Source organism: Melospiza georgiana, chromosome 3 (genome assembly GCF_028018845.1).
Source record: "Melospiza georgiana isolate bMelGeo1 chromosome 3, bMelGeo1.pri, whole genome shotgun sequence".
Taxonomy (NCBI): Eukaryota; Metazoa; Chordata; class Aves; order Passeriformes; family Passerellidae; genus Melospiza; species Melospiza georgiana.
This window is the reverse complement of record NC_080432.1, coordinates 96,527,242-97,659,046: the sequence shown is the minus strand read 5'-3', so window position 1 is coordinate 97,659,046 and position 1,131,805 is coordinate 96,527,242. Positions and strand designations below refer to the sequence as shown.

General features: G+C 39.3%; 10 protein-coding genes across 41 annotated transcripts; 3 read left to right on the top strand and 7 right to left on the bottom strand.

Annotated features, from left to right (window-relative positions):
• Positions 1 to 3,653: 3,653 nt before the first annotated feature.
• On the bottom strand, positions 3,654 to 114,632 carry ARHGEF10 (Rho guanine nucleotide exchange factor 10). Of its 3 annotated transcripts, none has more exons than XM_058020562.1 (29): positions 114,572 to 114,632; positions 101,402 to 101,477; positions 86,010 to 86,174; positions 83,598 to 83,888; positions 82,616 to 82,679; positions 81,392 to 81,471; positions 80,196 to 80,252; positions 77,535 to 77,698; positions 74,269 to 74,385; positions 72,992 to 73,106; positions 70,442 to 70,554; positions 66,748 to 66,825; positions 66,341 to 66,520; positions 64,932 to 65,048; positions 63,063 to 63,155; positions 61,508 to 61,678; positions 59,027 to 59,172; positions 56,538 to 56,713; positions 40,554 to 40,669; positions 38,800 to 38,927; positions 38,124 to 38,224; positions 37,086 to 37,207; positions 33,431 to 33,517; positions 31,851 to 32,074; positions 30,616 to 30,773; positions 21,911 to 22,053; positions 16,045 to 16,219; positions 9,455 to 9,577; positions 3,654 to 7,513 (listed from the first exon to the last, which is right to left on the bottom strand). In XM_058020562.1, the coding sequence occupies exons 2-29, from the start codon at positions 101,436 to 101,438 to the stop codon at positions 6,999 to 7,001; spliced, it is 4,056 nt and encodes a 1,351-aa protein (XP_057876545.1). In that variant the 5' UTR covers positions 101,439 to 101,477; positions 114,572 to 114,632; the 3' UTR covers positions 3,654 to 6,998. The 3 variants fall into 3 exon arrangements, with proteins under 3 accessions (XP_057876545.1, XP_057876546.1, XP_057876547.1); XM_058020563.1 differs by having other exon boundaries at positions 63,063 to 63,152; XM_058020564.1 differs by lacking the exon at positions 74,269 to 74,385.
• A 7,002-nt stretch (positions 114,633 to 121,634) lies between these two features.
• On the bottom strand, positions 121,635 to 128,757 carry CLN8 (CLN8 transmembrane ER and ERGIC protein). Of its 4 annotated transcripts, none has more exons than XM_058021179.1 (4): positions 128,613 to 128,757; positions 127,821 to 127,893; positions 126,720 to 127,358; positions 121,635 to 126,268 (listed from the first exon to the last, which is right to left on the bottom strand). In XM_058021179.1, the coding sequence occupies exons 3-4, from the start codon at positions 127,305 to 127,307 to the stop codon at positions 125,954 to 125,956; spliced, it is 903 nt and encodes a 300-aa protein (XP_057877162.1). In that variant the 5' UTR covers positions 127,308 to 127,358; positions 127,821 to 127,893; positions 128,613 to 128,757; the 3' UTR covers positions 121,635 to 125,953. The 4 variants fall into 4 exon arrangements, with proteins under 4 accessions (XP_057877162.1, XP_057877164.1, XP_057877165.1 ...); XM_058021181.1 differs by having other exon boundaries at positions 128,651 to 128,757; XM_058021182.1 differs by lacking the exon at positions 127,821 to 127,893.
• A 34,629-nt stretch (positions 128,758 to 163,386) lies between these two features.
• Positions 163,387 to 618,181, bottom strand: DLGAP2 (DLG associated protein 2). 17 transcript variants are annotated; one of them, XM_058021030.1, is made up of 16 exons: positions 618,073 to 618,181; positions 534,990 to 535,044; positions 393,907 to 393,939; positions 314,118 to 314,150; positions 261,467 to 261,532; positions 245,972 to 247,041; positions 229,984 to 230,195; positions 214,776 to 214,923; positions 211,461 to 211,680; positions 193,637 to 193,986; positions 184,090 to 184,175; positions 182,442 to 182,857; positions 174,183 to 174,274; positions 169,744 to 169,896; positions 168,896 to 168,913; positions 163,387 to 167,364 (listed from the first exon to the last, which is right to left on the bottom strand). In XM_058021030.1, exons 1-16 carry the CDS (start codon positions 618,088 to 618,090, stop codon positions 167,146 to 167,148), a joined length of 3,189 nt encoding a protein of 1,062 aa, XP_057877013.1. In that variant the 5' UTR covers positions 618,091 to 618,181; the 3' UTR covers positions 163,387 to 167,145. The 17 variants fall into 17 exon arrangements, with proteins under 17 accessions (XP_057877013.1, XP_057877019.1, XP_057877018.1 ...); XM_058021036.1 differs by lacking the exons at positions 534,990 to 535,044; positions 618,073 to 618,181 and adding exons at positions 311,129 to 311,248; positions 526,570 to 526,662; XM_058021035.1 differs by lacking the exons at positions 534,990 to 535,044; positions 618,073 to 618,181 and adding exons at positions 311,129 to 311,248; positions 495,768 to 495,958.
• A 335-nt stretch (positions 618,182 to 618,516) lies between these two features.
• ERICH1 (glutamate rich 1) lies at positions 618,517 to 686,061 on the top strand. The gene is made up of 6 exons (XM_058021467.1): positions 618,517 to 618,552; positions 634,624 to 634,818; positions 648,570 to 648,704; positions 677,283 to 677,660; positions 680,737 to 680,931; positions 685,495 to 686,061. The coding sequence occupies exons 1-6, from the start codon at positions 618,531 to 618,533 to the stop codon at positions 685,566 to 685,568; spliced, it is 999 nt and encodes a 332-aa protein (XP_057877450.1). The 5' UTR covers positions 618,517 to 618,530; the 3' UTR covers positions 685,569 to 686,061.
• Positions 686,062 to 755,465: 69,404 nt separating this feature from the next.
• Positions 755,466 to 783,060, top strand: TDRP (testis development related protein). 2 transcript variants are annotated; one of them, XM_058020369.1, is made up of 4 exons: positions 755,466 to 755,602; positions 767,823 to 767,882; positions 777,396 to 777,499; positions 779,795 to 783,060. In XM_058020369.1, the coding sequence occupies exons 1-4, from the start codon at positions 755,495 to 755,497 to the stop codon at positions 780,138 to 780,140; spliced, it is 618 nt and encodes a 205-aa protein (XP_057876352.1). In that variant the 5' UTR covers positions 755,466 to 755,494; the 3' UTR covers positions 780,141 to 783,060. The 2 variants fall into 2 exon arrangements, with proteins under 2 accessions (XP_057876352.1, XP_057876353.1); XM_058020370.1 differs by lacking the exon at positions 767,823 to 767,882.
• A 7,244-nt stretch (positions 783,061 to 790,304) lies between these two features.
• On the bottom strand, positions 790,305 to 820,901 carry FBXO25 (F-box protein 25). 6 transcript variants are annotated; one of them, XM_058020963.1, is made up of 11 exons: positions 820,864 to 820,901; positions 817,904 to 818,047; positions 811,156 to 811,265; positions 809,789 to 809,838; positions 806,776 to 806,868; positions 803,268 to 803,361; positions 802,368 to 802,552; positions 800,299 to 800,481; positions 798,043 to 798,186; positions 794,035 to 794,061; positions 790,305 to 791,492 (listed from the first exon to the last, which is right to left on the bottom strand). In XM_058020963.1, exons 2-11 carry the CDS (start codon positions 818,038 to 818,040, stop codon positions 791,403 to 791,405), a joined length of 1,113 nt encoding a protein of 370 aa, XP_057876946.1. In that variant the 5' UTR covers positions 818,041 to 818,047; positions 820,864 to 820,901; the 3' UTR covers positions 790,305 to 791,402. The 6 variants fall into 6 exon arrangements, with proteins under 6 accessions (XP_057876946.1, XP_057876949.1, XP_057876945.1 ...); XM_058020966.1 differs by lacking the exon at positions 820,864 to 820,901 and adding an exon at positions 818,151 to 818,187 and having other exon boundaries at positions 811,216 to 811,265; XM_058020962.1 differs by lacking the exon at positions 820,864 to 820,901 and adding an exon at positions 818,151 to 818,179.
• Positions 820,902 to 916,083: 95,182 nt separating this feature from the next.
• On the bottom strand, positions 916,084 to 917,178 carry FAM110C (family with sequence similarity 110 member C). The gene has a single exon (XM_058021511.1). The coding sequence runs from the start codon at positions 917,176 to 917,178 to the stop codon at positions 916,084 to 916,086; it is 1,095 nt and encodes a 364-aa protein (XP_057877494.1).
• Positions 917,179 to 1,018,488: 101,310 nt separating this feature from the next.
• Positions 1,018,489 to 1,063,880, bottom strand: SH3YL1 (SH3 and SYLF domain containing 1). 4 transcript variants are annotated; one of them, XM_058020616.1, is made up of 10 exons: positions 1,063,848 to 1,063,880; positions 1,051,595 to 1,051,705; positions 1,050,471 to 1,050,584; positions 1,049,909 to 1,049,973; positions 1,047,235 to 1,047,347; positions 1,044,052 to 1,044,180; positions 1,043,159 to 1,043,321; positions 1,042,439 to 1,042,511; positions 1,041,673 to 1,041,729; positions 1,018,489 to 1,019,078 (listed from the first exon to the last, which is right to left on the bottom strand). In XM_058020616.1, coding segments are annotated over exons 1-10 (1,026 nt in total). In that variant the 5' UTR covers positions 1,063,849 to 1,063,880; the 3' UTR covers positions 1,018,489 to 1,018,878. The 4 variants fall into 4 exon arrangements, with proteins under 4 accessions (XP_057876599.1, XP_057876597.1, XP_057876600.1 ...); XM_058020614.1 differs by lacking the exon at positions 1,063,848 to 1,063,880 and adding an exon at positions 1,063,609 to 1,063,659; XM_058020617.1 differs by lacking the exon at positions 1,063,848 to 1,063,880 and adding an exon at positions 1,063,609 to 1,063,659 and having other exon boundaries at positions 1,043,177 to 1,043,321.
• A 50-nt stretch (positions 1,063,881 to 1,063,930) lies between these two features.
• Positions 1,063,931 to 1,083,778, top strand: ACP1 (acid phosphatase 1). Of its 2 annotated transcripts, none has more exons than XM_058020122.1 (6): positions 1,063,931 to 1,064,002; positions 1,074,551 to 1,074,624; positions 1,074,896 to 1,075,009; positions 1,079,362 to 1,079,423; positions 1,081,667 to 1,081,772; positions 1,082,674 to 1,083,778. In XM_058020122.1, the coding sequence occupies exons 1-6, from the start codon at positions 1,063,960 to 1,063,962 to the stop codon at positions 1,082,749 to 1,082,751; spliced, it is 477 nt and encodes a 158-aa protein (XP_057876105.1). In that variant the 5' UTR covers positions 1,063,931 to 1,063,959; the 3' UTR covers positions 1,082,752 to 1,083,778. The 2 variants fall into 2 exon arrangements, with proteins under 2 accessions (XP_057876105.1, XP_057876104.1); XM_058020121.1 differs by lacking the exon at positions 1,074,896 to 1,075,009 and adding an exon at positions 1,074,727 to 1,074,840.
• Positions 1,083,446 to 1,100,649, bottom strand: ALKAL2 (ALK and LTK ligand 2). The gene is made up of 6 exons (XM_058020120.1): positions 1,100,583 to 1,100,649; positions 1,099,432 to 1,099,763; positions 1,097,052 to 1,097,105; positions 1,096,862 to 1,096,942; positions 1,094,418 to 1,094,484; positions 1,083,446 to 1,087,928 (listed from the first exon to the last, which is right to left on the bottom strand). The coding sequence occupies exons 2-5, from the start codon at positions 1,099,712 to 1,099,714 to the stop codon at positions 1,094,420 to 1,094,422; spliced, it is 483 nt and encodes a 160-aa protein (XP_057876103.1). The 5' UTR covers positions 1,099,715 to 1,099,763; positions 1,100,583 to 1,100,649; the 3' UTR covers positions 1,083,446 to 1,087,928; positions 1,094,418 to 1,094,419.
• Positions 1,100,650 to 1,131,805: the final 31,156 nt, after the last annotated feature.

The window sequence follows — 1,131,805 nt, the reverse complement described above, 5'->3', positions numbered from 1 at the left end:
ACATCTGATGCAGGGCCAAGCTGATCTGCCTGTATTATTCTTCACACATCCCTGCAATACACCCAGATATTAGAATTGGGACAAAAGTCTTGTTTGCAACATGAGGGTTATCAGCTTGTAGCAGATAGAGCCTTAGAGGTGTAAGGAAAAATAAATCATAAAGATTTCTTCAGTGTTGGTTTGTATATTTCTGTGCTCCAGAGACAAATGAATATTGTTTTTAATTTAAGAAAAAGCAACCAGCATTAAAAAAAAGACCTTATTAACACAGACTTCTGCCACCCAAAAGAGTGTTCTGAATAGGTGGGGCAGCTTTTAATGAGGTTGAAAACATCTGATAAGGTTAAAAGATGGGGAATACACAACATTTACTTAGATGAATAATTGAGAAAATGCGCACATCATCCCCTAATTTGCTAAAAATAAAACCCAAAAGAATTTGGAAAAAAAATATTAAAGCCTACCCTTGCTCTTTACATGCTGAATTTACCCAGTCATTTCTTCTCGGCCATAATCAGCCACAGATCGTTCACATCACCTGTCTCATCTACATGTGTAGAGCAAAACACCTCTACCTGTGAGCAAAATACCTCATTATCTGTACATTTCTCCCCAAATGCCACATGGAATGTTGTCATGTATTGGCATAGGCTGTAACCAGCTGTGCTCCCCTGACAGGCAGGGCAGGACGGGCACAGGGATCCCACCCGATACAGCCTCACCCTCACGGTGTGTCTGTCTGTAACCTCTGCAGTGCCCTGCAGGTCAGCAATGCAGATGCAGCTTAAGTTAACTGATGCTGTCGGTGCTTGTGAGCAGGATTAAAAGCATCACAGGCTGCTCTGAGCAACATTGCAGAAGAGTGGTTGCTCTGACAAATCTTGGGGTTAATCCTCCTTATTAAAGCATGCAGGCAGTGCTATCCAAGTCTACAGAAAAAAAAAATCTCTTTAGAAAGGGAATGCTGAAAACCATTTAGTAAGTGTAGTCTGGGGCATGTTCTGCAACTTGAAATGCACACAGATAGAGCAAACCAGAAAAGCCCACAGGAAACAATTTAAACAATTTGATTTGGAAGGCCTGAGCGAATGCAGTTTTTGTACCCACATTAAAGGTGATCCTGATGCTCAAGTTGAAAGCCACAGAGTTTCTCTCCAATTTTGAATAGGAGAAAGGAAAAATGAAACTTCTGTAGCTCTGTAGTTAAGTTTTTTGAATTTAAAGCCATTCTTGTTCTCTGCATTTGGCCATTTAAGATACAGAGGTTTCAGTGGAAATCAGGTACTTCAGTGCTTTGAGAAAACTCTGCTGGAGGCTCAGCTGAACCTTTTGATGTCAAAATACTCCTGAAATTGTATTTCCAGTAAATTTTTACAATGATTTCATCTCCCCCAAGGTGTGTCATTTTAATCCTAGGTGTTCTGGCTCGTCTTGTAGGTTTGGACACACACTAATGATAACTGTGATTATCACTGGAGTATAACAATATGTACAACAGTAGAACTTGCAGTTCTGCTGTCAAGGCCTGTTTTGCTGGAGGAAAAAAATCCCTTTGAACACCTTTGAAGGTCATGCTGTGAAAGACTAACTGCTTTATAGTGTGGTTTATGGAGCTTGGCCAAAGCACTTGAAGCGCTGTTGGTCATATATCGGCATTGTTGCATTTCAAATGGAGTTACTCAGTAAATCTTCATTTGCTAGGAAATTTTCTGATCCTTTCATCTGAAGCTGTTTCAGTGTTGCTTTGTTGACTCTTGTTTTAGGAGGAAAAAAGCATTTCTGGCAATTTGGTAGCTGGGCACGTCTTTAAAGAAAATGCTGTTAATCAAATAAGCACAATTGCAAGGCAGCAGCAACTAATTCTGAAAAATCTCAAGCTAGAATTCTCAAATTGAATAGCAGCTAGATCTGGCAGTGTGCATGCTCTGCATTTGTGAGGAAACAGGATGCAGATTCTACATACATCTATAAAGCCCCTAAATCTTAAAAGGTATAGGAAGTAGACCAGAATTTTGAGCTGAGGCATGGTGCAAACAGCTGATGAACCATCCCAGATTAACAGTGACACTCCATACCAGCTTGGTACCTGTATGGTACATGTCAAGTCTATGCTAGTAGGTATTTCTATCTCCTGACAGCTCTCAAGTTCCAGACTTACAGGCAACCATCCCACAGAAAGAAGGTTTTATGGATGGGTGCATCAGTATCAAAACACGAGAGGCAGAAAACCTATTCCGCAAATGGCACCACACAATTTACATCAACATAGTTAATCAGTTCCTAAAGTGTAGCAGGTAAGGGGCTTTGCCAGTGCAGTCTGATGGGAGCAGCCCAGGCCAGGCTCAACCCCAGCCAGCCAACTACCCACTGTGATCACAGCTCAGCACTCCCGCTGCCGCCCTGGCCCTGGCCAGTTTACTCACACAGACATTTTCCACCACCACATATGCAGGACACCTGCAAGGAGGAGATTGTTTAAAGGACTAACCATGGGCTTAGAGAGCAGCAATGGCTTTAATCTGTGTGCTTTTACAGACTCATCATATGGCTTCAAGTCAGGCAAACGCTTTTCAAATTATTTTCTTCCTAGCTACAGATACTAATCTGCCTTCTTAAAAGGACTATTATTATATGAAGTATTATTACTATGAAGCTATGTAAAGCAATCTAAAAATACTGTTATCAGCTCCATGGCATACTCATTGCAATACAGACTAGCTCATGCAGAACCCTCAATTACAGCTGCACCTTTCAAATGACTGATATTCACCTGCAAATGCATTTTACAAAAACCAATTTGTCTATATGCAGCTAGAAAATTAAATAGGACAGAAGAGAGAGGAGCAGTGAAGTTTAAGCACTGAACCACAGTTCAGGAAACCCTTCCCAATATTCAGACCTCTCTCAAAGAAGCAGTAAGCAATTTTAGCCCTCAGATTGTCACCATAAATAATGAACTGTAAATTTCCATTGGGAAAGAATCTGTCTCCAGGTGTGCACAGGTATCCTGTGCTCATATGATTTGATGTTTTTCAGAACCATGTATTAAAGAGATGTGGTATACAGCCAGGAGCAAAAAGGCAGGCTTTCCTAGCAACCAAGGAATTCTCAGTAAATCCTCCTGTTTGTTTATTCTAGCACAGGTACACTCGAAAAGGCTATTGCTGAGCCTGATAAATATAAGTCTCCATATTTACACAAAATCATGGGATTATGTATGTATCCTTTAGGGCAGATTAATTAGAAAGAATTGCCTGTTAGCAACTGAAAATTTATTTCCTCTCTTAAAGCTTTGGCTGTGCAATACTCATTTTCAAAATTAATGCTTCTCATTTTTATGCAGCATGCATGCTGACCAAGTGCTGATTCTTACTTCACACAGCATAGTAGAAATTCTACTGCTTAGACACTATTTGGGTCCATTGATACAGTAATCAAACCTTATAATAAATGACTGCATAATTTTCAGAAACTGCATTTGCTGGTGTTTAAACTGTAGAAGTATAAAACTAAAAAAAAAATCATCTTTGTCATCCTAACCACATACCCTATTTTCTCTTGCATAAGTACATTAATATATATATTATTCATTAACACGTGACCCAAATTCTAACCTTCTAGTTAAAATGACAACCCAAGATGTTCTTCTGAAGTTAATTTTTACCATATTTTTTATTCAACATTTTTCTCAATTTATACTTTGAACATAAATACACAAGTTTTATGGCTCATGTTACAAAAGACACTACTATGTGTTAGAAAACATATATAGAATATATTGTAGTGGTTACATTTGCTCCCCTTTTTCCTATTATTTTCATAACTTCTGTTAATCTAGAAAAGCAGTATCAGAAAGCAAAATCCAACCTCTGAGCAGCACAGTCTACAACAGCTATAAGGACTCAGCTGTAAGAGAAACTTTGGTTCCTGCCTGTTTTTATAGTAAGGTAATACCAGAAAGTTGCATGTCAAAAAGGAACATTGCCCCTTGCGCTCTGTTAGTTACTAAAATCAAGTTTATGACAATATGTACTTTTATAGACAGACATACAGCTTCTCTTTTGCTTTACACCTTAGAAAGATAAATAGATAGGTATTTTCAAAATAGGGGAATTGAATGGGGGACCCATTATTTTCTTACAGAAGTCACTGGCAAAACTCCAACGTACTTTCAGAAGAGCAGATTTGTACTTTGTTCTATTAATAGAACTGAAGAAAATTATATTTCTACTGACAGGATAAATGTCTCTTTACAACTCTCAAGATACTCTAAAGGATCCTGTAATGCATGGATTTCCAGTTGAGTGTGTGGTGGACTCTACTTACTGCTCCTGGTGATCAAGATCCATCTAGATGTGGTTCTCCAGTCCTGAAGGCAGGGATGTGGAATACCATGCCCAAGGAGCATGTGAAGTAAAGCCTGTGGTCCTTTTGCTGCAGCGTAGCCAAGGGATACTAGATTATTTATGCTTTATAAACAGAAGAATCTCTTAACTTGCTTTTCAGCATACATACATTAAATTGTACAATGTAGTACTTCCACACAGTGGGCAAAGAGCAGCTCCCAGGGCCATAGCTATGGAAGAGTATAGAAAATGAAACTGGCCTTGATCTCTCAAGCCAGGGGAGCCTAAGCAGTAGGTCAGGGAGGAGAAGAAGAAAAGTTTGGGAAAATGTTGCCAGCTGCCTGGCTTAGAGGCACTCTGCTTTTTTCCTTTTTTTTTAACCCTACCAGGACTCAAGCCAACACTAAGCCTATGCCAACACTGACAATACCCAACTGAAGTTGCAAGACACATAGCAAAAGACATGGAAGAAAAGCACAAAACAGTAATGAAGATCCTAAGTCTACAATCCCATCTATAACAAGTATCCTTTGTGACTCCTTGAAATCCATGCTATTATGGCTGAATGGAGGATGTGGGCAAAGCCTCTGAAATCAGGATGCATACCTGATTGTGAAATGCTTATTTTGGTGCCACTTTGCAGGCAAAGACTGTCTTCACCAGCATTCCCTCTGTCCCCCTCACCGGTGTCAGGCATCAGGGAAGACCTGATGTTAGTCCAGTGCTCTGTCAAACTTGCTCAGCCAGTTTTGGGGTCACCTTGATAGAGGTTTGCCTTTTAAAGCAGAAAAGACTGAAAATTTTACACATACACAGATCTGTTGCAAAATTAAGAAAATAAATTTCAGCATTATTTTAAAAACCCCAACCCTACTACTATATCCAACAAAAATACCTCAGTCTCCAGTACTGTTTGCCTTGAAATGGCACATGCTGGGAAACACTGCCCTTATGGTTGAGAGTGATTTAAAACAGGCAGATTGAAACAAAACATAGTGGAATCAAGGATTTGAATTAGAAGTGGCAAAAACAATTTCAGGGCAAATCACCCTCTTACTGGGATAACAATGGTACCGAAGTAGCCAGAAGTTTTATTCGATTCTATCAACGATACATCTGACCAATGTTCTACTTCAGATGGCATTTTACTGAAATGATGGACAGTATTAGAGTTCTTCACAAAACTGAAACTTAATCATTCTTATTTCTCTGTATTTCAGTCTACTGATGAGGAAAAAGAATGTTCCCAGCAACTCTATTCAATAAGTTACCTGCATTAAACAGATTTTGACTGAAGGATGTGTCTCGTCACCATTTCTGGCAATGTCTTTATGAGCTGAAGCCTTTGTCTTGTATTTCACATGTGCAGAGATCAGTGCAACAGGCAATTTCAGTACAAATCCCAAATTCAAAGTTTCTTTTGGAAATACATCAATTAACAAATAAAACGTTGATCAGGTCCCTACTTAGAATTCATCCTTTTAACAGTACCAAAGTGACAACTTGCCCATCTGAGGGAATGAAGCTGTGCACCCCACTTTCCCAGTTCCCATTTACAGGCCTGTGCTTTGCTGAGACAGGGAGAAAAGACTCAGGTATGACCATATCTCTGCTGTTGCTGTTGCACTGTGACAGTATTTGATAGATGCTTGCCTGGGGACACAGCACAACTCAGCTAATTTAGGACTTGTAGTGATTACCTATAGATAGTACTTCCTACAGATATTCCTATATTAGTATATGTATCTTCCCAATAAATGACTTAATTAATAACTTCATTATTAATTTACTGGATGTGCATGCCTCCTTAAAAAGGTTACAATCCATTTTTAGCTTTGATATTGAGTTGCAGAGGGAAGATGTTAGCAGCACTACAATGCACAGCTGTCCTGGATCTGTATTTTCTATTTGCCCAAAGCCATTGTATCCTTGCAACTTTCTACATAACAAAACCAAGTTGCATACACATCACACCTACCAAGAAAATTAATGTGCTTTTTGTACTGCAACATTTCTAATAACACTGAGCATTAGAAATTAGTATTAAAAAAAATCTATGTTCTATGTTGAAATAAACAAATACTGATTAATTAATTTAGCCAGCTTTGTTCCAACCAAACTCTGGTATGTGGAATGAAGTTTTAGACTATTATAATTCTTGCCAAATTAGTACTAGCTCACATTAGACTACTTATTATTTTAAAATATTTGTTAATTTATTTAAATCTACTCTTCCATGCAATATGTCACTTTGGAAAAAGTAGGAACAACTGATTTATGCAGGCAGAAACCAGCGTGGGACATGGCATGTCTTCCTTGCCTTCCCTAAGTGCTATAGAACATAATTAAGATATTTATAAATGTGAGTATAAATAAGGTAAGAGATTCTAAAACCATTTTAAAGTCCCTAACATTCCTTTTTTTTCTGAGTATCAAAGACAGCACCAATAGCTAAACATTTTCCAATACTCTGCCACTGCAGAATGTTCTAAGCATGTGAAGACTGTCTTGCACCCTTGATCCTGTGATCCAAGCCTAGTGAAATTGCTCCCAGGTATATAAAGCCTATCTGCTTGGGTTCTAAGCTGGCATTAGCCACAGAAGGATATCACATTTTTTTTAATAGTAAAAACAATCCTGGATTTAGTTCAGTTAGATATTTAATAGTGGGATTTGCCAGACCATCACTGAAGACACTAGTTCATCTTGTCGTTGCTGCTTCGTCTTCTTGTTCACTCTTCTGTGTCCTTGGCCACCAGAAATTACTAATACTGAACTTGCTTTCATTTTCTTAGATTTCTGTCTTTTACTTTTAAAGGAGATATTTTGATCTTTCAGAAGCTCATAAATGTTACTGTCCTCTGGTCTGTGTTCTAGGGAACCTGATCCATGAGACAAAGTCAGGGATCCAGAGGATGATGACAAGTCACTTCTCTGTGCAATGGAGCCTGCAGAATCCCCCAGCCAAACTGCAGTGTCCTGGGTGTTACTGAGGGAAGAGCCCGGCCGTTCGCTGTGCACAGCGTTCTTTTGGTCATCGTCCCTAGGTTCTGAGCCAGGAGGGAGGCTGTTTCTCAGTTTGTTTCTGTTCTTTTTGTTTATAGATGTAGCTGTTACAAGAAACTTGACTGGGCTATTGTGTGCATGGTATGACACCATTCCTCTTCCTGGAGCCAAAAGAGAAGACACAATTAAAGAACATTATTTCTCAGACCACAGTGTTCTACCATAATTAGTTCATGAAATTTGCTCAGAATAGCGTTACTCTTAAAGCCCTATTATATGCATCCAGTATACTGCCTTGCGTGGACACTATTTACAGGAAAAAAAAGTACAAAAATAATGTTCTAACACAAGTGTCTTAGGACTAATAAATCAGCTGAAATATGGCATATGAACTTTAGATGATGTACTTTTGTGCTCTGTTCTCACTATGGCATGAGCGCAGAAATACTGCTGACTTTTCAGCTGGAATCAACACAAATGTAACACTATGTTTTCTCCAGTAATCCCCACACATTTTGTGGACCCCAAATTAATCCTGTTCTACCTCTGTACCTCTCCAGAACATTATGAGAACATCTGTTTCATTGCAACAGACCCATCCACACTGTAGAACAGGAACTAAAACTCATCCTTTTGGTTGTCTAGTTACCATTATAGATTCATAGGGAGCTGACTGAACAATCATTTTTTCTTTTTCTTTTTTTTTTCTTAAGTATTTAATCAGTGAGATATTGGTGGTACAAGGAAGATTTACACAGTGAATATATTTAGAATGTATGAAAAAAAATTGCACATGGCCAAATTGAGAAGATGTAACAGCATCAATAGATGTGCCTTTTATGGCAAAAAAAAGAGAGAAAAAAAAATCTATCAATAAGCAACACTATTAAAAAGAGCTAGGCTAGCAAGGGGGAAAGCCCACAAATCTTAAAATCACTACATCCATCCCTAACTCCCAAATGCATTTCACATTTTAAGGAAACATTTCACATTTTAAAGATTCTGCTTTTACAGGAAGTACATTTATATTAAGATGAATTATCGCTATTGGAAACATAATGGGGAAAAGCCACAGTTTTAAAATTCAAAACACAGTTACCAAAGACTATAAAAACAGATCCCTAAATGTAATGTTTCTAGGTCTGTAAAATCTGACAAATTTTGATCCCAGATAAATGCAAGAATATATGACATAAACAAAATAATAAAAACAGAAAATGGAAGAATGAGAGACTTTTTTGATTCTGCAACTATGCATATTCTTGTAATTGTATTTATTTTCACCTAAGATAGGTTCCAGATTTTTACAAAGCATTTATCCTGTGTCACACCAGATTATTGCTGCGTATTTTGCTGAACACAGAGGATTTAATTTTCATTTTGTGAAGTTACATAAGCTTTTTTTTCCCCCTGGAGGAAGCTGCAAACAGCTTGCCTCATAAAATCTGCCAGCTTCCCTCTTCAACACGGAAGCTTGAGCAGAATTCTGAATCCAAAACATTGGGGAAAAGCCCCTATTAAACACACTTTTAAAACCTTGCTTCTAATAGTAGCCTGAACATTTGTATAGTGATACAGCAGCATTTGTGTGTTTGTATTTCAAATGGGGTAATATGAAAGTAACTCAAAAACACATCTCTCCAGAATGCAAAAACCTTCATCACTGTTAAAAAAATGAAATATATACTCTCATATATTCCAAGTTTCCAGTTTGGGGGAAAAGGGAACACAACCAATTTATTCAAAAAGCAGTTAGACAACATGCTCATTTTTAAGTATCTGTGCCTCTAAACCTAATGCATCTATTTTCTCTAAATCTGGAAATAAGACTGTCTGCATTCTCTTCTCATCCCCATGTATTTGGCTGTACTCAGACAGGATTAGTGCCTATCTCTTAAAGAAAAACAGTTGTCCCCTCTCAAACAACTGAGACAAAACTAGACAAGTATCTGGATAATACTGTAAAGCTCAGAAAGAAAAACAAATATAATGTCATCACACAGCTCTAACTTTTATCTAAACCATACATATAATTTGGCAGGTTCACTTAAGAAGAGAAGTGACATCTTCAGTACTTGATCTGTTTGAGCAATTTCACTCACCAGTTACTTTGGGAATCCCCTGCAGGCGTGGCACTGGTAAGGCCACAATGATCCCCAGGTTTGTTCCCACCAGCAGCAAGCCATGGCACACCAGGAGGCTGGTCACAGAGACACGCTGCTGCCCTGCGGGGTGTAGCAAGAGCTCCGTCACTCAACAGTGATCACCTCTGCCTAGATCAAAGCAACTTCAGGCAAACACAACCAGCTGAACCATCTCAATTCAGCAAAGCACTCATTGCAAGGCAAAGACTTTGCTGGATTCTGGAATTACACTTTACATGCACAACAATTTAAATATTATTGAACATCTGAAACATTCTGCCCTAAATCTCTGAACCACAGCATCCAGAGGTAGACATAGATTGTGTCTACAAACATGCTTTTATGAACAGGCCATGTTTTTATATTCCCAATAATAAAACAGAAAAGCATTTCACTTCACAATACTCAGTAACACTCTATACTCATGACTCAAGGCTGCTCATGATTATTTTTTTTCTCCTAATTTTTAATTTGTGAAACTCTATCAGAAGTGCTGCATCTGCCTGTCTAAGTTTGGGTCCCCACATACAAGAATGGCATTTACATATTGGAAGAAGTCCAGACAAGATGAACAGGGGACTGGAGATATTAAAGGAAGTGCTGCCTGCACCTACCTGATGGAAGGATGCACAGAAGACAGACAGACTCTGTCCACATGTGCACAATGATATGATAAGACACAACATGCTCAAATTTAGAACATGGGAAAATTTTATTCTATTCAGGGAAAAGCTGCATCAGCATAAAGGTGGTGAAAAACTGCAATGGGTTGCTGAGAGAGGTAGTGGGATCTCCATCCTATTCAGAAGTATTAAAAATTTGGCTGGACAAGACATTGAACAACCAGGTCTAATCAGGCCTTCTTCATGAAGAATGAACAAGACTGCCTCCAGAGTAAATTCCAATCAAAATTACTCCATGATTCTATGGTTTTCTACAACACTATTTACAGGATTGCTATTTTTTCTAGTGAAAACAAAGTAATTTTTGCTTGCAATGCTGACTAAAAATATCTTTGATTCCATTTAAATGGATTTTCAAAATGTCCATGACAAGCTTCAGAAACGGAAACTATGGTCTGCCCAAACTTTTTCCCAAGATCATGGGGCAGAGCATTTAAATTCTGCTCAAAGCTCAAGGAGTTTCAGGTCCAAAACATCCACATTCTGGCATTTATTATTAACTCTACATGTAAGAGAGCAGTCATTCCATCTTCATCATAGCTCTCAAACTGTGAATCACTTCATCAGTAGCCCTAGAATTTGAATTCCACGTTTGACTTAACTTGAGTGAACCCTCATGTTCAACACTTTGGAGAAGGATCTTAATTATGGTGTTTCACAAATGAATGCATTTTCTGTCCTGTCCCTTGGAGCTGAGCTCATTTACATCCAGGAATATATGAATTACAGACTCACTGGGAAAGCAGGGAAGGAGCAGCTTGACAGTCACCCAAAGCACTTGACTGGAAAACTGGAGGCAGACCACAGTCCAAGTCTTTCCTCACAGAACTTTACAAAACCAAATATTAACCCAGCACAGGTGTGTTTTAAGAAACTCACGTAAGGTCAGATCTGGAATCCAAGGTCTGTCTACCTAAAAGCACATCCTAAACCACCCCAAAGGCACAATGATTAGGTCATCCCAGTCAGGTGTAACAAGGACAAGTCTAAAAGGCTTCACCTACTTGTGCAGAACTTCAGGGACTACTACGCTGAGTTCCATGAACTATACATATTTATGTTGGAGGATGCATCATCCCTCCTCAGCTAAACAGGCAAGGATAGTCTATGTTGTACACAAATTACAAATCTTTTGAATATTTTTTGCCTTTTCAATGGGTTTGTTTTTATTTAGGTTTGGTGTTAGGGTTTCTTTTTGTTTTGGCTTTTTTGAGATATTAATGGGATTAATTTAGTTTCCAAAACAAAGCACAATAAGGCACTCCTTCAGCACAAAAGAAGTTTCAGAATAATGCCCAAACACCTCTGTGTTCTGGAGTTTTCAAAATTCAGTATTTGAATTCTGTGATTTAGAGCTCAGGCTTGCTCAATTTTTTTATGACATGTGAGTCCTTTCCTACCACCTGTACCACAGCAAATGCAAGCTAAGGTACAAGCTTAGCTTAACTTAGAGTTTGTTCTACAAACTACACAAATACTTGAGTACAATTTTTTAACTTTTAATATTATCAAAAGCTCCAAGTGCACTGTTGCCTCTCAATCCCCTGCAGAAGGAAGATGCTCCTATTTTTAGAACTTCAATGCTTTTTAAGCATTTAAAAGATAACATTATATTCATGATTTCATACTCCAAGCCTGAAGCAACTTTTAGACAGTAATTTTCCCCTGGCAAATATATGTTGCTGTTTCCATAGGTAAAACCAACAAATCATCAGCCAGCAACTTAGCATCTTAAACATTGACCACAACCTAAAGCATGAAACAGCTACAGTAGGGTTAAAATAAAAATTGCTTGCTGTGAAATCTTGGAGAAGGAAACATCTGCATCTGAGAAGATACTTTAAATAACATTAAACAAATTTTATATATATATATATATATATATATATATATATACACATATATATGTGTATATATATATATATACATATATATATACATATATATGTATGTATACATTTAAAAAATGCTAACTTAAAATATTAATTTATCTGCTAGCCAAGGTTTGAAATCATATTTATCTTTGTTATTTTCTGACTTTTTGTTTTGATATATTTCAAATTCAGAGGAAAATAGTCAATCCAATTCCCCAGAAAATATTATGCAATAAGCAGACAAATTAACAAGTCAAGAAGGGAAAATGGTAAACATATTACAAAACCAATAAAATACTCATCTTTATATAGCAACTTTAGGTCACACTGTCCCAATGAGGAAAAAGCTGTTAAAACCTGTAAATCAATCTGACCAAGATCTTGACTTTCCAAGAACTGAAGCCAATAATTAAGTGTATGGTCTGCTCTGTGTTCACTTTTCTCAGGTCTCCATTACAACAACCAGAGCTGGATAAATCCTTACAGATCTGAATTCAACTCCAATTAGGTGTGAGGACATTGCTCCATATCCTCTTACATGGCCATGCTGCTCCTACAATGTAAAAAACCATCCCACTGTACAGATCTGCTGGGCTGACCTGAAGTTTTCTCATCTTTTTATCATTTCCCAACAGTAATCATAAAGCAACTGCATCTCATGCTCTGGCACCTGGTAGGGTGGGAAAAAAGCAAGCTGTAAAGCCTCATATTATAGTTGTTTTTTTGTAGAGAGGAAATGATACTCTTTTCCCTTTGCTTTTGCCATCTGTTTGCAGGAAACACTCATGCCATTAGAGGATATGTGGCTATAAACAGAATATGGCAAGTTAAGCAGAAATCATCTCTACGTTAAACAGGTAACCTGCGATCATCTATACGAGCAATGAAGTATCAAGTTCACAGTAATTACAGTACTCTCTTTAAAAGGGCAAATTCTTATAGGGCTGAGGGCAAAAACTTTTTAAGGATGTTCTTTAATAAAATACTGACTGTGACTATGGAAAAACAAGTGGTCTGTTCATGTACAATATGATTTTTTTGATGTGAGCTCTGACAAAGGCTGGTGAAAAACTGACTTTGTTGATTCTTCAGCTACAGATCACAAAATTTAAGCATAAACTTGCTCTACAAATGACATATCTTGCACTAGTGAAGTGTGAGTATTTGTCTTCAAAAGTTAATAGATTTCTCTGCTGCTCAGCATGCCCTCTGTTAAGATAACAGAGCTGTATTTGGGCTCCTTAAAAGCAATCCAGCTGTAGTGTGAATCCACAGTGAACCAGATAGTGAAATAAACAGCTAGCTGGATCTGTAACAATGACTATGCTCTTCCTCTCAACCATTCTCTTCCTTTCTCACATGGCGTTTGATCTTTTGTTACAGAATACAATCTTGTTATACATTATTAAGAAATATTTTTGATGATATTTGAAGTAGAGGTAGTGCAGACCCATCTAGACCAAATGTCTATCCCACAGTCACCTCTGTGATCCTGGTTTCATTTCCAGTCCTGCATTCCTACACACAAACTTTCCACAGCTCCAGAAAGTGAGAGCCCTCCAATCTCCAAAACTCAGAAGTGGACTGCCATACATTTAGAATTACCTCCAGCAGGCAAAGAATCTGCCAGACACAGTCTGTTTTTTGCATTACTAAACTTCTCCAAATCATAAGGAATTGCCTTCTGTGCCATTTCACTCCCCTGTGATTCTGTCCTTCACAAGACAGAGAGCTGTGATATTTAAAACTGTCTTCTCCTAAGAACAAAATTGGGGAAATTTATTGCTATGAGAACTCATTATTAAGGTTATGAGACCCTCCTACTCTGCTTAGTTACTGTGGTTATCTTTTAAGTACTGTAACTCACAGTAATCATTCCTAACAGTGACAGTAATATTTTCTTTTACTTGTACAGTATAACAACAAAAAAATGTCATTAATTTAATGAAGCAATGTTCCTCTTATTTACATTACTTTTAAGTGAAGACATCTCTAGGTAGCCTATTGGGCCAGAATACATCTTGTTACTTCTAAAATCCAGGGAAAAGAAGCCCAGCTTCTTTAAAGTTATACTGAGATCTTGCCCTTTTATATCTTTCTTCTTAAGACTCTTAGCAATATTTTTACACAAATTTCTTCTCTCATTTCAACAACACTTAAATTCTTACTTATCTATTATTTCTGCATATTAAGGAACTTCTATTGAATTTCAGAAAGCTGACAGAGCTGTTTACTTTAAAACTAGATCTCATAAAAATATCTCATGAAGGCAAATACATACATTGCAAATATACAGCTATTTCATCATATTGTAATTCAGTTTCACTTTGTTGGTTTTTCTATCCTTTTTTATCTTAATATATACTATACAGAACTTGATTCTTTACCTCCTTTTAATTCTGAAACTGCTGCTTTATTATGTAAACCTCCTACAACTCTGTCTTTTAGGTTTTGTTGTTGCAGCATTTTTGAGATCATATAAACAAGCCTGAGAGCTGCTGCTAAATAATTGAAATTCAGTTCATTTTTGGAAAGGAGTCTCCTTTGAACATTTGCTATAATAATGTCCTACTCCCAAAATAGCCTTCCATTTTCATTCACTGGTGTGCTTTCTGTGAAGACACTGAGAAAAAAAAGGAATTAAAATGGGTAGGAATGACACCAAGGAGCTATAATTAGCTAAAACTCTTGACAAAAGTAATGGTATGTTATATCAGCAATTTTATTGTCATGGCAATGAACACAAAGCTAAATTTTTGAATATATTTATATGCAGAAAATATGTATAAGGGAGGGGGGTCTTACTTCCCTTTTTCTCCTTGCTATGAACAGCAGAACATACTAAAAGTTAATCCTTTTATAACTGATCTTGATTTAATTGCACAATTCTGATGAATTCAATCAAATAATTTATTTAAAGGCAGATGATTTGCTGCTGTTCAGTGCTGGAGCTATGGTCAAACACCACATGTAAAAAGCACCCTATCTAGAACATGGCAAACAGACAAAATTTATAATGGAGTTTTATTGCAAAGCTAATGCCATCTGAAAGAAAACATGGTAAGAAGAAGACACTGAAAAAGTGAAACATTTTAGATGTAAGATTTATGCCTAACTCCTGTGAGAATATAAATATAATCTCTGTGTGGGAAGAACTGGCTTCAGCTAGAAAAACTAAGCAATAAAGCTGGCACACACATTGCCAATAAAAACTGCAGAAGCTTGATCTATTCCAGTCTACAAACAAGGAGAGACAGAAAGAATGGTTGTCCACTCATGGATACCTCATGCTCAGCCATGCCAGTACCGCTTTTCTGTCTCTCTCCTCCCAGCACAGCCCCAGCTCCCACCTGATGTGCTTGCTGATGCTGAAGCCTTTGTCATCCACTTGCTAAACTGATACAAGTCATTTCAACTGCTTATTGAACAGCTTCTGTCTTAAAACATGTAAAGAGTTTTAATTTTTAAAATTTTATCCGAACAACCACAGGTTAGATTTAAAACTAATCACTTAATTCACCAAGTTAGAGCTTGGGTCAGCAAAACACTGAACACACTCCAAAATGGCAGCATGTGAGTGGTTCAGCTGAGTTCCCTGGATCTACTGATATAAATAAAATTAAGCAAGTGGTTTTTTGGTCCAGATCCTAGGCAAAATGATTCCATCATGTATTAGATTCTAAGGTTCCAAAAGCAAATGCTAATCTCTGCAGAGTAAACACAATTTCATGACAGATTACATTGTCCAACTGTTTCACAGTCCCACAAATATATGACCAAACAGAAGAATCCACCTGCTTATCTCAACCAGCCCACTGCACACATTGTTCACCTGGGCAGCAGATGGACTATGACTTACTGAAGTAAATAGTCAGGACACACTTACCAGACTCCAAGTCTGAGATGAACCTTCTGATTCTGGCCTTATCTAGAGCACTGAAGAACAACAGTGATAAAACAAAAATGTTACCATATGATGCAATTCAGCTACCTGGCAACATATTGTGAACAGGTGTGGCAATGTTGACATCCTGGAGGTGTTTCAGTGTCTCCGTGTGGAACAGTCGGAGCGTGGATCCAGATGTGAAGGCAATCCAGACTCCCACTCCAGCCACAGCCATGTGAGAGATTACCATCCCTTCCTCTTGATGGGCTTCAAAGTGGTTCTGCAAGAAAAACAAGGGCTCTGTGGGGAGATGCAAGTCAAGGATATCACTCAGCTTTCTTACCAGTTTTTCAGTGTAAGCACTGTATCTTCATCCTCTTTGACAAGGACAGAGCTTCCTCTGCCTTGCTCAGGATATGTTCTGATAGCTGTGTAGGATGTGTTTTGGAAATATATCATCATTAGTATAGAAGGATTCTCAGCTCTTGAGCCAGGGTTCCATCTAACAACAGCTTAACTCAGATTTTCTTGTTTTTAAATATATTTGCATGATAGGGGCTGGAAAGCCCAAAACAGCTTAGACTTAAAAGGCTTTCATATTTCTATATTTCATACTTCTTTATTTATACTTTGGGAAAATTACCACAGCTGCACTTTTATCTACAGCAGAACTTCTATTTCAACAATAAAAAATACTTTTCTTTTGTTCTGCTGGGGGTCTAACAAGAATAACAGAATGTAATAAAAAGTCATATTTAGAGAGTGTTTAAGAATTTAAACACACAATTTGTTCAATTACACACATAACAATGTCAGCCTTAATATTGCAGTTTGGTTTTTGATGCTTCTGAATTTCACAAGTATTAGCTATATTGTTTTCCTGTTCTTCAAAGAATTGATGCTTCTCATTATAAAAGCCAAAATCCTCTATCTAAATGTAAGTAACATAACACTTTGAAGATACACTTTTTTCCTTGATCTAGAGCCAGTTACAACCTGGCCCCAGGAAGGCAGAAATCTCCCTCTCTGTATGTCCGTATTAACATGTGAGATAAAGCTGTGGTAAAGTTTCTTAATCACTAACAAGAAGGAGGGATTGTTTTCTCCCAGTTTTGTCTTGCAAGAAGACTGTCTCTGAAGTTGAACACAGCCTTTTATTGTTGTGCCAGCTATTATCAGAGCCAGTCTGATAAACATAAAACTAACTTAGCTAAATAAATGACAAACTGTTTCTTGGATAAAAATCTCTCACTGAGGGGCATGGAAGTAATAAGTGCTCTAATATTCACTTAATGTATTATATATTTTTTATTACATTTGCAGATAAAATGCAGAAGTACCTCCTCCTTCCTTGTGAAATATACTTAAGTTTCCAGGCGTTACAATTAAGTTACATTTTGGCCCTTTTTTTCATTAAAATCTAAATATAATAAGGTTATAGACATATTGTCCAAGTTTTCCATCAAAATTCAACTAACAGGGTAAGATACAAAGAATAAAAATTTAAAATTTCTACAAAGAAAAGCTTTTGGTATTATGTTTACTAAGCACTTAATTTTTTTTTATACTTTGTTACTGCATAAATTATTATTTTCACTGAGAAATTTGCTGTTTAAAGAGGATGAGAATTATCTTTTGTGCTTTTCATTTGTTAACATTATTCTCCAACTGTTCAGTTTTAGTAAATGAACAGAGTTTTCTCTCCAGCTGTCAGGCAGTGGTTCAGTTTTTGAGTGTTACTGTATTACCTTTTGATTCTTTGAATAATAACATTGCAGAATGTAAGGTAAGCAACTCTGGCAGACACATTTATATTCACTGTTTTCCTCAAGTATCCAGTATTCATTCATTACCAAATTATATACACAATTTGAAAATCGTAAGATTTATTCAACAGAAGAATTAATCCATAAAAAACATCTTTCAAAGTCAGCAACAGCCCTTATGACTAGATATGCTGACATTCTCATCATGCATGTCCCATTGAAAAAAAGACTCTAAACTATTTACTTTGTTTATAGACTCATACATCCCTACACTGGTGACTAGTTTGCTTTTGAGAACTTCTAGGGGACAGACCCACAGCTGCTGAAGCAAACCTGACCAGCAACTTGCACTCTCTGAAATTAGAAGAAAAATGAAGAAGATTGTAAAAAAATCATTTTCTCTGGAGTAATCCAACCACAGCTGACAACTATTTGGTGCCACTGAAAACAACTTGCACATGCATTTTTGTCACATTCCATTTTTACTGGCCAACTCATTATACTCCCACTAAGTCTGTCCTGCCATTTGTACAGCTGGCTGCTGGAACACACAGACCCACTTGAATCAAAATTGTATACTGCAAACATGACAAGACCTGTAGAAAGAAGTATTCTTCTCATTGAAAGAGTTCTCTAACATGGAGCAAGAACATATCCCAAAACTGCACCTTCTTATGCATAAATTTTTACATAAAATATAGCTTTGACATCTGTTTTCAATTACACATCTATCTGAAAACCTGTGAGCTGGTCTTTTATTTCTAATTTTCTTTTATTTTCTAACAAGAAATACAGATACAAAGGAAAAAAAGATGTCTCATTCATTTTGTTATCAAAAGAATTGAATTAATTTTCTTTTTCTCTTTTAGTTTTCATACCTACATTCTTCTTGCCTGGCTTTTCCCCCTCAGGCTCTCCCATTCTATCTGCAGCAGCACAGAGGCTGCAGAAGGCACTGTGGATGCCACAGCCCAGTGCAGCTCAGCAGTGTTCCAGCAGTGTGGGACACAGCAGAGCCCTTCTTTTGAGGGACTGCTCACTTACACCAAACAGCTGCACCAAGAGATGAACCACGACTTCTCCAGCCTCAGGTGAAGAGGATAATGGGCGCCATTACCTTCAACCTCAAACAAATGTCTTTCACTGCTTTAAAGAAGTTACAACACTTGGGCAACGCACATTCATGTATAGGGATTTCCATATTTTTGTTTACTCAGCTGAACATTTCAGTGTAACCCCTGTATAGATATCAAAGTTTTAAAAACAAGGCAAAACAGACTAGGATAGAATCACGCTCAACCAGTGACTTTTTTCTATTAAATCATCTGGCACTTTTTGAAGTTTTGAACCAAGCACAAACTGCCTTTGCAGAGTCCAAGGAGCTGCAGGCACAGAGACCATTATTGGATGTAGGTCTGTACCCAACAGCAATACAGCTGTAAAAACTAAGTGACAAATTTCTTCTTCACAGAAAGAGGATCAGAGCATGTAATTAATACATAACAGCAATTGATGCATTGCTCATGTGTGCCCTGCCAAGGATCTTGAGGCATTGGGGCATTGTGCCAATAAAAGACATTACCTAAAACATTCTATTACAATAACATATCATTAGAACAAGTTAATTGTGAGTCTTACCCATATTAGAGGGGGGAGAAAAGCACAAGTGAGTAATATCCAAATCCAACACACAATGCCAAACCTGCTCATTTACTAAAAAATATTTAAGTATTAAATCTTAGTAAAGCAGAGGCATGGAATGAGATTGTCTTCAAGGATAATGTACTTTGCACTTCGCAAATGCACAGACAGTTAAACATGAGATACCTGTGAAGCTAAGCCTCACAAGGACAAGTTTAAAAAACAGACTTGAATATGCTCAGGGATTTGCACAAACATGGCCTTAAAATCTTGCCAGATGCCTTTACAGATAATGTCCATGATGCAGAGCACGTAGTACGCATGCATGACAGTAGCAGTGAAGTAGCAAGTAGCTGTATTGCAGTATACATGGAGTACCTCCATATTATATATATGGAGATATAAAGGAGTTCAGTAAAGAGGGAAGAGTAAAAGGTGAGCCCTGTGCAACACTTGGATTCCTGCTGATAGAGCGAAGATCACATTTATGCAAAAGATCTTGAGTCAAATCATTACAACTAACTTTCAATGAGAGAGAGCACAGAGAGAGAGCAAACATTTCCTTGCTCCTGCTTCCCCTCACAGCAAATATTCTGCTTTTCACAGTAAGGAAGAGGCAGCTCAGATGTTAAAATATTAGATATAGACAGAGTTTAAATTGCCTCATATATTGTATAATATTGAAACAATATTGCCAGTGAACATGGGAAGGACAACACAGCAGATCACTTTTGGAAACATAAACCTAGAAAGTTATCAAACAGGTCAGGTCACTAAGTAGGCAGCAACACTGAAAACATTAGTGACCTGTTTGGTCTGGTGAGATGATGAGAAAAAGATCAGTATGTCTTAATACCCATAAAGAAGCAACAGAAAATCATTGCTCATTCACAATTCTGTGAGGAAGATGACACACTATGCCATGGATATTTGTGTGAAATTAGAAAGATGACTCTCAGCCAGACGTACAGACAATCACCATGTTTTTGAACAAAATTATTTATATTGAAGAAACATTACTCAACCCATATGCACCATTTCTTATATGTTACTTGCTGCAGCACTTTTTGTGTGTGCAATAGACCCATAATAACCTGAGCTCTGAATACAACAGATGGCTTAGCTGAGAAATGAGAAGAAACCTCCTGTGATGCTTTTGTAGGAGAATCTGTAGTAACAGCTGAAAAATGAAACTGCCATGTCTGAGAGATATTGGTAGAGTACTTGTTATTTTATGTCTCCAAACTTCTGCTTCCAACACTGCAATCCATGGCATTTTACTATATTATGACAGAGTAAGCTTTAAACATTCTTTAATCCTCAAAGTTTGTTTAACTCTGGGTTTGTTCTCCTCTGCCAAAACAGCCCAGCATAGCCCAAACTGCAGCCATACCACCAGACTTAGGGAGAGCTGTGTTACAGAATTAGGCCAGACTTGCCAAACCTATTTACAGAGATCTGGCTGTATGTATCCAGCCTCACACAGTCCCAGAGGCTGTGAAACTAACAAAAGTCCATTTCAAGCACCTATCTACATCACTCATCCAAAATCTTTCCCTAATCATACCACTCAAACTACCTACAAAACAAGCCTTAAAGAAAAGCAAAGTAGGAGAATATACAATCCAAGCATCTTATTAGATGAAACAAATCTCTCAGAAAACACAGAAAAAGACAGAGGAAATTAGGATGTTAGCTATTTCCCTGCAAACCCATGACAGTGACTCACAGAATCAATTGTACCAAACAGACAATTGTTGGGAGAAAACACGACCATCAAAGAAAAAAATGCAGCAACAAAGCACACAAAGAAGGAGGCTGTGAGCTCATCATGACTCCTGTTTGAAAAAACTTCATGGCTGTAAACATCATGCAATTCAGTGACACTCTGTTGTAGGTTGAAGCAGAGGTTGAACTCCTGATGATTCATCAACTCTTAACTTTGGAGTACTAGGATACTCTTTTGGTGAAAGCTGTAATTTTGATAGAAATAAAGGCTTAACATTTTCTGGAAAATGTGGTCACAAATGTGAGTTTGAACCCTTAAGACTCTTCTCTCATTCTGAAAAAGCTGGCTTTTGTGGGACTATTCATCAGAAACTGCTCTTATGCAAATAAAATTTTTGTAGGCCACTGAGAAGCAAAACTCTGAAAAAATATATTATGAAATTATTACAAGGTACAAGTAAGATCTGACTATAGAGAGGCAGTCTCTTAGCTAAAGCTTCTTCTGTAATTAACATGAAATGTGCCTATAGGCACCCAGTTCTCTGCTGCCTTACCTCAGATTTCATTTTTAAGAAAATCTCTTGCCCCAAATACTCTATCATTTCCAAGCACCTTATGGAAACCAGTGGGTAAATGGCAGCAAGGTCTGCTGAGACATCAGCAGGGAACACAACAGCAGAATTACAAACTAAGAGAGTGAGATTTAAAAGAACTGAGACCACATTCAATAAAAAGCTCCTGAATCATGATGCTTCTTAAACACATTTCCATTTTTAAAATTTCACCACTTATACCCTGAAGCACAATAGGTGAGCAATGCTTGCAAAAGTGTTTACCTCTATGGAATGTGTCACAGTGCTGATTATAAAAATTTGTCCACCACATGCAGCCCAAATGGTCTCCTCCATCACAAGCAGACTTCTAACAGGCAGAACACCCAATTTAACTATCTTCTGAGGTTCTGTGTTCCATGTCCCATCTTCAAGAAAAAAAGAAGAAAGGTTATACACAACCAAATGGTGACCTTTGCTTTAAAACAGTTCTGAAAAGTCCACTGCTTGAATTTCTGCAAGTTGCCACTTCAAGCTACACTGTGATTTCTGTATGATTACTTTTAGCTTCCAGGGTAAATCTGCAAGGCTAAAACAACATTAAGGAGAAAATCCAAATCTAAGTACTCATATAACTGCCAACAGAGTAAATTTTATCTAGATTAAATGATAATTCAGGAATACCACATTGCTGTTCTGATTCAAGTGCTTTCCTTTCCAGAGGAAATACAGTCAGAAACCCATGGCTGATAAAATTGTCTCCAACCGAGAAGGAGCTCACAGCCAACCTAATTCAAGATGAATCAATTTCTAACTAGGACAGAATCATCCTTCATGTGCAAAGTCATCAGAAAGATTTTTACTGTAGGCTGTAATGAGTGCAGTTCACTCTCTAAGAGCATTTTGATGGAATGGACCATCATACTACCAAACGCTTCAATTAAGACGGAAATTAAGACCAAAAAAAAGAAGAAATGAAAACTTGGTCTTGTGCCATACCTTCACTTTTCTTACTTTTTCCTCTAATTATAAAACTCACAGTGTTTTCTTTGGACTGCATTTAGCAGATCTAAATTAAATTATGCATGTGTATGTGGCACAATCAGTTATTCAGAGAGGTTCTGGTAAGAACTGCATGCTTCCACCTACTGGTATGGTTACTCCCAATTGCCATCTCTTTGAAACAAGGACTAGGAGATTATTTATCCCCAAATTTAAGAACCAGCAACATAGGCTTCTTGAAACAGTTGTTGCTTTCTCTTTTATACCTACAAATTTACATGCTAAGTACATCAATAATAATTTTAATGTTTTTGTATTAGTTTATATATTGTAAGTGCTCACTGCATATAGTCTCAAAGATGACATTTCTATACATTATGATTTATTAATAATATAAAAATCTGTTAAAAGTAACTGGTTTTTACATTGAGACACAATATTTCAAAAAGCACCGTTTCTTCATTGAAAAGCCTTCTTCCTGCACAAGCTGCAGAAAAGTTGTTTACTTTTCTGACACTGTTTTCAACTCAGTAACTACTGAAATTTTGATTGATGAGACCAAAGTAAACAGATCTTTAGGCAAGCACGTAAGTACAATTTTTTTCCTTTCCCTCCTGAAAACAAGTGCATCTTCTATTATTTGCTTAGAGAACGGAGGCACAAAATTTCCTGCTTCACCAATCACAGTAGCAACAACAATAATGAAAAGCCTCAGTTCTGGAGTAAGTCTCAAAATTTCTGTCATCTGTGAGATACAACCTTTGCTGAGTCATTCTCAGGATGAGGCTCTCTTCTGAAAACATCTTTGTAGAAGTGACATTTAGTTTCAGGCTGTCAAAATAATTTTCATTATTTTAGTTTGCATTGAGAAAAGTGCTTCCAGTTATTAGCCTGCAAACTCTCCCAGTAATGTCAGAGTCACTGTGTTCTCTATGACTCATATGTACTATTAGTAATAAACAAACTTTTGGAAAAGTTCCATTCTTTAGCAACCACCTTACCCACAAATTCAATTCTAAACTGGAGGCTGCCCTTACTCTGATTGCTGCAAGCACTGCAGGCCTTCAGAGCCTTCAGAGAGTGAAGATGCACACGTGTGTGCACAATTTTCATTGTGCAAGGGATGCTGACTGCAGAAGTTTAACAACAATCTGTACATAGCATCATTCCTAGGGATAAACCCAGCATAATTCTGCTACATTATTCCTAAGGATAAGGACTATGAGTTTGGGCAAGGAGCAGACATGTTGAGCAAAAAGCTATCTTTTCCAGTTATATTTTCACACTGAAAAAACCAATATTATGAAACAAAAGTTCACAGAACTTGACAATTTTTGCTCTTAAATACATTAATAGCATACTTTAATTTATATATAAAGCATAGCTGATACTGAAATAACAGGAAAAAAAGGATTTTCGGGATCTCAGCTGTGGACTCATTTACATTTTGCTCAAATTGAATTTCAAACATCTAATGTGCCTTTTTTTTTTTCTTTAATCTGGACCTTTATGCCCTGAAGTTCCATGTAACTCTTGAGATGACTAAGCATTCAGCCTTATTAATAATTTTCATCCATGTAAGAAAGTGCATTCGATACTATTAATGTTATAAATGCCATCTGAGTAATGGATATCTGATTCAACATACATACCTAAAAAACTCAGTTCTCACAAAACCATTTTCTGTTGGTGTGCGTGTTAACACAACATTTGACAATCCAGTTTAAGAGTTCCATAGGATTGGACATACAAAGAAGGTGAGATAGAGGCCTCATCTCTACCACAATTTCTTGGAAAAAAAGCCTGAAATCCCACTTGATGTATCAGCCCAGGAAAGATCCAAAGCTGTCACTCTACCCTATGACCCTAGTCATGTGATAAGGCTATTCTCTGGTGCTTTTTTATTTCCTACTGCAAACAGTGATGTCTTCTAGATCAGACAGCATCTGAGACAGATGAGGAGAAAAAAGGGGTGGGGGGGACACTCTCTGGTCTAGTAATTAGAACACTATTCAAAGGATGTGTCAGCTGTGTTCTGGACCCTGCCTCGGTGAATGACTCATTAATTATACAAAGTGGAATGGCACCAGGAGGACAAATTAAGCCCTGTGCATCTCCTTTCATTTTGTGGCAGCCAGGGAAATCTCTTGAGAGTGGAAAGCATGGGTAAAAATCCACTCAAGCAAGGCAAGGGATTAAGCCTGATAATGCAACATACTTCTGTAAATGCTTTAACCACAGGCTGCTGGCTAAAAGTAAGATCACAACTTCGTTTTGCTGACCAAGACTTTTATCATCCATCTCCAAAAGTACTTATCAAGTCTGTGTCCAGCTCACAAGTGGTTTAACACTAACAAAATCACACTTTGAAGAAAACATAATACTCTTCCTGCCTCTCTCCAGATCTCAGCAGACCCTGTTCAATACCTGCCTGCACAGACTTCATGTTTGACACTGGCTATTTCATGCTATCTGTCTGATCCAATGTCCCTTGCTTCTGAAATCTAAGGGAAAAGAAGCATTATCTCTGTCTGACTTGTGTAAACACCTGCAGATTAAAGATGTGCTTATGTGAGTAGCTTCAACAACTGGCACTATCCAAGCACTTAGTCACACCACATGCAAAAGAGATAAGGAATAGCTTTGTTTGATGCTATAAAATCCTTTGCTAGTTACTGATTAGAATAGGTTTATTTTTTTCCTGGCAAAAGAGAAAAGAAGCAAGAAATAGAAGCCAAGATAAAACTTTTGCCAACAGAATCTCAAGGCATGTCTCATGAGGATATGAATTGCAGGTACAGCTCTTTCAGGAAAGAGATGTGTCTACAAAATCTGAGAACAGGATCAAGATAGAAATTAATACAGGGGCTTCTGGAAATTAGATGTCATGTATTTATGTTGTATATAAGATGTCTGATATTTGCATATTAGATAAGCATTTTAAAAAAACAGAGACAGATTTTATACTAATATATATGTGTTATGTCACTGTGTTATGCCACTGTTTTTAATACCCTTTGTAACTTATGTTTCTCCAGAAGTTACATGCCATAGTTTATACACCAGTGTTGAACAGTATCTTGAAATGCATATATCAGGCTGTTTAGCTGCATCAAAGTAAGGTCTCTCATTCCCATAAAATATTTCTAAGACTTCAATGAAAAATGACATTATTTCCAGTAGTGCATTTTGTTATTAGTTTTTTATTTTTAAATTAATTTTAAAAATTAGTTATCTTCCTATCTGATTAAATTTGACTGAATAGAAGAAGTTTTAAAAAATATCTATTTTACAGGAAAAGTTTTAAAATAATGTTCATTTTATCTTTCTGTGGTTTGTTTCCACAAAACACAATGAAGGAAGCAAAATTATTTTACAATGATTTATAAGAACAGGCTTCCTATTATTAATTTATAAATATTTTAAATATTTAGTACTTTAAAAAATTGTAATTAGTTAGTGCACTCAGGTCTTCATATGAGATAACCTATTAACATACAGTTTATTTCCTCAGAAAGTCTTTTCAAAGTTTGTAGTAGTCTTGCCTCCCTTTATGCTTTCAGTCAAGCTGAACCGAGCAAGCGCTTTTGTTGACAGCTTCCTCTCTTGCTTAGCAGCACCATTGATGCTTTCAACAGAGCTGCCAGCACAGCCCTGGGAACAGCAGGTCTTGGTTCATTAGTGCAGTGGAGCACAAACATTTTTTCCATCACATGCTACACAACCCAGCACTGTGGAGGAGTAAAATAGTACCTGCAGAAGTCAAAAGTTTAGCACATTCCTTATCACTTGAAAATAAAACGAGACACTCAGGCCTGCTCCTCCAAACAATGTGTAACTAGGAATGTCCTACACTGTGCATGCATACTCATTTTTTCTCCCACATGCATCAAATTCTTCAAGCCAAATAGCTGACAGAGCTCTGCCTACAGTTATACAGGGGGTGGTGCTGAGGTCCTGGCATGAGATACACAAATAAGACTGAAAGCAATGTCAACACATTTTTGGTGATGAGTATTATGTGACACTGCAAAGACAACAATATTTTATCTCTGTTTCAGTATCACTGCTCCTCTCCCTAACAGCTCAATACAACTGTTTATTTTTCACAGCAATACCTCTCACAATGTCTACTTGAAGTGGCAATCACATGCCAGAAATCCACTCTTCAGACAAGCTAGAGCAGTACATGGATCCACTCAAGCTCTGACTTTGACATCAGCATTTTACATTTCACATATTCCTTTCCTCAATTTGTCAGAGGACACAAGGGTCTTACCAAATTCATCAGGGTACCTCACCAGTCAACTAACTTGCCAGTCCTTCACTGTTATAACTGTTTTCCTTACTCTTGCATTTCCTTTCAGTTTTTGTCATATTCCTTGATATTAATCCTCTGAAAATGCTCCACTGATTAGTGCCACAAAGCCTCTTTGGACAGGTAAGTAATCAAAATTTCTGACCAACTTCAGAGTTCCCTAAGTTCTTACCAGTGAAGTCTCTTCTGTTCTGTGCATGGCCAAAATTGCCTCAGCTATTATTTCACTGGACCAAACTCTTACTGAACTACTTTCTGCCACAGTAATTCTGAGTTTTTATTTTCTTTTTCCTGTTTCTCTCCTGTACTCTTTACAGAACTTTATGAAAAGGAAATGTATATCAATGTCTAGGAGAAAGGAAGCTGGAACTGACTCCAGTATATCAGGAACAATACACCTATATTATATAAAGATTGTGATTTCCCTTTCCTAAGATACTTTTGTGAATGGAAGTCAAACACATGCTGACCTTTTTTGCTATTACATCACTCAGAAAACACATCTGCTGAGCTGTCTGCAATCATCACAAAGGGGTTTTGTTATGTTTTTTAAACAAAGACAATACAACACACTTTTCCCTTAACCTCTTCTAAGCATGTTTTGCATGGAAATATTAACTCAGCCCGAGGCAAACACTAAAGGCAGAATTTTTCAGACTGATAACTGTGCAAAAGAGAAATTTTGCAATCTGCACCACTCCCCTTCCTATATAGAACAGCATTTAATTCACTAGCTGTCTCACAGTTTCCAAAACAAGTCTTCTCACACACATAAAGCATTAGTGAGGATAATTATCACAGGTACTGTTTTTACAATTAACATATTAGCTGACCTGCACCCTAGTGTTCTGATATTTTCACAAATCAGCATGTGAGCTCACATTTAAGAGCCAAGTAGGTTTTATGGTACCAGCACCTCAAGACTTTGCTTTCAGTTTGTGTTCAAATACATTAAATTATGTATTTTTAAATACTTAAAATACTTAAAAGTACTTAAATACTTTTTACCTCATATGTGAAAGTATATGGATATAGAGGTCTCTCACTAAAATATGACTACCCTGCAAAAAGGAAGTTGTGCACCTCCGACTTTCCTACTAACATGGCATTTGCTCCTGGGTTTACTGTACAGACTTCTCAGTTTCCATTTTTTACTACTTCAAGACAAGATTTCCTGCAGCCAGAGCACTCTAGATGCTGTTGATCTGACATAGATCTCTAGTGAACAAAGTCAGAAGAAAGCACTTGCTGTTTGTAAACAGACATCATGGATATTTACATGCACTGACCTCTCTGAGAACAACTGGAGAAATTAGAACTATTTGGGTAAATGACACAAATGACACAAATCACGGGTCTCTGACTACACAGAGTAAGGCATTGAGCTTCAGTGACTGAACTGATCCACACAGTTTCTGCCCAGGGAGGAAGTCAAAAGGACCCCAACTCTGTCACAGACTGTGAGACAGATTTTCATCCTAGAAGAAAGGTTATCCTTTGTCATTCACGGAATCCTGTAACAAACATTTTTCCTGGGCATCTAACAGTATTTGTCCTTCTCAGGCTTCAAATCAAGATGCAATGCAGATACTTCACAATTCAAATATTTCACATTCCCTTTAAAATCTTTACTTAATCTCCTTTATGATGACAGACCAAAACCCAAGCTGGAGTGGCTGAAAAGTAACCTCCTCTGCAGAAGAGAAGGCACCCCTGATGAATTGCACAAAGCTCCTCAGAGGCTGCATTCCCCCTCCCTCCCATTTCACTGCTTGGATTCCTTTGTTTGGTAAATAGGTCAGTGCTCATAAAAACACCCCTCCAGGGCTGAGTGCCTCACATAACCACAGCAGACAACATAAGGAAGATGGATGCTAACATGGCAGCAGCTGAATCACACAACTTCCATGGGGCATGAACTGAAATAAGCCACACTGACCAAGCAGTAAGGAGAGGGATTACAAGATTAAATGACAAGAGCCAGAAAAATATCATTATTTCTCATCTCAAAGTTCCAGTGACCATGACTCTGACAGACTATGAACATCTCACTGCCCAAAACCAGTGTCTTCAGAAGAAGACAAGCAGAGTACGCTACGATCCTGATCAGTGCAACTACCTCCATTCTCATAACCAGACTGTAATGCCATCTGCTTAACAGCTCTGCCCCACCTTTGACATTCTCTGTACATATGCACCCCATGAATCCTTTCTTAGCTATACTGCCAAGGATGTCAGTTGTGTTTTTGAAGTGGTCTTTTCTGGAAGATGTTGAGTGATAGCAATTGCAGTCTTAAAACAGCTTAAATACATCAACACCTTTCAGAGAAGGTGACAGATTCACTTTAATACCCCTCCTAAGTATGTAGAGAAACTGAAATACCAAAAATATTATGAATCTAGGATCAAGACCTCATTCCTGTACCTCAAAAGCAAAGAAAAAAATGCTATTCAGTGGTTAAAAAGAATCTTTTAAAGGGAACTGAAATCTAATGCCTGGCTTTGGATCAGAGACAACAGCTCAACAGGAAATCTACTGGGTTGAAGACAACAACTGGACAAAGGAAGTCTCTTTCCCAGCACTTTTTCCCAGATCCTTTGCTGCTTGGGGAAAAAAAAAAAGCATCCTGTACCTTTCCCAAACAAGCTCTTTATATGATCTAACAGTGGACACATAATTTACCTCAAGATACTCAGTTTGGTTCCTCAGTTAGGGACTGGTAGGACTTAGTAGCCAAGGTACAGTGCCACACAAATGCAGGTGAACTGTTCACTGGGCCCATCTCTTTAGAGAAGCATGACAACCATCATTACTGCAGCTCACACAAACAAGGCAGGTCTCTGCTGGCTCTGTACCTTGCAAGGTTAGGAGTCTCTGTGCTAACATTTCACTTAAATTAAGGTTTCAAACCTTGAGCAAAGCAATTTTGAACTGAATCACTATATATATATATATATATATATATATATATATATATATATATGTATATGTATATATATATCTATATAGATATATGCAATTCTGCAGGGAATTTAGTGAGATGTACTGGAAGCATCTGAACCAGCCCTGGAAAAGACAGCTGTGGTTCAGAAAATTTGCCTGGGATTCTCCTTTATTCAAAATATTTTAGCCAATTATTTAGCTAGATACAAAACAACCAAGTCTGATTCTAATAGAAAAAGGAGGCCTACATAAAATACATGAACTGCACACACAGGAAAGGCTTGTTCCATCTGTACAGTAAAAATGAGGTTGTCATTTAAAATTAGATATACAGAAATCTCTACCAATAGGAGAGTTCTGCGTTTCATAAACACCAATACTTGGTAGTGGAGAGAAGTACTGTGCTGTGTAACATACTGAGTACTGCTGTTGGCACATAAATTTCTGGACTCTTGCAACACTGAAGAATTCAAGATTTAAGCTAAGGGCGAAAACCAATTGTCATATGCATGTATGGTAAAAGTGGGAACAGTATCAAAGTTCCTACTATCCTTCAAAAAGAGCCAACAAGTCTCTTCAGACATACCGGAAAGAGCAGTAATCCTAGTTCAGCAGTTTTACAAAGAATTTTCAGAAAATACATTAGTGGAAAATTACTTCTGCCAAAATACACTGACATGTCAGTTCCTCAGGATGCCATCAAATCATATCACTATGCAGCATTACCTTCTGCTTTTGTGTAGATTGAGACATTTCCATTTACCAAGCCAGCAAACAAGTACTGAGACCTGTATGTTAAGCTCATAACAGTTGATTTCTCAGGAGTGAAGAAGTGTTGAAGTCGAATTTTCTTTGAGCCTTGGCAACTTTTGTAAATAGAAATGCTATAGAAAGAAGCAAGAAGAAACAGACCTGTGAAATTATGCTTTACATAGTTCTTGCTAGAATATGCAAAAGAGAAGTTTAAAATAAAATATTGGGGGAAAGAGGACTTTTTCCTTCAATTCTTGACACCCCAGAATGTCTGCATAGACAACTTGCAATTACTTAACATTGACATATGACAACACATTCATATTATCTTGTCTGCAGAAACAGTTATTCAAAAAAGAGACATAATAAAAATTCTGCTCAAAGTCCTTATTATGAGTCTTTCTAAAACTTTAATTAGTTAAAAAACTATATATATATATATATATTATGTGGAGAACTAGGGAGAAGAAACGAAAAACTCACTACCAGATATCACTTACACATAAAATTTCCATGATTCCTATTGATTGTTACAATGGGTATGGTAAGAATATTGTCAAATTTAGAATTAAATCACTGACTTCTAGAAATGGCACCTTCCTTGGAAAATTTTCTTCTTCTTCATTTATACTGGTTACAAACATCTTCAAAAATCACATGTAGTTACACACTTATGGCCTCAGTAACTATAACAAGATCTGTTTGCTAACTGACCTATAAATTAAGAACATGTAGCCTTGTTCTTCAACACAAATCATGGCTCTGTAGGCCATCAGTTCAAAGACAGAGCAGTAATTCATGTCAATAGTAAACAGCAATATTTTTTTTCATGTGACAAATCCTGCACAAATGACAGGGCAGAAGATTAATGGACTCCTCTCTGCCATTCTGAAAATTTTCCAATACCTGAAGATTACCTTGTAATGTTACAAAAGTAGTATTTATTTATTTCAGATATGATGAACTAATCTTCTTTCATCAATAAGATGCCCTGCTTTAATTTCAAACACCACACGGTATAATTTTAAATAATGTAGAGTGCATTTTATCCATGATTTAAGTGGAATGGATACCTTGAGGTCACTGGATAACTCTTGGATACTTTTTTAAAAAGTAAACATTTTCTTAGAAGTATCTCACACAATTTTGCTATAGAATAGCAAACTTAATCAATAAATCATACACATTACACCAAAACCAAGAATCACCTTCCTTCTTCCATGCCAAGGCAAATAGTAGGCACATTAGAAGTTTTTGCAAGACCATTTTCAGAGTCTGGAGCTTTGTTTTGCTCTTTCAGCTTCTCCTCCTCTGGTATGTAGACCATGCAGAGAATCCGTGATTCCACATTGAAGCACTCAATAACCTTGGGGCCTGAGCTTTGCAATGAGACTATTGCAACCTGGCCCATCTGATTAGTACAGCTGCCAATCTGAAATGAAAAAAAGAAAATCAGAAAAAGCACAACAGACCACGACTGATACCTGTCTCCAGGAAGATGAACAAGTACAAGAAGGAATGACTGGAATGTTAACTAAAGACTGCATGTCAAGTTATATGTGCATTAAGACATGAGAGAATAATTCAGCACAAATACAAAATATATCAAAACATTATACATACAAACTTGCCTTCTACACTCAAAAAAAAAACTATGTTTTTAAAGCAGGAATAATATTATGGCCTATTCTGATATCTGACTCAAATGTATATACATTACATAATGTAAGTATGTAATTTACACTACATAATGTAAGTTACTGTAAGTATCTGTGCAACATGCTACTTTAATAACTGGTGTTCTAATTGTCTCAGGTTCTTTTGAAACAGGTAAAATAGCTGAGGCCTGTCCTTTGCACAGTAACAGCCCTACAAAGAAATGCTCCATCCCAAAAGAAAGAGTCTTGTAAACTTGCTGATACAGAAGCCTAAATTTCTCCCTGATCCAGTATCATGAACATGCCCATAAACTTGCACATTTTAGGGATCCCGAATGGCCCCCAAGGGATCTCCCCAGGGAGAAGAAAAAAATCTACCCAAGCACAGTACATGCTTTTGTATAGTAACTCTTTCTGTTTATATGAAATAAAATAGGAAAGAGAAAAAAAAAATATTTTGTAGCAGCAGAAAGGTTTAATTTGCATGTTTTTGTAACTACTGTTTACAAATGCCAAGACAAAAGGAAATTATATGGGTTGCCTTGAAAAAGACCACTAAGAAAAGCCATTTCTAACTTTTAATTTGCTAGGGTTCCCTTAAAATTTCAGTATTGTGTTAAATAGAAAAGCTCCTGAAATCATTAGCTTGCCTTTTTTTTTCTTTTATGAACAGCTTCTATCCACCTCATTTTTTCTGCTGGAATATCTGCATGTCTGGGGTCATAGCAATATGCAGAGTAAGTTTTTTCCTATGCAGATTTAAACAGATTTTTTTGGCTAAAACATTCTTGAAATATGAAAACAGACAGTAGGACAGTGTAAGCTCCTACGGGTTTTAGCAGCAATTGTTACAAATTAGCACATAACTCCCTTCTGAATGTGCTCAGCACTTTGGAATTCGTTCTGTGCTGCACAAATCACACACACTTAACTGACACCCTACAGAGACCAGCAAGATCACATGGACAAATTAGTAGCTAACCCTTTAAACAAATAAACAAAGAGAAGAAAACAGCCCAACATTTCTTTCATACCTACACATTGTCAAAAGTCACAAAAAGCAATGGAAAGAAACAGGAGACAACCACTTTCAGATTTTACTTTGGGTAAAGTTTAAAGATTACACTTACCCAAAGAAAGCCATGTTCCACAGCACAGGAATCAGACTCTGTTTCTCCAGCAAGGTATGGCTCAGGATTATAAGCAGCACATTCAACCTTCAAGGAGAGGAAAAGAGAGCTGTTAGCACATTAGAAAAATACGCCTGTTTCTGTCTATTTTAGTTTGCAATTAACTGAAGCATTTAAGGGTATGAAAGAATCTCATAAAACAAGGAGTCAGTTTAGTTCACCTAGCTCCCCCTGGGCAGGGTCAGCTGCACGGATGTTGCTCCTGACACATTCCTTACCTACCCCTACAGACCTCCACAGCCAAAGACTACAAATTCTCTTTTGCTGATCTGCTCAAATGCTTCATAACTTCATGACTTTTATTAAGTTTTTCATGTCCCCAGCCTGACACCATCCCTGATGTAATCATTAGCCTGTTACCTCTCATCTCACACACCAGGTACTTACTTCTCTTTCTCTACAGTGTCCTTTCACATGTAAGGCTGGTATATGCCATGACCCTGCCTGAGACACCTCTTCATTAGGCTAAATTAACATTATCATTTAATTACATATAGTTTTTTTTAAACAATGTTTTTACAAATTTTTGTTTTTAAACTTATTATTGCCACTTTTTCAACTGACATCTCTCCAGCAGAACTATCAACCTCATGTGTGTATTTAAGAGCACAGAGTTTTCTCACCCAAACACACTATTCTGTGAGAGCTGGTAGCAGTACTACACCATGGTTACCTCTTCAGAAACCTGTTTCTACACATCTCATTCATTACTGCTCTTTGTAACAATATTACATTCCTAACTAATCCTTACCTTGCTGGTCTATTAAAAATTACTTTAACAGACCAACTAAACCACTTCTTCAATCTGGATTTATGAAACTCCTAATTTCTCAGTGAGCATACCATGTGTCTGTCCTGCTGACTGTCATGCTTTTTATTTTCCTTCCCCTCCCTCCCCCCCAATTATTTCTCCAGGTGCCTTGATCATTCTGAATGGTAATACTATCATTCTTGAGACTTCAACTCCCTTCCAATCTCCTGTCATCATGTTACTGTCAGTATATTAATAAGAATAGTCATGATTTTATCATGCAGGCCATTAAAAAAAACAACTGAAAGCAACACCAGACTCGAGGTCTATATTTAAAGTCCATCCCAACTGGAAGATAAATCAAGCATCAAGGATCTGAAAAAAACCCCATTTTTATGACCAGTCATGGATTTCTAATTTCCCTAATATCCACGGGCATTTCATAAAGCTTATGTAAACACTTCAAAATATATAAAAGCAATTCTTAACTGTGTGGAGAATAAAAAGGTTTCTAATGAGGTGTCATACTACATTTTTACACTAGATTCTCTAGAATTCAAACTAATGTGCTAATCTTGGACATCAATGTCCTTGTGATTATATGGTAGTACTAGCAAAAACTCAGTTAGTATTAACTTAGAGTACTCAGTTAGTATTAACTCCCCATAGCCTAGCAACATCACCTCCAAACAGTGAACAATTAAAAGAAAACACAAAAACCAAATCAAACAAAAATCAAAACAAAATAGAAATAAAACAAAAAAAACCCCACCAACCAACAACAAAAAAAAATACCCCAACAAAACCAAATAAACACCAAAAACAACTTGGCAAAAGTTAAGAGTTCTAAATTCCAAGTTTACTTAATTTTCCAAAGTGCAAAGAATTTTACAGTCTCCTTGAAGTCAGCAGGCATTACTAAGTGATTTGCCTTAGTAGAAAAAACATTATTTATTCAGCAAAGCAATTCACTATATACAGATAAAACTTTGAAATCAATAGATGAAAAAAAGAGAAAGAAAAATAGCTTCCATGCCTGTCTTAGCATGTCTCATTTAACACATGCTGAAGCTATCTACTTGTAGTGATTTACAGTAGCTGTGACAATGAAATAAATCACTAGTGAAAAATAAGACAGTCTGCATGTTGGATATTTCCCAGGCTCCTTGTTACACCTTGTGTCACTTTTCATGTTAATCAAAAGTGATGTTTTTTCCATAGTTAAACCCTGGTAGTTTAGCTCTCAGTCTTGGCAGAAGCCTGGGACATGGACCTGCTCCGATGTCTCCCTGCACCAGTGGGCAGCCTGAGCAGCACACAGAGAGCCAGCAAACAGGGTTAGCCCAGCAGAGCTCTCTTCTCTCAGCTGGGGCTGGAGAGCCAAACTGCACCTCAGGCTGCAGTAATACTTAAGTCATATTTTCTAGTATCATCAAGGGTTTGGGAGAACCAGGAATGATACCTGGACTCACAACCACATTACTTTAGGAGCTGCAAAACTGGCAAAGTCAGCTCAGGGCTGAGGCCAATATTGTCACACACTCTGCTCTCCTGAGGTGACCAAGGCCAAGATCTCAGCCAACTGTAAAGGTGACAAACTTCCCTTTCCTTTCAAAATAAGAAGACTCTGCTCTAACTTGATTACAAGAGTTGAGCCTGGCTCTTAAATGATCCTGGCACACATTTTCAGGACTTACAAATGGCTGGGCGCTAAGGAAATACATACATTATTTAAGTTTCTGAAAAAATTTCAAAATAGCTGGTTATTTCATCAGTGATGACTTTAGAAAGTAAACCCCAGAAAAAGCTGTTTAATAAGAGAAGCATGACTGGTTGTATGGGAAATCAGAGAGTTTCAGTAAAGTTTAGCTGCTCTGAAAGCCAATATCAGAGGAATAGATTGTCTTAGCACCATTACACATTCCTACTGCATTTTGAACCACCAATTATTTTCCCCCAACATCCAATTTGTACACTCACATTTGAAGTGAAGCTGTCAGCTGAGCTTCTCTCCTGTGTAGGCTGTTCTAGCAGTGAGGGCCTGCAGACTCACCTCTTAAAGCAGCACCAATGGAATGACATTAACTTAACTTTGGGATTCTATCCATACATGCACAATTTCATTTCCATTAGCCTTTTTGCACAAGACTTACTGACTGCTGGTCAATAAGAAATCCTATTGGTACACTGGAAAAACAGTATCCAGCACTCTTCCCTTTCACCTATTGGTTTGGTATTGTACTTATTTTCATCATCAGAGTCAGTGGTCAGTAAGGCTTCAAACGGATATATTGCTTTGGGAAATGAACCATTCAGACAATGTCCATATCATTGTTCAGAATATGACATTTTACACAAGATTCCACAAAACATAATTTTAAAAAAGTATTTTTAAAATATTGTTCTCTGTGCACCGATGAAAATCAGAAATTTGAGGAGGATTTAGCACAGTTACACCAGGAAAGGACAGCTTTCATGCAGATCAGATTCCTGCTCTTTGTAAGCTTTAGGTTACTTCTAAGCCCCAAACACACACTTGGAAATCTCAAGATCAACTAAAAATGCCCAACAGTTCTGTTTACACTGAGTGATTCACTTACATATGAAAGTGAATGTCATACTATGTAAAAATAAACATTATGATCCTTAGTGCCTCAAAGATTGCAGCATTTTGCATTCTTGTGACTCTTCTGGACCTTTAATTGCTAATGGCCTTAAACCAAGGTAGCTGCTCAAGAGAACTAATAGATGTGAACTAATAGATGTATTTACAATATGGTATTCTTGAGAAATTATATCACACAAGAAAACCTAATTGCAATCTCATATCAAAATTCCATTCACCTTAAACTCCTGTTGCTTGGCCATCATCACTGGCATGTGTCTAACAAGGAGAGGATGTTTCTCCTTTTTGATTTGATTCCCATCATCTTCTATGCAGAACCAACCTAACAGGTTATCCTCTGCTGTAATTGAAAGAAAAAACAATAAACACTCCACAATCCTTTCAGTGAATAATCACTTCCACCTTTCCACAGAAACAGAAAAGAATTCTGTCAGGATGAATCAATACAAATCAGGCTGTTCTTATGCCATAGATGCATAAATGACAACATAAAACTATGAGCAGAAATTCAATTGAATAGATTACATACATACTGATAATACAAAAAAAGAACATCTTACATTAGCAAAATGTTAAGGATAGTCTCTTAATGACCTTGTAAATTGAATATTGAAAGAGGAAAAGACACATCAAGCCTCTCCTCAAGATTCTTAAGAAATCTGATGTTGAACAGCATTTCTCTGCCTGTTTAAGAAACATCACTACCAGCTGCCAGTTATCATAATTATAAGGATCCTTGTCCTGGAGTGATGGAAACATCCATTCTCTCTTCTTTTTTGTTATTTTGCTTGTCTTCCATGAGACATCACAAAAGCACTTTATTTTGACCATGTGCTGGTGAAACTTGCTTTCAAGCAAGTTAATGTTTCTCAACTTAGGCACTGAAAAGTCCAAGTGTCTTTGGAAACCTATCCCTTTGTGCAAACACAGGAGATTAATAACATCAAAGGACAGCATATTTTTATTGCTCTTAGAGACTATTTGTGTTGATTTAGATGCAACAATTGATAATGAATGCCAGACTTCATTAAAATACTGTTAAAAATATATTCCTTCACAATGAGTGCCCTGTTTTATCTATTTTATTACTTTGTAGTGACACACAATCACTACTATTTACTGTATTGCAATTTTAAACATGTACAGTTTTCACCAAAAAAGGAAAATCATTCTCGAAAAAAAAAAAAACCATATTACACTGTACATTGAGAGCTATTTTAACTTGTTATGAAATTTGAGCAAGTAGGAGGAATTACCAAGGGCCAGTTTAGCCATTTGTAAATTGTTGATCCAAGATTGTTTGATGGCAGGGGTAAATGTATTGAACACAGCTGTAAAGAAAGTTGGCCGCCCAGACCTGCAGTGCAGAAAAAAAAAAAGCCACCTATAAATGCATTGGGTATGAATACAGCCATGGTTAAAAATACTGAGCAAGATGAAATTTCATTATTTTCTAATACTTAGACAAAGACTCAGCTCTGACTGAAGTGTGCAGGCTATGATATGCCATATGCCATATGCTTTACATGAAATGTTCTGAGAGGAACTGGAGAAGGAATACAACAGTGACTGTACCCTGTTAGCTGTCACTGCCACGGTTCCCCTCTTGCTTCTTGCATCCAGAACTCTGGGCTGAGGTACAGGAGAAAGGGTACAGTGCTGCTCTGGAACACTAAAACTGGGCTGAGGAATGAGAGAAAAGCCACAGTGCTGCTCTGGAGCATTAAAGCTGGGCTGAGGAATGGGAGAAAAGCCACAGTGCTGCTCTGGAGCATTAAAGCTGCCAGAATTATGGCATAAGAGCAAAACTCAGGGGCTTACTATGGAGACAGAGGGGAGGGAAGAGCTACAGATTCCTAAATTCTCACTCATACATCTATACCTAATACATAAACCAATTTAGAAAGTTTTGTAATCAAGATTTCTACTGACTTGTCCTGTTTTCCTGGGAGTTGCAGCTGAATTCTACAGCGATCTGCTGCTCTGATTTCATCTTCTTTTTTCAAAATCAGTTTTTGTAAACCTGAGGTCCAGTCATGGGCTACAGATTGGTTTAAGTTCTGAAAAATTAAAAAAACTAAAATTCAACACCAGCCTACCTGCCTGTTGCAATCAGGATAACAAGGTAATTCCTGCATACAACAAACAATGACTCATGCCTACAATTAGACCACATTTCCATCATGGATAATTTAGCCATAATTGTAAACACAGTTCAGAAATATCTGTAAAATATTTTCTAATGTAATTTATCTGAACATTTAATCTCACGTTGATCAGTTTAATGATGCATAAATGACATTCCCAAGTGTTTGTCAAATTCAAATATGTGAATTTGTATCAGGTGTATGCATAAGCCTTTTACTTTATTTCAGCATCACGAATTCTGCCACTAAAGAAAATATTTTGAAAACATCAACAAATCATGTAGAAAATATGCTTTTGTTCAAATCTTTGAGTCAAAATGTTTAGAGAGTCATCATGAAAGATGCGTGGTCTAAATCTGTTTAAGATGCTGAAGCAATAACTACAAGGTGAGTGTTCTGCTGCAGAGAGTAAAAGCTCACCTGAATGTACAAAGCATCGAGACTAACAAGTACACAGAAGTACCCACACTACCACACTTTCCATCAGAATTCTATGAAAACTTAGGTGTTTTTCAAATATCAAGAAGCCAACCTCATTCCTCAACTAAATTCCTGTAATGATCTTACACATATCTACCCTGAAACAATGACTGATTTTTAAGTTTTCAAAATGTAGTTGACTCTGACTGTCAGTGCAGGCAGAAAGGTTTTTTTATACAGTGACAGGTGAATGTGTTATGGTATATCTGTGCTATACATATTCCCAATTATGCAGATGAAATTCACTTTCTAATACTTGTGAAGCTTTTTCCAAGAACACTCTTTCCATAAATTTTGTTCAGAGTACATACTTTCACCAAATGCTGTTTTATTTAATGCCTTTACTCTGAAGCCAAGATATGTCAAGAGAAACTCAGGTTTCATATATTCATACATGTATACACATTTGTAACCTGTGGTGGCAGGTAGGAGTTAAAAACTACATGTAACCACATATAAAATGCATAAAAAACCGAGCAAAAAAGTAATTGTTTGAAGTCTCAAGGCTTCATTTGGTGTTAAATACTACACTTGTTTGCCAGAATATAAGCTAAATCAAAGGGATGTGAACAAAGTTAAAGCAAAATAGTTTCAAAATACTTCTGAAAATCCTTTTATATTTTTGTGATTTATACTCAGTTTTAAGTACAGTTTCCCCCCAAAAGCCAGGATTATGAGCTTGGATGGGGATCAAGAGCTTCCTCCACACAACCATCCTCCTACTACCATGTCTAACTGCCAGAATCCAATTTCTTAACATCAAAATGTAATTCTGTTTCCATGTAAGCTTATCAGCTACTGAACAAATGCAGACACTTGTAGTATCCACCTACATTTAAAAACAATAAAGAAAAGCAAGATTAGAAGGACAGCTGTAATCTATTTATAACACTTAACAGTCAACAGTAAATGCTGTTTACTAGAGGTAATACTAGAGGTAAAAATTATTCCACTTTTTGCAGAGAGAACTAAAGAATGCCTTGCACAAACCCCAGGGAGAGGCAATTATACAACTTTACAAGAACAGACTCGAAAAATAAATCCAGCTTTGTTTATTACCTGATAGTTTCCTTTAAGGCTGCTTATTAATTGGCTAATTTGACCAAGTACATTCAAGTCATGTAAAAGGTTCTGCAGATCATGGTACAGTTGCCCTGGTCCCATATAGAGCTTGTCTGAAATAAATAAAACCATAAGGTTATACATAACAAAAATATGCAATTTTCAGTTGAATGAGGAAAGTATCACAAAGACAATATAAACATATATTACATCTTAAAATCAGAGTGCTTTATTTCTTTGCACGTACAGGCATTCCCATTTGCATTTCCTCTTAGATCATCTTACTCCCTTTTAAGCTACAAATAAGATTCAAGTTGTTCATCTAGTTGTTCATGATGGAGAGCACTATCTGCAGTTTTAATATCTCACACTAGAATTGTAACAAATATCAAAGCTTTACTGGTCCCAAAATCTCCTGCTGCCATGAAAGTTTTGTTTAGCACCAAACATCAGACTTGCTGTAACACATTAATGCAAACATCTTTCCTGGAGGTTGTTTTTGGTTACATGACAAGCAAAAACATTTATGTGTAGCTTTTGCTATGATGGTTTAAAATTAAAAATTTGCTTTATTGGTCATGAGACAGTTCTGGGTCATATGTCTATAGCCTAACTCTAACACAAGCCTGCAATTTCACTGAACCACTTGAAATTTTACTGCGATCATGCTTAAATCAATAAAGGATCTGTTCTAAAATCAGCAGCAAATCTGAACAGCAGCAGAAATACTTTATGCTAATAATCAACAAGTACAAGGGAACAGTAACTCAGAAAAACACACTGTTTTACTAGGATAAGGTGTCCATTTAAATGCACAAAGCTTACAAACCCCTGCTAACATACTCTGACTACCATGATGCTAGGAGTGGAACAGTTATGTAATTCCTTTGGAAACAACATTCACTGTTCCATAAAAAAACCCACCCTGACTCATACAGAGTCAGCAAGTTTCCCTTGGGCTGAATGACAGGAACAGGACTGGATTATCTTGCCAGGAAACTCCTGCAGATTCTTTAGCTCACACAGTGTAGTATCCAAACTATGGATCCTTCATCCTTAGCAGAGCTTTGGAAGCCAGTCTGTGGGCAGCTGGATCAGAAGGATTCACTGTGTGCACACAGTGCTGCTGCTGGCTCTGCAGACAGCTGAGGAGCACGGGCACGAGCTGTGCCACCTGCCCTGGCTGCAGGGCAGAGGGTGCTGGGCACAGCCCAGGTGCCACACACACACTGCTGGCACCTCTGCTCCCCCAGCCTGCTGCAGGGCCAGGATACACAACACAAACCAAACAAAAAGCTGTCCAAATAGCCTAAATCAGAATAAATGTGAAAAATAACATGCATGAAACAAGTCTACTTAAATCATATGTATATTTTTAGTTAGGTATGAAAATAACTATTTTCTAAAGACATTTTCCTGTTTGGAGGAATCATACAGATAGAGGTCATCACAATGTTTTTCTTCAATGCAATCCATTATATTAAGCTGGAAGTCTGTGTTAAACCCAGAAAAGCATAAAATTTCAAGACTCAAAGAAAATATTAATGGCTACTTTATATAGTTCTCCATTTGACTGCACGAAAGTGCAACATAGACCTAAAATATTACACATTCCCATAAAATTCCAAATTATTATCTGGCCCTTAAATCTTCTGGTAAATTAGACCAATAAAATTATTTCTGTGCATTGCACTTGAGCACCAGACAGGGAACAACTGCCCTTTACTACTGTTTACCCATCCAGATAATAGATGTGATTATCATCCTCTTCTTTGCCTGCTTTGAATGCTAATTAAAAGAACAATTTAGTCTTTCTTACCCTGAAAACCAAATTAGTCCATAAGAAAAGATAATTACATTTACTGTGCACCATGAAAAGAAACAACTCCAAAGTAGAGCTAAGAAAAAGAATTTTGAAATTATGGTCAGTTAAGTATGTTTGCAGTTTTGTTTCAAAAAAAAAAAAAAATTCAACACTTTTCTTGAACTGCAGACTCCATACTTTCACTAAGCTGCATTGTCACTTTCTTCCACCCAAATACTTGAAAAATCTCTCTTCTGTCCTTGTATCTACCTTCTGATAGCTCACCTTTTTTCTTGCTACCATCCACAGTAATTGTAAGTTGTTAAGTACCAGAATTACTAGTTCCTAGATGCATCAAATTGTTGATTGTTATGGGGCTACTTGCAAAGAAAGGTGCAGATCAGTACTAACAGGAAATCTGTTGAAATCTAGCTAAAAGCCATCACAGTGTGTCTGGCACCGTAAACAAAACAAATTATATCATTCTTGCCCCAAATTTCTCTAATGAAAACATAATTTCTGTAAAAAAGAATTCACACTGAACAGAAATAATTGTTTGATTAGGTGAATTTTTGGCACAAGTCCAGTCACCTGTCATTTACAAACTACACTACCAACCAAACCAAACATGGTGTGAAAAAATTACTTCAAATCTTTTTGAAATTTAGTTTTGTGGGCTTGAACCAAGAGAAAAATTAGAACAATCAGGCTGTGAAAAGCTAAGTCTGTGAGGCTCTACTTGTACAGGACATGTATTTTCTCCCAAGCAAATTACATTATTCTTAAATTATAAAAGCCAGGGTCACTCTTTGTAGCTTGATAAAGACAGCAGACATTTTGTTTATTACTGTTTAGAGAACAGATATTAATGCAACATATAACAAGCAGCATCCAGGCAAGCCCCAGATGCTGTAGGACTTTAAGCCATAGTGTTAAATTGTGGCCATAAAGCTTTAAGTGCCTACACAGATGGGCTTGCTCTGGGCCATACATATATATCCACCATGCCTGATAATCCTTTTCTTGAAGCTTCAAATAATCTTACAAATATCTTTCTTCCAGCCTTGGAAATAAGGCATAAATCTTGAATTTCATTCAGTAATTGTCACCTGAGTCTCTTTTGTCTGCATCATGCATATTTTATAAGCTATTAATAAGTAAAGATAAAAAGGATGCAATATGAATGTCAAAGCAAATAAACTAACCTGGCATCAGAAAGGCTGTCACACAGAAAAAACAAACAAAAGTAATTTTAGGCTCATTCTTTAAAAGATCAAATTCTTAGTACAGGAAAGGAAGCACAAAATCAAAACAGTAAATAATTAATGAGAGTCTGCTTCCATCTTCTGATGTTCTAGAAAAGAGAAACAGCCAAGTTAGGAAGAAATTTTAATACCCAAGGACTACATCAATAGGCAGCACTAATGTCAGCCTTTCACCGAGGTCCCTAGTGGGCAAAACTGGCATAGAAAAATAAGGCTTCAGAAATCAACAATGATGCAGATTCATCAGAAGCAAGTTCTCCAAAAAGCGATCACTTGGATTGTGTCTGGGTAGCAGTTGGAAGTTGTAGCAACTTTATCTGAACTGGGTCCTCTAAGGGTTACTCACAATGCCCTTTAAAATACAACTGGCTTCTCAGTGGTTAACCAAACACTGACTACCAGCTGATCCTGAGAATTGTCTGATGGAGGGTTTTTCTTGAGTGGAGGAGGTGGGGGAAAACACTACTCTGTTCATCAGATGTTTCTCAGTTCACAGCCACAGACTGGCTGCTTCAGCCCACACATGTTCCCTGACCATTCAATTGCTGGCTATTTTGGGGTGGGTGTTCACTCCTCCTTTTATCCATAGAGAGTGCACTGAAAAGCTCTTGGCTTCACTCCAAAGCAGATACATGGTCGGTTTCTTTTGTACTGTGAAATGTTTCACAAATGATAAAGACATTTTCTTCTCTTTCCAAGCCACTCTTATTAATTATCAAACTCTAAAACAACTTATTTTTCCTATGGGAAAAAAGCCCTTCATGTTTTCAGAGAAGGATCTCCCCAGCTCTACACATCCTACGTGCTACAGAGTGTGCCTGGGCAGGAGAGAAGGCAGCATGCTGTAACCAATAACCACATATGTGGCTTCAAAGGCAACGTTTTTGCATTCCACCTACAGATCAAGGGTGAAATCTTGGCCACATGTAATCTAGCAAGAATCTTTTTCACCAACTCCTTTGTTGCTAAGATTTTACCAGAGGAATTTGTGCCTCCCTGCAACAGACAAGCTTACGGCCAACAACCAGTAATTCTTGCAAGATACCCAATTCCTTGCTCAGCATTACAATGAAATACACTCAAGGTTAAAAAAGAAAATGAAACCACAAATTGGTTTAGAGGGAAGAGAGGAGGTTAAAGTTTAAATTGATTGTGCTGCTGTGTAAAACTGGGGAGAAGATTTGCTTTTTATAACAATTTCTTCTTAGATCAAGACACATTTGAGTATAATACCAAACATTTATTTTACCTGCTTTTTTCCCAATATTACTCTCAGCACCACAGCTTCAAATTCATCAATTTTGCCTGGTATTAAGCAATTTTTATAACTGAAAAAGAAGCAATTATAAGTGATCTATATCCAGGCATTTTCAAAGCCTGCCCAAAACTCCCTGGGTGTGGTTAAAGTCAGTTTAACTTGGTTCAGGCAAAAATGGAATTGGGAAGGTTGTGAATAAATACACACATGCTAGAGAAGTGTCTGTGTGGCAGTGCCTGGGCAGAGGGGAGGATTCCCACCTCTGGCAGAGGGCTGCATTGCTGGGGAGCAGCCACAGCTCTCTCCCTGCACAACAGCAGCTGCCTGAATAGGTGCTGGCACAGCAGCTGCTCCCTTGGGATTGTTGTCCATCCTCTCCCCCTAAATTTCCAGTTTCCATGGCCACTTCAAGCATATTGGTTATCACAGTCCTGAAGTGCTCACACCCTATCCTTCCTTTCTAAGAATTACAAAGGGACACATTTATTTTCTATGGGGATTTGTTACCTGTAAACATTTTCTACAAGCTCTTGCTGTGTGTTCTGATTCCCATTTGTGAATTAGTATTTTATCACAGATTTATGCTACTAAAGACAGAGTAGATGCAATCACCCCTAATGTGAACATCTGTTGCTGGGCAAGCAAACACAATAGCTCAGCTGGTCCCATCCTATATTAAACTCCTGTTTACTCCCAATTAGAAGAATTTCCTTCAGGTAATTATATACATACACACATACATATATATATATATATATATATATATGTGTATATATATATATATATGTGTATATATATATATATATATATATGTATATATATATATATATAAATCCAAATGTCACACAAAGAAAATAAAAGCATCAGTCAAAATACTTTCAGTATTGCAACAAAATACTGTTAATAGACAGACTGATGGGTGTCTCTTTTACTGCAAAGTAACTAAACAGACAACATCTGCCTTGAGTATAATCATTGTAATGACCTTTTCTCCACATAGTTCAGAACCACAATACATCTATACAAATTGCTTTTGGAAAAGCTATATTGAAATGAAGTGAAAACCGCTGCATCATGAAAATTCAAGGTCCTTACAGAGATTCCTTTGCTTCTGAGACACACATAGCCCTGAAGTCAGGCTAGTGTTGCACAGAATGGAAGATCATAAATGCTCAAATGCAAAAACCACAACTGAATCTGAGAAAGGTTTTTTCCCTGACTACAGTTCCAGTGTTACTGAGGGGTAACACAAAATTAATGATACGCTTGAAGAACATGCCAGATTTGAAGACCACTCTGAAAGGTTGGTATATCCCAAATTTGACTTGCCATTTGCAATCTGGCCTTCGAGGCTGAGCACATTTGTATTGCTTCCTCCCACTGAGCCATCTGTGTGCAATCTAGGCAGCACACTGAAACGTCAAATGTTATGAAAGGAAGAGATTTGGGAAAGTTTCAATCCTCTTACAGAGCATAAAAATCACCTGGGATGGGGGAAGAAGTTACATATGTGGGAGGTAACGTTAAAAGCTGCTGTGTCTGAGGAATGCATATCAAACTAGTACTTGTATAGGTTTACATATTTGGAGCAAATAATAAAAAAACAGGCCCTTACACAACATTTCAACTATATTTAAACCTGAGAAGCGTGCACAGTCTTCAGGAAAGCAAAGTATCATGATACTAGATGAATTCTTGATCAGTTCATCATAAACCAGACAGATATCATGAGACTGTTAACCTATTTATGTTAAACTATGAAGATGCAGCAGTAATACATTTAAAACCATTGAAGTGTAGACAGAATTGTTAAATTCTTTAAATTTGGCTTTGATTGTCCTAGAAAAGTTATGTTGATTTTTTTTTCCTGAAGTAATAATAAGCAGACAGCGTCTTCTTTGGAGTTCTGCAGTTTATTGCAGCCCTGAGACACGTGAAGAGTCTCTGTTTCGGCCTGCACATTTGAAGAATGAGTTGAAGTTCTTCATTTCTTGGTCTCAGAGTTGTTTATTGTATCTTATCTATAAAAATTTTTCTCCTGTTACGCTCAGCAGGACACATAGTGGCACTCTGACCGCCCCCGGGGCAGTGTTATCTCTTACAAACTATGTATAACATGTTTACAATTACTTTCCAATACCTATCACCTATGTCAGACAGTGAACTTCTATTCTAAACCAATCCCAAAATGGCAACATCTCAGCAGAAGAAGGAGGTCGAGAAGAAGAAGAAAGGCTAGACACGCCCAAATCCCTCCATCTGGTCCCCAAAACCTCTATTCTAAAAATCCCAAAATCTACTTTTTCACCTAGTGATAATTTTATTATTACACTGCTTAAACTTCTGTGGCTTTCAAGTCTTCATACAAAGCTGGCAATTTGCTCCACAGGTCACAATCAAACCCACAGGTGTTCTGGGCTGTATGCCAGGATCTCTGAGCCCCCTGGCAGAGGTCCTGGCAACTCTGGACACCCAGAGGGATGTACTGAGTTCTGACAGCATCCCACTGCTTAATTTATAATGCCCACCATTAGAAAGGACAAGAATGGAGACTGTGAAAGACAACATTGTATCTAAAGTAAAATAGTTTCCTCTATACTGAAGACCTTGATAATTAATATAAAGAAGGAAAACAAGAAACTATTAATAAGGTCTAAGATTCAATCACCACAGTTGAAGAATTCTTCCACTATACTTGGTACTAAATCCTGTTCCTATAGATACACTGGTATGCAAAACACACCATTGCTTACAGCTGTTCAGTGGAAGAGAACTTATCAAAGCAAGAAACAACATTCTCCTTTCACAGGTCTAGTGGAGCTACTTTTGTAAGTACAAACAGAAAAGGAAATCTTTATGTGCCATTTTATATGCAAGCTACCTATTTCAGCAGTAAATAAACAGAGTTGGCAAAAAGATTGTGAATCTTGGAAACACCAGAAACACTAATTCATTTAACAGTTCATACTGATGTTACGTAAACGTGTTTCCTTTGCAGACTCCCTTGTCCCAGAACACCTAGCTTTTGCTAGAAGGCTGGTGACAAGGGCCCCCTTCTGTACTAAAACTTTATCTTGCACACAACTTGACACATCCAAGCAACTGTTATACACCAGAGGCACATCCATACCTCTGATATACATTGTTCCCAACAATTTTGTATGAGTGCTAAAGCCAGTAAAAAAGCAGATGAGGGTTTTAGATGCTGAACTACCAACTTCCTGCACACTGTGTTATGCAAGCCAAGTCCCTGACAGCACCCACATCACCACACCCCTCATATTTGTGCCTTCACTTGCTCACTCATGCTGTTCCTGTTTCCATAGATGTATTAGAGGAGCACATGGGCAGGTTCAGTTTTCTTGTTTTTCCTTTATGAGAGTTTTTGAACAGCCAGCTGGAATTTGACTAAGACAGTAATAAAAAAAAAATAGTTGTCTAAAATCCTGGCTTATGACCTAAACAAGTCCACGGGTCAATTTAAAGTTCATCACAGAAAAGCAGACATTCTGCCCTCCCTGGTTTGCTTTTTCATGCTAAACCCAACTCATGATCTTCACAGTTGCATTCACCCAAAAAATATGAGCCATCATAAGTCAACTAGGTCTCCTGATACTATAACACACTCTCAGGTCCAAACTAACCAAGTTTTTGAGTGGCATCAGTCTCCAGGTTTGGAAATTTAAGCAAATAGGAATTCAGGAATGACGTCAGAGAACAAGAGTTCAGTTGGCAGCCATCAATGAAAAGCTGCTACGTGCAGCTACTCGCACATATCCTTGCAGTACAACACTAACTTAGGCTTAGTAACCTAGTGTGGAAAGAAGCAGCACAAACATAAACAAAGTATTAGGTGGTAAGCAATAAACCCCTCAAGCTTTCTAGAATGCAAACTATTCAGTTCAGACATGGTGTAAGCAAGCAGCCAGGATATAGTCAGGACTCTCCATCACCAACCACCATGAAGAGCTTTATCATAAACATAAAATGACACTGTTCAGTCTAATCATACTTAAATCATATATCCATCTAAACATAATTTATGCTCTTAATTACTGAAAGTTATAATCTGAGTCTCTCAAACTAGTGTATTAAATTAACTATTCTCACAGCCATGCAAGATAGGGGAGTTCTTCAGGTCCTAATCACAGAAGCAAATAGCACACAACATCCAGTACACAGAGTAGAGATGGGAAAAAAACCTCACAAGTCTCAACTCTGACAAAGTATTTTTAACAAACTTTACCTCACTGTCAGTTGCTAATACCTTTCTCTCAACTGGTAATTACATGAATGCTGAGACCTGTCTTTCTCCTTGTACTAGATCCAACACTAAAGAAATAGGTTGCACAAAGATTACCATCTAACCACAAAACTGCTTATTCACATTTCTTGAGGAATAATAAGATAAAATCAACAACTTGCAACTGGAAGCAGTGAGTAAGGTATTGAATTCATAGTGCTATACCATTTGTGAATAAAATGATACAAAATAATGCAAAACTGCCAAGGAAATGTAAAGCCTCGGAGATAGTGAGAAGTAGTTCATACATTGAGAGCATGGCTTCAATATTATATTAAGCTCCAGCTAATCCTGACCACACTGGGAATTTCAGATATAAAAGGCTATACATATTTTTCCTTCTGACAGAAGCAGCTGTACTGTGTCAGAGATTAAAGCAGCAGGGAACATGAGGGAGAAACAATGAAGCCCTGATATGCTCACTGGAGTGGACCCCACAGCCTGGCTCCCCGGTGTCACACTAGCTGGGACAATGGTCAGGGGTCTTCCTGGACAATGTACTGACTGCAGTTCCTGGCTCTGTTCCCAGGAGAAAGAAAAATGCTGTAAACAAAGATTTGAGAGTGAAAGAAAAGAGGTGCCATGCTCTTCTTTTGCCCCACAAGGCCCAAAGAGGAAGGCTGAGGACAGCATGGGCCTGGAAGCCCCTGCCCTCCTAAGGAGGGAGAGAAGTCACACAGGGCCTCTGGGATGCACCTGCATGGCACAAAGGGTGAGGGAGAAACTGGGTGCAAAAAGACAAACACTGATATAGACAGGCAATGAAAGTACACAGGGAAGGCATTTAAACAATGGAAGTACTGCAGGGTCCCAAGACAGCTCTGCAGGCAGTTGTAAACTGGCCAAGCTGCCAGAGGTTTACACTGGAGCTCCCACCAGACTATAGCAAGTCCTGTGGAAATGGCACTGTGAGGAGCTCACCTCCCTCTTTCATACCAGCTGGGTTTCTAATAATTTTACTACTCTGTGCCATGATGTGGATGAGATCCCTGGCAACACAGAACAAGGTTTATAGGAAGTGGATGACAAATCCTCTAATTGCTATAAAAAATACAAAAAGCAAAGAGAAGAATCTCATCCTGCATGGGTGAGACAAGCATGTAACACCTAAATTGATCCTTGCCTAATCCACTAGATAGAAACTTATATCTGCTTAACAAAGTCGAGTATTTAATGTCACCCCATTTGCTTAGATGAACAGGCTTTTTAGCACTAGATTTATTTAAACTCTTAGGTCTTTTGTTTGTATATATCAGTAACAATTTACATTTATAAACATATTAAATATAATTTAGTGTGTAGTATTGACTTCGATAACATTAACTTTAAAATAAAGCCTTCCATTATTAATCTTTATATATTTCATTCAGATTAAAGCTAGATCAATGCTAGTCATACCACATCTTTCTTTCTAAAATCTTATCACCAATGCTGGAGTTGACATGTCACTTAATATTAGTTTTGCTTACTCTGGATATTGTATACTATTGCTGTGCCTTAGAAGGATCATAAAGCTGGCTTTTTCTTCTTCCCCAATTCTGTATCTCTCATTAGACAAACCTGCAAAAAATCCCAGTTTTAAAGGCAATGGCTATCACAGCAGCACTATCTTCATTTTTGAAAAGAGATGCCATTCCATTCCACTGAGAAAGATATTGACAGAAAGAAGTGCACACACTTCTCTCCCTCCCTGTTTATAGAAGTGCACACTTCTATCCCTCCCTGTTTCCCTAGCAACACTCAAAGGCCCACACAAAGTGACTGTATCAAGCAGAAGGAAACGTGGAAGAGAGAAATCATTTCTGCACTTCAGCATCATGTCACTACTATATTTGACAGTAAACAAACCCCACAGGGATCAAGAACACAATCAAGGGGAAACAGAGTACAAATGTATCCCTGGAACTCTGAATGAGAAAGGGTAAAAGCTGTGGTTTAGCAGTGCTGAGCTTTGCTCTCAGTTAAAAACTGTAAACCTGTGAAAGAAAAAAATGACACGAAAATACAGCCATAAGCATACTAACCTGATTTTTGATGTCACTGTTTTCTTCAGAGCTCATCACTGCATGGATATATGTACAGATGGGTCTGGCTCATTTCCCCTTTCAGCATTTAGATAAATGGCTCAAATTGATATTTCTTTGCTTAAGTAACTGTCTATGCTGTCTATGTCTCTCAATCAACCTGATCAGAGCAGAACACTGCTGCCAGACACTGGTATCCCACCCAGACATGGCAGGATGCCTAGCCCGCTCCCTTTGGTTCTACAGAGTCTCTCCAGTCCGGTCTTCTTAAATAAAAGCCCTGTGAGAAACTTGTCACTCACCCTTTTCATTCTTGGGGACCCAAGAACAGGCAACTGGGGGTGGTTGTTGTTGCTGCGGCACCAAACTGGCATTTGCCTCAGCACAAACCACAATTCACAACCCATCAACAGTTTGCATGAAGTGCTGCAAACTCATAACATGTGCCAGAAGTCTGAGAAAATGAAACTCTGGCCAGTATATCTGACTTCCATTCCTATATTCCCAATTAAAAGGCAGTGAAATACACATATTCACAGCGATTTATGTGCACATGGACGAATTGCAAGGAAAGGTTGTCTTCTGATTCTTCTAGAGGAGTAATACTGAATATTTTGGTAAGATGTTACAAATTTGCCCTCTGACTATACTATTTATATTTTTGGAAAATATTTATAATATTTCGTATCAATGACATATTAAAAACAAGTTGTATTTCACTGTGCTTTCATCCATCCTTTTTTTTATCGTAAAAGAACAGGTAGCATTGACCTTTCTTGATGCCCTCTTCCCAATTGGGAATCTAAAGAGGTCACAGTCAACTGGAACCTGGCAAACATTGTCCCAAGGCAGGAAGGATGATTGTGGCAAGTACATGCCTGTCAGTCCCACTTCAGTGTCTGGTAAAGTTACAAGGGTTATTCTGGAGGCAGTGAAAAACACCTGAAAGACAACACAGTCATTGGTCCGGCCAGAACAAGTTCATGAAACTGAAGTCCTGTTGAGGAAACTTGATTTACTTTTATGATAAAGTAACCCAGATAGTTGATAAGGGGAAGCCAGTTGATATGAACTGCGATTTCATTAAAGCTATTGATCTGAGGCTTCTCACAGGTCTCCAAATGTCCAGTACACAGCTGGATAAACACATAATGTGATGGGTGAGAAACTGGCTCATGGGTCAGGCACCAAGGGTTATTTATTGTGAATGGAATGGTAGCACCAGACTGTTGACCTGTCAGTACTGGTGTTTCCCAAGGCTTCATTTTAGGCTCAGTTCTCTTCAATGTCTTCATAAATGACTCCAAAGAATAATGAGAACTTTTCCAACGACACTAAATTGGGAGGAGCTGTCAACTCCCTTGAAGGCAGACAGACTCTGCACAGAAACCTTGACAAATGATAGGGCTGTGCAATCATCAAGCATAGTGAGCTCAACAAGGGCAAGTGCTGGATCCTGCACATGGGACAGGGCATCCCTGGATGCAGGAACAGACTGAGCACTGGAGAGCAGCCACACAGAAAGAAATCTGGGGATCCTTGTCAGTGGTAAGTTGAATCTGAGTCAGCAGTGCCCTGGCAGCCAGGAGGGCCAGGATGTCCTGAGAGGCATTGGGTACAGCATCACCAGCCAGGTGAGGGAGGTGAATTTCTTACCAATGCAAGTAAATCAAAACCAAGAATATACAAATTTCTGTTGCCACTGAAAATATTCCCCTGTTCCTATATTAATTCAACTTTTCCATACTATGACTGTGTCTCTGCTTCTGCACATGGACTAACTGGGGTGAAGAGAACAGCAACAGCCTACAGAAACAATACATGGATTTACCAGGGGAAAAACTCTTATCTCACATCTTTCTGCCAATGGTTCTATGAAGAAAATTAACACATCACACTTTCTGCCACCCATAAGTAAATAACTGCTTCCACAAAAACTGTCTGAGATGCCAGAGAGCCACACAGACTTTCAAGCAAGACTAACTCCAATACATGAAACGGGACTTCGACTAATTTGCTGAGAGAAAGGCATTTTTTCCTGAAGACTGAGATTGTGAAATGTTTATTGGTTATGATTGCAGGAAGCAAAAGCAAGTTGTAATTGTGCTCCACTAAGAAAAAAAAATAGAATTGTACAAATAAAGGACCCCATCAAACAGCTAAGACTTCAATCCCTCTTCATATTCATAACTATGAGAATTTGGTCTACTGTTGGTGCTAGGGGAGAACAGGAGCAAGGCAAGAGCACACCAAGGACAGGGCAGTACAGCAGGAGCAAGGCAAGAGCACACCAAGGACAGGGCATTACAGCAGAATACACTCAAGTAAAATTTTCCTGCTTTGCCCCATACAACCCCAGGCCACACAGGTTTTCCTACCAAAATACAAATGGCGTAAAACCAAAAAACAGCCCCTAAGTGTGTTCTTCTGTAGAATCCAGAGACAAAAGACTGCTAAACAAAACTCAGTGGGGTTTAAAACTGCCCATTGATGATTTTGCCAAGTGAAAACTAACTTCACACAGTCCTTGCTTTTTCATCTTAGAACAGTACTGAAGCATGTCTTTGATTTATTCATACTCATAAAATTGTTCAACCTTTCAGTTGCTTATTACAGGCTGTACGAGATTAATTCAAATTTAGCTATTAATTCAGCACCCAAAGTAAAGTTTGTGTCTTTAGACTAAACTGCTTTTTCTTGCAACATCACAGAAAACTGGAAGCACCAATTGCATTTACTCAAAAATAAGCAGCAAGATACAATTGTGACAGCTATCTACTCACACAAAATGTTTTAGTGGATAAAAAAGCACCATGATAAGTAAGGGAAAAGTAACTAATAACCAGTAATCCTCGCAAGAACACAACCTGAATCCATCAAGAATCCTTGCTAATCACAGCAGCAATGTCAGAATACCAACCTTATAGGAGCTAAGGACTCAACCTGGCATGTGGCAGATACTAACCAACTATTCTCAGTCCTCCAGAAATGCAAGAGGCAATCCCTCTACTACTTAATGTACTGCTTACACAGAATCATCATAATTCTGTATCTTTTCAGTACCCACAAACTGGATATGTAAGCTGAAAATCAGGTCTGAGAAACGGTTCTATGTCTCAGGATTTTGCCTGTAGCATTCCAAACTGTTCTTGATCACTATATTTTATTAAAACCACATACCATGAGGCCACTGGGATTTCATCATATACTTTGAAAACAGAGGGAGACATAATTTTATGATGACTGCAAAGATATTAAATTTCAGGCAGAGTAGATAGGATTTTTCTGTTACCACTTTGCAACGTGTAGTAAACACCCAGTAGTCTCATTAATGATGTGATACTTCCATATTAAAGATCATGTCATCATCAACTATAAAATGCAGCAACTTGGTGGGTGCACATAAGAAGCAAGACTGAACCAGTACACAGTCTTACCAGTCTGACCCTCTGCAGGAAGGCTGTGCTTTCTGAGCTTCGGTAATCTTTAGCAGCCAGCTTAAACTGGAACTAAGGAGACAACTCTACAGAATAACTAATTACGTAATTAACAATTAGGTGTGTATTCAGACTTGTCTATAAAAGCCAGTTCAAACAACTCTGCATTCAGAGTAACAGCTAGTGCAAACACAGTAGTATGTGCAAAAAAAAGGCTATGATGTTCCTCCTTCATGGTTGTTTATATTCAATTTAGTTGGATCATTTTCCAAGAAAGTTTAATCAAACTTTCTTGAGGAGGGAGGATTTTTTCAGTATACCCAGTATCCTTCCAATCCTTTTCATTTCTTATCTTTTGATCCTTTTTATTAGAAGACTGAATTAATATAACAGAGCTTACCAAGAGAAAAATTAGTTCAGCTCACGTTTTACCTACAGAGTACCATTTAACCTGAAGGTTGATTTACAAATGATGTACAAAGTCATTTCTTTTCTTGTGTGATTTTGTTACCAAACATGATGAAGCTGAAAAACCTCAAAAGCCAAGAGGTTCAAGTAAGTCATACATGAAGTTTGGTAAGGAGCTTTTGTTTCTCCCCTCAGGCTTTTCTTCTCCATATCACCATGCTGACATGCAAGGATTTGGTCTTATCAGCTGTGAAACTGTTGCACAAAATCATAGTAGGAATATTCAACAATCTGTTCCTGCCACACTCACCTACAAAAGGGACCCCCAATTCTAAGAAATAGACTTATTTATATAGTTCTCCCAGGGTTATGCATACAGCAGCTGGTAAATGATAAGATAAAGGCTTTAATCTCATTCTCCAAGTAGTCCCTTGTTGCTTAAAAGGAGTTACAAGAATTAAGTAATTCTTGAAATAAAGAAGTAAGTGCCCATAAAATTTTCTGTAGCTATTTACAAAAGGAGGAGCAGGAAGACCTGACAAAAACCATCCTGGAGAATACAGGGGGTAGTAAATGCTACACTGATGCTGTAGCATTTATGACTCCTTATAGCGCAACTGTGGGAAAATTCATTAAGCCAAGGGTGCAATATTAAATAAATGTACTGTGAAATAATGCCTAGAGCTACCAGCCCTGAAATCCATGTGAATTATAATCCATGAATAGGAATCAAATTACAATCTAGAGATATTCAATGCATTTAATATTACAATATTTAGGCAATAAACAGGACATAGAAACAACTCCTTATATATTAAAGTCTAGCTAACAAGCAAAGTCTTAAAATTCATATTTCTCTTGAAAGCAGTTGGCAGATGTGTAGGAGGGATTAAATAGCACAGAAGACTTTGTAAACTTCACAGCTTGAGGTCATTTTTGGAGAGAGGCTAGGAGGAAATTACCTATTAACATATAGTTTCAAAAACATTCATTAATGTTTTTTTCTGAAGCACAAGTTTGAAGGGCAAGATGCCATGGGCTTGAAAGAACTACCCTGCAGTAACCACTTGTGTCCAGACTCTTAATCACAGCAACAGGGTGGTTTGGTCATCTTTATTGAGAGAAACTTCTTTGCTCTAACTGTGGGATAAAGAACAAAGGCAGAACCAGTGACCATGAGACCACTGGTGCACCACATCAAACTCCCATTTTTGCATGTCAGCACTCTCTCATGCTTTAGAACTCTTTACTCATTCATGCATAAAATTCTAATCTACGACAAATACAAGTAATTCATGTTGCAAGGCAGGAGCCTGGCTGTCACTTTATGCATTCTCAGTTTCCAAAGCAAGAGGCTTTACTAGTCTTCATGTTACAGAAATCTTCACCAACAAAATGCTTTCCTTTGTTTTCAGTAGCTCACTGAATTTCAAATATAGATTTGAAAGTAGTCTGTAAAAGTCAGTAACTCCTGTCACTTACTTGGCTTAGAGTTAATGATGACACTTTCAGCAGGGAGCTGGGGTGGGAACCTGCAGTTGTCTCCTTGGCCCTCACTGCTGCCATACTCTATGACATCCACTTGTCCCAGCGGTACACTCCACTTCAGTAAATACCTCTGGCCAGTTGTCGTGGTGCCACTGCTTTCATAGGAAGAGCTGGAAGATGCACAAATTATGGCTGTGACAAGCAATTGTGTTTCAGAGCATACTATTAATTATTTCAGCTTCTAAAATCTGCTGTTAATCAGCTTGAGTACAGTGCACAACTTGAAGCAAATACATGTATCAGGCTGACTTTTGTGAATGACCTTTCCCAGCGTGCAAAGAGCAGCCATGCAGGTGCAGATAATCTTGTGTGCAAGCACCACAGGACTGCCAACAACAATCTTTACACCTTTATAGCAAAACATAAGTGACCATCTTTTAAGATCAATGAATTCTGAAATCCTAATACAAGTGCTTGGGATTATACTTTGGCTCCACATTTTCCTGATTTTTTTGAAAGACTTCTTTTGGGGCCCTAACTGCTATGTTTAGGGAAGTAGGGATGATGGAACCTTTGAATGACTGCTGGGAACAGGAAGGACAACTGAAGGGCTGACAAGCCAACATTTCTGCCAAGCCCCACAGCCCAGACTGTTCTGTATAGCAGACCTCTGCAACTGCTGCAGCTTCCAAGAGTAATCCTGCCTGAGCTGCTGCTTAAGAAGTGTGTATCACAACAGGCATTTCAGAGGAGAGCACACTGAGGAAGCTCATTAGGAACAGAAATGACATAAACATTAATTTTACTTTGTTTCCTTCATTCCCTTATTCCCATTCAAGAACATGTAACAAACATTTATTATAAAGGACAAAGGAGATGTTAAAGTAAACAAAAAAAGGTTTACTTCACAGAAAGAATGACTGAAATCCAGAAGTCAACTGCTTGAGAGAAATCAGTAAAATGCATTTATTGAGAACAGTAACTAAATGCTGAAATTCAGCTAGTCAGCTATCTATCTGCAACACAGACTTTTGTTTCAATGAGGAAGTTTCAATATATGAACAAAGAACACAACTGCCACAACTTAAGCAAATATTTATAAATTCTTGACCTAGCCCAGAAGTAACAAAAAAACCTAGGCAGGACACAGTTGTTCAGTCACTAGAGATGGCATCCACTCCATTCAATTACTGTTACTTCAGAGTCAGGCCACCAGCTCCTGCTGGTCATCTACGCTGTGTGCAAAGAAAGACCTGAGGGTTGTGTCACCTGTAAAAATATCTATCTTTTGCACAGCAGAAACACTCAAATGTCCCAGGTGCCTAGAGTCCACTAGTTACAGAGGAATTTTCTATGGCTTGCAAAAGATACATACTTTTACAGAGGGCATAACCCTCAGAGACTTGGCATGATCATGAACTTTAAACTTTAGCATTTTAATGGAAAACAAAACCAGACTGCACTTTGCTGCTTCAAGTACAAATACAGAAAATCCAAGACTTTATTGGTATGAAGGAAGATAACATATGAATAGTTAAAAACAATATTCAAGTGTTACTAAGAAAGCAAAGAATTTGTAAAGGCAAGGAACACAGGATAATTCACATGAGCTTCTTAATTTTCTGAAGTGTAGTTATTACATGGTACTTCTCACTCACATGGACATGAGACCAAGCAATCATACACTCAGAAATATATGTACAGGATTCATGCTTCAGTAATGAATTAAGATATCAACTCATATTATGCTTAAGAAAAGCTATTCTTGGAAGATTTTAACAATCCACATTTTCTTTGTCAGAATGTACCATTACATAAAACAATTTATGATACAAGCAACATATGAATGTGAACAAAACCTTGGCATACACAGACATTTAGTAACAGTAATAGTTACAGCCAACAAAAGCACAGAAGGAACTATGAAAAAAAGGCTTTTTTCAAAGCATTTCACCTTTAATCTTTCAATGTTTGATTCCAGAGATAATAACTCTTCCCCATCTGGAACTTTGTTAGCAAGTTCCAGGGTTTTTTTGGCAACCCGCATTACCATTATGGATTTTGTTTTGTTTGTTTGTTTGTTGGAGGTTGTTTGCTTTGCAGAGGATGGTATTTACAAATTGTGTCAAGTTACAAATCTGTGTGTGTAACAGTCTGAATTTAAGGAAGAAGAGAACAAAGTCTTACCTTGGGGCATGCTTGTATTCCACCATGCACTAATACATAGCAGTAACAAGACACTACAGATCATTTCTACCTGTAATCTCCAAGTGATATAATTTTCTTACAAATTAACTCTAGAACTTCCAAATATCAACCAGCAATTTGGAGGGCTATACCAAAGCTAGTGATCCTTTTATTATGACTATTCCTAGAAATCATTAGCCACACTAAATACAACAGCACAAAAGCAATTCAATAAGTGTCATTTTTTTCCATCAGAAGTTCAAACAATCATCTAAATAATGTAAGTGAAATCTTACCGAATATTCACTGTTGCACACATCAGCACATCATTCAACATGAAAAGGCGCCGTTCTTTGGTTTTAATAATTTCTCCTTTGTCATTATAAACTGTCTCAACCATATCATCAGTCCGTATGAGGTATCTGTTCCCGCTGCTGAGTAGCTGGATTTTGAAAACAATTAGCATTGTATATTACACACAGTACAACCTACATCTAGCACACAAAAAGCAAAAACAATGGGTTATCACTTGCCATCCTAGCACAAGTGATTGCAGGTGGATTTGCCAAGGGAATTAGGTCTCTTTATTAATCTGCTTTTGATTCAGAGAAACAGTAACTTCTGCTGTCATCCATGTGGACTTAAAGGGCTTTGCATCTTAATGTAGACCATGGTTGCTCTGGGAATCTTCCACACTGATGAATGTTTCTTGGCAAAATGAACAATTCCTTCCACAATTTCTGTGATTTCCTTGCTTAGTCTCTTCTTTCATAGTCCACTGAAGACCTACACGTGATTCCAGCTGCCCAGAGTGGAAGCCACAGTGTGAGGAGGAAGTGTGCTCAGCCTGCTCTGTCCCCCTGGGCTCACACAGCTGAGGAGTGCAGCTGGCAGGGTGTCACACTGTGGAGAAGATGACACATCCCAGAGATTCTTGGCATGTAAACTGTTCCTGACATTTGCCTTCAAGGGCTGAGGATCAGCCACTGTGTGCAAGCATGAACCAATCCCTCACATGTCAAACACATCTCCATAGGGTCCAACAGAATTAAATGGTCCATAACTCACTAATTTTCTAATCAACCACCTCCTTCACCACCTATTTCACCCTGGCTGGCATTGTTCCAAAACTATATATGCAAATATACAGCTTAGGAGAGCCAACCATGTCCTGGGGGCCATCAGGCCCAGCACTGCCATCCAGGCAAGGGAGGGATTGTCCCACTCTGCTCTGCACTGGCCTCACCTGAATATAGTGTGCATTTTTGGGTGCCACAATGTAAGAAAGATATTAAGCTATTAGAGAGTGTCCAAAGGATGAAGGCCTTGAGGGGAAGCTGTGTGAGGAGTAACTGAGGTCACTTGATCTGTTCAGTGTGGAGGAGAATGAGGGGAGACCTCACTGTAGTCTACAGCTTCCTCGTGAGGGGAGGACTCCTCACCCAGAGGGTGTTTGGGCACTGGAACAGCTCCCCAGGGTAGTGGTCAAAGCCCCAAGCCTGACATAGTTCAAGAAGCATTTGGACAATTCTCAGGCACTTGGTGTGACCCTCAGGGCTGGTCTTGTGCAGAGACTGGAGCTGAACTCCATGATCCATGTGGGTCCCTTCCAACTCTTCTGATTCTGTGATATTAATACACAAGGAATGTGGGACCCTGTGAGATTTGGAGTGACAATCCATGTATATATCAATGAATCACCCACTGCATAAAACACAAAATCTTGCAATCAATATCAACTGACAAAAGGCAACCTGGGCCACCTCTTCAAAAGCACATTCTGTGTCTTGGAACTATTTGCAGATGCTTAATAGCTGCTTCAAGAAGCAGGATTATGACAATGAGAAAAGAAAGTAAAATGTCTGAATCCATCTTCTAATACACTTAGAATGGAAATACTGTTCCAGTATGAAAATTAATTCAGTATTCCATAGCTTAAAATAAGTGTTTTCTGGTTGACTACAGCTTTACTAAAAGATGTGCTTTTTTGTATCTCCAAAAACAACCCCATTCCTTCAGCACATCCCCACCACTTTACCTCAGAAGGAGTCCACAAGATAATAAATTGAAACTTCACAAAAGCAGTAATTGAAGCATTTATGCCTCACTTCATGGGAAAGAAGGAATCCTTTGTGACACAAATAAAACTTGCATATATATATATCCATAGTATAGACAGCTACCAATGAACTCAAATAAAAAAGATTGTTCCTTCTTAGTGAATGTCTTCTAGAGTTCTTTTTAGACATTTCTATTCTATGATGCAAATATATGAATGAAATAGATGGAGATTTTCCCTAAAACAAGGAAGATGTTGTTGGACCCATTCAATACCAAATCCTGAAATGCTTCACAGTTGGAAGCACCGCTGTATAAGGACATGGACCCTTTCTTTACACAGGAGTATTTCTCCAGTTCTAGGATAAATTAAAAGTTGAATTTTTCCACACAGAACACGTATATGAGATTTTACTATATATTATTATTTCCTACACTGCCACAGAACATCAGTACTGCTGAGGCAAGTTCAGTGTGTTGCCTATTCCAGCACACAGTGGTGAGCCTATTCAGTCCCAGAGGCAGGTGACATCTCACAGTCCCAGAGGCAGGTCATATCTCATATCTACCACTAGAATGACCCCATGTCATTCTACACGACATCTTGATCTCTATAGAAAAAAACCAACATAGCTGTCTCTTTGGTGTCTGTTGTAGAGATTACTCAAGGCCCAGAAACTGACCCTTCCATTTCCATTATACTTTCCTACTTTCCTTACCTTGTTCAGGTAACGTTCATTCATTGCTTTTGCTATTTGTTTTATTTCACAGCGCTGATCTGCATCCCTTTTCCTTTCATTTAACTTCTCTGCCAGTGTCTCGAGCTCTGTAAGAGCCATCTGTAGAGGTAATCTGTCAGGATGTCCTTTATTAGTATTCTTCAACATATCCTGAGGGGTAATTATAAAACAAACAAAAAAACCATTGGATTTATTTTCAAAGTCAGGTTCCAAGATTACTGAATGTACAGTTACAACTCAACATTCTTGAGTACTACCAAAGAGTAAGACCAATAAACACCTAATGAATATTTGGACAGTACATTGCTTAACTTCCCAAATATCATAGTAATTCTTTAAAAATATACTGAATGGGATCACATACATTCTTATTTAAAGAACAAAATTACAGAGAAGGGAGATTGTTTAGTACTATCTGGCAATCAGTAATATACAGTAATATGTATGTGTCTATAAACAATGATTTTAAATGAAACTTGTCTGATATTTACTGTCATAATAATATTGTATTATCGTTATAACTGTTATTATTTCTCATTAAAACATGGACAGCATACTCGTCTTAAAGTAGAAGACATTACTTCATTAAGGTCACAACAGCTCCTCCAAGTCTTTCTCTTTTGCAGGCATACAGTAGGAACAGTTTGAATTATACCTTTCTCCATTCCCAGCCCACTTAAAAATCTTCCTGCCACAATAAACTTCATCATTCCTGCTATTTAAAAAACTCTCCCCCATGGCTTCCAATTCACATGCTTCCCCCATGACTACCTCAGCTCCTTTACCTCCAGTAATTCCCAGACCTGCAGCCCAAAGCCTGTCCTGCTCTTGGCACCTGTGAACACAGCTAACACACAGTGCTTACTGGGGTAGATCTGCTGTGGTCTGGAAGAAGGTAAAAACAGAGCAAATTTGTCTGGAGCAGGTCTATACTGGGGAATTGTGCTCTTCCTGCAGCTTGACTGCCTGCTGACATGAGACCAAGGACTCTGTCAAATCCACAGCTTCCATGGGAAAAGAAACAAGATGCTGCAGGTCAGAAGGAAGCTGAACATACTCTAGCAGGTCCTGTGAGCCAATAATCAGAGAGTTTCTAAACTATCCAAGGTATGAATTTTCTAAACTATCCAAGGTATGAATTTAATCCTCTTGCTTTTTCTTCAATGGAAAGAAATGCCAGTAAGTTCCTAGTAATGTTTTGAAGTGTTATTAGCTAACAAACAGATATAAACAAGCAGCATATTTGAACTACATCTTTACTAGAAAACTATTCATAAGCTTTATTTTACTTAGCAAGTAATCTATAGTAAATCTAGTTTACTGAGGCTTTCCTGCAGTGCCCTTACTGCCTGTCCCTGCAATCAGGCTATGAGATCAGCATGTTCAATGCACTGAAATTTCTCTTTGTTTCCCCATGATCTAGTGGTCACTTCCACTGAACATGATCCTCTAGCAGAAGACAGCTGCCATGCAATCCCAAGGGTAAACTATGCAAGAATGCAAAAGGAGCCTCCCTTTGGTAAACATTACTTACCTGCAATAGTAGAATGAACTGTGGAAAACGTTGGATAGGTTTCATCATTAAACCATACAGTGTAATGCGATCAGGGCTTGACTCCTGACACTGCTGCAATGCAAGAAGGACACATTTACTACCATGAGCACATTTCCACCAGTTACAGAATGAAAGGAAAATATTTCCTAAAAATTCTTCTATATTGCTTACATTGATTATAATAAGAAGACTAAAGATTCCATTTACTATCAAGATTTACTTAAAAAATATTAAATCTTTTAGAAAAACCCATCATTATCAAAATGATGGCCTGCCACTGAACTGAAATATCCTCTTTAATAAATACAGCTCGGCCAAAGCCACATCAGCAATGCAGCACCTATAAATCTAAAAACCTACCTATGGTTTTTAAGAGGAAATCTAATAAAAACGTCATAATGTCAGTGCTATGCAAACAGATTTTGATCTTCTTTATTTGAAGAATCAAAGAAAAAAATGTTGATTTATATTTGGAAATAAAAATGTTAGAATCCATTATTTTAGTTACTGCGAATGGCAGATAAAACCAGACAAATTTCTTTTGCATGTGAAAAAAAGCCAGAAATGGTCATAAAAAGGAAGGCTAGAGGAAATACTCAATATTAAAAACAAAGAAATTCTAAACAATGTTAAACTGGTGTTGTGCATAAATTGCAATTTATTGCTACAACCATCAGCTTCACAATTTATTTCCATAATTATCTGTACAAACATCTATTTTTTTTTCCAAACAGCAGTAATGAAGATTTTGATCTTCACTGCTGGTGGGCAAAAATAAAAAAGGAAAGGTAAAGAAGTGTCATCTGTCATCAGAGTTTGGCTGTGCTTCTGCAAGCAGAACCAGTGTGGCCCTGACAAGCAGTGATGAGAGGTGTGGATTATGTCTCTATTGGCAAAATATGCTTTTAACAGTAGAACATGCTTAACCTGTGACAACATGCTCACTAGAGTCTGATCTTCAAGATGCTTCAGGCTTCCAAAACAACATCCTACACAGAGTTGTCCACAGTTTAAAAAGATGTTAGTTAAGATCTGAAGGCAAACCCCTGCAACCCTTCTCTATAGAACCTAAGAGTTGCACTAGGCACCCAGTTTTTACTGTTTTTTGGACCACTGTAACAGACCTGACAGGGTGACCAGCTCTGAGAGGCACAACTCAATCCAGGATGCCTGGGGGATGAGACAAGCTGAGCTCTCAGACTCTCAGCAATGTCACAGACAACTCAAAAGCCTGGCAATGGATTCTGTGTACTGTCTGTAAGGTGTCAACCCTAGGGATTCACAGCATTCCTACTGTGTGTGCCAGGCTCTCCAGACATATCATGACAAGTATCATATGCAACAGGTCAGTATGCATTCTGCAAAAAAATCACCAATTTCAACCCCAAACCAGAAACACAATCTTCAAAATCCAGGGAAATTGTTGCAGAATGGAAATCCAGCTGCACTACCTCTCACAACACAATGAACAAATTAGAATTAAAATAAATTTTAAATTAAAAAGTGGCTTCATATGATGAACTACTATTTGAAGCTCACCTGATATGGAAGAATCCTAATGTTTAGATAAACAAAGTAAAGCAAATACCAATAAACTGATTTGAATAACAAAAAACCTACTGTGCACTTCAAAATACATCCCAGATCTAACAGCATGTTACTATGCCAAAAATCCAATACTTGAAGGGGACCCTCTGGGGTCTGTTTGTGCCAAATCCATCAAACAGACCTTAAGTCCATAAAACCAGTGAGACAATATACAGTATCAGCAGTCAAATTTCCTCCCAAATTATAACTCCTGCTTTCTTATTTATCGCATATGCACAATTACTTTAAGAACAAACTAACCTTTAAGAAGTCTAAAAAGGCAGGTTTGGTGGCACAAGATTTCTTGAGAATCCCAACTGCTGTACTGAAGTTGTTTACATATTCACTATATGCATCCAATACCATAGATTTAGAAAACTGAAAAGAAAAAAAGGCAAATCTTAACTAAAAGTACAAAAGACCTCTGCCAGCACAGCTATAGAGACCTCTGGCTGTTAGGGACTCACTCAGAACTAAAGGCTTTGCTTGGCCCAGTGCTGGATATACAGAAATACTGGTAATACCCAAGATAATCTTTCTGCAGAGGACAGGCTGGAAACAGAAAGATATAACAGCTGTGAATGGCAAGAAATGTATTCACAGAAATTGTTTCATCTTGGCTAGAACACTGGGACAGAAGGACTGTGGGCAATCAAAGGGCATCAAGATTTAAATCGACAACTGAGATCCCCTGATCATCTCACTACCTGCCTTCCGGCTTAAGTGAATCAGCAAAGTCCCAGGGCCTTCACATCCTGACTTCAACTATTAAGGGCTAACCAAAAAAGCAAACAGATTGTGTGGCCTGCAAACAGTCATGGGAATGGTAAGATCACCACCCATTGCCTTCCTGGTAGCTTCATCCCTCTCTTTTGCAGAGCTGGTCTCATTAAGACTACCTAACTTGCTTCAGTCACAACAAGGCAGGTTTGCTTTAAACAACAAATCTTCAGTGACTATTTCATTTTGGGTGAACTGTGATCAGATCCCAGCTCTCTTACAGCAGGCATGAAAAGGTGGTGATTTTCAGCACCTGCAATTTTCAGCAATAAAACAAAGCATTCAAGCCAGAAGGCAGGCAGCCTCTTCAAGCCACACTTTCACGGTGAACAACATCTTTCTATCAACCAAGGCCACTTCTTGTTTCTCTAATTTAAAGTAGTAGATAATTCTGTCCTTTACTGAATGGACTTCCATTAATTGATGGGACAGGGTTTTACAAATGCTCTTTATCAGTGCCCCATCTCAGTTCAAACTCAGGAATTCAGGACATTACCAACTGTGGTTTCTTTCTACTGGTCAAGCTGGTCATGCACAAATGCACAATACTTGCATACTATGACTACCCATTTTTTACGAGATGCTGAGCCTCAGTCACACCTTAATTTTGGTGGGTTTGTGAATCTCTAATTTCTCATAAACTGTTTACTTAGATGTCTGAAAGATTAATCAAAGCCTCAAAACTTTTCTCACAATCCTTTCACATCTGCCAACCGAGCTGAAGACATGTGCTGGTGTCAGTTTCCTTATCAGGATAGTACATGAATACTCTGACAGTTGCCACAGGCATTGGAGAACATGGGAATAAAGCAGCTAAGTTAGAAAGACATGGAGATGGAAAAACAAGACTAAAATATAAACAGATTATCTGTTCTGACACATTTGCTTACTGAAGCAACAAAGACATCACCGATCATTTCAACAGAGTCCCACTCAGAGACACGACTCGCCAGCGCAATCTGAAACATCGAATGGCACTGAAGAATTTCCTTAATTCGATAAAACACCATCTTAAGTTTTCTTTCACTCAGTAACTTCGGTTCCATATCTGAAAGGGGCTTCTCATATTGCTGTGGAAAAATTAAAAAGCAAACTGATTTAAAAAGAACAAAAAAATGGACTTCTATAAGCAGAAAAAGAAACTTATGCAACAGTACACACACACAAAACCACTGAACATTTGGCATGAAGCATCTGCAGCAAAATCTGTGTTAGTCATAGGAAAGATTCTTTAATGATATTTAATGATTCTTTTTCAAATATTCAAAATTTGAAAATGTAAAAGATATTAAGGTACCTCCAGGATTCTTTTGAGAGCATCCACGTAATTCTTCTCACTGTCAACTACAGAGCCCAAAATATACCTTCTCACAACCTGTTGAAACAACAAAGTTTTGTCCAAAGCTCTAATCAGGTAAACACATTCATTATAGTTGGAAATGATGATGATAAAATTCTCACATTAATAAATCAAAAGAAATACAAAGCAATTTCAATACTGGAACTGCAATAAAATAATGCTGTACCTCTTCAAAAGTAATTTAATTTACTATTATTCTAAAAGTACTTACTTTAAAGAACACAACAATTATTGTACCAATATCTGTATTTTTTTCTGACTGTTTTAAGTCTAAGCTTAACTTTTGAAACTTGTGTTTTGATTTTGGCATTTAACAATGCTCTCAGGCACCTGGTGCAATTTTTAGGGCTGTCCTGTGCAGGGCCAGGAGCTGAGCTTCAATGATCCTGGTGATCTTCCAAATCAGGATATTCCATAATCTTATGCACCTTAAATGTATATATGTAGGCATTAACGGAAACAATCATAGGTATAAGATAATGTTGACTAGTTCAGTGATTTACAACAACAAAATAGGAAACAATTTTTCAAAAATAAGTCCTAAAATTTATTTTTAATAGGTTTTATACATTTATTAGGAGCAACATAAAGGGCAAACAAGCAAATACTAACTGTCTTTTAAAGTTAAGGCCATATAAACTGAGAAAGTATCCAAGTCAGCATTTTCTTTTGGGCATTACCATGCATAAGTGAAGACCCCCATGTTATCTGTACTTATATGCACTGACACAGTTGTAAGACCTTCAGGAAAAGCTACAGGCTTTCATGCTAAACTACAGGCTATTTATTACACCTCCTTCTCCACCTTCTGCTTCAGCTGAAATGCACTTTGTATGGACATGTGGGTGGCAGGACAGGAAAGGCTGGAGAAACAGTCTGGTTTAGAACTTAAGCTTCTTGCCTTCAATTAGATTTCTTGTTGGTTACAAGGATTTGTTTTCACCCAAATCCATTTCCTAATCCAGCTCACCCTAGAGTTACAAATGAGGACTGTGAGGGAGAAGACAGCACAGGAGTAGGATCAAACCACTTTCCATAGCTAGAAGAGAAGGAAAACCTGTTCATTTTGCTATTTTAAGCTAGCCTAAACAACCATGAAACTCAAATCTCAGGCTTGCTTCTTTCTGCTCCAGAACCCACAGCCTCCTGCGTCCTCCACCATCACTGCCTTTAAATTTTCCACACTTGTATTTTGCATTATTAAATGCAGGTTATGTGAGAATTTTCTTTCAGGTACTGGCATTTCAAAGGAGGACTTCAAAATGATCTGAGGCTTTGCTTAAGATACATGCAGTAAAATTAGTTGTGTTTAATCTGTGTTTAGAATGGATTTAGCAGTGTCTTATTTGGTATAGCGGATCAGTGGCTCTGGTGAAGAATACTAATCCTACTTTTAGTCACAGATCATTCTTCTGAAAAGAATAAGCATCTGTAGAAATAAAAATTTCAGGCTCTATAATACACAAAAAGAATACTTAGTAGTGGCTTGGGGTTATTGCAGCAGATATGAGCCCTAGCCTCAGTACTTGCAGGCACCAGGATTTAAACAGAAGCCATCATGCCACCTGCTGTTTGAAGCCAGCATGTCCACAGAGCAGCTCTGCTGGGACAGGGCAGCTGGCCTGGAAGGGGTTCCTACAGCTGGCCATGCTGTTCTCCCTGAACTGCTCCAGTGTTTCTGTGCACCCAGCCCACCAGAGCCCTGCTGACCAGCAGCCAACCTCCCCCACACAGCTGCTGCACCCCTGCAGTTTGGCATCACCTCCAGATGTGCACTGCAGCTGGCATCCAGATGCCTCACACAGGCTTTACATGCCAGAGGCCCGTGCCTGCTCCCGAGCACTAACACTGACCACCCAGTGCACTCTGTACTATGGACTCACTGAGTGTGCCATCCTCACCTGCTTCCCACCCACCTTTAGTCCATCCATACAGAGGGTATCTCACCTAAAGGAGCACAGGAATACTTCAGGAAACAACTGAAAGCCATTATCACCTCTCCCCTCAGTCACCTCACAGAGGCTCAAGCTGGTCATGCACAAATGGACTCTGGCCCATCTATGCTGATTTTTTCCCCACTCAGCCTCCTGTCCTACTGAACACAGACATAGCTCCCAAGAGCATGTGCTGCATCACTTTTGTTGGGACTGAGGTGAGGCCAGACTCAATTCTCTTTCTTGTGGGTAAGAGTGTGACAATTTTTCACAGTCTTCTGATCACTGTGATCTTAGATGGCTGAGGAAGGCCTTACCTACAGCATCCTTACATCCATCCCATCTGGTCCCACAGACACCTGTATGTCCAGATGGCCTCAGCTCCCCAGCTGCAGATTAGGCTTCACCCCAGCACACCTGTCTCTGGGCTCATGGGCTGAGTCCCAAGAACAAGCCTCACCAGTGAAACCCCAAGGCAAAAGTGGCACAGTTTTGACCCTGATCACTAGGTCTGTGCCCTAGCAAGCAGTGTATTGTGCTCTTCTCAGCCTCCTTTTGTTGCCAATGTACATGTCAGAACCTCTTCACTGCTGCCTCTCACAGGTCACTAGCTCCAGCTGAGCTTTGGCTTTCCTAATCCCATTCCTGCCCACTTGGAGAGCTCCTCCTGGGCAGCTGAGCACTATTTGTCATGACTTACACAACTATTACCAGTTTGCTCCAAACTACAAGCATCCTGGGGTTTTTTTTGCAAAAGAGGGTAAACTTATTTGTACAAAACTATCCTAGTGAAACTCAAATTCCTATTTGGAAAGAAGAAAAGAGCATTCAGACTGATGCTGAAATCTCACATGATAATAAAATCTTACTGTAATGGAACACAGTTTGATAGTTGCTTTGTTACGAGACTAGCACTTCACTGTGTTAAACACAAGAGAAAAGTAAACCTCACCCAGGTAAAATGTAAAACAAAACAAAACAAAATACCAAAAATATATGGCCCTCCCCTCAATTGCCCCTTAGTTTGGTTTTTTTCTCATTTTCTTAAGGTACTGACCAACTAACTCACGACTTGGCACCACAAGAAGTTTAAAAACTCTCATACAGTTATTAGTTGTCATAACAATACAGTAACATGAACCCAAGGGATTTATTTTCAGCCAAAATTTCTTAACTGATGCTGATTTCAGTATTTTTTGAAGTGATTTCCACAGTGGAAATCCACCTCACAGTTTGAGCTGGAAAACAGCAAAATTAATTTTTCTGTAGATTTGACTTTACCGGGGATGATTTTTTTTTAACCAAGAAAAATCTTTGGATTCACAGAGGATATTGTCTACATTTAAAATCCCAGAGCACCTGGAACAATGTTTTCTGGTTCAATAAAAATGCTTTAACTCTCTCCTTTTTTCACTCAAAACCATCACATTTAGTTTAAGTGTTCAGGTAGTGAAACAATATCATTCTTATAGATAATTTTATAATGCAAACCATTTTGCACCTCTGGGTGAATTCAGGACTGATGCAACAATATGCACACACATAAATTTTCAAAAAAACTACTTATTCAGTTCTGAATTTGATGTCTATTTAAGTAAAATGCCAATATGTTTGAAGATCAAAGGCACCTAAGAGACACTGGTGCAGAGCAGAAAGGGAGGAAAAAAAAGAAGACCATACTTCCCAAAGCTTACTACCTGCTGCTGTGATAATCCTTCAGGCATAGGAGTCATAATTGCTTCCGCATGCATACAGTCCACATCAATAAATAAATTTTGCTCCTCTTCCTCCAGACAAGATGATCTGTGATCTACAAATAAATAACCAAATATCAGCTTCTACATGTGGATTAAGAGAGGAAAAAACAAAAGAAAAAAACAAAACAAAACCAGCAGACTCTTTCATCCGAGCACAGAAATAATAAATTTTCACTTACCAAACAAAAGAAATTTCCCAATAATTCTGTATCATCTGGGAAATCACATAAATGTTACTACCAATAGGTATTCTAATACAGAACACCTTTCAAAGGCATCCTAATATCTCCCAGCTGCAGACAGCCTAAGCATCTTCTGCTTGACCACTGCTCCCTCCTCTCAGCCAGGAGAATGGGGCTGTCCAGAGGGCAGGACATGACAACTTGGGCTAAAGCACTACAGCCCCAGGGACAGCAGTTTTAAAATAAATGATCCCTGGGAGGAAACTGAAAACACCCATATTATGATCCAGCTAAAAAAAATTCTATACAACCTTCAACAGCTGAACTAAAGTAGCCAAGTTAACCAAAATGTTTGTTTTCATCAGAAAAGAGTGAGGGATTCTGCATTGCTCTGTGGGTACAAATTTTACTGAAAAAGCACCACCGAAGTGCACTGATAGGTGGCAGTACATAGCCAGGCAAACAAGCAGACCCAAGGAAAGGAGACATAAAGAAAGAACAGTATGAGAAACTGTCTTAGAACAAAAAGAGAAATAAGGGAAGCAGATCTAACATCTGGGAGAAACTTGTGAGTTTAGTTAAGAAATTTTTCACTAGCTCCCTGCTGATTTGGAAAGTGGTTATGAGATGCAGCCATCCACAGGTACACTGGGTCTGCAATCTAATTTCTAGAAATGTAAGAAGGAATGCCAGGTCCATTGGAACACTGTCCTGCAGATCATTTTCATCTGTTCAACTGCAAGAAGTTTTGATCACCTCATTTTGTGTAGCTTTCTATATTCAAACTGTGAATTAAGTAAATTGAGATGCAGTCAGAGGTCATGACAGAGATGTAAGATGTGTCCTGGCCCATACAGCAACTTTATGTTACTCTTCTCAAAAAAAAAAAAAATTTGCTCCAGCCTTGTGGTTTTAGCTTCCTAAAATTGCAGTTTTATATACTCTGAAGTTACTACCATTTAATTAGTTGGGCACACTTCAGCAGAATGATACACTATCTCTCAGAGTTATCCAGAAAAAGAAACTAGTTTAATTTACCACCTTTCTCTTGAAAAAACTACCTGTGGACAGCTGCTGCCATGGCTCATGACAAAGGACTGTCACCTGCTCTCAGCTACAGAAAGAACACAAATACTTCTGTGGCTTTTTGATTATACACTACTTTCTGTTTCCCCAACCCAAAGTCAGTTTTCATCAAAAATCATCAAACTGATTAAGCAGTACAGTCTTTCCCCCTGCTTTCACTCACTCTTAAGCATGGAAAGCATTACTACTTACCAGTGACGAACTTTTTAAAATACTCAGCTACTTGTCCACTGAAAGCCATGTCTTAACAGCACATTCTCCTGACATTCAAGAGTTATTTGATGGAGAGACCTGGACAGACTTAGTAACTGGGCTGATTTTGACTGGGGTAGAATTAATTTTCTCCACAGTGGCTAGTATGGAGCTACATTTTGGATTTGGACACAGGGTTTGATAATATAAAGATGGTGGTTTTTTTACTGCTGAACAGGGTATACACACAGAGCCAAGGCCTTTTCTGCTTTTCATACTGCCAGGCTGGTGAGGGTGCATGTAGGGAGGAGACACAGCCAGGACAGGTCACCCAAATTGACTAAAAGGATATTCCATCCTGACCAAAGGATATGACATCCTGCTTCATATAAAAAGTGGGAGGAAAGAGGAGTAAGGGGAGGGGATGTTCAGAGTGATGGTGTTTGTGTTCCAAGTAACCACTGTGTGTGATGGGGCCCTTCTCTCCTGGACATGGATAAGCACCTGCCTCCCTTGGGAAGCAATGAACTAGTTCCTTGTCTTTCTTTGCTTGTGTATGGATTTTATGTTCACTATTACACTGTCCTTATCTCAACCCACAAGTTCTCACTCTTATCCTTCTAATTCTGTGCCCAGTCCTGGTGGTAGGGGATTGAGCAAGTGGCTGTGTGGGGCTTGGCTGCTGGCTGGGATTACACCATGACAGTAACTTAACATCACTTCCATACTCCCATCTACCAGCACCTAGATCACACTGCTTGGTGGGACTTGTTGTTATTGTTCTTAAATTGATCCTTCTCTGTGGTTCTCAGGTCACTCAGGTTCTTGCCCCAAACAGAAAACCTGCTCAAGATGCACTGACCATACTGTCATCTGAACTGAATATTATACCATACATTTTTGATATATATCTCTGATTTCTTGCATCTAGCTCTCAGCTCCCACTACAAAAAATTGCTAGGCCATTCATCTTCCTTCTCAGAAATTACTAGAGAATGTAACAAAGAGAAACACTGTAAATAGCATATACCTTGAGAAATGAAAGATTTTGTCCGAATAAAGGAACGACCCTTCTTCACAGCTGCTTTTGTCTTTTCAAGTCCATCTTTGGTACCTTCTCTAGCAGCTCTCATGAGCTTTTGCATCTGCAAGATAAAAAATATAGTCTACATGTTCAGTGAATAATAGGAAAGCATCTGAGCCTGCACACTTTTAGGCTATCAATATTGTCCAAAGTCAAACGACTGTACAATAAGTAGAGAGAACCATGAAAGCTCAGAGCCAAGCTCCTGTATTTCAAAATAAAATAAAAATTGGAGACAAGGACTTACTTCATGGCAATACTGTATGCAAGTCTAAAAGAGCAGAAATGTTTAAGAACCCTTCTGCATTCAAACAAACTTTAAATAGTCTCAAATGTTATCTTAGAGAACAAATACCTACTACTCACAGGTCATTACTGGCCAGAGGTCTTGTCCATCTTTCAGTGTCCAAATAACTCTTCCAAAGTATTTCTGACCTAAAGATAATCCCCTAGACTCAGTTATATATTAACTATATTCTTAAACAAACACTGCTATGAAGGAAAAAGTTACAACTAATAACTTCATTCACTGAAGAAATGCATTGATTTAATAAGAATTCCATAATCTTACAGTACACTACTACAGTCAAATGAAATTTCATGAAACTAAAAACAAAACACCAAAGAATTTTGCCTTGCTGGAAAATGCTTATTAAAATACCCTGCTTTGTACTTATTTTCCAAAATGTCACTACAACAAAAAATCCCCACTACTGTCAGAACACAAACAAAGCTGCCTTGCTGCAATCAGGCAATTTCTGGGTTTGAGACTGAAGCTTTTTGCAAAAACCCAGTCTTTTCATACCAGTTCCATTCAGAATGGAGAGCAGGGAGATTCCCAATTTGATCCAGTGTGGCTGCAGAGCTAGGGCTAGGCTAGCCCCATGGAGCCATGGTCTCAGAGAGACACTAGGGTTGTACACCTGGCTCACACTCTGAGGTAAGGGCACCGGTCATCAGGGAAAGACAATGCCCTATATCATTTTCTGAGACTGCTAACATTAAAAGTAAGCATGAGAAAAGGTCCTCGACCAAGTATTTTTAAGAATATAGCAATATTGCAATCTTTAACTTAACACTGCACAATAAAAATTCAGCACATTCAGAATTCATTTCATACAAATTATTGTCTACTTTTTCAAGCTATTAATAAAAGACAACATTGTCTGTGTTGGAAAAGCAATTATTTAAATGTAGGTAGTTACAAAAATCAACTACACTACCTTCAGCTCATGTTTTTGCTTTAGTTGCTGAATCTCTACTGCTCCCACAGTGTTTGACATCAAATCTTTCACCTTTTTTTCATAATGCTCCTTTAAACGCGTTAGGTCATGAGAAAGCTACAGTGTATAAAAAGACACAATCTTTTCAAAAAGCCATAGTGAAAACTTCATGCTAAAGCACTCACATAAATCATGCACATTGCCCCATCTATCTACTGACACAAAGACAGCTAAGGGAAAGCTATCACTGAGGGAAAGCTATCACTGAGGGAAAGCTATCACTGAGGGAAGCTCCAGTCCGAGGAAGGACCATCGCTCCTGGGCACTGCCGAGCTCCGCCAGGCGCTTTTCTGTAAAGACACGGGCAAAGCCACTTAGACTAAGGCAACTAAATTGTTATACATATTAATTGTATTGTGCCTATCTCTTAAAAACCACATGGAAACAATACATCAGCCTTAACCATAAGCACTATTCACTGGAGCACAAAACCTAGCCTATATTTCACACTAGCCTTCAAAACAGTGAATCAGAAGAAATCTCAGAGACTGAAGAACCTGTGGAGATTGCTGGCACCTGAGAATATGGAAACTGACAGGGCAGTGAGTCAGGTAAGGAGACACGAACAGGATTCATGTTCTTGTGGTTTCCACATGCATCATGGTCTCACTGTATGAACTTGGGTGTAACCATCTCGTACATGAATATATTCATTTGCAAGGTAAGGAAACTATCACACAGAAAGGAATGCTCTGGAACACTAATTACCATTTGTTAAACATTTTGACAAAGGTAGATAAAAGAGGTTAAAACACAACCAGGAAAGAAAAAAAAAAAAAGGAAAATATTTGGTGTGTCCTATAATAGAAGTCCAGTGGAAAACCCCTCAGCTTGATATCAACAGAGTTATTTGGCAAGAGATCAAAGCCTCAGGAAAGAGAAGGCCTACTGAGCTGAAAACAAAGCGACAGGCCCAGTTCCACTAGGCTGGGTCAGGATGCAATTACCTCTAACATCATCATTCTGGCATTACATCAGTATAATAAAGAATAGTATCTGGTTCACAGACAAGAAATATTTAACAGCACAAAAACTTTCCTTCTTGAAATAAAATAGTAAATAAATAGAATAATAAGAATTATAATGAAAAGGCGACTTTGAGGGAAATCATACCAGCACTTAAAATTAAATATCCCACGTCCAACCTTGCCATTCTTTTCAACTAACATTAAAATTATAAGTAGGGCAAGTCCCTCACAGGCTCTGAAAGGCTACAGAAGGTGATGTGCTGGGAATATACTGTAATATCCATCACAGGACCTGAGGAGAAGTGAAAGTTAGTACAAGGAATGGATACAGAGAAAATGTACATTAAGAAGAGCAGTGTCTGCCCGTGCTGATATGCCAATGCAGGGAGGGCTGGGGTTGGCTTTTTGGTTGTTTTTTTTTTGTTTGTTTTTTGGGGTTTTTTTTTTGTTTGTTTGTTTGATTTTGTTGTTGTTGTTTTCTTGGTTGTTTGTTGCAAGGGGGTTTTTTTGGCAATCCTAAAGTTTCCTTCCTCACTCTCTGCCAAAACCCTTCCCTAATTTCTTCATCTCCCAGCAACCCATCCAGGTGCAGGAGCCTATCTGACTTTTCCATCCACCAGCTTAAGTGTTCCTCACCTCCTCACACCCATCCTCACAAGGCAATCCCCAAAACCTTTTGTCAGGCCTGAAAAAGCCATCTGCATGGCAGTAACCAAGGGCACACCCCTCTTCTCTCATCACTCCTCAGTCTCTTGCTCAGACACTCTGTGCCTGATCCTGGCGCAATCACATTCAACCACTGCCAACAGTTTTCCATGACAGATCAAAGTATACTTTTAAGAGTTCCAAAAAAATGGCTTTAAACCTTGCTTTGTTCACATATGCAAATAGATTCCTATGACTACGGCCAAAGCTGAAGCTAGGGATAAAAAGAGAATATTAAAAAACAAAATAAAAATAATAAGTCAGCAGCCATGTTAATGCTTACACACTCACATGCAAAGTAATTCCCTAGTCTCTTCCAAAGTATTTAAAGCAAAAAAAAAAAAATCAAACTCCATTTTTTCAGTCTTGTTAGAAAAAACTCCCAAACAGCTGTAACAGCTTAAGATTTTTCTAGTCAGAATAAAACCAAGACAAAACCAGAGGATGAGCACTCAGCTTACAAAGTGCAGATTTGGGAGGGCTCAAGTCTTGCAGTTAATTGCTCATTCCCTGATTTCCAAAGGATGTGCAGCAAGGAAGGAGGTGAGAGGAGAGCAAATTGCATGTACTGGAGGGAAACACAGACAACAAGGTTTTTATTCTCATCAAGTTAAGAAACGTGTAAAATGAAAATGAGGGCCCCATGAAATAACACCCTGTCTGCAACCCCTGCACATTCCAGCCACGGGGTGCTGAGGCAGCTCACAACACACAGCTGCCACGTGGCTCTTGGGGGTCAGTCCCCAGCCAGCACACACTGGGAGCCTCTCACAAAGAGGGTACTCAAGGGCAGAAGAAGAGGAGCCAAGGCAAAGAGAAGGCAAGAGCCCAGGGCCTCTCTCCCTGTGCAATGGGAGAGGAGCAGGGACGACAGGCACCTGGTGTCACCTGTGCCTTCCTGCCTCCTGCAGAACACATGGAGCCAAAGGCATGAGATCTGAGAAGTGGCAGAGATGGATCATTTTAATCATGCCACCTCTCTTCTCTCCTAACAGGTAGAACTCTCTTTGATTATAAAAATCTTTTACTTTCCGAACTTCTTTAAGTTCAGTCATTTTCAAACAAGCAAACTGATGCAGATCTAAGACAGAAAGCTAGGGAACACTGGCAAAGAGTTTTGTGACTTTTGAGCATCTAAAGACCCCAAACCATCAATTCTTGTCAGGCTTGTCCCCATTTATTTTTCACATTATTTTCCACACTTTTTTACCACTTACACTAATCCAGCAAGGGCAAAAGAAGAGAAGGTAAGGAACTGCCCATAAGCAAAAACAATCTCATTTTTAATTTAGTTTTTATCCAATCTGAGTCATATCTTTTTTTGTACGAAACTTCTGTTTAATATTTTCATATCTCCTTTTCCCTTTTACATTTTGTTATGTACTGTCACTTCCACACTGACTCATATCTCCTTTAAAAAGATGCTGTTGGCATTGGAAGCTGAATTGAGGAAAAAAAGAAATACAGGTGAGAAAGGGAAGTGTTGGAAACCAGGACAACCTCAATGACTGAGCAGCACTGCAGGATACATACATGTCTCTTGTGGTTGCCTCGCAAAAAGGAGCTGGGAATTCCATTTTTACACTCAGAATCACTCTGTTCTTCATAGCTTTCAAACTCACTTGAACTCCACCCGTATTCCAATGAGCTGTTTCCACCATCATCACCATTTTCAACATCATCATAAATCATTTCCTCTGCAAGAATTAAACCAAAATAAAAAAAGCTACACTGAAATGTATGTTTGTTCAGACACTGGAAAGCTTACTCAGGATATGCGACAAAGAATTGTACAGATTTCTGTATGCACATTAAAAATTTTGAATTAAATCCAATATTCAAATAGCCAAAGTGGATTGTCTTTGTTGAAACAGAGTACTAAGAAAGGACATTGTTACTGGTACACACCATGATCCTTTTAGAAGCATGTGCTACTGAAAAATGGCACTGTTGTGTCCAAATCCCACAAAATTATTTAGAACTTCAAAGGAAGTTTAAACTCTAACTGTGAATGCACATCTGTACTGAGAAACATCATCCTTCCAATTTAAGCTTGCCATTTGTCCCTAGGGACGTGGTAAAAAATGTTAAAACATGGCAAGAATCAAATGAAAATGTCACTACTTCCAGCAGAACAGGTCAGACCAAAGCAGCAAGAAACTGTGTTACACAATGATGTTTTATGACTCATCACAACCAGTCACTGGAAGTCTCCCACACCTGGCAGCTACCTTGCTCATGATTTACTCTAAAAACTTGAAGTATTAACCTTTTCAAGACATAACCTTTTCAAATCTATATTACAAAGGCTGACCAAAGTACCTCCTGTTAAAGACACAGGTCTTTCTATTGGCACAGATGTCGAGAACATAAAACTTACTCAAAATAAAATGGAAAATTTAGAGTCAATTTCTTAACAGGAAACAGGAATGCACTCTACCTGCAGCATCATCTGTCAGTACAAGTGGAAAAGTGTGGACACTTGCTGTGGTACAACACTTCTATCAAGAATCACTATTGTCAGAGGTTATGATGCAGCATTTACAACTGTCTCCTATTAAATCCAGGAAACAGCAGCTGTACTTTTGTTTTAAGATTGACGTTTCATTTAAACAGAGAAAAAAATGTACTCAAAAGCCACTATGTTTTATACATGCATTTTATGGACTTTAATATTAACATTGGACTTTAATATTAACATTGGAATCCTCTGAGTTAATTATAAAGAACTTAATTAGTCTAATTTGGAAGATTCAGATTTTTAATTTTTTTTTTCAAATCCCCATGCATATCAAGAGTGTCCTTAAAATATAGTTACTGCGGAAAACATCTTAGTGGTAATCTAGAACAATGAGTATTTTAAAAGAACCATCATATTAAGTCAAAATAAATCAAGAACTCTAACTCCTGTGCTGTGAGCTTTGGGGCAGGATTTACCCCACGACTAAGTGAATTTATCTTGTCCATATGGTAACGTAGATTATCTGACAAACTTTTTTTGGAATAGTTGACAAAATATACAAATAATAAACATCAAGATCATGAATGTACGAAGATGAAACTTCCCTTACTACCCATTTTCTCAGAATCTTTCAATGTCTTAGGGGACAACATGAAAATCAAAATTTTAATTGATGTCTTACTGGTTAAGCTAAACAGCTAAGCAACAGCACAGAGATGTCCCTGCTCAGAGCAGCACTGAGGGAACTTCCAGTAATATAACCATTCAAGTCATGAATGTAACACAGTACTTTACAATAATAAATTTTAAAAATTCAGTAAAAAATTGTAAAACACCTTGCTTGAACACTACTAAAGAAAAGGATTAAACTGTTGCAGCTTTAAAGATTAATGTGGGTTTCACACAGGAAAGCTCAAGTGTTTCCTTGATTCATTAACAATTTCATTATCAAAGACCTACACCCTCTGAGAGCCCTGATCAGTAAGATGCTGAGCTCCCAATAATCCAATTTACTCAAACACAAAATCAGTCAGTAGCAACTGATCTTTAGGCAGACTTCACTATACCCAAAAACTGCAAAACAAACCTAAGTAAGAACTCAATGAAATATGCTTCTTGAGCCCTAACCTCATCATTTCCAATAAAGGTAAAATCTTGACTTCAGTAACTACTTTGAGATCTATTCTGCCCCCTCCAAACATGGTCACAAACATCAGGAGCGAACCACTTCAAAGCTGAAATAAAACATTTGTGTAGAGTCACAATCAGGATGGTGAGCAGCCACCCTGGACCATCTCTTCCATCAATCAAGCATTTATATATTGAAGGGGACTTCCAAGGAGAGAGCTTCTCTCTATAACCATGACAATGAGACATTATCATACATCATTTAACTATTTAAAACACCATTTTCCTAACCATCTTGCCTTGTTCAGGGCACTACAGCTACAACACCCAACACTGTAATTCTTTAATATGCAGAATACTCAAGCATTTGGAACAGTATCTATAAAACAAAGTAGAATTCAGCTTCTGAGAAGAGCAGTATAGGAGACCTACTGAGACAGTCTTTTAAGTATTAGTATAATTCTGAACTCTGTAAGACCTACCAATCACTGACACAATGGTAAATCCATTTACATATATTTTAGGCACTTAATGAACAAATCTGTTTAGTATATATACACATAATTCCATTTTGCATTGCTTTCAACATTACAAAGACCTCAAACCTGGTTCAGAGTCTGAATCTTCTCTTGGCACATCATCATAAATTACCTCATCCGGGTCTAAAATCAGGACAGAAAAAAAAAACCACAAATGAGAAACTTCCTAAAATTTGAATGGGACCAAGTGTTTAAGAGGCATTAGGACAAAGCCCTTAAACATTCCTTCAGCCTTTGATCAACTCTAAAATAGTCTGGCAGTTGAAATGCTGTAGGTGCTCTCCAACTGAAATATACTATTATATTATTTAATTGGTTATATTGGTATATATTAACACAATGGAGATGTGATTCACTCTTACTAGCATTTTGCCTGCACATCTAATCATTCAAATATTGCAATAATGTACAAAGCAGTATATGTGAAATTTCAGTTTTATCTGCATTGCTTATGATGACCTTTGCTAGCCTGAAAACAAAAATCCACTTCAAAGTCAGTGTTTCTCCCTCCTTCTTAAAGAAGTATGGTATGTCCTCTGCCTGTTCAAGGCTGCTCATTGCCCTACTGAATGAATAGGTGTAGAAAAGCTGAAAGTGGCTTTTTAAAAAGAATAAAAAGAAAATAATGTAATGTTTATCTTAGTAAATTAAGAGACAGAATGACAACACAAATTCTTCAGTCACTTCACAAAATATATAAGATTAACATATTCAGTGGGAACAGCTGAGAACAGGCAGGATAACCTCTCTTCAAACCACACAATCTCTACTCTGGTTTAAAATGCAGCTGCCAGCCAAGAATCAACAGCACACACCAAGACAGTGGCAATTCCTTCCCTTCTTCCACCTCCAAGTCCTTATTTGCTACTACTGCACAAGAAGAGCAATTTCAAATACAGTCTCAGATCAGACACTGAACTGGAGCTTATTTCCAGTGCACATGCATTAATGGAGCTAAATGACCTCCATACACATGATTCCACAGACTCCAAAAAGTGGAAAAATGAATGTTAACTTTATTCTAAAATACAATTTTATTCAGCTGTAGAATGTTCTACAGTTGAATGTTTTATTACAGAATGTTTTATTACTGTTGAATGTTCTACAGCTTTGTTCTGGAACCTATCTAAAAACACACAATAAAAGTGAACATGGACATTCCCATGAAATATGCTTGTGCACATAGACACACATATACTGCTGATCACAACTTAAAATTGACCACCTTCCACAGCTGTACTTCAGTGTTCATGGGTACTTACTTTCCATCCATGCTGTATTTGCAGGATCTGCAACCCATTTGGCCAGGGCATCATCCTCTTTCTTGGTCTGGTTATCTTCACTTGAAAAAGAGGCCACAAAATAAAAGAACTAGAAGTTATACCACAATGTTTTTAAACATCCATGAAGACAAGACAATAAATATATTTCTGCCCTCTAGTTTCCACTCCAAGTGTGCTAATTAGTCAAAAATGTTGCTTCAGTGTGTAGTTGGGTGATGAATAAGCTATTCAAGTTAATAGTCTTACAATTTTAGTCAGAAAATTGAAAATACTTTCTTTACAACCTTAAAAAACACTCTGCTTTTGAGTTCATCTACCAGAACACAGGAAATTCTCTCAGAAACAGCGAAGGGAGAGCTTCTTTTTCATGGTAAATAAGACAAAGATATTCTGGGTTATATCAGGAGCCATCAGGCAGAGCTGCTCCCCTCCTCCACCTGGCGCTGGTGAGGCTGCTGGAGCAGCACGTCCAGCCTTGGCTTCCCAACACTCCCCTGCTAGAGAGCTGTGGAGGAAGTGAAGCTGCCTCTAGGGAGATGAAGGACTAAAGCCCATGGTTTACAAGGAAGGAGATAAAAGACATGGAGATTATTTAGTCTGATGAAAAGGATGTTATGGAGTGATCCAAGAGTAGCTACAACTATCCAAAAGAGAACTACAGAGGTGAGGGATTCAGGGTTATTTTTTTGTTTGGGTTTGTTTTGGGGCCTTTTTTTTTTTTTTTAATGCCCGACAAAGGGGGAATAGTCAACAGACTGCCCATTGGGAGATTTGGTTTGGACATTTGGGGAGGCTGGGGGGGAAGAGGGGCAGGGAAGGTAGTACAGCAGAGAAGACTGCTTGGGGAAGGTGCAGCACCTCCATCCCTGGAGGGTTGAGGGCTCAGCCAGCAAGGCCATGGTTGATCTGATGGATCCTGCTGAAAGCACCAGGCTAGACCAAACCTCCAGCAATCTGTTGCACCTGACATTGCCATCACTCTAGAAAAATTCAACCCAGTGTCTTCAAAACTGTCATGCACAGTTACACACACCAGTGCTGATTTTTGTACTCAACCAAAATTACAGGAGTAAGAAAGTGAAAAAAAACCAAACCAACAAACATAGAAGCATCACACAAAGAAACAAAAGCACTTATCAAATGCAAGCTTTCATAGGAATTAAGGCTTTGCAAACCATTAAAACGTGATGTACTGGCAATCACCTATTCTGAGGGTCCTCCAGGTTTACAGAATTATAATGACATTCTTCAGTTGCTGACTGTGTACCTGCCAAGTAAGGAAAAAAAAAAACAAAAAGAAAACATTTGCAATAACATGTCAGTTTGGCTAAAACTGCACATTTTACCATAAGAAATTGATTTTACTAGATCATTACTAAAGAATAATCTCCTTCCTTGCAATATTTTTATTCTTACACATGTTTTAAAAAGTTGGAAGTTTCTTCACACCATGCATTTCTGAAAGCTAAGTAATTCAAAGACACAGCCATTTCTTAGAAGAGCTGTTAAGAGGAAATCACAATGGCTAATGCATTTAATTCTCTCTCTCAAACATATATTCCTCTACAAGAAATAAGGATCACACAAACATTTGCTTTTACTTGACAGTATTCCTAATAGTGGTAAAAAAAAAAGGCTGGAATAAAAGCTGAAATTATAGAAGAGCTGCTGCCCAGCTAAAGAAAAGTATACTCAAAATACAAAAAGAAAAAGGCAGGATATGGGCAGCTTTCTTTTCCTACTATCTTGACATTAAGCTGTCAACTTTCTCAACTCTGGTTACAAAATGGATCTCTTGTTTCTGTAATAATCCATAGTTATTTCCCTTTCTAGTTTCCTCTACTGTCTTAAAATTGTACTAGAAGACAGAGAATTCATCAAATCATCAAGGGAAAAATCCAAGAGTAACTCTAAATCCACAAGAACTTGAAAATAAAGAAACAGAAATGCATACAGAAAAGGCAAAAGGGAGAGGAATTTTGCCAGGATCTAGGAAAAACAATAAAAGGTATGAGAAGAAACCATTTGGCTTGAACACTGAACTCTGGATCCGGAAAGTATTTCATCACATGAAAAAGGAATTAGCATTAATCATACTCACCCAGGGTGAGTGCTATACAGGTAAGGTACCTGAGGTTAACCAAGGGTTCCCTCTCAAATCAAGTAAGGTGTGTAAATCCAGTACCTTCGTCATCCACAGAAACACTGCGGATGATGACAGGGCTGCAGTACGCTGGCACTATCAAAGGTAAGTTGGATGGCACAGCATATCCACAGGGGACAGGAACAGAATATCCACCAGACAGGCTGGGACTGGCACATTCCTCTGGAGGACTTGGTTCTGGTGATGAGGATGGGTCCTTCTCTTGGATTGGGGAAATATTAATGACTGAGTAGGGATTTACTTTGGCCGGAGTGCCTTCTGCAGCAGGTTCTGATGTTTGCAGCTTCTCAGTGTTTTCTAAATTACCATCTCCTTTAGTTGAAAGATTAAACAAAAATACAAAGTTTTAGTTTTCATACCTCCTCAAGCTGCTCTAATAGCTCTTTGCAAGTATGCTAAACACTGACTTGATCTTTTCTATACAAGTTGCTTACAATCTATGACTCAAAATTCCCACACAGTATTGCCAACATCCCCATGTTACAGATGAGGAATGCAACAAGAGCAAAACAGGATGAATTACAAAGATGCCTATGGAAAAACAGTATCTTGACTCACATAAGCACATGAGTCAAAACAGTCTTAAATCATAAAGGTTAAAATCTGGATGAATTTGAATCTTACAAACAGAAACACAAGAAATATTTTAGGGGTAGTCATAAGGACAAGAAAAGACATGGAGGGACATTCCTCAAAGAGTAGTCCTGAAAATGCTGTTAAGAAAAGGAGGAAGAAAATAACTTCACAAGTTTTCCTCTTTGTAAGTGTATTGTTTTCTGTTATAGAAAGTTCCCAGTATTTTTTTTTGAGACAAGCTGAGCTACAGCAGAACCACAGGGCCCTCTGAAGGGAACTGCAGAACTGTATCCCAAGTGATCAAATGATTTTAAGCTGTAAGCACAACTTCACAATAAGGGTGAGCAAGCAACAGATGCTCAGGGAAAGATGGTGTTTAAGTTCCAGGTTGTCAAACTGCACAGTACCTGAAGAGTTACCTACTTTTAATTGCCATAAGCACAGTGAATCTGTTTACAAAAGGATATTGGAATAAAGTAAGCAAAATCAGCTGTTAGAAATTTGAGCATAATACAGCAATTTCCAGACTACACCTCAGCACTGGGAACATCTGCATCTGTCATTAAAAATGTTCCAATATTTAGCAAAACTTCTGTTTATGAACAAAATTCATACATTCAAACTCTACTTAGTTTTATGCACAACATCTCAAACTCAGCAACCAGCAAGCTTAGCTATGAAACAGCTTATCTCAAGCCATCAATGTGCCTTAAGACCAGCAAGGATACACAGTTTTCCTGTAGCATGACACTCTGACTATGTCCAATCCTTTGGTTTGGATGTCACACTTTAGTGGGAAACCTCATGGGAACTACATGTGATGGTCACTCGCTCTGCCAGATTTACCATGACTGTAACTGGCAGGAATATTCAAAACACTTGCATGGTATTTCCAGGTGTGAGAGACTGGACTATGACTCAAAACAAACTGACCATTTTCAGGGGTGCCTGGGTGCTTTGCTGATGCCAGGTTTGCAAGCCCACAAAGAAAAGGCAGTGAGTTTTTTGGTGTGTAATGACAAACCTGCATAAGACAGAGGGGGTGAACTTCCCACCACTAGAGGCTGCAAACTGGGCTCTGAGGCTGGCAGGAAGCAGAGCTTGGGGAGAGGCTGCCCAAATCATGGCCAAACTGCCCTCCCTTACAAACACAGCCTCCTCCCTGGGAAGGTCACTTTCACACAAGGCACAGTGACATTAGAGGCATTGGCTCTGCCTTGGAAGAGCTCATAAACTCTCAAGCACCCCTGAAGTGCCCTCAGACTCATTTCTGACACGTGATCAAGAGATAGTGTAGAACTTTGCCCTCACTGAGGAGGTGCTTGGGCACTTCCACCTGAACCTGAGAGTGTATTGACCCACCAGACTTTGTATTTTATGGGTTTTTTCCCCCACCTCTGATAGATAAAGACCTTCAATTGTCACTTCAATCGAGTGTCATCATAAATCCATGGATTATCCGGTGATTATGTATCTTCCTACTCTTACCCTTTCTTTCTCTTTCTTCCTTCCTTTTCCCTTTTATATTTCCTTATGCAGGTGGTATTTTTATGCTTTGATACTGCCATTATTACTTTACATAACAATAACCAAAATGGCTACATATAAGCTTTCCATTGCAACCAAACTGTTCCAAAATAAACCCAATATGTGCACCTTTACAAACACCAATCTTTCAGTGTTTTTCCACTCTAATCTGCTCCAAGAGATTCATTGAGAAGAACCTGAGTTGCCCTTAAGGGTAACACCATGGAAAACTCTTGTTAAAGTACTTTTATTGCACTGGCACGAAAAGGCATCCTATGATCAGTCTTGACTATTAGCCCAGTGGAGGCACAGACCAACAAGCTGACTTACCTGCAGCACCAGCCTCTTGGTGCTCTACGTAATTTCCAGGACTAGGTGGCACAAGGGCTTGTCTGTCTGCTTCTGGTATCTCATCTCCACTATCAAAATCAAACTGTTCTCCCTCATCTTCCTCTTCATCATTTGGGCCCGCGGCTTTTGGTTCACGCTCTAGAACTGTGCAGAAAGAGACACCTTTGTTTGTTTGCTCTCAATAATGATTTCATGGGACCAGTAAATGCTCCACATTACAAATGAAGCTTACACAATGAACCCTTAGATTTTTAGGTTACTGGAACAGAACAAAAGTTGATTGGTATCTTGATAAGCTCATACAGTTTTCAGTAAATCCTTTAGTGCAAACAAGAAAATTATTTGGAAAAAAAATAAACAAGTAATAATGCAAATACTCTTGCTTTTGTCATAATGAGCCAAAATATTTTTAGAAAAATACCTAAACAGCCAAATTTTAAACAAGAAAACTTCACAGATTAATTTAATTGCACAGGGACTTTGCAACTTTAAAACTTCAAGTCATTTTTTCCTTTCTAACTGAAACTCCTAAGTCTATTCTTTCCTAACAGTGTCCAAATACCAGTGACAATCACTTAGTTCACACACTCCAACAGAGACCAGCAGATTAATTTTCCTACTCCAATCTGAGATAGCTTTAAACCATGCAACATGTTATTAGCCCTATTACCCCCCACACACGTGCATTCTGGTGTAGGGAGGATATGGAACCTTTGAGGAAGTAATGGCTGAAATAATGACACCCTAATTGGATAGGAAGGGTGGGTTTGGGTTTTTTCCTCTTTGTTTGCGAAGCTATCGTGGCACAGATTTGGCACTGCAGATGGGGCTGAGGAGAGGGAGCAGGAAGAAGCACACAGCAGTCCCCCATGGTACTGGGGAAAATCCATGAAAATGTAAATCCCTTCATGTACCTACAGCATAAAACAATATCCTAAAAAAGGCAAAGGTGTAAATACACAAGTATGTTATAAAAAGTTACCTGAAAGCGATAAACGTCCCCCCTTCATTCTCTCAGGTAACACAAAATGAAAAAACAAGTCCTGCAAAGATGATTGGATCTGCTGCATCATGATGATGTTATCAGCTATCATACCATCCAGAACAAATTTTTTATCTTTATGATAAAACCTGCAACACCCCAAAGCTCTAGACTGCTTAGATTGTCATGGTAATCAGCATTCCTGCCAAGGCTTCTGTTTCTTCAGGCAGGCTGAGCCAGCATATTTTACCCCAGCCACAAATAACAAGATCTTTCATGCAGCCTCTCTGCTGGAGAAAAGTGAACTAATTGCAAAAATAGTAAGGAACAAAAAACCCGGATTATCCTGCATTTATTGTCACATGTTATGGCCAAGGCAGCAGGATATTTAATTTCATTTTGATGAATTCCTTTCAAAAATTCTTCATGAGAAGCCATGAAGTCAGGCTTCTCATTTTTGCTTTGTCCATTAGCAAATTCCTCTTTTCCTGAAAGATGCAAGAAATTCTTCAGAGCTCTTCCAAGTGATTAAAGACAAACATGGCATTCTTCCTGATTCAGCATCCATCTGACTAAACTGTAATATTTGTTGCTTGACTGTGTAATGGGGAAAAGAAACAAAAGAGGGGAAAATGTCTTTTCAACATTAGTAAAAAAAATTTAAATTGGACGTGTCACCTAATTTTTTTTTCTCTTATGGCTGTTAACACTGCCCCTCTTCATTCATTTCAAAATATTTACTTTGCATCACAGATAAACAAGGCACAGAACCTGATAAATGGGACTACAGCCTGGAAAGATTCCATAATCACATCACTGATGGGACAGCGGGTTAAGATTACAAAAAGAGACAAAAAAAGAAAGAATACATTGTTCATCAGAAAGGGTGTACAGGAGACAAACAAATATCCTCAGTTCAGAAAGTTTTAAAACTGTATTCCAGCTCTGCATTACTTCTACATTTGCTTAATTCTGCCAGCATAAAATTTAGCCTTTTAAATTTAAAGATACCTACCATCTCATACTTAATAAAAATATTCTCCTTTAAGCTTTTAATAACAAGGGCATACTATTTCAATTGATGGACAAAGTATTTTAACAACAAAAATTAAATAAAAAAAGAATAGGGGCTTTTTGCTTCAACTTAAGAGGTGATCAGAACATGAGATAAATACAGATTATGTCACACAAAAAAGGACAAATTCCTGTTTTGAAAATACTATTTTCCACAGTTCTTTGTGTTATATCACAACAACACACAGACAAAAGCTCTTTTTAAGTGCTACAGTTACGAAGACAGCATCAGTTAGACCCAGGCTGAATCCAGCTGCTAAACACCATCAGAGGTCTTGCAAAACTTCATCCTCATGAAGAAAACCCCAGTTCCTCCTACCCTTTATCTGCAAATCAAAAGGATAAAGCCAAATAGTGGCAACTGTCTTGCAGAAAAAAAAGAGGGGGGGGGGAAGATGGGGAGTCTGGTGGGTGTGTGTGTGTGTGAGGGGGCGATTTTCAAAGGCACCCTCCCTTGCAAAAAAACCATAAAGGACAGCTTTTTTGTTTTTTACATAATTTTAAAATGCACTATTTTTTTTCTGAAGTAATAATCACACAATACTTAGAGTGACAGAGTCTGGAATTCTTCAAATAATTAAATTAGGTAGTAAAAATTCAATTTTGCCTTTCACCACTACTCACATCCTTAGCTTTATATGTGCCCATCAGTGCAATAAGAATACAAAAATTGATTGAACTTGTTCATCTTATGGCAATACCTCTCTGAGAGCTCTTTAAATGCTTCAGGGAAATTCTCACATTTCTAAAAATTTCCATTTGGAGTTTTCAAAACAGAAAAGACATCTGATATAATGGAAACATTGTCTTCAAGTTAAATTAAGTATGAAAGTGCAAATTTAGAATCAGAAAAAGGAATACATGTTCTCATAACTGTGCAGAGCACACAGATTTATGACTTTTTCTGTGCTTTGTTATCCAGTGAAATGACATTTCTTAAGTTTACTTCAGAAATAAGTTCACTTAGGTTGTGTTTACAGAGACCTGCTGGGGCATAAGCAAATTTAAAAAAATGCTTGGTTGCTTTGCCAATTGCAAAGCATTCTTGGCACCCTTTGCCTTCCCATCCACTAACTAAGGAGTTAAAGGAATGACATTATTTTAAAGCCCAGACTAAGTCAGCAAAGCTTCATTAATAGTTTTCTTAAACAGTTTATTTTAGTGACATAGAAGTAAGATAAAATAGCTCTGCATTAACTATCAATTGCATTTTGAATACAATATGAAAACACCTGAAATAAATAAAAGCACCCCAAATGTCTGTCCCCCCTTGCAATTTCATAAATCCATGACGATTCAGAAGTCAACTGAAGAAGACAACTTTCTTCCAAGAAAAAGCATGATACAGGAAGAATGAAATAGAACCCCAAGCACAAACAGTTCAGCAGTCTGGGGCATGAACAATCAGCCTGGAAGCCCTGGACATAAACAGGCATGCTACCACCAAGAAATATGAATACTTTATGTTTTAAGGTTTGAAAAATATTTTTATAAGTGGAACCCTCCTGTATGATTAAGAATGTCATCTTTGCAATCAGTTGTAATCTTTTTTTTTTTTAAGTTCACAGACTATTATGGAACAAAAAGCAGCAATGTTATATTTAAAGAACTCAAGAAATATTTTTAGTCGCTTCTACCATACAACCAATGAATGAAATAAGTGTACAATGCTTTAAATGGCATATATCTAATTAATATTTAGTAAAAAAATATTAATACAATGGAACCTAAAACACACTGGCAGGAGGTGCCTGCAAAGACCTAGCTTCCTTTGAAATGGATTCCCCAAATGTTTCAACTTCCTACAAATACTTGAGTGTCTTGAAATACACAAAACTTATTAGCAAAAAAAATATTTTTAAATGTTACTATCCCAGAATATTTTGAGGTAACATAAAATTCGCTAACTCACACGGGTTACAAGTCAAAACAAACTGCCAGACATAGCAATCTAAATGCTTATTATTTATCCTTGATACATTCCAGACATTTCTCTGATGAGACACCCTTCCCTTTACAGACCTCTATTTCTAGACAATTAAAATCTGCTGAGCTCCTTATGGAAGTGTACAATAAGAAATAGGTATTGAAAACATGCAGATACCAGGAAACAACTGAATTTCTCAAATTACCATTTTTATAAAACTAACCATTTGGGGCCAAACCCACCCTGCTGACTGTGCTCCAGGATAAATGGGCTCTCAAGCTGTTCCCTTTTTATTTCAGAAGAGATTTCACTGCAGAGGCTTGGTGTTTGTCTGGATGGTGAAACTTGTGCTGGGAAATACTCAGGCCTGCAGAAGCTTCCAGATATGGCCAACTTCATAAAAATCAAAAAGCTTGGTCGCCACTGGACAACATTTTATTTCTCCCACTTTGAAAGTACTGTTTAGGCTGCATTCCTAATGCTAGAAAGCAACGTGGTATTTTCAATCACTCATCTCCCTCCCACTTGTGACCACTAATTCTTCATTTCCAGGAGAGAAAACTGCAGTTAAGTATTCTTTCACTCTGTTACTCAGCTGACACATCACTGTTCTGCCCTTCTGAAAGGACGCCTGCAGCAGCACCTGTGCAGGGCAGGAGGGACCCTGCAGGGGAAAGGCTGACCTGTACCAGCACTGCCACTTCACTGCCACTTCCCAGGCACATGGGACAGCCACCAGCACACCACTGGCACCCATAAACCACCTCCTCACACAGGTGGAAAGTGTCTGTTTTTCTGAGGGAAAATAAACATCTAGGACAAACTGTGCACATAAAAACACACGAGTGAGTGCTCCTTCCCATGGGAAGTGGGTCAGAGCCAAGGGCTTTCCCTTTGCTCTCATTTGCACCCACTCCCTGCACTCACAGCTGTGCTAAGCTGGCTCTGCAGGGAGCCCAGGTCCCTGTGGCACAGGCACGCTGCTAATTACACACAGCATGCACACACATCCAAAGCATGACCACAATGTCAGCATTACCAGCCTCTGTGGAAAACGGTTACAAAAAAAAACCCCAACCAAACTAAAGAGTATACATTCATGCAAAAATTGTTTCCAGTGATGGAAACAAAGGCAAAGCCACGTGAATTAACAGGCTTTCCCTGCAAATAAATAACAAAGAAATAAGTACAAATGCCTCTTTAGTATTTTGCAAATACACACACTACATGCTAATTATGTTGTTGAGCATGCACAACAGATATTATTCTTCTGGATAAAAAAAACAAATTCAAAAGTCAGAAGAGTAATGAATCTGCCTGCTCATGTTTCAGAGAGCCTGCTAACAGCATGCCTAACACCAAAAAAATTGCATTCCTTGAAATAAAGCCCAGGTCTGTGGATGTTAGGAGAGATTTACAAATAGCAAAACCCTGAAGTTTAAAAACTACTCACAGTGCTAAAAATTTAAGTCTTAATTACCTAATTTAAAAAAACTGTGTTGCAAAAAATCAAAAGTCTAAAATAACAGCATTAAGACATGAATCATGCTGTCCAGAGAAAAGCAGGAGCAACACCAGCAGACTTGTACTCCTTTGCAAAGCCTCAATGTGCTTTCAGTGCTGGCTGCCCGATAACCAGAAAGGCAACTTCGTAAAATCAGTGTTTTATGGCCATTTACTTAAAATACTCAGCACATTGGTATTGTCTATCACCCCTAGAAACACAGATCAAGCCTGGTCCTGAGGATGTCTTTTCTACTTCAGCATCATATTAGTGTAGGGGGATAGAATGTAAGAAAACAAAGATAGTGTAGAAAGTAATCTTACCCCTACGGAGTTGCAGCTGGGCCAATTATCAAAGATTAGGAGCAGGCCTGACTTTACCAGGCCACAGCTGTAACCAAGGAGAAGAAGAGTGCTATAAAAGATTGGGGTGGCTGGGTGAGAAGGGAACTGAGGTGAGTTGGTGACTTTGTGAAGAAGAGTCAGTGACTGGAGGAGTTGGCCATGAGAAACACCAAGAAGGTATGAAACTTTTGTGATAAGGAGACAACAGTATAGAACCCCTGCATAAGATGACAACATATTAGCACATTCTGACATACAAATTTCCAAGAAATACCAAGAAATTTTGCTGGTGTTGTAAGGAAAGCCTGTACAGACATTATCTGGAATTCTGCATAAATACATGAGCGATCCCTCTCTCTACTAAAAATCACCTATCCATATTGAAGGCTATTAGCTTTCCATCAGTATTCAAGGAATACCAATACATTTAACCCTTAGTACCCCCAAAGTCACCCATCTGAGTTGGTATCAATGCCACCAGACAGCTGAGCTGGGGTACAGTGGGTCTGCTGATGGTGGCTGTGCAGCCAAGCTCAGCCTCAGCGACTGCGCGCATGACCTGCTGAACTCACCCACAGCGTGCTGCCAAATGGACAATCCACACAGGGAACAGGAAAACCAGAGAGCTCCAACAAAATCAAACAGCAGACTACTACAAAGTCATTGAGAAAATTAAATATCCAGCTCTGGCACTGCGAGCATGGTGGCTAACCATAAGGTACAAATTATATACGAAGGAAAAACAGAAAACTTTTCTAAAAAATGCAGTTTTGACCATGTAGTTGACAATTTTATGAAAAAATAACCTTTTTAAAGGAAACCTCCACTAGTGAGAGTAGTCTGGCTTGTTATCTACTTCTGTATTTCTTTTTCCTGTCAGTTATTAACTATTAATATCTAGTTTCCCAAATAATTACTCTTACTTTGAAACAATTGCCATTTAATGCTTTGAGGCATTTCTCTAATACAGTCTATTTAATTCTAATTAGCAATATAAAACTGCTGAATCATCTAGCAATACCTTGGACCAGAAGCTCTTTAATAGTAATTGGGAAGCCTATGAAGAAGAAGGCAGCCAGACACATCCTGGAGATCTGAAACAGGGAGCATGAGATCCCACCTCGACAGAAAGAAAGCATACTATCATACTAAAGAAAAGCTGAAAGCCAATCAGCGCAAAAGCTTGAGTTTTGAGGTCTTGGATCATTCTAGCAACATCTTTCTAGCCAGATGACACAGTCTGGTTAAGCAGTTAGCAAAGGACTTAACTTCATTTTTGGATCGTGTTTTTCCCTCCATCCTGCCAGCCATTGTACATATTTCCTAGACTGAACTTTTGGACGACTTTGGCAAAGGGATGCCTAAATCCTGGATTGTTGGTCCAGGCTGAACAACAACGTTGCTTTGTCTAGCAATGTCAACACTTAAGCACTCACTGGGTCCCCCCAGAAGCACCCCTTAGAACACCTAAAATCCTGTGACTCCCAACAGCTGCTGACACGCAGCCGTCCATGGCTCAGCCCACCTCCAGAGCAACAGCCCAGGTGGGGTCAGAAGATGCACACAGCTCCAGCAATCTGGGTGTCCTTTTGGACACACACTGCCAAGGGTTCCTTGTTCCCAACAATTACAGCTCCTCTAACACTCCAAGCACTGCATGAAACCTGTTAATGTGTTTAAAAATAATTAATATTTAACTATTTGTGTTTTCCCCTTGATGAATTCTGGACAAAGAAACAAACTGGGTATTAAATTTTACTGCAATTTACTGTATCTTTTACTAAAAAAAGTATAAACTAGAACAGAATGGTTATGTCCTGTAAATCCAGGACAATACTGGAAATACTTTGGAAAAAAAAAAAGCTGGCTTCTTACCTCTTCATTTCTATGGTTACCCCTTCATCCAGCCTAAAGAGCACTAATCAGATAGACCGATTTGTAAACTAAGCATAATATATGCAAAAAATGACAAATCCACTATCTCAGCAACTAATGAGGAGGGAGTTTTATAGCATCCTTTCTTAGTATTTATTTTAATTATTTGAACACATCTTAATCTTCTTTGCCCTAACATGATAATGTCCAGTTTTATCTCAAAAAAAAAAAAAAAGCCAGTGGAATTCAAGCAAACTCACAAAAACAGTAATTCTTACATCACTGAACTCTGAAAAATCCTATTTTACAGTACCCTTTTAACAGAAATTCTATCACCAGCGGATACTGGACAACAATGGTGTTTTCTTGGGACCTTTCAGTCCAACAGCTTCAGAGCCCTTCTCACTGCCCCTTTTCATTAGCCATGGAGAGGGAGGGAAGCTCTGTCTTGGCCCCAAGACTGGTCAAAGAAAACCCCATAAGCAAACATCACCATTCAGACCTTCAGCTAGTCCAGATGGAAGTCAGGAAGGAATTTCTTCCAATATAAAAAGTCTTGTTAAGAATTGGTTTTGTGTATTTTTTTTCCATGGCCAGGTTTTGGTGGTCCAGGGGCTACAGTGGTGGCTGCTGTGGTGAAAAGCTTCCCCTGTGTCCAGCAGAGCCAACGCCAGCCAGATCCGAGAGAGCTGCTGTGGGGAAAATGAAATCCATCCCAGGCAGCCCTAAGACAGTCAGCAAGTGTTCTCCTCATGCAAATAGGAATGGGTCACCATCTGATATGCATGGGAAAACAGCAATCCCAGCCAAAGTTAATTTTACTTCTACTTTCCTTCGCAACACAGGAGACTGATAAGATCCTCTGGACAAATTACACTGAACCAATTCACTGCTCCCAGGGCAGCTCCTGCATTTCCCTCTGTTCCTCCTGCCAACATACAGGACAGGGAAATACAGAGACTGGGAAGTCATCCTTCAGTTACCATCCCCATGGCATGGGAGCACAAGCATCTTCCCTTCTAGCCCCTAGAGAAACTTCTACCAGCATAAGGTGATCCAGAAGGTTACCCAGAAACTATCATGCCTTCTCCTAAACAAAGCTATTGAGCTCAACAACAGACTATTTAACAGTAACATTTTCTTGCAACCCTTCTTCTTCAACAACCCTACTAAATCATTTTCTGTATTCATTTTAATGAAAATATGGTAAGGCTAGAAAAATTATTTCAATGAGAAAGAAAAAAGAAAATCTATACAGGGGGTCGGGAGAGTCTTCTCCCCAAAATGTTTAACAAGTTGGTTTTTTTTTCCTCAGATTACTAGGTGTAGTTTCAGTTCCTGCATGCAGGAAAAGCAAGCAGCACCTAATAAATGTATCATTCAAAAATTCATACATTTTATTTAATTTATTATACAACAGACAAGCTCATGAACAAAGTAAGAGAATTATAGCAATTTATAAAAAAGTGAATCTTTCTGTAAACTCTAGAGTAGTATCATTACAGAGGCTTTAGGCATGGTTAGTGAATATTTATTGAGTTCAGTGAAACAGAAGAACTTCAAAAATGAAAAATTTCTCCGTTCTTTGCCAGCAATTTATCCCAGCCAGTTAATGATAGATACAAGTCCTAAAAATGCAAAAGAAGTATAGAAAAAAATAACTCACCCTCTTCTTACATGTTGGCTCACTGAAATTAAAATTTTGGAGCTTAGTTACAACTGCTCATTGAAAGAATACCCAAAAATCAGCATAAATTCCTTTACAATTTTGGGGGTTTTTTTTAAGCAATCAACACTAGTTACCAATCCATTACTAGTTACCAATCAACCAACAGTAGTTACCACCAACCAATGACCAAGTTTGCTGCAATCCCCTGAAAGGCCTTTAGCTCATCACCAACTACTCTTTCTGATTAACATGTCTGGGCCTTGTCCCTACACAGACCTAACAAGTAAAGTCAAGCCACCTTAAAGAGCAGCTGAGTAAACAGGAAAAATCCCAACAAAACAACAAAACAACTACATCTTATTATCTAGAAAGAAAACATCAAATATTATCAAAGGAATGAAGTCACCCATCAAAAAATCCAGAACAGTAACATCATTTAACATGTTCTAAACATCTAGCAAATTTTTAACCATTTTTCTTCATAATAAAATAAGACATAATTACATCTATGTATACTGTGTTTTCTTTGTGTCTACTAAAACCAAAAATAAGCTATTTATAAACCTATTTATTTTCTATGTTTTTGTTTTTTCCAACACTCAAATATACTTGGCTAGAAGAAAAAAATACGTAATTAGGAGTGACATGTGACACCATAAATGGTTTTTGCACAGGGAATTTTCTTGTTACTCTTCATTACACAGCTTGTCTGAATTGTCACATAAAATAATTAATCCTTACCTTAAACAATGCATTGTCCTTCATTTACTGAGAGAAATGTGACCTTTAGAAATAAATAAATTGTTCTGTTACAGATGGGATGTCAGAGACCAGCAAGCTATTGCCAGTTTCAAAAACAAGGAGCCATTCATAACTACAATTCATATTCTGTTCTCATTCTCCTGAAATCTTGGCTCCCTTTTTACAATCATTTGTAACTGTCTCTATGCTGAAAATAGATACCCAACAATATTGTTTAGCCCAAGACCAACTCCCTTCATATCTGCAGCTTAATTTAAGTAATGCCTTATTTCCCCAAGCACAGTAAATAAAAGCAATCTAGGGTCTTCAATGTATTGTACTTTCAGAAACTAAATCATAAAACATACAAGTGCTTCTCTTGTCAATATTAAAGAAGCCAAATTTAACCACCTCTTGTCCCAGTCACAAAATTAGCTGCTTATAACTGTTAAAACATAAATAAACAATGAATTTTTTCACTAAATACTAAAAAAAGTACCTAAATAATCTGAGATACATATAGGATACAGAATAAAAAGCAGCTCCTCTGGCAGAGAAATAAAGTCATCTCTACAGCAAAACACAGCAGCTCACCAGCAGCTCCTTATTAAGAAAATAATTTTTTTTTATGAGTTGGTGGGTTTTTTGTTGAGTTTCAGTTTTTTGGGGTTGGTGGGGGTTTTTTTGTTTGTTAGTGGGGTTCTTTGTTCTAGGGTTTTTTTTGTTTACAATATGTAAGGTCATCCCAGTGGAAACTTTAATGAGAGCACAGTTCACAGTTTAGTTATGAGAGCATACTTCACTCCTACCCAAGGACTCAGGCCAGACTTCCTTCTCAGGGACAGAGGAGCAAGGACTATTTTAGTGTTCTGGCCCTGACAGGGAAACAACAAAAAATGACTGTGGAAAGACACAATCACAGCACTCAGTCGCATACAGGATATCCAGATTTAAGTCCTTGGTTTCCTTGTTCTACATGTCTCCATATCAGGAGCAAAGAAATATCCCATTCATAGGTCTAGAGAGGTGATTTTTTATAGAAAAATGTGTACAAAAATATATGTCTATGAGATATTTTTAGTCTACCACCAGTTTTAGAAAAATCAACTTCATTTCAAAGAACATCTTAAATCCCAAACTTCAGCATGACAAGGCTTCTTATCTAGCTTTACCCAAGGAAGTGGGGACAGTGGTGTGGGTGAGTGAACATCCAGCTCTCCACTAAACTTGGTCCTTAAGGGCACCTCTCATACTTCTCAAATCAAGATGCTTCCCTCTCAAGGTTGAAAGAATTGTTGGCAATACTATGCATTCAAATTGATTCTCACAATGTCCTTGTACAAACACTGAAATTTCAGTATTTCACTTTAAAATTTTAATGCATCATTTATGTTAATTTTCTATAAGAAAGAAAAGTATACTCAGTATGAGGAAATACAACCAATGCTTCCTAATAGTTTTCACAGAGAAATCATCTGAGGCATAGTGCCATGTACTAGAAAGAGTGAGAAACAGACATATTTAGAGACAATGAAACTAAACCTCCTTGTCACAGAAAGTACCCCCAGTTTCCTTTGGGCAAGAAGCTGTTTCTCAGGCAACCATCATGCCAGGCAAACAAACACAGGTTTCCTTTGGAAACAGGCTCTGATAAATGCCTCTAAAGCCCTCACTTCAAAAAAAGGGCTTCCACTTTGCAAGATCGCCAGATATTCTCCAAGTAGAAGAATGACAAACTGCCAGACATGACTTCTCCTCATAAAGCAGTAATTGCACAAGTACAGGCCATCCATCACACGTAAACACCACCCTAACATTAGCAACCAGCCTCCAGTCCCAGCTGTTCAGTGTGAAGGTAAGTCCTGTACACAGCAGTCTCAATGGGATGCCACGTTCTTAGAACTATCAGTTTTGTAATTCCTCCCTCCACAGCCTGCAGTCCACAGCAAATCCTCTTCTTGTCTAAATGTTTTTGGTAAAGGACACTCCATCACAGCAATCAATTAAAAGCATAATTACAACTTACAGTCACAATAAAATCTGCCATTTTCACTTAGCTTTCAAGAAAGGAATTTTTTGATGACAGAACAAGAATCATCCTCTATTTTATTTCACAAGATAGCCATGGAATTCTTTTATGTAATAAATTCTAAATACCTGCACTTCACACCTAAATTCATACGTACAGACACACTAAAGAAGGGAACACATAGCTAGCACTATGAGTGCAACTATCCATTTTGGAAGTACTTTTTTGGATTTTGCTCATAGCTAAGGAAGCCTTTGCATCTACCCCACTCTAACTGCTTCCTGTTTGCTAAAACATACATTCCCTCAACATACACAGAGAAAAATACTAGGAAATTTTAAATCATGGCTTGAAGAAGAAGCTCTTTATAAAGAAATCTAGAGGACAGAACACACAGTAATAATTTTTCCAAATTACTCACTGCTTGAATTTGCTCTGAGGTAGAAAAGGCAACCAGCACAGACTTGTCACTACCTGATTAGCAATGCATGAATGGAATGTCCAAACACTTATGAACAGAAAAGTTGCATAAGCAGAATAAATTAAAACAAATAAAATATGTTACATTCCATTCTTTTATCACATGTCGTTTTCCTTATCAAGTCGTGGCAGAAGCAGCTTCACTATTGACATTTACTGCACCTTAACTTAAACAAGGTACAGATGGCTATGGCTAATGAAAACACATTATTTAACCTTTCAACTTTTTTCTTGTAACATCTCCATGACAAAGATGGTTTACTACTATTTTTCCCCTTTGCATGCATTAAAAAATTGATAAAAAATAAGTGTGGAGAATTTACCTAGCAGAACCATTGAAAAAATAAGCATCAAGAATAAAGTTGAGATTTATAGTGCAAGGTATACACTTGTAGAAAGGAGCCCACATGACTTTCAGCACTACAGCTATCTTTGTTAGGACAAAAAATAAGTAAAGAAAAAAAATCCCACAATATCATAAGAACTTTCTTTTTAAAAAAGCAATTTATTTCATTCATGGCCCCAATGTGGGATTTTAGAATCATTATGCCAAATGTAAGAATTTTTTTAATGGTGTAGCAAAGGGCTCTGCACCCAACAGGAATCTCATCCCCACTATGAGCTAGGAAAACCCACCCATGTGCCCACTGTCTGACAGGTACTGACAGATGCTGCTCACCCCTCCTGAACAGACACATGGATGACCACTGTATATGCAGGCAAAATAAGCCTTCATTTGTTAATAGTTACGTGTATACTTGGCCCTCAAATCCTCACCTCTTTTCCACCTGCAAAACAGGTAATGAGAACTAGCTAGGTAGTGAACTAAAATGTCTTTTAGTGTCATTATCACTGATAATCCCTTTAATAGGTTTTTAAGAGAGTTAGCAATGACAAACTAAAAAAATATACAAGCTCCACTAGTTTCAGAAAAGCTTTTTCAGATGAGAGAGAAATCACAGAATATTCTGAGCTGGAAGGGACCTGTAAGGCTCATCAAAGTCCCACTCCTGGCTCTGCACATGGCCACCCCAGAATAATACCATGTGCCTGAGAGCATTAACCAAGCACTTTTTAAACTCTGTCAGGATTGGTGCTGGTTTCTGGGGAGCCTGTTCAAAATCGCCCCCCTGCCCCTTTCCCCTCCCCTCCCCAAAAAAATTATCAATTGATATTGATGCAAGATTAGGTATAACAGAATCTCAATTTATGTTGAATAAATCTAATCCCAGCCTCTTAAGAACTGACACATCTGAAAATGAGGACATGATACACATAGTTCTACATGTCATAAAAACCTTTGCCAAGAAAGAACTTGAATTCTGGAAGTGCACTGAACTGCATCACCCTGAAATCCTGTCAGAGCATCTATCCCACAGCTGAAATGCTGCACACAGTTGGAGCTGTTGCTGCAGTTATTGGCTGTCTTTGAAAAACGGCAGCCTCTGCTCAAGTGGAAATATTGATTCCTTAGGGATGGCTCTTCCCCTCCAGCACTACACTGCTTTGGAGATGGATTATCCCATAGAGATGGTTTCACAGTAACTGTCACTAAACAAAACCGAGCTAAATTCAGGGTCCTGACCACATGGATTAGGCCACGGACAGCCGAGGAATTGCTGCCAACAATAACCTAAGTGATATCTCAGAGCATAAATGAAACTGCCAATAATGTTGGCCAGAAATCTAACCCATTAAAAGCTGTTTTCACAAGTTTCTGCTTCTTTCACACTCCCAACTCCCAAGGCAGTATCTAGTAACAGACCTCTATCTGAGGCAGTGCCTAGAGAGAAAGCAGTTCTGAGCTAGAATGACAAGTCCCAAATTCCTCAAGAGTTACAGCTGAATAAAACTAAGATTAAATTTGCTTTTCTACTCAAATGGCTTCATGTAAGTTCTGTGTGAACATTAAGTGGAATGTCTTATAGGTAATAATGTATATTATTTATATATATTAATACATATCTCTATCAACATATATAATAAAGTGCAAGTCCATAAGCAATATTGTCCTGTATAAGGAACAGGTAATATTTTACAGAAAAATCTCTATCTACACAAACTATAATAGCAACTTAACTGAAATAAAAGCAGGTTCAACCACAGATCTCCATAAATTTATCTTTTGGGATGACCAGAACAAGGACATAATACTTCTATGAAGTCTCTCAACATCCAGCTACCAAAAGCCAAATCCTATTAAGTATTAAAATATGTAGTAGCAAGCACTACACAATGATGTGCTTACAGGATAAAAAAAACACCACATGCAACATTCTCTTTGAGCATAAATGCAAAAGGCAGTGAGACAGTGTCTTTGCAGATCCTACCTTTGTGCCCTCACAAACCTGGGTTACACCAGAGGCCACCCAGCCACCAGGATACAACAGGCAAGGGGCACTGAGTGGTAACCTTACACAATGAGCCCCTTAGTCCAGGCAGCATCCATAATATTCTTCTGTGCCTGTGCTCTGACTACAAGGAGTTGCCATAGAAAACACATATTTTGGAGCAAGGACCAATTGCTCCAATGTTTTTTCCCATCATGTTCTAACTACACCAGTGAAGGAAGCCCAAGAACAAGAGAGGGTAGATGACAGGAGCTCATGTTTCAACAGAATACCACTGGGACCAGGCCTTAGGGTGATATGGGGAAAGGGAATGTTGCAGAGGTAAAATCACTGCTGGAAAGATAATCAAATTCTTACAGAAATATTTGCCTTAAACTCCAAACTATTTCAATTACCTTCTGGTGGTGGTGGAGGGAAATCCTCTGTGTCCATTCTAGTATATCCACCGCACCTTTAGCAGGCTGGAAAATTCTGCAAAAATGAAGAGAACATGTTTTGTAGATGAACACAATTTCCAAATATTGAGACACTCCTTTTCAATTTGGCCAAGCTCATACCTATTACCTAATGCCATTATGGAAGAGAGGAAATTTGCCTGGCTTCTTCCTTCAATATGAATGCAGTCCAAATTTTTATGTACTCAGCCCTCAGTATTGGAGCCAATTCTTTTAATGACCTCAGTAAACCAGCTGAAGAAAGATGAAGTTTTTAAACTATTTTGTACTCTGCAGTTCCCACTGTGACAATCACAAGGAGATTACTAAAATATGTTATTTCAATGTCTGTTTGGAGTATATAGTCCATCACAAAATATTCATGAAGGGGTGAAGATAAAAATTCTAGGAAGCTTATCAGTTTTCATGATGCTTTTCTCTATTCAGCAATCAAAAATAACAAATTTAACTATACAGTTTGTACACAGCTTCTTTCCATTGTTTTTTGTTCTGCTAATCTTAAAAATTCTGTTTGAGTCCCTTTACTTCCACTTTTCCTAAGGAGAGTGAAGTACTAATGTGCAACTTCCTGGGGATCTTTTCTTTCATCTTCTTTTCTCAAATGCCATTGATCTCATGTTTTAAGGAAAAGAATAGCTCTACAAAGCATTCCTCTGCCTCGGTAGTGAATACTCAACTGAAGAGAGCAAGCCAGAACCCATGAGAAACATCATCCCACCTTCCCCAAAATGCTGCTTAATAGTGACATTCCAGTATCATCTGGAAGGAAAATATATTGTACTAAGCAAAGCACACACTCTGCCCCCAGCCCAGTTTTACTCTAACTCAAGTGAAAGCATGTCAAAAAGACAGATTTCAAAATAGGGCTGAGGAGGAAATTAAGTTTCCAAGAGCTACAAAAGACAGTGGAAGAGCCAATGCTAAATTTTCTGTCCTACTCTTGAGTGGCCCACAGATGTCCATGTGAAGAAGTTATCTCTTCTGCTGGAAAAAAACAGCAGAAACAAAGCAGCCCAAGCCCTTGGAAAGTGTCCATAGCCCAAAGATGGAAAGATTAAATTGAAGGAGACAGTGAAATTCAAGGTACAGTGGCAAAATATTAAACTAAATGGATCAGGATTCAAGGGTCAAATCAATCACCACTTACAGAAAAACTGAATAGAAAAAAAAAGCTTCAAAAAAGGATCCAACCCTAGGAGGCACCAGGCAATGTACCTTCCTAAGATTAGGTTTGCAAGGGTGAATTATCAGGACAGATGTGCCAGGAAGGATAACAACTCTGGTAGCACAAGATACTATTTTGATGAGACAATTCATAACAACTACATTTACTAAGCATACAAAAGTCCCTTTTAAACTGTCTTAAGCTTTGGTAACTCTTAATCCAGTCTTAGACAAAATCAAGTGGCTTCAGAGCCAAGGATCAGAAAGGATTCACCCAACATCTGTCAATAACACAATAAATTCCATTATATACTTTCACTATGCAGTGTTCCTTCTAAAGCTTCTCTACAGTTTGTATCTGCAGAGCTCCAAGGCGTGTTCGTGCTTACAGATGTCTGGAATGCATCCTGCCCCACCAAAACTGTCAGCCAAAACAACTGATAGTTATGGTTTAAAGAAAGGGCTATTTTCCTGCATTTTTTTTTAAGCTGCTTGTGACTAGGGCATAGGTTTTCAAGTGTGATACATGTAATACCAAGCAAACCTCTGAAAGTGAGTCTCAGCACCTTTTCAAATGCATCTTTAAGAGAGCAGCTAAAAGGCTTTCAGAATGATTTTTTTTTTTCTTTAAATATATGATAGAAGCTTTTAAAAATCTATCAAAGTTAACTTCCAACAATGATTTTTTAAAATCAATTCCTTCCTCACCAGCAAATATTAACAAGACACAGAGCTGGGCCACGGAGCTTGATTTCCATTTTGATCTAGCTCACAGTGACATGCTTCGAATTACACAAGAATTGTGAGAAAGAAGGACACAGACCCAGTGTTAGAGTCCTACCCACTGACCTGCTTGCTCCCATCTGAACAGTGCAGTTATTCACAAGAAGAAAGCTACACTTTCTCACTTAAGAATGCCTCAGGGGTTCATTTACATTAACTTATTTTGAAGTTCCACATATTTTTCACTACTTTTTAGATGCTGAGAAAAACCCTGGAGCAGGGAAGAGGTTGTGTATTACAGATTGCATTAATATCCTCCAAAAAGAAAATAATAGCCATATTATGTAGCAGACAGTACATTTATGAATGATCTCTATCAGCACCATACTTCAAAGAGAAGTTTTTCACTCTTCTTCTGAGAGGCAGGGGAACTAACTCAAAGACGTTTAAATCAAGATTAAGGCAGATGATTTAATTTTACTAGCAGTATATGGTACATTTGCATTTGTAGCTCAAGTGCTTTTCCCATTGTTTCTCCTGCTAACAGAGTTACACAGCACAGCTTACAGGTGCATTTAGACAATAATTGTGAAAATCAAAGCTCAAATTAGGCTGAAAGCGACTTCTGAATGTTGTCTCATACACCCAAGACAGGTGTTTTCAGAATCAGATCAGGTTACTCAGGGCCTTTGTCCCCCCAGGTTATGAAACCCCCTGAAGGTGGAGGTTTCCTCACCTCCCAGAGCTCCCTGCTCCTGACTTTAACCAGAAAGTGCAGGAAGAGTTTTCCTGTGAGCCCAGCTGGAGCTGGGCTGCAACAGCTTGCAGCCATTGCCTCTCATCTCCTGCTGTGCACCCCTGAACAAAGCCTGGCTCCACCTTCTTCCCCACCCCGCCTTGAGACATAGAAGACTGCAATTCAATCCCCCTCATTCCTTTCTCCTCAAAATGACACAAACCCGGTTCCCTCAGCCCTCCTGACCTCTTCCCACCCCCAGCCATAGCAGTGGCCTTTACTGGACTTGCTCCAGTTTGCCAGTCCCTCACTTGTACTGGGGCCTCACAATGAACACCGAATTCCAAATGCAGCATTGGGACCACTGCATAGATGTTACTTGGTTTAACATAAAATTAAATTTAAAAAATTAACAGCTTTTAAGACACAGAATATGAAGACTTTGTTCCAAAGGTATTTAAAAAACTGCAAAAAGAAAAAATCCTTATTAAACAGGAAATACTTGTTATTATATTCATGCATATTTCATAATAAAATTATGAATAACTGAACAACCGCCCTTACTCAAAATTTCACAGAGGTTATAAAAATATGGAGCTCTTCTCCCCCATGTAACATTGTTTTCTCAAACACAGTATACCCTCTGTTTAATGACTCCAAGTTCACCCTTTCAGACTCCACAGCAATCACAGGAACAAGGGGACAGAAAGAAGCTCTCAGAGTTACTTTATTCCCATTGGTATCCAGAAGTGAAAGGAATTCACTTGACTTGGTGCTCATCACCTTCTTTGCTTTGGATGTGGGTAGAGATAGCAGTGACTGCTGTGGGCCACAAAGGTGGTCTGCAGGTGTCTCCTTTCCCCCTCGTCCCCCATATTTCCCCTGTGTGCCCCACATGGAGCAGACACAGGGGAGAGGCCAAGGAGCCCCTGGGCACTTTGACAAAAGGCAGCTGACCCCCTCTGGTCTAAACACCGGCCCTCACTTCCAATGACTACTTCCTGATGTTTTCATCCAGTCCTTTCCTGCCAAACTGTGAGGAGGAATGGGCAATTCTTGCTCCTATTTAAAGATAGTTTTCCAATTTTTTAAGTTCCCACTTTACCTACCCACTTACAGCTGAACCAAACTACCTAGGCAAACCCCAACCATTCCAAGCCTACAAGACTACTGTTAAAAAAAACCAACCCTACTCGTAGCACAATAGCTTTTATTCCAGATGTTTAGCTAGTAACTTCCTAAGTTTGGCACTAAAAATCAGGAATAAAAGCAGGCATTCTGAAAGGCAAAAACCACAACAGGACAGGTCCCTTATTATACTGCAATATGTTCAGTTCCTGAGCAAGTTTGCAATGCTTTCTAAATTTTAAGTTGGTATGTAAGGAAAAAAGAAAATAAAATACCACATTAAAGTCAGATGTTCATGGGCAATGTTTCTAATGCAGGGAAGTCCCCCACAGTTAAAGCAGTCAGATCTCCAATGGCTCACACCAGAAACCAAAATCATCCAAGTGTGAAATGGTCCCTAAGGACAGCTCTCTTCAAATTTTCCACCAGCTACACTCACCTTTGACCATGGAAACTGGTACTGAAGGAAGTGAGAGTCTGTGATGTTCACAGCAGACCTCACAAACTCAAAGTGCTAATACCGGCAAAACCTGAGAGACTCAAATTCTGATTCCACAGCAAAGAGCAGCTTCAGCAAATGAAACAAAGGCAAAGACACCTTTATACTTATCCAAAGACTATAGAAGAATGTCAACATTCCTCTTTGAGACTCAGTTTTCCTTTCTCCTAACCTCTGGTAAATCCTTTTGCCTCTAGGACTAGGCTTCTCAGCTGTGTCTGCATATCTGATTTTGTTCAATGATTTCCTCTAATTGTGAGACAAACAACAGACTACCAGTTCTCAGCTGAAGGATTACAAATACTGATCAACATCTGCATTTCCACTTCAACAAAACTATTTTCCAACAGTCACTACTTGTGCAGGAGTCAGAATGTAACAAAAATGGGACCAGCACAAGCTCTGCCAAAACTACAAGGCAGTGCAGCATTCAGACCTGGGGGCAGAGCATTTATGTGCTGAGCTCCCAAAGGGCACTTTTTGCTGCCAAGCTTTCTCAGCTCTATCACCCTAAGAAATGTAAGGGTGACTCACACACCTTCTCTTATGGGTGTGTGCACTGGAACTGCAGCAATATCAGGATTCTTCATTCGTAACACTGCAGAGAGAATGAACATTTTATAATAGGAAACAGAAGCTGAATCAAGGAGACTGATTTCCAGTAAACTGACTTGTGGAGAAAGGTTAGTCCAAGCAGAAATGCAATGTCTCTGAGAAAGCCTGAAAGTCTAAAAATTAAGGTTAAAAATAATATCAAAACAAGAAAACTTGAGAAAATAAAGCCTCTGAATGTCTAAAATCCCTTTGTGGCCACATGACTTAGTGAATATTGCCCTACAATGCCCAATTGAGTCTTCTTCCACCCAGAACTACAGAACTCCCATTGGGAAATAAATCTCACTCAAATTTGATATGAAGATTCTTCCAGCAGTACAGAGAAATTACAACATAGAAGAAGGCAGAAGGTAGAAGGTTAATTTCCTATTTTTTCCTCCTGTAGCTCAAGAAGGCTCTCTTACAGACAGAAAAAATAAAAACTGATTGTACAATTTGTTCTCCATACAAGTTATTCCTAAGAAACATGGACTGTAAAATTTTTAAGAGGTGTCTACAGTGAGTATGAATGAAGCAGCCATTTATATTATGGCAGCTTCCCATCCCATGCTGTAAGCCATTAAAGTCTGTATGAAGAGCAGATCATTATTTCTTTTTATATATATTTAGTTTTATTAATGGCTAAGAGTCCCGTTCTAAACAGATTTTATTCTTAAATTTAGCAAAGAAAATTACTGAAATAACAAGCAATGGAATAAAAAAGGAAGCACATAGGTTCAGGTAGAAAATTAATGGGAAGCCCATTAATTTTTTTTTAATTTCCTGGCTCAGTTGAAGTTGGGTGACATTCTGTTTCTTACAGAAGTCCAAACAAGGCCAGATCTGCACAGATGCACATTTTTCAGAATAAATAGAGAATCCACTTCAACAAAAGCTACTTTGCTTCTTTTTCTGCTCCCCTTTTTCACACCAAACAGTATCCTGCTCAAAGCCAGAGAAGATACAGCAACAGGATGCCCTGAAAAAGAAGTAATCTACAGAGACACCCCAAAAACATGGCTGAAGGTTTTCTAACCTTTCTTTTTAAAAGATATTACATTTCTTCACCTACATTCCTGCTCAGTACACCACTTAGAGGAAGGGAAAATAGGAGGGAAGCAAAGATTGCATTTGTAGATTCGTCCATAGGATCCTGATCACAGTGAAATCAGCACTGGTAAATTTATGTTCTTCCCCTCTACAGATTATTATTGCAAGGCAAATTACAGAATCACTGCTTGATAGATTCATTCCGGTTGGGAGGAGGTCATGTAGCCCTGTTGCTCCAAGCCATTGTCCACTACCAAGTGAGACCAGGCTGCTTTATCTACTGAGATAGTCTCAGTAGATAAAAATCTGTAAAGACAGACTGCACAACCCTGTCAGACATCCTGCCACCTTGTTTTGTTGTCCTCCTAGAAAAAATCATTGTCCTTCTATCTAGCTAGAACTACTCTTCCTTCAGTTATGACACAGCCTGTGGTCCTGCCCCCTTCCTCATAGTCTGCCAGCTGGTGGGAGCACGCTGCCAGGCCCCCATGAAGCCTCTGTCTCCTCCAGGGCACTGCTGCCACTCCCTGACATTGTAGCAGCCTTGTGCTGAACTTGCTCAGTTTTATCCACATCTCTCCTGTACTGGGGTGAGGTGTGGACACAAAACTGGATGCAAGTGTGCATACTGCAGGTGTGGTCTGACAAGTGCTGAGTGAGAGGAAGCCTTCCCCTGCGAGGAGACATTCCTTCCCAGGTGTGTAACCTTACCCTCCTCACTGCTGAATTCCACAGAGCTCTTGCGAGCCAGCTCCTCCCATCTGCCCAAGGCCCTGTGAATGACAGCCTGAATCTCAAGCACATCCACTGCCCACCCCTTTCCCCCACTCTGGAGCCACTTGCAAACTCCATGAGCAAGGGTTGGTGGACTTCCACCTCATGCATAACATCCTGTGGTGGACAGCTGGGGCTCTCCACTGGTTACCAGCCTCAAGTTACAGCCAGCCAGGCACCACCAAAACCAATCTCCAAATCCCACCAGGCTTCCAGCCCTGGAGCAGCACACTCACCTAGACCACAATCACATTCTGCAAAAGCAGAACCTTGCTGAATCCAACACAAGCATATGGTTTTATTAAGCTCAGTAGCAACACGTTTACTTTACAAATAGAAAAGGCATGACTTAAAAATGTTCAAGGAGCGAGAGGAATATGAATAAAAAGGGAAAGGAAGAAGTTTCCAAACATGCATTTAGGACACTTGACTTTTTAATAAATGAGCCTTGCTCCTGTCTTTTGTCCTGGCAGCAATGTGAATACCCAAAGTAAGAAGACGGGCATGGCATCACCCCAGAATTTGCAGACCACCCTGGAGGTCAAGAGTACTGTAACAAATTGCAAGCCTCTGAAGAATCAAAAGGGAACACTGGCATCATATGCTTTAAATCAAGAATGATCTGTTTTTCTTCTGTGCCACACAAACTGGAAAACTGCATCACTGGGCGAAGACCAAGATCCTTCATGTCCCACACACAAGCAAAATAAAAACATATTAATATTAAGAGCATTTTTCTTAATTAGTGCTATAATTTGACAGCAATCAAGCAATTTGATCTGGAAAAGCAATCATATTTCTGTAATTTCCTTTTCTAAATTTAATTCAGATTAGTCATATCAATGCTGGATATGAAGAACTACCTTAATTGGAAATATCCTCATCAAGGTTTCTAATTTTTAATTAGAGAAGATCCTCATATGCTGCAGTACACTTCAATTGTGATGTAAACCTATACAGGGTTTAGCTGCATACATATTATTATAATACCTCTGTAATTAGAATTATTATGAAGAGAGTTTAGAAATGCTTTTTATTAAAAATGCACCAAAATATCATTTAGTACAGTAATCCTGATCAGCCTGACATGTAAAAGACAATTTCATCACAGGGAGGGTTTCATTTCTGCAGCAAATCAAGGTCTTAACTTGAAAAAAAAAAGCCACGGAAATGTTATTTATGGATACAGTCAATAAAGCATTTTTTCCACTCCAACTGTACATTAGTCAGACATTCATTACAAAACCAGAATGTCTTGTTTCAACTTGCACTAAATCCATGCACCCTGGTTTTACATGGCATAGGTTGTCTTTCAAGATACTGATGAAAATTTCCACCAGAAACTGTTTCCAACGATGTAAGTGAAAGGATACACTGAAATGAATATTCAGTTCCTACTGCTGCCTGCAAACCGGGTCCTGACAGAGACACTTTACCTAAACATTTTCAGCTCTTTGGGTACTACTGTCCTTGGAAAAGTAACCATGTCGTTTCTCATTGAGGACAACTCATTCTATCTGATCATTAGAAAATCATCCAGTTGAACAAATGTGTTTCATCTGATGAATAAGTTATTAAGAATGTAAAGAGAATCTTATTACTAAGTTTCAAAAATATATGGACTAAAATATGGAAATACATTTCTAATAGCAAAGTTAAAACATGTGCTCTAGAAGAATAACACTATTTTCATAGATTTTCTAACACCAAAATTTTATTCAAATAAATCAGAAATCAGGTAATACAGCTGCTAAATCATTAATTACAGGAAGAAAGAAACATAGTAATAGCACTTGCAATGAACAAGAACAGCCCTTGTCTTCAAAAAAATGTATAATGGAAGCTAGATTCCCACACAAGTTCGGCATCTAGTCCAAACATCAGCACTCTTCACTCTTTCCTTGATTTGGAAATTATCTAGTAGACATCTTTCCTCTCAACCTTCTACAATTTGAAAGTGAAGTTTTTAAAACTCAAATTAGCCAATCCATGGTTTGCAACAATATTGAATACTAAGCATGAAATTCTAAAAGGACACTGAGGATGAGACTGAGAACGCTTTAGAAAAGTGAAAAATATAAAAACAAGAGACATAAGCTCAAGACTCACTGTGATCCTACCAGGAAATCTAAATATTGCCATCTACTTCTCAGTATGTTATTAGACCATTTTACAGATGAGGAAATAACGTTTACCCTCTCTCTTGGAAGTTTTTGAGATGCACAGTCTATATCTCAAAGGAAAAAAGTATTTATACAATTTCTGTAATTTTTTTAAGCATTTTGAGAAACAAGGGAGTACAGAAGAGAAACAAGAGTGACTGTTTGACCTTGAGCTTGGATCCTAACAGTTCACATTCATGGTTCAGTCCCAAGTAACAAGTATTGTACAGTACAGTAAGTCACTGAAACAGATTTTTCCCAAGATAATGCCCCTATTCAGCAGCATGTAAGTAGAACAATTTATTTTGCTCTGCTTAACTGCTTCACCCACACATTTGACATTAAGCTTCAGGCTTCCTGACTGAGCAGTGAACATGTAGGACATAATCAATGTTGTGCAGTTATGCATCACTTCCCACAGTCTTGCTGATTCAGGCATTTCAGAATAAACATGAATCAAGTTTTTGATCTAAAAACACAAGTTTGAAAACATATTTTTCAACTCTTGTTTAGCATTTCTTCTCATCACTCCCCTTAAAAACAAGTTCTACTTTTACATATTCCTGGTTTCTAAATAACCTACAATATTTTGGTGCAAGTAAACTCGAGATTCTTTACGATAAGAAAATGTCCAATGGATGAAAATCTCAAACGATGTTAATAATAATGCAGCAGTTTTCTTCCATGGATATGTGGCAGAACTTGAGTCACAACATTCTGTTCTGCAAACCACATGCACGCACGTGCAGTGACGTTACTGAGAAAGATTTGAAAACAAAAAGAACACCAAGATTTAGTTGTATAGGTCCACAATGAGAATTCTGGCTTACCTTGCTCATTTGCCTCCTACCTCCCTCTAGTAAGGAGCCTCTCTCCCTCATGATACTCCCAGAGTCTCCCCTAAGTAATTCTCAGGCTTCAGTTTATGAACCAATCTCTGAAAATTTCCAAGCATCCAGGCTTACAGCTTTTCTACTCACTAAACTACTACTAGATTCAGAAATGAATTTACCAATATTAATTTTCCACTAACAGATGTAACAATAGGAATGACATTGTATTAAGAGGAATGGGAGTGGGAGAAAAGTATCAGTAACAAATGCTGATTTTAACAAAATATGATCTTAGATATGAAAAATGCCTTCCTCATATGTTGTGAAATACACACAAAATGAAAGACTAATTCATATCACTACCAATGAAACCTCATTTATCGTTTCATTATAACATACAAAAGGTGCAAACAGTAAAAACAATTGCATTCACAGTGTTTAACACTGTAACTCCAAAGAAAGTTTCTCTAAGGTACAACTGCCACAATAGATATTCCACAAGAAGCATCCAAGGATAGTCCAGAAAAGCACTTACAACTCAAAAAACCATCAGGAAGCTGAACTTACAGAAAGGTAGTTTAAAAAATACCTTTTAGAGACCATACAACAACTCCATGGGATCCCTACTAACATTCTAAAGTAAAACTGTAGAATGGAAATACAATAAAGAAAAAAGTGAAATAAAAGTCACTGTACAAAAGCGGAAACAAAATTACTGTCCCACATATGTCAATTAAAGAAAATTTGCACCTCACATAGCTCATTTCTCCATCACATACAAAATTGAGAACAGCATACTAGAGATGCACAAATAAACTAACTGCAGTTCTGCACAACATACGAAGCTCAGTCTCAAAGTCTGAATCAAAACTGGTCCTCCTCCTTCTGGACTGCAACTTTTGCTTCCTGGCTGCTTCAGAAATAGACTGACGTTTATAAATTTTCTACATCAGATTCTAAAAATAATTTCTAATTTATACAGAAGCAGTTAATAGACTTCCTGTTTTACAAATAAGCAATGTGCTATTCCCAATTGCATTAAATTCCGTTAACGATTATGAAATTTAACAATAGCCTTTCAGGTTTGTTGTCTTCCTTCAAATGTTTATAAACTATGCAGTGATTCCTAAACAGCTCAGAATCAACCGAAGTTTCTTCACAGAATTATAGAATAGTTTGGGTTGAAAGGGACCTGAAAAATCACCCAGGTTCCAACCCCCTTGCCCTGCATGAGGCAGGGACATTTTCCATGAGACCAGGTTAGAGCCACATCCAGCCCAGCCTGGCAAGTTTGTTTTACAGTATTCCAGTGTGGGAAAGGATTTTTGTTTGTATTCTAGTGTGGGAAAGGATTTTTGCTGTCTACTGGTGAGTGAAATCACAGCCTAACGTGCTAAGCATTAGCACAGCTCAGGGTCACAGAGAGCTCCTCAGGATGGAGGCAAGGAGGCAACCCCCTTGTCAGTACTTCATAACTGGCCTGTCAGAGCCAACAGCACAAGACCGGTGCATTTGGCTCCCACATCTCAGAGCTGCAATGCCAGAGTGCACACACGCATCACTCAGCACTGGGGCTCCTCTCCATATCCTGGGGCTCCTCTCCATCCCAGCTCCTGAAGGGCAAACCCCCAGGATGCTGCCAGGGCCCGACATTCAGCAGCAGGTGATGCACAGCCCATTGCTCAGGGGTCAGTCTGCTTCTACCACATCCATCTGTGGGTATCAGCCACAGAAGCTGATAAACCCAGCAGCACCACAAGACACCTGCCATCACTCACACAGCAAGTCACATCTCATGTACAGTGCCACAGGTAACCTAAGGAATCCACAGAATATATTATAAATATCTTGAAATCTGACTGTAAAGCTTCGGGAAATATCAGATTTCAAGATAGTACCTAAAGAACTACTGTTCATAACCAGATAAACACATGTAACTAGTTCATGGAATACTAAGCCTGAGGGTGAGAAGGGGAAAAAAAAAAAAAAGACGAGATGGATTAAACAAAGCAAGTCAGACAGATTATCAAGATCAAACAGATCACCCAAGTGAAAAGAATGAAGGGTGCATTGAAGAAAACAGCAGAACAGCCAGAACCTCTGCCTGAATAATGGGCTTGAAGCTGTAGGCACCAAACATGCCCCCACATTCAGGCAATAAACCTGTGTCTCCTGAATGCCAACAGAAAATTTTAAAAATGTTATACTTCATTTCTACTGCAGAACAGATTGCTCACTGGGGTTCATCAAGCAGAGTGAAGGCTTTCAGAAAAAAATATTTTATTTACAATAAAAATAGCCACAAACTAACACATGTTGGCAGAATCTCACTGTATTTATTTAGCATGAAACAGTTTTTAAGCAGTATTTTTTATTCCCCGAATAAAAATGAAAAAAAGACCCCAACCCTACACCTTTTTATGCTAACAGTTAAACTGGAAGACTGAAACAGAAAGGTGCTTTTTTACATTTCGATTAAACAACTGAAAACCTGCTAGCTCAAGAGAAAAGCCATGATCTTAGGATCTTTGGGAAAGAAAGGGAAAAAAAAGAAAGAAAGAACATTGAAGGATTGAAGAAATATGTAAATGAAGGATGACAGAATTTAGTTGTTTTGGCCAAAAATACAAGCAACACCTAAAAATCTTTAAAATAAGCCTTTGCTGTAGTCAAATTATTAGCAGCTGCCTTTCCCAGCACTTGGTACTGCCTCCTGACACAGCTTGCTCACTCACTCGTCCAGTGCATGACTGGGCAATCTTTTAAAGCTCTTCTTAGTTCACCCTGTAAGCGCAGGACATCTCGCAAAAGCGACTACATGGTCTGGGATCCCCACAAACAACTACGTAACTTCTCCAATAGTTGCACCGTTAATTACAAAGAAACCAAATGAAAACATACATAAAATGACAGTGTTATTGCGAATAAGTATTTTTCCCCTGTGTCAAGACATCCAATTTAATTGCAGATGCCAACTAAAAACCTGGTCGACACCAGCGTTGAAGAACGGGAAAGGAAAGGAACTCCAGCTCCCACGGGAGTTCTGTTTTCCACAGCCGTGTCCGCAGCTGATGGAGAGGGGAGGGAAGCTGGAGCCGGCGGCTCCCCACACCGCGGAACACCAAGCGAGAAACCCCCCGCGAAAACCTCGCGGAAGAAACTTCACCACACTTCAGCAGCGAGAAGTTTGGCCAAGGATTTTACGGACCCCTCGCATCCTCTCTTCGGTGACCCACCTCGCTCGGGCAAATCCTATTTAATGACAATCTCTCACCATGCGTGTCCCGCTCCTGCCCCAGCGGCTGCTGCCCCGGGCCCCCGCAGCCCCGGCGAGGCAGCCCCCGCCCCTGAAGGGCGTCTCCGCACCAAACACCGAGCCCACCCTCCGAGGACCAAACTTTCCGTGACAACACCGGAGCAAGGGCCCGGCGCGAAGCGAGCACCCACCTCCTCCGCCGCGGCCGGAGCCGCCGCCAAACGCTCCGAGGCGGCCGCCGCCCGGCACGGCCCGCTCCGGCCCGCTGCGCCGGGGCCCCGGCGGCTGCCCCGCTGCGCGGACACGTCACTCAGCCCGCCGCGGAGCCCGCAGCGGCCGCCGGGCGGAGCTCCTGAGCGCCGGCGGGAGCCGCCCGGCCCGGCCCGGCCCAACCCAGCCCGGCCCGGGCCCGCCTCGCTGCGGCCGCCGCTGCCGTCAGCGCCCGCCCCCGCGAGGCCCGGTCGGATCCCGGTTGGCCCCGCCGGTCGGGCGGGTCGGGCCGGGGCGGGGCGGGCACCGCGTGTCCCCCGGAGCCCGCCGCATTCCTGCTGCCGTACGTGACACGCCCCGGGGCGGGAGCTCATCCCGCCGCTCGCCCCAGGCCCTGGGGCGGGGGCCGCCCCGCGAGGCCTCGGTGCACGGGCGGAGAGCGGAGCTGCCCGGCTGCGGACACCGCGGGGACAGCCGGGCCCGGGGCTGAACAATTCGGCACGCTCAGCCTCATGCTCACGAATAGCCAGGGTACGCGCCAGGGTACAAACTGGGCCACGGCGCTATTTTTATTTTAATCTCATTTATAACTAGAAATCCAGTAAGTTTTCAAATTAAATGCTATCTAGAGACGCTGGCACCTTATGCCGAATTTTTTTTTCTTTTTGCATCCTTCTTGCGTGACATTCCTCACAGTGAGCATCTCTGCAGGGCAGCACTGACCGGCCAAGCACACGGCCACCCAAAGCCCGTGCCACTCAAGCATGGAACGCTTGTCCTGAGAGTAACAGCAACCTCTTGTACACTCAGCACTGACCATGCCACTTAGTTAAAATATAGAAAACCTTTACAAGAAGCAATCATTTTGCAAATGTGTGCTTCACAATATACCCATGTACACATCTGTCACACTTCAATAAAAATAAACTCTCTTAAGTACATTAAAAATTCTTGAATAAATTATAAGTCATTACAACTCTTTAATGTTGTTAAGTATTATCTGAAATCTTTGGACCACTTTTAAGAATAAAATCTTCGAGCTAAATGCTGTTCAAAGATCCATGTGTCATCCAGCAGTGATCCCTGCCTATTTAAGTAAACTCATTCTACAGTGAGTAATAAAATACACTCAGTAAATAGGAAATTCATTATCATTACTTGAAATCATTACTAGAAAATGGTGGCATTTGACGTTTGATTAATCCATCTTTTCCCTACATTTTCCCTTTGTCTGTAGTTTAACAACACAGATTTACAATTATCCAAGTGTTTGTGTGGGTTCATACAGTCTGAATCACAAAGTTTTTTAAATTATTCCTTTCAAAAAATGTTTCCATTTTCACAAAGTTATTTCTTTTTAATGCAGTTCATCATGACATTGACTCAAGATAGCTTTCATATAGATCTAATTGTCTTGTTTGCCATGTAATAAAGCAAACATGACAATTAGGCCATACGTCAAAGTTAAGGCCAGGAATACCATTACGGTGTTCAATTCATATCTGAGACCTCTCAGTTCCATCAGAGACCATTTTATCCTGTTGTTTTTGTGATTTTTAAAATGTGTTACATTTCACTCACACCAAGCTATTATTTCAGGAGCTGAATGGTAGGGAATCAATCTTGGGCAAACTGTTTAATAAGTACTTATCATTAGAGGCCACTTTAAAAAACAGACACATACCTAGACCAAGTACAACTAGCTTGATTCTGTAATTAAAAATACCATTTACTAGCAACATCCTTCTCCTTTTGACACCTATCTCACAATCTATGTGCATTAAATTCTTCCTCTCATAACTACCTTTCACAGATTCTTATCTTTCACAATTATATTAGACAAAATTGAAATCCTTCTTTAAGACTTTTTGTGAACCCTTTTGATCTTTGACTACTCCTTCTTTTGATTCTGGTGACCATACATATATTCCAATAAATGTTGCTGTGGAAACCTTGTTGGATAAATCCAGCAATAACAGATCTACTTAGAAAAACTAACTTTCAAAATAACTTGCACTTTCCTGCTGTTTTATAAGGCAACAGCCTATTAGCAGTTATAATTAGCACCCTAATCATTGCAATCACAAATTCATTATTTATCCACCCATAATTAGTTGTTGATACTTAGAGTAGAGATAATGGCTGTCTCCACTGTTAACATGACGCTTTTTAGAACTGGATTCTAAGTAGATGTTTAAATTGGTTTTACTGGTGATACTCGCATGAGACCTCACCAAAATTTACTTGCTCTCATTTCTGATTCCTGAGGCTTCAGCAAAAATACTTTGCCTCCAAGCATAGGTCATCTACCCCACACATCCTCACCAGACATCTACACCATCCACCTACTCCAGCCCATGGACCGGGCATCTTCAGGACTCCATCATGCTGGCCAGCATCCTGACTCCCTGGGACACAATGCCATGAAGGTGGGATGCCTTTTCTCTTACTCCTTGGAAATTGGCATGGTTGAATGTACACCTAAATTTATGGCACCTAAAGACATCATTCCAATAGCTTGCTTTCCAAAATACTGCACAAAATCTGAACAAAACAACTAAAACTTCAGTTATCAAGTTCCCAGGAAAGCCCAATTTTCTCAGATTCTTCCATTTAACAGCTGATGTAGCTGGCACTTTTTCCTGGAGACTATTCATCCACTGGAAATTCTGTTGTTCCTAACTGTGTCCCCCATGAAGGCAGTGTGTCATTTGCTTACTGTAATCCCTCAGAAACCACTCCAAGCCAGGACATCCAATGAGTTTGCTTAACCTGAGCATCTGCAGAACAAATGCTGGAGCCTTGCAAAGTTACAGGTGCCCTCTACTTTTCTTACCAAACCAGACTGAGTGACAGTATATTTTTTAATTTATATATATAATACATACAATATAATATATATTTTAAAAAAATAAAAGCAAACCACAGTTTTCCTAAATTCAGACTATTATATCAAAAATAACATTTGGGTTCATAAAAACACTGCTTATTCATTTTCTGCTTTGATGCCTACTGCTGACTCATCTTCCACATCTTCCTGAAGCACCAGCACCACTACTGGGAGACAGTTCCTCAGTTCTGAACACACTAGCACAGGTTAACCTGACAATTCAATTTTATAATATTGTGATCTTTTACCAGCACTAGAATGTCTTTCATTAATGCATTTCATTTCACTTTCCTTCTTTTACAAGGAGTATTTGCAAGTCAAATTCTCAGACTGCCAATTCAGATAGACCAGGTATAAATTTTCCTATATTTGAATATTTATCAGGAGCAAAGCCCTTGTGTTACATCATCTCCTTGTTGTCATGGTGGTACATAAGTGATAGTACAGCTGATGCCATAACTTCTTGTGATGGGTTGACCTTGGCCAGCAACCAGACCCTCACCCAGTTGCTCTCTCATTTCCCTTTGTCAGCAGGACTGGGGGAGAAAATAATATGGCAATCTTGTAGGTCAAAATGAAGACAAGATCCCTTAGCAACTACTGGCATGGGCCAGACTCAGCTTAGGGAAATTTTATTTTTTGTCAATTAAAATTAAAAATGAGATGGTAACAGAGACAAAACTAAAAAGACCCTCCGCTCTCTGTTCTTCCCTCACACCAGGCTCAACATCACTGCATTCCCATCTCCTTGGCCTCCTCCAGCCCAAGGGGCACAGTGGGATGGGAACCAGGATTGTTATCAGTCAATAACAGCTCCTCCCAGTGCTTCTTCCTCCTCTCATTTCTCCTCTCCTTTAGTGTGGGTGCTTCCCACAGGCTGCAGTCCTTCAGGATAAACCTGCTCCTTCAGGGCCCCCTCCATGGGCTGCAGATGACTCTGCTCTGGTGCCCTGGAGCAGCTTCTCCCCCTCCTTCCTCACTGAACCTGATGCTTGCAGAGATGTTTCTTCACTTTGTTCTCCTCGCTCCTGTGCAGCATTTTCTGCCCTTCTTTACCTGTGTTTCCCCATGGAGCCCCCGCCATGGCTCAGCCATGCCCTGCAGTGGGCAGTTGGATCTGGCTGGAACTGGCTGTGTCTGGCTGTGTCCAGCCAGAACTGGCTGTGTCCTGCCAGAACTGGCTGTGTCCATCCAGAACTGGCTGTGTCCATCCAGAACTGGCTGTGTCCAGCTGGAACTGGCTGTGTCCAGCCAGAACTGGCTGTGTCCAGCCGGAACTGGCTGTGTCCATCCAGAACTGGCTGTGTCTGGCTGTGTCCAGCCAGAACTGGCTGTGTCCAGCTGGAACTGGCTGTGTCCATCCAGAACTGGCTGTGTCTGGCTGTGTCCATCCAGAACTGGCTGTGTCTGGCTGTGTCCAGCCGGAACTGGCTGTGTCCAGCTGGAACTGGCTGTGTCCATCCAGAACTGGCTGTGTCTGGCTGTGTCCAGCCGGAACTGGCTGTGTCCAGCTGGGGCAGCCCCGGCTCCCCTCACGGAGCCCCCGCTGCCGCCACTGTTGCCAGCCCTGGGCACCTGCACCCCCAACAGTCATATGCACAAGTTGTTTCTATAACACAACATTCCTACTTTCAGTTATTTCACTGCTCTCTGATGCCTCTTCATTCTGAAGCTGATAAAGGGAAAAACTTAAGTGAATTTCCTCTCAGGAGCACCACAAAGCACTGAGGCCGTGCAACCCTGAAAGAGAAATGCAGCTTTTGGCCAAAGCAGAACTGTTCCCAGGGAAGGAAAGGAGGAACTAGTGTAATACAAGATTCTGAGAAAATTTTATATCAAATACTATGTACGACTCTAAGCTGCCAACACGTAGTAAAAAGGAATTCAAGTGGGAAAAGTGACAAGCAAAGAGTATTAGGATGGATTAGGAAAACAAAAGAGTAGATCGATTTGTATGCATGAATATGCAAAAGAGTCTCCAGGGGTAAGAAATAATTATGTAAGATAAAAAGGCAATGATGACACAAGAATAAATTACTTTAAATTAGAATAGACTTTAGGCTCTTTCAGCCTAGGGCAATATAATGCTTAGCCTAAAAAGTTTTTAAACTTAGCCTCAACCAGTGTCACAGTAATACTCAACAAAATGCTGAGAGAAAAAAGGAAGAGTTATAGCATCAGAAAAACTACATCTTCAATATGTAACCACAACCTGGTCAGCAGTATACAATGTACCAACCAGTTCCATCTCCCTCACCAGAAAGTATCCTAGCTTTTTTCTGATTTAATTCTTGATGAGTCCTTAGGAAGGCTACTGCTGCTTTCCAGGATACACTTTCTTCCTGTAAATGTGACCCACAAAACAAGATGAACAAGCTCTTGTTGGATGCTATATGCCTACTCTATGCAGACCTCCATGCAAAAGTACTCTTTATACTTCTGTAGTTTGTCTGCATGACTTTGTTTCTCAAGGTATCATAGATTTGATACCTTAATTTACACTTAAAAGATTCTGACAGCAGAACTGCAAGGTTCAAAAACATAGCAAATTCAGCTCTCTACCTTCTACAAAATTAGTCCTTCATCAGGTATATTTTGTCCCCTTCTTGTTGCATGCCCCATGCTTAAACTTGAATGACAACTTTGGTAACAAAATGCAGTGTTCACTGGTAAACTGCTTTTAGCATTACGAGCAGCAAGGCAAGAGAAGGAAGCTGCAGATCTATATAGGAATATATAAATACAAGCAAATACCTGGAGCTGCCAGAATCAATTACCAATGCTAAAACCTCACAATTCTTTACAATGTCTGAGGACAGAGTGGTGAAAACACTGTCAGCTTATACAGCACACTAATGTGAGCAAAGGAGCAGAGGCAGCCACAATCATATGAAGAAATAAAAATTTCAAACCAGACGTAATGTATCTGACAAAGCAAGTATTAAATTTCCACTCTCTCTGCTCAGGTCATATTCCTAAGGACTCAGAAGTGACCCTAGGTGGCTCTCAGAATACAGACACACAATAGCAGCAAGCAATGCCCCAGCCAATTTCTTTGCTTTCTCTTTTGTGGACAGGCTAGCAGGCCCCACTCCTTCCAAGCTTGGCCTGCCTGACACCTTGAACTATGAACAAGGTCTGCTACGGCCTTTGCTGTATCATCATCTTTCCACCCCACTCACCAGTGTGCGACTTAGGGAAAAGCAGAAGGCACAACGTGCTGCAAAACACTTGTTCCTGCTCTGTGGCACCACTAGCAGGACATGCCAATTAGTCAATCAGATCCAGTGCATGAAATGTCTCCTCCAACACTGGAAACCCATCTGGGGGCTGATGACATCAACGGGCATAGTTTACTTCATTAGTGACCACTGCTTGTAGTTTTTGTTCCAATTTAAGTAACAGTGCAATGACACAAGACCAAAACACTGTAATTGCTGTGTAACATTGTTGGCCCAAGTCTGCTCCAATATTTTTCTGAGAATATGTTTAACACTACCAAGCAGAATGTATTTTCCTATTAACTGAAACACCTGAGTAGCAAAACAGTAACATTTAAATTAATCTTACAGATCATTTACCAAAAGAAACAAAAAAAGGAAATAAAAAAAGAAAAAAAATTGAGGACTTATACAAACACTATTATACATTCTTCTTCTCGTCCCAGTCTGTACCCACACACATCTCACAGTCAGTGGAGCTGTACACATGAATGTCTTGCTTCTGCTTCAATTAATCTCAGGTTCTTTACTGCAGAGGCAGCCAACCACTTGCTTGCACTGTGCATTCTTATAAGAATAATTAAAATACCAGTAATGATGCTGGGTTCCTTGGACTCACTAATCTAAAAAGCATCAGGAATCATTTCCTGAAAAACATTCTGAAAGAAATGCTCAGAACTGTATTTTACTATTTTGTAATGGGACAAGTTTCTGGTCTTTCTGTTCGTGTTTTTGTTGTTTATTTAAGGTAGCTTATACTAAACTATGAAGTATCATGTGGTACCAAATGAAATGTCTTCACGGTCAGAACCTAATGCAAAACTGGACCACACACTTCAAATACCCAACACCAGAAGGGTCATCCCCAAGAGATGTTTTTTCAACTGTTTTTAATGATCTAGTTAAATTGTTAGAACATAGGTTGGTCTTGATGATCTTACAGGTCTCTTCCAGCCTTGAATTTCTGTGATTCTGTGATTCTGTAATACACACACATAGCACAGCTTCTAGTGTTCCAAACATGCTTATGGGAATAACACATGAAACGCTGGTGAAGGGACATTGGTTTACAAGATTTTTATAGCTGTTTCCATGAATATGACATTACCTTTGTCACATTTAGCATTTCAAAATAAATCATTTTAGTGCATGCACTGCAAAAACTGTTTAAGCTACAAAGAGCAAGTAAAAAATAACAGGCATTATTTTAATCAGGAAATGAAAATCACAATAGACAGGTATTCAATAAAATACTTTTATTTATGTACAGTGAAAAGATGCTTTTCAACAAACATTATATTGTACAAGAGCAGACTTAAGTTTGCTTAATACTTTTAAATCCACTTTAAGGGGGAGTCTCCCTGAGGTTAAAGAAGGTTTCTTATAATTACATATCACATCAATATTTAATCCATGTTATCAGGAAAACACAGAAACACTCTGAAAGATTTACACATGGATATTTAGTGGAAGATGGGCCTGACAGCACGTATTGAAAACAACTAGACAAAAATGTCACAGTGGTAATGTGACTACAAGATCATGACCAGTTCTGCAAGTAAGAATAAAAATTTAAAAATGGTGGGTTCAAGGGGGAAAACAATGAGAAGTTTTGGAAAAAGAAATAGGCTAGAAATGGAGGAAAACACAAACTGTGATGTATGAATGTTGTATGAAGATGTAAGAACCAGATGACTGGACAAGCACGTCAGATCAGAAACCTTTCTTTAAAAAGAAAAAAAAACCAAACCAAATCAACTGAACACCGTTATCCCCACCACAGTTTGCTGATTTGGGTTTTTGTTGTTTGGGTTTAAAAAAAAAAAAAAAGCTTCAGAAAGGTGACATGAACACCACTCCTCAAATAAGCTTGTTCAACAAGAAAGCAGAGCCAAGTCCCTAGCAGTCACCTTGGCAAACAAATAATTCACCCAAATTCATGTTATGCAATTTTTCCAAATCCACAGCAGCAAACTCTGTGACCCAATCCAACCACTATGGAAGCTGACTGAATTTTTCTAAATTGTGGTTTGTGGATAAGGCTGTGAGAAGGCCCAACAGGACTGGGATTAATTTCACTTCAACAAAATTTACAACCACATATGGCTACTCTACCTTTAGGCTGAAAAGGATCACTTAGTTATAGGTACCAAAACCCTCAGTTCAAGAACTTTCTCTGACTTGTTTCAGTGCAATGTGACTTCCACAATAATAAACCAGAAAATCCTCCTGAAGGGAGCAGTCAATAAACACTGAAGAATCCCAGAAGTCTGGGATTGGAAGAGACTTTACAGATTATCTACTTCCAACCCTCCTGCTGTAGGCAAGGACACCTTCCACTACCCCAGGTTGTTCAAAGCCCCCATTCAACCTCGCCCTGAACACTTCCAGAGATGGGGCATCCACAATTTCTCTGGGCAACCTGTTCCAGTGCCTCACCACCCTCATGGGGAACAATTTCTTCCTAATATAATCTAACTCTCCCCTCTTTTAGTTTAAAGTCATTACCATTGTCCCATCACTCACTGTATGCCCTTATAAAAGGTCCTTTTATACTCAAGTATAAAAAAAGAGGCTCTGTAACAGAACTGGTAACTCCAACACATGAAAAGGCCATGAAAAGGATGAAGAAGAAAGGTTGTCTGTATTTTTGCTGTGCTGTATTCCTAGCTGGACTGTAAAGTACTCTTAAACCAACAGAAATAAAATAAGTGCTGTATTTGCTTTATTGCACAGCTTTGTGGTTCTAGCAGGTCTAGCAGTGTTTAGGTTCACAGGGGCTCTAAAGTATCATTCATTATATAGTTAAGACATGCAAACCCTTACAGTCTTTTTGTGAAAAAACTAGGATGCAAACTAAAAAACTGCATTATGATGTTAAAAACATAATTTTAATGAAAGATTTAAAATTCAATTAATAAAGTTATACACATTAATAATATAAAATATTAAACTTTAGACATCAGGTGTTATGACATAAATTTCCACCTGTCTTTTTTCAATCTCAATTCACTACTAACCCCCACCCTCCATATTCTTTAATTTTACCATGTAGGGACTTCACATTCTTTAGCCAGCCACTATAAGAATTACACACTCATCCCAAACTTCTGATGTTTCCATTTTCTATTATGATTCTTCAGAATTCTGTGGCTGGGATTTTAAAAATTATTACCTTGTTTTATTGAATCCAAACCTTCAAGTTTTAAGCTTCATAGAGTACATCATCATTCTGATACCTGATGACTTATTCTCTGCCTTTCTCCCTGGACCTCCTGCAAGTGAGGTTTGGATTCTGCAAGATATGCATTCAGATAATTTTTCCATAGCCAAGGAATTCATCCCTCTGGTTTCTTCCAAAGTGCTTTTAACATTACTCTCCCACATACAACTGCTTCAGACAGGTACACCATTTCAAACTTCTGAGAACCCTTTTTACCATAGGATGGTGCCCAGGCAGGCAACACTGCAACTTCATTCTGCCCAGCTTAAAAATAAGATTGCTCCAAATTTAGATTTTATCTATTAAATAGCAGCACAATATCAGACAGGGTTGCTGTGTAAAATTACTGTGATCCTCTCAGCCTGGTTTTGAATGGGCAACTTCAGATAGTCACCACTTCATCATTATCAACAAGATCTGCCTATGTATTTGTGACCTAAAGAAAGAAGATTGCTCCCCATCACAGAACAGCAGTTCAACTCTCAGCTCACACAGAGTGAATTAGGGAACACAGCAACCCAACTCCTTTCAATCAGAACAAATGAAAGACATTCCCACCAAAATGGGGCTGTTTACACCAAAGTCTGCTTCCCTCATACATTTAAAACAATATGCTCCACCACAGATCAGTTCACACAGTCTCTAATTGTAGAGATGATGTAAAATTGCTTGATGTAAAATTCTTCACAGCTTGGGCAGTCTTAATGCTTTGGGAAATAAATCTGTGTAGCAGTCATGTTACACAGAGTTCCAATTAACCACTTTTTAAAATCTCATTTGTTCCGGGCACCAAAACGAATACCCCGTCATTCTCCTACCACTAGGTGTCACTGTCTTCTATCGGGATCTTTATCCAGGAACCATCAAACCAGCATCTCAAGTGGGAGAACATCAGTCACCATTCGTCCCTATCTAAAGAGCAACCCAGTTTCTCAGGTAAAGGAAAGATTTTTGTGATGTGGCAGATAAAGTGCAAAGGATTGTTAGTGTTGCTTGGTATGTTCTTTAAAGTTAAATAAAAATATTAAACCAACCAAACTCCTGCAGGGGGTGATACAGGCTTTCCTCCATCAAGGAATCACCTCAGATTCTGAAACCATCTGAAACTAAGTGCATTCCCAAAAATGAGAGGAACCCTAACAGAAGCACTAGTGAACAAACTGCATGACCCCTCACACGGGACATACAAACAAAATAATTTTACTAATCAAGCAGCATTTTTTTCAAGGATGACACAGAGTCACCTTCTGGTGTTAGCACTTGTATTTCATTGATTTAAAGTCCAGAAGGGGCCACTATGATTATCTACCAAACCCCACATGTGGCAAATGCGTGCATCTCCACATGGATGGTTTTGGTGGATATAAACTCCTCCCATACTGAGGGCAACCTGGAAACAACAACTTTGACAGCAAACCCTCAATTATTTTCCTTGTTTCTTAAGTGTGCTTAAAAGAAAAAAAGAACAAAAAACAATACCCAAAAAATCCCAAACCCAGAAACCAACCAACAAAAAAACCCAAACCTGGGCCACGACTGCATTCTGCCACTGACCAGTTCTGCCACTTGGAATGATTCACTGGCACGGGAATTAGGTACCCATGCATACCTAACTTGGATCATAATTGATCTTAATACACAATTTAACATAATTTTCAGTATCTCTACCATATGTTAAATAGGATTCAAGCTAAACTTGATTCAAGCTGAGCTTAATAGATGACTTACTGTAAAGCCACTTTGAAGCATTAGGAAAAAAACCATGCACTAGGGAGCACATCACTGCTAAATTATGAAATACTGTCCAACCTGACAAATTGTTGATGTAATTCATAATGAGGGTTGAAGTTCTTATATGTATACACATAATAAACACAAACAATGCTTTTCAACACTTGTGATGCACTCAGAGTGCTACCAGCAACGAGTCACTGCATCAATAAGCTTCTTGCAAAATCTACTTCACGTGCAAAGAATGGCTTTGCATTGTATTCTTCTGTTACCCTGCTGGGAAACTACTGTTTAAGTGCTATATCCTCTTCTTTTCATGTGTTTCACCATTCAATTTTCCATTTTCCACTGCTTTATTTTCAAAGTTCCAGTCAGTTGGGCTGAGGAGTTGCTGAGTTTTTTTGTATGTCCAGTATGGGTTAAGTATTAGTGTAACAGCAAATAATCCCGAGAACAAAACAATAAAGTGAAGAAGTCCCAGGTTTTCTACAATGGAACTCCAGTTGAAAATGCACACCCACCACATGTGGTAGGTAAGAATCATGCGGCAGTGGAACAGATGGATCATCACCCACTGGTTTGCCTTCCAGAAAAAGGTGTTAGCACGGCCAGCCTGGAAAAACAAGAACACAAAGTATGCAGAAGTGAAACTGTTGCTTCAAGATAAGGAACTGAGGAATCTACAGAACTAATACAAATACCCAGCTTTCATATACAAACACTCTCGGGCATTTTTTCCTCGTAGTGCAATGTTACTCACATATATATAATGGAATCCTAAACTTGGTATGGATCTATACCAGCCCACTGTGCACACAGCAGCACACAAACCGACCTGGAGGCCTGCACAAGTGCCATGATGACAAGGCAGGTATGACAATAACACGGGTACCAGTTGGGTAAATGCAGTTTTGATGAAAAACTATCCCAACAAACCTCACAGATTATCTACGGACAAGTGAAACACGTGAAAACTGTTACAAACATAATCTGAAAATTATCTACGGACAAGTGAAACACGTGAAAACTGTAGCAAACATAATCTGAAATTATCACATTCTTACCTTCAGAAGCATCCAGGAAATGCATGTTGAGGGAGTACTCATCTCCAGCAACATTCCCATCAAAGGCAGATAGTGTCCAGATGTCACATTAATTACTAAACCAGCCAAGCCACCAAAAGCAAGTAAATGGTGAACTACTAAGAAGACATCAAATGTTCTAAAAATAATGTTGGACACGTGAACTGCTACATTTTCAAGCAAGAAAAATCCAGCTGCTATTAAACAGTTAAACCAACTCCACTTTTGCTGTGAATAGACTTTGTCAGCATAAAAAACAGGATCTATGAGCAAAGCCCATAACCCAGCAACACAACTCTGAAGTCCAAAGACACCTCGTGTGACTGCCATATTCCAGAACACCTTCTCCTTTGCAGACAAGGCACGGTAAGTGGTACTTCTCCAGGAAGACAACCAGTGAGACAGAAGAAATACTCCCAAGTAGATAAAAAAACCAGCAGCTAAAAATGTCAAACGAATTTCCCATAAGAGATAGTCCCAGTCAAAAACAGTCCCAAACACTGGATCATCATTTGTAGGATTCATTTCTTCTCTCTGGACACTTCTCATCCCCACTATAGTCTCCTTCATGCCTATTTAGCCTCTGCTATTATGCAAACCAGTAAGCATGAACTCTTCCATCTGGAACAAGGATAAAAACATTTAATGAATTTTGAAGTACGCTCATATATATAGACTCAAAACCATAGAGGGCTCACATCCACTGCAGTTATGACTTTGGTCCTGCTGCTATTAGGCACAGTCATCCCAAAGACAGGGAGACAGATAAAAAAACATAAGCAACAAGATTGCCAACTGGCCCGTGAAGTCCCTACTAGTTCAAAGTAATGCACTGAAGCAAAAGCAGAAGAGGGTCAAGTAGAAAGGCAAGAAAGAGGAAAAGAAAATACAAGAAGCAAACCCTGTTTTGTTGCTTATGAAACTTTTATTTCAACAGCATTGCACAGTTATTGTCCTACTCCCCTGCTTTTCCCACACTGATTTTACAGCATTTGCTATAGCTTTGGGTGCAATTCAGAATCTCAAATACAGATCCAAGATATAAAACCACAGAAAACTAATGCAGTAAGGGGGACCACTTACAGCGAAAAGGGGCTGTAATGATCATGGCTCAAAACAAGACTCTGCAATCAGTTTCTGAACATTAAGCCTCTTTCTGAAAAAAAAAAAAAAATGGAAAAAGAGTATGGAATGCAGACAAGCAACACTCTTACATATTATTAGCAACATCAGTGTAATTAGCTGAACAGCCCAGCATTAAGTGCCTCGAGTTGTCTGAAACTTCCTGAACACACCGTAGTTCAAAAACAAAGGCTTGTGGGGAGGGAAAAGCCAGATAATACTGAAATATTTGAACTCCAGCTCGTTTGATGAACCATGTAGGTGATATGAGCACGACCACCACCCCCGCCGCAGCCTGTGAGTGCTGAGCACCACTGTGCGTTTGGACTCAGGTGAACGCAAGCGAAAAGGCCACCAAGACCACCGAGGGCAGGGCGAGAGCTCCCGCCGTGCTTCAGCAGACAGCAAATGCCGCCACCACCGTACCCGCGCTGCCCTACTCGCCCTGCCCCTTGCCCGCAGGTGCCCGCTACAAGGAGGGCATGGCCGGGAGCCCCGAAGGCCCTTCCTCACCCCGCGGCATCACGGCTAGAGACCGACTCTAAGTCCCAGCAGCCCTCCCACTGTCCTCACGGAAAACCAGGGCAAAACACCCCAACCCCACAGCAGGACCAGGCCCTGAACAGCGACCCACTGCCGCAAGCCCTGGCTCTAGCCGGGCCGTGCCAGCTCCTCCGGCGCCGCACAGACACGGCACCGACGCCCCTCGTAACCTTCCCCAGCCCCCGGGGCCGCCGAGCCCCTCACGCACACCTGGGTACCGGCTCCGACGCACAAACCCCGCTCCTCACCCACAGCGCTGCCCGCAGTGACGGGACGGCCCTTCCCGGCTCCGGGACTGCCCTGCCCGTTCCCCCAGGAGCTCCCGGCCCGGTCCGACCCGCCTGGGGAGGCCCCGACCCGGCTCGACCCGCCGGTCCCTCAGCACCGCCCGCCGCCACCGGGCGCTCTCTGCGCACGCGCCACCGTCAGCAGCAACCACCGGGCGCGGCGGGACGGGGGAGGGAGGCGCGGCCGTACCACTCGGGCAGGGGGAGCCTGTTTGAGAGGCGCCTTTCTGCGCCTGAGGGCAGCGCTGAGCGCCGCCTCCGCGGAGAGGGCGACGCCTGCTCAGCGAGATCGATGTAAAACACAAATATCAGCGGTGGCATAGCCAGCACTTAGCTATAATTATCCAGTTTCATTAAAGACAGCAAGTTATGAAATGGATGTCAATGGTGTTCTGCTACATGATTCTCTTCATATTTGTGACAGCTCATGTTGTCATCCCAGTGAGTCAGGGTGAATCTCCCGCGGTCACTGAAACTGCCCCGGGAGGGTTCCTCGGCCGTGTGACAGCCCCGCACCCTGGTGTACTTTGTCTTCAACAGCAGAGACTGGCAGGGACCCTGGATTTTGCCAGGGAAACGCTCAGTCCCACAACGAATCAGGTGATTCCTCAAAAAGGCGACCAAAAGAGACAAAATCAAACCACAACTTCTGTCACATGGAAGATTGGCCTAGAACAGCTGAAATCCTAACCTGGGTCTACGTATGATGAGAGACCAGCGCTGGAAAATCTGCACCGGCAGTCTGACAGGTTCTTGGTTTCCAGACAGGGAGAGGGAAGTGCTGCCATTCTCTGTGGAAAACTGGGTTTTTCAAACCCTGCTTCAAATGCACGCATGCCCAATTCCCAGGAACTCTTTAGACAAGTACTAGTTAGTTCAGGTGAACCTTAGCATACCTTAGTGTCATAGCAATAATTAAATACTGCATGTGGTATCAAATCAGTAGCTCCTTTTTATTTACAAATACACAGGTACCTGATGATAGTTGAAAATGTCTTTAGTTTTAACATTTTTGTTTTCATTATTCCCCAAGTCAAAGTGTCATGGTCCCAGTCCTTCTCCTGCTCCCTGTGCTTCCAGAGGCAGACTAGACCCCTCTCGGAGGTGTGAGAGCCCCTAAAAGGTAGGCTTGGGAGATGGGTATGGGGACACAAGGCCAGCCAGTGACATCTTCAGTGAGAGGAGAGCCTACTGTCTGTGCAGAGACTGCAGGACATCTGCAGTAGGATTTTATGTGTAAGTGGTGGGAATACAGAATATGGCCAACCTGTGCTTCCATTGCCATTCACAGTGACTTATGTGGTTTAGGACCAAGTCGAGAAAGGAGTTTCAAACCTATAATCAAATTAATCCATCCATTGCAGAAAACTGTTTCTCCTGTAAACATTTGCCTTGGACATGTAATGGCAGAAAAGTCCACAATAAGCCACTCTGAATTCTGCCTTTTGAAGTAGCAGCAGAGGGGATGTTTCTGTCTGAGGAAACATGGTGTGATGGGGCCAGAAGTTATCTGTAGCAAAAGAAAAGGGATGGAGATTGGAAGAAAACCTGCCTGTTGAGGCTATTCCCTGATCATTTTATAGCTCTTTGTCATCCTTCAAGTAGCATATGAAGGAACTCAAGTTACTGCCTAAGGTTATTTTCATTTATATTTTAATTCCAGAGTACCAAACACTTGTAGTCAGTGTATGTTGAAGTCATATGATCATGAATAAAACCTGAGCTGGTAATCTTCCTAACAGAGGATAAAAAGTCTACTGCCGATTTAAAAGCCAAGACCTCACTGACTCCTTAAAATGCTTTAGCCCTCTGCTCCCAAAGTTTTAGAAAAGCTCACACGTTTACAGACATTGATTCATGCATATATGTACAACTTGTTTTGACCTGTCATGTAATCCTGTATTTCCGTGACATGCTTCTTGAATTCTCTTTCCAAACTGAAATTTACGCCTTCTTCACCTACTAATCTACAATCTGGGTTCAAATCTATGGGAGATTTACTACTAATTGTGAGAGCTTTGGTTTAAGTCTGTGGGAGGCTGACTGCATGCTTGCCTCAAGGAACGCTGTGGCAATACCAAATGTGTAATCTTGGTTTTTTCAATGCTTTACACACACTCTCAAAGTTCTTCTGATTCTTGTCCAACAAGTACTTATGCAGTATTCCTAGATGCAAATCACAATTGTTAAACTGAGCACTTTGAACATGCTTATTTAAGGCCTTTTTCCTCTTAGCTAGTAGGAAGTATACTTGACTTTTTTTAGAAAACCTGTATTACAAGGCTTTCGTGTGTGCCATGGATCCAGAATATCTTTACATTGCATAACATGTTCATCTACCTAGACTGCTATGCTTTCCTCAGTACTGGGAGATCTGCACAAACTCTTTTTGCATTTCACTTATAGTCAGTTTTAAATAAATTAATCAACTCCTTATGCTTCAGAACAGACAGTGAAAATAGTTGCCTTGAAACACGTGATTGTCTCGAAATTTTAAACAGTTCAGATTTGCTGACCATCTACACTTTGAGCTACCAGCTATGCCTGCCTGCTTGAATCTTTCCAGATAATGGAAGTGATATAGAAAAAAACAGAGATTCTTTACTCAGTCCCACTCAAGGTTATCCCCCATTTCTGTTTGTGAACATTCCATGAAAATGCTGGAGGTATACAACCACTGTTGAGTAGTGTTGGATAGCTCAGTTTCACTCCAAAAGCTCTGTTACATGTTGACAAAGTTCAGGATATTACTCATTCCCATGCCAAACCTGTGACATTTGGCTGTTCCTTGTCTACTGCTTGGTTGGATCACACCAAAGACAGCCTTTGGGCAATTATTCATTTGCTATTTCTTCTTTTCTCATTCTTTTAATTCAATTTAAGGCAAGATACCCTCTCCTTTTTTTTCTAATCCTAATTTATTTCTATTTTAATACAAGACACTCTCAAGGTCTCTCCTGCTTGGTCCAACCATTTGTGTCATGAATTTATCTGAATCTGAAATTCTCTCTCCTGCTGGCTCTATAGTTTATCTGTGAATAACCCATTGCAGTTTTACCTCTTCTTTGTCTCTTTAAGTCCATACCAGACTTCTTAGTCTCTTTCTGTTTTGCAAGCTTCCCTTTATATTCTGTGCACCGTAAGCATGTCTGTTGAGTCATTGCTTAAATATATTTAATCTTTGGGTTTTTCTCCCTCTCTTCACTACCTCTGTCTAGTCAATGCCTCTTTATGGTCCTGTCTGAGGATCTTCCCCTTCTGCTGCCCAGTATCACTGGTGTCACCTAGTTTTACACCATAAGAATAAAAAGTAAGAATAATACTAACTGTATTCAGTCCTGGACTTAAGTTCCTCAGTTGCTTCTGGCTGGCTTCAGGTAAGTACCATGAGGTGATGATAAGATCTTGGGTTTGCAGTTGAACTTTTTTCTTCCTCCCTCACCAAACGACATGTCTTAACAATGTTTGCTGGAACAAGTTATTCTGCCTTAGTATTTATGCTGTTGCTTCACAGCTGTAGTCATGAAGGTTAGTCTTAACTGGTGTTTCAGGTTGACCCAGAATGTCTAGTCCTTCTTTCTCCTTTCTCACACAGTTCCATCCAGTGTCTCTTCAGGTATCAAAGGAAAAGACTGTGTCTGTCTCCTGGAATACATGCTTATCATTCTGGAGCTTTATTAAGCTTCAAGTAGTCTCACCTGAATAGAAACTAGGGGATTTACCAGCAAGTAAAATGGTGTTTGTCAAATGAGAGCAGCCAGTGGTGGGCTTACCAGTGGGTCTCTAGCAAGGGTTAGATCCCAGGTATCTCCTCAGACATCTTTTATGTGTAGACAGCTACAGTTACTGTAAAAATTATCCAAGGTGAAATTAAGGACCGTACAATTACTGTGTGGCAACAGTAGGCAGAAATGAGGAACATTTCTGTGGCCTCAGTCAGTAACATGACAAGTTTAATTTTGAGGATTTCAGCAAAATGACAGCAAATCCATCATAGTAAGAAGATTCCGAACAGCTTAAATGGTTTCTCGCAATAAGCAGCCCATAAGAAGTAAAGAAGATGGAAGGTCATCATTTTTTTTTCTTGTTTTCAGCTTGATCCCAAGTGGAAACGTTCAGTTATTTCACAAATAGCAGTACTATGTGACAATTACAATTAGAATAAATCTTAGAAATTAAAAGGAAAATAATTTTTTATTACAGCATTTTGCTAGGAATAGTTGGAAAAAATGTATGTTTAAAGCAACAGGTGTGAACATGCTGCTTTTATTGCAGGTTACTCTAGACCTGCAAAAGATGGATTTTTTTTTAAATTTAGTCTATTTAAATTTGTTTAGAATAAGAAGATTCTTACCATTTACTTAATGAATTTCTAAAAATAAATTCTATACATATTAATGTTAGTAAACAGCAGTTACATTGTCTCTTTTAATCCTTAATACAGATTTTCATTTAACTAAGCCTGTGGAGCTACAAAATCTCCCTAATACCTCCTTTCTCCTTAAAGCTAGGTTTACATGCAGTGGTCAGGAGTCAAGTATTTCATGTCTGCCACAAATCTGTCAGTGTTAAATGAGCCTAGAGCTTTCATCAGTCTGCTATTTACTACATTGGTGTGATGTGCTGAAACAGAAGGCATCATCCATCACACGACCACTGAACTGATTTATACCAGTTTGTGGTCAGACCCTGTGTGGGCTTTTCCCATTTCTTTGTATTCCATTCTTCCCAAATTTCCACTTTGAGTAAACTGGCCTTTTCACTGTTTTGCTGGACTCTTGCATACTGCAGTAGGTTCATGACATAGTTTAATGTGAAAGGTAAGATTTAAGGCCTTTCATTCACAAATCATATTCACAGAGGGAAAATAATGTATTTCAGGGGTGAGAAGGAACATGTGTTAGAGTATTACAGCGTCCTGAGTGGGTCGCTGCTGGTGAGAGAGAGACGAGAATCTTGTTTCTTGATCAGAAGGCTGGATTTATTGATATATGATATATAATGCATTATAACTATACTAAATAGGATAAAGAGAGAGGTTTGCAGAGCTGCTAGGCTAAGAATAGAAAGAAAAGAATCTCTAACAAAGTTGTGTCCAAGGACTCTGTCCCTAGCTTGTTCCTTGTGATTGGCCCTTAATTATTAACATGGGAACATGAACCAATCACCAATCAAAATAGGTGCATCCTATCGCATTCCACAGCAGCTGATAACAATTGTTTACATTCTCTTCTGAGGCCTCTGCCCTCCAGAAGACACAGAAATCTGAAAGAAAGGATTTCTGTGAAAAAATGTCTGCGACATCAGAGAATTTTCTGCCAAGTTATCCTCTCCTCTTTCTTGCAAGCCTAATGAAAACCTCACTGAAATAAACCATAGCTGGTTATGGATAAAACCCATTGTAGTAGCCTTTAGAGTATTTTAAGGAAATTTAGAGGAAAACATATGATTAACAAATAATAACATTTTAAAGAAATGAGGTTTTATGTAATCTTACCCTTTGCACATCAGCTCACAAGAGATTTTTATATTATGTTTTGAACCAGTTGCCTGGTTTCATTCAAAGTAAATATGATCTGAAAAGTTTCATAGAAATCAGTAGAAAGGAACTCCCAGTTAGTACCCTGTGAAAAGAAAGGCTACATCACAAAACAAGAGTTTTTTGTCCTGTAACATCAATTACAGAGATAGCCCAAACTCAACATCACATCACCAGATTCACACACAGGGGCAGCTCATTCTGGAAATGGCTAAAGAAGGCAGAAGACCAGTGAGAATAACAAGTTATGAGAGAAATTTCTGATGGAAAAATCACAGGAAACAAATTTCCTTTACCTTGCTTCTCTCAAAACAATTTGATTTTTTGATTCATAATGGCCACTCAGAATCATGAACAAGTTTTTCAAGCTTTTTTCTCAGAAAAGTTGACACCCAACTTTATCAATATTTCAGTGGGATTCCTCACAGTGCACAAGTAAGTCTTTGTGGACTGAGGCTGTAATCTATTAAATCTATGTGTAAATATTTTGTCAGGTTCAAAGGGCAGTGCTGTGACATGGCCCTGCTGGTGAGCTGTGAGCTATGAAAGGAGACAGCTTTTAGTGGTCTGAAGGCTAAACTGGGCTCAGCTATATACCCACCCTTCTTCCTCTGGAAATGATGATGCTACAGCACAACACTCTATCTCTTCACTACATGTGTTCAGTGTGTTGGGGATGAGTGTTGTTTTCTGCTCCATCCATTTATTTCAGAAGGCTTAGGCGCTTGACAATACAGCACAAGGAAAATTAGAATATATTCAGCATAAGTTTACAGCTTCACACTGATCGACTCCTAAATAAAGCAGCCCTCAGTGAAATGATTAAGTTCTTACTAGGCACTATCTTCTCACTTCCACAGAACTTGACAACTTCCCTAAATGGGAAGTCAGCTGGTTTTCTTGTTCTTGAAAAAAGAATCCTCATTCTGTGAACATTTAACTGATGCTTAGCCTTCTTATGTCTTCCAACACATCATTTTGCAATCAATTATGTTAATAAAGGAAAAGCCCCTATGAAAGTTATAGTAAAGGTCTTCATTGTAATCAGAGTACATTTTTTTCCTATAAAGGTGACTGTCTGGACTGAACTGAAGTTGCTGTGTTTGTGAATTGACAGAAAAGTGATACCTGCTTATACAAGCTAGAGAAAACAATGGCCCTAGTTTTTTGCCAATTATCTGGAAGAGAAGACTAAAATTCCCATGCATCAGGCTCATCTTATGTATAAACATTCCAAATGAAATTAATGTCTAAAAAAAGGAGAACAAACCGAAGGCAAAAGAGGCCAGTTAATGAGTCAACACCTTCGTTAAAAGGAGACAGTTTTTACAGTGTCAGAGGTGCAGGATCTCTGCTGTTCCAGCACCTCCAGGGGATAGGCTATTAACAGAAACTAGATTTTAGCTGCCAAGTAATTCTATTTCTGATTTGGTCTTAAGGTAATTAAAGGTTTCATTATTAGCTCAGTTGGTTAGAACATGGTGCTAATAACACCAAGGTCATGGCTTTAATCCCTATATGAGCCTTTCACTTGAGAGCTGGACTCAATGATCCTTGTGAGTGCTGTCCAACTCAGAGAATTCTGTGACATAAAATGCCCCTCTGGAAATGTTTTTCATAGAAAGGGGTGAAATAGCTGCACAGAATGAAACCTTCCTTAAGGTCTTTTAGCAGGAGTATCTCATTTTTCCCTATAAAATGAAATCTAAATTTACCTACATGGCCAAAAATCAAACTGACAACCAGTCAGTTGGAGAGAGCAGGTGTACTCATGAAATCATTGTAGGAGAGTTCACTGAACATTCAGCCCTTCAGCACATAGAAAAGAACTCTACACTGACAGGGCAGATTTCCATTTGCTAAGGTTAAATTTCATTCTGCTGAAGGGACTGGATTTAAAACCATGTGCCAAAAGAATAAGATTAATCATTACCACTGCTGAAGAAGATAAACAAACAAACAAAAAAATACTGACTGCTTCAGAATGACAGGTTTCTGAGGAAATGTGATCATCAAAACCATATTGCAACAGCAGTAAGTAATAAAACTTCGCCTGAAGCCCAAACATAAGGATCCAGATTCTTATTTTACTCCATTTGATTAGTTATACATTCCCCAGTCTCCATTTTGTATTCAATACAGAGCTGGAACTGGTAGCTGGAAACAGCATGAAAGAAGTGAATACCTTGGCAATAGCAACAAATTGCATAAATTCAATCTATTAAATTAAGTTTTTGTGATTTGTTATTGTAACTTACACACCCATAATCTATTACAGAAGGTGAATTTTTCATCAAGTGACCTGAAGAATGAAAATGACAAAATACTTTTAACTTCTTCCAAAGTAACAGTCAGGAATAAGTTCAAGTACTAATTGGTACCTCTGCATAACAGAATTCACAATATGATCACAGCCACTGTCTTCAGAAGTGAGTGGGAAGTGAATAAGAACAAAGAAGGGAGCTTTTAGAGGGCTCAATGGGCAAATTAAAATCCAGAATTAAGGGGGAGGAATGCATATGAGATTGGGATAAGTAGAAGCTGCCAGAGGAAAATCCTACTTTCTATTGTGCTCCTTATTTTAGATGAGAAATCAAGCAAAACCAAGGCTGCTGCACATGTTCACTGCAAGATCTGGCTGTGGTGGCAGCAGCAGCTGCCTTCAGCTCACCACCCTTAATGTTGCAGTTTACTGCCCCTTCTAATCTGTTCCTGAGCCGCTTATACTCCTGTCCAGGCAAGCCAGGCTGCCTTGAGCAGTAACCCTTTTCTGACCTGTTGCAGTAAGCTCCAGGTAGGGAAGGAAGAATTCTGCAAATAGCTTTGGTAACAGCTGGGGTGGAACAAGGGTGCCTGGCAGCAGACCTGTCATGTCCTTTTGGCTGACACAGCCTGGAGCTGGAGAAGGAGTGCTCATTGTCTGGTTCTTGAGAACTAGTGGTGACTTCCATGACTGCCATTTGGCACAATTTGATATGCAAAAGATTCAGAAAGCACCGGCCCTTAATGGTAGAAAAAGTGGTGGAAGGGCTTTACAAAAGAGAAATCCTTGACCAAAGCTATATACCACAGACATTAAGTTAGGCCAAAGTGTTATATGACTATAACTGGCAAAAAAATCAACCAAAAGAAATTATACCAAATGCAAAATAGAGTATAATTTGACTAGAAGCAAGTTGTAACAGCCTTCTCCCAAATATAGAGTTGTTATTACTTATATGTGTCAGATGCAAGGCCAGTAGCTGTTAGCAAATATCTAAGGAAAGAAAAATTACAAACTGTAATAAAAGGATCAGATGAAATCATAGAATCAAAATATATCTGAAGCAACCTTAAAGATCATCTAGTTCCAACTCCCCCTGCCATGGGCAGGGGCACTCTTTGCTAAACCAAGCTGTTCAGATGTAGTGAGAGTCCCTGAGAGCCCCTGTCAAATCTATGTATTGGATAAGTGGGTCCCAGTTATTCTAAATGACATACAGCTGCAAAGTCCTTAGCTGGGCAGCAGCTGTGGCTCGTGAAGGTAACTGGGATAAAAGGGGGTGGGTTGAGAGCCCAGAAGGAGCCCCTGTGAAGCCATGAGGAATTGCACAGCAAAGAAGAGCTGCTTGGTAGAAAACCAGCTAGAAGGTATGGACTTTAAGAATATAGTAACAACAGTATGGGACTCTAGAAATATGATAATAACAATAAGAATGTATCAACATTCAGAGTTACATCCAACCTGGCCTTGGAACACTTTCAGTGACAGGACATCCACAACTTCTCAGAGCAACCTGCTCCAGTTCCTCACCACCCTCACAATAAATAATTTATTCCTATTACATAACTTAAACCTGCCCTCCTTCAGCTTAAGCCTATTCCCCCTTGTCCTATCACTACATGCCCCTGTAAAAAGTCCCTGTCCAGCTTTCTGGCAAGCTCTCTTTAGGTACTGGAAGGATGCAATTAAGTCACAACCCCTTCCCACATCTTCCTCAGCTTTTATGCTGCTTGTTCCATCATCATCAATACAGATGAAAGACTAGTCACTGTGCTGGTCTGGGTGACATGCTGAAATGCACCTTCAAGTTCCAGCACACTACATAGCAGTTCCTACTGCTTGGAAGCCCCCAGAGAGCAGATTATTGTCATTTGACGCATGGTCCCAGGGAGGTGAATGAATCATCGCCAGCCAAGTAAAAAGGCAGAGCAATGATTAGGCTTTGGAATTGCCTGACTGGGAACTTAATGAGAAGCACACTTAGATGTCTCTTTCCTTGAAAAATGACCACATTGTTTCCAGGCTGCACTGCAATGCGTTTTAAAAGATGCAACTGTCATCAAAGATCTCTCAGCAGGGTATAGTTACAACCCCAAATAATGTCACCTGCTCTGTAATCCCTTTGGACAACAGTGCTGGTGAAAATGTCCCTAACTGGTCCAGTGTGGCCTCTGTGAATTCTTGCTGACAAAGGTGGCAGCATGACCTAGAGGCCAGGATGTGTCCCAGTGGTCTGTTTTAGGGTTGTTGCTGGCTGTGGCAGGAAGGAAGTATCCCCTGCAAAGGGCATTCTAATACTGTGATTAGAATAAACAAATCAAGACATAAGGATTAACTCACCTGACCAAGCTAAGACATTGTTATTTTCCTTGGATAAATTAAAGAACTCAGTGATTAATATAGGCCTTAAAATTATTTACTTCAGTCCTCTGAGTAACACAGGTCAATGGACACCCATTATTTAATTTGTTTCAAGTCCAATAGATGTTGCTGAATTAAAGCATGTCTACCAAATTAAAAAAACCGATGTTGATTTAATTTTTAGTGATGGGCAGCCCTTGATAGATTATTTCAAGAGTTTATATGTACACAGATAACTAATGAGAGCATTATTACGGTCTGAATTGGTTTAGCTTCATCTTCCAGTCGCTGAATCTCATTATAACTTCAACAGCTAGATTTGGCATTTATAAATTGTGATCAAGGGGTCTTTAATCTTTGATCATTTAAACAGAACAAGCTTTTAGAATGATTAAGCAATCTACAAAAAGTTTTTTTGTCTTAATCTATAACTTTTTTGAATCTTTATTTGTTTGGAAGCAGTATTCTAGTAGCTGTTCTACCAGCAACCTATAGGAAAATACTATGAAAGTATTGCATCTCTTTTCTAGCCCTGTGTTTGAACAGAAAGACTACTAGAATGATCTCCAGATTTCTTTCTACATTTTTTTTTCCCTGAACACTACTGTGGAGGTATGTTCTTTGTGCCTGAAGTCATAGTCTTATTTATGACTTGGGTAGGTGAGCACCCTTTTCTGTGATCAAAATCTTGATCCCCCACTAGATCACTGTGTGACTACTCCTGTATGCCCCTGGCATATCCACTGGACTCATAGGTAGGTGTTAAGCCTCTTCACAGAAACACAGTTTTTAATTGAGATGCTGTAGCTGAGAAGTAGTGGATTTTTAAATATCTCTTTAACTGCAATTTTATTTGTTAGTTCTGCTCAGTCTGTTTCTGAAGGACAAGACAGTGAACTTAAAACATAATTGCAGGACCTTTGGTCTTATTTATCTACATGCAAATAGGCTGTAGAATGTAACCATTTTTAAAGAAAATAGTTTTTATATATGTACATATTTGTAAATAAAGTTATTCAACTACAATTGTTAATATTTTTGTATTGTCAAGATTTTTGGCCAAGAAAACATGGCATATCTATTCTCTTCAAAAGGAGAGTTGTTTTGAAAAACTTTTATCTTGTAATGTACTAACTGAAAATTTTCAGAGGTTTTTGTTTTCTTTTTTTTTTTTCTCCCATAAAAGCAGCTCATAGACAGATGCTAGGTTAATGAAGCTGAAGAAATGACAAAAATAAGTGTGATGTGATGTTGCCAGATGCATACCAAAATATCTGAGCAGGGATGCTATATGAGCAGCTAGGGAGGGATGAAAAAATGTGAGGCAGACAACTCGTCCCAGTTCAGTATGAATCTCATTCAGAAGGCTCTAGGCAGGAATAGAGGGGTAAGACTGAAATCACAACTAAATTGACAGTAAGACATTAGGTGGGTCATAAGGGTCTTCAGACCAACACCAGATTTCCATAGACTCACATGGCTGTCAGCCTTCTACAGTGCAGCAGCCACTCCACAGAAAACATTTGTCCTGGAACAAGCCAGTTTTAGCTGTGGCTGAAAAGTGATTTCTCAAGAGAAGGGACAGCTAATCTGTTACTGCAGACACATCCTAATGTGCCCCTTTGCAGTGTCAGCAGCTGTTTGCCCATGAAGAAGGCGTTGGGAGTGTGCTTGCATGTGCATGGGGAGGGCACTGACAACGATCAGTGTCATCAAGTTTGTCTAATAAATACTCCTGTCATGTCTACTCCACTCTTCCATTTTGCAATACCCTTAGGGTCAATTCTCAAATCCCGCTCACCTCGCTTCAGTGCCCGTCTCCCCTCTCTCCTACTATTGCAAAGACTTCCTCAACCTCTTTTCTCTTCCCTACCAAAATTAAACTCTAGTTTGTACCTCTTTCTCTTCCCATTCCCAAATCTCTCTTCTGCCAAACTAACAAAATTTTCTCTTACAAGACCCTTTATCAAAAATCCTGAGATCCATCTCTCAGCATTTTAATCCTTCTGGCTGATATTCCTTTCCTATGGTTTGGCTTGTTCACACTTGACAGGTCATGTTTCTGTAAGACTGCTTTAAAAGATGGAGAGAGAGTGGCTTAAAGGTTGACTTCTCAGAGACAATGACAGCTCAGTTAGTAGCATGTTTGTTTTCCTGCTGACAGGATAAGAGCTTGAGATAGTTTGAAGGGAGTCCTTTTCAGTTAAATCTTGTGTGTTCTAAAATTAATGCATAAAAGATCTCTTTTTTCACACAAAGAACAAAATTTAAGCTAGTCAACAAAGGAGGCCTTACTTATTTCTTTCTTAGTGTTTCTCAGCAGTTATGTTTCTCCAGGGACTGGCAACCCTGGAGAAACAAATGGCTTGATGCTTTAGCTGATTTTAGCCAGACCTCTTACCAGATGCACTGCAGAATGGCAAAAAGCTATTTCAGCAGAAATGCCTAAATTCAGGAAGATATATGGAATTGAGCCCATGCATGTCCATAATCATAAAAACATTTATGTGCCTAGTTTTATGAGCTACTTTGCAATGGTATCATTAAGCACCATCTGAGTACTGTGAAGGCTGTGCCACAGACGATGTAAATCACTGTTTAAATCACACTTTTCACAACTGCCTGACACAGAGGACAGAAAATACACCCTCTGAAATCCAAGGACATTTTGGATTGGAGAGTATATAAAATACAAGTATTTCTGTGTATGAAAACCAGTGTCAGTATTTGAGGAGAGTATACTGAGAGAACAGAGGTAGTGAGCAGAGCCCAGAGGATGTGGCAGGGTCAGGCAAGCATCTCTGTTCAATACATGGCAAGACACTGCGGAGGAGAAACATGGGGAAGAAAGGAGAATGTTGACAATAAAAGGGATTCTGGGAAAAAAACCCCTCATATGTATTTTGGGTGTAATAAATACCAATTTTAAATATGTGAGCAATATTTATTGGGGACAATGTCGTTGCAGAGATTTGTGGTATTCAATGTTTCTGTTTCTAATGGAGAAGAAATTGGCCATATTAAACCTGCCAGTTGGGAGAAAAAAAGTGCAAAATTATTTTAGAACAGAAATTTCACACCCTTATCAGTGTTGTACTTTGATGCCTTGTTACTTAATCTTGCTTTCATATTATAGTTAAAAATTGAGATTATGTTCATTGATATGTCTAAAAGGAGCCTCAATTATCAGTCTCTATGTTGTGATTCAGTAATTGTGCAAAATAAGATAATATTATGGAATATTTATTTATGAATGTTGGAGATCTGCTTAGGCTCTGTGAAAGCACTATTTGACACACACTTATTTTTCTACTATGGATTTCTCTAACAATTTTTAGCTTTTTTCTTTACTCTATGCATTAGTTCATTTTAATAAGTATATTTTAAGTTAGGCATCAGCTACATCTTAGAGAGTTGCTTTGATACAAAGGCATGGTTTGTCCCACCTAAATGAAAAATGCTTTCAATTCTTTTCAATGCTGCAGCATTTTTGTTGAATGTATGTATGCATTTATCAATGGACATTCTAGAGTTTTCCTTAAGCTGAGCCATGGGTGTACACCTAGTGCGTGGAAGAACAAGCAGACATGTGCTTGTGATTTCTCTGATTTGAATACATCCTTCAGGCAACTTATCTATAAAATAGAACAAAGTGCACTTTGAATTTTTACCTTATTGAGGAAAACTCTGTCGGAGAAAAATGTCACAAATATTCAGAGGTTGGCTCTGCCTTTAGGCAGCTGGTAAGCAGAGGAGAAAAGAAGTCCTAGAAGTCTTCAGAAAGGATGTTTGTGGTGCATAGCTCAGCCTTTTACTGTATGTCCCCAGTTTCCCTCTAGTCAATGGAAAATAAACATGTTTTCTAGGGAACATTTCTTGACAGCTGAGCTCTGTGTGATCTGGGGCCCAAAGGACGTAAATGACACCACCATCCTCTAGGACCATGCCTGTCCTGATGACCTGGCTGTTGGGAGCAGGGGCTCACAGTAAGAAGGCACTGCTGCAGTCAGGGTAGGGCAGCTTCACGCAAGGCAGGGAGCCATGCTGCCTGCAGGTCGTGCAGCCCTGCGAAGGACAAGCATGCTTTAGGAAAAAATTGGGCTCCTTGGCAATTGCACAGTTTCCTGCACAAGATCTGAGGCAAGGCAGCGCCAGTGAGGTTTGGTGACAGGGCCAGGAATCCACATGTGCCTGCCAAAGCCTGGGAGCCAGCCAGCTGGGGTTGTTTGCTCCTGGGTTATCAGCCCCATGCATCCCCATGTCTCTCAGAAGCAGCCCAAGAAGGGTTGCTAGCACAGAATAAATGTGATACTGGCAGGAAGGTTCAACACAGGTCACAGTATAGCAGGCACATCAGTTTGCATTGAAAACATGCTGGCTGCTCCTTCAGTGAGCTCTGTCAGCCTGCCCATTACAAAAGGAGAACAACTGTATTTGCAGAGAGGATAAACCTCTACACAGACTCCCATCTACCATGGCAGATGTGATCTCTGCTTTTCCCTCACGTGTTTTCATGATCTGTGAGAGCCACACCAGACAATGATTCACTACATCACTACATCTGCCACTACACCCTGTCTACCCATCTTCCTGAGTGACCACTCGAGGTCTGAGGGTGCATTTCTGACCCCAAGTGCAGAATATTCTGAATGTTCTGCCTTTTTTTTTTTTTTCCCCTTCTGCTCTCCACAAATAATCTGGCATCACATTAGGGGGAAAAAATGACTCTTCACATGGGTGTTGTAGGTGACGGAGCAACCTCTGTGTAAAGATGAAAATATCAGAGGGATATTGAAGGCAGCACAGGAGCACAACATCTGAACAAGTTTGAGGAATAGAAAAAGAGGTCCTGTTGTAGTGTGTTCATTAAGTTCATTTAATTCCTCCCCCATTTTATGTATCTGCTCCCCCCCATTTTGTGTAAAATGGTTCTGCCCTCCTCAGTTTTCCCGCCACAGCCCTGCCAGTTCTATTGTCAATCTTCTAAGTTATATAATTCCTCCTCCCCTTTTTCCCTTATATGTATGCTTTTTTCTCCTCCCGGGGCCAAGTCAATCACCCCCCCCACTCCACCTAGCATTCCAGAAGCTTCTTCTCTTTGGGGGTTGTGGTTGGCTGTGGTCCCGGGGCCCCTCCCATACCTGGTACCTATTGGGCTCTCCACTATGTCATTTGTGTTAAGTTCATCCCCTCTTCTCCCCCCATTGGTCTTCTGTAAACCCCGCCCGGGTCCACTCCTTCCCTTTAAAACCCTTAAGCACGCTTTGTTCTCGATTATTTGCTGGGAGATCGTGGGCTTTCCAATAAACCAAGTTTAGCTCCCCTGGCAAGTGTCCAGCTCCTTCCTTTTCGCCGTTTAGCAGCGATCCAGTCCGCAACCAGCACAGCCTGAGGCCGTACGACGCTGAGGGGTGCTGGCAGACCATGCAGTGAGGTGTCAGCCTTAACCTCAGCTAGCCGGACTCTGACCGTCTCTGCTCTAGAAGGCCAAATACACGTCGCGGCAAGGTCCCTCTTACCACCCTCTCTCAGGTCTTTGGGATTTCAGTCCATTTCTGAAACAGTTCATTGATCATCTGCTTTACTAAGGCAAATTGAGAGACAGAATGAAGACAAATGTCTCCTGCATCCAGCACTGCAGATAGCTGTTGACCCATGGTGGCAGCCCACAGCCACTGAGCACCACCAGCAGCCCACCATGCTGCTGGGAGCCTATGAAAGCACATCAGCTGCAGAGCTAATGGAGTTGGCACTTCATCAGCTGCCTAGAATTCTCCATGCTCTTGTCAAGGACAGCTTGAAGCAGCAGCTGGTTCTTAATCTACTTAGACCACTGGAGACAGAACAAGGAAGCAGCACAGCATTGTACCTCTTGATGTAGGAGGTAAAAAATTAGCTGATTCTCTCTCACTTTGCCTATACACACTCCTTTTTGCCTTCAGTAAAGAGGACTTCTGTGGAGAGGGGAGCAATGGAAATGGACACCCACCATGGCTCCATCCTGCCAGGCTCCAGCCTTGTGGCTGTCAGGGCCCCAGGAGACCTTAACCCTGCGTGGCTTTGTGGGAGCTGCAGATGGTCACAGCACATGCAGATGCCTTCATAGGGCTCAGCATTTGTGCCCCACTGTGGAACAGGCTCCAACATCAGCAGTGTGCCTGAGCCTGGCTTCTGCAACGTCAAGGGGCGTTTATTGTCCCATAGCCCCTGTCCACATGCACTGAGGCAATGCACAGAGGCAGACTCACTGCTGAATTCAGTTGTGACTGGGAAGGTAACAGGTCCCGTTAATATTTCTTTTTCTGTTTAATATTTCTATATCTGTTTACTTTCTTTAATTAACATAGGGGATTACTCTCAAAAGCTACTTCAGCAGCTCCAAATAAAGCAAATTAAACTCTTTCAGAAATTGAGACCTGCAGAAAGGCAACAGTCTAATTCATCACATGCTCACATCACTCCTGCATAGGTGCATATCATGCAACTACTCCAAGGGCTTTTCTTACAGAGTGAAGTGGGGGCTAACATGCAGCTCCTGGAGGCAGTGTTCCTGGGGGATTACTGGGGCTGTGCTCCCAGGGGAAGCTATGACTGGGCTGGGTGCCTGGGTGCAATTTTAGTACACACTTCTTTCTCCCCCCTGTGGCTGTTTTTGGTTTTACAGACTCTTCCTGAGCAGCCAGGGACCTGTGGCAGAGTATTCACCTGCCTTTTCCAGGGCTGTAGGGCCAGCTGAATTGCTTGGTTGTAGCTGCCCCTCCATCTGGGGGAGGAGGTGCTCACAGGTGTGGGTCAGGGAATACATTTGGAGATCTTATCCTCAGTTTTAATGTCCATTGAAGAAACTTGAGGCAGCTACAAGAGATGCAGTTTTACCTGGTAGGGAGACACAACACCAGTCAGTGGCACAGGGTCTGCTGAGCCCTGGGTGGCCTGGGAACAGCCAAACTTACGCTGCTTAAAGGTTGGTGTAATGTTACCTGCGAAAGGCTGGCCTGTAAAAAGGATTTTATGGTTTCTTGCTGTAGTTCCTAGTCTTCAAATTTACAACTTTTAATGGTCTAAGAGCAGCCTATAAGAAATACTACAACAAATCCCCAAAATTATAGTCCCCCTACTATTCTTATTCACTAACAGGTGAAATATCTGATTTGTAATTATTACAAATAAGGTCAAGCACAGGGTAGGACTGATGTTTATAATAAAAGCTCCATGATAAAAAATTCAGTAGCTTCATAGTAGAAGACCAGTGTTGACCCTGTAAAAGTCAGTAATTAAGATTGAAACTCTCCTGAGGACTGAATTACCAAGGAAACTCGCCTGAGTTTTTCAGTGCTCAGAAATTTGCTTTCAGTGCTGAGAAAGGGTTTGGGCGCTGGTTCCAAAAATAATTTCACTAAAACGACATGTCTTTCTGTGTCTGACTTGCGAATGACTTAAATATCAGAGTGGCATTTACAATACATCACAGCAAGAGAAATTAAATGGTAAATAAATCAATGAGATTTTGTCTTCTGGACGGGAACTTGGCCACAACATTCTGTGTATAAAAATCCGACATATTTGGAAAAACCTTTCACAGGGTTTTGCCACTCTTTGGCAAATTCTCCTTGCAGAAACAGCGTGTGGCCGTGACTCCGCAGCCGAGAGAGCCGGAGAAGAGCTTGTGGGGCACCCACCAGCGCTGGCACCGCGGAGCCAGGGCACTTTCTGGAGAGCTCAACTGCGCTCCCAGCTTTCCCTGTTTTCCTTTTTATTTATTAATGATTTGAAACCAGGCAAACAAACATAACCCTCCCCACACTTTCTGCCATAAAAAAACCCCAAAACCCTAGCCCTGCACCTTTCCCGTGCCGCTCTCGGGCGGGGGGCGGCGCTGGCTCCGAGCCCGCGCGTCCCGCGGCTCTGCTGCCACCTGGCGCGGGCACCGGGACCCGGACCGAGACCGGCACCGGCACCGGCACTGTCTGGCCGTGCGACGGGCGGGGGCGGGCACTCGGCGCTGGGACCGGGCGGGATCCGCCTCGCTCGGTCTCCTGCCCGTCTCGGCGCCGTTCCCAAGCCGGCGGAAGGTCGCGGCGGTGTCACCGGCCGGCGGACAGCGCTGGGTTTGAAGCTCAGGGCTCCTGATCCCGCTTTCCGCAGCGGTGCTGGTGCGAACGCAGGGGAGGCGGCTCGGCGGAGCGCGGAGATGTCGCTCCCCCTGCGGGCTGGAGCTTCAATCCTGGTTCCAGGGGCAGGGAATGGAGCGGGAACAAACAGCAGGCTGTTGGTTACCGCTTCCGAAATGACAGCAGCCCCAGACGGGGAGGCAGGGACATTATTCCTTTCTGGTACACAGGGCTCACCTCTGTACCTCTGGCGGCCCCGCTGTCTCCCAGTGGGATGGCCGGAGCTCCAGAGCGAGGTGTTCCCGGCTGCCGCACGTCCCGCCCGTGTCCCCGCCCGTGTCACCCACCTCGTCCCAGCCGCGGGACCCCGAGCCCGCTGGGGACAGCCCGGTGCCACCCGTGTCCTGCGCCATAAGCAGCGGCGGCTGCTCCCTTCCACCGGGTCAGCAGAGCCCGATGCTGGGAAGGATGCATGGATGTTAATTCCAGGGAAATAGCATGCTGCTGTGATGAAATCAGAACTGCCTCGGAAAGCACGGTGTCAGGGACGCGGATATTTAAAAAGATCTTGTCAAAAAGGGGCAAAAAGGAGTCTGCAGAACGACTCCTCTGAGCAAATGGTAGCAGTGGCAGTGCTTCTTTGCCTCTCTTCCACACTTTTCAAGTACATTACTATTAGCAAATCTTTTTTTTCCCCATTTAAATTTAACCCAGTGCTAGAAATCATTCAAGAATGGAAGATGCAGTGGGACCTACCCTTGCAGAGAAATAGAGGAGACGATACAAAAGCCAGAAGGCTGGTATAGGGCAGGCATGACACAAACTGCAGAATTGAAATTACTGTTTTAATTAAATAAATAAGCTTTTAAAGCAAACAGTTACTTAAACACCTTTAGTGTTTATTTGTTCATAGAACTGAAATGAGATCTGAAGGTCCCAGAAATCCCTAAAATCTTGCTGTTTATCCCACATGATTGAGGCTACAGCATGCCCAATGGGTGCTTGCCAATTCTGTGGGTTTAGCAGTGGTAAATATAATGGCATCAGCTTTCATTTATATTACAATACCATATTAGTGTGAAGGGGTCATCAAGTGAATTCTGCTACTTTTCAAGATTTAGGAGCATAAAAAATAGCAAAGCAGACAGACAGGAACATGACAATTGTCTCCTTGATTTCTGAAAAGAAACATAAAATTGAGGAGAAGAAAAAAGGTGGATTTGCTGAGTTCTGATCATTATGCTCAAAGCAAGTACAATGCTGTATTTACTCAGAGCATTTAAGGAGAGATGGTATCACTAGTGCATGTACTCCAGCCTCCTGCACATCACAAGGCATTAGCATTCACTCAGTCATTCCTTTATCAGGCTTCATCACTTGAGTTTGACTAATGCTTATTTTCAGAAATCCAGTTATTGTGCTTTTGAAGGCCAAAGAAATGAATTTGCTGCTTTTAATAGCAGCTTGTTCCAGTGACTAATCTCAGTCTTAAAATGCAGGCCTTCTCATGAGTTTGAAGCAGTCTAGCTTCCCCTTACGTGCTGCCTATTGTATCTTTCCTTGCTAGACTAAAAAGCCTGTTAATTCCCAGTACTTCCTCCCTGGAAAAGACTGATATATTGAAATCAGATGACATTTTAGATTTTTGAGGTAGGAGTAGGGTGGGCTGGATGGGGATTTTTTTATAAACTAAACAGATTATTTTTGTGCTCACCTCTTAGACATTTTCTGAAGTTTAATGTAACTTTCATGATTCTAAATTTGGGGGTGTCTTTGAAAGACTATTAATGGACTAGAAGTTCTACATCAAATATATCAAATAAGGAGATTTTAAGCATAATTAGAGCTGAACTTACTTTCTTAGCTGTTTTATGTGTAAATGTAACAACAGCTTCTTTGAAGTTGCTTTTTCTGTTCATAATTTTTCATTCCATCAATGTTCTGATTTCTAGGTACTGAGATGACTTGCATAACTGGCCTATTTTAGATAAAAAATTATTAAGGAATTGGACAATTCACTGTGGAACGTCTTTTAAAAAATTTTTTTTGGTTGCTCAATTTTTTTTCATTCTTTGTGCAGACAGCATTTATCCAGAGAAAGCAGTAGTAATATTAATAGCAGTAAAGCAACATTAATCCCACATGGTGCAAGAGAAGTCTACTGGAAGGAAACTGCTGTCAAAAGGTTGTGGAAGATAACATCCACAGATGGAGAGGAATATCCTTTGTGCTCTCTGCTCTCAGCTAGGATGTGACTAGTACCCTGGCTACTCCCTTCTGACTCTGACTAGCTATGTCCCATCAGTTAGCATCAGACTCTGGTAAATGATCTGGTACTAGTGCTTTGAAAATCCATTTGTAGTTAATAAAAATAAATTTGAACTGACCTGTGTCTTTTCTCTAGGTAGGTAAGTGCAGGAGATCCTTAATGTTTCAAGAATAGGAGCAGCAGATTTTCCCATCCACAAATATACTAAATGATGTTACTTTTCTCATTAAAGAAAAGTTGCTGAGCATAGACTGAGCCCAGCCAGGTGCAAAGGTGCCTTCAGTGATTCTTCTTATTGGCCATTGTCTGTGGTAGTGTACCAGAGAAGGGAAGAGGGGAAATTACAGTCTTGGAGAAGGTATTGTCTCATGGTCAGTTCTCATGTTGTGACAGTTCATCCTGATATTTATGGTGAATTTTCATTTTCAAATTGTACTTTTCTCTTTCCATCTGAAACTAATAGGGCTCCTCCTCACCTCCATTATACAGAAATGTGTTCCAAATGCTTATGCCACAACCCTCATGCAGTCCTTGTATATAAATGGCAATTTGTTCACTAGAGCAAAGCAAGTGATTTCTATCCCATGACCTCTCATTAACTCAACTTTTTCTACAAAAGATATCAGACAGTACTAGGGTCTAGATTGTTGCAGCTATTAAAAATTCCCTTATTGCTGAATTTCAGGATAATTTAAAATTAAACCCATATGGGCTGGATGGAAATGTCATTTAAACATTCCTTTTAAAATCACTACTTGAAAAAGTGTTCAGTCAGGCAAGAATTGTCTTTTACAGCATTTTTAATTTAGAAGAAACAGGGTAATTTATTACTTTCACACAATACTGTAATAATTTTATTTTTTTTATAATTAAAAAATTTGTGGATCTTAAAATTGCAATATCAACCTCATAGACCAAGTCTGACATTTTTATTTTGAAATGGAAGAAACTAGGTGGTATCTAACTTAGCCTACACTTAAGATATGCCTTAAATAATTTTACTTAGAGGTATAAAAGGAGGTGTTCTGTTTGCTTGATTCAGTGGTCTAAATAGAGGCAGTCAGAAAATTCCTGTTGTAGATTTAAAGTTCAGGGGCTATTCATGAAAGCACAGGGATAAGCCCAGGCCCCTAAAGTGAGGGCCAAGGTTACTCAAGCATGAGTACAGAGTCAGCAGCAGGTACTGCTAAGATCTGGTAGACCTGTCTTATGTTCAGTGACTGTACTGCTAATCCTCCCTGGCACACTATGGCTAATTATGCATTATTGAAGTGAATTTGCATCTGCAATATTTTTTAGTGAGTTTGACTTTTTGATTTATTTTTAAAGCATTAACAAGATCTGAATATTACCTACAACTCCAATTTATTTTGTTTTTGTAATTTGAATGAAAAAAACAGCAAATAAAATGAACAAAATGTATTCTGTGATTCAGCATTCTTGATGTTCTTATTTATTCATTTATGCCTCATTGCTTGTCTTGTGTCTTGTAATGTGTCTCCTGGCCATTAATTAGAATTATTGAAGTTCTTTTATGTTCAGATGGGAACCTTGTTTAATTTCATTATGTAGTTTTCTCCTTGCTGTGTTATAAATCCCTGTGTTTACTTGTAGATTCCCAAACTTGCATATTATGTGGCAGCCCTGTCAGTGGGAAAATGGATAGAGGGTGCTGAGAAACCCTCCATGAGCCAACTGGGAGCTTGCTCATCCTGCTTCCCAACAGCTCTTCTGGCCTAATGTAAGCTGTGCTCAATCTGTTCTTTATAGGAGGAGGCTCAGGTTGGGGTTGTTTTGCACTCTTGCATTCTGCAAGAGGCTTTTAAAATCCCCCAACCCTTCAACCCCAAACTAAAATCCAGTTTGGCATGTGAAAGGACTAGACCCTGCCATCATTTTCACTGACCTCTATGTGAACTGGTCTCCTAAGAGGGCTGAGGCATGGCTGAGTAATGATCCATTGTTTTTTCAGAGGCACTGATTGGGAGTAGCTCAGCATTTACTGTTGAGTAGCCCTGGATTCAGTCTAGGCCAGGGAGGATAAGTTCTTATTCCATCCCAGCAGCCAGTCTTGGCCTCCATCAGCACCTTTTCTGCATGTATTTCTTCCTGTTTCCTGAAGCATACCTTTCTTACCCCCTGGCTCTTTTCCTGTTCCTCCTCTCCAACTTGCTGCCCTCCTTCTCAGTATGAGCTAGATTTCTTCCTCAATAACTTCTTGCTTCCTGAGCACTGGACAGGAAAAAGCAAACATCCCTGGTGATACTTCCTAGCTTTCAGTTAGCAAAATCTTCTCAGGCCATCCTCTTCAAAGCTGGAAGAAAAGGGTAAAGGGAAAAACCTGGTCTCCTATCCTGTCCCTTACTGGGCTCTGCGTGACTGCTGTGACCTGAAGCTCCCAAAATCCCTCCAGCTTGAGCTGCCATACACAAATGCCTTCTGGGTTTTTTTGGGTTTTTTTACTCTTGCAGAGCTGAGCTTTACTATAGACATACCATGGGGTTCCTCAGTGCTATGATGATGGTGAAATGAATATTATATTTTTTTAAATACAAACAAAATTAATCTTCTTCCTAGTCCCACCTATTGAAATGCATTCTTACACCTAAAAATGTTCTGCCAAGTAATTTCATGAGATGTTTGCAATGGAATGGAAATGGAGACTGAAGTTCATTAATGACAAGTACTGGTGTAAAGGAATTTATCATCTATTCATGTGTCCGTGTGTTGGGAACACAGATGCAAACTGGTTGTGTATAGTTATAGCAGATGAAGCCAAGGGGAAGAAATGAGATTAAAATTAAAGTTTTCTGAATAGCACAGGAATGGTGCAAGGAAACATTTGTAGAGCTATATGATAACATCAAACCCCAAAACTCTCTGAAAAAGAGTGAACCATTACCACTGAAGAAAATTCTTGAATTTGGTGCTGATATATTGGTTTAATGCCTTTTTTTGTAAGCTCTGTCTGCAGAAAAACATAGATTCCATTATTTCAGCAGCATGCATTGATGGCCCAGATGTACCAGCACAGTCCCAAATGTAGTTTCCTTTTAATCTCATTTTACAGGAGCCGTAGTTCCCATTGCACCTGCCCTGCAGGTGCAGTTGTTTCCAATCATGTGGTGCAATGTATCTTGTCTGGCAATGGATGCTCAGCCTCAAAGTTTATGCAGACCTGAATTTTTTCCCCTGCATCACTGCAACATGCTGACAGCATCTGGAACAAAACCCCCATGGCAGAGGGACAAAGCTGGGCCAAAAGTATTCTTGGCTGAGAAGAAGCAGGTGCTGAAAATAGATCCAGTGACTCCACAGCCTGATCACACTTTGCCTTTGAGAGAGCATTTCCACTCTAACCTACGCAGACACACTTCAGAAAGCATTATTCCCACATAGATCCGTTTGCTGCGATGGAGAGCTGTGATTCCTGAAAGGGAAATGTGTTATTGCGAATGAAATCTGTTCAGGAGTTTGCTATCACTTTTGGGGAAGATGTGCTCAGATGCAGCAATGGGTGGCAGTATAAACTCCTGAAACACGGAGAGCTGTGCTCAGAAGTGCTGGCAGAGCCTGTTGGACTGGCAGCTGCCTGTGCCTGTGCCGGCAGCCCCCGGCCCAGCTGCGCGCAGGGCGCGAGCAGAGGGTGCGGCAGCCCTGCGGCACGCTGCCTGCCTTGGGGAGGACATCAGGGGGGAGCCTGGGAAGGAGATGTGATGTATGCCTCTCATTCCTCACACTTTCCAGGCTGGCAAAATGGGACTGTGCAAAGCTTCTTCTGCCCTGTTTGACACAGCCAAAAGGAACTGGATCATTGAGCGCCTCCCTAGACTGTCCCTCCAGACAGTATTCAAAGGCATTCTCTCGTCTATTTGTTTCTGTTTCCTTTTTGACAAAGAAAGGTGGGAGAACTACATTTATACCTATTTTTTATGCAGGTTATACTTGCTTATTTAATTAAATGTAAAAAATAGTGATGTTCCTTCCAGAACAAGGTAAAGTTAAGCAAGAAGGGTCAAAGGGGTTTTGCCTGTAACCAGCACTGTACAAGGAGGGAATTCCCAGGACCCTGGAAAGCGTCTGTTTGTTTAGAGCAAAAGCAAATAACATTATAACTTTGGAGATATCCAGAAAGAGGGGCGCATCAGCAGAGAGAGCACTGTGATGTGGTGGGGATTGAAAGGGCTGTCAGGTCCTTATATGGTTTCTGAAATCCAGATATCCCTTGGGTAATGTAAGTTAGTGCAATGACAATTACAGCAAGTTAGATACTATTTTGGTCATAATAATCTTTCATTTTTAGCTTTTGGAAGTGAACTTGTGACTGAAAAGCATCTATTGTTCATTCTTATCCATCTCTGACATCGCTCACCCACTTCCCCAGGAACAATTTCCCTCATATGTTTTACCTTGAGAACTACCCCCCTTCATGAATTGACTGAGAGTTATCACTCATTCCTGAACTCACTGAACATTTTTCTTCACAGGTTAAAAATACAATATTGGCTTCAGTGGAAGCCATTAATCTTTGTCCAGAAAAGTCAGTAGTCCCAGTATAGCATCTGATACTAGATAACACAACAGATCATCACAGAAGGTATTTACAGATATTTCATTTGTGACAATAAAGATGAATACTTAGCAGCTCATGGACCAGCTTTTCTGTTTTCCAGAAAAGAAAAGTTGTTTCCAGAAAGAAGCCAAGGAAGGGTCACAGTCTGTTCCGTCTCACAAGGTAAATGCCACCAAAGTGAAACACATCACAGATGGTAAATGTGCCCCAGAGGCTTCCTACAAGTCTCTCACATGGCCATGAAATGCTGCTGTCTGCTCCTCAGGTCCTCCTGTGCACACAACCCCTCCTCTCCTTGTAGCATCTCCTTCTCCTGTGGCACAGTGAATTCCAGGGAAAAGTTTGTAGCCCCTGACTTACAGCAGCATTTTTATGACACTTACCTTACTTTGATATTTGGAGAGTGCTATCCCAGCCGGTTTACATGTGGTCTTAAGTGACCCTTCTAGCTGAATGGATAGAAATTCACATTTATCTCCAGGTATTAAACTTTGTTCCTTCTTTAGTTATGAATTAAAGATGTAAAATCTGATACAGGGTTAGAGCTTCTTACTTATTATGCCAGATGAGAATGGTCTTGCAAAATTTGTTTACTCTGTGTCTTATTTAATAAGATGACAATAATATGTATTTTGGAAAGATTTGGGAAAATGAAGTGGGAATCTGAGTGGAGGATTAAAAGGTCTTGAATTTGAATTCTTTGTACACCTATTTGTCTCAAAATAGTAAGACCACTTCCTAATTGAGGCTGAAAAGTGTCTCAATGAATTAGCTCATCTCATGCAGAATTTATTTGCTTTCTGGCACAATATGCATGTATGTATCTGATTTGAGATCTGGCTGTAGAAACAGATATTTGTGTAAATTAGCCCAAAAAAGCTCTTTTATAGTGAAGGAGAATTATGGCAAAGTGCTATTCCAAATCAGCTAAAGCAATCATGTATTTCTAATAAGCAAAGAATAAAGAATATAGCATTGACATTGGTTTTGCTCCATAGGTTTTCTCTTTCCTCAGCCTTTCTTTCAGCTTCCTCCTGTGATTTAGACAAGCAAATGATTTTATCATGAGACACAGACATGCACAAACTACAAACAGAATGTGATTTCTGGCCATTTAAAAATATTAAATATATATAGAATTTCCAGTTGTTCCTCTTTTATTTCTGTATGGATAAATATATACATACATATTATATTTAAACATATACATATGTATATATATACATACATACACACATATAAAGCCATAAACTCACATAAACATATAAATATAAACATTCATAAAATTCTAAATACCAGATTTTTTAAAGATGTTGTCAATGCTTCATAAATTTATAAATATTTTACAAAATTCACTTTGACATATTCAAACCCTGAAGCATAACATTCATCTGCTTCCCTTACTGTTCAGTCATGATTTATTTCCTATCTGGCAAAACTGATTTATCACTTCTCTTACGATTGGGATTTTGTCACTTTTTAATACACTGAATCCTTGATTTTTACCAAAGCTAATTTCCTCTTAAGATTTGTCTGAAACAGTCTATTATAATATACTCCTGCAGGATCTGCATTTAAATTGATTTGTCATTATTTTCCATTCCATTGACCTAAGCCCTGTCCTCCTCAAACATTTTGGTGCCAATTTCTGCGGTGAGTGTGACGGTGCTCAGCTGCAAGGAGGAAGCCAAGAATGGCAATGACAGATGCAGAGCCTTTCTGACAAGAAAACTCCTCCATATTTTGGATAGCTCTCTCCTATGCGGGTGAGTTACTGGAGGTCACAAAGGATACAAGAGCCACACAACAACCACAAAGACTTTTGAAGAGATTCTGGCTAAGCAGGTTAATAATGTCTACTCCTGATCAGGATCTGGGACTCTGTTCAGGGCAAAGGCTGAGATGATGTTATTCCTCATGTAGAGCAGAAATTTTCTTTAGATTTCTTTATCTTACTCCTCATGTAGAGCAGAAATTTTCTTTAGATTTTTTCCTTAATTGTAGCACCTCAAGCAGCCTAGTGTCTGGTACTAATAAAAAGGGATATGAACCTCATATAGAGAAAAGAACATTGCTGACTCAGCTGCCATCACCAATTTTCTGCAATTCCCTTGTTTAGTATTAAGGTGTTTTATTCAAGAGCAGCACATCTTTGTTCCTTTGTGAACAGATAACCCCATAAAACACAGAGAAGATGTGGGCACCCTGAGCACTCACCTCCCCAAGTGCTGAGGCCAGCAGAGGCTCTAGCCTCTTATATCCATCTTCCTGGTCAGCTTCTCCTTCTGGGAAGAGCTGGGGGGCAGCACTGGCAGCTTTGGCAGGCAAATGCCTCTTTCACACTTGCAAATGGTCAGTTGCTCATGAAGAGGATCATCTGTCAAGTGAGGTGAGGGTACCAGTGCTCTAGCCACGTCCCTTTCAGAGCCCGTGTGCAGCCAGGATGCTGGATGGTGGCTCCTGTGGCTCTCCAGGGAGTTCTGACACGTGGATCACAGCTGAAAAGCCACATGTGCTGTCTTGTCCTTGAGTTAAATAGTTAAACAGGGAGTCACTGCCCTTATCCAAAGAAACAAAAGCTAGATGTTTCTGCTAATGATGCTAATAACCTCCTTCCAGGGAATGGGGAAGAAATTTCATTAACAGCTCATAACAACTCATTTGATTGAAACAAATCAGGTTTTTTTATTCACCTTCTGAACTCTAGTCACTTATTTCATGCTTTCTAAAAATTTTTTAATCTCTCTTACTTTCTTTCAACTTTTCTCCACTGTTTCTCAGTTCCTCCAAAACAAGATTTAATACTCTAACCAAAACTCAAAAGTATTGAACAAAGTGGAACAAGAACCTCTGTAGCACTCAGAAAATGTCCCTACATCCCCAGAATCTGACTTGCCATTTTCTCAGTGGCATCACTGAATACTCAGCCAGTCAGTGCCACTTTCAAGCATTATGAAATGTTTCTGCTTATCTCACTTGTTAACATTTTGTGTTTGACTGTTTGCTTGAGATCCAGGGGGTAATTTCTGCCATCTCAGACAGAATGTGGGTGGAAGTGGCTAAGTTGAAGACAGCAAGATTCAGAGAGTCTGTATCCTACCATTGCCCAAATATGGCAGTCTGGTTCCTAAACACAGGCAGACAAGCACACAAAAAGCATCCTGCCCTGTATCCCAGACCTGCTGAGGTTCATACCTAGGACAGAGACAAACATCACCTCCACCCAAATCTCTTAGAAGTCCTTGGACACTTGACATAGAGCAAAATGCAGTGCCCAAGGAGATTTCTACTGAGCAGCCTGGATGGGGGAGGATGAGCCATGTCTTCACACACCAGTTTGATTTTTATTGACCTGAAGACTTCTTCCTTCTGTGGGTAATTTGTTTTACCTTGGCTTGCAATGTCAAGCCCAATAATGTGTGCATGCTGCAATTTAAGATTGTGTATACATGGATGATTACACAGCACAATAATTTGTTAAGCCACACTAATTTAATGATATGCTAATACATTCACTATTAGATTTCCTCTTTTCTTAAGCGCATGTGATTTAGCGTGTGTTGATTTAGCATCAGGTTGGCTCTCCTTTAACTTGTGATTACATTTTCTTTGCTCTGCTTTTTCTCAAAAGAATATTCTGTCACATCAGAGTACAACATTTAGTACAGCATTCAATACAGAATTTTTTGTTTTTTCCTCACTGAATTACATCACACTGAATTTAGAAAGCATGCCTGATTTTTGGGATCACTGTGCATTTTTATCATATCCTCTGCAGAACCTGTAACTATTCCCATGTCAATGAATATAATACTCCACACCACTGATGATTTTTTAGAAATTGCTTAATAGTACTGAGAGTAGGTTAGATTTTTCTCCTTCTCACACTCCAAAAGACCTTCAGATTTCACAAATGGTCAAACATATATACATTTTTAAAACAATATTTTTAGACGCATCAGTTTTAATTTTAGAAAAAACTTCATTTAGAGAATATTTTCCTAATTTTATATGAAAACAGTACACTGGAACTGAATCAAAAGCCTCAATGAAATGAAGATCTATCATAGCCTACTCTTTTTTACCTAATTCCTTAGGCCATTCATCTTGTTAAAGCGGAAAATTAAATTGGCTGACGTGATGGGATGTTGGCAGACCAGCACTGCCTAGTTTTTATCACTGTGTTATCCTCTAGCTACTTATAAATTGCTTGTTTAAAAGTCACGTCAAAATTTGTGGAGGGATTGTGTTAGGGCTGCAATGGGTTATGTAAGGTACTTGTCTACATTTCAAAATTTTCACACTTCAGCTGTGCTGCTATAGTTAAAACAATAGCAGCCTTCCACAAACCCACTGTCAGTGTCAGTGCAGTTCATCTGGAATAAATATGTTAATTCCAGAGCATGTAATCTGCACCTGATTATTTGGTTCAGCAATTGAAATAAAATATGCCACATCTATGCCCCAGCTTTACTTGACCTTACTAGTTCATCAGCGATGCCTGTCCTCATTTACACGGCTATGCCTGCAATACTGGGCTGACATTCGGCCATCTGCGAAGCTCTTGTACAAGAAACAGCTTGCTTGTTAGTCCTGAGATCCTTTCCAGATTGCAGGAAGGATCAGACTATTTTAGGGAGCACATGAAGTCTAAGGGAAGCTATGAGGTTACTGGAATTTCGGCTAGGAGAGATCAAGGCCTTAGTTCTGATATGATGCTACAGAACTGCTGTAAGTGATGCTCCATGTCATAACATCCAGTGTTGGGATATAGACAAAAACAACCACTAGCTGCTCTAATGCCCTCTCCCTAAATTTCATTCTCATTAAAACTGCTGGCATGTAGGTGGAAAATTTTGAGCCTTCCACAAGAGATATTAAAAATGAGAATTCCTTCATAGAAGCAATGAGCCATCAGAATATCAAATGTTGAATTTTATTGGTCTTACTGTCAAGACCTTTCACAGCCTCTTTGAACACCACCTGTCCATGGTGTACCTAGCAACAGCCATTAAATCAGGAGATGTCATCTTCCACCTCCAGGTACCTCAGGATGCCAAAATTCATCATCTCTGTATTAAATTTTCAAGCAAACGTGTTTCTTGAACTCAATCTCTTCTTGGGAAGACATCCCTGAGGGCATCTTCCACTTCATTATCCCCTCCTTTTCTGATGGCTGCAAAACAAATGACAGCTCATGGAATGCTGGGGTGCTGCTCTTCATTTTAATTAATAGCATCTCACTTCTTCCCATCAATTTCTCTACTGTGTCTGCCTATCTGTTATTTCTTATCTATTGGTTGGCTGTAAATTCTTCATGGTGAGGGAATATTTTCAGTTTGTAAATGTACAGTGTTGAAATCTACAAGTGGTCTGTAACATTACAATAGTATATATAATACACGAGCAATAAAAATGTAATGATTCAAACAACTAGGCATTTTTCTATGCCAAATAAATTTCTATTTTTCATATTATTTCTGATACATCCTTTGTTTAGATTAATGTTTGTTTCATGCCTACCATGGCTTTTGTCTAATCAAGAAATGTGGCTAAGTGTTCATCAAATTTTCTGCTGAGTTGCTAAAGCCATTCCCAGAAGAGGATTTCTCTGCCCTGAAAGGAGCTAAAAACCATGAAGCAGGCTAGAAGCTGGTTTTGGTTATCCTGTTGCAAACAGTAAAAACACAGATGCTTGAGGATTCACTTGTAAAAACAAATCCATTCAGTTACTTCTGTCCACCAATGACTGCTTACAAGTAATTCAGTTTTGGGGTTTTTACAAACAGAAGGGATTAGTATTCTTTTTGTTATGATACACAATGTTGTCACTCAAAATCAGTGGATGACATTCTATACCTATAATATCAATGACTGCAAATCAAAACACATTGATGGAATGGCATAGCTTATTCCATTATTTGTTACTTTCCATCAGATTTTATATGCATCTTCCTTTGTTTTCAGCTAAAAATTCTATCAAAATTATTTTTATTAGTTATTTCCTAACACCTCAAAGGCTACAAGTCTAAAGTAATAGTTTAGTGTTGTCTAAAAATTGCCTAGTTGTAAATGTCAGATTTTAACTAATGCAAAATTTAAAACGTAATAAAGAGTGCACTCTACTTTTTCTCAAAAAATTTAATTGCAGAATTATTTACAGGAGATGAACATAAACAATACATAAACCAATTGAAAGAGGCAGCTTCATAAAAGAGCCATGGGGCAAAATAGTGAAGCACATTTTCTTACAATCAGCTGGAGGTGAGTAGAGAACCAAGAAAAAAAGAATAACTCAAAACAATTTTCAAATATGTCTTCAAAGTAACAAATAACATTCTGGTAAAGAAGATATTACTGAGAAGCAATAAATTATTGTAGCAATGAAACAACATACTGTACATTCAATTTAGGTATCCTGCATGCTACTAAATAGAATTTATCAAAATAACCATAAAAGCATGAGAAAGAATTACATAAAATAGTTTAATTCTAGTGAAGTGTAGTTTTATACAGATGGTGAATATTTGGCACTCAGTTCATCCTCATTGTTGATATGATTTCTTATGTATATATATATTTATATATATTTATATATACTTTTAATGATAACTAAACAGCTAGTTTCCTGTTCTAAAATTCCTTGAAGTTCTATAGGAGGCATTTAATTTAGTCCTTAGGCCACACTTGATTATTTTGGCAGGTCCATGGTAAATGAAAGTATGAGTTTTGTCTCTGTACAGAAAATCCTGCACAGTCATAGTGGCTTTTCTTCAGGAAAGAACAGTTGTAGAGCATATAAGCCAGGCTAGTTGAAAGGGAATTTTATTTCAGTCAGGAAATTAATGTATAAATTTAACTAAATAATACATACAGGTGAGCCCTTTTAAAATGAGATGGCCATTCTATTAAACCTCCAAAGGATAAATCAAAGCATGGATATGAGCATGTGGGTTCCATGGTAAAACAAACAAAGCTGGCATGTCTTTGTGAGGACTCTCTTCAGAGACTCAAATCTACTACCGAGCCCTCTGCAAGGCTCTGACCTTCCTCAAAGGAAAAATGAGCTCCTACAAAGTAATGGCACGCTTGCTACCTTGAGTCCTTCCTACCTCAGACTTGCTGAGTCAGATATTGATCTGAAATATATTGATTCAGATCCGATATTTCTTTCTGGTTTCAGTTTCTGAGCATTGATCCTAATACAACTGGGATCAGAACTTAGCCCAGTGCTCTGCAATAATCCATCTCACAAATAAGGAACTTGTATGACAGTGAAGCTTTAGGAATGGGAAATGATGTGTTGAATAAAAGAGTGGCAAGGTAAGAAGAAGAAAATTCCTCACTAATGGACTGTGTTTGTGAATAATGACTATATATTCAAATAAGCCTCCTCCTCATTTATGCTTAGGTGAAAATATCCATGTTTTTGTACCTAGAGAAGTAAAAAATCCTGTCCAACAAAACCAATTTAGAAAAATAACAATTTGGCCTTAATAAAATATAGAATTAAATTGCCAGCTGATGAAAACTGTTCTGTTTGCTCAGTTAAAGAGCAAGCTGTGTAGACAGACTAATTTACCTTAACTACGATCTGACTTCAAAAGCCCAGCTCTCTTCTGGCAATGAAGGGTAATGGGACAAAAGCTGGGTGTGGAAAGGTGGATCAGTGAACGTGCAGTCTTCTTCTGCCATCATCTTTTATGAAATGCAATATGCATTTAATGAGAAAAGATCTGGAATACCATTTTTAGATACAGAATCATAGAATTGTTTATATTGGAAAAGACATTCAGTAATGAATGCCATGGCCCCTTTCAGCTATTGGAATTTTATTTCATTAAGAGGAGCTAAATCAGCCCACATATGCTGGCCAAATTTTCTTTTGGGCAACATTCCATTTCAATTTTGGTTTTATACTTGCTGTCCTGAACAGCCTATTATGTAGTAAAACAGCTACAGCATTATGCCATAGAGGTAGCTGCATTTCAGAGATAAATTAAGCAATTTCTGTGGATACAGAGGGCTTAATTCCTGACAGGACTCTGCATATGCATGTGAGTATGCCATGTTCATGAAAGATGGTCCCTGGAGGTGAACATGGTGAATAGCTGCTGATGGGCCATGGGGCTGCAGCAGGCAGCGAACCTGCCACAGCCATCTGTGTGAGGATGAGCTGCAAGAAAGTGGCACAATCTACAGGAATGTGAGTGTTGACTGAGGCTCCTGGGTCCGGTTCTCTGGAACCTTGACAGTGAAAAATCATTATGTGTATATACTGATGCATGTAAATATCCTCTCTCTGTTCTGTGCAGTATGAAATGGTGGCCTCTCATCTGCTGATCCTGTCCATGCAGAGAGAGGTGCCCCCATTGCTCTGCCATAGAAGAACCCTTAGGGTTGGGGCTGAGTCTCACGAGAGAGCAGCTGCCCAAACCAAAGCACAATCATCATGCCTCAGTGCTGTGCCCCACGTCATCCCTCGTGTTAGCTGGGCTGGAGGCAGACCTGGGGAGAGAACAGGGCGCCTGGGGAAGGCTGCTTGTGCAGCAAGGACCCGGATGGATCTCTCCCACTAAGTAAGTGAGGGAAATGCACTTGAGAAGGGGAGACTTGCCAAGATTCCTGACCAAGAGGGCTCAGCTGCCGGTGCCATCAGCTCCTGTGCCTGGCACCAGCCAGGAGTCTCCTCCGGCACCCTCCCAGGGAGCTCCTCCACTGCCAGGACCTCACTGCCATTGTCAGGAACAGAAAAGACAGAGATTGTTCTGGAAGATTAATTTGATGCTCATTACTCCCTGCCTACTCCCTAGGGTATGGTATGAGCACTGATTGCCCTCATCTCTGCTTTGCTCAGGTCTTCCCCTTGGTTCAGTGAGTCTTTTCTTCTCCTTCAGCACAGGCTCAGACTGTGAGGTCCCAGATGCTGGAAGCGTGGAAGGAAACTCCCAGCAGCGTGGGGACAGGTGGGAGAACGCCCAGCATCCCGCCATGCTGGGGTTACCTGTCCCAGCTGCAGCCCAGCCTGGAGTTTGTGTGTTGGCTAATAAAGTGCTTGGAGATCCTTCTGGATGAAAGGCACTGTGTAAGTGTGGGTGCCAACCTGTCATACACCAGGAAGCACCTCTCTAGTCATTAAGGGGTTTGCTGATATTCCTTACCTCGAGCGCAGCTGGCCAGTGGTGTCCCTGCATCATAAGATGCTCAAGGAACAGTAATGGGAGTAACGGTGCTTCACAATTCATTTAAGCTCCCTTACACTGAGGCTCTGCTTTCACAGGTTTTCAGTGCACACAGTTTGACACCCGGTGCTGCCAGACCAGCTCCAGGCCTCAAGTCGGCATGCACAAACCAGCACTTGATGGGACAGCCTCCAGTGTGCCCTCGCCACTGGTGCCAGCTCTGAGGTGCTGAGGAGGACATCAAACCCACCAGCTGGGCAGGGCAGGCTCAAGGCTTCGAGTGTAAAAGGCTGAGCTGGGCTGATTGGAGGTCCGGGGGGCCTGCGTGGAGAGGGCCGGGGACAGAACGGTGACACTGCCTGAGGTGCCACGGGGCCAGGAACCTCTGCAGGGCACTGCCCCACAGGAGGCTGCAGGCCCCGTGTGACACACCGTGCCACGCGTGACACTCGTCACAGAGCAGTTACCTGCAAAACCACCCAATGACCAAACATTCCTTGACTATGTACTAGATGCAGTGCTGAGGAAGTAGAGTACTAATTTACTGATACAGCAGGACGTGGGCTTATTTTAAAACAAATAATTTCCATCGTATGAAATATATGTTATATCTATCTGTATATATGAAATTCACGCACTTTCCTATGCACACTTTAATTCCTTCCTGATTGATTTCAAATCTAATATGGTGTCAAGGTTTAAGCATGAATTAAAATATCATTTTTTGGTATTAAACTGTACAATGTTGTTCATGTTTGCATTCTGTCAAAGGCCATTCTAATCAGATGGACGTGAAATAATAAAACACTTCATAATGTGCTCCACCAAATTACAAAGAATTTCAAATCTAAAAAAATATACAAAGCAAAAATAAGTATGGCAAATATCAATTTTACCATTCAGGCCTTTTTCCTTATTTAAAGTTTCTGAATTCTGTTTAGTATACTTGTGTTTTACAGTCAATGACTAAATGAACAGAGACTTTCTATCGTTTTAATGTGTTAGAATACATATTAGCCCAATTAATATTTAATTAAACACCAGACTATTTTGCTATATTCAGCTGTTGTGAGTGGGTCTATACCATGAACTCTCAAAGGAGAAAGCATTCTAGTTCCTATCTTTCTGTTTATTTATATTCCTCCTACTTTGGTTTTGTAACTGACATTTATTTTTGTGATGTGGAGTCAGATTACAATAGATCTGGACATATGTGTATTAAGAGACTGTGTTTCTCATGTCAGAGAATGAAGCAATCTGACTTTGATTTATTTGCAACACAAATATTATAAGCATAATGTTATCTTTCTAAACCAATCAGGTGTACAATATGTAAATTGAAAGGGCTTATTTGCCTTAAAAAATAAAATGTTACCTGTACAACAATTTAATATATTGCACTTCTTTTGAAGTAATGTGCACAGACAACATTATCAAATTTGTTGGTAGGCATCTAGTTTACTTTTGATTTTTTTCCAATTGTTTTTGTGGGTTTTTTTAGTTGTTTGGTTTTTTTGTTTGTTTGAACAAGGTGGAACAAACAGAAATCATAGATTTATAAATATTATACTGAGAATTTTCTTATAGCAGCATAGGAAATGTAGAACACAGACTCCTCCAAGTCAGCATTATTAGGCCAGCTGGGGTCTCAGTTTATCTGTAATCTGTTTGGTTTACAATTTGTCTTCATAAAGTCTGATTACTGGCAGGATCAGGTACAGCTTGTCTTAATTGCTTAATTGACCTGTTGCTTCAGGTAGAAGGGTTCAAGTGAGTAAAGCAAGTGATTCCTCCTGGAAGTGTGCAGAAAATTAGATAAAATTTGTCAGCTGCCATATGTATATATGTGTACAGGTGTGTGTGTCTCTAGTTTAAATTTCTTCAATCTAGGAAAAATACTGGCTTTGGTTTTGTGTGGATATTCTAATTAGCAGCTCCACTTTAAGATACCAGTTTTCAAGACTAAAGATGCCAGTCTCTGCATGTACTTCTGTATTTAAAATAGTACAACAAATATAGGAAATAGCATCAATATTGTACACTGCCTCGGATTCAGCTCTTTCCTTAATAGAAAATGCCTCGAAAACGCAAGGGATGGGAAATATAATGTTTTCATCTATAGAAGAATATTTCAGGGATTTATTATTTTTTATTCCTTTTTTTCTTTTTTTTTGTCCTTTTTTTTTTTTTTTTTCATTCTTGAAGGATATACATTCGTCTTGGTTTTTGCTTCAAATATAGTTTAAGGCTATTTGGTAAAGTATATACCAGATACCAGGCTCAATTTACAGGGGTGTCTTCTCACAGGAACTTCTCAAAACTTCATCTCTAAAGATTCGTACTTTGAAGCCAAGCATGCTTTATCAGTTGTCCAAAGACAGAACTCATGCTTAATACCACACACTGGGAAAAAAGAGGGAAAAAACCAAGCAACCAAACAAAAGAAAACAGATTTGAAGCAATGTCAGATCTGCAAAACCTATGGTACTTCACATTTTCACTCATCCATCAGGCTGCAGGGTGTATGGGATTTGGATTTAAAGTGCTCAACAGGTGAAGAACCAAAGTGCTTGAGTATAATTAAAGAATTGTTCTGCCTATGGCTAAATACATTGCATTTTTTAAAGCAGGTAAACGGGGAATGTGGTAGCTGGGGCTGTCTGTCTCACTGGGTTCTCATTCTTTTCACCTAAACTTGTGTTCAATAAGATTCAAACCTTGGTATTGGGGGCTGCATGTTGCTCATTTTATTGCGTCTTCACCTGAAGACTTCTAGGTGCTGGACTGCTTGGTTGGCTCTGGAAGGTAGGTGAAGTGGAATAATTCTGTCCTAATTTGTTTTAAATGAAAGCCTCTTGACTGTGGTAGCTACCACTTCTCTCTGACAATATGAGGCTTGAAAATTTATTATTTTCCTTATATTCCATAGCTGGAAATCACTTATCTCTTGAGTCAGTTTTTTTTTTTTTCCTATGTCTGAAGCAAGCAAGAACCTTATTCTTGCCATAAATGATACTGCATAGAAAAATAGTTCTAAAAAAAATTACAATTGTAAACCACAGTTCACCTTTACCTTAACATAACCATTTAAACTTATATATACTTACCACTCACATTCATATTTCTTAAACTGTTTACAACATCACAACTGGCATTTTAAACAAGCAAGATTTTTTTGTTCTCAAGGATACCCTGGAAACTCAATTGTTATAACAATTTGAGAGTTTGAAATAGTACATATAGCACAGCTCTTGAAATGAAGGAGAGAAGGTTTATAAAATAAATATTAACATGTAAAAGAACAGTTAAAAATGCAATGAGTGGTCCAAAGGAGCAAGTATAACCTTTTCTTTACTCGTCTTACTACAGAAGATCTAACTTTTTAAGGCTTCCGTTTTCCTTTCACCATCACTCAAGTCCTCTTGCATTACAATTCTGCTTAGGTTTCAGTGTGTCGTTATACTGCTAACAGCAAACGTTTCTCAGTGGACATTCCCACCATCACCAGACTTGTATGCTTCTTGGTTTCTGATGAACTTTGGAGTTTTAGTGGCTGGATATCCCTGTTCATCTCCAGAAACTTGAATGAGATGAGAGGCCTAATGTTATTTTGCAGTAACAAAGATGAGAAGAGTGGCAGAGCGCATGGGTAAATATGTTAGCTGGATTCTAGGAAAAGAAACTGAAGGTCAAGGAGATAAATGGGTTCTTTCTTTCCTGCTCTTTACATTTGTAGCACCTTCTACTTGGATTAGCTAATGCCTCTAGTGAATGGTGAGATGCACCCATTTATAGTTTGTTATTCTTATCCCTAATTATCACACATTTTATAAAAATATAAATAACAAAAAGTAAGCTGGGTTCCATCTCAAGAGGTGTTTCTTGTTGTCCTCTGAGAATATATTGGATAAGTCAGGTCTTGACAAGCCCTATCCATTGTAGCTGATTGTAAGTCAGACAATAAATACAAAAAGAAGTTGTTCTTGCGGTGAGCTCAGCAAATTCTGAGGAAATCAAAAGCATTCCACTGTGCTTATGGCACAAAGAACACAACATCAAGGGCATATTTAGTGGAGAGAATGAGACAAAAATTACCAGGTAAGTGACAAACTGTACAAGCATTTTGTTTAAAAAAAGGAACTCTGCAGCATTCTGTCTTTAAAGCCGGGTTTGAGCCTCTGGGATATAGATCTCAATGCTGTCTGCACGCTCTGTGGCTGAATTCTGCCGGAAAGAGGCTGCCCGCTTGGCAGCCATCAGCCGTCTTCTGGCTTCCTGCCGCTGTCTGTCAGGTAGGTCCAGAGATTTTTCTCTTGTGATAGGGAATTTTCCTTTTGGGGGCTTCTTTGGTACAGGAGGAGGAATCTTTCTTTCTTCCTGCAACAGGGCATTAAAACTAAGGGTGAACGGCGTGTAAAAGGTACTTGTCAGCAGAGCATGCACATCAAAGACATGAAATGCAAAATACTGATTACATACATCAAGCATGCTCAATTTGTGCTTGCCCATCAGCTGACTAATGGATTACATGAACAGCTATCCACACTAGGGACACTGACAAAACCTCTTACTTGACAACCATTATGCATTCTATGTCCTGTGCCTGAAAAAAGACTGCACTTCCTTCCAGCGTCCTTGCAGGTATTGGCACATGCAATCTGCACACCTCACTTTCATATGGATTTGTTTGATTTAAGCTGACACATTATTACACTCATTATAAACAGAAACACACACTGTCTCTCCAATAAGAATTCAGCGCATCTGTGTGGTCTGATCAAGTGAAAAGACTCTCTAAGATTAGCAGGACAGGATTTTTGATTAAATTAATCATACTGAGTTTAGCCTCAGCTGGATATGAGATAGCAGCTGTGTATACATGTCTATTAGTTTAGTCTCCTCTAGGAATTGCTCTATGGAAACATTCAAGCGCCAACCAGAGAACATAGGGCTAATTGTTCTGCTTGCAAGCCTGGGCCATTTTAAAGAAAATTATTCTGAAGAATTATCAAATTATAAAGTGAAGTCAGTAGATTTTGTTACAAAAGGAGCTGTAAATTTCTCTGCAGGTGTTAAATCAAGAATTGTTTTGACCATTTAGAGACTGTAAAATATCATATGAGGGCTATAACCAAGGTATTGTACACTAATTTAGGTTAGAAGAAATGGACTCTGGAGGTGATTTCATACAATTTCCATTCAAAGTGCGCTTGAAATTAGATGCAAATTTGAAATTAAGTCAGTTTGGTTTGGATTTGGTTTGGTTTTTTTTTTGTTTTTGTTTTTTTTTTTTTTTTAATTTTTAAATTTTTTTATTTCATGTTTAATACTGGACTGTATAGCCCTGAAGATGAAGACTCCATAACTTCATTTATATAGGTACAGTTACTATGACAGATCTTTTGCTATATAATGTCTTAAAGTAATGGTAGTAGTCCAGAGTATGGGCTGTTCCTTATGGAGAACACAGTTAATTTGATACACAGCAGGATTCAAATAATACAAAAATTGAACTGATAACGCTTATGGTTTACAGACTCCTCACTGGGGTTTTTGTTTTGTTTAGTTGGGTTTCTTTGTTTTTTTGTTGTTTTTTTTTTTTTTAACTAATTGTGCCTCTACTATCCAAATGCAATAGCCAAGACTAAATAACTAAGTTTATTTAAAAGCACAGTTCTGCATTATGGAGGAATAGTGCAACAGCCTGGGATGCTATTCCCCATTATAGCCAGTTCTGCCTGTCTTTATTTTCTCTATCTCCTGTTTTCATAAAAGCTCCATTCCTTTCATCCCATCTTACTTTCTTTTCTACTTTTAGTTATTTCCCTCTTAGGAATATCACTGTTGCTGTCACTATAATAATTTCTTACTTCTAGTTGCCACTAGTAAGCAAGAGTTGCAAACTCACCATCCACCAACCCGTTGGCTGAAAATTAAAATCCAAGAGGAGCATGAAGAAATGAAAAAGTTGTCAAAATGCCTCCTAATTCCTCCCAAACCAAACAAATATTCACCTGAGGCCAACAGTACTGACTCAAACCAAATACTGTTATCATCTGACTGATACAATAATAAGCAAGGATAGTGGGATAATCAAGGTAAGGGATGAAGTTCTAGAGAGGGGAAAGGCAGTTTCAGAATTACACTGCTATTATGGGCAATTTGTCACCTTTGGTTTGAACGCGTCATGTGGGGCATCTCCCAAGTGGTGGAGTTGCAGAGCACAGGTGCAGTGACTTCACCAGCAGTGCTTTGTCCTCCAGAAGGATGTCAGCTGAGCTTTAGTATGACCTGTGCTCTGTTCTGTCACATGCTTTTCTCTCATTCCAGTTCTGTTATCATTTGTGTCATGCAGGCAGGGTTAAACACTGCAGTGTTCAAGTTTGATCCACCCCAAATGTAGCAGAGTGCTGAATTTACCTTGTGTGAATTCTTGGGGTATTGTCTTCCATCTGAATTAATAAGAATATATTTCTATTCTAGCCTTTAGAATGTGAATCAAATAATTTGAACAAAAGTGTCCTGGAGTAAACTAGCTTAGCAAAATTCATTTTATTTATTATATAATTCAGCTCAACATTGTTAAAAAAGAAAGGACTCCTGATATCTGATAAAAGTTTCCATGTAAAAATTGGGCCATGCCAATTAAATACTTCCCAGGGTTAGAAACCTATTGTGTTTCACTATTGTATTTAACACAAGGATAGTGCAGAACTACAAATGGGGAGTAAATGGTATTGTCCACGGTCTGCTTACCTTCCTTTCAGGTGATTCTATTATTTTCCATTCATTGAGTTTCAACTGGTGCAGTTCATCAAACTTCATGCTGACATCTTCAATTGAGAGCTGCAGTAAGTCCCAGAAACCTGCAAGGTCCTGGGAAGTTGGTCTTGGCATGGCACTCGGGTCCTGTAGCGCACAAAGGACAGAACATGAATACTCCAGGAGGCTTTCAGGGTGTGCACTGAGGCAGGAAGGGCATGGTGCCAGATTCCATTGCTGCAGCACTGCTCAGAGCTAAGGCTCTGTGTGCTCTGCAGCTGGGAGCTGTGACTGGAAAGCTGTGCCTCCTACACAACCCAAACATGAATGAGTTGGATGTCACACGCCAGCCTTCCCGAATGTGCGGCATGGGAAGCTCCTTAGCACCATATGCTGTGCTGACCTGCATTTCTAAAAAGGAACAAGCTGACAGCCTCTGTCTGCTGATTATTAAAGGCAAGGGGAGCGTGGTTTGTATTCCAGCCAGCCTGAAGTCTTCCTGGTTCAAAATTGCATTCACGATAGCTGATTGAGACAAAACAATGCCACAAAGACGTCACCCTATGCTGAACTTGATGTTTACATTGTCTTCAAACATATGCACAAAGTATGAAATCTTGATGGGATGCTTGGATTTTGTTCTTCAGGGAGTGGAATCATACTGAGGAACCGGGAAGACATGACCACCAGGTACTGCAATTAAGAGGCTATGTGTGCTTAAGACTTAATGGAGCAAACATTGGTGGTAACAATTAGCAAGATGATCCTGTATTTGATAATTAACCTGATGCCAGTGCTGGATAAAAATTGTATTATAAGGTAGTATGCAGACTCTTAACCCTATGCTCTCTGAGCACTGGTACTAGTTCAAGAAGAGAGCTTTGCCACTTTATTGAAATAGGGCTTAAATGGTAAACATGGCTGTGAACATGTTTCATGCCTTTTTCCTTCCAGGACAGGAGGAAGCCATTATGGTGGTCTAAAGAATGGAGCCGGGAGAGAGAACATCAAAACCATGCCAAACAGAATCTGGATCTCTCCATTTCTGGCCAAAAGCTGAAAAGACTGGTTTGCTATGTCAGCATCACTGCTGTTATGGCAGGCTCTGTTACCCACCTTTTCCAAATCTAGCGGTCAAAGGCATTTTATATTTAAACACAACCCCACAGCTGTCTAGAAACTGGGAGATAAGTCAGCATTGCTGTTGAATCACACATTTCTAAGGGTTTTAAGCTTGGAACTGTTGCTCAAACTTGGGTTTACAGATGCCACCGTGGGAGATTAGGGTCTGGAACTGAGCATGACAACATGCAGTGTCACCCATATCTAGGCCCTACTGGAATCTGGGCCAAGTGTTACACGTCTTCTTCACTAGAAGAAAGTTTCCTTTTAATAGGGAGCTTCAGGGACTTAAGGGAACTGACCATATAGATTATAACAGACATCTGGGAAACATTACAACTCCACATTAGTGTTTACTGAAAACTACTTCATTGGGTGGATCCCAATATGTTACAAAACAGTTTAAATTTTATGTCAGTGGGGTTACTTACTCTACAGAGGTCAATATTTCAGGTTTTAGGAACTGATTCCCTGTGTGAAATTCATGAGGGGAGTCCCACAGCAGTCTGTCTTATCTTGCAATCTGTTGTCTCCTGCCTGGTCTCCTCACTCACTCTCCCCAGTTTCCTCTAAACAGCCAGAAAATGATTCCACTCATTGCAAGGGCATTGCCTTCTGAATCAAGGCTAATTGCTGTTCTGTACCTTCGTGCACCCCACTCTGCTCACAGTGTTTGTGAAGACCATGGCCTTCAGCACAACCCTTGCAGAGGGCTGTGCCATGTATGCTCTGGACACAAGAGGGCTGCCTCCTGCTTCTTACACATGCACAGTTCATGATCAAGAAATGCTGGCACAAATGAGTACTATTACAGCCAACTAAGTTTAGAAAACATTGGCTTAAACCTGCTTCTTCTCAGAAACTGCTTATTTATTTGTATCTTACTTGGAATTCAGCTTTGCAGCCCTCTTTTTGAAGGAGGCCTAAAGCAAGCAACAAGCACCTCGATGGTGCTCAAGCTGCTCTGTTTTAGTCTGCAGCCATGACATACAAGCTGAGCGGGATTTGTGCTGGCTACAGAGCATGGAGAAGGACACTTCAAAGAAAAAAAAGGGTGTTACAAAAAGTAATGTAAAAAATGCAAAAGAGACTAGTTATTAATCAGTAATGACATTTTCTTAAGTAGTTAGTGGGAACAGCATACGTGTAGGATATAGCCAGCCAGAGTCATAAAATAGAGAACTTCATTGAAGCTTACATTTCTATGAATTTACCCTAAGAGCTCCCAACACGAAGCATAATCAAATGTGCCATTTGAAGTTCCCATGATCCTTTAGAAAAGTCCATATGTGGCATTCATGGTTAAATTTCAGTTTAGTAAGTATATTCCTCTGAAACCCTTGTTGCATTTTGAACTGGCACAATTAAATGCTGTTGTTCTGTGTCCTACATTTAAGTTTATAGATGCTGAACACTGTCAGAGAAACTGCCCCGTGGCAGCCCTGTACATGCTGGATGTTTTAGAGAAAGGGAATATACAAGCTGGCAGCATTCCCCAGGGGCACTGAGGCGCTGCCTTAGGAGCTATGGAAACCCTGCTGTATGTATGCACTAAGTGACAATTTAGCAACAAACTTTATCATTAGGTGTAGGAAGGAAAGCCTCCAGGCATGAATGACCTACAGTCAGTTTTGCAGTTGCTGCTTTCTTCAGAGCCCATTATTGATTTAATGAATGTGAAGGATTTTCAGAACCTAAATCCTGCGAGTGGGGTTAAGCTGCTGTCATGGACTTCAGAGGTTTATTATCCAAAAGAGAAAAAGAGAAGTAAAATCTTGCCATTTTTTTGGTTGTGTTGTCTACAAAGTTGTAGATTTCTCCTTGCAGTCTCTATTGCTTTTGCAGTAATGAATTGCTCTTTCTCTCAAACAGCTGATGGCTGTGCTGAGCAGGAGCTGCACTTGCTATTACAGTAATGCTCTTGAGCACAAGTGCTGGGCCCACTTGAAGATAAATGAAGTGGAGTGGAGGTTAGGCTCTCCAAATCTTAGTTTGCACAGCTTAATCAATCAGGTAATGGAGGGCATTTTTAAATTTGCAGAGAGAAAGTTTCAGACAATGTTGAAGATTCTCTTCTTTTGATATGAAACAAATTACTAGATAGGAGCACACATCATATAATTGATAATACATATGTGCTCAATTCCTGCTTGTCAGACTGTATATTTCCTCTGTTATTCTGTAACAGCTTTTAAAATTCTTGTTTTGACAGAGTTTTTGATAACTGGATCCTTTCCTACTATTCCTAATATTCCTAATATTTTCTATCAGAAGGTATGACATTTTTGGCATTATTTTCTCAGTATTATTTCATTGCAGGTATTAGGAATGTTTAACTTTATGGATGGAAAGTAGCAAGTAGGTCTTTGCAGAACAAATGTTCTGCCTTGGAAGTTATGTGACAAATCCCAAGAGGCAAAGAAAAGTATGTAAGCAGATATAGGTATTGTCTGCTGTCATGCACACAACAAAATTCAGTACTGTCAAGATATGAGGTTTAGGGACATTCAGAAGGAAAAGGTACACTTGCTATTTGAGAGAGGCAAAGAAAGGTTTTCTACCACCAGCTGTAGCTTGAAGAATTATGTTATTCTATTGGTTAGTATAATCTTCCCACCGCTTTTGTATCACTGATGGCTGCTGTCATATTAATGAAGATAACATTTAGAATTGAATTAGTCTGTAATGAACTTCCAGAACAATAGCAGTAAGTAATATAATGTATCTGTTCCTTTAGCCCAAGGACATCTCATACATAATTGGCAACACAAATTATCCAACTTAATTTGATGAACATTATAGATATCTCATTTCCATGATCAGTCCTATTTTCAGGTACGTAGAAAGCTGGATCATGTACTCTCCTCTATTCTATTTTATGATTTTCCACTGATTTTAATGTGAAAATTTCCCCCTTCCATATGTGAACTATAGTTACTATATTAGGGTATTGCAAAAATAAGCCATAATATTATGTCTCAGAAAACTTGTGTTTGTTCCCTTCTCATTTTCTTTTGTTTATTAAAGACAGCAAAAAGAGAAAAGCAAAACATAATCATCAGACTGAAATTGCATTTATATATATGCTTAAAAAAAAAAATCTACCAACATCATAATAAGGACTAAGTTTAAAAAAAAGGGGAAATTGATGTGGGACATGAAAATAACATTTCAGAATGCTACTGCTCAGATGCACTACAATTGTTTTTGAAGTAAAAATATTAAACTCTAAAATTTAAAGTGACGTTTTGGGGAATGTTATGGATGAATAAACTTAAACTCTTCAAGAACAACCAGGCAAAGTGACTTACCAGATTTTGCTGACAAAGCCAATAAAATTGCTGGAATTTCTGAGACATGAGGAGCTGAGCACTTCCAACAGCACTTCGGATCTTACCTAGGACTAAGCATACAGATGGATTACTACTAATAAAAGTTTTTTGGCAGTGAATACAATATCCATCTCAAAAAAAATGCAGGTGAAGTTCCTGGTTATTTTAAAATGGAAGTAAATATTTGGTTTTGTTGTTTGTGATTATACACACGAAGAGTGAAGTATAGGAAAACTCAGTAGCACCTTGCCTTTTGGCATGATGAATGAATAATAAATGATATATTAATAAGTCAAAACAGCTTAGACTTTACTTGCTTAAGGAAGTAGAAAAAACTAAGGGACTATATTCAGCTTTCTGAAGTGGGCATCCGTCAATCCATATGATTTTGAAAACAGTCTTCAATTTCAATGTAAATGACACTTCTCCCATTTACATTTGCTCATGTAAATTGAGAGCTGTTGAAATTGTCTTGCCTCAAGAACCAGTTGGATGTCTGTTCCTTCTGACATCAAAGGCACGTGTACCTTAAATGATACCTTCTGGTTCTGTGACTGCAAATTACTTCACTCACTGTGCTTGTGTGGGTGATCCCTGGGTGAGATCTCTTTATCTCTTCTCAGGGTAAAGTTACGACATTCAACTGTAATATAACATATTCCTACCATAAGGACTAAATCCTCACAGAATTACATCTCTGAGACATGTTTGGTACACCCTTTAGGAATTACAGGTTGTCTGCCCAGGAAAATATACAAAGTCCTCAGCACAGGAGCTTCAGACAAAGTGGGACACAAACAGGTGCTCCAGGACTTTGCTGAACCAGCATCAGCCCCCGTGGACGTGTTGGCATTTCCTCACTGTCCATGTACATGTCCATACATTATGCACTGGGGAAAATGAGCAAACTCATTGTATTTTGTTTCCAAACGACTAAACTCATTGCCTTTGTTTCCAAGAGTCATCTGCCTAAATTAAATTTTTTGAATGCATTATAATCAGTGATCTGAGTTCAGCAGCTCAGCCATGTTAGGCACTTACTTTTAGATGAGCTGAATTTCCTCCTGGAGATGTCTCTGTCCTTCTATTCACAGTGCTACCTAAGGGGATTGGCTTATCTCTGAGAAACTAACTCATCCTGACTCCCACATCTGCTGGGACAAATGCCACACTCTGGTGGGTGGCATCATGCTTTTCTATACCTTCCTACATACCCTTTCCTACAGTTCCTTTCCTCCACATCCATCTCTAGGATTAAAAAAAAATAATTTAAAAAGCATTATAAACTGTGGTCTCAGTAAAAAATTTATTTCAGCGGGAGAATTTCCAGATCTTTAAATAATGTTAAAGATATAGAGAGGTGGGGTAAATGTAGACAGGAATTACTCTGATATATTTTACTTCCATTTGGAGAAACCAAGTTTGATAATTCAAACAGGATATTAAGTGTAAGTGTGGAATAAAGCTGATACAGCACAACTGATCTGCAGCCCCTGGTATAGGAAACATTAGAATGCGGCAGGGCTTATAATTTTGTTGTTATTTAGAATAAGTACAGGAGGGCATGTGAAAACAGTATTTTGGTAGTAGATTTGACATTTTAATTCTACTTTCTTTAGGCCAGTGAAACATCTGCTCACCTACAAGTAGTAGCAAGAGAGAATTTGAAAATTTTGTTCTCTAGTTAAAGTCTCAGTAACTTTCAAGGCATGTGCTAATATGTAGAGCTGTGGTTCTCAAACTCTATTCCATTTTCTGTTAGGCAAACAGTACAGCTGTGCCACAACACTAAATTAAACAGAAATATACATAATTCATCAGTCCTGTGTGACATCCATTGTAGAAGGGTTAAGCGGTTCAGGGCTGCATGAGTAATACACTGAGGTTTGTTTTTGTTCTGTTGGCCAAATGAAATAAATCATTTTAATTGGTTTGGGGTTTTTGATCATCAAACCCCTCACTTTCCTCTACAGTGCTATTGGCATACAGGAAGGAATATTTGAGTGTTAAAACCTGAACAAACATACAAAAACTTAAATAAAAAATAAATGTTTCATTTGATCTGACACAAATTGCTTTAATTCGGTTTTCAACATTTTTAATAAAGGCAATGACTTTAGTGACAAACAGGCTTGTATCCTCCTTTTTATCTCTTGGTGATCTGTAGCTTAGGACATTAGACAAACTCCTAGTGTGGGGTCAGAGGTGCTCCTTTTCCAGGATGAGGAATTATGCTGTAGCAGGTCCCTGCCATCATCTATTCCATGCTATTTTCAATGATTCACTGGGCAAAAAGAGTGAGGTTGATTCCACGGGCTGATGGTTATTATGGTTGTCTCTAGTGAACAAAGTTCAGTTTTAGTTTCCCCTGCTGAATTTTACAGTTCATAGCTCAAATACATAGTCTGAGTAAGAGGCATTGGTTTGAGCTCTTCTGCAGAAATATAGATCCTGACAGAATCTATAGATGTCTGATATTTTCTAGTGAACCTCAGCTACCCAAACCCTCATCCTAAATAAACATTAATTTTATCTTCATTATCATAAAGCATCATGTCCACAAGCATTAGTGATTTAAAGCCCAGTCAGACTGGTCAAGATTTAGGCACTGGCAAATGTAGCATTTTGGTGGGATACACATTTGCCAGGGATATAAGGCTGTGATGGTTGCCATTGAGTCACAGTGCTGAATACACATGTATCATTACAGCCCTAGAATTTACTAAAGATCTAACTCTATTTCCATTTTAATAAGTAAACCAGATGTAATAAAACATAGAGGTTAGAATCTCTCATATTCATGCTACTCTGCCTTGCTGTAATTAAATTAAAGTATTAAAACACTTCAACTCATAATCTTTAGCACAATATTAATAGACATCCAAAGCCTTGTTATTAATTTCATGCATTGGGGAATTATTCTGATGAGTGCAGATTGATTATCTCCATGAAAAAATGATGAATGTTAGAGACTGAAGGGATTGAGATGTTTGGTGATGACTAGAAGATTTTTCTTGTAAATAAATGATGATAGAATCTACCAATACACATAAATAGACATAATATTCATATAATCCATAAACCTCCTTGCATCAGGATAATTTTTTATTTGCCCAAATGTCAGGAAAGAGTCACACAACCTTAATTTTGCTCCCTGATGCATATGAAGCACACAATTTTTTGTATGGTCCTGTATGACTTTAGCTCTGAAGACATACAAAACCCTGACCATGACTTCAGTAAGAGTAGGCTCAGGATTTACACCCTGATCAGAGATTGTGTCAATTGCACAATTAACACGATGGTGTCTTTTCCCTGTATGTGGGGAATTGCTTGAGAAATTCTACAAAACCTTGTAATCAAAAATGATTTCATATCACAAAAGTAGAGAGGGAAAAGTTAGATCTGTATTGATGAAATTGATAATAATTTGATGCTGTAACTCTGATCTTGACAGGTTAAAAGCTTTGTTCAATTGTGCCACTGCTGCACCAGCAGTGAAAAACTGCTAACAATCAATCTGCTTCTGGCATTCATTATTGTCTATTTAAGTGACATATTTTAATTTAAATTTTCATTCCATTTCATCTTTTCATTCCCTCCTGTATTTGTAAATAAATTACTCCACAATCTGAAATAATATGCCTGGAAAAATATTGAAATTGGCATTTAGTTCACCCTCCTAACTCGAAGTAGGGCATGATATTTGTCTAATCTCTAAACTTAAATTAGTAAACTTTAGAAATATAATTTTACTATCAACAGAGCATCTAGAGACAAAAATAAATATATAATGTTCAGAATGGCATTTTAGGACAGCACAGCCCCCATCTGGCAGTGCTCTGGAGGGTAATGGGACCCTTGTTCACCAGTGGGGACTTACTGCAAATTTGGTTTTTACCTTAACAAAGCTAAGTTCAAAAAGGAGAAAATTTCAGCAGAACAATAAAAATGCTGTGAGGAATTATTGGATGCCACATGTGGGACTTTACAGACTGTTTCAGTACAGTTGACATTCCTTAGTCATTCACAACACTCCAACTGGAAATTTCAATATCTCCTGAAGCATAGGTTTGTGAAAAGCATTAGAAAATTATGTCAGTAATTTCTCTTTGGTTAAAGGATAACCTATATTTGGTCAAACACCTAAGAAAGCTTTTATGGATAATTAATTCATGAATATACTAAAATCAATTGGCTGTGAGGTTTTCTTGTTGATTTTTATTCACCTAAAATTACGGGAGATTTTACTCTGTTTCCTATTACTATTCAGTCCTATTAGTACTGTGAAAATATCAGCTAGAGGATTAGCAAGGAATGGTCCAGTATCCATGGAATTAAGTGGAATGGGAGAGAGAGGTGATACTTTGAGCTCCCACTCTAATATCTTTATTTTCTTTCCCCACTAGAGATCAGTTTACTGCTGTGCCAGCAGAGCTGCTAACCACAATGCAGGAGATACCAACAAAACAACATTTCTTTTGGCATAGTTTACCCTGTAGTTAATTTTTGCACCTATCTAAGGATTTTTATGTGAGAATAAACTCTGTGGAGCTGTTCCCCATAATGAAGTTCTCCGTTGGCCAAGCAGGTGGCACTGAGAAACCCAGGGTTGTCTTCTTTCCCCTGCCAAGCCCTGCCTGCAGGCTGTGGGCAGGGACTGAGGTTCCCTGCTCTGCTCTGCTCTCCTGCTCCCATCACTGTGCTCATGGGCGGCAGAGTCCTGACCCTCTTGGTCTTCAATAGCTTTGTGACACTTGAAATTGTTTTCCTTGTCATCACCTACGCACTAATAGCCAAACACAATTTTCAGGGTGTAAAACTGAAACTCCAGTCAGCACCCATGAGAAACACACATCTTTGCCTGGGGGCACCCTGTGAGTGCAAGTGACCACATGTCTAACCCTGGGAACTGTTACAGACACATATCTATAGTTTTTCCATATAATGAACACACACACACACACACACACATATAAATAAACAGAACACAAATAACTGCTTCCACAAACTTCTTACATATATGTAATTAGTTCTTACAGATATGTAAGAACTTTGCAGAGACTTCAAAATAAAACTCATGGCTACTGACCAAATTAAAAAAAAAAAAAAAAAAGCTCTGAAAAAAGAAGAGAGTTATTTTTGTTGCAATGATTATCTCTTTTTCTAAGACCTGATGAATGAAGTTCTTAAAACAATATTATGAAAGAAAAGGTTCAGTGAAAGAAAAAATCAATATAGCAATTAGACAGCTTTTGGTGATCTCAGGGATGCTGTGTTAACACCAAAACTGAAATTGTTTTCTAAAATGCAGTTCTATTTTAACTGTTCCCATGTTTAAAACATAATAGAAATGGTATCATAAAGGCAGCCTTCTCCTATGAGATGCAAAGCTATATTCGGTCTTCATGTACAATTAATATATCCAGGCCAAAAAGAAATGATTCAGCATTAAGAATGACAGTTTGAATGTGCAAACATTGCTGTGAAGTGTTTTGGGAATAGTAGTCTTGCTGGAAGATGGAAAACCATATTTATTTGCTTTTGGCTCAGCCATTTCTGTTTATTTTCTTCAAGAACTGGCAAATGTTTAAATATGTCAAGCTACATTTCATGCTGTGATGTTATTAGATTTAAGTTCTTGAGGATACACACCTTACAACCTCTGCAGCTCAGACTGGGGATACAAAATGTCTTAAGGACCCAACAGGAAAAAAATTATTCACACGGAGTTTTTAGAATGCTGTGAAGCTCATTCCCCTGCTGAAATTAATTCTTTGAAAACTTCCTTTTACTTAATGTGCCATTAGATGAAGGGATACAATTTAAAAATAATGTAATTTGGAAATAATTTCAGGAAGAGCTCTTGAAATGAGTTACATGCAATAAAAAGCCAGAACTTTAGACAGTCAGCTGAACACAAATTCTGACTTTGCAAATACTTTGTAGATCTATTCTATAACTTCTTTAGCCTATTAGAGAGGTCAAAAAGTTCCCCCAAGAACAAGTAATTAACCCAATTTTGTTAGTTTTAAAAAAGAGACTTCAAGGATTTCAGTTGAATTTTATCAACTCTGTTATCAGGGAATTGCTCTTTCTTTTCCTCTTCCAAATTCAAGTCCTTCTTCAAGCAGGGAAACAAAAGCTTGATACTATGTTTTGTTTTTTGACTGAAATATTCCAAGTTAGTGTCACCAACTCCTAAGATTAGTAAAAAATTACTGAAGTCCATATTGTCTTCATGTCCTATGTACTATTTATAGAAAACTACCTTCTTGACTGCCATTTCACCATGCAGTAAGCTGTTCCAGAGTATATCTGGAGTGCAAAAGTGTAGGTTCACATGATGGGAAGGAGAATTGTTCTGCATCTGAGAACAGGCAGTCAGCTAAAGTCAGCTCATCCAAGTTTTCCTCATGTGGTACCCAGTTTCATATTCCAAAGAGTAACAGCTCTAGCTGCCTCTCCACGTCTCTGAGTGGGGAAGGGGTGTGGATGTGAGCGTGTTTCCATTGCTCGTTTCATGTGGTGGCTGCAGATCTGACTGGGGCTGTGCAAAAGGAAGAGCTTACAAAGAGAGGAGGCAGGAGAAGTCCAGCTCTTGCCTGCAGACTCCTCGCTAGGAAAGAGAGGGGCTAACGACCTGTGTGTTTCTCCCCTTTGCTCCCCAAATAATCTTACTCTTTCAAAGGAGATCAAAGTCTTGCTCTTTGAACTTCTGCTTCAGACTGAGAACACTCATGTTCCTACATCAGTAACAGGTGGTCTGAGAAGCAGGTGCTTTGGGATTCTTAATAATGACACTGAAACGTCAGTATTCAGCAAAGACTTGAAGAATTGAAAAATAGGACACATGAGGAAAAAAAAGAAGTAGTGAGGAATAACCATTATGAAAGGCTTGGAAAATCTTTCACAGGCTAATCAAAGGTAAATATGTTGTTATTTAACAGTCCCTAGAAGGGTATTAAAGTCTTCATAGTATCAATGGAAGGAGAAAATTCTGAGCTTTGCTTTGCCATGGTTAAAATAAGGACAAAACCCACAGACCATAAAGCACCAGAGGCTAAAGGAAGGAAAAGCCTTCCTCACAGCCCCACTCCAAATCCTCTGTTGCTACTCCACAGACCTGTGCACAACACAGCAGAGAAATATGATTGTAAAACAAACAAACAAAAAAGATGACGTAAAAACATAGACATTTTTTCCTTTGAAAAGGTCAGTGCAAGAAATAGAAATTGGCCTTTTAGTCACCATGCTGGCCTGGCTCAAGACCTGAGGGTACATCACAGCAAGAATTTGTTGAGAGGGAAACAAGACAATCAGGAAACAGTACTAAGAGGTGATGGTGAAATTTGTAAGAGTGCAGGGAAAGATGCTAGTAAGAAAAATTAATATGAATTCACTTTTGGTCTGAGAAAATCTCAGCTAAGACAATAATTCAGATTGTCAGGGATTGAAATATTTATAAAACTGAGCCTGAAGAACAAGGATAATTGACCTCAAAGGGAATCACAGGGAGCTGGCTACTGAGTCCTAGGACCACTTTGATATATTACTATCATTAGTGCTGTCTTGGATCTTGTTCCAAAATAGTCTACATTATTTTTCACTTTATCCCATCACTCCTTTCAAGGTGTCCACAGGACATGAGAGAATAATAATGATTCTTGACAAAATTGTAATAAGAAAATGCAGCTGAATTTTCTAATAATGCATATGCCTGTCTAACTGCAGAAGTACTTTAACTCTTTTTCTTGCCTGCTATGGTTTGTGTTCTTCCAACAGGCTGAAGTGCCTGTAAAGGAATGGAAACATTTTTAAAATGGCTTCTCACTAAGAGGCAAAATCACAGGTTTCAGGAAAAGGACAGAACAATATTCATGTAAGACTACTCTGTGTGCTCTGGCAAAGGGTCAAGCACTGGAGCCATAGAAGTGAATGGGAAGAATGTGTCAAATTTGGAGCTGTGGATGGAGCTATTGCACCATCTGAGCTCTATGTAATACCAGACTTTGATCCTGCACTGGACTCTGGAGTTGATTCTTTAACTACTTCCACAAAACCTTGCTCTGGGATGCACCATCTTGTGCAGCCAGCCACAGGACAGTGTTCTTATGTATTATGGTTCTTTGCTCCTACAGAATGAGTGAGGACAAACCACAACTCACAGCTTTATCCTAACAGATTTCATGTTTTAGTAATCATCTGTATACTGAAAATATACTGAAATGTTCTTACTTTCTTCAGAAAGATCATTTTCTTCTGCTTCTCTTTCCATTTCTTTGCACCATCCTTCCATTCTCTTAGTCTCAGTGTGCAGTAACTTCATAAACCAAGATCCGTCGCGCCGACAAGGAGACATTCGGCCGGTCTCGACTGTCTCGATGGCTGGCTCCAGCCAGGGCTCTGGTGGTGGAAGGTTTGAGGTGTCAACTGGGGTCCTGTAATCTTCTCTGTAGCTGAACAGTCCCTGCGTCCGTACAGTTCTCACTGCACTATACTGGGTGGGTGTGCTGGGCTCTGAGTGCTGCTGGAATGACGAGCCAAATTGAAGTCCCTTATCCTCCATGGTGATGTGTCCTGGAAAACCCTCCAGTTCCAGGTCAGCCTGGACAGCTGCTGTTACACTGTTCGAGCGCTTGAATCGTCCGTGTCTTGGTGAAGAGGGAAAAAAGAAAAGATATTAAGACATATAAATAATGTATGTGATGGTACAGAGAGACAGAATAATGTTTCAGTGAGAAGGAATGGATTCTGTTCTTCTCACTGGACTTTATGTTAAACATTTTTACTTTGTGTATATCTCTACTAAAATTAGATGGTGAGTAGCAACAGAGGGGAAAAACAAAATGCCTAGTGGAATCATTGATCTAGGCAGGGGTACAAAAGAAAATTATTTAAATTGTCTCTGGAAGCAAATATTGATTTGTTCTCATACTACGAAATAACATGTGTCATTACTAAATAAACTGGAAATAACTACCAGAACTAGAACTTCCTGATAGAAGTCTGTAAAGTATGTATATAAAAAAATTTCCAGTGCTCAGAATTTTAAGTAGAAAGATCTGAAAATCTGCTCAGTTAGGATTTTTGAGAATCCTGTAATAAAAGAAAGATAATATCAGTATGTTTAAGACTGTGGGTTGAGGTATTTTTGGTCTCATAGGGTGCCCATTAAAAGTTGATTATCCACTGTTATGTAACACTGAATAATGATATTTTAGAAAAGCTTTGTGTTAAAATATTAGACAGAGAAGCAAAGATTATTTGTGATATCTTTTCACATTGGAGTCCATTGTCTCAGATTATTTGTAGTTCGTGATGGCAAAAGGCAATCAGCAGCCAGATACTCTCAGACAGCTGCTGTGAAATGAGATAATGGTACTGGACCAGTACTTGACAAACAGTACCTACCAGGCTTAACCTCCGAGTCAGTACATGGGCCAGCAGCGTTACAAAACTAGAGAAGGACTGAACAAATCAGAAAGCTGATTCTATTTTAGAATAAAGGTATCATCCTAAGAACTTTGTCTCCTTTTGTGGACTGGGAAAGCCTGGATCAGCATGAGGAGTCTTGTTGAAGGAAGACTGTTCCAATACGTAGCTCTTAGTATTTGTTCTGACAATAATGAAATTATATTAAGCCACTATTTCAATTTAATACTTTAACTTCCTTCCCTTCAATTAAAAACTGGAAGGTTAGATAAATGTGAAGCAACTGCTAAGTAATCTCCACAAATGTTACCAATTGATAAACATGCATATAAGAAATTTGGCTTCAGGGATTATTTAGTGGCAGCACCTGTCAGGTGTTGTTTATTAAATCTGTTTACAAATGCATGTTGTGCTATGAAAGACTACAGATTTTTGAACATGCTTGAATTACCGTTTTTCATCTTCCACTTGAATTCCAACAGAATGATATTCCCGTAGGCCTCTGCTTTCAGTATCTGAATCAGTTGCTGTTTCCACCTAATTCAACACAAAAGATACATCTGCAGAGTGAGCATTGACAACTCAGCACAATTTTTCACACACTCATTCAAAATCAATTATACATTTCATCTCTTACTGCTAAGAAACACCTAGCATAGTCAAATAAATGCCATAGGTATTCAGCCTGGTATTATTGTTTTGGTACAGTATCTTCTTAAAGTTTTGCACAAATACTTTTGCTATGTAATTCCCTATTTCAAATCCAAGCAGAAGCAATTACTCAGTTTGGTAGGATCAGGGAGTAAGCTTGGTCTGGAAGGGCTGTTCTTAGAATGAGGAATCCACAGGGTAACCCCATTTTATATTATTATAAACCAGTCTCATTATAGTCCTTGATTTACAAAATAAAATAAAGTCTGAAGTAGCCCCATAAGCTTGCAAGTTGTAAAAAGAAATGGAGCAATGAAATTTTATTGACAACTATGTTGACAAATATAAAACCATTAAATGATGTGAGGGATACAGCAGAATGCCCTATCTCACCTTTTTTTAATAACACAGTCCTGAAAATGCTGCATCAAGCAGGCAATTTATGCACTTTTTATAGCATTCCCATCTGAAATACACTTACCAAAATATATTCACAGTAGTTTCCTTCAAGACTGGGACTTGCATTTGCAAGTTTCTGTGGGATTTTATATAGCACTCCCCACCACCACACCGCCCCCAAGTCTTCGACACAGACAGAGCAAGTGCTGCAGTATGCAAATTATACTGAATCAAGGGAGAGGCAGGAAAAAAAGAAAAAGAGTAAAACTGACTTTTCCTTTTGAATAATATTTTCACTGTTAAATAAAAAAAAAATTATTATCAACCAGTTTTCCATATGCACACTCCACGTGTGAATTCAAAGAATATATCTGATGATAAAGATAAGAAAAGTTTTACCCTTGCAGCAGTCACAGGCATCTCTGGAAAGAGCCTGATGGTCTTTGCAGCTGTGTCTCAGCTGCACAGTTCTTGCCCCACCTGGTTTCTGAAGGGATCCAGGGACAAGGTGGGAGGAGGGTGGGAAATAAGTGCATATGTGGACTGTACTTCTTGAGGAAGAGAGTTGCTGGTAATGTCTCCTTCCATCTTTAAGCTGTAGCTCAGCTTGCAGTTACATGTAGGTGAATGGAAGGGAACTCCAGCCAGCAACGAGTGCACCTTCATATTTACATGTGTGTAAGTCTTGGAGATGTCAATGAAACAGCTGGTGCAGGAATCCTCTAGTAAATGTTAATGGCATGCTTGAACTGCACGGTATAGCACCAGGCACAGGTGTGCTAAAATGTCTGGCTACCAGTGTGACAACAGTCCAGGAAAGACACATTTCCCATCAATTCCCTTTATTCTACATAAGGCCTAGGGGACAGTGCATGCTGCCTGGAAGTGCAAGTGCATGGAAGCTTGCTGTGCTCATTCTGATGGGCAGCACATTGAAAGAACTAATATATCAGACTTGGTAACAGAATGTGGTGTTGTCAGTACAAAAAGAAAGATTCCTCTTGACATTGGCAGTAAAAAAAAAAAAAATCTCAACCTCAGAGGTAGCAGCTTGGAGGAAAAAAAGCCAGAACAACCAACTGAAATGATAGGTAAATTGGTTTCCTAGTTAAGGTGGATCCTGGCTGCAACATGGCTGAGAAGCCTCAGCTGCTTGGGGTGTCATAGTCTCTGAAAGAACATTGCTCTGTGCCATGAGGTCCAGCTGTTAGCACAAAGAGATGACTATCAGGAAATGCAGACTTATCTATAGCAAAGAAGAGTCCAAAAGAGCCTTTAATAACAAATTCTAGTCTAACTGAGGGACTAGGCACTCAGCTAGCCCTTTCAGTGATTTGAGGAAAGCTGCATATAAAACACATTAATTTCCTGAATTAACTGGGCAGAGAATGAGATGCTCATGTAAGCTGTTGGGGGGAGCAGAGAGGCAAGTCACACTCTCTGCTTTGACTCCTGCAATGAGACCTCAGTCATGCATGGACAGGTTTTGAAGAGTGAACTCATTCTCAGGTGTAGAGGAGATGATTGAGAGGGGACATTATAAATGTCTACAGGTATCTGAAGGGAGGATATCAAAATAATATTTCCAAGCTTTTCTCAGTGGTGCCAAGCAATAAGAATGGGCAGAAACTGAAGGAAGAACAAGGAAGAACTCCTTTACAGTGTGAGTGAGCACTGGAACAGATTGCTCAGAGAAGCTGTGGCATCTCCTTCCCTGGGGATGTTCAAGAATCATCTGGATACACTCCTATGCAGTGTGCTCTGGGCTCACCCTGCTTTAGTAGGGAGGTTGGACCAGATGACCCAGTGTGGTCTCTTCCAACCTGACCTGCTCTGTGACTGTGGAGTGAATAAGAGCAGATAACACAAAATGCTTAGACTGTGGCTCCTGGTTGCACCTGTAGGAGTGCTAGCAGGGAGATGATGTTAGAGGTGGGGAAACATTTTCTGGAGGATGTTGTTTGATGTTAAAACCCGTAACAACAATTGGAGTGATGAGGAAGTCTAAACTGTTGCTAAGACTTGTGGTACTGGGGTTCATCCCAAAGAAACCAGTCAGTCTGAGTTAAATCACAAAATCTAGAAACAGATTGCTCAGAGAAGTTGTGGATGCCTTATCCCTGGAAGTGTGTTTGAGGCCAACTTGGATGGGATCCTGAGGTCCCTGGTCTAGTGAAAGATATTCTTGCCCATGAAAAGGGGCTGTAACTAGATCTTTAAAGTCTCTTCCAATCCAAATTATTCCATAATTCAATTCTATTTTATTATTCTGTTGGACTGGGTCCAAAGGAAAAGACCATAGTAATTTCTTATTACTTCCACTTGTTAATCAAGTTCCTTGAACTTGTTCAACTGAACTGCAACTCTGGATAATGGTGTCAGTGATGTAGACAGAGGCTGCACAGGGTTCCAAGCCTTAAGGTTTGACAACGGAAAAGAGTTTTGTGGGTGACCAGATTGAAGCAGTTGAGCAGGTGGGAGCAAAGAGTTTATCAGGGCCTTCTGCTCACTCACATGGCTCAGCACAGAAGGACAGGACATTGTAGCCAGTTCAGACCTGAGACAAAGCCAGAGAGATGAAGCCACGCTGACATCTCCTCACATGTCAGTCTTTGCCTTCAGCCCATTCCAAAGAACTGCACTTCCTTCAAAGAGTGATATCCTTAGGATAACCATTCCTGAACACAGAAATAGGGTAAGGAGGGTCAGGGGTATCATAGTTGTGGTGGCAACATACAGCTAGTAACACTGGGGGTGAGCAGCTGCCAATGGACAGAGAATAGATTTTAGCTTTCCATGGAGTTGGCTCAGCAGCTCAGACATAATGTTGTTGAAAACATGATTATCCAAAGACATAAACAAGGAAAGGGCCCTACAGAGAACATCAATTGGTCCATCAATTTTTTCTGGAACAAAACAGGTAGACTTGCAACACATACCTCTCTTCATTATTGCATATCAAAAACATACCTGTTTTTGTCAGCTACATTGTTTGGCTTAGTGAGAAATAGCAGGTCTTCTTTTGAACTCTGCTTCTGATATGTGGAATGGAATGGGTTAGTATCTTTCTATTGATGCAACAATTTATTTGGAATGGGTTAGTATCTTTCTATTGATGCAACACATTGAGAAAAAGCTTTTATTGGTCTGTTTTCAAGTATTTACTTAGTGGCATTTCACCTGGAGATATAATCCTGAGTAATTTACCCAATATGCAATTGATACCTAGAATTCACAGGCACAAATGAAGTAATACACTCTAAAATTTTATTAGAAAAAATTATCAGAAAATGATGATCCAGGTGTCAAAATTAAAATTATATTACCTATCTCTAGATATAAAGTCTTGCCAAATTGTCCTTCCCTCCAGCTTGCCAAGATTGACACTAAATAAACGACCTGATATTGCCTTGATATTTTAATGCTTTCATTTTCTCACTATGCTTTGTAACAGCAGGAGAATGCCAATTTTGTGTGTGTGTCTGTGTGCGTGTGCAGGCAAAATCTAGCATTGCAAATATTGTAAAAACTGGCAAAATGTAAAATGGAGGCAAATACCAAGACAAGCAAAAGCGGAAAATAGGACAGTAATTTGCAATCGTAAAGAAAAAATATGAACAAATAAATTGCATTGCTGTATGACAGATATTATAAAGACTCCTGCTGGAAAACAGCAGGAAACTCTTTCATCTGATTGGCCAGACTAAACTCAAATGAGCAGAGGATAAAAGTAATACATTTGGTTTGATTGTGTGACTCTTGAAACTCAAATAACTTTCACTAAATCTGTTATTATAGTCCTTGATTCATTATTGTTTTAATATTTACATGGGTTATAAAACCCTTAATATTTTCAAATTGGCCCACAGTCTCAGTAAAGCAAACAATGTGAAGAATTTTATCTTTATCTGCATTTGACGGAATCTCACACAAAAGAGGAAAGAAAAAATAGGCAGTCATATCAAAAGCAGAAGAAAGGAATAGATCTAAGAGAGTAAATCAGCTTCCTCTCTCATTGCCAAAAAAAGAACAAAAAGTCTCTTAAAATTGGCATTTTATCTTAAACATCAGCACTGCAACTGCAATAACATTGCAGCATCCTAAAAATTCCAGTCTAAACTTCTATGCATACTGTCTCAAAGGTAGACTTGAAGTTAATATATTCAATGCATAAGAAAACAGATTTTAACCTGTTGGCTTTTACTTCACTCTCATAAGCATTAGCAGTAAGAGTCCTTCAGGCCACATTATCTCTCCCCATGCGACTTCGCTGCCCTCAATGGGTTTTCACTGCTGTAACCAATTTATTCTATAATTAGAGTTTAATAAACAATCTCTCTGATGATGTACAGGAAGGGAAATAATTCACCCTTCCTCTCTTGCATAGACTTCTCAGTGATAACAAGACTAAAATAGAGTGGAAAACACTACTTTTGACACTAGATCAAGTACATGTAATGTGAATTTAGATAACCACTCTTAGGTATGGGGTGAACTTATTTGTATGCAGTGACTTCAAAGTAGGAAAACCACTTCAAATAAAACTACAGTACTAATAGCTATTGCTTTCCTTAACTGATGGAAGATTTTAACCAGCTAAAAACATATATTCTTTCAAAATAATTTTTAGAAACTCAGCAAAATAAACCTCTACTTTAATGCTTGTGAGATTTTTTTTTGTCTCACCATGGAGCTCCATTTTGCCACTCTGCTACTTCCCAGCTGAACATCTGGACTACTCAAATATGTGGCATGGCACAGTAACTGCTAATTATCAAAAGAAGCAGCTTGAAAACTTCCTCTGATCTTTTAAGAGAGGACTTTTTACTAAAAATACAAGCCAGAGTTTAGAAATGGGATTTATGTCAGGCTTATATGAGATTCTAGCAAGAGAATAATGTACACAGTAGAGGTCACTGATAACTTTTTTTTGGTGCATTTAATGCTAAGTGGCAAATTGCTCTGAACCAACAAATATTCACTGACTTCTCCAGGCAAAGCACTTCATACTGTCCTCTCACTAAAGCACAGTCTAACAGTCATTTTAGGAGGAGAATAAACAGTACCTCTGTAGCTTTGGATCATTTATGATCCAAACACTTGTAACCAATGCAAATATTTCTTTTGACTGCTGTGTATACACTGAAGCAGATCACTGACAAAGATGGTATAACACAAACTGTGCAAAGAAAATGTAGGTGCCTATCTAAGTACATTTAACCATGGGTACAAAATGCTTTGTGTTAAAGGGGAATTCTAGTTTGAGAGTGCAGAATGTCATGAACAATGTTTTTACTATGTGACATGAAAATTTATATATATATATATATATACACACACATACATATATATAAATAAATTATGCAGAAGATCTCCTTTTGTCACAAAAAACTTAGGCAAGGAAGCTATTGCATTCATCTTCCTGGATACAGCCTTTAATTTATAAGAAGGCTTTGTTCAATGTAGATTCTGGAGATAACAAAAAACCCACTAAGTATTTTGAAGTGTGATCTTCTGATGATAAATGAAGATGACTGAGTCCATTCTCTATGCTACAATTAGGGCTTGTCTCCAAAAATATGACCGTGAATCAGCCTTCACACTTAGAATATTTGTTTCCATCTCATTTGTTTCCAGGGTTTCTCTTCAATTTAAAAAGCCTTGATGTCTTTTAAATAGAGAAGAAACAAAGGACTGCATGTTTTGAAGATTTGAAATAAACTGGAGGAATTCCTTGACATGTTTTCTCATATATTTCACATTCCCAATGCTTTTAATATGAAATGGTTTATAAGTAGAGCAGATTTGGAATGTTAATCATGAGCATATATATCAGGGTGTGCAAAAGAGCAAGGAAAATCCTGGAAAATATCTTAGCAACAACCTTGTTCTGATTTACTGCTTATTTTACTCTTGACAATCTCTACTCTCCATTTTAATTCACATACTTTGATTAGTCTTTTGCTGTCATGACAGAAGACAGATAGGATGTTTAGAGCTACTAGTATTACAAGAGTCTTGTTCTTTTTATATCCATATATTCTTTCAATTGCTGAATAAATTTTTAATCTCAAAATCAGTATTTTGAAATGAATCTGAATTTACAAGTCAGCATTTTTTCCCAGTGCCTATTGACATGCCTGACAATATTTGTCTTGATTTAAATATGACAGTGGAAAAAATAAAACACAAAAAAACCTCCAAAACCCCAAAGCCCCCAGCTATTTTCTGAAAAAGCTTCATTTAAAAAGCTTTTATTTTTCTGTTCAAAATCCCATCTGGGATAGAGCTAACACACCGTGAGATGGATGTGTATCTGTGCTGTTCCCTGTCTCTGCAGACAGGTTTTACAGATGTATGGTACCTCCAGTGCTTCCCCAGGAGCTCAGGCTCTCTGTGCTTGTGAATACCAACCCTACTGGCACATTCCTAGCATGCCAGGCTTTTCAAAAGGACTCCTATTCACTACATGTACTCTGCACAAATCATATATCTCAAAGCAACCCTAGGCTGGGTCCATTGAGTTTCCACTTGCAGTGGCACCGCTGGTCACTCTGCACCTTTGTTCCTCTCTGCTCCTGTATGAAGCTCTCTTGGCAAACATTCTCCCAGCAATGTGTTAAAGGAGTGGAACAGTAAAAAATGAACAAATTAGCCATCCTGATAGCAAATTAACTAATGCAAATAAATGCAAATTCAATGCATTACCCTGGCATGGCATGCTAATGAGAAAACAAGTCATTTAGTCAATCAAGGAAATATGCAAATAAAAAAGATCCTTTTCCAAGGTACTTTGACACAGAAGTCTAAAAGAAATTAAATACTGCAACTGTACTTTGAGTATACAAATTACTAGTTGTGTAGTTTGCAATAAGAACATTCTACCTTGTGGGTTTTTTTTCTGTTCAAACTTGGCAATAGCAATATAACAAAATGTATTTCCTATTCAAAAATACTGCAGAAATGTATTTTTCTCACTAATCTGATGTTTGAAGCTTAATGCTGAAAAAAACCCCAAACAACTAAAATGTGCTCAGCATACTGCTGAAAATTCAACATCATCTAATGTCAAATGGTACAACAAAGCAATTTGTATTTCTTGAAAGATAATAAACAGCTCGCCCTTCTAAAACTTGCTGTTGCAAACAACATTTGCCTTTCTCCATATGTGCATCTGAGGACCAGTGTTACAGACCAAGTGTCAGATGGCAAGCTGCTATGGAAGACCTGCTGCACCCAAGGAAACAGGTGTTTTTGTGGATAATGAGCACATATGATTAAACACAGCACGCATAAAGAAGGGTCAAGGCCGAGTGAAAAGTACTGGTTGTCATCTGTAGTAATAAATAGGATCAAGTGATGTAATCAAAATTACAGATTTAATTGCTGGAATAGCAAGACTGACCAAATCAAGACACCAACATTGATAAATACCAGCATGCACAGTTGCTGTAAAGGAGAGATAAGAAACAACACTTGATACTATTCCTTTCTGAATAGTAAATTTCAGGTTAGGAGCTAAAAGGTACCAAAGATTTCTTTGCTGCTCCTTTGAACTTTTCAGTCTTATCTCCCAAGCTCCTTCTCTGAACAATTTAGGATACACTAATTACTTTGTAAAACATTTGATAAGTAGGCATCTGACTATTTTGCCATGGTTGTTAAATTGAATTCTACTTTTCTGCATCCAAAGAATCAGAATGAAATACTTTTTTGTCAAGGAAATGGACAAACAGCTTTCTGGCAAAGCCTATTCCTTCCCATTAGTCTAATGCATTATGGAACAGCAAAATTACAGCATGCTAAAATGTTAACCTGTAAAGTTCGATCAGCAGCTGTGATAGGCTTAACCCAAACACTTTTCTGTGATTATTTTATAAAATTAATGGAAATGAAATTACCACTTTTTAAAGAAAATCACATACTTTCTTTTATATTCTTGTATATTTCTAATATACAGCCACTCACTGGGCGTTTTTACACGGATGATTACCTTCTCAAGATCTATGTTGCTATCTCCACAATACCTATGTCAAAATAAATGTCAGTTTCTCTGTAGCTAATCTAGCAAAAGTAAGTGCAAAAGTGAACCCAGTGATGCAAAAGGGGATACTCAGCAGAACAGAAGCCTAAATTTTCTTCCATTGCTGTCTCAAAGGACTTTGCATTCTTTGCAAGTTCAACTTTCCAATTTTTATTACTTCTTGGTATTTCCTAAGGGTTTGAACAAATGACCATTTCTAGCTATCTAGCACTTACCATTTAGCAGAAGGAATAGCAATCAAAATTTGCATTTGGAATTGTCTTATTTAATATGCCTGAAACAACAGAACTTGACTAAGCTTTCCACTGTCTGACACACATTTTGTCAAGTGAAATAAATATTGTGGGTTTTGATGGACAAATGGGAGAATGCTCAAAGACTGTGTTTATTAATGTTCTTTTATTACTTGCCATCTCTAATTATGCTGTATCTACAGGAGAACACTTCTTTCTCTTTTTTGGTACCTTCTTCCCAGCACAACTAAAAGGGCAAGGGTGTCTTTTTAGGTAGATACTTGAAGATTGACTGGCTTTACTAATTTTCCAAGGTCAAAAGAGAAATACAATGGAAAAAGTACAGTAAAGCATTTTAAAGCTGGTGAAATTCTATTAAAAGGACTGTTAATTCGTGGAGGGAAGGAGATGAACATGCTGTTCACCTGTAGCTCTGCAGTATAATTTTCATATCAAGTGTTAATGACAGGTAACCTCCCTAGAGATTTATTCATTCATTTTCTCCCAGATATTAGCCGAAGACTTTTCTGCACAGCCATGATGAGAATTGCAATTACCGCTAAGCAGCCAGGGGTTGTTTGTGAGATCATCAGAGCTAGTGGAGCTGAATGACTCACTCTATGCTGTTTACAGAGAGAAGACAAACAATACAGACATATATGACAGACTACCTGGATCCCTATGGAGGAGCGGCGACTCTTGAGGAACTCCTCTGCTTTAGTCACGAGGATGGCCTTGTCACTGGTGCGTATGGAGGTGCTCTGGCTCTCGGCCGCGTGGCGCTGCGCGGCCGCCGTCTCCAGGGCCAGGTTCATGGCCTTGTTGCTGTCCAGGCTGTCGGTGGAGTTGTACATGGCTCGCCCGTCCTGCGGCCACGGCGATATCCGCTGGGCCCGGCCGTCGTGGTACGCGTCCTGCGTGGACTCCGTGCTGCTCTGTGCCGTCACGGAGATCAGCGGCTTGGAAGTGGTGCGGGGGGGTACTGGCGGTGGAGTTTTCTTGTAACTTGTGTAAGTTACAGCTACGGGAAGAATTAAAAGAAAAAAAAAAATAAGCAGAAAGAAAACAAGAAATAAAAGAGGAAAGAGAGAAATCAAGATTAATCTGATGGAAACTTGACAACAGAAATTACCTTAAGATTGTGTTAGTTAAAAATTATGATGGTGTAATGTAGTGCTCTTCATCAACCTCACTGTTATTTGAAAGTGTCGCTCAGAGTCAGATGGCTATCCACAGAAACATTTTATTTCAACAAGGAAGAAGGAATGGCTGGAAATGAGAGTCCCAAATTACAGTGAAGATGAGAGTTAGTGAGGATATGTGTGTTAAGAATTGTGCTGGGTAAGAACGCTGAGGCTTCTGAGATTAAGGGATAAAGCTCATAAAAGGAATAAAGGAAGATTTTATTTCCCCCCTGTTCCTATTGTCTGAACTGTGAGCTTTGTGGTATACCACACTACTTTATGGTTTGCCACACTATAACCTCTTAAAATCCTGCCAGGTACACTGGTTGGAATTAGGCAAGGTTGGCTAATTACTTGAGCAAGAAGCATATATTTTAAAATTTTTTTCAATACCGTTAATAAATGAAAATTCAAGGCATGTTAAAAATATTCTAATATATGCAAAGCTATTAAGACTTTGATGAGCAGAGCAGTTCTGAAGCTGGTTTAACATAGATTCCGTCTTCCAGCATAAGGCTCAACAAAACATCCAATAAAACTCTACAGATGCAGAACTGTGCCAATAGTGCCTCCTTACAAAATTTTAAAAATTTCATAGACATTAATATTTAACCATTAATATCACAGAGCTGAATTTTCTAATTGTTTAAGCCCACTAAACAATTTTTCACTTTTTTTTTGGTACTAATAAGAGTATTTCTGCTGTGGAAGAGTATTTTCCCCAAAGTACATACAATCATAATTCATAAAATTAGCAACTGATAAAAAAAATGCATTGTGGTATATCTTTATTCCTGCATGGAGAAACCAAGTCCAATTCACTTCTTGTATAGTTACAGGAGTAAGCTTGCCTTCGTCTGGTGTTACTAATGGATTGACATTGCAGCAGTTACTCATGTAACCTTGGAATTGGCGTTACTTGTGTCCAAAAAAGGTTCTGTAAGAGTTCCTCCTCCCGTTACAGCAGTATGGGCTGATGAGCAATGAAGTCAGTCTCTCCAAGGCTATGTTGCAGCTATCTGGAATGAAGAGATTGGCTTAGGAATTAACACCTTGGACTGCTGAGCCTGTATCACCAGGCCAGCCTGTGTGAACAGTGAGTCTAGAGAAAGTGACTCTTAAATGCTGACTCTTGAAAATCATAAATTAAAGCAATATCATAGATAAAAGAGAGAAAGGCTGAGCTAGGAAAGAAAACTTTCATTTAAATAACATTTTGAATTACTATTGATGCCGCTCAATTCTGGTAGAGATTTTAGAGCCTTGCTCTGAGCTAAATTGCTCAAACAGAGTGGAACATGTAAAACACATGAAACATGCTCTTCAGTATCTGAGACTGTGCTTTTTTTGAAGTGCCATTTTTTTGTCCTATCACCAATCTTATCTCCTGTCAGTTTTGTCAGCAGCAATTAAGAAAAAAGAAAAAAAACTCAATATTTTTCAGATGCTTTAGGGAGTACAGAAAGTTCACAGAAGAAGGGGGAGGCTGTAAATCTTTGAAATTAAGACAGTGTCTAATGAACTCAAGTAGTGGGTCTGAGGAATGTTTCCACTAAGAGAGCTGCCATAATGCTGCTCCACTACTCTGTAAATTTGGATGCAAATGATCAACATGCTGGGAAACATTATAAATAGAGAAAATGGGGTGAAATAGGGTGAACAATATCTAGCACAGGAAGCCAATTTTACCTGTAACATAAGACAGGTTATCACTGGGATAACTACTTTACTGTTTTTACATCTGTCTTCATGTAAAAGAATAGCAGTGAAAAATGAAACATATGGTTAATGTGATAATGAAACATCCCAAGCAGGTATATCCCTACTACTTGAGCAGCAGATCACTTCTCTGTCTAATGAATATAAATGTTAAACTGCTGTTGCAGCCCTTCTTAACTGACTTAATCTTCATTTACATTTCTGAAAAAGAAAAACCCTTCCTGTGGCAAAACCAAAACAATTTCTTGCCCTTTTTTCTTCCCCCCCTTTTTTCTCCCGCTAGGATTGAATATTTTATTCTAAAAGTCTGATTATTTCAGTGGAGTGACATGATTTAAAGCCACCAGGTATTAGAGTAACTGCAGTGTTCTGGCAAGCATTTGGTCGTGAACACTAAACAGAAATTAAAAATCCCACAGATGTTCTTGGAACAAGTAGAAGAAACTCCCAGTAGACTGGAAGTTTCTGGGAAACTGGCTACATTTTTACAGTGAAATATGGCAGGAAGAAATTCAATTAATTCCTATACAGTCACAGAGATCAAATATTGAACAGGGAATGAAAAAAAATCCATCTCTACACTGTTAATGAGTTTGTATCTGGAATAACAGTTTCAGAGACAGAAATCTGGGACTAATTGGAGACTAACAAAATCAAGTAAGAGGATAGAGACCTGCATTTGAGACTCAAATCTTGCTACCAAATTCTATTTCCTTTAATAATTCCAGTGGTTCAAGTGAATTAAATGGGATAACTTGGCCTGTGTGGGTGACTTAAGAGACAGCTACATAACAGATTAGGGTCCTGTTAAAGGAGAAAGTAACCCACAGTTTACTGTTCATGCTTGGGTTTAGATCTCTAATAAATCAGTATTGCCTTAAGGTCTGAAGCATGAAACTTTATTCACTTGCAAATTGTTTCCATCAGCAATGGCATCTGGGAATAGTCCTGGTATCAACAATAACCCTTTTCTCTCATGTCTGGTTCTTGGTCCTGGCAATTGTAAATGCAACACACCATATATGGGAAGAAACATTTCCTGCTCCTAATTGAAAATGAACTTTTTATTTATCATCTGCTTCTGCTGATGGACAGGGCCTCCTGCCACCTTAGCACCATTCTCTACCCTGTACATTTTATTTGCCTTAGTAGTTATTAGTCCAAAGCAAGCATGTAAAACCTCCTCAGCACTGCTTTGTATCTTCCCCATTTTTAGTCATCATTCTGCAAACTCCAGAGCTGTGGAGGACTTTGCTGGAGGGTGGTTCTGGGCAGCAGTCCTGGGGAGCACAGCACTGGCTGAGGACAGTGCCCCACAGCTCCACAGGGCACTGGTGGCGAAAATTGCACTGGGAATGAGACTGGGATGGAGAATTCCTGTCTTCAGTGCAGACAAGCTGAGCATCAGAGGCAGCACCACAGCAGGAGGTGAGAGCCAGCATGAGGCAGGCCTGTGGAAGAGCCCCAGAGGGCAGAGCTGGCGCAGGATGGCTCCAGACAGATTTAAACTGTGCACTTGGGCAGATGCCAGAGACCTGCTCCATGTTTGGACATGTAAAACGCCAGTCCAGGATAATCTCCTGTTGTTTCTAGTGCTGCCCAAAGATTTCTGAATTCTTTAGTTTTCTGATTTCTTTAATTTTTTAGCGGTTTTAGTGTGCATATCCTGATTATTCCGGATATTTCTCTTGCTAGTCCTGCTGCTGAGCAATGAGGTTCAAGCAAAGTAAAAGCAACAGGCCTCTGCAATGCTGTTAATAAGTTTGCAAAATTTATAACTGCTCTGAAATGCAAGGAAAAATAAAGCAGATGGCACAAGACATAAATATGTCTTTTTATGAATAAACGAGAAAAAGAAACTAAAATTTTGTTTCCAGTTGTATTTAAAGGCTATCTTGATATAAAAAGCAGAATTTATTTTTTGCCTAATTTAAGGAAGTGGGAAAAATATTTTTTTAAGTTCTGAACACACATTTTGTCTCCCTCTATTAGCTTATAATCATCAATCAAAAATTACAAAAATGGTGACAAGCTGTTCTAATTCTAAACCATATGGATATTTCAGACTCCGACTTCAATCAAAGTATTAACTGCTTGGGTACTTGCCCCACTTCAACATAAATATGTGCAATTGGCTCCATTAGATTTTCCCTCAAGGAAGGGCATTTAGACAAATGGAAAATAAACAAAATGGTTCTGTGCTGCTTCATAGTGGGCCAGATTAAACAATGATGCAAATCAGGTATAAATTGTTCAATGCAGCATAACATGCATCAATTTCTCACTCTGTCAGGAAAAAGTGTAAAATATCAAATTAGTTTTGTAAGGATTGATATCCTAAGTGCCAGACCCTCACATGCACAAGATTGCCTACCAGTGCTGAGTTTGGCACAGAGGTGGCTATGAATGTGGTTCTGTAAACCACATTAATTGTTTTATGTGCTCTGTGATGCCAGGCAGGCAGCATCAGTCACAACCAGAATATCAGGCACTATGGTAATACTGCTGAGTGGCCAGGAAGATTATTCCAGCTCTGGAGAACTGGCAATTTGGTGGTTTGGATACACACAGTAGAAATACAAGGAAGATTTCCTGATCATTTATGAGCAACAGTTTAACTGATACAGCTGGAAGAAGAATATCCCTCTTAATCTACACTGTATTTGTCTAAACTTGCTAAAAGTTACTGTTGATACAGCCATAGAAATCAGTTATTCCAGCCATATTCCAGTGCCAACAAAGTTTATACTAGAAATAAAATTACTAAAATAAGTCAATTTAGACATAACTTCAGGTTAGCCATAGACCTTCACAGACACAAGGCAGTAGGAGAAATGTGATCTATTTGATGAAATAGCAGTGGCTGTGGGTGACATTCAGAACACTTTTCAAAAGGCAGCCTTTTAATAAATCACCACTTTTGGTCCATTTGCAAGATAGAATCACCTGAGGGGTTTTTACAAATCAATGTAACCATTAAGCACTTAGTCAAAATAACATTATTTAGGCTGAGATCACAAAGTTAGCTGGGTGATGAATTTACGTGAAAGCACCATCAATTAAAGGAAATGGTGGTGGCAGGAGTAAACTGGGTTTTCTTTTTTGTAGGGAGGTTTCTGCAGCAGGAGGATAATTGCTCTGCAGGGAGCTGGGAGCTGCCCTGGAGGCAGAGGGCCCAGGGGAGAAACACAGGGCAGATGCCCAGGCTGGAGCTGGATCTTCTGCTGTGCACAGGGAAAGTCAACACCAACCCTGAAATTATTTCAGAAGAGGAAAAAAGAGGCCTTCTCATAATGAAAGGTGACAACCAAATCTAACCCTGTATCAAAAGAGTACTCAGTTTATTGAAGAGTCTTTGGTGTACACTGTTTTAGCCAAAGGTTTTGGAAGTCCCAGCTAACATGACTGTCCCTGAAATGCCCTGAAATCTCTTCACTGTTCTCCATCATGGTCATTAGAAATTCTGAGTTACTCCTAAAAAAACCCCGTACATATGGATGCCTAACAGTTACTTCTCAAAACACAGAATGATGATCATTAAAAGAACATTAAGAAATCAAAGGGGACTTTTGAGAAAAAAAATCACAAACACTAAAAGAATTTATTTCTCACAAAAAGAATTAATTATTTGATGATTTTTCTAATAAGGCATGGATGTCAAAAATAAAAATACAAGTCCCCATTTAAAAGAGAGGGTGTTGGGACACATCTTTTTATATATGCCTTTTTTATCTTCCATCTACATCAGTCTCTCCAAATATCATTAAAAGCAAACTGTAGTATCAAACAGGCCAGTTTAATTGTACAAAATAATCTGCTTTCCTTAGTCAAATTCTGAAATGTTAGTAAGGTGTTTCCTTCTTGAATCAGTTATATCTTTAAAGTTCAGTGATAACAAAAAGATTTCAAAATGCTTTGTTTTAACATGTGTAGCCTCTGGTATTTAATTAAGAAAAACAGATCTGTTACAATGATGAGGAAAAGGTTGAATAAGACTGTTTGGATCCAAGTAAATCAGTAAATCAGTCTGTTTGGATCCAAGCTTTCCATTTTCAATGTGTGCCCTCAGTGAAGACTTTAAAACCTACGCTGCTGATTGGAGTCTCTTCTTTCTGCTTTCAGTGCTGAAGCAGGATGTACCCAGGCAGGACAGAAAAGAGTGATTTGCTCCATTACCTGACCCTAGACAGGCGCCTGAATGTAAATCAAGTTCTTCAGAGGGCTCCTCTAACACACCCACTTGTGCTTAAATTGAAATACTGTCTGTGTGTGGGTGTAGGGCAGGCGAGGGAACCATGTCCCATACAGTCCAGGCTTCTCCAGCTCTTTCCTTTGCTGCTCCCTGGAAAGGTCCACGCCTTTGCTTGCTGCTCTGGTGGTGAAAGATCCTGTAATTTCTGAGGGCTTTCTATATTCAAGAATTTCTCCATTTTAGAGGTTATTGAGAGTGAGTTTTTTTATTGTAAGAACATTCAAACCTTGCAAAAGTAGTCATTAAAACTTACCACTGTCATACTGTGATTCAAATTCAAGAGATAATTTTGGTTTTAATTAAATTAACTCCTTTAATTAAATTCTGAATAAATTTCTCTCTAACGTAATCAGAGAGATGCTTTAGTTGTTAACCTATCTTTCTGCTTCTGCTTCTTCCCTTTTCTCATTCAGGCTTCCATGATTAATTCCCAGCCAGTAAAGAGACCAGAGAGCTTCTCATTAGAGAGACAGTCTTGAGTTTGTGTATCTGTAAAAGGACCCTGTTTTTTCCTTTTGAGATTAAACACTAAGAAAATGTGATATATATATCTCACTGATATATATATATATATATATAAGATATAAAAATATCACAGTGATAGTTTTATGAGATTTTTTCCTTAAAGACTGCTCACACCCAGACAATTTTTATCAGCATAGTTTATATGATGGGCTGCACTTTATTTAAACCTGAAATCATTGTCTGGGTAGTATGCATCTATAACTTTGCAACCTTTTTTCCTGTTGGATCATTTTACATATCTTGTGATTAAGTAAACCTGGATATTTGTTACACCCTAAAGTCAGATGTTAATTGGTAGTCTCATGTTGGCATAGTCTGTGGGGGCAAAATGTTGCATTTATCCTGGGCCAGTATTTTAAGTAGGGTCTTTTAATAACAGCGAATTACATCAGAACTTCAAGACAGTTTTTGGGAACTATACATGGGAATCCATCTCACCTCACATCAGTTGCTGATAAAAACCCAGTCATCCAGGTCCAAGTTAGCTGTCCAATCACTTTTAGAATTACTGTGAGAAAAATAAGCAATTCTGGGGGCAATTCTTGCCCATTTTAGATGCTTATTTTACCAGGAAATGAATCATCCTATGCTTTTCTCTGTCAACCATAAAGACAATCAAGGACAACCAGCTCAAATTAGGACAGCTAATTTTGACAGTTACCATCACTGGCAGTGTTCAAGAAACAAGTGGGCCTGGCACTTGATTTAGTTGACATGGTGGTGTTCAAAGGTTGCACTTGATGACCTGGAGGTTTTATCCAGCCTTAATGATTCTATGGTGCTGTGAAATACCTAAAGGGATGAGAAAAGCTCCAGCCAAAAGCTCAGTTCCTGGGACACACTGGTTTGCACTGGGATATAACCTCTCCTGTCTTTTGTAACCAGTGTTCATTGGAAAGGTGGGAGCTTCATCTCCTCTGCTCCACATCCCTGGGAGCTGGATGGTGAAGCAAATGTGAATGGAATTGCCCTGCAGCAATGACTGAAACCTTGACCCCTTCTGCTGAAGCTACTACATAGCAGCCAGTACCAGCTTTGCCCAAGGTATCTTTTTTAACTCCAGACAGGCATGAAAAGCAAACCGTCTGTATTTCTGTAATTTTTTAAAATAAATTACCACTTTGAAGCAGTAGATTAGACCATGCTGTTAATCCCATTGAAAATGTTGATATTGAAGTCAGTGGAAGCAGTCCAATTCATACCATCTCAGGATCTGGACCATTATATTAACATATTATTGACACAGACAAGAATTGTGCTGCCTATATACAATTTTTAAAAAAGTTTTTCAAAAGAGCTCATCACTGAGACATTGCTGCCAAATAAATTGCATATTAAAAAACCTATTTTTTAAAGCAGCATCTGTCTTTGACATCTCTCTGATAAACAGAATCTGTGCAGCACTTTAAAAAACTACTGAAATCATTAATATGACGCATAACCTCAATTAAAAATTACTGTGGTAAGGCAAAATTACTGGATTTTTTTTTTTTTTTAATCTGTGTGTGCAACCGGTCAGCCTCGATATTCAGAGTAGATCCTTTTAGTTCTGTACATCTATCTGATTTTGTACAGGAAACTAGCAATTAAGAGGAAATGTTACCACTAAATTTGGAAAAAGCTGGAGCCACTACAGTCTCCCTGGAGAAGAAATGTATAAAAGCAATTACTCTAATAAAATAATTCTGCACACAAGATGTTACCTCCATATTGAGAAAACTTAGGTCTGTAGGCAGCTCCATGTTACATAAATGATAAATATGTTTTGACAGTGTAATTAATGTTAGTCTCAAAACAGAAATGCAAATCAAACAAGACATCAAGATCAAAAAGTGTAGGCCTTTGCTAAAATTAACAGAGATGTGGGCAACACAAACCTCATAGATTTCTGATGGACTGCTTACAAAGGGTTCTTATTTTAGATCAGTTAATTAGTAAGAAATTATAGCCTAACCAGTATCCTGTAGATGACATGGCAAAGTGCTGACAGCTGTACTGCTCTTCTAAACAGTTCCTATGTGCCTCTAAATTACTGAAGTTGCATTAAAAAACAGCATCTCAGTTTTTCAATTACAGGAAGGAAAAAATGTCCCTTTAACTATATTTCATTTCCAAAATATATATGTGTGGCTTTTCAGGAATACAGATTGCATTTGTCACATTGTCAACACAGAAAGAGACAAAGAAAAGAAAGTTCCAAACACGAAGAATCACTATTCTTGTGCTACTCTTTTCACATTGAAATAAAAAAAAAAAAAAAAGAAAATGTTTTCCAGTAAAATTTCTTCTCAAACTCCCATGTACCCTTCTCACTCAGTTAAATTAATTTCCATCAGCTTCATAAACCCCCTCATGAATATATTATGTAGGCTTATAATTGGTTTTGTTTTTTCTATTTTCTATTCTCTTTCTTACAGTAACTATGTGTCGCTTGTCATTGTATTTAATTTACAGTAAGGAATTTTAAGAAAAGTAGGATGAGAAAAAAAATTAGCTTACTTACCCTTAAGGAAATGTTGCATAATTTTATCACTATATTATGATAATCTGACATTAAGGAACATAAGTGATTACTAAATATTTTAAACAAATGCAATTTAGTACCTTTAAACAATTAATTTAATCCACAGAGATTGCAAGTCTGGACACAAACTCAGAGTGCACTTTTTTGTCAAATCCAATAACCATTTTAACCAAGAAGCAGATGGAGTAAATATGAATGTCAAAACCAGTGTTAAAACCAGTTGAAACTAAAACAGCTAATTGCAGGCACCCATCCCTGTATTTAGGTGTAGAAAATGATGCTGTTGTGTTTTATCTCTCAGATTTTAGGTTCTCTCAGTTATCCTTGTTTTCAGTGGGACCCAAGTTTAATCTTAGTTTTCATCCTATAATGCAATTTGAATAGGTTTAACTTTTGCCTCAGATTAATGACAGTTAGCTAGCTATGCAATGCTATTATTGTAGACTATTTTAATAGACAACAGAGAGAAACAGGGATGTCCAGAGGACCACTTCTGTCATAGAGGATACAAGTTATAAAGAACATAGATATCCACTGGCTATAATAGGGAATTAAAATGATTGCCTTTGAAACATACATTTTAGATATATGTATCACATGAGATGAAATTTTATGACTGAAATTTGTATAATTTCTTAGACTAGGGGAAGGAGACAGAGTGTGGAAATACATGTTTTTTCTGGACACAGAAATGTCCAAAAAGGTAAAGAAATGCATATAAAATTCATGACTCATTGATGTGTCCTTGATAGGCTGTTCTCATTCTCAGAAAGCCAAGTGATAGGTTCCTCACTTCAAGCTATCTTCCAGAACCCTGGGTGTCCCCTAGTTGCCCTCGAGGAGTAGCAGTGTGCTGTTGGGATTGCTCTGGCATTTGTGGTGCATATTTCAATGGACTAAGTACTGAGACTGAACCTTGGCCTTACAGCAAGTAAGACTTTGTCAAGACTAATCAAAGTGCTATTCATTGACAATAAAACACCTCAGTGTAGCTTGAGGTTTGTTGATTCTGTGTTGGTGCACAATAGGATGCATACACTGTACTCAGTCTGAGTCAAACTCACCAAAACATGGGTACCAAAGCCTTCCTCCCAACAGTTTCTTGCCTAGGTCCTGTACAGATGTCTCAAATGGTACCAGTCAATTGTCTCTGAACTAATCAGTTTGTTGTCATGGGAACTTAGACAGCTACATTGCACAAAAGCATCTATGTTTAGTTGACTTGACCTGGAGTTTAACCCAACACAATTCAACTAACCTGTCTGGTCAAAGGCTAATTCTGTCAGGTTATGCCCTAGGAATGTCACCAATTTTGGTGTCTTTATTTACTCTGATGCTTTGGAAAATACCCTTTCCAGGATGTTTTGAGTATCAGGTTTATCAGTTGTCTGTCTAGGGTAGATCTGAGTCTGAGTAAGTTCCCTGATGCAGAAATGGATCCAATGATGTTTGTCTAGCTAGCACAGCAAGGAATGTAGTTCCAGTGCACATATCATCATTATGGCTCCTGACACATACACATACAACAAAACCCAGGACTGAGCACATGCAGAGCTTCTGAAAAGACTCCTTGGAGGTTATTTTCTTTCCCAGGAGGAGAAGTACAGGGAGGGTCCTTCCTTCTTTTTCCCTGCAAGGAAGCACAATGAACGGGTGCTTCCAGGGTCGCCAGCCCTGTGTGCTTCCCTCAGCTGCACACACAAAGCCCTCTGGCAACCTCAGGGTAAATAGCTGGGATGAGATTTACATCTGCCACTGTCAGCTTCTACCACATCAGGAAGGGTTAAAACTGAGCAGTGAATCACCTTCCTTGCATGTTACATTTTTCTGATAAATTCTACTTCTTTTTTAACCATATAATGCCATAAAGAAAACATAGCTGAGAAAACTCTTTGAACAGAACAGCTTTGAAGCCAAATTTTGGCAGGGGAGGCAGCATAGGTGTCATTTTTAATAAAAAAAGAACCAGATGTCTGGCAAATCCAGTGGGTATGGAGGAATTTTGTCAAGCACAGAACAGCAGGAGCAAGAGAGAAACAATTATTACACATTTTAAAACTAACTGTAGAGGGAAGGCAGTGACTTCATTTTTATCTTTGACTCTGAAGATAATCTGTACCAGGGAGAATGAAAATTATGAAAAGCTCCTGGCTACTGCTCCAACTGCTTTCATGCCTCATCAGCTTGAGGAGGCCAGGCAGCCCTGATTAGCACAGCCTTACTCCATCTCCAGGAATCCCAGAGTTGTGAACAGCTGTGACAGCTCCTTGGCCCTCTTGTCAAAGTCCTTGAACCAAAGTGTTTGTGTCACCTTCATCCTAATGACTTTCTACCATGTAGAGCTGCTCTCGAACAGCAGTGTCAGCATAGCAGCAAAACTTCAATATGTAAAAAAAATTAAAGACTAATTATGCTCTCCAGATACACCCAGAGCAATGAAAATTATGTGTGTGTATTCAAGTGTAGAACTGGGCTCATCATTTGTTAGGATAAGATTTATTTTCACAGTATAGGAACACAATTTGGCACAGCATCAAAGGATTAACTCAGGATGCCCAAATGCTCCAAGAGATAGATGGTGCTTCCTGCAGAGAGTTAGAGTGTCAGATAATTCCATAGATCCCCAGCAGTAATTAAGGAAAGTCAACATACTAAATTATGATTGATAACACAGCCTTCTATATCTTATTTGAACTCAATGCTTTGTGTTTTTAAACATATCTGTTGTGGATTCCACTGCTAGCAATGGGTACCAGTAAAATCCTCTCAGACTGAGCGTTTATTTCCATAGAAAGAACAGAAACTGTGGAGATGCTACTTCATGCATAAGTTTTCCCCCATTTGGCTGGGTTGTCCTAGCCATAGTGCATCAGATTAAGAAGATCCAAACAGCCACCTGGATGAAATGTCTCATACTTGAGGAATTGAAAGAAAATCTCACATCTATTACTCATAAATGATTTTTCTTTTAAGAACCGAAGAGCATTTCCCCCTCATTTTTTATATTTATATAAATTTATAAAATTCCTTCTGAGTTTTTTCTTTCCCAAGCTCAGAAGTGCTGATGCTTATGTTTTTCTCATGGGAGGGGTGTCATATGTACTAGCTCCATGTGTGTAGCTCCACTCTCCTTATATGTGGCAAAAAAAACTGAAAAACCAGTAAAACCTTAAAACAATAACTAATCTTATTAGTGTTCAGATAGCAACCAGTGAATCAGTCCTTTTAGGGTTTGGAGGGGTAGCCATGCTATGGAGCAATACAATTTCTTCGTGAAATATCATATTCTCATTCATTTATTTTTGTAAGTAATGATTATGCAATCAGTTCACTGACCATGAGAGTTTTGTGGCTAAATATCAAACATGGGCTGTAAAAATTCACATTACATAGCCCTTTATTTGAAAATGGAAAGCTGAAAATAGCTTGAAGTCCAGAGAAGGGAAACCTGCAATTCCTCAGGCATCCTGAGCAATTGTAGGAGTTCTAATTGAAAACTTCCTCATCCAATGTGACCTTGCTTGAATTAATTGGTTTTGAAATTAGTGCTGAATAGTTCTGTAAATGTGGAATTCTCTGAAGTTTACTCATTGCCAAACAGAGTCCAGCTGACTGCTAAAAGTAAACTGGCCCAAAGAGTTTTCAAAAATTAAAATGACCCAAAGTCACTTCATCTTCCTCAGTGAAGTCTTTAGCAAGCATGAGCTGAGTTGATCTACCTACTATGAATCAGAAAAAAGGAGGTGCATGCACAACTGAGAGAATAATTAGGATTGGAAGAATCTGACAGATTGCATTATGCTACATTTTCTAGAAGAATTAAAAAAATTTTTGCAGCATACTGACAACTTAGGGCTAGTAACTCTGTTCCCTAAATTCAGCAATGCTTTATGCTAAATTTCTCTCAAGATTACCACAAAATCCCTCAAGTGGGAGAAATTACTTTGGACTGACATTTAACATAGGAGAGAAATCCAGGATGCCTTTATGTACCCTGACCAAGTCCCCATTGTGCTGAAGTCCATAGCTAGGTGGATTTTTTATCATTAATCCATTCATTTATCATTAATGCAGTAAAAAAATACTGTTATAGCCAAAAAACCTGGGTTAGAGGAACATGTGGAGTAGTTTTAAGGAACTGAAAATTATCCTCTCTTTTATTCATCAGACTGAAAACCAAAGAATTTAACAGAGTCCACTCAGTCCATGCTTGTTGCTGGAGAAGGATTTCATGCATCTGATTGAGTCACATATTTAGCATTTGTGGCTAGCTGCTTCAATTTGAATATAAAAGCAGTATACACTGAGAAGTTATTCCACCTGATGAGTAAATATCCTGAGCACTGTCCAGAGGAATCCAGAGAGAATGGTTCTCTCAATAAAGATGTGTTTTATTCATTTTATACAATGTATATAATGTCATCATTGTATAAGAGAACATAAGAACATAAGTGTGCCTCCAAATCTGAAGAGATGATAAATTGGTGTTCAAGTTGGCCAGAAGTGCAGAAGTGCAAGTACCAAGTTACTCTCTCTCTGTCTCAGGAAAGGGATTTTAGCATGTTCTGCTTCACAAGAGACCATGCTAATTGCTGCCTCCATTACCACTGCAACTCAATGTTTCAGCATTCACAGTAAAACCAAACTAAAAAAAAAAACCTGTGAGGAAACATCCTGAAATAATCTATAACACAAGGAGTGATTAATACAAAGGACTCTCTCTACATAAAGAACTTGTAGCAAAAGTAAGTTGACCTTCTCAGACCAAGGGGGAATGAGGGAGTGATTAATACCTTCCAGATGTCCTTGTTGGTTATGTTCTCATAGTACAGTCTGGTGCTGTACCACAGACTCTGAAGCACTTTTCAGTGAGGGAAGCCAGGTGTTGCAGGTGGGATAAGGTGTGACTGCTCTCCATTTCCCAGCAGGACTCTCCAGCCGGGGCTGGCTCTGGCTCAGCTGGAGCTGGCACAGCCCCAGCGCCTCCAGCAGCCTGTGCCTCCCCCAGCCCTGTGCCACACTCCCTCCCTGCGCCTGCTGAGCTGACAGGGGCATGATGTGCTTCGACAACAGGGAACCAGCCTGGTGCTACCTGGAAAGTGACCCAGCTTTTATGAGCTCTTCCTGAAAAGTGAAACATTGCTTGCAGGAGTGGCAGAGCTGTAAGTCTGTAGCACTTAGGATGACTGCTGCACTCAGTGACTTCCCATTCAGGAAATTACATGTTGTCTGTGATGGAGGAGCGAGGTGGGAGGCAGCAGCGGCTGGAGCTGCATTTTCTCAGCTGTGCATCTGACAGCTGTGGCTGGATACGGTTCAGAGACACAAAGCATATGCTGCCATTCAGGGCTTTTAACATCAAGTATCTTTTACTGGGTTCATTATCTCCTCACAAAATGAAACGTGATGGCTGGAAATGCCCTAACCTCAATGAAAGAGGAGTCTCAGCAGGGCTCACACAGAGGCCAGGTCTAGCTTACCATAGGCCAGCAATGCTGGCTGTCTGCTTTGCACTGCCACTTGTCTCATTCATTTACACCTGGGGCAGCAGGGAGTGCCCTAGGCCATGTGACAATCTCCCTCAGAGGGGGAGAAGACTGGTTCCACAAATAATTAAACCACATGGATCCACGCACAAGTTGTGTGTTATTTAATACCAATGTTTCTCTGTAAAGTTGTATGCTGTTAAGAGCCCGATACTGGTAGCACTTTTTCCATCTATTAGAAAATCCTATTAGCATAGTCCATTAATAATGTCCCGCATAATATTCACTATCGTTGCAACCTCCTGAAAGCTGCAAATGCGTCTAGGAATATTTTAGGAAAATGCATGCTGTAAATATATATTCTACTTTTTACAATTACTTTTGTAATTGAATTCATAGAGAATTTTAGTTTAGGTTTACATTTTTAGTTACAAGAATTAATTTTTAGCTAAGCCTATGTGCTACGAATAAATTGCTTTATGACAATGATAAGGGGCAGTCATGACCTATATAACTAAAATTGAATGGAATAATTAAATTGAAATGACTGTTAATTTTCTAAAAAACTCCTTTAGTTTCTTTGCCAAAAAGAATTTGTCACATCAGAAGCAAAAAAGAACTTAATGTAATTTTCTTAAGAAATAAAAGACTGAATTAGAAATAAAAAGCTGATGTGAAAGTCTGATCTTTCTGACATTTATTTGAATGTCAAATGTCTGCCAACACCGCCAACACCATTTTCACATTTCAGGCAATGGCTTCTTTTAAAATTTTCAAAAAGGGATGAAGAAGTCAGATTTTTGTAAAAATTATAGTAAGGATAAGAAATGCAGTATTTCCCTCCAAAGTGACAAGGACTGAAGAGAGAAAAATGGAAGCATTACACCTAGGATTTTAAAAACAAGAACTTTTTTGGCAACTGAAATTTCCCTTCAAAGTGAATCTCATAATCCTTACTCTTCTTTTATACTAGATTATTCTTTCTGATTTGCATATTTACCTTATATAGAAATTGTTGACAAATTTGCTCAGTGGCACAGAGATGACATTTTAATTACAGAATCACACTCAGAACTGCATACAGTCCATAAGACTGGAAATAATTTTGGAACAGGAAAACATCTCAAGTCGTCTTTTTTTCCCCAGATTGTCAATATCACCTCACCACAAAAAATAAAAAGGATTACATTGTGAGCAAGAAAATCTATCTGATGAATAATTTCTGAGATGAGGGAGAAATTAGGACTGAAATGAAGGATAAAATTTTCAAAACCACAGTATTTAACCAGCAGAATACTAATCAATGCACAACCTGTCTCATAAGCATGAAAAAACACTGTGATGCAAACACACTTACTACCTAATCTTGTATTTTCTCAAATATATTTTATTATTCAGCTTTTTCACTCTGAGGAAAATAAAATAAGTTCTTTTCAGTGAGAATTTTGGGCTTATGTAGCACATAAACTCACGACAGTTTAGGTAAAAATCAGCCCACTTGGTAACCAAGGTGATTCTGAAAATATTCCAATTCAGTACTTGGAGCAGATTCCAAAATAAGCATCTGTTGTGTCTCTTGCCATGGAAGGTGTCTTCATAATGATCACACAATAATATATGATAAAGATGAAAATTAGTCTCTGGGGTAGCAATAAGATCTCATTTTATATCATGATAGCATCTCTATTAATCAAAGAACAGAAACATCCCTAGAGGGGGCACTGTAACCAACAATTTCTAGCTTTACACAAAGTTTTACATAACAATTAAAATACTATGCTTAAGATAAAATAACATTTTATGCTACTTCTGGAATGCAAATGTATATTATTCAACCATGGCTTCTTTTCTAAGCTCCCACTGTTCTGTTATACAACAGACTTATCAAGCAAATAAGTTAAAAAGCATTTTTACATGATACATTTTGAACTCATTTTTACCGTTTGTAGATAGATAGCCTACACTACAGCTTAATAGCATGTGACACTGACAATATCATTTTTAGGAACTGGCATTAACATATTTGGAAATGTAGAAGCGAATTTGGATCAGTTTACAAATAATACATACTTCCTATAGATTTCATTTTAATTATTGAATGGTTCTCTGTGCAATCTTTTCTCTACCAATATATGCTAAAATTCTAAAATGGATAAAACTACTGTCTTTGCTAAGCAACTAATAAAAAAAGAGAAGGTTGCCAGAAGAATGTTAAAAGATCTGAACAATGAGTGTTATAATAGTGAATGCTAATGGACAATGAGTAACAGCAGATGTGTGAAGCTTGCCAAAATGTTTACAATTCAGTGAACTGGTACAAGTGATTACACCTTCCCTAAAAGTAATTAATTACCTTTTACATTGACTGCCTTTAAGTATTTAGACCAAATATTTTTAATCTTACTTCTCTTTTTGTTTGGTACTTTATCAACCTAAATTAAAATTAGCACAACTAATCTAATTTAGAAGATCAATTACTTGACAGATAAACTACATAAATGTCTAACAATATTGAGATTATATAATTTGCACTTGCATTTTTATATTTTTACGTAGATAACTGCATGTATGTGAAATGAAGGTCAAAAACCCAGGTCCATTACATTATGCACACAGTATTCTTCCCAGAAAGAGCTTATTCCAAGATGTAACCACAATAGTACAGTATTAAAAACATAAGAATATTGGTATCAAACATTATTTCTACACAGCAAAAATGCTTCTAGTGTCAAAGCTCCCTTGAGAAAACAAGCTGATATGTTTTTACATGCACAGAAGTGAAAGGGTCAGGGGAGAGTGGCTTACCTGTGGTTGACCTGATGGTTGAGGTGATGTTGGAGGATGTCAGCGCAGGGATACATTCATCATCTTGGGAATAGCCTGCCTGAATGGCACGCAAGTAACTGTGGCTTCTTGTTCGGAAACATCCAGGGAGGTCAAGGGCATCCATTGCCTGAGCTTCAACTTCACTAAACACTGATTCACACACCGATTCAAATTGCCCATTAACCTCTGCTTCACTCATCTGAATAAACAACAACAATGCATTTGATTTTTGACTTGCTTTTTTGTGATCATCACGGCCTCAACATCTCAAATGGACACCTGTACATTGATGAAGAACTGTTTTAGCAAATAGTTAAAATGTAGTAATCCCTTCTGATCACATTCACATTGCTCAACTTAGATCAGCTGTTTACACATCTCTATTAAATGCATCACACATGCCAAACATTAATGCTCCATTCAATGTCTTTTGGCAAGTTGAGAAGGGACCCAAGCCAAACACTTCCTGGCTAACTGGGTTAGCCATTCACTCCCATGGAAGAGCCTTTTCTTCAGCAGCATTGTATAAAACCTGACACTTCTGCCAGCAGGGGTGCTGTGGAAGCCTGCCAGGCCGAGCAGCCCAGCTGTGCCTGCTGGTCCCTCCACCCCGTTGTCCCCCTGGGGTATTTCAGCAGCTCCATGCAGCGCTTAGGCAGGACCCAGCATCAACCTGCCAGCCCCGCCTTGCAGGCTGGGCATGAGCCAACACCGTGCCTGTTTCAGAGGCAATTTTCAGGATAAACAGGTCTTAGGCAGAGTGGCCAGGCTTGGGGAACCTCTCAGTAGGAAACCATATGTCACTGTTTTGAAAATTAGTGCCTTAATTCTACCTAAAATGTTTTTCAAATGTTCACTGAAGGCAGCCCTAACTACCTGTAAATGTACCTGAATAACCAAATATTATTTTTATCCAAAATCAGATAGGAAGTTTACATGAACAGATATTTGCATGACTTTCTGAAAATAATTATTTTCTAAAAAGTGAGTGCTAGAAGTCAGAATCAGTATGAATAATTTTGTAAGTTAATTTATGGCTTCACTAAATGGCACATCCGGTTGATATTAATTTTCCTATATAGCTGCTAAGTGCTCCTAGTGCTTTATTCATTATGGAAAGAGAGTCCCATAAAATGTTTCAAATGTTTTAGGGTTTTGGTTAAGTAAATGGAAATTTTATAGAGACGTTCCGATGATTATGAATAACTGATAATTTTGTGTAAGACATTTTAGCTACTGAAAATCTTCTGAAAAGAACTAAATTACTCTTCATAAAATTTGCTTTTAATAAAGCTAAGTAGACTAATGCAATCTCAAAGAGATAAAAAAAAAATTTTACTCTGAACTAGTTTGCAATATTGTTGATCAGGAAATATATGGTAATTTAATCCATAAACTCAGTAAATCTTAGGCACTTATTTTAAACTAAGGTTATTGACAATAGAAGATCAAAAGTTTTCAATCTGAAATTAAAAATATATACCATGGAATTCAGCATTCTTCTTGAGTCTACCCTTTGTGAGGTGTGAAAAAGGAAGGATCTCACAACAAAAAAGCATAAAAAAATCTCACAAATTATACAAACTGCTATTATGTAGATGGAACAAGAGGAGGATGGAAAAAACCAGGAAAGAGCAAAGGTTCAGAACTTGATATTATAATACATTTGCTTGGGGCAATAGCTATTAAATGGTCTGGAAACAGCTGGACTGTTAGGTAGGAATTTTGTGGCTAGCACAAAGTTGCATAGGTTAGTGAACACTGAAAAAGCAAGGAACTATATCCAGCAGGTTTAGTTAATCTGGCCAATTGAGCAATCTACCTGCAAATGAAATCTATTGTGGACACCTTCCAGGTAATGCACACTGAAATGAAGAATTTTAACCACTTCTGAAACCAATTAATTATCATGGACAGCTCAGTGAATATCTCTATTCACAGACATGGTCAAAGAAGCAGAAGATTTTAGACTAGTTCTATGTGGGAACATTGTCAGGTGGCAGCTGACAGCATTTGCTTTGAGTGCAGGATTTAATACACATGAAATTTTCTCAAAAGCAGAGTATAGAAAAAAGTCAAAGAAACCAATAAACAGCATAATACAAAACAAGGCAGCACAATGATGGGAACAGTTTTCACAAGGGAGTTTCCTTGTGAAAAAAATAGTGAAAGGTTTGGAAAATGACTAACTGTTTCTAATTCTAATGTGTGCTACATAACATTAAATTTGGAATTACCTCACACAAATTAAGGAATTTGACTGAAGGGCATTAGTCAGGTTAGCCCCTCCCAGCTCTCTGCAGTCAGTGGAGACTGACAAGCATTTCCAGGGGGCTCTCAGCCACTCGGATGTTCAGTGTCCTGGAAGAAACTCTTTTGCTCCATTAACCACAGAGGAAGCTTTAGTTGTTGTCTCAGTTAAAAGCCTCAGTTTAGATGAGTTGAATCCAGGCCTGAATAGCCATGCAATACAAATCAAATATGAATGAATATGAAATTGCTTTAAAAAGATTTCTCTTTTAACATAACCATTGTGTATGTATACCCTTAGGTAGCTCACTAAATGGTCAAAGAAATATTAAGTACCATGTCTGAGAAGGGGGCAGGGCCCATCTGTCATGAAACAACACAGGCAAGAAAAGTCAGGACCAATAAATATTAGAAACATTAGGAATTTTGTGTAAAGTCCTCTGCTACATAGAACATGTATATAATTCTGTTGGCTTATTGCACTTCAGGTGTGATTCAGACCTCACAGACATAAAGCCAGTAGGGAGGAAAATTGTACCTTTTCAGGAGTCCCCATACATAGAATAGTTGATGGGACTTATTCTTTCACCCAAGAAGAGTGAGGGATTTGATTTAGGATGAAACACTACTCCTTTGGAGCATAATTTTTTTCAATCTATATCTTAATCTGGCAACCCAAATTTACTGAAATAAGAGCAGGTATTTTCAGATTATAAGGATTGTAGGAGTGTACTCTTCACGCTCAGTGTGAATCTTCTTAACAATTAAATATTTAATATAGACTGAAAATAAAACCACCGGTATTTATATTTGTAATGAAAAATAAACTGAAAATATAATGTTTGATAGTGTTTTTTTGCCTCTAGCATTCAGTATTTTTCTTGAAATTTTGAGTTACATTCCTCAGAACTGAATTACTTCCACAATTCACAACCCCAGTTTGATATTGATTAAAAAAATGCAAAAAAACTAAAACCATCCACTAGTTACAACTTTCATATCTGCAGTTAACCTATAAGAAAAATTATAACAAGAATTTCCCACCTGACTAACACAGCTGGCCTGACTGAGCGTGCTCACTGCTCTCATATAGCTCTGATTCCTTGAGCGAAACTTTGGGGAATTGTAGTTTGCAGAGGGATCCAGGTTGTGACCCCCAGGCACGTCACTTGCAGTTTGAAGGTAGCTCTGACTACAAAGGAGAAAGGAAGAAAGAAAGGAAAGGGTGTAAAACTACAGATGGTATCAATTAGGACACTAAAGGCAGTAATTTGTATGAGACACACAAACCCACTCCCCTGGGTCCAAATCTTACTTTATAAAGCATCATAGACCTATTGTAGCCAAATGTCTTAGCACAAGCAGAAAATCTGTCTGTGGCTCTGCTACCTAGATGGTAAGAAATTTAAAGTCTTTGCTCTATTTAAACATCATCAATCCTCCTGGCTATTAATGTTGAACATTACTAAATACAAGGTCGAGGTCAACAGGAACAAAAAACACAGCTAAAGCACAAGCTAAAGTAACTAAAAATCTTTTTTCATAGATAAAAATCTGTTACTTGTAATCTGGTTTTCATCAGGGTTTCAAGCAACAAGAGCCCTCTTATCTTCAAAGAATTGATATAGTTTTACAAAAGATTAAAATTTTCCATGTTCAGCTAAAAAAATAAATTAATAAGGTGCTCAGAGCAACTGCATGAAGCTCTAGAAATTGTTTTATTACAACACTTTTCCCATTTTGCAGGACTGGGACCATAAAAGCACAGTGAGCCCTCTTCAGTATGCTTTCACACAAAGAGTATGCTAGTCTCCATGTTTTGTTTTAAATGTATTGATAACATTCCAGAAAAATGAATAAACCTGAGGAAAGCGCAGTACTTTGCCTCGAGTACAAAAAATTAAACGAGAGTTCTCAGAATCTTTGTAAATCAGATTTTAGAACTTTCCCCTGCACATTAGTGCAGAAATGAACTAATGTCCCATTATGACAAACAGATGATATTTGTTTTCATACAGTAAATAGGCAGCTTTTATATTTATTCCTTAAAGGTAGCTTGAACAAAAACTGTTTCTGGGAAGGTAGATTTGTGCCAGTTGAATGCCTAATATTGGCCATACAGTTGCTTCATGCTGAGCTGGCAGAGTTGGTCAGTCCAGCAGTGTCTGTGCCATGTGCCTGGGCTGTTGGAAATTTCCCTGTGAAGGGTGAAATTTCCTCTCTGGAAGAACCAGATCACTCAGCGAGTGAGAAAGCCACAGGTTCAACTCCTGCTGCAAGATGAAGCACAAACCAGAGTTTTGTTTCTGAAACCATATTCATCAAACATGGAGCATGACCACAGGCTGGTGCTTGAGGAAGACCTCAGCCTTCCTCATGGAGCAGACACAGCCTGAGTTTGGATGCAATCCCTGAGGAGCACTCTGGGAGGAATCTCAAACAATTTATCATGGCTTCGCCTAGAAAAGCAGAGTACTGAGATCCATCTCTCTGTGTGGCCATGTCCTTTGATGTGTGATGTGTGATGATCCAGTATTCCCTCACACCAGCAACTGCAGGAGCAGATGGGATTTAGAAACCCTTACACTTGGGAGGTCTGTTCTCAGGCATTTCCATGTGTTCCTCCATCTCAGGGTCAACATAGACATAGCCCAGCTTCCTCAGTGCATCTGCCTTAGATCCACAGAATCATTTACTTTGGAAAAGGCCCCTGTGATCATTGAATCCAGCTGTTAACTGAATGCTGCCAAGTCCACCGCTAAACCTTGTCCCTAAGTACCACATCTACATGTCCTTTAAATACCCCCAGGGATGTTGACTCAGCCATTTCCCTGATAATCATTTCAATGAAGAAATTTTTCCTAATAAATTCGCTGGAGCATATCCAAAGAAGAGCAACAGAGCTGGTGAAGCAAAAAAAAGGATGGATTTCGTTTTCATCTTTGTTCAAGGGAGACATTCTTTCAAAATCCCAAGAAATTTCCCTGGAGAAACAACCAATTCATTTCTTCCTGTCTATTCCTTTCCTTCTGTAACCTCATTCCAGAGATAAACTATATGGAAACTATGCCATAACTGTAAAACCAAAATGAAAATGTATGAGATTATTGCAGGTATGTGCTCAGAGGTTAATTAAGTCATTACAGTCAAAGTGATTCTATGATTAAGATAACAGGCTGATAGTGGGTCTAATTTGGTTCCAGATGATAAAAACAAGAGCATTTTTTTGTTCCCATAGGTATGAAGACAAATATAATAGATTAGGTGAAGTGGTGTAAAGCCTCACTATCCACATTTGGTTGCTGGATGTAACTAAACTGCCTTTCCTCTATAGATAGGCTGATGATTGACAGCTGCTCTGTGTCATTCTGATTTTTGTTTATGCTTTACTTACGGAATCACAGAATGGCTCATGTTGGAGGGGACCTTAAAGATCGTGTAGCTCCAAACCCCTGCCAAGGGCAAGGACATCTGCCACTAGACCACATTGCTCAGAGCCCATCCAGCCTGGCCCTGAACACATCCTGGATGGGGCATCCACAGCTTCTCTGGGCAGCCTGTGCCAGGGCCTCACCACCCTCACAGTCAAGAATTTCTTCCTAAGATTTAACCTAAATCTCTAAGTTGAAAAGTGATCCCCCCTTGCCCTGTCAGTACCTGGCCAGGTACAAAGGCCCATTTAGGTACTGGAAGGTTGCAAAGGAGCTTTCTCTTCTCCAGGCTGAACACCCCCAGATCTGTCAGCCTGCCTTCACAGGAGAGGTGCTCCAGCCCTCTGATCACCTTTTGGCCTCCTGTGAGGCTGATCTAAGGGCTCCACATTTTCTTGTGCTGAGGACTCCTGACCTGGACATATTATTATTCCAGGTGGGGTCTCATGAGGGTAGAGAGACTTTTAATCTGTCTGGTACTGCCAATAAACTCTTTGATGTTGTTATGTTAGCATTTTTCAAAACAAATAAGTCCCTCTTGGGTGTTCTGCTTGCCATCACCAGGTGGCAAAATCTAAATTCTGAGTTCATAAACAGTTTGTTAAAGAGATGTTTGCAATTTCATTAAAACATGGGCTACATTAAGAAAAGATAGAAGGAACACAATTAAATTAGAAATTACTGCATGAAACACTCAAAATTAATTAATTAAAACCTGATTCTAATTACTATCCCCTTCTAAATAATGATTTAAAATCTAGTATTTAATTAATCACATTCTGGTTCCTTGTTAGGTATTTCTATCACTAAATAACATCAACAATTTTTACAGCAATAATTTCTTATGGAAAGAAGCCCAGTATTCCATAGTACTTCTAAGCAGCTGAGTTTTGATGAATGAGTGTGGATATTACCTGATAGTTAAATGATTTTTCATTTATCAGAGGAGATTAATTGATTCATGGAACTGAAGCAAAGTAAAAGAAATGTTACATAAAATATAACAGCCCATAAAAGCAATTTTACACTCATTTAAGTAACACTGAAATTTTCCTGATAAATAGAAATGATTAGTTTTTATTTCTAAGATATAATCTCAAAGTTATCCTCTAGGATAACTGTGTCAATGATGGTGAAAATTATGACCTTGCTATAAACATGATCTAGGAAGTGAAATACCAGAGTTATAAGGGGAAGTTGCTCTCAAATATCATGATCTGTTGCCCAAGGAAATCTCATGCTTGTCAACAATGCTAGAAAACACAATCAACACATGGCCTTAGTAAATGCTGACTTTTTAATTACATCCACTCCATCTATAAGTTTAGGAACAAAATTCTTGGCCTTCATCTCCAGAACACCAAAGTTCTTTTGCTTTGAAAAAAGAAATCGATTTTCTTTTATGTTCTGTAGCAGCATAGATGATCTTATACCTCAGCTGATCACTGCAGAAGGGCAAGACAAGCATGTGCAAATGAGATGTTTTAACAGATCATCTTCAGGACCACTAAAAAAATATACATAGTAACATCAAAGGGGTGGCTCTAAAAATCAGCACTATGGAGAAGGAGAAATAGGGTGAGACTAACAGGAAAAATTAAATTAGTGTGTCTGCTCTCTTCTCACTTGCTTTTCTGAATAGACTAGATTTTAGGAAGAGATGTCCTTTAAAAGCTTTTCTGCCCCCAAGGGTTACTTTCCATTTTCCATTGGCTTCAGAAGAAGTTCATGGCAGCCAGGCAGAGGTCTTAAATTTAATGAGAAATATCTTATCTGAAAGAAAGGCTCAAAGCCTAAAGAAATTTTGGGGAAAAAAGCACTTCCAGGTAATGACCTTACAGCTGTTGAGAACCTCTGCTCTAAAAGTGAAGGACTCCCAGTGAAGGTAGCTAAATTTGCAGCAGCACATTCAGCACTCAGCACATTGCCTGAGTGTGTTCAGGGAGGAAAAATACTGTATTATAACCAGATAAAGTGAGCTATAGCTTGACATGTTTATCTGGGACAGTATAACTGATAGCATAGCTGGGATAGCCTGTCACCCTGGCACAGAGTGAATGGCAGTGAGGTTAGGCTGCATATTCCAACAAAATCAAGAATAAGGGAAGAGACAGTAGTCCAAAAGCAGTCCTAAGCAGTTTCTAAGAGTCTTGCATTACAGTCTCCATTTTCTTGCATTTCTCTAAACTGCAAAAACTCAGGCTTCTGTGTCCAAACCTCACATGTTCTGATGATCCTACTTGAAAGCTACCCCTTCCTCCATGATCAGAACTCACATTTGCCAGAACCCCCAAGGACAGGTCTTTTTCATTCTTGACCCACACAGATCCTAATCTTTACTGTGTCCTCTTTAAGTCCTAGCTAACAGTTTCCTGTTCAAGATGTTCTAAAACAACCCCCAGAATTCATCACTGGGCCACTTATCCTTCTGTTCTCTGCAGATTACAAAAGTGCCCCCAACACCTCTATTTGTCATCAAAGTCCTGCTCAACCTGCTGAGGCCACCTAATTCCATCCCCTCACTCAGGAGACTGCCACTAACCCAAAACCTTTTCGACTTCTTGTGCAAACTAACTGTTCTTTCCCACACTTCATCAAGAGTAAAGTTTAAGAGCAGAACGGGGGAAAATAATTGCAGGAAAACATCTGTTACTTTAACCTTATCACAAGTAACAAGATGTGCTAAAAGAAACTCAAGCCCAAAGAAACTAAAAAGGGTGACTTTTAAAAAAGTCACCCTTTGATTCCAACATCCCCAATTTAAATTTGTGCTTTTCCTTATCTTCTAGTCATCCTTAACAGGACATATATAAAAAATGTAGAAAGAAATTTAAGTTTTCTTTTACTGCAATCAAAAAGCACTACATAAGGTTCGTGAAGAGATTTCAGAAGATGGAAAAGGATGTCTACTTCTCCTTATCTTTTCCCATCTTAGGCCTTTCGAACAGAAGACTTGGAAAACCATGAGCTATTTAGAACATGTTTTAATGAAGGGAATATTAATGCAAGCTAATCCAATAGCTGCAATAACACATTAATGATAAGGGAAGGGCATTAACCAATGATAACAGAAAGATTTATTTCCTCATCTTCAGCAATCTAATACTTAGCCTTCCATTTCCTTTTATATTAATAGTGTATTTGTTAAAGGAGTAGGATGCTTTAAGAGACAGCTAACATTATTTAGTTTTTTTTCTCTGAACTCACTTGTTTTATATACTTTTGGAAAGTTTATGGAAAGTTTATAGTGTCTGAAGTAGCATGGTGACTTCACATATGGCACTGGGGGATTGGAGGCATTCCCACCGCGGTGTGTGCCACAGCACCTCACATCACTCAGTCAAAATCTTTCACTTTGGCCCATCCTTTGTTGTCACCGAGATCAGATGCTGATGAACACCCAGGATGGTTTGTGGAATGACTCCTGAAGTCTCTTGGCACTGCTGCATGATGAGTATTGCTGTGAGCTGGATTTACAGCACACAGTACTGCACCAGGACTTACACAAACACTGCATGTTTTGCAGAGGACGAATTGTTTTGTTGTTTGGTGAAAAGGTATGTATGGTAACAATACTCTTTTACTTTTAGGACAGCTTGAAATGCCAGAATTAGAAAATGGCACGGTTTAACGTCTTATAGCTAGTCCAGGGTCAAAAGAACACAAAAAAAATCACAAAATCACAGAATCAAGTAGGTTGGAAAAAGCCTTTGAGGTCATCAAGTTCACCCTATGACTTAACACCACCTTGCCATCTAGATCACAGAACTGAGTGCTATGTCCAGTCTTTCCTCAAACACCTCCAGGGACAGTGACCCTACCACCTCCCTCAGCAGCCCATTCCAATGCCCAAACACCCTTTCTGTGAAGAATTTCTTCCTAATGCCCAATGTAAACCTCCCCTTGTGCAGCTTAAGACTGTGTCCTCTTGTCCTGTCACTTGTTGCCTGCAAGAAGAGCCTGACCCCTGCCTGGCTCCAGCCTCCTTTCAGGCAGCTGTAGAGAGTGATAAGGTTTCCTCTGAGCCTCCTCTTCTCCAGGCTAAACATCCCCAGCTCCCTCAGCTGCTCCTCACAGGACTGGTGTTCCAGACCCTTCACCTGCCTTGTTGCCCTTGTCTGGAGATGATCCAGCACCTCAATGTCCTTCTTGAAAAGAGGGGCCCAAAACTGGATACAGGAATTAAAGTGTGGCATCACCAGTGGTTTAACCCACTACAGCCAAGTACAGAAGAAGCCCCCTTCTTCCTAAATATTCTAACTCATGAGCAGAAATACTGGACAGCCAAGACAGCCCCAGAGGAAAAATGGACTATATAACTCCTGAGAAAGGGATCCCAGTCACACTGGTTTCATTTTGTATTTTACTGTCTGCATTTTCTAATAAGTGATTGACATCACATATTTTATCCTAAACCTTATACCATTGTGTAGAACAGTACGATTGTGATGCCAGCAATACACTTGCCAAGGTCATTCCTCGATCCACTCACATCCAAAATAGTGATCACTCCCCAGAGTACCTCTTCTCTGTCAAATGTTCAGTCACCAGTGCACCCTGGGTCAAGGAGGCACTGAAAGTGAATTAATGTTTTCTGAGGCCTCTAAAAGTTGCAGCAAGAAGGTCACCTTCTGGCTCTGAATGGGTTTATCAGGTTTATTCAGGGAGCATCCAATATAAAGAAAGTCCATGTTCCATCAAATTAATTTTTGGAATTGCCATTTTCTAAAATCATACCTTTTTATTTTCATGATCATGCCTGCATTTGTGCAAAAATGTGAGAGTGAATGGGAGCATTAAAGAAAGTACAATCACTTCTGTTCAAATCAGTATATGCAATTCACAAGTATCATTCTGGGACAAAAAGATAAAATTTGTAAAAGAATTCATCTTGGGTGCCTAAAAGGGAGGTGCATTAGAATTATCAAAGTAGCGGCAGTTATCAAAACCTATTTTATTGAGAGATTTGCATTTCAATGGATATTCATTTCTCTATCTGGACCTATCTTAACTATGTCTTCCTAGATACATGAAATAACTCATTGACCAGAATCTAATGATTATAGCTTAGGCAGCAGGGCCATTGTGCAGCAGCTGCGAGTCACCCTGCATCTCCATGGAGCCCTGCTGGAGTCAATGGAGCTCTGCAGAGGCACCCAGATGTGCCTGCATGCAGCCCATTGGAGAACTCAGAGTGGTGACATTAACTCTGATTCTCCCTTTCAAGCAGCACATTTAGTCTGGCTCTTTGGAAAACCAAAAGTGCACATAAATCTCATAAATTCATCTGTGGCAAAGAATTCCTTTTTTAATATTTGCACTCTGAAGCTTCTCTTTGATCAGTGGTAGATATGAGAATTTGGGCCAAATGAAATAGTTTAGGTGCCTAGATAGTTCATCATTAACCCATACCTTTTAAAAAGTGTGCCTGAAAGATATTGAATATTATTACAGGAATATATTAGGAAAGAGGTGGAGACTGCTGTTTCTACCCTTATGAAATGCCTACTAATCACTCACTGGCAGGAGAGAACTCATACTGTCAGTAAGTGTTTAGGGATTTGGTACAACATGAACCAGAAGAGAATGAGAGGAAATCATCAGAATCATTAAACAGTCTGGTGGTTTGATCACTCCTTGCAAAGATAGAGAGGATGTAGGCTCAACCAAGCCTGTATTCCCAATTACTCAAAATGTTCCTGTAATAAAAAAAAGTAGGCTACAAGAAATCTAAACTCTAAACTTTCAAAAAGGTGACAGATTTACACATATAGCTAATCTATAGCTAATCCTAAAAGTCTTGTCCCCTTATAATAGCAGCAACAAGCTGGTCAGCATCAACAAAATTCAGGCAAATGCTATGGCAAAAATTCAAAGGGCATTTCCGGCATCATGTAGCAGTTCAGTAGATAGGTCTATGGATCTAAGCAGAACTCAAATATTGGATATGTGTTCCGAAATCCATTTGTGGAATTAAAATATTCATTAATTTCCTCAGAAAGCTATCTCACTTTTTGCTTTTGGTGCATATACATGTACACATGCAAAAAGTCTAATTTGGTAGAATAAATGTAGACTAGGGCCTATCAGGACTCATTAAAGCATCTGAACATGAGCTTAATTTAAGCATACATGTAAGTCCATTAAAACCAGTAGAACTAAAGAAAATAAATGACCTTCATGCTGAAGTTGAAGATAAGTTGAAGATATTAATGAGCTGTAATTTCTGGAGAAACAATTGAGTAGAATTGGGAAAAGAATTTTGCATGTGTGTGTGTTTATATATATATACATATACATCCACAAAATTTCTGGTTTTTTAAACAAAAAAATCTTAATTTTCACATCTTTGCTTGAAGAAGTGTTTCTGTACACATCCTTTATAGTCCTATTTAGTTTTTATTGAAAACTAAATAAATGGGAAAACCAGCTTTTGATCCTTTTCAAATGAAAAGTAAAACAAATACATTTGTTGGAAGCAGAAACAAATAGGCACCAAAAAACAGAAGCATATTTACCCTTGGATGTCACTACTTGTGCTTCTTATATTGACCTGAATCTTACTGCATTTTCACCACAATCCATCATGTAATTGCATTTTTCTGAGAAAATCCTGCTTTATTCCTGAAAAGTCTCTGGACTTTGTGTAGAGCCTTAGGATCCCCCTTCCATCCCTAATCCAGGGTAATACATTTCAGCCCTACAACATAAAGCTGGTATTTACTCAAATGAGGTAGGACATCTGGGCTCGGTGACTCCCTGTGTTTCACACTGTGCTACTTCTCAGAGAACAAGATGCCTAACACTGCTTAAGAGCATTTGCTATTATTCTGCAAAGGAGGAAAGATGGGGATCTCTTTTGACCCCACAAAAGATGTTTCCTAGGTAGCCAGATGACTGTCTGCCCTTCATCAGCATTCCCTCTTAACCCTGCAGCCTAATCTAACCCAGATCTTACTGACTGCAGCAGACTATCACCATGCCAGTGGCCCTCTGATTACATTATTAGTTGATAAGGCTTTGTAATTAGCCCTCAAACTCTCCTCAGTAAATCTCCAATTTCACCCCTCAGAGACTCTGAGTAGATGCTACTGCACTATAGGGCCTCAGAAAGCTACTAATGAAGTGTGTAATGAGGCTTTTTAGAGTCAGAAGATTGAGGGGAAAAAAACCCCAAAGATAAATAAAGAGCATATAAAAGATGAGAGTTCCTTTTCTAGTGATTTTCCTCATCTCTTCTATTACAAATATTTCTCAGGAGTGGCTTCAAAACCATTCCTTTTTTAAAATGTAGAAGCTCTAATGGCAAATTGAAGTTTACCTTAAAAATTAAAGAAGGCTTGGATCACTGGTGCACAGCAATGGATAATGTTGAAAGAGGACACTAATTTCTCTAGCAAGGAAGGTGTGCTTTAACTCTCAGTCTGAGAAATTCTGCAGCACACCTACTCCCCCACATGTGCACACTTACCCACAGCCTTTTCTGTGTACATTGCCAAGGGGTGTGTCTTAGGAGAAAAACCCACAAATTTGTTTGGCGCTAAAGAATAGTGGGGTCTGCACTGTCATGGGCAGAGATGGATGAAAACCCACAGGGTTGGTCTTATGCATTGCTTCCAAAATTCTCCTTTGGCTTTTTGGCTTCCACTTTCTAATGTTGTAAGCATGGTATGGTTACCACAAATGGTTGCAAATGGAAAGATTTTTTTTTAAATGGAGATTTCCCATGTATCTTAGAGGAGTCTGTGCTATTCCATGATTCCTGCTGAGCCAGGGGGTCTGGCAGCTAAGTGCTGTCAGATCTGGTTGAGGTTTAATCCCCTTGCTGTGTGTTTTGGCAACATTTTTGTTGCTATAATGAAGTCTGCAGAACAGAAGGTGGACATGCCTTCGATAACAGTCCAGATAAGCATTAAGTTAGTGTGGCTGTGGACAGATGCAATCTCTCACTCTGAAAAGAGGGAGAGCAGTGAAAGATCATTCTTTTGCTCTGGTTTACTATAAGCTCAGAAAACACGTCAGCCATTTCAGGTTTTAGACATATTAACTTACAATACTGAATGAAGTGTTTTGTGCTGAGTGCTGACTCACCAGGCTGTGAGTAAGAGTGGCTGAAATATGGACATGCATCATGCTCTTCAGGTGTGCTATGGCTGTAAACAACCCACAAAACAAAGATGTTAAACATCTGAGGGAGGCATACATGCTCTCTCTCTGTGAGTGTGATTCATAATTTAAGATACTCATTCCATACAGTGGCCAAAATCTGGCAAAGTATTAAGAGAAAAACTTCATCTTCGGTTGTCAAGACAACTTGAATTATCACTGCTATTGTACTGTTGTAGTTTGCCAAATAATTTGTACTATGGCAGATTCCCTTCCTCACTGAAACACTACACTTTTGTACTACCTCTGTGCTCACATGTCCTTCTGTCTGCCCACCCATCAGCTTAAAGTGTCTGCACTACCAGAAACAGAAAAGTCTGCCATTAGAAGTTTACAAAACAAAAGTACACATTGCTGTCACTGAATTTATTTTACTGCAGCTTAACCTATTTAATTTTCATAGTTTCCTGTGAGTCACTTCAGAGCATAATGGAAAACTTCAGCACAGCGTGACTCTTCATTTGTGTGAGTGATACCACTATGATCTTCAAATAGAGTGTATTTACTTTGGGCTAAATGCTATTGTTATCACTTTTGACTAAATGGTGAGATGGTTTTCAGAGTCTTTCATAACACTTCAAAAAGGAGATACTGAAAATGGAATTTGCTATTTTTACAGTGTTATTCTGTTCATTTACATAATCAGTATATTAAGTACTTATTTCCTGAAAATGAAAAGCATCAAATAACTGTATTACATTCAGTTTTTCAGAATTACTCTCCTATTCCAGAGAAAAAAATTCTTTTATTTTCATTTTTTTATTTTCAACTAGATTCAACTGCTTTCTGGATCCCAGTGTCTCTGATGCTTCCATCTCAGCTTTGCTTGGTTTTGTCATAACTACAGAAAAATGACATTTACTAGGTTAGAAGGATATCCCTACAAATCATGTGGGTCAATCTCTCTCTTCCAGGATTGCACAAAACTTATTTAGGATATGGAGGGACACTCCCTTTGTTTCAGCTATCCATTCCATAAACTGTTCATTTGATTAATGATATTTAATGTAAGTGAAAATGCCTTCTACAAACTACTGCCTTCCAACACAGTTTAACTTCATCTTCAGTAGCATCACAGCACAGCAGAAAACAATGGACTGAATAGAAGGGCTTGCATTTCACTTCTAGCCTACCAAAACTGACATCTGAACAATTTTGTATAATCACAGTGAACAATAATTAAAAAAAAAAAAACAACATTTTTTTCCCCAGGGCTACGGGGAGTCAACATAATTTCCACATTAAATAGGACTTCTGGTACCATTCCAAGAAAACAAAGAGTTGAAAGGAAGTAGATTCAGGTATGTGTCCTGTCTCCACCACAGCAAGTCTGATTGCATTATTATTTGCTCAAATGCAATTTCCTAATAATACTAATAAATTACATTGGCTTCAACTTGATGTTACTGGACTAAGTAGTGCAACATACTATTTAGTTTTTTAAAACATAAAGAAAGAATTTAAATTCATTTATCTTCAGTGAGTGATCTAGATTTTTCGCTGCATTTAATTTTTGAAACATCCATAAAAAATTGAGCCCCTTTATACTATAGCTATGCTCAGAAATAAGCCAGGTCCATTACCTGACCCTTTGGCCAAGCTTTCCTATCCTACAGAGAGAGTGGCTGCATCCAACAGAGCTGGTCCTTGAACCATGTCCTGGCACTATGCAGAGGTGAGACAGGTGGCCCAGGCTGGAGTGGGCTGGGGATGCTGCTGGCTGTGCTCTCCCTCTGCCAGAGGTGGAGATCAGATGGCTGTGTTTGGGTCTATGACCTGCTTCTGTCAGCGCTATAAACCAGCAGTGGCAGAATATGAACTTCCCTTTTTATTTTTTCCCCAACTTGGAGTAAAATATACTCCTTTCCAAAAGCAACTTAAAAGATATTATTTCGGAATTCTAAGGCTTCTATTATTTCATTTACATTTATCTACTTGTATTTATTTATTCAGGTGAAAAAATGCATTTTTATTGTTTAGAAACTTTGAATCTTCAATTTGCTGGATCTTTGAGCAACACAAACCAGTAAATTAGAGCTTACTTTTGTCAAAGCATAAACAGAATTTAAATGGGAAAAATATCGCTGCAAAGATGCCTAATAATGGAGGAGAAAAGCATACATGTCAAACGTCTGTTGAAGGTTAAGTGAAGGCTGTTCTAATTTTCATTTTATCATATTCAGGATAGTGAAGGAAAAGTAGGCTTTTTCTTATGAAATCCATCTACTTTTGTTTTGCAGCCAATCGATGTTTTTACACTGCCAAATCTATCAATATTCAGCTTTTATTAATGTGGTCTGGCAGACCCCAGTTCTGAGCTACCCTGCCACCCCAGCAGAGGATTAAGAGAATAAAACCCCCATTTCATTTGTGTGCACTAGCTCCCTCCATCTGGGTAAACAAGCTAAAAAACCAGCTAATGCAGCTGACATTTTGAATTATGTAATTTCTCATAACACATGCCAGAAATGCTGTTCAGCCCTGTTATACATGCAGGAATGCTGTTCAAAGCCCTGGCTTCTCGTTCAGCAGCATGATCAGTGGTACAAATGGTGCTCAGCATGCAGTGGGGATTACTGAGCTATGCTGGGGGAGGAAGGAAGGCTCCATAACCATTTTCCACTGCTGCATCCTTCCCAGACATCTGCCAGACAGAAAAGGCAACCGCAGGACAGGGAGACAGATATACTGGGAGGAGATGGCTTGTGGTGAGAACCCAAGTTTACGATCAGCACTTGGTCTTTCTGTGCAAGAAGAAATTTTCTGTCTGCCTTTAGGATTGCTGAAATCTATAGATTTTTGCAAAAAAGACTTACAAGAACCAGCATAGCTGTCGCACTTCTGTTGAAGTCCACTGGAAAAACCTGTGAATATTAGGCTGGCAGATTCAAGGTGTTGCCCTTCAGTTTAAAGAAACACTGAGGACTTAAAAGATATCTGTCAGCAGGGGCAGCCTGGCTGCTCAACTATTCTTAGTCCAGCGCTAGTGACAAATTTTCAACAGAACCCCTAATAGTATTTTACAGTATTACAAAAAGCTTCCTCCTTTTCTGACTGGTTAGTGGTAACTATGCCATGAAATCCTCTGGGGCCACAAACAAGCACAGCTGTCAAGCCCAGTACGTGCATCAGCAGTTCACTCGTGCTTTAATCAATTAAATTCTGAGCGGTGTATTTGCAACACATGGAAAAATGAAAGAAGACACAACATTTGGTATTGGCCTACTAACAACCACCTGTCTTCATGATTTAACAAATCAGGAATACTTTCTTCCTTGAAGTATATTCCTTGTTTGAATATGTATGTTTAGTTATGTTTATTGCTGTCTGAATTTGTTTATAAGCTGTAGTGGCCTAGGGCAGGCACCAAGACCTGTCACTCACTGGCAAATTTGTGCTGCTACTCAGATTCCCTTGTGGGAGCCCAACCATAGCTGGAGACAAAGAACAGCATAGAATATATTTTATTTGATCTAAGTGCTTGGAAAGTTAGAACAGTGTCTAAAATATATTTCAGTTTGTGGCATGAATAAGATAAGAGATCCCCTCCAAAACTGGAATGACTGCAACCAAACTGTATCTGGGAATGATCCCTGAGAACAGTGCCCAGAACTCAGCCAAGCAGTGGCTGGGCCAGTACCATATGAAGCAATGAAGTTGGAAACTCTTCTCTTCAATAATAGTGAAAGTTGGTGGCTTTCTTGCAGATTGCAAGGCAAATAATTCAATTTAATTAACCCAAAAGGATTTTTGCCTATGAGTTTTGTTTTATTTTATGAAAAGGCGAGTCACTATTGTAAACTGTGCGGTATTACCTACAGAACAATAAATAACACTTGGTCCAAGATTTCACTCCTAATTTCTTTAGTTTATATCCCAGGCAAAAAGATAAATTTGCTAAGCCATGAGAAGCATCCAGTCAAATTAATAGAATCTGTAGATTTTAAGTCAGGCTACCACTTTGAAACCCTCCTGACAAGAATTTTTACAGTTTACTTATAAAATTATATATTGAAAAGATAAAAAGGAGAGGAAAATAAAGATCTATTGGAAAACTTCCAACATACTTCCTTATAGTTGTAAGATTTGCTTTAGTTATTTAATAGGCCATATTGTAGGTAGTATGAATGGTAGTATGAATGAAAAATAATCCAGTCAAACAAAATTTTCCACAATGTGTTTAAATGAGTATGATGCAGTATAGCTGATACATAAAGCATTACACTGATATAAAAGGTGTAAAATGCCCAATATATGGTACCATTGTATATTTAATATTATATCTAGTATAGAATGGAGTATATTTTCTATTTCAGAGAAAGCAATGAAATAACAAAAATTGTAATAGAAACCAATCCTTCTAGAGAAAAAAACCCCATAACTTTGAACTTTTGGCATAAAATAAGTATACATTTCCTTCAGTAAACATAACAAACTCATTCAGAAGTAGAAGGTTTATTTCATGGATGGAAGAAGATAACAGGTTTTCATCCAGTAACCACAAAAAGCTGTAACTAAGTTAAAATGAAGCCAAAAAAAATCACCTTTTAAGAGATAGATTTTTTTTTTCCTATGGAAGCTGACCATTGCCCATAAGACACAAAGAAAAGTTATCCAAGTCATGACAACTTCCAGAAAGGTGTAGTGTAGCTTACTTTTGATGATCTGCCAGTGGTCTTTGCCCAATGGATTTTAATAATGACTCTGGCCGAACGGATAATTTTGGCGATGTCTTGGGGCTTGTATCAGAATCTCCACTTTCTTCATCTCCCATGGCCTTAATATAGCTCCCACTCCTCATTCTTCTGCATGGGATCTCCTCATCTTTCCCACCAGCTGGGTATCCTCCCCATTCATCCTGAGGTACCTACAGGAGACCATAAAACACACACACACAGAACGTGGTTTATTCTTTCCATATGTTTAAATACTTCCTTCCTTTATTCATTTTACAAAGACAAGTAATGATTTTTTTATTCTTCAGAAACAGATGGCTTATAAAGAGATTTCCAAGAACCCTAAATGATTTTGCCATTTAACTTCAACTTCAGAGCTGGAAAATTTTAGTTTGTAAATGTTAGAACCCAAGGAACAATGAAGTCATGGACTGTGAGCTGAGCTGAAATATCTATTTGTAGACATGCTCTAAACTGCAGGAAGCAGCCTAAAGTTTGCACATAGATTTTAATCTGATAACAATGAGTTAATCAGGAATCTCAGAGCTATAACTCATTGAAAGCTGAGCACTTTGGGGTTTATTACCAGCAGTTCTTATAATGTGTTTTCAGGAAGCTGAATGGTGTATTTCAGATAAACTAAGCCATGATCTTGGCATAAATGGATAGAATTAGGGCAAACTTCCGTGAAAAAAAAAAAAAAAAAAAAAAGAAAAAGTGGTAATTTGTCTTTTTTTCTATTTATAAACTGCAAAATGGTTGATAGAGACTGTAATATGTCAGAAATCTAACCAGTTAAATAATTCATGAGGTTGCGGGATTGCAATTGCCTTTATGCAGTTCAAATGGATTTCCAAACAGTAAAATTGGTAGTCAGATAATCCACAGCTGGTGGATGGAAATCTCTCCTCACCACAAATTACCAAAGAATTGAGCAGGAGTGGATTCTTCAATCCAAAGTGAAATCAGCCTTGTTTCAATGCTTATGATTAAACACAGCCTGTCTCTGCCAGTATTGGGGTTTTTTTTTTAATATTTAATCTTCCAAGGTGCTGTGTCTTCTGGCTCTAATCCAGAAGCATACTTATGCATTTAATTTGTTTTAAGGATACAGGCAACTCTCTGTAATGCATGATCAGGACTCACAGTTAAAAAGTAGGATGTGACAGAGTTCATCAGTGACCAAGGCAGATGCCCTTGGCAGCTTTAAATCCTTTATCAACATTATTATTCCATCTACATTAGGCAGTTTAATGTCTTTATTTACTAATACACTATAAGTCTGAAATCTCGATTAGACATATATTTAATAGTTTCTGCAAAGCACGATGTCAAAAAAGATTTTCAAGCCAAACGTATTTGAAAGCTTCTATGGACACAGTTCACTGTGGAGCTGAAGCAAATGCTCCCATTGGTTTCAGCAGTCTTGGAGACTGGGTTTAAAAAATTAACATGATCTGCTTGCCATCTATGGCCCTTTCAAGACAGATGAATTAGCCTGCACAGCAGGTCAACAGAGCTGGGGCTTTGAGTCCTAAAAAGGGATTAAAGGAGAAAGGAAGTTTTAAAAGGGGGTGAACAAGTAAAAATAGAGATATTAAATTTAAAAGCCCAAGCTTAAGGTAGAAAAAAGAAAAAAAAGACTGAAGATGAAGTCAGATAAGAAGAGATGAAATAGATTGCATATATCAGAAAAATGTCAGAGATAACTATCAGAGAAAAAAAAAGTCATGTTCTTATACAAAATAATAGGAAAGAGCATGAATCTAAGTGAAATATGGTTGCATCACACAAAGAAACAAACTTTTCACATTATTGAGCTTTGGATGGTGAAAGCAAGCATCAAAAATCTTCCCAAACTTGAAGCCTGTAAGTCTGATACATAGTCCTCATTTCTTTTCTCAGACCTAATATGTATAAGATTAAAGTTACAGGAATGTTTTTTATGATTCTATGAGACCTAAAAGATAATTTACATATAGCCATAGTAGTCATAGCCAGTCGTTTAAAATACTAAATATATATACATTAAATTCAGCATTTAATTTTTTTAATCTACAGCTGACAACTCTAACAGCTGAAAAAATCTGAATTAGAGAGCTATTTTATTACTTGATATTGTACAAACATACTCTTATTTTTAAATAGTCTTTATTAAATGTATGTCAGCATGGCTAAAGCCAAAATCCAAATGCCAAAAAAGCAGTTACTGGCATCTACATAGGCCCACTACAAGGTGTACTGTTAAATTTTCACTACTAAAGCTGAATTATCATGTCTTAATATTATTTTCTAAAAAAATCCCCTCATAACTTTTTCACAGAATGATTATTTAGGCTTCAAACTTCTTTCCTTCTTTTCACTTCAAAGATAATTAAATAGAAAGTTTAAAAACACATTGATCAATAACCTTTTACTTGCTCAAATGCAGAAAATTATTACTTTCTCAACTTTATTTTGTCTGAAATTCCATGTTCAAATAACTAGATAAGGACTGGATTTAAATGAGTACAACATAGGCTTATTTGTTGATTGAAGTTGCAATCTTATTTTAAAAGATAGGAATGACTTATTTTGTACATTAAAGTATCTAAAAAATTAAACTTCTTCACTGTGATAAGGACAAATCTTAAAGTTATGTGCATTACTGGTTCTGTTGATTGCATTTCTTTTGCTGTCTGTATTCATAAGTTATATGAATTCACATCACAGCTAAAGACCAAAGCTAAAAACAAAGTCCTGCTCCATTTATTGTTTGATGTGCTCATGGTACACAAGGCAACAAGAATCCCTTTCTAATCAAACCAACTCATCAGCTATCACAGAAGCATTTATGGTTGTTACAACATTTTTTTTTTTTTTTTTTTGCCCTTAAGCCATTCAAAGGAGCACAATACCATGAATGCAGAGAAAATGCTTCTGGAACCTGGTGAGGAAGTTTGACCATGTGTTTTCTCAGAAGGTTTCATCCAGAGCTTTTTTCCATCTTCAAAATAAAAGTCTTTTTTTTCATAGTCTTTTTTAGTCTTATATATAGTCTTTTTTCCATCTTCAAAATAAAAAAGAAAAGAAAAAACAAACGAAAGGACCCTCGACATTGTTTTTCCTCATGGACTGAGAATAGAAGCAAAATCTGAGTCCCAGTTCAGCCTAGTTCTCAATTTATTTGAACTGATAGGTTAAGTACTTGGAAACATCTTTCCAAATCCAGGCTATCTCAAACCCCAACACAGCTTTAAAGAAAAGCAAAAGCATTATGAAATGCAGGAAAGATTTTCATTTTGAGATATTAACAAAAACATTTAACATCATGTATGAGGGTGATTAAATATATATCTTCCAAAATATGGAAAGGACTTTGCAACCTGCAGAAATTCTACCTTACAATAGTTACCAGCCCCTGAAATTCCCATCTGCAGGGCTTGCAGTTGCTAATTTAGAATAATTACCCTAATTATCTACTTACATACAGTGATGAGTGCTGATATTTATAATGTCTAAAAAGGCCTTCCTTCTGTTCTAGATGTTAACATGAATCCTTGTATATGTAGTTTCTATCCACAGAGGAGTTATACTGCATATTACCATATGAATTTCCTTTTGCAAGAACAAGGGGCTGACAAGGTCTGGCTGCTGATCTGGTTATGACTATTACAGAGAATGATGAGTCTCCTTCATAAGTGTCATTCACTGTTGCTGTAAGGAGCACCAGGTTCAGAAAATTTGACACCTTTCAATTGTCCATCTACTGAATCATTCTGACATCTTACATTAATCACCTAGGGTCGATTTTAATAAAGCACTTGATACCTAACACTTATTACATATTATGAAGCTGAACTGAGAGCTAATTCCAGGACCCTAGGAAGGATCCTAAATTCCCCATAAAGGCACTTAGGAGAGTTAGTTCCTGCAAAGTAACATAAAGAAGGTCCATCTTAGTTAGCAATCAGAATGTACAGCACAAAGAAAAATCTCAAATATTTCTCCTTTCTTGGACTTACTGTATCTGATTACAGAAAGCAGAAAGGCCTTCTCTTATTTCCCTGTCAGATCCTAAAATCATCTTCTGCAGAAAAAAGGTGGGGTTTTTTTGGTTGTTTGTTGGTTTTTGGTTGATTGGTTTTTTTTCAAATTAGCCTTATTTTTTCCTTCTATGATGAAACAGCTGTGGAAGTGGAAGATTTTCTTGGCCTCCTTCTAATCAATGATGTTTGGAGAGCTCTCCTCCTCTCTTTGTCACTCCCAGCATTTTCATGAAGCCCTCACAGATTCTGTGGGGAGGCTGGTTAGGAGAGAGGGACTCCTTTACATAAAAGGGTGTGATGCAGCTTTGTGGTCAGGGATTTACCTGAAAAGAGGGAGCTTAGTTATAGCCCCTAGGCCAAGCATTCACATGAATTTTATGTAAAAGAGTGTTTGGATAAAACTTTTACAGCTTCTTAACAAAGCAAGAAGTACCTATGCTCCAAACTGATGTACATTCTGCTGCTGAGAATGCAATTCATGGAACTGAGGAGATGGTGTTTGACCTTCTATAGGCTACAGAAGAAACCAAGCTGTCACCTTCACAGTGGGTATTCTAGAAACTTTGTTAATATAAAAATAAATTTCCTTCCTTTAGATAAAATGTTGCTATCCTTGTTCCTTGTTAGAAGTTCATATCTTAAAATACCCCTTGCTACTGATTTTTTAGCTCAATACCTAGAGTGTCACATGACCAGGTAATGGCTGCAAAAGTAATGATTTCTGAATTTTATTTTAAATCTTATTTCTATCTCCCTTTTAAAAAAGCAATACATATTTGTTTGAGTAGAGTTCTTATTTTTCTTCTTTTATTATTTTATATGTTTTATGCTGTGTTGTAATTTGATTAAAATAGACTGATGACTGGACTGATGACCAGGTAAGCAGCTGAATCACCATCCCTGATGTATTTTAAAGATGTGTAGATGTGGTGCTTAGGGACATGGTATAGTGGTGCACTGGACAGTGCTGAGTTAACAGCTGAACTCAATAGCCTTAAAGATAATTTCCATTTTTTTTCCATTCCATTTTTAAATGATTGTATGTTTCTATTCTTCCTGTTGAGCATACTGATTGTGCTCAGACCAGATTTGACAGAAAAAGGATTTTGGACCCTTAACTGGACTTCAGCTGTGTGCCTGTCCCCTGATTCTCAGGAAGAAAAAACCAGCATGTTGTCAGAGAAAAGAGGGATGAATTTGACAAAACTACAGAAAAAACTAGAAATCATGGAATTTCTGAGGTTGGAAGGGACTCTGGAGGTCTCTAGACCAGCCTTCTGCCCGAAGTATGGCCAGGTACAACAGCTTGCCCAGACTGCTACGAAGATGCTGAAGGACCTTCAGGGGAAGCTGTACGAGGAGTGGCTGAGGTCTTCTCAGCCTGGAGGAGACTGAGGGGAGAAGAACTCACTGCAGTTACAGCTGCCTGTGAGGGGAAGAAAGGAGGGGCTGACCCTGAGCTGTTCTCTGTGGTGACCATGACAGGACCCAAGGGAATGGCCTGAAGCTGTGTCAGGGGAGGTTTAGGTTGGATATCAGGTAAAGGTTCTTCACCCAGAGGGTGTTTGGGCACTAGAACAGCTCCCCAGGGAAGTGGTGACAGCACCAAGCCTGACAGAGCTTTGGACAGCGCCCTTTGACACGTTCTGTGACTCTTGGGGATGGTGTTGTGCAGGGACAGGACATGCACTCAGTGATCCTTGCGGGTCCCTTCCAGCTCAGGATATTCAGTGATAATTTGACTGTGTCCAACTGGGTTTACAATATTTCCAAAGATGAAGACTCCACAACCTCTCTAGATAACCTGTTCTAATTTTTCACTACACTCAGGGGGAAAAAGCTTTTCCTTATACCTTATGAGAAACAGGCAATCTAGGCCCCTAAAACTACTTCTAGGAGTGTGAACATCTAATCTTGTAGCTAAGAAATACTGATGATAAAACTGGAAGAAACAATGAAATGTTCATTCTTCTGGACTTTGATCACTGTTAATTTGATTTTTTTTAAGTTTATTTCAGTTTAGGCTTTAGCTAAAACAATCAAAATGGCAACAGCCACTGACATTTCAAAACAGACCTGCTCCCAGTGTTCCATCCACTTCCATGGCATTTGCTCACAGCTCCCAGAATTTTAAAGTTGTTCCACAGCTAAACTGCTGATCTGCTTAAAACTGCTGATTACTTTACTATCTAAAATGAAACTCTCCTAAATAAAGGGCTTCAGCTGAGGGAGATGACTATCACTTCTTCATAATTCTCATTCCCAAAGGTTAAAGTGAGGATTACCTACCTCATAGGAGTTCTGTGAAATTTAATTAGCATGCAGATATAAAATTAATGGAAATATTGATTTTTACCTAAATCTTATTCTAGTAATACAAATTTCACATTTTACTAGAAGCAGAAGCCGAAGTCTGCACATGAAATTACACTATGCATGATGTGAAGAAGGATAAGATATGAAACACTCTGTTGGAGACAAATAATTTTTGTAATTTCATGCTTTCTCAGCCTGGTCAAGAAGATGACACAATCTGAAATGCAGGTAAGAGGTTTTCTCCTAAATCATGTCTTCAAGAGCCTCATAAAAAACAGCCTCTGTGCACAGCTGCAAGTAGATGAAAGTAAATGACAATCTTGCAGAGCAGACAGAGATGATTTTTTGCATTAGCAGAAAATTTCCTTGATGCTACAGTGGGAGATGGGAGCTGGACCTCCGGTGTTTTCAACAATTTCAGTCAAGAAGGAACACCAAGCAATTACAAGAATATTTTTCTGAGGTTGATGGCACTAAGACATTCCCCTGTTTACTGGCTGCAGACTCTAGACCCTGTTGCTCAGGAGTTTTGCAGGAAGGAAGAGTGCAGTATCTGAAAAGAGAAGTTTGTTTCCTCAGTAGCTAATCTTGTGTCTACAACTCACCACAATTCTCAGTGCACATTTTTGACTAGCTTCTCCTGTGTGGCTTTTTTTTTTTAATGTGCTGATTCATTGTGCAAGGAACATGAATTATGCAATAAAGTCATTGAAAAGTCTCTACAAAACATGCTAGGGACTCCTCCTCACCACTAACAATGTCATTCTTCATAATTAGCTTTAATTTTCACATGCCACCCTCTACTCCTTGAACTTCTTGACAGCTCAGAAGCACAGAGAGTTCTTGCAGCATTCCCAAAGGTGAGTTGACACTGTCCATCAAGGCAGGAGCTAATCTGAGAAAACAAGAGTAATCTTTCCAGCCATTGTCTCCAGGCTTTGCTCTGAACAGCCATAGTGTTACAGAAAGAGGAAGGAAATAATGTAGATCCCAAACAATACATGCTTTACATTGGGTTGAAAACAACTTGACTTCAGGAATTTGGGATTTGGTAATAATCTGGACACCTATGCAGACCACAAACGTACTATTCCAGCTGGGAGATGTTCAAAGAGGAAAATCATTGTCAGCATTATTTATTGCCTACTTTTATTCTCTCATGGGGAGTTCCAAGCAAACTGCACTAAGCAATCTTTGAAGGAAAGATTTCTGTCCAATGTACTAAAATTGCTTCTGTGTTTTCTAAAGAACTGCACTCTTTTCAGTTTAATCATGTTTTATAACTCATATCTCACAAGCAAAATAAAAAAATTAAATTAAGCAAAATTAAAAACAAAATTTAAAAAATAACAAACAAAGAAACCCCAAAACCAGCAATAACAACAAAAAAGAACCAGCACTATGTTTCCCAACTGGTTCTCCAGCAACTATGTGAATTATAATTTGAGGATGGCTAAATACTGTAATTGGTGTGAGGACTTTGTGGCTTTGTTTATACTGTTTGGATAAAAGTGGGCCAAATTCCTGCCCCATTACCAACTGTGCTCATATTGATGGCACAGATCCTTGCAGTTCAGCCACCTGGAAATCCTTTGCTGTGTTCTTGGGTCTCTTTGGGGCCCTCAGGACTCTGCTGTTTTGACGTGGTGGAGCAAGGTTTAGTCAGACAGCAGTCATGGGCTTGTCCACACTGTGGGTGATTTTAGACTGCTCAGCTCACTGAGATCTTGTGCCAGAGCTTTATTATAAGGTGAACTTGGACTGAAGGGAGGGCTTGGCTTGTACGTACATAAGAACATGTTTGTAGTCTTTCAATCCAAGAGACAAAACCAGCAGAGTTTCAACCAAGAAACCTGTGTTTCAATTGGCTGTGTATTTCCTTTGGTGTGTGATCAGGGACACTGCTTTGTGGTCAGCTCAAGCCACTTTAAAATTATATTACCATTAACTTCAGTGGGGCAGATTTTCCTTAAGCAATATTCAGGTTTTTAAGCAATGCTAGTAATGCTCAATTGACCTAGAGTGCTCCCTGAAAAATAACCCTACAACAGTAATAAGGGTAAGAAAAGGTAAGTGTTCAGCTGAGCTGGTGAGTTGCCCCAACTGACTGTGCTGCTGCACAGCCACAAGAACTTGGGAGAGAGAAGGATGCAAATGTGGTGGTGACTGCCTTGGGCTGGGCAAACACAGGTCACTAAAGACTCACAGTCTTGCCTGGAGGTCTCTGCCCTGCAGCACTTCACCCCCATGCTGTGGAGCAATCTGTACCTCTGAAAAAGTGTGGCTACCAGGAATACACCCTGGCCTGTGCTAAGTACTGGACCAAGAGTGCTCAGGAGGGAATTTAGGAAAAAATTGGCTAGCTTGGATGAAAAAACCTCTGAGACCTGCTGAGCAACGTAACAGTTTTGAGGATCAGAATGCAGCGCCAAGGAAACCATCCTGACACCATGTAATTTGATAGAATAAATGTAGCACAAGGTAGCAATTATTGTACTAAGGGAAATTGACAGAAACATCAAAGATCACAACTTGGAACTTTGCATCCAGGCCACAAGCAGCTTCTCTGTCAAGGAAGGGAGTTTGCACCCAGAGTTTGTTTTCCTATGTCTTTGTCTTTTTGGGCCAGCTCATGGTTGCATTTTCCTTTAAATCTTTTTCTATAAATTGAATAAAATGAAAATTCTGCTTAAACCAAGCATTCAAAGGCCAAAGACCTAAACAGAATTGCAGCCTGTCTCTTCCTACAGGTGAAAGGGAATACACCTGGAATACAGCGGCCAGCTGGGCTGCCTGACTGACAGGCACCAGATGAGACCCAGGGAACCACAGCATCAGCAACTGAAGCTGACAAAAAGCTTTTCTGAGTTGGGCAAGACCCTGCAGAATATTCAAGGTTACAGAAGTATAAAGTAAGAGAAAAAAAATGCCCCTAAAAAAAAGAAAAGGAGAGGTGCTCCCAACAAACTTACAATGCACAGCACCTCTGAAGCCAGAGACTAAGGAGCAAGGTCTCCACTTTGCAGAGCTATTATAAGGCTGAACCTAAGGATGAACCTAAAAGGCAGCATATGCAGGGCTGACTCAGAAAGTGGCCTGTGGTAAACAACATCTTATTTAATGAAGCAAGAAATTTTATAACTTTTTTTTCAGTTTGTTATAGGTCTACTACTGAAAAACCAGTACCTGTCTTTAAAACATAAATATTTTAAAGGCTATTTAACAGCTGTATTTGCCTCTCATTGTTTTTTTCTGATTTTAACTAAAAATTGACATAATGTTTTTTATGGTTAAGTCCAGATGACTGCAATTATCTAGCTTCCAGAGCAAAATGAGTATTTTTCTCCTGCCTCTCTACTATGTAATGCTTAACTATCTACATACTTTTCAAAAAGTGTTTCCCTACCAAAGTACCAGGAAACTTGTCCATATGGACAATGAGCTACTTAAACACATTTGCAATTCTACTTTAAAAAACAAACTTTAAGCACAGCATAGTAAGATGGTCAAACCCAGAAAAAAAAAAAAAAAAAAAAAAGAGCAAAAAAACCACAAAGCAACATTTGTGAATAGTTCACCATTTTTACAGTCAATCCTTGCAGGAAGAATGGCATGGACTGCTCTAGAGAGGAGCTGGGTCTGCCCTAGGCAGCCAGCCTGTGGCTAGGACAGTGTGCAGTCATTGCAAGTGCAGACTCCTCTGACAGATGGCCTGAGTGTAGGTAACATAAGTTACTCCTGCATGAAAACTTCTTCAGAGCCAGTGACACCTTTGAGTAACAACTGCAAAGGTCAGCCTTCAGATTCAGTGAAGTGAACATTGAGAAACAATTTGGCAACACATTTCTAACATCATAAAGGAGGAAAACTCCTCCTGATTAAAGGGCAGTGGGATCACGGCCTCCCTTTTCTACTCATAGCTTTGACATTTCCACAGTAACAGGGACATAGTCTGGCAGCTTTAAGAAAATACTAACTCTGAAATCTTTCCACTCTTGTTTAGAAAAAAGTTTCAGTAATTCATTTTATCCAATAAGAGGATCCTTGTACACGGGCATGGAAGCAGTGCCCTGTATCACTGATTAACACAGTAATTCAAGATACCAGTGATTTAAGACAGCTGTTAGGTCAGAGCTTTGCTTTACAATATCATTGATTGAATGTATTTCCCCCTTAGGGGTGTTTAAGTATTCTAGGATTTGTGATACACAAACCCATCAGCATTCTGTAAATACAGGGAAGTGTAGGATTTACTACTCCTTTTTATTTAATGCTCCACAAAATATTACAGGCTGACATTAACACTGTGAATGGACTATAGGGCAAAAAACTGTCGTCCCTTCATTTCCCTTATTGTTTGGGCACTACCTGTTTGTCTTGCACATCTCCACTGCTGGCTGGGAGGGCATAGGGGTGGCTGTAGGAAACCAAATGTTGCAGCATTTGTCCATGCTGATCTAGGATGCAGACTGCCCTGCTACCCTACTGTCTATACTAGCTTTTCCTGCTGTGGAAACAGCCCAGTTAATTCTTCAGTAGTGGCTGGTCATAAATCATTGTGAAGGCAGCGTGGGTGATGGTGATTTGGATGTGAGTATCAAAACTCTGCTAGCTCTGGCTAGCTCCACAGTGTGCACTCACTGGTAGAGGATTGGATGTAGTTTCTGTAGCTCATGCATGGGTTTTATGTCAAGCAAGCACATACAATCTAGTTTCACAAAGATGAAGTGCTGAGAAAAGTGCATTGAGTTCAAAATCCCTCCTTGCAAACCAGAGGGAGAGTACAAAGCAGTCGTGTGCCTCACAAGGGCAGTGGTTTAATTTGCGGGAATCCGTACGGCCACCAGCAGAGCTCCTGAGAAAAGGTAACTGAGGGCTTAAGGCCTATTTATCCATTAACTTGTCCTCAAAGGTTTTCTCTGTGCAGCCTAACTTAAACCAGCAAAGAGCCTTGTTGAAACTGCTGCTTTTTTCTTTCTCTTTTTACAAGAGGCCAACTGTGCTTTTCTTTCATTGTGTGGAGTACACAGCTGACATTATTATCCACATGCTTAGCAGTACCTCTGCTGTAAGCGATGACGCTCGCTCTCAACCGCACTAGGAAGACAGGAGTGGGTTGAAGCCATTTTTAGAACAACATGCTATTTCCTTTTTTAGTGCTGACTCATTCACTGTAGCTTGTGGTATGTTTACCCCATTTGCTAGCTGCTTTGGAGGCTGTTGAATGAGGAAAGACTATTAATCAGTGACACATCACACTGTGCTCCAGAACTACAGTCATGGTGAGTGTGATGCCCTCACTTATCTTTTGGCTCTACTGCAGGAATTATTTTTCTTTAACTAGAATTCAAAGTTATTGCAGTTCTGGAAACCGTAAGTGACTCTTTTGTGCACATCCTTTCAGCACAGGTATCTAGTTCATATCCTTTTTTTTCTGTTAAAAATCTTTGCTTCTTGCTAGTACTCATATCAGAGTGGAATTAATCAAAGTCATTGCACTGTACACATGTGAACCCTAATTAGCCAAAACAGCTGATGAAGACAGAGGAGGTCTCGCAGCTCATTTATCTTCTTCTTAGCATATTTTATATTAAAATTAAAATGACTTGTAAAACAGTAGCAGCTACTATGGCTAATACTATAAAAAAGTGTGCATTATTGCACATGTGTTTTACTTGGGCTGCTTTGCTGCTGAGTGAGGTGGCAAAGTGTTTGCTGCCCAGAAATGCATTGAAATTTTCAATTTGTCTGGATTCAAAGTAGAAATTAAAGGCCCATACACAGTAACTGCAGCAAATCATTCACAAGATATGATGTGCTAAATGCTGTTAGTGTACAATTACAAATGGTAGTCCTCTGCTCTTGAGGTGGTAATTGGTCAGCTGATTGACATTACGCCCTCCCAAATGAGCTTCTCACTCTTCCCCTCTGCCTTGTTCCTGTGTGTTCCCATCACCTCCGCTGTATAAGGAGTGAAGCAAATCTGGTCTGGGTTTTAAATGATAAAAATAATCACTATTTTATACAGCTTTGTTTCAACTGATTTAATTCTCTCAAACCATCCACTTCAGGACTAGATGACCACGCATGCTTGAAAAAGGCATGCTGACTGAATCACCTCTAACTTACAGCCACACTCCCAGTCCAAGGAGATGCCTTAGCTGCAAGGACTCTGTGTGGAGAAGGAAATGCAAAACCCTAAAAGAGGAGCCAGAGATTAAGCTTGGAGATTTATCAGGTTAAAGAAATACTTGCTTTCAACTCTAGGACACGACTGAAGCATATAAAGAGGAGACAACTTCAAAATCCCTTGTCTTATCTCCTTTTCCCAGGCATTTGTTAATTTGCTAGTTGCTTCCTTCTTAGAAAGAAAATTCCTACGCTCACTCTTCAGAGTTTCAGTTCGAAGGAAAAGAAGCTCAGTAATTATGACAGAAGACAAAGTGGAAGCTCAGAAACATAAGACAGCAAACAAAGTCTACAGCACAGGTCTAAGACTGCCATGATTTTTCAGTTTGAGATTCTGCATATCAAAAGTCTCAATGGAAAATAGAAGTAGAAATATTTCATGCAGATAATGAAAAAAAATAATAGGAAGAAAACCAATAGATAGAAAAGTGAGGTGGCTCCTGATAAACCTCATATAATTAGGTAGTAGAACAAAAGTAGAAAAAAGGTAGTAGAAAAAAAATTTAAAAATATAATAATATATAAATATAGACATTAATTGTTTGTTATTCAGAGGTACACTTCCATATCTGTGTATTCATTAAAAGACTGTAATTTCACAGCTTTATTTTAAAAATAATTAAAAATATATAGCTAACATCAGTCAGGATATGTATTAAATACCACTTTAAAAACAGAGACCCTGTGAAAGGCCTTGGGGTTTTATGCTAATCTGTTCACTTGTGCACCTCAGGGAAATCTGCTGCTGCACATCAGCTTCACAATCCCTTGAATTCTCATTGCCTTCTACTTTTGAGCAAGGCAGTAAAATCTCCTGGGTAGGGATTCTGACATGTTTCTCTACTTTTCTCAGTTACTGAACCTAATGATTATTTTTATCCAATCATTATTCAGTGATGCTGCTTACACTGCCATAAGAAAAATTAAATATCCCTCCTCAGTTTTGCAGATAAAGCAATTGAAGTGTTCAGAGATTAAAAAATTACATTTCCTGGGTTAGAGAGAAAGTTCCTGGCAGAGGTAATAATGGGACATATTTCTGATCTTAATGATTACATCATGACAGCCCAACATCCCTCAAAGCAGAAGTTTCAAAACCAAGCAATTAGTTATTTCATTGGCAGAATAGAATCCCCTCAATTTGTTTGCTGAACTTGGGCAGTGAATAAGCCAGCCACTCAGTCTGAGGGTTATCTATACTCTGAATGGCATATTCTGATATGATGAAACCTATGTTTTATCTTAATATTTTATAGTGAGAATATTTCTGTTATAGAATTCCTTGTATAGTGCTTTGGACACAAGTAGAGATTCCTTGTGGTAGTAAGTGGGCACTTGAGTTGTAACACATTTTGATTATAGGATCCCTGTGAATAGGGAATGGGTACTGTCCCATTTTTAAAGGTCTTAAAGATCACAAAGTCTCTGTGCAGCAAAAATTTGAATTTACATCTCCTAGATTTTAAGCTGGATAAGCCTTCCTAATTACTGAAAGAAAATTACTTTCTGTAGCAATCCTAATTCACAAAAAGCATAAAAAATGGCTGTAAAGAAGTGTGCTTTTCCAACCCCCAGGACTGTCACTGGGCTGGATCTAAAGCTTGGTGATAACCAAGTTGGTTTGTGAGCTCAGTCTTCCACATTCACTTGAGGATGCTGATAAAAGTTGGGAGTCAGGAGAAGGCCAATGAAAATTAAAAACTGATAGCTTCTGCAAAGACACATGAGATGTAGGAGTGGAGGGATGGGGAAGAAGAAATGATGAAACATGATTCAGAAGGAAAGCACTAAACCCAAAGGAGTATAGAGGAATCAGAGCTTTCAGGGTAGAAGTATGAATTGGGAAGGAAAAATCTAATCTTATCTAAACTTCTCTGTAATGTCACAGCTGTATGCATGGTTTCAGGACACAGACAGAATGGAAGTCTCTGCACATGACGCACTTCCAGCTCTGGCTCGTTGAGTTAGATCAAAAACTTCCAGGGAAGTGCAGTCTATTTTACATACATGAGAATGTACTTGGATATGATAAAATACCACAGCTGTCAGTCTAGATTGGAATCAATTTGCATGGTAATGCTCTGAGGGCTGCAATTTATTTTCTTTTCTCTGCAATCAGAAACTTTCCCTGTTTCAGTAGGGAGGATTGATCCTGGATGTCTGCATATGCATTTGAAAAGATCTGGCTCTTCCAGTTTGACTCATCCCCATCATGTAGTTATAGCTCTGAGAGTAGAGAGCTCTGCACAGAAGTACAGTCATTTCTGCAGGGCTCACAGAAACTGAAAATCTCATAATACATAGATCTGGACTAGAGATTTCCCCATGTAAATGTGAGAATTAGTGAAGTTCTGGAGAAAGAGGAGTTCCTTAAAAAGAAATAGAAGAGAACATACTCAGAACAATGTGGGCTGTACGGGCTATTCTTAGCATAAATTATTAAAGGAATATTTGTATACTACATTTTTTTCTGGTGACAAAGCTAACTGAAAAATTTATCCTCTGAGGTACTCTCTCCTTTCTGCTCTGCACCCACTAGAGTTCTCTGTATAATCTGATGTGCTTATGTCACTTGTGATGGGACTGTGCTGGACGTAGGTCAGGTAAATTATTCAAATGTCTAAAAGTATTCTTTAAACCCATGTCATTCTTCGATCCAGATAATTTTGCAGCATGGTAAATAGTTACATTAGCGTGACTTTGTGGCAAAGGGCATCAAGCAGGAGTTAATAAAATTTAAATGTAGGAAAAAGTGGGAGCTTCTTTGTTGCTGCAAGAGAGCACATGTGCAGAGCACCATCAAAACCAGTCTGAGGCCCAGGTCTGAAATATCTCTCTCCCTGAGGTACCCATGTATCTTTTAACACAGATGTTGTTATAGTATGGTTTCAAAAGACACTCAGTTCAATATGAACCTGGGTGATCCAATCATTAAAAAGAAATATGTGAGTCATCACCATCACAACAAAGCAATTTGGTACACCAGTAAATCCATTCATCTGTTACTTACAAAAACATGGAGAAAAGGAATAAAAGAACACAAGAATAGGATTCCCTACAGCCTGTTTTTAAAATCACCCATTCATGGATGTATTTGAAACACTCTTTCTAGCTCTCAGACTGCTGAGAGTACTGCTCCCTTTTTAGTGTGATATATATATTTCATCAAGGTGTTCAGTATGAATTCCAAAGATGAAAACACATCTACTGACCTGAAACAAATTTATATCACTCTTGTTTTATAGTTTTTAATCTATGGTCTATAATCAAAGACAAAAGCCAGAGATTTCTCACTTCAATGGAATATCTGGTATCTGCGTTAGGAGAGCCGTACAGAAATTCTTTGAGAGATACCTTTGTATATTTTTTGTGATGACTATGGCATATACTGTGATGCTCTTTTCATTAAAATCTCAAGAAAATCTTCCTCTTACCTGAAGGTAATGGCACGGCCTCAAAGAAGGTTTGATTTCCTGATGAACCAGAGGCTTATCTAAGTTCAGTGATGATTTGCGATAAGCTTCTTTAGCCTGACTTACTGTAAGCGTGGACCAAGAACTCCTTTTCATGTATTTACTGTCAGGGGTCATTGGTAGCCCTTCACAAGCTGAACACTTCACATCATTGTTACTTTTGGAAGTCTTCAATGAGAGATCCCCAAAATGCCCCTGGAGTGCCTCAGGGTAGCAATGGGATATATGATCTGCATGGTGCCTATTTACCACACTAGGGGTTCGGTAAGTGCTATCGCTGTCCAAATTATCATCGGAGCTCCACCAGCTACTCATTCCAGATTTATGCTTGCCTTCTGGTTTTCGCTCCTTACTTTTACTCCTTTTGCTATGCTTGGAATGGTGCCCATGATGATGATCGTCCCCTCGACTGTCTCCCTTTGTTCCATTAACATTTCCCTTGGAGGATCCTTCCAGAGAATGAGATTTAGTAAAAAGTTTCTGGACGGAATGAACGAGATGGCGAATCCTGCCCGGGCTCTCGCTGCGCTGCTCCGCAGCTGTTGAGGTCCGCTGGTACTGTAAAGTGTGAAACCCATCCCGGTGAAGGGGAAGCTGCTTCTCAAACTGGTCCAAAAGATTTGCAGGAATACGGTTAATCTTAGGGTTACCGTGAGACATGGCGCAGTCGTCTCTGGAGTCGTAATGCGAGCTGTAGTGCATCCTGGGGAAAGTGCTACTGGACATGTGATCGCCCATTACCATGGGCATCATCATGCACTCAGAATGAATGGAGCTGCGGGGGGAGCAACGGTGGTGGTCCAGCGGGCAGCTCTCCGTGGGGCTGAGGAGATACGACGGCCTTGGCTCCTGCCCATGGTGGATAAGGTCGTGGGTATGGTCACAATCTTCAGGGGATGCTAAGCCACAAGTATGAGCTGAACATAACTGTGGTTGATTGCGACTACCAGATAATCCTTTCATATTCCTCGGAGCAGGAGAATATCTTTCTTCATTGAAGTGCTGAGAAGGCGACCATGAGTACTGCTGGTCTGTCATGAGAACACATAAAACCTGTGTTATGTGTCTGATTAAAAGATCAACTTGAAAATTCCAAGTATATTGAAAAACTAAACATTTTTTCTCTATGACCTTGGTGGAAAGTCTCACCATTCATGAAATTGCTTCCAGCATTTAAAAACTGATTAAAATTGTTCACTATGAGTAAATTATGGGGAGAATACAGCCTCCCTTCTCTTTGCAAAATCATGTGCTACCAATTCTAGATGTTATGAAGCTATTAATTGTGTAAATTTACCCAAATTTAATGGATACATTCAAGTATTCAGTTTATTGTTTAATATTTATAGCTCATATGTCAAGCTTTGTGACTAATCATTTAAGTTACATGGGTCTAGTTTCTATTTTGATGCTTTCACAGTTGGATATATTAAATGTATCCTTTTTTACATGGAGTAATTTTTGCACCACAAATGGAACTTCACTTTCTTCAACGAATCTCAGCTTCATGATCCTAAGTTCACTCTTCATAAGTATAAATAATAAACAGCAAGAAGAAAAGATATGAATGTGCTGAAATGAAGCTAAATTTTTATATTGCTAAACAGTTTATCAATAAAAAGTTTTTATGACCACACTACAAAATATTTACTTAATCACTCTAAGTTATTCCTGAAAAAAACCCAAATATATTTAGGTACAAGCTATGGGGTTTTATATACTTGATTACTTGTTCCTATGAATCATGTGTTCCAAGTTGTGGTTATTATGCAAGCATGATTGCTAAATAAGAGTAGCTTGAAAGCAAAGATTTTGATACTTAAGCCTTTGATTTTTTTTCTCTCATGCAATTTTTTGCAGCTGTCACATGTTACAAACAGAAAAATAAAAACAACCCCAGAAATACTTCAATTTGATTTTCCCATTCACTTTCCCTCTTCAGTTTCAGCTTATTTAAGAAACATTTCAATAGCAGACAAAGAGATAAGATGCAAGATAATCCTTTAGAGGATAAGACAGATGTGTGTTTATACAAACCACTTAGCACACCCTTTCTGCAAATTTGCCCTAAGAATCTAAATAATCTAGCACAGGTGGTTGATACAAAGAAGTTGCAGAATGGAAGCTCAACCAGAATGGAAGCTAGGGAATATTTATTAACTGGACACTTGAAACCAGGCTGTAGAGATAGCACTGTAATTGACTGCACATGGAAAGGTTTCTAACCATATGACAGAGCTCTCCTAAATCATATTTCCACAGCTGGTGAAAACTCAATGCCTGGATATGGTCATGAAACACATCAATACTCATATCTCTCTCTTAATTTATTCAACTAATATGTGTTATATCATGATGCCTTAACCTAAATGCTGTGTATTTCCTATTGTGGGAGATGTTTCTGATAATTTTATTGCACCCTAGTTTCAACAGAGTTGCACACAACGTTTTAAAATGAATGCAGCATTAAATTAATAAACAGTGAAGTATTCTTCAGCCTAGGTATAACAGCGCCACACTGAAGTCAAAGATGGATTAATGGTACAAATGCCACCTCCATCCTTTTTCATGGCATCAAACTGATGGGTCTGTGCATGTATCCGTTTCTGCTTCTATTTTGTTTTCCTGTCTGTTTCTTTTACTTAATTCTTGGCTATTATTACATTAAAATAAAATCTTATTACTGCTGATTGCCCAGTCTGTTGTCCTATTTAGGTTATAATACCTTGCAGAAATGTAGTTACAGGAAGGAAATATAACTATTTCTCTGAAATGACGTAATTGTGATTATATGCAGACATGGCAGTAAATTATAACAGTACTTTGGAATTCAGCCACATAAAGTAGTCCTGTAATTCGTGGTACTTACCCAGGATATTACCAAACATTATCAGGGGAATAATAATGGACCATTTGCTGAATTTATTTAGTCTGTACTTCTCATAAAGTGTTCCCAAAGCACCTGACAGAGATTACTACTGTAGTTCTTACAAACCCATGAGATTTGATAGACTGAAGAAGTTTTTTTTACAATGAGGGTGGTAAAACACTGGAAGAGGTTGATCTCATTGAAGATATCCCTGCCTATTACAGGGAGGTTGGATTAGATGACCTTTAAAGGTGCCTTCCAACCCAAGGAATGTACTGTTCTTCTTTACAGAAATAGGAAGTTGCAATATAGGAAATATTTTCCAAACTGCCTATGGATTTTCTGATATTAATGTTCAGAGAGGTGTGAGCCCGAGGGAGGTGGAAGGAAGCTCTTCTGTCACTCTAACAACACGATGAGAGTCAACTCCAAGCCTTTTCATCACAATCTTACACATCTATGAATGAATATAACTTGTACTATGCCTCACCAGTGTATTTACAAAAAAAAAAAATCTGGAATGAAAGAAAGAGAATAAGAAATTAATTTTAAAGGAGTTCTTGAGCATGGAATTGCTAGTCCCTGGTGATTTGTTTAGGCCTCATGCAACATCAAACATAACCCAGAAGGCTTCAAATATTTTGGTCCTGTTACATCCCTAGGAATATGAGAAATGATGATTTGACTGCACTGCAATGGATAATCTAACAACCACTTTTCTGTCCCTTGTGGCTCCCTGTGATTCCAGCTCATTTTGCAACTATAGAAAAATACCCTTTTCTGTATGTTGCTTTCACGTAGCATTTTCTGTGCTACATGGAATGTCTGAATTATTTTTGTTTGAAACACAGTAGCTAGAAACTGCTATAGGCATTTATTAAGCGTAATCAAAATAATTAAAACATGAATTAAGAAGTAGATGTTTTCCAGAAGTAATTGCCCCCTCTTAACTCTGTAGTAGAGAGTAACTAAACTAGACAAACTCCCAAATTACTTATATGTGCATCATTTAAATTTATCACTCTAATTAGGTTTGTCAATCTAGGATATCAAACTTGTTTTTTATCCCAGACACAACTAGTTTTTCATACAAATATTTTGAAAAATCTTCAGAATTTTGAAATACAATATATAAATTTATCAAGTAATTTGTGCTTTGTATTATTCAGTCAACTTTCTTCAGGAGACTGAAGTGCTTGAAGAAACAGTTGAGCTGTGGCTGAATGAATTACTGTGTGGTACCAGAGCAGTGTAATTGCCCATGTGCTAACTCTTGGCCTGCCAAGAAAAATGTCCTGGCTTAAAATTCAATTAAGCTAACGTGCTTCTCTAGAATTTGCAAGGGGCTAAAAGTATGTCTATGGTCAATGACCACAGCATAGCTGATTCATAAAAATTCCTAAAGCTACAGCAATATTTTTCTCAATCCTTTAAAAAAAAAAAATTTAATATTTTGGTATAATTAAATAGTTTCATATTTGGTAGATCAGATAATGACAAATTGGACTGAAGTTTTAGTCTATAACTTGAAGTTTGTTTTTCTTTTACAGCAGCTCTTATGTTTGCCCTGGGCAATCACTCTAAAAACATAAAATGCCACCATCAGAACTAAAGAGCTAAAGGGAGATAGAAGAAGAAATAAACACAACCCAAAGCAGACAAAGAGATAAGGAATAGCAACAGAGAAAAATATATTATATGAGAGAATAGGAATGGCTTTTTTTGGATTTCATCAGAGCAAAATGGAATCTTCCAACTAACTTCAATGGATAGTCAGATAATATTTAAAGACTGGGGCTGGGGGTGGACCTAGAACAAGACAAGGGCTGTTATGTCAGAGAATCCAGTAATTCCAAAACCCTGAAAATCCTTAAAGCTCTTCTTTTTCAGAGACTACTGTACAGATATGTCAACCTTTAACCTCAGCAGATGGAAGGATTTCTGTATCCCTTCCTATCTCTTTCAAGTCTTTCCCTGTTATGCCATGCTGTGTCCTGCTTTTCTTTCCTTCTTGTTTTCAGTTCTGGACTTTCTGAGAGTTGTTCTCTTGCTCCAAGCTGACATTGGTTTGCCTTTGTTTGGGGTCTGGCCACTATTTTTAGATCATCCAAGATTTTTCCTTGCACTAGTCAGTATCAAGGAAAGAAAGGTTCAAGGACCAAGAATAATATTTGAAATGATGAATTAGAATTGCAATTAAAGTTCTAGGTTAGAAGGCTAAAACCCTCTAAGTAGAAAACATAAGAGCTGTGCATTTCTAGAGTTCCTGGAACACTGCTCTTGGCTAAAGAGCATCAACAGAAAAACACAGAAACTTCTCTGAAAATCAAAAGAACTGCTTGTCTCCACAAATCTTTTTCTGTGTTGCATATTAGAAGCAAACTTTCAGGGTGTGATAATACTCTCTGGGACTACTAAATGATGCCTGATATTGTTTTCTTACTTATCATTCTATTGAGAAAATAATTTTAACAGATTTAACTGTATAAGTCTGTCAGTAAACTGCTTTCCCATCTGAAATATCTGTGCTGTTTTCATTGGAGAAGGAACTGTTCTTCTGCTAAGTGTAACCAGGAAAATGCGCTGCTGAAAAGAGATACCTAATCTACCTTTCAAAAAGAGGTAGTAGAAAAAAAAACAGATTGCTGCATCTTGCTGTTTCACACAGTTGAATCAGGGTTGAAATGCATTATGAAAAATATATCCTCACAACATAACCTATAACTAATAAAAAAGGAAATATTGGGAAAATGGACATATTAACTAACTAAGTAGACATTAAACATGAAAATGCATAATTAAATGTTTTAGCTGGAAAAATGTCTGTCCAAGGTCTGCATTAAGTAGCATTATATGAGTACTCTTTCCTCATTAACTTGTTACCGTATTTTTCTGTGTTCTATACTAGCCTAGAAGATGAATATTTACAGGGATTGAGAAGACTGACTAATCGGCAAAATGCAAAGAAGTCCTGGAAATGCAAATGCCTTAAGCTTCTGCTATGGTCTCATGAGATTTCCAATCTATTTATGTAGCACAGCATCTGGTATAAAATTTACATAAAATTGCAAAAATTGAGGGACCATCTTCCAGATTTAGAAGATGACTTGTATTTTTGGTGGTGTGTGTGCTCTTCATGCAGTGTATTGACCTTTTTGTGAATTCCTACATAACTACTCAGGCTGCTTACTTGAAATATTGAACATTGAGTGGCATCCCCTCAGAGACAAGATTTATTGGTTCTTCTAGCACTGCTGCCACAAGGTACTTCATGCCCCCAGTCTGCACAGCCAAAGGAAAGAAGTAGGTGGTTCTGAGGAATTAAAGCAGAGCACCAAAATACCCAAAGCTGTCAAACAGCACATGGGCTGCATGTGGATGCTTGGTATGTTCTGACACATAAACCTGAAAAACAAATGCTTCTCTATTCAGAATCCTGAGCACTGTGTGGCAGGCATGCACGGCTGCTGCCACTAGCAGTGTAAACAGAGCTGGAGGGTGTGTCCAGCCCATAGAGTTCAACTCTTGCTATCACAGTTTCATGCTAGGGAAATAGGAACTGATATGTAGGTACGATTTCAAGAACAACACCAGCCAAAGATCCTTACAAATACGCAGTCTGGATGTGGTTTTATTTTTTGAGTGAGAAACTGGCATGATTCTTCTGAAGCCTGAACTGTGTGTCCAAAAATGACAGATGAATACTACCCTTCATGTACATATTTGTCTCTGCTAACTATGGCAAAAACTGTGGCTGACAAGCTCCAGTGCAGAAACCTACATCAAAAATACATAAGTTTAGGTGATCTGAAGCACATGGATACTTCTAAACCATGGCAAATGTTTTAACAGCCCAAGCTAGTTCAGTGGAACCACATGACAAATAATGACCAAGGGTAAGATGGTTTTTATAACTCCAATGTTAGATAAAAATGGACATTCAAATTGCATTTAGAACAGCATTGGAGTCCAGAACATACAAAATTGGAGCAATGTCAGAAAACCCAAAGGGAGACATAAGGACCATGTGGAATGCTGCAATTTATTCACTAGTCAGTTTTGAGCACTGTTACACAGGTGTCTGCATGTGGAACAAATATTCTATAGCACCAAATCCTGTTGTTCAGCCCAACAGTTTTCCATGTCAATCCATCTTTCAAATAAATATTAGTAAACTGACAGTCCCACATCTCAAGGCATTTATTTCTGAGATAAATAAGCATGATAAAAGGGTATATAATAAAAGGAGTGCAAAATAATAGTGGATGAGCAAGAAGGGAACCTTGGAGGTGGTGAACAGGCCGGTGGGGGACTCAAAGCACAATATACTGGGGAGAAGGAAAGTACAGAATTGTGATAACTGGGGAAAGCTCTGACCAGGGACAAGCTAAAGCCAGGTTACAACACTGACTGCCCGGCATGGAGAACAGGGCATGCTATATGCGAAAATGAATAAATATGGAAACAGTATCTGAGGAATGAAGACATCTCACATCTTCTGGGTAGAAAAATCAGCCCTTGGACTGTATGAAGAGAATGAAAGTCACAATGTTGTGCCCATGCCATGAAAAAGGACAGGACAGAAATCCGTGAGAGGCAATATGGGATTTTTATAATGCTCCAGGACTTGGAGTGCAGCAATGCAGGGAGTCCTCAGGATGGTGTAAAATTAATTCCCATGGGTTTGAAGAGTGTGATGTCTTGGTACCAAGGAGTATGCAGCACACAGGTCTTCACAGTGCTTTTCAAGTTTGAAGTATGTTGCCTTTATTTACCTTTCAACAGTGCTGTGACACAGGTAAGTCCACAAAATGATTTACGACTAATACTTTTTCACAGAATCTGTATGATCAGCGAGGTTCTGGAAAAATATAATATAGCAGAACTAGACTGACCTAAAATAACTGACACGTCAGCTTATTTTCTGGAAAAATCCAGCTCTACGGAGTCAACTAGGGCTTCACTATGTGAATATCACTGAACAATTGGTTTTAATGCTTCCAAATACAGAGCAGAAATGCTACCCCAACACCATTAAACTTCCTTTGCTCCTTATTGTGCTTGGCTTTATGGATTTTCTATCCTACAGGATAAAATTTTGCTGCTTGCAGTTATTAAGTCATGAGACAATCCATTTCCCTCGTGGTCATAAAACTGCCGCTATTTTCTCAGCAATTAAAGGTAGCCAAAGTAATTGCAGGGTACAACGCAAAGACATACACAGAAATCTGTGCACAGCTCTGGAAGTACAAGGGAAATCCTTGTCATGTTGAGAGCAGTAACAAATCTCCCATTGACTTCGTGGGGCCAGGATTAGTTGTAAACATCTGCTGAGAAAGTTCTTGGTCATTTTACCTATGACACCCGTGTTACTGGAGGTAGATCATCTCTAATTAAGGCTGCATTTTGCAGAATGCACAATTTGTGCTGGACTGGAATAAACGTGTTAGAAACCTGCAAGGGTTCCCAGTCAGAAAGATGATGGCATGGAAGGGTGAAATATTTTTTGAAATATTGTCTGGTTTTTTGAAATATTGTCTGTGATAGCATAATTGCCAAAATTTAATCCCAAGGATCCAAACACTCGGACCAAATATTCAGCTGGATGGAACCACCAAATCTCCATTATCATTGATTTTTAAATAAAAAATCAAACAAAAAAATAATGCAGGTATTTATGATCTCATTCCCTGATTTTTTTTCCTCAGTGTTTCTGGAATTCTTCTGAATTTGTCCACTTTTTATGATGATATATCATGGAGGAAGTTTTCCACTCCATCCAATACTAAGGGGACTGCAAGAACTAATGCTCATGTATCCAAGCAAAAATATTTATTGTATACTCCCTCTAAATTGCCTTTTACTATTATTTAAAATATGGTTATGTTTTAAAGATTTCACCTCTTTTACAGAGTGCTCTTCTGGGAAAGACGTAATGTAATATTTAATCACCAAAGCATTGATTATTGCCATGCAAAAATGATTGCTCAATTTAAATACCATTCTATTTCAAAATTACCTTTATATTTCTTTTTTCTGAACATTAATTCAGATTTTAAATTATCAGAACTGAAGAAATTTATTTGATTTTCTATTTGCTTCAGGAACAGTTCTTTAGAGGTTTTTGATTCACCAAAAATTTTAGTTTTAGCCATGGTCTGACCCAAAAGAATTATTTTACTTTTCAGAGTTCATCATTATCTGCTCAGGTGTGCACCCTTGGTGCTGCCTCTTGCTGCTTTGCCATTGTATGGTGAACTTTTCTGTTCAGTTCAACCCACTGAGATGGAGGAGGACTCATCCTGATTTTCCTGTGGGGTACAGGAAGAAATAGCAGCCTGGTGACAAGATCCCTTTTAAACCTGTTGCCATAGTAACAGGCCGACAATCTTCCTCTTTACATAACCTCCAGATTGGGAATTTTTCAAATCAGGGTGCTGTCTCTGGCTGAGATCTGTTTTGGATATGTTACCAACATTGCAAACATTAATTGCCTGTGCCCACAATCACCAGCACCCAGATTTTCCATGTGGCAGGGATGGGCCAAACGGTGCCTCCTGCCCCTGGGACAAGGTGGTGGTTTTAGTACCCCCATTCAGGGTGAGTTTGAGACAAGGCATCTCAATATGCTGCTGTCTGTTCTCTTATGAAGAGAAATGACATTATAAATAGATGGAAAAACAAGTGAAGCTGCACAATGAAATGTGGCAGCTGAGCTCAGCAGTGAAAGCTGGGAGTGCATTAGCAATCTTTGCTGGTGTTTCTGTTGCTGCATTGCTTTATCCAGGGCAAACTCCTTTGGGAAGACAGTTGCCTATGTGCCCAGCACTCTGACAGAGAGTGTAGTCATTTGCCTCCACACTGGAAGCATCTCCACCACCCTGGTTGCGCCAAAATCGTCCCACTCCCAACAGAACCTAAGCAGGCAATGATGAATGGGGAGGTCGAGTATGGCAACTTTTTTCCTGAGGAAATTGAGAGGACATCATTTAAGCTGCTCATTATAGAAATACATTTAAAAAGTTTCACAGTTTATGGTCTTGAAAAGGGAGAATCCAGTGAAGATATTCATTGAGGAAGGAAGGTGTGGCTAAGCAGTTGGTCTCTCATCTCATCTCATTGCATCTCATCTCATCTCATCTCATCTCAATCATCATCATCACCTCATCTCTGCAGCTGTCACACTCTTTATGAGAAGGTAAATGTTGCGTCAGGTATGCACCCAGGGGTTACAGAGGTCAGCAGGCCGTGAGGGAGAGAAAAATGTCCCTTCTTTGATAACATCGCATGTGTGAAATCATTTAGGACAGAAATATTTGTTTATGAATGCATAACTCCCTTTGTATTATGTAGTAGAAATGGATGAATAATTCATTACAAATATCCTATGTGATTATTGTTGCATCCTTATAAATATCTTTGCCTGTTTGTGAATTGAACTTAGGCCTAATGGGATTTTTGCAGTTATTTGATATTATGAGGAATTTAATTTTTAGAAAAAGGTTCTGATTTGCAGATTTTTAGTAAGCATTTTTGGCCAACAATCTAGCAATTAAAATGCTGGGCAGTTAATATGTTTTTATAGGATCAGGCCATATGATATGATTTTGTTATATGACTGAAAGTAATATAAAGACTAAGTTCTCAAGCATAACTAAAAGGAATTTAAATTTAAAAATTTATTTTCTGAAAAACATTTCTTATTATTTCATTAATGTTTTCTACAGTCTTGATTATTGCATCAATAACCTTCTACACTACAGTTTTGAGTAGAGAAAAATGAAGAATATCAAGTGGAATTATTTCAAGATATGATGGAAAATGACAAATAAGAAAGGCTATTTTTTTTTCAGAATCTGTTAATCTAGTCACAATAAGGAAATTAGAGGGTGACACTGAATCATATCGGGGCATGTCATATTTAAAATCTCTTGTAAATCTGAAAGACTTTTATACTGTCATACCAAACCACCTGGCTACATATTTTTTATTATATGATAGAAACATAGCCCTGTGGTTAGAGGATTAACCTGGGAAACCTGCAGTCAGGTTTTCTCTCAGCCTTGAATTATTTGCATGCTTGAGGACAGTGCCATGGGCAGGGGGTGTCAGTTGCTGTGGAGAGGCTGATCTTAACCTCCCTGGGCTGCAGTGATCCTTTGTGCACGTCTCTTGTAGACTCCCTGCTTCAATTCCCCATGGAACTAGGATAAAACTTCTGTACCTCTGGGTGTTAATGTCACAGTCCAGGGAAACATTCAGTCTGTGGCTCATCTAGGAATTAATACCAGAGTGCTCCTGTGCCTGCTGATTACTGGGATGAGTGTCGCTGTAGTGGTTACTCTGTGTGCCCAAGCCATGTCTGGCTGAAGTCCCACCAGCTCCAGTCAGTCTACAGATATTTAAATATCCTTGGATGCTCTGGGGGAAGGTGCACCAAGGCATGGATGTGACACAGACGAGAGTCAAGGGCTCACTGACAACCCCCCCTCTGTCCTTGGGAAAATTTCCTGTAGTTCCTGGCACATGAAGCTAAAACCCTTGTGAAGTGTTCAGACACTGACTGCACTGAGTGTACGGTAGAAGGACAGACAGACTGAAAAGTCAGGACTTCATTAATGTTTTCATTTCAAGAACAGCTATGTCCTTTCTTCCTTCCAACACATAAGGTCATAAAGGCATGATCATGCAATCAGCAGTGATTGAATAACCATGAGTTACTGTCTGACACTGGAACCTTTCCAATTAATCAAAAGCATCAACTGTGAAAGGAAAATACATTTTCATAGCCTGCCCTTAAACTCCCTTACAGTTTACTTTGCAACTAGGGCATGTTAAGAGCATTATTAGTAACTGCAACCTGTTTTACAGGTTTTGGCCTTTTCCTTAACATCAACTCAATACCCATTCCTGAAGAGAAAAGAGCAATTTACTGCAGTAAAAACCTTTTAGTGCAAGTTCTCCTTCTTTGCTAACTATAAAACAGCCTAACTATAAAACTTGCGTAAATATTTTCCTTACCTGTAAAAAGGAGTTAAAATATCTTTTCAAAAATCTATTTTTCTCTGTACATGTACTACCTATTAAAATATATGTTTAAAGAGAAGTTCATCCCATCTTCCCTGTTCACATTTCTGAAACTATTTGAATGCCTTTCAAACATGGCATTTTTCTATGTCTCTTGTTAAGACTGCACTATTTGCTTTGGACACCTAAAGCAAAATATTGCCTTACCCTTTCCATGCCTAAAGTAAACAAGACTGAAATTTTCAGGTAGCATTGAAAAGAGTAGTTTCATTAAATGTTTTGGTTTTAATACAGTAACATGGTTTAGATGATATAAATACCAGCTAGAAGAAAGCCTAGAATGAAAGAACTCCAGTTTCTGTGAGGCTTACTTGAGCTCACAAGTCAGATCTCTTGCTCCCATTGTCATGTCCTGCTACTTTAATTTTCTTTTTTGCTTAACAGGTTTCTTATTTGAGATATTCTTAGTGAAAAGAATAGGAATTTTTGATGTGAGTGTGAATCTTGTAATAATAATACTTTTCACCCTGAACTCTGGTAGCAAATAAATGTTAATGGTAAAGCCCTGATGTAATGTTCTCAAAAACTGACTGATAATGCTTGGGTAAGCTTTTTTTGAAGGAATACATTGCTCTTCTGCCTGTTTTAACCAAAGAGGTTTTTATAGAATCAATAGGGGGAAAGAGTTGAGATCAGTCCTAACCCTTGATACTTTTTTCCAATTAAGGCAGTGGATAATTTTATTAAAAATATTATTTAATGACTATGCAGCATTTTCATTCTCATGAGATACTGTGCAAACATTAATTAAACCCCACCAAAACCACAAACCTCACTCAGAAATTCTAAACCCTTTTTACAAACAAGGACCTGGAGCCAGAGATCTTTCGGTATCAGAGAGATCACAACTTGAAGCTCCTCAGGACAATGAGAGTCTAGAATAATGAATGGCCCTGCAGGTAGAGCTGGCTCAAAGAACATCATCCTGACTCAGTCTTGACTTAGGGCAGTTTATTTTATTTCCTTTCTGGGTTTGCTGCAGGGATGAAGGTCTCTAGCAGTCTGTCAGATTGAAGCTGCTCATACAAAGTTATGACATTGTCATATGTCATACACAGAAAAGAAGCGAGCCCATTTCCAAGGATTGGAAATAGTCCAAGGATTAGAGTATCCACCTAGAATCATATTTCTCTCCAATGAATAATTAACTTTATGCATGTGCAACAGCAAGAAAAAGTGAAGACTGAGAAAGATGTTTGCAGTTTTTTCACTTATTTTATATATAAGATTCATTGATTTGAACACAAATCTGCTAGTGACAGAACACAACACTGGGGCAAAGACAGAAAGACTGATATGTCCTGTCCATCTGTAGAGGGGTAGCACACTAGCATAGCTGTAACTGCAGAGCTTGTCTACACAGAATATAACTAACTAACTAACTAACTAACTAACTAACTAACTAACTAACTAACTAACTAACTAACTGCTTCTCTAAAAGTCTTACCAATTTCAGTGATTCTCTCTAGGGGAGAAGGGGATATATTTTTACAGTATGTTTTTACATTATGATATGTTTTTACATTACTAATGCTATCCAGTCCACTTACTTTGACCACCTCCAGTTTGGTGACTTAGTCCTTTTAGGAAGACAGGATTTTCTTCCAAAAAGATTAAAGCCACCCACCTCTTCCCATGTATTATCTAGCAATCTTTGGTACTTACTTTCAGAGGACTGTAGAAAGGACAAAATTTAGGAGCAAGGATGGATTTTTCCTTGCTTTTGGCATATTTTTTTTTAGTCACTCGGCCATAAATAGTTGAAATGTTGGAAAGCAGCCTAATTTCTTTGTAGTCTAGTTGTTATTTGTTATTCTTATTGCTGTTTTGCTTTCTTGTTTCTCATTTCTGACTAATCCCCCATCTTCTTCCCAGTCAGAGTTCTGGATGATTGGTCAGTTATAATATATCTTCGTGTTAATCTTTGACTATCTATTCCATATGAGGGTCCTTGCTCCTATAGACACCTGACATTTAATATTATTGACTTTTACATAATTTGCTCTGGCTCCAGAAATCCTGCAGTCCTTTCTTAAACAAATGGGAAGGAGAACAACTGTGACATTCTTCTAAAGCATTACTTATCTCACTATTCATTAAGCTTCTAAAGTAGGCCAAACCTGCTATGTCCTAGAAAATTCTATCACTCTCCATTGACTCCAAAAGAAGTCCTGAGATCTACAGTTTAGACATCTACATCTGAAATAGTTTCCAACTCTCAGATGAGATGAATTCTAACCCAAGCCATCTGAACTCCTTCCTGTGTGCTGTGAAATGGGACAGCAGGGTGAAAAAACTCCAGATGTCCAAGAAGGCTGAGAGACTTGTTCATTTCATGACTCCTCCATAGGATCCACTTGTGAGATTCCTAGGAAGTCTCATGCTAAATACTTTCCCTTTTACACCACTTTGATTAAGGTAGAAACTGACTGAGGCTTCTTCAGTCTCTTCCATAACACTTTGCTCTGTCTAATCTTTGGAGTGTATCCTCTAGCTTTTTTTCACTTGTTTTGGAATGTTAAGTGAATAAACAAGTCCAGTACAGAAATTTTTACGTTGAACATTTATGACACTCACTGATTTGATTGTAACTGAGTGGCAACACTACTTGAATCCTCTTCTAAGAGACTGGCTAAACATAAAGACACAGCCTGTCTGAATTCATGCTCCTTGTTTTAACTGCTTGGGTAGTTTTCCTTAACACAGCAACTATAATTTATCTTCCTTGCAGTGGGTAATAATACAGTCAGGGCAAGAGTTTATCATATTCTTGTCAACTACAACAATATTCTAATAACAAAAAATAAACTGTTGCAATATATTAACATGAGCATATGCACAAAAAGAAAAATTACGCTGACTTCTGAAATGTAAGTAAGCTCGTGTTGAATAAAGGCAGCTTTAAGTAGCAAACACATAAAAACCACTTCCCATATTGCTTTTCTAAAAATAACCACATGGAGTAATTGCATATAAGTCAAAATTTTGACAGATTTCACATAAACCAGTGACAATCTGGGTATGAAATTCCAGGAACAGAAACTCAATTTTTCACAATCTAAATGTATAAAACCAAAGCCAGCGGGACATTTTTGTACTAGCTTTGTAAGACAGAAGTATCAAGACTTCACTCATTGGCTTTAAGAGTTTCTGATTTCTTCTTGCTTCTGTTATTTTTTCAGATTGAAAAGGTAACATTGAAAACTCCATCTGCATTAAGGATGTTCTCTCAAGAGTAAGACAAAAAGACAAAAGAAGGAAGGTTGGCAATTTCCTTGAACGCCTTCTTTTGGATTCTCAGTTGCCTGAGTGTTACTCAAATCTGATGATTTTCCCGTGCATTCTCTGGCCTGATAGAGCAGGTGAGAATTGCCCAGAAGGACTGAGTGAGGATTTTGGCCACTGTCAGAGGTGGCTCAGTGGGGGCGAGGCTGCGGCGCATACAGCCCCGCGCCCGGCCCGCGCAGGCGGTACCGGTGTCTGCGGGATGCATTCTGTACCTAGCTCCTCCTCTGGCGTCCCTGGAAAACTGAAGCTCGACTTGAGCAGATCGCCACCCTCTTCTTCTGAAAAGACAGAAACAAAGTAGCTATTTAATAACTCCGGTATTTTTCTACATCCAGACACAACTCTCCACTAGTTTTTAAGTCCACTCAGTGACCCCTATTACCATTCAGGACCTCTGTTAATGTTAAATCTGCTGTGCTGCTATTACCTGCAGAATTTATCCCCTTGCCAGTTTTTCAAGTTTTCATCTATTAGTAATATTAGCAATTATTATTATTTTAATTTTTCTAGGCATTTTCAAATCACTAGTATCACATAATATTCATAAATGCATTTTTTGTAACATCCTTTACATTGTTCTTTCCATTTTTTCTTAGTTGTGTTAAATTGTATTGACTTTTAGCCATCATGTAGTTGTTCCAGAAGAATCCTTATTGTTGGTCTTCCAGTTGCACCTCTAGCACTTACCACACATGATTCTTAGGCAACTTTTATTACCTTTTATACACAAACTTTCAATTCTGCCAGTGTGAACTATGATAATGTTGTGATTACTTTTTTCCTATCACTTACATTTACTTTTTTTCCAGAGATAACTTCTGTAATCATGAAAGAATATTTAAACTTGGATGATATGTATATGCTGTATGAATGCAGAAACCACCTGAGTGGCACCAGAGTGCAGCTCTCAGCTACCCTGGCTTATGTCCCTTTCAGAGCTGCAGTTTGTTGCCTCTGCATCACCCTCTTATCATGCTGGCACATAAACTAATTTTGGACCAGGCACCTAGACTAGATATTTCTGTAATGGAGCTGCAAATGGAAAACTGGGTCAATAATGATTCCATGAGATGCAAGATTTGCTTCAGAATTTGTACATTATGATACAAAATATGTCAGTAATATGTTTCATTATTTACCCAATACTACTTTTTAAATTCTTTTTACGCTTTTCCCTATTCTCCCTATTTGCTGCTGTCTCAGGTGGGTGGGAATTATTGAGTATACACAGCCTTCCACTGTCCTCTTATCATCTGTGTATGGTACAAGACACCCCAGAAGAACTGGGAAATAATGGAGTACTTCATATCCTCTCACTATACACTCAACCAGCAGCTCTTAAAGAAAGATAAAATCAGGTATTGCAGACCATGTTCTTGTGGTGCAAAGCCAAGGACTGATGACTTCCAAATAACTCACATCAGTTCATGCTATCATACCCTCAGGCAGACAGTTCTGTAAGGTCAAACCAGCTCAGACTTTTCTTCAGAGTACCTCAATGAGACCAGCTGGTTTTCTGGTGTGGCTTACAGTAGACACACAGCTTTGCCTGCTTCAATGCTCCATTTAACAAACACATGCATTTTGCATATTTTTTTAATTACACTTTTTATTTGTACTCAAATTTTTTCCCAATTATCTCACAGCAAGGAAAATGAGTGAATATACTCATGTGGATCTCTCAAGCAATTGTTCCGAGGTTTTGACAATTTCTGAGGTTAAGAATGTCTAATTGATAACAATGAGTTGTATAGCACAGATACTGCATAGAAAATTAGTTCCAAGGATGTTAAGAATGTTGAATAAGCTGAGCTGTCAAATAAACATCCTGTTTATAAACTCAATTGTTAAATAAACTCAGTCTGCTAAAATACAGCCTACAAGAGATCTCAGTAAGTGATGGATGAAAAGTCATACACAATTTAAAAAATGACTGGCATATGAATTTAAATTAAACTTCATTTGGAGAGGTAATGGACAACTCTAATTAAATAAAAGCACAAATTAGACAGTTTCCATGGAGACTTTGCTCACATGATCTGCCTATATTGTATAACTCATATGCTTATCCTCTAATGTGGCTGCACAGAAAGCAGTTATAAGTAATGAAAGTTGTAACAAAAATATTCTGAAGGATCCTTTACATTCTTGTAAGTAAGTAGGAGATCTTACTGCTAACTTCATAATCAAGAAGATAGTTTAATATTTTTGAAAAATATATTAATTGATTCCAAAGGTCTATCATATCATTCAGAAACACATACAGAATGAATGCATAACATTATTTTCCCTTGCAAGAAAACAGCTTCATAAAACAAATCTGCCCAAAACTAGACTAAGATGCTAGGAGTAGGCTAATTAAGACTAAACATTTGTGGATGTGAAGTGTTTGAGGAAAAAGAAAAAAAGAAAAAAAAGAAAAAAAATATTTCCCAAAATTAAAGGGAAAGGTCATGCAATGAGATCCGTAAGTCAGATTCTGACTTTGCTGTAAGCATTTCTGTGCAAATTTGGACAATCCACTTAATCTTTTTCTGTCTCAATTTCCCATTAGAATTAGGATTAAAATGAATTTCTTTCTTGTAGCTGTACTACATTTGTTAATGTCAGTGAGCCTGTTGTCCAGAAAAACCTACAGAGAGCACAGAGATAAAATGTCCTTCCTGCAGAAAAGTTACATTCTGTTATAAATTGGGTCAATTGCAGGTATTTCAAAGGAACTTAGAATTTCTTTGTCATTCCCTTAGGTTTATGAATCTGTATGAGGGGTATGAGTAGGTCTTAGTGATTAGTTTACTTCTTAATTATGAGGACTTCTTATTTATTTATATTTTATCACTATACATATTCACATCCCTATTTCATTATTTCCATTGTCTTTTCAAAAGGCTTTTGTCATTTCAGCCATTGAAAGGATTCAATTTTTGTGTTCTGCACTTATGAAGCATAAATTAATCTAGAGTCTTGGTGGCTCTTGCAGTATTACACAGATAATCTTTGTATGAGATTGAACTGTACTCCAAACTCATATTATTCATTCAGCAACAGACATACATGGCCTTTGTTTCTTCAGTTTAAATTTTTCCTAGAAATTGCCATTTTTATTATTGACCATAAAAATGAAAAGCATGGCCTTCATTCATGAACAGTCAGCATTCATGAACACTTCATTTCTCACAGTAAAGAAGTCAGGCAGGTCATCACAGCATTCTGGCTCATGCTGAAATGCAAGTGTCAGAAATGAATGCATTCATCTCCTGTCATTCACCCTCTCTATCTCATAGATAAACAGGCCCTCAGCTTGCCCTTTGCTACCTACTGGTGGAACATTCTACACCAGTGGACATAGAAGCGTGTTCTTAGCATGGAATGCTTCAATGGGCAATGAATTGCAAACAAAGAGATTATGAAAATCGGATGATTTACCATATAAGTGTTTTAACTATGTATGGAACACAGTTCACACACAAGGGACACATCAGTATACAAACTACTGCATCACAAACAGGTCTAAACAGAAAACAAGACTCTTGCTCTGAACTTGTAACAAAAACATAGCAGGAAAAGTCTTCACTCTCAACAGGGCTCAAAAGCATTGACAAAAAATTAAATGCTCTAAAAATGCAGAGACATTTGCTTCTTTGAAAGCTCAATGTATAGTAAAATGATGCTGTGATCTGCATAAGTAGGAGAGCAAAAACTATCACTTACATGTAGTATCTCATTTTCCTTTTTAAATATGTGATGTATCTGTCATTCATTCCAGTTCAACACTGCACAGATGACACTCAAAACTGTGATAGGAATTTGTCACAGCTGAAGTTCTCCAGACTTAAGCTTGGAAACGTCAGGAGATATTGCTGAGTTGGAACCAGCTTGACACATCCAGGCAGCTCATTCAACCCTGAAGCTACTGCATGTACAGTGGGAAATGACACAGAGCAGTGCCCAAGGTCAGGCTGGATGTCTGCCAGGAGTGTGGCCTGGCTTGTGCTGCTCCATACCCAGCTAAGGAGATGTTCTCTAGGGAAGCACTGCTTGGCATGGGCCAAATCTGGTCAAGGGTATATGCTGTGACAGGGATGAATAATCACTTTGCCCACCCTTCAAATTTTGTCATCTCAGCTTTAACATCTGTCTACTCTCTGAACCTGATCTATCAGTTTAAATTCTCTTCCTTCACCTGCAAAATCTTGCCTCTTTGTTGGACCTCATTTTTCATGCATTCATTCTACCCTTAATAACCAGGCAAGCTGTTTCCATCTCCTAATTGTACTTTTATAACCTATCCATCCACAAAACAGGCCCCAGTGTCAGTGGACCTGTTGCTCACATATTTTAAAAGGTTCAGCTCAGCAAGACTTAATCAATTAACAGCCTTCTCCATCACAATATAAGAGGAAGACTGAGCTAGAACTGATTGATACTGAACTTAGATCACAAGATTTTGATTTATTTATTGTTGGCCTGCTCTGGACCTCACATCAATTTTTTTTCACTATGTGCTTTCCTTTCAGCCTGCAAGCTCCCTATGGCAGTTGTTTTTTTTAGTTTCTATATAATGCCTGGTATTATAAGTCTGGCAACAAATGAGAGAAAACACAGCCCTAAAAGTGTCTGAATAAAACTGCAGCTGGAATTTCATTCAATCACATAATGAGAGAATGTGTCATCAGAGGATGAATATGGGACACTCACTACATCACTCCATAATCTGAGAAAACAAAATCACCTCTCCCAGACTAGGGAAACTTTAAGATCTAGAAGAGAAATCTCCTGTACCTCAAGTCCTGCTAGGAAATCTAAGCATTTCTTGCAAGTGGCCTTTCACCCTGGCCAAAGACATCCCCAGAGTGCTCAGTGTACCTCATGAGAACGGGGAACTGAGAACTGGTCCTAATCTCAGGGAAACAACCAAATGTCTGCATGCCTGGGGGATGTTACGGACCCCTCATCCCTCCTGACAGCTAATTGGATTGATTTGCACCTTCCCCAAGAGGCAAAAAAACCTTCCAGAAAACCTATTCCTTTCCTCACCCAATCCTCCAGAGGTTGCATCCAATCTTTATCACATCTATAAAGCAAACTAGGCATGGTGAAGGCTCCTCCTCTGGCCATGAGGCCAGCTGGCATGCTCTAGCCATATGCTCAAGAACAGGTTGGATCCATCCAAACTGTGATGGGGAATGATCCCTTGTCCATGCTAATTCCCTAGTAAAGACTGGGAATTATTTGGGACAGAGAAAATTAGTTGGCCAAGGGTAAAATTAAGACAGGGACCTGTCCGAGCAGCATTGCAAGTAATCAAATTCCTATTTGTTGGGCATTGTCCGGGCACTGTTTAATTTGCTACAGATGCAGCCCAGGTGGCAGTATTGTCAAATACAATATTCCTATGCATTGTTCTCATAGCATGCTGATAAGCAACAATTACACAGAAGGACAGCAGGGCTGGGAAAAACTCTGAAATGAAAATTAAAGCTGATAGTAGTAGATTTAGGGTTACTGAGGTTTTCCTTTGCAAGAGGGCTGTGTGAAAAGTATTAACAGTAAGAGGAAGTCATTGTTTGATTAAGTTGCTTTTGTTTTTCTCATCACAGCCTCCTTTTTTCTTGTTATTTTTCACAGACACACACACACACACACACACACACACACACACACACACACAGAGAAATGTTCCTGATGAATTCAGCAAAGAACTTTTAATTACAGTATGCTGGCTCAAGAACTGGCCCAAAAGGATATTGCTAGAAACAGGGAAAATACATAGATTGCCTAAAATACCTTTCCAACTTCCTGCAAACAGCACTTAAAGGACTTCCTGAGGCAGAAGTTTAATCTAGACCATCATTTTTACTAGCCATCAATGGTCTATCCTCTATGGATTTATCTAATCTTCTCTGAGCCCATTTGTACTGATAGCCTCTACTGCATCCTGTGCCAATGCACCTCACAATCTAATTATGCTTTATTTGAAAAAGAATTTCCTTTTTGTTTGTTTATCAGGATGCCTGATAATTAAATTATGTGCCTCTAGATCTTTGGTTGTGAAAAATAATGGATCATTGAGCCCTACTCACTATGTCTATATAATTTATAATTGTGTAGAGCATATCCCTCCCTTAGTCCTCCCTTCTCCAAACCAAAGAATCAATCTGCTTAGTATTTGATTATGGCAAAGCTATTCTAAAACTTTCAGTATCCTTTTCATTCTCCTCTGTACATTTTTGTTTCACTGCAATACCATTTTCAGATGCAGCAGCCAGAAATTCAAATGGCTTTATAGTATTTTTTTGTTTGTTAGTTTTTTTTTGTTTGTTTTGTTTTTTTTTTGTTTTTTTTTTTTTTTACTCTGGTGTGGTTTTCTGCTTTTTCTTCTTCTATTTTATTTTTTAATATTTTCATCTGCCCTTTTCATAAGTCAGAGAATTCATTAGTCATATTAAGCTGTGCCCAAGAGAGACAATTTGTTTGGCTTTCCAAACACAAACATACTTCTCTTATATATTACACTAATAAATATTGAAGAATTCCAGCCTTTTACTTAGCTCAGTTTACTGAGCAAAAACAAACCACCCTTCACATCCCCTGAAAATCAGGACTGAGGAATTCCTGTTCTCTTCCTTGTACTCTTGCTTTCATCCAGCCCTTCCACTTTTATATAGTATGGTTCCAGACAGCAGGACTATGAAATCAGGCATCGGTTTTTGGAGGCACACCTCCTAATAAACCAGGGAGAGGAAACTGGCTGTGTCCCCCAGATCCTCTCATGGAAAAAGGATAAAATAAAATATACTGCAGGGGACCACAGAAGCTGTCAGGGATCATCTTGCTCTTGGCACAGTAACTCCTACCTCCCAGCTTTTGGCAGCTGAAAATCATCCACAAAACACAGGTTGCCTTAGCAATATTGTGGTGATCACCCTGAAAGGCTTTGGTTCCCTAGAGCAGCCTGTCCTAAGCCAGCCAGGGTCATTTTGCTCATAGGAAGGTTTTCTAAGCTGCCTTACCCCTTTTACCCTAGAGATCTGCAAGTTCCCCTTCCCTTCCTCACTTAAAGCAATAAATGCAAAAATGTGTTGGATGTTGCTGTGAAGTCTTAAAGTAGAGTGACTTTTCAGTCATTCTAACACTTCAATGAATAATTCAGTTAAATAACTCAATCTTTTTATATCAAAATTAACAAGTGACTGCAAGCAAAAAAAGAGTAACTCAGTGATAAGACATTGTGTTCAAACTTGGCTCTGTATGATGTGCTTCAAACAGTCTATGAAATTCCTAAAAGTTCTTTCTTCCTGAATTTTTCATGGCTGAATGACTATCTCAAGCCCTGAAAAAGCCATTTACCCTTTATTGTTTTTCAGAATCTGTGAGAGGAATCCCAGATATTCTATAATAAAAAGTGGGAATATTTAAAAAATAAAGTATCTCATTATTGTAAGTTATAACACACATCCTGTGAACCCAGATTTTCTGGATACCCTAGAAAAATGTTAAGTTATCTCTATAACTCTTCAGAATCCATTATGTTTCTTTACTCAGGTAAACTGCAACAATTGCCTTCGGTACACTTTCATCTTCCACCCACTGTGCCAGCTCTTGGAAGGACTCCCAGCTACCTCACAGCGGACAATTAAGGAGGGCCAAGAAGTCTATCTTGGACCTTGGCAGAGAGGAAAAATAGAAAATGCATGCGAGGAACACAGAAGGATTTTGCACAGCTGTGAAGGCTTAACTATCCTGTCACAGAAGTAAAATGCTCACCAAGTCCATTAAAATACCTGCAGAAATTATATGTAAACATTCTTAAGAGAGTCGAAAGTGAGGAAGAACGACAGAGCAAAGAGTAGGGCAGTCCAGTAGTGAGAGAGGAATATACAAGTCAGAAAACTTGACTTGCACCTCTCCTAAAAGTACATAAAAATTGTCCCTGAATTGCACTGGTTTGTGAAGAGGAAACAGGATATTTGTCTTACTGGATGAGTGTAGCTATTTAGCAATCTTTTTTTTCTGCTTATCCACGGAAATGAAAAGTCATTTAGAAAAAATGAATTATAGATGAAATTAGCCTGTTCAATATATTTCAAAATCACTTTTAGAAAAGGCATTTGTTTAAGATTTTCCTTAAAAATGACTGAAGTCTCTAATAGTAAATTATGTTTGACAGAATAATGGTTTTGTAACCTTTCCATTGCCAGGTTAAAATTAGATATTCTCACACTATATTTTGCTTTACTCTTTGGTTAAAACCACAACCAGATATACTGCAACTATTACTAGTAGGTCATGGCATTCTGATTTTACAGATTCATTTTATGGTGGGGCAAAAGGTCTGAAAAATGTCCCTGTCTTTCAAATGTTCAATAAATAAGATATTTTAACATTAAAGAACAACCGCATTTGTTCCACTGATCTACCGTGGTAGGAGACATTTAGTATGGAAAACCTCTGACCCCAATGGGATGAGAGGGCAAAGTCAGCAATTCTACTGGAAACTGAAATTAGCTATTAGTATCTGCAGCTGTGAAATCCCTCAATGAGGCTTTTGACATTAGATGATGAAGCTCTCTATAACTGGAGACAGGATGTGCACATGTTTTTCTCTATGTGCAAGGTTGAAAGAGAGCAGAGGGAGAGCTCAAATGTATTCATTCCTACACAAGAGAATTTTGGTGAGGATTTCTGTGAACACTTAAATGCTTAAATGGGATAGTAAGATTGACAGCTAGTGGGGTTTTTTTATTTAGCAAATATGATTACATATTATATAATATGCAGCTTCCTTTTGGCAATTTGAGCAGATATGAAATGCAGTACCTATAAACGACCCCTTTTTCCTCTCTGAAAAAAAGCAATAACCAGGACAAGATTTCTTCCTAGAAAGAATCATGGGTCTGGTGCAGCTGTAGCAGGCATAGACTGATGAATCAGGATGCCTCATTTCTCTGCCCTGTGTTTTCATCATCCTGTAAGTGCTGCTGAAGTTATGCTCGGTGGCTCAGATTTAATGCATTTTCCAGCAACTGGTTATTAGTTCCTTCCCCACCATCCCTATGCAATTGCAATGTGAGGCTTGTTCTCTCATCTACTTCCCTTCATGTCCCTCATCTTTCCCTTGTCCTGTATCCCTCTCTTTTCCATCTCCTTCATAGACATGCTATATTTTTCCTTCTTTTTTCCTTTTAATTCTCTCCCATTAGCCTTTCCTTTTTTTTTTCTTTTTTAATTGTCTTCTTGTTCCATCCACAGTCCTAATACTCCTGAGGTCCAAGTAATATGGCACAGGTTGAAGGTCACCTGAAGATTTTGTGCATGATGCATGTATGCAGGTCTTTAATGGAGCATTGTAATATTTAGAAAAACCAGAGAAATTTTCCTCTTTCCCATAACAATTTTCAGCTAAAATTATAAAATCACAGCTTAGAAATAACTTAAAATTAATAAAATTGTCAAGTGATAATCTAAAATGAAAGAAACATCTATATTTTCAAATTAATTTTGTACAGTTTTATCCTTTTCCACATGTTAAAAGAGATGTCAGGCAGCACATCTTCAAGGTAGAAAAATGAAACTTCTAAAAATATCAAAATAGGGTGCTTTAACATTTGAAAATCTCTTTTTTCCCCCTGCATTTTTATTTTAAGAATGAATTTGTTCGGAACTGACTCTTAAACAGTTTCAGTTTCAGGAAGGCTGTGCTTTACAAAGAAAAGGGTTTTGCCAAGTACCTCACCACAGAGAGATTTCTCACTAATGCATTTGTTTAACAGTCTGCACAGTGGGTACAACCCTCCTTGGGTCCTCTCTAGTTGCTCTAGAAGTGGTGCAATATATAGCAGATATTTCTGTGGTTGCTCGGGATACACAGACACACTGACTCATTACATTTTAAAACCAATTACAATGTGCCTGAGGTGAACCTTTCTGTTTGTTGGTTGTGACATTCAATTACAACCTGTGCCACTGCTGGGTTATTTGGATTTTCCTTATGACACAAACAGAAATGAAGTTGAAGGAGAATCAATTCTCCATGTGGCCAGTGAAAATGGAAAGCAAAATGATCAGCTGTCCATTGCAGGATGGGCAGAATCAATAGTTAGGATGTTGCAAAGGTACACAGGCGCTTGGCCAGTTCCTAGTCTTAAAGTTCACTGTACTGATCTCATCAAGAGAAAATTTTTTATTTAATTTCTGAAGGATAGGCTTTTCACTGAAGCACCTGAGGAGCTTGGGCACCTTTGTCTTCTTCCCCTTGGTGGGGAGGAGTGGGCAGCTCTAGGCTGATCCCTGTCCAGCCCATTTCTCCAGGGACTAAGGAAAGTGCTAGATTGCCAGGCTCATCCCCTCCAGTCCTCAAATGAGGGCCTAAAGCAAAATGACATTAATCCAGACTGTCATGATGACTTAAAAAGGAGCTGAGAAAGTGCACACAAAATATTTGCTCTCAGCAGAGGTGCTATTTGTTCAGGTCACCTCACTAGCTGTGGTTGTGTTTGTAGCTGCTACGCTGGCAGAGGTACAACCTATATTTCTTCCACATTTAAGTGCTGCTAATCCTGCTTGAACCACAAAGTAAAATAGTTTCCAGACCTTGTTCACTGCAAGGATTTGTCTTTGAGGTCTGTGTGTGTGGGCAAATACCCACACAGAGCCAAGGTCATGCACATGGACTCTTTCTACCCCCGTATCTGCAAGGCACTAAAGGTGCTTTGCACAGATGTTCACCTGGCCTTTTCCTGCCCTGGCAATGATACATGGTCAGGAATACATCCAAGTTGCTCTTTGGAAGAACTCACACAACTGAAAAATTTAATAACAACAACAAAAGGTTTAATAATATCAGCTTAGGTACTTGATCAGATTTGCTTGATTTAATCTGTTTAAGAATATCAGCTCTGCTGAAGTACCCATCCATCTGCCTGTAAGGTAAGTGAAATCAGTTAAACCATAGCCTGTAAGGTAAAAGTACCTGGAATTAGATCATATCTGCCAATAGCACAGTGTAAAGAAGTTCAGTTACCAAGGGTCAGGAGACATATGGAGACTTAATAAACTACTGCAACACACTAGTGTGGCAGGGCCCTCACTTTAATCTGTCCATCACAGACACAAATATATTGGAAACTAGCAAATGATTCCCTTTACAGTTATATTTGGGCAGTTTCAGTATCCTGAAAACATTATCATCTAATTACAATCAATTTTTACCACAATCTTACTTCAATAGCTGTTTGGGATGCCCCTGAACATTTGCTGGTATGTTACATATAGTCATGGAGTATTTCAGCCATGGCTGCATTTTCAAGGGAAGGAGGAGAAAGGCTTATATCAGGGTCTTCAAGCTCACATTACAAATGGAAACCAAATGATTACTATTAGGCTCATTTTGCTTCTCCATATCTTTGTTTATTCAAGGCCATAAATAGGGGCACCAGAAAGACCAAAAGTCTAAACTGGAATATTAAGGCTTTAGTTTCTGATGCAATGCTCAAATCAAGCCCAGGCTAGTAGTGACAAACTCCTTTGCTGAAAACAAATTACTGAATTCTGTCAATTCCCACAAGAGAGGCATGCCATCATGCCAAAACTTTCACCTCTTTTGTCTCACAATGAAAGGGCAAGAGGAAAAAAATAACCTGTCAGCTTCTTACCCCATCAGAGTCAAGTCACATCAGCAAGACAGTACTGGAATCTGGCTTCCATGTACCCATTATTCACCCGTGCAACTGGATGTAGTTCCTATGCTGTCATTCTGGTATCTCTTAAAGACACTTGCAAATTTAAAGAATGCAAAGATGGTTTTGTTCTATGGAAAACCATGAGCAAGGCCTCCACAATTTTAGTAATTTGGTCTCTCAGTAATGAGATTTAAAATGAGTTTAAATCAGTGCTTAATTTCTGCTCTTTCAGGACAATGGCAGTGATTAGTAGTAATGTTTGACTTCCACTTCCATTTTTTTAATGCAGCTGTAATACCGTCTGCTTTTGGCCGCTGCTTTAATGATTACTAATGACTTTATTTTGAAAGTAATATTACTTTCTGTATTCATTCTCCGGCCTCTGAGCAAAAAGATAATTTGAGTCAAATTATGCAGTCTCTTCATACAAGACCTTCCATTGGTTTAACTTTATTTGGAGTCAGTCCAAGGGAATATGGCAAAGGCACTGAAAGCACACCATGTGTTTACAGGTGGCAGAAAGAATATGACTGTGTGAAAGTGGCAGCTAAAAACAAATAAGAAAAAGATGCCATACTGACAAGAAACATATATCAATTACCTTCTAGCCATCAGTACCAGCACTGAAAGCATTTAATGGGTTAAATTTCACCGTTGCACCCTCAGTTCTTAGATGTAGAATCATGTCCCATGACATCCATGCAGACAATCACCTATGGCAGCACTGATGGCTGTGCTCTGTGCAGTCTCTTAATTAAAACGTAACCTCTGAGCATGCCTTATTTATGCATCCCTTCCTTTTGGATTTCCTGAGGAAGTTTTCTTGACTTACTCCTTGATGGATAAGTACATTTTTGGGTGAGAGTGTTGTTGGGTGTTTTGTTTTTGTTTTTCTTTCTTTTTTTCAATTTTTCCCATTCTTAGAAAATATCAACTCCTTGATGCCTAAATTTCTTTGCAAGAATGTATCAATTTTGATGAAGATTTCCTCTTCCAGTCAAAGAGAAAAGGAAATCTTGGAAGAACTTGCTAATTTTGACACTGATTCAGCATAGAAGAAGCAGCTGTCAGCTGTTACTTTATCTGGGTCAGATTTGTTAGAAAACAAGTCTCTCACTTTGATCAAGGACACAAAGTGTCTTGGTGTTTCTGACTTGATATTTTCTAGGGTTTTTTTATTGGACTTATTTAAAATAATTTAAATGGTTACATGTTTCTTAAGACAGAGGGAGAATGAGTAACAATGCCAAAAACCAAATAATGTCAAGTAGAATAGAAAAAGCAGAAAAACATGTTTGAATTTCTCATATTGCCACTCCACTAGTGGTCATACACCTCTTCAGCCACTCAAAAAAAAAAAAAAAAGGAGGAAGGAAAAAAGCAAACATAAAAGTTTCAGTTTCTGCTGGGTCTGTTTGGGATGAAGCTGGCCTTCTTCCTGTCAACCCAATGAAGGAGGAAGAGGAAGGATGTTTGTGGTTATGGCAATAACCACAATATGTGGTTATGGATTTGTCTTTCAAGTCATTGCTGTGGTTGCTGACCCCTGTTTTCTAAGGAATGCCCACACACCTGCTTATAGGAAGCAATGAATGAATCCTCTGGTTCCATGAATAGCTCTTACTTTCTTTATTAACTGTAATTATATTTGTCCATGAGTCTTTTCACCTTCCTTCTATTTTCTCCCCATCCCATGGCAGAGGCAAGGAGGAAACAGTGGTGTGGGCATTTGGCTGCTGGCTGAGGCCAGCCCATCACCCAGTTTTGCTGCAGTCCTGAAAACTCACAATCCTGACAAGTCCTGTGATAGTGAAACACTGTTTTCTGTTCAATTCTCTAAATATTTTGGAGAATATTTGAATATCCTCCACAGTTCATTTGAAATTAGTAACATTTGCACCACCCAAATGGTCGACTTAGTGAACAGTTGGACTCGATGATCTTAGAAGCCTTTCCAACATCAATTATTGCATTTTGAAGGTGATTCCATAAAAGGGAGGAAAGAGGGCTTTTTCCCCCCACAGAACCTCTTTTAAAGTTTTTGCATTTATGAACAAAAGGGGAATTACCAGTGACTAAAACTTACTGCCTTTGAAAGATATAGAACATGACATATTTTGTTGAAATGCTTTCACTGATACAAAATCCCATAATGTTATGCTCAAATACCCTCTCCCCCACCCTGAATTTTACTACATCATTGAGGCAGTGAGAGCAGGGCCTCCTGTGCTATCCTGTGCTCACTGCAGTAGTTTTCCATCTCCTACATGCTGATGTGTGCTTATTCATCTTCAGCTCTCTGTTCTCACACCCATAAACACACTTGCTCAAGATCATATGCCTTATTAAGAATCATTACAGCACATGAAACTTTAATCTGGCTAGAAATCACCAGTTGCTAAGCAATAGCAAGTCAGGCCTTCACCACCAAGAATAGACACTGGGTCCTGGTAAAAACTTCCCTGAAGCCTGAGCAACGGCAGCCTTGTTGCCATCAGTGCTGGAGCCAAACACATCAGCCCATCTGCTGAGCTAATTAAGGGAAATCACACTTGATGGCAGGATAAATATGTCCATGGATAATGTTGTCCAGAGCAGCATGACAGGGTTTCCTTCACAATTCATTAAGTTATACTACTCGTGTTCTGGACACATGGATCCAGCGCTGGGCAGACCCAGGGGACTGTAAAATATCCCTAGCTGTTCTCTCAAGTTTAGTTTCTCCACTGGCAACAGCTTTCTTCTTCTCAATTCCAATCAAAAGTTATAAATCCCTCCATTAAAAAACTTCCAGAGAACTAGCATGATATCTGTAAATCAGTGCTCAATCTGTGTCATAGTAATTTCTCCTCTTATTTGTTCATCTTGTAATTACAGATTAAAAATACTATTCTCCTAAATTTACAAAATCTCATTGCTGCATTGCTCAGCTCATGGTTTCCTAATGCTACAATGCTAGATTAAACATATAAGTAGTGAAATAAGTAATAAATACTAGATTATTATGGTTATTCCTCATAATATGATAGCATTAGCATTTCTAATACTTATTGGAAGAATTGTTTTAACGAACACAATTTGTGAAAAATGTCCACAATCTGGGACGGCAAAGCCCTCAATGTTAGGACACCTGGAAACTCTGCACCCATAGAATTTTTCATCCTGATCTTTTATTTTTTTTAAGAACTAATGGCTTCAGGGATGAAAAATGCAGCATAATAAAAGCAACAAAGAAACAAATCTTTGTGTGCCCTAGGTAGGAAGATACAGACGCCTCTTGCTTAGGTCATGATTCATTTAACTGGCAAACAAATATCGTGACAATACACACATAAGACCTCTGAAAACAGAATCTCTAATCTACCACTATAGTAAATAAATAATAGTAATAATAGTAAAAAAAAAATGGGTACACAAATGGAATGGCAACTTAGGACTGCACTGTCTGTACGTATTGAATTTAAAAATCATCATTAATTGGCATATATATCTATTTCCATTTACAGAAATAAGATTTCCCTGGAGATGCATCTAAGACTATACAGAACATATGAAGGTATGAGTAAAAGTAATTTCAATGTTCCAGTCCATACTTTATAAAAATTCTCTAGTTTTTTTATTCTTCTGTTTCAATTATGTCATGTGTTCTAAACTCAGTGAAAGTTTTAAATGTAGACACTGATGCTTCCTTTGGATGTTTCCACTATTCTTGCCTTTTTTCTATCCATTTGAACATAATTAGGAGGAACATCTATAGAAAGAACATCAAGGTGAAAAATGAAACCTCCTTATATCATGATTCATTAGATAATCAGACATACAATTTATAGGTATAGTGGTAGAAACCTACTGCCTGCTTGCCAAGTGCAAACTGGAAAAATCTTTACCCAGCATACTAAACAGGAGTTTTTAAGGGATAACTAGAATGTCCTTCCTATCTGAAATGTTTAAGACATCACACTGTGGGTTATATTTGACTCCCTGATCTTAACAGCCTTTCTCACAATTAACAACATTTTTTCTGTCTTTCTCACTACTAGTCCAAACATTTTAGCCAATAATATATTTCTTCTAGTTTTTGTAAATCATATTAATAAATTATATATTTTGTTGAATCTTCTCCTTTTTCCATGGATGTGAAGTCAAAAAGTAGAGACAGAAGATAATTCTAGAAATCCTTCAGGATCCTAACTTTATGTCCAGCCTTCTTTTATTGCTGGGGTTGCACTTCATGTACCATCTCTCTAATTTCCTTCTTCAATAATTTTTAAACTAATTTTTTTTCCTATGGCTCCAGATTATACTTGGTACTTTCCTTATGAAGTTGGTTTTTTTTTCATTGTGTGCCCAAAAGTCACCTCTACATGAAATAATAGGCTCTATAATAGCCTTGTATGTCCCAAGCTTGGCTTTTATTAGTATTTCAAAGCTGTCAATTATCTGCTGAGAAAAGCAACAGGCATTCTTACTTTGTACTTGTGCTGTTCCTTAATTAATTTTCTTATTAAATTGCAAGTAATTAACATTCTCTGGCATTTCAAGTGCATTTTTTTTATATCAGAGATTATTTATCTAAACACATTCAAGGTTTTATCATTCACTATCAATGCTGCAATTTTTCTTTCCATTAATCTTACAGCTATTTATTTCATCATTTGGAATCTCCTATAACAGGATGTATCAATATCCCCTAAAATTTACTGTGTTTATTACAACACCTGCTTATGCATTTATGATTTTTTGAAGTGGGTGAAGGCCAACATTTGTTTGAAAAGTCTTTAAAAAATAGAAGATAGGAGGTAAATGACAGTTCATGAACAGATGAGAAAGAAATAGTTCATACCAATCAAGCACTCCCAAAAAGAAAAGCCTTTGTGCGAAAACCAAAAGAAATCTTGTTAACATAAATGCTGCTCAGAAAATATCCAGAATTTTCTGGCTCCTGTTCCCTGGAGTCAAGACATTTTATGAAGATATTTTGATCACAACAAAGCTTCACATAGCTCAGCAATGGAAATGAATTCATTCTCCCTTGGAACACTCCCTCAGTTCTCCAGAAGCATGGCTGCTGCCCAGAGACCTGGCTGAGCAGCACTTTTAGCTGAGACAGTCTTGTCATGGGAAGTGCCCAATATGGCAGCATACTTTTAGCTGAAGAATTCAAAATTTAGAAGGTTTTATACTGAACTAGAATTTAAAAGAATTAAAATATCCTTCATGAAGTGAACTTTATTCCTAGATGCAGTTACAGCTTTTACATCTCAAAAAATAAGTATTCTGTTGGAATGAAAGAAAAGGGAAGGAAAAGCAGCTCCTGAGGGGAAAAAACCAACCAACCAAACCAGATTTTGTCTGAAAGGAAACAGAAAGGTGTATAAGTAGAAAAAGAAATTTGAGAATGATGCTGAATACAAATAAGGATGTCTTTTAAAAGGAGCTAATACAAGTCTAGCTAATTCCTGGGTTGCTACTCCACAGAATCTGATGGCTGGTAACTCGGTGTTTGCATGAGACATCAATACAAAGTTTTACCTCTTCACTCTGAATAATCACTCTAAATAATCACTCTTCACTCTAAATATTTTTTTTCCATCATTTTTAAATTTCAGGTATCTTTTAGCATCACTATTGCGCCTGGTATATAAAACCCCACTTTTGATCAAAATCAACCTGTCATTTTTCAATTGCCAACAGCTTCTTATGGAATTGATGTGAATTTTGGTGAATCTGCGTGGGTTCCAAAGTGCTAACACTCACTCTTTTTTTTCTGCTTTTAATTATTAGCAATAAAAACACAATTTAGTTTACTACATGGCTGGAGTCCTGAAACTTCTGTCTTTAAATGCCAAATGTCTTGCTTTGTCTACGCAAAGTCAACCTTGTGAGAAAAAAAAACCAAAATAAAGCCCAAAAGACAGCTGTTCAAAAGGTAAAAATTTGCTTAAGTTGTTTTCCAAGTAAAAAATCCATGGAAAAGTATATTATGAAGATAATAGTCTGCATGAAAAAGGACTCAGCAGACAAATAATAGGTCTTTTCTCTTATTGCATTCTTAGATTCCAGAGTAGTTTTCAGAGTATCCCTAAATCTGAATCAGTACCTGTTTCTGCTATAACAAAACGCTTACCTCCAACTTTTTGTCACTGTGCATCAAATTTAAAATGTAAATTAGATTAAATATGTTCAGTTTACAAGACTTTTTTATTTCTTTCCCTTTTTTCTCTTTTCCTTACTAGTCTGGCATTTTCATTGATAATTTTTCATGATTCATACAGACTGCACTTTACTAAAAAACCTGGAACTTGTCTTTTGCTTTGCTGACCATCTTTTGACCTTCTCCTTTTTTGCTTTTCTAAAGGTGATATGTTTGCAGTACATACCATCTCCATGCTGTGCAAATATGACCAGATGTCAGATTTGGCATGTTAGCTCTCTATGGTTAACAGTAACATGAGTCAAAGTCTTACAGGAAAAAAAAAAAAAATTATAATAAAAATTCCTTCATTCATGGTGAGTAGTTCCTTCATTCCTAAAAACAAATATGAGTTGATGACAATGACCAAAATGCATGGAAAGGATGGACAGGAGTCAAACACAACAAAGCCTGAGACTGAAACACATAGAAAATGTTCAGACTCAAGTTGTGCATGGCTGAGAAATCAGAAGGCTGAAAAAGATGTTCTCTAGTTTTTTTCCCAGCCCATGGGCTGTAGATTGGACACCAGAAAGTTGCAGAAAAAAATTCAACTTTTATCAGGCAAAAATGAGGGGGAGATTCACACTTTTTTTTTAAAGGAAATAGCCTGCTTACAAATAGTCAGAGAGTGGAAAAGCTACACAATTCCCTTTTTAAAGATTTTAATTTCACAGAACTGCTTTTGAGCATGCAGAAGGAGCAATCTGAAGTGTGGAATAATTAGTAAAAGGAAAAACAATGCATAGAAATTGTGAAACATTGCTTTTATAGGTGAATGTCAAGGGGATAAAGGGTTAAGCAGCAACGGGATGCAGTTTGCTGAATTAAATGAAGTGTCTGCATGTCAAGATTAAGAATAAAGTGATATTTTTACCTTGGCTTTTCTCTGAAGGTCTGTGCTGTCCTTTCTGCTGCTAGACCGTAATGGAAAATTTGACCTTTCAAATCCTTTTCCCTAAATTTCTTGTGATAAATATTTCATTTCATACACAAAATGGAATTCAATATCCTATTTTCAATTTTCAAGAGACAAGTTAGTACCATTGGCCATGCTTTCCTGTGCATCTTGAGGCTCTCATGCCCTGGCCTTTCAAAGGGCCTTTCAAAGATGAATTAAAATTCACAATTACAGTTAACTTTCTGGAAAAAAAGAATAAAAATAAAGCAATGGTGAAATGGCAGCATCTGGTCAAATGGAAGAAAGCTGTGAATAAGGAACTTGTGGGTCCTAATTACTGGTTTTGCTGCTGGTTTGATTTGAAACCTTGGGCAAGAGGCAGTCTTTCTGGCTCAGCTGTTCAGCCTCCATAATGTGAAATACAGCTGTACTCTTCAAAGACAGCTCATGAGTTTCTATTTCTGAGTTTATTCAGGTCTTCCTTGCCAAAGTGGCAGCAATGGCCCACTAAAAGCTGTGCTGAGCTGGAGTGGGATGGGCACTGCTCAGGGAAGGGCTGTGTGTCCATCCACCAGCTCACTGCAGCTGCTTGCTGCCTGTGCAGGACCATGGCATCAGCTGCTCCCACCAGCTGAGACATTTCATTTTCCTTACACATCCTCTGGTCTCTGTTTGCCCCTCTCCAGCTTGCAGTCTCATAAATATAATGATTTAAAATATTATGGATATAAACTCTAATGCCAAGCCATTGTTAGTTCCAAACTGGCCTAATTTTAATGTCCCAGTTCCTGAAGCAGACATTCTAAGCATCCCAGCATACTGTGACAGCTCATTGAAAACAACTAGGGACAGAAACATAAATCCTGTTAAATGACTTCTAATACAGAATTTTATTTCACCAGTATGTTGCTATTTATAGATCAGAATAACTGGATGGATAATTTCAAAGCAGAAAGAGATAATAGGCATTGCACAATGTAAAGACTAGATTCAGCACACAGATGCCAAAATCTGGTGGTAGGTGCAACAATTCAGCAATACTTGAAGAAAAAGGCAAGGCAAAAAAAATAATGCAAAAGGGAAAACAATCTGCTTTTAATTTTAATCAAAATAATTTCAAGAGAATGTTTAAGACAAGAATTAAAGAAAAAAACCTGCTATTTACCTAATCCATATTTTACTACTAAATCTAGTGAGAGGTTTTCCTTGGACTGGGTTATCTGCATAAGACCATTCCAGTTTAATTTTTTCTTTTGTCCACTGTCACAATTTAAGTTTGCACTGAGTTGACAATGACAGAGATTTCTAACACACAGAGCTAACAGTATTATTTCTACAGTAAAAAACAACAAAAAGAAATGTGACTTGTGAGTGCATTCAAATTCAGTACAAAAATACATCTGTTACCTCTAAAAGTTAGTAGGCGTGGCACTATAGAATAAAAATCTCAGATTTCACTGTTCTGTGAGACAGATTTTTTTTGGAGGGGTGGAAAATAACCAAACATAAATGTATTGTTATCTTCTATTTGCATGTAAGATTCACTGACATTTAGACCATATTTAACATAATCATTATACATTCTTTTGTTAGTCCTACACTACACCACCATCCTGCTCAACAGTATCTAAATTCTGTTTCCATGGCACCATTTACCTTTCCATGCCACTTGTTTGTGTTCATTACTAGAAAATCCCAGGAAATGTTGCATTGCTGTACCAATAACTGAGTTATCATAAGCTGTGTAAGGAAGCTGTAACAAAGCAATATGTGCTTCATTTCTTGATTTCTTGGATTGGTGTTTGTGGATTTTTTTCCTTCATCTGTAACCAACTGCTATATTTTATTCACAGCACTGTAACACTCTTTCAGTCCAGGTGGATCATGCTGGATTCAAAGGAAAAGCCTGCAAGTTATATAGATAAGTACTACTCACCAGCTGTAAGTACACTAATAAATTAAACAATGCCCAGGAATGTCCCCAGGCTCTGGTTTGTAGTCAGATGTGGATAAATTGTTAGATTGCCCTGCATGTTTTTGCTTCGTGCCACCCAGCATAAAACCCCATGGTTTCAGCAGTGGTGCGAGGTCAGAATGTTGCAGGGAGATGAAGAGATCCCAGCCATTCCCAGCAGAGACTTTTCATGCTCACAATCATGTGCACAGCCATGTTTTGGAGGCTGACAGATTTACTAACAAAAAGCAGTTCAGGTCATGCCACATGGTTTCATTGCCTGGCACTATTCCAGGGTGTGTTTCTACATAGATGTAGATACAGCACCCACCCCATGAAGGAATGTTAAGGGCAAAACTGCTTTTACAGCCATCTCATCATGTTGTATCAAGGGCAACAATTTCTAAACATCTGGCTATAATTTGTTATGCTTTTATTAAGATATTATAGATGAGATTTAATTTACCCATCATAGCTACATATTAGTGAAAGGTGTCTACATATGTGCTAAGCCTCTGAGCTGCCACATACTCAAGGATTTATTAAATATAGTCAGTGGACTTTGTATGGTGAGCTGAGGGCCCACTGATGAGATCTTCACTGACTGTCATGGGAACTTGGACATCTAGCCATCTTTTTCTGTAGGTACTTATAACTGATACTTTAATTCCGAACTGAGTTCTGTTGTAATCCTTTCCAGCATTATCTATGGTCATTCTAAACATAAGGACATGAGAAAAACAGAGTAACTTTATTGCTTTCAAAATTTTAAGTGAAGCTAAAGAAACAAATGATAAATGAAGAAATCACGTTTTTAATTTGTGCGTGAAATCTTATCCCTTCTTCTCTGTTCCAGCATCTTGGCTAACTTTGAGCTGGCAGCTTGGGTGCATAGGTCAGCTGAGTTGTGTCTCTCATTTAACACTGGGAATGGAGCATATTCTAGATCCTACTGATGTCCAGGAAAAGGAGCTAGGGGGAGGCAGGTCCTTCTAGCATACAGGTAGATGGAGCATCACCAGAGAGCTGGGAAGCTCCTCTCTCCCTTTTGCTGAGGAGGGAAACCCTGAAATTTTTCAACCCTTCCATCCCAAATTCCTTCCTGGTCACTAGGAAGGTAACTTGAGTAACACAGAACTCATTCACTGGCCAGTGGCCAAGAAGAACTTGGAGTTCTTCCCTTTCCTCTTCTCTGTTTCCCCTTTCCTCCTTTCCATCCTATCCACATCTTCCCAAGACTTCCCATTTGGGTAAGTTTTGTTTCTGATGCATAATTTTATTAATACAAAAAAATTGCATAATGGTTCTCATAAACAACCCTTAAAAAGAGAGCAGGTAGATTTGTTGACAATGTTTCAACTCTTCTAGTTAAAAACTATTTCTGTTGAAGATACCAAAACTCAATTTAATAATAGCATACAAGTGCTGTTTTAAAAATATCAATTAGTTTCATAATAAATAATATTATAAATTAAATGTGTGAGAATTAGCTACTTGTCCTATTAAACTAAAATGACCTTTGCCAGTATTTCTTTGATGACTTTAATGATCACTAGAAACATTAAAAAAGTTTATATATGAGAAGCATGTATTTAATCAGTAAAAGCATCTGACTTCATATTTATAACTAAGGCCCAACTTAAATCCACTGACTTTCATCTCCCTTGAATTATAGTTAGTTTATTGCTTAAATAATTTTATAATTTCTAAAACAATATTATTACAAGTGTCTGACTGCAAGTAGGCACATAGTGGCATCTTGACCTATTTATAATGCTTTTTAAATATATTGTAATGTGTAGTCTCTATAGGCTATGTAGCAATAAAAATGACAAAAAGAATAAAACATCCTCAGTGCATACTCTTCCAGTTATTCTACCACTAAATGGTCTAGAGGGTTAGCATATTCATATACATGTATATTTTCTGCAATTTAGTGACAGGAGGGAACAATTATCATATTGACAGTTTCCTTCATAATATATTTGCCTTCAGCAATTTATGCTTTCCATAATGAGAAATCTGGCCATTTTATTACATTTGGCACAAAGCACTTAGATAATAGAGCCTGGAGAACAACATAAGATAAATTACCATTAATGGTGTAGCTTTTCCCCACAACACTTATAAGAACTCAGCTGTGCTACAGCTGTTGCCAACTATTGCTAAAGAAATGAAGCACTTTTCTCTCTCTCCTCCCAACCTTCATTTATGAGATATTCTTTTTTACTTTTCAGCAAACAAATGTGTTGACTTGTGAAAACCATTAACTTGGAGGTAAAGGCAATCTGTACTACATCACATAATGTTCAAAAATGCATCCTCCAATTCTTTCTTCTGATATTCCTTCTTGCCTTTTCTCTAATAGAAATATAAGATTGAAAGCTCCTAAGATGAAAAGGTCTCAGAAACTGTGTGATAGTCTCCTTTTCTGTAGCCATTAATTACCATCTGCTGCATCTCTGTGCACAACCATTTGTACACTTGTGTGACATCAATTATTGTTCAGTTAACCAAGAAGTAAACAATTATTATAATAATACCTCTTTCTAATATGTACTCCTCCTCATCAATATATCTCAAATTTTTTGATGGAATAGTTGGTAGTTGTTGTCATTATTCATAATTTACAAATTGGGAAACAATCAAGTAAGGTTTTGTTGCTAGAAGTCATGCCACAGGCTACAGCAATAAGTAGATCTCCTGAATCCCCTGGTTAATGCACAATTCAGATAAACTGTGAACACAAAAGAACCATTAAAGACAGAAGCAATGAGTCAGTTGGTCTTCATAGACTGATAAACAGTCTCTAATTATTCTTCTGTTCCAACAGACAAATCACACAAAAGGATTTACTCTTGCTCTTTTATGCCAAGTGGAAACCTGAGATTTGGGATGCTTTCCACTGAGATGAAAAAGAAGCAGAGGAAAACTCAGCTAATGTAATTTGGTATTCCTTTCACATCCCATCTGAGACACACAGTGTTCAGGCTTTTATAGGAAATCCAGAGTAAACAGTTGGGCTCAAGGACTGTCTGTGTCTCACTTTTATTTCCACTAGACAATTTGGCTCATTCAATGTCTGAATGGTTATTTATAAGAAGACATGTGTTCACTTGTCCATTCTGCATAGCTAATGTTTGTAAGATATGAAAAGCAATTAACATGGTGATGAGTCTGAGCCAGTAAATTCTGGTGAGGGAGGGTGTATTAGCTTAGGGTCAGCACCACGTTAGGCACATCCAAGTAACTTTCATTTGCCCTGGAGCAGGACAGAACAATCTTGTATCTTTCCAAGAAATAGTGGTTTAGACCCAGAAAAAACAGCTGACTCCCTCAGCTTCACACAAGGTTCCTAATTTTATTACAGTCAGCAGCAGCTCCTCCAAGTTGGTGTTTCCAGATGTTTTGCTGCTGCTGCAAACTACTGAGCACAGGGTACAATTAACAGGTGTGCTGAGTAAGCCACACGTAGCTGTAGTCTACATTGCCTGGTCTGTAACCAGTAGTTACAAAACTGCTTTAAAGGTAGCTCAGGATGTGTGTGTGATTTGCAGAGATATTAGATTGGTACAGACATAAAAAGGAAGTGTCTTTCTGAACACCTTATTATCTGGATACAGTATCCAAATGGCTACTTTGATATGTCCCTTCAAATTTTGATAAGCTGACCATTCTTGGCTGACCACTTCAAAGAGTAATTGTGCTTTGAAGTGATTTTGATCTTTTGCACATATCTCTGTAAAACAGCCATTACAGCCATTTCCAGGAACATATAAGGACAACACATATAAACTATGTCTTGAAGGCTCAAATCTACCTTTGGGCGTAAAAGTACAGCTTTTTCTGAAGTCAGTGAATTTCATATCATCCTCACACTAATAAAAGGAAAAATTTCCACACCTTGAACCAGCTATTACATGCATTTCAAAAGCTCCACCCTAATTACGGGTTATCTGTTTTCTGTTCTCTTCCAAGAAATTGTGAGAAAAACTTTTAAGAATTATGTTATAGGACAGAATTGTCACAGCCAGCCTGTAAAATGTACAGCCTAAATAAGTCTGCAATGGCACAGCTTTCTAAAATGTCTGCATTAAGCATAACATATGTACTCGGTTACATGTACAAAAGTACTATACAGCTATGAACTGAAACAAGGAAAATACTTGTTTGAATAGCTCTCATGGTAATGGGAAGGCACTCAAATGCTGCCTGCAGTTGTTTCCTCTGCTTTTCCAAACAGGCTGCCACTTTACCTGAGTCTGCAGGAGTCCAACAAGGAAAGAGACCTTGACTGACTCTAAGTGCAGCAGATCATCTAGCAGAAAGCATCTCTCACACAAAGCATGGTAGCAGAGAAATGCTGTTCAATATTTGCCAGTAGAAAATGGGCAAACAGAGAATTTGCAGCTATGAGGATCTTCCTTTGAATTGGAAAAAGAAAAAAATTCCAAAGCAGCTGCTGGACAATGGCATCAGTAAAGTGATATTTCTCACTACTCCCCTCATGACATCTTTTTTTCCCTTTTTGACCTCCCATTGTCCCAATGATACATACACATATTTACACTCCATTAACAAAATCAATTGACTAAATTCATCAAATTTTGCATATTCTGTAGGGAAAAAAACCCTAAAATTGTTTCTGAAAATTAATCAGGATGTTTAGCTAGCCAGCCTCTTTTTATTCATAAATAAAATGAGGCTTGGGTCTTAATCTTCACTGGGGCAAAAATCAAGTTAAAAAATTGCATGAGGAAGGTGACACATAAGCAGCACTGCTATTAGAGGTGTAAGCATAGCTACTGAAGAGCAGCCAAAAGACAAATGGTCATCTGTCCTGTGTGGTGCCTATACATTGCTTGCCTTGATGCAGGGACTTGACTCCACATCTCTCAATGACAGCTAAGTAGCCTTACCACAAGGCTAATGTTATTTTTTCTCCAGTTTTAGCTGTTCTATCTTGTTTAAATAATTAAGCATTCAGTGACCCCTGAAGAGTGTGTTTCTCTGATCCAGTGACTAGGACATTTGCTTGGCAAATTGACCTGTTAATCTAAGAAAGTATTCTGCAAAGAGTTTTGTAGTCAATTTATTTCTATCAAAAAGGAGAGATTTGAGGTTTTTACTCATCCCTGCATTAATTCTTTCAATAGTCACCTTTTCCTTGATTCAGCATTGGTTACCATTTTCACAGTGCTGGTAAGTGAGCCATTCTCTAAGCAGCAAATTTACAAAGGGTAACAAAATGTTTATATGACATAAAATTACCTTAACATATATAATAAACAATGGATTTATAGCAAATACTTATGAAAATGTTATTATTAGGTTTGGAAAATGGCTAAAGAAGAGTGCATATATATAGATAAATGAAAAATGCACACTTGATACACTTATGTATACTTGCTTGGTGTACACTTTCAAAGTCTGAATATAGAGTTTCCATCTCTCATGGAACCAAGTGCTAAAAAATTAATATTGAGGGGTATGTAGACTTCTGCAGCAGAGAAACCTGTTAGATATGGAGTGCCTTCATATAGTAGTGGGTCATGAGCTTTGTTCTTTGATCCTGCATTAGGCATAACTGTATTTAATTTCATTATGAACTTCATTAAGCAGGAAGAATATCAGAAACACTGTAAGAATCCCATCTCTGCAGTGACACAAGAAGTTTGCTAGATGACTGCCAATCTCTTCCTTGCCACATCAGCACGCTGAAAGCAAAGCAAGTCTGGCCCTTCCTGCAGCTCGCTCTGCCCATCTCCGCTTGAATGTCTCTGTTCTAAGTGCAAAACTGTAAAACGAGCATTGCCTACTGGTGCCATCCTGATGCCTTCCTGTTTCCCACATTTTTATGTGGAAATCCATAAGGTGGATTGGGGCAGGCATGTAAATACTGCTCCAATTTCCTCCACAGGATTTGACACGGAGCACACAGGTGGGGGTGGGAAGCCTTCCCACCCGGGCTCCCTCCAGACAGCACATGGCCATGTCCTTGGGCTCTTTCTCTAGGACGTTTGGAATGACAGAAGCTTGCCCTGAGAGAAGACAGTTTGGCCACTTACTGTGGCTCATTTATCCACTAAAATGGGCTCAGTGAAAGAGGTTATGTAAAATTGACAGCTGCTGCAGGGCCATATACAGTTCAGGGACCAGGGTTACTTGTTGCCACGACTTGCTTTTCTGCCTGGCTGTTGGGGCTTGGTTCCAAGTGCAGCTCCACACATGTTTGGGAAGAATCACTGCAGTGACCTGATGGTGGCTCTGGAAAGACCCAGGGGAAAGGGGCTCTGGAAAGACCCCAGCCTGCCCTTCCTCCTGCCCACCAGACCAGCTGAGGGGCAAGGCTGATGCATGAGTGTGAGAAGGAGATTCTGCATCATCCCAGCTTTAGCTCTCCTATCAGCCACCCAGTCTTCTGCTCCCGTGCCACACTGAGGATAAACTGGACTCTACCCCAGAACATATGGAAACAAAGTTAAAAGGCAGGCCTAAACAGTCTATAGGGAGACTGTGCCTGACAGCCTGGGCAGATTTCATGTACCTGTCCCTGTTGTTTTCCCCCACGCTGGCTGCTGGCTTATTTTCCTATGCGCAGTTGTTCAGGAAGTGGCACGAGGCTCAAGTGATGCAGCGGTTGCCATGGAGAGAAGCTTGAGTTTGCACTTTATTTATTTTATTTATTTCTGAATGGCAGCATGCTGCAGTATGTAAAATCTGCATGGCTTGCCAGCACAGAGGATGCCACAAACCTGGGGCTGTGTTCAAATGTAACCTGTCTTTGGAAAAGCAGGGTAAAAAGCTGAGCCTCATTAGCAGCTGATTTTATTTCCTGTTTGGGATTGGATTTCCCTGGAGACTCATGTCTGAATTGTCCACTGAAGCAGAATTAACACCTAGCTGAATTAAATGACTTTTTTTTTTTTCTTTCCCTGATACAAAGATACTCGATGCCAGTGCTGGAAAATATGCAATTTCAATAAGACATTCAAGAGTGAGTGGAACATGATCTTCTATTCCTTTTTATTTATTTATATAGCAACTAGAATAATGCAGAATCCTTCCTGCTTCCATGAAAAAGGCTTAACTTGCACAGGAATATTCACAATTAATTAGCCACTGAAATTTATCCTTTATTATTACAGTAAATCTTGCCATGCTAAAGTGACATGAGAGAAGTGTCACATTCTTTTTAGATTCACTATATCTAGTGATGCCAAAGCAGTGTGCAATTATTAGGTGCAAATCATGTCCTGGATAAAGAATCTTTTTGTCTGTCATTCACTCCCAACCCCCAAAGTTTTGAAGGTTTTACAATAGTCATTGTTTGGTACTAAAAACTACACGAAGATCTAGTCTGTATTTGTACCACTGTCATTGAAAAAAATGTAGAAAGGCAAGGTAATTTAAAAAAAAATCTATGGATTTTGAGTGAGCTGAGGACATGGACATGGGAGGCAAGCCTTGTTCTGGCTGGACATTATTATTTTTAAATTACATAGAAGACAAATACAGCTTTTCTACATCTATTCCTTCATAAAAGTAAGTTAAATCCTTTACAGAAATATAGTATACTAGATGGAATTAGAGATCTTAAAATTCTGCTTACATCATTTGACAAACTCAAGGGCTGAACCTTTTCCAGTGTTCTGTGCATTCCCTGCTGCCTGGGGAAACAGACATGCCAACCAGCCATAGAGGCTCTGCAGGGTGAGCACTGTCTTTCTTCTTACTCACACCCCATTATATGCTGCCAGTTGCTTTGGCAGTGCTAGTTATCTTTTAATTGGTTTGGAAGGTATTACATAGTTATTCATGTGCACAGATGATTAATTAAGCCAGTTCACATCCATGTTACATTCAAATCTAAGAAGCAATATTAAATTTTGTTCTTCTCCACAAGCTGAAATAGAGGGATAATCAAAGGATAAAATAAGGATAAATAGATTAAAAATAAGATTAAAATAAGGATAAAAAGATCCATAGTTATAAAGGGATTGAAATTAATAGATTGGTGACTCTGCACTTAGGAGAGTTATTTAATGGTCCACACACTTGAGCAGTATTACAGAACTAATTTTAGAGTAATATCTTTCATTAGCACAATATTTGTACTTTCATGATGTCTAAGAAGTAACACCAAGCCTTCATTCTCACCTAAGGAGGTCATATGGCCTGTTGTCCTTGCATGGGAGAGTAGGCCAATAATTCAGCACTAAGAAAATTAACACTAAACTTCCAAAAATTTGCATGGGAGACTTACAGGACTGAAGTAAGTATATGCCAGAGAAAAGTCCCTGAAAGAGCTAGTCAACAAAACATCTCTTGTAAAGATACTGGAGACTGCAAAGGGAAAGAAACTCATTTAACACACATAAATTATTTGTCATACTGTGTGTTGCTTGGTGTGACCTAAATTTTAGAAGTTAGATGTGGCATTCAGGCCACCTTAAATATGGACATTGGTAAAATCAGCTGCTAAAGGAGGTCTAGAATCCAGCATCTTCTATTTTTCAGTGGTAGCTTTTTCGTTGGTGAGGAAATGCCCCTTACAGCAATATGTCAAGTTTTTTGAAATATTACCACTGCTAAACTAGGCTTCTGAATCCTTCCTAAGCTCTACCACCCTCTAAAAACCATAGGCCAGGCAGTTTATTTCTATTTGAATTTCCAGAAGGGCTGGATCTTTCAGTGACACTCATGATAACACACATTGACAGCATGGGGTGGAGCACAAAGACCTTCCATGCCCCTGCGCAGAATCCCAGCCCTCAGCAGCTGGGAGCTGCCTCACACCCTCTTCCCATTCCCACTCTGAATTCCCCTGCACAAGCCTCCAGCTCTGGGGGCAGGCACAGAGGGCTGCAAGGCAGCACCCACCAGGTGTGGAGCAGACTTGCAGATCTCCTGCCAGGGACGGGCATTGGAGAGCCTGTCCCTACACCACGTGCCATTCAGGATATTGATGGTAAAAACCACCACCCCATGAAACAGCCCTAGCTTCAGGATTCATTATTTACTTTAACCTTTCAGGAGCAGATCCTAACATTTGATTTCTCTCTGCTATGCATACAGAGCCCAACAGTGTGTGCAACCTGCTGCAAAACACAGTTAACTGCTTGAAATTGCAAACTGCAGACTTCCAGGCTTCCCCTCTAAGTTGAATAGCAGGTGGAATGTCAGCTTAAAAAAATAATCACTACACTTGAAAAGATTTATTTTTTTAACTTTTGGGGTCCTTTGATCTGATTCACGATACCAGAGTGGCATCTTCCAGGACTTTCAGAAACAAACTGTCTTGCTCTATTCTGTCCTATTAAAGACCAGCTACTTGAAAAGGGTTAAATATATCAGCCATTCTATTCAAGAAATGAACAGGAGTGAAAAAATGCAACTCCTTAGAGGCAGCCTATCCTCTGGGCAGAACACTTGCATCAGTCATTAATGAAAACATCCTTCTCAGAGGATGAAAAAAGGAAAAAAAAATCACAAACTCCAACTAATATTTATTTGCCAAACAAACCTGAGTGAGTTCTTTGAAAGGGTGACCAAGGAAATAGATGATAGAAAGGTGATGAAAGCAATCTGTCTGCATTTCACCCAGGCATTTGATAAGCTGTCAGATCAAAAACTGGTGGGGAAATGATAAGACAAGAACAAGTACTATGCTGACATCAATTAAAAGCTGTCTGTCATCCCAAACCAGACAGTGCCAAGAAATTAGGTAACTAGGTAAAAGGTGGAGAGGCAGAGGTCTTGGCATGGCCATGTTCCAAAATCTGGGTTCATCCTGAGATTTTTTTACTATATTTTATATATGATTTCTTAGGATTTATTTCAAACAAATAAAATAAAAATAAATGAAGGAGGAGAACTTGTTCCTGTCATGATTGCTACTGCAATTCAGAAAAGTATCTAGATTCCACATTTGTATTTATGTTCTTCATGGATTTCAATTTAATAGCATTATACTTAGAAAGTAAATAGAGTCAGCAAAAAATAACAATGAGATTATTGAAAATTATTTTTATGACTTGACATCAGGGCCATGCTGTACATGCTCCAGAAAACATTCAAGAAGATGAACAATAAACTCTTTTTCACAGAAGTAAATGGAAAACCCACACATTGTTCTTAATCAAACACACAGATCTTATTCTAGTCCCTACTCAAAGACATGCCAAACTAAAGCCCAGGTCGTGGGGAACCTCTGGCATTTCTGGAGAACAGCTGAAATTCAAAGTGCAATACAAAAACAAATAACAAGAATTCAGGAAAAACTCAGGATTTATTGCAGCTTGAAAGAGAAAGAAATTGAGTAAAGAAGAATGAATCTTTGTTAAGATTCTGACTAAACAAGATGATTCTGCAAAAATCTCCCTTTTCTTTCATCATATGTGATTCTCCATTAAACTTTATGTAATTGAAACTTTTCAGTTTTAAGAGATGTTCATAACTCAGGATCAGATCTTGTATGAACTGTCATTTTTTTGATAACATATCTTCAATTTACATTCAGACTTCAAGAAATGGGACATTAAAAAAGATTAAAGCATTTGTGATTGCCTAAAGCAAAGAATTGCACTGCCTAAAACAAATATTCGTTTTTCCCTATTAATAATACATCTATAAAGCATATTAAGAACTACAAAACACAAATATGTCCCACTTCTTTCTCTACTGCAGTATTCAAAGTCACAGATCACTCATGAATAAGAACTTCAAAAGCTGTGTGAGAATATACTTACTACTACCTCAGCAATACAAAGAGCTTTAATCTCAGGATGATAGGTTTACAGAGGTATTACTTACACATAAAAGTTTAATCAATATCCTAAGACTCGTGTACAATGTAATTTTTTAACATACCTTTTTACAACAGAAAAGACATTGGACATGAAAGTCATATATTTCATGTTCATGAAACAGAAATTTTCAAATTGGGCCTAGTTCAATATACAGAAGCCATTAGACTAAAAAATATGCGCTTTTTTCCCCCCTCCCTTATTTTTTCACAAATGGAATATGAAATGGTTCTCTTTCAGTGTCACATGGAGCTAATGCAATCTAAACATATTATCATCAGCAACAGAAATGCTATTTCTATTTATAAACAAAAGGAATAGCTGCAACAACAGATAAACTGGCAGGTTTTGGCAGGTAACGGTACCATTTCTATTCCTTGGGTGTTTTGCAATATTGTGGTTCAGCATGCTTTTTCTGACTGGCATCTGGGAGGGAGGATGGAGGCAGCTCCTTCTCATGGCCACAGAGTACCCTCATCATCAGCTCATGACACTCCTCACTGTTAGACACTGCTGCACGTACACGATCCTAAATTCCCTCAACTGGTACCTCAAACAGCACCATGTAGAAATTACTCTTTTGACTTTTCACTTGGGTGCTTCACCTTCCATACAAAGAGTACCAGGAGTCTCATTACTAACGGAAATCTTTACAAAAGACAATGAAAAGTAAAAAAGTAAGAAAAAAACCTAAGCAAATATTAGATCTGATGAAAACTTCCAGTACTTTTTTTTTAAATAATATGCATCTGTTTTATGCATATAAAACAATAGGGTGACTAAAGCATTTTAGTACTAGGGCTTTTAAAAAGCCTAAAACATCTCTAAAAAACAGCCTTTGAAAACCAGAACCAGCTCTAATTCCATATTACTTGAAAACCTTCAAAATTCTAGGTGAACACATACAAGAACATATTTTTTTACAATGCGGGTAACAAGGTTTTTAAGGATTCTGTATGAGAGATCATCACAGAAGACTGAAATTTGCTGCGAGCAAGTTTCCAGTTTCATGGGAAAAGGAAAAATCATTTCCCAAAACAGTTAAATTAATCATAAAATTGTTGGCTTTGAATATTTTTCAGCACACATCATCATTTTGTGCATGCATTTGTAATTCTTTGGTGTTTTTCACTGTAATATCTCAATAGTAATACAACATCTCCTCTGCACTAAGAGAGTGGAGGTTTCAGAATAAGGATTTAAATCTACTGTGATACTTTTTATAATGCATATTTTAAATATTCCATGTGCTTCCAAAATCTTGCTTGGAATCCTGGCCGAAAACATTACAGCCTCACTCCCACCTGAATTCTCTATGTAACGAGAAATATCATAAACATTTGTAGTGATCTCTTGTAAATATAATAAAATGTTACAGGCTGAGGTTTAAACTACAGTTATTCATATTTACAATGCTTCCTTAACAGTTTTTGCTGGTGCCCCAGTGCCTCCATAATGCAAGTGCATTTATTTAACATCAGCTTGGGAGTTCACGGAGTCCAATATAAAACCTAGAAACATTGATGGGACTATTTTCATTCATTTCAGCTTTCTTGGGATCAGACCTGTAGGGAAATAGTCATATCATAATGTTACTTCTAAAAAGAATCATTTACCAGCCCATATAGAACAGAACTCAAATGCAGCATAAGATAGTATCTGTATCTGAAATATCAATTCCAAAGACTCTGAACTGAGGTGGAAACAGCTGCATAGCCAGAAACATTCCAGTGTACCAACTAAATACTAATTGCGTACTGGAAGCATACTGTTTTCAGCAAGAGTAACACAAATGCAATGCACCAACATTCATGATTATCACAAGTATTATTAGTAAAATTAATGTCCATTCATAAATCTGGAGGCATAGTTTTTGATAGGTGGACTAGCTATTCTTAAGGTGAAGGCAAAATCAGCTGGACAGCTGGGTTTGCAGCACTGTGATCACAGATAAAAATTTGGCCAGTGGCTGGGTACTAGTGGCATCTCCATACCTTAAAACTGGGCTCAGTAATTTAACACCTTCATTATTTTCTGCAGGGAGTGGCAGCAGCAGGAGGAGGTTCCCTGTCAGCAGCACCAGTTTAGGGGAAAGGTCAGTACAATGCCTGTTATTACTGTGATTCACAAGAACCTGGCAGAGAAACAGGCTGACAATAAACTTGTGCGCAAAGAAATGGCAAGTCCTGCACCCAGCATGTAAGAGCCTCTTGCCTCAGCTGAGGCTGATGGTCGATTGATTCCAAGGCACCTTTGCTGCCTTTGCTCCCAAGAAAAGGACTTGCAATTCCTGGTGGGGAGTTGAGTATGACTTAACAGGGCATCCTTGAAAGCTTTTGAATATTTGACCAGTTTTTCTAGAAAGGCTGCAGATATCCCCATCCTTGGACTCTACAAGGTCAAGATACTTCAGGCTGGCATTGATTTGAGTGTAACCTCGACCAGATGTTATGCAGAGCTCCCTTAAAATTTTTATCATTTTTTGATTCTAGATTTTAACAATCTGCTCATAAATATGTGGAATACTATGCATTTACACTGATTGAAAAAGTATTAGCTCTGTTGCATACTACATCAACCTGTCTTCATCTTTTATGAGTGAATAGAGTCATACTTTAGTATTCTTGTGTAGCATCGTATCCTGCTCAATTTTCCCTTCATAAAATTGGGACAGCATATTTGTCATTCTTAAAGCAAGAAATAATTTTGCAAGTTTGACACTGCAACAATGAACGTACAGCCAACTCATAAGGCAGATATTTTCTAGCTAAAAGAAAGAATGCTTGCGTCTGTTTTATATGATTTAGTGACTACCTTCTGCATGGACATAGCACACCATTCATAGCATATGCTCTTTGCTCAGTGTGTTTAATAAATAGATTGCCTTCTGTTCATTTGATAACACAAATTTACTAGCCTTAAAAATTACTTTGTAAACCCTAAGAAAATGTAACCTCATAGAATTGGACTTAGCCTATAAAATGGCATTTTGTGACACTACCATGCAATTAAGGGGCACAACCCTGAGTGCACTGGAACACATAAGTTTACTGTACCCCTTTCCACTGCTGATTCTTGAGTTAACCTGAAGCCTTTGAAGAGACATTAAAGACTCTACTGTGTTGTTTCTTGGAGGCAGTGAAGTACTTTGCCATGAAGATGCAATGAGTGCTTGTGTTTGTGTGACAATATCTGTATAAATATCAAGCTTGTTCTCTGCTCTATTTTGAAATTTTCTGTCTCTGAATGGGTTTCCTCCATGTTCCACTGTGTTCTGGCTATCATCTTTCCTGCACCTCCTGGGGTTTCCTTTTGCTTTCTTTTGTCTTTCTGACTTACAACAGGAGACAACAAATGCATGTAAGCTATTATATGACACAAAGCATGTGGCTTCATGTTGTCTTTGCTTTCATTGATATTGCTGTATTTTTACTGTAACTCATTCTAATTATTCTTCATCTAATAAAATTATACCTATTTTAAAAGAGAGAGAGCATCAGTACCTTCTAGGAAGTGATGACCCTTAAAACATCAGTAGGTACTGATTCAGTACAGTAACAGCTCCAGCAATTGAACTTCAGACATTACCTGTATGCAGATAAAACCTGTAAACATAAACACCAACTCTTTTTCTAAGTCACAAGATTGAAAACAGCCACTCTGAAGTGCTGCAACTGAAGCTCTCTACTACTGGGCTGAAGCTCTTCATTCTCTGAGCTCTCCTACTTTGGATGACAGTTTTTCAGCAGTAAAACTCTAAATTAACACGTCAAATAATGTGAACTTTAATTCAGCTGCAGTGGTGCTTTTCCTTGATTCTGAGAAAGTATAATCTCTCTCCTGAGAAATAAAGTATCAATTGAGATTAAATTTCACCCAATTGTATTGACAACAATCCTTCAATGGGTTTCCTTACTTCAATTAGCTTTCAAAGGCACAACTGCAAAAAAGTGATGATTCTGGACATTCTAAATTGGATATAGTTCACTTAAAGATTTTGCAGGTTGATGGAATAAGGGTTAGTTTATTTTCAATACAGACTTCTGAATTTCTCTTTTCCCAGAGTTTATTTTTGCCATACCAGTCATTCAAATACATCTCATTCACCTGCTGATTGTCCATAAGACAACACAATTTTATTGAGATCATAGTTTTTCCCTCTGAATACATGTTCAAATTCTGAGACACATAAATACTCCAAAGACAAAAATAACTTAACACATTTGAACATTTAGTTTCTATGGAGACAAAACTAAAATGTCTAATGTGAATTTATATTCAGCCTGATGCCTTACAGGTTCAAAGCACTTCATTAAGCCTTAGAGAGAGATATTATTCCATAAATAAGTACACCAAAAAATAAAAGAGAACCACCCAAAAACCCAAATCCTATGCTTCTAATTTGCACTTGTGTATTTTAATTGTGTAAGAATTGCTTCTGGCAGCCAGTTCCTGTTTTTCTATTCCCACCCTACATTAGAGACCTATTGACAGATTCAAGACATAGTTTGTGTCATTTTCTATAGAAAAATCTTTCTGTTGAAACATGAGAAAGCTCAAAAGTTAGGACTTTAAAGCTTCTAGCTTTCACTCCAAGCGTTTAGAGAATAATAGCTACAGAGTTACCTGCTACAAATGCCTGATGCTGCTAGGTCAAAGTAATGAATGTTACATGTCTGACCTTTTAAGCCAGGATCAGCAAAAAAGGCCTGAAAAGCACAGCATCATGATTAGAGCTGTAGAAGCACTCATGAGATTTCTTTCAGGCAGCTGGATACAGAGCCCACTTTTAGAAGTGCATTTTAAGTTGCACTCTATTCAGTCTTAAAGATCATATTTGAAGAGGTGTTGTTCACAATTGCCATCTACTTTAATGATGTTTTCTGAATCCTGTTCTTCTGCAAGCCTTATTAGTTAGCTTAATGTCTCAGCCAGCTCTTCCTTCTCACAAGCTGCAGGTAAAATACAGCATGAGATTATTGGTACTGAGGGTTTCTGTAAAGAATTTTGCCAGGCTTTGATGATTATGCCTGAGCCAACTTCCACATGATAACCCTGTAAGCTGTCATTAGCACAGTGCTGGGCTTCAGCTCAGTTCCCAGCAGGGCTTTTCTAGCTCCAAACTGTATCACATTAAATATGGTTGCAAGGTTTTTGGGCTTGAAACTTGCTCACAAATGACCAGCTCAGAGGCTGAGCAAAATAAGTATAGATATCTAGAAGAACCATGAATTACAGTGTGGGAGTCAGGCTTGGCCATCTTAAATTCATCTAGCTTAGTTTTTACACCATTAAGCCTGTTTATCCACCTGAGGATCTGCCAAACTCTTTGTGCTAAAAAAGACCGTGTATCCGCTCAGCTAAAATTTGTTATGCAAAAAGATATAAAAAAAACAAGGAGCAGGAGCATAAAGTTGGGTTCAGTGGACAGAAGTTCCACTGCCTGCTGGGCTAACTGCAGGGCAGAGGCAGGTGGGAGCAGCCCTGAAGGTGTTCCCAAGGGGAGCTGAGAGCAGCGAGGTCCCTGCCCTGCCCTGGTCTGTGTCTGCTCACCCGGCTGGCGGCAGCGGAGCCAACAGGGGCTGCTCCCCGAGCCCTTCCAGCTGTGCCTTCCATGCCTGCTACCAACACCATGCTCAACTCAGCCTCCTTTCCTGGCTATGGGTGTCCATAACAACACTTCAAACACTGGATTCTCACCCACTAAATCTGGCGTTTTTCCATCCGAAAGTTTGTCACGCTGCAGACTGACCCAAGGAAATTCTGTACAGACTGACCCCATGTTTAATTGCCTACCTATGCACTGTGTTACAAAGATTTATCACTCAAATAAATATGAATTTAAGGACTTTCACCTCCATTTTCCAGAGCATCATTAATATTAGTGTCTGCAACTGCCATTTCACTCCATATTCTCATTTACATATTCCTTATTTGTATTTTTGACATAGAACTTTAAGAAGACCTGACCTGTGCAATCAGATTGTCCACTGGTTTGGCAGTTTGCAACTAACTGTGAACTCAAGACCCAGTTTAAAAGGGAATAAAAACTACTAGAGATAGTTTGTGAAAATCAGAAAATTCATCAGGGAAATGCACAATAGTGACTCCACTTAGGCAGAATCAGGGCATGACACTGGAGCTGGCAGCAGCGAAGTGCCCAGATGGCACACGGGTATTAGCTGAGCAATGCTCCACAGCTGCAGGGTGGCAACAACATTGCCACTGTATGGGCTGTTATGTGGGATGAAAAGTCAGACAATGAATACAATTCATGGGGAATTAGACTTCAGTACTTCCATTTGCCTAAATAGGAACTAATTTTGTGTGTGTTATCATGCTCATCAGTTATCCTGCTTAATTAAGACTTGCCTGTATACTTGATACCTTATCAATTCTTATGCAGAGTAGCTGATGGAAAAAGCATTTACTTATCATTCATCAAAACACCAAAAAGAGATTTATATTACTTGGCTATAATTCTACCAAAATACTTCCATGTACTTTAGAAGGCTGAACATAACTTTTGTGTTTATTTGGCTCAAAAAGAGCAAAACTCAGTGGCCTAAATGAATCTTGGAAACACTCTTGAGTCCATATACAGACAATGTGGAGATAAAGTGCTATTGGGTGAATAGGCTGCTATTCATCTAATCTTAAAACAGACGTCTTAAATAGGACAGATGAATCTTGTCCTGAAAACACTTGCTTCCCTCCATTTACTGTAGAGTCTGAGGTAACTTCCTTTAACAGATACACCCAGAGTGTAAATACTTAGAGTTAGGTGGAATGAATGTCACATCTGAAAATCAAATGCAGAACCAGATACTTAATGTACAAATAAATCATGTCAAGGATTCCACAGTGAATTTCTTTGAAAGGAAAAACAAAATGAACCAGGCAAGTCTTATTGAATCCCAGCTGATATTTTTTTCTTCTTGAGTAAAACCCAAAGAATAAATCTTTTTAATTTCAAAAGTTCTTGTTCTCTAGTTCCACTGCAGAAAAACAGTTGACCTAAACAGTTAGATTAACATGAGAGACAAACACACTACTCACTAGTTGGAAGCAGTTCTTCCCTGCTCCTCTTCCAAACAAGTTTTTCTGTAATGCCCAAATTTTGTAGTTGATGGCACAACCTCCCACACTCGTCTGTGACATACTGCAAAGAAATACCCATAGCCCCTGCCATCCCAGTGCCAATCAAACCCTGTCAGTTTTAACTCTGTTCATTTTGCCCCAACTTAGGAAGATGAATAGTCATGTAGGTTGATTTAGCAAGACTTTAAATTATCTTTTAGGAAAACAAACAGTGAATCTGCAAAGCAAAACAAATAAGACAACCATTTCTAGAAGGTAGTTACTAACAATATTCTTTACTACCTGTGTAGACTATTTCTAACCCCAGGCCCTCCAGCAGATGACTCATACATGTAGGGATACATGGGGAACCCCTCTACCACAATGCCTAACCAGTCTGTGAGCCCAGCATTGATTCACCATCTGACACAGGCCACTGCACAGCCCTGAGCCCTGCCCCAGAGCTCACCCAGAGCACAAGGTGCCCAGTGTGGGCAGAGCTGCCCATATTGCTGAGCAAAGTGAAGCGTGGAGAGCAGGGCACAAAAGGCAAAGGGCACTGCCCTCCCCTTTCCCGCACCCATGTGGCTGCAGGGTGGACAGGCTCACATCCAGAACTGCAAACTCAGAGCTGAGAACTTCCAGCAGCCATTGTCCTGCCGCAGGCTGTACTTCTCTACCGCCTAATTTATGGAAATCGGCTTCCAGAAGTGACCTACTTGCTCTAAGGGAGGCCCTGCCATGCTATGCTATGCTCATTTTTACTTCCATGCCAAAGTCTGGTAATAAAAACTCAGGCAAATCAGCAATGCAGTTTCTAGGCATGGGGAACTTAAGATTTGAGAACTGTGAGTTGCAATAACAATCCATAAGAAAGTTATACTAAATCTGGTCCAGAATGTCTGTACATTTATAAAACTTTAATTTTGTATACTTTTTAGAAATATTAAGACTATAAATTCTACTATGAAAACACTTTAATTCAGTGATAGTTATATTTTTGTCTTGTCTTAACATGGCTGAAATTTGTTTAGAATTCTTTGCATATGATGGATGCATTCTTTGCACTGATGGGGAAATAGGCTTCAGCTATGTAAATATGGAAAATATCTCAAACACCCTTAACACCTGTATTTCAACAAAAAATAATTAGGCAAATTGTCTAAGATTTCAGTATTCACATGAGAAATATCTTGTTCACAAAATATGCTTTTTCACAATACATAAAAAAGTGCCTTCAAAGACATAAAAAGATTGAAGCATTAATGTCATCATATGTCTGATTTTTATTGCAGACATGTCTCCTATTGTATAACAAATGTGTTGGAGAGGTTTGCAAAAGGCCATGCAAACTGTAGGCAATATTTTAAAGACTATGCATTAAAATAGAGAGAAAGAGGTCAAGAAAGCAGAAAGCTATGATCTCAAATAGCAAAATAACACACTGTTTAACTTTTCAGAGTATATGAGGAGTGAAAAGTGTAGCATCTATTCAGACCATGAAATTCACTAATATCATTAAAATGTGTGACAATCAACAAACAGCTATAATCCACCTTGACAGAAGTCAGTGCACCAAGCAAATCCTTGCTTGAGAGTCCTGTCACTTTCTTAATTGGAAGAGTAACTGGGTTTGTTTGAAAGAGTGAAATGTATTCCTCATCTTAAATTATACCAACAGAAAAATCAGAGCAGGAAGGTTGCAGAAATTACTGGAAAATAAATGCAGTTGAAGACAAGTTCCTGGTGTTAAAACTTGTTTAATTGAAAGGAACCAGATCATGCAAGGAAAGTTGTTTGTTAGACCAGGCAGGAAGGGCTGTAAGCTATTTTTTAAAAAATAAGTCAGAATATTCAGAGCTAGTTTCTCCTATATCTAGCTTCTGATATATTTTAATATCTTTAGAAAACTCCATAGATATTAGAGAGCGAAGATGGATTGGGTCATCCTCATGGTAGACAGGAGAGGGAAATGGCAGAGAAGTGCACCCTTTTCTCAGCCAGTGTAAAGTGCCATAGTTCAATTACCTCCAGAGTCATTTCCATAATGCACACCAGGGCAGGAGCTGCCCCCAGTCCTGTGCAGGCCCCAACAGGGAAAACTTGGCTATCTGATGGTTACAGAAGAAACAGTGCAATAGTCAGAATGAGACAGTGTCTCAGTACCAGTGCAGACTTTTGCTCAGGATTATACCTGTATATGCTCTATTTACATGTAGTGATGGTTTTGGCAGAGGTAGAGTTAATTTTTTTCCATAGCAGCTGCTGTGGGGCTGTGTTTTGGATTTGTGCGGTAAACAGAGCTGATAATACAAGGGTGTTTTTCTTATTACTAAGCAATGCTTACACAGAGCCAAGGCCTTTTGTGCTCCCCACCTGCCCCCATGCCGCCAGTGAGGAGGGGGTGGGTGCACAAGGAGCCTGGATGATGCCAAATGACTCCAGGGATATCTCACATCATATGGTGTCACAACAAGGCTGGGGGAAGAAGAAGGAAGGCAGGGACATTCAGAGTGATGCCTTTTGTCTTCACAAGTCAGCATCACACATGATGGAGACCTTTCTTGGGGACAGCTGAATGAAGTAGCAAATTAATTCTTTGCCTTGCCTGTGTGTGCAGCTTTTGCTTTACCTATTAACCTGTCTTTATCTCCACACAGGAATTTTCTCACTTTCACCCTTTCAATTCTCTTCCCTTGGAGGGGAGTGAGTGAGAGGCTGTGCTGGCTGGGGTTAAACCATGAGCTTGTGTAAATGAAATATCACACAGGCCTTGAGGCCAGCTGTGACTACACAGCCCTGGTTTGTACCACTGAAACCCTTCATTCCCTCTTCCACTTCCACTAATAAGATGCCAGCATTCCAAACTGTTTTTTGGAAAGATGCGTTGCCAACCTAAGTCCTTGAAACTCACAGAGGCAGGCAGTGCTGTGGCACTTGGCTGTGGGGATGAACACACCCCAGCGAGGGGACTCAGAGCACGGCCCACATCACTTCCTGCAGCAGCGGCAGAAACGGGCACTGGGCAGCGCGGCTCTCTGAACTGCTGCACAGGGACTCCGACCAGGTGTGAAAAAAGGGGTGACCTAGTCCTACAATAGACGAGGCTGAATAATTACAGACATGGAGAAAAGGAAAGTTTGATTGAAGAAAAGTGAGAGGAAAAGCAATTTTTTATGACTACTTATATTTCCTTCTGTTGCTGTGAAAAAAATCCCAGCAATGAACCACCAAATTCCTAAAGGCACACTGTGCAAGTCTTGGGTTAGTTGATGACTTGTTTGCCCAAGGAATGCACTTGCTTTCTGATTTTTTGAGATGAAGACACTACAGCATCTCCATATTCCTAAATAATTGCTTTCATTGTATAATATTCAATTATCTTACTAGGATCACATGCTTAACATAAATATAGTGTTCCAGGGAAAATTTCTTTTGCTTGGTTTGTTTTTGATCTCCTGCAGATAGATATTTCTCTGTTTATTTAGCAACTACATAATTTGCTAAAATAATGGGGAAAATATGAGTTTCAAATTCTGGTCTCTGATTTCAAGACAAATATAACACTTTTCTATTAAGTAAGAAATAAACAGGTACAGTGGGTGCATCTTATTGTGGAAAGTGTTATGAGAATGCAAGTAATTCTGTGCAGGAAGAAAACAAATTTTGGGCTATGTTCAGTGAGAATGTTTTATAAGATGTAACATGAAAGGAATTTTTGGATAAAACTTATGAGGGCTTGTGTTTTATTTCTGAAGCCTGTCTTAATATTGAGGTTTTTTGCTACATCTCAGCCTGAAAGAAAAAAAAAAGATATCAAGGTGATACTGAAAGAAGGCAAGTAGAGCCTTAATTGCAACATGCAGAATAAACAATGTTTGCTTAAAATGATTTGCATTTTCCAAAACATCAGCAATGGATCTATAAATCAGATTCAAAGGCTGATAACTTCCTGATTATGTTGCAATTCAAACATTGCCCAGTTAATTATGATGAAAGATATTTCCATGGAGTGGTATGTTATTTCAGCATTTGCTCTTGGGGATTACAGCCCAATATTGTCATTAAAGAAAAAACCTGATGGTGGATGAAGTATAAACCTTGTTTTTTAGATAAGATGCCATAAGTATTGTACCTCAAGCACTTACACAAAAATTCATGAGCTACCATTTCCATAGCAACTGGCAACATAATTTAGCTAAGATAGCTGCTTTCTATTCTAGGGACCTCATTGTCATTGCAGTTTATGAAATACAAAAGTGTGGCTTCTAAGACTCTAATACAGTAAGCAGACAAAATGCTGGAAATGCTGAGGAAGGAACAGATTTCATTACAGATGCAGAACAATGCTTCTTTCTCTTCTCACCTGTATTACACAGGATTCTCTATCATTTTCAACTCAGTACATACAATCTAGTTCTCCTTGCTGTGCAGGAGATCCAGTGAAAGGCATTTGAAGCTTGCCTGTCTCTCATGTTAGTCTGGTTCTTTCTGGAATGTGCAGAAGGAGCTTCTTCACTGGCCAATTCCTTCTTTCTCTCCTTCCTCCCCTCAGTTACCAAAATAAAATTCACTTCAATGCAGAGATTCAGCACACCATATCTGGGGCACCTGTTAAATCTTATACTGAGCCTACACACAGTTACTAATTTAACACACTGCTGACACACTCCCAGAGTTGTAAGTCTTTTGCTTCCCCAATGGTTCCATGTATCTTGTTATTAATCTGAATCACTGTAAAGTGCTTTTTAAAAACATCTGGCTCTGTACATTTAAATAAAAAAAAAGTGAAAAAAATTTAAAATAAGAACTTAAAAAGACAGCAGAACTAATATTCTCCCTAAAGGTACTCTGAAATTTCACACTTGAGTAGCTGTGGTCTAAAGATCACAGGGAGCACCATCATTTTCTACCTACTGGAAGTATAGGATTGCAGCCTGCTATCCTTGCCTTGCAAAGAATGATGTCTTATACTATTTTCTCAGTGAGGGTGGAAGAATTCCTTCTGAAGGAGAAATCTGATTGATGTCAGCAAGTGAATCACCACCTGTCCATGGGAAATGGATGCTTTTGAAAGCAAGCTGTATTGGACAATGCATTTGATAGACTCTGTAATGAAGTGATGGCTCTGAAGTTCTCCTGAGCTGAGTCCCTGACAAGGACCCTAAGGCACTCAACTCCTCATAGATTTTCCTTACTACAAACATATGCAGAAGGTAAAAGAAAATAAGGGGTTTTTTACTTCACCCTTGAGAATTATTTAATTATACATGATATAAGGATGCAGATAATTTATCTGACTTCTAAGTTATTTTCTAATTTTGGCAAGTGCACCAAAACCTGAAACTGGCACAGGTAGCTGGAAAAGAAGCTGTGACGCTGGAGCACAATCACTTGTCCTCTGGGTAGGTTACATGATTATTTGTCAGGAGCAATTCAGGGATCAAGAGTAAGATGTAATGTGTTGTACTTATGAACTCCACCTAAAGAACATATAAAATGTAAACATGGCAGTTAGCTTCTGTTTTCCAGCTACAATGCAATGCATGGTTTCTTACAGCCAAAGATCCTAACACAGGGCAATAATCCTCTATTTCTACATCCATCCAAACAAATATGTACAACCTATCACCTCATTCATACAAACCAATTACCTATGATCTAGCACTTTGATGAAGGCTGAAAGGTTCAGCTGATATAAAAAGAAAAAAGCATTACACCTACCAGAGTAATTATTACAAGGGTATTTTTATCCTGCAGCTGAATATACGCAATAAATGAGCATTAAATTAGATTATGCTACTGAAATAGTGCATGAGCCTTTATTATCCTACAGGACAAATGCTGCAATCCCCTCTGACAGACTCATAATCACAGCAATAATCAGTTCCTGACCTGTGAGGCAGGTTGAGTATTCCTGCCAAACTAACAAGAATAGTAACTGCTCTTTCTGAAAAATTGATTGCTAACCACCAGAATCATAAAAAGTCATCTCCATATTAATTAACAGTGCCTAGTCTTGCATTAAAATCAAACAGACATACACAAGTCACTGATCTTGACAGATAAGTCTTACACAACACCTCCAAAAGTTATGATTACAGGAAATACAGCCATATTTATTTAGAGGTAGAGACAACCATGGACAAAACCAGCTCCTATCATCTCTGATCATTATGATCACTTCCTTGGCTGAAATTGGAATAACGAAACAGTTCTAGAGCTATGTCGAAAATAAAATTTAAATTCTATCAGCAAATTTACTTTGAAGTAGTAAAGACTGCTTGTGGCATTTTAGCTTTGAGAGTATCATCCAATATTTTCATAACAATGTGTTTAAACAGCAGTATGATTTATTAATGTCAAAATCTTGTAACAGCAAAGAAATACCTGACTTGTGATCTATGCAATACATAAAATTTCTGGGCAGAATCAGTTTGCTCATAGAAAATAATCTGAATGTCTATTATCCTTGGATAGTTTTTGTAACTCACAGCTTCAACTGCTCATTTCAAGAAAAGGAAAAATTTAGAGGTCTGAAATACATATATATTTCAAAACTATAAATTTTAAATTTATTCTGAGGTGATATAATTTTAGGGAAAATTATATTTGATATGTTAATACCTATAAAAATTAGAATGAAAATAGAAACAATTTTTAAAAAATCTTTTTTTACATACAGCAAAAAACTAAAATTCATTAAAAAGTGCTGCTGGACTACATAATTGGCTAGTGAGGATAAAAATGGCCACGATTTATATTGTGTCCTGTGAATTTTATATATTTTTATATATATATGTGAAGAATATGTGCTAATATCAACTACTTATTTTGTAAAATATTCTAAATACAACCTTCAGTTGCTACAAGCTGGCCTAAACATGTAGCCAAGGAGTAGCATTGGACAGTACATGATGACAGTAAACACAAACCCCATCAACACAGGATATTTAATATTTGTGTATTTGAGAAGCTACTACCTGATTAATTGAAAGCATTTTGTATATCTAGCTGTGAAAACAATGTACATTTAATCCTTGCCATCAAAATGAGGAAATTAAAGACAGCAGGTTTTAGATGAGGAGTCAAACCTTGCAAGAAGACAAGCTTTGACTGCCAGCATGGTTGTCCTCTTTTCAATAATAAAATTAAATTGTCCTCCTTAAGGATTTGCCTTTGGCTCAATTTCCAATTTGATATCTTTCTTCATATGAGATTTTGTGGACTATTAGTTTAAAACACCTGATTATACTTCTTTTAGGAGACTTTAGCATTTCAAAGTCTTCCTTTGACCTGTTTCCCTTAACATTGTGAAGTGCTGCAACAAGCTCCTGCAGCATCATAGTCTAAAAACAGAGCTCAGCCTAAGAATAGTTGAATGACAGTTTGGAAAAATTGCTGCCTTAACTGAACATTGGGGATAATATCACAAACCCAATATCATAAATACTCTAGCCCTTGCTGCTTTCAAATAATTGCAATTTAGATATTTCTAAAAAGGCATGATTAATTAAAGAAGATTCAAGCCATGACTTCATGCATTTGCAAATCAGAGACACACCATGTAGCTCTGCAGGATCTGGTAGAGTCCAAATGTTTTTTTAATTTATTTTAGTTTCTTAAAATTCTGTTTGGTGGTAATGAATGAGGTATATAATTACTCTGATTCATCCTGTACCCTTAACATGAAATAATCCAGAGCACTTAAAAACAATTAATAAAATATTAAAAAAGAATTAATTAAAAGCACTTTATTAACTAAATTTAAAAAATAATCATTAACCTCACATTAAACAAGATCAAGAATTGTGTAGAACTCATTAAGACTTTGTATAACTCATGTTATATAAATGGCTAAGAAATTACTAGTAGTACCTGCAATACCTCTGTATAAACAGCCCTTTATACACTTCTTGTTAAACAAATATGAATCATAGCTGATAGCTATGAAAACAGACCAAGTAATCTTAAAGAGTAAAATAAATTAATGTGGCAAGGCATCAATACCACATATCTCTGTGAGATTCCTACATTCAGGAGTATATAGTTCCTTCACCTCTGAAATTGCCATATTTTCAAGAAAAGCATACATCCCTTTCATTTTTGCTTTTTGCATATATTTAGGCGGAAACTGAACAGGTGAAATTGAGGATATAGAAATAAGCATTTGAATCCAGGAATGAATCACACAACGGTCAAGTTCCTGCATGATTAGGCACTTCCATTTGTTTTCCCATCTCTGTAACTCCATGGCTGGGTTGCGCTCTAGAGTGAGCACACACCAGCACACACCAGCACTCTGTGCGTGCCCAGCCCAGCATCCCCAGGGCACATCTGCACCCCCAGGGCACATCTGCATCCCCAGGGCACATCCACATCCCCAGCCCTGGAAAGGTTTGCTCAGTGACCTGCAATGCTCAGTGCTCACTGACCCAGGAGAGGCAGGCTCCAGAGCAACCCAGACTGAAAACATAGCAGCTATTTTGGACCAGGAGCCTGAAGGAGCTCAGAAACAAAACAAATTAAAGAAAAACTCAATCAATTTGAAATAATGTTTTAATATCCACCCCCCCCCCCCCGCCCGTCCCCACCAAGTACAAATTCCCAGAGCAGACTTTTCATGTTGGTACAAAATCATTGTTTTTTTACCTGCAGCTTCATCTGGAAAACTGATCTTTTGAACAGCAGGACTTGCACAGTTACATCCCAATTAAGATTCTAAAGGCAAGATAGGTACACAGAAACTTTCTCCTCATTGTTTTCACTTGAGGCAAAAAAGTCAAGGGGCAAACATAGAACTGGAAGAAATTAACAGTACTGAAAAAGTTATGAACTTGGATAAAATCTATACTAGATGAATAACATAAATGCAAGATAACTTATTTTTAGATTGTGATTCTGTCCATTCAATTTTACAGAAGCTCAAAAGGAGCTCAGCTGTGAGTGACCTTTTTAGTTTTGTTTTGTGTACTAGCTCATCATATTCCACCCTCTTAAGGTTTGATCACTTTCATTTCCTATTTTGGGTTACATTTTTTTTACCCTTTTTTTTTTTTACTCAAGCTTGTCTCCAGCCTAAGCTGAAAGATCTTACTTTTTTGAACATTAAAAATAATGCTACTGAAATTCAGTAGAAATATAAAAAAACCACTCCAACACTTAACAGATTCAATTCACTAGGCAAGCATTTCCCCAGATAAAATCAAGCTGATGGTTAGCCAAAACCAGCTGCAAAATAGTATTTTCTCTAAATTTGTTCTTTAAAAATCTGTCAGCTCTAAACAAATAACACTGAAGTTTGATATTCTGTTGTTGATACTCTTGAACTAAATTCCACTCAGTGTTATTTGTCCTAAGCCATCCAATATTCATTTTCTACCAAACCCTACACATACTTTAGGCAAAGGCAGAGAAAAAGGATAAAGGTGATACTTTCTTTGCTTCTGACACAAATGCTGCAGTACCTGCAATTAATATGGCTGAGAAGACACTCACAGATAAACTTGTATTTCAACCACAATACCCAGTACTGGTGTGCTGAATGAAATGTCCATTTAAATTTTTGACCTAGCAGATCTGTGATTAGGAAAGTGCGCAGTTCAACAGGCCATTAACTAATTCATGAAATGATGCTCATTATATAGACAAAGTGTTATTTCTTCTGGAAAATGAGCAGGTCACTGACCACTACCTTGATCTGATACACCCAGGAATTTGAATGGATATTTTGAGTTCATATTTGATTAGCATTTGAGACACTCTTTCTCCAAACACTTCCTCCAGGACTGCACACGCCAAGTTCCTACCATAGCTCGAGCTATTATTCAAAGACCTGAGAACACTCACTCCACTTAACACTATCTGAGTTTTACTGACAGTGCTGAAGACAACAATCTGTTCCCTAGACTATTAAAGGACTTTCAGAAATTAAAAAAAAAAAAAGTTGAAATCTAGCATCACATGCCAACAGTGAAGAAGTCTTTGAAAAAATGATATCTGTGTCCCTGAGGTATTTCAGAAAACCTCAAGCCTATTTAGATCAATTGCAGCAAAGCAGCATTCATCATTAACATAATGCAAAACAGAGTCTGTGGATCTTACTGACCAGTTGGGTACTTTGGGGTAGTAGCAGGGAAAAGGGCAAATACTACATGCTAAAGCTGAATTAAAAGAAAAATCAGCAGAGATGCATTTGAATTACCTTCTGTAGATTCCTAGCTCAGGTGGCACCTAACTAATTTTTATATGATCCAGAACAGGAATTCATAGGCATGCTTCACAGCCCATGGAAATCAAAGCAGACAGCTGCTATTAACTCTCTTCACCATGGAGCTCCTCTGTGTTAAAGGTACATTCTTAATCTTCTAATTGAGCTAATACAAGACGTTACTTATAGGGATGAAGTCTGAGGAGTGCATTTAAACAGGGCTTTAAAGTCTCATCCCTTTTTTTATCCCACTCCTTAGAGACATCCTGGCTAATTCTCCTTCTTCGGACTAGTGATCACCCAAAACTCAGTGCCCACCCAGATTTCACCAGATTGAAACTGCTGGGTTACATATCCTGCCATAAGAGCATTCCCTTCCACCTCAAATCTCATGTTAGCCACATCAGACTAGGGGAAAAATGCTCATTCCTCAACTCAAATGTCAGTTACCTTTTAGGATTACCACTTGGTTTGCTTGACACACACAATCACTGTAACCTGATCTGTAGCTAAATCCTTAAAAAGGGAGAATTAAGAAGGAAGTGTTATGTACAAATAAAAAAGTAATTTTCTTCTATATACAGCATTTACAAATTTCTACATGAATATATTCTAATAGTTTTTGAAAATCAGGGTTTCCTAGGACAGCTGTCAGAAAACCAGTCTTACAGTGTGAGCCTTAAAGACTATAATAATTCAAATTTACCAGAACAAAAGTTGAAAGGTGTCTTGACTACTGTATAAAATTTTTTAGTAGTCATAGGGTTGATAAAATTGTGAAAGTCTATGAAAGAGGCCAGGTTTGCAGATCAAGGCAATAAGCTCATCAGGCCAGGTGACACAGCTTCTCTGCACAGAGACCTTTCAACAGGTCACTGCAGTTTGTCATAGACACTTGTTCAGAAAACATACCTGAGAAAGGGGCAATTTTCAGTGTTGCTGTCAAAGGCATAGCAAAAGGAAGACTGGCAGCTGAAATTAGACAAATCCAACCTTTTCCACAACATTTCCTAGCACTAAGGGTAATTAAATATTGGAATGGCTTACCAGGGGAGCTGGTGGACTCGCCATTGCTTGGAGCTTTAGGACGAGATTAGATATCATTGTAAAAGAGATGCTTTAATCCAGCTTCTGGAAGTTCTCAACATGCCCATAACACTTGCAGCTCTGCATTAAGACAATGACTATAATCAAATCTCGTACTTTAGGGTTTCAGCTGATCAACTGCAAGGGTTATAAAGATTTTTTTTCCCTTCACATAAAAACCAGACAGATACTTTAGTGTGGTTTATTCTGATCTGTCTCTGAAGTAGCAGAGATGGCAGAAATCTACAGAAAACACAATGGGGCGAGAGGTGATAGGGAAAGTACTTCCTCTTATCCTGAAATTCACAAAGCAGTTGTGTCCAAATGGGAACTTACATGAATTTAAAGTCATCTTGATGGATGCAAACCCCTCCTGCCCTGGAACCTGTGTGATTAGGTCAGGCAGAGGCAGGTTTGGTCTGTCTGCCCTGCTAAGGGTCTGGCAGTAGCATCCACTCAGCATTTCACTGACACTGCTACATGACTTAAGAAAAGGAGTCATTTCATGCTCTGCTCCTGCAGAGCACTGGCCAAGGGTCAAGTGAAAAACTATTGGATCACCATACCCTTAGAGGTCTTGTTAATGAATCCTGCTGGAATAGCTCAAAGGTTGTGGTTTTTGCCAAAGTGAGATAAACAGAAATCTCAAATGAGTTTCGTTCGTAGTTTGCACAGCATGAGATACAAATCACCTGTTAACACACATATCTCATCTAATTAGCTAATTGCTATTAAAGATGCATAAGTAATACCTTGATCTCTTCTATTTCCTGAGAGTTAACATACTTTGGACTAACTAGAGTAATCATCTTAATACATAGGCATCAGTATTTACTGTTCTGTGTTTTCCAGCATACATACATAAGCATCCCCTTTGGTTTTTAATTTAGCTACACCTGAAACTGTACATTCTGCACTATTTTAGCAGAATACTATCATGACTTGATTATTAAATATACGTAAAGCTGAAGGCAAGAAAGAACATTCTGCTACTTTTGCCCTTTTATGTGAAAAGAATATGTCTTAACTCTGTCAAATAAAGCATAAAATGAGAGATGGATCTTCCAGTAATTTCTGTGAGCTGCACAGTAACAAGTTCATATTGTGAGTCTCCTAATGAATATCTATTTAAGTGAAGTCCACACCAGGCTTTTATGCTTATTGCCTGCCTATCCTATCCTCCTACATCCCTTTGACAGTGTGTTTGATTCTAAGATATTTCTGTCTGTGCTACATAACAGGCCATTGGATGGATTTGTGCACAGCTACACCTGGAATGTAATGCAGGTACGTGAATCACCTGTTGTGCAATTCAGGACATTTATCATGCAGAATAAGGATGATTTATCTTTGCCATAGTTCTGAAGCATATGTATCAGTATAAGAGTCTGTTGTCAATATTGCACATCACAATTATGTTGTCATATTACAAAGTCAGAATGGGACACACCATGACAGCAACATCTAGTGACATAAAATATTCATGCAAAAACAAAAGCAGACTCAACCTTTTAAAAGTAGAGAAAAAAAAAAAGATACACTGATCCTGCTTATCTCAATTTCTATTTTGGTGACACATACATATATTTGATAGCATCTATGAGAATCAAATTTACAAGATGGCCCTAATTAAGCAGTATATTATTCCATGGCTATCCTTACTCAAACCAAAACAAAATACTCAGAATAATAGTTTTCTCATCTGGGATGAAAATGACAAAATCTGCATTTACGGTCTTCTGACTTTGCAAACTGACTGCACTTGTTGTGCTGCTGTATTTAAGTACAAATAACTGACAGAATCTGTACTCAGATCTGCTCCATAGTGCACACAAATTTCATTATAATGAACTTCTAAGCTTTTTTGTTCTGTTGGTCTTTTTTTTGATCTATATCTTACAGCATACCTAATGTCTACAGTGCAGGAATGCTTGGAAAACCTCAAATGAATCTACAGTCCCATATTTTTTCAAGAATTATCTTTGAGGAGAAACTGAAAGAGGAATATTATACTATGCACTAGACACTTTGGAAGCCAATGACTTAATAAATAGTAATATCATTCTAATGATAATCATCCCAAATTTTGACTAAATCTCTTTGTTATACAAATATTGCCTCAGTTTTCACAGCCTGTTCAACTGAAGGCTTATTCAAGAAAATTTTGAGTAGAGAAAGAGTCCACATATTTGCAGCAGAGATTTACTTTATTTCAGACAGTGCTCATTTATATTCCTTCTGTGCCAAAATCTCTGCATAAGAAACACAGAAGTTCACATGATCACTTAGCATCACATTCTCTGCTCTTGTATTTCTGCTAAAAAATTCCCAAATCAAAATATTTGAATTGTGAAGTACAGTTATAACTGAATGTACTAGTTTTAAATTTAAGTTCCACACAGCAGAAAACAATGTGTGCGTACAGTAGAATCCATAGGATTAATGTAATTCTGTTCTCATTCTTTCTCGATTCTCTAGTGAACATGTTCTTACCACTCAAAACCTCTTTCCTACATGCTTCAAGTAATAAAACTAGAAAATAAATCTTGTATTTCTTGAATCTTTGCTTCCCTTCAATACTGACTAGTGGGGGTTTTTTTGCCTGCCTTACAGAATCACTTGCAAGTTGAATAACTTAAAATCTTTTCATTAGAACTTGTTTTGGAATAATTCTTCCCTCCCCTTGGATTGTTTACATTAATGATATAATAGTTAAAATTTAATGCAAGTTTTCAATTCTATTCTTTAAACTAGTGCATGTAATTGTTACCTTTCCTTCATTTATCTGAAATCTAAAAACCCCAACTAATAGTACAGTTTGACACGTAACAAAATGCTGTCAGATGCACACCAAATAAATTTTACAGCACCCCTTTCCCCCCACCCTCCAAGAAAACTCAATAAACTGAGTATAAAACAAACAACAATCTAATCTAGCTGTCCACTTTACCTGGAAATGCATGCCCTGTTAGAGAATCCAAATCTGAAATTAAAACAGTGAAAAAATAATCTTTAACACTGATTTAATATTAAAATGCACAAAAAATCAAAAGCAAACCTGGCAACAAATATCACATTATCACCAATATAAAATTTTAATCATACATATAGAAAAGCAAAACCAGAAAACTTGATATTACATTATGAAGGTTTTCTTCTCCATAGTTTTGTAAAGATGTAAAATATTACCTAAAGATTAAAGCTTTGAACACTATGAGAAGTTAATTTATTTTACTGTTTAAGACAGACATATCACAATTATATAGGAATTTTACAGCATTTTTCAAATGAACCTCTGATTTCAGAAACACATATCTTGAGTATAAACTTTCATTCTACCTTTGTACATATGAACAAATCAGGAAAGTACAGAATGATTTTGAGACTGTACTCTTTTTAAAAGATTCTTTTTTGATCACAACAAGTGAGAGACCTAATTTTTTCTATTCTACTGTCCACACTTTTTTATTTTCCTTTTTTTTTCCAATCTGTCTTTGTAAAAAAGAGAAAAGAGATGGAAAAAGTATAAATGAGGGCTTTGCTGGTGACTCCCATCTGAAAAGACAGCAGAAAGGCACATCAGTGATACTGGAGGCATCAGTATGGGCCCTTCTAAATGTGCACTGAGACCAGAACTCAGGTGCACATTTCAAGTGCTTTGCACCTTTGGAAATTCCATGCTCTTAACAAAGATTTATTTGGTACCTTTGAGGAGTTACACTATAGGCAGGAGGGTAGTGGAGGCTGACAAAGTAGAGCCAACACCAGCTGGGACTGCTATTGCACTGCCAAAGTGAAAGACTAGTTCTCAGACCCACATGGCAAGGAACCCCTTCTTAGGAAGTGCTCTGTCACATCCTGTCACTGATGGGAACCCATTTGGAGAACAAGTCCTGTTGCCAGGAGCAGTCCCAGGTCCCAGTTAGCTCACCAAGAAATGTGAGAGCTTCAGGATCTCCTTCCCCCATCGTGTGCCAAGAGGGAACACACAGTGGTGCAATGGCAACACTCTCTTGGAAATACACAACAGACAGGCTGTGGCTGACCAATCCACCCCACTATGTGTTTATAGATGAACTTTCTTGCCATTTTTAGGAATTGATTGCATTTATTAGCAGTGCCTGGAAAACATCTCTTAGTACTGTTTATAAACTACTTCTTAAAAAAAAAAGTTTTCTTATTGCAACAGTCAACAGATACAAGATTCTAAGTCAATGGTTCAGGTTTCAGAAATTCTGAAATTTTTGTAATGCAGTAACTAATTCTAAAAGTCATTAGGAAAACATTTACCAGTTAACTCCTGGAACTGCAAAAGGAACTCTTTAGACAGAAGGGCAATTATGCCTGGCTCTGATAACTTTTAACAGTTTACCTGAGACATTTCCTGAGGACTGTGGAAATGCTTATTTTTGTAAGTGAACACAGGAGAAAACCAACCTAAAATGTGATAAATGCACTAGAGAGATTGCTTTCTGAAATCCAAATTGCTGAACACAATGAATTAACTAACAATTCCAGTACGTGATGTCTCAAGCTTTACCATAAACCATAGACAAAAAAAAATGCATCCTCAGGATTTTTTCTTTCAGAGTCTGAGAGACAGAAGAACGTTGTTACCCCCTAGGAGTCCATAAAATCCACACCAAAACCAGATTATGCATAGATAGAGCATCTAGCCAGGCAGTGAATGCTTCCTGGAAGCACAGAGGCAGCATGCAGCTACCTTGCACATTAGAATCACCAAAAAAAAATCTAATACTTGAATTGTCCAAAGTGCTGTCACTGTGCACATCCTGTGGCACATCCTGGCACAGCAATAAGGTGTTTGAAAACATCTGTTCTATATCCTTAATAAAGTATCCTGATGAAAAACCTCATGATCCAGGAAAAAAATAAAACAGAAGAGGAAAAATTCCTCTTCTTCTTCTAGCAGTGAAAAAATATCTACTCAGACACTGGGATTTAAAAAAATAAAAAGAAACAAAAAATCAACCAAACAAACTAAAAAAAATCCCCCTCAAATTAAAAAAGAAAAACTGCAACCAAATCAGAAAAGAGGGACTTCTATTTGAAAAGTTCATGTACATATTGTAACTTGCAGCAGAAATCACAAAAAAAAATGCTACTCTGAAAGAAATACAAATAAGTTAATGCAAATTAATTAGGCTCTTGTCCCAGCATAAAACAACACTTCTGTGTAATCCTTTGTGTTAAGCTAATAATATAAATTGTGGATGTGTTTATTTTCTCACAATTCAGTCTACACTAACTGAAAACAAGGTAGTTTGTCACCCAAGCATGTGTCCTGTGTGAACTGTTAAAGAAAATCAGACCTACTTTGCTAGCTGGAACCAGAAGATTTTATGGTATATTGAACCCACAAATCATGATCCACATGCCCCAATTCCATCATTACATTTTACAAAGAATGATTTCAGCTGACACTGTATAGGCAGGCAAGGTAAAGTTTCCCATATAAAGATAAATACCATGTGCAACATTTCCCTGCCAGAGTTCAATACATGAAATTACTGCAGTTATAATGGAATGAAATCTTTGCTGAAACAACTGGAATATTTAGTCTCTGCCATAAGATTTCTTGTACTTTCCTATGGACTCCAAGGGCAGCAGAAAAAACATCATATCCTGTTATTGTTAAGAGCATTTTTCAGTTTCCTTGACTGATTTTCAATTAAGTAAGCCTAAACAGGTGGAATCCAATTTTCCTCCATTCCATTTATTTAGTGAATTGCCCAGATTTGTTGCTATTCACTTTCATTTTCATACACAAGGCTTCCTAAGCAGCAGGAATCCGAGATGAAAGTGGAATACACAAAAGTGACACACATTTTTATCCCCCTTTTAAGGCAACATAGCTAACATGTCAATATTAGCAGTTACCAAGGAATTACCCTCATGAAATCCAGACCTAATTCATACTATAAGTCATTTATTTAGCTAATAAAACTGGTGATTTGACAATAAAGCTGACTTTAGTTATAATGCAATGGATGTTTTTTTAAACGGGGAATGAGTGTGCACTTTTTAGCAAGCAGTATCTCTGGTACACCACATTTTATTAGCTCAGTGCAAAATAGATGTTGGAGATGGTACAAGATTTCCATGCCAATAAACTAATTATTTTCTCCTAGAGTTGATTAGCAAAGCTGTAGCCTCTCTGTATGTTGCCTCCAAGGCCCATTCTCCCTATGGTACAAACAGTGTTCACTGCACAATGCACTGCTCAGCTTTGGACTTCCCCTCTCCCCACCTCAGCTCCTCATGCTGTGCTTACAGCCAGGTATCAAAGCCCTGCACGGCTGCACTGCCTGCACTGGCAGAGTGCCAGCACACCATGAGTGGAAGGGATGACTCTTACGGTGCACAGGAAAACACATTTGAGGTGCAGAGCACATTTAAGTCATTTAACATTAAAGGTTCTCCATGGCATTGGCAGCAAGATGATGTAATACCAAACTCTCTCTGAGAGATGGTACCTGCTTAGAAAGGTTAGAAGGAGCTAATGAATGCTAAATCATGCTCTCTTGAAAATACAAGATTTTGCTCTGCTTCTAAGTGTTTTAACAGCAATTGTTGGAAGGAAATAAGTGTAGCTTTGCTAAATCTCCAGCTAGACTCAATCTTATTTTATTGTAAACCCCTAAACTAAGTCCAGGAACCCTTGTGGATATGCACAACACCTGTGCCATGAATTCTACAAAGCTCGAGTTTTTAAACAAGATGAGTTAAGTGAAGTCCAGCTGCTCGTAATACTTGGAATACAAAGGGGTGGCTGCAAAGAGGAGAATGAAGAGCATAGTGAACATAGAGCAGCAGTGGCTGAAGATGAAAGATTATTTGCATTCACTAGAAATTACAGCTGTAGTTTTGACAATCAGGTCAGTGAAAACTATTGGCACATAACTCAGGATTGGACTGAGATTGTGAGTTCGGCTGCACCAAGATTTGAGGGTTTAATTGGTACCACCCAAACCTAAAGCCAGAGGCTAAAGAAGTAGGTGAACAACTCTTTGCCTTAGCCTCTAGAGGGGGAAGTGTTTCCTTCAGCTCCAGAAATGATGTAAATTATTCACTGGAAAAAAGCTTTTCCAGTAGAAGCAACTCTTGCACACTTCTGTTACCTCAGCCTGGGTCAACTCTATTATCTGTCACTATGATCCTAACCTACTGCAATAAATCTGTTTTCAGAGTCTCTCTTATTTTCATTAATAGGTTATTTGCATTCATTGGTCACCAATCCTATAAACAGCACAATTACAATTTTAATAGAAATGTAAACCTTTCTTGTGAGAATTTCCCTGATCAGAAAAAGAAAAAAATTTAGCATTGAGGTTGCACTCAAGAATGAATAACAATGCAGTCATCAGACACCATCTTACAAACTACTGCTCACTTGTGCTGGTATTTGGAATTAATTTTTATTTTTGGAGATAATTTTAAAAAACCCAGCTGAACAGTTAGTTATGAAGAATTATCAATATGACATTCAAAAATCCATTTATTGCTCTGACTCCATTTGATAGTATTAATCTTTTGATAAAAAATTACAATCACATTGAGACAGGTAGATTACATTTATGTGGCTAACCAGGGTTTCATTTAACTGCATTTTTTCTTGTGATACCATTAAGAGTAAGATTCAAACTTACTTTTCTTCAGTAGAGGTGTTTTGTGCTATGTGTCTGAGCTTCCAATAGCTCCAATGAAGAAGTAGTTGAAATTGAGTCAATTAATTGCATTGAAAAATAGAAATTAAACTTGCACAGCGGAATAGTTAGAACAGCTCTTTCCATTGACAAGATCTCTAATGACTACAGTGTGAGCTTAGACAGCTACATATCTACATCACCTGTGGTGTTGGCAATTAGAGATGAATCTCACCACCAGAATCTTTCAGGAAAATAATCTACATATATGGGTGTGGATCTGAGAATAAAATGGGATTGATTTAGACATACAAAAATTGCTGGTTTATAACTGGCAAATTTGATGGCCCCAGATATCTAGGATCACTGATCAGAATCAGTCCTGGACAAAAATAAACTTAGTCCTGTCAGCCTCTAGTACAAAAATTCACTGATCATTTTTCCTCCTCTCTTAAAAATTATATTATAATTATACTAGTTGATAGTTCCCACTTCATATTTTGCTTTCTGATTTATGTTATTCCAGAAAGAACTTGAACAATGAATACAAACTGAAACACAAAGGGATCTATCTGAACACCAGGAAACATCTTTTTTTTTTCAGTCATGAGAGTGACTAAGCACTGGCACAGGTTGCCCAGGGATATTATGGGCCACATATGGCTATAGTGTTGACAGAGTAGGAAAAGAAAGTGAATTATTCCTGATGAGACAACTAAATTGAGGGAGACAGATCACAAAAAATATTGATTAGAGGAGCTTTAATAATAAGTCTAGTTTCTGTCAAAGAAAATTCCTTTATTATTAATTACTGGTAATAATTCACACTGGGCATTAAAGTCTTTGCACATACAGGATCATAACAGGACGTGGGGGCTCCCAGGTGGCTGCCCAGGAAGTCCCTCAGAGGGTCCTTCACTTCATCACATGAACCCTGCAGCCTGGCCATGTGTGGCAGCAGCACCGACCCTGGCCAGCTAAAGTGGATCATTATTTGCTTCTTTTCTTCCAAAACATGTTTTCCTCATTACTTTACTCTGTCTCACTTTAAAAAACTGAAGAAGAACAACCACTAACAAAAAATAAAAACTACAGAAACATTTTCTTCACATTTTGAAAGCCATCATTAATCCATTTTCTTCTGCTGCTGATCTCAAGCAATTGGTTTGCTTCATGCTTCATAGTATAATCATGGCCTCAGGACTGGTGTATCCAAATTCAATGCAGGATTGTAAAGAGCATCTTAAAATATATTGTAGAACCTACAGCTGCATGCAGACATCTCACGATCAGAAGATTAATGCTTTCCAAAGTAACTCTCCTCAGGAAACTAAAAGTACATTATGGATGAAATCCCAGCCCTGGTTTCCTGCAGTGATGGATGCTGTACTGACAGTAGCACCCACCCTGCTTGAGTGCAGAGACTTTACTGAGGCAGCTTTATTCCCCAGCTCTTTGAGAGGACACCTATCTTCTGAGGGAGGTTTACTGTAATTTGGACCCTGTGGAGTTCATCACAGCTTTACTGCCTCACCTTGAGCCAGGATTTCCCAGTGGAATACCACACGCATGCCATCCTCACCACACGCGATAATCCAAAGACTCTCAGGAAGGCACACAGCATCATCTACAGGCACTCTGTTATGTAGATATGTGCATTTAGGTAAAACAAGCATACAAGGAAAAGGTTTTTCAGAAAGGTCAACACAAATATTATTCATTCTTTCCCAGTGACTTCCACTTGTGTATCTGGCTTAGCCATGGAAAAGGTGAAAGCATCTCTTTTACCTAATGCACTTTAGAGTCTTAGCATATGTACAAACCCTTTTAGGATAAAAAGCACTTTTAAAATTGCATATATCAGAACACCTAATGACCAACACTTTAAAACCATGGAATCATTTAGGTTGAAAAATATCTGAATACCAACAAATTCCACCATTAATCCAGCACTGCTAAGGACACCACTAAAGCATCTCCCTAAATGCCACGCATCTAAGATCTACATATCTTTTACCAGGGATGGTTATTCCACCACTTTCCTGGGCTGTATGTCCAAATACTTGACCATCTCTTCTGGTGAAAAAAGTTTTCCTAATATCCAATATAAACCTGTTTGCTCATGCCCCATCACTTGTTCCTTGGAAGATGAGACCAGCTTCCCCTAACTATCAGCTCCTTTCAGGCCCTTGTAGAGAATAACAAGGTTCTGTCTGAGCCTCTGTTTCCCCAGGGTAAAAACCCCAGCTGATCCTCATCAGACTTGTGCTCCAGACCCTTCACCAGCTCCATTGCCCTTCTCTGGGCATTCTATAGCCCCTCAATGTTTTTCTTCTAGTGATGAGCCCAGAACTGGCTACAGGACTCAAGGTGTGGCCACACCAGTGCTGAGCACAGCATCTTGATCCTGCTGGCCACACTATTGCTGGTTCAGGCCGGGTTGCCATGGCTGCCTTGGCCACCTGGGCAAGCTGGCTCATGTCCAGCTGTTGACAACCAGCATCCCCAGCCCCTTTTCCTCTGGGCACCTATTCCAGCAGCTCTGCCCCCAGCCGGTAGCACTGCAGGGGGTTGTTGTGGCCCAAGGGCAGGACCTGGAAGTTGGTCTTGTTGAATCTCACACAATGAGCTTCAGACTACGCATCCAGCCTGTGCACATCCCTCTGCAAAGCCTTCCTACCCTCCAGCAGATCTACACTCCCACCCAGCTTGGTGTGATCTGTAAACTTTGTGAGGGTGTGTGTGCTCAATCTCCTTGCACAAGTCACTGATAAAGACACTAAACAGGACTGGTCTCAATACTGAACCCTGAGCATCACCACTCAGGGCCAGCTGGATGTTGTTCCATTCACCACAACTCTCTAGGCTGGCTATCCAGACAGATTTTTATCCAGTGAACAGTGCACCATCCAAGTCATAGGCTCCATTTTCTCCAAGAGGATGCTGTGGGAATGGTGTCAAAGGCTTTTTATCTGTCCAGGTAGACAACATCCATGAAGGACATCAAGTTGGTCAAGCAGGACCTGCCTTTCATAAACTTATGCTGGCTGGACCCTGGTTGTCCTAGCCTCACATTTGCTACCTTCCAGTCACCTGAGACCTTTCTGCTTAGCCAAGGCTGTTGATAATTGATGGAGTGGCTTGGTGAGCACCTCCAACTGCTCCCTTAGAACCCTTGGGTGAATCCCATGCAGTCCCATAACCCTGAGACTGTGTAAATTATATAGCAGGTCACCGACTATCTCCTCTTGGATCATAGGGATTTCATTCCATTCTCTCTATCTGTATTCCAGTTCCAGAGCCTGGAACCTGGAGAACAAACAGTCTTACTGTTCAAGATTGAGGTAAAGAAGGCATTAAGTACCTCAGTCTCTTCCACATCCTTTCTTACAGCATTCCATTAGGATGGAGAGTCTCCTTAACTCCCTTTTTGTTGCTGATGCATTCATGGAAACATTTTTATTGCCTTCTACAGCAGTAGTCAGACTAACTTTCAATTGGGCTTTGGCCCTTCTAATAATTCATGACATCCTTATAGTATTCCTGAGTTTTCTGCCCCTTCTTCCAAAGGTAATAAATTTTCCAGTTTTTCCTGAGTTCCAGGAAAGGTCCTCTGTTCATCTAGGGCAGTCTTCTTCTCATTCAGCCCATCTTTCAACACATGGGGACAATCTGACACCTAAAACTTTCTAGATTGTTGTATTTCTAGCTCATTTTTTTAAAGGACACATGTAAATTTATTCCAGTCCAGCCAGAACTATAGCCTGGCCCTACCTAGGATCTGTGGAGCTGTGGTTAGCACAGTACTGTTTTTGACCTAATAACCTAAAGCACTAACCTTGGGCCAGAGCTGATTTTTTTTCTCAAACAGCAAGTGTAACTCTTTCCTATTTTCCTGAATAATATCACAGCAAAAACACACACTTCTCCCAAATTCAGGAGATGGCTAGCACAAGCAGCCATAGGCTATTTTTACTTACTCAAAATCTAAAAATCATTATTTGTTCATAGAATTTCCATATTCCATCCAGCAAATAGGTGGTAGAAATTTGAGAGTCTACTTGTATCTGATCCATGCATTCAATCACATTACCTTTCCATATGAAATGTTAAAAACTTCAATTTATCAGACATTGTCATGGAGCATTTGTGTTCCATCACTCAAGAAGTAAAGACATAATACACATCATGATATGGTGATATCATGACTCTCAGAAATATCAAGCTATCAAATTTTCGAGACAGAAAATGATAAAAATTAAAAATATGTTAGATAAAATTCAAACAGTCTATGCTAAGATATTTGTGAAACAGTCTGACAAAATTCTGAATGCATGCTCTGGGCAAATGAGGAGTCAAACAGATTCCATATCATCACACAAAAAAAAAAGGAAAAAAGAGAAAAAAACCCCTGTTTCCTGAAAAGTGAACTTCAAGATAATGTAGCTGCTCAGTTTTACTGCCATTCCTTCCTAAATCTGCTTTCTTCATGAAGAAAGGCAAGAAATCCTGTGAAATTCCACTGTTTCACTTCATGCCACTAATCATGTCAAATACTATGATACATCTTTCAGAAGCTGCTTCTTTATGTCAAATTCCTCCAGTTTTTCTCATTCTTTCACTTCTGGAAATGCATCTTCTTTCCCACTTTCCCTGACTTTTAGTGACTTCATTTTTTCCTTGAAAATTATGGAAATATAAGCTGTTGTATCAGAAGGCTTTTCCAAACAAAAGACTATTTTCTCTCATTTTCAGCACAGCATCAGTTTTTCTTCCTCTAAATCATGCGAGATTGCTTTCACATTTGTGTTCAGCTTGATCTGGTCTTTCATATACCATTCATTATGTTCTGCTAACCAAGAGACAGTGCTTTTTCATATTCATTCTCCTGTCGTTTTTTTTCCTTTTATCAGATAAAACAAAGCAATCTTTCAAGCCTTTGATGCCCTGCCTGGTTTCAGAAAGACTAAATAGCTGTGTTTATACATTGACATATAAAGTACCAAGTCGGGCTTTATATGACAAAGCTGATTCAGTGGTTTACTAAATATTAGGACAATTCCAGTTGCACTAAACCAACTTAATCTTTTAAGGACTGTAGCTATGCAAAAGCTAAGGAGGAGCAGAAAAGATACCAACCAAAAAAAGCAGCATCTACTTAAGTAGATGTGGCTTGATCCAAACCAGCAACTGCATGCCCCACAGCCACTCACTCATAGCCCCTCACGCTGGTGGGTGGAGAATCAGAAGGTAAAACCTGTAGACTGAGATAAGATTAATTCAATGACTGAAATAAAGGAAGGGAGAGGAATGAAATCCCAGAAAGAAAAAAGGGATGTAATATGCAGTTGTATCTGCTAACCAGTGCAGTGATTGGTCCTGCCCATCTCCCCAGTTTATACAATGACATTGTGTGGTCTGGAATATCCCTTTGGTCAGTTTGGGTCACCTACCCTGGCCATACTCCCTCCCAGCTTTTTGTGCACTTGTTCACTGGCAGAGTATGGGAAACTGAAAACTCCTTGATTTAGGTAAACACTATTAGCAACAACTAAAAATCAGAGTGTTATCAATATAATTCTCAAACTAAATGCAAACACAGCACTGTACCAGCTAATAAGAAGAAAAACTCTATCCTAGTTGAAATCAGTGTGGTATCCACCTTTATTCCATATCATTTATGCCATGACTATGTCTTACACTTTCCATTATATCCCAGTAAACCATCATCACTCTTCCTGTGTCTTGATATATATCTTTATACACACACACATTTCACTTAGTTTATGTACCATCCCTAAAAAAGCCCATTGAGTTAATTTAGTCCATACCTTTGGACTTCATCTGTTGTTACAGGTTTTTATCAGGGTAGGAAAAATAGGATATAATTGTTGTCATTATAGTGCAAGAGTTCTATAGTCATTACATTGCAAGGGTTCCATATTGCTAGAGTTTTGTACCTCCTCAACGTTTCTTGTAGGCAGCTCCTCTAGGCACTGACTCTTCCTTGTTCTCACAGTAGCCAGCTGACTTCAGTTCCCTAACAGCCAACCAATCCACTCTTTTATAACACTTCTTATTGGCTGCAGCTGTGGCCTGTTAACATCAGGGCTGCTCCTAATCTTTAGTAATTGGCTCAGCTGCAACTCTTTAGGGGATAAGATTACTTTCTATACTACCTTTATTTACCTATATTCTATACCCCTACATATAATGTTGAATTCTTGCATGATGGATCCAGCCAGTTGTCCCTCTTCTCCACCTGTTTGGAGGCAGGGCTCCTCTACTACTGGCAGTAGGATTTTCCGCTTTTTCTAAAAATGTATCAAAATCTGCTTCCATTGGATCAAGAACATAAAGCTCTAGTAGCTACCACTGCACAGTGTAATGCCATCAGACTAAAGGCAGAACCCATTAATATTTGGAGTGACAGGAGCTAACTGCACTGGTAATTCAGGCTGCAATAAGCCCCCAGGAACAAATGGCAAAGCCTGGCCCGGAGACGCTGCGCACGCGTGATGAGGTGGGGTCTGTGCCTCCATCACTAACAACGGCCCAGCTCTGAAGTGGGAACTTAGGAGAACATGTTTATCACATGTTTCAGTGATAAACGCCAGAGTTCCAGCAGAAATGCCTGCAAGATGCCCTTTAATTTCATAGAGGCAAGAGTTGCATTGAATTCAGAAGGAAAAGACCATGAAACAGGAGAAGGGATTTTATGGGTGAAAGTTTGTGATAATGTAATTAAAATCTCTATGCACAAGGGAATGAAGTAAAAGCTGAATTGGCTCTTGCCCAGAGGCATTTCCAGATTTGATTGCTTCACTTGGTTGGTTTAGCATTCTTTCAACACAGTTTTGTGCTTTCAACATTGTTCATGTGGAATATAACCGGAGGAGAAAAGTTATTTTATGTTATAACTCACTGAAGTCAGTGGAATTATTCCAGTACAGAATACAGTTCATCATCCAAAGTATTTGATTTATTGTTATTTTAAATATACAACTATTAGGTGAAATAACAACTATTTATTGATAACCTAAATCCTAGGTATGATTCTTCTGAAGATTATTGTAAAATACCTGAATGTACAGTTAAAACAGAGTGAACAAGTCAATTACCATCTCTAAATCCAGGATATAGATCTCAGCTACAAGTTAATTCTGGACTCTGGCATGCAAATAGGCAAGCAGCCAAATTGTTCTTGGTGTCTTTGAGCAACTTTGGCTTTGAAAAACTTTTCTAAAGAAACTGCTTTGTTGTCTGGAAAATACTCAGTTTTGAAAAATCAGCATTTTCAAATGGGAGAAAAAAATTATCAGAAAATTTTTTAAATAACTGTATTTGAAGCCAAGTCTAGCCTGTGTTTGCAATTCCTCAATGACAAAGACTCTTTTCAAATCTTAGTATTTCAACATATTATATGTTCTGGCGTTTAGTTTAACAAAATCTGTAACAATAGGAAGGTTACATTAATTTACCTTTTTTTTTAAAACAGCTTTGATATGGAATTAGATCTGCCTCCAAAATTAACTGGTTGAACTTTGTAGAAACAATGTTTTCCCATCTGGTTATATCATAAATATGAACCTCAATGCAGCATTATATCGTGACAGCCATAAAAAACCCTTCAAAACCTCCAGGTCCACAAACTCACAGCTCTGGAGATCACTCACAAATCAAATCAAATCAAATCAAATCAAATCAAATCAAATCATGCAACTTAAAAAACTTAAAATCCCCCCCCAGTAATGCATGATTCCATTTGCAATCTTTATTTGCCTTCATAGCATTGTTTGGTCAGCTTATTTTATGGCATGCCTTTCAGGAAATTTGGTTATGATGTTTAAAAAAACAACTAACCAACCAACCAACCAAAAAACCAAAAAAAGTAGTCCAAACAACTTCTGAGTCTTGTTTTGTTGTTCTACTTATTTATCCTGAGAAAATTGAATATTGTCACAGGATGTTTTATAAAAATAATAAGATACATAATTTTGAACACTGTTGTTTAAAAAGGAAGATACAATTGTTTTCAGGCACTTATTATCAACGAGAAAAGGGAGCTGCTTTCTGTGTCCTACAATCTTGCAGTGATTTAGCTGTTAGAAGAACTATTTCACTGACATAAAGTGGAGAGGATAGTATCTTTCATATTTCTTAGTTTAATTGTCTTACTGCAACTGAATGTGACACACAGTGTGAAAGTCTAATTATGAGAGAAAACTGAAGTCAGCAGCCTCAGGCAAGACAGTTTCTTAGAAGTGGCTTTATAATCTCAGTGGAGATACCATTAAACTTAAATTAATTTGGGTTTTTTACCTTTTTCTTTTATTTCTGAGACAGCACAACAAAACATTATTGAAGTCCGTCTATATTCTTAGCTAAAATTTATTGTTTTTTAATACCTGAAAATATTTTAAACAAATCCAAGCAGCATTTCACCTACATTTATTGCATTGAGAAGTTTCTGAATGTGATTGAAGGTGTGCCATCAAATCTGCCCTAAGTTTCTTCAGTAGGTTCAGCTCTGTACTAAAACAAAGAAACAAGCAGGTTCTAAGCAATTAAAGCAGCAAAAGTGAAGTATTGTTTGCTCCCATCCCTAGAGGTCCCAAAGACATGAACTGTCTGCCCTCACATCTCATGTTGCCTTTCTACTGCTCCTCTTCCTGTGAAATCTTGGCCTCTTCATCTTCTTCTCACACATTATATACATAAAATACACTTATTTTCTCATCAAAGAGGTGTTGGACATTGACAGCTCATCATCTCTTCCAGCCTTTGCTCTGTGCAGCTGTCCTGAGGGAGCAGCAGGATGCCACAGCAACGGGAGAGGCAGGAGAGTTAAACCAGGGGAGCATTGGCTTCTGATGGCCAGCACTGTGTGTGCTTTGCCAGAAATTTATTTCAGGTTCTGAGTCAGCTCTCTTCTGTCCCTAGATTCAACCACAGGATATGCATGTGCCCTAATTATCTTCATCACAAGGTTTCCTAATTTTTAACAATGTCTTCAGTATTGCACATGTACCTTTGGGTGGAAGAGACTCCATTATCTTATTTTTGTTATTTTATTTGTTGAAGGACATTTACACCACTCTTCTGCTTAAGGGCCAGCTGAATGAGTTTGAGTTCCCAGATAAATCTCAGATTCTAACCTACAAGGACCAGGCATCAGCAATGAAAGCACCACTGTTGCTGATTATACAGAGAGGTCAAGTATATAACTGATCTTTGCATCTGGGTTGATGCATATTCTACATCTGATGTGCTGTCTCCTCAGAGAAGAGAAAAAATCATCAGGCATCACAAAACAGAGTCCTCAGCCCTACTGAATACATGCCAAGGGATTCACTTCATTTAATTAATTATTTTATTAGCTTTCTTTAGACACAAGATATGAAAAATTCATACCAAAATCTTGAAAATATGGAGAAGTTGTGCAAATGTTCTGCAAAACTTTATCCCTTACCCATGAAACTAGATGCTAAAAAAAAAAGGAGAAAAAACAGGGGAGAATAATATGCTTCATGTTTGCTTTAAATTTTCTCTCTAATAAACTTATTCCATGTTGGCCAAAGGTAAAACAGTATGATCAGTAACATAAAATCCTTCAAAAAGCTGATATCACGTCAATCTCTATAACTATCATTAATATGTATAATATCAACTCCTAACTGCGAGGGCAGCTTTCACAATGATACCTGGTCATTTGGTGCATAGGACTTAAAATAGGTATTGGAATTAAAATTAGCTTTAAAAAATAAAATTTCAATTTTGCATTACATTCACCAACGCCCATATTGAAAGAGTTCTCAGATTCTCAAGTAAAAAAGAAATAATTTTCTGTACAAAGACATAGAAAAAGTTGGCCTTTCTATATATTTTAGCTGCACTTTAGTGTTCCAATATACAGAGGCAACAATTAGAGATGCAGAGAAGACAAAGAAAGGAGTTCAGAAGCATTGGCCTATTCCCAGCTCTACTACTGCTCAGCCAAGCTAGTTCAGGAAATTTCCTTGATAACCATGTCTGCATGCAGCCTATGAAAAATTAGCTATTTAGTATGTGCTGTTTGTTTAGTCTCCTTCTATAACCAACAGAGAAAAACACATTTCCAGGGGGTGATTTATGCCACCTGAAGACAGGTATGAAAACAGACTAATCCTAGTGCACAACTCTGGAAAACTTGCGGAACACGTACTTATAGCATATTTATAAGTAGATGGAGGACAAAAAGAGAGCTGTTGGTTACAGACCATTTTTCATTTTAGTTCAAGGGTTTTTTAATGATTTTCTATATTTGGCTTTGCACTGAGTGTGTTTATTCTGGCCTATCTGAGCAGAGTCCAGGGTAACTACGAACAGGTACCTGGAGCAGCAGGCTCCCACATTTCTGCTATGATAGAAAAATACCTCTCTTTGGTACTTGTGGCTTGTAGGACAAGTAGGAAAATTTATTTCACTAATTCTCTTAAATTATTTCAATCTTGTGGAGAATGGACAAGGTATTAAAAGATTACAAAGGGAAAACAGAGCTTAAACCTTAAAAGAGAAGGTGTAGGGAACAGGGACTGACCAGTCAAAAAGCTGTAGAAATTAGAAATTCTGGGGAAAGGAAAAAATTTCAAACAAATAACAAGACATAAACACTTGGAAGAACACAAGCAAAGGAGTTGCAGGTCACATTTTGTCTGTCTAGAACAGAATGATTTCTCTACTGTTAGAGTAGAAAATCTTATGTATCAGAATGAGCCTTATGTGTCCCACATGACAAAGGCAGCAATGTCACAGACAATGGGAAGTACATATTCAAGAGGAAACTACTTTTAATTGAGCTGATGGAAAGTCAAAAAAATTTATCCTAACCAGTCATTCACAGTTGAATTGTCAGAATCATCAAGGCCAGAAGAGAGCTTCCAGATCACCCAGTTCAATTGTCAATCTGGCACCACCATAATCACCCCTAGACCATATCCCTAAGAGCCACATCCAGACGCCGCTTGAACCTTCCAGAGACAGTGACTTCACCACCTCCCTGGGCAACTTATTCCAATGTCTGACCATTTCCTGTGATCTTTTTTCTAATATTTCATCCAAACCTCCCGTGGCACAACTTAAGGCCATTTCCTTATGTTATGTTAAATGAGGTGTTCCCACTTAATACTGATGAATAAGCAACAGCAATTTGGGTTTCTTTTGATCAGATGGGATTGCCTGACTGACTGGATGTGTCACTGGGACAGCGTGAGAACAGGCTTACAATGATCTTGGAAAACTAAACTATTTTCTTAAAAAAAATAAAATAGGATTTGATTTAGTGAAGACAAGTACAAGCTACTGAACTCAGCAGGGAAAAATTAATTGTAAGATACCAGCTGTAGGACAAACTCTCATGTGTCTGTTCTACACAAAAAAGTGTCCACTGTTATAGTTTAGCACACTTTAGATAAACAATATCACACTACTTGTGGGAAGAAATAAGGTTCATAGTGGGACATATAAGCAAGGGCAGAAACTGCAAGACATGGAAAGTTGTTCTCTTTTCACATGCAGTACAGGTTAGGACCTCAGCTGTCTGCAGATTTGACAGGAGATAGTGTACAGGGGAGACATTGATCAGAACCCTGGAATACATGACCTGTGAGAAGACTGAGACAGTATTTGCTTTAAAGTCTAATGGATATAGGACCAACAGGGTACAATATCGGTCTTCAAATGTGGGAAAGGTTGTTGCCAAAGGGAAGGAAAAATATATTTCTATTTTCATATGCAGGAAGACAAAAATCAGGAGCTTATTCTGAAACAGGGAAGACTTGTGTAAAATATTAGGTGAAATTTCTAACAGCAAGGATAGCGAAGCAGAGGATGGTGATTATTATGGTCTTTCCAATATTTGAAGCAATGAAAAACCAGTTAGATCAAACATCTGTTCAGCATCACGAATCCTGCTAGGGCAGGAGATAGACTGGCTGTTCTGTGCAGTTTTCTTGGCCTATTTTTCTGAAAGCTTAGGTTTTGTTTATTACAGGGATCAACTGGTAATAATATTAATTAATATTAGATCAGTCCTTGTCAGTCAATAAACAGTAGATCAATAAATTTCCTACTCTGTCAACATCAGAAGCATCTTAATGCAATATAAATAGCTTAAAAAGAGATTCCTTAATGATCACATGAAGGAATATTTCATGATACTTAATGGACTACATATTGACACATTGCCAATTCAGATTAGACCAAAGTGAAAGAAATTAGTGGGAATGGAAAATTGAATGTTACAACTAAAATCAGTAAAGAATTATGGCAAACATGATGACAAATAATAAAACCTAAAGTGAGTACTCGCACAGTTTAAAAAAAAACCAAAACAAACCAAAATCATAAAATCTTTTACAGATTGCTGTGTGTTGTTTCTTGAAACTCCTCATTAAAGTCAAACAATTGAGACTGAAAGCAGCACTGGACAGAAACCTTACTACCATCACAAAAGCAATGGCCAAATAAAAGGCTCCACATAGATGCTATTTTGCATTTTTTTGATAAGTTTATACCATTCTATAAAATAGAAATCAACCTATCTCTTCCTTATAGATAGAATATAGAAATAAAGTCCTGATTTGCTCTTTTTTTGGTAACAAGTGAAAGCATCTACTTACATAATAATTATGTTTCTAAACACGTCACTGTTGATATTTTTATTCTGAATGTTTCACTCTTCTCAAGTAATGTAACTGCCTTGTCAGAAATCTCTACTCTGAGTGAAGCTTGGAAATGCTACAGGTAATAGCCTTGGCAAGGGTCAGCAGAAAAGCAGTCATTTAGTCCTTTTTTTTTGGTGTACCAGAAACAAAGGAACTGCAAAGATCAGGAGTTCAAATGCTGTAATAAGAACTTTTAGACACAATATGAGGGTTTTTTGTCTGCATGGGAGTTCAGCCTGGGTATTATTCTTTGGAACCCTTAATCTGAAATAATAAAAAAAAAAAACAAAAAAACAAAACAGAAGTGTTAAGGATGGTAGCAGAACTGAGGGACAGGGCAGGATTTTAAGGAAACAGGAGAATAATTTTTTCCCCTTCTTCCGGAATTCAGCCAAGGGTGAGAATTTCCCCCAGCATTGAACTCAGGGATGAAAACCTACAAAAATTACTAGCTCAACACTTAATTATTTTTATTTTCTTGAAATTCATCTGAGTAGTACAAAACTAAGGAGAATGAAGGACATATTTCTGAGGATAGATTTCTGTAACTGCAACAATCCTACTTCCCTTCTTGTCTCAGTTAATACCACTGAGCTACAAATTCAAACACTGCTCGTGAAGTTTATATTTCCATTTAGCCATATTTTACCAGCTGCTATGGAAATGTATGAAAATTTTGATGATACTTCTGGCTGGAAAGGACTTTGAAGCTGCCTCTAGCAACAATAGAAACAGTGTGAACAGCTCATACAAAACCTGTGCTCAAGTGTGTAAAAAGTACAGTAACTTATCTTTTTTTTGCAGCTAAACCAGAACATTAGTAGGACACAGTAACGGTGAGGTTGTGAGGTTTTAGCTTTGTTTGGAACCTCACATAGGGCTGGCAGGAGCAATAAGTAAATACATTAGATTTATCATTCTTAGCTATAATGGATGAAACATTGGGTGTACAGCAATTTGTGGGAGTACAAATCATGATATAGAAATTTTCAAAGTTAAAAACCAAATCACTTGGGTAGAGATCATTGTGATAATCAGTTTCTCTTTGGCTTTCAGACCACAGATTAAGAACTGCAGGAGAATGACACTGGAGTGAATGGCACTACTATGACAAGAATAAGCATTCATGTAGTGCTCAAATTGGTCCCCAGAGAGAGCCAAATACTAAATGGCTCTCTAATTTACACCTAATGAATCACTGCTCTGAAAGTAAGCACCATCGTGTCAACAGGGAGGAAAATTCCTTCTGTCTTCAGTGACACAGTTGCTCTCTTTTACCCGCATATGGCATTCAGAAACTTTGAAAAGCTAAATATGAATTAGAAGTTGGCAATATTAAAATATACTCTAATAAAACAACCTAGGATTGTCCTAGAAATGTCAGTGTATGGATTACAGAAAAAAGCAACATAGTATGATTTCAAATTCCAGCATCTGGTTTCCAAACTGTCCTCTGAAAAAAAAAAACCGAAAACCTATCCTTTCTTACAAAAAAAATTTGCTCAGCAGCAGACAATATATATTTTATTTGTGCTACACTATTTCAATAGTCTGTGGTTGGACAGTCCAAAAAGTCCTTGTTTGCCTTCTCCTAGTGGCTGCACCTTCCACTGGGTGGAAGGTGAGGAGGAAGGTCAGGGCTGCTCCTCCCCATGGGAGGGCAGGAATGTGTTCCATGAGAGAGATGACTCCAGCATGGAGCCGCAGGTGGAGGGACAGGCTGGGGAGGGCAGCAAACAGAGCCAATGGCACAGACCAGCCTGCCTGTTTCCCACTGCTAAACAAGGGATTGAAGGCAGGAGTCAATGGTGAGCTTCCTGGGCTGGGACAAAGATGGGAAGAAAGAATCCCTATAAAATAAGATTCCTACATAAATAGTTAACAAAAAATGTGTGGTAACTCTAGCAATATAAGTTTTCAAATGCTGTTGGAGGCTTGAAGACAACACAAATTGTCAGAGAGTTTGGAAGTCTTTGAAGCTCTCATGGTAATCGGGTCCTAAGCACTTATACATAAACTGTTCATATATAAGAACACCTCGAACTCTCAAAAACTTGTGGAAGGGAAATGATACTTCAGAAGTTTTGATATAAGGGTTTTAAACCCATTGAAAAACGCTCTTCCATGTCACACAGTTACAAACTTCTCACGTAACAAGAACTTCAATATGCTCACACATGCAATAACTGCAGAATTGAGAAAGACCAGCCTGAGGACCAAACACCTGAATCCTCTAGCACCAAGAAGGGGACGTAAGGAAAAGCAGAAGCAAAGTGTGGATTTGCTTCTACTGCACCCAAAGCAAGTATGGTGAAAGCTGTGGGGCAAAAGAAAGGAAAGTCTTTCCAATCAAAAATGTCAGTGTCAGCAGAGCTCAAAGAACACACAGAAATGGAGGCTAAGCCAGATAAAGATTTCAAATGTATAGAAGGCCCAGTACTGAATGATCAATACGAGATAACAGAACTAGCTGTCTTCCTTCCAGAATAAATCAGCCTAAGGCAGGAATGTTCATCTGATGACACAAAGTTCCTCACTGACAGTTTCAGGGTTTCCTGCTGATATTAATTTTAATTTAACACTTAAGTAACTTTATACTTCTTTCCCCCTGGCTATAAACTGAATTTGAACAGTTGGATATATCTGAAGAGCACAGAAAAATGACTGAGTTAAACCAAATATTTATTGTAATTAAACTTGATTTTATTTCTAGTACCCTTTATCAATAGTTTCAGTAAAAATATAAATATTTTTAATGGAATTAATATTTTTAGCCTCTGAGTAAAACTAAAAATACTGTTTTATTAATTTTTAGCCTCTTCTTGGTACTAGTAATTACATAAGAATTCCACCCATTTGTGGTGAAACTGTAGAAATCTGGTAATCATTCTAAATAAATTGATGTGTGAAATTAAACAGAAACCCAAAGAAATGTACGCAGACATTTAAATCCCTCTCATAAACTTGCAAAGCTTATGTAGCATAGTAATAAAGGTTAAAAAAAAAGAAAATGTAGGAAATGATAGAAACAACTGGATATCACTAGGCATTACATAAGCTCCCTAGGAGGGAAAAGAGCATGGAATAGAGCTTTTTCCTGGAGTGGAGGACAGTGTATTCTTCTTCATCAGGTATCTTATTCACTGCAGTAGGAAACAATTTTAAAACAACTGTTGCTCTGATCAGAGAGAAAAACTCAAAGGTCCAGAAGCAACACTCCACAGATTCACCAAAAAACCTCACAAACTTTATCACTTACAAAAGCAAAAATGAAGTTTTTTGTCTCCTGCTGATGTCTGTGTGTTGTAAAATTGCACTGTGAATGGCTCTGTCCTTCCAAAAAATATTTGCAAGAGAGCACAGAAAACTGGTGGAGCAGCTGTACCTGACACTGATGAAGAGTACATGGCCATACAGGTAATAAAAGCAGTAATGTATTTTCATTTTTGTTTCCCTACTGCAGAAACTTAGAGGATTGCAACAGGTTCTGAGAAATGTATCAGAAAACTGAACCTGTCCTTCCACCTTGTCACAAAATGAGAAAGTACACAGTACTTGTCAGAAGACATGGAAAATTAAATCATCCATTAGCTCTGCCTGATCCACCACCTGCAAAGGATCTTGCAAGCGAACACTCAAGTGCTGAATAACAAAGTAAAGAACAAGAGCCAGGTCTTTTGATGTGCACAGATTTTTTTCCTACCAAATTTTAATAAAGCCTCTGACAATTTAAATTACTACAGGTGATTTCAGTTTAAATCAAGAATCTTCAAAGCAAATGCATATAACGCACTAATCTGTCAGAATGAGGTTAAAGAGGATAAAAATCCTACAACTGCAATTTTAAATTACTAATTAGAACTGTTGCAGCTGTTCTTTTTGCTAACCATTAAACTATAAAGATATGAAGACAATGAGAGGAGAATGACCTTCTATATGTCAGAGAATATTGCTGAAGGCATCTGCAGCTAATGGGCCTGTGCTTGCTCGTGCAGAAAGAGTAAATAGGTTTATTAGCTTACTCAGCTGGAAAATGCTTAACAGCTACCGGTCATCTGATAACAAATTTAATTCATAGTTCATTTACTACAAAAGGAACTGATTTTTTTATGCTGCTATTCAAATGTCCTGAAACATAATCTATACCCAGAGGGGATAAGACAGATTCATGAACCCTAGAACAAAATGTTTTCTACTCATTCTGCCCTAGTTTGCATCCTGTACCATTGCATGTGAGGTTCTTAACATTTCACAGTTGATTTCTTAGAAAGAGATTGGTTCGTATAGCTAGAGATAAAAAATTGAAAAACTGAAAGCTTCTTAAAATCTGTATCAGCCTTATTGCCACTACATAGATTCTGTAGTTGCAAGATGTGCTTTAAAAAGTACTTCTAAAAATATGTACTTTGTAAAGATTTTAATGCAACAGTTTTGCTCTCAAAAAGCCTTTCTGGGTTTTATTTGGAACAAATTCTTCAGTTATGCATAAACTACTGCCTTTATGTTAAATGTCTTATATTAGATGTGAAACTGAGAAAGGGTCACATCTACAAACATTTCCCTCCAGCTGCCCCAGTGAGCCCTTCCCAGCCACTCATCTTCTGGCTTTTTCCTTAGTGAGTTTTTCCCACTCACTAAGGAAAGAGCTACAGCCAACACTGGCAAAAAAGGGGAGATGAACACTCAGGTCCAGGTCACAGAATCAGTACTACAAGTTCACCTGTCTTGCTTTGCTACCTATAGAAACTTAGCCAATGGCAAAGATTAAAGCCAGTGGAGAAGCTCTGGATAACACAAGGTCAAATACAACCACTCTATCAAGCTGCAACAAAATGTCTACATAAGGGAGACAATTAAAATGTATAAATAAATAGGACGATAGCAGAGTCCGGCACATATTTTTCATGTCAAGAAGGAAGGGAGAGAAAAAAAGGAAGATTCCACCCTTAATGAAGTCACAATGTCTTTTTTTCTCCCCCAGACTTTTTTTCAGCGATCCATTTTTGAGCCAGGTTTCATTCACTCCCATGGTATTTGTAAGCATTCCTTTTTTTTATTCCAGTGGTAATTTCATCTATTATGATTTATTTCTTATAGAGTCTTCTTACTGTCAATAAAAATTCATAGAAAAGGTAGCAAAAATATAAATAATTTTCCTAAATTTCTGGAATAAAATAACTAATTCTGTGGCCTGAATTATTGCTAGTACTTGTAGTTGCCTAGTATTCTGTAGGTTGAAATCATTCTTATACCTGTGAAACACATCAGAAAATTTCCTGCTCTTAAAACACATAAATGAAAAGAAACTTGTTGAATAAAACTGCTGTTGCTAATGACAAGAATTTTTAGGATAGATTTATGTCTTAATCATAAGTTTAACACAATTGAAAAGTCCTTAAATTTCTTTCCAAAATGGTGTGCAAAATGTCACATTGATAAATTAAGCTGAGAGGTTTGATTAAAATGTGTCTTCAGCACTATATCTTCAGATATCTACAGTGTTGAAACATGGTGGAGTAGAAAAGACTATTCATTTGGCATTCTGTTCAACACAGCTTGATCTTCAAGCAGTGAAAAAGAGCTGTGGTGTTTTCTGGTTTAGCTCAGAATAAATCTAACAACGTCAGTGTGAGAGTGTGAGCACTTCAGACAGGTTAAGAGCATGTGAACCCAATTACCAGAGCCATATTTCCCCTGGTAAAGCCAGTTAACCCACACATCATGGTCACTTCAAATGCTCTTCACTCCTCACTCAAAAATTATCATAATGCTCTTCTATGACAGTGTTCTCTTTACACATTAAATGGGTGTATGCATGGGTGTTTTCTTCATGAACTGTTGCAGTAGTAACTCTTCAGAACAAATTAAATGTTCAGACTACAGCAGTGTCTTTTAAATGCTTTTAGAAGTGTCTTGTGGCTCAGAGAGGTTTTGTGTGCAGACTTCCAGATTTAAACGCCCACATGAAAAACACAGTTTATATGTGAATCACACACTGAAGTAGAAAAAGCTCATCAGATTTCTAAAAAGCATTTTTGTAGAAGAAGAGATGCATTAGTCTTAAAATATCAGCAGAAGACAGTAATAAATATGTCCTATTTGCACACATTGCTCCAGCTACACAGCCTGCAGTCAGTCTATGCCCCTGCACTTGTTCTTCCAATTTACTGCCTGTAAGTAAATAGCTTCCCACCTGAGGGATCTACAGGTAAGAGCAGATTCCAAACAGTAGATAAATCTTTGATTTATTGAATCAGGACTGCTGCTGTTACTGAAAAAATAACTTTCTGCTTTATGAGAAGTTAAAGCATTTTGTAAGCAGTCTTGTGCAGGTGTAGTGTAAGGAAGTCACTCTTACAGACAGCATTACTCTTTGTAAGGCATCAGAGGGAAAACATTAGAGAAATAAAGAAGAATTAGCAATGAGTTATAATTTTCCATTATCTAGTGGAAACCGTGTCTCTTACAACCTCTGCTAAGGTAACGAAAATTTCAGTGTAAAATGGGTACCAGCTCATGGAGGAGAGACAAATGATGCGGGAATTCAAGGAAGTGAAGAGGTGAGAAAGCAAAGAGAAGATGAAGCCTCTCTGAGCATGATGAAAATGGGAAAAGGAGAAGAAAAAGCAAGCCAAAGAATGAAGAAAGGTCACAGAAAAGTCTGTTTATTTTCTCTTGGAACAAAAATCAGCAAGGCTCTGTAAAAAGAGAGAGGTGGAAGCTTTAAGAAGTAACTCAATAGAATAAAGGTTGCTGGAACTGTGGGTATGGCATTCATTTGTGCTGGAGATGTAGAGTTACTGCGTTCACATGCATTTGATCACAGAAGTTATGAAGTAATAAAATCTTTTTCTTGCTGTACTCTGCTCTTTTATCCCACCTCAAAATGTGTTTGTATAAGGTACTCTTTTTCGGTTTTTCACCTTTGGGTTCATATATCCTGGAAAATATTTTTTGCACTTTTCTTTTTATTTCTTCCCCTACCCCCATCATCTTGAAAGCCTGAAGATGCAGAAAATCAAACTGATGTGGGAGTTTCACATCTTATAAACAAGCTGAGCATCCAGTGCTCCTTTTTAACTTCCCAGTATGTTCCTTAAATAAACTTTGTAGAAATATGAATTAGACAAACAAAACAGCTGAGTATCTATGCTAGGAAAGCTACTGTTGACAATTTTGGTTTTTTGGAATTTTTAATACATAAAAGATGAAACCTAAACATATTCTAGGTAGCTTGCTTGTTTTAGTTCACTCTCTTCCATGGTATTATAGTATTAATATTTTAGTCTGATACAAATATGTATTTCTGGGAATTTATTCTTTCTGTGAGGCTAAATGCTAAGGAGCAATAAATAACTGCTAACTAAATACATTGCACTATTTTATGAATCAGAGGCCCATATTATTGCAAAAACCAAAATCCTGTTTCCTAAAAAAAAAAAAGGAAAGAAAACCCTAGATATTTTCCCTTTGACACTGTATTTATTTACCAATACAAAAAAAATGTATGATCCTAAAAATTTTAGATCTTGTTAAAAAAAACTACAGTAGAAAACAAAACTAAGACATTTTATCTTTGGCACAGTGTATTTATTAACCAATAGACTGAATTGTTCTTAGAGGTTTTCCTAAGATTTTCATCACATGATAACTTTTTTCCTTGTGGCAAAACGTTTTCGACTCCCCATCAAAGTCTCTGAATCCCAATGTATCTTATATCTAGCAGCTGATGAGTTATAAGCCACTGTTCAAGAAACTGGTCCATGAAAACAAGCAGACAACAATATCTTAGCTCTTTATATCTAGTGAGCTTGTTTTAGATTGATGAGAACCTTTTTTTTGTTAGAGTAAAAAAATTAATCTCCTGTCCACGTAATAGTCAGTCAACTGGAAATAAATATCTTAAATAGTATCTCAAACAACTTTCAAAACACAAACCAAACAAAAAGGAAAAGCCAAATGGCAGTGTTCTTCTGAAGACTAAGAAATTATGAAAATAAAACCACACAATAGTACCATCAAGCCATCAAGAAGGAAACTTTCAGAAAATAACAGCCAATCAAAATTGCCGGACAAATGAACACGGAAAGGTATAAAACAACATATTGTTTTTATATCAACAATTAATATTTTGTATAACTAATTTCACAAGTCATGTCCTGCCAATATATGCCACTAGTTTTTGTCAATCAAAAAAAAAAAAAAAAAGCTAAAACACTCCATGTTTATGAATGCTTTTTCTGTCAAAGGAGAAAGTACAGAGTCAGTAATGTCTCATATAACAGACCTTTCTAAAGATGGAGAGTGAAAACATACTAATGACAAAGGTATAATTTAAAAATCTGGGTACAGTTAATTCAGTACATACTGTATCAGAGGAAAAGAAGGCAGAGCTGTGTCTAATGTTGCTTTGCCATATCTTGTAAAAATAGCTTCCTTTCACCTAAAAATGCCTTGTTAGTTGAACAACACTTGGAGTAAGAATATAAAAAATGTGATGACATGGAGATTTTTAAAGTCTATATGGTATCTTATAGATATCTAAAAAATTCAGATCTCTGAATGTAATAAAATTATTAAATGTACAGTTAGTCTAGTACAAGTTATTTTAATAACTACAGTAACATGGCCACATTTTTAAATAAACAATAAAGCCTACTATACCTCTGCCTGTAACTATTGATCTTAGCTATCCAAGGATTATTTATGCCTATTGCCAATTTTAAATGTAGAAAATCAGAATGGTTTTATGTTATAATCAAAGGTAATTCACTGTTCATGGTGCAATAACACTTCTTAGGATTGATGACAGTCTGGCTATGTATATTTAACATGAGGAATTAAGGAAAATCTCAGGCAAAAGCATCTATTGATGTTTGGAGGCTGGTTTTGATACTGTCTCTTCATCAACAACTAATGTTAGCTCTATTATATATTTCCTTGTTTTTGTCAGAGATGGAGAAAAAACGAAAAATGTATTTTTCCAATAGAATTATGCCTATTGTGGGTTGCTTCCTGATTGAGCAATCACAGGAGTATAGCAGGTGCCTTTGGGAGTTAAAGCACAAAATGATAACAAAAGCCTTAAAAGACAAGCCCAGTGTGGTATTAGAGAGCCTGAGGGAATGAACACAAACCTCAAATGGTCAATAAATGGTCACCAAAGGACTACAACCCTGGGAACAGGGCTGAACCCACTACGGGGCACAACAGAGGACGAAGAATATTAATTCAATACTGAAATAACAAAAACATATAGAAAATGCAATGGAATTAACAAGAAGGGTGGAGCATGACATCGATGGCAAAAAGGCTCAGAGGTACAGAAAGCAGAGGGAAGAAGAATCTATCAAGCTGTGCTTGCCCTGGTTAGGGCTGCTGCACCTGATCAGTGCAGCAGAGAAGGCAGGGATGCCATTCACCACATTTCACTACTCCAACAGTTGTACCTAATGTGTTATCTTTTGCTGTGTAGCTGGATTAAGCACATAAGAATTTGGAAGGGCAGTGTGTGTGTCTGAGTGTTTTCTGCTTTGATTTTCACACACGGTGAAGCAATTGATTCTGTGGATGCAACAGGTGAATAATGTTAACATGTTACTTATGGAGGCTATTTATACATGGCCTTCCTACCACTCTGAATCATTATATCTGCATCTTAACTATTAAATCTTACCTGAGTGACACCTGCATCCTCAATGAAAAGATACTGAGATGTTAATAACTGCAGTTGAGGATTAGGACAATGTCTGAGCCAGAACAAATTTTTTCAAGCTTTGCAAAGGTTCCATCAATGACTACAAGGGGATTATTTTACTCTTCAACTAACACAACTAATTTACTTGTTTTTTGTCAAATTTTATGTTTGTGACTGGGTCTTTGTGGGTTATTCACAATGTTTCTCTTTAGGTACTTGCACTCCCTAAACTGACCAACAGAAAGAAAGGGTATATAAATTAAACCCCTATTCCTAGTTTTGTGGGGACCATGTATATTTCTTAATGGTATCCAAGCCAGTTTAAAAAGTTGTCCAATTTAGGCCCTTATAAGTTTAATGTCATGGGAATACTTCAGGCTAGAGTTGTTAATTCAATTTATACAACACAGCAGCATTTGTTATAGCATATCAGTAATACTCCTTGGTGCTTATCTGTACTGTCAAATAGCTGTCAGTGTTTCTGGCTTTTCTGAAAACACTCTTAAGGAAAATGTGAGTAGAAAAAAGAAAAGTAAATTTAATGAGCAGATTTCTCTTCCATCCTTTGAAGCAGAAACAGGTCAGACAATATATTTATCTATTACAAAGAGCAAACAAGAGATAATGTTTCAGGGTAATTTTTTTGTTACACAAGGAAATGCCGCTTTCCGGACCATCCAGCTGAGGACTGAGATATATGGAAGGAAAAAAAAAAACAAACCAAAACCAATCAGAAAACCAAAGAAAACTTATGAAGGCCTTTAAAGATCAAAGTTTTAAAAGTCTTGCAACATCTTTCTTCATAAGTTTGTGGGGGGTTTTTTTTCTGATGTATATAAAGAACATTTCAGGAACTAGAAAAACTTTCTACTTAATAGTAAAAACTTGTACTGAAATCTCCTCTGTAAAAGGATGGCTGTCTGAAAAATGAAGAATGTCATGTCTAAAAGTGGTACTTCACATATTTTTAAAAGTAAATCACTATAAGCAACAGTTCAGCTGTGAATGATCCTCTGCAGAAAACCGCACGTGATTAACCTGCGTGCTCACACATTAACCAGTTTTGTTATATTGTCCCTTTTTAAAGTAGTGCAATATAATTCCTCTAAGATACTGTGTTGGGCATCAGTATCCATTTATTTCTCTGAGAAACAAGTAAAGAAATGGCCCTCAGCATTCATTGAGTTCCCTCTGGCCTTGTCCAGGACACTAGTGCAGAACAGACTCTTGTTCCATGTTTTTTATGTAGACCTCTTTTTCAGGACTTGGGGGACTTAGACAAAGCTGTGAGGATTTAGAGATCTGCTCCAGAGTGACATCAGATTAAAGACGTGAAGAGAAAGCTTCCCACCCTGATATGGGCCTTAGATTATTACCCTTTATTGATTTTCTAGGTAGGCAGCAATGATGGCATCTGAGGGCATTTGAGAGACCTTAGAGCCTTGGGATGACTTGTTAAGGGATCAGGAGCACAAGCAATGTCCTCCTCTATTCTTCCAGTTGCAGGGAATGATAAAGGAAGAAACAGGAAGAGTCAGCAGATCAATACCTGGCTCCAAGCCTGGTATCACCAGGAGATTTTAGAGGTTTTTGATCATGTGTTTACACAACACTGAACCTGCTGGCAACAGACAGGGCATACCTGTCTCAAAGGATATTTGCACAGGAATTGCCAGGGCTCACTGAGAGAGCTTTAAAGTAGATTTGAAGGGGGAAAGGAATGAAACCAGAATCACTAGAGAAAAGTCATTCAAGGGATAGTGGGCTAGCAAAGTCATTTAGTCTGCCACTTCAGGGGACATGGGGGATGGAGATACATGCAGGAGCAAAGACACGAAGTTTATTAATGTGTTAGTAACCATGGAAGTGCCTGAGAATGGTCATGTATGAATTAGAGCATCTTCCCCTGAAAAAGATGTCAGAATCAAAACTCCAGGTGAGGTGCATCTACACCAAGACACCTTGGGATTGATCCAAAGGTTCTGGGGGTGCTGGTGGAAGAATTTGTGGAAGAGTTCACTGAGCTATCTTCTGTCACATACCAGCAGTCCTAGATACCTGGGGAGGAGAGGTCTGGAAGTTAGCAAATGTGGCACCCATCTGCAAGAAAGGCACATTTATGAAAGGCAGGCATTGCTCGACCAACCTGTATTCTTTTATGACAGAGGGACCCACTCTTTGGTGAGGGAAAGGCTGTGGATGTTGCCTACCTGGGCTGCAGAAAACCCTTTGGCACCATTTCCCACAGTATTCTCTGGGAGAAACTGGCTGCTCATGGCTTGGACAATGCACTATTCAATGAGTAAAAACTGGCTGAATGGCTGGGCCTGGAGGGGGGTGGTGAATGGAGCCATATCCAGCTGGCAGCTGGCCATGAGTGGCGTTCCCTGGGGACAGTTCTGTTTGATATCTTTATCAACAGCCTGGGTGAGGGGATCGGATGCAGCTTCCCAGAGTCTGCAGATCACATCAAGCTGGGCGAGAGTGTTAAACTGCTGGAGTTTAGAAAGACCCTACAGAGGGATCTGGAATAGCTGAATTGATGGGTTGAGGCCAGTTGTGTGAGGTCCTAGAAGACCAAGTGGTAGATAGTGCCTTTGGGTTGCATCAACCCCAGGCAGGACTACAAGCTGGGGACAGAGTGGCTGGAAAGCTCCCCAGTGAAAAAGGACCTGGGGTGTCTGGTTGACAGTGGCTGAATGTGACACAGTGTGTGCCCAGGTGGGCAAGGAGGCCAAGGTGGCTGAGGAGGCCGAAGACACCCTGGCCTGTAGCAGGACTTGGACAACAATCACCCCCTTGTTCTCAGCAGTGGTGAGGCCACACTTCCAGTTCTGGGCCCCTCACTACAAAGAAGCCACTGAGCTGCTGGAGTGTGTCCAGAAAAGGGCAGTGGAGCTGGTGAAGGGTCTGGAGCACAAGTCTGATGAGGAACAGCTGAGGAACAGGGGCTGGAGAAAAGGAGGCTGAAGGTGAACTCATCTCTCTTCCCATACCCGAAAGGAGATTGAAGTGAGGCAGGGGTCAGTCGCATGTCCCAAGAAACAAGTGAGATTACGAGAGCAGATAGTGTCATGTTGTGCCAGGAGAGGCTTAAATTGCATATTAGGAAAACTTTCTTCATGGAAAGGGTTGTCAATCACTGAAACAGTCTTCCCAGGGAAGAGGTGGAGTCACCATCCCTGCAGGTAATTAAAAGAGGTGTTGATGTGGCATTTAAGGATATAATTTAGTGGTGGATTTGGCAATGCTGGATTAATGGTTGACCTTGATGACCTTAAAGTTCTTCACAAACTTAAATGATTCTATACCAGTGAACCTCTCTTTTGCAAAAATATAGCAATTTCTTGTCTTCCTGATCATCAAATTCCATGGCATCTAAAATTGTGCATTGACTCTAGTGGTAAATGACAAATAGAGGTAAGCTTCCAGGGATTATTTTTAACTAAATGACTGATTTCAAGGGCTGTTTTAATGTGTAACACAGGATCTTAGCCGACTTTCTGCAGTAACTGGGAGAGTTTTACTCTAAGTGATGACATTACAGCATTACAGTCATAATGAAGAGCATTGTGTAGTTAGTAATATACCAAGCAATCAGAGTTTTATGGTGAAAAAAAGTGAAATGAAATAACAACAAATTTTCATTGTTGGCCACCTGAAATACAAGTATTAGTTGCCATTAGAGCTATTTTAACAATTTCTCTGTCATGTCATGTTAATATTACATTTTCCTTGCCAATTCCTTCTGAACAGTTGGTTAATGGAAATGAAACAGCTCGCTAGGTTTCCTCAAAAGCAGCAAGGTTAGTAATGAGGTCAAAAGGGGAGGAAAAAGCCTAAGGCAGTTTTCACCATAAACGAAAAGGAAGATAAGGAAGATTTGCTCTTTTCCCTCTCCAAATATGTAAAGGGCTCCTTGGGATACAGTCGTGCATGTGAGAAGCCAGTAACTGGGGCTTAATGGAATTCATACACTGTAGAAATAAAAAGATCTTTTTTGTATGCATGAGAATTAGGGAGAAAAGTAGAATGCTGCATTTGATTTTTTGATTAATCCATGTTACAGGAAGCCTGCTGCCATTCTACTAATTTGAGTTTATGTATTTATTTATTTATGTAGCACATGTGGTAGCCAAAATAACAACTGAATGCATTGTTTCTCCTTCTTTTCTTTTCTTTTCTCAAAGATCTAGGGGTAAATTTAAGCATACAGAACTCTAAAAGCTATTTGTCTGGAAAAGAAAACAAGAGGAAAAAATATTTTCACTAAAAACATTTCTTAAATGATATTCAAGATTTTTTGTCAACATTTCTGATTTGTGTCTGTTACAGCACTTGCATCTTCAGCTGGAAGTTTATTAAATGAAGAAATTACATAGTCCGTCACATCAAGTGTTTGACTGAAGGAACAAAAAATGGCAGGCTGTCATCACATCTCTTTATCATTATTTTAATAAAAAATTATCAGCTGACAAACAAAATTTATTGCTGATTAACATCAAGAAGTAGAGCTAGGGAACAGTTTAATAGAAAGAATATTTGGAGATTATTCTTGCTGCCATTTAAATTAATAGGATTTTTTCCACTGAGTTCAGTGGAAGCAAGACCAGATCCTATGCAGTGAACTCATAGTTATACTAGCATAATTTGAAATTTCAATGATAGAAAGAAAAAAGCACAGTCAAATTGGTTTAGTGTTGTGTTTGATATGTGATGTTCCTTCTCTTGGGCTCCTAGAACTTCTGCTAATGAAATATATTTGTATCTATCTATATAACTATGGTTATATGAAAAAAGCAAATTTATATATTATATTCCAAATTATTCAAAATACTGGGTTCTTTTCAGAATGGTATCACCTGAGGTGTAACACTAGGGTGCAACACTAGATTATACACTTTATACTGGATTGTATTCATAAGCATCTGAAACTTTAGCTTTTAATATTCTGAAAAAGTCTATGGAAACATAAATTTTTCTAGAGAAAGGACATGCCTGTCTTGAGATAAAAACACTTTTTCCATTCCAGAAGTCAGTGCCATTTCTTTAAAAGGTCTATCTTAGTTTCTCGTAAGGATTATAATCTGAAAGAAGAATTGGTTCATTGGCATTCCAAGGTACAGACACTGTAAAAACCATGGCATAAGCAATATGCATAGGAATTTCCTCACAACGATGTGGAAGTTAATTACAGCATTTTACAGAAACAGTTACAATGGTCACTTAGTCATACATGTCTGTTTGGCCACTGCTTTCCTACCTCCAAAAGTTAGGCCTTCCACAATCACCAATCTATTTTAAATATCAAGCAAATGTTACCATTTAACATCTAACCTCTGTCTCTCTTTTGTTCCTCCACTTATACCTTTATTTTCTCCCTCTTCATTCCTGATTCTCACTCAGCTGTTCCTGTGAATCTGTAAGACACCACAGTTACTTGATACGTTTTAGCCCCTACATATGTCTCCTACATTACTTACCAGTATAGTACTGGCAAGTAATCACCAGAGAGTAGTACATGTTTCTAGGAGAAATGCCTTTCTCCACAACAGGCAAAATATCAAGATAGCAAGGTAGTTATAAGCCACCTCATAAGGTTGCTGAAATAAGAGGAGGGAGCAGAAAATACCACCAAGTTTTGTTTCCTCTTTTTGAGTCCCATGTAGATTAGAGCACAGATAGCAAACTGGTTTATTCACTAATCTGCTTACAACTTGAAAGATAAATGTAGTATGAATAAGGATAACTACAGGGAAATGCAAAACTGATATTCAAAGCAGAACTTCATCCACTTTTTGAAATAAAATGTATATTTAGACATAAATCAAATAACTTATACTAAATAATAGCTTAGTTAAACTAACCACAGTTGTTGGTAGCTCAAGGTAGAAGAAAGTTAGTTTACTTTAAATGACTGCTGTGTCCTCAAGATTGTTTAAATCTGTATCATTTTAAGTTAAACTTATCCAAGATAAACGGTCATTTTTCAAGTTGGATGGTATGATAGGGGTTTGGTTTTGAGGGTGAAATTAGGGGAAGGAGGGGAATTTCTGGATGCTGTTTTAACTGATGCCTGCCAGTTTTGTATTTTTACATTTAGCATGATATGTTTCACTTCCCTTCTTTCTCAATTTAATAAAATGATTATATTTTTCTTTCAGAAATATCATGAAAGTATACTATTGCCTGGACCAAATAATTCATTTCCTCTTTTAAAAAGATCAATTGATTCTTTTCTAGGTTGTGGTCACTCACTAAGATATTCTAAAGCATCTTTTATGATTGTCCCACACATGGGTTGGGGCAATTCCAAGCACAAATACAGGTTTGGGTGGAGGCTGGATTGACAGCAGCACTGCAGAGAAAGACTTGGGCATTTTGGTTGACCAGAAGCTTGACATGAGCCAGCAAGATGTGCTGGCAGCCCAGAAAGCCAGCCATGTCCTGGGCTGCATCCAAAGCAGTGTGGCCAGCAGGGTGAGAGATGTGACTTTCACTTTCTTCTTTCTCTCACGATATCCCACCTGCAGTGCTGTGTCCAGCTCTGGCCACCCTCCAGAAGAAGAATGTGGACCTCCTGGAGTGAGTCCAGAGAAGGGCCAAGAAGCTACTCAGAGGGATGGAGCACCTGTCCTATGAAGACAGGCTGAAAGAGTTGGGATTGTTCATCCTGGTCAAGAGAAGGCTCCAGAGAGACTTTAGAGCACCTTCCAATACCTGAAGGGATCCTTCAAGAAGGGTGGAGAGGGACATTTCATAAGGGCATGCAGGGATAAGACAAGAAGGAATGGCTTAAAACAGTCAGAGGATAGGTTTACATACACATTAGGAATTAATTTTTTACTGTAAGGGTGGTGAGTGCCCAGAAATTTGTGAATGTCTCATCCCTGGAAATGTTAAGGCCAAGATGTATGGGAATTCAAGCAACTGGTCTGGTGGAAGGTGTCCTTGCCCATGGCAGGGGGCGTGGAATTATATGATCTTTAAGGTCCCAGTCAACAGAGACCTTGCTATGATTCTATGATTCTAAACATTTTTGCCTTTTTATTGCTACATTAAAAGTGATTAGTTAAAGTGTATTTTGAAAAGAAAAATAACTATTTAAATACTTTGACTTTTTTTTCCTTAGATATTTCATGACATGGTAATTCTGCCAAAGAGAATGGCAATCAATTAGAAGGAAACAAAAAGTGAATAATTTAGAGGTACATCTTAAATAATATTAATTTCCAGCTGCAAAGACCTGGTCAGCATTACTGTGCAAGGAATGGGAAGTCATAAAGCACTCATCTTTCATGAAAGAACAGTCAAATTAATGTGAGTGGAGCAGATGTCTCAGCAGATCAATAATGTCCCCTTGACAGCCACTAACACATGCCAAAACATAACATCTGAAAGACAATGAGGAAGAAAAAGACGATAAGCACCTGTTACGCCATCCCAGTTTTATCGTTAAGGTGACACCAAGCAGTTCAAACTGAATACAAAACATCCAACAGAAAATGCTTACATTCTGCTTAAATATTCATTTCTAGTTTAGAGGAAGACAATTCAAAGACCACAACTGAGATGCATAGAAGGCATAGGTTCAAAATTAAGGGGGAAAATAATATAATATCCTATTTTCAAGGGTCCAAAACCATTAGTATTCTGAAAAATGCATTCAACTCCTGTTGATGTGAGATTCTATCAGTTAAGTTATTCCAAGATCCTGATCCTGCTCCTCTTAAATTAGTTTTTTTCTTTATTCCTCAAGTATTAGTTAATATGGGAAAAATTGAAGAATCTATCTTTAAAGTAATACAGTCAAATGGGAGCATGTTTCTTTAAAGCATAAACAATGGTCATTGATAAGATGAATCTATAAAAGTGACTTGATAAAGGAAGAATTCCAATTTTTCCACCACAGTCTATCACAGACACCTCAACATCAGCAACACTGACAACTCCATCTGGATAAATATACTAAGCTTGTCAAACCTGTCCAGATGAAACAAAAGGTCTCACACATGTACATGTACAAACATGGATCACTCACTGTCATTTCAGTCTAATCCACCCAGAGGGATATATTATTAAGAATTAAGAAATATTAAGCACTTCTTTGGTGTATAATTCAATTGTGATCAAAACTTTGAACTTCTGCTTTAATAATCATGGGGAAATAAAGAAATGGGGTTTTAAGGAACCATGGGAGGCCATCTAGCTCCCAGGTAAGATAAATTATATCTACATTGTTTCCAAGAGCTGTTTGACCAGTTTTTAAAATCCTCCAGTGCTGGAGATTCCATCACTTACAAAGAGAACTATGACAGCTCTTTATTGACTGTGCCATTTTAAAGTGTTTTTCAATAATGAAACAGGTCAAACTTTACAGAACTGTAATTCATCTCCCTCATTTATTCCAGACTATCTTCACTGCACCACATAGTTCTTGAAGTACAATGCCCCAAACATCAGTTTTCTAGATGGACAGTCTACCAGAGGCCACATTTCTGATGCTTTACTCATCTTTCTGGCTGTACTTTCGATTTTTGCTTGTTCTTTTTACAGCACAGTGGGCTCATGCTCAGCTTTTTCAAAAAACTGCTACCAAAGCATCTGCCCTCATTTTGTATCAGTGCAGTAAATAATTCCTGTTTTATGTTTTCACATGCACTGCTGCTTTGTCATTATCACTTTGAATTCCGATCCCATCGTCCAGCGTAGAAGCTCTCCCAGTTTTTGATCTTTGCAAAACACAATAAACATACTCCATTCCATCATCTAGGTTGTTAATGAAAGTACCCTAGAGAGTGCACTGCATCAAATAAAAGATATATGACAGCTAGTGCTTTGCTCCTCTACTTTATTTGACTTTTTGCTCTAGAATTTTTCTGAGGATTGATGTTAACTGTCAACAATTGCCAGATTGTTCTCTTTGTTGTGTTTACAGTCAAGCAGTATGATTGCTTTTTTCCAATTCTCTTGATATCTTGTCTCCTTCTGCATGATCTCAAATATAACAGTGGAGAGTTTTGGATGCAGACATATATAGGGTAGTAACAAAGTTCATGCCATGAAACTGCACAGAAGAGTTGTACTGCTTACTCAGCACAATGCCCTGGAACTCTCTGCTCTAATCATGAATCAAGGGATATCCTGGGCTATGCCAAAGTGACACAATGCTGTGCATTTTCTGCAAAACTAATCACCAGGGAAGATCAAAAAATTTTAAATAAAAGGAGAAAAATCTTTATTGCAGCTGGCAGATGCACAGGACACAGGGCACATGCTGTGACTGGGACATCATCTACCCCAAAACGTACGTATATCAACCAATGATGATGAAGAATCATATTTACTAAAAATGATGTTACTAGTCACTGCAAAAACCTGGACAGTGAGGAGTTAATGTATTGCTATGCCTCAAACACCAATGGATACTCAAGTGTGCAAGTTAGGACAGGATGTAGCTGGAAAGAGGAGCTGGAAAGATGTAGGGCAAATTTCCCTGTTCTGGTCCATGGTGACTGCACAACGTAAAGAGCAGTGCAAGCAAAGGAATGAGGTCAAAAAGTGACCATGAACAGTCTACTGAGAGTCAATCCAGCACTGGGGTGTTGAGATCACCAAAGACCCTCAAAACACCCAAACCATTTCCAGAAAGGACCAGAACGGACTATGCATGTTCACCCATTTACATGAAGAGCAAGAAACCTAATCCCAGAGGAGGAAAAACTCACCTATGAAAAGGTACCCCGATTAAAGGTTATTATTTGGAATAGAAATAAGGATGGACTCTTAAAATTAATCTTAAAAAAATTAAAAGAACTAAACCAGGGAATGGTGTTGTCATTTGAGATAAGGGCTGCATATAGCTAACAACAAGAGAACCAATTAGATCTCAACACTGAGGTGAGATAAATGAACTGATCAAAATGCAGCAACTCACCACATAACAGGGAACTCTGTAAGAGATTTGTTAACAGCACACAAGAGCAGCTGTGCAGTTCATAAACTCACTAGGGACTTGGTACAGGTGTACAAAGACATACTATGTCTAGAAAAGTCAAAACAATGAACCAGAGAATTGCCACTAGATGTGATCCCTACAGTAATATTAGCATTTTTATTGCATGACAATTCACAAATCAGTACATATCTGAACTGGGCTCAAATCCTGACAGTAACCTAATAATTGTAAACTGAAAAGAGCTGTTAAGAGAACTATGATCAGACTTCAGAGCTTTATGAAACACTTGAATGAAAATTGTTATTTAATGAATATATACAAATTTAATCCAGCAATGTTAATTATCTTTTAATTCTGTTTAATGATGTTATACTCAAACATACATCTAATTAAAAAAGCAAGCAGTAAAACTTGGAAATTATTCCCCGCATTCGGAATGAAAAGGTTCCTCAAGGAAAAAAAAGTTAGATTTTATCAGACTCCCAGGATTTTGTTTAAATAATCTTTAATCTCAAATAACCTTTAAGTTTTGCTTAATATACTATACTGAAAATTACCTGTCATACCACATGTAGTTCCTACCTATATGAATCAGAGCCATCTGTGTTAGCAGGAAAGAATCTAGCATCAATTAGGATACATCAGTGAAGCCCCTTCTCTCTGCCCTCAAAGTGAATGGCAGGAAGTCCTTAATCTGTTTATGACCCTGACAAAACACCTAATGACTGCACTCCACTCAGGATTTCACAACTTAGCTCTTCTTATTGGTCTGAAATCTGAGTAGATTTCCAGCCTCACTTTTAAACTTCCTTACAAAGGTGGCCAAACAGAGTTTTACTTTGTTGATAGTACCAGTGGAATGATAAATGAGGCAAAAAGCAAAGATTTATGAATCAGGCACTATAATATAGCATATTCCCCTAACAATAACATCTGACTGCAATGCAAACAGAAAGGTGACCTTGGTGAAGCAGTCCTTAACAAATGAGAGTGTTTTAGCTATTCCATATAGACATAGTGTACAAACATATTGCAAAACCATATCCATTTGCATTTGATTTATTTTTCAGCCTCTCTCTGAAATATTCAGTTTTTTATCTGCTACTCAACAGTTCTTGGAATGTACCCCACAAAACAATTTCTTCTTTATTAAAGAATTAATATTTCTTTTTAGAAACACGTAGTAATTTTTTTTCCCAACAATTTTCTAGGTCCTACCATATTTCACTATCCTGCCTTTTATCTTCTGCTTTATAATTGGAAATAAGAACACAAACTGAAAACTTTGAAAATATATGCCAGTGCAGGATGCTGCTGATGGAATGCTGGGATGTTCTATCAGTCTTTATAAGCATCAAGTGTTTAAGTTTTAGTTGATATCTTTCTAGGCTGGGCACTGCCCAGGTAGAAATTACAAGAGTATTTATCATTTGGAATTTATCCCCTCCTCTTGGTTGGATTGCAATTGTGATTGTAAAACAATGAACAAAGATAAGAGAAGGGTGATCACAAGAGTGATAGCCTAATTAAATTTTGAGCCTGCAAAGTCTGTTTTAGGAAGGATATGTGAAAAATTTGTCCCAGGATGTAAGCAGAATCTTTTAACAATTTGCTAATGGCCCACTGATTGCATAATTTAAATGTTTCTTTCTTTTTTGTGCTTCTTTTTACCCCATTTCATTACTTCACCAGTCTGTCATGACAAGCAAACAACAGTCAATGCAAGAGCAATCTATAATGCACCATAAACTGCACAGACACTTGTGGAATGCTACACTATTAAGTCAGGATCTTGATGAATGGCCAGTTCAGTGATAAGAGCCCTGTCTAGTGCAGCACTCCTGTGCCACAAGAGCAAAAAAGCCCCAACAATCCAGACAGACTGTTCTTGAAGCCTCTTCAAGGCAGAAAGTAATAGAATTAAATATCTGCAAAATCTAATACTGTTTGTAGTGTCAGAATCTGCTATAACTGAGATTGTAAAGTAGTTTTCAATCTAGTTCCCATTTTTGCATTCTCATTTTAAAATCATTAACCCTCTAGGCTTGACATTTTACTTTGGTGATAAACACATTTGTTGATAATACCTATTTGTAAACATACTTTCTACTGTTTTCAATTCCAAAAGAAACAATTTCAAGCCGTGGTTCTACCAAGGGCAGCAGTATAAATGTCCCAGCTATGCTGTGACTTTATCAGCCTCCCTGTTGCCCAACTTTGACCACTTGTGCAAACTGTAAAGAATTTTTCAAAATAGGCAGTTGAGCCAATGGCAGAAGTCCCATTTTCCTTAGCAGGACCAGCACTTCACTCAGACTTTGAAGCTTGGGGATGATGCACAGGTGATCTCTAGAGAGGATTTACCCTCATTGAGTTTGCAATAAAAGGGCTTATTCCAGCAAAAACTGGGAGAGGTTTGGATACCCCATTGGGCAGGTAAAATATATGCTTGAAAGAAAAGGTAAGTGTGGCTCAGGCAGAGCACATTAAACAGAGCAGGTACTTGTCTTCACAGGATGGTTTTTTTATGTTCTAACCTTTAGTCTTTCAGTTATTGGTTCAAACTCTTTCCAGGACTTCTTTCTGTCTTTAAATAAGGCAGAATTAAAATGATCTAAGGCTTTGAAATCTGCTAAAAACCTTAACCTCTCTAAAGCCTCATACATTTTACATTATCTGAAATATTAGCCTGCCTTACATTAGTTTAGAAATAAATAAATGAAAGTAACACAAATTTGTCAGCTAAGTGGCCAAGAGAGAGTTAGCATAATTTATTATTATCTTGCATTTAAGGTTATATAGCAGGAGATGAGATAATAGTATTAAGTCCAGACTATGAAGAGTTTTGAAATATGAATAAATTTTAGGAGTTTTAAAAGATTAATTAATAAACATTATGGAAAGTGACACTGGCTGCATGTAAAGTGAATTGTGACCACACACACTACATAATCTCTGAGCTCCTGATCTCTAAAGTCATACAGAACAGCGATTTGGCTAAAAACATCCTTTGGCTTATTAGCCTGTCATAAACCTGGGTGTTCTTGCCCTGGAAACTAGGGCACCCAGAAGGATAGAAAAATAAGAGAAAGGAAGGCATGACTGTAACCAAATTGAGCTTAAGAGCTTAGAGTAAGCTATGGGAGACTTTTTTCTTACTGTTGCTACACTTTCCTCCTTTGGAAAGTGAAGAAAATTTCTCTTGAGTTATTAGGAGGTATTTAGCTGTGACAAAAATGGGGTCATTTTCTTAAGAAAGGTAAACAGTCACTCAAGCACAGCATACTTATTTCACAGTCTGCAAGCTTTTTTGCTGCTTTTCCAGCTCATTTATTTTCTACAATATTTTGACAAATTTCAAATATTTTTTTAAACAGAAATGTTTGTGAAAGTTTTAAAGCTGAACAGTACATTTACATTTTTTTTTCCCTATTGCTATAATACGTTGTCAAAGAATTTGACTTTGTGTTGATTATATGGCCTATGGGGGCTTCTAGGAATCAATCATACATCTCTATGGGAAAGAAAATAGAGAGTTAATAGAAGTTGGGATGCAAAAATCATGGTATTGTTTCTGGCTGTTGCCTTTCTTCAAACCCTGCAACAACCAGAAATGCTTCAGAGAGGAGAGCTGTGAAGTGAACAGGGAGGGATCAAACTTAGAACACCACGTACAACTTCCAGGCATGGGATTTGCAAAACACAGGAAATACTGATGAATGGTTCACAACTAGGTGAATATGGCTAGGTACAACTGCTGTTAATGCAAAGAGGAAGAGACTCAGTAACACACATGATGAAAACCCTGGGTAACATCACCCACAAGCAGGAGTTATTCTGTTTCCTGTTTTGACAGGCTTATTACATCAATGAAGGAATTATTGATCTTTTCCTCTGTAAGTTGAAGCAGCAGACATACAAATAGAAAACTGAGTTCAAATTAATTTGTTCATGCTGGAAATAAGAGCTACTGTGAAAATTACTACCTCACCTCAAGTACTTTCTCTTACTCTCTTACCTTTCAGCATTCCAGTATTTTAAAAACCACAAATTCATAACAAGATTAGTTGCAAGCAATTTGGAAACAAATAGTTCACGTGGAAAAAAAATACTTGTAGTATCACACTTCATATTTGGAGGAGTTTTTTAGGATTTAAACACTTTCTACACTTATATGCCTTAACCTGGATTAAACATTTGTTTGTTCAGTAGTGATACTTATACCTAGTTATTCCTGATTGACTCATAGTGGCATGTTCAAAAATAATGCTACAGAAGAAGTGCTATATTTCAAAAATCAAAGCAGGAGAAAAAAAGGAAGAATTAATTAAATAAATATATTTTTAAATGAAAATCCATATACTAAGAAGACTCATGTGTTGCTGATTTTAAGAGAAGGACCCAAGCAAATGATAAAATATAACTGTGCATTGGTCTTACTGCTGGAAGAGTGAACAGATGATCCAAGGATAGTAACAAGTGAACATTTGTGATCTAAACAGCCATGGGCAGAAGGATGTACCATAACAGCAGTAACACTGAATGATTTAGAAGACCAGGTCTTGTGTTTTTTGCATAACATCTTCATATTCTCACTAGGTTTATGATTAATGAGAATGAAATTGTACATCTCCAATATTATTAGAATAAGAAAGGTCATTAACCAAAAAAAAAAAAGGGCTTGCATTAGTCAGCGTTTGTCAAACACAAAGACAAACCCTGCTACTAAGACATTTTCTTCATACTTAAGAGGGTTTACTTGCCTTAACTCTCTGAAAACTAAGTAGCTGTTTGATGAAGCTGTAAAATGGTTTTTCTTTTTAATTTGTGAACAAGTAAGAGTTTGAGGCACAGAAAAAAAAATTACCATCTCACTAAGCAACTTTAAAAGATGGATGAGAAGTCAATAACACTGCACTTGACAATACACTGCTAAAATCAGGTGGTGATGTTGATGACAAACACTGCAATTAAAATAAAGATAATTTAACCAAGTGAAATGCTAGAATAATATAAATCTTTTAATCTGAATTGATGTTCTTTAGATGGGGGAGGGAGGGTGCTGATGCACCTGAGCTAAATAATAGAGAGGAACAAATTATTCCTGTGTTTGAAAGATTATTCTGTGAGGAATAACAACAGAGCATTCTCTAAGTACACAGGTTAAAATAGAAAGGCCAAGGAGTTTCTATCTCCCTGAGAAATGAAAAGAGAGAACTGGTGACAACATATATGAAGAAAGCTGAGATACTCAGTGCCTACTTTGCCTCAGTTGTCACGGGCAGTCAGGCTTCCCACTCCTCTCGAGTTCCTAAACCTCCAGGTGGGGGTTGAGGTAATGAGGTCCCTCCCACTGTGAGTGAAGAGCAAGTTCACCACCATTTGATGAAACTGAGAAGGCTCAAGTGTGTGGGGCCTGACAACACACACCCAGAGCCCTGAGAGAGCGGGCTGGTGCTGCTGCCAAGCCACTCTCCCCTGTGTTTGAAAAGTCGTGGTGGTCAAGCGCAGTCAGTCCCCAGCTGTGGAAAAGTGGAACCATCACTCCTGCTCTTTAAAAAGAGATGAAAGGAAGAGCCAGAGAACTGCAGACCAGTGAGATTCACCTCTCTGCCTGGGAATACCATGGAGAAGATCCTCGTGGAAGCAATTTTAAAACACATACAAGACAAAAAGATATTCTTAGAGCAGATCCTGCCTGGCAGCCTTCTATGGTGGACTGACTCCAAGGGTCAACAAAGGAAGACAGAGAGATGTCTACCTAAATTTTTTAAGGCATTTGACACAGTCCCTCACAAAATCCTTTCTTATCTCCAAATCTGAGATAACACTTTTCTGTGATTCTATGAATTATTTCTGCCCTCAGATTTTACATTGCCAAAAGCTTCCCAGTAATACTGAACTACCATAATGGTTTCACGTGAAAAAGTATTTAATAAGTCATAAAATCATAGATTCCATAAACATGCATCATAAATATGCTGCTATTTCACAGTTCACTGCAAGTGGTGAATAATCAGATATAAACTGTCAGTAATTGAATATACTTATAAACTTCCAGTTTGTCAAGTGATCAAAGATTAATCTGTTCAGAGCATTTAAGGCTTGCATGTACATTCACCCTGCCTGCTCTTTGTCAAGGCAGACTTTTCCATTAAATTGCTCTGGTGCTTTGCTTTTCACAATGTTCACCCAGCCCAGCTTCTTACTTTCTTGCTCCTACTTACTCTAGAGAAGATAAATTTATCACCTTTCTAAACCTCTTATTCATCATTCTCTTCAAGCACCTGAAAAACACTAAATATCTCACTAAACAGGATTAAGACAGACACTGCCACAGTCAGGCACTGTAACTCCACACATTTATAATTTTTTGTGACAGAGTTGTCCATGACAGCAGCTCATGGAGCTGCACAGTCCTTTCCAGTCCTTGTCCCCATAGCGCAGCTCACAGTGCAAGAGAGAGGGGAAGCGGTCTGGCAAGAAAAGCCATTTCAGCCCTGTCCTTTCCCAGCATCTCTGCTGAAACCCAAGCTACCCACTCCAGTAACAATACCCTAGAGAGACTGTCTATAAAAATCTTTGGCTGAACCAAAAATCTTTGGCTGAAGGCAGGAGGCCAGCTTTTGTCTACATTGTACTGCATCACCGTGACAGTAAAGCCACATGTGCTAATAAGAAGAAACAATAGCAGTGAGGGTGCATAAATGGGTAATAATTTTAGCATCTGGGTTTATCAAGCACAGTCAGTCCTAATTCTCCACACATTTCACTGGCACTGGCGTCACATATTCTTAAGCTGATGTGTGAGGAAAGAAATTATAGGAAAGAACAGCAGGAGGCAGATGTGACACAGTGAACACAGAAAACATGGAGATGGAAAGAGACTAGAAGTATTCTGCTCAAAAGGCTTGGACATCTGTAGTGAAAACTACAGAACTTTTTAACAGTCCATTTCAAATTCTGGCCTGCCTTAACATTTCTATGTAATTACATATGAAGAATATATTATGTCTAGGTCTTGAGCAAGCTGTACATGTTGTGGGACACGTGTTTGTATTCATCCATAAATGTTTGGTAAAGATACAGATAGACCTTCTTTTTAGTACCGTGGAGAGGGACTGACAATCTATATGGAGTTTCCTGATTTCACTATGTCAGCTCTAACACACATGAGAAAAACAAAGCAGCTGAGAGAAGCCCTAGTTATTTACCTGTGTCTGTGCTCTCTGCTTAAGGAATGGAAAGGAAAATGGGAGAAGATTGTGTTGCAGATGCCTCAGTAAAGGTTCTCTTTTCATATGGGATTTGAGCCATGTATTTATGAGTAGGTTATTAAAGGTTTGCTTTTCTTCCTGCCTTTTTTCCCCCTGAAGATACCAATATTGGACATTGTAACATATGATTCAGTTTGGATGCAGTCCTCATCAAAGAGCTGAAATGACAAGAAAAGTTCAGCACCCACTCTCCTAGTTTCTTATGCTTTTTTGCCGGAGGTTATAAAGGTGAGCTGCATGGCAGAAAAGGCTGGAGAGAAACTGAGTGTTTCACTTATCAAATAGATATCTAATACAGACATTGTATCTGCCTTTATCATCTAGGTTCCCTTTAAAATCAGTAATGACAAAAATACCAAAATTTCATTTTATCTTAAAGCTGATGTAAGATGAGTTACACTCCTAGTTCTCTGCCATGATAATGAAGACTGCCTTGTACAACTCATTCTCATTCAGAAATCCAAATTCCAAGCCTTCATTTTAAATGAGATTAATTCCTTCCACCTGCTTCCTCCCTGAACACCAGCACACAAACCTACCTTTTGACTCAGATCAGAATTTTTAGTTATTTTTATTTTTTAAAAATTTTTTTCTCCCTTCATCTGTCTCATGCACAAACCTAGTAAATGTTTCCAAAACATTGCAGAATTCATCCTGAAAAATTCAGTCTTCATATCTTCAATATGTCATCTACTACAGTTTGCTGGACTCTGTCCCTCCCAGCCTCCCTTCCTGAATGCTCATTCCTAAAGAAAAAGCTTGTCACCTCTGACTTTACTGACTTGTTGTCTAAAGATAAATCCTATCTATTTACTATACTTGGTCTTTTTACTACTCTTCCTTTATGCAGATTTATGTTTTCTCCACCCCATAAAATTGATATAGCTTCACATTTTTCTATAAACTGAGTAAAATTCATCTTCATCTGCTTCAGTTTCTGAATCTCTGTGCTGAGCATCTTATGATAAAGTTTTCTGTGAAAGATGGTTTGTAAAGTAATGGTATTGCTTCACAGAATAGATATTCCTCTCCTATGAAGTAAAGAAATATTTGAGATACACTGACTTTTTGCATTAATTCATGAATCAGGTGTGAATGCTGAATACACAGGAATATTTTTGAGTAAACATTAAAGATTTTGACAGAAGTTTGTCCATGAAATGCACAAGTAAAACCCCGCAAGCAGCTAAGAAATAAAACCTTCTTCTTGTTTCTCATATATGTATTAGGTTTGGATTTCAATCACAGCAGACACAAAGAATTCCATTTTACAGGGATTTGAGATAGTGGTAGCACAAATATGTACTATCATTTATGTATATCTAATAATCATGCTACTCCCATTCTATGCTGCTGTTACTCTAACCGTATTTATCTCATTGCCTCAGGAGCCTCCATTATTAGCTAGAAAAGGTTAAAAAAAAGCTTTGTACCACTTCATACTTTCATACTTTGATATTTTAGTGACACAATATTTTCATGCTAATAACATATTTTGGAAAATGCAAATATTTCAATATCACAGAATTTGAATATTTAAAGTATAAAAAAAAAAAAAATATATATATGAACATATGTATATATGCGTCAAACAAATAGGTGCTCAGCCTTTTTGAGCCTGGGGATACAGAGCCATAAGAGCCAAACTGCAATGGGCTACCAGACTTTGCAACCTCAGGCAGTATCAAAACTAAATAATCAATTGCTGTAAACCTAAAATGCTATCATTCAAAAACACTAACATACATATGTTCGGTGTCAGAGTTGGAAAAGACAAAGATATATCCAAAAGTAAATTGCTTTGAAAAAGGAATCTTTTAGCTTGTTACTTTTAGCAACTGGAGAGGTCATGTGTGGCTAGAAAGCCAAAATCTGAAAGCAATAAAAGGAGCAGCTAGACAGTGTTCGAAAATAAGGGAGGCCAAAAAGGCAAAAAGATTCAGAGAGAAGCAGAACTGTGCAAGGACTGATGAAGAGAAAAAAAAATAGAAGAATCTAACCAATGAAGAGGTTTGTGAAACATCTGGGGAAACAGAGCTGGAAGCCTAGATGCAACATGCTTGATATGTGGGAGAGATAATACCTTACCTATCTAGAAAGGCCAGTGAAAAGATGTGAAAAGATGGAAATAATCAGGCATGATGAGGACAGTGTGCAATTATCTACTGTGATGAGATAGGAGGAAGTAAAAAAACTATTTGAAAGGGAAAACCATCAATCATGGGAGAGAAATGGATTGCTTCAAAGAATATGACCTTCAGAACTAATTCTTCTTAAAGAGTATATAACCACATGGGGTTTTCCACAATTCTTCACTTTGTATTTCAAATTATCAGTCATATAGACAGACTGTCTTAGCACTTGAAGTACTTTGCACCCAAGTTTTTGATAAACTATGCTCCTCCAAAGGAGTACATACTATTCCTTGGTTCTGAAGCTACAGTTTCTAGGCTCTTTTCATTTGACATACCCTAAATATTTTAAAACATATATGAAAGTTCTTGTAAATATTTAAACACAGATATGCCAGCATATCAGATCTGAAGTAGCACAAATAAATGTTAACGCTTACTTAAACAAGGAATAGCCAATTTTGATGAATTGCAAAGCAAGATGTTGACTGCTGAGATTCCAGAAAATTACTGTGCATCTATTCTGAGGGAAAGGGTATAAAAGTGAAACACAATGAGAGCCTATTACTCATCCTTCCCACACAGTCCAGTAAGAAATGCATTTCAAGCATGAAGTTTCATAAGAACTTGTTGACGGCTCTTCACTGCTTTGTGGGAGGGAGCAGCTGGTTTCACTGGATCAAACTTCTGATCTCTATTTCAGTCTTGCAGATTGTTTCCAATATGGCTATGAGGAGAGGGATATTCAGTCAGTCAGAGGCAACAGACACCATGAACTCTGCTCTCTTAAGCTCTGCTCTGAATTCTTTTGCTATTTTATGTGCAATTACTACTTGGGTTTAGGTTCATTCAACACATCATCATGAGGTTGCTATAAGAACATTTATTTGCTCCACTATTTCATTTTGGTAGGATTTATGCAGTGTTCTTCTCCTACTTTTCTTTTTGATTATGGTGTGCAGGATTCCCCATAGGGTAAAGTCATGCCAAGGAAACGGCCCAGGCTCCTGACTGACACGGTAGAGAGAGTCTCTTCTTCCTCTACACAGTCCCATGATCCAGACAGCTGCACACTGCAGCCAAAGCTCCTAAGCTGGCACCTGCACCACAACAGCTCTCTGTGGAGAGGGCAATAAAGGAACACATGCCTTTCTGCATCCAGCATTTCCTTGGAAGAAAGTTTATAGGGCTAATAAATTGTAGTATTCAGGCTGAAGTATGTGTCCACAGACTGTAGCTGTTTCTTGCAACTCCTACTGAAATATCAGTCGTGTTGTGTTTCCTTTTTTTTTCCTTTGGACAGCATCTACTGCTTGCAGTGAAAATTAGGACAAGCTGCATGATATTATGGAAAGGTGCTAAAAAAATACACTCCCTCATAAGAAGTTAAAAATAAAAATCCCAGTATCTCCATTGAAAAACAGTAGGCAAGATTACAATTAATTAGATTTTCAGTGACAAACAACCAACAGCTACAAATATGTATAATACACAGAATAAAAAAAAAAGCATTAAAGAACATTATTCTTAAAAAATTAGGCTTTCAATAGTGAGAAAGTGCAAGAATTATGTTACTGGGGTACTTCAATTTGCCACCCTACTTTGACTGGTATTAATTAATGGCTGGATTCTATTTTGTGCAGGGTTCTGTCCTCACTCAGAACTCATGATGATGGGTGCTCTTGTAACATGCATCTCTAAAATATTCTGTTGTCTCAGTGAGCAAACAATACCTGTAGATATTATTAGCCTCACAGATAATTCAGTTCCAGAGATTAGCAACATTTCACAGATTTGTTTTCTTTATGCCCCATATGATGTATGAATAATGGAGGAATATTCTGAAAATATGTCAGAAAACTAACATTCAATGTCCGTTCTGACCTGCCCAAGATTCAATCTTTCAGAGAATTTTGTTTTAAACATCCCCTCTAATATTCAAAGCAGCCTCTGTCCCAGCTGAGGAAGATCAGAATTTCTCCATAGCAGACTCCACTGCATCAATTTAAATATCAATAAAGAGGAAACACTGCATTTGTGACCCTTTGCGGAAAGGGTGTAAAAAGACATCACATAGGAACTACAAGAGTTTCTGTTTTTTCCAATGGTTTTTCCCCAGTGATTCAGCAAGCTCCTAGTGGTTAAAACAATTTTCCTTCTTTAAATATTGAAATCACTAACATTTTTGTCTCATGCTTTTGAAATTTGATTAGATTAAACATCTTCTTTTCTTTGGTAAGGTTACAAATCAACTATTTGTGTGTGTGTGTGTGTGTGTGTGTGTGCGCGTGTATCTCCATGCACATCTCACACAAATAAAGGCAAAGAGGTTCCCAGCATAAGCAAAGGTATGGAATTAAGGCTAGCAGAATCAAACCCTTTCGATAATTTCTTAGGAGGAAACATCTGTGTGTTATCTGTCATGTCCAGTGTAAACATTTTCACTTGTGAGAACAAGAGTAGATCGGCTATGCAATCAGACTAGGGACAGTCACACTTCTTGATTAGATCTCAAAAAAAGAGTATGAAAGAATAAGAATAAATTCACACACAATACTGTGGGGTTGCTTTATGACTTTACCGCATTTTCAAACTGCATCATGATAAATGGGAAGATAATACAAAATCTTTGGAAATCCATCTGACACCATCTGGCAAAAATTCTCAAGTGAAGTGTATTGGTGTCTGCTTCTGAATGATAACATTTTTCCTAGAGACAAGAAACTGTTTCAGCTGGCTAAAAAATAACTTGTACTCACACTTTGTAGCTTTCAAATTATTTTCTGAGTCAAGCAAGTTGCTTCTTGTATTTTAAAGCTCTGCTAGACTCTGCTATATAAATAATTCTACTCTGAAATTCTTCATAAAATCATTTTCTATTGAGACAGGACATTTTATCTGTCCTACTAAACAAATGTAGTTACAGAAGATAGTTTCCACCATTTCTTTGTGAGACAAATCACAGAACTGCAATATTGACCTGAATGGTACAATTAATTTTTCAAGAGCAGGCATATTTCCCTACAAGGTATTTTCCTCTGAATTCAGGAAGAAGGAATAATCCAGTTTATTCAATGCTATAATAGGAGGCCTGAGAAGAAAGAGAGGATATACAAGAATTTCCTTTTATTCATCCAGTCAGCAGCTGTATCAGATTTAATTTTAATTAGTCGTGAGGAATTTAATGAGAATCTAGAGGGAGAAAATTAATTGGAAAACCAGCTATTATAGTTAATATTTTAATTAATTGGAAAGTGGAGTAAAATAAATAGTGGTAATAGATTTCAAAAAGCTCAAGTGTCCCTTGAAGAGTAAATCTAAGTTGGAGTAAGCAAGCTAAGGTGGAGACAGTATCTGTAGATAGTTCTAGGAAGCAGGACTAATATAGGGCCAAAACCAAGGAGTCATCAGAGGCATTGATGAAGACATCTCCCAGCAGCTGGTTCCTGCTGAATTCCAGGCTCTGCAATTGCCAAGAGCTGCTATCTTGCATCAAAAAAAATGCAATATCATAATGGGATTGATAGCATCTGTCTCTTAGGAGACAATATTTTCTAGTTCCTGATGAGACTTAGCCCTTAGGGGAAAAAATTGCAATCCAATTGGCTATGTACTATTGTACTGTCCTAACCAAAACAACAAGGGTGGAACAGCTGATTGTTTTTGTGAACAGCTACAGAAAATCTCAAGGAACTAAGAATTTGCAAATTTAAGTGCATTGGTTTTCTGAAAGCTGAATCTTTTGTTGTTTCTGATATCATCAGTGCCATGAGATGCTTTTCATCTTTGTGTGCATGCGTCAAATTCTGTCTTGCCTTTTCTCAGTCTGAAAAAACAAAGTAGTACGTTTAGCAGCTTATTCAAAAAATACACTGCAGTAAGTACAGAAGCACAGGAAGACACATTTGAACTAATCTGAGCATGTAGTTTGAAAATACTCCCATTCCAAGACTGTACTTTTTGTTACCAAATTTACAAAGACAAATTGTACATATGTGAAGAACATAGAGGAAGGAAAGCTAGAGATATTTCAGGATGAGCTAGGAGCTCTTTAATGATCTGGAAGCAGAAAAGGAATCATAGAAACACATGGGAGTACTTCATGTTCATTCAAAAATAAACCAAAAAGACTAATGTGAAAAAAACCCATAAAAGTACTTATTGGAACAAGGAAGAGAAGGCAACAGAAAGGGTCCATAACTATACTTGAACAATGAAAACAAAACAATGTAAAAGAGAACATAGACCAATTTATAAAAAGGAAGGATAACCTCTTCCATTGTCTTTTTCCTTAAATCTTTACATGAATGACAAATAACAAACATTCATTTAACAGAATTAATTCAAAAAGCATAATTAAATGCACAGATAAAGAAAATATCATAAAAGAAGATGCAGACAAGTCAAATGTGAGCAATGAGGCAGAGATTGAAACCATTCACTTAGAAGTTTTTAAGAAATTACCTATTGAAATTCTGAATATTACTAAGTATTTATCTAAGTATTTATCAAGGACGTCTAGGAGAATGAAAAACATCGAAATAACCAATGAAAAATTCTCATGCCCAAAGAAACACCTGATTAACATAATAAATTTAAAGACAAGTATTAACCATGATGTCTGCAAGCTCCTAGAACACAAGCTAGTAAAAGAATATATGTACCTCTGTCAGAAAGAACTCATGTCAAGCCAGTCTACTTTCCTTCTGCAAATCAACTAGACAAAGGGAAGTTTGCAGATATGATATATCCTAACTTTGAATTAAAGCTTCTGACACTATTCCATATAATATTCTTTTTACTATAGGACACAAAACAACACAATGCAGATTCGCTGTTTTTTCTAAAGTAAAAAAGAGATTTTTATTTTTATGATTTTTATTTTTCTGATTCTAACATTTATAGATTTCCAAAAGTCACAGTGGATTGGAGGATGAAAGTGCCACCTCTCCAATGACACTGGACAAACCAACAGTCCATCAAATTTCTCTTCCATAAAAGAATGCAAACCAGTAAGTTATTTACATAAAGTATATAAGAAAGTTCATTACAAGAATGTAAACATCAAAAAGCTTAAAAAATCTTTAAAAATCAGGGTGACATATTCTCTTAAAAAGCAAAAGCAGGAGATGTAATCACTGTCAGATGGATGGAAAATCAGTTGAGAAATTTCTCTCAGCAAGCAATTACTAATGATTTGCTGTCAGAGTGGGAGAGGATTTCAAGTAGGACTGGATGAGGGACTGGAAGGGCTGAGACCAAGTATTTTCACCAGTATTTTGCCACTTATAATGGAAAAAAAAGACCAAATTTGATTGTTAGACTAAGGGCAGATGGGTTCTAAGTATATTGGAAACTAGAATGACAATTATTTTTAGACTAGGGTTTTAAAATTTCAGGCACTGGTTGGAATTCCTGGAGGCAAGCACAGTGCTGTACTTGGACAACAGCAATAAAACACAGTAATAATAGAGGAAGTAAAAAGGTAAGCAGCAACTGAGCAGATAAAAATGCAATAATAGTGAACAATTCAGCAGCAACGAGCTCCAAGTAATGCAATATCATCTTCAGACAGCAGCACTTTAAGGAAGGCGGAGATAACATGAATAAAAATTCAGGGAACAGTAAAAGGGATTAGAAAAAATACAATATATAACTTGTAAGCAAAGGTTCAAGTAATCTGTACTTCAAGTAATAGTTGAAGGTGAGAAGACTGAGTATGACACAGTATTATTCTTCCAACATGTGAAAGTGTGTTATAAACAAAAGGGTGATCAATGGCCACTGTAGGGTAGAGAAGGAACCAGTGTAATTTGCAAAAAATGTACTATAAAAACTGCATAGCAAGAGAGAAGGAAGTGGCGGAAGGAAGGAAGGAAGTGGCGGAAGGAAGGAAGGAAGTGGCGGAAGGAAGTGGCGGAAGGAAGTGGCGGAAGGAAGTGGCGGAAGGAAGTGGCGGAAGGAAGGAAGGAAGTGGCGGAAGGAAGGAAGTGGCGGAAGGAAGGAAGGAAGGAAGGAAGGAAGGAAGGAAGGAAGTGGCGGAAGGAAGGAAGGAAGTGGCGGAAGGAAGTGGCGGAAGGAAGTGGCGGAAGGAAGGAAGGAAGGAAGGAAGGAAGGAAGGAAGGAAGGAAGGAAGGAAGGAAGGAAGGAAGGAAGGAAGGAAGGAAGGAAGGAAGGAAGGAAGGAAGGAAGGAAGGAAGGAAGGAAGGAAGGAAGGAAGGAAGGAAGGAAGGAAGGAAGGAAGTGGCGGAAGGAAGGAAGGAAGGAAGTGGCGGAAGGAAGTGGCGGAAGGAAGTGGCGGAAGGAAGTGGCGGAAGGAAGGAAGGAAGGAAGTGGCGGAAGGAAGGAAGGAAGTGGCGGAAGGAAGTGGCGGAAGGAAGTGGCGGAAGGAAGTGGCGGAAGGAAGTGGCGGAAGGAAGTGGCGGAAGGAAGGAAGGAAGGAAGGAAGGAAGGAAGGAAGGAAGGAAGGAAGGAAGGAAGGAAGGAAGGAAGGAAGGAAGGAAGGAAGGAAGGAAGGAAGGAAGGAAGGAAGGAAGGAAGGAAGGAAGGAAGGAAGGAAGGAAGGAAGGAAGGAAGGAAGTGGCGGAAGGAAGTGGCGGAAGGAAGTGGCGGAAGGAAGGAAGGAAGTGGCGGAAGGAAGGAAGTGGCGGAAGGAAGGAAGTGGCGGAAGGAAGGAAGGAAGGAAGGAAGGAAGGAAGGAAGGAAGGAAGGAAGGAAGGAAGGAAGGAAGGAAGGAAGGAAGTGGCGGAAGGAAGTGGCGGAAGGAAGTGGCGGAAGGAAGTGGCGGAAGGAAGGAAGGAAGGAAGGAAGGAAGTGGCGGAAGGAAGGAAGGAAGGAAGGAAGTGGCGGAAGGAAGGAAGTGGCGGAAGGAAGGAAGTGGCGGAAGGAAGGAAGTGGCGGAAGGAAGGAAGGAAGGAAGGAAGGAAGGAAGGAAGGAAGGAAGGAAGGAAGGAAGGAAGGAAGGAAGGAAGGAAGGAAGGAAGGAAGGAAGGAAGGAAGGAAGGAAGGAAGGAAGGAAGGAAGGAAGGAAGGAAGGAAGGAAGGAAGGAAGGAAGGAAGGAAGGAAGGAAGGAAGGAAGGAAGGAAGGAAGGAAGGAAGGAAGGAAGGAAGGAAGTGGCGGAAGGAAGAAAGTGGCGGAAGGAAGGAAGGAAGGAAGTGGCGGAAGGAAGGAAGGAAGTGGCGGAAGGAAGGAAGTGGCGGAAGGAAGGAAGTGGCGGAAGGAAGGAAGGAAGGAAGGAAGTGGCGGAAGGAAGGAAGGAAGTGGCGGAAGGAAGTGGCGGAAGGAAGGAAGGAAGTGGCGGAAGGAAGGAAGTGGCGGAAGGAAGTGGCGGAAGGAAGGAAGGAAGTGGCGGAAGGAAGGAAGTGGCGGAAGGAAGGAAGGAAGGAAGGAAGGAAGGAAGGAAGGAAGGAAGGAAGGAAGGAAGGAAGGAAGGAAGGAAGGAAGGAAGGAAGGAAGGAAGGAAGGAAGGAAGGAAGGAAGGAAGGAAGGAAGGAAGGAAGGAAGGAAGGAAGGAAGGAAGGAAGGAAGGAAGGAAGGAAGGAAGGAAGGAAGGAAGGAAGGAAGGAAGGAAGGAAGGAAGTGGCGGAAGGAAGGAAGGAAGTGTCGGAAGGAAGGAAGGAAGGAAGGAAGGAAGGAAGGAAGGAAGGAAGGAAGGAAGGAAGGAAGGAAGGAAGGAAGGAAGGAAGGAAGGAAGGAAGGAAGGAAGGAAGGAAGGAAGGAAGGAAGGAAGGAAGGAAGGAAGGAAGGAAGGAAGTGGCGGAAGGAAGGAAGGAAGTGGCGGAAGGAAGGAAGTGGCGGAAGGAAGGAAGTGGCGGAAGGAAGGAAGGAAGGAAGGAAGGAAGGAAGGAAGGAAGGAAGGAAGGAAGGAAGGAAGGAAGGAAGGAAGGAAGGAAGGAAGGAAGGAAGGAAGGAAGGAAGGAAGGAAGGAAGGAAGGAAGTGGCGGAAGGAAGTGGCGGAAGGAAGTGGCGGAAGGAAGTGGCGGAAGGAAGTGGCGGAAGGAAGTGGCGGAAGGAAGTGGCGGAAGGAAGTGGCGGAAGGAAGGAAGGAAGTGGCGGAAGGAAGGAAGGAAGGAAGGAAGGAAGGAAGGAAGGAAGGAAGGAAGGAAGGAAGGAAGGAAGGAAGGAAGGAAGGAAGGAAGGAAGGAAGGAAGGAAGGAAGGAAGGAAGGAAGTGGCGGAAGGAAGGAAGGAAGTGGCGAAGGAAGGAAGTGGCGGAAGGAAGTGGCGGAAGGAAGGAAGGAAGGAAGGAAGGAAGGAAGGAAGGAAGGAAGGAAGGAAGGAAGGAAGGAAGGAAGGAAGGAAGGAAGGAAGGAAGGAAGGAAGGAAGGAAGGAAGGAAGGAAGGAAGGAAGGAAGGAAGGAAGGAAGGAAGGAAGGAAGGAAGGAAGGAAGGAAGGAAGGAAGGAAGGAAGTGGCGGAAGGAAGGAAGGAAGTGGCGGAAGGAAGGAAGGAAGGAAGTGGCGGAAGGAAGGAAGTGGCGGAAGGAAGGAAGTGGCGGAAGGAAGTGGCGGAAGGAAGGAAGGAAGGAAGGAAGGAAGGAAGGAAGGAAGGAAGGAAGGAAGGAAGGAAGGAAGGAAGGAAGGAAGGAAGGAAGGAAGGAAGGAAGGAAGGAAGGAAGGAAGGAAGGAAGGAAGGAAGGAAGGAAGGAAGGAAGGAAGGAAGTGGCGGAAGGAAGTGGCGGAAGGAAGGAAGGAAGTGGCGGAAGGAAGTGGCGGAAGGAAGTGGCGGAAGGAAGTGGCGGAAGGAAGTGGCGGAAGGAAGGAAGGAAGTGGCGGAAGGAAGGAAGTGCGGAAGGAAGGAAGTGGCGGAAGGAAGGAAGTGGCGGAAGGAAGGAAGGAAGTGGCGGAAGGAAGGAAGGAAGTGGCGGAAGGAAGGAAGGAAGGAAGGAAGGAAGGAAGGAAGGAAGGAAGGAAGGAAGGAAGGAAGGAAGGAAGGAAGGAAGGAAGGAAGAAAGAAAGAAAGAAAGAAAGAAAAGAAAGAAAGAAAGAAAGAAAGAAAGAAAGAAAGAAGAAAGAAAAGAAAGAAAGAAAGAAAAGAAAGAAAGAAAGAAAGAAAGAAAGAAAGAAAGAAAGAAGAAAGAAAGAAAGAAAGAAAGAAAGAAAGAAAGAAAGAAAGAAAGAAAGAAAGAAAGAAAGAGAAAGAAAGAAAGAAAGAAAGAAAGAAAGAAGAAAGAAAGAAAGAAAGAAAGAAAGAAAGAAAGAAAGAAAAGAAAGAAAGAAAGAAAGAAAGAAAGAAGAAAGAAAGAAAAGAAAGAAAGAAAGAAAGAAAGAAAGAAAGAAAGAAAGAAAGAAAGAAAGAAAGAAAGAAAGAAGAAAGATCAGGAATACTTCTGAACCATTTGCAAGCTTTTAAGAACAGATATATTGCTGGTCCAGTTTGTTTGGGTGTAGTTGGTACTGACAGAGTTCAGAGAAGGAACTAAATTACTTTTCTTCTTGATGTCACCTATTTGAATCTGTCATTTGATATTGACCACTATACATAAATCAGTATAAGCAAGTAATATATGCCATTTCTAATATCAGAGACCTCTAAACTAATAATTGCTGATGAAGCCACCTCAGGCTTTTAATTTATTTGAATTGTTGGGCTGAATTCATTAGAGCAGGAGATACAAACCTAGTAGCTGTAGACTTTCAAATGTACAAGTAAAAATCTATATTTAAACAAACAAACAGTTAATGATTGTGAGGAATATAATGGTACATTTGTCTTTGAAAAGGTTGATATTAAAGGAACCATTACAATATTAATGACTGTGAAACCCATCCTATTAAACTTGTAATCTTTGTAAGCCGATGTAATCTTTTACATTACCTGAATTTCTCAGATAATTGGGAAAACAATTTAATCACAAAGGAGGTACCTGCAAAGTTCAATCAAAGTTGCCCCATATGCTTCCACCCTAATTCTCAATAATGTGAGTTCTGTTTTGGTGTTCAGACCATGTGGATAAGCTGAGGCATTCAGCATTGTACTGATTACTCTCAAGTGTTATGTGGACATCCAGTCCAAGAATCGCACACAGTAACAATTAAAAGGGGGAAAATTCTTGTTGATCTGGAGCCATATTTAAAGCAGTCATCTCAAGCTAAGAAAATGGAACTCCTGTGAGTTTCATTACAGATGCAACATTTCTGCATGAAGAAATACAGTTTCATTTACCAGAAAAAAAAAAGAATCTTAAACAAAATGGAGCATACTGGTAAATACATGATGGAACAAGCTCTTTAAAGAAAAAATTCTCTAAAATAACATAAAAAGATAAAAATCTGAAAGATACTCAAAATGTTCAAATTTATATAGCAGTGGATTTAGTGGATCTATAACTAAAAGTTCATTATTGCACTCAGGAAAATCATCACATTTCTTTTAATAAAAATAAAGTGAGATTTAAATTTTAAATTATGTCCTTCTCAAGATATATTTCATCTCTTGGGGGAGTGTTTACATAAAGAATTTTACTCTGGTTCGAACTTTGCATTGGTACCTGTGTTTGTGCAGATAAATAAACCACACACCTCTAAGTGCTCAAGAACATGAGAACACCTGGAGCTTTCAGAGGCAGAACAGTTAAGATGTTACTACAGTGAAGAAGGAGCTTTGGGATTTCCACGATGACATTTGAAATAGACACAGGTAATCAGAATGCCATTATATGTACCTTTATCATCTTCTTGTTTTCTACTGAAAAGCATTAGTTCACTCTGTTTCACTTTCTGTTATTTGCATCCTCAATGAGCTCACTCAAAATTTGGGCACAGATTTTGTTAGATAGTTTTAGAGTTGACTCTTTGTTAACCCAACAGAGAACCAAACCCCCCTGCCATTTGGGTAGAGCTTCTACATTACCAGGAACTTCTATAAAAACAAATATTTGTCATATCATTGTGTTATAAAAATGTCAAAATGTCACCTATACTAAACAATATTTTTTTGGGAAACTTGATTCTTTATCTTGAAATGTCAAAGTTTTTCAGGAGGAAAATACAATAGTACTAGTTTCTGTCTGATCTACTATTTTTGTTGTTTATAAACTTCAGTTTATTTTCATAAAGAGGCCAGACAGATATAGTCTCTTGCTTTACAAGACACTTCACATTTTTCTGTGGTTTCCTGTATTAGTATTGCAAAAAGCTTAATTCTACTTCTATTTTCTAATTAAGGAAGTTACGTTTGTTATTATACAATATTCAGATAAAATATAAACAAGAATTTGGCTACATTTGAAGTGGATATTCATATACATTTACTCGATTGCTTCTCTTCCCCGATCAGATCTAATATTAAATCAAAATAAATAATAAATTTTGACATAAAATTAGAGAATAAAATGAGCACCACTGTTGTAAATGAGAAAATCACTCTATGTTTTTCTGACACTGCATTAGTGCTCTTTTATCACAGAAAAGAGGAGAAAAAATATTGATAACATCCTATATTGTGCAATATGAAACATTTGTGCAATATGAAGGAGTTATTGAATTGCACAGAATAGATCTGTTTATCCAATTCAAGCTTTGAGCAATTTGTTCCAATTTAGAGAAAGGTAAAAGGACATGTAAACCCAAGTGCAATAGAAAACACAAAATACATTGCAAATACACTTTATGAAGTGAAAAAAAAACTCAACAGACCTACTCAGATTAAGATGTTTCATTTCATTTAGCCAGAGTACAGAGAAAAGTATCATATTTCTATGTTTTACCTAAAAAAATCCACCACAGTTAAAATACCTCCATAAGTACCAATTTTGCCAAGTACATGAAATTATTCTATTGCTTACCACAACATAAATACAGATGACAGTCCTAGTAAAAGGTAATTAGCATATCCAATGATCCATGAAGCACATAGCTTTCAGTGCAGAGTTTAATTACCAAAGTCTCACACTAGGCTGGATATTACGTTGAAATTTATGAGACAAATAAAGGATTATGATCCTGAATGGTACAAACATATTTTCTAGACTACTCAGGTAGACTGAGGAACATAAAAGGTCTTCACAATGGTTTAGAGCAAAGCAGTTCAATCATGTGTCCAGGCTGTAGAGTCCGAGGGCTTTCACTGTCACGAGCGCTGCCAGTGCAGCAAGAATTATTACCCAACAGAGAAATTAATCTACACCAACTGACACAGTTAATCCAAACCACACTGCAGATCCTGCCCAGCACATTTTGAGTCTTACTCATCTTCAAAGTCACATCCAGAAAGAAGACATTAAAATGAAATAACCTTGACTGAGCTCATGGAGTTTAAAACAACTATATTTATGATGGCACGCATTTATGAAAATTACAGATTGCATATAGAGAAATTATTTCAGAAGATATTCTATTTACTTAGATCAATCTTTTTTTAATGTTCTTAAAAACGTAAATGGCTGCTGCTTATCCTTCTTGTAAAGCTAGTATAAATTTTTTCTTTATTACTTTGAACAAACTTTCAACTGAATTTGCAGATGAAAAGAGAATGGACATGAGCAACTTACTGAAATGAATTGCTGTGCTCATGTGATAAAGCCTTTGTGAAAGTAAATATAATCTAGGCTGATAGAGCAAACACACAGAAGTATATGAAATACTCTGTGATTTCAATAACTCAAATGCTTTTTGTTCTCTTAGTTTGCTCCTGTAGTTTTGAATGTCAGAATCCACTGCTGTAGTGGAACTGGAAGCAGCTAGCATTTGTACTGGGGAACAGATTGTTTAAGTCTGAAACAGGCCGTGCTGCTCTTGCTTTTAAAATAAATTCTTTCAATTTCTCTAGAATTACTTTCATTAGTCCTTGTGCACATATATCAAAATAATTGGAAAATATTTGAATAAAAAGTTGTTATTTTCTTTCAGAACAAATCAAGACAAAATTTTAGAATCTCAAAAGGAAAGTATGTGCACTAAAAAGGTCGGAAATACTTTTAATGAAATTGTGCTCATTTACAACACAGCAAAACACAGAGTGCAAATAGTGCAGAACTGATGAAAATTTGACCTTTCACGAGACCACAATGTCTTCTTCTATAAACAAGCCTCCCTTGTTTGATCTAATCACAGTAGCTGGATTTCTACAGGCTATATATCACCAGGAATATATCATACACTCCAACCTATAGGAAAGCTGAACTCTTCAGTCACTCATTTCAAAGGTGATTCTACCCCTGTGTTCTGCTCTTGTGACACCCCAGCTAGAGGAGCTGCTGTCAGCCCTGGGGGCCCAAAAGAAGGAGGACAAGGACCTGCTGGGGCCATGGAGATGATCAGAGGGCTGGAGGAGTCTCCTGTGAGGACAGCTGGGGCTGTTCAGCCTGGAGAAAAGGCTTGTGAGTGACCTAAACACAGCTATGCTACCTGGGGGGCACACAGGGGGAGAGGGACAGGGAACTTTGACAAGGGCACGGAGATGTAGGACGAGGGGGAATGCCTTAAAACTGAAACAGGGTAGGTTTAGATTAGATATGAGGAAAAAAATCTTCACTGTGAGGGTGATGAGGCAATGGAGCAGTTGCCCAGAGCAGTTATGGATGCTCCTTCCTTGGAAGTGTTGGATCCTAGGCTGGATGGGGCTTTGAGCAACCTGGTCTTGCGTAAAAGGAGGTTGGAACTAGATGATCTTTAGGGTCCCTTCCAACCCAAACCATTCCAAAGTTACATAAATATAAATGAAAACATTACTAAATAAAAGATCACAAAAACCTTCTTAAAGGTTTCATAAAAAATAAGATTGCACTTCAATAAATAGAAGAAATATAATACTCACTGTAAAAAATAAACTTAACCAAGCTTGTCGAGGATAACTAAATATTTTGATCATGAATAAAATCTTCCTAAATTAACTAAAACAAACACCATTAAACCCTTTTTAACATTTCTTATTAGAGACCCTAGAAGCATACTCTGAAGACTTGCATGGCTAAAGAAACATTAAGAAAACCGTGTATTTGTGTAGTATAGCCCTTTTTTTCTCAACAGAGTATTATACCAGTTTAATCCACCTTAAGAGTCAGAAGAAATTTCAGTAATTATGATTTTCTGGGGATGAAGTTACCATAAAAACAGAGAGATAAACACAAATTTGTAATTTGAAGTTGAGAGAACAATACCTTGCATACTAACAACCAATAAAATATTCAAATGAAATGTTAATTAAAGAAAAAAAAAAGTTTTTTACTAATAGATTGACATGTCCTGGCAGCTAACATTGGGAAAAGAAAGTTTAAAAAAATGGAAACCAAAACTAAAGTTAGATTAATGAAAGAAATAAAAAATATTTGGCCAAAAAACCCTTTTGTTTTGAAAATGCAAATGAATGAATTAAAATATTTAGCTAGAAACCCTTTTGATTTGAAAAGACAAATAAGGACTTCAGATCTCTCAAGGTCTTTGTTACCTATGTAATACTTTTTGATAAATATCTTGTTCTAAATACTGTAACACTCATGTTTTTGTATCACAATGGCAAAGCCAAAAGGGTGTTTCTCAAAAGTGGTTCAGCAGGAACAGAAATGTTTTAGAAATTTATACTTTTACAAGTGCACCAACCACAATGTGTTTCAAGAAGAAAAGTGAGCAGCTCTCTAAAGGGTCTAGCAAACAATCACTGATTCAGGAGCAGCAATGAACCAAATGCAGTTCCTCTGCTGTTCTTCTGCACTCCTCCCATGCACACTTTATCATACCCAAATTGCTGATTTAAAGTAAAGTATGCCTGTAAGCACTAACCCAACTAATTCTGCTTCCAGTACTAAGTGATGACTCTCTTCACCAACAATGCATAAGTAAGAAAAGTTTTCCCCTCTCTAAGCACAAAAATTAGGTTTAGGAGTCCCTGTGGTTGCTCTGAAGACAGAACTAGGCACCCAGACAATATCATATCTTGACAGATTTATGGTCAAATGATTCAGGCCTTCCAAAAATGCATTTCAAAGAAATGTGGAGCAGTTAGTGAGGGTGGGATTCATCTGACCAAGAGCAGTATTCTGTGACATCTGCTTCTGTCACTGATTTTACAGTCAGCAAAGATTCATCTGCCATTATAGAGGTGTTTAAAGAAAAGTCAGATGAGCAGACTTGAGGCATGATGTGGGAAGCCAGTGGAAGAATGGTGAGGATGATTGCAAAGACTTACAGATGGGGTGTAGAAAAACAGACATGTCGCACTAACAATACATTAGTGTTGTGTGCTTGACAAGCAGGACACCTGTGTGTAGGTAGCCTAGGTCTGTGATACTTGGAGGTACCCTACACAAGTCACCTGAGACTCCTGCCCTGCTGTGGGAAAGATCAAACCCAGTGGCTGAATGACTTCCCACAGTGCTTCACAGAGTGAATCCCCGGAAGCCACATGGAACAGCAGCTCCAGCCACCCTCTGGCACGGAGAAAGCTCCTGGTGCTGTGTCCCAGCCCATGTGGCACTGCCCAGGTGCTGCCTGGGGCATCCCCCAGCTGGTGAGGGTAATGAAAATCAATTCACACTTTGCATTTCATCCATGGCTTTGTGTTTGTTCCTGTGTCCTGTCTACCCCAACACACTCACGCTGTTATTTCTCTCTGTTGCTCATAGAGGGGGGCCAGGTGAAGGATGTTAGACTAGGGCTGGAGTGAAAAGAGCAATTGCCACACCAAAAACTGAACTCATGAGCAATACACAGAGGAGAGGAGTAGTAAGAGAATGGAGCAAGGAAGAAAGGATGAGAATAAGCTTTGGAGAATAGAACTGGAAATACAGAGAGGAATAAGGAAAGAAAAAGGAAGATGAATAAGAAAGTCCTCTTGCTTAAAAAAAAGAAGCCCAAAAAACAAAATAATTCAAAATGTTAATAAATTTTATTTATTCAGATTCTTAATTGTCTAAAGTATGTATTTTTAACAGTGCTATTGATATTGTCAGCACTTAGGAATAAAGCTGAGGCTCCATATATGAGAAAATCACAACATTTTATTTTCTTCCCTTTTTTTTTCCCTTTCCTTTTTATTTTAATGACTGACCAACTTAGGAAGACACACTTTTCTATTTCCTTATTCTTCCCATCCAAAACTACTTGGGTAACATAGGAAAATACACAGTGGGTTTTTTCAATCACAGTAAAGGAATTAGTGTTCATACATTGAAGCAACACTCCTTACACTAACATAGAAATCTTAAAAGCACCAGGAAAAAAAGAATACAGAAATAAACAATGACTTTAAGGTTGACCTTCCTAACCACTGTAGTTTATTTCTTCAGTAAGTGAAATACATTAGGTCCCTGACTGGCTAAAGAAGGCAACAATGGAGATTTGGTAGTTAAGGAAGGATTCAGACAGAGGGTGGTTTTGAGGGAAAATTTTTACATAGCTTGTTGCAATTGAAGAAAGAAGTTGTTCCAGGCTTATAGAGAAAGCAATGTGAGAATACTGCAGAAATGTAAGGTTCTGCAAGGCGGAGAGTCAGTAGTGCCCTGAGTTCTGGATGGGTGCATTTTAATTAAATCAAAGTAAACAAGCCACAGCAGGGCCAAGTGCGAGTCAAGCTGCAGGCAAGCCTGACATACGGAATTTGAAGGTGAGTCTGAGGAAGTGTGAAGTTGCTGAAGAAGGAGAAAAGACAACAAAGAGAGAAGCGTGGGGCAATTTGCTTGGGAGAGAGAGAAGGACAGTAACTGTATCTGCAGGATGATGAATTGCCCACAGCAGAGAGATGCTGGGTGTACAGGCTGGAGCAGAGATGGCATTACTTGTCACTGTGTGGCTGACATACATAACTCACCCCGGGCTTAGGAATGGTGCTCACACTTTACATCTTTTTCTAATTCTGATTTTTACCCCAGACATGCATAACAAAATACTCCTCTGAATTTTGAAGATTCTTGTATGGGTCACTGGCTAAATTTTGCATTTAAAGCAAGTTGGTCCATCTATTTTTTAATACTGTAACTGGTTAATTTTGCTGCAGCTGAGTAATCAACAAATACTCCTGTTTTCTGGAAATAACTTTAGGGTTAAGTTTATATGTGTAGAGATTAGTAACACAAAAAGTTCTTCAGCCTGGTTCCCCAGGAATTCTGCAGGCTGCAGACTTGCAGTGCAGAGGACAACATGATGGAAGGGTTCACAAAACTTACACAAAATAGAAAACAAATCAAAAATCTTCATCCATAGCTAACATTACCGAAGTGATCATCCTGGACACTGCCACTCCCAGTGCACTTGTTTTCCCACATTTTTTTTCCTTAGATTGACCAATAAATAAATAAAAACCTTGCTAAAAATCCTAGGCTAAAATAGCACCTGTGACCAAGAGGTAGGATGGCTTGTCAAAATAATTTTCTCCAGATATTTCACCCTCTTTTTACAGGAAGAAAGTTAATACATGGCTCAAATGTTCAAGTGATCTAGTAGGTACAATTGTGACGTGTTTTTTGTCTAAACTGAGAATATAAGTTTTTATATTTAAACTATTAAGTCTAAGGGCATTTATCTTATGAATTCTTACATATATTGCTTGTTGTAATTGAAGAAAGGAGTTATTCCAGGGTTATAGAGAAAGCAGTGTGAAAATACTTGTGCAAGTGAAATACTTGTGAATGTGAAAGTACCCTGATTGACAGTGAAAATCATGGATGCAGCTGTAGGCAGAGAAAAATTTGCTTTATGTATAGAAAGCAGCCTTTTTATCAATTGCTAGAATATTCCCAGAAAGGCAGGTTTCAAGACATAGTTAATTCAATTAATTGTCAAATGCTTTTAGAATTTAGTTACATAGAAGCATTTTGCAGGTCATTAACTGCTTATGTTTCTCACCAAAGGGGCGCTACATTAAATAGTAAATAAATTATATTAAGCATAATGAGCTCAAAATTGATTAAAATGATAAAGGACCTTACTTTGAATACATATACGCTTTTGCCTGAATGTCTTTTGCAAGAAAAACAGCCTTGTGTTGTTTTTGTGCAGCAAAGACACCTGACAAGAGACTTTGTTCAACAGCAAATTAAACTTCATTCTGTGTTTACAAGGGATGAGTTAACTGCTGGAGGTATTATGGGATATCTGCATATCAAAAATGCACTAGTTTGATAAAATAGATGTAAGCATCTTGACTGCCAGTTAAAAACAGCAGCAATGTTCTCAAGGAAAGTGGGTATTTAAAATATGGGTTTGCATACAGAAAGTATTCATAAACAGGTCCCATTTCAGATATTTCAGGGTTTTATAATTTTAAGCAATTCTTAATTTCAGCTTTGTATTTTTGGAAACATGATTATGCAAGTACAGCACAGCAGAAATGCTTACATTCATTCTTGAAATTCTTAATACATAGCCCTTAAACCCATTTTTTTTCCATGCCATTCAACATTGCTTCACTGTAGTATTCAGCTTTACATTCTTTACAATTAAGGCTGACTTGATAATTAAGAGCCAGCTGATGCTTAGTTTTCAATGGGAATTCAATGGTAGGTGGGGGAGCCCTATTGATCAACAAAATAAATAATTTCTCTTTTTCCACAGCTGTCCAAAAATGTACCTAATTCAAAAAAATATGTCAGCACAGGCTTAAGCTGGTTATTGCTAACATATAATGAAATATTTAAACTTGAGTGCTTAACACAAAGCATGTGCTCAATTGAGCAGCTAAGCAGACAATTAAACAAATAATGTATTAACCTTTCTTTGGTTGTTGATTGGCCAGCAATTTCACTGCTGAATTTTATATTTAAAAGTGCATACATTATTCTCGGTCCAAGGCTCAGCAGCTGTGTACTTCAGAACATCTCCTGAGATCTTTTGGAAGATTTCTGTCATTATCCTCATGGCCCAGTAGGTCAACAGAAAAATGTACAAGTGTCTTGTGATAATGACCTTTTGTCTCACTCACAAACCTGACTTCTATATAATGCTGCATCAGCAATAATTTTTTGCTCCCATGGCACCTCCTCCTTCTACCCTGTTTCTTTAGTGGGTTTGTTTTGGTTTATATGTGTTTGGTTTTTTTTTGTTTTTTTTTAATAACTTCTCCAGTTCTGACTTTCCTCCAAGAACAGATTATTTCACCTTCTTCTAGCAACAGTGCCAGCAGGTAACTTGCTGCCTCAGCTACTGAAACATGCATCCGAGAGTCTGAGGCTTTTATGCATTCCAGCTACAGATCTGAGAGAGACTTTCTTTCCATCTTCATAGCATTGCTGTGCTTTGGGAACAGCCAAAGCTCTGACATGCCTGAATTCTATAAGACTGCAAGGCTCCAGTCTCACCAGAGCTTTAGCAGGGATGCCACACCTGATCAAACAATTTGCAAATCTGTTGCAGACCTTCTGAGAACTGCAGCAGTTGTCATTGCTCACCACACAACCTCCAAGGCAGTTCCATCCATCATCCCTACCAGCACACACCTGGGCTGTGCTGTAAGTGCAGTCCATGGACATTTAGGTACAAGTGGCATTGCAAGCAGAGAATGATTTGAAGCACTTTTCAAAATATTTAATACTTTTCTATACAAGAAATAGGAACTATGTATTGTCTTAATCTATTAGTACTCAGGTTGCAAGTTGCCTCTCTGACTACCCATTCAGCTATCTTATATGTTAAATATGCAGCTCTGGGAAAAAAAGTAATCAAAACGTCATAAGTGGTAGCATCCATCTCTTTGATTTATACTTTTGCAAAGCCTACTTGATTGAAGTAAGACAAAATAAAGGAAATCACAGTGGGAAGAGAGGGAAATAATTTGCAGACCAGTTACCAATCTTGTCTTGTGCATCAGTTTGAGAAACAAGACAGAGGAGAGAATGGATTTGGATATCAGACTTTCCTAATAAGCCGAGATGTTGTGTTTCAGGAGTATGTTTAATTCCTACTATATGCTTAATTACAAACTTCATTTTTTTGCATTAACACCTTTTCTTTATCTCATTAAAAACTAAACTGGAAAACAACCCACTCATTAAAGCTTAGATATTCACTCAGAGCAGCCCTTGAGCTTGCCTTTGTTACTTGGTGTAAACATCAAGGCTGTTTCCAAGCTCAGTGCAGTAAAATGGCAAGAGACACAAATTAACTCAAGGGTAAACATAACATGATGATAAACAGAACATTACTTCATCTTTTTGTTTCTGAAATACAATAAAAATACAAAATCATGCATTAGGTGGCCAGACTTGGATTATTGAGTCATTGAAGAAGGTACTTGTTTTACACTCAGTTTGAAATCTATCCCTGGGAGCTGATAAAGGTAGGATCAAAGAAGGTCAGTGAAATTGCTGTCCAGCAGCCAGCAAACCCCTTGCTTTAGCAAGGGCTGTAAGCTCAAGCACTTCAATGAATCCAAAACAGACAGCCTGATGTCAGCATCCTAAACATCACGAAGAAACCTACTGGCAGCAAGCATAGTAAGCTTCTCCTTTTAGTGTTCCAAATAATTTCCATTAAAGTTAATGTTGCTAAAAGTGAGATTTTAAGCCCATAAGTAATCTGCTGCATGGTCTCTCCAAAATGTGGTGTTACTACAAATGTCCCTTAAACATGTTAAAATATATACTGAGAGGCCATGTTTTAGATCTGATTATCCAAATTACCATCTCTCAAATTGTAAAATGTAAACCAGAGGAAATACCAAACAGATTGAAGTTATGTAAATGGAACTATTCACTGAACATGGTTGTTGTCTCCATGCACTACTTTAGTTTCATTTTTATTCCTTAAAAATAAAACCAGAATAGGTGACTGAATTTTGCTTCTGGTTAATGTGTTTGTCTATATCTTTTGTACCATTATGGATAAACAGCCATCTACTCTTTCAAAGAAAGAATGATTACATAGGACAGTGGAGATCTGTTCTACATTAGACTTTAATCCAGAGCAGAGCATCCATCTGGAAAACAGACTCAGCTTCAGTGTTCCTGTTCTGAACTAAGTGGAACAGGGACTGAAGGATCTCTCACATCTGAAGGAGAGCCTGTAATCAGCTATGGCGTATATTTATTTTATAAAACATTAGTAAGCACCTTGTCACCTTAGTCACTAAATTTCCAAGATTGTAAATTTCCAAGATATGTTTTCTTTACAACAAGTCTGACCTTTTCTTCAAAAATTAACCTCAACCTAAACATTTAGGTCACTCCTTTAAAATGAATATTCGTCGCAGTCACTTCTCCTGAGGAGAGACATTGTATCAATGTTATTCCACCAGAAATTAGAGCCAGAAAAAGCTTTCCAGAAGTTCAGTATAGCTAGGGAGCTTAATTCACCACTGTATGAGCAATTACTTCTTCAATAAATTATGCAGCATTTTTAAATCAAGGTATTAGCTGTTCAAACAAGAAACAAAATTCTCTGGTGTGCATATTTTAGTAGATGGAGTATGATACATGATGCTGCAAGGCAACAGAAAGAGGAATTGGGGGAGTTATGGCACTAAATTCAGGGTGAGACAGGAGAGATGTTTACCACAGAGTGAAAAATGTTCCATAAGGAGTTGGTGAGTTGAAGAGAACATCAAAGTGGTGAATATTTACAATGCATTTATCTCTTTCTAAGCCAGTTAGAGAGAAAGACTCTGACATTTTTTGAATTGTCCTGCTGTGTTCCCACATTTTAGTTTGAAAACAATTATCATTCATTTCTAAAAATTTTATTAAAATGTTGCTTCTGTGAAATAGTGTCACTTTTGCTTCATAAATTCCCTTTATCTTCACTGTACATTTTATCACTTTTTAGATCATAAAGCTCATTAAGAAGGTCTCTGTGGACTCAACCAAAACATACTAGATGTTATCTGAAATTTAAAATTTAGTAAACAACCAATCACTACAAAGCAAGCATAAATATTCTGACCACAGTTTATGCCTTATGTATTTACTATGCTGAAAACAGAGAGATTTAGATTAGATATTAGGAAAAAATTCCTTATTATGCAGGTGGTTAGGCATTGGAACCAGTTGCCCAGAGCAGTTGTGGATGATCTTTCCCTGAAAGTGATGGGGCTCTGAGCAACCTGGTCTAGTGTAAGGTGTCCCTGCCCATGGCAGGAGCATTGAAGCTGGATGGTCTAAAGTTACCTTCCCTTCCCACCCAAACCATCCTGTGATTCTGTTTAAAACTAGCTCTGTTAGGTTCAGCCTCAGAGCCTTCCATTGCTGTGGTCACTTGGATCCCTACTGAATGGCACAGCATTCTGTGATGTGATCACAGCTGATTCATAACAGATTAAAATGGGGCACTGTTCTCTCTCTACAAAATTGTGCTGTTTACTTCTACAGCTTTTAAAGCTTAAAAGTAATCCAAATGTTGATTCTTTTTTTTTTTTTCCTCATTCTTTGTTGGAAGTGCTTAATTTTTCTGGAGAGAATAACCTCTGACAAAAAAAAAAAAAAAAAGCTATACTGAAAATTATATAGAGTGACTATATATATATATATATATATATATATATATATATATATATATATATATATATATTTAATTTAGCTATAATAACATATAATAGCATATTATTCAATATGACCTAGTATTTAAAAATGTATTTGTAGCATTTCTAGAATGCAATATGAGACACTATTCTTCTTAACTCCAAGTACTGAATTTATATCTCCAGAGTTGGTTGTTTCTGAAGTTTCCACTGTAAATGTAACTTATAAGATGTTAATGAGTAATCTCCTTTTTCAGTTTTAAGGGTAGCATAGGTTTGCTACAGGATGCTAGCTGTTTAGAACCAAGTAGTAATTGTACTTTTACTGCAAGATCTTGCAATAAGTCAGCTAGGGCTGGATTTTGTTTCTGCTTCTGTCACTCTTCCACTTTGGATTCTCCTCCACCTCTTCCTGTTATCTCCATCATTCTTGAAGACAGTTACAAATTGCCTATTTCTTTTTGCTGTGAGTTGGAATGATTGATTTGTCAATGTCTAGTTAAAATATATTGTACAAGTCTTTATATCTCTTCATATTCAGAGGCTGATTTTTCTAAAAGATAATGTTAGGAATACAGCACAGATGCAGGAACAAAGTATTCAATCTCATCTGTCTTGTAGAAAAAAAATTTAGTGCAAAATTTCCTTAACTGTCCCATTTCAAACACATTAATAATTTCAGTTTGTGTTGCCTACCCAGTCAGATCCATCAAGTCCTGAGCTTGCTCTGTTGAAATAATTGTGGCAGAATGGTACTATGTGGTTTAGCAGAGTACAAATGTTTTCCACAGATATATTAAAATGTTAAAATGGGGCCAAGTTCACTGCAGGTGTTAAAATCACCATTTTTAGAGGCTATGTCATTGGGAAAAAAATCCTGCATCAATGGAATAGAGCAAGAATTCCAGTTACAAAGTTGGTCTTTGTCCCTTTTCTGTTACATCTTCTATCATATCCACAGCTGCTCTTTTGTGCTAGATGATGCTCCTGTATTTGGTTTTCTCAGTAAGAGAAATGGATGTGTTTAATTTCCTTCTATGGTCTCTCTCCTCTCATGCCACAAAACAATCCCTAAATTACATATTGATTGCTGCAAAGAGTTTCTCATGGCAGAGACAGTAATAACATGTTCTTTTATGAGAGCACTTTTACAACATGAAGTAAATCATTCCAAAAAACCCTCTCCCAAGCTGGATTTAAACTCTCAGCAATGGGCTAGCTAGAAAACATAACACATACATAGACCTTATGGTATCAAGAATCAGATTTAGCTTACAGAAGAAGAGACCAGAATTTGAACTGCATGGACTTTTCTTGATGATAAAGTGTCTAGTCTGCTAGCATAGACCAAATAAAGATGATTATTTTTGGCTTGTCTTCAGAAATATCCTCCAAATCCTCCCAGTTGTTTCTGTGGTACAAGGCAAATATTGCAGTGGTTAAACAACCACTTAATCAGGTGCTTCACCCCAAGAAAAGGGAAAATCATTATGTCTAGCACAAAACTATTTTTAATGTCGCTTATACACAGTGAATACAAAGGAAAACTAAGGAAGAGAGAAAACACTCACATGTTCTTCACCAGTAAGGGAAATAATTTTTTTGTATATCTGTATGATGAACTGAAGGTTATTGAGGAAAAGGCAAAAACAAAATATCCATGGTGCCATTCATGGCATTAACTTAAAGTCTTATTTCAGTTCACAGAATCCATAACTTAGAATAGTCCACAAGAGGAATGTTGTTCCATCACTAGTTTTGGATGGTCTGGGTAAGGAACAGAGACTGTTGAGATGGAATTATCTTGAAAGTTTCTTTTCAGAATGGAGTCTCTGATTTGCAAACACAGACATTCTGTTCTTAAGAAGGACACTATTATATACTTGACAAACAAAAAATGTAATGGCACAATGAAAATTCAACACAAGCTAAAAACCCCCAAGAGACTACTGTCTCCACATACACTGAAAGATAAATTATTTCCATGTTTTAATTAGTCTGTCTCATAAGGAATGCTGATAATGGACATTAGTGTAACCAAGTTCAACATTCAAAGTTTGTAATTAAACAATGAGTCCATTCTAAACAGTGAACAAAATTATTATAATTTTCTTCCTCATAACTTGTTGGACTATGTACAAAGCCCTATATCTGACAGAATACATATATCCCATTTTCTTTTCATGGGCTACGTTAAATAAAACAATTAAAAAGTGAACCATGACCTTTGTGAAGTATCACTGTAAGGGTTTATTCATTTTTGCTAAGCATGCTGAGGCATTCAGTGGTAGTCCATTTGTACCACTGAGAAAAATCAGCTGTGAGGAAAGAACAAACTCAAATAAGCTTCTGCTATATTGTGTGGGGTCAAAATTTGTAAAACCAGCTCTGGGGTAGGAACAGTACTGCATGTGAAGGACCTGCTGCCTCTTGATGCACCTGGAAATGCATTTTTCCAGTAACTGGAACAGTACTATGTCAAGATTTTTCTGAAATATTTTCAGAGATCAGCACTGAAAAGCTTGTTTAACTTTCATCTGCACAAGCTAATTGTTATTAACGCAGTTGCTGCCATCATATTTTTCATTTTCATGAACAGTCAGTCAGCAGATAAAAAAAAAAATATTTCCAACCACATAGAGGAAGCTATTTCTTTCTCACATATTATAACAGAAAAACGTTTCCTTTATTATTTTATAAGGTGTGAGAAGATTCCAGTGACTAAAATTGTGATGAAAGCTTATGGGAAATAATCAGCAGGTACAGAAGACTAAATCGATCTGCTTCAAGTTCTTTGCTGTGAAAGTCCTAGTTCTTTTTCTACATAATATTTCCACTAATATCACTTGTAGCTCAGCACTAAGTAAGAGCTCAGGATTTTCATACATCGTTGAGATGAATGTTGCCAGATGTTATCTCAGATTTATGTAAATGTTCACTCTAGGAGAAACTGGCATTCTTTCTGCATGGAAATCTCTTTTAAATTAATGCAGGTTTTGTCTTCAAAACCGTGTTCCTTTTGCCAGCACACTATTGCTTAACCTTTTCAGATTAATGATCTAGAATCAAAGTAAAAATCATTCATGATCTGCTCAGTCGGAATGAAATGTGTACATGTGTGCAATAATAATCATGGAATTTATTTGTGCATAGGTTTCAGAAGATGGAGTGGAAAAATTCAGTCTTGAAAGTCACAGTATGTGGTGATAGGAATGGAGTTTTTCTCTGCTTTCTGTTACATCTGTGCTTCTCAAACTTTACAATTGCAGATTTTTTTGGCTCTCCCTCTACCCAGAAGAATTAAACACTGATTGAGAAACAATAACTTAATCTTGCACTCAGAAAATCCAGTGGCACTTAGAGCATTTTGCATCTCACTTATATTCAACTTTAGATTTAGAACTAACTTCACCTTTTCCTGGAAAAGGACAAAGATACCTACAATTCCCCAGTAGTACAAGGCCCCTGTTAGATATAAAACTGCACGCTAAGGCAGGCCTAGCTTTCCTTTTAAGCGGGTGTCTGCAGAGGCCAGGATGACCATCTGAGCCCTACCAGAGCCTGGGACTTAAGGGCAGGTGCAGGGGGTGATATGGTGAAAATCAAATCAAATGTTCACGCTGTCCACCCCAGTCTACATACTGCAGGAAAAAAAAAAAAAAAAAAAAAAAGCAAAACAAAAAAACCCAAACAAACCCCAAACAAACAAAAAACAAAAACAAACTCCAAACAAACAAAAATCCAAACAAACAAAAAACCCCAATCCTTGACCCATAATATCAGCTATTTCAGCTTTACTGTGTCAAATCCATAGTAAATTAAATAAGGAATGAATGTTGAAATATGCCATCTTTAAAAAAAAAATCTCTATTTTTAGGTAGAAATCCACCATGGTTCTTATCTTACAAAGATGCAGAAGTCTGTTTCTAAAACATAAAGTATAAAGTTTGTTCTTGAAGCTATAGGCAATATTCTGTAGACACTACTATTCTACAGAAAGAGTTCTTCTAGGTATACATAGGAAGTATTTCAGTTGAATTACAGAGCATGGAAATTAGAAGCTAAGGGAAAGCACAGACAGCTCACACTATAAAAGTTCCCATTTATGAGACAGACTTCTAGAACAACATCTTTAAGAGGAAGGTCCTTCTGCAGAAATTAACATTCAGCACAAAATCTGACACACAAGAGCAACTACTCAAAACAGGACATTCCATGTAATATGAAAAGGTGCTGCACAGTTAGCAAAGGAAGAAAAATGGAAGCAAGAAGTGTACACATATACATATCTACTTCCATGCAGAGGTTAATTTAAAATATCTGCATCTTCCAGGCTGCACTGACCTCACTCACACTGGTCTCCACTCCAGCAAACACTGCAGTCCTGAGACAATTTATTCCCCTACAGGACTAAATTACATTTGCAACTTCATCCACTGTTGGCAGAGGAAATATTCACATTTCTAATGCTGCATGAAGCCTTAAGTATGTGCTGACTATAGCCTTTGAGGCCAACTTTTCTCCCCTCATCCCCAGAAATCTAGCTTTTCACTTATTCAGTCATATTGGAGCAAAAGAGATAAGAGGGTCCTTGTCTTTGGGTTTGTTTGTTTGTTTAATCACAACAATGTGAAATGAATGTGCATTTGGGATTACATCCTATTTATCTAAATTAAATCAGTTTTTTTTTTCCTTTTTTGGTTTGCAAAACTCAGGGGAGTGGATCAGTAGATGAAAAAAACAAGAACAACATTGTAGTTTTGAGTACAGATGTTTCCTGTGTATATGAGAAGTAAAAAGAAATGAAGAATTAATTTAATTTATTCCAAATATAAATTAAGTGAAGGCCTGGAACACACTTTATTAAAGAAAATAATTTATTTTCTTAAAATAAAATGAGATTTGTTTCTTTAAATATTACTATCTTAAGTAACAACAAGATAGATTGCAAAAGACCCAAAATTAGTATCACCATATCTCAAACCCGGTTTACACAGGACCTAGACTTTTGAAAATACCATTCTCTATTTCAATTCCACTAGAAAAATGGGCAGCTTTATTATAGTTATAAATAAAATTATTAATTTTAATAATGTCATATATAACTTTTTAAACTATATAAATATGAAGGTTCAAAATTGAATCTTCAAATATTTCAAGTATAGCCAGAAACTGAGAATGTTTTCAGCAGCTAAATCTTTAGCAGACATGTTGTAGACAACTTTTTCTGTCTGCCTAAATGCAGGCAACATGAAAATACAGCAGCAACCTGTAGTTCAACATTGTCTGAAGAAAAAATACTACAACTCTTCCCTAAAAATCATGATACAGATCATGATTTCACTTTATATAAAAGCCAGCACAGTTCAAGATTAATGCCCATTGTGAATATACTCTAACTTGGTATCCTAAAGAAATTAAATGGTAGAATCTCACATATTAGCCCAGTGAGAAAGTGATTAAAATATTTTTGTTCATACAGTCTCCAAATTCTGCAGGTTATTTTAAAAAATGTGTAGCGTAACTAACTTGCCTGTTTTTGTTAAAAAAATGTTCAATATTTACAGACTACCCAATGGAGAAGGACAGCAATACAATTCTGTGAAACTTGAAAAAATCTCTATAAAAATGGCAACTCAAATCACTTTGGGAGTAGTAAATAAAGTGTTTAAAATGTTTATTAACAATACTTGGATCAGGAGGAAGTTTCATGCCAATAATTTTATTAATCATTATTTAAATGCTAGGAAGGAAGTTCATCCAGGCACACAAATGTGTCATGTCCGTTCATGAAAACCAAGGTGTTGGTGTACAAATAGGTTAAAGCAGAAAGATTGAAGATCTTGACCTTATATTTACATAAAATTTTTCATACGTGACTGAATAAACTCAGCATTATCTCAACCACTTCAGGTAATAATTATGAACAATTATTATTATGTTTATAGCAGGAACCATAATCTATTTAAGTATTTCATGGTACATATATAGAATAATAAACTTTCTCACACGAAGAAACAATTGTGATTTTTTTTTTTTATAAATAGCAGGATAACAAGAAATATTACATTAGGCAAAGTATATTTCATTATCTACTATTGTTTCCTTAAAAAGTCAGGATTTTGTGTTGTGAAATGTACTTGGCTTCCTCAGACAACTTTTATTTTTTTACAATTGTTGGTCTAGTAAATACAACAGAAGTATAAAAAGTTAAGAATACAGGACTCTTGAAAGTCATTGCTAATAGTGGCAAAACTGTCAGCTCTTAGTGCAGATTACTAAATGTTAAGATTAGCAAAATGAAGATTAAGGAAATTCTCTGGAGTTATTAATACGCCTGTAATAGTTTTCCATGAGATACCAAGGGAAATGTTTATATTCAGAGCCAGAACCACACAGATGGAACAACATCAATATTAAGACATATTGCCAAATTTAGGGTATTTTTTGAACTACCTACTCTCCAGATTCTTTATTTAAAGAAGAACAATATGAAAACAAAAAGCCCCAACCAAACAATAAAACAGACCAACAAAACAAAACAAAAAAAAAAACCAGACCAATTTCCCCCTAAACTCCAACACACTAGCATTAACCAGAGCACAAAAGGCAACAAAGCTAATAGCACCTGAAATACATGCATCTCTCTAACACTGACATATCTGTATGAAAAATACATTTTTTTCATCAAGGAATATAGAGGTTTTTGTTGTTACTGTCAACTATTTTTTTACATTTCATTTTTTTTTTCAAGTTATACTGAATATTTTATGCATCTTGTGAGCAAATAAGATTAAACAGTTTAATTGGTTTTATTTCAGAACAGTCAAAACTTCTTTTACTAAATAAAAATAGAATAAAAATAATTAAATTAGTCTTCCACTATTAATCATTTTAAAAGTCCTCCTAAAAGTAATTGATATAAACTTCTGTAAGGGTAAACCTGTGACATATGCTAGCATTCTTGCAAGTGCTAGAAAATTTGCACAAACTTATTCTTTCTCAAAGGAAGACAAAATTATGTGGGCATCTGATCTCAAAATTGAAATCAACAGTAAAAAATTCTTAATCTTCAGATAATTGAATTTATTATCAGATAAAATATAATTGTGAATCTTTTAACACTGGAATAATTCAGTATCTATGCATTGGCTGTACAAACTGTTTAACTTAACAGAAGAACAAGTTTAGGAAAAAAATTCAATGTGCAATGTGAGATACATTAAGAAACAGATCTCCTCTAAGCTATCCTTTTGCATAGAATATTTATTTTACTAATTAAAAGCCTCACTATTTAAAGTTTGCTACCACAAACCCAGCAAGTCTAACAACACCAATCAGGGTTCTTGTGCCAGTTACTGGCAAAAAATAATGGATGAACTTAATTCAAACTGTATCTGTATACCACAGCCCAAAAGAGATCTGAGACACTGAGGAAGAATCTGAATTACCTGGAAGGAGTACCTTATTGAAAGAGTAAGACACTGCTGCAGTTATGAAGGATATAAAAAATGCCTGGAAGAAAAGCTTTCATTTGTATAAGCTTTGAGAAGAGTGGTACTTGTTTTCTGCTTTGATAATACAGAAAATGATATTTGATAATATTATCCTTTCAAAACCTTCTGTGAATAAATACAAATGTTTAGAAAGAACAGAAATATCTGCTAGAGGCTTTATGGGGAAAACTGCTCCTGAAACGTCTCACGACTACACCAGTGTGTGTCACAGAGTAGTTCAGTACACATCTGTCTATAACATGCCATCCTCACCTTAAATCTGAGCAGGAATACAGCAAAGGACAACCCTGCAATGTTTACCATGACAACATAATCTGTCAGCTGCAGATCACTTCCCCAAGTGTAGCTGTTGTTACCCCTCTGAAAACAAGACATTGTTGCTCTTGCATTTCCAGGAGATGGACCTGCTTGAAGTAGCCATGCTAATGGGATTCTGCAACTTTAGTTTCCTACCAGTATAAAAACACCCTGATGCCCTTCAAATATCTCACACTGACAGGAATGGTGCCTGGTGCACTATGAGTAACAGAGCAAACCCATAATTTCTAAAATAGAACACAGAAGTCCTTGCAGCTCATACAAGATACTTATTCTCAAACAGGGACCTCAGTTTTGTCTAACTCATTCTCTTTACATAGGATGCAAAGGAGGACATGTGACACATTTAACTGCAGAACCCCAAGTTCCCAGGCAAAACACTGAAATGAGGAATCTGTACTCTCATAATTTATATCTCCCTTTCATATCTGACAGGTTTTCACCCTACAGAATAGCAGGATACACACACAGTTCCACGCCTGTGCAACAACGGGTATGCAGATAAATGCACCGCCTTGCTTCCTGCACTGCAGCACTAACTGCTAAAAACTTGGCAAAGTGCCCCCAGCAAAGAGCTCTGTTTTACACAGTTATTTTTATGACACTTAGATAATCCAGGAAAAAACTGCTGGTTTTGAAAGGGGAGTGATGGTTAGAGAAAGGATGAACTGTAATGAGAAGCGAGACTACAGCTGACCAACTTGACAATCAGAATTTGAGGCTTGCAAAACTCTTGTTACAGAAGGCCAAACATAATCAGAACACACCTAGCTGCCTGCAGGTCTTTCAGGAAATGGCATAAACAGCTTGCAGGGAACCCAGAAAACACAATATGTGAAGCATTGTCTTCCTCTCACCCAAGCCCAGGAGATTTCCCCACATCTACTATTTCTGAGATGAATCTCTGCTTAACACCTTGGAAACTAGCATAGAAGGACTACACTGTGGCATGTCTATTCTATAATTCTGCAAATTCACCTTGATATAGTTAAGTACACTTGGTGAACTTTTTTATCTTTTATCTGAAGAAGAGAAAGAAAAAAGAAACTTGGAGGCAAACAGTACCTAACTTTAACTGATACTCTCTGAATTTCCCTCTAATTTCAAAAATACCAACTATGAGGCACAGAGTAACTCAAATTTCTGAAGAAGTCTACAGAGCAAAGTCAGAAATTACACTTAGAACACTTAACTTAAATGAATCTTGATCTTGATCTTAGTTCTTTCCTTCTCTTAGCGTACAATGGAACCAAAATTTATAGAACATTGCATAGGAAAAGGATCTTTTTTAAGGTTTTTTTTTGTTTGTTTGTTTTGGTTTATACAACAGAGATATGAAATTTCTCCTAGAATGGCCTTCTACAAACTAAATTCAGTAGCCAGAACAATTGCTTCTTCATCACAAAATTAAGAATCAAACTTCTGTGAATAATCAGTGTTAGATAAGAATTTGTGCTTATCTGGCAAGGGAAAAGCCTCAGATTCTGTCTTGTCACTAATCTAAGGTGACAGTTATATCAATATTTTTAAAATTGAAGCAGAGAATTAATAATTAGCATTCCACTAATACTGTGTTTTAGAGGAGAGACAGGTGATCCAGGAGACATTCACTTTGGGGAAAGCTCATTTCTGTAGAGCTAAAAACTGAATGTTATGTTCTTGAGGCCTGCTCCTACAGTAATGCACACGGTTATCTTTTGAATGTGGGTTTTTAGTCATATAAATGTTTTAAAAAGTTATCCTTTTTTTTTTAATTCCTTTTTACAAGGTCCATATATATTTATTAATATTTGCAAAGCTGAAGAGGTATGAAAGAGCAGTAATGAAAAGAAAGGAAAACTATTGTTATGAAGCAGGCACAGCATATAATAAAACAGAACTAATCCAATGCATAACTTTGAAGTTGGCCAGTTTTATCAGGAGAGAAATATCTCATGAAAGGCAAACAAACACCAATCTCATTTTTCCTTTTCATACATGTATCTGTATTATTACAAATTTATCAAATAAAGGGCAAAGAAAATTTAAAAATCAACAATTGACTGTTTATTAAAGGGATGCAGTCAAAACAAATTTCTAAAAGACTTATTTGTCAGTAGATAACAAAAGAGAAGGAGATAATTATTATTTAATTTACTGAGTTATTTCATTAGGTCCAAGATCTCAAAGCTTTCAACTTCCAGGCTTCATATCCTAATAACTTTTCCCTACCAAATTTATAAATCATTAGAAGCTGAAACTTTTTTATCAGCAAATATTCAAGAAATAAAGCTGAATGTCTTTGTGAAAAGTGTAGAATTTTATGTTTTAGTTCATACACTTTGCTCCATTTACACTGACTATTTTGAACTCTATTCTCTAGAAAGACTCCAGGTGGTTGATTTCAAACTAAGTCAATCTTTCAACATTTTCTTTATAAGATCACCAATGTTAATAAATAATAAATAAATTAGAGATATTTCCTTCACTAATGGCAAACTTTAAAAACCATATTCTCATTGCTTGAGCATTCATTTAAGTTAAATGTGTGTCTCATCTTGGTATTCAATTAGTCACTTGGAAAAAACCCTAACAAAACAAACCAACAAACACTGCCATGTGGGCATGTATTTGAACTACAAAGGCTTCTGCTTAATTATCTTTGTTTCAGAAGCAGTATTTATTCATTACATCTGCTAAAATGTGTAAGCTTCTCTGTAAATGTAATATCTAATCTAAAATCTAAAAATGTTTTTCATTTCTCTTTTACATCCAATCTCTGTGATTTCCACACTCAAATTGATGTCCTTAAATGTGTCTTTACACTCACACTTACTGACAAATTAGTTTGAAAAATACACAAAAGAACAATAAAAGTAAATATTTTAATTTTTGTTCTAATGGAATATTTGTCCTTTAAGGTATTTCCTGCCTAGAGCATGTGCTCAGCTTAATTTAAATAACGTTTTGTATCTAAAATAGGGTAGAATGTCTTTCATTGGTTTCCACCATTTATGGACTATTTCCAATCAATTGTACATGAGTAATATTAAAGTGAAGTGTTCACCTCTAGCTGCTTTGAAAAAATATTAATAGGAAAACACACTCACCTTCAGGCTCCCCACAGAGTGTACACTGTGACTCTGCAAAGAAAAAGAGAAAATTATAATTTCTTTCTTTTAAGATGTTATAATTATATCCAAATATAACAAAACTCAGAGAACTCAAAGTTAGCACAAAAAAAGCAATTCTATTTCCAGCACACATTTCTTAAAAGGTGCAAAAGAATTTTAAAAAATAAGGATTTTTGCAGGAAGAATTTTAAAATAGAACTATATAAATGTTTAGTTACATTTATATAACCATCACCTTCAGAGACTCCAGACTGCATTCATGTAGCAGGACTTTTTGCTTCCACAAGACATTTTTGTATTTTGATATGTACAATACTGCAGTGACAACAGTCACTCAAATAAAAAGTTTAAGTCTGCTAATATTTTACTATTGGAGGTAGCAAACAGTAATAGTGACAGAGTTATATTCCTTTCTCATAAAAGTCTCCCAAGTCTTCCCAGGCAAGAGAAGTCAAACAGTCATTCAAATGTACATTTATACTCTGCAAAATACTCAAGTATAGAAACGAAGGAAATTAAAGTCTGTCATGACATACAATCTCTAAATGTGCAGTTACTATTTTATCTATATTAATATACATATATATATATATATATATATATATATATATATATATATATATATATATGCAGGCACATGCACACACACGTACGTGTATATAAATTTTATTATAAAATCAGTACAAAAAGCAGTTTAACATGACTGGCAAATAAAGTCCACTACAAAAGCTTGCTGAAATTATGTCCACCTTGGATAACAAATAGAAGATTTGAATTTAGCTATGATCTTCACTCAAAGGCAAAAAATGTCAAAAAAAATGCAATATGAAACAGGCACTGAGCAGTTTGACCTCTATAGTGCCCCAGTGACACTGCCATCTCTTTAGAAGAAGTTTCTCCATACAGATAAGAAGCTGTCTCACAGAAACCCACCTTGTAATGGCACTTGACCCTCCATTTTTCATATATTTTAAACATGTTAATCACTAGGGTTTTTTACTACTGTTACAGACTGTGGCTTCCATGTGGGAAAGGAATGAAGAAAAATAAGTTTTTCCAGGCAGCTCTGTTGATGATAGATAGATCACAACTTTTAGAACACCATAAAGTTGCCTGATAGAAAGGAAACAAATTTATGGCAGTTCAGCACCGTGAAACACGTAGCCACAGTTTTTATTGACAGATTGATTAGTGTCCCCAGAAGAGGTGACAAACTAGAAACAGCACCCCAACAGCGGGCTTGAGAAAATCTCCAGTGAAGAGCCCAAAAAGCCTGGTCACAGGTAAGTCAGGCCAGTTCCTTCCACTGCACATGAAAAATGCACTTGCCACAACATGAAGTGAGGCAGAAGAGCCAGCTCAGAAGATCTTTTTTTCACATTTAATTCAAAGACTTTCTGAGGTTTTACTGAGATGGGCTGCCTGCCTGTGTGTTGTTTGTTATCCTGATTGGTAAGGAAGAATAATCTGAGACTTGGTTTCTGAACTTCTGACTTTTTTTGATCCTTATGTTCTGCTAACAACTGCTTCACCAGTTTTTTACAATCCAAAGAGTCTGCCTGACATATTTGGCACCTTCAAACACCATCTTCAAAAGGTCCCCACTCCACAGTACAAATTACTAGCTTCCCTCTTTTCTCCTCATAAACATAAATTATCTCTCTACAGTCTGTTTAGATCTGTACATTCTATGGCTATTGTTGAGAGACTGCACACCCTCAGTTTCTAAAACCACAACACATAAAACATACACATGGCAGTCAATTATTTGTAAATTTACATTATATGGGAATACAGAAATCTGAAAATTTTGTTAAGAAGCTATGATTTGACACTTATTTTAACTTCTTTACTTTGTAGTGAAGTTGCTGTATGTTCGTAGAAAAGATCTTTCTGGAAGATGGCTCAATACTAAATACCTGTATTAATTTAAATTTTTTCTAATTTTCATTTCACTTCTGGGAATAGATCACAACAATGAAGGACATGACAACAGAATACCATTCCATCAGGTGAAATTACATTGTTTAGGCTTAGATCCATCTCACCCAAAGTTGAGTGTATCAGCATTAATTGAGTGTATCAGCAAAATCTAAACTAGTCTCAAAAATTAACCAAGGAGAGGAAAGAAACAGCCACCTACTCTGCCTTAGAAACTTATGTAGCATGAAATCAAAATCAAGAAGTCACCTTTTTTAAAATTATCCATTTTTTATTTATTAATCTTGTAAAAGGTCTTAGACTTCATAATAATATTCACTGCATCACCTCTGGAGATGAACTAGTTCAGCCTCCCACTGAGAGCAGAGAAGGGCTTTTGCCAATACAAGTTCAACTCTGCTGGGGCTTAAGAGTCAAGTCCTGAAAGCCACCAGGGATGGAGATTCCACAAACTCAATGAGCAGCCTGCACCAGTGCTGCATCAGCCTCCTTAAGCTGCATTTTAATTTCTAGGCCTGCATCTTGTGGCCCTTCTTCTTTGTTATATCACTGAGCATGGCCCAAGTGACTTTTGCTCCATCCTCTGTAACTCCTTCATGTAGCTCACTCTGGATCTTCACCCCAACAAACTAAATAAGCCCAACTCTTTCAACCACTCAGAGCAGAGGGCCCTCTGCTAGACTTCCTCCATTTTCTCCCTAAGCTTGTGGAAGCAGGGAAACCCAGCCAGTGCACACAGTATTCTATGTGCCTCTCCAGCACCAGAGGGAAGTTACAACCTTGACAATTTGCTAATCATACTCGTGCTGACATAGCCCAGCACACACTTTACATGTTTGCAATGAGAATGCCATCTGCTCACTCATGTGCAGCTTGGTATTCATGTTCAGTCAGAAAAAAAAAACAAAACTAGTATATCAAGCCTTAATGAGTCCCCTGATCCAAGTCTCCCAACTCTTACAGCCATGCTCATGTATGAGAAATTGTGGCCTCAGACAAGTAACTTTTCTACACCCATGCTGGATAAAATGCTGAAGTGGATGAAATAGAAGCAGGAATGTGAACACATTTCAGACAAAGATATTTCTTAAGGCTCTCCCTTACACAATTCCTAGAAATGGATTATGTCTGTACATATCTGATCTATCCAAAGTATTATAGTGATACTGTCACAGGAAGCATTCTTTCTTTGCTGTATGTTGCTGATTAATTGCACTTAACAAAGATGCTCCTCCTTGCAAACACTTACACATCTGAGTAACTTTTTGTCATAGCTCTCAATAGTCAAATGACTAATAGAGGTGAGTGTTCAAAGATTTAGGACCCAATAAATCAATGAAACAAGGAAATCTGTATTTATATTATTAATCTCACTCTGTCATTTTGAAATTGTCTAGCCAACCGAAATAATGTTCCTAGATACAAGAACTTGCTGACAAAATAGGTCATAAGAAAGATTCTATGAAGAAACAAATTTGTCATAAAGACACAACATATTTTTTCCCTCCAAATATTATGAAACATATTTCATTTTTATAGTTTTTCTTGCCCAATCTCAATGATAAGAACAACTAAAAATAATAAAACCAGACATATAAATGCCAACATTATTTCTCATAGAAAAAAAAAAAAAAGCTGAGTTCAACATACAGTTTTAAATTAGAGTGAAAATAAATTATTCTGCTAAACACATTACCACTTCATTATTTGTATATATACTTTCCTTGTATGGCTGGTGCAAGTATAATCAAATCTAATATAAAGAGGTAGAGTAAGAAAGCAAAATAAGGGCCAGGTGAAATATGCAAAATAGCCATTTAAAAACATGCAATTCAAAATATTCTTGCAGGCTATATAATGGAATAGGATTAAGACACCACATACCAGTAATATTTTTAATTAAAGAAAATACTGGATGATATTTAACATTACACTTTAGTGTACACTATGCACTTAACAGGGGTTTTCAAATTATGCAGTCCAATCTGGATGATTGTGACTAGGTTTTATGGAAGTGACAATACAGTGAGAAATAATGTGCAAAGGTGAGAAGCAGTACTGGGATAACTTGTCACCTCAGCACTACATTCAGAAAATACATTATGTCAGCACTTCTGACTACTCTTTGAATAATACACCACATATCCTGTTCTGTACCTCCTCTTCATTTTTTGTAACAGGACTTTGTGTCTCTCTTTTCATCTGATACTTCCACATACCCTGCACTGCTCTTCCCTGCTGCATATATAATTTTAAATTTCAATTAGAAAATGCATATTGTCTATTGCCTATATTTCTCTATGTGCTTTTGTTTTTCTCGCCCACTAGATCTATTTACTAATTGGCCAAAAAAAGCAGAATGCACTGTACAATTACTGAATATCACTGCCTATTTGAATGCAGAGTTCCATGCATCAGAGAAAAACCATAAATTATTTTTGTTTCACAAAGAAACATGGAAATATGGTTTGTCTAAAAAAAAAAAAAAAGTCAGTTTGCCTTTCCCCCATTCACTTAGGCAAAATAATAATAATACTAATAATACTAATAATACTAATACTAATAATAATAATAACAACAACAACAACAACAATAACAACAACAATTCATTTAAAAGAGGAAATTTAGCAGATAATTCTTTAGATTTTTGTTCTAAAGGCAAACAACCTTCATCATTTTCATCAGCACCAGCACCCAATGTCATCAGTCTCTTTACATCATTTTACTGATGTTAATGAAACAGAACTGTATGGCACTCAAAGAGAAATAGATTAGCCATGATTATATTGAGATGTAGTGTTTCTGAAAGCAAATTATAATTTAAGGCTCTAATGTGAAAACAATAATTTTAAGGAGTTTAATCCAATATTTGCATCTAAACATGGCTATATAGCACCAATAAAAGCCCAAAGTATTATGAGCTATGTTTTCCATTCTCTCTCCTGTGTATTTTTTCTCCTACACGTTTGCTTTATCTGTTTTAGCTCTTTTCTCCTGTTGGTATCTCATCATTACACAGTATCATCTGCAGAAACATCAGTGGGACAGACCTGCAGGATAAACTGTCTGTGGATTATCCATCCACAATATCCTCTTTGTTCCACACTGATGCTGGAGCAAATCCCTTGGAGATGTTCTGCTCTGTGTTCAGTCACCCATTTAGGTGAGGCATTGAGAGACATCTACAAAAACCAACTAACCTTTTCTTCTACAAAGCCCATTTTACCTACAGATTTTTTTCTAAAATGTGCTCTGAAGCCTCCAATGACAGGGAATAAAACCCTGCAAAAGGAGAATAAAATGTTTAATGCACTCAGGGGAAAAAATATCTAATTTATGCTCATTTCCTTAAGGTTATTTTTTTTTCTCAATTCTAATTCCTCAGTTTTTTTCTCAGTCACAGTATGTAATACTCATCTTTGCTGTGCTCCAGCTTAGCTTTATCCTAAAGCTGTAAGTGCCCCACATTGAATACACTTCATGACCAAAACCCTTCAATGGCCTGGCACAGCAAAATATTTACCCTCTGAAAAATCTCTTCTTTTTTTAAGAATGCTACTGGCCTAATTTAAGGCAGCACTATTTTCTTGACTCAAATGATATACCACTCATCCTTTTGGACAGAAATTTGATTACAGGTACCTGGATCAGTTGCCATCATAAGAATGAAATTAATTCAAAGATACTTTGTTGATGCACTTTTGCAGTACAAACTCTATCAAGGTAATCCATGTAAAACAAATCCACAAAGCATTCAAGGTACTTTTTAAAAGCTCTTGTTTGAAACTGTGAAGTGGCAAAAATAATCGAAATGACACTACACCAAAGCACTGTATTTCTTTTAGTATTATAAGTGCTGACAAATGGCACAATAGGAAGAGAAAGCAAGCATTCAAGTATTTTTGCACTTAGATATTGTTTTGGCCCATTTCTGTGAACAGTCATAAAGGAAATAAAAATAACTTAAAGAGTTAGTTAACTTAATAACTTAGTAAAATTAATAACTTAATAAAAATAATCAAAGGAAAAAATTGTTCTATTTAATAATAAATACACATTTGTGTATTTAAAGGTAGACAAATCTATCCATCTTGAAACTTGTTTTGTTTTTCTGTGGTTCTTTTTTTTACTCAGAAAAATGTCAGTTCATCATGCAGAACATGCTGAAAAACGTAATCACAACAATTGTTTAGAGTTGTTGTGGATATAGAAATAAATGTATTTCATTCCTTTGAAACTATTTCTACAAGTACTTCTTGCTGAGCCTAAGAGCCTACTTCCCTGCCTTCCTCTCACTGCTGATCATTGTATGACAATTCTCAAGATGAGATTCCCCTGCATTTGCAATTTCAGCTTTCTTGAATACTTACTTTCAACTGTATTTATAGCTAAAGCCCTTTTACAGCCTAGGACTGGGCCTTGAGCTTAGGAAAAAAAAATAGCTACTAAAGTTTTGGAGAATAGGAAAACTACAATAGGAAATAACCCAGCTGCCTGTGAGAGCCTAGCAGCTGAGCTATACTGGGAAAGACAGAGCAAGGCAAATGAGTAGTCCTGAAAAGTGAAGATACTGAAAGAACTTTAAATATAAACAGAATACAGAATAGCCATTATTAAAATAGAGTGAGCCTAGAGCTGAAGAAAATCAACCAGCCTGGAAGCAAACTTTGTATATTTTTAAGCAAATGAACTGACATCCAACCAAATGCATAAAGCAACCACTAAGAGATCATTATTTCCCCCAGATAAAAATATAAGGTTCATACTCAAAGCAATGCCAGAACCTATTCACAGTATTTGCACATCAGATCCTTCTCCATATGGAGTTTACACATTACACATGCATTAACCAAGCCAAAAGAGATCAGAAAATCAGATATTTTCACAGGAAAACAAAAACAACTGAAGCAATAAAAAGCAAAATATTAGCCACTCAAGAAATAAAAAAGGAGCTAATGTTTCTCTTGGTGATCTGGACACAAATGCTTTCTTTTCAGAGGAACAGCCATAAACACAGTAATAAAAAGGATGTGCTTTAGCACACTTCTGATACACATTTCAAATGCACAGTATCCAAGTGGGGAGTCCAAATATTTGAGTGTCCCAAATGAGTCCTATTGGAATATGACCCCAATATTACCAGGTAGAACCCAGGTGATAGACTTATAAAGTGAAAATGCATTTGTATTTCTTCTCGGTTTTCCTCATTTTGTGGTGATGTTGAAGGTTAAAGTGAGTCATATTCCTCACAGCCAAGGTTAAGAAACTTGCCACCCCCTTATCACATTGTAGCATGATTTTGAAAAATACCATGGAGGGCAAGGGTGATGATCAAAGATTGTATGAGTGATGACCCATGAGAGTGCTGTGAAATACAAAACTGAAGGCAGTCTGAACCTTGCTAGCTCCAAAAGCCCTCTGGAGCCAATGTAAGTGTCATTGGAGTTCAGTTCAGGGTCAATAGTACACTAGTGAAAAACTACCCAGGCTATATTTCATCATTCCTCTATTTTCTGTCTCTTTTTTTCCTCAGTCTTATTTCCTTTTGCTCATTTAAAGAGATTTCACCAACACTCTCAGAGCCTCATAAGAACAATTCAAAATGGTACAAATCCAAGCTGAGTATGATATAACAAAGAACCAAATAGGGAGATGGCAAAAAAATAGGATGGTACTGCACAGGTACAGAGTATATCACACAGTCTCATACTCTGGTTCTCTGAAGGTTAAATTGATTTTTTCACTCCTTTCTCTTTATTTACTCTCATATAGGAATCAGATCTTGAAAGCATCTAAATGGAGTGGGGATCTGACTTTAAAAACAAATTTAAGGAGGTCATTTGAAATACAAAGGGTCTACAAAAATATGTAACAGTTTTAAGGGGATGTATCCATATCTGGGCAAGACTTGAATGATGTCCTTCCTATAAAGTCAGTCATGTATACCAACTCAGAACAGTAGGGATTGGAAGAGATATTCTGGGGTTGTTAGAGTTTATCTCTCAAAGCAGAATACTGCCAAAGTAACCTCACGTTTCTCAAGGCATTGCCTGCTCAAGTTTTTGAAAATCCACCAGGAAGGAGAATTAACAGTCACTCTGGGCAGCTGTTCCACTGTTTGACTGCCCTCACAATGATGAGTTTATACCTCAAATCTAATTGAAATTTCCCTTGCTGCAACATCTCTGTGTTCCCTCCTGTCCTTACACTGTGCATGTCCATTAACAGTCTGGCTCCATCTGGCTGTAATGAGCCATTAAGCAGCTGAGGACAGCAATTAGCTCTGTTCTCCTCTAGGCTTCCTCAGCCTCAGGCTGAACAAATTCAGGGCTCTTCAGTGTCTCCTTGGGCATCATCTGCTTCAGTACCCTGCCCAACTTGGTGGCCATCCTCTGGACATGGTCCAGCTTGTCTGTGTTTCTTATACTGGGATGGGTAAGGGCTAAACTGGGCCCTGCTCCAATTGCAGCATCTGAAGTGCCAAAAAGAGGGGAACAATCACTGCATTTAATCTTCTAGCTCTACTGATGCTGGCCAGTGTGTAGTCAGCCTTCATTACTGCAGATACACTTCTGAGGGCCTTACAAAAGTCCTACACTTCTAGGTGCTAATTCAATCTCAAAAGGACTGTGATATACAACTTTAGAGCTTCGACCTGATCCTGTCCCAAATATGCCGTAGCCTCATATGCTAACTTGAGGATGTTTACAGAATTTTGATGTGCCAGGCAGTGACTACCAAGCTACAGACCATAGCTCAAGGTCTGATCAGTTGTGTAAGACTTTTCCACTGTCCTGAGAAAGAATCCATTATGGGTTCCTTCTTAAATGAAGGCTGAAAGGAGCTAAGTTTACAAGAGCTCTGAGCTGAAACTGTTAGGATGTCTGCATTGAACAGTCTTTTAGATCTGATGATATTTCTAAATACATCTGCATATCTCAGCAGGAGGGCTTCAATACAGTACCTACCCTCTGTCAGAAACACTGTCTTCTGGAGAGCAAATACACAAGAAGCACAAATTTAGTGTAAAGCACTAAAACTGATTTCAAGAAATTAAACCAAAATCTGTTTTTGCTAAACAGCATTTGCTGCCAAAAAAAATAACCGTTAATAAATCTAATCCAGAAAAATTCTTACTTCTCCATCTTAAACTCTCTCAGGGAAAAAAAGTCTATTGTGATCATGATTTAAAACACTTTCATCTCACTGGATAGATAAATGTGACCTTTATCTTAACCGTTACAAAGGCACAGAGTTCACTGCAGGACTCAGACCTAAGCTCAAAAAATGAATTCTTAATTTTAGCTTTTACAATAGAAATTAAAGATTTATTTGGAGTTATAGAAACTTTCCAGTGAGCTAAACAGAAAAAAAAAATATTTGCTATCTTCTGTAAATAGCATCAACTTCAAGCTCCCAACTTTTCTCTGGTGAGGAATTCACCCACACTTGTATGACGCCCCTATGCTGGAACAACGTAAACAAAACAGAACATCTGGAAACTTTTTATGCATGCACCTTTTCTATAGTGAACATTCCTCATGAAAATTCACAAAAAAAAACCAACCCAAAATTCCAGTTCCAACTAAATGAACATTATTAATAACTAGATAAATCCTTTGACAAAAAATGTAGAATTGCAATAAAGAAATAGGATTTGAGGATGCAAAACATATTTTAAGCTACATTGAGATATAGAATTCAATGACTGAAGAATCTGGTCTTTTTGTAGAAAAACCTCTTAATTCAACTTTAAATAGCTAAAAGTGAAGTTGCAACAGCAGATTTAAAAACCGCTATATCTTTTCAACTGTACGAGCCCCTTGCTTTCTTCAGTGCATCATGTACCCAGCAAGTGGTACCTCTTTCAGCCAGCATTACCTTTTAGATTACTGCAGCAAGCTAGAATTCACTGCCAGTGATTTGACCTTCACTTCCTTTATGCCTTTGCAATGGTCTGGTGATTGCTTTAATAGCTAGCTACGAGGAAATCCAAATCTGCAGTATTAGGAGTTTATGTACAGAGCACAACCACTGAAAGGTCAAAATACAGATTGTTAACATGCACTATGCCATTGTTGTAACTGCTAAGTATCACAGATCTCTATATGTCATATAGAAACTTCAGAGAACCTGAAATGTAAACACGCAAAACTGATTTGGGATGCATTTGTCTGATTTTAAAACAGCACCAAAAGTAGAATCTCAGCACAAGCCGTGCAAGTATTTTAGACATTGTTATTGATATATTGAAACCCTCATAAAACTCTCAAGATTAAATTAATGTATAATATACTCAGCTAATTGAGTACAAATCACTAATATTTCCATCACTGAAGCAAACTTCCACCAACCAGTCTAGCCTAAGGACAGGATACTACTAATAGTCCCATCTGAATGTTACTGCCTTTTGGAAAATAAACATTTTGTTGTGCTAAACATAAAATGGAGTTGCATAATTGCTCTTCACTTTTGACAGAGACGCAAAAGCAGAAGACCAGAAAATACACTAGTGCATATTAAATACCCAAAATTTCTCAGATAAGTTAACTGAGTTTAAAGTCATACCAGTTTCTCCCTTTTCTTTAGAACTACTCTTCTTCTCTTTATTCTTCTTAATTCTCTTTATTCTTTAGAACTACTTTTTTTTCCTTTCCAGATGCATTAAATAAAATATCTACTGAAACTGACTCTTTCAATTTTAGGGTCATGATAGCCACTGTTCTCTACTTCCTAACAAGATACTGGAAGCAAGTTTGCATATACAAATGAAAAATCAGAGTGATGCAGAACTTTCTCTTTATGATCCAGTGTTCAAAATCGTGCAAAGAAACTCCCACCATCCTTGATCTGTTTTTCTGACAGAATATATAAAGGGAAAAAAATTGTTTCAATCATGAGAAATTTGTCGTTAATGCAGCCTTTTCTTTCAGATAAACATTCTAAACACTGCTGACTGACCCCTAAACAGTCATATGAGGGAGGTTATCTGCAGGACTGACCATGAATTTAGAAATTATAAACACACACATGTGATTACCAAAATTTGATTACCTCCATCAAACTATTTGCAAGATGTAACTAAGGGGAAAATTCCAGAAAGTTTAAGGAGATTATTTTTAAGAAGATAATATTGAATTACTGGCCAGAGACAAGTAATGAAAAAGTTATGATCCATATTTCATAGTCAGACTATAAATAATACAAAAGTTATTCATAAATAAATGTCACAAATGAGTAGTTTATAATGCTAAAGAATTTAGCATTATGAATTCCCTTAACACAGAAACACCCCATAATTCCTAATCAACAGAAAACAGATATACACACATGTGAAATTACATGTCATTCAGATTTGATACTTCATCCTTAAAAAACTCAAGAATGTTTTATCATAGCAATTTTTCAGGACTATTTATCTAAACTTAAAATATTTAAGTTTTTGCATGATATAATTAGACAATTGCTATTTGACTTCAAAAACCATTGTACCTCAGGTGTGGTTGAAAAGCAGTAAATGTAACTTTGGCTAAGATGGAGTTTAAACATAAAAAAGTTTCCCTACATATATATATAATTTTCCATTAATATTTTAGGCCCTTTAAAAAACTATACAGACTTCATGAACTAATTTTATGATGTACTAGTAATGACATAATTCTATCAATTAGACGTACAAATGCTTTGCCCTACTTGAAATTTTATAATATAAATTGTCTAGCTTAGCTTTAATATTTCCATAATAACTTTGCAAAAAATTGTCCAATATCTAAACTACACAAAGTAATTGAAATGCTTTGAGAATATTCATAAAAGTTTTCAACACACATTTTTAATTTTTTGATGTTCTGAAGGCATACATTAATTTCTCTAGGATTGTAAATTGAGTTCCATCTTGTTCCATGGGATTAAAATAATTAATCAAATTATTTTTTACAACAATAAAATAAATTTTTGGATGGGAAATTACATGCTTTCACATAATTAATTACATGTGATGCAAAACCTACAAAAGCAAACACCTAAATATTTCCACTGATTTCAGCAGAACATTTATACATTTTTCTAAAAGGTGCCTGCTTTGAAATTAGCCCAGATTAGGATATCCTCAAATACTCTTACAGTAAAGAAAAAGAAATTTAAGAATATCTATTCCCTCCTCCTCTTTACCCAGTTTTCAGACATTTAAGAGGAATCTCTCTCTCTCTCTCCCCTGTCCTCTGTGATTTTTTGATTATATACAATAAATAAAATACAATAAATGAAATAATACAATAAATACAATAAATAAATACAATAAATAAAATAAAATTTCAAACCACTAATATTTATGGGGGAATTTTAAATTATATTTAAAATGGGAAAGAAATAATCTCCTTGAAACAAAGCCTCAGGTAAATGCCCAACTAGCATTGCTTCAAATTGCAGGCACTGAATGCAGTGCTTACAATTCTCATTCAATAGATATTTCTTTTAGAAATAGCTTTTAAGCAGAAGAATGGAGATCAACTGCATCTTACTATTGATGAAATAATTAGGAATATAAAACAACTGATAGCCCTGAGGAAACTCGGGCGATTTTTAAAACTGTCCTTCAGCTTTCTTGTCCAGCTAACTAAAAGCCCAAATTCTGCTTTTAAAAAGACCTTTAAAAAGAATACTAGTATTGCTAATGCACAAGATCAAACATTGCAATAAACCTGTACTCTGTGGCTTCATGTCCTTGCCACAATATTTTAGTGACACTGCTCAAATAGAATAGCTTACAGGGGTTCTGTTTATATGAGACATTTTAATCCACAGTGGAAATAAACAGTTCTGTATAGTTGGCATGGTAGATCTCCTTACTGTAATAGCTTAATAACTCCAAAATCTAATTCAGCTCATTTGGAAATAAGACCCTATCATTAAAAACAACCAAACAACATTTTCCTATACAGACTCTAGGAAAAGATACATAAGTATACAGTCAGGAAAAAAGATAGAAATGGTCTTTATGAGAAAGAACTTAGAAATAGGAATCTAGAACTGAAGACAGCAACTCACAAAATACCAAACTTTTCACCAAATAAGCGTATTGGATTTGCATGGCCTGATTTTGCATAGCAGGAGGGCTACAGGGGTGGCTTCTGGGAGCAGCTGCCAGAAGCTTCATCCATGTCCAGCAAAACCAATGCCAGACATCTCCAGGATGGATGAGCTCGGCCAGTTGGAAATGATAATGATACCTATGGGGTAGCATAGTTAAGGAAAAGGAAAGAAAAAAAAAAGTGATTGTGCAGGTGTAATTGTGATCAGACAAGAGAGCCGGGTGAGAATATGAGAGGAGCAGCCCTGCAGACACCAAGCAGGGTCAGTGCAGAAGGAGGGGCAGGAGGTGCTCCAGGCTCCAGAGCTGAGATTCCCCTGCAGCCCCTGGTGCAGCCCATGGTGAGGCAGCTGTGCCCCTGCAGCCCATGGGGATGCACAGGGATGCAGAGATCCACCTGCAGCCCATGCAGGAGACCCACACTGGAGCAGGGGGTGCCTGAGAGGAGGCTGTGACCCCGTGGGAGGCCATGGAGAGAGGAGCCCACCCTGGAGCAGCCTGTCCTTGAAGAACTGCGCCCTGTGTGAGAGTGATCACTCTGCAGCAGCTTGAGGAGGACTCTCGCTCATGGGAGGGACTCACGGTGGAGAAGTTAACAGAAAATGACCTCTTGTGAGAGGGATCCCAAGATGAAGCAGGGGAAGGACTCTGTTCCTGGAGCAGTGATGGAAACAACTTGTGATGAACTGACGGTAACTCCACTCCCTTTCACCCTGCACTTCGGGGGGAGGAGGTAGAGCTGGGAAGGGGGAAAGGGAGGTATTTTTAAGGCTTTATTTTACTTCACTATCCCAATCTGATTTTTTTCGTAATAAATGTAATTAATATCTCTAATTCTAGCCTGTTTAGCCCATGACAGTATTTGGTGAGTGATCTCCATGTCCTTATCTCAATTCATGAACCCTTTGTTAAATTTTATCTCCCCCATCCAGCTGCAGAGGGAAGTGATAGACGGGCTTTGGTGGGTGCCTGACATCCAGCCAAGGTCAACCCAGTACAGTAATGCAAAAAATATCATGAGGTAACAGCATCACAGAATTCAAGTGCAAGGCTTAAAGAGTACCTACACCAAAATGGCATGCTGAAAAAAAAATCAGTAGATACAGAGAAAGAAGAAAAGTTTCATATGAGAACATAAGATGTTGTTGGTTTGGGTTTTTATTTAGTGCTGAAAAGTCTTGATATTGCCAAACATCTGCAAATGTTCACATTTGCATAGCAACAAATAAATGTTCAGTTCATGTTTATTGAAACATTGAAGTTCATTGGAAGTGCCCCTAACTTCATGTGAATTCCCTGGAGAGAGTACTTGCTGAGAACAGCTGAATGAAATACTCATTCACAGTGGGAGCTTGGCCCAAGCGAGGGAAATGCAGCATCAATACTGTGCATGAAAATTGAGAGAAGTGGGACTCAGATGTTTATATTTTGAAAGATGGGGAACTTTAGACACTAGGAAGTGTAAGATCAGGATCTTGGTATGTATTGGCATGGCTCAGCCAAAATCAAAGGCATATCAGGTTTTTTGCTAATTATTTGGCCCAAGATCTTTCAATCTGTGGGTAATAACACAACTGGAGATAGAACCAGTAATTAGGAGAAAGCAATCGGATTCAAAAGGTTTTCCATTATTTTTTGACTGGATGAGCAGATGGCAAATGCAGCTTAACAGAGAAAAAAAATGTGAGATAATTAGCAGGGAAACCAAACACCAAGTTAGAGAATATATACTAAATGGAAATTTCATCTAGGAAGCTAATCAAGAGAGGAATTTGGGGGTTATTATGAAAAATAATTAAAACCATCAAATCATTTCACAGCTGCTGAAAAAGAAGGCAAAGATGATAGCAGGTTACATTAATAAATAGATACACCACAAAGTAAAGTGGTATTATTAGTTCTCCAGGCATTTATTAAAAACCATCTAGAATATTGCATCCGGCTCTGGCAGGCATGGGAGCTCACAGCAAGGCAGTGCATTACTGACAAAAATTGGTGTCCTAGTGGTACTCCCCAAGCACCAGACTCCCAGTGCTGTTGAGTGAGCCTTTCCCTGTCTCATTCATGATGTGACAAATTTCACCCAAACCTAGGGAGGATATCTTTTGTTGCTCTTACAACACTGTTACACGAGCCTCAGTCTTGGAGGATTAAAAGCATCCTACTAAATTGGAACTGACATTAATTCATGGTCAGGTTATCCTTCTGCTGGCAATATAATTTAGACTATAACACTTATCTTTATTTCTGCTGTTTACCTTCTTGAAATATTTATAGAGAGCAATCATATTCCTTCTTGGCCTTCCCCTTGGTGTGTAAAACTTGTCAACCCATAATATTTTCCCTTGTAAAGTATGCATTCCTCTTTCTTGATCACTACAGAAGCCCCTATCATCTCAATTGCTCACTTCTATTCCAGTTCAAACCTCTTCTTTGTGAACTGGTCTCTATGCTTGCAAAAATCACTTCCAACATTGACGTCTACGTTAGCAAGTGCTATGGTTTGACTGGCCAGGCACCCATGAAAGTCACACACTCACCCTCCACCCTCCCCTGCCACAGCTGGGCAGAGGAGAGAAAAATTAACAGAGTTCATGTGTTGAGATAAGGACCAGGAGAAAACACTCCAAGTGCAAAACAGGCTCAGTTTAGAGATACAAAGTTAATTTATTACTAACAGAATCAGAGGAGGATAATGAGAAGTAAAATTAACCCTTCGAAAACACCATTTTGCCCCAAACCCTCTCTCCTTCCCACCAACAACACAGGGAGACAGGGCATGGGGATTTGGTAAGTTCGTCCCCCAAGATTTTTTTCTGCTGCTCGGGGAGGGGAGTCCTTCCCCTGCTGCACTGTGGGGTCCCTTCCCATGGGAGACAATTCTCCATGGACTTCTCCAATGTGGGTCCACTCCCACAACCAGCAGCCCTCCCAAAACTGATGCAACATGAGTCCTTCCTGTGAGCCACAGTCCCAAAACTGCTGCAGTGTGGGTCACTCTTCCACGGGGTGCAGTCCTCCAAGGACAGGCTGCTCCAGCCTGGAACCAAAGGCCCTCTCTCTCTACTGGGTCTCCCACTGAGTCACAGCCTCCTCCAGGCCTCCACCCAGTCCGGCATGGGCACCTCCCCCACGGGCTGAGGGTGGATCTCTGCATTCCCTGTGGATCCCCACGGGCTGAGGGTGGATCTCTGCATTCCCTGTGGATCCCCAGGGGCTGAGGGTGGATCTCTGCATTCCCTGTGGATCCCCAGGGGCTGAGGGTGGATCTCTGCATTCCCTGTGGATCCCCACGGGCTGAGGGTGGATCTCTGCATTCCCTGTGCATCCCCACGGGCTGAGGGTGGATCTCTGCATTCCCTGTGGATCCCCACGGGCTGAGGGTGGATCTCTGCATTCCCTGTGCATCCCCACGGGCTGAGGGTGGATCTCTGCATTCCCTGTGGAACCCCACGGGCTGCAGGGGCACAGCTGCCTCACCATGGTCTCACCACAGCCTGCAGAGGAATCAACTCCAGCACCTGGAGCACCTCCTTCTCTGCTGACCTTGGTGTCTCCATGTTGTTTCCCTCACATGCTCTTGCCTCCTCCTCTTCTCTGGCTAGGGAAAAATTTGAGTCCACATTGTTCTGATTTTCTTCTTAAGTATGTCATCACAGAGGCATTACCAGTTTCTCTAATTACCAGCTTTGGCCAGCAGCATGTCCATCTTCAGAGCCATCAGGGATTGGCTCTGCTGGACATGGTGGAAGCTTCTCACAAAAGCCACCTCTGTGGCCCTCCTGCTACCAAAACCCGGGCCAAGCAAAACCAGCACAGCAAGCAAGGAGCCCAAGGGAGGGACCTGCTTATCTGTCAGAGTAACCAACAGCAAGTTGGTCCAAGTGACTTTTGGGAATAAATCCAAAAGGTAAGGGCAATCCATTAGCTCAGGCCTATCCATGTAAATCAAAGTACCTGGACCTGGCTGAGAAAATAGGTAGGTGCATATGGGGCACTGAGCTTAGGTGTGGCCCACAGGAGAAGTGGAGGTGGTGAGGGCTGGGACCAGAGGACTGGGAAGAGGCATCCTGGGGTAGAAACTAGGACCAAGGCTGGGGACAAGAACTGGAGGCAGTATGGTTACTGTGGGAGATGGGTCATGGGTAGGGGAAGACACTGGAGTGATCAGTGAGGGCTGTATTGTAGGTATCCCCAGAGGGTCTGGAAGAAAATTTTCTGGAGAAAATTAATACTGGGAAGGCTCTTAAGGCAATGGCAATGCCATTAATTTGGACCCCATTTGTGCACCAGGATGCACACAGGTAAGTTGCTCCCTTCCTGCCACTTGATTCTCCTTTTAAATTTTGCTTTGATAAGAAGATTACATAAATTTGAATTTCTATCCCTTTGTCAGTTCTCTTACTCTTCTATGCACTATTCCCACCACCTTTGCTCACTCATCTGCACTTCACCAGGGAGCTTGGCACCAAAAGACAAGTTGCTAAGATATTTGAGAATATTGGCATCTGGAAAGAGGAAACAGACACCCAACATAAGACCCCCACTGGAAAGGCAGCCATACAAACTCAGCAACAATCAGATTTGTTCATCTCTCAATCAACACACATATTATGTTGAAATCAGCTCTTATACAAGCTGCTCCTTCCCCAGCAGCTGGGATTTAGGGAACATGGGAGAGAGCCAAGCATACTGTGAATAGGAAAGCCTAGCAGATGTTATCGAGGAAGTAAAGATATTATTTGGGGTGGGAGGAAGCTTATTTATAAGGAATAAGAGGAGACGACCGGGCTACTGCAACACAGGAACATAGGTCATGGATCTGTAAGATAGTTTCTTTAGTTCCAGCATTAATCAAATTACTTGGTTGCTTTCCAAATACAATGTGCCATTGAAATGTTCAGTATAAACCCAATTTTCAACTAGTAAATTACAAATCATTAAAACCAATATTTTATGAAGAATTTTAACATAATGGCTGATCTATATGAGATGTGAATTACAGTTTGATCAAAGAATAGAACACATAAATGTTTTCTTTGATTGTGTACCTTAAGAGATTAGTGATCTCAAAATACTTATTAACCAGCATTGAAAAAGCACAGTAAATTTTTTAACTGAACAGAGAATCTCTAAAGAACTCTTCTTAGAACATTTCCCTAAAGTGTCCTTTGGAGTAATTTCAACCCATATCTAGAAGAAAGAATAAAGAATTTTATGTTACATTTTTGTACACAAAATATTTATTTCTTGTTCTTTTACCTGCTTCCTCTTTTCTACCTGATAGGCAGGAAACATGCAGTTTTATCTTCCTATAACAATATAACAATAAATGTAACTGTACAGAGTAAAGTGGTACTTTGCTGCTCTTATTGTCAGTCATCTGATTAGTACTTCACTGGAGCAATGGGAATGAAACTGCCTCTGACACATTTCATCCCCAGGATGCTTCTGGATTCATACACTCAAAGAATCATATTGCCATTTATCTTTGAGAAAAAAATTGCATGTTTAATGTACAAATTAAGATTACTTTTTTTAAGTAACACTCTAATTCACTGATATGCTACATACTTAGTATCACTTGTAAGGTATGTTAGTTAACACAAATAACTTCCAACCAGTGGTAGTTCATAGTTCCTGAGAAAACATAATCCAGCCATTTCAGACAGTAAATTGCCTTCATTTAGGGCCCATAAGGAATTGGCTAGATGGTTGTACTCAAGGAGCTATAGACAATGTCTTGATGTTCAAGTGCAAACCAGTGATAAATTATGTTCTTTAGGAGCTGACATTGGGACTGGTGACATTTAACATCTTTCTTGGGATGTGGACAGTGAAATTGAGTGCACCCTAGCAAGTGTGGACCCTGAAATTAGCTCAGTTGGTGAGAGCATGGGTCTAACATCAAGGTCACAAGTTAGATCTCTGGGTGAACCATTCACTTAAGAGTTGAATTCAGTGATCCTTGTGGGTCCTTTCCAACTTGGAATATTCTGTGAAATCTGTAAAGTTATTTAAACCATACCAGTGGTGCAGTTCAGTATCTATTACAGAGAAAAGCACTCCAGGACAGCACAACTCTGAAACATGGCTGATCTAGCTTGATACTGAAATCATATTCTTTTTCATTATGTAATAGTCAACAAATTCAAAATCTGGTAGTCTTTTATGTTGCAGGAGATTTTTCCCCAGTCATGGAAGATGTACTAAAAATTCACAAAAATCAACTTTTAGTAAAAGTGTCTGCAACAGGCATAATGTAATCTGCAATATGTTAAATATTTTCAAAGCAAATGCATGTTTTTTACCACCCAATAGAAAGGTTCCTAAATATTAGTGATAATTTTATTACTGTTTCTGTTAAAAACTTGTCCTGTTACCTTTGCAAAGAATTTTCTCCAGTAGAAAATGAGAAGCAGGAAATGGACTTGTTCCACTTTAATAAAAAAAAAAATAAACTGCAAAAGGCTGCTGCAACCTGTTATGTCTCCCCCTTTGGCCTTTAGTCTGGATAATCAGTGCTGGCCATTTTTCTGCTAGTCATTCTGAGCTGTAACTCTTTCCCTCACAACACAGCATCTAGCCAGGCTGGGTTAATATAAAAGGTTCACATTAAAAAGTGGCTACATTTTCCTTTCTCTCAGAAGGTGGAGAAAAGAGCACTGTATGTGAAGAATTAGGTATGGTTTACAAAACTCTGGTGCCTTTGAAATCTAATCATAAAACAATGACTTGTGCTCAAAGGTTCATGTAAGTGCTTCCACTGTTTTGTCTCCAGTGGGTACCATCAAGAGTTTTTATTTTTTTATGTTGACAGTTTACTGTTCAAGAAGCAGTTAGAGAAAGGACTGTGATTTTTCTGAATGTGAACAAGTAGCCATTGGGGGATGTAAATGTTATGTTCATGTACTTATGGGTCAGAATGCCATAACATACATTTTCATAGAGGACTAAAAAAATTGAATCCTTCAGTGATATACTTCACTGAAAGCCTGTACATAAGCTAGGTAGGGTGTGAAAACATCTAAAGGGGAATATGGGAAAGCAAAATTCCTCCCTAGCTTCCTGTTATCAGTTGTTGCTACTCATTTATTAGTTTATAGACTGAATAAGGTCAAAACTGTAAGAAACAAATGTTCTTCTAACCCATAACTTTGCCCATAGAAACAAAGTAATAATGATTAATACTTATATTAATGATCATTATTAAAGCTGCATAAGGGTTTCTTACTGCTTGAATACAAGCTAGGTCCCACTCTACCTGCCTTGCCTCTGTCTTTTAGGGTCATGTTTGCTTTTCTGAAGGGGCATGAAAAAAGCTGATGTTCTGTGGTCAGGAGGACAAGTTCCAAAAAATTAGCTTCACAATCCTATTTGCTGAAAAATCACACTCTCCTACAAGAATAATCTTACCAAATTTATTTTTTTAATCCATGATTATAAAAGTTAAAAACATACTGATATAAATCATCTGAGACTATTTTAAAATATTTTATTTCAGTAGCTGAGGGATAAAGAAGGCTTTTATAAAACAGGAATCACGATATTCAAGTTTTGTTAAAATGTCATAGGGAATGGTCATTAAATTATATTACACTTTCTAGGAAAATTAATAGGTTCTGTTGTGTAGGTTTCATAACCCTTACCTTTGATTCCCACAAGTTATGAGAGTAATACTGGGCAAAACATCTATCCATGCAAAATATTTCAGCTGTAATATAACTTACTCACTTTACCCTCATCTGAAGTATTCATGTAATGATCTTTAATTTAGTGTTAATGCTGTCTACAGTAGGTAGGTAGTTATTGAAATACTTAGAGGTGACAGCATAGGCAAGGCAAATTTCTGCTTTCCAGTGTTTTCACTGTGCACAGAATTATACAATCATAGAATCACTTACATTGGAAAACATCTCTCAGATTATTGAGTCCAACCACTAACCCAGCAGCACAATCTGTCTCTCGTTCTAAGGTTCAAGACTGTTTGCCCATACACACATGCTGGTAATTGAGTTTGGTGCTTCCATACAGAAATTATTCTGAGTTAGGCTTGCCTCCCATCACAGAATACTAGAATCATTTAGGTTGAAAATGACCTTTAAGGTCATGGATTTCAACAGTTAAATTAACACTGCTAAGTCCCTATCCATTTCCCTAGGTAGCACATATACACCTTCTAAATACCTCCAGGAATGGTGACACCACCACTTCCCTGGGAAGCCTCTTCCAATGCTTGAAGACCACTGAGGTACAAAATTTTTTCTAATATCCAATCTAAACCTTCCCTGCAACTTGAGGCCATTTCCTCTTGTCCTATTGCTTGTCACTTGGAAGAAGAAACTGACCCCCACCTCACTCTAATCTCCTTTCAGGTAGCTATAGACAGCAGTAATGTTCTCCCTGAGCCTTGTTTTTTCCAGGCTAAGCAATCCCAGATCCCATCAGATTTGTGCTCCAGACCCTTCAATAGCTCCACTGCGCTTCTCTGGATTTGCTCCAGCACCTCAGTGACTTTCTTGTAGTGAGGGGCCCAAAACCGAACAGAGGATTTCAGGTACAGCCTCATCAGTGCTGAGTACAGGGGGAGTTTCCAGGCAGCAACCAACAGAACAAGAGGACACAGCCTTAAGTCGCACCAAGGGAAATATAGGTTAGATGTTAGGAAAAATTTTTTTATGGAAAGAGATGATAAAGTACTGGAATGTTCTGCCTGGGGAGGTGGTGGAGTCACCATCCTTGCATTTGTTTAAAAGAAGATTGGATGTGGCACTCGCTGCCATGGTTTAGTTCAGGTGTTAGGGCATGGGCTGGACTCGATGACCTTAAAGGTCTCTTCCAACCTAGCGATTCTGTGAAATTCTGTGAATTTTGCGAAAATCACTGCCCTGATCTGCTGGCCACATTATTGCTGATTCAGGCCAGGATGCCACTGGCCTTCTTGGCCACCTGGGCACACACAAGCTCATGTTCATACACTGTCACCATCACCTCCAGGTCCTTTTCCACTGGACACCATTCCAGACACCCGGTCACCAGCCCACAGCCCCACCTCAGGTTGTGACCCAAGGGCAGCACTCAGTATTTTGTCTTGTTGGTTGTCGTACAACTGGCTTTGTCCCAGTGATCCAGCCTGTCCAGATCCCCCAGCAGGGCCTCCCTCCTCTCCAGGAGATCAACCCCCACCCAGCTTGGTGTCATCTGCAAACTACTGAGGGCACACTTGATCCCCTCATCTGGATCACTGGTAAAGACATTAAACAGGACTGCCCCCTACACTGAGTCCTGGGGAACAGCATTCATGACCATTGCCAGCTAGATTTAACTCCACCACTACTCTCTGGGCTCAGTCATCTACTCATTTTCTTTTACCTGTCAAACAGTGCACTTGTTCAAGGTGTGAGCAGCCAGTTTCTCCCGAATACTGTGGGAAGTAGTATCAAAAGCTTTAGTAAAGTCTAGTCTCAAGACGATTTGCTCCATGGCCTTACCCAGAACTAAGGTAAGACTGACGGGCATGTAGGTCCCCAGATTCTCCTTCCAATCCTTCTTATATAGATGGGTGTTATGTGTGCAAACTTCCAATCAACTGGGGCCTCCCTGGTTTCCCAGAGCTGCTGGTAAATGATTGAGAATTGCTTTGTGAGTTGTTCTGCCAGCTCCCTCAGTACTCTGGGGCTGATCCCATCCAGCTCCATAGACTTGTGTGTGTTGAGGTGATGTAGCAGCTCACCAGCCATTTCCCCTTGGAATATGGTGTCTTCATTCTGCTCCCTGTCCTGTCTTCCAGCTCAGGGGGCTGGTACGCAGACACCAACTGGTCTTACTGTTCAAGACTGAGGTAAAAAAAGCATTAAGTGCCTCAGCCTTTTCCTCATCCTTTGTCACAGTTTCTCCCTGCATGAAGTAAAGGGTGGAAATTCTCCTTCCTTTTGTTGCTGATGTATTTATAGAGGCAGCAAGGAGCTACACAAAGCAATTGAGTCACCAAAGCTTGGAGGGCATGAAGATTGAAAAGACTACAACAGCAGCCACCACTGTCTCTCTCAGGTCACAGAGGATATAGTACAATCAGCCTTCTTTGAACAAGGCATCGTGCCAAACCTATCATGCCAGACAAGTGCTTTTAACAGCTGCAATTAAAAATACACCAGAGAAATATATTTTTCCTTCCTGCAATTGCCTTTCTCTGCCATTCTCTCACTTTCATTCCTCCCCCATGTGACAAAAGCCTAAGGTCCAAAATGTACATATGAACCAGTGGCAGGCCTGACATTCAATATCTGGCAATTCTCACTGAGATAGCAAATGGTACTTCATGTTACTGGGAAGTGAACATTCCTCAGAGGATCCCAGCATATGTCTCACAAACAGCACTTGAAACTGAGATTTTTTTTCTGCTGCTATACAGAATTCCAGTTTACATAATTTTAAATCAGATCTCAGTAATTTCAGTTATAAGGTCAAAGGAGTATTAAAAAAAAATCCTAATAAGCTTCATCAATATGTTACAAATAATTTTAAAGCAGGGGGTTTCTTTGCATATATCATCTACAAAGAAGTGTAACATAATATTTATGGTACAAGTGTTCCAAGCAAATCTGTACTAACCTTTCCACATAAAGGCTGACATAAATATTCAGATATTTTATTTGTAATATAACATCTAATTTTTCTCATAGATTTTACCATATAACATAGGAAATGAACAGGCAAAAATGAGATGTTAATAGAGATAGGAGAAACCACACATGTAAAGATATAAAATCAATTTTTGTTCACTGAAAAGACAATGGTATATGGAGCTGTTTTACTTGTTGTGTACTCTGAGAAAAGTAAAAGTAAAAGAATGGTTACTGTGTACTATAAAGACAACTTTGTTTAAGATAAACTATGTCCTATCTTTTCTTTTTCTATTTCACTAACAAATTTCAGCAATTTGTACTTGTAACAGTGGAATTTTCTTTATCAAATTGCAAAGAAAACAAGGAGAATTACTTGAATACCTGCAGCTACTTGGGAGATTATCAGTGATTTATCCATGCTGATCATTGTTTACAGACAAACAGATTAAGCAGGCTTTAAAGGGTTAAGAGAAAAGCTGCTATAGTATGGTGTATGAGAAGGGATGTTCAATGTATTTTTTAAGAGCTAAAAGAGAATGATCTGAGGTCCATTTAATGTCTCCTAATGTATTAAGTTGCTGGGATGGTATATTAAAGCTTTGAATATTTTCAGTCTTCTGATCATAGTCTTTCTGAACTGAGAGACACTAAAAACAAACAGGCTTCTGCAGTAGCTGAGGTCACAAGAGAAAAGAGATGCAGGTGAAAAGGCTACCAAGGCCAGCAGGGGCCAAGGTAGCATTCATAACCACAGCAGTGTCAAACCTTGTAAATTAAAGCCTCTGGCTCCTAACTCCTTATTTGTCTGGTGTAGATGGGGTCCCCAGTACTCCATCTTATGGTGCCAAGTAATTATGAAGACAAAAACTGAGATTTCCATGACAAGAAACCTCTGTATTGTAACCAAATTACCTACATTTATAAGATGATTTTAATGTTAAGTTGTACACGTTTGATTAGACAAGAAAATGTATTTAGTTAATTGTTTTTATTTTTGTGAACACAGCACACTAGAGGACAGTAGAAAGTTTCCTCTGGGATCTGCACAATAACAGCTTTAGAGCTGTGATATACACATACTAAATTCTTTGCCCAAATGAATGACACAAAGATTGCCCATCATAAGTGAAGTCAGTGAACATTATATGGAAAAGACATCAGAACAAAGAAGATAATTTGCAGATGATGTTCGTTCTGTGAGAATAAGAGTGTTATTTTATCAGTGCAGAGTCAGAACAATAGAAATAATTTGCAGATAAAGTTTGAAAGAAAAGCAAGGGGGAAAACGGTATTTTTATCGAAGTCTAAAGTTTGTGATGACTACTTTCCTGAAGATGATTCACTGTGGAAAAAGGAAGTTAAATAAATTCATCTTCACCCAAAAACATGTCAGAGGAAATCCATGAGGATTTGAAATACATGGTTTCATAAGCAGGGACTACAATGCATTTTTCTTTTGTGTTTTTGATTGGTTCATGGGTTGGTTGATTGTGGTTTTCTGGTTTGTTTTCAATTATGTTCTGACTTCTGACATACCTGTTATTGTATTCTAGGTTCTCTGAGTGCACTCAGTCCCTCATGTAGTAATTCCACTTTTCTTCCATTCCTTTCTTACCGACATTTTTCTAAATTCATCCCAGTCTTCCTCACAGCCTTCTTAGTAGCTCCTGCCTGGCTGTGTGTGAGGGCTGTGCACTGACTGGCCCGTGGGCACACACCCATTGCTTACACAGCTGACTTTGGAGTCAAGACTGAATTTTTTCTGTCAGTTTGATGGAATTTGTGTCTCTCTCCCTGCAGTTATAAAAACCTTCAGACCTTTGGGATCAGTGAGTTTACAAGAGTTTTGTTAAGAAGTTCAGTCCATGCTTCTGGGAGCTCCATCACTGGTGTTATGGAGAGCATCCCAGTCCCTCAAGCTCTGAAGCCAGTCAGGTACCATCACAGACACAGCTGCAACAGATGTGCTGTCCTGCCAGACTGCAGTGACCATTAGCAAGCTGCTCCTCAGGTGCTCCCAAAAAGCTCCAAGCAGATGACTTGCTTCATCTTCTACTTTATTTCTCTCCTCTACCACAGCTATTCCTGTTTACCATCCTCAACCCCTCCTAAATAAACTTCCCACTCTAATTTACCCGTACCTCACTGGCTCTGGTTTTGCTGGCTTTCTGCCTTTACTTGGCGACTCTGACAGCTGTCCTGGTACCTCCAGCCTTGGTCCTCTGTTCTGTGCAGCTGTCAGTTCCCTTCCTCTACCCATGGTGTCCTGCTGTCTCTGATGTGGCCATCTTATGAGTGTCACCAAAGGACAGGGGAGGTCATGTGCACTGCTCCCATTTGGCTATGAGCACCTGCAACTCCTCATGTCATTATCTTGTCTGATGTGCAATATACACACACCTTTTAAGGAGAAGATTTACAGACAGACAAACTGACTGTACATGCATATTAAGCTCAAAACCTAGGAGCAATGGCATATTGCCCTGGTAAAATCCAACAGCCACACAAAATCCCTATCAGTCCCAAGGGAAATGGAATTTCAGGAATTTCCATAAGAAAAGAGATAAGTGACAGCACCTGATGGGAAGAAAAGAGATAAGTGATAGCACCTGATGGGAAGCAGAAAGAAATTTTACTTGGGATATGTAGATGCATGGGGTGTTTCTACTGCAGTCAAGGTAGAGGTTGCAAGAAGGCCACTGCTACTTTCAAAACACAGATTTACTTATTAAATAGAAATCTAGAAACTAGATATTGCAACAAGGCTGTGTGAGAAACAGTGAGAATAATAGACTTGTATCTGAATCTTTTGGTAAAAAACAGATGTTAGAGTACTAGTAAGGAAAACACAAAAGCATCTATACACATCATAGATACACAGAGATACAGTGAAAGTGCTTTTTTACAAGAATATACAAGAAGGTGTAGAATTGCATATATTACTTAAAAGAGTTACTCTGAAATTTAGAAAGACCTACAAATTTACTGGATATCTCAGGGTGGATTTATCAAGAGAAAACAGTAATTGCCAAGGAGTAGGAAAGGGTTGGAGATTATTAGTGTGTTTTGGTTTTTTTAGGACACATCATTATTCAAACCTTTAATGCAAAAGTTCAAAAGTTTCAAGAGGTGAAAAAAGCCACTGGGGAGGAGCTACTGTAAGTTTGTTTTTAACTTAAAATTGAGTTAAGTGGCAGAGCAAAGCTAATATGGGGTCATTGTGAAATTGTGAGGTTAACTATATATATATATATAAATCAGATTTTAAGTTCTTGTTCTGACTTAAAAAGCAGAACAAAAGAGGAAAAAAACCCCACTGCATGATCACTCAATAAGATTATCTAAAGGATAAATGAGGACATGAGAGCTACTACCTACTGAGAGAAACTACATTGAATATACAAAAGCAAACCCCTTTTGAAGTGTAGGTAGAAAAAATATGAAAAGACCATTCTAATTGCATCAGTAATTTTTGGTAATGATCTGAAAATTGAAAAAGAATAATTATAAAAGTGTAAACAAAGGCAGATAATTAATGATAAGCATAATGGAGAACTCACATGCCCCATCTGGATAAAAATCAAAAGACTGGGGTGCAACACATCTTTCAATTCGCTAGAGACACAAAATACAATAAGGAGAAAGTCTACAAATACATTAAGCAGTCTAGGGAAGACAAAAGAAAGGAAGAGACAACTGTTTAATTGGGCAGGAGACATAAATATGGAGGCTACACAAAGATGGCTGAAGTATTCCACACTGCTTCAGGTTTCACACATGGAAGAATTAATTACAATCAACCAAATCAATGAAACAAAATTTATTTTAAACATTAGTCTAGGAAAAGAAAAGAAGCTGAAGAATATGTAGAAAAGGGAACATATAAACCTTCAGAGAACGAATTACTTTAAAAAAATTTTCTAACTAGCCAAAGCAATCTCACAGAGATCATTTACAATATATAAGAAGGAAGTAGCAGACAAATACATGTCCTCTATCTACTGAGATAAGGAAAGGCTGAGAAAATGGAAGCATATTAATGTACCTTTGAAAGTCAAAATATTGCAAAATAACAAAAAAAGAAAGCTATAAAAAGAATATAAGACAATCTATAAGCAGACAATAAGAGTTTGCAAAGCATAGTAAAGCTAATGTAATTGCCTGCCACCAGTAAAAAGAAGAATGACTCTAATATATTTACTGATACTGCTGCAAATTTAATAAACAATCTTGTTAATGATAATCTGAATGTAACTACTACTACAGAGAACCACAACTTTGGGGAAAAAAATCACAACCATTCCTGCCATTATAAATTGTCAGTCCTCAAGTCTGGAATCACCAAATTTGGATGACATCTTCAGTGCTGGCCCAAACATGGGACTACAATGTATTTTCAACAATAACTTACACACCTGCAGTGGAACTGCATTCATATCACTGATGGGGTCAAAAAGCATTTTACCAGACAGCATCAGAATTTAAAATGATTTTGACAAAGTTCAGTGTGGTCAAAATTGAGAGGACAACATTCAACAGAGACCAGACAAAGTACTGATATTAGAAAGGAGAGATCATGTGCACTAATAGAAAAAGTGACTATACAGTCAGGGAAAAGCTGGCTGATAGGAAGCTGTGTTAACAGTGATCACATAGCAATCAGCAAGGCCAATGGCATTTCAGAAAAAGAGCATACTTCTTTCTGGGTTATCTTTGCAGGAGATGTCTTATGACAAGGTGTCAATCATTTAACTTCCTGAGCTGGTAGAGCTTTCCAGAGATTATTATACCTTCAAAAGCTATAAACTAGAGAGAAAAAATAAAAAGACCAACAAACAAACCCAGCACATTTTAAGGGGTTGAACCAGGATGCAAGATTGAAAATGCTGTCTTACTACAAGTGCACTCATATTACATAGCATGGTGTTTCATGTAAACCCTTTATGGGAAACTTCACCATTGTATATTCTGTAAAAAATATCTGTAATCAGCCAACAGATTTTCATAGCAACTCCCTTAATACAATGCATTCTCTGTTCTTTCTGATACCCCAATAGGGTAATGATCTCAAACAGAAAAAAAGATGCCTTAGCAGAAAAATGGAAAAATGTAGCACAGCTGAAACAAGGTTTGAATCAGGTTTATTTGGCAAACAAACTAGAAATTACATTACAATTTATTGTAGCATTCTTTTTATCCTTTGAATGGTTATCAACATTTATAGTTAGTGGAGACACTAAGCAGGGCATTTGTATTTTAGGTGCTTTTCATCCCTCCACACCTCCTGGAGTTCTTAAAAAAAAGTGTTTTTATAAATATTCATATGCTTTCTCATTTTTTGATAGTAGAACAAACATCATTCTTCCTCATCAGAACACAATGAAAAAAATATAAATGATCACTATTGACCATACAGTAAAATACTGAGGTCTAGACCAAGGTATTTGCAAAGGTGATAGACTCCCCCCTTATAACAGGAGTACAAGTTGGATCTTGGCAATGATGACACCAGCTGTGGTGAACAGCAGCTCTGCAGACAGAGTTTTGTTAGAGTAACTGCTCAGTATGGTCAGAATAAAGTCTATGCTCTAGAAGGGGTCCTTGGGAGGAAAAGTGCAGAACAATAACAGGTATATTGAAAGAACAGACTCAGTACAACAGTGAGGCCCCAGGGAATGGAGCACACACTACAAATGGTCTGTTCCTGGCCACTAAAGGAGTGCAACTTTGAGAGCTCAGCAGAATTTCTTTTAGAGCACAATAAAGAAAATAAAAAACACACACCAAACACATAAATCTGTAAACATATAATGAAAATGCTAAGGAAAAAACAAGAAAGAATGTAAGATCACAGCCCCTATGAGAATGAGCACAAGGGAAAAGCAGAGAGAGCATTGCTCCAGCAGTGTCTCCCCTGGTTAAGGATGCTGCATCTGATTAATGTCCCACACTCCTTCAGCAAAGGAAAAGTGCTACTTGGTTTGATGGTCATCATATTTTGGCTCTGCAGTTTATAAATCATATATGAAGGGTTATCTGTTACTATACACTTGTAATGACAGTTTAAAAGAGTGGCATGCGTATGTGTGTTTCATTCAGCAGCACTCTCCTCCACAGTAGCATGATTGATACTACAATACCAAGTAAGAATGAGCCCTGATGCAACAGCAGATCATACTTAGACGTGAGCTACTATAACACAGATATGTTAAAATACAAAAAGATTTTTTAATGACTCATAGCATAATTAGTGCTGATAAATGGTATTCAGTTATGCTGCCATCGTTCTTACAATTTTAGAAGTTGCAAAATGCCCATTCAGTTCTACATATGTACTAATATGGTCACATGCAGCAATGGCAGAACAAAGTTCCATGGGTTGATGTCACCAAATGTCAAGAAACTTCCACTTAAAACAGTAAGATTATAGAGGATTAAGATCTACAGGATGGAAGATTCTCTTTCTGCTTGCATTAGGACTACATTTTTTTGCTATACAAAAATATAAGCTATTTGATAAAGAAAAGTTAAATTTATACTCTGCTAAAAACTTTCTCAATTATCAGTCCTCTTTTACTTGAATGACTGAGCCAAAATAAAATGCTATTTATTTTCCCCAGGCTGCATATCACATCTGGAGTGTTCCCTGTAAGGTTTAGTCTGTAAGTATGCACCCACGCAGGAGAGAATGGAAGAACCCTGCAATTAGAGCCCTACGCAAACCAAATGTTAGGCCTGAGTGTGTAGGATTAAACCAGACTATTTACCTACCTCTATCTCCCTTGAAACAGGTGAGCAGAAAGTACCTAAGGAGGAATGGGGGCAAGATTGAAGTCTTTTTCCAACCTTCTTGGCTAGAACAGCTGTGCCACTGCAGAGATACTAATTTCCAGAAGTAAATTGCTATTCCCCCAGAGCAAGGAAGAAGCAGAAGGGAAAATGTGATTCAGAGGAAAATCTGAGTCACCATACTTCCCCAGGCTGGCATTACAATGATGCAGCTCACAAACCACCTCTTGCTGAAGGCTATGCCAATAGGCACAATCTTACCCTAAATAAAGAACAGGATAGTTGTATCAGCAACTTACAGTTTCCAAAAGTAAGCTTTATATGCTGATGTTCAAGGCTTAGGGGAAGAGCAAGAATCTAGGAAGCTCTGAGACAGAGCACTTGCTATGTTCTCGTACTGAAATATCGGTGTCACATGCCTTGTGTCTTTTCATAGCACAGAAGTCCCCTCTGTAGAATCAAAACCCAGATGGATCATTTTATAATGATTAGGCATCACTGTTTAAATGTAGACACCATGAATCACTCTGCAACAGCTGTCAGCAATTTGCCTTGGAAATAAAAGCAATCATCTACCAAGTTTAAAGAGCTACTTTATGGGAAAGGGATAGGAAGCATGTGTTCCATAAAAACAGAAAGACACAAAAATGCAGAAAAGAAAAATGATTTAGTTTTGAGAAAGTATTCTGTAGTACTTATAGACTATCATAATTTAGATGGCTCTGGAATCCTGTGGTCCAACCACAGGGACAGTGCTGAATATTGATATAATCTAAATATGATTAAAACCACTGAGGTATCCATGTATTTTATAATCAGAAATAAAAGTGCATTAGTATTAACTACTTGGGAAAAATATTAGTTTGTATTTCAACAATAAACACCCTATGGCTAAAAAGAAGTTTATTTTGTTTTGAGCCTAGATTTGTATGTGTAAAGAATTTTCTGCTATACATGAGAAAATAAGAGTGATCTTACTGTATTAAATTTTCTGTAAGAAAAATGGAATGAGCATACGGGAAGGACTAAGACTGGTAGACAAAAATTGAAAAATCCTACTGTTTACATTGGTAACCATTATATTAGCAATGCTGTAAAACTATTATGGAAAGATTTAGCTATTTCTGTTAAGAGCCCTTTTTGTGCAGATGATTAAAACTGCTGCCATTTTGAGTCTAAAACAGTGTCTCATAACTCACATTCCCTTCAAAGGCTCAGAAGAGGAAGTACACACACATACCCAGCAAGACATGATCAGAATCTACCTAAGACAGTAAAATCCTTTAACTCAGCAATGTGATCCCAGCATCAGTGCCACAGACAGCACATGCTTGATGGGTAAGTAAGGGAACTGCTTTTATTATTTCTATACCATCCTAGAGTTGCCTTTATCCAAGTGTCAGGAAAACAGGTCTCTTTCAAAGTCTTCTTCAGCAGAAGACATTTTCCTATCACACTTCTCCTTTCCCAGGTTATCAGGTTAGAGCAAAGGCTGGATTGTAATGAATGAAAAAATTCACAGGGGTACATATCTAAAACACAGGAGGAAATATAATTCTGTATCTCTCTTAGCAGGACATTAATTTGGGAATTTCAGGAAGAGAAACATATTTTCTGCCCCTGTAATGCCTTTTTATGTATATTATCCTCTGATGAAAATGCAAACACCGCTGTGAGATTTGGATATTTCATCTTACCACACTACATGACAGGAAAACAGGAGGGAGGGACAATATCACAGGAGTCCACTGTCCAAGACCATAGGTACAGTCTGAGCACTCACATCAGCCACTCCAGTAGCTGTGACACTTGCTAAGCTATTTCACTGATCCCTGACATATCCCAGTGTACTCCTAAAGTCATAACATGAAACATCAAGCTTACCTTTTCTCAAGGAAAGAGTAACTGAATCAAAGTATTGACCTTCTAATAAGGCCCACCTATGGCATAGAACTGTGGTAAGGCTGTATTTATCTGACTTTTGATGAAGAGAAATCACATTTTCAAAACCCTGCTGTGATAATTTAGGCTCAAAATATCTGGCCCCATTATGAATACAACATTTTTCTATGGCTATATATTTTTCTGGACATTTTTATTATCTGTGAATGTGATGTTTAATGCAAAAGGGAAAAAAGGAGAGGAACAATGTATTCTGCAAGACTAATGGACAGCTAAACATAATTCATTAGGTGAGACGGGCAGTGTATAGAACGAGAAGTTAAATCATGCAGCAATGACCTTGGACTGAGCAGCTTTTCTGACCTAATGTAGTGAATTCTGAATTTCCTTTGTGAAGGGGTCCTTTTTTATAATGCAGTAAACACTATAGAGGGGAATTCATATAATCAAATGCAGATGAGTGCATTAAATTACACATAAGATAGTTGTCTCACAGCAAAGAGAGAAAAACAGCCACTTTAAAGGCACAATTGATTCACATACCTGAAAGAAGGCAGACCTAAACCCACCTATTTCTCAGCATTCATTATGGAAGAAGAACGAGCTGATCAGTTCAATAATTCCATCCAGAAGGACTAAGAAATTCTGGTCTTTATAGTTAGCTTCAGGCATCCAGTTTAAATCTCATCTAGGGATTTAATTTTAGAACTGGGGGATGAGGAACATACCAGATATAATAACAAGGCTTACCTCCTACCTCTTTCTCTAAAAATACACAGTTTGCCTCCCATTTGCAATATACCTCAAAATGAGCTAACTACTGAATCATTTAAGGTAAATAGTTTTTCTAAGGAATTTCTTCATTTTGGGTTCTTTTCAATCATGAAGAACATTTTTATCCATCTTACAAAATCTTCCTCAAAAGAATACAAGGAAAATCTGTGAATCTATATCAGGTTGCAATTTTTTTTTTTTCTTTTAAGGAAATACTAGAGAATATTAGGGAACCCTAATTTGTCCACTTCCTCTCTTAGAGCATTACTCTCAACTTATTTAACATCTGTCTAAACTTACTTTGCTGGCAGCACAAAATGTGTCTAGGGAAGTAAACATCAGGCCTGCAGTGCTTGGGAATTGCACAGTATCTCTCCACATAGACCCATAGTCTTCTAGCAATGCTCACGTTGGTTTTGTATTTTAGAAACCAGCCAGATCTGAAGTAGCAGAATAGTGTGTCAGTAAACACAGGTGTTCAGCTGGGACCCGTGTTGTGGGGTTGTGTTTTTGCTACAAAACAACTTAAAATGCATGAGGCATAGTTTTTAAACAGTAAACATCAAATAAGTTCTGAAACTATGAAAAATGAAGCTTTCAGAATTCAAGATATTATTCATCTGTCAAAACCATAGAAGCAGCTTTATATCCGTTCTTTTCTTCTAAGAATAAAGTGCCATGCTACCCACCAAGTATAAGGCATAATGCAATATTTGCTGTAGTTCAGATGCAACAAAAGAAATAACTCTGAACAATTTGAATCAAAAGTACCTTTCTGTAAATGAAGTAGAAAAATAATAACTTTGGCACACTACTTCATGCCCTGTGCATAGTTATTTTAATTAAGCTTATTGGCTCATGTCCTTTCCAAGAAATATGTATTATTACTTATATGATTTTTTTACATTAACTTTTATTGCACTGAATCTTTTTATGTCAATCAACATCAGTACTAAAACATCTATGAAATGTCTGAGTCTGCTGAGAACTAGTGACAAAATGCAACACAAGCCTCAAGACACAATGGCCTGAAAACAGTAGGCTGAGGACAAGACTGCTGAGTTCCTTTGCCAGCATCCTTGCTGGTTTCCTCTTCAGTCTCCATCAAGCTAATATTTTTTTCTGACTTTTCTATATTGAAGCTTGGACATCATAATCATTAGGTCATTAGGTCATCTTAACAGCGACCATATACAGAAAACAAACTAAGGAAATGCAGCTCATTTTAATAAAAAGAAATAGATGCATATATCTAGAATAAGTCTCTTATTCATCATATCTGCTAAAAAACCCTATAATGATAGAAAACAAAAAAATATGTAACAACTTTCACTGAAATATTAAAAGTTATACATTTGCTGTTATAAAATCATTGAGAGACTTCCATCTCTGGGTCCTTAACATGGATTAAACCATGTTATTAAGCAATAGGCAACAATGAAAACAACTTCCTTGATTTCCAGTGCCTACTAATTAAAATCCTCTTACATATTCCAAATTTTTGTTTTCCTCATACTGTACAATTCCTTCTTCTCCATGAAGGCACCACAACTAAAATTCCACACCTTCAGAGATAATGAGAGCACAATTAAAATTGCACATTTCCTGCAAACAACCATTTGCAAAGGCATTTAGTTGTAGTTCTAAAGTTAATAATTTACTGTCTCCATTAATTATAAAAAGGTAAAGTTTTGCTACAAATGTCTGTCTTAAGAAGATCTAAGGAAGACAAGCTTTGGATGTGTTATATAAAAGCATGTAAGAGCAGTGTTACATTATTAAAGGGAAAGCTGCCTTTAAAACTGGAATTCATCAATATTCACCCTTTTAATACATTTCACTAGTACACAAATGACCTTGAAATTGGTTATGAATCTTCTGTGTAGGATGCATAACAAGTCATGGTCAATTAATACACAACAGAGCCCATAATCATGAAGATTATTGCCTGATCTGGAGAAAACATAGTCAAGGGCATTACTGCCTAATTTAGCTTCACAGTCAAATTGATAACTTCAGGACCTCCAGTACTCAGAAACCATAGCAATGAGCACTCTGGAAATACACACAAATCTCTAATAAACAGTGATGCTCTAGAATGGCGTTTAAAGACCGGTATAACTTTTATAAAATAAATATTAGAGCCATAAGTGGCATTTCATAACCTTGCTAACACAAAATTACATGGTCCAGAACATTTCCCCTAGAGCTATTTCTCAATAGAGAGCTGTCACAAAAGACAAAGAATTCAACTCTGGGTTTCCACAGGGGCACTGCCTAAGAAAAGTGTCCAGGTCCTCACTGGAACAGGCCACTGCATGGCTCAGACCAGGCAACCATTGGAAATACCCTTACAGGTCTTCAGAGCTGCAGATTAAGCAAGTACCATGCATTGCAACACTCTTCAGTATCCCACTTTGTTCAGCTCAACCAGAGAAAAGACAACAGGGGTGTGATAAAGAAGATAATCTTAAAATAGGAAGAAAATATGGGGCTACATTTTTTTTCAATTTAGACTGTGTAAGAGTGCATTGATTTTAATGTTTACACTTAATTTCTGTAGAGGTCCTGAACATCATTAAAGCTCTTCTCATTAATATCCACTCTAATTTTTGTGGGTGGTTTTTCACAGCAAAGATGGCCTAGCCTCCCTGCTTCCCCCCCAAAAAAAAGTCAGATGAAAAACTTTGGTACCAAATTGTAATTGATTGTTTTTTCTAAGTTAGAAATGAGTTTTCCATATGTCCTGAAGCAGATGAAAATAAATGAATAATAAATAAGAATGTTTTATACTTGCAGTATTTGGAGCCTTTAATCTGAGGATTTTAATAGAGCTCTGAAAGTATTTCCTAATTAACCTTCACTTTACTATGAACAAGACAAATCCTTGTAACTTTTCTTTTAGCTCAGATGAAAAACAAGAGGGAAAAAAAGGAAAGAAATTGTGTGATTTTTTTTTTCTGTTTTGTGCCCCCATGTTAGCTCACAATCAATAATGCAAAACATTTCTTTAAGATATAACACCTTATTGTCATTCTTCACATACATATCACAGTGAAACAATGTTCTAAATTCTAGTTAACTGTCCCATCTGGAGGCAAGAGTCAAAATTCTAGTGGTACTCCTGTTAGCAAAGCAGTGGGGAGCCAATACAAGTAGTGGGTAAACTGCCTCTCCTGTTGCACCTAAGGACTCTGAGCTACACAAAAATGACTAATGCCTCTTCAGACAACCATCCAGAAGAAAAGATGCTGAGGTCAGTATGTCCTTGTTCCCAAGGAAATCATCACTGTTGCCATCACAGGACTGAGGGATCTGCATGGCTCAATGGCAGGTACATTTCACATTAAGACACGGGAAAAGTGACCTGGCCCTTTCAGGCTCAGAAGGAAATTCCCTGTCCCAAAAGAAGGACAAGTGAGTAAACCAGATTGCTGGCACCATCGTCCTCACCTTCCCCAGCAATATTAGGGATCAAGCAAAGCAAAGAGATCTGCCAGCAAATACATTCTACTCAAGTTAGTGCCTTGTTTGGAATGCTGCAAAACTGCTTTTTCCAGCAAAAACACCATTCCAGGAAAAAACCCAAACAAAAAGCACCAAAAAAACCCCAACAAAAGCAACCACCACCACCCCCATCCTCGCAGCCTGACTCAGCTATTCTGTGCTGTTGATCCAATCTCTTTGCTGCACTTTTACTTTCCAGTGTAACTTCTCTCACTCAAGGCAGGCTGAATTGACAGAAATGAACTCAAATTCTGATGGTGCAGCATTCATGTCAGTCACATTCAATAGATATTGATTCCTTCCTCTCCCTTTTCCATGAATTGCTGAAGTAGGGGTCAAGAAAAGAATAAAGGAATTTTGGAGATTATCAGTGATAAAGCTCTTCTTTGTTAGGGACAGGAAAGGGGAAAGTCATCTTGATCACTGAAAATGCTGACTGAAAATTTCTATATCAGGTCTCACACTGATGACAGTGAAAAGTAGGAAACAACCTGGGTTTTCATGTACCCTGTCATCACAGAGTAAATCATGAAGTTAAATGTTTGAGTTTCAAAAATTATTACAGGGAACAGTAAAGAGAATTTCATAAAAACAAAGCATAACATATATGAAAATCTGAAAAAACCTATAAGGTTTAATTCATACAATCAAAACTAATCAGAACAACATGTAGCTACGTATTCAAAATGTACATGTACATAACACATAAAAATATATCTCTGACTCTAAACTAAAAATAAAATTTAATGGAAGAAATAGTAATCATCCTATTTATTTAAGAATTTACTTAGAGCACAAGACTAAGATTAATAAAATTTTGCATTTGTTTATCAGAAGTAGTTGCATTGAATGCTAAGAAATTAAGACTGAGAGATCCAAAACCAGATATTATTATATCATTCTATGCATTACCCTACAAAACTCAAATATTCTTTGCAATTTATTTACTAATCTGTTGCATGTTTTTATTTGCTTAGAATATTAGCTACCTGAAGAAAGATCATCATAATACAAGATCTGAAATTCTATCCAAATTTTGTTTTTAAATCTGAAACCTAAACAATTACCTAGCTACAAAATTTGTTCCTCAGTCTAAGGTTCAACATTGTATTTGCCAGTACATACATACTGGTTATCAAGTTGGGTGTTTCCATATAGAAATTATTCTAATTCAGATACCTTTGCCTTCTAACACAGAATCCTAGAATCATTTATGTGGGAAAAGACCCTGAAGACAATTGAGTCCAATGACAAACCTATCACTGCTATTCCTAACCATTTCCCTAATATGCCACATATACACATCTTTTAAACATCTCCAGGGACAGTGATGCAACCACTTCCCTGGGAAGTCTCTTCCAAGGCTGACCAACATCTTGATGAACAAATTTTTCCTGATATCCAACCCAAACCTGCCCTGGTACAACTTGAGGCCCTTTCCTCTTGTCCTTCCACTTTCCACTTGGAAGAAGAGACAGATCCCCGCCTGGCTAATGCCTCCTTTCAGGCAGTTGTAGAGAGCAATAAGATTCTTCCTGAGCCTCCTTTTCTTCAGGCTAAAACCCCCCAGCTGCCTCATTCATTCCTTATGAGACTCTGTGCTCCAGACCCTTCACCAGCTCTGCTGCTCTTCTCTGGACTTGCTCAGCACCTCAGTGTCTTTCTCGTAGGGAAGGGGCCAAAACTGAGCACAGGGTTCCAGGTGCAGCCTCACCTGTGCCGAGTACTGTCCCAGATGTGCTGGCCAGACTATTGCTGACACAAGTCGGGGTGTCACTGCCCTGCTTGGCCACCTGGGCACACTCTGACTCATGTTCAGTTGCTGTCACCACGGGGCAGTTTTCAGCTACTTTGTCCCCAGCCTGTGGCACTGCAGGGGGTTGTTGTAACCAAAGTGGAAGATCCAACATTTTGCATTGTTGGAATTCATACAGCTGGCCTCAGCCCATCTTGCATTCTCTCCATCTTCTCCTGCCATTATGAGTGAGGTATTCTTCTGTTAACTTCAGCTGTGGCCCCTTAATGCTTAGGGAAGGGATTGTTATACTGATCACATAAACCCAACCCACTTAGGAAATAAGGCCACAAAAACAAGGCTACAAAACAAAACAGGTGAGGAAAACCAGAACACATAGAGCTGAAGAACATAATTCAAGGCAACTGGATTATCAATATAAATGTACTCTGAAGGCAGATTCACAGCTAGCTACTATTGCACAGCATGACTGTACCAAAGCAAGATGTCATTAAGGCACCCTCATTAACAGTGCCTGCCAAGGAGAGGCAGAGTGCAGCTCATCAGGATTCTGACTCCTATCACCTAGGAGCAGGAATGTAAGAGCTGGAATGGTTCACAGTATAAAAAATATTTACCAGGTAACCAGTCAGGACATAGATGACTTGGAATGTGTTAATGGAGCAGGAGGATGGCTAACTGTCTGGTACCTGCAGTGGATGAGATTTACCTCATACTTATCTCTGAGCAACAGCAGAATTTGCACTGTCTTTTTGCTACAAGTGCCTCAACACCTGCTGTGACTCAGGAGCCCATGCAGCCCAGGAGCAGGCTGTTTCAAAAGCGTTTGGCACTTCACTGTGCTGCCTCCCACCTGATCTAGCTCAGCTTTGCTTGTGACTCATTTAGCCTGCTAATCTCAGGAGAGTCAGGCTCCATCTCATGCATTCCTGTTACTCTGGAGCTGGTTAACTTATGATGGATTCTAGTGTATTATGAGATATTGCTGATTGGATCAGATCAGCTTATTTTCCTAACCACCTTCACATGTCAATTCTGCAGAAAAAAGTGTTTACATTTCCATTATTCCACCTGTTACATCTTGTGTTGAAATAAGCCAGTCAACTGTGAGCTGACTTGCCTCTCAGACCACTGGAAGTATGCAATTTAGCAGAAAGGGTTTAACCTCCCCCTTTAGATCTTTATTACCTTTGGGTCATGTCTACTTCGTAAGGTGTCCATATAAAAACACATATATATCTTATGACATTGTCCCAATTATTTCCCATACTACAATTTAGAACTGCAGTGTGCTGTAGTTTTATATATTAGCCAGTCTGTTTTCCTACATGAGGCTGAAATGAGGCAACCTTGGGATAAAAAGATTCAGAGTAAAAGGCCTTCCATCAATAGTGGATATGTTATCTGTTGCCTCTTTCCTGGCTGTAAACTGAAGTAGCAGAAGTTCATACTATTGGCACTTCTTTTTTCAGCATGATTCTCTATAGACATTTGCAATCCTGTATAGACTGCCCTGTTATCCTGAAGTAAGAAGTAGACATGTCTGATGGAGTAAGGTGTGATGCCACAACCCAATACACACATTCTTCCATTCAGTGTGGATTATCAAGGCAGGACACACTCACTATAAACTGACCAGAATTACCTCACACATCAAGTCAGCTAATGATATGTGGGGACTAACCTTGAGAGTATCTGCTCTGATCTGTTTAAGCCTTGCTTAACATCACAAAAATAATGAAAAGTACTAAAAGAATGTGTAAAATACATTTTCAAGTAACAGACTGGAAGAAACAGATTCCTTTGGGGAGTGCCTTTAGTCTCAGAATTTCCAAAATGTCTAAAAGCATTGTGTCTTGAATTGAAAATTACCATTTCAGTTTCTACCATATAATATTTTTGCTTTCTTTGCTAGAATTTACTTTCAAGAGTTATACTGCAGATATCAGTCAGACTACATAGTTCATTGTTACAACCAGTAATAACGGATGTTGCGCAAGCTGATTTTCTTCTTACTCATCACAAACAAAAACAAAACATAAAACAACAACAACCAAACCACACACACACAAAACCCCCAAAATCAAACCAAATAAAAAAAAAACCCCTCCAACCAACCAAAAGTAGTGTGCTTCACGCTATCAAAATAGTGTCCTTTTACTTACAGACATGTACTTGGAGTGTGCAAACATAAACTGGATTATTCTTCAGATATACTCTTTGGACTGCTCTGATAAGGGCTACACAATTATACCTGCCCATGCCTCTTAAAAACCACAAAGGTTGGTGTGATTTAATGCTATTAATTTGTTCATACAGCTATAGTATGGAATAAATAATCAGAATAATAAGAACATTTCAAAGAACAAGGAACAACCTTTATTACCTCAGAGGTGACTACCTCCTCCTATATAGAACTCAGATCAAATCAAGATATATTCATACAATATTTTTAATTCTATCTATGACTAACTTTCTTCAACAAGGAATAGCACAGATATTTAGGACCTAGAATATAATCTTTTCTGAATAATGCTGTGGCAAAACATACCGCCTTCTTTGAGGTCATATTAAGGAGATTTGTCAGAATGGTGTCACTTTGGCTTTTTGCACCATCCTGGAGTATCAGTTAACAACAGAAATTAAAATTTCTAAATGGTTAAAAATATTCATACTATAAATGCATATTTTTTATATGGCACATGAATCCAAACCATATTTTATTTTGGACTTGTAAGTAGTTACAGAACACTTATCAGAGAAAGAGCAACTAAAGCTTAAGCATTTTGAGATTCATTCCTTATTTTGAGCTTAAGCATTTTGAGATGTTTGCTTCCAAACTAATTACTAGCTTTCTACCTTAAAACACCAGAAGCAAAATTTTAACTACCATAATAATAGCTAAATACTTTACTGGGTGAGATTGCAACTAAACATTTTCAGAACATGCTGCCACTGTTCTTCCATTGAAACAAACTATTTTGAAAGATAAACTGCTCCCTAATCAGTCAAATTCCTCTTGTTAATTAGAACTAGGCTTTTAACAGATGTCCACATGTTCCTGGCAGGCACTTCACAATCTATAGTTTAAAGCATTTTGCTCAATTAATTAATTATCTTTTTCATGTTTATAACATGAAATATGAGCTTAAAGACCACAGGGAAATGATAATTAAATGAAGAATACTATTATTAGTCTCTGTTGTATTGGTTATTTTCAAGAATGCAATCTCTTCCCGACAGGGTTAGATGAAATCATAAAACACTTGTCTGCACTTTTAGCCTTGATGAGATTGTGATATTTATGTTCTCATAACACAAACTTCTCTCAGCTGATCATGAACAACCAACCAAGAAAACATGTTTTGGACTTGCACAACAGGTATTGAAGTAATACAGCAGAAGGTTGTGTGGAAAACAAAAAAGAGACATTATGTTATTTATGATCTTCCTTACGGCTGGCCAACTTTCCTTTCTTATTGGAACACCTTTAGTATGTTTTCTCCTGAGGACACTTCTCTCAAATGACTCCACTCTTAATAACTGTTCTCTCTGCTTCAAAATGTCAAGTTTACACTATTTTTTTTTTCCTTTTATGTCACATTAATTCATTCTTCAAAATAAAATTTAAGAAAAGAAAGAAAAGTGGTAACAGAAAAACACTTTACTCTAAAATCTTATTTGTACTTTTGTTGAATACAGACACTTTGTGAACTCCTAGTGCATTTTTACACAATAGATGTGTGGCATAGAAAACAAAGAAAATATCTGCCTTTGTTGACAGTGAAATAACAAGGCCTTTCTTTTAGTTTTTATGCTTCCAGATCCAGTCATCCTCTTAGAATGGCTCAGTCTATTCTTAATTTTCCAGATCCATTGACATCCACTGTACCATCCTGACACCACAAAAGTTTTTAAATGAGGGTGAATATGACTTAAAACAGATTTTTTTATATTGTTTAAGAATGGAAACAAGAAGCTGAACCTTGCTTTCCAGTGACAGCTCCTATATTCTTCATGGCGAAGGTAACAAGCAGCACATCTGAACATTTTGAAACAGGTGTTAAACCTTTCTCAAGAATTACTGCTGGTAAGAGTGCAACATGCCCAAAGGAAGCACTGTCAGCTTTGGGTAAATATTTTAATATTCAGTATGGATTTTGTTTCTGTGCTTTCCCTCTACTAGTGTATCCAGACTTACTAGCCACTTTTTTGTTCAACTTTACTTCTTCTAAATGATCTGCCATCTCTGCTGCATACTGCCCAATTATTAAATCATTTATTATATGTCTTTCTGTCTTACAGAGAATACTCACATTTTCAGAACTAATTAGTTTGAATCCCATCTCTGCAGTTTAATAATGCCAGTTTGCTGCTGTTTGAAATAAATGAGCAATGCATCACATTTATTTTACAGTACCTGGAAATGTATATTTGCTGCTCCACAAAAGACTGGGAAAAGTCAAGCCTCATGCAAAAAGATTCCCAACACAATTTCTGCCACACACAACAGATGGTGATAGCCAATGCATTGAGTTGTTGGACAGCACAGAAATGAACACTGCAGAAACAATCACTCAGGTTAGGAAGCACACATTGGAAATATATGTTGGTTTTCTTTTGTTTGGGTATTATTTCTAATTTAAGTCAATATCTACATTTATGAAGTCTTTCTAGAGATATTACTAAGCATAGTTAAAGAAAAAAGACCTCAAGGTCTGGTCTTAATACTTGTTTTTTTCAGCACTTACAATATAAGAAGATTAAGCCCAGGGTTTATAATTAATATATATGAATAAAAAATTTTATATATAAAATAATTATTAAAATACTAAAGAAACTACCTAAAATATATACTTCAACTGAAAACAAGATTTGAGTGTGAATAGCCAACCTATTGTCGTGAAAATAACAGGCAACATAACAATAATTTTTAAAATTTTATAATGCTGAAGTGTTTACAGTGTGTTGCACAATATATACATAGAGCCACAGTGACAAAATTTGCAACAGCCAGAACAGTGACCACAGTATCAGCAAATGGTGGAGAACACTGGAGAGACTCCTCATGCCTGAATTGCAGTAGAAAGTACAGCCAAGAAATGCCTTTAAATTACTTATCCAGTACACGGCTGGGCAAGAAGCTGTAAAACTTTTAAATGCATGTGTGCACCTGGATAATGTGTCTAGACTCACTCTCCAAATGTGGGAAGTCCCTTCACACTTCCACAGATTCCACATGAACAGGAGGCTCTGAGCCCCTGAGGAGCTGCATTGCCATTGCCACGACTGAGCTCATGCATACAAATTAACAATGAGCATTTGGACCTGCCTAAAGTGGTTTAATTGGATTTAATGGGACACCTCATATGCATCTGAGGATCTGGGTCTAATTCAGTAAATAAAGATTGATTTCCAAGCAAAATTATAATGCTAGAAGTAAGAAACCTGCCATAGAAGAGGTTTATTTAAACCAGTATAAGGCCTACAACAAAAGAGCAGTTGCCTATGAAGCACTGGGACAACTGGTTCCTCTTCTGAAACAGGAATATAAGGCTGTTCCTTGGATAAAGCAATGCTTGCTCCTCTTTTTTTAACTGACAAAATAAAACTTAGTATTAAGGATTTAAAAATCACTTATATTGATTAAACAATTGTGGCAATTCTTAGCTATTATTATTAATTTACTTCATAAATTTCAGTACCATTCTGCTGAGTCACACAAATGGAAAACCTGGCCAACTGGATGGATATATGGCTCGATTAGTATACTGAGACAAAACATCCTGTTATGTTTCTGCAACATAGCTTAGCTTATTGATTTGTGTATGTGGATTGTGCAATCCAGATGCAAGAAACAGAGACAGCAGTGCTACTTGGGACAGCAAACAGGCACAAGAGGCAGTGGGTAAATGGCCTGAAAGACTAATTACAAGAGAGAGGTGCCCCAAACTACACCTATGGAAAAGAATATTAATGTCACCTACAGCAGCCAGAAAAAAACATCCTCAGTCATTTTATACCAATTCTACCCTTATTAGACATGCATGCTTTTAAATGAGCAGCCTGGAAAAACAACATCAATGCAGAAATATATCTATCAATGAATTAGATTCCACTTGGATACATACAGTCATACATGGTGAACTCCATACACTACTTATGCAAATATACAACTAACAGACTTGTTGTAGTGCATGATCATCCTAAAGGGGAATCTTCATCATCACTGACAATGTACACATGCAGATAGGAAATACTGCTTCTTTCTCTTTGATCAGCCTGTGAAATTTGTCCTCATTCCTTTAAAAGGAGTTACAGTTATCTCCAAGGAGGTGGCAGAAACTGCACAGTTCTTTGGGAAATGCAGCAGCCTCGGTTACTGCATGCCAAAGACAGGGAAAAGGAGAATGAACTTGCATCCTGCAAGAGAGACTTGCATCCTCAAAGAGAGCCTGAATGATTTCTAAGAGCAGCAAAGGGCTGTGAGCAGAACAACAGGAGATACTGACAAGGACCAATAAGCACAGCAGTGAGGAGATGACTGAAAGCAAAGATCATCCTGCAAGGTCACAGGGAGAAGAAGGTCACTGATTTATAAACCTTGTATTTCCATTCTGCTTCATCTGGCCACTTGGAGTTTTCTATTGCTTTTAATAATTATTCCACTTCATAGCCTAAGAGAATCTGGCTTTTTGAACTTCAAAGCCATTTGGATCCTCTTTGGAAAGCTCTGTATAAGGAAAAGGTTCAGGCCTCATTCCCTCAAAGCTCTGGCAGTTTTGGCTCTCTCACAGCTCTCAGTTCTCAATGAAAGCTTAACAGAAATTACACTTTCTACAAGAAAGATAATGTCTTTTACAAACTATAGAATAGAACCATTGGCAAGTAGCACATAAAGGGCTCACTTGAGTATGTCCTGTATCTCCTATGGGTTTGATTTACTCAGCCTTGTGATTCTCCATTCATGTGGCTACTCTTACAAAAGAAAAGAGGTGCACCTACTATCGATGATACAAAAAGTCCCGGCAAAGGAAGCTTAGCAAGTGTGTCAGCTGTAAACCAACTGTGAAGCTGGAGTCCAAGCTGGGATGGCTAATAACACACTACCTTTAAATACAGATGCCTGTAACTGTGCCAGCAATCTGTGAAGTTGCACAGCTAGAACTGTACTTTACTGCCTTAGATGCAGCTTTCTGATATGAATTCTCATTTGCAGTTTTTGGGCTTTATCCTTACACTTTTCATTTGGAGACAAGTCAAGCTGAAACCATTTGAAGTGTACCCAATAAAAGCTACCATAGCTAGCATTAATCTCCAAACATATTTTTTTTAATAAATTTTTTAAAGAATATTTCTATGATCAAAGAGTTCAGGTTCCTTATCAGCTTATGGTATGGATTACCATAAATCTTAAGTGAATTGCATTGCTGTGATGTTTGTTTCACACTTCTTCTTACTGTCCACCAGTGTAAAATATCCTGCAAATACAAAGCACTGTCTAAGAATGCTGCACATGTGCAATTCTATGCTCTTGGAAGCTGTCAATTTAACACTAACATACTGGCAAGGATAACAGAAAGTAGAGAAGAAAAATATTCTTTCAGAGACAAATTCTCTTGATCTCAATAAAGAAAATTTCCTGTCAGATAAATGCTATAGAAAACAGAAGATTTGGTCCATTGTTTTAAAGATTATTTATTTGAAAAAAGGGAAATAAAGCAATTTCCTAGTACCAGGGTTTGCGATTTTCAAAGCAGATACAGCTATACTCATTTGGTAAAGGAAGATGTACAGACAAAACCCCCTGCCCAAACTTAAAAAAGGCAAAAAAAAAATGACTAAAGAAAGATTTTCTATGAAAACTAAAAAGAATGTTTGTAAAAATGAATATTAAAAACATTCAAACTGTGTAATACTATGAATTGGTAACTGACATATTAGCAGAAAAAATAAAATATTAGGCTGGATCAAGAGTTTTGTGACTTTACTAATACGAAACTTCTCATTTAAGCTCAAACTTTGAAGAGTCTTTTCCAAAAATAGTAATGATTTATTCTTCTAGAGTAGCTGTGCAATTTGGGAATAAAATTGATGAAAATTAACTTTTACAGATTTCTGGGATTTTGTCCAGAAACTTAATAGATATTTAAAATTTTTATACTTGAGATGAACATGAATTTACTCTGCCTCTAATTGTACAGAGACATTTAGAGTAAGGAACACAGCAGCATTCAACTCTGCTCACCTACAAAAAGATTCTTGACAGCTCTTGGTGCTACTGGTCAACAACAGGAGCAGTGGTGGCAGCTACAACATTCCCAACCATATGGCAAAACTCAGCTCATTTCCATGAAAGGCCATTATTCTATAAAGTCATAGGATTATAAAGAGGCAGAAAGCTCCTGTGACTAATTTTTCTTTTTTCTTTTTTTTTCCCCTAAAGACTAAATATTGCTTTAACAGATGACAGAAAACATGGCAGAGCTTTCATTTACTGTTTGCGGTTCTGCTGGCTGTGAATGTGATCTGAATTGGTAGATTTGCAAAATGGATGACAAGGAGTTTTCCTGAGCTGACAGTGGTTGTAAAAAGCAATTGGTCTGTTAAAGCATAAAGTTAAATTACTGAAAGATCTGTGAATATTTCTTCCCATGTTTATGTAATAATCTGTCTAGTTTTCCTCATGCCAATACAACCAACACTACATCAACAACAATAAAGGTTTTGCCCCAAAATGTCTTTCAATTTGCAAATCTTGAAAAATATCACATTTTATTAGGCAGACAAACCATATGGTGAAATGCCCTCTTTTCTCTAAATTTATAAGCTTTCAATATAACAGACACCATAAGGTTTTAAGATTTTGACTCTATCTCCAAAATCTTACAAAGAGAACATATTCTGCTTGTTCAGTCAAATTCTCTAAGCACTGGAACCAATGATGCACATCACATATAAAGAATGGTGGATGTATGGTTCTTCAGGAGTTATAGACACATTTGTTCAGCAAACTTCTGAATGGATAATTTTAGTTATTTCTGTATAATTCGAGTGTCTTATTGAGAAATGCAAAGCCTTCAAGCAGATGTACAGGTATTGATTGCTACCATAAGAAAACTATATGCAATAACACACAATTTTTACAAAGCCCCTTCAGCAGGTTAATATGTCAAAGTAATGTATAACATAATTTAAAACAATTACACATCCTTGAAGCATACCAAGAAAAAAAACAACATTGTACTAAAGGGATATTATTTTTGCTAGGTATTGAATTTTCCAACTCTTCAGTGAAAATCTTTGATGCAGAATTATAGGTTCAAAAATAATACAGTCCTTGACATCAGGAAGTGTCTTTAGAAATTACATATACCAAGCACACACAATCGTATTATCTGGGTTCTTTTCAGTTCCATTTACAGGTAGAAGAAAATTACAGAGACTAAATCCAGTATCACACAGACCATGGCTCTTAGTATCAAACTCAGGGCCTTGTATTCAACAGCATCAGCACCTCGATAATCAAGTTCCTGACTCTCACAAGGGCCCTTGTGTTCAGTTCAAATCAGCTCCATTTACTGGTCTCAATCCTGCAAATAACTGATGGCAAACCCATGTTTTGGCACAGAGCTGTGGATGCTGGCTGATGTCTTCTGGAGAATCATGGTTAGAGTGCAAATACAAAGGTATCCAAAACTGTGTTAAGGGTGGTTGTGTCTTCTAGACAAAATGGACAGTGCTGTACACTGTGCTAAGTGCTACCAATTATGTTATGTGCCTGCAGTGTGTGGCTTGTTCTCATATGAATAACTTAAAGAATAATAGACAGAGTGTGAACAACAGGAGTCCCAAGAATAGTTTGAAGGCAAGAGGGGATAATAAATGAGCAGTTTCATATTGATGTGCTTTCTGCTTCAAATCTTCTCAAGTGCATATTCAAGTTTTTAAAACTGTATCCTCACAGTGCTGTAGTTTACACCATAACTTAAAATGCTATGCAAATCCATGTCAACATATTTACTAGTCTTGCTGTGTATCTAATACTGTTAATTGTGCTTACCATAACATTTGCCATTATGTTTTCATACATAAATTATGCAAAAAAATATATTTCTAATGGTATCTGGTTTTAAACAAGTTCTCTAGCCCTGAAGGTGTTAGCAAGTAAATTCAACTCCATTAAAATGAATGGAAAGGTGTGAATATTGATCTAACAGCATTTGAAGCTATTTTTAACTTTTTCTTAATTTCTAGAATGTAATCTTAAATACTTTTCTAGTTTCTAATGCAATGGTGTGTTCTTCATCACTACTGTAGAAAAGAAAAGAATTCTAGAGGTGGAATTTCCTTTACTGCTTGTTATGATGACATCCTTGCAATGGCATTTCCAGTCACAGCACAGGCAAACTCAAAATAATTTATTACATCTTTAATGTATTAGTTTTCACTTTAGCTTGTTTTTTCCTCTTCCCTAAGTCAACACCTATTCAATGAAACTCTTGAACTCTTCTTACTGTTTATGTTAAACATACAGACTTTTGTAATGTTCTTGAAGAACTTGGTGGAACTAATAGCTAGAATAAGAGAAAAAGAATTAATGGTCATTCCTGAAAATAGAGGTAGAAAGAGATGAAAAAGCCAGGAAAGAAAAGCCAGTATAACCAAAGTTTAGTGATAAAAAATCCAAGTTGACTGAAGAGCTTGTTTTATTGTGTACTTGCTATAAAAAATAAGGGAGCAAAGGGGGAATTCTGACGGAACAGGCAGTGTGTAGACTGCTTTTTAAGCTGTTTATTTATGTCACTCATGAAGAAACTCAAAACAACCTGAATCACTATTAAGACTAGGATTTTACCTAAAAGGCTTTCCTATGTCAAAAGATATGGACCTGATTATATAATAAAGAATTTTGGCCTATCTACATCTAAAGAATAGTTACTGGAAGAATTAAATGGTCTCTTTCAGTTCATGAACAGCTACAGGTATTGCTATCTACCCAAAGAGTAATAAATGGAAATATTCATATAAATGTTTTTGCTGTATTGCACCCTTTTGTTTTACAATCTCCTTGAAGATGAACTCATGCCTTCCTCAAAAAACAAATAATGAAATTCTGGTAAAAATCATAAGTTCTGATAACAGAAATCATTAATATTTTTTCTCTTTACTTACTAAACAAAGCAATATTTTGAAACTTAATATCTGAATACATTCTGGCAAAAAAAGCACAGACATTTCTAAGAACTAAACAAATTTTCTGAATTGAAATATACAAGAAAGCTATTTCACCACTCCAATTTTTAGATCATTTAAATGTTTTAAATGTTTTAGATCATTTAAATGTTTCATTTGATGCTTTATAAGTCTCCAGAGATAAATATTTTTCATTACTTTAATGCCTTGTAATTGTTGTTCCTATCCAGGAAGGTGCTGAAGGCTCATTTTGTTTCCAAAACTAATGCAGTTGGTAGGCAAAATCACTCTGTCTGCCTAAGTGTGTATGTAATCATCATAGCAATGCAGAAGGGAGCTCTATAAAGGTATTAGGGAAAGAACATTTTAAAATGAGTTCCTAAAGTTTCCTTAATAAATTATTGTGAAATCTGAATCTGGATGTATGGTATTCACATAGACCAAAACTGGAATGTCTCTTTTCGAAAAATTTCAAGTATTGGAAAATCTATACCCAGAACAAATCTGTGCAGTATGGATTTCCCTAGTCAGTGTTTGGAGTCCTTTCTCTAGTTAGAACAATGACATTTCCAGCTATGTGGCACCTTAACTGTAATAGAACAAAACACTACAAAGCAGCAAGGAATAAGCTCTCACAAGACAAAGACCAGGATAGGTTTCGTCCTGTTTCAAACGATAACTTGACAACTGAACTCTAAAGATACCCCTGGAAAAAATCCATGGAGGAGAAGAAAATCAACATGAACACAGGGATTTGCCTTTCATTGTTTCAGTGCAGGACAAAGGAAGGGCAGTTGGGAAACTGGCCTGTGTGCTGTATATAACCTGAATAGAAGTCTTGAGCAAAGAGCCCTGTCAGTCTGGCTTCCTCCAGGGGCACGACATTCATTTACACAGAAGATAACTCCTGAGACTGCATAATGTGCTAACATGAATAAATTTATTCCCTGCCAGTGGAAGATTTTGCTGTACTATTATTATTAACTAATCTTCTCCATTCATTTTACAGGTTGAAAAGACAAGCAAAAAGTAGATTTTTACAGTAAATGAAATATTTCACTGAAAAGTATTTTGACAATGCAATAACATATATATTTCTTTACCTGAGCCAAACTTGTAAGAAACTTAATGAATTGCTTTTATATCATCACCAACATAACAGCTGAGGTCCCTACACAGCATGGATCTTTAACAGAAAAAAACCCACCATCCTTAAGACTGTACAAAGCTATGAAGCTGTTTCTCAAAATATTCTAGAAAAAAAAGGAATCTAGTTCTGACAGTTTTCCACTGTCTGAGGGATACATGATCTGGAAGCATACAGCTGACTCAAACAGAATTCATGATTGCATATGCTCAGTTTTTTTAAATGTTGAGTAAGACTGTATGAAATAAGCATCAGATGAAGAGTTGTTTTATCTTTCCCTTATTTTTGCAGTTTTTCTCAAACAAAGTAAGAGGTCAACTCAATGCAAGAAAAATATTCATCTGAGAAAAATTCCTCAGGTGCCATACCATTTCTTAACACCTGATAGATTTCTACTGGAATTATTTATCTCTAAAAAATTCAATACTTGCAACCTCAGAATTATTTAGGTTGGAATAGATCTTTAAGATCATTAAGTCCAGCAATAAAACTGACACTGCAAGTCCACCACTAAACCATGGAGCCGAAGTCACTTACCGTGATTCCCAGGTGCCGCTTCTAGACATCTATTAAATACCTCCAGGGATGTTGACTCCACCACTTTCATGGAAAATACTGGACAACCTTTCAGTGAAGAAATTTTTCCTAAAATTTAAACTTCCTATGGTGCAACTTGAGATTATTTTCTCTTGTCCTATTGTTTGTTATTTACAGATACTGATGCATACTTTCTTTAGCAAAGAAAAAGGCTAACAGTCATGTTGTGTTATTTTATGGAGCCTTTCAGCTGGAACCAGTGTCTGTGCTTTAATATCAGAATAAGTCTACAATTCTATACTGACAAATAAAGAGGATATGTGGATAATTCAGGTTTGTCTTAGTTGTGCTTCCTACATAATCTAAGTACACCTTGTTTCTCTGCATAAGACTAACTGTACTTCAGCAGATTAGAATTCCCATTGATTTAAGTGGGAAGGGGGAAAAGAAAAATCTATACTTTGCTAAAGCTGCAGCACTCTGTTTACCAATAATGATTTTGTTCTTAGTTTAGGAGACAGAATGTCTATTTGTCTACTGAGAAAATTCTATAAGACAACAATATCCACTTTTCACCAAAATATTAATTAGGCTTCTAGTGTCCAACTGTAGTCCCACAACGTAATCAATGGATTACTTCCCAATGCTTCATTGTATGCTTCAAGCATGCAACAGCATATCAAGACCTACAGCCCTCTAAAGACTTGCTTACTTTTCTTTCAGATTAAACTCACCCATATCATAATAGATCCAGTTGCAATGGGGAACAAGAACATTTCTCCCATATTTAATAAAAGCCCAAATTCTGTCTCTACAAACATGGGTTTGTTTCAGATTGTCTGGGAGAAGATCTTCAGTTTAATACTCTGTCTACTAAAAAAATATGTCTTTATTTTCACAGCCTACTTCTTCCCTCCAAGATGAAAATGAATGCAAAAGTCTGGTTCCATTTCCAAGCTGCACAAGATATCACTACCATTAACTCCTTTTCACTCTGTATTGCAGTGTGTATTGGTGTAAACTGCCTTCACAGAAGTGTATGAAAAGAGTATCTCTATCATTACTGTGGCTTTAAGCTTTTCACGTTCCATTTTTAATTTTTTCCTAATGCTCTACAATGTACTATTGTATATTTGTTGGTCTGGTGACAGCCTTGATGATACACAATTAATACACAATTACACAGTCAATATATGTAATTTTTTTCTATGTATTGTTTTTCATTCCAAAATGTGTCCTTAAGTTGAAAATCTACTGAAAAATGCAATTCAATTATTAAAATGCAATTATTCCTATGGCATAAAATCATGACTATAACGCTATAATAATCATGACTATAACTCTATAACTAACATACTCCCCCCCATTTGGGAAAAAAAATTAAAATTAAGTTTTCCAAGCCTCCAAGACCTGGAGGTGATATTTATAGCATCATAAAGTTAAGTTTCTTTAGCATTCTTGTTATTTTCTTGTTATTAACATTGGAAATTTTCTTCTGAATTTTAGACTCCTCTCTTTCTCTCTGAAATTTTGTTTTTATTCTATGCTTCAGTTGTTTAAGTACATACCTGTGCTTTGCTTCCTAATGCTTTCCAATTAGCAAAGCATTTACTGAGCTTTCACAGTCAGTACTCTGTGATGGCAGAACCATCTTCTGAAGATGTAGAAAGTTGAGACTACCACTATTCAAATAACTCATTAGAAAGGGTAAAATATTTAATCACCAGCTAGGTTAACATTTTTAATATGTATTGAAAACAATTTTGTTGCAACTGGCAAGAGACCACTAAGTTAAGCTTAATTCCATTAAAGCCAGCCACTGTGACTGTATAATAGGAATATCTTGCATAACTAAGTGGATAGAACTCTTTGAAGACAATGCTGAGTGATGTGGAGGATGGTATGCATTTTTCAAGAAGCATTTGATAAGGCTACACATCAAAGATAACTGGTTATTGTAAGGAAACCTTACACAGAATAGAACATATTTTAGAGAACTGAAAAGCGCATAGTTCCATGAAGACACAAATATTTTTGTCTTGATAACTGCAAACTATAAGACAAACATAAGTCTGTTAGTAGCATAGACACCACACTGGACATATGAGAACACAGAAGCATCAACCCATGCAATTTAGCACAGTGAAATTCTACTACATTGAAAAATATGGGTGTATATATTTATATCCTAAAATTTTAGTCAAGAAATGCATCCTATTCTGGACCATTACTGTGAATAGGAAGGAATCAATCTTTTCAACTTTATGCCAGTATACACTATGAAAAATAGTGTACATGGAGGTATTAACTATGAAGTTGTTTCTCCATTTATTTTAAATTGGAAAGAAGAGCTCACTTGTATTCTGATATCTTTTGATTTGTTTGCTTTCCCCCTTTTGTAGTAGCTGAGTTAAGATAATCAGGCAGCCTTTCGTAGAACTGAGATGTATTTGATTTTACAATAATCTCTATAGAAAATCAGAGAAGTTTTCAAATGCCTTTGAGTAAACTGTATAATGCATTATGAAAACATACCAGGGTGACAATTCCTGCAGCGCACTGAGAGAGATTAGATGCTTCACATGTTCTCTGAGCTATGAATTATGATATTCAGAGCAGGTCTATCTCCTTTGAAATCAAGTACTCCTAATATCTGAAAATCTAGCACCAGTTGGCTCATATTTTTTATATTCTCAGCATATACTTCCTCTAAAGCTGATGAGTCTATCATTCTTTCAGAACAAATATATGCAAACATGCAGGGTCAGTTCAGTATTCAGAAATTGTCATCAATATTTGGTAATTATTACACTGCTGTTTAGGAATGATAAGTAATAAAAATGTCATTTATTCATAAGCATTAGAAAACCTAAACATAGCCTTTCTGCTTTTGATGAATATTGAAAAGTTAATAGTTATTCTTCACTTAAGCTGATATGACTAGTTTGTATATATAACCTCTGAAATTGTTTCATAATAAGCTCTCAATAATGACAGCCTCCACTGATTTACTGTCTAGAATATCCATTGACTGACTGAACCCATGATGATGAAGCAATTGTATTCCCAGCAGCATCTATGCTTATACAGCATATGCAGTAATACATCTTAGGTTTGATTTTATTTAAAACCTTATTCTGAATTCTCTTGCCTACTTTCCATATGCCTATATTTTTACAAGAAATCTGGAAGCATTAAATTTATATGCTTAGTTTATCTACTGATCCCATTAATCAGCCTTTGACTACATGCTAGCAATCTCTCTTGGATACACTAGGTTTATGTCTGTCATAGACAACATCTTTGTTTGGGGTTGTTTTAAAGAATATTTCACAATGATGTTATTTTAAAGCTATGCCCTGGTTATACTGTAGTCAAATGCTGATAAGGTTGGAATGACACCTGACAAATCTCCAGATTAAAAGTCATTTACTAACCATTATATTCCATTTTTGCACCAATATAGTATAAAAATTCTGAAGAGTAGACCAGCAAGGACATATTTAAACAGCATGGAGAGCATGAAAAGAATGAAAGCTTCATCTTATGCTTATAAGTTTACTTCATACAGTCTTGATAGCTTTGACAGCTTTTACTGTTCTTTCAAGTTTCTGCCATATGACTATTTTTGAAGCATTTGAAGCATCTGCTTTTTAGCAAAATATGCTAAAAAGCATCGGAAAGCCTCCTCCATGTTCCAACTTCCCACTCTTATAGATAACTCCTATTTTTTCCTGGCTAGAATGAGCTTTTTTTTCTGTTTGTTTCCATGGACCTTTTTAAGTTAAAACGTCCATTTATAAAGGAACCAATGGAACATATCCACCTGAAGAAAATTAGCTTTACAGTTTGAGAAGAAAATGAAAGCTACTGAGAGTGTGGAGAAGCAAAACTTTTTCTATTACAGACTTCAAACAGCTTAAAGAACCCTGTCTGGTGGTGGCAACCATAACTAAAAGGTCATATAAAGGTAGTCCTCAAAAAAACCACAAGACAATATGGTCTTGTTTGTCAGTTTATCATCTGAACTACTCACCTCACCTACTTTGGTAAAGCTGAGAAGTTCCAGTAAGATGCAAGTTACCCCAATATGAACAGGAGGAGTTATAGTCTAGATAAATGAACCTTGTTATGATATGGCCCTCCTTGCCATCCTGCCCTTGCATCTTCAGCATGAAGTTTAGCATTTGCTTAGACCCAAAAGCATTTAAATTCCAGGCCTTTAGTATTTAATTACAATCCCAGCTGGAGTCAGTACTTCCACAGTGGCATGCAATAGCTTGTAGGACATACCCATCATAAACTGTTGCTCAGTGATTCCATATGACAGACTCCAAACAAACGTGTTCTCAAACGAAAACATTATATTCAAAGCTATATTTTACTAGATGTATTCACATAATTAATTTCTGATAATTTGATCTAATTCAATCATTTTAGGTGCTTGGCTTTATAAAACAGCACAAAAGTAATTTTGCTGCCTTTCCTGATTTGAATCAGGAAACAAGATTTTCAGAATGTTTGTGAATGAGTCAGAATACATATGACATTAATACATGTACACCTGCAAAGATAAACATACAAAAATATGAAAAACTTCCTTGTGATCTCATTTATATTATCTAAGTAATTAATCAGTCAGACAAGGCATACATGAAAAGAACTTCTATTATAATCACTGGCAGTAGCACAGTGACAGAAACATTACATTCAGGAAAACAGGATGAACACAACTATTATAACTTGTGCAGTGAAGTGAAAGAGATAAATCCAACACAAAAATATTCTCATGTCCCTAAAAATTAAACTAAAATAATACTTGTAGTGGAAGAGAATACCTCAAATTTAAATCTTAAACCATTCTAGTTTCCAGAGAATTCTGTCTAATAATAGCCTTACATATCTTTGCCAGTCTACGCTGCTGTTAGAGAGAAACGCTCATTCTCCTTATACCTGAGATCAGGAGAGGATGAACATTCCATGGATTTTTTCTTCTTTTTTAAAATTAACTCACACCTTACCTCTCCATTCAGAAAGTTTTGTAGAGTGCCATGAGTATTTTTGTTGTTGCAGTTTTCAAGAATATTCATCTCTTAGAGAGTTTCAGTTCTTTTCAGTTCTTTCAGTTCTTTTGAATATTTCCTTAAAATGGAAGCTGAAAATATTCCCTCTCTCTGCAGCCATTGGAGAGAGACAGAGGTAAATCTCTCCCAGAGACAGTAAAAGCAGCCATTACCTTTGCCTCCTTAAGCTAAACTCTGAAAGTTACCTGCAATAAATATTGCCTAATCTTTTTCTTCACCCCATTGTGTAAACAGGATTATCTTAAATTCTTATTCAAATAATAATACTAAAAAAATTTATCTGTTGAACAAAGTAGTTTACAGGCAGTAATCAAACCCATTAAATTTCCTACCCAAAACAGGTTCATACTCAACCACAGTTTCATACTCACAGATCCCTGGATTTTGATATAATGGCTGAAAGCCATCCACATATGTGAGGTAATATTCAGCACTACTCTGATGAAAACACTGGCAACCTCTAAAACTCAAAGAAATAAAAGAAATCATGCTGGATATTGAACCTTTGAACTACATGTAACCCTGTAGAATGATGTGAGCCTGTGAATTACAGTAACAAAACCTGTTGGCTGTTTTTTGTAATAGATGGTGAAGAAAGATGTTGTCCTGATAACAGCTGTGATAGATTTCTACAGCAAAACTTATTACAAGTGGGCACCAGAGGACAGTCAAAGTCTTCACTCATGTATAGATATTAAAATTTTATAAATTATGTGCTGTGGCTGCCTTAATGCTTTTCTCTAGTTATCATCCTGCATCATGATGGGGAAAACTTCCGGGCTCATAAGCCACACCTGAAGGCTTTTGCCCTAGATATTCAGAGACATACACACATCCATACATAGTTCCAAGAGAGAATGAGCACTCCACCCCCTTGCTGCAAGATGTATTACTGATTAAAGAATGGTGATATAGCCAATTTATAACAAAGCTGCTACAAATATCTCACTTCTAAATAATACTGAAACAGAGGAGAACACTGCTGAAGTACAAAATTGCACAGTACTTAATTTCTTGTTAATCACTCTTGTTAGTTAGTGGGTTTAGAACGGCAATGAATTTGAATTCATCTGAGTGTCCTGGACCCATTAAACCTGTTGAAAAAGCACTTTAAAAGGGAAGAATTTAACCTCTCTTTTCAAAGGACAGAGAGGTAAGCAAAGCATCAAGTTCAGACTTTTCCTCCTACCTAATTTCTACTAATTCTAGTCTGCTGTGGGTGTTTTTAAAAGACTGTTGATCCAGACTTAAAAAATAGAGTAACAAAAGAAATGATAACATTCTTTCTTAGCTGTTCCTCTCTTTGTTTTGTAAACAATACAGTCTTCTGCAGTTTACAAATTAATAACTGTCCCTATGTTATTTTCTTCTCAGAATATCAACTGGCAGTAAAGAGGCAATGGGCACAAATTGAAATAGAGGAAATTCCACTCAAAATTTAGAATTTTTTTTCCCCCATGAAACTGATAAAACATTGGATTAATTCCCCAGAGAGTTTGTGCAGTCCCCATTCTGGGTGACAAAACCCAACTGACTTGGACAGTGTCATGGGCAACCAACTTTCAGCTGGTGGGCTCTGACTGAAAAATCTCTAGGGATGTCTTCCAAACTCAGCTATTTCTGTTATTCTATGAAATAATTCCACCTTTAGGCATCTGTTGAACATGAACTTTCATCATAAAAGCTCAAATCATGACTCTATTCCCAGAAGAAAACTGAGCAGCTAGGAGCTCAATGACACCTTTGACACTGGAGGTCAGTACAATATTTCTTGCCTAATAATCAGACTTTACTCTGGGCCAAAGCTGGTGTTACTATTGCATTCCTAGGGCAAATGTTGGCATAAACCAATTCCCACTTAAACAATCTCTTTAAATAAATATAGTAATAATATAGCAATCTGATATTGAGTGCCTATTTTCTTAAGATAGTTATAAAGTGAAGATTCAGTTTCCTCTTCTCTTGGCTGATCTGTTGCTTACTGAATGTCACCTGGAGTGAGGTAAATGGTCAGTTTTTCAAACAGCCCAGTTTGGCACATAGAGTTCAGAGGCCACTTCATCATCAGAAAGGTGTTTCAGTACTGATTTATTATTCAATTTATAGAATGCTAAACTAATAGTGAATAAGGTGTTTTTCCATCAGAGTATTTTTCTGCTGCTGCACTACACAGTTTGCCTCTGCAGATGCAGTTTGCAGTTTTGTCTAGCCTACCTGAGAATGATCAGACACACTGAAGGGGAAGGAAACTACCTCAAAAGTCAACTCCTTCCTAATTCCAGACAACCAATACTGCCTCACTGATTCAAATCAAGAGCAGATTCCTTCACCATACTTGATCAGCTGTGTTGTAAGAGAAATAAGAAGCAGAGCTTCTTTCGGATCCATCCCTCCCTTGCCCATTAGTTCAGTTTACAGAGCCAATCACTTTCCTGACCATGTATAGCTCACAAGAGAGCTGAGAGCACCAGACGTGAGGAAAATTCCCTTTCCTTAAAACTTGAATGGCCATAAAAGTCAGGGTATATATTTGTCATTAATCATTTAATACTGATTGGTAAGTTAGACTGTCCAAAACACAAAACATAACCATACTTTCCCTCAAACATGGAAGTCATTGGTTATCTAAATGCATGAACACTCTTGCATACATCAAAGTTCTTCTTTAAAACACTTCTCATTTCATTTGCTGAGAAATTTGGCAAAACTTGTCTCAAATTTTTTGCTAAACCAGCTTCTTGCTTGACTTCAGAAACAACTATTCTGTTATAATAAACACTATTAATAACATTTGAAGAGGTAGTTATGTATTTCTTGCTTTCCTTTCTACTTTAAATTATTTCAAGGATAAAGTCCTATAACCAGGAACCATAGAAGCCCCAACAGTGGAATCTGAAAGGCCCAAGAACTGCCAGACAGGAAACCATCTGTGAGATTCCTTTTGAACTATGGCAAGAACACATCTGAATGTGCAAGAATGGGAAGAAAAATCTAGTGAGAATTGGACATTTCTAGTATATTTTGTTATACAGCAATATTTAAATAATATATCTGGACATGAAAGTGAATGCATTACAGGGACCTGATTTTATTTACATGTACATGTGGCACTTAGGGACATGGTTTAGAGGTAGACCTGGCTTTGTTAGGTCTACAGTTGGCCTCAATGATCTTAAAGGCCATTTCCAAGCTTAATGATTGTGATTCTCTTTTTCTCTTTCTGTCTATGTTCATAGCAGTGATGACAAGTAAGAGGATAGGATGAAGTTCACATTGGAACTTTGTGCATTTTTAACAGTTGCTGTGACTACAGGCAGAGTGTCCTTGATGAAAGAGACCGCTGGGGAAAGAAGGGCCACCTCAGGAGAGGGAGGCATTCCCTAGAGGGATAGAAAAAATTGTGGAAGAGAGAAGATCTTTCTATTTGGCTTTTTCTTTGTGTAGTGTTTTGTTTGGAGCACATCAGATGTAGGAACATAGTAAAAAACAATGCCTTTCTTTATCCAGTCTATTTGGCATTGAAACATTTCTGCTTTAGCTGAAGTGTCATCTACTGTGCCTTCTGCATGGTAGACATGGAGAGCAACTACTGGGGCTGTCCTCTGCCAGCTTAGATCCCTTTCTAAGAGGAAGAGGGTTTGCCTTCAGTTCTTTTCCACACTCTCAGGCATATTCATCTATTTTTTTAAACCTAGGGACAATGGAGGGATACACACTTGCCAGAAAGAGCAAAAGCATCTAGAGATGCTTAATGCAAGGGACACTCTGCTGGGGCACAACTTGAGAGTAGGGAAAAGGGGCAGCATTTGGCCAAAACAGGTATTGTGCTATGATAAAGCCTTTAAAATTGCCAGTTACCAGCAGAACTGTTGGTAAAACTCAAGTCAAAGAGTCCTTAAAATGCTGACACCATTTTGTCCCCATTCCATTTGATCCAGCTGCAGCTGGGTGAATACTGCATTGAATGAGTTGTTGAGGTGTTACCAGGACTTCTTTAAGTCAGGGAGATATTCCCTGTCTCAAAAGGACAATCTGAGAATATAGCAAAGCTCAGGGTAGCACACGATAGAAGACTGCTTTTGTTGTTTATTACCCCATCTTGCTATAATTTGCCTAGATTCAACCTATTTGGACATTTGAATAAATCCTTAAATAAGCAGTATCAAAGGCAGCTTTTCTTCCTGAAGTGCTGCCATGCACAGCTTTATTAATGCCAGCCAGAATTTCTTCATGACACTCTTGTCTAACATCTGTTGTGAAGTGAATCTGATGGAACACACCTGGAGATGATCTACTAATGCCAACACATCAATTCCTATGGATAGCTGCTAGTTTCCAAGTAAATGGCTAATTTTTGCATATGGTGTTTTTAGCAATTTGGAGTGTTCCCCTACTTCTCTTCTATGACATTAGCAATAAGCAAGAACATCTGACTTTGGGAAAATGCCCAAACTCTATTTTCTCTATGTAGAATCTATTTAAACATTTATTTTCCTTCTAGTCTCATACTAAACTAAACTGTATCAGCTTAAAAGGGTTCCCTTACTGTTCAAAGCACCCACAGATGAGAAAAAACAAGAATACACAACAGGTACTGGGAAGAATATAATTATGATTAATTCATTGGTTGGATAATTTGGTCTGGTGATGGAGTAATAATTAAATAGCCATATTAATTATTTATGAATTTGGTTAAAATATAGGTCATGGCTTCCAAATTTTTGAGGAAAATGCTTTCCATTAATCTCTACAGAACAAAATAAAGGCTGCAAGAGGCATCAGCTGTCCAGTCTGTTCTAAAGCACAATTTCTGTCTTGCCTTTTATTTCTGTTCAGACACCTCAAGGCTGAAAATGGCACAGGTGGCTTGGGATCCCTTATTCCCATTTACCTTCATAGGTGTCCAAGGCCTTTTGAATGTTTGAAGGAATTCTGGTATCAGAGTACCTGACTAATGTAGGAGAACCCCTGCTACTTTTGGGAGTCTGCAACTGCAGCTGCTGGCTACCTGCCTGCTGGGCTGTGTCCAGCTCTCCCTGCCACCCCTCACAGCTCTTGTTGCTCAGCCATCTTCATCTTCTTGCTTGCCTCAATGCCACCATAGCATCCACTAAAAACTGGGGTTTCTTTTTTCCCAAGTTTCCTTTCCTACAAAAGACTGCCCTTCGTAATATCTAGCTTCATGCACAATTCAGAACAATTAGGAAAATGATGTCAAACTCTTTCCTCTAATAGGCAGAGCAGAGTGGGATCCTGTGAAGTCTGGTAGGAGTTTCTGGTTTAATTCACTGGCTTTAGATTCAGAGCAGAATTAGGCCATTTGATGCTAAATTCTCAGGATGTGTCTGAATAAAAATAGTACAAATACTGTGGCATTCAAGCTCTTCATCCATAATATATGCATCTTGAAGTGCACAGCTGCCATGCATATATTTATGTAACTGTTATCTGTAGAAATAGTTAAGTATTCAGTTCAACTCTGAAAAAAATGTTTAGAAAAGTTAAGGAAGGCTAAGTGGTGAGCACAAGCAAGAGGCATAGTCATTAGACATACATGTCTTCAGAAGGCATCAAATCACTAACATTTTCACCTGAATCACATAACACAGCTAGAAAATGCACAGAGAGGAACAAGGACATGAGGAATCTAAGCAGACTGCATCTTTTCAGTTAATAAGCAGACAGCTTAAGGAGGCAATGACAAGCATTCACTTTTCACAGTCAAAACACTTGAGGCAATCCATAAAATACTCAAACGCAAGGCTTAAACCAAAGACAATGTAATTAACTTATAGAACCTATTTCCATAACATTTTTAAAATCAATAGTGTAAACATGTTGAAAAACAAGACTGGATAAAACCATGAACAATTGAGACATCAGAAGCTTTTAAACACAGTATGACCTCCAGCCTGAGAGGACCAGACACAACAGAAGCTGGATGTGGATCAGACAGGAAGGTGGCAGCATTCCCTACAAACCCCATCTCTTGTATTGTTTTTCACTATCAGCTACTGAGAGCTTTTGTCTCTCCCATTTTGGCAGCTGTCTTGCACTTACCCTACACTGTTCCCAACCTTCACAAATAAAAATGCTGCAATTAATCTGGTCTATGTATGCAGTGGGTGCTGAGGGCTACAGGAACATCTGTAGCCTCCCTGCTCTACCCAGCTGGTACAGCTATGCAGAACCTCCTTACACCTGCCTCTACTTTTTCCAGATTTCTTCTTCCTTCCTTTCTAAACTTAACTGTGCAAAGTCTTTGGTGCAGCAATACAAGCACAGTCATATTCTGTGTCACATCACATTCACAGTCACATCACCAATATTTTTATTCTGTTGCATCTCTAGCAGGCTCTTGGCAGTATAGCAACCAACATCCCAGTAATAAATGAGCTTTTAAGTGCACCAAGCTTTACTATTCAGCAGCTGGCTTGTGGTCTCCGATCAAAACTTAATGTATACAACCCCTGCATAGGCAGTACACCAAATAGCAATAACAGCAACAACACTAATAAAAATGTAAGACATTGCTCTGACCTCAAGTTGAGAACACAGGTCAACTATCTTCCTAACTATACCAAAATCTATTACTTCAGGGGCTCTTTTCCTAAGCTACACTAACACACTACTGAATTGCAGCAGGTTAGGTAAGTAGGAGCACAATGCCCATTAAGCCTCCATAAACAATTAACTTTTGCAGCTGAGCTCTACAACAAAACAACCTGTCTGCTGCCATGGGATGTTGTTTCACTTCATGTAGGTCATTGGTGAGGTAATAGACAGTTTTACCCAGCAACAGCAGAAAAGTAGCAAAATACCAGCACAACACATCCTTTGATAGGCTTAATAAAAATATAGATCAAGTTCATAGCAGAAGAAATTGAAAAAAAAGCAATTACCTCACTTAAATGTATTTCAAATGTTTGCAAAGTATACAGAATTTTACTGCTAAAAATTCCCAACAAAACATACATTCAATGTAAAAAAATGCCTTAAACTTACCTCTTAGTTTACACTGATTTAATATATTTTTTCTTCTACTTTTCAACTTTCCTTGCATCTTGGGAATATAGTGGTTTTCTCCACCCGTTTCCTTCCTCTCACCTCCTCCCCCTCCAATCTGGCCTCCTTTCCTTCCTTGGAGGTTTTTAAGCTTTAATTTGAGAGTGTAAAGCTGAAAAATATTTGATACAATTTTTTTTTTTAATTAGAGAATTGAGCTCCTCACCATGGTTGAAGCATTTCTGGGAACAGCACCAAAAAGCTGGAAGCTACTGCACTGAGTAGCCACAGCTTATCTCTTAAAATCATCACTCATTTATTTTTCCCAGACAACTAATGTTTCAGCATTTTACTTACAGACATGACTGCAGTTTAGGAAACTAGAAATGAGTCCGAGTCTCTTTGTTCAATTTTGGAACGTGAAAACTAGATTCCCAAATTCCAGCGTGGGCCCATCTCCAGCTGGAACAGGAACAAGACTCACCAAGTGGGATTTGACAATGTATGAGCTGAGGCTTAAGTTAGTCACATTTTAAATGAGCTCAGAAGGGTATTGATGATTATATGTTCCAACTGGAGGAGGTAGTTGTCAGTCTGCCTGCAGTGTGCATGTCACCACACCGGGGAAGGGGAAATATTTTAGAGCTTGTGTGGGATTGGGCTTGCTGAATGGAGCACTTGGGAAGTCTCCTCTCCTATAATTTGGATATTGTTGGGAAAGGGGGGAAAAAGTATAGGTTAGATATAATCTTCAGGAACTCTGTAACATGCATTCACAGCCAGGGGTGTTGGAGAGACTTGGCATTTCTGTATGCAAGTGAGTGGAAGCCTACAGCCTGTTTTAGGTTTCCATTAATTGGCACTAAATTTGCTTTACAGCCTGTATATATATTTTTTTCAATCTTCACTTGGTATGGCTAGAGATTGCTTTCACCTAATAAAGAATATTTTCGTGATATCAAATCTGTGGTAATGCTAAATAAATCATATCTTTTGTAAATGCTTACACATTTCAGGTATGTGGATAACAGTAGTCTTGCTCTCCATTCCCTTTTTGTTCATTCATTGCATTTGTCTTTCCTCCTACATTACCCCTGCCTGAACAACAGCAAATTGCTCTTCCAATCCATTTATTTGTGTGAAACTCAGCAATTGCATGTCTAGTCTTTTACACAATCTATCTGCACATTCTTTCAAAGACAGTATTTCCCTTTTAGACATTATACTGACTACAAACTGGACCTTCTACAACCAGAAAATAAAATGTTTTAGTGTAATTGAATGTGTAGATTTTTTTTGCAATTAGTTAATATGTATTAGGCATATAAAATCAGTTCTGAACTAGTTTATCACAGATGCATTAGCTTCTCATTTCTCTCAATCAGAATATGATACATAATTCCTTCTGCTCATATTTCTAACCTCCTAAGTATCGTTTATTTTCTGTTTCCTGCTGTTTACATCATCTGCTGACTTCATTAACATGCTGTTCACTAGCTTTCTTTAAAACTATTAATGAAACTGTTAAATAAGGCTGAAACAGAGACTAATCATTATAGCAGCACATCGGACAACTGGAATGTGTCATCAGCCAAGGTTTCTGCAGCAAGGTCTAAAAGTCCATTTGTCAAAATAATTCCTTTTAATTGGTTTCACTAAGTTATTTTTTCAATTGACTGATGTTTAATTGTGGCATTACCAGGAAGCCATTTGTGAAACCTTGGCATAGAAAATCTGATTGCTTATATATTTGCTTTTGTCAAAACCAAACTTAATGGAAAGTTTGTGCTTGCTTCAGAATGGGTTTTGAAGTACTTACTACAGTTCTTCTTTCTATTTACCTATTCATACTCACTGTTTCATATTATAGTTTACCCTTACAGATTTGAGATCCTTGAATTAACTCCATGCAATTGACAAAACAATTAGGTTGCTTTAAGGCTGTGAAGAAGGGTATGTGATAACAAACAAATAATATTAAATAGAAGATAATATTATTTACATAAATAGACACACATAGTGAGAATATATATGAATTCAACACAGACACAAACATTTTCAAAAACATTTCCAGCATAACTAAGGGAAGCATGAGAAGTGTCTGTTAAACATCAAAAAGCATAAACAGAGAAGGAAAAAATCTATTTTACCTGCATCATTACTGGTGACCTGCAAACACACTAACCGAGAATAAATTAGGCTAGAAGTGAGAAAGTAAATAACAACCATGAGGAATGCGAGCGTTCAGATAAATCTCCCAGTATATGTAGCCAAGGCAATGAACATAAAGCCTTTAATACAAAGCTGGCTTGGTTCACAGAAGGAGTTGTCAAGTGGTTGCTTGAAAAGGCAGCCAGCCCTGATCTCAGACATGGTGGCCCTCTCTGCCTTCCAGCTCTGCGAGCATTCACGACAGTGAATACCAACTATTCTTAACCCCTGACTTTGTCTTTGAAATTACTGATTCACATTTTCTTTGTAAAGTCTGGAATAAATACTCCTCAGTTTTGATGAACCTCAATTGCCTCATGAAATCTAAAATAAGAAAATGCAATTACTAATCTTCATTACATGAGCTGCTGAAGTTTTAAGTGTAAAACTTTTACCCTCTAAAAAATTAGTTTTCAGTAACTACACATAGGGGTAAGCTTCTCAAACAAGGGCACTCTTGAAGTCAGTGGATTCTGGCACTGACTGAGGTCTTGGTTAAAAAGCTCAAGTTCACTACTCCTGACATACAGCAACTGCATCAGGGTCTGCCTCTCCAGGAGTATCAACACAGACCTGGGGAAAATGGACATAATCTAGACCAAAAGAACACACCCTTGACATTTTTTCTTTTTCTGGGGACAATAACAACAGAAATCTCTCGTGGCTTAGAAAAGATTGAAAATATTTGAATCCAGAACTATTTTGAATCTGAGAAGTGACAGAGCTGATTAAAAAGGACAATCAGGCATTTTTGTAATCATATTATTTTGAGTATATAGGTCATTTCATTTTGAAGTTTTCAGAAAAGACTTGAGGACATTCAAAAATATCAGCCTATCTTTTTATACAAAAAACCCAGTCTCAATTAAAAAGACTTTCAAAAGATTTGCTCATGGATATGTATTTGATTTCATGGAATGAAGCATTTTTGATCCTCCTAAGAGCATTCTCCTCTAAGTTTTTAACTCTTGTCAGTGGAAGAAGGAGCTTTGGTGAAAGTTATTTAACCTTTATAGTGCATTATTTACATAGACTACTCCAAGAAAACTAACAGGGCTGTTACTCTAGGTACAATCTTTTTTATTTGGCTGAATAGTTCTTGGCCTTTTCAAACCACATGACTCATTGTTTTCATCAGCCTATGATCATAATGATACAAAGAAAAGTCACAGTAATTATAGAGCAGTCTTCATAAGAGCTATATTTAATAAGCTATGCTCATCCCTGTTCCAACTCCACTGGCTTCTGTCAAAAGCAAGGATATATTTAACTGTTATGTGCTAGCTGGCATAGCTACAATTATTATCCTTGAGAAAGCAGTAATGCTCTGGCCCTTCTAGAGGTTAAACCTTATTTTCTGTCTGTTAACAACAGTTGAAATAAATTGAGAGTGCAGTAAATGTTCATAGACTTCAAACAAAGCATTCTTTCTGAAATCATGTCTATAAAAGGCTTAATTGTGTTTTTTACCTTTTCAGTTTGACAAAAAAAGCAAAGATGAAAGGTGAACATGGCTATATCTGTATATATGCATGTATTGGCATAAATACAAACATATTGGCAAGAAATATTAGAAGTGTATCATCAAACCCCTTTATTTTTCACTGGATTATTAGCTGTTTAAGCACAATTAGTGACTACTATTAACTTCAGAAGTCTTTAAAAAATGGAAAAAACCCAACTCTATCTAGAGGAGATCACAATGAACATATGAAACAGCAGGAAGATACAGTCTGCTGAGTAGCACAAAGAAAAAATAAGAAAAAAGTTGCTCAGGATACATCTTAGCACACAAACTGAGCATCAGATGTAATCTGTTGCCATCACCAGGTGGTTTACATAAACATTTATCTATTATGAGGCCTCTGCAAATGCTATTTTGAATTGTTACTGTAAATTTATTACAGCATAATATGAGATAATAATAGTAATATAAAAAAATAAACTCAGGGCACCAGCACCAGCCTGGTTCTATTTTACCTCTTCAATTTAACCAGGGGAAAATAATTCAGACTACCTTGAAGGAAGAATAGGTATATTATTGACTTCAAAGGGCTCTCTAACAGTAGCATACAACTTCTGGCATCATTTCAGTCTCATTAGTTCTTGATAATTAAAATACTGTTTACTTCACAGTACATTTTTAATTAATAAACAAAATCATTTACATAGCTTCTTTCTTTGTCTGTTTGCTAGCACGTGTTCTGCCACACAAGTGTTTACTTCCTGCTGCCCTGAAGAGGAGTCCTTGTGCTCACAGCACAGGAACAATATGGCTCAGAGAATCAGATCTACAGAACCATCCTGAAATAACTGGTCATTCAGGATGGGAGGAATGAGGAGTGAAATTTCACATGCAAATTATGGGGGGGGAGGGGAGGGGCAAACAAAAATATAAGATAATAATAACAGAATTCATTAATATCTGGTAATATTAATATAATTCAAAGAACCAAACATATTTTATGTTCATTCCAGAACTCCACACATCCTTCCTATTCTTAAAAAGCATGAGGTATAAAATCCTTCCATTTCATCTACTGCATATAAGATATCTATCTTCCCACACTGCCATCCAATACAGCTCAGAATTCTGGTCTTATAAGCCTCAGTATAAAATGTGCTGTTCTCTAAATTAAAACTTTGAAAGCATACATTGTGTTTATAGGCTGGCTCACAGTCACAGGGATCATATATGCCTGTGTATGTATATGAGTGCAAGAGACAAGACGACTGAACCTATTGATTAATTTCTAATTAAAAGAGAAGGGAGTGAAACACTGGGAAAATTCTGAAGCAACCTTGTATTGTGATATGCAGAAGAATGCAAGCTGCAGTTCATTGGTGTCTCCATAGAAACAAGACATATTGGGGGGTGTAAGACACTGTCAGAGGACTAAAAAAATTCAGCTTCAGCAGAAAACAGAAAAGCACCTGAGGGATTTTTTTTTTAACCAGGAAAACAAAAATTAATTATTCATTTCCTATATGGGAAGCATCCATTTTTAGATGAGTTACTTAACATGCATCAGGATTAATTTATGGAGTGGCTAATCCTATGATTTTCTAATCCATAAAATCTGTAGAAAATGCATCGTTACACTTCTAAGTATAATGCCAAAGAGGAATATAAGTAGGCTCTCAATTAATAATTGAAAGGTCTATTCAATGTGCTGTTAATTTTTGGTAACATTTTTGCACTTACTTTAGACAGTGCTTATGCATTCATATGAATATTGGCTCATAAGCAGAACCCCTTTTTGGCTTGTGCAAAAGGTGTCCCCAGGAGAATTAAAGGCAGTGGGGAGACATTGCTTCAAGACACTGCGCTGTAAACCTGCTCAGCATCCCTCCTACTTCAGAGGAACAGAGACTCAAAGTGTGCAGCTGCAGCAACTATTTTTAAGAAGTTGAACCCACACACAGGATGGATTAAAAAAGGCTCATCTCCATATGCTAAACCTGAAACTATAGGCATAGATTTTTTCCTATGTGACCGAGGGACCTATGCCAGCTGGTAGCTTTTTAGGCTGGGCTACTGTTCCTTGGTTTTATGCCCTGAACAGGCTATTGAAGCCTTGGGGACAGACGTCCCACCTCAGAACCAACCCCAAGCCTTCTCAGCTCTTTTCCTAGAGATATATATTCGTTATTGGTAGAGGTCCCCAGTACTGAAGGTACCTCTTACCTCCTTTTCTACTGAAACAAAAAAGCTGTGGAAATTATCAGTTTCCTCATCAAGCTGTTTCTGCTCCATTTCCTCAGAAGAGAGGAAAGCTTGTCATGCTGCCTCCAAGGCCTGGGGTACAGAGGAAGCACTTCTGCAACACAAGGGAACTAAAGTTCAGAATTGCCATTAATCCTTGGCTGGAGGTCCCTGCAGCATTAGGAGTCTCTCTTAAGCCTATGTTAAAACAATGCATGTTAGATATGAAAAGAGAAAAGGTCCTTCAAGAATAACCAGGTGAGATGATATCATGGTGAGGATCCAACCCCTTGACAACAACTAACCACTTTAAGGAAGACGAGGATTAAAGAAATGGATAACTATGAGGCTTCCCAGCTGCAAACAAGACTTAAGGATTCTAAAAAGATGTCTCAATGTGGAAAGAAAAAAAAGGTTAAAGTGAAACCAGCTATTTAGGGCCTTTTTAGTGTGCTTTTTATGTGTGTCACACATAACCAAGTTCTGTACAAAGCACCCATGCTAGTAAAAAAACAGAGGTCTCACTGAAGACTAAGTATTATGCATATTTTTTATCAGGTATGATCCTCCTAATAAATATTCAGGTACTAGAGCTCTGCCAGAGGATGCAGACTCACTCTCCTAGCTCTCTACCGACTTGCATCAAGATGCATCTAAGATCAGAGAGAATCCTTCAATTAACAAAGCATGGCATCTTGCAGTCAATTTTCAAAATTAACACAAAATAGAATGGCATTATGAGTGAATATGTAATGTTTATGTCCAGCTGTTCTTTTTAGTATATGTGAAAAGATGGAAATTCAGAAAAACGTGAGCTGATATGCACTCATTTACACTACAGTTTCTCCAATCAGTGCACCAGAGCTGAAAGCAGTGAACTTGCAGGAAATCACTTATCCTTCACAAATGCAAAGGAGTGCCTGCACATAAAAAGTTAAAATTGATGGGTACACATGGAAGAAGAAATTATTTAAAAAGAGGTGCATAAGATGATGAAAGATAGCTGATATGGCTATTTTTTTTCAAGGAGCATAAGAATTAAAAAGATAGAATTATTTTTGATCTTATGAAGACTGTAATGCCCCTGTAATTGAATTTTGGACTTTGGATAAACAGTAATACTATCCTACACCTTTGCTTTTATGTACCATTCTTGTCCACCTCATCAGTCTTAGGTGATATTAAGGCCATTTCTCACACAAGAAAAATCTACTCTAGGAATAAGAGATACCAAAAAACCATGTTTTTCCGAAGGACATAATATTAGGTTGCTCTTTAGGGAATCTCTTAAACTCTTCTATGTTGCACCTAAAGGAAAAAAGAGTTGTGTAATCTCAAGTAGTCTGCCTTCACATCCTTCACTGCAATCTCGGCTTTGGGTCTCTGAATCCTTACAGACACTGACGGCAAATGAGGAAAGGATACAACAGTTTGAAGTCTCTTTTCCCCTATCCTGTGCACCCTCTCCATTTCCCAAAGAAGCAAATGAGAAAGGGAAATTACTGACATTTTTCACGATTGTGCTGGTTATTAATAAAAGTCAGACTGAAGGGACAGTGAGAAGTAACACTCAGAAAGGAAGGGTGCTCAACAACACCTGATACACAGCTGCTGATGTATACATCATGATCCTATATTACCACAAGTTCAGATTAAATTAGATGGAATGGTGTCAACATATTGCAGGAGAAAATTAGCTATAGCTTATAGAATAAAGTCTTTATTATCTGTCAAGCCTACTTGACATTTATTTTTACAAATTATGATACTTTATGGGAGGCTGTGCAAACACTCTGACCATTTTTTATAGGTGATATTAGATCTAAAGCACATACCAGCATCATGCAGGGATGGAACTTCAGCATGTTTTTGACATTAGTAATACATACTGAGTTTGCAGTAATGACTCTTACAAGTTCTTTGGTCCCAGGAGTGTGTTACACATATTGCAGTGGGGTCACAGATGGATATTCCTAATTGCAGTTCCAGGAACAGTGAGATCAAAGATCTCTGTCAGATCTTCTGTCCCCATAATGCACACAGACCCAAATTTTCCAGAGATTCAATTTATCTGGGTAGCCAAGGCTGCCTGAGTCAGCACAGGATATATTAAGTTTTAGGGCAATTACTAGAGAAAAACATACTGGCCATGCTGGCTGTCATAGAATTTTGTCACACACAGTTATCAGATGTGGAGAAAAAAATCAGGAATAACTGTTATGAAAGACTGAAGACTACTGCAGTGTGTCCATCATTCAGGTCAGTGGTTATGGCTGTAGTGCAGGACTGGTGAGTAATGTGTTTAATTTCATACTTTGCCAAAGGCTTCTTTGGGGACATAGAGGAACTGACAGAGTCTCTGCCTAATTCTCAAAATAAGGATAAAAATCTTCCCTCACTGCAGAGATGTGCTCAGATGACTGAGGCAGGTTGCTGTAGTGTGCAACAGGTTCACATTACTTTGCTTTTATATGTGTGTATACATATAAACATATATGTGCATATATTTTATTCAATGAATGACATCAAGGACAGTAAATATAGATAAACATTGCAAATTCACTTGCTTTCCTAAAATTTGCAGGTAAAGCATCTTACTTAGAAGAAGAAAGGATTTTGTAAATATAAAAGTTTTATTATCTATTTTTTAATCCATCCAAGACAACCTAGTGCAATATTCTTCCCTTAGTTATTTTACACTTTGGCATATACAATATTCATTGTGGGCATATTTGAGTGAGGTTTTTTTGGGTTTTGAACATTACATATATGTAATGCAAGTTCCTTTAAACAACTTTCCTGCTTTCCATAATTAAAATAAAATAAAGCAGAAAAGGAACATGTTAATTTTCCTGCCAGAGCTGCATTTATCCCTAAGCACTTTGAGCAAGGCACAGCAATGCACAATATGTTGCACAGTAATTCTGCCTGAGTAAAGCTCCTGATATTAAAGAATAACCATGCATCCAAGAGACAGTCAGCCTAAGGCACAGACAGATTGACACAGCGTGGTGCAACATTTTTGTCCAGAATCTGGAAATGCCTGCTTGTGAAACTTTGGCAAGAGTAAGTCTGCACCATATGCATCTCCTTGTAAGTTTAATTGTCTGTATGCAAGCTATTAGTCTACCTTCAGGAGTTACTTTTCTTAACGTCTTCTTCCTTCATTGCAGTATTATGGCTAAATGAATATTGTAATGTCAAATAAATAAAAGACAACCCATGGCAGTTTGAGGCTTTTGACCAAGCCTGAAGCCAGAGCTAATGAATAAGAGTAATCAATCAATCAGTAAGTGTCTGGTTCTAAATCAGTATTGATATTTAGGCAGAATTGCTTCAGGCAAATGTTCCTTTAGCGTGCACCACAGCTCTCCAACATCTTCATCTCCTGCCATCACTGCATCTTAGTGCAGACCTCATTCACTTGTATTCCTCATTGCTATCTCTTCACATTAGTAAATATTGGAGCTATGCTTGATGAAAGAGATATTTCAAGAGATATTTTAAAAAACCTAATAAAGAGTAGGCAAGAGATATTTTAAACCTACTAAAAAGTTGCATTAAGAAACAGTGGTCAGTCCCACTGAAATGGCATGAGAGATCTGCAACAAAATCCAAGATTTCTTTGAATTTAAATGCTGATTATCTAGTTAGTAGCAATAATCAAAAGAGCCTTATGTAGATAAATGAAGATACCTACAAAGAAAAGACATTTACTGAAAATAGGCCCAAATGTATTTTACATTTCCACCTTGCATCTCAGAGCCACATTCACAGATAATAAATCACTGTGAATAGCATGGTGGTGGGTTCTTTAGAAGGCATATCTGCATGCTTGCTAAAAAGGATGAGCACTCCATACTGTGTCCTGTGTGAGTCTACTCAGATAATTTAACTGTATTACAAATTGCACAGACTATACATATCACTTGCACGTATTTTCTACATTATTGTCATCAGGATAGTCCCAAGATAACAGAAGTGCTTGGGGTTTTTGTGTGTGTCTATTATAGCTTTGTGTGGTATTATAGTTTCCTTGGATATTTACTTTAGACTTGGTTTTATAAAAACCCTCATTTAAATAAGCTCACTGTTCATTCTCATGCCTATGAGGCTACACGAGGCTACAAGTACACTTTTTTGGACTTATACTGGTGTCACTGCCAGAAAACATCTGCAAAACATGCACCTGCACGGTTCTACCATTGCCATGGGACCTCTTTGAAGATGTGAGGCCACGTGCTCTCTGTAGATGCACTGCACACGAAGGAATTCAGCATTGCTATCAAGTTGAAGTCAAAATGACATGGAATGTAATCTACACCAATATGAAGAGTAGCAATCTACATCCAAGAACATGGTCAAACCTCCACTTGCAAAGGAGCTGTGCTGCCTGGTGCTCCCTTCCAAGGGGAGCTCCTGGAGGACGAGATGCTGTGCAGTGCAGGCAGTCACACTGGCTGTCTGCCAGCGAGGCATTTCTGAATATTGGCTGATAAGCAGAACCTGAGAGGTGCTCCCCTTGAGCAGCAGGGGCTGGGCCCCTCTCTAAGGGAAGAATCCCATTCCCTGCTGGTGGGCTGAGCTCAGGGCACAGGCTGCTCTGCTGCCCGTTTGCTCTGATTGCTGCTGTGCTGCATGCTGTACAACCTCTCATGGGCTGGACCATATCAAAGATGGACAAAAAGAAGGCATGAATCTTATTGCTTCTACAAATATATTTTACCCCACATTTAAATGGTTTTGAAATAGTTGATCCACACTGTCAAACTGGAGAAGTTTTCTCTAAAATAATACTTCAAAAAGCATTTACATTAACAGAAACACTATGAAATTTATCAGAATATAGTTATTAGGGAATACTTCACAAGAAACTGAGTTTCTTCCCGTGGAAATTTTCATTGACACTTTTAAAAATAAGTGCAATGCAGTCTCCAAAAGAGACAGAATACAATAGATTAGGTTTTAAAGAGAAGAAATTTGGGACAACTTTTAAATTTCAGACCAAAGTGTCATTTTTTATGTCTGCCCTACATTCCATCCTCCTCATGAGAAAAAGCAGGATGCCACTGTCCAAAAGCTTACATGATTTAATTTTCTGGTGGTTCCCCTACACACCCTACCTGCACTCCATTCATATGAGCCAGGGCTTTTTACACTGCTGCTCCATACATCATCAGATAAATTACAAACTTTCTGTTTTAAACATTCCAAAGAAAAAAGCACCATACAGGCAGTGGGTGCCCAGCCCCAGCAGCAGCTGTGACTCTGTGAGGGGAGGCTGGGGCTGCCCCAGCTGGGCACAGCCGGTTCCAGCCGGACACAGCTGGACACAGCCAGACACAGCCGGTTCCAGCCAGACACAGCCAGACACAGCCGGACACAGCCGGACACAGCCAGACACAGCTGGACACAGCCAGACACAGCCAGACACAGCCAGACACAGCCGGACACAGCCAGACACAGCCGGACACAGCCAGACACAGCCGGACACAGCCGGTTCCAGCCAGACACAGCCAGACACAGCCGGACACAGGTGGACACAGCCAGACACAGCCAGACACAGCCGGTTCCAGCCAGACACAGCCAGACAGAGCTGGACACAGCCAGACACAGCTGGACACAGCCAGACACAGCCAGACACAGCCAGACACAGCCGGACACAGCCGGTTCCAGCCAGACACAGCCGGACACAGCCGGACACAGCCGGACACAGCCGGTTCCAGCCAGACACAGCCAGTTCCAGCCAGACACAGCCGGACACAGCCAGACACAGCCGGACACAGCCGGTTCCAGCCAGACACAGCCGGACACAGCCGGTTCCAGCTGGACACAGCTGGTTCCAGCCAGTCGCAGCAAGACACAGCCAGACACAGCCGATTCCAGCCGGACACAGCCAGACACAGCCAGACACAGCCAGACACAGCTGGGCCGGACACAGCCAGTTCCAGCCAGACACAGCCAGACACAGCCGGTTCAAGCCGGACACAGCCAGACACAGCCAGACACAGCTGGACACAGCTGGACACAGCCGGTTCAAGCCGGACACAGCCAGTTCAAGCCAGATCCAACTGCCCACATCAGGCCACGCCTCAGGGATGGCGTGTGTAAGCAGGGGCAAAAATGCTGGTGGGGAAAAGGTCTGTGAGCTAGAACTTCAAAAAACCCCCAAACCAACCGTGTGGGCATGAAGGTGAGAGCAGAGAGGAGGAGGGGCCCAGGCAGCAAACAGGAATTGCCCGTGAGGAGGAGCAATGGAGCAGCCACAGTGCAGCCTGTGAAGGCCCCACACGTAGGCAAGCTGGTCATGGAGGACCCATGGAAGGACACATCAGGAAAGATATGTGTTGAGGAGAGGCAGAGAGGAGTTTTTATGGATAGACCCCTACCCCTATTCCCCATAGCCTTGGGTGGCAGAGGCCAAGGAGTCAGGTATAAAGGAATAAAGTTGAGCCTAGGAAGAAGGAGAGGCCAGGGGAAAGGAGTTATTTTAATTTTTCATTGCTTCTCACTATCCAAACTTATTTTAAGTTGGCAATACAGTGAGTTAATTTCCCCAGGCTGAGTCTGTTTTGCCCATGATGGCAATTGGTAAGTGGTAATTGGTAAATTCCCTGTTTTATCTCATTCCATAAACTATTTCCTACCTCATCCTGCTGAAGGAATAGAATGAGAGGTGGCTGGGTGTGGTCTGGAAGTTGACCAAGGTCAACCCAGCCCAAGGACTGAAATCAGAAATACACACTTTTTCCAGAAATTAAATCATCACATCAAATATTTTGTTAATGAAATAAAAAGCACTGCCTTGAGTCAATACAGAAATAAATCACAGCTGTAAAGGTTTGTATTTATGGCTAACATTAGAGGTTGACAGATGAATATTTAGCAGTTTTTTATAGCAACAATATTCTAAAAAATTATTAAACAGCTCAGTGCTGCTCCTTTCTCTTGCTGCAGGCTGAAAACAGGGAAAGCCTTCATCTGCTTGAGGTTATCTAGCAAAATTTCCATACCACATATAGAAATGGATTCCAGCATTTTGCACAGACAATTTATTTCAGTGTTGTAAGAGAGATGTTTAACCCCTGCCGTATATCAGTGGCAAGTGAAAGAAGGACTCCATGAGAAGAGAACATGGCAAACAGGTCATTTTATGTGAATAAGCAATCTTGTTCAAGCTAACTCAGGGAAATCAAATCAACTTTCCAGACTAAGGTTTAGTTACAGAGATGTAAACTTGGAACAATTTAAACGAGTACCTTTGTGGTTCAAAAGATGGTCTGCTTCATATAAATGCCAAATCACTAATTCCTTCAACAGACCAGACCTCCTATTCCATGAGATGATATACAAACATGTTCTTATTAATCCACATGAATCAACACTGTCTTGCTGAAAATAAGGATCTTTGAACTCTCAGTTCAGATTTATGCTAAGTTCTTGGGAAAGGAGCTTACTCTTTTTTTCCTTCCTCAAAAGCATATGCTGCTTATATCTTGCTACGACATTAGACCTGTCTTTTAATATACTAAGCTCTTTGTTTAATGTTGCCATTACTAGTGAAACACCACTTTTTGTTTTATTCTTGTTCTAACAGAGAGAAAAGAAAGCTATAAAACAGTCCTCCAGCTGATATAAGATTGTTATAATTATGATTTTCCCAGGTTTCTTTTGATGCATAAAATATGTGAGGAAAACCAAGTCAGCTTTGGAGAATATATTTTAAAACTTTCACTGAGCATTCTCATTAATGTGTGGAGCCTGGTTTTGAACTTTTGAAAAAAAGCTAACAGGTTCTCTTGGCATCTCAATTTACTCCATAGCCTCATTAATATAATTTTTAATTGATACTTCTCGCAAGTCAGTAGGAGCTAAGGTTTAATTTTAACAGCAATGGGTTGAGTAAAAAGAACCATGTTTATGTCTTTGAGGTGGACATCAGGGTAAATTTACATCCATTTTTGTCTACTAGTAAGTTTCCCATTGATTTGAATGAGAGGACCTATACACTTTTGCTAAAAACAAAATCACACAAACTTAATTTTGAAACCAGCCTGTACAGTACTCAGTTAGATGTCTGAGTCTATTGATTTTGTAGGTTTAGGAAATGTTTGAGATCCCTACTTCCCTTTACTTGGGCACATTGTTATTTTATTCCTCTCTTATCCTATACAGCTTCTCTGTAAAAGTGTCCTTCATTTAAAGGGGACAGCTGCTTGCACAGTAGTCACACTGTCCCATCCTGTGTTGGAAACTGTAGATCAGAATCCTGTTCTCAATTGTTATTTTTCTGTTCATGACACATCACAGCTGTGTGAATAAGACCACTTAAATTTAAGGATAAAAACATTAATTTAAATTATTTTATATGGAAGAATCTCTATTATTCAATATACAATATGGCCTTGATCCATTCACAGATTTCTATGTGTCTGAAAAAATTTCAATCATATCAGCGCTGTCTGACTTCCCATGGAGCAGGGGCACAGGTGCCTTACACACAGGACTAGAAACTCTGCAGTCCTCCAGCCTGAAATTCTGTTAAAATCTCATCTTTTCATAACCAACTGACTACCCCTAATTGGATTCTTAATGGCACACTGCCTGGAAATTCAAATGTGGCCTCTCTTGATTTCAGAGTAACCCATTTGAACACAGACAGTTAAAGTGACTTGTTAAGACCATTTAACATAAGTGAATACTCTAGAAAGCAAAAAATTATATTACTTCACCCTTAGGGGTTAGGGAGAAAAGGATTCATATTGTATTCATAAAACCAGCACTGTTGAAGGAAAAAGACATAGCAGTTGATCGGCTCATATTGAGCTGTTAATAGAATTCAGAACTGAAATCAGTAAAACAGAAATTGTGCCATTACATTAGCTTTAAAACAAAATCTTTTGAAATACATTTGAAATATCTGAGTTATTTTCCAGGGCTGTGTGCTACTTGTGCATTAGGATTTGTCCTCTTTTTGTCTCATGCAAATATAGTATAGCATATGCAGGCTAGCTGGCTTTCAAAAGCTTCAAAACAAAAATGAAATTAAGTGTAGAATGTGTTAAAGAGCTGCACTTTCAAGAACTTTCTTACAATAGTCTGAAGCCAAATCTCACCAGCTGCAGTGTGTGTCTTCAGTATATTTTCAATTTCAAAACCTTAAATTTTGGAAGCTAATGCAAATCTGCATTCTTTATTAGGTCTTTAAGTCTGCCCACACTTGACTACTGCTGTAATTTTATGTTTTAAAGCTAAAGAAATGGAAAATATGGTTGAAGATGAGTTTCGAACTTGGGCATATTAGTGGCCAGGTTCCCTAAGTGCTTTCCCTGATTTCTGCATGCAGTCATTTTCACCAGACTTCTTCAGAGTCTCAGCACACTGGCAGAAGAGAATCAATGGAAATGTCTGCCCTTCTGTGAGGATGATTTCCCCTTCCTTAGCATAGAAAGAAACATATATGAACACCACCAGATGTAATTTCCATCCATTATGTCAGTCACGCTTCCCAAATATATGAAAGGGGCAACTTCTGCACTTTTATCTCAAAGAACACAGCCTCCTGCTACCTGGAAAAGTATTGCCACCCATGCTTTACAGAGGAATGACTTATAAGGAAACCATATGACCTATTAACAACCAAAAACATTTTCAGCATAGTCACATCCTCACCCTTCACTGAGGTGTCTGAAACACTTGTACTGCTCTTTTTTCCCCAAGTAACTGTGTAATTTATCATTTTATTATCACTGCTAATAGCATGATCACATAAGTGAAATAAAAATATCTGAATCAAAGGGATTCATCTAGCAAAAAAAGTCAAAATGAGTCTTACTACTTTTCTGAAAAAAGTATTGTTCCTCTAGGGGCCTGGCTTGCAAAGCAGTGGCTTTGCATGAAACAGTGAAGACTGAAGTATTTATGAGCCAGCTAAATTTCAGCCCTGAGTGAGAGGTTGGGAGATGCTGTTAATTGTTCATATATAAATTAAGAGTGGAAATTTTAGAATTATTAGTCAACAGTTTTATTAACTTCATAATCCCATCACTATACAATCATTATTAGCACAAAATCCATCTTTTGCTGATTTCATTATTTAAAATGTACTCAGTTCATTGAAAAGGCTTGACCCTAACCCTAACCCATATTTAAATGAGTTAGAAGCAGAACTGGGACCTGACTATGTCTGTCACTAGGGCTCCAAGCTTGGGCACTGACTGTAGTGAGTGTGTGGCCATGGAGCAGGACATGAGCTGACCATGGAGCAGGACAATGAGGAAAGGCACCAGAAGGTCTTTAGGCTCTTCCCTGGCTCTTGTGGCCTGTGCTATTTAGCACTATCTCAGGAGGGCACACACTGCTTTTTCTGGCTCTCTTACTGGAAGAGTGTGTGTGTGTCTGTGCATGTGTGTGTACATGTGTACATGAATGCACAAAAATGTGTACATGAATGCACACAAATGCCTGTTCCTGCTCACACATTACAGCATTCCTGGGTGAGAACAGGTATAGAAGATATGAGATCCTAGGAGAACAAGAAAAATCAAAAATGAATCACAAGATTACACTGTTATGAATATATATCTGTTCTTGCTTACTGAAGCATAAATGCATCCATAAAGCTCCATGCTCAGATCAGACACAAGAGGTTTAATTCAAAGCAGTAAGTGTCTAGATAGGAAATCTAGGGAATTCTGTCTGGGATGCATGGGACTGATTAGAAGTAGGCACCAACAGCACAACAGGCACATAAGGGATCCATCAAAGTAGTACTACAACCAGCTTCAAGGGACACCAAACACTAAAGGCTGTGTTGCCATGCACAATCTCAGAGAATGGAGTTTCCCAGGTTAGAAAGCATTTCAAGCTCATACTTGTTTTCATCCAGAATGGACCCGAAATTTAGACCAAGAAAACTTAACAGGCTTTTCAATATTTCTTTGGATGTAGATCTGATTTAAGATGTTCTTTTTGGAAGTTAGTCTTACTCCTAGTTCCAGATTTTTTTCGTAGATCAACCTAGCTATCATCTGGTGTGCTTTAAAACAGAACTGCATGCACACAGGAAAAAAAAAAGAATATAATTTATAAAAAGCCTTGTTCAGCTTGTCTCTGCATGTTTTGGAAAAAGAATGTCTTGTTAAAGCCATGGTTTGGAGTGTGGCCACAGAAAAAGCCAAGTCAGCACAACCAGGCACACTTCGGGCACAGAGTGGGAAGGAACAAGTGTCTGTGGCAGGATGTGAACCTCTTCAGATGAATTGGCTGAAGGGATAATGAAATGGTACCACAACTTCAATATGTGGCAGTATGGTTAAAATATGGAGAGATAAATGCTTAGACAGCACTTCAGTGCAATAGCCTAAATTAATTGTCTAATTGTAAGGTATAATTTAAGCTTTATCTAAGTCTATGAAAATGTATGCAGACTACACATTTATGAGAAAGATTCCATTGACTACATATAATCAATAAAATCAAGATTCCCTATGAGATTCAGCTACTTAGACTGCCAATCTTTATGACACTACAGTATTATTCCTCTTGGTTTAAGATGTTTTTTCCTTTCAGCTTCTATTATGGCTGCACAAATGGGAAGACGCCAAATGATTGCACTGAGGAAACAGTGAGGCTGAATAGATACAAAATGCTGTCAAACACACAGGGTGAGCAGAAAAAATATGCTTTTAATTTCTTTAGTTCTTGCCTGTTACTTCTAGCAGTAGGACAGAGGGAAGGGGAATAAATCAGATGCAAAAATAGTTGTCCTGATGACAACACCCCACTTGATAAAACCCCAACCATTGATAAAATTTATAGGACCAAAATGGCTTGGAAAAAAAAAAGATTAAAATTTCATTTCTGCAGAAGTCTATAGAACAGCTCCTGAGCTCTGTGCCCTCTCCTAGCCATGCAGGTGATGTGAATGGTGAGGGGTATGAGGTCTTGGGGGTGTTTAACCCAGTCATTTTCTCTAGGAGAGCCAGCACAAAGAAAAGCATTCTAAGAATAAGTACCTCTTAGGTGCCTGATAGATTAAAAACAAGAACATCTGAACTAGGCCCACTCCTCAAAGCAATGCCAAACTCACTTCCCCCTCCAACCCCGCAGCAACATTTCTGTAGGAGATGAAATACCTCCATTTGGGTTTCCTTGTCATCACATAGAGAGGAGCAGCCACAGTGAGGGAGTGTGACTGTGACTGTGTGCTGAAGCAACATCTGATCACCAACACCTGCTTTCCTTTCAGAACCTGCCATTTCAGGTGCAGGGCCCCAAAGGGGTCTTGGCAGCAGGTGCTACCTGGTGCTACATGCAGGCAGACAGCACAACCTGGGGCACACAGCACCTGGCTGCCCTGAGCCGTGTGCTCACCACGCTATCATTTGTGCCATGCTGCTGGAATATTTTATATTGTCATGCCTGGCCTGCCCTTGCCCCTCCTCTCTCTGTGGGCAGAGTACACGAAGTCTGGAAGTCCTCTTCCTCTTTGTGAACTGCTGTGAGATTTTTGCCCACAGGAATAGCACCTGGATCTGACAAGCAAAGAGCAGCCTGATATTTTGTGGCCTCTGTTATTAAATGGTGTGTTGCCCTTATCACGATCCCAGTTAAGCCAGGAAGTGTTTTGCCATCAGCTTCAGCAGCAGCGTGTTCAAGCCCTAGAAACCAAGGATTTGATGATGGCAGGTCATCTAGAAAATGAACTGAAAATTTTAAAGGATCTTTGTGCTCTTGTATCAAATGTCAGATTGAGTGCTTAGAACTGGGAGGGCAAACAACAGATTACTGTACAGACCAGCTAAAACTTGAACCTAGTGACAAAGAATGCCTTTTCTCAGAGATCATGGAAACATGATTCCAAAATAATTTTTTCTGCTTTGGATCTCTTTCTCTCTTTAGTTTGATGGGCAATGATCACCTTTAAATCTTTGACTTTAATACTTCAAGTAACTATTGCTACCACAAAAGCTGCAGTGGCATTTATTATTTCCCTGCAATTTCTCTGAAGATGTTAATGGCAACTAGGATGCAGTTTCATTTTCCTTCATAAAAGAAATCTATTAATTCCTCTGTGGTTTTCTCTATGACATTGAATGCTCTACTGTGCAGGTTGTCTGACAGCAACAGACTTGCTGCCCTATTTGTACCTTGGTAATGTACTGCTAAGAGGAACTAATAGCTTGCTGTGCAGAACTACTTTGCTGGCATTCATACTGTTGTGTCAAATTTTCAGGCTTTATTATCAATTTTGCAAGCATATCTGTCAAAAACAATTAAATTCTACAACAGATATAATTTTTATTGCACCAATCTATGCAAATCTTTCATTGTTGCAGGTATGAATATTTTATATTACACAAGGAGAAACTAAAAAGGAATTCAATTTAATTTAGCCATGGGGTCTCCAGTCAATGATGTGTGGTTTTGTACATACTCCAGACCTTTTCACTGTTCTTGGGCAGAATTCCTAAAGTACATATAAAAAGAAAAAATGAAATGCCTGTTGTATCCAAAAAAAAATGAAGCTGGCACTTATGGACCTTGAGCTATAGTAAATGCTTATCACTTAACAAAACTTTTTTTTTTAAATGAGGTCAAAAAGCCAGCTAATTTCCCTTACTACTCTAGAATAATGTATTGGGATTTTATTTTTGATAGCAATGTGGATTCCATATTCTTTCCTTTGTTTTCAGACTTAGCTCCCTTTATATTCACATTAGAGACAGCTATCTGGTCTCATTTCTACTAGACTCAGAAAACTTGAATGTACCAAAGTCCAGGTATTTGTGATTTTCCTTTATGAACTCCATCATAAACTCAAGCTTTTCTTCTTGAAACCAGAACCAAACTATTAACTACATAAATTTATTGCAATGAAAAAGCCAAGAGCAAAAAATTAAATATCTAAGATGAAAAATCCAAGTATTTAGATCAAAAAGTTTTCAGAAAAATATGACTGAGATTTCCAACACATTGACAATAATAGAATGCCAGAAATAATAAGCAAAATTTGTGGAGCATAACTAACATGACGTAATCTATGCCACGGAATTCTATGACTCCTCCACATAAAATTTAAAAACTTATTAGATAAGGCAGAAGTGGAACATTGTATGCTTTGTGCTATGGTCATTTCTCCTTCTGTATATTCTTTTAATTTTAAGAACTGCATATACTGTTTTAAACATAACAGATGGGTTGCTTTTATTTATGTGCCCTTCAGTGTTCTTATTGCTCCAACTATGTTGATTATATTTTCTGTTATTTTTAGATTATTTTATTATTTATAACAAGCAGCTGCTTTCCTTTAGTGGGAATTATAATAGATGTAAAACTGGTAAAAATTATTAATGCACTTTTGGTTTTTTGGAAAATAAAATTTCAAAATAGCAGGTGGACTAATCAAAGCAGTGACTACATAATTATTTTTTTATCTTTGTTCCTCAAAAGATGCACCCTGAAAACCAGTCAATATCTGAGATTTTATCAGCTAAGCCACATAACAGTTGTATGTCTGAAATACAGCACATACAATTTGGCCTCCACTCATTATCTGCCTCTTTCCTTTAGCTTTCACTTAGTACACACAAAGGAAATCTGTGAAAATGTTTTCATTGTTCTAGATCACTTCAAGAAGCCTTTACAGTAAAAATGCTTCTGTGAAACATATTAAGTAAATCTCATTATGTAACTATTTCAACAAAATAGTCTATAATCTGTGTTTTTTCTTGAAAAAGCAAACAGTAATATCAGGCTCAGTACTGCTGCTTAATCTGCTCATGTGTTGAAGCACCTTCACCTGCCTGCTAGTATTTTAAAATAGCATGTTTTGTTCAAAAAATGATGCCATTAGTCACCAACTTTGCTAAACATACAGATTTTATATACCTAGCAAAAATATTGTATGACTGTTTTCACATTTCAGGAGATACCTTTTAAAGTGCACTGCACTGGGAACTACATGATCATGTTGGTCACTTGTTGCTAAATAGAAAGGATGTAGTCTGTCTCAAATGACAGAGAAACATGACAGGTATGGATCCATGAACTAATTGTGATCAAATGCAGGAACTGATGTTAATGCATGTCTGTAAAATAATCATGTTGATACCACAGAAATAAAACCTTCAAACTTCTCCACAGCAGTGAAATAACAACAGAAATTGCAACTTGTGAATTGACAGCCAGTTTGAACCTTTGTTCTTATTTTATACAGACCTCTCTTTTTTTTTCCTTTGAAGCTTTGGTCCTGCATAAACTTTTAAAGAGCAACCTATTTTACCTGCGCATCAGAAATCTATACTGGAAAATAGAAATATTTTGATTTTTTGGATAGGCATATCCAAAACTAAAAGGGCTAATACTCATGGAAAAAGGAACACCCCAAACCTCTACTGTTGAAAAGTTTAGAGCATGAGAAGGAGGAAAATACAGAGAATTCTTCCCATATTGAAACATTTCAAGGCATTTGAACCCTATTCACTTGCTGCAAAGTTGCCAGTTCTAAAACCAGGATTGAATTAATTTCACTGAAGACCCAGTAACCTAGTGATCCTCCAGACCTCTGCTTAAAGGTATGTTTCTCAAAAAAAAAATCTTACATCAAGTTTTAACCCTTACTGTGCAATTAATATTAGGTATCTAAAAGAGTGCATACGGTGTGTGTGATCACAGCACGTTTTAAAGCTCATTAAATAATATTTCTGTTCAATAGCATTTTTTGTTAGCAACATTTTTAAAATGTAAAGGCTCTCATCACTGTGCAGCAAATATATGGGGGTTTTGGCTCTTATCTCATGTAGTGCACTTGATAAGGAGTACTACTGTATCTTCTGCACGCTGCATTACAAAGAAAACTGTCTTTCTGTAAGGCATTTTCTCTCCACTGCTTTCACATGAAATAAGGGCTCTTGCAGCTGAATGTATCTGGCTGTATTAATAGTCAAATAAAAACTGAAAACCTTCTACTTTATCTGAAGTATTAAAGCCCTGAAAAGATTTTTGCCTTTTCAATTGTGTTCACTGTAATAAAGGTTAATATTGAACTGAACTTATCGTAATCTAGCATCACATGTTAAGTTCCAAATTTCTGCATGTGATCTATTTTCTTCTTTATTGTTGAAATTAGAGAATAGGTAAAAGGATGGCAATATTATTAAAAATTTCACAGCAAAAGCATTTTACTTAAAGACAGTCCAAACCTATTGCTTTCATGAGTAGGATAAAAAACATGGTGCAAAGTGCTCAGGAGACGGAAGGGACTAGCATCTGTTGAAAATTAACTACTTCAACATTAATTAACACATCATTTTCTACCTGATGAGATGGTGTTGTAGAAAGTATAAATTCAAGGCACAAGAGTAAGAAATGAGTCATCTTTGACTTACCGTATCAAAGACTATTGCTGGATTGCAGTCAGCATCCAAACACAGAGCATGAAGCTTCTCACAAATCAGAAAAAATATAAAATCAATGAACAAGTCAATTTCATTGTAAAAATAAAGGCCAGAGATTAGAGTATGTATCCAAGGGTCTGGTTAGTCACAGCTTTGACTAGCCTGCTACAGAGCTCTGCAAAACAAGTATACTGCAGCAGTGTGGCAAGCATAGGATTGCAATGCATGTCCCATATATTCAAGCATAATAGAAAACATGGTCTGGAGCTTATTCCATGTGGAAGTGGGGTTTGTTTTATGCAGGCAGAAAAAAGAAAGGTTCTTTTCCCACATAATAGAATTAGAAATGAAGATTTTTCTTGATTATTGTACACAATAATTCCCCAGGATATCAATTACATAAAGCAGGTGCCTCTGACTCCTGTTTCCCAGATAAATGCCTGTAATCTCATTTCACAAATGATCCTATTTAGACAGGAGCCACCTATTGTGATGATATCATTTGCTCTAGTATCCATAAATGGGCAACTTCCTACAAAACGTCATGACTACTGACGACACAAATTTTTATAATATTGAGTGGGCAGGGTGGCTGATGGGGTCCCATCAATCTACAGCAGCTTCTTCTGATGTGATACCACGAATCCTGCATAATCACATAAAAGACTGTAAATGAAGAGGAGCTTTAAACCTCTCTAGTAAAGCTCATTAAAAAAAAAAAAAAAAGAAAACAACAAAAAAAAACCCAAACAAAACCCCCACACCTAAAACTGGGAAAAAAAACCCTGGAGAGGTAGTAAAGGCAGATAAAACACAATGACAGAGCAGTGGCACCTTTTCAAATGCCTTCGGCACTCTCAAGGATACTGGTAGATATGAACAAAATCACTCTCAGTTAAGAAGTGTAGCTGTCAGTTTCTTTTTAACCAATAATAAAAGACTGGATATCCTTTTCCCTTGCAAATTTAAAATATGCACTGACAGCAAAAAGGACCAGTGCTTCAGTGATACACAAATTAGCCCACTCTTAGTGAATATTTTTCAGAATTAGCAGCTGCTTGTCACAGGAGCTTGGAATATGAACACTGTATCAAATTACCCTCAGACTCTGAAATCCAGGCTGCTAGACCGGCTTGCTTCATGCACCAGCTACATGGAATTAATTTCTTACATCAGTCTTTTCTTAAGAAAAGCCATTTCATTAAATATATGTATTTGGGAAATATTATAATATTCACAGATAGCTGAAATTAGTCTCCATCTGCCTGCTTTAACACACAGAGATGTGAGGAGAGTTAAAGGTGATAATGTGCACTTGCCTACCCACCCTTTTCCCCAAGGGACTCAGTTGTGCCTAGAGGCTAAAGCAAATTGCCTAAGAACTTGTATTTAATATTTTTCCTGGCAGAAGTTGGTAAGAACTTCAGAAGAAGGTCCCCTGGTTAAAAAAAATAACCTCAGGGCATTTTTCAACAGGATCTCCACAAATCTTGGTTTACTTACTCCTGTTTTGAACAGACTAAGCTGCATCTAAACAGCTTCCTAATTCACGGGAAGAAATGCATTAGGATCCATCTGCATTCACGTTTGCACAGTGCTCACCAGAACACCAGTCAAGCAGGGGTTTCAGGGTGGAAAACTTTAAAGCTTAAAAGCAAAAACCTGGAGAGGAGTTTATATACATTTCCACTGATGTAGTTCCAGCAAAACAGTCCACTTCTTGAAATCCAGCCCCTCCACTGCACATTCCCTTCTAATATTTTGCCTTTATTTTATATTTCTTTGGACCAGGGACCACCCTCTACTAAATTTCTGTATTACACATAGAGAGGGTCTCAAAGGCAAGGCAGTGCAAATTTTAATAATAAAAGCAACTCTTTCAGAGTTCACTCCTACCAGAGTGACTCACTTCAGGTCTAGATAGGTTGAAAGCAAAATCTGAACACAGCATCCATGGCTACAAGACACAGTGTGCTGTCAAAGCAGAGAAGTCAATGGGCTTTTTACAGGCACCCTAAAGAGAAGAACTCACTCCTCAGAGACTGAAAACATTGGAGAAAACAACTTCAGAGCACTGAGTAGCCATTTAGACATAAGCAGGTTCTTTCCTTCTCCCTCCCTCCCTCCTGTGCTTGTCTTCCAAGACAAGACTAGCTGATCTCTTTAAATGTGCTGTTTAGGAAAAGACAGAAGCACAGCTTTGGCTCTGGATATCATAACCCCTTCATTTCAGTACTGGGTGGAAATAGAAAAGCATATACTCTGTGTATCCAGATGGCATAAATATTTTCCATGTGTTTCCATGACAAAAGACAAAGATAACACAAGAAACAGTTAGAAAGTAGAAGTGCGTGTGAGTGTAACTGAGATTGATGGTCCAGAAGTTTCTCTCTTGGCTAGATAAAAGCCGATGAAATGGAAATGAGGAGAAGAAAAAAAGACAGAAAATAGCTAAAAATAAAATTAATCACTGCTTCATCAAATTTAGTCCTGCCTTGGGAAACACCAAATGTCAGAATTTCTTGATAATGTACAGTCTTTCAAGGCTGTTCCCAGGATGTAGTAGGCAAGTGCATGCTTTCTTAAAACAATACCTTTTTCAGCATCTGAGCCAAAGAATATCACCACTCTTCTTAAACTAGATTTGAGCTTACCATGAACACAGTGATGTGCTCAGAGCTCATTCCCTGCAGAGGAGAATGTTAAACACGGTCCATGGAAGATGCCTCAATGGCTCTGATCTGTGCTTAAAGGCTTCTAAGCTTTACAAAACATAGTGCTAAAGAGAATGGACCATCATTGCCAGCAGTTCCCATTTATTTAGGGAGATATTGTGGGAAAATACTCCAAGAATATTGCTGTCTCAGGGAGGGCCTGAAGGATTATACTGAAAGGATGAGTCACTCCAGTGAAAGCAATGCACTTGTTCATGGAGACATTGTCATAAACCACAACATCTAATACTAAGTAAGCAAGTACGGTCGACATCTAATTAAACTGCAGACCACAAAACAGAATATTCTAACCCTCTTAATGTCTTTCCTTTATATGTGGGATCTTTGAAATACCCTGATATCCTAACAAATAAGTCTAAATGTCCTTAAACCACCTTTGAAATTCCTACTGAATTTCCTTCCTTTTGTTTGGTTTGTTCTTTCTACCATAACTGGAAACTAGGCCAGTTTCCAGGCCTGTAATGCCAGTCTTCCAGGCATTACAGACAGCTGATAAATCTGAACATTTCTAGCCTAAGAATTAGAAAGGCTGGATCTTCTTTAAAATGTCTGGGCTTTCCACTAATTAAAGTTGAAACCTAAGTTATAGAACACCAGTGGATTATGGAGACTCCATTTTGAAAGTCAGGAGACAGAAGGAGGTTGCCTTCTAAAACACCTACTGATATTTTAGTAGATAGTCTCTAAAGCAGAGACAAAACAAATTGTTTCAGTTAAGTGAGTTTTTCTGCTGGTTTGAGTAACAAGAAACCCTACCATCTTCAGTAAGTATCATTGCAACATATATTAACTTTACCAAACCAACAAAAAATTATGCTAAAAAAATTTTCAATGCTGTCCTTTTAAACTGCAAACAGCTAACAATGAGTACAAATAAAAAGTGAATTACATGTCATCTTTTCCCAGAAGTAGAATAGGAAAACAGCTACTGCACATTGTGTGATGCCTCCTTTAATTGTATTACTTAGGCCACCCCATGTGCATATTGATTAACAAGGCTCACACTAACTGAAACAAGGAAAAGCTTTATAAGAACTTGCACTTCTACTTCTTTCTGTAGCAAACAAACAGGAAAATTAAGCAAGAGTCTTGGACAAGGAAATTTTTAGTCTCCTATCCTACATGATTGCAGCCAAGATCAAAAATGCTAAGGGCTAGAAGTTTTATCCTCATTCTTTTAGCCAGATCTGCTCATGCATAAATCTCTTGAGGAGCTGAGCTGAACTGATGGGATCCATTGAACAGACAACAGGCATCACATTTCTGTACCTAAGCAAAGATTCTCCCTTAAATCCCTCTGAGATTCATCACTTTTGTTTTTCAACAGCACTATAGAAAACTCAAAGGGGGGTTTCAGCCTCATTAGGCCAAATTCAATTTGTTGTAACATAGCAATGTTTATGAAGAATAATGTGCACTTTTTAATTACTCATCAAAAATCTATTTCCCAACAAAAAGCTAGAAATATCAATTACAGGTATCACAACTAAATAAATTCTCAAGAATGATAATAATCACAGTAAATTGTTACTTAATGCCAAAAACAATTAGAAAAAAAGTTCTGTTCACAAGCTCAGTTTTATACCACCAGCTGCAATGCTGGTGTCCCAAAGAAAATTTGAATTTGACATCCCATTAACAATACAGGTGTAAAAAAATTCTACAAAATAAAATTTACATAGTCTGATAGAAAAAAAAATACAAATTTTCATTTCCATATGAATATTAAAATAATTGAGAGCAGAAATTTTATAAAAATTTTGAGGAGGACTTTGCTTTTCAAATTCTGGTTAGCACAATTGTTGATTGTAAGGGGCAATCATGGTTTGCATCTAGTGACTTTTCTAAATGAAATAGAATTGTTTGGGAATGGAAGAAAAGGATAAAAAGTTCTGCCTAATTTCTTTCTGTCTGTGAAACTCTACATTTTACTATGTAATTTCCTTTTCAAATGAACTCCCCACTTCTTTGAAAGACAGCTGCATTGAAACATTTATGGCTCTAACGTCTGTAAAAAATACTGTTTAATATAAGCAGAACTAAATACTCTCTTCTACCATAGACCTTGATACTGTAGGATGCCTGGTAGATTTTCCAGAGGTCAAATGTTTGGTAGGGTTCATCCTCATAGTCAAAAAAATCTAATTCTTGGAGCATTTCACATCTGGATTCTCTATAAATTATAGCTATTGTGACACAACATTGCCTTTGCTGGGCAGGACACCTAGAGAGAGTTTTTTCCTCATTGAAGGTCAAAGCTATAAAACTGTGCTAACATTGACCAGCAAAGCTATAGCATGGCCATACCATTGGCATGAAAATGAGAGGGTTCTTGCAGGTTAGGATGTCAGAAATTCTTCATATTTTGGTAGTACCAAAGTGGAAGATGCATCTGTGAGCAGGAGAGCTTTGTGAACAATGATTCCTCACTCATTTGGAGGCAACACTGCAAAAACATCTGGCTGCCTTTTAATGCAAGTGCTGAAGAACAGCTGTAATAACAACAAAGAGAAAGGCAATCCTGAAAGACCATGTACAAAAAATATAGCAGTATTTCCTTCTTTTAAAGATAATGAGTTTGTTCAAAAATTGCACTTATTTCTTCTTACCAACATCTCCACAGAGCTTTCGTTAGAGACTTTTAATATCCTCTCCTTCCTTCCTTCCTGAGCTTGCTTCCTTCCTTCCTTTCTTCCTTCCTGAGCTTCCAGACATTTCTTTGCAGTTGAATTTTCAGAATGTACTCAAGAAAATGGCATTTCAAAATTATTATTGTAAATGAAAAAGAAAAAGCAACCACCTGGTTTCCCTGCATGTTTAAGCTTAGAGCAGTTAAAAACTCTATCAACTTTGCACTGTTTCATTTTGACAAACTTTATAACAGGGCCATTATTTTTATCAATTTTTGTCAATTAACACTGCTTCTGAGTGTTAATTGAGAAAACCACTAATCTGAGAATGTTTGTGTAGGCTTTCTGACTTTTTTTTTTTTTTAAGCAAAAATAGTTATTAGTGATTTGTGATAAATGACAGGCTTTAATTTTTCTATCTTTTTGTTTTCCAGACTATGTCCTTTGTCAAACACAGTTCCTTCACTTGCAGTCCTGTTTTCCTTGCCTTTACTTCCCCTTTTCCTCCTTCCCAATTTTCTAAGTTCAAATAGACAAAAATGTGATGTGAAAAGAGACTTTAAAAATTATCTTTTCTATCTGGTTTTTGATTTTACACATATCTGATGTCTTTGAAAGATGATCAGTAGACTTTATGACAAAACAGAAGATGCTGTTCTAAAAAAGCATTCTAGAAATCATGGAAAAATAGAAAAAAGAGGAAGGACTAGAAGATGACAAGTATTATCAGGTTAAATCTCATATTAAATCATCTGTTCTCCCTTGACAAATTTTTGGGAAAGGTGGAGAGAGACATGACAGCAGATGTTGGTAGTTCAAAGGCTTTCAAGGGATCAGGAGAGCCCAAAGGAGGCACCTCACATGGTGAGGCTCCAAGTTGAGGCATTGTCTCCAATTCACAGCCATGAGAAAGAGCCTACAAGGTCTCAGTAATATTTCTTGATAATTTGCTAAATACAGCAACACAGTCTAGATCCTCTGGCACATAAATAAAATTCTGCTTCACACATTCTGTGCTTTGTTAGCCAGTATGCAAATATGGCTACTATGTCACCCCAAAATTAACTGTGTCTTGTCCTGCAACAACTAAAGTACCAGAGTTTGGACCTTTGCCACTTGAAATGTGGGCTTGACATCATGTTCAGGTCCTTGTCATGGCTGATGATAAGCTTTGTTTTGAAGGTGAAACAAAGTCAAATTCTGTAACTTCACTTGTTGCCAAGATACAAAACAGCTGTCTTTTGGCCATATCTCATCAGAGGCACCGGCACTAATCCATTTCCAAGCATCCCAGCTCATAAACTCAGAACTATTATGGACTCGATAAAGTCAATCAATACATTAGTTAAGTGAGATGGAATGATTTAGCTCTTAGGGGGAAAAATATAGGCCTCAGTGTTATTAAATGCTGGGTTTGAGCAACATGGAATAATGAATTACAAGAAAACCATTCAGACAGACACACCTGTCTTGGCACATTCACTTGAGATACAACCAGGAAAACAAAGTCTTTTTTGGTTTGTTTAAATAAATTGAGAGAATTTCAAATCAAGGACTGCTTCTTAGTATATGTTTCAAAAAAGCTTCTTGAAGAGCTTTTTTCTGAGACCCTACTTCATACTGAGTATGTGTAACAGCTCAAAAAAACGCTAAATTTGTCCCTTACAAATTTGAAAAGTCAAACTCTAAAGTATCAGTGTAGGACTGACAAGTTTTTCAATGGTGGAGAAACCTATAGCACTTATACGACTTCTCCCTACTGAAAAATCTGAGCTAGACAGAAAAACATAGTATAGTGCCAATGGGAGGAACTGGGGTACTCTGGATATCATGATTTGCATTAAAAATACATTTTGACACAAATTCTCTTCAATCTTACTTAAAGTAATAAAGGTAAACATATGCATGTATTTACACACACCCTAATAACCAATAATGTATGTTGCCTTAACAGAATTTTTATGAGGCCAATTTTAGAAACTAATTGAATCTGTCTTTTATTTTAGAAAGTAAATAAATTTTATTTAATGCTCCCTATTTGAAGAAAAGAATATTCACAATATAGGATAGGGAAACTGCATCATTTTAACAAAAAAAAAAAAACAAAACTCTGAATACTTTAAAGAAATTATATACAATATTCAGTATTGCAATATTCAATACTCAAATGTACAATAATTTCAAATAATAGGAGTTAAATCTCCTTCCTCCTATATCAGGCTACCTTTTCATTCAGAGAACCTTGTTCACATCCGAAAGGAAAGTTCCCAAGCTGACATGCACACATGTACTACAAATTCAAATTTTTTTTTTTTTTTTGCTTGAGGCTTCTAGCATAAACTATGGCAATGAAAATGTGCATTGAAATTACTGGTTAGCCTGACTACTAAAAATAGTTATTTCAGCCATAGAAAACAACATAGTAGGAATATACTTTCTGTAGATTATTTCTCATAAGTTTTGTGTTTCTTGCAGAAAGACAATGTGAGCAAGACTACTCATTAACAGTGGAATGCAGGAAGAAGTAAAATCCTCCACAAAGAGTTCAAGAAAGTACATTACAGTATGTCTGTAAACCTGCTTTTCTCTAAGGGTGGCTGAGGGCCAGAAAATTACATGACAAAGATGCACATATCACAATAGATTACTTAACCCTGCCAGTCTGCAAAAAAACCCCATCAGTAATAACATTAATATTCACAGTGGCACCCTTTGATGCTTTCATAATTTAGATTTGACCTCAGTGAGAAACCTGGCAAACGACTTTTGTTCCCATGTTTCTGGTCTTTTATGAAAGGACAGTAACACCCCTGCATCAGCCCTGCATCGCGACTGCCCAGCAAGCACCCACAAATGTTTGATATCCAGGATTTTGCAGTCTAGAACTGAAGCACACTGGAAAAGCTGATACGTGTAGAAGTCACTATGGTTACTGCCTACACTTTCTTTGCCTCCAATAAGAGCTTTCATTTCCATAAGCATTAAAATTCACCAAATGCACCAAAATTATTCAGACAAAAAAATAGTCTCTCTGGTTTATAAGCCTTTTAGCTGTGTTGCTTTTATCTTTTTAAGTATAGGCTATTAGCTGAGGCATATTATTCCACATCTGAATATAAGAAAAAGTATTGCAGGAGAAACCTTGTGGTGGAAATGCTTTGTGGACCCCCAGCTTCAGCAGTGTGTGTGGAACAGCTGTCTGCTGTTGGCCAGTGCAAAGCTGAAACCCAGAAAACGCTGTACACGATGCCAGAAAAAAAGCACTAGCTGGAGATTCAGCAAACCAAATTCAGATGATTATTGTTAGTATTATTGTAAATCTTTCCAACAATAAGAAAATTAAAAGTTCATATTCTGTAGTTAGATTCCCTATCCATTGTAATAAGAAATAGCTATACGTAAAACAAATTTTGGGGTTTTTTTGGGGGGTTTTTTTGCCTTTTTTTTTTTTTTTTTTTTTGCTTTTCTTTATCTTACAGCAATCAGAATGATTCTTTCTTTCAGTATTCTTATATAAATGTCAAGCTGGCCAGAGCCTGTAATATGTCCTGATCTCATGGTCATTCAGTATACCAAGCTCTTTAAAATTCTATCCTGTGGCTGTGTCCTCAACAGTCATTTAAAACATTTCTTAGTTTTATCCTTTTACTTCAGTTAGCTTCCTACTTAAGTTCCTTCCAGCGCACTGAATGATTTTGTTCCGATATTGCCTGTTATTTTGAAAATCTCCCTGAACCACCATTGCCAATTCTCCTACATACAAGAAGCCTATTTTTTCTTTTCACCTCAAATACCTCCTTACAGCTAGTTGCTTTCAGTGTGACATGTTTGACAGATCAATATATTCTTTATCAGTTCAGTTACTTCCCCTTATTTTTCCTATATGTGATTTTGCTGATGCCTTTAGGAGAAAGTTCTTAATACTACTCTTCAATATACTCGATGAAGTCTTTTCACTGAGAACCCTTTTTCAGAAAGAGCAGGGTGCTCACTGCATACAGGACATGCAGGTAAAATACTTGACACCTTCAGCAGGAATTACACCAAGCTCAGCTGTGGTTTATAGAGAAGCAGCACCAGCAGAGGGTTATTCCTGCTGCTGAGGTAGGATATGTAGTCCCCTCAACACCCAAGTCTACAGAATCTCTTCCAGCATTGCCAGCCCCAAGCAGTCGAATAACACCCCCAATATTCACAGATGGAACTTTCCCAAAATCATAAATACTTTCTTAAAAAGTAAATATGAAAATTGCCCTTGACACTTCTGACCAAATGTCCAACCTGTAACAACTCAGAACACTGCCTATCACAACATTAGGATTCTTAAACCAGACTGGAAAATAGAGCTTTACCCTGTAATCCCTCACTTTCATAATAACAAACTCTTGCTAAGATATGAAATGTCACACAAAACAAGAAATCAACAGTGGTCACTTTTTCATGTTTCATTTCCATATATGACACTTAGATACATTAAACAAGGGGGAAAGTACTTCCTAGAAGTTCGAAGAATTCAGCTGTTGGCTTAAAATATCAGCAATTTCTATAGAAGTCATAGAAAATATTGAACAATTCTCTGCTCAACATTTTCCAATGTAAATGAGAATGTGATAAAGGTTTACTTCTGATGAAGTCTCAGTAAATGCACATGTATCCAGATTTTGTCAGAACCAGAAGCAGTTACATGTATCCAGATTTCGTCAGAACCAGAAGCAGTTTGGTAGGAGCTTATAAAACTTGGGGAAGGAGAGTACACCAAAAGGCTGATATTTATTGATAGAGTGTTACTCTGACATTTAAGCTGTTTTCTGTTATGCCCGCTTGCTTACTTGTGCCCCTGTCTTATTTCCTGGGAGAAATGCCAAAAAATAAAGTGACCTCTGTATACTAACTATTAACTATGCCACATCATGTTGCTTAAAATATGTTATAACCTGATTGGCACAGAAACACATTTTGTTCTGTTTGGGAGCAGTTATTGCCAGAACAATGAAAATTCACAGCCCCAGCTTCTTGGGAAGCAAGAAATCAGCTCCAAATTTGGGTTTATATTGGAGTTCAGCTGCAGCATTACAAGCCATGGCAGAGTATCTTAATCACAGACAAGGTAATTTGTAATGGTACAGTATTTAAAACAAGCACAAGTCTTGCTCAGATTAAATTAATCCAAGTGGGGGATCAAAGACCTGTGAGGATATAAATTATTCTTTAGATATCATTCCAAGCTGCAAACACATAGGAGACATGCCCTGACTTTACCTAAAGCACAGACAAATACACTGCAGATTCACAATCACAGCAAATAAAGAAAATCACGCAGTATAAAGAAAACGCAGTTTTAAAAAAGTTACTATCTTACAGAACACAGCTGGCTGACAGATTTAAGGAGAAAATGATGATGAGGAACAAGTGACTTCTCTAGGCTTGGAAGATGCCAAGACACAGAGTGAGCTGCGAGGGGTGAACCAGAGAGCAGAGACAGCCCGCCAGAGAAGAGCCAGGGATGGAGCGGGGATCAGAGCTGCTGTGAGCGGGGAGAGCGGCTGGGCTGCAGCAGCACCGCTCCTCGTAGGCTCTGCTTCAGCCAGCGCCGCTGGAACGCGAGTGGACGGCTCCATCTAGAGGCAAATATCCCCGGAGCCGGGAAATGGCATCGCTGCCACCGAAACTCCTTTCTCCACAAGTCAGATCTACTCAAAATAGCGCTCAGAGCTGCTGCTCTCTTGGCAGGGATGTCCAGCAGGATGGAGCAACCTCCATCCACCTCACCATCTGCAAAGGCTGAGCAGATGAAAATGAAGCCAAGCTTTCCCTGAAATCCACCTCTCAGTTTGAATGGTCTCCCACACCCAAGTCTTGCCGGACTGACTCTGCAGCATCCATAAAATGACACAGATTGAAGGCTTACTCTCATTCTGATGGCAAGAATTCTAATGGGTCCCACAGGCAAAGGCTTCCAGCAGTCCTTTACTACTTGTGTCTCATAAGAAATACAGAGTATTTCCCACGAATATCTTGATAATCTATATTCAGTATCAAACAGAGCACCAGTAGGGAACATGAAGTTACAGAAACATTTAAAAAAATAATTATTAAAAAGAGATTTATTGTATTCGCAGGGATCCACAAGTAGAGGAGAGAGAATGATGCATCTGACTCTATCTTATTAGAAGGCTAATTAGTTTATTATACTACATTATTTTATATTATATCACACTATGTTACATTACATTTAAACTGAACCTGCCAAGCACTCAACCCTGCACACAACTGCACTCCACTGTACTGAATTTCGTGACTGTTAGCCAACAGTCTCCACACACACACACACTTGGTCCTGTTAGGCCAAGGAAACAAAACACCATAATTTTGGGTAAACAATCTCCATATTGCATTCTACTTTGGCACAACACAGCAAATAAGATAAGAATTGTGTTTTCTTTCTCTGAGGTTCAGAGAATGGGAAACTCAGAAATATTCTTGGGAAGAATTGTGCCTTGCTTTTCTCTGTGAAGAGAAATGTGGGGCTACAAATGTGTATATTTCTTTATGATGCAAAGGCCTTCTCTGTTGGACAAAGATGAAGCTATTCTTTTCTGTCCATCAATAAGTATCTCCAACCACAAATTAATACTGATAACCTAGGAATATCAAATCACACACTTTAAAAATTATAAGCAAGTCTAACTTCATCCTCTCTACTGCTGGGGTCTGAACTGTTATTGCTGAACTGTTATAACTGTCAAGTTATTCTCATGGAAGAGTTTCCATGAGTTTCTTCTGCACTGATCAAAAAATTTTCAAAAATAAGCCTTTGAGTGGATGTCTCTAAAAGCCCTTTTCTCCCAGTCACAGGCTAAAGCACATATTGCAATGTAATTTTACAAGCTTAACTCCACTGTAGCTTACTGTATGTCTAAAAGGGCAGCAAGCAGTTATATGAATATAATTCTTCCTGTTCACTTTTTCAGGCTTGTGGGGTAAGTATCACCAAACCTGCACTTTTTATAAATCAGTATGTTTAGATTCAGACAAGCTGTGTATCTGAGCAACAGCACAGCAAGGAGCGACTGTTGTCTATGCATTACATTTTCTCAGATTACTCATTTATTATACAATAGTGTCCTAAATTTTACCCATCACTTTCTTCTGCTGTTTGTTAGTGAGGAAGAAAATTTGGACTCAAACTAGTTTACTTTTGCCATGATCATGTATTCTGCAAGTTAGGTATAAGTAGTTAAGATTAAAACTGTTAAGCTGATTATTGTAAGCAAGATACATTGGGGACTGAGGGGAGAGAAAAAAATAATACTCCTTTTCTTACAAAAATGATTTGCAGAAGTATGTGCTCACTTCTGAACCTATTTGTTTTCTGTGTTTTACTCATTTTAGATGTATTTTTGCAATATGAATACAAATCTAAATTAACAAATGCAAAGGCAATATACTTTACAGTTCTAGGTTAAGTTTTGGGTTTCTTTTAAGGGCATATATTTAATAAAGAATTGTTTATTTTACAGGATTCATTGCTGAAAACAAAACTAGCAAACTACACAGTCATTTCTTCCCTGACTTCTTCCTACTTTAGGAATTCAGATCCAGTTTGCTGTTACTCAAAACAAAATTGCTGGCAGGTATGACTCATATCTTTGTGGTAGCAAAGATTATAAGATGTATGCCTATTTATGTAGCACATGCATAAGAGCACAGTGGAAGTTTTTTAAGGTCTCTTCTAAGAGAAGTGCAAGAGCACGGATGGAGAAAAAGTCCAATGGAGTCAAAAGAGGACCCCAGTAGACTCTCACATGTGTTTGCAAATACATACACATACAATGGCAGTGAATATGTACCAACACCTATGGGAAGAGTTGAATATCAGTCACATGAAAACATCAGAGCTAAGCTCCAAGAGGCTCTAGTGATTAGTGATTAGCAATCACACTCAAAGGCATTCCCACCTTGCAAGCTCAGCTTCATCCCTTGGCCTCAGACCCAGAACAGACCAGTCCTCAATCAAGTCCTGCCTCTTTGCAGCGTTTGGCTTTGCAGCGTCCAGCACTGATTAAATCAATCTCTCAAAGACACTGGTGGCCAAACAAACTGCTCAATTTGTGTGCCTGTGAAACATAGGCCACCATCCCCAGCTTTACCTGGGTAGTCCAAAACTGAAGAAAATACAGGTGAGAGATGGACCTCAGACTTTCATTATTGCAATAAGTTTTTGGAGGCAGTCATTCTATGAAAACATTAATTTATCTAAATGGATAAAAGAGAAGAACAGCTTAGGTCAACATACAGTGCTTAGAAAGGTGAATAAAATATGGAGGGAAGAGTAGCATGCTTAGAAAGATGGAGAAGAGGGCCTGTTATGGTATGTGTTAAAGATGTGGATAGGGCAGGGATAGTTCACAAAAATTTAACACAGCCCTCTCTGTGTCAGGAACACATATGACACAAAAATTCTAACTTTTTTTTTTATGTTTGGAATGGCTTAGCCTTCTCTTGCTCTACCTGAAAATGGTAAAATATATGAGCAGTGACTTCCGGTGACAGCTACACAAGTATCCATGGGTGTGATGCCAAAACTTCAAATGTCGAAATCGGAACAAGATTGAGACTATTTCAGTCATTGTAGATCAATGTTCCTGGTCTAAATTAGTCAGCTGCCTGTTATGCAAGATCATCCTCCCCGCTAGTCATTCTCACAGGGTATTTACAGAACACTGTATGGGAATGGTGAGAATCTGAGTGAAGGTACTACCAGGAGGAGGCTATTTAAAAAAAGAATGTACTGCATACATTTTCAGGCAGACATTTAAGTAGACATTTCTGTAAAGCATTTGCTTTTCCCTTTTGCATTATACAGGCACACATACATACATGTATACACACATACATACATGTATACACACACACACACCATGTTTTCATGTCATTGCAGGTAATGTGGGTAGGAAGGCATATATAAATATGTTTAAAAAATCTTTTTGGAACATGAAATACTTCTGCTACTTCTGGGTAGCACAGGCTTATTTGGAAATAGCTTTCAAAATGCAGCCTTTGGAGAAAAGTATTTCACAAATCAAAGTGATTCTCTCAAAGCTTATTTTGCCATGATAGCATTTACTAGAGTAGGAGGAAGAGGAAAATTTTGGTTTATAACACCCCAGTGGATTCAAATCTTCTCTTTTCTGGATGTTTGTTTCAGTGTCCTGAGCTAGATGTAAAACATCTTGTTAAAAAGATCACAACCAAATGCACATAAAATATTTCGCCACAATGATCTGCTGCTCTTCTTCTTCTTTTCTGTCTTAGATGCTTATTTCCTTACCCTCACTGATTGGGGATGCAATATAGTTGCATCTGTACAAGATAATTTCTGCCTGCTTAACTAATGCTAAAAGACTCCTTTTTGGAAAAATACAGAACAAGTAAAGTGATCATAAGGTGGACTAGCTCAAAAAAACCCTCATTAAGTAGCCTTCTGCTGTTTGCATCATATAACAGGATTGCTCTGTGAAGACTGTTATCTCAATAACTGTTCTATGAATACAGTCATAATGAAGGTGGGGGGGAAAAGTCAAGGAATGTTCCAATTTTTAACTATTATTTTTACTGTATGTTTTCATTTTTATTTCTTAGTGGGTATAGCACATTAATTAAAAGAAGCCCGATTCATTTTGTTAACACAGAATACAACATGATCTGCACTGATTCAGGGTCCATCTTATTTGCTGAAGCTGGAGATAAAGACTCGGAATTGCTGAACCAAGCCAAGAGTTAGGCTACTTTTTTTATAAATCACATTTTTTCAATAGCACTTGACCAAAAATGCAGGAGCTTCAGCAAAGCCCGCCAAACTCCAAATGGACTGTCTGATGATTTGGCACAACTTGAGATAATGCTGAAAGCAAGTACAGCCAAATTAGTACTTTCATTCAGCTAAAATGAAATGGACTATAATATAAATAGATCAAAATTGGGCCCAGATCCTGCAATTCACTATGCAGGCAGACTGTCAAGTGCAGAATCAGCACTTTGGTGAGCAGAAATCTAATGAGGAAAAGCTCTAAAATGCAGAAAGAATTATTAGAAGAAAAACTATTTAAATCCTCCACATAACTAGAAATATTTGCTAAATACCACAGATTCTAATAAATGTGTTAAGAGTACTTACTTTGAACCTGTAAATGATTCTTTAAATGTAGTAAAAATAATTTCATGCAACAACGTGTCAAGCTAGTTTGGAAAAAGCGCTAAAAAGCCCCTGATGACTGTGTTTATCCACAGCAGAGCAAGTGTATAATCAGTATTACCCAGACCAAGAAGCAATGCACTACCTGAGCACAACACAAGTGACACAGATTTTGGAAGATTAAAAATGAGAGAGTAGGAGCGAAAGGTTAAACATACAAAGAAGTCTTTAAATGCTGGGCTTTTTTGAGAATTGCAGCCTACAGTGCAGTTCCTCTGTTTCATGTTTGCTCCGAATTAAAAATAAATGAGTAAATAAATAAAGAGAAGTAGTTTAGTATTCTTAAAGAACCAGTCTTAAAGAGAACTCTATTCACATTAACACAAAAGATTGCATCATGTTATATAAATAAAACCATATACTGTGACACAAGGATCTGCTAGCAAAGTCAGAAATTCGATAGAGAGAAAGGCTGTGAAAAATCTGCAAACCTGAATAACGAGGAGAAAAATGAAACAAAGGAAACAGGACATGTTTCTAGACACTTTATGGATATAAATAAATACAAATTATAGAGGAACAACAACAACAACAACAGAAAGCCTTACCATGATGTTAGCACAACTGTGTGTCTGTAGCCCATGCTATAAATGTGGATACCTTCTATTTCCATCATCTCAGCCCCTCTAGTGGTCAGTACCTGAAGATCTTGCCTTCAGGAGGGACACGATCTACCCGTATGTACCATTCGCTGTTGCTCCAGTATCTTGACAGATATTTTTTTCTTAATCGTGTAATTTTTTCTGGAGATATAACTCGTCACTTTTTATTAGCATCTTTGTCAGTGCTGCTGCTACGTGCATACATTTAATTGCTAAGCAACAAAGAGTAAGCTCTGCACAGCACATTCGATTACTGCATTCCCTGTGCCATGCATTGTTACTAATGCACTTATATAATAAGAAAGACCAAAAAAAAAAAAAAACCACAAAAGTAAAAATATTTATTTCTGTTTCCATAGCATCTAGAAGCCACAATCTGAAATCAGGCTCCATCCTGCTAGCCACGAGGAAGAGAGCTAACAGCTGAAGGAAGATGAGGGCAAGTGGACCGATAGAAAGTGCACAAAAGTTAAAAGCAGAGGTGAGTTTCAGTGTTTCCATAGATGAATAGGCTAAGTCTGAAGCTCAGAGGTGACTGCCCACCTACAGTCAGGATTCTCAGACATTAGAGAACAATTGCTGTGGCTAAAATACTTGAAGCTTTTGTGAGCGTGGTGGCCTCAAGGTTGGAAGCATTACCAATTTTCACAAGTTTTTCACTTTTGAAGAGATACATCTGCATTGTATTAAGAAATACTCTCTCTTCTTTCTTCTTTTTAAGTTGTAGAAAAAAAAAACCAGGGCAGGCAGTATTTTGTCACCAAATGTTACTCATCACTGTCTGCTCTTCACATCAAAATGTAAATTTGCCCCTCTCATTGAAGGCGCTGTCCAAAATCTGAGTTAGTCATTAACAAGCATTATTTGAGTCTATCACACAAGGGACTACAACTCCATCTTTCCATTGCTGAAGTGCAGCAATGTTCAACAAAGAGTTCTCCTTATGCCTGAGATGTACAAAGACAGTGATTCCTTTTTTCTCTTGGTGTTATTACCAGCTATTTTGCAGTCAGCACCGCATTTTTAGTGCCATATCTGCAATATCTTCAGCAAGAAGAGTTGCTTGGAAAACTAAGCCATGATTGTGCAGGTGTACAAACTTTCACAACCACATAAAACCACTTTATTTCTGCAGTTAGATTCAAGAATTGGGCCTGTGTCTCTCTGGCATAGGCTTTTAGCCCCAAGGATCAAGAGGAGTGCTAGGAAAATAAGTATTTGCTTTTGAATTATGAACAAACATGAGCATAGTCCTGCCCAATAGCATTAGTATTTCCTCTGGGTTCCAATATTTTTGCAAAGAAACTGAAAATCCCCAATAGCTAATGTGTCCTGTTGCTTTTGGTGGGACTGAAACCAGGGCTGTAGTTGTGTTCTGGGCACAACATCCTTTATAGTCCCATGGAAAGACCAAGCTGAAGTTCTAAATGAACCACAGCAGGAGACCACAAAGAACATTATCAAATTCTGAAACTAATTAAGTACATAAGTACTTAATCATACAAAGTGCTTCTGCATTAAGCTACTCAACACATTAATTACTTAAGCCCTGAAATATCATTGTGAATACATGCTTTTTTGTTGCTATTTCATAGGAGGGCAGATGGATGTTTGGAGAAGCTATATATTTCCAAGAGCTACAGAGTCAAATCCTTTCACATACAGACCTTGCTGGAAAGCCTAGGTAAGGACAGCTCTGACAGCTCCTGCTCCAGAAGAGCATTTTTAGTTCAGAATCATGGAATATTCTGATTTGGAAGGGACCCACAAGGATCATCAAGTGCATCTTTGAAGTGAATGGCTCACACAGGGGTTGAACCCACAGCCTTGGTGTTATTAGCACTTGGGTCTGACCGACTGAGCTAATTCCAGTCCAAACCCTAGGGCGTCTTGAACCAGAAGAGATGCCAGGGAACCTGCTGGCAACTGGGAGACCCTGCTCTTGCTTCCTGGGCCACTTTGGGAAATAAATACAGAACAAAATTACAGACTTTCTAGCTACTACAAAGATCTCAGTGATTGTAGGACCCAGAGTCCTACAGTTTCTCAGACTAAGGATTCAACAGAAGGTAGCACAGAAAAGAAGTCTCACATCACTTGGCTTCTAAGATAAAAATTTTAAAAATCCATCAAATGAGGTAAATTATTGCCATATTACATTATACTAGTATGCTGATAACAGTAAGAATTCAATCTATTTCCTACCATATAACTTCTTAGCATTCAAAAACTACTACATGAATAGTTGTGCTTCTACATTTCTTAACACAGAGCTCATTTCTGGATCCTCACATGAAACATTAATAGTTTCTTCTGCTTAGCTCAGGATACCAGAATGACCTTGTTTGGTGGGATTTTCCCTAAACACCAGTCTGAACACCAAAACCATCTGGGCCTAGCATACCTTCTTGAATTCATTGACACAAACTCACAAAAATGTTCTGGGTTCAACCCTTAGTGATGACTCGAGTGACTGTGAAGCATTAGGTACACAACACAGTCTCTGAACATGAGCTGCAGTGACAACATGTGCAATACAGCCAACAGGGAGGGAAGAGAAAGGCTATATATGATCATCCTAATGGTCACACACTTTACAGCACAGGGTTAAAATAAATGCTTTGCTATTCCTCCATAGCTGTAACTTCCCTTGAATGCCTCCAAAGAATAATTGCAGTCATGATCTGCTTGGCTTCAAGGAGGAAAATATACAGCTTATGGGCATGTAAGTACACAGGCCCATATGCTTAATAACACAGACTATGCTTAATAACTTCTTTAGTTTTTGGTCAGCCCTGAACTGGTCACACAGTTGGACTAGGTGACCATTGGAAGTCCCTGCCAATGAAAATAATTTATTCTTCTGTTTCATTCCATTCCATTCCATTCCATTCCATTCCATTCCATTCCATTCCATTCCATTCCATTCCACAGAGCTGGGCACACCAGCCACAGACCCCAGGGCAGGGAGGGTGGTCCCCAGTCTAACTGGGAGCTGACATCACAGCAGCTGTGGACTAATGGCATTTGAAAAGGGATTATTTTTTCCTACAGAGCCCCATTAAGGAGCACATCTACTTAAAATAAAAATGGACAGGATAGTAACCCTGCACTTTGCAGACTCTTAGCATTCTTTTATCGAAAGAGCACTCACTGCAGCAGTAGCCTTTGTTCATACTTCCCAAATCATGAAGGTTAATGGGCTCACCCTTCAATGAGGTGGCAAGGCAAGCCTTACTGGACTCAGAAAACAATCTCTTTCTCAAAATAATAAAACTGGATAGATTTCTCTCTATTAGAAGGGTATTTTTCATGGACTGGATCCATCTTGCATAGAGCACTAGAAACAAGATAATCTTCAGCCAGTACTAAGCTAAATATATATGTATCCCTAACTCAAAACAACTTTAAAGATGTGTCACACAAGCCTGAGTCCAAGCCAAAATAGAACTGTGGATTGAAAAGACATTTTCAAAAGGTGTGTGCGTAAAAGCCTCAAAGATACTTCTCAGTTCAGGAAACAAAGCTTACATTTTGGTTGTTTTTTTCATTTGCAGAGAGATCATTCAAAGGAAACCAAAACTAAAAATTCACTGACAATACAAGGAGCACCTTTAAGGTCCTTCCTGAATTGCAGTGCTTTAGACACACTTAACATCAACAGTTTCCAAGTTATTTTCAGAGCCATTATTTTCACTTCTTCCATATCCACCATTTTTGTGAAATTTGTCTTTAACCCAGTCTGCTAATGTATTACTAGTGTGCCCACCACTGTGGGGAGAGAATTTTATCCAGCAGACAGCTAAGGAGCTGAGTAGTAGCTGTGAGCTTTATTGTTGCAATATTAATAATTTAAACCTTCTATAAAAGAGTTTGTTAAGGATGGGCATGAGGGAGCAAAACATTATAGGGCTTTCTGCAATTTAGTACCTCAGAGTGATGAACAATAGAGCACATCTCGAAGCACTTGTTTCCAAATCAATGCTTCCTTGCTTGTAAGGCAGAGGCAGGGAATGTTTTATTCACAAGATTTCAGAAATGGCTAAATGCAGCTCAAATGACAAAACTTGTAGAATATGTACTTTACTTAAGCTTTGAACCTGATAGAATCTGTTCAGATTTACACATCTGAGAAAAAGGGATCTTCAGTTCCTAAAGTAGTGAGGTGTGTTCAGTCTCTACTGTATTCTAAATTTTGTTCTCCTTATAGTAACTGAAAAATCCTTCTCAAGACCAAACATTTCCATTAGTTTAGAATGGGGTGGAAGTTGGGAACATCCCAGAAAATCTGCATCAATAATATGGGGGTGAGGGGACACCAGTAACATTCTAGGAATTATTCAAATCTTAGACTAATAACCTTCTGAATGGAGGCAAAAAATAGTTGATGTAATTTTATCATCCTGTAGAAAGAGATTTTTGATATGTGAGAGCTTTTTGTCAGTGAAAGAGGCTTTTGTCAGATGGTTTCATTTGCTTATGGTAACAAGAACAAAATACCAAAACTGAAAAATACTAATTTTCAGTGGTCTTTAATAATATAGCTGTATTTGCACATCCAGGACCAAACTCAAAGGCTCCCATCTACATTTCTCAGAGGAAAAAGGATGGGAAGATGTAAGTGTTTATGATTGTTTTGACAATGGAGCTCTATTCTCTGTAGCTGTTGCCATCTACCAGCTCTTATGTTCATCCCAGACACTTGATAAGTTTGCTTATGTCTTTGTTTAGTCCAAATTAGTTCTGCAGGGGATAAAAGCCAGGAGACCTCTTGGAGAAAAAGTAATAATGTGGAAATTTCAGATGTTGAAAATTAGACTGATTTTCTTTGGAAAGAATACTCACTAGGCTGAAGAAGGCCATCACTCATTTTCTATAATAATGAAGGCATGAAATGAGGTGTACTTTGATTTCCTGATTATAATAAAAGTGGGAATAGGTTTTTACTGTATGTAATGTGAAGAAGAAAACAGTGGTGTTCTACTGGCATTCAAATAAAGTGTGTCTGAAATAGTGTTGTATTATGTACAACAGAAAATTAGGTATAACAGGACTATGCAATATGCTGCCCTTCACCAACACTAGTAAACATCAAATGTTTTCATAAATGGAACAATGGCATCCATTATGTCATCTCAGAATACATATGCTTCATAATTAATGTTATTAGAAGAGGAAAAGTCTCTTCTGTAAAAGCAAGCAGTTAAGTGATGCTCATAATCCCCACCATGCAGCCCATTAACCTCAGAAATTTTAAGTAGCTTCGTAGTCATCCATGGCATTTCAGATTTCTCACAGCTTCAAATCTGTGGGCAGCTTCACAAGCTTTTTGTAAAGTTTCTCATGACTAGGACATCTGTAAAATCCCCTCTAGACCTTTCTTCAATTCATCTTGTGTTAATCAGTCAGTAATTGACATATCTGAATAAGGATAAAGGTACATCCCTAAAAACATTGCTCTACTGAATGCAATGTCTTTTTAAAAGACTTACAGGTAACTTTATGTGCTCTAAGATATTAAAAGCATTCTGTTTCTTAATCTTACCTTTCTCTTCCCATTTCAATGTGAGTTTTTGATGAGCAGCATTCCCAGACAAGACTCCTAGTAAGGAGTCAAAATAATCAGATATAAATCTTCTGCCTTTTACAAACTAACCCACCATTCAACATAGGTGTCCTCACTTTTTACGTGAGATAAATAATTTATTTTAGAGTCACATGAAAAATTGCAACACTGCCTAACACGTTGCTTAGAGACAACTGATGAATCTTCTTCCTGGATGTGTACTTGGGAAATATGAAAGGTAGAATCAGGATGCTAAATTTTGGCATAGCGGTTTTTTGTTAATTCCTTTACTCCACAGAGGGAAGAAACTGGTGAACCTTTGTTAATTCGGATCTCATTAAACTGGCCTTCTTTTCCTAGAAGGAATTGATTCAGAACTCAACAGCAATAGCAATACCACCTTTAAATTACCCCTCACAAATGTACTTGTAGTCCTGACCCCTTGACAAAAATACTTTTGTACTTCTGATATGGATATATGAGATGGGCCTAGCTGAAGAAACATATGAGGATTATGTTAGAGGAATTCAGAGATCTGCATGCAGAGAAGAGGATGTCATCTCTTCCTCTCTGGCTGGCAGCAGTAATGTTGCACTACATAATGTAAGATAGTATGAAAAAGATACTTGGATACTCAGAGCATGTTAATATCTAAAGCAGAGATGCAAAAATACACTGGCTGTTATATCTCAGGGCATCCATTAGATTATTTTAGTACTAGAGGAGAAGAAACAAAATATTCACCCTCTCAGAAGTCAGATCCTACCTATCTAACTTGCAATTCACCCTGTGTGATGGAAAATCTAGATTTAGACCTTCCAAATGGCACATGGGTGGACAGCTTTACCTAATTGGGTTTATCCATAAAAAGACCCATGGTTAAGTTCCTGGTGTGGGGTTTTGAATCTAAAGCTTCAAATTACAGAATTTTTAAGGACTATTGGTGTTTGCAGTCTTATGGGCAGGGAAAAAAGTCAACCAGATTTGTGACCTGAATATTAGGGAAAGATAGTTTCTTTAGAGCTTGTGTTGTGCTGCACAAGTAAATTTAATAAACTCAAACAAAATTTTCAGCGTCTCATTGGTATTGGGGTAGCTCTGATTTCCGAACTCCTGGTGAGCACAGGCAGCAAAAAAACTGAATGGCTTAGTGTGCTTCAATGCTGCCATGCCAAACCCTTCTGCACCAGCATGAAACTCCTTTCGGCCTGACAGATTTCCTACCCTGCATCCTGGCCCTAGCTGAAGCCCGCTTTTTGGCAGAGCAGTGCCCTGAGTCTCCAGGGATTTCCAGAAAAGGCCCCTGTGGAAGCGGCAGAGCCCCTGGAGCCCCCAGAAGGTTGGGAGAGGCTGCAGCACCCCCTCCGCTTCCGCAGCTCCGCCGCCCCGGCTCCGCTGCAGCCCACGGCCGCTCTGAGTCACAGCGCACCACGTAAAGCTCCATCTGCAGAGGGTTCCTTCTCTGCAAGCAAGGGGAGGTGACACTCTGACTAGGGGAAAAAAAGGCAGAATGTGGCATTCATCTGAAGAACGATGCTGTACCAATGTCCCACATCCTCAGTCAGCTCCAGGGTTGATTCAAACATGTCCAAATGGGGGATGGAAATTCGTATTTGCTTGACATGCAGAGAAAACACTTCAAATTAAAGACATTAAAGACAAATAACATACATAAAACCTTTTTTTTTTTTTTTTTTTTGCTTACTAGTGCTGTCTCTGAGTCACTTTTTTTCTCCCAAAGAGAACTGTAAACTAACTAAACACTAAGTATGTTTAGTAACACAGAATATCCAAATTTGTTAGATACACTTTATAAAGGTCATGTTCTGTAATATCACACTGATCACCACCTGATTAAATTGCCTACTGCTCCAAATTTAATGAGAGACTGAAAAGTCTCAATGGTAATTGGGATAGATGATCCTTTAAAGAGAGAAAGTGAGTGGGTGGTTAGTTGAAGCACATAAGAATGCTTATTATTGTGGAGGTGTAAGAAGTCCTTCCTGAGAAAAAACAATTAAAACTATTTTATTTGGAAAACATTGAACTTTTAATTGTATTGCTTCACTGAAATCCTGGACAGTGTATCAATTCTCTAACATATGGAGAAAATAAAAATGAACAAAGAATTCCAACAACCAATCCAGCAGTCTGTTTTCTGTCTACAATTGCATAATATATGGTAAATTTAATTATTTCAAAAATTTTAGTATAAAATTTGTCATTATTTTCAGGAACTCTCTAAGTGATTTGTGTCTAGCTCTGTTTTTCTTAGAAGATTTTTACTCCAAACAAAGCCATTGACAGGAAATCCAAGTACACAAAAAGATATAAAGACAAAAACAACTATCTGACTGAAAATTACAGAACTACTATATTAAGAAAAAAGAAATAATTTAATCTTAACTAATATAATGTCCCTTAAAGACACAAGTATTCTTTATGCTCTTGTAGTAATATTACTAAAATGTTTTACAGGGGGTTTGAAATGGCACTAAAGTAAACTGCTATTAAATATGTCACTCAGATGTTCATCAGGAACACTGTGAGAAGGGGAAGTTCTTATAAAAATGGCTCAATTTTTAAAATCATAATTAGATTTTTTCTACCTAAAAGATTGGGTCAATTTCAAACAAGTATTATTTAAAGGAAATCACATTAACTGCATTATATAAAAGATCAAGCAAGGCAATTGCAACAGATATTCTGGGTTCATAATCAACAGAATTACCAATATTTTATATCTTTAAGTCTTCAATTCTATTCATATTTTACTCTGACTGCAAAATGCAAATTAAAATTCCAGACTTTTTTTGAAGTTAAAATGTGCCATGAAAGCAGTACTTAAGTTTATATTAAAAAAAAAAATAAGAAAGCACTTAAGACCCTGCTTTAAAAATATCATTCAAAACTGGTAATTCAATGGCTCTGAATTAAAGGGAAAAAATAACATAAGAAAAATCTTGTAACTCTGTTTTAGTTCTGTGAAATGATTAGTCCAGCTCTCAGGAGCTATGGCCAGTCTGTATCCTCAGGTCTCACACAGGAGGATTGCACAAGTCCTCCAGCATAAAAGCTCTTTCAGAAGCCATATTTGATGTTCCTTGTCTGTTCTGTGCCAGGAGCATGTCAAAATACAGATGAATTGTGGTTCAAGACTGGGGTTAAAATCTGTCCTCAAACATATGACTGCAGTTTGTTGCTCAGTTGAAAGGTTGACTTGTTTTCTAGTTCCCAATTTTTTTTTTCTTTCAGAGCAGGTATTTTATTAAGAGCCATATCTGGCTGGGTGAAAAGGACAAACATAAACTACTTGGTATAAAATCTCTGACAAGATACTTGGGAGAGTGGCAAAATGTACAAAACAACAGCAAACTCAAGCTAAAAGCAGCAGAAGATATTGAAGCATGAGCAACCACCAGCATGAGCAACCTGGCCTCTTCCCAAGCTGCCAGGAGAAATGAACTTCAGTAAAAACTTATTTCTCTTTTTAAGAGAAGGCAACTGTTGGATCAGGCAATTCCCACCAGGTCTATTATTATTTACAATGGAGGCAGACATCACTCTTGGCTCTTGCTCAAGGAGAACAGGGAGAGGGGGAGAGCTCCAACAACTTTCAGAAGAGAAGAGGCGTAACTCTTCACAGCACATTCTTGGTGCAATGGGAAGGGACTTCATTGCTAATGATGGCTTATTAGTGCTATTGCATTTTAAGTTATCACAGAAGGGGTTCAGGTTAAAAGTACATTATCATTTTGAAAATCTTCTGACTTACCTTTCCCTGAAGAGACTGAAGTTCTTTTGCCTAAATCACAAATCAAAATTACCTTTCTCTAGCCCAATGGTGCTAGCCTACCTCCACAGGCTTAGAGAAGACACCCCAGTTCCCGACAAGAGGTCTGCTCTACCCTCAGACTGAGAAATTTCACACAGAAAGGCTACCCTGGCACCAGCTGTCCCCCCTTGTCCTATGATAGGTACAAGAGACACAGCAGAACAGGATCTGGGCAGGTGAGAGGGTCACAGAGTTGGCATAACCTGCATGGGAACTGCATCCATCAATAATTCAAGTCAACCCTTCAGCTCTTCTAACCTCAGTAAGGGTCACGTAGCCCTTGCTCCCTGGTCAGCCCTGGGTGCCCATGCACACGAGGTAAGGTAGTGAGATGGCACCAGCTGGGGGCTTCTGATGCCTGGAACATGCCATTGCCTCACTCCAACAAAAAAGAAGCACACCAGATTAAATATCCCCTCACATGACCATATGCTCTTGCCAGGTGGGGGGTCTGAACCTGCTTGAATGTGGTTATGTAATAATGACTGAACTGATTCTGAGGTAGAGGAAGTTTGGAGAGCTGCCTCCTCCCTTCCCTTAGGCATGGGATAGTGAAGAACACCCATGGCAGAGGCTTTTTCCCTTTAAGTCTCTCCTCATTTTCAGATTTTGAGGAAAAACAAGAATCTACCAATGTTTCTGCTGTAATAGAATTTTCAAGCCTATATTTATCAGATGGTTTTCAATTCTGAGAGATAAAGGGAAGGAAAAAATGAAAGGATAGGAAAAAGAGAAGAAAAAGAGAGACTGCAAAAGCTAGCTTAAATGCTTGAGTCATAATATTTCTAGGGCTGTTTTCATTGCCCAGATTCCAGTGGCATTATAGGATCACCATTTAGGAATCAAGTCTGCAAATCACTGTCTTGGAGAAAGACACTCATGAACAGAATGGAGAGAGAAGCAGGCAAGAGCAAGACAGTTACAATTACTAAACTAGACAGTGGTTATTCATTTAATCTCTAAAGAGAAAGCATATTTTATTACTCACTCTGTCTAAACTCTGTTCAGTAAGCCTGGTTCTTTTATCCATTGAAGACTGCATTACTGAAGTACGAAATGAATAAAAATAACATTTACATTAAACTCATAGCTCCTATGTCACAAAGTTCAAGAATGCCAAGTAGATAAATCTGAACAAACATAATTTCACATTTCATGATAGGGAGACTCAGGAATAGCAAAGCATGACAATATAATAGTGGAAAGGAAAAGAAAAAAAGAAATCCCTGCATCATGTTTGGTTTTATTTTATTCTCTGAGAGGTATACATTGCACTTAATTGTGCAGGCATTATACTAAACATGAACATTTAATAATGGAAATCAATGTCAGTTAATTGATTACTATCAAGAATCTGCTGATTACAGAACTTGTTTCTTCTTGATCTACCTTAACAAAACTGAATATTAATGCACAACAAAAATAGTACTCTTTGCATGCAAAACTTATGTGTTTCACTGAAGACACCCCCACTTCCTCCTACCAAACAGCTGTGTACAATAGTATATTCCAAAAAAATTTCTTTAATGCTAGGACACCAAAGAATAGCTGAGGTAAAAGGAAGTCTTTTTGTCAAATGCCTTGTTTAGTAAAGACACTTGCATGTATTTTTATTTAATTTACAAATGTAAAAGCCGGTATTATATTACATAACTTCTTGCAGGCCAGAATTACTTTACAATTAAGCTATCATCTGAATGAATCGTTAAAGAATTTATGGCTCTTTCTACTCCATCTATTGGTGAAATATATAGAAGCAACAGAAGAGGACTGACTAGGCAAGTATGCATTATGGATAGACATACAAACCTGTTATTAATGAACTATTCATGAGTACAGCCACAGAGCAGAGACACTTTGAGAAGTGCACTTTCAGTCCAAAATAGGAATAGTAAATTTTCAAATTTATATATAAGCTTAGAACAATATCTAAAAGTATCTGTCTTGTTGGTAGTTGGTGCTCCAAATAAAGTATGTAGCATCTTGTTATGTGCAAAGACATGTCTGAAATGCAAGTTTGCTGATAATTCTGTTATGGAGAAAACTTACCTGATGGTGATATATCCTTTGTCTCAATGTCCTAAGTTTAAGCCCCAAGCTCACGTTAATGTCTTGATCCATTTCAGCCTATAGGGAATTTGTGAAAGATGTCATTCACCAAACCAGAGTAATTTCAGTGCTACAATGGGTCATTCTGGGATGATTTATTTCAGGACAGCTTTTTCATAAAGCACAAATTGCAGCTGCTTAGTGGTGTTCTGAAGAGCCTCCTGGCTGGGAGGACCTAAAATGACCAGGCATGCAGAACAAGGAACCATTTTCTTTCATACTGCAGGAACTTAATGCATGATGATCAAGTGGCATTCTCAGAAGTTTAATCCATTTTTACTAATAAAGTATTCTTTGTGATCAACAGCTTCCTTTAGATTGTTCACTGTGACTTCTCTTGGCTTATTTTCCTGTTTGTTGTGCAGTGTCCTGAGTGTGTACACTCTGCTTTACCCATCTAGCACTAACTTTAAGAGTTAAATCAGCTTCCTCAGGAAGCTGCAGAAGTCATTTCCTTACTGAAAGACAGTGGAGCTGTGGCTAGCACCCCTGAAGGAAATGGCTTTGCACTGGAGCTTCAGACACAAGATAATCATCATTTGTCTGCATAGAACTAAAGAAAATCAATAGGATTCTTCAATTTCTTATTTTAAAAATATTTAGTTCCAAAGCTCAAAGTAAAGGTGGCTGAAAGCTCTACAGTGATTGCTAATGCCCTTGCATTATTGAGAAGTGGCAGAACTGAATAACTTCCCCTTGGACCACTGCAGTGAACTCATCGTGCTTCAGCAAGGGGCTCACAATGACCCAGACTTCTCCATTCAATGCAGACAGCAGCCAAGCTCTCCTGGCCAGCACTGTGAGTGGGAATGTTGATCTGCTGGAGAGTAAGAAAGCTCTGTAGAGGGACCTGGACAGGCTGGATTGATGGCCTGAGGCCACTTTTATGAGATTCAACCTGAGCAAGTGCTGGGTCCTGCCCTTGGATCACAGTGAGCCCCTGCAGTGCTGCAGGCTGGGGGCAGAGTGGCTGGAGAGCTGCCCTGTGGAAAAGGAGCTGGGGGTGCTGGTTCACAGCAGCTGAACATGAGCCAGAGTGTGCCCAGGTGCCCAGGAAGGCCAATGGCATCCTGGCCCAAATCAGCAACAGCGTGGCCAGCAGGAGCAGGGCAGGGATCGTCCCCCTGTAGTTGACACTGCTGAGGCCACACCTGGAGTCCTGTGCTCAGTTCTGGGCCCCTCGCTGCAAGAAAGACATTGAGGGGCTGCAGAATGTCCAGAGAAGGGCAGTGGAGCTGGTGAAGGGTCAGGAGCACAAGTCTGATGAGCAGCAGCTGAGGGAGCTGGGATTATTCAGTCTGGAGAACAGGAGGTTTAAAGGAGACCTCATTGCTCTCTACAGCTGCCTGAAAGGAGGGTGTAGAGAGATGGGGGTCCGTCTCTTTTCTGACTAACAAGCAGCAAGATGAGAGGAGATGGCCTCAAGTTGCAACAGGGAAGGTTTATTTTGGATATTAGGAAAAATTTCTTCACCAAAAGTGTTGTCAACATTGAAACAGGCTTCTCAGAGAAGTGGTGGAATCACTGTCCCTGAAGATATTTAAAAGATGTGTAGATGTGGTGCAGAGGGTCGTAGTTAATAGTGGACTTGGCAGCACTGAGTGAATGATGGGTCTTGATCAGAACTTAGAGGTCTTTCCCAAATGAAATTATTCTGTGTTTGTTTTTTTATAAGGGATGCATTGCTTGAAGCAGTAGGCATGAAAAATAATTTCTCTTTATTTTAGAACTAAGGTTTCCAAACATGCTCATCAAATATCACTGAAGGACATCTTTTTTTCTTTTAGGAACAAGTGACAGAATAGATGTTTTTAGGCAAAATATCTACATTACTGGGGGGAGTGGTGGGAGAAACTGAACTACAGCTAAACATCAAATTCCCAGTCACTAAAGTTCATTTAACAACCTGATTTTCAAGATGCTGGGTTCAATCAGTTATATATAATTTTCTGATGCTGGATGTTCACTTCACCTGAGTACAGCTATGCTAATTAAAACATCACTGTACCTTTGCTCTCCATGGGGCTCCTACTTTGCAATGGGCCACATTTTAATAAAGGAGAATGTTTTCTTCTGCACCACTGGTGCCCATCCAGACCTCCTTGCAGAGGTTTCCTCCAGTCCAGCTGCATACAAATGAGTGGAAAGGGGAAAAGTAGCTACAGATCTAATATGACTGAAAGTAAAACTGCAGCCCCTCTTGCTCAGAGGCTGTCTCTTTTTTTTACTTCTACTTTCAGAGTATCGTGAACACTGGAGTAAATAATGTTTGCTGCCTCTGTTTTTATTTCTTTTCTATAAAACCATGCTGTAATAAAATTGAGACTTTTCCAGAAGTCTCCACAAAAATCAAATTATAAGAGATACTTATATTAGTTGAAAATATTAAAGTAAGAATATTCAAATGCCTTTTTTTTCAGTTTTCAAGTTTTCACTGAAAGAAATTTGCATTTGCTGTTTTCCTAACATGGCTTTTAGTCATGTATCCAACAGAACAGATTAAAGTTTAATTATTTCCCTTCCCCTTGCAATATTCAAAATTAAGGTGCTGTCATGAAGAATGTGTATGGAACCTTAACAGAAATAACAATAATAAGGTCTTTTTCTTCTATTCCCACGTAGCAGAAAATTAATACTATAGAGACAAGAAAACAAGAAAAAGTTTCTTACTAACATTTAATTGGAGGATTTTTACATTTGACAGAAATTAGGGAAAAAATTATGGTTGTATCCTAATTTTAAAAAGTAACTTAATTTAATATATGTGAATTGTAATCTACATTTACATAAACTTTAAACAAGAGGAAACAGTTCATACACTAAGAAGCTAAAATGCTGTATGCAAGTCCTTTCTCCACACAAAAGTATCTTACTGTAACTCTATAGTTTTATATTTGAGGTCAAAAATACTGCTCATAGGTGATCTTGGAGCTATTCCACACTGTCCTCCATGTTAACAAGATCAGAAAGCCACCGAGGTGTCAGTGAGCACACAAAACCAGTTCAGCTAACTCAGATATCACTAGTCTAGGTGACATGGTTATAATCTTCCCTCCTACAGCAATAAATCTATGAATGGAAAAATTACTGCCTTCTCAGTCCCTCCAGATTTTCTGTTTATATGCAATTTTGTCATTTCCCTTAAAGCACAGAGGTAGCTACGCATAGCCCCAGTACAAAACGTGTATTCCTGTTTTAATTAGATTCATTTGGCATAAGCTGAGAACAAGCTGGCAGGATTTGTCCTCTCTGGAGGACACACAGCAGCAACCACTCGGGCATGGGACACCCCTGCCTTGGCAGGACAGTGGCAGGACCCAGCCTGGCCCATTCCCAGCACTGCTAGCTCATCCTCAGCTATTCTCACGGATGCTGCTAATGCATTACTACTGTGTCTTATTAACATTTAAGTAAAATTCTCCTGGGAGCAACTTGTAAGACACTGTACATGTTTTTCATTAGAATACAAGATGTGCATGATTCAGTATCCGTGCCCTTTTCAAATCCCGCGTTCCCACCAGCCCCAGCAGAGGCACAACCACTGTGCCAAGATGTAAAGAACACAAAAAGCGGTTGATGAAAAAATGGCCAAAGATCAGTACAGAAAATATGGCTTGAAAAAAGTTATCAATTGAAAAAGACCTTTAGAGCCTCTACTCTATAGAAAGTAAGTCACTGTCAGCTTCGTTTGCCTTTTTAAACATGAAGTAGAAAGACTACTTTGTAAACATGAAGACATCAGATGTCTGTGAGACCACTGAGAAGAAAAAAGAATTCAGGGCATAAGAGCTTCTAGGTCATATATTAAGAATTTTCTTGAGAGACTCAAATGCCCATATACGAGCAATGTCTATTACTATTATCATTACTATGAGGTGTGTATAAGATTGCCAAGAAGTTCTTTAAGGCACTAAGTTTTCTACACAGATGTACAACTTTTCAAACAGCCTTTCTGGTGCAAAGTGAGCATGAAGGCAACAATATGTATAATCTACTGCCTTGACCCAAACATTTGAAGCTAAGCTTTGCTTTGGTTGGCTCAGATTGCCACTCAGAGATGTTTCTAAAAAAAAAAAAAAAAAAAAAGGGGTCCTCTCAGTAATAATATTCAAGTTAAAAACTGGGTTCAAAGTAGGTCCTGTTTCCAGGGAACACCAGTATTGAGTGATTGAGTGCAATGGGAAGTTCAGAGGTAGAGACTCAAACTTCCTCAGGAAGGAGTGAACCAGGAGTGAGGAGCCTGAGGAAGAGGGGCAGAGGGGGAAGTAAATAGCACCAAAATGGAGAACCAGTGACAGGTTGGAAATGAAACAGAAAGGATGAACCTGATTATCATCAGGAATTTAGGATACTCAGCATTATTCTTCTACTTTCACAGCAAGAACCTCTGAATCCAGCTCATAGACAGACCTGCTGTTATTCAGCCCAGGCCCAGGGATCATTCACAACCTTCCCCAATATCCCTTTTCTGCACACAAAGGCCTGTGCCACATCAACACCAGCAAGCAAAATTCACCAAGGAGCATTTGCTTACTGTGAGGGTGACATGCACAACCTGCCCATGCAATTTTCTGGAGATGTCTTCTAAAATAAGAGTGGCTGCATCCAAGAAGCTCTTGTTAGGTTCTGTCCTTAGCCTCAGCTACCACTTGTCCTTGTCTAGTAATTGCCTGAGACACAGATAGTTTTGTCCCCAAGCAAAAACTGTAGTGGAAAAAACCCTCAATGTTAACAATTCAACAACACAAAAAATAATAAAATCTGTGGATTGGAAAATAACAATATCTCTGGATCTGTAGATGATATTTGGATGTTTGCACTGCATGTTTTTGTTTGCTAGTAAAGAAGTAGCCTAGATCCTGTAGCCTGGTTGAAAACACACCTATAATTTCTAATTTAAAAGGGGGAAAAAGGAAAAGAGAATGGAAAAGGAAATGTAAAAGTAATAAAAAGGAAGGAAAAAAGAAGAGCTTAGAGAAGTAACCTGAAAAACAAATCAACACAAAATCTGTATAAAAAATACACTAGGCAGTGGAACCTGTGCATTCTCTAAGATGAAGAAGAGCTCCTCTCAAACTGCTGTGAGGGACACAAATATCTGGCTACTGGCCCAGTAAAAGCAAAAAATCCTGAAGTTTTGCAATTCTTGGTCAAACAAAATATTTCTTTCAGTATAAACCACATGGTTATTTGGACTTAAATCTGAGAGACATGACATGAAGAGATAAATCATAAATTGGATCTAGTGAGTAATGTCTGAAAAAAAAAAAAGTGATTTCTTTACTTTGAATAGATCTCTGTCAATACCTAACTGCAGATCTGTGAGTGCTGGAAGCTGGAACCCCACGCAGTACTGCTGAGAGGCAGCTCTGCACCCCAACATTTGATCACTTGGTTCTTGTGGCTTTACAGTGGGACTTGTAGCTGCACAACTGGGCACTAACACACATTCAAAGTGAGTTTCATTCTGGATTGGTTCTTTGCTGCCATCTTTTGTGTGCTCGCACAGATGTTCCCATGACCTTAACAGTGGGGGAACACAGGATCATCAGCCCAGCTCAGGACTCTCTGCCCATGTTGGCATTGCCATAAATCACTTTGGGAGCGTGTGGCCAGGCAGCCAATCCCCTCTCAACAGTGCCCTTGTGGAGGCAGCCCTGGCAGTGTCAGCCCATGTTTGTGATGGTATATTTGTAAAAACATTAACAAGAGTAACCAGAAATTCCAGAAAACCTTTGGGAGATACCACACTACAAAGAAGAACAATACTTCAATCTCCCTCTTGCTTAATTGCTCACTTTTGGATTCTAATTTCACTGCTGAAGTAAGATATTATCACAGGCCAGAATTAGTACTACGGGAGATTAGGTTATGAGTGAACACAAGTAATTCAAAACACATCCTGCTTTCAGATTACCCCAAAAAAGGGGATTGCAGCCCCAAATTGCCTTCCTCTTGCCCCACTCAGCCTACATGAAGAGATAGCTCAGTTTGGCCCTATTCTCCAAAAGGGCAGTTTCTTACTGCTTGCAGTGCTTCTGCAGCACAGGTCACAGCCAATTACTGCACCATCAGTTTCCAAAATGTTCCCTACCCATCTTATCCTTTCTTTTCAACAGCTATTGTCAGGAGCTTTACATATTTGAGAGCATAATCTGCCTTTGCTTACTATTTGTTTTTATTAATATTGTACCATTATAATCTCATTACAGCCTTTTCCAGTTTCAATTATTGTATTTATTTTTTCTGAGTCACTGTAATTGCTTTTAGTTTTTAATAATGTTTAAAATTTTCACTCTCCAAAGCACACATTATTATTCCCATTATAAAATTAAGTTAAAGGATTGTCAATAGTCTTGGTTTGCACTAGTCTTGGATCAATCTTTTTGCCATGCATGATACAACAATCCTGCCTTGCCAGTGCCTCCAGCCTACAAAGGTAGACTCACTTTTAAACAACAGGCTAATCAGAATATTAGAACTCATTGGAAAATTGGTATTCATATTTGTGTGGAAGAGAAATATTTTACAGAATCCTTAAAGCCTAGGAACATTACAAAGTTATTCTCCAGTCCATTCAAATGTGGGAATTACCAGTTTTCTACTCTGGGTGTGATTTATAAAACAACAATTTTTTGACAGGACTGCGAACTTCTGTGACAGAATTAAGCTATTAAGCTTACAAAACATAATAATTTCAATGAAGTGTAATAAAGTAACCCACCTCTGACAGAAAATTAGCAGACATTCTCCTAATTTCCTGATTATTTCTCTCAAATGTGAGATTAGGTGTATATCCACCAATCAGGCACACTTGTCCAAAGAAATTAGGTAAATAAGTTCTGAAAATCAGTTCTGCTATATCTTCCTGCACAGAAATCCTGCAATCTCTCAGGAACCCACATAAAACCAGCACAGCTTTACTTGGTTGCATGACTTGTCCATGAGGCCTGTTTGCAAAAGTATTGATTCAAATTCTAATGATGCAGTTTTTAAGTTACCAGAGATATCTTTTTATCACATCACATCAAACTAATTTAGACATTACTGATTTACCAGGAAGGATGTTTTCATAGAAATAGAACTAAATGCAATGATACTGTAATATTTTTAAGAAATGAGCACTTTCTTTTTTCAAATAGCTTTGGACCTAAATTTATCAACAACTTGGCAATATCTACAAACATTAGACCCACTGTAACAATGACAGAACTTTTATCTGCAACACTAAAAATATTGCACTCTGCTCAGGAAACACTTTTCAATGCTTTTGAGAAACATGTCTCAGCATTTAGTTCCATGCAAATCACATTCATTGTACATACATCATAAGCATGTAATACTTGCATACTTTCAAAATTTGACTAAATTCAGCAGTTAGGACACAGTACATGCATTTACTTGTGTGCAGAGCTAAATTAGGAAATGTTTTGAATATATTGTGATGCAGGATCACTGGAAGTAGGCAAAGATGTATCTAGTGGATGGGTGTACCTCTCAGCAAGGCACAGCTTGACAATCCTGTTAATCCTCTGCACTTCTGATTCATTCAGAATTGCTGCTATGAAATTGCTCTTCAGCTTGTTCATCTGCATAACAAGTGATCTCTGATCACTTCAGAGCCAGAAAGCTCCATCCATGATAACATCAAGATAAAAGTTAAAAGCTCTGATGCTACAGACAGCTGAGAATAAGAGAGTAATTTAAGTGTAAACTTCAGGTGAATATGCAAGCTAAATTGTACAGGTAATAGGATGTGATAAAGAAACCATTTCAGCCTGCTCCTGAAGCTCTTAATTACCAGAAAAACAACTTCCATATACAGTTCATTGTTTCCCAAAGAAACAAAGACCTAGAAAAGATCATGAAATCTTCTAGTTTGGTCATCATTTTTCCACAGACATTTACATTTTACACAAAAACTCCAGTCAACTTGGTTGCCTAAATCATGACCTTTTAAAGAGGCACACATTGGGTGTATGCTGTGGTTGTAATGACAGCAGCCTCTGCACCTTGGCCACTGAAACATCAATGCCCAGAAAAAAATTTAAACAATAAGAATTTAAAAAAAAAATCTGTAGACAAAATCAAGAGAGGGAAAAGTGAATTTTGATTTTTTTTTAAATCTAGTTTTACAGCTAATATCTGGTTTTATATTTAACAAGATTGCCATGCAGCAATTAGTCTTAAAGGTCATCAGTACATGCCCCCTGCTACACAAGTAAATAAGCAGTGGCCCAGATAAAGACTTTTACATCTACCTGAAGTGCATTAGCAAGGTATTCCAATGACAAGTGCCCTGCAAATTCCCATAAACAGAAGTCAGAAACCTGGTGCTCTAAAGGGTTATCATTTGGCTAGGTATTGTAGTGCACATCTCATGCATATTCCACAAATACACCTCTGACTCAGCAGGACTGGCCTCTTCAGCTGGAAGGGTCAACCCAAAACTCCTCAGGAATGAGACAGAACTGATATGAGTGGAGCTGGTCAGAGATGAAGAATCTGCCATAGGAAATAAGTTTCACCAGACATTTCTATCTCCATTTTCACCATAGAAAAAAAAATTGCCTTATTTGTAGTTGTCTTGTTCTACTTTTCTCTGACAATTTGAAGAGCCCTGTATTTGATGATGCATTCGCTCTGGACTGATCTGGTTCAGCTGAAAGACACCTCTGTTTCTGAAAAGCCAAAGATCAAACTGAGTCTGATGTAATGCATTTTAACCAGATTTTAAGGGTTTTTTCCTTTTTTTACATGCCTATGTGTTCTTCCAAGGTCACTTAAAATAGACAAGCAAGGAAACTGTCACGTATTATTATCAAGAACTCCACTGTCATGCTGAAGCCCCCTTCCTGTTCCCTAGCCCCCTGTTTAAATACTGAATTAGTAACTGAGCCCTTCAGCTCCCAGCATGACCCTAAAACAATGCTGCATCCCATGTCCAGCACCAGAGAATAGAAAGAGTTGAAATTTCCAAGAAGATATTCTTTGCTATTTTAGTTTTATGACCTCCTTTTCTTGGCCCTAATTGGCCATTTAATTTTTACCTGAACAAAGTGTCCACCTTTGTGGACATGAATGACATTAATTCATACACATATTCTAGTCATGGTGTTCTAATTGTTTGTTTCAGATACAATTTTTATAAGTTTTTTTTTTATATTTAATTCCAGTTGAGTGCTGAATTGGGCTGAGCCTGATTCTAATTGTTTCACAGCCATTCTAAAAACAATCTCTTTTCACTGCCATCACAGCAACCTTTTGAGATCTGTCTTTCAAACAGTATCTAGCCCATAGCTCTGCTATAATGAAGTGATGTTTTTAAATCATCTGCATCAAGCTAGGAAGCTTGCAGCACTCTATGTACATTTGGCTGACATTAATTGAAACCTTGAAGAAAACTTCTGCATCCCTGGAAATGCTCGAGGCCAGGTTGGATGGAGCTTGGAACAACCTGGTCTAGTGGAAGGTGTCCCTCCCTGTGGCAGGGGGTTTGGAACTGCAGGACCTTTAAGGTCACTTCCAACCCAAGCCATCCTGTGATTCTATGACAAGACCTTCTGCCATTTAAAAATGTGAAAAGCCATTACAAAGTCTAAACCTGAGACTATTTACTAACCAAAAAGATTAGACAGAATTCAGATTTTATATAAAATGAATCTAATTTGCTACTGGAACAATCCTGATTGTTATTTTGAATACTGGTATAATGCTGGCACACACAGAGAATTTTCATAGAATGGTTTGGGTTGGAAGGAGCCTTAAAGATCACCTAGTTCCATCCCCCCTGCCATGTGTAGGGAAGTTTCCTCAGCTGTCCTTGAATTATTCTGGCATAAACAATGAACCAGAAAACTTTCACCCTGGCTTTTTACACACTGGGATGTAAATGACCTGACTCTACAGATACTTCTAATGTTATTTGTAGATTCTGCTGTTACAGAAAAACTACTGACTTACATAACATAAGGCCTTACACCTGAAAAGTAGAATACAGAATAGAAATATTTATTGAAACCCCCTAATTTCTTTTATTTCTTTATGTTATGCAAATAAAGAAATGTGATTAGACACATAGACATAGACATCAGTAGTGTGATTTTCCTCAACTACAATGGGCTTAGTCCTCTGCTATAATTTTTTGTCACTGTTTCTAAGTTGTCTAGAATCCTCCATTAAACTTTCTGCCAATTTTCACCATATTTTTCACTAATGTCTTTGAGAAAAGATACTTTTAATACTTTGCTGTATCACGTCTTCATAAAGAAAGGAGTCAGACCTACGGAAGATTTCTTCCCTCGTGACAGAAAGCCCAGGTGCCAGTTCCGTATCATTTTAATGTACACAGCCATATTTGTAAATAATCTTTAAAGTTTTTAGCCAACTTGAGATGATCTGGAGGAAAAACAAACTCATTGAACTCTAAAATATTACACTAATAGATTCCCAAAAACCCTTAGTGAATATCCCAGGAAAAAGATAAAGGTACTTTTGAATTGCAAACAAATACTCAGTCATAAAATAAAAGGAGGGGAAAAAAAAGGAAAAAAAATAACTGATACTTCCAAATACCTCAAGAAGGTATAGAAAGGCTTAGTTTCTTCAGAAAGCTTCATTTCAAAAACCTAACTAGCATGCACACCTTAAAAAACCCAAGTTGATTATGTTTTAATTTTAAGAAATTTAAAGGAGGAAAAGTACCTAGAGGAAAGGCAAGTATGCAGCCTCTGCTAGATGCATACATGCCCTTTAACTCATTTGAATAAAATACTTGATGTTGGAAATCATTGCAGCAATATGTCTAACCACATTTCTTTATTTGCATAACATAAGAAAACAAGCACTTAACTCCCACAGATTTACTTCCCAGTGTGTAATCTGAATGTGAGTATATTAATGAAAAACACTTAAGGACTCAAAATAGGGATTATCACTGGGATGGCAGTTGTTTCATAAATATATGGAAAATGCAATGCAGAAATGGTCAAGGGTCACTGTTGCCAGTTAACTCATATGTTATTATGATTTACTTATTGACTGTTGGACTTTAAATATTGTAAGTGCATCCCAAAGTCAATATCTATAACATCAATGAAGCTATCCTGTTAATAATTTCAAGGTTAGAACTGATGGAAATTGGCTAAATGCTTTTCTTGACTTTCTGCAAAGATCACCTCTAAATGAATCAATAGAATAAATTAGCTACAGTTAAGAAGATATACAGAAATGAGAATACTTTTTAAAGTCTCATTTTACCACAAATGGAGGGATGGGGGAAGGAAAGAATGGAGGACAAGAATATAGTTGAGAATCAAGAAGTTATCATGCCTTAATTCTTGTTTAAATGAAAGGCAATCCACAGCTGGGTATATTAATTGACTTTTTAAAACTGAGCTTTTAAATGATGACTTTCTTCTTATGCTTCCAGTTCACTTAGATTAAGCAGGATCACTTCATTGTGGCTGCTATGTTGTCCTATGTCATTTATTTTACAACTAATACCAGAAATAGAGGCAAATGTTTAATATTTTTCTAACTAGATTCAAAAATAACTACAGGACAAGCATTCTTGTTATCTAGGAACATGGATCACATTTTCTTACCTCTGTAAGAAGAAATTTCAATGCAGTCACATCACATTTTGAGAAAAAAATATACAAAGCCAGATTCACTTTTTCCACAAGAAGTGTAGAAAAAAAAATGGTTGAAGGGCCAAGAAACTATTTTAACATTTTTTCTTGGAACAGAGAAGGCTCAAATCAAGGACACTAGTTCCCAGGTACATAAAATACTGTTGCAAAAACACATAAAAATCAAATATTCTCTATGTCCATGGTCGACCAAACAGTAATATTAAGTTTAAAGTTGCAACATGGTAGATTCATGTAGTTTGAAATATTTTGCACAATATCTAATAGTAAGACTAATTACATGCAGACCTACTTTGCTTCAGAAAGTTGTGGAACCTGTCTTAAGGCTGCACAAGCATCAGGAGTTACCTCCAGGCAGGCACAAATAGAACTTGCATTGGACAAGGAGAGGAGATTGTCCAAAGTTCAAATCAGACCTTCCAGACCTAGAGGTCTTCTCTGATTATCTGAATGATTTAAAAAACCTGTGGCCATCATATAAAATAGATATAATTGGAAAAATGCAGTTTTCTACTGGATTAAATAATATGCCTTCAGGCAGAATTCTTCCATATATCACATTCTCCAAAAAGTCAAAATCACTGTAAAATTATTTTATTAACCTACATGCAAAATTAGTAATTCCATAAGAAATTCTGTGTATAGGCAGAATGAGTCATAAGTTAAAAGTTACCATCCATTAGGAAGACATTAAATGTAAAACATGCTTATGAAGACACAGAGACATTACTCAACTATTCCAGAGATCCTAAATTATGGACAACATATATAGTCATGAATTTAGAGGAATACCAATTCAGAATACCTGGAAAGGAAAAATGTTTCTGAAAAACAGACCCCTGGCAACAGCAATGAATTGTGTTAGAGAAGACATGGTATTTGTGGGAGCCTGGAAACTCAGTCTAAAGAGCAACAACACTATGCCTGTGACTGCCCTGCCTTCACTTTGGCTGACCATGGTGCAAGTAGAAAAGACAGTGAATTTAAAAGAATCGAATGAAAATTCCACCTTTAACTTTTTCACTTATGCAGAAAAAAAAAAAGAACCTCAAATCAATATACAACAGCAACAACAACAAAAAAGATAAACCATATCTTCATTTCTGCTGAAAAATTAGCTCACTCTTGGCACTCCCATACCATCCTATCCACATGGCTTGAGACAAAATTCAAAAATTAATGTGCTGTGCACACATGCCCAGTACCAGGAGGAAGAAGGGGAGATTGAAAAACCAAAATATTTTTACTGCAAGCTAAATCTCCTAGGTTGTCCTAGAATGCTCAGTGTTAAGCCAACATCAGATTTCTTGAGCGGGGAAAGAAATATTTGTGATGCAGTATTTATACCTTAGCCAGAAGCTCCAACAGGAAGGCAATGAAAATCAAGTTAAATAACGACACAGTTTTGTAGGAAGCCATATGTCTTCTATAATGCCAAACAAAGATGCCAGTAACAGTTAAAGAAGCTCTGAATTTTGCAGCCAAGAATTACACAACATCAAAAAGCTAAGAATCTGCTAGCTACATCAATAAAGAGGAAGTATAGTGAATAGCAACCTGTTTCTTATATGATTTAAAAAAAGACAGAAAAAAATCAGATAAGTTAAAAAGAAGAAAATTAAAAGATCAAATGCCAGCAGCAAAACTAGAGAGGCAATAACAAAAAATCCTACTGGGAACTGCAAAACATTAGGCATGAGAATGAGCAAAGTATCCAACAAAGTGATAAAGCTGTCAATTTTTTTTTAAATTATGAAAATAACTACCAACAATGAAGAAGACTTGAGTTATTAGCTATGCAGAGTTATGAAAGGTCCTAAGTAAAAGAAAAACACATTAGTGAATATATCTGTGGTCTGTGATGCTCTTGAATTACAACTCAAAAAAATCGGAATGATTAAATGGCATAGGATGTCTTCCACAAGGGCTTAAACCATGGAGTTTCAAAAGCAGAAAGATGACCACAGCCTCCTCACATAAATTACTGGAGTAAAGAAGTCAGAGACCAGCTCTAGCAGAAAACAGCCAATGCAGCCCAGCAAATATCAATTGCAATGTTTTACAAGAAAGTAATATCTTCATGCCTTCAAGGATGACATTTTGAAGATGTCAAACTTAAGGCCAAAATCTGCCTTCCAATGAAGGTGAATCTCATGAAAATTGAAATGACAAGCAATCAAATCTATCTTGGAGTTTACCCCTTCTTGAATTTTAATTCAAATAACAAGTACAGCCAAAATAAAATTTTAAAAACAAAACCAAAAAACATAGTTTCATCAAATGGTTTGGGTTGGATGGGATCTTTAAAAATTCTCTGGTCCAAAACCCTCCGCCATGAGCAGGAACATCTTTCACTAGGTCAAGTTGTACAAAGCCCTATCCAGCCTAATTTTGAACACTTCCAATGATGGGTCATCCACCCTTTATCTTCTTACAGTGCCTTACCCCTTTCATTGTAAAAAAATTCTTCCTTATGTCCAATGCAAAACTACCCTCTTTCAGTTTAAAACCAATGCCCAATGCTCACCGCCTTGGTAAAAAGTGGTTTTTATCTTTCTATAAGCCCCCTTTATAAGTTGCACGATGTATGGTACAATCTGTCTTTTTTCAAGTAAACACTAGAAATGGAAAGACAATCATAATGAAGACTTATGGCCTGCTCCCCATTAAAAAATAAAAATGGCAAAATAAAATACTATTTTAGTCCTTCAAAGAAATCTCTGCCTATGCAGGCTGATGTGCCTTCATTTGCTTCTTGAGTTAATAGTTATGAAAAAGCACAGGAGGCTCCCTCATGGAGCCAGGCTCACTGAAGCAGTAAAAAGTATCTCAAGAGCCCCAGTCAAACTTGATGCCCTGCCTAAAGAGGGTTTCTTTAGGATGATACTAAGACACTTGTGTTTGCACACAAAGAAGTAGTTATGCACATCCACCAGCCTACTTCTTATGGAACATCAAAGTAATTCTGTGTCTTTTAGGAGCACCATTCGTCACCACTGTATCCAAAATCCAAAACCCAGATAGACTATCTCAGTCCCGGTCACAGTAATGATATTCATAGTCCTGCTAAAGAAACTGAAAAGAAAAACCTAAAAATTTTATCACTACCATTACCACGAGTACATCAAGGCTTCGAGTGATGATTTGTGTTTCTCTAGATCACCAACTTTCCTTATTAGCACACCATTCCCATAAGTTTCTCTATAGCCTTTTTAGAAGTGACTGCCATTAAGTAATCAACTGATTTAGTTATATATTTAACACAGCAGGTCTTCAATGAGACAAGCATCATAAGCTTTTCACAGAAAATAAAAAGTATTTTGCTTATGCTATGGCAGTTCTTTAAGTTGTTAATGTGCATTTAACGTTAAAAACTGGAGCAAAGGTGGCTGCCTCATTGCCACCCTGCAGCCCAGGGGAAGAGTTCAGAGTAAATTCCAATCTCTTCAGCACGTGAAAACCAAGCAGGCTTCTCCATTCCTAACTTTGGCTATTTGAGCTTTGACTTCTCACTCACCATAAACCACTCAAGAAGTATAGCATAGGCGGAGCATTTATTGACTCATTTGAACAATTTATTCAGTTCTAGTCTTTGAAAACCTCCTTACCATTTTCAGCATGGTTAGTCACCTCAAAGCTGGTGCAACAGAAGGAAGGTTCTAAAACAGAAGGCAAGATCAGCAATCAAACAAGGATTTTATTGAATGGGCAGTGAGTATGGAGCTTGGCACCTCAACTCAAGCATGTGCCCTCAAGACACACGGTCCTCAGTGCCACAGGGGATGCCCTGCCTGCAACCTGCCAGTCCCCCAGCCAGAGCAGGGGGAGGAGGTCAGTCTCCTCACTGTGTGGCTGTGTCTGGCACTTCAGAATGCAAAGAGAGCTTTTTGCTGAGTAAAATACTTAAAGACTGCAATTGGGCACGGCTCAGGAAGATGACACTCCACTTTGTGAGGTGTAACTTGTTCCACAAAAGCCTGTTTAATTCTTAGACAGCAGGCCACCTGCTGACCTTTCCCCAAAACATCATGCCACATAAAAATGTTCAAAAGATCAAAGGCAAAAGAAGCTTTTAGTTTCTGCATTAGCTAGCAACAAGTGTACTTGTACACTTTTAGATTTTCTGTTTCTGAAGCACTTCATATAAGCACTCACTACTCTCCTCTGAGCTAAGCAAATATTAGCAGCGGTACATACCAACTCATCACTGTGTTAGGAAAATGATTTAAGAGCAGGTAAAAGCCCTCAAAGCTAGAAGATAAGTCTTCAGTGAAAATTAAATAGATAATTTACTGTTTGAATGGTTAAATGAACAACACCTGTCACCTGACAAATTTGGACATATATTAGCAAAATGAATGTCCTGCTAAAGGGGAGGCTTATGATACAGTGCATTTGTTTACTGTGTCTTATCAGTATTACAGTTTCCATAGAAACAGGAGAGAGAAAATTTTAGCACTGGGCAACAAATTGTAATGATCTTGGTAAAGAATCATTATATATATTTAGTTCAAATACAATACATCAGAAAGATTTACACTCAGGTATATGAAGCATTGATAACTAATCCTAATGGACAGATGCTCATGGCTGTCGATGATTTCCAAGTCTTTATGGTAATGAAAGAAAGGACACATCTCATAACACATGGTATTAACAGTCCATGCCATGCTGACCTTTCCTCTTCAGATTTTCAGTTTTGTATTACTTCATCCAACTGCCCTCCAAATTAGAAAGGAAGCAAAAAGTATTGAAGCATTTTCAATATATACATGCCTTTCCTGAAGCTTATCTTATCCCTTACATTTATAATCACCTGCAGCTTAACCATGATGTAATTTCTTATGCCTTGTGGGCTGATTTCTGTGAGTCACAATTTCCAAATATATTTGTGAAGGTGGTTCATGAATTAAACTTCTGTCAACTGAAGCCTCCAGCATTGTTCTGCCCATGTTCAGTATGGAGGCTCATGGCTCACAAGTGTTAATGGTACAGTACAGAGGATCAGTCCCTGGTTTAAAAAGGACATTCAAGAAGCCATTACATAAGGAAAGAAAAACCACAAATGCCCCCATGGCTTTTTGTCATCCCATCACTATTCTTTGGTAAGTTTAGGTTTCCTATATATACCACTGAAAATCTGCAGATGATTCATCCCAGGATTTGCTGTCAAATGAGAACAGTTGTGAGTTATGCTTCTCATAGTTTCCTTGGTGCTGTACTCTCTACCCTCACTTCTTCCTGATTTTAAGCTGTGTCCAGATAAGATCTGGGGAATTCTGGGACAGCAGCTTTGGCCAGCTACATATTCAAACTCTCTCATCTAAGCATTTACCTACGTAAGTCCAGCAAACCAACATACTTTAAAGAAATTAGTACAACCTACAAGTGACAACATGCATCTAATCTTCTACAATGACTTTCACAGATAGATTGAAATATCAGCCTCCTTTATGGTGAAACATCTTCACTTTCTCTAATCCTTCCCTGCCCCAATGATCTTTGTGTCAAGCAGGATAAGCTAATGTGCCCATTTTTGCTGTTCCCAAGCTCTTCCCCTGTTTTTCCCTGCCTAACAGTGTGGCTCCTCTGGGCTGGCAGACTGGGAGGGATTCTCTGGAGGTACAGCTGGTGTCTTAACCAATGCACAGTCATCCTGAGACAAGGAAACCACATGCCTGGAAACATTTGCTACCGTTTAATGTCAAGTGCAGAGGGTGCAGCACCGCCTCTGGCAATACACTTCTACAATAAGCACCACTAATGGCTTTGGGGATCACATGCATTATTGATGCACAAATGTTTGATATTTCCCATCATGACAGAAAGGAGACAAGTGGTTAAATTGCTTCCTGTTGTGCATGACTGTAGACATTAGCCACAGTTATTTATAGCTCCTATAGTATCCCAAAAGGCAGGAGAACCACGTCATACAGCGTTACTCCAAATAAAATTATTCTAGCAAAGTAAACCATCTTAAACACAGAGAATATCACTGTAGAACAGAAAGCATGAACAGCTCAGATGTTTTGATAACAAAATGTATGTGTTAGTACTCCCACCCAACAAGCTAATACAAGATGATTTAGGAAGGACATGAAAAACTATACATTAATAAAGTCAGCTGAAAGAAAAAACATACATCTGGAAGAAGTTTCCACTAGTACATCAGTGGAAGGGGGATGTCCTTTTCTGGAAAATATACAAATAGAATGAAAGAGAACGCTGATGGTTTTAATCATGGAGATGCTTGCATGCTACATCTCTTTTAAACTGTTATTCTATCCTAGAGAGTTAAACACTAGTCCAAAACATGAGGCAGACTGTTCCAAATTAACAAGCATGCCTTAGAGCAAGGAAAGATTGTTCAGGCATCTTATGAAAATAAAAGTTATCTAACCCTGTGGGCATCTTAGATAGAGAATCCAATTCCCCATACTTTCCCACTCTTCTAGTAAAAAGGGGTGGGAGGAGTGGGAGGTGGGTGAAGAAGGACAAAATACAGCAAACAAGAGTTTCATAAAACAGATTTCTTTAAAGAAGTTTTAGCAATGTGAATTCTAGCCCTTATTTTTTCTAACTTACATTCTTTTTCCAAAAAAACTTTCATGAAAAATTCCATTATTTCTACAAACCTGAAAAAAAATCTTTTGCTCTTCAAAACTTTGAAAAATGTCCACCAAACTGAAGGATTGTGATACAAATTTTGTGACTCTGGAATAAAAGAATGGAAGTCACTTCCAATGCTGTTTAGATGGCTTACTCCTCTCAGGACAGGGTGTCTTCAAAGCTCAGGAACAGATACATTTTTAAGATAACAATCTACTTACAATTAAATTGCAATTTAAGAGAAAAAGGAATATAATTAAAATGTTTTAAAAATGGTAGCAAACAAAACATGTTTTTTACTTCTATACTTTGCACAACTGACTTATGTATTTAATGCACACCAGCCAAGAGGTCTGTTCTTGCTTCAGAGGTGCCTCAACGTAGCTGGAGAGACAAGATGCTACTGAAGCAAGGAATCGAGATACTTTTGTGCAGGCACCCCTCAGAGCTTTAAAAGGTAAGGGAATAGCTTTTTTGGCCTACAGTCAAATTTCTCTAAGGGTAATGAAATATCAGCGTGGTCCACTGAACCCACGTAAAACCAATTAATTCAAGAATCCTTCAGCATTATAGCTCTATTCCTCTGAGATCTATAAGAATTCCCTGTGCTCCTCACCATTAACTTATAGTTGTTCTAGAAAAACATACTAACAGTTTTCCTGACTCACTGTATGAGTAGAAATGTCTGTATTTTGATTTCTCTGCTCAATTACACACTCCTTACCCCTACCCACACACGGCACTGTTGGCCAGGCTGTACCTTTTGGCAGTGAACTTCAGAACCACGTTCCTCCACGAGAGAGTGCCCGTGTACAGTACCCACACACTCAGAGCCCCTCAGTCCATGTGATTTACATAATGCCTGGGCAACCGTTTCACAAATAGATGCAAGCACGAAAAAATAAAAATCCCAAATGGTGACAATATAGAAATCAGTCATTCTACATACGCTTTTATTTATCAAGACCTACTCACATTATTGGCATGGTCAGTTATCAGAGCTGCCTGCTGTTTCTGTGTCTGAGGATGCACAGGTCTCTCTTCCTTCAGCAGCTGAACTGTACACATGGAAATGCTTTACAAAACATTTCAGAAGTAAAGGTCAAGTAAGCTTTCTTGAAAGGGATGCTGTTTTCTGGAGAGAATTTCCTTCCTACGCACTTTTAGCTACCAGGACTCTTGTGACGTTAGGCAAAGACTGCGAACACGCATGCCCACGTCTGCCTCTAGAATTAAGCCTCACCAAGTCAGAATTCTTTCTTCAGTCCCTGTTTTCCCCACACATAGGAGGGTGAGACTGTTGGGAAAGTGCTATTTTACAGCTAATGCTTTACACTCAGTCCTGGGAACACAGGGGTTAGGCAACACTTGCCCTTCAGGGGAGCATATTTTATCAATCTTGAAACATTTAACGTGACATCTAAACATTAATGAAGTATTTTGTTCAGTGTTTTGGTTTTAAGACTACATAATTTTGGGTGAAGCAAAACTGTGACTTCTCATAACAGTAATAAAAGCGGAAAAATATCTCCTTGGATGAACTAGTGGTAGTAGGGAACCTGGAACTCCAGAAGGGTCTTTGTACAATGCTTGCAACCAACTAGGACACAATGCAAAGAATGAAGCACCAGCACTGCATACTCTGATCATTCTTTTTACACTGCAAGCAGAATGGCACAGAGATCTGTGCCAGCTGGAGCCTTAAAACATTTTTTTGCTCACACATATACAGAGTCTTCTAGCCTGCCCAATTATTTTAAGTGGACTAATACGTGTTGATTAGTTTTACAGCTGCCTTGATACTGAATTCTGAGATCTTATTGGTCTTGAGATAATAGACATGGTCCCTTTGAAGTATGAGTCTAGCCCAACCTGCCTATATTTTTGCTCTCATGGAGACCAGATATTAGTGGATCAAGATGAGCAATCCTAGGTATATACAGATCCAATAAGACAAAGCTGTCTTCTGGCTAATTTGAGATGGAAAGTGTATAGCTCCTTAATCTAGATAGACATCTAGCAGTACTAAGTTTAAAATGGCTACTGGGTATTGTCACACATCCTTTCATCAGTTTATTCATTCCCAGTCCAGTTCTTCCTTCTTCATCCTCTTCTGGTGATCTCCAACACCTCTACAGAATCATGGTAACAGGTATTGTTTGTAACAGTTCTGATAATGAGTCTAATTCATTTTTGAATTTGCAGAAGTTGGCATCATATGCCTATCCAACTACAGCAAAACAACCTTGACACCAAGGTAAGAGAACTTCTGGATTAACTAGAAGATTAAGAAAGTACGTATTCTTCCTTTATTTTCTGCCCTCTAATTTCCATTTCCATGGAAACTGGGCTGGAAAGTACCAGCAGGCAGCCTGCAGCTGAACATCTGAATGAGAATGCTCATGTTTAGCTCAGCAAGCAGACAGCAGGTGAAATCTGCAGGAACTGTCTAAAATCTATAACTACATCTTGAAAGCAAAAGGACAACTTCAGTTTCAGCAATGAACTTCTACAGAGGATGCTATATCACCCCAGTGAATATTCTTGCGTGGCAGCAGTTGATAATCTGACTTCTTCTTTGATTAAAGAGGATATGATAGGAAAAAACATTCTTTATCACATTGACACAAGGCAAAAATTCATCACAATTAACTTAATGCTTGGAAATGTTTAGATGGAATATGCTAGTGAATATGGTAAAGATATTTCTGTAACAGGACTTTGGCTTCTGAACACTATGCTGTAGCTCCTTCTGTGAAATGAAACTGGCTGCTGTACAGTTCATACATACACATTGTCAGCCCAGTCATCTGGATGGCTCTTCTTACAAAGATCCATTGCATTTCAACAAATATATATATATATACAGACACATATATAAAAATTAACTAGCAGGCAGCAACGTATTTTCTAGTTATAAAACACATTGGTTTTCAGCACTAATTCATACTACTTGTATTTTCAAAATCTAATAAGGTAAGACAGTTGTAGTTAAAGGGAAAATAAGTTATGTTAACTTCTTTATCCAATTTAGTAAATTTTAGTGCAGGAATTCTATTTAATACCACCTTGGATTTTTCTCCAGGTCAATATTTGCTCTTCAAGCAACAGGAAGAAAAGCAAACAAGCAAAGGATGAAACATTACTGTCCTGGGCTGCACTTTACCCAATGAAGAGATTGGTTATTATTAAATTCCTGCTTTTGTATATAAAGCAATTACCACTCTCTCAAGAAGATATTACTCATTCTCTGCAGAAAGCAGAACATTGGTTACACTTTTTTCAGTGCAATTTTAGGCAATGCAGTGGACAAAAGAGGATGATTATAATGAAGGATTTAACATCTTGCACAAGTTCAATATCAGCACACAAGAGCTGACCTGAAAATGGGTTATGAAGAAACTTGAGACAGCATCAATCTTTTTTCCTTTTTTTTTTTTCTAAGAGTGTTGCTCAAAGTTTAAGAGAGCTATTTATCAGAATCAAGTCAGCAAGATAGCTGCAGATGCTTTTTATTGTACCCATGTTCTCCTTCAGGATGAGAGGGGAAATTCAAGATTAAAGCGTCAAAGAATGAATCAGCCCAAGAAGCTGCTAGTGACGATTGATTCATTCCTTCCTTTGGGATCTTCAGTGGGAAAAACGAGGCCAAAATTGCATTCCACCACATACCAAACTCATGGCTACGATGGAAAAGAATAGTATAGAGGCTGTTTGTGCAATTTTCTCACATGATGGAAAACTAATAATTGCGTATCAAGAGCACAACAGAGACAGACAAAACACACAGCTATCAGCATCTCTGCAGCGCAAGAATGTCCATTTAACAGCTGCAGCAATGTAAAACTCACAGCAAGTGCCTTCTGTTAAGGAGTTCTATTATGTTTTACTTTACCAAGTGTATTTGGGCACACTTTGAGGATCATTTATTGTGCTAAATCATGATGCAGGGAGGCCTGGGATAAACAAAAATCAGATTCCAAATAATTCACTCTTCTGCTCTAAGACTGCTTAAATACAGAATACACAAAAGCATAAGGTTTCAGATAAATTTCTTCTTTTTATTTGCATGAAATTTTCTACAGCTGAACAACCCACATGTACAGCCTGAAGAGTTCTATTTCAAGCAAGACTGGAAATAAAAATAAATTTTGAAAATACATACATTTAAATAAAAAGCAACGCATAGCATGGTACATTGACTTCTCTATTTCAAATCAGCAGTCCCACCCCTCAATTTTTTGTTTTGTTTAGGAATGTCAAAACATATTGCATTTAATGGCTATCTTCATTTTGAGGGTAGAAACCGAGGGCACTGCTCATCCTGCATGAACAGCTCTCCTATCCATTACCATACACAAATACCTTAATAAAAGGGAGGGAGGAAGGACAGCTTCAGCATCTGCCCAAGGTTTACAGAAGTAATTCTCCAGGAACAGAAAGGACTTGTGCACTGGCTGAAGATTGCCCAGTAACAGGGGATAGATCATTGCTAGGAAATATTTATGAAGGGAATATGAGCTGACTGTATGTGCACACAGAGCGTGGTGTTTGTCCATCAAAAGGGGTGGGTTATTTCACCCAGATGGAGTCTGGAGAGAGGGAGGGTTATAATTCAAGAAAATAAGCAAGCTGCTCCCAACCAGGTCATTAGTACATTCACACTGTTTCCCATTATCATCTTTTTACTAACACATGTACAGATCATGTAGCTGCTTTTCTTCCAATTAACTTTATAACTGCTTATGTATCCCAGTTGTTGCTGTCTGGTCAGGAGATGGAAAGAAACTGAGCAGGGCCATCAATACAGTTATTACAGTAGGGTTATGGCATATAAGATGGAAGTGTAGAATAAAGGTATCTAATCTAGGATCTTTTGCTTCTTGAGTAATAGAGTATGTGACAAAGTTTCTGGATACCAGCTGTCCTGGTTTGAAAAGGAAGTGACTGTTTTGGGATGCTGTGGTCAAACCAATAAGAGCTCAGATTTGAATATTGGCACCTGGTGTGGGCACTGAGGACATGGATATGCCTCTCAGAACACGACGGGGGGTTAAAAGCAGAGCACTCCCAGGGGAAGTTCTCTTGGGTTCCCTTGGTGAAAGAGGTCAGAGCTCCTGACCTGCGGGCTGGGTGGGGCAGGGGAAGCCATGTGGCCGGGGGAAGTAGCCCGGGCCTTGGGCAGAGAAGGGAGGTGAAGGCCCCTGCAGGATGGAAGGGTGGAGGAACACTGAGACGCATCGGGCAGCCACCCCCAGGAGAGAGAGAGAGAGAGAGTGAGAGAGAGAGCTGGTGCCAGTGCTTGTGCCATCTTGGAATTCGATATCCTGTGCGGGCAGCACAGCTGGCCGATAAGAAGGGGGGTGGGGGTGGCAAGAAGGTGCCCTGCCTGACAGAGCAGCATAGGAGTTCTGGACAGGCAGAGCCTGAGATTTTAACAGTTTTGTTGGATGATGGAAACCTTACAAATGCTGGTCCTCCTGGAGCTGAATGAGAAGAGAGATAGAGATGAAAAAGGAGGAAATGGGCAGGTGCAATGCAAGTTTGTGCAAGTGAAAGATGTCTGAGAGAAGTTGAGAAGAATCCTAGGTGGGTGGAGATGATGGAGCGGCCTTTGGCTGGACTTTTCTCATATAGCCATGGACAGAACCATTTTTCCTGTGACACAGAGACTGCATTTAGGGGGAGGCAATGGCTCAGAGCCAAGAGAGTGCAGTGATGTTAGTGAAAGAGTGCATGAACAGACAACAGGTGAGGAGGGTGGTGGTTGGTGCCCTTGATCTTCAGTGGAGGAGGAGATCTCTGTTCTTGAGACCCCTCGGCCCCAGGGGGTGAATCTGGGGGGGAACAGGTGTCCCGAAAGTGAGAGACTGTGCTCTTTTTTGGAACTGGGCAAAGCACCCTTAAAGGGGAACCCTAGGAGCAGCTCTGGTCCGTGCACAGTGGTGAGAGCACTGGGCATGGAAGGAAGGTGTCACGATGGCAATGATCTCCGGGCAGTGCCACGTATGACACTGAAGCCTATGGCACAAGAGGGACTCCTCTCTCCTTGATGAACTGAGAATTGATTATCTAAAGGGTGGTGATGGACTGAAAGTTGGTGTTCTGAGGGGTGGTAACTGAATTGAGAATCCAAGGTTTTGTCTTACTGTGATGTGTTGGAATTTCGTGGGGGGAGGAGGAATGTTTTTGGTACGCTTTCATTCTGAGTTCTGTGTGTGTTTCTTTTTACATATAGTTGTAGGTTAATAAAGTTTTTTTTCCTTTCTTCCTAAGTTGGAGCCTGCTTTGCTCTATTCCTGGTCACATCTCACAGCAGACACCAGGGAGAATATATTTTCATGGGGGCACTAGCATTGTGCCAGTATCAAACCATGACACCAGCCAACACAATAACAAGCACACATTGTGCCAGTGCATGCTAGATAAACTTTTAATTAAGTAATGAAAATATCATTCATGGAAAGCCACAAATAAATGAATGCTTAAGAACTGAAACATCACTGTTAGCAAAGCTTAATGCAAGCAACTACCAGCTGTATTCAGTATTCAGTGATTTATTTAGAGAATTCAATTTTGCACAGGCTTTACATTTTTGAAAATTAACAATTCTTTAACCTTGGAAACACCTAATCTTATTAAATATGTATTTTCTTCCACAACTTTGTTGCTATGGGATTGGGCTGAATTTGAAAGTCTTTGCAGGATATATTTTTATAGCTAAGTTATAAACACTGAGAATAACAGTTCATGGTAGAAGTACTAACACACCATCACCACTGGAAGGAGATCACTGTTCCCATGTAGCTATGTTTCCATGCATAGCTCTCTTCTCCAGTTTACAAATACAGAATACCCATACTGACAAAGTGTGGTCACTTCAAACTCCTACACAGTGTAAGGACAATGAGATGTGCAGCTTTCTAGAGTACAGGCAATCAGGGACAAATTTCATCTCAGGCTAATTGCATATATTCCCCAAGAATCAAACTCAGGTCTAAAGGGCAGCCAGACAAAAGGATGGTAGCACTGGCCCCATCATTCCCAAGGGCTCATTTCTTTCCCTGGGGTGCAGCTCCAGTGCTGATAGCATGGAAGAGTATGGTCATGGGGGCACTCTTGAATGAGGAGCCCAAGAATGCCAAGCTGCCTTCACTTGAACTGTCAAACAGCTTTAAGTGAAGAAACTCCTACTGCCTCTCTCCCTTTCACTCATCCTACTCCCTACAGCATCTTGTTCTTCCCTAATGGTTTTGTCATCTCATTATATTCTTCCTCTCTCTCTCTTCTCCCATCCTTCCATCAAGACTATTTCTCCTTATTCTCCTTTATTTATTAGGAACAACACCCAAGCCTGCACACTGCTTTGTTCCTCCAAATGTCAGCAGCTGAACACAGACTTACAGCTCACAGCCCGGTAATTTTTCTGTGCTCATTGACTGAGAGGGAAACTGGACAAGATTATGTATGATGCATACATTTGAATGCAAATAGCACATTCCACATTTACACAAATTTACTGAATTTCTTGGTTTTAGTTTGGACTAGTTGATTTTGACCTAAAGTCTGACAAGACAAATGTGAATTTATCAGATGCAACTAATCAAACTGTAATTCAGTCATTCTTTTAATCCAGAAAGGAGGTGAAAAATCCCCCATATCCTGTCTGAACTCTCCCTCTCTCTGCCAAATGTTTAAACACTGTAAATAGGGGAAGTGGAGGAAAATGGAACACAGATTTAATTTACTTTGCACCTGCTGGCAACTCCCCACTATATAGTAGGTAAACATAAAAAAAATACTACAGTAGTGACACAGATGCAATAGAACTTACAAATATTTTCACAGATAAGTGTGCTTGAGTGGTACAACAGCTGTTACATACAAAGCCTGATAGATTTTCTCTTCAAAAAGCTTAGTTCAAAATTTTCAAAACCAAATTTTATATTAGCAAGCCCCTCCTTTCTCTCTTATATCCAAATGAAGGCACTATTGCAGATGACAGATTTTAGAAAAATGGTTTTCTTGATATTTGTTGTAAAGACATATTAATTACACCCTCCCCAGATAAATGGTCAGTCTTACCACCCAGCTCCAGGCCATCCCTTCATGTAACTCTGGCTCTGATATCTACATGATACACTTCTATATAAGTTAAGAAGAGTTTGGTTGTCAATGGAATCTGGATCAAGTTCCTATATTACAAATAAAAGGAAAAAAAATAATTGGCACAGGATATCAGCAAAGGAGCACACAGACTGGGCTGAGATCATTACACCAAGCCCAGTTTTCAGGAGCTCTTGAAATTGTTATGAAGGCCAAAGTCTGTCTGCAATTTGTTTGCTAACTATAAACTTCCCAATTCTTGCTGGAAGGGGTGTGTCATGAACTATCTTACTAGAGCACTCCTATCACATTCACAATCTAAAATGGAAACTGGATTTTAAATTTTGTTTGAACATTGGCAGGTAACCACAAATCCCACTACAGTTCAGCACAGTTGTCAAGTTCTCTCTGTAATTACCTTTAGTGCAAACTGTGCCTCAAATACAGGTAATAGCAAGCTAAGGAGCAAACTGGTTTATTTTAATGGTACTACAGGGGGAAAGGGGTATGCAGATTTAAGAGATGCCAGCAATCACATATATTCTATTAAGAAGATACAGAAAAAAAAGCTATATTTTTCTTCCTACTTCTATACTTCCCTAAAATTATTCTGTCAAATCATATCCAGAGTTGCATATGCAGTCACTTTCACTCAACTTCTAGTATTTTTGAAAAGTTTTTAAAACTTATCTTAAGAGAAATTGGTTTTTCTTGTATTAAAAGAATGTAAAATTAAATCATGGCTTTCTTCTCTTCCAATACCATTCTCATCAATTTATTTGTTCTTCTGCAAACACATTAAGTTTCTTCTACACAACAATAAGGTATTGTTAGTGATACTGCTTCTCACTACTCCTTTAGTCTGTTCCTCTACTCTATAAGCACAGGGCAAGCATTTATCTGCAGTCAGAGCTACATGCAATTTAATGCTTAGTACTTTTGTGAATCAACAGGAGCAGGCTGCAGACTCCAGTATTAAACCCCTTTTCTTGACAAAGCAGTAAGTTTGTAATTAAAAACATCTAAATGCTTAAGAAATTCATACAAAGAACTTTATAAGCGAGACCTGAGAGCAACCTCTGCAATGGTGCCACCTCCAGCATGTTAACAGAATACATAAAATCTTCACATGAAAGCAGGTAATTTAAACAAAACATCCAAGTTAACACTCCCTATAAGATAATTTCAATGACTATAAATAGCAAACAAGGCCTCTCTAAATACTCCAATTTGTGTTTGTGTTTCTCCAAATCATATAACAATATTAACTCATTAAACAAAAAGCTTACCTGTGTTCCTGTCAGGTAAAATACAGCAATGCTTCTGCAGTATGCCAGGCAGAACCTGTGGCAATAAAGAAACAGGTGTTAATGGATACATATATTTTAACATCATGTGAAGAAAAGCCAGAGATTGCTGGAATGATGCATTTGCTGCATCTAATCAAGCTTTGTGCTCTCAAACTGAATCCAAATTAACCATCATGTAACATAAAGGTGAATCCCGTTCATCAGAACTGCAAACAGAGAAGAATCTTGCAAAATTAACTGCTGACTACTTGCCTGTAAAGTTCATTTCACATTCTCCCATTGATTACAATATCAAAAGTTGATTCAAAGAACCTAAGACCATAATCAAACATGCTCAAGTTAGAAAGCCAGTATGTTATCAGTCAGTGATGCCGCTGTCCCTGATTTCAGACACGTGGCCCTGGGGTTGTGCACGCAGCTCCCTGTAAACCATTCAGGTCCAAATTCTAAAGCACAGCATTTTGCTCTCCACACAGCCAGTTCCAGTGGACAACAGAAAACTCCAGAAGCTTGAGTAGGAAACTCAAGGGAATGGGGACACAGAAGATGCACATTTTGTAGTTCACCACGCCCACCATGGTGCAATGCTTCTGGCAGCCAGTGAGAAATGCTGAGGAAGCTGATCACCAGCACTATCAGCACACCAGGTCAGGACTGGGTAATAAGCGACACAGCTTCCCAAAGCATTCCTAGAAAGCTAATTCACTTTCTAAAGAAACCCATTGCTTTTATACCTTAGCTCACTACAGGTGGACCTGATTGGTCCTTTAATTAAAACACCACCACCATTGGCTAATTAAGAAACCACCCTTTGGTAAACAAATCTCCATTAACATATTCCACATGTTCACAACAGCAGGTGCAGCAAGTTAAGATAAGAATTGTTTCTAATTCTTTTCTCTGATCTCCTCACAGCTTTTCCCAGACCGATGCATGGGACAGTTGTCTGTTGCTCTCTGTGACCAGAGAGCTGCTACCATACACCATTGGCCCTTTCCCACAGGAAGAACTTCATCCTTCTTCACAGATTTACATATTAAATTCACCAGTTTTAGTGTAGACAATCAGCTCTGGTACTCCTACTAGCAACAACCTGTACTTAAAGCACCGAATACTTAATTTTAATCTCATTTTAAAATCTAGAATTTGCACCCTGGGCAATGATATGAGCATCAATAAAACTGTAGCTTGAAGTTTAATGGCTTTTCTTTTGCTTTTTCTGAGAAAAAGCCAATTAAAAATCATGCTCTAAGACAACTTCTTCAAATTTACCCTTGAAGATCAACATGAACCCTTTAAAGTCTGAAATGTAAAAGAAAAGAACCAGTTAGTTCCTACAGACAACAGGCCAGCACCACCACTGTCAGGAAATCCTGGCCTTCCAACCTCTAAGAAGACCCCAAGAACCACCACAGCTGGCATTGAGTTCTGAAAATCCAGGAGGTACAATATTTCAGGGAATAGAGACATTTCTGTTTTCCCCAAGGACTGCTATTGCTGTTTGGCCAGGATAGCAGCCAGGGATGAGCGTGGTCAGAGCCAGACCTGCAGAGCCCCGTGGCAGGGCCGCCATCCCCATCCCTCCCTGTGGGACTTTTCCAGCGCCGCCTCCAGAGCACCCAGGAGGACCAACCCCTCAGCTTGTGCGACCTCCAGAAAAGCAATTTAAAGTCTGAAGAACCTTGCTGCACCATGCTTCCTCCTGAAGGCACACATGGAGGCAGGGCCATCGCAAAACACTGCTCTCGTTCCATTATTACCTCACAAGTCAGTCTGTGGCCAGAAAGCCTCCCTGAATAAAGCAATGGGTACAACTGACAGGGATGAGAATGGTCTCCCCTTCCAACTCATCTGAATTTCACAGAAGGCATAGCATTTAAATGTAAGCTTTCACAAAAGTAATTCACTTGTTTTGGCATTATTCTGAAGCTAAGCTTGTGGATAAAAGGTTAAAAAAAAATCAGCTTGCTTTACCCCGCTTCATAGGCAGCAGGCAGCTTGTATTTTGGGAAGAATCAATGGCACAAATAACAATTTTCTGAAAACCACACTCACCATTCTACAGTGTGTCTTACATTTTTGAATTTTAAAAAAACCCAATAATTCTAGGAAGTACAATGTCATATGTACAAACTATAGAATTTTCCTTATGGCCATGGATAGAAATAACAGCAATCTTACAGGCATCGAAAGCATAAAAATTAGAAGCAGAGAACAAAGAAATCCTAAAATGAGCTGAGACAGTCTTTCAAAGCAGTGTAACACAAAGACTGAATTTTAAAAACATACTGTCTTACTCAGATATAAAGTAACATTTAGTTTCCCTGGAATCTGTCACATTTTCTTCCCCACATTCACGGACGATGAAGAAGCATTATGAATTTATTATGAGCTCCCAATTAATCAAATTAGGGCTGGAATTAAAAGTAGAGACGACCAAAAAAAAAAAAAAAAAAAAAAAAAAGCAGGTCCGAAGTTGTAAGACAACTTCAATGGGGGAAAAAAAAAGCTCTAGAAAATAGTTTACCCTTCCTGGTAGACTGGATATAGATAAAAGAACAGACATGTGAAAAAAAATCACAAAAACATTTATTTGTCCCTTTCCTGCACTCTCTTTAAGTGCTAAGTAGGCAAACAGTATGGCAAAGTCTTAAACAATGCTTCCTGCTCCCCAGCCCTTTAACATGTTTACCCTGCACAAAGCCACTTTCTGGCTGGTAGGAGTTTGATATCAACCTCCCACTTACTTATCTATAGTATACAGATTTTTACACTGTACCCATCTCCATGGTATCCAAGAGCCTTTTCACACTGCTCTCCTCCCACTTTCTCCCCACTTTGTTTCTCTCCTCCCTAGGGAAACTGACAGGAGAATTCCTCAGCAAAACTGTCACCTTTCCCTCTACAAGCCTCTCCTTTCCTCTGCTGCTTTTCTTTCATTCATTTGCATGCTGTAATACCAGCTTATTGCTTAAAATGCCTAAAATACCTGATCAGTCTCAGAGATTTTTCTCTCATTTTACAGAAGATCCTTAGATTATTTTTTTTTCTTTTGGTTGTTTGAAATTTACCCACATGGGCAATTTGAGGGAGAATCTCTGCCCAAAGCAGACTTGGATTGGTTTCTGCTGTAGAAATCAAAATATGTGAGCAACCAGAGGGATTTACTTGGGGGGGGGGAGGCAAAAGAGAAACAGGTTTCAATGATATTAACTGATGATTTAACCTTCAGTTGTTTTATAAGCTCTCAGCTGGGAGTTAAGGCATCGCAATACCAAATTAAAAATGGACTCATAGATGCAGAAACAGAATAAATAATACAGCAGGTGGTATGTCCTTCACATCAAGGTGCTTCCCTAGCAGTAGGCAAATTAACTTTGGTCAATGGTATACAGCTAGACACTCATATGATGCCAAGATGAAAGCATCCTCAAATTCAGTGAAAAATACTAATTCTTGTGGTTGGATATTGATTTGGGTGCATTTACATTTGTCTTAATTTTAAGGTTGCTGTTCTTAGAGATATATAAATATACAGCTGTCATAATCAGTGTTCAAATTTTAACCTGTAGCTATACATAATATAGGTATTCAGAAAGCTCCTCAGAGCAGCACAGGGTAGCTACATAGCTGGTTTGAGTTCAATAAAGATCACATTTTTATAAGTTTGCTTGGAAACTTTCCTTCAATTTCTTTAAAATAAGACAGATAAGTCCTTTGAGTGCTCAGTACACAACTTTTTTTTTTTTAGAGTGATGTAACAAGAACTAGGATTTATTCCTAAAAAACAATTGAAGTTTGGAAAGTATTAACTTCAAACCCACTAAAAAATCCCCACTTTGTAACAAGAACTAGGATTTATTCCTAAAAAAAAATTGAAGTTCGGAAAGTATTAATTTCAAACCCACTAAAAAATCCCCACTTTACAGAGAAGAAGAAATGTGAAGCAAAATAATTCTTGTGTGCAAAAAAGCCTCTGTGAAATGGATATCTACTCACTTAAAAGGATCTGCTGTACAAAGATGATCAGGCCTCTCTTTGGTACTGAATGATAAAATGTTTTTCTTTCTACTCCACTTATAATTGGACTGCTAAAATAGCCATAGAAAATGAGCTATATACTATTTTTCCTTCTCCATTTACATTTTTTTCTGCTAAAAATTGAGTCAACTGAAAATGAATGTTTCACAGATCCAAATTTGCAGAACACTCAACTCAGGAGTTCGAGTGTTTGATAAGTGAAATTTGAGGCAGAACTTAACAATGATTTATACTGCGATTTGTAACTTGCCAGAAGGAAAGAAGCTCAACTTGAATTTCCAAAATGAGACAATATTTTTCTGCTTTTTACATCCTAGAAATCCAATGAATCCAAAGACTAGAAAATCAGAACATTCCCTTTTAGGCATGCCAGGCACACAGGTCCTGTTTGTGGCCCTTGTGGTCATGTTCAGCCATTTCCAAGGACTGCCTCTGGGAGAACCCTCCATGCTCCAAACCTCCCTCCCCACAAAACTATTATGATTAGCATGTCAGGCATTTTGATTGCAAGAATAGGATAACATCAAAAAAGAAAATGTGTCAAAAACATACTGGGGAAATCCACATCAATTTATAAAATTTCAGAGAAAGGAGCTTCCAGAATTTGAGATTTACTCATACACTGATTGTTGCAAAGAAATGGTCCATGGGCAGAGTCAGCCACCAAGTGTGCACCTTCTATGGAAGCAGTGCAGTACTGGAGACAATTCAGGTTAGATATCTGGGTGTGATCCAGTGCGTTCCTATCTTTTTTGTCTTTCAAACCTTGTGTCACTTCTTTGGAAAAGAGAGACACCTCCTAGACCTTGCTATCTGCAGTGCTCTGTGCTAAGCACTGCTGCCTTCCTACCATCCACACAAGCCTCATGGAATTAATTTTGTCTTTTTTCATTCTAAGGATCATATCCATTCTATCTCTGTATTTGGTTTTCCTTATATTTGTCTCAGGGCTTTTTAGGAAATTTTTTAGGAAAAATTTCTTTGTCAGCTATTTCAGAGTAGTTTTATATTAATGTTTGTAATAGATCTTAAACCACTGGAAATTCTGTGCTCATGCTTCTCTGAATGTCTCTTGTTGCCTTCTGTCATTAAAAGGGTATACTATATTTTTGTTTTCATTTGTATTATTGTTTCCATCTATTTTTGGCTTCATACCTGAGGATTTTAGATGTCATTGTCCCATTAGCACTGTTGGAGGAGAAGGAACCTCTCTGGAAGTTATTCAGTAGTGCTTCTTAAGCAGAAAAGAAGCATTTGGGATTTGGCTGCTCAGAGCAGCAACTTATCTGTCAGGTCTGTAAAGGTATCTGACTTAAGACAGGGAGTTAGTTACAAGTAGGCAAGGTTTCCTGTTCACAAGCTGTTGGGTGATACAAGCCACCATAAATCAAAGGCTTATCATTACAGTGTAACCATAATTCTTTCAGAGCAGACAGGCTCATGCAGGCTATGGGGAAACAGTTTTAAACTAAAAGTGGAGACATTTATAGTAGGAAAAAATTCTTTACTCAGAGGGTAATGAGGCACTGGAACATGTTGCCCGGAGAAATTGTGGATGCCCTTTCCCTGAAAGTGTGCAAGGTCAGGGGTGGGACTTTGATCACCAACCTACTCTAGTGGAAGGTGCCCCTGCCTATGTCATGGAGGTTGGAACTAGTCAATCTTTAAGATCCCTTCTTACCCAGTCTTCTGTAATTCTATGATGATTCCATGCACCCAGGTGGTGAAGTGCTGTATCAAGGCTGCTTGCCTTCAGATTTCTAACAATATGCAGTTGGTTCAACCTACCAAAGCAAATCTGAACTTCATAGCACTCCCACAAGCATAATTATATTTGGTTAAGCTTTTTAAGGGGTATCTAGGAAGTGCATCAACAAATACCAGTTATCATCTCCATTCCTGTAAGAACTCAAAAGATAACTTCATTACTAGTGTGCCTCTTCTGTGTCTCAGTTGAAGCTGACATTGATACAGCCTACACCAGCATCAGCAATGGTTTCAAGTTACTCCTAAAATCAGTCCTTGAAATATTCAGCTCTGGCAGAAAAGAGCATCAGGACCAGTGGCACCTGCCTTCCCAAGCTTCCTCCAAAACCATACGTGTTCCCTGTCAGAGCAACACAGTCCCCACTTGCAATGGCAAAGCTGGCCCAAGTAGAACAAATTAAGATTTGATTTTTTTTTTCTCTGTCTGGTACTGCTGGAAGTAGTAGAGATTTTTGAAAGACCTTTCAATCATTGCCTGTGAGCTGTCAGTTCTTCTGCCCTCCCAAGGAAACAACCTTTCCTCTTAGCTCCAGATGAGATGTGCCTGCTGCAAAGGCAGCCTGTGCCAAATTGTCTCCCATCCACGGCGGTGTGAGTGGGAAGCCAGGCTTGTCAGTTCATTGCATTATATTCTGATGAGATAGCCCAGACTTGTCCAATTATTCCTCAAGATTCCTCAAGTAAAATCTTCCTCAAGATTTTACTAGATTGCTATTGTCCAATATCCAATTTCTCATATACACTGATGAACATCCAATATCCAATTTCACATACATACTGATGTTTTAATTCCTTATTCCAAAAGCTAATTTAGTGTCCAAAAAGAGCTTGCTAAAGATTTGTCTGCTTTGTGAGGTTTTTAATAAAAGTATTTTCCTTTATCATCCTCTGCCTTAGCCACCATTCCCAATTGTTTATCAAGAACATAAATAAAACATGATGATTTTGTGGAAAGGTAAAGTTACAATGAAAATAAATAAATCATGTTTGCCATATATCAAACACTTTGGCATTGTATCAGCATATTTATCATCGCACACCTTATCACATTTAAATATGTATATTGTGCCCTTTTCATTTCAAATAGTAGGAAATGTTATGAGGATGAATTTCAAAAATATTCTGAAAATATTACAATATCCATACTAATACATGTTCTTTCAGATTGCATTACATGTCAAAAAATGCAACTTCTCTACAACCCTTTCCATGATTAAAGGAAATACTGACAGCAATAACAGGAGGAACATTTCCTTAGCAAGTTTTCAACAAAAGGTGACAGACATTTAAGTAATGAGGAAATCATTGACTGCATTATCTACTTTTTATGTCTCAATCAAAACTAAGAGAAAATAACTCCAGAAGAGAGGGCATAGTGCTACAATGACCCCAGATAACATAGCTGATCTTGCATTGCCATTGGCTTTATTACTCCTTCTATCCAGTTACCATGACAAGTTAAGCTGAAACACAGGCTTGAAATTTTTTTTATGACCCAGGAAAGAAAAGATGATAACCACTATGACACTTTTCAGAGTAATGTTAGCATGAATCTGCATTAGAATGAACTAATTATAATTGCCCTACAATAAATAAATTCTTTTAAATATGAATCTTTTAGAAGTTATCATCTGAAGTGTAATCCACATTGCTTTCATAATATAATATACCGACTAAATAGAGTAACTAGCCAAGACTTAGCGAAAAACAACTAAGTAGACTGGAATTAGCTCTGAAGTGATTCAAAATAATAACTTAAGACATTTTTTTCGTACTTAATACTTACTTAATAGTAGGAAAATAAGTAGTGGCGCTGGCAACAGCCACAAACCCCATTTATATCTAATTTCCTTTTCAGTACTTAGACACTTAGAGAACAATACATCAGCAAGAGCAAAAAACTCTTTTAAATCTTTCATTTGTCAGAAGTTTTCACTCTTGACTGACAGAATAAGTCTTTGCTGCAGTGATACATATACTTCTGACCTCTGGGTCCAATTACTGTAATTGGCAGCACTTACAAGAGATTCCACAAATTATTTAAAACGCCTCAGACTGAACACGGCATGGTAAATACCGGTCCACTTGGAACTCTCCACTTTGTTGTTCAAATAATTGCACGATTACACCATTGTCCAAAACTATGCCTTCAAAAATCTGAAACAAGGAATGTCAAAATTCTCTGAAGCTGAGAAATGATGATGCTCTCAAAGTGCTCTGGAGATGAGAGATGATGATGTGGTCCTTCCCAGACTAATTTTGCTGGGAGGAAGAGGACAAGACTTTTCAGTTGACCTTTTAATTCCTTTTACCAAAAGTAAATTAATAGGAGGATAAACCTCAGGACAAAAGCAATTGCATTTTCAACTTTCTTTCAGGTGTCTCATCATCTGATTGACAGCAGGCTGACCATGATCCAGCAGCATGCCCACATGGCCAAGAGGGCCAATGGCATCCTGGCCTGTATCAGGAATAGTGTGGCCAGCAGGACTGACCATTCTTCCCCTGTACTTGGCACTGGTGAGGCCACACCTTGAGTGCTGTGTTCAGTTCTGGGCCCCCCCAGTTTAGGAAGATGTTGGGGTGCTGAAGAGTGTCCAGAGAGGGGCAGCAAGGCTGGTGAAAATTCTGGAGCACAACTCCTCTGAGGGTTGGCTGAGGGAGCTGGGGCTGTTTAGCCTGGAGAAGAGGAGGTTCAGGCGAGACCTTATCACTCTCTACAGCTGTCTGAAAGGAGGCTGCAGCCAGGTGGGGTTGGTCTCTTCTTCTGGAGAACAAGTGACAGGACAAGAGGACACAGTCTTAAGCTGCATCGAGGGAAGTTTAGGTTGGAAATTAGGAAGAAGTTCTTCTCAGAAAGGGTGATTTGGCATTGGAATGCCAGGGAAGTGGTGGAATCACAGTCCCTGGAGGTGTTGAAGAAAAGACTGGATGTGGCACTCTGTGCCATGGTCTGGTTGACAAGGTGGTGTTAGGCCATGGGTTGGCTAAGTGATCTCAAAGGTCTTTTCCTGTGATTTGATCCTGTGATTCTGTGATCGGATATACAGTCATTCTACACATTTAGCAACCAAAATAAACAAATTCACTTTCCTGAGACTGTACCTGAGAAACAAGTCTTGGTGTAAAATAGAAATCATGAACATTTCTTCTATATCTTACCACCATGAGCAGCACTGACATCTCCTACCTAATGGCAGTAGCCTAGATGCAGGACATCCTGTCTCTGGCATGATAGGAACATGTGGATAATGGGCACAGAAATAACTGTGGCAGATCACCAATAGTACAATGATCAGTCACAACTTTCCACAGAGACTCTGCAGAGGTAAAAACCCAAGCTCCATCTTCTGCTGAAGAAGGGATAGCCAGACCAGCTATCTCAGGAGTTGCTGCTTGCCTGGAGCTCCAGTCCTGTGTGTCCTACAGCCCTTGCAGAGGTTGAGCCAGCCCCTGCATTACAGCCCTGAGCTGCACATCCAGGAGGATCAAGGAGGGGAACACTTCAGTTAACTGGACATAGCAAATACATGAGGTTGGATAGAATACATCCCAGGGGTACAAGGGTGATGACTGTGAGTCCTCTCAGTCTTGGGAAGTGGTCATCCTCTCAGGGCAAGAGGTAGGGGGATCCTGAGAAAGAGAAGAGAAGGCTAAAGACATGCTAGAGATTTATTTCTTGCGGAATCTTCATCCTTGAAGATTTTCAAAACTCAGATGAAAATGTCCTGAGAAACCTGCTCTAACTTTGGAAGTAGCCTGCACTGAGAAGAGGCTTGGACTTGATAATCTCTAGAAGTAACTTCCGACCTAAGTTATTCCACAATTTTAATAAATTAGATTTAATGTACTGATACAGTCAAATATCACAGTAAAATATAAGATTAAAATGCATCAGCTCCTCTATCCTCCTTCAAATATAGTTTTAATTGACATATGCAATTTCTATTTGTACTAATGAATCTTAAGTTTGAATAGTGAGTACATTTACATCCACCTGCAAAACCCAAAAGCTGTATAGAATCATAGTAGCTTTAGAAGGCAGCTAAAGAAAAGTATTTCCTAAGAAGTTACTAGTCACTCCAGGGCTATAATTGTTTAATTTGTGGGAGAGTAATGTGTGGAGAATTATTTGGCCCAGGAAGTTGCTTATGAAATCTTAACTGAACTGCAATGATTTATCTTTAAGGATCTGCATTGGGTGTGACTGAGGTAAAGCTCACAGCCCTCACAGTGCTGTGCTTTGCATTGGCAGCTGGACGGGTGTTGATGACACACCAGTGCTCTGGCTACTGCCAAGCAGCGCTGTCCCTCTGACATCCCTTCCCTCATCAAAGTGATGGGAGTGGGCAAGATCCAGGCAGGGGACCAGGCCATCTGACCCAAATTGGCCAAAGGGATATTCCACACCAGATGGTGCCAGCTCAGATATAAAAGCTAAGGGAGAGAGGATGAGGGGGATCATTTGTGATTCTTCAGAGTTTGACTCCCAGAGGAACCATTACACATGCTAAAGTCATGCTTCCCAGGAAGTGTCCAAACATCACTCGCTGATGGGAAGTAGAGACTGACCTTTCCCTTTGCTTATGTGCATACAGACTCTTCCTTCCTTCCTTCCTTCCTTCCTTCCTTCCTTCCTTCCTTCCTTCCTTCCTTCCTTCCTTCCTTCCTTCCTTCCTTCCTTCCTTCCTTCCTTCCTTCCTTCCTTCCTTCCTTCCTTCCTTCCTTCCTTCCTTCCTTCCTTCCTTCCTTCCTTCCTTCCTTCCTTCCTTCCTTCCTTCCTTCCTTCCTTCCTTCCTTCCGCCACTTCCTTCCTTCCGCCACTTCCTTCCTTCCTTCCGCCACTTCCTTCCTTCCGCCACTTCCTTCCTTCCGCCACTTCCTTCCTTCCTTCCGCCACTTCCTTCCTTCCTTCCGCCACTTCCTTCCTTCCTTCCTTCCGCCACTTCCTTCCGCCACTTCCTTCCTTCCGCCACTTCCTTCCTTCCGCCACTTCCTTCCTTCCTTCCGCCACTTCCTTCCTTCCTTCCGCCACTTCCTTCCGCCACTTCCTTCCGCCACTTCCTTCCGCCACTTCCTTCCGCCACTTCCTTCCTTCCGCCACTTCCTTCCTTCCTTCCGCCACTTCCTTCCTTCCGCCACTTCCTTCCTTCCTTCCTTCCGCCACTTCCTTCCTTCCTTCCTTCCTTCCGCCACTTCCTTCCTTCCTTCCTTCCTTCCGCCACTTCCTTCCTTCCTTCCTTCCTTCCTTCCTTCCTTCCTTCCTTCCTTCCTTCCTTCCTTCCTTCCTTCCTTCCTTCCTTCCTTCCTTCCTTCCTTCCTTCCTTCCGCCACTTCCTTCCGCCACTTCCTTCCGCCACTTCCTTCCGCCACTTCCTTCCGCCACTTCCTTCCTTCCGCCACTTCCTTCCTTCCGCCACTTCCTTCCTTCCTTCCGCCACTTCCTTCCTTCCTTCCGCCACTTCCTTCCTTCCTTCCGCCACTTCCTTCCGCCACTTCCTTCCGCCACTTCCTTCCTTCCGCCACTTCCTTCCGCCACTTCCTTCCTTCCGCCACTTCCTTCCGCCACTTCCTTCCGCCACTTCCTTCCTTCCTTCCGCCACTTCCTTCCTTCCTTCCTTCCTTCCTTCCTTCCTTCCTTCCTTCCTTCCTTCCTTCCTTCCTTCCTTCCTTCCTTCCTTCCTTCCTTCCTTCCTTCCTTCCTTCCTTCCTTCCTTCCTTCCTTCCTTCCTTCCTTCCTTCCTTCCTTCCTTCCTTCCTTCCTTCCTTCCTTCCTTCCTTCCTTCCTTCCTTCCTTCCTTCCTTCCTTCCTTCCTTCCTTCCTTCCTTCCTTCCTTCCTTCCTTCCTTCCTTCCGCCACTTCCTTCCTTCCGCCACTTCCTTCCTTCCGCCACTTCCTTCCTTCCTTCCGCCACTTCCTTCCTTCCTTCCGCCACTTCCTTCCTTCCTTCCTTCCGCCACTTCCTTCCGCCACTTCCTTCCTTCCGCCACTTCCTTCCTTCCGCCACTTCCTTCCTTCCTTCCGCCACTTCCTTCCTTCCTTCCGCCACTTCCTTCCGCCACTTCCTTCCGCCACTTCCTTCCGCCACTTCCTTCCGCCACTTCCTTCCTTCCGCCACTTCCTTCCTTCCTTCCGCCACTTCCTTCCTTCCGCCACTTCCTTCCTTCCTTCCGCCACTTCCTTCCTTCCTTCCTTCCTTCCTTCCGCCACTTCCTTCCTTCCTTCCTTCCTTCCTTCCTTCCTTCCTTCCTTCCTTCCTTCCTTCCTTCCTTCCTTCCTTCCTTCCTTCCTTCCTTCCTTCCTTCCTTCCTTCCTTCCTTCCTTCCTTCCTTCCTTCCTTCCTTCCTTCCTTCCTTCCTTCCTTCCTTCCTTCCTTCCTTCCTTCCTTCCTTCCTTCCTTCCGCCACTTCCTTCCGCCACTTCCTTCCGCCACTTCCTTCCGCCACTTCCTTCCGCCACTTCCTTCCTTCCGCCACTTCCTTCCTTCCGCCACTTCCTTCCTTCCTTCCGCCACTTCCTTCCTTCCTTCCGCCACTTCCTTCCGCCACTTCCTTCCTTCCGCCACTTCCTTCCGCCACTTCCTTCCTTCCGCCACTTCCTTCCGCCACTTCCTTCCGCCACTTCCTTCCTTCCGCCACTTCCTTCCTTCCTTCCGCCACTTCCTTCCTTCCTTCCTTCCTTCCTTCCTTCCTTCCTTCCTTCCTTCCTTCCTTCCTTCCTTCCTTCCTTCCTTCCTTCCTTCCTTCCTTCCTTCCTTCCTTCCTTCCTTCCTTCCTTCCTTCCTTCCTTCCTTCCTTCCTTCCTTCCTTCCTTCCTTCCTTCCGCCACTTCCTTCCTTCCTTCCGCCACTTCCTTCCTTCCTTCCGCCACTTCCTTCCTTCCTTCCTTCCTTCCGCCACTTCCTTCCGCCACTTCCTTCCGCCACTTCCTTCCGCCACTTCCTTCCGCCACTTCCTTCCGCCACTTCCTTCCTTCCGCCACTTCCTTCCGCCACTTCCTTCCGCCACTTCCTTCCGCCACTTCCTTCCGCCACTTCCTTCCTTCCGCCACTTCCTTCCGCCACTTCCTTCCGCCACTTCCTTCCGCCACTTCCTTCCTTCCGCCACTTCCTTCCTTCCTTCCGCCACTTCCTTCCTTCCTTCCTTCCTTCCTTCCTTCCTTCCTTCCTTCCTTCCTTCCTTCCTTCCTTCCTTCCTTCCTTCCTTCCTTCCTTCCTTCCTTCCGCCACTTCCTTCCTTCCTTCCTTCCTTCCGCCACTTCCTTCCTTCCTTCCTTCCTTCCTTCCTTCCTTCCTTCCGCCACTTCCTTCCGCCACTTCCTTCCGCCACTTCCTTCCGCCACTTCCTTCCGCCACTTCCTTCCTTCCGCCACTTCCTTCCGCCACTTCCTTCCGCCACTTCCTTCCGCCACTTCCTTCCGCCACTTCCTTCCTTCCTTCCTTCCGCCACTTCCTTCCGCCACTTCCTTCCGCCACTTCCTTCCTTCCTTCCGCCACTTCCTTCCTTCCTTCCTTCCTTCCTTCCTTCCTTCCTTCCTTCCTTCCTTCCTTCCTTCCTTCCTTCCTTCCTTCCTTCCTTCCTTCCTTCCTTCCTTCCTTCCTTCCTTCCTTCCTTCCTTCCTTCCTTCCTTCCTTCCTTCCTTCCTTCCTTCCGCCACTTCCTTCCTTCCGCCACTTCCTTCCTTCCGCCACTTCCTTCCTTCCGCCACTTCCTTCCTTCCGCCACTTCCTTCCTTCCGCCACTTCCTTCCTTCCGCCACTTCCTTCCTTCCTTCCGCCACTTCCTTCCTTCCTTCCTTCCTTCCGCCACTTCCTTCCGCCACTTCCTTCCGCCACTTCCTTCCGCCACTTCCTTCCTTCCTTCCGCCACTTCCTTCCGCCACTTCCTTCCGCCACTTCCTTCCTTCCGCCACTTCCTTCCTTCCTTCCTTCCTTCCTTCCTTCCTTCCTTCCTTCCTTCCTTCCTTCCTTCCTTCCTTCCTTCCTTCCTTCCTTCCGCCACTTCCTTCCTTCCTTCCGCCACTTCCTTCCGCCACTTCCTTCCGCCACTTCCTTCCGCCACTTCCTTCCGCCACTTCCTTCCTTCCTTCCGCCACTTCCTTCCGCCACTTCCTTCCTTCCTTCCGCCACTTCCTTCCTTCCTTCCGCCACTTCCTTCCGCCACTTCCTTCCGCCACTTCCTTCCGCCACTTCCTTCCTTCCGCCACTTCCTTCCTTCCGCCACTTCCTTCCGCCACTTCCTTCCGCCACTTCCTTCCTTCCTTCCGCCACTTCCTTCCTTCCTTCCGCCACTTCCTTCCGCCACTTCCTTCCTTCCTTCCGCCACTTCCTTCCGCCACTTCCTTCCGCCACTTCCTTCCGCCACTTCCTTCCGCCACTTCCTTCCTTCCGCCACTTCCGCCACTTCCTTCCGCCACTTCCTTCCGCCACTTCCTTCCTTCCTTCCGCCCCTTCCTTCCGCCACTTCCTTCCTTCCTTCCGCCACTTCCTTCCTTCCTTCCGCCACTTCCTTCCGCCACTTCCTTCCGCCACTTCCTTCCGCCACTTCCTTCCTTCCGCCACTTCCTTCCTTCCGCCACTTCCTTCCGCCACTTCCTTCCGCCACTTCCTTCCGCCACTTCCTTCCTTCCTTCCGCCACTTCCTTCCTTCCTTCCGCCACTTCCTTCCGCCACTTCCTTCCTTCCTTCCGCCACTTCCTTCCGCCACTTCCTTCCGCCACTTCCTTCCTTCCGCCACTTCCGCCACTTCCTTCCGCCACTTCCTTCCGCCACTTCCGCCACTTCCTTCCGCCACTTCCTTCCTTCCGCCACTTCCTTCCTTCCTTCCGCCACTTCCTTCCTTCCTTCCTTCCGCCACTTCCTTCCTTCCGCCACTTCCTTCTGCCACTTCCTTCCTTCCTTCTGCCACTTCCTTCCGCCACTTACTTCCCCCCCACCCCCACTGGCTGCTCTCCATCTTGTTCTCTCCCCTGTGCCACTGGGAAAGGGAGTGATGGAACCACTTGGTGGGCATCTGGCACCCAGCCAAGGTCAACCCACGACATCAGCATCTGATGGAATTTTGAGCAAATACAAATTCTAGAGCTTGCTATACAAATACTGGAGCGGAACAAACAACGTCATTTTCACTCTCTAAAATACAAAACAAAGTAACAACAGCCTCTTTTCTTCCCCCTGCCCTAGTCTATTAAGGTACAAAGCATGTATGGGCAGGCCCTGCAATGCCTAGACTGCAAAGGCTCCTGGTTGGAGAGGATGGTACTAATAAGTGGTAGGAATAACCCCTCCTCTGGGAGAAGGACACCTCAGTGTTACTCATCACTGCCATACCCTGGGGCTACACACCAAAAAGGTGCAGGTAAAGGCTGGTGTAGAGCAAGGCTACAGGAAATCACAGCAAATACTTTCAGGCTGGGGAATTTTAAGCCCTTTAGCAGATAGTTCCTGGCTACCTCCCCACACTTGTAACTCATCTGATAGACTGACAGCACACACACATGCTATGCACTGCAGATAGCACTGCTCCTGTCCCTGTCAGTTTTCTCTTTTATTTCTCCTGAGTAGAAGTCATAGTTCTCCTTATGAGACATTTTGGATCCCACATGTCTCCCTGCTCTTTCCAGAGGGCTGAATCCCTGCCAGGCAGGGCTGAGCTGGGCTGCAATAGCCTGCAGCACACCCGTACAGGGGAAAAAAACTCCTCTTCCCTCAGGAAAGGTCTCCAGGGAGCACACCAAAACCAGAGCTGGAGAAGTAGAGGTGCCCCACCATCATCAGGGAGAGGGTTGCACCTGGTGGCACCAACCTTCACCATGCCCCTGGCACCTCACAGGGCAGCATGTGACTCCTCAAAGGTTTTGTTAGAGATGTGGGATGTTTCCTTGCTTCCTTCTCACCCACATACCATCAACAAAGCCAGCCACTAAAACTCTCTCAGGTTTTAGTCTGGGAGATTATTGGGAAATATGTTTTTACTGTGGCTTGTTGCAAGACATCTTTTTAATGCACGATGACAAAAAATTATGTGATTCAAATGCACAGACTATTGAGATAATAACAATACATATAAGGCAAATGCCAGGGAATACCAGGTGGTATTTCTCCTTGCTGTTCTGGAATTGTACTTAACATTTATGTGTTAAGCATGTGTATTTTAAATATTTTGATGCCTATGCTTGCACTGCAGAAACAAATCTATTAAACACGTAAAACATCTTCCATGCATCTTTGTTATAAAGAAACTAATTGTCATTAAAAATTAAAGTTTTTGGTTTTGTGCTAGGACTTGGCAACAATGGACTGCTTTATTCTACTGTATAGGAGTCACATAGATACAAAGACATTCAGTTCAAAATTATGAACAAGATAAAAGAGGATGTTGTAAGCATAAAAGCTATCACAACAAAAATAAGAGAGGAAACAACCTGCATTTATGGTGCTGGTATCACAGATCTTTCCTGCTGTGAAGTGAACTCATATCAAAAATTGTGAATCACTACTTCAACTCTCCAATAAGTTACTTAATGGTTTATAATTTATTAGTAGTTTGGCTTTTAGAAACTATTTGATAAATCAAATTTTAAATTTATTAATAACTAAAAATAGACATCACCTGTATAAAACGGGGAAACTGAAGGCTCCACTGTGGAAGGACCAGAGTCTGCAAATATTATTTGGCATTACATGTCAAACAAGGTTTTTATATGTTTGTCACTTTGGAGAAGTTGAGACTCTAGACATAAGTAGCACTTTGTCATTGATGAGAGACCCACTGAGAATCAGATGTCTGGTATTTCACCTAGCCATTTTCCCAGGTGAAAGTTGCCCTGAAAATTGGGCACCAGACACAATTTTTACAACAGCTGCTTTGTTGTGCTATGTAAGTCAAGTCCATTAGTCACCTTTTGGCCCAACACACAAACTGAAGCTGCAGCACACTAAAGAACTCATTCACAGGCAAAACTGGGACATTTCACTCCTGATGGACAGCTGCAAGTGACAGCAGAAAGCCAGAGAAGGATGGATTATTTTTAGGAATACTTACTTCATAGATTTAGGCTATACAATTCTTTCATGCAAAGAGAACAAACAGAGAAGGATGCCTGTGCCTCATTCATGCCCTTGGCAATGTTTGATAGCACAGGGGGATATAGATTTCAGAACACAAAGCAACTACCCACACCTCCTTCCCCAATGAGCAGGCATTCTTATGGAAATAATAGCTTTCTCTTTAAGACAGAAATATTACCCACATTTCATTCAGTGTTGAACAATATGATAGTTTATTGCAAGCTCCAGTCAGCTGGAGAGATTTTGCTGAAGGTGGGATAAAACAAGGATAGGTCTCAGTAAGCAGGTTATAATTATTTCAGTACCAGCTAAACAGTTATGCTTCTGGTGGTGATTTTTAAAGAGGGAGATCACCATTTGTGCAGTCAGTTTTTGAGAATACAAAACTGCAAGAGTGGTAGGGCAGTTTGTATCTGTGAGCTGATGATACCACACTGTTAAAACTGTGCTGCTTCAATGCATTGCTCTAGTCTTTGATCGGTTGAGTGTGTACATACCACAGGTGATCCAAAGCTGCACACAGAGAAAGGGTATTTTCGATGCCTATTAAGGTGGGAAGACAGAGGTAAAGCACACAAATATGTCTATTTCTCTGCAGTTGATGCTCCTCCAGTGCAGTGGGAGGAGTGAAGGGAGCTTGGGCAATCCCCAGGAGTGTTGCCAAGCTGGCAGACAAAATACTCAATACACTCTTGGGGATAGTCTTAAACTCAGCACTGGAGATGATAGTGCTGTCTCGCCTCTTGAGAGACAGGCAATAGAGGCACAGCTTATCTACAAGGTGGAGATTGAGCTGCAAGTCAAGTATCTGACAAATGGAGATGGGAGAATCTTATCTTTTAAATGACTGCCATGAGCCGTTATTGTGAAATAACATTCATCTTCTCTGATGTAGCTTTTCTTCATTTTGCACAGTTAGAAAAATTTACTAATGTTACTCAGACCACAAAGAGTTCTAAAATTTAGCTCTCAGAGATCTTGAAAAAAAATTAAAAAAAAATTTAAAAAAAGGAGAGAAGTTCCTGCCTTTTTGGTTACACTCATTTAAGTATTTTGTGCAAAGCAGAATTACTTTCATAGAATAAGTCCCCAATTTTAGAGCACTGGAGTGGTGAAGAACTGAAATTAATCAGAAGAATATCTGGATCTGTGCTAACTACATCCTAGGACAACACAGTTAGTATTCCCCTGTAAAGAAATTATTAACAATTAACACTTTTCTTTAGCTCTCTACATTTTGGGGGTGTTGTAAGGCTTGCATGGGGCAGTGAGGCTGTACAAAGTTAAATAGTTCTCTGACCAGGACAAATTTTTTACTGTTTTTTTTTTTTTTTTTATGATGCTTCTAGAATTTTCATTTACCATCAGAGAAATGAGCACAAGAACTGGCGCAAGGGTACAGGAACATTGTTTTGTTGGTAAATGTATACGTGAAATGACCTTTTATGTATCCATTTTCTGAACTACAAGCTAAAGTAAATGTAGTTTTAGAAGCTTTTTTTCCTTCTGTCTTGACTATCCAGTTGAAAATAAATTGTTTTCAGCTTGTTTGTTTTTAATTCTTCATTTCATGTTGCTTTCAAGGAAATGTCACCTCTCAAGAACAAAAGGTTAAGTCACACAATGCTGAACTATATAATCAGTCTGCTTGACAAGCCTAGGCTGCTGAAAATATTAAAGAATGAGCACCTGACTAGTAGACGAGCCATCTCAACTGACAAAATTTCCTTTTTCAGTGTTTTAATTATTTTCATGGGTCATCCCATCATCATATATACCAGCATTGATGTTACCTCATGACTTGTAAACACCAGCAATTTATTTTCTTCAAACCAGAATCTACAATTAGTAATGAAATTTCCTGAGTCTGTCCCAGTTGCACTGGTGTGATGAAAGGCTAAAGAGCTCTGCCACTCAGCATTTGCATTGCTTATTCTAGCCAAAATCCTATTAAAAAAGCTAGCAAAAATGTTTTGACAGTGACAAGATTCCAAAGTATAAGTAGCCTGTTTATTTACAAGAATCATCTGCAATATCCTACTGAATTTCAGACTGCCTTAGATTTATGAGTTTTCTGTTATTCAAACACAAAAAAGAGCCATGAGGTAACTGCAGCTAATTTGCTGTTTGGAGTGCTTGGAGAAAGTGGCAATTCATTTTGTGCCCCTCATTTAAACACCAAGAGAAGATATTGTGATCTGTGAACTAGAACAGAAACATTATTGTTATGTGACATAGTGTGGAAATTCATATCAATGCAAATGAGAGGGGAAAATTGTTAAATAAAATAAACCACTACTTCAGTACCTGTGGGTATTTTCCTTTGACCCATCTTCAGGAAAGGATGCTCCTTTAAATTCCATACTGATTTTTGAGGCAGATAAGTAAATGCTTTCTACCTTTCAAAGACAACCTGCTATCTGCTATCCATAATTTTTCATATTTAAAATAACGAGATCAGGAAGATTAGCAAACTTATGTAAATGATAATAGAAGGCAATATTTACATTGTGTTACTGATGAAAATATGTTTGAAGACCTGTTTTGTATTCACTTGTTTGAACAAATAATTAATTCAAGCTGAAGCCTCTTCAAATGCATGGATATGACATGGTCTACTCTTGATCACAAAGAAAACAAAATGAATTCTGGTTCCCCTCTTCAGTGCTGGCTTCCTCACTGACAGGTACTGTGTCCTTGTCATTCTTTGTAACTATGAATTCAAACAATTGGAAATGGGAAACAGACACCTGGCATTCTTTGCTGGAAATCAGATTTAAAACCATGGAAAACTGAAAGTCTGAATGTGATTACAGATTTAACTAAAAGCATTACGGGTGAAAAAATGTAATAAGCCTTTGAGGTATCAGCAGAATAAGGTCAGAACAGTGTAAGAGTCACAAAAATTTACATATAACTTGAGGAAACAGAACAAAATAGCATTAATTGGCCTCAGAATAATAAAATAAATGTTCCAGGGGTCATGTATGTTTGCTCTTTGACTTGGCACACATGTTTATTATAGTTCAGTATTTTGTTGTGATAAATATCCATTCACAAGTCAAGCCCTGATTCAGCAGTATGTCCACATTAAATCACATATTGAGCTGCAAAATATATACTTAATTATTTTATTGGGTTGCAGCATAGACATAATCACTACTAGATTTATTATTAAGTTATAGATATTTAAATTAGTGAATCTAATAATATTTGCTATACATACATTTGGGTCATAACTTCAAAACCAGTGAGTATTTCAGCTGAAAAATTTAAAACAAAAGGACAAAGTACAAAGGGTAAACAATGTCCCTGTTTGTTACCATTGGATTTGCATTGATAGCTACGATGCTGTCATCAGCTCCCATGCAGTTTATACTGGATGTGTGGCACTCCCTGCATCCCACTGTACATCCCAGCCTGTCCTGCTGTACCCTGAGCATGTTTATTACATCTGCGACATTGTTGGAGCGTTTTGCTGAGAAAGAGAAATACCAGACTGGGCACCAGAAGATGACAACTAATTGTCTACTGGTTGGCTTGGTCAATGTCTTTATATTTTAGTGTCTCAGGGCAAAATTCATCCTTCAGGCACGGCTTTGAGGAAAAGTCACTAAGGCAGAGGCATCCTTGAGGATGCTCCCCAACTCTGGAACTGCACCCACAGCAAGACGACTTCTGCTGACTCAGCTGCACTGGAACAGGTGGGTTTGGAGTAAGAGTATAGGGTACAAAGGAAAACAGGAATATATAGTGTATGTTCCCATACATGTGTTCATAGTTTTTACTCCAAAATTCTTTACAAAAGTAAAAAATGAAGGCCAAGAAGTTGCAATTAACTTATCATTTTTATACTAATGCTCATTATATTGAATAATATAAATGATGCAAATAAGATTGTAATTTGGCCCTACTCTGAAGAGTTACAACACAGGAAATGAGCAACAGAAAATAAAACCTGCAGATCATTCTTGGGATCTGAGAAAAAATTCTTTGTTCCCTGCTGCTTTGCCCCACACCACAAGCACAAAAAAAGAAAAAAAAAAAAAAAAACAAAAAAAAGCTGCAAAGATCAAATAATTCAATGGTCAAACTTGGCCCTATCAAGTGATGCAAAACAGTTTTTACCAAAAACAACTAGAGCACAAAAATTAATCTAAATGATTCAAAGTAATGCAGTAGTCTTTCACAGTAAAATACGTTACTGTATACATTTCTTGCAGTAACAGCTAGAAATAATAACCTTTTGTTCTTTGAGTTTACACAGGACATTTTGGATTTACTATGGGGAAGGATACTACTACGGACTAGTGGTGGGTTTTTTCCAAGGGAGGTGATTAGGTAAACCAAAGAAGCACATAAAATGCAAACACACAAACTAAAACACCTGAATTTTTCATGCTTTCTGATCTTTCATGTGTTTTTTCCAAACATGTAATTAGCTCATATATTTCCATATGTATCTTTATATTTAACACAGTATCCTAGATATTTTATTTAATAAACCCTAAAAGTAGTAGCATAAATAGACAAAACAGGAACTCCTTCATCTTCCCACATTTTTAACTGATTAGACAACATTATAGCTTTCACAGAAGCAAATACTATAATTAAGTCTATCAATTTCATTACAACTTCGCTGTTTTCACCTGCTCATCCTCCTTCTCCAGGACTATCCTTCTGTACCTCGATTCATCCAAAATAGCATTTGGAATGTATCGTTGTAATTTGTGGCTTATTGTGAATGCTGTTCTTAGAAAGTCCACTAAAAACACGTCCATCCCTGTGAACTGGGTGTACAGGATGAAAGAAAACAAAGAGGGGCCCACATGCAGCCTTGGGGATGGTCTGCCTTGGGAAGGCTGCTGTGGTTCCTGCTCCTCCTCACCCACAGCATCCTTGTTGCAGAAATCACACCTGCATGGGAGGCAGCTCAGCTATCAGAGCACGCAGCAGGTGCTGCCAAGCAGGCTCTATTTGCAGCACAGAGAGCTGGGAGGTGACTAAAATCCATGAGAGAATGCCATGCTGCTGCCAGCAGAAGAGGCTGTCCAGTCCTGCCCACTGCAGAGGCACCATCTCATGTGCTCATTTGGCTGCTTACCCTGCCCAGCCCACTCCGTTTGCTGAGCTGGCAGAAAACAAATACAGAAATAAATGAATTTTTAAAAAGTTCATTTCTGCTGGCAAATTGAGCTAGATCCTGGCTTCAGAGAGAGAGGAGAACTGCACACTCAGGGATGAGGGGGACATGAGGCAGAGCAGAATTCCTTCATCTTATGCCAGCAGATGGATGAGGTCAGTGCTCTCTTCAGAGCTCACCCTGAGTTTACCAACAGTCAATTTCAATAGCAAAAAGTTTTCTTAGATGTTTAAAAGTTACACCAAGCCCTTTAGAGAGGACAGGTCCAGAACTGAGGGGTCAATGGGAACTCAGTGGGAAGCTAAGGATAGCAGGCAGGCAGAAGCAGACCAGGGCAGGGACCCCTTGCCTATCTGAGCTGATTCACAATAGCACATCTTCTTTTGAGAGAAAGTTCAGAGAGCTTAAACTTAAAACATCAAAATGTAACAGCAAGGGTAAACAGTTAGTTTGTGAGAATTAGAGACTAGAGTCAGGAAAAATTTCAGCCAAAACTTTTTACTCAGTGACATGAAAAGCAGCAACTGGATCTGATGGCATCAAACACCCTGAGGACAAACCCACGTTGGAGTCCTCACACTGTCAGCTACACTTTGATGGGTACAAAGGTTGTTTCCCTATTACTGATATAACCAATAACAATGGTTTTTCAAAAATTTTGAACTAAAAATCAAGTTTCCAGTACTAAGGCTGTCATTTTTCCTTAAAACACATCTAAATTTTTTCAGTCCCCCAGGACGTGAAACTACTCTGCATGAATGATTCCTTCATAAGAAAATTTCTCTTATGGTTTGTAAGCATAAATGGAATTCAGATGTCTGACAAAGAGGATGTCCCTCGTGAAACTGCCAAAGCAATTCACATGCAGTTTATGAAATGTGGGTGATGTTATAAAACTGTCATGTCACTGAAAGCCTCTATGTATGTGAAATGTGCTATTTGTAGTAGTGTTTCTGTCATTTAGCTCTGAGTTCAGAGATAGTGAGCAAACTGTAGCATGAAGAAGACCCCAAGAGGTGAGAAACACTGGACAGGATGAGGAATAGGCATGACTTGTTAAAGCAGTTCCCTGCTTTTTAATTTAGAGAGAACTTTTGCGGCAGAGAAATTTCCCTGGATGGCTTCCAGATTTTGGTTGGTGACCATCTAAATAAAAATAACTAAGGCAGTGCTGGAAGCAGGGATCAGAACTACATGCATTTGCACCCAGAGGAGAGCCCTGAGCAGACAGAAAAATCTCCTTATCTTCTGCTGGAGAGTAGCCAAATTTCAAAAGAAACACAGTGGACAGTTTTTCTTCTCTAATATCATCCATAAAAGTTACAAGATTTATTATGACTCATGTTTATACCTCCAAGGGCAGAAAATTAGACTTCTTCAGCTGCCAGGGACAGATGCAACTTCAAAATAAGGGCTTAGATATACCCTCTGACTTCAGCTCCCAGAGACAGTCACCTGACTTAAGATCCTTTTGGATCTGGACCCAAGAGTCTTAACTGCACTTCCCTGGCTGCATTTACCAAACACCTTTCCTAAGTCAGCTACTCCAAAGCTGTTCTTGTACCTCACACAAAGGTCATTCTTCTTTAGGCAGTTTGTTCTTTAATTTAATGCTAGATGTTGTAGTATTTGGACTCATTTGCAGATAAATTCACAATATCTTATGAAATTCTGGCAATGGAATAACATTCTGCTCTTTGTACTTTAGCCTCAAGAAGTGTTATTTTTCACTAAGTATAATCACAATTAAGTAAATATACTTGTTCTCTCATTCTGTCATTATAGATTATCATTATGGCCTTGCACTAATGTGTTGTTTTGCACATGTCCAGGGATTTACAGGGCTCCCTCATGCTTTGAAACAAGCCATTACATATACAACAAAAGCACTACTCTTAGTCTAATCACTTTTGCTTTGCCTCTTTTTTCCTGAGGCTGCTTTGTTTTCTGGAACCTTACAATGTACTTACAAAAATCTAATGTACCTGGTCCTATTTCTTTAAAAAATCCTGTGTAAAATGGCAGCAGACAGCAATAACACATGGTTAAAATCAGCCTTCATAGAATTATAGAATATCCTGTGCTAGAAGTGACCCAGCAGAGTAATTTTTTTTTTTAATTAGATAGTTGTCTGGAAGAGGAAATGAGGAAAAATTCTTTAAAGCATCTTTAACAATTCTTTGTTTCAGATCCAGTCTGATGCAAAGCACTGTTGGCAGCTGCACTATTAATGTGTGTTATCCACAGAGAATTGAGCAGAGAGAACTCTGCTTTTCTTTCTCTTTTTTCTCTCAAAAATTCACTGAAACTATTGCAGACATTCCAATCCCATGCTCCAGATGGGAGAGCACAGAGGAACACACGATGGCTCACTTGCCACTGATGTGTTTGTGTTCTGTCCAACAAACACTGATAGTCTGGCCTAAGTACTCACTTGAAGGCACTGGGAAATGCTCCAAAGTTCCCCAGTTCAGATGTGTCCAAAGAAGGTCTCTTGGCTATATTTACTTTTAGCATCCTTTGCAGTCCCTACTGACACACACCTCACACAGATTTCCAAGGGAAATTTTATGAATCCATACTGACACTTTCAACAGGGACACTTTCAATACTGACACTTTGAACACTTTGACCTTATGCTTTTATAAGTGTAGCATCTTTAGCTCTTCCATTCCTGCATATTGGCTGGAAATAAGTACTTTGGTTACTTCTTTTTGATAGTGGCTTCTGCATAAACTCAACAGAATAGATAAGTTACTCATGCAAGTCATGTGGAAAGGCTGCTGAAATAAAACACTGAGAAGAAAAAAATGGGGTGGATAGGAGGCTATTGTACTACAGCATTTGCAAATGCCATCAAGGAATCTGGAGGAGATACCTGGTCTAGGCAATTAATGGGAATAAATTGTGCTGCAAAGTGAAAAAAAAAAAAAAAAAAAAAAAAAAAAAGCTGATATGCAAGACAGAGGGAGAGAAGCCACTGGGGAGACATTCACAGTGCAAGTTTCTGACCCTCCCTCTCAGCTGGCTCAGGTGCCACCACCCTGATGGTACTTTGGAGGAGAACAGCAGCAGCCAATCTCTCTTCTCCTAGTTCAGCATGGGCAATCCCTGACTTTGACAGCAAGCGACAACTGGGCAAGGCGGCTCTGGCATTGTACTGTCAGAGCCAGCAGAGTGCCTCAGAGCTGGGTGAAAAAGTGACAGAGATCTGCCCACAGAGGACTGTAAAACAGGCAGTGGCTGCAGGAGGATGAGAAGATCGAGCAACAAAGCCAGATCTGAGGATAGACCTGGAGTCTGTGGATGGGGCAGGGAAGCAATAGCCAATTCTGGAGCCTGTCAGGAGACTACAGTGCCAAAAGAGTGCTGCCTTTGTATAATGTATAAGCACAGCCTCATAGTATAATGTATAAGCATAGCCTGATAGTGAGTTTTGTCTTTCCTTAGTCTGATGTCTTACAAGTAAAGAGAGAAAAGATGCTACAGGGAAAGCATCTGCTGCCCTCTAAAAACCACTACCAAGAGCTGAGACAGATGGAGGCATCTCCATGCCTCTAATGCTTGAATCAGCAGCTTTTGTACAAAGCTTTTGTAGCTTCAAAGTTGCTCAAGCTTCCGAGTAGCTTGTTTATGACTGCTGCAACCTTAATGAGTGCTCACTTGTGGTGGAAATGTCCAGCTCCCTGTCTTTGTGCGGGTGGACACAGAGATAACCACAAATTGCTCTAACACAAATGGCAGAAATAGTGGGATATACAGTTCTTCCAAAAGGTTGCTGCTATTGTTGAGCTTTGCAATGCTCAGCATTAAACAGAAGGTCTTGAGAGGTGAGATTTAGCTAGAATCACCTACAGTGACTACTGATATCTCTGCTAAAGCAATGTAAATGGCAGGAAGAGAAAAGATCTGCTGGAGAACAGAAGAGAGAGAATACTCAGAAGCTGATTAATACTCCACTGGCTACCATTCAGGATAGGAAAAAATCTTCAGATTTTTTAGTTTTGACCAAATAAATAATCTGAGACACAGGTATGCCAAATGATTTTCACAAAATATTACTGTCATGTTTTCTTCTATCTACCACAATATGACTTATATTGGCCTGTACTGGCATGCTTCTAGATATAGGTATTGTGAGGGCTTATGCATTGCTAGGATAGAGTGCCTTGAGTTTCTTTGCTGGGTGGATCTACTATGCTGCAGTAGCTTCAAAACATATTAGGAATTGCTCATAACTCCTGTTTCTGAAAAAAGATTTGGCAAAGGACAGGGAAAGGGTGGGGGGGAAGCCTTAGGGTAATGAAGCAAGAGGTCTGACTCAAAACCTAGATTCAGTTTGTTTCCAAGGTAGATTAAAGGAAGCAGAGCACTTAGGTGTTTCAAAGGTCGTATAAATCATTGTCTAAAATTCTCCAGAGGTCTATCTTTGAAAGAAACCTGCACTGATAATAAGAAGAGAAAACTAGTTTTGGAAACAATCACCAGTTTGGGATTAGGGGAATTTGATAAGAAAGATATCTGTGTGAGTCAAAGGACTTAGTGCACAGTAGCCAGCAATGAGGAAGATGAAGTCTTCCATTGGATTTAAACTGTTCATCTCAGGTTTTGTGCCTTTAACCAAGCTGCCACTGGTATTGCTTATAAGGAATGTAAGATAAATCAGACATGACATTTACCATGCTTTCATGCAACTTCCTATTATTTTTATTTCGATTACTTGCTGTAATGGTGACTTTGTATAGACACTTCCTCCTAGACAAGAGACACTTATGATTTGTAATGAGCAACAGCAAAAGGTAACAGAGTTTAGAACTGACAGCTGCCTCACAGTCTCATGTAAAGGGTTTGCAGACTTTGCCCTTTTGTGTTCCTCCTCCAATACCCAAGTGGGATGCAGGCGATTAGCAGCTTGGAGAAGTGGTGAGGAGCACAAGCAAAATAAAAATTGGCTACTTAGTCAGTAGCCTTGTGTCTGGTTTGCAAACTTGAAACCTAGACACTGCCTGTCTGTGCCCACAAACCAAGAGCCTCAGAAACCCTCTGTCTGGTGCCTTCAAACCAAGGGGGGCCACGAGCGAGACAGCCAGTTCTGGTGGCAGCAAACATCACTTTTTCCACTATAGGACCATAGGTGTGAGAGACATGGCTGGGAACAAGGTGGATATCTGGTGTACAGTTGAATCCCAAACCACCACCGGAAGGAGCCCATGGGGAGAGGATGGTGTGAGCTGCCCTAGTAAGCAGACCATGGCTTGGTCACCCTGATCTAGGAGAATTCTTTGCCTACATTAAAGCACAAAGATGCTTGAGTGATTTAACAGTTCAAGAATGTCAGCTCTTCACTGGAAAGATTAAATTTGCACATAAATACCTGCATTCGTACAAAAAGCTCATGGTTTTTTGTAAGAGTGGCACAGATTTTTCTGTTGCTTGAATAATTGCCAATATGAGTTAGTTAGCCTCCTATATGCACCTTTGTTTTCCTTCCAAAGGCTGCAGGGACATCATTAATAAACATGGAGTTTAACATTTCTTAGTGTGGAGGTGTTAAATTGTTTGAGTTTAAATAAATATGGAAAATCTGTATCTCTAGTCATCTTTATTTGGTATTCCTCATTGTCTATGTAAAAATTTTCAGTCATTCAAAAAGATAACAGAAAATATGGTATATCACTGTCAACTCTTTTTAATTTATCTTATTTTCCTAATTTCTTCTTGAGGATCCAGATCAGTTAATCAGGATAAATAAATTTCCTTTACAAAAGTGCTCTTATCTAAACTTGCAAAGAAATTTAAAGCAAATGTAATTTCAAGGCTCAAAAACCCAAGTAAAATCTAAACAGCAAAAGTATTTTAATAGGAAAAAACCAACATAATTTTTAAACAATCCTATGATTTTTTGAGGCTGACTCATGATTCTGCAATGTTTAAAGTTGGCAATACTGATACCCTGTGATTTAGATGACTAATCACAGACTGAAAAGCTAATAATCAAAGTAAGCAGTTTGTGAAGTACCCACAGACTAGAAAATATGTTTCTCAACTACTCAGCAAAGGCTTATGTATAAATTGACAACAAAGAGAATCAGTTTATATAACTATTTCACAAAGAGAGAAAAGAGCTAATCAGTTAATCAGTTATTTTATTTGTATCACATAATGCTACCAGCTGCAGTACTGAGTGTGAAGAGGGAAGAGCATGAAATGGAGAGAATAACAGGGTAGCTCTTCAGCACTGCATTCACAGGGAACAGGGGAGTGTGGATGGAATTCAGCAAGCAAAATGCAAGAGTAAAAACTGTCTGAAGTAAGACTGCAATTACACTGCACACCAGATGAGAACATACCTGGGGGAAGGAGGGAGGCAAGCACAAAAGGAAGTCAGGAAAGAAGTGATCTTTTGGCAACAAAGAGTTAAATCTGGTAACAGAATGCAGCACATGGAAGACAGCTATGGGGAGGACTGGAGAGAATAAAAGCAGAAGATAAAACATCATTTGCAGACAGGTGGAGGCAACAGGGGTGACTCCTGGTTTCTTGGCAGGTTTTCTGATTAGATCAATTTTTTGTGCACAGTAGTTCTCAGCTGGGATCTTTCCAATCTTTTCTTTTATCTGATGGTAAGCAGACAGCAGAAAGAGGTATATGTAGCACGTGCTTGGCACCAGTTATATTTCCTAACAAGAAGATGGATTTTTTTTCTGAAACTCTGCTCATAGCAAAGTGATATTGGCAGAAGCTAAAGCATCTACACATATTGAAGCTGCTTAATCAGCCTAGTTCCCTTAAAGTAAGAATGAAAAGGAAGGATGATTTCTAATTTTCAGAAGTCAAACTGAAGAAATACAGCTAATATGGTGGAACAATTTATTGGCTTGCAAAGGCAGAAAACAAAACCATTTTGAAAAGAAACACTACACATTTCTCTGAATTAGTATTTTTGTTGCTACTTCATTGCAAAATATAAAGAATGTGCAGCATTGGCCCACAAATTTGTATCCCCTTTATATAAAATGTATGTCTTCTTTATATAAAATTTATATTCTCTTTATCTAAAATTCAATAGAGCCGTTAGTAGTTCCAGAAAATTTGCCCACAAAGGCATATTTAATTACAAGTCTGCCAAATGGGAGTTTTGCTTTCTTTTGAAGAACCTTTTTTAGGCAGGGTACTACATTGGTAGGATCTCTAATCTGATCCTGCATGGAAGATCATTTATCCCTGGGAAAAGGAAAAGATAGCACACACTGTTTGAAAATCAAAGTTCAATAAAAGCAAGCAAACCCAAGAAACTGGAGTGGAGAAAAATGATTCATATGTATTAGGGCTTCCTTTAGTAGCTGTCACTAATCAGCCATCACTGCAACATCTAAAGTCCTGCAAAATTGGAGTGAATCCCAAAATTCAAAGGAAGATATCAGACTAAACTAGAAAGACAGAGGGACGTATTTCACAGCTGTCATCTAGATAGGAAAGATATTCCATTCCTTAGTCCAGATGGAGAGCAGCTCACATTTGGACACAGGAGTGAGGGGGTGACTGAAATGTGGGGATTCATTCATGAGCTGCAAGCACAATGCAGCTCTGTTGAACATGTTGCAGTAATGTACCAGGAAAGGCAGGGGGGCATCAGCAAAATGAATCCCCTCATGCAGAAATGCAGGGGTCACTAAGGCAGCACTGTTGCATGCATGCCTCACATTCAGAATGTGTTTGCTTTGTTTTTATATTAATTTTTAATAAAAGCCTTAACACTGGCTATGGCACTCTGACTGCAGGAGACCCTTGTTTGGAGACAACTTTCTGCCTCTGTTGACATAATTTCCAAATTAACTGTATGAGATTTACTCAATAATATAAATATGTTTACAGAAAGGCATGCAAGCACATAAAGGAAATAATATTTACATAAATATATTGGGGAGGGTGACAGAAATGTCCATGACAAAACGTCCTAATAATGCTTCATGGAATAAAAAAAAAATAAAAGGATAACTGTACCTGGGGTGAATCAGGAAGAACATCATCAGCCAAACAAGGGAGAGGATTGTCTCACTCTGCTCTGTACTGGGCCTGTCTCACTTTGAAAATTGTGTGCAGTTTTGGGGGCCACAATATAAGATACTAAGCTAAAGGAGAGCCACAAGAATGGTGAAGCTCCTTGAGTGGAACCTGTGTGAGGAGCTGCTGAAGTCACTTGGTCTGTTCAGCCTGGAGAAGAGAAGACCAAGGGGAGATCTCACTGCAGTTACAAGTTCCTTGTGGGGGAAGAGGAGGGGCAGACCCTGATCTCTTCTCTGTGGTCACTGGTGACAGGAACCAAGGAAACAGCATGAAGCTGAGCCAGGGGAGGTTGGGAGGTTTAGACTGAATATCAGGGAGATGTTTCACACCCAGAGAGCGTTTGGGCACTGGAACAGGCTCCCCAGGGAAGCAGTCACAGCACCAAGACCAACAGAGTTCAAAAAGCATTTGGACAAGACTCAGGAACAGCACAGGGTGTGACTCTTGGGGTATCCTGTGCAGGGCTTGGATTTAGACTCAAATGTCCTGATGGATCCCTTCCAACTCAGCATATTCCATGATTCTTGATCCTATGAAATGTACATGAAGTGGACAAAAGTTGCTAAAAAAGTTTGTAAAGAGCAACTCACCATGCAATATACTGACAATAAAGTGACAAAAGAACCCTGTGTATTTTCAAGGCATGTTTTTAATATCCAGAGTATTTAAATGCATTTATTTAACTGAAAAAACCATAATCTTAATGCAAAACATATAAAAATTAAAGTGAAATACATCTTGATTATTCTGCCTGCATATATAGACTTTGTAGAGCACATCCTGTACATTCTACGTGTTCTTACTATTCATACCATTTGATGTGTGTTTACAAGACATGATATTGTTCCACCCAGCTCACCTCTCCCTAGATGCTTGTAAACTAACATACTGATCTAATAATAGACATTAAATATGACAGTTTGGGATCTGCCTTGGGGAACTCAAACATTTCTATTTTATTTCATGAACACTTTGCAAGCTCATACACTTGTTTATGGTTTTTATTGCAACCTTGGATTGTTTGTCTTGCTTCAAGGAAAGGAGATACTGATATATGAGGGGCAGTTTGCATGTGCTTCTCTCTTCTATTTTCCCTAAGAATAAAGTCTGATTCATGTATTAAAGGCTTTGCCAGAATCCTGCCTGTCCCTGACTGAAACTGTCACAGCCTCTGCCGAGTGAAATGGCAGCATGGGGGAAATGCAAAGGGATTGTGCACAAGCTGTTAGGAGACAGAGTCTTGACACAGCTCTGGAGGGAAAAAAGGAACAGCACCCCTGAGCTCAGCCCTCCAGAGAGACCTCAGCCTTGGCCTCTATATCCACAGGAGTCTTCGAGTGCTGCTAAAGGTCAGGCCACAGCATCTAAGGGTTTGGACATAAATTAGGGAGTTCTGGAAATCAGGATCTCCTCAGCTCTAGAGGGATGGTTATGAGAAGAGATCAGGACAGCAGGATGCCTCCACTAGAGTAACTGCAGTCCAACAGCAATGCCTGATGCCGCAAGCTCTGGAGTCATCTTGCAGAGAGGAGGCTCCCAGGAGTGCACTGAAACCCTACCAGAAACTCCTTTGTCTCAGGGAACTGCTCTGCTCTTCATTCGCTCATTGCAGCTGTGTATCTATCTCAACTATTTGTTTCTTCCCTGAAAAACTGTAAAATGTGGATGCATAATGACAATGAAATCCAAAAACTGGCAGTGCTTTATGCCTGAACACGAATTCTTCAGCCTGCATGGCACCCAATAAAAAGCTTCCTCATATCCACCAGCACGTCTGCCTCATTTCATTCTCTATGCTCACATCTCCGCTTGCTCCTCAGCCTCTCAGATGACCACTGAAGTCTCCATAAGTAGGAGCCTTTGCTAGAGGCCTGTTAGCCTCCAACAGATCTGTGATTTTTGGTAGAGAAAGGGAAAAGAGGCAGCTGTCTCACAGTACTGCCTGGGTACATCTGATCTCTGAGAACTGCCAGGATATAACCCACAGTTCCCCCACTGCTGATGATGCTGTTAGATCCCTGATGCACAATTAACAGGCTGTTTAGAAGCAAGTGACTGTGGCCCCAAGGAAAACCTAAAAGCAGCCAACCAGCACGGCTGCAGTGCAGCAGCTCTGGGCCCAGGACTGCAATGGGAGCTCATCACACAGCAGCAGAGAGCCTGGGGACCAGAGAGGGCTGTGGGCAGGAGCTCAGGTCAGACAGGGACCCCAATGCCACAGGGAGCTGCCAGAGAGGCTGGGAGTACCAAAAAGCCAAGCCAGCACAGCCACGAAGGTGCTGTACGTATGCAGTGGATGGGATTCTCATGACTCATATTCTTGCTCTCCATAGGCAACAGAGAGAAGCAGGCACCCTGAGAGAGACATCCAGATGGGTTTCTATGGCAGACAGATGAGCCATCTCTGAAAGCCTGTTCTCTCTTTGACTGCAAAGGCTGACTACACAGGATCCACAGCAGTGTACTCTGTGGCTCAAAAAATTGAAAATTATTGCACCACAGTGAGCTTGATTCTATTTTCCAAATATACACCTTATCTAGGACTTATATATATTCTGAATTTTGGAAACAAATTGTTTATTTCTTCTGGTTTAAATACTAAGTTACTCACCAGTCAGTTTTGCATTTTGCTTCTTCTACGTTGTATGATAATAGGTAGGAAAGATTTTTATTATCATATTTATAAGCATATTTACACACATTTATTTAGCCTACACATAAACATGTGAATGCAGATATTTAAAAAATTTTGTTCTCAGCCTTCACTGTCAAGCAACATTGCTATTTTTAAAAGCATTCATATGAATATTTACATTTGAATGTGTGCTACTAGAAATTTAGAGTATGTTTTCACATGCTGCCTCTCAAATGCATATAATAGTATATATCTTGTTTTAGTCAGGAGACTTAAGCATAGCCTGTTCCATATTTTGCTGGGTTCTTCTGAAACCTTTGAAAGAGAAATCAATTACCAGTGATTTCAAGTGTCTTTGGATTGGACTTCCTATTATCTTATTAAGACAAGTGGCCCAGTTCACTTCTATTTTAAAATTCTCCCTAAGTTGGAAGGTACAGTACTAGCACTGTCACTCTGAGAAATGGCATACACCTCACCTGAAAAGACATGTTTGGAGAGATAAAACACACATTTGGAAAGAAACCCCTGTAATTGCTGTAAAAGTCACAGATACTGAGAGGTTGGAAGCAAGGAGTAGCAAACATGGTGCCTGACCTCAGGCTTATTATCTCTTTCATCTTGCTGTATGTTTCACCTAGGCTGATGTTCATATTTCAAGCTCTACATAGAGAGCTCAGGCTAAGTCCCCAAGTCCCTCACCAAAACTGATGTTGATTTAACTTAATTTTCAGCCATAGGTTCTTGCTGTGTTTTTGCCTGCAAGGTAGGGAAAGCATGCTCCTGTCAGACCCTTTTACTCTGCTCTGGATTTGTGTTCAGCGGTCTGGGGACCTTCCCACCTTCCCTTCCCTAGGAACAGACATCCCTGCTGGCATGCCCTGCACAGAGCTCTGTGCCTCAGCTGCTAGGGGTGGCCCCCAGGACCCCCCCAGCACCTCTGTGTCTGCTGGCACTGCCACCAGCACCCTGCAGCACTCAGACTGCCACCCTGCCATCAGGGACAAGGCTTCATCTCAGCTTCTGCCTCATACTCCTGCCCATATGCCTTCAATCTTCATTCTCAATTCATTATATTGCACTTGAATTAACAAAGCAAAATAATGAACAGAAACTATTTAGAGAAGAATCTACATAATTTTGCAGCATCTATGTGCCTTCTGCACCCTTTACCAGCCATGTTTTCATTTAGATCACGGCCAAAGTACTGAGCAGCTTTCAGTCAATAACCAGTCTCTGCAGATCCCCCCCAGGAAAAGACAGAGTCAAACCTGAAAATGAGACAGTTGTTTATTCCTCCTAACACAGTTGTAGGTTTTAATCAAAATACCCTGTGATACCAAGCCAAATACTTCAGAGAAATGAAATTGCTTCTGTATCCACACAGTTGTTTCCATCAACCAATCTATAGTCCTGTCAAAGAAACACAACGGATTTATTTGACAATTCCTCCTTGCCATCAAACCATATTGACAGGCATTATTTATGTTTGTTAACCTATTCTTTCTGTTGAGTTTTCCAGGGTAACTGTTCCAGTATTACAGTGGAATCCAGATTCATGTAAGAGGGGGCTGTGTATGTGTTCTAGGTCCCATTTTCTACCCTTGACATTTGAACTATATTCTAGCACTTTTTGAAGTTTCTGAAGTCTTCTTAGCTCTCCAGGATTCACACCAGTGGTTCAGAAGCAGCCTCAGCTATTTCCTCCATAACTTTTGTAGGGGGGATTACTCAGAACTGACAACCTGGAAGAGCTTGGAAGACTTCCATCACCCCAGGCAGGGTCACAGCTTTCACAGAGAACTGTCTTCCTTTTGCCAAGACAAAAAGCAGTGCTCAGCCACCTCACCAAAAGGGAGAGCTGGGCTGGAGAAACAGCGAGTGCCCTGAAGAATCAAGGTTGCTGTGCACTTTGTTGCTGCTCCTGTGCACTTCTCAACAGGGAATGAATACCTTTATTACCATTTTGCCATTTTCTTCTGAATACAATCATAATTAGTGTAATTATTATGCAAAGAGATCCAAGAAATTGCTGCAGAACATGCACACTTCCAGATGGGTTTCTCAAGGTGAAATGCTGATGGTAGTACAATTGCTACTACACCTCCTAAATAACCATCAATTCAATGGGAGAAAATGAGGTAACCTAACTTGAGCTCTGGTAGGAGAAAATAAGGAGAAAGAACTCAGATTGTATCATAAGGACAGGGAGGAAATCAAAGGATAATGATTGTCTTTTGTGTTTTAAATGCAGTATTTTGTCTGTCAGATTCATTCATCTGATACAAAGAAGAGCAATAGCATACACTTCCAAGATAAAATCAATTACGTATTATCTTAGAGTTGTACAATCTCATCCTCCACAGAGGCCTTAATGTGACTTACATATAGCATAATTCTTATTCCAGATCTCTGAACAAAGCTAAATTTTACTGGCAGTTCACTGTACAAATTCCAATTTATGTTTTTTTCTTCATTCTCAGAGAGTATAAAATTGTAAAGACCATCTCTGCTTGAAGTACAATATGAATTTTGAAATACAATTAAAATAAAGGAGCAAATTAAGATGAGTTTGATTTAATTCATTACCTCAGAGCACTTCTGTTTACAATAACCTCCTATATTTTATGTCAGTTTTTTTAAAAAGGCTTTGTTCCTCAAAAACTCCCAACCTGTGGCCAAGTTAGCCTCATTAATTTCTTAATTTATCTCAGTTATGAAATAAAAAAAGGAAATAACTCTTGTTTCTTTGTTCCATTAAAGTGTTTCTGCAAAGTTAAAGACCATTTTGTTAACATGGCATTCCAAATTTCAAGCAATCTATTTTTGTAAAAGCTAAAAATAATATATCACATTTCAGGTTATCTTAATTTGCCAAGTTTTGACAGAATTCACAAAAGTACAGCAGAATTTGCTGGAAAAGTTGCAGAGTTTACAATACTTAGCTCATTTTTAAAGGGAAAAGTTCATTTTCATTTCCAAAAAGATTCTTTCAGAAACTCCCTGTTTTTTGGGTTTTTTTGGTTTTTTTTGTTTTTTTTTTTTAATGCTTGAGGCATTTCAAGCAGTTGAATTTGAGCTTTTTCTTGACTCTCTGAGCTGTCATCACATTCTGTTTTAAGAGTGTTCTCACTCACAAGACAGTAGCCAGCCTATAAAACATTTCATTCATTCCCTCTAACAGATCAATTCCCATTAAGTAATTTTCTTGACATCTCTTAGAGGAAGTGGGAATGGAAGGACATCTGCAAGCCAGTGGGACAGTGAGCCTCCATGCAGCAGGGCAGAAGGCAATGTGTGAAGCACTAATAGTTAAGTTCCTAACTGGATAAAACTTTGCTTTGAGAGCGTGGACAACGAAAGGTATAGTTAGTACCTTTCATTCAGTGTGTCCAGGGTTTCACTTTTAAAAAGAGCTGTTATCAGAAAAAAAAAATAAAATGGAACAACCATAACCACTTAGTCTATTGATAGAACAGCTGAGTGGTGAATGTATAGATGAAAATGTAAAATCTTACGCAGGAATGAGAGAGAGGTCAAATCACCTTTATGAACTGTGCTTTCTTAAAAATCGACCTGAATTCCTAAACAATTACTATTTTCCAGAAGATCCTCAGTGATGGGGAAAATATGTGTAAAGTAAAGTCTAGCATGTAAGCAATGACCAGAAGAGCATTAATTGTAACAAACAGTATAGAATGATGGTACTCCCAAGTCTACTTGATGTGGGAGTATCTGAAGAGAAGAGACATGTTCCCAGCAAGCCCTGCAAGATGCAAAATAGATGATTAATGCAAAAGGATCTGGCAGAGAGTGAAATTCATAAAAAACACATCTTCTTATGAAGTCTAGACTGAAATGCCATTGTCCATGTTGAAGAGCCAGATGATTATTGTGTACAGCTCTGATCATAGACATTAGAAAGGCACTACCAAAGGCCAATGTGCTGAAGCCCAGGAGCTTGTTGCCAGCCCTGTGGATAACAAGAGATGTTTTCTCTTCTCTCTTCCCTGGCTTGGCATCCAGATTCCTTGTCAGAGCCCTACCATTTAATACCCCATTAACATTTAATACCCCAAATATTAAATGTTTTAATACTGCATTTAAAACAAGCTTGTGTCATGCTCGCTGCCTCTCTGCTCTAGTGTCCCTCAGTGAACATGGATCAGGCGCATGTTTAGAATAATTTCTCTAATAAGCAACTCTCTATTTTGCATAACTGATATTATCTAGTCACATATTATAGAGTGCTCTATGTTTCACTGACAGATAAGGAGGCAAAATGGGACACATTTATGGGCCCAGGTGCTGCTAGACTCAACAGTCCTCTTTTCCTCCTCTGATTACCTACTGTAATCAGAAAAACTCCACTGGGGAACTAGGAATGCATCTTCCCATGAAAGCAGTTGCATAAAATGAGAATCCTGAGATCGTTGTAGTGAACAAGGGCATAGCCTTGGCTATGGAAATGATTGAGTGAGCAATGTGACCTGAAGCACAGTTCCCTTAGGCACTCACTTTCAATCTCCTGGACTTCCCCAGCTGGAATTTTCTTCCATACATGGCTGCCTATGTTCTTTCTCACAAAATACACTGGAACATTTCAGAGACTGACAGGAGGTAAGGAAATGGGTTTGAAGTTGTTTCCACAGCTGACTAGCATCAAGTAACCAGCATCTGTCACTGAGGTGAATGCTCATTAACTTCTTGATTCCTCTTACTACAGCTCCTCTATCTTCAACAGGCAATTGTTGGGTTTTTTCCTTGGGTTATCTTTTCTTTGGTAATTTATTTTTACTAGAGAAGGAAAAATACACAGAATGGTATAGTTAAAAATTAGTTTTTCTTGTAGTGCATATGTAACCATTTCAGTGAGTATGGACCACCAACCATTCAGAACACAGACAATCCCTTCCTGAGAGAAATACCCACAACAACCAGAGTTAACTTTGTTTTTCTTATCTTGCCCCATTAAGATTTAATTGTTTTTGCAAAAGGAGAAACTCCAAAGGACTTCACCAGAAAGAATGAACTAAGACACTCAGACCAGTTTCTGGTAAACTAGAAGACAGAAGCCTGAGCCCCTTTTGACAGGAGAGGGAACTGAATATATTTAGCTGTGAATGTTGCTGTTATTTAATTGCTAGAAATTTGGGCTGCTCTCCAGCATGCTTGCTTTGTGCACAGTATTAGTGGGAAAGCAGTTTCACAGAATGAACCCCACAGATAAATAATTGTATATCTTGTAAATTCTAGGATTTAGGCAGGAGATCACAGCTGCTGCAAAATAACTTCCTACTTCTATCACATCTCCTTGAGGTACAGAGCAATTTGAGCTTTAATGGAAAGGAACTGTCTTTGAAGAGCACAGCTGGAGCATGTTTTGTGGGGTTTGCTGCTCACAATCCAAACAGGAGAAGGAACAGGGTAGTGCAGAAATCAAAGAAACAACCCCAGGAATCAAAATGACATAGCAGTTTTTCTCCTTTCCCTTGAGAAACATCTTTTTTAGCACAAGGCTGTGTCCCTTCAGCAAATGAATGAAGGAACCAGGGCCTTCTGATTCCCATGAGACTTGCACAGTGAGTTGGGGTTTTGTATCATTGTTGGAGGTTTTCTTTAAATGCCCATGAGAGTTTTTGCTAAGTCAGGGCTCAGAATAAGTACACTCCTTGCTTGATTTCATTTAGGCTCTGATGAAATAGCCTGGTCTTATCATCTGCTGTGCCTTGCCCTGCACACGAGCTAGCTAGCACTTCTGGAGTGGTATAGCACAGTATTCTATAAAGGAAGACTAAGTGGAACCAATAGCAAACTGTATTTTACAAATCTTTCAGCATATATAGCAAATATAACTCAGAAGAAAACAGGCTATGAGGTATAATTATTCATACTCTAGTTAAATCTACCATGGAAAATGCCAGTTAAATCTACCATGGAAAATGCCACTCAGAACTAATTTTCTTATTTGAAGCTTAAGAAAATAGCACATAATCCACATGATATCATACATTCACTGCCTGGATAATAGGTGGGGGGAAGACAGCTCACATACAAATAGGTAAGAAGTAGTGGTGAATTCTGCAACAGGTACCTTAGCAAGAGGATACATACATTTATACATTTATATATACACATTTACAAAGTCTAGCAGCAGCAGCTATTTGGACCAACTAAATTACCCTAAATCCTAAAAACTTCAAACTACCTAGGTAGAATTTAATGAGGCAAAGCTAGACTCTGGCGACACAGTTTAGTGATGGACTTGGCAGTGTTAGGTTAATTGCTGAACTCAATGATCTTCAAGGTCTTTAAACAATTCTATGATTCAATCTCTGCAAATATGCTGTCTAATTCTGTTAAGTAAGCAACCAGGAACCACAACATTTGAGTTAGATTATATTATTTGAGTACAGGATACAGCCTGACCATTTATGACAAAATCAGCAACTCACTTTTCTAGTAAAACTTGATGGACATATATATATAATTTTTTTAAGGCTATGCTTATTTTAAGTATTTAAAAAGAAACAGACATTTGAAATATCTTTCAGGCATTTTGTATTTGGTATCTGTTAAGGATCCTGTCTTTCATTTACACAAAAGTGTACATCAAAGCGGTTTGGCATATTATACAGGAGTGGTTAGTTCTAAAAAAAGTATAAGATTATAACAAAACAGTTTATCAAAATTTGGAGCATGACACATCTCAAAACAGGGCCATTATCCAAGTGATGTATTGCTTCATAAAGCATCAGTCAGAATCAACAAAGAATCAGTTAAACTCCTATATCACTGGAGTTGTTCATTTTAACCTATTTAAACTGCATTAAAACAGTACCAGTATCTGTGGGCTCTAGTTACAGCCTGAAACGAGCTTTGTTTCACAAAATGTTGCCACAGTCAAAGCGTGTGGCTCTTCAAGGCAGCTCACAGCCCATGCAGCCATCAGACAGCACTTCACAAAATCCCCAGTAAATATAGAGTAATAATGGTAAAAGAAGATTTGAGGTTCATAAGGAGAAAGACTGGCTGTAAAGAACCACCAGAGACAGATGCATTCCAGGTTTTGCAATAGCAAGTTCTGATTTGGCCACCATAAAGAAAAAATATGCTGACTGCAACAGGTAAGTAACAGCAAGGCAAGTCTGAAGCAGCATTACCTCTCTGCTCTTTTGTGCCATCCATCCATAACTTCTACTCTTCCAGGGCATTGCTACTCTTCCAGGGCCCAGGGCAATGGCTGATGCAGGGCAATGGCATGGAATATATCCATGCTCTCCTCCACACAACCAGCAGAAGGACAGGGACTAGCAAAGAGCACAGAAAGCCCTTGTGCAGCTCTGGGAACATTTGTGCAAGCCAAAGTGCTGTGTGTTAAGATCTGGGAAGTAAATTAGGGCCCATTTCCTGGCATATGAGCTCATGAGGAAGGGCTGGTGTTTAGAGAGCAAGTTTGGCTTCTGTCCCTGATGGAAGGACCAGCCCCAGGATCAGTTCACAGGACCTGACCACATTTACCTCAGCTGCTGAACATGAAACACATGCAGGGCTTTCAGGAGGCTGCAGTGAACCAGAGCCACTCTCTCCTGCCTTGCCCAGGTCGTTCCCACCCTGTCACTGTGTGTCCTACAGTGCTGCTGGCAGAAAGGTCACATCTTTGTGCTGGTTTGCCTCATGCTCACTGCTAAAAAATGGGGTTCCCATTCCCCCATGGTGCCCTGAAGCTGCTCCTCAGGACCAGCAAAGCCAAGGGCTCTGGCCAGGGTGAGCTGCACACCAGCAGAGCTGACTGCACCCACCACTGACAGCCCCTAGAATAGGCCCAGAACTGTGCTGAAATTACCATGAAAAATGGAAACAATCTGCCCTAAGCCTACAAAGCTAGTGAATCCTAAGTAAAATGTTTCAAAGATTTGACACATCCTGGCAACCCAAGAGATATTTTGGAAATAAAACCCTGCAGTTTCTCCTAGTTTAGTGCTCAGGCACAAAACTGAATAGCTTTGCTTTGTACGTATCATAAGGCAGCTCTTGCCTCATCTAAGGCTGTTTACATTCTCCTCTACCTGCCTCCCAAGCTGCAGAAACACAGCATTTCACCTGTCCACTGAGCACAACATCAGCTAAAATCACCCCTCATATCTCATTAAACCTGCCTGAGCCCTCATGCCTTGCTGGGATACCCATGACCCTCAGGTTCCCAATGCCAGGTGCCCAAAGGCACCCCACCAGGCCTCCAGCTCCCTTGTCTGACATGGTCAGCTCCACCATATATCCTGTACATATCCTGGGGAGATGTTATGGACACCCTCAGGCATCTTTAGAGCAGCCAGAAGCCATCAGCAGCTGGGGTGAGCCATCTGTGTTTAAAAGCCCTCGTGTTAACTGACCCTGCCCTGAATTCACCCACTGGAATACTTTAAAACTCCTGCCAGGCACCCAAAGAATCCTGAAGCTTTAAGAGGCATTGCAACTTATCTATTCACCATAGGCAGAGCCCTCACCTTGCACCTCTCCAACCTGCCACCTGCAAGTTTGAGCTGATGATCCCTTGTTTCCTTGTCTCTATGTGAGGAGAAAAAGGTTTCCTTGCTCACCTTTTTCCTATTACTTGTGGCTTTTAGATCTCTCTTTCTTTCCCAGCCTGACACATTCCAGGCTGTGTAACCTTTCAGAAGTTATTCCAGATCGTTCTTTCCCTTTGCTGTTGTTTGCCCACTTATGCACATTTTTTTTGAAACTGGTTTAAGGAAAATAAAAATATCTGCTTGGTTTTTCTCTGTGATATATTAGCTGCAACCTCTGTCTGAGAAACTCCAAGCTTGATTGCTATTTATTATTATTAAAAGGAATGGGTGACTAATGCGTTTAGTCCTCTCTATAATTTGGATCTGTAGTGAATTTCTGTGTGATTTGATTAAAATACAACAGAAGTAAATATAGGGATCTGTCATTGAAGTTTAGGGTGTGCACACCAAAGAGAAAAGGTTCCTTGTATTGGCCATGAGGATAAATAACATCCATGTCTATAGTCCTGGAAACAACTTGCTTTTGCCTGAAATTTAGACTGTCACAATCCAGCTGCCTAACCAAAATGAGAAATATATCCATGCTCAACTTCAAATGACAATGGAGTTATTAACTCTTGTGGAGCTTTGCTGGAAGCATTTACTCCTCTGGTCAGAAAAAGCTATAGTAAGAGTCTGGAAGGTAACTAACATATAAGCTGTGTAACATGAAACTATGATGAAGAAAAAGCACTTTAGCTGCATCATGTCATAAACTATGTGAGATCAACCACACCAGAGATGTTATTTATCCTCAAGATACTTCAATTTTTGAGAAAAACCCATAGTGGTTTTTCCCTACAGTGACTTTACCTCAGGATGGCTTGTGTCAATCAGTTACTCTGCAGCAAAAACAGGTTTTTCAAGCCAAAATTGCATGCAGTAGTCAAGGACAAAGAGCAGATATGAAGACAGCAATCAGCCCCTCTTTGGTGTTTGCTGAGCAGTCAAGCCTGGCTGGCAGTCGGACACAAGGCAATTATTGATGTGCAAACAGCACTTTGCACTCAGTTCTAATTTATATATTTAAATAGAAAATACATATTCCACTAAATCTGTTATGTGCACACCCTTCCCCTGCAGCAAAAATTTACTCTTGCAAAGTAAATTTATCTGATCTCAATACAAAGGTTCCATACCACGTTTGCCAAAAGCAAATACAATGCACTGGCCCTATCCCCAGTTTTACTTGGTGCTTTTCTTTCTAAAGAAACAACAACGTTACTAAATTTTCCTGGGTTTCTTTTTTTTTATTTTTTTATTATTTCTGAGGCTGGAGTTATTCCTGCAGCAGTTTACACTCCCCTCTTCCCCCACATCAATTTCCTTTCCTCAGCCTGAGGGGTATCCTAGCAAAGGTGATAATATCCATGGGGAGATTCCCCAAAGCTTGCTCTGCCATGATATACAGTGACACACAGAGAAGGTTCAGAACCACTGGCTTGGGTTCTTTGATGCTTTTGGGGCATGGTGAGGATGGAAGACCTTCGAGTAGCTTAAACTCTGCTTAAGGCCTCACAAAGCACAGCCTGGACCCTGAGCCTGCAAACACACAGGCTTCTTACTTTGTGTGGCTCTTGTAGTTAGCAGAGAGTTCTGGGCATCAGGAGAACTGCATGCATTCATATCATGGCAGAGATTTTGTCAAGTAAGTCAGTAGACCCGTAGCTGTAAAGTATCCAACGCTGAAAATAATTACAAGCTGGAAGATAAAACAGTACAAAATACCATTCAAAGGCTTCTGTACACTGGGGTCACATATTCACAAACAGTGAACTGAAAACATGACTTTTGAGGTCATTGTCTGTTTGCAGCTGGTCTGCTCCAGAGAAACCACAGCATCCAGCAGCTACATGCTGTGGCACCTAAGAAAAGAACATTGAAACTAGTAATATTTTTATTCAGGCCAGAAAGAGTGGCTACAAAAGAAATATTGGGAAAAAAACCCCAACAGAATAAAGGAGATGGCTATCAAGATTACAGCTACCTTATACTCAAATAAATATATTTAAATGGCTGGTCTTGGAAAAGGTCACGGTCTTTATGAATCATTCACAATGTATTTCTTACTGGATTACTTTGCATGGGATAACGTGTACCTTCCTCCTTATAAGCAAGGAAGATGTATTTACATCTCAGGCTCAGCCTGTGAATGCAAGGCTGTAGATAAATTTAATTTTAATCTGGCAATTTAATTCTTTAAATCACTGCAAAGGGAAGTAGCCCACTCATGCTAATGGCAATAGTTTACTTACAAAGCAGAACAGGAACTGAGAGCCATTAAAACTACTGATAAAACTAATGCAGGATTTCTAAGTTACTGAATCTACAATACAAAGGAAACAAGAAACTTTATCCAATCTGAAGCATGTAGGTGGAAAATAAAGGCTTGGATAAATTTCCTTTGGTATATTCAAGTTCCTTTCCATGAAATTCCTGTTTTGCCACCTTAATTCCTCCAGGAACACTTCTGTTATTAAAATGTATTCTAAAAGTATATGTGCTAAATAATTTAAACTGCCTTTTTTTTTTTATTTTAATGCATGCATCACATTTTCACTTTTGCTATTAATTTTTCACCATTGTATGGTTACTATATGTAATCAGAAAACAAAGTCAACACCTAGAAAGCAGATGGCTTAAACAGGATTTGAAAACACTGTGATAACTTCTCTTCTACATTTTTAGATATAATTATATGTTCATAAACAGAAACTACATAAATATTGACAAACAAAAAATGGCACAAAAAGAAAATGAAAAATATAGAGCTGCACAAGATCTATTGTATGCACCGTGTATGATATTTAAACTTATTTACAGCTAATGTAGTTTATAATCCACTTCATCATTAGATATCATAATCCAAAATTGTACTTCAGGTACTGCTTTTCTACTTACAGCACCATTAACTGAGTACTGAGCAAAATAAATAAATAAATAAATAAATATAAAAATAAAACCCTTATACCTAGTTCGGTTGAAGCATTTTCTGAATTACAGTAACATATGAATTCTTTCAATGTAATAAAACTAAATCAAATCCTAACAGCGGATGAACACCTAAAATGGACTTAGGGCTCAAAATTGCTTATTTTATTTCTTGAAATGTGAGTTCAGGGGAAAAAAAAAAACTTACAGTAGAAACTTATTAAAATTTTGTAGAATCGTTCAATCAATTTGAAAAAAACCAAAAGCTCAAAGAAATGTAGATAACTAAACATACACCTCTCTTTCCCCCCTACCCCCATCTCCTTGCAAAAATTTTCCTATTAGGATGTCCTAGTTTTGGCTGGGATAAAGTTTCATTTTCTTTGCTGGTACAGTGCTTTTTTGAGAATAACGTTGACACAACACTAATGTTTTAGGTATTGCTAATAGTGCTCACCCTGGGCCAAGCACTTTGCACATGCGGCCCATGCTTTGCCAGTGAGCAGGAGGACAAGGAGCCAGGAGGAAGCAGAGCCAGGCGAGCTGACCCCAACTGGCCAAGGCGATATTCCAGAGCAGGGAACATAATCCCCGGGATCTAAACTGGGAGGGAGTTAACTGGGAGGGAGTTAACTTGGAGGAAGGTAACTGGGAGGGAGTTAACTGGGAGGAAGTTAACTTGGAGGAAGGTAACTGGGAGCTGCCGACGCCTGCTCAGCTATGGGCGGGCATCGGTCAGTGGGGGATGAAGAATTGCATTGGGAATCATTTCTTCCTATTGAGCTTCACTCCGCTCTTTCTTTTTCATTACAATTATTATCATTATTATCATTATTACTATTTTCGTTACTATTATCATTAGTGAGATCCGTATAATTATTATACTTTCTTTTGCTTCAAATATTAAACTGTTCTTATCTCAGACCCCGGGGTTTACCTTTTCCCTTCCCGATTCTCCTCCACCCGGGGTGGGGCAGGGCGGGGTCAGGAGTTACACCGGGTCAAGGGAAGGTGGAGCAGGGCGGGGTCCGGGGTTACACCGGGATAAGGGAAGGTGGAGCAGGCGGGGTCCGGGGTTACACCGGGTCAAGGGAAGGTGGAACGCCGGGGTCTCAGGTTACACCGGGACAAGGGAAAGTGGGGCAGGGCGGGGTCCGGGGTTACACCGGGACAAGGGAAGGTGGAGCAGGCGGGGTCTCAGGTTACACCGGGACAAGGGAAGGTGGAAGGCCGGGGTCCGGGGTTACACCGGGACAAGGGAAGGTGGAACGCCGGGGTCTCAGGTTACACCGGGACAAGGGAAGGCGGAGCGGCCGGGCCGGGCCGGGGCTGCGGTGCCGGGCCCGCTGCCGCCGCCAGGGGGCAGCACCGCGCCGCACCGGCGGCCCCGCCCCGCCCCCCGCCGCGCGCCCGGCGCTGAAGGGCGCTCGCTGCTCGCATGCGGCCCGGGCCGGTGCGGGGCCGCCGTCCCGGCACAAATCGGTCCCCGGTGAGCCGCGATCTCCAACCTCTGCCCAGCCGGGAGGTGTCCCCACCGCAGCCACGGCCCACGGCAGCGATGGACGCGGGGCACAGGCCTGGGGCTGTCCTGGCTGTGGCTGAATGGCACAGGGCGAAGAAGGAGAGTTGAGGGAGGTTTGGGCTGTGCCGCTGCCCGGGAGCAGCAAGGACCGGATGATCTCCCCGGCCATGTATCGCACATGGACCACAGCACCGCGCGGAGTCCTGGGCGTCCCTGTGTGCCCTCAGCCCTTTGTCTTCTTCAGAAACACCGGCTGCTGTCCCTGAGCTCAGAGCATGCCTGAGCTGTCCCCACAAACACAGGCTGCTGTCCCTGAGCCCAGAGCAAGCCCCAAGCTGTCCCCACACACGCTGCTGTCCCTGAGCCCAGAGCAGGTCCCAAGCTGTCCCCACAAACACAGGCTTCTGTCCCTGAGCCCAGAGCAGGTCTGAGCTGTCCCCACACACACAGGCTGCTGTCCCCGAGCCCAGAGCAGGCTCTCTCAGCTGTCCCCACAAACACAGGCTGCTGTCCCTGAGCCCAGAGCAGGCTCTCTCAGCTGTCCCCACACACACAGGCTGCTGTCCCTGAGCCCAGAGCAGGCCCGAGGTGTCCCCACAAACACAGGCTGCTGTCCCTGAGCCCAGAGCAGGTCCCAAGCTGTCCCCACAAACACAGGCTTCTGTCCCTGAGCCCAGAGCATGCCTGAGCTGTCCCCACAAACACAGGCTGCTGTCCCTGAGCCCAGAGCAGGTCTGAGCTGTCCCCACACAAACAGGCTGCTGTCTCTGAGCCCAGAGCACGCCTGAGCTGTGCCCGTGTCTGAGCCTTGCACAGCCCTGCAGAGACCTGCACAGAGCAGCAGCAGTGGGTGGACTTGGGGCTCTCCTCCTCATGTATCAGAGGAGGAGTAACCCTAAGGTGAGGAATGAACAGCAATAGGGGAAGTATGCTAAAAATGCAAAAGAGCACTCCCTCCCCCCCTCCCCCAAAAAAGGGAAAGATAAGGGAACAGGTTTTAAGTTCTTGCAGTGTGCACATAAATCAAAAATAAGACCATAACTCCAAGAAGCTTTTAATTTAATTAAGCATAGAAATATTGTGTATAACAAGGAACACAAGGACACATACAGCATGTTAACAACCATACTATGGAAAAGCTTTTTCATATATTCGACTTTGCCACTATAGACCAAGAATGTTTATTAAAAGTCCTTTTACTCTTTACATGCAAAATACAGGAAAAAGAGACAATGTAATTGAATCATCTAGTCATTCATTCACCAGGTAGGATGGACATTATTTACTGGAAAGACATGTATGGGAACAGACTAAAGAAGGATCTAAGCTTGTTTGGGAAAGTCAGCATAGCAAAAGAGGATAACCAGCATGGCAATGTAGGAAATCGCAAGTCAAGTGAGTACGATGCAACATATTACTATGCTGAATCCTCCATACAGCCGAAGGAATAAAAGTAAATAAATAAAGGATAAAGGTGCATCTTTTGGGAAGGGTGTTTAACTGCAGTTTAGAAATTCTTAAACAGAAACTCACATGATAAAACTACACATATGGTACATTCACAGGGAATCTGAGACATCTGAAATGCATCAGACCCATAGAGCTGACCCCAAATGAGTGCGCCCCACAGAGCTGACCCATGCACACCAAGGCCTTATATCACACAGACAGCTGGGAAACAAGCTGACATTATTTTTACATCGTTCAAGGAATTCAAACTTTGGCTTTATTCCACAGTGTTAAGCAATGCAGTACTTCTACTCCAAGTCATGGTCCAGACAGTCCAAATAAAAAACATTGAATATCTAGCACTTAGGCTTCCTAAACCATGTCCAAAGAAATTTGAGATACCTCAGGGTAGGTGCCACATTAGCCAGCATATTAGAGCAAACACTTGAAGATTATGGAAATGGCTGAATTTTATTATTTTTTAGTTTGTGTGTTTGTTGGGGTTTTTTTTTCTGGAATTCAAGAACTTTTGAGAAAACAGTTTGAAAGAACTTATTTTAATTTAGGGATTGAAGCACTAATCCATGAACTCCAGAGCTGCATTAGGAAATACTTTTCTTTCTTTCAAAAACTACAAATGTCGCTTTCAAGAAATGCCCAGAGATTTTCCACTTGGTAGTGGCAAGATGTGGGTTCCAGAGAATAATTCTCCTTGTAAATAGGGCCACTTCACTACAGGAACAGGTGGAGCCGTACCAACAGAAACTCTTTAATTTTTTTGAGATTTGTACATCTGTCTCCTGCAGTTCTCAGATTTAGCCCATTACATATATCCTTTGTAGAAAGAGCTACCCAAAGGACAGAACTGCCTTGTAAATCTGTGCTTCCATTTACTGAGAGCACCTCAAAGTGCTCCAAATGCAGTGCAGAGCTAAACTCAGGGCACAGCACTACTGAATTGTATCTATCAGTACCTTAGCAAATCTGAAGCCCACCTCAGTCTTCTCTGCCTTGATTTTGCTGGGATAGCATTCCCTCAGCTCACAGTGTTGGCAGGAAGATCAGTACCATGAGGTCTGGATGGTGCTCACGTATTAGTGGAACACCCTTTAGGAATGTACAGAAAAACTCAGAAACTCATGCAGGAAAGAAGTCTGGGTTGTCTTGTCAACCACACAACCCCAAAGGCAAATATAACCATGGAAGATCAGGAACCAGTCACTCTTGAGGTAAGGGCACCCTGAGGGGTGTGGGAGGGTTAATATATATGTTTGTGTATATATATATATATATATATATAACCTATATATATAATATCTTAAAACAAATGTGCATTTCTGTTCATATGTTCATTCCTCCCAAAATACTGCACCAGAGCAGGTTTCAGGCAAAAACTCTGGATGTGCAGCAATGATAGCCTTGTTCTACTCTTCAGAGCAGCACACAACAGTGTAGCCACTGCCAAAAACACAGCCAAAAACACTCATGTTAGATATGCAGGCATTTAAATCCCAGCCAAGCTCTTTAGTTTGGTTTACAGTAGAAGTATGACTCTTTTACTTTAGCAAAATGAAATGAAACCAAATCAAGTTAATTCCTATTTGGTAATCGGTAAAATACTTTCTTTTGTACTCCTTGGAAATTAAATGTTAGTTAGACTTGCCTGTCAGCACTCAACACTGAATTGCAGCTGATCTTCTCTCAGCCTAATCAACACTGTAGTTAACAGCTCAGCTTGTATGATGTTGGAGAACTCAACACCACTTTCATCTGTCCAGGGTGGTCTACATTCTTGATTAATGTGTATTTCCCCACTGCTTTGCTCTGTTGGTTCACAGAGAAAAGGCATCAGCTTACCTGAGCTATCAGGATTAAAGGATAAACAGACAATTCAGCTTTCTCAGAATTTTGCCTCAAAGTGACAAAAATCAAACACACATATCAAAGGATTTGATGCCTAATAGCAATGTTCTACCCCAAAGGGTAGAAAATCATAAAAGCAGCATTAACCAACTGTGCTGCCCACAGATCCAGCCTACTAGCAGTGGGGAAGGAAGCCCAAGGCGAGCTCAGCAGTACAGAAACTATAGCTTTGAACCAGGAGAACAATCCAGGTGAGCACAGTCTGACCCACACTTGCAGCACCGAGTGCAGAGACCTTGAGGACAGGGTGGGTGTGATCCCTCTGTCAGGTGGCAGCAACCAGCCCCTCACCTAAACCTCCCACCCCAGGTAGTGCATGACTTCTCTGCTGGGCTGAAATACCAGATTTTAGGTCAAATCCCAGCAGAAAATGCAGCCAAGTGTAGAGAACGTGGGGCTGACAGGCTGGAAGGGTGGTAGAGAGGAGGTCAGAGGCTCATTTAGCACCTGGCTGCCCCTGGGTTGCAGCATCTCATCCCTCCTCTTGTCTCATAGGCAGCATTTCACACTCTCCTCAGACTGTTTCTGTGCAAAGGAGTGAGAAAACCCAGCCTCAGGCAGCTGCAATTCAAACCACAGCCAACCCTGCTTTTTCTGCTGCCTCCCTCAGAAAGGGGGGTGCAGGACAATAACAGCTTTTCCTGCTCCCCACGTACTGGCAGGAATGTCTCCCACCTGTGGAAGCCTTTTCTTTTACCTCTGTCCCTACTTGTGTCTGCTGGAAACGTGCTCGGAGCACAAGGAGCAATGTTAGCAAAATCAGTAACTCCCTGCTAAATTTTTTAATGCTGTTATTTATATTATTTTTATCATTGTTTATTGTTTTAAATTATAAATTTGATTTATTTTGATAGGATTGCATTAACTGGGTTAGTTTACTTTAACTGGATTTATTTTGTGGGGGTTCCCCATTCATCCTGATGCTCAGTAGAGGAAGTAGCTGAGACCAATCACCAATTTCAGGCATGAGGGGAAAATAAATATAAGATGATGCCTTTTGTGAATGCTTCAGTATTCAGAACAGGACCAAATAACACAGCAGGATGATGGTTTTGCTTCAAAATAAAACTTCAGAATAAAATAAAGAGAGAAAAGGTGTAATCATACCATATGAGAAGTTTATATTTCAAATCCAGAGCAAGGGGAGGTCCCTGCCATATGTATCTAAATCTTGCAAAGGTCTGAAATGTAGGTCACATCTATTTAGGACACTGAGCATCCCCTTTGGCTAGTTCTACATGGCTTCACACTGAGGTACTTGAAGAGCTGCTTGGTTCACCATGCTACTTAGCATCCAGTTCTGAAATGCTGTTCTCTCACCCCAGGTATTTGTGTAAAGTTTCTGTGGGCTTCTTCTCAGGAGTGGAGACCCTGCTTTTGGGAGACAGGACCAAAAAAGAGGCACGGAGGTGCTGGGGATGGGAGTGCACACCTCTTTCACAGATGTTTCCCTGAAGTCTCTCAGTACTTCATTGGTAAAGATGCCTCAAAGTGACTGTGCTAATTTATGTTATCTCAGTAGCACACAATTCCTTCCTGTAACAGAGAATCCAGCCAGTTTTACCTTGACTTTAACTTATTCATATTTGGGTCAAAAACTAGGAAAATTCAGCAAGGTTATAAAGAATGATTTCTCATAGACATTTGCATGGCCTGTTCTTCATCGACAACTTTCTTATTCTTACAACCTGACAAGATTTCAGTGAATACCTCCACAGAGTTTTTATATCAAAGCTTTTGAACAAACCTATGAATCAAAGAGAGCATTCAGCCCTGTGTACATTCTTTGCTTGATATTGAACCCCCTGCTGGTTCAGAAAAATATAGATGTAATTTTAGAGGGTCATTTGTTTAAAGTTTTCTTTGAAGACAAAGGATATGTAGTAACTCAAATACAACCAATGCATCTAAGAACTAAACCCTAAAACATGTACCAATTTGATGGTTTTATGTTACTTTAAGCTAATACATTACTTAATTGCTTACTTTTCTTTGAAACATGAAGCGTGAGAAATTTTGTAGTTGAAAATACAGGAGATAAAAGAGAATGCAAAGCATCTCATCCTTAAATGGGGTTTTACCACCAACAGATTTAATGTAAAGATTACTCATATTTTTAAGCTCATTTTTTTACATGGCTCTTTGGGGCCTTGTTTTCAAACCAGAGAGTAATTTAGGCATTATTTTGGATTTTGGCTCAAGCAGAAGTGTAACTACAAATCAAAGGGTCTTTCTGGTTGTTTTTGGTAATGTGTGTCAGAAAGGACAAGTGTAAATAGGGAATAGTGATAATAGTGATGTTTGCCTTTGTGAACTAAAGTTTTCTGTCCATTTGATAACTTGGGGTAACAAAGGTGATGAAAGGGGCCCTCACTGCTAATAGGGAAGGCAGAAGATATTTTACAATTCTGTTCACAGAATAGAAAATATCTATATGTCTTCCAAGGGCTAAAGAAGTATCAGGTAGCAGAAGTTATCCAAACTGGAAAGAAACAGTATACTGGTGAGAAACACATTGGCTATAAACTGCTAATTATTGAAAAAAAAATCTTTTTCTTAGGAATACCGTGAAACTGAGTCATTACCTTCTCATTTGCTCAAGTAACCATCTTACACCTCAATTGATTTATTGATGAAAAGCTTAGAAAAAGAGCTAGTAAGCATCTTGGAAACTTTAAGGCACATTTTTATTGCTCACAATTGAGATCCCATGAGCTTGCAACACTGCTGCAGATGGGAATGCTGGACAGCCACCATTTTTTGACTGAAAATGTTTCTTTACAACAAATTTACTGCAGAGGATACTTCCATAACAATGTAAAAATTATTAATAATAAAGGAAGTACAATGCATTTTTACAATATCAGGTCCTTGCAACCTTGCCTTTCCATTAATAGAATTAGTCTTTTCATATACAGTCTTTTCTGTAGATGAGATACTTAGAGAATATAAGAATTTACAAGCTTAGGCTTTCCTTGCTTATTTGAATTTCACGAATGTTCAACATATTTTTGGCAACTATTTTCTTTCATTGTGAAAGATCCCTTTGCGTAGGGAAGGTGCTCATCCTTGTAGCTATAAACTTGTATTTGTTGTTTCAGCACCTCTCAGGTCTGGTACAAAACTTTAAAATGTCTCTTTAGTTTAGGGTTCAGTATTAAGGTACTTGATAGTACTTTGTAAGGCTTTGTTAGTATTGTTTTATTCACATGTAAAACATTCAGTGGAAAACTTTATTTATATATTATTGATACAGTACAACTGCTAAGTCATATCTGGGACCATTTATTCAGGAAAGCAAATGAATGCAATTCTTCTAAGAAAAATAAGAGAAAGGGAGAAAGAGCAACCTTTTCTTGTGTAGATTTCCACCTGCAATGGGTATGGTCTCCACCAAAAAACCACCACAATTCTAACACACTCTGTAAAAAACTACAAAGATGTTTCCCATTTGCAATGAAAGAAAAGTGAAGATGAGGAAGAGGATTTTGAATTATAAACTTCTTCACACTATCTTATTTTTCTTTTCTGAGAAAAAAATGAGACCAACTTTTAACTCTTAAAGCAGCTTGGAGTTTAATAACCACCATAGAAATTTTGTCTTCTGGACCCTAAGGCAGTCATGCCCCTAGCATGGTTTGGAAATGCTTCATTTAAGACAATTTTTTAGTCTTAAATGTTTTAGTAACACTGAAGTGCAAGTAGATGAGTAGTAGCATAACCTTGTATTTACATCTCAGTCTGGGTTAGATATAATGACAAGGTTTTTTTACAGTAATTTTTTGACACTGTAATTATGAAAGTAGTAAAATATTTCATGTCTCCATGCAGCAAGCTCATCTGTAGAATGAATTTGGTATCTAGCAGTAGCAATGCCTCATCTTGGCTGCTGAAGACTGATGAAATGTGAGGGGTAACTCTGACAAAAGCCTGAATCAGTGCAGGAAGCATAAGGATGCTCTGAAAGGTTCTTGATAAACGAAAAACACTTTCAACTCCACGGCATATGTATCAGCAGATTGCAAATTTGTGTGTTGGAGGGGCTCCCAAAACAATCTTGCAAAGGCTGCTGAACACCAATGAAAGGCCAACAGTGGCTGGTATTTGAATCTAGCCAGCCCACTAAAGTGTGGGTTTTTTCTGCCTTTCTTATTTCTTCAAAGAGAATTGGGAAAGAAAGGACACATCTCTCTGTATCAACAGAATAAGGAGCAGTACTCTCAATTCCAGGCTAATAATTTCCACAAGCCACAAGGAACAAAGAGAGAAAAAACCACTGAGGAACTTTATCCTTCTACCAGCATTTTTGCAATGCAATGGCACCCTTGAGACTTTCATATTGTTGCTGAAAGGGATTTTAAGCACTGCACTGCAGTGCCAGTTTGCTGGGAAATTGCCTTATAACATCTAGATCAGTTGAAGCTTGTCCTCCTGTACCTCAGCTTGTGACTTGAGTGGTAACTGAAAGATAACACTTGCACCACTTTCTTGCTGACTTTAAGAAAGAGCCTAAAACAACTTACAAAAAATAGCACCAATCCTTCCTGGAGTGGAGTAAAGGGACAGTAGTCCATAGTGAAATTGTAAAATTGATGTGTTTATGAGTCCAAAAAATTGCAAATGGACTCTTTCAAAAGTACAGCAATGAGTTATCACTTTTCTTTGAATCAGATGGTTGCAATAATGAAATAATACTTCATTTTCCCAAACAGTCAAATCTGTGCTGTGATAGCAGACTCATTGTTGGTAAATGCAAGCATAGTCCAAGGGGGATGTTGACTCTTGCCCAAACTACAGCTTTGATAAGTTGGACTATCAGAGCCCAATGAACACTTCCAGTTAATTGCCCCACAGACACCAAGCAGTAGCCAAAAGCTTTTGATATCAAATGGGTGTAGTAGGCAGATTGCTTAGCCATCACCTTCTTGGTGCACTCTAGTGCCAGCTGGTTGGGAACAGAGACATTTGGTACAAAATAAAAGCTTTTGAATGAACAACCACTGTCTGAACTAAGTTCAGCCCCAGCTGTGCCAGGAATAAAAGTGGGAAGTGGAGTTTCCCAGGCTGGGTCTCAGAAGGGACAGGCACTGCAGAGGAAGTGGGAGAGGTCTTGAGAGGAGGAAGGAGTCAAGAAGGAGCAGAGCTGGGCTAGCTCCAAAGGAACCCAAGCCCAGAGCTAAGAAGCAGTGAGGATATCGAGAGGAGAAGAAAGCAAAATCACTGAGAAATGCCATAAAATGTTTGGAATTGTTCACTAAAAATAATTAATTTCTTAAAATTACTTGCCTTGATCCCTCAGTAAAAGAAGTCACTGACTTATCTGCACAGGGCAGCATAAAACAATGGATAGCCAGATAAACATGTAAATTGGCTGAGACTTTAAAATGCTTTCCTGTAATTATCTGTCTCACTGGATAAATGCTGCCTACATAGCTAAAGAATAGCAAAATGGAGAAGCTGGAGCCTTCACACACACAACTTGTTTAAAAGCTGAATAACTTCAGTAAGAGCTGGAATGGCACCTAGATTCTGGTCACAATGTAGGTTAAAGGCTGAGCTTACATCCAGACACAGGACTAGGCATCAGACTTAACACCTGGAGGACTCATTCCAGGGGGACCAGAAGTGGGACAGAGATACTATTAATTCCATAACTGTGTCACCAGTCTTAAGCAAGGACTCATGGCCAGAAACTTCATAAAAGCCTGTTTCTTGATGCTATTCTTCTGCCTATATAATACATATATGTATGACTGCCTTCACCTATTAAAAAAAACACCACCAACCTTTTTGTGGTATGGTAATACAGTCCTTGAAAAACTCTCAATAGGAACAATAAAAATACTAACAATAATAATGATTGTAAAATGGCTGTTAGTCATGGATTACACTGCCTTGTCAGTGAAGGTTCAAATGAAATAATTCGAAATTAACTATTACTATTGTTGCTATTATTATTGTAATAATGCCATGAAAGAAAGATGCTCTTAAACTTTCAATTGTTCACAGAAGAGACAAAGGTTAGTATTTTAATCTTTCTCCCCCCACATCGGTTTCTAACAAAAATTGTGTAATAAAAACAAAGGAATCCCAATTGTTTCTTAATACCTTCTGAGCAAAAATAAATCCCTTGAAGTCCAGAGATATTTTTGACAGTGAGCTAAAGGTGTATTATGAGTGAGTAGGAGGCTTGGTGAGTGAATATAACTGCCACCTATGAGGGGTATATCAGAATCTGTAAGGAGAAATGTGGTTACTGTTTAATGGATATACCCAGAAGAGCAGTCACAAAATTCATCTTCACTAGCAACTCTGGTGAGTGTTGTAGGGGTTTTTACAGCAGAGCCATACATCTGCATAAACCACAATTCTTCAGTTGATTGGCAAAATCTAGTGCAGCACCTCTGCTTCTGTTAAATTGTTAAATGCTCTGCTTCCCATTTTTCTAAGTGCAGAAGAACCAAAAGAGAGTAAACATTTTCAGTTTTGGCATTCCACTTCACATTTCCTATCTATATCTTCATGTAGCTAGTCATTACTGCCTTCTTTAGTATTTCTAGTAATTTAAAAACATCTCAATGTAAACCTGCAATCAAACAGTGACAGTTTGAAAATTATGCTTTGCTCTATTGAGAGAATTTCTTTGAAATACATATAGTGATTTATTTTAAAATATTTTGCTAAATAACCATGTAATGTTATTATATATACTGCATTATATGCTCTCCACTGACTGTTGACAATGAGCTTTAGAAGGGATAGGAACTTAGATAATGTGATCTTGTTATGTAAGATGCTGCTCAATGCTGTTTCTCCTCCTCTATAGGTATGTCTTAGGTTATGGTGTCAGGATTTGGCTTTGCCCAAACTGGGCGATACAAAGCCAAATGAATCACAGTTACAGCTCCCCCTTTAACATGGGGGATTTTATTCAGATTAGAGTCATTCATACACAAACAAATTAACAATTTTAAATAATTCCAGCTGAACCTTAATTCACAGGGCAATGCAACCCATGACTAACACCCATATTATGATTTTCTTCTGCTAAAGCATTCCTTACCTTTAAGAGTCATCTTTAGTGAATCTTAGCATCTGATTTGCAAAGCCAGGGATGCTGTCCAAAAACATGTTCCAGTTTCTGTACAGTATGTACTCCCAACAAAGTGTTTCACTTCTACAGTTTTAGTCAGGGCTCAATATTCCACATTAAGCCTAGCTGTCAATTCCAGCACTCATAATTACATTGCTTAACCATACAAATAAAGCAGAAGTCTGTTTGGTTTTCCCTAATTTGACCAACATAATTAGCATTTCATAAGCCCTCCTATTAGCAAAATATTGGGTCAAATCATTTGTTGATATAACTCAACTGAAAAACAACAGAATTACCCCAGGGAATAATCTGGCCTATTAGGTTTTCATATAATTGTGAATACTTAACCTCTAATTATTTGCTTATGAAAACATAGCTACATAATAGAATCACAGAACAGTTTGGGTTGGAAGGGACCTTGAAAGTTCTTCTATGCCAGCCCCCTGCAATGAGCAGGGACATCTTCAGATAGATCAGGCTGATGGGTCTGGGCCAGATCCAAAGGTCATCCTGATCAGTGGAAGACTGTCCACTGGCCTCAGACAGCCTTAGGCTGGGTCCAAAGTATGGCACACTTGAGACTTCAGGTTCAGCAGAAAATTCATTGTTCAGTGTCTTGGCCACCAAGCTGAGGATATTGCCTTCAACTGAGACCTCCGGGTCTGAACAAACAGCCCTTTAGGAGGAGAAGTTCAGACTCTGTCCCTCTCCAAGACGGACAGCCAAAGCAGGATAAAATAGGAGAGGCACAGGAGACAAGGTAGGACTATAAATCATTACTTGAAATGGCAGCTTGGAATGAAAAGTCTGATAAATACCTGACCATGTTTTATGCTATCCCGATACCCTGCTTTCCTGCTTCCCCGCTGGAAGAAACTTCACAAGCACAGCAACTGTTACACAAGCAAATAGGCACATTTCAGAGTTTATAGCAAGAGCCCTGTGCCCTAAATTCAAAACCTCAAATAAAATGAAAGGAAGCACCTGAATCTCTTCTATACCATAATGAAAATACAATATGTTTCTAGGTGGGAGCCAAATGCTAGCTGCAATCTCCTATGCTTTGTGTGATTTGAGACCGTATTACCTGAGAAATTGCTTCTGTCTCTGTGAAATCTTACTGCAGTCAAGATCTGCAGGGATGTTCAATTGTGGTTTTATGGTATAAGTGAGAAGACTTTCTTTTGTGATGAGGGACTGAGTTTGGGAGTACCCTCAGGGGGTGTGAAAGCTCAGGTTTTTAACCTTCCAACTGTACTGTAAAACTCCTCTTATGCTGCAGTGCAAGGACAAACTAAAAGCAGTGGAAAATGTTATATTCATGAGCTGTCCTCTGGCACTATTTATTGTGTGTAACATATAGAAAAGATAAGTGGAACACAGCTGTACTTGTTGCATTGCCTGTATGGTTGTTTATGCATGGAGAGGAGGATGTAGAACATGTGATGAAAAAGTGCTGACTGGTCAGTTCATAAACCTGCCTAATCAGCACAGGCCACATGGAGCTTGGAAATTCATCTGACTATTCTGCTCATAACAGTATTGTCTTCTCTGCATGACTCCTTCATTATTTTAATAATTATTAAAATAACTATTATAATTATCATCTTAATTTATTTTGTTAGAAAAAGCAAAACATCTCTTTTATTTCCCTTCTTTTTTTACCCCTGTTTTATTTCTACTGGTATTCCTGTTATGTCTGTAGAATAGTAACTGCTTTTTTCTTTCAAGAAGTTGATGATTTGAGGCAGGGATTCGTGGATGAAATCTCAGGTAGGAAGCTCCTTCTTTTTGCTGACCAATGGACAGCAATCATTCATAACCAGTTCTGGAAAATACCTTATTTTGCTCTGTCAACCACAGCTGTAGACTTCTTCATTTCAAGCTTCCATGAGCAACAATAGGCAGTTGAGAGGAGTGTGGGGTGAGGTGTATGGGTTCCTCACCAGCAACATTCAGGAATCAAGTTCAGATCCTCACAGTAGCACTTTTAGCCTGAAATTCCATGAATCACTGAAGTTCTCCATACCCCACAGTGTTGTTGCTGGACCATGTCCCATACCATAAGCATAAGAGGTCACTACACCTGCTCCACTGCAGTGCTTCAAGCCAATATCTGTGCCATCCCCACGCTTTCACAGGTGCTGGATTCAATGTGACATGCAACAGAAACACCATCCCACATGGAGTATTTATAGATAGAAGAGGATATTTCAGATAGGAGAGGATATTTCTACAAGAAGAAGAGAGGTTAAGTCAAAAGATTTTGGAAACGCTGCAAGTTCCCGTGACAGACTACACTTCCCAAGACACTACACTGAACATGTGAGGAACAAGGATTTTTTGATAGTGATACATCCTGCCCAAGAGAAATAACAGTCAAATTACCAGCAAAACTGCCTGTAAAGATAAAAAGGGATGGAGGATTCTGAGGTATCAGTTATGATGTCCAGGAGAAGAATTCTGATCATGATGTCCAGGAGAAGAATTCTGATGCAAGAAAAGCCTTGACGGAGTTAACAGAGTTCACAGAGAAAAGGTGCTCTGTGAAGTTGAGGAAGCTGAAGCAATATTGAGTGTATGATCTGGAACATGCCAATAACTTTAACCATGAGAGGCAACTCAATTCATTTAAGTGGGCAATTTCACAAATAGAAGTATTGGAAGTATTGGCTATATGGAATGTCATCTTTCTGTGGATTCTGAGATTCACTGGAAAGGAAAAAGAAACAAACCTTATTGTATTATTAATCTCCACTATAAAATGCCTGCCATTTCCTTTGCAATGTTCTCTTTACCATTTTCTGCAGAATTCAAACTTTAATAGATACATAAATCATGAAGGTACATTTTGCCTTACCCTGAAAAATCTCCAGTTATATTTGCAGATGATCACTGTATTACAGCATTTCTTATCCATGTATCAGACAGCACAGGGCAATGTTGTCAGCTTGGTAACACTCTTCAATAGTTTTTTTCTGTTCTGTGTACATTGCTTTAGAATTAATAGTGGCTAGGAACAACTTGATAACAGATATTTTATGTGGAACGATTCTCAGTTCCTGAAAACACTTCTCAAGTTAAGAGTGATATCCTTGTAAGAATAGGGAAAAGATCCAATTAGTCTTTTATCTTAATCAGTGATGTGGAAAAGACAAATTAAGTTAAGGCACTAAATCCATGCACAGTAAGAATTTAATATTGGTCTTCTTCATAGACAAAGACTTTAAACATCCTGACAATACTGAGCTAGGTGACGAACGGGAATGCTGACTAATATAGTAAAAAGTAAATTTAGATTGCTTTAAACTCTTGGAGTTGCAAAGATACGGAAGGCTTTCCAAAATACAAAATAAGAACACAAAATAAAAATAACCAACAATAAATAGAATTGGGACTTAAATCAATCCAATGAGATCTATATCCTTATTATCTCAATGATTCTTTTCAGTCCTAAATGCTTTAGTCCTCAGAGTAACTTTTCATTGCATTCTTGTTCATGGAGCAGGTGTGTTCCAGCATGTCACTAGAGCAGTCACAGCACTGTCCCCTGGCCAGGAGTGGCTCTGGGAAGCAGAGGAGCCCTTCCAGCCTCCATGGCAGGTCCTGTGACTCCTGCCCACTGTGCAGCCTTGTCTGGCCTGGGGGTGTCTCATGGAGGGGGTCCTTGTTCTGTCACCTCTGACAAGACCCTACACTTCTCTGGGAGTGGCTTTCTTTTTGACAGTGTTACACAGATTGTGAGAAACAAAAGCAGTCAGGACCTTTTGCCATATGCACTTATGCACTACTGCAGTAGGAATAAATAAGGGTAAAAGAAATACAGTAAAACTATGTCAGACAGGTACACTGTCTCTCAAAGACACTCAAGTATCTGTGTACAGCTACTGCTGAAGGTCCTTTCCCCCATTCCCAATTATTAACCATCCTTTTCCCATGACTGGTCTAACTATACTGGTTGGATAAATGTAATTTCTAAGCATGAGTGACAAAGGCATATGGTAGCTAATAAGCGTGCTACTTATGCAAAATTTCTTAAAAATAAAACCATTTTTAAATCTAAGAAGGTTCTAAAATGTAAATGAAAATAAAATAATTGAGGTTGTCACATCAGGCAGTTGGAAGTCAGGAAACATGAAATGTCTTTATTTGGCACTTCTGAATATGTATTAGGATACAAACTTAAATTACACAGTGACTGACTGATGACCAGAAGGGCTCCCATTTCAGGCATTCAGTGCAAAAAAAAAAATCGCCACCTTGTACATAAAGTCATGTTAATGAATAAGGAAACTCCAGTGTGCTAAGAGTAACAGGAGCCATACTTCTGACTGCACATACACCCAAGAGGACATTAAATTACTTCAGAGAACAAGATAAATGAAACAACACGAGCACATCCAACATCTAAGATCCATCCAGAAATGTTCAGAAGAGATTCAACGAGTCCTTCATTCAAAGTGCAAGAGGGGATTGAAACTGCAAGCAAAAAACTTTCTGGTGTTTCTCAGGGGTAAGAAAAAGACATTATTTCAGTCTCTAAAATTTAACAGGGAAATCAAATCTGTGCTCCAACAAAACCTGAAAAGTTAAAAGCAGAAATAATCTTTTAATCTGTAAAGAGATAGCAATATGTAATTACATATTTAGGCAGCAAAAGTCTGATAGCCAAAGGCTTACATGGAATACATTAATTAAAATAGTTTTGATAATTTACCTGCCTTGCTGAAGAGCAGTTTTCAAAGCTATTGACTGGGAAGCTGATACTCTTTTACACAAGTCATTCCTAAAGACTAGAATTAAATTCTGTAAGCCCCTATACATAATTGATACTTTCTAAGAAATTCAAGACAGTACAACATAAATGCAATTTATGTGAAATGTTTTAATAACTCTAATGCAAATATAAAGAATTTTACTAACTCGAGATTTGGTCAAATTTGCACATCCTTAGGAGATTAAGCCAAGAATAGTTACACAAGCTCAGACCCACAGCCCATGAAACATGGACCCTAGTGCCCTGCTTTCACCCACGGTCAGTAGCAGATATTTTAGAAAAGTGAAGAAACTGAATGCCCTTTCTCTGGATGTACACTCCCAGCTTTTAGCAGTCAGTGGTTTCACATCCTCCTGACTAGAAGTTGCATCTGATCACTCTGTGAAATAAGTGTTAAGAGCTCAGTTTCCTATGTTATGTTCAGGAAAGTAATTCTTTTTGATCAGCTAACACACAGAAATCAATAGAAGTATTATATAAATGAAATCACTGGCACGTTTAAAGCCTAGGACAGTAGAATGAGCCTTTCTGAAAGTAGCCATGTCCATCACTTTGCTGGCTTCTCATTTCCTTCTCAAGTCAACTTCTCATTCTTTAAAGTTGAGATGACAACAGCTGGTCACAAACAAATGAAGTACTCGGCCTGTAGTGAGCTGTGTTTCCAGCAGTCAGGGTTCTGGAAGTACTCAGGGGCTCTTTGAGAAGCATTGCTCACAGAGAAGTTTCCAGAAACAGAGGCACAATTCAGCCCTGAGGACTGAGAAGCAAGGGAGTGGACATGACAGCAGGGAAATACAAATGGATGATTAAGAGCATGACTAGAGTATGGTAATGTAAAACAAGCAAAAATGGAAAAGAGCAAAAAGAAGAACAGAACCACAAGCCACAATGAAAGGTTTTGTAGTGAACAGAAGATCTCATTTGATGAAGCTTAATGCTGCATTAAGCTCTTTTAATAATCTGATCATTTTTTTGAACAGCTTCTCTATCTTTCATGTAATGTAAGGTTCTTTTGTTAACTCTTAATTTTTACAATAGCTATTCACACTTCTAATTATTTTTTTACCTCAGTCTTATTCATTCTGGATTTAAAAATCTGCATTTTATATTCTTATTACACTAATGTAAATTTAGAGAGAAAATCTGAGTAGCAATTGAAAGGATTTCACTGCTAGGCTACTTTTCATTCTCCATTTAGGACAGGAATGCCTTGATTCAAAGCAATTACATAAAAGCAACTAAAACATTTAATAAGACTGATCTAAAAATATTTATTGAAGAGAGGCAGCACTGCTTGACAGATTTTAAGAGATGAAAGAACAAACCACATTCATATATGGACTACAATAAGACTTCCACTGAAATAAATATCAGGATTGTGGCTTTGAACTCAACTCCTCTTTGTATTTTTGAGTACTACCATCACAGCATTATGTTACCACACTAATGGCATGAGAAACTACTGAACTGCAACAGATTGCACACAACAGACAGCTCAGCTTACCCTCTGTTTAGTTATTTACTTACATCTTTTCTAATATATCATATACCATCATTCCAATGTGTTTATCCCTTTACCAAGTAAAAGCTTCTACACAAAAATAAGTAAAAAAAAAAAATCTTCCCCTACAAAAATCAAAGTGCCTGAATTGAGAAGATTGGTTAATCAAAAAAGGCATTTGTATATGAAGTTTTAATAAGACTACATGATGTTATAGACACTGAAGTTTTACAAAATATTTCAGAGAGATGCTAAATGTAACAGAAAGGTTCCTTTCTGCATGCTCAATTTGAACCATGAGCTAATTTCCTATAGTTATCTCTGAAATGCCAGTCATGCCAGTTCTGAATATGCATGATGAGTTACCTTTCTAAGATACACCCTGGCCAAGCCCTTATGCTCATCAGCAAATGGAGCAAGAAAAATAATTAAAAACTGCACGTTTGTTCACAGACACAGCAAGGACTTATTAGGTTGTGCAGAGCATCACCCTCATGCAGCTTCACAGCTTTTGGATGAGAGGAAATATTCCTTTGCAGTTTGCTTTCCCACCCCTTTATTTAGTTATGCTATTTACACTTGCTCTTGTTGGGATGGTGAATATGAGGCTGCTGTGCTGTAGGTACAGGTAGAGCAAATACACTCTTGTCCATTGCTCCTCTTAGATACACACAGTTTCTTAGCATGACTCACATTATTTCTGTAGCTCCCACCATTCATAATGTCACTTTCCTGCAGAGTTCCTGACTGGCAGATTGCTAACACTCCTGGCCTTTTTTCTTGCATGGCATTTTCACTAGCAAGTGTAAGGGCAGTCAAATCAGTACTAAATCCAGATTGAAACTAATTAACTTCCTCTTCCCAAACAACATATCTTAAAATTGAACTTTCCTAAATTTGGGCATTAAAATTTTATGATTAATTTTAAAATTAAGATATTAGAAACATGCCTTGTAGCACTTGAGCAGGTTTTTGGATATTTGAGATCTGTGGCCTGACTGGCCACACTGACTTAGGATATTTATTCCTTAGGAAAAACTCCACATGAATCCCTTAATATTCTTTCCCAACTGTTATGGCTAGCCCACAGTGCCCAACCTGTAGCTTCAGAGTAAACATAGGGCTTAAATATTCATTGATTTTAATTTGAATTAGCAACATGTTGTTTCTTCTTCATATTTAAATAATCTAGCATTGAGTACAGAATGGAATTTCAAAGAATTTCCTAGTAAGTTATATGATCAATGATCAGCATGTGAATAGGATTGTTTTTAAAAAATCTGTACGAAAGAAAGCATCAAAGTACCTATACACTTCAGTAACAATGATGCAGGTCCCATACATATTTATTAAAATATAATAGATTGTCTTAAGTGTTTTAAGTTGCCTTTTTTGTTTTATTTTTATTTTTTAAGGGGGCTTGGAGTGTATTTTCCTTTATCTGTTTGTTTGGAAGTGGGTGATTTTTTTCTCTGTTGCTGATTACTGAGACTTTTTTTACCAGTAAAAGCTGGCTGAGAATTACCGTTGCTTATAAGATCTCATATAGATCTGCTTTCTTCCAATATGAAGCTGTTTCCACGTCTTTTAAAAATTGTCAAAATCAACTAAGATAATTCTTGGATTAATTTGTGATTGTCAATATTCAGTTATTGCTGCAGAATAAATATTCTATTATAGAAAATTAATATATTTTCACAGTAGGGAAATCAGCCATGACTGTGAAAGAAACAGAGCAGAAAAAAATGATATATAATTAGAATGAGAACTCAGGTCAGTAACTGTGTGCAGTTCCAGTGTGGATGATCTATGCCTGGCCTCAAACTCTCAATGCAGCAAATTTCTGTCTGTAACATGATTTTCTTTTAGATGAGAGTAACTGTAAGAGATACAAGTAAAGAGGTGACAAATAAATGAAGCTTGACACAAGATATCCATATATGATGTCCAGTGCCATTCTGAGACACTCAGGTGTGCAGGTACCTGGGTCACCTGCACAGTGGCAGGAAAGACACAGAAGCTAAGAAGACCACACCTTCCTTAAGCACCAGCTGGAGATAGGGATGGTTACATATGGTTACCAAGCAGTGCATTAGATCTGTAGAAATTTGAACAAGGTTCCAAGAGATCACATTAAAGAATAATGTAGAAGTCCTAAAAATTAGGAAGCCCTAGAAATAGAAGTCCTAGAAAATTTCCTCACTGTGAAACCTTATTCATTGCCTTGCTTGCTGCTCCAGATGACCCACACAAACATAATGGGTGTTGTCCTTGTGTTTGTGTAAGGTGATAAATAATTATTTGGTATTTATAATTAAAATTCTGGTACGACGATCTGTGCTAAATGCTTTAAACAGACTTATTCTGAAACACTTATACATCTGGTATGCTAACTGTGGCTCAGTAAAGTTGAATGTGTATTTTTAAAGGCAAAATCCTAGCAGTTTTGCCCACGGAACAGGTAGGATGAGATTCAGTTCTCCTACATCTGAACTAGTCACCTCCATGCACCCTTTGCAGTCAGTCTGATCTATTCAGACACCTACTTCAGAATGAGATTAGTTACACTTTACACTGACTAGACCTCCACTGACTGTAAAGGAATGCAAGGGCAACAAGCTCAGATGGAGACATCTGCAACTCTATGAATTCCACACATTTTGATAAATGCCAATATGAATTGTACACTGAATCCCACTGAATTCACATTATTTTTGGCTGTAAAAACACCCCTACACTTGTCAATTCAGATAGCAATACCCACAGCTAGCATCGCCCCCCAGCTCCCCACTGAATACAGCACTACTATCCACAGGAGATGACAATCTGAATTATTTACCCGAGGCTTCAGGAAGAGTTCATTGCTTCTTTTTATTTCCATACTTATCCTCACAGACACAGGCACAAACTAACAATATGAACTTCATTCTTTTGTGATGTTAATATTTGAAAAACATATTTAAAGCTTCTGATGATCCAGAATTGTGAGGTCTTATTGTGATTATTACATAGTTTGACTTCATGCCCAACTTCTGTTCAGGCTGCATGGATGTGGTCTGGTGGGAAGTTTGCTGCACACTTCAGATTCCCACACGTCAAGCATTTGAACTTCATAATACTGAAGCAATGTTTTGATAATAGAAGATCAATAAAAGACTTAATAAAAACCATTTAGACATGACCTGCCAATCTTAGTCCTAGGTACACAGATGTTGGTTCATGAAAATCAGTGATAACTGTTCAAAGGTCTAAGTAGGCACAGAAGGTGTAGCAAACAGGATAGTGCTTGGATTTCAAGTCAGAGCCTTGAATAAGACATAGAGGCCAAAGAGCAGAGAATGTGAGTTTATGGGAACAGGTCTCTTTAGTTGATGGACTAGTAATTTCTTGTACATACGTGACAATGAAATGTTGATGTACCACAGGCAAAGAGCCAAGCAAAAAAAATATGCTGAATTAATATCCAGGTCCTCCACTAGGCAGAATTCAGCTCACAGATCCATGAGGCACAAATACTGGTGTTTACAGGTCCCAAAGTGCCTGTGACTCTAGTACAGGCAGTGCTGCCTCTGATAATAAATACCCTGAGGCTCAATTCAGCTGCTTGCATTTGAGTGCCTAGTGTCACTGCTGGTGCTCTCAGGTACAATGCCTGACCTCCAGGCATTCTTCTAAAGAACATACACCCTCTGTGCATCCTACAGCACACATCTACCCCATGCAGGTGTGTCAGATAACCTCAAGCATCTGAAATACACACACAGAGGCTGTTCAGCTGAATTTCTCAGTTGCTGTCGCTGTACTGATTAATCCTCATGCACTATAGTGGGATCTTGGGCATGGAGGAGTTGAGTCAGTACAAAAATACAGGTGACTGTGGTTTATTATTATTGTTGTTGTTGTTTTAATGCCTTCCCCCTGACTTCCTTGGCTGCCTATTTACTCAGGGCTCTGCTGATGTTGGGAGATGTCACACAGAATCTAAGAAGAATTGGAGTTTTTTAGTGCAGTAGCTGAGAGCGACATGGAATAACATAAAGTTTTTGAAAAGGCATTCGATATCTGATTGAGGCAGAAATCTATATTCAGATATCTTAATCCCAAATTGAGTATCATCTGTAGATTCTGACATAAATGCTACCCCTAAGAATTGGCAGCTAGATTGTAGAGCTGATTAGAGCAGTAGGTCATAAAGAATGCAATTTTAAAAGTAACCCTTTAAGCTTGCAGAGACGTGAAAACAAGTGTGATGGAAGCAAAGAGTGGTGCTCACAACCCCAGCTAGCAGTGGTGTTTTATAGCTGGTTGAAAACAGGAACATGCATTGCATACAAACGTCATAAAAATGCAGTGAAACATTTTAATGAAAGAATACGCTGCCTGAATGGTGACAGTGCACACAGGTTACCATTGTACAGAAGAAAAAGGTTTATGGTCATTTTTCCTACAAAGTATTATTTACCTATGCTTCAATATGATTTAGATATTATTATAGATGTGTACCATATCTATATTTAGGTAATTTATAAACTAATTATTTCTCTTATTTTGTTGATAGAATATTGTGAATGTAAAACATGTCTATACAGCCTTAAAACAACTAATAACAAGAGTGTTGATGAGAATTGGAGAGAGAATAGCCATATCTGTATTGAACAGTTATCTTCTTTTTCCTTAGTGTCCTGCAGAGCTAGAGTAAGCTAACTATTCAATAATCAAAAGCAACAGAAAACAGTGTAGAAGTCAGTTGGACACAAAAGGTGTAACCTACCTATGTGAGTCAAACAGAAAGCATACAGGCTCTTTGGAGGAACAAAAAATGCTAAATGTCTAATAATAAAAGTATTTAGGGATCCATTGTAAAGTCTTTGGAATAAAGAACCACAAAAACCTATTTGATTTCATGCTTACAGGGCAACAGAGAGGCTGTTTCTTTAATGCATGAATATATGCCTATTTAGGATGCTGAACTCACTAGGATGGCTTACAGAAGTTTCATATGGAGCAATGCCAATATCTATTAAGAACTTTTTAGGTATTAAAAGTATTAAATTTTAGAATTTAATACTTTTAAATATTTTTATGCATATTTTTTACTCTTACATATAAATAAATTAAAGTCTTACCCTGAATCATTACCAGCTTTCTCAGTTGAAATCTTCTAACATTGATTCAGTTAGAAAGAAATTTTGTGACTGCTTCTAAAAACAGGTGTGTGTGCAGCAAACAGAGCTGCTTGTAAAACAGAACTTTACAAGCTTTTAAATCCCAACAATAACAGTTTCATTTAATTCAAATTATTTTTTAAACACTGAAATTTGTCTAATATATCTGCTACTGAAAAAAAAGAGAATGGATATATGTGTAATGATGTGCATTATGTATACTGACAATTTATCTCTTTTATGCTAACAGAGTTATGGGAGTATAACTTTTGACTAAACATTCTGTTTCAATGGCAATTTTCTGTTTAACATTCTAATGGTCAGCAGCAGATTCAAAAAAAAAAAAGCCAAAAGAAGTTCACCTGCAATGAAATGCCCAAGAATTGTTCTTCTAAAAGATTATTTTATTACTCTTAATTTGTTGTGTTATTTTACCTCTAAGATAAGTTAAAGGCAGCACAGTACAGAGCTACCACTTCAAAAACTGAGAGTAGATCAATCCAGAAAATGCAGAACACACCCATTCCAAGAACGCCATGGATGGAGTCAGCATTTCCATGCCACTGTAGAACTTTCCACTTTTAGCATTTTAAAACAAGCACCACGACTATCTAGACATGAAAAATCTTGTTACAAGGACCAACTTAGAGATCCAAGTCCCCAGTTCAAACATAGCTGGTGAGGGAACACAAACACATTTCTTATGTGACTGCTAAACTTCTCTTAGCAATAGTTGAAGGAAAGGCAATATCAAGTATTCCAAGCAGACATTTCTGCCTCTCCCTTACATGCCCTATTTCTCAACCCATTTGCTTTTTTTTTATGCCAAAATATTTTATGCCTCTGATATTTTTATGTATTTAACTACAGGCAGCAATCAAAATGTTGGCACTTCCTGGCTACTACCATTTAAAGCTTCTTTCACAAGAGAGGAGGAGCATGTCATGTACTTATAAGGAATAGATTCATTACCAACAATTACTATTATTGGCATGTTTCAAATAGACTCCAAAACAGCCTTTTTCTATGTCTTAACCTCCTGTTGCTGAGCAAGGAATAGAATCATCAAGCATCTCAGGAGATCTGACAAAAATTTACTTACTGATAGGATGAGAGAAAGTGAGAGAGAGAGTGAGAGAAGGCAGGTACCCCAGCCCTGCTCCTGTATGGAACTGCACTAAACCAGACTTTTTCTGCTATGAAAATTTAAAAAAAAAAGTCTCCATGAGACAGGGCATGCAACTCAAAGTTCATGCAGTGTTAGGACAAAATTTTTAACTTTCTGCAGAATTCAGGGCATGAGAACAGCTGATTCAATTGCAACCTCATATTAATGAGAAATCAGTTCTTTCTGATGTATTTAGGCTTATTTTAAAACCATTTTTAGCACCAGAGTGAGCAACTACAATCATGAGATTCATTCTTTCAAGACCTGTTTAATAGCAAAATTCTCCCTAAATGTATGAAAAAAAAAGACTATCTGTAGATTTTCCTGACAAAACTCACCATACTTTCATGTACATCCTTTATGATAGGAATCCACCTCTGAGCCAGTCATCCCAAGCTCTGGTGTTGACACCAGCAGCACTTCCCAGGTGTGATGCAGCTAACCTGCCTTAGGGCAAGGCTACATCTCCACTTAGGGCTGCCCATCCTACTCCACTCTCCACACCAAGGGAACCAAGAAGTTCCAGTAACCACTAGTGACTGTCCCAATGAGCAGCTACAAGATGCATTTAATCAGATTAACCTCACACCCAGCAACAAAGTCTTAAGGAAAGAACTGAATCTGTAAGTCTGCTTGACCATCATTTCACTTTCCTTTAAAGTCAGCATCACAAAAGCACATAAAATACATCAAATACTGTGAGAAATAATGGATGTAAATTATGAGAAGAAACTAATATATTTCATCAAGAGACACAAAATTTGCTAGGCAACATTTCCCAGTACTATACATAAGGGACCAGCATTATCCACAAATCAAGCAATGTTCTTATTTATTTCAGAAAATATTCAACATAACAAATGAAAGTACCAACATTACAATTATAGTGGTAGGCAAGGAGACAGTAAAAAGAGAGCATTAGTGGGGAAAAGCTAGCATGGGAGAGCTACATTAATTTTTATAAAGAACTTTAAAATGCTTCCCTGTTTGGGAAAGCAAATCCACTCTGAGAGCTTTGACTGTGAGAGCAGGGGCAGAGGAATGGTGATCTCCACAAGCAAGGCAGGAGCATTGCTTTACACAGCCCAGCATGTGCAGAGCTCAACCATGTAGTGCTAGGACAGGGAGTTTGTAGCAGTGCAGGTAAGGAAGATGCAAACTGAGATTTTACCAATTCCTGACTTAGGGATGGGCTACACAGACCAGGACTTGGAAGACTTCCTGATGCACACAAGGAAGACAAGGAGAACAAGGTCCAGGATTTAGAGGAAAAGGTATCCGAGGAGAAAGGGAAGCCTGAAATAAAGGAGACAACACCACACCTGCAGCTATTACTACTCATGCCTTTGAAAGACTTCAGAGTGAGGTTTTGAAAGACTTAAGAGTGAGGTTTTTCTGGTTTCAGCAAACTGCTCTACAGAATGGAGCTATTAATTAGCTAATAAAGGTTGTCACAGCAGGCCTAAGACATGCAATAAATACTGAGGGTCACTGGATATTTTTTGCTTATTAAAACAATATCTTATATTTAAAAGTCTTATTGATTTCACTTAGACCAAAAATAATTTCATCTTCTGAAGCACTATTTAAAATAGATCACGCATTGTCAGCTCTTTCAAAGGAAATTTCTAAAAATGATGGAAAAGCACATGCAGCCCTGTACAGGATAAACACTAAATCTGTCCCCCTCTCGGTCTGTACTGGAGATCAGCAGAGAGGATTGCTGACTGTGCTCTTCCCAAACACTGCACCCAGAAGAAAGGTCAGTGTTCCAGTGGCAGGGTGAGCTTTAGAGCTGGTACTTGTGGTTTGGCAGCAAAATGCAATATGCTGCCCTGCTTCAGTATGGCCTGAAGGCATCATCTTGGATGGAGAAAGCAGAGATCTTCAGGTGCCACTTCTCTCCCAGGCCCCTCCTTCATGGTTCTCTGATGCCAGCAGAGGAATGGCCCAAAGTACTCCAGTAATTCTCATCATGCCAGTGACTGGGGCAGCTTGCAGAAAGTTCAGAGATGGAAAACGCACTGACACCATAGAAGCATGGAGTTCCCCACTTACAGTTAGTTGGCCACCAGCCCCAAAGATGGCACATTCATCAAAAGAGCCACTGTGGCATTCCATGCAGTGCTGTTCTGGTCTAAGGCACCAGGCACCATCAGTGATCATCAATGGAAGGGGAGGCTATCAAACAAAGGGCACTGCACAGTTTGGGCAGAATAACTTTGTGATGATCTCTCTTCATCCATCAGCACATATCCCAGCTCAGTGTTTTGGGGTATCTGGCTACCTTTCTGACAGAAGCAACAACAGTAAGAAAATGTTTTTTCCCAGTTTCACGTTAGAAGAAAAAATAGGGACATAGATTATTTGTTCGTAAACAACATAGAGAAGCCAAAAATACAGCTTTTCTCGTAGGCAGTTTTTGATCTTTATGACTTGAAAATGCCCATGCTCATCAAAATTTTGCTCAGAGAGTTAATATATAGAAGTCACCTTTTCTGTGGAAGATTACAGTGAAAACAACTGAAGTATGACACAGCCCAAATACAGTGCTAAACTCCAAAACCCTGCTCACAGCAAGGTGTGTACTTAGGGATGCCTTTGCCAGCTGGCACCTAAAAACTGGGTCTGAGTTCAGAGGCAAAACCTTCCTTGTTCAGCTCTAACTCAAATGGCTGAATTAAAACACTTCAGATACTTCAGATGGCTGGTTTTCACTGGGAAGTAGGCTAATTTGTGAAAGCTAAATACAAATAACCTGAAGTCTGAGCAACTAACCGCTCAAATTTGCGCATAGCCAGCACAGTGCTCTCCAAGCATATCTGAAGAGCACTTTATATGTGCTCATTTATTATATAAAATAAAAACCACAAATGCATCTAAATCTCTAGGATCCATTCGTTTTAAATTTGCCTTACCACTGATGTTTTTTCATCAACGTCAATGATTACAGCCAGGTACTGCCACTTATAAGAGCTCTCCTTGGTGCAATGGCAACCCAGGTCTTGGGCAGGATTTAGTTATTTACAAACAGGGACCTGGTATTATTATGGAAAGTTTGAGCTACCTGAGGTGGGCAGACTTGTATCTGTTGGCAGATACAGCACAAGGATTACAAGGGACTCTTCTGGAGTCATGGCTGAAGGGCAGAAGTGTGACTATCTATAGTCCCTGACATGGCCCTGAGCTCCTCACCAGTGGCAGGGAAGGGCCACCTTGGGGAGCTGGTGCTCCCTGGGCAGTGCCAGGTGCCCCTGACCTGGATTCAGCCAGGGCTGCACAGGAATCTTGGAGATGCTACAGCACCTAAAGTGAAGCTGGGCACTAAAGGGAGCCCACCTGCATTTAGCCCCAGGTGTAAGCCAGAGCTATCCAAATGCTGCCTCCTGTCAAAAATGAGGACACTGTGTTCTCCTCATCCCCCAACACACTCAAACACCATGGAATCAAGCACAGGTAAAGCAAATTGCCATTGTACAAGAGAAAGCCTGCAATATCCATAGTGACCAAACCACAACTGGGAACAGGAGGCTTCAGCCAGCCTTTTTTACTGCATCAAGAAACTTAATGAAGACCCAGGTTCAGCCACAAACAGACAAGGAAGATACTTTTACATGAATTCCCAAATATACATCACTTCAACACCAGCTGAAATTTCCAAGTTGCCCGTTGTGAAAACCAAAAAAGCCCAAAAAACAACAACAAAAGAAGCTAATATCAAGGAAATTCTGAAAGATGTTGTTTCCTGGTGACAACAGGCAACATTCCAGGAAATTATTTTCATTCATCTCTAAATAAAAATTTCAAGTCACAAGTGAGGAAAAAAAAATTATACATAACCACTAAATGACCTTATATCATATTTCATTTTTTACAAGAATCAGTTCAACTCCATTTTCATCTTTCAGTTCATGAGTTTTTTCATATATTTACGAACAATTAACTGCCTCCATGCGGAAAAAAAATGAAATTTCTCATTTCATTTTCATAATGACTATATGAATACTACTTTGCTATTGCACAATATCATTAATTCTATATTATCTTCTGGCTTTCCACTTTTATTTGTTATACTTTTAATCACTTTTTTTTTCAGTGCGAATATTTCAGTTAATCTTAAAATTCCAATCTAAGGACACTAAAGATGTTGAAAACTTACTGTTTGGTGTGCACTCTTCCCTCTTTCTCCACTCTCCTTTGTGGAAAATATATAAATGCTTGGGTATAATCACAATTTGTTGCTTATATATACAGTGAATTTTTCTAAAAGGTTTATGGCATATAGATTGAAACAGATTTGTGTTAAAATAATACATGAAAAAATCTATCAAAATGAATATCAGAAAATCCCCTAGGTGAAACTACATGATTAATAGCTACAGCCAAAGAAACAGAAATACTGGACAGTAAGTGTAAATTTTCATGGATACAGTTTGTAAGAAAATGCATCAGAAAGGTTTTTTGGAACAGTATTTCAGTGTATCTATCATTCCTTCATAAAGGGGACACCTTGCATGCACGCACATTGCTCTTTATTTCAGTACTTCATGCAAATCTCTCAGGTGAGATTTCAGCAGTGGTAGTGATTACAAGAGCTGGACATATTTATGAAGAGAGGACAAGGCTGGAGGATTTTATGTTTTTCTCTGAAAAAATAAAGACAACTAATGATCACATGGATGTCTTTCAGAAGAGAATTCACAGGGGAACAGCCTGGCTGCCAAGAATACTTTGCTCCTTGTGCTTTAAACTCAGAAACACAGGAAGAGTTTGTTCCATTGGTCAAGAGAAGCACAGCTTTCATGGCAAATTTTAGTGATAATAATAAGTAAGATATTTCTTAAGGGTAACTTGAATCAGCCCCATGAAAGATGTTTAAAAAGAGAGACAAATTTTATTCATCATTATGTAACATTATGCAACTAAAGTTAATAGCAGAATAATGTTTTCTTTCAGTAAATGTCTTCTTGGGTTTTATTGTTTTGTTTTTTTTTTTAATATAAGTAACCCTCTTTTATGGGCAATCTGTTTTCCAAGTAAAGAACAATCCAAATGTATCCTGGCAGGTACCTCATATCAGCTGAGCCTTTTCTATAAATTTTTATATATCAAGATACATTATGCAATACTGATGTCTGTTTACCTATAGTCCATACAATTTTTTCTTCTACTCATGAAAAGATTAAAGTCTATCAATCTTGCATGATGCAGTTCCTAAATGTGTGTGATACCTCAGGAAAGGGATGTTATAAAGTTTCTTCCTACCCCTTACATATAAGCAGAACAAGGCAAACAAAATAGTCATAACTTGTATTGCACTATTAGGGTCTCTCCAGTGTTACATTCTGAGTCTTTAATCTATATTCTTGATCATTTGTCTTCTTTTCTCCTGCTGCCAAGCAGTACCATGTGCATCCCTAAACCCCTCTGTGATACTCTCCCTTCTTTCAACACTAACCTGGCCTTGCTCCTGTGTCTGCTCACCCTCCAGCCCACAGACTGCACATGAAGTGCAGGAAAACACAAATGTTAACAAGCCTCACCTAGAGCACTGATTGTTCTAGCACTGGAGCAAAGTGTTAGGTTTCATTTCCAGGCTGAAATCAGAATGGAAGGCTTTACACATTCTTGTGATTCTCAGGTATCACACTACTTTGCTGCGCTTCAGTGTCCATGTTGGAGTAACAAACGGACATTTGTCAGCACATTTCAAACAAAATTCCATCTAATTAGGAAGTATACCACAAAGTTTTTAAAACAATGGAGTGCAATTTAAAGAAATTAATAAATGCAGAGAAAATATTCTATTAAATGAAGTTCGGAAAACGCATTTGTATCTTTCTTTAAAAAATGAAAATAAAAATGTATTACATTACCCAGGAGTGCAACTAAAAAGAAGATTACTCACAAACATGCCAGGAAATCTCCTGAAAGAGAATGCCATCTGAATGTGATATGCTTATATAGGAGAAACTTTTCCATTTTATTGATCAAAGCATTATTGTACAGCCTAGCATACACTGAGCTTCTCAGCTTTGTATTTTGCTTTTCTGCATCATTTTTAGAACAGTAATTCATGACTATTTTGGAAAGTAAAAAGAAACGGAAAAATCCCAGGGAATTGATCAGAAACCTGACACTGGTTGGCAAAGTGTGCTGCATAACTAATCCACAACTAAAAGTAGTGGAGAGATTTCCACACTGCTCTAAATCGGAAGCACAGTACAGGATAAAAATAATAATTTATTAGATGAGACATTTACTTGGGTATGCGCAATACCAAAAAGCACCATAAAATGTAAAAAGTATTTTGAAGTACAATAATTAATGGGAAAAAATACATACATGTAAAAAAATATAATTCTAAATGGAACAACATAAAAAAACATTAACTGCATTATAAATTACCTCAAGACTGAACACACATTACTATATGAGGCATTTTACTGGTGAACATAAGAATATTTCCACTGATTTCTGTCACCTTTGACAAATTATTTTAGCTGTAGAGAAACATTAATGAGGGGGAAAGAGAAAAACTCTGGGAAGCATCCAAAATTAATCTATCAGTTCTTAATTTCAAAAGAAAAATAACAACTTCAAAATATTTAATTTACTATTTAGATCCGTTTTAATACTTTGTCCTCTATTTCCTTACTTTCAAATGTAACTATGTGCCTTTGAATTCATAAAGTAATGTATAACTTTCTAAATCTTGTTGCAGCTGAAACTTTGCAGTATAGGTAACTCAAATTTTTGTGAGAAAGATCAATGCAATATAAGAATGCACCATATTACTAAAGGAGATGAGACTGAAAAGTATCATAGAAACAATTTCCCCCTTAGAAGTGTCATGTTAAGACTTTTGAGGAGTACATTATAAATTATCACTTAGGAAAACTGTTATCAAATTAGTTACCATCTATATTATTATAAAAGTACATGATATCATAACTAATTGCATCCCTTTTCAACGTCATAAAAAGTAATTTCTTCGAAACACCTCACTTGTTATACTCATCCCTTCCATAATGAGTAAGAGCTGACACATTTTGAGATGGAGACACTAAGAATCCAATGCATTTCAGGACTGGCCACAAAAGTAATGCAGCATTTTTATATGTACTGCAGCCTTTTCTGCATATAATGCTGTAAACCACAGGACCTTGTGACAAAATTACTCTGACCTACAAATTGTAGTAAACTGGATTTTCAATAAACTGTTATGAAGGAGCCATGCCTAAGCTACATGTAACATTTTGATTTCTCAGTCTACTAAAACTTGAGGGGAAGGAAAGACCATTCCAGTTTTATTTGAATTCCAGAAAGGAAAAGAGTGTATTTAAATTTCTTTTAAGTTACTAAGAAAAAATCATTTACACCAGTTTTTTTTTAATGAATCTATTATAATTTGAAGCTATTCTCTTAAATCCAGTAGTTTATCCAGCTCGGAAAACTAATTTTGGACTTTTGTGGTATGAATATAAGCTATAGTAGCTACTCCTAAGTGACAGTATTTGTAAACAGACCCTCAAATGAATGAGATCAAAATCTCAGACTCAAATAAAAATAAATTTATCATGTACACAATGCATAACAGGAACACTTAAAATTTTTTTCAATTCCTTACCTTTAAGTAAAACATTATGGCAAAGATAATCCCAAAATAGCCCAAAACCAGGCCAGGTGCTAGATAACAAAGCCACAAGTTGCCATCAAAGACAAGATCAGTTTCACGTCCTGCTGCCAGAAAGGGCTGCAAACATCAGTGTGGCCTGAGCTGCCCTCCAGAGGGAAGGTGAAGCTTTGTCATTGTCACCAATGGGAGCCCATCATCTTCCCAGCTGGAGGACATTCATACTCCTCACTGACACTCAGCATCTTCTGGCTGTGATGGTCTTCATAGCCCAATAAAAAAAACAAACCCACATACTTAAGTCTACATGTTATTTCCTCTGCATTGTGCTATCATGAGGAAGCCTGCTGAAGAATTGAGACAGATACATAGTTTTTTCAAGACATTTGGACATACTTTTCCATTCCTTTTTGTAGCATTAAAAAAAGATTTTTCTTGTAGCTTCAACTATGCAGGATTTGAAATGCTGCAATATCAATAAAAGTGAATTAAAGGAATAAAACCAAGTGTTGTCCTCCTTTCTGCTCAACAGGGAAGATAATTGTTATCAAATTCTAAAACTAAAGAATATATTTGTTAATTAAAGGAAAATCTGCTGTTGCACAGAGGATAAAGGTGGCCTTACACTGATGCTCTTTGGAAAGAATTTCACTCTGCATGAATGAGGCAAAACTGCTGTCTTTTATCTTTCTTGGACTCTGCTTAGACAAATTCTAGAGAATAAGAGTGTTTATGGTCTGTAGCTTTATATCCCAATGACTTATTAATCCATAAATCAACAAGAATGTGGAAGATCGTCTAGGTTTTTTTCCTTGCTCCCCTATTTTTAGAGTATAAGAAAGAAAAGGTGTAGTAACTACTTGAGATTCTTTCACTACTGTCTGCTATTCAGGCGAAAAAAGAGGTTAAAAAGTAACCTCCCACTTGTGGCGAGTGCAGCTATTTGTTCAGTGTTATTTTTACAGGCTACTTGTGAAACTAGAAGGCAGGCGTGAAAGCCAAGAAGTTCATTCTACTCCTCATTGCCAGAAAAGCACAGAATAATACAATAGCATACTGCTGCGTTCCTGCAGCTGCACGAGCTCTAAAAGCCACCACATGGGAGTGAAATGGTTTGGGAAAAGTTTCTTTAAGGGCAACTTGGTTATCTGCCTCATTAATAATATTGTGTCTGTTTTCTATGAAAAGTGACCAGCTTCTCCAGTTGCAAAACTAGGAGAATTGCTGGAGACTTTGGTGATATTTTATGATATGTAATTTGCATAACATTATTAAGGCATTTAAAAGTTTCACAATAAAATCCATACCATCAAGAAGCAAAGAATTACAGGAAACTTATTCAGTTGACCTCCAATGCACAAAATAAATTTCATGAAGAATCAGAATTTTTTAAAAAAAATCATGCTAAGGGGAAGTAGATTCCAGACAAGCCTAAACAATTAATTTGCCTCCTCACCACACCTTAGGGATTCCTGAAAATACAGTATCACCTCAATTAAAGGGGAAAGATAGTAAAAATGGTTTTGAATTGTTTTTCTCAATACTGACCTGCTGCCTGTCCAGAACAATGCAGAGAAGTTGTTTCCTCTGAAAGGCAGCATGCCAGAGGCTGAGCACTGCCCAAGCAGCCTTTCAGCTTCCAAGATGAAATACATATCAGAGACACTTTAATTGACCACTACACTAGAGTGCTGTTCAATTTCTCCTTAAATCTGTGTCTTAGTTTTATGCTTTCCTAACTGCTTTCAATGTCATTATCAAGATTTAACCTTTACATTTTCTAGAATAAACTTTTAAATGCAAGAACTTTTGTGTTCAAAATGAGATCAGGTCAATCTGACAACATTAAGATGCTCTTCTCCCTTCTGAAATAACAAATTTACTTTTTAAAGAGAGTATTTAAGATGGAAGATGCAAAATTGAGACCGGTGGAAGAATTTTGCATGGAGAAGGAGAATCTATGAAGGACTCAAGATGGGGAGCTATAGATAGACAGAAAGCTCTAGAGTATACTTAAGCTCTTTCTATTATTTGTGTAAATCTCTAAATTAATGATATTTTATTTTGTTGGATTTATGCATTTGATCATATTTTTGAGATGTTCCACTACTGTCAATTTATCCACTACTGTCAATTTATCTGCTGCAACAGTGGTTGCAGCATCTCCTGAAGATAACAGACACTGATTCCCCTTATGAGATAAAAGCCTTCATCTACGGTATACCTCATGTATTTCTGCAAACTGCTGATGTATGATACCTTTACTATAAAAAATAGAAAAAAAAGTCATTTTATATCATAGGAATATATGCTTATGAAGCCACAAAAAATTTAGAGGGCTTAAGGCCAACGCCTTTATGGAAGTTATTTGCTGTTCATTTTCAAAACTGGCAAGGACAGAGAAATGTGACAAATATGGAATGAAAATGCATGGAAAATAAGTAAATTTTATGCACAAAAGAAGTATTTAAGAGAGTACAGTGAGAAACAGATAAAAACAAAATGAGACCAAATATATATGCATGCATGGAAACACTGATTGAGAAATCTAACTGCAGTGATTTCCATCCTCTCATCACAACTGAGCTTGTACTAAATGAATAAACTGCTACTTGACATTTTCTAAATAAATATCATGGGAAGAGTACTTATTTTACTTTAATGAATCATTTCAGCCTCTCCAACAGAAAGTAGTTGTGATGAAGTATAATCTGTTCTGGGAAATATAGTTCTATAATGGAGATATATATGGACTGAAATATGGGAAGTTGTGTTCTCCAACAAGTCTACTTTAAAAGAGATTCTGATTCATCCATGCCCACTTCTACTTATATTTGATCATAGCTGTTGACATACTGTATCTGCCTTGCTGAGAGCTATTTCTCTACTAGAGGTAAGAAAGCCATATGGTTTGTGGATGACTATGAATTTTTGCAAGGCAAACTGAACTAATATGTGTATTTTTTTTCCTGTAGCTATTCAAACAAAACTATCCATTTAGCAAACAGAACATTTTCAATTCAATGGGATATTTTGGCCCATGTGATACATTTCTAAGAACTGAAAGTCTTCCTTAAATGCAATCACAATTGATGGGCTAACACTGACTTTCTGCATTAGTGGTCCTCTCATTCACCATGCATGGTTAGGTATAAACAAATTCACTGTACTGATTAAGTGAAGCAGGAAATAAGACTTGTCTTGTTCATGGAGTAGAACCAAAACAGCTGTTTTTGTTTGACTGATGCAGATTCAAAGGGCCCCCAATGGTACACCTCATAAAAAATCAGCAGGTTATTTGAGGGGTTATGTTCTTTTTATTACTAAAACTTCTCAAAGGATTATCATAGTTATGCAAGGAAATTGCTTTGACAATGCGTAATTACAAACAGGAAAAAAAAGTTGTTGCCAAAGGCAGGTGTAAAATAACATTTTACTATCCTTATTAAGGCTCAAAAAAATATGTCAGTAATTACTCCAAAGTCCACAATTTAGCCAGGCAAAGCTCACAATCAAGCTGAAATTCAGTCATCCAGACTGCATCTACAAATATTTCCTATTAGAATATCTGCTGTCAAAAAACCCTGCCATAACTGTGACATGATAAGCGGACCAGGACAGGCAATGTCCAGGGGAGCTTGCAGAGGGCACCCTCTGGGCAGAATACTGCTTCATTTTCAGACACAGTGGATACTGGACATGCAAGCCTTCCTCGGGGTCAGGTATGAATCCCTCTATTCAGGGATATGTTTCTTATATCACATGTACCAATTATTATTGAATTAAGTTGTTTCATGTATTGGAATTCATTTAGAATATAACTTTTAGTTTGCCACGATGGACCTTGAAATTTTTGTCTTGCTTTGGTAACTTTTTGTTTCAACAGCTTGGCATTGCCAACAGTACCACTATTAATATTTGTGGGATCCTGCCATACACCAATGTGAAATCCCAATCCCATTAAGTCATTGTGGTTATTACCATTGATTCAGCAAGTCTTGGATTTGACTGTGATTTTATGTGTTACATAGACAAAACACATTCTCCTCAACACCTCTGTCAAGAGCAATCTATGTTTGCTGATTGTTAAATGTCTGCTTAAAGCACTTATGACTTTATTCTAAGTGTAATTTCAATTTGCACCAGGAATTTAAACTCATTTCAGAGGGACTGGAAATTCTAAAAGTTATTAGAGGTATGTCCTATACCATTCTAGTGCAAACTAGATATATGACTAACTAAATCCAAATAGTGCTTTATAGTACTAAAATGAAAAGCTCAAAGAAAATCAACAAATTTATTTGACAATCCTAGATTTTAGTTCACGTGTTACTGAACAATGGCATAATAAATGCATTCTTTAACTTGGCAATATTATGTCAGATCACACAGGGTCTGCCTCGAGCACTCAGAATTAAATCTCCAATGTATAACTTTGGAATTCATAAAACTATTAAACATTGTCTGAGTCCATTTTAACAACATAACACACATTTTGAAAAGCATGCAAAATGATGGGAGGAAAGAACCTTTGAAATAAATTATATGATCAGCTTAGCACTGTAAAAATAGCTTCACACAGTAAAACTAAAACTTGCAGTTCTGAAATAAAGGGTTTTATGCAAACTATCTGGAAATTACTTGAAAGTATTGCTATATTGATGAAAGCACAGAAATATAAAACTTCAACTCTTCCTATTTTAGGTTTTCCAGATAAAATATGAAGGCAGAAATGCAACAAATCAGAGATGTGAACGGCTGACACCTCAAACACACGTGCATTATAAAATATTACCATCCATCCTCTGGTCTACCCCAAGCTGCTTTTTAAAACGTCCATACCATCAGTATGCCCCCTTGATACATCCCACAGTAGAAAACATTCAGATACTGAGACTGCACATGAGACTTCTCCATCATCTGCACTGGGATCTGCACTCGGTCACACTGAGGTGACCATTGCTCCTCGCTGGATGCCCGCTTGCGGTCATCTACCACCTACACGGCTGGAGGCATCCTGTGGTTCAAATTTTGTTAGTGCTCCGCTTGTGTTGCTACTGCGAAGCAGAGAGAAATAGTTACAAAACACTCCAGCGCTAAGAAGGGCACTTGCTTTCACAGCCGCGATCTTGGGCTCACACCACCTAACGTGCCGGGAGCACTCGGTCCCATTCTCAGGGCTTCAATCTGGAAGAGATTCAAGCATCGCCTGCTCCCAAGGCACATTAAGCCTGTGTAAGAATGTGCCGTAACGAAGCAGAGTTGGAAACAAACAGTAGCTTGTCGCCGTAAATTAGACCCTTTAAGTTTGAGGGAAGTTGAGGCCAGAGCCCTTATAAATGGATTTATGGCTAAACGCCAAGCTGTACGGCACCGGCACCGCTGTTAGAACTGGGACACCAGCAGCGGCAGGAATTAGGTTACGAAGGCGAAAGAAAGCGGGGCGGTAAAACAAAGTCCCTTTTCTGCAGCTCCCGCCGGCTGAAGGCTCTCCCACTGCCGTGCCCCGGGCCGATCCGTACCGGCCCCGCAGCCGCAGGTCGGTTCGGTTCGGGCCGGTTCGGGCCGGGGGGACCGCCCGCCCCGACGGTGGCGGACGCCGGGCGGTTTGCCGGCTCCGCTCCGGGAGGCGAGGCGGGCCGGGGCGCGCTGCGCTCTCATTATGACACCGGGTAATTATTTTATTTCTCCGGCAGACGGTGTTTCTAAGGACCGCGGAGGCGCTCAGCCAACCCGCCCGCGAACGCCGCTCCCTGCGTGGCGAGAGCCGCCCGTGATCGCCCCTCGGTGACCGAGGGCAGCGCAGCAGATGCGCCGGGCAGCCGCCCCCGCGCTCCGGTGCGCGCCCGCGGACTCTCCGGCCGCGCCGAGCCCTGCGCCCCCGTGCGCGGCAGCCGCGCAGAGCCGGCGCGGGGAACGTGCGGGACTCACCTGCCGCCCGCCCCGCTCGGCTGCCGCCCCGCCGCCCCTGGGGGCCGGACCGGAGGGACGGGGCAGCGCGGCCCCTCCGACGTACCCGCACCCTCCCCGGGGCGGCACGGCACGGCACGGCACGGCACGGCACGGCGGCCGGGCAGGGAAAGGGGAGCGGAGCAGGCGGCGGTGCGCCGCCAGCCCCGGCTGCCCGGCCCCTCCTCGCGGGGCAGCCCCAGCATCACGCGCTGCCAAAATTTAAATCGCCCCAGCACTGCGGCTCCGCGCGCAGCATCCCCTCCCCGCCGCTCCCTCCGGCCAGACCGGCCACACGGGAGGGTGCCAGACCGCGCTCGCCCCGCTCAGGCATCGGGCACTCGGGGCGCAGCCGTCCTGCCCGGGCTGTACCGAGGCGAGACCCCCGCCACGGCGACACCGCGCCGGGGCCAGCGCGACGCCGGGACGCGCCGGTGATGGGGATGACACCACAACCGACGGCGCGGCTGGCGCGCCCTCGCCTCGTTGCCCAGGCGCCCTCCCCGACGGTGCGGTCCCCGCGCGGATCCGCGGCACCGGCACCCGCCCGTTCCCTCCGCTGCTTGTGCGGAGGCGCCCCGCGAGCAGCCCGGCGCGCCTGCCGCCCCGACGGCGGCCCCTTCCCTCGCCTCCCTCCCTCCCTCCCTCCGTACCTTTTTCAGCGCTGACATTCTAGTGCATTATTAACGCGGCGGGTGCGGGCTGCGGCGGGTCGCGATTGAGGAGACGCCGCGAGCGGAGCAGCGGCGCGCGCCCAGCGTCCCCCGGCGCCGCTCACCCGCCGGGGCCGCCGCGCGCCGCTCGCCCGCCCGCCCGCCGCGCGCCGCTCCCCCCGCCCCTCGCGCCCCGCGCGCGCCCTCGCCCTCGCTCCCGCGCGCGCGGCAGGGGCGCCCCCGCCGGCTCTGCGCAGCCGCGCGCCCCCTGCCGGAGCCCGCGCGCATCGCTCCCGCTGGGGCGGGGCGGGACGGGGCGGGGCCAAGGCGGGGCGAGGGGACGCGCTGCGGCAGCCCCGCCAATGGCGGCGCCCGGCGCCGGGACCGACAGGCGCGGCGGCCAACGGGAAGGGGAGCGCCGCGGGGCCGCGGGGGTGTCTCGGAGGGGCCGTGGGGCCATGGCCGGGAGCAGGAGGAGCGGTGAGTCTGTGCCGTGAGGGTTGGTTGGTCCCGCCGTGCTGCCGCCGGGGCTGGTGACGGAGGGAGCCCGGGGGCGGCGGTGACGGTCCCGGGCGCGGCTGCCCTCAGCTGCGGCGTGTTCCGGCCCGGGCGCACCCGCTGCCGCCGCGGGACCCGCTGGTTCCGCTGCTCGGCGCCCTTCCCGCGGGGGCAGGCCGTGAGAAGCCGAGCCTGCCCGGCAGCGGGGAAGGCGGGCGGACAGAAGTGGCCTCGGCGGCGCCTCCGGCCGCACGGGCGGGGCTCTGGGCGTGCGGGGCCGCCGGCACTCCGGCGCTGAGCCCTCCCGGCCTCCTGTCCAGCCGCTCCGGGGCGGGTTCTATTGCCGAGTATTCCTGCCCGGGGGTGGATAGAGAGTAAATAAAATTTACTTCTCTAATCACAGAGTCTTTTAAGATGACACCTTTTATCCTCAGTACGCACATGCATTCGTGCTTAATGTTAGTGACCCTCTATTTCGGCTTAAAGTGACTTAGCTCGCTTCTGAAATAACTGTGGTACTGTGCTTGCAAAGAATAAGATAAAACCTGCTAGCCATGCACAACTTCAGTCTGTTCTGTTTATCTGAATGTTTTATAAGACACGGCACAGGAAGAACACAATAATCAAACTACAGGAGTTCCATAAGTAATATCTTGTTCTTAAGGCGTGTCGAGTAGAGCTGAGCCGTGCGAGAGCTGAATGCTTGCATCCTGTGCTTGGCTGTTGCGTTTGCACACAGTTCCAGCAGCCTGAAACTGGAATACTTCATGGGAGGATAACAATTTGAGAGTGAAACTGATCACTGGAGTTAATGTGGAAGCTGTTTGCTGACGGGCTGATGTAGCGATCGTTTGTAGGAGGTTTAAATACACAGTAGTGTTCTCTGTGGTTTAGATGCAGACTCGTTGTGAGGAACGGAGAAGGAGTCACTGTTTTGCTTCTACGCTTTGGGGATGTGAATTACAAATTGATGTTTTCTGGAAGAAAGTGAATTAGGAAGAGTGAGTTCATGCACTTGTGAATGAATGCATGGCTCTAGAGCTGAGAATGGGAGAACTGAATTCTAAAGCTCTCAAATTGTTTAAAACTGAAGGTCAGATAAAGAGCTGCTTGTTTTGGTAGTGTGTCAGAGAAAGCTGAAATGATCATGCTGAGTGTCTGGCTTTACTATGTAAAGTTGGAAATCATTCATGTTTTATTCAGCCGCTCTAAGGAGCCTTGACTTTAGATTGGAAGGAAAATACAGTGAGAAATACAAGGATGTCACATGCTCCCGTGGGAAGGAAATAAAAAAAAATGGAAGAGTTTAAAACCTCATCTGATCAGCCTCTGCAGCCCATAGCATTTATGAAAACTGTTGACTTTCTGTTGTGAAACTATGTGTATTTTTGAAAGGACAAGTGTCCTATAAAAGAGCTGAGAAAGAAGGTTTAGCTGCTTCCCTTTAAGATTAATTTTGCTGGCTTTTTGTAAGAGCATGTTGAAATGCTGAAGACAAATTTTTGTCTGCATTACAATAGAGCAACAAAGCTTTTTATTTTGTTGGGAACTGGGCCATAATACAGAGGAAATGGGATGGTCAACAGCTTGTAGGTGAATCTAAACAGTGAAAAGCCAGTAGAGCAGGTAAGTGAAATGCATTTCACTCTGCCAGGAAAGGGTGAGACAGGAGTAGTTGAGAAAGTGCATTTTTTTTCTTTTAGTTTTTGTGGAGCTTTTTGTTTTTTACTTGGTCATGTACCAGTGATTTGTGACAGGGCTAGAGGTACTACTGCTGTCATTCTGTGTGTTATCAACAAGATGTTGATCCTGTCTGGGACAGCTGAACTCCTAACTTGTTGCTGTTAAACATTGACAATTGCATCCTGAAAGCTTTAGTCATCATTCTTGGAAGTTTGTGCCACCCCAAAATAACACTTTCATAAAGGGCTGGATAGAGAGTGATGTTCCAGCTGCTGAAGGGTAGAGTTAAGGAATTGATGCAGGTGTAGTGTAGATTATTGATATAATTGCTAGTAAAAAGTGATGGAAAAGTTGTGCTGTACAAGGGATGATCTAGTGGGACAGCAGGAGGCTTCCTGTTGGAGAGATTAAACTGGAAAGCCAATGTGGACACTTGACAGACATCAGTGGCAAATGTTTTTAAATAGAGAATATTGCTTCAAGGAGTGCTATTTTCATCTCTCAGGTGACTTTAGGCAGAGTTATAGTGGTCCTTGAAATGACACTGCAATTCCTTGGTTTGGGGACTTTTTTTTTGTTTTTCTGGGTTTTTTTTAATGGCTATAGCACATATTAAACATCTTTGTTTTGCAGAAAAGCACACCATTTCTTCCTTTTTTCTAGTTTCAGAGAAGCACTGATTTTCAGAGATCTTGAGGTTATTCAAATCCTTTTCTTATTTTTGATTTTCAAACTCAACATAATTTTTGGCAAATACTTTGATGTCTTACTGGGAAAAAAGATAAATGCCCTTTTTTATAGTGGGTATGTTTTCTTTCATCATATATTTTCCATATATATCATATAAGGGCAATATTAATGGCAAATAGAGTTTGATGCCTGACATTATTTTTTTCCTTCTTTGAGAAGTATCTTGCTCCCCCCCAAATGTGACCAAAGATTTATTACAGCATATCAAGATATAAATTCTATTTGCATTGTAGTTGGCTAAATTACAAATAGCTGGGTTTTTTGTGATTAAATGTAGAAGCTACACCAGACTAAGTGTACTTGACTCTGCCATTGAAACCTTTTATGAAAGGGAGGAAGAAAAGTTTTTGTTGCTGACCTTGGTGTTATGCCTGGATGAGAAATGCAGTCAAGGAGAAAGGCCAAAAAGGTGAAAGAAGCAGATATTATACACCCAATGGCCTTCTATTTAGAAAGCCTGCAAGGGGAGCACATGCTCACAGGGAGCAGAGCCTGACATGATGTGGCCTTTAGGGTTCTGTGTTTTGTGTGGGTGGCTGTTTTGGGGTTTTTGGGGAGATGGATTGTGTTGGTGCAGGGTTGGTTTGTTCTCAGGAAGTTCAAGCAATTGTTACATACTTTGCATTGAGATGGGATGGTCCACACGGGAAGGTGGGACTGTTTAAATATGCTGGGCAGTAATAATGTTCAGGAGCAGGTGTATGAACCTGTGTTAGTTAGTAAAGTGGTGGAGGTGGTGGTGTGTGCCATTAAGGTGTGTCTGTTTTAGTTATTTTGCCTTTTTAAACGTTCAGTGTGTGATGCCTTTCACTCAGCACTGGCTTTGCCCTTGTTGTAACAGATTTCTGGAATCACCTGGGAGCAAAGCTGCTCACATACTCACCTGCCACTGGGACGAGGGAAAGAATCAGAAAACTGAGCAAACTCACTTGGTTGAGACAAAGACAGTTTAATAGGTGTTGCAATTTCCATTTTTAAACTTCCCAGGTGTGGCAATACCTCTCTTCCCCTTCCCCCTCGCCCCCTGCTGGGCTGTCAGTCAGTGTTAACATTCCAGCAGGGCCTGTGGTTGGTCACGTTCAAAGGATGCAATCCAGGCCTGGGCTCATTGGCCTGCCTGGGTGTCCCTCGTTCCCTGGAAACCTCCTCCTCCCACCTGGTTGGTGCTCACCTGTCCCTTCCCCTCCCCCTGTCCCTGGGCTTAAATTGACCAAGGACCATGTGGTCATTATTCTGCTGGAGCTGTTACTCTGATTCAGACCTCTGTGAGCATGGAATAAACTCTGGATATAAACCGTCCGACAGAATCCGCTCTCTTTTCCTCTCCACCATCACCTGAAGCCTTCCCACCTGAGGTAAACTGAGTTTCTCCAAGTCTTGTTTCAGCTCCCAGCTGCAACCTCCAGCAAGCCAAAAGTGTCTCTGGGGTGAAACACCACAGCTGCCTGGCAGCAGGGGTCAGACAGCCCAGGCACAATCTACCTGGTAATATTGGGATTCATATTCCAGTAAATAGGCAAACCAAAATCCACACAAGCAAAACAAAAGGAGGAATTCATTCACCACTTCCCATGGGCTGGCAGGTGTTTAGCCTTCCCCAGAAAAGCAGCGCTCCTTTACCTGTAATGGTGACTTGGGAGGACAGGCATCATCACTCTGAGCATTCCCCCTTCCCTCTTTCCCCCAGCTTTATATCTGAGCATGCCAGCATAGGGTTTGGCATATCCCTTGAGTCAGCTGCTCCAGGTGTATTTCCTCTCAATTCCTGGTGTGCTTCCAGCCTTCCTCACAGGTAGGGCAGTGTTGGTTTCTCGGCTGTTTAGGTGGCCTGGAAAGGCCCGGGGTGGCCTTGGACAGCCCGGCGCTTCAAAGGACGAGAAGAGGCTTCAGATCTTTTCTCGGTCTCGGTGTTTATTAATTGTTTATCTAAAAGATTTTCTTTCAGCCCAACAGAGAAATGGCACAGCAGCCAGCCATGAGCACACTGCGAGCCCCCGGGGCGGTCACCTATCTTTATACTCAAAATTACGTATACAATATTTATCATTTTTCCCCAATACCTTTTACCCTTATTGACCAGTACACCTTTAGTAATAACCAATCCCAAAGTGCCAACATCACCACAGAAGATGGAGGCCAAGAAGAAGAAGAAGAAGGACAGGACACGCCCCAATTCCTCCATCTTACTTCTCTAGACCCCCCTGTACAGAAATCTTAAACCCTGTATTCACACTCTAATTAACTCATCCCTTCACCATTCACCCCAGTGAAATCCTCCCATCCTCATACAGGTGTCATCTCCTGTGTAGGATCAAAGTCCAGCCACCAGACACTTCTGGCAACATTCCAGGACTCCCAAGCTCCCCAAGGGTGGTCTCGGCCACGCTGCACCTCCATCCTGAGGTGCTGAGATCCCACAGGGCAGGTAACAGAAAGGGCCTTAAGACTGCTCAGCAATAATGAAATCATCCTTGTATTGTCAGCCCTGTTTTCAGCACAAATCCAAAACACAGCCCCCTACCAGCTACTGTGGAGAAAATTAACTCCATCCCAGCCAAAGCCAGCACAGATTGTTATGGCAATATGTGGTTTCTTATGCTTTCAGTTGTTTTTAGTTCAAAAGGTTGAAAACTGTTCTCAAGAAGTTTGGATTTTTGTGGGTTGGCTAATGACTTAAAGTAAAACTCCATATATGTGTAGAAAGAAAAATTCAGCTGCATTGGAACTTCCAGAACTTTTTTGTGATGGTATGTTTGGTTCAATATTGATTTCTGTTATATGTATATTAGATATGCTTGCAGAAGTTGCTTGATTTTTTTATAATCAAATGTTGAAATCACTGCAAAGGGTGATATATTTACTCTTTGAAGAAAGCTATGTAGAAATTCAATTAATTTATGTTTGTTTTATATAATATAACCTTATGAAGGTTTCTTTTGAATAGTACTTAATGCACAAATCTGTTGGACTTTTCTTTGTGTTCAGTGATACTATACCTGCCAATTTCATGGTTAGATTTTTAAATACTGGTATATTGACCTTCATTTTAGCTTGCTTCTTCTTATGTGAAACTGCCTGTTTAAAATTTGCAAATTTTTTTCTCTTCAGTAATCTGAAGTCAGAATGAGTGGTGGGTTTTTTGTGTTTTGCTTTCTGATTTTTACTGTTTTCAGCTATTTTGGTGTCTGTTTTCCATATTAGTACTATCATTTACCATAACATTTATCTTAAGCCAATGTGTGGCATAGTTCGATCTTCACTTTTAGCTATATGCTCTTTGCATACAGATTTAGGGTGAAGGAAGATTTAAACTTTCTGAAACTTTACACCTGTGTTGGCCTCAGATTGGTCTCTGAGCAGTGATGTTATAAGTGCAGAGCCCACCCCTTCCCTCTCCCAAATCTGTCCAGAAAAGAGAGGAAAAAAGTCTCATAGAGTCTCACAGGAGTCCAGTTCCTGTCCCTGCACAGCACCAGCTCCAGGAATCACACATGTGTCACAGGGCACTGTCCAAATGCTTCTTGCGTTCTGTCAGGCTTGGTGCTGTCACCACTGCCCCGGAGAGCTGTTCCAGTGCCCAAACACCCTCTGGGTGAAGAACCTTTACCTGATATCCAACCTAAACCTCCCCTGAGGTTTGGGGCCATTCCCTTGGGTCCTGTCACTGCTGACCACAGGGAAGAGCTCAGGCTCTGTCCCTCCTCTTCCCCTCACAGGCAGCTGTAACTGCAGTGAGGTTTCCCTCAATCTCCTCCAGGCTGAACAGACCAAGTGCCCTCAGCCCCTCCTCACACAGCTTCCCCTCAAGGCCCTTCCCCATCTTTGTAGGTCTCTTTTGGGTGCTCTCTGACTGCTGTGGATATTTCCTACATTGTAGCACTCAAAACAGAGCACAGGATTTGAGATGGGGCTGCAGCAGCGCCATGGGACAATCTCTTCCCTTGCCCAGCTATGCCTGATGCTCTCTGGAACACAGTGGGCCCTCCTGGCTGCCAGGGCACTGCTGACACTACAGTGCAGCTGTACTTTACAGCTGGCTCAACTCAGTGGCCAGAATTATGATTGTTAATAGTAATAATAGTCACCAAAATTGAGCCTTGGTAAGGGGCTATGAGATATCTTTAGATGTTTTCAGTGAGGTGTGTTTGATTGTGCCAAGTAAGAAAAGGATAATGGTGCAGTATGAGAAACATATTTTTAAGTTTTCTAAGAGATGGATAGTATGCACAAATTGTAACCATAGTGAGGATGCTCTGTTTTCCCAGGACTGCAGTAGCAATATGCATTTTGCAGGGTCTCACTACAAGGCAGATGAGGTTCTTAGGAACAGCAGAACTGTTCCTAAAATCCTGGTGTTCCATTGTGAACTTATCATCTTGGTCATGTCAAGTTTATTAGATGTCTGGGATCTTGTGGCTGCAATTAAGGTAGCTTCTTATCATCTTTGTCATGTCAGGTTTATTTGATGTCTAGGAGCTTGTGGCTGCAATTAAGGTGGCCTACTGACAGATCTCTAAAAGCTTTGTTGAGACAGGATAGCACAATCTATTAGTCAGATTGCTGTTGAACTACACACTCATGTAGAATTTGCTGACAGATCTAACAGCAGTCTTACTGATTTGAAACTGCAATGTGACAGGGCCTGTGCTTGGTCTAGCTGAATAAGTTTCTTTTAAGCTAAGAAGAGAAAATAAATGTTGGCTTTTTCTAGCGATAAGTTACTGGTTTGTATCTGCAATTGCTATGAACTGTGTCGGTCTGGAAGCTCACAGGTCAATCTCTCTTTGTAATAACTGCTTAATTTAGGTGAATACCTAGATACAGGGTGTTTTATCACTATATTCTTTTCCTCTCCTACCTTTCAATCTTCCTGATATATGCCATATACTTAACTTTTGAACAGCTGCAGCTTATTTATCTCACAGGCAGGAGAATTCTATATTACTGAGTTTTAGATGACGAAGTGGGTTTCCATGTGCTATAAAAAGTAATGCTAAATAAAAAGATAAATGGAGACATATTTTATCAACTACTACTTTAGAGCACAAAAATGGATATTTTTTCCCCACTGTGGTTCTCGAACCTGTAATAAAGAGTATGACAGGTGTAAAATTAAGGCAATTAGCATCTGATTTTTTGAGCTAATGGGATGTTGAAGACTAATAGATGCTGTTTCAGTGAGAATAACATCAGTGGTCTTGAGACAAACCTTGATATTGTGAAGTTACTATTACACACTAGATATAAAATGATAGTATCTGTTTCTTATGCAGCTCCCTGTGACCTTTTGGTTAACAACCGTACTGAGATGCAGCTGATACCTAGTAGTTCAAGCACAGAATTCTTGGACCTTGGATACAACTAAATCCTTTCATTGTTCCACTCCCAAATAGTACATGTGAGTTATTTCACCATTAAATATGTAATAATACCTTTAGGTGTTGAACCCATCTGTTATGGTTTTAATTTGTTATGTGGTCTTGATGTTATGTGTAATGTCAATGAGACCAATTGTATGCTTGTAAAGAGGACCATTCCCACCTTGTGTAGACATCCTGTGAAGAACTGTACAAATTTTTCCCTTTAATAGGTCACTGAAGTTTTGTGAGTCTTGTAAAACTAAAAGATTGTCTAAGGAGCTAGTCAAGTTTAAAATAATCAGCTTGTGATATCAGCATTTCACCATGGTGTTTCTACTCAGTCTCCGTTCTGGACTTCAAAAGACAAAGCCAGGAAAACCTCACAACAACCAAGCAACATCATAGCTTGTGGGAGAAATGGGATGAACAACCTTTGTTCAAAAAAAGAGCTCTCTTGACGAAGGCAGGTAGTTAAAGGTTATGTGTGTGAGGCTGAGAGATGCTTTCCAGGCCAAAAGAGACTTCAGAATCAAGGTTTCTAACCTGCAGGGAAATCCCCAGTGGGAAACATGTTCCTATATAATGCAGGATTCCTTAACCTAGTAAGGAGAGGAAGAAAAAGTGCTGAAAACAGTCAAGTTTTTCAAATCTAAATAGCAAATGTGGTCTGTGTGTATGTGTCTTATGCCAAGGCACTAGAAAAAACCCTGTTATGAGTTATGGAGTTCCTCTAGAGTCTTTTGAAGTATATTGAAAGTATTGAGGTGCAAGTTTTTGGGTCTCAGTATCATTAGGTGTGTAAAAGTACTTCTCCCAGTCATTCAGCCAAGATGGAGTAGTACATTTTCTGGCGTTAAGATGCAAGTGAATTCTGTCCTGAAATATGAAGCTGAAAAATTACTTGGTGTCTTCCTCAAGAAAGCATGCCATAAAATAGCAGTGCTGTTTGGAAGGAAGGACTGTAAATTTGTAGATAGATGCATTTTATCTGAAGTGTGGAGACTGAAGATGTAGTCGATGATCTGCAGGATGGCCTCCTCTTTGACTAAACACAAGATCTTGTAATCTGTTAGCTTCTATGTCTGTCTAGAAGTGCCTCTTGAAAGAGACAGTCAGCTTCAGCCTGAATTTTCTGCTGCAGATCTTGCAGTCCTTGCTTTTTTATCCTTTTTTTATCCTTTAGCTGCTGTTGTAAGAGCCTGTTACCATAGCTTCGCCTGCAGGATGAGGACTGTTTGCAGACTGGGAACACAAAGCAAAATACTGTACCCATTCCTGTGTACATAAAACTGTACTTTGATCACAGCTAGGGTTCCACATATTTCACTATTTTTTTCCCCAGTTGGAAAGATCAATATTGTTATTCCCATGATACAGCTACAGTGCTTTGCTTTGGTTTGCATGCACTATCCATGGTGAAATGAAAATACGTCACTCTTGGCAAAACTGACCTGGCTGATAACAAGAAAATCACATTTTCTGTTTCTTTCTCCTGAGTTGAACAAGAACATCCCATCTTAGATGTTAGAAACAGCTTTTAGATGATCTGAACTGTCAAGTACACAGAATGTAATTGCATGTCACTGCATTGTTCTTTTTCCCATATCCCTGCATGGCTCTAATGCTTTTGGTAAAAATGAGGGCAAGTGGGGAAATGATACTCTCTTCAGCTGCCATGGAAGGTTTTGTAGAGGTTAATTACTCTCTTTCTTCCTTAGCTATTCATTTCAATCAGGACTAGAATATGGTGTGCACACATACAAGCTCTCTTGAATTATTTCAAGCCTTTGGTCTCTGCCATTTCTAGCAATGGTTTGGGGTGTTTGAGCTTTCAGCTGATTCCTTTTTGTTTTGTGTGGGCTGTTTTGGCTGTGGGGCTTGATGATTGGAGGTTTTGTTTTTTCCAAGGTCAGTGTGTGTGTGTATGTGTGTGTCTTTTGCTTGTATTGGGAAGTTAAGGTCAAGGTTAATAAATTTAGTTATCCTTGGAGGTTCTGTGTATTGCTTTCTGTTTAACAGGGGACTGTACTCAATGCACCATCATCTAAGTACTACTTGGGCACTCAGAGCTCACTGGCTGAACTGGTGTCTTGTGGACATTGGGGTCTCTGGAGCAGTGTTAAATCTGCAGGCAAAACAGGATACCTTGCATGCCATCAGGCATCATAACCTCAGACTACAATTTGCCCTGGTGGCTGAAATACAAACTGAATGTCTTGGTCTTTGTGAGGCTTGCAGAGCCATGACCCAAGAATCACTGTGTTAGGTGAAATAAGCACAGAGAAAAGACCTTTGTTCATCAGTTTGGCCAGCTGAGCAACTCTTTCAGAAAGGATCCAGAAGACTCAAACTATGAAACCATCCTGTATGGTTAAAGGAAAAGTAAACTTTTTGGGACATCATTTAAAGGAATTATTGATTCCTGGCCTGAAGGTATAATTAGTCTTCCACCTGCTAGCTGGCAGGAATAGCAGTCTAGCTCACATTTTCTGTCTGTAGCAGTCTTCTAAAATGCTTTGTCCTGATAAACACAGCCATCTCTTTCTCAAGAGTCACTTTTATCCAGGTAGTTTCCTTGAAGATCTCTGGTCAAGAGTGTCCAGGTATCATTAGGGAAGAGGTGATGATCCATGCAATGGGATTGTTATATCCTACTAGGCAAGGCCCTCCACAGTTTGCTCTAGTTGATCCTGTTCTGAGCTTTTGGATTAGACTGGGTGATGTCTGGAGGTCCCTTCCAGCCTTAACAATTCTGTCATTTTTATGATCATGTTATAAAGTAACTGTCCTGTTATGCCCTCCATAGGAGATGTGGTACTTGCATGATAAAAGAGACTTCAAGGATTTAAATCCATTTGAATATTGGAGAGCAATTCTTCATAAACTGAGATGAACTGAACATTTTAATGAAGCCTTGTCCATATGTTCTGCGTGAGGATTATCGTTCTGTCTGCTCTTTCCGTCCTTTTCCATTCTGCTGTACTATCTTTCCTTCTGCTGTAGCAGAAATAGCATATTAGCACATCTTGCACATGGGTTGGTTTTAGAAGAAGTTCCTGATTCTTCCATTTTTGGAAAGCTTCTGTTTGTAGGAGAGACAAAGAGACCAAGTAGGGCAACTTGCAAGCTTCACAGAGATCAGTGCTCCCAATGCCATTTTACTTTGTTCTTGCTGCCCAACTTCCTCTTAAGTAGGCAGGAGGCAACCAAATGAGAAATGTGGTGGGGGTACTTACAGTATGGATGAGAGGTAGCCAAAAGTATGTGGCAAGCATTCTCCACAGAAATGTTTTGAGGAAGCTCTTGCTGCACAGGAACGTTTCTGATGTTCTGAACTCAATGTGTTCAGTTCTTTAGCGTGTACGGTCTAGTCCTAACAGAATTTTGAGTCATGGTAAGTCCTGCTGCCAACCCCAGAATATTCATGAATCTGCAGTGCTCTTTCAGTGTGTTCGTGGATAGTCTGGTTATGTAGGTAATATTAATTCAGTCAAGGTGTCAATTTAATACCTAGCTGTCAAAAATGCATTTATTTGAAGGATGCTCCTTATTCTTCTTGTGAAATTAGTAATAGAAGGGTCATGGGTGTTGACAGTTTGTATCAGTAGCCAGCATGTGTTCTGCATTGTATTTCTTGGAGTTACACTTTGCTTTCTTTATGTGATGTCAAACTGTAGACACCTGGTGCTTTTTCAGTTTTCTGATGTATTTGTAATTCACTCTTTCCAGACATGAGTTGTCACGAATTAGCCATGGAACTTGTTTGGTACCTACTGCAGATTGTTCTCATTTCTGAAAATACAGGCTCCTTTTTGTCACTGAGGAATTCCTGGAAAGTCAAGTGTTACAGTGTTTCTTCAGCTCATTGCACAATAGCAATGTTTTAATACTGCTGCATGTTTTCAGCTGGAAAATTATTTTTTTTAATTAAATGAAAAGCCTAATCAGAATCAAAAGACTACATGAACCTGTACTGTCCCTCCATCAGTTATGTTGACAGAAAAGCATTGTTAAGAAATGACCATATGGTTATTGACTATGCCATGGCTATGGTGAGAGCAAGCTTACTCCATTTTGAAACTCTAATAGGTAAGGTACATTTCTAGTAGTAGTTATTTTTTGCTTGAATTTCCTTTATTGCTAATATTCTGTTAAGGGGTAGTTATTTTGGAGAGTCTGAGCAGTTCTTACCAAATGGACTGATCTCTGATGCTGAACAGTACCAGAGACACCAGGTTAAGGAGAGGTTTTCAACAGGCAATAACTGCTCCATAGCATCAGGCAAGACCCTTCTCCTGTGATTGAGCCAATGCTTGTGGATATCACACAATACCTTTTTTTTTTTTTTTCAAGTAATTGCAGTGATAAAACCCTCTGGAAAGAGCTTCCTTTGTCATCTGAAAAATGTTTTGGTAGCTCAGTTCTGAGACTGTTAATTGCAAAGCAGAGTGCTGCTTTGGAGCATGTAAAGCTGCTGAGGATAGCAGAATGGGTATTCCTCAGAGCCTAATTTCTTTGTTCACTTATACTGAGGACCACTTTGTTCAGGTTTTGGGCTGCAGGCAGATTTTTATTTTATTTTTTATTCAGACTAGAATATACTTAGGATTACAAACAGTTCAAAATAAGTCAGTTTTTTCAGCACTTTCTGGGTATTCTAGGCATACTAACCAAATCTGCAGACAGTAAAAACTGGGAGGAGCTGTTGACTCCCTCTAGGGCAGGGGGGCCCAGCAGAGAGACCTCAACAGATCCGAGGGCCGGGCAATCACCAACCATAGGAAATTCAACAAGTGCTGGGTTCTGTGCCTGGCACGGGGCAGCCCTGGCTGTACAGACAGAGTGGGGAGTGAGATTCTATAAAGCAGTGCCAGGGAAAGGCACCTGAGGGTCCTGGTCAGTGACAAACTGAACATGAGCCAGCAGTGGCAGCCAGGAGGGTCAGCCCTGTCCTGAGGGACATCAGGGAGAGCATGGCCAGCAGGGCAAGGGAGGAGATTGTCCCACCCTGCCCTGCTCTGGGGCGGCCTCACCTCCAGTGCTGGGGCAGTTTTGTGCACCACAATGTAAGAAAGATATTAAGCTATGGACAGCATTCAAAAGTGACCTACAAAGATGGTGAAGGGCCTTGAGGGGAGGCCATACGAGGAGCAGCTGAGGATTCTTGGTCTGTTCAGCCTGGAGGACACTGAGGGGGAACTTCACTGCAGTTACAGCTCCTTGTGAGGGGAAGAGGAGGGGCAGACCCTGATCTCTGTGGTGACCATGACAGGACCCAAGGGAATGGCCTGAAGCTGTGTCAGGGGAGGTTTAGGTTGGATATCAGGAAAAGGTTCTTCAGCCAGAGGATGTTTGGGCACTGGAGCAGGCTTCCCAGGGAAGTGGTCACAGCACCAAGCCTGACAGAGCTCAAGAATTGTTTAGACAAAGCTCTTGGGCACATGATATGACTCTAGAGGATGGTGCTGTTCAGGGACAGGAGTTGGACTCAGTGATCCTTGTGGGTCCCTTTCCACTCACCTGATTCTGTGATTCTTCATTGACCTGAGGTAGGTGAACTGCTGGGATTCATTGCTTCCTGCTGTCTTCAGAAGGCTTGAAGTACATCAGGTTTCAAGTAAGGACCTTGTAATGTCTGTGTGTCAACACTTGTCATTTCTATTTTGTTATGGTTATTGGAAATTGCTAGTTATCTTAAGAGATGACCTGTGTCAGTGCTGAGATGCTCTGACACAGATGTGAAAACTTTGCAGACAGTGAAGAGCTCCCTCACTCCACACCTTACTGCTTCTCCCAGTGTCTGCTGAAAACTCCAGCCAAGTGGATGTTGCTTTGGTGAATCTGTCACTGTTCCTGATCTAGATACTTCTTTCTGAGCTAAAGAGATTTTTATCAAAGAATCAAAGAATAACCTCCTCAGTATTTGTACCCTCCAAGCAGGCATTCTATCAGCCTGCTTTCTCAAGTAAAGGTATTAAAGATGGGGAGATCTCCCCATGGGAGTTAGAAGGAATGAATGCATCACAGCACGTCTCGTCTTGCTTTCTGAAGCAATGCTATTGTGTGCATGAATATAGGCCCTCAATTTTAAAAATGGAAAGGAAAAGGTGATGTAATTTGGGGAGAGAGATGACTAGGGAAATCACATTTCAAGGTGGAGAGCATAAAATACAGTGTAGTTATGAGGAGGCTGCTCTTCTCAGCAGATTTGGAGATGTATTTGCATATTTAGATTTATCAGTATGTCAATGATCATTTGCTTTGGAAGAACAGTTCCCTCAGTACAAGTGCTTGAATGTTAACGTGTGTACTGGTTGTGGATGTGCTAGAGTTAATTTTCTTCATAACAGCTCCTGTGGTGATGTGTTTTCTGTATTTGTGGTGAAAATAGTGTTGATGACTCAGGGATCTTTTTTTTTGTTGTTAAGCAGTGCTTACATGGAGGCGAGGTCTTTTCTGCTCCTCACCCCACCCCCAGTGAGGAGGCAGGGAGTGCACAAGGAATTGGGAGGGGACCCAGCTGGGACAGCTCGCCCCAGCTGACCCAAGGGGTGTCCCCACCCTATGGTGCCATACTCAGCATGCAGAGCTGGCAGGAAGTGGGGCACATTTGTCTTCCCAAGTCAGCATTGTGTGTGATGGAGCCCTGCTTTCCTGGGGATCCCTGACACTGCCTGCCCATGGGAAGTGATGAATGAATTCCATGCTTTGCTTGTGTGCGCGACTTTTGCTTTACCGGTTAAACTGTCTTTATGTCAACCCATGAATGGTCTCAATCCTGTCTTCTGCTTCTTTCCCCCATTCCATGTGGGGGAAAGTGAGCAAGCAGCTGGGCTGCCTATTGGCATTAAACCATGACATTTGGTAATGGCTGTACTGTAGTTTATTAAAATGCTGTAGTGTTAGCAGCAGCACTTGGGGAGAGGATTCAGGATCAACCTCTTGGATAACTTGTTTAAGAGTCAGAGATCTGCAAAAGGCAGTTAACTTTGTCTCATTACACTGGTTATTTCCATCCACTTTCTTTAACAGAGGAGACAAATTGTGGATTTTTGTCTTTCTGGCTGTAGACTAACCCAGCAAGGGAACCTTAGGAAAATGCACAGTCACTTGTTCATGTCTGTCTGTCTGGAAACTGTAATCATAGCCCATAGCAAAGCATGCAGTTCAGCATTTACATGAGAAAGCATAGTTGCCAAGGTACACTGGAGGTCCAGTTTGTCTATCAAGGACTGGTGGTTCAAGGATGAAGGGTTTTTTTCAGTTGTGAAGTAATTTATTGAAAAGTTATGGGACTATAAAATGTTTTTCTGCTAAACATCCGTGGGCTGCGTCTTCTTATGACAATTTAAGTTCTTTTCTCTTGGCAGAATTATTTTATTATGAATTTGCAGCAGGTTGCTTGTGTAGTGTCCACAGAATGTATATTAAATCTGAGGTTGCAGTTTAGATAGCATTTTTCTCCAGATGTCTTTTTTCCCACCCCCACATACTGCCATATCCCCTTGACCACATCGAATTCATGAAACCAGAGATGTTGCTTTGCAACAGATAAAAACTTTTAGTAATACTTTATACTTTAGTGTGTCTTTTTAAGTTATTGAAGTGTACATGTATATATACAAAGGTAATGGTTTTTGTTAATGAGTAGATTATTTGCATATATTTCTTTAATCGAATGATACTTGCATTTGACTAACTTGTAGCAGATTGTCAGTGTCGTCAGAAATGGGCCCATAAGAAGAAGAGGCGTGTAAGAATACTGATTATTCTGTAGAAATAACTGGTTACCATGTGTTTCTGCTGCTGTCTACTCCTGGTTTTTCTGTGTGATTAAATCCTTGTAGCTTACTGATTTTAATGAGTAATTCAATTGCACTGCCTCTGTGCCAGAAGAGACCTGCATTTTGAGCAGCCTTATGACACTTGCATGGAAAGATTCTTGTTTTAAAAATTAATGTGTGTTTAGTCTGTGAATGTACTGTAATTTACTGCCAAAATTTAGTCAAATGGAAGACTTTAAATGTAACCACGCTAATGAACTCTGGTGTTTTAAAACTGTTTTTCTAATTCAAGTTTTGAACTTAAATATATTTATTTTTAGTTTCACCTGTGAGAGGTAGAGACTACTCAAAACAGATTTCCATGGAACATGAGGGAAACTGTCTTAAATCAATTAGTTGCTGGGGTTTCTGAAGTCTTAAAATATTTTTTAAGCACTGCATTTCTTCATATTAAAAAAAGTTTTCTTACCCTGCAGTGTTCTTGGCAAAATTACTGAAACGACTCTATGGTGAAACTTCATCATCTTCTCTTGTTCAGACTTCAAGTAGAGAAAAGGAGGTGGTTCTTGAAAATCCTCGCTCAAAATCTAAAGAAAAGAATTTGGATAATGTCCAGGTTTCATCAGCAGATGCTAGCACATCAACTAATACACCCTGCGAATCATTTCAAGGTGAGGCTGTGTTGTCATTTTTCTGATAATATGCTTTTAAATATAGCTGCTTTATTTCAGAACTGTATAGTATGTTGTTTTTTTCATCTGCTGATACCAACAGATGGATTTGAGTACTAGGGCCGGTGGTACTTAATACCTGGAACACTTGAGGTCCTGTGAAAGTCAAGAAATATTCTTGGTGTATGTGCTTGGATGCAACATTTAGCAAAAGCAGCTATGAAAGTTCAGTGTAAGCTGTAACTGTCTTTGATATAATGTCTCTTAAATAGTGATAAAATGACTTCTGCTGGTATAGCTCTGCTCAGCTGCTAGAGATGCAGATGGAGATAGGTGGGAATAAATGACCCTGCCCTCATGCTACAACAGAAGCCCCATGGGGAATGCAGATCCATTGGAAGGCAAATATTAATTCAGAGACCATATTAGTCCCTTGGAAAAGAGCATTATGTTGTGTGTGTTTATACAATGAACATGGCACATGAATATTTGAACAGATAAATAAAAGTCCTTGTTTTTTTCAAAAAAGTTGTAAAATGTGAATGGCATGCCAAAAGTTGGAGCTGGAAAATCGGGTAGCTGTGGTATTACTTGAGGGTAAAAGGCTCTGCACAAGTATAGAATGAAAGTGAACTGCTTTGTATTCACCTAAAACCTGATTTTGCCATAACTATAAGGCTGTTAAACTGTCTTGAAATAGAAGGGTATGTTTCACAAGAGCATAAAAACTTCCTCTGGGAGAGATGGTCAGCTGTCCTTACTTGTTCACAGGCAAGAACTGGTTGTAGATGTGGTCTGGGGCAGGAGAGTAATGTGCAGAAAGAAGTGAGCAGAATGATGAGTAGGGTTAGAACTGTGTGCTACATAATAACAGATGTTTGTCTTGTTCAGGGATCTGCTTGGTAGGATTGAGGAGAGGATTAGTCTGAATTGCAAAGGAGCTCTGAAGAGCTGTTTCAAGAATAACTTCTCAAAGCACAAGAATGGCTTATTGTGGCATGCAGAAAATGAAGCAAATGTGGCAGAAGGCCTGACAGAGCTCAGATGTGTCTGGGAGAGCAGCAGAGGGAAGGTGAAGGAAGGCTAGCTGGGCCAAGGTAGGCACAGGAGCTGTGTCATCACTGTGGAAGCAGTGCCACGGTGCCTGGCAGAGGAGCAGAAGGTCTGTTCACAGTAACCAGATTCAACCAACACTCCATTGACACCAAGCAAGTTAAGAGTGACAAGGCAGGTCTGAGGTCAAGCCATTATGTCAACTCTGTGTGTCAGTGTGTGCATCACTTGGTCTGAAATATCCTTCTGGTCAGTTTGGGTCACCTGTCCCAGCTGTGTCTCCTTCCACTCACCCCCAAGTTCCTCACCAGAGTGGCCGTACAAACAGGAGGAAAGGCCTTGGCTCTGTGCAAGCCCTGCTCAGCAATAACAAAATCATCTCTGTATTATCAACCCTGTGTTCAGCACAAATCCAGAACACTGGATTACACAGCCCTGTACCAGCCACTGGGAAGAAAATTAACTCTACCCCAGCCAAAACCAGTACACCATTACTGTAATAAAAGGTTGCATGGAAATTTCAGCTTCTGTAGTTCTATATGTTTTATACTCAATTTGGTTTTCAAGATTAGTACTTCTGGTACTTCTTTTGTGTAGTCAGTAATGAAAAGCATATTTTCAAAAGGTTGATAAAGCATTGAAGTTATTCTGTACAATGATATGTGATAGCGTTGGTAACTAATGGTCCTTTCAAAACAAGTAAGTAACAGGCTATATTTTTGCTCTATGATAAAGCTGTGCTAATTATACCCAACTATGGAATAATTTCTTAAGCTAAAACTCTTATTGTTTGTAGTGAATCTCTACCATTCCTTATAAATTAGGGCAAAACTCCCACTGAAATGGGAGGTGAGGGGGAGAATTTATTTTACCTTGTGATTTATAACTCCTCTGGTTTGTTTATACCTGATTCCTATTGCAATATCCTTCAAGGAGTAATGAAAGAAAGGCTTTTTATTCAGTATCCTAATACAGGGAAAATCTAGCTTATGGGATAGGAAACGTGGAGTAAAAAGAACAGGTTTATATTTAGGATTTTCACAGCAGAGCAACAAGGCTGTTTTTGAAATTAACAGCAAACTATAACTAAGTTTGTTATCTGTTGAAGGCATGAAAATGCCATAGTAGTACAGAAAGGGTTCTGTCTTGTTTCAAGTTCAACATATAAGTACTTTAAAAAAAAGCCTTGAAGTGGTAAAATGATAAGAAAAAAGGTAAATCATTTACCCATCTGGGAAACCAGCACACAACCATTCTTTTCTGGTTGTGATTTTATTTAAATTTAACAAACTCTTGCATTTACATGTGGTGATTTTATAGCATTGGACTGTCAAAGTACATGTTTAGAGATAGAAGGTTTAAGCTATAAAGTCTGTGGCCTTGGTGAAAGAAAAACATAAAAGCATTGATTGAATTTTTTTATCATAAACTGCTTTAAGTGACTTCTTACTTACAGACCAAAGATTATGGGCATAACTACAAGACAGCTGATGATTTAAGTAGCAGTAGTCAAAGATGACTAATTGGAAGAAACAGTGGAAAATAAGGAATTTGGGTTTTTGTAGATACTCTTTCCTAGTTCGAAAATTTATTATTTCAGTCCTACAAAATGACACTAGATCATTTTTAGTAGCAATAAAAGGTTGAGGATTTCTTTTAAAATAAACTGACTTAGTCTTAAGTGTTTTCTAGCATTAAATAACAGATTTTACTGTAAAACTCATCACAATGTCCTTATTTGCCTTTAACAGCTACTCTCAGGTTGTGCAAATACCATAACCAATTTGTCTGAGCTAAACTGTCCCACCACCTTCCACCTGTGAGATTCTGATCTTTATTGGAATGCAGTTTGCAGCATTGCCTTGAAATTTTATGGGCATATCTCTATTGTCCTTCTAGATGCAGGCTTTTAAGGTCATACTTTTATAGCCTGTAAATATTTGCCTTTTTTGAGATCAGATTGAAGTTCAGATTGTTAAGAAGATGGAACATCAGGACCTATGTTAATGATTGGTTCTCATTTAATTTTGGATGATTAACAGTTTGGTATCAGAAGGGGTTATCCCATAAAGCTCCTCACATAGTTCTGGAACCAAAGCTTACAATAAGACCAGGAGTAACTGGAGGTGGAAGGCAAATTCTGAGGGACACTGTCCTTTGTAACTGTAGAGAGTTTGAATGGTATTTGTGTTTTCTTCAGGAAGGTGGTGGTTCTGTTAGGCATGGAGAAAACATGCAGAGATGTCATGCTTCTTCTGGACCCCAAAGAAGAAGAGTAGTCATATCTTTTTGCTTGAAAAGAGAAATTTTATATTTTTTAAAAACAAACCAACCACAACAAAAAAAAACCACAGACAAATACAAACCCTGCCCTTCCCCCACAAAAAAAACCCCAAAACAGCCAACCAAAAATCTTACCCCCCAAACCAAAACAAAGCACTTGCCTGTGTGCCAAATTTTAGTTCTAGGGCATAGATAGTAAGATACACCTTCCCTTTGGATTATAGTTGTCCTAAATAGTTTTTTCCCTTTTGTACCAAAATACTTAGTAAGAAAATGTGTGTAACCAAAGTAGGAATTCCTATCCCCCAGAACAATTAGAAAAAACTTTCTAAATATTTCCCCCCTTGAGGAACTTGATTCATCTGTTGCAAGAGCAATCATTTTTAATTTCAAAAGATGTAGTAAAAGATTTTTTTCCTACTTCAGCATAAAATTAAAGAGGGTCTAGATTACATTTTTATTACCTTAAGCCATTTTAAAGTTCCACGCAAGTAGTGAACCTGATTGTTGTGAAAGGCAAAGCATTAAAAGAGCAAATGGAGAGTTGAAAGCTCCTATAATAAGAGAAATTTTCCCTTAACTAAGGATATTTTGTGAATATGCTGCCTTAAAAATACTTTAAAACTTGCTGTATCACAGAAAAAAAAGTATCTGGGAAAAGACTGAGCATTTCAAAATAGAAATTGCTCACGTGGTTATGGGCTTTGGCTAAATTCTATCCCAAGGTTTTGTTAGTTTTTGACCTTTGTTAGGGCCAGGTCTGCTTGCAACCAGGATTAATATAGTGAAGTCATGAGGTTTGCAATTCTGTGATTTCTTTATTTTTTTGTTGGTATTTTAAAACCCCAGTAATTATTTCTAATAGCTTTGTAGTATATATTCAAAAGTGGCGTGCATGCTTCTAACGAGAGATTTGCTAATTGTGGAATTGGCACAGAACGGGTCCGGTTGGAAGGGACCACAGTGGGTCATCTGGTCCAGCCTCCCTGCAAGCAGGGTCATCCTAGAGCACATGGCTCAGGGTTTCATGGCCTCTCTGGGCAATCTGTTCCTGTGCCTGGTCACCCACACAGTAAAGAAGTTCTTCCTCATCTGCAACTGGAACTTCCTCTGCATCAGTTTCTGCCCATTGCCTCTTGTCCTATTGCTTGACACCACTAAGAAGAGCCTGGAAATGTTCTCTTGACACCCCATGGTTTAGATACTGACACACATTGATGAGGTCCCCTCTCAGGCATCTTTTCTGGAGGTTCCCTCAGCCTTCCCTGGTATGAGGAAATGGCCTCCTTAGTCTCTGACTTTTTTCTTGGTCAGAATTATAACTACTTTTTATAGGACTTGGAATTTACTGATCAGTATTTAGCATCTTCCTTATAAAAATGAACATTTCAGAGTTGCTGAAGAAGGATAATTGCATTCAAACTAAATATCTGTCAGTATAAATTGTGTTGTGCCACTTTTGATTTTTGCTTTTTCCCTAATTCTGAAAAGGGAATCTGAAATGCAGAGAGCCTAGCCAGAGTTTTGGATCTTGTGGAGATAACTTAAACTTTCCTTCTCCTTCATTTATTTAAGTAAGAAATAGTGAGGAATGTTACAAAGCTGTTGCTAGTAATAGGTTTTAGTTTTCTAAAAAAGCTGGAATCCATATTATGCTATATAAATGGACAAAACACAATTTACTACTTATTAATTAAATAAAAATGTGAATGTCTTATCAAATGTGACCTATTCCAGCACTGTTACCCTATGTGAGGAATTCATGTCAAAATTCAGTACAGCTGTGTGATTATTTTGTGTTCTCCTTATTTGTTCCACTGAAGTTATTGATGCTGACAGTGTACTGCATTTGAATCATTGCTAGGACACCAGGACCTGTGTCCTTCCTCATACAAATCCTGTCTTCCTGCAGCCGTTTTACTGTAGAAAACTTAAGCTGGTGACAGAAATGCCTAGGAGACAAAACTTGTCTAAAAAATATGCATGAACTGCCCTGCCTTTTAGTTGATCAAATTGATGAAGTGCTCATGGTTGAGAAATTAAATTCTAGCAGTACTTAATGCAATAAACAACTTTAGAGACTTGTTAAACAATTCAGCTTTGCTTTAGTTAATTACTTTGAAAAGCTGTCTATTGTGAATAAGTTAAAGAGCAATGGAGATTATAATTATTGTACAATAAAGTGTTGTCACACACTCTTATAGTCTTTTCTCAAGGGTTTAAAAATTCTCTCATTGCATGGTATATTACAGTGCTATTGTGCTGTGCAAATGGAACAGATGTATGCAGGAGTTGAGTATTTGGCTGATGATACCAGTCCCTGGTGGCTCTGGTAAAAATGCTGCCCAGCCAGTTTTACAAGCCAGTATAGCTATGTGCTTTAGGGGAATGTAGAAATCTGGGGTTTAGGGAGAAGGGAAGAAAAATTCCAAAACCCAGCCTAAAAAAACCCAACCAATCCAAATCCCACAAAAACAAAAAAAACAAAAAAACAAAAAAAAAAAAAAAACAAAAAAAAAAAAAAAAACCAAACAAACAAACAAACAAAATCCACCACCCTTCTCTCTGTTGAGACTGAGTGGGCTGTGTGTATAATATCTGTAACTTTGGTTTGTGACAGAAACAGTTCTCTTGTTCTCTTCAGTTCCTATAGCAATGCTTTTCTGGGTTTTGGAGGGGTTGTTTGCTGCTGATTGACAGATTCCTTCCTTTTCCAGTGTTCTTATGTATATGTGCTAACTCCCTCTCCTCTTCTACATGCTCATTGCAAGCACCTTAGCTGTCATAGGAAGAGCTGCTGGTCTCTGTGAGGCTTCTGTGAGCTACTGGCTGAGCTCTGTCAGAAGCTCATCTAACAGTGTGTAACAGTCACCTACATAGAGGAGAAAATGCCAGCTTGAGTTCTAAGTGTTAACAAACTGCAGGAAAACTAATTATCATGGTAAAGGAAACAGAAAAATGGCTTGTTGAAGAGCCTTGTTTCACCTAGAGATGGCTGATAGTACTAAATGGAATCAAACTGCAGTGTAATAATTGTGTGTTAGCATTCCTGCTGTCCACCTTGTCTCCTTGTTTAAAGTCATGTTCAGTGCATTGGTGACAGGACAGGTTGTCTCACACAGCCTGCTCCAGTTTACACTGGGGAGTTTATCACTTACACTGCTATTGTCAAAATCATAGTTATTCAGAGCCAAATCCCATATTTTCTGCTGTTGCACAAGTTTGCTTTCTACTGGTGTTTCCTATCAACTCTACCTTCTAACAATTTGAAAAGTGGAAATGTTTATAACGTGAGCTTGGTACTGAACTATGTTCTGACCAAATACTTTTCTATAATATTTTGTGCTTTGCATTGTTTTTTACACAGATGAGAAGGGACTGTTACCAATAACTTCTAGTTATGGAATAGAAAATGTGAGTTTAGAGGTGCAAAAGCTTTTAAACTTTAAGTTTTGTATGCTTTTACTTTTATGAGCACATCTATTTATTTTCCAGTCTTGTTTCAGGTACGTTCCAGTAATGACATAATGACTTCATCAGTGAGGATAATTAAATAATTGCAACTTAGGCATGGCCTTTTAGATTCAATGTTGTTGCATTTATTTTTTTTTTTAAAGGATTGATTAACAGGGATATATTTGGCTTTTGAGAAGTGTGTTGAACAAAGAAGATTTTCAGCAGGAGAAGTAATTGAGCTGGATACTAGCATAGCATTAAGATAAATTTATGTTCCTGCTTATAGAGCTAGAAATCTTCAACATCTAATCAAAATATTGCATATAGTCATATACCAGGGCATATTTGGGACACTTACACCATTTAGCTGTATAATTTGTTTCATCATTACCTGCTATATTCAACTTTCAGAAAACAGATAACAGCAAAAATTTAATTCCCCCATCTGCTTGTAGTCAGATTCACGTCTGAAAAGTGTTCTGTTTCTTGTTTTCCTCGATCCCTGGTTTTTCCATGCTTCAGTCTCACTTTGTTTTATGCTTAGTTTTCGTTACTTTTTCCAAGGAAATGTAGATATTTTAATGGTTCATAGGTAAAAAGCAAAAGAATCTTCCCCAAATAATGAGTGAAAATAAGAGTAAGAAGGATTTGCACTTAATCAGTTTTTTCTCTGTGACAAAAAATGTCTGCCTCAGTTTATTGACCTCAGTTTCCTTTTGAAGTTTTTGGTTTTTGACTAGTGGAAGGAAAACACCATGATGAGGAAGCACTTCTGAGGATTTTCTCATTTCATTTTCTTCTTTCAGTGCTCTTGTCTAGTATCCTCTGTAATTTACACTTTCTCTTTTCAATGAACTGAAGAATTTCTGGGAATGTGCAGAGTCAGAAGGGAAGTAGTTATGCACTAGATTGAGTTTCAGCTGCTGCAGGGCACAAGTGGTATACACCTTAAGAACTGGGAGCAGTTGTCTGTAATATGGCTAGGACTCTAAAAAATAACACCCTGGGAATTCAGTGAAAACATGCTTTGCTTGAATATCAAAGGATAGTGGACTTGATTTTGTGTAAACATAACTGAATAAAGTATCAGAAATTAAGGTCAATCAAAAAATTCAGTACTGCTGTCTGCATAATGTTGTGACCATCACTATTTGAAAAAGAGGATTGGAATAAGTGTATTGTACTCCTTCCCCACAATGTTCTCCAACATTGCTGCTTAAGGATTCTCTGAGCCCGAGGACATGTATCTCTTAAATTAAAAGACTTGTCTTTTATCACTTTATTGTTTAAATGTATATAATTGTGTCATTTAGAATAGAACTTTAAATTTTGACATTTTATTTGACAAAGAGGGGAATTTGTCCTTCCATAAAGAATAGCAGACATCTTCAGAATTAAAAAATTTCACAGCTCTGAACTTTGCAGAAGAACAAGCTTCTTCAGCATTCTGTTACATGTATTGATGCTAATAAAATATATAACAGTAAAAACACAGTATTTGAGATAACTGGCTATCTGAAAGTCATTCAGAAAACTTTTTTTTGTATTTAGAAAAATATGGAGAATCTTTGGAAGGAATATATATTTCATCTTCTGTCAAGAAGTGGTGTGAGTGACTGCTCTTGTTTATTCCAATTTAGTAAGGATAATGAGGTAGAGTCTGTAGTGACTGGTAGCATTTGTTCTTTTTGTGTTGTTGTTGTTTTCCACCCAGTGTGACTTCTCTAGTAGTGAGGGAGAGAATACTGTTGAAACCTGTGGTCAAGCAGTAGGAGTTCCACCCTCCAAGGAAAAGGAGCATACTTTCCAATTGCACAGAAGACAAAAAGCTTCTGTCTGGAAGCACTCTAGTGTGTGTGAGACGAGCACAAGGCTGTGCTAAGTCAGCCTGGGAACTGAGGTTGTTTGTACATAATGTAGCACCTCATGTCCCTGAGGTTACTTTATTGTACCTTCTAGACTGGAATAGCTTGATGTCCAGGAACTTGGGTATTGTCTGAACAAAAATGAGTATACATTGAGGAGTGGGTAGGTATTTAGGTTCGCTGGAATTGTACATGCAATTGAAGGATATTTTGATGTGTTCACATCGATCAACAGGAAAAGTATTTATTTTTCTGTACTGTAGTTCAGGAGGACACTGAAGGTATGTAGAAATAGTCACTGATACCTCCTTTGGTACACTTCAGTTTATGAGGTTTTTTGAAGGAGATGACTCTTGCCCAGGATTTGAATCCTGTCTTCATAGATGCTTGTCTTGCTAGTCAATGAAGGGAAAGTTACTGTGTACAGATAACAAGGTCTTTATGTTCCTTGGGAATTGTAAGAGTTTTGGGGTCATAGTCTCACTTGTATGCAATAAAAATGAGGAATAGCTATAATAGGGTCATATTCTAGCTTACATACTAAGTAAAATCATACTTTAATACAAAATTTTAAAGGGAAATAACAGACCTCATTCAAGCCTTATTTTTGTCTGGTCATATCTACTGTAACACTGCCCAGAAAATGCCTACTACCAATAATGACTTTTGTAGAGGATATGAAACTGAACTACTCCGACCTTGATTCAGCATCAATTCCTCATTTCCTGTGTAGGATGGTTTAGGAGTGGTACTCCCAAATTTAGTACTCCCACTAAAAAGAAAACCATCAGCTGCTCCCCTCTCCTTCTCCACTGGGAGACAAAAGGCAGAGGTCATAGCTGGAAAGAACAGTTTACTGGAAACAGCAATGACATAAGAAAACAAACAGTAACAGCAACAATGCTAATAACAGTAATGTACAAAGAGAAGGTGGTTGACGTGCAAATGTTCACCTCAGCCCAGGACGCTGAAAAACGATGGCATACAGCTCTTCTGCCTGACAGGCATTCCCTGTGACTGGAAAGGAGCGTCTTTCTTGGAAGCAAGAGCCCCTGGAAGTGACCTAAGGTGGCACTGAGTAACATTGGTGTGTTGGCCATGTCCTCTGGGCACAGCTCAGGGCAGCCCAGAGCTCCTGGATCAAGTAGTCAGGTGGGCTCAGGCTACCCAGCAGCTTGTGACTACAGGCATGTGCCACTGCACCTGGCTGCTGTAAAACATAATTAACTGTCCTGGCCAGAACCAGGACAGTGTGCTGTTCTATAAAGACCTATTTTTAGGGATGAACTTTTTCCATCTGTTTGGAAAAATGATAACTGGGCGTTTCTAAGGGGTAATTTTGTGGAAAAGATCATAATCTTGGTAAGATTGGGCTAACTTACAGTTGTTTGGGGAAGGAGGGGGAGCTGCAGGATTTTCTATCTTGACTTGGATTCTCTGTTTGCTCTTATGAGTTCTGCCTTGTGGGAGCTTAAACTTGGGTGAGTTATCAAAGCTTTTTGAGTTGCAGAGAAGCACTTCACAGGTAAGACAAAGTTTTTGTCTTGATTGAAAAACTTTACAGGGTCCTGGTGTCCAGTCACTGGCAGTGGGACTTCTTTGAGGGGAGGCCAGGGATGCCCTGTGCTGGACACAGCCAGTTCCAGCCCACCCACTGCAGGGCACAGCTGAGCCCACAGCTGAGGCAGGGGCACCCAGGGGACACTTCTTTAAGAAATGAGAAAACAATCCCAAGACAGGAAGGAACTAAATGGAGTGGCAACAGTGGAAACCCTAGGGTCAGAGGAGGAGAAGGTACTCTGTTGTTGAGTAAATATTCCTGAAGGATGGCAGCCCATGGAAAACCCCTGTGGGGGGAAAGTAAGGAACAGCAGAAACTTTGAAACATTACCCCCACCTCCTTGTACTGCTCTTTCTCTCTGAAGGAACTGGGTATGATCTGCAGTGAGAAGAAATAGGGGTGAAGTTGGGAGTGAAAAGAGCCATTGAGGAAAGATTTTTGCAGTTGTGGTCTCCTTGTTGTTGACCCGTGAGCTCTCTTAGTCCTGTTCACCCCATTGTCAGCCAGCCCACCCTCAGCCTGCTGAGGGGAGAATGAGTGAGTATCTGGTGTTGGGCTGCTAGCCAGGGCCAACCCAGCACAGAACCTCCAAGTGATTCAGTCTCTGTCCAAGGTTTAGTCTTACAGCAGGCTGAGGAACCAGACTATGAACCTGTGCTCTGGCTGTGTCTATGTCTGAGGTGTGCCTAACCATGCTTGGTGTTCGGGCAGCCTGGAAACTGTGCTAGTGCTAAGTGCCACCATTCTGAGCTGTGAGTAGGGGATAGTTTAAAGATGCTGAAAAATAAACTTAACAAAATGCAGAGGCTACCTGAGATGACTGACTGACTGGGTAGTTGACAATTCTGTATGGCTGGAAGCTTTACCTTCAGCTCCTTCTAAAAAGATCTGATACCGGGTTGTAGTAAGATAGTAAGAGATAACATAGCTGTTAGTTAGCTCCAAGCAACTAACATGCTTGGAGATGTAATGTTGGTAATGGTGTGGTGTAGGATGCCTTTCCCTACTCTGTGCACAAACCACCACATGGAGTTTCATCCTGTGGATCTCTGTGTGGGGAGCATGAATAGAAGCTAGAGAGTTTGAAAACATTTATTCTGTATTCTTGGTTTGCCTTAAAGAAAAATGTTTACTCTTTTGGGGGCATTGTAAATGACCTTTAGCTATTGGAGCTTTTTTTTTCCCATAAAATAAAACTTCAGAAATGGGATTAATTACTTCTAACTAGTAGAAGGGGAGGATTCTTAAGTATCTCTAATATCTGTTAATTTTGTTGATCAAAAAACCCTCTTTATGTCGCAGTTTTATAAGCTCGGCCATTTTCTTTGCAGCAATGTTTGACTTTGTTTGACCAACACATCTCTTCTTGGCTCAAGGAGACTCTGGCCCCAGGCTACAAAAATCCAGATGTAGATATGGTAGCAGTTTGGTTTAGCACACTTGCACAAGATTAGCGAAGATTAATTCTTGATTTATGAGCTTGCAAGCTTCTTAAAGATGCAGCTGGTGTGAATAAATATGTAATTTGGAGATTCCCATTTAAAGAGGTAAAATAAAAAATATAGTCTTGAGTCATCAGTCATTTCCATAGAAGGATTTGTAACTGTTCTTCCTTGTAGGATTGTTGTTACAGATGGTTCCTCAAATTCTGTTATGTGTAACTATTTTGTCTAGAAGGTTATTATCTCAATATAGTTACTGCTTATATGATTAAAAGATTTGAGTTTTTTAAGGCTATTGTAAATTAAGTTTAGAGTTTTCCTGATTATCTTTGTTTTACAAAACCTAAATAAAAATGGAAAACAAGGGAAATTTGAAATCCTTCAGAAGGGAATAACTGAAACATTTATACATCCTTATAATTTTAAACTGTCACTAATTAGCAGTTCATCATTAATCAACCTGAATGGGAGAGAAAAAAGTCAATGCAGGTACTTCTAGTTCAATGATTTGGCATCATCTACATGGAAAGGATCTGCTGAATAATTATCCCATGTTAATTTTTAATGGATTTTTTCCAAAGTGCATAGTTGCTCTTCATCATTCTCTATTATTTATTTCTTTCCCTTTATTATCCCTCTAAGTAAGTATTATCAATACTGGAAACTTTCTGGCTCATTCAAGAAAAAGATGATATTATTCTAATGTGTTTTCAAACCAAATTTATTCCCTCATGATGAAAACAGTAGTGTTGTTTTCAGAAGTACTTTGAATGCTCAGAAATGAATATTTGTTTTTGAAGTAAACTGTCTGAGAAATGTGAGTGCATAGTTAAATTCCGCATTAGAAATATAGAAGTAATTCTCATTGGGGATCTATCAGATGCAACCCCATTTTAAATATTTAGGAGTTAGTCCAACCACAGTTGCACATAGCTGCACCTCGGTGATCGACTTGGATCATCTGGGACCTTCAAACGAGTTTGTGGTGTAAGGAGGTTGATTGTGTCCACCTGCCAGAAACGTTTTTATTGTATATCATTTTAACAGCTAGCTCTGTGTTTTAGGGAGACAAATTGCCCCCAAAAAGGGAAGGCTAGTGCTGTGTCTGTGCTGACTTACAGAGTGTTAAAAAACCCAACAAAGCAACAACAAACACAACCAAAGAAGCCCAACAATCCAAAATTAAAAAAACTTCACACTGAGCCATCTAAAACTACGTTGCAACATCTGGAGACACCTGAAATCCTGGCCTTCTGGAAAGGTTTTTTCTCAGTGTGGTTGATCTCTGTTGTTGTCACTACTCTGCACAGAAGTACAGTCTGACTTGGTGTGGATGGAGCAGAGATGTGTCTGTCACTGCCTGTCTGGTGAACAAATGAGGTTTCTACTGCTGCTCTTACAGGTACTTTTAAATACCTTTCAAAGGGGAAGCAAATCATGCAAAAACAGACTGCTGCCATCAACACAAATAGTTTCCTATGCCGTGAAATAGTTGGAAAGCTGGCCCTTGGCACTTCCCCTCCTGCCCCAGAAAGAAGTAGAGCAGGATGAGGAGGTGAGTCCTCTGGGGCAGGCACTGCTGAGGCTTAGTCAAGTGTGACTTTGAAACTTCCTTTATCTTTGCCCTTCAGAGAAGTATAGGCTGTGACTAAGCAGTGTGCAAATGGACAAACCACAGTTTGTGATTCTTTTTCTGTTGCTTCTGTCACTTCCTAATAAGCTTCCATCCCTCCATCTTTTGTGAAGCAGTTCTTAAAGAAATAGTGTGCTCATGCTGAATAGGGAATAGTCTCTCTTAAAATATCACTGTAAGTGGAAGCTTCTTTTGAAAATAGAGGAGAAGATTTATTTGTCTGATACAATAGAAAAAAAATGTTTCTGTTATAAAGAACTAACCCACGGAGTATTTGATTATTTGTAGATGCAGTGAAATTTGATGCAGTTCTTTTGGTCATAGGGTAATTTCTGTGTTCCTCAGCTGACCTTCTGTAAGGATTTTCAAGATCACTTATTGCTGTAGTTGGAAAAACTTCAGAAAATCTGTAGTGAGCCCAATATTGAGCCAGATACTTTGGATTTTCTTTTTTGTAGATAAGGATGCTACAGTTACGTCTCCAAGAAGAGTTTACACAGTGGATCTTCCTCCAGAGGGTTATGTTGCAGTTACTCCAGATGCTCTTAGTAATGCAGTTTCTGAAAACTCTGGCAGTAGTGCTGACTCAACAGGTAAGGTTGCATGGTTGTTACTGTAATTAATTTTTCAGAAGGGAAACTTCTTAGCAGCTCTTATCAAGTAGATTCAGACTGCAACAATAAGGCATTTAAACTGTTGCTGCCAGTGGGTGTCACTGTTTTGCAATGTAAGCACAATGAGGATGTGCTTCCCTATGGCTTCATTTCCATTGTTTGGGGTTTCTGGACTAGATTCAGCGTTTGGTGGTAGCCATGCAGTGCCACAGATCTTATGAAGTTATGTAGCACCTAACTTAGGACAAAGTCTTTAGCTCCTCCCACTCAAGTGACATGTGTACTCATATTATGCCTGCTCGCAGTCAAATTATTTTCAAGGATAAATGTTAGATAAAACTGTCTTACTATGTCTACCCTTGATGTTTTGAGGAATTCAGTAAAGGCTTAACAATCTTTTAAATTTGCTTCCCTCAGAACAGGTATTCATCATTGGAGTTGGTAGGGGGGGTGTATCAATCCTTTAATGTTGAAAAGCTTTCTGATGAGAAACTGTGACCATATAACTTCAGAAACAATATTTGATGTTGTCAAAGGATACAAGAGAAGAAGCACAGAATCTGTAAAGTGGATTCTAAGTTGACCTTTGTTAAATACATGGTTTTCTGAATGACATTGCCAGAATTCAGTTGATTCTGTCTGTCTTTAGAAAGATGTGCCAAGCTTAGACAAGACAAATGAATTTAGTTTTTTCAATTGCTGTGTTCCTGTGGATGTGTTTGTCCAGAATTGTGTGTCACTGTCGTTGGCCACTAGGGACATTCTATAGCAAAGAAGATACCCAGGTAAGGCAGCTGAAGTGAAACACCTGATAAGCAGCAGTTATTAAACTACAGTGTCAGTTTCAGCCTGGAGATTGCCTTAAATGCAAGGAAAACCTGAGATATAACTTGCAGATATAGAAAGGCAAATTCTGCTTGTCTTTGTAAACAGTACCCACAGGGGTGAATTTTGAGCTTGGAAATTTGGTCTATAGTCTATTCTGAGCTCCAGTCAGAGTCTGAGTACAAGTAAAGCTACCAAAGTAGCTCAAGGGACTGAAACAAAATACAGGATGACAAAGGGCATATCAAGAATGTTCTTCCTTGGTATGCAGTGGTTTAAAGACCATTTTTGAGTGACAAAGAAGTAACTTTATCAGAGTAACATAAGAGTAGATCGTAATAACTTTTGGATTATGAATGGAAAGATGTTCTAATTTAGAGCTTCTAGGTTGTGCTCTTCTCAGTTACATAGCATTCATGTTTGTAATTCAGAAGCTGTTTCTAGTTTACCCTTAACTTTGTTTAGTTGCAGAATTGTCTTTGGACAGTTCACTGGGTTTCTCTTTCCCAGCATGTCAGATTCAAGCTGCTTATTGTGATCTTGAAGCATCTTTTCTCTCTTTCCATGCCATATAATTTCTGTTTATTATTTCATGTACTTTCCTTTCAGATATTAGAGGAATGCTTCCTCTTCTGTGTTTTGCTGATAAGACTAAATGAAGTCTCATAGTACTTTGTAGGTAAATTCACTTTTATGCAGGGACTTAAGTTGCTTTTAAGTAGAACACTGGGATACATACTGAACACTGCAGATATATCCTTACAGCATTAGCATGGAATTTTTGTGGCAAATTTACTCAGCTGCTGTTTAAAATCTATGAATAAATCAGATTATGTGTGGTGCATATTAGATGTTGCAGTGATACAGTATTATACATAATTAGATGTTAGATACATTGCAAAGCAGTTAAGCAGAACAGAATTTAGGGTTGGGTTATATTGTCTCTTTTTAGAGTCATATAAATACCTGCCTGGTTTTACAGTGGATAAAGTATTGAACAATGGCTTCATTTGCTCATTTTTTAGATTTAATATTTTCATGTAGTATTTCAAAACCAGTGTACTCAAACATGATAGTAAGTAGACTTCTAGTGTTGCTTAGTGATAGTATTAAGTGTTGAATGGAGAATGCTCTTAGCTGATCCCAGCTTCACTGTTCAGGAAGAGTAAGTTTTGGGTTTTAGCTACTTTTTAAACAGTTAACAAAGGATCTGGAATTCTGGGAGACTTACTTTTGGATTGGTTTGTTATTTGGCTATGCACTTTGTCATTGAATCAAGAAAAAACAAATTTGAAGTGAAGACATTTAATCTGTGGCTCTTACTTGCTCTAGTGTTTCACAACCCTTTAATGATAGATCCTTCTTGCTGCAGTTTAGACCCTTATTTGTTTTGTCTAAATAAGGATTGCACAATTGGAGATGTGTGCTAATCTTGCAAGGGTGAGGGGACATGGTTCACTTTACTTGTGTATGTCATTTAAGCATACATATAAAACCTATTGCAGGATAAAGTCTGTAATTTCAGGTAGTGCTCATAAAATATTAAAGGAACATCTTAAACACACTATGGATTACTTAGTTTGCTCACCTAGGTTTAGTTGTATTAGATCTTTTTTGAAGGGATAAAGGAAAGCTCTAATGAGAACCTTTGACACTGAAGGAAAAAGAGGATGCATGGATGACTGTATGTATGAATATTTTATATATATATATAAAATAAATCTGTTATGTTTAGAATTGTGCCAGGTATTCCCAAAGGATCAGCTCCATAAAGTGAAGCTGAGATTTGGTGTATGCATTGTTTTAATGCTGATACTATCTATATGATATATTTTATATGGCAACAGGTAACCTTCCACTGTTTCCTAAAAATGTAAGCATATTGTTTATGTACTGGATAAGAAAAGGTTCCTGTGTCATCCTTTTCTAGCCCAGAACTAAGGGGAATTAATGATATGGAAATTCAATTAAAAAAAAATCTGACTCAAAAATTAATTTCATTGTTTACCAAATTTTCATTGTTGCCTCATGAAAATAATATGACTCTATTTTAGGATTATAATCTTTCAGTTATGCATCACTGTGATTTGCTGTGTCCTCTCAATAAATTAAAGAAAGCAAACATGACATGATCGTCAAGAGAAATGGATGTGCCATGGCTGATGTTTCATTGTGGTAAATTGCTGTGTGGAAGACCAAAATATTCAGTCACTAAAGTATGTATTTCAACATCAGCTGCTTTTGAGAAATGGTTTAGAAGTTGAAGTTAATTAAAATTATAAAATAATTTCTTATCAGCTCTAAAATGTGTTTGGGTTTTTCTATTATTATTGTTGTTTAAACTGCTAGTTCCATTACGGTTGATGTTGTCAGGATGAAATTAATGATGTCCAGAATAGCTTCTGAACAAAAGGGGAGAAGAAAATTCAGGTAATCTCTTATGTGTCTGTAGCATCTTGATTCACTTAAAGGCAGCCATTTCAGGAAGATTTAAGCCTGTGTTTGTTTTTAAGAGATGCTGTTATGAATCATGTGTTGACTGCTTACGTTCTTGGCAAGTGGTTGGGAATGTGATACTTCACAGAAGCACACCAAGGGAGCAATATGTTTAAAGCAGCTAAGGTCAGCAGCAAACTTTTTTCACTGGTAGGTAGCACCAGTTGTGAAACTCCAACATTATGAATCTTTTTGTAGCCTTCAAACCAGAGGACTCATTAGACCCTTTAACTTAATCTTCTGTGGCTGTTAGGTCTTACCCCGTGTTGTGTTCAGCACTTTGTGTTTAGAAGAAACCAAACCAAACAAAAGAAGCTATTCACGTTTCAAAGATGTCACAGAGGCTCCACTGCTTTCTGGTGCTAACAGTTAATTGGTCTCACTCTATTGAATAAAAAAAAAAATTGAAAATTCCTTTTTCTGCCTTCTTCCATTGAAATGAAGGGCCTCTATTAACTAGTATTTTCTTTCCTCAAAGAAGCACAGTAATCAAGTCACCATTAATCTTTTTGATTAAACAGGTTCATTTGTGTATTGCTCTAAGATATCTACTTCAATCCTCAAGTCATATTTGTAGATCCTTTAGGTATCACCGTTTTCACAGCATCTTTTTAAGAATATAAACTACTGCATATAGTATTTGTGTTTCTTTACCCTTTACCCTTGAAAAAACTAATACTATATTAATGTTTTAGATATGTTTTCGAATTAATCAGAGGGTGTGATAGTAGACAAAAGCTACAATAAGCAGTTAATTAAAAAAGTCTTCTGCTTTAATTCCAAATCAGCTCATTCATATATACAGTTATCTCAGTGATATTATAGTAAATATTGTTTGTGTCAGGCTTCTTAACTGTAAATCAAAATGTTTAACAGTACTCAATGGTACTTATTTCAAATAAAAGAGTTCAGGAAAGAATTCAACATGAAATAAACTCAACTTCTCTTGAAAACAAAGTAGTTTAAGAACACTTGCTTTTCTGAATCCTATATTTGAGAGAAGAAGCTATAAAAAAACCTCCTGCAAATCAGGTTGTCTCATAGTGCCTTCTGTCAGCTGCTCCTGCACTGGCTGTCCAGGGTCTTGTGGCAACTTCTGTGAGAATATCCAATACTTATATCAAGACTAATTGGAGGAATTGTGTCAGCTTCAGAGTAAGGATTCTGCATTTGCAAACTAAACATAATAAAATTCTTTCCAGTTTTGTTCCTTTTTTTAATAGAATAACAAGCCTTCTAAAGGATTCTTATGAACAAAAATCCTGTCTAATTCATTACTTCTTTAAGTGTACCTGAATAATGAAAAATGCTACAGTACAGCTCTTAGCAGAATAGCCAGTGTTTTGCTGCACAGGTGAACCAAATCATATTTCAAATCATAGCATAAATAAGTGAATGGGATTGATATACAGATGTGTAGCTTGTTTTTTACAACTTGCTGGAAAAAAAAGGTTTTACTGTTCTGCTTTCAGCTACTTTTATAACTCTTTGAGGTTAGCTTCTCTTTCCTTCTCTCATTAGATTTGTTACCATGGGTCTTTCCTTTTCTAGTAAGGGTGGCATGGACTTGCAGGTTGAAAACATAGTGTGAAAGAATTATTACTTTAAAAAGTTTGTTTCAATAATTATTCAGCAGGGAGGGATTATATGATAGTTTGGGCTCTTTTGTATTTCTAATAGTTAGGCTAAGTCTTTATAATTTTTATTGATGACTTCCCCTAGTTAATTTTGGGTGTTCTGGTTTTAATTCTCTGCCTGTTTGGATGCCACTGTTTAGTATTAAAACAATGTATCTTTGCATGATAAAATTACATGTGGTAACATTTTGTAGTTTAGCTTTGTCCTTGCAGAAATCAGTGTATTGCTCCCAGTTTGTGAATGGCAGATTTTTCTGAGCCGTCAACAACTTCAGGAATTCTCATGTGGCTGTCATCATCAGAAAGCAAACTGTAGTAACAATGACACCTCTGTTGAGGTTGTTACTATGAGCTTTTTCAAAATGTTGTGGTGTTTAGAGATTAATCAATAGCTTGGAAGGAGAGATGTCTGTGAGGTTAAGAAACTTTCTTCTCTACAGCCTGTTTCTTCTTCAGCTTAAATGCACTTGACATTTTGGAATCAGTTACAGTGAAAGATGCCACAAACAAGTAGAGATCTAGGACAGCTGTAGCTGAAGAATTCTGTACTTAGATGTTTTTTCCTTCTATATCCTCTTGGCAGACCTTGTATTTGTTGATAGATGCAATGACATTCCTTAATAAATAAAATCACCAAGGTTTTCTTTCAGAAATTGAATAAGATTAAATAACTATTTTTATTTCCAGAGTTCAGATAAAGTTTTAATAATTTGTTAAGTCTGGCTTATTTTTTTAGAAAAAATAGAAGTTTAGATCCAGTGATGTTTATATGTAGACTGACATTGTTGTGAGTTGATTGCATCACTGGAATTATATTAAAAGTTAAGAAAGACCTAAATCAGCTTCTCTAATACTACTTTGGAAAATTTTTTATTTCTTTTCTATCTGAACAGGAGAAGATTTCCTTTTTAAAATGACACCTGATTTAAGAGTTGTCAAGGATTCTAGTTAGGAGTTTAACTTTTATCATACTTAATTTTAAGGAATTAAGTGTATGCTTGAAAGAAGATGCTTGCTGATGTACTTGCATTGCAAAAACTGACTTAGTGTAGTGCTGTATTCTTGGAAATATTTCTAGTGTACTGAGTGTGATACAAATTATAAACATTTAAGGTGTAACTTGGGCAGGCACTCAGGAAAACATCTCCTGACTACCAGTGTCCTGGAGTGGTGTTACAGACAAATTCTGTGCTCTGTCAAGCAGCCAGCTAGAGCAGAGTAATCACTTCTCCTGATTTCATAGCAAACAAGTTTGAACCTCCTGAAGGTGAGTGTAGAATTCACCTAGAGATTCACTGCTATCCTCTGAGGGTTTTAAACACAGGACTGGGCTATCAGTTGAAGTTGTAAGTATGACTCACTAATTTAGGTTTATATACAATGCAGAAACCAGTCATTTCTAACTACCACTATCTGTAACTATTTACATCTTCCAAAGGCCAGTATATTCACAAGCATATGGGACTATTGCAGAACGCATGGTACAAATCATGAGTTTTTAATGTCACTGTTCAGTATTTCTTGTGATAGTGTCTGACATTAACATGTTGGCAGACCTCATCAAAACAAACAAACGAAGCAACAAAACAAACACACACACACATCCCCCCCTGCCCTACCCCAAACTCCCAAAAAACCCTCTGGAAGATGACTTTGAAAGCTAGATGGCAAAGAATTCTGCCTCAGATATTTAGCTCAAGTTAGTGTGTGGTGCTAGGAAAGGGTGTAAATGCTGAAAATGTATTAAGGAAAAAAGAATACATGGCAATGTGATACACTGGCAATGCTTTACTTTTGCCATGGCTGCATGCTAATGGTTTATTAAACATCCCTGATTTATATTTTTGTAACTGTAAATAAAATACATATTTAGCTGCTATATTAGTTTCTGTATGCTTCTAAAAAAGCCTCAAGTATTTCAATAACAAAAATTTACCTTTGAAATAAGCTTTCATTACTATATGTTGCTGTAGTACAGAAAATAACATACCCCTAATCCTAGTGTAGATGGTTGATGCTGGCTGGATGCCAGACACCCACCAAAGCCAATCACTCACTCACTCCCCTCTGCAACTGGACTCAGGAGAGAAAGTGTGCAACAAAGGGTTCATGGGTTGAGATAAGGACCAGGAAAGATCACTTATCAAATACTGTCACAGGCAAAACAGGCTTGAATTAGAGATACAGAGTTCACAAACTTCTCCAGTGTGAGTCCATCTCATGATCAAAGGTTCTCTGAACTGCTGCAAAGTGAATCCATCCCTTGGGCAACAGCTTCCCTCAGACTGCTGTGGCGTGGGTCACTTGCACAGAGTGCAGTCCTCCAAGGACAGGCTGCTCCATCCTGGGAGCAGGGCTCCTCTCTCCACAGGCCTCCCACGGGCTCACAGCCTCCTCTCAGCCATCCAGCTGCTTTGGTGTGTGCTCCTCCACAGGCTGCAGGTGGATCCCCATGGGCTGCAGGGGCGCAGCTGCTTTGCCATGGGCTGCAAGGCAATCCCAGCTCTGGAGCCTGGAGCACCTCCTGCCCCTCCTTCTGCACTGACCCTGCTGTCTGCAGGGCTGTTCTTCTCACATGTTCTTAACCCACTCTTTTCTGGCCCCAAATACACCTGTGCAACAACTTTTTTGTTTTGATTTCTTCTTAACTAGGTTATCACAGAGGCATTACCACCATTTCTGATTGACCATCAGGTTAGCTCCACATCCATCTTTGAGCCACCAGGTGTTGGCTCTGCTGGACACTGAGGAAGCTTCTGGCAGCTTCTCATGGAAGCCACTCCTGTAGCCCACCCCCACCACCAAAATCGTGGCCACACAGATCCAATACACCTAGTTTATGCCTTTGCATTTTAACAAAGTAAAGAGGATGCTGGGCTGGATCCCAGAGGAGAGATGTGTGTTGAAGCAGAGTAAGAATTCACCAACAAGTGCATGTTTAATGAGGCATGCTGACTCAGGTAATTTCCTTCACTATCTGTGGTAGTTCTTTGACCTTCATCTTTTCCTATTCCTTTGTGCTGCAATTGGTGTCTCAAATGGAATCTCTTGTCATTACATGTCCTTAAGTCTGAAGGTAATTTGATTAAAGTAAATTCTGAAGTCAGGTGACAGCATTCATAGTAAGAGGAGAGGGCATTAGGGCCATTACCTCTGACTTTTGTTTTCTTGCTTTTTGTTTTATTTCAAATTACAGTGATGACAAATATTTTTCTTGAGCAACCTGTCTGTGATAGAGGAGTCTCAGGGAAAGAAGAGGCACTCTGGCTTTTTATTTTCTTCTCTTTCCCTCGTGAACATCATTTTTCCCTTCTTGCTCCCCACTGGCTGAGTTACTTCACCCCTTTCAGCTGGAGCATGCTCGCCCTTTCTCTTCCCTTGCAGCTGTGTTACAGGCTTCTGTTGTCATAGTGACAGTAAGGAATTGATGGGCAAGGAAAATAAATAGACAACAACCCCAAAAAGCCCTTTAGATTGCAGAAAAAGGCCAACACTGTTATAATTGCTGCCACCCAACAGTTTGGAAATCTTGACACTGCCTGATTACTTTCACCTCCTTGTTTCATAATAAAAACATAATCAAGACCTAAGCTTTTGTAGTTAAATCTTTCTGGAGCAGCAGGATAAAGTCATGGGGCTGGATGAAGGAGAAAGGCAGAAGACAGCTGAGTCTCTGTCTGCAAGTGCCTCATTGTTCTCAATCTTAGTTCCTCACATGTTAGAGCAGGAAATTTAATTTTAGGTTTGTAGATCTTGGGATATTTCTGATCACATGATATTTTAATTTTGGTTATCAGTTGTATAGTTGGTTGTGTGTAAAATTCTAACCTCCACTGCTCTGTTATTGCTGCTATTGCCTATGAACCTGTTGGTACTGAACCACAAAAAAAATTGCTGTCCTTCATGTTAAGAGCCAAATATCCACTGACTGACAACACACTTACTGATTATTATGTGTGAGAAGGTGACCCTGGCTCATCCTCTTGCTGCGAGGACCCATGTTACTCTTTCTAACAAGACTTGTTTCAATGCAGGATTTTCAATTTTCAAATTGAAAATAAAATCGGGAGCAGAGGAAGAGGAAAGCCTTTTGTTAGAATAGGAACTCTGCACTCATATTACCCTGGTGTTTAAATACTCTGGACACTGTAAAAACAGAGAAAGTTTGTTTCTAGCATGAAGGGACTTAGTGTGGCTGGGTGGACAAGGAAAATTAAGACAGTAAAAAGAATTTTGTGTAGTATTAACCATGGCTTTTCTTTTTCTTACACAGCTTTCTGCAAGTATTTTGTATGATATAAGAAAATGCTGCTGTCTCATGTTCAAAGTCAAAATCAAGCCTACCTCATGATTTCATTTTATTGTTATTCTTTTTTTATAGCAGTAGTTGTAGTTTATGGTAACTTGTATGCATAACAGCCACCCATTGATATAGCTTCCAGTAGGCTGTCTCCATTCAGCCTCCACTGGGGAAATTTCTTGATCTCATTTCCTTTGCCTTTGAATACTGCCCTCTGCAAAGTTTACAGCCAGCAGTTTGAAAGCACTGAACAACCCTCAATACAGCTGTAACCTGTGCCAAGGAAGCTTTGAAAATCATCTTTCATCAATCTCCTATTCACAGTAGCTTTGCTAAATAATTTTGTTAGGTTCATTCTGTTTTCATTACGTTTTATCCTTGCAAACAGAAATTGGCTCATAAGTAGAGTTCAAATCACTAACAAGGCAAACTCTGCCAGAGTTTCTATATTGTAAACTGTTGGAGAGAAAGGAAGCCCCTGCCTTCACTGCAGGCTCAGGATTGTTTGGCATTACAGGCTGTATGTTGCCCATGCCATGCATCAGCCTCACTCACCCTCTTTCCAGCCATCTGTGTAGGGCTGAAGAAAATGGATATTGCTGTAGCAAAAGACAGAAATACCAGTGTACACAAATATATTGCCATAATGTAGCCAAAATGCAGTGCAGGCAATCTGAAGTGCATTCCAAGGATCCCCAGTTGCTTTTAGCAGCTTATGATTGAACGAAGCTGCTGCATCTCTGTACCAATAGTTCCATTTCCCAGCTGCATGGGCCATGCCAGGTGTGGAGGAGGCATTAGGGTCAACAAGCAGTCTCTCCTGACAGAAAGCAAACCCTTCCAGCAGCTGCACCTCTGGCTCTATCCCGCTGATGGTGCTGTGTCTCACAGACTCCTCTCCTGGAATCTGAGTGTGCTCATCCTCTGGGCTGGTATAACCAGCACAGCTGTACTAACATGGCTGGGTCTGCTGCTTTGCAGTGTGCTGAGCACTCAGCTCTGTAGGGGTGTAGTGGGGAGCAGGCCTTCCCTGACCTGTGGGACACTGCCAGCATCTGACACTTCTTGATGCAGATACTTTAAACAATGGCCTTGAACCTCTGGTCTTGGTGGTCTTGGTGCAGCTGGTCTAATAACAGGTGAAGTTTTGTATTCTGCCTGTTTCTGTACTATTCCATAAGAGCTGGGTGACCTTACTTTCTCAAAGCTCTTTGTTTCTGGGTGCATGGATGATACTTGGAAAGGAGTTACTTATATCTCACCCAACTAACCCTCTCCATAGCTTGCTGTGGTGAGAGTAGGAGAGAATGCAGAAGCAGTTTCATGCAACTGTTTTTGCTTTGCTGAGATGTTGATACCAGTTTTTTACCAATCTAATTGAATGAACACAAGTAAAAGATTTCTTAAGTTGCTTTTTTTAAAAAAGAATATTTAAAAGTTGAATTCATAAATGTTAGGAGCTTTGAGAAAATGCAACATAAGCTAATTTTCTGATAAGTCCAACTTTAAGGTGTGTAGAACAGGATGAAAAATAACACATGACCTAAAGTTCTGATGGCTAGAAAGGAATTCTGCCATTCAGATCTTTTTTAGTACATTACTCTCAGCAGATGTTGGTGGTAGTATTGGAGCAGGTCCAATATGTAACACTGAACTGGATATCAGCATCCTTGCACAGAAAATTGAATTTATTTTGTTAATTTTCTTTTCACCAGCAAATAGCCATTGCACTATCACGATGCCAGATATAATATTAGATAACACATTTGTTTTGGTAGCTTGAATAGTAGGTTAGCTAGATGGAAAAATCTGAAATATAATGGACCTGTAATGGTTGCCACACCTTAAGGAGAGCCTAACAAATAATAAAGATGCATCTTAATAAAAAAGATGCATCTTTAATGCACAATGAGCTTAATTCCTTTCATGCTTCTGTCTTAAATTCAACTTAAGTACTTATCTGGATGGCTTAAGTTTGCAGTGTGTTCATCAACTATTCCAATCTTTTTACATTTAGGTATGCACTCTATTTGAGTAGTATATCAGCATTTCTTGAGTACGTAGAAATTGGCACATCTTTTGTCAGTCTGGACAAACAAAGATCTCTATTCTATTTTTTGATCACTGTCTGAAGATGAGAAGTTCATACTGTCTACTGCATGTCTTCTCACATATAGAATACTTTGTTATTCCCATTATGAAATAGCATGTAAGATAAATTTCCAAAAATTACAAAGGCTTGCAACACTGAATTGATAAAAAATACAGTTTGCTGTAAAACTTTACAGAAAGTGGCTATTAACAAATACAGGAACTGTATATCATAGTTACTCAGCTAGCTTTCCAGAGGAAGCAGTGTTAAGGGGAACTCAGTGTTCAAGTATGGCACATATTCTTTTCCAGCCTTCATTCAATATACTAAAAACCTGAGTTTGTAACTGACAAATTTAGATCAGTTCTCCATTTAGACAAGGTAGCAGAATTAAATGTGCACCTTTATTAAGAGTCATTCCTCAGAGAGCTGGACTTTATTGAATGTTCAGATCTAGGCACTTGTCATATCACAAGGTGTATATAAAATAGTAATGATTCTGCTGTGGAAGCCCAAGCATATAAAGACATGAACAAAAACCTGCATACAGTAATGTAGTTGATATTGAGCCAGTGCTGATTGATCAGCATAGAGAGGCAGCAACTGCTGCAGGCTCCAGGGCTGCTCTGCAGGTCTGTAACACTTCATACCCTGAACTGCTGCAGTACAGCACATTTGTGCATGGATCTGGGTTTTTTTTTTCCCACCTCTTCACTGAAGCATATGAGAATACTCTACTAAACTGCTTGAATAATTAGAAGAGCGAGGCACCTAGTGATGTTACAGTAAGTGAGAATAATAATAAAGTCTGTCTAGGATCAAACTTTCTGTTTGGAGAGCCTCTTTTTATGTGAACCCAGAAAGGGGAGTGAATATTATGGCAGCTTTTACACAGCAGTTAAATACCTTAGCTGAACTATAGCATTTTTACTGAAAAGAACATAATGTCTATCCTTCTTGTTCATCTGCCAGAGAAAAGAGGTGGTGACTTCCTGAAGGGTGGCTGTAGTGAGCTGGGGGTCGGCCTCTTTCTCCGGGCGACAACGGATAGAACAAGAGGACACAGTCTCAAGTTGCGTCAAGGTAGATGTAAGTTAGAAGTAAGAAGAAAATACTTCACAGAAAGAGTGGTCAGAAACTGGAATCATTTACCTAGTGAGGTGGTGGAGGCATCATCCCTTGAAGAATTTAAAAAAAGACTGGATGTGGCACTTCCTGCCATGATCTAGTTGAACAGTTAGAACATCGGCTGGACTAGATGATCTTATAGGTCTCTTCCAGTCTTGGAAATTCTGTGAATTCTGTGATTCTGTGATTCTTTGTTCAGTACTTTGTATAGTACATAGATGAACACTGTAGAGGAGAGAAACACTAATATGTTACAGCTCCTTAAGAAATAAAAATACATAGCCTTAGGATAAGTGGGAAGACTTTAAGTAATAAACCAGGGATAGAGTTCTTCCATCTTAGGATATATATTTAATTTTGTCTTTTTTTGCCAGCTTTTCTTCTGCTGAGAAAAAATGCCAGGCTTTCTGGGTATCCTTTTCCTTTGTAGCACTTGCTAATGAAAATGATGCATTTACCTCCATGTAGTGGGTTGACCCTGGCTGGATTCCAGGCACCCACCAAAGTCTCTCACTCCCTGGACAGGAGAGAGATAATACAACAAAGAGTTCATTGTTTGAGATAAGTTCCAGAAGAGATCGCTCACCAAATACTGTCACAGGCAAAACATCCTCAAAATCTGAGGATATTATTTGAGTTTATTATTTAAAAATATCAGAGCAGGATAATGGGAAGTAAAAACAGACCTTAAAACACCTTTCCCCCACCTCTCCCTCCTTCTCAACTCTTCCTTCTCTCCAGAGGGGAACAGGGACATGGGTAATGGGGGTTATGGTCACTTCATCACATGTATCCCCTGCTGCTCATGAAGAGGAGTCCCCCTGCTCCAGCATGGGGTTCCCCCCACAGAAGATAGTTGTCCATTAACTTCTCCAATGTGAGTCCATCCCATGGGTACCAGTTCTCTGGTACAGGGCGCAGTTCTTCAAGGACAGGCTGCTCCAGGGTGGGCTCCTCTCTCCACAGCCCTGCAGGTCCCTGCCAGGACCCTGCTCCAGCACGGGCCTCCCACGGGGTCACAGCCTCCTCTCAGGCACCCCCTGCTCCAGTGTGGGTCCCCTCCATGGGCTGCAGGTGGATCTCTGCATCCCTGTGCATCCCCATGGGCTGCAGGGGCACAGCTGCCTCACCATGGGCTGCCCCAGGGGCTGCAGGGGAATCTCAGCTCTGGAGCCTGGAGCACCTCCTGCCCCTCCTTCTGCACTGACCCTGCTTGGTGTCTGCAGGGCTGTTCCTCTCATGTTCTCACCCCACTACCTCTAGCTGCAATTACAACTGTGACTATGACTTTTTTTAAAATTTTCCTTAGCTCTGTTATCACAGAGGTGTTACCACCATTTCTCATTAGCCCAGCACATCCATCCTGGAGCTGTCTGGCATTGGTTCTGCTGGACATGGAGAAGTTTCTGGCAGCTGCTCCCAGAAACCACCCCTGTAGCCCCTCCACTACCAAAGCCTGGCCATGCAAACCCAATACACTCCATTACTAACTGTCTCTTGGGCTTTTCAAGTGTAATCAAATAAAATTTAATTTATAATCTTGAATATATATTGGTGGGTGGAGCCTTTAGTGCTAAAGATTGCACAGCTTTGGATGGAGATTCTTTTTTTCCCTCTGAAAGGGAAGAAGCATATATCAAGGAAACATGCAAGATTATCAAATACAATATGCAGTGTTTCCTTATTTCATATGTTATGTGTGTGTGTTTCTAATTTCAAGTTGTAAATTAGTTTACTGATTGCATGAAATTTAGATGTATAAATCAGTAATCTCAAGGAAAAAATCCATTGCAGTATTTTGTTTGACATATATCTAGAAATCATAATAGTATAAAACATTCACTAATAATCAGACATGTTAGGATTTGAAATAATCTTCATATTTTGTTTAGTATAAAACCATATGTACTTTCATAGAGAGCTTCAGCAAAAGCTTTAGAGACAGTGTTACATGTTCTTCTGGCAAAAGAACTTGTACATATGCAGAAAAACATCTAAGTAAAAGTATAATGATTAAATTATTAGAACATGTTCTCTAGTGACCTACAATGCTTTTCCTTTTTGCTCTCTGGCATTTTTATTCTATTAAATGTGTTCTTATAGTAATATATAAATTCTATTAAATTGAAGTGCCTCTAGCAGTTATGTTACAAGCAGTATAAAATTCCATTGTGATTATATATCTGTTAGTTCAAATGTATTTACAAGGTTTTTATATTTCCCCTTTTCTTATACCTTTTAATGGCAGTAATTTTGTACACTTCAACTTGCTTGCAGTGAAGTGCTTAAGTTAAAAGCCAAGTAAATGGAAAACCCTGGATTATTTTGAGCTGTTAGCAGCCTATTCTCTGGCGATCTTCTGCCAACTTTTTGTGTCACCATACTTGTTAGTACAGTGGAAGTTCTCTCTACTGGCTACAGTGTGATTTAATGGCAGAAGTGAATCTTGTGTGAAGTCCTGATTAGCATGTATCTCCTTGTGGGGGTGAGTGAGTAATAAAATACCAGCTGTAATCTCCCTTCATGCTGCCCAGCCAGAGAAGTAGCCAACACCACCATAGAGCCAGGCATCTGCTGTCTCCATCCAGAGGGCCCCCATTCCCAGTCCTGCTTTCCCAGGTCAGTGCTCTGGCCCTTCTCTTCAGAGAACCTAAAGGCATTCCTGAGATTTATTGATCATTTCACCTGCTGCAAGATTTTTGTGAGCTCTTTAGTATTCCAGAATGAAAAAAGTCCTGTGAACACACTGGCTACAAAAGCCAAAATTCCAGGTTTTTGAGAAGACAGAAACCTGTACTGTGTGGCCTCTTGTCCCACTTGATGAAAGATTACTTTTATGAAGGGATCAGGAGTGGAATTGAACAACCATTCCTTGTGATTTCAAACCCAGTATTCCAGTGAAACCATAAGAATCTTGAATTTGCTAATAAGATGTGCAGGTAGCTTGTAACCTTACTACAGACTTCTTGGACTTTCTTTTTTTTTAAATAAGTGGATTTACATCAGATCTGTTCTGCTTTCTTTTTGCTCTTCAGTAGTATATAAGAAAATGTTCCACTTTTTCATTATTTATTTTGCATATCCTTTGGAAAAAAATCAAAACAGGTGAGCTGGTCATAAACCTCTTGATTTTTAGGATTTGTATAGAACATAGTGGATTGGTTTTGGTAAGTGTAGTTTGGTTGGGTTTTGATTTTAGAAAAACACAATTTTCATATACTAAATAGCCATCCAGGAGTCTTTATAAGACATAAATATTACTTTTCAAGGAGGCAGTTTTGGTGACCTGTACTGCACAGAAGATACTCAGGTTGATACATATGCAATAACTTGTGCTGGATGAATAGCATGTGATACAGCCATGAGAGTGTAGTAGTATAGTGTAAAAGCTGTTGGATAGTTTGCACAGATAGGAATAGTACCAATCATGTAGTATATATATTGCTTACAGGAGCACACAGATCTCTTTAAATTTATGTTACCTGCTTAACTAGGCTATTCAGCTGTAAAAATTAGTGTGTTCTCAAGATGGAAAAGGCCAAGTGAAGCTATAGTCCGTGACTCCAGCAGAATATTTGCATTTACAATGAGATTTTTTTTCTCACCTTGTCTTTAGTAATTAATTAAAATTAGGGAAACTGTGACTGCTTAAGGAAATTGAAAAATTATTCTTGGTCCTATGTTCCTTGCATCTAAATCCAGAATCTTTACTTTATCTAGCTGACTTCCAATACTGGGGGCACACTTGTGCCAGGATCCTACGAGAAGACTCTTACTTGTTCTGTACAAGTAAAATGAAGAAACTTTTATTTTACAATTTCTTGTTTAAATAAAATTATGCATGATGCATATAATCAGACTCTGAATATAAAAAGTGTCAGAAAATTTTCTGTGATGTACTAGCTGTTTTGGGGAAAAGTGAAATATGACAGTAACTTAGGAGTTGGACTTGATGATCCTTGTGGATCCCTTCCAAGTCAGGGGATTCTGTGATATCATTTAGCCTAGAGAGGGACTTCCTGGACCCAGATTTATTCCTCTTCTCATATATTTCTTATCTGCTGCTCAGTATTTCATTCAGGAAGAACATCCTGCCTAAAAGTCAGCATCTATGGTTTAAGTTAGATGCTTGTGGCAGGGTAAGCTCTCTTTGGGAGAACCCTTTTATTCCTACCCCAAAGGAATGGCATTTTACACCAACAAGGAAATTTATTTGCATCCCAACTGGATTAGTAGTAGTACTCCTCAGCCAGCTCATGAAAGCAAGTGAGAGATTCGTTTAGTAGTGAACAGCTAAGTGCACCAAAGGATGTGTGCATATCCATAGGATATTATGGGTAGTCTGTGATTGACAGCTATTGATGCCTAAGGTTCTATGATGTTGGAAAGAAAAATTAAACCAACTTTGTAGAGGTGGTAGGCAGTGTACCAAGTAAAGATGAAAAGCATTCACCTCACACTAATCTGGATTAAGGGTACAGTGTGTGATGGAAAAAACTGTTCTGCAAGCAGATGAGAGAGTTTAAAATTTGTATAAAATCCAGAGTGAAGGCAGATGAATACATTTTCCTTTATCATATCAGAATTATTTCACAGATCATATCATATATCTGAAGATGAGTAACAATGTCTCTCTTATTTGTAAGGGATGATAATATTCTTCAATGAACTGCAGACCAACTCTTATTTTTCAACAACTTAAAGGGGAACTAAAAATAACCTAACAGTTTACTAAGATTATTAGACAAGTTGTTTTGCTCCTGTTACCATTTAAAGTTTTATTTTTTTACTTTTGGGAAGCAGTGCAAGAAATTCTGCAAGTGATAGAGAGTGATCCATATTATCCTAGTAACATTCTACTGTGCCCAGAAATAGGTGGTTTAATAATGTAAAGATGGTGTACAATGGATTCAATACTTAGGAAAGTAGAATATGCATACTATGTGATCTCTTGTTGAGAACATGTGTCAAAATTATTTCAGTCACTTTGCAAACATTTATTTTTGTAATGGATACTTTCATCCGGGTTTGTGGGTTTTTAAAATCTTATTATTATGTTTATGTCATATATATTTTAGTCTTTGAAAATATGTATTTGCTTAGTACAGAAATCAGGATGGAGCCTTTAGGAGATGAGGAGAGACCCACTGAGAAGGAATAACTTCAGAGAATGTGAGTGACACACAGGTGTAGAGGAGTGATGGCCAAGGAATAAACCCTCTGTACAGCAGAGACCTGAGGTCTGCTGAGAACAGTGGGAACCCAGGCTTCAGAGGGACATTCCCTAGAGACCCAGAGAGCACTGTGCAAACTGTTCTGCAGCTCTGGTGTCTGGTGTGCTGAACTGAGAACAAGCCTAGAAAAGAGGATTGATTTATGAGGATGCAGTGGCAAGGTGGAGATGAGGTTATGTATGTATAGTTTTGTTTCAACTTTCCTTATTTTGAGTTTTCTCTACCCCAACTTTCCTTATTTTGAGTTTTTACTGAAAAGAAATCAGCTGTTTTAGTGTCTGTTCCAATAAAATCTAGTTTTCCTATTAAAAAGTTGGTTTAAAGTATTCAGTATGGAAAAAAAGAGTTGGAGCAGGTTTGTTCTTGACATGCAGTCAAGGGCAAACCTGCATACCGGGGAGGACTGTGGCACCAGGTTCACATCTATTACAGACTGACACATTACCAAATTACAAGCTGTTGTGGATTTTTCCCTCTGGTGCCACTCCTTTTTCCAGCATACCTGCCTGCATGTTTATATGTATGATTAGTTCAACATAGATCACTATTACTTACTGCTTTCAATATACAATTAGAATGTGATTAATGAAAGTAAGCTTAATCCTTGTCCTAAAACATCCCTGTTTTTACAAAGCTGCTTGGAAACTGTGTAAGTAAATTTAATTCAAATCTAGTTTAAGATCCAAAGATGAATGGATGAAGGAAATAGTTAAAAATAAAACATGTGGAAGTTCTGCATTCTTTCAGACTTTACTTTTCCATAGTGTTTTGAAATAGGGTTGACTGGAAGAACCATGTAATAAATTGCAGTTGTGGCAGCTCTTTCATATACAGGGTTAAATATAGTTGTTTATTAGGCGCTTTGTAAAAAGTTAAGAAATACTACAAAATATTGCAAAAAATAGAATTGAGGTGTAAACTGAAATATTGAGGTGATAACTGACATAAGTTGGGGGGTTGCTGCTGAGTATCTTCATTTTGCTGCGTCAGTGGCTGTGTACAATTATGTAGCTCTTCCGTGCTAAAGATTGTACTTTAGTTTACATCTGCTCTTAGATGCTGTTCTATCACAGGAGAAAACTACATTTCTGTTTTCCAGTAGATAAGCTGTTTTTCCAGTATTTCCCATTTTCCAATCTGTGTTCCTACACTCTTAATAACATCTAAACATTTTGTGCTGTTTTAGCTGGTATATTTGGAAAGAACATTTTAAATGCTGCACAGGATTTTAAAATTGCAATGTTTCTTATAATTTCTGGTGTTATTCTGAGCAAAGGGAGAGCTTTGGATGATTTAAATTAACCATTGGTTGTAAACCATCTCTGGGAAAAAAGGCTTTGAAGAAAACCCTGAACATGTGTTTGTGCTCTGAAAATTAAAAGAAAGAACAAATATTTAAAATAGAAATGTGACATCAGGTGTTTAAAATGTTTCCAGTTTTTTTAGTATAAATGTTACAAATCTCCCCCTCCCATTCATAGTGGTGCTATCTGTTCTAATACAGAGCTGTAATCTTATTTAGCCAAAGACTAAGAGGATTTCTCTATTTAGTAGCAATTAGTCTTTGTGGCTGAGCAATTCTGATTTACAAGCCTTCAAAACAGTTACTGGTTGTCATTGAATCTCTCTTTTTTCTTGTATGTGAGTATGCTCAGCTTTGTGATTTTACTCTGTTTTCCTCATTGAGTTTACATGATTCTTAGTGGTTTTGGGGACCACAACTGATCCCATTTGGGAAGTGCTGTATGTGCCTCTGAATAGTGGTGACTGAGTCTGATTGTTTGCACATCACCCCAAAATCCCAAAATGACTGAAGATAGAGAGTTTGAAAAGGATCATTAAAAGATCAAAATATTTGCTTTGGTTTAAAAATTTTGTCATTGAATGGAACAGAATTTGTATCAGAAAAAATACCTCTGTCTAAGAAATATTGGGAGCCTCATCAAGTATAGCTTTCTGTATAAAGTGACAGAAGGCCCAAAACATTACTGCTAAAATTAATTTATGCATTAAAATAGCCTTCTATACCTCCTGGATGCCTTAGATCAGTGTGTGTGTGTGGACTGAGTGTACATACCAAAAAGCAAAGCAAGCTTAGATTATTTCATCATGTATCCAGCTGGGATTGGGAACGCTCATTGCTGAAAGAGCAGAGAAGCAGCAGAGAGCACAATAATGGGATCTTCCGTTTCTCCCTTACTGTCTCATCAGGATCTTGTGAAAAGTTTCAGATTTTAGACACAGTCAATAAAATAACCAAGACATTGGTTAGTGGAGCTGTGAGAGGAAATGACACCCTTGACTTTATCCTGTGTAGAGTTTGGTTCACAAGAGGCACATCACAACAGCAACCATTGGGTTCAGCATGCTGGAAAAACAACAGGAAACACACAACAATCCACCACAATTCAAGAAGGAAGACTACACAAAAATAAGGATACTAAAAAGAACCCTAAAAAGGTCAGCTAAGAGAAGGAAGTTGTACCAGGTGGTATGGAAGCTACTTAAGGACACCATATGTGATATTCAAGGCCAGCGCCCACCACCTGTCATGACAGGCTTGAGAAAAAGCAAGAGAAAGACAGCAGAGCCAGACAACAGAGTAAAGGAAGTTGTTAGAAAGTAGTAGGTGTCTTTTTAAAAACTGAATTCACACCCAGATGATGTATTAGACATATTTAAATGTAAGAATGTGGTGAGACAGGCGAAGGAGTGTTCGAGCAAATGCTATATAGAATTAAAACTAAATAGGTCTTACTTTTGAGGCACCAGCAGCAATGTGTCTGTCACTCTTTTGAACCAGTGATCTTGGTGTAGAATGAGTAGTTAGAGAGGCCTGTTTCAGAGAAGTTAAATCTTTTGCATTGATGTTAGCTGTGGAAAAAATACTATGGAGAATCCCATGAAGCAACACTTCTTCTTGGCTTTTCTGAAAGGATATGTGAAATTGAAGTTATTTAATGGTCGTGCATCAAAATAAATTTATAAAATAAAATCACAAGTACCAAATTTTATTCACCTAAACTTTCTAAAAGAATTTAAGGGAAAAAATTGCCATATTACTGACAATGATGCGTAGCTATATGCTTTTCAAATTGCCTTGTGGTCAGAGACTTTGAGGTTAGATACTGTGAAGCCAGTTTTCTAAAACAGTTCTTAAATCTTCTGGGAACTGCAAGCCTGTTATCCTGTTGGTTTTTTAGGCAGTTCAGCACAAATTATGATGCAAAATAATATTTGTGGATGCTTGATAACCTGTGATCTGAATGGGACAGATGAACAGAAGGTTTGCAAAGAGGAAGTATGCAAACATTTTGAAGACATAGGAAATATATGGATAAGGATCATGCTACAGATGATGTGGTTTCCTTGAGTTTCCACCAAGCTTTTGATAAAGCCCCTCTCCAAAGGTGGCACATAGACATAACATGAAAGATGAAGCCTCAGAATAGATAAGTAGATGAAGAGAATGCAGCAGTTCTCAAAACAGAGGCTTGTGTTCAATAGCTGGTCAGGTAAGAAGAATGAAGTGATATCAGAAATTTTCCTGATGGCTACATGGGTATTGACTGCACCAAAGGCTAGAGTTCAGTGCAGAGTACTGTTATTTATCTGGATTTACACCATTCTCTTAGGGTCAAATCCCAGATTGAGTGATTTGTCAGAAATGACAGATGAAACACAGACAGTTGTCAAGTGATGTACTTCAGAAAAAATAACCAGTCAAAATTCACCTGCAAAATGGTGAGCTCAGAACTGACTGTTACGAAGCAGGAGTAACAAGTAACAATACAATGAATAACCATGAAAACAACATTTTAGCACTCAGCAGCAATCAAAAAGCAAAATTATGGCAATTATTAGGGTAAAAAGTGCAAAAGAACAGCCATTATTGTACCTCTGTGTAAGTCCAGAGTTCATATTTTCTTGAATGCAGGGTATGTAGTGTTTGGTACAGCATACAGAAGTAGGTAGTTGTTTGATATGACCAAGTACGATTTGTCCTATGGCAGGAATTTGATTTAACTTATGAATAACAGAAATTTATCTGTATATACAGTCAGGTGAACATTTGTGATTGAAGACTTATGCAGAAAGTGGTATCTACCTTTAGCTGGTTATTGTCATTAGCATTAATAGGATTTGCTTAAAATCCAGGAGGTAATACTCTTTTGTGGTAGGCAGAACTTATGCAACATTTGCCAGTTTTATGTGAATTCTTGGTTTGTCAGCACACAAACATAGTATGAATGAAAAAATAAAAGACAGTCCCTATCCTAGACAGCTTCCAGTCTTTTGCAGTTTTCTACAACACGTGTTGCACATTAATAGAAGTTCTAAAATTTTTAAATTAGTTTTCTTTCTCTGATTTCAAATTATTTGAAGCAGTTTCCCCAGAAAGAGTGAAAAAATAGTTACATCATTTTGTGTCCCTGAGATCTTTCCAGTATTGCTGTTATTCTAATGAACCATTCCATTTTATTGCATTCACCAGGCACAGCTTTTCACTCTTGGTCAAATTGCAGCTACAAATATCTTAATTGGCACTAAAAATAACATTCTGTTTTTGCCTTACAATATCCTAAACCAAAATTAAACTCCTCTGCTTTGACTGCATGGTACACCATGGAAGATTCATCCAGTGTCAAGGAGAAGTAAAGAGCTTAAATTGGATGAAAAATCAGAAGGGCATACGTCCTGTTTCATCTGAAAAAAGAAACCAACCCAAAGCCAAAAAGCCAAAACCCAACAGAATTACAGAATTACCATGAATTACCATGAGCAACATCCACACAGCCAGATGTGGGACTTGAGCAGGAGAGGCAGCTGCCATACTTGAGTAATGATGAGCACATTATATGGATTCCTAAAGCTGAGTGAATATTCTTTGACTGTGTTTTCCTCAGTATGCTTTACATATTCTTTTCTCTCTTTTTTTCCCCCTGTTCTAAAAGTTTCTTCTTACAATATTCAGGGGCCTGATTTTAAAATACCCATAGCATTCAAAAGTCCTAGCTTATTCTCACAGGCAAACTTCATTTTGCATATTATGGAACTTCATATCCCTTAGACTTGCAGACAACTAAATAATCAGCCTCCCATTTTTCACTGTCTTATAGGATGCTGTCTCACAATGTTTCCATCTGTCATTGTCTGAAGGAACTGAAATAGTAAAGATAAACTTGAGGAAGCTTATATTTTCCATCATGGAGTTGCCAGCAGTGTGTTCATGCTGATGGTTGGTCTGGTCAGGAGGAAGTCAGCTGTTGCTCTTAGCCTGTGTTAAGCTTTGTATTTAATCTCATTGTGCTGCTCTGATGATGAATACAGAGTAACTTCCTAATATAATAGAGCTCAATAAAAGTTAGCTTATTGGATGTCTTCCTATCAATATTTTTTTAATATTTTTCACTGTTTTCTGTTTTTCTTTGAAGATAGAAACTGGCTGCACTGACTTTTCATTATCACAGTTCAGTAAGCTGCATGTATAAATAGAGTCCTCTTATTTCATTTAAAGTCTACTTTTTATGTATTTGTACCTCTGTTCTGTTATAGAAACATGAGTTAGAATGGAGAAAACATTTAAATCTTTCAGACAAGATAAGATAGGCTGTTAGAAAATTACTTTTTCTTTTAGTGCTAACTTACATTCTGAGGCTGCTCATCCCTGCTTCCATATCATGCTGTCAGTCAGGGTAGTGTGACTGTGCACCTGCGTGGTAAACTGCATCCAAAAAGAAATCTATGCCAAAAAAAAAGAACTCTGAACAGTTCTTGAGGAGGGGGTTCTTACCAAGGCTGACAGAAATGCCTATGAAATTGTTCCTGGAAAATGTGTATGGGCATCCCATCTGGAAGACACTCTGCTCAGTCTGAAGGAGCACCAAGTGCAGACTAAACAGGTTAGAGTCAATTGCTCCTGGATAATTGGATTATGTGATCAATTAAGCAACTTGTGGGGCAGAGGTAGGTCTTAAGAGGAAGAGAGGTGACAGACCAATATGGAACAGGAGAGAAATCATCAGCTCTTGTGGAATTAGAGCAAGCTGTAGCTATAGTTGTGGCCAGAGTTAGTGTGGCTCAAAAGCTATTCCTATCGTTGTTGCTTAAGTACTTACTCAACATACTGAGATTGCTTGCATGGTGTATATTCCCTGAATTTTTTTAGAATTGCATAGCTTTGACATAACAAATCTTTTCTGTCAGTGGGAAAAATTACTAGAACCAAATTTGTATCTATTGGAATTTTATCAGGCCTCCCATACTGGCTTGAAATGTAGAGAAAGGTTCAAAAGTTGGGTCTTGTTTTGGGCTTTTTATAAAGCAGTAGATTTTGGTAATTAGTAAAAAACATCTGATGAGCAGACTCATGTTAAGAAGCACCTTCCTTTGTACCAATATTTCCTGTAAAAGAGACTGATTCTTCTCAGGTGTTGCAAGCATCTAGTCAGAGCTCATCATCTCGATTTCCTTTGTGGTTAGTGGTAGAGGGGAGAGAGATGATGTCCTACAGATTGCATTTCCATCCCTGCTGCTTTAGGATGGGATAAACTGCTTTCTGAAGAAGAAAGTGTCTTTTGGGTTATCAGAGGGAGCACAGGGCTAAGTATGCACTAAGTATTTTCAGGCAGCTAAAGCTGTGGGAGGCGAATCCCACTGAATATGTCATTTGTTAAGGTCATTGTGTGGGCTGTGACATAAACTTTATGGTGTATGTTTCTTGTATAGCTTTCACTTATATTTTAACATGGCTCTTGTAATCAGGTAGTTTTGCTGGTTATATGAACAAGCAGTTCTCTTGGCTCGTCTGCATGCCACGTGCATGGGAAATCTATAGCAAACTGTACTACTAGTGGGGAAAAAAAAGGTTTTACTTTCTTCTATTAGCTTGTGAAACAGCTCAGATATCACCGTGTTTTCACATGAGGAGGCAGAAATTAAGTCTATTTTTTTACTCTTTCAAGTTTAATCATACAAATCTTCTTGGAGTTTCTTCCTCTGCTAACTTCTAAGAGAGTCCTTCTTTTGCCTGCCAAAACCTTACTGTTCTGGAATTATGCTAAGAAACACAGCATTACAAGCTTGAACAGTACAATAGGTTTATACAATAGCTTTGGAATATTTTTCCTGTTATTTTCCATCTCTTTTCTTATGTATGCAAACAAGGTATTAGCTGTTGTGATTACTGATACCAACTGAGCAAATGTTTTCATTGAGCTTTCCATGCTGATGCACAGGTATGGCTTTTGTTTTTCCTGAGCTGATAACAGCTCACTTTACCCCACCAGCGAGCTGCTCAAATTAATCCCTTTTGTGTGCATTGCTTTGCATTCATAAGCATCTAATTGTATTTGTTCCTGATGTTGAATCACTGGTAACTCCCACACATGGAACAGTAGATACTACACAGATGCTAGAATACAGGGCAAAGAATAACCAAAACTGCTAAAGGACTGCCACTCTAGCTCCTCAAGAGAACTAGGCAGAGTCTTGTATTTGTCTCCTGTGTTGGAGGAAAGTCAGCATAGTTCTGGCTTCCTTTCAGCCAGGCATTTCTCTTAATACCTACACATGAGAAGACTATATTCATTCTGCCTTTTGACAGCTTCACTGTAGTCTCTTCAGACCTTCTGCTGTCCTGTGCTACTTAGGATAAGGAAACTTTGGATTTGACTCAAAACATTGGCTGTCTTAAGCCCCACCCTGGTTTCTGCCTTGTTTTTTTCCAAGTGATCTCAAACTAAGGAAGGGTGCTTGGCTGCACACCTTGCTGTGGTTTCACTGAGACTTGGGGGTCTCAGATGCTTGGAGAACAAGTTAGGCTGCTTTGCTGAAAGCATAGATTAGTAGAGTTATTAGCAAACAGTGCTGTTCAGGTCAACAGAGGGCTGAGAAATTTTGCAAAACAATGTATATATATATATATTTGCAATGAAATTCACCTATTTTAACACGAATACTTCCATGAAAATCCAAATTAGATCTTAAGATGAAACATGATGTTTTGTTTATAGCATCTTTCACCATTCATATCTGCCTTAGTTCTGATATTTTATGCCTTCAGGATGACACAGACGTTATTTTTCCCACATCCCATATGTCCAAATCACATATAAAGATATTTAGCTCAAATACCATGGGTGCGAAACATTCCACACTGTGGGTCCAGGGTGACGTTTGCCGTGTCTTTAATGTGCTGTGGTGTTCAATTACAATACAGCAAATTTATTTTTATGCAGCCTTCTTCATTGAAAGTATGGAAAACTGCTTTGCAGTGAGTCATCTGACAGCTAAAGAACTAAAAGTCTGTAGTGATATTTAAAGAGAAAGTGGCTCAGAGATGACAGAGTTCAAGACAGAAAAAGAAACAGAAATTAAAGAGAGGGCCTCCAACCATGGAGAAAATAGCGACAAAGACTGGTTAGGGGGAGGAGTGATGAGAAAGCCAAACATGCTGAGAATGTCTGAGACAGTTCAGGAGATTATGCATATCATTCTGAAACAAGCATTAGGCTTCAGAGGTCTCTCCTGTATCACACCAGCCTTAGCCAAGCAAGGTTGCTTTGACCCTAAGAGAATGGTGTAAATCCAGATAAATAACAGTACTAGTCTCAGGGCATTGTAAGGAATTTAGGAGCATGCAGGTAGGGGTTGAGGGAAGGATTAATGTCTTAACTTTCTAGAGCAAAACATTAGAATATGGTGTTTTCACCTTGGCTGAATGCCACGCACCCACCAAAGGCATTCTGTTACTGTCCTCAGCTGGACAGGAGATAGAAGATATTACTAAAGGTTCACAAGATAAGGGCAGGGAGAGATCACTCAGTGACTACTGTCATGGGCAAAACAGACTCAGCTTGGGGAAACTAATTGAATTTATTACCAATAAAAATTAGAGCAGGATAGGAAAAAGTAAAATCAAATCTTAAAAGCACCTTTCTGTTCTCCCCCCAATCTTCCCAGGCTTAACTTTATTCCCAGTTCTCTACCTCCTCCCCACCAGCAGCACAGGGAGATGGGGAATGCGGGTTTCAGGCTTTTCATCTCCTCAGGGAAAGGAGTCCTTCTCCTTCTCTGGCTTGAGGTCCAGCCCATGGGAGAGACTCCTCCAGCATGAGTCCTTTCCATGGACTGCAACTCTTCATGAACTGCTCCGGCGTGGCTCCTTTCCCACAGCATGCACTCCTTCAGGCACGGTTTGGGTCCTCTGTGGGGTCACACTCCTGCCAGCAAACCTGCTCCAGTGTGGGCTCCCATCACCACAGGACCACAGATCCTGCCAGGAGCCTCCTCCTGCATGGCTTCCAGTGAGGTCACAGCCTCCCTCAGGCTTGCACTTGCTCAAGTGGAGAGTCCTCACAAGAGGATCTCTGCTCCACCATGAACTTCCATGGGCTGCAGGGGCACAGCTGCTTCACCGTGGTCTTCACCACAGACTGCAGGGGAATCTGCTCTGGCATCTGGAGCATCCTTCTCCACTGACCTTGGTGTCTGCAGAGTTGTTTGACTCACATATTCTCACTCTTCTCTAGTTTTAATTGCATCTGCACAATAACTTTTCCCCCTTCTTTAACTATGTGTTACATATATATATAAATGGATAACTGTGTTACCCCAGCATTGCTGCCATCACTGATGTCTCAGCCTTGGTCAGCAGGAGGTCCATCTTGGAGCTGGCTGACATTGGCTCTGCTGGACATGGGGGAAGCTTCTAGCAACTCTTCACTCAAGTCACCACTGTAGCCCCTGTGACCAAAATCTTGGCATGCAAACTCAATACATAAAACTGGAATTCTGCAATCCATGTTGTTTAAATGTGCAAGGATTTTGTTAGATCATGAATGAGGGAAGTCCAGTTACTTAGACAGCAATTATTATAGACATGAATATGGACTTCAGCAGCAGTGCACTCAGAGGCAGGTTAGTTTTTTGCTTCTGGCCATTTCTTCCTTGGCTAGTGCTAAAGGGGCTAATTGTCGGAAGTGAGTGTGGGGGAGGAAAAATCAGTTCAGGGTCAGAGATTACTTTAAAACTTGGGCTTTGTACATAGGGTTAAGATCTGAGTAAAGAAGTACAAAAGCTGTCTTGAGGAGCAAGAGGGACTTATTTCCTGTGACATCTGAGGCTTTTGAAGAATTAGATAGTAAGGAAATGATAATGTAGCAAGGGAACAACAGAACCAAGGCAGGCTGTTAAAGAAATTAGAGATTACTTGCGAAGGTCACTGTTGCCTTGCATGCTTTTCCTATAAAGTTGATGTCCAAAACTGAGCTAGCAGTAAGATATCCCAAAGGAGGAGAATGTTTAAGGTGGAGAAAAGAGATGAGTCAGAAATAATGCCTGCTGTTTTTAGAGCACAGCACTGTCATGAATGGATATCATCAATATAAACACTATCATCTTTGATTGTAAATTATGTACATTCTTCTTGTCTTCTTGGTCAAGTCTACCAGCTTGTGGTGTGGGACTCTTTGGGAAGCTCTCTCAGGTCATGTCACCCAGTCTGCCCATACTGGTTTTTTGCTCTGGGCATTCTGTTGACCTCACTCTGTTTAGAACTGTATTATCTGCCTTAAGAAAATAAATGGGATGTAAAGTATGTAGCATGAAGGAGAATACAGTCTTTATTGAAAGCAGAAGGGAAAAAAGCATGTCTTTTTAATGCATTCAGAAAAGTTGACTTTGACATTGTAGTACTGAAAGACATTGTAAGCATAAAAGTAAGGTTAGAGCCACTCAGGTATCCCAGAATTTGAAGGGTGTCATATTTCATTTTATGCAGTTCTAAAATGCTTATTACAGATCTTCTTATTTACAGCTCTCATGTCTCTTTTGAATCCGCAGAAGAGGAATATCAAGGGCAAACCAAGAGAAAGCGCATTCGAAGGAAGAAACAAAAGAACAGTTCACAAATCTCTAGTAATTTCCATGGAGAACAAACAGATTTGGGAATGCAAGAGACTGTTGTTCAAGATAATTTACAGCTGCAGCAAACAGACGGTCCCAAAATAAGCAAAAACAAGAAGAGGAAAATGAAAAAGAAGCGACAGAAAGAAAAAAAGAGAGCAGCTGGCTTAGTAACAAAAACTACCAGCGTGGATTTTACATATCAGCCTGACAAAAGCAACAAAGAAGAAGCAGCAGGCTTAAAAGACATAGGTGAAAAGGCAGATAGCATTCTGGACTTCCTGCAGGCAACACAACAAATTTATTTTACTGACAGTATGTACCACTCTTTCTCCTTTCTTTTTATGAGTATTACCACACAGGGGAAAATGGATATGCATTTATTACTGCTGTAAAATGGGACAAATCTACTAAAGAAGTGTCTCTCTTGAAGAGAAGAAGTAAGGCATGTGAGTACCTAGTATTTGTCCCACTTTCTGGTCTGCACATGAATATGCAAGAATTGGTATCAATAGAAAAAAACCTGTGGTCCTCTGTCTTTAAAAATATACATGATGTTCCTTGCTCTTCTCCTAAACATTCAAATGCACTTGGGGCAAGTGATTAAAATTCTTTTTCCCCTCTGCAAGCAACCATCCAGAAGGATTATTTGCTTCCAGAGAACTTCAAATAAGGGCAATTGCTACCCTAAACTACTTTCATGTTTAGTATCTCTGAACCAATCTAGTTTTCTGAATGCTCTGTGTCTCAGGAAATCTATTTGAATTCTATAAGGAAATCTAGACAGACAGCATGTACAGGAACAGGGAAGATACTATTGGCACTAGGAATTATATTAACATAAAATGCTTGTGAACAAGTTGAATGGGAACTCATACTCAATTCACATTCCCTAGTACTTTTAAAAGAATTGCATGGATTTATCCCTAATGGCCTATCCAATGTTCATTGGTCACTGTGGAGCTGAATGGAGAATATTAAATAGCTTACCTACCTGTATTAGTCCATCTTGAGGCAGAGCTATCAGCTTCTAGTACCATAAAATTCATCTTTTAGTTACAGAATTACTGTAAAAACCTTTTTAAGATGACATCAGGGATTTCATGTTAACTTTTTCAAGATTTATACATAGAATTTTCTTTGCTTAATGTTAAATTTTCCTGCTGCATCAGGTCTTCACACTAATCCTAGCATTTGAAATCTATCCTACTTTCTGGCTAAGGTATTTCCATCACCAAAATTAAGAATTTTACTACTTCACCATATGGCTAAGTAAATGCAAGCTAAGCTACTTGCATTTGCTGTAGTGGAACTCCACAGTGACCAAGCAAGATTGCAGATTCTTCAAGTTCTGCTGTTAATACATGACCCAGAACAGAAACCTGATGAGTTGTCCCCAGCTGTGTTGCATGTTGATTTTTAAGAAAGGGTGTTGTTGAACTGCCAGCTTTCCTGCTAGTCAAGTTCAGATTTTGGTAGTTTTTTGCAGACTGACTGGCTGTAGTTTCAAACCAGCAGATTGGAGTGTTGAGCCAGTGAGGACCTTGGAATCTACAAAGGAGAATTCTGAGTAGAAAGGAATTTCATCTGCAGATGAGATATGACATCTATAAATCAGTGACTAACTTTCTTGTTAGGCAAATCCCAGTTTATATATAGATCTGACATTATGCTGTTTGCCTTTTCTAGTTGAATGACTTTACCACTCCGTATTTTTTTAGATAAAATTGGAAGCCATTGCTTTTAGGTGCATTTTCAAATGGTCACATTGGATTACACTTCTAGTACATACGTTAAAAATCTGAATGGGGAAAATTCTGTACTTCTCAGGTGTCTTGCTGGTAAAAAAACAACACGTTGCTGGGATGAAAGAGTGAGTTTATGATTTAGTACCATATAAACAATTGTATTGGGTGTGGCTGAGCTGGAGCTCGTTGTGCACAGCAGCCCTCACAGTGCTTTGGAAAGGCGTTGAAACACACCAGAGTTTTGGTTACTGCTGGGCAGTGCTGGCATCTTACCAGTGCCATCTCTCCAACATTCCCCTCCATCAAGGGGCTGGGAATGGGCAAGATCCTGGGAGGGGATGCAACCAGGCCAGCTGACCCAAATTAGCCAAAGGGATATTCCATACCAGATGACATCAGCTCAGATATAAAAGCTAAGGGAGAGAGGAAGAACAGGGGCGTTTGTTCTTTTACAGTGTTGGCCTTCCAGAGCAGCCGCTACATGGGCTGAAGCCATGCTTCCCAGGAAGTGGCTGCATTATCACTTGCTGGTGAAAAATAGAGAATAACCCCTTCTTCCTCTTTAATTATGTGTCTGCAAACATCTGCTAGTTTTGGTTGGGTTTTTTGTGGTTTTGGGTTTTTTAACAAACTGCCTTATCTCAACCGATGAGCTGATTTTCATCTCGCTTTCTCTGCCCCGTCCCATAGCCACATTTCTCTTCACAGAGAAAAGCCAGGCACAATTCTTCCCAAGAATATTTCTGGGATTCACATTCTCTGAACCTCAGAGAATGGAAACCAATTCTTGTCATTTGCTGTGCCTGTGATTGTGCAAAAGTAGAATGCAGCATGGAGATTTTTTACCCAAAGTCATGATGTTTTGTTTCCTTGGCCTATCAGGGCCAAGAGTGTGTTTGTCGGGACTGTCGGATGACAGTCACGGGATTCAGTGCAGTGTGAGCAGTTGTGTGCAGGGTTGAGTGCTTGGCAGATTCAGTTTTGGATAATAAAGTAATTAATTAACCTCCTGATATCCATGGAGTCAGATGCATCATTCTCTCCCCTCGTTGGGGCCATCACAGCATTGCTATACTGTCCCACTGGGAAGGGAAGTGATGGAGCCTCTTGATGGGCACCTGGCATCCAGCAAAGGTCAGCCCATTACATCAATGTGTGTCCTTCTCTGTGGTCTTGCATGCTGCAATAATTGCTTCTTAAATAAAAAAATAAAGGTGGAATACCAAAGTAGTTGTTTGCCTCCAGAAGTGCTTTGCAGTTGTTCCACAGAGTTGCTCCCTTCTCCAAATGTCTGTGCAGTTCATCATATATAGTGTGTAGGAAGCAAAAACACAGTGCTTTGGCCACAGTACAGTTTCTTCTTCACACCTTCTTTCTCTGCTAACTTTGAAAATTTGATTCTTCTTGTATTCCTAACATTATGAATCCTATTGTCCTTTTCGCTTACTGATTTTTGTAGTTTTTGCATGACCATTGTTTTAATATTTAACAAAAAATGTTTAACAAGCTACTCTTTAGTACCTGATATTCGGTTGTAACTTGTACTAAAAAGGAGGATGCTGTCTTAGGAAAAAAAATTGTAATTAGGAAAATTCTCTCAGTTCACTGAATATTTTAACATAGTTTTCTAACTGTTTTTCCAGAGAAATCACAATGCAGAGATGCTGCTGTAAATTCAGCAACTGTCCAAGAGCTCTTGCAGTGTCTTGAACTTCGCACCATCTCTTCCTCAGATGTGACTCATCTGCATCGGCTGAAATCCCTTGTATTGCTACAGGATACTGAGAGATTGAAGGATGCTTTGAAACAATTCCAAGAACAATCTATGATGTCTCCTGGTAGGTTTTATTCACTCATGTTCATACACTGATATTTTTGTGTGAATTTTAATTCACACAAAGCTTTATTTTTTTTTTAATTAAGAAGCTGTAAATAAGGATGTAATAGTAAATATATGCTTATACAAGATATGAAAACGTAATTGCTACCAAAAATACATTGATATCCCTATTTTCCATTTCTTTACAATCAATATAGAAGCTTTTCTCACTTCGCAGCAACTACAGAATATGAGATGATTCAAGGGTTTTAACCAATATTTTTAAAATCGGAAATGTTTTAAGATTTAATCATAATTAAAGCATATTTTTAATACATTCCCATGGTAGACTTTTTAAATTGCAGGAATTAACTTGTTTATCTTGGAGATTTCACTCCTCCAGCTAAGAATTAATTTTACATGCATAAAAATCAATAAAGCCCATTATTTTTTTTCTTCTTGGTCACCACGTGGCTTCTTTATTACACAGACTTTGCAAGCTAAACTTTGATTTACCCTTTTAGTTTCTAAAAAATACTGTGGATAATGCAAAAATTTGAAGTTACTCTTTATAACAAATATTATTCTGAATTCATTCATAAAAAGAAAAATTACTTCGTTACTAATTTTTTTCATGCCTGAGGCACAGACTCCTTCTGTTCTCTATTATTACCCCTATAATTTTAGTAGAATCTCTTCTTGTACAGTTAATAGTTCTTCAAGTGAATGTGGGATCAGCATGTAGTCCACATGAGGTATAATGATTCATTTTTCATGTGGTCTTCATTTAAACAGTCATTACTACTAGTCATTAGAACATGTGTTGCAGCATCAGACAAAAATCTACAAGATGTGCTGAATTTTCTTGCCTCCCAAAGAATTTAATCAGTTGAGAGCAGTTAGCTGCAGCATGAGAGGATCTCAACCATTTTAGGTTGTACTCTAAGTCTTTTGAAGAGTATCAGCAGAGATGGCAGCAGTGTGGTAACAATGTAATTAAGATCATAGCCATCGGAGGCTTAGCAACAGCATTCAAAGAGACATATGCTTGTAACTTCATTAAATAATTTACAGCATGATACTGCCTAAAGATCCTCATCTAGACTGAAGCCTGCTGGATGCTGTGTGCTGGACAGAGAGAGGAGAGAATTCCTGCCTGTGGAGTTCAGATCTGATACAGTTTGAAAAGGATGCTCTTAGAGAAGTTCATATGTATTCTTTTAAGGGGAGATATGAGGTATTACAGCCCTTAAGGTTCTGATGGATGTGAAGTGTCCATCTATACATGGAATTAAATCCTTCTGTGCATTTCAAGCCTACAATCTCTGATCTTAATTACACACACAGTTTCACTGGATGTAATACATGTGTGCAAACCAAGTAGAACTCAGCAGGAATCATGAAAATGTTATTACCCTTTATTGAATGAACTAATTCAGCTTTTCTTGATTAAATCCAAATGGAATTGAAGTGACAACATTTGGGATATTCTTTACAGGCCTTATCTAACTTCTGTACAATACAATTGGAGTTCTGTTGGGTTTTGCAGCCTTGGGAAAAGTTGTTCTGTTTACTTTTGTATAGCAGAAATATCAAAATGAAGAGAGAAAACAGAAGCAAATTAAAACCCCTAATTTTCCAATGTATGTATTCATCACTTGAAAAAGCAAAAGAAAATTTCCTGAGTGATTTTTAAAATTCAATAATGTTTCTGCTGGTGCAGCCTAGAATTGTTTACTCTTCAGTTGATTTTTTCCCTAGTAACTGCTGTCACTCAAAGCTCAATTCTCATGTCATTCCAAGTTCACAGTGGTGTAACCATAGTAGTTTATTTGATATTCATGAGGTGCAACAACATAAGAAAGAGGAAAAATACATTCTTATAAATTATTAAAGGATAATTAAGCACCTGCTAGTCATTAAGTTTCCTCAGCAGACTTTAAAAAATACATTCTATTTGTAATTCCAGAAATTCAGTGAATGAAAATACAATGCTCTGAAATTTTACTTTGAATTAGATCTTTAATTATACTCTTTTTCTTTTTCTGTACATTTGGCTCAAAATCAGTTCATCTTGTCCAGTGTGGGTTTTTTACATTTTAGTTTTCACTCTCAATGAGCAGGTGATAAAAGTTAAGAGTTACAAAGACCTTTGTAATATAATGCCTTTCTATAATAAGAACTTGAATTTTTTAGTGTGCCCTTTGTTGTACTAACAAATTCAAGATAGAAAGACAAGTTAGGGCTGTTTATGAAGTTAAAAATGCACAGTACATAATAGTATTCTCTAATTTTTATGATTTTGTCCTATTGTCTTGAGTTTTCTCTCTTTATTTTTAAGGGGATGCGAAGTACTAGAAGGAAAGGTCATTCCATATTAACACAATAAAAAACCCCATGATTTTAGGAAGTTGTATTATTTTTACAAAATAAACATTTTATTCCCTGTAGTTCAAGAAATAGTATATTAACCCTTTTTCCCATCATTATGATTCTACTCAAGACACCATCATCAAGGAGGTAAAGATGGGTTTTATTCATGTTTTGTTCAGATTTATCTTTAATTCCAGGAAGGGAAGCAGGGAAGCATAAGAAAAAATAAGAAGTGATGCATCTCTTCATATAAGTGCACATTCTCCACTAGTAGAAGTTACAAATTATCCACACCATTATGTCTTTTATTTCCTCATATATGGATGTTATAGTTCCATCCAGCTTTCCACTGGGATTACCAAGTTTCACTTGGCAAGCTTATGGCTACTAATGATAAGGGTGCTTTAGTATAAAGCCATGGGTTGTTCCTGGACTGCAGATTACAGATTCAAAACCACTAGTTTAATACCATGATTTGGTATTTCCTTTGCATCTCTTAGCTGTTACTCAGATTGAAAATCACAGTGCATCCAAAAGAAAAAAGAAACAAGAAACAAATGTCTGTTTTATCTTAAGCTCTTAGATCCCAATTTTTGCAGTCATATCAAAGAAATTCTTATCAAGGGTGATGGTAGGGTCTGATAAATTTTGCAGGAAAAAGAAATACTGAGGAGATTCAGACACACAAATTATCAACATTAACTATTATCTTTTAAATCTTCATTTAAATGAGAAAAAATACTTGAACAAGAAAATCTCTATGTTTCAGCGGTACTGGTTGTTCTGTTTAATTGTCATCCTCCATCAGCTTACCTTGTACTTTGTGCTTTAAATGCTCTGTCAAGTTGCCTTTGACCTTGTACCTGAATGATCAGATAAAGTTGAGGTTGGTGAAGAGTGTTTGTGTGAAAATGATTATCTAGAGTGTCATCATTCTCAGTCTGTAAAAGAGAACAAAATGGTTCCATTTATTTGGTAGTCATTAACAAAAAGTGCTTACCTCTACCAAAAATCTTCTGTATGAGCAGGGAAGGGAATGTTTAGAAGTCACATGGACATGGATTTCTCATGATGGGAGCTTTGCTGAGCTCTGATAGAAAGTCTGTGGCTGTTAGCAGAAGGAAGCCAGAGACCTTCATGATCCTCCACAGTGCAGTGGGCAAAGGAGAAGAGCTGTGACTGCAAGTAATGCTCCCTTTGCTGGCTGGAAACTAGCTTTGGAAATGAGAGCTACTTAATTCCCATTTCACATCAATTATTAAAGCATAGGTGATCGCCTAATTAAAAAAAAAGTCATTATCTCCTAATTTATGAACTCATTTATGAACTTCTGCTCATCAACTTCATCCTGTTATCTGTTAACATTTTCCTTTTGTTGGTTGGTTTCAAATCTCAAACATACTCTTCCCTTGTTGCCTAGGAAATTATCACTCCTCAGGGCAGAGCTAGAAGCTTCTTTTAACTGCCTTTTTTTGGAGAATTGTCATTTATATAAGTCTTCATTGCAGGGGGAGGTACAGTTTGCAGACCAGAATTAATATAGTTACTGTGTGCCAACAATGCAGAGGCTGGATATGCAGAAGCCTTAAAATAATGACATTTACACTTCTTTTTTTTTTTTTTTTTTTAATGAATGAGCATTCAAAGAAAAGGAAATTTGAAAACTGTATTAGCATAATGTTATAGAATCATTTTAAATGTCATTATCATGCGATAAGTACTGCAGAAAATCTTATCATTAAAAATCAATAAAGTCACATAGGTAATCTCTGAATTCAAAGACAGAAGTCATAGCATTTTGAGGCTTTAATGCAGCTATCTGTACAATATGACTCATTCTCAACTGAGGCTTCTAGGTACTATTGTAAGTTAAATAATGATCTGTGAAACTACTCTCCAGACAGAAAGAAGCCTTGCCCATGATCATGTCATTTCAATCTCATTTTTTCTGAATTATTGAATCATAACAAATAGGAAATTTCAAAGTGTATGAGCAAAATTGTGTCTCATACAAATGACTGACCTCCTAAAATAAAATGGACCTGCCTATATAGAAATTTATAGGTATTAGTCTTCAAGGTCCAGCATGTGCATTGGGTTTAATGAAATGTTAATATTGAATGGAAATAGATGTTTGCACAAGTCTTTTTCTTAGTGTTCAGCAATGTCATGGAGGTATTTCAGGAGGAATGTGTTTTCTCTGTTTCAGATCATGCCAAGGTAGCCACATCTCTGTTTCACTACTGGATTACAGATATACTTCCTGTGAAGAACAGGAAATAAAGCCTTACCCATGTGTCCATATGCACAGGATTGAAATTTAATATACAAACTCTTAACCAAGTAGCAATTGTTCAGGAAGAGCAGTGGCAATACACTTTCTACAACTTCAGGTAAATGAACAAAAACTACAAAAGACAGTGAAGGCAAATGAACAAAAACTCCAGAAGACAATAAAGGTATGACTACAGTGTGAATTTTGTCATGGGTTGGTCAAGAGTATGGCCTGAGTCTTCAGCTGCATTAATATGTACATTTCACTTTAGGATAAAGGACTTGACTGGAATGATAAAGTCTCTATCTGGTATTTTGTTTAAGAAGTATTGTGTTATCTTTTTTGTTTGTAAGTTATTATTCCTTTCTGGAAGTTATATTTCTTGACTTTTTTGTATATCTCCTTGCCTGGAGAACAGAATTATATTTTTTTTATATTTCAACCTAAGCAACATTATGTCTGAGAAATGTATTTTTGCTGAATAAACTGCTAAATTGTGGACATAAATATGTTTCTATATGTGTGTCATGTGGGTCATGTAGTTCCTGATTGGGATTATGCAGAAACTTGGATGGCATTTTCAGAACTAGTCCATGGCTCAGCCTGTTACAATCCAATGGGTTTCACTGACTACAGAGTTATGGTACTGGGTCCTCTCTCCCTGACTACTGTGTAATCTGTCTACTGCTGGGTAATATTTCTGCAATTGAATTTATCCAAGTGTAGATGCTACAGTAAGTAATATTCATGGTTGTAAAATGTTTTGGAATAATGAAGAAAGAAGTGCTTTGTGAGAGGCTCTTCTCTCAGCTGTATCATTCATCTGACAGGTAATAACAGCCAACCAAGTCTTATATCTAGGTGTGTTAACTTTGTCATCAGTAAGATACGGGCAACATATTTAACTTTTCCAACATGTGCTTGGAGATACACTGCTGATGAGGCTACAAACATTGCATGGGCTTTTTTGCTTTGTTTTTTCTGTTTCATTCTATTGCCTGATATATCCTGTTGCAAGGCATTGGTTTAATGATGCTCAAAATTTTTAACAAAAGTAAAATCATAACTTTTTCTCATTAATTGAAGAAATTTAAAGGGGTTTGGTAATACACCAAGTGATTGCAGCTGCAGAAAAACCATTCTTATGGCTAAGGGAGCTTTGTGCAGCTCTGAAGAACTGGAGTTTGGTTTGTATCTGGCAGGAAAGGTATATAAACCAGACTTTGCAGAGGAGAAACCAGTACTGTGCTTCCTGCTTTAATGTTCCCAAATTGCTAACACATAGGCATCAAACTGTAGCTGTGACTTTTCACTGAGGTCCTGTGTGCCTCAGTCCCACATCTGGAGAAAGAAGAAAACATCACTTGAATGTGAAGCACCTAGATACTCTTCTTAACTGACTCATGGGAAATGAATCACTTCATCCTCACTTTAAGGTTTGAATGCACACAGTAAATGAGGCCTAGAAATTGCAAAAAAGGATACACAGCAACTCATTAGGTAAACATAATTTGTCCTGAACACTGAACATGAAAAAAATGAGCAAGGTCATGTAATCAAAGACAGACTTTTGAAACACAAGTACAAAAGAGATCAAATTAGGACCACAAAAATAACTGTAGTGTCTGCATTTCCTGATACTTGAGTGACTGTGCTGAGGGGTTATAGGGCTGCTGCCTTGAGTAAATCCCAGGACTTGGCAATTCCTCCTCTTTGTCCTCTGGATTCCAGGTTAGTGTACCTGGAGGTCTGGATGTCAGTGTAGGTGACTCCATTTCCAGGCAGGTTTCCACATTTCCAGGTTCTGTCAGTAGCAATGCCCAAGCACATAGCTCAGGGGCACACCCACAGCCCTCACATGGCTGACTGCACTCCCTTTGATCCCTTGAATGGCAGCACAGCCTCTCTCTATCCCTGCCTGGGTCCTGGGCCCTCTGCCTGCTCTGTGGCTCTCCTGCACACCAGCTGGTCCAGCCTGGAACACACTTCCACACGTTCACACACTCATCTCACAGGCACTCGTGCACTCATGTCACAGCCTTGTTTATTGCTTTGATTTCTCCTATTATCTCTCTTTCAGTGCTTGGCTTTTTCTCATAATCACAGAATGGTTTCTATTTCTCATAATCACATAAAGGTCATCAAGTTCCAGCCCCCCTGCCGTGGTCATGGACACTTTCCACTAGACCAGATTTCTCAATATTAAAGGGATTTTTAAAATTCAACTGAATTCTGAATAGCTGCATATATAAATGAACAGATTTTGATATCTTTGCCAAACAGAAATATTTCCACAGAATCACGGAATGGGTAACATTGGAAGGGATCCCCACAGCGGGATCATCTGGTGCAGCCTCACTGCTAAAGCTGAGTAAAATTTTGTACTATTCCAGTGAGTAAAAGTTCACAGGTCAAAAAAGTACTTTGCTTGAACCAGGTAATAATGGATAAAAGATTACTTTTGATCTCTCTTTTTTTCCCTTTGCTTTCACCACTGTAAGAGCCTTATATTCTGTGCAGAAATCAGCTGGCCCCAGCTAAGCAAGCCCAGGAGCATTGTCTGAGTGTTGCCAGTTAGTCAGTGATACCTGGTGTCTTTGCAAATGACCTGTGAGAGGAGCTGAATCTTAGACTTACCAAACCTGCCACAGTTGCACTAACAGGGATTATGAAGAGGTTAAAGTATGCTAAGAGTTTAGAAAATTGACCAAATTCAAGAAGATAAATTGTAGATTGTCATTGGAGATAAATGCAATTGCATAAGTGTATTTGTTTCTGAAACAAATGTGTCAATGGTGTGCTGAACTGCAACATGCATGAAGACACTTAAAAGCAACACACAAAAGAACACAGCAGAAAGATCTAGTTTAAAACAAAAGAAACATCATTTAAATTAGGCAGTCTACTAAAAATGGTAGCAGGTGCATATTTGACATTCTATTTGCAGTCAAAAGGATTTCATACATCACACTTTTAATACCTAGTCACCCTTCTGCACTGCTTCTCTAAAGAAATGGTGCTCAATCTCCTTACAGTTTCTCAGGTTTATTGAAGCAGTGGTATCACAATGTGGCTGAGATATGAAAACTGAAAAATTTAAATTAATATCCACCAGTGAACATTGTTTTTCATTTCACTATACATGGCACCTTCAACATAGCAATGAAAGATTTATCCCTTTAGATTTTCATGCTAAACTTATAAATGGTAAAAGATATGGCTTCGAATTTTTGCTTCTTCAGCATCACTCAGTTTAATGAATGTGCTGCATCATGTGGAATTAGTGAAACATGGAAGAGTTTTTTAAGTGGATTTTGCATCAGAATACTTCTGGCTAAACTGTACATACACTATTATTAGCATATTTCAAACTTCCCTGGAGACAGAACTTTAAAATTTTGGGTTTAAAACCTGCATGGACCCCAAGAGTAGGAAGAATTTAAGGATCAAGTGGGAAGTAATCTGCATGTGTCTTCAGGGGTTAACTTTCTAATTTACATTATTGAGCAGAGCACAGTAAGCAAGGAGCAGTAGCACAGTGGGACAGAAGCCTGCTCAGAGAGGCAGTGGTCCCTTGCCAGCATGTACAAGGAAGAGCACAGGGGCTGAAGTCACTTGAGACATCTGCAGTGGTTTATAAGCCGGTCAGTGCACTTGTATGCAAGGGTATGAGAGCAAAGCCATTATCTCTATATATAGGTACATGCTTTATTCTTAAAATTGCCTGCAAGACCTTAATTTTTCTCCTTTGTGGATATATAATTTGGGAATCAATCTCTAATGTTACAGATTTTTACTGCTTTGTAATTGGTGCAATATTTTAGGTAGTGCTTTACAATCATGTAGAGTTATAAATTCCATAATGTGTTTTCCATGACAGCTGGCTTTTCTCTCCTGCTCCCATGTAAGGAGTTACTACTGAATAGGCTGAATGTCTGAAATGACACTGGGGGGGGAAGGGGGGGGGAAATTTCAAAAAACCCCCAAAAAACCCAGGAAGGAAAAAGTGGTGAATGGCAGCATGAAAACAGAAGAATTTGAAGCTTTCACCAAAGAAAACTTATTTCACCTACTAATAAAACCAGGTATATCACAAAACCAGTCCACAGATGTGGGATGGAAAGAGATGTGTGTTATGCATGTACAGTATGCTACATATTGGGCATAATAATAGAAAGTGGTAGTGCAGAAGATGGCAATCTGTAGGATTGAGAAAATGTATTATATTTAGGGAAACCTCAGGTTTTAGCTATGCATGTTTTGTAGTTAATTGCATCAGCCCTGGCTTGCTCCTAAGGAGGACTGTGTTGCATGTGTTTATGCAGCTAATTAAGCTTCACTTTTTACTGCTTTATCCTCTGCATTGCATCTGAGTAAATTTTGTTTGTTGTTTTAAACTGTTCAATGTATGCAGGCCTAAGGGGAGGGGGGGACATAGGTATTTTAGAAAAGCAGAAATTTAGATGCTGTATTTGTTTACTGTCTCTAAGAATCTAGCAAAAAAAACTATATATTCTATGATTATTTGAAACTGCATATGCACCATAGTCAGTGAAGGTCAAATATATAGCTTTAATAAGGCTATTCTCTAAGTTGAGTGCTTAACTTTGCATAATTAATAGTCTGTAGTCATTTTAATGCACTCCATACTCTAGTAAAGTGTATAAGCAAGTTGTAGTTCTCTTTTACATTATTACTACAAAGCTACATCCTGTTTTAGGATATATAATGGACAGAAAAGAAGTGTAATCTAAGATTGAAGAGGAGTACACAAAAACAGAAGGAACTTTTCTTTTGCATCAACTCTAGGCTGCTATAGGTTGCATCAAATAGGGGCTGCTTTTCTTCACTTTCAAGGTCTTTGCCAGTCCTCTCCATCCCTCATTCAGTGCACAGATGATTCCTCCCTCCCTGCCAGCCCCTGGTATGAATTTCCATCAGCCATTTGCCATACTTTCAGATTTGCACATTTGTGCTTTTCCCCCACAGTGCTTTCCACAACTGTACAGCACAATCTTTCCATTGTCTTCCTTCCCTTCTTTAATGCTCTGTTTTGCTGTGATCCTGCCCAAAACCTTGGCCAAAACCCCAAGCCTGGTCAGTAAGGTGCTAGGACAACTGCCTGTTGTGCTGACTAATGTTGCCTTACTGTCTGCGTACTCCTACATCAATCTTCCTGTTCTCTCTGCTGTTTCCTCCTTTCCTAAATCAGCAGAGTTTGATGCAGGTTTGCCCTGCTGCACAGCACCAGTGCAGCCATTTCTGTCACCTCTGAAATGACAGGGTGCTCAGGAAATGCAACAGACCTGTCTACAGTGGAGAACGTGCTTCAACTTGTGGGCAAGGCTGCTGAGAGTTTAAAGTGGCTTCATAATTTCACATTGTGCACTTGATCAGTCTGCTAAAATGGGGAGCTGGTTCTCCCCAGCAGTGCTTTGAAGGCAATATTCTCCTGTGTCTTGCTAAGGAGAGCTTGGAGGCATGCAGTCATTCCTCCTGACTTCAGATGTCTACAGTGCAGCTTTTACCCTCTGAGCTGTCTATCCTAAAGAACTTCCTAATCACTGGGATTAAATAGCTGGATATAACTGGCTGCTGCTAGACATTGACTTTAGGATTGGAACAGTGATACCAATGGGACAACTTAGTGCTTCATGTTGACTGGTATGAAAGCATAAATAGGTTAGTCATGAAAACATCTGCATTGCAGGCATCTGGGTCTGGTTAAAAAGAAAAAGGAATGAAAAAAAGATCATTTACTGCAACTGAGGAAAGGAATGTGCATGTTACATGGCCAAAAACATCACTTAATCCTGACACCAGCTCTTTCAGCTTGTACAGGGCTGTGACCCCCTCTCCTTGATGCTTTCATGTCTTTTTGTGGGAAGCTATTGCCTGGGAATGGTAAAAAGGGAAGGGAAAAGAAGAGTAAGGAGCTGTTGTACAGCTGTGCCTGGAGTTCACCCAACACAAGCTGAGGAGATGCTGCTCCTGTTCTTGTTCCCTTTGTGTATGTGCACAAAGCCTCCACCATTTCTCAAGCAGACTCAGTCAAAGTTTGCTGTGTGATTCATTCCTCCTCCCAGTGATAATAATCAAGTGGAAGTGACTATAAATGCTCAAAGAAAGAGTAACCATTGCTAGGAATATCAAACTGATCAACCATTACCCGGATTCTACAGAAGGAATCAATACCAAATATGGTTTCTTGAGAATCACAGGTGTTAATCACTGAACGCTGTAGACATAATGATAACTGCTTGATCTCTGGCATGTGGCTTAAAATGAAGATCATGTTCAAATCAGATTGGAATTCAGGGAAAGCTGCTTGGCTTATTACCATGGCTATGGTGCTGGATTCTATTTACATTAGTAAACAGTTTAAAATACTTGACATGTTATTCAATTAAATCTGTGATTGCAGGCTGACAGACCAAAGTTCATTGATTTTTCCAACCACATTAAAGTAAGTACATGGCACAGTGTTTCATTTAGCCTGTCTGCTTAACCCTTTCACCTTGATTCAATTACCCAGAATAAAATTAATGTGTAAAATATTAAATAACTCCAAATTTCTAAATTAGAAGGCATTGCAAGAATATATTCATCTCTATGGCTTCTGACATACATTTATTACTGTATGATTTACAATTTGCTATGGATCACATTGTTATCCAGATGGCAAAAGTCAGTCAGAAAGTTTTTTCTCTATACTCATTCAGTAAATTGATAGATTTGTGGAAAGTAAGACTGAAAAGGACATGAGATTATCTTCTCTGACCCCATCTAGATCTCTGGTCATAAATTTTCCCTTTGCTGCAGGGTGAAGACCAGTCTGACAAAGGCACAATTTGTGGTTTTTGCTAAAGCAAGTCATGTACAGAGACAGGCCAGCTTGATTTAAGGACATCAAGGAATGAAGACTTAGCTCCTTCTTTAGTCATTTACTCCAGTACTCAATCACCTTCATGCTTAGAATCATGTGCCTTATTTTAAATTTCAGTTTGTCCAGATTTAACTTTCAGCCATTAGTTCTTGGTATGCTTTTCTTCACTAGATCAATTAGTCCCTCACTACTTCCTGTGAAAGTTTTTGAACACTGTAATCAAGCTACAAGACAACCTTCTTTTTGACACTGTAACTGTTATCTCTTTATTTGATTTAAAGCATTTTCTATAGCTTCCAGCTTGGTTTTGTGGCTCCCTCATACATTCTCTCAATTTTTTCCAGCCATTTAAGAAGCAAGCCTGCTGGAACTGAGCATAAAAAGTTAGCATTCATTTAAAATCTCAGAAGTGCCAACTTTTGTACTCACTGTTTCATTGGTTTTGGATCAACCCCTTGACATAGGATTGTATAGGAAGACCATGTTCAATTATTTTTAATAGTAGACAAGTGCTCACGAGATTTATTGCTATCCAGGATTTAGTCCTTGGTTCCATATTTGATGTTTGTAAATGTTAGTCTTTCTGTTTGGATGTATTAACTTCAATTTTTTTTAGTATGTGTGGATTAGTAAATGATGGATCATTTCGTGTGCCTGTACTGCTTTCATCAGTATTGACTATCTGCTAATCTTCATGACATCTGCAGATTTTACCAGCAATGATTACATTTTCTTCCATATCATCAGTAAAAGTGCTAAACATGTTCATTCCTAGTATTAATATTCCTGGGATTCAGAGTGAAATAACATTATTCAGTCATGATTCCATATTTGTACCTTCTTTTTGAAAACAGAAAACTGAAATAATTTAGTGGATTTCTAATGTATTTAGCATGTATTTATTACATTATGTGCTTTTGTTTTGATCAGAAAGTCATGTGGCACTAGGTGTAATAGTTGCCAATAACTGAAGTTTCTTCAGTTTTGTACAAAAACATGACTTAATGTTTTTCAGATAGATAAGGATAAGAACCCAAACTAGAGACACTGCACAAAAAACCTCTAAAATTGTGTTTTATAATATGTTTAGGGGGAAGCAAACAGTTGAAAAATACTCAAAGTAAATAGCCTCTCAAATTTATCTTAGGTGTTTTCAATTTGTTGCTCTGCAGGGAATGATTTGCATTAGTTAAGAATGATGGTTGTGTAAGATTCCTCATTTTTAAACATCAAGGGAACATTCTTATTTTTTCTACCTTTTCCTGCAAGATGTGATCCACAGTTTCAGTTACAAAGGTGTCTATTGTTTGTATTATCTGTTGTGTTGTATTTCTTCTGGTTGGTAATTGAGGAAAGATCCCTGCAATGAGTTCATTAAGTGCTGGTGAATAAACCAGATTTGAGATGTACAAGTTTGCTTGTGAATTTGCATTCACAGTTTTATAGTGGGATATGTAAATTTCCAGTTCCTTACTGAAGCAGTTCTCTGAGCAGATTTCTAGAGTACAGCACAGGCATGTTAAATGTCAGCATCAGCATTGGCTATCCAAACCCTAAGATAAGATCAATGTAAGGATTCATCAGAATTATTAATTGAACTGTGGCTGTATAAGACCTTGCAGACACACAGCATAGAGCTTTCAGCTCCCAGGATTTGAGTCACCTTGCAGGATTCCAATAGTTCCTGCAACTCTCCCCTACACTGGAAGTCTTAGGGGGGAAAAAAGCAGCATTCCTGTCAAAATGTCCTGGTACTATCCTTTCTTCCAGTCTGATTCTTTTTTCCATAAGCAAAAATCATCAAGGTTCAATATCAAGCCAAAACCAGTTCAGGTGTCTTTGTCAGGCTACCTGAGGCATAAAGACTTTGCTGACTTTTGTGTTTCTAAAAGTCCCCTCTCCGTCTACTTTTTCCATAATTTGCAAGGAAGCCTTGCAAAGTGAGAAGTGATCTCAAACAACCCTGCAGGTACCACAGGGTGGGAATTTGAACACAGATCCTGACAAGCAGCAGGCAGCCGTGGCTTGCTGAGGTGGTGTGAACAGCAGAGGAGACACAAGTGCAGCTTTTCCTTTAGGTTGTGATGGTGACCCACAGACCCACTGTGCTCTGTGCTTGACAGCATTCTTGTGGGTAACCTGAGACCTTGATTTTCAAATGAGTGCAGTGGAAAACTTGGGAGGTAAAAGTCACAAAGGTGAGACAACACTGAGCAAGTATTTCCAAGAGGATCATCATTAGTCTTCTGAGAAGCAACTATGGGTCCTCTCTGTCAACCTTGGTGCAGCTCCAGTTGTGCAAGGCTGATCACAGGAATCAGTGGTGTCCTGAAATCATAATTGCTTGGTACAGCAGTCTCTTGAATGGTATTTAGCTTGAAGCTGACCAAAGAAAAAAGTCTGAAATTATACAAAAATCATAAAACTATATTTTAGAAATCCAAACTAGAAACTAGACCAGACTTTGTCACTGTCTTCTTTGTGAATGTCCAGGTGTTCTGGTTTAACCACATTCAGCACCCTCTCCCCGAGAGCAGGACAGGGAGAAGAATCAGAAGAGCGGAAGGGATGCTTTAAAGACAGTTTAATAGGAAAAGAAAAAGCCACATGCACAGGGAAAACAGAAGAAGAAATAAATTCATCACTTAACACAGGCAGGCAGGTGTTCAGCCATCCCCAGGGAAACAGGGCTCTCTCACGTGTAACAGTGACAAACAGTGACAAACATCATCACTCCAAACGTCCCCTCCTTCTTCCCCCAGCTCTCCATCCTGACCATGACCCCATATCCCCGGGTCAGCTGGGGTCAGCTGTCCCCTCCCAACTCTGTGCACCTCCAGCCACCTCACTGTGGGTTGAGGTGAGGAACAGAAAAGGCCTTGAGTGTTGGAGCAATGCTCAGCAGCAGTGGAAATATCTTTGTATTACTGTAGTGGGTTGACCCCAGCTGGGTTCCAGGCACCCACCAAAGCCTCTTTCTTGCTCCCCTCTGCAGCTGGACAGGGGACAGAAAATATAACAAAGGGTTCCTGGGTTGAGATAAGGACCAGGAGAGATCACTCATCAAATACTGTCACAGGCAAAACAGACTCAACCTTGGATATTAAATGAATTTATTACTAAGAAAATCAGCAGGATAATGAGATGTAAAATAAGTTTTAAAAGCACTTTTTCCCACCCCTCTCTCCTTCCCAGCTCTGCATTTTCCCCACGCTGTGCAGGGAGGTGGGAATGGGAGTTATGGTCAGTTCATCCCAGATTGTTTCTCCTACTGCTCAGGGAGAGGAGTCCTTCCCCTGTTCCAGCTTGGGGTCTCTCCTACAGGAGACAGCTCTCAATGACCTTCTCCAACGTGAGTCCATCCCACAGGCATCAGTCCCCCCCAGACTGCTGCAGCACAGGTCACTCTTCCACAGGGTGCAGTCCCTCAGGCACAGGCTGCTCCAGCCTGGGTCCCCCACAGGCTCACCAGTGCCACCAGCAAACCTGCTCCAGGGTGGGCTCCTCTCTCCACAGCCCTGCAGGTCCCTGCCAGGACCCTGCGCCAGCACGGGCCTCCCACGGGGTCACAGCCTCCTCTCAGGCACCCCCTGCTCCAGTGTGGGTCTCCTGCATGGGCTGCAGGTGGATCTCTGCATCCCTGTGCATCCCCATGGGCTGCAGGGGCACAGCTGCCTCACCATGGGCTGCCCCAGGGGCTGCAGGGGAATCTCAGCTCTGGAGCCTGGAGCACCTCCTGCCCCTCCTTCTGCACTGACCCTGCTTGGTGTCTGCAGGGCTGCTCCTCTCATGTTCTCACCCTGCTCCTCTCTGGTTGTTGTTATAGCTGTGCAATAACCTTTTTTTGCCTTCTTAACTATGTTATCACAGAGGTGTTACCATCATTCCTGACTGGCTCTGCCTTGGCCAGCAGTGGTTCCATCCTGGAGCTGTCTGGCATTGGCTCTGCTGGACATGGAGGGAGCTTTTGGCAGCTGCTCCCAGAAACCACTGCTGTAGGTCCTGCACTACCAAAACACGGTCACACAAATCCGATGCAATTATCAACCCTGCTTTCAGCACAAATCCAAAACAGCCCCACAGCAGCTATTGGGAATTAACCCAATTAACCCTACCCCAGTGGAAACCAGCACTCCACACCAGGATATGCACACCACGTGAAAAACCTACCCAACCAAAGCATTCTACTGACAATTATTCTTTCTCTTCTTTGGTTTCAAACCTGAGTCCCTGGACCTCAATATTACCTCAGTGCATGGATTGGTGTGCTGGCAATGCATTATGCCCTGCAGCATTCCATTCCCTTCCCAATCCTGCAGCCTGAGCTTTTGAACAAGAGTCATTACAAGGGGGGTGCTGTGCTCTGGGATGCCCTGAGGCAGCAGAAATGTCTGCAATCCAGCTCTCAGCTCAAGAGCATTGTGCACCAGGATATTAACTGTAAAACTGGCAATATTGCTTTGGTGCAGAGGCTTCCTCCAGGCACCCACAAGACAGATGGCTTTATCAGCACACAGCCATTCACCTCTGCATTGCAATTGGGAAGAGGTACAAGCAAATTTCCAACTATCTTTGCTAAGCAATTTTACAGCTGTCTATCTGAAATTAAAGCACCCTCTCTTGGTTGTGCTTTGCATTTTTATAGTGACTAGCAATCTTCTTTCTACAGGGCTACACGCAGCCTTCCACTGGGCTTCTGATTCCCCCAAAAATATGTGACACTAATTTCATGAAGATGAGTGCTTCAGGCTGTAGGGAACCAAGCAAAGGAGAAATCTGTGTAATCTGTATAATTGGACACTTCTACAGACACTTTGTGAAAAACAAATCATCTCTAGCAGGGAAAGGTTTTTGTGTACAAGTTCATAGGAATGTACTGATCTGCACTTCATGGAAAGTCTTTGTAGAACCTATACAAAGGCAGCTCCCCACCCACAGCCCATGAGTCCCATTCCTCCTGAACTGAAATGCTCAGGTCTTTGAATAGGTGTGATCCAAGGACTGAAGCAGTGGGTTTCTCAGTAACTGAGTGTCTGTCCCACTCAAATGGGTGGGAATCCATGAACACATCTCTGAAGTTGGAGAGATTTTCCATCCGACTCAAACTAGTCAGAGGTAAGTTTGAAGATTAAGAAATCAGCGCATGTGCATCCCTTGGCAATTGTACCTGTGCTCTGGTTTTCAAATGAAGTTGACTCCAGCTTCCCTTACATGAGAGGCAAGAGTGAAATGTGCTTTAAGAGTGGTACCACCTCACCATCAGGGAAAAGCAAAGGACTGAGATTTCTATAAGCTGTGAAGTGGGGGGAATTTACAGTTAGCTCTGAAAGTAACCTCCAGGTGGGAGAATCTGCCACTGTAATTCTTAACTCATGGAGAAGCTCTGCTCTTAAAGCAGTCTCTGCATCCAAACTGGAGAAGTCAGCATCTGCTAATCCATAAAAATCTTGTTGACAAGGCTGTGATGCAGGAAAGAGGTAAAAAACTCAAAGACTTGCTTTGGGTTTTGTTTTTACCTTTGTATCTTAGTGCAGTGAATCCACATTCATTTTTTGCTTTGGAGAAGGAATATGGGAAGATGGAAGGAGCCCTCCCTCGGAGTTTGAAGAGAAAATCCCAACAGGTTGTATTTTGACCCTTGATTTGCCTGGGAAGACTATGGAAATTATGGTAACAGCACTGTAACATGAGAGGGAGAGGACTCCATCCAGAGGAAGGAGGGAAGCAGGAAAGAGTGGAAGGACACACACAGCTTGAAGAGGCCTGTTTGCAGATTCTTCATAAAGAAACTTTTCCTACTTTTCTTTGTATCTTTTTTGCTCTTTCCTGTAACTTCTCTAAGTCTGCTTCATAGTTTCAAAGATGAGAGAACAAAAACTGCCCATGTTATTAAAACTGCTGGTTCACCACACATTTGTTGAAGTGTGCTCTGTTTTGTTTTCTAGTCCTTTTCAAATAATTTAGTTGGGTTTTTTGACCCCTCACTGGGTATGGAGCTGACATCTTCATGGTATCATTTTTTAATTTATGAACAGAACTTATCAGTTTATGTAATTATGCCCACCATTTTGCGATATCCTATGTGGAATTTTATCTGCCATTTTATCTCAAGTTGTGCATGATCATAGTGCTTTTCTGCAGCTTTGCACAGTCAGCTTTTGATTTTAATCCCTGTGATAACTGTAATGGAATCAGCAGTCTCTGTTCTCCCATTATTCATCACCTTTTCCAGGTCATTTAAGACTTTGCTGAGTAGCACAGATCCTGGCAAAAAGTCCCAAAGGATTGTGTTGGTGATTTCCTTCCAGTGGGAAAACCACATTCCTACTTTTTTCCCCAAATTTTTAAATTGCTTATTCATTTAAATTAAGGTCTTCTTAGCTCATTACACTTCCTTTTTAAGGGCTTTCTTTTTCTCCATCTAATTGTAAAAATGTACTTTAACACACCTTGTTTGCTTATTTGCCAGTTCCTCAGAAAAATGCCAGTCGGCTTGTGATGTCCTCTTTTACGGATGCTTAATGGAGTACTTCCCAATACATTTTTCCATGTGTCTGCTCATTCTCTTCCTTGCAGTGGCCTCTACTGATTTGCTGAACAAGGACATCATGTTCACTCGTGTAGCTCCTCAGATCACCCCTGGAATCCTTTGTACCAATCAGTCATCTCCCCACCTTCCCATCCTGACCCAGAGGATTCCCAGGGAGAGGTTTCACACTGCGGCTCATGGCGGTGTCATTTCATCCTTCAGTTGGTTTAGAGCTCCTGGGTGAATTCCATCTGGTCCTGGAGAGCTGTTGGGGCTGTGCTCTGGGAATTGTGATCTCTGAATCAGTGATCTTACTTAAGTGGATCCTACTTAAGTACAAATGCTCACTGCTCTGACCCCCATTTTGTTTTCTACTCCCAGATGATTTGAATTCTGTTCCAGTAATTTCTGCTTGGCCTCACAGTCAGACATTCACAACATCAGAATAAAAACCACCTAATGAAAAACTAAATATTATAGAAGTAGTGCTTTTTGGATTAATGCATTTGTCATGTTTTATTTAATATTTATTGCATAGATTTTTTTTACCCCCTTATGAAGCTGATGAAAGAATCTTGCAGTGTTCAGCTTGAGACTTCACAACATAAGACATGTACCTTTACCAGGATTATGCCTAAAAATAGACTACAAATAGTGTTAAATAGCCTCAGCTACGCTGTACAATGCCATGCCAGAACCAATAGATGTCTGTTTAAGGGATCAGAACATTTAAACTGGACAGCAGACTGCAAGGAATGAGAACCATGTGTAATCAGCAATGTGAAGGCAATTGCAAGGAACCAAAACAAGGGAATATACCAGAAAGCATGCAAGAACAAAAATTCAGCTAGCAAGGTTCCCACTAGAGCTATGTGATTTAATTTAAAGCTTTGAAAGATTTTCTGTCAAACTTGGAAAGCTCAAGTAATTTATATCTTCTTATATTTCAGTTTAAAGTCTTACAAGGGAATTTACAGACCTTTTGTGGTTTTGGTGAACTAATTCACTAGCCTGTTGCATTGGAGACACACAGTGTTCTGCAAAATATATCCAGGATTAATCAAAGCATTTACAGTTTCTAAATCAGAAACCATTTTGGGATGTTACCAACCTAGATATCCATTGCCACTAAATATAAGAAAATTTCCAGGAGACCACTATGGAAGACTTTACAACCTCTGGATGTTTAGACCCATTTTCTAATTCAGGAATGGTGAATGTCAGTAAAATTCTATATTTTCATAATAGCTCTACATCTCATCATTTCAACTGTAATCACATGTAGAAAAATTTCCAGCCCCTCCAAACAGATTTTACAGGGTTGTTTAGAAGGTGAAACAAGTGCTTTTGTAGAATTCATGTGGAATTCTACAAAAGCACTTGTTGCACCTTCTAAAAAAGCCATGTGGAATATAGTAACTCAGATAACTTGATTGTCTGAAAATTTTGTTTGAAGGGCACAGAGAGGTACAAACGAAATGACTGGCTGAAGTTGTACTTCTGTTGTAAAACAGTGCTTTAGAATTAGAACCAAAATTGTGGTCACGCTTTGAATGTATTTGTGGCCTCCTAGAATGAATCCTTCTTAAAATGAATCCTATTCCAGAGTCCTGGTACCCCAGATATCCCCACCGCAGCCATAATTTCACCCTGTGGCTGTGCTGTGAAACAAATGAAACATATCCCTAAGCTCCAGAAAAGCCCAGCATGCTGTATGTTAGGGCTGGTCACACACACAAAATAGGGCAGTTCTTTGCAAGCCATCCAGCCATTCACAGGCATGGAATGAAAGGCCCAGCCTCCTGTCCCCATTTGCCATACCAGATGCCTGGAATTACATGTCAGAAGGGTGCTTGCTGAGCTCCCTCACTTGTGTGACCCTTGGTGTGTGTGTAACAGGGCTGCAATGTGGGACACACGAGGAGAGAGAACCCTGGGCAATACTTGGTTACATTTGCATCTGCTTATGGGAACTTTTACTCATGAGAAAACTTCCCAGCAGCAATACAGCACTTACAGAATAATCTGTGCAGCTTTTTACAAACAAATTCAAATTCCAAGGATCCTAGGCTGTGTGTGTATGTGCAGTGGGCAGGTTACAATGGTTACACAGGTCAGTTTCTGTGCACTGTGTATCAAAATGCAAAAGATATCCAGGGTGCTGTGATGAAATCTGACATGACTTGGAACCCCTTGCAGATGGAATGAGGGATATCCATGAGGACTTGGAGTATGAGTCCAGCTTTTAGTCTCATCAGCCACAGAAGCAGCAAAGGACACGACATGAAGAGTTCTCATCACAGATTGTAATAAAATTTCTCATACCAGCTCTCACAGTGAAAAACACCCACTGTGGATGGCCAGCCAGGAACACATGTTCATCCTGGCATGGGACCCAGTATCTGCTGGGTGTCTTGATGTAGATACCCATTTTAATGGATTTTGGGGAGTAGAGAAGAACCAGAGAACATGCCTTGCTCCTTAACAAGCTTGCCCCTCTTTGCTCCTAAGCAGATGGGAAATTGCAGGCTGCTCACAGGAAAGAGCCTAATGCCTTGTTTCTGTGCAAAACAGCAGCCACTGTATGTCACTCCTTTAGAGCAAGGAATAATCTACTGTGATGGATTAAAACCAGCTAAGTGCTGCACACAGAGGAGTGCATGCGGGCTTTAGTAATGATGTCTTGCAACTCATGTATCCAGATACATCCACAGGGGCGCCATAGGCTTCCCACATCAGATCAGCAGCACCTTGGGAGCTGAAAAATGGCTTTATGTTAAAGGATGATCCCCACCTTCTTCACAAGCTGGCAGGACTGCATTGCATGTCCCTCAGTGCACTGCCCTGCTCACAGAGTGCGTGTGCTGAATCCTGGGACGTGGCAGGGCAGGGCATTGCACTTGTGAGGAAAAGGGAATCTGTTACTGTTTCCAGAGTTAGCTGGGACTCTGGACCTGCGCTGGAAGTCTGTCCACTGCCTGCCAGATATGAGCCTTTCCAGAATAACATCCCTGGGTGAGTCTGTCCAGCAGCATGCACCCAGACGATTCTCAGGTCAGCGAGCACAGCTCTCAGGCCAAGTGTTCCAGCTTCTCTCATAGCATGTTGTGCTGCTTGACCTCTGAACCCACCACAGAAGCAGCAAGGCATAAAGCTGTTGCTCCAAAAAGACATTTGTAATTCTGCTATGCACTTTAAACTGCCCAGGAGTGTGTGTTAAGTGAGACAACAGGAAGGTGCCTGTGATGTGATGTCTTGCACAGCAGAGGCAGGCAAGCTTCTCCTGCCCACGGCATCATAGAACACTTTTCTCTGGCAGTCCAACCTACAGGTTCTGCAAAACTGTTCAATGCATTAAGATGGACCCTAACATAAAGTTGCCAATGGCACGAGTGCAGCAGCACCTTTTCAAAAGATGCTAGCTTCTATTAAGGTCTTCAGACCTTTGAGAAATGCCCATAATTTCTATTTATGGGTTTGGGTTGGGTTGTTTTGTGTTTGGTTTGTTTATTTCATTTTGGTTTCACTTGTGAAAGGAATAAATTCATCTATACTAGTACATATCTGAGCTAGAGAAAAGATGACAGCAAATGTGCTCATCCAACTGATGGCTCTTGGATCAGTGGCTGTCAGTTCTGTAGGGCAATGACTGTTCTGGGATGTTGGAGATCATCCCCCCAAAGGTGTTTGTAGTTGCCTATCAGGTCAATAGTAATTGTTTATGCAAAGCCTTCTATTCAGCCTTCTCATATGTTGACTTTTCCATGGGCACTTTATGCTAATGGTGCTGCTTTCCCTCTATGTAGATCTCCACTGAGTGAGGGAGATGAAACCTGGCTATTGACCACATGCTATAGTTGGGGAGTGAGGCAAAAATCAGTGCTCAAGGACATCCTCACTGTTTGTCAGAATCTCAGAGGAAGGGTTTCATGATCCTCCTTTTGTGAGGTTAAGCATCGATTCTTCTGTAATATATGCCTTTAATCTGCTTTGATCATCTTAAAAGCCATTCTTCATAAGAGCTTCATTTTGGGTTGTTCTGCTGTAATCAGTGGGCTGCAGTTTGTACCAACTCACTGCACTATTGCCACTTCCTGCCCTGATCTTAACATAAACACTTGAAATAGGTAAATGAGAATGGGAATTTAGAGCAACTAGCTCCAAGGCAGGCATCTGTGTGACCCTTATCTGGAGTTAGGTGAGAGAGATGCAGCCCTGCTTGACAGAACTGGGTTCCAGGTAAGCTCTGGAGCAGTACCTTTGTGCTTTTCCAGCCACAGCAATGCTTACCTACCTTTGCTTAGGAAATACTTCCAGATCTTCCCCCCCTGTAGTTTCTCACACATACAAATTGCAGCATTTTCTGACAAAATTTGCTTCCATGAAAGAATTTCTCCTTTTTCCGTAGCTGTAATGAATTTTATTTTTTTCCTATTATTTTGCTATGACATTTTTGTCAGTTTCTATTCTTTTGTCCCTCAATGGCATCAAAGCACTGTGGGCAGGCAGGCTGCAAGCACAGGAGTGTTTGGCAGTGGAGCTGTGGGAAGTGCAGGAGTCAGTGCTCAGCAGGAAATAAATGAATAGTTTAAGCTACTTCAATGGTGACTCCGTAAGCCTCGGCAACACAAATCTCTTGCTGCTGTGTATCTGTAACCTTAGATGACTTTGAGGACTGAACTCTGCAGTGTATAGCTCATCTACACAGCATTGCAGTCTTCTTTTATTGATGGCATTTCCTACTTCTGTCATCAACATATTCCAATTCATCTCCTTTATTTTGTGCTTTGTGAAGATACTACTGTGTAACAACAATACAACTAACATTGTTCCTCTTCCTTGCCTCCCTTACCATCTTAAAATTCCTTTATCATCTTCACATCCCTCCTTTACACTGTGTTTTGCTGCAATGCCTACAAAAATTTGGAAACAGTCTGACTGTAAGTGAGCTGAGAGCATTGCTTTGCATGCCAGGCTATACATTCTCTTTGTTTCCCTGTGCTCCTTCCACTGGCAATCATCTGCCTTTGCACAGATTCTAGGCTCTGGGGCAGGACTGTCTCTATAACCTAACAGTGCCCAGCCCTGTTACCCCAACAGAGCTGGCAGTTTTGCTACCTTTCTTTAAGGCAAAATTACTTTTAGCTCAACTCTAATTTTTGAGTAATGCACATAATTATTTGCAAGGACATGCTCTCAGTTCTAATAAGAGTTAAAGTCAAAAAACCTAGCATTAGTCATACAGCTGTGTGTTGAGGAAGATTTGGTGGTTTGTTTTCTTTATATGGTTTATTTTATTGATTTGCCTGCAGTGACAGCACTTTATGTTTACTCCTATCCTGCACAAAGGGTTGTTGGTGGAAGCTGAGGGTAGGTTCAGAATTCTGCAATGTATTCCTGCAGCCTGGACTCTTTAAGGATGATGAATTTTGGAAGCTACTTCTTTAGTTAAATATCTGGATTGTTTTCAAAATTATGACTTCCAAATGTCACATTGCTCGGCAGGTATAGAATGAAAATGGTATATGCTTGATGGGAAATCCTCTTTTAAAATTCTGTCCCTGTATCAGTATAGAGAGCCTTGAGTAAATCAAGCTTAATGGCCCTCAAAGCCAGCAGAGAGTCTTGCTTTACACCAGTTTACAGCTCAGAACTGTGCCTGCACGTAGGCAGTGCCCTGCAGTGTTTGCCTGCAATCTGCCCCATCAGGCAGGAGCAGTAAGGGTGAGACATCAGCCCCCACCCCTGAGCATGTGCTGGCTCACAAGAGAAACTGGTGCCCCCAAGCTGCCCTTGTGCCGCTGCCTGGTGCCCCGGGGCTGCCAGCAGCCTCCCCTGCGTGCGGGAGGGCAGCTGCCTTCCCCGGCAGGGAGGGCTGCTCACCCCAAACCCCTGGGGCAGCACTGTCCCCTCCGTGGTGTCACACCCTGCCTCTCCCCTTGTCACTCGGGTGGCCTTGCCCCAGCAAAGCCAGTGATGTGGCTGTGGCAGTTCCCTTAGGAACTGGCGGTGGCAGCAGGACAATCCCTGCCCTGTCCCGGCTTTTCACACAGCCTTTGGGCCCAGGCCGCGCCTGTGTGGGGTGTGGCAGTCGGGGCCCGTGGCAGCTCAGCAGAGCACAGAGCTCAGCAATGTCAGCATGGCCTGCAGGAGCCACCAGCAGCACTTTGAGCAGCTCCCAGGGACTTGTGTCCTTCCTGCAGGGGACTTTCTGTGTCACCTGGGCACCTCCACCTTCCAGAGGCTTCTATCCTTCCTGCAGGGGACTTTCTGTGGTGACCTGGCTGCCCTGGAGGGGAGGCCTGAGGGGCTGCTCACCCGGGCACCTCCACTGCCTCTTCCTGTGCTTTAACTCGTGCACCTGAGCTTGCATTACTCTTCCTCCCTCTGCTGCAGGATGGCTGAAATGTTTTTCAGAAATAGATGGGAAAAAAACCCAAAAAACAGAAAGCAATGAGGGTAAAAGAAAGCAGGGTAGATGTAGGCAATGGACTCCTGTGTGTGTGGGAATGTCTCCAGTGCCATAGGCCATTGCTACTCCAGGTTCCACAAGGGTCTCCAATGGCAAGAACTGACAGGCAGGAGAAAGCAGGATGGGATCCTCTCCTGAAGAGAAATTTCTGGTGCCAGAGCTGGTATAGAGGGAAATGCTGATGTAGCTGCCCTTTTCAGGATAAAAATAAATATGCTAGGAAGTATGTGGGAAAATGAGCTGGTAAATAAGAATCATTGTATGGGGTACAGGAAACAAGGAAAACGAGTTTGATTTTAATATAAAACATTTTTAAGGATCTGAAAGAAGATTCTTATGATGCAGGAATCATAAAACCGTTAAAGCTGGGAAAAAACCTCTAAGATCATAAAGTCCAGCCGTCAAGAGAATCAGCTGCCTGTGAAAGAGAACCTAACAAAGTCTGGGACACCTAGGGAAAGTGACAAGTCCATGAAAGTATTTGAGGTGTTTGACTGAGGGTGGTCAACAGCACAGGCTTCAAAAGGTGCCAGAAGAGCAGGGGCCAGAGCCCTGTGTGCAGTGCTGATATGGGTGATGCTGTCATGAGAGTCCCTGCTCCACTCTCTGGAGAGGCTGGGACATGATCACTGGCAGCATGGAAAGCTTTTTGGGGAGTGCCAGTCAAGAAGGGTCTTTTAAGAGCGTGAAAATAATTTATTTCTGTTGGTTGATTCCTGCTGCATTTGGGGAAGCAGCCCTTGCTGGTCCCAAAGGCACTGGATTACAAAGGAACTTGTAATTTCATTATTGATTTGTCTTCCTAATGGAAATAGAGCACAAGGTGGTGAATATTGACAGCTGAGTTGAAAGTATCCCTTGTCTTTAATATTGGGGAGGATGTCAGTGTAAGCACTTGCATTCTTAGCTGCTTGATGGCAATTAGAAAAGAGTGTCTCCATCAGGCAGGGGAGGCAGTAATAGGTGAATGAAGAGAGCAGTTTGCACAGCACAGGGGATCCTGGCAGTCAGGACTCAATTTCAGATGCTTGGACTTCAAAAGGGATGGAAGCAATCCCTTGTTTGATCAAAGTTCTCCTGAAACAGCCAAGGACTATTCTTTCACAGTTCTTGGGCATGTAATTCAGATTCTGGTATCATCTGCAATTACAGAAAATATTCTACAATTCAGGTGTGTTGCATATGGCCAAGAGATCCCTTTTAAAAGCAGCTGTGTCAGCCAAAGCATATTCTTTCCTTTCCCTATTATTTTCTACACAAAGAAACTTGTTTGGAAAGCTCTCACTTTCCCAATACCATGTCACTAAAATCTCACTGCCCTTCTCAGAATGGAAAGAGTTACACACAGAATGGCAGAAATTTTGCAGCTCCTGTAACTCTGATACTTCAGTAAGGATGTTTTCCTTTGAATGTAGGCAAGGCTGCAAATTTAAAGGAAAATCCCAGTGTTCTGTGTATTTCCAGAAAAAGGCAGACTGCATCATTATCCTTGTCCTTCTCTGGGCAGCAAGCACAGGCCTCTCCTGACGGTTTGGGAGAGCTGGCACGGGGCATACAGCGAGAAACAAGAAAAAGGCCTTTGACTTTTCATACTATAGGTTTTCATCCCAAATGTGTTTGGGCAGGTACTGATAGGATTCCTGTTAACTTCAGTCAGCTCCCAATTTATGTTGATTACTTCCTGTTAATACAGTATTTCCTATAGCTAAGGGATGCAGTGTAAAAGGTTTAGCATGGGGTCATTGTGAAGATTTCATATATATAAAAAAGAACAAACAGATTGGCATGATCCAGTCACTTGCATTTAGTGCCCAGAGAAGTTTTGGAAATACTCAAGTAGAATGGGGCTTGGAGCAGTCTGGTTTAGTGGAAGGTGTGTCAGGGGAGTTGGAACTGGGTGACCTTCAAAGGTCCTCTCCAACCCAAACCATCTGTGATGATTTGATGATGATTATTTGGATTCATGCTATAGGATGAGTTCAACTTAAGTTTGTTTTTTTTTTTTTAATGAGACATTGCTCTGTTGATGCCACAAGATCAGTGTGCTACAAATATGGTGCAGTGGAAGAAAAATGAGAACTGCCCCCTGTGTGCTATATAAGCCAGAGCTTTGGAATAAAACAGAAGCATGTTTCTTTATGTAACATTAATTATGCATCTGCTGAAAGGAAGATGAGGAAGTGTATCACTGTGGAATACCTGGAGTGGATCATTTCTCCAAGTAGAATCATGTTCTGCTCTTTTACAGCAGGAATGTTTCTCAGAGATCTTTAGGCTGCCATAGCAGGCACTATAGGGGTGCAAGTCGGCACTGACCGCGTCTCAAACATTTGTCATGAAAACTGGTGTGGGCTCAATGTGCACACTGGTGCTCCACTGACTTACAGCACCTGAAGATTCTCACCCTGAATGTTTAAAAGCAGGACTGAAACTGGAGTCAAATTCTGCCTTTCTATCTATATGCAAGGTTCCATATATTGAAAATAGAAAAATAGAGCTTTCTTAGCATGGTTTCTCAATGGACATTACTAAAAGTTGGAGAAATTATTCTTGTCGATTATATTTTACCACCATTTCTCACATAGTGTGCTATCTGACTGCAGGAATAGAACTGAATACAAACACACTATTGTGAAAAGAGATCACAGTTAACAAAAAGTAGTAATATCAGTAAATATCAGATTAGGTATTTTTAAAGAACTAGGAGTAGAAAAATGCACAAGACCATGCATAATGCTGAGTAAAAGGGAATGCTATCAGACAAGAAGGCACTTATTTTTAAATGTGCCTCCAAATAGCCCTGTTATATTAGAACACCCTTTGAACTTGGGTCATGGTTGCCTTAAGCTTCCTACCCAGTCCGGTCATCCTGTGGGTATAAATACATGCTTTAAGTTATATAAACACTATCCAATCCTATTTGCATTGTCACTCTGAGACACAAAATGCTATAATGACCTCCTTTTCCTATGTCCAGTGCTATCTATAAAGCAGGCTTAGGTCCTTTTCTTATTAAGGAGGTCAGCTCTCTTAATGAGCTTTAGGCATTCCCAGAGAGTTTTCCAATATTGCAAGGCATACCTGGCCCCAGGCAGGAGGGCTGCAGCCCTGCCAACACCTAAGCAGTGCAGACAGATCCCATGTGACAGGTTATGCAATGGAGCAGGGCTTTATATACCCTGGGCCCCAGAGCATGGAAAGGGCTCGAGGGAAAGGAGCATCAGGTGAGCAAGAGATGTTTGCATTCTGTCTTTCTTGGGGTGCTTTTGGTACTGTAGCAAACTGCATTAGGCTTAATCTTATCTTTCATGAAGAGGCCAGCTTGTAAAACATCCTGGGGTTTAGTAATGTTTTGTGTGCTCTAGAATTGCAGGGGCTGAAATTCTACAAAGACTGAGAAATCATGGTTATTCCTCTCCGGAGAATGACACCTGGGTATATAAGATTGCTGCAGGTATGATTTTTTTTTTCTTTTAATTAATCTCAAAAATACCTGTGTTTCTCTTGATCAGGTGGATTTTATTTCCAATTGTTATATGACCAACCCAAGAGAATGCTGGTTTCTTGTGGGTTAACTCACATAACTCAAAATAATTAATCCTCTGCTGAAAAGCAAATGGATGATGACATTTCTTGATAATTGGTATCATGCTGGAATACCTAATGCAGAATATTTAGAAGGAGTTAATTCTTCTGCAGTGCTTAAATGGAAACTGCTTCTCCATAATTTTCTCTTGCAATAGCTTTGTGTGTTTGAGGCAGTGGGAAAATGCTAATGGAAGAAGGATGTGACTCAGCTGGCCCAGCACTGAAACACTTCAGCCTGCTTCTTGGCCATGATAAGGAAACCTCAGTCAGTATTGACCTGTAGAACATTGGGAAATCAGACTATCAATCATTATAGCATGTCTAGAAAACATTTTAAATCAGCTGAATAATTGAGACTAAAGCAGCTATAAATATATATATAGAGAGAGACACCAAAGAATACAGAAGAATTCCTTATAGCCTTCCATATTTTGATATTTACAGAGTATCCATCCTTTCTCTGTAATATGTCACTGCTCTTAGCACTGTGATCTGCATTCAGAATCATAGACTGTAGCAGCTGAAAGGGGATAGTTGAGTGGTTGAGAGGCTGAGCTAAAGATGCTGTGTTTCAGTCCTAGTCATGAATTTCTTTCACACTTCCCTGCATATCTTTTGATGCCACCCTACATAGTAATTCTGTTTGAATTTCTTTTGTCTTTATTTATTTTGTGGCTGAAGTAGCCACAGTCAGACACATTTATCAGAGCACTAAGCTCTAATTCTTTAAGCCCAATAAAAAACCTAGAATCTGAACTGAAGAAGAGACTCCTTGGAATCTCTTGTTCCTGTCAGTGATGCCATGCTTTTCATCTATGGATTGCATGGGAAAGCATTAAAAAAAACAATAAACACAACATTATTTGAGGCCTAGTAGTTATTTCACCTAAAGAAACCAAATGCAGCAATGAGAAAGACACATGTTGTATTTTAACTCAAAGTGCGTATATATATATATGAATTTTTGTCTTGCTCTCTAGGGACTCCATGCAAATGTATTTCTGCCTCTTGATCAGTGTATCATGGACTATGCAAGCAACAGTAATTTAATTTATTTTCTGATTGTTATTCAGATACTAAATAAGTAATTCTTATCTTTACTTTGCTTGGCATTTCCTGCTTCTTCATTGGACTTGACAAAGTGACTGTGTCAAAACTTGTCTGCTTGGTCTGGTCCTACCTGTGGAGGTCATAAAGGGTTAGTGATCCCTTCTAGGCTTGCTTTCCTGAATTAATATCTGACATTCAAGGGAACATCCTGTGTTAGTACCAAATCTGTTGGAAGGAGGAGATCTTTGTTCCTTACAGAATAAGGAAGTTCTTTCTCCTTTATGCCTAAGCCTCCACAATTCAGCTCTCTCAGCTAGCCAGAGGAACCCCATTAAAGTCACCAAAATCAATGTGCAGCAACTGAAAGGAAAATCACTATCAGAAATATGTCCTATCTTGTAGAAATTGAGAAAAAAGAGGGTTTCCAAAACATGCAATAGATTTTGTGAAATGCTCTTCAGTGGAAAGCAGAATCATACCCTGTTAAATGGCGTGGAGAAGAAAAGAGTGTTTTGTCAGTTCCAAAGACCTTCTTTTGTGTTGCACTGAGCTGAACCAGCCGGTAACCTGCCCTGTTTCTCCCTCAGACTCAAGCTGCAGCAAAGATGGCAATCAACCCATCAGACACAGCGCTGCAGCGGGCGGCTCTGCTCCTGGGAGTGTTCGGGATCAGCATTTCCAGCTACAGCACACACCAGCTCACTCAAACAAAACGATTCCCCTCCACCACTTAGGCTGTGCTAGGATGTGACCCAACAGGTCCAGGCTTATGTCAATACTGCTGATGAGAGGCTTGGCTGCCGCTGTTACCCCGTGGAGGTAATGAGACACTCTGCAGCCGTGATTTCTACGTGCAAAGTTAAATAGATGGAAGGACTGCAGACTTCACCAAGAAAGAAAATAATAACTGCTCTCAGAAGGACTGGATTTCCAAACAAGACAAACTTTCTGTAAATGTAATGGATTTCTCTTGTTATTCAGTGTATACATAGAGATCTAAAGGGATAAAATACAGTTACTCTCAGAGTAGCTGTAAACAGACCAGTGCGGGTACTGGGCTCTGCGTTGCAGCTTTTGCAAATAACTGCAATGTAAAGAAGAAGTTAATAATAAGCAATAAATTCCTCATGACAAGGGTTAGAACAAAAGGAATTAATCTCCCATATATTCCTTGCACTGCACATTTGGGTATTACAGAATTTGTGCACTCTACCTTTTCTATTGAATCTTAAACATTTCTTGATGCCTTTTGAGCAGCAATGTTTGTGTATTGCAGCACAATACACAATATTGGTAGCCTTCTGTCACAGCAGAGATGGCCACAGGCTACCCCAGCCATGTGGTGTAGCTGGGAAGGCCCCATGGCTCCAGACCAGGTATCTTCATATCTGTGCAGAAACTCTCTGTTCTAGAAAGTACTAGTAAAAATATTGGGTTGGGTTCCATTGCAGAGTTCAATATCTGGCTGTATTCTTCTGCAAAGTCAACTCATCTCATAATATACATTCTGATTAAAATAGAAATAGAGTTTGACCTTTTTACCCTACTTCTCCCTTGTTTTCTTCTACTTGGTACAATAGCTTATTCAGGAAAGTTCTCTTACTATGGCTTGCACTTTTCCAACTGTTTCTTATGTTTTATGTAAACATGGCTTTGTAGGCTCTTCTGTGCATATGTTAGCATTTAAAATCCTTTGTTCTGGGTTACTAAATACAAATATTATTTTGGAGTCGTTTTCAGTGTTTAAAATTATTTTGTCTGTCAACAGTGTTTAAATTCATCCACTAAGGGGCATCCTACACAGCTGAATATTTTGAACTCTTCAGATTGATCATTCCAACATGACAAACCACAAATTGAATCAGGCTGAAATTTTTAGTTTTTTACTTTTTAATTGTTCTTGTCCCTGTTTGCCTTTTTCTCACCCTCTCTAAGAAACGTCTCTCCTCCCTCCACAACTTTTGTTAGAAGATGATGAGAAATTGAGTGTTTACAAGGTGATTTTTTTTTCCAATGTGCCAGGTCACAAATTCCCTCCATCTTATATAGACTTCTGTTTATATTTTTTAAAAAATAATCATATAATGAAATATTCCATCTTCTGCCTTCACCTACAAGAAATGAAACAAAACACTTGAACTCCTTGACAAAAGTAAGAATGAGACCTCTGGAAAGTATTCAGTCATAGAGACTGATGTTAAATAGTGTGACCCCAACACCACCCTCCGTATGCCATAATTATGGATTTTTAGTCTATTACAGGATTTTTGGCTGCTGCATTTTTGTTAACTGATTTCCTGCTCCCATTCAACATGAATGTAAGACCATTAGCTGTTTTCAGGGCCATTAGTATGCTAATGCAAGCTCTTTTGTTAGATGAAGACTATGTGCAATAACATCATTTTAACAAGATATACCAGAACAAATTAAATGATGACTTGGCCACTGAGATGTTCCCTTTGGAAATGATGCTTATGAGGAATGTGTACTTTTCCATAAGAATTGTTTTGAGTAGTTTTGAAAGCTTTACCTAGTACCAGTGAAAATGACAGGAGGGGAACACGGGCAATAGGCACACTAAGTGTGGAGAGATTTTATAAAGGTAGGGGCCACAGGAGCCTCAGGAACATACAGTGAAGCACCAGGGAGCTGTAATTGAAATTATTTACAAAACAGGCATGTTTCAACTTGCTTCTGATGAATTGGGCCTGGGCAGAAAATCACCTTTATGTGAAAAGTTGGGACTGCATCCAGCAGATGTAGGTATTGGTATGTAACCTCTCTGTTCCTGTAGAAACCTACATCCAAAATGTCAGTTTTCTGAAGAGCATCTGCCACCTCATGCCAGGCACAACAGACAGCTCTGTGCCCTTCTTTTTCACTGCTGTGCCTCCCTGGAACACCTTTCAGCTTTCCCCTCAGCCAGGTGAGGCTGGGGTGTGTGGAGCACCAAGGCATCAAAGCCTTGTGGAGGTGGCAACAACACGCCCATCTTCTTCATCCTTCCCATGTCTGCAAGCCCAGCTGTGGGCTGGAGGGTGCCCAGAATATGAGTGGAAGCTAAAGTCCTGTATCCCTTTTTGTCCTGCTGTTTGTTGGAGCAAACACTCTTTGGCAGAGGAAGGAAAGGCACCTGCAGAGGTGCTCCCATGGAGGAGCCTGTGGCACTGCACCTTCCCTCCTCTGCTGCTCTCCTGGCATGGTCCCGGGGGCCCTGACTCCCAAAGGAGGCTGGCTGTGTGAGCCTGTCCCTGCTCTGCACCCACTTACAAACAGGCAAACAGGACAAGCTAAAACCTTCTCCTCCTAAGTGCCTGTTAGCTAAGTTTTCCCCCTCTCTGCACACAGTGTGCCATGGATTTGGACCTTTCTTATGTTTGCCATGTTTATAGACATCTAACAGCCATGCAGGCTCAGTATGTGGCTGGGTTCCCAAAACCTGAGCAGGATACTGCTCCATGCTGCAATTCCCAGACCTGCCTGTGAATTTTCCCTTCAAAGCTCTGAGCACACCAAACTTCAAGCATATGTTTATGTCCTATTGAAGTCAAAGGGGATTTAAGGAACATCCTTACATCCTTTGCCAGAGTGAGGTATTTAATCTTTTCCTTGATCTCCACCAAAGAAGCATTTACATTTTAAATATATTTGTACTTTTGTTTATACGGTTTTACTTCAAAAATGTTGGCAATTCATCAACAATTGAATGCTGATGAAAGTCAGGAGCCTGGTGAGCTTGGGGACATTAATGCTGCATTACCTAGTTTTAAAAAACACCAGCAATGGATTTCACTTGGCATATAAATTGCTATGTTTGAGGACTTACCCTCCAGGAATTACTTTGTACCTTCCGTAGCTTCTAAGAATATTCAAATGGAAATACTATTTAGACTAGTAAATATTAGACCTTCTTTACAAATACACTTTAAAAGCCATTTCATAAAATTTATTGGATTGGTTTTACTTCTAATATCAGGCAAATATAAGTTAATACCTCCAAATACTGAACAATTGTAACTCAACTAATCCACTTCTAACAGCAGTAACTTTTCTAGTCTGAATTATGTCTTGATATATCAAGTTAATTATTTTATTCTTTGAGGACGAATCACAGGAGATTTTGTAGCTGTTTGATTTGTATGCCTGAGTCCACCTCCTGAAGGCAAGAGAAATGAACATATTAAATAATCAGAAACTCAAACATGGTTGTTACTCTTCAAATAGATATAGCACAGACTGGAGACTTGTTTGTGATAAGCGGCATTGCCAGTGAATATCACAGAGCCTTCAAGCTCTTTCACATGTATGTACTCAGTTATCTAAAGCAGGATTTCTGTCTCCTTCCACCAGGACAGGCAACAAAGGGCAGCCACTCAAGGTAGCACTCATCCATAGTAAGGGAAGTATAATATAAAGGGAGTGCCTGACATATTTCATGCGCCTTCTGGAAATTATGTTTCTGCAAACTGCTGCTCTAGACCATTATTTATCTCTAGAGTTGCAGATTGTGTATCTCCCATATACCATGGACCCGGAAGATGAAGTTGAGTTTGCCTTACCCATCAGTGGGTGCTCCTTTTCCTACAAGGTAGTGGTAATGCCCTCATGGGGCTGAGTCCCTAATTCATGTATCTGACTGAGAACAGAATGCAAACAAGCTGAGAAACCCTCCATTTTAGACCATGCATTTTTGCTAGTGCCAGATTCATGGAAGTCTGGCCTCAGATCTGAGGTTTCAGATGCTGCTGTAGTGGTAATTGACAAATTAATTAAATTAATAAATAAGACTGGGGCATTGACACTGTATGGGAGCTTCCTCCCTGAAACCTTCTGTGTCTGCACCACCTTTCCAATGGCAGGCTGTGCAGTGGGCTTTTCAGTGGAAAAGCTGTGTTAGTGTCCATTCACTTCCCTGGCTTCATTGGAACACGGCTGCTGACACTTAACTGAGAAATGGTTTTCCCTGTGCAGTGCAATGGCGCTTCCCTATGGATATATCAGTGATAAAACAAACAGAAGGAGATATTAATGCTTGTCACATCTTTTCTCACCTTGGATAAAATGCCTTTTCCCCTCCTAGTTATGAGTAGTCAATGACAACACAAAATAACACCCTCAAGCAGTCTTGCCTTTCATATGACTTTGTTGTTATTCTTCTAGAACTATCTCAGTTTAATAAGGAGGCTGAAAGGTAGTTTAATCAAACAGTAGATTAATAAGGTTCCTAAGGCTACATTCACTTCAGCTTTCAACTTCGTGTGTAATCATGAGCTATGGAGTGTCACTGACTTTTAATCAGGGCCCGTGTCTGCAGTGGGTGTGTTTGTAAGCATAAAAAACAGCCCCAAAGGGCCCAAAAAGAGCTATTTCTTCCCCTCCTTAGCATCATTCTTGAAAGTGACCTTTCTAAGAGCATAAGAATCATTAATCCACACCTTTTAAAAAGGTTTTAGGAACCTCAAGTAACCCACAGCATGCCACTGATGAGTAACCCTCTGATGCCACTGCAAGGGGGCACTAGAGTCAGAGTAGTCCCAGGAGGTGTCGATGCCAAGCAGGGTGAGAGCTTGAATTAGCTCTTAGGGGTGCTTCCATGTCTTTCCATTGAGAGACAACAGGTGAGATCCAGCTCAGCTGACACGAGCAATGGAAAGTTTGGCCAAATCTGCCCACACCCTTAGCTCTCAATGCAGAGAGCAGAGACAGGTCCTGGGCAGCCTGAAGGTATTTTGTGATGAGCTGAAGGAATGGGAATAATTTTCTTGCATGTCAAAGTACTTAGTGTCTGAGGGTTCTCCAGTTTTTCTGTAATTTTCCTGACTAGGAGAAGGGACTGTATCTCATTGCTGTTATTTAAACCAGAGTAAGGAAGAAATACCAAGGCAGAGTTAGCCCGCTGCTGAGAAAGATTTTTAATCTTTTTTAAAAAAGCAAATGACAAATTGGTTTGTCCTTTACTCTCTGTTCTTCAATAATGGATTACAGGAACTTGGAACTCTTGGCCCAAAGGAACGGGGGCACGTAAATCCAAACTTGCTGAAAGCTTGAACAGAATCATCACTGGCTAGGAATAGCTCAAACACCATGGGCCTTCCCTGTCATAGCTGAGCCATAGTCCCTTTTAAAAAGTGAGCTCTGCCTCAAGGGAAGATGAAGCACACAAGGCTGTACTCTGCTCCACCAGGTGTTATTCAGCTGCACTGTGATGGATTCCTGAGGGGAGGAAGGGCAGAGGAATGGAATCCAAAACTTGGCTTCACTGTGACCCTCCAATGGCAGAGGAGCCCCTTGGCTGCTGCCTTGGGCCAAGACAACCAGAGCATGGCTGAGCCTTCAGTGAGGGGCCACATCTCTGTCCTGCTCCAGAGCTGCTTTGTGGCCCCTCTGCAGCTGTGGAGCTGTGACCAACCCAGTGTGTCTGTCTGTCTATCTGTCTGTCTGTGCACATAAGGGAGGGGGGGCAGGAGCAGGCTCTTGTGCTCAGGTGCAGGTGGTGAACACTGCAGCAGTTTTGTGCAAATTGCTGCCTCCATCCTGAGAAACCTGCAGCCTCCCACTGGGCCTTGGCCTTCATCTGCAGCACAGCACTGGCAAAGAGCTCCTACATCAGGTAACTCCCAGTCCCCTTTTCAATCACTTGCCAGCTACACCCTGTTCATTAGCCCCAGAGCTCACCTGAGGGATTATTTGTCATGCTCCATCCCCAGCTGAATTCAGCTGTTTATTTGATAGCATAGAATGAAGAGGAGAAACTAAATAAACACTGTGAGTGTTTGCCCTGAGAAGGTATCTGCAATGGTTTTTGCCACTTTCCACCTTATTTTCAGTTTTTCCATAACAGTTCTGCTGTTGCATGTGTGTCCCTGCATCTTCCTGCTTTTTCTTGCCAAGCAAAAAGGGCCTGAGGCCTCAGCTGACCCCATCTTGCAGAACAGCATGGATGGGATGGGATGGGATGGGATGGGATGGGATGGGATGGGATGGGATGGGATGGGATGGGATGGGATGGGATGGGATGGGATGGGATGGGATGGGATGGGATGGGATGGGATGGATCACTCAGCAAAGAACAAGGGAAGCAGAAGCAGCATCCCTCCCACGGGGTGAGAGGGGCTGTAAATCTCATCTGTGCACTGAGCCTGGGACCACACAGAGCCCAGGGTGGCTATAATGAGCCAGTGCTCCCACAGTCATGGAGCAAACCTGGCAACTCACCCTGGCTCTGGGGAGCTGTGGTTCAGCTGTGCAACTCAGCTCAGGTTTGTGTCAAAGTGACAGGAGGATATGTGTAAAGAAACCCACTGTCAGTGGGCCACTAGCAGACTTTTTGGCTGTTTCTTTTAAATCATACAGTTTGAATTCCACTTCATAATTTCTCTCCCACATTAATTAGTTCCTTGCTGAGCAGGGCACAAAAAAGCCCAGAGTTTGCTGTAGGATATCAACACTGGAGTATGATTCCTGCACCTTTATTTCACTAAACTTTAGTAAGTACATATTAAACATTCAGCCTGAGTTATTTCCATAGGTTCTGTCCACAGTGCATGAAAAAATTAACAGCTCCAGAAAAAATTCATCCCATTCAGGAGGTGTCTAGAAGAGGTGGGAAAACTTCCCATTTAATGAGTGCTTCTCTCTGTACTGACAATGGACTGCACCACTCAGTGTCAGAAAGCTCAAGGCAGAGGAGACAAATCATCCCTATCTCTACAAAACACTCTGTTCCAATGATAGCAGTTTCCCCTTGAAGTCAGACACTGAGACAGACAGGGAATTCACAGGCACAGTTTCCAGGCTCCATCTTTCAGAGGGAGTTACTGAGCTGCAGGACGCTGTTTCTGGGAGCAGGAAAGGAAAGCAGAGCCTGGGAACAGAGCAGCCCCGTGGCTCACCTCTCAAATGGAGGCACTGGGAAGCCTCAGAGGGCTGAAGCAGCACTGAGTAGGAGCAAGCTTGCCCTGGAACAGGGATGTACTGGAGGTGCCAGGGCTGACCAGCATTTATGAAAGGAGCAGTAAAGATGCCATGTCAGAGCATCCTCATGGGAAGTGAAAGGTCACAAAGGGCATTCCACATTTCCTTTGGAGACGAAGCCCTTGGCACCAAGTGTGTGCTGTCATTAAGCATCAGCAGAGCTGCTAGACAGGAGTTTGGCAGGTATATACTGACCATTCTCCTTAAAATGGCAGGATGCCTTCTGCAGAGAGAACAGCTTGCAGGCACCCAGAAAACTGCACTGAAGGATCCACCACGAGGCCCATTCACAACCCCACCAGCTCCTGCTCCCATCTCCCTGTTACAGGAACAGGCACCCCAGTCTGGTCACTCTTGTCCCTTCCAGAACCCCCTGTCTTGGTGGGCCTTTTAGGGGAATGACCCTCATCTGCAATGAGTTCATGAGACATGGCTCACTTTCTGCCCCCCTGAAGCAAAGGGATGGCACTGCCTGCAGGCTGAGGTGGACTGAGGGCCAGGGGGAAGCCTGGGGCCACCAGAGCCATCTGCTGGCCCTGGGACAAATCAGGAGGTGCTCATGCACTGCAGCAATCCCATAGAGGCCACAATTAATTTCAGCTGGTGTACAAATGCAATTTAACAGGTTTCCTGGTCTGTTATGTAGGCTAGGAGGGAACAGCAGAAAATTAATCATTTCTGGATGAGAACTGGAGAACTGCAAACAAAAAAACCCAACAAATCTCAAACAAACAAACAAAAAGGAAGGTTCGTTTCAAAATGGTGCAGCTCTGTGTAAAATAAGCTTCAAATACTGTTTTGAGTCTTATTTAGTTCATCATTATTTTGCTACCTGAGCAACTTGTATATCAACTGACATAACATAAAATATCTGAAGTATTTAAAGTAGGATTGCAATTACTTTAGGTTCTTCCCACTGACACTGGAGAGAAATAAATGCTACTCAGCTCTTGGGTGAGACAGTCCACCCTCCAGAGGCACACATTTCTTTCCAGTGATCATGGAGGGAGCCCACTGTGTCTGTGCTCCCAATTCAGGCATCTCATTTATGTTTCCATAGCTAGCTAGGATGAACCCGAGCCAAAATCAATGCACTTGAGTGTCAAATCTCCCACTGCCAAAGGTCAAACAACTCGCTCTTACAGCAAATGAAATCCATGGCTCTTAACACTTGCTTTTCCCAAACAACAAAGCCACAGTCATGAACAACACCACAGAATCACAGAATGGTTTGGGTGGGAAGGGACCCTCAGATTTGGAGCTTCACTGTCATCCCTGCTATTTGATTAAAAAGTCAGTTGTGCTGCACCTCAGTTACCATGGTTCTTTTAAAGTTGGACTTGCTGTACTTATTGCAGTCTAACAGCCCTTTAAATGAAACATTCTTTTGCCAATACCTGTACTAAAGTATTATTTCCCCTAACAAAATGTTTAACATAGGATGTTATTACATTCTTTAATCCCAGTGACTGCTAAGGAGTTCTCAATAAATAATAATTTTAATTTCTTTTCAACACAGGCATCTATAAGTAATTGTGTAATATCACTGAGACTGAATTATCTGCAGATCTCTGTTGCACTGTAAATAAAGTACTGTATGTGCTTTGCACTCTTGGATCTGAACTGGTGCCAAGGACTTGAAATCATCCACTTCACTGTGAGAGGGTGAGAAAAGGACAGGATTTATGGATAATAGGGCTCAAGTTTTGTATCAGAGTCCAATTAGGGACTCCAGCAGTTGTTTCAGTTCCTCACCTGCAGCAGGCAGGTAACGATATTTCCTTTTTCTCACTTTCCTGCCCTGCCCGAGGCAGCAGGAGGGGTGGCTGGTGGCTGCCCTTCTCATGCAGGCAGCATCCCCATGCAGGCAATGTGTTCTCTGATGGACCACAGCCTCTCTGCTGCCCAAGGAAATTGCCTTAGGAGTACTTTAGGATCTGCCTGAAGGAGTCACAGAGTCATTAGTGGTTATGGCTGGAGTTCTTGAAGAATGGGGGAGGTCCCAGAAGACTGAAAATAGAACAAAAATCTTTCAAATGGCAAAGCCTAGGATCACTGCTTAGTAGTTCTCAAAAACCACTCAGCAGTACTCAAAAAATAATCAGAGCTATCTGCAAACCCACAAGAAAATAAGAGGATAAAAAGCAGCAAACGTGTTTATCAGGAATAAATCATGTGCAACCAACCCAGTTTCCTTGTCAGACAACACTGCAAGGTGAGCAAGCATCATAATGTAGGTGGCAAATGTCATTCTCACATGCAAGCTGGGGGAAAACACCATTAAATGAACCTCAGTAATGAGATTACAGGGCTTGTTCAAAAACCTACAAAGAATGAAGAGCATTCTTTGAGTGTCTGGGAAAAATTATAGAATGGACTTCTGCACACTGCTGTGAACGGGGGCTGCCTGATATTTTTGCTAATGACTCATGGTATGTGAGTGGGAATGCATAAAACATCAACCTCAGAAGGTCTCTGGGTGCCAAAAGACAGGAGCAGAATTCAGAATGATCTAAAATCTGCCAAGTGCTCTAAGATCAGCAGTGGGATTCAGGAGGGACAAGCACAAAAACTTGATACTTTGGCAGAAGCATCAGCTGTGTGAACACAGGGTGAGGAGCAAGGCAAGAGTGATGGAGTGAATCACAGCACCAGGCAGCAGTGTCAGATGCTTGCAGGGGTGTCACTGTCATGTTTTCTGGAAAAATCCCCTTGCTCAGGATTTTTCTCCTGGGAAGCTGAGAAGCCTCAGAGAAAAAGGGAAACAATAGTTATCTGATTTGCTTCTCCTGTGTTTTGCTGCTTTGGAATGTGTTTGGACATTGTTTACCAACAGGTGATTGTTTCATTGGTTTCACGTGAATTGTTTTGACTTAATGAACAATCACAGTTAAGCTGTGTCAGGGCTCTGAAAAGAGTCATGAATTTTCATTATTATCTTGTTAGCCTTCTGTAAGTATCCTTTCTGTATTCTTTAGTATAGTTCATTATAATATAATATCATATATCATATCATAAAATAATAAATTAGCCTTCTAAGAACATGGAGTCAGATTCATCATTCCTTCCTGCCATGCCCTGTAAATACAACACAGGGGTGGGAAGCAGCCCCCTGGGGATGTCAGGAGAGGGGGTGCAGGCTGGAAGGGATGTGAAGGAGTCTTCTTGCTTTGTCCAGGGCTGGTGAAGGCCCAGCAAAACTGCTGTTTCTCATTCTGAACCACCCTTCAAGGAACATGTGCAGCTCTCTTCTCTTCAAGTGAAGAGAACTCAGAAGAAAGTTACAAAAGCCAGAAGCACAGAAAACATGAATAAACTGGTAGCTTGGAAAGAGGAAGACTGCTACATGCCCCAGACCTGGCCATCTCCCCAGCAGCCCTGACAGTGGACGCTGACCCTGCAGAAGGCACTTCTGCTGACCCACAAAAAGCAGGTGCTCTTTCTTGCTGGCCTTGTAACATTCTTTGTCACAGCACTTTGCAAAGCCATGGCCACCCTACTTGGCAATGCCTTTGTGGATGCATAATACACACTCAGTGCCACAAAATTATGCTGGAGACAGCTGGTTTGGACAGGAAACTCAGGGTGTTCTGTTATCCTGGAATCTACCAAAATAGCAACCAGCACTTGACACTGCAGGAGCACCAGAGGGAGCATGCCACCAGCCATGCAAGTAGGGATGAGCCACCCCAGAAGTTTTCCTGGATGCCACAGGCTGGCATCCAGGAACATAGATGTGCATGGATGCACTGCCAAGTGCTTTCAAGGGTTGTCTGAAAATGGGTATTTTTTTTTCAGTTTAATTCAGTAAAAGATGTTCCAGCAAAGTTGATCTCTTGCTGCTCTGCCCTCTCTGAGTGGGAGAGGGTCCATAATATTGGGGGGGTGGGGGTGGAAGAGAAAGCTTGGTGGCTTACAAGGCACTGAGGCCAAAGCCATCACTTTCTACTTGAGGTGCCTTTCTTCAGGTACCACAAAGCCTGACCTCATGGAACTGAGCTGTTCCCTGCCAGGAGAGTAACCTCTGCTCCCCACAGCGCCAGGGGGGAAGAAAAGAGACTGCAGAGAGCCCAGTGGGTTTGCAAGATACTACCTCCAGCTGAGGCAGCTACTCCAAAATATCTGAGCTTCCATCAGCACTTGGACAGTCCTGGTCAATCAGGACCCACAAGGCAGTGGAAACCTGTTCCCAGCACATTCATCCTTCGACAGCTGGTGCCTCTGGATGCACAGCTGGAGGGGAGCAGATGATGCCATTCATCCCCAAGAGTCCAGCAGTCAAAGCACCTGTCTCAACTGTGTCTCTTGGATGTGGCACCAAACTCATCACCAGGAGTGCTGTAACCCCAGGCCTGGACACCTCCCAGCCCCAAGAGGTGTCCCCAGAAGCAGGCCTGGGGATGAGGCAGCTCCTGCTGTGGGACAGCTGGGGGTAAGAACACCGAGGGGGCAGGAGCATGGCTGTAGGTGAACAGCTAGCATGGGAAAGGACAAAAATTTTAAACCACAGACCTCCCTGCTCTCCCTGTGCCTCCCCAGCCAAATGTAATTAACCACAGACTGAGAACAGACTGACTGAACTTCAGCATAAATATTGTATCAAATGTCATCAATTCTCCTTCCCGTTATAATTTCTGAGATAGAGCCGTGATCTTGTCTGTGCTCTGCAGAAAATTGTTTGCAGGTGGTAAACAACCTCCCTTATCTCCAGTGCCATCCCCTGGCCCATCCCAAGCAAGCCCCACACAGCAGGATTGCTGGGCTTGGCGAGGCTGCCATCACACACGGGTGGATGGAGGCACAGGTCTCATGGCTACGCTCCCCTCCCTGTCCCACACGTGGCCTGCTGGAGCCATGACAAGCCTTTAGCCTTGGACATCTGTCTCAGAGGTCACAGCTGAGCTGTGACACAGCTGTCTCACACCCACAGCAAGCCCTCCCCTGAGGCACCCCAGGTAAATCTCCATGGCATGAGCCCTGCCTAGCCTGCTGACCAGAAGGTGAAGATGGCCCAGTCTTGGGGCAGGAACCCAGCTTTGGGTACACAGGATATTCATACTTCTGACATTTAACACACCACCTGGGAGGAGGAAAGCTGTCTCTGATCCACAGCATAACCACTGTGCCCTGAAAGTTCATAAATTGTGCACCCGATTATTTTTAAGGTAAAAACATAATAATTTTATGGTATATCTGTGCTTTTCAGTACTGTTTTTCTTCCCATTCTGGATTTTTCACTTTTGCCACCTTATCCATCTTATGCCCAGTTCTGGTGTTTGATTAGAAATACATATGATTTCTTTTGTTATTCTCACTGTTGCACACGGTCCAATTCAGCAGCCTGATTTATTTATCTCTATCAACCATTCAATATAATGCAACCCAAATAATATTTTATGTGCCTAAAGTAAAGATAATTCAATAGCATAAACCCCAGGTTTCTTTTTAGGAGTGGAGCTTTTATTTCATATCATATTGATCATCAAGAGACAAAATGTTAATGCAGGTTTCCTCTGATCTGTTCCTATAGCACCAGTGTGGGGGAAGCATAAAGATGAATATAGAAGAGAAACTCTATTTCTTTCACAAATTTACATGCAAGTAAAAAAGGGGATAAGAATACTTAGGGAAAAGTTCAATTTTTCTGTTTATCTCCTGTTGAAATATAGCTCTTCTTTTGACCAGCTCTAGAAGAACTCAATGGATTGGGCAAACATCAGACCAAAACTATTTTTGACAGCATTTTGGAATATTGGTCAGCTTGTGCAGTTGGACATGGTGAGAGATTTGAGCAGTTGCTGTCAGAACTGGCATAATTTTATCCTACCTGCAAAATCCAGTCAATGCCCTTACCCTGGTGAATGTAATTTCCACTGTGCAAGCCCTCACTAAAACATAAAGTCAGTATAAATTAACTCTCTGAGTGAGCACAGCCACTCTGCAGCCAGCAGCATACTAGGGGAAAAAAAAACAAAACCAAGTCTGGAACTCAGCATGTCCTTAGGATCTATTTTGATTCCCTGTACATAATTTTTCTATGTTGATCCAGTGAGGTTTTTCTGAAAATGATGTTAACCGTTCATTTTAAGTAATCTCTGGTGCCTCATAACCTTGTTCTTTGAAACACCTCAATCTGAATATCTATCACTGAAAGGTATTTGAGGGCAGATTTCCAGACAAGGGCCTAAACCATCCCTGCTGTTACATGCATGTGTTCACAAACCCACCTGCGCAGATTCCCGCATTTAAAGAACTTTTTTTTTTTTTTAAAATGCACGATTATTTTTGCCAAATCAAGAAACTTTCTCAGGGCAGGAACAAGTGTGGATTTGTTCAACCCCTTATATCTGTGCTTATAAGAGAAACAAAGAGGTGGAAGAGAGCAGAGTCCTGCAAATGCAGATAGATCACCTTTTAGCCCCAGCTGCTTTTCCTTTTAAGTCCTATGAAAACTGTAGTGTTAGCAAATTTAACTTTTCCTTCTTTTGACAAGGGATGAGGTATATTCTTCTTTGGGAGTCTGCCTGGGTATGACTCCCATGTACCAGCTGAGCACACAACGAGGGTGAGCGGTTTAGAACGTGAATCATCTTTGTATCAATGCCAAATAACTGCCCTATCAGTGGAATAACTTATGGGGAACAAGGTAACATTTGCCACTTTAAAACAACTCTAAATATATTTAAAGAAGTCAGAGGCTATCAAATTGATGCAAAAGCTCCTGGCTGAGGCTCCTTCTGGACTGCTGTGGTCTCTCACTCCAACTCTGCACGTAACACATCCTGCTGGCTAACGTGCCTGTGGAGAGTGTACGGAGGAACACGTGGAGTTCTGCAGCCCCAGGAAATGCTGGGGGTCAAATGTGAGGGCCAGGCTTTCTGTGGTGCCCCAGTTTGCTCCTTTACCATAAACAGAATCAGAAATTGCACCAAGACTAGAGGTGTGGGGAGCAGCTTTGCAAATCCCATCCATACACAAGTGCCATAGACTAAAGCCTGCTCCATAGAGTGGGAAGGACAGGGGATTTCTATGGTGGATTTGCATTTGAAGGACTTCTGTGTACAAAAGGAGAGGGTGTGTGTTGGTTTATTGCTTCACTCTGGGCCTTGATTCCAATTTTGGACATTTAGATTTAGTATACCTAGCTAAGTTCTGATTTAAGTGCATATCCTTATGTCACCAATACATTTCTTTAACTGCTTTAATATTTCTAACTGTTCAGCTATCTTCCTCTGCAACATCCCTCATGGAAGCACAAATCTTATGAAATTCCTCTGTGTTGAAACAACCCATGAACTAAAGAGAGATTAGCTGCGATAACACAAAAAGTCTCAGGTCCTGCAGTGAGACACCATATCACCAGTACAGTTTTCCCTACATGGAGCCTTCTTTTGTCAGAACCTCACTGTGCACCATCCATAAGAATGGTGGTGCCCAGTAAGACTCAGTGGCACCAATGTGTGCCAAACTCACGCTGTTAAAACCCCAGGGGAAAGATGTTTCCTGCTGTATGATGGTTGGGACTGCCTGCAAATGCACACCTACCCTGCCCGTGTGTCCTGGGTGCTGCAGCCCCACCACGGGGTGGTCACTTCAGCTGGTCCTGGTGCTCCAACATCACTGGGAGGTTTTGGGGTGTGTTTAGGGAGAAGAGCCAGTATGGCATCGACCACTACCCCACAGCTGTAACAACAACCCTCTGAGGTGGTCCCAGAGCAGCACTGTGTGTTGCCATTATAGTGCAAGAGCTCTATCATCATTATATTACAAAGGTTCCATGTTGCTAGAGTTTCACACCACCTTGATGTTTCTTGTAGGCAGCTCCTCCAGGCAGTGACTCTTCCTTGTCCTCAGAGCAGCCAACTAACACCAGTTCCCACCAAGCCACTCTTTTATAACACTCTTCTGATTGGCTACAGCTGTGGCCTGTTAACATCAGGCCTGCTCCTAATCCTTAGTAATTGGCTCAGCTGCAATTCTTTAGGGGATACGATTACATTCTATACTACCTTTATTTACTTATGTTCTATCCCCCTACAACTGTGAGCCAAGATCCCCCCCCCCCCATATAACAAACACATCCTCACACTGTCAAACCTACTGGCAACATAAGGATGGGTGGTTATTATAGCAAGGATTCAAAGTGACAAAAACCCATCAGCAAGTTTTTCTATATATTAAGTGCTATAGTAAGTATATAACTCTATATATGACCCATACCACTTAGTGGTATACCCTTCAGGGTAGGGCATGGGAATATATGGGGATAGACTGTAATTAATCTATAAGCAGATGATAACTCTCTCTTTAGTGGCAGATTGTCAGAGAGAAACACTAAAATGAAGTGTGACTCTATGAGACATCACAATTTGGGGGTGGGGAGTCTGTTAATAGGATCCCTTCAAAGGAACAGCTGACTGACGTCACAGAATACAAAGCAGGAGGCAGTGCAGTTTGTGGGATGAACTCTACAAAGCATCCCAAAATAGTCCAAACTTAAATAGCTCCAGCATTGCTCTATCAGTTTTGAAATATTCAAATGCTACTCACACCGATTCAACCCCACTGAATTTGTCAGCATCCTGCAGAGGTACCAGAAGGAATGATTGGACAAGGCAAACCTTCAGCATCAAACCTGATATAAAATTTTTCATCACTTGCACCTCAGCACTCCACAGGCAGCAGAGAAGGTCTGCTGACCATAACTGTCCTGGTGTTGACCTTATTTCATTTGGATCAGGGTCTAAATTCATGCAAATCTGCCATCAAATCAACATTACAAACCCCATAATTTTGTGTTTAACTCTTGAATTCTCCAGATGGATTTTTTCCTTATGTTGTATAGTTGTTTCTGAATATCAATAATGAAAAAATTGGACTAAATGTTATTTAGCAATCCACATTTTATGTGCAATTACTTCCTGATCCTTCTAAGAGTATGAACAAGAAAGAAAGAAAGAAAGAAAAAGAAAGACTCCTGCCAATTTAAATGAAAGTCCTGTCATAAATTCACCTAAAAGCAGTTCTGTGGAACAGCACAGAGGAAAATACACACCCTAAATAAATAAATAAATCATAATAAAAAAAGATCAGTGCGATCAGATGAATGTTGGTGCGGCTGGAGACTGGGAAATCAATCACTGCTCTTGGCTATCTCTACACATTTCTGCCTGTGCCCAGTTGCCCAAAGCTATAACTCAAATTCCCATCTGAAACCTCTGCCACCCCTACACCATCCTTTGCATAATAACTATCACTGTCTTTTTTCTAGAGAATTCTCAATAATGTCTTTCTGCAAGAGGCAACGGCAGTGATAGGTGCTATCTTGAAAGTCTGAAAGAGCACATTTGTGCAAGAAACACTTTCCAAGCACTTCAGATAATCAGCTTTTCAGATGTTTGTGTGGAGGCAGCCTCACAGCTCTGAAGATGATGTGCATCCTCCTTATCCCAGGACATAAATCTCACCACTCTCTGGGAAGTCGCCTACCAGCCAGCACTCTCAGGGAAGGAGCCATATCCAAAGAACCTTTACTCAATATTTCATTTTTGTCTGAATTATTTCCTGGGAACTAAACACAATCCATAGAAAGAAAATACAAACATCTGGGCAAATATGTCAGGCAGGGATGTCCTGCAGCAGTGGGTAACATTAAAAGAGCTCTACATAACAGTCGTTGCCACCTATATATTTAGGTTAAAAATGCAATTTATGGAAAACAAGTACTAAAATGAAAAGATGCAAGAGCTGGTCACCACAATGTTAATTTTCTTTTTGAAGTTTTAAAAAAGGCACATTAGGGCACCTCTGCTCTCCTTGTGCCTCCCCTTCAGGAGTTGCACTGCAGTCTTTCCAGACAGTAACAAAACTGCTTGGCACTGCAAGGCACAAGCCAAATCTGACAGATCCACTCATGTACTTCAGCTGAGGGGTTTATGTACACATATAGCATTATGTCTAAAAATAACAATACAAATATTGTATTATGCAGTTACAATGCATATAATGCATATAGTGTATATTACATGCATGTTATTATGTAAAATGTATAAATATAAAATATAGCAATTTATGTCTGTTATATGACATATATAAAAATACTACATATGTTACTTATACAAACTTACATTGCATATATACTGTATACTATATGCTATTCTTTATATATGAATATGTCATTACATAGCTGTTATTATATGAAGTATTATTTACATTATAAAATATATATATTTATGCTTCATATAATTAAAAAAAGTGTTTGTGTATTTATCAGATGTGATTCTGTGTTTTATATTACCAATGTATTTATATGACTTACAAACACAGAACAATTTACCCACATTTACTACAGTTGTTTTGTTGTTACCACTGTGTATTTACGTGTTTCCGCCAAGGCGCAGCAGAATAGGACAGTGGTGCTAGAGTGGCAGAAGAGGACAGTTGTGCTAGAACTGCAGCTCCCTTGTGCTTGAAGTAGTTGTAAGACAGAGCAAGAGTATTTTATGGGCTGGTGTGGCAGAAATGAGAGCACACTCGGCAGATCCCACAACCCCAAGGCACGGGCAAGGCTGTCACTTGGGGTGGGAGTCAGTGAACTGCTCCTTTCCAAAGGGAAACAGGAAAAAACACCAGCACACAGAGCCTAGAGAATCTGAAGTCAAAACAGGAACTAGAGTAACACTTGAGAGGAAGGAAGAAATAAAAGAAGCTTTCAGGCACAGCCCAGCAGGGAAGGAAGCTGGGAACCTTTGCTGTCTTGTCTGTTACTCCTGCTTTCAGCAGGAAAACAGTTGCATCACAGAGCCATCTGCATCCATCAGCCTTTTCTCCATCTATCTGGTAAAAAATTATTTCAAGGTATGGCTTTTCTTAAATTAATGAGTTCCTGCAGGAAAACATGCTAACCTGACACAGCTGCAGAGGTCTTCTAAACAAATACAAATGTAATTAACCTCATTGTTTAAGATAAAATTGTTAGTTGTATATTTCCTTTGTCCATTCACCTTGGAATACTAATTATAATTAATTGTTGAATAAGTTATTCCTATTGTTTTCTCAGGCCTTTGAGCTTGATGCTGCTCTCAGGATTATGGACCTGTAGGCACAATATCCTCTGAAGTTGTGTGATAGCTACAGCCCAGGAACAGATGACCTGAAAAGTTTTACTCTATGGGAAATATGAAACTGTCCAACTCTCAGCAGAGAGCAGCAGCACATCAGGAGCTCCTGTGTGTTTCCCACTGGTAAGAGATGTGTATTTGGGCAGCTGGGGCCATGCAGTTGAATGGAAGTAGCTTGTCTGTCCCTGGGCTGTTGGTGTGCCCAGTTACACTGTGTGATTCAGGGCTGGTCCCCCTGAGGATGGTGGGTGTGCTCCAGCTCAGCAGCACGGTCTGTGCTGAAGAGAAGCACTTGTACCTTGCTGCCTTAAAGCATCCTGTCGTGCTGCCTTGGGCTGAAGTATTCAGGCAAGCCTTTTTAGCCAGGATGTGAACTGGGAGCTGCTTCAGTGCTGTCCTTGTTTCCAGCAAGCAGGCACAAGGGGAGGGATGTTCACTATCTGCAGGAGGGGTCCCTTTCCTTGACTTTTGTAGTGAAGAAGGAAAATGTGATTTAGCACAGGACTGACCACTGCAAACTCTTATTTTTCAGATTACAGAAGGACTATACAAATGGTTTCCAAATACACCCCTCTCTTCCTTGTGCTACCCCATGAGGCCATCCTGCCCTTGCTCTCCCAGCCTCCTTGATGCTTTTTTTCTTCTGGCATAGTGGCATGAACAGCTGCACTGCAATTAAATACCTGAACTCCTGCATTTGGGATTAGGTCCAAATAGTACTTTAAATTAATTCCTGCTTAAGCCTTCCTATGTGGCCCAGTGGTTTGGCCTGCACTCTGCTATTTAGTTGTTGTACTCCATAAAGAAGTGTCACACTGGAGGATAATTTCAGAAAATTTCTGCAGCTATAGTCCTACATACACTCCAAGAAAATTCTAAGATCAGAACATCACACAGGATATTTGGCACATGAAATCTTCCACTGAGTGGCCAAGGCTGAAATTCTCTTCCAGTTGGAGCACTAAGTCACAATTCCCACCTTGTAATAGATGTCTTTTTGGGTAAAATTCCTGTAGGAGTGCTTCCCTGAGCCAGCATTGTGCTGTCTACTGGAAGATCATCAGATCCAGATGAACTCTTTGGCTCCACTCCTGCAGCAGAGTTCCTTGAAAGTGCAGGAGTGATCTAATCTTACCAATCACAATAGATCAATTGAATCTAGTCACAGGTTAGGTTACACCCCTGGAAGAGCTGTGTTAACCACTGTCACCTCCTCTGACAAGGAGCTGCAGAGATCAGCTGGGCTGCATCTCCCTGATTGCTCACACACCTTTGGGAAGATGTCAGTGAAAAGCTGCACGCTTCAGCTACTGGTCCCACATGATGGGAAAGCTGCAGCAAAGCATCCAGTGCTGGGACTGATTTTTGAACAAAATGGTCCGCATTGTAAATGCCTGTGAATAAACGGAACATTTCCTGCTGTAATAGATATGCTGAAGCTGTGAAATATTGGTTTGAGGATGGAGGGCTTAGGGGAACACTGAAATTGTCTGTCAGTCAGGCTGTCATTGCTGTTGATGGGTGGTAATGAGAAAACAGGCTGTATGTTTCTGTCTGTAAAGTGATGCTTTTTTGAACTAGTATCAGGAGACTATGAATAGGCTTTGCCTTCTTTGACTGCAGAGCAGACTAAAGATGTTTTTATTTGAATTTGTATCAATTCTTTTTGTTATGGAATTCCCTATAGCAACCTGGACTGCTTTGCAGTCTAATATGATGTGTAACAAATTGAACTTGTTGCTCAGGGCTCAAGAACTCAGAATAAATGATTCTGTCCTTCTGAGACCCATTTCTTACAGCTAGAAGTCATTGAGGAGTGCCTACTTATTTAAAAGTTTGTGATTGGGGTATGAACTGGTAAGGGCAGAGAAATGCCTAATGATTGCAGGGAACTGACAAAATGTGTAAGTTCTTTTTGCATTTTTAATTGAATACACAGCTGAACACACATAGGTGCAGCCTGGCCAGCTGGTGTGTGCTCCTTTGCTTGGAAGCCCTGCACTCTATCTGATGGGTTTGGTTTGATTCCTACACATGCTGACTGAAGAGAGGTCAGCTCTAGGCTGGAAAATCAAGTTTCTGCAGTGAATACCACTCAAACCAGCTCATAGTGGGGCCCACTCACAGGAGTACAGGATGTAATTTGAGGTAGGATCTACCTTTAACCTGCACACTGTCCAGGTAAAAGCAGGATCATCTTCCCTGTGGTGCTCAGCACTCTTTGAAGATACAGTGTGTTATGCAGAGACACAAAAATACTGTGACCTTGTCATGAGTAGCATATAGGGGGAAAAAAGTAATTTAGATTAAAAGCTGCAAAAATGGTCAGCTTTTCTGAATCCCACTGTTTTTAGAGTAAAAGCAAAAAGAATACCCATTTCTTAATCACAGAAAGGAAATGTCATATCATGAAGTTCCTTCTTCCTTTTGAGTGTATCTCCCTAAAAGCTCCCAGGCTATACAAGGGGCAGCAGAGAGCTCTTCTGGACCCTTCTTCCTTATGCTAATATAAGTGTATACTTTTTAATGCTTTGATATTTATTTTTTCCTCAAGCTACAATGTTTGGTTTTGGGCAGTTTTTTTGTGGCTATGCAAATTCTCTTTTTCTCTTTTTGGAGAAATTGTTTCTGTTCACTGGAGTGCTGGCTACTGTATTCAACAATTAATAGTTGTGGGATAACATGTTCCTTGGATATATACTCCTACAATTTTTTTTGATCAGTGAGATTGTTTTCACTTGCAGAAAAGCTTCTCACTTGAGCCTTGAATTACTGTGTGTTTTTTTTTCTGAACACCAGGAACAGAGACATAAGTTAATGCTGAGATCTTCTCTATAGATCTTACCTCTCCCATTGCAGCAGATTGTTTACATTTCATTGTCAGTGGAGCATTATGAATGCAGGGAATAATCTGTTAAACAGATTAGGGATCTGGGATTTAGCAAAGCAATAAACATGTGAAAGCAACTTGTAAACTTTTGTAGCTTCACTGCTGAGCTCCCCCCTTTACTACTTGTATTAATTAGAATGGGTGTAAATCAAATAAGTATAAATGTCAGCAGCAGCAGTAGTTAGAAGAAATGTAAATGTGCTTCTCCTCCCTTCTCTGCTGTATTTTCTCCTTCTGATTTTGCTACAAAGGGGCAGTAAAATGAAGGACCACATTATTTCTTTCCCCTTTATTGAAAGGAGCAGTGCAAAGAAGCAGAAAGTTTTAAACAGGAGTGAGAATGATAGAGAGGAAATAGAGCAGGAATTGGGAAAAAGAGGGGAGGAAACATAATTAGATTTGGGAAGCAAAAACGCCTCTGCATACCAATACTTGTTCCAGGATTGCTAAATGATTTACTGCATGTTTACTACTTTTAAGATTTTAAATGGATCAAAAAAGCCAAGAGTTGGGTATCTGGTGATGTGATAGGATCTGGGCAGCTGGTTCTTCATTTGTCCTTCAGGTTGTGGGGAGTGCTCCTGTCCCTCACAGCTGGTAATGCCCTACATCACCTACACCTCCATTCCCATTAACTTTTACATGGCTAGTGCATGGCCAGTCCCACACAGGGGTTGGCAGGAAATGTGGTAAGACAGTGAAATCATCCTATTTTCAAGTTGTCTCATCCCAGTTTCTAATGAAAGCTTTTGGTATGAACTATGGTTTCATTTCAACAAGCAAGAAATAAAAATCTCATGTAGTGGCCACAGACTCTTCATGCTGCATCTCCCAGCAAAGAAGAGTTTAGGATTTCTGCTGGACACATGATGAGTAAGTCTGTGCCTTGGCCTGGGCTGCATTGAGGGCTGTGTCATCACTGCCAGGCTTTGGCAGAGCTACAGGCAGTTTCAGCAGAGCTTGCTTTGGATGACAAAGTTTTCTGATTTCAAATTAATGGGCAACTTTGAAATACCCAAGTAGAGGCCTCAAATGCATCAGATCAGATCTCATGTTTGCATTCTTTTCATCTTAAGAATTTGCCTTGTGTGCAATGATCTGTGCACCCTACTCCATAGGAGAAAATGATGACAGTCAGCTATTTCTTGGATATGACTATGTTTATTGGCAAATAATGTTCTCCTAAGCACGAAAATCATACAGAGCCAATTTCCCTTTTCATATTTCAATCCTGGTGTTCAGCTAGCATTCTGTCCAAAAAGTGGTTTTCTGGTTTTCTTTCTGACTTACAAACATGAATTTTCCTGTCTGCGCGGCTTTCTGCTGAAATTCTGCCTGTTCTATAAGTCGCACACACATATAAACCCTGAATTAATTAATTCCCAGTGTTAGTGTTTATAGTCAGTCTAGTCCTTGGCAGTCACCACCATTGCTTTAGGTCTGGCTGAGCAGTGGGACACTTAATTGTTTGCTCATTTAGTCTGAAGAGAGAGCAGCCAGCATAACCATAAAACCCAGAGAGAATTTTATGTGACCAGATTGAAAAACAAAGATGTATTTGCTGGACTTCACCCAACCTCCTGCAAAACAATGCTTCAGCAGTGCATGAAGAGGAGAACTGCCATCTTCACAGGGTAAAGGGGAGGCTTGATGAGTCTCCTGGGTGGAGAGCACAGATTCCCTGCCCCACCTGGGGGCTGACATTGTTCCCAGCTTCACTACTGCTGCAGCTTGATCCTGCCACCATCTATTCCTGCCAAGGCAACTGTGTAATTTAAAAAATAAATAACTTTTAAAAAACACTATTTAAAGCTCTTATTTTTTAAAAAATGGGATAATCTGCTGTATGGAAGTAGTCCAGTGAGCAATCATGCAGATATACATGAGGAGCACAGCCAGGCTGGGGCAGTGGGTAGCCTAGGCTTGGGTGATGGGCATGGCAACATGTTAAGCCAAGCATTGCCACCTGCAGTGAAACTGGTACATGAAACTTAATATGAAAAACCTGGCTCTTACGTCCCTTAGCAGTTTTATGCCTCAGGTTGCCCATCCCTATATTTCTGAGGACCACCTTAAGACATTGTTAACATTATGAAAAGCTTTGAGGTTCCTGAAAAGAAGACAATACCATTTATAACAGGAGTTTTTTTACTTCTAATACTTCATGTTATACATCAATAGGACTGTTTCTGCCACTGCAGTCACTCTGTTAAAGTACTATATAAGTGCTTCCTGTAAATAAATGATTAGATGAAGGAATATAATTTGCATAATTACTTAATATCTATAATTTAGCATTTTCAATGCCCATTAACTTATAATTCATAACAGCAATTTATTCCTCTCTAGCCATCCATGGTTTCTCTCTCAGCTACAAATAGCAGTGGCCTATTTTTGGCCAGCTCTCGTGAAGAAATTAATAGACTGTCTTTGTGATTATTTATTACTTGTTGGCCTTCTACCAGTAACTGTGAGAGTCCCAACAGCCTGATATCTGTCTTTTGACAGGTGTAGATCTTGCCTTTTTCATCTTGAGCTCAGATTTAGGGAAAGCTCAGCCTTCCCATTGTTGCTCTGTGCTATCATTTTACTACAGACCTAAGTGTTCCTGGAGCTGCTAACATCACCTGCTGTAAGAGCACCTGTTTGAGAGCAGTGGGGTCTCCCTGTGAGGGCAGTGGAGAGGAAGTCTCTTCTAGGAAGAACTTCAGACCACCTCAGCTCAGGTCTTGATCTCACTTGTCCTTCAAGAGACTGCTGACTGTGGACCAAGGGTAGTTGCCCAAGTTCACAGCACCTCTGCCGTTCCTTCCATGCTTTTGGACACCTGGAATCATTGAATGACTAAGGTTGGGAAAGGCCTCTAAGGTCATTGAGTCCAACCACTAACCTTACACTGCCAAGCCCACGACAAAAACATGTCCCTAAGCACTGCATCTACATGTTTTTTGAACACTTCTAGGGATGGTGACTCCACTACTTCCCTAGGAACCCTCTTCCAATGTTCGACCACCCTTTCAGTGAAGAAATTCCTCCTAATGTCCAATCTAAACCTGTTTTGTTAGTAGAAAAGATATGAAATTGATAGTGGTTCTTGCTGTAATATATACCACAAAAACTGGTTAGCTCCTTCAGTCCAGCAGCATGTCTGTTCCAGTTGGCACCTCACTGTGGAGCTGTGTGAGGCAAACATGGCAAACAAAGGCTATAAAGGGCTCCTGGGCAGGGTCCTTCAGGCACAGGGGTGCAGAGCTGACTCTATCTGCTTTGCACTGCCTGGAGACTGGTACAGAAATTTGGTACATTGTTCCCAGGCATGGTTTAAACTGGTTGCATCCATGCTGCCTTGCTGGTGAGACTGGGTTTGAGACAACACCTCCCTGCTGCCTGAGTTTCTGCACCTGACAACACCTACCTGTTGGATCACACCAGGGTGGCATTTCTCCTCCTTGCCATTTTTAATTGCCCATGAATCACCCTTAGTTAAGTTTAAGACAATGAGTAACTCAGTGATGCAACAGAAACCACAGCTCAGAATTCAACTCTCCAGGCACCATGAGTAAAGCGTGATACCTTTGATTGATCTATTGTCAAAATAACTTCAGTTTAAAGCAGCATTTAATTTCAAAGGGTTTTCATTTATTTCTCAGGACTGTGGCATATGGATTTCTCTTTATCTGATGGGGAAAAAAACAGGTGGTAGAACACTCAGGGCTCACCTCCATGTGGAAATGCACTGGAAGAGGCACTCCCCTATAAGTATATCTGATGCAGAAATGAGAGCTGTGACTATTATTCCAGAATAAGTTTTTAATACCTATTTTCTATGCAGCCACCCAGTTTCTGAATTAGCTCTGAATAAGAATTAGAGTCAGACCAAAAAAAGCATTTCTACTCTGAAATAGGAGCATCCAGAGAAGATGTACGCCCAAATTATGCTCTGGAATAGCTATTTCAGAAACTTTCCAAGCACTGAGGAGCCCTGAGGGCAGGCAGTCTGAGGTCTTCCAGCAGCACCAGGGTGGCCAAGTTTGGACTGCTGTGAAATCTTGGGTGGAGCAGGGAAAGCTGCCACTACCAGCCCTTTGTGGAGCTCCTGGAGAAGTTTGGTGCACAGGGTTTCTTGCAGAGAAACAGATCCTGTCCTTGAACACACAGCCCCAGCTCACAGATGTGAGTACACATGATGCCAAACAGGCCTATGTCCAGCAGTCCTGCCAGGACACTTCAGCTTGACCTCCTTTCTCTCTGTCTCTCTCTGTCTCTCTCTCTCGTGTTTTGGCAGACCTGCAGTTATTTTTATAGAGTTAGCCCAAATACATACTGAAAATATGTATTTCAATTTCTTTTTCACATTTGCCCTACAACGTCTTACATATAAAGAGCTCTTCTCTATCCCTTTTATGAAGGCCAAAATTCAGTTTAGATACTTCTCCTCACTATTCAAGAAAAACTGAAATAAAACTTTCATGTGAAACAAGTTTTCTTATGCTGAACAGTGAGATATTTTTTTTTTACCAAGAGTTTTATTTACCATGTAAGGAATGTATAAATGAGACTATAAAATATGTGCATATTCTTTTTCCTAGTGTCTTTTATGGAAATACAATTTCCCCTCTCTATTGCATTGCAGCCTGTTTACATGTACAATCATAGTCTTCCTTTTTGCTAGTGAGTTAACAGCCATGCTTTGTTCTAACTGTCCCTATTATTTTCTTATTATTACAGACAAATGTCAACAAGTAGGTATATATGTAAGTAACTTTATGTTCCTCATACCTATGAATGCAACATGAAGTGTATTTGCATAACCCAAAACAAAAATGAGCTTTTTGTTTATAGTAGGCTGACCCTGGGTGGAAGCCAGGTACCCACCAAATCCATTTTTTCTTCTGCTGCTGCAAAGGAGACAGAAAAATGTACCAAAAAGTTCATGGGTTGATTTCAGGACACAGATCACTCACAGGCAAAACAGACTCAAACTGGGGATATTAATTGAATTTAGTACTAAAAAAATCAGTGCAGGATAATGAGAAATAAAATAAGATCTTAAAAACATCTTCTCCCCACTCCTCCTTCCCAGCTCTTCCTCCTCCCCCAGCAGTGCAGGGAGATGGGAATGGGGGTTATGGTCAGTCAATCCCAGGTTGTTGCTGCTGCTCAGGGAGAGGAGTCCTTCCCCTACTCTGACATGGGGTTCTCCCCACTGGAAATAGTTCTCTGTGAGCTTCTCCAGTGTGAGTCCATCCCACAGGCACCAATTCCCCCCAAACTGCTGCAGTGTGGATCACTTGCACAGGGTGCAGTCCCTCAGGCACAGGCTGCTCCAGCCTGGGTCCCCCACAGGCTCACCAGTGCCACCAGCAAACCTGCTCCAGGGTGGGCTCCTCTCTCCACAGCCCTGCAGGTCCCTGCCAGGACCCTGCTCCAGCAGGGGCCTCCCACGGGGTCACAGCCTCCTCTCAGGCACCCCCTGCTCCAGTGTGGGTCTCCTGCATGGGCTGCAGGTGGATCTCTGCATCCCTGTGCATCCCCATGGGCTGCAGGGGCACAGCTGCCTCACCATGGGCTGCCCCAGGGGCTGCAGGGGAATCTCAGCTCTGGAGCCTGGAGCACCTCCTGCCCCTCCTTCTGCACTGACCCTGCTTGGTGTCTGCAGGGCTGCTCCTCTCATGTTCTCACCCTGCTCTTCTCTGGCTGCAGTTACAACTGTGCAGTGACTTTTCCCTTCTCAGCTGTGTTATCCTACATGTATCACCATTTCTCATTAGCCCAGCACATCCATCCTGGAGCTGTCTGGCATTGGTTCTGCTGGACATGGAGAAGCTTCTGGCAGCTGCTCCCAGAAGCCACCCCTGTAGCCCTTCCACTACCAAAACCAGGCCATGCAAACCCAATACAAATTTTATAATATTTTTTTTAATCTAGATTATATCAACAAAGTACTTCTACACCTCCACTGAAACGTACTAGCTTCATGCAAAGAAGTAACCTGCCTTGTTGGTTTGTGTCACCAAACTTACTCAATTGGGAGGTTTCAGTCCTCTCTTGACATATGTTCAGAGACACCAGAATGGCTCAGTTGGCTGGCAATGCAAGAGGATGGATGTCCTATTCCTGCAGAAACACCCAATATGAAGCAGCAGAAATGCCAAGGTGACCAAAACTGCTGTTGTTTTTCAATTGCTTAAAAATAGGCTAAATCTGAGGCTAGAAAACACTGCTCTGGTAATATTAGCTAGGAGTGCTGTTTTGATAACTTAACACAGTTATATTAACAAAATATACTGACAAAAAACATGATCCTTTTTTTCACCTTTTCATAGTTTAATTATATTAAGCTCTACCAACAAATGCCCCCAAAATGGAAAGGCTAAGCCCAAGGGGAGCTGACAGGACAAGGAAGAAATATTGTATTGGTGTTTGGGATAATTTGGTGATGCCCTAGCTTGGCTCGCTGTGGTATTTTAACCTACAACAAATGTACATGATTTCCTCACTGAGTAGGCAGGAAATGGATGTATGTGAGGTATTATTACTGCTGTCAGTTCAGTCTGTAAATGGAGGCACAAGGGGCTCACTTAGGTGGTGTCATCCTCTTCAGTCACCAGCTATCAGGCACTAGATGGAAAGTAGTAAGCACTTGACTGGCTCTTTTGTTCTCCATAGACTATTAAGCCTTGAAGGGAAGGACCAAACCTCAGGCATGCCTGTGAGCAGGAGAGTATTTTCTGGTTATTGGTATATAAATCCCAGGGAGTGTCTGTTCTGATGTTTGCACTGGCCTCCCATACACATGATTTTCTGAAAGCTAATTTGAGCACCTCTGCCTGACCCAGCAGGGATGTGTGCCCGAGCCCAGGTGGTCCCAGCTGCAGTTAAAGGGTGCTGTGGGTGTTCTTGAGGGCAGAAAATCCTCATCATTAATCACTGAGCATCCTCACTCAGCCATACCCTGGGCAGGGCAAACAGAGACCTCATTTAATACCCCCACACACACACTGGGGCTAAAGGTACCCTTTAAACTACTTGGCAGGAAGGCAAATGGAGTCACTTGCTCTGCTCTGCCTCCAGCAGTGCTCCACAGCCCCCAGCAGGGCTTTGCTTTACGTTCAATCACTTACAACTGTGCAAAAGGGCAGAAAGCCTCCACAAGTATGTAGAAGGGAGTAAAAGGTTACTCCCACACGGCATTTCTTTCCACAAGCTACAATATTTAGAGTGTGATGAGTCTGCTGACTGCAGCTCAACATTTTTACATTGGCAGTCAGTATTTGTGCCAGAGCATTGCCTACAGTTGATCCAAAAGAATGAGATTCAGGGAGTTATTTCTCCACACACACAAAAAAAGAGAACACGATTTTACTACTATTTACTGAAAGCTGTCCCATAGATTTTCCAAGGCATAGAAAAGGCTAACCACTACTAATAGTGGATTTGGGTGTTTCAAATATCCAGAGGTTTCAGACAGCATCTTCAAAACTGAAGATCTGGGATTACTTGAATCCACAGTTAAGAATCAGGCCAGTTGCTTCCTGGTGCTCAGGGATAGAAGCCTTCCCAGCACTCTTTCAAGATGCTGACATCTGAAATTGTTCAGCAGCTTTTAATTCCATCCCCTTTATGTGTTTAAACATGGATTAAAAAAAAATAGTATCACACTTTTTTCCTTCCTTAAATGTGCTGAAACAGTTCTCCCTCATGCTCACGTTTATGGATAAACCCAGCAAGTTTTCAGAAGAAATACAGAATTTGATTGAAGTGGGTCACTGTTATTTTCATTGAGTCAGGTCCCTAATACAAAGCTCAGAGTAATAGTAGCAACACTTTATAGTTTGTGCCTGTTACTCAGGAATCTCAGAAAGAATTTCTGAAACATTTAGCCAAGTAAAGAATGCAACACACCTATTCATATTTGGAAGGCTCCTGCTAGGTAAGTAGCATACCAGTTTAGCAAGTGAGTGAACTGAGGTTTGGTAAGAGTCATGTAACAAAACCAAAATTTAAACTGGAGATAAATTACTGCAGTAATAAATAAATAAACACTTTTATTTTGTTTTTGTCATCTGAAATTTTCAATCTGTGGTGTTTGTTTATTTGGTTTGCTTTCTTCCCAGGACTAAGGCAAGCATTCTTCTAGGTTTGATTAGATTTAGATCTCTCTCTTGTTCCAGCTTTGTAAGGAAGCAAAATGAGGTGCTTTGTAATACTGAGGATCTGATTGCACTGCTTTTCTCCAGCCTTGGTTTCAATTGCCCATTTTTTTTTCCCAGCTTCTTTTTAACTCTTCTCCCTTGTCTTGCACTTGTGCTGTGCCTCTGGAAGGCTGTGTGTCCCTGTGCTGCCAGGTGCACCCATGCTGGGGGGTACAAGGTGGGGAATTCTGCTGGGCCCTGCTGTGTTTCACAGGCTGCAGGACTGGGGTGCTTTCTGTGCAAACTGAGGCGCAGGGAAGGCGAGTCCAGTGCACAGCTCTGCAGTGAGCAGCTCAGGTCCAATGCAGAATCTTGGAGGTCAGGAGCTCTGCTTTGCAGACCTAGACCTGCAGACCTTAAAAAAAACCAGATTCCCTGTCCTAGTATTTACAAGGATGAAAAACCAACCAAACAAGTAAACAAAAAAGATTAATGAAGTAGCTTGTATCACCAGGAAAAATGTATTTTTACTAATTGAGTGATTCTGCAGAAAAAATATATACAGAAGAATGCCTCATCCACGTGTGGTTTTTCAATGAGTTTTTTTTCCTCCATATAATCCTGTGCCATTCCACACACAGATCAACATTTAAGGAAAAATGGGGCCACACAAAGCTCTAGTATCTACAATTTAACATTTCCACGTTGTTCTGTTACACTGCATTTAGATATAACAAAATTTTTAGCTCATTGAGTAAAGATGGCCACTTTGGATGTCACATTTTACACCACAGACAGCGACTTTGGACTAGATATAAAATTTAACTTCTCACTTTTTTAGCTTTCTACAGGTCATACACCTTAGTAACACAATTCTTTTGTTTTACTGTGCCATAGGTTAAATTCTTATCATCCACAATCTTTTCAGCAACGCCAGTTCCATAAGAGCTCACTAAGCTTCAATTCTTCAAAAAGTTTTCTTCCACAATGTAATATCTTCAAGCCACCTCTTGCAAACCTCTCTAAAGGAAACAAATGGTATGTTGCAGCAGCCTGGTGACACAAGCATAGTTACTGGCAGTGCTAAGTCATGAGCTTTAGATTTCTGTTCAATAGCTTCCAATGAACTGTCTTATGAGACATGGCTGAGGGAGTCAGCAAGGAAGTTTTGAATACCAGTGTTTTTCTGCAATGAAGAACATCTTAGTTCTGTTACAAAGTGCATTTTTTCAGGCACTGTAAATCATTCTTCCATATCAAAGTTAAAAACTGCACTTTCTAGCAGACAAATATTACCATAAGACAGTACAAAACTATTTTCTTTGAATATTTATGCATTTTATAACATTGCTTATTCATAGGTATCTTGGTTATTCACAGATGGGAAATATAAAATACCAGATAACAAAAACGGTGATAGTAAGAAGCATGACAAATTTATTACAGATTGTTTTAAACTTAATAGCATACAGATTTATAGCACAATATCACACTAACAGTCATTTTGGCAAATGCATAAAAAAAAGTAATAAATGTTCCATTAAATAGAATATGCCACTTATTTTCTATTTTGTTGGACAGTAGTTTTGTTTATTCTGTGGTTGGAATTACAGATCACTGCAATCATGGATCTCCTTCATTATCCTGCAGTTGCAGAGTTGGCTTAGGAAGTGAAACTGAATTGTCTTGCCCTGGTCCTGCCACTGGTGCTAGAGGTGGAGTCATGCTGTTAACCACTGCACTGGACCACTCTGCCATGTGTCACTTTGTCAAGGTAAGCAAATTCACTGCCAGAGTCACTGCTTTTTACCAGTTAAACTGGTAAGAATGACCACTTGGCAATCAAGATATTTTCTGTTGCTGACCTAACTTTGTGAGCAATGTCTGCCTGCAGAGAAAAGCCAGTATACCGGCAAAGAAGTAGTTCTACAGGAATAGTGATGAACTCCTCCATACAAAAACGTGGGCTGTGGAACTACAAACCCATATTCAGTTGGGCTGTGCTGGATTTCTGGAGGGCAGTTGATCATAATCTGCATCTTCCTAGTAAGCATACCCAGGAATTACCCGTGGGAAGTGCAGCTGCTCCACCAACATGGGTGGATAAGGAGTAGTCACCATCTAAGTCACCCTCCAGCTGTGTTTGTACAATTTAGACATGGTGCTTCTCATCTAAGATAATGCACCATTATTAACTTCTCCTGCTTTCAGAAAGCAATTAAAACCTCCATAAATAAATAAAAAAACTCAAATCTCTTTTGGGATGAGGTTTCTGTAAGCTATTCCCTGACTCATATGCATCAAAACACCTGCTTGGGATAGAAAGAAAAAAAAAAGAAAGAAAAAAAAAAAAAGAGAAAAAGAAAGAAAAAACCCCCCCTAGACATTAATGTTTCACAGACCCTCAGGAGTAAGGGCTTTTTTAACAGGAGGGGGTCAGCACTAGGATGGGTATTTTTATTGGGTAAATCTATTGATTCTTATGCTAGTGTAATTCACAACTTTACTCAGGAATTTCCCTGAAGGCTTGTTTAATGGAAAAAATATGCATATATGTATGACTTGCAGAATTTCTTTGGACATTTTGTAATTAGTTTAAGAATTTTCTTTTTGCCTAGCTGTTGTTATGCTTATTGTCAGAGATATTGTAATGTCCAAATCTTTAAAAATTACACAGTAAAATTATGCCTCCAGATCTCTAAAAAACACAAGAATCAAGTAATTAAAGAAAAAAAATATGTAAAATTGTATACATTCAAGTGCCTGCTACCTAAAAAAATTCTCATTCTTTCTTGCAGTGATAGTGAAGAGGCACATGACCTCTGCTAGGCAGAAACCAGATGTTTATAGAAGCATTATGAAAGGAATTCCTCATTTTTGTGGGCTCAGGTCCTGCCTGTTATGGAAATCTTCTCAGTAGCATTATGAATACTTGTAAGATGGGCACACTGGCCACTAAAATAACTGGGAATTGATGTGCCACCCTTGGGTCCCTGTGCTTAGTCACCCATCAGAGCACATCACCCTTGCTGCCTCTGTGCAGGCTGAAAAGATTTGCTGAGGGCCTGGCAACCAAAATCTCTTTGAAGGAGACTAGCAAAATGATTGTTTTCTTCTTAATACTGGGCTGATGAGGGGGTAAGTGGCAGCTTCCCATCTCCCAGCAACCAGGCACTGTGACACCCAGGGATGCTGCAGAGCAGGGAACCTGCAGCCCCTGTGGTTAGGAGCTGGTGATTTAGCTTAAACTGTGATGAAAGTTTAATCTTTCTGGATTGCAAACTGGGATTTAGCAGAACACCAGGTACCCAGTCCCAGCACAGGTTAATGGGATGTGCTGCCTTCCCTCTGAAATTGCCTCACTGGTTTTCATCAGGGCACACAAAAAAGATGTGGTGCAATATTACATCAAGATGCCAAGCCTTTCTTTGCAAAGAACACAAGAGGGTCATTAACATTTATCATGTAAAAATAGATTAATTTGGTGGCTGAGCTGAGTTATCATGTCCCATCTGAAACAGTTCAATACTTGCCTTTGAAGGCAGTGGCAAACTGATCAACTGCAGGCTCCTATGCTACTGAGCTCATCCAGAAACCTCGCACAGGACAGCTAAACCAAGGTTATTTGCTCTGCAATTCAAAGGGAATTCTCCTTCCTATGTAGTTCTTTAAGCAAAATGCAGGATTACTGTAGGCACACATAATGGCTGCTTACCTTCACGATCGACATTGAGGTTAATGGGGAATTGCCAAATCAAATATGAAGTTTTGAAAAGTTTTGCAGAAGCAGAATGATGAGATTACAGCACTATATCACAGCACAACAGACACAATACAAGACACAGCAGGCAATGCTATTCCTGAATCTAAACATTTCCCCTCATAGGAAATGTAAGTTTATTCATTTTGATATCAATCTTCACCTTTCCTGAAGCATATGAATTTCTTGGTTCCAAGCAACTTATGTTTTTTTTCTTTTGTGGTTTGCAATAAATATAAATTCCTGGCCAAATGGACAACTTTATAGAAAACTATTATGGTATTAAAAGAAAAAAGATTTATGTAAAGTATGTATTGAGCCTCCTAAAGTCAGGAGGAAAATACAGTGGAATTTCAAAAAAGTTAGGGATTTTACAGTGTAGCTGTAATAGGTGAACATGCAAACTCATCAACAGTGGATGAAATAAAGGCAGGGAAAGCTATGGAAAGAAATTTAAAATCATTATTTTAAATCTGAATAAAAACTATGCAAATTTAAGTCACAAAATTCTTATTAAAAATAAGTACTGGTATGCAAATATATCTACAAAAGATAAGCTCTTCTAATTGAAGCCTTTCCTAAAATCTCTGAACTCTCCAAATAAAAGTAAGCTTCTTAAAGTGTAAGCAAATTCTCAGCCAGTATAAATCTCTCTAGCTTTAGCTTAAACTGAATTCCTATATTGGCATAAGCCCCTTGTGGCTAAAGCAAACTTTATATTCCCTTACTGCCCAACATAAGGGACATAGTCTCTGGTACCTGGCCTACACTAAGCATAACACACAAAAAGCAATGTAAACTTTCAGAAAGTAACTCTCACCTGTATTTGCTCTACATAGACTTTTCTGTTAAGTAAAACTGAGTGTGTTATTAGTGAACACCTGGGGAAAAATTTATTTGGATCTAAAATTTTAGGTGCTGTAAAAAAGGTGGAAGATCTAGATTATTGTAGAATTACATCTCACTGGGGATACATGAAGGAAATTGTAAAGTAGCAAGCTGTCAGTTTCTTGGGGGATCCACACTGGCTTTACATGCTAGTACCTTGCTTTTGGAATAACCAAATGCTAAGAAAACTATTGTCATTGAAGCTGACATTAGAGACAAGAAACCCTTAATGATTCCACAGTTCTATGAAAACTGAAAAGACTCAGCCATGTAGGCTGTTATCTAAATTTCTGTAAACAGGTTGTCTAAATTTAAATCATCTACACAATCAGATAAATAACACCAAAACAGAATTTAAGATCCTGCTCCAACATCCACTAGATTTTTTTATGCCCTTAATTTCAAATAATTGTTCAGTAACATTTTAGATAAATCTCTGTCAGAAGAAATGGGTCTAGCCCATGGTCTCCTTTCAAGTTAGGTACTGCTATGATCAAGAGGAAAGAGACATGATAAAAAAATCACTCCTTGAACTAGGTTTTGAACCAACTGAGGTGAATCCTTCTCTTGTGAGATTTAACTGGATAACAAAATCTCTTTTTAATACTGATCTCAAAGGCATAAACGAGAAACCAAGAACTAATCTGATAAAATACCTCTTTAGATTACATTGATATTTCTACACTGCACATACACAGGGTTTTTTCCTCTCCCTTCTGTATGAAGTCATTTTGAATTAAAATACACCTCTGCTAAATTCAGGGAAAACTTTATCAATGACATCAATGATGTCAAGGTTTCAGCCACTTGGTCTAAGCATAGAAAGAGAAACACAACTCCATCTTGCATCATTAGCCAGTCCATGGGAACTCCTTTATTTCATGCTAAAGAAAATTAATAGGAATGGCAAATACTCCAGGGAAATTTAGGCAAATGCCACTGACTCCTGCATATTTTATTAGAAAACTAATTAATAATCAAAACTGAATAATAAATTTTGTAGAAATATTTATAGCTCTCTTCCTGACTCTCATTATCCAGGAGTACAGCAGTCTCCCATATTAGCATGTCACACCAGCCTTGATTATACAGAAGCATTCAGGAAAATGATCTGAACCACCTACAGGTGTGACTTGGAAGTGTGTTAGCAAAACTGCCTTTAATCCTGTGTGGACACAGCTTCAGAATTAAAGCACCATTACTTTAATTTTGCATATATCAGAAGCAAAGTTAACAAACTGAAATCAAGTTCAAATCAACAGTAAAACTATATATGTAAGGAGTAAATATAATTTAATCCATATTCTAAAGACTTCCAAAGTACAGTAAGCAAAATTCTTAACTGCAATTTTTTTTTTGTTCTGAATAAGAGATTCATGTGCAGTTTTGTTGAGATGAAAATACCTTTCATTTATATTATTTTAAATTTTCAAATTTCATGAATAACAAGTTTTTTCTACCGTATTCTATAGAAAATACATGCTCATAATTTCATGAGCCATAACTCTAACTCCATCTGTTAGGCATTTGGGACAATTTTGTTGCTTAGCTAGTATTTATACTTTTTCCAATGCCATTCCACCTTTTAATTTTCTCAGTGCCTTTGACTGCATTATCCATAGTATACTATATATAATTGTATATTTCCTTACAATAGAAACCAAGCACATTTCTCAGACTCTGGACTCCACTGACATTCTCACAGTCACAGATTACAGACTGCCAAACGTTTAAAAGGGCAGGAGATTATGTGTCTGTATCATATAATAACAATAACACTTGAGATGCTTAATGGGCTGTTTGGACTTGACCTTTATCCCTTGCCAGCAAGAGAAAGTTAAATTACTGTAAATTCCATCATCCCCTGAAGGTCTATGCTTGAGCAAAAGCACATACCTGTGTGCTGGGCACCCTGGCTTTGGGCAGAGATGGATGGAAACTCAGGGGCTGCTCAGATGGGCACAGAGCTGTCCTGCAGTGACACAGAGGGGGACTTTTTGCAGAGGATGGCACTGTTCCACTGATAGGAATATGACCAGGTGATCCACATAACATTTCCCATCATGCTATTACCATTCCTAACTTCTCCTGCATAAAAGTAAAGTTTTCTGTGTGGTTTTCCTTCTCATTACATTAAAAAAAAAATAAAAGGAAATACATTTTATGGAGAAAAGTTGAATCCATAGTGAAAACTTGTGGAATAGAAGTCCATCAGACTTTTTAAAACCGAAGATGCTGACACAGTCTCTAGAACAGGAAGCTGATGCTGGCAGGACATGCCATGGGAAGCACCACACTGGACTTGCTCCATGCCTTGTTTCTTTTCTTAAACATCGTTGTTAGAGACAGGATGCTGGAGCAAATGGGCTTGTGGCCTGATTCAGCCATACTGAAACAAATATCCCTTTACTGTTTCAGAAGGGTGTTTGTCTTTTAGCAATATTGCTTTCTCATTCCCTGGTTTGCATCTCTTCTGTATTCCTCACAAACCTGGCTATTGCTACATAAACAGCCTTACACTTTCCCTTCTCTCCAGCATGAGGATATTTGCACTTTTTCTCTGCAGAGAGAAGCATGGCATTTAGGTGTCTTCCCAAAGTATGTAAGGCAATGACTGCCTGCCTGTGATTTGTGCTAGCAGTGGAGAAAATAAAAAGCCTTTCTCAGATATGAAGTTTTCATATTACATTGATCAATGCAAAGCAATAGAAAACAAAACGACAGTGGGACAAGTGCTTTGAGGGAACAGGGCATTGTGGAACTGGAAAATTGTTAAGAAATATATAAATGAGGCAACATCTATGTTCCTATTCTTCTGTAGGCTTGATAAAAGCTTCTGTGGCTTTGGGAAGGTTATGTCACTCGGATGAGAATATTTTGAGGTTTTGATCACTTAAAAAAATGTATTTGTAGATACACAGTCCAGGACTACTTGGTGACAGCTCTGCAACAATGCTTGTTAGTGTAGATGTGGAATTGGCAAAGAAAGTGGGCTAGTGGATAAACAGCAAGAACGTGAAGTCAGGATGTTGCTGCTTGTTTAGTAAAAGATCTGACAGTGCTTGTTAGAAAATCTGTGTATTTTGGCTTCAAGCATACATAGTGCTTTATTATTAATCATGATTTGTTGTTTTATTCCAGTAACAGCAAACTTCGAAAAAGAGGCAAAAAGAAGATAAGCTGGAGTTTTCAGCTATGAAAATTTTTTTTTACTAATATGTTGTCAGGATTAATTCACTAATATGTAAGTGAGTACTTTCAGATCATTGCACTGAAGTTGCACTACAAAAGAAGTATGTAATTTGTTTTCTCACATCTGAAGCCCATTATTAGTACAACAAATAAAGAACATTTTAAATGTCAGGGAAGAATGGAAGTTACAAATAAACAAAATTCTGTCTTAAATCATACATGACATATAAAAAAGCAGGCTTGCTTACTGCAGAACAGTATTTCATTTTTGCCTAGATTAAAGAGTATTTATTCTTCCAACACATTTTCATTAATGACCACTTGAGATGTTTATAACACAATGGGCAGTAAACACAAGACCTATTCATCAGTCTGCTCCTGGTTACAGCCAAAGTGGCCTTTCACACCACCATGACACAAACTCAATGAGGGTACCCTGCCAACTGCATCATCTGCTTCCAGTCCCTCATCTTCTCATGCTGACAGAGAGAGCACTGGTGGGCAGCAACCATGGCTTCCCTGGACACATTCCAGGAGTGACTGATGTTGTTGGGGGCTGCCCTCCTCCAGTGCCCATCAATCCACTTTTGAGTCTGACACACTCACACATTTTCCTTTTAATTTTTTTTTTTTTGTCCTCTGGAATCATTTCTCATTCTGATATTTCTTTTTTTCCTTCAGCCCCTTCTGCTCAAAGGGCTTGAAGGGTTGGTTACAGTTGGGCTAGCACCTGGCTCTAAGAGGGAGAAAGACAGCTAACATGGTTTAAACAGGACTTAATTTTAAAAATTTTGCTCCTTTCTGCAGGGTCTAGTGAGAGCTTATGTGCTCACTGCATCACTGAGAAATACTTGAGGAATAATTGGTCCCAGAAGAGTCATATGCCAGTGCCTTGAGATTCCCCCTTCACACTGAGTAGTTTCCTTTGTTATCTTCCCACTGCTGATGTTAACCAGCAGAATAAGCACTGAACTGGAATGTTTCTACCATATTTTTCTTTGCCAATCTATTTTTGCTGTCCATCCTTTTGGAGATTTTCTTGGTGAATATTGGCCTCACAATGTTCTGAGCAAGAAGAGAACTTGTAAGTAAGCCTTGAGCTCTTCAGTGTCCTTGTGCTGTAAATTTGGATCAAAAGTACAGGTAAGAGTTGGATGTCCAAAGAAAACTGAGGCCATGTCTGCTACAGCCTGGCAGACTCCTGCAGTCCAGTCATGTCACTCGGGGTCAGAGCTGCTGCCCTGGTAGATAGCCGTGTGGGGGAGAAACAGACCCCCTTTGCCCCCCAGCACATCTTGTTTCCTTCAGAAAATGGTGGAACTACAAAACAAAGGCCCTGCTTGGAGACCTTTGCCTGTTTGCAGTGCTGGTGTATCCATGAAAATATCTCAGGCTGAGATCGCCCGTTCACCAGGCAGAGAAGGCCTGAATCTGCAATCAAAGTTTTACTGTTGATTTAAACAAAATGCTGGGGAGGTTTCATTAGGTTTAACTCCCAGCAAAACCAATCATTGAGTAGTCTAGAACATGGAGCATGTTTGATTACATTTATTCTTCTCAAGTCAGTCTGGGCAAACTCATCAGAGTATTCTCATGAGCTGAACTACATACTGTGGCTTAAATATTCAAAAGTTAATCTCCCAATTGTTCATTTTCATTAGATTTTGGTAATTAAAAGTTTCACCTGCACTAGATTTCTTGAAAAAGTTTGTGATCAGCATAATATAAAGTACAGTACCCCTCAAAGAACAGAGAATTTCACCCATTTTGGATTTGTTTCCTAAAGACAAAGAAATCTTAGTACTTGAAATCTTTTGAGTGCACTTCTATCCAGTGTAGATATTGCAGAGAACAGCACCGTTTCAGGTCATTTTATTTTAACTTTTCTTTGTCTAGGAAAAATTTTTGAAAAGACTTGTAAAAATGAAAAAGGATGTAATCTCATAGAGGTTAGGTAGTGGTGTGCTTTATATAATATTCTGTTTCCCATAGAGGTCACTGCCAATTTGATGTACATTGCAGCAAGAAATCCAGCAGTGGAAAATAATGGAATATATTTTCATTTAATTAAATTCTACTGAAAATTAGCATAACACTTGGAATCTGAGCCTAATCCTATTCGCTTTTTTGGGCTTACTTGTGCTACCTGATGCTCTTGTTACCCTCATGAATTTCCTGTTTCTTGAACACAACTTCAATGGCATTCTTCAGAAATGAATTTGCACAGTGTGCAATTACACTGTTGAAAAACATCTATTTCCTTTTTCAGTTATAAATGCATTATCTTTTGTCTAAATGGATGCTTCCTTGTTTATATCTCCTGAGAAGAAGCAATTCTATTAGTTCTATCTACCTTTCCAGTCTTTTTCTCTGTACATTTTTTCCACTTCCTTCTGGTTTAAAGCACAGTCTTCATCTATCTTCATAACAGTATTTTTCCATGTATGAGTGTCTTTGTCACCAGTTCTGGCCTTCTTCTATTTTTGCTATGTCATCCCTGGGGACAAAAAATCTCGATAATAAATCGTAATGACAAAGTATAAATTAATTTAGCATGCATTTGCACACAATAATCTGCTGCCTCCAGGACTCTTGGTATTTCTTGAACTGACTTACAGTTGATTCAACCAGATGTCAATTTTTAAAATAACTCTATTTTCCAAAAGTATTTTGCTTTTCTCTCTTACACATTTTCTTTGGACAAAGACCTACATTCACTAACTTACATGCCAAACCACAAACAGCTTTGCTATACATGTCAGTGTTTCAAATCAAAGTGGGTTTGTTATCAATGAGAATGGAGTTTGGCTAGAGACAGAGTATTTCCTTTCCCTTGTAGGGTTGGACCTCACCTTTCTATTGGTAAGTCTTGAGAGTTCAGAAAGGAAGGTTAGACCATCTTGGGGTGTTTTCTGGCTCCTAAACCAGCTATACTTATGTTTTGTTTTAAATGAGAATTATACCAAAATCCCAAAAGAGTAGAATGCAACATTTTTCAAATTGTCTAGAACAGCTTTTACATAATAAATGTGACTCACACACCTATCCATACATAAATGAAATGTAAGTATTGTATTTGAATGAGCTTGGACTTTGTGATGACTTGCAGAACTCATATACTGTAGTCATCCAGAGATCATATTCCTAAAAACTGTGTATTGCATCACACAATATGTATTTTCTCATATATAACACATATGTTTTAGCTTGAAGCTGGCTAGGGAACTGATAGGAAGCATGGGGGAAAACAGGAAGAAGAAAGTTTTGCCCTTGACTCTGGTATTAGTAGTTGCTGAACCTTCCTCCCTTTCTGCAGCTCAAAAGATATAGATAGCTCTGGTATTGCTTATTTTTGTGAACTTTGATACAGTTGTAGGTAGATGTCCAGAGTAAACACTCTAGAAAACCAAGATGAAAAAGACAAAAGAGCACAGTGTTGCTATCCACAAGTTAGAAAGGGAGAATAACTGAGATATGACATCTAGACATTTAAACTTTCATGAAATAAATTCCAGACTGGTACTCTGGCACTATCAGTGTCCAGAAGGTGGAAAACACGTAGGGGTCGGAATCTAGGAGTGGATATACAGATACCCCAGTGCCTGTGCTGTATTCTGGCACAGTGCTATAAAGACAGTTTTTACCATGAAATGGCTAACAATGGGTCCCTGCAGGGGGAGAGGGATGACTCCCTAATGCTTGTGGTGTGTGCCTAACACTGCTGTGAAGTGGCAGCTCTCATCCTGCTAGCATGGTTTCCAACAGCCAGGCCTAGGTCTGAGCCCCAGTGCAGCTGAGAAGGTTGGCAGGGGTAGCAGCAGTGCTGGATGTGTCATCTCTAGCACAACGTGGGTCTGTTCTTGTATCTTTTGTGGAGCAGCAGCACTGCAGCCGTGTTCAGGCAGCCACAGCAAGGCTGGCAAAGGTCCTGCAGCCTGGAGTCACTGAAGAATGCTAAAGCCACAAAGTGCCATGGAGTTACGTGGTATGATACAGGGGATCACCTCCTGACTGCTCTTCACTTTTCTCATCTTTGGTCTCTGTCTCCTGAGAGCCTGGTTTAGGCCAGCAAAAGAACTCCATCCTTTTCTCTCCTGGGTCAGAGCCTGGAGTAAAAGAGGAAAGGAGAAACAGATTTTTCAGCAGCATAATGTTTTGCCAGGTCATGAAGTGGCTGCTAAAACCATGTTGTCTGGCTTTGCTTTCAAAACAGCTCAGTACTCCTTGGGAGTCAGAGACAAAGGCTGCTTTTTCTGTTACTTCTCTCACTTTTCTCCCCCAAATCTTAAGGGAGACAGGATCAGAGTTCAGAAGACAAATCATCAATTTTTTCTTATGATATTTATAAAGATGTTCATGGCATTTTAAACACCATGCAAGAAGTTTCTAACACAGGATTTCACAGCTTTCCCCTGAATACAACTTAGGGACACATGATAATATATTTTCTTAGAGGAAGAAACTTTGTATTTAAGTGTTTTGTATTCTTTTTCACCGTAGCCACACCCAGTTGTCAGATGTTAATTTCTTAATCTGGAAAAACAAATTTTATTAGTTGTATATAATTAATTTAAAAAGGAAATAATAAATTTATAAGCCCAAATCTGTAGAACAGATCAGCAGAAAATAATAATAATATTCTTCTCAGAAGAATATGAGATAACACTCAGCCATGCCCTGGGGTCTTGAAGATAAATAGAAAATGTGAACTGAAATTCTCAACTCTCTAAAGTCAACTGGATTGATTTTCAGTAACCAAAGTAAAGCCAAGTTTTCACACTGAAGTTCAAGATCTTAGGAGAAAACCTAAGGGGAAAAAAAGTTAAAATTAATAAAAAATGAAGACCAAAGGCATGTATTTAATTTTCTGTGTATTGGGAATTCTGTGTGAATTTCTTAGTGAGACTAAAACTGAGCAGAATAAGTATTTCCATGATTTAAGCCTAATGGTAGAGCTGGTGTTTCAGGCAGCAATACGAAAAATAGCATAAGGAAGGTATTGGATTAAAATGGTATGGTCACATGGTGACAACTTACTTGATCTTTTCAAGGTCTAAATACAAAATTCAAATAAAATAAAACGGTTGTTTTCTACTTAGAGTAACACAAACATTTGCCGATATAACTTAGAAATAGTTTTGTTTATAAACTTGAAGGAGAGGTTAAAGAACTAGTTGTAAATTGACTTGGCCTTCTGGAGGAAATCCATGCTAAACCTGATCTGTCTTTAATAATGGAGAATGTGTTTTGTCTCCTACCCTCTTGAGATTCACTTAATATTAATGCAAGCAAGATGTGAAAGGAAATTCTGTGCTTCACTTTTTAGTAGCTTTTAGTCTCACAAGAGAGGGGATTGAAAATGAGATAAAGAAGACTTTGTTTGAAAACTTATTGCAAAACTAAAGGCCTTTAGAGTCCTTCAAACACTTGTTCACTTGCTTTATGCTCATTGATATAGTTTTGTGAAGTTCATTTTCAAGACAGAGAGTTAACACTGCATTGGTGTAAATGCTGTGGTTACAGGTCCAAGTGAAAGTGAATGTATCTTTTGTGGAGTCAGCTACAAACTATAGCAAGCTACACAGCATTCCTAAGTCATTACAGAGGTCCTGAATCTATACAAAAGAGAATTTATAGTTAAAACTATGATGCCTCTGAGGTTAGCTTCCACAGGATATTTTATGACAGAAAAAGTCCTTTTCTCATTGACTTGCAAATCTCGAGTCGGTGGGTGTCCTTCTGCCACGGATGGGAGCTGGAGGCAGCAGGCAGCCCTGCAGGAGCGGCTGTTCCTGCCCGGGGCGAGCCCTTTTCCAGTTAAGCAGGTAGAAGCACATTGCAGCCAAAAACCCTTGGCAAAGCCTGCTGCACCCTGACTGGGGCTGCTCCCCGGCTGGGGCTGCTGCTCCCTGACTGCTGCTGCTCCCTGACTGCTGCTGCTCCCTGACTGGGGCTGCTGCTCCTTGACTGGGGCTGCTGCTCTCTGACTGGGGCTGCTACTCCCTGTCTGGGGCTGTTCCCTGACTGCTGCTGCTCCCTGACTGCTGCTGCTGCTCCCCGACTGCTGATGCTGCTCCCCGACTGCTGCTGCTCCCTGACTGGGGCTGCTCCCTGCCTGCTGCTGCTGCTCCCCGACTGCTGCTGGGCCCCGAGGGATCAGGCAGTCACAGCAAGGCCTGCAAGTCTGTCGGGAGGGATTCTTGAGTGTTACGGCCTTTCACTGCTGAAATCATAGAAGCATTAAGCAAGAGAACAACCAAAAATGGTTGGTTTAGAGTGGTTTCCCAGTTCTTTGGACATCTGACCCTAATTCGCAGATCAAAATAATGGATAAAGGAGTGCTTATGTGGGGATTTCAATGGAAAAATATCCTAGCAAATCTGTCTGAAAACTAAGAATCAATGAAAATACCAGCTGGTTCACAGGGCATTTAATCTGGATCATTCAGCCGTCAAACTGGGAGCTCCTGGCACTCACTGGACTCCAGCTGGATGCACCAGGCTTTTCCGCCCTGGCTGTAGGGCTCCGTGGGTCACGGGGAGCAGGCCTGGGGTCCAGGCTGCAGGCTGGCTGTGCAGCCTGTCCTTTGTCACAGACACCCAGTGACCCGCGGGGGTGCACGGCTGGGTGCACTGGCAGGCACACGGGTGGGTATGGTGGTGAGTACAGTGGCAGGCACACGGGGGGATACAATGGTGGGTACAGTGGCAGGCACACGGGTGGATAAACTGGCAGGCACCCGGGCGGGGTACACGGCGTTGCGCCAGGACCATTTGCAGAGTTGTCGGGCCATCTGTGGCACTCTGCGGGTGCCGCCACTCCCGCTGCCCGGACGGGTCCAGCTTCACCTCCGAGTGCCCCGCGTTGCCCTCACAGCCATCCTGCTGCCGCCTCCGGCCGGGCAGCGCCATCCGCGCCCTCCGCAGCATCGGCCCCTTATCCTCGGGACCCCGTCCCGTGCCAGCGGAGGGCTGCGGGGCGAGCCGGGGGTGCTGCCGGCGGGCCCGGTGCTGTCGCCGCGGCGCTGCCGGGCCGCCCCCCTGCCGGTGCCCCCGCCCCGCAAACATGGCAGCGGCGGCGGCGGCGCGGCGGCCGCGGGCGGCGGCGGCTCGGGCGGGGAGCGGCAGCAGGTGAGGAGCGGCGGGGGCGGCGGCCCCGGCCCTGCCCTGCCCTGCCCGGCCCAGCCCGGCCCGCCCCGCCGCCGCCGCGGGCCGCCCGTCCGCAGCCCGGCTCCATCCGCAGGCCGGTGGGCGAGGCGGCGGCGGGGGGCGGGCTCCCGGCGCCGCCAGGCAGCTCCTCCCTCCCTCCCTTCCTCGCTGCCGGCCGGGAGCCCCCGGCGGGGTGACAGCCCTGCCGAGCGCAGCCGCCCCGGCCGGGGCTGCGGAGCAGCGCCCGCTCCCGCCTCGGCCCGCTCGCAGCCGGCTCGCAGCGGGGCCGCCCCGCGCCCGCCATGTGGAAGCTCAACAAGAGCAGCAAAGTTCTGCTGGACGACTCGCCCGAGGAGGAGGAGACGCGGCCCCGCGGGCCGCCGCCCGCCGCCGCCTTCGCGGCCCCCCAGGTAGGAGCGCGGAGCCCGGTCCCGGTTCGGAGGGGTCGTGAGGCTCGGCCCGCTCCCGCTGCCCCGCTCTCCGGTGGCATGAGTAATCACTTTTGCCACCCTGGTGTGCCGGTAGGCTGGCCCTGGTCGGAGCTGGGAGTGTTTGAGCGGATCGTGCGACTGTCACCCGGCTCTTGGGGTGCTGACCGGCCTATCCAACCCTGTTTCCTTCCAGCAGCCGGCCTCCGGCGGTTCTGGGACTTGCTGCCCTTCATTCCAGTGTCTTCCTAGCGCAGGGTACTTTCTCTCCCAGCCCTAGGCAGAGGCGCCGCAACCCATCTGTTAAGCACAATACATGAAACAAGGATGTTTAAGAACATAACTTTATTTGCACGTTTGTGTAGAACCCTGATGTTTTGGCATGATTGCTTTTTTCTTTGGTTTCACTAAAGGTAGTTCGCTGTCTTTAAGTCACTACAATCTTGTTTGAAGGCTTTTGTTGTTAAGTGTTAAATTAAATACCAACAGTGACTTTCTCAATAAATAACCTGAAGGGAAGGGTATCAGTTGAGTATCGGGGAAAAGAACTAAAAAAAATCTTTGTTGACTTGCTTTCAAAAACTTGGTAGCAATTAGGTATCCATCCGGCTCGGAAGCCTGTTGTGCTGCCCAGTACAGCTTAGTGCTGATCTTCTGTTGCCACAGAGTTACTTTAGATATTGAATGAGTGGTTCTGAAGTGAGCAGTTGCCCAGGGTTGCAAAACAGTGAGGTTTCTTTTCAAAAGAAGGTACAAAAGCCTTCCCAGCTTTCTACCCCATATTTATCTTGCCTATCTTTCTGAAAGAGCTGGAGTGTGTCTGGATAAATTATCCTCACCTTGAGTTTCTGGTTGACAGGCGCTGTGAGTTGTCAACACGTGTGGCAAGTGCTGAAGAGCAGCCTCTCCCAGTCACAGCAGTTATTCTCTCCATCTTCCAGCAGCCACAGCCACCAGTTCAGCCTTGCCTTGCCCTTGCCCCTGCACACTGAACAGTAGAGCCATAGCCTTGCTACTTCTTTGGCAGCAACTGTGGGGAGTCGTACAGATAGCTAGGATCTCCTCCTGCAGAAGAATGGACATTCATTTTGGAGACCCCCTTCAGTGGAGTAAGGGGGATTGTGGGGTTTGAGGTGACCAGAAGTATCTCCCCCAGCCCCTCATACAACATCTAACCTCTGCCTCCTGCAGTTACTATCCTCAGGTGCTTGTAATCTCCCACAGTTTCTGCTAAGCTACTGGCTTGTACCATCATAGCCCTTGTAGACCTGCTCACCTCCTGAAACCCTCCTCGAACACCAAAAGTCACCAAAAGCCTCCAGTAGATCCCACTGACTCTTCACTGCTCCTCTTCTCTACCACTAATGGTCCAAGCCCCCTCTGAGGCTCCTGACTGTAGCCTCCCAGTCAGGAGAGGATACTTCAAACTTCTGTCCAGACAGTTCTCCCAGCCCTCTACTTTAGCAGCAGAGGTTGGAGTTTGTTTATTTCATTTTGTCCAGTCCAATTGTCTCTTACTGTCCTGAGCCTCTGTTCCATTAGTTGAAGTCTCAAGTTCTAATGGTGATGACAATGGTTTCTTGTGCAAAAGGTTTGCATTTTCATGAATTTTAAGAAAATTCCTTTTCAGCTCCCAGTGGAACTGGAATGCTGATTTTAGTGTTGTGGGGTGGCAGGAAAAAAAAATTATTCTAAGTCACTAAATGAAATATTCTTGAAGGTAAAGGATTTAGTAAGGTTAGCACAACTGTAGTGTAGCTTGGCACAGAGGCTGGAGTCAAGATTATAAGCTATTAGTTATTTTGCCCATTAAAATCAAAATATTTTGAAAAGAATGAAACGCCCTGCCCAAAATATTTAGCAGTAGTCATTTTAGAGTTTGTGTACACTTTAAGGAAGAGCAGACTGTACAGAAAGCTCTGACCACTTGATTGATATAGTAATTCTCCTGATCAGGGCAGCTTTTAGGTCAGCCATAGGCACAATGTCTCTAAACCATGGCTGGGACAGGTGTCAAGGGAACCAAATGCACTTGTTCAGCTTGTTGTAGCTGACCTGGTTCATGTTCCTTGCTTTTAGTATTTGAAATTCTTCATGTTTCATCAGATCCTGGTTTTTTCTCCCAATAATATGATTGTAAGGGAGTGAAATCCAGTAATGTGTAGAGGGATTTGGTAATGATCTGCACTCTCTGCTGCTGCACCCTGAGCTGTGTCAGCCAGCCCTCTGGCTTTGGAGGGCAGCAGCACCACGAGAGCTTGGAGGAGTTATGGAGGCATTCTTGTGCACCTCAGCTGTGCAGGGGATGCCTCAGTGTGTGTGTAAGTGTTGTTATGGTACAGCCTGCTGTGAATGAAGGATTACCTCATCGAGATGAGAAGAATCCAGGACGTCCCTGATTTTTTATTGTTGGAGCCAAAATCTAGATAATTAGTGTGAGTGCTTTTTAGTAAATTAGGAAGCCCAGCTTTAGATCTGAGGCAGAAGCTGACTGTTAGATTTAATTTCCTTTTCTGATACATCATTTGGTAAAAGAGGAGATGAACCAGACTCATTGTGTTTTGACTTTGATTCATGATATGTTGTTTTCCCAACAACCATATTTTGTCTTTATTTTCATTTTTAATAAGCAATTGGGAAGAAAATCCTTAAACTTTTACCATTCAGGCTATAAATAAGGCTGAATTTTTTTACTTCAAAGGCAAGAAATTGGTAGTCACATCTATGTCATTAAACCAAACCACGTTGGAAGTATTCCAGCATAATGAAATGTTGGTGCTGTATATTGTTTCTTCAAAGCTGAGAAAGAGTGAAGGAGTTCTCACTGTGCAACCTAATAATTAGGACATTGCAGTAGCAGACAGCAACAAAGAATTAGTCTACTATAAGTTAAAATAAAGCCCTACACAAAAAACCCCTTTGTTACTCCAGAGAAATTTTAATCATCCTATTTAGATATGGAAGCCTGATTTGGGCTTAAGCAGACATTTGAAATTGTGGACGTTCATAGTTTTTAAATAGAAAGGCCTAGTTTGATCTAAAAAAAAGTTTTGACAGTTCTGGTTTTGTGTTATAGAGAATGGTTTGATTTTGTTCCAGGGGAGAACAAAAACAAATTTTAGAACATGAAAATTGCAAGGGAGGGAACTGTCAGCCTCTGGCCATTTTTTAGCAAAAGTTTCTACATACATTCAAGTACTTTGAATTGTTAACACTTATTTAAAATAGTAAGGTGTTTCCTGAGATAAGAAGGACAAGTAAATTTTGAAACAGTACTTGTGTAAATAAATGTGTGGATTATTGTGAGGTTTTTTTAGACCAGACAGTTTTAGACTGTATCTTAGAAGTTAATTTTCATTTATGCTTTGAAGCATAAGTATTTCTAATTTACGCAATGAAGGTGCTTTGTTCACTGAAGTTATAATTATACATGGAAGGTAACTTGACATGCATAAATAGTACACACACATGAGATGAAATTAATGTGTTTTGTGTGTCTCTCTCTAAAAATATGCTAGAAATGTACAGTGGTGCATGCCAAACTTGCATTCAGTTTGGAATATAGTCATTATGTTTCAAACTGTAGTTGTTTTTTTGGAAAGGGAGAACTGCTGGGTTTTGGTTTCTGGAAGGCATTGTTGTGGCAGTTGTGCTAAGTTCTTCTTGATGCAATCCTACCATCAGTTCTCAGAGATGTCAATGCTGTGTCAATATCATGTGTAACTCTGACGTAAAATGGATCCACGTTAAAATACATCTATATATCAGGGGAGGGGATGGGTGTCAGGCTGACCTATATTATCTAATGAAGCTCTGTCTTTCATGTAAAAATATTTCAGAACCCTAGCCTTGATCTGTTCTCCCCAGTTGTATTTTTTGTTATGTTCAAAGAGAATATGTGCAAAAACATGTTTTATGCTGAATTTTGTTTAGACTTGCTCAGGATGTTTGAAGGTTAGCTATACAGAATTTTAGTTATCTGTTTTAATGAAGATATTTAAGTGCCTGGTACAATTTTAATACTGGCTTTCATCTTGGAATGAGTTGAACTCAGACAAGCCCTGCAGAAATGGGTGGGAGCTGAGCAGCTTTTCTTATGTTTTACTAATATGTCAAATAAGGGTATTTTTTAATTAAAAAAAATAAAGTAGAAAATGTTAATCCAGCTAACGCCTTTCCTTCACTTTCTAGCCATTTCTGTGTGTCTCAGGCTTTGCCTTCAGTACTCTAAAAATCCCATCATACCTTCTCCTCTCTGCTAGCCTGGTTTTTTTCCTCTTCATTGGAGTGGTTCTTGTGACATTTCAGTGGCATTTTCCTGGCTAAAATCCATCACCTGTATTGTGTCATCATCCTTGAACAATAGATTGTGGTACTGTCAGCGAAGACTTTCCCGAGCCTTCCTTGGCCTGCCTTTCTTGCTTTTCCTCCTTCCTGTCACATACAATCTTTCAGCAGCTTCTTGAGCGGGTCCTGTTTCTTTCTCACAGTCTTTCTGGAGCTCTGCAGAGCTGGCAGTGTCTTTTGGGGCTTTTGGCTTTCTAAGATTTTTTTTCATTTTTGAGGTGCTTCACTTTTTAATTTATACTGTCATTTTTTACACAGTTGACTGGGATCAGATCTGTTTTTCTGTTGGCTTATTCTGACTCTTAGAAGTCCACAAAGCACATATTGTCTGATTGGTCTCCTGTTACAGACACCATCACTATATATTTTTTTTCTTTCAGCCAAGCTTCTAACCTGCAAGTTGTCGGTGGTTTTTATCTATTGTGTGAAAGAGAATTTGTGTCCTAGACTTTACTGTTGTTTCCTCCATGAATTCCAGGTCAAGTCTGCTTTCTCTCTCTCTCTCTCTCTCTCTTTTTTTTCAATTATTATTTTTTCTTGCTCTCTAGACAGTTGAAATTCTTGTGCAGGCCCTCACTTCCCATACTGATGGTGATTACTTCCTCTGCAGCTTCTAATACCTATGTAGTGGTTTCCCATCCCTTAGTTCCTGTAAATTCCATTGCTGATATTGTGTTGTTGCTTATGGCATAAAGTTTGTCTTCCTCATCCTTCAGATTCCATTTCTTCAGCTGGCCTCCCTTTGTTTCAGGAAATTTGCATTTAAATCTCTGTCCTTACTTTCAAGGTCTTTCTTGGTGCATCCCCTAGCTCTCCCCCATTTGTCACTTTTATCACTTGTATCTCTCCTGAGCCTGTTCTGCTTTACTGGCTCTGATTGCCTGGCTTTGCCAGCAGCAGCCGTGTCTGCCCTCTCCCTCCAGCCCCACACAGAATTACCCACACACCCACCAGCATCTCCTCCTCCACAGCTTTGCTGACATCTGCTTTCCCTAAGTTATTTGCTGTGTCTTCTTGGGGTTTTGGGAGGTTTCTGGAGCCATACTCTCCTGCTACTGCTGGGCTTCCTACCATAAATATACAAAGTAAAATGTAAATGGTCTTGAGAACGAATGAATCATATTAATCCTTTACTGTTAAAGTAGGTTTATAATGTTTTCCTTGCTTTTATAGAAACTGTTTGCCAGACTGTGTGAGGACATCCATAACATAAGTAGAGTTACTAGAAGTTGCTGAACACTTTACTAGGTAGACTTTTTTTCAGCTCTGTCATCATCAAAGGTGCATTTCCAGCAAGTTTTGCTGCTGGTTCTCTGTGAGGAGCTCCAGGAAAATATCACACTGCACATGTGATAAAAGCACACATCAAAAGGAAGCTGTACGTGTGCTGCTGAACACTGTAACAGAAAATGATGCATTCAGCCCATTTTGCAGAAACTGTGCTCGGAAAATTGGTCATTACTCATCCAAGACCTTTATTGGAGACATGTAGTTTAATGGCAAATTCCATGACTGAGTAAGAATTGTATGTCAGCTACTGTCTTTTGAATTAGCATCTATTGGTTTGTTTTCTGGATAAGGGAACAGCAAATATCAATTTCTGCTATGGCTAAGTTGTTAAAAATAACTGACAGATTTTCAGCTGGAAATTTCATCAAAATTGAAAACTTCGCTGGAATAGTTAAATTGTTACAGAAATTGAATTAAAATTTATCATCTGACCTTATTTGCTTCAGCTTTGACACTGATGGTTTTTTGATCTTAATACAGCTGTTTCCATTTCATGAAGGATATTTAAAATATTATAAATTAGGTAAAACTAAATTCTTAATGACATATGAACTTTTAAAATATGAACTTTTAAAATTTTAAGGTGATTAATCTTTAATATTCTTCCAAAAATATTTCAGAGAAGCAAAGTCTGAGTAAGATGTATTATAACCTCTTCCTACAGACATACACAGTAATGTGAACACTTAATAGAGTAACCTTGTATATTGATGTAAAAACAGAGCATAGGAACCTGGTGTTCCAATGTTTCTCTTTGTAATGCCAATAAAATTCTTGTGTAAATACTTACATTCTGAAATTAATCTTCTCTGGTACATTTGGCCATTTATATCAATTGACAGTAAAAATATGGAAATAATTTAGATATTCTGTTTTAAAATGGAATGGAATGTGAAACAATAACTGAAGTGGTTGAATGAAACAGAGTTTGAAAATGCTAAGCAAGTTCTTAACAGCTGTGGATGCTAAATAAAAGAGCATCATCTTTATTATGAATACTGAATAAATTAAAATTATTTGAAAGATGAAAACTGGTTTCCCTATGGAAACAATCTGGTGAATAGTAGGCAGTTATGAGAGACTGGAGCCTAGAAGATGGAAGAATTTTTAAATATGTTGGATGGGTTTTCTTCTGTACCTGAAGTGGTCACCCAGACTTTTTAAAGTTAGTGGAGTGAAATAAGTTCTTTTGGAAATGATCTGAAGAATTACATCTTAAAAGCATGTTTCCAAATTAGTTGTAGACAAATTAGTGTTGTCTACAAACTACATGCCAAAATTAAAGTATATTCTTTAACACGCTTATATTTTACATTTTCTTTTTTTTTTATCAACAGAAGTATTTTCAGGTTTGCTGAAGACTGGCAGAGGAAACTTGCAGCATAGGAGTCACTGTCACTATTTAGATAGTTTATTATCATAATAAAGATGTTTTTCTAAGTGTAGGGAGCAATCTGGTGTGGAAAAGTATTGTTTATAGAAGAGAATAAATGAGTTTAAAATACCAAATCACTCTTAAGCAAGACTTTAGAAATGCCTAGGTTATTACTTTTCATTGGTGACATTAAAAGGAAATTTTCAATTTACACCATCTGCCCAGATGGCTGGTTTGATTCACTCATTGCTTTAGGGACATACAAATAGAAGATTGAGGTCTAGCAGGAGATGAAATATGGACGGGGCTGATCACATTATCTTCATCTCAGTCTAGGATTTCTCTGCCAGAAAGGAGCAGAGGCAGTTCACAGTTCAGCACTGGAGTTGTTCTGCTGAGCACATAGCCTCATGTCCAAGAAGAAAGTGATGTGTGACTGAGTAATGCAGCCTTTATTTGTTAAAATTGAAAGCCTTGTTTTTCCTTAAAGGCACGGTCACTTTTGTGTGGGTGTTCAGGTACAGTTCAGCTTTGTTTTTCAGCTGTGTTAAAGGAACACTGAAACTAGTAGAGTTGTTTCAATGCCCATTTCCATTTGATCACTGTTGCATCAATTTCCTAACTCAGAAAGCATATATCTATGCATTGAATTTTTCCAGGTGTATATTACAGGTGCAGCAAACAAAATGAGGCCAAATGCCACTGATCTTCTACTGATAACTTTCTTCTTACTCAATGTTTGAGTGTATTTTGCATTGGTTTTGATTCAGTTCTAAACTTAGATAAGCAGAGTGGCTTTTGCATTAATAATCAGCTTTAGTTTTGTTTATTTCATTTCACATTATATTAAAATCCTTCTCAAACCCAAAGAAATACTTTCTTTTGTTGGCTGTATTTTAAGATGGTGATTTGGCTATGTGATCTCTTCCCAATCTGTGTTGTTTCTGGTCAGGCTGTGTATATGTAGTTGTTCCACTGTTAGGTTTGTAATCAGTGTTTTGGGAATCTTTCCAACTTCAGAGGTTGACTTTCAGGTTTGTGATTTCCTGAATGATTTTTAAATTTTTTTTAACCCTTCTCCTCTCTTATCACTAAACTATTTTGCAGGGTTTGTGGAGTACTGGAAATTATGCTAAATTCTTCCCTGGAGTGTATCTCTTCAGATGCTGTTTGTTTTGGGATTTTTTTTTCCTACTTAAATGGTACCTTTGTGGTACATAACCCCTTTTGCATTTACAGGCATGACTACCTAGACTTTATACTACACCCAGTCCTTGATGAGATGCAATGATAGGCAGAGGGGATGCAGTAAGTCAGTGGAAGGACGAGAATTGGATCCAAAAGGACCTACTCTTTTAACAATAGCTTGTTTACTCTTATGTTTGGACAGCTAATGTGTGTGTATGTGTGCATGATAGGAAACTCCCCCAACTGGGCAGAGAAAATCAATAATATATAATTTCACTTACTAGAGCACAGGAAGGGCATGCAGGACAAAATGATGCTATTATTTCCCTTAACTCTTTGATGTTCAGCAGTCTTCATCTTGGCCTGAATTATGAAAGTGAATGATCTGAAGAGACTAATTAATTACTTTACCACAAAGGAAGCTGAGGGAAGCAGATTACAATTTTGATCTCTGTACAAAAAGGTTTGTGTGCTAGTTGAATTAGTCCCTTGAGTACCTTATGGTTTGCAGTATGTCCAACAAAAGGGCACTTGTTTCCTTGTGAAAACACTCTGTGCATACCAACCTTCCCCTGCCAGAACTGGAGGGCTATTCAAGCTGCTGATCAGCATTTCCCACTAGTGTTGGCATTTTCACCTAGAAATATCTAAATACTGTAATGTAGTCCAGGTTTTTCTTTTACATTGAAGTAAAACTATGAATTGTCATACCTGTAATCCAACCAGACTAAAACATACTGAAATAATTTCTAAGTGTTCCGCATCACTATGTGTTATGCAGCATGATAAAGAGTGAAGATGAGCTTTTTTGACACATAGCTGTACAGTAGATTGTCCTCTAAAGAAAATGGATCAACCAAATCATAGGCTTCCTCATCTCAGAATGGCAACAAAGCAGGGAATTTGTATCAGGAGAAGGGTGTAGTAATGTGCATCACATAAAACACAAATTATTCTGTGGGTAACAAGGGAAGATGGGTTGTAGTGATGTCTCATCTTTCCTCCTGGGTTCTTCTCAGTGGTGGCACAGGTCCCCTCCCTCCCTCTGCTCTTTTCCTCTGTATTTTTTTTTTGATACAAAGCCCGTCCCTCCTGCAGGGTGCACAGGTCCCTCCCTGCCATGTGGGCCATGGCTGGCTCTGAACCTCTATACCTGCTCCTCTCCCACTCTGTTCTTGCTGTGTGGCATTAGTCTGCTTCTCTGCTTTCCCTAAGGATGGATTTTTCACAAAACATTTTCACATCTAGTCTGTTGGAGATGAATTCAAACCTACAGGCTGTTTTTGAGCAAAGCATGGGATGGACATCAGAAGCACTCTGCCCACATGATGGACATCACAAGCACTCTGCCGTTAAACAAGTCTCCTTTTTTCTTCAGCAGTGCATTTGAAGGATACTGTGAATACTTTATTGGTCTTCTGCCCCAAAAAATGTATTTTAGGGATTGGAGTCTCACCAGTTTTTCTTGAGGGTTTAATGTATTTCAATCTTTGTATTTCATCTCTTTAAACTTTGTGTTGCCCACTTGCCATCAGCCTCATCATGCATCAGGGTTGCATGAGTATTGTTGCTGCAACCGTGTGTCTCATTCCTTAGGTGGTAGCACTTTGTATGAGTACCACTACCATGAGTAGTAACATTGTGTTAATACAGAAACACAGTCTTAGTTATCCCTTTTTCAAAGATGCAAATAAGTACCCTTTTTGGTACTATTTGCTGTTAATCATGTCTTTTGTTGACAGTGGTATTCACATTCTATTATGCTGACTCCCTAGCCCTATAGGGTGCTCTTTGCATTTCCCGGTTTTCCCCCTAAAAGCTTTCACTGTGAAAATGCCTTGCACTCTTGCTTCCTTGTGCTCAGCCTTACTAGAGACTCTATGCCTTCACACTCTGTCTTTTCTCTCTTCTGGAACATGATATCTCTATGTGCTTTCATAATTTTATTTTCCTTCCTAAGATACTTGAAGAGCCGGAAGAATTAAAGTGAGAGGTGTTATTTCTTTCAAAGGTACTAACAGTGTCTTGTTTGTTCTGGAGGTAGTATTGTTGGTTGTTGAAACTAATAGTTCTGCCTGCTCTGGATGTCTGAGAATTTCTCCTCTTACCATATTTCCCCTTGGAGCTTTCCTAGTTCTTGTTGATTTCTTTTTGTTCTTGGGAAAAATTTGGATAGAACAGGTGATGTATTCTCTGTCCTAGCAGAGACTCCATTGTGTTAAGTTTGCAACCTCATCCAAAAGTTGGAGAGCTGAGAGTGTTAAGGGGAAAGAGAGAGACTTCTGAATAGTATGTGTGAGCTGTTTCCATTTAAAACATGGTCAATGTTTCTTTTAAAAGTAGAGGTATAAAAAAGGAGTTGAAGCAGTTGAAGTGATTGAATTTGAGAGAGCTACACAAATCTTAACAGTTTTGGTATCCTATCTGCAATCCTCCTGTGTCAGGCAGCTAACTGAATTCGGAAGTTAAATAACTTGTTGCAATCCACAGGAAGCAATAGTCTCATTTTGAATGATAATATGAGTTCCTGACTTTGTGCTCTACCCCAGCAAGTAAATCTGGCTATCTACAGCTCACTCTATTCCAACATACAAATACTATTGAAGTATTGAGCAATGGTCTTCCTACTCTGTTCTAGAAATGCTCTATTCTTGTCCCTTGTATAATATAAAACATTACCTGAAATGTAGGTGGAAACATTGGTATGTAAATAAATATATATAAAGAGATGTAAATAAGTAAATATATATATATATATATATATATATTTAAAAAAAGCATGGGATTTGAAGCTGGTCTGTCAAAATGAAGCTGATACATCTGGGTCCCCGCATGACTAGAAATAACATAACACTTTTGTGCTGATTTTCTCACCTATTTTTGATGCTGTTAGCAAAGTGAAGGAGGCCTTTGACAATGCATAGGAGCAGGATAATGAGTGTCTTAGGTGTCTTGGGATGTGTGCATGTGGAGTGCATATCAACTCCTTTGCATTTACTTTAGGAGAAAAGGAAGGAGTTGATAAATTTGATTTTTAAAACAGTAAGTGGCTGACATAATCAATATATGGACCACAGTGAATACTGGAGATTTTGGGTAACTGCTGCTTCAAAGACACTTTGCACTTTTCTGTTTTAATTCTGGTTTTTTCCTGAAACTGGGGTTGAATATTTTTGGTCATATGTAGCTGTTCTGGCTTTGTACTTGGAACTGTTTGTATTTGTAGTCATATGTAGAGGAAAAAAAAAACGTAATAATTTTCTCATTGAAGTACAGAGTGAAGAAATTGAAAATTGCAGATTTCCTGAATTCTATGTCCCACTTTCTTTATCTTTGACCTCTAAAGTACTCCCAGCACTGACTTTACTTGCCATGTCTTGAAGAGAGCACTGATAGTGACAGGAGGGCCTGACAATATTACAATATTAACATAGCAGTTTAATTCAGAAATGGACAGAAATGCCTCCCTACTGAATAGCCTTCACAGGCATTTAGCACTCTAGTTTTCTTCTGAAATCTACAGTTCTGCATGGGGGGGAAAGAAATGTGAAGGAAAGTGTTTCTTTAAGTAAATATAGGGCTTTTTAATATGAAGAAGGAAAAAATCCTGGGACATTTTTCTCCCCCCAGCCCACAGAAAATGCATAAACCATCATCTAGTACAGTATTTAGAAACTCAGTGCAGATCTGAAAGAGTAAGATACTACCATTAAGATAAAAATCAAACTAATTGGACTAAATTTTTTATGATGCAAGGGTGTTTCTCCCTTTGTTGTATGGGGTTTTGGTTCTGTAAGGTTTGATTGTTCATAATTCTGAGTGTAGATTTATATTTTAGTAGTGGTGTTCACTTAGTTTTGTGTTGTAATCATCTTTTGTCAATTTTCTTTTATGATGTGCCAAATAGAATAAAAGCATTTGTGGATAGTCTAAAATGTGTCAGTTCTAATTGTCAAACCAAAACTGACTATGGGCCTTTTTTATCTTTATCCTTCTTTTGAGAATAAAGACCAGTTTCTTCAAGATGAAGTTTCATCTTCAGTGTCACATCTTGCAACAAAGGTAAATACCTGTTCTTTGAAAATGTAACATTTAATATCATATATATATATTTCAGTCCATGTATGTTAGAAAGTTTCCAGAATTTCATGGATAGCTGATTAAGGAATTTATAAAGTTCATTAATGATTTTATAATTATGTATGATCCTTGGTCATGGTGTTGTCACTGAAGTAATACTAGTGGTGCAGGATTAGTTGGAAAGCTCCCTCATTTGCTTTCATTAGTGGGGAGGGGAAGGCATCCTGGTTTGTTTTTTCCTCCCAATGATGACTATTAAAACACAAGATGAAAATAAGAAGCCACAGGAATTACTGAAGTCTAAAGAAGCTCTAAATTCTAGCTGCAACTGGCAATAAAAACATGAGGAGTAGAAGAGTTTGGGGTTGTTTATTCCATTATATGTCCACTGGCTCTCTGACCACAAGAGGTTAAGGATTTTACTTTTTATCTCTTTCAGGAAAGAAAAGTAGGCATGCAAGTTAATTTTTTTTACCTTGATATGTGTCCAAGAATCTTCTTTAATGTTCTTAAAATACATTAGTAGAAGATGAAAGACGTGGAAGTTATTATGATAAGCTAGAGCTTGTTTTGAAATTCCATAGGTATAAAGAAAAGTATTTTAAAATACATTCATTAGTGTAAGAGGATACTTTACATTAATATGTATAAACTGAACATCTGTGTCTGTTGCTTCTTTTTGTTCTGCTTCAGATGCAGCATGATTTTCCTTGAAAATAGAAGTCAGATTGTACTACACCTTTTTCTAATCTTTTGAAGAAGTATATTCTTTTTTATGAAAACATAAATTACCATATATTTTATACCAAATGATAAATGTTTAGGGAGAGAATCTTAAAAAGAATCTATTTTCTATTGAAACTTTTTTGCCCCTTTCTTAGTCATTCAGGAAGACTTACTGGGTGTGTGTTCTGACTTAAAAAACCAGAAATGTCACTCGATAAACCACTGCAGTATTTTTGTCTTTCAAAGGAAAACTCTCTTGTCTTAAAAATGTATTCTCAAGAAAGCACCTTATACTTCCCATCCCCTCTTTGTAAAAGCAATTTTCTATTTTATTTGGTTGTTCTGTTGTCTTAGACCAGTGTCAGTACAGTGATATTCCAGAAGTTCTAAATTTTAATGTGTTAATAAAAGGCTGATGAATTGCATGTGTGACCTTTCCAGTATACACATGCCATGAATAAAGTAGTCTCCACATTGCAACAATGTGGTGATGAGCAGCAGAATTCTTGAAGAAGGTGGTAGTGGATGAATAGTGTGTGCTCCTTGGGGAAACAGCCTTCCTGGTCTCTTAAAGCCTGAGTTTTAAGACAGTGTTGATGCCCATTTGCAGAGCAAAGCCTTTGACCTAAGTTTGGAGGTCTAAAATTGGGAGCTAGTCCTAAAGGCTGCAGGTGGAGCTTGGAAAATGTTCTTAGATCCTGCTCTGGCAGGAAGCTGCCCACTGAGCACTGAGGACAGGCTGATTGCAGTGCTGAACTTTCTAGTTCTCGCATCACAGCTCTCTTGAAAGGCAGGTACAGGTGGTTAAAAAACCTTGTGACATCTCAAAGTGAGGAAGCATGAGGGCTCCAGTGGTGCTCTGCAAAATGCAGAAATCTGGAACCTGTGTTCACACTCTGCCTGGACATGTGAATTAGAGAGTAAGTCCTCTGAGGAGTAACTGAGGGAGCTGGGAGTGTTCAGCTTGGACAAAAGGAGGCTCAGGGGAGACCTTTACAACTGCTTGAGTGGAAGTTGTGGGCAGGTGGGAGTCAGCATCTTCCCCCAGTTAGCCACAAACAGGACAGGAGGAAATGGCCTCAAGCTGCATCAGGGGAGGGTCAGGTTGCACATCAAGAGGAATTTCTTCACTGGATGCATGGTTAGCATTGAAATGGGAGAGAGAGGTTGTGGAGTCACCACTCCCGGAGGTGTTTGAGGAATGACTGGATGTGGCACTCAGTGCCACGGTCTGGTTGACCACCTGATGTTCACTCACAGGTTGGACTTGATGATCTCAGAAGTCTTTTCCAACCTAAATGATTCTATGATTTGGCCTCTGACAAACTCAATCTTTGGGGTCTCACTGCCGTGCTCAGCTTCTGAATTAAAAGTATAGTAGAAACTTCATCTGCAGTTGTTTGTAGGCCAGATTTTGAAAAGAGACAATGTTTTGAGAAACGAAATAGATCAAGAACCTTAATTCACGCAAAGCCATGGAACCTGATGAGATACATTTGTAGGTCCTGAGGGAGCTGGTGGAGAAGTGGCTGAGCCACTATCCAGCATACTTGAGAAGGTATGGCAATCTGATGGAGTTCCCACTGACTGGAAAATGGAAAACATGACCTCCATTTCCAAAAAAGGAAAAGAAGACTAGGGAACTGCAGACCGTTCAGTTTCATCTCTGTGCCAGGCATGGTCATGAAGTCAATCCTCTTGGAAACTCTACTAAGGCTAATGAAAAATAAGGAGGGAATTGGTGACAGCCAACATGGCTTCATTAAGGGCAAATCATGCCTTTAAATTTGATGAGCTTCTACAACAGTGTTACAGCACTGGTGAATGAGGGAGGAGTGACTGATGTCATCTGTGTGGACTTGTGTAAAGAATTTGCACAATCTCATTATCTTTAAACTGGAGAGACGTGGATTTGACAGATGGATCATCCAGTAGATAAGAAATTGGCTGTGTGGTCACATGCAAAGAATTACGGCCAGTGGATTGATGTCCGAGTGGAGGCCAGTGACAAGTGACATTCCTGAGGGATCGGGGCTGGGACAAGACCTGGCACCATCATTGCTGGGGACAGGGACAGTGGCATTGAGTGCACCCTCTGCAAGCTGGTGGATGGCACCAAATCGTGTGATGCTGTCAGCAAGCTGGAGAGAAGGGATGCCATCCAGAGGGACCTTGGCTGGACAGATGTGGGCCTGTGTGAACTTCATAAAGTTCAACAAGGCAAAGTGCCTGATCCTGCAGCTGGGTCGTGGCAGTCCCAAACACAAGTACAGGATGGGTGGGGAATGGACTGAGAACAGCCCTGCTGAGAAGGATTCAAGGGTGCTGGTACACAGCAAGAACCTTTGGTCTGCACGTCAGAAGCTGGCTGACTTGAGAAAATCCCCATCACCACCAATGCTTTAATATATCTGTAAAACAAATATGGAGGGGAGTTTTTAAATTTTGGTTATCTGTCTTCTTGCTCGTTTTGAAGAGGTTTCCTGTCATGTGGGAAGAATGCTTCTTTAGTTAAAGCTGATTGGTGTTTTTATAATTGTTAAACACTTAGTTGTAACTTTATTGATCTGTAGGATACTTATATAGAAAATTGTATCTCTAGCTTTTTATTTTAGCTTCATTTTTTTTAGGGGAGGAGTGAGGGAAACTGTGGAACAAACAATTATTTCTTCTCAGTCAAGGTCAAGAGGAAAATCCATTAATTTTGTTTATATTTATAAAAAAAATTCTGCAAGTGTTTTGTAAAGTGCCTCTTACTTAACTGGAGAGTTTTGATTCACCAGTTGTCAATCCTCTGTGAAAATACTTGTGAAGGTCTGCTGAAACATGGTCCAAATACAAATTTGTGGAAATCTCATTTCATACATGCTGAGCAGTGCCTTTTAAGGGATTAGCTGCTTAACTACAAAATGGTATTGAAAGTGCTGGTTCTCACTGCAGGTGTACAGCAAGAATGCCCTGTAATTGCTAATTTTGCTTTGCTGTCATGTGGCTTGCTCTAGCCCGCAGAGAGTGATTTCTGTGCTCCAGAGCCCTGCTGGCCTGGCAGTCTGGAAGTAGAAGAGTCTAACAGGAATATTCTGAAAGTACCAGTACCCACTCCTAATGCAGTCAGGGTAAATTCAATCATAGTTAAATCTCTTGCTTTGTGAACTGCTTGTCTTGTACCTCTAATTCTGTGATCCACAGCTCATTATTATTCTTTGACTTGATTGAGTTCTATGCTTTTTTATCTCTCCCATTATAAGATTTGCCTGTATTAACCACATTGATCTGATGTACAAGTTTACCTGTTTTCAGTTAAATTTACATAATCTTCCTATTTAGCATATATACGACTATATCTGCATACTTTTTTTGGATGCAATAAACTTCTGAAATTTGCTTTTTATACTGAACAACTTTAGTTTATACCCAGCTGTTAGTATTCCTCGTTTGTTGCCTTTTATCCTAATATTTCATGAACCTTCTTGCCCTCTAGCAGAGCTCTAATTATCAACTGTTCACCTTTGACAGTAAAATTAACTGAAAATCTTCCTAGTGATGCTTTACTGTTTCTCAGTAGACTCTTTGATTATTCATTTTCCTGTTTACCTATTATTACCTATTGTCTTTGCCTGTTTATCTATCATGGGAAGATTGTCATGTAAACATCAGAGTTTGTTGATGTGGTGAAAAATGGTGTCCTTGAAGTAATTTTTGGTAATATTAGCTATCAATTTTGTAGGAGACCTATCAATTTAAGGGGTCCTGACTCATTGTGGGGCATTTTATAAAGTTAACTATCAGTAGACATTTGTTCCCTGTTTTATCTAAAGAAAAAGTGCAGTCAATGTATGCAATTTGTATAAAGTTAATTCACTTGAATTAATACAGGTAACAGCTGAAGTCTTACTATGAAGGCTGAGATTAGAGTGGAGCATAGGGGTTTGGGGAGAACTATAATGTATGTACAAAGCTGTGATTATGGAAGAAAGCTGATAGATGACTGCAATTTTCAGAGAGTGCTTCAGATGTTACAATAGTTGCTGGTACAAAAAAGGTGCTGTTGCCCCTAAATTCCATGTACTTTATCTTTAATTAATTGATTCTTAGCACTAAACTAAAAGAATGCAATAAATGAGGGAGTTAAATTTCTGCTGGCTTAAGTAGTTGAAGCAATTTTCCACAGCATCACACAGGTACAAAACCATAGCATAAGGAAAGCAATATCAGGGAGCAGGCAATGGCCTGGGCTGACCCTTTATCAGATAAATCAGATCTGATAAAGCAGGTCTGCCTCTGTGATCCCCTCTCTCTGGGGATCTGTCTGACAGATGGGCACTGATCCTGAGGCACTGGCAAAGCAGAGGGAAGAGGAGGGAGCAGGAGAAACAGCAGACAGCTTGACCAGGGACACAGACCACATCCTTTGCATGATGTTCTAGGAGGGACTGCTTGTACTCCCACTTTCAGAAGATACACTAATTAGATGGCAGCTCTCTCATGGTGGAAAAAAAAGTGCTTCATAAGCTAGAAGGAGTTAAAGGAAAAGAATCTGTGCTCTGGTCTTGAGCTCTTGAGATACCAGTTGGAACAAACCATGATGGCTTTTCAATAGTTTGCCAGTTGATGGACTAATATGTATGTTTAATTTCACTTTTTACTGATTCTTTTAGGTGATTGAACAGGACATTGTTGCACAGGTTTTCCCAGCCTAAAGTGGAAGATACAGGAGAAAATTTATTAATTTATTAATTGCTGTCATAGTCAAACTGCTATGAGACCAACCTGTATTTCTACTTCAGAGAATACTGAAATGGCTTCTTGAGAAGTTCCTGCTTTGTTTCTCATTGATATTTTTGACAAATATTAGACTGCAGCATCCAACATGGTCCTCTAATTCTAACATCTGATGTTCAAGTTCAGTTGTAGTCAGCAATAATGCTCTCTTCCTTAATAAAGGTCCCCTATTTTTTTGACTGCCCCATGACCATTTCACTGATTTTTTTAAACTTAGATTGTATGCCTGGTTCTATCAGTCAGCTTTGATTTTCAAAGATCACCTACTCGAAGTTCAAACCCAACCCATCAGGCAGAGAAAGAAGCAAAGGTGGCAGGAGGCATGAATGTGATATCCCTGAAAAACCTCAAACATTAAAGGAGGCATTCTAGGGGTGGAAGCAAGGTCAAGTGACCTGAGGGGAATACAGATACCCTCTTTGAGTATGCAGGGATGGGGTCAGGAAGGATTAAACCCACTAGAGGGGATTTAATCTGGTGAGCAACAAGAAAGGTTTTTCTGCTTGTACACCAGCAGCAGAGAGTGTGAAGAGGATGGAGCCTGGCTGTTCTCAGGGTGCTCAGTGAATGGGCAAGAGGCAATGGGCACAAACTGAAATAGAAAAATATAATATAAAAATAAGAAAAAATGTTTTCACCATGAGGATGTTCAAGCCAAGGAACAGGTTTCTGAGGAGGTTGTGGATTCTCCAGCTGTGGAGATACTCAACATCTGGCTGTCCATGATCCTTAGCAGTCTGCTGAGGGTGACCCTGCTTTGAGCAGTGGGGTAGGACTAGATGGTCTCCAGAGGTCCTTTCCAGCTGTAAAGGATGGAATTTCTGTGAATTCTGAATGTTGAGTTATTTTGTTTTCCAATGACACATGGAAAAGTAGTTTAAAGATTTGAGAATATAATCAGGTCAGTTACATTTATAAACCTCCTAGGAAATTTTAGGAGTAGTACTTTTGTGTAGAGAGTTACATCATAAAAATTAAGTACTGAGCTTCTGCCAATGGATTGATGCTTTAAGCCCATCTCAGTCCTGTGTTTTCATACTTTGCATAACTTTAATAGTTTTACATAAAACAAGTCTCCAGTGTGGTGAGGAGTCAGCTTACTGAAGTGTTGTCTTTACTTACTGACCTTCCTTTGACATCCATTGCAGGGAAGCTAAATTGTCCTGGGATATGGGTCTTTCTCCAGGGGCTCTGTGAGGTTGTAAGTGATTCCCAACTGATTTACATTCTGGCAATCTGTGACTGCAGCAAAAGGAGATGGTGTTCAGGGAGAGCATAACATGGCTGGTGTGCAGGGCCTCTTCCCCTAACACCAAGATCATTGTCTTGAGGTATTAGAGGCTGCACCCCTTTAAACAGGGGGTATTCATATATGGATCTCCTGTCTGAATTGGTCTAATTTTTATTGTGATGGTTCCCTGCCCTTTTTTGCTATATGGCTGCTGCATGTCAAACTGATGGTTAGAGGGAAGGGTGACTCCAAGATCTCTTTCCTGAGGAGCTGTACCCACCAGCTGATAGAGTTGTAACTGTTCCAGCTGCACTCCTCAGTTGGTTAAAAGTGTTTAAAGAGCTCTGAAAAGAAACATGGAAATGCAGCAGGCTGTTCTGAGGAATTTTGTTATTATGTGTCAGCTATATGACAGCAGGATTCAAAAAACAAGATTGTTGCCTTAAAAACAGTTCAGTAGTTACAAAAAAGCTTCTGGAAGTGTGAAATTTGTATTTGACCACCGCCTCCACTAAGGTTTCAGTTCAGGAGTGTGCTGCACTGACAGTCAGGAGTGAGCTGCTCGCTCCTGGTCCCTGCAGTGCCAAGGTGCTGCAGCAGATCGGTGCTGGTGCAGGCAGGCACAGAAGAGGAGGCTCAGGCATGGTAGGCAGAGGTTCTGGTTTCACTCTTGGCAATTCCTGGTTTCTTTCAGCCTAGTCTGTTTGATATGTAGTAGGCTTTGTGCAGTGAGTTGTATCACATATTGGCAAAATGTGGTTTACTTGGACATCGGTGTTCTTATGCAGATTATCCTGAGAGTGTTTCCTTTGGAAACCCCAAATAAGTAGTGGATGTGTATCTTAAATGTTTAGTGTGCATTTCTCCTAAGGACTAGTTGAGAGAAGGAATAAATCAGTGCCAGTCTGGGTATTGGCCTTGTATGTACCTACCAACTACCATGGACATGAAAATATGGAAGGAATGGTACAATGTGCACATAGACAATGATTTACATACAGATAGGAAGAGTGCAGAGCTTGTAAAAGCTTATCCAAAGATCTATGCATAGAAATTTTCTCATTATTGTTCTTAAAGATATCTGTGAGTCAGAATTAGAAAAATGAAATTAAATTTTAAAAAAATCTAAAGTTAAAAAGTGTAGAAAGCTTCCGGGGTATTTTTGTTTGGGAGTTTTTGTTTTTGTTTTTGGTTTTTTTTTTTTGGAGGGGGATTGCTTGGGTATCCAGACAGAGACAGTGCAGCAAAGGTTGGGATTGCATTGGCAAAGTATGTACGATGTTCTAGATTAAAGAAGGTGTATGTACAGGTATTTCCTTTTTGTTACATTGGATATAAATGTATATAAATGCTTGTCTCCAAGCATTTAATCAGTGTTGTTCTTTAAAAGTACATATAATTTAAATGAAGCCTCTTCTGTGTCCTAAATTGCTATCTGAAAACTAGTAACAAGGTTCTATTTTTTCATAATCAGCAAATTTATTAGATGGAAATCACTTGATGTAGCAATTTTTGAAAGAAGGCAGCTTATCTATGAATTGCATCATCCAGTTTAAAGGGGAAAAGAGGTTTTAAGTGCAGCTTGTAGCTGTGTTTTTGCCTTTGGTGGCAAAGGTTCCTTCCCCAAAAGGCCTGAAGTAATAGAATTTTAGTAAGATAACAGATGATGGAGTCATGGAATGGTTTGGGTTGGGTGAGACCTTAAAGATCATCTAGTTCCAAACCTCTGGCCATGGTCAGGGACACTTTCCACTAGACATGATTGCTCAAAGTCCCATCCAACCTGGCCTTGACAATTACAGGGATGAGGCATCCACAGCTTCTCTGGGAAACCTGTTCCAGTGCCTCACCACCCTCAAAGTAAAGAATTTCTTCCTAATGTTTAATCTAAACCTACCCTCCCTCATATAAGGCTATTTCCCCTTGTTCTATTACTACTTGCTAAAACCTCCTGCTTGTCTTGACAACTGTGGTTTCGTTTTGATTATTATACTTCATAAGGTATCATATTTTTTAATATAGTCAAGTAACACTGACAGACTGTCTCTGCTGTTCTTACTGGATCCTGTGAAGAAGAGCAGCAACTTTCATATTCTGTGCTTGGCATTCAGTGTGTGTTTTTGTGAGCGTGCTATCAAAGTAAAAATAATCCATACCTAGTTATTCACCTTGATGGAGGGAGAATCAAACTTTTAATAAAGTTTTAAGAGCAATTTATGCTGTATGCTCAATGGTCACAGTAAATTTAGAGAACACACTGTAGTGCACATGGCACTGGTGAGCCAATGCTCTTACCCTTCTTGCTTGCAGGGCAGGGAGTTGTAGTTTGGTGATCACAGAGAGGGACAATGTGTGTAAAGCAGGTTAAATCTAAAGAGTTTCATAATGTATGTGGCTGTCCTGTCTGTCAACTCTTTCTAGACATGACAGTTTGTTTCATTTCTTGTCTACTGGAGCCCTTTAGACTGTCTTTAAAGCTGCCTAGATTCTCCTCTTACTGTGATATATTAAAATGGAGCCCAGCTGTACTTGATGGCATCCCAAAACCACAGAGGATTGGTATTGTTTGCTCAGCAAGGGAGAGCTCTTGCTGCAGTCACCAGACCAGCTCTGTTCCCAGGCATGGCAGCTCCAGTGAGCCCACGTGCAGGGGCCACAGCCACTGCTGCCTGCCAGCCCCAGTGGCAGCAGTGGCAGCCCTCTCTGTGCCTGCCAGTCTCTCACCCACACTGATGGGCATTTGCTGCTCTCCGTAGGTTCAAGGTGCAAGTTTCCGGGGCTGGAAGGAGGTGACCTCTATGTTCAATAAAGATGACGAACAGCAATTGCTAGCAGGATGCAAGTCTCCAAAATCCAAAGGGTGAGTAAAGCCATTTACAGTCGATCTGCTATTGAAATAGTCTATCTGGTATTGAAATACTATTAAAACACAGAAAATAGCTGTGCAAATTAATGGAGCTGGATGCTGAGGAACAGCAGTGCCCAACTGCTGGAAGTCAAATTGACACAGGAAGTTTTGTGGGCAAAGCTATATATACATTGAGCTTACAATGAATAAGGCGCGCTGTATTAGGAAAGGACAGATGATATTTTAAACATTTTTAGGCTTGTCAGGGAAGAAAAAGGAATTTAGCTGCATAATAATTTTCTTACTGTAGAAAAGTAGTAAAGGCTTCTGAGTAAAAGGGTCATTCTCACACTTTCACTATCCTCTTAGGGATTAATTATGGTTGAGTTTACGAATTCCCTTTTTTACATGCCTTACTCTCTCTTTTGATGTCTTACTCCACCTAGAAAGGTTAAGTGGAGTAGCTGTACTAGGATCTGGAAGTCTTACCTGTTGGCACTGAGCTGTGTTTTGCACAGTTGTGTGCTGGTGTGGTGAGGGCAGCTCCCTGGACAGAACACATTTCCAGGACAGACCATCTTCCTGTCACAAGTGTGTGTAGGCTTCCCCTGCACGGGCCGCCTCACAGCCTTGGTTACAAACCAAATATACCACATAGCAGTAGATCTGTTCCTGCCAAATATTAGCTTTGATAAGCTTGTATCAAAATGGCTGATTTGGTGTAGTAGGCTTTGTCTCCAGTTAACTTTGAAATAAATGTGTTTCAGGATGCAACACCACATATCCACATATAGGGAGTGTATGTGTATAAATAAACAATTTAGAATATAAATCCATAAATTTTATTTCCATTTGAGCCTCTTCCACAAAACTTCCCAAAAGTTGCCAGCCACTAATCCATGAGCCATCTTATAGGTGTTATTAAGATGCTAGGCTACTGTAATAATGCTTTGCAATTGATGCTGAATGTAAGAACCAAGTAATACAGTGAAGACAGCAGAAGTATGATAACAGAGTTACCACCAATGTAGAAAGCTATTTTGGTATTACTGCCTGTTTTTTAAGTTCAGGATATTATTCTTTAATTATACACCATGATTTTTACTCCACTTTTAAAGACACATGCAACTTTCAAGTGTGCTGTTTACAAAATACAGGAATGTTTGGAGTCTGTGGCTGGTTTTAGCAAAATGAAATTTCTGAGGAATCATAAATTCAAAATCCAGTAAAGGAAAAGTGATTTTTTTAAAGGTATTGGTTAAGTTGCTTCTGTTTAAATATGATAGAACTAAGCTTTCATTAATGGAACAAAGCTTTTTTTAATAGAAATGTTTAAAAGAGATTCAATGGTGAGTTTAGTTGTGGCTAAGGAATTGATATGCTACTACAGATAATGTTTTCAATTTGCTTTTTAGCTCATTGAACCGTTAAGGTTGTCTTTCATCCCTGGTGTTCAATCTTTCCTTGTGGCCCATTATTTGATTATATATATAATCCTGCATATAAAGTTATGCATAAATATTTGACATTCTGTAATTCAAATATTTCACACCGCAGAATTACTCAGGTTGAAGATTCTTAAGGGGATAAGAAAAGTAATAATATGACTAGCCTTTCAAATGTCTGAGAGAGAAGTTCCAGTTATTTTTTGGGTTTGGGAGGGGCATTTTGAGAGATCTTATCAGAAATACAAAACAGCTGTTATCACATTATTGTGTGGATTTTTATGAAAGTATTAATAAAAAAGCTTGGTATCTTTCAAGGCCTAATACTGTGTACATCAACTATTTTGAGGTATAAGGTTTACCTGGTAAGGTGATAGCAGGTATATGAAACTGAGTAACATGGTGAGTGTTAAAGCTGGTGTTAGAACATTTTCAAATTCTTTCTACTATTGTAGTCCTAGGTTCTTTAAAATTTGGTTTTGTTTTTTGTTGGCTTTTTGTTTAAGTCCTAAATTGTTCAAATGCCTCCTAAAATCTTTCATACATTTCCAAAGGCAGCTCTGTGGAGTTCACCCCACAGGAATGGGGGGGAGATGGTGGTGTGTCAATTCTCTTGTAATAGAAAATGACCATACTCAGTCCTCTTCTGATTTATCACTGCAGGATTCAGCTGTGTTTAGGTTTATGTGTATGTGAGGGTGTTTTTCCTGAAGCTGACAGCTATGGATGTGCTGCCACAGGCTGACAATGATTAGCACTCCTTAGTGTAAAACATGATTTAATTGAATGTTTATTAATAACTACTGCTTACATTCTTAAATGTATTTTTTTAATTAATCACGACGTCATTGTTATTTTCTAGAACAAACCTAAAACTAAAGGAAGAGATGAAGTCTGAAAAGAAGCCAGGTTTTTGGGACAGTTTGGTGATAAAGCAGAATGTTCCATCCAGGAAACCAGATGAGATTGAGGGATGGGAACCACCACAGATTACCACTGCTGACTCTACCAGTGATGCAGCAACTCCTTTAAGTGACTATTCAGCCTGGTCAGGCTGGGAAGATGAAACCAAAGGCTCCACAAAATACACAAACCTGGCCAGCTCAGGAAACAGCTCCAGGTGGAGTATCAAATCAGCTGGAAAGCTGGTTAGTATTAGACGTCAAAGCAAAGGTAACCTTACTGACAACTGGGAAGAACTAGAATGATACTGGTAATACTGGTGAAATACTTTATACATAAGAAGAGAACAGTTCCATGATTTATTCACATGTTTAAACCAAAATCAAATCTGCTCAATATTGCACCTTTATACAGTAATTTGTTTTATTCAGATTGTTATAAATTTTTTGCTCACCTGATAGTAAATTTTCTTATTACATTGTTAATAGCTATGTTTTCCACACTGAAAAAAAGTAGAGAATCTATTTTGTGCCTATATTTCACATTCAGACTTTGCAGTGTGTCAGATTGTTGGTTTTACCAAAAAAATGTAATTCCTTAGTGAATGTATACACTGGTTGTAAATTTGACTGCCTTATGAAGGAACTGCCACTAGCTTGAGGTCCTGCTTCTGGTATTTGAGGGCCATTCAAAATTTTAGTTTTGATGCTGTCCCTTTTAAACGAAGAATACCAATCCATGGCTTGCAGGGAGAGGGCTTGTACTTAGTACTGTTTTCCAAATCTTCAGCCTCAGCTTATGATTCAGCTTGTGCATACAAGATGCTTAGTGTCACATTGTGCTGTACTCTGTGTGACATGGGAAAATACTGTTCTGATGTAATTCCTTCCATTACAGGATTGTCACCAACAGTCAGGGTCTTCCAGAGTTGGGGTGGTTTTTGTGTTTTCGATTTTTTCCCTGCTTTTTTGGTTGTTGTTTTTTGTTTTGGGTTTTATTTTTTTGGTTGGTTGCTTTTTTTAATATTGAACTTCTGACAAAGCTAAGTTTCTCTGTTTGCAAGATGCATGTTATGCCAAAAAAAGAAATTACTGAAAATTTGGAAAACAGGATTGAGCAAACTGTAAGATGATGTCAGTATTCTGGAGGAATATTGAATCTGGATGTAGGAATAAGTTGCTTCTTATGGAAGGGCATATGTTTGCATTTTTTTACAATAGCTGATCCTTGTTTTACAAACAACCTTTTTGGTTTTGGCTGTGTTTTTCCTTCCTTCCCACTGCATAAGCAATGATCAAATTATACTCCAGCATTTTCAGGGTAGCTGAGTAACTGAGCCATTGCAAGTATGTGCATGCACACAACATTTTTGTTGAAAAGTTCCATCTTATTAGCTACTGATACTTTGAGTTTTTGGTAAAAGAAAGTGAAATGTTAAACTTGAGATTTGAAATGTATATATGACTAATAAAAGTGCCTCTTTTTAGCATATTGTCTCTCACTAGTGGTGCAGCTGATGTCAGATCCAAAGTCAATTTCTGTTTTGTTTATATGACCCACACAAAGATTATTTTAACATTCATGAATAAAAATCGAACCAAAAGTTTCATAAGAAATTAAGAGTAGAAATTTTCTCTCCTGATTGTTAAACTGGTGTAACAGAATTGAAACTTGACTGTCTAGCAAAATGGCCAGTGCAGTCGGAAGATGAAGCTAGCATGTCAGAGAAAATCAGCATTTTTACAAGAAAGTATAGACCTTTATATAACAGATGTCTTGTAAACATATTTTTGCAAGAAGCTTGTGCTGATGAAAAGGGATGCATGTGATTTTTTTTCTAAGCTTGTTTCTGTTACTGCCACATTACTCCTCCCTTAGCTCTCTTTCTCCTACTCCAATTCATGTGTAGTTTTCTGGCTTGCAGTTCCTGCATAGCTATTTTTTGGAGATTCCTGCTGAGATGTGCCTGGAGGGAAACTGTAGCAAAATGGTTTTAGTAGTTTGGGTTTTTTTTTCCTAATACTGATAGGATGCTAAAAGACATTGTTCTGAGGTTTACCAAAAAGAACGGTGATGTTTTGTGCTACAAAACAGAATCTTAAAACTGGCAAATATACTTGTAAAATTTGCATTAGATATTAAAAAGTATTCATAGGGGAGAAAAGGTTAGCATTTATATTGCATTGTTTAGTCTATGAGTAAACTCTATTTTTGCCTTGGGCAAATATATATGCTGAGGTTAATTATAGGAAAGAATTAGTATTCTTGGGTATAGTATGCTGCATTTTATAGTTTATGGAATACCCTCTAAGGCATGAGCTAGTATTTAATTTGGTTGTTGGTGCTGATCTGAAAGAACAGAAAAAGATTTGTTAGCAGCCCTTAATATTCTCAAAGATGGACTGAGAACTTTTAATTTCACTCCTGAAGAAACTATTTATACTGTGACTAGTAAGGGTTTTGCCTTGCACATTATACTGTCAAGTGCCTGTTTCTCACCTTGATGATGTGTTTGATGCACAGCTTAACTGCAACCTTTTTCAATTTGTTTTTAGATGTATGATAAAGAATATGCTCACAAATATGAAGCCTATTATAAAAGAAAAGTGGGAAATTGAGATATGTAAAATTCCAGTTTCATTCCTAGTGATGAAAGTTTTGGTGTGCTTTTTAAGTGATATTTCCTCAGAAATAACCATTTTAAGGATCAACATTATTAAATTTAATATAATTTATTGTTATGCTTTAATAATGTATTTGTCTGTTGAGAACTCACTGGTGTGAGCTTTCCTTCTCTCATGTTTATAAATGTGTCTGAATTTTCAGAATGGGGTCCTTTCATCTTTTACCTTTGTTAGATGCTTAACTACATTAAATGTTATGAGCTTAAGCTATACACAGCTCCATATGTGGAATAAGTGTAGAATATGTCCTTAATATTTGTTTTGAAATTACATTTCAATCTGTGTGAAATGTTTTAGAAGAAGGTAGCATTAAGATGGTATGATAAGATTGCACAAAATAAAATATAGTTTATATTGCTTTCTCGTAGCCAATCTGCATGATTGTTGGCGTGGTTTTAACGGGAATTAAAAGCTTTGTGTGGCTGTTACTAGTCACTTAGCTCTGAGCAAAGTCCTTTCTGAGTATTTTTATTTATTAGCATCATTTGCAAAAAGAAAAGTAGTATTTTCCATATGAATAAAGATTTAGTTTGAACTGAAACGCCTTATTCTTTGACTATTTTTTTCCCAGTTGAATTTGTCGTGTGAATATGTTTACATTTGCTTGGATAGGTTTGGCCACCACAACATAAGAAAGATAATGAAACTATTAGAGAGTGTCCAAAGGAGGGCAACAAAGATGGGGAAGGGCCTTGAGGGGGAGCTGTGTGAGGAGGGGCTGAGGGCACTTGGTCTGTTCAGTCTGGAGGACACTGAGGGAAACCTCACTGCAGTTACAGCTGCCTGTGAGGGGAAGAGGAGGGACAGACCCTGAGCTCTGCTCTGTGGTGACAATGACAGGACGCAAGGGAATGGCCTGAAGTTGTGTCAGGGGAGGTTTAGGTTGGATATCAGGTAAAGGTTCTTCACCCAGAGGGTGTTTGGGCACTGGAACAGCTCCCCAGGGAAGTGGTGACAGCACCAAGCCTGACAGAGCTCAAGATGGGTTTAGACACTGCCCTTGGACACCGGTGTGACTCTTGGGGATGATTCTGTGCAGGGCCAGGGATTGACTCAGATCCTTGTGGGTCCCTTCCAACTCAGCTGATTCTGTGATTCTGTGATGTTACTTCCACCATTGTAGAGTATGGCCAAGGAGGTGATAGCAATGTTTGCCCAAACTCTGTGAATATCATAACTTGCAGCATCCTAGATTTAAAGCATCACACACTGCTTTTACAGTGGCAAGAATTCATTGGTTTCAACAAACTAAAAATATTTTGGTTTTTTTTTTTGTTTAAAATACTGTGGGTTTTGTTGGTTTTTGGTTTTGGTTTTTTTTTAACTTATTGGCCGTTGTGAAAGCTTGGGCAGAGCAGCATTCTTTCCTTGAAGATTTCCCAGCTACATGCAGAGTGGAGGACCTGAAATGCTTTTGCCCACACTGGCCCCCAACAAGGTGACACCGGCACGGCCTGGCCTGTGACACGTGAGGAGCAGCCTCTGCTTCCAGTGCAGCAGCTGCAGAGGGAAGTTTATTGTCAGTGCCCCATTCTTCTACTCCAGTCTGCTGGCACTGTGGTTGTCCACACAGACTGAGCAGGGAACATTTAGGCAAAATGTTTCTTGCCATAATGTGTGAAGTAACTAAACCAGAAAATCTCATTCATACAAATTTTACTCTTAGTGGGGAGCAAAAAGACTGCATTGACACACCCCTGACTAGACACAGGTGGGGCAGGTGCACAGCTAGGCAGCTGGAAGGAAGTGGAAGGACCTGCATTTCCAGAGCTGAGCAGACAAGAACCCTGTCAAATCTTGAGCATAGATGTTCCTATAGCCTGGCATCTGTCTCAATTTCTGAAACTTATCAAAATGCTTGTTATTGCATGATGAAACTGTAGGTTGTGTGCAATCTGAAAGCATGAATGTGCATGTTATATATCTCTTTCATGCACATCCAGTGTAGCACAACTGTTTGTGCTAATTTTGCAGGGGTTTGTTTGATCCTTTCCTCTGAGTGCCTGCTACTTTGTTTCTGAGGTATCTGGGAAATAAAATCAGTACTGTGAAGAGGAAAAGTAATTTCCTAGAAGGCTTATCACCAGCAACAGTTGGCAAAGGTGTGTATCATTAGGTACTGTCAGTCTCAAAAATTTCTTGTGGCATGACTGGTTTGTACCATATAAGACAGGCAATCAACCATGCAGGCAAAAAAAAGCCAGTTTAGAAATCAAAGGGAGAGAATTACATTTAAGTGCCATCAGCATCATTGTAGAGCCTTCCTGTTCTGAGGAGGCTGTAATGCTACACATCATAGCATAGAAAGTAATGCTGCTTCTGTAGTTACAAAGAAATAAAGAGTATGAAAACAATAAAAATAGGAATATAAATAATAGGAATTTATATTAAATATATAATAGTAAACAAGGTGTAGGGACATAATGGTTTTCCACATGGTATCTACTAACTGTTATCACTGGTAATGAAAACAAAAATACCTACTCTGCACTTGGGAAGAAATTTTTCCTATTCTGTGTCCAGCAATTACTACAAGATGCAAGAAAGTGAGAATATTCTTTTCAAGGCCATAACAATCTGGTAAAAGCTTGGCTGGCATTAAAGTTTTTATGCTCTTGAGACCAAAATAGCACTACTAGAAGCTTTATGACACATTTTGAACTGTGAGTTTGCTATTGGAAAAGAAAAAGGATTATTCTTTGCATAGAAAAGTGCACAGCTGTGTTTTCTGAGATTGGTTTGTCCACTTCTGAAAGTAATCATGTGATATTTTGCTTTCTAGTCGCTCCAGCCGCTTGTACTGAGGAGACTGAACAGTTGAGTTTAAGTGATTTTTCAGACAATTGGCTGGATTCATTATTTGAGATTGTACAGTAAAATATATCAGATTTTATATAGAAATATTCCTGTAAATTTTCAATGTCTTTTAGCCCTTTTTATCTTGCACCTTTTTCCTTGAAACCCCGAATGCTGTGGTCTTGACCATCTTGTTTGTCCAGGAGTCTTGGATTCCCTGCAAGGTTACACTGCCAAATTCCTCTGGTATTTGAGGGGTGGAGGAATTGTTGGAGCAAGTGTTTGTTCTAGAGAAAGGATGGGAGGCAAATGTATCCTGACACCAAGTATTGCACTTGGCATATTATTTTTTTTCTGCTAAAGTTTTCTAATATGCAAGATGATGAATATTAATTTTATTTTGATTGGTTTTATTTTTTGTACTTCTCTGTTAGCTTTTTTAGGAGGGGTGTCACAGATGCAAAGACATCCTGATTGCATGAAGAGCAACTTTTTGGTGTTTCTCTCATGACCAACACACCCCTTTTAGGCTGAAATGCCTTCAGTTTAGGCAGTGCCTTAAACAGTTTATCTTCTGAACATTTGGACAGAAACTTGGCAACCAACATTTGATAGGACAAAAAAAGGAAAACAAGCATCACTTCCCATTAGGAAGTAAACCATTGTTTGATGGGATGAAGCACAAGATTCCCAGAAGTCATACTACAGATAGAGTAAATCTGTGCATAGGGTTATTTTAGACACTTAATGAAAAAGATATATGCTCTTTTTTTTTTGATTTTCTAAACTAACCCTGAAGTGCAGTAACCCATCTGCACAGCACGGCTGCCTCAGAGCTCCGTGCCTGAGAGCAGCTGTGACCTGAGCAAACCATGGAGGCCAGGGTGAGCAGCAGCTGAGGCCGCGGTGCAGGTCTGGGGTTCTGGGCTGTGCACTGGGGACTGGGTGCACTGGGCACAGGGGGAGGGGCTGCAGCACCAGGGAAGGAGCTGATGCTCTGGCATCGAGCAATGAGGCACACTGGAAAGAGAAGTAACAAGTGCAGAACATCTGGGAATGTTCCTACAGCTTTAGTACCAATATTTATTCTTAGGCCAGGGTTTTGGTCTTAGAGAATCAGAACTAACACAGGTCTTTTTTCCTGGTGTTCCAGTTCAAGACCAGGACTTCTGGCTTTTGATGAGCAACTGAAAAAACCATCCCCTGTGGACAGGTACAAAGGGCAAGTTCTGTTTGTTTGTAGCATTGTGCCTTCAACTTGCAGCAAACACTTCTCCAGATCTATTCCATACCACTATGCCTATAAATTAGACTTAGTTGAGGAAATATGTAGAAGGTGAGTGCAGGCAGCAGAAGAAACAGGATCAGCAGAGGCCCATGGGCAGCTTGCAGCAAGAGCTGAAGGGGTGGTAGGATTTCCCTGCTGCAGGGAGGGGGCAGAGCTAGGCCATGGAGCAGCACCCCTCCCGGTTAGGGGGGCTCTCACTCCTGCCCAGTGGCTGCTGAAACATGGTCAGGCTCAGGGGAAGGGCACAGAGGGCACAGGAGCAGGCTCTGCACTGCGGAGCTGGGTAAGGAACAACAGCAGAGGTGCAGCCTGGGACACACAACTGCAGGAGCTGCTGCATCATGGTCAAGCATGTGTCTAGTGAAAATGGTGCCAAAGTATTGCTTTTATAAATTCACCAAGTTCTAATGGAAACCAGTGAGTTCAGAAGGGGAGTGCAGGTCTGCAGCTTTAAAAGTTTCCTGTAGGAATAGGGCTAAAAATAATGGCTGTTCCTGATAGAATAATGGGGACCAAAACATGGGGAAGAGGTGCTCTCAGCATTCAGAACTTTGTTCTATAGCCGAGCATTATGTGGGAATGATAACTGACCCCAGCAAACAAATTATTCTTCCATTATTATTCTGCTATAAATACTACAGGAAAATAGCATTCAAGTGGGAAGAGCATATAAAAATCAAGTAAATTTTAGAATTAAGTGGTTGCTGTTCATGTAGACCCTGAAAATTGTTAGAAAAACTTTCAGCTGAAGGCACAATGACTATAAAGTGCAAGAGATATAAAACTGAAGATGTTTTATTCATATTTGTAGAAGAATGTACACATAAACCTGCAGGAAATAAGCATTACCAGCATGCCTGACAGGTAGAGGGACAGGTCTGTGTGTGGCACAGAGGATGCCCCATGGGAATTAAAAGAAAGAAACCCAAACTTACTCTCACCTCTCATGTCCTGATCCACTTATCTGTCATGTCCTTCAACAGAGACATGTTAAGCATTAAAGGTAACCCTCATCCTACTGAACTTTGTAGGAATTTTTGCTGGGAATTGTGTTCCAGTGTCTTTGCGGGTTTGGACCTGAACCTTGCAGATGAAAGTACAAAAACACTGCAAGCAAAGAGCATAATTAGCTAATGTTTCCATATTCTGAACTCTAATTTATTAAACAACTGTCTCCAAACATTTGATATTGATTGATTTAATGCAGGTACTTATCTGCCAATTCAAGCAACTTTAGTTGGATGTGAAGTGTCTGGCCTTCCTTTTAGTTCTTTGCCAGTGATGGAGCTGTAAGGAAGCTAATTTGTGCACCATGAAATCCAAAACATTGTGCTACTGTTCCCCATCCTACCCCCTCCTCCTTGCTAGCCCTCACTGTTTCTGCCTTCTAGACTGCAAAAGGCCCCTAGTGTTTTAATGCTAGTCCTTACAGAGAACTCTTAGGTTTGAGCTTGGTGTTTTCCTGAAGTTCAGCTTCTTCCTTCTCCTAAAGCAACTTAATGTAACCCTTTAGGGATGGGAAGCAGGGGGAAAGAAAGAGCAAGGTCCCACTGCTCTGTTTTCTCCAGGGAAGAGCCTCAGTCCTGTCGGGCTCCAAGGAAAAAGGCTCACACAGTGCTCTTAGAGAAGGTCCATGGCAGAATGTCTCTTCCCAGAAAGAGGTGAACAAAACTGTTGGGAGAGAATGTAATAAAAAAGGCAAGGAGTCTCTCAGAGACAGGTTTGGGAGGCAGTGACTGGGGAGTGGGAAGGGAGACCTTGTTTTTCAAAATTGTAATTTCAGGCTCCTTGTGGACTATGGTAGTGAATATCCTGATTGCCTTTGAACTGCTGTTCTCAGGACTAGAATTCATTAAAGCCAAATCACCCAGGATTGGGAAGTGATCATGGAGGGGCCACATTTGAAACACTATTTCCCACCACTGCCAAATCTGTCCATAAAGAGATCCAGGTTTGGGGACAAAAGCTGTCCCCAAAGAAAAAGAAACCTCTGCTTTAGAGATTTAGAACACATTTCAAGGCACCCTTTCTGCTGAAGGGGAGAAGGCCTGCCCTTCCTCCTTGGACAGCAGCACACAGGAGGCCACAGAGCAGAGGTTTCATGTTAAGGCATAACCCTTCTCATGGCTACAGTGCTTTAGGTTACACAAGAGAGTGCTGGAGTAAAGGAAGATAAATTCAGGCTGTCAAAACATGTTCTGTGCTTCAGGTGAGGTATTAAAGATTGCTATCCTAAAGGTGAAATCCTTTCCCCATTCTTTATGTGATTTAAATTAAAAAACTCAACAGACCGACACAAAAACTCAACCACCACCAACCCTATTACAAAATCACTGCCCTGGCTTTTTTGCCTAAGTAACACAACTGAAAGTTACCTTCTTATGCATGCAGTGACCTGCCATCACATAGGAAAATAAGAGCTTGATTAAGAGTGACTAAGTCTAAGCAATGTATTCACTATTTAACAAATCTGTGGAACTGTTCTCAAAACAGTTTGGCCAATGTTAAAAGCCTGTATCACTGCTCATGACAATGATTCCACACTCACTGTTTAAGATTTCTTAAATAGTCATGAACTGAAATACTTCTCAGCACATCGGTGCTGAAGAAATGTTTAAAAAGCCACTTTACTGCCTTTGGGGCCTTGGAGTCCTGGTGGCCACCCAGCTGAACATGAAAATTCTTACAGATACTGAGTTTTTCCAAACCTGTCTTTAAATGGCTTATAAGACCTTAAAATCATTTCTCTCTGTCCTCAATTCAGTGGCTAGGAGAGAGGTTTTCTTTCAGGTGTCTTAATACCTTTGCCCAGCTGTCACCTAATTTGTCTTTTGAGTGCTGGGCATCTCTCAGGTGACAGTGTAAGAGCTTTGCCCTCTGTCTGCAGGAGAGGTGGCTCTGCACTGTCCCTCAGCACGAGGGGGAAGAGCTCAAGCAGCATCAAACCACATGCTGACTTTAAAACATTTCCTTCAAGCCCTCAGAGAAAGCTTCCATATATTTACAGGAAGTTTTATACAGGGTAACAAAACTAACCCTGATAAAGGAGTGATTAGTGGATGTCAGCCAGCACCAGCCACTGTCAGGGTTACTGAGGTCACAGAGACAGGAAAGAATCTGAGCTCTTACAGGAATTAAATAAATGAGGTACAAATTGTTGTTAAAGAAGGGCTACTGGGTCCTTAACAAATGCAGTGGCTGCAACAGTGCTTGGCTGGGAAAGCAAGGCTTGCACCAATGCTCTGAATGAATGAATGAACAGGAATAAGAATGGAGGTCCTTGGATCCACACCTGGCCATTACTTTTGCCACAGCCAACACCTGCATGGAAAGAAAAAAAAAAAAAAAATCCACAAAACCCTGTATTGAAAAATTCACAAAAAATCAGCAATTCAATTCAATCACAAAGATTAAATTAACATAAAACTATTTGAGGACAAATATTCTCCTCTTCTTGTGCAGCCTATTAACAGCCCAGCTCTCCTATTACAAAAAGGGTTAATACAACAAACTACTGTAAAGCAATAGCACTAGGACTGCTTGTATGCTTCTCATTCCATTACCAATTACTACAGACAACAGGTTACAGAAAGATCTTACACAATTCAAATGGATTCATCTCTATGCACCAGAGGCTTCTGGGAGTAACAGATAAAAACATGATTTATTACTCTGTACAAAACTGGATCAGAACAAGTAAGTGCAGAATGTGGTACATGATTTATTTTTTCTGTACGTTACATATTGTTAAATTTCAATGACAAATCCAAAACTTTCACAATTTTTCCTTTACCCGCTGAAGCCAAGCAATTAATTTTGTTCTACAGGATAGAAAAAAAAATAGCTTCCTGGAGAATTTATCATCTGATTAACTTGGCAGAAGGTGCTCCAGCTCAGACTGACTTTCAGTATTTCCCATAGCTTGTCAGGTTAGGACCTCAGTTGGGAGCATAGTGTTCTGCCACTGTACCAGTCTAGGAACAAGCAACTCCATCCTCATTAAATTTCAATAATGTCTTCTTCTTAGAAGATGAAATTAATACAGTTGCACTTGTAGACATTCCAAACAGTATAAATGAAGGCTGCAGCTACCATCAGAAAGATTTCCAGTAGCCCAAGATTGGTCTCATGAGTTCTGCGAGATGTGCTAAGACAGGTTAAATGTTTAATAAAGTCCTTAAGAAAAATAAATATTTTTGCATAATGTATGTACAAAAATTGGTTGATTTCCTTCATTCATATAGGTTCAACAGCAGATATAACCACAGTTATATTTTACTCACTAACTCCTAAAAATGAATGCCACCTTTGTAATGATGTAGTAAGAGCCTAAGAGAATATTGGCCTTTTCTTTATAATAGTGCAAATTATATGGAGGTGTTTTGAAAACCATGGCTTATAGAAAGAAGGATTAACAAAAACCCCCCTCCTTTGGTCCCTGCAAGAGTAGTTTAATTCTTCCATGAAATTTTCAAAACTCCCCTACATAATTTTAACCAACTATTAAGGCGTCAAAAGCATAGATTTAAAGTTGAGATTAAAGTGGTCTTTCTTGGACTTGAAAAAAAGTCCACTGGAGATTTCCTGACAACGAAATTTTCTTAATGTTTCTCCTTTCCTCCTTGCTATTCTGCACAAAAGCAATATGCCTAATGAACCTCTCTGATAATCTCCCCCATATATTTATTTAAACTACAATAAAACATGACACTTAAATATATTGCACAAAAAGCATAACATATCCTGCCTGACTCTTCACAAAAATGGCCACAAACACAGGAGAACAGCTACTGAACATCTCAAAATTTGAAGAGATCAATAAAATGCTGAGGAGATACTGGCATGAGACAGGTGTTTGGATCACTGGCTGTGCAGGGGTGTCCTGTATCCTGAAAAATGAACGAGAAAAATAAGCAAATTCTCTTTGCATATTCAGTCTCCCTTCACCCCCAATTTAGGAAAAAAACCTCCAACAAAACAATAAAAAAAAGCACAAACCCAAAACAATTCTCTCCTTGTACCAGAAACTGAGCTGGAGCCCTTGAAAAACTATTATCTTCCTTATTCATTATTTTTAGGTAAGCATAACAAAAAGGCAAAAGGCACCAGCTTTACTGAGCCTAAATTATCTATTTAATCAAAACCTGAAGTCATCTATTGCTCTGGGGGAAAATGAGTCCCTTGCTTTGAAAATTATGGGCAGCAGATATTTCCTCAAAAAAACCTGACCAGTGTGTTTGAATTCTCAGTCTTGAAAACTTTCCTACCTTGCTACATTTCCCTCCTAAGCCTCCTTTCATCTTTCATGCCCATCTTTTCCCCAAGTGAAATGAAAGCACTGCCTTAAAACTGAAGTTGGCACCTAGGCAAGGTAGGAATAGAGAAGTAAGACAGGGTGTAAAGGCTTTGCCATTACAAATTCACTAAGCCTGCAGGGCTTTCTTTCCTCTTACAGAAATTTGACCTCAGCAGACCTGTCTGATTTTTTAAGATTCAAATTCTTCTTTGGAAAAAAAGTTGTAGTTTGCATCTTATTAAAACCCCTAAATGAGGGAAATGCAGAGGTGTAATGAGAAGAAGTTCCCAGACAGTTCAATGGAGAAGTTAAAAAAACTTGTCAGTGTTGTTGTAAGGCTCAGAAGTGTCCTCATCAGGCTTTAAGGAGTTTCTGTCTCTTTTCCACCAATGCTGGTGAATGCACCATGTGAGGCAAGAAAACTAGATAAATACATGACAAACAGATCACAGACTACCATGGTCCTCATTGCTTTTGTTTCCATAGGAAAAGAAATTACATGCCATTCTGTTAATAGAAGGAAAGAATCTCTAAGTCATTATTTTTCTCACTGCCACATTCCCACCCAAAGTCTTTGCAGCACCAAAGTGCACCAGGTGAAATACATTCTAAATACTGCTCAGCTTTGCCAGTGAAAATTGTTACTCAATAGATTTATTATCTGTGTTTTTCCAGTAAGTCTATGGAGGACTACAAGAATACACCAGGTGCTATCACCTCCTCATCCTCCCACCCTTTTAAATAATTGCTTTAACATCACCTGAGAAACAGTTGTTAGATTCATGACACAGAGGGAAAGACAAACAAACACCTAAAAAAGAGACCCAGGTAGAACTGCCTACTGGGGGAATCTGCAGATGAGAAGGAACAGATGACCAAGACCAAAATCAGAAGTGTTAAACTTAACACTTTCATCTTGAGATGACATCTGCAAGGAAGAGCTGCACCACTCCAGAAAACACTCTTAAAAGTAGCTGCTAATGGACTATTATCTTCTCTACCCATTGCCATGTCAATGTCATGTCATTACTTTCCTAGTTTCCAGAAAAAAACACCATCAGAATTATAATTCTGGGAAACAAGGTAGGGATTATCCTCTCTCTTATCTGTACTCCTGAATATTTTAAACTGAGTTTGTAACATGCTGCTTTCTCTGCACATCATTATAAAAGCATTTTTGAAAGTTCTACCCACTTGGGAAATACAGGTGCAACAAAAATCTCAGAGAACAGTTACTGGTGGTTTTAGTTATTGAAAACTAAATAAGTTTTACAGTGAAAAAAGTGATGAGGACTGAAAAAAAGAATCACAACTTTCTTGTAATTATGAATACTCATCATTTCAAGAGAAATACATTTTCATGGGAATAATAAACTAAATAATAAAAACACTCAAAGTGTTAAAATAATTTGATTTCAAAGTTTCAAAGCTAAAGCAGACTTCTTTCAAAGTAAGAAGAGAATTCCCCAGGAGGAGTGTTTACTGGCAAATGTAGTTGTTTTCCTCAAAATCTACCATAGCTAGACATTAAGAAGCTCTGTAAAAGTATTTTCACCATTTATTCTTTCAGAAGGCAACAATATAATTGCTTCCCTTGACTATCTCAGTCACATGCAGCTTGTTTTGGGGAATTTCTTTTCAGAGAAATTCTCCATAAAAGTAAATATGACTACAGGATTCCAAGTGCAATAAAATCAATTTTAATACCTTGGTATGAAAGTTATCTGAGGTGCATGTTACTCTTCAGATTTAAGTACTGAATTAAATACATCAGGGAATGCAGGAAACAGTTTATAATAACACTGAATGCAGAGAACCCTATTTCTTAGCAAAATCTGTCTGATCCCACTGACACCTATGCTCATTAGAAATTGAACTATGGCTCTAGTTTAAAAGGCATTAGGAGAGATGGCATGGATATGGCAATAATAAAAGACAAAATGATGAAAAGCTGAGATGAGAAGTCATCACTACCTTTATCTAAAAGGGAACAAGAAACAAACTATTCCTGCTGCTGAACTGATGTGCAGAAAGAAAAATCAAAACAAAGAGCAAGAGACAATTAGAAAGGAACACATTATTCACTTTGACATTATGGAACAGTCAGCAATGAAAACAGATGAGACAAGAAATACCTGGAGTAACAAAGCAAGGTGGTAGTCCTTTGAAATCATGAAGAAGGAAGCAGGAAGGAGAGCCATAAAGTAAAAGAAGCAGAGTTAAGGTTTATTTAAGCAAAGGTTGATAAGCCATTTAAAAAAAGTCTTTTATTCTTGTGGCAAATCACAAGCAGATTTGTGGGAACCAAAATCAGCACAAGCTGCAAGAAGACAAAAACTAAGTGTTATGCAAAGTGTTTTCATAAAGCCGTGGAAACTGAAACAAGAAAAGATATTTCAGCTTCTGTGGCCACATCTGAGATAATTGAAAAGTATTACTAAGTAAGCTCAGGAAAATAAAGAACCTGCCACAATTGCAATGGTGCCTAGTGGAACAGAGGAAATAGTATAAATGAAAGCACTCAGAGGTATCACACAATAATTAGTCATTACTTTTGCACTATTGAAATTATGTAGGTTTTTTCAGTTTCATCACGGACAAATCCTTTAGCAAGAAGTAATTTTGAAAACAGATGTTCAATATGAAAATTCTCCTATGACTCCCTCCTAACACAGAGTACAAAAGTCACTGCACTTCCAACAAAGAACTTGGGAGACTTCTACGTGCTATATATACATTGTCTTGGGTTACAGATTTTAGACAAGTAAAGGAATACACATGCCTCTTCCTGAAAAACTCCTCAAGACTTGTAAAAACCCGCTATGATCATTATATGTATACTGAAAAAGTGAAAAAGTCATTTCCCTACTTCATCAGTTCAATAGGTAATTCAATTCAGCAGCCATCAGTCCCTTCTTTTGCCAGGCCTTCTTTGAAAAGAACACCAAACAGAGGGCTCCAAGAATTTCCTGGGAGTAGCCCTTGCACATTGTCAGCAATTACATTATATTATCAATTTCATAAATTGCTAAAAATTCTTCTCATCACTAGCTAGGCCTGTGTTTTTGGGCTGTTTGAGACCCTTGTCTCAAATAGAAACTCCTACCTCCCAGCACAATTTACTTGCATCAAGGATGGCCCTTAGTGTAAATAATTCCCCTAAGTAGTCTCATGCTTATGCACCACTTCTGTCCCCAAAAACAATTTATGGAGAGCAGTCACGTTCCTTGTTAGCACAACTGAGTTAAGAGAAATTAATCATTCCTAGACTTCATGCCCTGATTGCTTTAGCACTTTTTTCTCTGCAACTATTCCAACGTTTCACTTTGTTCTTTAATGAAGGAAGAAAAATAAAAATAGATCCCTTATGAAGAAAAGTTCAGCTCTGCCTGAAGTTCTTCTGAATAACCTTGGAAACAAAAGTTGCCTGACTTCTCAATTATACCATTAAATGAGGAAACAAAATTTTTACATATTATCAGCTATCTCAAGAATACAGGGCTTCCATTTGTTTCAAGATTCAAACACTTGTTACTCTTCCTCTGCAGTAATTGTGATTTCTCTTTTAAAATTTGGATTTGGTCGTAGTGTTTTTGTTGTTTTTTGCTTTGTTTATTTTGGATTTTTCTGGCCATGCATTAGAGATATAATTGTATATCAAGCACTCATATACTCATATTTAGTTTAACAATCTTTCTAATCAAGGATGATACTGAAGCTTGAATAAATTTTTAAAGTCTGACAAAAGTTCTGATTAAGGAGTATTTTCACCTAGAACAGGATTTACCTAGAATTAATAAAGTAGCTCCTGCCCCTTTGCCCCTCATCCCTGCTTTATTTCTCACTTCTCTTTAGCAAGCTTGGGGAAGGATACAGACACAACTGTCTGGAAAAAAAAGGCAGCACTACTTTTTTCCCATATAACTGAGTGACCAGCACTGCTTGACCCCCCCCCACACTGCCCTGTAAAAAGAGGGACAGTATTTCAGATGAACAATTCACTTGTGCCAATTATGCATAAATCAATTCATTTAACAATCCACTTCAGCCTGATCATCATTTATTTTAAGACAGAGACAAGGCTGAGATGCCAAGACTAGAGAAGGAATACTGCAATGTAGGCTCACAGAATAATCAGGCTGGGAGGCACTCAGGAGGTCTCCAGCCCAGCCTCCTGCTCAAAGCAGGCTAAGCTGGGAGACCAGACCAGGCTGCTCTGAGCTTCATCCAGTCAGTTCCTGAACACATCCAAGGATGGAAACTGCATCAGCTCTGTGGTCAAACTGTTCCCTTGCTTGGCTGTCCTCAGGGCAGGCTCTTATGTCCCACTGAAGCAGTCTTCTCCACCACTCCTCACACGGCCAGTCCTCCAGCTCCCTGATTGTATGACCAGCTTATCAGTATCTCCCTTCTGCTGGGGGCCTCATGGCTGCAGCATCCCAGATGGTCTAATGAGTGCTGCATGAAAAGGGATAATGGCTTTTCTCAACCTGCTGACTGTGCTCTTGTTGAAACAGCTGATCCCAAACACCTGCTCCAATATTTTTGTGCAGAAGGACACAGCCAATCTATAACTGCACTGCCACTACAAGAGCAGCCCGAACTGCCAGGATGAGGCAGCACTGGAATGGTGATCTAGAAGGTACTGCTCATCAGTCCAAAGTACCTTTAGATCTTCCTGTGCTGTATCTCAAAGGATTGAGAAGTCCAAAATGAACCCTATTATTCCAGCAGTACATTGGAACATGTGTCCTGTCACCTTGACTGCTATAACCTACTACTGGAATACTACTGCAACCTGCACAGGTTCACTGCCTCCTACTGTCCCACCATCTCCAAAGTTAAACACTTCATTCCAAACACATTCAAAGTAATTCCTAATATTAGGGACATGTACTTTTCTATTATATTAAGATCAAAATGAGAGAAATTTAGTGTGGAAAGCATTAACTCTACACAGTGATGGCAGGCAATCCAGAGAAATCTGCTACCACAAATACCCACCTAAATGCACCTGTGTACTTACCTTTGAAATTTCCCCTTTCAGAGAGAGGATTTATCCTACATATTGAGCTACATGCTAAAGACTTATTCCACTGCAATGAAAGCTCTTAGTCATTCTTGACACAGATCCTTCAGAAGATGCCCAGGCTTTTCACAGTAAAAGCCAATTTGGGCTACCTGCTTTCCTATTATTAATTTTGCAAAGCAAAATGGAAGGACTCCCATGATATCAACAATACTCAACTTCAAGATCACATCATTAAGGAACACGCTATTTCTAGCAGGATTTAGCTTATCCTGTTAAACAGCCTAGGTTTTTTGAAGGAAAATTAAAAAGCCTCACACTAACATACAACTTCTCATAAAAATCACAGAAAGATGAAACAAGAGCAACTAACTTATGTTGATTAGAATATGAGTAATATGAGTATTTTCCAAGATTTCTCAAACATTTCTTGCTCTTTGCTGTCCACTTGACACTACCCATATCTGATCTTTCAGCTGTAAAATTAAGGAAGCCTCACTAACTAGAAGGCTCTGTTACAGTGCAACACCGAGTAAAAGCAGGATTAGGTAATAACACACATTAAAGAAGAGAATGCCCTACTGAAATTAAAACCATCCTGTAAGACAACATATGCTTCATGGAAAACCTCAAAGCCAGGGTAAAACACACTCTGGATGAAGTTTTAAACATTCCTCCAAGCTTCATATGGGACAGAAGCAAAAATACAAAAATACTGAGCTCTACACCAATGTGTAGGAAAACATGTAGTAATTACTTCTCATTAGACATAAATTGATTACCATGGCATCATTAAAAACACTAACTTCAGACTAGTCCCTCACAATTTTCTTTAAGATCAAATTAATAAAAATAGAGTAACTCTTTCCACATGGCACTTTTCATTGCAATTCTAAGTATTGAGGTTATCAGATACCAAGAAATAAGAAGGCAAGCTTAAGAACAACTTTAGAATTTAACAGAGATTTTATATGGAACTTATATATATTATTTTGAAGTTAGATATTATCCAATCACCTTTCACACTGATAAGATGACCATAACATTTTTCCTTGCAGATGATTACCAGTAGCTGTTTGAACTTATTTCTGATGACCTGTTCCAAAGCTCTTACCTTCCAAAACAGAATACTACAGTGTCGACAGAAATGCAAGGTGTCCCCGTACTGTTCCTTTATTGGGTAATATTTCTGAAGTGCAAAGTACATCAGCTTCCAGTCAATGTGACCTTTCTCTGATGGAATCAAATGCCTACAAAACTAGACATAAAATTAATATCTTCCTTTAAAATTGTTGTAGTCAATTCAGGCAAAGGACATGGGAAGGTGGGGGGAAGGTGGGTAACTGAAGTTTTGTAACTAGAATTCTTTGAAGTCAATATTATGACATCATACATCTCTGCAAAGCAGTGACAGAGATCTGGCCACAAAAAAGATGGAAGGCAAAGACTAAAAATAGGAGAGTGCATATTTGCCAAGAAAAACTAGGCCATACACAGCTGATCTAATTCTACTGTCTCAAAATTATTCTAATTATAGTCAAGAAGCATTTAACAAAACAGTATTTAGAGCTGTAAGCAATTAATTTTATTCTTTTAAAAAACCCAAACCACTCAGAAATGAGATTTAAAAACATGATTGTGCATTTCAGAGGGTGGTTTTCTGTTAAAAAACCATTATGAATTTAAATAAAGCTCTTTCTTTAATTCTAAAAGCATATACATGCTTATTTTTCACATTTTGTTGTGATCTTTCTAAAAGAATAGCAGCAATTAGTGATTGATGTACTTCTTGAGGACTTAATCTGCATGTAAAGATTAGCTGCTGCACTACAGCTAATCTTTGAGAGAAAGACAAGGTTTATTAAGTATGTATTATAAAAGACTTCTGTTCCACTCAGTGTGGATTAATGCTAATACATTGAAGGCTTTCCTCATTCAGAAGACAATTCCTGAATGGGGAGAGAATAGAAATGTCTTTCTGATTTCAGCTACACTTTATTTTATTTCACAATGGCTCTCATTTTTCTTCCAAAAATGCTCTTCAGATATCAATTATGTTTTAATGGTTGCTTCAATGGCTCAACAAACACACTGCAGGGGACAGAAAACACCAACCTCATGTGATTCTGTAGCTTATTAAGCAGTACAATTTTAAGGAGAAACTGAATTTGATAAGGGAATATCATTAAATAATAACTTAGTAAGAAACTGAATGTGAACATTCAGGAACATACTGGAAACACTGTACTTCATGGGGCACAGGGACAGCTAATTACACTGAAACCCTTCAGCATCCTTCTCCCTGCATTACCCTAGTATAAGACGTTCCTCTCTAACCAGTCTTGTCGCTGTTCAATAGAGCTTACCTCATCTACCCTCAAAATCCACTCAACTGCTACACAAGCTTAAATTTGTTATCCTTGTAACTTCACCTTGAATTCTTCTAGGCTGCTTCTGAAGATGGGCTTTCAGTTTGCTTCTGTCTATTTTTTTCCACAGTTAATTCTAAAACCTTTCATCTCACACCAAAAAAAAAAAAAAAACTTATTTGGGTCAACGGTGCATGAGTTAATCAAGCTTCAGTTCTGTCTTCTCCATTACAATAATACTTAATCTGGTAGTCACCAAGCAACTTCAACCTGCCAGATTTAAGAAGGGACACTTTGGCTTCCTCCAGTAGGCTTATTCCTCTTAGGCTTATTTTCACCTAGTTTGATTTTTCCCCAGCATTTATTACCATCAGAAAATGAAGACAGTTCTGGAGTCATTCCTAGATTAATGCTCTTTATGAGGAAGTGACAGGAAACTACTGCTTCTCTCTCTTTTATTAAATTCAAAACATTTGTTCTTATCTCCTTAGCAAAGATTCAAGTTGGCTTCTCCAGAATTTTCATAGCTTAGAAGTTGGAGGAACCTGTCTGCCTACCTTAGTTGGTAAAGCAAGCTCTATTTCAGAAGAAGGGTTTAGAGGTTTCCTCTACAACCCTGGCCAGGCAGTTTTCTAAAAAGCCCACCCTGCCATCATTGTGCAGTAATCCTGAATATTCTCTGTATTTGGGGCTTGATTCCTCCTAAATATTGCATTCAGTATGTCTGTGAGTTTAAGATAACTACTGAGCTGTTTCCTTGCATTCACTTTCAAAAATAATGCATTCACTTTCAAAAATAATGCAAGGAAACAGCCCAGTAGTTACCCTAAACTCACAGACATACTGAATTGAACACTTAGGAGGAATCAAGCCCCACATACAGACTCTTCATGATTATGGCACAATGATACACTTATATCTCAAAAAGGGCAAGTTCATGCTCCATTATTACTATATGATATCAAAAAAGCTACATTTGTATAAATAACAGAGTTTATTACCTGCTTTTCTGCAAAATGGTACTGGCAGAGTTTTTTCCACAACTGCCTGTCTTCACTAAGCATGTACAAAGTTGGGGTCACTTGACCCAGAGTAATAATGTCCCAGCCATCAGAGAACCTGTACAAGATGTTGTTCAGCATATGGAGAGGGAGATCGCTAAGTGTAAGTCCATTGTTGACTTGCTGGAAATAAGAGTTGAAGACTTTTAGCTACAAAAACATGACAGTATAAAGTACAAATAAGATTCTTTACTTTAGAGGTATCTTAGGTCTTTGTTTAGTTTTTCCAAATCATTGAGTAAAATCTATGGTTAATGCTTGCCTACAATTATTCTCTAACTGCTGTTGAAAATTTACATTAATGCACAGAAAAAGCAACAAACTGTAAGCTTTATAATTCATAGCCTTCCTACTGTTAAAATAAACATGTCATTAATCCATTATTTAAATTTCAAATAATTTTTGAAACAATTCTGTTCTCTCAAAATAATATTATGCAGTCTTGAAAACTATAATGTAGTCAATTCCATTGATAGTGTGCTAAAGCCTTGACTATAAGAAAGGCATGAACTGATTATTTCAAACCTGTTGAATCACTATAGTGTCTCAATTTTTATTAACACACAAAACACATATCAACTTGTCTTAAGCCAACTAGAGTACAGAATAGAATATAGAATACAGGACTGAAGACCAGAGATACAAAATGAAAGCATTTTGGAAGTTAGAGGTAGAAGAGAGCGGGACATTTGCTGAAGCCTAGAGAAAGTTCTCCCTTATTTATAAATGAGAAGATGTGCAGAGGTGGCAGATGAGAGCACTGAGAATATTTTCATTAGGATTATACACCTCTGTGAGCTGCAGTGGGTAAGCAGCAGCACAGCTGTGACAGGACTACAGCTGGAGCCCACAGTGGCAGGTGGCAGAGGCCCAGCAGGCTGGAGGCCGTGTCCCAGCTGGCAGGGAGGGAGCAGGGGCAGCTGCCAGCCCCAGGGAGCAGAGCTGCCCTGTCACAAGGTGGTGGCAGCACAGCAGCCCTGCACCCATGGGCTCACATTTCTGTTGCTTCCTTCCCAGCCATTCACCTTGCTTAGAGACCAGAATTTCCATGGAGTCACCTGGTCCAAGCACTGCTGGAGCAGCAGCATTCCTCCTCTGAGGAATGACTGTGTGAGCACTACAGATGCAAGATTCCTCATGGAATCTTCAGCCAGGGTAAAACAGCTCCAAGGGAAGAGTCACACTGGAAGGGAACAAGTGCAGCAGTAACTGCACTGTCTCAGAAGTGTCTGTGCTGTGGTTGCCTGGTGCATGGAAACTGCTGAGAGCAGGGTTCTCAGTTCTCCTTTCTGTTCCAAAAGTAGCTGGTTTATTCAGATAACCAGCCCGGACAGAAAGGACAATTTGAAAATTTCATACCTGGAAGTCAATAGATAAAACACTTGTATGACTTTATAGTGAGCAATATCTTACAGGATTTCTTCCAGGAGTAACCCAGTCAGATTAAAAAAGTTGTCTGCTTATCATCAGAAGTTTCCACCATAAAACCCTGGAACAGTGCATATCACATGCTTTGAACACAGTCACATGAGGAGAATCCAGATGCTGAAGTCATTATCTTTTTTTTTTTTTTTTTTAAAGCAACTGTGCTAATGAATAAATCTGTAAAATTGCTACTTGAGTTGATATACCTCCAAAATGTCTTTTAGATTTTTATTTCTTCAGTTGTAGAAAATTTATTTTGGAACTAAAAATTTGGGCTTTTTCCTTATGTCTATCTGACAAACCAGAGACAATTTTTTAAAACTTGAGTGGGAAACCCTATCTATAAATCTCTACTACAAAGCAGCAGTACAGACACTGTAGCAGTTTTCACCAGAGAAAAGCTACCAAAACATTAGAAAATTAAGTTGATGCCAGTGAGTTAATTTCACATTACTTCTTCATAAAACAAAACAAGTAAAACTGTTTAAAATGTATTTGAAACTTGGTTCACTTACAAATCCTCATGCAATATGCAACATAATTCTACTCCCCCAAATATTAATTAACATGATTTAATAATGTACCTTGTTCATCTGAAGATTTTTTAATTGCTGTTGCCACAGAAGGATAGTTTCTAATCGGCAAATCCAAATATTGATGTTGCCTACCAACACAGACTTTCCTACTCCCCTAATCAGTATACAGAGAGTAGAACTCAGATCCTGCAGAAGATCCTTGATCAATCGTGGATTATACTGGTCTTCCATAACTGGAAAACAAAACAAACCAAATACAATTTTGGTTGACAGAGTTAATCAAGCTAATAGCTCAAGCTAATCAACAGTCCTTTTTCAGATGAATTAATTACAACCTAATTGTTTGTGTACAAATAACTGCCCTAATTCCCACCATGACATTCATTGGTGCTGTTCCTCAGATGCAAGAGCAATAATGAACAATTTCACAGGCAAATTTGATGCAAAAATTCATGCTATGCATTTAATAAGCTTAATGCTAAACAGGTAGGTATAAATCCAATTTCTTCAGTTCAAAACACACAGTAAACATCTTTATTAATGTGGTTACCAAAAAAAAAAAATCAATATAATGTAATAGCTTTTTCTTAAAATAATCAAAATGTATGTTTTTTGAGTCTCAGTACATCATGAAAACTGAAACCCAAAAATTTTATTAGCCTAAAAGCTTCTGCACTTTGTGAAGAGTATAATTTAACAGTAACCAATAGTTTTTGAATAGAATCTAAATGTCACATAATTTCACCAACCTGTTTCAATAGACTTTAGAAAATAACTTATTGCAATCACAGGATGGGAAGCATGAAACCTGGCATAATTAAGAATGCCATTACTATGTCTTACAATGTAAAAATGGTAATAAGACTAACAACAACAAAAAAAATCAGTTGATAGCTTAGTTACACCAATTAAATCTGAACCCTCAGATTACAAATCTTTAGGTCTTACCCTTCTGCACAATTTTGTCCAAAATGTTAAAGTAGTTCTTCTGTGCTGCACCACTCAGTGAAGTTAACTGGGATTTTGCAATTAGCTGCAAAAGCTATGACAAAAAATTTAAAGTCAGAAGAATGACAGAAGTAAAGGATGGTTTTAAATGCACATTTAGTGCATACACTCACCTACAACAGCCTGAAGTGGCATTTTGTAAAAATATAACTACAGGTTTCATAAGACAAAGTAAGATGTGGAAAGCTTTAAGCATTCCTACTGGCATCCCATGAACAATTTCTGAAGGATGCACACTTTCAAAATACTGTACAAATGCTTATCTCTGGCAAAGCACATGACATACTTTATGAGCTGCAGTGAAACGACAGAGAAAGTCTGTTTTGGGGGCTCATAAATACAAATCTGAACTTGCATGTGGCTGTGTCCTGAAGTCCCTGACAGATCTGGTGGCCAGGAACATCACTCTGAACTGATACCAGCTACCAGAATTACAGCTTCTGAGTGAAAGTATCATACTGGTTAAACTGAAGTGTGATGGATTTAGTGCACTACTTTCTACTCATGGAGAGGAAATACCCTATTTAGCCTAAACTAGGCAAAACCAACTTCTGTATTAGACCTACATTCAGGTCCCTGGTAGAATACACCACAGCAATCTAATGATGAGCAGTGTACAAACCGTATCAGTGACTTTCTCTTAAGTATTATAGTAAGAATCTCCTAGCTGTCCAGAAGTCTGTCTGAAACCAGTGTAAGCAAAAAAAGTGACAAGAATGGTGGCATTGGTTTAGGGCAAAATAATCACACCAGCTTAAGTTCTTGCCTCACATGAATGCCAAGCTATAGCTACTAGCTCCATTCTGGCACATTTGCTTTTACATTTCAGATTCATTAGCTCTTCAACAAAAGAATGTTCTCTTATTATGAGAGACTTTGATGTTGTGACACCATTGCAATGTTTGGAGGTGTGGCACTGAGCTTTGCAATTTGCACTTTATAACAATGAGTTCAGAACAAGTGTTCTCAACACTGGAAAGGGAAAGCATGGAGCAGAAAACAGCATTCCCTACAGAGTGTTCTGGTACAAGGTAGCACCAAGTGTTGGCACAGCAAATGAAAAAGACTAAGCTTGCCAAGAATTTTATTGTATCTTCATTTCTCAAACACCAATTTGACACTTCACTCAACAATAATTTTCCTTGGGAGGGAAAAAGAATACACCTGTTCTGTCCCTGATTTAATCATGTTACTTCTGGCTCCTCTGCACCATCTCTGACAAAATATTATGTGCTATGAAAGAAAGAAAGAATTGTCCTGATGTATTTAAATACAAGCAATTATTCTCAAAAACTGTATAAATAGATACCAGGATCTCTTTGTTGGCTTTTTCAAAGCCTATTAGCTTGATTAATAATTGAGAACATACCTAGAGGTCCCTGGCAGCCTGCCAGTTCAAGCAAGTAGGTACATTTCTCTTGATTAATTAAAAAAAAAATCAGTTATGTTGCTCAGTCTAAAGAAGAAATTAAAGAAACAAATTCCACCTAATTGTAATGAAGATTCCAATTTTAGTGAAAGTTAATATGCAAGGATTAAGACAATTGTGGCAAAAGCAAAGTAGCAGAGCACTAGGATCACACACTGATAAATGCAGAGCCATGGCTTATGTTTTCTACTAGAGATTGTAACTTCAAATGATCTCTGTTTGCTCAGAAACATTGGGACAAAACCCACCCACATCAAATTCAGTGTATCCGAACTGAACAGCTGCAGAGTTATCAATACACTACAGCACCAACAAACACAAAAAACTAACTGATCCTACCTTTCCCCCCTCACTGCCTATCCTGAGTCCTGGACAGACAGCAATATTAACTTTTAATAACGAATGACATATTTTTAGTTAGTTGAAGAATCATCTTGATGGTCTGGCATCAAAGAAGAGCAAGGGTAGGGATTGGTCTTTAAAAATAGTAAAAATAGTTCTTGAGTTACACCTTGCTATCAACAAACAGCTACCACCTCAGAGGAACTGGTGCAAAAACATGATCAAAGTTTTGTATTTGCAAAACAATTCTAAATTTTAAACATTCCAAATAAATTCTAAAACATTTAAAGGACTTTAAAAGTCTATCTACTATTTTAAATTCACTCAGATTTCTTAGGGTCTACTATTAGCAGAATAATGGTTTGGATTGCAAAGCTAAATTTCTGAATTTTAAAGTACTGCTCCTTCCTCAATGATCTTAAGCCTGGCTGACTAAACCAGCTTTTTATATTTCTTGGTCAACAGAAGAAAAACTGGTCAACATGCTTGTGCTGGACTTTGCACCTTGTCTTGATCAACTGTTTTGAGCAACCCAGTTTAGGCACTGCAGCATCTAAAACAAATGCAAAATTCTAGATCTGCACCCCTTTTACCTGCTTGCTATTCAAGTGAGACACCCAAGGTTGACACCATTTATACCAAGTCACCTTTTTTAAGTGGTTTGGTTTTTCCTCTTCCTACTGTGTTCAAGGCTGAAAAGTCTTGGGAAGGATCAAGGCTCTTGATTCTGCTCCCAAAACAGCATTAGAAAGTAATGTTCTAAACCACAACACATACATATACCAAAAACCCCCAAACCCTCAAGGGGAACAAACCAGGCAAGTACCCTAACCACTACTAGCCTGGAAGCAAATCCTTTTTATTTCTACATCTCTTGTTTTTCTGAAACTATAATACATTGCCTCATCTTCACAGCGATGGGTAGAATGTGTTTTCTCTACAAATAATCCACAGGCTAGTGGTAAGGCTGTTCTCCTGGTATGTTTGTTTAATTTTGATTTGTGTCTTTTCAAGTTCAGGATGCATTCCAAGAAATACAGTATTTGTGAACAGCCCCACCACTGAACAGTCCACTCTAGTCCTGATATGACTCAGATTTTGAGCTTCTCTAGGAGCTGCGACAAGCACTTTACTACCTCAAGTTAGACAATAAAACAAACCTGGTCCTAGAACAAGATCAGTATCCCCAAAACAGGCATTTCCAAGTGGGCAGCTGGTGAGACATTGAGGTAATTAAGGCTCCAGTCTAAAGTTATAAGGAATATTAACAAAGATAAATGCATAGATATCTTGTCCTGGATTTAAAAAAAACTACAATGAATCAAAGGACTGGTAAGAAGTTACAGAAGATACAGCTCATAGCAGAATACTTATACATCAAGTATTCCTCTGGAAATTGTTATTTGAAACATATTTGAGATGCAGCAATGTATATTTAAGATTGATAACACTTTAGTATTTTTGGTTGTATAGAAATTATTTTACTTTTAAAGAGAGTTCTTTACCCAGACTGATGAACAACTGAAACTACCATTGACGTTTCCCTTTTAAATAACACAGCACACTGGCCATCACCATCCTCCTCAAGCTACAGGCTTTCAGAGAGCCATATAATGAGCTTTCACCAGAGAAAATTTACTCAGTTTTTCTAATATACATATAAAATAAAGAGCTTACTTTGACCACGTAATTGAACCTCCTGATGTCCTGAATCGCACTCGAAAAGTCCAAGCGGTTAAAGGCTTCTCCCAAGGTGCAATAGCCATGTCTCTGAGAAAGGGAAAAACACACTTTAAATGGAAGGAAACAAAGACAAAATTGAGCAAAGCATTCAGAAAAGCACTCTGACATGCAGCTGATGCTAATGGATACCATGCTCCCTGGAAATACAGTGCCTCTGGACTGAAGAGTTATTTGTTCTACAAGAAATTAAATGAAACAAGATATGCTATTTGTAACTATCAGGTATGTAGGCAAGGCCTTTCAATTCATACTAAATGTGTAATCTGGCATCACTGGTATTTGATTTCCCTGGGAATCTACTCCACACTCACAATGCTGGCACTCCCTCATAGCTAGCACAGTTCCCATTTACCCTGCCCAAGGAAGGGCTTGCTTCTACAGCTGTCTGAGCCTACAAATTTGAGAATTATTGGATTCACACTTGAGGGCGAGAACATAGCACGTTGCTTCTGGGATCAGAAGAAAAAATGGTTTCAACATCTAGAATTTGTTTTCCAGGTGCTAGAAGCTTAGGCCACTTTTTTTTTTAAGCACCAAGAGCAAAAGCAAGTACATTTTCCTTTGGTACTTCTCCACATCCTAATGTGAAAATGGAAGTTTCAGAGGCTGTTGAGAACAACTTAAGGTGGTAGAAGCAGCCCAAACTGACATGGGATTATGTAACCTCAGTACATTTAGAGCCACAAAGCCACACTGGAGCCCAGGACCAAATATACTGAGGCTAGGAAAATCACTGACCGGTAAAAAGAGTCCCACAGAGAAGTGTGCTATTATGGTTTTATTAGCCCAGAGAAGGAGGAGGATAAATAATTACTTAAAGCTCATTTCTAGACAGACTTCCTTGGTAAATTATGGGATGTTGACAAGTTTTGAAGTACCCAGTACTTTTTGGGACCCAGTGAACACATACCATGCATGTACCCCAGCAGGGTGGGTCAGTTAAGAATTCACTGCAGAGTGGTGATAATTACTGCCTGTTGGTTAATGACCAAATTCAGGATTGCACTGCTTGCTCATTCAGCTGATGCACCTCAGACCCAAGCATGCCGTGCACTTCTCAATATGCACACCTTGCTTCGCTAACAGCAATACAGTCAACAAAACTTTTGTTGAAATTTTTGAAATTGTTGAAATATTTGTGGCTGTTCTCTGGCTAAACAGTTATCATTAGGTCATGCTTAAAACATTAACATAAGAGACATTTCCCTGAACAGACTGCTATGAAACTACAGATCCATCTTTCCCAGTGTACCATCATGACAAAATTTTTCAAAAAACATCTCCAATTTCATTTCAACAATACTTGGTTTTGTTTTCTTTCATTTCAATGCTCTCCCATAGTATGTTACACGTTTCTTATCAATACGTCCCTATCTTGTCATTTTGCCCTAAAAAACAGTATCCAGCTTGGAAAGAAATGCTTCCTAGTTGTGAGACCATTATTTCAAAATAAAGAAAGATTATAACCTGTAACAAAAACTAGAACCTACAAATTATGTTTTAGATTAGCTTAAATTGCTGCTCTGGATTTTTCGGTTCATGTATTTTTATTTCTTGCTACTTTTTCAACCTACTACTCTAAGCTTTTAAATTTATACAAATAATTACTTGAAAGATAAGTGCTTAATTCTAACTATCCTTGGCTTGTTTTTTTTATACTAAAAACCCAAATAAACCTGAAAGATGAATGGGCAAATATGAGAAGGTAACCAAAATATTTTGTCTGCTCTCTGAATGGAAAAGGAACAGAAACAAATACTTACATGACACAAGTGCACCAACTTCTGCACAAGTAGGGGAAAAATAATCCCTTTATATATGGATTATGAATGAGACCAAGGCATGATTTTAGGCTATTTGTATTTTGGCCTCAATGTACTTTTGAAACATCAGCTTAACCTCATCATTCAAAGCACCACAATAACTGGTGACAGATTGTTGTCCCCCTGCTCTTTCTCACCCTAATTTCAGAGAGCACAAAGGCAAAAAGCATGCTTGAGACTTTTGCAGACCAATCCAAGTAACCTAATCTAGAAGATAAAGCAGAAAGAGGGTTGTGAATCTGGTGAAAGGCTTTAAAGCACCCTTCAGATGTAGACAGGCAGTCTCTGGGCCACTGGTCTATAAGGGCTGCAAAGCCTTGCAGTATGTCCTTTTATGTAAGCTCTCCTCCACAGCATGCCCTTCCTGAGTAAAAAGCTCTGCATTGTCACTCTCAGCTCTAAAATGCAAAGCTACTTCTGCCTGCATGGCTACAGGCATCAGCCTCACCTCCTTCCCCCTCTCCTGGCTGGCATTACCATGAGGATGTAAAACCTCCTTACTGGTGTTCCAGTTCCACACATCTCAGACAGCCATGGCAACCAGCACAGGGATGGAACTCACACTTCAAGACAGTTTAATCTCTACATACAATGGATGTATTTTAACCTCCCAAGAGGTCACTCCAAGAGCTTTCATATTCCCTTTGCAATTTCATGATATAGTTTATATGCCAAACTGAAAACATGTGGACTTTGTTGAAAATAATCATCCTCTTTGTAAAATTTGAAACTGATGTTTTACTTACTTCTATTCAAATTTACACCATGATCCCAAAATATCAGGTGGCTGCCTGCAAGCAACTTCTTTGCAGATATTTCTCTGGTTTTGCAAATACTTTCAATTTTAGTTCAAAGAGACAGTAGAAAGATAGATGGGCTTGGATAAGCAGTGAAGAACTGTATTTCTATCCTTGCAAATTCCCACATCTCTGCCACAAAGACCTACTGAGAAGTCACTTTGCCAGCTGCCTTTGCCTCACCATGAGCAGGTGTCCAGTGCTGCCCATGAAGAGAGTTAAGTATAGCCCCTAAGACCATCTGGCAAAAATACTTTTTTCAATATACTGTCTATCAATTAAGAATCACAAAGTTTATAGCAATTGACCCACACCATGCAGACTTACTTCCTTGGTGCTTTCTTTATGAACATAAATCCACTTTTCACGATAAAAACCTAAAATAAAAATCAAAATACAATAATTTTAGGCTTCCACATTAGTTAATGCCTTCCAGAATATACAACTTTCAATAAAACACTTCATAAGATAGCAGAACAGTTTTAATGAAAGAAGTTTATAAATGATGGAAAAGATAACTAAAAATTGTCACAAGATAAGGACTTCATGAAAATAATAGAAAAGTTAGATAAATGCTTTTTAAAAACCCCATGAGCTGGCACACAATTGGCAGATGAATGACAACTTTTGCCAGCTGTGACCAACCAGTGACATAACAGTGGTCCTACATAACTCCTGACTTTTTTTTTTTATACAAATGCTCCTTAGCATTTGAAAGTAGAGCAGATATAGACAACACTTTTGTTCCTGACCACTCCACCCCTCTAATGCATTTTCTTCTGTACAGGTGCCTGTTCTACATTGACTTGGTATCAACTAACTGCAGGGGACTGCAGGGAAGGCAAGGATTCAAGACTAATAAATGCAATCAGGCTGACCTTCAGCTTTTACAAGTCTTGCATGTTGTCAAATGAGACACAGAGCCCCTTGAATCTTCTGAAATACCTGAAACTCTGACAAGCCTGGAGAAGCTTGCAGCTTTCTGCAACACCATCTCTCTAACAGTTTTGGGGATATACAAGTAACAGATCATTTCAAGATCAAAGCATTAGAAATTGCCAATTTGCTGCTAACCAACTTACCTTTTTTTTACCTACTCTACCAAACTCTCTGCTTCAATAATATACCTGCTGCCATACACACTTCCAGTCCAAAGTACAAGCAATCTTTTACAAATGAGAACTGATAAAATGGCTTTCATATCTTAATTTTTTAAAAGAGACTTGTCTCCAAGAAATTCAGGACTGATAAAATCTTTATCAAGAGATATGATTATTATGACAAAATATGTTCATTTATGAACTGATTCTGGAATTAGTTGATTAATTAGAACTTGAAATAAACAAAATAAACCATCTGCTTTGGGAAGCAGAAGCTTCCACATGCATCCAGAAGAATTTAATCTAAAACTAGTCCACAAAATATAACAGTGGTTAGTATCAGAAGACACCTAATACTCAGCAATTACTATTCTTAAATGCATTACCTCTGGGTCTTTGAAAAAAGAAATCCAACACAATAAATGAGCAATAACAAAGTTTCAGTTAAGACATATCACTTTTGACACCAGAATTTGTTGCCAATACAGAAATAGGCATAATTTTGAAGGCTACTCTATAGGTAAGTATGACTATTACAACATTTCTCTGAATCTACATGAGTCTTCTAAAACAAATGAAAAACCCCAGCCTTACACTGAGAATCTGTGTTATTCCTAAAATGATCTTTTTTCCTTTTCTTGGCTGCAAACTCACAGTCTTCAGTATTGTACACTTCTTCATTCTCCTCATCTCCAGTTATGATACTGAAATAAAAACATCTAATTAGAATAGCAGTAATCAAATATTTAAGATGCATACATCTTACAATTTTCTGCATTAAATTTGACCAGCTGAAAAAAAAGAGATCATGTTCTTAATTAAGATCCTCTACCTCACTGTCTATAGCAACATTTATCTGGAGAGAAGCTGTCTTCTCTTCTTCCCAGAGGGGTTGAATTTTATGCCAAAGTGATTAATACATGAAAGTATCTTCCTAAGAAGTACCTTGAAAACCATTACTGACATTCAGGAATGAATGTCTGACTGCTAAGGAGATAGTACGAGCTGGACAACTCTGCAAAGTTCTGGTGTACAAAAATCTTTTTCATGTGGACCAAGCCTTAACTGCACACAGGTAAAAAGTCTGTGAAGAATTATTGCACATCCTTGCACAGGCAGAAAGCCAGCAGTGAACGACATCTCTCTTACTACTGTCACCTTTGGGGCAAAGAAAGTCCTTCTTTTCAGACACTTGTGATTCACAACTCTGCACATACTACAGGTGCCATGGCACTGTTTCACCAATGATTTGTACAGCATCCAGAGCCAAGTGGTCTCTCACTGCCAGAGAGACTCAACTATGTCACTTCTGACAGTTAACTATGGAACCCAACACTGAGAACTACACCAAACGCTCATGTATATTCAACACAAAGTGTGAATATTAAAAAAATACACATATAAATCATTGAAAATAAGCTAACACTTCTAAAATGTAAATGCATTTAAAACTGTCTGTGCTACAGGAAATCTACACAGCTCATGAAATTTTTGTGCTACAGGAAATCTACACAGCTCATGAATTTTTCATTCCATTTTTGCAGATAACTATAAGGACCACCACCAAAGATAAGAATGGGTGTTCTCTTTACTAGCACTGATAAGGAAGATACCTCATATGAAGGCCATGGTCTTGCACAGATAAGAAAAATAATGAAGGATACATGGTAATGAAGTTCATCTGGGGGACTTATTTGTTTCTACATTACTGCTCTTTGGTAACAAAGTTGAAACTCCTCACATCTGTTACTATTTTTAATCCGAATTGCTTTTTATCACTGCCAGTTTGAACTTCAGAACTGAATACTGTAAACTGAAGGACAGAAGTTTTTTCAAAAGTAACCTGTATCTGGGCATTAAAGTAACAAAAATCAAATTATTTTAGTCTATTGCTACTAGCTTACAGAGTTAAAATTTTCAGGTTTGAACCATCTGCTAAACAACACCGTAAAATTTTTTGGCTTCTGAATTGTTCTATCAGTACATGCTAGCTTAGCTTAAAGATACACAGGTTGAGAAGATTTAGAAAAAGAAAGTTGGTTTCATCTTAGCTTTTTTTTTTCAGGATTTAAACCTAACATCTGCATTCAGATAGTGCTCAATACCATGTGATGGCATTAGTTCAGTCTTTAATATTTTTAAAGCAGAGGATAAAGACTCAACACCTTAAATATTCTATAGAACAGTGCCAAATATCACATCTGGTCAAACAGCAGGAGTTCAGAGAGAAGAAACCAGCAAGAGACAAAACCAAAACAACAACACAAGTTATTTGATTATGTAACATTCCAATCCAGCAGTTTGTTTTTGTGGGTTTTTTCCCCCAAAGCTATCATACAGGAAATCTCTAAACTCACTAAAATGATTTTAATTATGATTTAGCATATTGACTGCATCACCACATCATGTGAGAAGCTATGACAGAATCTGAAGAGTTGCTACAGAACCACAAATTGAGCCCAAAGCTCCCCGAGTTCTGTCATCCTAACAACAGATACAAGACCAGGGAGATAGGTCCTGATACTCTGCACCACAACCCAAGCAGCACAGAAACTCTCTCATGGCCCTTGACCCAGGGCAAGCAAGGGCAGAGGGTGGGAGGCCACATTCCTGAAGGCCTGCTTAGAAGAGGAAGGTTAATATGGAAACATTCCTTCTTTTGATCCTGGATCCCAGTGTCCCTACAAAGTAATTCAGGCCAGTAACATACCTGAAGTGATTTGAATCCCACTCCTGACACCCCATAAGATACACTTCCCAAGCACCACATAAATAACTGAGGCAGCTTCAAGAGTCAATAAACATAAGGAATTGTGAACATGATGACTTATTTCAAACACCTTTATCTGGCATTCAAATTTGCCTGTGACATTCCTGGAATTCCTCAAGTCTTTAGAGAAAAGACAAATTGTACTGTTACCTCTGAGGATCTTCTGATATGAGGTTTCATTTCCTCATGCTCTGTCCCACTTCACACAGAGAGTCTTTCCCTACTGATCTGCAAACAACACCACTCTTCTTGACAAACCTTTAGTCTGAGAGCAGTGAATGAAAGTGAGGGTCTCACAGACATCAGAAGAATGGGACAGACACAGAGTTAGCCAGTGACTGCTAGCATTCCTTCCAGAAATCTGCAGAGCTGCTTGACAAGTAATAAACCTTCTCTACTGTTCCAAAAGCAATCCCTGCCCCCTCAAACACCAAGCTAAGATACAAGAAATCAAATCAAGTGCTGCACGTGCCATATGGTGAAACAGAAGCCTTAATTTAGTGTTTTTATTATAATGCTGCACGTGACATTTGAGTGCACCTGGCAGGATTTAAATACATACATAATACTGCCAATTTACAGCTATTCTTACTCTCTTGTCTTGATGACACACTTCATAAAAATTATTCTAAAGCTTTTAAAAGCAAAGTACCTGGTGTCCCTAGAACTATAATATCTTAGATAGATCATGCAACAATTTCAGTTTTTTCCAAAAATAGTAATTTCATAGCAGTATTTAAATAACCTCTTGGGTATGACACTTAAAATTATGGAAAATGTGAAAGGGCTATATGAGCTCCAACTATTTTCCCTCATCCCCTTGCTTCTTTTCATGTGGCCCTCAACTCATGCAATTATTTACAGAGACATTATTTTAGAAGTGACTCTAACAGCTTGACCATGGAAAATCCTGAGCTAAGTGCACACACCAAATGATTTTGTCATTTGACAAATATATTGTAATGTTATCTGTTAACAGATTCAAACCAAAGGACTTCTATCCAGTGGCAAAATCACTCTTGTGAACACTGTGTCTCACAGAATTAGACAAGAGACACTGCAGACTGAAATGACTACCTTGCCAGCCCAAGTTGTTCATATGAATCTAACACAAAGTAAATATCACCATTGTGAAAATATTATTAGTCTAATTCTCTTCCTTTTACCTCAAAAGGAACACATAAGACAGCTTTAGTCCTAAGTTGCAGGCTAATGAAAGATACTTGCATACAGTTCTGTAAGGCAGCTCCACCCCCACCAAGCCTCCATCACAACACCTCAAGGACACAGTGCCACAGCACTGGAAGTGTCTTTGCTTCAATTCACAGGCACTCATGGCCAGCATCCACAGCACAGAGCTGGAATGCACACAGCCCAAGCCACATTTCCAGCTACTATGTGAACTGAACACAAGGCACTCTCATGCAAATAACTAAGACCTACTGAAGTGATGGTCTCATTTTTTTTTAATCTTAGTTTCCAGAGAAGATCTAAAGTGCAATTATTCAAATAATTAAAACTGTTTTAATTATTATGCCAAATAATTAAAACTGTTCCTGCACAAGTGATTATATTTGTTCAAGCATGGTTATCATAAGGTCCACCAATTTTACTAAATCAGCAAAGCACTGGATGACTAATCAAGCAAAGTTTGAAGTTCTTATTAAATAGAATACATTCTTCAATTTAAGAAACTTATGTGTCTTTAAGGTCTATTTCTGAATCTATTTGTGATTATTCATAATTTCTGAAGAGAAGGTATTTGCAATGGGTAAAGGACAATGTTTGGCAAGCAACTCTATCTATACTTCCACAGAAGAGAATAGATATCTATACTTCCACAGAAGAGAATAGAAGCAAACCTAAAAAGGGTTTCATTCAACTACACAGCTTAAATTTATTTCTGTATAAAGGAAAACTTCTATAACCACTCCCTTAAATACAACACCAAAGTACTAATTTCAGAAGAGATTCATAGAGAATATTGTAGTGAAAAAGATTATTCCTTACAATGGATATAAATGAACAAAACCCTGCTAGAACTGCCAGATTGGCATATACCATCATCCCTATCCACAGGGCAGCTTAAAAAGAGACAAATAGGTGTTTTTGTACTGTTTACTGTATGTTTCTTCTAGAAGGAAGCACTTTATCAAGTCTTATTTTTCTTTAGTGCTACATCATGTTAACAAATCTCCTAAACTGAGTCGTCTTCAATATTCACCATAACTATTTCCAAATAGCATAAGATGGTACAGATATCCAGCCAGCAGCACATCTTACACTGCTGTGCCACCATGAGAAGCCCTGCCCCTGACACAGAAGAAGCCCAAGCCTGGGTATATGCTGGGTACAGACTGGATAGGAAGCAGTTTTGCAGGAAAGGAGCCAGGAGGCTGGAGGATAAGTAGCTGAAAACAGGTCAGCAGTGTGCCCTTGTGTTGTGTTAGGCCAACTGCACCCTGGATTGAGCTAAGGAAAGTGTATCCTGCACACTGACAGAAGCAAACATCCATCTTTATTTGGCAGGAATACTCACCTGGAACACTGTGTCTAGTTTGGGGCCCCCCAAAAAAGTGAAAACTTTGTCATACTGGAACAACTCCAGTGGGGAGTCCCCAAGCCACTGGAGTATGTGGTGCACAAGGGTAGAGAAATGACCTTGCTCAGTTCTAGAGCTGGTGGTGGAGGGAAATCTAATTGCTGTCAGCTTTTAAAATGAGGATACATATAAGATGGAGCAAGACTGTAAGGCTGGAGGAGGTAGTAAGTAGTAAGTTAAGTGGTAATGGACACAACCTGTGATAAGAGAAATTCTTACTGAAATGAGGAGGGCAAGGAGAAATGATACAACATAGGACAGCACAACAACAACAAAATAACATTGACAGTAACAGAACTTAGAACAGGAACCCAGAAAAGAGCTTCCATTATTGGAAAAGCACAAAGCTGAACTGGGCAAGGCCCTGCAGAACCCAACCTCAGCTGGCCTTGCTTTAAGCATGTGTTTCAAACAGATGATGCTCAGAGGTCATTTCCACTCTAAATTGTTCCATAATGTTGTGCAAATAGACATTAATTGCAGTTTAGTGGCAAAACTTAACTGGCATATAAAAAGTTCAAGTTATAATCAGAGATCCAAAGTGTAGTGAAATTATTACTAAGTAGTGCTACAATGCCAAGACATACCAACTTGAATTCTCTAGTCTGAGTTTGAACAACATACATTTTTAATTGAATAGACAGAAGTACAGTTTTTGGCCCCAGAAGAGCTCAATTCTAGGGTCTTTCAAGACTAAGGCAAAAATAAAAGAAAAAGAAAATTCAGTATTTTTGCTCAAAGAAGCCATAAAAGTAGCTCACCTTGCTCTTTGGAGAAAAGATACATTATACATTTATACACACACACAATTATGAGCAGAAGTCTTAATGGTATTCACAAAGACTGATAACTCTTTTCATACTTACCAAACAGTATTAGTTAAGCAACCGACATGATATTTATTTTTGAAGCAATTTGCACAGTTGCTAAATACTCTAGATTTCCCTTACTTTACTAAATACCTTTTTTCAAAGGTATTTAAGGCAATTTTTATGTTGGAGGCTTACTGAACATTCTTCCAGACAAAGTTTTGTATCCACAGTGGCCAGACTGTGTGGATAAAGAAGCCCAAATGAGATCAGTGACAGATTTACACAAAAGGAAAAAAGGCATGAAGGAAACAGTAAGTTAAGCTTAATAATAATAATGCTTCATTGCTTGATAACTCCCTTGAGGATTGTTTTACAAATGTAGAAAACACAGGTGTGTGACTACAGCAAATCCTAGCTTCCCAGTAAATCCCCCTCTAAACCAGATGAGATATCTTTTACTGGACTAACAACAAAACACCAAATGTTCCCTTTCCTCATTATGAGCACATTATGCTGGAATTTATGACCAAGAATCCTACCCCTGAGAATTGCTTCTTTGTGGAGAAGTTTGTTTTGACAGAATGATTTATATCACAGCAGCCTGTGGCCATTTGCCACAAGTATCACTTTATTTACCTGATCTTTTTCTCACCTGTCCTACAGGAGCACATACAGTCATCTGTTGTGGTAGAGAATGAGCATTAAGCTACCACTGACTGTATATTTGGAGCAAAGGCATTTTATGGTGCCACAAACTAACCCAACACCCACTCAGCAGAAAGCCTGCATTCACTTCCAGGTTCAATTGCATTTTACAAGTGTCACTTTTACCTTTAAATAGCACTCAACAGGCATCAGAGGGCAGGGGTTTTGTTGGATTTTTTAAAGTATTTATTGTTTTATTATTTTGAAAGACATATAGGCTAAGAAGGGGTCTGGCTGCCTCAAATAAGCAACTCACAAAGCAGTGACAAAAGACAGACAGTCTCCACAGGAGTCTCCTCTCTGCCTAACTAACTAAACACATGATTGCATTTGTATACAGATGACATCAGCTACCACAAACAGTTGCAATCTGAATGGAAATTAAGTCAATTTTGCCTTCCCACCTGCTATTAATTCATGCAGAATCACCTTTTTTTTTTTTTTTTAACTTACACAGTGTGGCTGATATCATTCAGCTGATTATTCCCATCCTCAAGTGCATGACTAAAGGTTTCACATCTCTTCCATCCATCTTCTGTTTTAACCCATCTCCATCCAGGGGATCTCCAGTCTTGGCCCAAAAACGGCATGGTTTCTCTACAAGCAGCAAGAAGAGATTCTTTGTCTATTATTTATTTTAAGAGTTTCAAAACTTCCTGTCATTATTTCAGTTTTCTCTTTAGCCTTAAAAAGAAAATACCTTGAGAAAAGTTCTCTGTAGAGCAGCCTTTAAAGAAACAGATTCAGTGGTTTAAGTAGATTTTTTTATTCTCTAATGATATTCTTCTTGTCTTTCAGCATTTTATTAGATCAAGACCATCAGAATTCCTTGTTCTTTGGAGAATAAGAGAAAATGGTAGCCCATGAATGGAATGATACCAAAAAAAGAAAATGATAACAATTATATCATGTGTAATCTGCTCTATCATGATCAAACAGATTACTGATTTTCATATGTGACTAATAAATTGCTTTAAAGAGATTGACAGCTCACAAAATCAGTGTTGCTCCTTTTGTTTTTTCTAATCCTTACAGATACTGAGTTTATGGTACAATGTGTAATGATGCTTTGGGATAGGAATTTCAACATTCCCAAAAATCTTTTTGTTGTTTTTGAGGCCACCTCACATGCCATCCTATTAAGCAGATAAGGACAAAAGGAGACTGCAACAAAGTCCATTGTGACACATCTCCAGGAATTCCTACAAATAGACACAGGTCATCACAGCTATATCACTCAAACAATGTTCTGCTACCATTTTTCAAAAGTGAGATTCACTTCTGACACAATAAGAATTTGAACAAGGCAGCTTCCTACACTTTGAAGACCATAACCTTGCCAGCTTTTGCTCTCTTCTTCCCATTCATCACACAAACATATTGCTCCTTGGTTTAACAAGAGATTTCCCATGCAAGCTATAGAGGGAAGAGAGCATTATGATATTCAAAACACATGTTAATATACAGCAGCAACAGCTTTGATCCTCACAAACATGCATTTTCTAATAGTCTTACTGCTTGAAAAAATATTAGACCCCATCAGTAAACATCACTAGGAAGTTATTTAAAACTTTGCACTCTTGACCAGCATTTGCCCAACATATTTGTCAGAATAAGATAAAAAGCCAGAAGAAATACAGGCTAAGTGAGTCAGCTGGGTTTTTCTTTATTTAAAAATCTGCACAGTATGCAAAACAAAGTGCATTGCCTAGGCCTCAGGATTGACTGAAGTCCCCTTCCTACTAAGAACTCAGCTTTCCTCTGCTCCTAACAAGAACCTTTTCCAAAATTTACATCATCCATTCCCCCAGTTGCAACAAACTTTATTCATGCCTACCTGCTTTTCCAATCCTTTTACTGCTTCCTAGGAACAATATGAACCACCAGAAGTACTCCCCTCACACTGGTGTCTCTGTCACAGAAGGGTTTGGGTTGGAAGGACCTTAAAGATCACCCAGTTCCAATCTGGGTGACACCTTCCACTAAACCAGGCTGCTCAGAGCCCCATCCAATCTGACCTTGAATGTTAAAAAGGACAGGACACCCAACATTCCCCTGGGCAACCTGTGCCAGTGCCTCATCACTCTCACAGTAAAGAACTTTTCCCTAAGACCTAACCTAAGCCTAGCTTCTCTCAGGTTGATGCCATTCTGCCTTGTTCTGCCACTACAGGCACTTGCAGAAAGTCCTTCCCCAGTTCTCTCGTAGCCTCCTTTCAAGGACTGGAAGACTGCTCTAATGATCTCCCCAAAGCCTTCTCTTCACCTGGCTATACAATCCCAATTCTCTCAGCCAGTGCTCATAGCTGCTCCATCCCTCCTCTGGACCCTCTCCAGCACAGTCACAGCCTTCCTATGGTGAGAATCCCAGAGCTGGATGCAATGCCGCAGGTGGTGTTTGAGGAGAGCAGAGCAGAGGGGCAGAATCACCTCCCTTGCACACTTATTTTGGTGTACCCCAGAACACCTCCAGCTTTCTGGGCTGCCAGTGCACGCTGCTGACTCATGTTGAGCTCCCCGTCAATCAATAGCTCTGAGTCCTTCTCCTCAAAGCTGCTTTCAGTCCATGCTCCACCCATCCTGTACCTGTGCTGGGCACTGCCATGACCCAGCTGCAGGACCTAGCATTCAGCCTTGCTGAATTTCAGGCTGTCTGCACACACTCCTTTCTGTCCTGCCAAGGTCCCTCTGGATGGCATCACTTCTCTCCAGCTTGTTGACTGCACTATACAATTTGGTACCTTCCAAAGACTTGCAGAGGATACACTCAATCCCACTGTCCATGTCCCTAACAAAGATGTTAAACAGGCCCAGTCCCAATCCCAACCCCTCAAGGATGTCACTTGCCACTCATCTCCACTTGGACACAGAGCTGTTGACTGCAACTCTTTGGGGACGACCATGCTGCCAGCTCCTTATTGACCCAGGGGTTCATATGTCAAATTCATGTCTGTCCAGTTCAGAGACAAGGAATTTGTGTGGGACAGCATCAAATGCTTTTCACAAGTTCAGGCAAACCACACCAGTCACAGTGTGACCCTGGATGGCCTCATCCACCAACACCGAAATCCCACCGGAGAAGGCCACCAGACCTGCGAGGCGGGGTGTGCCCCTGGTGACACCACGCTGGCTCCCGCCCTCACACCCCAACACCCCGCTGGTCCAGGCAGCTCCCCGCACCCCCCTCAGTGCTGCCTGTCCCCCCGGCCCCGGCCCATGTGCCCACCCTGACCTTTAACACCCCGCCCCACACTCCTGCACTCCGCACGCCCCTAAGAGGCGGCCCCAAACCCCTCAAGCCACGACCGCCCACGCTCAGCCCCAACCCCGCGGGCCGACGGGGCTCACACGCACGGCCCCACAGGCGCCATCCCGACCCCGCTGCAGGGCCGGGCAGGGCAGGGCCGCGCTCACCTCCCGGCACCGCTCGCACCGACGCCGCCGACGCCGCCGTCCCCGCCGCTCCCCGCCCGGCGCTCGGCCCGGGCCCGGGGCTGTTGCCGGAAGTACCATGGGCCGCGCTGGCCACGCCCCCGCCCCGCGCTGATTGGCCGCCGCCCGCCGCGCTTGTTGCTACCCGGCAGCGCGCGCCGCCATTGGCGCAGCGGGGCGGGGCAGTCTCCGCCCCGGCGCGAGCCGGCCGCGTCACGTGACGGGCGCCCGCGGGCCGCACGTGCCAATGTTTTGGTAGGCGGGGGCGGGGCGTTGGCGCGCGCGGGGCGGGGCGTGTGGAGCGCGTGGGGCGGGGCGGGGCGAGGCGAGGCCCCCGGGGCGGGGCGGGGCCTCCTGGGGAACCCCCCCGGTGTGACCCCATAGGGAACCTCCCCGGTGTGACTCCGGTGTGACCCCATAGGGAACCCCCCCCGGTGTGACGCCGGTGTGACCCCATAGAGAGCCCCCCCCGGTGTGACTCCGGTGTGACCCCATAGGGAGCCCCCCCCGGTGTGACTCCGGTGTGACCCCATAGGGAGCCCCCCCCGGTGTGACTCCGGTGTGACCCCATAGGGAACGCCCCCGGTGTGACTCCGGTGTGACCCCATAGGGAACCCCCCCTGGTGTGACCCCATAGGGAACTCCCCCCGGTGTGACTCCGATGTGACCCCATAGGGAACCCCCCCCGGTGTGAGGGCCCCCAGCCTAGGGAAACCCCCGGCGTGAGCCCCTGGGGAATCCCCCGGTGTAACACCCGGTGTGACCCTATAGGGAACCCCCCCGGTGTGATCCCCTAGAGAACCTCCCGGTGTGAGCAGTATGACCCCCCCGGTGTGCCCCCTCCCTGTCACCGCTGTGACCCGTCTTTTCCATGCCCAGCGTGACTCCCCGGCATGACCGGTGTGCCTGGTACGACTCTCCCCGTGCCCGCTGTGACCCTGTGTCCCCGGTGTGCCCGGAGAACCCTGGTGGGGTCTCCCTCTGTGTGCCCCAGCGAGCCCCTCTGTGCCCCGAGTGTGCCAGAGTGCCTGGAAAAGCGAGTTTATGGAGGGCCTTGTTTGTTAAAATCTCAAATCGTTAATATATGATTGTATAAACATTTCTGACTTCAAATCAGTTATTTTCACTTAAAATTAATTGTGGAGAAAACTATTTTTAAAAAGTCAAGGCATTAATAGTAAAATTAAAGTAGTGTTTTCAAATATTGTAATTGGTCCTAAATTTTGTGCTGTACAAAAAGGCTTTATTATTTTAATTATTTGAATGCTTGGGATTGACTACACTACAATCACTGCAACTTGTCCCTACCTGGAAGCAACCCTTAATCTTTTTGCTAGTCTTTCCCATAAGAAAATGGAGTTTATGAGCTTATAAAATAATTTCAGTGTTAGAACAGAATTCAGCAAAGACCTAGAAGGGCTTCTTTTCTGTCTTTGGTCTTGAAAAACTCACATGAGTAGTTTTATTTGGTCTAGGATTCATTGTGTTCTCAATATGTTACTATTAATAATTAAACTAGAGATAGGATTCCTTTCTTTTCTTGAAGACAGGAAAAAAAAAAAGTTGAATACCCCAATATTTTTCAAGAGCCCAATATCCTGACGCAGATACAGCCATGGCAAAGGTGCTGCCTTTGCACAGCTGGGGCCTGTAGGCCGCTCACTCTCTCTGCCATGGCCTCACTGAAAACATTCCCAGCCCTGCACTGGAAAATGATGTGAGTCAATATTAAAAACTGTACACCACTACTCTGCCAGAAACATGTCAATCTCCTTTTCCAGCCCATGAAAGGGTTTTGGGTTTTTTTCTGTTCTTTGGCACCTGGGTCTACAAAATTCCTTCATAATGTGCCACAAATCCTTTTGTCTCTAGGATCCTTCCACATTTTCTTTGAGGAGTCCTGGGGTGTGTGAGCATACAATGAGTACTCAGCTCATTGCTCTGGTGGGGTTGTTCCTTTAGGGCAGGCTGGATTTTACTAGCAGAACTTCATGAGTGCAACATCTAATCCAAAAGTGATGCACTTCAGAAAATATGCTGTGGTTCTCTTGCGTTTACCTGAGGAGTAAGCAGCATTAAAACCATGAAAGACAGTAAGTAGGAGGTTACTTCTTGAAAAGTGCAGCATTTTGGGAGGGACTCACACTGGAACAGTTTGTGGAGGACTCTGTCCAGTGAGAATTCCAGAGCAGGGAGCAGCATGAGAAGGAAAGGGTGGCACAGACAAAGTGTTGTGAACGGACCCCAACTGCAGTTTCCCATCTCCCTGGGACACCTGTGGAGGAGAGGAGGTGGCAGAAAAGTCAAGAACAAAGAGTGGAGTTGAGGCTGGGAAAAAAGGGAGTTGACAAAAAGGTGCTTCTGGTTTTTGTTCTGTTTCTTACGGTGCTATTTTAAAAATACCCATTTTTTAATTCACAGCACATTAAATTAATCTTCCCCAAGTTGATTCTGGTTTACCTACGATGGTAATTGGTGGGTTATGGTTATTGGTGGATGTTAATTGGCTCTCTGTCATTATCTGGACCCAGAAGCTTTTTCATTATTTTTTTTTCCCCTGTCCTACTGAAGAGGAGGAGTGAGAGAGCAGAGAGGTGGGCACCACACTTCCTAATATCATAGAATGGTTTGGGTTGGAAAGGATCTTTGAAGGTCATCTATTTCCAACCCCCCTGCCATGGGCAGGGACACCTTCCCCTAGATGCCCCCTAAAGCTCCATCCAGCCTGGCCTTGAACACTTCTAGGGATGGAGGGTCCTCAGCTTCCCTGGGCAGCCTGTGGCAGTGGCTCACCAGCCTCACAGGGCAGAAAGGCTCCCAGGTATCTACTCTAAAGATACTCTCTCCCAGTTTAAAGCTTTTCTTGCTTTTCTGCGAAAAACGCCAATCACTTGTTTTTAAAATTTTAGAAGTTTAATAGTAATAAAATGGTTATAAAAATAGTAATACAGTTAGAGTAATAATGATATGGAAAATTTGAATTAGGACAATATGAGACAATAAAAACAAAGAGTTACGGACATCTGGGTACCTTTTTCTGGGCAGCACGAGCCCGATAAAGGACACCCGTTAACAAAGGATTAACCCTTAAATCAATAGCCTGTTGTGTAGTCATACACCTCATACATGATGCATAAATTCCATTCAAACACAGGATTGTGTCCGGTCATCGTCCACTTCTTCCTCCGAATCCTAACAGCACCTTCAGGTGGGAAGAAGTTAGTTTCTTCTGATAAGAGAGCAATAAATTCCCTTTCTCTGAAAGATCTAGGTGTCCTGTGGCTGCTATCTCACTGCAAGCCCTTTCTGTTAAACAAAGCATCCTACATAGCATCATTTCTATTTTAACAATTTTTATGACCTAAAACTATATTTAACACAGTACTTAAGAGAATTAATACAGCATTACTTTCTAACACAACACATATAATATTCATTTTAATATTTGCGAAAAGCCAATCATAAAATACATGCATTTTTAACATTTTCTTATAAGTACATGCCCTTGTAAAAAGCCTCTCTGTGGGTTTTTTTGTAGGCCTTTTTCATTTATTGGAAGCTGTAGAAGGTCTGCCTGGAGCCTCCTCTGAATAGCCCCAGCTCTCTCAGACAGCTTTGTGGCCGAGGTGCTCCAGCTCTCTGAGCATCTTCATGGCCCTTCTCTGTCCCCAGTGCTGGATGCAGCACCCCAGGAGGGGCAGAGTGCCCTCCTCAGCCAGCTGGTCACTCCTGCTGCTGGTCCTGCTGCTCACCCCTGCTGCTCTCACCTGCTGCTCACTCCTGCTGCTCACCCCTGCTGCTCTCACCTGCTGCTGGTCCTGCTGCTCACCCCTGCTGCTCTCACCTGCTGCTCACCCCTGCTGCTCTCACTGCTGGTCCTGCTGCTCTCACCTGCTGCTCACCCCTGCTGCTCTCACCTGCTGCTCTCACCTGCTGCTCACCCTTGCTGCTCTCACCTGCTGCTCTCACTGCTGGTCCTGCTGCTCTCACCTGCTGCTCTCACCTGCTGCTCACCCCTGCTGCTCTCACTGCTGGTCCTGCTGCTCTCACCTGCTGCTCACCCCTGCTGCTCTCACCTGCTGCTCTCACCTGCTGCTCACTCCTGCTGCTCACCCCTGCTGCTCTCACCTGATGCTCACATCTCTCACATCTCCTGCTTTCACCTGCTGCTCTCACTGCTGGTCCTGCTGCTCTCACCTTCTGCTCACCCCTGATGCTCACACCTGCTCACACCTGCTGGTCACCCCTGCTGTTCACTCCTGCTGCTCACTCCTGCTGGTCATCCCTGCTGCTCACTCCTGCTGCCCATACCTGCTGCCATCAAGCCCAGCTGGGAGATGTTACCTTGGGTGAATGCCTCACACTTTATGGAGCATACAATAGGGAGGGAAGAAACTGTTCCTTCCTATATGTTTCTAGTTTTTTTCTTTTTTTTTTTCTGGTATAAGTCCTAGAAGGACAAGGACAAGTGTGTCTTCCAGCTTAGGCGGTCACACTCTTTGACTTGTGCTTCAAATTTAATAAAGTTATTAATAGCTGAGGTACATAAGTAATTGGGTTTTCTGTGACAACTCTCTTTCCTGCATATTTGCTGCTACTCATGCCCAGCTATTATAATATTTCACCTGCTGGCTTCAGCATATTTATATTAATTATACAATAGAGGGAGCTGGAAGAATGTTATTTTTAATTTATTTTTAGTAGAGAGCCACTTATTACAAGACTTTATGTATATGTGATTTCATTCCAAGTGTCTAAAAGTCTTGTGATTATTCAACAAGCAGATGCAAAGTGGTTATTGCCCAGAGTTACTACTGAGCCATCCTCTCTTGCTAGTGAAATTTTCTAACTCCATACTTCAAAACCAAAGTAATTTTGCTGTATAGTGTTTGTGAAGTAATTCTAGTATTTAATGCTTTTGATACCTTTCCATCTGCCTTTTTTTGTTACAAAAGGATAAATTTTCAAATGACAAAATTTAGAGATACTTCCCATGATAAGAATAGTTGTTACCTTGAGAGTCCCATGCTGTGACCTGTAAAAATTAATTGAAGACTGAGAAATTTATTTTAAAATATTTTTTATGTGTAGTGCATGTCTGTGTTAAAAGTATACAAAAGAAATCAAGAAAGCAAAAGAAAGGGGGTTTTCAAGATATAAAATAACTTAATAGACTATGGAAGCTTTTAAGACTATTCTGATCAACATGGAGTAGCTTGAGTAGTTCTTGAATAATTTAATATTGATTGACACTATTCCATTTCACATATTCCTTGTAAAGTTCTATGGTAATTTTCTTATTCTGGTGTCACAGCCTTCTATTATGTTTTATTTAATACTAAAGCATTTTAAACCTTCCCAGTGGAAATTGAACAAACTGATTTTCAGTGTGGCTGTTAGTGCTTTTGATTGTTTCAGAGAGATTTTTAAGTGAAAATTTCATTAAACCCAGATGAGTTTTGTGATTGGGATAGTTACCCTTACTGCTGATTGCAAGTCCATGTAGATGAGACACTAGATCATTGCTACATTAACATGAAATTAGGATAATAAAATGGTGAATTCCATCTTTCCCATTTTTTGCTATTAAATTACTGAAATTATGATTTCTTTTCAATAACCCACAGCAAAGGTGAATTCTTTAAGTGAGCTTGCACTGAAGGAAATCCAAGCTATTTTACTTTAAAATTACAATTGCTTGTAAGAACTGGGACGCATTATTAAAAGACAAAGGAATGTTATTTGTTGTGCCTTAGGATAACCTCACAAAAAGCATCTTGTTATTAAGATTCATATTTTCTTAGCTGTTTGGTCTCAAATGATGCATTGCAGGTATGTTTAAATGTGTTTATGTTTGCATACAGTATATTAATAGGAATCACTTCCAATTTTTTCTTAGAAATCACCTGAAAATGAGGGTTGTGGTAGATGCAAATGGCCTTCTTTCCTTTGGGAGAGTGGTTTTCATTTTGCTGAGTAATGTCTATACATATTTTAAAAAATAGAATAGTTCTGACCAATAATACCACAACCCGATTGAGTTACTTAGCAATATTTAATGTCAACAAAAAGAAACAGGAAAGTGATGCAGGAGCAATAAAATCATTAGAAAGCAGAAGGAAACACATGACAATGATGAAGACAAAACTCATAAGTAAAACAAAAATTTAAAAGAACACATAATCCTAGCACTCGGTCTTTTTCCAAGGAGTCAGTTGCTTAATAGTTTCATTTTTCAGGAAAAAATCTCCCAACCTATAAAAACAAATACCAAAACTTGGAGAAAAGCTTCATCATCCCAGATATTTCTTAATGTGTGTTTTTCAGTGTATTACACAGTTTTTGAGAAATTTCTTTTGTGGCTTGCATTTTTTTCTTTAATACTGATCACGGACACTGCCAAAACAAGAGGTAATGCCGCCTCTCTTCCTTCATTAGGTTTATTACTCCCCTCAGTGTGAGAGGATAAATAACTTTATAGAATGTGGAAGCTTTTAAGACTATTCTGATCAACATGGAGTAGCTTGAGCAGTTCTTGACTAATTTAATATTGATTGACACTATTCCATTTCACATATTCCTTATAAAGTTCTATGGTAATTTTAGTGTACTAGGGAAACTGCAGATGCACAAGACAACACTTCCCTTCCCAAAGGCTTGGCTGCTGAGGAGCAGGTGCAGATCAGCACTGGTGCATCCCAGGGCAGCCCCTTTCCTCCTGGGAATGCTGGAGAGAGGCTGCTGCCAGTGCCAGGATTCACAGATGTACAGTAGGTTGTTAATGATTACAATCAGAAAAGTAACTGTCTTCGGCAGATTTGCAAATCAATGTTCGTTGCAGAAATTTAATATGGAAGATGTATTTTATAATAATTCACTGTTGAATGTAAAAATCAGATTTACTTTGGTTGGAACAAACACTATATAGCAGAGGGAAAAGAATTTTGAAAGCTAATAATTACTCTGTAGAAAAAATCAGTAACACTTTGCTGGGAAATAACATTAAGGGAGAAACTGAAAAACTTTCAGTGTGGCAGTAAAAACCATGATTTTAGATAACTCCAGAGAAGCAATCTGAAAAAGAGCATGTACCATATCTTGATACAAATCTTTAATTGAAAGCCCTGGGACATGAACAGAAATTACACCATTTGATAAATGGCAGGTTGAATACTGCAACTAACTCATTTGTGGTGGGGAGAATGTGAGGTCAGAACTAAGGTTTGGAAAAGAAATGTTCATTTTCCAAGAAATATGTGCTTTACCTATTTTAGAGAAAGATAACAAAGAAAGAAAATGAATTAGTTTAGGAATTTGCAGTGTGAGGTGGAATTTCATGGCAGTCCAAGCTATAGAAATTGATAAGAAATTACCCATCAAAATAAGGTTTATTGCTTTTATGGTAATGAAGGATGTCAAGACGTTTCTAACCTCCTTGAAACCTTTAATCAGAAAAAACCATCAATTTTTAGAAGCAGACTTTCTATATTGGTAAGTTACCATCTGTTTTCATTATATTTGTATGCATCCATAGAATCTTTAAATTGGTTTGGATTAGTGATTTCAAATATGTTCCTAAGAGAAAGTGACTTCTGCAGCAAAAGCTGGGAACATAGAACTGAAGGAAAAAATGGATCAAAACTGAGGACAATGTTGTAAAAATTAAGATAGATATGCAATTAATGTGTAAATGAGAAGATATCTGTTGAAGGAGAGAGGGTTTTTCTCTCTCTTGTTTCTGTTGGCTTTTTTCAGAAGAAGATTTGAAAAAAGAAATCTAATTTTACAGAGAAGTTTCATCAGTACAGGAAGAGAAGCTTAGTCAGTCATATGATATAGTTATGACATAGAAATGGTATAGAATCTGACTGAAGGGAACTGAATGCAAACTAGTAAATGTACCTAGAAGGATAAGAAAAGAAGTAAACTATTAGTCTGCTATTCTATAAAATGATATGCACTGGTGTTTGCTAAAATGCTCAGCTGAAGGAGATGGCTAGCAGAACTGCTAGTTGAAAAGGGTAAATTTTCAAAGACAAAGAGAAAAATAGGGTTTGAAAGAGAAAGACAGCTAGAATGTTTAGAGAAATTATATGTTTATTAGTTTGGGTGGACCTGAAAAATCGAGTTATAGAGCTAGTAAGCAATCAAAGATGCTAGACTTTATATAGAAAACATATAGAGGATTAGAAAGTGTGACAGATCTGCAAAAGAGCATATACTGTGTCTGTTCTAAAAAAATGAAAATAAATCACATCAATTAAAATTTGTAAATTTAACTTTAACTTCAAGTGGAAAAATCCAATACTAATATGACTTCTATAGTGAGCTATAGAAGTGGAATTCGGAATACCGAATTAAGTGTATGCATGTTAAATTGGTAGATGGTGGGAAATTGGCAAGATCTCTAAGAATGTGGAAAGACATGCTAGGAATTAAAAATTACCTTGGAGAAATGGTCTGAAACAGAATGAAATTCCCTACAGACTTTCATTTGTATATCTACTCATAATTAAACCTCTGTCCATAGGGTGCTTCACTCCCATTTAGCTATGCCTAGGGCATACATGGTTTAATGGAATAGCATAAACCCAAACATAATTACTAATGCTATCAGTAACTGTCTTTATCTCAGCAGCAGAAGCTGTGTCTGATATAACAGCAATGTTATTGTGATAAAGCTGACCAGTGAAGAAATAAAAAGGAAAGCATGCTGAAATTAAAAGAAATCCCAACCCTGAAGCTTACTTAGGTTTTGCTTATACCAAATGAAACACTTATAAATAACAATTGTGTTAGTCAATTTATGTTGTGGTTTATGGAAGTGGTAGAACAGAATCACAGTTTCTGATTTATGAACATTTTAATGGAAGCTAGCAAACATAAGTTCTTAACTTTAGTAATTCAAGCTACACTCAGCTACTGTGCTTTAGCTCAGTGGTATCAAAGAACTGTGGTTCTGGCTGACAAAATGTCCTGTTTCGGGTTTGTTTTTTGAAGCAAACTGCAAATGCATAGTAAGGAAAAAGAAAAGTCTTGTACAATAAAAATTGTGATTATAGTCCCTAAAGTGTCCTTCCACTGGCAATGCAGACTCCACAGAAATTTCTAAATAAAACTAACCAATTTCTTACTTCAACTGTTTTTATACTATACCTATACCTATACCTATGTTTTTTCAGAACTGGTCATTCTTCCACTCTTACTGGAAGCCTTTCTCTGGATTTGTGCATGTTGAACTGAACATTTAGTTTATTGAGGTTTTAGTAAATTTCAGTTCCCACGTCTTTCATCTGAGCAATTTTCAACAGTGCAAAGGAGGGGACAAGGCTAGAATGAGATAGTGGCACAAGGAGGAAGAAGACATGCTGAAATAAAAACAATTACTTCTGTAGAGGTAGGTGGTAGAATAAGGGGATTGGGATAATCACATGATGAGCTCTGGAGCATTGTAAATTCTGCTGGCAGGTGTATTCACTTCTGTGGGATGCAGGTTTTACTCTCATGCTCATCTTTTATGACAAATGTAAGTGCAATGCATTATGTTTATCACCTCATGGTGCAGCTTTGTGGTCAGAAGTGATGTTTTAGCAGCTTTGGGACCTTGAGCCCTTGTAGACATTTGCATGTTAGACTGAGCTTTAATGGCTGCTTTCTTTGAGGGGTGTTATGTCTGCCATCAATAGTGGCAGTCAGATGGCTGCTTGCGCTGTAAGGTGTCATCCCTTGCAGGTGTCCTGCAGGGGGCTTTGAAACCTCACATTTCCACTCCCCCTTCCCAGGAGGTTCTGAATTAGGATGGTTTTCTTTTCAAAGCCCCTGGACATTCAGCTTGAGCTCAGGCTGTCCATGGCTTTGGCCAAAGGGAGCTACTTTCATATTTAAAATGCACCATCTCCAGCAACTGGAAATAAGTGCTTTCAATCTACTCTTTGTGTACATATAAGCTTGCATATTAGACTTCTTTTGAGAAATAAATTTTGGTTATAAATAACATAATTGTCTTTGTTTTCAATAGAGTAATTTACGGCACTGCTGAATGAGAGTGGCATCAATGGACTGTCAATCTGACCCAGAGATGAAACAGCAAGCAAGCTGTCAAAACCTTTAGTTGGTAGGGCATTGGAGTGATGGGTTCAGAAAAATTTTATCTTTTCTTGGAAACATGCAACTACAGGTGATTCTAATGAACAAAACAAAAACCTGATGGTTGACTGTCATAGAGGTTACTGTATAATATATGTTCCATATATTGTATATTTACAATAATTTAACTACTCAAAAGTCTATCAGAGATTAATGCATGGTCAGTAATTTTATGCCTCCTCGTTAGTAGTCCTCATGACTTGTAATCCACTGTGATCTCCAATAGTAAAGAGTTCCCTTTGGATGCACTAAACAGAGGAAGCCTTAGAAAGTCATATATTTTGTGAAATAGGAGCACAATATACTTTAATGCTTATTATTCATAGCCTTGCTCACCATGTAATTATAACCCCTAAATTCACATTTCCTACTAAAGAATCCATTTGGGAGGGGTGGCTGGGGGAGGTGGTGAGTTTGTCCAGTGAGCTTTATGGGTTGAAATTCCTGCATTTGATCTCTGTTTACTGTCTCATTATGAGCACCACTTCATATGACCCCCTGAAGTGCCACCCAATTCCCAAGGGAGTCAGGGAGGATTTTGACCTTTATTTCACAGGAAATGAATCGTGCTTTTTGATATGGAAGAAAAGCAACTACATAATAAACAACTACAATTCTAAATTTTATTGTTAAATTCAGTTCCAGTCCCATTAAAAAAAAACAAAAAACAACAGTCATGAAAGAAGCTGAGCAAATTTCAGACTTGTTTTCTTGGTGTTTTGTTTATTCCCTGATAAGGAAGAAACAAAAGCAGCATTTTATTCACTCACATATAGATGTCTGCATAGTTCTTGGGACCATTCTATTACACACAGCATGACAAAGTGGCAGTCCATCTAAACAGTTCTCAGAGGTTTAGAATTGTTAATTCTGAGTGTACATTTCTTCATACGCTGTTTTGAAATTTTTATTATGATTTTATAGATATCTTAACCATAAAATCTATGGATGTAGATAGGAACTTTTACAAAACAGTCAAAGGCCTTGCAGATAGGAAAAAAATTTTTCCTAGTGCATTTTATAGAAACAAATAGGATTGCCATTAAACTAAACAGGCATTTTCAGAAGCTCATAGGCCTGGAAGACACATAGATTCAATTCATATATTATTTGAACACAAGCAATATGCAAAGAATTAAATCATTTTTGCAACCTATTAAGATAAAACTGCCTCCTTAACACATGTATTAGACTAGAGGAACAGCAGGAAGGGATCAATATGCCCTTCAAGTTGGAAATTTATGCTATCAAATACCAATAAGCAATGGGAATAGTCTTGCTGATAGCATTGAAAATGCTATTTAGGCTGATATTACATAACTAGGCATACAGTTATCCCATGAGCTAGATTCAAGAATCACTTAGATGTTTTTCTCCTGCAAGCACCCTGGTCAAATGAATATAACATTTACTGCAGCAATGATTGCCTGTCCATACCAAAAGGATGACTAAATGTCTTTAAAACCCTGAGAACAGAACAGGAATCATATTTCATTGTGTCTCTCTTTCCCCCTTCTATTTCTTCTGCTTCCTTCTTTCTACTTTGACTCTGTAGGTCTCAGAGAGTAGAATCCCACACTGCTCCTTGGCAAAAACCAGAGGACTTGTGCTCCCTCAGGGAGCTGGGGTCCCATCTCCTCCAGTTACTTTATTTATGGCTTCTGGGGAGGCTCCTGCTCTTCACAGTTCTGACTGGACAGAAAGGGTGCCAGGGACTGGCGCTGTCTCCTCACACTGTGGCCATTCTCAGCTTTTCCGATGGTGTTTAACATCTGGATCATCCTGCAGGCCCTGTGAGAAAACAAAATGGAACCTGATGAGTGCATCCACACTGCCATGAAATGGAGGTTAGCAGTCACTCCTACTAATGACTAACAGTAGGTCTTTGGGATAAACTGGAATTTAGACCACCCTGTAAAGCACAGGTAAAGTGTAGCCAGTGTGTTTAAAGATGCAGCTAATTTGTTTAAGGACAGTTCAGTCACTTCAAAACTATTCTATGATTTTTATAAATGTCCAGTTCTGTGATGTCACCAGTTGTGAAAAGTGCTGATGCTGAAGGGAGTTTTGTCTAGGTAATGGCAGCAGGATTGCACCCTGTAGAGTTCTGTTCTATAGCATCTATTTCATTAGAATAAATATGCTTATAAGAATATATTTATGATTGCACTAATGATTGCTGCTGTTAACCTATACCCTTACATTAATTCTTCAACTTTGGGAGGACAGAGCAGCTGCCTATAGATTATTAAAGTTAGGACATAATTCTGATTTACCTGTCTGAAAGATATTACAATTTGTTGTTGCTAAATTAAAAACAGTTAATCGCTTTCCTGTGTTCATTTATTTGAGGAGATCATTTCCTGATTGAATTTGCTGACAGTTCCAAAACATAAATTCATAGCATGTACTATTTTTGTGTCTCTATTTTATAGCATGGTTACTTTTTATTCATTTAATTAAATAAGAGTAATTTATAACTTCGATGATAGATCTTTCAGCTGCAGAACTGGGATCTGTACAAAATGTTTTTGGCATAGTAGAGGTAAGAGGATCAGGGAAAAGTGATTTTTTAGCCCTTAAAGCTGGACTAGGTTAAGTTGTTATAGTGACAGATGAAGTTTCATCTGTATGTAACTACTGCTTTGAATGCTTTTTCCTTTGGTAGTCTCTTCCATGCTTGTTGTGGAAGCTGCCTGGTTTAGGGATTATTAATCCCATGGCAGTAATAAAGTGGTGCTGCAGAGATTGCATCTGAGAGGTGAACTGGGCTCAGTAACTTCAGCCAGAATTTGTCAGAGTGAAGACCAGCCCCAAGATGCTGTTGTTTCTCAGATAAGTTTGTGCCAGTCTGGGGAATTAATTTTGTTTTAATGTCAGAAAAATTACCAAATTAAAACCAATTTGCAATTATTTAACCTTGCTTGAGGATATGCATTTCATTTAATGCAGTGTTGACCACTGATCTGATTTATTATTATTTTTACAATTTTATGTAACATGTACGTGCTCTGAGCATTATGTCCATCAGGAGATAAAGAGCAAAACCTTCACAGCTTCCAACACTACCAAGAAAGTAATGGACCCCACAAAGCAGCAGTCCTGCTGGTGGGAGGAATAATCTGATGAATTCTAGTGCCAGCAGCATTAGTGGTTGTAAAACACTGAATTTAGAGGCTAAAAATGCATTAGGCAAGTGCTGTATGCTTTCAGTAATCTATCACAGCAGGATCTATCATGTATCTCCTTTTCCTTGGATGACATCGCCTTCCAGCAACATCAGCACAAATACTTGGAAGAAGATAGAGAAACATATGGCTTGCAGTACTTCACTAGCAAATTGCTTCAGCAGCTAGCATGCCTTTTCATTTACCTTCCCAGCCAAGGCTTAGAGTTAATCACAGCAACCAAGTGCCACTGCTGTGCCATATGGAAGCAGAGCTAACTGCATTAACAGAGATTTAAACACATGTGGGGAGAGTCACAGGAGTTATGAGTTCTGGGAGTGTACATTTAATAGTCAGACAGGAACACTTGACAGAAAAGAGAGGAAAAAGTTGCACATTTCTTGAATCTTACTCTTTCCAAGACTCTCTTTTGACTTAAGCTTTCACCTCATATGCTCCTTCACGAGTTGCTGTGCTCCATAGCTCTTAGCTACTTGATAGAATAGGCAGCAGCAATACTGAGAATACAGTCCTGATCTCAATGAAATCAGTGGCAAGACTCCAGCAGACTAGGACAAGCCAAAATTTCTCTTTTAATGTAGGTTCAATTCTATTAAAACTGTTGCCTTAAAACAAAAACCAAAAAACATCCTGCTGTCTTTCTAAATATTACAAGAAAATAGCACAACTGGATCCCCATTCTTTAGTTACTTGCCATTATGATGAATTATTGGGTTGGATTGTGCTTTGGATTTCCAGGTCTAAAGAGATTGTCTTGGCAGCTTTGCTGTATCTTCACTTTAATCAATTGTGTAATCAAATTGTCCTGCTTTCTCCAGTGTTCTGTCGACCTCTCTTAAAATGATTAGGAGAGATTTAAAGGATACCAGCTGCCATCAGTGACAGCAAGCACATAACTTGAAAATCTCATTACAACTTGTGAGGAATATTCAAACAGGGCTATTTAAAAGACAGGCTTGAGTCCAGATTTGGACAGTTAGTAAATTCCTTCCAGGTCTTATAAGAGTGAGATGAAGTAAGATTGGTCTCATCCACCTTTAGCCATCTCTAGTTTAGATGTGTTCACCTGAGTTTGCTACCTGATGCTGACTATATAGCTGGGGAGCAGAGAGAAGTAGGCAATTTCAAAGCACATCAGTATTTGACCTGTTTTCATCTTCTGCTCTAGTATGAGATGAATTCCTCCCTGAAAGTACCAGTGTCTTTCCAATGACTGCAGAGGGAACTTTAAAGATAAATGTGTGTATTGTAAATATGTCTGGTTAGATGAGATTCATTTCCTCTGGGGCCACCTTCCATCCTCCTGCAGGACATCCCATATTCCTTGCAGCTTCTGGGGAAGAATTTCCTTTCCCACCATTGTTCCTGAGTGCTGTCCCATGCCTAGGTGGCCCAACAGAATTGAAGTTAAAGCACCGATCCTTGCAAGCTGACCTTGGAAAAGATATGCAGCAGACATTGTAGGAGTTTATCACAAATGGTTGATAAGGAGAAAAGAAAATAAAACAAATTTTAAAGATTAGTAGAGACATACGAATATGTGCTTATTCTCCTAAAAAATGGGAAATAGAATGTTAGATACACCGTTGGCTTGTTGACACTAGATGGCAACAGTATACATTAGAAATGCTGGATAGTCAACCAGTAAAAGTAAACTTTACTCAAGGAATTGAATGAAGGAGAATCCCAGAAATTATTTTTAGAATAGATTTTGAATGAAATTAGAACACAATAAAGCATGTTTAAAGTACCACATGTTTCTTCTATCAAGATATAAACTCTGGAGAAGCTAATTTAAATCTATTACAAAAGCTTGTATTTACTCTGAGTTAGAATCTGCCCTTCCATGAAAGAGTACTTATTAGATGTTCATCAATCTAAACAAAGGTTGTATGTTGCTTTTACTGATTGGATGGTTACAGAAAGTCTGATGGTCACAGGCCCTGTCCTTTGCTCCTCAACTTCCTCAACAGATTGTTGTACGCACAGAGTTTGAGAGCAGCTTTCTTTTAACATGAAACACATTTGTAGAATATAAGAATCAAGTTCTCATTTGCAGTTCTTCTACTGAGTGTAGTAGTGACATCGTGCTACATAACTCATTTAATTAGAAAAAAATTACTGAAACACTACAGCAAGATTAAATTGTGGTGTTAATTTTAGAGGAGAGATCACAGCCACACTTCTCCTTTTACAGTGGTCTAAATCTTTTGGTTTGGTTGGTATCATTAGTCAGTGCAGAGGAAGAGAAGGATGTGACTTTCTGGCAATTATTTTTTTTTCCTCATGTACTGGACCTACCATGTTTGGGAGACAGCATGGATAGTCCTGAATAGGACTTCCCAGCTGCTCAGGGAAACATCCCCAGTCCTAACTGTTTGTTGGTTTGGATAATTTTTCTTAATATATCCTTCTCATTGCCAGATTCCCAATGGTGTTGTTTAACATCCCACAAGAGGAGCCTAGAGCTAATATTCTGTGGTACCATAATACAACTTCTACAGTAAATGAGAACACTAGACTTTCAAAGAATGGAATGGACTATTTAGGGGTTAAAAAACCACTGAGAAAAGTTCCTAGACTATTAATGAATAGATACTTTTAATATTGCTACTATTTTGAAAGAAAAAAATCCATCCTTTTGGTAGAATACTCTTCTGGTCTCTGGAGCTATCATTTTAATATTGCTACTGTTTAAAAAGAAAATAAAATCTTATTTCTTTTGTACAATATATTTCTAGGCTAGGGATGTAAAGCAAACTGGACATTGTCTGAATTAGCATGCTGCAGAGTTTTCTGCAGGACTAAAACCACAGTAGTACTCACGGCTTCACAATAAAAGAATTTAAAGAGATCCCTTTGTGGTTCGAAGAGAGAATTGTGTACCTTTTCTTTTTTTTTTTTTTTTCTTTTTGTATAAAATCATGCAGTAGATATTTGGAACACAGGCAACCAAGTTATCTTCCCAACCTCAAGAGCTCCATCTATACTGGATTTTAAGTGGACTCTTCCTTCCACCTTCAAGCAGAAGCTGCCTAAGCATCCACGCTGTCTGTACTCAGGCCTGTGCTATGGTCAGATAGCCCATGTATCCTGGATTCAGGTCCTGAGTTTGCCAGCAGATATTTCTGTGGAGAGAAATTATGTGGCATCAAGCACAAACTTTTAACCCAGTCTCAAAAGTTCAGGATCCACAGGATACCTTTCAGTCCTCACGTGACTTTGAGGTGAGGCATGGCCTAAGGAAAATATTTTTGGAGAAGAGAAACAATGACCTTTCTTTACTGCTAGGTGAATATGGTAACTACATATTTCACAGATGTGAGTATGAGGCAGAAAGATTAAGTGAACAGCTCAAGGCTATAAAGAAAATTTTGCATCAGAGCCCAGATCAGAAGGGAGGAACTGCTGACTCCCAATGCTATGCTAAGATACCTCTCTGTGTTAAAATTGGCCTATGAATCATCTTAAAAGCCAACAGTAATGCTTTATGAGTTTCAGCACTGCAGATGCTATTAGTCCTGTTGAGGAAGAAGGCAATTCTTTATCAATGTGCAGCAATAATCATTCCTCACTCTTACAAGCATTTATAAATATGCAAACCATTCACAGTCTAAATCCAACAACCTTACCTTCCCAGGACTAAAAAAATCATATTATTATTATTATCATTACTATTATAATTACTATTGTTTTTCAAAATGTAGCTCTCCAAGCCTGTAAAAATGACTCTGCAATCATATCCATTTCCTGATAATGCCTTTATTTTCCTTCCTTAAGAGGTATTTATTTATAAGATATTGTAAGCTCCTTGGTGGCAGCAGTGCACACAGAAAAAAAAATCCAAATGTGAGTCTTCGTATTTCAGGACATATCTTCATTTGATTCTGAATGATGGTACCTGATTATTATTATTTCTGTCCTGTTTGAGATATGAGCAAACTTATTGTCCCTATCTTGTGAATAAAGTGTTGAATACAGTGCTGTTGTGCTACAGCTTGCAGAGAATATTCCAGTTGCCAAACCTTGCAGGATATAACAGGCTTATATCCTATAGAATATATTTTGGGATCTAAGAATTTGGAATCACAGAATCACAGAACAGTTAGAGTTAGAAGGGACCTTTGGATATCATTCAGTCCAAGCCACCTGCCAAGGCAGGGTCACCTAGACCAGGATACACAGGAACATGTCCAGGTGAGTTTTGAATATCTCCAGAGAGGGAGGTTCCACAACCTCCCTGGGCAGCAGTTCCAGTGCTGACCTGACATCCTCAGTGTAAAGAAGTTCTTCCTCATGTTGAGGTGAAACTTTTTGTGTTTTAATTTATGGACATTGCTCCTTGTCACTGGGAACCACTGGAAAGAGTCTGGCACCTTCCTTTGAGATACTTGTATGTGTTGATGACATCCCCTCTCAGTCTTCTCCAGACTGAGAAACAGGGGCAGCTCCTGCAGTCCCTCCTCATGAGATAGATGGTCCAGATTCCTGATCATCTTTGTGGTCTCCTCCTTGTCCTTCTTGAACTGTATAGACCAGAACTGAACACTCCAGATGTGACTTCACTAGGGTCAGGTAGAGGCTGAGGATCCCCTCCCTCAACCTGTGAAATTCCTTTTGCTTCACTTGCTTTTTCATGAGCTAAGAACAGCTGGATCACCTTGGTGGAGAGTCCCTAAACCAGGTGAATTTTGATCCAAAAGCCACATTTCCTTTGGTTGCTTATTGGAGTAAACCAGGAGTAACACCACTTAATGGTGCCACTATGAAGGGTGAAATGTCATGAGGGAGGTTCCCTAGGCAGTAGAAGTTACTTACCTGATTACTGAATTACTTGGTTGCCTATCTCCCTCTGAGCACAATAAGCTTCTTGGTAATTCTAGGTTAGGAGGCAATTTTCCAATGTGTGTGGGACACGATGGCAAACCCCAAGTAATCCATATCTCCATAGCTGTCAAAGCAGACAGCTCAGAGGGCATAGAGAAATCTAAGTCTCTGGCCTAGCAAAGAAAATGCTCTGAGATTTGATATTCTCTCTGGGTCATGAAGAGAATTATTGCTAGAAAGGTGCAAGGCCTGAAGCTTTATGGGTGAGATTTGCACACTTGAGTGTGAAATGCACTAAAATTGAGGAGAGAAACAATATGACCTTGCACACAGCCTCACTCAGAAGCAGGCATTAAGCATAAAATGGATCTAAAAGAGATCATCAGTGAGCTCTGAAATGATGCCATTAATTGTTGTGGTGTCTGATGTCTCAAATATCCCACCATGTTCTCTCATCTGGAAACAAAAATGAGCTTTAGTGGGTTTTCACTTGACTTGCAGACATGAGCTCATGCAGATACTTAGCAAGAAAATCTGTACATACTTGTTTACATTAAAATAGAATAACTCATTAACTTGATGTCCTCAGAAAATAGCTTTTAATTAATTGTGATTTTTTTTTAGTTCATAAACACAGTGCCAGATTTATAACTAAAGTTAAATGCTGCATTCAAGGTCTATTTTCACAACAGAGAGGTATGTAAAACTATTTTACCTTAATCAATTAGTAGTATTTAGCCAGCTGCATAACTAGCCCCTTTGAAACTATCACTATTTACATTTATTATGTATAAAACATCATATTTCCTTCTTAATTTAGCTGTTATTTCACTGATTATCCTTGGCTAAGTTGCTTAAACTTCAGTGGGCCACCCTTGCATAGCTTGATTTAGTATAGGTAATCTGCTTTAAAGCTGCTTTTTCTCTGGAATAACTTTCATCTGTCCCTTCTCAGTAATGAATCCTATATGAATTATAAACTTTGTCCCTAAATGGGTTAGCATAAGAGCATTTAAGCATCAAGAATTTTATACTCTTTAGGTATTGTCATTTAAAAATTTTAATTAAAAATTAATTTTAATTAAAAAGGTTTCTCAAAAGTAATATTACTTCTTTTTTCAGTAACTTTGCTTTGTGACTGCTACAAGTCACTTAAAACTTGTTAAAAGCTCCAGTAATCAAGTTTTTTATATCTAACCAGTAGACTGTAGAGAAACCAGAGTACTACAGATAGTGCTGGTGATTGTGCAAGTCTGTTCCTGCTGCATGCAGAAGGATCAGACAAGAGTGCAGCTCCAGCAGCCATTTGTGCAGTTTTCAGGTGTGACTACTGTCCAATGCAGAAGGGATTTTGTAGCCTAGAAATTCGCAATGAATGACAACCCCAAAATGAGTGGAAGGTTATTGTACCAGTAAGAGGAATGTCAGATAAAAATGTGTGAAATAATCCATACCCTTTTCTGAAAGAGCAGAAATATTGTTTCATGGCAGTACCTTGGAGCCTTGCTGCGGTGTAACCTCAATCAGCGACTGAGCAACACACAGCCACTCACTGACTGCCCACCAGTGGGATGGGGGAGAGAATTGGAAGAGTAAAAGCTAGAGAGAATGCATGGGTTGAGAAAAAGGCAGATTAACAGGTTAAAAGGTTAAAAAAAAAAAAAAAAAAAAAGGTCACACATACCTACAAAGCAAAACAAGAAATGAGTTCACCACTTCCCATGGGCAGGGCAGGTGCTCAGCCATGCCTTGGGAAAGCTGCATGTAATGATGACTTGGAAGACAAATGTGATCACTCCTAAAGTTCCTCTGTTCCTCCTTCCTCCCCCAGCTCGTTATGTACTGAGCACGTCCCCATACAGTCTGGGGTGCCCCTTTGGCCACTTTGGGCCACCTGTCCCTGCAGTGTCTCCTCCCAACTCCCCACACACCAACAGCCCCTCACCAGGGTGGCACCATGGGAAGCAGAGAAGGTGCAAGGGCTGTGCAAGGGCTGCTCAGTAACAACAAAAACAATCCTTATTATCAACACTGTTTTCAGCACAGATCTAGAAGGTAGACCCATACCCTTGTGAAGAAAATTACCCCAGACAAAACCATTACAAGTCTAATTCAGATAATTTTATCCTGGATATGTAAACTGTTGCCCTTTTCGAGTAGTATGATATTATTTCCTGACTCAGGGTGACTTGAAATGTTACCACTAATCAAATGCCAGAGGCAATTCCAGAACACCTTTTTATCCATAGTGAAGAATGATGAATAGTTTGTAAAATGTTTAGGCATCCTTCACAGAGAAAAGCACTGTTTAGGTGTGTGGTGTTTGTATCTTGGCAGGTCTCTACAGTTTGTGTATTAACAGCAACAATAACAACAAAATAGAAATTACAATGCTTAAACTATGGTAAATCTGCTTTGATGTTATTGTGTCTAAACAGCAAAATTTTCTGAAAGAGATTTAATCAAGTATTTGTACAAATACAGCTTTACTGTCATTTCATGGAATAAATCATTCTTATTATAGTAGCATTGAACTATAAATGCACAATCAATGTAAATGATGCACAGAAGTTCAGGTAACATTGTCATAGGAAGGCAGACTTCAACCTACTTTACTTAAATGAATTAATGTATGTGTTTTCTTTATAAACAAACAAATAAACACATAATGAAACAGAAATAATGAATGACCTTATCATAGGGTGCTTTCGATTAAAAGTTATAAAACTCCTATGGTGACTTCACGAAAAGAGCTTGGAAATGCCACTTGAAAAAGGCCTCAGAGAAGAAGTAGCTTAGGGAAGGACCATCAGTACCTGCTCATCTCAGTTGTTCATAGTGTTCCCACTTGTACCCATCCAAGCTGAAACCTGGGGGCTAGGCTTACACCATAAATCTAAACAGACTCAGAGTCTGTGGCTGGCTGTGCTAATTGTTAGCCTGGGTACTGGCATCGTTTGGTAAGCACAGACCAGGGAGACAGCCAGGCTCTGGCCCTTCTGTTTTGAGATGGAAAATAATTTAGGGGTATGGATGCAAATTGTGTTGTGCCACTTGGCCTCTCATGCTACGGAACTGTGTCTGTAGGGTCTGATTTGCTAACACAGTCACAGCCCAAGTGTGGAATGGCAGTCTCCTGGTTTTTTACTAAGAATGAAGTGAAAGAAAAATACAGTTCTCAGGGCAGAACACACAGCCATAGTTTTTTCTTAAATGGTATAAAGTTCTCATGCCTTTGAGACAGATCTACCAAACTGGTTGGCTTGGGATGGGACAAAGGGGTGCAGCATTTTTGTGAAGACTCCAGCACTTAAGAGAGAAAACAATAACATACTGATAATCTGCAAAATACTTAGCTAAGAGGCAGTCTGGTATCACACAGAAAAAAGCCTCCCAAAACCAGGAAACTACTGTTGGGAGGCTAGAAGCAAAAAGAATAAGCAAAAGATTCAATTGCCAGGACTTTATACCTGGTGGCAGCCAGGTTAGAGCAGAGGAGAGGGGAAGAAGCTATTTCTTGAATAAAAGGCTCATTTTTACAATGTACACAGCTACTTGTTACCATGTCTATTGAAGGCTGTGAACCTTGAAATCAGTTTTTTTTTGTTCCACCTATTCACTAGAGACTTTCTCATTCCCTCAGGAAATGAGACTGCAACAGATAACAGTCTTCTTCAGTATTCTGCCTTAATTTCTTAATTTTTTTTAATCCTTAGACATGTTGGAAAGAGCTGTATGTGGTGTGTAATTAAATATTGTACTAAAGCAGACATACAAGAGAGCTTAATCTTTTCCACATGATGTTGGTGCCGTTTTTCTTATTCTAGGCAATATTTGCTATGACTTGCACTCTTTTCCATGATAGTCCAAGAAATAAAATAATATGATTATTGCAGGAATTTTATTGTCCAACTCTGATAAACAGGATTCCTCCAGTGTTCAGTCTATGGTTTGATCTTCATGCATCCAAACTCTCTCCCATTTGAGAAAAATCTTGGATGTCCTTTATAAGAACCTGTACTCCTTTCATTGCCTCAGATATGTCAAAAAAACACAGGGACTTTTGTGTTTACAGGGGACTATGTTGTTTACTTGGTGCTATTGGTAGTGCTGAACTATTACTTACTGTAACTGTCAGCATGTAGGAGAGTATTTTCAGTGCATTTTTCTATATCTGCCTGTGATTTGTTCAAACAGAGAAGCCAAAAGAGATTACACACAACATGGTGAGATTTCCCTTGGAGCAGGTTGCAAAACCCACCTGTTTGCTAAAAGGTTCTTATCACTGTAAATAAATACGAGGAAAGAAAAAAATCAGCCAGTATTTCTTAGAAGTAGTGATGATTCAGGAGCCAAGTTTCAGGTGAGTTTGATTTACAGAAATCACAGTGAAAATCCATCAGTTTGTAACCTAAAAACAAATGTAGAAAAAAATAGGATAACCTAAACTGTAGAGGGATACAGTATGGGTAAATGAAGGTGGTATAGAATGTAATCTTGCCCCCTAAAGAATTGGGGCTGAGCCAATTATTGAGGACTAGGAGCAGGCCTGATGTTAGCAGGCGATACCTGTAGCCAATATGAAGTGTTATAAAAGAGTGGATTGGTTGCTTGAGGGGCACTGGAGTCAGCTGGCTGCTGTGAGGACAAGGAAGAGTCAGTGCCTGGAGGAGATGCCTGCAAGAAACATCAAGGAGGTGTGAAACTCTAGCAACATGGAACCCTTGCAATGTACTGATAATAGAACACTATAATGACAACACTAAATAACATTGACTCTGGTATATATCAATCAGTAGTCTTAAATTTTTAATGTCCCACAGTCTTCATTCCATTTTCTTGTATAAACTCAGATGACTTTTCTTGATTTATAAATTAAATTTCAAATTAACAAAAACTTTTTATTTTCTTAGTATATTAGTGAGAGGGTTAAGATCTGCATTTTTTTACCATCATCTGAGATGTCTGAACACAGCATAGTGCAAGTGTTGCATTATTAGTGACAATTTACATATTTTCCTTGTTTGTTTAGGGGTTTTTTGTATGATAGTAGTAGATGAAAATGAGAATTGAATTCATACCATATAAAGATTTTATCTAGTTGTGAAGCAGGTTATCAGCTGAACTTTACACCACTACCCATCAAACCAATAAGTATCACTCATTTAATTGCTGAAATTTTGAATTCTAAAATAATAAATCCAAGAGACTAATTCCTTCTGAATGTGCCTGTGCAAAAATTCAGGAGCTGAAAAACTGATTCTGGTAAATACCTCCTAACTTTTTTTTCCAAACAATTTTATAGAAAGAGGGGAAAAGAGAAAGGGGATCCATATAAATACCTCAAAGCTGGGTGTCAAGAGGATGGTGCCAGACTCTTTTCAGTGGTGCCCAAAGACAGAACAAAGAGCAATGGCCATGAAATAAGAAACAAGAAGTTTCACCTCAACATGAGGGTGGCAGAGCACTGGAACTGGCTGCCCAGGGTGGTCATGGAGTCTTCCTCTCTGGAGATGTTCCAAACCCACCTGGAAATGTTCCTGTGTAACCTGCCCTAGGTGACCCTGCTTGGCAGGGGTGTTGGACTGGATGATCTTCAGAGGTCCTGTGCAACCCTAACAATGCACAATGTATTGTTATACACAATGCAGGACTTCATACCTGGTGGCAGCCAGGTTAGAGGAGAGGGGAAGAGGCTATTTCTGGAATAAAAGGCTCATTCTTACAATGTACACAGCTACTTGTTATCATGTTTATTGAAGGCTGTGAAAGTAGGAAATCATGAGTTTCACCATGCTTTGGATGCTCTGATGACTGTTAAGAACTGCATTCATTACAGGAGTTCAGACCTAGCAAAGGATAAAGGCATCTTTGTGACATCTCTCATCTTTGCCTTTATGCTCTCTGTATTTTCTGTTTCCAAAGGTTGTCACTGAGTTCTAGATGCTAGGTGTCCCTCAGTGATGCAGCAGTGGAGTTACCTTTTTCAGATTCTTGTTGGTGGCTGTATATGTCACCTTCCTGGCCTGCAGCTTGTTCTCTTACAGCCTTTGACAGGTAGAGCTGGGTTACACTTGCCTCACAAGCAGCAGCTCAGGCACTGGGGAAGCGAAACATCCCTCAGCTGCCTGCCCGTTGTCAGGTTAACTCAAGCAAATAAATTCCATGTCAGGTCAGTGCTTCCTGCAAATTCATTGTTGAGAAGAGCTAATGCTTTCCTCAGAGGCAGGAAAGAACTTCACTAAACCAGTTCTCCCTTTGATTGTATCAGTCACTTTTTCTTGGCCAAGCTGCTGTGAAATATTGAATGTGTGAATGCAGAGACAGAACCTGGACTTTGGGCTGTTCTTCTATGTCTCTGGTTTCTAGGTCATTATCTCACTTGACGAGTATTCTGTTGCTGACAAGTGAGCTATTAAATATTAGTTGAAAGAAGAAAAAAATGCAAATTCTCTTCTAATTAATTGAAGAATTTTTGTCATCAATCAATGCCATAGTAGTCTTTTATCCTTATTAATACCCCTATAAAGTAAGGAAATACTATTATTTCTGTTTCATCAATAAAATATAACTAGAAAATATAAAGTGATTTGTCTAAAGCCACATCAAAATAGTAACTGAAGCATGTTCAAAATTCTCAATTCTTGAGTCTCAAGCCAGTTCCTTCACAATGAATATTCTTTCCTGTAAACAATTATTATTCCTCTAACCTGTACCTTTCTCTCACAGTTTCTGTGTTTTAGACAGTTATGAAGTTGTAACTGATGTTTCTGGTTGTTACTCTTTAGCTTATAGTTTAGTTCTCAATCATAAAATCTTGAAAATTATAATAATTTATAACAAAAAATTAAAATTAAAGTGGAAAACAATACTGTGACGGAGACATTATATTTTGCTGACGTAAGATTTTCCTTTAAAGCATGCTGAGGCAGATAGATGTATATATTATGCTTTCCTGTTTAAATAATTTAAGAGAAACTAAATATCTTCTTATCCTTCTACAAAAAGGTATATTCAGTATTGATATTTTAACACTGAGTGACAGATACAACATAATCAAATGGTCATCAAGCTTCAGTGGATCAATGAAAGAGATGCCATCTGCAAAGGGCATTCTGAGGATTTTTTCAAAGACACCTTTCACTCCTGACATTCACAGAGCAGTTCCTCTTTCCTGCATTGCAGAATATAGGACTTTCCTCAATGCTCACCTTTAGGCCCAGATGGAAGTTCTAAAATTCTCTTTAAGGTTTGCTATGCTGAATGCTTTAATTAATAACACATGCAGGTGACAATTAGCTGCAAGGACCATGGAAAAGAAGAAAGCTACAATGTAGCTATATACATCATGACTCCAGCCCAGGAAAGAGATGTCCTCCACCTTTGATGAGGTTTCAATATGACCTGGAAATGTCTTGAATTAACTTTAAGGATGTTTTGTCTTGAGAAACATAGACTCAACCCACATTAAATTAATGCATCTGAGTGAAACTAATAAAAAAAATGTATTTTTAAATTTTTTGACCATACCACCAGAATATCTTTGTCCCCAGAGCTGGAAATTGCTTTCTGAGCCTTATAATCATGGCCAGATTCTTCCTGCCAGTCCTTCATGCCAGCGCTGGTTTTCTACTGCATGTAGGAACATTACTGAGTGAAATCTGCCTGCTCTCTTAAAAATTGGATTCTGAGGTGCTTTTTAGACCTTAGTACTTCAGCCAGTAAGTAGGCTGTATACATTGCAAGGAATATTACCTTATGTATGGCATGCATTTTATATCTTCTGCTAATGTCTCTGCCTAGTCATGTGTATAAATATGAGTGAGCTGTACTTCCAGTGTTTTGGTTTTAAATTCTGCAATTTCCACAGTATCCTCTTTGCTAAAAATTGGATCAACTTCAACAGCAAATAGTAGGTAGCGCAGTCTCCTTCCTTCAGCACTCTCTCAGAGAAGAAATTAATTCAGGTTTTCTGCTTTCTGTACCATTCCTACTTTGACTTGGAATGAAAAGAGTGACTCCTACAGAGTATTTGGAAATTAATTATGCTTGTGCTTAGGAGAAAGTGCTTTTGATCTCTGGTACCACATCCTTGTGGCCCCCAATCAAGGATCCAGCTCCAGAAAAAGGGATGCTTCTGTAAAGATCTATCCTGATGGAGTCCTACTGAAGAGCTATAGGAAACTGTATTTAATTTTGAATACTCTCTATAAACATTTACCTCTCTTCATAGAAATTACAGATTAAAAATGTGGATTCCCATTTTCAGAACTTGCTACCAAAAGTTTAGATTCCAAAGTTTAGATTCCTCTATTAACAGGTCTAGCCCATGGACCTTAAACTAGAATGTGAAAGTCTGTGAACTTTTCATGAATCATGTTTCTTTTTCTGCTCCCTAAATCCAGGGAGTTAGTAAAATTGGGAAGCACGTTTACATGAAGTATGACTCACTCTTTTAATTAAAAAATTGGCAAAAAATAATAGAAGGCATGCCTTTCTGTAGCATTCATTTTGCAAATTGCATTTGATTGCTGCCAAAATTTCTGTCATTACTGTCAGTTATTTAGTCCCTTTGGCAATATTTCTTTCAGTCTACCAGATAGTAAGGGTTTATGTTTCTAGTCACATGGGAATGATGTGTTCAGGTAAGTCCCTTTGTTATGAACTGGAATAAAGGGCCTAAACCAGGTTTGTATTCCATCAGATTTCATTTGGATTTTTAGTGGTTGTTGAGGAAGATGATTCTACCCCTTTACTCTGCTTTCCTGAGACCGTACCTGGAGTGCTCCATCCAGCTCTGGAGCACCCAAGGACACAGAAGGACATGGACCTGCTGCGGCAAATCCAATAGAGCACCACAAAGAAGATCAGAGGGCTGGGGCATCTCTCCTATAGAGAGAGTCTGAATGAGTTAGGGCTGTTCAGCCTGGAGAAAGAAAGGCTCCAGGGAGACCTTTAGAGCAGTCTTCCAATGCTTTAAGGGCAGGCTACAAAGAAAGCTGGAGAGTGACATTTTACACAGGTCTGTAGGGACAGGACAAGCGGGAATGGCTTCCAACTGAGATCCTAGGTTTAGATTTGATTTCAGTAAGAAATTGTTCACTGTGAGGGTGGTGAGGCACTGGAAGAGGCTGCCCAGAGAAGCTGTGGATGCCCCATCCCTGGAAGGTCAGGGATGGTCAAGGCCAGGCTGGATGGGCCTTTGAGCCACATGGTTAAGTGGAAAGTTGCTGCTCATGGCAGAGGCATTGAAACTAAAAGATCTTTGTGGTCCCTTCCAACCCAACCCAGTCTGTGATTCTATGATTAGTACTCCCCCAGCAAAATTGCCTACAGGTAGTTCTCACATAGCCAGAAGAGAACAGCCACATTTTAAGCTCCAGTTTCATACATTTTTAACCATAAATTCAGTTACAGACGCGTTTTTTTAACAGAGATCTCTCTGTATTGCTTCAGTATTGGCTTTAAAAGAGCCTCTGACAGTCACATCCCTCTTAGTGTTACAATTTGTCTCACCTTTACTGGAATTTTTCCAGGGCTTTACTTTGTGCTTTTCTTTCATAATTCAAATGATGGAATGCTAGAAAAACCTGAGGCTAAGGAAGATCTAATAAAAGAAAGCCAACAGAAGCAACTGATTATTCTTCTACTTCTTTTACACACAGATGATACCCACGTGCTACCCACCCTCATTTAGATGAAAATGTCCAGATGAAGAGAATCATTGATGAAAGTTCTACAGAAGCAGAGGGCTTCCAGTTCATGGGAGAAGAAAATGAGAAATTCAGGAAGAGACCCGCAAAAAATACCGAAGGACTGGATAACATGACCTACGAGTAAAGACTGAACAAACAAGGGTTATTTAGATGAAATAAGAAAGGATTATCAGGAGAAAAAGAGAGAGAAAGAAGTGTCAAACTTCAGTTAAGTAAAGCTCTTCAGTGAAGATCAAGGAATTAATTTGTTCTCTTTGTCTATAACATATGTATGCCATGGGATGCTAGGGCTTACATTACATCAGAAAATTCAGGTTAGACACCAAAGAAGGTTTTTAACAGTTCAAGTAGTAAAGGGATGGAAAAGCTGCCTAGGGAAGGTCATGGCATCTCTGTCTTTGAAGAACTTTGAAAACAGATTAGAGATATGTCTACCAGGAATAATCCAGGTATAGATGTTCCTGCTTTGTTGTACAGTGCTGAAACACAGGAAATAGAGGTCTTCTGTAGTTGCTGTGACTCTGAGACTTGCTTCATTTTTGGAAACTTGTACTTTCCAGACACTCCTTGGTGCTGAAAGCACAAGATTCTCCAATGGGCTAAGCAGAGCTTTTCATAGTGCTGGCGAACCCTTAAATCTGATGTAGTCATTGCTGAGGAGCCAGGAGAGAAACTCAGAAGGCTGGGTGAGGCAGGCATTGAGGTAACATCATTTCTTTTGTAGGGAAAGAAGTGAAGAACAGTTCCAGCCTTTGGCTGCAGGGGTAAGTGGCAGCTATCCCCATGAAGAGGGGCAAGTGTCCCTTTGAGGGGTACTTGTTGAATCCAAGGATGCTAGAGTGCAGGATGAGCCTTACACTGGCTGCTGGCCATTTGCTTAAGAAGCAAATCTTGCAAATCTTCCAAAATCTTCCAAGCACTCTTCCAAATAAATGTAGATTCAAGCCCACCAGTACCACAGAATGGTAACAAGCTGCACTGAGAAAAAACAGTGGCCTGGAGGAAGCATGAGTGAGAAATTACTTTGTACAAGAGATCTTGATTTAAGTTGATAAGAAACTTAAAAATGAAAAGCTAACTTTTAATTGCCTTGCTGCAAACTTTCTTTTAGTGAATGACTTTCATGTTTATGGATTGAAAGCCCAGGAGGAAAAGCAGCAGCAGCAGTGTTCCTGGTGGAGAGAGGACTTCTGGCACAGTTTTAGCTGACTGCTGCGATCCATAGTGGAGTTGGAAAGTTGTCAACAGACTCCTGCTTGATGTGAAAGCAAAATACCTCAGGCAGATGATGAATGGCCTTGTGCAGCTGTGACAGGTGGGGGCTTGACCCAGTGGGACCTGAAGGAGCTCATCGGGATCACTGACATGTGCTGTCAGTGAATGCAAACCCCTCTGCTGCCCTGATCAATACTTTATCTGCCCTTAAGATGAAGAGTGGCTGTATGCCATACAGCTCTGTGGGGCACTAACAGCAACGACAACAGTAATCAGGAAAGTGGAGCTCTAAATAGCTGGGAAATGACACAATAAATTTCCTATTCACAAAAAAAAAAAAAAAAAAAGGACTGGGTTCAGTTTTTGAGCTTTGCTAAAAGAAAATGATACAAAATCTATTCCTAAATTATCAACAGAGACTTAAAGCAGTTCTTAGCTCATTGCCCATATGCTCACCCTTCCCAGTGATAACTTTAACTCACTGTGAGAAGCATTGCTTTATTTTCGCAGCAAGAGCTGTGCCTAGACTCTAACTAACAAGTATTCATTTTTCAGGGCATCTGGGGAGAACACAACTTTCACTGATTTCATAATATATAGGAACTATCTCTAAAAATAGGGGTTTGGAGTTGTTTCTTGAAAATTCATATTATGTACAAATTTTGCAGGGGTGTCAATAAAATGTGAAGGTGCTTTGCATGTTGTGAGATCATGTTCAGGTTATTATTATATAATAGATATAATTATTTTTATTATTATGTCATACCAGATTATCATGAAAATCTATAAACAGTATGAAGGGCAGGAGGAACTTCCTACCTCTAAGAATAGTGCTGCTAAGATAAGTGTAGGAGATACAATAAGAATCACATTCCAATCATTGCCAGAGCTGGTTCAGCATTTAATCTATTTGTATTAAATGTGGAGAGTGATGGAGCATTTCCAGTCTCTGGGGAAGCTTATTTAACATTGTTGAAGTTATTCTAAAATAAGTTAAGAAATCTGTGACAGCTGGTCAAATTTATTTTCTGTGTACTTCACTGAAATGAATCTGGCCCAGATAGCATTTTCAATTTCTCTTGAAGTGTGACCACAAGGCGCAAGCTGGAATGGAGAAAAAAAGTCAAGATTCCAATCAGTTTCTAATATAGTGGATAGGTCTAAGCTGTGAGATACCACTCTAAAAGTAGTAGGCATGATAGTATGGAATTTAGAAATCTTGTCAAAATTGGATATAATGGCCTGATTTATTAATAAGCAATATAAAAGTTTATTTTATGGGATCACACTTTGTTTTTATTTTTCTGTTGCTAAAATGTATCCCACCTTTTGCTGCATTATGGAAAATGATCTTGAGAGTCACCAAGCTTTTTTTCTTCACATAGTTTGATAATTACATCCTTAGAAAAGATATCCCTTTAAATCCTGAATTTGGCAGGGCTCTGAGAGCACTAATAGGCTTTAATAGCCCTAACCAGAATTACCTGGAGCACCCACCCCCCACTATTGTGGTGGGGGCTTCATTTCAGCTCAGGCCTGGGCGTTGAGTCCTGGCCTCAGTTCTGGTCCTCCCTCCAGGATGGATCCTGACCTTTCATTCAGCTTTTTCTTTCTCCAGTCCTGTCTTTAATTGCCTATTTGAGGAATTTCTCCACTGTCTCTGTCCTTAATTTCCTAATGGTCCCTGGGTGGACCAAGGACCTGATTGATGTCCTCACTGTGCCAGGGGCTGCCCTTGTGTGGTACCAGGTCTGCAGCACAGGGGCTGTGGGGCTGTGCCTGGGGTGGTGAGGGCACTGCTGCCTTAGCAGCCACCCTCAGCCCCCAGCTCTCCTTCCCTTAGGAAATGGCCCCATCTCTTGCTGCTGTCTGCCTGTAAAACCTGAGTGCTCTGCAAAGCTTGTTGTTTTGGTTTTGTTTTTCTTCTCTTCAGTCTTGTACTAATTAACTTTAAGGGCTTCTGCTTTTACATCTGAAAATTTTCCTAGTAGATCAGTTAACATTAGGTTACAATTATGACCAAGTTTTAGTATCTATCAAGACCTAACTCTTTTTTCTTGAGTCACAGGAAGGGTCTTATCTGTGTGTGCATTGACATTCATCCTGTACCACTGGATGCAAATAATCAAAAAACAGTTAGACCTGTGCCTATTTTCCTGGCAAATACTTTAAATCAGAGAATCATGGAAAAACAGTTTAGAAGGGATGTTTGAAGGTTGTTTAGTTCAGATGTCTGCTCAAAGCAGAGCTGTCTCTGAAGGCAGGTGGGGATTGTTCAAGACCATGTTTAGCTGAATTCTGAGTCTCCAAGGATGGAGAACAGACAATCTATCTGGCAGTCTGTTTTATTAACCCTAACTGTGGATTTTTCCTCATGTTTGACAGGAATTTCCCTTTTTGCAGCTTGTATCCTCTCTTGTCCTTTTACTGTTCCACTTTGAGAAGAGTCTTGCTCCATCTTCTCTATTAACTCCCTTTCAGAAATGATAGACTGATCCTAGGTGCCCTTGAAGCCTTCTCTTGTTAAAGCTAAATACATGCAGTTCCTTCAGCATCTCTTTCCACATCACCTGCTCCAGATCTTTAAACATTGCAGTACTCAGCTGCTGGGCTTGCTCTGGTTTGTTCTTGTAGCTGTTGTGTTGGGGGTGAAAAGTGAAACCACAGTGTTGAGGATGCAGCCACAGAAGTGCTGAGGACAGGAGGATAACCAAGAATTCCCTTGATCTGCTGACTGTGCTTTTGCTTGTACAGTCCAATGTGTGGCTGTGTTTGAATTATATGTGCAGGGGAAGTTGAGTGTGGCCACAGGTAGGTTCAGGGTGCTGCAAAACATCTTAAAATGTCCCTATTCTGACTGGGCCTGGACACTGCACTAAACAACTGAACAGGGATCTCCTCTATATGTGGGCAAGAGTGCAGATTGCCAGCTTATCCATCCAGCTGCCTTTTTTTCCCCCTTTCTCCCTCCCCCTTTTTTTTTATTTTTAAATCTTTATTCTTTTCTTTTTTTCTTAATTTTTTTCTTTTTATGCAGAAAATGGGGAGCACAGAAGTGATCTTCTCTGCTTATTACTTTGAAACTCTGCCCTTCATGTTGGCCATTGTGAAGAATGTGCAAATGATGGCCATTCCATGGACTTTGCAAGCTCCATGGATTATTATCTTGCTGTGAACAGTCCTACCCTTGGCTGGGGCTTTTTATAACAAGGGTTTACTTACAGTTTCCTGTGACTCTAGTGAGAGCAGTTTACATATTGTTGCATATGGATGCTGCTGTTTCATACAACATATGGCAGTGGTGAGGGGCTGGCCAATATCAACAGAAATATTCAGGTCCTTGCACTGCCAAATATGTTAGCATCTTGTGAACAGAAAAGCTACTTGGTCCAAAATATCCCAGAGTTTTAGCCTTCATACTTGGCATATAGTTTAGAATGGTTTGTAGAATTTTAAGGCAGAATTTGTTTTTGTTATGGATATATTTGTCTGCAGACGATTACCTGTAAAAAAGTATGGAGATGAAATAATCACTGTAATGTCTCTGTGTCATGTTCTAACCCCAGCTGGCAACCAAGCCCCACACAGCTGCTTGCTCAGTCCCCTGTCAGGGGGATGGGAGAGAGTCAGAAAGATGGAACTGAGGTAAACCCTGGGCTGAGATAAAGACACTCCTATAGGTAAAGCATAAACTGCACCCACAAGCAAAGGAAAACAAGGAATTAATTCACCACTTCCCATGGGCTGGCAGGTGTTCAGCCCCAGGGAAGAAGGGCTCTATCACACCAAACAGTGACTGGAGAAGACAAACCTCATCATTCCAAGTGATCCACCTCTTCCAGCTTTATATACTGAGCAAGACATCATATGGTGTGGGGTATCGCTGTGCTCAGTTGGGATCAGCTGTCCTGGCCAGGTCCCCTCCCAGTTCCTTGTGCAAGTCCATCCCCCTCCTCTGGGATCAGGAGCAGAAATACCTTGACACAGTGAAAGCACTGCTCAGCAACAGCGAGAACATCCCAGTATTGTCAGTGCTGTTTTCAGCACCAATCCAAACCACAGCTCCATACCAGCCACTGTGAATAAAATTATCACAAGCCTAGACAAAATCAGATTGCTAATGAGTGCAGGAGAGGTTTAGTCTGGGCATCAGCAAGAGGATCTTCACAGAAGGAGTGATTGGGCATGGAATGGGCTGCCCAGGGAGGTGGTGGAGCCACTGGCCCTGGAGGTGTTTAGATAAGAGCAGATGGGGCACTCACTGCAATGATCTGGTTGACAAGGTGCTGTTAGGTCATAGGTGGGACTCGATAATCTTAAAGATCTTTTCCAACTCAACTGATTTTGTGATTCTGACTCTACTTGCAGAAGCACTACAGAGCGGGGAAAAAATTGTTTCTTTAGTATGCTGATTTAAATACTAAGAAATAAAGAGAAAATGAACACACATAAAAATATATTTCATCCTGCTATAGTGTGCCATTACAGAGGTCAGCAATTCCCCTCTATGCAATATTCAGCTGCACTGAAATTGTGCAGTGAAAATGTGTGCCTGAACTGTATTTACAGTTTTCATGATATTACTGGACAAAAACTTGAAAAATGCTAAGCATCCATAAACTCCCAAGAGGCAGACAGCAGCCAAGGGAAATAATCTTCCTCTTCACCTGAAGAGAACTTAACACTTCTCTATTTACATCTCAAACAGAAAGTGGATGTGTGTTCCTTTTCAGTACTTCAGCTGGCCTTTATTGAAGTACTTGGCTGCTGTTGAGTGAACTTCATGACATTTCTGGAGGTTTGAAGGCACAGCTATTGTGCCTGTACAAGGGCACAGTGTGGCTCTGTCCCTGGTGCAGGTGGGTTCACTGCAGCAGGGAGAACAGAGACACCTGGTTTGAGTCAGGGCAAAGAGGAGATGCTCAGGGTCTGACACATGCTCCCTATTATAGCTGCCTCTCTCTGCAGGCTGCCAAAGTTCTGCTCCACAAAAGGGAAAAATGTGGAGTTTCTTATCATTGCCCCAGGGATTTAGAGTGCTTCAGAGTCCTGAACAAGAAAAAAAAAAAAAACCAACTTTAGAAAGCTGTTAATTTGGCAAACAGAATGATAAATCTGTCTTATGTCAGAAGCATGATTTGAAGGAACTATTACTATTAATTTATTACTATTTTTAAAAATAAATAATAATGAGAAAAAAGTAAGGTGAGCTGGGAATTCACCTGAGGAAAACAGCTTACAACCTATCAATACAGGCTTTTCTAATGAGTATTTTTAGGATTTGGGTATTCTGGGCTAATAAAAGGAATTTTCGGGTTTGCTTCCTTTTTAGCTCCAGCCTTATTCTATTGAAGGCAGTACATTGGCTACTCAGTGAAGTCTGGAGGGGTATTTAAGACAGGGAGGAGTCATGTTTAAGACATGTTTATATGTTTATGCAATTTATCTCACTCATGAAATGCATGGGCCAGAAGAAATTACTGGTGTAGTGTGTGTTCATCACATCCTCATTATCTTCCATGCAAACATCACTGAAATTAAGTTCATGAGAGTAGTTAAATATGATATTCAAAAATACATCCAGTGGAGAAACTGTAGTGGGTAGCTGTTATGCTGTATGATTTTGTTTTTACTGAAATGCTGCCATCCCAATTAGGTACAGTTGTTCAACTGAAGTCTTACCAAAGCAGAGCAGAATGGAAGTATCCTCCTCATGTCTTTAGAGGCATATTCCTTTTCACAAGTGCCACTATGGCTTTCCTCCACTAGCATGGCACTTCTGATTTTTCATCTGAGTATGAGCTTCCATTACTAAACATTTTTTTGAAAGAATATGTACTCAGTTATCCCCATACTTGTATTCTGGTAGATTATTATTACCTCTGAAAAATAATATTCTGCACTTCCACTTACATCTTGAGACTACTTCTCTCATTTGTCAAATTGGTTTTGGATTATTGCTCTGTTCTGTAATAAAATTCTTCAACTTTATGTATTTTGCATATGTAGGAAGTATATTCTGTCCCTTGAAGAGAGCTAGAGCTGAGAAAATCTGCTTCAAAGTTTTACTCAATAGATCCTCTTATTTTGAAAGAGAAATACTGATTGCCACTCCCTTAGTTATTACACAGTGTTTGAAAGAACAGTCTGTATTATATTATAATCTGCTTTACAGTAAATTAAAGGAGTGACCTTTGCAATACTGCCATTAAGCAATACAACTTTATCTCTTAATTTTGTGAATTCTCACCGTTTTACTCTCTGTGTCAGATGATCCAATTACTCTTTCAGGATCCATTCTCAGCTTACAATGTTTTTTACACACAATTTCTAAATGTATCAAGAAGAATCTGTGTTTTATATGTTTATTTTTCCCCTTGGCTGATACAGTATGATGTACAAAGGACTTAATAAAAAAATGTGTATTTTTAATAATAAAATAATCCAGAAAATCAAGACTAAATTGGATATGTCCAAACCAGGAACAATGTATACTGATCTTAAATTATATAATATTTTAAACAAATGTCAATAATCACAGTAGGAATTCCTGTATCTTGATCCTTGTCATGCCAGTATTTTATCATGATTATGAAAGTATTTTAAAAAATATTTTGGACTGAATTTGGCTCTTAGACACATTTCTGCAATTCTGGAGGAATTCCCACTTATCTAATAGTTACTGGAAATGTAACATTGCTGGAACTGTGAGCCAGTGCCTGCATTTACTGAAATATGTAGCAATCCTCCCACAGATTCCATCAGAGTTTGATTTGCAACCTCCAAGTCTTAAAGATGTTCTTTTTATATCTCAGTGTATTAAAAATATTTTATTGTGAAAGCTGTTGTGTACTCTATTTTTTTAATGTACAAGCAAATATTTAGCTTTAAATAGAAATGATGTAATTTTGCTGTTGAAAATACCAAGTCCTGGGTAGATAATTCTCCATGTACAGAAAAAAGAGATTATGTTCTCAGTTTTTTTTTTTTTTTTTTTTTGTTTTAATGTAATTAGTTCTTGATTTGAGCTGTTCTGTGGAAATTGAAGATAGGGACAATGGAAGGAATGAAGGAAGGCCTGCCTTGTGTAGTGTTTGCCTGTAGCTTGGACCGGCAGATATATTTGGATAAATGCAGTCTCTCCTGTTACATCTATATTCATAAATTAAGCCATATTAGAGTATACCTCTAGGTAATAATCCTCTCTGTTGTTAAATTCTTAGAATTTTTTTGGCGAGACTTGACCCATGTCAAGTAGCACTTGGCAGCCCCTGGGCACTGTTCTGAGTTGGCCCAGGTCATTCTGATGAGAAATTGATACTGGAGTGTTGGATTTTGCTGGGTAAGAGCATTTGGTGTCGTGGGCTGGTGGTACTGATGGATAGAGTACTCTTGGACACATGCTTCTCAGCACAAAAACACTTGAACAGCAAAGCCTGAACTTGAACTGTGAGTCTGTACAAACACTATCAGCCTGTGGATAAGCTAAAAATGTGGGTTCCTGAAGGTAGATACATAAACTATGTATGAGTAAATTCTGAAAGGGCTGGACACAGTCCCATGGTGGCATGTCCAATGTTTTCCCAAACAGCAGCTGGGTAGAGTTCAGGGAGCACCACAGGCTGTGCCATCACATTCCAGAATCAGTGAAATTGTTTTGGGCTGAAGAGAAGTTCTCCATGTGGGATGAGGCTCGCTGTGTGGTTCTGTCTCTGGGCTCATTTTGTTTCCCAGCACAGATGCCTTTGTGTGTTTCAGGCGTACTAATTCATATTTAAGTTTCTGACATAGGCTCTAAGCTACCATGCAAGAGGAACTGGGACTGATCTTTAGATTGTGCTAGGGGAGCTTTCCTGTCTGACCCTGCAGGAGGAGCCACTGTGGCAGGCACACTCACACACCTGAGCTGGGACTGAGACACCTTGGTGGGGATGGCTCCAGTGACTGACAGGTCCCTGTTTTATTCCCTGCACACTCCACTCTCACACAAACCAGGTTTCCTTACCGGCTCAATCCTGGGTTTCCAGAATCTGGATCCTTGAAATAATTTCATTTTGATGCAATAGTTAAATACAAGATAAAAGCTCAGACTGGGTGTCTCTAAGGAGGGAACCCAAGCAAAGGAAACCTTGGGCTTTTATCCTCACAGTCCAAGTGTGTGAATGTCTGGGAGTATTGTATTTGCTGGGATTGTCCTGACAAAGGCAGGAATGATGAATCTGACTCCATGTTCTCAGAAGGCTAATGTGTTACTTTATGATACCATGTTATATGAAAGAATACTACACTAAAGAATACAGAAAGGATACTTACAGAATGCTAAGAAGATAATAATGAAAATTTGCGACTCTTTCCAGAGTCTCAACACAGCTGGCCCCAATGGCCCAATGAGTCAAACAGCTCACACCAGAATCCAATGAAGCAATCACCTGAGGGTGAACAATCTCCAAGCACATTCCATGTGTGAGCACAACACAGGAGAAGCAAATGGGATAAGAATTGTTTTCCTTTTCTACGAGGCTTCTCAGCTTCCCAGGAGAAAAATCCTGGGTGAAGGAATTCTTTCAGAGAATGTGAATGCTGCTCGGGGGGTCTTTGGCTCCTGCTGTGCCTCTGAGAGTCTGGTCATGTCCTTTCTTGTAAAAAAGATCAGTGCCAGTTCCTGGCCTCTAGGTCCTGCCACCCAGAGCTCAATCTGCAGCCTGCACACTGGGCTCCCTGCACTAAAGGTGTTCTTCAACACCCTGAATTGGAACAGTGGCTCATTAACCCTGCTCAGGTACCCTCATCCAGTATTTGGTGCACTTCACCTATATCTATCAGCCTTCTGCCTCTCAAGAACATTTCTATCACTATTCAGGGAAGTAGACTGGCAAACCTGGGGAATGACTTCATTTTGAGTAGGTTTATCTTCATGTCTGTAGAATTAAAAATTACTTCTCTGTCTGTAGAAATGGAAAAATTTCCAGTAAGAAAAGCATCAAAACATCACCTAGAGGTGATGTAACTGCTAAAAAAATTTCATACAGTCACAGTAAGATTTGCAGAAGGACTTGTTATTGCTTTCCTTGTGTTCAGCTTTGGTGACTTGTGCTCTGCAGTCCTGACCTATAGAAAAAGTGCCCTCCACACTGCATTTATGATTACTCATTTTGATAAGAAACTGACACAGAAACGTGTTTGTGCACTGCATTTCTGTTGTTATGGCATCGTGGGAGTGTTGGAGCCTGCATTCCTTTTGCATTTTGCACTGTAGCTCAAGTTAGCCACAGCCACAAGCTGGTGTCAGAGGGAAGATCAAAGGGATAAATCCTCATGTGAGCACAGACTAACACCAGGAATTTCAGCAAGCATTTCTGTATCTTTTTCCTATTTTTAACTCAATGTTTTGAGGGTTAAATTTACTGAGGCAGGATTAGGAAAGAGAGAGCTAATGCAAACTGTAGAGATGAGAAACCTTTCCTTTATACATCCACGTGCACTAAAGCATTCTGAGGCATTGGATCAGCTGCACAGGAACAGACAGCCAGAAGACTGTTCTAGGTGCTGATGAGCAGTTGCATGAAATATTCCTGCCCCTGTGCTGAAGTCGCTTATGTACACCATTACCATTGCAATTCCTTCAGTGATGCAACAGGATTTGACCTCAGCTAATCTGCCAAATATGTTCCAAATCGGAGGCTTTTGGGAATATTTTCAAGACATTTTTTCATAAAGGTACAGAATTTCCATAAAGGCCACTTCAGGTAACAAACTTCCTCTATTAAAAAAAAATAAAAATTGCTAACTCAGCAAGCCCCTAAAGGAATGTCTTGGAAGTTCTGAATCCCTCTTGTTATCTGAATTTATCTTGGGGAAATTTTCCTGGTTTGATGAAATGGAAGTGGTATATTTTGGCTTCATTCCTTTTCAGGATACCGAAATAATCACAAATGAGCTGGTAGGGACTCAAATTCTGCAGGTGAGTAATTTCCTATTTTAGGTACTTCCTTTTGCAGACAGGTTTGCTATCACTGCTGTGTAGTTATGTGTTTTAGAGGGTGTCATGCAAAGCAAACAGGAAGCCAACCTGACATTTGTCATCAATGAGTAATATCTGTCCTTCGAACAGGGAACTTGGAGTCAAGGGTCATATTTTTGTTCTGTGTTATACAAGAAGGTCCTTGATTTATGACTGATGTCTGATGTTGTGATGACTTGTGTGATACTGTTACCAAGGACTTGGAGCTGAAGTTGAAATGATTATTTTATTTGTCACAGTCAGTGATCACACTGATTTTAGCTGTGGCAGATGTAAACGTCCCTTTTACCCTGAAAATTTTGCAATTATTTCAGGCTAGTGCTGTTTCTGCTATAACACTGAAGCTGAATTATTTGGTTAATGATAGTTACACATCTTGATGTGGGGGCAACTGCACTGAACAGCTGCAATATTACCAATTTTCTAAGTTACTTGTTTATAACCTTTTATAGTGATAGAAAATTACTATGATAACATGGTCACCAGTGAGAAAAATGCACATGGTGTTACTTTTCTTACTGAGCAGAAAGAAAGTGGAGAGTTTGGCAAAGAATAGGAAACATACCTGCAACCTTGCTCCCTCAAATTGATTGGAATTTTCCATCGTTTTGTTTAACATAAACCCAGTTTGTTTATTTGCTTTTAATTTTAGAGGGTTTTTGGTGCATTGCAGTCACAGTGCATCCCACTGAGATAACCTAAAAGGACATTATGTTTTCACGCATAAGGAACAAATCATGCTTTTGCAGGCTATGGCTTCTTTAATTTCAATTAAGGAAAGTGACAAGAAAGAAAACAAAATAAATACTCCATGACAGGGCATAGGAAAAATATCTCTTTTATTCATAATGCAGAAAGAAAAAATTAGCATAAAGAAAAAAGAGTAATTTGGAGGTGGAAGCATAATTGTGCTAATATTGCTTAGGTTTAAACTGTATGTAGGGACTCCCTGGAAGATGAGTTAGGAGTCCACAGCATCTTCACAATTGTTCATGACATCGTTGAACAACTTGAGTTTTTGGTAGTCATTCATTCAGAATCATAGGGTTTAGAACAGGGAGAAGATCTATCCCTTAGGATCTGCTAAAAGGTTTCAAAACAAAGAAAAAATCCTCCTCAATTTCTACTTCAAAGTTTTGTCCTTATATATACCAACTCAAGACCCCATGATTACATGACAATAAAATAAGTTCTTGCAGGGAGAAACTTTTGATTATATGTCCCAAGTATATGTCAAAATTCAGATAGGAAATATAATAAAGGCTAGAAACAAAGTACTGTGCCAAAAATACCATGACTTTAAGCTACCCACCTGAGGACAGTATCATGCTTCTTCTGAATATCTGGGGATAAACAGCCTAAATAAGGATTTAATGCCTGTACATTTGAAGGAGATCTATATGGATTATGTTAACATTTTTGCCAATGCCAATAGTGCACTGGTCAGCAAATGTCCTGTGGGAAAAGTCCTTCCCACTTGGCAGTCCTTCCCGTTTGTTGGTTCCACGAGGTCTCTGCCTTGTCCAGAGCATCCTGAGCCTGTCCTGGCATTGTGCACAAGACAGAGGGGAACCAGTCACCCTGCCTGGGGCTGCCTCCCCGTGTGAATACAGTCTCTGACCTGGACACTGCCTTTGAGAATGGGCAAACCATAAGTAAAAGCAAAATAAACTGATTATTATTCTTAAATGTACTTGACAAGTGCTGCATTTGCACCAGCTGTACCCAAGGAACCCCAGATGTTTCTAGCTACTGATGCTTTGCTTAGTAATCTCAAGGTGGTCTCTAGAGAACTGTCCAAAGAGCTATTGATGGCCATACAGGTCTGACAGCTGGGACCCAGGAATTTAAAACATCACAAATGCATTTGAAGGTTCAGAGCATCATCTGAGATCTCACCTCTACTTTTTTGACACTTTTCTGTAGGAACTCAATGCAAAATCAAATGCATTCACCTGGATGTCTTCTAGTAAGTCAACAGTTTAAAACCACATTCTGAATATATAGAAATGCTGATGTCCTCAGGGCAGAGTTAGCACTTGGCCAGACAGTAAAGAAAATATTCATTTGAGGCCACATCTAGTGAGCAGATTGATACTTGTCAATGAACAGATCATTTAGCTGTTGAGAATTAAGTGTTTATTGCAGAATGCTAAGTGATATAAATCATAGTGCACAACCCTTTATATCATATGCATGAGAAATATGTTTTATATAAACACGGAAAGGAGAATTATGCAAGCCCCTTATTACCAGGTATTGACAGTCTGGGAGTGATGACGGCCAAGCAGGTTTGGACTGATGGGATGTTTGGGATGAGAGCACTCTCCCAGAACTGGTTTTCAGGGAGTAGAGATACCATGACTACATGACAAAAATAAACCAGACATATAATTTTTTCCCCTTTGACAGAGTGAATTAATTAACCACTGCTTAAATTGCCATGTTGTCATCATCATTGTCAAATGAAAAAATTGTGTTTATAAGGCTGTTTTTAGTAACTTTTAAAAAAACTTATTTCATGTCTGAGGATGATGATACACTAGACAGAATGAGAAAAGGAGATGAACAAATTTTAGAAGCGCTCAAATTCACCTGAAAAACTTAAAAAATGTTCTTTAAGGTGTTGATTAAGAGCAACTATGACAATTATCTATGTTACTCTGAATCAGTAGACTACATATTATCTTTATTATCTGTCCTTTTTCATACCTGACTCCTGCTGACATCCAGCTGTCTGGAATTTTTCTAGAAGTCTAAAATTTCTTGAAGAATAAAATTCAAAATGCCAAGACTTCTTTAGACAAGTCCTCCAGGATTTAAGGTAGGAGTTACAAAGTTTGCAAATTTTAATGCTTGTCCCTCATGGGTACCTCTAGTTGCTAAAAGAAGAGAAAGTTTTCAGTTCCTCATGTGTACACTATCCTGCTTCCTCCCAAACCTGTGATTTAAGCCTGTCATTACAAAAACTCAAGATTTTCTTTCAAAACATGATTTTCAGGTCAACCTTTGTTATAATTTTCTGTGGGGGAGCAAAAAGTTACATATTTGTCATAGTGGTTCTCCAAAACGCCCAATTCCAATCTTTATATTTGTTTTATTTGTCACAAGGAAGTCTGTAGTGAAGTTATTTAAAGTTCTGAAATCCCTTGGGAAATGGGAAATTGCCATTTATTATTTTAGGATCTTCAGTTGCATGTGAAGTAACACTCTTATGTCAGTCTGTCAAACTTGCACATTTATGAAAGTTTTTGCTGTATCCTGTATTTGCTTGAGGCACAATCTGACAAGGCCCTGGTGTTCTTACTGATATGATACATACTTTACCTAATTGTATCTTTTTAATAAATTAATACATTGACTAATTCTGATGTTGCTTATTTCTAATTAATTTGTAATTACTTAATATAAAGAAAAATGAGGATGGAAACTGTATTACTCAAAGCCTCTTTTGAGCGTTTTTCTCCAAACATTTCAAATTTCAGTGCAATTAATCTTTTACCTTCGACAGCAGTGTTTTCTTTAGGTTAATAAATTTATCCAAAATTAGGTGTAACTCACTGGAACCTAGTTTATCTGTTCATTTACAAGAGTACATTAACAGTGCAGCTTTTCTGTGCACATCTGACACGTGCTGCCCTTCTGCTCCTGCATGAGGTGTAGGCGTTGCACCAGTGGATGACAGAGGCTGTGTGCTGTGGAGCTGAAGCCTCAGTTTTCTGCTTCAAACCTTGATTTCTGAGGCTGAAACTCAAGGTCTGCGTACAAATCAGTCCCATATATGGAATCCTGAAGTGATAAAATTTTTCTTTGTATAGGATATGTCTGGATACTTGACTTTAAAACAATCCCTCAAAAGACAATGGAGAGACATTTACCTGAGTGAGGCCGCAGTACACGAAGAGCTGGTATGTGAAAGGAGAGCGTGCCTGCCCTGGCTATCAAGAGTTGCACAGCCACACACCCATATTTCCACTTGTTAGGAATACATCTTGAAAAAATTTGAGCTGTTAATCTGACACCTTGTAAACCTACCAGAAAATCTTCAGTACCATGCAAGTCACGTTCCAACACTTTAACGTTCAGAAACCTTGTGGTAATGCAAAGATATATGAGTTAGATAACGCATTAAACAGCAAAATTGGGAGCCTTTTGTAATGTTCAGTTGTTGCTTACCATGCATTTTTTATGTATAGATCAGCAGGATGGTGTTAGACAGCATGGAATGGTAATAAATGAATCGGCTCGTTGCAAACAGCCAGGAGGGACTGGCTTATAACTTACACACTGCTAACAAGCACGTGTAAAGTGTTTGTGGTTAAGGCTTTGCCTTTGTTTACAGTGGAACAAATCTTGAGTGAATCAGGGTTCCTTTGATCAACTGGTATAAGGAAAGGAGATGAAAATGCCCAGAAGAGAATATTCCTGCCATGGGAAGCTTTCTGCCAGGCTGGTCAGATCTGAACTCACACGTCCAGGCTCTACTTCCCTGGGAGTATATGGTGGGCAAGGATGGGCTTCACTGGAGTCAGAAATGGCACCAGGGCTAAAGGGCCTCTTGGCCAGCCCACAGCACCTGCAGCTCCTGCCCAAACAGAGACCAATCCTTTATTTTGGGTTTTGCTGACAAGCTGGGGCTTGGTCTTTCAGTTGGCTTCATGAGGAAAGAACTAAGGGAGGGATTTGCTAAGGTTCAGTCTGACTGTGCTGCCCCAGGTGGCATTTGGAGGGGAGAGCTGGAGGAGGTCACAGGTCATCCATACTTTGGCTTTCAGAATGTACCTTAATCAGCTGCAGCAAGGACAGGGAACAAAAGCACCCTTCAAGGGAGCAGCTTGGATGTTCACAGCTGACCTACTACAACATTTACCTGGAAGACTGGGAAAGCTGACCATTTTCTGCCAGATGTTCTTTATCTGCAAAATACTGTGGTTTATTTTCTTAGCATGGCTGCCTCACATGGCTGCCTTACAAACCCTTTACTTTTGGACTGCATTCCTTTTCTTAGTTTTGCAGCTAGTTTCCTAACAATAACAGCAAGAAATATTCTGCCTTCAAGATACTTCAGAACACATGATAAAAATGAAGTAATTAAAGTAAAATTCTGCTTTTGTCCATGGCCTCACCCATATAAGTTGTGCTAATGTTGTAACTGCTTGGTCTCAAAGCTTTGCATTTAGATATATCCACTGGGGTCAGAAGTCAAAATCATTTACATTAGAGATGTATACTTGCAGGTATGTATCAGCTCTGTGCTGTAAACAGATCATTGATTATGATCAACTTTAAAAATATACCCCAAAACATATGTCAAGAAACTATATTCTAAACTCCAGGGAAGATCCAGAGTGTCTTCCTCATGCTATAGATATTTTTTATCTGTTTATCTGTAAAGGTGTGATGCAACTGGAAGCTTTAATACCACTACCCTTAAAAGAATTCCAGTTCACCAGACAGGGAGACAAGTAAAATTGGAATATGATGTTGTAGAAATGATCTTGTAATATTAATAATATCTAATAATTAGCCAAAGTGCCTTGATAGTGGATGACCAATAGATCTTTTTTTTGTTCTTTTTTAAGGTAAATGCTGTGAAAAGGAAACATTTCTTCAAGCTTGATATGAACTAATGAACAGATTGTTAAAAATCGGTGAGATTAACAAAAATGTATGAATAATTATTCCTATACATACATTAAATATTCTCAAAATATCACATTAGGTGTAATTCTGTTATTAAATTTCATAATGGTGTGTACTGCATGTGCTATATTTGTATATGATACAGTGGGGTAATTATATAATGTACTGTAAAATATATAATAATTATATAATATGTTGTATAATATATTATATAATTATGTTTATAATGTATTATGTATGCTATATCATTATAACATATCTAATATAGACCATTATATTAAATAATTCGTAATTATCTTCCAGTAAATATTGGACTTATTACATGATATATATTGTCTCAGTGAAGTGAAATGAAGTGGTGACATTGCAGTTGATATGTGGAGCAAGAGAAATATTTGACAAAAAAATGTTTGCTTGATTTTCTGATGGTGAATTTGAACAATGAAGAATGACTAGAAAGGATCAAAATGTGGAACTAAAGACCAAAGATTTGGAATTATTTATGTGACAGCTGTTCTTGATACACATAAGTAATGTCAGCTCTTGAAGGTCTAAGTGCATTTCAGTGTCTCACTTGTGCTGGAATCTCTTGGGTTTTTTCAGTGTTTCTCAGCACTGTGTATTATAGACTCTGCAGTTCAGGACAGAGTTCAAATGCACTCTGTGAACCAGAAAAATCCCTTTTTTCTCATGAAAAACTTGAGTATATGAACAGTAGTTTAGGCAATGTTCCGGTGAACAGGTTTTGCTAAGCATATGAAATCCATCATCGGGGTTTTGTAAAAATAAGCAAGTTTCAGAATGTGGTTGTCCACAGATGATTCAGTACCTCAAAAGCTGGACTTTTGTTAAACAGACTTTCTCAACACTGGAGATGAGAAAGCAAAACAATTCTTCCTGTCTTATTTCATTTACCTAAAGTAACTGCTAACTAGCCCTCACCCAGAAGAGGGCTCACTATAGGGTATACTGACCTAAAGATACTTTGGAAAATGCTCTTGAAAGAGAAGCTTTCCTTGCCAGTGGAATGGTACAATTGTTGATGACAATAAAAATTATGTTATACCTTTTCTGAGCCAGTGATCCCTTTAAATCCTCTGTGAATCTGTGGGGCCTGATTTTCCTCTCTCATGATCTTCAGCATTATTGATGTCAATAGTTTTTCAGGTTTACACTACAATAAATGGGAGAAAAACATTTCTCTTGTCATTTCAAAAGTTAGTTTTCTTTTTTGCCAATAAAAGGACAGTCAATAAAGGAAAACTGAGGGTGGTCAGTGTTTTGGGTAAGATCTGACGTTTTCTGCACCAGGTGGATAGCCCCCGATAGCCTCTGAAAGGCTCCATAGAAATGGTAATTAAGCTCTCTGCAGGTTCAGCCAACATCGTGGAAGGTTCACAGCATGGAAGGTTCACAGAGCAGCACATCTCCTGCTGGTTTAATTGGTCTTGATGAAGACTGCTGGCACTGTTTCTGAGAGATTCTGGTGCCAGCTGGCACCAGGGCAAATGAAGACTGAAATGACAAGATGCACTTACAGAGTCCCAGGACCCGCAGGTGCTTTGCTCTGCCCCTTTAGCCTTTCCCCATGCACTCTTCCCAATCCTGGGAAGTCAAGTGTTCAAGGACCTCCAAAGCCCCAAACCCTGCCTGGCCCAGGGAGGTGCTCTTCTGGCCCTGCCTTGGTGCACAGCTGAACAGCCCAGTAGTCTCTGGGGGATAACTGCTCCCCACAAGCTCTATCAGCACGTGCACCCAGTCCACGGCATCCTTACTTTTAAAGAGGGATGAGTCAACTCAAGATGTGGATTTTGACATCTCACGTGGGTTCATTAAAGGGTGGCTCTAATCTTAGCAAGTGACTGGTCTCCTCTCCATGGAGACATGTTTCATGGAGCCAAGCAGCTGAAATGCTGTCTTCTGATTTTCTGCCACATGCTCTTGAAAGAACTGCTGCTATCAGCCAGTCTGCTTGATGTGACTGAGCTGTCCCAGCTTCTAGCAGAGACATTTTCTGCAGATAAAACCCATTGTTCACAGGTAGCAGAGCTGCTAGCTTGGATCAAGCTGAAGCCTGCTTGGCTTCTTACCACAAGAAAAAGGCTGACCAAAGAGCAGTCATTATTCAGAAACTGACTTTGTCCACCCAGTCTGCAATTTCTACTTTCTCTTCTCATTCTCTGCTATATTTGAATTCTCCCTGATCACATTACAGGCTTTGCAGTCACATTGCTCTTTGCACTTCAGGGGATTAATGAAAACACAAATTTCCTTTGAAAAAATGAAAGTAAAAAGGGACTTCCCAAACGGATCACAACCCTACACCATTGCTACAGTCAGTAACGCACACACCTTTCTGTACACAGGAAAATTTCCTCATCCCTTACTCATGAGTGTCCAACAAGGTCTGTGGTAGCACAGGAAGGGCCCAGTCCCCAGTGCTGCTCTGGGCTCGCTGTGTTTGACACCTCGGTGCCATGAGATCGGTGCAGACAGAGGAGCTTCTGCAGGGCAGCAGCTCCAGGCAGGGCCATGGGCAGCACAAAGCCAGCAGAAAGCCTGGGCCCAGTGGGGCTGACACTGCTTCTAGGAGAGCCTGGCACTGGATGCACCGGGGGCTGCTGCAAGGGCAAGGGCTGGAGCTGATGGCCCCTTGGAGGAAGGACGTGCCTGCAGGGTTGAAGGTCTCTCTTGCTCTAATGTCTCTTGCTGAGAGAGGTGGTGGGGTCTGCACTGTGCTCAGGCACTGAGAAATGTGTCTCCACTGCCCAGGACAGGGTTCTGACTCAGAGGAGATAATGCTGAGAGTGGGAGCCAGGTGGGAGAGAAGATCAGGGAGGAGAAGCCTCCATCTGTATGATGAAGGCTTTGGTTATCAGCAAAGATAAAGCAAGAATCTGAAATCCTGGTGTTGGCAACCAGGCAGTACTGAAAAACATACATTCTGGATTGGGTTCTTGTACTTCAACAGAGGACCCAGGTTTTACAGGATTTTTTCTTTCTAGTTAATCTTTTTCCTTTTTGTCCCAAAATGGAGTGTTATGTGTCTTTCACGGTTCTGACATGAACTATCATGGCTTTTCCCACCATATTTCTATTATTTCTTTTCTTCCAAAATGTAAGAAACACATTACTCATAAAATATTTCCTGCCTCCCCCTTTCAGTTTTCAGTGAGATAATTAAAGGCCTGTCACAACTCGTGTGCTTTAGTCCTCATAATTTCTGCCCTGTTTTCAACAGCCACTTCTATCAGAGAGTATAAAACCTCCAGATTCATCTTTTAAGCCAAAGAAAACAATTGCAATTCACAGAATCCCTTATTAATTTCAGCAAAATGCTGAAGGAGGTATTTTTTAATTAAAGATTTCATGTTTTCTTACTTACTTTCTTATTTTCATTTCTTCATCATGTTCTGTTATGAGGTGGGAAGATTTTTTCTACTGATTCCATGACATCATGCTGGGGGGAAAAGTGTTTGCACCACTGGCAAGTTTTTTATTGGAATAACTTTGTCATGTTGTTATCTCTTAAATTCATGGAATCAGTATTTATGGGTATCCTTTTTCTAAGCAATCTTCAAAAAAACATTTTCTTCATTAGAGTGTTGCAACATTTAGATTGAGTGCTTTGGCAGAAGAAATCAATTCCATCCCAAGTTTGTGGGTTAGTATTTGGCAAACTTTAATACATTACAAATCAATGGGATTTTATCTGGATTCTGTGCCATGCATCCTGTGAGCTAATATGCAGAGGGTGGAGGATGGAAAGAAGCAAAACTTTTGTCACAGTGGAAGTTCTTGTGAATCTGATACCTTAAGAACCACTGCTCTTGCTCTGTCAATTCTGTGTGTGGTTGTTCTTTCCACAAAACCCCTGGGGCTCAGCCTGGAGGAGCTCCCTGATTCCTGTGCTGCCATTCCCGTGTTTCAGGGACATTTCTGTGTTTTCTTTCACAGGATTTGAAAATGGAACTGAAGTTTGTACCATACCAAGTTCAGTAAACAACAATTTGAAATCATACACGATATAAAAAGTCTTCCTGGCTGCCACACAGACATGGCCAGACAACATGCAGCTCACTTCTAGTGAAGCACACCCAGATGCCTCCCATCCAGTCGCTCTACAATGACATTATTCCTTTACCTCTTTTTGATGAAGAAAATGCATTTGTTAATCTAAGCTGGAGCACCTGCATATTCCTTCTTTGTGAATTTTGCACAATAATTCTTTCTTGTGCCCTTGATTAACCTCTTTTGCCCACAGAATGTAGTGTAATGTTAAAAGATAACTTGGTCCCTCATTTTCTGAACATTTTCTGATAATAATGTTTACTGTTGAAAGTGCTGAAAGCTCAGTCTTTGGAAAACTGACAGTTATACAAGCCTTAACAAGTCAAATTGAAGAAAAAGGAGACCGTTCCTATCTCTCTATTATTAATTTGTATGCACATGAAAAATAACAGCCAATAACCACTGTCATTGATAAAGTACATGCATAATTTACAAAAGAGGTTCAATACATTATTGTAGCAGATTAATGAATGACCAAGCATAAAATTAAATAGGAAATGTAAAGACAATGTCTGTATATTACAGTTTTGTCCTCTGGTCTCTCTCCTTTTATTAGAACTTGGGTTTAGTAGCCTATTTCTAAAACTCTTATTAAAAAAGTGATAGATACTGTGGCTTGGTGCTGAATTTCATTCCTTGCAGCCTGGGCACGCAGAAACGTGCCCGGAGTGAGCAGAGTGCAGGGTTCTGCAGAGGAAGGCATCACCTCCCCTCCCTCACTGCCACACTCCTGCAGCACAGGCTCCCCCTCAAGCCACAGGGATGGAGTGGCTCAGGCAAGGGGAGGAAATGGGAGAAAACACGGAAAGGGGAAGTTAAACAGGACTTTAATTTGCTTGCTTATTATTTGGAGGGACATAAAAATTTGATCCGATGTGGAAAATCCTTTTGAGAGCCAAACTGGGATGTTTGTGGTATAAGTATGGAACTTACTGAAAAGGAAAAAGGAACAGACAGCTGTGGTGTAAACTCTACCTGAAAAAATAGAGTATTCAGTAAGAATATATGGATGTGGATGTATGCCAATGAAATTTGTGCCCATATTGATTACAAGAACAACATGTAGAAATTATAGCAGAAAACATGTTCAAGATGTAAAGCAGATTTTCCTTGATTAGGCCAGATTTCTATGTCTGTCTCCTTCCATATTTTAATTTATGTTTTTACTTGCAACTGTCCCCTGTCATGTCATCATCTGACACCAGATTATGCTCACTTTTTTACATTTACATTATTTCTAATGAAGGTTATATATCTCTATTCATTGTCAATATTCATAGTGGCATATGTACACATGTTTATAGAGAATATTTTCATTTAAATTTAATTAAAAAAGAAATGACATTCCTTTATTTCTTATTTCACCAATTGGGAAATTAAACCAGTTAGTCTATGAGAAATAATGTATTATTCTTCCTTGGCTTTTATTTCACTCTTGCATTTTTCAGACTAAAATAAGAAAACTACTATGTTCAACAGCAGAGCTTCTAGATGCTTTAAAAGGAATGCAGCAAAAATAAATGTTTAGGTTGTGGACAATCTACTCTAACTAAAATAATTCATGGCTGTCTCACTGTAGGAGTAGTAATTATTGATCAACCTATTTTCATTCTTTTTTTGAAGTGTTGCAGTACTCTAACCAGCTGCATTTGTAAAAGGCTGAGTGAACTTGACTTATTCACTAAGGCTCAGACACTCAAAGTTAATGAGGCTGCTGAACTTGATGACTTCACAGGAAGGGAATATAGGACACTGAAAGATGTCTGTTTCTTCCATTTTATTAAGACACGTTTTATAAGTTTAATAACTGTTACAGATAGCAAGGCCATTAGAGCAAGGAGTCAGAGAAGAAGCCACATTCTGATGCTTGTAAGGGATTAATGAGACTTCCATGGCAGAGCTGTACTGCTTTTTGGTCATTGAAGATGCATTCTGCTAGTGCTGAGAAATTCCTTCAGTTTCCATGAAATGTAACTCTAGTCATCCTCTCACTGTTCAGCCCTTCATCTTGGGATCAATCCCCGGACAGATCAGAAATCCTGCCTTGAAAAGGAAACAGAAAGTTCCCATCTGTAACTGCCATAAATCAAATACTGTATTCAAACCAGACTGCCTTTAACATTTAAACACTGGATACCATATTCATATAGACCATCTTTGGTTTTAAGATATAAATCTTTGGCCCTGTATTATAGAGTTTCTTTGTCTTGGTAATGTAAATTTCCTAATATTTCTTCTTATCTGTCTCCTTTTGCAGCAGTCAGGGGACAATTTTTTTAAATTATATTATGCTTTGAAGAGAAATGACAAAACTCCCTCAGTGATAGTCATTTGTCCTGATGTTTAATTCTTCGGGGTTTTCTCAAATCTTGGCACACTTGCTGTGACAACAAGGATGACTAGGAAATCCATCTGTTCAGGATATCCATAGGAATTATGCAGAGTGTTTCAATTTATAAAGAAGACTAAATACTCTCAGCCTGACAGTGATCACTTGTCACCTGCATTTTACCTAATGGTGCTAAAATTAAGGACTTCCTTGCTATCATCATCATCATCATCATCATCATCATCATCATCATTATCATTATATTTAATTGTAATAGAAAAGTTATGCCATAAGCACTTTCTGGACACTGTTTTGAAGAACTTACAGGACTGTGCAGGCTTTCTGCTCATTCCTGTTGCTGTGGAGCTTGCAAGGGTTCCTCGGGGGTGAAGAGATAGATGAGAATCTTGACTCCATGATCAGAAGGCTGGATTTATTATTTTATGATATATATTACATTAAGACTATACTAAAAGGAATAGAGAGAAAAGTTCAGAAGCTTGCTATGCTAAGAATAGAATAGGAATGAATCAACAAAGGAGCTCTCTCTGATTCTCTCAGAGAGAGCTCGGTATTTGATTGGCCCTTAATTGTAGACATGCAACATGGGCCAATCACAGGTGCACCTGTTGCATTCCACAGCAGCAGATAACCATTGTTTACATTCTTTCTCTGGGGCCTCAGCTTCCCAGAAGAGGGAAAAATCCTAAAGAAAGGATTTTTCACAAAAGATGTCGGTGACGCCTGTGAAGAATTTCTCACACTTCCTCCAAAAATATCATCACTGTCTTCAGTCCTAATAGATGTCTCTGACCCTGCTGCTCCTCTTCAATTTTCTAATTCCACTTTCTTTCACTGGAAGAAAGCCTGTAAGAAACTGATGGGAAAAGCCATAGTCTGGATCTCTCTAGCACTCTAGCTGTGCAGAAAGTGCAGAATAAGAGTGTGTCTGCTACTATCATGTCAGTGGCTTTCTTACTAAATCTATTGGTGACCTTTTTTCCTCCTTTTGATACTGAGAAAGAGAAGAGTCTCACATAATTATTCTGCCTTAAACTCTAATTTTGTCTGTCCTTCTGACTTGTGCCTCATGCTTTTTAGGGTGCTGATTCACTAGTAGGGGCAATGCACCCATGGCTTGGAACTTCCTCGTGGCTGCTTGAGGTGCCTGTGGATCATCCCAACCACTGCTGCCGTCAGTGCATCTCCTGGCTCCACACACAGCTCATTGCCAGGTGCAATGCACACTTCCACCACGCTGAAGGGGCTTGTCCTGCTGATACATCCCATAGTAAGTTATGGAACAGGGTAGCATACAGAAATAAAGCTGGAGGTGACATCAAGTATTGATGAAGTTCAGTTGGCTACCCCTAGACAGGATCACCTATAACTGCAGTTTTTCTCTTTTTCAAAGATTTGAGGGGATGGATATTCAACAATATCCTTGGCCAATCCCTCTAGAGCTTCGTTATTCCTGGCATTAAAAAATTTGCCCTAATATCAAACCTGGGTTTTCCTCTGCCATTTAAATTCATCATAATGGGATGCCTTGCTCAGTAGAAGCCCCAAAATTAATGTAATAATTTCCCCTGGGAAATACGTGTGTGAAACTTCAATGCATGTTGCAAGTCTGCCTGTGCATTCTGCATTTCTAAAGCATTTTGAAGTACATGTAAAAAGTCAAGAAAAGTTGCACTTCTACATTTGGTGTCTAAAAGCTCTGTTCAGCCTGGAGGACACTGAGGGGAGATTTCATTGCAGTTATAGCCTCCTCATGAGGGGAAGAGGAGGGGCAGACCCTGATCTCTCTGGTGACCAATGACAGAACCTGGAGCAAGGGACTGAAATTAGGTCAGGGGAGATTTGGGTTGGATATTAGAAAATGATTCTTTGCACAGAGGGTGTTTGGGCATTGGAACAGGCTCCTCAGGGAAGCGGTCACAAAACTAAGCCTGACAGAGATCAAAAAGCATTTGGACAGTGCTCTTGGGCACATGGTGTGACTCTTGGGGATGGTCCTGTGCAGGGCAGGGAGTTGGACTTGATGATCCTTGTGGGTCTCTTCCAACACAGCTGATTCTGTATCTTTTAATTATAATGGGCTGCATGCAAATGCAAGGTCTTGTTCCCAGTGCTTGAAATAAGGTTGTGCATCACTGTCCCTCAGTTAACTGGGATGAGACATTCCATCATCTTCTTGTACCTCTCAGGGTGGATGGTACCAGGAATCATTTAATGACTGCAAAAAGGGAAGCAAGGGGGATTAATATCACAACAAGGGAATACAGAAGGCAGTTTACACGCTGCAGACCATCCCTTAAAAATTCACCAGGGGCCAAAATCAAAACCATGAAATATTCTTTCTTTAGAGGTATAAAATAAGAATAACCTGGTTTTACTTGAGTTGTCAAACTACCTGACAAAATTTCCCTATAAATTCTTTGCCAGAAAAGGAATTGGAATATCAAATTGATCAAGAGGACAATAGTGCAGGGTTACCTCTGTGCAGACACCACGACTGGCTGACTGATAACAGAGTGATAACTGAGTGATAACTATGTCAGCTTCCAGTCAGCATGTCAGTTAACACAGTTAATTTTCATTTGGATCTGGAAGTGTAACTATAACAACAAGGATAAAATATGTATGTGTTATTACACACTTAATCTTTTAAAAGTGGATTTTGTTTTGGTTCTTATCTCGTATCCCAACATGGTTCTGAAGCTGAGTGAGCATAAACTATTTTCAGATAAAATGCCAGATTTTGTCATTGGTTAAATATGACTTACATTTGTTTCAACAGTAGATAATGCACATAGCTGACCTAAAAACTTGTTTGCATGGTACACAGAATTTTCCCCCTACTTAACAAGAGAATATTGCTGCCTAGATTGCAAAACCCGAGCAAAACTCTACAGATAGGCATCACACTGTGAGCTTTTATTGTCTGACTGCATCTAATGGTAGAACTGCCAAAACTAGCAGCAGGATAAGAATAAATTATGAATAAATGAAGAACTCTCTCATTTTTGTATGATAATCCAGATTTCCTTTATCTATAAATAATGATCCCACAGTTTCAAAATGAGAGGGACAAACATTATATGAACAAATGGAAGGAAGATTTTACATCCTTCTTAGAATTATCTTCTCTGACAAATCAAAACACCAGATGCCTAATATAAACAGGATGGAAACCCTGCAAATTAAGTGTCCATATAAGATATCAATGTCTATATGAGATGCTTTATATTCCCAAACTTGGTGTGCATGAGTTCTTTGTAGCTTTAGTGTTTTGTATTCATGAGTGTGATGACCCTATGGCTCACAGTCAGTCAGTTCTCTTTATAGTCAAGAGGAGGAGGGTGTTTTTTGCACAACAGATTGCCCAACATAGCAGCTTATTCATATAAGCAATATCATTTAAATCAATAGGTTTCCCCATGATAATTCTCTCCATGTAAAGAATGGCATGTTTATTTAAAACCACATATACCAACATTCCTAATGCCAGTTTTCCTTGAATGGATTTATACCAGTATAGCTGTTTCTGTGAAGAAATCACACTCAACTCAGGGAACTGTCCTGATACAAATAGGTCTAATAAAATGCATATTTGCACCTTTATTTTATTTAATGAGCAGAAGTTAAAATAGGACATGCTTCAAGCTGAATATGATGGGGAAAGAGAGAGAAAGAGAAAAAAGTGTCAAAGAAAAGAATAACAGACAAGATGATAGAAAAGATAGGCAGACCTTTAGGATGTTAATCTCTTTAAGTTTTGAAATGTTCTGCCTTTAAATTGTTTCAAATGTTCTAACTTTAAATTATTATTTAGCAGAATACATTAAATGAGACTTATTTTGACCATAACCTCAGGTACTTGCCTTCCTCTAGTTCCTATGTTCTCCTTTATTGTTTTTTTTTTTTAATCTTTTCTCTTGTTCTTCCTATCCTTGTTTAATCTTTTAAACCTAAACTAGCCCAGTTTTTTCCCAGTTTTACCTACAGAAAGATTCTGCTGCTGTGAAGTCCCATTGCTTCATAGGGCAAACACAATGTCTTTTTCACAGGCAAGAAGTTCCCTGTTGCACTGAATGCTGTTGAATTATTTAGGCAGAATAAGCAAGGTATGCTGCAATATGAATTATTCTTTACATGCTTGCATCAATTTGTTGTCTTGGCCCACTGGCTGTGCAGTCTGAGTAGAAGTCAGTCCATTTAAGCCTTTTAACCTACATACATATCATTAGGATGTTTGGCCAGAAGTTGAATGTGGAGACACAATATACAGATAGCATTAACACTCATGCATACAAATAATTATTAAAAAAAAAAACAAAACAAAACAAAAAAAATTTGAAACAAACAAACAAAACCCCCCAAACAAACAAACCCAGAAAAAAACCCAAAAGTTTCATGTAGGAAAGATTGTAGGATCAATCTTCAATAGGAAGATTGATACATTTCCTAGTACAAAGTTGTTATGTCAGAAGATACCTTTAGCTACAAGTCAGTGCATGGATCTTGAATTTTGCAATTTTTTTCTTTTACTTAATGTACTGATATAACTTGACCACATAGTTTATATACAATGTCCACAATATGTTAGATGTACTAAGCATGAAATTACTTATGTATGATGACAAGAATCCAAGTTTAGATCCTGTATGGAGGGCTATGGAAATAAGAAGAACTTCAAAGTTGTACCCTGGTTTAAATACAAAATTCTTGTCTGTGCCTGCTTCTGAAAAAAGGTTAAGAAATCAAAATTTCCTAGACCCTCTCAGCATGGAAGATAATTGAATCAGTCTGTTCTAATAACTGCAAGAATGGAGCTGTTTTTAAAAAATAACTTTATTTTTTGCAAAATAAAAATGGCCTAAAGAAATTGTATGAAGGAGCTATTTGATAGGTACCATGCAATATTTACTTTTGCATTACCAGAAAATATGGAAGTCCGGTAGCCTAAGAAAAAGTGATTGAAAGCATAGTTTGTATAGGGGCTTGGAAGAGGCAAAAAAACCATAAAAAAGACCAAATTAATACAGAATTGGTGTGGATTGCTTACAATTACTATGTAAAAAGTGAGGTTTGGGAAAGATCCGCCATAGATTCTGCATGAGCCCCCTGATTTGCAGTGACTACAGGATCTAAAGATTTGTCAAATCAGCATCTTCGGTTTGCAGAAGGTGCTCATGGGATATTTCACTTCCTGCCTAGCAAAATAATAATAATAAAAAACCCCAACTACTGTGATCTCTGCTTTGATGTTTGCAAAAAAAGCAGAGTGGTCAAGAACATCTGAAAGGAGATTAACAAAATCACATATACTCAAGTGAAGTCTTGCCAAGCTGCACTTACTATGCAGGATAAATTTGATTTGCAAAAATGTGGAATATAGATTACTAGATTAATGAATTAAAAGAACAGACCTTACTCTCTGTCTTTTGCTCATTTTCTATCTCATGAGAATAACAAATTCTATTTTCTCTCCTCACTGGAATAATTAAAATTTTGAAGAGCATGCAAGTACAGTACTGAATAGTTACTTATTCATTTGCAATTTTGCTAAACTTTCCTTGTCACAAGGTGAACATCAGTGTCTGTACCTAGTCATTGAGAAGAAATAAATGCCCTACTCAAACCATAGTTTTTGCTTCCTTTCCCTCTGATTTAGAGTGGGTCCAAACTGGGATTTTGGAATTATTTGCCCCTGCATTTCTTGCCTCGTTGCAATTTTTTTTTCTCACTGACCTTGGATCCTGAATTGGTTTTGCATCTGTCAGTGAATATTCAGATAGCTGTCTGTGAATTCCAGGGGAGGGAGGTGAGCTTCCATCTCACACGAAGGAGGGATCTGGTGAGAGGTTTTTATCCAAGGCACAGTGAAGCCAGTGAGATCCCCTCTGAAGATTTCTATGCACTCACAGGCGAGGCCAGAACAGCCACTGCTCATCTCAGACAGCAAGTCACTGTACTCTGAGGGGAGACAACAGCAGCAAACATCACCCTCCAGAAAACAGGCACATGCTAAGGCATATTTGATTACGTGAGAAAGAAGCAGGGCAACTAGCAGGGAAAGACAAAAAAGACAAGAGAAACTATTATATTCTATTAAAAAAAATTTAAAAGAGAGACTTGAAACTATCAGGCAAGCCAAAAATAGGGCTTGGTGCCCAGAAGGAAACTTCATTGCACTATTTGATAAGGGACTCCAAGGCAGATGCAGTCTTGGTGGAGGGAGAGGAGCACTTCCTCCTCTCCAGCAGCAGAGAGGTGTTGTTTTACTGAATGGGCTACTGCAAAGAGGACACAGGTCTACAAGCTTCTGTCCTAAATTAATATCATGAAGGAAACAGACGTCCTTGCATTTTTGTCATTGCTGTTGTGAACAAATGGGATTACATATAAAAATATGTTACTTCTTTGTCACATCTTCAGTCAATGTCTTTATCAATTTTTCTGGTAGAAACAACACGTTGGACTGCACAACCTGGCTGATAGCCCAGTTTCTATATATAGATCCAGTGTGTACACTTATAAAATATTTCTCCTCTATGATGATCCCTCTACAGAACACCTATTTCTGTCAGTTTAGATTAGCCTTTGAAGCTTCAGAGCCAGCAGCTAACAGGCTTAACAGCACAGCCTATAAATCATCTGTCTTGCAAGGGCACTTATGTGGAAGAGCTGAGCATCTCTGAAAGTCAGGCCATTTCATTTTACTGGCTGTATATGGGTCCAGTGACTTAAATTAGGCATACAGAGAGGTCAGCAGTGGAATTTTCTAAAGACTGATTGCTATTCTGTTATTAGAGCATGCTCCAAATGCTTGTTTCATGCCAGAAAATTCATGACAGCAGTACTTCACTAGGCAAATGGACATAATGACCTTTTTGAAATGGCTCCAGCACAGATGGGGCGGACGATGCAGTATCACCACATGTGGGGGGGTACTGGGAAATACAGGGGTTCAGCTACCACAGTGGGCAATTTCATCTGAAAAAATGAACTGTAGATGTGATAAGTTTGTGTGGCCACCCCACAGCCCTGGAGAAGGTGTCTTGGACAGGTTGGTGAGTGATAAGAGAACATGGCTGGGAGCAGGGGTCTGACAACACTCAGCATGTGCTAAGCCAGTCACTGCAACCTTAAACTGATGGAGCACACATCCTTCCAGCTCCAGGATAATGCTTCCAAGGGAGCTGGGATCCTTTGCCTTTCAGAAGAAGTTCTCTCTAGCTTCTGCTTTTGGAGCAGTACTACAGCTTTTCTCATCTTTCAGACCTTGCAGCCTGGGCCAGCTCAGCTGTCTGGCAAGTGAAATCTGTTTGTGCTGGCTCTGCCACCAGGCCACTTGCCTGGAGATGCCTCTGTAAGTCATCCCCTAGGGCTGGGATTGCTGCTACCCACAGGTTCTGTCTGGCATTGACCCGTGACACAATCTGCAGCATCCACAGAAACTTGGTCACCTTCCAACAGAGTTCTTAACACCTCTGAAACTACCTGCTCCCAAAGGAATGATCAGGCACAGCTTGCAACACAATGTCATGGACTGTTCCTGAAAAATCAGCGCCAGCAAGGGGGTAAATCATGCACAGATTGCAAGGTGTGTTCTGGCACTTAGCCTCAAGGACCCAATGTCATTGGACTATTTTACTCAATGGTATAGACAAACCTAGAGACTACAAAGATCTGACCTTTTCTTCCCTGAGTCTGAGAAGCAAGACCATCCTTAGGACACCTTAGATTTGGTATTTGAATGACAGAACTGCCCAGAAAATCTTGTAGCCTGAGATTTCAGAGATTTCTGTCATCATAAATGCTAGGCTATGTAGAGTTTTATGCCAGAACTGGTTGATGTCTTTCTTCCAAAGGCTCTGCAGGAAGTCTGCACCCTTTTAAAGAGCAGCAGGCCATGCTTTGTGAACCACAGGCAAGGCAAATGCCAGGTAAAGCAGCTCTTGGGAAACATGCACCCTTCCTGAGCCATCCTTGCAATCAGAGTCAGCCTGCAGTTTTGCCATAAATTACATAGCAACAAAAATGATGAGGAATTATTTAATAAACTGGGGGGAAAATGGCTCTTAGGCTGACTGGATCATCTTTAACACCTTTGAAATTTAGCAGAGAGATTTTCACCATGCTTTGGGAATTCCCAGTGAGGGGGAAACACAGCTAATGAGCAGCTTTCAAAGAGCCTAAACTTAGCTAAAGCCTGTTCATGCATCCCTTTCAATAATCAAGAGCAACAGAAGAAGAATGAGATTGAGAAGACAAAAATCTACAGCTTGACTTTACACAGTGTAGAAATTAAGGAGCTGACCCTTATATTTGATCTTTTAAGTAATAAGGTCAAGTACCATTACATTAATTCTTCATTTTGCCTCTCATCACCTCCCACCTGTCAGTACAATTCAAAAGGTGTTGATTTTTGATGCCACTGCTATATACTGGACTAGCTGGACTCCACCTACCTTTCCACATTGTGCTGTTGTTGTGTCCTGTCTCTGAACTGAAATGTTTGCAATTTGTCCCGCTGCAGCTTGTCCCCTTGACCATGAATGCACAACCTGCCAGATATTCTTCCTTCTTTTTGGCTACTGAAGAATGAAATGTTTTTTGGCTCTTCTCCTCAGCAAGTAAACAGTTAATGGGAGCTTGACACCACACTGATCGCTGAGCTCCATCCTGATTTCCCTGCAAACCCAGGATGGCAGCACTTTGCAAAGCTGGGCCTTACATGCTGGCAATACCTGCTTGCAGTGAACTATAAAAGAGCTCTGCCTAAAGGGAAACAAATCTCATGGGCAAACTGTCTCTAATCTGTCTTCTTTATAGAAGGAATTGCGACTGCTTTGTTGCTGTTGCTTTGTTGTTGTTGCCTTTTTAATTTTTTAAATTTTTTTCTAGAGAGAGATCTGAACTACTACTGCAGTGATTGAATTTTTCTGTGTGTAAGCAGTCTAAATTTCCCTCATTGCCAGATGCTGCTCAATGTAACTGTAATTGTGCAGATTATTTTACAGAGATGAGTGGAGTTTTGAGGCATGTTGTATGGTGCTGAGTTGTTTGTCAGGGAAATTTAAATGTAAATGCAACAATATATGAACAGATTGCATGAAATTTGCAGTCATGTGCTCATGATACTACCACTTTTCTATTTTAAATAGCCAGGTTGGATGACTACTGAACAAATGAACAGATGTTCTTTTCCTCACCACTGAACACACTGAGTGTCACACTGATTTATATGACCTGGAAAGGATGTATTTATAAAACATTTTGGATCTGGAAAAGCAGAATAATTATAAGACCAGTTATTTAAAGTTTCAGCACTGAAGCACAACAGTGAGCTGTCACAGCAACGAAATTGTTTTCAATGTAGGTGTTTTAAAAGCAAGAAGGAAGATGCTACAGCTCTTTTGTGGTGGGGGAAAGGGAAAAGTAAGTTGGCATGTTATGTGATGTAGCAGCTGGATTAAATATAGAAGGACACTTTCTGCTGTGTCCATCTAAGTGACATAAAGCTCATGTAAAACCCTGAAGTAAAAATTTTCCCCAAAAAGCTGAGATACTTAAATGACTCATTGAAAGCTTGGATTTTCTTTCAATACATTAGAGACATTAAAATCTAAAGACAGTCCCTGAAGAATTAGAGTGTTAAACCAGCCAAGTCCCTCAAATACGCAGCATATTCATGTGCTAGTTTAAAATTTCATAGATGTGAAGCCTTCCTCTGAAGTCAGTGGAGTTGCTCTCAGTTATAGTGATGGAAGAGAAAGCACATATAACTCACTGCATGGGAAAAAAAACCAAACCTCAAAACTTGCTGTGACTGAAGCTGAGAAAGTGTTTCATTATTTTGTCCAAGTAATGCCTTGACATTGCATTTGTAATTTGAAAAACTTCCTGTTTCTTGAATCTGAGATAGCACCTGCAGGGCTGACATGTGCACAGTGAAGGAGACATCTGGTCTGGAACAAAGCTGTCTTTTAGCTCAAAATAAACGCCACTTTTCCTTCAACCATAAACAGTAGACAGAGGTAGGGATGCAAGCCTGGCGAATGTTACACAGTGCATATCAAAGTGATTATAATAGGAAGAATTTACAGGGCACACGATTGAATCACCTCTCCAGAATCCAGGGCATTTTTCTGCTTTTTTTTTTTTTTTTTTTTTTTTTTTTTTTTTTTTTGCAGAGGCCTCACTGTGGTTAACCAGGTTTGTTTCAATAGCTGAAGATGATATTGCAGACCACCCTGCAAAGCTCTGTGGGACAGTATCTGTGTAAAGCCCCTCTTTTCTTTGCCCAGTTGCCACCATGGAGGGGCTGTGGGGGCAGGCAGGGAAAATGCTTTCTGGAAGGGATAGCTTGGATATGGTACCCAGCTGGTTCCTGTGCATCCTGTGATGCTCCTGTCCTGCTGGCATTCTGGCCAGCCTTGGTCAAAGGCACGGGACTGCAGAGCAGGAGAGGTGCCACAGTGTCAGGGAGCTTTGGCCTTGTGGCTGTGAAATAATGGTGAAGCAATCAACAAAGGCCAGTGCAGGGTCCTACGCCTGGGGAGGAACAACCCCATGCACCAGCACAGGCTGAGGGCCAACCTGCTGGGAAGCAGCTCTGCAGGGAAGGGGAAGAGGGCAGACAACAAGCTGTCCACAGCCAGCAGTGTGCTCTGGTGACCAGGAAGGCCAAAGGTCTCCTGGGCTCCATTAGGAAGAGCATTGCCAGCAGGTTGAGGGAGATGATCCTGCCTCTCTGCTCAGCCCTGGTGAGGCACTTCTGGAGTGCTGTGTCCAATTCTGTGCTACTCAGGGCAAGAGAGACATGGAAATCCTGGAGCAGGCCCAGTGGAGGACACCAAAGATAAGTAAGGGACTGGAGCATCTCTGTATGAGGAAAGGCTGAGGGATCTGAGCCTGTTCCCCCTCCAGAAGAAATCAGAGAGGGGATCTCATCCATGTGTATAAGCACCTGAAGGGAGGGTGTCAAGAGGATGGAGCCAGTCTGTTTTTGATATTCTAGTCCTTGGCACCATGTGCAAGGGCCCAATATGAATAAAGTGGGATGTGGCAACATCAGTTTTTAGCCCTAAGCCTGTCAGATATTTGCCTCTAAAATCTATAAAAGTGACAGGGTTTGAGTGTAAAAGTTTGAACTAGGTTCAGTAGTTGAAAAATTTTTGGATGCTTTGCAAATTAGAAACAATTGGCAACCTGCTGGAAAAAAATGTCCTTGCTGACTTTTGCAAACTGTCATTTCTGATAATACTAGCAAGAAAAGCTATTTTATATCCTGGAGAACTGTTCTTGAAAAAGAATGTAAAATAACTTCATTTACTTTTCTTTCATTGTGGGAACATGGAAGAAATTGCAGCAGAGCTGAGTGTATGACAGGGAAGAGACCACCCTTGCTATTAATGAACACCCACTGGAAGAATGAGTGTGATGGATCATTGAGGATGAATTTGAGTTCTATGAAGGGTGTGATTTCTGGTTTCATATTGCCTAGAAAAGTAGTGAAAGTTTAATAAATTTCTAGACACTGCCTCTTGGGAAGGTCACTTCAGGACCCATTGGGATAGATGGATTTTCTTGACAGAAATACTTTTGCAGGCTTCAGTGCAGTGTGTACCTCATGGGCTCAGTATATCTGGGGAGTAACTGTGTGTGCTGGTTCTGCATGGTAAAGCAGACATCCTGAGCACATCAAGTGTACAGCAGGAACACAGATCATCTAGGAAATCCACACACCAAAATCAGCCTCTCCACACTCCCAAAGAATCAGGCTTTGGAATGGGTGCTGAAGGGTAACCTTCCTCCCCAAGGAGCATCTCTGTGGTTTCTGGGTGCTGAGCAAGCCAGAGGACCCAAACAAAAGCAGAAAATCCTCCTCTTCCGCCCAGGTGACACACCAAAACTGTAGAAGTGAGTGAAAAGAAAGAAGCCCTCTTGGAAAGAATAACTGGAGGAGAGGCAGGAGATATCCAAAGGAATGCCATAAGAAGCTACCTGTAGTTCTTAAGAAGACGAAGAATAAGAAGAAATTCTGTGGAAGAGGCCTTTTTTCATGTTATTTCAAGGTGGTCCTGATAATTTCCTGAACAAATTAACTTGGACAGTCTACCATTTTCAGGGATGGCAAATCCTTTGTTTTCAAAGAGCTCAGCAGATATATCCAACCTGCTGCAGGGACAGCATACGCACAGCTGAGCAGGAGATAACAGCATTTCTGCTTGAATTTCCACTATCAACCACAGCAGGTTTTCAGCACATTTTACAAATATACTATGGCTCATTATGAAAGCAGTCTTCTCTCTTAAATTCTCCAAGTACTTCTTATAAGATTGCCACTAACACCACTAAGACACTCGTTAAAGGTAGTTTAGACCTGCCTAGAACAAATGTCCCTATGAAAGAGCAAAGAGAAAGGGAGGAACAGAACAAGAAATCCTTAGAACAGATTAGCATCACTTGTGTGACTGTCTCAGAAGGTCAGTGAGGCTTGATGTCACGCCATTTGTGTTCAAATTTTACAGGATTTTATGAGAGAGTGGAAGGTCCTCCCCTGACAATCATACGCCATTCATTACTCATTAATCTTGTTTTGCCCTTGGTGATGTTTTTAATATCTCATGATCTTTCTTGGTACCTGTTGTTGGAGGTGGCATGGGTATAAAAAACCAATACTCCTTGGTATGATCCCATGTAGAAAAAATTTAATACCAGCTTTTACCTTTAGAGTTCCTAACTTACAGGTAGTTCTCAAAGTAGCAATAAGAAGAATTTTTCTCAAGGTATCAGTTGTTTAAAACAGCTGTGAGCATACATCTCAGACTTGCTAGACACTGATAACCTGCTAAGTTACTAACCAGCAGTGTAACACACCAAGTGAAAAATTTCTACCTCCTTCCCCATGTATGCCAGGTACCAGAAAAAGAGAGCTCCTAAGGCTAAAAGTGAGTCACAGAGAAGTTGGTTTGGCCACAGTAAATTCAGCCTTGTACTGGGCCTGTTGAAGTGTGCACACAGCTGCTGGTGGGTGGTGCTAAACCTGTGAAAACTGCTGCAGGACAGGACTGGAGAGACAAAGGGAAAATGTTAACATTTGCACATTCAAGTCAGGTAATGACTAGCGTAAAATGCAGCTCAAAGGAAAAGGTTTGTAATGAATTTCTATAGTCTTACTTCTCTGTGGGGATAAAAGATTTGAAACTGAAGGCAGAATCTCTACCAGCTAAACTGACAAAAGTGAGGAGGAGTAAACAGCTGCCAAAAAATTGTACTTAGCCCAGATGTGTCCCTACTGCCTCATATATGGTCATTCTCTCCTCATTCAGGCTGCCCAGTAAAGAGAAACAGTGCTAGAAAGATATGAATGTGTTCACTGAAAAAAGTACAAATGCATAGCAAAAATAAATGTTTTTCAAAAGTGGAAATAGTCTTAAATTGCAAAAGGCCTTTTTGCAGGATAATAAAGGGATTTGGGCTGAAATGAAAGAGCACATTAATGTTTGGAGAACAAAGACTAAATAAACCCAGAAATCTAACTGATTTAATAAGTATACAATTGTAAAAGATAACGAAACTTTAAACATTTTGTTGTATTTTTGTCCAAACTGCAACACCTCATGTCTTTACAAACAGCAGCAATACCAGTGTAAAAGCACGTGACACACTTACCAGTTGGCAATTAACAGAAAAAAATGTTTAATGCTTTTAGGCATAGCCCCAATGCCTTTTGAGAATTTTCTCTAAAAATGAAAGAACACAGACATAAAAATAAGAAATGTTTATGGAAATTTGTGTCTGGTTTTTTGGTTTTTTTTTTTTTGGTTGGTTGGTTCATTTAGTTTGGAGATTTTTTTTTTTTTGTTCATCTGTTGTTGGTTTTTTTTTTAAAGTACAAATTAGTTTAAATTAGTTTTGTCTATTTAATGGTTTGTGATATTTGGGGTACTTATTTTCATGCCTTTCTCCACAGCAGTGATGCCTGACAAAGCTAAAATTTGTTATTTCAATGAGCTGAGATGTCCACATAATCACTTAACTTGAGGATTAGCTTTTTAAACACAACATTTAATGTTATGGTATAGCTTGTGTTATCAGATAACACTATTTCCTTCACAAAACCTACCAGGGAGCAATTGCATCCTCCACCAAGTCCACTGCAGTTGCCTCACATGAGAGGGTTTTAACTAGCAAGAAGAGAAATTAGCTAAGAAATGACCTGGTTTCCTATGCTTTCACAGCAGCAACTCAGTGATATCTCCAGAGAAAAGGCAAACCCACTGACTAGATGATGGCCTTATCTCATTTACAGAGTGCAGCCTTGTGACTTAGAGTTTTATGAACAGTTTTTTCCTCCAAAGAGGAAAATCTACCAATTTAGTTGTCCTGCCTGTTTGATTTGAGCAAAGGCTATTCCCTCACATGCAGTGCAGCAGCTCAGAGATTTAGACAAGAGCTGTTGCTTGTTCGCTTCTCATCAGCCCTGCCCTGCTATGAGAGAAGACAGTCTAAGGAACTGGGATTAATTTCATGAGGACCCTGGCACAGGACTTAAAGGCTACCAGAACCCGATGGCTGCTTGAGGAATCCTTCATTTACCTATAGAGATCTTAATTGGGTCAACACAAGAATATTCCATCTGCAGTGCAAACAAACAAATTTTAAAAGTGGTAGTTAGACATTCCTGGTGGTATCAGATTAAATCCTGATCCTAGCAAAATGCAGACGTGCAGATGTTTTTCTTCTGCTTTTTTGTGCTGCTAGCTGAACAGCATGTCTTGTCTTATACTTGACAACAAAAAGCTACATTTTTCTTACAGCAGTTCAATCTTACAGAAACAGGATAAACAGTTTGATCTCTACACTCCAATAATGTCAACATCCAGCCTGTTCTGTGTCCAGTGCTTTCCTCAGAGCTACTGGAGACACAAATAGCCTTACAGCAAAGCTTTAAAAATTGTAGACCCAAAAAGTAAGGGAGAGAAGAAACCTTTAATAAACATTCTGTTTTAAGACAATGATCAAATAGCTATTGTAACCAGTGAGAAGCCACGGAATTTTGGCTCTTTTTACATCTTCTGTCAGATTATTCATCAGCATCGCTACTATGGATTATAAGCAGAAACATCATGCAAGCAGAAACATCTCACCTTAGACAGCTGTCAGTTTTCAACTTTACAGATTTGACTAGGGAGCTTAATGCAGAGACATTTTTCCAATGTACTTTGCTAACAAATATTACCAATGTCAATTCTATTTATTCTATGGGTGTGAATCAGCTGAGGGAGGGCTGAAGAATGTATATTGTTATATTTGCCCAAAATAACACCCTCCAGAAGGGTATTTACTCTCACCAGATGATTCAGTCTTTGTCATGCATGGGTACAGTTGGTTTAACCCCCATCCTGGTCTTCAGGATTGCTGCAAAATGTGAAATATGTAAAATTTTCTAAAGAAAGGGAAATATGTAAAATTTTCTAAAGAAAGGATGTTCTTTAATCCTTGATCTTTGTATGCTTTCAAACCCAATCAATAAGAAGAGAGATTTAAACCATTAAAGAGAGATCAGCTAACAGGGTCTAAGTGATGTCCTTGTGTTAGAAAAGCTAATTACTTGTTGCTAGAATTGCCTTGTTAAGGTTCAGGGCTGGACATGATCTCAGACCTAGGGAGATGTTAACAAAACTTAGGAAAAAGGATGCTTACTGATAGTGGGCACAAAGAATGCAGAACTTATGGACCACAAAAACAACTGGCAGAACTTCCAAGATAGGCAGGAACAAATAAACCCAACTCAGCAACTGTGCTGAAATCAGCTCCAACTGGGTAAAAGGAAATTCTGGCAGGGGGAGATTGCAACCTCTGACTCACTGACCCAAAAGAAGAGAAGGACTAAGCATGGGGACTAATTAGCACAAGAGGGAAGAGAATCATTAACCAATAGAAGATAGAATGCTAATTAATAGGAGAACTGTGTAACTTGTATCCAATGAGCACTAACTCCTTTGTTTGCTAAAATGTGTACATAGTAAAATATTTTGATAGTTGGTGTGCCTGATTTGAGGAATTCCACCAAGCACTCAGGCTTGCACAACTCTGAAATAAATAATCAATGTCTCTCTCGAGTGTTTAATTACTGGCTTGCTGCACACCAGGTAATGAATACAGTTTTTGTGGACAGCACCCCCGCCCTGTGAGAGCTGCATGTGAGCGGCTGGGCTGTCAGGCAGTGCCCTGGAGGAGGCACAGGATGCTTTGCAGAGCCCGGCCCCAGTGCACAGAGGTCACCATGTCCATATATCTTTGCAGGGTCAAACCTTTCAGTATAAATCTGCCCTTTTCATCTTCCTTGCCTTTCTGTTTCATTTGTTCCTGCAAGCTCTTTGCGAGGCATATTCCTCTGCACCTTGCAGGCTTCTGCTTTTCAAGGTCATTTTACTCATGGAAAGTGATATTTCTACTCTTTTACCCAAGAGACTTTTCCAAAAGAAAGCCATCAGTACACTGAATTCAGACCACTGTCCAGATTTGTGATCATGGACACTTGTTTTGACATTTGTCATTTCTGAGTGAGGCTGTCATCAACCTGTAGGAGAGGAAGAGTGCTCGCTATCTTACCTTGCTGTCAGCTTACTACTTCATCTGTCAGTGTTATGAATGTAGTTCTGTTTATATTTGTGAAGCCCTGGTAAAATGTTAAGCACTCTAGCAGTGCTGGAAATTAGTATTATTTTGCTCTGCAGAGCACACAGCTCTTTCAATAGGACAAGGCAATTCAAACAGGTCTTGACAGAGTCTGAATAGGAAAACAACACCAAGCCACCCCTTGTTGCATTTATTTCTGCAAGTAAAAGGCTGAGTTGTATCTGGCTGAAGGCTTTTCTTTGTGTGTTTGTCTAAAATAGCCTGAGTCACCACATAACTCACAGGAAGAAGGGTAAAAAAGCTGTCTTTATTCATGTTTCTTTACAGCCCTGATGCCTCTTCATGTTCACAGTAAGTGCAGAAAAACTGTACTTGCTGTGATTTCTTTTGATCTTGGACTGGCACCTGCTGGTGTGGGGAGCTGGGGGCCCTGTGATGAATGATGGCTCAGCAGCAGCCAGCCACACTGAGGTGAGAGACCATGGAGTTGGTGTGCAAAGGTAGCTCTGAAGCCCCACTGTGCTTTCTTCAATCCTGTCCTTAATCCTTATGGCAACTGATTTGAGAAGCAGCAGCTGTGAAAAAATGGATAGCAGCTCCAAGACTGCTTTTTTCCCTGCCTGAAAGCCTTGTGCACTGCAACCAGCATCCACAGAAGTGTGTGTATTTCTATCACTGAGAATGCTGGAGGTGCTTGCAGCCAGAATGCCCCACCTCATCTCACTGCTGTGCTGTGCTCTGAGGAAGCACTGGGTGCCTCCTAAACTGCAGCTCTCCCAGCTAGCCATGGGCACTTAGCCTGATTAGTCGTCTCTGAAATAAAATCTAATTAATACTACAGTCAGAAAGGAAGAAAGCAATTTGGAAAATAACAGAGAGAAGGATAACAGTATTTTTTAAACATTTACTGCTGCATTTGCACCTGCTTGGCCATATTAATCAAGTTTAATAGCCAAAGACAGAAACAATCTAGATTTTCTAGGAAGTTTTAAAGTAAACAACAATGCATTGAGACATTTTTTCTGTTTGATTGCTTACTTGAAAACTTACCAAAAAATGGCTCACCACACATTCACACCCTGACAGCCTGGGTTTTTTCACCCACTACAAAGCATATAGGCAAAGCAATTCATGGTGCCTGAGTTCAATGCTGGGGTGAGAAATCTGCCCAGACTGCCCGGCCCCAACTCCATGTGCAGTGACTGGAGACAAGCAATTAGGGCATGTACTCTAAGATTTCATTCATTTGCCCTAATTAAAAGCATCTAGAATTCAGCACACATTGAAGGATTTTTCAAAGCTGTGGTAAATGCACTGCTACCTGTGACAGACTTGCCTTCCAGCAGCCGTCTTCCCTACTTTGTCTATGCCCAGAGCCAGTTCTGAGTCATGCTGTGGGTATTTCTTTGAGAAGGGTAGTTTGAACTTCCCCTAGCAACTTGACATTTTTAATTGCATAGCATGGTACAGAATTACTAGACTGAGCATAACACACCAAGTCAATAAGCCTTGTATTACATTTTTAACCTGAGGCTTCAGAAATCCATGTATTTATGTAGGTGTGTTTCCTGTATCTGCTTTGAAGCCCAGGACATGTATAGCTTAAGGGAGCTGAACAACCTTCTTCATTTTACACAGGCAGCTGTGTGAAAGAATGGAACTTACAGCTTTGGTACACACCTACAATCATTTTCCTGTGGTTGAGAAATGTTCCTTTTTGCAAGTACAGGAGAGCATTAAATATCTCAGAGTGTAATAAATAATGACCCCACTTCATGTCTCAATTCCAAAGTGGAGACTTCTGACAACAGAGACTCTGCCCAGAATTTATAGCCATAGAGGAGGTGCCCACATCTACTCTTTCTGTTTTAGGAGTCATTGACAATTTGTGACACAAACTGAGTATTAAGTCAAGTAAATGTATTATCTCCCCAAGGAAAAGAATGGACTGTGTTTAATTCCCTTGATTTTTGCATGAAAAAATTACTATCTAAACACAACATTTCCATCCTGGCAGGAAATGTGCCCCTCCCTGGGGCTCAGGCATGGAGATGGAGAGGCTGCAGGCTCCAGCATCCTTGGCATGACAGAAGGTACTTCCTCTCAAACACTTTAGCTCAGCAGAGGCTCCTTGATCTCCACCTCTCAAAGCAAGGCCCAGGGTGTATCTGGGCCCTGGCTCAGCTCACTTGGGCTGGCAGGAGGAGGGAGGGCAGTGCCCCACACCCGTGGATGTGCAGGCACGGAGCCTCCCATGGCAGAGCACACTGGCAGGCAGACCTGGCCTGGGAGGAGGGTTGGGTGCTTCCTTTGCTCAGCACTCGGGGGAATGAGCAAGAAAAAGCATCTGGGAGATCTCAGGCTAGCACAGCATTCAAGTACCTGTTAAAATTTAATCAGATCAATAGCTTGTTGACTTTGGTGGGACTAATGATGAGTCTCATTTTCAGGCTGTGTTAAAGTGCTTGGCTGGATTCAGGTTTGAAATGTAAGTTGCTACTGAGTTTTGTGCATTCTAATGCAGGTACGTCTGGAGAAAACAGAAGGTGATACCACCCCTAACATGAATGCTACTAAACTTGTTTTGGAAGAATCGGATAATTGCAGGTGAAGGTCGAGAGCTAACCCTCTGTTTTGCATGAGAACATGTTTTAGAGTTTCCTCTCCTAGCTACTTTAGGACACTGCCCTTACTGCATTTTATTTGCCTTGCCTACCTCCAAGTCCCTTCTATTTGTTTCCTTCCTTGTTTCACTGTTCTGGGAACTGGAGTTAAAAGGAAAGCAGAGAACCTTTGAAACTGCAGCAAACTGGATTAACTGGGATAAGCAGCCCTCCCTCCCCTCCCCTGCTCTGCTGTTTGCAGCCAAGTGATAACATCAACCAGCCCTTGTTCCTTCCACTGTCCCATGTGTTTTCTCTTTCTGTTTTTTTTTTTTTTTTTTTTTAACCTGTCACTGGCTTTAATTCCACATGCACCAGTGAACAGCAGCTGCTAATGCTTGATCTAACCACCACCAAAGGAAAGCTTTTACACAGCCTGCAACCTGAGCTTCTGCAAACACAATTCAAAACTCCAGCTGGTCAAGGTGCACCTCTGCTCACATTTCCTTTTATCAGAGGGCTGCAGGGGACCATTCTGGACAGATTATTTACTCTCCTCTGTATGCAGCCTTGCATTTCATATTGGAGGCTGCCACCCAGTAACTAAACATGAGATAAATAATTGTGAGTAAAAAATACTTAAATACTTGTTCTTTATAGAATTTACTTAGATCATTAGAGGATCACACACTGTTTGTTTACTCAAACAAGCACGCAGGAGCCAAGATCTGAATGCTTGTCTGCACCAAAACTCTCCATTTATTTTCAATGCCTTTTGCCAGCATAACTGAGAATCCAATGTGGGTTTGAGAAAATAAGAATGCCAGGCTCCAGCTCCCCCAAAGGACATCACAGGGTATGGTGGTAAAGTCATCATAGTTGATGTAGCTTGCTTTCTGCCTGGTGCTATTTAAAAGGACTTTGAAAAGCAATCTGACCCACAGTAGAGGCGGGCACTGAAGGTTGTGTATCCAGAGCAGGAAGGAAAGAAAGGCCAAACATCATGAGATGACCAAAAGCAGTAGAGGAAAACCACATGAATGTATGCAGGAGGAGCATGAAAAGGCTGTCAGGCCTGTTTCTTCAGGCTTTCTTCACTGATTTCTGCTGGCAAGGAATGAATGAGGTGGCTGGGACTTGGGCTGTGTCTCACAGACAAGCTGGAGAGACTCTGCTTCTCCTTCCCCCAGAGGAAGGCAACGGAGCTTTGTATTAATCTCTGAAGTGAGGCATGAGTCCAAGCCTCTGCCTCTTTTGTTGATACCCTCTGTACTTAGCAGAGAACAAAAATGTCCTTGAAAAGTGTGGTGGACATGATAGGCACTTGTTTGCACTGGGTGTCCCCAGGGAATTCTCAGCTAGTATACATCCTTCTGCACTGCACCACTTTGGGGAAAATGATAGAGCTCCCTCCTGCCTTGTTACATAAAGCATCTGAATATGCTACCCTCTGAGAAGTTGTGCCAGCTCCAAGAACCTCATTCAGATATTTCAGATATGATAATGACCCATTTAAGGAACTAATTAAAATTGGATGAGTTTCATATCTCCCCCAGTTTTAGAAAGGAAAAATCATAGGCCAAATATAAATTTCATAAATGCTTGATAAAACTTCTGCAGGAAGAAATTTGGCACAGAACATCAAGACCAGACCATTTTGAGCACATTAAAGAACCTAAAACAAGACTTTGAAGTGTGACCTTCAGAGTCTATAATAATACACTGGATGACAAAGGTAATAAATACTAGAGAGAGGGACAGAATATATCTAATTAAGCAGTTTAAACCATGTTTTGGCATTCTTTTCAATTATGGTTCTTACTAGAATGATTTTCAAACTTACCAGTACAGTTTTGCAGTGATCTTAGTTCTGAAAACTGGGTTTTTTTCCTCTATGCACATTATCAGTTATTTTATAGTCACAACCACTTCAGTGGTGTCATTTCCATTACAACAAGGGAATGCTGTGACTGTGTCACTTCACTGAGAGCTATGGGCCAAGCACATTTTCCTGAGCTTTATGTTAAAATCAATGGATAAGCTAATGGGATACACACTGCATATGAACCAGAGCACCAAGTCCTTTTACTCCATACAGAGAAACTAAAATCTGTGCTTTCTTACTCATTTGTTTTGACAGAATCACAAAACAGAAGAGTTGAAAGGGACTTCTAGAGATCTCCTGTCTGACCCCCATGTATTCTTTACAGTTCTGTTGGTTGTTTATGCACAACTGTAAGTAGAGCAGAGGGCAGGGTCACATCCTTTGATCTACTGGCAGCACCACTTTTTATGCAACTCAGGAGGTTCTTGACCTTCTTTGCTACAATTATTTATGTTGGGTCACGGTCAGCTTGTTTTCCACCAGAGTCCCTCACTCCTTCTCTGCAGATCTGCTTTTCAGCTGTTGTCTCACAAAGTCTATTGGTGCCTGGAACTTTTCCTCCTGAGGTGCAAGACTCTGCACCTCCCCTTATTCAACTTCATGAGATTCCTGCCAGCCCATTTCTCCAGTCTGGCCAGGTCATGTTCCTTTGAAGGCCCACAAAACTCCCTGGTGTGTCAACCACTCATTCCTACCTTTTATTGCTGCAGTCTTACTGAGTCTTCTCTCTGCCCCAACACCTAGATCATTATTGATGTTATGAGAGCCAGACAAAATAAACATCCCCTATTTGACTGATAAACAGTCAAAAGCCCCTTGATCTTTATGTTCCTGTGAAATGCTCTTTCTTTGTAAGGATGAAGTCCATCAGAGCACCTCCCTCACTGATCCTTGTCTCTGGAATAGCCCTCAGTGGCTGAAGACAGGTGGGTCTCTGCTGGCAAAGCCCAGGGATAGGTGATGAGGAAAACCTTACAGGCACCAGTTACAGATACAGAGGCATGGCAGATGCAGGGTGGATTCCTCCACATTCTTTATTCCCTGCCTCAGCTCTTGGTTCACAGATCCAGAACCAAGCTATGCAAAATGATCTTGCATAATTTGTGCTTCCAATGCATAGTATGAAACCTTTTCCCAAAAGGCACCCACAGCAAGTCTGTTCTGGCAGTGGCCCCTTTCCCCAGGTGCTTACTTTACAACTGGCCCATGTAACAGGAACTTCAAGGCTGAGAAAGGGTGAGACAAAGCCATCTGCTGGAGTAGCTTTGGCTACAGGAACAGAAAAACCTGATAAACCAGGAGCTTTACAGTGCTCATGTCAGACTAATACATGGAAAACACATTTGAAATTCTGTAGGCTTTCACTTGTGGGATCAGCTCAGTCCTTTCATGTAGATTTGTGGGTGCTTTGGATGAGCAACTGCTGGAGGAAAAGTGGAGGGCTGCTGCATTTTTGTGAGGGAGATGCAAAAGGCCACTCTCCACAAACAGAGCCGTGCTGGGTTCTGGGACTGTCTGAGCAACAGGGTGCAGATTTGCATCAGGTTCACTGCCCAGTCCAAAGTTAATGCATCATGCTGTGCTATTGAGAGGAACTCTCCGAGGACATTGGAGACTGAATGTTGTAAGAGGTGGACACAGAATGATCTGTTCCAAGTATGACCAACACTATCTGGATGTCTATCACAAAATTCACCATGCTTCCCTCGTAGTCCAAGATGGAATGTGCCATGTTAACTAGACTTAACTAGACTTCTGCCTGGACTTAAGCTCACATTTTTTCCTGTTTCCAAGACTCCTTCCAAGACTCTTTTGCCAACTGCTAATAAGTCTTCTCCTATTCTACCTTCTCTTCATACTTGATTTTCTCATCTCATGCTATAACAGCACAGTAGTAATATTTTTCAGTCTTGCCTAATATTACTTTTCATTGAAAGCACCATCCTATGTGGAAATTAATTCCTGACTGATAATTAATATTTGTATAAACCATTAATATAGTTTGCCTAACCTAGGTTCCTGAGTGTACACAAGCACCTGGTGCTGGGTGAAGCAATCCTGCTGGAATGAGGGCTTCATGGGGCACTGGTTCTCACTAAATTTTCACACTTCCCACAGATGCACTCAGTCACAGCCTCATATGCCCTGTTGAATCACTCACCCTCTGGGGCATGTCCTCTGTGCCCTGGCTGAATTCTTCTTTGACTCTGTGCCATAACAACAAGGTGACAGGCCTTCTGCAGACTGATGTGGCACTGGGGTGGTAGTGGCAGATGGTCCTTCCTGTCCTCAGGCTTTGAATTATGTGAAGGAAAAAACTATTATTCCTTGTTGAGCTGGGTGACACGTGCTTCTTGCAGATTCACAGATGTATCATAACTCACAGAATCACAGAATGCCTTGAGCTGGAAGGGACATTAAAGACCATCTAACTTCAACACCTCTACAGTGGGAAGGTATGCCTTTCACCAGACCAGGTTGTTCAGAGCTCCATCCAACCTGGCTGTGAAGGCTTCTAGGAATGGAGCATCCACAGCCTCCCTGCTCCAGCTGTGCCAGTGCCACACCGTCCTCACAGTAAAGGATTTAAAAATATTTTAGTATCTAATCTGAGCCTACTCTTTTTCAATTTGAAGCTATTCCTCTTGTCATGTCTCCACATGCTCCTGTAAAAAGTCCTTCTCCATCTCACTTGTATTCTTCCTTTAGATGTTGGAAGGCTGAAATTAGGTCACCCCAAAGCCTTCTTTTCTCCAGGCTGAACAATTCCAGTTCTCTCTGCTATTCTTTCCTCACAGCAGAGCTGCTCCATCCCTCTGATCATGTTGGTGGCCTCCCCTGGACTCACTCCCACAGCTCCATGTCCTTCCTGTGCTGGGACCCCAGACCTGATGCAGCCCTGCAGGTGGGGTCTCAGCAGAGGACCCAAGTTTCTGGATGAGGACCCAAGTGCAACATGCACCTAACCTGGTGTCCAGCAATGTGGGGTCTGTGTGGGGGACTCCAGTGCCATTTGTGAGAGCAAAGCTGAGAGATCAGACCTGGTGTCTAACCATGGTAACAATTTTTATATGTATCTATGCACCTTTATCCAATATATAAAAGATGATTAATAGTACAATTTGTAAATAGTTTTTCACTCAATGGGTTGTTTGAGGCTCATTGTTCCCATACTTTACAAAAATCAAAGAAACATCACTGATCTCCATGAAATGCCTTGTGGTTTACTGCTTAATTATTTTACATGCCTCTTCCAAATTAGCCATGGTTAGTATGTACAGGTTTGTGCACAGCACTGACTGCCCTGTAACATGCACATACCTGAATATTATATAGCATGATTAATGCTGAGTTCTTAAACACCAGCTTTGCTGGTAGGGATTGAGTGCACTCATCTGTGTGACCTAAATTGTTTCATGAGCTGGGGTTGCTAAGAGAGAGTGAATAAGTGATGGGATGGCATTATGAAATCATGTCTTTTCTTGTGCAGCTAAAAATGGCTGCAGTCAAATACCAGTGGGTCTAAGTTTGCTTTGGGGTGTGGTGAACTTGGATATTTGCAGTTTCACACAGGAACAGAATTCAAAACATCCTTTTCTGAAGGGCTACTTTGCTGAGTGTTAAGAAGATTGGGCACGAACTCCATCCTCTCACCGACATTTGCTGTTTGTGTTTGCTGTCTGCCAATGGACAATTTCTCAGCTCTTTAGTGCTGGAGGGTTTGCAACAACCATTACAAAGCACTGCAGGTACATGCAGGCAGAGCTCACCTGCTGTGCCATGAGCAATTCCCAGCAGCTCCAGCAGCCCCTGGCTCGCAGCAGCAGCACCACCACCAGCAGAGAAGCTGCGTTGGAAGGTGCTGTGTATTCTGAATGCTCTCTGACACAATGAAGGATCAGCTTGTTTCAGGTTCTTAGGAAAGTCTTCTGTGTCAAAAGGATACAACAAATAGTGGTGGTTTCAGTCTGATGAGGATAAATCACCTTTTAGAAAAGAAAGTGAGCAGAGGATTACTTGTAACACAGCAAACTAGCACAGCAGGGCTTTGCACCGAGGTTTGGCACAGCTCTGGTTATTCTCATTTACTATGAAAACATATATGAGGTCTGTAATTTGGTAAGTACCTATGAGTAAAGGGAATATCCAAAGCATCATTTCACAATATTCTAGGAGAGATTCTTGAATATCCCAGGGAAAATCAAACCAAATTCCTCAAAGACATTTATATGAATTTTCTGTTGTTCCATGGAAATTGTGATTTTTACTGTGATAAAGACAAATTAAAGCCTACATTCTTTCATAAAAGAAAAAATTAAAAAATTTGAAGGCATGTTCTAGTTATCAGGGAAGCTGTGTAACTGTGGAGCTAAAAGGCCATATTCTCATTTCCCATTTCCTGACTCAAGCAAAGGCTAAAAATTGGGTAAACTGTTTATTTGCTCTAATTATGGAGCAAATGGAGGAACTAACTGAAAAGGTGCAATTATTAGCAACTATAAAAGAAAAAAAATGGGTTTGAGGCAACACAATTTTGTTGCTTCTTGTTCTTAGGATCATGGTAGCTCAATTATGGAAGAACCAGTTGTCCTCAGAACAGCACTGTTGAGTAGGTCTGTGGCTTACATGAGTCTAGAGAAAGCATTCACTATTCTGTTTCCAGCATTCTAAGCTATGTGTGTCATGATAATTTTTCTTCATAAACTCTGAGGGAATCCTTTCAATGCCAAATCCAATATTCTGCCATCCACCCCTAGTCATCATCTCTAAAGAGAACAGGTTTTAATCTGTTTCTATTTCTCATGAAAAAAATAAAATTGCAGCCCTAATTCTTCTTTCACTGAAATGATAGTGAGGTTAGAAATCTCTGTAGTCATAGACTGTACTGCTATTTTTAGAAGAAAGCTCTTCAAAACTGCCCACTGAAACCTTTCAAAATAATTGAAAACAAATTTCCAGTGGTTCCACCCTTTTGATCTTGTACAAAATGAAAACAAGATCCACTAATATTCAGAATTGTATGAATGTCTGTGGTAATTTTATTTTCCTAAGATGAAAATTTTATTTTTTTATTGTTCTAAGATAAAAGCTTCAATTGTGTTTTTGTCAGGGTGATGTACTTCATCTCAATAATCCCATGATTAGTTAGCATTTAAGGGGAATATGAATACTGGGAAGAGTTTATCAGCTCACCCTTTCTCTTGGCTTGCTGCCTAATTGGGAATGTGACTTTGATCAACTTCCAGTCCAGCAGGCTTTGGTGCTTCTATTATGTAAACACACATGAAAATGGCTATACATGCTGCAATGATTGTTAAATCATTAATGTCTGCAAACTCCAGAAATATCTGTGTTGGGATATTCATTTTCATTGCAAATCAGATCAGATTAGGGGAAATCCACTATTTTGTAACTCGTGTGTCAGTTCTTCTTTCACAGTGGTGAAACTCTCTTAGGAAAGACACTGAAGAATTCTGAAGAGAAATTGCTCCTAATGAGAGAATCATGCAACTGAATGGAAAGAGATATGACAAACTAATAAAATCTTCATTTAATGGTTTAGAACATTAGTCATGTTTTAAAATTATTTATGTGTCTGCCTTTCTTTTTCCTCATTCATTTATTCATTCATACTGTTTTCCAAAAAGTGAACAGTATTTCTAATTCTGGAGAAGACAAGAGTCCATATGCAGCTCTGTTTTACATTTCAGGCTGTTGTATTTTTAAATGTTACTAGCTTTTTATTGGCTGATAGATCAGCAGTTGGATGAGGGATGCATGTTTACAAATAGGTCTGCCAAACCCCTCCCCCAAAATAAAAGGCAATGAAAGAAGAGAAATGTTGATGTATTTCGTAATTCTGTCGTGTACCTGTACTGTTTAGAATTGTGAATCTTTATCAAAAAAGAGACTGAAAGACTTTTTCATTGTGAGATGTGCTCTTACTGATTTTATTAAAGCTAGGTTTAAATCCATACAATCATTTGGTGGTACTTACCCTCCAGCACTGCTGATATCGAAGTATTGACAGAACAGTGAGTCTACTCTGAAATATCAATATCCAGTGCATGTTGAGTCTGTATTTTAAAATATTGTATTTGTAATCAGGAATCCAAACCAAAGTTCTCCATATTTTCAATTACAAGCTGCAGGAGACATGTTGCCAGTGAGGGGTGGGCTCTCCTGTGGTGTTTCTGCAGAGCTGGACTGTCAGGCATGTCTGAACTTGGCCTTTCTGAGTCAGTTCCTGTGTTCTTGGGAAAAGCTTGGCTCTACATTGAGTTCAGCCAAAAAAATAGGAGCTCTTTTCTTTCAGAACTGCAGAAATTTCTCAACTGTTAATGTCTTTAATAAGGTCTGTGATTGAGTAATTTAATTGCCCAAGTATAGATTAAGATACTGGCAGTATTTTGAAAATGTTGGCTTTGTTTTGACTTGCATCTGTTGTCTTCACTGTAGCTGTCAGACATTTCTTGACATCTCCTAGAATGTGAACTGCTTTTGTTACAAATATTTTATTGGTTTGTGTTTGTGCCCTGCCAAGCCCTTGAGGATGCAGGGTTTGAAGGCAGCCCTGTGCTGGTCCAGGGAGCACCATCCCACAGCTTTGGGTGGGTTCTGAGCTGTGTGGGTGCACTGGTGCAAAGTGGGTGGCTTCCTGGTGGATTCACACAAGTGCTGAAAGTTGTCCCAGTGACATGTTTTGCCCTTCACAGCTTTTAATCTTTGCCAGCTTGCCAATTTGTCTTCCTCAGAACATGCTTCATTTTAACAAGCCAATAAAACAGAAATACCAATCCATTTAGTCCTGTATCGTACCTTCAAAACTAACCAGTTCACGGGACTTCAGCAAAACAGTTAAATGTATATTAAAAAAAGAGCCCTTAGCTCTGAAGAGCTGATGAAAGGACCTGAGAAGCTATCAAAAAGCCACAGCTTAATTTTTATTAGATAATAATAAGAGATATTACAGTCTTTTTCAAGAACCTATTATTATTGCAAACCTTTATTTTAATAATAAAACAGACCATTATTCCTTCTATACCAATTCTCTCATGACATAATATCACACATCTCTGGTAAAAATATTTTTTGCATTCCTTTGATCAGCAATTCCCTTTTAAACTGTCTCCTCTCAGCTCCTTCTTTGATCACCTTTGACAGACTACTGCAGTCTGGAGGACTAGTCCATCTAGAAGAGCAAGAAAAATCTCATGACTTAGGCACGTCTCCAAAGCAGAAAGTCAGGATAAAAGACATAAAAGCTAGTACAAGGAAATGGCAGAAGCAAGAAAAATTGTCTGGTGTCTTTTTGCTGCTACAATTCATTGTTTGCCTTAGGGTTTCAGAAAACAGCAGCTGCCTGAACCTTGATAGTTAGAAATCAATAATATAGATTTCATCTGCAAACAAATGCAATCTCTGCCCCTTTATGGGAGGAGCAGCCAATACCTCAGGCAAACACAGGACATGACTTTCAGGTACACCTAGTGAATGCCCTGGGAAGTGCCATGTAACCTTGCAAGCAGCCTTATTTTCATAAGCAGAAGGAAAAATCAAAAGGCTAGATATGAGGGGGAAGACTGCTGGGGACAAATTTAGGAGCAAAGTGTAAAATAATTACTTCTAAACACATTATAAAAACCATGTAAACAAAATTCTAAGAGTGTAATTTCTTAAGTAGGATAGCTGAGCTACAAACAGGCTTTGCTTAAAAATATTTTATTGATTTCTATTTCCTAAACACTTTTATTTCAGCCTCATATCGTCTTTGATTCCTTCCTTCCTTCCTTCCTTCCTTCCTTCCTTCCTTCCTTCCTTCCTTCCTTCCTTCCTTCCTTCCTTCCTTCCTTCCTTCCTTCCTTCCTTCCTTCCTTCCTTCCTTCCTTCCTTCCTTCCTTCCTTCCTTCCTTCCTTCCTTCCTTCCTTCCTTCCTTCCTTCCTTCCTTCCTTCCGCCACTTCCTTCCGCCACTTCCTTCCGCCACTTCCTTCCTTCCTTCCTTCCTTCCTTCCTTCCTTCCTTCCTTCCTTCCTTCCTTCCTTCCTTCCTTCCTTCCTTCCTTCCTTCCTTCCTTCCTTCCTTCCTTCCTTCCTTCCTTCCTTCCTTCCTTCCTTCCTTCCTTCCTTCCTTCCTTCCTTCCTTCCTTCCTTCCTTCCTTCCTTCCTTCCTTCCTTCCTTCCTTCCCTCCCTCCCTTTATAGTTCTCTTTCAAAGGTAAAAAAAATTCCCTTTAGCATCAGCATGTATTTTCTCAATTTTATGGAATTTTCATTTCTTTTGTCTTCAGTTTTCCACACAGAAATAAAAATATCATTGTGAAACAATCTGAAATGGGTGTTACAAGACTTCCTGGATGATTTAAGTGTGTTTCACAACAGACTTGCTTTTCATAATATAAGTGATAAAGCAATATCTAGAGAGGGTACATAGACCTTTAGAAAAAGGAAAAAGATAGTCAGAAGGGAAATCACCTTTAATTTTCTCTCTGACACAACTATATTTGTTAAATGAAAAATATTTTATCACAGCATACAGAAATCACAAGTTGCTGCTGGCTGTAACATAACTGAGAAAACTGCAGAGACTCAAGGTATTGTTCCAAAGAAAATTTCAGTTGGTTACACATTAACAGCTTCAGTAGTTGTACATTCACATATTAAGATATCATCCAAGTTTAGAGTTCAAATGAAAACTTCCTTTTCAGTGCATTGCACTTTATCTGGAAAAAAGTAATGACTCTTTATATTGCCGTCTAATGGCCTGGAACATGTTTGTCTGATTGGAATACTAATGAATATTACTTTTAATATTAATAGACTTGAGAAAATAGATGTACATTTTGAAATTTTAAGATGAGGGGCGTACGGTGCCCAGACCCAGCAGTGTACTAGTGAGTACAGAGTTTTGCATTAATGCTATAATGGGAGCTCTCTAAAGCTCTTGTCAGTAGTTTTGGCCTTTAACAACAACAACAACAACATCAACAGTATTGTCCAGCTGAACAATTACTAATTAATTGTATTCAACTTTTCCATGATCTGCCTCAGGACCAAAAAGAACCCAGCACCCAAAATGAGCCTATTTCTGAATACACCAGGTACTCTGAGCATGCTGCTTCCTCTACTATGTATGTGATGTTTTGCTTTGACCTGAACTCTTCTTCCTGGTAAAAATATATTGATTTTCAGAAATTTCTAATTTCATTGGTGCCTAAAATATTTTTTTGGTGGGGGGAGGTGGAGGGGGGGATATTTATTCAATACTTCTCTGAAAAACATGAACTCCATTAAAGATAAGTTCCATTATGAAAAATATTTTTGTTGGAAATTTTGACCAGCCTTACCATTTAGATATCTAGATTTATGTACACTAATGACTCACATCTCCTTCCTCCACTGATTTTCAGCACCTTTGCTGCTGTTTTGACAAACTGCTCTTTCCTCTTTCATTCTGAAAGTAAAACAAAGACTGTTGTATCAATACTTGCCTTTGTTTTCCCTGCCTTTCCAGCTTTTTTTGGCTAAAGAAACAGCTCTTTTCTGGAATAGAATACCACCTGATTTTTCAGATTTGCCTAAGGTGTTGTTCTCTATCATAAGGATAAACCAAATCTCTCCATGTCTCAGTTGGCACCACTTTAACCTGCTGGTTGTGAGATTGAAAAAGTCTTCAAAAAAGAGATTTAAGGGAGCAGACAATTGTTCTAAACAGCCACACTGCACAGAAGTTAATTTATGTGCCAGACATTGAGTTTATCCTTAACTAACTTGCCTATTCCTAGATAAGTAAGGACAACTTTTACACTCCCTCTTGATGTTAGGGTGCCACTGTGGTGTCACATTTGCTGAGCCCACTGGCCTGGAGGCACCCAACATTCTTTGCCCTGTTGGGACTTTCTGCCCATGACCAAGTTGGCTCTGCAGCATTTCTTCCAGGGCCCCTCAGTTTTGACAAATTTGGGGTTCACCAAGCTGAAGCTCTTCCAGCCACACCTGGGTGGGGATTTTCAGAAACAGTGACCAAAATGTTTTACCTCAATAAAGGACAAAAAAAAAAAAAGTGACAGGCCCTCCCTTAAAATCTCAGTAGACTTTATGACTTTAGACACTCACTTTCACAACGGTACAGTTTATGAACACCTGATGAGGGTGGGATTGCTCTTGACTAAGTTTAACTGGCCAAAGGTTATTAGTCTAGCCTACATCAGCCACCATTCTGCCCCAGGCAGCAGTCAGCAGTGACCTGCAGGTAGCTGCAGGAGTGACTCATTGCAGTCAGGAGACAGGATGACTCACGGGCTGCAGAAGGGCCTGCTGGGGTGGGCAGGCAGGTGAGGTGCCCTGGGCTGCTGGGCACTGCTCGTCAGCCTGCCCCTAGAGCACAGCAACAGCCTCAGCTGTAAAATGCCCACAGGCTGCGTCGCCTCCCGTTCGGAGCCAGCCAGCAGCACACACCTGGACAGTCACAGCAGCTCACAGGACAAGTGCTGGCAGGTTCAGCTGCCAGAGCTGAGTCATGTGGCTGAACCCTTGGTACCAGCATCTGTTTGCAAAACTGGCTCTGAGATACTTCTGATAAAGAGAATTATGATTTGGAAAGGTTGTGAGTTCTTTTGAAACATTGCACCATTTCAAACAGCTATGACCCAATATCTGAGCACCCCCTCTTCTTGGCTGCAGTATCATGTGGCTCTTTCTAGCTGTAACTACTACCAGTAATTGATTATTACTCAATTAAATACCGTGAGAACCTTAAGCCAGAAAAGGAGAACATTTTATAAAGCCAAAATCTATGACTTCAATAAAATTATTCGAACATCAGCTTACTTTTACCTTAGAAGCTCACTAGACTTAGTGAGCTCCCTAGACATAATGGATCTAACCCAATTATTAATAAGAAAGTCAAATACTTGACATATCTTTCACTTTATTCCTGATTAATTTGTCTTGACTCCTCCACACAATGGAAAACGCCATCATCACAGCTACATTTTCTTTTTGCAGTCTGGGAGCCTTCTAGTTTACTTTTTCCTCATGTCTTAAGAATCCTCCTTGAAGTGATTTAATTTTCACCTCCTTTTTTAGCTACACTGGCTTTTCTCATACTTCTGGTGGATTTGCTGCTACGTGGCAGGATTCTTCCTATGAAATACATCCATTTATGATTGACTATTTTGTGTTTCCATTGCACCGTCCCATTTGATTTCATTCAGAACCACCCACGTTTACTTCCTCCTTGGATGGAATTTGTTGTCTTTGCTTTACATTTCATCCTTGATCACAGCGGCAAAGGTGTGATCCTGACTGCAGAAAACATTGTTGTGTCTCCAGCTATGTCTTTGAGGTTTGTCACAACGAATAGAAGCACTAGGAAAGGCTGAGAGGGTTGCAGGAAATGGACATTGGAGAGTTCTTGATATCAGAAATATTTGTGCTGGGAGATGTTTATGCTTTGCGGTCATTCCCAGGATGTTACCATGCTACATGTATACATGTACAGGAAAGCACAGCACTCTTCCATGACCAGAGTCATGGATACCATGAGTTTCATACCATAAGCTGCTCGTGACTCTCCTGCCTCCTCCACTGAACTGTGAATCTGGATGAAAACCCAGGCTTGTAGCAAAATGTAAAATTGGTGTCCTTCTCTTTCTTGTTATCGCTCAGCACCTGAAGAGTCCTAAATGTTTGGATGGTTTCGATCTGGATCATAACTGCGTTTATAGAACTATGGGAAGTATTTATTTCAAATTAAATATACATATATATATATACACCTTGAAAAGATAACTGTGTAGAAGAATGTTGAGTAAAATTAACAGAAAACAAATACAGGAGTACTTGGTCAGTGTTTGTTTTAATTTAGGAATGAGAAAAATAACTTTAAGTTGGGCTTAAATGAGAAATAAGTATTTATGATCTATTTAGAGAGACAAATACAGATTTTTTTAAAGTGGTAGAGCATTAATTTAGATGAAAAGAAACCCTGCTCTCTTCCTTTAACTTAGCAGTACATATTCTATTTACACAGTAGGCAAAGGCCCTGAAGCTGGAACAGCTGTAGTTGAGAGGATGATCCCTGGAGAGCACTTTTAGAGCCCAGGTCAACCACCTTTTTTCCCAGCAGGCCTCCTCCCCAGCAGTCCCACTGCTCCACCAGCTCCTGCCAGGTGCACAAAAGCTTGAGGAGATGCCCCACGTGCTGCAGCTCTAAAGGGAGGCTGGCAGAGGCCAGGTGTGCTCTGTGCCCCTCAGCACCCCTTGGAGCTGGGCTTGCACCTGGTGGAGGGTAACTGGCTCCACAGCACTTGAGAGCCAAATCTCATTGCATGGCCACATCTCAGCTAAATGAGGGCTTCAGAGCTCCAAATCTTTTCACTTGTTTCTGTTCAGCTGAGCCCTGTGACACGAGCTAAGCAGAGGGAGGACTGATGAAGGACAACTGAGCACATGGACATTTGCAGCACTTCTGAATCAATTTTATTTTACAGTTAAAGCAATGCAAATAGATTTAAATCCATGCTTCTAATTAAAACAACAGTTTCCTGTGCCTCCCAACTGCAGGCAGAATTTGAGTTCTGTTCTGTGATGAAACATCTCTGTCACAATTTACTGCAACTTTCCTAAATCTTGCCATCTCTGCTGAACCGTTAGGTAGGATGTAAATGCCTTTCTTAGGGTATGCCTCTCCAAAGAAAGACAAAAATATGCCAAATTGTGTAACTTTGGGAGTTGAACATTACTCCAAATTAGTTTTCCTTATATCCTTGCATTTTGGAGGGCATGATTTTTAATTGCATTATATTCATTTTTACAGTAAAAAAATCTTACAGATTATCCTTATGTAGTGGATGTAATGAGCAGACTTTAGATTTTTATGTACTCCTGCTTTTGTACAAACATTTTACACACGAGGACTGTTGTTAATATTGATCTCAGTCCTCAAGTAAAGCAAGATGCTAACATAATACAAACCATGCTGATTTATGTTGCAAATATTTGAAGACCAAGACTCTCAGACACACTATGTGATTCTTGGGATTGTCCTGTGCACGGCCAGGATTTGGATTTGATAATCCTACTGGGTCCCTCCCAACTCAGCATATTCTATGATTCTATGATTAGTGGGCAGAGAAGTCCTCTTACCATCCTACCACCTTGTTTCTGCAATTGTTTTACAGCAATGTAAGATGATCTATAAATGTCTCAAATTCTACAGGAATAAGATGATCTTTCCACCAACTGTAGGGTTATAAAATGATACAATCTAAATATCTGAAAATTTAGGAAAATTTGAGCTTCCAGACAATTAGTCTGTCTTCGAATGTTACACTGAAGGCCTGTTCTCAGAAGTTACACAATTTTCTGCCTCTTTATAGTAATTGACATCAAGGAATTTCATCCTTTTTTACAATGGAATCCTATTCTCATTGTCGTCAGAGCAGATGGGGGCAGCTCTGCAGATGCCCTTAAACCCAACAGATGCCTGGAGAGTCACCTCAGCTTCTGTTTGCAGGTAAACCCAATAGACTGCATCTCTCTGTTTGATGTTGGTTGACTCTTGCATGTGATAAAATTCTTCTTAAATTTACTTCCTTGCAGGAAATGACTGTTGAGTGAAGACATGTTCCCAAGAAATGAGTGGTGAACTGCACCTTCCCAACAATCTCAAGAGATTGTTTTCTGGGTTCCACACAGAACTGCCTCAATCTTTCTTTTTCTGTCCTGCTACTGCAAAGCTTACCCAATTGGCTTTCACTGTCCTAATGTTCTTATTTGGCCCCACCAAAGTTCCTAGAAGGTTTAAACTATACTACACCATGAAAGACTTGTGATTTGGGATGTGATTTTGCAATAGCTGTGCTCAGAGCTCTTTGAGGACAAAGTGTCATCGCAGCTCTGAAAAATATCCTCTAGAAGACAAACCAAGGCAAAGATGATGTTACAACCAGGCATCAAAGAAGAAAACAATGAAAAGTTATTGTTAAGCTAGGCAGGAAGAACTATATAGATGAAAAAAGACTAGAGAGTTGGTCTCAGATCTTGTATTCTTCTGCTTAACTACAGAGCACACTCATTTCTTGTCTTTTTGCATGATTAGTTCTTAGTTTCCTTAGGGCAGAAACAGAGAGACTGAGCAGAAGGGTGTAAAACCTAACTGAAACACTATCCAGAAAAAAAGATTACAGGAATGAGGATAAATAGAGCAGTGCCATGCTTAATGATTGGCACATGAATGAGTTCATTGGAAATGTAAACACGGAAAGGGACGGGCAGAGAGGGCACAAGATGAGCAACTCAGCGATGAGTAACTGCGGAAGTGGTTAAGACTTCCTGGTCAACAAAAACAGTGATGCAAGAAGGGGTTGGGCTAAAAGGAGGGAATAGGAGCAGCACTCCCCTTGGTGTGCTCAGCTGTGCCTGCCCCTTTGTGTGTGGCTCCACATCTTGGTGTTTGTTGCCTCAATGCTCTAATGCCGATCAATAACCGACCAATAATCACGTGGTTTTGTGTTGATGATTGCTGCCCTCTGGTTCCTGTTACTGCCTATGAGAAAAACATAAAAATTAGTACTCCTGTTGAGCTCCTGATGAGTGAGGCAAACTTTTTAAACCAAATCACAGTTCTTAGATATTTTTAATCATAATGCTGAGGCAACTCATGTCCAGTACAAATGTGCAAGCTAATTTTACAGGATTTTGTGTTCTTTCAGTAACTAGGTGGATTCCTGGAGATGGATATATGTAGCTGACTTTGATCTGGAAGGGTTTTTTTCCTATAATACTGTTTATTTTTATGCTATATCATAAATTTTATTGGCAAGTATAATTGACCAAAATTCTCGGCACCTTTTGTAATGCAGACCTTGACAGACTGCTGTTGCACCATTGCCTGCAAATGAGCTGAGCAGTCCTTTCTAAGTTTATTTTATTTCCAAGGATGAGCATCTACCACCTCTCTCTACAACATTATACTTAAGTGAATTGACACAGTCTCCGTTCAATGCCACAGGATAAAGCCAGGATAAAAATGGCTCAATCACAAAATGTCCTCAAAATTTGAAGGCATCTCTTTGCAGAGTAAAGCCAAATTCTGTATTTGTTTATTTGCCTGCTGTTGATACAGCATAGGCCTTCTTTGGAAAAAGCTCTTGGCGATACTGAGTACTTTTGCAGTGGTGTGTTCAGAATGCCTCAACGTCTACAATACATCTGAAAAGACCTTTCTTCTGGGTTCTTTCCAACACCAATTTACTACTCAGAGACCAATCAGAAGCAAAGCAGTGGATGGGTAAGATGTGACTTTTAAAGGTTGCTTCCACCAGACAGTCTGAGAGCAGGAGCTTGCCAAACCTGACTTCTGGAAGAAATCCACTGGACTTCATAAAATATGGGATAAAGGAGTTACCTGAAAAACTATTTAAGAGCAATGTTCCTAAATGGTAAGCTCGGCTGTAGCCCAAGGTCATTGTCAGACTACAATGGCTCCGTCCTCTCTAAGGCAGCAAGATGAGCAAAGGCTTGTTGTGGGAGATTAACCTCCCCAGAAAGGGGGATGAATGCATTTCACCCTTTCCAGACTTGCTGCATACGTGCACTGACAGAGGTCACGCAGGATTTGTGAGAGGAAGGTTACATGTCAGTGAAAATAAAGTTGCTCTTGGGTTTTTGTGGAAGATCCCAATCAGCACAGCAAGCATTTTTTAGCTCTACCTCAGGTTGCCTTCAAATGCTGGCTGGTGAAACACTTGAGTCTGAGCAGATTAGACCATACCACAACGGTAACTATGAAAGTGGAGTGCATTGGTTTCTTGTAAAAGCTCACTGTATGCAACCATTATTTCTGCTCCTTTCTTCACGAAACAAATAAACACAGATATAGCATAATATACTGAATTCTTTCTATGGAAAGTTAAGTCAAACAAGTTTTTTATAAGATTCTGGAGATAATATATTCTCCAAGCAGAACTTCAAACTCCCTCCCACTTTGGACACTGGCTGAGATGCGTGTGACGTTGCCTGCAGCACATCGTAGCTTTTGACAGTGAGCATGACCAAACAGAACACTACATTTGGAAAAAAATAGTACCCTTCAGAAATAAACTTTATCTTTTCAGCCATGTTCTGAAAAAAAAAAAATAGAATATTGTAGAACAGCCTTAGCCTCATATAATTCAAATTTACTGATATTGAGAGCTACTAGTTATCTCCTTGAGAGCATGGCTCAGGGATGCATTGCACTTTGAGATGTTCACAGTCAAGTATCAGCCTCACTCACAGAGAAATTATTTCCCTAATGGGATTCCAGCTTTAAAATAATCGCACTTTAATGGAGACAGCAAAATGAAAGTATACTCTAAATAAACAAACATTACCTCTCAGAGTGGTAGTTTTATTTGTATGCATTCAAAAGCACATAGTTTTTTTCACAGGAATATAAGCATAACAATGGTGAAACATCCCTATCAGATCCAACCACTATTCCAAAGGATTCAAAAGCAGATCCAAGAAACTTCACAGGGGGCAATGGCAGGACAACCTGCTCCAGAAGAAAGTTTCTGCTTAATCCCCACCGATGTAATGCTTGGTCAATTTCATAAAACATGTACGCTTATACCCCTTAGAAAAGTTATATATATATATATATATAAAATCTGTATTTCTTATAGATTTCTGTACAGTAATATTTACAATATATTGCAAGGATTTCAGTCTTATCTCCATAAACCCCAGACTTTGTACCTTTCTCCTGTTATGCCACAGCTGCAGACATTGCCCTTTGTCACAGCACTGGAGAACCATGAAACACTTGGGTGTAAACAGCAATTTGTTCTGTACACTTGCATCCCATTTGACTATTTTGTTTACATAGTTCTAGTCAAACAAAACAATTCAATTTATGGCTAGCCTTTGTCATCAGCTGCCATTTTAGGCTCCCTAGACTATTGGAAAACCAGCTCCACTGCTAAAACTTCTGTTCAAACTGCAACAGCCTACTTTCCCACAGTTTAGCACCAAAGGTGGAAAATTCCACCCATCCCAAATAGTAAAAAAAAAAAAAGCCATAAATTTTTTTCTTTTTGAGAGAAAGATAGGTAGTGGCTAACATTAGCAAGTTCTTGTTGTTTTGAAGGGTATGACTGAAAGACCCAGCAGAAGAAAGGAGAACCCTCTACACGTAACAGTAACAGTGGAATGAACACCAGAGCTCTCATCACTTGGAAAAAGCACTGACTTAGCCACTCCCAAACGTATCGGGAAAGAAGGTTGCCATCTATTTTTTGTTCTGACATACAGGAAATGTAAATTATTAGCTTCCCCAGAAGGTATTATTAAATAAAGGAAATCTACAGCTTAACAGGAAAAGATCCAGGTCCACATCACCTCTGAAATAAATGTGAGTGCTTGGGATTCCCACACAGAGTTTGAACAAAGCCAGAGAAATTTTGCCACATCAGTGTGGAAAGTCACCTGAACCCTATTGAACTATCCACAAAAACAAAAAGAGGGATTAAAAAAGTATTCAGAATGGGTCCAGTTCTGATTTCACTAGCCTCTGCCATAAAACCCTCATCGATTTTCAGAAAGGCTGATGTTCAGTATTTTCAAGCAAATTAAACATATTCCTTCCTAATATTGAAAACTCATGAGTAATACATCTTTCATCTTAACTTTTGAAAGCTGTTTAACTGACAGAGGAACAACAAATAGAAGTTAGAAAATGAAACAAAAATTTTCCTTGGAAACAAAACAAATTAATTCTCTTCTCCTGTAGCAGGGCACTGGATTGTAACTCAAAATATTTTTCCTGCACTCTGAACTATGTACAGTAATCCATGTTTTTGAAGAAAAGCATTCCTTAGCTCTGATATATAAATATATATGTGGTACAGTATCTTGCTGGGAGCATGAACAGAACAAATACATCAGATTATGCTCCTGACTAATAAACCTAGACTGTGATCCTTAAAAACCTGCATCTTCAGTGTATAAATCTTATCATATTAGCAGCATCTTGAAGTTTTCTGAGAATCATCCTTTTATAATAATGTAACAAATATATACGGAGATTTTGTTATGTAAGAAATATCCACATATGCTACCTTCTCTCTAAGTTTGAAGGAGCTCACACAAACTACTTGGTTTTCTCCAGCTGAAAAGTGGTTCCACAATTATTTTACCTGGAATCGTTAACCAGTTATCTTAAGAACCTCAGACATGTAGGCCTTAGCACCTAACACTAGAAACAGAAGACATTGCATTTCCAAACTGGTGCCGTAATTGAGAACTAACCATCCAAGGACTGAAAAACACATTCAAAACCCATGGAAGTGCAACTCAGATGATATTTAGCTGATGTCGATGAGCTCTTCAAGGACAACTCTTCCACAACCATGGTAACACAAAGAAAGCTTTTAACCTCTGCAGGACCAACAACTGAAGTCAACATTGTGCCAGTCAGGCAGCTTTCACAGATGGGTATCACTGCAAATGAAAGGGAAAGTGGCTTTGGCTTTTTATTTTTTTAATTGTTTTGTGGTTTGCAATGTCCATATAGAAATGCTTTGATCTTCTAGCAAGCAATGACAAATTGGGGTGTTTGAGGCATAGCCAGCAAATTCCATGAGCTACTGCAGAGGCCTCATTCACTACACTAATGATCCAAGTATCACCTTTTAAAACATGTTTAGCTCAGGCAGCCCAAATGAAGCATTTCACTGATGACACTGAGTGAGGTGTTGTCTACCCTGGGTGTCATCAGGACATTCCCTGGCCTGGCTGTGCCCTAACCTGCCCTCCTGCCCTGCACAGCCCTAGTGCAGACCCACACTGGGGAAGTGTGGCCCACCACAGCCTGGCACAGCTCCCTAGTGCCATGCTCTAACAGCCTAAAACCAAAGGTGGTACACCACGACTGCCAAACCTTGCCATGCGTGCCATGTCAGACTCAGGCACATACTGCAAACAAGCTGTACTGTTCTGCAAGGCAGAAACAATGCAGAACCTCCCTCAATACCTGTTTCCTGGAAGTATTTGGTGCTATTCTTTCCCAATGACTGAGCAAGCTGTGTGACAACCTAGCAAGAGCACACTAGATGGATACAAGGTACACCAATTTGGCTTGCATGCTCTCAGAGAAGAGAGGTTTGGCAGGGATTTAGCTTACAAGTTTGCCAAGTATCTCAGACAAGGCCCCCACAGTGAGTCCTCACCCAGCCAAGCAAATGATGGTGAATGATGTCAGGATGAGCTCTGACCAAAAGCTCTGGTAAGGCAGAGCCTTTGGACATCCAGGTGGAGTCTGTCCGCAAGGGAACACCTGACCCAGAGGTCATTGCCACTTCACTCCCACTTTGTCCCCCCATCCCTGTTGACAAATTCATTGCTGGAAAGAGATGGGTGCACACAACAGACCTTCTGTCACAGCCTGAAATGACATCCTGAGGCAGTGAGCTGATGTTGAATACTATTGCAGATGGCAGCTGCTGCCACACTTCAATTTTCCAGGGGATTTTGTTTCCTGCTGTCTTGCTGGGGCACAGTTCACAGTCTCCACTTTTCATAGCAGCCTTGGACATCCTTGGGCTTGACAAGAGTGAGACTTCCAGGAGATGGGGGTGAAGGTAGGAAACAACAACAAAATACTAAACTTGGAAAAAGTACACATAAGCCAGATGAGGGAACAGTTTCTTCCTGCATCTGGTTTTGTTCAACTTCCAAGCCAACAATTCTGAAGAAAGAAGAAAAACAGTGTCATTTGTTATTTATCACATCAGACAAGCTTAAGGTGATACTCTAAAGCTTTTATTCAGCTGCCTGTGGCTACTGCCAACATAGTAAATTACCCTCCCTGGAGATTTCCACTTGAATAATGCCCACCCATTTAAGAATGATGAGAAACTCAAGGCTGAGTAATCTTGATTCAGCTCTGGAAGGAGGATGCAGAGTGAACACTCTTCCTAGAATCAAGCAGAACTGACAGTGAGAGGAACTGCAATGACCATCTTGGTAAGGACCTCAGTTTTCTGAAGCTCACAACCCACACCCTGCAATCATCTCTCTGATGAAACATGCTAAAGAACCTGATCCTTCAACCAGCTCTTTTATTTACATGGTGCTCCATCAGGTCCCAGAGAGCTCATGAAAAATTAAACAGAGAACATAAAATATGAATGGAATGATCACTGGCCCATAAAAGCTCTGCAGTTCTTGAAAGGTGTTCTATACATAAGGAATGTTGGGATTGCAGAAATAAAGTTTCTGCCTCATTGTCCAAAGAAAATGCCACAATTTTCAAGCCTCTGTAGCAAACCAGAAACTTCTAAGGATGTGCCTGGGAACACCAGGAAAAGTACATTGCTTCCCAGCAGAGAACAGCAGGCCACTGCCCTTTAATAAGTAAGCCAAACAGAGCCAAACGCTTGGATACTGCGAAAACATACAGGTATCTGACTTGATGCTGTATTGTCAAGGTGTAGAACTGAATGAAAATTTAGACCAGAACTACAAGACTCATCTTGCAATCACATGATGATAAAGAACTCTCTCCTTAAATTCTGTCCAGTAATGCAGTATTTAACTTATGGTAACTGTTGATGACCCTTGTCCTTTATTCTGGGTGCAGTGTACAGGTATTTTTAGCTGACCTTTCTGAACTTCCCACTTCTGTGGCCTAAATGATAAGTATGTTCTCAGGTTTCAGAAACTACCTGACAGATGAGATGCAACAGTTGAGAGTTAGCCCTAATACTCTTAAAATTAGGTTTATAAATAAGGACCCTCTGAATTAGTCTTTCCTAGGCTGTCAAAGGAATTGCTACCAGAGTAATTAAAGTAACTGCAGAATGAACGCAGGATCCTAACTTGAATAAACTTGATGTTTTTTTCATTGATATCTTTTCACCACCTTGTTAGGCTGTGTAGTACGATTTTCTCTTATTGGTAAAAATATAAATCCATTGACCAAGCTCATGTGAGGTTGCATTGGTTCAGCTCCTGGTACTTCCCACCCTCCCACTCTTGCCTTTGCCCTGGTGCAGCACCTCCTGTGCAGACTGCATGCTCCAGCAGCATCTCCTGCCTCAGCTGCAGCACTGGACACGCTCGGCACATGGATGGGGAAAGGACCAGCTGCTCCCTCTGGGGCCAGCTCTGTGATGATGACCTGGACCTTACCCCCACCAGGGGCATTCAGGAGCAAACAGGCTTTTATTTGGTTGGTTTTCTTGTGTGGTTCATGCTTGCTGGAATCTGCCTCCCATCCTCTTGTTTAGCAAGGCTGGCAGCTGCAGCTTCACAAAACCACCACCTTCCTCATTTTGTTTTGTGTATCTCCCTGGCCTTTTATCACAGAAGGATGAGCAAGGAGACATAATTAGTTCAGGAGAGACCTTTCTTCTCTCTAAAATTATTTGGGAAAGGATTTATTACATAACAACACTTCTTTTAAGCTGTCAGCCGGATACCTGAGAACATTCTTATCAGCACAGCCTTGAAAAGTTTTTGTAAAATGACTCTCTCCCTGCCTTCCTCCTCTTTCAGGAAGAAAACAGACTTTTGAGAAAAATTCTAATTCTAAAGATGAACTGAATTTCACATCATTAAAAACAGTTTCAAGTAAATGGATTTTTGTCTTATATGGATTAAAGGAATTTAGAGTGACAGCCTCACATCCACATAGGAATGAGGCTCAAGCACTACAATTCTCCACATTCTTGGGCCCATGTGCTCTATCAACAGCTGTATCTACACCAAATTATGTTCTTCTCATGCACCAATTACCAACTGTCAGAAAATATACATGTAATCCTTCATATCAAGACCTACTCATGAAATTTTTAAATACCTCACGGTAAGCTGTGGTAGTTATCCTAGGGGCTTTATGTACTGGAAGAAGAAAAACTCCTATCTCATGGATTATCAACACCAGAGGCTCCATGAATATAGTTCTCTTCCAGGAGATCATCCACAAAATAAACACCGCTTTTATTAAACCCAGGACACTGGCTTTTACCAGAGCTAAATTTGTTATGTTTCTGTCTGTGAAGTAATTGATTTCTAAGCCTAGATCCAAAATTTTGTGTTAATTTTCTTTAGCTTAAAACACTGGAGCACCCCTCCAACCAAGGCAAACCCACAACCCACTCCCAGCTACCAGAACCAAACCGCACAACAAAACCCACTGCAGAGAACACCCAAACTCTGTCAAATGCTATGAGATCACCTAGAACAAACTTTTACAGTCCCAACAGGAAGCCATAGAGGAAATAAGATTCATAGCAGGGCACTGATTCACTTTTGCTTTTCTGATACTTGGGGGTGCCTATGTGTAAGGAGAAGGAGAGAGACTGAAGTAAAGGGGAAAACTGTAGCAGTGTAGTGTAAATACAGTGCACTCCTGATGAGTAATAGTTTCAGCAGTACAGTATAAATAACAGGGTACTCCTAATTAGTAGTAGACTCTTCAGTCTGTTATCCAAATAACTGTAACTAAAGGTTGAATATATTTCTAAGGCTTTTTCCTAGCATTTAATCTAGCAGAAATTAGAAGAAATAAGATACTTGCAAAGCAGGAATCAGCAAAGTGCAGGCATCCTTCACAGACACTGACTCTAATTTCCTGTGGGAGGTCTGATCTAAACCTGGCAAGCTGCAAACATTTACTTGTTTGTATTTTGGTTTTTGTAATAACGCAGATTTCTGCTTTGCAAAAAAGCCATACCTGGAACATGTGGTAAACAAAACACATTTTCCTTCAGCCCTTCCTGAAAACACTAATATAAACCATGAGAAGTTAACAGCTCTCTAAAAAGGAAAGAGAAACGCAAATTGCCAGGGCGAGGCTCTGCACACACCTTGAGCTCACCAGGCTCCAACGCAAGCTGGATGAAGCCATCACGCCAGTTCCTGGATCACATTATTGGTCTCCTTGGCTTTCTTACACGTGTACAGCCATTTGATTATCCGAGCGTTGCGCTCAATCACGGAGGTGCTGCTGGGGACCTGCTCCGTGAGCTCGTCCTCCAGCAGCCCCTCGTCCCCGCTGTGCCGCGTGAACTCGCTCTCCGACGTGGCCACGCTGATGCTGCGCACCTTGAAGGAGACATTGTCAGACACCACAGAGAAGTTCTCTCGCCCAAGATCCTCAATGACCTCCTGCTCCAAGCCACAGTACTTGAAAAATGTTTCAAACTCAGCGAAGGACTTGGAGTAGCGAGAGCTGATGTCCGACTGGGAGCGATGGAGACCTCTCCTCTTCACCTCCTTGATCTCTTCAGGAGGTGTACTCAGTTGTGAGGGTCTCTCATGCTCTTTTGTACATACCCCTGCCCCTTCAGTGCTAACAGGGATAGTCTGCACCGCTCCATGGTCGCTTGGCTCACGGTCACCATCTTTTGCTGAGAGAGGCTCGCTGCTCTCGGTGGCTGCGATGTCCTCCATGACTCTGGGCAACGCAGGGGAAGCCAACTGCTTCTCCTTTATGGACCCATTGAAGATCCTCCTCACCAAATTCCCCCGTGAGCTGTCCTGGCTTTGACCCCTGCCGAGCTCACATTTCTGGCGGTAGATCACCAGGGAATCGGGCCGCATCTGCCTCTTGGTGCTGCGCCTGGCGATGGGGGGGCCGTGCTGCAGGGGGGGCCGGCAGGAGCTCCCGGCCGTGCCCGGCTCCCGGGGCTTCGCGCCCGCGCCTCTGCCCGGCTCCCGGCTCGCCGCCCTGCTCTCCACGGAGCAGGTCTCGCTGCTGCTCTCCGAGGCTGAGCTGAGCGCGATGACGGGGTCCTGCCTGCTGCCGATGACCTGCTGGCTCTTCACGTACTTGGCCTTGTCGGCGGCCAGTCTCTCCACGGCACTTTTCCTGCCCGGCTTGCCGGCCTCCAGCTGCCTGCGGAGGTACTCGGGCCCCTTGTTGAGGAGCCGCAGGGGGAGGGAGGAGTGCAGGTCGGAGATGGCGTGCATTCCCACGGCCCGGGAGAGTTCAGCTGGCATAGCAATTTCAGGGACGCGGATCCTGCTTCCAGTCCCACGAGAGAAGTGGGATAAGAAAATGTTTTAAAAATTTTAAAAAAGGGGAAAAAAGGAAAATCGCGGTGTAGGACAGCCCGGGCGCGCAGGCGGCGGCACCGCGCTCCCAGGGCCCCGCTCCCCGCTCCGTCGGGGCGCCGCGTGTCCCGCCCGCCCGCCGGCGGGCATAGCCAATCCCGGCCGGCAGGAAGGCGGGGACGGACGGAGGGAGGGAACGGGTGAAGGAGGCAGGAGCCGCCCTCGGGGGACAGCGGCCCGGCCCTCGCCGCCTCCCGCGGAGCTGGGTCGGCCGGGGCTCCGCGGGCTGGAGACGGAGTGTCCGACCCCGAGGCACTTGGGGGGGTTTGAGGGCTCCCCTCAGAACCTGTCCCGGGCCGCCGCCTGGGAACTGCTTGAGGGCTGACCCGGCACACCCAGCGCATCTTCCCCTTGGGGAGCACCACCTGGCCCCGCTCCTTTCGCGGCCCTTACGCGGTGCGTTCCCCCCGCGGGTTTCACTGCCCGGGGGCTGCGCTCCAGCGGCAAACCTGGGAATGATCGGGAACGGACGGGACGGGCTTCCGGAGCACAGCGGCAGAGCGGAGTCCGGGCACGCCGGGCGGGCAGCGCAGATGTGCCCCCAGCCGTGCCCCAGCCGTGCCCCATCTGTGTCCCCAGCCGTGCCCCAGCCGTGCCCCATCTATGTGCCCAGCCGAGCCCCCAGCCGTGCCCCATCTGTGCCCCATCTGTGTCCCCAGCCGTGCCGCAGCTGTGCCCCAGCCGTGCCCCAGCCGTGCCCCATCTGTGTCCCCAGCCGTGCCCCAGCCGTGCCCCATCTATGTGCCCAGCCGTGCCCCAGCCGTGCCCTCAGCCGTGCCCCCAGCCGTGCCCCAGCCGTGCCGCAGCTGTGCCCCAGCCGTGCCCTCAGCCGTGCCCCCAGCCGTGCCCCATCTGTGTCCCCATCTGTGTCCCCAGCCGTGCCGCAGCTGTGCCCCAGCCGTGCCCTCAGCCGTGCCCCATCTGTGTCCCCATCTGTGTCCCCAGCCGTGCCCTCAGCCGTGCTCCCAGCCGTGCCCCCAGCTGTGACTCCAGCTGTGCCCCCAGCTGTGCTGGCGGCATTCTGCCCTTGCCGGGCAGCGGCAGCAGCAGGGACACGTCTGTCCCTGGGCCACTGCTCTGCCCGTGTAAAGTGCAGTGGAATGGCATCAGTCCGAACTGCGTGTCGCGAATCTTTGTCCTTCGGAAACACAGGGCAGAATTCCCGTCTGGGGCTGGCATACCTGAACGGGCAGGACAGAGCCCGAGGCTGTAATGTAAACGCCTGAAAATTGGACTTGTAAGTCAACTACCTGGGGCAGTTCAACTTTAACTCGTGATCTCATGTGAGATGCGCTGTAATAACTGAATTAAGATAACTTTTCTAATACAGGAAGAAACAAAAGGCAGTTAAATCTGCAGGTTTTTTTCATGCATATTTTTTACTGGTTTGGTTTTAGTTTGTCTATTACTTCTGAGGGAATACTAAAATGCTTTTGTGGTGATTGGTTCATACTTCATCTTCCCAGTCACTAACTTGTAGCTAACAAGTTTAGAAAGGAAGAGATGAGCCTCCCTGTCCTCGTTGAAGTTTCAGGGTACACCACTTTGCTACCAAGGTTCTGACTGTGTCAAGAGAAAGGTTACCATCAGCCCTGGAGTCAGAGTTTGGGCTAGCTCTTCAGTGAAGGCCTTCTTAGAAACAAAGAAAACAGAAATATTCTCTTACCAACATGGTTCTACTGCTGGTTTTCCCTTTAATTTTACATCATCTTTCTTTCTAGACGCATAGATCTGAACTCCAGAAGCCCTATAACACAAACAACTGCAAGAATCCCAGATATGATGCTTGCCTAAATCATGACTTAAACTTGTAACATACCTTGAGATCACTTAGAGTGAAATTCTTGTTGATATGTAGAATGGGTGCAGTTCGTTGAGAAATAACTTTTTTTTGTTTGTTTTACAGGTATACAAGTAGAGCTGGTTCACATAACAACTTGCCTAAAATAAATATTCTTGAAAACTGAGAGACAATAATAAAAGTTTAAGCACAGTTAATTACTAGAGAATTCTTTCCTGTTAAAGTGGTTCATACACAGATGTGTGAGTGTAGCTAATATCATTACATATTGAAATGCTTCATGGGATGCTGGGCATATAGAGAAGGCTGATGTCTTCTGACAATTATTCTGAGCAATAAGCTGATAGACATAATGAATTTAGTAATGAAATACTAAGGTTTAATTCCCATATTGACAAATCTGCTTTAAATTTTTCCTTCAACATTTTCCTTGGTGTTCTATGGCACTGAATAATGTAATAGCACATACTTGTGTTTCTCCATGCATTTTATTTTGTGTTTGGTCCATATTTTAGTGTCTTGTAAAAGCTTTAAGAACTTGCAAAAAAAAATGGTTTGCATTTACTTGAAATAATAATAAAAATGAACACACACAAGTATCAATTAGAGGGGTCTTATTAAACAACCACATTTATTTATCAAAACTGTCTGTTCACTCCCAGCAATATTTTGTAGTTTTTCTCAGTGGACAATAGCTTTGTGTTTAGAGTTGATAGACAAAACCAATTTTAAAACATTGGTTTTGATGGAAAAAAAAAGGTTTAAAACATTAAAAAAAATTCCTTTCTCTTAGAATGTCCCTGACTTCAAATGCATGCCTGAAAGACTTTTGATGGAATGTTTTCATTTTTCAGCCAGTTTCGTCCTTGTCTCACTGACAAAAGTAGATGTGAGTTTTGGTTTTCCATGAAGTGCATGTCACAAGAAATTTCTCATGAAAAATTGCAACAGCAATTTCCAGCTGACTTTCCAGATACGTGAGATAGTTTTCCCTGAGAATCCTGGGCGATGACAACAACATTTAAGGGGAAGAAGAGTCTTCCCAGGGTTAGAAAACATTGCAAGCAACAAAATTCTGTCTTCCTTTAGCAATATAGCAACTGCACAGTTAAGTGATATTTTAAATATATTTAGGTCACATATCCTAAACCTTAAATGCATTTTAGTTTAAAATATGATTTTCTAATTTGAAATGCTTATATTTCTATTTTTTGAAATTAGCTCTTATATTTATGGATACACTCCTACAGTATTTAAAGAAGAGGGAGCCATTGCATTTCTTCCTTCTGGAAAGCAGAGAGAAAGAGACTGTACTATGAGAGTCCCAAGCAAACCACCTTTGCCCCTGTCCCAGAACAGGCTTGCAGATAATAAAAAGGAAATAAAAATGGGTGCAGCAGCACCCATCCCTCAGCCTGTCAGCTGCCATCAGTCTCCCTCTGGCACCAATGCATTAGACAAAGGTAAGAGAGGCAAGTCCTGCACACACTGAGCCTGAGCTGACACGAAGAGTTTTCCCACAGAAGGAGAGTTCTGCAAAACACCTTTGAGTCAGCTGGCATTTCAAATTATCACAAAACACAAAGCAGTTGAATTTTATGTGAGGTAAGGAAAACCACTTCTCACTGAGTTTTTATTAATAAGGGATGTTTTCAGAGCGCAGCTAGAGTCTGAGCCAGAGGAAAGTCAGAAACAGGACTGGTACAATGGCACTGCCAGCAAACAGTACAATGTGTGCCCAGCTTAGGTCATGGCTGTCACTGCTCCCACCCCACTGCCAGTGTCAGTGACACTCCGATTTATAGTGGACAAAGGGCAGAAATGAAGTGGTGGCAGTGGGAGGTAAAGACAAAGAGGAAGAAGAGAAAGGGAGCTCAAGGCCTGACAGAAATAGGACACTCCCATTTGGGGACACAGCTGTGTCCCAGGCAGGACTGAGGTTTGTGCCCCCAGCAGCTCTCAGTGCTGGGTGCAGGTGTTGCACCCACATCAGGGGCTGAATCGCTTCCACTGTGACACTGAGTGGTGCCACTGAGTGTCCTGTTTGCTGCACTGGGGCATGTAAAGCAGCCACAACACAGACATGAACAGTTTCCAAACAGCTGTCTCCAGTGTTTAGGCCTTTCAACATGAAATCAGTGACTGTACTGATTCTCTCAGATTCACACAGCAGAAGATATAGGCATGTCTGTACATCTTCAGGCAGAATTTCAAGACTCAGAGTTTGAGCACTGTGTGGCAGAGGCAGTCCCACATCACTTATATGTCTTCTTTTAACCTCTCCCACCACTGCCAATTGCTTAGCTTCCTTTTCACCATTGTGATTTTGGGTTTGTTACTTCATTAGACAGCTTGGCATCTTAATCAGAAAACATCTTCCTCCAAAACCAATCCAGCTTGCTCCAAGTCGTCATTAGTGAGCTTCATTTTTTGGAAATTCACCCCAGGTGTACCACTTTCCAGGTGGAACAACCATCATGGATCTCAACAGGAGTGTGTAATTTACATCACGGGGATTCATGGCAACATATGAGAGCCTTATTAGAACAAGAGCAGAAGAAAAGGGATGGAGTATCACAGTGAAAGCAAGAGATGAAAGGGAGAACAAATGCAACATGCATTACACCAAGCAGTTACAATGGTGAATGTGCTAGCCATAGCATGCTTCTTTCTCTTTTTATGCCTTCTTATCCATGCAGCACATCTGAGCCTACACTAATTCCTTTTTTCATACACCTCTCACGTGCCTAAAATGTAAAAATAAGAAAATCCAACCCAATTTTGGTGCTTAACATATTTGTGTGTGTGTTAAAATATTGAGATTAAATATTTTGATTTGAAAGGGCTGATATGTTTATCATGCTGTCTGATCAAATTCTCTGAGTAATTTGGAAAGGAGGGGAAGAGCCAGAGTTTTCACAGTAAAATACAGCTATGGTGCTCTAAAGGAAATAAGTTATTGAACTCCCAGAACAGCACTGTTTGATCCTGAAAGAGATTCCTTGAATTTGAATTGAGATACTTCATGAAGGAACATGTCTTACATGTGTTAAATAAACTTTGCACTCAGAAAAAGGTTCTTACTGTTGCTTCTGTTGTGTACAAGTTGGATAAATGTTCTCACAGTGTTCCCCATAGGCCTAGTCATAGCTTGCAGTTGTAAAACTGCCTCTCAGCGTTTGCAACACCCTTTACCAACCAACCAAACTCAAACACAGTCACTTCACCCAACACAGGGATGGGTCAGGGCACTTCTTAAATACTGTATGAATTTTATAAGCAGCATTGCTGCAATCATCAGCATTTTTATCCACGCAGTTTTCCTCTGTAAAGGTAGCCTGCTAGCTTAGTCTCATGTATAGCTAGCTTTGATCATAGAAAAACCCTTTCATGTCATCTAAAGCTAAAACTCATAAAGGTTTAAAGCCATCTCTGATGTTTTAGGGAACTTCCAGCATCTGTGTGTCACCTCTTTGCTGTCTGCTTGCCTGGCAGATGCCTAAAAGAATGAGGGCAAAGCTTTTGCTGCTGCTGTGCCAAGGCAGGACATGTCTGCCTGTGGGCCTAAGCAGGTGAGAGAGAGTGCACACTTATGTTCCACAAATTCCACTGTGCATTCACACACAGCAGACTAGGAAGTACATGAAAGGCCACTGATTACTGAACTTCTGACAGAGAATTGTCTGTTGTCTGTTGCATATAATTTTTATCATGGTAGTTGGGGTACTCATCTGGCAAGTGTGAGAGACAATCTTCCCCTCCCAGATTTGCAGCAAACTTTCAGAACTGGATTTCTTGCTTCCCAACACAGTAGTTGTAATGTGGGTCTGTAGTTCATTGTCACTTAGATTCTGTTGCTGAAAATCTGTATATTTTCCTTCTCTAATTAGAAATTTACTGAAGGCAATGGTCAGAAGATATTCATTCTATAATCCAGTGTGCATGCACCTAGGAATTTAATGGATTTTTAGTTACTCTTGCAAAGTGGAAGGATTTGTCAGGGAAGGTTGAAAAAGTCTCACCTTCAATGCTGTTTAAGGTGTTCACTGGAGTTCATCTCTTCCACCACACTTGCTGACATGCTGCTGTAAGCTCTCCCAGTCTCACTTGCAGTGATACAGACTTGAGTGTAGAAATCAAACAGCAGCATATGTTCCTATTTGAAAATCCCAGTGATGCATAGGAGCCAAACAGCGCTCAGAGCACTCTTCAGACTTTTGAATGTCCAACCAGCTTATGCAGGTATTGCCCCATTCAGACACTGACTGCTGGAAATCCCATTCCCTATTGGTCTTATCCATTTTCTGTAGAGTATATCAATGTTTTAGAACAAGTGGTGAGTCACTAAACTCAAAAAGTTTCTATTAAAACAAATATTGTCACATTATCATTGTGAGAATTCCCATCACAGAGCTCTTTTTAAATGTAACTGAATAAATTTGACCAATTCTTTGATGGACACAGCTCCTAATGTTTGAAGAAACCCATCTGTCAAACACCAAAACACTGGAAATATCACCAAAGGAGCACAGTGTCAGAACTTGGAATGCATGGATACGTATAACATGTGAAGTCTGTCATCTGTCTAAGGTTTTAATACCAAACTGGATGAGATCATGATATGTATTTCACAGGGATTTCTTGTAGTCTTTCTAAAGGTACAGCCAGCAGTCGTTCATTCTTTCTTATCAAGTGATTGAAAATTTAAGTCTCTGTCCTTATGAAATCTGTGGAGAAATGACCAGTGTTTTATCTGTACTTCCTGTGTAATAATTTGGGGCCAGAAGAGATCTTGCATGATCTCTCTAGCAGGGTCATTGGCAAGTGAAGTCTGCATGTTACCTTTCCACAGAAGCAGCCAGTGCTTTTCACTGCTGAGATACCTTGTGGTTTTTTCTGATTTTTCAGTGCTTAGAATCTCTCCTAGATCCCTAAAGATGTGGGTTTGCTGTTCACTTCTTGATGGACATGTGATAATTAAAGGAGACTGATGGAATATAGGCTGTCCAAAGGGTAATTGGTTTTTAATGTTTAGGCACAAAAAATATGCAAATATAGGAAAACTGATAAATGTGCTTGTATCTTGTATGTAATAATGCAGCTTTTCTTTTCTTCTCCATTCTAAGTATTTTCAGGTCTCCTTCAGTTTGCTGATGCAAGAGCTCCTTTCAGAGTTTAGATGGGAAAATGAACTAATTTATCAAGACAGTTGCCCTGCCAAGGACAAATGTTTACATTTAATAGTCATCAGTCACTATAACTCTGAAAGTGTGGTGGTTTGTTCTGTTACTTCCTAAAGGACTCTTTTACAGTTCAGACTTAAAAGGCAAATATCTTCCAAGCTCAAAAGGGAACCTGCACCCTGCCCTGTCTGTATGTACAGAGGAGATAGGCTGTGTCTCCTAAGCCTGGCTTTGGGAATCAGCACAGGCTATTTCCAAATATCCTATTTGGCTAACAAGTGAGTTAAATAGTGTAGATGTTGTCAAATCATGTCTGGTTTAGTCTTGAGATCAGAGAATAAATCTGAGCCCTCGGATGTGGATGCCATGGGACAGAGAGAGAGAAACGACAAGCAGTTCTCACAGTGGCTTGTGGGAAGTTTTAGGGAGTTGGAAAGATATGATAACTTGTTGACTATAAACAATTTGCAGGTAGTGTTTTTCTACTTTATTTTTCTCTTCCTCTAAAGACAGAGTGTGAGAAAAATGTTTCTGTTAGTTAGCCAATAGAATAGAACCTATTGTACCACTCTGTAAAAACCACGCGGTTCTTTTGAATAAAACTTTCTTTACCTTTTCTACAATCCTGCCTCTTGCCTGTTCCTGCCTCGACCTTGGCACAAGAGTGACACACAGATGCAATTCTGAATCCTCCCTACAAATTTAATTAATTTTCTGTTTGACCTTCTCTAGATATACACCATGACATGCAGCAGTTCCGTGTATAAGCTAAATGTGAGTTTGACTGAGTCTATTCGATAATTTTCAGCTTTGGTTTGGGAAGATGAGTAATTTACTGTTACACTATGGAGTTATGTTTTAACTAAGCTGGGCAACGTCTGTGTTGCAAGTGGGTTCTCTGACATGGTTGTTTATGTGATGAAATCTAGCCTTGTCTTGCCTTTGCATTTCAGAGTCCTTCTAAATGCACCCCAGCATGACCTGAGCTCCACATAAAAACAGAAGAATATTCACAATACTCTTGCGATGACCTGACTACAAATTCTTGATGTACATGAATTTATCTTGAAAGTCAAAACAGATTTCTTCTAATCTGATTGACTCCAAAGATTAAATAACATCTTGGATAAAGAGAGTAAAATACTTTAGCTGTTCAGTATCATTACATCAATTCCAAAGCTATGCAAAACAAATAAACATAAGGCCCAGTATTCAAGTTTCATTAGGTTTATGTTGCACAGCTACGTTAAACAAAATTACAGATTCAGTAAGATCTTATCATGCTGATGCAGCAGCTGCTCTGGACAGGATCACACAGTTATTCTAATTTGCAGGTTTTTCTAGAAAACAGTAGTTCAGACCTCTTCCATGAACAGGTCCAACCCTGCCCTGCAAACTTTAAGTCAGGTGCTAGCAAAGATGCTAAGCCCTGGCTGAAAAAGCAGATTCAATGAGCAGAAAAGGGCAGGAGATTTTAATCATTCATCCCATATGACTATTCAGTGTCCATCCAGTAATGTACCTGCCAGAAAATGGTTTTCTACCAATTTCTTGTTATTTTCCTTTTTTACAAGTACAGCTGGTACAGACATCTAATTTATGGCACCCTCTCTATAAACTAACCTATATGTTTAAGTCTTTCTTGGACAACTTTTAAAGACAAATATAAAAGAGGAAAAGCTTCCTGGATTTCTGAGGTGGATGCCAGGGCCATTTGGGCTTTACTGGAGCCTGAGTTGTGAGGTGGTGGAGTAAACTGAGGGGTGGGTTGTGACCTGATTGGTGTGAGGGGTCAGGGAGGGAAGGTGGGCGCTCATTTCCACACTGCCTTTGCTCTGGAGCCTCCAGTGAGGCGGAGTCCCAGAACAGGCACATCCCCCAGGTGCTGCTCAGAGAGGTTCCACCCCAGAGCCACTCCAAAGGGGTACATGGAGACAGCTCCCCCAGCTCTGGTTCCTTCTGCCCTGGGGCTCCTTCACCCTGCACCCTCAGGCAACGAGACAAATAAGGCAAAACCACTAATAGTTGGTCATATGATATTTTTGAACACCTATTTAATTTCCATTCTTAATGTGACCCATTCATTTAGTTTTTCTATATAGATTTCAGGCTTCTGTTTTGTGTATTTAACTTTTCTGTAAATTGCTTACAGCATTGTTAAGCATAAAATAAAAGAATTCTAGAAATATTAAAATCAAGTGATATACAAATAAATGTGATATACTATTTACTTAAAGTCTAAAGTGCTTATTTATCCTCACTGAAAGTGAGACTTCACTGGAGAGAAAAAGAACTTCAGTTCTTTGGCTTTGAATAGTGAGTCTATTATCTTAGTACCAGCTGAATTTAGAGGCAGCCTGTAATGTAAGCCTAATAGAACTCATTTCTTGTTCTTAAAGACTAACTGCAGATAGTATATTAGATTTTTTTAGATTAGTATTTTAGATTTTAGAATTGCAGATAGTATTTTTAATTTCTCCTAGAAAATTGTTTCCATTACCCCATCTGCTAAGCACACCAAAAAAGCCCCTCCCCCCCTAAAAACACCTTCGAAATATTTTAATGATTATACCATTGTGAGGTTTTTCTCTCTTTAACATGAGATTAACTCAGTTGGTTAAAACATGGTGCTAATAACACCAAAGTCGTGGGTTCAATCCCTACATGAGTCATTCACTTAAGAGTTGGAATCAGTGATTCTTCTGCATCCATTCCAATTCACAATATTCTGTGATTCTGTGAAAGTATTTCATTATTCTATTGTCCTGTTCAGGATCTGTGTCAAAAATTTTACTAAAGGGAAGAAAATAAGGATTAACACACAAACTCAAGTCATGCAGTATGTTGTAGAATAAAAGTTAGTTGAAATCCTTGTCCTTTGGTTTAAGACTGGTACTTAGTAATGAATGAACAGATAATCTGGTAATTCAGATTAGCATTCTGGATTACCAAGGAAAAATATTTCCAAAACACCCTAATGATTAAGTTTTCTAATCTGGGGGTTTGTGCTCTATGTGTGGTTCTCCCAGTAACCCCAAATACAGAACAAATTCGATCCATCCAATTTTGTAGCGTGGAGCATTCAGCCCGGACTGAACTGAAGCTGTTTCCCAGCGGGTGAAAGCTGTGTGCAGCCAGGCACTGGAGCACAGGGTCACACAGGAGAGGGGTCTCCTCTTGGGCTGCCTGGTGGCCCTGTGCAGGTGCTGGCCCTCAGCACCAGGCTCGTAGTGAGGGAGGATGGAGCAGTGCTTGGATTAGCACAGCTCTTGTCCTGAGCTAAACCCATCTGAGGCTGGAAGAGCGAAGCCCAGCCTTTGCAGATATTTTGTGGAGTGGGGGCAGCTCTCCAGGGGGCAGAGCAGGACCCTGCATCCCCCAGAGCCCCTGCAATCCCAGCTCTGGCTTCATGTGTTCCATGTGGCGCCTGGAGCTGCCCCTTATCTGATTTCAGCAGAGACAACATTTGCTGAGCCCTTTGTGAATCACTTGACACTTGCACAGACTTGATGAGAAACCAAAGTCATCTGCCAGACCACAGTGTTCCTGACTTTTCTTTCCTTCCTTCGTGAGACTGCTGCTTCAGCCAACCGAAATTATGTGAGCATGGCAGAGGTGAGAGATAGGCTAAGATGGTGAAAAATAATTGTGTTTTTGTGGGTTTCCATGCAAAAATGAAGGCTTTCTATGTATCAGTGAAGCTATAAACAGCTCCAGTTCCCACTGGCTTCAGTCAGAGATAAGGACACAAAGCATCAGGCAAGTTTGTTTGCTCAGAGATACAATCACTTAAGAAATAAAAATAACTTGCATCCTGTCAAGTTAGTCAAAGACATCAATGCTCAATGAATCTTTACAAAGGCTTTTGAAAGGACATAAATAGTGTAAAGAGCTAAACTTGTTACTTAACTAATTATATTTTATTTTTAAATAATTTAAAGTGAATGAATAAGTAAAATATAATTTCATATTTATTTGACCTTTTTAGAAGCTTAAAAGTACTGCAGACAAAATATGCACACATTCGTTTGCTGTTGTCTTATTTGAGAGGTTTATGTTTTGTTAATACTGTCTAGGCATTCCTAACACTGGATATGTAAATGGATACAACATCAGAGTGTGAGGTTGCATCTCTGAGCTTCAGTGTCTGAGCTTTGCCTTTTATGCTCCTATACAATTCTTTGAAAAGGCTGACATTATGCATTGGTTACTAAGTTGCCTTATTATGTTTTAAAGGATTTTAGAGGTCAGAAAAGGATGGTTAGCAAGGAAATCAGCTATCAAAATCAACTTCCAACTCCATACTGCTCTATGGAGCAAGGAGAAAAAAAAAGCACAAAATCTTTCCATTTCTAGACAAGAAATAGAGATAATAGGCAATGTTTTTAATGAACACACAAATCTTTTTATGCATAATTTTAAATGGTGGCACTTGCAAATCCTTCTGCTAGCAGAGCTGTTAGCTAGTGAGGGTCTTGCATTTCTAGCTGGTGAGTATAAATACAGCACTACTACAGCTCATCCCTTGGAGGGCACCTCAGGAAGGCTGTGGTCTGCATCTGCCCCTCCCTCACCTTCCCATCAGGGCTCACCATTCTCCAAAGCCAGCACTAACCTCTTCAGGGAATAATTCATTTTCCTCCATATGCTTATGAATTTTCCTTCTGTTGGAAACCAGAGTGCCATTTATATGAACAATATTTGTCCTGCTTCACATGCGGATGGTTTAACTAGCAGCCCTGGTGTACACTGCACGGGTTTGAAGGCTGGCCCCACAGCATGGAGCTCTTTGTGGCTCACCACGAGAGAGGATAGCAGAGCACATGGAAGTGGTTGGGGGCTGTGTTCTCTGGTACAGCAGCAGCAAGGGTTTGCTTTCTTTGCCAGCAAGGCACAGCTGAATTGCTCAGTGGAGCTCTGTGTGGCTAGAGGTAAGGAGTACTAGATTACTGGCAAAGTCCTTGGACTAAAGCTTTGCTCTGGGAAAGGCTGAAATGCATTTACCTACATAATGTGGTTGGTATTTTATCTTAGTGCACACAGGGCCTGCTGTCCATCTTTTCCACTCCCTTCTCCTTCTGTTATCATTCTCCCTCTCTTCCCACTGTCTCTCCCTCACTGCTGTCCTTGGCCAAGCATTCAGCAGCCTGCAGGGGAGGTGGCCTCTCTAATCACATTTGTGCTAATTGGGGCCTGAAGAGAGGCATTTGCTTTCCCCTCCGTGCTGATGGCTCCCCAGCTGGGCCCTGGCTGGCTCTGCTCTTTCCCTGTGTCCTGGCTGTTCCTGGAGGACAGCAGATGCTCCCTGCTCCACCACAGAGAACAGCTGGCTGCTGTCCCTGCCACACAGAACAGCTGGCTGCTGTCCCTGCCGTGTCACAAACCAGCTTGTGCACCGTGCCACAGAGCCAGGGCCTTGGAGTGCTCCACCAGCATCCTGCTCCTCAGGAAGAGCCCCATGCTGCAAAATCATCATTTTCTCTCACAGGAAAACCAAAACAGTTGTGTCTTGGTTTCAGTGTTTAAAGCAGCAACCCTCCAAGGACAGATAGCATCTCTAGTATCTTTGGATAGTAAAAAGCACAAACATAAGTGCAAAGATTGCTGTGAAAATATGTTGATTTTTAATTTTTTTAAAATAGTAATTAACATAGCTTCTGAAGAGAGCCGTATCTAATGGCTAAGGGCAGGGCAGGACCTCGTGCACATAGAGCTGAGTCACAGGAGTAACCCACTGGAGTTTCTATATCAGTTTTTATTCAATTCAGTCATGGGATTTTCTATCCAGTCTCCTGATCATCTCCTTTTACTGCACCTTGGCTTGGACTTCTGCGTGATGTCAGATTTCCTGGATGGGATCCTGTTTGGTAGGAGTACCAGAGCACCCTACATCCCAGTTATTGACAGGCAGTCAGTGGGACCTGGCCCAGCCTGGTGGCAAGCTGGTGGGTGTGCTTCCCTTGGGCTGTGCTGTGTGCTGACCGACCCACATGTGCCCAGAGCAGCCAGCTCTGGCATGGCTTTGCCCAAGAGGGTAACAAGGACCTGACCTCCAGCCCCTTGTTCCTGATGGCCCAGCAGAGCCTGTGCCCCTTTTCCTGGCTGTGGACACTGTTTGTGTGTGAACTGCAGAGGGAGAGCATCCTCAGGGCCTTTCCAGAGACAGCAGCAGCATTATTCTGCTGGAAGCACGATGCTGCCAGGGACTCCACGCTCCCTACAGCTGCAATCCAGTTCATCCTCCAGGTGGTTTCTTCACTCCTGTTGATTAGATAATTCCTCCCTGGGGCCAGATCTAGTTTAAAAACAATCTGTGGGAAATTTTGACTTCATTCTAAGAAGTCACTGAAGGTTGTTTTTTTTTGCTTACAAGCAGAAGAATGCCAAGTTGGTGGCCTTTAGTTTGCAGAGCAGGTTGTGGCCATTTGGTCTGTGGTCACTGAGGACACTTGCACAGAGACTGACAGCTCCACCTTAAATAGGGCCTGATGCCAGCTTTCTTACAAGCCAGCAGAAACAATGAGTTTTTGTCAAGTACGAGTTCTCCTGAGCATGGGGGTGGGAAAAGAAAAATGGTAAGAAAGAAAAAAAAACTGTTATTTGAATTTTTTAATATTAAAATATTGCAAGTGGCTTTAATCACGATATCACTTAACTGCATCAAAGAAAGTGAGGTTAGTAGAAGGAACTGAACACTCCTAAACAAAGTTTCCTTTGAGCTGTTTATCCATGCAGTGCTCTGCTGGAATGCAACCAGCAGAAATAGTATCTGACTTCTGCAAAGCCCACTTAAGGTGTATTATGTTGTTAGGGCAGATCAGTAAACTAGCTCTTTCTGATCAGGAGCTGTGTGTTTCACCTTAAATCTTCAAAACCTGCCATGTTATCTGAGGGGAGAAACTGTCACTTGGTCCACTTTGTCCACTTCTCCATTGTGCCTGCAGTAAGCCTTCCACTCAGGAGAGTCTGAAATTCTATGATCAATACATTTTTAATAACCTACTGTGCATCCATATGCACTGACTCTGTGGCTGGATTCCTTTCTCCTAACAGTACCAGTGGGGTTCAGCAAAGGACAACGTGTTGTGTCCCCATGAGTGTCCCCATAAGTGTCCCCATGTGGGTGCCATGAGCCTAAACTGTGCCCATGGCCAGTGGAGGTCTGGTCAACACAATCACTGGACAGGTGTGTGGGTCACCCTAAAGCCCACCTCAGTTCAGATGCTAAAGATGCAGACTTTTGCAGCATTTGAGCTGCCTGAGGGTCAACCCATGGGATGTCCTGCTGCTATCTGGAAGGAAATTGGTGCTCTCCAGGCTATGTGTCATGTTTAGTGACACCATGATGCCACTTTATACATCCTATTGTGACTCAAATGACACCAGATGCTTATGCATAGGGAGCCCAGTTTCCTTGAAACATCAGCATGACAGACTTCTATATTCTAACTGGTTCTTCTGTGTTCTCTCTCTGTTCCCCTGTTGCTTGCTGGTGACACCTCTTTTATTTCAGGATGAAGTGTGTCTTGTAATACTTCTTTTACTGCGTCAGAACTGCCCAGCTCACGGGCTTCCATGCTAAGTGCTGCAGCTTTTCCTGGGAGTATGTCTGCTGCAGGAGGGAGCAGCCTGCAGAGGAGGGTGGGTGGGGCTCAGGTGTTGTGTGGACAAGGCTCTCAAGACACAGCTTGTTCCCACACTGCTGCTCCTGTCATATGACTGCACTTTGCCCTTTGGCCAGGACTTTTGGCACTTTTGTAAATTGTCCTTGGCTGATACTGTGGCCAAGTTCACCCAGGGCGTGGCATGGGCAGGGTTAGTGCCCCCTTGCCTCAATTTCTAAAGAAACAATGTTCAGAGAAGGTAAATTTCAGCAAACAGCCATAATGACAGTATAATAGCCATTTTTTGGTGTTTTGTTTTGTTTTGTTTTATACTGGATTATCCTGAGTTTAAAACAGAAGCACTGATCATTACACACTCTTGCAGCCTGTGGACTGTGTCAATATTAAAATAATCATGTACACTTTTCTCTACCACATGTTTTCAGCTATGGCTGACCAGCTTGGAAATCCTTTAGAGTGTTTTTTTGCTCTAAGGGTATGCCTGCACAGGAAAGGTATTCTACAGAAAATCAAGATGTGAATTTGCATTGCCAGTAGCAACATAAGGGTTTCTGCATTTGACCAGCCTTGTTCCCTTTCCTGGTCACATCCAAACTGATGGTCAATGGTACCTTGTTCTTCCTGTCCATGCTTTCTTGGGGCAGACATGGAACTATTTCTGTTCTGGAAGTTCAGTGACTCTATTGGTGCAGCACTGAGGTGCTGACCTGTGCTGACATGCCCTGTGAACTTCGTGCACATTGACTCCATTCATTTCCACAATTCACTAAGCTAAATAAGACAAATAACTTTTTGAACAAATTGTTGACCTAAGAGTCAGCACAGTGCATCATTCTGTACCATCTTCTCATGAAGAGAGGTCCTAGGAGGAGATCTCCAGACTCTGTGTTTCTGGAAGACCCCTGTCACTCTGCTTAGCTGTCAGTGAGATAAAAAACTACATGCATAAAAAAAACCTCCCCAACAACTGCAGTTTGGGAATTTTAAAAGATCATACTCTTCCTGGGAACACCAAGAAGACACTTTGTTCAGTGGCTATATCATAAAAATGAGGGGGTTGAGGACTCCTATCTAAACTTTCTTCATAACCAGTTCATCCACAGCCAGCTGTTTGCAGATGCAAAAAAATGACTTGAGATACTAGTTTTGCTTTGTGAGACCCTGATGGTGGATCTAAGGGAGCAGTTTGTGCTCCTGTGCCTTGGCTTGTGAAAGGCTTAGAATCTGAATCTTGCTGTTTACTCTGGTTATACATTTAGATAATGCCCTGGCAGTACCCTTGGGACTTGGTCTTCTGGCTGTGTCCATTGTCAAGACTTAAATTTCTGCCTTCTGGTGAAAAGCTTTATTTTCCAGCTGCTTACTCAGTTTGTTGATGAGACAGGTTGAAGAGGAGAAGCCACCTTGGATTCAGCAGGGCTGCTCATGCAGCAAGCCATCTTCTGCCTTTTTATTTTTGGTTTGCTCATATGTCTAATAGGGCTGGGCTCTAATGCAAGGATAGATTGCAGCTGCCTGTTTACACTAAGTGTGCATACAGTAAATTACTATTTTACTTTTGGTCTTAAGCTCAGCCTTTTTTTCCCCAGGCTAATACGGTTCCTCATACTCCCAAAACTCTTTCAGAAGTCCACATCATACAGACTACAATATCTTCTATTTTATGTAGAATGCATTACATCTTTCTTCCTTGAGCTACTATTTTGTTTCCACCTTCACAATTTCTCTCTGTATTTTGTCCATCCTGAGAAATTGTATATTTTAACAACAAACAAATCAACAAAAATACAAAACCATAATAAAAAAAAATTGCTGATGCTTTATGTTTGGCTACTTGTTTAGCTGAGTTTCAAAATGAGGTGCTAATGGTCCCAAAGTTCCATCAGAATGTGTGGGGGAGTTTTTCCTCCCCATACTATTCCATGTTCAATTCTTCATAGTTCTTTGGATTTAGGTCTACTGGTTGAGATAATCCTGTGAAAAACAGAGGATCTTTGGATAGTAAAAAGCACAGGTAATTAATGTTTGTAAGGACATCCTGAGTGAGTATACACAAGAAAGTAGAGTGCCAGGAGTGTCAGTTTGCTAATTGTGGCCAGGGTTATTAATGGCATTCTTTGGACAGTTAATTATTCTTTACTTTAGCTGAAGCCTAACTGGATGATAAGACCACCAGGACTCCATTTATTCTTCTTCCTACATATGAAAGCAATATGTGCCTTTAAACAGTGTGCAGAGACATAAAATCAGATAATGATGTCAGATATTTAATGTTTCTCCTCGAATAGGCTGAAAAATTGATGTATAATGTCACCCATAATTAAGTAGGATGGAAACTAGAGTGTTTTCTCTGCCAAATTCATAGGTGAGGTATGTAATGGTGGTATAGGATCACATAAGTGACCTGCTGTGTGAAAGCAGGAGGCCTAATTTAGTGAATACAGGAGAAGGGTGGGTTGTAGCACAGATGAAAATGGGTGTATTAAAATCATATGAAGGACAACACTTGGTGAGACCAAAATCCAAATATCCCAGTGTTTTGCCACTGGTAGGGTCCCATAATGGATGCTTAACACACTCAGGAACGTGGCTCAGGAATTCTGCCATGTGTCTGTGTCCCTCTGGTATAAGCACACTTGTTTTCATTAAGGTTTAGGCTGTCTGCATTGTGCTTCTCCTTAGCTGTCCCATCCTGTGCTCATCATGCATCTTTCTCTAGACTGTCAGGAGGAATATTTTTAAATGAAATTTTCAGAAATTTTCCTGAATTGCACTCATGAGCAAAATGAAAATAAAAGTGGGGGAAATCCCAGTGTAAGAGCAGATGAGAAACATGTGATAGCAACAAAGGTTTTAGGAAAAGTCTCAAAGAATGGGCATTAAGATTGCAGAAGGCAAAATCTTCAAGCAGTGGAACACAGGACAGCAGGGGTTTGACATTAACATAGAATTCCACCAAAATCTGGCACTTATGATGAGATGTCTTAGCCTGGGGCTTTAGTGAAACATGTATAAGTAGAGCACTCTGTGGCAGAGGTAACATCTGTGTTTATTGGCTATTTTCTATGGCTAACATTTGTGAGTCTGTGCTACTTTTAACTAACCCAGCACTGATTTTTGGGATGTGACTGAGTAATGGACAGTGGGGTTGTTGTAGAAGTTTACAAACAATTGATAAAGGAAAGGAACAGCAGAAGAAAGACATTACAATAACAACCTACCTGCTGTTTATTTCATACATCTACAAACAGTAGATATTAGAAAATATCAATGTGTTACTTCTGCAATGACACCAGGGTCATAAAAGTTGAAGGATTATATGAAACTAGAAATAACTTCGAGGATGGTAAATGGAACAATAACAGTGTCTAGCAGATACCATCATCTTAATCTTTCAATTTTTAAATTGCCTGTAATCATCAGTTTCTACACCTTTTAGATAGAAAACTAGCTTAGATGACTCAAACTGTATTTACATGACATAGAGTACATCTGGGAAAAGGTCTGTGACAACAGAAGGCACCACTGCATCTTGCTTCAGTGTTTCTCAGACCCTATACAGTGTGCCAAATTGTGCCAATACACAAGGATGCAAAGGCTGAAAAGCCACTGTCTCCCTGCTACTGTCTTTTACTTGTCACCTGTAGCACTTCTTCACCCTCCAGAAGTGATACCATTAGACTGGGAGAAAAAGGTGTTTTTACCCACTGAATCAAACTAACCTATTCTAAATTATATGGCTATTTTTTTAGAGGCTACAGGAACATTTATAATCTTTGCACTCATCTGAGTGTGGAAAATGCTTCCAGATACACCTCTCTGCTTGGTGGAGCCTCCAAAGCCAAGTGTGCTAGGAGGAGGAGTATGGTTCTTTTCTGTTCTTTCTATCCAGTTTCTGGTTTTCTCCTGCTTTCTGGGGTGTAATTTTCTGACACATATTTGGGGCTTGGTATTATATTGAAAAATCAGACTTCAAGGTCAACTGAAAATTCTCACTGCTAAAAGGAGGGTTTTTGCACATTGGCACAGCAGATGCATTGCTCTCCCACACACCAAAAATTATACTCTCACTTAAATGAGTGTGCATGCTCCAGATGTAATAGCTGTCCCTGAAATAACAAATGCACTTAAATTATGTCTTGAACATGGTTTCATTGACTTCAGCAGGGCAGTTCATGTGATTAAAATTAAACAGGTATAGGCACTGTCATGGGTTGCTGTCATCAGGACATCATTACATGCCCCCAGGAACTCTACAGCTCAGTGAGATCAGCTTTCTTTTGCATAAATAAATAAATAAAAGTTTCAAGATTAAAAAATGTTTTTTTAAGAAGGAGAAGGGAGAGTGACATGGCAGGAAACAGATTTTCCACCTTGACTGACAGATGCTGGAGTGAAGAGCGCTGGCATGGGCCTGTGACAGGGCTCAGGGTCTGCAGTCCTGGCACGGAGCGGCTGCTCTGGTTCTGTTTCAGAGGGTCCTGCAGAGCTCTGTGAGCACAGACAGCATTGCCTGGCCCAGGGTGAGGCAGCCTGCACAACTTACTGGTAACCAGGGCTGCAGGGGTCCTGGGCCTGGCTTTGTTTGTTGGCACCTTCACTTTTGACTAGAGGTTTCAGAAGCCTGGAGTTTAGCTCTGTCCTGACTTACAAGATGTAGCATCCTTTCCTTTGATGATTTCTGTACTCTGTATTGTGCATTCCCCAATGCACAGAGTTCTAAGAAAAATGAAAGGAAGAGTCCTCCTTCCTCTCAATTATTTTGTATGAATTCATTTAAATTTAGGGCCAAAACCATTGCCTGTGTCAGCAATTAATTTGGGTCAGCGCAGAGTGATGTTATGGAGTTCTTGTATAGCTTTTATATAGTGGTGGACTTGGCAGTGCAGTGTTCATGGTGGGACTCAATCTCAAGGGTCCTTTCCAACTAAATGTTGCTAGGATTCTACACAATCAGGTAAAATGCAGATACTCGGGCTTACAAAAATGTTATTATTTGCTGCAGGTCAGTTTGTTTGAAAATTTGTCCTAATTGTGGTAGTGCATAAAAGAGAGTGCGAAGCTTTGTGGCAATACAGGGACAAGGCCAAAACTTTGCGGTTAAACATGGGCCAAGTAGCCTTTCTTAATGATCTTTACAATGTAAAGGAGACGGAGTTCAGTGGAAGCTGATTGTTCTGCTGAGGGTGATAAAGGATGTCCCACGTGTCTGACAGCCTTGTATTCAAATTTATGGGTTCCTCTACCACTGCATTTTCTGTGTAGCCAGAACATTATCAGGTAATTAGTTAAAATACCTAAATTCTACTTTTTGAAAGAGTAAACAAGATTCAAAGCTGACATTTGAGGAGTGCATCCAATACAAACCTTGACGTAGTTTGAACAGACATGAGTATTATTGGATGTACCCTGTTCAATGCATTGTTTTGACAGCTTATCCCTTGGAGTCTGAATAAGCTGTAACTCTTTTATACAGAGCTTCTTCCTCGGATGTTGCCTTAAGGGAATGAAAGATTGGTTTGTAACAGTGGATGGGGAGCTGAAGGTCGGGAGTAAATTCTGTTTACTAAAACATATTCTGGTGCTTAATCTAATGCTGGGTGAGCTCACTCACACAGCAAACTTAGAGAAAGAAAGGAGAAAAACCTTGGCAACTTCATTAAAATGATTGGTGGTATGTGCAGGAAAAGAAGAGAAGGACAAAGAAAGGTCCTGCTAGTACAAGAAGGGTAAATACTGGAGAAGATGAATTTTACTTTCAAAATAATAACTGTGTTCTGGTCAAGTATGCCCATAAATCTGTAATATAGCCTAGGGTTTCAGAACTAAACCTTTTTTACTTCCTGAAATAAATTTTTGAGAATATTTCAAGAGTTCTTTTTAAGAATCCAATGCAGGATTGGTATGTACAAATTTATTCAGCAAACTGAAATCCTATTTTTCATCCCTCATTCAATTTTTTTATTTGTAAAGATCTTTCTAACACCAGTAAATTGTTATTCAGTACCACATGTTACAATTTTCAGGATTGTCCACTGACCTGAAAAGAGTATGGTCTATTAAAGCACTGATTTGGAGACATGATGCAAGATTGTTTCCACTGTTTAACATAGGAGGCTTGGAGTTTAGTTGGTTGAGTCTTTTAAAATATGGTACAGGTTATTTCATACTTTTCTACTAACATGGTGGGGTTTTTGAATTTTGTGAACACGGTGATCACAAAAAGCTCAGTGTGGGAGGGACAGGGACACCATCCTTAGAAATATGCTGTATAGAGAGTACCTGTGGAGAGGGTCTCTGCCTTCCCCCATCAGCACACAGGCACGGTGTTTGTCTTGCACTCTCAGAGCCCACCCAGCACTGATGCCAGCCCCTGGCAGATTTGGTTCGTGGCTGCCCTGCCGAGCCTGTCTGCAGCCTCCTGCCACTGTCCTGATGTCTGCTAATTGGTAGAATCAGAGCTACACATTGCTGTGGGGAAGTTTTTCAACTACTTTTTGGTCAAATTGTAGGTGACATAGAACCTGACATATTTAGCAGGAGGGGAAATGACTGCCAGGTCTCTCTTGAGGCTGCTTTGTAATTGCTCTTACTGAAGCATTGTTATTATCACTAATAGGAGGGCTGGAGCTGAGAAACAGCACTCATGTTTGGGAGGAAATGTGCAAGGGGAAATGGAGTAAGTAAGGAGATGTCAACGGTTGTCAGCACCCAAATTCTCCAGTGGTGAAAATACAGGAGATGGAATGTTAATTGCTTTCCTGGAAGATGCCTTCTAATATGGGAATTGCTCATATGAGTATTCCGCAGTCCTACAAGCTTTATTTGAAATTCAAAACGAGCTTTTCTCATCAGTGCATACCAGCCAGAGTGACTTTTAATTTCATGTTACCCTACAGACTTCCACCAAATGTTAATAAGTGATTGTACACAGCACGGGTGTTTGAAGGAGCCACCTCAGAAAAGGTTGCAGAATCACTTGTGCTACAATTTGTATCGAGATACTGTCCTGGGATCCAAAATTAATTTGTATTTTTGCAGTTTGTTTTCTGTGTGCTTTGCATTTTAAGGTACTTTTATATACAAATCCTTCACTGCCTCAGCAGGTCACAAATATTTAATCTCTGTGGGATGGAGGGGGAAGAGATAAAGAGTGGCTGCCCAGCCGTGTGTGCACCTGCAGGTCAGGGTGCTGGTGACTGAGATGAAACAGGAGCATGTTTGGAGCCAGCTGTCTTAGGCTCTGTGTAGATACCTGATGGCAGACAGTAAGTGAGATAAGAGATTTATAGTTTGAAAGATGAGGTAAACAATGAAAAAAATGAAGAAATTGACTCCAGATGACACCAAGTGTTATGCAGTACCCTCTGTACATAGCAGTGCCTTTCCAGCATCACACACACAAGCCACAGCTGGTACAAGGGGCTGCCCTTCTTTGCCTCGTTGGCTTTCTCCCTGATGGTACCAGCAGCAGAGATCTACCTGTGCCCTGGGGTTCAGAGCCCACTGCTCCCACCCGGGCCAGCAGGGCTGGAATGAGTGCAGCTAACTGTGAAAAGGAGTTTGAAGGGCACGAGTGTCCCTGAGCTCTGCTGCCACCAGGCTTGGGTGGGCAGGAGCCCCGGCAGCCCCCAGCTCTCCTGCCTCGCTCGCCTTGCCAGCTCCTGGAGGAGCTGGTGTGCACCGAGGGCAGAGCACTCAGACACCCCTGCCCTGCAGCATCCCCGCTCCTGCAGCCGTCCCACGCTGCTGCAGCTTTCACACTCGCGCTGCTTTGATGGAGTAAAACCCAGTAATAATTTACTGATCCGTGAAGCCTGAGATTTCATCCGGGAAATGAAAGAGACATTCACAGGATTATGCACTCCCACCATCTTATATCATCAGTCTGCCCTCTGGATTTTTACAGGTAGGAGCTGTATTGGGATTGTGTAGTACATAGAAAACAGGAACTTGAAACCAAGCAAGGCTTTCAAATGCTTAATTTGAAAACAGAAATGAGTATACAATAACATGAAATTTCCCCTGATTTTCATATTCCAAAATAAGTAACAAGGATGAAAACAAGTTCATTTTCCTCATCAGACACTTGAAATGATGTTTGCCAGCAGAAGTCACAATCATATCTTTGTCCTTTTTCAAATGATGATATTGCAAAGAACTATATTATTTATCATTTTGGCTAACGTTTAGTTTGCCTCATTCATACACAGAACTCTAAAGTCTCAGGAGAAAGAAATTAGAATAATGTAAAATGCAGTGCACATCAAGACATCTTGAAAGAGATGGAAAGCCTTAAATGCTGTTTAAAAAATGTTTTTTATCTAGAAAATCAAGGAATTTTGAATTAAGTATCCTTAGAAGATTTTAAAATTCTATATCTTCCTTTAAAAGCATATTTGTCATGTGAATTATTGCCTATACAATGTAGATCCTTATTTTTCAAATAAATTTACATCAGAAATGTATTAACATCTAAATACGAACACAAAAGAATTACTTTTTTGTGGAAGTATTTTTTTACCAAAACTAAAATAGCAGACAGCAGTTTACTAATTTTAATTCTACCAAAATTTGAATATCCAAGCCTTGCTCAAACTGGAGCCTTTTCCTGCTGCCAAGAATCCATAATCAGGAAAAGGAGTCTCTGACCTCTCTGAGCATTTTTGCAATGACCGAGTGTCACGTCAAACAGGTGGCAGTGAGCAGGGGAGCTGAAGACTGGAGAACAGTACAAGAGTCTGAGTCAAACAGATCACTGGCTGCAAGATCACTGACCACAGAATAAATGTTGCCCACTCAGTAATTTATGTAGTGATGGTAAAATTACTTTGATTTTTGTAATGTGGTAAAAGTACCTTGTTTTTATTTCATATCATTCTCAGTTTTTGTTGCATCTTCTTTTTACGTATATTCTATATTGGCTTTAATATATATTCTAGTATTCTAGTCTTTTTTTTTTTCTGTCTGACAGCATGGTAATATTCTTTCACTTTCAAGAAAGGTCAAACCAGCTTTTTTGTCTGAAGTCTTAAACAAGAATCTCCAGTCACTTTGCAAGCTGGTGCCTCCCCCATGCATTGCAGTGGGTTATTAATCCCAGGAACTAGTGGTAGACATCTTAATTTCAATATTGTGAGCAGTTGCTGCACAGCTCATTTTACCACATTCTTGCTATAGACTGTTTGAACCAGAACAGACTCCTGGGTTAATGGCTGAAGTATTAGAATCAGATGAAAATGCCTCTGCTCTGTGTCCCTGGCAGCTGACAGAGGGCAAGATGCCTCAGGATGCTCCCTTCCTGCACACCCAGCTGGCACATGGAGGAGAGCTGGAGTGGGATCCTGGGCTGTAGCCAGTGCAGGAGTTTGCCCCCTTGGATGTCTATAATCATCACCACAAACAACTGAACTGGCCAGCATATGCAAAACCCACACCAGGGCATGGCATGAACTGTCTTTTGCCGCACTGGTGTTTGGGGAGATGGAATGGAGGATGGGTGTGTCACACTGAGAAAGAGACACAAAAGGAGGGACTGTTCGGGATAGATTATGCTGGAAGGAAGGGAGGGACAAGACCCTGTTCTTGGGGGCACATCAGGTAGTAGGAAACAAGACTGGGAAATCACACTGGCAAAACTGTTCATTCTAGTATATTAGAACTTTAACCACCTACTGACCTTGAAAACTAGGAGCAAGGCTTTTGAGGTAGTTATTGCAAAGATGCAAGAGGCAATAGAGATTTCCTAAAGAGGAAGCAGGTGAGTACAGCCTTTGCTTTCGAGAGCTGCCTAGCCAGCCCCAGGACATGGGGAATGAAAGGCTGACAATAAACACAGAACTAAAGATACTTCTCATCTCCGGGGCTTTAATTTTACATGTACCACGCTGTTTAAGAAGTTTTCACGGCCTCTGGAAAGAAGCAATAGGAAACTTTAAACTCCAACGAGGAGATCTTTCTTTTCTGTCAGAGAAAAGGGCAACTTAATTACCCTGTTCTGCTTTGCTCAGCCATGGTGGTGTTCCTGCTGAATACAAAGTGCTGAGCAGGAGTGAGAGCTTAATAGCAGAACCAGCACTGAGCTGATTCACTCTGTTTTGAGAAATGACTTATTATTTAGGTGCTGGTGTCAGTTTTGCCATTAGCTCTTAAGGAGAGACGTAAACAATATTTTTCTGACGCACCCATCAGTCCTTCCTCAAAATGCACACCTGCTCAGTTCCTAACTGGAGATGTTTTTATGGTGGGGCTGCAGCCATTTTAACTGCCCTGCTGCCCCTTTGCCTATGGCCAGTCTCTGATGCTGTTGAGACTTTACTGGGCCTAAAAGTTTGTATTTTAATGAACAAAGTCTCACTGGTTTTATATCATTAATCTTCTATGTACCTTCTGCTCCATTTTCTTCCCTGTCAAAAGACTCTGTAATCTCTTGTAATGATGTAGAAATTGCAAAAATAGTGATTTTCAAATAATTGGTTTTGTAGTTAATTTTCCAAAATGTACTTTTCAAAGCTTGGTAAATTTTTGGCTTTTCCTTGGTCCTTGTTTGTGTGTTTGAGGGGTAGGGCTTGTTGTTGTTTTGGTTTGGTTTTGGGTTTTGGTTAGTGGTTTTTTGTGGTTTCTTTTTTGAAGGACTTTAGGTAGAATTTTCTATGTCATTAAGTCTTTTTTGCAGCAAATATAAACCAGATTCTTGTTGCAGCACACCCCAAATAATGTGAATGACTGTTATAGAGATTCAGCCTAGAGATTCAGCCTTTTAAAGAGAAATCGTACAATATTATCAATGGACATGTCTGAAAAGCTAACTTTTAAATTTTTTAATTAAAAGAAAGAAGCATCTTAGTCTGCTATCATTATTTTTCACCTGTTCATAAATATGTTAATCTTTATAAGTTTATCTAATTCTACTATGGACATTTTGTTATCAAAGGGAGAAAAGAAAACAGAAGGCTTTATGCATGTCAAAGAGCCATTTACAGAAGACCATTTTCTCAATCCCTGAAATTTCAGATAGGGAAGTTGAGTCATTTACTAAAGGAATTCTGATGTCAGTATTCACCATTTTTCTAGTGGTGAAGGCTCATAAACTTGAAAGTTCTTAAAGCTTTTCTAAAACCTGTGAAGAACTCCTGGACTGGGGTACTTATTTATTATTCTTCACTTTTGACATTTTATCACCCCAGAGTGACTAGATGAGTAATTCTATCAATGCTAATTCTAACCAGATAATCAAACAAAGTGTGAGTAAAAACATTGCCACTGTGGGACAACATCCCCTCAGAGACTTAACTTACACTTCCCTTCCCCTGAACCCTTCTGGCTCTCATCTCTGTCCTCCACTTCCTGTCACCACAGTAAACATATGGCATGACAATTCTGGGGAATAATCTCTCATGAGAACAATTTCTGTATTTGAAAGAAGCAGATAAGCTTTCAGGAACCCAAGTCCTTCTTTGGACATAAAATTGAAGCCCTGAGCTGCAGAGGTAAATCCTTGCTACTTTGTTATTAATTAGATGAGTAAATCATTTAAGACAGCTGTGAGTGGCTGGGCAGCTTGAGCCTCAGGAATAGCATGGGGAATGCTAGATAAGATAAGAAGGTGATTATCACTTACTGGAGAAAAAAAAAAATAACAGGTAATGTATTGCCTAAGGAGGAGGAGAAGGTTGATGGGGGGGAGAGAGGAGAGATTCTACAATGTTCCATTAAAAATGTTCCATTAGAAACTCCGTTGACTCCCATTTTTATGGATTTGAGTTCCTACCATCCTCTTTTTTATGTTTTGTTTACTTTGTAGGGAACACCAGAAAAAAGGAAGCAGTGAAACAGAATAAGAAAGCGCTTCTGCTCTGCAGCCTCAGGGTTGGAAAGCCATGCTCCTCTAGGCCAGGACTCAAAAAGGATTTGCAACACCTAAAAAGTAGAGACAGAACAGCACTGGAGAAGAAAAAGGAAAATAAATTTTGTCTGTGGAATGAGTCATTGTTTGAACTGGAATCAGCTCCACAGTTGGGCAGCTGGGGGATGAGGTACAATACATTGATTTTCAGTTATGAAAATGTCTCACAGAGCTCTTTTATATGACATTGGATGCATGTACCTAAAGGAGAATTGCCAATAACAGCTAAACAGGAAAGAGGAAAATTCTTTATAAGAAAATAGATATAATAAAGATTATGAAGATGTATCTTACCAAGAAACCATTATTGCAGGGAGGCTCTAAGTGAGACAAACAGTAAGACAGCTTGTTCATTATAGCACACTGCGCATTGTATATCATAATAACTGCACTGTACTGATATTCCAATGCTTCCAAGAAGCTTTACATTGTTGTTTCTCTTATTTTCTCAGTAGGCTCCTGATTCAGGAACAAGATCATCCTGTCCTAATAGAGATTGGAGCACGCGATCCTTGAAATGATTTGGCTAGTTGCAGTGCTGTGAAATGTCTTCTCACAATAATTTCTATTCTATAGTTTGTCTTCTGACTGTAAATAAAAGCCATTAACAAGCCTTATGAGTCAACACTTTGGCACAGCTCTGTTTACAGCACACCTCTCCATATGGAGATTTTCTGATTATGCTTTCTATTCTGACATTTAAATAAGCATATTCTGAGCTTTATATTCTGAGCATTTAAAAAGTTCTTTAAGAGCTCAAAGCACAATAGCACAGAATAATTTACTGTTGTTTGAAGAAGGCTTTCAAACAGCTCTCCAGATGCCTCTGAAGAGAGTATTGACTGCTGGTGTGAAAGCTGGAGGATGGTGATGCCCAGTGTCAGACCTCCGCAGTGTGTGAGATCAGCCTACTTCCATCAATCCACATGAGCCACAGGCTTGGCTTTGTTCATGCTATGTGAGTTATTTGTAACTACAAAAAGTGTCATGTTCAATGACCAGTGGCAGAGAAATAGATAAAATTTTAGAAACTTCATCTGTACCTCACTCAAGTGCAAAAAATGCCCTAAAATAAACTTAGCTTTAGAAAAAGAGAGCTGTCCTGTGATATCTTATATCTGAGGATATTTCTCCAGCTCCTCTGGAGTTTCCATATCCTTTATTGTCTCAGGAGTATTTCACAATAATGGGAATCTTCCAGCAAGAGTCTGAGTAGTGCCAGAGATACAACAGAAAAGTGGACTGAAGTGGACTGAATAACAGATCCTGGGCTGTGCAGCTTTCTGCAGTAACAAAGAATTTTAAGTCTATAGAGAAAACCTCCTTTTCCATGCCAGCAGGCCTAGGACTGAGTTTCATGACTCCTGCAGCAGTATCACCCCATCCCCTCTAAAGCTTTGCCCTGTGCCTTAGTACCTCTACCCATCAGAAGGAGTAACCAAGCACTACTCCTGCTCAGTGAAAACCCTTCCTTGCTCTCCATTCCAAGCTAAAGGCTCTTCTCCAGAGAACAGACTGCACTACATCCACACAGACTCACTGGCAGCAATTGTCTTCACCCCAATGTGAATTGGTTGGGGGACATGAATCTCACAGCCACCGTGGGTCATCCTGGCCCAGGGACTCTTGATTTGGGAATTCAACCTGGTCCTAAGCAATGCCTAAACAGGAGCTGTGCCTCTCTGCCACTCCTTGCCCATGAGAACTGGGTCATCAAGAGTGTGAAACTTTTACAGCAAAAAGTAAAAAGGGAAAAGTGGAGTTTTCTTCAGCAGTGTAGTCCTGCCCAAAGTCTTCTAGTGGAGTTTGAACTGATCCAAGCTGGTCTTTTACTCACAGGGTATTTGACAAGAGCTACAGCTCCTGAGCAAGTCCCAGCTGGAGGCACTTGGCACTCTGCTCTCAGCTGTGGCAGATGCATGTGCCACCTTGGCTGGCATCACTCCCAGAAATACCCAGGGAGTACGAGTGATACTGAAGAGACACAATATTTGTGTTATATGTTTTTCCCCAAATGTTTTGATTCTTAAACTCTATCTGCTGGAGCCTCCAAAGCTGTCCTGGACCTTAAAGTTATTTCTCTATCACAGAAAACTTTACTGCTCATAAACTACTGAGTTTTAGTGGGGTCATTAGTCACTTTCTGGAAGAACACAGTTCAGTAAAGTGCACCAGGACACAAAAAATATTTCTGGCAGAAGACACCAGCATGAAGGGTGATTCACCCACAGGAGGATTACAGCAAATTACAAAGCAACCTGGAAAGCTGAAAGCAGGGATGAACGCAGGAAAGCAAATTTGATTTTATATAGTAGGAACTTGATATATGAAGGGAAATTAAGACCAAGTTTAGAAAATGATGACAGAGCATAATCAAGCTACATCCATCTCATTAAAGCAAGTTTATTTTCAGCTTGTTACTTTGATACAACTTCCTTATGTTTTCATGCTATATCTTTAGTCTTTGATGAAGGAAGCTGAATAAAACTGTCCATCAAAGAAGTTTTATTTTATGCATCTTTTGAGATGTGTGAGCCATATTTACACTCCAACACCAGGGGATCTTTCCCACAATACCATGACCTGGAGGATTTTCTAGCCTGCAGTAACCGCAGGTGCATGCCTGAGGCTGCTGCAGGGGCAGATCAGGGCACCCTGGCAGCTCCTCCAGATGCAGGAACACAAAATGCACCATGATTGGAAAGAAGGGCAGGAGCAAAGGCTGTGCCTGTGCACATCAGGAGGGCGTCAAGGAGAGTGGTTTGGGATAAGAAAGTCTCTCTTCTCCTTCATGTCATTATCTACAGATACATTCACACTGTGGGTCACTCCATGAATCTTACCTACTTTCCCAGAAAACTACTATCAAAAAGGCTTTGCTCTTTGAAAGGTAAATAAAAGAACTGGGTGCATAGACTGAAAAGTCTTTGTTACAAAAGGTGTAAGAAGTGAGCTCAAGTCTCACCAGGGAGTTTGCTTACAGAGGAAACACTAAAAACTCTCTTCAGCTGAGTGACAGTACAGTAAGATGAGAGAACACTGAAAACCCCACATTTTGTGGATACAAAGCAGGTATGTGTTTCCTTCAGTTGTGGGAAGTAAGTCTACACCTTTTACTAGGTACTGATGATGCTCTAAAAGAGGATTTTAATAGAGATTTACATATGGCTGAAAATCTGGTCTCTTTGGCCAAATACTTTTTAACAGAACTCCTCCTGCTATTACTGAGAATGCCATTACCAAGAATAAGCAAACTTGCTCTAGCCCAGAATCAGCCATCACTCAACTGCTTTTACACAGCTCCAGGTGAATGGAGGGGAATTGGATGTTCTCCAATGGCTCTTGTGAATCTGGAAATCTCTTTGGCTATTAGTGCATGGATATAGCAACATCCATCACAGCATTATACCTATGCACAAGTGCTTGGAAAAAACACAGTCAGGATGTTTCTTTGTTCCTATGTATATTTAATTATACATTCCCTTCTGAGCTGCCTCCTTTACATGGGAGTATCTGCCTGCAGAGCAATGTGCTGTTGGATTAAAGCTACAAAACATGCAGACATCAGCAATATATTGGTTTCTGGCAGCAAGGGTTTGTCGCACCTTGTTAGTAAAGAATTTCATTTTCAGCCCAGTATATTGAGTGCAGGATGGGCTGGCCCCTCAGGCTTTAAATTAATGTTTTAAATGAGACAGAAGCATTCCAGGGAGAAGACATTACCTGAAAATCACACATCTTCTGGCATATAATTCTACTCCATAATTTTGACACCTGAATTAAATCAAATTTGTATCTCTATTCCTATTTCAGAAGGATATTTTTCTAGGTTTCTGATGTAGGAACGAAGGACCGAAGGAAAGAGCTATGCAAAAACAAGAGAGGACTTCCATTTACACATAACAAACACGTCGTAAATACCAAAACAAAACCAAGGTTCAGTAATTATGCTAGAATAATCACCAGGACTTAGAGAAAAAAACAGAGCCTAGAATACTGGTTCAAATGTTTAACAAGATGAAAATTTCAAAATCTGGATTCTTTTGCATTTCAGAAATTGTGCGCTGAGAATTTTGAAATGAAAATAGATGATTTCTTAAACCTGCAAATTTACTGAAGATAAGGTGGAAAGTAATTGTTTAATAATCATTTCTGCCCAGGTTTTCTTGTTATTTTTTCCTTTAACCAAGGAAAACCACATAAATCAGTGCAACTGTAGGGATTTTATAATAGTTGTATGCTTTATTCCTTGGGAGGACTCATGACACAATGAGTAAATTTTCCATTGCACAGACTATGTCCTTCCACATTAAAATAGCATGTCTGAAGATTAATGTGCAACAAAAAGTTCAATTACAGACAAGACTTTAATGACATTGTGCACAGGGCTTTAATGTCATATCAACTCTGATTTTGGGGCCAAAAACGGCATCTGCCATTTTAGAAACACACAAATAACAGTGCACTTTAAAGGAAGACACTCTCTTTTGTTAAATGAAAAGATAATTTAATTTTACTGGAATAAAGGGGGCATAAAAAGAAGTAGGATCTACAATCATCAAGGCCTCATGGAGAAGTGTGAAACACAAGATATAACCCAAACAGCTTCATATTGTTTAAATCTAGGTGAAAACAAACATTTTAAGGATTTTAGATTTTCATACCATTTGAAAATGCAGAAGGCTTGTGTCAGATCTGTATTCCACATTCACCCTTTGCTGTTATCTCATGTCTTTTTGTAGCATGAATTCTGATGTGGTTGGAGTGATGCAATGCAGCTGATAAAACAGAGAATTCTGTCCCTGACTTTCAGCCTTCCTAACATCGGGTGCTGGAGCTACTGATCAACAGAAGAGGTAATTTATTTATATACTGAATTTTGGAATGAACAGTGAGCACGGTGCTTGTACACAGTACAAGGTGGGAGAGGATGTTGATTCTAGTATATGTTCACACAAAATAATTTGGCTCTGCAAAAATTATCAATCCAAGTTCCAACTTTATAACATGACATTACAGTATAAATATACTTTTTAATTCTACTTGGGTAAGAGCTTGCTAGTGGATTGCCTAGGACAGATCCACAGTTAGTGTGAATTAATGGCCATGGGGAATTATATTATTTTCAAAGAAATTTTAGTCCTTATAATGATAAATATGGGGAAAAGTCAACCTTTTTAAAATGCTACTGCACTACCAAGGTTCCTTTCTCTGCATATTCTGAATACTCAGGAATTCAGAATAAGGAGGTGTTGAAATCACTTGTACTCACTGGGGCATCAGCTGGGAAAAGTGAGGGTTCACTTGGGAAAGACAGCAGCACAGGGCAGGAGAGTGAGGCCAGGACCTCAATCTAGAAAACTTGCTTTTCAGACATTTTAGCTGCAGCTGCAGGTGAACTTAATTGAAATGGAGATTGTTCACAGCTTCTTGTGAGTCTCCCCACAATTTCAGAGATGCATTTTGGAGGTTACTTAACAGAAGTAAAACATGTGGGACAATGTATTGGTGTGTGCATTAGAAAATATGAGAAGCATTGCAAAGCCTGGTTTGATTTTATGCAGTGTAAGCATACATTTCTGTGACTGCTCCTTAAATCCTGATACAGTCATTCTTCACATAAGTTAGAATTTATTTTCTTCTTGCTTCATGTGATTAATCTTTTAGTGAAAGAACTAAAAAAAAAAGGTTTCTTTCCACATTGATTACCATCCAACATCCTAGCTCTATGACGCAGATGAATTACCACGAGCTTTATTTGTAGATGCACGGTCTTGGCGAGCACAGCAGGATGTGAGAAGCTCAAGGTCAAACAGTGAGGCAGCACTGGAGGAGAAAACATGCCCTGCTCATCCTGATTCCTGTTCCAGCACCTCTCTGCTGGTTCATCATCCAAATTAGTGTGGGCACAAAGAGAAGGCTTAAGAAAATATGCCAAAAATCAGTGTACCTAGGCAGATGATAGAAAGCAGAGGAGAATGTATCATGTCTTTGACTGCCTCCCCCTGCCCAAAGGCAGGCTTATTTATCTCTGGCTCTGCCAGTTCTGTTGCTTTTTTGTGTAACCTGTTCTTAAAAGCAACACTGGCAATCCCCTCCCGTCCTTAGGCAATCTTTCCTGGGAACTGGGCTGTATATCCCAGGCCTCCAGATTTGCCTTTCCTTGCAACAGTTCTGGGGAATTGCCACTCACATGCTGACTTGTTGTGGCTGGTCTTGATAGAACCCCACGAGAGAGATAAGGCATTGTGTGGGCTGCTGCCATCCAGGGCGTTTTGTCCCTGGGTGAGGCTGGGGCAATGAGGGACCCTGTGCATTGGCTGCTGAAGGATGGCTGGGAATTGTCAGCGTGCACGGAGAGGTTTGCAGATGCACATAACAGATTCTGGCAGCCATAGCCCTTTGGCAAGAGTTGGAAGGTGCTCTGGCCCGGATAGAGAGCTGGGCTAATGGTGCTGTGGGCAGGCACAAGTCAGCAAAGAGTTTCAGATGGTGTTCTGAGAGAACAAGAGCCCGGGCAGCTTTGGAAGCAGAGGAAGGGCAGTGTCAGGAGTGAGCAGGGAATAGGAGGGAAACAAAATATTCAAAAGTATGTAAATTTTAAAATGCTACAATACAGAAATTATAGGGCTTTTTGGGAGAAAACCTAAGGGATGGTTTTCAGCCTTACAGCCCTAAGAGCAGAGAATAAAATATTAATACATACCATTTCTTTTTCTTCTTTTATTGAGTCTAAGTGGGTGCTTTCTTAATACCACCTCCTATATACCCAGTACTTATTCTGTCTAAATATCAGTACATCAGTTCATATCTGTAAATCAAGCCAAACACGTGTCTCTGTGCCCATTAGCCATTCCTAGTGACTACATCCATTGTAATGAATATTGTATTTTAATAATTGATGTTTCACATGCCCTATTTTTCTCTTCTTTGCACTGGGACCTTCTCCAAATGCATCTGAAGCATTCCTGGTAAATGGAAGGTAATGATGAAGTGAAACTACTATGTGAACTTTTCCCTTTTGTTGATGGTCAGAATTTACATGTTAAATTAGAGTCAAATTTCAGCTCAGTCACTGGATTCCTCTTACAATGCTAAGGAATTGAGGTTTTGTGATACCTTCTCCGAATTCACTGGAAAGGAAATAATGAAACATTCATGTAAGTAAATTACAGCTCCACACCCTATTAGTCATAGAACTTGAAAGTAATTTGAAATCTTGAGTATATATGAATTATTGAACAATGAGTGAAAATGAAAGAAAATGGCGACTATAACTTGCACTTCCACCATTTGTGTAAATTGCTATTGTGGTACCTCTGTTCAGTAATTTCAGGGCAGTGTTGAAAGAGCAGCAGAAACCTGTAATATTTAAAAACAGTAGGAGCCTTATTACATAGCAGAGCCAGAAGGCAGCACCAGATCAAAGATGAGAAAGGACATGAAAGGGAACATGCATGGCTCCAGTTGGTCCCACCTGAGCTCATGGATAGGTTGAGCTCTACACCTCTTCTGGTTGCCCTCCTTGCATTTGGCTGGTGGAGGAGGACACATTAACACATTTTGTTAAAGACAGATGGGGCAAGCTGAGAACAAAGGTGTGCCCCAGCAGCATCTCTGGAAGTGAACATGAACTCTGTCCAGTAGTTACAGTCTATGGGATGAAAGGGTGAAAGATTTTAATAATACATGGATAGGCACTGCAGAATAGCTATCCAGAGGTACAGATTCAGCTTTCAGAATAGGTGTATGTGTAATCTTGAATTTTATAAAAGGTCTTTTTCCCGGTATTAAGGTTTTTACATATTCCCAATTTTTATTGGGAATTTTAGGACCCTCCTTTAAAATTTTCTCCTTTTCTTGATATGAAGATTTGAGTAGCACTTTTTTTTATGTCCAACACCCGAGTCTCATTCAATTTTCTCAACTCCTCAGCACCTATGCCTTCACTCATTAGCTCTTCCTGTATCCTACAGATTTCTCTTCTGGAATAATCTTTAATATGGGCTCTTTTTGTTGATCCTTCTATTGATCCTTCTGTTGATCCTCCCCACATGAGGCAAGACTAACTTCTGCAGACACCACTTTCATGGTAGCATTATGTTTTAGCAAGACCAGATACAAAACCTTTCTTTGCTTAGGAGTGTGTTTCTCAATTGCAAACAAATTTCATTTTGTGTCTATCAAACTAGATATGTGATTTTCATGTCTAATTGATGTCTGGGAACAAAAAACCTTCCAAAGTCATTTGTAATATTTATATTGCTATATTGTTAATATCTTTTCTATAAGTAAAGTACTTAAGTGCTTTTCTTAAGTAACTTTAAGGAATTTTTTTCTATGCCATCACCACTACTGACAAGATTACAGCAGACTGCTATTTATTTTTCCTTTTTATTTCTCTTTTTTCTCTATTACTCAGAGATCAAATCTTGATTGCTTTTTGATTGTGGTTTAGTTTTTTCCACAGCATTTGTTATTACATTCTGCACAGTAGTTCCAATTCCCAGATTTTATTTTCTGGACTTCACAAATTTCTTGTCTATTAATTTCTCTGTTGTTTCTCACTGGTATCTCTTAGTTTCCTACATGGAAACTCATTAACCATACCTTCTATCTGATGACTTTTACAAGAATCATTCTTTCTCCCAGTTCTGCTTCCTCTCTGCTCTCCCTTCCTTCTGTTTTTTTTCCTTTCTGATCAATAGCTGGGGTCTCCAAGATCCTCTACCAATCTTCTTTAGTCCATAAATTAAATTCATAGTCATGCACAGATCTCACACACAGACTTTGATAGAGTTCAAGAGGAGTCCTTTTTTTACAAAAGCTTTCTGATATTTTCTAATGAAAAACTTTCTTCTACTATCAAACTTTGTGCTCTTTTAATATTTATTGTTTTGACACATCACTTCATTAAATCCAGCCAAGCTTCAAATGTCTGTTCGTAAATGAGTTTTCTAACCCTGTCTATACCAGAACTGTCTCTTGGCTGTTTTCTCTGAGAGGATATGACCCTTCAGTTTAAAGAAAAACTTAGCCTGGCAAAAGGCAAAGCTGGAAAAGGCAGACAAATTTTGCATTTGTGGTTTAATTTTAGAATGAGCTGAAGAACCTTTTTGGCAAGTACAAGCTGTACTTTCATAGTGGCCACGCTGGCACAGCCTGTGTAGCACTGGAAGGGCCAAGTGGCAAGTTCTGTCTGCAGTCATGAAATGAGATCCTGGCCCTTGTCTGCGAGGAGGCACATGAGCCTCGGGGCGCTGCTTGCCCTGTGTCACAGGAGAGCTGTGAGAGGGCTCCAGGCAGCGCTTTGGAGACGGGCCAGGCAGCTCAGGCAGCTCCCTCTGCCAGTCCAAATCAACCCTTCACAAGCAGGTTAGCTTGGGCAACTTATCTGGCACCTAGACAGAAGCCAGGCTGAGAGGAAACAGGAGTCCTTTGTGAATGTCTCACAAATAAGAAAAGAAACTAATTTAATCAAGCGCTCTAGAAAACAGATAGTATGAGCAGTTTCAGTTTAAAGCCAGAGCAGTCTTAGTGAACCAGCTGTAAGAATATGAATACAGATTTACCCAGTGACAACTTGCTAGATATCTTTTGCAGAATCATTGTGCCATTTTTTGATAGTTAATGAAGTCCTTTAGGTATCAGGGCTCCAGGAAGTGATAAGACAGCTTGTGAAAAGGCAGCTTGGGCAGTTCAGGTGCTTTCTGCTTGGTATTTACAGGATGCCTTTGGTTATTCCAGGTGAGATGGACTGCACATTGCCATGCATACAGTGTCTTGATAGGACTGACAATTCCTTGAAGAAAGGTAGAGCTCTAAGAGTCCAAGAGAAAAGGGAGAATCTTATTTCTCCTTGTACCTTTGTGAATATAATGCATAACTTCTAGATTTGTAACATGAAATTTCTCTGCATGCACTTCCAGTGTGACTGAAACACTGCTGATTACAAGTATAACCTTAAAAATAAAAGTGCACCAGAGGTTTTGCTCTCCAACTCACCAAGGACATTAATCAATGCTCAGCAAAGCCTCTTCATCTCACCTCTCCCCTCACCTCTAGAGAAATCACAGAATAAGAGAGTAAATATCTTGCTTCCTCCTTGTTTAGGCTTTTAACCTCATTGTGCAAGCCCAGGGAAGAAGCAGCAATGATGTAAGTAGGTAAATTAAAGACTGGGAACACTTCTGGTCTCTGTCTCTCCTCCTTTTTTTTTTCCACTGCCAAATTAAGAAAACGTATACCAGGACTTTAATGAGGATCAAGGGGTTAAACCAGAACATGACTTTCAGACCTGAATGGGAATTACCTTGCTGTTTTCTGTTCACCAGACTTTTATGACCTGAAATGAGGCTGTGGGAATTCAGTTTGCTTGCATGGGGCATAATGTGTACAGGATGAATTTTTCTGTTGTTATTTAATTTAGCACTGCAAAGCACCCACCAATTCTATTTGAGGCTACATCAATGCTCTTAATGTTGCCACTGTGGATAGGCTGTTTATTTCAACAGATAGTCCTCAGAAGCTGATAAATTTAAAATGTTGATGCAAGTGTTTGAGATTGCACCACCAGTGCCAAGCCAAAATAAGACTGAGATAAGTGGAGCGATTAAAAACATAGGGCATTACTGCTGGAAAAATTTCAGCTTTTATTTAAATGACAGCACATGCAGTTTACTGAAACTAGTAGATGGAGATGTTTTCCTTTTTTTTTTTTTTTTTTTTCTTCATTATTTGTTTTTTATGGTCAACATTTCAGAGTGAAAATGGTAGCAAAGGCCTTTTTCATTCCTTAGTTTTAATTTTCTGACCCTGGACACGGCAGCACCTGTGTGTGAAGCAGTGCTCACCTCCCACCACACAATCCCAGAGGGCTGTCCAAGCTTCTACCTGCTCTCACTCGGTGCATGTGCTACCCAGGCACTGGACACTGCTGATGGTGTGGAGTAGGGCAGGGCATTCGGTGGTGGCACACGACTCACTGCTGAACCATCACATGAGCTGTATTAGTTCTGGCCCCTAACCCATATAAATCCTATTTAATACATGCCTATTCAAGTATATGAAAGAAGATAGACACAGTGAAGATAATATGAAGAAAAGGTAGTATTATGCTCACAGCAATGCTATGGGCCCTTGCTGTGACATACACAGTGTACAGTTGGTGCTGTAGGGACACCCTTATTTTACCTCTGATACACCAGGAAACTTTCCCAGCTTTGTTTTGCAACCTCCCACTGCAATTCTTGGCAGCACCTTGCTTTTATTGTGGTGAAATATCTCTTTACACAAAGTGCCCAGGGACACAATGGAACATTTGTCTCTACCAGGAGGCAAGTATTAAATACCATGCATGAAATAATAGTCAATAGTACCCAAATGGATTCCCATGGGAGAGGGAAATGTTTCCCTGTTTCTCCAGTGCAGGTGTAGGCACAACAGTACCGCCTTTCTGATTCTTCCTCCACAAAAATCCCCAAAAGCCAACCAGTTTCCTATTTTCTGGCGGAAGAACAGCCCTTTCCCCCTCTAAAACGCATCAGATGCTTGCTGATGGTGGAATATCCAACTCAGTCAGTGACTGAAGCTTTGAAAGGAGCCCTTTTTGCCCTGGAAGTTAATTTAAAATGAGCTGCATTTTTGATGCTGTCAGAAAGCTTGGCTGGTTAGTCCTCAAAGGTTACAAACAACAGGAGGGAAGGGAGGGTTCCTGTTGTGCTATGGCAACTGTCACAAACTCGTGTACACATTAGCAAGATCAAACGTTTGCTCAGCCTGGGAAAGAGCAGGTAAACACCACACTAATCCCTCTGGAGCTGTGAGACACACGGGCTGCCGGCATGCGCGGCTTTCGTCAGAGATGCAAGAAGTCAGGCAGGATTCGCTTCTCTCCTTGCAGTTTATTTATTCAAGGTTTGTGCTTCGCAAGGCTGCCCCACTTGTTCCTTGTCATGCAGCTGTGCTGACTGAAGTACAAGGCAGTGTGGCACAAAGGGAGACAGAAGCTTCAAGAGGTCAGCTTTGCACTAGAAAAGCAGAGAGCAAGCTGATAGCAGGGTACCAGGGACCTGTAAGCCTGGCTGCAAGCTCTGCACTTCCTTAACCATCAGACCTATCTGGCTCCCCACAAGCTGAACTGGGGGCTGAGGATGCATTTCTAGTAAGGGTAAAATGCCTTTGAGCTGATGTAGAAAGTACATCCATCATCATAAGTGATTTGGTGCCTGAATCAGGGTTCCCCCATGGACACTTTCTTTCCTTTGGGATCCAGGCTCCAAAGGCTGGGTTTTGGTATGATCCCAGAAAAGCTTAAAAGGATACTGGCTAACTTGAGTGAGAAATGACTTAGGCTAATTTTATATCCTCCTAACAGTACTGAAAAAAGCCTGTGAATCTGTACTAAAATCTGAGACAGTACTACAGGCTGTGCAGAACACAAGCACAAAATTGCGATTAGCCTTGCATGCATAATTATTTTCAGGCCATGTGAATTAAAGGAAAAAAAACCTCTGAAACATTACTAAGTATTGAGGTGGACATCTCAGAGGTGCCTTCACTTTGAATCAAGCCAAGTGTGTACTATGGAGGAAAAAAACAGTCCTGAAGAACTGAAAAGGCAATACGAGACTCTGATGACACTGGAAAGCTGCTTCCTTGTTTGTCCAGATCCATCAGCATCTAAGGAGCAGTGGTTTGCCTTAGCTACCTTGGAATATGTTAAGAGACATTGTTTAGGTTTTCTTTTACGTGTCTTTCCAAATTTGTTTTCCTCAAGGCTTAATCAAAATTTTATAAGTAAGGAAAGATACATTTAGCAGGGTCTACTGGGTGTTAGTGGTTGGTAAGGCCTGGAGGAAATGCTGCTTCCAGAAAATAAAGATGTTGACATGAAAAAGTGTGTGCAGGGGGAGACCTGCCCCCTCCATCCATCCTGCTGAGCCAGACAGACACACAGCCAGGGATGCAGGACAGGCAGTGGCAGTGGAGCTGTTGTCAGAGCTTAGTGGCCAGGACATTTTGATAAAGTAGAGAAGAAAACCAGGCTGCATTCCTGTGTCCTGCAATGTTTACAAGTGCTTCCTGAGACAACAGAGAGAAAAACTAATTTGGTTTTCTTAATCTGAAGGAGATGATACAGACACTGCTTCACCCACACAACCTAGGGGAAGATGCAAAATTACACATGCCCAGAGCTATGGGGAGCTGGGCCATTCTGCACCTTCTGCATTGAAAATGTGTCCTCAACTGAGGAGCAATGGATAGAGGGGATAGTGAGGAAAACTCTTCCCTGTCTGAAACTAAGGGAGTTTTGGACTACAAGTGCAGGAATGTGTCTCAATCTGTGAAATTTCTTAAACTGCATCAAAGACATTGATCAAAGTCCAAAATTTAGTTTTCTTTCCTTGAATCCCATGGTCTGTTGCTTGTGTGGAAAAAATTATGGGTTTTGTGCTCTTAAGGGGAGGAGATAATGAAAAATTCAGAGGGCTCACAGCCTGTGGTAAGGCTGATAAACTGGCTTCTAATTAACTGCCAGTCCTGAGAGCAGGAGTGAGTCTTCATGCTGCAACCTGTGACTGCAGCGAGTCTTGCTCTGCGGTGCTACAGCCACCTCACATGGTAAAAGCATGGTAGATGATTCAAAACAAAGCAAAAAAGCTTCAAAATTATTTTGGCTTGTTTTTTACTTTAAAATGTGAAAGTTGCAACTGCAACTGGCAAATTTTTTATGTTTGTAAGAGTCCTTTTCCTAAATGTTTCTAGCACGTAGTAAGTAAAATGGACCTTAGGCTACAACTCTTTACCATTACTTCTGCTACAACTTGAATCCAGATAAACTGGTGAAGGTTTTCCGGAATAAAATGTCTGAACACCCTCAAAAATCAGTGATATAGTCCTGATATGACAGGTAATCTTGTTTATATTTCACTGTTTACTTTGTAAGCAGGGAAAGCTTTGCTCTTACAAGATTTTTTTCTTACAGTTTTAACAGCAAGATGAATGTACAGCACTTTGTGAATGTGACAGCTGAGTTCTGTTTCACTGCTCTTTAAAATATTCTCTGCTTTCTCTCTGTTTAGAAAAATCAAGGAATTATCAGGGATTTGCTTTTTCACCACAAATGCAAATGCACAGGATGACAGCTGAGCCTCACTGATTTTTAAGGCTTCACAGACCTGTCTTGTAAACATTAATGGCATTTGAGTCATCTTGTCTGCCTCCTCACAGCCACACAGAAAGTATTAAATGTTGGGACAGTGGGGCAGGAAGGGAAACCCTTTGGTTTAAGATGCTGTCCACAGCTGCCATGAAAGTTCAGTCTAACTTATAAGATTTATCGAGTTGGGAGACCTTTTTTATCCATTTCCCACCTATATAAAATTAATAAAAAAACAGACAAGAAAGCTTCCTAATAAGGCAGTCTAGATCTGAAGAGCAAATTAAGGTCAATTCCTGAACAAAATTAAAGCGTGAGCTGCTTTTCTTTTTCAAGTAGTTTTACTTATGTTAATAGCCACGGTTCCTTAGTTTATGAATAATTCATGTGTGTGAGTCTCCACAAGACATGAGCCTGCAGGTTACAAACTTGTATTAAGCACTGACTGGCTTAGAAATACATTGGTAAAGAAGTACAGAGCAACTTTTATTTGGTGCTAAAGACAACTGCAATGCAACAATTAATTATTGTGAATGAAGATGGTTAAACAAACTCCATCTACATAAGCAGAATGTAGTAAATATCTTCAATATGTCTTCACCCTGCTGTATTGCATTTTGTGCCTTCATTTTATGCAGGAAAATTTTAAGAAGGACATGGCTACATTCCTCTGAAGGAAAAAGCACACACATTAAGCAGTATATATCAGACAAAGATTTTGGCACAAAGGTTTTGGCAGCAGAATGATGATTCCAATTTAAAATTTTATTTATTTTCTCTTTATATCCACCCATATGTTCTCTACAGTTCTGAGCAGGGTGAGCCACAATTCTGGGGGCTTTGTTCTGGTGATGTTTCTTCAGTGGTGGCCATTCCTGGTGATTCCCACCACCTCAGTGACAACTGGAAAGCAGTGTCAGCTCCCCGGTTCCCACCCCCCACCACTGATGTCTGTTGGCATCATTCAGGATATTGTACAGCTTGACAAAACAGGGTCTTCAACATGCATGAGGAGTCTCACCTGGAAACAGAATCCTAGGAGGTCCCGTCTTTATTTGATCCAAAGTTCTCCTGAAAGAGGCACCTTGCAAGATCTGCTGATCTCTTCCATTTTCCTTAGCACTCGGTCCACAGTCACACCTCTCTGCTTGTCGGGTTTTCCCACCCATTGTTCTTCCGTCTGCTACACACAGATCATGGAAGCAGGGGCTCAGCAGGAGAGCACAGCATGGAGGAGAGGTCAGGCAGGGAAGGGAAAAAAATAATGGAGAGTGAAGAATAATGAGGAGGGTTATGTGTCAGGGAAGAAGAAGAAGCAGAGACTGTCAAAAGGTGAGAAGGGAACGTTCCAGTGCTTGTGGGAAGCCTGTGAAGTTCCATCTGTCTGTACATGGACATTCTGTAAAGGAGGCTGGAATGGCATCTCCTCCATACCGTGACTGCTACAGATGTCAGTCATGACTCGGTGAGGGCCCTGCATCAAGTAATTTTGTTCCACCTTAATACGCATTTGTTGAGTTCATTTTGAGTAACTGCCATGTGACAGACTGATCACATGCTGAACCTCTCCAGGAAGAGCTGAATGAGTGTTTGTTTGGGTTTTTTTTTAATCTATATACCATATACACACTCTGAGCCAAAAAAGTATTTAGTACTGCACAAAAGGATGTGTGTTTTGGAATTAGAGTGAGTGAAAGAGGTCATCTGCATTTAGCAATGACAGGTTGCAGTGGATATAATCCAGCCCTTTGCACTCAAGAGTTTGTACTTTTGAAAGGCAGCCACACTCATAACAGCACTGTGACATTTCCAACAAATAAAACACCTTCAACCCAAGTTCAGGTTGTTCCTGTCAGCCTATTGAACTTGGGAGTATGAATACACATGCAAATAGCATTGCATGAAGCAATGCAGCTCCTTGGGTGAGAAGCCATGGCATGGTGGAGGAGAAAGCAAGCTGGAAATTGTTTGTAGTCTCACCTCCACAAGCTTTTTTTAACCTTGGGTCCTTGCCATGAGTCAGGGGCTGGGGAACACTGCACCCACCAGCTGCAAAACCCCTACCCTGGTGGCCCCAGCCTCTGGTCTTTTGCTCCATAATTTCTGCTGAAACCATTCGTTTTATCTCTTGTATTTGTCCCCTTTGTCTCAGTAGCCCAATAACTATATCCCATCTGTGCATCTTGAACCACAAGTTGAAATTAGTCTCCTGCCAGTTGGTACTGTTTCAGTTGTTCACCTGGCAATGTCTAAAAGCTCCCTTTGCCCTTGTGACCTGCTCTATTAAACAGTTGTCCCTGGACAGTAAGGGCAGGCTTTAATGACATTTGGATGCCTTCTGCTCTGAGTAAAGGATAAGACATAGATATATCTGACAAATGATCAGGAGGGGTAGGAGGGATCTGTATGTGTTTGATCTCATTAACAACATGAAGTAAAGAACTGAGTTCTCCTGACTGATTACCATCAGGTTAAAAAGGTCAGGCCAGGGATGATGGCTGTGAAGGTATTCAGAGGCTTGAGGAGATTGTCACTAAATTGTGGGCATTGTTTTCCAGTACCTGTTGTTTAATTTGCAGTGCAGATATTAATATATTCTTCCCCATTGCTGGGTGCTTTGCTGACCCCTCTCCTCCCTCTGCATGTTACAGACACACAGGTGTGAGTGCATGGCTCATTGGGGTGATGCTGGGAAACTGCCTCCACCACAGGTTTTTTCCTGACCTCAAGTAAATTGTATAGCATTCTTCATCCAATCCTTCCCCTTTTAAACAGACTTTATATCTGCCCAGCCTATTGCAGCAGTGTACCAACATACCTAAACTGCCTTTTAACCCCTGTGAGACAGAGTTTATATTAATCCAAGTGAAGTGTGGCATTTATATACCTTAGGACTTCTTGGCTAGGTCTTTGATACATGACACTGCACTGAGCCATATAAATGCTCCTTGTTACCAGTGTTTTAACATTTTTCACTTTGGAACCCCTGAAATATTTCAGAAAATGTACAGACAGCTTCACAAATGTCCCAGATGTAGGTTGTGTGTATGTGAATGTCCTTTCCTTAGCCAGCACTCCCTTCAGTTCACATACAGGTCAAACCCCCCATCAGTAAGTGCATTACAATAGCCAATCTTTCTTTTTGCTTGTGTTTTTTTCCAGTGAGCAGTACATGATACTGAGTCAGTAAACAGCTTAGCACAGGCAGAGAGAGGAAAAAAACCCAGCAGGAGGGGTCTAGGTAAGGTTAGTCATTTGAGGGGTCCATGGTGGGCCTGCCCAGCCCCCTGCCTGGGGCTGTGTGCCCACACTAAAGGGAAGGCTGTGTACTCACAGTGCTGCCACACAGCCACAGATGTGGGCACAGTGCTTGAATGCTTCTCCCCTTACACTTTAGTGTCCCCAAGACACAAAAGTGGATCACTGTGTGAATCTTGGATTATACTATCCATCTTTCCTTTCTGGAAGCATGCTTTCACTCAAATGTCATGTAAAGATTTTTTTTTCCTTTTTATCATCTGCTTGATCTTTCTGTTGATGGGTCTGTTGCTTCTAACTCCGATGACATTCAGAGTTGTGCAAGTGCTTTGCAAACATGGGAGAAGATGAGTCTCTGCTTGAATGAGATTACAATCTTTGAAGGCAACAGCAAACACTGAGCATGTGGATAGCTCCTGAAAGTACATCTGAGAAAAGCTGGCTGAAAAAAACCATTGTTGTTAGGAGCAAAATCTTAAAATTCCAAACACTTAAAAACAAATTAAATTCTCTGATTTGTCTTAAATTAGCTTTATTTTGTGTATTAGATGAAAAGATGGATGGATGGAATCTTTGTGCTTTCTTGTGAAGTTTGTCATAGTGTCGCAATGTCTTTTCCATTGATTTATCAGAGACTGAGATGTTAGCAGGTAAACATTTTAGTAGCTATTGTGGTAACTATGTCAAAATATTGGATGAAAAACAATTAAGCCACTCAACCCTTTTACAAAACAAGAAAAATATTATTATTATCTTGTCACAAGGAATTTTGTTTTGGGAAAAAGTACCTCTTGCCAAAGTAATGTATTGAGAAAAAGCCAACTTTTTTTGTGGCTCATGTGTCTCAGAGAGCCTTCAGCCTGTGCAATGCAGAGCCTGGCCCTGAGGTGAGGGCCAGTTTCCATACTTTGACTGGAGCTGCTGCCAGGCAGCTGCTCGTGCATTGCTCAGTGTTGGTGAGGCAGCTCCAGCCCAACCAACATCAGAGAAACCTTTCTCATTATACCCAAACCCTGGCTTTTTTTCCTGCTGTGTAGTCTGTGACATAGAGCACAATTTTTTCATGTGCATCACTTTATTTCCAGCAGGGAATTTACAGAGCAACTGTATACTTCCACATTGGGATTTAAGGCTCTGCCCAGCAAATTAAAACAGGTTAGGAAACTGGTTGTTGGCTTGGAGGTTGGTAAGCAGCTCAAGCAGTTTACACAGCACTTGACCTGCATCTCCTCAGCACCTCATCTTGGGTTCCTCTGCCATCATTATTATACTCTGGGGTTTTTTCAACTCAAAGTGCCTGAAAAAAAATGTGATGGTTTTTTCAGCTACATTTTTTCCTGTGGTAGGAGGGTGGTGGTTAGTTTGCAACACCTGTAGGGTAGTTCTGGCTTGTGGAGGCATTCGTGGATGCAAATCCCAGCTTAAACTGGAGGACAGAGCAGAAGGAGCCAGTCTGATGCAATCAATCACAGCCATCCTGTCTGCTAGAAGTGGGCCTCACCTGTGGCCTCTCCCAAACCTTTCTCAAGAAGGATTTGGGAAAATTTTATCTAGCATATACCAAAACCCCACCTGGAAGCCTGTTAACCATTCACCAGACACATCCAAACTGGATAATTGGATGGCCACTGCTCAAACCTGCCTCCTGGCCTTGTGAGCTGTTGGTGGGGATACTGTGATGCCTGTGTTGAGGATCAGAATGGGACTGCCCTTAGCACCACGTGTAGGCATGATAAGGAAAAACTCAAAATTGTTGTCTTTCAGTTGTTATTTATCTAATTATTTTAAAACGCCTTTCTTTTTTTTTTTTTTTGTTTTACTGATATGTTGTTGTCGATTGCATCTGATGTTTGTCTTTGAAAATGACCAATTTTCTTCATTTTGAGCCTTCCTGAGTGCTCAGTTCTTGGCAAGCACCATTAGCCTGAACGCAGCTTTCCCTCTTTGCTACTCTCTTATCTATAAGATGATTATCAGTTGGCTAATGATTTTTTCTTATTCCTCTCTAGACATTTTTTTCTGCTACTCTTCAACACTGGGAAAGTGCTTCAGGGTAAACTTCCTATCCTAACTTTGTATCACATTGGAAAATTAATGGAGAATATGAACAATGTCTACCTCTCTGATAGAGAGACAGTGAACCTGTCTCTAACAAGCCCTTGGCAAGAGCCTTCCATTCCTTTTACCTGTCCCACTGCAATCAGGGTGCTCGTTCTGCAGGGAGTTTTCCTCAACCATGCGAGCCCCAGGAATGGTCCAGCACTGCTGTGCCTTGTTGTGATGGATTTACATTAGCTGGTGCTCTGCACTATTGCCCAGGACAGAGGATAACCAGGCAGTGTTTCTCATGCACTATTTAGATGATTTAAATATTTAGAAATTTACACTAGCCTTCTTTTGACGAATTCCTCATCTGCTTTCCAAAAAAGAGTCTCATTAGCTTAGGACCAAAGCATTATTTACCTACCATTTATTTCTCAATATTTTGCTATCCCTCAAGAGCACATTAATGCTTCCCACAGCATGAGCTGCCACCAGCGCTGCCCTGGTGAGCTGACAAATCTCAGGGACCCTGCTGCAAAGGGGACAGGGGCTTTGCAGGGTAAATGAGGACAGTCTTAAGAGGATAATGTGGTGTTTGGTGATGCTTAGCCATAATGCAACAGAGCAAAGGAGGCTTTTTCAGAAGAACAGATTGAATAAATAAGACATTATTAGAAGATCCTTAGCCAACACACTTCTTGTTATTATGAAACCTAAGATCAGTGTAATCCTTAAAAGGTTTATAGTTTCTGTCTAGAAGCACCTGCCCCCTCTCATGGCACTGAAAGGTAATTTTCCCTAGAAGACAGATTCTAGTTTTCCTGTATCAGTGGCAGTCTAACGCTGTATCTACATCTAGTGGATCTCCCACAGCATTGCCACTGGCTTCAGTGTGGGTGCTGGCAGCATGCAGCTTTGCCCAGGAGAGTGAAGTGCCCTGGCTGTGCCTGCCTGGGAATGCCCTGGTCACACCAGCCTTTTCCCAGCCCATCAGTCAGCAGCCAAGTCTGATAAATCTGCATGTTCATGTTTACAAACTCTAACTCAAATAAACAGGTGTGAGTGTCTCTTGCAGAATAGCACCATAGGAGCTCACCTGAGCCCATGCAGTTATGGGCAGTTATTTACCCTGGTTTTCTTACATGTGTCAGTGTTGGTACAGTTAATTAGCTCAGTGTCACCTCTGTGGTGCAGTTAATATTCTCAGTGCCTTAACCTGTGCACAGCAGAAAAGAGAAGACAGGAGGAGACAGAGGCAGTGCAGCTCAGCTTAATTCTTCTATTTTATTTTTCAGAGACCATTACCATTAAACACCATTAGAAGATCTGTGTCCCACTCCTCATCTCTACCCTACCTTTAGGTACATCACTCTGGACATTGCTTGTTCCCCTTCTCACCTCTGTTTTCCACCCTACCCCAGTGTAGTTTAACTACTTATTCCATGGCTCTTTGGGGCTGGTCCATCACAAAGCATATCTGGGGAGCTTCAAAGCAAACAGACAACTGTTCCTCAAGGTAAATTGTTGTTTGGGTAATTGTTCCTCAACGTGAATGCACTACACAGTCACCATAGAGAGCAGGTGCCACTCTGACTGTACCACACACCTATGGGAGGGGGCACAACCTCCCTTGTGCCAGCGAAGGCCAGTTCTGACACTGCAGAGCAGTGACTTTCTTCTGTGTCCCCCTCCTTGCTGTCTGTGCTCCCTGCTTGACCCCCCTGCTTCACATGTCAACCCGATGCATGTGACTGGCTCCACTCCATCTGTCTCCATGGTTCAGGAGAGCACCTCACCCCTGTCCCCCAGTGCTGAGTAGGGATGGTGCTGCAGCCCTGGAGCAGCTCATCTCCCAGACACCTGCACTGCTGTTCCAGAGCCAGGGATGAGCTGCAGCTCCTGCAGCACTCTACCTGCCCTATCCAAGATGTCCATCAGCATGGCCCAGCTGCTTGCCAGAGCTGCAGTAGGTGTCTTTGCCTGTTTGGATGGTGGCACAGGCTCTGCAGGGTGTGAAGAAGCTCCTCTTTCTTGGGGGTCCTGCAGCAGTCAGGGTAGGCTTTACTAGAAGCAAAGCTGAAGGAAAAGATCCCAGGCAGACACAATCACCTGTCTGAGCAGTTTTTTATCATTGTCAAATCCAGATGTTCAAACAGCAGGAGACAGACTCTCAAAATCATGAGGCTGGAACAACCTTGGGATTTTTTAAAAGCCCTTAGTGCCTTTCTATTTGCTCCTGTGTGTGCTCAGAAGAGGTTTTCAAGGTTTTTAACTTGGCAGCCACCAGCCAAGACTTGGCTGTTAAATTCAGATTGCATTTAAACTGTACTTCTTTAATGAGGTAATTCTCCTCCAAAGTTAAAAGCCAAGCTCCTTGTATAGGTGATCAGAAAGGAGCCAGGGCTTCTGAATGCTGCTGCAGTTGGTCCCATTAAAATATTACCCCTCTCAAAAATCTTCTTTTTCTTCATGTGAGGCACTAAACAAAGGCACACAAGAACTCCCACTGGGGGTCTAAGTAACTCCTTCTGTGCATTGACTATATGGAAAATCCAGGTGCTGCCTTTAGAAGAAATGGGTTTTTTAATGTTCATCTGCTGGAATTAGGCTAGTGAGAAAATACTTAAAGATTCAGCATGAGCCTGCTGAGTAAAAGAAACTAGTAGATTCAGCAGCTGCAGAAAATTGCTAAAGAATCTAATATTAAAGATAGCCAAAAAATGTAAATTGCATTCTATGTTTACTTATAATTTGTGTTAGAATTATGTGACAGAAGTACAGTGTACAAGACACCTAAATATGATACAAAATTAAAAACTAAATCTGAATAATGAAGTTTAAAAAATGTAAAAATCTTGTATTTGAAATGAGAGAAGAAATGTATTTCTCAGGCCCTCTTTCTCTGAGAATAAATTCCTTAAATTAACTGGGACCCAAAAAACTTTCTCCTTGGACATGTGATCATTTTATAATGGAAAATTGTTTTATTAAAAAAGACTACCAAGTGTAATTTGTACCAATAAATAAAAAAATCCTACAGCTGTTATGAGGCACAAGCAGAAGAGACTCATTAAATACAAAATAGCTTCAATAAAAGGAACACTGAAGCAACTGCACTAATCTCCACCAAGGTGTCCTTTTCCCTCTCACAATTTCTGCAAGATAGATGTGGAGTGGATGCATTCAGACAACAGAAAAAATTATTAAGGTGGTCCTTAACCAAATCCAAGGAGAACTATTACCTTGCTCATTCACTATGGACAAGATAATGTGTTTAGCATAAGCCCATTTGAGTGCAAAGAATTGTGCAAGTTCTCCAAAGAAGGAGTCCCTTTCCAATTCATCCTCTAAGAGATCAAAAGAACCCTCAGCAACCAATGAAACAAATAAGCAACTATTTAAACAAATGAGTCAGCCTCAAACACTGATCACAGGGGGAAAAAAATCAGGTGTTGTTTTTCATGCACTCCTCCCCCTTTCCCTACCCACTACTGCTCCAAATGCATGTGTTTGGCTGTAAATCTATAATTGTACGCTTTTGTTGATAAATCATGTTTGTCTGGAGTTGAAAGAGTTTTGAGGAAGTTCTTTGTCAATCAGTGTTATTAATGACATAGCTGTAAATCTCACTGTCATAGTATTGACTGAGTAAATAAGTACTTTATGACCTAAAGGAATATTTTCCCGGTGAGAAAACTGGTTTGAAGAAAATTGCCTAATCTTTTTTCCGTTATACCTCAAAGTCATGCATGCAGCTGGGCACCCATTCAAAGATGAACTCAGACTGTCTGTATCTCACAGGATCAGCAATGTGCCGATTTTCTAGATGTATCACTTAGCCTGAAGTCCAACAAACTGTTAAAAATGGATATGCTTTTTGATTGGAGTGGAAATAAAAGAAATCTTTGTATTCTTCCTATAATCCCTCTCTTTATAATTTTTATTTTGCACATCTGCGCTTCCAAGTAATTCTAGGGCTTGCCTGTAAAGAGATCAGATTCAGCCATTAATTTCCCCTTTGTAGATCAGTATTATCAGTAACCTGCCTCAGTTTCCTTTCCGGTAGTCACCCTCCACAGCACTGCTGGTGTGACGATTTAAAGGCGGCTGCAAGCCAGGCTCATGTGAAGGAGTCGCGGCTGTGGCAGGACGGGCAGAGGCAGCAGCGGGGATTGCACCGGCAGCCAGGCCCAGAGTCCCGCAGCTTCTGCCGCGGGTCTGAGAGCCAGGCTGCTCCTCGGCACGGCAGCTGGGGATCAGCACATGGGAGACTGCTCTCCGCCCCGAGGAGATGATTCCCCTCGGCCTTTGCTCTCCGCCTCGGTGGGATGATTCCCCTTAGCCTTTGCTCTTTTCCCAGGGAAGATGATTCCCCTTGGCCTTTCTTCTCCACCCCGATGCGATGATTCTCCTTCCCCTTTGCTCTCTACCCCGGTGGGATGATTCCCCCTTGGCATTTGCTCTCCGCCTCGGGGGAATGATTCCCCTTTGCTCTCCGCCCCGGTGGGATGATTCCCCTTGGCCTTTGCTCTCTGTCCCGGTGGGATGATTCCCCTTTGCTCTCTGTCCCGGTGGGATGATTCCCCTTTGCTCTCCGCCCCGGTGGGATGATTCCCCTCTCCCCGCTGCTGTGGTGCCCCTGAGGTCCCCGTGTGCCCCCCTTGAGCCCCGGCCGCCGCTCCGTGCCCGGGGCGGGCCCTGCCCCTCGGAACTCCGGCGTGCCCAGGCCGCGGGATGAGGGAGCCGCACTGAGAGCCCAGAGACACCGCTGTGCTGACACTGGCGGGGCCCTCGGAGAAGCTTTCTGGTGGAACCCAGGTCGCTGGTTTAAAGCCGTGGAGTCTTAAACAATTCCTGATCCAGTCCCTGACTGAGCCGAGAGCAGCGAAGCTGTTCAGTCTGTGCTTTGTCGGCTCAGAGCAGAGGAAAGCTGTCCCTGGGGCGATGCCTGCAATGAATCTGAGCTGAGTGGCTTTCCCCCACTCTCCTGCATCGCTTCCTCACCAGCAAGCCCCGCAAGCTGGAATGCTGCTGGCATCTCTGCATCCCTGTGCCATCGTGAGCAGGGGGGTGAGCAGAGTGCAGCCACCTTTGGAGGCTGCAACAGGGAATGGAGGGGTCCGGGCACTGAACAGGGGCCTGGTGACCTTGTGATGAGATCAGCTGAATAAATAAAGCCATCTTTCCTCTTTTACAGAATCACACAATAATTTAAGATGCAAAGGTATCACTTCAGATCATCTGGTCCAATCCTTGCAGTACTCAAGGTCAGATCCACCTTTGATATTAGATCATGCCACTCAGGGCCACATGTAGTCAAATACTGATTATTTCCAAGGACAGAGATCCTACTAGAGATCTCAACAGGTTTTATGGATTTTAGGACTGATGAGAAATCATTCACAGGTTAATTTATGCCCTTGGATCTCACATAAGCAACTCTGAGCTCTTCTTGGGTAATTCCTTGCAGTACATGTGAGAGCACGCTTTTCCTTCCTGGAAGACAGCTGAACCCATAAGATCCAGGTTTGCTCAGCTCTGTTTCTCAGTCAGGCTTTCTCTCTTCCCCTTTCCTGCCCTTGGCTCTGCCCTATTTCAGTGGACTTCAGCAAGAAGGTGTCCAGCAACAGGAGTTACTCCTTTCTGGTTTTGGGAAGCAGCTGGTACATTTGAAGTGGCACCAGAAACATGGTGAATATTAGCTGTACCTCTGAGAAGAGATTGTTTTACCCACGCTCGTTTTACACAAGCAACACCATGGCCCCGTTATTGCCTGCTATGACAGATAAATCCCTGAGGGCCAGATTCAATAAATCTGTCTGAGTTATCCTGAAATCAATTTTTAGGTCTTTTGTGACCTTGCATGAGGCCAAAATGATTTTTGTTTATTGAATTGAAATGTACCATGTTCTCTGGAAAGTAATTAAGGTATTATGCAATGTTAGTTGGCATTCCAAAACTTGCAGAGGATGTTTTATAATTCAGTGTAATGAAATGACATAATAGAGTAAATGATTTTGCTACTTTTTTAAATCCTACTTAGGAATATGTGACAGATACTAAGAAACTGATTGCATTAATTGAAAAAAAAGCCTAATCTCTTTTGCATACATGTACTGTGTGTGTAAATTATTTATTTGTTCTTTAATTCTAGTAATATATGTTAGAGAAATCTTCATATTAAAGATAGACTTTATCCTGGATGAGATGTCTCTGTGTGCATGGTGGCCTGTCCTCTCAGAGAGAATCAGAGTTCTTCAGAGAGAATCAGAGTTCTTCAGAGAGAATCAAGCACAACTTTAAAACAGACTGTGGAATAAGTTTTAATACAGAAAAATATCTTATAAAATAATCTATTTTGACAAAGGGTAAAAAAAGTGTATTCTGATGCTTTTTTAAAATATAAAATTAATATTCACAATAAAGAGTTACCTAGTTTCCTTAAACTAGAACTATATTAATATCAAATTCTACTTATTTCAGTTTCTTGGAAAACTGTAAGACTGGATTGTGATGTTGACAGTGACAGAAGGCAAGATCTGAAAGCATCATGGTATAAGAAGTCCCAGAATGGGAGGAGGGGGGAGGAGAGGGGCATGACTTCAAAATGACAGCTTACCAACAAGATAAAGAATGGCATTTTGATTTTTAAAAAAATGTGCAGCACTCACCAGACAAAATCTCCTGTTTCAAATTCCTACAGTGGAACTTTTCTCAATCAGAAGAAAGTTCACCATCTCCATAGGCATAGACCTTAGGACTTGTTTCCTAGTTACTTGAACCATCCATAGATTTGAGATAATTAACCACAGCTTTCTTCCAGAAGAAGAAATAAGGGGAAGTTTATTACCTATCAACAATGTAGTTTCCTCCTTCTATCTCCCACATGTTAGACTGGCAGAGACTTCCCAACCTCAAATTCCTAAAGTGTATTGGGAGCTGGTGTGTTACATGCTGTTTATTAAATAAATCCAGATTTTTGGTTTTATCAAAACAACTATGACTTTTTATCAAAAGAGAGACATTGCCAGAATTATTGTGCTGTCTGATGACTACCTTATCCTAAAACCCTGCCTTAAGGGCCAAGTTCACAATTGTTCATCTAACAGAAATGCAGCTGAGGTCAAAAACAGGTTTTGTGGTTTAGGGGTACATGATGGGTATAGCCTTGGAGCAAAGCAGTAAATTTTTGTATTAATTACATTGATAGTGTATAAAAGAAAATATTTTTTGTAAAAAAAAAAAAAAAACCACCAAAAAACCTCACAAACTCTAGCAATTAATCAGGACTATTTTGGAGGTGAAGTGGTATGCAGTTAAAGTAGTTTGTTGACAAAGTAAACAGTAGTAGCCTCAGGCATTTATTTTTATTTCACAGCTCCCTAACTCAGTAAATCTCCTAAAAATTATAAGGCAACAAAACTCTGGAAAGAATATATTTGTATTTCAATGGACAAAGGCATCAATATTACTTTAACAAATACTATAAAAATTCAAATTATACTTTCATTGCTAAGCTCCAAAACTCCAGTAGATTGACCATGGCACTGCTTAAGGTTTTGTATGGGCATCATGACTTGATTTAAACATTTGAGAATTAAACTATGAACTGTCAAAGGCAAAGCTAAAAATAAATGTTGCATATGTTTTCTCTCACAAGGGTGAACAACTAATAGAAGAACAAAAGGTTATTGAGTAAATATAGATTTTTGGATGGAGGGAGTGGGTATAAAGGTTCAAGATATTTTAGTGCTTTTATGACAGACGGACACAAACATTAAGAAAGTTTGACCTATTGTGTATCCAAACTGTAACAAAAAGTGATTTATGGCTTATTTAAACTTGTGGTACTGAGGTGGAAGGCATTCATCTCATTCTATGCATGCTTAGAATAAATCAAAGCTGATTTGTGGATAGGACATTAAACTTGTTTTGTATAAAATTGAAGTTAAAAAAATATACCTGTGTTTTCTCAGACTACTCTCCCTAGTAAAAAAATAACCAGTCAACTGGTTAAAGAAAGGGAAGGTCTTCCTTTTCCTACACAGCAAACATGAACAGCTGCTTGGCTTGAAATGTTTCCCTAAATATGAATAATGGCTCTGGATGAAGGGGTCAAAGTATGAAATAATCATCAGCATAGCACAGCCAAACTTTTGGCAGAGAATTATCCAAATCCCATTTAAACACATTTTCAGATCTGATCTTCCTTTTGTAGCAACAGTGAGCAGGGTGAAGCCAAGGGGAAAGAGAGCAGGATTTAATAGAAAAATCATGGAACTGTGCTTACAAGAACTCAGCTCAGAATACAATTTACTATAATATACTTGGATGCTGAAGAAGCATCTTACGAAAAACAATGGAAATAGCTGAAGGTGCTTCATGCACATAACAAATAACAATTTTTAACAATCAAAATAATGAAAAAAAGAATTTTTGTATTGAAATTTCATCTACTTTTCTCAAAGTTTCTAAAGTGAGCAGGACTTCACTGATTTCAGTTACCTGCAGTAACTCTGACATTCATGCATTGCCGTTATATGGTTTGGAGTTTAACATATTAGGAAGTTGAAGCCAGCCCTCAAGGTACTTGTTACCAGATTTATGTGTGGAAAAACCACAAGCTATCAGATGTATGAGAGCTGAAGCACTTCCAAAAATCAGGTGAATTCCAATTTTGTGGAATTCGCTACTCTTTGCTATGTCCATTTTGCAGTGCCCATCCAAAAGCATTCAAGGTTTCATTTATTTTATTTTCATACACACACACACACACACACACACACGTATATATATATATTTTTTTTTTTTTTTTTTTTTTTTGGACACAATAGGACTTAAAATAGCCAAACCCAGTGTTTCTATATGGACATTTAGCACACACATGAGGGCACAGGATTTGGTCTTTAATTGGACTAGTTTGAAAATTATGCAAAATTAAACATCAGCATTGGCTTTAGTTCCCAAAGACTGGATTCTGAAAGTTTCCATTCTCCTTTTTTCAGAGTTTCTTTCACCTTGGTAATAGAAAATGTTAAATTAGGAAGTATTTACTAGGAAAAAGGAGAGATTTTTATTTTAATTTTATTTCCTTTGGCGGCATGAAAATGACACTGCTGTCAATTCAGAAAAGAAATCCTTAGGCTTCTAATCTCTCTCAGTAAATGCAATCCTGCTGAATTATTACCTCTCATATAACTTCTGCATTTGCCTAACATGCACAGATTTGCAGGTATTCTCCTCTGCCCAATTCCAATGCTCAGTAAAGCAGAGAAGGGATCTTGGTTCTAATCCAGCATAAATCCCTGGTTAGTTTTATGGGGCTATCTCAGGTAGGACACAAGGGACAAATATAACTCCAGCATGAATCAAGATTGTGGAATGAACAGACCCTCCGAGCGTTCAGAGCTGTTTTGAAGACTTTAGGATTGCTTTTTCTATCGTTGTAGCAGTGGCAAGCTCTCGGTTTTGCTTTGACTCCTGGGCTCAAAGGTTTGATTTGTACTTGGCTTTCAGTTAATAAATATTTGGGATCTGACTCTTGAAGTAAAAGAAAAGTTAAAACTGTCCACTCTATAGGGGCAAAAAGGATGGATGCTTCTCAGGAAACACATGGGGGTTGTTTCAGGTGAATTATTATCAAATCTCTCTATCAGACTTTACCTCTCTTTACTTTGCTACAGCACCGGGGCTTTGCCTTTCTGCAGGGAGGCCAGTGGGTGCAAGAGGGCCCTGCTTTAGTGCCAGGGCCTTCCAAAGCACAGGAGGTGATTTGAGAGGAATGGGGGAGAGGGAGGGGTTATGAGGAGTACCGTGATTTCAGCATCCTGGTTGTCTCTTATGGAAAGAAAGGACAGAGGGAGACACTTTGGTCTCTAGCAAGCACAGGCTGTGTTTCATGTCTGGATACGTTGGTAGCTGGTTTTTTGGTTTTTTTTTTATTTTGGGGTTTGGTGATTTTGGTTTTTTTTGGGGGGGGGTGGGTTGTTGTTGTTGTTTAAAAAGGTCTTTTCTACAAAGTCAAATCTGTATTCTATTCGGCAGTGGGGTTTGAGGAATGAGCCTCTACTCTTTGACAGTAGAGGGTGTCAAAATGCTACAGTCAGAGTAGTCTTCACCCTGATGCACACAAGGGGAATACTCTGTGGAGGGCACAAAAATTGTGCTGAATCCAAAATTGTAATGTTGAGGAAATGTCCCACCTTCCTGCAGGGATAGGGAAGTAACGTGTGTAAGGTGAGACAACTTTTTAGCCTTTGTTTTCATGCAGCTTAAACCCAGAACAGACTATTCAATGTGAGAGTTTATTATGACTCATTGAATATATAAATAGACACAAATATTTATATATAGAGAGAGAGAAAAATTGAGAAAGCTCTATGAATAAGAAAGCATATTTCCGTTCTCATAGCCTCTGAGGAAAAGGAAATGAATAAGAAATAAGAAAAGGAAAGGTAGCCCCCACAGATTTCTGCAGTCCTGATCACAATGCTCACGTGTTGAGAGGCTTTATTGTGAATGAGGTAAGATTGTATCTTGCCTTGATCATCTCATGTCTGAGATGACAATCCGAACATTCTCTGAAACAATAGTTCCTGAACTAGAAAAGTAGATACTTTTCTATCTACAGTAGAAACTGTAGATATTCTTGTATTACCTTGGACCTAACTGAATTAAAATGCATTTTGTGGAACTTGAAATACTCTATAGTTTCAATTCCTATACACCAGAAATATATTCATAGTATTTACTATCTTGCCTTTAGTTTTTTTTTTGTTTGCAAACACACCAGCAGTGGTTTTATGACATCTCAGTCATGTGAACAACTTTAAATGAAGAACTGGTAACCTGTCAACAACTGTCTGACTATTGGACACCTCTTCATCAACAGTTAATTTTCTGGGATCTTCCATTGCAGAAAAAATGTATTTTGTTTGTATGATGTATGTTCTGTAATGCAAAAATTTTGGTTAAAATAATATGCTGAAGTAAAAAATGTGTAAAAATACTGTTCTGTAGAAGAAAATTAATTGCAAAAATTAGTTGTTTTCTCTGTAACAAACTGCTGTACCAAATATAGGATAAGACCTTTTCACTAGATTTGTCTTCTGTGAATCCATGTTGGCTGAACTGAGTTATATTTTCAGATTTAATTGTTTGCTGATAGAATCCAAAGTGATGAGTTTCATTATATTACCTGCAGTGGCAATACTCCATTCTTTTTGAATAACTTCAGATTTTCAAATTTTCTCAAACTGGGCTTCAAGGCTTCAGAGATTCTCCTGAAGGTGCTGGGAGAAGCAAAGGGAATGATTTCCATAAGCTTCCAAAACTCAACTGCACAAGACCCTGAGCAACCTGATTTAATTTAGGAGTTGACTTGCTTGGGCAGAAGATGGGTCCAGGTGACCTCCAGAGGTCCACTCTAACCTAGATTTTCCTATAAATCTATTTAATATTTTATATCCCAAATGTTGGTAAATAAATATCCCCCCAAGAGAGGGGATAAAAGAAATAATCATATAGCTGTGTCATATTGCAAGAATTTACTCAGATTATCTTAAATCTATAATCCATTAATTTTTCAGTGATTAACCTGACATCTTGAGAATTTTTGTGTATTTTTTGTACAAGGTGTTTCTAACTGTTCTGAGTGAGTAATGAGAATTAACATGCTGGTATGGAAGATTTCAGAGAGAGAAGAAAATCACACAATGCTGATATCAATAAGAACTTCCATTGTTTCATCAGTAAAGAGGTTTCTAAGAATCTTTTGCTCAAAATTAGTTATGTAATTGCATGTCATGACACGACACGGAGGCAGTGGACTTAACACCTCTCCTTTGTCACAAAGGAAAGTGTAATAAACTGAGGGCAGCTTGAATAGCTAAGTTCCTCTCAGTTGGAGGAATACATATGTACACAAAATCCATCAACAAAACACAGCACAGCTTGTTGCAGAACATTAATGCTACAGGAATGCCATCACCTTGGAGTACTGAAGTAGAGAGGTGGTGATCCTGCCTTAGCTCCTTAGCTACATTTTCCCTCAGGAATTAGTTCAGAATTTCAATTTTATATTAACTGCAATGAATCAGTTTCTCTGCAGCTGTATCTGGAAGAAGTACAGTGCCTTTTATTTTTAGATGCATTAAAATCAATTTCTTGTGATTAGTGCTTCTCATTTTCTGAACTTCCTGCTTTCTGAGCAAATGGCAATTAGTTTTCTAAGAATACCCAAGTGTTAGGGAGTAAAGTTCAAAAAGCTCTCATGTAAAGTTCTGCTTCCATTCATCTACAGCCATTTTTTTAAAAAATCCTGATTTCAAGACCGATTCCAATCATGCACCTGTTTGACTCAAGCTGGAGGATCTGACACAGCATTAACCTTTTTAAACAAAAAGGGACTGTCTGGGATTTTGCATGCTCTGTAGGAACCTTCCAGCCAGCAGTGACTCCTGCAGCAGAAACTTCCTCTATCCCACTGAAATCTTCCCCAAGGAGCTATAAAGGGAGAAATTTCATTTGGTGCATATTGAAATGCCTGGTTTACTTTTCTAAGCTAGCCCATGTATGAATTTTTAGTATAACTCTAAAGGAATCACAGAATCCTATGCACTGAATTGGAAGAAACCCAAGGAATCATCAAAGGCCTACTCCTGGTTCGTGACTGATCAGTTTAATCTTTCCTGCAGTTGTTTACATGTGACCCATAAAATGGTGTACCAGAGTCACTTTGATGGCCCTGAATGCACCCCTTGGGCTCCAGAAGCTGATGGTGCACTGGTGGCTGTGTGGATACCAGCCCAAACAATGGGCTCTAAGATGCAAGTGAACTCATTGCAAAGTTGGTAATCATGCAGTGGGTTGTCAAAATAGGGCTTCTGTGCTTAAAAATATGTTGAGGGCAGAAGGTTATCCTGATAGGTCTGAGTTTATCCTAATCACAGAGCCCCTCACTGCTCCCTTGACCACTTTGTCTCATTAGCTAGGGAATTATCTGAGTCATCCTCTTGTTTTCAAGGCAAGATCAGCTTGCAAGGCAGAACCTTTCCCTTCCACCCAGGAGGTGTCTGCATGCATATCCATTTTAACATTAGTCATCACCTTACTTTTTAAATCTAATCAAATTCATTCTTCATTGTTTTACCTGACTAGGTTTTTAATGGCTCTTGCAAAATGATGTCTGGATTTGCCATCTATGTTCTCTCCAAACATCTGTGTTAACAGTGGACAGATTTTAGCAGGGAACAATAATGTTACTACAGTTACAAGCCATTTCTATCTCCTCTTCCCTACCAGAGCAAAAACTTCACAAAATATTGTTCCTGTTTTGCCAATCTCATTGAAAATTTGAAAAGTGTGATTCTTCCTAGTTGTCTTTGCTGCCAAAATGAATTCTCAGCTTGAAAACCACAGCCTCAACAGTGCTGCCTCTCCCATATTCTTTGTGCCTGCTGATCTGAGTACCATCAAAGCCTTCATCACTGTACCCTTAACACTGTCTTCTGCCCTGAAATGCTGGTCTGGCTTCCAGACTCCACAGACCTCATTTCTTGTCATCCCAGATCCTGCTCTACAGTGTTAAGCTTTCAGACATGATTGCTATTCAGAGCAGAGCTTGGGTTGGGAGCCAAACTAGCACTTAGGCAGCTTTCAGATACCCAAATTGCAAGAGGTGAATCACAAATCTTCCTTCCTTTCTTTCTCATCCTTCCCCTCTACTCAAAACCCCCTATTCCTGAGACACCCAAGATGACCCTGCAGCCTCCAGAGGACTCATTACTCTTCAGCTCTGCAAATGCCCTGAACTGTCCCATCTCTGCAGCTCTGCATCTATCTTTGGACCATCTCCCAGTGCAGATATTCTCCTATATAATTTCTTTGGCAGGCCCCACACCAAGAGAGTTAGGCATCTAGGCAGATACTTGGATGAAGAGGAGAGGTGATGTGTCCTCTTATTATTATCATTTGGTGGCTCACAAATTTTTCTGTCATAACCTCACTTTCAGTTGCAGTTTATGACCTGGGTGCTTCCCTCAAAGAGGGGACCATTAATGTTTTCCAGTCCCTGAAATGGCTCATATCAGCACCCAAAACTTCCCAAACTGTGTCCTAACCACAGCCCTAGGTTAGGGAGACTTCTGCTAGCTCGCTCCTCTCTCCTGTGGAATTTGTGCTCCTCACTGAAAAGAGAAAAAAGCATCTTCAGCTCTGTTTTTCACTCCATAACCAGACACTTAGGAACTCCCTCTGGAGGTCAGAGATGTGGGTTTGACCCTGCTAATTTGCCCTCCACTCCACGCAAAAAAGGGAGGCCAGAGGTTTAAACTTTTATTCATTGGCCATGGTTAAAACGACTAAACTACAAAATAAATATGGGCACCAGTACTTTCCAGACTGCTGAACAGTCCCCATACTCTACATCAGTGAGAGAACCAATCCACCACCCAACTGCTGTCACCTACCTGCTTCCCCAAATCTACTCCTTCACCCCAATTTCAGCATTGACAATTTCTGCTTTGTTTCAGCTAATGTGATTTAGGGAGTAGAAAGGATGAATGGCTTTTATTTCACATTAAACTGCCATTTCACAAAGGGATATGGCTGGATTCCATTTCCATTATCTAGTTTGACCATTATCTGACATTTCAGATGGAACTGATTCATTGAAATTATATTACCTCAGCTCTCAGTGGTTACTCACTGCCTTCAATAGGAAATTGTTCAGATAATCCATTTGGCCATCATTTAAAAGGGACATGTAGAGTACTCCTGCAAGTAAGGCAAGCAGCACTGGATCAGCATGGCTAATGGCACAAAATGGGAGGCAAAGGCTGGTTGAAAAGGGTTGAAAAAATAACAGTTTATTTGAGAGGATTATCAGAAACATGCTGCAGTGTTCTTGAAACTAATCCTATTGATTCCCCTTTCCTTTGATCTGTAGTGTTTTTTCTATATCAGTCAAGCTGGAGTGTGCTTCAGGTTCAGTTCATTCTTATTACTTCATTTATCTGTATTCTACAGAGTCTCACACAGAGAAGTTAATCTTTTATTTATTTGGAGAATATTTTATATGTATTATCCCATAACAGCCTTTTCTACCACTGCAGCCTTTTCACTGCAATAGTGAAAGTTCTATCAGCAGTACCACTATGAACAGATGAGTCTCATTTTTAAAAATGTAGTTACAAAAATATGGTTTCAGTTCAGACTTTATACTGAACTTAGCCATCAGAGGGCAATTGTTTTTTTCTTAACAGTATTTTTATGAAGATATTTGAGAAAGGACAAAACTAAAGTCTGGGGAATTAGAGAAGTAGTGTTGCAAAGAGGCTTTTCTACAGTAAGATAAAAACTGAGTAGAGGCATCTATGGATACTAAAATTGGGAACCAGCAGAAATGGGTCAGAGCACCTTCATGCCTAGTCAGTGAAGAATGCTATTGAGCTAACTGAGAGCGTCTAAATGCCACTTTGCACTTAGGAGATCCTTAAAATCACATTTCAAATTTCTACTTTCAAACTCTGTAATTAAGGTGTAATCTGCACATCCTAAAAGCTTAATATTAATGGACACACTTGCACAGGGAGTGTCTAAGCTGTGAAAGCCTTGCTAAAACACATGGGCTTGCATAAACATTTCTTGATCTTTTCAGATTAAGCTTTAGAGTGTTTGCGGGAGTTTTATTGTTTGGCTATTCAAATTTAAAACAGACCTAATCTTCTTATATTCTTTATAGAAATTAAAAATTTAGTCACTGATGCCAATCACAAGACTATAAAATCAACATGTAGTTTGGGTGAGATTTTTGTCAATATCCTCTCTTTGGTAGTAGTAATATTAGGTTTTTCAAATACAATTTGAAATCATTTATGCAACCCCTCACTTATCTTCTGTGGGACATTTTGAATCAGATCTTACCAAGTGGGAAATATTGCCATGGGCTGACCAAAACTGTTAGTGCTGGAAAAAAATGGTCCATGGTATGCAGGGGCATCATTATGGTTCCTTTCTGGCCCTAAAATCTAAAAAAAAGTACAATCAAGGAGTGTTTAGGGAAATATAAGTAGATAAACTCTGCATTGATCTGCAGTAAGAAAAGAGGAGAAGACAAGACCTTTATTTTTCAAAATTGCAAATTGGTGAATTTTGCCAATTACTGTTAATTTGCCAATTACTTCATCTGAAACTGGATCTTGGAAGAAAAATCATGTTTTTACAAGGAATAATTATAGAGGTTTATGATCATAAATATTAAACCTGAATATTTACAAAGCAGAATCATTTATTTGGTGTAAGTTAGTAAAAATAAAGGACTAAAAGTACTAAAATTAAGGCTCTTACTGTAAATGGAAAAGTTGCTCATGGTTTCAATGGTTTTCCCAGCTTCTCATTGACACTGCTGTGATAACGTGTCTCAAGACATGTGCACTGTAACTGCTGCAACTACAGCAGCACCAAAGAGTAAATGTTCTCCAGAGCAACGTTCAGCTGCCAGGGGAGGCACTGAGAACAATTCAGACTCACTCAGGGTCAGCTGCACTCAAGTGGAGGGTGCAGGGGGGAGGACTGCAGCTCACTGGTGTTGACTGCACCTGGAGGGGCTGCCAGTGCCCAAGGGCTGTGGTGCTTTCCTTTTCAGCACAAAGTGATCTTGACCATCTTTCAAGCAGTTACCGGTCTTACTTTAGGTGGGAGGAAAAAATTCTGCAGTGGGAGAGTCTTTGGGGAGCAAAAGGTAGAGAAACTCTGCCAGGCAGGACATCTAGGGCAGGTGGGAGGCAGGGCCTGGGAAGGACAGATGTGAGCAGTGCCTGGGAAGCTGTGGTTTGAGGGAATTCAGGTGTTGGGCGTTGTTGGGCTAGGAGCTTGGCATGAAGTTAGAGGTTTCTAGCACAGTAGTGAAGGGAGCAAGGATAAAAGGTTTTAAGAGGTCACTATGAGACAAGGTACTCCTAACAAGGAATACCAGTGGCAAGCAAAGGTATAAACCACTGAAGCATTTCTCTCCCTTGGCCCTAGCTCCCATCCCTCTTTTTTCTGTTCTCTGGCATATTGAAATCACATTTTGAAAACTTAAATACACTTGGAATAAGGGATGAATTGATCCTTAACTTTTAAAATATTTTGATTATATTTGTCCTTATTGACTCTTTGACATAAGAGGTTCTTACTGTTCTAGAAGAAGGATCAGGTTTTGGACTAAAGATAAGAAGAAATGCTTGTAGCAACTGTCTGGAGAAATGTCTGAAAACCAGTGGATTTTGTACTGTTCAATATGTTCATAATCATCCTAGAATAACAGCATTGTTAGAAAGGTGAAGTTTTGCAGTGGATAAGAAATTATCCACTGGGTTCAAAATTACAATTGAATGCAGAATGCTACTGAAGGAGTTAAGAATATCAAATGGCAAAATCCCAGATTAACCTCAATGTTGTTAAATGCAAAGGAATTCACATGGGAAGAAGTATTCACAATTGTACATGCATAGTGATGGTTGCTAAATAAGCTGCTGCTCAGAAAATGAAGTTTTGGAGCTGTCGTGGCTTGCTCTCCTGAGGCATCACCCTGAGACATTAGCTTTGGTTGCAAAGACACAAGTGCTTATTTGGCTCTATTAGAAAAGAATGAAACAGAGAATTTAATTATGTCACTCCTCAACTTGGAATTCTTTATGCATGTCTTGTCATGCCTTCTCAGGAAGAACATTGCAGAACTAGGCTCATCCACCTCCTAGATGACCTTCACCGTTCATTTGTTCTGGACATAATAAATGTTCAAATACTTGGGAAGCCATTGCTTCCCTTGTGCAAAAGAAATTATCTCCTCCATTACTGTCTGTTGGAGGAGAGGAAGCCACCCCACTTTGCCTCTTCCCTGCAAGGATCAGGAATGTTCATGTTAAGTGGAAGTCACAGTCTGAAGTAGGTAAATCTAGAGGTGAAAAGTACAGTTTGTTTAGATGTGCTGGTAGGTAAAGCAGCAATGACCTTGAGCTGAGTTCTTCCATACCTTGTTTTTAGCTGTGGTTAAAGGTGGTATATGTTATACTCCCTTTTTTACCTTTGAGGTCATCAAATTTTTAGCAATGAGAGAGTTTTATTATCATGAAAGCATGAATCTCTTTTTGTGAGCCTGGCAGATGACTTGAAGCTGGCCACCATGATAACAGCATGTGAATTCCTTTTAAGTGATTACAAGACTATGCAGGTCTGAAGTCTTGGTAGCCCAGTACTATCAGGGAAGAGGGATCTCTCCCACTCCCCCAGACCCAGCACATTCCTCCCTCCTCTGGATGTAAGATAGGCCCCCCCTCCCCATAAAACTCATCAAAACCAAGGAGCAGTTTCTGATGGATCCAGGAGTTGTCTTAAAGAAAATAATTCACATAGGAACATCTGCATTGGAAGCAATCCATATGGAAGTGACAGTATATTTTACTATCTTTCAGCATTAATTTTAGGTTTAGTAGTCACCTGTAAAATGTGATTCCTATTCAAATAAATTCCTGCCTATGTGAAAGAGTATCAATAAAACTTACAAAATCTTTTTAAAGAACTTTTAATAAGTTCTGCACACAAAAAGTGTGAAGTATATTTAAGGTTCAGAATTTTAGTGTAAGTGTGAACTGTGCAGGGAGAACAGGACAGTCTAAAATGAAAAATTTAGACTGACATGTTCATAGCTGGCTAACTCAGACCCAGAAACCCATCCAAAAATGTCAGACTGTGTTCTGTGGGTGAAAAACCATACGAGTAAAGAAAAAATTCTGAGCTACTTTTTCTTCTGTTCACTCCCAGGAATACAAGGATGGGCTACAAATTACCCCCATAATAAATATGGCTTTTACTGGTGATTGACCATACTAAATAGTTCACTTGGAAATAAGGTATGGTGACAAGTTGGTCTATGGTTGTAGAAGGATTGTGAAGTCAATATCAATGGGCCTATCTCCCCATTTGTACATACAGTTAAAGAGGTAACAACTCTTGTAATTTTATCTTAGTTTTCTGATATATAATAGCTTTCTTTAACCTCAGCTATAGAAGTCATAGGGTTATGGAGGGAAAAAAACCCAAAACAACCCAACACTTATTAAAACTCAGAAAGCAAACAAACAAACTTCCATGACTTCCTGATTAATAAAAGTCCACCAGTAAATTGAATATGTTATTTTTGATGGATGGCTTGACTTGAAACTTTGGGGCTGAGAGAAATCAAAAAAGAAAACTTTTGGACAGAACTCAAGCTTACCTGACTGACTGAGTAGTAGAAACTTCCACCAGATCAGAACTTATATAAAACTTATTTCTTATCTCATATTGGATACATGAATTGCATGGCAGAAAATGTATTGCACATGTCAGAACAATGGTTAGGAAAAAGCTACTGACTGAACATCAGATTTGCTAAGTGCAGTTAGGCCAAAAGCAATCCAGTATCACCAGATCATGTCTGGATTATCAGAAATCCCTCTGCACAACACATAACCTACTGGCTGCAATATATAAAATCAGGTGAATGAGCACAATTCCTCCTTGGTCAAAATTCTTGGAGTAGTATATAATTACAGTAGAGGAGTATAGCTTGGCAGGAACATTAAATGACATAAAATGTAATTACTATGCTCAGGGTATATAGTATGCAGCATATACTTCCTATTTGATATGTGTTAAAGAAAATTTGCCTCCAAAGTGCCAGCTTTAAATGTAAACAAGACATGATGATTTCACTGTGGACAGCTCTTGCAGTGGCTGGTGCAGGATGAAAAATATCTCAAGAAGTTCTGCAACAAGATGTGTCTCTAACTCCTCCCTTGAGTCTAGGTTTCTAACTCTTCTCAAGTATCTACTGACCAGATATTTTACAGATACTTTCCGGGTGACAGGAAAGCTCCCTGTTACAATTTTTGGAGTTGAGACTTCTGAATACTAAAACCAGACATGTCTTGAGTAGTATATATTCAGGGTGGGGAAACTAGTTCTTGCTGACTAGGCTTACCAAAGACATTTTTAAGCAAGCAGTAACCACAAGTGTTTTTCCAATAATAACATGAAAAAAAAAAATCCTGTACTCACATGCCTTGCAAGATGAAATCATGGATTGAAATCAGGCCCCAAGGCCACAGGGTTTTCCACCTTTGTTACACGTGAAATTTAGTTGATTTTGCAGATTTTGCATCACACATATTTTTTTTTAGGAGAGGGAGATTAGAAGTCTAAATGCCACTCTTGGTGTCATTTCAATAGTTAAGCACCTTAGATGGGTACTGTCTGAATTTCCTATACATTCCGGCAATAAAATTCTGGTGTGTAAACGTAAAAACTCCTTTGTTTCCATATTTAAATATCTGTCTTATTTGAAACTGTAGAAATATGAAACATCTAAATGGAAGATCATTTTTTCCTTGAAGCCAGTTCTGATGAGAAAGACAGAATTTAGGTTATTGTATGGCCCTATATTCACTAGCTAGTACTCATTTTTAGAGGACACTTTGGAAAAATATTGCCTGTATTTTATTTTCTTCTAACCTTGTTTTTTGTCTTAGTTTGGTTTTCTTCTTTCCTTTTACTGTTTGCAAGGCAGACTCTCTACTGTTTGACAGGCATGAAATGGTATGGAACAAAGATACCAATAATTATGGGGAAGAACAATCTATTCCATTTGCTTGCAAAGCAAAAAATATACCCCTTAAAAAAAAAGGCAAAGTTTTTAAGCCGGTATTTCTTTTACATGTTACTGATCAAGGGTAAGTTGGTGGGAATTGTCTGCCTGGTACAAGTTAAAAAGAAGAAGTAAAAAAATAAAATCTGTAGGGCAGTATATATGTCATATAGGCATTCTAGCTGAAGCACAGTATGGAATAAAAAGGTTTGCAGGTTCTGAGCAACTTGTAAATTCTTTGTCATCTAATTATTTGCTGCAATCAGTCTTCCATCACATGAATTCAGGGGATTGCACGTGATCAGTGTGATGTTCTACCTAAAAGGTCATAAAGACTTGAGCTGTTTTCCTCTGGAGATTTTGATGGGAACTGAGCAATTCTTAGGATGCCTCACCCCATGAAATGTGCTAATGGGAAACTAAAAGGTGTTAGCAGCTCCCCAAAGCCAAAAAGGAAAATTCAGTCATTCTTGGCAATGCTCCAAGGCAATTCCTTTCGAATTAATCTGTGCCATCTTCAATCTCATTAGGAATTAGGGACTCACAGATTCCTGTCAACATTAATATCACAAAAGGAGAAGTAGCCTCTCCACAAAAAGCAGAAGAAATTGATGCTAAAGAAATATTTGAGGCCAAACTCTGCACCTAGTTTCTCTTTGGTAAGTTTATTACAGATTCATGCTGATGAATGATACGTGGAAAATGGCTCATCTTAGTTAAATAACAGTGGCCTGATTTTCAAGGCCGTGCAGTGGTTTTCAGCTGCAGGCATTTAATACATCTGCAAAGGAATGCCCCAGTCCTCCATAGTATCCTTTTATTTGGAGCTGTATTTCTTTTCTTATATTATACATTTTCCCCCAAACTCTCTTTTCCTTTGAAGTTTGTTATATGGAAAAAATAAAGCTGCTTAATGAAACTTTTATGATGATGTTGCCTTTTGCCTGGTGAATTTGGGACTGAAAGACAAATCTAATCTGTCAGTGCAGCAATCAGGTGTAAAGGCACTACACTGCTGTGTCTTTGATGCCAGACCATCTGCAGTCTCACAGTGGCGTGGCTGACTTTGCCTACAGAAAGGCACTTCAGATTTGAGGATTTGCAGTCCAGCCTTAGGTGCAGTGCCTCATGTGCAGTGAAGCTGCAGCACTGGCAGGGCCACGTGGTGAAAAAAGAGGAAAGGTAGCAGTTGTAAGAGATAAGGTGTGGGGGCTTGGTTGGGTTTTGATAACTTTTTGGAATTATGGACTATATATAGCACTCTAGTTTTTATGCAGTGTTTTAAAGTGAGGATTTAGTAAGGCCTTAGTAATATGGATGTAAAATTGAAAAGAAAAGCAGCTTCTATCTATAGATAGAAGCAAACTATAGTTAAGATCAATTTCCTTTGGATTGAAATATTTTTCTCTTTAAATATAGAGGTGATGTCAAGTTATTATGAGATTTGTAGTGAAATGTGAAAACATTTTAAATTTAAACTTATTTGCCATCATTAAATTGTAGAATCATAATTACTAGGCTTGCAAAGGACTGGAGGAAGTCATCTAGTCTCTCCATCTCTCTCTATGGATATTTCTGTCAAGCTACCTCTAATCATGCAGGCTTCACAAACCTCCACACAATCAGTCCTTCACTACTGTGATGATTAAGAAAAGAAATTCCTAATGGTAAGTTTAATTTTTTTCTTGCTACCTCTTCAGCACATTATGGAGTCGTACACTCATATAATGGTTTGTGTTGGAAGGTCCTTAAAGACCATCCAGCTGTAACCCCTCTGCCATGGGCAGGGACACCTTCCAGCAGACCAGGTTGTTCAAAGCCCCATCCAACCTGACCTGGTGCATATCTAGGGATGGGGCATCCAGAACTGCTCTGGGCAACCTATTCAAGTGGCTCGCCACCCTCACAGCAAAAAATTCTCTCCAATATCTAGTTTAAACCTGCCTTCATTCATATTGAAGCCATTAATTGCATGCCTTTGTGAAAAGTCCCTCTCCAGCTCTCTTGTACCCTCTCTCCAGTACCCTTTGATACTGGAAGGTGCTTTAAAAGTCTTCTCTTTTCCAGGCTGAACAACCCCAAGTGTCTCAGCCTGTCTGCACAGGAGAGGTGCTCCAGCCCTGTGATCAACTTTGAGAACCTCCTCTGGTCTTTCTCTAACAGGTCCACATTATCCCCACAACATCTTCTGTGTTGGGGACCCCAGAGCTGATGCAGTGTTACATGTGGGGTCTCACAAGAGCAGAGTAGAGGGACAGAATCACCTCCTTTGACCTAATGATGACACTTCTTTACAATAACTTTTTGCATCTTCTTATCTCAAGTAGTCTATTTTTCACCGGGCAGAATTTTCCATAATTTTCATCATTCTCATTGGTTTTCTCTCAACCATCTCCATGGAAGCATATCTCCAAGTGCAACAGTCAAAATTCTAGATGGGTCCTTAATGTACATTGGATTCTTTTGTTCAAGCAGGAGTTTGCTTCTCCTGCAGTAGCATGACACCAGTGTTTCAGCCTGTGAACTGCTGAACACCCTGTTCTGCTTTTTCTGGACTGCTGCACATATTCCCATTTGCAGAGCTTTTTATTTCTGCCTCAGTTAAGGACCAGAAATTTCTCTTCAGGATTTACACAAATACTTTTTGGATGGTACAGGTCCCCAGGGTTGGATGCTACACAGGTAGCTTTTATTCCCAAAGCCACAGAAATTTGGAAATTACTTTGTGAAAAACGCTCATTGAATCTGTTGCTGAAGGGCAGAATGGAGGCAAAGCCAAAATGTGTAACAATACAGGGTTGTGCTTCTTCCTTTATTCAGCTGAAATGTCAAAATTCCTCCCTGAAATACTACTCATGTCCAGCAGTACCTCCTCGTCCTTGATGGGTTTTCATACACACCACGGCACAAGGTATGTGGTATTTCACCTCACTCTGAGCATGCTTAAGTGAAGTGTTTACTTTGAGGTAAGGTAGGGAACAATGTTTGTGCTGAAATAAGGCAACATGAGCAGTGCTTTGGCTTGTATGGGCAACCACTGCAAGCACCCTCTGCCATCGTTGCCTTTGTTAGCGTGATGGGAAATGAGATGCCACAGGAACTCCCAAAGACAGAGGCAGAAGTGACACAGGGCTTTCTGTGAGCAAGCAGCCAGAAAACCAGTCTGTTTGCTGTATAGGTAAGAGCTATAATTTCTCCCATTTTGTGCTCATTTACCTTATAATTTTCACTTACATTATGTAGACTATGATAATTTTGTATTGGTGTTCAAGATAATGAAAAGTAGCTCACTTCATAGCTGTGCTCATGTGATTATTCTTATTTGTAGGTACTAAAAAAACCATAAAGTTGCCTAAGTGAGACAAGGTTTTCTGCTCTAATAATATCCTATTAAAATAGCCCTTAATTTTGTAGATTACTTGTCTTCCTTTTATACTTCCTTTCATTAAATAACTATACAATAACTGACTGCATACATTTTTATCAGTATATTATGTATGTTTTTTAATGCCACAACTCTGCTGCATTGCTCTCTATTTTTTCATTATACTGCCAATTTAAGATATAAAATACAATTTTTTTAATGTACTACCAGGAAAACTTTTGGGACAAAGTACTTGAAACATTTCATCCTGAATTATGTGCAGAAGATAACAATACAAGACAGAATGAAGGAGCAAGATGTGAACTTGTTCAGTGTTTCCAAATAAACACAGGGTTTTTCAGTAAGTAGAAGACAGGAGTTCTGGGGAGGAGAAGAAACCCTCCAGCTGTGTTCAGGTGTCTGTGACTCCCTGTTGCCAGAGTGACAACTGCAAATACCTGGTGATCTTCTCAAACCGCTCTCCAGTTGGTGAGTGCATCTCAGGCTTCTCCCATAATCCCATTTTTAACTGTGTACACACAAACAATGTCCAGTAATCTCCCTCATTACATAAATGTGTGTGTTGTTTGTTGGACGCGCGTAAGTGTGTTGGAGATTGAGAATTTCCCTTCTCTGCTCTGGAGCCTTTCATGCCTGCCCAAACTCAGAACTCAGGTCTTTTCATGTCTCCTGGGAATACACAGACGTTGAAATCAGTGCAGCCCAACCCACACCCTCCCCTGCATGTGCATTCCACCATCTTCTCCCTCAGGGATTGGGAACTCAGCTTCCCTATCCATCAGGCCCCTAACACCGGTTTTCTTTGACTACTTTGGATCCATATATTCATACTGAGCTTGTCCCTGAATTCTTGTGAGTCTGCATTTGTTAAGGTAGATCTCTTCTGTCCATCCAGCCAGACAAGCTTTTCATTCAGGTTCCTGCTATTTCTCAGTAACTGCAACGTTGTCATCTCTAATGCATTAGTGAGATGTTTCCATAGCCTTCCTCACTCAACCAGTCTTAATTATCTGCTCTTTGTGTTTTAAACACTTTCTTTTTCCTGGGATGCCAGCAGAACCCACCAGGATTCCTAGAAATACCTCAAACTTTCCCGTGTTGCTCTTTAGACACCTCCTGAGTGTTGCCCTAGGGACAAACGAGTGACCTGTCAGCAGAACATGCAGCTGTGGGGCTGACACCTTGAAGCCTTCAAAGGTTGTTGGGTGAAACTGGCATTTTATCCTCTGTTTATAGAGCACTTAGAGCAGCTGGGTCCACTTTTGTGCTTGAGTTCTTAGTTCTATTACAGCAAAAAAAAAATTACTACTATTATTAATTACAGTGTCCAAAGGTAATGATGGCACAAGAGCTGTAGCCCAGAGTCATGCTTTGTGTATACTCTTGCACTATTGATGTTACAGTAAATCCACACCTATGGAAGTAGCTTTGATTTCCTATGGTTCACCTCATGCCTGCTTCTTCCCAGACATCTACTGCATTGTTTTATTTCCATTTGATACATAAATAATACAAGAACTATATTAAATTGGTGTAATTTTGTGTACCTGGACTCAAACTTGTCAGAAAAGAAGTAAAAGTTTTGCTTCAAGAATGTTAAATAAGCACAAGCAATGATAAATAAATAAATAAATAAATAAATAAGCAAGCAATAGCTGAATTACCAGTGGAGGACAAATTAAAAGGGAGCCAAACTTGTGCCGTTCCCATTGACTGAACAGATCACTGAATTAGTCAAGACAGTAAGAGTTCAGGTATGATTTAATGGATTCTGCAGAAAATTCCCAGATTTCCTAACCTTTAAAATAAATCTTTAGACTCAGGTGTTTGTCTGGCAGAGAAGGCAGAGCTGGTGTAGCAGCGACAGCAACACCTACCTGGATTTACTGGTGGAGCATGTTTCTTGTTTACAGCCTCTCTTCCATAAGCACAAATCCTGTGAGACCTTTTTTGTTGTTGTTTCTTTTCTTTCCTACTTTAAACGTAGTTTGTTCTCACTTTCATTTTTATATTGAACCTTTTTTCCATTTGGGAGGGTTTTAAAAGTTTGCAAGTATTTTTCATTTTTATAAGGAAAAAGCAAGTTGTCTAACACAGTCCACGCCAAAAAAAGATCACTCCTTTTATGGCTGTTTAGGGAGTCCAAGGAAATACTAGACACCAATGTGTAGGTGATACTAGTTTTTATATAGCACAGTTTATAATATTGCTCTATAAAGGCAGATGATCAAAATGATGACCTGTCACATCTACCTTTGAAAACTTTCCCCACAGGCCCTCTGTCTGGCAAAGGCAGTGTCTTAGCTAAAGTTCTGGCTGTGAGGGGCAGTGCTCTGCTCTCTTGTAGGCCCTCTTTAGGTACTGGTGGGTGCTCCAAGGTCTCCCTGGAGCCTTCCCTTCTCCAGGCAAGCAACCCCAGCTGTCCCAGCCAGTCTTCACAGGGAATGCTGTGTTATCGTGGTGATATCATGGCACTGGAGAGGCTGTTCATCTCACCTGGACTGGTTTCAGAAGGTGAGAACAGACCAGATCCACCATCACCACCCCAAGAAACTTAGACAAAGCTCAGACTAGATTTAAAACGAGCACAGCTGCTGGGCTGGTGGTCCTGGCTGCTGCTGTACCCTGTGCCCAGCCCTAGGGACTCTTACAGCACCAAGTGCCTTTGAGAAAGTAGAGAAGGGCATGAGGTAGACAAGGTTCCATAGAAAAGTAATTTCATACAAGAAAGAAAAACAGAGGAATTTTCAGAAGGACTAAAGGAACAGGAATGTTCCCTGTTAGTGGAGAAGCTGCTGGATGGGCCCTAAGTCACCTCCCAATGGGACACCAACCACCTGGCAGGTCTGATGGAGCTCAGGAGCAAACCCAGCACTGCTGCCTGAGCAGTTCATTATGCTCCAAGTTTCCTACTTTTCAGTATGGAGTAATTTCACCACTGAAACTGGAGGACTGAATGTATAAAGATATTTTTGAAAGCCATAATTTTCTAGCTAGCCGAAATACATTATGTCTTTAGCATGACCACTTGCCTGCTGTAAAATGTCTTGGTTTATATTTAAACCAGCCGTGGTGTTCAGTGACATCTAGGGACTGCCTTCGAGAATTGCATTGCCTGGGAACGCCATCATGTGTCTCCTTCAGACTGCAGCTGGGAGTCTGAGCCCTAAACCATCACTTCCAGCTGCAGTGGTCATTGCTGAACTCTGCAGACAGACATTTCCATATTCACAGTGACTGAGAAATGCAACAATCATGACCTGTGGAAATAGATAAATATGTCTGCTCTAGGCATGCTGAGGCACAACTTTCTATTTTCAGTGAAACATTCTGAGCTCCTTAAATATTGCAGGTTTTCATCTGAACATGAAGTTTGTGCTCACCCCTCCACAAGGCCCCATGACCAGGGGAGATTTGTTTACTCAATACATAGTAAATACAGGGGGGTGCAGGCAGTGTGTTCTTGGTCACATTTTAAAGTATCTAAGTTATGAACTGTTACAGTAATATTGGTTAAGAAACAAGATTCCTGATGATTTTTTTTCCTGTTTAACAACTGTAAGTAAATAAACATCAGTTACTTCATAAGCAGCATTCCTATTCTTTCAATGCCACTTTTGAGAGTCAGGAAAGCTGCATTTAATTCAATTTACTTTTCAAGTTCCTGCTGTTGGTATTTCTAGGCATTAGCCATGTGGGAAGCAACTGCTGACATGGAGGAACAGGGTGCCATCTGTGCTTGGCATGGGAGTGCAGGAGCATCAGGGCATGGGCACACAGGTTCTGGGGGCTGTCAGAGCCTTCCTGAAACAGGCTGCTGAGGGGGACAGCAGGAACAGGGCACAATATGCTCCAAACTAAAGCAACTCTACTAAAAATTCCTCTCTTTCTTCCACCGAACCTGTTTGGGATTACAGAAATGAATACAAAAATGGACAGCTACCAAAGGAATCACACTGTTCTGCACAAATAATACTCTGGAGGTTTATTTCTCATGACAGGATTCACTCAAACTCAGGATCACTTGTTCAGAAGCCAGCAGGGCTTTAAAGGCAAACAAGTCCTTGCTTGGTGGACTGAACAGCAGCAGGAGCCATAGTGGAGTCAGGGGACTTCACACTGTCACTGTAATTGTGTTGCCAGAACCTGCAAACCCTGGTGACTGTACCAAGGCTGTTCTAGCTAGGAAGTCTGCTAGTTAAATAGAGAGAAGGGCACAATAGGACCTTGCAGTCTAAGGTCCCAGAGCAGGCTCTATATAAGAGCATTAGACTTGTTCTGGCTATTCCCCTTCTCAATTTATTGAGGAATGCCAGAGTATTCCAGTGGTTCTCAGCTATCTCAGCTGTGGAAGAGCCTCCTCCAGAATGTGACTTGGATGTGTTGTGGATGGCCTTTCCTCTGGCTGTCAAAGGAGCTCAGCTGAGATGACGTGTAAGCTGGTACCTTGGTCTCCAAAAAAATGGTGCTGAACTTCGACCTGCATTTCTGGTGTGGCAACCTCAGTCAGCTCTGCTGAAAGTTCATTTCTGAGTAGGAGATTGTATAATGAGGAGTGGTGGAGTGTGACATGCTTACTTGTTTATTTGCTTTATTTTTAAACTGGGATTTTTTTTTTTTTTAATATTGTCTGTAACACTACACTGCTGGGAGGGATCCCAGTGCCTTTCCTTCCTTGAGGGTTTTGGATCTGTGGTTACTCTGCTGGAAAGCATTTACTGCACGTGCTTATGACAAGGAAGCCATTTGTGCTGTTACAATCATACTGCTAAATGAAATTAAACACAAATCCTGTTGTGTTTTGAATTTTGTGACATGTTCTTCACAGGGATACCCTGGTTTGAGTGCACGCCAGGCAGACCTGGCAGTGCTGCCCAGCCCTGAGCAGTGCTTACACCACAGGTCCATGTGTTGTCACCCCTTTGTTGTCCTCCTGCTCCACTGACAGCCTCACTGAGAGAGTGACACACCAGCCCATGTTCCACACATTTGTGGCTCCTGCACCTTCCTGAGTGAAGCAGCTTTTCCCTGATTGACCTTGGATGGAGGGAAGGGCATGAGGCTGCAGACAGCAGCGCCCTTGTCCTGCTGTTTGGTGGTCACTTGAGGTTCCAGCTCTTCACCTTTCTGCCATCTGTTTCGTATAGGCTTTTCTCATATTAATTACTAACCTACTTATTTGCTTATGAATAGGATAAATTATGTTTCTCCCTGGAGAAATCAAATTCTCTCAGTCTGTGATTCCTTCAGAGAGAAACCTGTGCCCAGGCTCAAAGAAATAATTGCCTTTGCCCCAGTGTAATGACAAAGAGATAAGCAATCTCTGTGGCCCAGCAGTTTAGTGAATCCATCTTCCATTCCTAACAGCTGGATTAGAGGCTTTGTGCTCCCAGGCTCTGCAATAGTTTCCATCTCTCAGAGAATACAAATAATTGCTAAGAACAAACCATGCTATCACAGTTGTCATATATTTCTTGGTTGAGTTATCAGCAATAACTTATCTATTATCCAGGGCTTATTGTTTTGGCACCTTTGGGAGACATACATGAAACACAATGAATATAAATCACATTGCATTTTGACAGTATCTTAAGATTTATGGTGAAGCTAAAGAGAAAACAGAATCATTTTGTATGTGGAAAAGATGAGAAAATTGTTGATTCAAAACGCGGTTAGAATGGTGTCAGTCTAGTAAGACAATTAAAGATAAGTTTACCTTCAGATCCATGGAACAATGACAGCTGAAAATAGTAAAGGATTTTTAAGCAGCTTCACTGAAGTCAATGGGGGGCAGGGATGGGAGCATTTATTTACCTCCAAAGTCATGGGGAGACTCACAGAGAATGTTTCTGAAAATCCTGCCCATAATTTGTACTCTTCATAACAACTCAACAGTCACAAAGATGTCTTTTCTGTTTGATTTTTGAGAAAAAAATGTTTGGCACCATAACAGCAGATAAAATACAGGGAAGCCTTATTACAAGCACAAACCCCTGTTTGACCCAGGGAACCTGAACCATAACACCACTGATGTTTTCCATGAAAAATACTTGATCTCTAGTCTCTCTTGCACAGATTCTTTATTCCCTCCTAGCTTCTGTAATGTGCTACTAACCATTAAGGTGATTCTCAGAGCATGGAAGTGAGTGAGTGACCTAAGCTTTTAACTTTATTCAGCCCATCTGAGTCCCAGGCAAATCTTTCACCTTCAAATCAGATGGGAAATGCCCTGTGGCAGAAGGTTCTACTTCTGTTGTCCCAACAAAAAAAGAACCCTGGCTGCTGCTGGCTGCTCTCTGGCCCCTGGCTGCTCTCTCAGCTCCAGATGTTGGTCTCAGGAAAACCATCTCTGATGGCAGCAAGCACAAATCTGCACCCTCAGGAAGACACACCTTGTTCTTAAATTGGTGCTCCACTAAGATGTCACCTAGAATACCAGGCTGATGCATTCTGATGAATTAAAATTTGATTCCCACTGAAAAAATGCCACTGTGATAAAACCTAGTTTGAAACAAATTGAATTGCCATGAGTTGGATTAATGCCTGGTTTGATCAAAAATGCTCTTTAAAAAAAATGAAAATATTTCCATCTCAAAATTGGTAATTTTATTAGGCCAGCCATAAACTTTCATTAACCTATATTTTAGAGGTCAGCCACTAAACCAAGTTATTAATTATGCATGTAGAAATAATTCCTAATTTCTAAAATAGTGGCAAAATAGTTAGAGTTCAATGTGAAAAGCAGAATGAAGAGAGGTTAGGAAATTACTAGAAAAACAAAATCAGTAGAAACAAATGTCTTAAAGAGCTGATTATCACAGTAAAACACAGTGAAAAATTACAGGTCCCAAAGAAAGAAATGATACTGATAAAGTTTTAAACATATACACTTTTATTTTCTGTCCTCTTCAAGAGTACTGATGATCAGCAACAGAAAAAGTAGCATTAGGGACTTCTGGCTGAGCACACATGGAAGAACAGGCAGTGCCAAGTACAGGACATCAACCCCAGTACAGCAACCTGCTCAGGGATTTTGTGCTGTGTGAAACAAGTAGTTTAGAAACACAAGACAAACGTTCCTTCAAGAAGAGATGGCGACTGATGGTCCATTTAGTGTGCTATGCAAGCAGATCTTTGATCATCATTAACAGAAGGCCTCTAAATGACAGATTTGAACATCAAATATCACTTTGCCTTCTCAATGGCAGTTCTATTTACAAGACTATTCCCATTATTTTCACTATTTTTTAATCTTAAGGTGTTATAGGAACTAAGATCTAGGCTTTCTTTTTCATGAAAGATGGGACCAGATAAGCGTTCAAGATCTTTTCCATTCTACTATTCTGTGAAAATATTTCTCTCTTTTTTCCCCCTATATTTTAAGAGGTTCAGTTTATAGGTACTATTAAAAAATGAAATAAAGATCCTGGCTGTGTGTCTGCACAGGTGAAACAAACTTAGCATATGGGGTAAATAACCCTTCTTTGTGTCTGAGGCAGAAGAAGCAAACGTGAAGTTAAGGAAGGTCAAGAGCAGACTCAGAAAAGCTGAGAACCAAAAAACAGCTCTGAGTTTTATTTAATTTTTTAATGAAGGAGACTATTTGAAAAAAAGGAGTAGAGTGGTAAAGGATTTAGAAGAGGACAGAGATCATTAGTCATAGTGGAATAAAGAGAAAGACATTTGTGGAAAAGAAAGCTTAAGATGAAGTTTTTCTATTGTTTATAAAGCAAGTGGAATTCGGAATTTTAAAGTTCAGTTTTTAAAGGGGAACAGGTTCAAAGCTCAAACTTTATGAAAAATATTCTCCCAGTGCTAACCTGACCTTTATGGATATTAGTGAGGATGTGTTCGCCCTGTTGAATGCAGCTTGGTTAGTTGTGTCCTGATGGCACCATTCTCCACTTGATGCCTGGGTGAAGCACAGCAGTACATTTACACAGGAGCAGTGAACTCTCTGTCTTCCCCTTAGCTCTGTTGGCAAGGGACACTTACTGTGATGGCTGCAAAGTGCTGTTGCAGCACTTAACAGGCATCATTTTGCATCTCAAAATACAACATATTTTCCTACAGGTTTTTTCCTTCTCATGTCTCCAGTCTCTAATCAACCAACCAAAAACCCCAAATGATAATAAGATATTTACTGTTTTATCTTAAAGACAGTGAATACAAATATTTTCAGATACAGCCACCAACTTCTGGTCCTTCTCAGGCACAATGAAATGTGATTTGTCCTATGTATGCGACTTCTTTAGCTTCTGGCACAGTTACATGAAACTGTGAGAGTTTTCTGGCTTGCTTTACAGCCTGAAATGTGGGTACATGACCTTCTCCTCATAAATAACTTACATTTTTAGCAGCAGCAGAAGCCCAAGTGAGAAACTTGCTCTCAGAGGCTGCCACACTGTGCTGGTGGTCAGTAAAGCCCTGCAGGATGTGGTACAGTGGGGTAAAAACTGCTTCTTGCCTTGTGCTGATCTTCTGAAAAAATTTTTTGCTGTTTAGATCCATCTGATAGTCTTGTCTGGTGGAATCCATTGTGCACCATCTCTACTAAAGCCAAAGACATTGGCTTGTGGTTAGAGAATAAAATAATTAAAGTCATTAAAAACAAACCTTAATCTAAGACACCCCTATGCATTTTTTAAATTTTTTTTTTTTTTTTGAGGAAAAGCATATTTGTAACCCTTTTTATCAACAGTGTTAGCTACAATGACTTCATGGCCATTTGTTAAACTCAGTGCAACCTGTGCATCCCATAGAGGCTGGACACCTGTTTAAATGACCAATTCTTTCTTTTCCATGATGCAGCCCTAAACAGGATCTGTGCAAAAATTGAGAGAAAGAGAAACCAAGATATATAAGAAAATTAAAAACTTTTCTTATATTTTAAAAAGAAGAGTTTCTCAGAAGGCAAAAAAAATCAACCAAACTAAAGTAGCATGTTTTCAGGGTGAGCTATGCACTTCTGACACAAACCTATGCCTGCACTGAAGAGACTTTTCAGTCGTTTTCACACATTTACTTACATTAAACTGTGGTCTCAACTAATTGGTCTTAATTTTAGGGTATCAACTGAGTTAAGAACCTAATGCCTTGAGGTGCTGTGAGACCACTGAAACTATTCTCTAGATATGTTAATTTCCTTGTGAGGCCATGGAGGGGTCTTGGGTGCCTCAGACACAAGCACAAGCAAAGCTGGAGAACTTTGGTTCAGTGCTGAAGCTTCCTTGGAGGAGGGGACAGCTGTTGAATGTTTTTGCTCTTCTACAATAAAGTTTTCCTTTGAGACTCCTGACTAACTCAGTCATTGATAGCAGAGAGTGTTTTCCTTCTTCTGCTGATTGGAGCAATCAATTTCATGGGGCCCCGGAGGAACAACTGATACATAAATATTTGTTTTCCTTCACTACCTCTCTAAAAACCAGAGTTCTCATTTCTGCTGGAAAGGAACATTAAATGGGGAGAAAGGGGGGGAAATTCAAGTGTATGCAGTATTTTCAAGATTTGTTATGTTCCTTGTAACTTGACTCTCTTCAAATTAAATAAAAGGCTACAATCTTATGTTGAATGTGGTGCATACCAGCCTGAAAACTTGTAACCTTTATTCAGCCTGTGAAACAGATTGCGAAAGCTGATGTTCACATAACTAAACATTTTCCAAGACAAATGCCATCCGTGGCTGCTGCCTGCCTCAGCTTGCTGTGCTGGAGGTGGTATTCATAGCACTGAGCCCAGGAGGGGCTGGGAGGAAAGATACTCCCCAGCAGCAGAGGAACAGCAATAAAAGTATTTCATGGCATGAAATGTAGTGTTGGAGCCTTAGCTCTCTAAAAGGAGGGGACTGAGGGGAATTTATGTAATATTGGGTGGCCTGCATTTCCTTCCAGTTATAAAGAATGGAAAAGCAGTGGAGCATTACCATAGCTTTCCATCTGCTGTTGGGGAGGTTGGGATCTGCTTGCCTATAGTCTCGTGTTCTGGGAGCAGTGTAAGCTGTCTCAGGAGTTGTAAGCAAAGCCTCATCAGAAATATCTGGGATTCAGGCATGTGATACAAGACTACAAATGCACTCCTGATGCTTTGGTACTTCTTTGTGTCCTTTGTTCCTGCCCATTCCCAGATGCTGGGATACTTGTGTTCACATTCCTTATTCTTGTTGAGGGGGCAGGATGCAAGTACTTGGGGTGCAGTTGTCTGCCTGAACTATGCTTTAAACAGAGGTCATTTGAGTTAGAGCTAGGTAAATAAACCGGCTTGGGCTGCTAAAATATTCTTTAAATATTTGTTTACTTACTGCATTCCAGTGGTGTGGCTTACACACTATCACATCTACTTTTGTCAGTACAGGAAGAAAAGAAAACCATTCTTCTCTGCACTTAGAGTCTGGAAGCCAAGTATCTGTCTGGAACCATCCTGAGTGGCTGATTTACAGACATCCAGAAATACATTTATAAAGAAGGGACAGAAAGCTCCAACACCACACATTAAAGTGGGGATTGCTGCAGTGCCTTATAAAGCAGAAACACAGCACAAAACAAAATAATCTGGAAGACGTTAATAGTAAGTTTTTTATCTGTTCTCTTAGAAGTAATTGTTTTCCTTAACTAAAAAAAGGGTAAGGAAGATCCAGTATCTTACTAGGTATCAAGTTTACCTGTTTGAACACTACTTTCATGATATTTATGTTAGGGTTTACGTATCCTTCCAAGTACAACTATTTTTCTCCCAAAATTGCAGTCTTTTGGCAGCCATCTCACACAACTTCATGAGATTGTGTGTGTGAACATAAATTTTACTCTTAAAATGAAGTGGCTCATCATCTTGCAATGGGAAATTATGGTAGAAAACAGTAAGAACTGACCTATGGATATGAGTATTACTGACTACAAAATTGTAGACAGTCTTAAATAGTTCACCACAGTTCATCCAGAGGCATCAGATGATCCCAGAACACTGAGAGAACTGGCACACAGAGCTAGAAGTCTGGTAGGAACCATTATAAATACACCCATCACATTGACTGTGGTAGCTTTTGACTAGAGAATAATAAACTTCTGAGCTATATTTAATGAAAGGAAAACATAAGTCAGGCATCTACGGATCCATTTGTCAGTGTTTGTGATTTCTGAACAATTTTGAATAAAAACATAAGAAGAGATGTGGAAGAAATGCAACAATACTTACCAAATATGGGTTCTGCAAGGCTTATCTGGCAATTTTGTGCTAAGCTATTCCTGGGTAAGGGGGATGAACCAGAGCCAAACCATTCGGGCTTGTCTAAAGCACGCCTCTGGTCATGGCCTACATGAGAACTGAACTGGGATGGAGAAAATGGGGAAAATGGAAAGCAATCATCAGGAAATTCAATCATCAGGAAATTCTTCATCAGGAAAAAATGAGGGTTGCTTCAAGCGGGTAGCAAAAGTGCTTTTTTCTTTTACAGAGGTTGTTGTGAGATGGGGCTGAATTATTATTTTAGTTGATAAGTCTTCCCACACAAAATGGGTACTCACAAAAGTTGCTAAAGACAGCAGGGAGCAGAGGTAGAAGTGTTTTCAGAAGTAACATCCTATAAGGATTAGGCACTGGGAGGTCCCCAGGGTTCTGAGTGTAAAGTATATGACTTTGGAAAGTCCAAATGCATGTTTTCTTTCTTGACAAACTGTGTTTAAAAATGTAGTTTTGCTGAATGAGCTTGAGTTCCATTATACATTTACCTGCTGTTCTGCTTTCCTTCTTCAGCACTGAATTTTTCTCTTTCTCAGTTTGTGACTGTTTTGAAGTGATTCTCATTACAATCATTGGAAAGGAAGACAAAAAAAAAAAAAAAAAAAAAAAAAACCAAAAAAAAAACCACCAATCCAAAATGTAAAGAAATAAGAGGAAAAGCTCTTGTGTTTCAAGATAGCAGCAAATCCAGGTAACTGGCTCTTCCTTTGCATTTTGGCAGGATTATGCACACTGTTTTTAAGATTTAAGGCAGATTCATTCTGGAAAAGGTAGCTCCTACACAGGGTTTCAGGCAGCTTGACGGGATAATGCATTTTCCCTGATGCATTGCGAAAAGCCCCTCCCCATGCATCATTAGCAGAGTTTTTGCAGGCTAAGGGCGCCAGTGAGCTCTGCTGCACACTTCCAGCTTGCTCATGGGCTTAGCAGCAGCTGGTGCTCAATGGGAGCTGGGCTGGGGGGAGTGTTGCCACATCGCCCAGCTCTCATGTAACTCAGCTCCTGGAGCTCACTTGTGGGAAAACCACTTTTTGGGGGTACCCACAGGCAGTCAGGAGGATTACACTAATCAGTGCCAGTGCAGGGGACAAGATGTGAGTCTCTTATTGAGGAACGTGCCCGGGAAGAATCAAGGGGGTGTGTTTCCTGACGGGGATTTTTTTTAAGGGCAGCTCGCCAAGCATTTCAGCAGCTAATTATATTGGGAGTTTATTTTTTGAAGTGTTTATAAGTGATCCAAAAAGAGGGAGGTTTGATTCTTCCACTTGACATGTGCCAAATATAATTGGAATGATCACACACTGGTCAGTCTGTGAACAAATTGGATTTGCAATTTTGGCAATCACCCGGCTTTTGAAAAGCACTCTGGAAATCAAGATGGTTTGTTTCATGCAATGCTGACAGTTTGTGGACAAGAAAAAGAATAGAAAAATAAGCACTTTCTTGCTAAACAAATAAGATAGATCTAGGATGAAATTTGAATCTTTTGAAGTTGATGGCAAAATTCCCATTGGCCACAATTTCACCCCAAATCTTTCAGCAGTGAACCTAGTAGTTCCTAGATCTGCAAAAAAGCTATGAAAAGTAATCTGGTAAGTTACCTTCTCTCCTTGCAATGATTACCAACTGTGTATGATCAAACTGACATTGTTGCTCTATAAAACCCCCCATTACAGAAATTAGGAATGAGGGAAGTCAGTATTTTCTTTAGGTCAACATAGTGTCAAGGGAAATGTCTAGAAGTGCTTAAAACAAAGGCTGAGGACTTTTTTGTTCTATCTTCATTATTCTTGGCCATCTGGTCCCTTAACTATCAGCCTGTCATTCTGGTTTAAGGTCATTTTTTTCCTAGCAATTTCCTTACTTTTACTCCTTGTACACTCTCCTAAGTCATCTTTGTCATTCCTTTTTAAAGGCTGTGCAGATTGCTATTTTAAAAACTAAGAGGAGAAATGAGGGAATAACTAATTTCTTGTTTTGAATATTGATATTTCATATCTTGCATTATTTATAATTGTAATTAATATATTTTAACATTTCTATTATTTTAAATTTTATGATTCTTAAACTATATTAATTAGCAATTAAAAACTACAAAACTAAAAACTGGGGGGGGGGGATTTATCTATTTACTTTGGCCCCTAATTCAGCCAAGAAATCTAATTCCCCATTAAGTGTAAACTTTTTTTGAAGCCCAATGTGACTTTAACTTCTTATATATATTTCTCAATAAAAATTGAATATATCTATAGATCTTTCACCTGTAGGGCATCAGACTGCAAATTTTAGATTGCCATTGCCCCTATCAACTAACATTTATTCTAGGTTTTTCTACTATCAGCTCAGCTCTTTTGATTTTAGTGGCAGCAAAATAAATTGCTTTAGTTACTTCTCTCTGTGTTGGATTATTTTCTAATTCAGGCTTTCAGTTTCAATGATTATAAGGGTTTTATTTTCAATGTGAAAGTGGATTAAAATTGCTTTCAAAACAGTTTATTAATCCAACTGGCTGAGCAGAACCTCCATCTATCAGAAGCCAAGCTAGTGATTGCTTGGTTGCTGCCACTGACAAAGTTTAGCCCATCTGAGAGCAAGAATCCCACTGAAATGGACTGAGCCATCAGGGCTCTGCATTTTTGAATGTCAGCCAAACTATGTTCAAAATGTACTTCTTTCATGGATACTCTCCCTACTGTATATTATTTCCTCAGTAAATTTTATTCTATAATATGAAGTACAGATGCTCACTTAATGATCAGATAAACATAAAAATGTAGAAGCAGATTAAAATCTGTGGAACTCATACTAATGTTAGCATTTGAACATTACATGGACTTGCAGAAAGGACTGCCAGGTCATGCAAATAAATGACTTGTGTTGAATTTCTGTAGTTATAGAATCACCTGAGATGTCAAGATACTGTGTGCTTCTTCGCAAAAAAAATCTGGGTAGCTTGGTACAGCCCCTGTATCACAGTAGTGATGTGCACACAAATATCTAAGAACAAAAGTATCAATGACCAGCTCTGTCCCTTTCTTGCCTGTATACTGGATTTTGTATTGAGCTAAAAAATGTATTTTTCTTTGATTCTGCTGAGTTGATGCCCAAAAGCAAGAGGGAAAAAAAACATTCCAGGACAGCTAATGAAAATAAATAAGTGTTTTTACTTGGTCCTGGTGCATTTCAGAGATAACATCCATTCGGGATAGGTGTGCAGAGGCCAAAAGAAGAACTGCTCCACTGAGTTCTGCATGATCCATTGCTGCTCAGTGCTGCCATTCCTGCTGCACACTCACACTGCCCAGCACTCTTCACAATCCACAGGAGGGAAAGTTCTGCTGTCAAAAATTACAAACAGCTTTGCCTGTGACAGCATTTTTCTTGAGAAGGCTTTCAAGTTTTAACCAAATTTCTGGCTTCACAGAACACCACAGGTTTTGGTGTAACCCTTGTGTGGGGGGCCTTGCCAATATTTCTGCTGTGCCAATTCTTGGCTTTTGGCTTTGTGGGAAGAGCATAAGGAGAAATAAAAGGATGTTTAATATAATTTGGAACTCAAAAGAACAACAGACATCTATTCCATTAATCCTTAGTTTATGGGAGCAAATGGATTATTCAGTTCTTCTGCCGTCTTCCTCCAAAGTTGCTAAAGCTGACTCCCAAAATAAAATGAGGCTGACGCATGAACCACAAAATATTTCAATTAATTAATTGGTGGTACCAGTCTTCTGATATAAACATTTTTTCACCCTTTATTCTACAGGTTCCTCACAAGGTCATGTGTTCCATTAACTTGTCTAACCTCTCATTTTCTCACACATTTTCTCATTTTCTCTTCATTTTCCAGTGTTGTCTGGCAGTGCCACTGAAGCAGACTGATGGGGCCATGTTAACTTGTCAGATATTATTAACCCTCTTTATTTATCTGGAATCACAAGATCTTCTTCCAAGAGTGACTGATCCCTTTCTCTGTGTCTGACAAAACTTGGGCTTGGACTCTTCCTGCTCTATGTGCATGAGAAACTGTCTGGGCACTATGTCTTTGCTGTCTCACAGACACTTAGGAAGAAACCTTGCTCAGTTCTCATACTGCCCCAAGGACATTAATTTCATTTGGAACATACAAAGTTTTAGCAAAAAAACCCCCAAACATAAGAGGATGGTAAACACAGATACCCTTGAGCTAGTACAGAGCCCACTGATGTTTTTGCTGATATCAATGGTTTCTTTTAATCTGTGATTTTCTTGGGGCTGTGGCTGCTGTGACCCTATGGCTGTTGACACATTAGCCAGTAGCTCTGTAATTCAAACACCCTTTACTTTATCCCAAACTCTTCAAATACATTCAATGAGGCAGCTAATTATTAAAAGAAGAATGGCCCTAGGCATTTACTATAAAGCTCTCTAAAGTTAATTCCTATTGATTTCAAGAGCAATTGGATCAAACCTCTTTAGCATATAAGGTATTTTAATATTGGTTCCTTTTTGGGTTGTTTTCATTTTAGTGTTTACTAAAGGACAGCAATGGAAAAGCAGCAAAAATGAGACCTTTTTTTATTGCCTTTTCTTTCCCTTGCCTTTTTTTTTCTGTTGGCAACAAGAACCTTCGATTCTGCATTTATCATTCATGTGACACTTCTTTCTACAGATGTTTCAAATTAGATAGGAGAGGATATCTGTGTGTTCTCATCAGCAAACAGGCAGCACCCAAACTTGCCAAACAAGAAAAGTGCATTTGCTTGGCCTGGTCTCCTGTTGGCTTTGGACCTAGCAAGCACAAACTGTGGCCATCTTTAATGCCTCTAAGAGAGACCCATTTGCTGCCTGTTTGCTTTAGTGTAAGTCAGGCAGGTGCTTAGGCAACAGAAAATAAATGGCACGAAGGCAACAGAACCTTGCACAGAGCTCTGCTCTGATGTGAGGGAGAGCTGCTGTCTTTACCACTCTTCCCCCACCATGTTCCCACAGCAAGGATGCTTATTTTTAAGCTTTTTTTTTTCCCCTTTCCCACGTTCTGACTGTTTTTTGATAACATACATATAATTGTGAAAATATAAAGGGGCCAAAGGTTTGCTTTTGGAGTGGTAGATGCCCAGGACAGCGAGTCTTTAGGATACAGCTTCAATTTTTGTGTGGGCACATACTGATATTACAAATGATTTGCTTTGACTTTCTTTAACACCATGAAGACCACAGGGAGCTCAGCTTCTCACCGTGCTGTCCCTTCAAGAGAGGCACCAGTCCAATCCCACTGCTCATAAGCAGTAAGCTGAGCAGGCTGCCAAGATACCAACACAGAGAATCTAGCAGGAGCAGCTTAGAAATAGGTTTCCTTCTCTCAAGCATGCCCATGTGGAATTCCTTCCATTTTTTAGTCCTTGCAGTGTTGTGAGCACAGGGTGTTCCTCACCTTGCACATGGGGAAAAGTAAGTGGCAAGGTCTTGAGCCAATTTCTTGGCTCAGCCAAGAAATTGCATCCAGCAAGTGGCAGACTGTGGTGCTGGATGGATACAAATGCCAGCTTCTTTTCTCTCTGTCTGTTGTGTTGCCATTTTTCCAGCCTGGCAGTCTCGTCCTTGATAACTTCTGTTTGCAAAAATGTGAGATCTAAACTTCATCTTCCTTTTTAATGAGATAATCCTTGATTCCATGTGACATCTCTAATGTGAAAGCTGCATAGAACATTAGAATTCGGGAGCATAAAAGACAAGGTTTTCAGACTTTGAGAACAAACTTACCTCTGCTTAGAGAAGGCATAATTTTAGTAGGGGTTACTTACATTTCTGCATTGACTTTAGAAAATCATTTTATTCTTACTCATAGGGAGAATTTTTCTCTGCTGGTTCAATCCTTGGCCTCCTTCTGAGTACACAAACCTGGAAGTTTGTTACGGAACAAAATATACTTTTACAAGAGAAAGCAACATTATTTGGTTTGGTTTTGGTCTTATGGGGTAACACTGGTGAAGGAATTATACCCAGGCACCCAAGTTAAATCAGGCCTACATCATATCTGTACCCTGAGTTATATTTGGCGATGTACAAATATGTTAAAAGTCATGGGAAGTGAACAGACCTTGAAAAAATATGGACCCTCCAAATGTTGATATCATTGCTGTAAACTTTTTCATTGCTCTGGTATTTGGAGTACTCTACACTGTTTAATTTGAGCTATTAACATTCCAAATGAAAGTAGCAAGAACTCCACCATAAGTTTATCTTTCTTTGGCTAATCCTAACATGCACCCAAGTCCCTGTCTCGCTTTCCAAGAACCACATGGCACGGTTATATTTCAGAAGCATGTTATCTGTGCTGTCTGCTTTAGCCATTTTACTGACACTGGAAGCACTTACCTCTCTCCAGTGACTATGTAGGGAGTTTGCTCTTCTAATTTTCCTCTTCTGAATCAGAGCAAACTTAGATCTTACAGTAGACTAAACCAAACTGTGTCTGTAAGTCCACCAGTGTCAAGCTATAGTTTTGATCCTTTAAATCCTATTCATGCAAGTAAATCAGCAGTGATGTTTGTGGAGTGGAAGAGTAGCAAAGCTGTGTTATTAAAGGTCACAAGACCAGGGCTTCAGAACTTCTATGGCTTTTGCTCCACTCAGCCTTAAAATTCCCAGGCTCAGCCCCCTCCCTCCATTGCTGTATTTAGCCAATTTTTAAGTAATATTCCCAGCACAATATAATCCTCAACTTCAAAGGAGGCTTTTTTTTTTTTTTTACAGCTGTAGTAAAAGCACAGTTATGAAAATAAACGCCAGCTAATAATATAATGATGATGGAAAGGGCAAGACACAACATAATCCAATCAAAGAGGTTCACTCTGGCATTACTTCTTCACCAAAGCCCACATATGGATGCACACACGTGCAGAGGCACTCACTGAACCTCTACACAGAATCTACCCCTAGCTTACCCAGTCCCTCCACTTTATTACTGGCTGATACAGTAAAGCCTTTGGGCATTAATCTAAAAAACTGCAACAAGTATTTATAAAAAGATACTGAAGAACAGGATTTGAAAGAATCTTCTTTCTCTGCAGCCACAGTTCCAGGTGGCTTCCATGTGTTTTCCTTTAACATTCAAATCTGACATGTCAGTACATTTTCTTTACTACAGATTATTACTAGGCTGATGTATTGTTAGTGTTAGAAAAAAAATGCCAGGTGAAGAAAAAAGGGAAGTACTGTGATTATAGAGCACCCATTTACAGCTTACAGTGTCTCTGATCCACAGTTATTCTTCAGGGGTTTCTATCCCTTTTTATTTCAATAGCTTGAAATCAGTTTGTTTTCTGTGAAAGGCCATGAAATGCACAAACACAAACCTAAGGGAAATATGTATTAAAATTATAGATACACTGCAGGGTGAAAAACTATGAGGAAAAGTAGAAGAAAAGTCTCAGGGGACTGGAACACCTGAAAAATACTTGAAAAAAAATGTTGTCAATCTAAACAGTTCCTATTTCAAAGGCTTTTAAAAATGGGCAATTCTTGTGGAAGGGAGTGTTTTGTGGAAAATTCCATTCTGTTGAAAAAATTACTTGTGGCAAAAACAAAATCCACAGCTGTGATTTAAGGAAGCAGAGGATACCACATACCAAGAAGAACATTCCTCTTTCAGCACCCCAAAACTGGGCCTCCATACACTTCTCAATATTATGCAAGGACAGTCCCTTGCTGTCATCATTTCATTTATGTGGGTCTGCACTTGGTATGTGAGAGCTGATTGTCTGGGGTGCTGCTCAGTAAAATGTCATGTGGGGAAAGTTTTGCACCTCCTGAAGCATGTGTGGGATGAAGACACATCTAGCTCATCTGCTGGCCTCGCCTGCTGAATTAAAAAACTGTTTAAAATATACCATAATTTCAAATAAAGGTAATTCTGACCCAAAAGAAAAATATTTAATGTTCCCGTAATATTTTTATAATATAAATATTTTTATATTTAAAATTTATATTTAAAATATAAAAATATAAATATTTTTATATTTATTTATATAATTCATTGATCTCAGAGGGAGTTGGTCATCAAATTCCTCTTAGCAGTAGAAAGTAGTGGGATGCTCATAGTATTTTACACAGTTAAGCAAATAGAAAGGTTTTGTAGTGAGAAAAAGATAAAGACAACTATAGACAACTTCACAGAGTTAAGTACAAGTATTTGTTTTAAAGGGAGGATGCCAGCCATGCTATAGAGGTGTTTCCCCAAAACAAGAACACAAGGCTCAAGAGGACTGTACAAAATGCCCTGGGGAAGGCTAAAGGGAATGCTTGGTGCTGCTTGAGGGGACATGGGGAGTGCACTGAAAGAAAGGAGAAAGGAAAACTGTAGCCAGGCAATGTGAAAATCACACAGACAACACTACAGACAGACTTTGCAGGACATACAAACAGAGAATAAAGATTTAGGTGGGAGAGAGGAATAAATATTTCTTGATTTTTTTTAACCATTCACTGCATGTCTGTCTGTCTTTTGCATGACTGGTCATAGACTCTTAGATGAAGATTTTATTTTTTTTTGTAAAATACATCTGACTTTATCTTGCCAAGTCATTTGGAAGAACCCATGGGATTCAGTTCATTAATTCGTATTGAAATGTGATGATATTCTTTGCTAGAAAAGGGTGAGAATTCACATTCACCATGGAACCCTGGTTGCTTTCAAAAGCTTTCATTTATCATGCATTGTTTCCCTAGATTTTTAGGTTTCAAGTAACACTCCTGAGGAAGAATTCTCTTTTCTTGCCTCTTCCAAAAATTACTAAGGGATGTAATACATATTGAGAAGCCAAGGCATCAGGAGAGGTTAACCACATTGTTCATGCTTTCTGTTGATTCTATTTATTGCACCATGTAAACAACTGTAAAAAAGGGTCTCAAAGAATGTGTAAAAATGGTCTTGAGAAGGACCCAGAAATTTTACTGTCTTCCAGGAAATCAGTTGGAAAAATCCTCAACAATTTTGGAAATAAATTCTGATGTGTAGCACTGTCCAAAATCAACTTTCCTTTGGAGCCAATGGCAATGCTCCTGTGGATGTCAGTGCTATCAGATAAAGGTGTGACTGTTGATACAGAAGATAGCATTACATGATTAATTTTGTGCTAAGACATGCCAGACCAGATTTGTTAAGATGTTTTAATTGCTCAGCTGCCATTGAAATAAGGAGGGGCAGACAGTGCAGTACCACTCTTCTGAAATATCTGCATCAGATTAGTTGACTTAAAGCTATTATACAAATCCTGGTGATCAACTAATATTTTCAATCACTTAAACTGATCATGATTCTACGTTCAATTGAAGCAGTAGCCTCTAACATACAATGATTTTTTCATCCAAGGTTTCATGTTTGTCATATATTAACATCTGGGATTTTTGGTTTAGCTTTTGCTACCTGCAGAAAACTTTGAACAAAAAAAAAAAAAAAACCATGCAGAATTGATGGAAATCATGCATTTATTTAGACATTTCAGAAATTCAAGGCTTATTACTCTGCTGACTCCATTAACCTTTACTTACCTCACAGACCACACAGTTCAGACACCTATTCTGGTTTTCAAGGCAGCTTATAAGATACTTTCACTAAAATCCAGAAAGGAACTCTCCATCTATCTTGGAGGTGCCTGACTTGCTTTAAAAGCAGCCTGGGATTTACAAGGGAAGAATGACTTTTTTATCTCTGTGACACAAATCCCAGCTGACAGCCCTGTTTACACTACAGAAAATAATGACTGCTGACAGTCTCAAGGACCACCCGGTGGGTTATTTACATTTGAAACATTTGAAATCAACTCTGTTTAGATAATGTTTCAGTTTTGAATCTGGCTTGCCTGCACATGTTCCTTTAGGCTTTATTAAAGCTAGTACATCTCATTGGAACTGTAATCAATAATGTCCCAGTTTCATACTGCCAGCCAGGATCTATTAATGGGGAACTGCTGAGTTACATGTTAGACAATTTGTTCATTTGGATTTCAGAGCCCAGTTGTTAATGTTTAATAAAACTGCCATTTTTAAAATGTAAAATAATTGGTCTTTTTATTCTAACATCATCCTCAGGAGGAGTATATAAATATAATTTTTTTAATATTATAACATGTAAAAATAAAGATATGCCAGGTTACACGAGTTTCTTAGGTTTGGACTGTACACTCTTTTTAGATATCATCAACAAGTAATATTATTAAATTAAGATAACCCATTTCACATTATAAATTTGAACAGGTTTAATAAATAACAACTTTTCATGAGATGTGTATTTTCTTCATTTCAGGAAGTTCTCTTTCCAGCTCTTTTTTTGCCAAGGATATTTCAAAACTGATCAAAGAAGAATAACTTGAAGGGTGTTAAATTAATCTAGTTCTCTGAATACAAAGTAAGATAGATACTTATTTTTACCCAGCATTTGTCTTAGTACCTAAAAAGGCAATGATGAAATAAGGAGATAGCTTGAGTGTGCCAAAATTATCAAATAAGATTAATATCCCATATTTATTCCTATTAACAAAGTAGATATGAACTTATATTGCTGTTAATTATATCTTTCCCTTTCTTAGATTTTTCATTCCTCATTCCCAGTAGCAGTGATCCATAGCTTCAGTTCACATTCCCGTTTGCAAACATTGGTTAATAGGATATGAAATTGTGTCTCCCTCCTTAATTTAGCAGGTCATGGAGAAAAAAAAAATCATACTTATTTTTAAAATGCAAGTATAAAGGATTTATAAACGGAGTTCATCCTGAGGGATTCACTACAAAATGACATTAGGATGGCAGTCTCACGAAACAAGTTAATCTTCTGTGCTGCAGACTGCAGAAAGCACTCAAGAAGGCACTTGATGCAACCTATCTCTTAACTGACTGCTTTGGAAGGACAGACATCCAGCCTGGGAGGACTCCTAAACATTTATGAATAGGTACCTGGAAGCCAATGGCACAAACTAGGTGTATGTTCAAAAAGAAAATTGCTCTTTGCATGATGTGTTGGTTGGTGCTGAATATGCTTTTCTTCTACTTCAAGGCCAAGTGCAAGATCCTACACCTGGATCAGGGAAATTCCAAGCACAAGTATGTTGTAATAATATTATTGTATTTCATATTTCTCAAGTCCCATACTGTTGTTATCTTATATTCTTTAAGTTCATACCTTCTCACTGGTTTTCTACCAAGCTGTTCTTCTCTGTGGCACAATTCTTCATAGCCACCACAGGGGCTCCTCCTGGGCTCCTGACCCACCCCTATTTATTCCAGTTACCCTCACGAGCTACAGCTGCTGCCCAACTAAGGACTTTGCAGCTGTAGCTCGTTTGGAGTAACTAGGACCCACACAGATCTTACAGGGACTCTCTCCATAAGGACCCACTTATCTAATACATAGATCTTACAGGGACTCTCTCCATGCAAGTACAGGCTGGGCAAAGAACGGCTTGGGAAGCTGTGGGGAAGAGGATTTGTGGGTGTTGGATAAAAAGCTCAACGTGACCAAGCAACATCACTTGCAACCCAGGGAGACAAAGGCATCCTGAGGTGCATCAAAAGAAGCAAGGCCAGCAATTTTTGAGAGGTGGCTCTACCCCCTTACCCTGCTCTTGTGAGATCCCACCTGGAGTCTGTGCCCAGCTCTGGGGCCCCAACATTTGAAAGACATGGACTGCTGGAGTGAGTCCAAAGGAGGGACAATGAAATGATCAGGGCTGGAGAATCTCTCTGTTGTAGAAAGACAGGCTTTGACAGAGTAGGGATTGTTCAGCCTGGAGAAGGCTCCAGGGAGGTCTCAGAGCACCTCAAGGGAGCCTGCAAGAGAACCGCAAAGGAGCTTTTTACAAGGGCATGCAATGATATAAAATAGGGGAATGGCCTTAAGCTGAAGGAGAGGAGGTTTAAATTAGGTATTAGCAATAAATTCTTCACTGTGAGGGTAGTGAGGCACTGGAACAGGTTGCCCAGAGGAGTTTGGCTTCCCCATCCCTGAAAGTGTTCAAAGACAGATTGGATGGAGCTTTGAGCAACCTGGTCTAGTGGATGGTATCCCTGCCTATGGCAAGGGTTTGGAACTAGATGATTTTTAAGGTCCCTTCCAAGCCAAGCCATTCTATGATTCTATGATTCCACTTTTTTTTTTTAGAATTTATCATTCCACTTTTGTTTTATAGCATTTATAGTGTGCAATGAATGCCACACTATAGAAGGGTACCTCTGTCCATCAGAAGGTGAAGCCCTGCTACAAGAGGAAATTCTTCTTGTCATGAAATATACCATTTTAAGCTAAGGTAATCTTCCAAACCTGATGAAGGCAAAACAAGAAGTTAATTGTAGAATTTTTTCTTTTTATAAAGTAAATTGTTTTTTTAAATGCAATCAAAAGAGCAACTGTGACTAGAAATCTTGAAATCTTGCAAATGAAACATTGTTTCCTTTGGCTGCCATAATTACAACCAGAGTCTAAGGCATCTATAGGAAAAGATGCTGCCACTCTGAACAGGAAACTGCCAAGCTCAGGGCTGCTTCAGAGCTTAGGTTGTAACAGGCTTTAAATATGTGAAATGACTTTTTAAAGGACAGAAGTAACTGACCAGAAAAACACATAGATGTTACATAGCAAAAAACCCTTAACATGGTTTGATGCAAAGCAAGTACCCTTTCTGGAAAGAATGTGAACCACTGGAAACCTACAGAAAGAGAACACATTGCATGGGGGTGTGATGGCCACAGAGAAAACACTGATTGGATTGTTTTCAGAGGCTTATAAATACATCAATAATCTCTGTTTTACACTGTAATTTGATCAGCAGTATAGCTCCTAGTACAGCCAGGAGGGTAATGCAGATTTTAAGTAAATGTAGCACCATTTAACATTTAGTATACCTCAAGCTACCAAAAGAATCCCACTGATGTAAAATCAGCTGGAACAGGCCCAAGTATTTTCAGCATTCCCAGAAGGAAATAAAGGGTAAGTCTGAAAAGCATGAAATCAGATATGCAGAAGGAGTGATCCAAAACACATCAAATACAATCTTCAGCTGCAAAATCTTAAAACAGCTTGTCCTTGTTCACATTGGTAAGAATCTGATGGCTGACACGAAACCAATTACAATAAGAGATTGATGTTTTGAATTTCTGGCTTAACTGTGGCCTTAATTTTGACATCAGATATGACAGAAGGAAATTGGGAAAATTAAAATACAAGACACACTATAGGGAATACAGGGCTGAGAGCAAGTAATAGCCTGAGACAGGTTTTAGAAGGTAACAGCCAGATCTAGTTTCTACAAAAAATGAGAGCCACAGAATGTTTGAGACAAATTAGACCCAGTAGTTAATTTTTACCCAAATTTCTGCAGTTGATAAAATATTACAGAATGGCACCTATTTAAGTGACTTGATACTTTAGTAATCAAAAATGTCTCCCTACCAGCTGGAACTGTCAATCTGTGACAATACTTTTGCATCCAGGTGCTTCACTTATTTCCATCAAGAGCATCATCTAAATTTATTGTGAGGCATAAACTCACATTTAGTTGGCATGAAATTAGAATCTAAAAAGATTTAAAACTCTTGGAGAAAATTATTTGATTAGCATTTGCATTTGGAAAATAAAATTAAAATGTCTGAAAGCAGAAGAGGCACTGCAATGTTGTGAAAACAGAATGTTCAGAAACTCAGATGTTTTTTGTGAGACCATATATCTGGTTTGACAGAACAACAATTTTCATTTAAAGTAATGATGTGAGAATTCAGGCTGCTAAAACCAGGTAACTAGCCCCCTGTTTTTTTTCCTCCCAAACCAGCTGTGTGGTACTGTGGCTAGCATTACTCAGATGCTTAGAGGGAGGCCACAGTAAGGTTAGGTTTAATTGCCTTGGGCACTGTCAAACACAGTCCTCAGGCATTGAGCAGGTCAGATACTAATTGGCCACACATAGCACAGGAATGGCACAAGACTGGAGAAGGACACACAGGTGGAAAGGAAGGAAGGAGAAGAAACTCTTTGCTTCAAAACGTCTTAAACCATAAAATGACTTTGATTATTGCTTTTGTGAATGGAATAAATTGCATTCAAGTAGTCCAAGGAAACACTTCATACAGCCAGAAAACCCTTCCTGCTCATGTCACCACTGCAGACAGAGCCCTCAGGCTGGCCAAGCAAAGCAGCTCCTCAGTCTCCAGCGAGGCAGATCTTCCATGCAGCATTGGGCTCCCCAGGCCCTGCCCAGGCTGCTCTCTGTGCTTGTCAGAGACCCTCCTGTACATAACAAATTCTAAAGCCAAAGGCTAGAAATAGACATATAAGCATGTTAGGAGTATTTGCCTCTTTCAGAATGTCAAATGGAATGTGAACCTTCTCAGGTAAAAGGCTCAAGGACTGCTGGAGAGAATTCCAAAGTGGTGCTACCTATAGGCTTTATAAAGGCAGATGCAAAGGCTCATCTTAGCAATGCAGAGAGCAGAATTCCTCTGCAGTCTGAAATTAACAGAGTTTTTATTTTTACTGTCAAAAACCAGACGCAGGTAAACAATTACAGAATGGAAAGCAGATATAGAATATGGGATATCAATCTAGCACAAGGATTACCACACATTAGTTTATACACTCCTGACATTTAAGTAACTATTTGCACTTAATATTAGATGAAATTAACTAAAACTCTTTTCCAAAGAATGAAGTTTATCATTTCTTTTTATTTATTTTTCTTACATTAGTTATGGCATGGGAAAAGCCCAAGAGGTTTTCTTTGTAGTATTTCTAATTCAATTAAGCACAAAAACCAATTAAAAAGTCAAATGGTTTCCCATGAACTTTTAGTGTTGGATAAATTTAGATCCCCAATGAAAACTAATTTGATTTCAAAATGTTCTGGCCAAGTATTTCAGAAATGGATGCTTAAAGGTAGGATGCTGTGTCAATGTTTTTAGGGAATACAGAAGAAAAGTGTAACATTCAAAAGTTGTCTGCATCTAAGTACCCTCAACAAATCAACATGAAGAGGTGACATTTAGCTCCCTTCATATCAGACAATTCTTTAAAGATAAATTGCAAACATAAACAATTTTTTGGTCTTCTTTATGATCCTAGGCATAGGATAGAATTGACAGAAATATATGCAGAATGGATTTAAGTCTCTAAAATTTTATTTCATCTGTAAAAATCTGGCTTCAAAATTTAACATAGTTCCAAAATAACCACTGAGTGTGTGTGTGGGTGTGTGTCTGCATACAGAAAGAGTGAAACAGAACACTTAATCAAGAAAGACCAGCCTAAGAAGTTTTTGTGAAAGGTTCAGTAAACAGGAGTGTTTGGCCTGATATGAGAAGGGAGATTGGGATTACATGTTTACTTGTTGCTGAAGACCTGGAGATATTAGCCATGATGGAACTTTACACCTGCACATAACAGAAATATTTTTAGGTCTGCAATGGCATCCAAGAGAAAAAAGTAACAAATGGAGGTGAAAAGTTTTCCAGTTATACCTATTACCAAAGTAACTTTTAAAATCATGAGTTAAAACTAAAGTACTACTAAAGGAAAAGATTTCTTTTAATGTATCATAAAGAATAGAATCTGAACACTGTCTATGGCCACATATTTAAAGTATCACAAACAAACATAAAGGGATAAAATTATGTAAGCTGCCAAAGGTATGTTAGGGATCACAGAATCACAGACTGGGTCAGGTAGGAAGGAACCACAGTGGATCCTCTCTTCAGTCTGGAAAACAGCAGACTGAGGGGAGACCTCATTGGAGTCTATGACTTCCTCATGAGGGGAGGAGGAGGTGCAGACCCTGATCTCTTTCTGTGGTGACCAGTGGCAGGACCCAAGGGAATGGCCTGAAGTTGTGTCAGAGGAAGGTAAAGTTGAACATTAGAAAACTATTCTTCACCCAGAGGGTGTTTGGGCACTGGAACAGGCTCCCCACGGAAGTGTTCACAGCACCAAGCCTGACAGAGCTCGAGAAGCTTGAACAGAGTTTGGACAGTGCTCTTGGGCACTCTTGGGGATGGCGCTGTGCAGGCACAGGAGTTGTACACGATGATCTTTGTGGGTCCCTTCCAACCAAACTGATTCTGTGATCTGGTCCAAGTTCCCTACTCAAGCAGGGTCATCCTAGAACATACTACACAGGATTGCACAGCCTCTCTGGGCAGTCTGATCCAGTGCTCAGTCACCCACACAGTAAAGAAGTTCTTCCTCATGTTCAGGTGGAACTTCCTGTGCATCAGTTTCTGCCTCTTGTCCTATTGCTGGGCACCACTGACCAGAGCCTGGAAACATTCTCTGACACCCTCCCTTCAGATACCAACAGATATTGATGAGGTCCCATCTTAGTCACCTCTTCTGGAGGCTGAACAGGCCCAGCTCCCTCAGCCTTTCCTCATAAAAGAGATGTTCCAGTCCCTTAATCATCTTTGTAGCCCTCCATGGGACCCCCTCCACGTCTCTCTTGTCCTGAGGAGCCCAGAACTGGGCACAGCACTCCAGAAGTGCCTCACCAGGGCTGAGCAGAAGGACAGGATCACCTCCTGTGACCTGCTGGCAATGCTCTTCCCAGTGCACCCCAGGATACCTTTGGCCTTCTTGGCCACAAGGACACACCGCTGGTTCATGAGCAGCTTGTTGGCCACCAGGACCCCCAGGTCCTTTCCATGGAGCTGCTTCCCAGCAGATCAGACCCCAGCCTGTGCTGGTGCATGTTGTTGTTCTTCCCCAGGTAAAGGACAGTGCACTTGCCTTTGCTGAATTTCACAGTTCTTCTCTGCTCATCTCGCCAACCCATCAAGGTCCTTCTGAAGGGCTGCACAGCCCTCTGGCGTACCCCCCACACCTCACAGATTTGTGTTGTCAGTGATTTTGCTGAGGATGCATCTGCCCCTTCATCCAAGTTAGTAACAAATAAGTTTAGGTAAATCAAAAAATTCTGAGCTCAGTGTTGAAGCTTAGGGGACACCATTAGTGACACGCCTCCAACCATACCCCATGCCACTCATTACAACCCTTTGGGATTTGCTGTTTAGCTAGTTCTCAGTAAACTGAAAAAGACTTTCAAAACAATTTTTTAAATCTCTGAAGCCATAAATATTATTTTAGATAGTTAATTAAAGCGGATGCATTAATTAAAATGGATGTGGAAGAAAGATCTTTTGACAATAGTTGCACACAGTTTTTGTGTTGAATGCAGAGTACAGTCCTAACTATGACCCTTCAGGAATCTCCTTGCTCAAACTAAAGCCCATGAGGACTGGCAGGAAACTGAGCTGCTATATATAAATTTAATCATAAAATAAATATGGAAAGTACCTGTACTGTAGGTATAGAAATTACTACTGTCTGATTAACTGTTTCAAAAATAAAAATATTTTAAATCTTGAAGGTAACTGCTTATAAAATCGCTTATTGTACCTGCTCAACAAACAGCAGAAGTACTTCCCCTGTAATCTGTACCTTTTACTAAGTTCCCTTGAGGGAATCCCATGGCTCCATACCTGATTTTTTCTCTTCCATTACAGATTCCCACTGATTTGGTAGTGCAGACATCTATCCTCCCAACTCCCACTAACAGCTGGGTACCAGGCACCTCATAACTCATTAAATACATTGTGCCAGAGGCACCATCTTCTTCATTACCTTTCTTCTGGATCTGGTCAGGCATCCTGTAGCTAAGGAACACAGACATGGATTTTCATGGAAAACCTCTCTTACCAGGTCATGTGTCTCATGGATGACTCTGTATCTCTAGGATTTTGTTCCCAGACCTACTGCAGAGAACCTGAGATACAACCACTGATCCTTACAGAGCTCTTAGTTTACAGAAATGTGCAGACTGCCTTTTAGTGTAGAGTGTTTTTACTGAAAAAGCACTTTTGGAATTAGCCTAAACCCACTGATGTGAACTGATCCAGCCTGTGTCAATGACATTTGGAATCAGGCAGTAGAGTTCTGTAGTGATTCAAGGTCTGTTTTTGACAACCAATGACTTTGCTTGCATTAGGCTAATTTGCTGAATCTTCTCTTTCCTACATTACATTTAAATGAAGTAAGACACATTCCAGTCATAAGATATCCTTTCCATTTAATAGTTCCCCTTCAAAATGCAGCTTGGATTTAGTAATTAATCAGTGATATCCTGCAGAGTCTACAGACTATCATGAACACTGAGATTAGACAATCCTCATTTTTCCCCAAACTTAGCTAAGGCAATCCAAGGAACTGAATTTACATAAACAATAGAAAGATTGTGCTGTGCAAGTTCATAAATTCTGACAGTTTCATGAAAGAAGACACTTGAGATGAGTTAAGAAGCTTTAAAAACTCTACATAAAGGCAAGTACACTGGCTGAAAAAGCAGCCAGCATTCTGGAAATGACTGATGAAGTATTACAGCAAAATTCTGCTAGTGGATGCTTCAGCTTATACTGTATAACTGAAGTGCAGCAACAGGATATCACAAATGCAGGAGTTATTCTTTGTGAATATGTGACAATATCTAGCTTCTGGGACTATCACACTATCATAAATCCTGTTCACTGAGTACTGATGGTGGCTTATTTGGTGTTTTCTGGCTTAAGAAGCAATAGATACAGTCTGTCAAAGATAGGTAAGCACAGAACCTGCTTTCTCACCTGAAAATGGCAGATGCTACATCAGTCCCTCTAAGGGCATATATTGGCAGTACATATTTTCACTGCAGCTATATGGGTCTGTGTAACTCTTTCCCACTAGCTGGAAAATATTTACTGAAAAATATATGCAAGCAGTATGGATCTGTTCGGTGGTGGTATCTATTTGAAGACAGATTTTTTCTAAATTATGAGGCAAAGCATATAAAATATTTTCACTGAAAGGTTGTAAACACATTTGATTATGGTTTCAGTCTCTTCAGTGTCATTTTGAGTTTATCAAAATGTATTTTGGTCCAGTCTGAAAGAAATCCAAAAACTTTTGCCAGTGAGTAAAAATAAATAATGTAAAGTCTTCATCTACACTAGGCTTAGCCTTACCATTCTGATAACCTAAAGATTACCTGATAGTTTAGTGGATCATAACAGAGCAACTATAACTTGGTTGCTGAAAAGGACACACATACTAAATTTCTGGTCCTCATAGAAGAAACAAGAACATTTTCAAGTGGGGAAAAGCTGAGACCAATGGAGCATAATAATCATCTTGGCATTAACTCCAAATAAAGGGAAATCCAGCTGATTCAACATTGGGAAGGGAACTAAGTTGGTTCTAAAAACCTTAAAGTCACATTCTCACCTCTGCTCTGATTTGTTACATCAACTTTAAAGGCAGCATCTGTATCTTAAAATGAAGTTGATTTACAAATATAGTCAAAACAAATTTCAAATCTGACAATCATACTCTCATAGTATGAGATACATAGTGTAGTGCTATGCATTGCTATCACATCTATCCTACAGAAATATCTTCCCTATATTATACATATACTCTATTCATTCTGTAGTTTACTTTATGTTGCTCTTTTCTTAAAGATTAAACATTCAAAAAGTTTTTAATTGGAAGAAGCAGGAAGAATTTAGGCTTGTGAACAAGAAATTTCTCTATCTTGTGGAGAGAGAGAGATCTGTGGAACAAGTTCCTACAGGAATCAAGGACAAGCCTCTGTGCTTTCTGAGGGACTATTCATGCATTTTACCAAACAAACTTTCAGAAGTGCTCAAATTCTCCAAAGCACAATAGAAGACAAGCTATCAAAGAAGCTGAACTGCTTAACTGTCACAGAGTTGTTTTCAAAAAGGTCTTTGTGCCTAACAATAAGAAAAACTAGAGACCAGACCTTAAGTAGTTACTAAAAAACTGCAATATCTAGAGTGATTTTTAAAACCAAGTAGTAAGTCACTTTTAACTGCCATACCTGTGGAAAAACACCTGTATTTAATAAGTAAAGAACTCAGACATAGTTTGAAGCAATTTTAAGAGCATTTATTAAGGAAAGAGACCATAAATTACAATTTAATAGAAATAAACTTTTTTTTCAGCATATCTAATTCTAAACTGTTTCCAATTTTTCCCTCAGGTAGAAAATAATCCATATAGCAAGACAGAATTGAACTGATACACAAATTGGATTACTTTTTGGGGCAACTTGCTCAAAAACAAAATTCTCATAAATTGACTATCACCTACTGTTTACTTAAGAAATAAATGTAGGGGAAAGTTATGCTCATACAAAGCATTTAATCTTTTCTTGTTAGACTAGTATTGATCTAAAATCTCATTTTAATAAAATATGAAAAGTTAAAATATATTTTTCAGTGTAAATATATTACTGCCTCAACATTTTATTCTGTACAAATTTAGTTGTTACTTATGGCAACATAATTGGCTGGAAAGATGCCAGTTTTTCCTCCTATTGTTCCTTCCCACCAATCAAACTGGGAATTTGTTTTAGTTGTCACTGTGATTCTGTCTCCAGCTTTGAAAGTCAAGTCACCTGGCTGTTGTCCTTCAAATGAATAAAGTGCTGTAACTTCAACTGGATCACTCCCAGAGTTATCTGAAATAAAAGAAATTAAATAAAAAGGAAATTACTAAAAGGAAATTCCTAGTGTCAACACACACACTAAGTTCTTAAATAGAATATTCTTAGATGACAATAGAAAAGGATGACAAAAATACTAAAATAATCTCTATGGACATATAAACCACTGATGAAAATCCTCTCTGTTTCCACTATAATCTTAGGTAAGTGAAATTTGGATTCCAGCCTATCAGCGCAGTCTATTTAATAAAATAATGCTCTATACAAAGTAAAGATCAGCCAATTTTCTGTATGCCTCATATGGTCAGAGAAAGTGGGAACAAAGGTGGTGTGTTGAGGAAAGCACAAATGTTTCCTGAATGGCTGCTATCAGAGCCACTGCCCAGGTTTGAGTTTTTTGTTTGTGTTCTCTGTGACAGCTTCTTCATGGAAACGGCAAAACTCAAAGGAGAAAATTTGATTTTTTAATCAAAACTCAGGATATACGATGGCAAAATACAAAATATCCATAGCACTTCCCTTCTTGTTCCATAGGTTTTGCAGTGTCTGGGATTTTGGTGTTGGGATTTTGGTGTATCTCAGATGTTAAACAGAACCCAGTAAATGTGCCAGTGGAAAGAACTGATTATGTTTGATGCACTGGAAGTGACTTGGTTTGTATGGGGTATTTTTGACCACATATACAAATGGCTTTTATTCTCCTTGCACCAGTCTCTTACATAACTCTTTCAGTTCTCAGCTGGGGTTGAAATCATGCCATGAGGCTTCTAAACTAATTTAAAAACTTATCAAAATCTTGCATACTATTGTCCATTCCTGTAGAAAATTTCAGCCAATATTTATCATTTAGCCAATGTTTAGTACCACTGAACTTTAAATCTGAGTATCTTCAATTTAACAATAAATGTTTTCGCTCGATTCCTTTAACTGTCTGAGATATAGGAGGTAGTTGCTTTAGATTAATGTTGATTTAGAAAACACTTAAATCTCTCACATGAGTGAATCTAAAAGTGAAAAATGGAAGGTAAAATGGAAGATTAGTTAAGAGGAAGTAATGTTTACACAGTCAGATAGAGAGATTTTAGGGTGTATTGCTCATATGGAAGTGTTGGCTGCATACATGATCAAGCATGCCAGATTAAAGGCTTTTAGAATTAGCTGCACCTTCTTGCTGTCAAAACTGTTGCAAAAGGGGAAACCCAACCTCTCACTAGTTTATACATTGCCAGCAGAGAGCTAGAAATTGTGGTGAGAGAAGCATTGATACAACTTTTCTTGGTTGTTTTTTTGCAGTCTGTCTTCAGGAACTGATACCCACAGATTTTTTTTTTTTTCTTCTGGTTGCTTTTATCATTTCAAAAGGAAGAGGAAAAATTTTTTTCCCTAAGGTTCACAAACACAAACTGTAGCCAAAGAGGACAGAGAAGAACAATGGACCACAAATGCACAAAGAGCACAGGGTTTTTTCCCCCCACATCTGTCAATATATATGTTCATTCTACAGGTGAGTGCTTTCTCTTTATGATCTGCATTTTTAGCAATCACTAAAGACTAATAGAAAATTATTTAGCCATGAGGTGAGAGAGATTTGATTGCAGAGAAGTCAAGTGCCATCTTTCTTGATCACACAGTATCTCTCTCCTGATATCTACAGTTATGACTGAAAGTCATACAACACTGTTTCTTTTACTGTGAAAATAAAACCAAATTTATCAGGTCCATATCTCCACCAGTTACTCCTACCAAAAAGGCATATTGCAGCTTTTCTAAACATATCTTTTACTGTCACCACTGAAACCCTGACAGACCAAATATTCAGCAATTACACAATTTTCCTCCGAGAATTCAAGCATTTGATGCAGTTGGGATGATATGATGTGCTCTCATGCACAGTTTAGTTTGAAGCTAGATATTTTGATTGAGGAAATCATAGAAAAAGTATGAAGTAGAACATCAACTTTTTACTCCTAGCACTAACTGAAGAATAGTCAGAAAATACTGTAGCCCAGGACTCTTTAGGTGCTGTGGCATGAAAACAGTTATGACTCAGTTCCATATAAAAAGGAAGAAGGGGTGTGTTTTACCCCTGTGCCACATTCAGGTAGTACACATGGGTTAAGTGCATTTATATGCTACAATGAAGACAAAAATTTCCTATGCTTTGAGTTCTTAAATCTATGTGTTTTTATCATGTAAATGAATAATCATTCAAAGAGAATTGGAGATACTATATATTTACAACTGCCTAAAATATATATGGAAAAAGTAGATGTTTGACAGAGCAAATGAAAAGACTGAAAGTGCTAAAAGTGAGGTGAGATCTTATTCTCAAAAAGAAAAAGAGCTGTCAAGACCACTATGGCATGCTGGACTCACAGCAATGGTAAGTAACTAATATTTATCACCTCCATGACTGAATCTGCACTAAGATTATAATTTCTCTTATACAAACCGCTGAGTATTCTGAAATTGGCTCTGTAAAAGCAGGAGGAAAAATGAAAGGAAACACGACACAAATTAGAGCTTGAAAAGGTGGAAAAACATCCATATGTGAGATATCAAAGGGTAGGAGTGCATTCAATGCACCATAACCATGCCTCCAAATATTGTTTGCTCTGTCATAAGAACAAAACTGTTTTATGTGTTTCTCTTCTCATTTTTTGTCCCTATACATGTGCATCTTTCCAAACACAGAGAAAACTCAAAGCACTACAGCTGAATATGAACACCCAGTTCTATGTCCTTGCCCCATTAGCTACCTGCAATCATTTAAATGCATTTTTCAGCTTTATTCCTATCAGCTCTTTCATAGCCATTCCTACTTAATTTTCCCTAGCAGCCTTTTCTCATACTATAGTTTTGTTTCATTTTGTTTCTCATAAAGATTTCAATTCTGTAGTTTTGTAGCACAATGCAGACAGAATGCATATTTCTTGCCTCAAGAGTTCAGCATCTCATATTTATATGGATCATCCTAATAATAAGGTACCTTAAATGAATGCACTGTTACAAAATCCACCACATAGATTATAAGGAGGATCTATTCTGTGTTCTCATTTCCCAATTTCAGTTTTACACAGAAGGGTTTTAAATAAAATTGTTATATTCCACATGAAGATCCCTGAATGCATAGACATAAACGACATTTGCAGCTCACACAAGATGGTGCTACAGTGCTACATACAGCATATGATACTAAGATCATTGAGATTCATGAGTATGCATACTACAAGAAAAACAAACTACATTGTGGAAAATCCTTATTTGTTATTGCTGTTTGAATACACACTTCCACAAACACAGTGGTCAAAACAGAAAATATAGAAATTTTGGTTGAAGGCAAATTAGTAGCCAGCAGATATATTCAATACTCCAGCACACACAGGTATGGCACGTGTTTGATGACAAACCTCTATGACCACAATATCTTGCCAGTTCATTTATCTTTACATACCATAATGATTTGCAGATTTTGTGAAGGACCCCTGCTACAGATAAAAGACTTGGTGGGGTTTAAAGTAGAGTGAATTTATGGCCTCTTGGGTGTGCTACATTACAGCCCCAGAGTGAATGAAAGAGCAACAAAACTATTTTTAATTATGGCGCATTTACTGCGTAATAAAAGCATTTTCTATGAAGTTGCTGTAGAACAGATACATTGCCTACTCTTCTGTGACTCAGTTAAGAGTGCCAGTTTTTGACTACAAGGCCAGCTGGCACAGACTGTCCACATACATACCATAAACACTGACCAGAGAGATCAGCCACATGCAAACTGCCTACTGGTTCCTATAGTGGAATAACAACTAAACTACATCTTGGAATTATTTGGGAAAGTGCAAGGTGAGAATAATGTCAAGGCAGTTTCTAACAACACAACCACATAAGTAAATGAGTTACAGTGCTTGGGCTCATGCCTTCACACTGTTTAGTTTACTAGTAGCTATAGCAGCTACTAGTTTCACATTCTAATGTGAGTTTATAAAATATTAGTAAAGCCATAGGCTGTTTACAAGACTGGATTTTGGAGAAGAAGGCATTTGTAATAATTTTGGCTTAAGCTTATGATACTTTCAAAACCCAGCTCGAAGTTGGAACACAGAATAGTTGGAACACAGTTCAGCTGTGGGCCCCAAATTTAATTTTACTGGCATAGATGCATATATCCCCCAGCCATCAGCCTGATGCTGAATATCTTGCAGAAGATGTGCTGCTTTTGGCCATGGACACAGCAATAAAACCAAAACAAGATTCATGTACTTGAGGTTAGTGATGAGATTGCTAAGCACCCACTTTGCAAATTTTGCTAATTGTCAGTAATTTGAGTGTAATTTGTCAGTAATTTCACTCTCTGCCCCCTTAGTGGGATGTGAAAGAGAACTGGAGGGCTAAAAGTAAGAAAACTCATGGACTCATGGGTTGGGATAAGAACATTAAAATAATCTAAATAAAACATTATTTTTAAATTAAAATGTAAGGAAAAGGAAAATAACAAGAAGAGAGAGAAATAAAACCCAAGATAAGCAGGCAATGCAAAGAATGGCAATTGCTCACCACTAACCAAATTATGCTCAGCCTGTTCCCAAGCAGTGGCCCCCTAGGCAGCTTTCCCCCAGGTTTATATACTGAGTATGACCCTGTGGGATATCCCTTTACCCAGCTGGGGTCAGCTGTCCAAGCTGTAATAGAATTCTTATTGCTTAAATGGAGGCCGAGAAAACTAAGCAACCACATGGACCCTGTTTGTGCAGAAGTAAGATAAAACCAACAAACAGACCTAATGATGGAAAACAACTAACAGATTGGGCAGATGCAAAAATCTGTGCTTTTGAAAACAAACATATCAAGTATCAGAAAGGTTTAGTATACTAGTACACTGTTCAGAGGATCAGGTATTTCTTATAGGTTTAATATGAGAGATATTAACAGTGAACAGACAAATATTAGTTCTTTACTCATTATGGGCTTTTTCTTGGAAAGGGTTAGTACTGAGTTTATAATCAGAGTTAGGAAAGAATTCAAAGTAGGATAAAGAACTATGTCAATTACTGGGCCCAGTAAATCTGGAAATCTGAGTAAAAAACAGTAGTTGGTGCCATTAACAATGAAGACTTAACAGGAAATTTTAATGTCAACCTTAGAAAATGATCTAAACACCATCACCTGCTAAGATACCACTGTGAGTGTAAATACTGTCTGTATACATTTATTGGTTACATGCCTGAAGGATGTTAAAAAGTAAGACTATTACCAGGCCCCAACCAAACACGTTAAGAGTGGAATACAACCATTAGCTTAATTCAACAGCTATAGATGAGCCTATGCAAAGGAAGCAAACTATATCATAAGCTGCATTAGGCAAAGTACTGACAACAGATCAGGGGAGGTGATCTCCTTTACTCAGCACTGGCATGGCCACACCTGCAGTGCAGTCCAGTTCTGAGCTTCTCAGTACAAGAGAAACATAGGCATGCAGGAGACAATCCAGCAAAGGGCCACATGGAAACTGCCATTGGGGCATCTCTCCTATGCAGAAGGGCTGAGAGAGCCCAGGGAAGAAAAGGCTTATCAGTGTCTATAGATATCTGAAGGGACAGTAAAAACAGGGTGCAGTCAGGCTCTTGCCAGTGATGCCCAGTGACACAGGCAATGGGCATGTACTGAAACACAGGAAGTGCTGACTGAACATCAGGAAACATTTTTTTACCCTAAGGGTGACTGAACAGATTTCCTAGAGAGATGACAGAGTTTTCATCTTTGGAGGTATTCAAAAGATATGAACCCAATCCTGCTTGAGCAAGGGAGTTTGGACTAGATGATATCTAGAGGCCTTTTTCAATCTCATCCATTCTGCAATTTAGTGAAAAACTTCAAAGAGACTTTTGAAATAAAGTTACCTGAAAGTATAAAAGCAGCACGAAAATTTGTAATTGTAGGGAGTTTGGATTGGAACAGCTGTAATCAAAACCCAGTTGGATACTAATGGAACTCACACTGTCAGCATCATCTGATGGTCAGGCCAGACAGAGCAGACTTCTCAACACACACTGACTAGCCTGTATCCAGCTAGGAGAGTGCCCTATTATGGAGCACACCTAATAGGGACTCCCATTTCTCTGAGAATGTGACCTCCTGGTAAGGCCTACTTGTCATCATACGGATCAGTGTGTTGTAAGGAGCTGCACTGGCACACAAACAAATCAGTTTAGCCTAGGACTGACAGAGCAACTCTTAGATCAGAGTTTAGTAAAATAAAGGGCTGAAGAGAAAGACTTATTGGTGGATGAGCAATATGAGAAATGAGATGAGGCAGTAAATTACAAGAGTATTATCTTACAGGTATGTCAGCATTTGCTGTGTTCCTCAACTGACAGAGCTAGATGTAAAAACTAAAAGGTAACACTGGCTCTTTGCAGGATAAATGAGAAGGAGAAACTAAAGATCGAAATTTCTGACTTGAGAAATGCAGCAGCATTGGGCCCTGATGATGACTAAAGGCAGGCAGAGAAATGCTTAAAGTTCAACTTTGAAGTAGGTAGGTGAACCACTAAGTTAAATCTGTGATACAAGATTGAGATGAAAGCTAGATCTGTCAGAGGTTCTGTCTGAGCTCAAAGACATACTTAACATGAGAGTCAGTGGGGGAATGTAAAAGATGGACAAAATGATAGGGCAGGAAATTACCTTTGAAGCAAGAACTGAATCTAGATGAGAGCAAAGAAATATTGAATTTGCAAAGGTCAGAGGAAAGGATGTTGCAACAATTGAATCATAATAGGACGAAAACATAGACAAAAGCAGAGACAGAAAGAAAAGGCTGATCTTTAAAGTGGTACCCAGAGAACATCTATAGGTCTCATTGCTCCTATAGTGAAAGTAAGAACTTCTAAAGAAATTCAAGTTGAAGAACACATGAGCTCTGCAGTGGTTGCCAAGATGAAGTTTAAGATTCTATTTGGCAATTTTTATCTAGAATTCGCAATTAGTTAACAAAAGAATATCTGAGTAAAGGAGAAATAGAAATTATTTGCAGAAAATATTATCTAGTAAATTAAAAGCAACAAAGAACAGCTAGCTGGGAAAACTTAGCAGAAAAATGGAGGGCTGAATATGGAAGACTTTTCAGTGAGACGCCCAAAATATAAATGTAAAGGTGATTACAGACATAGCCCAGCAATAGAATTCAAGGATCTCAAGTATTACCAAAGAAAACAGAAGATGAATATTAATCTAACAGGTTACATACAGAATGATGGAATGCAATTACTAATATGTGGTTGTACACAGGTCAGCAGAGACTTGGAAGTAAGAGTTACATTTATGTCAGTTAATGGCTCCTTTCCATGTTATTGAACTTGATGTCTCCAAATGAGAGTCCAGGTTCCAGTGCCAAATCACATTGGCATAAATTAGCAAAGACTAATTTATCAGCATAGATAGAACCAATGGCTTGAACAGGGAGCAAGAGAAACTCTTTTAAAGAAGGTGAAGCATACTACTGAAGAAGTTCAAAACAAGAAAAAAGATTAGATAACAGCAGTATGATCAGCTTTGGACTTCACAAGATGAAGGATGAGATGATAATGCTGCAAAGAGATATTGTGGGCTGGAGGGTTAGAAAGAAGCAACTAGATCAGATAGATACCTGGGACAGAGAGAGAGAGAGAGGGGAGATAAAACAATGAAAATCTTCTGCATCGGGGAGAGCTCTCAAGTTTAGAGAAGATGTGAACTGAGTAAAACGATCTTATCTGCATCAGTGTCCTCCTGAAAGATAAACAGTACGAACAGGTAAAAGGCAACAGACACTGGATAGGACCTGAAGCATGGTCTAGTAATGCAAGGCCTCCATACAGGTGAGACCAGCAGCTCATAACTGAATGAAGCACATTCTCTGAGATTAGGTCAGAGTCTGGTATGTGGCCAGACAATAAACTTCTTTTTTTGCCACTTCTCTTTTTACCCCATTAGTCATCTAAGGAGGTTATTTCACAGTGTATCCCCCTGGCTGCTAAGATAACTTTCTTAATGTCTAGCTCCAAGTAATTCAGTATTGGCATACTGTTTTGGTTTTTTTTTTTTTTTTTCAACATTGGCCTTTGGTTGAAACCTTTCTTGACAATTATATGCTTGATTTATGCTTTTATAGTCAAAACCCATTTTTTCACACCTTCAGACTCTACACTAAAAATAAGATAGTTACCACATCTCAGAGACTCCTTATTCCACTCATTCAATCATTTAACTTCTCCACATCTATTCAGATTAACCTACTCGTGCAAATGAATAAACAGAATATCATCATTAGGTAAAAGGCCTGTAGTAACTGACCTTTCACATTACCAATAAACAAAGAATTGTTTAAATGGAAGGGTGAAGGAACAGAAGGAACAGAGAACTTACTTTTTGGAGAACATGGGTTTTCATATGAATGTGAAAATTGTAATTAAAAAAAATTTGTGATGAATCCGCACATGAGACTGTTGAACAGTTTTTTCTAATGAGGAGATAACCATGAATGAAGAAATCAGCAAATGAAAAATGGAAGGGAAAGGAGAGCAGAGAACACTGCAGGAACTGGAAGCCACAGAAAGGGGAAGTACAAGAACAGGAGAAGTATTAGTGATGTAGCAGAGCCACTCTTGTAGCTGAAGACTGAGCTAAGAGTAAAATATGTGATAAAGCTAGACAACACAGAGCTAAAGGGTCAAATCCATTGAGAAGAATCTTAATGAAGTTACAGAAACAAATAACAAAGATCAAGAAATCAAGGGAATGTGTACATAATTTAAAGAAACTTAAATATATCTAGAGAGATATTTTGAAAATTAATGGATGTATTCCAAATCTCAGAACTCTAAACCCAGAGCCAAATTAGAACTCAACATAATACAGTACTGAATACAGGTAATACTCACTAGTTTGACAATCATCAATTGAACAAAAAGTCATTGGTTCCATAAACTCCTTTAATAGTAGTGGATTTTCAAGGTAGAGAAGTCTATTTGTACAATAATGGAATCTACTTTAACGTTACAAAAAGGAAAAAAATCAAAAAACCAAAAAAAAAGAAGCAGCTACCAAACAGAAGACTAGAGGGATGTAAATTTAAGAGGGAAGATAAATATGTCTTTGTGATTAGTGCCTTGATCTGTTCCCTGGCCATAAGAAATACTAGCACATGAAGTAAATGGTGCAGCTGTTTCAAAGAGACTAAGGAAACAAGCCTAAAACTGGCCTGTCGATATTAATTTAGAAAATACTTAAGTTCAGCATTAATCAGGTTGAAGTCAAAGCATTAATTATGTACCAGACCAGTGATACAGAGAGAGAAACTGGACAGTGCATTGTCTGATACAATGTTAATTCTGCATCGCTCTTTTCACCAAAGAGGTTATGAACATGAAAATACCAAAGCCTCAGTGACACAGTACCTTTTTCAAGAATGAGACAAATCCAACATCTTGGCTGTATATGATCAGTCATACTGGGGAATATCTACCTTTTACTCTATCTAAACTTACCCCCTTGGTTTTCTTTATATTTGAAGTCTATTTCTGAACTATTATTTAGAAGAGCAGCTAAAAAAGAGATTTGATGTCTTAGGTGAATTGCATCAGGGACAGTCAAAGAAACATTGGAAGGGAAGTGAGAAGGAGGTGTGGTAGAAAGATGTAAGGCTTAGTGCTGGGTTTTAAAGGAAACCACTAACTATTCTAACATATCTGTCTGCTGAAAGCTTTTCAGTCCTTTAATGCTAAGGACAGCACACCTTATCTCACTATGACATTTTGTAATTGCTTTTGAAAATTTTAAAACAGGAAAGAATACTAGTTTTAAATGCAAAATATGTGATTTATAGTAGTCTTGATCATCATAAATCTGATAACACTATGAGTTATAACATAGAAAAAACAGAAGATACTTTGTGGATATTCTAAAACCAATCTACATCTGTTGATAATTGGAAAGCAAAGTTGTGTCAGTATCTAAAGAATACATGCATGCAACTGAACTTCTCTCCTTATAAACAAAGCAATGGAAACAATTTCATTAATGTTATAACAGTCAACTTTTCACAGAATAACTGAAAACGATACTCTCATATATAAAGAAATAAAGATGAAAAAGTACAGAATTGTACATTCATTATTACATGAACATTTAAAAAATTAAGCTCTTTTACAACTAATTTTTCCACTCATTACTTTAGAAAGCAATCAAAATGATGAAAACTGCAACTAAAAATAGTATTCTGTTATTTAAATAAAAAACCACATAGTTTGCAATGGGTGTGACTACCATATTGAATATCTTCTCAAATTTAAAAACCTCTTGCATATATTATGGAATACTTTTATGAAAAAGGACTGGGTCATTTACTTCCTGGAATGTAAAAAAAGAAAGAAAAATTCCAAAGTAATGAAATATTTAAACAACACTACCTCAAAATGTCCCTTTATGACCACATACAATGATGACTACATGACAAAGGCAGTAACTCATTCCATATAACTTTTCAAAAATTGGCATCTTGGAGACTAAGATATCATTAAGTATAGTTCACTGAATATGTATACTTTTTAATATTTTATGGTTGAAGAAGTTTAATGCAAATAATAGTCCATGTTCTGATGATGTCTAAATTGCAAGGCTTTACATGTGTAAGTGGTTTCCAACAAATTTAAGTAATGTCAGTTTTGGCTCAAAGTTGCAGCTCAGAGCCACAAAGGTGATGTTGAATTCACGTTCACAGATAGGATGAACAAAAGTTAAGTCAAATCACTGCATTAGCTAAGTTACAATGTCATGATAAGCAGAAATAAAACACATTACAATGCTGAAATTCACTTATTGGGCCTTATTGGGCAATGTTCATTTGGAAGCTTTACCTTTCACTATGTCTGAAGGCCTAAATAGGCCTTAAAGAGCAGAATCTTGGCAAAGTGGCAAATGATCTGTTTAAAAACTTATGAAGGAAATGAAGTAAGGAAAGTCAGAGAAATGATGAAAGAAAGTGCTATATGAATTACTACACAGAGAATAAGAGGACAGTAAATTAAAAGATTTTATGGCTTTCTTCTATTGTAACATGACAAAACATCAGAGAGGACTGGGAAAAATGGACTAAAGAAGAACCATATTGTCATGTATTATACACTGCGACCCTGTAGAAATTAACTTTTCAACTCCTATATGGCAACAAAATATTATGCATTCTAATGGCTACTCAGAAAAAGTCTTCAAGCAACTCCCATTTAGAAAGAAAAATAGTAGCCTAACTGTATCCTAAATACTAAAAAGTCATGAAAATAATTTCAGTTCTTGAATCACACCAGTACACAGATGAGCTCCTTTCTCTACCATATGTGCTCATTTTCCATATTCTTAGCTCTCACCTCTCAGCTTTTAGCTTAAGAAAAAAAGGGGTTTATTTCAGCTTTTAGAGCAGAACAGATGTATACTTACTTACAAATTTAATTTTAGTTGTTTCCGGACAAATAACAAATCAAGTGTTTGTTCAACCAAGCCTTAAAAATGAAATCTCAAATGTCCTATTCACATTAAACTACTAATTTCCTTAATGGCCTTTTTAATTTTGTTTTTTAAATGCAGACTCACCTCAAAAAACCCTCTGCATATACCAAACAACAACCTCAGATCTCACTGAACAGATGTTTGGGAAGGCCTAAATATGCACAGTAGATTTGACATTTTACATCTACAGGTACGAATCTGCTATAATCAGATATATTCTGTACAGATACTTGAAGTATGTCATATGCCACCATTGATCCAAATAATCTCCAATAAGGCTCATCTGATCAAAAGTCAGGAGACATGATATTCAGCAAATCACTCTCAGAACAAATAATATCTTGCTTAGCTGTTTCTTTGCCAATAATTCTGGCTTGTTTTGTGCAAGTAAACAAAATCACCTGTCTTTCTCTCTCTCTACTTTCTGAATAAAAGCTTGTAAGACACTCAAGTATTTAAATTCAATATTGAAGCCTGCAAATAATCAGTTCTTCATGACTAAGAAAATGAGGGTGTTTTTTTTGCATGAAGTGAGTTTCACTGTCACTGGGGTAAAACCACTCTTTAAATGCCCCACAAATGCCTACTTGTGCCCAGTTAAACAATTTTGCAGTAAAGCCTCAACAGATAAAAAGTTCATCATCAGTTGCAAATCTGTATGCACAGAATGAAGATATTATACACACACTGTTTTAAGAGACTCACAAAACCCAGGAGAAGACTTAGGTATTTTTGACCTCTTCTATATAAGCTAGAAATTGATCATTTCAAAGCAGATTCCATATTGCCAACTTGAGTTGTTACTGAACAGTGTCAGGTCTAGCAAACAAAACTGGTGATTGAAACAGACCTGACTATATTTAAAGTTTAAGTCACTGTGCAAATTTAGCTCATTCAGTATGAAACGTATTTCGCTGGTTTTGAGTTTCTGGTCTACTGGGGAACATGCTGGCTCATCATCTGCTGATGGAATGCTTTCTATCTTTGTTTCAGCAAACTCAGCTTTTGCATTAAAGAAGTGCCTTTTTTGTTAAGCATCTGTGCATGTATTTGATATTTAGGATATAAAAAAACCCTACCTCCTGCTTGCAAGAGTCAATTCCATAGCAGTACTTTTGCTGATTACTTTTTGTATTTTTCTGACATTTCAAAAAACAATTAGATTTTCATTCAAAGTGAAAAGGTCAAATAAACCATATCAATGTCAAGGGCTTTATCATGCTCAACATGACATTAATGCAAATAATGCCTGTGCTGAAATCATACTGCAAAAGCTGAGATGCAATCCTAAGCACAGCCTTCATATTCTGAAAAGCAAAGTACAGTCACCAGAACTGAACTGTTTTATTCAGGTCAGACTGATGATTTAGGAATGATCTGGGACTCCCATGTTGACAAGCTTCTCCATGTTTCCTCTACACATACCGAGTTAGCATCTCAATCTCAATACACTGTCTGCATTTTGGTCAGCTTCAAAATTTCTGCCAAGGGTATTATTGGCACATAACCTGGTTCACTTGATAGAAGTCTTAGCTTTTAAAAAGGTCTGGGAAAAAGTCTACAGCTTCTAGGAAAAAACCAAAGAGTAGTAAATTTATTCTATACAGTTTCTGCAAGTTTCTTAGGGTTATACTTTGTGATTGACTTTTTTTTTTTTGCCTTTTTTTTTTTTTGCTTTGCATGGAGAGATTCTTCTCTGCACTGGCTAGAAAAATGGTTAAAATAACAAAATTATATGAGACAAAAACTATGTTATATGTAAATATAGTAAATAATAATACTGCAAAAGGCCTCATTTGAAGGTCTGTTCACAATCCGTATCATCAGTGTTTAAAACTGGTTGAAAACAAAGCGGGCCAAGAATAGAAAGCCTGTTTTCAAGGCAAAATGAAAATGAGCTTTGCAGAATAAAACAAATTAAAGATGTTACTACTTCATTGCAAGGGAATCAGACAGGAAAGAAATTTTGCTATAGAACTAGAATGCATAAGAAAAAAATAATTAATCTTGATAAGAAAAACAAGGAGTGTCAAGTCATTGTGAAAGGGAACAAGTGAGTATCTCTTGTTTTAATACAAAGTCTAGCACTTTCATTATAACATTTATATTTTATATGAACACCTGCAATATATAGAAAACTCTTGTTAACTTTAGCTGCACTAAGGGACATAGGGGCTGTTGAAATTGATGATAGGATTTCTTCTTTCCACAATTACTAATTCTCATTGTTTTTTTATGTTCCTTCAGCAGCAGTACAGCTATTATTAATTCTATTTACACCACAGGCTTCATCAACTTATAATTTCAAAAGGTATTCAATCAATGTTCCCTTCCTGTGCCAAATGGTGACTCAAGCAATTGTACTTCCACTGACAGTATCCCATGGCACAATCCTGTAATGATTTGACCACAGTTTAAACTGGTAGGCAAAAGGTAGATTGCCCCGTTCATTACAGAACAGCTTCGGCAAGAGCTAGAAATGACGCAGAACCATAAACTAGAGCCTAATCTGATCAGTGCAAACTCTGCAACCTGCAACATTCACCATCACATGGATGAAGCATCTTGGACAGTCATTAGATCAGCCAATATCAGCCATGGAGTGCTGATATTACACTTCCCAGTGAAGCACAACCAAACTTTGCAGAATACTCAATACATCAGCCTAGTCAATTATGATAAAGTTCTTGAAATGAAAAAGCAAACAGTACCATAATTTTCAGTTCAAATTTAAGTGTGGTATTAACAGTATTCTTCATACATATGCTTTTAAGTCAAGTAACATATTGGCTATATAGATGCTTTTTAAAAAGAACGAACAGTAATCACATCCCTAGGTTCAAGCATGAGGGAATTCAGGCTTGCGGATGGGATTCAACCACTGGCTCAAATTTGTCCAATGTACAATATATGTGAAGGCAGATTTTTCCCTCAACAGTATCTCCAAACTTACTCTGCTGTCTCAACTCAGATTCTGTCTCATCCTTCTGTAGTTGCTGACAAAAGGCAGAAATGTCAGGAGTAAAGAAGACACAGTCTAAATCTTTTGGCAGAGACCAATACTTGAAATTGTAGACCAGAGAAAGCTTTCCCATGATATTTTTCCTTACAGAGGAGTTTTCTATTTTCCTATTTTTAATCGTCTTTTGACACCTTCCTTGCTACATAGCAAAGGAGCTGCTAAAAACACAAAGATGCAACACTGAGAGAAAAGGAGGAAGAGGGGTGCAAGTCTCACTGTGTATGAAAAAACTAACACTTCCTTTCCACAAGAGTAGAGGTCACTTCTAGCTAAGCTTCTTCATGAAGAAAACAACCAGAAAAATAATATTTGAAGGTTACCTAATATGGCAAAAAAAATCATTCATGAGAAAGACAAACCAAATTAAATATACCCAGAGAAGTCTCAATGGAAACCTTGCCAGACCTCTCCATGAAAAGGTAAGAAGTTTCTTCTTTCTTCTTCAAGAAGTTTCTTGAAACCTTGTCTTTTTGTAGATGTGAAAAGCATTATTACATAATTTCTAGAACAGTTATTTGCTGTACTAGTTCAGCTTACATTTGTGTCTGGTTTATTTATTTTTTTTTTCCTTGGCCTCCTATTTTTTATTCAGGGACTGACTGTTTCTACAAAAGGTGAATGACCTTCTTGGTTCAATCAGAAATGTCCAGCTGGCTGACCTGCATGATGAAACACCAAACCAGCACAGCCAGAGTAGATGCAGGACTCCAGGTCCCTCCATGACTGAGAATATATCACAGTCTGGGGAACCCTGATTTTACTGCTCATGGGAAAATACATTTCAAGTGGGTGTTCCATCAGGGTGAAAAATAATAATTTACCATAGAAAAGAAAGTCTTTCCTTAGCATTTAGTATAAAGTAGATGTTCTTGTCCCTCCTATAAGGATGAATCTGTAAAGCATCAGCCCAAAGACCTGCATTTCTTATAACAGTGTTAGACTTTGTCTCAAGTCAGTAGAGCACAGTGGCATTTCACCCCACACTGGAGAGAAATCCTGAATATCTATCACTTCCTTGAGCTAGTCAAAACTTCTGGTTGGCTTCAAGAACTATAAATTAAGCAGAAGCTCCCATATTCCCAAAGGTTTTTCTGGATAATAGACAGGAAAGCAATTTAAGCTTGCTTTAGTCTTACTGCTTGAACAACACAGAAAAAAATACTATCTAAAGAAGTACACAGCTTTGAAACAACACTTAAAGCATGTATTCCAGATGCTAAAGCATTCATCTGTATGTGTTACAAATGCCTTCAGAAAATATTTCAATCCATACTATTTAACATTTATATGCTCCTGTGAACAATTTCATGTTTTAATTGTGTGAATCAGAATTATCCTCTTAGCGGTGCTTTACACTTAAAAAAATATGCATAGAAAATATGCACTGAATTTTTTCTGTGCTTTAGCTCTTATTTCACAATTTTTATTCCAAACAATTAAAAAATGCCATGAAAAAATATTGTTACCCATGCCAGAGTAGCTGGTTCATACTTAGCACAAACAACAGCACTCTGCCCATGCATGCACACATACATCAGAAAGACCCCAATTTCATTCTAGCATGTCTGACCTCAATCTCTCTGTGCCTTGTTGTATTTTGAGTTAGCAGATTATATACATCAAGTTATTTGTTTCAGTATGACCAGTGAAGGCCTGCATGCTGCCTATTTTCCTCTCAGCTTGCCACAATATAAGCCATAAGCAGCTTGATTATCTGACTTATCACAGCCATGATAGTAATAGTACAATCCTAGTAAAAGTGAATCAGGGATAAAAATAGTCTCAAAAATAATTTCCTGGGATTTCCTGGGTTTCGTTAGTATTAAGAAAGAGCTCATAATAGCAAGAAAATTAATACTGTGGGAGACCACCAGATGGATGTTTTATTTTTTTAGTAACTAAATATAAACATGTCACAAGTCTTGCCATGAAAAACACAAAAATAGACCAAGCTCAGCTAAAACTCTTAAAACAAAACAAAAGCACCCATACTTTAGTTTACCAAATTAGTAGACAATGTTATGAAGGATTATGGCAGAAACATTATATGCCTCACTTTGCAAAATTTTTCTAAAACAAATAGCTATTTGTCACACTGAGCTTATTGATTTTGTAGTTTATAATCTGCTAAGAGTTTCTCATCAAATTATACTATTGAAGGAACAGATTACTGCACAGCTTAATGAGGGTTCTTCCTTACTATAGTTCTACTTGATCCTTCAGCAAATCTCTTCCTTTCTTGGAAAAAGAGTAATTCATAAACTGAAGAATAAAAAGTGAGGTTTTTTTCAGTTTCAGATACACAGCACATATCCACAACACCTAAAGAGTATGTACACATCTGATTTTATTGTGTTTTCATGGATGATTTAATTTCCAGTTCAAAAGCAAAATGCATTTTTCCCATCACTGTGAACCACAGAGTTTTGCTCCATCCTTAAAAAAAAGAGGTTCTGGACTCCTTCTCCATTCCAGGTCTATGCAGATATCAGATACAAAAGAACCCCATTTGATAATCTTAATTGAATGTTAAAAGTTTTTGATTAAATTTTACTACAGTTCAAGTTGGCAAAGGAAACTTCAGAACGATGAAACCATTTTGAATCATCTTGATCCAAAACAGACAGAAAGAAGCACATAATGAAATATGGACAATATCCTAGAAAGGCAGGCTTGACTTTGCTTTCTATCAACAAAGCAAAAGCAAAAATTCGGGTATTACACTGAGAAAAAGTTAGTCTGAGACCACAGAGATAGCTGATTTTGTTTGTATGAAAACTCATGAAATATTTTTACTTTCCTGCTGTTGTGCTTAGTCTTAATTGAAATAAAAATGCCCAAGTCAAAAGTCACTCATCAAGAGGAGATTTGGGCACACTTACATTTCTCTTGTAGCACAGCTGTCAGATTTTTTTGTCAGTGGGCATATCTAAACATGGAACTGCACAGTGAATACAAATAGTTGCATGTTAGATTTCCAGTTAAATCTGAGTTGTTCCAAAATAGTACTGGTTTTCTCAACCTAAGTTGAGAAATACATATATAAGAAATAAAGTGATTGCTTCAATACATATTTACCAAAGCAAGCCTATTTTAAAGTTGCAAGAACATGAGTGATGCTCTCTTTCAGCAGTTCTATGTAAAAATTCCATTTTTTCATTATACTGTGTTAAAAAAGCTCAGCACCACACATAAGTAGAGGTACTAATTAATGCAGAGACTGCTAGCATGGTGTCCATGTTCCAACTTATATTTTCTTTTCTAAGTTTGATCAATATTATCCTAGAGAGTAATACCTTTCAAAATAACAAGATAACAAGTTAGATGTAAACTGAACTGCAGAACAGGAATGAAGGTAAAATAAGTGAAACATGAGGGGAAATCACAAGCAAAAAAAAAAAAAAATAAAGCTTTTTACCTCAGAGGAGGTCTATGAATTCTTAGTCCATATCATTCTCTTGGTTTAGTTAAAACATTTGTAACTGGCCACAAAAAATCCATAATGTACTAACAAAGGCAAATTCACATACAGATCCCTCAATTTTCCCTGACAAAATACACTTCAGGAGGCATGAAAATCTGTCTTGGAATTCTCTTGGGAAGCAGATTTTCACAGATCTACTGAACCATCTGGTGTTCATAGATTACCAAAAGAAGCACTGAGATCATCTCTGAAATTACAGAGAAGTGGGCCAGGCCTGATTCCTGGAGAGCTGTAACCATGAAAAGCAGCAGCTCTGATGCATTCAGTTAACACAAACTGCATTTGCCACCTCATGGTACCACCTGATCAAAAAGGGTTGATATTGCCTCAATTGTTTTAAACATAGATAAGGAACACTCAAGAAGGTATAAATAAATAAATAAATAATAGAAAATTTAAGGACTGGAGTTTAGTGCAAATTCATTAGAGCTTTTAGGAGCCCAAATCTTATTGATGCCAGTGAGCTCACAGCTCAGAATTTGGTATTTGTATTATTACTTAAAATTTGAGAAGAAAGAGAAAATGACTTTTGACAAAGAGCTCATCAATCTGTTTGGCAATCAAAAGAAAGATGAAGGAAGACCAAAAAGTGATTTGATTACAGCACAAGTGTCTCAAAGAGAACAAGAAGGGAACAAAAATAAAAGCTCCTCTGCATCATAAGGGCTCTTTAATATAGCAAAGAAAGCCACAACAAATTTTGTCTAAAAGCTGCAGACAAATTCATGTAGGAAGACATGAATTTTTAATAATGAGGTTGACAAATCACTCAAATCATCATTGAAGGAAGAAGGGTTTTTTTAGCTTCTTAAAAACAGTGACAATTTTCTCATCTGCCTCCATATCCTCATCAGTAGGTTTCACATAGCACTTCTTTCATATGCAAGAATATAAATATATGCCTATTGGGACAATAACAATCTGTTAATATTTTATTTTATTTTCAAAGTGAAAGGTTTCTGCTGAAAAAAAAGAGTCAAAATTCATATTTTGGGGGTCTTTTTTAGTTTTACGGTAATCAGGTTGGAGTGTGTTGATTTTATGCACAATAGTTAAAAAGTTCAATGGCTGCAGATAATTTACTGCATTCAAAAATCCAAAGAAGAAGGCAAATATTTTTCTCAAGATAAAATTTTAAAATATTTACTTTAGTAATTCTGGAAAGTAAGAAAGACAGTGTTTCTGAAAGCAATCTAAAAAAAAATCCTTAAATACTCAGGCTTCACATCCACAAGTTCCTATGGGTTTCCCGAGCACATCACATGAACCCTTAAAAAATGCACACAGCATCATTACTTTCTCCAAATTTTCAAAAAATACTTATATTGTTATCAAAAGAACTGCTTTTGTGTTCAGTATGAGTATTTTGTCTTACAGTATTGTAAGAATTTAAACCCATAGTGAGATTTGATAATTGTGAAGAATAATGAAAGCACACTGCTTGGAAGGAAGAAATTTCTTCCATTTTCATTCCTACTCCTGTCTCAAGTGATTGTTTCAGCACCTTGGCAATTTCAAGTTATTCTTTACCAAACATGTGAAACAGTCCTTTTCTGATAAACTGAGCTGAAGAAAAAGCAAAAAATATCTGACTTCTGATTTGAACAAACTGCCTGTTATTTATTCAGTTCTCAACAACATTCACCTCAACCCAGGCCCAACTTTTACTAGCAGATCACTGCTCCTGCTGTTACCAGTTCAGCTGGGAAACCACATCACTGTAACATTTTCAGAATTGTATACTATTCAGCACACTGTTAGGAGGGTATGCAGGAAGTAATCATTTAGCTATATTTTTGGTTACTTGCTGCTCTATGGCAGAATCCCAAGGAGAAAAAACTACAAATCAAAACACTAACGAAAATTTAATATCTAGGATTAGATATTCCAGTGTGACAAACTATGAACCGAATGTATCTAAAAAATGGTTCTAATGAAGTAAGCTCCTGAGTCTACAATGTCCAAGTAGTCAGTAAAGAATTATGGGTTGTTTGTATTACAGATGTGGTAAAGAAGTCAAAAAATCATCCACCCAGAAAAAGAAAGCTATGTTGTAGTAATAAATCTTGGAAGGGCCAGTAAGCCCTTTTAGTAGACTTTACAATAAAGAGGGGACAAGTAGAAAAATGAAATGCAAATGCCTAATTCTAGTAAAGGAGAAAGCATGAACTTTCATGCTCATAAGCAAATCAAATTTCTTTATTTAGTGAATCTTCAGAAAAATGTCTACCAGTGTAGAAAATTCATAGTTCACTGAATCCCAATAACTGTTGCAGCTGCTAGTTTGTTGTGGTTTTTTGTTGTGGTTGTTTTGGGGTTTTATTTTCCAGAATTGTAAAAGGTCTGTGCAATTTTTAACTGCATCTAAATAAAATGCGTGGTATTCCCAAGTTTCTGGAAACATTTAAAACACTACTGAAGCTCATTTTACAAAACGAAATGCATTACCTTAAGCATTATTCAATTACATGAAAACAATCTTCTTGCAACTGAGTTCAAGTATCATGTTATCAGTTAGGAAAATAATGTTTTTCATTTATCATTTTCTTGCATTTGAAAAAGGTTATATTACATTACTTATCTCTATAATTCAAGTACACAGAAAATAATTAAAAATGTTTCATCCACAATTCTAGCTCTTCTTTCACCTAATGAGAAGAGTTAATGTTTCAACCTTTCTACTACTTGTATAACTGCTGCAAAACCAAATGCTGGTAACACAATGCCAAGTTGCCCCTTCCCCAACCAAAGGCAAGTCCTTATTACTTGCAACCCAGTTAATGCTGAACATCAAAATCTACCTCCACCCCAGCCATTATACCTAACACATAGCTTCCTAAAAGTAAGATTAATTCACTCTTCTATTGCCTATCTATATTTATTTTTAAAACTGGAATGACACAAAAAAAAATTAATATGTCTTTTACAGATCACTGTAGAAGAACATCTGCTACAGCAACTACTCCTGCAATAAAGATTGACATGCATGCATGCAGCTATAGCTGCTAGGCGGCTCTGTTGAAATAATTTGGACTATACATAGGCAGAAACAGATCATTGACAGGAGATATGGCCTTATGGCTCTTTCTATTTCATCCCCCAGCATTAATACACTCTTTGTGAAAGGGACTGTGATTCTTGACTTCAACCTTAATTGCCCTCTGTGAGAAGGAAAAAAGCTTTAGCTTTTAGAAGCATAGAGTATTTCTATGGATTCAGAAAGCATTTTTGTTACCTGTGGAAATGTAATCTGCAACAGAAAGCCAAATACACTATTACATCATTTAAACAAGATCCTACTGCCCCACCCCCTGTATTCCTAAAGAAAAACTTGTATATTTCCAGAAACTGCTAGAAATCCCCAGTAGCAGACTGAGTCTATATCTTGACTTCAAAGAATCTTGAAAGCCATTCAACAGATGGCTCTGGAATATTTTTACCTTGTTGCTTGCACCTGAATAGAAGAATACTCCCTTCAATACAGCAAATGGGTACAACCTTTAGAAACCTGTTCTCAGTTGGCCAGGGCTTTGGTAAGACTGGGAAAGCTTAGTTTTAATGGCCAGAAGACCAGTTCTTCTCTCTTGGATAACAGCTATTGTGTACAGACCACTAGAGTCATCCTTCTTTTCCTTGTAGAATCCTATAACACAATAACAAATCTTGATTTTCAGGAAGTCCCTAATCTGCAGAAGTCACATTGACAGCTCAGCTTAAGATACTGCTATGTTGGCTCCTTCAACAGACACACATATCAAGAACATGTATGAAGAGAAGATATGAAAAAGAATGTAAAGACAAAGGCACATAATTTATCTTAATTTTTAGTGAAAAGCTCTAATTACACTTTGCCTGAAATAGACTTTTCATTTGTGATCTATTATCAAACTCAATTTTAGCTCTACTCACAGAAGTAAAAAAGAGGTATTTTGCTTAATTTTATTTTCAAGTGAGGATGCAATACATGAAAATATAAGTACATATTCATATTATATATATATAATATGGAATGCAAATACTGCACAGTGAGATTCTCCTGTTAAGAGCTGAAAGTGCTTTAAACATAAGAGCATCAATAGTAATATCTTTAGGGTAACAGAGAGTTATTTCAGTACAAAAGCCTGAAGAAGCCATGTAAATTGGTGTTTATGCCAGCATAATCAGGTATCATCTGTGGAAGCACTTTTAAAATTAAAACAGCAATTATAGTTGCATAAGGACTTGGACAGAAGCTTGTTATATCAGCTTCCTTTTTCATTTCAATTAGGTGGTAACATAAAACAATTTTACTACTCCAAGTGCATTTTTCAAGCTTATGGAATAAACCAAAAGAACTTGGGCTGCTCAGAAAAAGAACATCATTGTTAGAATATAAAGCCAGGGAATAAGATTAATGTTTATGAAATATTTTCAGGAGATCATACAAGACCTGAATCTCTTTTTAATATATGGACAAGAAAGAAAAATATCGGTGGCCAGATATTTTTGCATATCCTTCAAAGTACCTTTAGGACTTCTCAGATTCTACACTGTATTAATAAAATAAGTGTAAGCTTAGTACTTACCCCCAGATGCATAATCATTGGGAAGTTCAGGGTAAAGTTTGTTTGTGTTCTTTTTAGCTGAAAGAGAAAATAAAATAGTGACTTATATGGCATGCTAATATATATTGTTATATTTTGTATACTGCTCTTCTGATAGAGTTCAATAGTTATTAAATTATTGCAGTAAACTAGGAACCAGTGCAGAAGAAAGAAATACAGACTTTGCCTCCCATCCTTAACTGGAGAATTACATTAACAAGAGAAGGTGCACAGTAAAGCTTCACTTTGAATGAAAGTACTTTGTTAAGACAAACTGTTAAAGAGCCAAAATTCTGCCTCTTCTGCTCTACTCTAATGATTAAAAGATAATGACAACCTAAAGAGAAACTACAGTTTCCAGAAAAAAGAAGTTTCTAGAACTTGGACCAGCAGTTTCTAGAACTGTGATTTTTATTAAGAAGTTTCATTGTACTATGAGACTCCTATGTATCCCGTATCTATGAATATTTCCTTGGAATCACTACATGATTCTGCAACTATAAAAATACTGTTTCTACAGCAAATCTGTAAGAGAGAAAAGGTTTGTTAATATAAAACAAAAAACTCAAATCTTTTAGTCTTTATCAGTCATGGCACTACATCAATATGCTTTCAGTGCTCGTCCAAGGAAGAGTATTTAAAAAACATTTTTATAGAGGCAGCTGCTATAATAACTGCATAGTATTAATTAGCTTTAATGCTCTAATTTTATGAAGATAATTTATTAGCCATTATCAAAAGTTTTCACCTGGTGGTGTAGGTCTAACAGTGGGTTTAGGTGGCTCTGGTCTGGTTGATGGTCTAGCAGGTCGGTCATTTACCTAAAGTACACAATTTTTTAAAAAACATAGCATCATATCTGGACAGAGATTGTGATTTCAGAGCCTAGAAGTACATCTAGTTACACTGGAAAAAAATTAAAATTACTCTTTCTCCACTGAACTTGTAAGAACTCAAAAAGCATACTAAACACTAGTGATACACACATGACACTGAAGTAAATCACCATGGGTTTAACAAAGCTGAAAGTAAATGCCTGTCTATCAGTAACATCAACATCTGTAAGAAAACATCTTCTACAGTCTCAGTATTACATTATAAAGGTGGTTGTTTGAATAGAAGACAGAAAAAGCAGAAAAACTAAGAGTATCCAATTTGCAATTAACTTGACTAAAAATACTTGATCAAACATTCCTAATCATCGCCACAGATTTGATAATGCACAATTACAAAACAAGGATACGCTTTGTTATTCTGGAAGACGCAAAGCAAACCCAGCAACATTCCTGTCCTCAAGAGCCTAGCAGGGAAATACTTGAACAAATGTTCCACATGCAGTAACTGACATGTGCTACGCCTTCAGTCATCCAACAGAGAAGTTAAAAATTACACACGAAGATCAGCATTGACACTGACTAGGAACAGCTTAGGAACAGGGAAAGCCGATGTGAAAAAGAAGCACACAAACCCTTCTTTGTTCCCTTACAGATTTTCCTGGATTATTTTTTTGCTCTTCATTTTCATACACTTCAGTGAAGGATGCTAGAGTTTCATACAGATCATCTGCCTGAGCAGGGAAAGGCACGTCACCAAGTAGGATGGCACTAGCACGAATGTCCTGCCCATAAAACCTGACACAAAAAAAAAAAAAAAAAGATTGCAGGTATTTGATTATTATTACATTTCAACTTCTAGATAAATTCATTTTGTGCAAATGCTCCCTACTGTCCATCCCTAGCCCTGGATTTTTCCTATTGATCACATGCTGAGAAATGACAGAACTATTTCAAAGCTGTAAATTTTGAAAACTGACCACAGCCCCCATTTTCCTGCACCACTTGGGAGGAGGAGGTAGAGAAACTGTGATTGAAGTGGAGACCAGTAAGATGGAAAGTGTGTGGTGGAAAGGTGTTGCTTTCTAGATTTGTTCTAATTTCTCATTATCCCGTTCTCTTATTTACTGAAAAAAAATAAACTAATTTCCCCCTGATGAAGTTGGGAGTTTTTTTGACTGAAATAGCAATTGGTAAGTGATCTCACTGCCTTTATCTCAACTTATGAGTTCATCATCATGCTTTATCTCCTCTCATTCTGTTGAGGAGGGGGAATGACAAAGCAACTGGGCTGGCATGTGGTGTCTAGCTAACTAAGGTCAACTTGCCACAGATAAATGATCCCTAAACATTTAGCATCATCTCAATATCAATTGCAAGATGTCTAAATTGAAGAAACCCTTGTCCCTCAAGAAATTCTAAACTAACATAGTATGTTTTCACAAAAACCACTTCTTCCAAAGTGAATGTGTCCTAGTTAATTCTGTCACTCTGCTTTCACTGAACCTTAGATATTAAGAGAGCTTACTTGCGATTTGTTTCTTTCCTTTCAATTAAACAGGTTCCTTCCAGAGATACGCCTGCGAACAGCCCTCGAGATTTGCAGTATGTATAGACAGCAGCAGAGCTTCTCAGGGCAACATCCCCTTCTAAGTTTCTGGAAAGAAAACGTTTTGGTTGATATTCTTCAATACACTTTTCTAGCATGAACAGCAATTGTCTTTTTCTTTCAAGCCTTCATTTTATTTTTACCCTATTTTCAGACAGAAGCACAGCAAAACTGCCTCATGAATGCTCCCCATTAGGTCTCTGAGAGACTGGACTGTTCATGGTTTATGACTCAAAACAATCAAGGAGGCTCCAGGGTGATTTGCTGAGGCCAGGCTTACATCCATTGAGGAGAGGTGAGTTTGGGTGTTCAGTGAGATTCACACAAGACAGAGGGGGAGGCTGCAAGCCAGGCTGATGAGGCAAATCCTGCAAGGTGGGATGGCACCATTTATCATGGTAATTGTTCTCCCTTACACAACTCTCAACCCCTTCCCTGGGGAAAGTCTGATGGGTATAACAGACTCAATGCACTGACAAGAGAGGCAGCTGCCATCTCTCAGAAGGGATCACAAACCATCAAAGATCCCAAAAGCACCCTCAGACTGATTCCTGAGGCTTTACACCAAAGGACTGAATGTGATGCAAAGGGATGCAACAGATCAGAGCCTGTGGCAAGAGACACAGTCAAACTTCCCAACCAGGGGAGGTACCTGTGTGCTCCCAACCAGCCTGAACATATCCATTGAACAGGCGTCCACTGAACTCTAAGCTTCATGGAGCCCTCACAACTGAGAAGATCAGAAGAAGAGATCAACAAGACACTGTTGGGATCCACAGAGAGGTGACATTTTCTACTCAATCTGTCACTTTTTCTCTCCCCTCTTCCTCTTTTTCTCTTTTTCCCTCTCTCTCCCCCCACTCACATTTACTGTTAAATAGAATCCATACTATTGACTTCAGCATATGGTCTCACTTGCATCTTATTTGGGCAGAGGCATCTCTGTAATAATTTTAATAACTGGATCTTAACAGCTTCCTCTGAAAACTATTAAGCCACACTTTAATCACATTTTAAAATTATCTGATTATGTTTGGACTGGTGACTGAAACTCTATTCAATATTTCCAGATCTCCCTAGACCTTATGGTCAGCACAAACACTTCAAGCAAGGCCTTACTGAGCCTCGACAGATTTGGAAGATTACAGTATTTGTCCTTCACAGGATCACATAGTATTTTAGGTTTAAAGACAGTCATCTCAAAATGGATACAACATCAAATTGAAAGAAGGTTGCTCTGGACTTTGTCCAGCCAGTTTTTAAAGAATTCTAAGGATACAGTTCCACAGACACTCTGAGCAACCTGTATCAGCACTCAATTTTATTCATATCAAATTTCTTTTTCTCATATCCAGTTAGAACCTTCTTTGTTTCAATAAATGACTACTACCTCTCATTGCCTTGCCATGCACCCCTGTAAAGAACTGGGGTCTGTCTTCTTGGTGATGCCCTGTTGGGAATGCAGCCTCAGAAGGTCTTCTCTCATCCAGGTTCAATAAGCTGAGCTCCCCCAGCCTCATCATTCACATGCTGCATTTACCTGGCCATTTAGGTGGTGGTTCACTGCACACCCTCAGGTTTATAAACAACTTTCTGCAGGGCTAAAACTCAACACAATATTTTAGGCACAGTCTACAAAATGTCAAGTAAAGGGGAACAATTATTTCCCATATCTACTGCTTACAGTCCTGTTGATGCAAGCCCCTACACTGTTCACTGCCTTTTCTGTCAGGAATCAACTGCTGGCTTAGCCCCACTGCCCACCAGGATCCCAGCACCTCCTCTACAGGGAAGCTGCTCAGCCTGATAGGGGTGCAGAACTTTGCACTTGTCCTCATTTAATTTCATGGGGTTTCATGTTGGATCTTTACACTCTCTGGGACCATTGCTCCGAACAGTGGCTCTACCCTGAAGTGTCTTGGCTGAAAACCCTGGCTTGGAGTCATCCACAAAATTAAAGAGGATATTTTGCAACTGCTCCTCTAGGTCACTGATAAAAACACCAAGCAGGAGAGGTCCTAAAAGAGTCTCCTGAGGAATTATAAAGAAATTTGGCTTCAGACTTCAACATAAACCATTTGCCACTGCTCTTCTAATGTGAGGATACAGTTCTTCACCTGTTTGCTTGTCTTCCCACCCTGACACATATGTCCCAGCTTGGACACAGAGATGTTGCAGGACAGTGCAATGGCTTTGTAGGGTAGATGATATTCACTGCCCTTCCCTGATACACAGATTTTCGAAAAGACTAAAAACCAGCAGTAAAAACTCTGTAATCATAAAAAGAGTGGCCATAAAGAGACACATATTCCATAGCAATGTCTGAGGTAGCTGGGCTTGGTTAGCCTGGAGAAGACTTGGGGCAAACCTAATAGCAAGCTTCCAATATCTAGGGAGAGGTAATCAAGAGTATGAAGCCAGGCTCTTAAAAGCAGAATATGGAGGAAGAATAAAATACTATTGACATAAACAGAATGAAGATATACTTTGACTGGATGAAAGGCAGGAGAGCTGAACAGTAGAGCAGGCTGCCCAGAGAATCAAGCAGTCTCTCTCATTGGGGATTTTCAACTGGAAAAAAGGACTGAGCAACCTGATCTGAAATCGTAACAGACCTTGGTTTGGGCAGGAGGTTGGAGTAGCAGTCTTACAAGACTCATTTCCAAGTAAAATTATTCAGTGATTATTTCACCTCATCCTTCAAAGTAAACAGGCTTAACCCCTTAAAGATTTAAAAGCAATTATTTGGTGTAATTTTTGTTTACTATTGGGCAGATGTGTGGTGACAGAAAGCACAGACCCATATGTTATTAAAAATCATAGTTCTATCAGGCACAGCAGCACCTGTGCTCTTCATTGAGCCTAGCCAAACAGTCTCCTGCAAAAGGAGAACAAACCTCAGAACACTTTTCTTCCACCAATAAATTACTTAATCAGGAAAGTAGAAAAAAAGAAAAAAAAAATTGATTGGCAACTACAATATGGCCCAGTCAGCACACATGTTGCCCAGGCTGTTCTATAACGTATTAAAAAAATGCCACACCAATGTAGCTTTTAAAAATTATCTTCCATATATGGCTATTAGGAAAACATATTACCCACCTCCCCAGAGGTCCAATTGCCACGGTAAGATTTCCTCCAAGTGTAAGATTTCCTCCTTTGGCAAAAGCTTCTACTGCTCTTTCATGATTCAGTATTATCACTAAGTCTGAGACCTATAAAATATCAAGTAAAAGTACTACACTTTTTAAGAAGAAAGAACAGCACAGGAGATGATTTTCCTTTCTTGTAAAGGATTATTTTCAAACAGCTTCCATTACACAGTTGATTCTTTTTCTGCAAGGTATTTTGAATGAAAAATCCTTTCAACTACTTTTTAAATCAAATTTGATTGATTTTTTCAAAATGGTGGTATGTTCAAAATTTGAGAAACAAAAGCTATAAGAGAAACTCTACATTAATTCAAAATTCCTAATTGACATTTTCTTATTTTCCACGGCTTATGCAATTATGAAGGCACATTTTCAGATGTGAATAATTTTGATCTTTCAATAATTAAACTAATAAAAGCAAGACAGAACTTACTAAACAAAAATTCCCGTCCAAGGAATAAAAAGCAAAAAGGATACAGGTGTAATTGATAAAACTTTTTTTTCATGACAGGAGTTTTATATATCTCTGTGGGTGTATATGAATTAGTAATTAACTTTTTAAAACTTGAATATGAGATGTAGTCAGTTGCTTCAAGAACCTATTAAACCTAATAATTGAAGAGGTTGCAATATACCCAAGAACTACTGCACCTAATCTTTCATCTGATAGACTTGACTGAAAGCCAAGTTCAAGAAAAAAACTTTCAACTTACCCCAAATTCCAAACAGTGACAGCAGGGAATACAAGAGGAAATACCAGATTATTTGCAAAACAAGGCTGGCCTAGAAGTATTACATACAGCATAAGAGAGGTCTTTGTTATTAGCCCTCCACCCCATCCCAAACAAAAGATGGCTACAGGGGCAGTTTGTGGATCATCCAGGGATGGAGGGAGAACATCTGTCAGGATACTGCTTCCTCCTCTTACCCTTTAAGAGGATGAATCCATTGTTAAAGATAAGCTAATCCATAGTGAGAAAGCCTTCAAGGAAAACATTTATAAAATTTAAAGCTGGTCCTTAATTTGAAGTACCAAGTCACTGTGACTTCTGAAGTGTGATCTCTGTCTTGTTTTCTAAAAACATCCACAAGTATCACTACAACTATATAATGAAATATAATCACTCCTGCAGGAATAAATTTCACCTAGTTTCTAAAACAACTAACTTTATATAGGGCTAGAAGGATGCTGAAATGGGACTGTAGGCTCCTAAGTCACTCATGAGTAACGTATTTTCTAGAAGAAATAAAAAAGATTGTGTTATAATAATGTCAGTGAGGAAACAGCATTTTGTAAGCTGACTAAAATTTCAAATGAAGGGCACAGTATTACTCAGAGAAAAACTCCTCTCACAAATAGCTTCTGTATTGGAATTATTTGATTCAGTATCAATAGGAAATGTCTACATTATCTAAATTATTAGGTGGGGATGATTAACAGAAAAATTTCATAGAATAATCAAAACACATGAAGAGGCTTAAAAGGAAAGAAAAACAAACAAAGCCCACAATGAAACAAACTCTGGGGCTCAAACTGAACACTTTTTAATGCATTCAGATACTGTAGTCATGAAAACCAATGAAAATTCCTTAAAGAAATTAATGATTTTGTATTCACATCATCCTTTAAGAAGTGCATGCAATAATGCCTGAGATCACACAGTGAACAATGAGGAGAGAATAAAATATTGATCTATTGCTCAGTATGTGAGTGCTGGCTGACTGGCTGCCAGGACAGGGATAGCTGGTTAGCTGTGGATGTACGGGGGGCTGCCATGGATCACCCAGATCATCCATACATGGATTCTTCTGAAGAGCAGAATGCCTATTGCAAGAGACCTTGTTGGCAGCATATTTTTACTCTGATTTTCTTTGGGAATCAGCAGAACAAAAGCTAAACAAAGAGAAGGATGAGTCTGGAGGCTAGCGTGGGGAGCAGAGAAAAGATGAAAACATACAAGAGTGAAGGAGCTGTAAGGAAGAAGAAATGGGAAGGACAGGCAGAACACTGTTGGGGCTCAGCTCACCAGGGTTTCTCTGAATATGACGGGAGTCCTTTACTTAAGTATTTCTGCTGGCTGGAACTGGCTCCTTTTCTGTAATATTCTTTCAGGAGAGGTATCACCTCTTTTGGTGCTTTCAAACTGAAGGGTCACGTCAGTAACCACAAGTGTGAGTGGGAAATATGTGAAATACAGTAACATTAAGTGGAGTCCATTTTACTCCAGTTTTTTACACTGCTGCTTGCCAGAAGGAGTGCCTGTGCCCTTTAGCAAAGCATTTAACACACCATAAAGTATAGGATGCTTTTTCAATTAACTTCAATTGTCTTATATGGGAACACTGACAGGAAGCTCTCTGTAAGTGAAAAATTCAGTCTGCTAGAAGTGAGAAATAAGGAAATTAGTGTCATGTCCCTTTTTTTAAATCTAAATGTCTTCTAACAATTTGACTGATAGGATTAAAACTCGTGTTTTGCTTGTCTTGCATAAATGGATTTCATAATAATATTTTTAGACTTGAAAGTAGATTCTACTATCTCACTAACATTTAGATCTTCGTGAATGTATTTTAATTTCTTGCAAAAAAAGTTACCAACAAGTACTTCAAATGCAAAACCATACCTCAATTCCAATTTCAAATCCACCTCCAAGACCAGCAATTCCTATTGCAGAGGGAGCAGACCAGGCTGTTGTGTAAAACAAGATCCATTTACAGAATTTTAACCATATATTACAAGAAATACTCACTTCATTATTACAGTTAAATATGCTAACAAATTCTCTATTTAAAACTATGTTCAAAACCACAACAATAGAATCATAATAATAATGCTACAGGAAAGGATTTAAGAAATACAAACACTCACAATCTAAACAATTCCTTGTTAAAAATTATTTATCATATACTTCATAATCAGATATAATCAATTTTTGTAATCAATTTTATACTATGTACTTTTATATTTCATTATTTTCCACAAAGATACGGAGAGATTTGCATTTGGTCAAACAAAGGAACAAAGACTTGAAAACAGCATTCACACCAAACACTGTCACCTGTCACCTACTTGCCTGACTCATCATACATCTCCTGTTTTATGCTGTAAAAAGAATAATGAAAAAATATATTTTTATCTTTTTTTATTAACTTCTTATGAAGTACAAAAGGAAAATACCCACTTACTTCCATTAGGAAGACGAGCTAATACAATTCCACTTCCACCTCGAGCAGTCACCAAAAATCCAGCTTTGATAACAGACAAAACTGCAAGGCCTTTGGCTTTGGCTATTACGTGAGCTGAAACAGCAAAATCATTTATTCAAGACCTTGAAAGAGAAGTTCTAAGAGAAGGGGAAAACAAAACTCAATATTTAACAAATATGAACACAAAAGTCAAATAATTGAAGCAAAAGCTGAAAGAAAACTGCAAAAGAAGTTGAACTAATTATGATACCTCCACCACAATGAACTGGAAACCCAGCTGCAGGTCACATTAGCCTGTGACAATCTATACACTGCCAAACTGCTCCACCAGTCCTGATTAGCTTGTATAGAATTAGCTTGTTTAGTGCCACACACTTTGTGTGGAGTACCCTTGGCAAGATAAACAGAAAACAGGCAGTGAATAATTGACAACCATGTCTCCAGAAATTTTTGGAGGAGTCCAAATTTAAATCACAGCAACATAGAGCAGCCTAACAAACTTGTATTGTTAGACAGTGGCAAATACTGATGTGTCATCATCCTGCAAATCTTATTGCAGACCTTCCAGAACATAACAGTTAAGGATTTAAAACCACAACCAGTACCACCAGATAGAGGAAGACACTAGGAGAAACACAGAGTAACAACTGCAAAAATGAAGAGGACAGCAGCAAATAAGAGTGCTGAACCAGTATCAAAAGGAAATTCAGCCTGATTTCTTTGCTTCAACTTATTTTCGTCTAGCTAATTCTAATCAACACAGATACTCAAGAGCTAGAGCTACTGAGCCAGGTTCTCTCTTAAGAACATACATTTATAGGGTTGAGCATAAGTCAGTCTGCCCATCCTGGGGGAAGCCTTCCATTGCAGGTACCTTGTAGCAGTAAACATTCAAAAGATCTCTCCCAGTAACAGCTGCCAAGAATACAGCAAACTGAAACCCTTCACTTCCAAAATAGATTCAAAGAAGTTATAGCATCTGAAATTTTCATTCATCTCTCAGTTGTGGTCAGTGGAAACAGAGGGAATTGGTAAAGGCAGCATGACTGCAACACAGGGAGTGCTGAAGGTTTTAGCTGAATCAAAGCATTTTCTTTACTCACGTGGTATGATTTTATCTGGTCCATTTCTGGAAGTTATTTCTGTAAATTCTCTTAGTATTTTAGCTGCCTTTTTAGCTTCTGATTTCAGGTTGGAAGGTATAGGGTTGTTCACTGAAAGAAATGAAAGAAATACGGTCAGTTTAGGATATCTACTTGACAGAATCAAGTACTATAAATTATTAGTATTCTGCAACATGATAAATACCATTTTATGTAGAAATAGTAATGTTTCACCTGTAGATCTGCAAAAAGAAGCCTTAGTGCAGTTAAAGATATAGGAGTTAGTCTTGATTGTTACATCTACTAAAATCCCTCAGAGTTACCTAAATTATTCTTGTTTTCCTGTCTGAACATAACAACACTATTTTCAAGCATAGTAGAACCAAACTGTCCAACTAACACATAAATATATTGCCAGACCAAAGATGCATCTAGTCTCACATCACATCTCTGAAAAAATTAGTGACAGCATTCCCATAAAATTCTAATACTCTTCCTAAATTCACAAACACATAAAAAACACTGTGCATAGAGAAACAACATTCAGTCAAAAGTGAATTATTTTTTTAATTGGCATTCCCTGAACATTAATTCACCTCTTCACTCTGGACAACATTCCCACCTAAAACCAAGAAGGTGAGGACTAAATACATTTTAAAGTTACATCAATAAAGCTTAGAGAGCAATTCAGCTCAGACCAAGTGAAGCACATAGCAGCAAGTCAGCCAGGTTTCTGTCCAGGCTCCCATGGCTAGAATATGATACACCTCCATTTTTCAAAGAGAAGAATCTTCCTCTGGTATGTTCTCCAAGCAAGATGGAAGATTCCAAGAAAAAGAGAGATTTTGAAAGCTGAATGTCTGGATTAGTGTCCCCTGAAGCAGCTTGAAGAAACATTTTGCTTTGGTGAAGATGCAGCAGGTAGAACCTTGGAGAGTTTGAAGTGACATCAGTCATCAGAAGGCTGTGCAGAAATACCAGCCTCTCTGGGAACAGAAGGAAATGTATAGAATGCGACAGACTCTAAACCACACTGCAGTTAGCAGAGTAGAAATATTAATTCTATCTCCTAATAATTCCTTCTCTTTACAGAAATTTAAGATCATAGTTAAGACTCTGAGTGTGAAAGGAGAAGGTGGAGCTCTAAGGGCTCAGGATATTCTGAAAAGTTCTTGGCATGTTAATTTTCTCTGACTGTTACAGTACTAAAATTGTCAAATCGCTTCAAGAGTTTTGAACATGAATTTCTTCTGTGGTTGGAAGGCTTCCCCAGGCTGGAATCTGGCTGCATGGCAAGAGGAGAGGCCAGTGTAGCTCAAATAAAACATGAACTCACAATTGCTTTTGGTAGATTAACAAACTGGGGTGAAGCAAATGTCTCCTTTACTTCTGTTTTTGTACTTCACACTGCATTTTCAAGGTCAGAGGGCAAATATGACCAGCATGTTGTAAGAGAAAAATAAGATTACTGTTTTTGCACGGAGATAAATTGAGGCAGTCCCAAAAAGCATATTGCAACACTGTTCTGCTCAAGAAGGCACAAAGAATAAACCTAGCATATTACAATTTGTAACTAATAATTAACATTGTAATATGCAGTGCATGTCCCTTTGCAAAATCAGCTGAACATTTCTACATGTAGGTTTTCACTTAAGATACTTTGCAAGCCTAGAGGTCTCGAGTTTGGGAAGGGTCACCTACCCAGTCTACCCAAAACACACATTTCATGGTACTTAATTTTTCACATGGTTCAGTGAGATTAGACTGTGGTAAAATGGACAGTTATGTGCCTGACCATGCAGGACTTCTAGCAAAGTGATCAAGGCAATGAAAGTAAGACCTGTACACTGGAGATAAAAAACACTAGGGAGATGAAAACACTGGGGAGTTAAAAAAAAAATACTGAGCAAAGCATTATCCAGCTTCTAGATTAGAGAAATAAAATAAACTTGTGTGCTCTTCTCATACTCTTCTTCCTTTTTTACCCAAGCATTCCCTCCTCCCCTTTGCTTCTCTTTGGCTAATCTCAGAATTTACAAAAGCATCTCCATTTATCCTTCCTACTACTAGAAAAAAAAAAAAAGCAGCTCATATTTCATACACATATTTCATTCATTAGAAGAGAAATCCCTTAGCTAAATTGATTGAGAAAATTAGGTGTTTTCAGACCTGAAATTCTGCTAACAGGAATAATAGAGTGAGGAAAAAATATAAAATCACAATAGAGTTTCTGTAAGCATTTTCAGACTTCAGATTCAAAATTGCTGCAGAAAGATTTGATGGCTACCAGAAAACACTGTGTGCATGCCACTGTGCACATAGGAGCTACTATTTAACTGAAGACAATTTGAAGCTGAACTTCAGGAGTCAGCAAAAGTAATAATGCTACTACCTCACTGTTCCTTCACCTCTCAATACATAGCTGGTTGCTCTGAGCAACCTGCTCTAGTCAAAAGTGGGTTTTGGGTGTTTTTTTTTTTTTTTTTTGTCCTGCATGGTGTGGGGTACCTTTATGACCAGGGAATGGAGAAACTGGAGAGATATTAATCCAGCTGTACTCTACAACAGCAAGCACAGAAAAACTTAACTTCTCATCCTCAAACCAACATCAGAAACTTAACTTTCTCCCTGTATCACTTGCTTCCTGCATCATTATTTCTTCTGCATTCCTTGGGTAGCTTTTCTTCTGCATTCTTTAGGTAGTTACAGGAATTCACTCCTCCATTATCCCTTGCTTTTTCCCTTCCTGCCACAGACTAAAGTAATGCAGGATTATTTTTCTGAACTAAGACACAGCAGGTGGATTTGACAACAGCGTTCTGCCAATTACTTTGCATGTGGCTAGACTTGTGCACTTTCAGAAGCTAAGAAATGGGTGGTATTTCTAAAGCACAAGAGAAGTACAAAAAAGAAAGAGGTCGAACATGCTACTAACCGAAGAGCTCAAAGCTCCACCTTGTAGAGAGAATGGCTGCAAGTAAGATTTTAATGTAGACAGTAGTAAGTATGAAAATTAAAGTGACATTAATTGGCAAGCAAAAAAGGCACAGAGAGGTTTTAACAACGGGAAGGATGAATAAGCCACCTGATTATAAACACTTTCTTGCTGCAAACCAACCCAGTTACTCAAAGTGGTAACCATATGATTCTTTCCCCAGTGGCTCACTTTGAGCTCCTTTATTTACTTCCATAACGTTGTCTAAATAGCAAGGAACTGGCAGGATGCCTACAGGAGCCTTGAGGAACTGATGACCTGTTTAAAAAAAAAAAAAAACCCAAACAAATCCACACCCTGACCTCAATTATGTATAATATGATCCCTGATAAGGCCTGGCTGGACTCCCATTTTGGTGAATGCTAGAACCACAGCAGAATATATATAGTATTTTTATCATTGAGGAAAGGGGCAAGCTTGCCTTTCCCTCTTGGGCTATGCCACACTCAGGATTTTGTCAACAGAGTTCAGGATTATATAAGGACAGAGTCAACAATCAACATTAAAAAGGCAGTTTAATGGTTCAATATATAGTACATACATAGTATGGCTGAGGCCTGACCCTTACTGTTTAATTTTAGATCAATCAATTTCATAAAACTTTGTCCAAAGGCAAAGAAAATTATTGGTTTTTTAGTAAAAAAAAACCCTAGTAAATCAAAAATAGCACAACTTTGTCAGATAATTCAAAACTATTCACTTTTAAAAAAAAGGACATACAGGTTTGCACTGTGGTGCAATGGTGGCATCTGTCCCAAAATACAATAGAAATAAAAAGAAATATTAGAGGGAAGGCAGAGGAGTAAATTCTTGCTTCTATTTATTTAAATTACTCAGTAAACAGACCAAACTGTAAGTAGGATTTCTGTGACCTCAAAAATTATTTCAGCTTCTGTTCATCTATCAAATTATCCTCTTCTCCCTCAAGCTTGCCTTAGGATTTAGTTTGCAAAATTAGTTCCTTAGAAATTCATTTAATATCACAAATCTATTGAAAAAATCATACAGACACATCTGCTTTTTAACAAAAATACTGTATGAAATATTCAGACATAAGCAGAATTTCCGTGTTCTGTTTACCCCATCAATAACATACGTAATAACCCTGTAGCACTGCCTTCACTACTGGCTTTTAAGTATGCATATCTAATTGTCTGGTTTGTATTCAAGCACTGCTCAGGAAAGAGGCAACCAGGAGCAATAAGACAATAATATCTACCAGGAGGATACACTGACTGATGGATTTGGAATGCCGTGAACCAGAGAACGCTCAGCTGGGAGCAAGCTTCATTTGCACTCCTGCTTGTTGTTGAAAGGAGAAGATATTGAGCATATGTGAGTCAGCAACACAAATCCCATGGGGGAATATCACAACAAAATTGATTAACTGCTTAATTTGTAAGCTGATGAGGCAAGTGCGTCAGCCTCTAATTTACATTCTGACTAACAGTAATAATTTGCTGGCTGAACATTTGGTGAAATTATCTGAGCAAGGTGTATTAAAGAATAAATAAAGCCTTTTTACTTAAAAGCTATAACTAATTCTGATACAATCAATATTATGCTGAATATGAACAGATAAAATAACCCCTAGTGGCATTACGAGAACCCAAACATCAAAAGTACAGTTTCAAAGAACAGATGACAAAGGGGAGACAAAGACTCACATGCACATTTCACACATATGTTGCCCATGTATGTTTGAGCTTTTAAGTACTTGGTGAAAAGTGGTTTTGTGGGTTTTTTTAGCTACAAAAAGAAGGAAAACAATGACAAATACCTCTATGAGCCCTATTCAGTCCTTGCTTTCACTTCACTAAGATGTACAGGAACAGCACAAGAATACATTAAGGCATAGCTGATTTGCAAATACCCATGGTTACATCAGGAACATCAATGCTAAAAGGCTTATATGAACAGAGAACATTCCAAATTATGTACATTCATAAACATGAAAATCCGCATAGTCAAGAAAAGTTAAAGAACATCATTTTAATGGGAAGGAGAAACCTGAAAAACAAGACAGTGCTGCATGGGAAAAGGGCCTAAACAAGAAATTTCAATTTGGCACTACAATCAAAGAGATTAATGTAATTTTGGTTCCACAAATGTGTAACAACATGATACTGTGGTAGCTAGCTCCAGCCTTGGGATTCATCTGGTACTTGGAATTCCTCGAACAGCATGCCAGATGTGCATCGCAGGCATTTTGCCCAGCCCAAGAGAATGTGATGCAATACAGAGGTGTGGATGACAAGCAGCAGCCTATGCTAAACATGTCTCTGTGAGTCTCCATTTATGATCTCCAACACTTGATGCCAGTGATTGAAAGCAAAGAATGCAGGTTAATGAAATGTCAAGAAAAGATCTGTGGAGTTCAAGGAAACAGCAGAATAAGTTGAAAAGGAACCTACAGGAAAAGGATTTTAAAAAATAAGGGCAATAACAACCCTCTTTAGTTGAAATCCAGCAGACTACTATTGTCAGAGCCCGAGCTCCTTACTCCTGGTTTGAACCAACAGCAACAAGCAGATACTGTTTCCTCCAGATTCCAAGGACCACGAACAAGGAAAGGCTCAGCATGTACACTTTGAACATCCTGCTTATGGCAAGGAGACTATGAAAGCAGTAGCAGGGAATGGGAAAGCATTACTGACACAATGGGCAAGGTTGTACAATTCTGACATACACACCTTGAGAACTGCAAGGGAGACAGGAGTGTAAGGCAATGGAAGTAGAGCTGAAAAGCAGAAAACAGGGTCTCTCTACAGTCAAGTTTTGTACTATGCTCATGTATTTCTGCCATGATCTTTATCACTTGGATTCCTGAAGCTTTACCAGCTTCCATGCTTCACTGCTCATCACCAACACTGGTGTGAGAAATCAGAGATCTGTCAGTGATAGCAGTACGAGTTATGGCAGGGTGCAAGTACCACAGCAAGCACCACGTGGCTGCACTGCAAGACTCTAATGTGTGCTTTCACAACCCTCATGGTTTTTATACCGTGACTACACTTTCCTCCTTCCCCACCCTGGATTACAAGTTGTTTACTGGATGGCATTGCATTAAGCTGGCGCTGGTACTGGTGAGAGAGGCAGAACAGACCAGAAAAGTCTGCAGAACCTGCAGCTGACAGCATACAGAAATCAAGGAGTTGGAACTATTTTAAGGTTTACCTAAGACAGATGGAAATACATTCTGTCCAAACACTCTAGTGAGAGGAAGTAAAAAAAGTGCTTAAAAATAAACTGAAAATGAAAAAAAACCCAAACCCACTCTTATCCATGTTAAAACCAGCTTGTTTTTCCTTGTTTTACCTGCAATAACCTGCTAAAGTTAGCTGCTGACGACAGCCTGTGCCCAGGAAAAACCTCATGAGCATACTGAAGTTACAACTAAATTCAGCCTCCAAGAACTCAAATATGCAAAAGGAATGACACATAACAGAAGATAGCTCCTTCTCTAAGAGGAAAACAGCCCAACAAGTCTATATTTCAGAGGAGAATCTCACAGACATTGCTATCAATATAGAAAGCTGACATATTTACAGTATTTTGAAGAACTTTTTGATGGAGAACATTATAATTAGAAATTATAATAATATTTGTGATTATGATTCCACAATAATATTTCCACAATTACATTTCCACAATTACATATATTTATACATTAAAACCACAGCAATTTGTGTGGAGGGAGGAATAACAAGTGCCATTAATACTTCCAAAAACCTTTACGTAAACTTGCATTACAGCTGTATGGTCACTGCAAGACAGCTAAGTCAGACAATTAGAAGTAACACAGGCATCTATGTTTGGACTTTGGCATGCAAATACACAGTCTGAAATAAACCCAAATTACAAAGAATCATAAGTCTTTACTGGGAAAAGAACCATTTCAAACACAGGAGGCCTTTCATTGATAGAAATGAAGTAATGGAGATAGATGAGCAGATTTCTTCCCTTGTTCTCATCTCTAGAAGTCTGTAGGTTTGAGTTTTGGGGGTTTTGTGTGTGTGTGTTTTCTTAGGGGTTTTAAAAATATATTACTATAAGTTATGGAAATTAAAACACTTCTGTTGTAACTCTAAACCTGGAGAGGCAAGCTGCCTCACCCCAACTTGGATGTGCATTATGTCTACCATTAGCTAGTACTCCAAGATGAGCAATTCTTCACAGAGAATCATTGAATGGTGTCTGTTGGAAGGGACCTGAAAGATCACGCAGTTCCAGCCCCCTGGAATGGGCAGGGATACTTTCTGCTAGACCAGGCTGCTCAAAGTCCCACCCAATGTGGCCATGAGCACTTCCACAGACGAGGCATCCACAGCTCCTCTGGGCAACCTGTTCCCAGTGCCTCACCACCCTCACAGAAAAGAATGCATTCCTGACATCCAATTTGATTCTTCCCTCTTTTACTTTAAAATTGCTACCCCTTGTTCTGTCACTATCTGTCTGTGTAAAAAGTCACCTTTTAGGCATCACCTCTCTCCCTGGAGTTGTCTCTTCTCCATGCTGAACAAACCCAGCTTTCTCAGCCTGTCTCTATAGGAGAGAGGCTTCATCCCTTTGATCATCTCTGTTGCCTTCCTCTGAATTTTCTCCAACAGGTCCACATTTGCCTTGTGCTACGAACTCCAGAGCTGGAAGCAGCACTCCAGGTGGGGTCTCACGAGAGCAGAGTGGAGGGGAAGAATCCTGTCCCTTGTCCTGCTGCTCAAACTACTTTGGATGTAGCCCAGGGTGCAGTTGGGTTTTCTGAACTGCAGAGGCACATTGCCACATTGCCAACTCATGTCCAGCATTTGTCTGCCAGAACCTCCAAGTCCTTCTCAGCAGTGCTGCCCTCAATGAGTTCCTCTCCCAGTCTCTATTTGTATCTGGGATTGCCCTGACCCCGGGGCAGCACCCTGTACTTGGACTTGCTGAGCTTCATGAGGTTCTCATGGCAGCACTTCTCCAGCTCGTCGAGGTCCCTGTCGATGGCATCCCATCCTTCTGCTGTATCAATGGCACTGCTCAGCTCCATGTCACTTGCTGAGGATAAACACTGAATATAGATTTAAGGCTTTCTGCTATTACTTTTTTAAAGGAATAATTAAACTTCATGGTCAAGTTTTTAGGCTGCTGTCCTCTAAGCACAGGTATTTTGTAAATTCAGGCTTACAGAGATATAAATTGAGATGTTAGCTGATGACTTTTTGGAAAGCAAAGCAAAATTTATTTGAAATGCCATAATTATATAAAATAATGCATCTAAAATAAGGTTAGGCTTTGCATAGGCTATCTGATACAAATTATACGGTATGAAATGTGATAAAAGTAATAATCCTTGTTAGCTGTATCAGTGTGACTATTGTCATGTGTGGCGTCCAAATGCATAAAAGATTTTTGGTCAGCTCTAGTGTTTACAAGTTGCCTTTTCAAATCTTGCAACCAATTATGTATGCAGTTCTAGATAATGAGAACTCAATATTTTTCACATGAAATATTCATTTTGTTAATGGTAAAATAATACTACAACACATAAAAAACCATGCCCCATTCCATCGTAGCATAATTTTTATAACTTTACTCCACTGAGAGGGAAGAACTAATTCAAACATTAAGTTGATCACTTTGTAACTTTATGTGGTATCAGACCTTAGTCCCACGTTGAATTAACTATTTCCTTTAGAAAATTCAAGGAAAAAAAGTCCTGTAACACAGTCTCCTGCATTATCAAAAGCATTTGATGAGTTGGGTTCTGAACTGTTTTCATACAGAAGTCAGCTTTGAAAAAATTCTAATTAGAGATGCAGAATTTCCTCATCTCCTATTCTGATGAAAGCTGGAACACATGAAGGTAAAATGTGAGTGACAAAGCTGAAAAATATACTTTAAACAAAAATGTGTTTCCCTTGAAGATGTGAGATGTTTTAGCTAGGTGATGTTCCTTATTTCTAAGGAACTGTGGCATGTGAAGACAGTTGATACCTGCTGGAGGCACAGAGGATTTGTTCCAAAATGCACATTAGACATCACATGCACAGGAGGCAGAGTAGTGGAATACCTGTGGCTAAAAGTCTTCAAAAATTCTTATAACTTTTAGCAATTGCAAGAATACTAAAATCCCAAGCTCACAGTTCTACAACCAAGTTGTAGCCTTTGCACTAGAAGAAAGCACAAACACAAGTGGCAAGAGGAAGAAATCACTCCATTGTGCAAAAGGAATCCTAAAACATCATTTTCAAGAATACAGAGATGACAGTGATGTGGTCTAAATCATGCATAAAAGGCAGAGTTGTGCTGGGGGTTGTCTGAGACTCACCTGTGAACTCTAGCAAGAATTTGTACTACAAGAATTGCAGGCTTTGGCTCAAAACAAGCCACCACACCCATCCATCCTACACCCATGCCCCAGGATGCTGTCCACTTGAAACCCTTCTAGCAAGTCTTTCATGTACTTATTATAATACATTGGCTGTGTAAACAATTGGCACCAAAGAGGTCCTACCTGACAAGTAAGATAAGAAGCACAACTGAAGCTAAGTCAGAGCTCCAAATTCAGTTCTACCTGTCCCGTGTTATCTTCACACAGGAGTTGGTACGATATGTGAAATTCAGACAGTGGGGTAAGGGGACTATCCCAAAGGGAATCTTAATTTTGAGTTGTTAACTGTATTTTAATAATGAAGAATAAACTTCAAGGCAACCCAGGCAGATTAACATTATTACCCTTTGCACATGAAAGCTTTAACTAAAACAAGGCTATATACAGAAATCCTAAAAAAACATCTAGTTTATCTTCTCACAAGGCCAGAAGTACAGAGAGAATAAAAAGTAAGATGAAACCCAGATGTACAGTAGACAATAACCTTCTATGCTACCATGAAAAAATATTAACTACCTAAATAAAATATAGACTTTGCTTATTTCCCAATGAATACTTAACACTTCTGTCAAGAAAACTATCACCATCATTCTGATTCTCTCAATTCCACACTTCATAGATGTCCCAATTCACTGTGTGCATGAATCAAATCTAAGAAGTCACCAATTCCCACAACTAATTAATTCCTACAATTAATCACACGAGAAACATTTCTTCAAGCTAAAAGGAATAAACCTTTAAGAAGTGAAGGTGCTTGCTATTTATTAATCACTAAATGGAAGAACCCTAGTTCTTCCTAAGTTCTTAAATTATCTTGTTCACAAAAGCATTTCCTCTCCACTAAGTCATACAGGGCTTCATAACAGCCCCGCATTAGAGGATCTTTTATAACAAGGCAATAACTGTTTCAAAAGCCCCCAAAATATGAAGAGCTTATTACACCAGAAAGAGAAATTCTTAATGGTGAGAAACCATGACACAATGGACAACAGTGAATTGTGTCACAGTCCACTTCAAAGGTATGAAGTTGCCATTAGCTGAAGAAGGCAAAACTGTGTCTCTCTTCCATTGCTGAGGGCTGAAAATGACAGAATCATTTAGGTTGGAAAACACCTCTGAGACCATCAAGTCCAACCTCAGACCAACCACCACTTTGTCAGCTAGACCACAGCCGTAAGTGTCACATCCAGTTTCTCCTGGAACACCTTCAGGGATGGTGACTCCACCACCTCCTTGGACAGCCTGTTCCAATGCTTGACAATCCCTTCAATTAAGACTGTGGAATAACACTTAAGGATCCTCCCCAGTTCCCTCCCAAAGACAGGGAAACATGAAAGACTTTGCCTCAAAATTACAGCTAGGCATGTATCTACACGTGACATACACAGCCTCAAACACGGGGTTTTATAGGAATTCCAGGATGGCCTTCCAAAGCACTCCCTTCTACACAGAGCCTCACCCTCCCACACCCACAAACACAGGAACGGGGTTGGAGAGGGGGAATCCACTTGGAATGTCAACACCACAAGGGACTGCATGGGACAGAAAGCTGGACTGAAGGCATTCTGCACTGCTCACTTATATAATATAGCAGAGCCACATGTGAGAATGCCACAACTGACTCATCCTGCCCTCCTTTGCCAAGGCCATGTCTGACAGGAAAGCAGAGCCCTGGCCCCTCCTGGCTCCACCACCTCACACCCGGACCTGACAGCTGGCCTGACAACAGCACGGTGCTGCAGGCACCGGGGACATAAACCACGTTGCTGATTACCAATCACTTCCACTGCAAAGTCAAATAACTAGATCATTTTAAAATCGTGGTCAGTTGTATTTACAAAAGAAGCGGTGTATGCAGGACAGCATTTCAAGCTGCATAAAAGGAAATGTGCAGTTTGCTCCATTCCACAGCAGACGTTATACAAGCTCTTCAGCGTCCATTTGCAAATCACAGATCTGGCACAAAATTAAGATTCTGGCATTTTTTATTTCATCTCCAAACTGCTGCATTTTGACCAGAAAACCAGCCAAGCAAGTCTTTAAAAAGCAGCAGAGGAATCCAGTCCTGGCCACACCCTGCCGTGGTGGGGCTGCGTCTGCTGGCGTTACAAAACCCAGCCAGGTACACAGATCAAGCGTACAAGATAGCCCAGCAGAAAAAATAAATACATACAAAAGTTTTAAAAAAATACATAGTAAAAGAATATAAATAAAATATATGTGCACATATATCTTACAATACATAGTAGGTATATATAACCTATCTATATTATACATAGATAGGGAATAAAACTAATTAAAACAAACTAAAACCAGACACTCAAGCTGCCCTGGAAAGCGAAGCGCCCCTGCGCTCAATTTCACCAGCCGCCTGCCGAGGCCAAAGCCGCATTCGACGCTTCTTGGAGTTTTAGGCGGAGGACGCAGCACATGCTGCGACCCCGGGCGAGAAGGGGCCGCGATGTTGCAGCGCAGCCCTGCCCGCGCTGTCCGAGCGCGTTCGCTCCGCCCGCGACTGCGGGGGCGGCCCCGTGCCCGCCGCGGCCGCTCCGCTGAGGAGCCCCCCGGGATCCTCATCACTCCTGCCCTCCTGAGGAGCCCACCGGGCCCGCGGGATCCTCACTCCTGCCCCCGCGGGATACTCACTCCTGCCCGGGCCGGGGCTCCCCCGCTCCCTCTCCTCCTGCCGCCGCTGCCGCCGCAGCCTCACTGGGCGGCGCCACGGCGGCCCCGCCGAGCCGCGCACCTGCCGCAGGTGAGGCGGGCGGGGCAGGGGCGATTGCGGGGTGCCCGCTCCCCGTCCCGGCAGCGGCTTCTCGGCGGCACCGGCACTGCTTGGTCCCGTCCCGTCCCTCCCTTCCCGGTGTCTCGGGCACGTTCCATACTTCGTTCCGTTTTTCCCCCTCAAAACAGGCAAGTCCCATAGCCGCCTATAACTGCCGGTGCCGTAAAGCGAGGCGCGGGCGGCGCGACAGCCGCGAGGTCCTCTGAGCGAAGATGGCGGCGGGCGAGTCGAAGTCGGTGCTGTTCGTGTGCCTGGGTGAGCGGGGCAGGGACGGCCGCTCCCGCTCCGCGCCCGCCGCCCCTCGGCCCGGGGCACCCGCGGCGTGGGGAGGGAGCGCCGTGGGGCGAGGGCCGCGGCCGGGGGAAGTGCGGCCCCCGCCGTCGGACGGTGCCGCGGGTTTGCAGTGTCGGGAGGGCCGGAGTAGTCGCCGGGAGGGAAGGGAGAGAGAAGGCGGAATACACCCGCGCCCTTTCTGTGATAGGAACCACGAGGAAGGGCTGAGCGCTGAGGGCGCGGAGCACCGGAACAGCTTGCCCAGGGCTCGTGGAGTCCCCCTCTCTGGAGACGTTCCAAGCGCCCCTGGACGCGTTCCTGTGTGAGCTGCTCTAGGCCACCCTGCCTCCACAGGGGCACTGGGCCAGATAATGCCCACAGGTCCCTTCCAGCCCTGATAGTTCTGTGATTCTGACAGGTCAGTAGGAAGTCTTGAAGTGAAATGCAGTGTTGACAAACGCGAAGCTTGTGTGTGGGAAAGCACACCACCTAAATAAGCGTAAACCAGCTCTGACCTAAGGGTGCTGCTTGGGGCAGCACGGAGAGGTGGCTTTGAACTGCTTCCCGAGATGGGTTCTGCAGCACTTGGCTTCGGGAACAGCGGCATGGGAACGGGGAACCTGCCCCTAGGCCTGCTGCTGCAAGCACCTGATGTGGGAAAGGGAGAGAAAACCACAACAAGAACCACTGAAGTTCATGTAAGAGCTGCTGTAAAAAGAGGGAAAGAAGGGTAGGAGGACTTAAAGTAAAAAAAAGAACTTGGTGGAGGCTGATCTGTTATGATCTAACAGTGAAATTCTTGATCTTGTATGAGAATGAATGAAAAGAATAAGACTTTTTTGAAAGGCTACCAAAATGAAGAAATAGGAAACTTTTTTACTGATGTTTTGTATGGTTAAGTTGTAAATCTTATCATGCAAAGTCCCAGTAAACAGAAGTGTAGATGGGATCAGAAATCACCTGAATGCTTTTCTGGAGTTTTGGACAATTAATTACTTGTAAACAAGACATTCACAACCAGCAAGTAGCTAACCTGACTACACAGATTACAGAGCCATTCCCCGTTTTTACATGCCTTCTCTAAACTTCTGCTTTCTTCCGGGCATCCCAAGCTGGATGGCTCTCTGCTCTGCTCCAAGAGGGCTGTTAACATGATATTTCCTAGCCCATATAATCTTACCTCTGTGCTGTGAACCCCTGGCCGTTTGCCAGGTTTGTTGCAAAACCATTAGTTAATGTTTGGGCTCTTCCACTATCTGCTTTGTTTGTTGTTGTAATAGAAGATGTGCAGATTAGTTGAATAGCAAAGTAAGAGTTTAGTTTTCTGAAATATGTTCTGATGTTTACCTTTGAGTAAAATGAACCCCTAATAATAATCCAGAGAAAACATCCTTTAGTAAGGGATTATCAGTTGGTGTGTGTTTAGAAGCTAGTGGTCTATACAGATGTTTTTGTATAAAAAAATCTTAATTAATAGGAATCCTCTTTCCCAAACATGATGTTCTAAGGACAGTGGTAATCACCATCCCTGTGTGCTGAAGGGTGAGCCAGTGGGGAAGCAGACTGGAGTTCTGGCTGGAACTGAGGGAAGCACAGAGCTTTGGAAGAAGGGACAGGCAACTCAGGAGGACTAAAGCATGTCGTGAAGTTACGCAGGGAAAAAAATTAGAAGGTCCAAAACCCAGCTAGAACTTAAAGTGTTTACTGCCATAAAAGACAAAAGAAAATGTTTCTATAAATACATCAGGAGCAAAAGGAGGGCTAAGTAGAATCTCCATCTTTGTTAGATGCAGGAGGGAACAGCGACAGCGCATGAGGAAAGGGCTGAGGTGTTTAATGCCTTCTTTGCCTCAATCTTGAACACTCAGCCCAGTTAGTCTCTGTGTACCAGCTCCCTGAGCTGGAAACAGGGATGGGGAGTGGTATCTCAGATTCACAGAATAGAATCACAGATTAACTAAGCTTGGAAAAGACTTCCAAGGTCATGAAGTCCAACCTTTGACCAAACCCCAATCTGTCAAATAAACCACAGCACTAAGTGCCACATCCAGTTGGTTCTTGAGCACTTCAGGGACTCCCTCACCCTGCTGGGCAGCTCCTTTCAATTCTTTACCCCCCCTTCAGTGAAAAATTTCCTCCTGCTGTCCAACCTGAACCTCCCCTGGTGCAGCTTGAGTCTGTTTCCTCTTCTTTATTATGAGTGGCCTGGGAACAGACCAACTCCTATCTGTCTCCAGTCTCCCTTCAGGTATTGGAGAGGGCAGTAGGATCTCCCTGAGCCTCCTTTCCTGCAGCCTAAACACCCCCAGTTCCCTCAGCTGCTTCTCACAGGACTTGTGTTCCAGACCCTTCACCAGCCTTGGTGCCCTTCTCTGGACGCACTGTAGTGAGGGGCCAGAGCTGAAGGTAAGGTTTGAGGTGTGTACTGAGTACAGGGGGACAGTCACTGGTCAGTCTGTGGTCCTGCTGGCCACACTATTGCTGATACCTGCTTGGCCCCATGGGTACACTGCTGTCAGCTGGGTGTCAGCCAGCACCTCCAGGCCTTTTCTGCCAGGCTGCTTTCCAGCCATGTTTCCTGCACTGAGGGAGCTGCTGGAAGTGCTCACTGAGCCACTTTCAATCATTTACCATCAGTCCTGCTCAGCTGGGGAGGTTGTGGTAGAGTGGAGGTTGGCAAATGTGATACTCATCTACAAGAAGGTTTGAGAGAATGACCTGGGGAACTGCAGGCCTGCCAGCCTGATGTTGGTGCCAGGGAAGGTCACAGTGCAGATGATCATGAGTGCCATCATGTGGCACAGGACAACCAGGGCATCAGGCCCAACCAGGATGGGCTTAGGAAAGGCTTGAATGACCTGATCTTCTGTGACCAGGTGACCTGCCTTGTGGATGAGAAAAAGAGGCAGGTTGTCTACCTGGACTTGACTATAACCTTTAACACCATTTCAGCATTCTCCTGGAAAAACTGGCTGCTTAGGGCTTGGATGGGTGCACTGTTTCCTGGGTAAAAAACTGGCAGTGTGGGCCCAAAGAAGTGGTGAATGGATTTACACCCAGCTGACAGCTGGTCATGAGTAGTGGTTCCCCAGGGCTCAGTGTTGGGATCAGTCCTGTTTAATATCTTAATCAGTACTCTGGACAAGGGGACTGAGGGCTGCTGTAGTCAGTTCACACACAACACCAGGTTGGGTGGGAGTGTTGATCTGCTGGAGAGTAGAAAGGCTCTGCAGAGTGAGCTTTACAGGCTGGGTCAAATCCAACAATATGAGGTTCAACCAGACTGAGTGCTGGTCCTGCCCCTGGATCACCCTGCAGGCTGGGGGCAGAGTGTCTGGAGAGCTGCCCCATGGAAAAGGAGCTGGGGGTGCTGGTTCACAGCAGCTGAACATGAGCCAGAGTGTGCCCAGGAAGGCCAATGGCATCCTGGCCCAAATCAGCAACAGTGTGGGCAGCAGGAGCAGGGCAGGGATTGTCCCCTGTACTCGGCATTGGTGAGGCTGCTGCTCAAGTGCTGTGTCCGGGTCTGAGCCCTTCAGTCAAGAAGGACATTGAAGTGCTGGAGCGTGTCCAGAGGAGAGCAGCAAAGCTGCTGAAGGGTCTGGAGCACAAGTCTTGAAGGGCAGCTATGGGAGCTGGGATTGGTTAGTCTTGAGAGAAGCAGGTTTAGGAGAGACCTTACCACTCTCTACAATACCTGAAATAAGTTAACAGAGACAAGAGGAGAGGAAATGGCCCTGAGTTGTACCAGGGAAGGTTTAAATTGGGTATTAGGAAAAATCTCATCACAGCGGGGTTGTCAGGCATTGGAAGGGGCTGCCCAGGGCAATAGTTGAGGCTGCATGGGTATTTAAGGGACACATAGACATGGTGCTTAAGGACATGAGTTATTGGGTGACTTGGCAATGCTGGGTTAACAGTCACATGTGATCTTCAGGGTCTTTTCCAAACTAAACTAATCTATGATTTTGTGAAACAGTTCATACGTGTGGCTGTGTAAACCCACAGTGGTGATTTGCACTGTAACAAGGTTCCAATTCAGGAGCTCTTTTTAGTGTAACATAATAGTTATTATTAATGAATTATTAGGCCTGAGGAAAGGGTGCACAAGTACCAATCAGTACCAATGTTAATAGGATGGATTGTCTTAATCAAATGTTGTAAATAGCTTTGACATTTCCTCTTCTGTGTTATTGGGTTATGAAAAAAAAACTTAGTGATATGCAGTGTGAAGGGCTAATTGACAGATAAGCACTTTTTTTTTTCCCAGTGAAATACACTCTTCTCAGTTAAATTTTGTAGGCAACTTGTTTCTTGTTCCTGCTTTAAGATTGCTTAATTTTTTTTTGTTATTTTTCAAGAGTGATACTTTTTCCTCTTAAATTTTACTAGGAATAATAGCTTAGATTATTGCTGAAAAGAGTACTAAACAGATTTCTAGAACTGCATTTAACTGTAGTGTTGGTTAATGCAGTACATTAGTTCTAAATGTTTGCCACATCTAGTGAGAGTGGATTCCAGAAAGGATACTTCTTCATGAAAAACTACATTTTCTTTCTACAATGTTTTGAAAGAAACCTATTATATAAATATGTATTCTTTGTTTGTAATGAAATAAGCAGATATCATTACACAACAAAATACAATCTAGTTAATGTGCATAACTACATTAATGATAAGGGTTCCTCATCACTGAGAAATAATTGAAATACCCAGCAACATATGTAATTACAGCATATGAAAAGGTACCAGAAGATATTTTTTTCATTTAAGCAAAGAAAGAATTAAAAGTGGAGGTGAATCAAGATGCAGTTTGCTCATTTTACACTTACATAGCTCATGTAATTGATAGCTGAGCTCCAGAAATGGGCTTAATTTGATGCTGTGTTATATAAGTCTGCCTCTTTCTCTCTGATGATTTCTCCACTACAGCACAACAAGCTGAGTGGGCATCTTAGACCAGGCACTGGCTTTCTGGTCTCCTCCAGACATGGAGGAGCAGTTGTAAGATGGGTGTACTGTTGAGCAAAGTGGGTTTGGTTACATCTTCAGATGATTAATGCTTGTTGTGAATCACTGAGTATGACTGTTGTTCCTGGGCATCTCGACTGCATCAAATCATTTTTGAAATGGCAGCTAACTTGGTGGCTATGAGGATGTTAGATGACAGTCACAGAGAGATTTGAGTTTCCTGGTTCAGGTGTCACAATTCATTGTATGCCTTTAGATACAGCCAAGTGCTAGGTTGCATGGGACGAAATGCTGTTTATAGCTGCAGAATGGAAAAGCAGTAGGTTGGGTAAGACATTGAAGAAGTCATGAAAAACAGTTGCTGTAATGAAAATTCTTTGCAGGTTGACAAAAAGAAATGTCTTTTTAAACAAAGAGAATGTTAGACAAATATAAGGAAAATTACCTTTCTTCTATGTGGTATTTGTAATACAGCTGTAAGAATACAGTGTCTTATTCAATCTGTGTTTCCTAATGATGCAGAAATGTTAAAGAGTTGAAAGCATGGTTGTAAAAGTAATCCTGGAATTGAAAAATAGGGTCTATGCTTAAAATGTGTTAGGAGTCTGATTGGTATAACTCGGTGCTTATGTGTTGAAAACTTGTGTTTTCCTGATGACTCTTCAGGTTTATTAGAAAAGCAGCAGTTGAATAATTCAGGATAAATATTCTCTCTGCAAGGAAAGTTTTTAGAGACACACACACACACACACATGCACATGAATGCAGAAACCAGGGAATCTGAACTGAGATCTGTGCCTTGAATGGTTCCTCACAAAAGTAATTGAATGCTGAGTGTGACAAGATGGAAAGAACTAGGACTTGTGATGAAGTTCTGACAGGATAAAGTGACCAGTCAGTTTTAAACACTTGTGAAGGGGACCTGATGAGTGGTGCAAATGATGGGAAGCATTCTTCCAGTCACTTTGGTTAAGTGACCATTCATGGAAACATAAGTAGAACAAAAATCATGTTTTTGCATGTGAGAAGATGAAAAGTAATAAAACTTTTGTTACTAACAGCAGACAGCAAAAGGAAGGAACAAGAGAAAAGCATTTGTTTGCATTTGGGGAAGCTCTGAAAGAAGTAGGGAGCTGAATAAGGAATAATTAAGGTACAAAACCCCATTAGAAACTAAGTGATTGGATCAACATACTCAGAGATGGGCAGTGGAACTGAGCATTAAATGGATTCAAGTTCTCTCTCCTGCCAGTAGAAGCAGAGCTTCCATTTCTGCCTGGGAGTGGATCAAAGATTAGTGCAGAGACAGGAGTAAGAACTGAAAAAATTAGGTGTTGGCTTAGGTCACTGTCTCTGGAAGCCTTGTGCTTAGAAAAGAATGTGAAAATATGACTTCTTAAAAGTGATTGACAGATAGTTCCAGTACTGATTCTGTAACTGAAATCTCTTGTCCTTGAATCATTGCATTTGGAGATGTTTGTGGGATTAATTTCAGTAGGTGGACTCTAGCTACCTTGGGCACAAGTTTTCTATGATTGAAAATGTCACTACAGCTCAGAGAACTTGATATGCAAAAAAATGAAGGGAGAAGGGGGAGATTTTGAGAACTTGAATACTGCTGCCTTCTGCATAAAGCCAGCATGATCAGATCAGTTGGAAATACAATAAGCAAGGGAACACTAGAGGAGGATAGGTAGTGAAGATAATGTGTAGGTAACATTTAAGGAGAAGAATGGTTCAAGTCCAAGGAGGAATTTAATTGCCCTATGTTTTTTTTTGTGAAATTTCTCCATTCTCTTAATGGAGAATGTCAGTCTGTAACTTAGGAAATACTGTATATCTGTGAGGATGCACAGCCTGGAAAGACCAATGTGGGATGTACAGCTGCATCTGAAATAGATTGAAATTAGTGAGGAGAGTGACTGGAAAACAAGAATTAAGTTTGCATATGTTAGTGGGATAAGATAGAGCTTTACATCAGTCTTGAGATGAGTGATAACAGTTGCAAGGAGTAGCATGGGTAAATTTGTTTAGATTAAAATAATATTGCAGAGTATGTGGGGAAAAGAGCTTCTTTTAAGTCAGTTCTGTGATTCTATCCATGTTCCCAAAAATAGATTTAAATGCTGCTTGAAGTTTTCTAACAGTGTTAATACCTCTGCTAATATCTGGAGTGTGTCATCAGGGAAGATGTGAATTTTTAAGTCACAAACTGGGTTAAGTGTTGGTTTCAAAAATGATCCAGCTGAAGTTTCTAGGTACTGCTAGAAGTGGTAGTTAATATGTTTAATCAAGGGTGATCATGGTACCGTTCATTATGGCATTTTATATGATATCATTAAAGATTATATTTATGGCATTTATTTTAAGAAGTGAGCAAGCTGTAGGAGAGTGAAAATTTGGAACAAGTTCAGTCCATGTGAGCAGAAGGCTAAACAAATGGAAAAAGCCATGAGGGATTTATTTCAAAAGTACCATTTTGAAAATTTGGGAGCTAGTTAATGAATTACTAGGTCCCAGAATATTAATCATTGTTTTTTACTGATATGTTAAGTGTGGTAATGAAGGTTACCATTCATACCCAATTGTGTGGGAATCATTATATAGAGAAAAAATTTTGTTCCAAAAGAAATGGATGGCCCCCACAGCTGGTGTAATGGGAGCAGAATGTAATAGTTTGGGGAAAAGGCTTAAAGGTCACCTATTTGAAGTTACAAAGAAAGAGAGGGAATGGACAAATTTGGAGTAGGAGGCTGTAATCATAAATTTGATACTCGTGAATGAGTCAAAGGTGATTGTAGAAGTTCTCAGGTTGTTTTCAAAAACACTATGTACCTATTACAGACTTTTTTTCAATTTAAAAAACAAATGTGAACAAACTTTTCCTGTACTGTAATCTGTCGTTTTGTTTGTCAGTATTCAAGAGAAGTAAATTTAAATTAGAAGTGCAGATTTGACTTAACTGGAGTGATTAGATAAGGTCAGTTAGTTTCATGAAGAGATTGAGAGCTTGGTTTGTTTAGTTTAGCACAGCTTGGCAAGGGTTCTGTGTCTGTTGAAGGAAAGACAGACTGATGTTAACCAAGATCAGATGAGCAGAGACTTCCAGGAATAAATACTAAGTTGAAACTGGAAGGTCTAATGCTACCACAGGAAATTAGTATCTGGAATAGCCTTTTAAGATAGATGATGTTAAGATAGATGATGCTTTTTAAAATGGAGCTTGATGTGTTTGTAAGAGGAGTGATGCTGTACAGGCTTGCAATATCAAAGAATTGAGTTCATTGATATGAAGGTTATTATTTTCTGCCTTGTGCTGTATGTTACCATGTTTTGAAATTGTACTGTTTTAACTCACTCAAAAACTGAGATTATTTTTTTACTTTATTACCATATTTTAAGCATTTACTTAATTAATAGTACAAACTTATTTTCTCACTTAACCACATAGGGAGCCCCAAAATTTTCCTGCTTTATTTTTCTTCCAAGACTGATTTCATTTCTGTGTGTGAAATAAACTAATTCAAACAATGGAATTAGTATGTCTTCTCCTGGAAGAAGATCTGATGACATCAGAACTCACTTAATGTTTTGGCAAGGTCAGTTTTTCAGTGGTTAGCCTGTTCCTTTTGCCATTTAGTTGATTTGATGTTCTCTAAATCTTTGAATCTTTGATAGTCCATTTGTTTTGCTTCAGATCTTCACTTCCTTCTTTGTGAGTTTTTTTTAGTTGATGTGTGACAGCAGTTACTGAATGCCCAGGTCATAGCAGCTTCTTTCTAGCAATGAAGTATCTACCTTGGTGTTTTGTTTACAAATGAGATTAAGTGCCTCATGTAAAAATTTCTTTTTGCTGGTGGAAATTTAGCTTTGTTCATTGGCGGTTTTTTTTTTTCTTTTTATAGTTTGAGATTTGGAAACAATTTAATCAGTAGTAGGAGAGTGATTAATTTAAGGGTACAGAGATGGGTTTTGCCATTTCTGGTATTTTATACTTAATCTGCTCAAAAATCAGAGATGAGCAAAGTTACACATTATGTCTGATGGGAACAGAAGATTTGTGTGTGTGAGTTACTGCAATCTGCATGACAAATCAAATATTATGAGTATCCCATCTAGTTACTGAAAATTTCTGATGAAAAGGTAGAAAGAACTAAAGTAATAGTTGAAAAGGTTTTTCTTTTTGTTGAGACACTTAATTCTTTTCAAATATGAATTTCTGCATGCATTTTTAAGAGCTCTGCCCTAGATTGCTACAGTTGTAGTTACAGTTTCAGAACAAATGTACTGCAGATCCATTATTTTTAGTTTTTAATGGAACCGTAATTCATTGTTGAAATAGCTTCTTTTTGAAAAGAAGGTGGCTAGGGCAATTGGAGTTCATTGGAAGAGAAGATTGTATATGTATTTGGTTGGCCTGTTGACAGCATTTAAGCTTTGCCATGTATTAGATTTTATTCCTAATCCTCTGTATTTTGGGCAAAAAAAGTTCAGAATTTCTTTTTCCCATGATGTTTTTAGAGCTTGTGTACTTGAATTCAATTTTTGGAGGTTAGACTTGGTTTCTGGATGCTGCTCTTGATGAGGGCTCAGTTTGAGCTGTAGTGACTTGAATTCAGTTAACAAGAGTGTTTTTACTACAGGTTGTTCAGCCATTTCACTACATTTTTAGAATGGTGGTGGCTGTGTTTTGGACTTGTTCAAGAGACCAGTGGATAGTACAGAATTCTAGAATGATTTGAGTGGTAGGGGACCATCAGCTAGGTCATCTTATCTGGTTGCAATGTCTTGCAGCAGAGATGCCTTCCACTAGACCAGGTTGTTCAAAGCCCCATGCAGCCTGATCTTGAACGTTTCCAGGGATGGAGCACACAGTTTCTTTAGGCAGCCTGTTCCAATGTCTCACCACCCTCACTGTAAAAAAAAAATAAATTCTTGTTTATTCTTGTTCTCAATTTCTTTTTAAAACCATTGTCCCTTGTTCTATCCCTACAGCCCCCTTTATATATAGAAAGGTTGCAGTAAGATCTGATCTCCCCAGTCCTTTCTTCAGACTGCACATCCTCAGTTCTCACTCAGAGGTGCTCAGCCCTCAGATCATCTTTGTGGCCCTCCTTTGGCTCCCACTCCAAGAGCTCCATGTCTTTCTAGTGCTGGGTGCCCCAGAACTGGATGCATCAGTCCAGGTGGGGTCTCATGAGAGCTGAGCAGAGCGACAGAATCCCCTCCTTTGACCTGCTGGCCATGCTGCTTGTGGTACAGCCGAGGATATGATTGGCTTTCTGGGCTGCAGGTGCACTCTGCTGGCTCATATCCAGCTTGTCACCCCCAAGTGTCCCCAAGTCCTCTACTGTGCTCCTCTCAATTCCCTCCTGCCACAGTCTGTATTGATACTGGAGATTGCCCCAACCCAGGTGCAGGGCTCGGGGTTCTCATATACATAAATTGCATTCTGAGTAAATAAAATCTTTAATCTGATCTGGGCGGAAAAATCCACACAATGACTGGTTTTTTGTTTTCAAAAGTCTGAAAATTCACTTGAATCTCTTGTTTCCATAGGAAACATCTGCCGCTCTCCAATAGCTGAAGCAGTTTTCAGAAAACTTGTGACTGATGAGAAGCTTGAAAATAAGGTAAGCTATTGCTTTCTGTTCCAAGAAATAACTGTCTCATAGCCAGTCAGAATATAAGCAGTAAGGAAAGAAACATAAAAATATGAATTTGTTTTTCTGTAGTGGAGGATAGACAGTGCAGCGACATCTACCTATGAAATAGGAAGCCCTCCTGACTATCGAGGACAGAATTGCATGAAGAAGCATGGCATTCCCATGAGTCATATTGCCAGGCAGGTACTGTACCTTAATTTTCTTTAAATCTGTCTATGTATTTGTTCTGTTCTTACAGTGGAGGACAGACAGTGCTGCTGTTTCAGACTGGAACGTGGGGCGCTTCCCAGATTCAAGGGCTTTAAGCTGTCTAAGAAATCATGGCATTGAGACAGCACATAAAGCACGACAGGTAGAAGAGAGTATATTTTCTTCCTTATTCATACCTGTGCCCTAACCATTGCAATCATAGAAGTCATTTGAGCAGTGCATGGTTGAGCATCAAGTATTAAATAAATAAATACTCCGTGCAGTTTTTTAAAGGACTCCAGAGCGACTTAACTCTTCTAGTTGAACTTAATTAGTTTTTTGTTATTAAGGTTCATTGGAAGTATAACTGGAAAGCATTGAACCAGTTTCTGCATTGTAGAAGACTCCTGCCTCCAAATGTTTAGTATTCTGAGCATTTTAAAATGGTTTTTAAAACTGGACTTACTGTAGTAATCTGTGATGCATCCTTCAGCAAGGAGTTGTATATTTATTTAGCAGGTCCAAAAAGAAGTAGAATACCTCTTCATTCATCACAAAAAGCTTCTGCACTTGCATGTAGATCTTTGAAAAATATCTGGGGAGTGCTAAATTAGAATGAAAGCACTCAAACCCAAGACTAGTTGCCCAGCTGGTGGTAACTTCAGAGGAAAACATACCCTTGAAGCATTCTTAAGTCAAAGGTAGGATTGCCATTTAGTGAAATCCTCTAAGTTTTACCTGAACTTGTATCTGTTTTCATTAACAAAAGAACATGTATTTATTTCCATACTGAATTCCAGAGAGATTGGAAGTAAATGTGTCTGCATCTATTTAAATCATTCAGACACTCATATAAATGCACATAATTTACTTCAGTTAACTACTCTCTGGGTATGAGAAATTCCTTTAGGGCTTGACCTTTACTTAGTTTGAGTTTACGCCACTAGTTTTTGTATTGACAAAAAGATCAAGTAGTCTTGTTATTATCTTACATTTCTGTTCCCTTCAGAATTTTTCTGGACCTCACTGAGGTCATATTTACTTTTTTCACTTTTCAAAGACTACATGTTTAGATTTTTGACTTCCAAAAATAAATTCTCTCAATTAGTCAATTGCCCTCTGCTGACCTCTCCTGATGTTAATCTCTGTTTATATAAAACAGAATTAAGCACAGCACCATTTCAGATTTTTCAATAATTTACTATTAGAATAATCACTGCAAAAATCTGTTGTGATCTTACCCTGTTACAACATCCTGATTTACTCTTCATCAGTTCTTACAAACATCCTTATTTGTCAGTGTACAAGCTAAATGGTACTGAAATTATTCAGTCAGTGTTTCAGTCATAACAGTAGTGTGACATATTTGTCTTTCTAGAAGATACCTTGAAAACTTGAGAACTGTTCTTCTAGGTATTCCTAGAGTGGTTTATGAGGAGGTAAATTAAAACAAAGGACCCAAAACAAGTTGATCCTCTGTCTTGAAGCAAATCTTTATATCTTCCTTTGGCAGAGAAGGAATGAAAACATTTTAATGAAGACATTTGCTTATACGTTGTGGCAAACGAAGAGATTTTTCAGTCAGAAGATCTTAAAATGTTACATGTACAGGGAGAGAAAATTAAAAAATGAGGCAATAAAATGAAAGACTTAACAGGATGAAAATCATCCTGTCTAAATCATTCCAGTACACATAGTTTCTGTTGTAAAGAAAATCTTCAAATCCCTGAACTGCAGATAACTGTTTATTTTGCACTGATGTTAACAACATAGCTCCAAATTTGTTTTTTGTTTTCCTAAACTTCTGTCAGATGGTCTCTGCTGATTCTCAGACCTGATATGGTCTTGTGGTACTTCTGAAAAAAGAGGTACTTGACAGTGTAGAACAGGACTTTTCAGAGTGGTCAAGTTAGTACAAGTGGAAGTGTATTTGCTTCACTTTTAGAGACAAACTTTAGGATAGAATTTTGTGTGACACTTGTTTCAGAACTGATTAAGGAAGATTTAATAACAGAAGCTGCAGAAATAGAGTGTAGGGATTTATCTTCTGTTGCCTTCAAAGTACTGTACAATAATAGCCTTCAGTCCTCTGGAAAATTGTTACCCACCCAGTGAAAGGCACCTTCTCTCATGTAATTTTTGCATAATTATGATCATGGATTTTAGCTTTTTTTTTAAAATTCAGTACTACAAGAATGTTTTATGTAAAAGAGAATATTAAATTGGTTGTGTCTTACCATCATGTACAGTGATATTCTAAGTTAAAAGTGAAGTATAAAAACAAATTATATATTTATATATAAAATAAAGTTGTTATCATTTTAGCTAATGGCAGGTTGCTGTATGAAATTCTCTAAGCTCTTATTCTTCATGCACAAACCAGAAAGTTTGTAATAATGTTCACTTTTATTCATGCTGAGGCAAAAATTGATTTTGCTATGACTCATACCATGCATTTGCATTAAATATGAAATTGAGATTAGAAGAAGGTTGTATTAAATACTGTTTCACAACTGGGTAAATTTGAGGATTACTACCTCTCTGTGTGTTTCAGACAGAAAATGAGATTTCCCTTCTGTAAATAAAGTGAAATGTTTCACTAATAATTTAATAAATGTTATATGCATTTTTTAAATGTAAAGTTACTGTTATCTGCGTAGTTTCATACAAAGTTGACTCTTTGAACTCTCCACTACACTTCTCAAAATGTATCTAAATTTTTACCTTCTCAATTTCATCCCCCAAAGTACTAGTTTTAGTAGCTTTGCGGAGTGCCTTCAGTTCACTGGAGTTTGCCCAATTAAAGCTTTTTTATTTTTTTTTAACTGACTCTGTGTTATGGCTTAAAAGCACGAGCCAAATGTAACCTTGGTTTTAGGGCTGCATTTGCAACGGTATTAGTGCTGGTCATAGGGTAATAACTGCCACACTGTCAAGTGTTCCTAGTTTATTTTTCCATTTGTCCATACAACAAAGAAATCAGTGCCCTCTTATTTTCACAGGGGCAGGTGTTCAGCTATGTAGAGCAATCAGAAGCAGCCTGTAGAAGTCCTAAATAGATTTGCCAGGAAAACAGAGCTATTTCCACTGCAAAAATATTTTCATAGGTCAGAGGCACTGCATGAATACAGCAAATATTTTTACAGTGAAAATAAACAAGTCTGCATTAGTTTTCATCATTAACCCTTTCTTTTCATGTTCATTCCTGACCTTTCATCTTCAGTTCTCTTTGTGTGTATTGTTTCATTTATGGCTTTATTCTGATGATAATTTCTGTCTTTTCTTGCTCCCTGTTGTGGGAGCTTAATCAGTATCTATTTGCTGTTTGCACAAAAAAAAAAAGTAGCTGTTTTTCCATCTAAACTTTTTTTTTTAATACATAAATATTTTTTACAAGTTAAAACTCTGACTTATGGGATACTGTGTTTTGCCTTTTGGCTGTTTCCTTGCTTACTCACTTCTCTAGCCCTTTTTTGTAGGGATGCCTGCCAGAAAACCTGTTCTGAACAACCTTCCCAAGTTTCTTGGTTGTGATGCTTCACACAGGACTATATATGAAAAACAGTCTTAAAGTGAACTCTAATATTAAAAATTTTATTCCATTTCTTCATCCTCATTATGGACACCTGGTTCAGATATCTTATACCAGCACTGGGGCCATGGTCTGGGAAGATTTTACCCTAAAGTAAGGCTTAAATGTAAACTGAAATAAAATGAAAACTGGCAAACATCTCCAGCCATCCTTATAACAAGAAGATGGCATTAGTATTTAAGTCAGTGGTTTATCTGCTGTGTTTGCCTACATGAATTGAACTCAGATCTCTGAACCTAATTGATACTTATGTTTAGGAGTCAATAAATTACAAGAAAGAAAAAGAACAGATAACATGATGGTAAAATGTACAATAGATCCCAGATTTTTCACCTCATACTACAAATTTTGTGAATTTACATGGTCTAAAATACTGTGGATGCATTTGTTTTTAAGAGATTGTAACTAATGCCATCGTACTTCAGCTTTAAGTTTCACTTGGTATATGTTCTTGTGCAGTGGCAGATTTCTAGATTGGAAGTATTGCAACTGATTCCAGGTTACCTACATTTTTGTTCTCCTATCAAGAAAGTAATTTTTCTGTTTTATTTTTAACCATATTATTGCATGATTCCCACAATTGGAAATTGCTTTAGTTTTAGTAGTTGAAAAGTACTAGAAATGTTGTTTTTAATAATATTCTAAGTTGATGCATGAAATGTAAAAGGAAAAAGAAAAGGTTGGTTAAATAACTGACTTGGGTTTGTGTTTTTGTGGAAGGTTTGCAGAAATGGATACATAATCATGGTAAAATATATTTAAAATGTTTAAGTTATTGTAAAATTGCATAAAGGCGCAGTTCTGTACTTTCCACCTGTGTCTTTTTTAAATAAATCATAGCTACAGAATTTGAAAACACTTTTTTCTCCCCTTTCATCAATGAAATGCAGTTTGTAGGCTAAAGCACCTATTTTTACTTCTAGATTACTAAAGAGGATTTCCAGACCTTTGATCATATACTTTGTATGGATGAGAGCAATCTAAGGTAATGTATGAAGAAATGGAACGAATTCATGTGGATTACTTGTAGTGATGTCTCATAAGTCACTTTGAACACAGATGTCACATTTTACTGCTTAGCTTATGTTGGGGTTTCTTTGTTTGGGTTTTTTTTTTTTACATGTATGTGAATGATGTGCTAATGGATGGATTCTTCACTTCTAATAAGTTTATTGAGCCAGAACTCAATGGTTTATTTGTGTGATACATGCCACTCAAGGATGAAGGAAATGGAAATTTAGTTACTTTGTGCTATATACAGCTGATGCCTGTATAATTAAGAATGAGGATGTACTTACTGTCTTGATTGAAGTGATCAGTTTTTCTAATTGCATGGCAATTAAAAGACAAACTAGGAACTTGGAAGGATTAAATATGATGTGGGTTTTTTTTTTACTTTTTTATGTAGAAAAAGAGAGGGAGCTCTGAAATTAGCAAGGTTGTTAGCTTGGGGAAATCTTGTTTTATTGTTAGCTGTGCTCTAGCTGAGTGTCCTTAAGAAAGATCTGGTAAAGTAGCTGCCTAGTGTAAAATTTAGGATATCACTAGCAAAATTTCTACTCAATTACATGTATAATGAGAGTTAAGGAGCTGAATTTAATAAACTACAAGTGTCAATGTGCTTGTAAAGGCTATTGTCAAGTTATTTTAAAAAGTCCCAATCTAAACCACCAGAACCAACAACAAAACCTAAATAAAGACCCTATTAGTAGCACATAAAGTCTTCTAGAAGCAGCACCACTTAATTGAAATAAGTGTGATTTTGTTGAATTTTCTGGAATGTCTTGAATAAGCTCTCTTCCACAGCCTTCATGAATGAAGGGTATGTAACACTTGGCTTGATTGCAGTGTCTCAGGCAATGACGTGACAGGGCTTCCTTCTATTTTCACTTGAATTCTTAAACAGAAATTTGAATTAACAATTTATATGATATGATCTTTAGAGCAGAAGAAATATCAGAACTATAACAGGGATATTGCTTCTGCTGTGCTAAAGTTTTGTCTTTAGCTTGCACTGAGTTCAACTGTTTTGCCTAGGAATGCTTATTTGTAGCTCTAGGAGGGCAAGCTGATTCCAGGTGTTGATGGAATGCCTGTCAGAAAAGGAAGATTTGGGATGTGTCTTTTCTTTAGTACCAGAGCCATCTGACCCTGTCCTCTTCATTAAGTGGTATCCCAAAAACCTTTAAGAAGATGGTCTGACATTTTTTTAATAATAGAAGGCTAGAGAATTTATTGAAAAATCTGTAAATTCAAGCAATAGGTTGATAGAGGATGTCTGATTTTTCTTCAAGCAAAACCAGTACTGTGGTGTCACTGCTATTTCTAAACTATCTGAAATTAATTTCTTAATCAGAATTAATAATTTTAATTTCTTAAAGCTGATATGGTTATGACTAAGTATTCACAAGGGATTTCTTTGCCTTTTGTTATGGTGAGTAAGTAAAATGATGATTTGGTATGGAGATGTGTAATATTGAAATAATTTAGTATGTTTTGGGAGTTCATTGTGAAGATGATAGTACTGAGCTGCCTTTAATCTGAAGATGATGAGAGGTCCATTTTAAGTATGGATAACAAACAGATGATCATTTTTGGGATAAGAAATGGCCATTTTTAAGCAAAAAGAGAAAATGCCATCTCAAAGCTGGAATGCTTTATCAACGTGAAGCAATGTAGAAGGAAGAGGATGTGACAGTTGGTAAAATGCTGCAGGATATCAAAAGGAAAACAGGTGTAGCTCCCTGATTTACCATTTTCTGCTAACTGGATGTGGTAGGATTTCACAAGAGCTAGAGCATAGCAGTCTAAAACAGTGGCTTTGAGCAGACAGGAGAGTCTTGCTCATACTTCTGGAAAAATACCTGGATAATTTCCATTGTTTTTTGTTCAGTACAAGCTAAAGGTGAGTGTTGAAAGTACTAATCATTGATTTGAGAATGAACTTGATGAACTTAAAAAGTTAAAACTGTTAAAAAGTTTTTTTTTAAGCTATGGATAAAGTGCCTGTCTGCTTATTTATGCTCTGAATTCAGTTTATGTCTTCCATACTCAATTAAAAAAGACCCCACATAACAAGAAAAACAAGAACAAGGAGCAGCATAAAGTCCACAGGACTGATGGAGTCCAAAGACATTGTTTTCCTGTGTTGTCTAGAAATGGTCATGAACATTGATGCCAAAATTCTGAAGGAAAATTCAAGGAAAAATTTTATTTTCTCTTCTGCAGAGATTTGAACAGGAAAAGCAACCAAGTTAAGGACTGCAAGGCCAGTATTGAGCTACTTGGAACTTATGATCCACAGAAACAGCTTATCATTGAAGATCCATACTATGTATGTGTAAGAAATTCTTTGGGTGGCTTGATTAAAAATTGTGTGTGTGCAGTATAATCTTCCCAGATCCCCAGTTGGCATATGATATATAATCTGATGTTACACTAAAAGTGTAAAGTGGGTTTTTTTTGTGACTTAAGGAAACCATGTATTACTGGGATAGGAAAGGAAAATGTTACTATGCTCATAACATTTATTTAAATTAAAATAATGCAGTGCACCTGTATTTTCAATGTTGGGTGAATCTCTGTTTGATCAGCCTTGTTACAAAGAGGATATGATCAGGAAAGTTAGAGACATAGCCATTGACACAGGTGGTCAAAAGAGCTGGATAATGCCAGCCAAAAGCAAACAATTTGACTAACATTCTTCAGTTTAGGAAACAGAAGTGGATGAAGATGCAGGAGGGTTCTATAAAATCTTGATATCATGGGGAAAGCTGAATAAGAAATTGCTATCCATTACTCAGGAAGTAGAGAATAAGGTATAGTGGTAAGCAAATGGTATTAGTGGGAAGCAGGTTCAAAACAAAAAGGGGTTTGTTTTGGGCATTTTGTTTCCACACAGTGCTTCATTAGACTGTGAAATTCAACATGACTGGTTAGTGTGAACCTAAAAAAGGAAAAGACTTAAAAGACTCAAGAGTGAGTGGAAGAAGTACTTGAAGGAAAGTCATGCAGAACTGTTGAATACAAAGTCACAGAGTTTGTCTGTAGAAATACCTGAGCTCAAAGTAGAGAGAAATATGCCAAAGCTATCACCAAGTATTTGCACAGTTTTTATTTTTTCCTAATGTCTCTTGTTTGCCATTACTGACAGCAGAAAAACCAGTCTGCAATTTGTATTTGCTCTTCAGCCACTATTGTTTTTCTTAAAGTCTTTTTCCTCTTTTCTTTTCTAGGGGAGTGAAAAGGACTTTGAAACTGTTTACGAGCAATGTCTTAGATGCTGTAAAGCATTTTTGGAGAAGTATCGTTAATGCTTCATCATATAATTTCTAAAAGAAAATAATTAGCTTCTTCTGAAATATGTAAAGTTTACTTGATTGATGTATTTAAATTGTAAAATTATGCCTCTACATTCAGTACTTACTCAGTTTAATTTTGTATTTTAGCTGTTCTGTCATCTAATGAAAAAATATAGAAAGGTTTTAATCAGATTACATGATCAACCATTTTGTCACACATCAATGTAGTTATAAAGTATATAATTCAGTATAAATTTTTCTGTAAACTCTTCAAGTGCTTTCTCATAAGCCCTGCAAAAGTAACACCTTGCTTCTTTATATGTAATGCTAACTGAACTGAGGTCTTGTCCTCAGCGAGTCGATTTCAGTCAATTTTCAATGGTAGTCTGTGAGATAATAATTGATGTGTAACTTAGGTGTGTCATCCCAGTATCATTAGGCAGCCTTTGGATGGAAGCTGTTTCATATGGAGCCTGCTAGACTAAAAGGTCTGCTGCCTGATAGAACTGGCTATGTCTTCCTTTAGTCTGACACAAGCACAAGTAACACAGCATTTACTTTGAGGAGAAAACATACCTGCTTTAAAGCTGAAATGTGAAATCACATGTTGTATCTCACTGTAGTAAAATAGTCAAGTCCATGCAATACAGTGGATGAGAAATTTGCTGTAATCCCAGTTCCTACATGAGGGTCAGACAGTATTTCCAGATTTACTCAGGAGGATGTACAGCCTGTCAAAAGTGTTCTTTGAGAGTATAGTTCAGTGTAAAGACAATCCATCTGTAATAAAATACTAAGTCAGCAGAAGGCCAGTAAAGTAGACAGTTCTGCTCTTGGACAAAATTTGAATGCTTGTAAAAGTCTATACCTGCTTTTCTGAGTATCACCCTTCCTGTCTGCCTTAGACATGTAAATGTACTGAGATCAGTAATATAAATGATACCATGATGATTTTCCTGTTTTGAATATTCTCAGCATTGGTATGAACTAGCATTACCACATTATCTGTAAAACTGGATCTATAAAATTTGTTTTCTTATTTGGCCTTGTTTTTGTCTCTTGCTGCCTTCCAAACTTGTAGTCTATGTACTTGTCACCTGCTCAGCCTTTTGGGAGAGAGATGGATTTCAACAGAAGATTGTGTTGTTCTTGGGGAGGTTGGAATCCTGGTGCCACTCTGTTTGTTGCAGACTTCAAAATGGGGATTAAGTTTCTTGGGATTTTTTTCTGTAGAATAGATGTGTTTGTGTTAATGAGATTTCTGTTTTGTGCTAAAATTTCAATCAGACATAAAACTTCAGAACTTGCTTAGAAAAGGCAGATGGTAGGAGGAATGCTTAAATACAGAAAACAGAATCTTTGCACATTATTGTATTATCATCAGTTTTGACTTCTAAAAATAAGTTAGGAATTTGAAGCTAATAGCTGTTTCACTTTTCAGGGGCAAAGAGTTATACGCTATTTCAGATCCAATTAAGTACTGACTCTGGAAAAAATACTTTTTATTTGTTTATTAATGTTTTGACAAAGTAAATGGGTGAAAATGATGGGCAGTTAGGGACAAAACATCCTAAATGTGGTTTGATGTACTAACCTCAAAGGTGGGAGTATTTAGGCAGAATCTGGTGTTATTCCCTGCCAGAATGATCATTTCAAATATTCCAGTGGAGGTAAAATAACTCATAAGATTGAGAACATGATGGTTTGTGCTTTCCCATTCATGGCTACGTAGGAATTCAGCCCATAGTTTCCTGCATATTAAAGCTGAGATTGAAAGGTCTTAAATCTTTATCTTTGAGCTGCTGGGGTAACAAAGGAAATAAGAGGATATGGTTGTTTACCTTCACTGGGCTTAGGAATCTTCCTGAAAAGTGATACTTAGTCAAAACTCGTGTTAAATTCAGTTCACATTTTTAAAGTTTCAGCCTTGAGACAGACTTTCAGCAAGCAATCTAGTGACTTAATAATTCACCACCTTTACGAGGAAGAAAAAGCTGGTTGCTTTATTTTATAATTAGTAGGGGTTTTTTTGTAATGGAAGAGGGGAAGGTGCACAATGGTATTTTATGTAAATTTGTAAAAGCCCAGAATACAGAACAGGGATTCCCTTCAGGAAGGACAGTTGCACAGAACCATTATTTGGGTTCAAGAAGGAACAGTGAAAACAGGATTAAGACACAAATCATATAGCATACAGATGACTAAGCGCTCACACATCCAAAATACCACTCATGAAAAATGTAATTTTGAATGAAAAAATACAGAACTGACTCCTGTTTCTCCCTCCCTACCCCCACAGCTTGTTATAAGTGGTAAACTTAAGACTAAAAAAAAGTGCTGTAGTCTAGTATAGGTGTGTTTTCTGTCAGAGTATGATGATTTCTGCTAAATCTAGAGAGAACTTCTAGGGGATTAATTTATTTATATTAATTCATGAAATAATAAATTGCTATTTCCCTTTTACAAGGAGGTTTTCTTGTAGGTTTTTGTTTAGCCAGATTTTGAGTATCCTAGTAGAAAAAGAAAGCTTCAATATTTTAAACTCCCATGTTAAGTATTAGTCTGTGGTCTTGTCAGTGGAGCCCACAGCAAAGCTCAGAGTTCCACCCACGTTTACTGCAGATGAGCAGCTTTAGTGAATCCCATAGAAGTTGATTTCTTCAACAGCCATGTTTTCTGCAGGCATGTATTGCATCCACTGAGACATGGAACTTAGCATGTAGTCATCACTGAAAGCAGTTTCTAGAATCTCAGCTCCTATTGTTCTCAGGGTGGGGAGGGTCATGTTTGGTTTTGGTTTTACATTTTGTGGTTCAAACTGAGGATAGAATGGAAACTGTAAATGCCAGGATTGAGATAAAAGTGGTTTGTTTGTAGTAGGTTGGCCCTGGCTGGATGCCAGGCACCCACCAGAGCCTCTCCCTTGCTCCCCTCTCCAAATGGACAGGGGACAGAAAATAAGATGAAAGGTTCATGGGTTGAAATAAGAACTGGGAGAGGTCACTCACCAAAAAGTGTCATGGGCAACACAGACTCATGCTGGGGATTTTAACTGAAGTTATTACTAACAAATTCAGAGCAGGGTGATGAGAAGTAAAATAAGACCTTAAAAATACCTTTCCCCCACTCCTCCTTCCACCTCTTCCTCCTCCCCCAGCAGTGCAGGGAGATGGGAATGGGGGTTATGGTCAGTCAATCCCAGGTTGTTGCTGCTGCTCAGGGAGAGGAGTCCTTCCCCTACTCTGACATGGGGTTCTCCCCACTGGAAATAGTTCTCTATGAGCTTCTCCAGTGTGAGTCCATCCCACAGGCACCAATTCCCCCCAAACTGCTGCAGGGTGGATCACTTGCACAGGGTGCAGTCCCTCAGGCACAGGCTGCTCTAGCCTGGGTCCCCCACAGGGTCACCAGTGCCACCAGCAAACCTGCTCCAGGGTGGGCTCCTCTCTCCACAGCCCTGCAGGTCCCTGCCAGGACCCTGCTCCAGCACGGGCCTCCCACGGGGTCACAGCCTCCTCTCAGGCACCCCCTGCTCCAGTGTGGGTCTCCTGCATGGGCTGCAGGTGGATCTCTGCATCCCTGTGCATCCCCATGGGCTGCAGGGGCACAGCTGCCTCACCATGGGCTGCCCCAGGGGCTGCAGGGGAATCTCAGCTCTGGAGCCTGGAGCACCTCCTGCCCCTCCTTCTGCACTGACCCTGCTTGCTGTCTGCAGGGCTGCTCCTCTCATGTTCTCACCCCACTACCTCTAGCTGCAATTACAACTGTGACTATGACTTTTTTTAAAATTTTCCTTAGCTCTGTTATCACAGAGGTGTTACCACCATTTCTGATTGGCCCAGCACATCCATCCTGGAGCTGTCTGGCATTGGTTCTGCTGGACATGGAGAAGCTTCTGGCAGATGGTCCCAGAAGCCACCCCTGTAGCCTCTCTAGTACCAAAACCTGGCCATGCAAACCCAATACATGGATTTATAGGTTGCACATAAAATTTTTCTTCCTGTTTGAGTCATTTTACTGTGACAACTGGATTTAATATCTGATTTAAGGAAGAAAGGGAAATGTATGCCGAAGTTTTTGGCGTAACACTTACTCCTTAGAAATTCTACAAGACTAGGATTTCCTGGATATCTTCTGATTAGATTGTCTTGCAGTATCATGAACAGACTGCACATTATTAAAAAACAAACAGAGAGCCCCTCCCCAAACCAAAGCCAAAACCCAAACAAAAACCTCAGAGCATCTGTTAGTCTTAAAAAATATTCCATTTTATAATGCTGTAGAGAATTGTAGCAGCCTTGGTAGTCTGGGCATTCTGTGGGTTTGAAACACACAAATCTATCTATCCTCATAAATCCAAGGTGTTCAGGTTACTGAACTCTGAAGTGAGTAACCTTTCCTTCTTACACAACTGGAACTCTGTGGAAAGAGATGGAAGTATGGATAAATGATAGTAGCTGCCAGAAGGCAATTTGTTTACCTGGATTCAGTGACCAGAGAGCAAACTGAGAACAACTTAATACCAAACACTTTATTACTTATGCTTGTTATTTACAGTATTTACATATTGCACGTTCACTGGAATGTTTTATACATTTATTATATAAAGTAAATTAATGGCAGCTTGTGTTTGTGTACAAAATCCATGCTCCACTGTCCCAAAAAGTATGTCTACTTGGAATAACATTCCTGTTTGTCATGCAGTTTGTACTCCAGGGTACAATGTGACCCCAATGCAAGTCTGTTTTAACCAAACTTTTTAAAAATTGCATAAGCATGAAGGATATCGAGTGACCACAACTACTGTGGAGCAGATCTTTAGTAGTTCTAGATATACAAACAAACATTCCTTAAAACTGTAGAATTAAGCAACAGAACATGAATTTTCTTGGTGAAATATTTGTGTTTACATAATTTTTGGCAGCATTACACATCAATTGTAGTGTGTTTTTAAGTATGGAGCATTAAGTACTACTGGCAGTTATGCTACTGTAAAGAATGTCAATCTGCAAACTGTCAATGACATACAAAATGCATGTTAAAAGAATTATGGGAAGTAGTCTGTCAATCTGCAAAAATAAATCTCTTGTTCACAATGGAATTCGCTAAAAGGTAGTAAGTTCTGTTTCCCTGTTGGTTTCCAAGGCACTTCTCTTGGTTCTTGGTGTTCCTTGTTGTGGTAGTAAGATCTGGTGGATTAAAAGAAAGAAGAAATTGACTTTCATTATTTTTATACTCACATACATGTGCTTGACAATGTGTTTATCATCGTGAAAGTAGCAAATAAAACTGGAGAATTCACTAATAACTTTGGAAAGTTCAGTAGTGAATTTTAGATTTACTTCAGTTCATACCAGCCTGACTGTAACGTTAATGCTTTGTTAATCAAGGCTAAAATTCTGGAAAGCATCATTTTCTCTGATGGTTCATTTTTGATAGACACTGGGGAAATTCCCTTCTACCTATTAAAAATGTACTCCTAGTTAATCTGTTCCAATGACTGCATCTGTGAAGTCAAGAAGTGAATAAACCTCAGGAATAGCATTAACAGATTGCAAAATGCTTTCTAAATGCCTTGGTGTCTGGAGCTGTTCATGGTGTGCCCAGTTTGAAGGATCTAAAGGATTTGATATTTCATTGGGCCCTTTTGTGAAGAAACTCAGACTCATATAAACAAGAAACAAATAGAAGTAACTTTTTAAGAGTTGCTTGTATGACTATACCCCCTGGAACATGCCAACACTGAGCCACCACAAACTAAGCAGGAGCTGCAGTGGTTCAATTTGCTGCCTGAAGTCTTCTAGAAGAGTGTCTTGGAATGAGATCACTGTCATGCCTTTGACACTGATATCACAGTCACCAATACAAAATTACAGGTTTCCACACTCCTTATGTATTTTGTCTATATTCTAGAAATGTTGATTCAGAAGCTGAGCAGTGAAGATTTTCACAACCTTATGCCCCCACACCTCTAAAGCTTGTAAGAAAATGTAGTGTAACTGCACATACACATATCTAGAAGTCTATCCTCTTCTAGACAGGTGAGCACTGAATGTTGCAAGTCTGTCCACCCAGTTTCAAATGTTTCTATGCCTGTTGTTGTTCTTATTTAGAAATGAATAATGTACAGTGTTTTTTCAGTCAGCAGGAACTACACAGCTGAAACTCTTACATGCAAACAGACCCAGATGAAGCCTTGGTGTTTTACAGCCATCAAAAATCGTGGCGGAGGTAAAAACCAGTGATAATCTGATACTAGAATTCTGCTGATGATATTTTTCACAGTTAAAACTTTCATATTGTCTGTCTCAACATAGGTAACGGTCCTCCCAATGATCAGTGTGAATTCTCTGATACTCTGAGCTTTTCTACTGCTTAAGTATAATTTGTAATGGAATCATTTGTATGCGAAGTCAGTTGGACTTGACATAATCCATTGAAAATCAAGCTATTGGTGCATACAGAAATACTTGTTAGTAGTATTTAAACATTTAGTTTTGCAATTTTTGAAAGCTATTTATGAAATGTAATAATGTTACAGAAAATCTTAATGTAATCTAGGGTTTTTTTCTGGCTTTGCAGATAGGACAATTACTTCTAATTTTTTTTTTAATATCCTTCCTTAGAGGGGGAAACTGATGTAAATTTTCATTGTCTTTCATTTTCATCTAGCTTATTTTCTCTATGTATGCTCCTACTGTACCCTATTTAAGCTATGATGTTAAAAAGTGATGTTTAGAAGAAATTAACATGCTTTTGGTTTGATCAGTGTGTAGTACAATCTACAAGTTAAACACTGTAATAAATGTAATAAAAAACTTTTTTCATTACTAATGGGAATATGCAGCTCACTGGGGGTGAAAAACAGTGGTTAGGATGCTCATTTGTCATCTCATCTCCACTTGCTTTTGTAGGGGAACTTGACAGTTTTGTATCAGCTAATCACAGTTTTCTAAACCCCTGGTGTTTTCAGAAACCCCAGGTTTTTAGCATTGATAAATTTGTTCTACTTCTTTTTTTTTTTAATTTCATATAGTCTGTTATATGCATCAGTCTAGGGATATTAGGCTGGAACTTAGCTGAAGGATGATGGATAGCCTTAGTGGAGATCCTGAGTGCAATCTGACTACTGCCTCTGTTGGAAACATAGGTAGCTATACAACTCCCCAGCCAATTGTGCTAATTTTTAAAAGCACATATGAAAGCTATTATAAAGGCATATTGCAGCTTTCCAGATTTGATTCTGGTTATTACCTGATGATGATAAACTCTGTAAGAAAAAGCTAACCTATATGAGAAGAATTTAGTGGTTTAAATATCAATATAAACTTTAAAATACTGTGCCAGTAGGATTTTGTAGCAGAACCTCCTCATACTTATATATAAAAAAATTCTTTTCCCAAGTGTGCACACCCAGGTGGAATTCTGCTGTAATGTGATCACAGAGATCCATGCACTGAAGATTATGAAGCTCTAAATGTTCCATCTGGTGCTAGCCACAGACATCTCACAGCAAGGAAAACTGTGAGCTACCTTTTAATAAACTTGGATGATGCCACACTAGTAACCATGCACACTGGCTGCCTTTTTAACTCAAAGCAGTAGTTCTGAGAAAAGTCTTAAATTAGTTAACTTGGGAACCAATTCCGGGCATCATGAAGAGGTGATTTGACATGCCCTGAGCAGCTGTATAAAACAGACCAAGCTATACTTTCTAGAAAAAAAACAGGCTTTCACTGAATAATACACAATCCTCTCATCTTAATTTCACCTTCACTTTTATGGAATTCAAGTGTCTGACATTTCAACGTACTCAATGTTACTCTGAGAAAGCAGCAGTCTAAAGGAGAATGTAATTAAGGGCTGTTGTTTCCATTGTTACAACATATTTGAAGCAAAATTCAAGCGCCCAAATATCTCAGTTTAAGAATAATTTGAAAAAATGGATATATAATATGGTGTATAGGAATGGAATATTTAGTGGAGTATTTTAAGTTTCCAGCTTTATCTTGTATTTTCAGCATTTGTTTCATTTATTACTAGTATGGTCAATACATCTTGAGGAGTTTACAGAGATATTTTGGAGTTCCAAAAGAAATTTCAGTTTTTAGCTTGTTACGAATTTTGCAACAGGTATTTGACCTGTATGTTCAAATATTAATTATTTGCATCTTCATCTCAAAGGAACAAGCAACTGGTAGATTTCTTTAACACACTTTTTATAATGTATAAATCTCATTTTCTCTGCATAGCCTGAGACTCCAACTACTTGCACCAGTCTTGTATTTATTAAAGTGGGTCATTAGCTTTACTTTGTTTATTTGAAATAACTGTAGATGCTTTATAAGTTCTTAAAACCACATTAATATTTGTCAATACAGAAATTAGAAGAAATATTCAAAACAGAAGCATGTAATAAGATGTGATAATGCAGTCCATAGACCCTGAACTCCTCCTCACAGTGCAAGAAGTTTTCAAAGTAAGTTATGAGATCAGTGTTGGTCTCTAGCAAACATGTACAGGACAGGTTATGGAAAAGGGATGGAGCACCAACAGTAGCACCTGATATTTTCAAACAGAAGTAATAAAATCTGTATGACTGTGGCCAAGTGGCTTTGACAAATGCTGTCAAAGGAGTTTTCAGATTCATCACTGACTGTCACCAGAACTGCTCATGATCTGAATTGTGAGCTTTATTTAGGTGAAGACTTTGAGAATTGTGTTCCTGGCATCTCTAACCTACTGCAGATATGGACAACTTAACAGTTGTGGGATGTATCTGCATGGAGTGGAACAAAGCAAGCATGGGACAAGGGAACTATTAGGAAGCTGGCACAAGAAAGAGGCTGAAGAACAGAACAAAAAAAAGAAGCATCGAGGACAGGACTCTAGCCTAGCTGTGTTGACCATGAGAAGGGGTTACAGAATAAAATTAATTAGTGATGGTGCTGGTGGCAGCCAGGGAATACAGCCTGGGAGGCTGACTGGAAAAAAAAAAAAAGGACAACTGGGAGATGTGGTAATACAAATCTGCTGCTCTGGCTTCACTCATGCAATCTCAACAAGTTGAAGGGCTGTTACTGGGTCCCTGCATTGCTCATGTCTGTAGGACAGGCAGAAAGGGAATATACACTCTAAAAAAAGAGAAGATGGAGCTCAGTTACATATGTATAGGACACATGAGAAAAAGTTAAGGCTCCACAAGACATGTCACACCATAAACACACATGTGCCACATAGGAATGTGTTGTGACAGTAACATGTCTAACTCCTGTTTTCACGTGTTATTTTCTTGTTTAATCTGAGCTCTGGGTTTCAATGTCTTGTGTGCTTTAAAGCTGTGCTAGTCCAAAATGCACTACAAATAAAAATAAATTTGTATTTTTTCTTCTCTTCAAATTGATCTCTAAACATAGATAGATGTCCACAGATCTGAAAAATCCCACAAAACTACTAGTTTGTCAAAGTAATAGTCCAACTATAGCTCAGCACACTTATAAACCTGCAATGAAACCAAAATCAGATACTGAACAAAACAGGAAACGTAATTTGTTTAACACAAATTTAACTGGTGCAGTGGAGAAGCCTTGAGGAGAAAAGAGGCTCAATCCTATGGACACCTGTGCATTTCCACATGTATGTGGTAGAGGATAGTCTTCCTTTCTGCTAAGTGAGGCTGCTTAAGGAGTCTACCACCACTGATTTGTGTCTGTGTGAATAAAAGAAGTGGACAGTTGCTGACATTGCACAATATGTTGTGCAAAGGTTGTTTGAGAAAAGGATGTTTTTAAATAGACTCCCAGCTTGAGATGTGAACTACTTTAGTTGCTATTCCTTCATATTACAATTACATGTTTACATGGCAGGTTGTTAAGATAGAGATAAAATTTTCTAAAGAAAGGGAGAAAAGAATTTCATACTCTGATGTATCTGCTTATTAGTATTGGTAATAATATTATTCACCTATTTGCAAAGTTAAACAAATTAAGTCTCATTTATCCAGACTGGATAGAGAGAATGACTTGTAGAAACCCTTCATGAGATTGAATAGCTCCATCAGGTTCTCCTGCAGTCATGTTTTCTTTAGATTAAATAATCCTAATTCCTGTAACTCTTCTTGTATACTGAGTTTTCTAATCCTTTGGTCATCCATGTTGCTCTTCTTCGGACTCATACAAGAAGAACCTGTATGTCTTCAAGTGTGGTGCCTTAAATTAAATATAGTATTCCAGTAACAGTAATTGTGTCAGGAGTTTCATAAACTATGATTCTACTTATACATTCCAGTATAGTTTGACATTCTTCAAGTGTAACACTGCTGTCTCGCTTAGTTTGCAGTCCACAACCACCTCTGTTTTCAACAGCACTGTCTAACTATTCACCAAATTCCATGTATTTCTGCAGCTGAATAATCCTACAGGACTTCATAATTCTGCTCTTTATCTGTCATCCTGGTTTTAGACTATTTGGCTTATTTTCCAAGATTATTTTTAATTTCAAGGTTGTACTGTATCATGGTTGCTTGTCCTATAGTACTGAAATACATTAATACAGTATTCTACTGCCCAAGTTATTAATGAAAATACTGAATAATATCAAACCCATAATGAAGCTGTGTGACATTGGTCAGTACATTTTTCCAGTTTTGACAGTGAAGCACTAACAACTTATGTATTTTTCCCATTCCTTTTTACATTTATCTTGATCATATTTCCCCAGCTTGATTGTGAGAGTGAAGTGCAAAACAGTGTCAATGCTTAAAAGAAAATAAAATGCTTAATATTTATTACTTTTCTCACAGATTCCTTCCACAAGATGTGTATTTTGTCACAGAGTTAAAGCATCTTGGTTTGACAGCATTTGTTACTGACAAATCCACATGGCTATTATTTATCCCTTTGTCCAAGATCACATTTTGTCTCAGGTAAAGGCTGAAAACAGAATGTAAATTAGTCCTTCTGTATTCTTATGTTACAGTTCTCTACACATAGTTTGGGAGTAATTTTTGGTTTGGTTGACTGGCTTTTGTTTTTATTTTGGTGCATGATGAAACTTCCCAAGTATTTTTGGGAAATATAGGCCCATCTAGGCAAAGAAGGAGGGAATTAACCTCTAGACATGAGAGGTGTACACAAGGAAATCCCAAAAAATCCAAATAGCTTGAAGATAGTTTATCAATGCTACTAGCAGTACATTTTAACTGAATTACTGTAAAAGCACCTGTGACCTATCTGCATTCATGAAGCTTTGATGTGTACAGCTATGTATATATTAACTCATACTACTGAGTACAGCACAGATCTACAGCTGCACACATAAAAGGGTGGCTGCTGCTGTCGATACAGGCAGTTGTGTACTGAGTAAACTCTTGAAAAATAAGCCACAGCTGCTGTGTTTTGTTCTGCAACAACAAATTCACTATCTGCTAACTGTATGCTGCTATAAATAATTCACAGATGATGCACATGGACATTTATGTAATGACTTCCAGTAGGGGGTACCCTTTCCTTAATGCCAAAATTTGCCAGATTAAGCCAGTTACTTCAAGTCCTCTGGGAGGGGAATACCTTATCTAAAGGACAGTTGTTATTATACTCCCATGAATTTTCATGTATGAAATACAACATCTGCTGCTTTGCTATGCAGTGGAATGTCATTTCTGCTAAGAAAAAGCTTACCTTTATCCTTCCATGCACATAGGGCTTACTGCCAGTCGAGTAAGAAGTCTGGCACATCTTTTATAGTCTGTATGAAAAAAAAAAGCATTACTAGATTACCAAAGTAATCAAATTTGCCTTTAAAAATCAAAATCGCTTTCAGTGTGCAAATTAATGTCATTGCAAAGTTCAATGAATACCTTCGTTTGCAACAGAATAAAAATCAACTCTTTTGACTTAAAAGAGGAATGTATAAAAACTGGGTAATAACTAAAAGCCATGTCTAATGGCACGTCCAACTATGCAACTGACTTCTGCACATGTTCTATCTGTAAACAAACAGCATGAAAGTGCTTGGAGGCTCTCCAAGTGTATGTATGTATGTATTAAAATTTATACATCTGTGCCTGTGCTTCCATGCGGGATCTAAACATGTGACTCTAGTATTTCCATATTAGAGAAAGAATAAATAGTGCTCATCCACCTTTAAATCCAGCCTTCAATGAGCAAGTCTGTCAACTTAATATTAAGTAATGCCACTCTCCAACAGATTCTCTTCCTGGGAACACTTAAATTAGATAAATAACATCTTCTATTCATGCAAATCTTAAGTCCAGCCCAAGTAGATGACCATATGATGCACATTCAGGGGAGCATGAAGTTTCATCTTAAAACTAGTAAAAATGTTTTTTCCACTGAAGTCCTATTGTTAGTCATTCATATTTTAGGTATCTTCAACTTTTTCATGCATTCATAGTAAGACACGGAACCAATGCAAAACTAAAGAAATTACTCAAAAGGTTTTTCTTTTTCATTTCCATTAAAAACTGAAAGAAAATATTCTGAAAGTTGGTTATGGACAGACAGAAAAGTAAATTATTTTTCAGGTACCAATGCTACTACACTGTACAAAGTACTAGAAAGTATGCCAACACAATGTTTTGTACTAGCTACCACCACACTGCAGCATCAGAGACACTTTTTGCTTCTTTGCTGATTGGCCTTCAGATCTCTATACACAAGGAACAGTATAATCTGAAGTCAGGATATTATCAAAAAGTTACATTGTTCTGTGCATGAAGAATTAAGGCAGGCTGTTTGTCTCATTTTCCTAGAAGAAAGTTACTTTAAAGATATGCTAGTCGGTCCAGCCCAGTAGGTGATGTTCACTTCTTTTAGGCTTTATTTCAGTAATGGGTAACTACATCTAATGTTTCATCTGGAGATGAAATGTTAACAATCCCAACTCACAGCATAGTTATGGTATAATTTCCACTCATACAAATGATCCTCCATTATCCAGACATTATGTTGGTGGGTATGTCACCTGTCAGGAGGAAAAGGCTAATTTAGAGCCTTTAGGGCCAACTAGTTTTTAGCTTCACAGCTTGGAGCACTCATTAGTGCTGAGCCAAATGACATTTGTGTTGAGATCCTTATGAAAAAGGTAATGACCATTGCTTGTTCAGAACAGAGAAGTTATGAACAACTCACATCTCCACCCATGTAAACAGAGGGTGATCTGGTTACCTGTCATCTAGAAATCCTTGTGTTTCCAAGGAATTCCTGATCTGCAGCCTTACAAATAGAGAAAATGTGCACAATTCTTACCAAATATGCCTTTAAAATGCACTGGGCTGAAATATTTATTAATACTAGAAACTTGGAATCTGTAACTCTTGTTTCTATTCCCAGCTCTGCTACTGACCCAACTGGTTGACCTCAGACAAGTAAAATAAAGTGTGCTTCCATTCTGAAAAGGCTGTACTAAAATAGCATCTGCTTACTCAACAGGTCCACCTCAGTATGAATCTGGAGTCACATCTACTGACTGATAAATGTCAGTGTTTGATTTTTATTTAATTCTCTGTGCTGCCAACAGTGATGAGGCATCGTAAGCGGCTTTTGCTTACTTGTGTCCATCAGCACTATTTTTTTTTTCCTAAGCTAACAAGTTATACTTTTATAATTCACTGAAGACAAGTGTTGCAAAGATTCATTGTCAACATCACTGGGAGACTGGTAGCTGAACAGTCAAAATAGAAAATGTCTATAAAATGTGTCTTACATATATAATCAATGAAAAGTAAAATAACCCCACCTGGATTTGTGATCCTGTCTTGAATTTACAGCACGAAAAATTAAATATGAGATATTTGTGAGAGGAAAAGCAAACACATGGTTTGGAACCCATGAGGCAAATATATCAGTACCTAAGGATGCAGTGTTCACAGCCATTCTACACAGTGTATTTGCAATGAGAAAGTTTTATTTCCATTTTCCTCTCTGCAATGCTGATGCTGTTCTAGCAATGCTGTAGAGAATACTCAGTGCATTTTAGAGCAGTCCAAATTTTTCTTTGCAGGGAATGCATTCCGACATTGTATCACTACTGATACTTGATAGAACTGATAAATTTTAGAGTTTCCTCTCATTTTAGGGAAGTGCCTGCTTTTGTTACTTACATGCTGGGATGGTACAATCCCTCGTATTGTGATAAAGCCGATGAAAGTGTTTGCTACATTTTGGACTAAAGTAGAGTGGACCTAAAAGATAAAGAAAAAATAAGTTATCAATCAGCACAGCTCAAAGTAGAGCAATATAGCTTATGGTATGTATGTGAAATAGGGATACCAATGCAAAGTTGAAACATACCTGTTAAATGCTTCAAGAACTTGTCTTTCATCCTCAGATCTCTGGGAACTATTTCTGTGGGACAGAAAAAAGAATAGTGTTACTCTGCTGCTGCACTGGACCTATGCTGGCCAAGCATAGTGTGAAGACAAGGAATACTCTGTCCAGCAACATCAGCAGTATGTCTTGACAGGTGCATGGAGGGCAGAAGTCCTTTGCATACAGTAGGCCAAATTGCAAGCAGTCACTTCACATAGGGAGACCTTGTAAAATGCTTTGTGAAACACAGTACTGATGAAACAATGTCTGATAGGTGAGAAATCATTAATGACGATGGTTATTAACTAAGAGTCAGATTTTAGTTCTCTATGAACTTCATTATGAAGTTTACCTACATTTAAATTCTTTCATATTACACGAGTGTTGAAGACTCAACGATATATTCCAGTCTGGGGTTGTGTCTTCTAATTCTCTTATACAAATGTAACCACTATTCTGTCCCAGGTATGTCTGTAGAAGCACTGCTCTACTGTAATCGTGAAACTGGATTGATCTACTTACAGGAATCTTCCCTCCCTCCCCCAGCAGTAAATAAAATTCACAGGAAATTATTCCAAGCAAATTGCTCTCTTCTGGCTCCCTATGTTTGTGGTTTACCGCCTTGTGTTTTGTGTTCAGCAGATGGCAAAATGAAACTAGTTTACTGAAATCCATTTTAGCCCTAACCCCTGCTTGTGACTTCCTGATTTACAGCTATCTTTGATTGCTTTCTGTTACAAACTCTGTGCTGATGGCTTAGTGCTGATTGTGTATGATACACTATATGGTGCTTTATTTACTTGACCATGAATGCCTGAGCAGCCTTTTTCATTCCCCTGGCACCTCTTATCAGATATAAAGCAGAGAGCATTTCCATCCAGATCTGATTCACTTGTGAATTTAGACACTTCTCGAAAGTCATTCTTCGTTTACTTCTAACTTTAGTCGGTGTAAGTAAAATTGACCTTATCCTATTTGACCTAATTATGTCATGAAGAGCATTAAAAACACACATGCTTCACTCAGAAACTTCCCATGGGACAAGCTCACTAGGAAAGTGATGCCAAAACTGAAATGAAAGACTCTAACTAGTAGTTCCTTTTCAGAGTTGCTGGGAAAAACTCCATCACAATAACAGAATGAAAAATCCTGCTTCGAAATCAGTAACAACACTACTAACTAATCTGCTCTGAAGCAGAATTATTAATTTTGTAGATAAGTGTTCTACACAAGCCAGATGTTTTGCACCAACAGGGTGACCAAAACTATGCCCATGTTCCAAGATGAGATTTAGAGTTGTGCACATCACAGTTCCCTGCTTAATCTGGTCTCTTTGACTCTTCAACATTTGTAAAACAAAATGTTCTCTCCTGTGTTGACCTTATGGAGAACAGAACTCTCTTCCTCTGTGCACTCACTAATCATCCCCATAGAGAAGCAACATCTTCATGACAACCACCAATAAATGCAAATTATGAATGAGAATGGCAAAAAGGTACAATGAAGCTTTAAAAGATCAATAAAGACAAAATAAACAGCATACTATCAAAATGAAAGCCAGTTTGGGAAAACTTGAGTAGATATTTGCTGGAAAATATTCAGAAAGTCACTTTCAGTTGGAGGGGTCAGATGAGCAGCAGTAACACTGCAGAGGCTTGGGAGTGACAGGGAACACTAAATTAGACATGGCAGCAGGAGGAACTAAATCAAGTTTCAACTGAGTGCCCAGAAGTACATCACCAAACGAAGCAGGTTAGATAGGAGCCAATCAAATGAACAGAAGGATGGCTGCAGGAGTGTCCCAAACTGTCACAGCCTGCACAGTGACAGAGGAGCACTGTCTCAGTTCCCTGGTATTTCAAAGGTGCTACCTCTGGAGTACAAAAGGAACTAACAAGCAGGGTGAACAACTCAGTTCAGTGAAGCTGAGCTGCGGGGAAGACTTCTATGTGTAAGGTCTTTAAGGACATACTACAGTCGTGCAGGAGAATTCTTGCCAGGGTCATTTCCAAGAAACACTTAAACCAAGCACATGATAATAAGTGGTAACCTTCCAGGAAAAAAGCGTTTTCATCCCTTGTTTCTTTGATCTCACCCCATTTAAGTCTTTTCCCATATTATTAGGTTTTGTTCAAAGCCACAGGAAGTTGGACTTTCAGTTGAGTTCATTATCCAGAGAGTAAAAGGCTCTGAGAGGTGAATGGAGGTTTTCTATTCCAAATTTGCCATCTGTGTCTGTTTCTGATACCAAATGGAATCTGCACGTATTTCAAGTGGTGAATACTTAATACAAAATTAGTAACCTGATGCACTATCTCATTCACCAATGCACCTTAGGGAAAAAAAATGGACTGTGACTTACCAACTCTCTGCTCGTCCTGGTACCCTCCATAGTCGGCCACTTCCCTTCGATCCAAGTTATAGTCATGCTTGGAGAAGTACTGCATCCCACTGTCCTTCTCCAGGTGGTACCTTTTCAGTTCCTGAATGATCTCCATGATGAGATTTAAGAGACTTTGCTTGTCCTTCAAATCTGTGGAGTCTGTTTTTTCTTTGCAGTATCCTGCTGACAGCATTAAGAGTACAAGCCCCAGCAGCCCAGAAGACCTCAGTCCACTCATTGCAGTCCGACCTGAAGAGTGCATGAGGGGATGAAGAGGAAGGATCCGCTGCTATGCGAGGTCTCCTGTTTCACTGGAAGAGAAAATTGGGGGTGGGTCGAAAGTGGGGAGACTCGTGGGGGTGAAATCGGAAACACTAGCGAAGGAAAGAGCGGCGGCCGCTTGGCAGGTTACACAAGGCGGGGCACAGACCGCTCGGGGCTGCGGGGGCTGGCGGGGCGGGGGGTCCGCGGGGCTCGGCCGCTGCCCCCGCGCCCCTCAGCGCCCGGCCCGCGGGCAGAGCCCCCAGCGCCGCGGGCAGCGCGGCTCGGCCTCCCCGCAGCCGGCGCCGGGCCCCGCGGGCGGGCGGGGGCGCAGCCCCGGAGCGGGGCCAGGCTGGGGGTGCCCCGGCGGAGCCGATCCCCGGCGGGACGGGCGTTCCGCCCCGCCTCTCCCCGCCCCGCCGCGGAGCGGAGGAGCACGGGCGAGGGGCGACAACTTTCCCCGAAGTTTCCGCCGGACACCGGCGACAGCTGTCCCCACTCTCGCTGCAGGCCTCCGCGGCCGGGCTGCGGGCAGGAGCGGCGGGACGGGAGGTGCGCGGCTGGGGGGCAGCCGGCCGGGGCAGGGGACAGCACTGCCAGTCTCCCCGTTTTCTGTCTCTTTCCCCGCTCCCCTACCCTGCAGGAGTAGCGGCCAGCATCATGCCCAGAGCCGCTCGCCTTAGGACAACTGAGCGCCCCTCACACACGGCCGGTCCGTGCGGCGGCTCTGCCCTGCCAGCCCTGGCGGGGTCCGGCTGTCACCGGTCCCGCCGCACGCAGCGCTTCGGCCCGCCGGGGCGGGAGGGATGGGGGCGTGGGGAGGGAAGCAAGAGGGGAAGAAGGCTGCTGGCGCTCGCTGGCCGCTTTACCTGTGTCTCTGTCCCAGACGCCGAGGTGTCTTCCCCCGGGAGCCGCTCCCCGGACGGCAGCAGCCAGCGAACGGCAGGGAGTCCGAGTATTCCGCGGCTGGCCCGCCCGCCCCCCTCCCGTCCCTGCGCTCCCGCCGTATCCACAAACTACTCCATCGCCGCTAGCCCCAGCGCAGCCGCTTATATAGGCTATAGGATGGACATGAGACGGCAGATAGTATCGTATCACTTGGAAGTGGGTGGAAAACAATAAAAGTCCACTTGGCAACCTCGGGAGCGTCGCTGCTTGCACAAGCCCCCCCCTTCCCGCCCTCTCTCCCCTCCCGCCCCGGTCCCCCCCGTCCCTCCCCCTGCTCGGTTCTCCCGGGCAGGGCTCAGTCACTCCTTCTCTGCTCTCCGACGTAAGGAGACGGTCCCAAGTGTGTGTGTTTGGAGTGGGAGGGGGCGGCGGGAAGATGGGGACGGGGGGGCGCGCATCGCCCGAGCCTTTAATTAGAACCGCGCTGAGGAGCCACTGAAATATTGATGTCCCTGGCGCAGCTCTCGTCAGGCGGGTCCCCGGCCCGCGGCCGCAGCCCCGCGGGGGGCGGGCGGGGAAGCCGCCTGTTTACCGGGAACTCCGGGCCCGGCTGCGGCGGGGAAGAGGAGGTGTTGGGGCGGGGGCGAGCTGCCGGGGAAGGGGAAGGCTATTTCTGCTCCCGCCGGCCGGGAAGCCCGCGGAGAGGCGGCTGGAGTGGGCCTGGGGAGAGGGAGGGCGCGGGCGTGCCGCCTCTTTCGCCGATTCTTGGCACGGGCGGACCCGGGTGGCGAGGAGGCTTCCTGGGTTCCCGGCGCGCCGCTGCCTGGAAGCGCTCCCAGCGGGGCCGGGAGAGGAGGAGGAGGAAGAGAAGCACGACGACGAAGGCAGTGCCCTGTCCGCTCCCTCAGCTGCCCCTGGCAGAGGTGACAGCGTGAGCGAAGGGCACTGGAAGCGCGGGGCAGGCTGCGGAGAGCGCCGAGCCCCCTCCAACGAGCGCCCTTCCTTAGAGCACACACAGGCTGCCGCCCTCCCCGCGTAGCCCCTCGGGGCGCGGCAGGGGGAGGCTGAAACCCGATCCGGCGGAACTCCGGGTGTTTACTCTCCGTGGGGATGAACCTGTCCCTCGGCAGCCGCGGACGCGGAGCTCCCTCCGTGCCGGGCGCGCTCCCCGACCCCCGCGGGCGCCTCTCCGGGGCCGCGCGCAGCGGGAACAGCGACCCCCGGCGGCCGCCGTCCCGCGCGCGCCCGGCGCTGCCGCCACCCGCCGCCAGGCGGCGCTGAGCGCCCCGCGCCCCGCAGCCGTGAGGGCGGCCCGGCCCACAGAGGCGCCGGGCACTGATTCACGTCCCGGAGCTCCGTACTGCCGGGCTCCCCGAGTAACTCATCATTTTAATCGATTTGTCTTCAAAACCAATATATGAATGACACATGTCCCTAAGTACAAAAATCTCAGCCTGTGCTGTCACAGTGAAGGTACAAAAACATTTAAAAAAATACACACCACACGATGAAGAAAGAGACGCAGAGGCAAGACTGAGCAAGACTGCTTTGTCAGGTTTCCAGGCTTCCTCCTCTTGGCTTCATGGTTTGTTTCCAGTCACCTTAAGACTCAAGGGAAAAAAGAAATTGAACAATCAGTTCCACAGTGAGAAAGAATGTCCCTTTGCATGACATAACTTGGTATGGCTGTATTTACATGTTAGTCATTCCAAATATTGACACATTGAGGTCACCAATTGGAGACAGAAAAGATGGAAAACGAGGCAGACAGAATAGAGCCTGGTGTTCTGTTCCCAAGATTACATTGCAAGTATTCCTTCACCCAAAGTAATCTCTTTGGAAAAAGGTAGATACAACTGCAGAACTGAAAGAGAATTTCAGCTCAACACATGGACAGAGACTCCCCTTCCTCACACCTACAATTTCCATGCCAGTGTTGGTCACCATCGTGTAAGGAAGGAGCAGCCCAAGTTTTGAGTACACACCAATTCAAGTCAGGAATCTTTTGCTGCATTTTTTTCTACTATCTTAGATGTACCCAGACATGCCTGTTATGTCTGGCATGGAGACCAGCTGTCAAGGAACAACCAGCAAATTATTGAATAATATGGTTTATGTAGCTGTCTTCCTTTTGAAAAGACAGTGGTCATTAGCAGAAACTGCATTAATTCATTTTATGAGATAACTCTACCATAACTGTGAGAATGGGATAGCTTGAACTGCCCTAAGACACAGTAAGGAGAAGTTAATGTCATAAACAATTGAATTCCAATGCTCAGGAATACTCCTTTTAAATTTACTAATATAAACATAGACTCAAAGTACATTAGCATTAGCTGAGATATGAGGTAGATGAAGAGTTTGTTGTCTTTTTCTGCATACAGACTCTGAGGCAAGGGTCTATTCTGATTTGTTTACATTGAATTATACAAGGATATAATAGCTCCCATGACTTCAATAGAACTAAATTAAAATTCCCACTGATAGGTTTAGGATGGCAATTTAATATTCCAACAGGTTATATTTTATTAAGTATATTTTCTTAGGGCTCCATCTAAGCTAGCCATCTAGATGTTAACTGCCTATACACTACCAAACTCCTGCTCTGCATAAATATTGTCAAAACTACAATCCCCAAGCCTTCTATCCACCCTCAGTTTGACTCCTGAGGCTTCTCAAGTGAATAGGTGCACTCTTTGCCTGACTGCTCACAGGTTCTTGGACTTCTTCCCTGGATGCCGGGAAGCGCCTGACTCTTCTCAACACTAAACAATCAGGATGGTGAAGAAAGCATTCTTCCAGGAATTACAAGATGTAAGTTTTAATCCCTTCAGGCAGAGATGAAAGATGAACACACCTTCCCTGCCAGGACAAAAACCTGCTTGCTTTCCTTGAAAGAAGGTGGAGAGGGACATATAAAACTCAGTCTTAAAAAGCAACATGTACCTGAGAGAGCAGATCCCTAGAGTAAATGCTATGCAATTAGTTTTTTTGGCTTGTCCTGGAGGAGTGGTTTTCATTTAAAAGTGATGGAATGTTTTTTGTCTTATTCTTACAGGACATCAAGTTAGTTAACTCTTCCACAATCAAAATCTGTGGGTAGCTTGATCTACAATGTTATTAAAAATGCACTGTCTTTAAACTAAACACTGTGATCCTCAGGATAGGGATCTCATGGAGTAAACGTACACCTATGAGATAAAATGCAGCATTTGGTGGATAGTTTTAGCCAGTGTATTCTTCCCTGTTCCATTGGTTATGAAACAAAAGCACTATGTTTGGGATTCGGAACAAATCCCAGGCAGAATTTCTAGTTTTGTTAAATAACACATATTAGTCACTGTTTTTACAATTCCATTCTAGTATTCCATTCTAGTACACCAGGCTAAGACAGAAAAGGAAAGATATCTTGACTTCCTTTACTTACATGGTGTACATGAAAACAAGAAAATGTGTTTTCTTTGGTTCTGTTGTCTAAGACTGGTGAAATTTTCATGCTAAGAGCCCTACAGTTTTAAGCATGCTCTGTTTCAGCTGATTATAACAGACATAAGGGTTCCTATCTATATTTAATAAAAGCAAGTGCAACATTTTCTGAAGTGATTGCAGAGCAGAGCTGATTTTCTAAATCAGGCTCATAACCAATACATGAACTGAGTGTACGCTTGGAAGAAAATTCCAATGGACATTTATATGACTAGGCTAAAGAAATGCTTCTTGCATTGCTTTTCATTCACCTCAGAACCTCAAAAAATATTTTGAAATTCATTTTTTGTCCTAAACATCACATCAACTTACAAAATTCTTGTTTTAAAAACCAGACTTTTCTCTCCTCACAATAGAAAAGCAGTATTTAATCTTCAGGTTATGCACCAATCCCAGTAGAGGTTAGTATTATGGGATGAGATGGGGCTGGTAATTCTGCTGGGTTGAGTGGGTAGCAGTTGGTTGACATATCAGTTCAACTCAAAAAACACTGACCACACACATGGAATCTGCATGTGTGATAGTTACTTTTAAAATCTGTATAGAAAAATGCATACACTGCATCCAACAGATGATACTTCCCAAAATCTCTGTTCCAAGTTAATGAAAATGCAGAATGTTTTCAATATAATGTATTGCACATAAGTATAAAATAATATTTATGCACCTGGCTTAGTCATCTCTGAGAGCCTCCAAGTCTCAGAGGCAATGCCCAATGACAGCTGCTGGGGAGACTAAAGATGAGGTAGTAAGAATTCCTATAGCGCTGAAATCAGCCAGAGAACATATATAACTAGAAAAAAAACTTCCACAGATGTTAGGGGTATTAAAGCCAATTGAGCCTTTTAAGGGCTTTCCCCACTTCCTACCTGATGCAAATGCCAACAAGATTAAAATCCCATTAATCATCACTGCAACCAAAACTGAAGAACTTTGATACAGTTCCCAAATGTTTCATCAGAACTGCAGCCAGAGCCAGCTTGATGTTTGGTAGTAAGTTAAAAAAAGAAACCACAACAAAAATTTCCAACCAGATTTTTGGCTAGAACTTTTCTCTGCCTGTAAATTCAAGGCTAAAGACGGCTCTGAGCTGGCGAATGCATCAGTTACGGAGCCAGTTTTAAAGTTATGTTTAATCAGCTTTGCAGTGCTGCAGCAGGGGAACAGTGCTACACCAAAACAAAGCTCTTTTGGGAATCCTACTGAACCAGCAGGAGGAAATTTAAGTCTAGAGAGCATAGTCTCACTTTTTTAGATGCTTTTCATGGTCTTCAGGGTACCTCCTGAAATCTTCAGAGACTATCCCTCTGAAATATTCTGTATTTAGGTTTTCAGAGATACTTTCTTTTACACAGTACAAATAAATGTCCCAGTGAAGCAAGGGGCATCAAACCTCTCCAGCTGTAGAGTGCTGCCTACAGGAATACACTAACATAGATCAGACTCCAGACTTTTAAGCAGGTAGGTGAGGGCAGGGGTTAATGCCCTTCTATGAAACTACCTTCCATAGCCACTGTGCAGCTCTGGGCCTGCTACATGTGGGTTTACTGTGGACTCCTGTCTGTTCACTTAGAGTTACATAGCTGCAGCCACAGAAACTCTTTCTACATCAAATTAAGATTACAAGTAAAAGCCCTAGCTGATGTCTCATTAGCTGATAGAGTGCATTACATTTTATGGCCTACTCTGGTCTTTCTGTGCCAAAGGAAAGAGGATAGCTTTAGTGTATGTAAGAACTTAGTACTTTTAGAAGCAGAGTAGCTTTGTCTTTCATCACATCCATGGTTCTTACCTTGAAGAGACAAGAGGATCACATGTGTTTTTTAGAGCCATGGCTGATAAATGATGACATGTTTTGATAGTGTACTCTAAATCTGAGAATTTTATCTCACATTGTCTTTGCACAACTTAAAAAATTTATGCAGAAAAACAAATGCCATCTCAGGCAACATAAGGATATCCCATATGACTCACCATCAGCATATGAGCGCTAAGCACAAACATTGAGAGCTATAAAAAGCTGAGGTACTTTTTTCCTTTTTTCCTTCTGCAGGTCACCAGTAGGCAGGCACACTGCTGGTGTAGTGAGCAGGCCTCATGACTATCCAGTGGAGATCTGGATGACTTCTTACAGATCAGATGTAGAGCAGGCCTGTTGGCCAGACTCTTCCAGGGACCTCTTGTAGGCAAGCACACCCTTTGGAAGATCATGTGCCTACAAAAGCTGTTGAGGAAGGAAGGGGGGTTAATCCCCTTCTAGGCAGATATTTTTCAGGCCATAACAGTTCTACAGCTACTGTGCAGCACTGAGCCCCCCTACACATGTTCACTGTTGATCAGAAGTTTTTTTCTTCCAAAAACCAGCACTGCAGTCCCAAACTGTACCCAGGAAGTTTCCTCATGACCAGCTTCATAATAGGATTGTCTTCACAGTAAAGACAGAAATTTTATTCAACAGCAACAGAAGACAATTAAGAACTGTCACTAGATTTCAGAGTCCAGCTTGTAGCTTTTCTTGATTCTGCACTTGAAGTGATACAAAGATATTAAAGTGCAAACTATATATTCAATATACTTTATTGTACAAGTTGTGAATGTTGTCTCTTTTTGTATGGAAATTTGCTGTCCTTTAGAGGAGACGGAACATCCTGGTTCAGCTCGACTGCGGGAAGCTGAGGACCTGGAATACACGGGATACATATGCAGGAATAAATATAATGCGCTCAAGAGCACTGATAAAGTCTGTGGCACTTAAGCCAGCTGGCACAGGATAGGCCACATCCATTCTGTCCGTCTCTCCTACTGCCAACAAGAGGACAGCCTTACGCAAAGCACTCATTAGGAACACTTCCTGGGCAGCCTCGCTTCCCAACAGTACACAGGGATCGATCAGGAGAGTTGTCACAGACTAACCACGTTCCAGGGACTGCCCTGACAATTTAACAGTATTGACGCTGGGTTCCAGTGCCAGGAAACCTCCCTGGCAGTTTTCACATTTGTCTTCTGGTATAGTCACAACCTGTGGGTCCCACCTGTGTTGCAAGGGGTAGAGGCAAAAGCTTTGGGGACTCTTACTTGTCAGCTGGTAAAACTGACAGGAGTTTTTTTTGCATCATGTCCTAAATGGGAATAAAATAAGCACCAGAATCTGGGAACTGCAGCAGCTTCAAAAAGCAGCCTCAAGACTTGAAATCACCTTTAAAAAATAGTTCCACGTCTTTAAGGTCAGGCAGCGGTACACAGCTTCCACAGGAGGCAGCAAAGAATCAATGCAAGTTGTGCAGAGCCACAGTGAACTCAACTTAGTTACACAACTTAACAAAACTTTTTTTTTCTTATCCCCTCAATCCACTGTTTTTATAAATGCAAGATCTTTTAGATCTTGTATGGCAATGATTCAGAATTATCAATATCTTTAGTTTTAGACCAAACTAAAAATTTGAAAATAATTTTATATGACCATTACAGTCTGGTCTTTCTCCTAAGACAGAAAATGACTTTGTCTCACATGACATTATTTTAAGAAGGTATAGATTTTTAAAATAGGTTTTGCATGGCCTAGTTTTTGGTAGTGGGTGGGGGGGGAGGTATGGAAGTGGCTTCTGTGAGAAGTTGCTGGAAGCTTCCAGCATGTCCAGGAGAGCCAATCCCTGATGGCTCTGAGGATGGGCATGCTGCTGGGCAAGGCTGGGCCAATTAGAGAGGTTGGTAACGCCTCTGGGACCCCATAGTAAAGAAGAAAATCAAAACAATGCCATACAGTTTTTTCTATCCAAAGAGGAGGAGGAGGAAGTGAGAACATGTGAAGGAAACAACATGGAGACACCAAGGTCAGTGCAGAAGGAGGGACAGGAGGTGCTCCAGGTGCTGGAGTTGATTCCTCTGCAGGCTGTGGTGAGACCATGGTGAGGCAGCTGTGCCCCTGCAGCCCATGGGGATCCACAGGGAATGCAGAGATCCACCCTCAGCCTGTGGGGATCCACAGGGAATGCAGAGATCCACCCTCAGCCTGTGGGGATCCACAGGGAATGCAGAGACCCACCCTCAGCCCGTGGGGATCCACAGGGAATGCAGAGATCCACCCTCAGCCCCTGGGGATCCACAGGGAATGCAGAGATCCACCCTCAGCCCGTGGGGATCCACAGGGAATGCAGAGATCCACCCTCAGCCCGTGGGGATCCACAGGGAATGCAGAGATCCACCCTCAGCCCGTGGGGGAGGTGCCCATGCCGGAGTGGGTGAGGCCTGGAGGAGGCTGTGACCCAGTGGGAGACTGGTGGAGAGAGAGGGCCCTTGGTTCCAGGCTGGAGCAGCCTGTCCTTGGAGGACTGCACCCCAGGGAAGAGTGACCCACGCTGCAGCAGTTTTGGGGGCTGCTGCTCATGGAAATGGACCCACATTAGAGAAGTTCACAGTGGACTGTCTCTCATGGGAGGGACCCCATGGTCTCACAGGCGAAGGACTCCCCTCCCCGAGCAGCAGAAGAAAATCTCAGTGACGAATTTACCAAATCCCCACTCCCTGTTTCCCTGTGCTGTTGGTGGGCAGGAGGGAGGGGCTGGGGAGGGAAAGGTGTTTTAAGGGCTTATTTTACTTCTTATTGCCCTCCTCTAATTCTGTTAGGAATACATTCACTTTGCAACTTTAGTTGAGCCTGTTTTGTCCTTGAAGTGTTTTCTCTTGGTCCTTACCTCAACTCCTGAACCCTTCTGTAATTTTTTTTCTCTCCTCTGCTCAGCTGTGGCCGGGGAGGGTGAGTGAGCAGCTTTCATGGTGCCTGGTGTTGTGCCAGTGTAAGACCATGACACATACCTAGTTAATGTTTTGCTATTATGACTTCTCTTTCAGTCTCTTTCCTGACATCATCCCCTCCCCAGTCCCCACCAAAATTAATAATATACTCTTTAATGGAGAAATTTTCACACATGAAAGAATAATACCATTTTGAGGCCAGTCAAAACATTTGATTCATTTGAGGGATCATTTAGTAGTCATACTAGTGTAGTTGTAGTTGTAGTAGTAGTAGTAGTAATAGTAGTATTCACTTCTGGTTTTGTCTTATTCTAAGCTTAAATGTTAGGTGTGTTCAGTTTGTCTCAGAACATTAATGCCAAATGGTTCTGAAACTGGAACTTAACTTAGATCTGACATTCATACCAAAATGGGACCAATCTTTATGAGTTGTTTTATTGTTGGTGTTGCAGTGTCATATTCAAAAATCACATTATAGAAGTATTTTCAAAACTTTTCACTTATTTAGCAAAGAACAACAACAGATACAGGGATGAGTAAATTTTGTATTGCTGAATTATTACTTATATGGTTAACATAAAAGATAAAAATTGAATTGACAATTCACTGTTTTTATGTAATTGATTTAAATTTTACATTGAGCTCAGCCTAAATAAGAGAAGCAGTGCAATTTTTTCCCCTCTTTCCCAGTTGGTATCCTCATCTGGGGAAATCTTCATCTGTTCTTTTTAAAGATTGAGTGGTAAATAAATACCACAACAGAAGGGTTTCTGTCTTAAAATGATAACTTCTGGTTAAGATACTAATTTTCTTATATGCACATTTTGTATGATGTTCTTCTGATATACCAGAGAATATGTCTCTGTGATTAAAGAAATGCAGATGGACTTCTGTCACAGCCATCAGGTACTGCACATAGATATCAATATTTATGCCTATCTTATTTGGCAGTGCTAGTTTAGTTGAAATACCACTTTGGTAGTGTCAGTTAAGTAACAAATTGCAGGCAGATGTTTCTGTTAGAGGCTGTCATAGAATGAGAATGTTCCCTGGGCAGTGTTGCCCAATGCAACCGTGAGCTTTGCAATTATTCTGTTTGGAAAGTGAGATTTGCAGTAAAGGAAAACCCCTTGTTTCAGACGGAGCTATTTATCACCTTTTCTTTGTCCATTCCTCCCACATTAGAGGAGCAAAAGGACAATACTCAAAGGAAAAGGATCATGACCGCAGTAATAATGATTAGAAGCTAGATAAAATATGGAACTTCCATAATCTGAAAAATATGTCAAAAACATGTCAAAATATTTTAGTTTTGATCTGAGACAATATCACAAACAAATAAAATATCTTCAAAGATATTGACAGTGGAAAATAAATATTAAAATAATTTCAGGAAATCAGAATATCCTATGATTTTTCCAAAATTAAACAGTGCACACCTCTCATTCAGAAGTGAGATAATTCTTGGGAATTCTCCAGAATTAGGACTAGCACAATGAACATGTGGAACAGGATGCCTTGAAGATGTTTCCAGGTTCTTTAAAGCTTGTATATCGGTTTCCCAAGGCTACTGTACTCTTGGCTACATCATGTTCTGCAACTCCTGACTGTTCCAAGAAACTTGAGATTGGCTGTTCCATCTGTTAAGTGCCCAGCTGCTGGACTCTGAAGCGATCCGTTTGTGATTCATCAGAGGTTGATAGGAAGCAAAACATTTCTGCAACGCTTTAACAAAGAGGTGTTCTTCAAATTAAATACTGCCATGTTTGAAAACTTCTTACTAGCTCTCTTCATGTAGTAGGAAGCTGTCAGTCTGAGAAATTGGGTAAAGGAAAAAATTAAATGAACAAGATCCATTTAGGGTGTTTCTTAGTAGCAGAACACTAAATATTGCCACTGTTTATTTGTTTGGGGTTTTTTTTGTTGTTGTTCTGTAGATGAGGTAAAACTCACTGCATTGAACAAGCAAGCCCTTGTGTAGCCAAGCAGATACATATTGAACAGAAAGGTATGAAGAAAAATCAGAAAAAGTTCTGGGGTCTTATATTCATTAAAAAATCAGTATTTTTATTGTATTCATCTTAATGTATATTCAAGGTGAGATGATCCTGTCACCAGCATATCCCACAAGAATATAGTAAATTGGGCAACCCCGACAAGGAGAGAAGTGACACATCTGACTCCATTGATATCAGAAGACTAATTAATTACTTTATTATACTATATTACACTGCGTCTAAACTGAATCTGCACCAAGCACTCAACTGCACTCAACTGCACAAAATCTTGTGACTGCTGACTGACAGTCTGCACATGCACTTGGCCCTGATAGGCCCGGGAAACAAAACACCATCACTTTGGGTAAACAATCTCTGTATTGCATTCTACTTTTGCACAATCACGGGCACAGCAAATGATAAGAATTGTTTTTTCTTTCTCTGAGGTTCCTCGCTGCGATTCCCAGAAATCTCCTTGGGAAGTTGGGCCTTGCTTTTCTCCGTGAAGAGAAACGCGGCCACACAAGAATGGCCAGCAGTTTTACATGGCATACTTTGGAAAAGAAACATTACTCCAATATTGATAATATATGTGTCTGGAACAAATGGATGCTTTGATTAGTTGCTCCAGATAATATTAGTTGCTCCAGATAATATTAGTTATTAGCTCCAGTAAAATTAGTTGCTCCAGAGAACAGGTACATTTTTGTTGCCATGAGAGTGAAGTTGAATGATTCCTTCTTATCGTACCCAAAGGAATACATACAGAAAGTCAAACTCATGTGGTATTTAATTCAATAAAACCACATTAACCTGGATCCTAATTCTCTCAGCTGATGAACCAGCCATACACTTTATGACTCCAGAAAAGGTCTTAATGAAGCCAGCCCAATTAACTATTCAAACATCAGTGGATTAATCAATAGGTTAATGGAAAATTACAGGAATAAGTTACTGCATTTGCCTATTTTCACAGGTTTTCATTTTATTTGAGGCAAGAGCACCTGACTCATGTTCCAATTTATGTAGAATGTTTCTTCTCACACTTTCTACAATCCTTTAATTATTTTTCTGTTCCCTCTTTTGTGGGACTTCCATGTTTTTCCCTACAACCTTTTGTAAAAGGAAACTTCAAGAGGTCATAGTATGACAGTAACAGTCTCATCACTGCTGTATCTGGATTTCCAGTTGTGTATCTTTTGTTAGGAAACTCAAGTGCAAATTCATTCAGTCATTTTGCTGCAGGATGGCATTGAGTTATGATGTTAATAGCACATATTTAATTCCTTAATGATACAGTATCCCTTTGGTTAACAGACTTTTGTAAACAAAAATACACTGTCTAAAATATTATCTGAAATATATATATATATTATTTAAATTATTAATATTATCTACAGATCTATATTATATTAAAAATCTATCCCATCTTGTTTGAAAAAATGTATTTAAAAATAAATTGTTGACTGAGATTAACGAGAATTCTGTCTTTCATTCTTTATTTATTGATTCTGAAATAATTTTTGATTAATTTACTTCTGACGGGAATCAGACTAATCAATTAACACTCCATTTCCTCATCTGGAATGGATATATAATCAGTGAAATAATCAGTGTTTTCAGTCTTCTACAGTTTTATTGTCACTGTAATAAATAAATAAAATTCAAATTAGGAGGACAGATATTTCCTCAGCAAACAATTAAGTGTTACTGGAAACATGTACCTGTAAGATGCTTATTTGGTTGTAATGTTGTCTAATATCTTTCTCAGTTGCTAGTGAATTAAGAATCTTTCCTTTATTTCTACGTGACCCATGTATCTTATCTGGCTTTCTTTTAACGACAGAACAAAAGTATTAATTGAATAAATGTTCTTTTTCTGCACTATTAATAATTTAACAATCCATGTCTAGTTAAAAGGCCGTTTCATTGCCATGATTCATTTCTTTTTCAGTGCATTAGAATTCCTCACTCTTAGCTGTGCTGCAGATGGATTTTCTTCCATTGTTGTTGGCTTTCCTATGGTCCAGGTGGTTTTAGTTCAGGTGGGGTTTGTGTGGCAGTATTATTCACACAAAATTTGCAGACGAAAGTCATACCTTACAATTATATAATACCTGTTGTGCTTTTGTTTGAGAAATAAGCAGACATCAGGGAAATCTGACTGATACTGTCTACAAGCCATCTCAAAAGCCTCCTACATAAATAAAGCATCCACTGAATAACAGCAAAAGTTGTTACTCATGTAGATGTGTAGACAGCAGAAAATGGAAACTGGAGTAAGCAGTAAAATTTCACAGTGCAATAAATTGGAGTAAGCAGTAAATTTTTACTCTCTACAACTCCCTGAAAGGAGGTTGTAGACAGGTGGGGGTCGGTCTCCTCTCCCAGACAAGCAGCAACAGGATGAGAGGACACAGTTTGAAGCTGTGCCAGGGGAAGTTTAGGCTGGATGTTAGGAAAAAATCCTTTACAGAGGGAGTGGTTGGGCATTGGAATGGGCTACCCAGGAAGGTGGTGGAGTCACTATCCCTGGAGGTGTTTTAAAAAAGACGGGACATGGCACTTAGTGCCATGGTTTTAGGTGATAATGTGGTGTTAGGTCATGCATTGGACTTGATGATCTCCAAGGTATTTTCCAACCTTGTTAATTCTGTGATTCTGTAAAATTACCGATAAAGCCCTTCAGGAATCTGTGCTAAGATCAATAATTTCCAGCATTTTCATAAATGCGCCATTCCTTAGGAAATGTGGCAGTGTTTACTGATATTAAGGTATTCAGGAAAGCGTGACCATGAAAAAAGTAGGAAAGAACCATGTAAGACTGGCAGGTGAAACTCAGTACAGATAGATCTGATGTTCAGCAAAATATATGGGGAAAATAATATACATTTTAGAGAAAAAGGAGATTGAATTAATTGCTATTCTGAATGTTGTCTCTGAATTAAAACTGATTGTTCTGTTAAAAATGTCGTCCTGTTGCTCAAAATCAAGTCAATATTAAGAGCTATTTAAAAAAGAACAGACAAACATGGTGGAAACCACTCCTTCCCTCTCCATGGAGCATGGTGATCTGTCTGCAGCTATGTTCCCCCCCTCTACCCACTGCAGAAATATATTAGCACTGGATGAGGCTCTGAAAAGTTTGACAGAGGTGATCAGATCAGATACTTGAAATATCTTCTATACGAGGAACAGCTAAATGCATTAGGACTTTCAACATGGAAATTATGATTGATGGTATGTGGTAAAGGCTTATAAAATCAAGAGTGCTATTGGTAGAGTAGTAAACAGGGAATGCTTGTGCCTTCCAATGGAAGGTTTGGGGGCCTTAGATTCAAACAGGTGATTAACGTGGTTATCTGCAAAACACCTTGACACAAGATGGTCGAAATGGTGAAAGTTTAAATAGAAGTGAAGACATTCTAGACAATGCCATTCTTGCCAATGCTGTTATTGATATTTGATCACAGCTCAGAACTCACAAGACCAGCAGGAGAGGGTATTGGATAAGGAGGAGAAGGCAAGTCTGTTCTTGCAGCATCTGGAGAAGGTGCTTGTTTTACTGTGAAATTACTCTTGAAATGGTCATTCAGGAGCCTGGAATAATATAACGAAACACGGCCATTTGCAAAATGGACTGGCAGCACATTCATAACACAGCAAAGATTTTTCCATGTGAAGATACTGAGGAGTCTGCAAATGGTTTCAATGTCATAATGAATTCGATGAGAACTCTGGTGTCGCTAAATATGCTCTAAGCTGATTTTGATTCTAGCACATCCAGTTCAAGGCAATCCCATATTTGGTGAATAAAAGGGCAGCCTCTGCTGGGTACTGAAAAACATTTCCAGCCTTGTTGGTCATTGCATCAGCTTTGTGCTTCAGCCTCTTTGTCTTTTCTAGGTAGTATTTTTTTAAATGCTGTTTTTCAGAATTGATTAGAGGCCTCCTTGACTTGAAGGTACCATTTGGTAAAGAAAGCACTGAGAAATTATTTGTGATATCTCCTGCAGATCCTTTCACACCTTTGACAGTTCTTTATGATTTCTTTTCACTTTCTTCTGCATGCTGAGCAAGGGGTCCTTGTGGTAGTTCTTGTTCCTGGCAGTGATATCCATAGGAGGAAGCTTATCAGTCTCAGATAAGTCTCTCTTTTTGGGCCAGCTTGGTTGACTTTGGTGCAGACTGCAATAGACATGTGACAGTGGCAGGAGCATCAGATCTTTTTTCTGGGTTTCAAATGAAGTTTTTGGTGCTTTTGGTTTATTGGAGTTTGTTAGCTGAACACTAATGTTTTTGATTATTTTTCTGATTTAATTTTCTATCATTCTCTTCCTTCTTTTCTCTCTTCCTCTTTCAAAGGGATTCTTCAGGAGGGTCTGTGGCTTTCCTTTTCAACTCCTGCTTCTTTGCACCAGGTAGCTCCTTGGTCTCTGCTCTCTTCTGGTGTCTGTCTTTCCTGGAGGACCCAGGGACTTTTGACAAGTGATGGAGATTTGGTTTCACCATGAGGTGATCACAGGTGGTGGGTCCTTCACTGGAAAGAGCAACCAATAAACAACGGCAGTTTTTCCATATGGAAGCCCTGACGCCTGTGGCCGCTGCCTCACATTGGGCACCAGAAAAGACCAAAACCCCAGTCTTGTTAAATCCAGCTTTTACCCTATTCAACCAAATATTTCAATTGTACAGCACTTGTCCCGGATCTTCAAAGTCCCGAACCCATTTCTAGATAAAACTGTTTACTTAATAGTAATGCAGGATGACATGCACTAAAATCTGTTTTGAGTTGTTGAAAACCAACTGTATTCTGTTTGTGATATGATCATACCTGCTTCAGAAGTAAAGGTCATAGCTCCAGACCTACAGGCATACCTGGAGATCTTGAAAATCCCTCTTAAAAAAAACTCAGTTGTTTATGTTGAGAAACCTTAATTGGAAGAATAACTAACTCTATTATGGATTGAAGACTCATAACAATTCTTACCTCTGACCTTCATTATTTTCTTGTAGATGACTATGTTTTGTTCTTCAGCTCTGGTAGCCTTGTAAACCACCTATCAAAACTTGCTAGAAAATAAAATAAAACTTACATAATGCCTACTGGTCCTGTTTTTATCTTAGCTATGTGAGCTTTGCAGGGTTCAAATTTAATCAATCTATTCTTCCTGTTCTGAATACTTTCACTTTACCAGCAATACAGTGATGAGTCAGAAGAACTAATTTTGTTAGTTTCCTCAAATGGAGTTCATGTGGATTTTTTTAAATCTAGAATATTGACTGTTTGTATTCAGTAATAAAATGATACACACATGCTTGTCAATTCCTACCCCAGTGAAGGAGTAGAAGAGCTTGCATACCAATTTTTCAAGTATTTGTGGATTTTAAAAGTGTAGGACTGCCACTGTGTGTGTCCTGATTCTTCTGTAATGAGTGGAAAAATGATGTCAAGGAAGAAGGACTTTGTTGTTGTTGTTCCCTGGGTAGCCTTGCTGCATTTGTTTTGTGTTGAAACACTGATCAAGAGTTGTTCAGTGGAGTGATACCAGCGATCCTGTGATGACCATGGACACAGGCAGACCACCTGAGAGGAAGAATGTCTGCAGCAAGGCTGTTCCCAGTAGAAAATGCAGATTCAGAGCTCTGTGGTAAGAAAACCAGGAGGTAGCAGCACATCACCAGCAACAGTTACAGCAAGTGTACCCACAAGTGCAGGTAAGGGTGGCAGCAGCAGACCCAGTAGAAGCTTTGAGAACCTGTGAGCACTTCCAAGAACTTATGGCACAGTAAGAACAATTGCTACAGGAGGAACATTAAAAACAAGAGGCTCTAGAACTAAGGAAAAGGATTAAAAGCTGTTGCTCTGATCAGCAGACCACTATAAAAAGGAAATCAGCACACAGGATAAATACAATGATGTTGAAAGTCACAGGAAATAGTTTTCTCCCAATAAAATCAGCCTGAAGGTAACCTGGAAGCATTTGTAGAGCTTTCAAGATGGCTTGATGTGATCAGACACCTTTAGGTTGTCAAACTGTCCAGTTTGTAGAAGACAGTTTGGAAAATCCCAGATCTGCTGCAGGAACTCAGGGAATGTAAGGTCACACATCAAATGTGGTCTAGCACTGAATAAAAGTGAAGGCTAGATCTTACTAGGTACTTGATCTGAACATGAAAAGCATTCTAATAAACATGCATCCATGGACCAACACTCTATTTTACTTCTTTAAGAGAGATTAGGTCGTTAATGTTCACGGAATTCTGTTGCATATTGTAAAGGATGGCTGTAATATACAGGGCCTGGATCTATTATGGTTATGAAGCTGGTGCTTTAACTGGCACCTGATTTTCAGGAATGAGGCACAATAACAGACATGAAGATTCTGTCCTTGGGGTGCAAGAAAAGATAAGCAGCTGCCTCAGAATTTTTCCAAGACATTTGTTTAGTGATTAAGGACATGTTATGTTTTTGGACATCTCTATGCAGGTGTTTGCAGGTGGAACTTCTGAATATAGAAAGCCTGCTGCATAGAGTAAGAGTTGCAAAAGATGGATGTTAAGAACATTGAAGAGTTAGATCTGGAATAGATTAGATCAACCATATTAGTTACAAAGTGTGACAGGAGATCTGACTGTGTATTGACTGTGCCACAATTATCTTTTGTGTATGTTGGAACTTTCTAATGTCTTTATCTTAGATGAAGTATCAGCAGGGTAACTATTGGGTTTCACTTTTGCATGGATGTTGACAGCAAATAACAACTGAGAAATGAGTTGTGAGGCTGATCTTTCTTAGACGCCTTTTTTCTGTTAGCATTCATTTCATTATTTTACCTCTCATGGTAAGAGTTTATTGCTAAAAAATTGGATAGGTGTTCCCCACCCACTCTTGTTGTCAGGGCCCTGGGTGCCAACAGCAGCCCCTTCATTCCTTTCCCCTCTCGGAGATGTTTGACCACCTGTGGTCAAGGCCGGCTTAGATACAGTGCAGCTGGGTAAGCTGGGATCAGATTGCTGCACAAGGATTTGTGAAAGAGCTGCAAGAAGCTGTGTTGGAGGCCTCAGCTGGCTGAGAAGTTGAATTCCAGTTCAGGCCCTTGTCCCTGGTCCTTGTCAGACCCTTGCCTCTTCACCATGCCAAAGGATACTACTAGTAGGTAGATAAACAGCTCTAAAACATTTATGTGTATCACATCCAGCACATCACACCCAGCATATTTCATTTTGAATTTATATCTATTATGTTTTTTAGCAGAACCTTTACTAAAACTCTAAATAGATTTTTTCAATAAATCAGTAACACTGATAATTGAACAGATGGGGATTGTAGACTGGAAATTACTAAATGGAACCCATCCACCTCTGTCATTTCAAATTTTGCCCTTTTTTTGGCCCTTGAGAGCTCAGGGAAAGTTAAGTTTTTACTGTGTCTTATTTGAGAACCTCACAGCTTTTCCAAATGCATAGACACTTAGCTGGGGATTTTATTCCTCTCTAAAACTTTAGGTGAGAAAATAGTGCCCACCACATTATGAAGTGTTAGAAAGTGGGACCAAATAGTTAATAATACAGTATTAGAAAAAAGGTTCATAGTCTTGGAATAAAAGCTGGTGTCAACAGAAGTGGAGGAGTCATGGCTCATTCTCTGGCAGTTATGACTAATAGATGCAAAGTGAGACTGAAGATTAGGAACAGTGATGCAATTAATGCGGGCAGCAGAGATGCTGAAGAACTTGATGCTGAAGACATCTTGCAAGCCAGGCAGACCTAACATCGAAGCACCTTGGTTTTGCTTAAAGGTAGATATATGCTTTGATATCAGGTAAGGAAGAAAATGGATACAGTCATTCCAGACCTAGCTTTCATAAAATGTTTGCATGTTTATCAAGATCCAGCAATAACCTCAAGAAATCTCAAGAAAATCCAGCAATAACCTCAATCACCCATATTCTTAAATTTTACCTTAAAACTGGGGGGCTGGAAGGAGGGGATGGGGAGATATAGAGGTGCCAGGAGAGCAGGTGAAAGCGCTGTGGCTATATCCCAAAATGTCTGTGATCTCCTCTCCTCAACAGTACTACCAACACCAAAGTCAAATCTTATTCTTAGACTTATCATCAGCCTACAATAATCTAGGAATTAACTGTAAGATAGAAGACCTTGCCCGTGCCAGCCCAAGTCCAAGTTTGACAAGTAGCATTCCTCGACAATAGAATGAATTTTGCCATGACCACAATCTTTTCCTATATCTTAACAGCACAGTAGCCGGCTGGGGCAGCCACAGAGCTACCTCCTAGAAGGTACTCTCCTTCCTATGGAACACACTACTGTTCACAAGTTTAAAAATAAGAAGAAAGATTGTAGTAAAAATGACTGCAGAGTTGGGATAATGGCTTTATCTTTTCTGAGAAATTTGTAGGACCAGACAAATTATAGCTGAGTTTGGTCTGAATGAGAAGATTAGTTCTGCAAGGGAAGGCAGCTTAGTTCTCTGTAAAAGGTAAAATCTGAGCTAGTATTATGGCATGGGATAGTACTAAGAACAGAAGTCTTTCAAGATGTACCTTGAAGAGGCAGAATGAGGCTGAATGTTGTGAATTACTTTGTTTGAGTCTTTATGATGATTGTGTTGGAGAATTTACTGTTCTAGTGAGGTTTAGGAATAGGAATAGAAATAGGTGAGAGAACCAGAGAAAGAAATTAAGCCTATTGTGAGGCTGAGCAGAGCACCCAGGAACAAGAGGTTCTGCAAAGGAGTTTATGGGTTATTAAAGCATAGCGGAGACAAGGGCTACAATTGAAAGTGAAATGTAAGTTCTGTGCAAGAGGTGCTGAAAATCTTTGGGAATTTTGTGGGTTTAATTCTTGCAGAATTAGGGGGGTTGCACAAGTGGCCTGGATAAATGGTTTTATTTCTTGTTCACATAAATTTGGGATGGGTGTATGATTGTAAAGCAGTATAACAGTTCATCATCAGCTGAGAAAGTTAATTAGCCCAGTCTGTATAGACTAAAATGGCTAGTGTTTAAAGAAAACTGTGTTTAAGGCTAGAGTAAGGGTGAATGTCTCAGGAACTAGAAGATATGATACCCAAAATCTGTGTTTATACTGGAACTATACTGGGTCTGGAATAAATATTTAGAAATAGGGGTGAGTTTTCTTTAGGTTTGAAGCATATTTAGGTTGTATATCTTATTTAAAACTATATTTCTGCTTGTGTCATGGTGCTATAAGGCAAATGCTCTAGGTCTAAACTGGTAACAGTATGGTTCAGGATCTTCTAAAACAAGATGAGGGATGGCCTTGGAAAGCCTGTAATAGTGATGTGGGCATTGATTGTTGGTTAAAGGAGGTTATTTATTGCAGTTAGGATTTTTAAAGACAGGAGGTCAACCAAAAGAAAATTGTTTCTACAGATTTCAGATCTTGTTTTCTGCTTTTGTGCTTCTTCCAAAAATCTTCTTAGCAATTTAACCCTTCTGTCCCTGACTCTGTGAGCCTTAGGGGTTACATGTAGCCCACATTTTCAGTTTGTCTTGGTCTGAATCTATGAACTGAAATGAAATATAAACCAAAAAATAGGCTCGTTAGCCATGTCCATCTCATTCTGACGTATTTGACTCACTAACAGATCATCCTGGGCCTGTGAGTTGCACATAACAAACAGAAAAATTTAGTTTCTGCTTTCAGAGTTAAACTGCCACACAAAATATAAATTTTATTTGTACTCTGCGGTTGTGCACTACACTATATTGTGTATGTGACCCACTTCAAGCCTCCGATATTGTGCATTCTAGAGTGCAGAGCTGCAGGAGCCTGAAAACAAGATCTTTTTCACTTCTTCATGTTCTCAATATTAAATCAAAGCTTTCTTCAGATATACTTAATTCAGACTTGTCACACGTAGCACTACTGGTAAACCCTTCACATGCTGGTCAATTCTGCTCTTATTCTCAGAGCAAAATTTTATCTTTTTGATAACTGAACCCAGAACCCAATAATATCTAGACAATAAACCAAAACCAGTTTGCTGCTCTAGCACCAAGTCTTTCACAGCTCTTTGTGCTTTTCAGGCACTGCCAATAGCACTATGCTCCTGCATCCCTCCTGGGGTGATCTTACAGCTTTTCTTGAGCTGGCAGTTCACTTCTGCCTCCAAAGTAAGCAAAAGCCATTGTCTGTTTATATACCCCTGGATTAGCCCTCTAGGCACTGAAGAATCCAGAAATTAACCTAGATCTGCAGTTTTATCTTCTGAGATGGTAAATCTATTTCTAATCCAGCCTTAGCCTCACTAAGAGGCTAAATTCCCTTCTCTTATTCATTTAATGCTATTTTCTCATGTTCTCTGGTATCTGTGTTCAGAATCCAAAAATAAAACTAGATCTTCAGTCCAACTATAACTGTAACTCCAAATTTAGGCAAATATCTCAAAAAGATAAGGAACTAGCTAGAATTATTGTTGGCCTTCGCTGTTGTACCAACTTTATAGGCCTTGCAAATGCAAATAAATTAGCTTTTCAGATTCTTCTCTCTAGGACCTGGAAATGTGTAATAGTAAAGCTTTTCCATGTCTAATGAAAAATTTATTTTAAATGAACTTTAAGCATTTTTGGTGCTAGCATAAATGTCTGCTGGTACCAAAGCTGGCATCGGTGCCAGGAGTTTGCCAGTGCTACTGCAGGGAGAGCAGCTCTGAACCTGCTCCCAGGCACAGCACTTGCCTGATATGTGACCTATGGTAAGTTTACTTCTCAAGTGCATCGTGAGGTTCCCTCCCAGATGGAGTCTATTTAAGAAAAAAAAAATGTGTGAAGCAGGAGTTATCTTATATTTATGTTCTTATCACAGATGTATATATATCCTCATTACAAAATACACAAATCTCTTTTTCCTAGTAATAAGATTGTTTTAAAATATTCCATGTTCTGAAGTCAAAGCTTCTCACATGAATTAAATAACAGACTTTGCCTGCCCAATTCACTGCTTAAACAAGGTTGCTGCTCAACTTTAGATTGTGTTTACTGTATCAGGTTTTTTTTATCTTTTCACAGATGCTTCCTTGTGTTTTCTATTCACGAGTGAGTTATTAAATAACATAACATGCCCAAGAGACTTCAGAATACAGAATTAATGCCTGCTAAAAATACTTACATTCTTTTGCTTGCTTATTAAAAAAACAAAAATAAAAAGTAATACTAATCTCAGAATTATTGGACAAATAAGGCTGTGGGTGTGACTTCTTTCTTTTCTGTGTGAACTTTGTGAAAATGCTTACTAGATAAAATGTCAAGTTGAAATGTTATCTTTCATTTCACTATGGTAGAGTAAATACAAATACATTATGTGCTATAATAAAACACTGAGTTTTAAAAGAATTTCTTTATTACCCTAGATTGTGTAACTAAAGCAATTTTGGATTTATTATCTGACAGTTCAAAAAACTTATTGTTTTTGAATAACTGAGAAGTAAAGCTTTAGATTCTGAGATCTTAATTTATGTTACCAATATATGTTACATATAATAAAATTACTTACTTGTGTGTTGAACTAAATACAAAGTTGCTTGTAGACATTATGAAATATAACAAGACTTCATTAACATTTCATTTTCTTTGTCTTTTTTTATTTAAAATTATTTCATTTTTAGTGTTTCTCCACCTACCTTCCCTAAAAATTACCCTAAACAACAGAACACAGCTCTAAGAATGATTTATTTAATATATGAACTCAGTCCTAGCATACTAATTGGTGCTGAAAGTCTTCTCAGGACTTATTCCACACACAATTTCAATGTCAATAAACAAATAAATGTTAGTACAAATATCTGTTAATTCCATCCTTAAAAATAGTTGCATGTATCATTGCATGCTTTGCTTACAACTGAATAAATTTAGGAAAAAATGATCATATAATAAACATAAAGAATTAAACTGAGAGAACACAGGAAACCTTAATGTAGCTATTTTCAGGTTTTTGATTGTGTGACTTTGAAAGCAAATTAGGGTTATTTTTTCTGTAGTTCTTTTTAGGTATCTGAAAGAAAGTTATTCATTTGTATTAGATCTTTCTGAATGTTTAAATAGAACCAATAGAATTCAAATGCTTATTTTTAATATTTCCTCCACACTTGTTTCAATAAATACTTGTGCTTTTTTAAATGCAAATGAGTTGAAGCAATTAAAATCATCACAGTTTATATGTGCAGAGCTCTCTACTAGCAGTAACAGCTATCATAGTTAGTCCTTACATGTAAAATACTTGGATTAGCTCTACCAACTGCCCAAACTCTATGTAGACATTTTACTTCTCAGATTAAATACAAAACAGTTGATAGGGTCAAATTCACATGTGCCCCCAGTTTCATATTAAGTAGCCTGGTGCCAAAACTTTTTTTTTAATTTTAGTTATTTTCAAATATTTTCATGCAATCATATATTTCTTTATTTAGGAAGACAAAATTTAACAGTTTAAATCCTTAATTAAAATGCAATCTTCCTTTCCCTGCACTTTTTCCATTTTGCACACGCTAAAACATTTAGATGAATTTAAAGATCTCTGAGCATAAACCTTTACTTGTGTTCCATTGTGGTGCTTAGGTAGGTGCTGAGCTTGTGCAAGGTGCCCTTTACAAATAGAAGCCTTTGCAACATGAGCACAATTTTATGCCAAGCTTTACCAAGCTCAGTCCAATCCTTCTTCCCCTCTGTATAGTGGCACATAGTTACAGCTTCCATCAAGAAAGCAGAGAACCTGAATTGTTTGCCATTTGCTATTCAAGGGAAATCATGTGCTCCAGGAGGTTACATTTCCATCACAGTATTATTTTAAGGCTGCTTTGGGTGGTGTTGACCAGGCATTCTGCATCCTTACAGAAGCTGTTTCTCCATTCTAGAAATGGTTCAAGATCAAGAGAGTGAGAGAGAGACCAGAAGATGGACTGTTCTTTCATAGTTTAGTGACCAGGCATTTCTGATGAGAAGGCAACTCCATTCCTTAACTTCCAGGCAGTTAATTCTGCTCCTTGTTCAGCATCTACACTTTATATTGAGCAGTTACCAGTTTGATAAACAACCCTCCTCATTTCCAGAAGACTGTCCTAGTCACTTGATATCAGTTTTTACTTCTTGGATGAAATCATTATTTTTTCAGAAATTTGAAATCATAAATGGTTCTTAAATCCTTCAAGGATTTAAGGAGATCTACAGTCTACAGGAGTTATGAAGAGTGTCGTTTCCTTTTGCAAAATGACAAATCTTAGAGAACTGCCTGAGTCACTCTAAGGGATGTGTGTGTGTGTGTGTGTGTCTTTATGAGGCCCATTCAAACTGAGGAACAAAGTCCACGCTTCACAAGGGATTTGTATGCACATGTCTGCAGTAATCAAGAAAAGAAAGAGAGATTGCATTCTTAGTATTTCTCCAGAATAAGACATTAAATCCCCCTTAGCTCTTTGTTGGAATGGAAATAAGCACACAAGGAACAATTTAGGCTATAGAGATGTTCATAAAAACATTTTCCTCCTAGATTTTCTAGCAGCTCAAGGGAGATGATCCTGCCCCTCTGCCCAGCCTTAGTGAGGCTGCACCTGGAGTATCCAGTTCTGGGCTCCTCAGTACAAGAAGGCCAAGCAGCCCCTGGAGCAGGTCCAGCAGAGGCCTCCAATGAGGATTAAAGCACTGAAGCATCTCTCTTATGAAGAACAGCTGGGCCTGCTCAGACTTGAGACAGCTGAGAGGGGACCTTGTCAGTGTCTGACTGTATCTGAAAGGAGGTGTCAGAGGATGGATCCAGGCTCTTACCCATGGTGCCAAGCAGTAAGATGGAAAAACCTCATGGATAAAGGCAATTTAATAAACTTGAAAGCAATGGCTGGGCACAAAACCAAAGATAAACAAAAGCTTTATTCTGTGCCTCCCATCAGCCACTTCCTGGGAAGCAGGTCTTGAGTAGGCACAGCAGTTGCTCTGGAAGACAAGCATTGTAATAATGAATGCTTTTGCATCTAAGTAGACATCAAATGGTATGAAATGTTCCTTTGGACAGTTTGGGTCTGCTATCCTGGTTGTTTCCCCTCCCAAGATGTTTCCCACCTGGAGAGACAGTACTGATTCTGTGCCAGCACTACTCAGCAGTAGCCAAAACACTGGTGTGTAATCAAGACCTTTCTACATATCCATACAAAGCACAGCACTGTGAGGGCTGCTGTGGTGAAAATGAGCTCCAGCTCAGTCAGATCCAGTACACTGATAAAGGATGAACTTCTTTTAAAAAGCTGCCTCAAAATCTGGACTAATCGGCAAAAGATCTGTTTCTTATAGATGTGATCTCTGTCTTTAAAACTGAACTTTGTGTAGCTTTTTTTATTTGACAGTGTAAGTGGGATGAGGTCACTTTGATTAAAGATTCTAGTTTAAATCACAAGAAAGGTTTTTGTGACCGAAACCTTTTCTATTGTGTCAGTTATAGTCCTCCTACCTTTAAAAGGATGCTGTCTCTAAGGACATCTGTTCTTTCCCACTATCTCTTTTTTCCACCCAACTCAACAATACTCATACAGCTCATCCTTAGCTGTAGCCACAGAGAAGTCATTCAAAGCATCAGAGAACAAAAGAAGCTAGTTCAGAGTCTAAGAATTTGCAACAGTTCAATTTAGCACCACTTCATTGATATATCTTCAAAACAACAGTATTGTGGATGAGACAAAGTTTTAAAGTACGTCTGAATCATCAGAATGAGTGCTTTCTTTTAATGGGCATTGTGGAGGCCTAGAGGCTGCACATGGTCCTCCATTTCCTCCTGTTTGTTCCCCATGCTTACATGAATTAGTGTACAGCCCATAGTTGTGCTGATTTCCCAGAAGTGTGACATCTTCTCCATAATGCAGCCCTCTCATCATTCCCTTATGTATGGCATCATAAATAGTGTCTTCAACCCTGTTTCAATTATTACCATCATGATTACCATGATGATTTTGATTTGATTACTGTATCTCTCCTGACCACATCACCCTGCATCCTTTGCTTGTCACCCATCTCTGATTTCCTCAGATCATCACCTCCTTTCTCCATGTTTCCTAGCTGAAAGCTCTCTTCAGCAGGTTGGCCAGCTGGCAAAGATGATTTTGCTCCATTTGCTCAGGTGGTTCTCTAGCTTCCTAGGAGCCCTCAAATCCTCAAAAACAGTCACGAAAGCTTAATTCCTGATGATGATACCAGGTCTGCAAACAGTTGTTTACCCACAGGATCCTTCCAATCATCCTTGAGCTCTCCCCTCTCACCTAGAGGAGTTACAGAGAAGGAACTCTGGGCCATCATGCCCTTGACCATTGCCACAAGAGTCTTGTAGTTATGCTTGGCACACTCTACATCTTCCCTGGTAATGCCATTACTGACCAGCATGTCCATGCCAATGGAGCAATCAGGGGAACAGTCTGAGGGCTTGACAAGCCATGACAGTCTCCTGACAACATCCTTTCTGGATCCCAGGCCCCATCATATAGTGGGCAGTGCACTTACAAAAAAAATCATCCTTATTTTTACTGCAGAGCCTCATATCTCTGGGCACACTATCCACAGTGAATGGGAGGCAGGCTGTATCCATAGTGACAGAAGATCATTAAGCTGTCTAGAAGATATGTGATCCTCCAAGGCATACTTTAAAGAAGCTCTACTAGTCCGTGAAGTGGCTTTTGCCAGTCTGAAGAGGGTGTCTGTGCTCTGAGCTGCCCGTTCCACGTGCTCCAGAGAAGCTCGGAGTTTCCCCACCGAGGCCCTGGCAGCAGCGGGAACTGTGGCGGCTCCGTGAGGGGAGCTGGGGCTGCCCCAGCCGGACACAGCCGGTTCCAGTCAGACACAGCCAGTTCCAGCCAGACACAGCCAATTCCAGCCAGACACAGCCGGTTCCAGTCAGACACAGCCGGTTCCAGCCAGTTCCAGCCGGGCACAACTGGTTCCAGCCAGACACAGCCAGTTCCAGCCGGACACAGCCGGTTCCAGCTGGACACAGCCGGTTCCAGCCAGACACAGCCAGTTCAATCCGGGCACAGCTGGTTCTGCCTGGATCCAGCTGCCCACTGCCCATGGCCAGGCAGGGGCACCGCAGGGACTGCATATGTGAGGAAGGGCAAAACGCAGCACAAAAGGTGGTGAGGAAAAATCAGGTGAGACAAACAACTGTGTGAGCACCAAGGTGAGACCCAAGGGAGGCAGAGGAGCTGCTCCAGGCCCCGGAGCAGAGATTCCCCTGCAGTCCGTGGAGGAGCCTGAGGTTACCCAAGCGGTTCCCCTGCAGCCCATGGAGGGGACCAGGCTGTCTGTCCATGGAAGACAGCACAGGGAGCAGGTGGATGTGTTCTGAAGGAAGCTGTAGCCATGGATATATGCTGCTGCATGCTAGAGCAGACTCCTTAAAGGACCTGCAGCCAGCGGGGACACCATGCTGGAGCATTTTAACCCTGAAAGACTGGCAGAAAGGAAATATGGGAGAGGAAAGGAGCGACGGAGAGGAGCTCATATGGACTGATCACAGTGGCCATTCTCCATTCCCCTGTGTCACTTGGGGTTGGGGGAAGGATGTGAAGGAGTCAGGAAGGAAGTAGTGAAATTGAGCTGGGGAAAAGGGAGCGTGTGGTGAGGTCTTTGTTTCTCACCATCCCACTATATTTTGAATGTGCAGTAAATTAAATTAATTATTTAGAGCCTAAGCTGAGTCTCTTTTGCCTGTGATGTTAATTGTTAAATAATCTCAATGTCATTCCTTTGATCCATGTGTTTGTCACCTTATTTTCTCCCCTCATCCTGCTGAGGAGGGAGAATGAATGAGCAGCTGGGTGAGGGTCTCTCTGCTGGCCAAAGTTAAAACACCACAATCTTTTTCTTCCTGCAAGATGAATGTACAAGCAAAGTTGTCCACATAGCTGTCACAGCAGGGAAGTCCACATAGGACAAATTATTTATTTCCAAAACTTAACTTCCTATAAAATTTCCAAACAACCATATGTGTTACATGATCAAAGCACCATTTTTATTTTACTGTTGCATTGATTGCATTGATGTGTGGCTGCTATTTCCAATTTTTAATAGGAAGGTCATTCTTGAGGAAGAATTCTTGTCTTGAATTAAGGCAGGGTTTCTTGTCAGGGTTTGGTATCTGTCATAGACAGATGAACATAATCTTGTGAAATAGAGAAGAGACAGTCCTATGATATGATTATGCTGACTTAGCTATCATCCCTGGACAGATGACCAACAGGTTGCAGCATTTCAGTGTTAAAGTAGATTTGAGGTCCAGTATATCCTTTTGCTCTTGCTGTTCTGAGTGAAATAAGTAAACAAATGGCCACCAGAAACTCTGTTAGGTATACAAGGAGAGCATTCCAAAGAGATGTCTGACTTGGTATCAATAACATAAAGGACAATTTATTCCGAGGCTCACTAGAAGACCAAGAGCAAATTATATGGCTCTAAAAATTATTTGATTTGAAATTATGGCAAAACAATTGATGCTAAGTTACAAAAGAAAGAAAGATGAATACATAAAGAGATAAAAGATTGAATAAAATGTTAACATCATTATCAAGCTATTACGTTTTTAATTATGGTCATAAGCATATTAAGATGGGTAATAAATTATTCTTGAGAAAAATAATATATTTCTTAATGAAATTTATTTGAAAAATATGTATTTCAGTGCTGATACTAACTTCTTGTGAAAATATTTCACTTATGAGCATGCAATGTAGATAAAGTGAGATTCTGGCTACATCAAAGCTAACAGTTTTCCATTTAGTAGGAATTTCTTTTCTTTCTAGTTGTCAAAGAATGAAGGGAGTAGTTGGTACTCAAACAGTTCTCTTAAATTTTTCATGTGGCTTTATTAATTCTTTCAACAGGGCATGTCAACCTCTGTATGTTTAAAATTTCCAAATTAATTTTCCTGCATGTTATCTGTCACATTCCAACAAAATTACACAATTAATTCAGTCTGGTATTCAGTATAATTTTATCAGAATTTCATCCAGTCACTTTGGTGCTAAAATAAAGGGTTTTTTTAATAATATCTTGTATGTATGTATTTTTTCACTTTCTCACAATTTTGACAAAGATTGTTCCAATAGCTTAATTGTTTGTATACTAAAAATTATACTACATATTGTAAGAAAATCAGTTTGGAAGTGTACAGAAAAACACATGAAATCAATAATAAATAAATGTGATGTTACCAATACTTCATGTTATAATAGTCTGGAGGTTTTTGTTTTCTGAAGTGTCCTCTCTTTTCATGTTAGGGAATGATCTGAGGGTTAGCAAAATTAATAGGTATCATAGCATTTTTCTATTTTTACACAGGAAGTTTTAAGATGAGAACAGTGAGAAACTTCTTCCACTGAGGCTTTCCTGCTTGAAGGAGGGACACAGCAATTTGTAAGTTTTCCAAGATATAAACAATATATCTATTTCAAGACATATGATCCTGGCAAATGACAACCTAATGGACAAAACCTTTCCAAGTATAGACATATGGGACTATTTACCTATCCATGAGTTAATGTTAAGCTTAATATTAATTCTATTCAAGTGTTATTGCTTTCAGTATGCTGGTTTTTTGCTATGTTTTCATAGTGTTTTCTGTTGCAAAAGAGTAACATGAACTGTGTATATCAGGGAGACACCTCCATTTAATGCACAACTATTCTGTTTATGTCTTTAAATGTTTTTGTTCTATCTTCCTTATTTTCTGTCTTGCTGCCTGAAAAATCACAACTTTTAAGATGTGCTGTTTGACCCAGTAGCAGATTGTTCAGGATTTGAACTGCAAATCAAGACATGCAGTTTTTCTAAGCCATTCTGTGATAGAGGCCAAGAGTGGGTGCTTAGGAAATAGTATTCCGAAGTATGACATGAACATTTTTCACAGAAATTTCACAAGGCTCAGTATCCATCCCATTATTTTCAATACTGTATGAAGAAAATTTCTTCCAAAAATATGCCAAAAATTTGAACTCATTTTTATTTCTTTATTATCCAGAATTTCCTGTAGCAATGAGTTAGTGTCGTGAGAAAATAGGGATTTTTTCAGACTTCATAGTGATCATCTGTGATCACTTCATTTACTTCCAAGTATTCATTTGTTATTTTCCACTTCAGGAGTGGTACTAAAATGTTTAAAAGCCTATAGGCATGCTCCTAACAGGAAAGAAATTTCAGCAAATGTGTATCAACCTCAATCATTATCACTGTTCTAATTCCTCTTATGGATTTATCCTTAAGAGGAATTATTAGGGAGTCAATAGAAACTCATCCATCTAAATCTTCTAGGGTTTTTAAAGGGTATAATGAGCAATTTCATTTCCCTTGTTTAACATTGTGTGGTATCTCCTTACATTCCTCCATCACCTTGTCAGAAACGGATGGATGAAACAATATCTTCTGTCTTTGCAGCTTCTAAGGGCGTTTAATCTCATTAACATTTGTATAGTGGCAGATGAGGACTACCACAGAAACTGAAAGCGCTAATCCAAAGATCACTGAAGTTAATGTAAAGATTTCCATTGACTCCACTGGGTGCCATGTGGTTCATAGGCTCCAGAAAGGCAGGGACCTGACAGCATTCTTAGGAACATTTCCTTTTATATGTTTATCATATGCTGGAGGCTTTGGTTGCAAGGCTAGAATGTCTGACATCTGCTCTTGGATGCTACTCTTGAAGATACTGCTTGAGTTGTAAATAATGGCATACCGTGAAGGGTGCTTACCAGATGGTAATACTGAAAATATAAAACCGTGCTGAGACATCAATACAAAACATTATATGTTAATTATATAATGTATTATTTTATCACAGAAGTCAGACTATTAAGGGAACAATATCTTTCCAGTCAGTTCAAGTGTATTATCTGTCAGCTAGAATATTATAAGCATTGAATCATCACAAGCACAACATAGCTGACATTATAGTGTATACATGTAAATGATTTAGCAGATGCCAGAGCTGTAAATTCACCTTGATGTTTATTGGAAATTTACAGTGCTTCTAAATGAGGAAGTAGTGGGCGGTTAAAAGGTAAAGGGAAGAACATTTTTACAGTAGTTTTCTTGCTTGTCCTGTCTTGACACAATTGAACCATCCTCTAGGGCTGTCTCTCTTTATGCTCCACAGTAGGTAAAGATATACATTTAGCATGTATTCCCAGCCCAGAGTTGAATACAGAACTCACAATGCTAGTGCTTGTTCTTCAGGAAGATACTCAGTGAGGAGGAGAAGAGATCCATTCATGAGTTACTTATGAGCTTGGCGCAAGACTTCCTAGGCTAAAGATTACATCTTAAGGATTTAGAGGTATGTACACACTTGTAGAATTTGAATAACTCACTTTCTGTACTTCCAGCATCTTTACTGGGAACTAAAAATCTTACATCAGTTTCCTAGGAGAATATCCTGATTGACCAGACATAAGAACCTTACCCATTCTTCCTGCAGTTATGCCAATGACTGGACAAAAACAACAAAGTATAGCATAAAAAAACCAGTAAGGGTATGTAAGCACAAAAATTACAGATGGAGAGAAACCTCCCCAGGGAAAAAGTGTTCTGCCAGCATCTGCTGGCAAGTAAAGGTAACTGCTAATCCCCAGTTGCAAGGAAGTTATGTAAGGATTTCAGGCATTTTTAACATTCCAATACGTTTTCATGGTTGAATTTCTATTCAGATTGTAAACCTGTGGCAAGAGATCTCAGTTCATATGTTGTGTGCAAAAACTGGATGTGTTACCTGGTGTGCAACAAACCAATAATTCACACTTATGTGAGACATTGATTATTTATTTCAGAGTTGTGCAAGCCTGGGTGCTTGGGGAGTTCCTCAAATCAAGTCCACCAACTATCAAAACATTTTACTATTTATACATTTATCAAGCAAAGGAATTAGTGTTCATTGGCTACAAGTTACTTAGTTCTCTTATTAAT

Coding starts and splice junctions, on each gene's coding strand:
- ALKAL2 (XM_058020120.1), bottom strand. CDS start 1,099,714: ATGCACTCTTCAGGTCGGACTGCAATGAGTGGACTGAGGTCTTCTGGG. Junction 1,096,943..1,097,051: donor GTTCTTGAAGCATTTAACAG/GTATGTTTCAAC, acceptor TTTATCTTTTAG/GTCCACTCTACTTTAGTCCA. Junction 1,094,485..1,096,861: donor GGATTGTACCATCCCAGCAT/GTAAGTAACAAA, acceptor TTTTTCATACAG/ACTATAAAAGATGTGCCAGA.
- TDRP (XM_058020369.1), top strand. CDS start 755,495: ATGTGGAAGCTCAACAAGAGCAGCAAAGTTCTGCTGGACGACTCGCCC. Junction 755,603..767,822: donor CCGCCTTCGCGGCCCCCCAG/GTAGGAGCGCGG, acceptor CCTTCTTTTGAG/AATAAAGACCAGTTTCTTCA. Junction 777,500..779,794: donor AAGTCTCCAAAATCCAAAGG/GTGAGTAAAGCC, acceptor GTTATTTTCTAG/AACAAACCTAAAACTAAAGG.
- FBXO25 (XM_058020963.1), bottom strand. CDS start 818,040: ATGCCGTTTTTGGGCCAAGACTGGAGATCCCCTGGATGGAGATGGGTT. Junction 811,266..817,903: donor AATGATATCAGCCACACTGT/GTAAGTTAAAAA, acceptor TTTTTATTTCAG/TATCATAACTGGAGATGAGG. Junction 791,493..794,034: donor ACCTTGCTTTGTTACTCCAG/GTATTTCTTGTC, acceptor TTCATTTTTCAG/GATACAGGACACCCCTGCAC.
- ERICH1 (XM_058021467.1), top strand. CDS start 618,531: ATGGCCGGGAGCAGGAGGAGCG. Junction 648,705..677,282: donor CAGTAGTGCTGACTCAACAG/GTAAGGTTGCAT, acceptor TTGAATCCGCAG/AAGAGGAATATCAAGGGCAA. Junction 680,932..685,494: donor ACAATCTATGATGTCTCCTG/GTAGGTTTTATT, acceptor TCTCTGTTTCAG/ATCATGCCAAGGTAGCCACA.
- ACP1 (XM_058020122.1), top strand. CDS start 1,063,960: ATGGCGGCGGGCGAGTCGAAGTCGGTGCTGTTCGTGTGCCTGG. Junction 1,064,003..1,074,550: donor GGTGCTGTTCGTGTGCCTGG/GTGAGCGGGGCA, acceptor TTGTTTCCATAG/GAAACATCTGCCGCTCTCCA. Junction 1,081,773..1,082,673: donor TCATTGAAGATCCATACTAT/GTATGTGTAAGA, acceptor TTTCTTTTCTAG/GGGAGTGAAAAGGACTTTGA.
- SH3YL1 (XM_058020616.1), bottom strand. Junction 1,049,974..1,050,470: donor AGCTCGTCTTCCTAATGGAA/GTAAGTGGGTAT, acceptor TTTACACAACAG/CCTGGTCTGCTCCCTCTGCA. Junction 1,047,348..1,049,908: donor GATTTGAAATTGGAATTGAG/GTATGGTTTTGC, acceptor GATATTTTATAG/GTCTCAGACTTAGTGATAAT.
- DLGAP2 (XM_058021024.1), bottom strand. Junction 261,533..314,117: donor AACAGGGCATGCATTTCCAG/GTAAAGTGGACA, acceptor CTGTCTTTTCAG/AAGAAGAGGGTGGCGATCTG. Junction 214,924..229,983: donor CCACTGGCAGATCATCAAAA/GTAAGCTACACT, acceptor TCTCCTTTGTAG/TCAGAGCTACCTTCAAACTG.
- ARHGEF10 (XM_058020562.1), bottom strand. CDS start 101,438: ATGGACACAGAGGATTTCCCTCCACCACCACCAGAAG. Junction 83,889..86,009: donor CCAAGAGGCTGGTGCTGCAG/GTAAGTCAGCTT, acceptor TTTCAACTAAAG/GAGATGGTAATTTAGAAAAC. Junction 33,518..37,085: donor CCAAGCAACAGGAGTTTAAG/GTGAATGGAATT, acceptor CTCTCCTTGAAG/GTTGAATGTGCTGCTTATAA.
- CLN8 (XM_058021179.1), bottom strand. CDS start 127,307: ATGAAGGAGACTATAGTGGGGATGAGAAGTGTCCAGAGAGAAGAAATG. Junction 126,269..126,719: donor TTTCCTGGATGCTTCTGAAG/GTAAGAATGTGA, acceptor TTGTTTTTCCAG/GCTGGCCGTGCTAACACCTT.
- FAM110C (XM_058021511.1), bottom strand. CDS start 917,178: ATGCCAGCTGAACTCTCCCGGGCCGTGGGAATGCACGCCATCTCCGAC.